This window comes from Myotis myotis, unplaced genomic scaffold, assembly GCF_014108235.1.
Source record: "Myotis myotis isolate mMyoMyo1 unplaced genomic scaffold, mMyoMyo1.p scaffold_m19_p_15, whole genome shotgun sequence".
Classification (NCBI taxonomy): Eukaryota; Metazoa; Chordata; class Mammalia; order Chiroptera; family Vespertilionidae; genus Myotis; species Myotis myotis.
The window spans coordinates 46,155,921-47,175,827 of record NW_023416319.1 but is presented as its reverse complement, the minus strand read 5'-3'; the positions used below and the strand labels follow the sequence as shown (position 1 = coordinate 47,175,827).

At 46.3% G+C, this 1,019,907-nt stretch overlaps 2 protein-coding genes and 2 long non-coding RNA genes across 30 annotated transcripts in view; 2 read left to right on the top strand and 2 right to left on the bottom strand.

Annotated features, from left to right (window-relative positions):
* The first annotated feature begins 114,079 nt into the window (after positions 1–114,079).
* KCNMA1 (potassium calcium-activated channel subfamily M alpha 1) lies at positions 114,080–801,071 on the top strand. 27 transcript variants are annotated; one of them, XM_036337214.1, is made up of 32 exons: positions 114,080–114,661; positions 312,998–313,159; positions 459,247–459,308; positions 514,664–514,757; positions 515,565–515,676; positions 566,039–566,114; positions 579,873–579,948; positions 582,445–582,615; positions 584,434–584,525; positions 601,522–601,632; positions 604,181–604,286; positions 606,369–606,451; positions 610,209–610,278; positions 615,889–616,044; positions 648,875–648,984; positions 661,806–661,874; positions 664,183–664,194; positions 670,890–670,976; positions 677,371–677,447; positions 687,648–687,821; positions 718,506–718,599; positions 732,212–732,335; positions 735,636–735,860; positions 739,575–739,767; positions 769,089–769,202; positions 769,940–770,020; positions 773,939–774,069; positions 785,145–785,339; positions 787,487–787,605; positions 789,150–789,374; positions 791,703–791,731; positions 798,620–801,071. In XM_036337214.1, the coding sequence occupies exons 1-32, from the start codon at positions 114,290–114,292 to the stop codon at positions 798,772–798,774; spliced, it is 3,957 nt and encodes a 1,318-aa protein (XP_036193107.1). In that variant the 5' UTR covers positions 114,080–114,289; the 3' UTR covers positions 798,775–801,071. The 27 variants fall into 27 exon arrangements, with proteins under 27 accessions (XP_036193107.1, XP_036193110.1, XP_036193109.1 ...); XM_036337217.1 differs by lacking the exons at positions 769,940–770,020; positions 791,703–791,731 and adding an exon at positions 681,059–681,067 and having other exon boundaries at positions 798,623–798,789; XM_036337216.1 differs by lacking the exons at positions 769,940–770,020; positions 791,703–791,731 and adding an exon at positions 681,059–681,067 and having other exon boundaries at positions 798,620–798,789.
* LOC118670185 lies at positions 459,323–461,012 on the top strand. Its single transcript, XR_004972250.1, has 2 exons — positions 459,323–460,701; positions 460,804–461,012. It is a non-coding gene; the product is annotated as an uncharacterized LOC118670185 (long non-coding RNA).
* Positions 801,072–841,415: 40,344 nt separating the features above from the next.
* LOC118670233 lies at positions 841,416–850,124 on the bottom strand. Its single transcript, XR_004972257.1, has 3 exons — positions 849,987–850,124; positions 842,815–842,928; positions 841,416–841,586 (listed from the first exon to the last, which is right to left on the bottom strand). It is a non-coding gene; the product is annotated as an uncharacterized LOC118670233 (long non-coding RNA).
* Positions 850,125–990,718: 140,594 nt separating this feature from the next.
* Positions 990,719–1,019,907, bottom strand: part of LRMDA (leucine rich melanocyte differentiation associated) — a 1,016,440-nt gene continuing 987,251 nt past the window's right edge. The window contains exons 7-8 of the mRNA XM_036337194.1: positions 1,003,039–1,003,120; positions 990,719–991,093 (exon numbers count right to left, since the gene is read on the bottom strand). Coding sequence (XP_036193087.1) covers positions 1,003,041–1,003,120 — 80 coding nt within the window. The 3' untranslated portion in view covers positions 990,719–991,093; positions 1,003,039–1,003,040. The remainder of the gene's footprint in view (positions 991,094–1,003,038; positions 1,003,121–1,019,907) is intronic.

The following is a 1,019,907-nucleotide window of genomic DNA, read 5'->3' as shown; positions in this document are numbered from 1 at the left end:
CTGTGTTCCAGGGGTGGGGAGGCTGGGAGAAGTAGCCGGGATGCCAGGGCTGTTGCAGTAAAGGCTCCGAGGCCTGGGGCACTGAGGAGCCCTCCTCTTCTCTTGTGTGGAGGAGCTTGGGGGCCTGGAAAAGCCTCTTGCTGCTGTGGGGACAGGCCAACCGCTGGTCCTTTCCTGCAGGTTCCATCGTGGACCCGCACTCAGCCTCACCTGTGGTCCACTGGCTGGGACCGAGGGCACAGCCCTACCCACATGCATCCAGCCACAGAGCTGCCCGCACCTCCTTGGCAGCCCAGACGCAGCGCTGTTCTCAGGGGGCAGTTGCTGTGACAATTTTGTCACCTACAGGGTAAATGTATGCAGGGAATGCTGCTTGTTTCGGGAACGGGTTCTTTTAAAGAGCTCAGTCATGTTGCCCAAAACATAATAGCTTGCACTTGGGACATTATTGCTGGAGGCTAATTCCAGCATGTCATAATAAATGCAAGGAGTTCATCAAAAGGTTGATGGAACTTGAGGCTTCAGCAGGGCTGAATCATTACCTGCTGCTGGAATAGCTGAAAGCATTTCCCCAAACCTGAAGATCTGCACATATTATAGCCTGCTGCCTGACAGCTGAGGGCAGTTCCCCCACCCTGATCATCTTACTGTTTACCAAACTTTACCTTTGATATGTATATCTGCTTTGCTAGAGGACAAAATGTGGGAATAAAAAGCCCTGGGTGCAGAGATTCGAGGAACTTAGTTACTAAAGCTAAGCTTCTTCTGGCTCCCCCAAAATGCCTTCCAATTTATATTTCATGTCTAGTGTCTAGTCTCTATTAATTTACTTGCAGTCCTTTCAGATTCCTGAATCCAATCTAGATGCTTGAGAACAACCCTGGCACATTATGAGTAATTTCGTTTTCTTTAGATGTATTTTCCAAATTTTCTATGAGAAACTTGGTTTTCTTTTATAATTACAAGGCAAAATTCATTCCACCTTTTAAAAATGGAGGGAGGGCCAGTCAAGTTGCTGAGCCCACACACTTTGGGGATGCACCAAGGCCGTGCAGGGCAGCCTGGGAGGGGATTCCTGCTCTGCTCTGAGCCACTGAGACCAGGTGGGGGTGGGGTGGGGGGCACTGTTCCCTGAGTCTCCCCCAGTTCGGTGTCTCGTATGCAGGCTCAGGTCTTTCTGGAAAGGCAGAGCTGACAGCTCCAGCCAGGAGGCCTTGGTCGGTTGCTCCCGGCCTTCAAAGACAGCACAGACTGCGTGATCACCAAGGCCCCTTCTTGTGCTGACGCCTGTGCCCACCTCCCCCAGCCCTGCAGAGGCTGAGCAAACCCCAGTTCCAGGAGCCCTGACGCACGTGGCTTGCGGGAGGCTGGGGGCGAGTTTGAGGCCGGATGCTTAGGAACAGAAACGGAAGGAGTCTGGGTTAGGAGCTAAGCAATGGCCCAAAGCCTCGGGCCTCTTCTTGGCTGAGAAAAATCTCTGAGGCTGAGCAGAGCAGCCAACTGCAGTTTGGTGCTAGGAAGCTGAGCTGCTGCCCGCAGTGAGTTGACAGGGTAGAGGGCCACCTGGGTCACGGATGCCAACCGAGGAAGCACAGGGTGGGGCTCAGAGGCAGCGGAACTCCCCCTGGGGACGCTGGGCTGGCCTGGGAGTGACGGTCCTGTTGCAGGGGAAAGGCTCCGAGCCTGGGCCTTGGGCAGCTGGCCCCCGAGACTCCCTTCTCCTGGGAGTCTAGCCTGTGAGTCTCCGATGCTCACGCCTCTGGAACATGGTCTCCAGCCTCTCAGTGTTGCCCCTGCAATTCTTGCTATTACGAGTTTGTGTGTGTTTTAACCTGTGAAATGTGTCACACACACAGAAGGACATCTATAGTATAAATGTATGTTCCAAAGAATAAGATGGATGTTGTCTCTAAGGAGCACAACACTACCTTAGAAGCCACCTTATGCCCAGCCCAGCTGAATTCTCCCCATTTTCCACCAAGTAGTTGCTTACTGACTTGTGGTTTAATCATGTCTTTGTTTCCTGTTTTTACCCCCCACTGGAGATATCTTGAAACAGTTCAGTTTTGAAAACACCAGGCATCAAGCACAAACTTAGCCACGTCGGGGGAGCACTCCTTTGCCCCTTTAGATGAAGTTGGCCAGAAAAAGGAGTGCGACCTGTGGGTCAGAGTGAAGCTCAGCCTCCCGGGGAGTTTATAAGAGCCCCTCTACGGGTCAGTGAGCAAGGACTTCTAGGAGTCCTGGGACCAGGGGGCGTCACACAATGAGTTCAGGTGGCAGCGCTCTTCAAGGACCAGGGCCTCACTGTCTGGCAGAAGTTCGGTCAGTGGAGGGAGAGCTTAAATATGGAATTCAGGAAGGCCTGTGAAACAAATTTCCTCCATTCCAAATTCCAGGGCTACTCCTGGGAAGCTTTCTCACGAAAATTGTAAGACAGGATTTCAGAACTAGGGGCTGGGCCTCTCTCCAGCCAGACAGCTCTGCTCCGCCCTGCTGCTGTGCTGGTCTGCTCCGCTCTGCTCCGGGCGGACAGCTTCAGTGTTGCAGTGTTTCAGCTCAACTGGGGAGACTAGTCTTCAGTCTTCAGAAAGGGCAAGTGCAGTTTCAGACCAGAGGGGACCTGACTTATATACACAGGAAAACCCACTCCTGATCCCTGATTGGCCCATCCTCATGCAAATGAGGACTCAAATTCCTTATAGTTTGATCCAAAAGGCACTGACCGTCCTGATTGAAGCTGCTCTGATTGGTCAGTGAAGAAGCTGATGGGGCTATAGCTGTGCAGCTCTGATTGGATGGGGGAAACCTCAGTCCTATTGGTTGAAATAGGATTCCAGGAACCCCTTAGTAAGGCTGGCTCATATGGCAGAAACACAGTGCAGGGGGTGGTAGTTCCGTGCACCCTCCTCTCCAAGGGGCAGGTGGCGTGAGAGGCCCGTGTAGAAATGACTGCTAGGCTGTTTTTTACATTTGAGCCCAGTGAGCCAGCGGGAGCCCTTCTTGTAGGCACCTTCTCTCTCAGGGTCCACAGTGATAACGACGCGTTGAACAGTGCTGCTCTGCACATGGCCTGCAAGAGTAACTCCTGTGTGTAACTGTCCAAGCAACCAGGAAAGAAAATGCCAGTTTACCTCCGACAATGAAAGCAGGGGGGCTCAGATTCGGCCCGACAATGCCAGCAAGAGGAATGGGCCTCTGTTCTGCTGGACCGTGGGGGTCGGAATGCACTGGACATCGATGGCATCACTGCTCTCCACTGTGCTGCCATGGGTCCACCTGCTTTCGGCTTCTAAAATAACTTTGCAGTCGTTGCCTCTCTGCTCTCCCCTTATTTCTAGATTGATGTATTTTTAAAAGAAATCCTCTTCCTGCCGGAACCGGTTTGGCTCAGTGGATAGAACGTCGGCCTGCGGACTGAAAGGTCCCAGGTTCGATTCCGGTCAAGGGCATGTACCTGGGTTGCGGGCACATCCCCAGTAGGAGGTGTGCAGGAGGCAGCTGATCAATGTTTCTCTCTCGTTGATGTTTCTAACTCTCTATCTCTCTCCCTTCCTCTCTGTAAAAAATCAATAAAATAAAAAATAAAAAAATTTAAAAAAGAAATCCTCTTCCTATATTTACTTTTTATCATTATTGATTTCAGAGATGGGAAGGGAGAAGGAGAGAGAGATAGAAACATCAATGAGAGAGAAACATTGACCTGCTGCCTTCTGCACGCCCCCACACTGGGCATTGAGCCCGCAACCCAGGCATGTGCCCTGACCGGGAACCGAACAGGCGACCTCTGGGTGCATGAGTTAATGCTCCGCCACTGAGCTACACTGGCCGGGCTATTTACTTTGCTTTAATAGAGAAACAAAATTAAGTTTATTTATCAACCTGCCTTTTTAACCCAGAAGTAAGGCTTCTACCTTATCATTTTCCTTTACTAGCATATTACTCTCTGTGGGGCCTGGGAGGGCCTCGGATGCATACCTCATTCCTTTCAGGCGCCTCCCCTTCCAGTTTGTGGGTGTCAGTCAGGCTTCAACAAGAGAGGCAGAACCAGTACAGAATATATGTAAATGTACATATTTATTACAAGCAATTTGCTTATGGGTTGTGGGTGCTGGCTAAGCAAGCCTGAAACCCACAGGGCCCGTGGCCAGAACAGAAGACCACAGGCAGGAGGAACTCACAGGCGAAGTTTTCTGAGGCAGACCGGAGGGAAAGTGTGAGCAGGATGGGTTCCACAGGAACGGGTGAGACTGCTGTTCACAGGCGCAATTTCTTTTTCACGGAAGCTTCAGCTTTTAAGGCTTCTGCTTCTGAGGCCTTTCAACTGATTGAACCAGGCCCACCAACGTGATCCAGGATGCTCCCTGGGATTATCCGTAATGTCTCATTAGGGGCTCTTATTGCATCCGCCGAATCCCTTCACAGCAACACCTAGTGTAGTGTCTAATTCCGTAACTGGGGAGTGCAGCCTAGCCGAGTTGACACAAGAAAACAAAAAACAGCCAATAAATTAATTAACCAGTTCTCAGCAGATGGCCATTTGGATCAAGTTTGTAGTTGTGTTTATAGACTTATTTAACTTTAGAGAAACTTCTATGTGGAGATTATAGTTTACAGATAAAGACATTAAGGCTTTAGGCCGTTAGAGTAAATTGCCTGAGTCCCCCACCCCCACCCCCTTTTTTTGCCATGTTACCTTTAGGATTGTCAACATAAGAAACATTCAAACCTATAGAGAATTTTTGTGAGTTTATTTGACCCAAATTGTCGACAATTGCCGGGAAGCAAAATCTCAACAGATTGACATATTGCTCCAAAGAATGGCAAGTTTGCACCTTATTTTATACATCACACTCAAAAGAGGAGATGCAAGTGGTTGCGTGAAATCCACTGGTGATAGATGAGGGAAATGGGAGAAAGCAACGCGGGGAAGCCTCTGGGACTGGATGAAAAGTAAAATGACAGACACATACATCTTTTACATACTAGTAGGTGGGTGTGGGATAGTTAATAGTCAACAATTAACTCAATAACAGTGAGGGGATTTGTGGTCTCCACAGAGTGGTGTCTGGCTTTGAGGGGTCCGGAAAAAGGAAAATTACTTTGACATTCCAAAGATATGTTATCACAGCTGCAAAAAGACATTAGACAGGTTCACTTAAGGTAAAGATTGACCTTTGTCAGGGAAGATGCCAGCCTAGGACATGACTACCTGCTATAAACTGCTTTTAGTTAAAAAGTTTTCATTTCAGACCATTCTTTGTGGTTACTTTAGGTCTCTGAGTTTGTAAGGCTACCACGCAGGCCTTCCCTGCGCTTGTCCGGTTAGCATGTGTCCCCTTTTGTCCATACGTACCCCTTTTGGCCATAAATCAGTCCAAAGGATGCAATGATGACCAACCTTTTGGTTGGATAACAAGGTCCCACAGTGCTAGGAAGGCTCACTCCTAGGAAATCTCAGTGTTAGTGTTGTCTTGCTGAGCAATGGATCATTGGGGATGGGGCAAGACCATAACCTTGGATGGAAGTCAAGGCCAAATTTTTTTCCTCCAAAGTGAAAGTCAGATAAATGGGAGGCAGTTAGGTCTTATGGGTCTTTATTAAGAAAAACTCTCTCAGTGGTTCTCAACCTTCCTTATGCCGCAACCCTTTAATACATTTCCTCATGTTGTGGTAACCCCCAACCATAAAATTATTTTCGTTGCTACTTCATAACTGTAATTTTGCTACTGTTATGAATCGTAAATATCTGATATGCAGGATGTATTTTCATTGTTCGCCACCCACAGATTGAGAACTGCTGCTAGATTATTTCTAATCTACAAGCTATTGTGATCCAGGTTTTGTTACCTGTCTCACTTTTATATATTTTGCATCTAATATAACGTTCACTTATAGTTTTGAGGGCATAACACATACCTTTTTAGTTTTTATAATCTGACCATGAGATGGGTTTGAGAAAAGGCTAAAGAACAAGTATAATAATAATAATAGTAATTATTAGCAACATTAATTTGTAGGTATACAGGCCTTGTCAGTGTCTCTGGATGGCTGTCTGATGTTTGGGCTTTCCATCCTTGAAGAGTCATCTCCGGTAGGTAGGTAGAGGGTAGCATTAGAGACAGGGGCAGATGTCCATTTGCAGTTAGGCACCTGGTAAGGTCCCTTCCAACGCTGTCGGAGAGAGTCTTTAATAAGGGGATGAACATCTCCTGGTTGTAAGTTGTGGTCTTTGGAACCTTCGTCTGCTGGGAGCACACTGTGAAATGAATGTTACTACTTTATCAGTCCCTATAACCTTGTTAATGAGCCATTGATAATAATGCAGAATGTCTCCTTTTAGTTTCCTTACAGTTGGAAAACAAAAAGATTTAAAAATCAATACTTAAATCAGGATCATAAGAATATTCTCAGTTCATTTAGTCCCATAACCAATTTTTTTGTTTATTCTGATTATTTGCCAGTATTTTCATGAATTCAGTTATTCCTTAGAGTTCTATAAATCTCCATCTAGGTCAAAGGTATGACCTGCTTAGAAACATCTAATTTAGAGCAGGACAGAGTCCTTTCCATGTATTTTTCTAAAGATGTAACATATCTGCAAATGCATCAGAGTAAAACAATGACTGTCTATAAATGACAGAACTTAAAGTGGCATAGTTATAAGTTTGATTATAATGCAATTGATAAAAAAACACCTTGCTTTTTTGTAAGACATAACATTTCAAGACAACAATTTCTTGGTAAATAATAATTACTGTAGAATGACAGAGAATAATATAAAGTCCATATATATATTTAAATTCAATACACAATTTCAATGTATAAAGAACAGATAATATGCAAGATTTTAACATGCTGCACATGGCTTATCGGCAGTGTACATTGAGCACTGGCAATAATTCATAAACTCCCAATGTCCAAAGTACCACCGCCGGATGCCCCCACAGGGAACCATCACGTGTGGCTTCCCTGGTGTCACTGGCAGGACACTTGCTACCGCTGGGAGCTCCCTGTTAGAACTTGGCTTTGAATTTTTGCAAGTTCCTCCCTAGGGCAGGATGAAATGTTTATAACACCCACTTTAATAAAAATATATGTATACAAATAGAACAATTTTATTTTATTATTATTTTGGCGAAGCTTCCCATGTAATTTCAAGCATATTAAATAGGCCTAATTAGTTTAAAAGCTTTTCTTTTATAAGGAGAGAGAATAAATCCTTGAGGTATTCTAAGGCCCATTGGAATAACTCAAAGTCATCTTTTAGTTAAAAAAGTCTCTTAAAACTTAAACTTTGAGAAAGTTGTCAAATATACTTAACCAAAATATTATATCATAAATTCCTTGTCAATCTAGGTAAAACAAACGTATTTTATGGTAATAACTCTAAAAGACATGAATCAAACTGGTTTTAATATTAAATATTTTGTCCAGACCACAGAATCCTGCTTAACCTAGATAAGTATTTAATCTCTTTAGGCCACTAAAATATCATACCCTAGTAATGCCATTCAGAGGCAGAAAACACATCATATCTAATAAAAGAGAAACATGGTAATTAGCGTATGACCGCTACCCTTCCCATTAGCTTATCAGGGCAATATGCAAATTAAATGCCAGCCAAGATGGCGGCCGGCAGCAAGGCAGCTTAAAGTGAACATGAGGCTTGCTTGCTTCAGTGACGGAGGACTCCAACGTTCCCTGCCTGCCGCTGCACGCCTCTGAGCTGCAATTCTAAGCAACTATGTAACAAATATAGAAGCTAAACAAAACCCCAGAAACCTGCTTTAGTCCATCGGGCTTCAGCCAGCAGGATCGCAACATTGTTTCAAATACAGAAGGTAAACAAAGGCCAGAAACCTGCTTTTAGCAGCGGAGGCCTAAGAGCTGGAGCCAAGCCTCAGAGCTAAAGCTGGCCCAGAATTAAAAAAAAGAAAAAAAAAGAGCAGTTGGGAGCTTCAGTCACTCGCCAGCCTGAAAACAGCCCTCAGCCCCTCACCCAGACTGGCCAGGCACCCCAGTGGGGACCCCCACCCTGAAGGGTGTGTGACCAGCTGCAAAAAGCCATCATCCCCTCACCCAGGCTGGCTAGGCACCCCAGTGGGGACCCCCACCCTGATCCAGGACACCCTTCAGGGCAAACCAGCCGGCCCCAACCCGTGCACCAGGCCTCTATCCTATATAGTAAAAGGGTAATATGCCTCCCAGCACCGGGATCAGCGGAGCCGAGAGGCCTCCTGGCACCAGGATCAGTGTGACAGGGGGCAGCGCCCAAACCCCCTGATCACCCTGAGGCTCTGTGTGTGACAGAGGGCAGGGCCACAACCTCCCTATCCGCCCTGCTCTGTTCGTGACAGGGGAAGGCGCCCCAAGCCCCTGATGAGCCCCGCTCTGTGCCTGATAGGGGGAGCTCCCCAACCCTATGATCGCCCTGCGGCTCTGTGTGTGACAGGGTGCGGCGCCCCAATCCCCTGATTGGCCCTGCCCTGAGTGTGAGAGTGGCGGCACCCCAACCCCCTGATTGGCCCTGCTCTGTGGGTGATAGAAGGCGGTGCCCCAACCCCCACCCCATGGGCCCTGCTCTGTGTGTGATGGGGTAGAGCCATAACCTCCCCATCGGCCCTGCCCTGAGTGTGACAGTGGCAGTGCCCCAACCCCCTGATCGGCCCTGCTCTGTGGGTGATAGAGGGCGGCGCCTCAACCCCCCGATCCACCCTGCTCTGTGTGTGACAGGGGGCGGTTCCCCAACTCCCCTATCAGCCCTACTCTGTGAGTGACAGGGGGGAGCTCCTCAACCCTCTGATGGGCCCTGCTCTGTGCGTGACAGGGTGAAGCTCCCCAACCCCCTGATGGGCCCTGCTCTGTGCGTGACAGGGGGCAGCGCCCCAACCCCCTGATTGGCCCTGCTCTGTGCGTGACAGGGTACGGAGCCCCAACCCCCCTGATGGGCCCTGCTCTGTGCATGACAGGGGGCAGCGCCCCAACCCCCTGATTGGCCCTGCTCTGTGCGTGACAGGGGGTGGCGCCGCAACCTCCCCATGGACCCTGCCTTGAGTGTGACAGGGGGCGGTGCCCCAACCCCCAAATCGGCCCTACCCTGAGCATGACTGAGGATGGCATCGCAACCTCCCAATCCACCCTGCTCTGTGCATGACAGGGGGCGGCACCCCAACTCCCCAATCGGCCCTGCTCTGAGCCCGACCAGGGGCTGCACCTAGGGATTAGGCCTGCCCTCTGCCACCCGGTAGCAGGCCTAAGCCAGCAGGTCGTTATCTCCAGAGAGGTCCCAGACTGCGAGAGGGCACAGGCCAGGCTGAGGGACCCCCTCCCCCCCCGAGTGCACAAATTTTTGTGCACCGGGCCTCTAGTTTATATATATAAAAGGCTAAGTGACTATTCGACCATCTGACTAGTAGCTATGATGCACACTGACCACCAGGGGACAGACACTCAATGCAGCTGTTGCCAAGCTGCAGTGACTTGGCAACGGCAGTTCTCAGGTGACACACTCCTGAACCAGAGAGGAGGGAGCCTGATTCCAGGGTGCATCGCTGGAGAACCGCCCTCTTGCAATCTGGGACCCCTTGGGGTTCTCAGAGAGCTGGTTTCGGCCCAATCCCTGCAGGCCAGGCTGAGGGACCCCACCTGCCAGAGGGACCCCACTCGCTCCACATATGCCCTTTGAGCCCTAGCGCTGCCCCAGGTGCAGCCAGCCAGGGTGGGACCATGGGAGATTGGCTCCAGAGCGTGTCCAGCCCTTCTTGCCCAGTCCCGCCCTGCCTGCCACCTTCTAATTAATTTTCTTTTAATGTGCATGAATCCATGCACCAGGGCACTAGTTACATATGTACGTAGACAAACGCATAAAGACCATACACATAACTTGAGTTCCTAATTTTTGTAGAAGGCACAAGATTTTCTTATTTGCTTTTCACATCTTTTAAGAAGACTAGAAAAGGGGAGGGAAGTTCTAAATGCCAAGCTGATAGATCTGTTGAGACTTTCAATGAAAGTGTCAAGGGCTATGAATGAGCAGTGGTGACAAACAAAGACTTGGCTACTATCTAAGGAATTAAGCAACAGGAGAGAGCCAGGCTGTATTTCTTTCTTTATAAGCTTAAAACTTTCACAAACTTTTATAGTCTTCACAACCTTTTACAAACCTTTCTGCAATTTTCACAAACCTTCTTACCCATTCAGAAATAAGTATCCTTAACACAACTCACTTTCTTCCTTTTCCCTCAAAAATGAATTTCTATACCTCATGCCTTCTATTACCAAAACCATATAACTTTTTTCCAATTTAATTAGAATTTCTAATTTTTAGAAACTTCAATTTCCAATGATAACCAAAAATCTAAGCAACTAGTATTCCCTAGATTGACTTTTATGAAAAAATTTCATAATCTTTATAAACATAGATTTCTCAATTGGCACTTTCAAGAAACACACCTCTAACTAAGCATTAGGTACTTATATCAATAGCTCCAAGTTTCCCCCACAGCCCCTCTGCAGCAAAAGCCCAAAGCAGGTGAACCCAAGACTCATCTGCACAATCAATGTTTTAGTATTTCATGTTATTTCAAAATATCTAGAGATATAATAAATTTATCAAATTTACTAATTTAGAAAGGAATCGCTGAAATGAGTTAAATGGATTTGCTTAGATGGCTAAGTTTTTTTCTTTTGAAAAGAATCACCTTCCAATATTCTCATTTTATTTTAAATAACTTTTTTATTGTTAAACAAAGTAAATAAGTGCAGAAGCCAAACAGCAGGGTTAAAGTTAAACTATAGTTTCTACCTGAGATGATTGCTGCCATACTTCATTCCCCACTGGTTTTATGCACATGAGTCAAATCTTGGACTCATCCTTATTAGTTAGGGGATTGTACTGTCCCTTAACTACAAGTAGTTTGACTGAATTAATTTTTCTAAACTGCCAGCTTGGCACATTTAGTTTTCTATTTACTTACCCCACTTTTTTTTAAAAAATAAATCTTTATTGTTCAGATTATTACAGTTGTTCTCCTTTTTTCCCCCATAGCTCCCCCCCACCCAGTTCCCACCCCACCCTCTGCCCTTACCCCCCAACTGTCCTCATCCATAGGTGTATGCTTTTTATTGCCGGGTCAAAGGTCATACACATGGAAAATGTAGCTATTTCCATCCGCGCCGTGTCCCTGTGTTCGGAAAGGTCTCTCATGACTTGTTCACGCTCTACTCAGAAAGGGTACGAAGACACGTAATGGCTTTTTAAAATAATGTGTCCTCTTATGTTTAAAATGAGGATTTCATTACCAAAAGTGAGGAGAAAGCAACACTACAGCTGCTCTCGCCCCTCTCGCCCTTCAGGTGATAGTTGTGCTTGGGGCTGCGCGCTGGTTTGTGGTCCGTCGATGAAGCCATCTGGGCAGCTCGCGTGGTTCTGCCGGCTTCCCAGGGGCCGTCTCAGACTCACAGGGACCGTCTCAGCCTCACAGGGACCGTCTCAGCCTCACTGGGACCGTTTCAGCCTCACTGGGACCGTTTCAGCCTCACCGGGACTGTTTCAGCCTTCCAGGGGGCATCACAGCCTCGCAGTGGGTGCTGCATCCCACGTTGGGGGTGAAGGTGCTAGTCAGAAGCTCCTCTCGGTGTCTCTCCTGCTGGAAGTTTCTGAGAGCCGTCTGCAAGTGCTAGACATCATACTTTAACTGGTCAACACGAAGTTTGGCTTTCTGTCTTTTGTTGGGAGGCTCCTTGCTGGACAAAATCTCCAGGCTTTCTAGCTGGCTGAATATCTGGTATGCTTGCTTGGGTTTCATTTTCTACTAAGTGCACAGACTGCTTGTCTGCCGTCTCCCGGTGTCCCATGTGAGACTGGATCTGGTGGACCTGCTTGTGCGTTTGCTGGTACAGCGGTTCCATGTCACTGGCCCCGCCTGGTCCGGCTCTGGCTTCCTCTGAACCTGAGTCTGCTTCTTGAGTGTGTCCCTTATGGGTGTGAGGAGTTGAAATCTGCCGTTTGTTGGGTCACGCTGCAAAAGCGCAAGTGCCACTGGCACAGCTTGGGCGGGGATGTAAATTGAGTAGGGCGGGGTCTCAAGGAATCACCAGGGCGGAGCAAGCAGCAATGGCGTCTCTGCGACTCCTCTGAGTGCCGGCAAGCAGCTCTGCGAGAGAGCCACCCTTCCTTTCCAACCCACTGCAAGGCCATCCCGCCGTAGGGGTCTGGGACCCAGAATCCCGCCCCAAACAAGCTCAGTGGATTCGAGAGTTTGTAACCCCTTCTGATTGAAAAAAACCATGCATCCAGTTGCAACCCGCCTGGCGCGCGACTCCGTACCTCTGTTCTTGGCGCCTCTGCATATCCTGCTCAGTCTCAATGCGCTTCTTTCTTTCCTTCCAGTTGTAGAACTTCCACTGGGCCAGCTTTCCCATGGTTCTGAATGATAGCTGTTTGTCTTATAGTTGGTAGTTTCAATGTTGTTGTGGGAGGCAGCACGCACAGGTCTATACCTTATGCCACCATCTTGGTTCTGCAATATTCACATTTTAAAAGATGTCCCACATAAGAGTTCTTGATGAAATCCAGCTATTTGCATTTCAAAAGTCCTAGGACTTTGGTTTCTTCTTCTTCTTTTTTTTTTTTTTAGGACTTTGGTTTCTTAAAGTCAATTATCTATAACCTCTTGAGATGAGTAGGGGAGCTCATGGAGGAGGGTAACGGATTTATTGGGTTTTGGATGTTCTCAAACCACACCGGTGGCCCTGTAAAGACTGCATTTGTAAAACAAGGACAGCACATATTTATTTATTTATTTATTTAACCTCAATAATTGGGTTGCCACCCAAATGTTAGCAATGGGCTGACAAATCCATTCACCCATTTTTGTAGTGTTTATTCATCTGGGAATATTTTTCTAGTTTATAGGCAGCACATAGCTTAGGGTCACCTCTGAGAGCTATAAAGCCTTGGGTATATGGAACCTCTGTCCATGTCCCTTGGGAATGGTAAAACAGGTCTACTGCAAAATAAGCTAAATCATTTCATTTTGCTTCCATGGTGGCCTCTTTAGAATGCCCTGGAATTTTGATAATTGCCAATTGTTTTAATTTCTGTATGACATGTAATCATTCTGCAACCTATTTTCCATTCTTTATGGGCTGCCTTTGAAAATTAAGAAGTCTTGCTGTTTCCACAACATCCTAAAGTTGTGAGCTACACCAAAGGCACAGCTACCCTTATACCAGTGATGGCGAACCTATGACACGCGTGTCAGTGGAAACACGCGAACTCATTTTTTTGGTTGATTTTTCTTTGTTAAATGGCATTTACATATATGAAATAAATATCAAAAATATAAATCTTTGTTTTACTATGGTTGCAAATATCAAAAAATTTCTCTATGTGACACGGCACCAGAGTTAAGTTAGGATTTTTCAAAATGCTGACACGCCGAGCTCAAAGGTTCACCATCACTGCCTTATACCATTGTAATAATCTGGTTATTACTGAACAGAAAAGGAGCAAAGGGGAAGACTAAAATAATATATGCATGCCATACAGCTTTGCTAGTTTAACATTCTCCAAGTCTATTTCCCCACTGACCAATGGGGGAAGGGATTGGACAACGGCAGTTTAGATGCATACCCGGTAAGGTCTGAGTGATGTGGAAAGGTGCTTACCTGTCTGTCAATCACACCTGGAAGCGAGTCAGTGGCCAGGAGGGCGTGGCCACTGCCAGCATGCAAAACGTGAATATTTAAATTTCTAGACAAAGGACCACGCTCTTTTCTCTTGCCTACACACCTGTGAGTCCTGTTGCAGGGGCTGCACTCCCAAGTCCATGTGGTCCACGGCCATGTGGGGCTCCACACAATGAACTAATGGACTTTAATGAGCTTGGCTGCTACCCTGACCCGCCTCCAATGCGGCACAGACACTCTGGACACCGGCCCTCCTTTGGCTCAACTGGAAGCCCAGCCACACCTTTCTCAGGACTGGTCTAAGGGGCAGGGGACTTTGGAACCCGAGGAATGTAACTCCATGCAAATAAAGTCTTTACCACATCTCATTCTCGTGCGAATCTTAGAAGACTCATTTTCTAAAGGTATCATAGGGACCTTGTTCCCACGAGTGACAGGGAAGTTTGTATCTCCAGGGACACTAATGATAGGGGCAGAAATAGAACGATGGGGACCAACTAGAATTTAAGAAACATTAATCGTGCTCTGTTAACCGTGATTGTTTTGTTCTGATTGAAGAAGGCACATTCTAACCTGGCTGGGTGTTGCATGCAAGGACCTGGGAGCTCACCCGGAAATGCGGCCCCTCCTCCACACCTGGGAGCTGTACCATGGAAAGATTAACAACCTACTTGCAGAAACCAGACCCCCCCAGCCCGTTGCATACCTGCAGGCCTTTGCAAAAGCCCAGCCTGCATTACCTGTGAACTGCCCATTTGGCATACCCTTTTGCCTACTTCCCCAAGTAATTGTCCTTCTACCCAATATAAGCAACTGGCCTATGGTGGGGGGCAAAGCAGGTTTCTGTGGATGACCTGCTGCTCTCCCATACTGCAGGCACTATTGGAATAAACGTTCATCTAGAATTTAACCCTGTCTCTGCTGAATTGGCTCAAATAGTGAGAGGTAGCCTGGACCCATTGAGGATCCGGTTATAAGGCTATTACTGAAAAATATCGGCAGGCACAGGAATGGCTGATAAGGTATGTGGATGTGGAACTGCAGGATGCCTGGGAATAACTCCCACATTTAGCTCCAAGATTTTGTACAAATCTCCATGTTTTTTCTACTTGGTTTATTTATTAGAAGGATGGGAGAATTACAGGGGCTCGACAATGGAATTATAAGCTCTCCCTTTTTATGGTAATTTTAATTTCTCCCAAACTATTAATAAGGAGAAGGGGAAATGCCTTCCTGTAGTCCTCAGAGCAGCCCTGCTGGTTTCTGTTTGTGTCTGTTTTTAAATCCGATTTCACTTTCCTGTCACCCTCGCAGTGGACAGACTTCTTCACGGGCGTTCCTTGTGGACCTCATTTGGAATCCTGTGGCTTTGGCTCCCAGAAACCGGGAGGTATATTGATGGCCATGGGTTAGTGAAAGGGCAGGAACCAGGCCCCTCCTTTTCTTTGTGGGGGGGCTTCCCCCAGTTTGTTAGCAGCACCTGGTAATGAAGCCCCGAGGCTGCTGGCTCCTCTGCTCACACAGTGGCCCCGTCAGGCTGCACTCTCCGTCCCTCCTCCCTGCTGCTGCGCAGCCTCAGGGTGATGCCCACTAAGGAGTCTCCGGTTAGCAAGGAGCTGAACTAGGATCCCCCCCCCCCCCCCCCCGTCGCGGCTCCTGCACCCCTTCACAAAGACCTCCCCTTTGAACGCTTCATAACTTCTGTCCTGAGCCTAAGTTACAGGCATGGGAAAATGCTGATACAGCAAGTCCTCGGTGTATCTGCTTGACCACCTCCTGGAAACCAAACAACTGTAACTTTTCAAGATAACCCTCAGCATCTAGTCACAGCTGAATCGCTAATTTAACACAACCTTCTCCCTCCCTCCCTTATTGTTCCGCAACAGCAACTGCTGACTCTTTCAAAGCCCAAGCCCCTTTCCTCAAGCTGGTATCGCTCTATCAGTGCCTGGCCCTTTCCTCCCTTGGAGAGTAAGACACATTTCTTCTTCTTGGTGGATTCGTTCACCATCCGCATCACTGGCCATCCTAACAGAGGAGCCAGCATTACATGTTCCAACAGTTAAATTTCTTTGAGAACCCATCAGGGTCCTGGATAAGATTGAGAACAATTGCTGGTTCCTCTCTAGCTGAAACCAGCTTTTCTTCAAAGGGAGCCAGTAGAATTCCTTTTATGATTTTCCCTTCAGTCAGCAGGGAGTGGTAGTGGAGGAGATAGAAGGGAAGCAAGAGGGAGGGAAAGGGCAAGTCCAAACAAGGAAGCTCAGAGAGCACAGATATGGTAGAGGAGCTATAGAAGGGGGAAGAAGAGGGTGTAGGCATTTATTAGCTTCCGAAGAGTTCAGAGACCATCTTTAACATTTTTTATTGTTTTTTTAAATGTTTTTTATTGATTCTTACAGAGAGGAGAAGGGAGAAGAGTGCCTGAGATTCGGGTTGGAGGAGGGCATCCCCTTTATCTTTGGAGCTGAATGAGTCCAGCTCTCACTTATACAGCGAAGGTTTTTGCTCAGACTCTCAGAAAGCATTTCCAATGGAAAAGCCAAAGTTAAAAACCAGTCACCCATTTTTCCTCCTATCTACCTTAGCCTGGGTTCTGTCAACCCCTAACCTTAGTTCTACCTCGAGAGTTTAAAAGTACAGCTCAGATAAAGTCAGACCCTCTGCCACAAGCAAGGGAAGGTCCGGGATCCTGGAGACAACTCACCCAAGTTCACGCAAAGTGACGGGGGGCCAGCAGGCTCAATGAGCCTTTTGCTGGAGGCTAGCACCCACTGGGCCTGGGTCCACAGGGTGGTCCTGGGTAAGTTTCTTTGGAATCCTGATGACTATGCTAAGTGAAAGTCAACATAAACATTCAAATCAACAGAGAATTTTTGTGAGTTTATTTGAGTCAAATTGTCTACAATTGCAGGAAGCAAAATCTTAACAGATTGAGATAATGCTCCAGAGAACGGTAGTTTTGCACCTTATTTTAACATTACTAGAGGCCCGGTGCACAAAATTTCGTGCGGGGGGTGGGGGGGAGGGGTGTACCTCAGCCCAGCCTGCGCCCTCTTGCAGTCCAGGACCCCTTGGGAAATGTCTGCTAAGCCAGCACTTGGACATCCCTCTCACAGTCCGGGACCCCTCGCTCCTTTCTGCCCACCTGCAGCAAAGGTGGAAGTGGCTCCCGCCATTGCTGCTGCACTTGCCAGCTGTGAGCCCAGCTTCTGGCTAAGTGGTGCTGCCCTTGTGGAAGTACACTGACCACCAGAGGGCAGCTCCTGCTTTGAGCATCTGCTCCCTGGTGGTCAGTGCGTGTCATAGCGATGGTTGTTCTGCCATCTGATCGATTTGCATATTAGCCTTTTATTATACAGGATATTATATAGGATAATCAAAAGAGCGGGTGCAAGTGGGTTACATGAAATTCACTGGTGATAGATTAGGGAGGCGGGAAAATGCAAAGCAGAAAAACCTTTGGGATTGGATGAAAAGGAAAATGACAGACACATACTTCTTTTACTTAGGTGGGTGCAGGGTAGTTAACAGTCAACAATCAACTCAATAACAATGAGGGGATTTGTGGTCTCCACAGAGCGGTGTCTGTGCTTTGAGGGGAACAGAAAAAGGAAAATTACTTTGACATTCCAAAGACATGTTATCATAGAAGCAAAAAGACAATGGATAGGCTCAGTTAAGGTAAAAACTGGCCTTTGTCAGGGAAGATGCTGGCCTACGGCATCTACCTGCCATAAACTGCTTTTAGTTCAAAAGTTTTAATTCCAGACCATCCTTCGTGGTTACTTTAGGGCTCTGAGTTGGCAAGGCCACCACGCAGGCCTTCCCTGAGCTTGTCAGGTTAGCACGTGGCCCCCCTTTGTTTATAGGATAAAAGCACAATTGTATTTATTTTGGAGTTGCTCTCTTTAGCTTCTCTCAGATGCTACCTGCTCTGAGGAAGTTAACCATCTAAGCTAGCTACTTTATGCCTACTTGAGTCAAAAATGGACAGAGATGTTTAGAATAAGTGATTGTGAGGATAAAATGTGGGACTGGCAGGGTCCTGGTGCCCACCTGCTGCCTGGATGCTTTGGCAGCACATTGTGGGATGTGACTGGCATCTGGTATGCAGCTCAGAGCACATCACAGTAAAAAAGAGCAGAATCCAAAGCTCCATCAGGGTCAGCAGCAGTGCATGCTAGTGTCAGTTCTCCGTGGACACAACAAAAATGAGAAACCTGAAATGAGAAGGTATTTTGCTGGAAATGACAGTGGCTCTTTTTTCACTAACAGTTTATTGTTATTAAAATTATCTGCTAATAATTAGAATAAAGATATATGTTTTTTTAAAATAAATCTTTATTGTTCAGATTATTACAGTTGTTCCCCCTTACCCCCCCATAGCTCCCCTCCACCCAGTCCCCCCCCCACCCTCTGCCTTTACCCCCCCCCCCCCCACTGTCCTCATCCATAGGTGTACACTTTCTGTTGCCGGGTCATACACATGGAAAATGTAGCTATTTCCATCCACGACATGTCCCTGTGTTCAGCCTCCCAGGGACCATCTCAGCCTCACAGGGGCCGTCTCAGCCTCCTAGGGACTGTCTCAGCCTCCCAGGGGCCAACTCAGCCTCACAGGGGCCGAAGGTATTATGTGTTTAATTAACTTTTGCATTTTAGAAGTTTACATTATTCTTGAAGTACAGTAACTTGTACTTACATTTTTATGTTTGAAATAAAGTGCTTTTGGTAACATTTTATAATTTCTAAGCAATTCCATTTTTTCTTAAAAATGAATGTATTTTTTAGAATTACATTTTTTATATCCTAAATAATCTATTATTTCTACATGTTGACAGGGTCTGGACTGAGTAGGTGTTGCTCTAGGAGGCTGCTACTTGAGGTCATCCTCATTTGTGGGGAATACAATTGTTTAAAACAAAAAAATGTCAGAGTTGAATATGAAAAGAGTATATCTGTGTACATATCATTTAAGGTCAGAAGGCAGGCTTTATTTCCAGTCAAAGCCCAGGTAACTGGCCCTTATAAATGGACGGACTGGACCAACAAAATGTCTACAAATGCAGAAGAACATGGGATGGAAGCCCATTAGAAGAACTTCTTTGGTTCTCTTACAGTCTGTGTACTTGTCTCCCCAACAGTCTGAGGCAGAGTGGGAATGGGCAGGCCTGAATGCGAAAGCAGTACTTCAGACTGGAGCCCCTCCTTCAGTCCCATAACAGGTGTGACTTCTATGCTGTGTCATAGTGGCTTTTGTGATGCTGTCGATATTGCAGGTATTCACGTAGAGGTCAAGGTTACCGCTTACATCCAACTACCGAGTCAGCAAAGGTCAGTGTGCCCAGCCACTGCACAGGAAGGAGCTCAGGAAGCCAGGCTACTGAGATCCAAGTTGTGTCATCACATGCATGTGCTCATTGTTCTCGGATCCGCAAAGAAGGTGGTTGTCAGTGCTGATCATGCTTGAAGAGGTTGAAGGCCTTTCTGGCGTCTCTCACAGCAGGAACGGAGTCCGCAATCTATTAATTATACCCAGATATTGACTGGGTTTGTGTGAAGCCCTGGATTGGAGGCTCATAATGGCTATCATCACGAGAGCATCCAAGTCCCCAGGGAAAGAACTAGCTGAACAAGTAAAAATATTGCTGAACATGCCAGACGACAGCAGCCAATGCAGCAAGGAGGCACCAAGACCAATGCAGGGAGCAAACAACTGCAGTCCCCCAAGGGCAGCGAGACTCAGCTGTCCTGGCCGCAGAAGAGGTTCAGAAGGCCCGTGAGCAGGCGCCCTCAGGTCCTGCAGGGATTGCCCTCTCCCAGAACCTTTCCTGATCTCTCTACAGTAGCCAGTTGGTGGAGCAAGCACACACCCTCTTGTGCTGAGTTCAGAGCCCTGGAGAGCACTCCAGGAGCTGCAGTCAGGATGCCTATGTCACAGAGTCAGATGGCAGGTCAAGCGCATGGGCTCTGACGGTGAAGACATCCCAAGATATTGGCTATGACAACTGAGCCAATCTATGGAAAACAGTGTAGGGATGAAAAGAAGCCAGGAGCCCACAGAGTGTATGTGTGTGGAAAGTGCTGGAGTTTTCAAAGGCCTCTTGGATTCTCGATTGTGGTTTCAACACTGCAGGCCCCAGTTGGCTCCCTGGGACAAGGAGGTGGCCTGCCTTGGCTGTTCCGTGAAAGGAGGCGTGAAACATCACTGAGGGAGTGGGGGTGGGTGGCTAAAGCATTTCCCAAGTTCAGTGGGTGCGACTAAAGGGCCTCCTTGCCTGGGAAGATGTCTCTCTGGAAGGTTCTGGTGGTCAGGAGTTTTTCATTTTTCTGCTTCAAGAGTAGAACATACTGTTTCCATCCCTCATCCCAGAAAGAGAACACGTTTTTGTCAGTTTATTCCTACTGCCTCGTGACGCAGATGCCAGCTGACTGGAATGTGAATGCCCCATTTCTCCCCCCGAAGGAGTGCACGCAGTGTTCTGTGACTGACTTTTCTCACATAAGCCCACATGCTGGTGTCACTTTTTGCTTCATATTGCACTTACCACCGTGGTGGCAAATGAAGCTGTTATAGTTGAGATCAAAAGCGCAGCGTGCCACCAGGTGAACAGCCCAGCGGCCGGAAAATACAAGCCCGTGCAAGGTGGGCTGGAGTGCAGATCCCATCACAGGGAGCCGACTTCCCCGACAGAGAAGCAGGAGATGCTGTTAAAATGCGACACAGCCCTCGGAGGAGGCCGAGGCGGGACAGGTGTTGCGGTGGGTTGGGAGTTTGCATCGGGGGTGTCCCTGGGGCTGCGTGAACTAGTGGCATTCCCTGTTTTTCATAGACAGTTGACAATGGGGAGCGGATTTTTTTAAAAAGGAAAGAAAATTGTTTTAAAGATCCTTTACGTCGAGCCAGACTGGAAGCCTGCTTTGTGCCCGTATGTGGGGTTGGGACTAAGAGAAGACTTGGCCCTGCTTTGGGCTGTGGGTAGTGTTTCTGTGTGGGGTGCGGTCCTGTACACCCCGAGTTTACAGGAGGTGCAATTTCCTGAGGGAAGGCAGCAGATAAGCGTCCACTTGATTGTTATATAAGCTTCTGCGCCTGCTGTGTTGGCTGAGACCTTGAGGCATGAGGGAAGGAGTTTGGAGGAAGGAACAGTACCTGGTGTAATGGGAGTGAGGGAGAGAGTGTGCACTGCTGCCGCCTCCGGGCCCTGAGGCTGCGGTCCGGCAATGCCGGGGCTGCCCGTGCAGATGCTCTGTACTCACACTTCCCAGGGGGAAAGTTCTTTTTAATGGTGTTTGACTGTAGCCTTCTTTCATTCAAATTACAATGCAACTCATTTGTATGAGACAATTTCATTAACTACATATTCTAATGAAAAGAGGGCCAAACCTTGTCATGTAAAAACAACGCCGCCATTTTGATTTCTTGGGCCAGATATGCAAAATTTGGCTTCAAATTGCATAGTTGGTTGGCAGCACTTATTTAAGATCAAAACAAATTCTAGATGAAAAATTAAACCTCCTTTTTCTTGCAAAATTAATATAGGCACATGGCCAAACACGCAAATGGTATGCAGAGCACTGACAGTGTGAGAGTGAGCGGTCTGGCTGTTTGCACCTTCACTGTGATCACATTGGGCAAAGGCAATAATTGTGGGAATAAGGCCACTCAAGAACAAGCAAAGGCTATTCATTTCCAGATTGCTGTGACAGAGGGGCCAGCCCCCCCGCACTTCCTTCGGCAGAGACTTGAGGCAGGCGGGGGGGGGGGGGGGGGGGTGGAGGGGGGGGGGGGGGGGGGAGCTGTAGAGGGGGAAAAGCAAAGCTTCCGCAGGCTCTGGTCAGAGTCTCATGGCCTGGGGCAGCCAGAGGCAGAGAGTTAGCAGGGGGCAGCCTATGTGACTGGTTAGGGGGCAGATTTGTCTTTTTTTTCTGTTTGTCCTGCTAAGCTGGAAGCCGGGAAAACATTAAGGAGGCTGGCCATTTGGGGCCGATGGTTTCAGGGGTTGCTTGGCTGCAGATTGTGGGTCCAAGTCCTAGTTCTGTGTGTGACCTGGCTGATGTCTATTAGCATATTCAATCTCTCAGGATGAAACCACCAGATATTACGATGAAGATGCAACATGAGATAAGGACACAGCATCACTATGGGGTATCCTTGCCCCAAATGCTTCCCCTGGATCTCGTCAAACCATCAAATCCAGCTGCTGGTTAATAGCAAATTCAGGGAATGCAGAAACAACCAGGCAAATCTACAATGGATATTCTACAAGACAATCACCTGGTCTCTTAAATGCTATTTCTCTATATAAAAGGCTAAGTGACTGGCCGACCGGCAGTCCGACCGATTGGCTGGTACATCTGATGCACACTGGCAATTTAAAAATAAACGTTGACGTGCACATGCACAATACATATAAAGCTCTCACTGGCGCCAACCGCACGCATGTTTCCATCTGACATTCTGTGGGAGATTCCACAGCATCGTGTGTTTAATAATTCTTTGTGGAGAAAATGCCAAAAGGGTGGGAATAAAGTGTTAGGCAGACTGTTCACTGTGAGCTTCAGAGAACCAGAACGATACTACCTTAGACTTTTGCTTCTGCATGTTAAAGGTGCGATAAGTTTTGCTGATCTGCGAACTGTAGGAGGTGTAATTTATGACACTTTTTGTGAAGCTGCTAAAATCTAAGATTATTAATCGATGACACTATCTGGAAAGATATGATGATTTAATCATCCTTAATATGCCCAAACAACTATGACAACTTTTTGCATATATATGTGTGTTTAGATGTCTTTCTGATGCAGACGAATTATGGGATGAGAATAAATCTCATTTTATTGAAGATTTTTGTTGGAAATTACACTGAAGAGAAGGTGCCTGAGTGAACTGTGAAATGCATGCCCTTAACGAAATTAAAGAAGTATTCACATTGCATGGAATGAAATGTTCGCATTTCAAACTTCCGGACTATCCTTTATTAATGAATGCAAATACAATAGGCAGAGGTTTTGATCAATTCTCTAAATGAACAGTTGGCAGCTTTTCAGACTATAACTTCAGCCATCGAAGATCAAGCTGTACGCCCCAAATGCTTTTTCTTGGATGGTCCAGGCGGTAGTGGAAAGACATATCTGTATAAAGTTTTAATACATTACATTGGAGGTCATGGTGATACTGTTTTACCCACAGCATCTACAGCAGCGGTTCTCAACCTGTGGATCGCGACCCCTGTGGGGGTTGAACGATCCTTTCACAGGGGTCACCTAAGACCATCAGAAAACACATATTTTCGACGGTCTTAGGAACCAAGACACCGCTCCTCTATCCATCTCTAGGCAGATCCACCCACATGCAGATACGCCCACATACGATACCTGGCGTGATGACATCATCACGCCAACCCCATCACATACACCCTGTACAAATACAGGTGTGACAGGGTTGGTGCCATAATGTGCTTATGTGGACCAGTCACACACGTGTAGAGAGCAGCTGCTGTGTAGAAAGCAGCTGCTGTGTTGAAAGCAGCAGTACTGGAGGTAAAACGACACTTCATGAATTATAATTACTGGGTAAATATAAAATCGTGTACTGTAAAATCATCAACTACTGCAAAAAAAAAAATATCTGTACCATGGGAACTTAATCTGGATGCCGATCGGTCTTTTTATATTCAGCTGTGGTTGATGTGAATACTGCCCCCTTGTGATAGTAACAGGTATGTAAAAAAACAACACAGAATGGTAAATCATAGGAAACTTTGAAGAACTGTATTGACTGAACTATGCCATGTATCATCTTTTGTATTATTAAAGCTATTGTTATATATTATTTTCATTAGCAAACCATCCCATGACAATGGATCATGTAGAGAAGAACGTTAATATAGTGAGGGTTTTTTACAGTATGGTTTTACCTCAATAATTACAGAAGGAATTGAGAAACCACAATGTGTTATTTGTTGTGAAGTTCTATCAGCCGAATCTATGAAGCCGAACAAACTAAACCGCCATTTTGATAGCAGGCATCCAAGCTTTGCCAGCAAGGATACCAACTATTTATTTTATTTTATTTTTAAAATATATTTTATTGATTGTTTACAGAGAGGAAGGGAGAGGGATAGAGAGTTAGAAACATTGATGAGAGAGAAACATCGATCAGCTGCCTCCTGCACACCCCCTACTGGGGATGTGCCCGCAACCCATGTACATGCCCTTGACTGCAATTGAACCTGGGACCCTTAAGTCTGCAGGCCGACGCTCTATCCACTGATCCAAACTGGCTAGGGCATGGGATACCAACTATTTTAGAAGCAAAGCTGATGGACTCAAGAAAGCCAGACTTGACACTGGTGGCAAGTACCACAAATAAAACGTAGTAGCCGTTGAAGCTTCATATTTGGTGGCACGCAGAATCGCCAGAGCTATGAAACCTCACACCATTGCTAAGGATTTACTGTTGCCAACGGCCAAAGACATTGTTCGAGTTATGATCAGAGACGAATTTGTTACGAAATTGAGTGCAATTTTCTTATCTAATGACACTGTCCGCAGAAGAATAGAGGACATGTCTGCTGATATTCTTGATCAGGTAATCCAGGAAATTAAATCTGCTCCACTTCCAATATTTAGTATCCAGCTTGATGAATCTACAGATGTTGCAAACTGTTCACAGATACTGGTTTACGTGAGGTATATTAATGATGGCGACTTTAAAGAGTTTTTTTGCAAACCTCTTGAAACGACAACTGCTGCACGTGATGTACTTGATACAGTTGGTTCATTTCTGAAAGAGCATAAGATCTCTTGGGAAAAGGTTTGTGGTGTTTGCACAGATGGTGCTCCAGCTATGCTAGGATGTTGATCTGCATTTCAACGTTTGGTACTTAATGAGTCACCAAAAGTCATCGGAACTCACTGTATGATTCATCAGCAAATATTAGCAACAAAGACACTGCCACAAGAATTACAAGAAGCAATGAAAAGTGTCATAAGTTGTGTCAATTTTGTAAAGGCGAGCACTTTAAATAGTCAACTGTTTTCGAAACAGTGCAACCAGTATGCGCCGAACAATGCTGTGATATTTTACACTGAAGTGAGATGGTTGTCGAGAGGAAAAATTTTAAAACGTGTTTTTGAGCTTTGTGATGAACTCAAAACATTTTTAAATCAGAAAGCAAAACCGTAGTTCGAAGCACTTTTCAGCGAATAAAAGTGAACTGCAGAAAATAGCTTACTTGGTTGATATCTTTGCCATCTTGAATGAGTTAAATTTATCACTACAAGGACCAAATGCAACATGCCTCATTTGTCTGCAAAGATCCGATCATTCCAAATGAAACTTCAGCTTTGGCAAAAAAAAATTGGATGAAAATAAAATTTACATGTTGCCTACCTTATCTGTTTTCTTTTAGAACATGACATTGAACCAGACAAAAGGATTATGATGATAATTTCTGTGAAAGAACACTTGCACATGCTTGCAGACGAAATTTCATTGTACTTTCCAAATCTACCTGACACCCCATTTGCACTTGCCAGAAGCCCATTCACAAAGTTGAAGATGTTCCTGAGACAGCACAAGAGGAGTTCATTGAACTTATTAACAACGATGCAGCGAGAACTGATTTCCCTACAATGCCAGTTACAAAATTCTGGATCAAGTGTTTGCCGTCATATCCTGTTCTGTCTGAGACTGTGTTGCTCCTTCTTCCATTTCCAACAACACATCTTTGTGAAACAGGGTTTTCCAGCTTGTTGGTTATCAAGTCTAAATACAGAAGTAGACTTGTTGTGGAAGATGATCTTTGATGTGCTCTTGCAAAGACTGCCCCGAGAATTTCTGATCTGGTGAGAAAGAAGCAATCTCAACCTTCACACTGACATTGGCTTTTTATGCATACTGTCGCACAATGTAGCAATGTAGTTTACTGTTGTTATATTAAGACTGTTACCCATGCTACACCATGCTTCAAAACAAAATTTCATTTATTTGTAATTAGAAATAAATATTTCACAATATATAATTACATATTGCTTTTGTAATTAATCACTATGCTTTAATTATGTTCAATTTGTAACAAGGAAAATACATCCTGCATATCAGATATTTACATTATGATTCATAACAGTAGCAAAATTACAGTTATGAAGTAGCAACGAAAATAATTTTATGGTTGGGGGTCACCACAACATGAGGAATTGTATTAAAGAGTCATGGCGCTAGGAAAGTTGAGAACCACTGATCTACAGGAATTGCTGCAAATTTACTTCTCGGTGGAAGACCCTTTCATTCCCAATATAAATGACTAATTCCATTAAATGAAGCTTCAATTTATAGACTCAATATAAAGAGTGAAGTTGCTAAGACCATTAAAAAGGCCCAATTTTTCATTATTGAGGAATGCACCATGGCATTCAGTCATGCTATAAATGCCATAGACAGATTACTAAGAGAAATTATGAATTTGAATGTTGCATTTGGTGGGAAAGTTCTCCTTCTCGGAGGGGATTTTCGACAATGTCTCAGTACTGTACCGCATGCTATGCGATCAGCCATAGTACAAACGAGTTTAAAGTACTGTAGTGTTTGAGGATGTTTCAGACAGTTGTCTCTTAAAACAAATATGAGATCAAAGGATTCTGCTTATAGCAAATGGGTAGTAAAACTTGGAGATGGCAAACTTGATAGCAGTTTATTTCTTATTCAATTTGTATATTATTTTCATATACATTTTACTAATTTTCTTTCATCTCTGACACTTCTATTATAGAGAAAGGACGAATAGTGTTATTAAAATATTTCTTCTAATTAATTTCCTTTCCCGAATCTGTGCATCGGGCCACTGGTATATAATAAAACTATTTACTTAAAAACATCTTAAGAGATTTAAATATATTTTTTATTGATTTTTACAGAGTGGAACAGAGAGAGATAGAAACATCGATGAGAGAGAAACATTGATCAGCTGCCTTTTGAATGCCCCCTACTGGGGATGGAGCCGGCAACCAAGGTGCATGCCCTTGACCGGAATTCAAACCCAGGACCCTAGTTCTCAAGCCAACGAGCCAAACCAGTTAGGGCAAGAGATTTATATAACCAAATACAACAACAACATTGTAAGAGACATTTGGGAAACAATTGAGATGTGAATACGGAGTTAGACTGGAATGATACTAGGGAATTGGTTAGGATGTTAGGGTGCTAATGGCATTGTGTAGGGGACTATGTGGCAATGCATGCTCAACTCTTCAGAGGTGCCGTGTCTAAAGTCCTTTGAAACGCTTCAGCAAGATACAGCTGATGCACATGGCAGAATGTTGTAGCTTTAGATCTGGACAGTGAGCCTGGCTTTTCATCCCCGAACAGCAGGCTGGTGCGTTTGAACTTCTCACACTAATGCTTAGAAAGGAGAGACTTTTACCCGTCCTCAGTTGCCCTTCCTTCATGGAACCACTGGGACAGTTTGTGTCTACACAAGCAGAAAACAGATTTGAACCCCGCTTCCTATTTTTACCTAAACAAAGCCACAACCCACCCAAAGCCACAGAGGTTTTTCTGTATCGTAACATGTGGATCTGCCTCGTTCCTTTCACAGCTACAAACAGAGTATTTATTGGCATGAAGGAACCATCACTTATTTAATATTGGTGACTTAGTTTTCCATAGCTTTTCTGCTCTTAAAAGCATTTATCTAATTCTACTCTTAAAGGAACAGTGAAGCCTCGCAGTGTTAAAGGAAACAGGCTGGTTGCTTGCCCCGTAAGAGAGAGGACCAGGTTTCGGGGCCAAGTTCACAGAGCTTAGAAAACCAGTGCTCCTGGCAGCCCATCTTTGGGGACCGTTTCACCTTTGGCCTCTCAGAGACGGACCTGTCACCTGTCCATCACTTTGGGGCACTTCATCAGGAGTCAAAACGCCTCAGCCATTGTTCTGGACCCAATGATAGAGGTCACTTTAAACACCCACCTCTGGTTTTTATGTGGGGAATTTCCCAAAAGGAAGGGCGGATGTAAGTGGGGCTGCTACTTCCTTACAACCATAAGCGAATGTCGCTGAAAGATGAGGAACAGGCGGTGTTAGGACACACTATCCCTGGCCTCTCCCGCTTGGACGGGTTTTCTGAAATATTGTAATTTTTTTTCATATCTCGAAGCACACGGCCTGCACCTGCAGAGGATAAGATACAATCCCCGGCTGACTCGGGCACCCCTTCTGCCTGACCGAGCTGTGTGTCCTGAACAGGACATCCTGCTATCTCCCAAGGACGTCCTGTTATTCAGCAGCAACCGCCCCCCCCTCCTCCCAAGGCTGGCACAGCCCTGACCCAGGCCCTGTAGGAGAGAACAGACACTCCCACGGGGCTGACCCCCAAACACTGGGCTCAGCCGGCTGTGAGAGAATGCAATAACATGTCTTAAACTCTCACAACGTCGCTTGGCCTGGCTCCTGTGGGCGCGGACCTAACAGGCAGGACCACTGCCTGGGAAGCCCGGCATCTCTGTCACCGCCAACGCCAATGGCAGAAAACGTGCCCCACACAACGCACTGCTCTTTCTAAGTTAGGTTTTCTGCACGTGGAACCGGGAGGGTCATCCATGCTCCCACCTGCGAGGGGGCCTGAGAAAATGTGGGTTTGTAGCTTGGGAGGCGGGGCCCACCAGTGTGGGGGTTTCCCAAGTGGAAGGAAGGATATTCAAAGCATGCTGGGCAGTTCAGGCATAACAGATGCACACCATGAATCCAAAAGTCTTTGGATAAGATAATGGTGCATTCATTACATGCGATAGGCAGCCGTTTCACAGGCCCGCTTTGAAGAAGATGTATTAGCCTGGAGGAATGCTCAAAATATGTAATATGAAAAGATATAGGAAACCTCACATTGAGAGTGGCCTCCATTTTTCAAAGGACGCACAGGGGGAAAGCCCTAGAACACAGCCGGTTCCCCTGCAAAGCAGATGCCAACATGGGATTAGACATACAAGAGGTTTATTGGGGAAATGCCCGTGAAGGACAATGGGGGTGGGTGGACATGAGAGGAGCCTGGGAGCTAGAGTTAGATCCGCCTCCTGCGGGGGAAAGCAGGAAGGCAGGACAGAGGTGGAAGATCCTCAAAGCTGCAGTACAATTCGGAGAAAATCTCAGCCAGGCCAAAGGCTCTGAGCAGAAGCTGCTCTTCAGAAGAGCCCCATATTGGCAGGAGTGAGCCCGCGCTCCCGCTGCCTGGCTCAGTCGCTGCCCGCAGCAGCCGGAGCAGCCCCAGGGGAATGGCCTCTGGAGCCCAAAGTTGTCTGTGGGGAACTCTGTACCCACAGCAGGTCCTCTTGAAGGAGATCGAGTGGCACGTCTGCCTGGCCACCACAACCTGTTCATAGAATCAGGGGTGACTCTTGAGCTCTGACTCTGCACACAAGAAATATTGTATAGCAATCAATGGTTAACTGCCCAAGTAACCCGTTAGCTGCTCTTTTGGAATCTGTATTGCTGAGAAATGTCACGCACGCACACAAGGTACATAAATTACAAAGATATAGACGATTCCCATACATCGAGCAGAACCTAAGCAGCACTGGTGTGGGTGACCCCATACCGCCAGCCCCTCTCCCTGGTGCCCCAGGCTCAGATGGCAGAAACACAGTGCAGAAGCAGGCGTGAGAGGCCCGTGTAGAAATGACTGCTAGGCTGTTTTTTACATTTGAGCCCAGTTAGCTAGTGGGAGCCCTTCTGGTAGGCACCTTCTCTCTCAGGGTCCACAGTGATAAAGACGAGTTGAACAGTGCTGCTCTGCACGTGGCCTGCAAGAGTAACTGTCCTAGCAGACAGAAAAGAAAATACCAGTTTACCTCTGACAACCAAAGCAGGGCGGCTCGAATTCGGCCTTACAACATGAGCAAGAAGAAGAGGCCTCTGTTCTGCTGGACAATGTGGGATCCTTGGTAAGGGTGAGCGCGTCTCTGGTTTCTGTGTATCAGATCAGAGATCTTCAAACTAGTTTTCTGTCACAGCCATGCATGAGCAACTAGAAGGGGTGGGTGAAAAGCTATGGTGTCCCGAGGAAGCAGTAACAAAGGCAATGACCACCGTTACATGGTCCCTACCATGTGCCAGGTACTTCCCTAAGTCCTTCATCGAAATTAACTTGCAGTCCTATTTGGTAAGTATTATTATTCCCCATTTACAGATGGAAAAACTGAGGCACAGAGAAGTTGAGAAACTTGCTTAAGGTCATACAGCTAGAGTCTGTGCTCTTGACCCCCTTCCTAGCATGCCTGCTGGGAGGTTGAGAAGTGGCCATCCTCAAACCGGACCTGGAGACTGGGCCAGGCCTCGGGGGAGGACGATGTCTGGAAGAGCAGGTGGGTGGGCTTCCCTAATCTCGGGACCTGAGGAAGCAAAGGACATAGCTTTGCTGAGGGAAGTGGGAGCCAGAGGAAAGAGAACCAAGCAGGACCCGGAGCCAGTCCTGGTGAGCACCAGGGGGTCTGAGGTCCCCCTTCCCTGTGGGACATCCTTAGGGCAGGGACAGCTGCCTTTCCAGTTCATATGCCCTGCCCCGAGGGTGGGCCCGCAGGGCATGTCTGTGTTGGCGAATGACATGGTTGGAGGCCGGATACAGCCAACCTTGCCTAAGTCCGCTCCCAACACGGAGGCAGTGTTATTGGTGGAGGGGGGGGTGGTTCTTGGGGCTCCGCTGGAATAAGCATTTGTGGAGGCCCCCACGGGAGGATGAGATATGGTAGAAAGCTTTATTGTCATGGAATTACATTATCGGGTTTCTAAAGTCCCATTTCCCTCAATCCAGTCACGGAAGACGTGCACCTGGGGTTTCAGTTGAGCTCGAAGCAGCCTGTGTCCAGAGTTTCCTTTCCATGGTGGAGCCGGGACCAGTCCAGCCTCCAGCCCTTCAGCCTGGACTCAGGCTATTACGTTCCATTAGTCCTTTGTGTGTGGGGTCCACACCACCAGTGGCCACGTGGGTGAATGCAGGAGAGCATGCCCCAAGCAACTAGAGTCCTGAGAGTCCCGGAAGCACAAGAGAGCAAATTCCTTTGTTCATGGATTAGATCTCTCAAATCTTCCAGTGCTTGCAGTGGCCACGCCCATTCTGGCCAACCATCTCCGTCCCCAGGTGTGACTGACAGACAACTATCTTCCCTATGTCACCCCAACTTCACTGGGTATGCGTCCATCTTCCCTCTGTCCAGCCCTCTCCCCGCAGTGTTTTGCCAGTGTCTGGCCTTCCCCTTGCTCCCCTCCTGTTATCAATAACTAGCTTAATTGCATCTGTATCGGCAGGACTGACATGCGCCATTAGGGGAGGGCAGAGAGGGCTGTGGGCCTTTGCTATGCCATGACCCCCTGTACTACTAAATGAGGCCCAATCTGCAGACAGAGAGGCATCTTTCAGTTAGGACAGTGACACCAGGACTCAAAATGCCACCTCACAAGAGGCCCTCTGGTTTTAGAACTGGCAACGCGTGATACCCCCTCTTCCCTTTCACCCCTCCAGCCCCAGCCCCAGCCCCAGCCCCAGACACAGGAGGGGGAGGCAGTCCATTTCCCAAGGGGACATCATTGACTGTGAGAGTGAAAAGCTCCTTTAAAAACATCCTTTCGAGGGTTTATTTTCAAGAACAGTTTTTTAGACTTTAACTAGAAGGGACTGCTAGAAAGACATGTAGTCGGCTGTCTGGTGGAATCGATGTATCTTTTAAAATTTAATCAATAAAGCTGCAGTTTTTACGAGTCCTGCTACTTCTGTGTGTAGGCGGGAGCTCAAGTCAGGGTGTTTGCTTGGGGAGAAACCTCCGGGGAAATCCCCCTTCGCTGTGTCCCTGTGAGATGAATGGGCAGCCTGGACCATACTTGGTAACAGGCCGCAGACAAAACCCCAGGTCCCGAGATTAGGGAAGCTCAGGTGCACTCGCCTGTCGGGAGGCAAGTTCCTTGGTGTTGTTCGCAGCTGTAGGCCTTTGCAGCTGAGGGCTGTCACAAGGAAAGGTATCCAGGGAGGCGTTGTCATGGCCCGCGGCTAAGCCCCAGACAAGGCGGAGCAGCTGAGCACATGGGATTCTGATACCGCTTGTGTCTTCAGTGAGGATCTGAACCATCAAGAACACCATCCTATTTGTGGGCACAAGTGTCTCACTGTTTGGGTCAGTGGTCAGCAGCAACACGGTATAGAAGCAGCGGCAGCGAATAAACGGCAACACTGCGGCTGGTTCCTGACTCTCACCCCCAGAGGCCAGGGACCCCGGCGGAGCAATCTCGGGGATTCTCAGGCGAGTTCAGTGGCACAAGGAGTCCCCAGGGGGAGATCCTGGGCCAGTCTACCTATCTGGAAAGTGTAAGGTCAGGAGTAGGTCGACCCGAAAATCCTACAAAATGTGCTGTGAGCCTGAACTGACCGAGCAGGCCATGTGCTTGCCCTGCGCAGGAGCTGAGCAGCGCCCCCCAGCCCCTGCCACTGTCCTGGGAAGGCCTCGCACAGACCCTGAGGATGAGACACAAGACGTCTTAGGGGGATGTGATGCTTGGCTTCAAATGTCAGAACCAGGCGCCAGGAGAGAATCCTGGGGAAGATGCCAGCTTCCCAGCCACTGCACCTGTTCCATGGCCAAGTGAGGCGGGGAGATCCCAGGTGGGGCGCTGGCAATTGGCTGGGCTGCATGGCCCCAATGCCATGTCCCTCACTCCAGTCCCATTCCTGGCTGGGATTCCAGGTGCAGCTCCACTACACGGAACTAGTCTGAGGGAATCACAAAGGAGCCCGGGACCCACTCCTTCCCCAGATGGTCCTCCGCAGCCCTTCGCAGGTGGGCAGCCCTTCAGCCTGGACTGGGGCCTTCCACCCGCTCTCTGGGCTCCCAGCCCCTAGGGTGGGACTGCTTCTGCCAAAGGGAACCCAGGATGAGGCAGAATTCAAGTTGTCCTCTGCAGTGACGCTTGGGAATATATGTTTGGGTTGCTGAAGGTGAGCCCTGCTGGGAGGAGACTGGGAACAGCCTGCAATGGCCAATTAATGCCGATTTCTTAAAAATGACAGCTAAAATGACTTCTTAATGACACTACTGGGAAGTTGAGGCACAATGAAGAGTTCTCTTCCTGACACACAGGAGAGTTCTTTTTTTTTCCATATTAAAATGTATAAATTCATTTTTTATTTTTGGGGGGCTATAGAAAGCTTTATTGTTCCCATCTGGGCCCAGGCATGGGAGAGGGCTTCAGGGTGGTTAGAAGGAGGCCTAATAGGCTCAGGCAAAAGCCAGACTCCAGGGGGATGCAGAGGGGCCCTCAAAGGCCTCTGGCTCCAAAGGCTCCTAGTCCTGCTTGAGGGTGAGCCTTTCGAAGAGATACTCGCCCAGCCCCGCCTGGGGGTAGCAGCCTGCGGAGGTGAGTCAGGTGCCGCCCATCTTCTAGATGAGTTTCACCTGCTCACCCAGGCAGTAGTTCTCCAGGAAGTCACAGAGCTGAGGTCTGTGCGGGTAGAACCTGGGCCTGCAGCTCCAAAGGGCCTGGTTCGGGTTCTTCTCCAAGGCCACGGCGGCTTCCATGGCGTCCTGAGTGTTACCCACTCATCTGGGGAAGGCCCTGCACGTCCTGGAGGAGAATGCGGCCACCGCGCAGGTTTTGCCTCTTTAAGAGACGCTCAGCGCCCTCGCGCTTCTGTACCAGCCGGGGAAGAAGTGCCCATGCCCTCCAGAGCCACATGTCGTGGTCAAAGTAGAAGCCCAGAGAGAGGTAGGTGGGGAGGCCCGCAGGTGCAGGCTGGCCAGCGGTTGACCGCAGCCTGCACCTCGGTGGAATAACTGATGAATCTGGGAGCTCATGGTTGTTTGGCAATGGGAATTAAGGTAGAAAAACAGTGTTGGCTGGTCTCAGAGGCCGAGGAGGCTGAGGTGGTTCCGAAGGTGGTGACTGGAAAAGAGGTTGGAGGGCAGTCGGAGGCTGGAAGAAGGGATGTCCCTGGTCTGTTCCATCCAAACACTGTTGAAGCAAGAGACAGACCTGGGACCACCAAGGGCCCTGCCTATCAATTCATTTTATACAAAAAGTCTTTTACAAGCAGAGCTGAAAAAAGCCCACATTACAAAATAAAATGTGCAGGTAGCCTGAGGCAGGATGAGAGTTCTTGGAGTTACTTCCTGAAACCAACCTGGAATCTGCTCAGCTAGTAAAGTTACATCCTAATCAAGTTATATTGATGAGAAGTGCTGTGCTCGCTGTTAGGCCGAAAAGGGCACCTGCCTCCTAACAAACTGTCTTCTAAAACAGACTCTTTTGAAAATGAAAACATTTCAAATGTTTTTAAATTCAGAAGTGTACTGGAAAGCTGCTTTGGGACTTAGGCTTCCCAAAAGCAGGCCCTCACAGCTGCGGGGGGAGGCCCTCTCCCTCTGTCTCGGACATGGACTTGCAGAGCTGGCGATGGGCAGGCTGTGCTGGGCCAGGGGAGCAGGCGTCGCTCCTTGCCTCTGGACTGAGCCTGCTGCGTGGCCCAGGTAACATCCCCTTTAACAATATGTTTGAGGGCACAAACAAATGTCCATGTTATTTATGGAGTCACACAGTAGAGCTTGAGTATAAAATGATGCATGGGAATTATCAAGAATTTCCTGGTTACTCTTGGGGAGTTAGTAAGACAGGGGAGGGGCACAGGCTCTCAGGGCCGACAGCTGTTGCTTGACAGGGGCAGAGGGTAGTGGATAGCAGGAGAATCACAGTTGGAGTCGGGGGAAATCCGGGCCAAGGGGTGGGTTGTTTCTTCAAGTGTATGACGTCCTGGACTATGAGTTTATCTTCAGCCGGGTTTTTCCTCTGTGAAGCCTGGCTTATGGGTTGGTCCTAAAGGAGGAGAGGGGCATGAGAACTATAAAAATGAACTAAAGTCAAAGTCAGGGGCCTGGTCTGTGCTGCCTGGCACGGAACTCGGCTGACCTGAGACCCAAGCAGCCCATGAGCTGCTGCTTTCAGAAAATAGAAAATGCCTGCAATGATCGATTAATAGCTCCTCCCCCATATCATCTTCTTACCCCATTAACATAAAAGGAAAACTGGCCACGAGATACATTACGTGAAGATTAAAGTTAACTCCAATGTTTTTCCACTATTTCCCCATCACAGCACTTTTCCACAGAATCTACAGGTGTAAGAGCTCGACCTCTCACAAAGCTGGTTGGGGCCCCTCTTTCCTGTCTCAGGAGGAGAGTCCGCTGTTCTCTCTGGGGAGTGGCTTTTCTGGCTTATCCTCTTCGCTCAACAAAACCTATTCTTCCACGTTAACCTCCTGTCTGGCTCACGTCTTGAACTCTTTCCTACATGAAGACAAGAACCCCCTTGGCTCAGAGCTCGAGGCCCCCCCTTGGGACTTGCCCCTCTGACATCAGTCCTACACAGAGATACTTTGCCTGCTTATGCCGAGCAATCTAGGGAGATGGTCAGCACAGTGGCAGTTTTCTGAGTTCCCCAAATACGAGGGTAGCATGTATGTACAGTACAAAGCCCATGAGTCCTAGACCACAGTTCAGAATTCTCCAGGGAGACTTTCCTCCCCAGCATCTAGGCTAAGATAGACAGACCCTTTTCTTCCTGTGCAAACTCGTCTCATTTCCCCTTTAGCTGAGAGCATTGCTTTTAGAGCAATTTTATGTCTCTTAGTTCGAACACCCCCTAGCAAGGTCAAAGGCTCCTGTCTCTCTCCCTGTGTGGGCATTGAACATCAAGCTTCCTAACACAAGCCCCATCCTTCCACACGTCCAACCTGAGGCAGCCAGAGCAGCTGCCGATGCTGAATGCTCTGGTGCTCGTCCCCTTGGCGTCCGGCCCCTGCAGGTTGGCCTGACCCTCTTGCAAGCTCAGCGATGCATTAAAAATATGTTTGCTCAATTGTCCTCAACATTTTCTAGGCGCTTTGTCACAGGAAGCTCTTGGGGTTCCCCTCTCAGTCCTTATGCCAGACCAGAAGCCTCATGGGCAGCAGCAGGATCTGACTTTTTAAATAAGAAGGTCTGAAGAGGAAGAGTAGAATAGTAGAGTTTGCTCGAGCTGGGCAGGGAGTGTATGGTATTCATCCTCAGTATTTTTGGTTGTTGAAATATTTTATAATCAAAACATAATGGGGGCCTACTTCCTACCTAAAGTCCCTTTCTGTCTCCCATTAGGAGCTGAGCTTTACATGGTTGAACCAGTTTCCCTCAGCAGCAAGGAGGGCAGGGTTCTTTGGTGTGGGAATCTTCCGAGGGCTTGGGACTGGGTCATAGAAGTGACAGGCACCTTCACTGCGGCCTCAGAGCCTCGCCTCAGGCCCTCGCCTGGATGCATGTGGGCCTCATTCGGCACTTGACAAAGTATCGTTTCATTGACCAAGAAGTGACCAGCTCTCCTTGCCAGATGGGCTACCTGTCCACTAATAGGAAGTGTGACTATTTATGGAAATGACTAAAAACCCTCGTGCTAACCACAGCACCAGCGTCATATTGTATGCTGGTGGCCATGTGGGAATAAGTGGCAAAAGTAATTTGATTGCTGCTACTTCTTAAAAATCTTAAATGATAGTTGACATACAATAACACTGTTCTTTCTTCTTCTGGCTCTTCCTGGCTTCACTTTAGGTGTAGAAGGTAGAGAAAACTCCTGGGGAGACCAAAGGCAGCCATGGAGACACAGAGGTCAGGACTGCTTCGGGGGGGGGAATGCCGCATTTCCAGGTGGGCTGTGAAGCTGTGCAGTGGACAGCTTCTTCTTAAAAGTGTGCGGACACACTGCCTGGCCGGCAGGTAAGAAGGGGATCAAGCCCTCTGAATTTCAGATGGCCCCGCTTGGGTCCAAAATGCCTAAAATTACCTTTAAAAAAATTTATGCATTGTACACATTCACATACAAAGATCAAGAAGGGATATTATGAAGTGAGGACATTGAAACATCCTTCAGTGATAGAACTTAAACATGTCATACATGAGGCCACTCCTGTTTAGTTTAAGGTGCAAAAACAGCTCTAGTCAGTTCGCTGCTAAGACCAGGCCTTCCACTTAGAATTTGGCCGGTTAGATGCACTTGGACACCTTGAAGTGTGGCCCACGCCTCCCTGGACCCCGGTGCTCCTCCTGACTGCCCACCCCTGCGGCCCTCCTTGCTTCCACTTCCCTTTCCAATGCTGGCCTCTTGGTGGAGCCATTCCAGGCGGAGGGAGTCACACAAGGGAAGTCAGGAAGCTTCCCCATGGGTCACCCCAGTTTTAATGCTGCTGCTACTGGGAAGGCTACCTCCTCTGTGTAGCTGAGGTTTTATGGGTTAAAGAGGATTAGCCCAGTACCAGGTACTTTCTAGTGGATGGGGTTTGGCTCTTATCTCCTAGGGCCAGGTCAGCCCTCCCCTTCCATCGTTTAGGATTCAGATCCCATCCCACCTCCTCCGGGAGTCAGGGGCCTTGCTCTAGGGTTTCTCATTCTGTGACCCGGCCTCACTTTGTCTATACCACTCCTTTGACTCGAGCACCCTTGACCGCAGTACAGTCGTGGCCTCTGGGAGCACCGTTCTCTTCAGACGAGTCTGCTGTTCGGGGAGGAACACGAGTGGAGGGGGAGAGAGTGAGTGGGATAGCCACATGGTGGCGAGTCAAAGCAATAATTCTGGAAAACAACAGGAGGCCAGATGTCACAGGCCACTTCCCAGTCTTGGTGGCTTTTTGTATACCCAACCGACCCTGCGCCTAACTCAGCCAGTTTCACCTCCATCTCTTCTCTCCTGATACACTCTGCTGAATTCTGCAAAGGGAGGGGGAACTTCATCTTTTACGTGCCTTTGACATCTAACACAGACCTGGGTGTGCCACATGTCACCAATAAGTGCATACTGAATGAATGAATAAGTGAATACTCTGATTACCAAGTGGCAAATCTCCATTCCCGAAATGCCAGGCATCAGGTGAGCACCTCAGAATCCATGTTTCTCCCACCATCTCAAGCCCAAAAGTCTAAAATCCCCATATTTTCTCCTTCAAATCTGCTCTCCTTTTGACCTTCCCATTTTTCTTAATGGTACAGCCCTCTAATACTCCGCAGACACCTTGATCTTCTTGGAAATCTTCCCCTCTTGGTCCCTAACTCACCAAAGCCCGCCGAATTGGTTATTTCCTTTTAGTCCCTCACAGCTACAACCTAGGTTCAGGCCCGTATCACCCAAGCCGGGCCTCTTGTAAAAAGCCTCCTGCTTCATTGCCTTCTTTGCCCAATACAACCGGGCTAATCTTTGTAAGCCATTTATCTATTCAAGTCACTCAATGACATTTAAAAAATAAAAACATCCATGGGTCCTGTGAGCAGTGAAATGCCATTCAGATGCCTTCGCGTGCACAGAAGCACTCCCCGGTCTGCCGAGCTGGCTCCTGGCCTTCCTCTCCCTGCCTGCGCTTTGCAAAGCTCCTGTCCGGGTGGACTGGGCTGCTCATTGCTGCCCTGCAGGTCTCTGGCCTTCTTAAATCAGTTCCTCCAGCCACACAGCCCTTTTCATGCGCTCTTTCCAAATTCTGCCCATTTTTCAAGGCTCATCCAGCTCAAGTGCCATCTGTTTGACACCTCCCTCAGGTACGTGCAAGGACCACAGGCTTTTTACCCTAAGTTCTTGAAACTTAGCCTTCAGTACCCCCTATTCCCCAGCTCTGAGCCTTTTATTTGTCATCTTGCATGACTTTTCTCAATGTTCTCCCAGTTTTATAGATTTCCAGCCCACCTAAAACCTACACCCATGTCTGCTTCTGACCATCGGTAACTTGTGTGCTGCTTAACTGATCAGTGAGTAGGGCAGAGTTTGCCTGCAAGTGTCTTATTACAATAGGACTGGAAACATGCTCAGAGCTCACACTGTCTCCTACTTCCTGTATTTCTGTTAGAATCAAACCCCCAAGAATATGCCGATGTATATATTGTGCACGACAGAGCGCCTGGGTGGAGCCAAGGTAGGGAAGATCTGCCCCTGCATCAGTGGGCCTGTTGTGGAGAGGATTAAGTACAACAGGTGTGAAAGGAGGTGGGCAAAGTAAGTCCAGTAGGAGAAGTACAAAGTGTTCCGGTCCTGCCATCTCACCCACAGTGAGCCCATATCCCAGCAGGGCATCCTGGGTAGGCTGGGAGGGAGAGAACAGCAGCCAGGCCTGTGTGTGTGTATGGGGGAAGTGGGGGGTTTGAGCCTCTTGTTGCCTGGCCTGCTGCCCTCCACCCTGTGGCCCTCCACCCCTACTGCCCCCCAGCCCTGCTCCCCACCCTTGTTCCCCTCCACCCTGCAACCCTCCATCCCTGCAGCCCTCCACCCTGCAGCCCTCCACAGCAGCTCATGAGGCATTTATTCCCTGTGCTCCCAGCGCTCCCAGAGCTCCCAGTCAGCTCCTTCCCATTAGCTGTGGCCGGTAGAGAGGTGCAAGCGCTTCCCAGGTGCTAACTTCCCAAGGTACAACGCTTTTAGGAGAGCACCCGCCACTTTTGTTTTTGTTTTTAAATCCCTAACTGTATCCACGAGTTTATTTGAATTTGTAAAAATCAATGAAAGCAAACAACCCACAAATCTATATGGTCTTCTCTGGATGGACAGAAAAAGGGACAGGAACTCAAGGAGAGGCCCTGTGAGTGTAGGGTCTTGAAGTTAAGCTTCATTAGCTTCAAGGCAATAATCTCTAATCAATTACCTCCTTTTGAATTGAACTATTCCTCCTCTCCTTGATTCCGAACCCCTCACTATCATCTCTCTGATATCAGAGTGCCTCTCTATAGATGCTGAAAAATAGGCGGCTGTGGCTTGCTGCCTTGCTCAGGAGTCGGGAAATCGCTTTCCTTTCCTGAAAAACTGGTCCTGATGCTTCCTTCTACTAGTCAGAGTCTGTCACCCACCTGCTCCCTTCACTGCCAGGAAGCTCAGAGCGACATTCTGTGCAGTGAGTTCATCCAGCCTCCTTAGGCTAGTACTTGGCATTTTCTTCCTCTACTCCCTCTCCACTACCTTCCCATTCCTTTAACCAGTGTTGGTTCTATATTTAATATCTGTATATAGGTCAGTCTGAAGCATTTGCCGAATCCCCCTGCCCCGTGCCCCATGCTACTTCATCTACCCCTTTCATGTAAAACCTGGGCCTGCCCCAGCCAGGGGCCCATGGGGCCGCTTTCCTCCCCTCAGGACTAAGCAGAGCCTTCTCGCCATCCATGACCTCTGATGGCGGCCCCTCCCAGGCCTGGCAACAGCTCTGAGCCTCCTTCTGACCCACTTTCTGAAATATAGCTTCAGGAAGCTCCTGCCTTTAGGGGACCCTGGCTCCCTAAACCCTTGAGGGACCACCTGTTTCCCTCTCTCCCCATCTTCAAGCCTCTTTCCTGTCTCAGGGAGGGGAGCAGTACCCTGGCCCTCCTCTCTTGACTGGACCCATTAGCAACTCGTGTTCTGGGAGGCTGGGCCAGGCTCAGCAAGCCTGGTTGCCCTGGCAACATGGGTGGGGCTTAGCCTACCAGTTGCTGTTGACAGTTATTTAAGAACTGTCAGTTGGTCCTCACCAATGAGAAAGGTTGAACCAGTAACGACTTTTTAACTGAATTTCCCGGGGGTGGGGGTTGGGGGTGGGTGGGGGCGTGGCTTAATCAGAGACAGTTAAACTGGCATTCCAACCTAGGTATCCTTTCTCTGAAAGCACATTACACTTTCTGCCTCTGATAGGCCAGTGCCACTTCCAGCCATCTCAGACCTCTTACCAGATGGCCAAACCTGGCCTGATCCTGGTCCTGGAGAAAAAAAATGGAAGAGGGCACGTTTTCCAAATTGTGGTCTAGGGATGTCTAGGATGCTTATTTTAAATGCCAGGTACCAGGCACCCCCTACGAGTGGGGATGGACCTGGGAAGATGGGTTTTTAAACAAGCCTCCCAAGTCCCAAGGGACTGACATTTTGAGGACCACGGATATAGGGGTTGGTATATCTGCACGGAGATATGCAGGGATGAGCAGACATTATAATCTCTTTTTCTTAAATGGTTCCAATGGTTACTAGATCACAACAGTGGTGAGAGCCTATCTGGAGCCAAAGTAGAAGGTGGAACAACCCAGCCGGTGTCAAGGACATCAGATTGAACTCATATACAAAGCCCTTCCCCAAACAGTGAAACCCGAACACTCCCAGAAGCCGTGGGCAAGCAAACATAAGTCTGAGGATTCCTCCGCCTCATTTTCACTGCACTGCGGGCGAAGCATCTCCAAATAGCAATGGAGTTGCTGGATCAGTGGGGTTAGCCTTGGAGCAATAAGAACTTCCCGTGAGAAATCAGACCACCCAACCGAGAGCGCATGCTTGGCAACAACTGGGTAAGACTACAGCCTGACAATGTGGCATCCACGGTGGCACAGAAAACACCGTCAGTTTTTGGGCACACCGAGGAACACAAATCACCAGGCTCCAAATGCATAGAAGAAGCTCTTGACAGGTCCATGGGCTTATTCCTGAGTAACCCTGTGACAAGCTAAGTCTGGAGGGTCCCACCAGTGCAGGCACTTGGAAGGCACAGGGTGTGATCGCTCCTTGAATTCGGGAATTGGCACGATCATAGTGCTGAGCGCTAATAAGGGTGGCACGTGAAAAGTCGGACAACACATTTTCTTTGTGTAGCACCACACAAATCTTCCTCTATAACTCTCTCCAGACACCTAGCATAACTATCTTACAAACATGGCATTGACCTCAGAAGGAGTATCACAACAGAGAACAAGTACTTCAGGCACATACACTGCTGCATATGCCTTCAGGCACTCGGACAAGTGCCAGTTGGGGCTCGTGAGCCAGGACTTTACATTGTGGTAAGCTTGACAAGGACAATTCTATGGTTTTCTTTACCTCAGTGATTGTTCTGATTACACTGAGGGGCTTCAGCATCCCTGGTAAGGAGTCTAAGTTAGGCGCTTGCACACATGGACTATCAACCCTAGTCAGGTTTAGCCTCCTCATTAGCCGGGTGACATTAGGATTTATTGTCGCAATCCCTACAAGAAGTAGCATAGAAATGAGCACTTCCCTGAGTGATATGTCTGGATAAGCTATAACAGGAGTCAACTTGAGTTTAAATGCTAGATCAAAGGTCTTACTGACATCAAGTAGACTATAAATGGCCTTAGGAACCCATCTGAGGGTTGGAGAAGAGTTTGGTATGTAAGAGGCAACTCTGATATACTTGCCTATGGAAGAGACTTGACCTCTATGTTGTTGCCCCAGGTACCAAAATGACACAAATATTCGTAGTCCAGGGAGAGGGGCAATATGGCTTAGGACAACCTCTCCAAGTGTTTGAGTGATTGACCTGAATCAAGAAAAGTACCCAATTCTTTACCTTCTTGAGCAAATGATAAGAATATCTCTTTTGCCAGCCTAGGAGATGCTGCAATCTCTGGATCACCTTCCCATGGCGGCATGTGAGTAGTCATCTCAGTTGGCAGTTTTGAAAAAGGAATGCCTGGATAAATTGGGCTCCGAGTTAAGCTAAACTCGTTTTCTAAGATCTCCAGAGTGCAGGAGTTGCATGACAGTGTGAGGAGGAATGTTTCTCCTGGAAGCTCACGATCACGCAGTATTGAGGCAAGGAGGTTAAAACCATGTATGAATGCTGCTTGAAAATGTAGTGTCTAGTCACATTGCAACTTGGCAAAGTCTGCCATGTAGTCAGTAATAAACATGACATGGGTCAATGTGATGTTCAAGGATCCAGTGAGTCCAGATTGATCATCTGAGGCTGTTGGCAGCCGGTGGGTCAGTGTTCCACCCAACACTGCTGGGTCATCAGGCAGAATCACATCTTTTTCCTTAAGCAGGCAAGATAACAATTGCTTCGAATTTGGGCCAACAGATCTGTGGAGCTTAATCCAGTCACATGTGGCTACCAGGTCTTCAGCGGTCTTACCTATCTTTCCCTCTGGTAGGCCCGTAATTGCTTTTCGGTTTATCTTAACAAATGTTCGTGAGCCTATTCCCCCTTTTAACCCAGCACCATGGCTCCAGCAAAGACGCAGGCCTGGAGAAACCAAGATGGCGGCATAGGTTAACGCCGGAGATCGCTGCCTCAAACAGCCACTTCAGAGATATAACTAAAGGACCGAACGGACATCACCCAGAGCCACGGGAAGGCTGGCTGAGTGGAAATTCTACAACTAGGAGGAAAGAGAATATCACCCAGACTCAGAGGAGGCGCAGTGCTGAAGTGAAATACTCAGGTGCGGAGTGTGCGCGCGGAGCGGGCTGGCGGCGGAGGGCGCGGTTGTTGTTTTCAATCGGGAGGGAGTTTCAGACTCTGAGCTCCAGATCCGGGCGAGTCTCTGGGGACCGAGACTCAGGGAGAAACGGGACTGTCTGGCTTCGGTCGGAACTCGAAGGCAGCTTTCTCTCCGAGGTTTGCAACCATTGCTGGGGCTCTGAGAGGCAGAGCCCCTGGGGAAGGAACTGAGAGTCGCCATAACTGCTTGTTCCGCCCGCCCTGTAGATCCCCGGGGACCCGCCCCGCCCAAGCCCTGCGCAGCGCCATTTGCCGGATAGCCTCAGGCAAACGCTAGATTAGCACCGCCCTAGAGATCCAGCACAGAAGCCCTCCCACTACAGACACAGCAGACTCTCATAGCCAGTTAGCCTGGAGGTCAAATCACCCCGGTATTGCCGACATCAATCAAGGCTTAAAGGCAACAAGACTGCGGACAAAGACCATTAGGGGGTGCACCAAGAAAGCATAAAAAATGCGGAGACAAAGAAACAGGACAAAACTGTCAATGGAGGATATTGAGTTCAGAACCACACTTTTAAGGTCTCTTAAGAACTGTCTAGAAGCTGCCGATAAACTTAGTAAGGCCCTCGAAAAGACTGGTGAGACCGCCGATAAATGTAGTGAGATCCTCAAGAAATCTAATGAGACCCTCGATGTTGTGATAAAGAACCAACTAGAAATTAAGCATACACTGACTGAAATAAAGAATATTATACAGACACCCAACAGCAGACCAGAGGAGCGCAAGAATCAAGTCAAAGATTCGAAATGCGAAGAAGCAAAAAACACCCAACTGGAAAAGCAAAATGAAAAAAGAATCCGAAAATATGAAGATAGTGTAAGGAGCCTCTGGGACAACTTCAAGCGCACCAACATCAGAATTATAGGGGTGCCAGAGGATGAGAGAGAGCAAGATATTGAAAACCTATTTAAAGAAATAATGACAGAAAACTTCCCCCACCTGGTGAAAGAAATAGACCTACAGGTCCAGGAAGCGCAGAGAACCCCAAACAAAAGGAATCCAAAGAGGACCACACCAAGACACATCATAATTAAAATGCCAAGAGCAAAAGACAAAGAGAGAATCTTAAAAGCAGCAAGAGAAAGAAACCCAGTTACCTACAAGGGAATACCCATACGACTGTCAGCTGATTTCTCAACAGAAACTTTGCAGGCCAGAAGGGAATGGCAAGAAATATTCAAAGTGATGAATACCAAGAACCTACAACCAAGATTACTTTATCCAGCAAAGCTATCATTCAGAACGGAAGGTCAGATAAAGAGCTTCACAGATAAGGAAAAGCTAAAGGAGTTCATCACCACCAAACCAGTATTATATGAAATGCTGAAAGGTATCCTTTAAGAAGAGGAAGAAGAAAAAAAAAGGTAAAGATACAAATTATGAACAACAAATACGCACCTATCAACAAGTGAATCTAAGAATCAAGTGAATAAATAATCTGGTGATCATAATAGAATCAGGGACATAGAAAGGGAATGGACTGACTATTCTTGGGGGGGAAAGGGGTGTGGGAGATGCGGGAAGAGACTGGACAAAAATCGTGCACCTATGGAAGAGGACAGTGGGTGGGAGTGAGGGCGGAGGGTGGGGCGGGAGCTGGGAGGAGGGGAGTTATGGGGGGAAAAAAAATGAGGAACAAATGTAGTAATCTGAACAATAAAGATTTAATTTTAAAAAAAAAAAAGACGTAGGCCTGAAGATTATTGATCTTCTCACAGATTAGGAAGTGGCTGAGTTAGAGTTGAAATTGTTCTCCTATGAAAGGCATGGTGACGCCGTGTAATTTCCTTCCCCATGTTAGCTCTCTCAGCTTATCCCCAGCATCAACAGTACAGCCATGAAAAAAAATCTAGAATGTTAAGGCCGATATGATTTAAGGGCCAAAATGCTAGTGATAATTTGGTCAAGGAAGGCTTTACTAGCCTCTGTGATAGATCTTAGGCTAACAGCCTGACTGTTGGGTGCGCGCTCCTCAGCCAGGGACTTGACCCTCCTCAGTGAGGGAAACTGGAAGAACACGTGTGTACAAGCAGGCAAATGGGACGTGCTTTATTGCACACAAAAGCAGCTATAGTAGGCTGGTCAGTGACAACTTATGTACATGCTCAAACGAACTCAAAAAGGCACATCAGTATTTTGCTATAGAAAGGCACGTCTGTGCAGTGTAAAGCTTGCGCCAACCTTGCACCTGCATAAAGTATCTTGGCCTTGAGCACCCTGATTAGGCTCATGCTTAGAGTGGCCTCGAATTATCTGGCATATTCTAGACAAGGCCCCACACTGACTTAAGGCAATGATTGTGCTTGGTTTCTGAAACTTGTCTAACATAGACAGTACATTAGCATCATTGCTTTTATTGAACAAATAACTCAGTAACTGAGTGTATAAAGGTTCCATTGTATAGAAATCATACGGTGTATAAACACTCCTCGGGCTTAAGGATTGAGCCTGCTTCAAGGGCTCTGCTCTCTAAAATTTCTAGTAGCTTCTTTTTGCATTCTTCTTTGGTCATTGTTAAAGGTGTCTTAACTATGAGAGTCTGATTGTCCCCTTGGCCCATGATGTCTCCATTGAACCCTAGTTCTTCCAGAACCAGAGCCTCCAAGCAGTTGTCATAATTGTCCATAATTTTCATCTCATACCTTTTCCTATAGTAAGAGCACCTTGTAGAGCAGTGACCCCGTCTTCCCCAGGAAGCCCATCATCTCCTTGTTCCGGGGATTGAATCTGCCTTGAGTAATGAATGTTGTGACAGCTGGCATCCATGAACCCACCTGGAAGAAGCACTCGGATGGGAAGAGTCTGTCCAATTCAGCGCAAATAGGATCCTGAAGCTCAGGCCTGAAGGCACCGCACCAAGACTCACAATGCAGGTTGAGGACAACGCATTTTGAGAGGTAATCTGCTGAGCTGGTGTGTCGAGAACATGACTCAGCTGAGTAGCAGGGGTGGTCATGGAGTGCATTCAAATATAAGGCATCACAAATTGCTTAAGGTTCAGTTCTGCCAGCACTTGGTAAAGTCTGATGCTGCAGCGGGTCTCAACCTGTGGGTCGCCAACAATGAAAATACATCCTGCATATCAGATATTTACATTACAATTCATAACAGGAGCAAAATTACAGTTATGAAGTAGCAACGAAAATACTTTTATGGTTGGGGGTCACCACAACATGAGGAACTGCATTAAAGGGCTGCGACATTAGGAAGGCTGAGAACCGCTGGTAGAGGAATACCTGTGGGCAACTTGATGTCTTTTTCCTTCGGCTCTAGCACTGGAAGGAGGTCATCTGCAGTAAGCCTTCCCGACAAAAAGGGCCCCATTTTCTCTCTGAGGTTGTCCAAGCTTCCTGCAGAGAGGGCACGGATTAATCGCTGATGCCCTCTCGTTTCAGAAAGCCGAGTCATCTTTGTGTTATGCATCACTCGCTAAGCTTCTGCATTGTAGTCATAAGTCCACCGATTCCTGTCTTCAGTCATTGCTTTGTCTGTAACGATATCGTTGAGGTCAGGCTCACACTCAAGCCCATTATGACCCGAGAACTCTAACTGCACGTATTTAAAGTCCTTGTATCGCCAAGTCCCTCTCTTGGGCCATTCTCCAGAAGCTCTAGCAACGCTTACAGAGCGAGTAATTCCCTGAGGAGTGTGACCGGTGGCCAAACTGCATGTTTCCTCAGGTGACCACGTATGTGCTCTGCCCCAAATGCGGCAAGTATACTCCGATTTTCCTGGACCGAGCTGTGTCTGCTACTTCTCTTCTCAGCCTGTAAAACTGCTGCTGACAGCCAGCAGCCAAGTTAATTTCAGGTAAGAAGAAGCATTTTGATACAGAAAACAATTCTAGGCACATTTGAGGATGATTCTTAGCAAGATCATGAAGAACAGTCGGTAAGGCAGAAGGAATAATAGCAAGGGATGGGGCTGTAAGCAAGAGTGCTCCCTGTCTATTGCTAGGACTAACGACCGAGAAAACTTCAGTATGAAATTCCCAAGCCTTTCACATTGGTACTCAGTCTCTGAGAAGGAAACTGTGAGGATTACTTCTTGCAAATGTAGATGTTTTTCTAATGTCCTCAGAAACTCTGTGTTGTTGAGGATGACTGGGTTATTACGCTGACCTCGAGTTGTTAGGTCGGATGAGGAGTTCCAAGCAGTGGATACAGCTGACCGTATGCGCGAGGCAGCAGCAGCGAGATCATTTCTGCAAGTCTGAGGAGGATGGAGACTAAGATCTGGTCCATCCTGCGAGCAGTCATTTGGGTTGGATTCACTCGCAAGTGGGCCGGGGCCCATTGCTTCCAGTGAGTAAGTTTCAGCTTCAAACTTGGCGGAGAGTGATGCTTCTGTCTCCTGGTGTCAGTGAGACACGTCTTGCTGAGGATGGTATTTCAGAACTACCAATTCGGCGCGGAGTTCATAGTATGTTTGCTCACTCCATTTGTGAAATAGGGTTACTTCTTGAGCTAAGGAGGGCTCTGTGTCTGTGGTTAAAGCGGCTGGAAGGAAGGCCATGTGAAATGTTGCGCTTGCAAGCGCTGTCTTTACGCACTGGCATGGATTTCTGGATTGAACATTGAGAACTAAGGAGAAGGATCCTGGCACCATCGTTTTGGTGGGGTCCACAAGAGGGTAGGCCGTGGGGGACAAGGCGTCCAGAAATTATAATCTTTACAGTTGACTTAAAAATGGTTTTTGTTGAGGGGTAACTTACACACAATAAAATACGCTCATTTAAAAGGGACAGTTTGAAGAGCTGTGACAAATGTTTAAACTTTTGTATAAACGTCATCATCACAATGCAGTCAAGGACATTTCGCTCAACACCTTTTGCAGTCAACCCCCACCACCCACCTCCAGCCCCACCCATCTGCTCTCTGTACCGTGAAGTAGCTTTATCTTGCTCAGGGTTTCGTGTTATAGGTTACACAGTGTGTCCTCTTTTGTGGCTCGGCATAATGTTTTTGAGATTCATTGATGCTGTTGCACTTGTCCATAGTTCTCTCCATTGCTGAGTGACATTCCATCATTTGGATATAGATGTTCTTTTTCCATTCACTTGCTTTGGATTGGGGTATTTCCAGATTTTACTGTTATGAATAAAGTTGTTATAAGCATTACACAATGTATCCAAAGTTGATTTTTGTGTATAGTGTGAGGTAAAGATTGAGATTCATTTTTTAAACCTAACTAGATAGGAGCATCTAGTTAATCAAGCACCATTTATTGAAAATACTCTCCTTTTCCCCATTGAATTATCTTGGCACCTGTGTTGGAAGTCAACTGATTATATATGTATGGAGTCCATTTCTGGACTTGATATTCCATCAGTCTGCATGGTTACCCTTAAGCCAGTTCCCCACTCTGCTAATAGCTATGGCTTTATAGTGAAACTTAAATCCAGGTAGTTAGTGTAAGTCCTTCCAATTCTAGTACAGGTTCTTTGCATCTCCATATAAATTAGTATCAGGGTCAGTGAGGAGAGGGAGGCTCCAGGATCTGCCATCAGAAAACCTGGACATGACACAGCCCCCAGCCCGCCTCTGGGCACTGGACTATGCCCACACACTTCGGGGGGCTAGTTGGAGTCCACAGGGCACCCTGGATTCTAGCACCCACATCCTCTGCACAGCCTGTGCATGGCCTGCCCCTCTGTCTATGGTATCACAGCTATTTTCAACCTTTTTCATCTCATATCACACACAAACTAATTACTAAAATTCTGCAGCACACACACACACACACACACACACACATACATATTTTGCTGATCTGACAAAAATATGCATAATTTTGATTCATTCATACAAGAACTGTAGGATAATATCAAATATTATATTTATATTTAGAGTTCCTGAAATATCAGGAGAGAAAAAATGGGGCGGATGAGATATTTGAAGGGACTATGCTTGAGAATTTTCAAAAAGTAATGAAAAATATAAATTCACAGAATTTGAAACTTAGGAAAACCCAAGTAATATCAGTTCAAAGAAACCCATACCAACACACAGAGTCATTTTGCTGAAAACTAAAATTAAAGAGAGTATCATAAGCACTGTCAGAAAAAATGGACACGTATTTAACAATACAATAATACGAATGATGGTTGACTTCTTGTCAAAGAGAGTAGAATCCAGGAGAAAAAGGAATGGTTTCTTTAAAATGCTGAAAGAACAAAATTATTCAGAACACATACTTCAAAAATGAAAAACATTAAAGACATTTGCACACCGAAAAGAAGTTCTCTTGGATCTAGCAGACTTTCATTACAAGAAATCATGAAGTCCTTCAGGCTAAAGGGACATAATACCCAGTGAAGCCTGGATCAGTAGGAAAGAACACTAGAAAGGGTAAATAAGTGAGGAGGGTGTGTGTGTGTAATTATTATTGTTTTATTTGTTCAATAGGTATTGATATTTACTCATACAGGTACTTCTTTGCTCCATATTAAAGAGTAATGGTATGTAGTGGTGAACTCTCTCAGGTTTTGTTTGTTGAATATATTTATTGTTGATTTTTTTCTGGGCAAAGAACTCTCTGTTGTCAGTTACCTTCTTTCAGCACATGGAGACGGTCACCCCACTGTCTCCGAGTCCATTGTTTCTGTAGGGAATTCGGCTGTCAGGCTCTATGGCACAGTCTGGGACTTGTTTTAAGGTTTCATCTTTGTCTTTGGTTTTCTACAGTTTCTCCATCAGATGTGTAGATGTGGGTTTCTTTTTAAAACCTCTGCCTGGGATGCCTTGGCTTCGTAAACATGTGGTTGGGCATCTCTCTCAGGCCGTTCAGGCTGCGGTAAGAAAGCAGCACAGCCCCGGGGAGCTTCTAAACAACACACATTTCGTTTTTGCTGTCTGGAGGCTGGAAGTCCAGGACCGTGGCCAGACACGGCTGGGCGAGGGCCCTCCTGGTTCCCAGCTGCACCTTCTCCTTACATGGTAGAGGAGGCTAAGGGGAGCCTCAGGAGCCTCGTTTATAAGAAACTAATTCCATTCATGAGGCTTAAGCACCCTCAAACACCCTACCTCCTAATACCAACGTTTGTCAAAGCTCTTCAAACTGTCCCTTTTAAATGAGCGTGACACACCTGGATGGCTGTGATCCACCTGGATGGCTGTGACCCACCTGGATGGATGCTACCCATTTGGATGGCTGTGACCCACCTGGATGGCTAGGTCTCACCTGGATGGCTGTGACCCACCTGGATGGATGCTACCCATCTGGATGGCTGTGACCCACCTGGACGGATGTGATCGACCTGGATGGATGCTACCCACCTGGATGGCTGTAACCCACCTGGATGGCTAGGTCTCACCTGGATGGTTGTGACCCACCTGGATGGCTGTGACCCACCTGGATGGCTAGGTCTCACCTGGATGGTTGTGATCCACCTGGATGGCTGTGACCCACCTGGATGGATGCTACCCACCTGGATGGCTGTGACCCACCTGGAAGGCTAGGTCTCACCTGGATGGTTGTGACCCACCTGGATGGCTGTGACCCACCTGGATGGCTAGGTCTCACCTGGATGGCTGTGACCCACCTAGATGGCTAGGTCTCACCTGGATGGTTGTAATCCACCTGGATGGCTAGGTCTCACCTGCATGGTTGTAATCCACCTGTAGGGCTGTGACCCACCTGGATGGCTGTGACCCACCTGGATGGCTGTAACCCACCTGGATGGATGTGACCCACCTGGAGGGCTGTGATCCACCTGGATGGCTGTGACCCACCTGGATGGCTAGGTCTCACCTGGATGGTTGTAATCCATCTGGATGGCTAGGTCTCACCTGGATGGTTGTAATCCACCTGGATGGCTGTGACCCACATGGATGGATGTGACCCACCTGGATGGTTGTGATCCACCTGGATGGATGTGATTCAGTTCCCCACTCTGCTAATAGCTATAGCTTTATAGTGAAACTGAAATCCAGGTAGTTAGTGTAAGTCCTTCAAATTCTATTACAGGTTCTTTGCGTCTCCATATAAATTGGTATCAGGATCAGTGGGTGGTGGACACATTCAGAACTTAGCATCTTTACTGTTCTGAACAATTCTCAGTCACCGTTTCTTCCATTGCCTCTCTTCGCATTATCTCTTTTTGGGGCGGGGGGAGTAAAACATCTGTGCTAGACCTTCTCACTGTATCCGCTAAGTCTTTATATGTCAGGAGGTGAATATTTTCATGTCTCTGCACCATAGGGATTTTCTGAGCAAAACAATTAATACCTGAATTAAAGGAAGTTAAAGGGTGTTAGGACTGAAGCCATCTATTCCCAATTAAAGGGTAGTAAGACTTCTCCAAACTCCTCACCTCCCCAAGCCAAACCATTGCATACTTTCTGAGAAAATTCACTTTCATTTCAATGGGAAACGAAACCTGGAAAAATAGAGAATACATTCCACAGGATAGTGAATGACTGGAGAGCAAATGTTTCCCCTTCTGCCCTGCTCTGTCTCCCCAGAGAAAGGATGACAGCTGGGCATAGTGTAGCCTGTACCACCTGCTTGATTCACCGTTTCAGGGCTTCTCTCCTGGAGTGCAAACACTGCACATGCAGGTCTCACTGCACGGCTCCCATCCTGCCCTGGGCATCCTCCTCTTTTTCATCCACACCGTCCACCCCTTCTACTCAGTAGCTGAGTCAGGGGCCTCGCAGTGCTCTGGGTCACAGCCATCCAGGTGGGTCATAGCCATCCAGGTGGGTCACAGCCATCCAGGTGGATCAGAACTATCCAGGTGGGTCACAGCCATCCAGGTGGGTCACAGCCATCCAGGTGGATCACAGCTATCCAGGTGGGTCACAGCCATGCAGGTGGATCACAACTATCCAGGTGGGTCACAGCCATCCAGGTGGATCACAACTATCCAGGTGGGTCACAGCCATCCAGGTGGGTCACAGCCATCCAGGTGGATCACAACTATCCAGGTGGGTCACAGCCATCCAGGTGGATCACAGCCATCCAGGTGGATCACAGCCATCCAGGTGGGTCACATCCATCCAGGTGGGTCACATCCATCTAGGTGTGTCACATCCATCCAGGTGGGTCACAGCCATTCAGGTGTATCACAACTATCCAGGTGGATCACAGCCATCCAGGTGGGTCACAGCCATCCAGGTGGATCACATCCATTCAGGTGGGTCACATCCATCCAGGTGGGTCACATCCATCTAGGTGTGTCACATCCATCCAGGTGGGTCACAGCCATTCAGGTGTATCACAACTATCCAGGTGGATCACAGCCATCCAGGTGGGTCACAGCCATCCAGGTGGATCACAACTATCCAGGTGGGTCCTAGCCATCCCACTGGGTCACAGCCATCCAGGTGGATCATAACTATCCAGTTGGGTCCTAGCCATCCAGGTGGGTCACAGCCATCCAGGTGGATCACAGCCATCAAGGTGGATCACATCCATCCAGGTGGATCACAACCATCCAGGTGGGACCTGGCCATCCAGGTGGGTCACAGCCATCCAGGTGGGTCACAGCCATCCAGGTGTGTCACAACCATCCAGGTGGGTCACAACCATCCAGGTGGATCACATCCATCCAGGTGGGTCACCGCCATCCAGGTAGATCACATCCATCCAGGTGGATCATCGCCATCCAGGTGGGTCACAACCATCCAGGTGGGTCACATCCATCCAGGTGGGTCACAGCCATCCAGGTGGGTCACATCCGTCCAGGTGGATCACAACCATCCAGGTGGGTCCTAGCCATCCCGATGGGTCACAGCCATCCAGGAGGGTCACGGCCATTCAGGTGAGTCGCAACCATCCTGGTGGGTCACAACTATCCAGGTGGGTCCTAGCCATGCAGGTGGGTCACAGCCATCCATGTGGGTCACATCCATCCAGGTGGGTCACATCCATCCAGATGGGTAACAGCCATCCAGGTGGATCCTAGCCATCCCGGTGGGTCACATCCATCCAGGTGGGTAACATCCATCTATGTGGGTCACAGCCATCCAGGTGGGTCACATCCATCCAGGTGGGTCACATCCATCCAGGTGGGTCACAGCCATCCAGGTGGGTCACAGCCATCCAGGTGGGTCACAACCATCCTGGTGGGTCACAACTATCCAGGTGGGTCCTAGCCATGCAGGTGGGTCACAGCCATCCATGTGGGTCACATCCATCCAGGTAGGTCACAGCCATCCAGGTGGGTCCAAGCCATCCCGGTGGGTCACATCCATCCAGGTGGGTCACAGCCATCCAGGTGGGTCACAGCCATCCAGGTGGGTCACAGCCATCCAGGTGGGTCACAACCATCCTGGTGGGTCACAACTATCCAGGTGGGTCCTAGCCATGCAGGTGGGTCACATCCATCCATGTGGGTCACATCCATCCAGGTAGGTCACAGCCATCCAGGTGGATCCTAGCCATCCCGGTGGGTCACATCCATCCAGGTGGGTAACATCCATCCAGGTGGGTCACAGCCATCCAGTTGGATCCTAGCCATCCAGGTGGGTCACATCCATCCAGGTGGGTCACAGCCATCACGGTGGGTCACAGCCATCCAGGTGGGTCACATCCATCCAGGTGGGTCACAGCCATCCAGGTGGGTCACATCCGTCCAGGTGGATCACAACCATCCAGGTGGGTCCTAGCCATCCCGATGGGTCACAGCCATCCAGGAGGGTTACGGCCATCCAGGTGAGTCGCAACCATCCTGGTGGGTCACAACTATCCAGGTGGGTCCTAGCCATGCAGGTGGGTCACAGCCATCCATGTGGGTCACATCCATCCAGGTGGGTCACATCCATCCAGGTGGGTCACAGCCATCCAGGTGGATCCTAGCCATCCCGGTGGGTCACATCCATCCAGGTGGGTAACATCCATCTATGTGGGTCACAGCCATCCAGGTGAGACCTAGTCATTCAGGTGGATCACCGCCATCCAGGTGGGTTACAGCCATCCAGGTGGGTCACAGCCATCCAGGTGGGTCACAGCCATCCAGGTGGATCACAGCCATCCAGGTGGGTTACAGCCATCCAGGTGGGTAACATCCATCCATGTGGGTCACAGCCATCCAGGTGAGACCTAGTCATCCAGGTGGATCACCGCCATCCAGGTGGGTTACAGCCATCCAGGTGGGTCACATCCATCCAGGTGGATCTCGTTCATCCAGGTGGATCACCGCCATCCAGGTGGGTCACAACCATCCAGGTGGGTCACATCCATCCAGGTGGGTCACATCCATCCAGGTGGTTCACATCCATCCAGGTGGGTCACATCCATCCAGGTGGGTCACATCCATCCAGGTGGGTCACATCCATCCAGGTGGATCACAGCCATCCAGGTGGGTCACAGCCATCCAGGTGGGTCACAACCATCCAGGTGGGTCACAGCCATCCAGGTGGTTCACATCCATCCAGGTGGGTCACATCCATCCAGGTGGGTCACATCCATCCAGGTGGGTCACAGCCATCCAGGTGGGTCACATCCATCCAGGTGGGTCACAGCCATCCAGGTGGGTCACAGCCATCCAGGTAGGCCAGTTGGGGCAGGAACTGGAAGACATTCAGAGTGAAATAGAGCCAGGCTTCTCAGACATGCCGGCTTTCTCAAAGCTCCTGAGGTGCTGATATATCTCAGTTTATTTCCATTCAAGTAGAGATGTGTGAGATTTGAAAGGTTGTTGTTGTTTTCCAACATGTCTTGACCTCCATAGATTCTATTGTCACTGAGCTGAAGCTTTTCAATTTAGATAATTTGAAGGGATTTGAAATGGAAATCAAGCCTACATTATTAAACTGAATAAATCTGAAGTTCATGAATCCAGCTGTCAAGCCTTCACTTTTTCCCTTATTTGATTTGCAATTGTCCAGGACCCTAGGAGGGGTCTGGCAGAGGCTTGCCATCGAATGGGGACAGAGAACCGTGGCCCCGCCCATCGCAGGAAGCCGTCTATATATTTAACTCCTCAGTGATTCTAATGTGTTGTAGGCTTAAGAACCACTGTTTTAGATTGAAGAAAGCTTGGTCAGGATTTCGTAGCAAAGTGAATTTTAACTGAAGTTTAGCACCTTTGACTTTGCTATCTTAGGACTTCGATTTGCTTCTGATTATGGCTATACTTCAGAATTAAGGTTGATGGCTAAGATACAGAATGTTCAGTTAAATTTAAATTTCAGATAAATAACCAATAATTTTTAGAGGAAGTTTGTCCCAAATATTGCAGGTGACATGCTTATCCTAAAAAATTATTGGTTGTTTTTATGAAATTCAAATTTAGCCGAGTATTTGGTCTTTTTCTTTGCTAACCCTGTGACTACTTATGGTGACACCATAGGATGCATCTGATTTTCCGTGGCATCCATCAGTCTTGGGCCCTCTGTTGGATGAACAGGTTTGTGTTTATAGTAGATTTCAGCCCCCGATTGTCTCTACCCAGGAGAGAAAACTACACTTGTCAACCTGAAATAAGTCCACAAAGAAACCTCGCAGCTCTCCATAAGGCCTTGGCCCATCCTCACCTCTGCTGTGGGCAGCTTTTACTCCATATAGAAGAGGGTTCCTAATGGCCACAAAGAGTGTGATGGCCTCCTTAGACATAAAGAAGCTTCTAGCACTTTGCTTGTCAGTGAACTGAACTGTACACTCTGCAGCAGTCACCTGAGCCCCTGCTAGCTATGCACAGGCAGGGGAACTGACACCCCTTATCCTGCAAAAAACATACAACAGGGCATCTTGTTTTGTTTGTTTTTTAGTGTGTGTGTGTTTTAATCCTCACCTGAGGATATTTTTTCCATTGATTTTTTTTAGAGTGGAGAAGAGGAGGGGGGCGGGGAGAGAGAGAAGCATCAATGTGAGAGACACACATTGATTGGTTGCCTCCTGCATGCACCCTCAGTTGCAGTGGGGGATCCAGCCTGCAATCCAGGTATATGTTCTTGATCAGAATCAAACCATGGCCTTCAGTCTTCAGGCCAAAGCTCTAACCATTGAACAAACCAACCAGGGCAATGTGTGTGTGTGTGTTTAGAAAATGCTATTTCTCCCTGTAGTAGTCAGATGCAGTGGGGGTGAGCCAATTTGTACAAGTTGCCTAGTGAGGGCCTCCTGTGTGTAAACACACTTTGACCCCAAGTCCAGTTGCTCCCTGCAACTTGAAGTTAGGTGACCCTAGTGAGGTCCGTTGGCATGGCCCTGCCTGTGGCATTATGGTAGGAAAGCACCCCAAGGATTCCAAAAGGGACCCACCAGAAAGGAAACAGGTTGTGGGTTTGGAACCAACAAGGGGCTGGAAGCCCCACTGATTGAAAGCTCCCCACTGCCTTGCCTCCCCTATCCCCCTCCCCAACTCCCAGTGTGATCTGAAGAACAGTATCAAAGCACATGGGTGAGAACATAGAAGAAATTAAGCCTTGGGACCCCACGGTAGTTTGTACAGAAACCTGAACCAGTAAGAGCTCCCCACCAACAAACCACATGAACCAACCTTGTGGGATTGGCTTTCAATACTGACACCTTGTGGCAGCACCTGGCAATGACAGCAGAGAGCTTTGCTTGTTCTTTGTCCACGTGGTGCCAGGAGGCAGGCCTGTGGTTATCTTGGAGCACGTGGGAGGGAGGGCCAGGGCCTCCTGTCCACCAGGGGAGGAAGATGCGGAGGCGATGATGAGAGGCGGCTCTACTCAATACACACCCTTGTGCTGCTACTCTGTGAGAAGTTGGCAACTTACTGCATCTCTCTCTGCCTCAGTTTATCTGCAGAATGAGGATAGTGCCTATGCCCTAAGGTGGTGTGAGGGTTAAATGAGCTAAAGCTTGTTAGAATAGTGCCTGGCACATAGTAAGTGCTCAGCAAACGGTGGAGGCTGTTGCTGTAGTTATTACTGTTAGGAAAGATGGAGAGAGATGAGGCTATACTGTCACTCAAGTGGGTGGAGACATGTAGGCTCAGAAGGAGATATCATGATTCTCACTGAGCTGGGGATGTGGCTGAGTTTCAGAGAATGTAAGCGACTCGCCCACAGCAGACAGACATGATTTGAAGGCAGTTCTTCTCATCTGACTTGAGTTGCCTAGAAGCTTGACCTGAAAACCAGGTCTCCATGATTCTTCAGCCACGATCAGACACAGATGCAAAGTTATTTTTGTGGCAAATAAATCTGAAGCTGAAGTGAACCCCACAGGAGAAAAAGAGCCCTATTACTGTCACCCCTGTCTCTCCCCTTAAATCCATCGTATCTTTTCCGTCTTCAGTGCCTCCGCCTTGATTTAATCCTCATCTCTTGCTTGGACTCTAATAGGTCCTTTCCCCCTCCAACCTCCCCTCCATGCTGGGAAGGGTGACCTTCTCAGCTCCCCCCCCCCCCCCCCCGCCACCTCGAGCCTTCAGTGTCTCCCACGTCCTGTGAGACCTCCAGGCTGTTTAGCTGCTGTAGTTGGACCCCAGTCTCCTGCTGAGCTTCTCTTCCTGCTGCTTCCCGGGAGCTAGGTTCTCTTCCTTTCTGTTCCTGAAGCATTTGGACACTTCCACGGAGCCCCTCTCTGTGCTGACCTGTAGCCCCGGAGACAGAGACCATCCCTAATCCACTGCTGTCCCCTCGTGCCCAGCATGGCACCAAGCTAGGGAGTGTTGCTGAAAGGGACTGGTCACCCCTGGGGCTCAGAGGTGGGCACTCCCTGAGCTCAGGGTCAAGTGCAAGTCCTCACTGCGCCATATTGATGTGCCAGTTCTATATCTCTTAAGAAACCTAAAGCATTGCAGTTTGGCTGTACACAAGAGCTCTCTAATCAGCAAGCAAAACAAAATAAAAAATATTGTCAGCATTTGTTGAGGTTCTTTGTGGGGATGTTGGTGAGCAACAGCTCAGGTTGGGAAGCTTAGACGGGGTCCAAGTGGCAGGTGAGAGGCCAGAGTGCGGGGGTGCTGGGGTGCTCTGAAGATGTACGCGAGCACACTGGGGCCTCAGTGGCCCTCAGCCCTTCTCCTGGTCCATGGTGGTGCAGTGGAGACGTCAGGCGCTGCTAACCAGACTCCCTGGGTCAATCCTAGCTCAGTTGCACTGGCTGTTTCACAGGTTTACTCGTATGTAAATTGGGGTCGTGATGGACCACGCTTAGTGTCTTTGCACAGAGGTAACACCGACAGCGTCTTGAAGCTGGAAGCACTGTTAACTCTCATTAGTACCACGCAGGAGGCTCAGTCCTGTTCTGAAACAGCACCATGCAGCCAGGTGCTGGGGAGGAGGGCTTCCTTCCCCACCCCCTCCCAGACGCCCGGAGCCTGTGCACGCCCGCCAGCAGCTCTTATGCACACGAGGGCAGCTCTGGCTCGAAGAGACAGTCCTCCTCTCCTCTCCCGGTAGAGCTGGCCGAGGAGCCATATTTCCTGTCGGAGTAATTGAAGCTGGACCGCCTGACTCATAGATCACCTTAATGCTTCTGGCCCCAGTGCCCTGTCTCTCCTGTTGCACCCCTTGGCATTGCAAGTTGAGCAACAAAAGCTCTCTGAGCTGTGAGTTATGTCTGCCTGCTCTTCCTGTTGCTCGGCCGCGCTGAAGAATGTTCTGTCTTGGGCCCTTTCATTACAGGCTCCGAGGTTCCCCCTGATATATTGCTTAGGTTGCATCAATCGCTTCATGATTTATAGGGTGCATTTCCTAGCACTTTTCCATTAGTGTCTCCTGAGTGGACTAGATCGGCAGCAAAATGCGTCCTGTTTTCTCTTCCTGTGGTCAGCCGCTCCCCCGGTGGGTGGGATGGTGGGGAGAGCACTGGGCTTCATGGCAGGAGGGTACCTGGGTCTGGATCCCAATTGTCACCCATCAACGGCATGGCCTCGAGCAATCCTTTATGTTTGGGGGCCCAGTGTCTTCTGTTGAAGGCGATGTCCGGACTAAGGCTCCTTCCAGCTCAGGATTATCGGATGCTTCAGCTCTTCTCCCCACTGCTGACTCTGAGCTGACCATTCATTTGCTTAAAGGAGGGGGAGGGAGAGCCCCCATCTGCTGCAGGACGGGGAGGCTCGAGATGCCAGGCAGAGCTATGAAGCCAGATTGCTCGGCCTGTGGCCCTCCTTCCCAAGATGGGCTCTGCTGGTGGCTGGCGGCGGCTCTTGCACCCTGGGATGCACAGCCCGGGGACGGGTGCTCTGTAGATGGTCACGAAATATTGTTGAATAACGTAGTGAGTCAGTGGTAGGATGTGCCTGCTGAGAAGCCCAGCACTGCTTAGGCTGCTTTAATAGAGGCGTGTTACCAGGATGAGGGAGGCGATGGCCTCCCCGTTGCATGCTGCGGAGACCTCATCCAGAACCACGTTGCATTTGGATTGCTCACTAACCCTCCATGAGAGCTGGGACAGTGTTTCCCTTTTTTGGCTACTGTATTGCCAGTAAAAGCATTGTCAGATACTAGGCTTGCAAAGAGGGAGATCGTGTCCTCCCTTAAGATTACAAGGAGGGGCGGGTGGGTCATCAGTGCACCTTGGGAAGTAGCAGAAGTAACTGGGGGATATTTAACACACCAACCCAGCGACGCCTGGGAGTCTTCGCCAATCCTCTGAGTAATGCACACTGTTAAAGAGAACCACAATTCAACCGAGTAGGTTTTAGAGATGCCATCGGCTGTGTGCAGTGATTCATATACCAAGCAGCACCCATCTAATAAATGGAAAGCAGCTCCCCAGAGCTGTACACGACGAGGAGACTTTTATAGGCAGAAGTGGGCAGGGCAGGGAGGGCACTCGCACAGAGTGGATGGTCTCAGGCACGATTACTTTCTTGGGGGACAGCAGGGGTCTCCCAGGCAGAGGACCTCACTGGCGGCGACCAGGTCATCCCAGATGGGCTGGCTAAGATTCCACTCCCCGAGAGGCTGAAACTGGAACCAGTCTTGGTTGGGTGATGTGGGCTTAGCACCAGTGACGCCCTCATTTGGGCCCTGTTGTCACTTTTTCAATCATGCCTGTGTTTTCTCCTGCCCAACTGGTGTCCATTCCCCTCGGAGTCACAGCACCCTGACTTGTGTGGCGATCCCCCCGAGTGCAGCCCCGTGGGCTTGCTGATCCCATGGAGCGCAGCCCGGGTGGGACTTTCTCAAGGGGCTCAGGCTGCCCGGCTGAGAGTGGCCCACGACCCAAGCTCGGTTCCCCAGGAGCAGCGGCTCTCAAAGCAGCGGCCTGGGCAGCAGCTCCAGCACTGCTCGGGCTTGTTAGAAGTGCCCCGTTCTGGAGTCCGACTTCAGAATCCAGAGCACGGTGTGGGCCCCTAACAAGCTGTGTTTTAGGAAGCCGCCCAGGACACTCTCTTTCCCACTTTGTATGGAATTTATTGGCGTGACACTGGTTAGCAAAAGTATGCAGGTTTCAGGTGTGCAATTCTGTATTATATCATCTGTACACTGTTTTGTGGGTCACCACCCCAAGTCAAACCTCCGTCCATCCCATTTACCCCCACCCAGAACCCTCCTCCACTCCCCCTGCAATCACCACACTGCTGTCCCTGTCCATGAACTTTCTCTCTTTTTTCTTTTATGCTCAATTCCTCTCACTCCCCGCTCCCTCCCCGCTCCCCCCCCCCCCCCCCCCCCCCCCCGCTCCCCCCCCCACCAACAGCTGCCAGCCGGCTCTCTGTCTATGAGTCTGCCTCTGTTTTGCTTGTTAGTTTGGTTTGTTCATTAGATTTCACATATGAGTGAAATCATACGGCACTTGTCTTTCCCAGGGCATTCTGCTGTTAAAGGGGCCTCAGCATTATCTGAGAGTTTAACTCATGATTTCACCAGAGAACAATTGGCACCCAACTGTCTGCTGGCGGAGGTGGGGGTGTGAAGGGTGCTGGGTGCTGGGATGGGTGTCAAGGGACCACCCAGGGATTCTTGGTCCTAAGATCCCCGGAGCCAAGTCTTCAGCTTTTCTTCAATGCAATGAGCTTCTCCAAATAAATTTAAAAACAACTTTTTTTGTTTGTTTGTTTCATTTAGGGAGAGTCAGTTTTTGTTCCTTGGAATGGGAAGGATTTGGTGAGTGAATGAGTCAATAAATGCCTGAGTGACAGAATCGATCTCTTCTAGTTTGAGCTCCGAGAGAATGAACCTCGGACAGGGAGAAGGAGGTGCGGAAGGTGAGTGACACTGACCCCAGGATGACGAGGGTGGTCCTGGACCAGGACTAGGACAGCACCAGGAGACCTGTTCCCAGCGAGGCCTCCCTTGCTGGCTGGCGGGGTGACCTTAGGGAGTCATGTGGCCTCCCTGGGTCCCAGTTTCTCTCTGGAGCAGGATCATTCTGTGCTCTTTGCTCCTGCCTCCCATGTCGCTAACTTGAAATGCACTCCCGACTAGCAGCAGCCTTGGGGCGGGAGGGGTGGCAGGGGGTGCTGCCTGTTGGGGTTGGGAGAAATTTGACGAAGTCTTTGTCTTAGTAATTTGGACCAGATGCTACAGCACAGACCCTGCTGACTCACCGACAGCCCTGCCTTCCTGAGGGCTGGGCAGGGGTCTGCGTGGAGATAATGCCATCTGCCTTCCCAGAGGTGCCCCGTGGGGGTGGGGGTGGGGGCCGGGCACAGTCGTTTAGGAGAGGACTCAGGGTTCTGATGGATGGGCATTGTCTAGCTGGTATGAGGACTTCCTGGAAGTGAACCCTTTTTAAGGAGAGAGTGTCTGCCTAAGGAATGCAGAAGGCTGTGAAACCTGCATTTGGAACAGGAAGTGTTTGAAAGCACCAGTTCCCCATGCTTCCTGGCTGTTGGGGGCAGTCGGGGGCAGGAGCTCCAAGCCCAGGCAGCAGAGGGTGCTGGGGGCCTGGGAGGTCTGCGCCCTGGTGCCCTGACCGCCTCCCTCCCTCCTCGGTGCCTCTCTGTGGTCCTTCCTGGTCCTCCGGTCGCCTGGACTTCAGCTGTGGTTTCTGCATGCTCCTGCTTTGCAGGAACCCTTTTTGACGGCAGGTGACTAACACCAACTCATAAAAACTTGGGACATCGGGGGAGTTCACTGGCTCATGGAATCAAATCCCGAAGGTAAACAACCAACATCTGAAAGGGCAGAGTGCAGCTGGACTCCAGGCACGGCCTGGCCCAGGGCTTGCCTCTGCAGGCAGAATCCGTCTTCGCTTCTCTGTGTGATGGCTTCGCTGTCTCTCGCCGTGACCACACTCGTCCACATGGTGAGGATCTGGCTGCCAACAGGGCCCTTTGTTCACCTTTGGCAATTCCCACAGCTGGAGAGGTGCAGGATTTACTTCCTGGGTCCCAAGTTGAATGAAAGAGAGAACTCAAGTGTTTAAAACAGAATAAAAGCTCAAAGTTATGACTCTCCTGGCTCTGCCCAGGACTTGCTTCAGCTCTCAGGACAGCCATTTTCTCCCCGAGGAGTAGGGTGAACACAGTGCCCAGACCGGAGGCAGGTGCTGTCCAGTGTTTGGAGCAGAGGCTCTGGGGCAGACTGCCCAGCCCCCACCGCAGTTTCGCTACTCGGAAGCAGTGTGACCATGGGCTGGTCCCCCACCTCTGGTTGCCCAGCGTCCTCATCTCTAAACCAGGGACACCAAAGGCACTGCTCAGGGGTGCTGTGAGGATGATGTGAGTTGTGCCTGGCAAACACGGGACAGTGAACGAGTCTCCCAGGCAGTCAGTACAGGCGCTGACTCCTTGCCACCCCCCAGTGCTACAGGGTCTCTCGCGGCTGAAGCTTACGTGAGACAGACGGCGAGCTGTGGGCCATCCCGCAGCCGGTGGCCACTCCATTCCTTTCTCCCCGTCAGAGCTGAGAGGGGTGTTCGTAACAGGAATGAACTTGAATTGGTCTTAATTTTATTTTTAAAAAGTTGTTATTCCAGAGCCTTGGATCCCTATTATAATTACTTTATTGATTTTAGAGAGCGAGAGGGAGGGAGGGAGAGAAACCGATTTGTTGTTCCACTTATTTATGCATTCATTGGTTGATTCTTGTTTGTGCCCTGAGTGGGGATCGAACCCACAACCTTAAATATTGGGACGACTCTCTAACCATCCTGCCAGGGCAGATTCCTGTTATTGAGGAATTGCACTTGAGAACAGATTCTATTCTGAGCATTGCGTCAAGGGCTCCCTGTCTATCATTTAATTCACCCACAACAACACAGCAGGGCAAGTGCTCTTCTTTAAAAAAATATATATTTTGTTGATTATTTTACAGAGAGGAAGGGGGAGGGATAGAGAGTTAGAAACATCGATGAGAGAGAAACATCAATCAACTGCCTCCTGCACACTCCCCACTGGGGATGTGCCCGCAACCAAGGTACATGCCCTTGACCGGAATGGAACCTGGGACCCTTGAGTCCGCAGGCCGACGCTCTATCCACTGGGCCAAACTGGTCAGGGCTGGGCAAGTGTTCTTAATCCCCTCTCACGGGATCAGGAACTGCTCCTCACAGGGGAGGGGCAGGAGCTTGCTGGACGTCACACACCTGGCTCAGGGAGGAGCCGATTCAAACCCAGCTCGTCCAGCTCTAAAGTGCATGCACTCAACCCGGGTCTTCAAGGCACCTTCTGCCTGGGAGCCTCAGCCAGGCCTTCCCGCTTGCCTCTCCCTCCCCTGCTCCCTGAGTCAGGTGGCCTGTTAGCATGTCTATCCTCTCCTGGCTGGTGTTTTGGCTTGGTCACCTTTGTGCTCCTTCGTCCTGGTGCATTTCCACAACCAGATGCTGAACTCTGTGTGGTGACTTGTGCGTAAGTGTCTGGCCCCTTCCATCCCTCACAGAGGCCAGGGATCACAGCTCTGGAAAAGCCCGTGACTGGAGACCAAAGACCAGGAGTGCATCAGTCCCGCTCACCACCAGGCGATGGCGCCCGTCTGCAGGTCAGGCCTGGCTCCCGCAGTGGCTGTCCCTGGTTTGGAGCTGGCAGGCAGCCTCAGGTCTCTTTAGTGCCCGCCCACACCCCTCCCCCCAAAGCATCAGTTGTTGGCATTATCTGTGGTGCTAGTGGAAGGAGAGCGGCCCGGGAGAGCACAAATAGCAGAGTGCTGTCATTGCCACGCCCTGCCTGAAGGGCACGGAGCCTCCAGTGTCCCTGCTTTCCTGGGGCAGCCGGGATGTCCCTGCCCTTCTTCGGGAGCTGGGCTGTCCTGGGCTGGGCATCAGGGCTCGTCTGAGCCCGAGATGCTCTGAGCAAGGGCTGCACCCTGCATGTGTTCAGTAAGAAACAACAGCTGAGGCCGGTCACGGCCTGGGGCTGGATCAAGATCGCACTCTCCAAGGGATGGGAATCCCCCGGAGCCTCCTCAGCAAGGTTCTCAGCCCCAGGGACAGCGTGGGGCTTGGTGGTGGTGCCTCAGAACCAAGGGAGCAGGCTGATGATCTCCGGGGAGTCAGCCACGGTGTCAGGGCAATCAAGGTGGTCTCGGCCCCAAGCTCGGGCCAAGCCCTGGAAGGACCCTCAGATGGATGGAAAAGCTGGTTAAACAACTCGCCAGCCCACACCTGGCCGCTTACTCAGTGTTTGCAATGCTGTTATTAATGTGCGCAATGCACCTGTGCAGTCCCCGCCCCCCAATTCACTTTCCTTCTCTTCGATATTTCCCACCTCCTGCCCTTCTCCCTGACCCAAGACAAGTGAGAATAAGGGCCAGCGCTTAAAGAGCACCCGCTGTGCTCCAGGCGCTGTGCTCCAGGCGCTGAGTGCTGAATGTGGATCGTAGCATGGAAGAGAGCGCTGTGTGAAGGAGGAGTCTGCATCACTGGGCTGTTACGTCTGTCTGAGGTCACACGCAGGGAGTGGTAGAGCCCAGATGCAAACCAGGGCTGTCAGTTAGACTCCAGTGGAGAGATATTTTGGGTCTTTATTGTCCAACGTGACCAGTGTTGTCCACCGACTTCGGGGTGCTGGCGACATCCGCCCCAGGAGCCTGGACAGTTCCTTTAGTTTCTCCTGCTCTTGCCCTCCCCCTAATGAAACCTGGGGGAACCCAAGTGTCCCCAAGAGAGCCATCGGCAAGTCAAGTGCTTGTGGCTTCCACCTTTGGCTGAAGGTCAGCCCCTCCCAATCACAGCAATACTCAACCACCCAGCCCAGCCCCTGCCACCAGAGCGGACCCTGGGGCGAAGGAGACTCTGCGAACAGTGAGTGGACATGGAATGTTCCTCCTGTTGGCTTTTTTTCTGGGTGGTGGAGAGGAACAAGGAGGAACGGCCGGGTGGGGGAGGAGGAGTAATTCCTTCAAGCATCGGACTAGGTGAGTGAGCTTGTTTGCCTCATCTCAGTGCTTATTGCCCTGTGCCTGGCCAGGCAAGAAGGAGGTCAAGGTGATCCCAATGCCATGGAGATGTGCCCCTTCCCTTTGGGGATCCTCCCTATCTGGCACAAGACTCTCACTCTCCAAGTCTGTCAGAAAAGGAGTGATAACCCAGCCATCACAGTAAAAAGCAAATGTCTGTCAATGCTTCACATAGTTCACTCTCCCCAGAGGGGGTGAGGGGCGAGTGGGAGTTGCATTTTGACTGCAAAGTTAAGGGACTGGCCTCCACTGGTAGAATTTCAAATGCCAGTGAATGAATGTCTTGGGGGAAAGGTGTCCTGAGGCTGGATGCTGCTGCTTCTGGTGTTCTCAAAATATATTTTTTTAGATTTTAAGCTTAATTTATACTAGTAAATGCCTGCTTCAGGCCCATACTCAATGGATTCTTATTAGACTCACTGCCAATTTCCTTGGCGCTGTCCTCGGGGATCCCCGTGCTCTGCAAACACCGTGGCTTCCCCAGGGGTATCTCCATTTGAGGGGGGCCCCCATGCAAATCCCCATTGCTGGGGGCTCTGTGCCGAGGGCCACCCAGCCTTAGCTCACAGGCTTGATGGGGACAGAGGGTGGGAGACCACAGTCACCACCCGCTTTGGTGTGAGCCTCACAGCCGTGTTTGCACCCCTGGCAGGACGTCTGTAGATGCACACCTTCTGCCTGGAGATCCACACAGGCCGTGTGGTCCAGGGGGAAGAGCACTGATCTCAGGGGAAGGAGACCTGGGTTTGAGTCCCGTCGCTGCCTGTCATTTTTCTATCATGTGATCTTGATACATTTCTAGCTCTCAATTTCCTGATCTCTGACAGCAGGTCCTTGGCTAACGTTCTGTGACAACGTTGGTATGACGCTGTAGGAACCTAACTATTTTTATATCAATTAGGCTGTGGCAAAAGTCGTGTCATCATACATCATTTTGCTTAAAGTTGTTAAACCTATGATAATATTAAGCCAGGACTTACTGTTTAACTCTTGACTACTTGGAGGAGATCAAATGAGATAATATAAGTAAACACACTCTTAAACTGAATAGGGATCGTGTCTGCTGGGATGTTTTTAGTGAACAAGTAAAAGAAAGCCAAACCCCACTGGTTTAAAAAATAAAGGAGATATATTTGTTCCTACAATTGGAAAGTCTGAAGATTGGGCAGGCGTTTCTCTGTGCCTCCAGCTCTGTCCCCTCCTCCTCCGGGCTGGCCTCACCCTGAGGCTTGTGCTCAGTGGGTTGCAGGATACACATGCTCGTTACAACCCCAGTACAGGAGATTCTTGAGGAGGAAAACATTTCCCCAAACCACCCACCAAACTTGCCCTGGCGTCTCACAGGTCTGAACTGGGTCCCATGTCTGTTACGGTCTCCGAGGAGGCCCCAGGAAGTCACACTCCTTGTCTCTAACTGAGCTGTAAGAGTGAAATGTTACCTGAAGTCCTGGTAGTTGAAGGCTCTGCCCTAGGGTAGGAACACAGAACCCCCAAACTAGGACCACCTGTTCTCCCACTGGAGGTCCCAGCAGCTGGGCTGAGCATGCCCAGTTTATCCTCCCCATCCCCATTTAGGTGGGTTACTTTGCCTCTCCCGGGGCAAGGTGGGTAAAGGGGTTGAGAGAGGTCAGAAACCACATTAATGGATTTTCCTTCAAAGGAGGGAAACATTAACAGCATTCTCCTCTGAACTCCTAAAATCCCTACTCCAGACCATGCACATGGTCAGGAGGATATGCGCAAATTAGCTTAGGTCTGGTGTAACTGAACTAATCAGCCTGGCAAGGGAGATGGAATCACACCAATTGGATTAGGACAATATGGGGCCAGTGGGAAGCTGTAATTAAGCTAACGTCTTCCCTCTCCTCAACTCTGTGGCTACTAATTAATGGGAGAATGGGAGAACGGGAGAATGGGAGAATGGGAGAATGGAAGAAGAGACGTGGAGAGGTAACTACCATGTCCACTGCAGTAATATGTAAAACATTATGTCAATAACAGCAGTGATTTGTTTAGTGTTTGTTGTAGCCAAGCACCATGACAAGCTTTTTTAATCGCAAAAATCAAATACACGGCGACTTTATTTCTGGCCATGAGGGAGTAATTATACTGGCTCAACCCTCCTTCCATAAATAACTACAAAACCAGGACGATATTTGAAGAGTGGACAGCAGACAGTGGAGGACTGTGGTCTCTGAGAGAGGAGCCCTGTACCGCTGGCTCTGCCTGGGGGCACTTCCCAGGGCCCAGCAGGAGGGGAGGGTGTGTGTCCTAGAACAGCAGCCTCACTGAGCTGGGGAAACAGTCTGGAATCTGTGGGGCAGGGTATCAGAGAGGAGAGAACTCTGCAGACGTAGAGCTCCAGAGATCTGAGAAAGGGTCCCCCTGCGGTGATGAAAGTAATCTGGAGTTAGCGATGCCGATGGTTGCACAACCTTGGGAGTATACTGGAATCCACTGAATCACACACTTTGAAAGTGTGGATTTGGTAGTGTGTGGATAAAAACCAAGTGTGTGGGGGGGGGGGGGCGGGGGCGGGGGGAGGCAAAAAAGGAACCCCTCGAGTCTCTGGCTGAACACTAAACTGCACACGTGCAGAGGGAGGCCCCAGAGGCCAAAGAACAGATACTGGGAAACGGACAGCAACCAGGGGCTGGATCATGACTTGAGCCCTCGCGAGATTGGAAGACTTGAGTCCTGACCAACCAAATAGGGAAAACATGAACCTGGGAGCATTCAGCATTGACTTCAGAAAGACCTCAGCTTAGAGGAGGGCCTCAAGGAGCCCCCAAGCATTGGCTAGTCCAGATGGACTTTATCAAAGCTTTGCAAAGGTGCTTTGAAAGTAGCAGGCAGACACACAAGTAACATAACTGTTGGAACAAAATAACATTTTAAAGGGAAGACAACAAATTCCAATACTCAAAACATATTTTTCACAGTGGGCATTATTTAAGAATTTTTTAAATAAAAAGAAAAATTTAGTGAATAAAAACAGACCTAGAAATGGCAGAACTGATAGAACTTGCAGACATTGACTTCAAGTGGCTTTTTAAAAATATGTTCAAGAACTTAAAGGGAAACATGAACTTAATAAGAAGACAGAAACGATAAAAAATAACAAAATAAGAACTTGTACACCGAAAATAGAATATCTGAAATCAAAACTTTCCTGGATAGACATAACAGCAGATTAGACACAGCAGAGGGGAGATGATTGAATTTCAAAACAGGGAATATAAGCTATACAAATGGGAGTCTAGAAAGAAATAAAAACATTGAAAAAAATTGGCAGAGCCTCAGCGACCTGTGGAACAATATCAGCTGATCTATCAGACATGCAATTGGTTCACCAGAAAGATGATGGGGGCAGAAAAATATGTGAAGAAATAACAACTGAAATTTTTATAAATAGGAGGAAAAATATAAATATAGAAATATGAGAATTTCAACAAAGTATATGCAGAATAAACATGAAGAAAACCACACCAAGGACATCAGAGAACTGCTGAAAACTAGCGCTAAAGAGAAAAATCTTAAAAGTGGCTAGAGGAAAAGAAATTGCATATGGTAGAATGAAAATAAGAATGACTACAGACTTCTCATCAGAAATAACACCAGCCAGAAGTTAATGGAAAAATCTCACCAGGCTTTTTTTTGTGGTTCATTGAGATTAAGATACTTACCTCAGTGACACTGCAGAGTGGAATTTGAACCCAGGTCTGTTGACTCTAGTTTTAGATTTTTTTTTTCTTTTTCCCAATTTGCCTCTTTTTACCTTATGAGGATATCTGTAATTTTTCTTGTTAGGGAATCACATGATTATTGGTAAAAAAAAAAAAAAAAAAAAATTCAATATATGAAAGTGCTAAGAAGTAAAAATAACCTGAAATTCCTCTGCACAGTGACCAATCATTAATATGCTGATAAATATTTTTTTTCAGGCATAACAAGGCGTAAGTGCACATATATGTATAAAATTTAATGGGCATGGGGCCATACTCCATGTAACTACCTAATTGCCTACCAAATATATACTCTCACCTTTTCCCTTGGTAACGGGACCCTGGGCAGTATGCCCAGTTGAAAAGTCCCCCTCTCCAGGCTCTCTGGAAGATAGGCAGGGCCAGTGGATGTGGCCTGGGAGAGCTGTGTGGCCCCCGCCCTGAGATTCCTAGATCACAGGCATGACTGCTCCCCCGAGTGGTCATATTGTGGCCCTGCGGGTGGAAGCCACCTTCCTAGATGGCAGGACAGGGCATCCCGAGCCTCCAATGATTTCAAGGAGCTGCCAGGACAGCTGCGACAGTCTATCTCCACCTTCTTCATGTAAGAGCAGAAACCATTTGTCCGCTTAAGCCATTGGGCTTAAAAAACCATGTATCCCTGTGTGCCTTTTTAAACTGACATCTGACATTTTTTATAACCTCAAATCGTTGCAAAGAGTGTAATTCAGACTCACTGAAACTGTTAACATTCTAAAACTGTCACATCACTTTAAAATGTATTTAAAGAAACATAAAGTTCATAGTAATTTGTTACCATCATCTATTTAAAAATACATGAGCAAAATCTTTAACAGTCAAATTTTAGATCATTCGTTTTTATTCTTGAACTCTTATTTCCATTCTAAGTACATAACTTAGAGAATTTCATTTTAACATATTTTTTATGCTTGAAAGTATTTGACAGACTTCTTTACCTTCTGTCTCTGGAATAAAATTACACACATCTGTATATATACACACATTGAAAACATTCTTTTTTCATTTCTTGTGGCCATATATATATATCCAAAGATTTAAAATTTGTCCGGGATTGAGCTATATTACAATCTCAATGAATATGCACCTGAGCAAAACAATGTAGGTAAGTTAAGTTTTTATAAATAATAAACATAAAAGTAAAAAATTCAAAATCTATTTCTTAATAACATGAATTGAGCAATTTAAGAAATTAGCTGGTTTGTTTATCCATGGTGGACTATTACTTATTGCTAGCATGAGACAGGGCTCAGCTCATTGCTCTTCCTAGCTGTTGTTTTCATTGAGGTGAGCACTAGGAAACCTCTCACATAAACAAGTAAATAGGATGGAGCATGTTGTATTATAGCATTGTCATGTAATTCTTTGGACATTTTATGAGTTACATGCTGAGAAATCACATAATGACATATCTCAAAAACCATTTTTAACATTCTATCAGCTCATAGTTTGGCTAAGTCCTCCTTTAGTCTTGTTGAAAGTAAAGAAAGAGAAACCATTGATTTGCAAAGGATTTGCAACCCAGTCATTTGAGTAATTCACTTTCTCAACTTCTGGGAAGTTCATCAGAAAGGCTATGTATCAAGACCTGTCCAATGACCATTAATTACCCTCTCATTCCTACACAGAGGGGCATTTGCTTACACTGACAGTCCCAAAAAGAGTTGGGAAAACCCAAACATAAATTCCAGTCTACCCTTAGCAACACACTATTTTTGATGAAATTCTTTTGTCTCGGTGCAAGCTCTAAACATATTTTCATGCAAACCTTTGAAAATGCCTACCAAATATCCCAGATGGCAAAGGTGGTTCTCATTGCCAAACTAGTTAGCCAAGTCATGTTTACTTATTTTGAGCTATGACACACATTCAGGAAATTTTATTATGCAACCTTTATGGGTCAATAAAAAAGCGATCACACATGTAATTGTCACTTTGTGCTGGCATCCCACAAACCTCACCTCATTCCCCCCTCGCTCCCTCCTCCCCCCTTTCTCGGGTACCACCATCCTGACCTTTATGGGGATCATGCTTTTCTCCTTGTAATTTTGCCATATATGTACCCATCCTTAAACAATTCAGTTTTGCTTGATTTTGATTTTTTTAAAAATATATTTTATTGATTTTTTACAGAGAGGAAGGGAGAGGGATAGAGAGTTAGAAACATCGATGAGAGAGAAACATCGATCAACTGCCTCCTGCACACCTCCTACTGGGGATGTGCCCGCAACCAATGTACATGCCCTTGACAGATATCGAACCTAGGACCTTTCAGTCCGCAGGCCCACACTCTATCCACTGAGACAAACAGGTTAGGGCTTGATTTTGAATTTTTATAAATAGAATCTTACTGTGTATGCCATCTTGAAATATGTGTCTTAACATTGAAATTCATGCATATACTTATAGGTGACAGTAGTGTGCCATTTTGGTATAGTTGTCCATTTTATGAAATTACCACAATATATTTCTCCTTTCTGTCATTAATGGCCTTTGGAGTAAGCTCCAGTTTGGGACTATACCACTCACGTTGCTATGAATATGCATTTGTTCTACCTCAAAGTAGAACTGCTAAATTCTAGGGTTTGCCTGTCTTCAACATTAGGAGAGTGCCAGCCTGTTTTCCAACGCGGTCAGACCCAGCTAGCGCTCCTTCTCTCAGTATGAGCCCCCGTGCTCCCATCCTTACCCACTCTGCGTTCATCGGTTCAAACAGTGTACTCTTGTACGTTTTTGTCACTTCTGTACATCCGTCAGTCTTGGTCCTTTTGTATTTGTGCATTCTGTGGGCATAGAGTGAAACCTCACTGTGATTTTAATTTGCATTTCTCTGATACTGAATGGGGCTGAGGTCCTCTGTGATTGTTCAAGGCTCCTGCTTTTCTCTCTTGGAAAGTTTGTTTCTTGCGGCTTTGTAGGAGGTTTTGTAGGAGTTCCCCTTCCTCCTTTCCTGCCCTTTTGGATTTATTTGGATATGATCCCATCATCAGTTACATGTGTTGCAAAGATCTCCCACTCTGTGGTCCTGTCTTTTCAACCTTTCATGTTGTTTTTAATGAACAGGAAGTCTTCATTTAATGGGGTCCTTGGTGGCTATTGCTTTCTGTGTTCTGATTAGAAAGTGCTTTTCTAAATTGGGGCCATTGAGATGGTTTGCCATATTATCTGCCAGGGGCTTCTTGTTTGCTTTTACATTCGGGTTATAATGCACCGGGAATTGATTTTGGTGTGAAGTCTGAAGTAGATGTTGTTACGTTTTGTTCCTCTTAGACAGATATCCAATATTCCAGCTTTATTTATTGAAATATTATCTCTTTCCCACTCTCTCTCTTTTTAAAAATTCTTTATTGTTGAAAGTATTACATATGTCCCCTTTTCACCCATTGACTTCTCCCAGGCTGCCCACCTCCCACCCCAGGCCTTTGCCACCCTATTGTCTGTGTCCATTGGTTATGCTTATGCGTACAAGTTCATTGGTTGATCTCTTCCCACCCATCCACCCTCCCCTGCCTTCCCTTTTCTTGTACTAACAGTTTATAAATATCCTAAATAATAAAAACCTAATATGCAAATTGACTGAACAGTGGAATGACCAGTGGAACGACTGGTTGCTATGATGTGCACTGACCACGGGGGGCGGGGAGGGGGGGGCAGCTGCTCAACGCAGGAGTTTTCCCCAGCCCGCAGGCCACAGGCCAGCTAAGGCTGGTGCCAGTGGGGGCCCCGCCAATTGCCTTGTAGAGGGAGGCGACTAGTGGTGGAGGGCGGGGCTGGCAAGCGGGTGGTGCCAAGCTGGCCAAGGCAGATGCCAGAAGGGACCCCCCCGATTGCCCCGCTAGTTGCCCCACAGATAGGCCCTGATTGCTGGCCAGCCCTAGGGATCCTACCCTTGCACGAATTTCGTGCACCTAGTATTGGGTGGCAAAGGCCTGGGGTGGGAGGTGGGCCTCTAGTATTAATGATAAATTAGTAACATTAATTATTTAATGTAGTTGCAGATACACTTGAGTTTACGTTTACCATTTTTAAATTTTTTAAATATTTTTTATTGATTTCAGAGAAAGAGAGAGAGAGATAGAAACATCAATAATAAGAGGGAATCATCATTGATCACCTGCCTCCTGCACGCCCCACATTGGGCATCGAGCTGGTAACCTGAGCAAGTGCCCTGACCGGGAATTGAACTGCAATCTCCTGGTTCATGGGTCGACACTCAACCACTGAGCCAGGCAGTTGGGATAAATTTACCATTTTCCTAGGCTCTTTCTATTTTTCCTGCCCATTCTAGCTCCCCTTCCTTCTTCCCTGCTCTTTTGCATTTATTGAGTATGTTGTTATTCCTTTCATGCTCTATTATCTATCAACTTAGAAGTTAAACAAATTGTAATATTCTTCTGCTGTTTACCCTAGAAATTACCACCTTCATCCTTGATTTATACAAAATCTAATATTGATTAGGAATATTACCATCTTTCTGGACAATGGAAGGTTGTCAGAACATTTCAATTTCATTTATCCCCTTTTTGACTTACATGTTGACATATATTTAAATTTTTTTTTATTGCTTAAATTTAAATTTTTTAATATTTTAAATTTTAGTGACACATTCTTCTTCTTGTTGAAACAGTTTGTGGTCATTCTAATGATTTTTGTTGCTTTTTCTTCCTTCCTGCATCTCCAATTTTCAATAGGAATCACTGTTCTGTTGGAGAAGTCCCTGTTAGTGCTCCATTTGCTGGTGGAAAATGTCCTCAGATGGTCTGTAAATGTCCTTATTTTGTCTTCGTTTTGGAGGGTATTTTGCGCTGAGCACAGGAGTCTGGCTGCAGGTACTTTCAGTTCTTTAGCGCGGTCAGTCCATTCACTCCCACTTTCCCTGTTGCTTCTGAAAAGTCAGTTGTTTGTCCAATGGCTGTTTCTTCTAAGGCACCTGTGGGTCGCGACCCCTTCGGGGGTCAAACGACCCTTTCACAGGGGTCACCTAAAACCATCAGAAAACACATATATAATGACATATTGTTTTTGTGATTAATCACTATGCTTTAATTATGTTCAATTTGTAACAATGAAATTGGTGTCACCACAACATGAGGAACTGTATTAAAGGGTCGCGGCATTAGGAAGGTTGAGAACCACTGTTCTAAGGTTACCTGGTTTTTTCCACTTATCCACTTTCAAGATTTTTCTCTTTGTCCTTCATTCTTGACACTTTTACTATGATGTGTGACATGCTTTATCCCCTGTCCCTTACCACAGCCTGCTCGTTGTGGTTACAGGGGTTCTTAAGCATGTGCCTCGTGTCTTTCATCAGCATGGCAGCGCCTCAGCCATTGCAAATCCTCGCCCTCCATGCTTTCAGAGACTCCAGTCACAAATATGTTCTACCTTCTCGGTGTTTAGTCTGTCTCTAACCCCTTTGTTGGTATTCTTCCATGCATTTTTTCTCTCTGGGTTTCTAACTGGATAATTATTTTCTAACTAGTTTTCTGATTCACTAATTCTCTGTTTAGTTATATGGATTCATTCATTGAATTATTCCTTTTAGCTGCTGTATTTTTCAGCTCTAGAATTCCTATTTGTTTCCTTCTCAAATATAATATGTCTTTTTTTGGTAGAGTTTCTACTTCTTTGCTAGCATTGTTATTGTTTGTTTTTTAAAAAAATCTGAACAGAGTAAGCATAGATTTTTGAGGGCAAGGCTTTGTATAGGATGAACATGCGTGTGTCTTTTATTAGCTGTCTAACCCTCACAAGTCATTTGTCCCTCTAACCCTCAGCATCCTCATCTGTAAAATGCGGTTGCAATGCTACCTCTCTCCCGGGGTTGCCATGTGGATCATTCGGCTGAGGTGGAACAGTGCCTGGCGCTTAGCAAGTGATCCGTCAAGCGATAGAGCCATCTCTTCTGGTGTCATCCTGGCTGGACTGGGAAGGCCGGGATTCCAGGCCTTATCTGACAGGTGGAACTAGACTGCAGCGAGCTGAAGTGACCACTCTAGGTCACACGACTGCTAAAGGACAGAGCCTCGTTCAAGCCCCAGTGCCTCTACCCAAGGTGATATGTCCTGGGCACAGCCTGGGAGCTCTCTGAACTGCCACCAAATGGAACGCGAAGTTCAGGGCCCAGAGGGCAGCCCGGACTCCTACGCACTCAGATATTATTTGATTGATATCACTGCTGTGGGTGAAAATGTGGTCCCCATCTTCAGGTGGGAATGGCAGGGGACTGGCCAACAAAATGAAGAGGAATTTTAGTTACACTGTTGTGAGAAGTCCCACTGTGTACTGATGCCCTGAAATCTTCATGTCTGTGCCAGGCACACTCAGGCTCAGGAAAAGGTCATTTATAATGTGAGACCCACACTGACAGGTCAGCACAGACTCTGGAATCGCACGGCCCGGTTCAAATCCCGGCCCCACGACCTAGGAGCTGAGCCGGGCGATGATGAAGGTGCGGTGTCTATTTCATCAGGCGTCTATCAGTGAAGATGGGACCTGGTGAAGGCTGTGCGATGTCAGACACCTGGTGCAGGGCCTGGCAAACAAGAGTTGCTTCACAGTTCAAGCTGGCGCTCTCAGACTCAGATGCCGACTTTCACACGTGCAAAGCATTGTCTTCGCCACCAAAATACCAACAAATTATTCTCCCAGGGGTGGACATGAAGGACAGCTCAGCCTGGAGCCCTGGTGTCTACACTCAGGTCCGGTGCCTTGGCACAGCTGGCCTCTGCGCCTCGTACATCCCCATTCCCTGCCCCCTCTGCCCCAGGTGCTGTGCTCAGCACAATGAGGCTTTCCCCAAGGGTCTGCCCACTGGCACTGAATGTGCCATCCATCAGCTGGGGAAGCCGCCCCAGAGGGGTGCACAGGGGCAGTGCCCAGCCACGGGGCCAAGGAGAATAAAGCCAGGAGACCCTGGTGGGAAGACAGCAGCTATGGCTTCAGCAACGCCCTTTCTGACTGAGGGTGGAGCTTTCAGGGAACTTCTGAGATGTGTAATGACCGAAGGGAGGCGGATACACACACCAAGGTTTGATACAGCCGGTCCTGGGTAAGTCATTGTGTCCCTCTCTAACCCAGCCCTCACCTCAAAAAGTAGGAAAAAAGTACCCACCCTCCCAGGGTTTCATAAAGGTGATGCTCTGTAAATGTAAGGTCTCTCTCTCTCTCTCTCTCTCTCTCTCTCTCTCTCTCTCTCTCTCTCTCTCACACACACACACACACACACACACAAACACACACACATACACACTAGGAATTGGTTCTTCCATCTTCCCACCCTACAGGCTGGTGGGGTGACAGGAGACCCAGAAGTCCCTCTGCCCATGTGAATGCCATCCTGTGCGAGCAGCTCCCCTCTTGGCTGCAGCCCCCAGGGAGGAGGTGCGTGCTGGCAGCGGCAGCGAGACATGAGTCATTGGATATGGAGGTGAGGAGCCTAAGGGCTCATCACCCACTCGGCTCAGGAAGGAGACATCTTCCAGGCGGAAGACTCAAGAGCAAACGCTAATCCCTCTCTCGGGCGACACCTGAGAGCAGTGCAGCAGGCTCCACGGGCAGAACTCACTGATCACGCCCTCCTCCCTTCTTGCTCGGTCCAGACTCCACCCAGCCCTGACCTTGGGCTCTGACCTCCTGCAGCTTCCGAACTGACCCCCGGCCCCAACTCCAGTAAATAATAACAACAATAATAATAAACTTTGCATGGAGTATTTCAGTTAATTCTCATGACATTCCAGCCAGGCAAGAACTGTATTACTGATTTACAAGCAGGGAAACTGAGGCACAGAGAGGTTAAAATGTACCACATTCCTACGTCAGATGCCTGGGGAATGAGAATTCAAACCGGGCAGTTCACTACAGTCTGCATTTGTGCCACCACTTGGGCAGAAGGATGGAAGGAGAACACAGGAGGGAGGGAGGGAGGGAGGGAGGGGGCAGGAAGGAAGGGAGGGAAGAAGGAAGGGAGGATGGACATTTTCTAAGTTGTGAGGATGAAATGAGATGTTGTATGTGTGGAAGAGCTTTATAAAATTTAGTGTAAACATGGACCGGTGTTGCTGTTGTTAAGCCGAAGGTTGTCCCTTCGGGAAGAAGTCTGTCCTCCCTGAGCCGGGCCCGCTTTCCATCCAATGCTCTCCTCACCCCAGCCCCAGGCTTGTCTCTCTCAGGGACTGGAGGGAACAGGGCCCACTCACAACCTGGAGATTCAGGAGGTTCCGAGCTTCCTGCCCTTGGTGAGCTCTGACCTTGGGTGAGGCCCTTAGCCACCATTGTACCCACGGTCCGCCTTTGTCTCAGAATGAGACACGCTGTATGGATCTGTGAGCACAGTGTGTCGCCAAGCCTGACTCAGTCACCAGGTTACCATGGCTCCACGGCCACCTTGATGGATGGGGACCGCACTGGACAACACAGATGCAGAAAATTCCCTCCCCAAAGTGTTCTGAGGACAGCACTGTTCACTACTTACTTACAGTTCTTTTTCTTTTGAGGCAACATACGACGAAACTTATCACCCCAGAAAGCCCTCTTGTGCCCCATCGCAGCTAGTCTCTGCTCCCAAACTCAAAAGCAACTGGTCTTTTGATTATTTTTAAAAATTGATTTTAGAGACAGAAAGAGAGAGAGAGAGAGAGAGAGAGAGAGAGAGAGAGAGAGAGAGAGAGAGAGAAACACAGAGAGAGAAACACAGAGAGAGAAACACAGAGAGAGAAACACAGAGAGAGAAACAGAGAGAAACATCTATTGGCTGCCTCCCGTACTTGACCCGATGGGAAACAAACCTGAAACCTGGACATCTGCCCTGGCTGGGGAAGGAACACACCACCTTTTGTGATGTCCCAGTCAGCTGAGCAGAGCACCTATGTCAGAACACACAGTACCTGCTCAGGCAAGTCCATGACGTGAAAATTAGTAGGTCATTATGCACTTTACATAGGGAGGCTTGTACAAGGAATCCTTTAAACAGACAATCCCTGGTGACTTCTAAATACAATCCTATTTCTTCCCTGGGTGTGGTAAGGACTTAATAAGATGACCATGTTTCAATCAGATGCATTTTGGGATGGATTTCCTTTGGAAATCACTAATCTCCTTTCTGTCTCTATGGATTTACCTATTCTGAGCATTTCACAGACATGGAATCAACATATGTGGCCTTTTGTGCCTGGCCCTTTCACTTAGCATAATGTTTTCAAGGTCCATCCATGTTGTAGCACGTGTCAGAACATCATTTCTTTTTATTTATTTTATTTATTTTTATATATTTTATTGATTTTTTACAGAGAAGAAGGGAGAGGGATAGAGAGTTAGAAACATCGATGAGAGAGAAACATCGATCAGCTGCCTCCTGCACACTCCCCACTGGGGATGTGCCCGCAACCAAGATACATGCCCTTGACCAGAATTGAACCCAGGACCCTTGAGTCCACAGGCTGATGCTCTATCCCTTGAGCCAAACCGGTTAGGGCTTTTCATTATTTTTTGAATCCTTTTTTTTTTTTAATCCTTACCCAAGGATATTTTTCCACTGATTTTTAAAGAGAGTAGAAGAAAGAGGGAAAGACAGAGAGAAACATCAGTGTGAGAGAAACACATCGATTGGTTGCCTCCTACATGCGCCCTGACCAGGGCCCAGGCTGGGGAGGATCCTGTAACCAAGGTACATGCCCTTGACCAGAACTGAATCCGGGACACTTCGATCCACAGGCTGACACTCTATCCACTGAGGCAAACTGGCTAGGGCCATCATTCCTTCTTATGGCTGAATAATATTTGCTTGTGTGCGTGTGCCAAGTTTCATACATCCATTCATCAACATTTGGGTTGTTTCCACTTTTGGACGATTGTGAATAATGCTGATATGAACATTTGTGTACAAGTTTCTATATGGACATATGTTTTCATTTCTCTTGGGTATATACCTGGAGGTGGAATTGCTGAGTCATGTGGTAATTCTATGGTTAATGTTTTGGAAACCCTGGACTGTTTTCCACAGTATCTGTGCCATTTTACATTCCCACAAGCAGTGTATGAGGGTCCAGTTTCCTGGCAGCCTCCCAACAATTGTCATTGTCTTTCTGTTTTACCCATCCCAGGGGGTGTCAAGTGGTATCTCCTTGTGGTTGGATTTATATTTCCCTAACGCATAGCTGGGATTTGACCTCCAGTCTCTCACTTCCCAAATCACTGCTTTATCCACAATACCAAAGGACAAAGATGAGGAGAAATGATTTGGGGGAAGAAAAGAATATTCTTCCACCATTTTCTTCTACTGTGTTTAGGAGATGGATTTGTTCAGGCCCCTGTGTGAAAGCTACATTGAACATAACAAGAGGATGGGACAGTATGTTTTATTTATATATTTCTTTTAATATATTTTTATTGATTTCAGAGAGAAAGGGAGAGGGAGAGAGAGATAGAAACATCAATGATGAAAGGGAATCATTGATTTGCTGCCTCCTGCACTCCCCCTACTGGGGATTGAGCCCGAAACCCGGGCATGTGCCCTGACTAGGAATTGACCTTCTGAGCCACACCAGCCAGGCAAGACAGTATGTTTTAGATGATGCAAAAAGCTCAAACAAAAGTGACTTAGGAAGGCAAGGGCAGAGAGGACTCCATGAATGGGGATCCAATTCATTTAAGACGAAATGAATGGTAAAAAACAAGACAAAAACCATAATAGTACCCAATAGACAATAGACATTCCTGTTGCCGACAGAGTAACTGAGCGCAGTGCCTGCCTCCACTCCTCCCTTGAGCCCTCCCTGGAGGATCCTAGAGCATCTCTGCTTGGGCTGGGCTGGTCCCTCAGGGACACTGTGGCAAAATCAGTACTAGAATCGCTGCACCCGTGGCTGGTATTTCACAGGGCAACGCCTGTCATCACTTTACAAGAGAGTATCAGCAATTTAAGTCTTTTCAAAGGTCAGTTACCATAGTTTTTAACCTTTGAATACTCAGTGCCTGGTATATAATAGGTTTTTGATAAATGTTTGTTGAATTCATCCATTTATCCATTTAACAAATATTGACTCAGCATCTACTTTGTGCCAGGCACTCTTCTAGGCTTTGAGGATACAGCAGTGAATAAAACGATTAAAAAGTCCCTGCTCTCATGAAACATACTGGCTAGTGGATGAATGAATAAAGTTTACAAATATGTGTTTGAGATAAAGAATATCAAGGAAATTTGTAAGCTTACATGCTACATAAAATAAAAACTATATTCACAAAGAAATAGTAATACTAGCATCACCACAGCTATGAGGAGCATTAACTGTGTGCTAGTCACTGTTCTGAGTGATACATGAGCATATGTATTACATATATATGAGGAATATATATATGAGGATTAAATGGAATTTTATATATATATACTAGAGGCCTGATGCAAGAAGATTCGTGCAAGAATGGGCCTTCCTTCCCTTGGCTGCCAGCACCGCCTTTGCTCCGGCCGGAGCCGCCTTTCTGCCTTCCCAGGCCTAGAGCGGCTGGGGTGGTGTGGAACACCTGTGTCGCTCAGCGCCTGCGTATGCAAATTAACCTGCCATCTTTGTTGGGTTAATTTGCATAGTCACTCTGATTGGCTGGTGGGCGTAGCAGAGTGACACCAATTTGCATGTTTCTCTTTTATTAGTGTGTGTGTGTGTGTGTGTGTGTGTGTGTGTGTGTGTGTGTATAAAGTGTGAATTCCTCTTAATCCTCACAACAACCCCATGAGGCAGATGCTGTTATCATGATCTCACTTTATAGGTAAAAAGACTAAGGCATGGAGCGGTGAGGTAACCGGCCCAGGATCACATGGTGATTAAGCGGGAAAGCCAGAATTTGAACCCAGCCATTTGGCCCAGCGCCTGCGTGCTTCAGCACTAGGCCATTAAAGCAGAGGCAAGATGTCCTTCAGGACCCAGTTGATCAATCTGTCTGTCCCCCCAGGGCTGTCCTCAGTCTGCATGGCCCATGCCCTCATGCCCTTGAACCTGACCCTCACAGACAGAGTACACTCCCTGGCAGCCTTCTTGCTGCCCTTCTTCTAGGTGGCTTGGTAGGAGCCTGAACCCATTCCTAGCAGCTACTGAATGACCTCATGGCTGCGGCAGGGGCCTAAGAGGCAGGACCTCACTCCCTGTGCCTGCCAGTCAGCATCCCCAGGCAGGGCCCAGAGCTGCTGGGAGCTGCAGGAGGGAGGGGAGCAAGGGGCACTGGCTTTGGTCACATTTTCTCCCTGATCTGGGTGTGGATACAAAGGATCCACCTAATAAATCTGACAAACTCAGGGGAGGCCTGCATGCTAGGCCTTACAAAGTCAGAGACCTAAAGTAACCACACAGGATAGTCTGAACAGAGAGGTTCCATCTTTACCTTAAGTGAGCCTGCCTGTCGTCTGTTATCTTTGTGCATCTATCTTAGATGCATGTACTTTTGAAACGTCAGGGTAATCTCCTTTCCCAGACCCCTCAGGGCACAGCCTCCCAGCAGAGCAGAGACCACCGAACCCTTTGTTGTTGTCTTGTTCCCTGAAGACCATCTCTCTGTGCTGCACATGTTAACCATCCTGTACCTACCATGTGAAAGGAGTATGGGCCTCTCCACTTTCTCTTTAATCCAGTCTCAGAGGTTCCCCCCACTTTGCTCTTCCCCACCTTCCTACTCTACCACCAGTGAATGTCATGTAACCCCCTTAGTCTCATCCTTTGATTCTGATGTATAAAATAAGCTGTAAAACAGCCATTCTCAGGAGCATCTTCTCAATCCCCTGAGATTTTGCTTCCCAACAATTGTCAGTTTGGCTCAAATGGACTCTCATAAGACTTTTTCTTAGGCTGGACGTTCTTTTGTCGACACGGGTCAGCTGTGAATGTCCTCTGGGTTTCTCCCTGTAAGAGGGGGGGCGGTCCATCAAAGGCTGATCTCTTCACCGTTGGTTCTGCCTATTTCTAACAGACCCTGGAAGTGCCTCTGAGCAGGGGTCAGGCCATGGAGAAGCACGCCATGGACTCCAAGAAGGCATTCCGCAGAGCTTTCTGCGAAGGCCTGCCCGGTCTCATTCACAGCTGTGCTCCTCTGCCTAGCCCAGGGGGGCACATGGGAGGCACTCATGGAGTATCTGTTGAATGAACAGGTTATAAAGGAAAGTAAATCCTGTCTAGTTCAACCCTCTCATTGAACTGGGAGGAAACAGGCCCGGCAAGAGGAAGCGGCTCAGCTAAGCCAGTATTTATAGCCAACAAATGGGAGAATCAGAGGACCAGGCCAGGCCTCCAGCTGTGCACCTTAGAAGGGATGCTCTTTCCATAGCACCAGGGGGCCAGGCCTGTGGAATGCCTCTCCTCCAGGGAGTCCAAGCAGAGTCCCTGCCTCCCCTCTCCCTCTGATCTCCAGGAACCTCTGCTCATTAGCAGCCCGGCTTGGACAGCTGGGAGGCAGGGGAGAGCCAGTTAACCTTTGCAGTTTAAAGTGCTTTCACCAGAGGAGGGGAAGGAAGAGAAGGAACAGGAAAAAGAGAATAATGATGATAACAGTGATGGCTATGACTCATGGGAGACCCACCGGGGGCCAGGCATCGTGAACAGCTCTCTTTACATGTATTATTTTTAATTCTTTAACATTCCAAAATATATTGTTGCCCATGGTCAGATGATCCCGGTCACTGCTTAAAACAAAACAAGTAACAGAAACTTTCTAAACAGAATGGAAAAAAATATGGGTGGGCCCAGGTACCCCAGACAAGTGCTCAGGGGACTTGTGCTCAGCCCACCTTGATGATGTGGGGAGGAGGATAACATTGATCATTGCTTTCCCTGTGGGGCCACTGGATGGGATGAGAAGAAATCCCATGCCTGTGATGAACATTTTTATCACCTTCGCAGGACGGGGACTGAGAACAGATTGAGTTTGGTTTCAGAAAAATACTAAAAAAGGTAATGTTTCTTGTGCCTGAGTGTTGGCGTAAAATTTAAATATGCCATAGATGCCTTTTCCAGCATATTTAAGTGTCATATAAAATACTGTACCCACACCCTTTCACATTTCCTTCAAAGATGTAGCCGAAGCCCTCTCATCTGATGCTTACTGCGGCTGAAGAGCAGGGTAAGAGGTAATTAAAAAATTTATGTAAACATGCTTTAAACATTTGATTCTAACTTGTAATACACGAGCGTATATTCATCTGGCAATTTTTAAAACTTTTTTATTACAGAAAATTTTAAACATATGCAAAATAGGCAGACTAGTGTAAGGAACTCCCTTCTGCCCATCATCCAGCCTCAGAAATTACTGAATAACGGCAAGTTTGTTTCATCTGTATCTGTCCCCCCAAAACTCAATTACTTTGAAGCAATTCCAGATGGAATTTTGCTTGATCCCTAACATTTCAGTCTGCGTCTGCTATGGACTAAACTCCGTCCCTCCAAAATTCACATGTGGAAGCCTTGCCTCTATTGTAATGGGGCCTTTGGAAGGTAATTAGGGTTAGAGGAGGGTGGGGCCCTCATGATGGGATTAGCGCCCTTTTAAGAAGAGATACCAGAAAGCTTGCTTCCTCCGTCTCCCCCTCACATGCATGGAGGGAGGAGAGGCCAGGTGAGGACACATTAAGAAGGTGCCATCTGTAACCCAAGGAGAGAGCTCTCACCAGGCACCGACATTTTGGGCACCTTGATCTTGGACTTGCAGTTTCCCAAACGGTGAGAAATAATTTAATTCCTGTTATTTAAGGCATCCAATCCATGGTATTTTTGTTATGGCAAGCCATGCTTACTGGTACAGCATCTCTAAAAGATAAGGATTCTTCAAAACGAACACATAACAATAATAACAGTATCACAACTACAAAACGTATCACCCGGTGAACTTGTGATGTGGGGCTAAGGCTCGGCTCTGTAGCGTGCGCCAGCCAATTGGGTCCTATATTGCCTTAAAGCGAAAACCACATCTGTTGTGCACTTGCAGTTCAGTTCTTTAATGTGGAATGAGAATTTAAAGGTATTTTGGAAGATATGAGAACAGAACTCACCCCCCATCTTTTATAATCGTCTCACTCACACCTATTTAGACATCGTGTTTGCTTCTTTTTTAGAAACTCACTTTTATTGAGCATTTTCAAAGCATTCACCTTAGCTTTTACAGAACTGACTCTCATTTTTTGTATTAGTCTTTGTAATATTTGTTATCAATTAACAATAATAAGTACAAACTGGCATAAATAGTTTCGGGAACAAACACAATTGATTCCTTCTAAGCGTCCTACTCAACTTGTTGGAGAGGGCCTTGGTATGCCGGAAGGTGAGCCGTGGTCTAAACCTGGTGTTTTACAGAGGAATTAAGGGTATCACATGGTTTGGCAAGTCTGTTAGGTGAAGACTGAACAAGTGAGCTTCTTCGAATTTTGGAGACCTTTCTATATTAGCACAAATGGCTCCACAACATTCTTTTTATTTATTACTTTTTAAAATATATTTTTATTGATTTTAGAGAGGAAGAGAGAAGGAGAGAGAGATAGAAACATCAATGATGAGAGAGAATCATTGATCAGCTACTTTCTGCACGCTCATACTGGGGATCGAGCCTGCAACCCGGGCCTGTGCCCTGACCAGGAATCAGACTGTGACCTCCTGGTTCATAGGTCGTCGCTCAACCACTGAGCCACGCCAGCTGGGCCACATCATTCTTTCTATATGCTGCATCGTAGCCATGGCACCATATGTCTTACCCCATGTGCTTCTATTGGTAAACATAGAAATTATTTCTATTTTTGTCTCTTTATTTTGCTTTTTTGCTAATATATAAAATGCTTCAATAAGCCTCCTTATTCTCATACCTTGATGTACTTTAATCCATATATCTTCAAGATACATTTCTTCGTGAGAAATTGCTGTTGAATAAAAAGATGTGTTTAAATTTTTATTGATATTGCCAAATTGTTCTCCAAAAATGTTACACTAATTTATACCCCACCAACTGTATTTAAAAGTGTGTTGCACACCCACTCCCCAACTATAACCAACCTTTTTCATTTTTACCAGTTAGATAAATAAAAAGTGATGTCTTTATTTTTTTTATTTTAATTTAATTTTGAGTGAACTTTAGCATTTTTCATGTGTTTAATGGGTATTTGTGCTTATTTTTTTCTATGAACGATGAGTTCAAGTCCTATCTCTGCTTGTCTTTGTTAAATAGTTTTGTGAAAGTATTTAATTTGGCAATATTTGCCGGTTGATTTTCTGTTGACATAAACTTGCAATGAGGCCAAGATAGATGAGTGCTCATCAGAAATGTGCACTCTTTCTTCCGTTGTGTGGCGTTGGCCTGGGAAAAGGTGGCCAGATAGGGGCTCCATTTCCAGCCACTTTAGGGTAGTGGGGCCATGTGACTGAGTTCTAGCCAATGGGCTGCAAGCATGATCAATGTACATTACTGCCAGGCCTAGCACCTTAGGATTCCCACCACCTCCCCTCCTGATGCCAAGAGTTGAGGCTGAAAAGGCCTGTGCCAGGCTGGTCTCTGGATGGGAGAGGGCGGAAGCTGCCCTGTTCTGTAGGGTTAACTGAAACCACGGGGCTTTTTTAGTGAGAAATTGCTGTTGAATAAAAATTATGCATTTTATGGTCTTTTTTTTTAATTCTTCTTCTTCTTAGGTTCTATGTGTTTTTTTTTTTAAAAAAAAAAACATAACAATTAGCCTCCCCTAACTATTACACAAAATACCTAGGAAATAGCTTTTTCTAACTTATATACTAAGTATGTGTATTGTTTGTTTTTTATTATTTCCATACCATTTACTTTTTAACCACACAGATTTAAAATGTTTTTATCACTATTTTTTTTTTTTTAAATATGACTTTTGAGTTTCGTGTTATACTTGGAGAGACTCTCCCTACCCCAACATTATTTTTTAAAGCCATAGATGTACCTTTTCAGAACTTGTAAAGTTTATATTTTTATTAAATTTTTTGTTTCATCTGTGATTTATTTCAGTGTGAGATAAAAAATGGTTTCCAGCTTAATTGAATTTCCCACCCCCCTAGCTGGTTAGGTAGTCACTCCCATTCCATTTATTGAATATTCTTTTTATTTATTTTTATTTTTTATCACTGATTTAAATTACATCTTTATTACATACCAAATTCCAATATACATTTGGGTTTATATATAGATTCTCCTGTTTTGTGAGTTTGTTCATCTATTAATGCATTGTGACAAGGTGTTTTATTTATTGTAGGTTTAATAAATACTTAAAAATATCTGGTGAGGAAGCCTGTCTTTACTTTCCCCATTATTTCCCTGGGTATTCTCACACATCTATTTTTCCAGATGAACTTTAGAATAAATGTATCTAGTTAAAAGAAATTATGTCGATACTTTGACCAGGATTGCTTTGCATGAGGAAAACAAATTTTTACAACACTGAAATTTTTTATTCAAGAAAATATGTATTTTAATTTATTCAAATATTATTAAAATTCCTCACTGGAGGTTTAACTTTTCTTATGTAGCTCCTGCACAGTTATTGTGAAACACATTCTTAGGCGTCTTATCTTTTTTCTTCTTACAAAGGGGATCATTTCTTCCCGTGTATTTTCTAACCGGCTATTGTTGTATAAGAAGAAACCACACAACTCAATTCTGTTTTTTTCCTTAAGTTTTCCAATGGATTTGTACGCACTGTATAATCATATTATCAGCAGATCATTTTAAATCTGCTTCCATCTGAGCCGGTTTGACTCAGTGGATAGAGCTCCGTGGACTGAAGGGTCTTGGGTTTGATTCTGATCAAGGGCACATACCAGTTGTGGCTTGATCCCTGGCCCTGGTTGGAGTACATGCGGGAGGCAACCAATAGATGCGTCTCTCTCACATCGATGCTTCTCTCTGTCTCTCCCCCCCACCCCCCTTTCCACTCTCTAAAAATATCAAAGGAAAAATATCCTCTGGAGAAGATTAATAAAAATAACAAAACACCACACACGCAAAAATCTGCTTCCTCCTTTGTGATATACTTACCTCTTATTTTTCTCTGTATCAATTGTATTGGCTTACACTCCCAGAACAATGTTCAACAGTGATGTTGGTGGCAGATTCCTGACCCTGAAGACCCTGCCAGGGTCTCCCTCACCATCCGTTGGCTATTATCAAACCCTCTCAGAGGAAGGAGCGGGGTTTGCTGGAGGTCTCTGGGGAACTCAGTCCTTGCTGGAAATCCCACACTCTACACACCAGTCACCCCACCTGCCTCGGCACCTCCACCCCTCCTGCTCCACCCCTAGTGGCGCTGATCTCGCAACATAGGGAGCCTCCCCTGTCTCCCCTGTGAGAGCAGCTCTTCCAGGGCAGAGGCAGGCCCTCTGTTCGCTGCTGTTTCCCTGCAGCCTAGTGCCCTGCCTGTCACACAGGAAACGTACAACCAATATGTGGTCAATGAACTGACACAATCAGATAGCCCTTTGCTGTCTCCTGTGAAAAATGCCTAATAACTGCCGCTCACAGTTTGCAGACTTTCTGGTAGCCAAGCCCTTCCTTTTCTTCTTTTTAAAATGTTTTTATTGATTTCAGAGAGGAAGGGAGAGGGAGAGAGAGATAGAAACATCAGTGATGAGAGTGAATCATTGATTAGCTGCCTCCTGCACGCCCCTTACTGGGGATCGAGCCCACAATCTAGGCATGTGCCCTGACCAGAAATCAAACAGTGACCTCCTGGTTCATAGGACGATGATTAACCACTGAGCCACACCAGCGGGGCAGCAACGCCCTGTGATATGCATAATCTTGCTTTATTCTCTCATTGAAAACTCTGCAAATCTTTCCTCGATTCTTCTTTCCCAAATACAGAAAAGGAGGTTCAGAGAAGTTAAGCGACCAACTCCAGGTTGTCCAGCTAACGCACGGCAGAGCAAGATTCCGCCGCAGCCGTCGGGTTCTGTCCTGGTGAGCTACTGCTCCCTGGCCATCCCTTGGGAAGCAGCTCTGAAGGTTTCCATCTTGATAATGAAAGGTGACATTTTCAAAAGCTGTTGGCTGAGGGGAAGAGGAGCGTGAGGGAAGGTGTGCCCTTCAGAAGTTGCCACTGATTTTGCCCCTGCCAGCAAAGGGTCGGTGTGAGTGGGCGCCTGGGAAGGTGGGGTGGTGCTGGGGACGGTAGAGTTGGGGCGGGAGAGGGCAGGCCACCTGGACATTCCTCAGCTCACAATCCAGGTGAGCAGGCCTAACCTGTGCTGTCCGGGAGCCTCTGGAACAGTGAGGCAATGTTGGCCCCTGGAGCTGAGTCTGGCTCTCCTGGTTGGTGGTCCTATGGAGGGGAACGCAGGCCTTTGGGCACTAGGCAGCCCTTCCTGCACACACAGGCCTGTTCCAGCCACTTTGGGATGTCCCGGAGGAGAGAATAAGCGTACCTACTATGTGCTAGGCCAGATGCTGGCCACCTCACACACATCATATTTCACTTAGTTCTCACCACAACCCAAGGATGAGCTGTAATGATGCCCCTAAACAGAGTCTCAGAGAGTGAGAGGCACAAGGTCACCTCTCCCATCAGTGTCTGAGCTGGAATTTCAACCTGGGGGCCGGCAGCGCCCATGCTCTTTGCCACCCTCCTGCAGGAATGGGTGGTCTGATGCCTACAAAGTCTAGGGTGGCTGTGCTGGGTGCTGGGTCCCATCTGGGGACAGCATCGGGGAGGCTGCCGGAAGGTGAACTGGAGGAGGCGGTCTGAATGGCGCCAGGGGAAGCAGGCCGGAGGACACACAGCTCCGAGAAGGATGGGTAAACAGTTCGGTCTGGCTGTAAGAAGAGATGAGAGGGATTAAACCCAGGCTCTGTGTTAAAGGGTAGCTTCTGAGTCAGCAATACTGAAGGCCATGTGCCCTGAACAGCCGGCTTGGTGAAATAGTAATAGAGTTTGGCTACTTTTTTCACCCCCTCCCTGAGCCCAGACTGGCTCCTGATCCCAAGAGGCCTTTCAATCAGCCACAGGTCCACCCTCTGCAGCCCACCTACATCTCCCAACCCCCACAGCGCGACAGCTCCCCTCCTGTGCCTCTCTGGATATTTTCACCAGAGAGGGTTCTCAGGGCCCTGAGGGCCTTCCAGGCTCTCTGTGGAGAGGGAATTGCATTTGCGGGGTGTACAGGCTGGTGAGAGGGTCTCCCGGTAACCCTGACAATCTAAGGGATCACTTTCTATCTGCTCCCCATTCCACACGGTGACCTGTGGGAGTTAGGGTGCTCAGTGGACATCCTTTCCCGCCTTGATGCAGACTTGGAGAGAGCACTGCTGGTGGCTTCTCCCATCCTTGGCCCTGGGACAAGTCCTTCCAGTGTCATTGACTCCCCTCTAAACAAGCAAAGTGGAGCAGTAATCCCAAGTGGCTGCCTGCCATTGGGCGACTCAATTTCACTATCAGGATGGAAAATCTTCAGGAGTTATTTTGTTCCGAAGGGCTAGCCACTTCCCACCCCATCTCCATTAGTGGCTCCTTAAAAGGCAATCCAATATCCTGGTGAATATCACTTTGAAACAAAATCTGGTGTCCCCTGCCTTGCTTAATCCCTGTAAACCTCCTGCCCATTGCTCAGAGCTGACCCAGCACTGGCCCCCTGCGGCTGGTCCTAAAATGACTTGGCTTGGGAGGTGGGATAGAGTGAAAGTGGTGGCTTATACTTATGGATGGACAGTGAGGAACTAAATCTGAGGTCACGGCCCCTAGGCACTTGGGCCCTTTAAATTGTAGACAAGCATCCGCAGATGTACATTCTCAGCAAGCATGATAAATCCTTCGTCAAGGTCATGTGAGGGCCTTGCCAAACTGGAAGAGGAGGTATAAGTTATAAAACCAGATGTGGGAGCCAGTTCCCTTTAACCTTTCCTGAGGCAAAGGGCATCACTAGCTTCCTAACCTCTACCTGTTTGACCCCCAGTCCTTAATATACCCCAAAGAATGAGAGCATCAGGTGAGCACTATAAAGGCTGATCCCATTCCTTATGGGATTTACACACACACACACACACACACACACACACACACACACACACACACACGCACCCTCACCTCTCACTCCCCTGGCAAACTCCCTTTGACTTCTAAAGGAAAGTAAGACCCTGGAAGACCAAACCAGTTCAGCGAAGTTCCTCAGAAAGAACAGGCTTCCAAAGAGTCTGGATTGACCTTCAAAAACATTTAAACTAACTCCTCTTCTCACCCTCTGCTCTTTGCTCAATAACATAAAACAGTGCCCCCTGTCGCCGCCTCAGAATGCGGGAGCATTTAGAAGGTGGTCACACCCTCCTTTCTTCCTGCTGTCACTTGTTTAGCTCCTTTTGCCGGGCCTGAGCCTTTCTCCCGAACTGGATTGCAAACTCCATGAGGGCATACGTTCTCCTTGCCTGTCACCCCCTGTACCTACAGCAGACATGGCACAAAGTACGCCCTCGGGAAATGCTGAATACGTCATTTGGTTTCATCTCAAAGAATAACTCCCAGTTGCTTAAAAAATTCCAAAGAAAGGAAACTAGAAGAAATATAATCAGGAAATTGGCTATTTTTCACAAGATGGTCTGAGTGCCTGCGTGTGTGTGTGTGTGTGTGTGTGTGTGTGTGTGTGTGTGTGTGTATGTGTTTGCCCTCAAAGGTATACATGTGGTACAGTGGATCCAAGGCAGAATTAGGCTCATTAAGAAGATGCTTGCTGACCACGTGCATATGGGTGCATCCCCACAGTCCTAGTAAAATTGTCCTCATTTGAGATGCCTTTTACTTCTCACATTGTAACAAGCCCACAGTAATGACAGAGAGCCGAGGCTGGAATGCCTAATGAGCTGTGGATTAAGAAATGATGCGATAGCATCTTGCAGATTGTAATTAACACATGGCCTCTATTATGTCCTATCAGAGTTGTATCTTCCTGCTGACAAGAAATTCCCCAGAACAATCACTTGTCTTTCAACATTTCCTTGTGAGGACTAATTGTGAAGAGCTCTGCCTAGAAAGGCCACCTGGAGCAATTCGGGGACAATTACATGGGACCAGTAGCTGCTGGACACAATTACCTGGACTTGAATCTGGGGTGAGTGAGGCCAAGCAAGGGGAATGAGGCTTTGGCCAGGAATTCGGAGAGCACCTGCCCGTGGCTGCTGGATTCATAATGGGTTTTATACGGAACTAACATGTTGCTCTAGAGTAGAAGAATAAAGTGCTCAACAGGAGTATTTGAAAGGACTTGAAAATCACTTTTTTCTTAAATGATACTAGTCATGATTATCTGTAGAAAAATTAGAAAATATAGATAAACAACAAAACCACTACCAACATCTTGTCATAATGATAGTCCATCATCATCACCACCACTACCATCACTATCACCACCATCATCACCATCAGTATCACCATCATTATTATCACCAACACCATTATCACCAACATCATCATCACCATTAACATCACCATCGTCATCACCAATACCACCACTATCATCATCACCATCATTATCATCACCAACACCATTATCACCAACATCATCATCACCATTAACATCACCATCGTCATCACCAATACCACCACTATCATCATCACCATCATTATCATCACCAACACCATTATCACCAACATCATCATCACCATTAACATCACCATCGTCATCACCAATACCACCACTATCATCATCACCATCATTATCATCACCAACACCATCACCATCAGCAACAACAATACCATTATCATCATCATCATCACCAGCACTACCATGATCCCTTTCACCAACATCACCATCATGATCACCAACATCACCACCATCATCATCATCAAAATTGCTACCATTTAGGAGCTTATATTTATTCCATATACTTTGCTAGGCATCTTAGACTTGTTATCTCTAGATCTAACAAAACTCTTGCCATATGGGTAACTATAGTTCCATTTTATAGATGAGAAAACTGACACACCTGTCTCAGTTCACACAAAACAAGAGCTATTAAAGGTGGAATTTCAATTGGAGTCTATGTCTAAAATCTATGCATATGCTGCCAAGCCTATTTCTTTCCTCATCTTTCAGATGGGATGATGACCCTTTTTCTCCTGGATGCCATAAAAAGTTTTATACAGTGAGAGTAAATAAGATACTGGAGGTGAAAACTTTGTAAGCTGTGAAGTCCAGTATAGAGTCAGGCCTTGCTAAGCACTTCATGGCATCCACCCAGATACCACACCCAGCTGCCAAGTAAGTGAACAATATTCACTGAAAGGTGTTTAATTGGGTCTCATTGAGACGCCAAGCCCATGAGGGTCTATGCAGTTCCCCCCGGGTAAGGGGAAGGAAGGGGGAGGAACAAAGCTAGGAATGCGGGCATGATCATCAGGAGTTAAGGGGAAAGAGAGTAACTACCAGGGGTGGGCAAACTTTTTCACTCGAGGGCCACAATGGGTTCTTAAACTGGACTGGAGGGCCGGAACAAAAGCATGGATGGAGTGTTTGTGTGAACTAATATAAATTCAAAGTAAGCATCATTACATAAAAGGGTACGGTCTTTTTTTTTTTTTAGTTTTATTCAGTTCAAACGGGCCGAATTCGGCCTGCAGACCGTAGTTTGCCCACGGCTGAACTACACTGACTGGTACAAAGCTAGCTCTGGGGTGTGGGAGTACCCTGATCCTTCCCATCAGCTACTCCAATTAAGTCTTTATTCAAAATCAAAACAATGTGCTTCATGTGAAACTGCAGCTTCAAAACAAGTTCCCTAGCTCCTCTTTCAACCAGATTGTCAGCTTCTTATATAAAAATTCTAGATTTTTGAAAAATAGAATGCGGGAGAAGAGGGGAGGTGTAAGTTTGAAGATGAGGGCTGAGCTCGGTTAAGGGTCGAATATGGGAGGTGGACCAGAGCCTGACCTGGAAAGTGTTCTCTCTGAATCTGCAATTGGCCTCTCAGCTCTCACTCTGCGTCTGTCTCTGCCTGCCTCTTGCCTTTCTCACCTTCCTTTCATTCTGAGTCTTAACTTTAGGAAACATGTAGAATTCAAAAGCTTTGTCCCTCATGTGTGTGTGTGTGTGTGTGTGTGTGTGTGTGTGTGTGTGTGTTGAAATCATATTGAAAGTCAAAGGTAAAAGAGGCCCCGGCATTCTAAACATCCACACACGAAACCAGCCAAGTGTCCCGCCAGGCTTGGACACTGAGTCCGCTCCATGTTGGAGGTCCTGATGGCAATCTGAGAAATTAATTGAAGTTCTTTCGGGCAACTGTCCGCTCGGGCACCTCTCCAGCCTCCTGTGGCTTCTGCATTTGTCTTGGAAGATCATCAAACCAGGAGCGGAGTTTGACTAAAAGTAGGTGGAATTGACTCATAAGAGCCAACTCAAGCAGTTGCTACCCTCCATAAAAAGAGAAGGTAGAGAGGGAGGGAAATGGGGCAGAATGAATGAAGATAGTATTTGCTGGGAGAGGGCAAGGTTGGCTACATGCCCTCCAGCTGGGGCAAGGCAAAAAATAGAGCCTGAACTTGACCTCCACTTCCACACATTGTGATGGTGTGTCCTCCCACGGCCCCATCTATCCTGGCATGCCAAAATAACCAGGCTGATGATATAATAGGAGACTATTCACACTGATCAGGTATCTTGCCGCTGGCTGTGGTCAGGGAACTGGGAAAAGTAGAGATCGAATGACTACTGTTCTTCTCATAGTTGTGTGGTGACACCCTATGGTGGACATGAGTGGCCATAAACTTTCTTGGTGCTTTGTTCTGTGTATCAAAGGCTGCCTCTGCCTTTATTCTTGAAATTGTTGCTGGGCTCAGTGGAGAAGGCATGTTGATGTGGTATTTGCTGTGGGGAGGTATTTTGAAGTAAAGAGTGATGTGGGGAGCATGGATAATGGGTAGAGGAGATTTTCTCAATGGAAAAGAATGAATGTTTAGGAAATTAAGCTGTTGACTTGCAACAGTGAGTAAGTATTAGGATAATTTGAGCTGAAAAATCACATAGGACAAAAAATGTGCATATTGTCTAACTGAAGTTCAACACCAGGAATCGGCCAGCCTATTAACCACTATTAATTAGTGGGTCTCGACGCTGATGTTGTTGCTCCCCCACATGCTCTGGAGTTGGCAGGGAAGCAAGTAACACTACTCTCAGCATCTCCTCTCCATTCTCTGGCACGTTGCCTCCCCATCTTATCACAGGGAAGTGAGAGACAGCTCTGGTGGGACATGGCCCCTGTAACGCAATGTTCAGAGTCTTCATATCACAGCTAAACTCTCCACCTATAGGTAGCAAAGGCGACTTTGAGAGGGTGCTGTGAGCCTCCTTACTTAGATCCCCCAGGGATTCAGCTGTGGAGCCCTATCAAGTCTTGGCATCCTTGGCGCAAGGCTAACCCAACAGACAGTTCAGTATTGGTGCCCTCACGCATCGCCACTCTGGAGTGAGACCTGGGAAGCCATTGCTTTGAGCCTCAGACACAAAGAATCCCTCATTTTTCATCCCATTCTCAGTCTCTGGGCCCATCAGATTCTACCTGCTCCTTAGCTATATTTCCTCTCCCTTCATTGTAGAGGGACTGCTCTCTCTTGCCTTCCTTGTTTCAATCTATCAAAGCACTTGATGAGGATCTAGAAACAAGTTTGATGAAGAATGACCGAAGAATGGTGGTATATTCCAACTGGGAAGAGGAGACGCCAGAAAGAACCATCACTGCTCTCTTCAATGTACTGATGTGTGTATATATCTGGAAGAGTAATGAGGTTCGGCTGACTCAAGAGGTAGAATTAAGATCTATGGGTGGGAGCTGGAAGGGGACAGACTCCAGGTCACTGTAAGGAAATCAGCAGCTCTATAGTTAGGAGCTGAGTGACCATTCAAGCAACTGATCCTGGAGGAAGTTAAGCCACTATCATCATTTTCAGCATCAGCATCAGCATCAGCATCAACATCTACTGAGCATTGACTGGGCGCCAGGTCCTCTGCCAAGCACTTTACCTGCATGATCAGTCACTGTCCCTTCTACTTAGTGCCACCTTTTCTCTTGCAGACTCATTATCCCCATCCCCTTGCCCCTGCTTTTGGTCCTCATGAGGTTCGGAACACGGGCCCAGGAATCTCCATAGGGCGGGAGAGTCTGGGAAGAGGGCAGTCCTGGTAGGGAGGTGCCTAAAAATGCCAGGGCTTAGAAAACAAAGTACTTGCCTGATGCAAAAATAAATCCACCCATTGTGTATCTGACAACTAGGCTTCATCTGTAGTCCAGTAACCAGATAAATGTACCATCTGGCCCACCCTTCCCTTTCTGAGCCCCTCAACCCCACACACCATGAGATATATTAGCACCCCCACCTCCCACCCCCCACCCTACATGGAAAGCTACATAGAGAAACGAGTTATTCACAAGTGTATGTAAAACTTAAAGATTTTGGTTTCCTTTTCCAGGGCATTTTTTGTGTGTGCATGATACTAGGCTAATCTCTCATAATACAATGAAAAATCTTTGTTCCCTTACTATTAAAGGAATTTATGGTTCTGAGAGCAAGTGGGAGTATTTCAGGCGGCTTGGCAGGAGTCTTGGTTCCTTCAAACCACATGGACAGAGAAGGATGGCTAGCAGGGCAGGGCGTTATTGTTTAATGGGTACAGAGCTTTCGGTTTGCAGTGCTGAAGGCATTCTGGAGGTGGATAGTGGTGGTGGTTGCACAACGTTGTGAATGTAATCAATGACATTTAATTGCACACAAAAATGGTTGAAATGGTCAAAGAAAAGAAAAGAAACAGCGGCTAGGCATAACGTTCGGAGATATGCCGAATAACTAGCAGAGGGACCATGTATGTTGCTGGAAGGTGTGCACAATGATACCGCCTGATGCCAACAGCAGTTGGCAATATCCATCAGGATCTCAGGTGCTCGTGCCCTTAGAGTCAGTGACCTCACTCCCGGAGGTCATTGCAGGACTGTGCCTGCTCTTGCACAGAATCATGATGGCTGAGGGGCTTCCTTGCAGCAGTGTCAGCAACCGTGGAGACTGGCATTGGAAACAGCCCACACGTGCGCCCAGAGGGGGCTGGTTAGAAACTAGGATACAGCTACCCTATGGAATGCAATGTAGATGTGTGTGTGTGTGTGTGTGTGTGTGTGTGTGAGAGAGAGAGAGAGAGAGAGAGAGAGAGAGAGAGAGAGAGAGAGAGAGAAGATTCTTCTATACTAATGTGGAAAAAACTCCAGTGGGATCTATCCATAGTGAAGGCTTATTGTAAGGTAAAAACATCAAAGAGCAGAATCATGTAAATAGAATGCTACCTTTGTGTAAGAAAAGGGGGAAATCTGAATATATTCATGATGTATATGCATAAAAGAACATTGGAGGATATATAGAAACTTAAGTGGTTGCCTGCAGGGGTGGTGGTGAGGCAGGGAGGCAGTGGGCGACAGGGTGGGAGCTAGACTTCCATTGCATATTGGTATATTGTTTTTGCTTTGATATTTTTAGCCGCATGAATGATTTAATGAGTCAGACTTTCTTTAAAAAAAAAGAAAAGGCTAGGAATGCCCTTTGCAAATTCTAACACACTAAAGAGCTATGAGGAATTAACAGTAAGAAAACAATAATACTCTAATACAGTGGTTCTCAACCTGTGGGTTGCGACCCCTTTGGGGCCGAACGACCCTTTCACAGAGGTCGCCTAAATACATCCTGCATATCAGATATTTACATTACGATTCATAACAGTAGCAACGAAAATAATCTTATGGTTGGGGGTCACCACAACATGAGGAACTGTATTAAAGGTCGCGGCATTAGGAAGGTTGAGAACCACTGCTCTAATAGGTAGCTACCATTTCTCAAGTGTCTCCTAGGTGCTGGATGCTTGCCAAAAACTTTATATCTTTGATCTTTGATCTTTGATCACCACACAGCCTTATGGGCATAACGATCTTAGTTTTTTGTGGATGGGGAAACTAGCAATCAGAGGAGTTCTGCGAATTGCCCAAGGCCACACTTCCGGAAAGGCACCGCGCTGAGATCTGAACCCAGACCTGTCTGCTGCCGCGCTGCCCTTCGTGCCGTGGCTCTGTGGTAGGGGTGGTAGGTGGGGAGCTCTCTGTATTTCCCACACTGTCTAGTGCCCCGTGGCATTGATGGGGCCGTTTTCCGAGGAGAGAGCAACACTTCTGTAGTCGTCTTCTTGTGCCATCCTTGGAGAAAACCAAACACCTGGACACCACCAGGCTGCCTCAGGCCATGTGGTCAGTCTGTTTTCAGGAGATACTTTTGGTTGCACTTTTCCTACACTGTCAGGACAAGGGCCATGATGAGGCATAATGCTTCACTGTGGTTGCTCCCAGCCTTCCTGAAATACCCACCCAGGACCTCCACCACGTGGAGGGAGCCCAGAAGAAGCTGTTTATGGAATGCAGCTTTAAACTGGTTAACAAGTTAGGAATAATTTGGCAACGAAGGCAGTACACACACGTATGCACAACAAAACCTTTTCCTGTGCTCATGCAACCTCAGAGCTGTGTGCTTAGACCTGCAAATAGGGCTGGTAATTACATGGTCCCAGAAGATACCCCACAGTTGAATGAAAAGTTGTTTGTAAAAACAATTAGGTCGCAGGCTATGTAAAACATAGGGTCCAGAGGCTCCATCTTCCTTTCACTTCAGAGAAGGGGCCGCAAGTGGAGAATATGTTGTGAAGGAAAAGCGCTGGCCTTGGCAGATTGGAATCTCAGGCTACACTTCCCAGGACACGTGTCCGCTGCTGGGTGCCCAGGTGGAAGGAGAAGCTTTCCAAAGGATTCCCTCGAGGAAGTTCACAGCTTGCAGTGCCCAGTGTGTTTCTGTAAATGGAGCCCAAACCACCCTTTCCCAGCACCATGCCCAGTGACTTGTCTCTCCCACACGGATTTTAAGTGAATGGTGCTCTGTGCCCCGAGAAGGAGACAATTGACCTGCAAATGCTTCCCCGGAGGGCTGCGTTAGAAAATGTCCTGTGGAAGCTGAAGGACCTGTTTGTTTCAGGGTAAATGGCCTCATTGTGTTCTGTGTTTCTTATCTCAGCTGATTTCCCACCGCCAGCCTAGCATGTTTGGATGTAGGACTGTAGTGAGAAGAAGAAAAAGTCATGTTTTTTTGTTTGTTGTTGTAACCATCAGCTAAAGTGTCCCATCAGGCCATCTCTTCGCCCAGGCTCTGAGCACAAGGTCACAGTTCAAGTCTCCCTGGCTAAACCAAGTCCCCTCTCAGAGTTTCTTGACCTCTTCCTGGTAAAGCTTGTTGGTGGCGACCTGGCTTTCCCTCTCAGTGATGGATGTGTTGAAAAGCAATGCTGCTTCCTGCAACGTTGTCAAGGGGCACACGTGCCGTGATGGTGGAGAGAACTCTGATAATCCAGTCCCTGAAACCGGATGCTCTGTCTGACCATCTCCCTGGTGCTTCCACCAGCAGCCTCAGAAGCACTGCAGGTCTCAGATACCACAGAGCTGTGGGTTGTCAGGGACGCCCAGAAGTCTCCCCAGCTAGTGACACATTGGTAGTGGTTCTCCCACGGCCTATGCTGTGGGCAGCCTCTCTTTCTGTAGCCACCTTCAGTAAACCTGTCAGTCAGATGCTGCTCCTGTGATTTTGTGGAGTTTGTGGATCTTGCATATAGAGTTTCCAGCCTGCTTCCTGGCAGCTCTTTGAAGGAATTTGTTCCCATATTCCTAGTGTTGAGACGTCACTGTAGAGATACAGTTACATCTGAATCTTCTTACTTCCCCACCAAAATGTTCCCAGGATTGCAGAGAGAATTCACCTGTCTTAGTGGTCATGTTTGATTTCAGGTGGCCCTTGGCAACAGCTTCAAATTCTCTTTCCTGTGTCCCTCTGTGGGCTGAGCAGGCAAACCAAAACCCATGGATCTCCTGGGTTAAAGGCTGCTGCCTGGGATGGGCAGCACATCATCTTCAACATGACCCCAGGTTGCTTTCATTTGGGGTCGGATAGAGAAGTGTCCTGTTCAACAAACACAACTGAGGTATAAGTGGAGAGACCAAGCTGGTCCAAAAATTTATCTCTATTTTCACTGTTCAGAGGAGAGGACTCTCGCACTCTTTTCATCTGCTGAAGCAGCGCAGGTCTTGATCTCTACTTTAAGGAGGGCAAGGTCTGATGGCAGCAGCTCCACAGATACAGGAATATTGGTTTTCTATATAGCTGACCACTCCCCCATACACACTTGACCCTCTAATGCAGGCTTTCTCAACTCTTGGAACAGATAATTCTTTGTTCTCAGAGGCTGTTCTGTGCGTTGAAGTATGACTAGTAGTAGTCCTGGGTTCCACCTACTAGATGCTGGTAGTAACCTCCCCTCACCCCCACCTCTGATGTGACAGTGTCCCCAGACATCGCCAAATGTCCCTGGTGAGGGGTCGGGTGGGGTGGCAAAATCACCCTGGTTGAGAACCACTGCTCTAGTGATACCAATCTGTTTAGAGTTCCCTGCACTTGTCACTCCACATGTAAGTGGATCTTTGCTCTTGTTCCAACCATCAGGGATGCTTCCCTCATCTCCGGTTCTTTGCCAGAAAATACCTGATTTTCTTTCCACCGAGACTTTCTCTCCTGGGAAACCTTCCCTTATTTCCCCCTCCTACCAGTGTTCCCACAGGGCCCCTGCACGGCTCTACCTTGGCTTTGACCATGTTGGAGTGATTATTGCTTATGCATCTCTATTGAGCTCCTAGAAATCCAGGACAGAGTCTTAGTCTAGTTTGAAGATGTAGAAATAATGTACATAGAATAGTTACCTGTGGCCAGCAGAGTCCCTGGAACATGGCAGGAATTCAACTGAGCCGGATCTGGGTGGCCAATAGCAGACTGTGGGGTGTATCCTCTTCCAAGGCTTGGCACATGTGGCCACTTACGATGGTCACACATGCACCAGCCCCAAAGTTTTCAAGTTGATGAACTAGCATGCCAGCACTATCTCTTGGGGGTAAGAAGTTCTCTTCTACTCTTGCTGAGGCTTTTCGTAAACCCTAGGGATTCATGGATGCACTTCAGGAGGTCTGCAGAGTCACTATAAGTTTTGTGTATATGTGCAAACAGGCATTGATTCTCTTTCTTCTGGTGATGAAATCCCACAGTTTCATCAATTTTCTAAATGGCTCCATGAGTCAAAAACTGTTAAGAATAATTGCTTTAGCCAAATAACCTCAAACCAACAATCTAAACACCTAACTACTGGCTTAACTGAGTGCTGTGGGGAGGACAGGGCGACACTGGACCACATTAGCTGTGAGACAAAGATGATTTCGGGGCTGACATGCACAGTACAAATGTTTATTGCAAAGGGATTCTAAACAGGAGGATGAATTAGGATCCCAAGTTCATTGGTATCTGTGGAGGACCCCTCAGAGGCCCACATGCTATACGGTTGTTGGCTCTCAGATTCATTGTCCCAAAACTTTTAGTGACTATGAAGAAAAGTGGTCAATTGCCACTAAATGCAATAGTTTCTTAAAAACATTTATCATAAATCCTGAGAACCTGCTCTGTAAGATGTTCTATGTCCATTATTTAAAGAAAAAGTGCAGCCTTTTTTGAGAAAAAAGCTTGGTTTCCATCAGTTGTACCACGAAGGAGCTTTGGGCTTTGGACAAGCCACTTGGTCTCTGGGTCTCAGGATTTCATGTGTGAAATGATGATAGTGAAATCCACTCTTGTGGAATCAGTCATTTTGTCAGTCTCCTTCTGTTGGAGACGTGCTCCTTTCCTACATTAGTCATGAGGTTTTGGTTGAGAGTTTTGATTATAATACTCCACGTTCTGGTCTGGGTAGACACTTTACCAACGCTGGTCCATCCACAATGGCTACCCTCCTGGGCTCACATGGGCTGGGGAGTGGGGCTGCAATCAAACTTGACCACTCAGAATCCTTTCATGGGGTTTTCTTTTCTTTCTGTTTTTTTCTTCCGTGGGGTTTTTCTTATGGGAGATCCACCTCTGTCCTTACTTTTCACTTAAATTGAGGCTGTTTCTGCAACAAAATTGTACTGATTGACAAAGCACCTACATTGTGAGATTTATTGAAGATGTAGAAATAATGTATATAGAATAGTTAGCATGATACCTGATGCCTAGATGCGTAAAATATACATTAAAAAAATAACAGAACATAATGTTAAGAAGAATCTCTATTACCCCATCTTTGCATTTGGGTTGTTGAACTTTGTTAGGCACACTCTCTCTTTGGGTCTTTGCTCATGCAGTTTTCTCAGCTTGCAGTGGCTCCACTTCTTCACCCACCATTACACTTATGTCAGTTCTACTTACTCTTATCTTTAAGTCTATTTTGTCTGATAATAAAACAGCTAAACAAATTTCTCTTGATTAGAATTTTTCTGGTGCATCTTTCCCCAGTCCTTTACTTTCAACTTTCCTGGATTCTCAAATTATAGATGTGGTTTTGGGAAATAGTACATTCCTAAATAGTTTAAACTTAGTCAGGTAATTCTTTTTGTTTAATTGGTGAGTTGAATCTGTCTACTTTTACTGTAATTTTAAATATGTTTGAGTACAGTCTACCATTTTCTTTTATCATTTCTGTTTAACCTATTTTATCTTGCTCCCCTTTTCTGCCATCTTTATTTTCCTTTTCATTCCTCTTTGGTTTGGGAGCTATTGATTCCATTTTTTATTCTTTCACCGGTTACTCCTAATATTTTACCTAGTTTACTGGACTTAATCTCAGGTTAATTCATACCTCTTATGAACAGTCTAAGATTCTTTATATGCTTAGCCCTGAGGCACTGTCTTTGTCTAACATGTTATCGTGTCTAGGATTTTGGCTCCATCTTGTTTGGCAGCGCCCACATTTACAACATTATTGTTGGTTTAGAAACGGTGCTTGTGTAGCATTTCCCATTCAGTTGTCAGGATTATTGCTCATTGATGCTGCTTTTTCGTTACTCCCTTCTGGGTTCAGTTTCTTGCCTCCTAGTGTTTATCCTTTAGAAATGCTTTCAGGAAGTGTCTGTTGGTGGCAGAGTCCTTCCATTTTCATTTGTCTAGAAACATTTATTTCACCCTCACAGCTGAGCCACAACCATAGTTCAGTATAGAATTCTAGGTTGGCAGTTTTTTTTCTCCTTCAGTCCTTTGAAGATTTGGTTCTGCTGCTCCTGGTTTCAGCTTTGCTGTTGAGAAGTCTATTGGTTGTCATTCCTCTGTAGGTACTTTCTCTTTCTCTCTTGCTGTTTTTAATATTTTACTCTTTAACTCTGGTGAATTATAGTTTGTCTACAAGGCATCTGTAGGTGGGTTTTTATTTACCCTGCTTAGAACTTGTGCTTCCTGAATTCTTGTTTTACATCAGTTCTCAGCCATTATCCTTTTGAATATTATCTCTCCCCATTCTCTGTGAACTTTTTCTGGAACTCTTATTAGACATAATATATGATTGACATTTTCATTCTATCTCTTGTGTCTGCTGTGTCAGTGCTCTTATTTCTACCTTTTTGTATGGTACAATCTGGGTATATTTCTCAGATCTATTTTTATTTGCCTAATTCTTATAGTCCAACCAAGGTCTACTCTGCTATTTATCCTACCCACTGAGTTTTAAAATTTCAGGGGCCATTAAAACATTTTTTACCACAAGTTTTTGGGTTCCTTTCCCAAATTTGCTTTTGTTTGTTTGTTTGTTTTATTATGTCCCCCTGCCACTTTTCTACTTCTTTCATTTATACCTTTAATAATTTAAAGTTACTAATTTTATGTTCTCTTTCATATTCTTTTATCTCAAGTTCTTGGCAGTCTTACCTGATCTTGCTTTCCTTCTGTCTAGTGACATATGTTCATGATGTGACTCTTTCTATGGGTTTTGAAATTTTGGATCGTGACTTCATATTTAATGAGGTTTTATCTTTGGGAATCCTTCTCATCTTGAGTTGAGGACGTATATCTTCTTTTTAAAAATTGTATTCTCAGCAATTAATATACTTTCATTGAATGTTAGATGTCAACCAGACTCTTGTTAATGATATTGACAACCTACCAAAAAGATAGCTAGATCTCCCTACTCCCCTTTTGGGAAGGGGACCTATTTCTCTATCACATTTCTTCTAAGCAGCTTTTGTTCCTGAGTCTATAAGATTTTGTTCATGAGACATACAAGAGAATGTATGGCCTTGGGAGAAGAAATGAGTAAGGGTCTGGAAAGGGAGGAGAAGAGATGGAACAATCCTTCAGTCACAGGAGGAGAGAGAACATTGAGAAAGCAAAGATGAGTAAACAAGAATGCGTTAAGATAGGGGAGCAGAGAAAGAATAACATTGCGATGAGCCACAGGGTGGAGGGAGGTTTCATTCTTATTCTTATTCTTATTCTTATTCTTATTCTTATTCTTATTCTTATTCTTATTCTTATTCTTATTCTTATTCTTATTCTTTTATTCTTATTCTTATTCTTATTCTTATTATTGATTTTTAGAGAGAGGGGAAAGAAGAGAGAGAGAGAGAGAAAGAGAGAGAGAGAGAGAGAGAGAGAGAGAGAGAGAGAGATGTGAGTGCAACATCAATCAGCTGCCTCCCACTCATGCCTCGACCGGGGATCAAACCCCACAACCTTGGTATGTGCCCTGGGTATGGGAATCGAACTGCCGCCTTTTGATGTACTGGAGGATGCTCCACCCAACTGAACCACACTGGCTAGGGCAGGAGGTATCTTGTTACATGCCTCAGGGGATGAAGACGGATACAGTGGGGATAGATTTATATAACCACTTTTCTTCTCTTGTTAATGATAACAAAGGACAGTAACAGGCCAAGACTTATCGTGTGCCAGGCACTGTACTGAGGGCCTTATCTGGTTTTTTATTCGGTCCCCATCAAACCTCATTGAGGAGGCACTTTTATTCTCCCAGATGTTCAGATCAGGAAGTTGAAATTCAAGAAGCTAAGAAACCTAACCCACACCAACAGGCAGAGAGCAGAGCAGAGCTGCCACCTGAACCCAGCTCTGGTGAACTCCGGGGCCTGCACATGTAGTCACTTCAGGCTGGGCCAGCACCTCCCCTGGGTTATGGTGAAAATTCCTTTCATATACGTGGCTGCACCTCCAGGGGGCCCTCTGCAGTGTGGGGAGAGCCGCTGGGAGGGGAGCACCCTGTATACTGAACCCGTCAATAGCACAGAGCACACAGCAGATGGTGGGTGGTTAATAAATATTGGCCTAATAAATAAATAATGTTTTTTCCCTTGCAGGGCGAGGAGCTGGGCCCTGGAGAAGCGCAATAGGACATGTTAGGCTGCCATGTCGACTCCTTTGCTCCTCCCTCGGCCTTCAGGTTCTGTGTAGCCACCTGGAGAGCCCAGTGTCTGGTCACTTTCCCGGGCAAGGAGGCCTGGCTGGGTGGCATTCTTGACACTAGTCACACTGCCGGCTGGTAATCGCGATGAGGAGTCACTGCTGGGCTGTTTGGACCTTCTCCCGGCTGGGTGGCAACTTCCAGATATTGTTTCTCCCAAGTCCTACTAATGCCAGCCCTCACCTTGGTGATAAGAATAGAAGACATCCTGAAGGGATTTCTGTCCCACCTCCTGCACTCACAGCCCAGGTTCACCCCCAACCAATGCAAACCCCGAGGCCTTTTAGGGCGGGCTGTCCATGCTGCAGGCAGACCCAGCATCTCCAGTGGCTAGTCTCCCTAGGAAAGAGGACAGCCCAGAGCCATGGGAGTTTGGGGAATGGGGACGGGGTGGTGGTGGGGGGTGAGGTTCACCTGCCAGGAATTTGCCACCAGGACTGTTGTGTCCTTCCTTTATGAGGGAAATGATTCTTATATGGCTGCTTAAGCTTTAGGACTCCTATCCCAGCTGCCACCTGTCTGTGCTTTACCAGGAAAGGCAGCACCCAGCAGAGGCCCTCAATTGGGGCCCCAGTGTGTCCTTTGTCTTCCTGTATCACTGGCTTTCTCTCTCTCCTTTAACTTTCCATTTAGCTTCTTCCCTGTCCATCTCTGCTTGCCTAGCTCTTCTCCCAGGCCACACACTAGCTTCTGTGAACTTATCTATAGCTCCTACCACCTCCCAACGCCTCTCTGCTCCAAAGGCCCAGCATGCCACCCACCCCGGCCATTCTCCCTCACCCTGTAGGCCTTGCAAAGGTCCTGCTCGCCTGCAGCTCAAGGGCTCACTCCACTGAGGTTCTGCCAAGCTCCTGCTGGGCCTCAGGCAGAGGCTGGGGAGCTGGGCGGACAGGTGCCCACTGGGTTTAAAGTCCACTGCTGGGGAGCGTTTCCTGGGCTAACTGGGATGCCCAGCCATGCAGGGTGCACAGAGGCCCAGATGACACGAAGGTGAGATCCCTGGGTGCCTGTCAGAGCCAGGGCGACTTCTGAGATCACCTGGGAGTGGGTCTCAATGGGGCAAGAGGCCCCTTGGGGCGCAGAGACCCAGATTAACACTTTAAAGAAAGGTCAGCAAGAAAGGGTTCTGAGACCTGCTGGGAGCAGAAGGCAGATGGAGGAAAGTTCACTGCCCCTCGGGTCCCCACCAGGCCCATCTGCTGACCAGGTGGCACCGGAGGGGCAGAGAGGCCTCAGAGGAGGAAGGCGAGAGTGGATTCTAACTTCAGCGCCGTCACTGGTGAGCAAGTTTGTGTTACTTACTGTCTCTCAAGCCTCACTTTTCTGCCCTCTCAACAGAATCAGACAAAATGATTTCTCAAGTCCTCTCAGAGGGGCAGAGGGGCTGAGGCTGGGTGCCCAGGGAGGGGCCGAGGCTGGGTGCCCAGGGAGGGGCAGAGGACGGATGCTGCTGCCCACTGCCCTGTGGAAAGGCCTAGAAACACCAGCTCTTTTTGTAACATTTGCCAATTTCCCATTAGCAAGGGGAGTCCAGGCCTCAGGGCAAAGGCTTTGAGTGGATGCCACCAAGTTCTGATTTCACATTGTTTTTACTCATTATGTCTAATTTTACCTGTGCCTTCTATTTATTTATTTATATTTTGATCTTAATTACTCTTTTTAATTTTGTTTATTACCATTTATTTACCTTCTATTCATGGCAATGCTGGTTGTCCATGAAAGTAGCATTCCAGAATTTCCCTTAAAATTAGTTTGGGTAAGTAAAAGGAATTAACTGGAGATAAATGCCCTATATAATAAAAGGGTAATATGCAAACTGACCCTAATGGCAGAATGACTGGGAACAATCAGTCACTATGATGCACACTGACCACCAGGGGGCAGACATTTATGACAGCAGCTCTGGGAGCGGGCCTAAGCTGGCAGTCAGACATCCCTCGGGGAGTCCCGGACTGCGAGAGGGAACAGGCTGGGCTAGGGACCCTCCCCACCCCCCCCTCCGCCAAGTGCACAAATTTTTGTGCACCGGGCCTCTAGTTAAGTAAATAATACGAAATACCATATGAAGATGCCGTAAAAACTGTGATGGCAACCTCAGAATTGTGGGAATGTTTGCGCTAAGTTTGAGTGCTGATGACCCTGGAGGACCCATGGGAGAGAGCAGAGTGAGCCTCTGATGGTGCGACTCGAGGGCACTTCCTGTTCAGTCTTTAGATTTGTTCTCACTCAATGGTCTTCCCCATTGAGCTTAATGAAGAGCCATTTCAATGGGCCACCAGATGACGAACCATGGACTTTCTATGCTCATGCGAAAGGGGCTGGAATTCCCATCTGGGCCACTGTGCTTTAAACAGAATGCGTGTTTCCTGCTGAAATAAAAGCCGCTGATGCATACCAGCTAATCTGTCTCCGTACAGTGTCACCGAGACAATCCTGATGGAAGAGCCAAGCACAGGTCAAATAAAAAGCTAGAACTCTCCATCACCCAGGGAGTTGCCAGGGATGTCAGGGCGGCTTATGGGTTACTTTGTTCAACTTACACCTTTTGATTTTGTTATAAGGAGGGAGGGACAAAATGCGATGTATAGATAACCAAAAGGATGTGTTTTGCACGCCTCCAATCCAGCATAGCATCGCACAGAAATGCATTGAGCACGGTGTCCTGGTGCTCCCGGTGGCTTTCTGAGAGCAAAGACTCAGCCACTGCCTCACTCTGTCCGTCTCTAACGGCCTGCACAGCGCCAGGGGTCTTTGTCAAAGGATCTGAAGTATCTAAGGTTTATGCTCACGCAAGCTCGTGGCAGAGGTTCCGGGGTGGAAGAGCTGATGAGGCCCCCTGTGGATGCTCCCAAACATCGGTGGCCTCAGCACCTGGAGGGACCACAGGCCATTCGTCTCTGTGTCGGACTCACCAGGAGCGCCAGGCAATTGGCACAGCTCTCCTTCTGGATTAGGACGGCCATGCGGAGTCCCCTGGGGAAACCCCGTTGGCGGCTCATTCAGGACGCAGGTCCTGGCCTCTGCTCCCTGTCCCCAGGCAGCATGGCTAGAATGGTGCTTCAGCCCTTCTGGGAATCTAACAGTGCTCTTCTGATGAAACATGGCAAGCCCCTTCCACAGAGACTTTTAATAAATTTCCTTCTTAAACTCGGCAGCCAGTTTATCGGATTGTGTCTCCTTATGGCTTATTCTTCTGCAACTGGAGGATACTGCTAGATTGGGTTTTTATCTTGTTTTGAAAAAATATTGCAATGACAGAATTTCTTGGTTTCACACAGACAGCTTTGCCTCTCATAAAAGGACCATAGTTTGTAAATTGTGACACCATTAACTTCTCTCTTGTTTGGGAAGCCTGGGACCTGTGGACAGACACGGAGGCTGAAGAAGGCATGTAACTTCAAGGGAGGCCGGTTGCTCGGTGGAAGGAAGGCACCCCCTTTGGATAACATTATGCCCAAAGCAGACACCAAGGGGAGAGTCAGAATTAGGATCCAGGGAAACCCTCATAGATGCCTGGATTTGGACTTGTCTCTTCTTATTCTCAAGAGGGCTTATAAGTAGGACAGATGGTCTCAGTGTTGCTCTTACTTGCAAATGTGCCAGGAGCTACTAGGCAGCACCAAGCCCCGGCGCATCTGCACAGACACCTTTACCAAGTCATTGAGTCCTAAGCGGCCCCGATCTTCAACCAGAGCTTTTGCAAAATCAAGCCAGGGACCATCCACGAAAAAGATTAGAAAGGCGGTTGGTCTGAAAATCAGAGCAGCCAGTGGGGTGGTACCAAGGAGAAGCTGGCCCTTCCAGTAGGAGCGGGTGGGCTGTTTTGCCCCGCCCACCTCCCAGAAGCCAGGTCTGTAGTACTGGCGCTCTGGAGGGGCAACCTTGATGAAAGGGAGCCGGGGACTTGCAGGTTGTTATTCTGGAAGTCTTGCGGAGTGCAAGGGGATGGGATTCTAACCAGGGCACAGTGCATGAGTTAGGTCCACTTTGATGCAGGGGAATGAAGACTTTGTTCTTGCAAGTTTGTGTCTTGGCTGGCACTGGGGACAACGACTAAGGGAGATATGGTAGGACCACAGCCACCATCTTCCCCAAAGGCACTAGCTTTGATGGGTTAGAGAAGGGGAGAATTCTTCTGTTGGTGCCACATCCTGGCCCACACATTCTTCCCTCAGAAGTGGGGATAGGAGGCCAGTGTTTAGGGGCCAGGTTGGGAGATACTCCTCAGCCAGGTTTGCTCATGTGCACCCTCTCTGGAAGGCAGGTACTGGGTCTAGTATGTAAGAATATCAGTGAAAATCTTCTCCAGACGTACTCTCAACTGTGGCTCACTTACGTGTAGTTTTAGGACTTATTTTAAAAGATGTTAAATTTTGGAATAACCAAAATGTCAGCAGTACGCCATCTAATGGAATACTCAATTCTTTTTTTAAAAGTGTTTTCTGTGATATTTAATGATATGGAGAAAAATGTTTACAATTTAATGTTCAGGAAAAATAGGATAAAAATGACATATTCAATCCAACCCTGATTTTGCAAAAATACGCACCATAGAAAAAAGTATGAAAGAAATATATATAAAAATACTAGTAATTGTTATCTGTGGGTAGTGAGATTGTAGGGGATTTTTATATTTTTAATGAAAATGTTATTTTCCAAATTCTCTATGAGTCGGAGTTATTCTTATAGGCAGAAATAAATTTAAATTGAATTCTATATAATAAAAGCCTAATATGCTAAGTGTCCAACCGTTCATTTGATCATTTGACCAGTCACTATGACACACACTAACCACCAGGGGGCAGACACTCCAACCAGTAGGTTAGCTTGCTGCTGGGGTCCAACTGATCTGGACTGGGTAAAATGGACTGAACCCGCCCTGGAGCCTTCCCGCAGTCCCTCCCCGGCCCCGATCCGATGGTGCACCGGTGGGGGTCCCTCGGCCTGGCCTGAGACCTCTCGCAATCCGGGACCCCTCGGGGGGTGTTGGAGAGCCGGTTTCAGCCTGATCCCCGCAGGCCAGACCCAGGGACCCCACTGATGCACGAATCTGTGCATGGGGCCTCTACTATTTATAATAAACAACTCCTCAAAGTTTGCTCTCTGAGTCCCTCTCTTTCTCCTGGGAACCAATGCTCCTTTCTGGCAACCAGGCTAGTGCATGGTTTTAAGGAGCGGTCCACTACAGCACTCCTCTGTCATTACAAATCATAAAGAAATACAGTTATAGGCACTCTCGTCACACCAAGTAACCTGACAGATTTAAACCTTCGTTTCCTTACCCATAAAATGGAAGGAGAGCTACTGCCCTTTCTTACATCACAAAGAGACTATAGTGACTAAAGGAAGGGAAGAGATTTATTAGCCATTTAGAAGATAACACAAGGGTAATTTAAGGAGCATTAGGTTATCAATGGTAGTTACAGCTTAGAAGATAGGACATTAAATCCTGGTGACAGTATGAGCCCTGTTACCACCTTGATCCCAACAGTTGCTATGTTGGTGCGAATGGCAAGTAGATATTATTATTGTGGTTTCATGTTTTTACAGCAGGACTTTCCTCTTTGGAATTTTCATACCAAGTTTCAGACTTTTAATGAACCCCTTTTTCCAACATTCACAACATAATGTCGTGCCAGGAAGCGTCACCAGAGGGCGCTGCATCACTTACAGAGTCCACTTGGCTTCTCAACAGCAAAATCACTAAGGTGGATGTCAGGAGTATTGGAACTGGGTCCAGGCCTCAGGTAAGTGAGACCCGGTGAACATTAATTATGATGGTGGGCCAACATTTAATTAAGCAAGCTTCTTTGCTCCCCTTGCCTATTACTTGAACCACTCTGCCTTTTCCGTTTGTATGCTTGTGCACTTTTCTTTCTTTCTTTTCGATCAGTTGCGTTTATTCAGATTAGAATTCTTTAGAAACTTGAAACTCCGGGCTGCTCTGAAAGCTGCCACATCATGTTCACATGATGAAGATGCTGACCTCCTCTCTGAGACATTTGTAAATGTCGTTAGAAGTAAATAAGTGGCCTGCATTGTTTTCAGAACAGAGGAGGTTGAAATTTCTACTTCAGTTGAGACCTTCAGTTGCTTGTGCAATGGTCCTTAATTCCCAATCTGCAGACACACCTCCAAGAGGTGAAATGCACTGGGCTATTCCCAGTGTTTCTCTATACTCTTCACGTGTCTGCGGCTGTGCCAGGCAGCGGGAGGGCAGTGAGTGGGCATGTGTGTCAGGGTTCAGAGGGCCATTCAGGCAGCAGTGGCTCTGCATGCCCTGGAGACCTTCCTGGCTTGGCTGTGTGGGACCCTCCAGGCTGTCGTGTAATAGCTGCAGCAGAGGGCGGGGTGACTGGCCTCAGTTCTCCTTTCAACGGAGAGAAGGGCTCTCGGGATATAGAACAGCAAAGTGGGGACAGAGCGCAACAATTTTCTGCCCGAACGCACCTCCCTCAGGGCGTGGTGCTTGCACACACAAGTGCTGGCTTGGGAGTGAGAAGCAATGGTTTGAGTTTGGCTGTCTGTTTTTGGGTCACAGTAATTACACAAAAGATCTCTATGTTTTCTGTTTTATCCTTACAAATGACCCTTGAGGTGTGTGTGTGTGTGTGTGTGTGTGTGTGTGTGTGTGTGTCAGTTCCTGTTTTTATTCAAATTTACAAATGAGAAAACACAATGAACGAAAGGTTCCCAGGTCCCTATTAAGTTGGAAGTTCCATCTTGCCTGTGCAGAAACTCTTCCTCAATTGGCGAGGCCAGGTGCAAGGTTTGTGGAGGAGAAGAAAGCAGGAGGGAGCTGGGGAAGGCCTGGTGAGGTCTATTTCTGGTGGATGGTATGAGTCTCATTCAGTGCCTACCAGTCAGGCCATTTGGGAGGCAGTGAAGGACTGAGATTGTAGGGATGGGAGGGCACTGACTTCCACAGCGAGGGTCTCTGATGAACACCAGCAGAGCTGAGGTTTTGATAACACAGAAGCTGCTGAAAGCTGCAATCAGCACAGGCAGGGGTGATGACGAGAGCAGGAGGTGGTGTCTAGTGGCCTCCCGCACTCTCTGGAAGGATGATGAGACAAAGGTGATGGTAGAGGAGAAACACAGCTGGGGATCCAGCATTTGGGGGTATCAGAAGTCACAGCAACCAGTGGCCTGTTGCTAAGAGCCCCCAATGGTGTTTCAGGGGAACCCAGGTTGTGGGCAAGTCCAGGGAAGCCTGGAGGGGTTTGTTGGTTTGTAAAGCCCAGTTTTGTGGGGGAGGGAATCCATGATGGGGGTTTTATATCCCCTGGGGAAACTGTCCTATCCTTTGCTGCAGTTTTTTATGTTATGCATGTTTTGTTTTCAGATTTCAAATCTTGGACTTGACTTAAGAAAAACCCTTAAATTTCCTGACATATATGGAGGCCCAAAGGCCGCAAACTACAGCCATTTAGAAGGCTAATAAATCAAGGAACCTCAAGGCCACAGTCATCTGCTTGCACATCCCCACAGCACCCCCACCTCCACCCCTCCACAGTGCTGGACAGACCCAGGGCCTTTGCTGGGTGGGACTGATTGGGTAGGGAGGCCTTCAGAGTGGCTGCTGGACACGGAAGACAGGTTGGAGGTACCAAACGAATGACAATTCCATTTTCTGGAAAACACTGCAGCTTCTTTTTACATACTGCTTTCGAGTACCAAACACCAAGAACTCTGTCTCATTCCATTTTCCCCTTTGACCTTGGCTTTTCTTTAATGGGTGTGTGTCCTGAACGCCATGAATATGTTCTGAATGAAGCAGGAGAAGCTGCACACATCCGGTTCATCGTCTCTGCCCAGCTCGGCCTCCTTTGCCAGGTCCTCTCCCCCATCCAGGGCCTTCAAGGGCGAGGGGAGGGGCTGAGCTTCGGCTCAGGCAGAGTAATGGCTATACAATGAAGGAGGCTAACTTCCCCCTCATCACAGGAAGGGCTGAAAGGAACCCGATAATTCCAATTAGACTTAAACTAATGAGCTGGAAGTGTTGGGGGAACCACTGTGGGCAGCGAGGGGACAATGTGATCATCTTCCTTTCAATTAGCACTGGAAAAACCTATAGCCCAGCTGGTAGCACACGGGAGCAAAGTTTCTGAGAACATCAGAAGGGGGACTCCCTCGGGGTAAAGGGATAAAGGCTGCGGAACAAACCCAGAGTCTTATCTTTAAGGGGGGAGGAGGGAAGATCCTGATGGGGAAAGGTGGGCTTGAATGGAGCCTGGACCACCCCTTCTCCTAGCTGCCCTCCTCACGTGATGGAGTCCAGCTTCAGTGGTTCTCAACCTTCCTAATGCCGCGACCCTTTAATACAGTTCCTCATGATGTGGTGACCCCCAATTTCATTGTTACAAATTGAACATAATTAAAGCATAGTGTTTAATCACAAAACAATATGTAATTATATGTTTTCCGATGGTCTTAGGCGACCCCTGTGAAAGGGTCGTTCGACCCCCAAAGGGGTCGCTACCCACAGGTTGAGAACCGCTGAGCTAGAAAAAAAAGCGACTTTAGGGAACTCAACTGCCTGTTGGAGCCTGTGCCGCCCCCAGGCCAAGGCCCCCCTGCCCATCCTTGCCTACTTTCCTAGGCAGCCTCTGTCGCTTCAGGAGAAAAACCACCTGCTGCTGTCAAGGCCGAAGACCACTCGCCAGCCTCCCAGCCTCCCGATGGCCCTGCCTCCACGCACAGGGCCCCCGAGAATCTAGGAAGGGGGGACTGAGGAGCGAACTAAGGATCGGTGGGGGACGAACCAGTGTGTGTTCCTTGAAGAAGGGTCCTCCTCACTCCCGAGGCCCAAGGATCTAAGATCTTAAGGCGTAAGGCCTGTGGAATCCAGTCCACAGCTGGTCACCCCTCTCCTCCCCAGTGGGGTCTCCTTTGGGAAAAAAGGCCTGCGATGGGGGCCCACCCATCCTTTTCGGGACCTCCAGGGAGCTCTGTTGGGGGCGCAGAACACGGGGAAGAGTTGCGAGGTCCAGTGCCTGGGCTTAGGGCGCTCTGCCTCGGACACTGGGGGGTGGCGGGGGTGCATGCCAGGCCGCTGCCAACGGGTCAACCGGCCCCTGCCCAGCCCCGAGTCTTAGCGCCCCGCGCAGCGAGCCTCCTTCCCTCCCGCCCCGGTGGCTGAGCCGCGCCGCTCCAGTTGCTGCAGCTGCTGGCGGCCGCGGGGAGCGCGGGGAGCGCGGGGCGCGCGCCGAAGAGGCTCGGGCGGCGACGAGGAGGAGCCGGCGGAGGCAGGAGGCAGCACGGGCGGGGGCCGAGCAGGCTCCGCGGTGGCGACGCGCTCCGGGAGCGTGGCTAGCGGCGGCGGCGCCCGGCGACCGGCCGCGGGGAACCTGCCGCGGCCCAGTGCGCACAGGGGCGGGGAGCGCGAGCCGGGCGCAGCCGCGAGAGGAGGGCCGGCGTCCGGGCGGAGGGGGCCGATGATACATTATTAACGAGTTGCCGCCTCAGAAGCTCAAAGCGGCTCGTCGGCAGCGCGAATTGCGCGCGGGGAGGGGGTCCCGGGCCGGAGCGCAGCGCACACGCGTGTCGCACGGCGGGCGGCGCCGCGCCGAGGGCACCCGGGCCCGCGCACAGAGCCGGGGCGCGTCCGGGGGCGGTGCAGACCCCGGGCGCGGGCGGCCCGCGGCGCCCCCTCAACAGCCGCGCTCCGGGCCAGCGCGGCTCCGGGAGAGCGGGGCGCGTGCGGAGGAGGGGGAGCGGCCCCCGCTCTCCATCCCCCTCCCCCCCGGGCGGGCGGGCGGGCCGGCGGCCGGGGGGAGGGCGGGCGGCGCGGCTGGCTGTATATATCTCCGCGCACCCCGCCAGGTCGCGCACAGCGCCCCGAGCCCAGGCGCCTCCCCGCCCCCCTCCCCGCGCTCCGCGGCGGCGGCGGCGGCAGCAGGAGCAGCAATATGGCTGTTGATGGGTGTTCGGGGTGGCGCTGGCGGCGGGTGGAGCTCCCCCGAGCCCCTGCGCCCGCTGCCCGTTGCTAGCTATGGCAAATGGTGGCGGCGGCGGCGGCGGCAGCAGCAGCGGCGGCGACGGCGGCGGCGGCGGAGGCAGCAGTCTTAGAATGAGTAGCAATATCCACGCGAACCATCTCAGCCTAGACGCGTCCTCCTCCTCCTCCTCTTCCTCCTCTTCTTCATCCTCCTCTTCTTCGTCCTCGGTCCACGAGCCCAAGATGGATGCGCTCATCATCCCGGTGACCATGGAGGTGCCGTGCGACAGCCGGGGCCAGCGCATGTGGTGGGCTTTCCTGGCCTCCTCCATGGTGACTTTCTTCGGGGGCCTCTTCATCATCCTGCTCTGGCGGACGCTCAAGTACCTGTGGACCGTTTGCTGCCACTGCGGGGGCAAGACGAAGGTAAGGCGCGCCCCGGGCGCCCGCCCCCTGCGCCAGCCCCGCCGCTCCTCGGCGTCCCCAGCATCCCACCTCCTCGCTCCTCGCCGCGCCGTGCGTCCCTCCATCCTAGCCCGCCTGCCCCTCGCCGCCTTCCCTGCCCTCCGCGCTCCCCGCGCCCTCGGATTGGGGCAGCGGGCGGCGCGCGGGAGGCGAGGAGCTGCCCCCCGCCGGTGCGCCCCGGGACGCGGACGCTCAGTCCCGTCCCCTCGTTTACTGGAGGGGTCGTTTGCGGCGGCGGCCGGGGTGGGGGACGCGTGCCGCTCGGGCGCGGTGCCGCGGGGCAGGGAGAGCTAACGTGGAAGCCGGGGGCGCTGGGTGCGTGTGCCCCAGGGCTCACCGCCGCCGCCCGGCTCCTAGCGGTGGGCGAGGGGAGCACGGCAGCCCGCACTTCAGAAACCTGTTGGGACTTGAGTTCGTGGAGTCAGAAGAAAGGGAAGACCTTTTCGGCAAAGGAGAAAACCCTTTGGACTAGGGAATCCCTGGGGAGGAACAGGGCCCGACGAAGTGGGGGAACCTGGGTGTGGGCGAGAAAAGTTGGGGAGATGTACCCCAGTTTTGGAGGTAACTCAGGGAGGTTGGCACTTGAGGAGTGTGGCGAGGTCTCACATCTGATGTCACCTCCCTCTTCATCCCTTAGATATTCTCGTGGAACACCCCCCCTCCCCACCCCCACCCCAGCTTCTGGGGCATCTGTATTCTCGCCCCCATGCCATCTCCTTTAGGCCCCTGGCAATGCCACCAGCAACGTGGAGCCGGGGTGGGAGGTCCGCCTGGGAGCCGCGGAGGCCGCGGTTTCACGCGGAGCCTCCTCTCTGACGTTTCCGGGTGTCTGGATGTGGGGTTTGGCTATTCCTGGCGCAGAGACGCCCACCAGCACCGAGGCTCACTGGCTTTAGTATGGTTGCTAGGCTCTCTGCCTGGTCTGTCGCTGGGTCGCTACAGACTGACCTCTGCCCCCCTGCTCCCACTGGCTGAAGGTTAGGGGGGCATGGAAAACTGCAGAATATAAAAGAAAGAACTGGAAAAAAGTGACCCCAGCTGCCTTCTGTTTGAATAGTTCCCATCCTGGGGGACCTCCCAGGGCCAGCATTTTCAGGGGGATAGGGAGCAGTGCCAGGTAGAGGGAGATCCCCCTGGGAATGTTCACACCTTTTCTGGGCAAGTTCATCCGAGGGCCCCTCAGACTTCCACAGGGCACAGAAACTTGTCGCAGGCTCCTTAGTCGCTCCAGGAAGAGGCAGGGAAACAGGGGCTCCGGGTGACACAGGGTGAACTGAACCCCGCTCTCCTCATTAATTATACATCCTGTTGGGTGCTGAAGCTCAGCTGTGTTTTGTGGCAGCATGTTCGTGTTTTGGAAAATACTGGGGTGTTGGAAATAAGGGAGAACAATTAAAGCCCTCACTCTCTTCCTCTCCCACTTCTCCCGGAAGCCTCCAGGTACTGGGCTGGCCTGTTTCCTTTGGAGTTACCGCCTCAGCGACAGAGGTTTCTCCTTACTTGTCAGTGGAAAACCTCCCAATTTCCAGAGCAGCCACCAGATTAAGCAGAACCCTAACCATGAGACCCTGAGACCATGTCCTTAGCGTTGCTCTCCCCTTTACCACCGCTCACTCACAGACCTTCTTAACCATGCATTTACTCTCCTCTCCTACCCCCCCCCCCCAAGAGTCTTCATCCCTGAAGTGTACGTTCCTTTGCTGAGTTTCAGTGTTTGCCCTGAGGGGAAAGATAGCTTATGGTTGTGTGCATCTAAAATGTTTTGTAGACTGAGTGATTTTGGTGAACTTTTTAACAGTCTTCTTATCCATAAGCGACTGAGCAGTCTTGATGATAATGAAAACTTTGTTTTCCAATGAATCAAAGTAAGTTTGGGTGTTTTTGTAAGTCCTGGGGTGTTAAGCACTCTCTAACGTCTTTCTACTCTAGGATATATGCTAGTATACATCAGTGCCACTGCAGTGCCCGGGATGAAATGCTAATCATATCGTTCACATGAAGAATCTCTTTGCCGAGTGATGACCAAGCACAACTTCTGTCAGTTTTCTCAAGATAATAGATTTTTGGCAATGATCATTAGAAAAATAAAATAATCCCTATAATTAGGCTATATTTTGTAGCTCTAAGACCTTCTGAGTTAACATAACTAGAAATTTCTACAAAAAAATCAGAGATGCTTGCAGTTGGTTGGGAAGATGTGAGGCGATGTAGAACAAGGTCTGGGCGCTTTTGAGACCATCAGAGTTTGTTTTAAACCATGCCCAGAATCTCTTACTACCTGCCTCTGGATTTGCTCAATTAAACCTCGTGTAGCCAGCTCTTTAACCAAGTGGTAAGAACTTAGGCCTTTTGTCAGCTACTCTTTCTATCCTTGATGTCCATTGTAGTCATGAATTTTTTTGCCCTTCATTCTTTTTTCTTTCCAAGTATTTGGTAGTACAGAAGAATGCATTTGGCTTGAACTTGGAATAATTACTTTACTGCTGGGTTTCTCAAGCAAACCTGGGCTGCTTTTCCCCAGGGTTCTACTGGTCCTCACAGGTGTTCCCCTTCACCTTCATTCATTCCCAAGATGGTTTGGCCAGGAGCTGGGGTCCATTGGAAGGCTGGTCTTTTTAGCATCAGAAATTACCCTGGAGGTACGTTTTGGCAGGGAGCTGTGGAGTCACAGGCTTTGGGTCTCTGGGACCACACCATCCTTTTTGATCAAAGGAACCTGGGACTGTGGGTGCATCGGTAGTACCTTTGGCCTCTGAATCCCAAACGGTGAATGACTCTATTATTTTGAAAAGAATTGTATGTGGATTTTTCTTTTTAGGAAATAAAAAGGAACATGAATCACATTCCCCTCCTATTGGGACCTTGGACACAGTCATTTCAGTGCTATGCCCTTTTCTGTTCTTGGTCACATTTTTTTTTTTTCTGTTGCATTTCATCAGAGCTCTCTCTTGACTGGGCCGTGACATTTTGAGGTCCAATCCAGAAACAAACTGGAGTGAACAGGGAGCTGCTCCGGCAGCCTGAAGAAGACCGTGACCTTGAAGAAGTCACTTAACCTCTCTGGTCTCTCTTTTCTTGTGTTTAAAATGTGGTCTTTGAATTCTGTGTTCTTATGTCCCATCCTGCTCTCTGACTCAGTTTCAGGAAGTGGAAGGAGTTGAGAGACTGGGTAAAATTCTAGCTCAGAGTGTGTTTTGCGATGGTGCAGCCATTCCTTTAGGAATTCAGCCTCGGAGAGTCCCTGTGCCTTTCCATCTCCTGCCCCTCGTCCAGCACACAGTCTCCTTTTTTTTCAATTGGTCTGGAAGCCGAGGCCGACTTCCTGGGGAGCTTTGGTTTGCTGAGGGGCCTCTTGTGGTGTCCTCCCTACTGTCCTGAGCTAGAGCTGTTCCCCTGTAGAAGTTTGGGCTTGATTGAGGCTGGTCTGCATGTAGTGAATTATTGAGGTATTGTCTCCATGGTTGTGTCTGAAAAAACAACACGTGTTCTCTGTCAGGCTCCTGACTAATATAAATATCAGATCCCATTATGGCTTGGTAATTACCCAGGGTCTGGCCTGATGCATCCAATCAGGGCTGGAGTTTCAGGGCCTCTGAGTTCTCGATGCACATTGGCCCTCATGTCTCATCTCGCGCGTCCTAGGGATCAGCTGCATCGGACGACCTTCACAGGCTCCTTGGATGAGATCACTTAGGCCTTGGAGAAGTTCTCAGGCCCACTCCAGCTGACCTTCTCTTATCCAGACAGCTCTTGCTTCTCGTGCCTGGCTCTCTATGGAAATACACACTGGAGTAGAGACTATAGTCAGACCCACGTGCAAATCCTGGATCTCACATCTATCAGTAGGGCATCTTTGTCTGGCAACCATGTCAAACCTTGAATTCTTCATCTGTAAAAAGAGCATAACGATGCTTGCTTTGTAGGGTTCTTACAAGGAGTGGCAGTAATGGGCAGGTAGCATCCAGCAAATGCCTGGCAGTGAGCAGGACTCCTGTAAATGGGACCTGCTGTAGCTCACCGAGTGGTGAGTTTATTTTCTCTGATTCCTTAACTTTTGGCCCCTGTAGGACACAGACTACAACCAATAGAACTTTTTAGCCAGAAAGAGTCTCAAACCCTGAATTCAGCCTGAGGTTGGGCATTTGGCTGTTGCAGGGCTGGCAGATTGGGGAGGGGCAGCCAAGGCAGGCTCTGTGGACGAGGCCTGGCAGGATGGCTGGTGCATCATGGTGCAGAAGTCCCTGGATGAGCATTGACAGGATGGGGCTCCAGGAGCTGTAGACACATCAGAAGTGAAAGGTTTGTTGGGCAGGTGTGGCTGTCCCCCATCCCTTGAATTCTGGCTCCTCATGTCCCTTCCTGCTCTCTGATTCAGTGTCAGGAAGTGGAGGGAGTTGAGAGACTGTGGGTATAGTTTCTAGCTCACAGTATGTTTTGCAGTGGTGCAGCTATTCCTTTAAGAATTCAGCTCAGAGCCCTGTTAACCCCATTCTGGAGCTCACAGACCTGCTCCCCCAACACGGTAACAGTGTCTTAACCAGGATGCTCTTTTCCTGGACCAGTTCTAGTGTTTCCCAAAGTGTGTTCTGTGGAGCACTTGCCCTTGAAGTTACCTTGTGAGAAAATGGAGAGTCATGGCATACCTGCGTGCCCCTGGGAGAGCCCAGGCTGGGGAATCCTGCAGGAGAGACACTGGTTAAGCTGCCCCTGACTGTGCTCACTTAGAGCAGCCGCGCCTAGATGTCGAGCCTGCTGTGCATACCTGAGAGTCAGCCTGTGACCTTGGGCAAGGACCTTACTACTATGTGCCTCAGTTTCCTCACCTGCAAATTGGGGATTGTAATAGAGCACAGCCCTATGGGGTAGGTACTCTCCTTAACCCCATTTCATAGCACTTCCTAGGAGGACACGGCGACTGTAAGCCATGGGCTGGCCCTGCTTGCAGTGCCCAGGGCCCTTGCCCACACAGGCATTAGGAGGAAAGGGAGAACTGCCCTGGCAGTTGGCCTGGGGGAGGAAGGATTCCTAGGTCAAGGCCAAGTGGGTCTCACCCCTGTCTTCTTCCCTGAATGGGGACATTCATTGGGTCCTGGTAGCAGGGGTAAATGCCAGCTTTGTCAGTTTCTCCTGCTTTCTCCCGGTCTCCTCACCCCCTCGGCAGGGCAGAGAGGCCTAGTGCCGAAACAGTCAGGTTGGCATTGGATTGCAATACCAGGACCTCCTTCCCAAAGTGGCCAGCAGGGATGTCCCAGCTCACAGAGGCAGTGGCCATGCTACCCTGCCAATCCCAGCCGCCGCCACCACCTTCCTGGGACTCCGGGGCTGTGGAGTCCCATGGAAAAAACTATTTGTGTTGTGATGCCACAGCTCCCGGGGCCCAGCTGAGAACACTGGTCTTCATGGAGTCATGCGTGGGGGCCAGGCAAGATCAGGCCTGGAGCAGGACCTCTGAAATCGCACAGCCATTCTGTGTGCAGTATGGGGGCAAGCATGCCTCCTTTGTTGAAATGCTTCCCGAGTGGCTGGAATCCGGCCCTGGCCACGTGGAGAAGGAAACTCAAAGGCCCCACCCCCCAGAGGCAGGGTGACCTAGCATTCTGGATAGAAGGCTCAAGGAATATTCAACTGGGGCGTCAGATCTCCACCTCCAAGGGCTGGATAGAGCATCTAGCCGTCTAATCCTGCGGCTCCTCACACCTTAATATGCACATGAATCACCTGAGGAGCCATTGAAGTACAGGTTCCGATTCAGAAAGTCCAAAGTGGGCCCCGAGATTCTGCATTTCTGACAGGACGCCGGCAGGGCCTTGCTGTCCAGACCACAGTGTGAGTAGCGAGGGCCTGATCCAGGCCTCAGCCTCCAGGCAGCCCCCCCCCTCCTGAAGACAGGCCTATTTTTCAGTGTGGAAACTTCCCACTCCTCAGCGGTGGGAAGGGATGAGAAGCAGAGGGGTCACTGTGCTGGACGGCCGGGTCGAGAAGACTGCTCAGCCTCTCTGAGGTGCTGCGGTTCAGCCTGGGCGCCTCCCGCGAAGGCTGAGCGTTCGGGCGCCTGCTCCCCAGGAACCCGCTGGCGCTGCTGGTTTGGGGTAGGGTTGTGGTGGCCAGAGCAGGGTTCTGCAGATGCCCAGGGTGTGGTCTGTGTGCGGCCACCATGTGGGCTCTCCCTCCTGCCAGCTGGGCACACTGCAAGGGGAGAGGCTTTCTGAAGTCCAGGATGGCAGCCCAGCCAAACCACCTTCTTGCAAAATTAAAGGCTCGTGGTGTAGCCAAGGCTGTGCTGTGGTGATGCTCCAGGAGGCCAGCGGCTGGCCGCTCCCTCTGGAGTGTTTGAAGTCGGAGCAAAGCAATACTGCCAGCCTGGCTTTCCATCGGGACCTGGGTGGGCCTTCCTAAGCAGAGATTCAACTGGAAAGGACTGAGCTGGAGGCCTGGTCGCTGAGTGGGGAGAGCCGGGTGGCCCTGTGCTGGGCAGCCCTCCCGTGGCACCTCTCAGAAGCCCGCTGATGAAATGGGAAACTAGCTCCTCTCACCACAGCAAGGTCTTTCGCAGCTCACTCTCTCAGGGACTTTTCCTTGAGATGTGCTCTTTATGTTGTTCCATTGTCCAAGGGGAAGACCGGGAGTACACTGGACCCACGAGCATCTCCAGCAGCCCAGCCCAGATGGAGAAGGCTTAGTGTAATGCCCAGCAGACAGTCGGTGCTCAGATCTAATGGTTACCGTGGTTGTTGTTTCTGCTTTCACTGCACAGTAAGTGTGTGCTGCATACCGAGTTAGGTGCTAGGGGAGATACAAACCCCAGCTCTGACTTGCAGTTGACAGGGGCAGAAGGAAAAGAGCCCAGTTATCTTCTCATGGGGTATGCACATGTCTGATCTCTGAGTTGCCAGTGAACCCCTTGAGGGCGGGAAGTGAGTCATATAAATGCAAGCACGTATGGAGCTCGGTGGGGATGTAGTAGGTGCAAACACATTTTGCTGTATTTTTTTTTTTTTTTTTTTGGCGGGGAGGGGGGTGTAATTTGTTAGAAGCTATTAAGAAACTCTGGTGAATGAGATGAGCTGATTTGGTGACCAAGTGATGCTGAATCACTCCTGGATTTTAATTGTCCACGCCGCCTGGTCTCTCTTGACCAGTGGGTGACAAGGAGTTAGTTCAGGACGAGCAGTTGTACATGAGGTGCATGAGTCAGGCAGGGGATGGAAGGGCAGCTTCCAAAGAATGGCAGCTTGAAGATGAAATTTGCTTTGTGTTTGGCATTATTAGATGATTGTCTTTGGGACATTATGTCTAATTGCCAATTTGGAAATGTAATCGGCACACCAGGTCCACAACTCCCAGCCATCTCCCTGAAGAGCTCATGACCTGTGTAACTAACGCTTTCCATGGCCCAAGGCGTAGTTATTCAAAACATCTCAGCGAGGGGTGTTCTTTATGCTGTTTCCTTGCCCTGTACCAGGTTTTCTCAGGGGCCACATCCCCGTGTGCACTCTGGGTATTTCCAAGGTATTCAGCAGAAAAGCCTATATTCCTTCCTTCTCTCCTTCCTTTTGCTCATCATCCTTTTCCCTTCTTCCTTAGTGGTTTCTGCCAAGTCCAGGTTCAGAGGGGCTGGAGTTTGGAGATTAGTGGACAACAAGTAGGGGCTTGATCTTGCAAGTTTGGAAGCGCATGGGATTACAAAGTCAGAGTGGTGGAAGGGGGCTTTGGGCCTGGTCCTGCTTCCTCCCCAGCCCCGCAGGAAGCCTCAGAACCCTGGTGTCTGGGCCACGCTGGGAGCCCTCTGCCCATCCTCAGAGCAGATGAGGGTGTCCACCCTCTCCTGAGGCCATCATTCCATTGGGGATCCCCTGCCCCTTAGAATGAATTGAAAGATCTTTCTCCTTGCATTAGTCCCTCTTTGTTTTGGTTCATTTCCAGGACCCTTGGAACAAGTCTTTGTAGATGATAGGCTTCAAATTCTCAATCCAGCCCAGGAAGACCCAGAGGTGGGCGGTATTGAGGTGTCAGCAGCATTGTTGAGACATACAACACCCTTAACTTGTATTGCTCCTGTGCAGGACACTTTCTCTCTCTTGGGGTGTCCTTTTGCTCCATTCTTTAAAGTTTGGGAAAATGGCCCAATCTGGCTGTTGGTTTGCCCTCTGAAATCTGTCTGGTCTTGTGCAGAAGCTGTGGGTGGAGGTTTTGGCTGCCCCCGGGCCATCAGGTCGCCTCTTCATTATGGCGCGTGCCTGTGTCTCCAAAGTTTATCTTCCTGCACAGTTTAGTGCTGGGCTTGGCCGAGAGCAGATGTCGCTTTGGGGCCATGCCAAGAATCCAGATGTAGAGTGTGGATCCTTTGTTAATAAGAAGCCCGAGTTTGGCTCTGCTTTCTGTGTGTCAGCTCTAACTAAAGGAGCGAGAACAGACAGTCTTGAGCCTCTTTTGCGTCATTTAAATGTAGGTGCCGCCTAGAATTGAAGATCATGCCTGCCCAACTGTTCATCTTTTCTCTTCTCTTGGGCTCCCAGATACTGGCGCTGCCATTTCCCCTGTTGTGCAGAGCAGGAGGAAGCCAGTGTGGAAAAGAGAACATACAGGAGGAGAAGGCGAGGGAGGGCAGGGGTGCAGGGAGGTGTTTACACGAAGGAAATGAGGACTTCTCTTAGGGAAGCTAGAGGTTGGATAAATATATAATCGGATGGATTTTGCTTTAGTCTCTTTGTCTTACTACATAAATGGTGACAAGAGACCTTACCCCCAAGGAGTGAAGCGATATAGAAAGACCAGTGGAAAGAGTGATTTCAGTTTTGGAAGGTTTTTAGCTTTTCTAGTGGGAAGTCCCATCTGATTAGTTGCTCTGTGGGCCTGTGGCCCTGTGGCCCTGTGACCCAGGCACCAGGGTCCAGGCTTCCCGGGATCTTCCCTGTGGGCTTGTTATACAAGAGAACCTCGCTCCTCTTTGTGAGAAGTTGCTGATGGAACTTGTGACTTGGGGAGTGGACCCTTTGTGGCTCTGGCAGGTGAGAAAGTGGGCGTGGGGCAGTAATCAAACGGAGAACCAGCGACAGGGCTCTGAGGCGTGGCAGCAAGATCTGAAAAAGGAGGGGGTTTATCCAGGTGCTGGGGTTTTCATGACCAACTTCAGCTGGCAACAGCTTCAGACATGGTTTTTCTTCTCTGTGCACTGGGAGCACTTTCCTCCCGGGCTTACAGGGGCTGTCCGAGTTGCCCAGAAGTCACGGCCACTCCCCCGGTGGACTGACTGTGGCAGCACAGCTGATCAGTGGGAAGATTCTTGAAGGTTATGGGATGGCGTCTCCAGCTGAACCCAACAGAGACGTCACGGGCTTCCCTCAGTCTTAAAAAAGAAACCCTTTTCTTAAGTTCATGTGCAACCCTATTTTCCCCATAAAATTTCTTTTGCAATTTCTGCGTTTTACACTTTTGTCCTTCACCTAAATGCACAGTATATTCTTTTTAAAAAAATATATTTTATTGATATTTTTTTACAGAGAGGAAGGGAGAGGGATAGAGAGTTAGAAACATCGACCAGCTGCCTCCTGCACACTCCCCACTGGGGATGTGTCCGCAACCAAGGTACATGCCCTTGACTAGAATTGAACCTGGGACCCTTAAGTCCACAGGCCGACGCTCTATCCACTGAGCCAAACCAGTTAGGGCCACAGTATATTCTTTTTGAAAATGTGGGCAGTGCAGAGAGGCACTGAAAGGAAAGGACACCTCACACCTCACTCCCGCTAGTGTGCCTGCTCTATCCAACCCGGAAAACAGCAAGTGGTGGTGGGGCTGGGAGCCTTGGACACCTGACACCTGTGCACTGCTGGTGGGATGTGAAGTGATGCAGCCACCGTGGAAAAGAAGATGGTGGTTCCTCGAAAAATTAAAAAAAAATAGAATTATGACCCAGCAGATTCACTCTGGGTACAGATCCAAAAGAAGATATTTGTACACCTCCATGCACAGCAGCATCATTCATAACAGCCCAAAGGTGGAAACAACCCAAGTGCCCGTTGGTGGATGTGGTATATACATGCAGCGGAGTATTAGGGTGAAAAAGGAAGGACGCATTGACACAGGCTACAACACGGATGGACCTTGGAAACGTTAAGCTGAGTGAAATAAGTCAGAAACAAAGGGATGACTACTGTATGGTTCTACTTACATGAGGTGCCCAGAGTAGTCACCATTGATAGAGACAGCAAGTAGATTGCAGGTTACCAGGGGCTGGGGAATGGCGAGTTGTTTAATGGGGTTAGAATATCAGTTTTGCAAAATGAAAAAGTTACGCAGAACAATGCAAATATGCTGGAAAAAAAAGACACCTCACACCTACTAGTACGACTACTGTGTAAAAACTCAGAAATAAGTGTTGGCGAGGACGTGAAGGTTTCCACACTCTGTGCACTGTTCATGGGAATGTAAAATGATGTGTGCTCAACTGTACACTAAGAAATGGTTAAGATGGTTAATTTTGTCTATTTTACCACAATTTTTTAAAAAGGAAAATTTTTTTCAATTCCCACCTCCTAGAGATGACCCCCGTTATCTTTGGGCACATTTGCTTCCCGGACACATTCTCCACCACGGCGCTCACTTCTGTTGGTGAGGCGGCTGCCAACCTTCCTCTGAGCATTGGCAACTGGCAGTCCCAGGAGAAGTGCCAGGTGGGCCTGGTTCGATTTCGATGGCGTCCACACTGGGAGCAGAAGAGCAGACAGAACAACCCTCGTTCTGCCATAGACTCTGTTTTCCTGGTGTTTATTCTTAGGGGAAGTGAAGGGACTACTGGGTTTGTTATGTTGATGTGTGTGCGGCTATGGCATCTTAGGCTGGTCACTGTCTCTGGGCCCAGTTTTCTCATATGTTAACATGCTCTCCGACTCAATGATTTCAACACGCAGCCATTTCTTAAATCAGATTTCAATGCTCTCATCGTACCTGATAAAGAACCCAGGAGTAACTTACTCAGGGCAGTGAGATCAGGGAGCAGTTCTAGAAATCACAAGAGTGACATGTGATTGACACCCAAAACTTCAGTATTGGCTTTGATGAGATGGCATATTTAAGAGTTACAATCTGGGGACACAGACCCCATCGGAAATGCCATCAAACTTGTCATTAAAAAGGCTTTTGTGACTATGTTGTTACTTCTAAGGATATAGCCGCACTACTATTGAGGTTTAAATTTTAAGTTTTGATGTGGAGGAAAAGTTAAAAAGGTCTTCAGTTATAGGTCAGACTGTGATAGGCCTGGCTGTGTTGAGGTTGGGCATAAAAAGAAACATCTAATTAAAGAGAATGTCATGCAAATCAACTTAACTTTGATGCTTTTCTTAACCTGCCTCAGAAGCAACCCCAGAACAAGAATGTTCATCTCAGCCCTGTTCCAGGGAGCATTCCAGCTGCCAGAAGGGGGGCCCAGATGACCGCAGCTTCTGTGGCCAAGGGGAGTGTCTGAAGGGGTGATCCTCCCATACTCAATCACTTCTGAACCCCCCCTTGGTCACCCCCCCCCCCCCCCCGCAACTAATCAGTTGCTAGTACGGCAGAAGTTACTGAATAGTCTCTTAGGTTACATACCATCAATTAGATTATGCTCCCGGGCCATGTATTAAATTTTAACCTGCCACAGATACCTTACACGAACACTTCCCAGAGCCACAGGGTACCAGGTAGCTTTGGGTATTATTGAGTGCATTGGTGATTCTGTAGGACTTGAGGAACCCCAGACAAAATTACTCCCTTAGCTTTTTCTGTCTTATAGTTTAACTCTTCCGGGAGGGGGTGGGGTGGGTGTGTGGAGGAGGCAGACCTATCCTACAAGTGCTGAGTACGTGATTTATGGCCATGAACCAGATATGTATGACAGAGCGTTTGAAAACTCGGGTAACCTCTTCATTTCCCAGTGACAGGCAGTGCAAGCACGCTATTTTTAATTGGCCCCTTCTTTAAATCAGGAGCTGAAATGTTATCATGCAAATCTCTCCTGAGTTGCATGGAAACTAATAAAATCATGAAGGCTTCTATTTGTATGCTATGAACACAGTCTGTAATGAAACTGAAACAGCTATCTCTAGGGATGATGCTATTTAAGCGCCAGGCAGGGCTTTGAAACGGTTTTAATGGTGGAAAGAGAAACTGGCGAGTGAGGCGTGCCTGTTCTCTCCTCCCCAGCTCACCAGCGCCTGCTCACTCTGCTCCTCTGTGCTTCCTGACCTCAGAGAATATGAAGTGAAACAGAGAGCTCTCATCGCTAATATATCCTCTGTCAGCTGCTGTAGAAACAGCACTTGATTCTCAAACATTTCTTCTTAGCCTTTTCCTCTTCCTCCTCAGGCATCACATTGGTCTCCACAATTAGTGGTTTTTTGTTTTGGTAAGTCTTTCTATGTGGACTGGAGTTTTTTCTTTGGAAAAAAAATTTTTTTTTTGAATAGTTGCTATGCATCAAGCATCAAGCATTGTGTTAAAACTCCTTATGTTTTTCTTATGGTACTAGGGCCCTAGTGCACAAATTTGTGCACCTTGAAAGGAACTGTGGGCTGCGAGGCTGTGGTGGGCACAGGGGCGGGTCTCGGCCCATCCTCCACGCCCTTGCCTAGCCCCTCCCGCTGCAGCCCCCAGTCCTCTTTCTGCTCGCAGCCCAGCTTCCATCACCGCAGTTCCCACACGCGGAAGGCGCCGGCCCTCGCTTGCACCCGCTGATGGTGTGGGGTGATTGGGGCTGGTGCCAGCAGTGGGTGCGAGCACTGGGTGGGGCTGTGGCGCAGGAGCAAAGAATTTTCAGTAACCACCAGAGGCTCGCCCTGATGATAAGGACCGGCACCCCGCCTTGGTCTGGCACCCCCGCTCACCTGCTCCACCATCCTGTGGCCGATGCCCGCCATGGTTCGCACGCGCCCCCTCCCTGGTGGTTAGTGCATGTCATAGCCACAGGTTGTTCGGTTGTTCTGCTGTTTGGTCTATTTGCATATTAGGGTTTTATATATATAGATTTAAACCTCAAGAACAATCCTATGGTGCAAGCACATTTATAATCCCCATTTTACAGATTAGAAAACTGAGGCATAGAGAATAAAATTGTTAAAAAAGTTTTATATAGCAAGCATTGAATGCTTACTGTGTATCTGGTAGTTTCTAAGTTCTTTATTTGTGTTATCTTATTTAATCCTCACAAGAGCCCCATGATAAATATTATCACCCTCACTTTACAGATTAGGAAACTGAGGCATGGAGAGGTTGAATAACTTGCCCAGGGTCACACACTAATGAGGGGCAGAGGCGGGATTCAATCCTGGCAGGCGACAGTGGAGCCCACACATCTAACCCCTGCACTGTGTGCCTAGAATTATACCTCTTGTAGCGGCAGGTCGGCTCCGCTCAGCTCAGCCCTGCACACCGTGAGAGAAGCTCAGGCCACAGATAGGACCGAAAAGAGGAGTCACTGTGTTGAGACTCAAGCACCATCCCCAGATGAGATATGAGATCCCTCTGTCTAGTTCAGAGAATTCTGTTCTATCGGGATAGAAACAAACCTTAAAGGTTACCTAGTCCTTTTAATCTCTCTAAGTCTGGCTTTCCTTTGCTGGAAAATGGGAATTACCTTTTCTACCTGATAGGCAGTGTGCTGTGTGCAGCCGTGCAGGTTGCTCACAGTACATCTCCAGGGCTGCGATGGCATGCACATCAGATAATCCAGTTGTGCTTTATGAACTATGTACCCATGTTCCTGCACCGAGGAATATGTGAGGCATGGAGTACATATTGGGGCGTTTTTCTGACTGTTGGTCTTCCTTGATAAAAACACGATTTTTAACATTAACACATACATGGAAGGTATGAGGAGTAGTATGCAGAATTCAAACATATTTTTAGAAATTTGAGAGGGGGAGAGAGAGAGAGAGAGAGAGAGAGAGAGAGAACGAGCGAGCATGCGCGCACATGCAGGAGATCTGGAGGATGGGAGATGTTTGACACTCACCAGCAGTCTTGCCATTAGGCTGTGACCCTAACCATCCTGATGCAGAATTATGACCACATGCCATTTGCTCATATCTCAAACTCTGAAACTGTGTGATTGAAAGCACGGGAATGCTATGAAAAGCAAATAAACATATTTGGATTCCCCGATCTCTTATAAATAAAGTACATTTCGGATGTCGGTGGGGCAAAGAATTTAATCTGCACACTCCGCAGAAGGCGGAGGGAACTCATTCCGTGGCCATGAATCTTCCCTTGCCTCAGGAAGATCGATCCTTGCCCTTCTCCACCTCCATGGCCTGGAAATGCATTATTGTATCACAATATGGATTTCTTTCTAGACCTTTGGGCACTGGGGCCTTGTGCCTGCTGAACCTCACGCGTGGAATGTTTGGAGGCAAGAAATGAGCTGGTCAGTCCGGGAGTCCTTGTTTGCATGATTGTCCTCTTCTGAGGGCTCGGGGTTGTGTAAAACATTGTTTCTTCCCTGGCAACGCCCGTCACCAGGTTGTGTGATTGCAGGGGTACCGTTCACATTGTGGTCACCAAGGATGCCCTGGAGTTGTGCAGTGCACAGCCCGCACGTCCACGCGCGTGGCTCTGCTAGGCGTCTGGCTGGGCTGGTATAATACTCTCGCTGAGAAATTAAACAGTGAGAGGCCCAGCAGTAAGAGAAACATCAGTCACTTGAGATTCAGAAAAGTTGGCAAACACTGAGAATTGGTCAGACAGGGGGTGGCTAGAGAGCCTGCAGTGGACATGGGGGTGTGAAGGTGGCCCCAGCCCCAGGACAGGCTGTTTCTGAGACTTCTGACCACTGCACAGCTGCTGACCTGGAGGAGGAGGTCTCCCAGGCCCCCGTACTTGTTCTTTGAGAAGAGAGAATGCTCAGGTACCAACCCGCGTGCGTCTTAAGGCCCATGGATGAGCAAAAACAGGTCCCCGCGGATTTAGAAAAGGCCTCTCCGTTGCCAGTTGTGCTATTTTTAGCTCGCTCCCAAGGCGCCCGCTGTCCCCAGGTGTTTGTCAGCAGAGCATCCTGCGCCTGTATGGAAAATGGCAGTCCGAGCCCAGGCCACAGCAGTCGCTCCACCAGGCCTGGCAGCCAGGCCGGGTCTCTGAGGCTGGCAGCCTGCTGCGAGGGCGGTTGCATAACTGGCCTTTCTGCTGGTCATGGTGCCTGCTGGTCCTGGGTGAGGAGGTCGAGCCAGAGTAAACAGGTCCACAATCCACTGCCCCTTCCCAGGCCCTGGTGCGCTGGACTGCCGCGTAGTCCCAGTGCTGACCTGGCACGGTCAGCAGCTGGTTTTACTGCGGAGCTGCCTGCTCATCACCGCAGGGTGCGCGGGCCTGAGCCACAGGTGTTTTCCATCCACCTGAGTCAGGTCTGCTCTCCCCTGATCCTCCTGCTGTCTTTGTCCTCTGTCCATGTGAGCACCATCCATCTGATGCTCCTGTGGGTAGGGTCAGTCATTTTCCTCCTTTGATCTCATTTGCCTCCTCCAGGGGGGTCCTGGAGACCGCGTAGTAAGGGGATCAATAAGAATGTGGCCAATAATAATAATGATTCTTAGTGTTCAAAGAATCAGTGAACACAGTGCCAGGTGTTCATGCTCATAGGCAGTCCCCTCTTTGAGTCAGGGCTAGCTCTGTGACTTGCTCATAACCAATGGATTTGGTGGGAAGGATGCTGTGATTTCTGAGAGTATGTAGAAGGACCCTTGCAGCTTCCCTCTTGGTCTCTTGGAACATTGGCTTTTGAGAAGCCAGCCACCATATGTAAGAAGTCTGACCACCCTGAGACATCGAGGCCACATGGAGGGTCCCTGGAGGATGAGGTGCCACGTGGAGAGACTGCTCATGCAGTCATTCAGGGACCTTGGCTCCTTACACCTCTGAATCTGCCATCTTCTAGGGGGCCCTGCAGGTCTCTGCTGAATCCTCAGCATCCAGCTGACACAATGGGAATGAGAAGGAAGGACCATGGGGTGTGGTTTCGTGGGAGTAGTCCTGGAAGTCATTCACATCACTTCTGCCCACCCAGTCCAGTGATCCGAACTCAGTCACACGGTACCTTAGCTGCAAGGGATCCTGGGAAATGTAGTAGCGCACCCAGGAGGAGTAGGGAATGGATTTGGAGAACACCCAGACTGCAGAAAGGGCTCTGGATTGCCGTGCTGGGGGGATACTAGGGGAAGGGCTTCTGCCATCCACAGCGGGCTCTGCTGTAGCTAATGATGACCATGACCCCGTAGCAACACTGCATGCGTACGGGGTACTGCTAGCTGTCCCATGCAGTGTGACGCACTCTCCATGGCTTCTCACTTAATGATCTCAAAAAGCCTACGCTGTAGGTATTACTGCTGTTATTGTTGTGCCCAGATTTCAAGGTTCCCAGGACCCCCAGGGAGCCCGTCAGTCTTATGCAAAAGCAAAGAGTCCTTCATTTCGAACTAGTTCGGCTCCCTGACCACACTCACCGATGCACTCACCCAGTGGCCGAGAGAGCGAGGCCTGATGGGATTGTGGGTTTTATAGTAAGGGCAGGGGAGCGGACTGTGGGCCCCGCCGATTGGCCAGGCGCGAGTGGGGTCTTGTTACACAGGATGTGGTCATCTCTCTGGCGCACACGTCCCTTGACTGTCATTGGTTAGTTTAAAGAAATCCTGGGCGTGGCCAGCAGGGGCCTGGGCTTCCGGGAAGAAGGCACTCTCCTGAGCACATGGCGGCCGCCCCAAAACTGGAGGACCCAGGGCAAGATGGAGGGCGCAGTCCTAGGCCCCCCCCCCCCCCAGGGCGAGCTGAGCCCGGGCTTCAGGGGCCAGTCCGGTTGCTGGGAGTCCAGCAGATGGACCAGTTCCAGCCCAGACAGGAAGTCCACGTCCTCCGTCTCGTTCCCGGGGGCGCCGGCGGTCGCCTCCTCCTCCATCTCCTTGGGCGAGGGCGTGTGCCCCGCCCTGCCGCCGCTGCTGCCGCTGGGGGCGCCGGGCTCCCGCCGTGGGCTGGGGAGTCGGTGCCCGAGGCCGCCAGCAGCGTGGTCAGGCCCCGGGACGACTCGCCCTTTCATTATCTCTGTTTTATCGATGAGCTGAAACTGAGGACTGAGGTTTACAGTGCTTATGGCGCTTGTCCAAGGGGCATTGGTTAATAAGTGGCAGAGCTGCTTCGAACCCAGGATTTTCTGGCTCCAGATGCTGACTCTGAGCCGCTTCCTGTGCTGCTCTGGGCTTCCTTCAATCTCCCCTTTCGGGTCCCTGCCTTCGGCTTGACTCTGCTTCTTAAATGCCTTTAGGAACAAGGGGACCGAGGAGCTTCATTGCCTCCCCTCCCCACATTCCAAAGAGAAAAGGGCACCTCGGCTGTGGCCACGTGACCGTCCTTCTCCTCCACCAGGGTATTACCGGGTGGCGGAGTCACAGGGGCTCCTCAGGGTGGAAGCTTGGCTGCCCCTCAGCTCTCTCCTGCTTTGAATATTCCCTGGAGTGGCTCTTTGCCTAGGTCACAGAGGTTCTCAACCTTCCTAATGCCGCGACCCTTTAATACAGTTCCTCATGTTGTGGTGGCCCCCAACCATAAAAGTATTTTCGTTGCTACTTCATAACTGTAATTTTGCTCCTGTTGTGAATCGTAATGTAAGTATCTGATAGGCAGGATGTGTTTTCATTGCTCGCGACCCACAGGTTGAGAACCGCTGGGTGTCACAGTAAGAGCACAAGGGGAAGGGTTGGCAGAGGCTGGTCTTCCTCCCTGTGGGGAAGCGCGTCAGCCTTGGAGATGTGACGTTAGCCCATCCTACCCAGTTCAGATGTCATGTGTTAGCAGAGCGAGTTCAAGACTTCACTGCTGAGGTAACAGGGGAGCGAACGTGAGTAAGAGCCCGAGTAATGGGGCTGCTTTTCTAAGACCCAGTGGACCAGAACCTACAGGTCCAAATGAGCATCATCTCTCCTTAGTTCAGTGTCATTATCAAGAACATGCCCTCTGGAGCCAGACTACTTGGGCTCAAACCATAGTTCTGCGACTTGCAGCCCTTGAGACTTTTGTCAAGTTGCCAAACCTCCACGTGCCTCAGTTTACTCACCTGGAAAGTGGGACTAATAATAGTAACCACTTCATGGAGTTGTTGGGAGGATAGTAGGTGTCATTGCTGAGAGTAGCACCTGATGCGTAATGAGTGCTATGTGAGCGTTTGTTATTATTTCAATTTGGTCACCTTTGGGTGACTGACTCTTTCTCTAACATGGACCATAGACCATGACTCTTCTTAACATGGACAGCCACCTTCAAGGTGGCCACTCCACCTTCCCTAACTCTTCACTCTAGTCCAGCGGTCGCCAACCTTTCGGACCTCATGGACCAGCGGTTGTGGACTGCTGCTCTAGTCCACCCAACTTCCAGAGGGGTGGCTGGGATGCCTGCCCCCTGCTGGCCTGCAGCGTTCCTGCAGCGTGAGACTGTATGCTGGTCATTTTTGCATCTGTGGTGCTTGGGGCAGTCGAGGTCCTCTGCAGAATTGCCTGAAGTACAGTCCCTCTGTCGCGGGCCCAAGAGGACGGGGACCTTTTTATGTTTATTTCTGCCAATGCACTTCCGTGCCCAGCATCACAGAATGCTGGGAACAAGTGCGGGCCTGACAGACAGGCTGAGTGTTGCATCCTTGCCTGGAAAGGGAGGGTCTCCCGGGAACAGGCCTGTGATGGCATCGGCGTGTTCTCCTGACTGTTCCTGGAGTGACATCTCAGCATTTTGCAAGTTAGTTGGCTTTTAGGAAACTTCCCGAGGTGGTTTCCAGGCCACTGTAATGAATAAGAGAGAAAGCTAACGAGGGGAAGGTATTTCTGGTCTCCCAAATATGTGATTATGATGCATTGAATCTGAATTCTGGGCGGGGTGTAAATTTGTTGATGATTTCCAAAGAAAGTTCCAGAAATGCTTTGAGTTTTTGCCGCGCTGGAGCAGACGTGTGATTCCCCGCCCCCGCCCCACCGCAGAGGGGCAGCACTCATTTGAATGCTGGCTTTGGTCCCTTAAATACAGGCTTGTGAACTTTATAGCTGAGCTTAGAGTTGGACAAAGGCAGGCTTGAATCCCAGCTCCATCTGGCACTCGCCCGGTGGCTCTGGACAATCCTCTTCACTTCGCCAAGCTCACTTTCTTCATGGGGGAAATGTGAACTCTAAAAATAGCTGCCTTGTATGGTTCTTGCGAGGATCTCTATGAGCACTCAGAACCTCTTAGGCGCTCAATAGATGGCGCCTGCTATGACAGGCGAGGCTGACTTGTTTTGGACCCCTCTCCTCCCTCCATAGCCGTGGCGAGAATGCCACTGGGACAAGGAGGAGGCAGCCTGGAGCCAGGGGCACCAAGACGTGTCCACGCGGAGGTGGTGATTTTTCCGCGGGACACGACATAGGGAGGCAGAGCTTAGGGTTAAGAGAAAAGTGGGGTCAGAAATGCTCCCTCTCCTCCCCCTGTAGAAGGAGGAGGATGGGAAGAAACAGAGGGGAGGGGAGGGAAAGGAAGACTTGGAGGACCAGCGACCTCACTGTCCAATGGTTAATTCTGAAGGGCCTCGGTCTGCCCACCAGAAAGACGAGGTTGGATGAGGCGATCCTGAGGGTCTCTTATGGCTCCTGTTTTTGTAAGAACTTGGATTTTGCTCCTGAATGTTCTGCCCCGCCCCGCCCACCCTCCACCGCCTCAGGCAGATGGAGACAATGGCAGAAGGAACAAAAGAGGTAGGAAGGGATGGAGGGTTTGGAGAGTGCTTCTCCCAGAAGGCCAGGGCCTGTGGAGAGGCGTTGGAGCCTGGTGGCCCGCCTGTCCCTGTCCTGGCCAGCCTTCTGTCCTGAGCATGCCCGCAGGGGCTGCTGAGCTGTGAAAGGGCCAGAGGACCTCTTGGGCTGTAAGGGCCAGAAGAAGGGCCTTCGCAAACCTCAGGCTGCCCACCTGGGGAGGGGGGGGCTTATCTCGTACTTGACGTTTCCCCGTTTAGGAGCCCGTGTGACACACGGAGGCAGGCCCTGTGCCTACTCCCCGGTGGACATAACATCTGCTGTTGGTGCTCAGACTTGTTCCTCTCCTGGGGATTACATGTTCTGAGGCAACAAAAACATCTGTGTTCACTGACCCTTCCGGGAAGACTCTGGGCCGTCTTTCTTTCCCACCTCCCACCTCCTCTTACCTCGAGTTTATTTTGCCACATTCCTTCGGCTAAGCAAATATTTTGCTCACTGGCAACTTGTCACACACCGTGCCAGGCTGTGAAGAGGATCCCTGGGTCATCGGTCATGTGGTGCTTTTCCTTGGGGGAGCCCACGGGTGACTTGGGGCTGGGTGAGGGGGGACATGAGTGCTCCTTCCTCTGCTTGGGTGTCGAGGGGGGAGGGGCATGGCACATGGGGCACAAGGACCTGGGCTCAGCTCTTGCCTCCTCCACTGATGGGCTGGGTGGTCTGGGGCCAGTTGTCTGTCCTCCCCAAGCCTCAGCCTCCCTTGCCTGTAGGACGCAGATCAGAGCTAAAGCTCTAGCTCGCACTCGAGAGGCACTCAGTAGGCAGCGGCCGTCGTTTTCACTGTGAGTCCAGGGGAATGACGCCCCTTAATGGAAGCAGATGTATGCAAGTCCACTGTGGGCTCACCTTACCCCAAGCGCTATGCTAAGTGGGCGGGGACAAGCTCCGGAGGGCCCCCCCTTGCTCTGCGTTGCCCAGCTCTTGTGCTAGATTGTAAGCTCCTGACTGTGGATCCTTCAGGAGTCAGCACGCTCTGGGCTGTGGGCTTCACTTACCTCTGCATCCCCGCAGCCAAGTCTGTGGAGTGGCCCAAGGTGGGCACTTGGTAGACACGGGGCACGTGAATGGACAAATGGGCATTCAACAACGCTTGCCGATGAGCTGACTAATAGGCCACACTGGTTTATGTCTTGGGCACTGCATCTCTGTCTTGTCTGCGGGTGAGGCTGGCCTGTCAGGCTGCCTTCACGGGGGCCCAGGCTTGGGCAGTGGCAGGGTGAGGGTGCCAGGGGTGGCCCTGAGAAGGTAGCCTCTCCCCATCCGTTTCCCAGCGGCTTGGCCTGGGGTGCGGAAGCCTCTCACACCCAGCTTCCCCAGGAGAAAGAGCACTTTGTCTGCTCTGCGTGTCGGACGGCCGCTTCCCACCTGCAGACAGTGTCCCCCTCTGTCTGATGAAATGACAGCCCTTTGCTAACCCAATCACCCCATGTCCTTCCTTCAGTCCCCGAGTGAAGGGGCCTTTGTCAGGCCAGCCCCCAGCCGTCCTGAGAGGAGCCAAGTTCCTGGTCGCACCGTGCTGAGCCGAATTGCTGCAAATTGGACGGAGGAGTCAATTTTAGCCCGGACGCAAACATCCTGACAGAGAGCAGAGTGTGTGTATTTGTTGCCGCACGTGGGAATGAACCCGGCATCTGTTTGCTGCTCATTAACCCGCGGTGCACACTTTTGTTGCCTCGTGAGCCACCTGCAGCCTGAACTGCCTCCTCTGAGGACGGCCCTCTGGTAGCCAAACTCAGTTGGCCCAAAGGCATCCATAACCGTCTTACTTGACTTGTTACCCCCACTGGGTCTGATTTTAGACAGAAGCGTTGTTTTTGTGGCCAGATGGCTTTGAGTTCTTGAATGGGGTGCAGAGTGTATCGGAGGGGCACAGAGCACCTGGGGGTGGGGCCCGTTAGCTCCAGTCAACCAGGGTTTGGGGAGCTTCTGGGGGTTTTAAACCCTGTGCTGTGACTGGGGGAAGGTTGGGGCCGGTGAGCTGTTGTTTCCTGAGGGTAGAGTGAGTCATAGTTTGAGGGGGCCACTTGGCATCTAAAATTCTCACAGCAACCCTGAAGGGCAGGTGCCCTGCAGGAGCTAAGACTCAGAGAGGTTGAGCAATCACCCCTGGGTCACAGAGGCCCCCCAAGAGGTGGAAGGCACAACCCTATTGTGTGGTCAAGAGTTCCAGACCATTTGTAACTTACTCTCACAATTAACACTATACAAGCACCTATTGTATGCCTCTCTGCAGGGTGGGGCCGGCTGCGGGGGAGGCCAACTTTGTCTTCGGCTTCAGTGGGTCTCTTTGCCTTCATTGTTTTGTTTTGGGGCCAGGAGTGTGTCAGGGATGCATGGGAGGCAAGGAGAGGGGGTGGTGCCGAAGAGTGCAAGGTCAAGAATGTTCAATTTGAAACAGGCCTTGAAGGACGGAGGAGAAGGAACCTGCAAATGTTTTCACTTTCATTTTTTACACTGAGGTCTACATACATCCAGGGCGTGCACAGATCTTCAGTGTATGGGTTGGTGAATTGCTACCTACGTATGCACCTGTGTAACCGCCAGTTCTTGGAGGCAAGAGTCCGCGCTGTGATGTGCATCTGGCCGAAGGATGGGATGTATATACCAACTGTGAGCGCTGGGAGGAATTCAGAGGAAATGGAGCTCAGTGATCTCTCCGCAAATCTGGTTCCCATCACAAGGGAAAAAGATGGATATTCACGCATCTTGATCTCTCTTTGCATCATTTACATTTTGCTTTATCTGGATTGGAACCCCCCCCCCCCCAATAATTGTTTCAGGAATCACATTTCTGCTGCATTGTGAGGAAAAGAGGGGAGAAGAAAAGAAGTTGGGGGGGTCCCAGAATGGGTCTGGGTCTCTGGCCGCGCACACAGAATGTGTGTTATGTTTGGGGCTTGTGGGACAAAGGCCTGGTGCTGGGTTCTGGTCTGCTTTCCCTGCACAGTCTCAGAGGAAGGGTATTCGGGTCTGGACAGGCCCTGTGGGAACACAGGGAGCCAAGGAAAACCAGAAAGCCACTCAAACTCCATCTTTTTCTTCCTTGAACCCTTTCAGCTTTTGCTGTTGAATTGCTTAAATCATGTAATGAGACAAATATATGCTTTCCTGTTTTGTGAACCTTGAGTGTGGCTTGCAGATTAGATTATGAACTCCTCTGTTGGATTATAAATCACAGAGCCCCTTTCTTCTCTTACACTCTTTCCCCGGCCTCCCTCGTCTTGTCTGAGCACACAGTAAATCACCCAGCAGTGCTGCTGTGTGCACTGATTTCAGGGCCTCTATGAAGTTGCCTGTGGCTTCCCATTGCAGGCACATGGAATTGGGTTACAAGGTTATAAGGTAATAGTGCTCCTCTCTGGACATCTGGGTGGACATTGACCTCGGTGAAGAGCCTCGGAGAAGTTTGGAAAAAATCTCAGTAGCTCCCACTTTGAGAACTCGGATGTGTCAGGAGAGACTACGTAGCTGATTGAGTTGTGATGCTTTTGATGGTAAGTAGTGGGAATGCTGGTGACATTGACGGGCTTGAACATTAAAGGGCTTCATTGGCTCATGTAATTGAAACGGTGGGTGACGTCAGGTGAGCCTTAACCCAGAGGCTCAGTGATGTCTCTAGGACGCAGTTTCTTTCTGTCTCACAGGTGGCATCTTTCCGAGGCTGCTTCGCCTGAGTTCCCAGGTGCTGCCCCAGTTCCGAGGCAGGAAGTAAAGCACCTTGGTTGGAGCATTCTTTACACAGGCCCTTAGAATCTGATTGGACAGGCCAAGGCCAGAGGGTCTGGTCAGGGTCCTCAGAACCTTAAAGACCCCATATGAAAAACAGGGTCTGCAAGGAAGGGGGACGGTGGGAGTTTCTGAAACAGTCAAGCAAAGTCTCCCCTACATGTGATCAAATTTAATAGCGCCCAGGTGAGGTTGGCTCAATTATTACCCCAACTTACAGATAGGAAAACTGAGGTGCAGAGAGGCTAAGTGACTTGCCTGAGCTCCTACAGCGCAGGGTGTGAGCCAGGAGCTGAGCCCGGACAGTCTGGCCCGAGAGCCTGAAAACCTGACCACCCCATGGCGTTTCCCAGTGAGTCTTTTCTCTTGTTAATTGACAAAACTCACCATCTTAAAGTGTACAATTTAGTAGTTTGAAGTATATTCACAAAGCTGTGCAACCATAACTACTAATTCCAGGACACGTCTGTCATTCCAAAAGGAAGCCTTGTACCCCGTAAGTGGCCACTCCCCACCTCGTCTGCTCCCAGCCCCTGGACAGTCTGTTTTCTGTCTCTGTGGACACTTGCTGTCCGTGGAATCACAATATAGCCTTTGTGTCTGGAGCTCTCCCTCAGCCAGGGGATTGTTTGTGATTGGGATGTGCTGTGCTTGACCTCCAGGATTCTGTATTCTCATCTCTCCCATCATGAAACGGACAGGGCTGCTGGTGGCTGGGGAAGTAAAAGATTCTGCGTTTGTCGCGGGGGGTGGGGTGGGGGGGGCACACATATCACAGATGGGCTCTGTGAGGGCAGGTGGGCCTTTGTCTCTGGATCCCAGTGCCTTCTGAACAGGTGCAGTGAAGGTTCGTCCCGCATTCTTGAGCACCCCATGTGCCAGGCACTGCTTAGAGCTCTGGGAGAACCCAAGGAAAAGGGCTGGACTCGGAGCAGGGATGGGGGTGGAGCAGATACTCAGCAATCAATCACTAAACGAATGAGATAACTTCTAGTGGCACAGTGGAGAAAACTGAAGAGGGTGATGGGATTGAGGAACTGTGGTGTGTAGTCAGGACAGGCCCTTCTGATTGGGGGCAGCGTGCGGGGCCCAGGGTGGGACTGGGTGGCCTTTGGGCTGGTTGGAGCTGATAGTGGCTGCTACCTGGTTTCTGCTTTTCCCGAATGTGTCTTCGCTCATCCAGACATTCTTTTACCTGGAGCCTCTCCCCTGGGGTGGTTTGACCCTGGCCTGAAGGTCATGGGGAGCTTCATCTTGGAGGCTTTGGAGTCTGGGGCTTTATCTCCTTCTGTCTTTTTAAAATTTGAGCTCAGACTTCTCATTGTTTCTGACTCAGGCCTGAGGTTGCCGATCAGCTGTCTTTTTTTTTTTTTTTTTTTAAGAAATTAGATTATTCAAAGACTTTTATGCCTTTTCTCTTTAAACGTTGTCAGCCAAATTCAGAGACTATAGGTCGAGCCCAGATGAACACGTGATGTCTGTTTGTGGAGCTCGCTGGGTGGTGGAGTGCGGGTGGGTAGGAAGGGGAGGGTCTTCTCTCAGGGAGTTTGTAAAGTTGAGAGGAAAGACCTGGTGCGCACCATGCAACCCACACCCCAGCAGCGATGGAATGACTTGTTTCGGTAGAGACGCTAAATAAGGCAGTTCCAGGCAGAGGGGACCAAGAGACATCTTGGGGTGGGGATGAGTTCAGGGGTGAGCAAAACAACCACACCCCTGCCTTCAGGGCCCACTAATCCTGTTGTCAGGGCCTGGATCAAATAGATGATCTCATTCTTACACGCACACATGCACACCTACACGCACACACAGATAAGTACACATATGCACACACATGCACACCCCCACAACCATGCCCGTTCCTTCCCCCCCCCCCCCCCCCCCACACACACACGGGAGTCTAGGATGATGAAAAACTGGAATACAGCAGGGGCCTGTCCTCACCTGCTGCGGGCTTGGAAGGGCTTCTCTGCAGAACTGAGACCTAAAGGACAGGAGGCATTAGCCAGCCTGGCTGGGAGGAGGATGTACAGAGGCATCCGTGAGTTTGAAGTCTCGGGGGCCCCAACGCAGCTTCCTGGGGGAATGGGCTGGAATCTGAAGGATGGGGAGGACTTAGGGAGGCAGAGCTAGCAGGGTGCTGAGTGTGGAGAAAGCACCTTGACTGCTCCGTGGATGGAGGGTGTGTATTAGTTTCCTACTGCTGCTGTGACAAATTACCACAAACCTGGCAGCTTAAACACTGCACATTATTCTCCGACCAGCCTAGAGGTGGGAATTCTGCCGTTAGTTTCACTGGGCTAAAGTCACAGCATCCGCAGGGCTGGTTTTTTTGGGAGGCTGAGGGAGAACCCTAACTGTGCCTTCTGGAGCTTCAGAGGCCACCGGTGTTCCCGTCTGTGGCCCCTTCTGTCATCTCCAGAGCACATTGCTGCAGTCTCTGCTTCCACCATCATATCACGTACCGTCTCTGCTGTGGTCACACCTACTCTGCCTCCTCTTAATAGAGGAGACTCTCCCCACCTCAAGATTCTTTCCTTAATCACACGTACAGAGCCCCTTTGCCGTGTAAGAAACTCTGGAAGGTTCTGGGGATTAGGATGTAGGCATCGTGTGGGGGGGGCATCTTAGCTGACCACCGTGTGTCAGTGAAGGAGGTTTTCAAGGGAGAAGAGGGTAGGGGAGTCAAAGGAGCATGCTCAGCAGGGGAGCAGCACCTTGCAGACAGGTGAGGAGGCCCAGTCCTTCATGTGGCGCTCGCCCGACTCCCAGCGCTGCCCTCCTCCGCCTTAGCTGCCCCGCACCTCCCCTTCTCACTGCTGGCTTCTTCCCTACCCTGCTCTCTTGTTTTCCTTTTAGCCGATAAATCCCGTGTTTGCCGAAAGGTTGCTAAAGATCACGCCTGGAGGCATCCCAAATCCAGCCTCACACACGCCTCATTCCTGCCTGGTCTGGTTTGGTGACTCCGAATTCCTAGGATGGAGAGCTGATCCTGGCCTCCTAGGATGGAGAGTTGATCCTGGCCTCCTAGAATGGAGAGTTGATCCTGGCCTCTTAGGATGGAGAGTTGATCCTGGCCGCTGCCAAGGGCAGCTTCAGGTGGGGCCCGGGTCTCTGGGAAGGTCAGCTTCCCCAGAGGCCTTGTAGGGTCTTCCCCATGGTCCTGGTGCCCCAGGAGGCACGGAACGACCAAGACGGCAAGAGTTGGCTGAACTGGGTACCTCCCCGATGGCTCCGTCTGCATCAGCAAGGGAGGGCTCCAAGTCACTTGCTGCTTCTCTCAGCACGAATGGGATGGGGGTAGGGGCAGAAAGGGCTTAGGATGAAGGGGACTGCCAGGTGTAGACAGGCCTCCTTGGCTCTAAGGCAGGGGTGGGCAAACTTTTTGACTCCAGGGCCACAATGGGTTCTTAAACTGGACCGGAGGGCTGGAACAAAAGCATGGATGGAGTGTTTGTGTGAACTAATATAAATTCAAAGTAAATATCATTACATAAAAGGGTACGGTCTTTTTTTTTGTTTTGTTTTATTCATTTCAAATGGCCCGCGGCCGTAGTTTGCCGACGGCTGCTCTAAGGAGTGCTGTGGCAGTGACTGCTGGGTCTGGCTTTTGTCTGGAGGAGGCGCCTGTACCTGGCCACCGCCTCCTTCCAGACAAGTGGGAGTGGGACTCGGGGCAGGGCTGAGTGACCCTCAGCTTACAGCCAGCCTGGCCTTTCAGCAGCTTTACCTGCAAAGGGCCTGAGCAGAGGGCCAGGGGTCCAGAGGTCTGGAGCGAGGGTGGAAGGGGTGCCTGAGCAATCCTAGGCCACAGCCACTGCGGTGTGGCTGGGAGGGTGGGCACTCGGTTTCCCCTCTAGGCTGAGTGGGTGTGTCCCTGAGGCCAGGTGGTGCCCAGCCCTGCTCTGCCACTATGGCTGCCTGACCTTGGACAGTTGGCCTTCCTCTATAAATCCCAGTGTTCTGTAAAATGGGCACCTTCCTCATAGGCTGTGTGCCAATGCAGTGAGCTGATGTGGGTAGACACCTGGCCCTTAGGGAGCCACTTCCACTATCATTACCATGTGTCGGACCTGAGGGCCTGCGGGGCCTGGCCTAGGACAGGGGAAGCTGGGGCCCACCCCAGCCCCGGCCATGGTGGGAATGTGGGGAGGATGCTCCGGGCCACCCCTGTGACAGCACTGGGACTGTCCCGTGGGTGTGGGAGGCTGCCCTCTAGGTTGACGGGCCCTGTGTCGCAAAGCCACTCAACAGAGGGCTGAGAGGCCGCCAAGTTCCGTCCTGGCATCCCTGACGGCCTGGCCCTGGGCCTCTCCAGGAACAGTTGAGAAATTGAGAGAGCGCGGGGTGGGCAAAGCCCATGTTTGGGGGCAGACAGATCTGGCTGGAAGCCCCGTGCAGTCACTTCCTAGTGGTGCGTCTTCTCAGGGCCTCGGTTTCCCCATCTGAAAGACGGGAATCACGCCCAGCTTGCTGGGGCACTTTGAGGCTTAGGAGGGTTGAAGGGTACCATTCACGGAGCCTTCCGGCGGCGGGCAGGGCGCCAGGTCTCTGCTGTGCTGCCTGTGTGACCTCCTTCGGGAAGGGCCTGGGTGCAGCCCTGGCCGCTCGTGAGCACCGTGAGCGCCTCTTCTTGCAGGTGCCTCCGAGGCCTGCAGTGTGTGGCTCTGGCTGCAGCGGGTGGGGACCTGGGTGGAAACGCCCGCTGTGGTTCCCGGGAGCAGGAGCAGCTGGCGGCTTTGCTGCCCGATGGCTGTCTGTCTGTTGTTGGAGCTGCGTGTTTTTATGGCTGTTCCTTGTGCTCAACCTCCAGGCTGTTTTATGGCCGCTGTGTTCCTGCAGCCACGCCTGAGACGGGCCTGGCCTTTGAGAGCCTTGGGGGTCATGGTGGCATGTGGTGGGCCCCGAGTTGCCCGTGAAAGGGAGGGTCTGGGTCGTGAGGTCGGGACACAGAGTTCCCGGGGACCAGGAGGCCTCAGTTGCCACTTCCCATGGGAGCTGTCTGCTCATCTCAAAGGACCTGAAGAGAGAGTTTGGTAACTTTTCAAAGCTAGTAAATGCCATGCCTGCTGCTGGCTTTCTGAAGAGGCTTATTTTATTGTATTTTTCAATTTCTATTTCCCTGTCCTTGATGGAAAGGCTCTTCTGTGCCCACGGTGGGTCTTACAGAGGCGGTTTGGTGCAGGTGGTTAAAAGCATGTGCTTAGGACCCCACAAATCTTCCAGTCCTGTCCTCACCACTAACAGTGTGACCGTCACATGGACTTGGGGGGGGGGGGGGGAGGGCAGGCACTGAGAGCATTTACCTCCCCGAGGTCAGAAAGGGTCACATCCTGCCATGTAGGGGGTCCCAGCCAATCAGGAGCTGCCCGGCCGCCAATGCCAGTAGCTTCCCTGGAGACACACGGTTATGGGTCCCCAATAATCACTGGCACCCATTGCACACCTTCATGTGTCAGGCACTGTTGCAAGAGCTTCCGATGAGCCTGGTGAGGTAGGAGGGGTTATTGCCCTTATTTTAGAGGTGGAGAACTGAGGTGAAGTCACTCATCCAAGGTCATACTGTTACTAAGCGTAGAGCCGGGATTGGAACCCAGGGAGCTGGACACATGGTTCTGCGTGAGCTGGCAGCCCTGGGGCGGGCGCCTGTGGAAGGGGGGAGAGGTGGCACTTGCTGCTGTGTACTGGGAGGGGTGGGTGTGAGCTCAGGCTGGCATATTGCCTCAGCAGGTCCCCTGCTGCCCCCACACTTTTATTGTTGTTGTTGTTAATCCTCACCTGAGGATATTTCCTCCTCCATTGAACTTCAGAGAGAGTGGGAAGGGAGGGGGAGAGGCACAGAGAGAAACATTGTTGTGAGAGAGCCACATCGATTGGTTGCCTCATGCGCCCCAACCTGGGTGGGGATCCAGCCTGCACCTGAGGTACGTGCCCTTGACTGGAATCAAACCCACAGCCCTTCAGCCTGTGGGCCGACACTCTAACCACTGATCCAAATGTGCCAGGGCTGCCCCCATACTTTTGACTCCTTCCCTTCAATACTGGCCAGGACCTTAGAGGGTTGGGGTGGGGTCTCCCATCATTGAATGGATCTATATCCTGCCCCCCAAACTAAGAGAGATGCTCAGACCCTGTCCCCCTGAAGAGTCACAGCGTTTGGTTCTGAAGCCCTGGGTCACATCCGGAAGTGGGACATCAGAAGAAATCTGCCACGCTTCGTGACTCGTGGAAACATTTCTCTCCGTCTTGGACTCCTTGCTGTCCCCTTGTGCTGTGGAAATCCACGCTGAAGTTGGGGAGAGAGGGAGGCTGGCCCTACAGGACTCCTGAGAACGCTGGCATCACAAATACCAGGGCCTGGCTTTATTTTTAGCGGCACGAGGGGCCCTGAGGGCACCAGGGGGATGTGAGTCCTATTTTTTGCTCTGCCTTGCTAATGGAACCTCCGGCAGTTTTTATGCCGGATTTGTCTCTTTTGAAGTCTGTCATCCCTGCAGCCCAAACCGTACTTGAACAGGAAGCGAGGTATCCCCCTGGTTTCTTGTCCTTCCCCATCCTGGGCCTGGGGAAAAGCGTCGAGCTTCTGTACCAGATGAATAAATATTCCCAGAGGTGTTTCCTGGGAATGTTCCGAGAATGTTCCCATGCTTCATGGGAGGGAGGAGGGCAGTGGCCTGGCGGGAGGGCCTGCCCAGGTCTGGACAACGGAAGGACAGCGTGTGAGGTGCTGGTCCCACCCCTTTAGGACTGCCAGGAGCGAGGAGGATATGAGGGCCCAGTGAGGACATGACAGGTGTTAACATGTGGGGCAGGGAAGCGCCTCCTAACTTGGTACATTCATATTCTCTCTCTCTCCCATCAAAATTGAAAAAAAACAAGCAGCTTTACTGAATTTTATTGCCATAAAGTTTACCCTTGTAAAATGGTTTACAGTATAGCCATCCACACATCATCTAGTTACAGAACATTCTAGCACCCCCAGAAGAAACTCTTTATCCCCATTCCCTCCTCGCTCAGCCCTGGCAGCCACAGACTGCTTCTGGTCCCTGTGATTGGCCTGTTCTGCCATTTCATGTAAATGGCATCATGCATCCTGTGGCCTGTCTGATCTCCATGTCAGGCTACAAGAGTGAGTCTCTGTACTTTTTTGTCTGCAGTAGACACAAGAGTCACCAGAACCTGAAAAGTTACCAGCAGGGCATCTCTCTCTTCCAACTGAGGCTTCGGTGCCCAGGTGCAGATGGGAGACCCGGATGTCAGCATTGGGTCAGGGGAGCCCAGTGCTGTGCCTTTGTCTATGAAACCAGAGTCAGGGGAACAATGGTGTGGTGATCTCTCGAGCTTCAGGAAAAGCATTCAACATAATCCACTTGGCACTTGATGAAAAAACATTGCGAACGTGGCACGGAAGGGGACTTCCTTAATTTGATGCTAGATAGCTACCAAAATCTATAGCAGATGCTGTTTTTAATGCTAGGTTAATGTGAGACACATACTTTCAAGTTGTGAGTAAGACAGAAATGCCCACCATCACCTCTCTTATTTTACACTGAACTGTGGGCCTGAGCCAGTACAGTAAGACCAGAGAAAGGTAAGAGAAGCATAGCAATGAACAGGAAGAGATAAAGGTGCTTTTTTTTTTTTTTTGGCTGCTGATATGATCATCTGGCTAAAGGAAATCCTAGACTCTAAATCTATAAATAGTAGAAGCAATACAGTTCAGTCAATGGCCAAAGGTCAAGTACAAAAATCTATGGTTTCAATAAGAAAACAGTAATTTGGAAAGATACATGCACACCTATGTCCACTGCAGCGTTATTTACAAAAGCCAACCTAGGGAAACAACCTAAGTGTCCAGCCATTGACGATCGGCTGAAGAAGATGTGGTATATGTATGTAATGGAGTACCACTCAGCGATAACAGAGAAGGAAATCCTGCGATTTGCGACAACATGGATGGACCTAGAGGATATGATGCTAAATGAAATAAATCAGATGGAGAAAGACAAATCTTTCTGCATGATTTTACGCATATGTAGAATCTAAGAAACACACAAAACAAATGAACAAATACAAACTCGTAGATACAGAGCCAGGTCGGAGGTTACCAGAGGGGGAGGTAGGGGGATGGGTGGTGGGCGCAGTGTGTGAAGGGGGTCAATTGTATGGTGAAGGATGGTAACTAGATTTTGGTGGTGACCACTTTGTAGTGTATACAGATGTCAAGTTATAATGTTATACACGTGAAATTTATTTAATGTTACATACTCATTTTACCTCAATTAAAAAAAATTCATGGCTTCCTAATAGACCAACAGCAATTAACTAGAAAGCAGAGTTGAGAAAATCAAGGCTCTGTGTAGTATGGGGTTGTTGTTGTGTGTTGTTGTTTTGAGGCCCAGAGCACTTACATTTAGACTAGAATGTAGTTTAGGTTAGGGCAGTGGTTCTCAACCTTGGGTGCACATTAGAATCACCTGGGAATCTTTTTAAAATCCTGATTTCTGGGCCTCATCCTCCAGAAATTCTGTTTCTTTTTTTACTAATGTTGTGGCCTCACCCCATAACAAAGAAACAGAAGAAACATAACAGGAGAAAACCGAAGCAGGAGAAGTCCTTCTTCCTTTGTAATTTTGAATGAAGAGATTAGGGTAGAGTTTACTGAGAAAGAGACTTGTGTACAGAGACCTAAGGGACAGGTAAGAGACAGCCATGAAGATCTCTGGGGAGGAGGCCTGAGGCTGAGGGTAAATGCAAAGGCCCTGGGGCCAGGTGGGGTCTGGTAATGAGCTGTGTCACCTGGAGCAGAGCGAGGGATAGGAAAAGAGGTAGGAAGTGGATCACAGAGGAGAAGGGAGAACTGGAGCAGGAAAGGTTGGATAGGGCAGTTTGGTTGGTTCATGAAAGCGGGATCTTATGCTCTTTTTCCTCGCAGCCTGCTTTTCTTATTTAATACTACTTCATGAGCACCTCTCCCGGTCCATGGGGGAGACCTCCTGTTTCATTTGTTCACGTACCATAGTGGATGCAGCCATTCTGTTTTGACAGGCGTTTGGGCGGTTGTCAGGTTGTTCCTTCCTCCACTAGCACAGTGCCTTCCACTCTGTGCTTTCATTCTCTATGTTGGAGTGCGGGGTTTCTAGGTCAAGGGCATATGCATATTTAGTTTTAACAGATATTGTTGGATTTCCCCCCCCCAGAAAGGTTATAGAACTGTTCTTAAGTCTCCGATGGCTGGCTTTGTCCCCAAGTGGCTAAATAGCTAGTCTGCAGAAAGGGCAGATCACACCTACGCAAAAGGACAGCTCCGGAATCCGTCGTCGGGTGGGAAGGTGTGGAGCCTGCTGCTGGCAACAGCATCATTTGCTCTTTTTGGGAGCTCGGTTGATGGTTGTGATGTCAAGAGAGACAGAAGATGAAAACACAGCTGCTGCTGTGCTGTTTGCATTACAGCTAATTTTCCGTGTGCCTAAAATAAGCACGACAGCGAGGAGCTGCGGGGACACGGATTCACACTTCGTCAGATCCGACTCGTGTTCCCGTGGCAGCTTAAGGCTGGGGCTGCCTCTGAGTGTCCCGTCCTGTGAGCAGGGCCTGCTGGGAGCAAGGCGCTGGGTGTGCAAATGCTCGGCTCTCCTCCCGCCATGACGTTCCCGAGTGGGATCTTGTAAAGCTAGATGCAGCCTCCTCATTTGTTGAAGAGCCGCATGTGTGTGTGAGTTGTAGGTACCGTTGGACACCAGGCTGCTTCCCACCCGTCACAGTTCAAACAGTGGATGAGGTCGTGCCTGAGCCTTTTCGCACAGGTGTCTGAGGCTATCTGTTGGGTAGATTTCTGGAAGTAGAACCCCTGAATCAAAAGGGACTTGCTGTTTCCATTTTGAGAGATGTTACCAAATCGACCTCCCTTGGTAGAGGGACCAGTGTCCCTGCCCATGGGCCATGAAAGCAAGCGCCTTCTCCCCAAAGCCTCCACTACACAGGGTCTTGTCGCACTCTTTGACTTGTGCCCATGCGATGGTGTATCTCATTTCTGTTTTATTTGGTGTTTATTTCTCATGAGAAAGGGCAAATACCTGTTTAGACGTTCAGGAGCTCTTTCTATTCTATGTTGGTGAACTGGCTTTCTAATCCTATGCCTGTTTATATTTCCCTGGTGGGTTGTTGGTCCCTTCTCTGGCCCCTTCAGGCTTGGCCTGTCCACCGTGAGGATACTGGACACTGTGACCAGATCGCCTCACCTGTCTGACCATTAGAGGTCAGTCCACAGCATCCTGATTGTCAGGAGTGAAGATCTAGGTGTTGGAGAAAAGGAAGGATGTTTAAACACCACACAGTGGATTGCGTTTGCACGTCAACAGATGTGTCGCACTGACTATTCCTCAGACAGGTTAAACGCAGACATAGCGGAGAGCTGTGGGGTCCTGGCGTCCATCAGCGTAGGATCATTTGTATATGGTCTCACTTTTACCCCATCACTGGTTTGCGGCAATGTGAGGAGGCTTGGCTGTTTGCTACTTTAACTTCTGTTTCCATTTGCTTGAATTTACAACCTCATTGTGAGAGTTTTCGAAGCAACAGCTCTGCCAGTTTTTATGCTAGTCCCGGTGGCCTAACCGCTGTCTCAGACACCCCCCAACTTCAGTAACTTCACACAATAAAAGGGCTTCTCCCACCTCGGTAACATTTATGACGAACACCAACGTGGGTGTACCCAATGGGGCAGCTCCCCAAATGTCTGCTCAAGGGTTCAGGGTCCTTCTGTCTGTGGCTCTGCCTTTTCTAGGTCCTGGGAGGCCTCCTCTGGGTCCTCTGCTGGCTGATGGGACAGGAGAGGAGAGGATGGCCTGTGGCAAGGTTTCATGGGCCAAACGCTCTGCCCACACTCCACTGGCCAGCATTGTCTTGTGTCCCATCTAAGTGGAGGGAGGCTGGGCAGTGGAGGCCAGCACGTGCCCCAGGTGGTCAGTTTTGATTCCATGTGCTTGGTGCGCCTCGGTCCCTGGGCGCGGTGCGGAACTTGTAGCTTTTCAGAGTGTCTTCTCCAGTGTGACCTCACCCTGTGAAGGAGGTGTCAGAGGAAGGCCTTCCACCCCCATTTGGAGCCAAGCCTGCTGAGGCCCAGGAAGGCGGGCATCCTATGCAAGGGGAGACATGTTGAAATGAACACAAGGTGCGTGTAGAGTGGGCTGGAGACAAAGTGCTCACCGGCTGGCCCTTTCTGACAGGACACGAGCACAGTCACCCTCTCTGGGTGTGCCTGGGCCCCCCTCTGCGCCTGGAAGAACGGGGCTGTTTGGAAAGGGGACCATGGAGGCTGGCCGGAGCCATCCTGTACCCTGGTGAGTGGTAAGAGGCGAAGGTGTCTCTTGCCTGTTGTAAATTCCAGTCAATTGATGGGGACGACGGTACTGCTACTGGTAGGAAGGCTCGGCCACAGTTGCCATATGGGGTAGACCCGCCATCAACCTGGAGCTTCCAGGAGCTGTCCCTCCCCTTGACTTTGGCCATTGTCCCTTTTTTTTTATCACTTGCATGGGACACTAGCATAGACGTCGGGGTTTCTTCCTCACACACCCGTTCCCTTTACTGAATTATTTTGAAACATCTGATGCAGCAATGAGATCCACATGTGAGCTGTGATAACTCACCTGTTCTGTTTCGAGCGTCAGGGAACAAAGGTGGGATGCCGCCGCCACCCCTGTGTCTCCAGTAGCCCACAGGATGGATGGAGCCAAGGCAGGGCTGGGCCCACTCGATGCTTTCCCCCTGGGTTTCCCTACAGTGTGAGTGCCTTGAGCTGGTCACAGCTTATAGAGGCAGAAGCCTACTTGGTGGCATGGAGTGTGGTGGGAGCAATGACAGCATCAAGCAACAGAAAGAAGACGAGGCATCAGAAGGGTGATAGGGCCTGTTGGCATTGCCATTCCTCATTGAGTGGCTGCTGAACTTGGTTTTCTCATCTGCACAAAAGGAATACCTTTTCTCCCACTCTCACTGGGATGTTATGAGGATCACTGAGATGATGTGCACAGAAGTGCTTCATACATGGAAAAGCACTCTGCAATGTTACTTTATTAATAGTAACAACTGTCGTTTGCAATCCTTGTGATTCATTTGGGGTGGAAAACCACAGATCCGATCACCGCTGCCGTTACTACTCACACTGCCCTTGAGAGCTGCAATTGCCATGTGCGGTTCATTGCTGCTTCATGATTATGGAATGCTCATCCCGGAGAGAATCGTGGGATTATAATGCATTCAACCGTATCACTTCATAGATGGTGAAACTGATAGATACCTGGAGGGGAGAGACTTGTCTGAGGTCCCTAGAACCCGGGGCTTCAGACTCCCAGAGTGGGCTGTTATACTTTGTGGGTTGTGATGCCCTGTACCTTCTGAAGAGACTGGAAACAGGAACTGTGATGCTTAGTCATGAGGTGGAGTTGCAGCGCTGACTCATGTCTGCTTGCTCACACTGGTCCCACTCCCAGCGCCCCTGCTCCAGGTTCTGGTCAAATTTGGACAGTGCTCAGAGGAGAAGCTTCGATGCTTGGGCACAGGGTCCAAGAGAGAAGGGGGTAGGAACTGAAGTATTTGCTGGCAAGAAAAGGAGACCCAGGCAATTCCAGAACATGGAAGGCGGGGGCGCCTTTGCTCCTGATCTTGGTCCCTGTGGGTCCTGCTCCCACTGTGCACTCTCTGACTCAGGAGGTGCGGCTGCAGGACTGCGAGGCTTCCTCTTGAGAGAAGGCTCAGGGGATCCAGTGATGCTGTAAGCTTTCAGAGAGCAGTCAGGCCGAGTCTGATAGGAGAGTAAGGATCAGTGGACAGAAATCCTGGAACGACCGGTTTTTGCCTCCTTTTCACTCCCAAGCCTCACTGGTTGGCTCCTTTATTGCCTCAAGGTCCTGTTCCCATGTCACCTCCGAGATGAGGCCTAAGGAACCCCTCAATTTCAACATGTGATTGGCACCCCCCGACACGTTGATCCCTCTTTCTGGACTGGATTCACCATCCAAAATAGAAAAGCTGTAATTTAGTACAGAGATTCCTGTCTACCCTTCACCCAGCCTCCCTAATGCTCACATCTTAGACCAGTGATTGCCAACCGGTGGTCCACTGGTGGTCCGTGAGGTCTGCTGTCTTAGACAACCAGGGCACAGGGCACTGCTGGACCCCAAGGGCTTAACGCTGGTTTAAACCACACAGAAAGCTGCAGACCTTCGAAGGTCACCGGTTTTCTCACGAATGCCCTTTCCCTTTCGCAGGATCCAATCCAGGGCCCCACTGGATCTGTCTGTCACGTCTCCGTAGTCTCTGCTAATGATCTGTGACATGACTTTATCTTTCCTGACTTTGACATTTGTGAAGAGCATGGTTTAGTTATTTTTGCAGATTGTCCTCCAGTTTGGGTTTGTCTGATGTCTCCTTGTGGTTGGCATGTATTGATTGTATTTGCTGTCCACAGGGTCTCTCCTGAACTGGGCTGTCGGCTCCCTCAGAGCAAGCGTCGTAGCCTGTCCGGTTTGCTGATATACCCTGGTCCCTATCAGAGTGCCCGACACACGTGCTCAGTCATTATTTGTGACCTTCCCAGTGTTAGCAGAGTGTGTGACCTGAAGTGAGGGAGACCCAGAGCAGAGCAGCTGGGCCCTGGCAGAGCCTCGGTGGCGGTGGGGCTGGATGGGCCCTGAAGCACCTTGAGCATCAGATTCTGTGATTTCCTAATACGGTGGTGACACGACCTCAAGGTCAGGAAATGCCACAGATATTAGCTGAATATATTAGCCTGCTGTGGAGCCCTGTGCTGGGCAGGTGGGGCCCTGATGGGCACCTGAGATCCAGGCTCTGAAATAAATGCAGATTCCCTGTGGACCACGAGCCCGAGGAAATGCACGGGAAAGGCCAGTGTCCGTGCTGCAGACAGTGGTCTAGGATCTGGACTCCCTGCCATTGGTTCCCGGCTCCATTCTGCTCCCGAATCACCCAGCAGACTTGGTTAAAACACAGATGCCTGGGTCTCACCTGCAGAATTTCTAATTCACTTGGTCTATGGGTGGGGCCTGAGAATTTGCATTTTAAACAAGTTCCCAGGTGATGCTGATGCTGATGCTGATGCGGCTGGCCCAGTGACCCCACTTTGAGAACCACTGCTCTGCTTGTGGAGAGGAGAAACAGGCCCCTGCCAGTTAGCAAAAGCCAGGAAGGCTTCATGGAGGAGGAGGAGGTCAGGCTTAAGTGGGGTAGGATTTACCCAGGGGGGTGGGGCTTGAATCACACACAGCCATTTTGCTGCCCCCGAATGCAGTCTGTGGGCGCTTTTTGTTTGCTTTTGCCCTGTTGGCTTCTGGTCTCACGGTGGGCTTGTCCAGCCTTCTCAGTACCGTGAGCAGTCTTGGCCAGGGGAGTCTGAGACCCCAGAAGAGGAGGCTGACTAAGCTTTGACAGTTGACCTTGGCCAGCTGGGACGAAGCCACTCTGAGGCCTGCATGCGTCCGGTATTGCACAGGCTGTCCAACTCTGTTTATTTGCCTGGGCCTCGCCCGCTGCCTGTTGGCACCGTTGGAGGTGTTGCTGTTGGGCTCCGTGGCTGTATTTCTGTTTTCCTGTCTGGCACCAGCTCAGCGGGGGCCGATGAGGTGTGTGGCCACCCATGCTTTCTTCCTGGCTTCATGTTCTTGGTCAAGTCGAGCAGGTGAGTCTCATTGGAGTCTGTGCTGAGAAGCAGATGGGTTCTTTACCAGAGAGAGAAAGTTTATGAAGATTGAGAAAGCCTTTAGGGAGATAGAGGATTAAATTATGTGTGGACTTCGTGCATGGTGGTGGTAAGAGGGTTTACGCACGCACCTGTGTGTTTAAGCTTCCAGAATCATTTAGGAATTGCTGTTCCTTTAAGAGGCATTCACACATTGATGTGAGAGGTGGGGACAGGCATCAGGAAGCTTGGAAAGACCATATTGTTTGTGCAGTTGGAAGACTGGGCAGGAAGGCCTGGGTTGTCCAAATCACACAATGTTGGAGGAAGACGGACATCAGTGCGCGTCTGGCTCACCCCCATCACTTTAACGGAGACTTAGAATGGCTGTGCCTTGCCCTCCTTAACTGGCATCGCCTCAGCCCTCCCCGGCCAAGAACAAATTGGTCTCTCTCTCCTCTGTGCTCCAAAGTTGTTTTACTAATAACACACCTGTCTTGTTTTATAAGTAGTCATGGACAGGTTTATTTTACCCACTTAGATCAGGGGTCAGCAAATCAGAGCCTGTGGGTCCAATCCGGCTCACTGCCTGTTTTGTAAATAAAGTTTTATTGGAACACAACTGCGCCTATTTGTTTATGTATTATCCATGCTGCTTTTGCATTAACATGGCAGGGGTGAATAGTTTCCATAGAGGCCCAATGGCCTGTTCAGCTTAAAATATTGACTATCTGTCTGGTCCTTTACAGAAAAGGTTTGCCAGCCCATGTGTGAAAAGGAGAGTTCCTTGAAGGCAAGAATGGAGTTTCCATTTTTCTTTGCATCTTGCATTCCTTGCTCATAACAGGTGCTCCATAAATGTATTTTGTTACCTATTCCCCAGGTCATGCAGAAAGCAGACAATTTTCATAGTGGAAGATCTTCTATAACAAAAGGCAGTTATTTTATAAGGAATTAAGAAAAAGTCTTCACCAGAGGAGATGTTTTTATTGATTTTTAGAGAGAGGGGGGGAAACATTGATGTGAGAAAGAAACATGGATCAGTTGCCTCCTGTATGTACCCGACTAAGGATTGAGCCTGCAAGCTGGGTATGTGCCCTGACAGGGAATCGTACCCACGACCTTTCGGTGTACAGAGCAACGCTCCAACTGAGTCACATGGGCCAGGGCTTGTATTTAAAAAAATATTTTTTTTATTGATTTCAGAGAGGAAGGGAGAGGGAGAGAGAGAGAGATAGAAGATCAATGATGAGAGAGAATCATTGATCGGCTGTCTCCTGCACGCCCCACACTGGGAATCAAGCCTGAAACTCAGGCATGTGCCCTGACCAGGAATTGAACTGTAACCTCCTGGTCCGTAGGTCGACAGCCAACCACTGAGACATGTTGGCTGGGCAGTAATTTTTTTTTAATTAAAAGTTTTCCTTATCTACACTAATAAAAGAGAAACATGCAGATTGACTATCCCTCCGCTACGCCCACCAGCCAATCAGAGCGACTATGCAAATTTAACCCAACAAAGATGGTGGTTAATTTGCATACACATGCATGGAATGAAAACTGAAGACAGCGTAGAAGGAAGCCAAGTGCTGCAGAAGGGAGCGAAGCAGTGGAGACGGGAGGGAGCGAGGCAGCGGAGAAGGGAACGAAGCCCGAAGCTCGCCAAGGCAGGCCTCGCTCCCTTCTCTGCTTCACTCCAGTCGCAGGAAGCCCTATTCTTGCAGGAATCTTCCTGCAAGGGGCCTCTAGTTAAAAATAAGTGTTGACTGGGCTCTAAATTTATCAAAGATTGAGGCACAGCGCTGGAGCTGCCACCTGGCCGCCTGGTGTCTCCAGCTTTCTTCCCACTGCTGGACAGTTCTGTGCCAGTTTTCTCTTTGTAGAAAGAAGATAATATTATCTGCCTTGCTGAGTTCATTGATCTGGGGTGAGGATAGAACAGGATATTAAAGTATCTTACTAGGACCGTAGGCCTAGCTTCTGGTTTTCCTGACGATGCTACCCCAGCTTAGCACTGGACTTCTCTTTCTGAAACTCTCGCTCCCCTGCCACCTACAGGCTAAAGTACACACCGGGCCTGTCATTCATGAACCTTCTTACTCTGATCCCACCCTACCTGTGTGTCCTGACCTTTTACTCCTCCCGTGCAGCTTCCTGTTGCAGCCAGAATCTTCTGCATGATGATGTCTCCTACATATTTGTTGTACCTTTGCCTGGGACCCTTGCCCCAACTGACCGGCCCTCTTCCTGCTTCTCTGCTGCCTGCTCTTGAAGGTCCCCCTTACGCTGACGCTGCTGGAGTCTTCTGACCTTGGCCTGCATGAATGACTGTCTCATTTGCCAGTGTAGTGTTTTGGTTGTTATTTCTTAATCCTTGTGAATGCTTGTTAAAAAGAACAGAAGCCCAGACCCCAGATACATGGAGGTCAAACCTCTGAGGGTGGGACCCAGGCCTCTTAGTTTTTAACCATCTCCTCATGTGGTTTTGATTCTGAGGAACACATAGTTGATCTAGAGTTGCTTTGCAGGAGCATTTATCTTCTTATGGGACTCTTTCTTGTCTCTTCAAATAAACTGGAAACACCTTCAGGGCAGAGCTGGGCCTCATTTTTTCTTTGCAGAATAGCACACATCGTGTGAAGGTGAGGCCGTGAGGCGATGTGCTGGTGAGATTATCTCCGGCAGCAGGCCCTGCATCTGGCAGACTCTCAGTAAATGTTTGCTTGTTGATCGATAGAGATATGAAGGTGCTTGGGAAGGCAGAACCTGCTCTGAGAGCAGGGATTGCGCTCGGGAACTGGCCGGCTGTGTGCCTTCCGATTCTGCTGTGACGTCCTCAGGTTTGTGGACCTCGCAGCCCAGACACCGAGCGTCAGCCCCCTGAGATGAGCCCATCCAGCCGACTCCAGGTGCCTCTTTCTAGCTCTCTCTCTCTCTCTTTCTTTAATATTTTTATTTCAGAGAGGAAGGGAGAGGGAGAGAGAGATAGAAACATCAATGATGAGAGAGAATCATTGCTTGGCTACCTCCTTCACGCCCCCCAATGGGGATTGAGCCCACAACCCAGGCATGTGCCCCTGACCAGAGTCAAACCTGGGACCCTTCAGTCCATAGGCCGATGCTCTGTCCACTGAGCCAAACCAGATAGGGCTCTCTAGCTGTCTTTTTACCTTCACCTCTTAGGCGTATGCAAAAAGCTTCTCTTCTCCTTTCCCTTTGGCTTATCCCAGTAATGCAGAGCCATCGAAATGCATGCCGCTGGGAAGAGTTTGCTTGGACATGTAAGAATGTAGAAGAGGGTTTAGCTTGGAGACTGAGTTCCGCTTTCCCATGTACAGCGATGGAGAGACGTGCAGATGATTCACCTGTGCCCGCGGGTTCTACGGCCTGTCTTCAGCAGCCTGAGCCTCAGAGAGGGCCGCTTGCCTCCTCGGGGAGGGACGTCACAACCTTGGTGTCGAGTCTCTGCGCACACACAGTGCTCAGGCCTCCTGTCTGCCTCCCAGTGATGAGGCCAGAAGGTTATATTTCAAAAAAACACTTTCAAACAGCACTTTGTTTCGAACCATTGGGCAAGGCTGTTTGGACCCCGAGGATGCCATCTCTTTGTTGAGGCACAGAGTGGGGCATAGACTGCCCATCAGAGTTGTAAATCGGGTGCTGGTCGGGGCCCTCTCACTAGAGCAGAAAATTCTTAGTCTGTGTGGAGAGGGATGAAACAATAAAAACAGAGTAAACCCACAGTGGGGGTCCGTAGTGAGGGCTGATGCAGCAGAACTCTGCATTTCCTTAGGGATTTATAGCCACCGAAACAGATATGTGAACCTTGGCTTTGGCGGTAGGAGCGCCAGTGGGGTGTGGGTGACAGCCTCCTTTCCTACTGTTTCCTTATTATTAGCACATGTTACGTGGAGGAAAGAAACGCAGGTTCTCAAACTTCCCGCCTCCCTCATGATTTCCCTCCATTAGGATTCAGCTTAATTATTCCAATTTATTATTTTAGAGGCTTATGGCTTAATTTAAAAATTGAATGGATTATTAGCTTTGTAATACACAATAACACTGACTATTTACTGATGAGGGCGCAAATCATTTAATTTATTACGGCATCTCTGTTTGGTTCATGAAATGGAACAAAAGCTATTACTTACCAGAAAGTGGACTTGTTCGCTGTGCCCTAGGGATGTGGGCAGTGGAGCGCCCACGCAGCACCAGGGCATGATTCACCTGGAGCACAGGAGAGGCCGTCAGAGGTGAGGTAACACCTCGGTGTCTGACGCTCGCAGCAATGTTCTCCATCATCCCCAGGACCAAGAGCATGGGTGGGAATAGCTCAGGGACGCATCCCTGTGGCCCTGTGCTACAAACAGACAAAAATCCGTCATCGGGTCTCTCCCTCCTGGCATCGGTGACTGACACCGACTGGCTTCAGGCTCAGAAGGGGTGAGTGTTACATAGCGATTTCAGGAAAACGTTGGACAAAAATGGGGGCCCTTTATTACACAGAAGAGAGAGAAAGTGTGTGCTAGTAAGCACTGTTGGTTTGGGCATTCCATTTCATGGTGCTGTAAAGTGTGCTTTGGCAGATTGGCTTCTGTTTTTGGTAAAAGTGAGGTTCTGGATGGCCGTTCTGGCTCATGTGCTCACAAGAAAGCGGCTTCAGAAAAGAGTTTGGTGTGTCCCCCCACGGATATAGCACAGCTATACGCATTCTGCCATCAGAAACGTGGCGCTGATGAGTAAAAGCAGGGATGAACTCAGTCTCTTCCTCAAGGAGCTCATGGTGTGTCGGGGCATACACTCTACCTACACAGAAGGGTGTGACTGAAGGTGGTGGACCAGTGTTCTCACTCATCTGGGGACTCAGGAAGCATGGAAGCCTACTTCAGAGGTGGCATCTGAGCTCATTATTGAAGGACATATATTTTATAAACAATCAGATGCAAGAGATAAAGGGGAGAGAGAAAAGGTGGTAATGTACAGAGCATGCTCAAGCCAGGTTAATGAATATTTGGTGAGAGCCTGCCATCTGCACACTCCATTCTAGAGAAAGGACTCAGAGGAGAGTTTGGTACTAAATCAGCAATATTCCTTCACTTGTCTTCTTCACTTTTCATACAGAAATGATTGAGTACAATAAACATTGTCTTCAGTTGCATAAATTGACTTAATCGTGACAGCAACCTGATGAATGAGAACCATACTTGATCTCAAATTCTAGAAGAGGAAACCGAGATGCTAGCAGTTGAGTGACTTGCTTACATTCATGCAGCTGGTTTGTCGTGAAGCAGAGACTCATGCCTGCTAGACTGACCCTGACCTTGTGCTCTTGATTGACTGTGGCCCAGGCACCGCCACTTCTCACCCTGAGTGGCAGTGATTCACTTCTCTGCTCACCTCCCTCAGCAGAGCAGAGCGTGAGCAGCTTCAGAGCAGGAATGCGTTTCTCTCCTCAGGGTCCCCTGTCATCCAGCACACTGTCTGGTGTGTGGTCTGAGCTCACGAAAATGATGTTGAGTACAAAAGATTGGCTATGGAGATTTTAAGGAGGGAGCAAGCACATCTTTTGGGGGACAGCTTAGGAAGGATGGGGGCGGGGAGGGCATTTCAGGATGAGAAGACCACAGGCAAAGGGCCAGAGTGGGTAAGTGAGGACTGTGCAGGGAATGAAAGATCCTGGTGTCCCTTGGGCATGAGTGTGGGGTCCGTCCATATCCAGCTCCCTAGGGAGCTGGAGATGATACTGGGAGGGGAGGTGGAGGCCAGGCTGTGGTGGGCCCTAAGTCCCCGGGAGTGGGGGGCAGGCTTCTCTGTGGGACATCTCAGGGTCTGAAGGATTGAGTTTGACCTCTGACCTCTGAGGTGGTATCAGATGACCAGGCCCGCTCCCAATTTTACCTTTCGTGTCTCCATCAGAGATAGAGTCTGGGACTGACTGACCTAGGTCTGGATTCCAGGGAGCAATTCCTTGATTAAAAACATGTATTGAACAAGTTAACTGTACCACCTTCTGTGTCTTGAAGGCGAATGCTCTTATTTGCATTTTGGAGTGTTGGTGTTTGTTGCTGGGGAAGAGGGGTGGTGGTGGGGACCCAGACATGGCCCAAGGCAGTCAGGGGTTCTAGAAGAACAGCAGTGTAGACGGACAGTGTTTCTCTGACCCTGTGTTGCTGACTGGCATGGTACCCAAGTCCTGCTCTCTGAGGGGTTTTGTAATTGAGCTAAGCAACTGAAGAAATCAACAAATTGTCACCAAATCAGATTCTCGTTAAAGTATGATAAAATATTACTGTGAAAGAGGAAACAGAGGTTAATCATCATACCCCATAAATCAAGCCCGCCCTCAATGGGTGTCATTTATGAATGAGGCTACTTTTCACAAATGGAAAAAATTTAAAAACTCTACATAGGGTTACACATCCTTAGTGTCTACTGTCTGGGCGTGGTCAGGGCTTAGGGTCGGAGACCAGGATTTTAGGCAGTGGGGTTGGATGTGTTGACCTCTCGTGTGGAGCTAGTACTGAGGCTGAACTTGGAAGGTGAACTTGAATAAAGAGTAAAGCACCAACACCTCATCTCCTCCCCTTGTCTTCTGCCACAAAACCAAGGAGGTTACTCCAAACCCCAGGACTAACCTTGTTCCTGCTCTGCCTGTGTGGAACGTTAAGTCATTCGTCAAAGAAGGATGGACCAGTCTCCCTCAAGGATGGGCTTTTATCACAAAGCTGAAGCTGATCACTTAGATTTCAGGTCTTAGAAATTCATATCAGCATAGGCTCTAAGGTCAAACTGTTATAATCATTCCTTCCTGGGATTAGACTCTTCGGGTGTTAGACCAGTCCCAGAGATGCTGCTCTCTGAACTGGAGTCCCCGTGTGAGAAACGGTACCCACCCAGGCTCCGTCAGCCTGTGTTTGCCAGCACCTGAATCCCAGTGGCCAGTTGTGTCCCTATTCATCTCTCTGTGAAACTAGGCCAGTGATACATTGACCTGATTTCTGATGATCTTCAACTGCTCAGAGTGGAATCAGTTCTGGTTGGGCCGGGATGGGGCTGACCAGGAGGAAGCCCAGCCTGGCACCCAGGGAGCAGAGTGAAGGGCAGACCCAGGAGGAGGGGCCAGAACCGGAGGGCTGGGCTCTGAGTGGTCAGAAGTCAGCAAGAGCAGTCCTCTTGTGTGTTTGGTGTAGAGTTGTTGATTAGTCATGATCATCCTAGACCAGTGGTCGGCAAACTCATTTGTCAACAGAGCCAAATATCAACAGTACAACGATTGAAATTTCTTTTGAGAGCCAAATTTTTTAAACTTAAACTATATAGGTAGGTACATTGTTATTAACTTAATTAGGGTACTCCTAAGCTGGCCTTTGCTAAAAACGTCCTCAATCTGATTGAGGTACGTTCGCTGAGGTCGACCCCTTCCAACTCTCCCATCCACACTCGTCTTGTAGCCAGTCTCACTCAACTCGTGCATGAATTGCGTGCGCCTCCCCCGAGCTGCTATCCCACGGCCCGCCTGCGCCGCGTCTCCCGTTGCCCGACCCACCGACACCCCCCACTTCTTCTAACGCCACTTCTTCAAAATAGACTCGCCCAGGCTGAGAACCGACTTCTGCGCATGGGCCACGAAGTTTCAATTGCACTGTACGTGCACACCTGCACGTGGTATTTTGTGGAAGAGCCACACTCAAGAGGCCAAAGAGCTGCATGTGGCTCGCGAGCCACAGTTTGCCGACCACTGTCCTAGACCTATGAGCGATATTTGTAGCCAAAAGATGGTTGGAGGCCCATAGCGCTGCTGACTGAAGCAGGAGGGGACGGAGATGCTGGAATTATCTCATCTCCCTAGAGTCGACTTTGCCGTGCAAGTCGGCAGATGGGGCCGGTAGCCCTTCATGGGGGCAGACAAATCACACGGAAAGCGTGGCTTCCCTGTCTGGCTGCATGCCTGCCCCATGCTTTGGGGCCATGCCCGTAGCTAAGCAGTCATATGTCTATTAAATAAAGTTGGCAGAAAGTTCCATCTGGAAGCTAATAGGGAGCCAAACACCTGGGTGCCTGCCAGGGCCTCAACCACTCAGGTCAAGAGGCCCCCAAAGGGCAGGCGCTTCCTCGCAGTGTAGTTACGAGAGGGCAATGCCGCTTGCTTGTCTTAGGGAGACCAGAGGGCAGCGGTTCGGGGCCTGGCAAAGCAGAGGCCGCTTCCTGGTGAGTGCGCATTTCTTCAGGTTCTTAGATCCCAGCTTGAAGATAATGATATTGATTCTAATTGTCAGCAGTTGTTAAGCTCTTATTCCACTTATAGTAACTCGGTGATGCCCCCTAACAACCCTGCATGGCAGGCATTGTTATGTTGTTTTACAAAAAAAGAAGCTGAGGGACAAGCACAGTAAGTAACTTGCCAGGGCCGATCAGCCAGTGAGTGTCAGGGATCCAACCCCCGGCTGAGCAGCTCCGAGCTGTGTGCAGGCCTTGGAGATGGATCCTCTGTTGCCCTGCTGGGGCCGGGTGGAGACGCGTTTGATCTTGCTGGAGAAATTGCCAGTTTTCTCAACCCTTGGAAAAGTTGAAAGTGCATCCTCAGGGCTGTATCCCGAGGGCAGGTCTCCTGGTTTGCTGAATTAAAAGGAAAGTTTTACTTTATTTTTTAAAAAAATATTTTTATTGATTTCAGAGAGGGAGAGAGAGCTAGAAAGATCAATGATGAGAGAGAATAATTAATTAGCTGCCTTCTGCACACCCCCTACTGGGATTGGAGCCTGCAGTCCAGGCATGTGCCCTGACTGGGAGTCGAACTGTTACCTCCTGGTTCATGGGTCGAAGCTCAGTCACTGAGCCACATCGGCCGGGCTCCTTTTATTTTTTTTTATGGCAGGTTTTTATTTTTTATGGCAGGTTTTTTTGCCTGGATATGGGAGACTTGTCACAGCTTGCAGAGCTGGCCTCTGTCCTAGATTTCTCTGACCTTGCTACAGCTCAGATGCTCTTTGAAGTCCTTCCTTCACCTGTCAAGGTGTGTGTGTATCTGGAGTCAGAGCCAGAGAGCTGGGCCAGGGCGGCAGGGCAGCCCTCACGTAGCTCCCTGGGCACATCCCAGTCACCAGCCCAAGGTTGTGATGGAGTAAATGGGGATGTGAGGATGAACATCTGTTCCCCCAGGAGGTAGAGAGTGGTGGCAAATTGGGCTCATGGGCTGATGGGCCCAGGCCACGGAGACTTTGTCCTGCCTGGGATAGAAGTCCAGACTTGGGTCTCAGACAGGTCCTAGGGTCTGTCCTGGCTTTGCCTTTTGGGAGCCTAGAATCAAGGGGGCACATCACTTCTAACTGTGTCGTAGTTGGGCTGGTAGGTGCTGGGTTCTGGTGGCCTGGGTGCCCAGTGAACCATGTGACTTGAGCCACTTTACTCTGAGCAGGGCTCTTACTAATGTGCAGGGGCCAGTGCCAAGTGAAACGGGAGGCTCCTTGTTAAAAAGGATTTTGCAGTGGTGACATCAGAGCAGTGCATGGGGCCTTCCTAGGTGTAGGGACCGTGTGAACTGCAGGCCTCAGTTTCCTTACCTGCAAAAAGGCTTGCTCTGATGTTTACAAAAGATGAGCCCGAGCTGGGGAGCTCAGTTGGTTTGAGTGTCGTCCACATACGCCACGATTGTGGGTTTGATCCCTGGTCAGGGCACATACAAGAAGCGGCCAATCAATGCATCAGTAAGTGGAACAACAAATTGATGTCTGTCTGTCTCTTTTTCTTCCTTCCTCTCTCTCTCTCTCTCTCTCTCTCTCTCTCTCTCTCTCTCAAATCAATCAGTAAAAATTTAATAAAAAGATGATAACAGCCCTGGCCCATTTGGCTCAATGGATGGAGTGTCGGCCTGCGGACTCAAGGGTCCCGGGTTCCATTCCTGTCAAGGGCATGTACCTGGGTTGCAGGCACATACCCAGTGGGGAGTGTGCAGGAGGCAGCTGATCGATGTTTCTCTCTCATCGATGTTTCTAACTCTCTATCCCTCTCCCTTCCTCTCTGTAAAAAACCAATAAAATATATTTAAAAAAAAAGATGGTAACAAAACATTCGCTACCTGGCAAGGGCTTGATAACTGTTAGCCTTGATAAGAGCAATGCCAGAAGTTTACAGCCTTTTTTTGGGGCCATTGGCAAAGAACTGTGGAGAGTGAAGGAGCCCTCAGTAATGGCTCAGCTTAAGGAACGGCTCTGGGCTTTGTTCTCTGCCCTTACCTGCTTGGGGTTTGGGACTTTCGCCTCCTTTGCAGGGAGCCTCCTCTGAGGGAGCAGGACGAGACAGTGAGAGGCAGAGCTGCTCTTCTGCGCAGGCGCGGGCAGCCTGAGGATGATACAGGCCTTGGGTCAGAGAGTCCCTCATGGTGGCCGCACCATCCCTTAGGCCATCTCTAGAGCCTCCCAGCATTTCTCCCCACCACAGGCCTTCACCAGCAGCCCCTGTGAGATGGAGGGGAGGCACTTCAGCAATGGATCCGGGTGACCTCTTCATTTTAAGAGGCAAGACTGAACCCCAGGGAAGTGGAATCCCTTTGTCACTGGGCTAATGAGAAGCAGAGCCAGGACCAGAATCCTGGTCTCCTGATCCTCATAGGAAAGGATCACTCATCGCCTTCTGCTTTTATGGGCGATGCCCGGAGAAACCGGTCCCCAGAATGGAGAGGCCAATGGAGGTCGTTGGGAAACACTTTGTACCAGCGTCCCACCCAAGAGACAGGCCCCTGGCTGAGAGTCCGCCTGCGTGTCACCAGTGCTCTCTCCTGGGTGTCCAGGTGCTCTGGCCCACACTGCTGGCCTCTGGTCCTGCCAGTGTAGTCCAGCTCCGGACCGAGGGAGGCTGTGCTAATTATAGCCAGCCAGCCATGCTGGGAGCTATAAATAGGGTCAGAGGCACCTGTTTGCTCATTAGTAGGCATTTATCAAGGTACCTACAAAGGACTCAGCCACTGGGCTGGGCATGGTGTGGGCACAGAGAGCTCCTAGAAGCCTTGAACTGTGCCTTATGTCGTAGTTTAGTCAGAGGAAGCCAATGGGAACAGGAGGGGGGTCCATAGCAGGACTTGGGAAACAGGCTGGCTTTTCCACCTGTGAGACCTGGCTCAGTGTAAGGAACAGCTCAGATGGTCCATCCTTCAGTTTCCTCACCTCTAAATTGGAGGTCTTAATGACATCTACCTAATAAGGATGCTAGATTGAATGTCCAGATAATATACTTTCCGTGTAGATTATGTATTATAATTCAACAATTATATACAGTTATTCCTTTATATAATTATATGTTTATAAATAAGTAATTTATGGCATATATATATATATATATATATATATATAATCATTTAGAATAGCCTGGTGTCTTAAGTGTAATGAAATTGTTTGTTATTTGTTACTGTATGAAATGGCATGAGGACAACTGTGGACACAGCCAGCCCAGGAGTGACCATCTGGCATGGAAACCTTGGACTTGGAAGAAGTGCTGAGTCTTGGTTCCTTCCAGCCTTTGATGAGACAGAACAGTGTGCCAGTTAAGAGTGTAGGTTTCTCTACCTGGGGTTAAATCCCAGCTCTGTGCCATCCTGTTCCTTCATGTTGTTTCCCATCTGTAGGCCTCGTTCTCGTCAGGAAGATGTGGCACATAGTTATGAACATTTCTTGGGGTTTTGGTAGAATTAAATGAGGCGGTACCTGTAGAGCACTTCCCACAAGGCCTAGCACCTAGTAACCACTGGACAACGGAAGTTGTTGTTGTTAATACCTTCTCGTTTGACATTGGCAGGTCCCGTAGCATCTCTAGGCTGACACGTGTCACCCAGAGAACGGGGTGCAGAGGACTGCTGCCCTGCAACGCTGTGGCCTAAAGATGGAAGGCTGGGTCTTCCTCCATCGCAGTCCGCTCCTCCAGCTGTTGTGCCCCTTCTGAGGGGCCCCATGGCACCCTCTCCTTCAGTGCTGTTTGCTTCCTGCCCCTCTGTCTTGTGCCCCAGTGGGTTCTGAGTATTAGCCAGTGGGGAGCTGTGTTTGCTGTGACACAGGAAGAAGAGTTAAAGGGATAGGGATTGCTTGCTTTTATGGAGAGAGATCAATGGGGTGGAGGTAAGGACAAGTTCCCTGGGAGCTGCTGGGAGAGGGACCTATTTGCCTTGTCCTGTGCTTCAGAGCAAGGACATGGGAGTGGACATGTCAAGGGGCAGGTCTGTTAGGGAAAGGGGGAGTTCCCTGCTTGCAGTGAGAGGACAGGGAGGAACGTGGGCCCAGGAGTGAGGCATGCTGGCCTAGGCCCTGCTACTCAAAGCGTGGTGAGAGGGCCAGCTGCGTGGGTCCCACCGCAGACCTGCTGAGCGCTAGACTGAGTGTGGAGAAGGCCCTAGGTGTGCACATGGAAGCTGAGGTGAGGCGACTGCTCTGGACCCGTGCTTCCGAGCCAGGAGCCTTCTCCCCAGCCCCCCGCTGAGCTCACTGAGGCTGTTCCACAGGCCTGGAGCTCTGGTTCTGAGAGCTCCGCTTCTTGCCTGGAGCCCCAGGGAGTGCGGGTCCTTTTCCTGGACCGGCAGTGCCAGCCGCACCGGGGTTGTGTGTCAGAAATGGGAATTCTCAGGCCCCGCCCAGGGCCAGTGAATCAGAACGTCTGGGGGTGGGCAGGGCTGTTTTACCAGCTTCCAGATGGCTCCCAGCGCTGGTGAGACTGACAGCCAGGAGCGAGAGCCCTGGTCCTCAGCCCCAGCGGCACCCTGGAATCACTTGGGAAGATCAACAAGGGAAGTGCCTGGGTCCCCAAAGAGCCTCTGGGTGTGGCAGGGACACTGAATGTCAGAAGCTCCCCAGATGATTAATGTGCAGTCAGGATGGAGAGCCAGTCCTTAGGCTTGTGAAATAAATGCCAGCATTCTTGGCTGTGAATTGGGTAGAATTGGGGAGCATAACCTGTTTGCCTGCCAGAAATGTGAAAGTGCCTTGGGGAACCCTGCGACCTCCAGGTGTCCAGGTAGACAGGAAAGGTGTGCCCTAGATTCTGAGCTGGGGGAGGCGGGATCGGATGCCCGCTGTGGTCTCGGGGTGGAATGTAACGTGGTTGCTGGCTGATCCATGTACTAAGTGCCATAAAGGTGATACCCTACTTGATTCAATAGCTCCACTCCAGAGAAGAGTATCACTAGTTCCTTGAGAGCCCAGTAGAGGCATTCTCTTCTTCCCTGCTGCCCGCCTTTGCCTCCAGTGCCTAATTCTGGGGTTTGCCTTTAGTTGGGTCCTTTGCTCCTTACTGGGGAGATGATGAAGTCTGCAGTGCCCCAGGATCCCTTGGATTAGGATGGTAGGGCTGTTGGGGAGCTGGGCCCCCTCGTTCTGAGAACTGGTGGTGGCCAGAGTGAGGTTTAGAGAAATATTTACTCAAAGTAATCCCTCTGCTATGCCACTGCCCGTCTCCCAGGTAGCGGGGTAACAAACACAGAGTTCTGGTTGTAATTTATTGAGAGACCAGCTGAGCCTTCCAAGGGCTACGCTGGGGCGGGAGAGAGGTGGTGGCTACGGTCTCCAGCCCCAGTGACCAGGGCCGAGGGACTCCTGAAAGTAGCCATGAATTCCAAATGTAAGGGTTGTCAAGCTGCATGTGCATCATAAATGCGGATTCAGAGTCATCATGAAACACTAGATGTGGAAATTAATCATAATTTAATCTTCAAAATGGAATTACAGGCTTTTCACCACGTGCCCAGAGGCACTGACCACCCATGAGCTGCATGCCATCATTTCTCCCACTTGCCATGCGCAGCTGCTCCGGGGTCTGTGGTCGTCAGCCTCCGCATTTCACAGGTGGGGAAGGTGAGGCCCCGAGGTTAGATACCTGTCCGTAGTCAGAGTGAGTGAGCAGCAGAGACAGAATTGGGAGTCAGGTCACCATCATTAAAGCACATCTTGTAAAACAAAGAGTTTAGCGAGGATTTCTGGATTTCCAGTCTGGGATGAGTTTAATAGAATGCCTGGATTATATAACACCAGAAAAATAATGCACAGGACATTTGTTCTGAAAAGATTCACAGAAAATCAATCTAGCACAGTAAATGTGAAAATTTTCGACCATGTTCCACAATAAGAAACATATATCATACAATGTGTATATGTGTATATTGTATATCTGTATATTATATATGCATATATACAGGGTGTCCCCCCAAAATGTATACCCAATTTAAACAGCTGATAGCTGTAGATTCTATTATATTTTGAAAATGAAATATATTCTGCCTTTAAATTATTCAAAGTGTGTATACATTTTTGGGGACTATATATATGTATATATATACACACACACAGGTACATATATACTGTATTAGGTGTATATATGTGTGTGCATGTATGTATCTGTATATCTACTATCTACCTATCTGTGTGTATTTATATATGTGTAACATACACAATCTCACAGTAACACAAGTTAATGAAATAATGGCTGTTCTTAACACATGAGCCAATTTGATGTAGTTTATTCTATTCTATTCTATTCTATTCTATTCTATTCTATTCTATTCTATTCTATTCTATTCTATTCTAAAGTGTTGTTCATAATCCATTAAGTAGACTTCGTGACCAAACAGTGGGCTAAATCCTGCCACTGGTGCGCCTCGCTCTCTCACTGTGCAATAGAGGAAGCTGAAGCTTTGCCTCAGGTTATACACCTCTCAGCCACAAATCTGAGACCAGAATCCAGCCTTACTGACTGCCACACCATGCACCGACCCTGCCATTGCACCTGAGACTTTGCTGAGAACTTTTGGGCAACTTGCTGACATGTTCTGTGGTTTTGTGCCCACGGTTTCCGGCTCTCTTGAAGGCACTGCAAACCCGAGGCTTCTAGACTGGGCCAAGCTCTCTGGGCCCCGCCCGCCCCGGCAATTCACTCCTCTCCCGGTCACTGTTCTCTTTTGAAAACCAGAGTGTGGATTTTGAGACTGAGTCCCAAAGATTCGGGGCTGCAGCATTTCAGTGTGGAGGTATTTTGAGAGAGGATTCATTTACCTGGGTCTACAACCCCTTGTTCACAATTCTGAAATTCCCAAAGCTCTGAAAATGGAGGTTTTTCTATCATTCATGTGGGGGACAAACCTACCCAGGACTGATGTGAGGCTACAGATGGTCTTGATTCATCTCGCCGAGTCCGAATGGTCATGGTGTCACTGCAGAATTAATTGGTAGCTTGTGTGACAGTGACTGACCAAACCCCATGGGTTCACCCGATTAATTCTCCAAAGTTTGAACACTTGGAATTCTGAAACACATCTGGCCCCGGGTTTGGGGTGAGGGACTGTGGACCTGTGGCTTTATTGGAATGTGTGAGTGTGTGACCGATTAATCAGTGGATGCTGTTTGAGAGGAAAGAGTGGTAGATGGTGGCAAGCACAGAGGACCCGTTCTCAGAAAGTTGACCATTGGCAGCTATGCTCTGGGCCTTGGGGGGTTCTGGCGAGGATGAAGTGAGCGATGGCTGTGAAAGCACTTTGGAAACTATAGCCATCTGTACCCATACAAGGTGTTCCATGTGGTCTGGCTCCTTCGGAAAACTGAACTGTAGTTTAACGATGCACTCACTTCCCCCTTTAACAAAGGCCCACACCGCAGTGTGTGTGTGTGTGTGTGTGTGTGTGTGTGTGTGTGTGTGTGTGTGAAGGTGTCACTTTGTTTTGTTTTGCCACAGATGGGGAATAACCAAGCAAAGAAAAAAGACAGGAATGCCTCTGCGTTCTTTGCGTATTCTTTGCACATCTGCTCTGTCCCTTTGCTTCTTCTGTCTTCCTTCTTGGTGATGTTTCCGATGCCCCTCAATAGAAACTGCTGCCTGCTCCCCAGAGCACACCTTTCTTCACTATCACCCGCCTTGCAGGTCATTAAAACCTCGAGGCGGCTGCTGCTTGTCTCTTCCCGAGGAAGACCTCAACGTTTCAACCTCTGAGGGCCCCGGGGATTGTGGGCTCCTGAGATAAGAGATGGGATACACAGTCTCCAGTGTGGGACAGGAGAGGACACAGACCCAGGCCCTAAGAGGTCCTTGGTTTATGTCCCAAAGAGATCAGGCGAGGGAGCGTCAGACTCAAAACCAGGATTGCAAGTGCAGCCTTTCCGAAGGCCCAGGAGACCAGACTGCGGGCCCTTGTGAGGTGGGAAGTTGGAAATGAGATTCCTGCATGAAGCCAGCCCCCAGGGGGTCTGCTGCCTCAGGAGCAGGTGGTCCAGCAGGCGTCTGCCAGAGGGCAAGGGAGCAGACAAGGGAAATACCCCGTTTCCCTTGGGCTTGGTGTTAGAGGATGCAACACTGTCTTCTGAGAGTTTGTAGTCACGGCCCCCTTTGTGAGGTTCAGGTGTGAATTTATGCTACCCGAGCGACCCAGGAAACCCCAAGCTGAGAAATTGATCTGATGGAATTGCTGTTGTAGTTCATCCTCACTCCATTTTTAGAGAGAGTCGAAGAGAGGAAGGGAGGGAGGGGGATCTATATACATCAATGTGTCTCACAACGACGGGTTGCCTCCCGCACACACCAGACTGGGGTGAGGATGGAACCTGCAACCCACGTATGTGCCCTTGACCAGGAATGGAATGTGAGACCCTTCCGTGCGCGGGCCAACACTCTTAATCACTGACCAGCACCGGCCAGGGCTAATCTGATGTAAGTTTGAGTTGGGAGCACTGCAGAGTGTGTGTGAGAATCAAATGAAAATTCTCTGGAGGGATGTACTCATGGCTCAGGCACTGAAAACTTCCTGTAGGCAAAGCCCAGCTACTCAGATACAGTTTTACCCTCACTTTACAGAACACAGGAGACAAGTCACCAAGAGTGAATGTCAGCAGAAACAGTACCAAAAGGGTCAGACCCCAGGGTTCAGATGTAAGACCTATTGGATATACAATGTATTTAAAATGTTAATAAAATTAAAAAAGTAGTTGAAAAATGAGCAAGAAATACTATATGAATTTTAAAAATCTGTGGGTATTTGAAGAAAAATAAAATATTTAGGAAATGAAAAACATAACTGAAATTGAAAATAGGATCTTTAGCATTAGGCATGTACATTTACAATTTTTATTTATTAGAAACATTAAGATTGGAAACTCTAGCCCTGGACGGTGTGGCTTAGTTGGTTGTGCGTCATCCCACCAAAAGGTCGCCAGTTGGATTCCTGGTCAGGGCACATACCCAAGTTGCGGGTTCGATCTCTGGTCAGGGTGTGTGTGGGAGGCAGCTGATTGATGTTTCTCACATTGCTGTCTCTGTCCCTCCCTCCCTCCTTCCCTCCTTCCCCCCCTAGTCCTTCCTCTCTCTCTAAATATCAATCAAAAACATAAAATATAAAAATAAACTTTTTTTAAAAAGGTAGGAATCCTGAATGTGAGGATACATCAAAGACAACATTAAAAAAACTAGTTTGCACAGTTTTTCGGGTTGAATGCATTCTAACAGAAAGAACAGAGGTGGGAGCCAGGCAGGCGTCCATAGAACGGCTGTGTAACCTTGGGTTACTTCTTAACCTCTCTGATTCTGTTTCCTCTTGTGGAATCTGACCCCAAGGTTCCCTCTATTAAGTAGTCTTCCAAAGAGTCTTGGTTTTCCTTTTCCCTTCACTTCCCTTGTTCTGGAGACCACATAGTCTCCCCCACCTCCTTCTCTCTTGGGAAGGGTCCTGCAATTTCTCATTTAATTAAATTGGCTCCTCAGATGAGAAAGGGGACTGTGTACATAATTGCTGATAGGGGCTCCAGGGACTTGTATATTACTCAAGAGTTACACAGGTTCATCGGGGAGCTGATGGGGGAGCCTGGCGGCTCTGTGAGGAGAGGGCAGGATGGCTGAGGCAGGCGGCCAGCCCAGGAGTCAGTTCCTGGCAGCGAGGCTCTGGCCAGGCCTCCATCCCAGGTGGTGATGGGTGGCGGGGTTCCCGACTTGAGAGGGGCCTGAATGTGGTTAATATGGTGACAGATATGGATCTTGGTCAAGCACAGCCTGCAAATCCTACCCCCAATTAATCTAATCCCACCCCTTGGGAAATCTGAACTTTGCATTGAGCTTGACCTCCATGGTAGGGCTCTGGCCCAATCGGTTACCTCGTCCCGCAAGCATCCTGTGTCCTGGACTCTCCGTTGGCTCTGCCAGAGGCGAGACCTTCCAGGACTGCCCCAGGCCGACTCCTGAAGGTGGGGAGCAGGGAGGACCAGCGGCTCCTGGGTAGGGATGCTCAGCCGGCAAACCTGCTTTGGATCGAGACCTTCTTCCCTTCATCCTCCCTCCTTCTGTCCCTTCCCTTTTTTCCTCTTTTCACTATCTCCCCACTATTCTTCTTCTCTTTTTTTTTGTGCGTTTTCTTCTTTTTTCTGTTTCTCCTTTTCTTTCCCTCTTTAGCAGAGGAATGCGAGAACATTCTTTCATCCCAGCAAATGAGTACAGTGAGAGTTTGGGGGGTAGGTCTCATATGGGCTTGCCTGGGCCCAGGACAATGCTTGGCACATAGTAAGATTTTAGAAGCTGTCCCCTGGGGTTGTCCTGGACCTTGGAATAGCTTCTGGATCTTTCCTGGTGTGAGCCCAAGTCAGGACAACAGAATCCTACTCAGGAGGGGAGCAGGGAACCTGAGCAGCGCTGGCCTCCCGGAGGAAATGGCCGGTTCCCCCTCCCCAGGGACATGGCCCAGCCCAGCCTTGGAACTCGGCTCGGTCAGGCCTGCGGATGACGTCACTGGCCTGCCGTGGGACAGCTGCAGCCATCAGCAGGACACTCCAGAAATGCCAGCAGTAACCGGACACTTTATTTTCAAATGTTTCCCACAGCATCCATGCATGGCGAGAAGTGCTTCTGCTGCGGGACTGTCCAGGTGGCTGCCCAGAGCAGGACCCTGGGGAGCAGGGGCACCTGAAGTCAACCTCCACCTTCCCTCAACTGGGCTTCTGGGGCCGGGATGTGGAAACAGTCCCCTGGGGGCTGCAGCTTCAAGTCAGCGGCACCCCACTTGAATAGGCCCCCTGAGCCCACGATATTCCTGAGCAATAATTTCAAGGCCCTTTCTTGCTATTTCATTTACAAAATATTTTCTTCTTATTTACCTAGCTCTAAAGCCTAATCTGCTCTGTGCAGCCGGGGAACGTAGGGAAATGAAGGGAGAGAGAAGCATAAAGAAGGATTTCAGAGAGGAGACTATTTTTTGGAGACGCAGCAGCTGCCTTCCCATCCGAAGTCTATAATGGGGAAGAGGCATCCGCTGAAGCTGTGTGCCCTGATAAGAGAATTAGGGCCGAGGGAGGCAGGTCTCATCCTGGGATTCCAGTGGGGTGGGGAGCTCACATCTCCGCACCTGTGAGGGGCAGCCACAGGGCAGAGCCTTGGCTCACAAGCCTCAGGTATCAGAGGCCGTTTGTGCTCTGGAGACAACCTCTAGCCGAAGATCCTTCATCGCTGCACTGGCCACGCACCCATCGCAGGCTGGGTACTAAGTTCTGTACCGATGAACTCAGGATTCCCAGGGCTGCCCCGTTGGATGGGACTAGCATTAGCATCCTTCACAGATGGGGAAATTGACTCGAAAAGAATCCAGTTGCCCCAGATCACAGGCTAGTACGCGTCAGGGGCTGAATTGGACCCCAGAGCTTCCCTCCCCCACCTCATAACCACCAGGTTTACTTCCTAACATTGTTTTAATGTGGGTGGAACCCACCAGGCCTCTCTTTCGCGCTTTCCTCTCCCTTTTTTTGGTCAGAGTCTTAGATGTCATATGAACATATTTGCTTATAAAATAGTTGAGAAAGTTGAGAAGATCCCACTGTGGGGAAATGTACTCAGCAGTGAGAGCTCTCTCTCTGTCCTCCCCTTCCTCCCCACCCCGGCCCGCCTCATCACTGTTTATCTCCTTTAAGGGAGAGCGGGCTAAGGACCTGTCATCTAAAAATGGACTGGCTGTGCTCAGAGGGACTCTGGAGGGGGAAGGTGACCACGGCAGGAAGCGGTGCTGGTGCAGGGCAGGGGGACCAGAGGACACTTGAGGTCCAGTGTGATGAGGACAGTCGTTGAGGGGGGCCCTTGGTGGCTCCTGCTTGGTGTAAAGACAGTGCTGCCGGAAGCGTGATCGGCTGTGGAGGCAGTGATCCCGGCCCTCTTGCCACCTGCCTGGGTCAGTGCCGCTGCCTCCGGACTGCGCTGCCAGGTTCGCTTCGCCCCGTCCTCCAGGCTGTCCTACACGCAGCTGCTGGAACCATCTCCCCAAATGCTGATTTCATGATGTCACTGCGAACTCCCTCCTCTACCCTCTGTGCTCAGAGGCCTAACCCTGCTTGCTTTTCCCACCCCCATTCCTTGTCTGCCCTCCATGAATCCCACTTCACCTGGACTGGACTGGTCTACAGTGTGCCCTGAACCAGCCCTCATGACACACTTGGCTTTTATCTGGGGTTCCCTCCTCCTCCCCTAGGTGTTCGGATTTCTGTTCATTCAGGGCTCCCTTCATTCACTCAACACATCTATTCTGAAGCAACTTGGTGCCAGGAAGAGGCTGGGAAAACTGAAACATACAAAACAGGCCCCTGCCTTTGAAGAGCTCTCAGTCTAGGGTAAGGGCATGTATGAAATCACCTTTGGCCGACACAGTGAGAGCCACTCCAGGCTGTGTACAAAGCCTCCTCTTCCAGGAAGCCTTCTCTGATTGCTCTGTCACTGTGAATCACCCTTGGCTGGAGCCCTACCAATATGTCTCTTTCTTCTGTTTTAGTGCCTTGTTTTCTGCCTGGTGTTATTCACTTTCATTTGCTGCCAGTATCTCTTGGACTTTATCCTAAAGGAACATACCACTCTGTGCTGCACCATGTGCCTATTAATAGTAATATGTGTTTATATTGAGGTTAATACAAAGCACGTTCACATCCATGATTCTCCCTGATTCTCATGACAACACGATGGGTCAGGCAGGACAAATGTGATTGGCCCTAATTTGCAGAGTGGTAAGAAACTTGCTCACAGGCACCCATTAGTAAGTGGCAGAGCCAGGGCTGGGCTCTGGGATCTTGCCGGGTGTCTGCCACACAACTCTATGGAAGGATGGATGGATGCGGCCCCCTCACCATGCCCTTTACCCTGTGCCTGCAGCATGTGTCAGGGTGTATGTTCAGGTAGGATGAGAGAGTGAAGAGGAGACTTCTGGGGCTGAAATCCAGGGGGTTCTTTAAGGATCAGGGAGATACAGGGGTGACCAGGGCTGTTTAGATAAAGGGTGATTTGTACTCTTAATGCTTCTCATTCAGGCACTCACTCCTCCTTGTCCTCCATGGGGCCTGGGAATGGCGGGTGAAGTGAGAGGCGAGGGAATAGAGTGTGGGAGGCAGGGCTGGGGTTGGATAGGATGGATGAGCAGAGAGCAGGTGAGCAGTCAGGTGACCCATCACTGCTCCATGTAGGATGAACCCTTGGGTTTCCTTATCACCTTATCACCTAGAGACAAGGAAACACATCAGGCCTGACCACCCAGTTTAAACATGTCAGAATTCTGTGGGTTTCTTTAAAGTATGTAGGGGAGGTTGGGCTGAGTGTACAGGAAGGGGAACCCAGCTCCCTCTCGTCCTGGCTGTTGAATTTTGGTTTTGCACTCATAGCAAAGGTGCTGCCACTGTGAACACTAGCTAGTCGGAAGGCTTGGGCTATTGAAGCCCAGGGGTTTGAGCTACCTGCGTGTTTTTAAAAAAATCTCACCTTGCTTTAACAAGAACAAAGTGTGTCTTTAGCCGAGGCATGAATCAAAAATAGTTGAATTTCTTCCTTTTTTTTTTCTTTTGCTCAAGTTTAAAAATAAAAAGGTTACCTTTGGGCTGAGATCAAGAATGGAAACTTTCAGGGCACAAGAGTAATGTTTTCCCATCTGCTCTGGCAGGGGACGCAAGGCGTGTTGACGGAAGGTTGTGTGTAAGCCTCAGTTTGGGTCCCACTGCATTGCTGCTTTGCAAGGTCTACTTGGGTCGGATGTCTTCAACGAAAGGCCCCTCCCTCTCCTGGCACCGCTGAATACGCAGAGTCTAGGAGAGGCCTGTGGAATTGACTGTGAGCTCCTAGAATAGGCAAAGGAGGGGGATTAATACTAACAGCAACTTTAGCTTCTACAAGGTGTGTTTCACATATAGTACAGGTTAGAACCCAAATGATCAGATGACTGCCAGGCTCAGGGAATTGCTTTGGCAAGTGAGAATAAGACTGGGGACACTTGAGTTTTCATTAAAAAAAATCTGGGCAGGAAGCATCTGGACTGTCCTTGACTGCTGTGGCTAACTTTGAAGGGTGTTGTGGTTAAGACTTACTTTGAGATCCTCTCCTCTTACAGTTCAGTATTAGTCAGGTATGAAGATGCTGTTTTATGTATGTCAATTTTACCGTTTCTGACAACATCTTCCGAGGAAGTATACATTTGTGCAACAGACAGCCTCGGATGTTAATGGTAAATTTAGAAGCCGCCTCCAGTGGATGCTAAAATCAGTCACACTAAATTCAGGTGCTTACTCAAAAAAAAGAAAAAATATGAATACCCATGAGGCTGGCTCAGTCACTGATGGACACCCGGGCAGCTGAAGATCCGCTCCTCAGATCCCGGGATTGTGGCCTACCAGCTGTGGGCTGGGCCCAGACATGTGTATCATCAGCACTTATTTACCGAGCAGAATCAGTATGGATGGAGGAAGGGCACACCACCGTGGACGAACCCTCAGAGCACCATCCAGGCCTCCGTGTTTTCATCTGGACTCGGACACGTACCAGCTGCGTGACCGTGGCCTGAGGCTTCACGCAGCAGCTTTGGTTTCCTCATCGATAAATTGAGGGTATTGAATCAAATGTGCTCGAGGATCCTTTCCAGACTACCCACCCTGTAACTAACAATCAGATTCATAGATTCAAGTAGGAGCTATAGCTCTTTTATCTGGGCTGTTTGCAGTGCTCACGATGGATGACATATTGAAAAACTCTCCTTCTGGTTACAGTAGCCACTGCCCTGAGCTCTGAGTGTCTCCATCACTCGGGCTCCTTCCCTGAAAGCCTCCTGACCTCCTACTGAAGGCTCAAGGTCTTTGGCCTCGACCCACCTTCATCCTGATGGTTGTTCAGTATATTGACCTTTCCCTTTCGTACGAGTACAGTCTGTGGGTGGAGTCGACACATGATACGGCTTTTCTGGGTCCATGTTTCTGCACCTGAAAATGGAGCTAATTGTAGGGCGGGTTCTGAAGCTGGACCACCTGGGTTCAAGCCTTGGCTCTGCTACCAATGAGCTGTGTGATGTTGGGCAAGTCATGTAGCCTTTCTTATTCAATTCACTTTTTGCAAAGTGGGGATAAGCCCCTCCTTTAGTGAGCTGGTGGTGAGAGTGAATAATACACATCAAATGCTTAGAATAGAATAAACATGGTAGAAGCTGTTAATGTAAAAACATTCAAACCTGTAAAGAATTTTTGTGAGTTTATTGAGCCTAACTGTCGACAATTGCCAGGGAGCAGAATCTCAAGGGATTGGGATAATTCTCCGGAGAATGTCGGCTTTTCACCTTGTTTTATACATTACAATCAAAGGAGGAGACATAAGTGCGTTACATGAAATCCATTGGTGATAGATTAGGGAGGTGGGAGAAAGCAAAAAGGGGAAGCCTCTGGGATTGGATAAAAAGAAAAACGATCATACTTCTTTTACTTAGGTGGGTACAGATAGTTAACTGTCAACAATTAACATGATAACAATAACAATGAAGGAATTTATGGCTGGTGCCAGGCACATTAGGTTGTGCCCCAGGGGTTGGGGAAAAAGGGAAGTTAGAAGTTACTCTGACATTTCATATGTATGTTAATGTATGTTATCTTAGATGCAAAAAGACAATAGGCTCAGTTAAGGTAAAAATTGACCTTGTCAGGGAAAATACCGGCCTAGGACATGACTACCCACTATTAACTGCTTTTAGTTATAGTTTTAATTTCAGACCATCCTTTGTGGTTACTTTAGGTCTTCAAGTTTGCAAGACGGCCATGCAGGCCTTTCCTGAGCTGGTCAGGTTAGCATGTGGCCTTTTTTTTTTTCCGTCCATAAAGCGATAGCTCTGGGTGTGGGCGATATTAATGTATGTCCCTGCATCACGGGCTTTATTGTATATCAGGAGCCTTTCACCTGTGCCTGGCTCTCACAAAGCACACAGTCCCCTCATTTTCCCAGCGGCCCCAGGGTGGAAGGACCCTTGAATCACATGTGCTCGAGGGGCCTTGCTGGAAGGGCCCCTGGGGCCCAGCGTCCCCACGTCTTGCTGGTGGGACTTTGGAGGTGGCAGAAGAGGATACTCCAGGTGGAGGCTGGGCCCAAACTGCACCTCATGAAGCCTGGATGAGGGGATGGGGCCCTGACAGTGGGTCTCTCTCGGGGGTTCCTAGTCAGGGTCAGGACATCAGGGGCTAAGGTTAGTCTTCCGGTGAAAGTCACGACTGCACAAGAGGCCACTTGAACGCAGCTATGGGGACTGAAGAGCCAGCTACTTAGCACCCAGGAAACTCAGTACCCATGTCCAGAGCCAGAGCTTCTAGAGGAGGAGGGAAGGCCGGGGCCACGTGGACTGTAAACCACCCCACGCTGCACCTCTCTGGTGGCCTTGCCCTGATCACCTGCCCTTCTGGGCTCAGTGTCCTCCTCAGGGATAGGGCGGACCTAGCTAGATCGGGGGCTTTCAGACTTGATTGTTTTCCTGGAGACCCACAGTCAGAGGTCCATTTTCTTTTTCAACCCAATACACACATCCGTGTATAGACTGAACTTTTATGCATCGGCACCTTCCATATGCAGTATTTGCCACTTTCTGTGCTGTGTTGTTCCGTTTGTGAGCTGTTAAATGGGTTCATGACCTTTGCCTGGGCCACAGCCGGCTAGCACACCAGGCCACGCGATAGTCCGGAGCCCGGAGCTCTGTTGCTGATTCTGCTGGGACAGCAGTGGATGGAGCGGTGGCTTCTCTGTGTTTGGCTGGAGAAACACATAGTTGAAAAATTTGAAATATATAGTTGTTGATACCAAGCAGATTTTTTAATTTCAGAGGTGTAGCCAGGAGCTGCTGCTTCTGTTCTTTTTCTTCCTAGAAAACGAGTGGGTATTTACAGAGACTCAAATGTGTGGATTCAGTACGCATAGGGCAGTGGCTCCTCCCCCAGCATTCCCTAGTCCCGGTGGGAATGAAGGAGGATCCCTCGACGAAGAGGAGAGCTGGGTGAGCCCCTCTCACCCTGTGGAGGGCAGTCCACAGCGGTTCCCAGCTGGTTCCCAGCAGAGCTGGGTCCATTCGCCTTCCCGCCAGTGGGGCACAGTGGTCCAAGCTGCAGCACCAGGACTGGGCACACGCAGGGAGGGCACACCCATCGGTGCACAGTGCACGGCCCGACACCAATGCCATCCTGGAGGAGCGTCCACCTGCTGCACCAGGTGCTGACTCCTCCGCTGCTGGGTCATGGGAGGTCTGGGGTCACGGGAGGGGTCAGGGTGGGCACACAGAGTTCATGGGAGGAGGCTACTTACTAACATGTAAAGAGCGTTTCAGCCTCTTAGCACTGGTAGAGCTGTACCAGTGCACCCATCCCGTCTCTGCCCTTGCATATGCCCTGCTGCCTTAGTTTGTTCCGAAGAGACCACCATAGACCCCACTTCGTGGACCAGCTGCGGGTGGTCTGAGCACCTCTGAGCGTTGACAGGGGCTGGGCTCTCCACGGGCCTGGAGAGCGACTGGCTTTCTGGGGCTGAAGCCCAGGCAGCTACAACCCATCAGGCTTCTGAAGCCTGTGCCGGAAGTCAGTCCTTTCCACCCCATCTTAGGGTGAAGTTGTGGCAGCGACTCACCACCTAAGGCTCATAGGTGGCTTACGGCCTCACTAAAGAGAGACTGGCTCATCAGAAAATAGGTTTGTTGGGGAGGCCCTGAAGCCCAGCAAATGGGGACGGTACCAGGGGTTTTATCGAGACGCCTGCTTGACGCTTACTTCTGCGTCTCTCCTTCGGTTTATTTCGTGCCCTTTCCATCTTCCATGTGGACGGGCAGAGATCTTACCTGGAACTGCAGGACTGCCGTTGAGGCCCCCTTTAGATGCAGCAGGTTCCTGACTGCCAGGGGCTGGCTGTGGACAACCCCTTCTCCCGTAGGACACGGGTCATCTAAGGTGCTTCCTGACATTCCGTTTATGCTGGTGAGCCAGGGGTCAGAGTTCACGGTACTCCCTTCCCCGGCCTTGGTTGTCCTCCACTCCCACCTCCATCCCCCCACCCGGCCTCAGCATCACTGTGATCAAATGGATCTGATGGATTAGCTCCAGTGGTTCTCAACCTTCCGGCCCTTTAAATACAGTTCCTCATGTGGTGACCCAACCATAAAATTATTTTCGTTGCTACTTCATAACTGTCATGTTGCTACTGTTATGAATCATAATGTAAATATCTGATATGCAGGATGGCCTTAGGCAACCCGTGTGACAGGGTCGTTCGATCGCCAAAGGGGTCGCTATCCACAGGTTGAGAACCGCTGATCTCCACGGTGGGAGAGGCGTGGTGCTTGGCACACCCCGCCTCTGCAGGTCTGCTCTGCGAGGGAGGTGCCTTCCAGCAGCACCTGACCCAGGAGTTCTGTCGCACCCCTTGCGTGCTTGTTTTTGTAAGGCCAGAATCACAAACATTCCCAGAGTCCATTGAAATCTGGAGAAGCAAGAACTCACTTTCTGAGCTGTTTCCTTCTCCTTACAAGGTGGCTGAGGATACCCACTTCAGAGGTTTTTTGTGAAGGTCAAATGAGATAGAGAACTCGAGAAAGTCTTGCAAATTATTCAGGTCAAGGTGAAAGAAACTAATTTATTGTTATTAATTAGTATTGCTGTTGCTTAGCATTTCTTATAATTTGCACACTCCGATGTCTTATTTGACTGGTGCAATCTTTATATAATTTCAGACTGGGACGTTAGCTTACATTCTTAGAGAATGGTGTAAAGACAAAAAAAGTCATTTCCAGGCAGTCTGCAATTCTTTTTTTTTTTTTAAATATATTTTATTGATTTTTTATAGAGAGGAAGGGAGAGGGATAGAGAGTTAGAAACATCAATGAGAGAGAAACGTCGATCAGCTGCCTCTTGCACACCCCCTACTGAGGATGTGCTGGCAACCAAGGTATATGCCCTTGACCAGAATCGAGCCTGGGACCCTTCAGTCTGCAGGCCAACGCTCCATCCATTGAGCCAAACCAGTCAGGGCCAGTCTGAAATTCTTAACGTGAGCAGATAACTTCATTTTTTTTTTTAAACATGGGGGAGGGGGATCTCGAGGCACCCAGCCCCTCTCCTAATGGCACATTATTACTGTGTTTTCTACATCTCCTGTTCATCTCAGGAAACCCTAAAGAGGATGAGAATTATATTCTTTGTCACTGCCCAAGAGCCTCCCATGAACCGTATGAACAGTATTGAACTGCACGCTTGTTTCTCATAAACTCAATTGGGCTAATATTATAGATGTGTTTCTGTCACCTCTGGTTGATTGAGTATTTGTGTTTGTCCACACATCCGTTATGCCCAGGACACACGCTATGGAGGAGGAGCTTGTGCCCTCCCAGCAGGAGAAAGCCCATCACTCATGGACTCAGCATTAAAAGGCTATTGTGGGCCTTGATTCATAGTGCTCCTGAAAGCTTTGGGGCAGGATTACACTTCCTTTTGGCAGTGATTGACAGCTGCCAAGATTGAAATAATGAGCCCAGGGCCCCGGATTCCCTGCGAATCTCTCTGGAGTTAATTTCCTTGCATAGCTCTCCCTACCTTTCAGAAACCTGCCTCTTGTACTGCTCTTTGCTCAGAGTATGTCACATCCATCTCCCCTCTTTGGCCAGACTTAATTGCCAGAATTATCTGAGTGAGTTATTTATATTAGTCTCCAACCAACCTGCACCTGCAGCTAGAGGGCCATCAAATAGCACACATGCTCAATTCCCTTGGCGGCTCTCAGACTCCGCCTCAGCCAGCCCACGGGAGATGAGTTGGAGGCATTGTGGTATGAGTGTGCCTGTGATCGACCGGCCAGGGGTGGAGCTGGGGAGTTCCCCGGTGATGGTGTTTTTGGCTCACAGGCATGTACTGCAGCATGACTGTTGGGTGTTGATGGAAGATGGTGCCCTGATGTTGGGCTTGAGGCACTTGGCTGAGTGTGTTCATGGCCCAGAGACTCGTGGTGTTCATCTTGATCCTTTGGATGGGTCTGTCCATACCTTTAGGATCCTGGCTTCTACTTGGTGCAGCATGGTCATGCTTTGCGATGAGTGAGGAGTAACCTTATTGTATCACTGTCTTCATCATCATCATCATCAGTAGCAGCCACATGGACACTTTCAAGGAACACTTGAGAGGTGACAGAGGTCTGTCATCAGAGTTACGACTTTCAGTTCCTCCCAATCACTTTGAAAACCACAATTCCATTTTTAAAGGTGAAGAAACAGGCTCGTCTCAGTGAGGTTGGGTGACTTGCCCAACATGCCCCAGGTGGTAGGTGGTAGGAAGTGGCTTAGAACCTCAAACAGAAGCCCAGGCTCCTTCTCTCTGGTCATGCTGTGTATCCACTCTGGACTCTTGTCCAGTCTTTTCTTGAGAGGAGCTCAGAATGCTTTCAAAATCCTGCGTTTTGCTATTGCTACTGGATAGAATGTCAGTGTTTGCTTAAGTTAGTTCTTTGATAGCAACAGTTCATTGGGGTTGACCTGGTTGATTCTAGCATGGAACCACAGGCCCCCAAATGCAACCCAGATTCCTGACTTCTCTAGCACTAACTTCATCTCTAGATGCCACCCTCCTGAGGCGTGTGTGTGTGTGTGTGTGTGTGTGTGTGTGTGAGGGGCATGGGGAAGCTAGGTTTGTAGCTCAGTACTGTTGTTCCCTTTTCATCTGTTTAGTTTAACCAGCAAAGGCTTATACCACATTCTCTGTGCCAAATGGAAAATGATGTTTTTATATTGCTTCATACATCATTCTTAACGCCAGCGTGGGGGCTGGGATCTTGGAACACTCAAAAACACTCGGCACAGGCCTCTGCTTGAAGCTAGGAGAACCTCTTGGATTTTGCTGTTGCTGTTGTGAAGTTGGCTGAACTAGCAGAACTTAGAGTTTTACAGTTGTTTTTTTACATTTGGTTCAGAAAGATACGCTTGAAAAACAAATTGGATTGCCATTTTAGTAACTAAATTTATTTTCTTCATTAGAAGGGACATTAGCTATTCCTTGATTCTAATTTCCAGGTTCTTTCTTCCAGATCTTCATTTCTGGGATTGTTTTCCTGACCCATGGGGTCTTCAATCCTGGATACTCACTTTTTATAATAGTCCGAAGTGACTATTGATCCATAGAGTTTTTGTCTGGGCTCAAATCAAGTCCCGAGAAGCACCGAAGGCCCTGTGACTTTGTCATATAGTCACCTGGCCTGTGGGGAAGGGCTTTGCTGATCTGTCCCTGAAGTACATCTTCCCATCTGTCTGTTCCCCAGCCACCCAGCTCACTTCCGTAGAATGGATGTCCCCCCAGCCCCCATTTTCAGTCCTGAGAATTTTTTGCCTGATACATCTTCCTGTGGTATACACCTGTGTGTATGTGTGTATGTGTGTGCGGATGTGTGCGTCAGACTGAAGAGATGGTGAGGGAGAAGGTACTGTGGGTAGAGTTTTCATGAGGGAATGGCTTTTTTTCCGAAGAGATATCCCGTTCCCATGGTGGGAGGAGCTAGTACGATGTCAATGCCAGCCAGCACACCCCCTTCGTGATGGGCTGTTCCTGCCTCTTCCTGTCTCCCACCTTCCCCAAGTTCCTCAGGAACTGCCTGTTCCAAGAGTGAGCTCAGGACGGCGGACTCCATGGGCTTGGCGTCCCGACCACACAGTCAGGGCCTTTCAAGTGCAAGGAGTCTTTGCAGACGGCTCTGATTCCAGCACCAGGAAGGCCTCGCAAAGTATGTGGGCTCATTAGTGGAGGCAAAGGTTCTTTTGGATGCTTTCTTGGTTGTCTTCATTTCCAAATTACAAAAGCAATTTCTGTAGATTCTTCCTCACCTCATCAGAGAGGACTTTGTTCTCCGGGACGGTGTTCAGGCAGCCTTGGGCAGTTTCTGTGCTGGGCCCTGCCACCTAACCTGGGCTTTCAGAGGGTTAGAGCGCCCGCAGACTCGCTGTGACTTAGCACCAGGGAAATTGTTCATCCTGCTTTGAAGACCTTATATGAACCTTTTAGTCCTCCCGCCACCCCCAGCAGGTGTGTGCACCGTGATTGTCCCTGCTTTCAGAAGAGGAAACAGACCCAGAGAATTAGATACGCTCATTAAGCTCACTCGGCTGGTAAACGGAGGAGGTGGGATGCTCACGTGGGCTGATGTTTCCTGGAGGTCTCACGTGCTGCCTTTCCCTGAAGCAGAGGCTCGCTGGTTCAGAGCCGCCCCTTTCCACACGGTCCCACGAGCTTTCCTGCCCTGTGCACGCTGGCAGGACTCTCCCTCAGAGGACTCTCCCATCTCTTCGCGGATAGTCTTTCTGGCCGGCACTCAAACCCCCTTATTGTCTCTCCACGTTTCAGATATGGCGGGAAATGACCCACTTGTCCAGGGAGTGTTTTCCCACTGTGGCTCCGGGAGGCCTGTGCCTCTGTCACTGGCATTCGAACTCCTCCTTGCCGCTTCCAGCCTTTCAGTGAAGCTGGAAGTTGTAGGCATCTCTCAGCTTAAACCTGTGGTCCCCTCTGTGTAATCAACTCCTCACAGCATCCCCGGAAGGAGAGGGTGACTTGTGCATCCATGTCTGCTGTCTTAGGGATGGCTGGAGTGGATTTGCTGGCCACTGGTGACTGAGCCCCACCTCTCTCCCTCCAGAGCATAATCCATATAGTCACCCATTGTGTGCACATTTACATAATCAACTTGTGCAGATTTCCCTGTCCTTTCATGGTGTGTGTGTGTTCTATTTAATATAAAAATGGTGTTTTCCATCCCTACAGCTTTGAATCAGTTTTATACCCCAGGAGGGTGTCCCCTGAGTAGCTTGGTATACCTTGACACCAAAATCTTGTTTGGGACCTTACTTTCTGGAGCAGAGCTTGTGCCGTGCTTGGGTTGAAGGCAGCATATAAAACTGACCCCACATGGACTGCCCTTTCTGCTTGTCTCAGGGTCTTATTCTCACAGTGCTTTAGCATCTTTCTTCACAGACTTAACAGTCATGTCAAGATCTTACCATAAAACTGCTCCACTTTTGAAAATGTGCTCAAAGAGAGGAGAGCATGGAATGGTGAGCCTATTCAACAAATAGTGGATGAGAACTTCCTACACTTATGAAAAGAACAAAATCCTCAAATCCAAGAAGCAAACAGAACGTCTCATTACGTCAATCCAAAGAAGCACTTGGGCCCTAGCCAGTTTGGCTCAGTGGATAACACTGGGCTGTGAACTGAAGGGTCCCTGGTTCGATTCAGGTCAAGGGCACATGCCTGGGTTGCCTGCTCGGTCCCCAGTAGAGGACGTGCAGTAGGCAGCCTATCAATGATCTTCTCTCATCACTGATGCTTTCATCTCTCTCTCTCCCTCTCCCTTCCTCTCTGAAATCAATAAAAATATATTTAAAACAAAAACAAAGAAGCACTTGGTATTAAAACTGTCAAAAATTAATGACAAAGAAAATACTCTCAAAGCATCCAGGGAAAAGAAGGAAGTGACCTACAAAGGAAAACCCATCAGATTTTCATCCGACTTCTCAGGAGAAACTCTACAAGCCAGAAGAGAGTGGAACCAAATATTCAAATGTCTGAAAGAGAGAAATAACCAGCCATGAGTAACATATCCAGCAAAATACCCTTAAATATGAAGTTGGAATAAAGACATACCTAGACATACAGAGGCTGAGGGATTTTATCACCAGAAAACCTCCACTGCAGGAAATACTCAAGGGAGTTATTCCACCTGAAACAAAGAACATAAGGTCACAACACTATGAGTAAGATCACCAAAAAACTTACCACATTAACAGGGATAATTTGTGACAACAAAATATAAAAGGTCAGGATGAAGTTGAACTGGTAAAGGAGTATGACGATCAGATACACTAAAAAGAAAAAGAAACAACTATGGTATATGCAAGTTTATTTTTTATAAACCTAATGGTAACCACACACAAAAATCCCCAAATCTGGACACACAGCTTAAAAAAAGCAGAAACAGATAGAAATGTGCTCTGAGCACGTGCAGCCCTCACCTCTCCCCAGCCTTGCTGGCTTCTGCATAGATACGGCCAGGTTCCCCAGGGAGAGGCATGCCCGAATCTGAGATGCTTGCTGGGGAATGTTTTCCAAGGCTGCTTCCAGCTCCTCTGTTCCGTGGGTCTACATGAGGTCACACAGCTAAGACAGGCATGCTGACAACTGTGTAGATGGCACAGCAATAGGTTAATCCCAGAGAAAAAGGAAAGGGAGGCAGGAGAGAACAGTGGGAAATCCCAGAGGGAGCTTGAGGTCCCGGGGACTTTCCATTACTTCCAGCAGTAGAGTGAAGGGCGAGCTGGATGCTGTGGCACTTCTCAGGGCCAAACACGCTCATGGCTCATGTCAGCGCTGCAGGCACCGGGAGAGGCAGCCCCAGCCAGAACCAGTATCAGATGGGAGCCTCCGGGGAGAGATGAGCCTGTCTGGCCTGGGAGCGGGGCCAGTCCTGTCTTCCCCGACACCCCACCCTCCCAACCGGATGCGCCAGGGCTTCCCTAAAAGGCGGATTATGTCTCTGTCTTCTTTTCCTTTCTCCTGTGCTCATCCCGGGCCCTGATGGTGAGCAGCCCAGACAGGAGCACCAGCGCCCGGCTCTGGAGAGTCTCTTGCATGGCTTGGATGGGGGTCCCCGCACGGCCCCTGAACCTGAATCCTTTGCTCCACACTCCATTCTCTCGCCCTGCTTAGCATCCCCCTCGTCTGTTTTACCCTTGAATACAGTAGCACTTTATCCTTCAACATTAGGAAGGGAGAAAAACGCTCCACGTGGGCCAGAGGTGGCTGTGTCCTGACTCTCTCCAGTGTTACCTTCCTGTGGGGGGATTTCTCACTTACGAGGACTGCCACCAAGATACTAGTTTTCAGGGGGCACCGTTTTCCTGAACCGTATAGATCCAGCGTGTATGCATGGTTTTCCAACCTTTCCTCATTTCTTACGTTGTGTTGGGAACCTGGCCTGCCACCTAAATGTTCTTTCCTGAAAAAGGGGATAGCGAAAGAGAAATCAATGGAAGGTTACATCGCCTTACAGGGCATCACTTCTCCTTCTTAGCTCATAAGCCCAGGGAGGCAGGGCTCCCTGCTCACTGCCCACAACTAGATATATGCCTTCCTGGGGATCCCCAGCCAGGACAATGTGACCCAGGGGTAGGGCTGAGGGACCATCTCCTGGTCAGGTCAGGCCTAGGATACAGCTCTCCTGTAGGAAGCCGCCGTCTTGTTCGTGACTGAAACAGTGAATGAGAGCTTCCCTTCCCCACTCGGGGACACTTTCTCCTAGCTTCCTCTTCTTCATCACAACAGTCAGTTCAACACCATTACCCGGCAGAGGAGACACCAGAAGGGGCAGGACACTCACATTTCCTTCTCAGTAGAGGCATGGTGCTCAGTGGTTAAACGCGAGCGCCCAAGGCCAGGATGCCTGGGCTGTAGTCCTGTCTCTGCGTTTACTAGCTGTCACCCTGGGGGAGCTGCTTCCCCGCTCTGGCCCCAGCTTGCCTGTGTGTGGCGTGCGCGTATTTACGGTGCCTTCCTCAGCGCTGAGGACTGCTTGTGATTGCTGCCTTGATACTCACAAGGCGTCCAGAACAGTTTCCAGTCCGAGACTGTGGCCAGCGATTTCTTCCCAGCAGGTCTGCTCTGTGTGTGAATCCAGCCTGCAAACGGCCTGGTGTGTAAGATAAGGCCACCATCATGATACAGTGGCGAGCATCACGGTTTTCAGAGCATCCCTGTGCGCATTCCTCATGAGGTTCCATTCCAACCCGAGTGTAAGCTCCACGAGGCAGGACTCCTGCCAATCTTGGTTTTTGCTATGCTATACTCAAGTTCTAGAACAGTGTCTGCACAGTAATTGTTAAATGACTAGCTCTGTGCATTAGGTATAACAGGTAGTATTAACCCATTTGACAGAAGAGAAAGCTGAGGTACAGAGATATGAAAGGAGCCTCCTGAGGTTGCATGAGGAGGCAGCAGCAGAGCTGGGATGAGACCCCAGGTCTTCTGGGTCCTGGTCCAGTGGTCCTTTGCCAGTACCCTGTTGCCACGCTCAAGAGTCATGCCGTAGGTAGGCTGGAGCAGAGGCTAAATGAAAGGTGGCAGCTCTCTGGTCAGCGTCCAGATCCCACGCACCCTGCCCCCAGGGACGATCTGTGTGCGTGCTGTGAGTTGGAGGCTCCAGAGCTGTGGTATCCTTTGCATGAAAACCTGCCAGGGCACAGCTTCAGGGCACGCTTCTCCCACCCCTGAGCCAAGTGGGGTGGCGTAGCTGCCTACTCTCCCTCCTGCAGCAGGCACTGTCCACCTTAGGCCACTGGTGCTCGATGTGGGGCAGGATCAGGCTGCGTGGTCACACAAGGTGTGATGGTCTGGCCTCTCCAAGATGGCGCACAGGTCACCCTTCTGAAAATATACTGAAGCACTGGGTACCAGGCACCCTGCCCCCTTTTTGTCTTCCTGTGGGGCTAGAAGAGACCTCAGGGCCATTTTTTCTATCCTTTGCCTTCCAAGCAAGACTGTACCAGATATACTCCCGAGATATTCTTTGCTCTTTAAAAAGCTCCAGCAATCCACCCAACCACTTCTTAAAGTTTTTCTAAATAGAGGCTTGCAACTTTTTTTCTATAAAGGACCAGAGAGGACATATTTTGGGCTTTGTGGGCCATGCTGTTGCAGCAACTCAACCATGCCTCTGTCGCATGGACTCAGCCATAGACAACACATCACAGATGAGCCTGGCTCTGTCCCAAGAAATCTTTATCTGCAAACACAAATGGGCCAAATTTAACCCGTGGACCATCAGTTTGCCGACCGTTGTTTTCAATGATCATCATTGGGGTCCGCCCATTTCCTTTGGTCTTTTGGTCCTGGTACTACCTGAGTCAGAGAACCTACGAGGAAGGCGATCCATGTCGACTCCTCAGCCTCTGCTTTAAAACCCTCCTGCTCATGAATGGGCCTTGGAGCTAAGAAGCCTTACTGTGTGTGGAAGGGCTGACTCTCACCCCCAACCCAGTGGATCTGGCAGAGCCACAGAGGTGGTGCTGGGTGGGGGCCCTGTCTTGGCCGAGGCTGGAATACTGTAAATGCTCAGATTCTTGGGTTCTTGGCTCCATTTCCCCGCTCTGCCTTCCTAAAGCCAAGAAAAATGAAAGGCAAGGGCTGTCTGACTTGGGCATACTATTTAAGGTTTAGTGGATAGAATAGAATATAATTGACCAGCTCTGTGCTTTCAGCCAAGCCCGCAGATTTCTTAGTAACTCCTGGTGGGATTGCAGGTCAGTGGGGAAGCAGGCTTGGGAGAGGTGTCTGGATTCTGGCCTCTAAGGCAGAGCCAGCCTGCTTTTTTCAGCTCTTCTTTGCACAAGGAGATTTTTTTAATGGAACTTTGAACACTCCCAGCTAAACACCCTTGCTGGGAGCATCCTTCATTTTGACAGAGGAGTGTTCTTCCGCTGCTCTGATGGATGATCCAGGCTGGGCTGCGTTCCTACATGGAGCCATGGGCACTCTTCAGGGAAACGATTTGGTGTGGCAGGAAGATCATGGTTTCTGGGACTATATTTATGTCTGCCGTGCACCGTCACTTGTAACGGCCTCTGGAAGTTCCTTAGCCTTTCTGAGCTCCAGGCCTCACCTGTACAAGGGGGAGAAGATACCCTCTCCACCATTGTTGGAGGACTGCACGGAAGCTGGTGTGCAAAGCAGCGAGCAGAGTGCCTGGCACATAGTACGTGCCCAAGAAAGGAGAACAAAAATCCAGGTGTAACATCCAGATCTGGATTAACATCTCTGAGGTTGTCTGTGTGTTTCCCTGACAAGTAACCACCCAGCAGTAATGTTCTGAAGTGTGACGGAGGCCTGACAAGGCAGGCTGTGCATGGTGCACAGGCTTTGCTGAGAGCCAGCCTGTCCCTCCCTTCCCCACTGGAAGCCCTCAGCCAGCACAGCGGCCAGGCGGCGCCATGCCTGAGGCTCTTGGGAAATAACCTTCTTGTGTGAGCTTTTGCAGAAGGAAGGGACAGGAGAGGCCCAGGACTCGGGTGTTTGCAGTTGCCTGCTTGAAGGGCTTGTCTTGCCCCTCTGCTTGCACTGGTGGTGTTGTCGATTCTTGGAGGCTGAAATGTTCCTTTGCTGTTCTGTCCAAACATGGTCTCCTTCTGCTTCCCGAGTCCTGCGTATCCGTGCAAGGCTGAGCCCTGTGTAGTATCCGTGCAAGGCTGAGCCCTGTGTGTATCTGTGCAGGCTCACCCTCTTCCTGGCGGGTGGACCAGAGCTCTCTGCAGGTTCTCCAGGAAGCTGGGTGCCGCCAGCCAGTGGGAGGCAGTAAGCTGGGGATTCAGTGGAGGCGGGGGGCCTTGAAGGCGTGGAGAGGGGCCAGGACTTGGAGAAGGAAGAGGAGGAGGAGGAGGAGGAGGCAGTTGAGAGCTCTCTCGCTTATGGCAGAGAGTGTGTGATCACAGCCAGCCCCACACAGATTTCCCTCCTAATGAGAAGGGAGTGAGAAATGTAATTTTAGTGTCTGGCTTTTGACTGATTCCCTGCGGAGGTCCCTTCTGGGCTGTGGTGTTGGGTGCCTCCCCTCCCTGCAAGGGACAGGCCTGCCGGGATAAATGAGGTCCCGTACTGTCTGAGGAGCGGCCCTGGGGAGGAGGTGGAGAGCAATGCATGTGCCTGAGGGGTTGGGAGGCTTGGGTTTCGGACCATGGAGGTGACTCCAAGAACACTGCAGAGGATTTAGGGACAGGGCAGTGGGGTCATCAGCCCAGCTGGGCTGAGCTATATTGGATCTCTGTTCCTATGCCGAGAAATGAAGCCACGTTTTCCAGGCCCTGTTCCATGGCCTGGCTGCCAACACAGGTTTGCATTAAAAAAAAATTCAGAGAGGAAGGGAGAGGGAGAGAGAGATAGAAACATCAGTGATGAGAGAGAATCATCGATTGGCTGCCTCCTGCATGCCCCACACTGGGGAGAGAGCTGAAACGTGGGCATGTGCCCTGACCTGGAATCGAACCTCCTGGTTCATAGGTTGATGCTCAACCTGAGCCACGCAGGCTGGGACAGGATGGAGGCCTGCCTAGCTCTGTTCAAAACCAAGGCAACAGGATCTTTCCTTGGGATAAGACCCTGCTGGGAAGTGCGCAGTCCTGGGAGAATGTGTTCCAGGCCAGGCCTGGGGCTCCTGTGCCCAGCTGCCTGGGGGGCTCCCGTAGAGCATCTTAGAAACATCGTGATTTCTTTTAAATTCATCATCCAATGACTTTGTCACAGGGCAGAGAAAATGCAGTCTCTTTTTTTTCTTTTGCACCTGGTGTGGGATCGCTGGGGGGGCGGGGGGGGGGGCGGGCGGGGGCAAGAAGGTTGGTCAGATGAGACTCACGTGATTTTTGTCTTCCTATATTGCAAGGCAAGGACATATGTAGAGCAGCCAGACTGTTCTGGTGTTTCCCAAGAGAGCGGAGCAATTCAAGGAAAAGTGGGTATTAGTGCCAGAAGATACAATAGCAGGGAAAGCAGTAGCCAGAAAATTAGCTGCCCTGTAAACTTGAAGTTGCCCTGCAGTGGGAGGGGACAGTTGGGTGGCAGCGAATGCCTCCTCACCCCCGAGATTTTGGACACAGCTGGGTGATGGCTTCCCAGGAGTGTGCAGGGAGATTTCTGGGCGAGAGGAAGTGGTCCTCCAACTTGGCTGTGAGCATCGCAGCCACTGGGGAGATTTTCTTCTTAAAAATAATAATTGTTTTTGAAATATTTGCTTCAAATAATTCAAGCAACAGCAATATTTAGATAGAGATTTTAAGAGCAATTCAAAACCTCACTCCCTAGAAATAACCCTCTGGACTAGAAGGAGAAGACCACGAAAGAATCTTTCTATGGACATCTACGGCTGAAGGATACAGAGACCATCGGTTGGTAGGGGTGATCTTAGAATAATAGGATCGCCCTCTATATCCTGTTTTAGAAAGGAACATGAACCTACTTTGCTTAGGTTTGTAAGAGGAGACATCCAAAAGCAGTGCTGAGTTGTGGATAACTGTCTCTTCATTGAAACAGGCATTTTCTGAAAGATCTCACTAAGGTTATAAACAATATGAGGTTGAAGTCATTCCTTTCTGTTAACAACTACTTTTAATTTTAGACCTGGAGTCCTTGCTATAAAAGACGAAGAAACGAGCATTCACGCACTTCCTCCTCCCTGCCTTGTTTTAGTAATAGCGTTGCTTTTACATTGTTGAGGTGGATAATATTTAATGAGTTCCAGAGTACTTTCTGACATGATTGTTATTTTGGTCTTCAGTTGGTTAGCTTTGACCTAACTTCTTGGTAATCCAACTTTCTGGCTTTATTGGACATATATTCTGATTCATTCCTCCTATTGCTTTAAGCACTGGTAGGAGATTTCCTCTGTTATTTTTGTCCTGTTTTCTTCCAGACAGGGCTCTTCATCTTCTGCGTTCCTGATTTCCCCCCGCAGTCTGCGTCAGGTGCCATGATCTTGCGCATGCTGAACCTGGGCAGCTTTGTCTGTTTCTTCTAACTGCTCTGATAGTGTGGGCAAGTGCTCTGTGACGCTTTCTGTAACCTCTGCGGTGGGTGGCATCTGAGCTGCACTTGGAGATGATTTGTGGTGCCTGGAGCATTATGGGGAACACGGGGGATGGAGGAGGGCAAGAGCGTGTTCCTTTGGACAGGAACACAGGAGATTTTGCTAAATGTCCTGTTCCAAGGTTCATTTTATTCTTAGGGGACGTGCTGTCCTCCGTGAGGGGATGTCCTTGACATTAAGATGATCCCCTCAATTAAGCCCTGAGCCCGGGAGCCTGTGCTGCTAGGACAGAGATTTGTTGATTTCGCGGTTTTGCAGCCACTTGTCCCTATCAGGTCAGAAAAGGTAAAAAAATAACAGAGCATAGTTTGCTTCTCTCCAAATGTGCAGTAATTAGTGGGAAGTCTCAGAATTTTGGCCTAACAAATAATGAATGCTTCCAGGGCGTGGGGTAGGGACAAGAACCTCACAAATCATGCCAAATCCTGTCCCCCACCCTCCACCCCGGGTCTCCATCTTTAAATGTTGATGGCATTCCTTGTCTGATTGCTGGCTTTTTTTTTTCTTCTTAATTATGCCTAGGGACATGGAGTTATTGTGATCTGACTCCATTTAGCTATCTCCCTCCAAAAGACTCTCTGAATATGTTTTAAAAAATGATGTCTTCCAGGCTTGAGTCAGACATATGGAATCAGATTCCCCAGGGGCAGAAACACAGAATATATTTTTACAAAGTTTCCAAGACAGTTGTAATGGTCAGCCAAGTCTAGGAGCCATTTTAAGTTTCCTATAAAATTCTCTCCACCCCTAAGATTCTGTGATTCTAGTCTCTTCAAGAACCGGGGTGGGGGTGGGGGTGGGGGGGGGAGAGCTCAGGATTTCTATCAGCTCTTTTCTCAGATAGTCCCAGATGTGGTTTCCTCTCACTGTGCAGAGGAAGGGGCCCGCACACCTCCCCTTATTCTAATTTTCTGTTTTGAATTGCAGGCACAAGGGATGAAGTCGGAGGGTCATCTAGTTTATGCTTTTCACAACGACCTAAAAGTACCCTTTATTTTAGTAGACTTGCCCTTAAGTATGTGTACAGGTCAGTTGTTCTCAACGCTCCCTGCATGTTGGAGTCACTTTGGAAGCGTTTAAAATACTGATGCCTGGGCCTCACCCTAGAGATGTTCATCTATCTGGGTAGGGACCAAATCACTGGCCTTTTCTTAGGGCTCCCTGGGGTGTTTTCGCTGATCTCCCTTTAGGATTGAGAACCAGTAGATTTTTTCTTTTTCTTTAGTGACTCATGACCCTTTCTCCATTTCCCTCACTCATACTCCAAGCCTTGATTATGGAATATGTATTTTCCACCCACTAAATATTTCCCAAGGTAATGCTACTTAGAACAATAGAGTGTTTTGGTCGAAAGCACGGGGTCTGGAGTAATGGAAACTTGTGCGTGCATCCCCTTTCTGCCCCAGCTGCTTGTGGGACCCCTGGCATGTAACCTAACCTCTTTGTTCCTCAGTCTCCTTCCGCAAAATAGGGAATTCAAATCCACCTTCCACTGTTTTGAGGACCCAAGGTAGTTTTGAATGACAGTAGTGACATGCCATACCAGCTTTATTTGGTGGTGGTAGCCTGACATGTGCTTTTCTATCTCTTTATTGTCAGCCTTGTAGGAAAGTTTTCTTTTAGATATGTCACCTGTGACCATCACATAGTTGAATTTTGTTCAAATGTTTCATCTGATGATCTTAGCCTTTTAATAGGTAAACTTAATTCATTTATATTTATTGTAATCACTGATATGATTTTTGAGCCTTTTTCCTACTGTTTTGTTTTGGGTTTCTGTTTCCAGTCCTTGTCTTTGCCCCTCTTTTCTTTCTCCTGTCTCACATTGATGGATAGTTTTGCATCCCCTTCGTCTTTCCTCTGCTGGTTCACAAGCTGTAGATCGTATTCTATTCTCTTTGTGATTGCACTAAAATTTTTAACATACGTACGTAACCAACATTTTTTCTAGGGACATTGAAAGTGATACAGGATTATTAATGAAATACTGTATGTGAAGTATCCAGCATAGTGCCCAACAGTCATTAAAATGCATAATAATTTTTAGTTCCTAGTGCTACTCTTACTACTACCAACAATGCAATTAATATTAATATCATGATCTTACCCAAAGGCCCACTAAGCATTATTTTTATTCATGAGTACATTATCAGGAAAGTGAACATCATGAAAGTTATCTAGGAGACATTCTGGCCGGAATAGTGACAGTTTTTCCCAAAGGAGGGCCTGTAGGAAAGGAGCGCTGAGTCCTGGTGCCTTTCTTCCCTGAGCTTATGACAACATCTCTTCATGTGAGCTTTCTCATTGGTAAAATGCCACACTGAGTATTCCGTGGGATAAATCTTGCAAAGCCCTAAGCATATCCTAGGTAGCTGTTATACCAAATGAACTTCCCTTTCAAACATTCCAGCCTTGACTCATTATCTTGCCTCATTCCCCTGACAGCCATTGCTTGTTGTGCATCCCTCTGGCTCTGACCCCCTACCCCAAAGCTCCTGGGCTGCGCATGGATGTGCCTGCTTCGCTCCACCTGGCTGGGGCTCAGCGGGCAGGAGGCAGCCTTGTGCTGTGAAATCAGTCATGATTCTGGAAGGAATTCTTGGTGAATTAGTGGAATGCTGGGAGGGACAGTCCAGATGGAGGTAGGTGTAAAGTAGAGCTATGCTGGATGGAGTTGTTTTTACACAACATATTGATCTCCTTGGGGTGGGAGAAAAAAGAAACGGCTCCTCGCCCCTTTCTGGAGGGGTGGCTGGGAGAGGACAGGTGGGAGTCTGTGGGCCCCCTCAGCTGGCTTTTTTTAGATGTACCATCAGGTACTGCAGCTGTATTCCCACTGCTCCCCTGGCAATGGATGCAAAGGGCACATTACTAAGCAGGGTTGGGCTGGCAGCGAGCATTGCTCTGTTTTCCTCCTGCGGCCACAGCATTCCCAGAGGTAGATGGTGCAGAGACTGAGAAGGGCAACACCCATGCCCGATGCCCACAGACCGAGGACAGAAAAGAGAAGTATGGCTTCCCAGTGCCTGAGTGGCCCACCTTTGATGGACCCTGCAGTAGGGGGGTGAATTGGGACAACTGGGGGTGAGGGACCCTGCCAGAGTTGGGTCCCATATCCCCTATTCACCCTTGAGAGGACAGAGTTCTGGTCCCCCAGCCTTGATTTTGCCTGACCTTCACAACACATTATTTGGAAAGCCCTAAGCTACTCCCTTAGTTGGGTGTCTGTTTCCTAACCTGTAAAATTAGAATTGTAGGTATTTTAGTGGATTAGGGGTCAGAACATGAAACCTAGGTTTTTATTCCAGATCCTTCACTGTGGTGATCTCAGACAAGCCTTCTGACTTGGGTGCCTCAACATCTGTAAATGTGAAAAGCCACACCTGCCCTTGCTACCTACCACGGAGCTTGGGAAGGGCGAATGAGAGAATCACCTTGCAGGCTCTGGTGGGGGAAAGAGTGAAAGAGAAGAGGGTTCCTTTGCTGCTTCGGGAACATCTGCTGCTTACCTAGGGTTAGGGCAGCAGGTATATGAATGTTGCAATCTCAAAGTCCCTAGTCTCTTCCCAGTGGTCCTCCTGGACCAATCAGCCTGAATTGGAATCTATTTAGGCCCCTGGGTAAATGCAGGGCCACAGCTGGTGACATGATGGAGACAGATCACTGTTCAGTGGGAGGGGGAACCTTCTCGTAGAGCAGCTCAGCCTTGAAGATAAGTCATGTATGAAGCAGGGATGCTGAGCCAGGCCTGTGCTACCCACTTCCCATGCAGTATCCCATGTAATCAGATCTTAACAACCAGCCCCGCTCACGCGCATGGATCAATTAGATGAGGTGTTTTTGTGGAGCTGGAGCAGGATCTTGGAGGCCCCCTGTTTGGTCAGGCTTTATCCTTTAGTCTTTAGGTTGTGGGAAGATCCAGGGGGGTCCATGGAGGAGGGAGAAGGTGGCGGCACTTGTGGCTTTATAGACATGGGGCTCATGATCTGGCTGGGCTGTTGAAGACTGGCTTCATGTTGGCCCAGGAGGTTGGTGCCGGCTCTGTCCAAGACACACATGAGGAAATTAAGGTTCAGAGAGGTTAAGTGACGCTGCAAGGCCACAGAGCTAGCAAGCTGAGATTTGGACTCAGATCTGGCTAATTAAGAGGTTCAGGTGGGATTAACGATCCAATGATGGCTCTAGAGTTGGAAGGGGCCAGCGGAAAGGGTGCACAGGCCTGCTTCAGTGGCCAAAGAGCTTAAAGGGGGGGATCCTGGCCTGAAAGACCACAGTGGGGATTTTTGGGTGCTGGTGGCCAAGAGAGTAGGTCATAGCATATGTATAGAGTAGGTGTGAGTAGGCTGTAGAATAGCTTGTGTATAGCATTTGTGTGTAGGGTGGGGATTGTGTGTGTGTAGAGTATATTAGTGTCAATGCACATGTGTACAGTATGTGAGTGTGTGTGATGAGGATTGTGTGTATGTATAGTATGTGAGTCTATCTGTGAGTGTGTGTGTAGAGTATATGAATGTGTATGTGCATGTGTACAGTATGTGAGTGTGTGTGTAGGATGAGGATAGTGTGTGTATAGTATGTGAGTGTATCTGTGTGGGTGTGTGTGAGTGTGTGTGAGTGTGTGTGTAAAGTGCCTCCCCACAGGCCCCGCTCTGCCAGCAGCAGCGTGCTCATCTATCATCTATCATCGTAACAGAAGACAATTCCATTCCCGCTGGGCCCCACCAGAAAAATAGAGTGAGGGGGAGGCGTAAAGAATGTGTGTGCCCAGGAGGAGCGGGGGGTGGGTTCCGATCTGAATGGCTCGTTGTGATGATTTGGGTGACAGTGGAGTCAGATTTGCCACTGAGACTCTTACTGGCTCCTTAGGCTCTGCTATGTTCTTCGTAACAGATTGCTCCCAGTTTCTCAGTGTTGGTAGGCCTTACACATTATCTATTCTTTTTAAAGCAGAATAGGAGGAAGAAAGGGAGATAGAGGACAAGAGAAACTGAGAGATTTCAGGTATCATCGAATCAGTTCTGAAGTTCTAATAAAAAGAAAGAGAATTCGGGGTGATTTTTATTCTTCTGCAGTCATGGGAGGATCTCAATGTGGAAGACACTCGCTGAGCAAGCTCACGTGTCTCAGATGATGGGAGCGCCTCCTCAGGCCCAGCTCTGGTGCTTGTCTGTGCGGGGAAGGTGGACCAACGGCATCCTCCATCCATGGCGTGGGCACTGCAGACTCAACGTGTTTCTGCCCAGCGAGCGGCTCTTTGGCGTCTGGTGAGGCCTGGCTTAGGACCAACTGAAAGGAGGGCATTTCTTGCCACTGAAATGAAAAGAGAAGGGGGAAGGTGGTGGAGAAGAGAAGCTTGGTTCTTGAGAGAAGTGAAAGATCTTGGGAGTATTGGAGTTAGGTGACACGGTTGCTTTCGGTACTGGGGTTCTGTGTGTTCCCTTGCAGACTGTAGAATTGGCGATCCCCAGTGTTTAGGGCTGTCTCTGAGAAACAGCCATGAACGCAAAGTCCTAAGGGGCACCTTTGAAGGAAATGAACGAGAGTCAGGGAGGTTTTTTGGATTTCCTGCCCTCTGCCAGGCATTACACTAGGTTGTGCAAGTCAATCAGAAGTGACTAAGACACAGCCTTTGCCCTTGGACCTCACACTGTGCAGTAACTTTGAGTTTGTTATGTGTTTCCTAGTCAGTGGCTGTGCTGAATCATGCCTCCTCCCTGTATCCAGCAGGAAGCATTTGCCAAGACGGCTGTTGAGAGAAAGGTGCAGAGTTTGGCTGTGTTGGCAGGAAGCTGGAGATATGTTTTCTATTGAGGTTTTACCGTGGTGTTTTAGATAGTTGACTTTTAAAGTCCAGATGATGACCCTCCAAGTGACATTCCCCCCGACCCCCCCTCCAGCTGACATGGTTTCTAGTGTAATGGTGAGAGCATGGGAGACAGAGTGCCGGTTTCAATCCCACCCCACCTCCAGCGAGCTGTAGGACCCTGCGCACGTTCTCACTTCTCCATGTCTCCACCTTGTTATGTCTAAAATGGGGGTGATAGTAATAGTACCCCCTGCTGTCCTCGAAATAGAGTGCGGTTGTAAGGAATAGGGGCGTTCTCAGATGGAAGGCCCTTAGCTTTAGTATCCAGCACATTCTAAGGGCTAAAAATATTGGCATTACTATTACCAATGAGGAGATGGAAGCTTGGTGAGATAAGGTAACTTGCTTATGGTCACTTCCCAGGACCTGGTGGAGCTGGAATTTAAACTCCTCTTCAGAGGGAAGCCGAGAGTGGGGATCACATCCCAACCTTGGCCTCAACCTCTTCTGCTCTTATCAGCTAGACAGGGGAGGAGTTCTTGACTTTTGAGGTGACCTCTGCCAGAGAGAGGCGAGGCCCTCTGTCTCAGGGGACTCTGAGTCTTGGTGGCAGCATTGTGAGCAGCACTGGGAAGAAAGACGGCAGGATGTAGCTTTGGGAAAGCCCCGGCCCTCTGAATTTAGTAAGAAAGGCTGCTGTCTTCCTTCTGCTTCCAGATGCCAGCTACTCCGCCCTCACCTGAGGGACAGTTTTTTTTTTTTAAATATATTTTTCACTTAGAGTTGGCATACAACATTATGTTAGTTCCAGGTGTACAACACAGTGGTTAGACATTTATATACCTTACGAAGTCATCACTCCAATAAGTCTAGTATCCATCTGACAACATACACAGCTATTACAGTATTATTGACTATATTCCCTGTGCTGCCCTTTATATAGGCACAATTCTAAATCATTGTCTCTAGACGAATGGTAGTTGCCAAAGTGAATAATTACACAAAATGTACCTGCCAGTATGTTTTCCTTTGTCTTTTTTTCACAAAAATATTTTTATTGACTTTTAGAGAGAGAGGAAGGAGAGGAAGGGTGGGACATGGATTGGCTGCCTCCTGCACTCTAGCCCGGATCCAGCCCGCAGCCAGGCATGTGCCCTGGAATTGAACCGGCAACCCTTTAGTGCCTGGGAAGACGCCCAACCAGTTGAGCCACGCCAGTCAGGGCACCTTTGTCTTTTTTTAAAAACTGAATTAAAGCTTCTTCTCTCTATATTTTTAAAAGGAAGGTGGTAAGCTTCTTGAACCAAACCTGATAGGCCCTGAGAAATGTTGGGTAGATGAACAAGAATCACGTGGTGACTTTAGATCCCTGAAAGGAATTTTCTGGTAAGTTAGTGTTGCCTTCTGGAATCAGGATCCAACTCAGTGAACTGATATGCTGTTGATATTGCAGTATGTATGTGTTCAGATCTCAAGAAATTATAAGCATTTCATGCCTCACCGTCATATACCATGTTCATGCAAAGACTGGCACTTGGGTGATCTCCACAACCCTTATAGCTATAGGCTGTAGCCGTGGGTGTAGTTTGTAGGTATAATAATGTTTAGTTACAGGTTGTCGTTGTGGGTTATAAATGTAGGTTGTGGATATAGGTTGTAGGTGTAGGTTGTAGTTGTAAATGTGGGTTTAGTTTGCAGGTGTAGGTATTGGTTATCAGTTGCTGATGTAGGTTGTAGGTGTAAGTTGCAGTTTGTAGGTATAGGTTATAGGTGAGAAATAGAAACCAAGGGCTTTTCTTCTTTTAAAATGTATTTTTTTTGATTTCAGAGAGGAAGGGAGGAGAGAGATAGAGACATCAATGATGAGAGAGAAACATTGATAGCCTGCCTCCTGTACCCCTCCCACGCCCCCCCTCCCCCCACTAGGGATGGAGCCTGCAACCTGGGCATGTGCCCTGACCAGGAATCAAACTATGACCTCCTGGTGCATAGGTTGACGCTCAACCACTGAGCCATGCAGCCGGGCAAAATAAAGGGCTTTTCACTTCTCAGGGTCACATGCCTTTAGGAACAGACACATCTGAACCTAGGACCCAGATCTTTTGATGCCAGGTTTCATGATCTTTCTGAGCTTATGTTACTCCATGAGAAATGAGATGTGGTTCAGAGGAAATGCTTATAGCTTGCTGTTATAAATATAACTAAATGTTGATTGAGGAGGGTCCTTGTCTCTGGTCTCTCTACCTAGAGACACCTGTTGATTACCTTTTGATCCATTTCCTTTAAGCCTCTTTGTACAGCTTTTCATATTATTGCAATTTCCTTAGCTATGATTGGACTCTTTATCCGATTTTGTATGCTGCCTCTCCCACCCTCCATTGCTGTAACAAACGTTTTTGGTGCTGGTATAAGTCTGTAAACATTTTGTACGACTGCATGCTGTTCATGACGGCTGTCCAGCATTTCTCAGCCTTCTCTGGTGTGGGATGTTTAGGTTCTTGGTACTATTTGGCTTAATAATAAGACTAGCGGCCCAGTGCACGGGTGAGGTCCCTCAGCCTAGCTGACGATTGGGGCTGATCAGGGCCATCGGGGCCATCTGGTCCAGTCCCGATTGGGGCTGATGGAGGCTGCCTGGCTGGGGGGAGGGACCACAGGAGGTTGGCTGTGGGAGTGCACTGACCAACAGGGGACAGCTCCTGCATTGAGCGTCTGCCCCCTGGTGGTCAGTATGTGTCATAGTACCAGCTGGTCGTCGGGTCATCTGGTCGCCTGTCGTAAACGGTCGCTTAGGCTTTTATATATTCAAGTAACGGCAATCATCTTAGAGCGAAGTTTTCCTGAATATGGTATCTTTAGGTTTCCAGGGGGAGCGTGAGGCTGGGGATTGGTCATACCCAGGAGAGGTCGGGAAGGCCTGGTAACTCCCTGACAGGAAGCCTGGCGTGGCTCAAGTGTGCCCTTGGCAGGGGCTGCTGGCCCAGAGGCCAGCATGGGGCAGTGTAGTGGACCAGCCTGGGATAAATGGAGCAATAGGGAAGGGTTCTTTGACAAGAGTAGGATATTCAGGGGCCCCTTCATAGTTGGGTGAATCTTGGGGGTAGAGGAGAGGAAGTGAGGGGCAAAGCCTGGCACGAAGAGGAGTGGGGTGGGATGTGGAAGAAAGACTGGTTCTTGCACTTGAGGAGGTTGGGATCCTCAGGAGCCCTTCTTCAAGCCCTGCATGCTCCCAGCTCTCGGATGCCCTTCCTCCTTTTGTTTGGCTTGCTTTTGCAAACACAGCAGTCAAGGCTGGGAGAAGTTATTTGTCCAAAGCCATTAACCACTGAATGGGGCTGGGAAACTAGACCAGAGAGCTCCAGTTTCCCCAGTGCCCTTTCTACCATGTCATGTAGCCCCTGTGTTGGCTTGTCTTCCCTTAGGCTCTCTGCTCCCTGGGGTCAGGGTTGTGTCTTACCTTGTTGACTACTCCACCTGCATGACATGACCTTCCTAGGACACGATGGGCAGTCGCAGCCCTGGGTGGTTTCCCAGGGTGAAGAGGGCAGGGCCTGTCGTGGTGTGGATGGTCAGTTCATGTGCATCAGAAACACACGCACATTCATTCTACAAAGAATTTTAAGCGCTTGCTATGTCTGTCCTGAGCATAACCGCTGAGTTCTATTTCTGCAGAGGAGAAAGCCATCGACAAGAGTTATAGAATTAATAATTAGAGGTGGTGGAAGAGCCAAGGAACAGAGGTGTTTCACGTTGCCAAGAGAACATATTTGGAGTGGCACGGTAGAATTTGGGAAACACCTTTCAGGATCACCCAGACGCCCTGGGCTCAGAAATCAGGGTCCTAGGCTCATACTGTCCGGGGCAGGTTTTCATGAAAACAACTAGATTTTTCTACAGGGACTCTGGTGTCGGCTCTACTGTTGATCATCTGGGATACTTTTAAGACGTGGTTTGCTTCTTTATGTCTTGTTTGCTTTATTTATAAGCAAGAGATTATATAAATGAAAAAAATTATAGAATCCTGCTGTGAATAATTTAACTGCCCCATCACCTCACCTCCACTACCACCTGGTGTTGGAAACACACCAGGGAAATTCTAATTCTGCCTTAAAAACAATCGGAATGGCTCTGGCTGGGTGGCTCAGTTGGTTGGGACATTGTCATGTACACCAGAAGTTTTCAGGTTCAATTCCCGGTCAGGGCACATACCTATGTTGTGGGCTCCATCCCTGTGCACGGAAGCAATTGATGGATGTTTCTCTCTCACATCAGTGTTTCTATCTCTCTCTCCCTCTCTCCCTTCCTCTCTCTTTCTAAAAAAAAATCAATAAAAACATATCCTGGTGAGGATTAATAAAAAAAAATCTGTACATGCAATATTTTAGTGTTTGTGTTTTCTCTTTTGAGTGGGATTTGGTCACTGGCTGGTTCTTGGTGGGCAAGACTTGGACGGAGCTGTTTTCCAGGGTTCAATGAGAAAGAAAAGAACTGGGAAGAAAGGGACTGACCACCCAGCAAACATCTGTCTTTTCATTTGCTGGTCAGTCTCATCTGCTGCCAGCCTTTTACCCTACTCATTGGTCAGATGGTCCAGAGAGCCCTGCGCCCTGTGGGGGAGAAGCTGCCCCTTTTGCACATGTCATGAGAAGGCTCAGAGGCATCTTGTTGGAGTCAAATGACTTGTTAGCACATGCCTGCTTGGGGATCCGTCTGCAGCTGACATATTGTGTGACACACGGGGCTTTGCATGGTGCTGAAACGCATGGCGAGCCTCTTCTCTCTGAGCACCACTTTAGTGCATCCCCCTTCACTCCTGCTCGTTGGAGATTATTTCTACTGCATATTGACTTGTCACTGGGAAACGCTTCAGAGGGATAATGAGCTGGGTCGTTTTCCTCTTCCTGTTTCCTTGTTACTGTTGTTGAATTTGTATGGGTAACTGGGTTCTCCACTTATATGTATCGATTCCTGAATTTAGGGGATGGCCCTGCAATCGCCAGGTTCCTCCACCCAGTGGGGCAGAGAGAAGGGCTGTACCTGCGGATGCTGCCTCTGCGGGAGGCTGTGCGACTCCAGGGCCAGGGCGCTTGCCTGAGACGGGCACTTCTGGTCCAGCCTGTTCTGACAAGCTGAGTGCCCTTCAGAAGGCCCTCGCTGCCTTTTTCCTGGCTCTCTTTCCCCTTGCTGCCCTAGCAGATGACATTGGGCGCTGGACCTCCCAGTTCTCACATTTTCCAGGCTGGGATGGAAGCCCTATTCTTTGCTGGCGTGGTGTGAAGGCCCCGGGCATTCCTGCGTTCATGGATGACACCACCGATCCACGTGCTCTCGCCATTGTTTGCCCAGGAGGCCTGCGGTGTGTGCTGAGTCACACGCGGGCACAGCCAGAGTCCCTTGTGACTTAGCTGTGTGTCTTCGGGAGGGCTGGCAGGGCAGTGGTGCAGCCTGTGGGACAGCCCAGGTGGGGGACACGCGGTGACCTTGCCGGGGTGGGTGAGGAGCCCCGTCCGTGGAGCTGACCCGTCTGGGCTCACGCAGTGCTCTCCTCTCCATTCCGTATTCTGGCTGTCAGCTTTGCTTATGCAGAGATGAATGACTCCTGTTTCAGATAATCATGGAAAATCTTACTGTCAGGTTCTTAGGACAGGATTAAGTAGAATAGGTGATAAAGGTCGTCAGCATTATTTTTAATCTCTTGACTTTTATTCACCCTGTAGCCTGTGAACAGGCTGGATGCTTGCAGGAGAGGCAGAGGCTGGGGATTCCCAATCAGGCACGTCGGGTTTAAAGTCCGGCCCTGGTGGTTTCGGTCGCGTCACCTCCAACACTGGCTCCCGAGCCTCAGCTCGCCTTCTCCAGGATGGAGGTGGGGTGGGGGCGACAGCACTGCCCTGCCCCGAGAGGGCTGCTGCGGAGACAGCAAGAGCGAACACTGTCTAGTGCAGCTTCCCGGCACGGGTGGGTGCTTTCAGGTGGGGCACGGACGCCTTTCTTATTATAGTTGTGCATTTGAATGCGCTTATGAAAAAATAGAACTAGCACATCAGAGCTCGTGATTTCACATATGTTACTGCTCAGGACAACGCTAATGTACAGTAAAGTGAGACAAAGTAGATTTAAAGAATAGGGTGCGGTGAGTTTTAGTGCAGGGCATGCCGACATGGCAGAAATCAGGAAGGTGGGCGAGTAGGACAGAATGACCTAATACAGGACACGTGGTAGGAGGAGAATTCGGGCGTCTTGCCTTTTTGTGTGTTCCCGGTGCAGAGAAGGTATAGGGTGCTGGTTTAAGAAGTGCAAAGAGCCCTAACTGGTTTGGCTCAGTGGATAGTGCAGCGGTTCTCAACCTGTGGGTCGTGACCCCTTTGGGGGTCGAATGACCCTTTCACAGGGCTAAGACCATCGGAAAACACATATATAATTACATATTGCTTTTGTGATTAATCACTATGCTTTAATTATGTTCAATTTGTAACAATAAAAATACATGCTGCATATCAGATATTTACATTATGATTCATAACAGTAGCAACATTACAGTTATGAAGTAGCAACGAAAATAATTTTATGGTTGGGGGTCACCACAACATGAGGAACTGTAGTAAAGGGTCGCAGCATTAGGAAGGTTGAGAACCACTGGGATAGAGCGTCAGCCTGCGGACTGAGGGGTCCCAGGTTCAATTCCGGTCAGGGGCATGTACCTTGGTTGCGGGCACATCCCAGTAAGGGGTGTGTAGGAGGCAGCTGATTGATGTTTCTCTCTCATCGATGTTTCTAACTCTCTATCCCTCTCCCTTCCTTTCTGTAAAAAAAAAATCAATAAAAATATACTTTTTAAGAAGCTCAAAGAGAAAAGTTGACAGTAGCTCAACTTTGCACTTTGCATCAGCCTGACAGAATGCTGTGCCCTCCCAGCCGAGAGTTCTGCTAAGTGATCCGAACAAATGGCCACTTTCCCTGATCCTTCCAGAGCGAGTGTTCATCATTATAGAATTAACCATGGAGCTAGAAGAGATCTTGGAGACCTCCTACTCCATTTTATATTATTTATATGAGTAAAGTTTATTTTATATAAAAAATGGACCCAGAGAGGCAGAGACTTACTCCAGGACACACATACAGTGGAGTGGCTGAGATAAACCTTTACGTCTTTCCCCAAAGATCTTTCTTCCCTCTGTCGTGCTTAACCGTCACCGGCAATCGCTCCACTGATTGAAGTGTGTCCTGAGAACAGGAACTCGGACTGGGATGTGAAGTCCCGTGCTGCTGGGCTGTTCTGCTTCGTGACCCCTGTTTCTGTGTCTCACCTGCTGGTGAGAGGGCTGGAGAGCCAACTGTTTAGACTGTGGGAAGAAGAGGAAGTGAATTTTACAATCACAAGGTCACACAGCTCCCGAGTAGTGGGTCTGGGATTTGAACCCAGGTAGACTGTCTCCAGAGCCTTTCCTGACACAGCAGATGATGCTCAGAGATGGGCGTGTCCACAGCCGAGGTCCCAGGCTGAGCCTGGGAGGTCTCTTGACTTGTGGTGGGAGGCTGTGTGTGCATCATGGAATCCACATGAGCCCTTGGGTTTGAGGGCTGCCTTGGGGCGCACTCAGCTGTACCCTCACCCTTCCACCCTCCCATCCTTTTTCTCCTTGACTTTTCCTCCTTCCCCTCCCCTCTCCCAGCTGCTGCCAGCCTCATCTCTCTTCCTTTTAATAAATGAAAAGGGGCTATGGGCTCTCCTAGAAATAGTACTAAAGAAAGACCCTGCCCTCTGGTTGACGGGGTGAGAGGGAGAGAGAGCAAGTGCTCTCAGCAGATCTGAGGAGAACCACGGGACCCCCAGCTCGGGGTGTTCATGGTGCTTTTGGGCCTCCTGCAGAGGTGGCTCTGAGTTGGCCTCGGGCTCTGGAGTCTGAGGGCTCCCTGCCTTGGAGCTGTTCACGGGACAGTCCGCTTCATCTGCAGTTGTGTAAGCAGCACCCACAGAGGATACTCCGTGTTGGGGTTATTAAGTGTGTGTTGAGCCCCCGTGGTCTCCTCTGGCTGAGGCTGAAGGTGGGGAACCCAGGGACAGGGAAGGCCCTCCTGGACCATGAAGAGGGAGCCCCAAACCAGTTTGTCCTGTGGGAGCTGGCCCAGATTATGGTTTACAATGCAAATCTGGGAGCTTGCCAGGGCCATGTTAATACTGCATGAAGCAGTAAGGGGACCGCAGGCTTGAAACCGGAGCTCTGGCCTAGAATGGAACTGAGCAGGGGGCCTTGTCTTAAAGGGACATGACGAGCTCCCGGAAGCACGTGTGGCGTTATTTCCCTCTAGTGCTGTTTACTAGATTTGCACTTAATGCCCTCAAGGGTTTAAAAAGGAAATGGCAGTGTAAGATGGGAGGTGTTTTTACTGCATATGGTAGCACCATTTAATACTCATTGACTTAATTATTTTTCTTTTGTTACCTTGGTGAGAGGAGAGTTGGGAGTGGGTGAGAAGGGTGAAGGGGGTGTGGAGAGAGAGAGAGGGAGAGAGAGAGACGAGAGGAAGGAGGACAGCCATGTCTCTCTCTGATGCTTTGCTGAGATCTGCCTCAGCTGGTGAGCAGACTGAGAAATCTGGGACTCATTCACAGCTGGAACAAAATGAATGACACTGCAAGAGCTCAGAGCCACCAACACAGCACAGAATGCCGCCTTCTGACTCTGCTGCTCTTGTGATGGAGTCCATGGCTGTGCCCATTGTTGCCATGGAGAAGGGCAAGTCTGTGCTGTTTCTTGTTGGAAATTTCAGGCCACTCATTTGTCTAGAAACTAAGCAACCACACAAAATATAAATTAATAAAATAACTACAAATAAGTGCTATTGGCTTATGAGGGAGGAAGGGAAGGGATATCAGGGATTTCTCTGAGGACGCAACCTCCATCCAGAGGGTATCCCAGAACATTTCCCAGCATTACAGGGAGATCAGCCACCTGTCTGTGCATAGCTCTGGTGTTGAGTGTGTTTCAGAATACTTTCATTCTTTTCACATTGGTGATTCTTACAGTAGTTGGAATGCTTTTGGCTGCAAGTAATGGGAAGCACAGACTCAAATTGGTTTAAAGAGTAAGGACTGTATCTCCCATAAGATCAGAGGTTGCTGGGGTCTGGGGAGGGGTGCTGCGGGTGTGGATGGCTCAGTGGCTGAGTGATGGCTGAAGCTCTGGCTCCTTCTGTTTCTCTACTCGGCTCCTTAGGGACAGTCTCATCCTAAATCTGGCTCATCTCATGGCTGCAAAGTGGCTGCAGCAGTTCCAGGCATCACATCCGGACATCTCTTCTGGTGAGGGCCTTATAGAGAGAGGAACTCTTTCCTGGAGGCCTCCCCGCACCCCAGTCAAGGTCTTCATCTATCTCATTGACCAGAACTAGGCCCATTGCTCACCCCAAGTCAGTCAGTGGTAGGTGGAATGGGAATTCCCACTGACAGACTAGACAGAGCCAGCAGCTGGGGAGGGAATGGGCTCAGCTTACCTGAGGCTCAAGGTGGGTAGGGAAGGGTGGGAACCTGAACAAAATGGGGCCATGCTCAGAAGAAGGAGGGGGCTGATGCCTAGCTGTCTCTTGCGTTCAGGAATAGCGAAAGGCAGCTCCCATTTTACCTGGATGCACAAGGCAACACTAAATGCTAGAACTTAGAAGGGAAATTAGAGACGATCTATTCCAATCCCTTAATTTTACAGTTAAAGAGACTGAGCCCCAAGAGTGGGGGTGACTTGCCCAAAGTCACCGCATCCACCCTGGAGCCCAGGTTCCAACCGTGCAGGTACCGTGGGCTTTGCGGGTATTCTGGCTGATGTCACAAGGCTTGTGGAAGAGCGCCAGAATGCCGGGTCGGGGAAGGTTGGGAGGGCTTCTGGAGACTCCATATAGGGCCTGTCGTTTTCATTAGTAACTTTACTGATCAGCCACTGGGTCTGTAACCCTGCACGCGCTGGGTGTCCTGAGAAGTGCAGTATAGAAGCCTCAAGGCATCCACAAGAGACCTAATTGCAGCCCATGAGGGCATGGTCAGAGCTGGGTATGTCTTCTCTTTTTGGGAGAGTTCTCATCCTTCGTATTCTCTGTAAGGCCCGGTTCCAAGGACTTACAACGGTGCCTGGAACACAACTGCTACTCCATAAATGCATGTCAAATAGTGTCAACTGAAACTGCATGGTGCCCAGAAAATGTTAATTTCATCTTATTTTAACCTGTACAAGGTGCCTATAAAATTAAGTCATGGTAATGATTCCTAGACATGATTGTCCAACAACAACAACAACATTAAACCACCCTCCTTCCTGAGAGCAAATCTCTCTGGCCTCATTGGGGGACTGTGGTCTTGCTGGCTGGGCATTGACTTGGTTAGGGAGTCAGGTGGTCTTGGTGGCACAGCTCCTTGGTGCTGAGGGAGGCTGGTGCTCATGTCTGTGAAGGCCTCCATGAGTGCCCTTGGCCCCAGTGTACAGAGCAGGGGTGGGCCTTTTTTTCTGACAAGGGCCATTTGGATATGTATAACATTATTTGCAGCCATACAAAATTATTAACTTAAAAAAAATTAGCCTGCTATATTTGGTCAAAAATTTAATTCACTCACCCCTACTGCCAGACCAAATGATTTCACAGGCTTTATACGGCTCCTTGGGCCAGACGTTCCCCATCTAGGTGGAGTGTGTCCTACTCTTGCCTCCTGCTTAACCCTCAGAGCACTCATCAGAGCCTCCTCTCACTGTCAAGGTGGCTCTGTGACATCTCATGTCTGATGCCAACTGCAGAAAACGTGGGTGGGGAGCAGTTCCTGAATAACGAGACCAGATCCCTCAGGCCCTGGGTGCCACCCTAAACACAGCCAAGAGGCAACTCACAGCTGCTTCGGTGTCTGACTTTTTCGTTTTCTCCTCTAGAACCAAGTCACCAGGGCTGTAAATCACTCAGCGCTCAGAACAGCACGCCCCATCGTGCTGAGGTGTCTAATTCCAGGCTCTGGTTGCTCTGTGATCTTGAGAGTAAAAAACTCCAACCCATTTGAAGCAGCCTTCTTATTATTCTGAGAGAGTGTAGTTTACACACATCCCTGGCTTCCTCAGCATTTAGATGCTTGAGGCGGATCGGTCTGGGGACGGAGAACGAAGTTCATCAAAGCGGCTCCTCTGTGGAGCCGATGGAAATCTCTGCGTCTGTTTGATTACTCGGCCTTCCACGCTCCCTCTCGCTATCTCACACCCCGCTGCTTGCCTTCGCACAGTGGAGACTTGTTCTCACTTTGTAGGTGGTAGCAGCCGAGTTCCCTGTAGAGCGAACTCTTGTAAAACACACCCTACTCTCGCACTGACTTCACTTGGACAGTGAAGGTACCTGTCCTGGGGGGAAAGATCGTTTAATCATTTCTTTTTCTTTAAATCGAACTATAAGATGAGACTGAAAAGTGAATGTACCACCAAGTCTGTGCATCCATGAAACTGAACACACCAGTGTAACCAACACCCAAATCAAGAAACAGAAGACCATCATAATTTCTTGCAATAAACATGTAACTTGAGATACGAGGCTCAGGTATGTTCTTACAGTAGCATTTCTGGACTCCGGCATCTTCCTTCTGACACCATCCCCCCTATGCGTCATCAAACAGTGGGCATTTCTCTCTGGCTTGCAGTTCCTGTCTTAGCCTCTGTCTTCCATATACCTCCACCTGACTTGGGATGGCCACATCTGACTGATAACCAAACCCAGTGTGTGAAAAGCCGTATTTCCCAATGAGACCAGCCGGGGACAGTCTCATTTCACATCAGTGTTGCTTTCATTTTTACTGTTCCTTCAAACGGGTGAGCTCTTCTCTTGTATTTCTATAGTAATTCACCTGACAGCCCATAACTATTTATTAAGCACCTACTATGCGAAGCATTCTGGCAGATACTGTGGTGTGAGTGCAGTGGAGGCAAGATTCAGAGTTGAGTAAGGCATGGCTTCTCTTCTCAAGGTGTCTAGGTGGAGACAAGATGTGTGCCAGCTTGGCCGTGATCTTGCTGTATACGTGAAATATCAGAAAAGAGCTGGGAGAGAGTTTTGGGGAGGAACCCCCACTTCCGGTCTGAAGGGGTGTTTCAGGAAGACCACGTGGAGGAGGGGGCATTTTACACTGCTGCTTGGAGAGGCGACTCTGCCCCTTATGTTTATGATGTGAACAGGAAAAGGAGTCTTACATGTTGAGACTACCTGCTGCTATTTAATGCACGAAACTTACTCAAAGGGAAGATTTGGGGTTTATTAAAGGAAATGAGAGCTCTCTGCACTAGCAGTTCTGGAAGTTCAAAATGTGATCCAGCGGGTTTCCTTAAACAGTTGGTTGCCCTGGGACCCATTTCTTGTGCAGTTAGAAGCTTGGCAGAGTTTGAATTTTTGGAGATCACTCTCTGCTCCCTAGGTACCCCACTCCCCGCCAGCATGCTCAAGCCCTGCTCCTGGGCAGCGACAGCTGGGAGGTGTGGGTGAGGGGCTGTTGCTAAGAAAACCATTCCAGCTTGCCTTGTCTGACATGCATGTTTAAATTAGCATCTTTAAAAGCAGTTCCCAACAGTTATTTCAATTTTGAAACTACTGAGGATTTGGCGGCAGGTGGAGGTAATTGAGGGGGAGGAAAGGCGATCTGAAGAGGCAAAACATTTGGGGGTGCTTTTAAAAAAGTTAAATGAAAGAAAGAATGTCAGGTGGGGGAATGCACCCCCGTCTCAGGCAAGGTTGCAGAGCCCCCGCAGTAGGATCACGGAAACCCCCTACTTTGCACCAGCTGCTTTGGGCAGCCCAGAGGAGTCCGTTGAAAACAGCTCATGGGAATGCATGGGAAGCCCTGAGTCCTCGTAGGCTCCCCCCAAAAGCTCACTGTATTGCGTGAGGACTTGGGATGGCCACATCTGACTGATAACCACCCCAAGGCTAAAGGGGTCAGGTGTTTGGGAATCTGGACGAGGTGCGGGGGTGACTGTCAATCATCCACCCAGTCATCACTCCCAGGGGCTGGGTGGCGAAGAGGAATCTAATAATAAAGTGATCTTGCTTAAATAGGGGTCATGATGCTCATGTTTATTGGGCACCTCCGATGTGTCGGGGCCTGAGCCAAGAGCTTCATGTCTTGACTAATCCTTGCAGTAGCTCACAGAATTGCTTCTCTGTTTTCCATGATTTACAGATGAGTGAACTGAAGCACAGAGAGGTTAAGTAACCTTCCCGAAGCAGTCAGTGGCAGAACTGGGGCTGAAATCCCGGCTTCCGCACTAGTGTGCACACCTTTAACCTTGCACTTTGCTGCCAGCAGGAATTAGGACAGAAACCAAGGCAAGCAGATGAGAGTGAGAAGCCAGATATGGAAGTGGAGGACAGGAGTTGGGGCCCGAGAGACTTGCATCTACACCCTTTTGAAGGCTGCTTTTGGGTGAGGGTGACAGGAAGGTGTCCATCTGTCTTGGACATTATCTGGCCCTAGGATCCTGTCCACAAAGAACATGCCAGGCCATGGCATACCGCAGGGCCTTTACACATGCTGTGCTCGGGGGCCAGGATCATTGTTCTACTTGCTTTTTGTATGCTGGCTCCTCTTCACCTGTCATGTCTTAGCTTAATGCCTAGATGTGGGACAGAGAAGCCTTCCCGACCACCTAACAACGTCCAACAAATATTTACAGTGCATCTGTACACATTGTTGTAGGCACAGGCATATGTAGTGAACAGACACAAACCACTGCCCTTGAGGAGCTAACTTTTATGGGGGGAGACAGAAAAAACACAAAAAACAACATATAAGTACAACCTTATTCATTTCAGCACCCCATTTGCTTCTCTCATTGCCCTTATCACGATTTGTAATTATTTCTTGTTGAGTCCCATCATGAGGGGAGAGAGGGACCTTGGCTGTTTTGGTCACCCCTGTATTCCAAATACTGAGCCCAGAGCCTGGCATAGAGTAGACGCTCAGTAAATGTTCGCTGAATAAACAAATGAGAAGTAAAGCTCTTAGGCTTTTGGTGGAACCAGTGCACTGAGAAGTTTGGAAGAATTTTCTGCAACTGAGTCTTTTGGGATTTTTATATTTTCCAAAGCCGGGGTTTTTGGGGAAATGTTGCCCACGCCAACATGGGACCTCACCTGAGCTCTAGTCCATGCCTTGCCCTCAGGGCAGTCGGTGAGAAGTTACTTGGATACAGCACATCATTATATTGGGGCCAGTGGTGCCCTTTCTTCTCAGTGAAGGACAAGAGGAAGGGCAGGAAGGAGGGTGAGGGAGTGAGCTTGACGTGCACTAGCTCCCGGAGCAGAGAGCTGAATGGTGCCTGGTGATCAGTCCCCCCCCCCCCCATGCCCCACCCCCCGCCTGCACCCCAGGGTGAGGGATGGCAGAGGACATGCCATTCTCGTCTCCATTCCTATATCTGCATGGGGACCAAAGAGATCACATCTTCATAACTGAGATGTTACTACCATGAGTAATAAGTGTTACAATAGGAGCATGTTGAGGGGTACTGGGCACCGTGCCAAGCCCTTTACCTGCGTCCTATCCTTGAGTCTTCATTTCCCTGTGTGATGGGAGAGCCAGCCTGCCAGGTGAAGCGAGTTGCTCAAGGTCTCACAGCTGTGGAGCTGGGAACCCAACCCGAGCCCGCCAAGCCCCCCGCCGCACCTCACACAGATCCCTGCTCTCACGTGTTGTGTCACCGGCAGAAGGCCCTTCCGCTGTCAGGAGATCACTAGCTTGAAACATAGAAAAACACTGTTCATTTTGTGCTTCACCAAGGAAGTCCTTAACTGGTGAGGCAATAGCAGAATTCCTTTGCTTTATAAACATGCATGGCATTTACAGTTCTTGCTGTTATTAATAAAAGCCACAATAACTCAGTCTTTGGGTGAGGGGGGCAGCAGGAGGGAGCTGAGTGACCTTAGTTGGATGTTAATACTCTTTTGCCGTCTCCTCTCAATGATCCAGGCTAACAGAATGGGAACCAGTGCCCACAAATAATCATAAAACCCCAAAACCAATTACCTGCTCACCGGGGTGTTGGCTGACAAGTAGGAGCTAAGTCTTTAACGAGGCCAGCCTTCCCCGTGCCTCCCTTCTCTGTGAGCTTTGGAGAGGGCGAGGGGAACCTGGGCACCGCAGGGCAGCACGGGGGAGCAGCTGCTGCCCCAGCCTCGCGTCTAATGGCAGCCGCCATCGCAGGGCCGGTGCTGTTTTTCCCTTCCCTGAACAACTTGGGTGATGGAGTGAGTTGTCTTAATCCCCCTGAGCATTTTGCTGGCTGGCGTGGTCCATGGAAAATGTCCGCGTGCTGGCCCGGGCCAGGTGTGGCTTCGTCTGTGGGCTGACGTGGCATGTGGCTTGAGGAATGGAAAGGTCAGAAAGCCTGGGACAAGGGAGGAGACGGAGCCAGCCGCACTGTCCGGTAACGTTAGATGGAAGATGAAATTGTAGCGTGGAGCCGAGAGATGCCGGGCTGGGGAAAGAGACCTCAGCATTTTCCATGATTAACTTTCTAATAGTAACCGTGTGTGTACAGCCGGTGCCTAGCAACCGGAGATGATCTTCACTGAGTGTGCAGTAACACAAGTATGCGCGGCTTCCCACCGTTGGGTTTTCCCCATTTTGTTTCCATCATCATCCGGCGCGAGTCATTGGGGGATTCGAACACAAGCTGGTTGTCCTTGATGCCGAAGCGGGAGACAGCTAAATCTGTCTCCTCTCCTAGTGATCCCCACCCCATCCAAGCCTTCTGTGACCACAGAAACCCTCCCAGCATGTCACCGGGGACGGGTGCCTAGCGAGGTTACCCAGATTTTGAGGACAGAGTTGGGACCACCAGCAGGTCTCGTCCCCTCCGGTCCTGTGCTCTGGACAGCAGGCATGCCTTCTTCCCTCTCCATGTAGCGGGAGGAGGAGAGGCAGAGAACTCTCTTAGGTATTCGTGTCCTTGTCCTTGTCCCGTGGCCTGATGGGAGGGGCTGGCAGGAAACTGGCCTCCTTGCCTCGTAAGCCCCAGCTCAGCAGAAAGGCCAGCAGGTGGCCAGCACCTGGAGCCTGGCTGTCCCAGGCTGCAATGTCCATCGGACGTGCGGCTAGTGGTACAGTGCCCAGTGCTGCACTGATGCCTCCCTCTGTGCCGGTGTTGCCTTGTATTCCAGGGGCTGTGTAATTGCCTCCTGGGCCTGTAACGGAAGAGGCCTGGGTTTCCCTTACATTGTTTCTTCCCATGCAGCTTGCTGTAGGTCAGGGAGCAGGAGAGAGGGAGGGAGAGGACCCAAGGCAATGCCCTCTCGGCCCCATCTCTGCCTCTCCAGCCGGAGTTTGCACCAGCACCTTCTCCTACCAACAGCCCTTCCCTGCATTCCCACCTGTGTGCACACCTGCGCGTGCTTGCCTTCTTTCCCTCTCTCTCGCCTTTTTAACACAGACCCCTGTCCACACTCACTCGTGCCCACACCCATCCTTCCCTGGCCAGGCTGGCACCCCTGCAGCTCCGCAGACACGCCTCCGAGGGTGGGCCTCTGCACCCCTTTGTCCATCCTACACTCAGATGCTCACCCTATACCTGTGCCCCTCATATGGACACCCCATTATCCTCTTACACTGACACAGAGGGGCGTCCGACCTGCTCTATGGCACCGGGGCCACAACAAGTGCGGAGGTTCACAAGGGAAAGTTCTGCCGGTTTCCTGCTCCCTACAGCAAAGGAGGAGGCGGAGGTGGAGTTAGGGAGGTAGGGGGTCAGGCGGTCCAGCTGCGCCTGTATGAGGCTCAGAGGCCTTGGTTTCCTGCTGTGCTTCTGAAAGGCCCTTACTAGTATTTTCTCCTTAGATTCATCCCTTTGGCCAACATTTATCAGCCTCACCACGTGTCAGGCACTGCAGGGAACGAAGCAGACGCAGGCCCTGCGTGCACGGGTTGCTGGTCCAGGGTGGAGCAGAGGGTGCACAGGCTGATGAAGGAAACAGGATGAGCCAGACAGTGACAGTGCAAGAGGACGAGTAAGGAGGGGAGGGAGAAGGTGGTGATGAGGAGGGTGCTTTCATACAGGACGCGAGGAAAGCTCTGGGAGGTGAGCTTGGAGCAGCTGGGCTTAGAGCAGAGCAGGGAGAAGGAGCAGCAGGTGTGGGGTGTGGAGTGTGGAGGAGCCGGGACAGGGAGCACAGAGAGGCCAGAGGGCGTGGCCATGGGTGGGGGCTGCAGGGGGTGTCTCCTTGGTGCGGGATTCTTAAACATCTGTCACCCCAAAGATTGTGGTTCCCCGAAGCCCCTGGATGCATGGGACTCATCTTAGTGGCCGCTGTGCCCCTCACATGGCACCTGGCACAGATCGGTGCCCAGAACCGTGGCTCCTTGACACTTTGCCTAGTTCAGTCCTACACGGAGCTGCTTCCATGTCCTGAGGTACCGTGCTGGCTGCCGGGGATGTGGGATGGAAAGACCAGCCCTTCTCTGTCTACGCTCCCGGCGAGGGAGGCGGTCAGCCGGAAGTATGAACATCCTGAGTGCCCTGCGAGGCATGGCTGGTATCCTAAGGGCATGGCGGGCTGCTGGACCCCGGGGCTGGCAGAAGGAGCTTCGAAGGGGGTTGCTCTCTGGAGGAGCTGATACTTGAGCAGAATCTTCAGGAAAAAGAATTAGCTTTGAGGGAGAGGAGGGAGAGGAAAGAGCCAGAGGGATGGCCCACAAGCATTTGGGAAATGACACCCAAAAGCATGGAGTATGGTGGGGGGTTCCCAGGGTTGGGGGCTCTGGTGCTGCCTCCTTTGGCATTCCTGCTCTGTGCTGGGCCAAGAAGGGAGCAAGGCAGCTCCCAGATACTCCGTCTGTCATGGGGACAAGCCCTGTGGCTTCCCATATCCCCCCTGCCACGCCCAATCCTTGGGTCTGAGACCACTTGGAACAGCGACCCCATCATCCCCTATCTCCATCCTGGTTCCCTCCTCAAAGGGTGGCAGCCGAATTTCCTGGCTCCTGGGTTGGGCCTCGCCCTCTGGCCTGTGCTGCTGTGTGACACGCAGGCCAGGAAGGCCTCGCAGGGAGAAGCAGGGAAGGATGGAGGCCCCTGGACGTGCTCCCCAGAATCCGTCACCCACTCTCGCTTTCCGAGGAACAGGCTGCTGGTCTGCAGGTGTGTTTGGTTTGGCTCGCACAGTTTTATAATATTTTGTTCTATTTTTTTTTTGCATTGATTTTTTTTTACATTTACAAAGTGGGAGGCTTTTTGAATTAAAAACTGGGTTTCTAGCTTTTCTAGGAAAAAAAGATTGAAGATGGACATTTGTGGTCTGGGCAGAGCCGTTGAGGCCCCTCCCGTGCAGGGTTCCTCACGTCCCTTCGTGGCCCGGCTCCCGGGCACGTGAACTTGCAGCCTGGTTTTGCGTTAGGGAAACACACGGGTAGGCTCATACTCCGGCAGGTCCTCAGGGATGGCTTTTGAACCCTTTAGCATTTCCGGGTCATTCTAATCTCTCAGCTGGACGCCAGTGGGAGCCCCTCTCGGTTTCCATTTGCCCAGAGCAGTTGCATTTTAGTGTTTATTAGAAATAGTGGGCAGGGAGTGGGTGTGGGCTCTGCTGACTGGTGTAAGAATAGCATCTGGACACGGTGCAGAGGTAGAAGGTCAGGGGTCTCCAAAATCCCGAAGGCTGAGCACAGAGCTCCCGTGTGCAGGACGCGGGCAGAGCCAGGGCCCCCTTTCTCCTCTTACTCCCACCACGCCAGGGACCCAGTGAGTCTTTGTAGAAGGAGAGAAGACATGACTGGTACCCTAAGAGTCTGATGAGATGGTAACCCCTTCCTCACACCCAACAGCAGGGGGTTCCCCTTAGCTTCTAGCATTCGCAGGTGGTCATTTCTAGGAAGTGGGAAGCCCGGGGGCCTGCTGGGAGGAGGCAGGCCCTGGGACTTCCCTCTGGGGTCTGTAGTGAAGTGGGAGCTGTGTTCACACTCTGAGGAGGAGCCTGAAGTCACACCTCCAGGGCAAGCTGCTTTGATGTGGCCACTCGTGGATTAGGTGTCAGATGACCACCCGGGGAACGTGCCAGCCGGGCAGCCAGGACACAGAGCGATTTGCTTCCGCCTTGCCAGTACTTTCCAAGGTCCGGTGTTTGCCTGCAGCTTCTAGTGAGGCCTAGCCAACCTCTGAGTGAGGGCAGACCAGGACACCTGTGGGTGCAGCAGCCTGTAAGGTGGCTCTGCCAGGCCCTCCGGACCTTGAGCAAGGCCCAATGCACCCGGGCAGGCGGGGGGAAGCCACATGCTGCCCACCGTGATGTTTGCGGGGCGGCTCCAGGCTTGGGTGCCAGGGCAGACTGACTTTTCAGCCCGCAGAACTTCTAAAGATAGGCGCGGGTGGCGCTCTGCTGGCATGGGCTTGATGGGCCATCTGTGACTCACAGCCCCGCCTGTGGGCCCCAGGCGGGCAGAGCTGCAGTGAGAAGGGTCCAGATGAAGGATGGGAGGGGTGAGTCAGTCCAGCTTGTGAGGCCAGGATCTCCTCCCAGACCACCCCACGGAGGGGCCTCTGTGCGCCTGTAATTTATGTGGTTGCTCTGGCTGGGTGGAGCAGGGGAGGCCTGAATAGAATAAAGGCATCGTCAGTACGGTTTGCAAGCCTCACATATTTAAGAAAATACGTTGCTTGGTCTGTTTCTTAAATCACCATTTGAAGACCCTCACGTTCACCCTGATTTGTCCATCCTCCTCTTCCCTCCCCTGCCCCTCTTTTCTTTGAGTTACTTGCTTGGCTCCTTTGGGCACTTGTGACGCTCAGATTTATGCAGCACTTTGTAAGGCATTTTCCAGGCAACACATATTTGCTAAGCTCCTTCTGGGCCCTGGACGAATTCTGGGAAGCAGCTCTCAGTGCAGCATTGACAAGCATTGCTAACGTCTAGGAACACAACAGCGTGAAGTGATAGCGTGTTTCTTTATCATGGGTGGGACAGGCCTCTCTGAGCAGGAGACAGACATCCAGGTGGACATTTGGGAGAAAAGCATTAGAACTAGTGGGCAAAGCTCGTGCAAAGACCCTGAGGTAGGAATAAGCTGTTTGTTTCAGAAACAGAAAAAAAAAATAGCCACTGTGAACAGAGTTCAGGGCCGGGGCGGGGGAAAGTACTACAGAAGGAGGTTGGCAGGGCCTTTTCTTGTAGGGCTTTGCAGACAGTGGTGTGGAGTCTGAATTTCCTTCCCAGTGTGATGGGGCATTGCCGGAGGGGTTTAGGAGCCTTGCATGTGATCTGATGAACCTTTCTAAAAGCTTGCTCCTGCAGCAGCGAGACCAGGGAGTGAGGGTGGGAGTAGAAGCAGAAGGACCTCTTTAGGGGCTACTGCATCTATCCTGGTGAGAGTAAGCAGGTGGCTTGGACTCTGGGGCTCAATTTCGATATACTGTCTCAATCCTTAGAGCGGTCCTGTTGAAGAGGAAAGAGGAAGAAACAGAGGTTCAAAGAGGACCAGTGACTTGCCCCATTGCCAATAAGCAGTCAGGCTGAAAATTGCAACCAGAGCCCGGCTGTGGTGTTTAGGAGGCCTTCTGCCCCTCTTGCGCGAGGTGACGCTGGGTCATGCGCCGAAGGCATCCTGTGAGCCCCTGTATTCGTCTGTTAGGGCTGCCATAATAAACACCACGGCCTGGGTGGCTGTTAGTTTGCAAATTGGCACCTGTACAAGGGCAGGCCGAAGAGAGAGGCAGGCACTCCAGCTCGGTAGGTGGCAGGTTTAATTAGCAAGGGAAATTACTTACTAAGCTTGTCTTGGCAAGCCGAGTAGACCTCAGCACTTGCTCACCAGAATCTTAAAGTTTATAGAGGCCCTAACTGGATTCAGTCATGTACACCGTCCAGATGGTCTCAGCAACACCCTACTCCATCCAGGCTACCTCCTTGCAGACGCCTCCCACCGTGCCAACGGTGGGCAGAACATGCATCGCAAGGACAGGGGAGGGATAAGGAGCCCCTGATTGCTCGGGTCCAGCTCACGGTCAACCAGCGGTCACGTCCTCTTAGTTACCGCCTGCATCAGTGGCTTAAACAACAGAATTTCATTTTCTCACAGCTCCGGAGGCTGGAAGTCTCAGATCAAGGCGTCAGCAGTGTTGGTTCCTTCCGCAGCCTGTCTCCTTGGCTTGCAGATGGCTGCCTTCTCCCTGTGTCTTTGTCTTCACGTGGTCCCCTGTCTGTATGTGTCTGTGTTCTCATCTCTTCTGAGGACACTGGCCATATTGGATTAGGGTTCACTGTAATGACCTTGTATTAATCTAATGACTTCTTTAAAGACCTTGTCTCCACATATAGTCATGTTCTAGGTCCGTGATCGGCAAACTGCGGCTCGCGAGCCACATGTGGCTCTTTGGCCCCTTGAGTGTGGCTCTTCCTAAGCCGTAGGAGTACCCTAATTAAGTTAATAACAATGTACCTACCTATATAGTTTAAGTTTAAAAAATTTGGCTCTCAAAAGAAATTTCAATCGTTGTACAGTTGATAATTGTCTCTGTTGACTAATGAGTTTGCCGACCACTGTTCTAGGTACTGTGGGTTAGGACTACAATATATGAATTTGAGGGCACAGTTCAGCCCTTCACGGCCCCTTTCCTCACAGAGCCAGCTTGGTAGACACCAGGGGGCTTCCCTGTGGTTCCGCTGTGTTTTGAACACTCTGGTTTTGAGCACCCTTGGTTTTCTCCAGGACGCTGACCAGCCAGCACTAACAGGTACTTAGTGCCCGCTGTGGGGTCTGTGTGTAGGAGGCCAGCCCAATGCCACAAGCGTAGGAGGACAGGTAGGTTCCGCAAAGAGAGCAGGTGCACTTTTTGTGAGGCTGTGGGTGGGAGGAGTGAACTACAACATCTCTCATAGCCACTAACTTTAAGAAGTGTCACCTGACAGCATGCACGTAAGTGCCAGGCACTCTCCCCAGCATCCTGTGTGCTTTATTTGGACATCACAGACATTCTGTGAGCTGGATGTTACTACTCTCATCCCCGTGTCAGAGACGAGGAAACCGTGGCTTGGAAAGCTTTAGCAGCTTGCCCGGGCTCCTCCGGCCGGCGGTGGTGGAGCTGCGATTCACAAGGCTCTTTTCTGGTCCGGAGCCAGCTTCTTAAGCTGCTCTGAAATGCGTCCTTTAAGAACCTGTCCCCGAAGAGAATGGATGTGTCAAGGTCTGAGTGAGACTCGATTTCTTTGGTGTTGCAGAAGGTAGGCGTCCTCTGTGTCTGGTGTTAAGCTTTTATGTGAGGACTTTGTACTGTCGGCCTCAGTGGTTCTCAAAGCGGAGTCACCTGAGAATTTGTTAGAGATGCAGATTATCAGGCCCTGACCAGGATCTGCTGGATCAGAAACCGAGGCCAGGACCGACCCAGCACTCTGCGGTTCAACAAACCCTCCAGGTGATGCTCACACTTGCTAAATGTTGGGGTCCACACCGACCCCCCGATACTGCAGGAGTTTGCATTTGGAAAGCCAGGGTTCAGTGCATGAGGACTAGCGCAGCGTCAGCTAAGCGGTATTTACTGGTAGGTGTGCTGTGCGCCTTCCTGTGGTGGCAGCTGTGGCCAATTCCAGAAATGAATAGGGATCAGGCCTTATCTGACACCTACTCTGTGTCAGGCACAGTGCAAGGCCCTACAATCCTAAGGGGTTGCATCATCAGTTTCAAGTAGCAGATGAGGAAACTGAGGCACAGGTGGGTGACACTGCTCTTCTTACAGCTGGCAGTGGTAGAGCTTGGATTTCACGCCAGGACTGTGTGAGCCCCACATCTCTTTTCTTCCTCGTTCTGTATTACCTCATGGAGCTTGGGCAGGAAGACGGGAGCCACTCATGGGACAGAGGACCGGATCCCCCAGGGCAGCTGTGAGGCGATGTGTGCTGTGCTAAGGGCAGGGGAGGGAGGCTTGAGTTAGCCGGCAGCACTGACGGATGAGGTGGGCAGCATCTGATGAGCCGTTCCCCAGCATGGCTCATTTTTGATTTTTCAGTTGCAGTGGACATACAGTATTCTATTTGTTTCAGGTCTACAACATGGTGATTAGACATTTATATAACTTACAAAGTGACCATCCCGTAAGTCTAGTACCGTCTGACACCATACATGGTTATTATGGTATTATTGGCTCTATTCCCTATGCTCAGCACAGTTTTAAAAACAACATGAATTATGTTTTCAATTGTAAACATAACACATGCTCCTGGAAGGAAACTCTGAAAGTACATGAAAGTAAAAAAAAAAAAAAAAAAAAAAAGAGCATAGCCATTAATATGGCTGTTATAACCCGCTCCACAGAAAATAACAAGTGTTGGCAAGGATGTAGAGAAATCGGAACTTTTGGGCATTGCTGGTGGGTATATAAAATGGTGCAGCTGCTGTTGTAAACAGAATGGCAGTTGGTCAAAATATTAAACAGAATTTTCAGCCCAGCTGGTGTGGCTCAATGATTGAGCATCGACCAGCAAGCCATGGTCCAGTTCCCGGTCAGGGCACATGCCTGGGTTGTGGGCTCGATCCCCAGTGTGGGACATGTAGGAGGTAGCTGATCAATCATTCTCTCTCATCATTGATGTTTCTCTCTCACCCTCTCCCTTCCTCTCTGAAATCAATAAAATTATATTTTAAAAAAAGAATTTTCATATGCTCCCATAATTTCACTACTGGGTATACACCCCAAAGAAATGAAAGCAAGGACTTCAACAGATTATTTGTGTGCTCTCGTTCATAATAGCATTATTCACAGTGGCCAAAAGGTGGGAGCAACCCAAGGGTCCATTGGCAGGAGGATGGATAAACAAAATGTGATATATACACACACTGGAATGTCATACAACTCTAAAAAGGAAGGAAGTCCTGACACAGGCTACAATGTGGAAGGGCCCTAAAAGTATTATTCTAAGTGAAATAAGCCAGTTACAAAAGCACAAATAGGTTGGTCCACTTATATGGGATACCTAGGGCAGTCACATTCCTAGAGAGAGGAAGTGGAAAGGTGGTTGCCTGGGGTGGGGGTTGGGGAAGGTGGAGGTATTGTATACAGTGTGTACAGTGTGCCAGTTTGGGAAGCTGAAAAAGTTCTTGAAATGGGTAGTGGTGATGGCTGCACTACAATGTGAATATGCTTAATGTCACAGAACTGTACACTTGAAAATAGTTAAAATAGTAAATTTTATGTTATGTATATTTTACCAGAAATTTTTAAAAAAGTATGAAAATGAAAGTCACACCCCAGAGATGATTGCTGTTAGTATTTGGATATATTTCACAGCAGCCTTATTTTAATGCAGTTAGATACATATACAGTTCTTTTACCATTTCATCAACAATTCTCTGAAATAAACTTTTTAATGATGCATATTAGTCTCTTAAGTAGCTGCACTGTAACTTCATTAAATGCCAGGCGGTTCATCTCTGTGACATCTCCCCGTCGTTGGTCCTGGAAGCGAGTTTCGGATTTTCCTTGTCTTAGGCTGGGCTGCGGTTAAGGTCTGTGAAGAGTCGCTATCCACACTGCCAAGTTGCTTTCCAGAAAGGTCATGTGGCGTCCACGCAGCCTCACCGGGAGTGTGTGAGAACGTGTCCTTTCCCATCAGCTTCCCCGTTACCGAAAGGAAGCCTGGCGATGCACAGGGAGAAAGAAAGGCAGGGGGTCCCTTCAGGTCTCAGAGCTGGCCTTGGGCAGGGAGTGGGCGCCTGCTTGGCGAGCCAGGACAGGGCTGGTTAGCTGCCTGAATGGCCAGGGGTTTGGGGCCCGCCCGAGGGAAGGAACGGCCAGTTCAGGCGTATCCCTTGATATTGGCGCTGTGGTTTCACTGGAGATTTTTATCAGGGCCGCTTGCCAGTCCGGCTCTGGGCTGCTGCAGGGCCAGCAGTCTGCGGAGCTGGTCGGGTGGGCTTCACTGAGCCTCCTGATCGGCCCTTACATCTCCTCTCGGGGGACAAGGAAATGCGAAAGCTGTCCTGTGTTGCTCTTCTCTGGTATGACGTTTTGCGGAGTGAGGGAACAGTGCCTGCTTCCTTTCTCATGGACGTTTTCTGTTCAACAGGGAACTAAACTAAGTTGTAAGAATATATGTATCTTCCTGTGTTGTTTCATATAGCCATCTACCTTTGGAATGAAAATAATTAATTTAGAGGCTGCAAAGCATCTTCCGTTTTTTAACTTTTCATTTTTTCTTGTGGTTTGGAGAAACAAATGTTTGCTTGCCCCAGCCCATTTGGGAAATAGTGCCCTGCTTTTTATTCGGGGCCGATGGCATAAGCATGGGTCTGGAATGAATGGCCTATACCAGTGGTCGGCAAACTGGGGCTCGCGAGCCACATGCGGCTCTTTGGCCCCTTGAGTGTGGCCCTTCCACAAAATACCGACTTCTGCACATGGGCCACGGAGTTTCAATCGCACTGTATGTGCGCGCCCGCACGTGGTATTTTGTGGAAGAGCCACACTCAAGGGGCCAAAGAGCCCCACGTGGCTCGCAAACCGCAGTTTGCAGACCACTGGCCTATACCGCTGGAAGTAAGATCTGCGATGGGTGATAGGAGGGGCCTAGGAGATGGCTGGGAGCTGAAGGCTTCAGAGGGAAAACTCTCTCTCCACATTTACCGCCCCCCACCCTCCAACACACGCACACGCACACGCACACGCACATGCACACACACATTTGGTACCTGGGAACATCAACTGTATGTCCTTGGTTTCTCTCTGGGTACAGTAAGCCCCAAGAAAGCTTCCTGAAGATTCCTTTTGATTTTGGATTGTTCTGGAAGGACATGTTTCCTGGCCCTAACCACGCCCAGGGGAGTGGGGCTCCCTTGAGCTGCACCTCTTGGATGTGGAGATGCCGGGAGGAAGCTGGGTGAGTCATTGGCGGGATGACCAGGGTCTGCTCCCGGAGGCTCACAGTTGGTGGTTTCAGAACCTTTAGAACAAAGTCTAATTAGTTTTCTATCCCCACCAGAGCCAGTGGGCTTACATTCACCAAAGAGGGATGGGAAAAAGAGTCTCTCTCCTAAGCAGCATGGTTTTCAGGGACCAACTTTCCCTTGCACCTTTTCTAGGCTTTGCCAGATCCTCACGGCCCTCCCTCAGCTATTCCTTGAGTGCATTTCTTCTCTCCATTGCTGCTGCCTCTGGTCTAGCTCAGGCTTCCATCGCTGCCTGCCCGGACCATTGCAGTAGTGACTCTCGTTTCAGATTAGGCACACTCTGACTATCCAATTAAACTTTCAGAATGTTAGCTGATTGTTTCACTCTCCTCATCAGACGCTCTTTCATGGCTCCTCGTGAGCCACAGAAAAACAAAAAGCACAAACATCTTTTCTTGGTGTTCAAAGATCTCTATAATCTCTCCTTTTCCCCTCCTCTTTATGTTCCTGGCCGCCAGCCCACATCACTACTCCCTGTCCTTGTATCTCTATTTCCTGCCTCATGTTTTAGTTTATTCTGTCCTTTCTACTTCCTTGTCTGTGCATCTCTAAGTCCCATGAATTCTTAGCTTTGGGCCAAAGCCAGCTCTTTCTGGATGCTTCTGTTTTTGGTGCTCAAGTTAGAAGTGATCTCTCCCTCCTCTAACCAGTGCTCTCCTCCCCCATTGCCTTTTTTTAAAGCACTAAACTTTAGCACCTTCTGTTAGAGTTCTCTGGTCTTACTCCTGGAACTTTGTGACGCTCTGATTCATCATTGCCAGGGTGCATTGCCTTGCACATGGCAAATACGCAATACTATCCAGTGAATAAACGAACAGAGGGCTGAGGGTGTTCCCTGGTGATCAACCTTTATTTTCACTCTGCTCTATTTGCACTGTTTTCTCAACTTCACCATTTGGCCTGCCCTGCCCTGGACTGGTTCCTGCTGGTGACAACTTGCTGCCAAGGTACCACTTCCCTTAAGAGCACATGTGTATTTCCAGGCACTAGCAAGGGGCAGCGGGTTAGTGATTCATGAGTAGGTGGGGGGTGAGGGCCTCGAGAGCTGCTGACTCAGCCGCCAGCCGCTAACCCGGAGCTCCTCTGGGCCATGAATCAATGAGTGGATGGTATGAATGAACAGATGATCATGGGATCTCAAGGGATCCGTCTCCTGGATCTGTACTTCCTAACTTCAGAAGAATACAGCCTAGGGCCTCACAGGGAATAAACATGGCACATCTTCCTGGAGAACCAGTTCTTGAAGGTTTGAGAATATATATCCTTTCATATTCAGCCACATTTATCATGGGGAGGAATGCAAATATGCATACATTTTAACAGATAAAATACAACACTTTAAGATGCTTCCTGCCTGGGGAAGGCTTCCCCCAGCTTCCAACCCAGGCTCCCAGGTAGAGAGAGGTCTGGTCAGTACTCTCGCCTTCAGGGCTGTGATGAAAAAGTTTGCAAGGATCTGGGCTAGTTCAGCTCTGCACCTATCCCCACCACCCTGGCCGCTAGTGTCCCCATCTCTGCCTCCCCAGCCCACGGCCAGCCTTGTGCAGGTGTGGACTGTAAGGCAGTCACAGCTGCAGTGATGACTGTAGAGGGGAGGGTAGACTTGGTGAGTGTGGAAAGTGGGGTCTGAATCCCTCCCGATGTACAGACACTGCATCCGGAAGACGATGGGCAAGGGACAGTCGTGCTGTCTTTCCAGGGGAGAGACATGACTGCTGGAAATCTGATAAACTGTGAAAAGTCCACGTGGAATAGATGACATAGTGAAATGTAAGCCCGTGGGGATCGGTGTGAGAAACACAGTCATTTCAAGCAGGAACAGAACCATCAAGGGACAGCTGGGAGTGCTCCAGACAATGATGCTACTCAGCCGTACCCCCTTGTGGAGAGACCTTCCAGTGCCACCCCCGGTGGCCTGCACTCCTGCCCCTCCCTGCCCTCTCCCTCCTTTCAGTCCTGCTGGCCATTGCCTGCCTGTGTGACCTTGGCAAGTCACATGCTCCCTCCCTCAGTGCCTGACTCATTAAATGAATACCTGATGCAGAAGGGCATTGTGATGACAACTCATGTAAGAAGCTGCCTGACACCTGTGACTATTTTTCAGGGACCCCTTCCTGCACCAGGGAGTCCCACAGCACCTTCAGCAGTTCAGACAGGGGAGTGGACCTGCCATTTGCTCCTTTGGGATTCTGGAGCAACGGTTTAAAGAATGCCAGCTCCATGTGGGCAGAGATTTGCCTGGTTCACCGCTGTCTCCCTACCTGCTGGAACAGCGCCTGGGGCATAGGAGGTGCTGGGCCATATTGGATGGCTGGATCCCGGAAGTGATCCACTGTCTCAGGAGGGCAGCCGGGCACCAGAGGATGTGCGGATCCTCTGAGAAAGTTACTTGCTAAAATGTTGTGAATTTAGTGACCTCCTCAATTTGAAATGAAGCTATGGGGCTTTTCTGGATCTTCTTTGGGAGCTTAGAACTAAACTCTGTGTCTCATGGAATGCCTAGCTGGGTGGATGGGTGGGGGTTCCAATATTGTGTCTAGAATATAAGTGAACTGACCTCTCTCTCTCCAAGCTGCTGATATTGGGGGGAGAGGCGAGAGTGTGGTCTCTCTTTAAGGGACTGAACTACCTCTCTGAACCTTGGAAGAAAGAAAACAACTGTGACGTGTATTAAAACAGTGTTTGAAGGGATCAAGAAATCAGTCTTTGGCCAAAATATATAAGGAACTCATACAACTTACCAAAAGGAAGACAAACAATCCAAATAAAAAAAATGGGCAAAAGACCTAAATAGACACTTCTCCACAGGGATATACAGATGGCCAAGAGACATATGAAAAAAAATGCTCAAATTCACTGATCGTCAGAGAGATGCATATTAAAACGACAATGAGATATCACCTCACACCTGTCAGAATGGCTACCATCAACAAATCAACAAATGACAAGTGCCGGCGAGGATGTGGAGAAAAGGGAGCCCTAATCCACTGCTGGTGGGAATGCAGACTGGTGCAGCCACTGTGGAAAACAGTAGGAGTTTCCTCAAAAAATTAAATATGGATCTTCCATTTGACCCAGTGATCCCACTTCTAGGAATATATCCCAAGAAACCAGAAATACCAATCAGAAAGCATGTATGCACCCCTATATTCGTAGCACAATTTACAATAGCTAAGATCTTGAAACAACCCACGTGCCCATCAGTAGATGAGTGGATAAAAAAGCTGTGGTACATTTCCTATGGAATACTAAGCAGCAGCAAAAAAGAAGGATCTCTTTTTTTTAAACACATTTTTAAAATATATTTTATTAATTTTTTTACAGAGAGGAAGGGAGAAGGATAGAGAGTTTGAAACATCGATCAGCTGCCTCCTGCACACTCCCTGTTGGGTATGTGCCTACAACCAAGGTACATGCCCCTGACTGGAATCGAACCTGGGACCCTTGAGTCCGCAGGCCAATGCTCTATCCCAGGGGTGGGCAAACTTTTTGACTTGAGGGCCACAATGGGTTCTTAAACTAGACCGGAGGGCTGGAACAAAAGCATGGATGGAGTGTTTGTGTGAACTAATATAAATTCAAAGTAAACATCATTACATAAAAGGGTACGGTCTTTTTTTTGTTTAGTTTTATTCATTTCAAACGGGCCCGATCCGGCCCGCAGGCCGTAGTTTGCCCACGGCTGCTCTATCCACTGAGCCAAACCGGTTAGTGCAAAGAAGGATCTCTTAAGCTTTGAGACAGCATGGAGGGACCTGGAGATTGTTATGCTAAGCAAAATAAGGCAGTTAGAGAAAGACAAGTATCACATGATCTCACTCATATGTAGAATCTAATGAACAAACTCAACTGCTGAACAAAATAGATCCAGAGACATAGAAGCATGGAACAGACTGTGGAATCTCAGAGGGAAGGCAGGGGAGGGTGGGATGAGTGGAAATAGATCAAGCAAAGAACTTGTATGCATATATGCATAACCCATGGACACACACAATAGGGTGGTGAAGGCCTGGGGCCGGAGGTGGGACGGGCTAGAAGAGGTCAATGGGGAGAAAAAGGGAACATATGTAATACTTTCAACAATAAAGATTTAAAAAGAAAAAGAAAAGAAAAGAAATGGGTCTTTGGGAAGGCTGCCAGGATTCTGCTCCAGGTAGTTGCTTTAGCTGGGCCAGTATTGACTCTGAGATATGAGGTCAGCTATTTACAATAGTCCCTCCTTACCCGTGGTTTCATTTTGTGGTTTCAGTTACATGTGGTCAACTGTGGTCTGAAAAAATTAAATGGAAAATTCCAGAAATAAACAGCTCATAAGTTTTAAGTTGCGCGTTGTCCTGAGTAGGGTGATGAAGTGTTGCTGTCCCGCTGGGCTGCCTGGGCCGTGAGCCATCCCTTTGCCCAGCGTCTCCATGTGGTATAGGTTCCCCACCCGTTAGCCACAGCAGCCGTCACTGTTGCAGCGTCATGGTGCTTGTGCTCAGTCACCGTTATTTTACTTAATGATGGTCCCAAAGCACAAGACTAATGGTGCTGGCAATTCGGGTTTGCCAAAGAGAAGCCGTAAATTGCCTTAAGTGAAAGGTTATGTGTGTCTTGGAGCACATCCTGCAGATAAGGGGCGGGGGGGGGGGGTATGTGGGCTGCTGTACTAGTAAATTGCTGCCACGCTCAGGTGTTTATTGATGTATCTTTCTCCTATGAATTGGGCCTCTTTCTCCAAGAAACTTGACAGCCCGGATAGGGTGAGTCTTTGGTGCCTTTGTATACTCTGTATATTCATTACTAAAAAAAAAGGACATTGATCTCTAAGATGAAAAGATGATAATTTCATCTATGAGCTATTCCTTGTCTACTTCCCTGAGATTCTTTTTGTTGTTGTTAACTGTCACCTGAGGACACTTATTTCCATTGATTTTGAGAGAGAGAGAGAGAGAGAGAGAGAGAAACATGGATGTGAGGGAGAAACATTGATTGGTTGCCTCCCCCACATGCCCCAATCTGGACTGAGGATCGAGCCTGCAACCCAGGTACGTGCCCTTGACCGGGAATCCAACCTGCCACCCTTCAGTGTGTGGGATGATGTCCTAACCACTTAGCACACCTGCCAGGGCTCCCTGAGTTTCTTGAGGTGGCTAAGTTAATTTTTGTTTGGAAGATGGATTTCATGATTACATTTTTCAACCAAGAAGTCTGTTAGCATCCGGTCTCCTTCCCTGACCTAGAGGGTTTGGAGTTGATGTATCTGCAACATTTTAGCCAAAAAAGGTCTTACCTGTCTACACTTCTTTAATAGAGTTGCCGAGTGGTCTTGGACAACTCAAACCAAATGTAAAAGAATGTATTCTGTACTAATGATATTCACTATCATCAGCATCATCGTCATTTTTATTATCGTGACTTCAGCTCGGTATCTCTTAGGGCGCTTGGAGCTCTGTGGTAACCGAGGAGGAGGCAGCATTGCCTTTTTCCAGGTGGGAAAACTGAGGCTCAGAGAGTTTCGGTGGCTTTCCCAATTGCACAGGGTGGGTAAGTGGTAGAGGTGAAATTTGAACTTGGGGAGGTGAGAGTTCAGGCTTCGCCATCAGACAGGCCTAGTCCTCGTCTTGGTGGCCGTGGGGTGTCAGAGCGGTAGGGGCCATGCTCGCTCCTTCCGGAGTAGACACAGCCGAAGTCCGAGGACAAGCGATGGTAGGTAGATGGTTAAACCCAAGCTCTGGTTCCTCCAGGGCATCGCGGTGGAAGAGGGCAGAGCAGGATGAAGTGTGCAGAGAGGGCTGCCTGGAGGAGAGGGCTCTAAGGCTCTGAAATGCGGGAGATTTGGGGCAGGTAGGAGGAGGGGCAGGCATTTCGAATGGAGGAAGTAGCCTGAGGAAGGACTCGGAGGCGGCTGCTCAGTATTCTGGCCTCAGTCTCCCAGCTCCTAGACACGTTGAACTGTGAGAGAAGCAGCACAGAAGGCATTTTTTTCCGTGTAAGAGAAGTGCTGTAAAGAAAAGCATTTCCTGCGACAGGAGCACGATGATCAGTGGGAGTGCCAGGTAGAAGTTCTCTTCTCGTGACTTCTTCTGTCTCCCCAGGCGCCGCAGCTGGTGCGTTCCATGGCAGCCTGATGTAGTGGAGTCCTCAGATGTCTGTTAGTCCTCGAAGCTGGATGGTTCAGCTGTGTGGCCTTGGAGTTGCCTCAGAGCTCCGCTGTGCCTCCCAGGTCTCCCTGCCAGACGAGGGCTGATTTCCTTGGGCACCTGTCGCTCTAAAGGCTTGAGCGTCTGATCTGATCAGGCTGCCACACTCAGCAACAGTGACATCCCTGCCGCATGGTAGATTGGAATTACACTTGTCTGAGGAGAAGAGTCGTCTCCTGTCTCTGGGACATTCTCACGTAGGGCACGCCTGACTCTGGTCTGCTTACAGACACGGAGAATCTGCCCCGTGCCATGTGCCCGGGGCTCCCCTGTGTGCCGTCTTTGTCTCCTCTGTGGGGAGCAGGGCCCGGGGTCGGGGTTTGCTGCTGCCCAGCTCTGCAGACTCGCCAGGGAGGAGGAATGGGGCTGGGAGGCAGGGATGGAGGGCAGTGTGTGGGCAGGGGAAGGAGTCCTGAAATGACAAGCTCAGTGAGTCACTCAGCGTCAGCTCCAGCTGGAGAGAGTCTGGGAGGGGTATATGGTGCTGCCTATTGCAGCAGGCGAGGAACCAACCATGAGATGGCATCGATTCATTGTCAGGGGGCGGCACATCTTCCCTGGGCGCAGGCAGGAGGAGTGGGCACAGAAGAAGGTTCACTGAACTGGGAGGCAGGAGAGCAGGGGCTTCGAGGCAGGCTCCGCTGCGCATCCTGACTGCAGTTAGAGTGTTAGTGCGAGCTCCCACTGCAGGGACCATGAGTGCTTCCCAGGCGTGACCTCGTGCCATCCTCACAGCCAGACCAAAGGCGGGGGGGTCGGGCACTGTTACTTTTCGCAGTTTATGGATGATGAACCTGAGGCACAGAGAGGTTAAGCATCTTGCCTGAAGTCACCCAGCAATGACTAAATGGGGGTGGATTGCTCTTGGCATTGGGAGCCTATGGGCGAAATCACTGCATTAGTGATTCTCAGCCTTGAACCTGCATCAGAACCACCCAGAGGGCTGGGCCTCATCCCATACTTTCTGATTCTGATTGGGTCTGGGATGGGCCCGAGAACATGAATTTTTAATAAGTTTGCAGGTGATGCTGATGCTGATGCTATGGGTCGGGACCGCACTTTGAGAACCGCTATTCTCTATTCTACTCATCTTCCCCACCGCAGTCTCCTCACCTGTGAAATGAGCGCGTTGGAGTCTCTACCACAAATGCCATCCTTCTGATCTCTCATAATTGTGTTTCATCTTGGCCAGTTTAATTTATGAAAGAGCAGTAGCAGTTTGATAAACTCTTCCTACTACTGCCGTGTTCCTCTCACTTGTCTCCTTTCATTTTTGACAATTCTCTGTTACATGTTTGAATGCGTTCTTAATCAGTACATAAAATCCTTAATGTTAGACACTCCAGATCATTGTCTTTATCAACATAAAGCCCCTTGAATTGTCTAATTTAATGTTTTATGTCTTGCGGAAAATTTTTGTTGTTGTTAATCCTCACCCAAGAATATTTCCCCCCTATTTATTTATTTATTATTTTTAAAATCTTTATTGTTGAAAGTATTACATATGTCCCCTTTTTTCTCCTATTGACCCCTTCTAGCCTGCCCTGCCTCCCACCTCAGGCCTTCGGGAGGAAATGAGGGAGAGAGAGAGAGAAACATTGATGTGAGAATGCGAGAGAGACATACTGATTGGTTGCCTCCCCCATGCGCCCTCACCTTAGCCATATTTTGCTCATGGTTAATGTGCAGAATGAAACAGCGTCTTTTGACTCCTGACCCTGTAGAACAGTGGTTCACAACCTTCCTAATGCTGCGACCTTTAACACAGTTCCTCATGTTGTGGTGACCCCCAATTTCATTGTTACAAATTGAACATAATTAAAGCATAGTGATTAATCACAAAAACAATATGTAATTATATATGTGTTTTCTGATGGTCTTAGGCGACCCCTGTGAAAGGGTCGTTCGACCCCCAAAGGGGTCGCGACCCACAGGTTGAGAACCGCTGCTATAGGATAATAACAGCTTTTCCTTCTTTTCATTCCCTACCCCTATAATGTTACATTCATGCCATCGTTGTATGGTTGGATATTTTAAATCTCTATTTTATTATGCTTGCATTTTACTTTTTCACATTTTTATCTTCTCTTTAAAAAGTTTAATTTTAGGTTTCATTTTGATTTGTAATATATCACAGTTACCACAATTATCTAGACTGAATGGATCATAGCGTTCATTGCCAGACCTTTGTCACCATGGCCATCCCTATCAGTGACTTCCTTGTTTTGATTAGTCTTTGTCGGCAAAGGTTATAGAGCTTCACTCCTGGAAAATATATAGCCTTCCTGGAAAATTCATTCTGGCTTACTGCGCTTCGCTTCTTCCAGCAGGAACCACAGCTTGGCCCTGTGGTTGAGGTTTGCAGGGGAGAAGTCAGAGTCTGGCCTGAGATTTCCTTTCATAGGTAACCTGCCATCTTCGGTGTGGATGCTTATACTTCATCGTGACATAAACCAGTGATGGCGAACCTATGACACGTGTCAGAAGTGACACGCGAACTCATTTTTTTGGTTGATTTTTCTGTGTTAAATGGCATTTAAATATATAAAATATAAGTCTTTGTTTTACTATGGTTGCAAATATCAAAGAATTTCTATATGTTGCACGGCACCAGAGTTAAGTTAGGGATTTTCAAAATGCTAACACGCCGAGCTCAAAAGGTTCACCATCATTGTCATAAACTATACAGTAATCAGTGGGCCTTCGCACCTTCGGACCTAGGTCTGTCTTTAGTGTTGGAAAGTTTTCTTGTATTTTCATGATTTTTCTGCCTGTCCTTGATCTCTGTCATCTTTAACCTGCCACCTTAAACCTCACTGTGTTTCTGCTTATATCTTTCTTCCTCTTCATTTTGGGAGTGCTTCTAAAATTTGTCCTTCACATCACATCCTTTCTCAGGGGGAAGTTCTCTTGACTTTCGTTGCAGACACAGTGGTAGATGGTTTCTCGATGTTTCAGTTATCATAAGAGTTGTTGTTCACTGAACACTTGATATGCTGTGGGCACTGTGCTAAGCTATTTGCTTGCGTTACCCCATATAATCCTTAGGACACGTCTGAGAGGCCGTGCTGTGAGTGTCCCCACTCTGTAGACGGGGAAACAGAGGAGCAGAGGTGGAGCCCTGCTCGGCCTCTCCCGGGTAGAGCGTGCTGGGGCCAGGGTTCAGGGCTGGCTGGTTTCACCGCAGAGCCTGTGCCGTTAGCCGTGATGACACAATGTCTTTCTCACCAGTAACGCTGTTTCAAGTCTCTGTTTTTGAGTGCTACATTGTCTGCTTTTTGTGTTTAAGAATGATTTGACAGGTCTTTGACTGGTGGGAGAGTTTTGTGTTTTTCATCCATGAACTGGGACAGTGTTGGCCTGTGACTAGGGAGTTGTGATTCCCCTGGGCCCCTTTGCTGGGCACCTCCCGCTGATAGAATGCTCCTCCTGGCTGTTACGCCAGAGTGCTGGCTGATGGCGTGAAGACTTACAGGACCCAGCGAACTGTAAGGCGGGGCCGGTGACCTCGAGCCATGAGTAGTTCCAGAAGGGAAACTTAATCCCCGTGTTATTGCTTCTCTGCATTTGGTGAACCCATTACACCATGAGCCAACTGTTTGCATCTGGCTTGCTGTTTGACCTGGCCACCATGCCAGGTACAAACTGTGCTTGAACTTGTCCTTCTACTGGAGCTGCCACCTGCCACGTCAGGGACAAGGCCCTGCCCCCAGCTAGTTGACTCCTTGGTGCTCCTGCCATGTGATCCCTGGCCCTCCCAGGGCTGCTGATGACAAATGCTGCCGTGGATGCTCAGTGACAAGAGGAGCGGTGGGTGCAGCTTCACACCCCCGTGCCTGGCTCTCTGTCCCGTTCAGTCCTCCCCATCTAGGCAGCTCTGATGTCTCTTCTTCAGCGGCCTGTGCTCCTCGTTGCATAACCATTCTGCACAAAGTGAGGCTGCCCAAGGGGCCTCACTGCCTTCTCCCTTCATCACGTAAAAAAAAAAGAGAGACTCTTTTAGGATTCTGACACAGTGATGGCACCCATTCCTAGGTTTTGGAGCTGTTGCACGTTTCCCAGGCTTGCGGGGCTCATTTGGTTATGTCAATAGGAATCTGGGCAGAAAGGCATTGCAATCCTCTGCTCATGTTGCCATGGCGACTCATAAAGGGACAGTTCCCTCCAAAGCCTTTCTCCCCCCACTGCCCATGCTCGTGCGTGTGGGGATGGGAGACAAGTGCCCACTTCCTCCTGACTTCTCCTCCACTCACCTACTGGGCGCGCCTCCCTCTTTCTGCCTTTCTCCCCGACTCAGATCTCAGGTCTTACTTCGCAGGAGGAGGCCGGGGCCTCTGGATTTGACACTGAGCTGGATGAGGCCACTGCAGCCTCAGATTCTGTGACTTGGTGGCACTGGTCCTGGGCGTGCAGGTCAGGGTAAACTCTGCTCTCTTTTAGGAGATCAAGGTACTTTAGAATGAAGGGTGGGTCTTCAAAAGATCTCCCACACGGTCTCATGCTGGGAACTTGGGTGTTAGGAGCCTGGCTGGGGTTTCTGGAACTCAGGTGGGGGTATGCAGTGTCATTGGTTCATGTGGCGTTGACTCATCACCAGGAGGTGAGGGAAGCAGGGTCAGGAATACAGAGCGTGCCTCACTCGCCCTCAGGGTCACGAGCTTGGTGTATCACTTCTCTCCACCTGTGTCTGGCATGAGGCACCGTCGCATCCTTTAGGTTTACCAGATGGACAGTCATTTTTACCAAGATACCTACACTCCAGAGCCATCAAATGTGATGTGCAAATGGCCTTCGCTCCCAGGCTAAGAAAGGACGCTCTTTCCCCATTGGACTGTGATTACTCGTAAATGACAGTTGATCCTAAAGCACTGGCTGCTTGAGAAAATTCATTAAAGGAGGTGCAGGGTTTTTCCAGGTGCGAGGACGGAAACCAACAGGAGGACGTGTACAGATCAGTGCTTAGCTCCCCAGGCCAGTGTGAGGTGTGCTCTCGGATGCTGCTCGCTGCCATGCTTGGGCCTCTGCACAGACCTTTCGTTTGTCTGGCCAGCAGAGTAGATGGCCATGACCGAGTGAGGAGAAAGAATTCAGGAAGAGCAAACGCAGGGGGCAGGGCTGGTGAGGAGAGCGGGAAACTTGAGGAGGGAAGACAGTGAGGTGAACTTCGGCGAGGTTGACTTTGAGGTACCCACGGGGCACCAGGTCCGACAGCCAGTAGACAGCAGGAGGAGGGAAATGTGCCCCTGGTGGGGCAGAGGGTGGCATGGTGCTCCTAGTCACCTTGTGTTTTGACACTCTCTTGGCAGTTTTGAACTGTGGTCACCTTCCCTGTAAAATAGGAGCGTTCCTGGCACCTCACAGCGCTCTTGTGAGATCAAGTCCTCAGTACACGTGGTGTTGCTCTGTGCCCACTGGCCTGACAAAGAGCTCAGATCTCTTCTTTGAAGGGCGCTTTTTCTGGAGTATTCTCTAGAACAGCCATGAGGTGCTCTCGTACCTGGAAGTCCTGTCCCCTGGTCAGGAGGACCGATAGGGTTTTGTTGGCACTGAGGTGGCAGGGAAGAGTCTGGGGCCCAGGATGGCACCAGCGCTGGCCAGGCCGTGTGGTCAGCGGGCACAGCTGCATGGGAGATGCTTCGTGTGCCTCCTTCTGCAGCTGGGCTTCGGGCCTGCGAGGAAGGCTCTGCTTCTCAGCAGATTGATGCTCGCCGAGAATCTCGGCAGATGGCCTCGCCAGCCTGGGTGCCTGCGAGCTTCCCGGGCAGGGACATTTCTCGAGACTGGCAGCTTTCGGGGAGAAACCACAGGGAACGAGGCAGAGGAGGCTCAGGAGGGGCTGGGTAGCAAAGTCTGGGACCTGGTTGCTAGGGAGCTCCTGGTCTGGTTGGTGAGATACTGAGATTGAACAGAGGTTGCCTTTGAAAGTCAGATGCCATGCGGTGAGTTTCTTTGGGATTCACAGCCCTCCATCCCCTTCTGCTGAGGGTACTGCCATCTGCGCGGTTCATCCGCCAGCCCTGGGCTGTGTTTATTGCCTTCTCAGGTTAGATTTCATCCCCTTTATAAACTGGCAAGCTCCCAGAGGGCACAGACCTCTCACCCTTGCTCAGGGTCGGCCAGCATTTGCACCGAGTTTACCTCCTGCCTCATTCAGCCGGCCGGTGGAATGTTTTATCCGTGTCATCACTATGCAAGGGAGGAAACCCAGACTCTGGTAGAGTGGTCAGCTCAGTGTTTCACAAGCAGAACTAAACACAGGGGTCCCTGGCAGATAGTAGGTTCACAACAAACATGGTACCTTAACTGGCACCATATCAGAGTTCTGTGTGTGATGGTGCCCTCAGCATGTCATAGGTGTCAGTCTTGTGCCCTCAGCTGGCACCGCAAGCCACTGGGGACAGGGATAACCTCTTCGCTGCCACCCTGGGCTCCCAGCCCCGCCTCGGGCACACCTCCCCCCTCCTGTGTTGATTGACCGGCATGGCGTTAAACACGTGGCCTTTTGCCGGCAACTCGAGGAGGGCGATGAGCTTTAGAAATCTGCCTGGTGCCTGAAATGGAGCCACACACTCCATTCACTCACACGTACTTGCGCGATGGGGCTTACGTTCTCCCTGTCATCCTGTCTCCAGCTCACACTTGATGCCTTACAATGTGGACTTCTTCTCCAGCGCACGGTGGCATGTCCATCGGCCTGTCCCAAATTCCTGACCTTCAGGCTTTGGGTCCCCCCTGGGCAGCTTGCTGCCATTGGGACACCAGGCCTGGCCCTCGGGGAGGCTTCCTGGGAGCTCTGCCCCCTTTCCTCTGCCTTCGGAGCACAGTGCCAGCCCGGACATGGGCGCAGAAGGGGGCGATAAGCCAGGGGTGCCCTGGGAGGGCCTGCAGTCAGGGTCCCTCATTTAGAAAGACTTTCCAGAAACCAAGACTTGATATTGACTTCCTTTGCAGGGCCTGCCCCATGCCAGGAACGGAGGGGAATGTCACATCCCGGTTTCCAGATAGACAAGACAGGCAGCAGAAGATTCTAGTTAAAACTCACTCAGACTTGTGTTCAACCATCGGTTCAAATCTCCATCGGTTGGCTTTGACCTTAGGGGAATGATTTCACTTCTGTTAACTCAGTTTCTTTGTAAACTTTTGCAAGGTTTTTTGTGAGCAGCAGCGTAGCACACAGGACATTGCAGGCCCCGGTGAATGCTAGGCGAAAACACTCTGGCCCCTTCCCTCCACTGCAGTGCAGAGAGCTGACCATAGACAGGGCCTGCTGTGCACCAGGCACCTTTAAAGCGTTCGTTCACCCCTTTCATCCTCACGGGAACCCCGGGAGAGACTGGGCACAGAGCGTTGTAAGGAGCTGTCTGAGATGCCAAGGTGCGGGTGGAGCTGGGGTTCGATGCCTCTATACCTTAGTTTCCTCATCTTTACAGTTGGGATGAGGGTGCCAACCACGACCGTTAGGAGAACTCCTGGAGTGTTGCAAAGGGCTGGCAGATGCCTGGCTCTTCGTAAGCACTCGGTAACTGGCACAGTTCTCTCCACGTGGGGTGAGTGCGCAGGTGACCACAGGAGGCTTGGATGTGCAGTGCCCCGAAGGCGAGGCAGCTTTCGTGGTAGGTGTTCACAGAGCGAGCTCAGTGTGGGCTGGATTAGGGGGGTGGGAAGGGGTTCAGGTGAGGGGTCATCGTGGGCACCAGGAGGAGGGGGAAGTAGAGAGTGAGGGGCGGGGGAGGGGGGCAGGAGCAGGTCTCTGTGGGAACGCTGAGTTGAGGAAGATAGGTGGGACTTCGGGTAGGATTGTGGCCTGTGGGCTGTGCGGAGATCCCGAGGGAGTCGTGCTCATGGGGATCATTTCCGAGTCGTGGCCCGTTAGCAGCTTGGCTGTTAGGATGTCTCATTCATTCAAGTCCTGGCGCCCGTCCCTTGGGAACCAAGTGCTGTCACAAAGCAGGGCACGGGGTGCTCACCCATCCCCTCCGTCTGCTGTCCCAGGAGGGTGGCCCTACACCCTGAGTATATCCAAGGCTCTGAGTTTACTGCCTTTCAGCTGCTGTTTGTGTCACAAATGCCTATCCCACAAGGGGCATTAAAAATAACCCAGTGGCTAATAGCATTTCTCAAAATAACTGCTTGTAAAGTGCCCTGCTGGGGTGATTGGCTACTAAAATTAGACACCCTGGCATGTGTGTGTGTGTGTGTGTGTGTGTGTGTGTGTGCGTGCGCACGCGTGTGCTTGTGTGCTTGTGCTTGTGTGCTTGTGTGTGTGTGTGTGTGTGTGTGAGTTTACACCCATTTCCCCCACAGTTTGCGCCTTCTTGTTCTGTGGTTCCTTCTGTCGTTGCTGGGTGTCCCAGAGATGTGATTACCCGCTCACCCCCCGATGCCCTCTTCCATCCTCCATCCCTCTGCAAACTGGAGCGGTGGCTGCCCTACATTGCCTGGTGTCCTGCCCTGAGGAGAATTTTTAAGAATCTTGGGGGGCAGGGTGGCCTCATTGTCGCAGTGGCCTGATTCCTTGGTGTACCAGGTAATAATATCACACCGTGGGGGCATCTTGCTCAGCACGCTGGCCAAGGGGGAAAGTGGGCCGAAGAACAGCAGGGCAGCCCCGCTCAAGGTGCCCCAGACCCAGGGCACGGGCATGATGTGCCAGGCCCTTGCTCCAGGCCGGGCTACCAGGCAACTCAAACCAATCATTTCTCCATTCGCTGATAATACAAAAGGGAATGTGGGTACTCTTAGAGCAAGTTACAGAACAAAGGGAATTAGCAGTGCTTGCTAAACACACTCACGCACCCCCCCCCCCCCACGCACACGGATATGCACGCACACACGGATATGCACGCACACGCACGCATGCACGGAGTTACAAAGAGTGTTTCAAGGTTAAAACAAGGTCAGGAAACATGTACAAGGTAGTGTGCAGTATGTGTGTGGCCCCCATAAAGCCTGGAGTTCTGTGTGGCCCAAGGAGAGAATGCATCCCTGACCCCCTGGCTGCGGTACTGGGCCTGCTGGCCTTGGACGGTCCCCAGAGATCTGGGTCCTGGACAGGAAAACCTCTGAGTGTTTTACCCTAATTGGAGGCCCAGGGCAAAGGGAGCTTCCTCGCCCTGTGGGAACTATGTGTGATGGAACAGTGGAAAGAACACAGGCTGTGGAGGCAGGCGGGCTCTGTAACCTTGGGCATATGGCTTAACCTCTCTGAACCTACTTTTTCAACTCCTCCCTGTGACGAAGCATAGCCTCCAGGGCTGTGGTGAGGATTAAATCACATAATGCATGCACCCTGCTTAGCCAGCCCCTGGTGTGTGGTAGGCACTCCGCACATTACCAGTATTTAGAGTAGCAGTTATATTAGTGTTAAGCCAATAAAAACTGTGTTTGCCTGAGAAGTTCTAATAACCATCACTTTCCATCGGGGTGGGTGATTTCATTTTGGGGCACTATCCAGTCATTGCTGTCTGTAAGACCATCGCAGGCTGGAATCACGGACTGGAATATGGTTCCGCCAGTTTCTGAATGCTGGGGTGGGAAAGGTGGGGGCACATTTACAAAAGTTTACGCGTGATCAAACGTTGGTAGCTCATGTTAGGTCCTATGTTAGATTCTTGATAGAGTTGGATATTTAAGAATTTTTTCTTTTCTTTTTTAAAAAATACATTTATATTGTTTTCAGAGAGTAAAGGAGAAGGGAGAGTGGGATAGAAACATCAATGATGAGAGAATCATTGATCAGCTGCCTCCTGCACGCCCTCCACTGGGGATCGAGCCCACAACCCAGGCATGTGTCCTTGGCTGGAATCGAACCCAGAACCCTTCAGTCCCAAGGATGACGCTCTATCCATTGATCCAAACCAGCTAGGGCTAAGAGGAATCTTTTCTACAAACCCACATGTAAAGCCAAAAATGGTTGACTTTAAAGTTGGTAGGAACCTTAGACATAGGACCTACGGTCCTCTAACCCACCAATTCTGGATCGGGCATTATTTTACCCCCTTCCCCACCCACCCACTATGGGACTTTTGGCATCACTGGGTGGCATGTTACTTCTGTCTGGTGGGTAGAGGCTAAGCAGCCTACAATGCGTAGGACAGCCCCTGAAGGACAGCCAGCTGGCCATGCCTCCGTGCAGTGGCCTTTCTTCATGTTGACTGAGAACAAACTTTGATGTTCTTCGAGGATAACTACTTAGGGGAGTTACCACGTTGCCTGCCATCTGTGCACACCCGTGGGCCCCCTGAGGACCCATGGATACACCTGGCCTGTGCTGTGCAGGTGCTCAATAAGAGCATGTTGAGCACAGGCACCAGAGCGAACACAGTCACTGCATATGGCACAAGGTTCTGATGAAGTCACTGGTTCGCAAAGTTGAGCATCTTCTGCAGCACCCGGAGCCTTGTTAAAACAAGGTCCAGCTCCATCCTCAGCAGTCCTGGCTCCGCAGGGCTGGGGTAGGAACCAAGATCTGCATCTCTAACAAGTTCCCTGGTGATGGTGATGCTGCAGGTGAGGGCTCAGATTATTGCCCTTCTCAAATAATTTGCATCTCAATGTTACTTTTATTAAGTGTGTTTTAGGGACGTGGTAGGCAACAACAACAACTATGCAATTTATTACCCAAGAAAAGATGTCAGTATCAAAGAAGCGAATCCCTAATGGCGGGATTTCAGGTCCAGGTGTATGTGGACTCACTGACTTGGATTCTGTTATATATGCCTCCTTCTGGGGCTGACCAGAGTGGAGACAGGCTCAGCAGGAGGGCGCCCTCTCTAATGCAGCTGACATTTCACCTGCCAAGCTCTTAGAAAGCTCATTTCCAAGAGCCTTAAGAGGCCCTGAGCTGATGCTTACTTAGCCTGGGAACTGGGCCTGTCATGGCCCCAGGAAACATGCCCTCACAGCAGGGGGCAGAGGCCTGGGTACCTTTCTTCAGAACCTGAGGCGGGAGGGAAGCTGCTCCATGGTGACTGCTCAGGGCTATCTGTGAGCTCCAACTTGAAATCAAAGGAAAAGTGCTCCTTTTTCTGAACAGGGTCAGGAGGAACCCTCGGGCTCTGCCCGGGGCCTGGGCTGGCTTCCCTGTGACTTTCTCTCCACACACCCTGCGCTCCTCTTCTCCAGCTTCAGGAGTGGCAGACAGGAGCAGAACAAGGCCTGCCATCCCATCGTTAATAACAGAGATATGCACAATAGCTCATACTCGCGGAGCACTTACTGTGTGCAGAGCACTGTTCGTAGAAAATACCTTCCATTCATTGCAGACTGGGAAGGCTCAAGAGAGATTGGGAACAGTCAATATTGATGAGCACATGCTCGCAGAGGGTTCTCTGCGTATTTCACTTCGTTCAGTCTTTAAAACAACCCTCAGAAGTGGGGGTATAATTGACCCCATTTTAAAGAAAAGAATATTGAAGCTGTGGGAATCTGAGTAACTGTCTCAAGATCTCTCCAAAAATGGAAGGGTAGCATCAGGTTTAAATTCAGTGGGACTTGAAGCCTGGATTTTCTCTCTGTTGTTCGGCTCCCGAGAGTAGTGGTCTGGGTGGTGGGGGTGGGGGGTGGGGGGAGGAGAGAAAGATGAAGGTGAGGGAGACAGAAGGGCCTGTTTTGATTTGTGCTCAATCTGCCAACTCCTAGACCTCGGTTTCCCCATAGAGTCTATCCCGGCTACTGCAGCCTATGTTAGCTCCTCTTCTCACTCTCTATTCTGATATGATCTGGATGTTTAATTTGGTTTGGATTATTATTATTTTTATCTCTACCTTGATAGAATTGCAAAGCCCTTGACAGCAGGGATTGGCCTCAGGCTCCCTCCTGCTCTCCTGGGACACCTTCTATCAGAGGTCAGGGTGGGGATGACAAGCACCCATGCTCACCCAGGGCTTGTACCTGGTTCACATCTGGGGTGACAAGCCATTGCAGTTTAGTACCGTCAGCCTGGCATTCTGGGAAACCCTACACACCAAAACCAGGATGCGGTTGGTCACCTTATACCTCATTTGATAGGCAAGGACGTGGTGTCTGCCATAGTTATTGGTAGAAGCCGATCCCTGGCCTGCTCCCTGGTGCCTGGTGCCAGTCCACTGCTCTCTCCTCCCAGTGCCTGTATAAGCGAGGCGGTGGTCTCCTGCTCTCCGACTTTAAGACACAACTTGTGGAGGCAGCTGCTGTCTTCTCTTTGGGCTCCTCGTCCTCTTTTAGAGAAGTGGCCCCCAAAATCAAGAAGCTTTGGCTAAAAGCTTTACAGGACACTTGTGATGGGCTGGGGGCAGTATGTGCGCTCTCAGGGCTTATAGTCAGCAAAACAGAGCTCACTTTTTCTGAACCACAGAGCACAGCGATTCTTCAGCAGGGGTGAGGGGGCGATGAACAAGTCCTCACGGGTGACCTGGTGGTGGGGACCGGTTCATTGTGCAGAGGGAACCACTAAATTCTAGACCAGCAGTCTCCAAAGTGGGGTGCTCAAAGCTGCTCTTGGGAAGATGGGAAGAAAACGTTAAAACATCTTTTTCTACTTACTTTTGTTATCCTTTAAGGTGACTATTTCTGTGTATATTTATATGTATGTAATGCTAGGGCAGAACGCACCTGATGCTCACGCAGACACATGTCAGGGCGTGCACCGATGGGAGCTGCTCGTCTGCAGCGCTCTCCGTACTAATGCAGAAGGTGTCTTTGATGATTGGGGAATGGATATCAGGATCCCTTTCAGTAGGGGTGGTCCAGATGAGGAGCGGAGTGAGTGTTAGTGTAAATGGCGTAGAACATCCCTCAGTTGATATGTATGTGATGCAGATGGTACTGGCGTGTCTCAGTGGGTGATGTGTGCTCCGTTTATGGCGACGCGTCTCAAGAGAGCTGTTCTGTGCACAGGCAGGTCACTTCCTGCAGCTATGCCTTGTTTGCACACCTTGTTTCATCACACCTCTGACAGGGTGGACCTGTTAGCTGATGGGTGACAGGAGGCAATGTTAGAGAAAGCAGTGGTTCTCAAAGTGGGGTCCCCAGACCTGCAGCGTGAGAATCACCTGGGAACTTTGGGAAATGAAATTCTTAGGCCTTGCCTCAGATGTCAAAATCAGCCTGGGGGTGGGACCCAGCACGCTGTCATGAGCCCTTCAGGTGATCCTGATGCACAGGCAGAACTGGGGACCCCTGAGATACACTGGCAGGAGCTTGGGTTTGAGTCCTGGTTCGGCTCCTCTTGGTTCTGTGACCTTGGGTTAAGTTACTAATGGCCCAGGGTCTTGGTTTTCTCATCTGATTAGTGAGGGTTGTAGCACCTCTCTCCCAACTTTAGTGTGAGGATTGAAATAGGAGATGACTTGGGCTGAGCCAGCTCAGCCAAGGGTTCGAAAGCCTGAGTGAGGGCAGCGAATGGATGAAGAAATGACAGACAAAGAGAATAAGCTGGGTCTAGGTGGATCTTCCTGTGTCTGGCTGAGGCCACAGAGAGAGACCCAGAGGCAAGCTGAGCCTTTATTTTATAGCCAGAGGTAAACAAGGTAGTGGTTACCATAGTTACAGTGTTTTTGTGAGTTTCACTTGTTTTGGCAGCACTTGCTGCACCTCTCACAGCCCATTAGCTACCTAGGAAGGATCTAGGGAGCGTCATAATGTCAAGCCTAATTATGCTAAGAAGACTGTGCCCTCTAAGCTGGGACTTGTTTGTGGCTTTGCCAACAGGTCAGTCTGAGGCTTAGCCCTATAGCTGCGCCCTACAATGACTGATTCAAAGTGCTTAGCACCATGTGGAACTCATAGAAGGGTCCATATCCAGCATCAGTTATTATTTTGGTCACTAATTAAATTGACCTGGGATGGTAGCAACTTCCATAAGAAGGAGGCCCAGAGACATCTGGCTCCTAGTTCCTTCACTTCTAGGTCTGTTACCTTGGGGCAAGTTGGTCTCTTTGTCTATAAAATGTGGATAACAACCCCCGTCTAACAGGATCAGATGAGATAAGGTGCCTAACGTGCTTTGTAATCTTATATAATAAAAGCCTAATATGCTGAGTGTCCGGTTGTCCATTCAACCAATCAAAGTGTAATATGCTACTGATATGCTAAGGCGGCTCAACCACTCGCTATAATGTGCACTGATCACCAGGGGCCAGACACTCTGACTGGTAGGTTAGCTTGCTGCTGGGGTCTGGCCGATCGGGACTGAGCGAGATGGGCTAGACACGCCCTGGAGCCCTCCTGCAGTCCCTCCTGGCTGGCTGCTGGCCAACCACCCATGGCCCCTCTTCCCTGCTGGCCCGTCCCGATGGGCCTCCATCTGGGTGGGCCTGCTGGACCCCACCCGTGCACGAATTGGTGCACCAGGCCTCTAGTTTGTAAAATAATCAAATATGAGAAATTTCTAGATAATTAGTTACTGAGGTGGCTCATACTTTGTCCCTCTTGGAAAATATTTTCTTTCCTCCCAAATGACGAAAGAAAGTCAGAAGTCCCACCACACCAGTCCCAAAGGGCTTTTCTGCCCCAAGGACCATTTTGTGTGCTCTCTATGCCATTTCTCTTCCCTCCCACCTGGATCCTACCCCCCAGATCCTGTCCTCAGCTCCTTCCCCCTGTGTCCTGAGGTTGATCCTTGACTAAAATGTCACCTGCAAGTCACGAAAACTTTGTGTGGTTTCCTGGAGGAAGGCGGGGTGGGAGACTGTCCAGCGTGTCCTTTTGTCACAGTGCTAATGGCTCCCGTGACTGTCCCAAGACATCAGATAATCTCCTACTCCCCTTCAGGGTTTCAGTGCTGTTTTGCAACGTGTCACCTCTTGTGGAGATAAGCTTTGCTTATAATTTCACCAGGTTCTTAAGTGAGGAAAATGGGCAAACAGCTTTCCCTTCCCCACACCCACTTTTTCCGTGCCCGTGTCCAGTGACAACACATCCATCACCAGAGCCGCCAGAGCTGGCCGCACGGGTTGCTGGAAGGTTCCTGTCTCCCCTTGAGAGTATGGCGGGCCCGTGAGGGTGTCTGCGGAGCAGAGATAGAGCCGAGATCCCGGGGGAGAGAGCCCTCCACCCTGGTATTTCCAGGCAGGAGGCCATCGCTCTTCTCTCTGGGAGGAGAGGCGCGTCACTTTCCTCCCTGGCCTCAATGAGCCGCACGTTGATAAAGTGAGAACGGTGTCACAGCCACGCTCCTCATTAGGCCGATGATGAATAGGGACAGCAGGAAAAATGAGCTGAGCTCTGCTGTGGCATTTCTCTACTTTTCCAGCAAACTGCCAGGACATCCTTCCCCTGGAAGGGTGGAAGGGAGAGGATGGGAGAAGAGTTGAAGCAGGAGATTTCTGATACGCCGTTAGTGGCACAGCCAATGAGCAAGAAATTAAAGCAGAAATCTCTGCTGGCTGCTGAGCGCCACCGTTTCTTCTCCTGGCCCCTCCACACCCTTGAGGAAACTCACTGGATGGTGTTGACCAGGTGTCAGCTGAATGCTTAGTTGCCAGCTTTTACTATGATGGGGAGAGAGAAAGAGAGGGGGATGCTGGGAAGGTAAGGGGTGAGCGGCACTGGGGGGCATGAGAGTGAGCTGGGGGCAGTTCAGGGTTGAAAGCATGCTGCATGAGATTGGAGCATGTTGGGGTGGATGAGACACAATCTGCTGGAATTTCATCTCGAAGATCAGCAAAGGCCTGGGAGAGACCTGGGCCTGGAGGAAGGAGTTTGAGGCTGTGATGCGCTCTTGCCTCCACATTCTTCCTTCTCTGCAGACTCTAATGAGCCGTGAGGAGGACCTCTGTGCCTGCGAGTGTGGCTGGAAGGGCCGAGGGAACGGTCAAGGGCGGTCCGTGGTGCTGTTAGTTGGCAGGAAGATGAACAGGGTGACTTTGCCCTTGTTTCAGGTCACACATTTGTCTGGAAGCTTTATCCCATGTGTGGGAAAGAGACAGAAGGAGGAGGCTGTCTCCCCTCTCTGGGACCGGGCATTTTGGGTCACCCGGGCTCCTCCCTGACCTTGTGATGTCCTCAGCCTGCCTTCCCCACAACCTCTCTTTTTGGTAGCATCTCTTAAGAATTTGGAGAACAGCAGCTGTGGCTCTTTGGCCCCGGGGTCCAGGAGGAGTGTCTCGTTGCGGTCAGGGCAGGCGAGTGGCCGGGCAGTGCCCATGGTGCCTCTTCTCCTGCTGCCTCTGCCAGCTGCTGCTCCGACCCAGGGACAGTGTGGCCTCCTTGGGAGCGGCCCCTGGCACACACCGAGCCATAAAAAATTAAACTGCAGGGTTATCAAATATTTAATCTGCCTGATGAATGAATGCTTGCAGGTTCTTACGAATTCTTTGCTTTGATTAAATAAAATTGAAGGATGGGAACTGTCTTCTGAGCACTTGAGCAAAAGGCGAGTGAGGGCGGTTACTTCCTGCCTGGGGCCTGGTCCCCGGGAACAGCGAGTCCTGCAGGACCCACCTGCTCCGTGTGCCATCCCCGACTCTGCCCGGGAGGGTTGGACTTTGGCCAGGCTGTGCTCGACGAGGGCAGTTCTAAGACCAGCAGCCCTTGCCAGTGTATGTGTATGAAGCATTATCCCAGCAGATCCCATCTCCAGTATTCTCAACCTTGGATGGTCTCTGATCTTCATTTTCCGTACCAATAAAACGGGAATAATACCTTGGTTCTACAACTGTTGTGTGAGATATATAGCCAGTGCATCGTACCTAGCACCTAGGAGGTTCAAAGACATTCTCACTTTCAGTATTACTTTATTTCTGTAACATCGTGCCTGAGGTGAGTATCTTCTTGGATCTGGAAAGGCATGGTTTGGAGGAGGATGATTCTCTGTAGGTTGCTGCCCCAGTTCCTTAGGGTTATCAACTGACCAGCTCATTAACAAGTCCACTTTTTTTTTTTAAATCTTATAATCATTTTTTTAGAGTGAATGAAAAACTTAGATGCATTCCCTTTTTTTGGCTACCAAGTTTTTTTTAAATTTTATTTTATTGTTTAAAGTATTACAAATAGTAGTACATATAAGCCCACTTTTCATCTACTCATTAATTCAAGGCTGTGGGGTTCATTCTTCTGCTAGATGCAGAAAGTGTAAGTCCTTGGACCCCAGCCCCTGAGGGAAATATGCATTCATTATGTATGTGTGTGTGTGGTGTGTGTGCCTTAATATGTTCATCATACAGGAAGAGTGGAGGTCCATAAAACTTGGGTTACTGGGCGTGGGGTTATCAGGGAGTGAAACCCGTGCATGGCAGGTGGCGGGGCCAGCACCTGGGTGAAGCCTGCAGCAGTCCCCGTGGTTTCCAAAGAATTCGGAGTGAGAGCTGCAGCCCCCTGTCTGCACATGCGAGCATCTTGGGGGCAGGCTTAGGCTTAAAGGGTATGTTAAAGGCTTCCTCCCCGGCCTGCATTTGCTGAGTGCCCTGGCCAGAGAGGGGCACTGCTTCCCTATTTGCCTGGTGCTTGAATGGTACAGCAGAGTCAACATGCCCGTCTGAGTGCCTCTGGCTCGGCGGGAGGAAGATCCGCTCTGCTGCAGTTTAGGAGGGCGCCTCGCGAGTCACAGCGGATCAGACCAGAGTTTTATGACTGGGATTTGCCGGCTGGAGCCCTGGGTCACTGTGCCAGACCAACCGCAGGTCAGAAACTGGAATCGGATCCTCGTGGCCAGATGGGAGGCGGGCAGGGCCAGCCCTTCCCTGTCACTGGCCTGCAGCCAGCCCAGGTCTGGTGAGAAAAGTGAGGGACACATCCTGGTGTCTGAGTGCCCTGTGATTATTGGCTGGTGCTCAGTCCTGCCGGGGACTAATGCCAACATCACAGTTGCCATACATCGGCATCCTGGTTGGCATTGGGTCAGTGGGCCCTGAAGGAGTACATCCGGCTTCTGTCTTCATTCAAGGCCAAGGCGCCCCATGGGACCATTCCCTGCTTTAACCTAGTCAGTCAGTCATTCTGTGGGCAAGTATCTCCCGAGACCTGAGGTGTCAATTATGGAAACAGTCTTTGGGCTTAGCTCTGGAGGAGGCACAAGGAATTATAAGGCAGAGACCCCTCCTCTGCCCAAAGAGCTCTCAGTGCAGCAAGAGAGATAACACAGGAAAGTTAAATAACTAGTACAGCCTCAAAGACAAGTCCCAGAGCCACCGTTTAGGTGTCCTAACGCAGGGTGCTCAGCTCTGGTAACATCCAGAGTGGGACTGGCCAGCTGGGCGCCGGTTAGCGTCTGCCTCCTCGGTCAGCACCTGTGTCTCTTGGTTTCATCAACTTCTCTCCATGAAAAGAGACACATTCTGTCTCTTTCCAAATCCCAACAAGGACCAGTACTGTCTGTGGACATTCGTCTCCATTTCTTAGTCCCTCCTACAGCCTGTGAAAGTCCTACAGGCACATTGTAAAGTATCTACAAAGAACAGAAGGGTGCAAAGCAGCAGAAATAAAGTCACCAGTGATCACGTGCGACGGACGTTTTTATTTATCTCCTCCCAACACCATTACTGCACTTTTTCTTTTTGATGCCAAGATCACAGAGCATGTGCAATTCAGTGTCTGCTTTTTTCATTAACATCATCTTTTTACCAGTATTTCCACGTGATATTGAGACTCTATAAACATATTTTAAAATGACTAATATCCCATGATATGGATTCTCACCGCTTTCCCTTATATTCTTCATTTAGGTATTCCTTTTTTTTCTATTATAAATAGAATTGCACTGAACAGCTTTCTGCAGAATTATATACATCACTTCATTTGTTCGTTTAGTTTAAAAACTTGGAATATCTGCAGATTTCGAGACAATGGGCTTTTAGCCCCGAGAGGGACAGGACTTTTAGACACAGAGTGGGCACTGAGAACACTATGGGAAGACATAGGCAGGAACCGTCTGCAGCAGCAAACAAGCACATGTATGAAATACTTAAGAACATGCACTTAGTGTTGCTGTAACCTCTAGTTGCTATCCCTGGCTGGTACTAGGACCGTGGACAGGTTAATTTGGAGGCCCGAGTTTCCACATCTGTAACCACGGTGGGTTCTAAGCTGCCTCCGACCTCAGCAATCTGTGGTCCTACCTGCAAATGTAAGATCACCCCAGGGCCCCTCTTTCCCCAGGACTCACTGAGACCCTTTGTGTTAGGAGTGTTCCTGGTGCCGCTGCTGGGCCTGGACCAGCCAGTTCTCTTCCCTTCTCGGCCTGATCCCAGCGCTTGTTTGCTCAGCTCTCCTTTCCATAAGTCGCTCAGGCCTTGACTGCAGCCCAGCTCTGTTAGAAATCAGCACAGACTCAAAGAGTTTTATAAAATGTGAGCAGAGCCACCAAGGAAGGAAGGCTTCACCGAACGCTGGCATGCTAAGAGAGAGGTCCCCTTTAAAGCTTGAGCAGGTGAATCTTGGACAAATGGGAGGAATTCCCACTACACTGAGCCGTGGTAAACTCAGAGAACTTATTTTCCTGAGAAGTGTTGAAGGCAGAAAGTTGCAAAGACTTTAAAAAATGCCACAGAATGCAAGGCCAGGGGTGTCTGCAGGGTATTTTACCTGGGTGATTTTATGTGGCAGTGCTCATGTTCCACAGACCCCAGATGATGGCACCCAGGTGTGTGAGATATGTTCTCAGTTTATGAAAACATGATCGAGCCCTAGCCGGTTTGGCTCAGTGGATAGAGCGTCGGCCCGTGGACTGAAGGGTCCCAGGTTCGATTCCGGCCAAGGGCACATGCCTGGGTTGTGGGCTCGATCCCCAGTAGGGGGCGTGCAGGAGGCAGCCAATCAATGATTCTCTCTCATCATTGATATAACTATCTATCCTTCCCCCTTCCTCTCTGAAATCAATAAAAATATATATTAAAAAAAGAAAACATGATTGAGACATGCTAGCACATTTAAACAGGGACTGAGAGTAGCTAATTTCCTAAGGGTAACCATTTCCTGCTGAGGTCACGCCTTTACTAGTAGCTTTACTGGCTGAGAGAACTTAATTTTAACAGTTCACGTAGAAGAATTAGATTCAGGGGATTGATCAAAATTCAGCTAACTCTTGAATGCCTGGAGGATACAACTATAAATGCATACAATGAGTGTGGTTGAGTGGGAGTATCACCTGCCTGAGTCATAAATGACAGGGAGCTACCTCCTGTCCCTTATTCATCACACACATCATTAATCTATCAGGACACTTTTTCCAGCTAAGCCTAGAAGCAGGCTCAGAATCCTAACACAGTGCTCTGAGCAGCCACTACCAAACAAAAGGAGTTCATTTGCTCCTGGAGCAAAACCTTCTAATCATTCCTATGCATAAATGCATTCTTTCTCCTATGGGCAACACTATCTGGGAAAAGAAATCAATGTCTAGAAGGTTCTTTGGTAAGCACAGTCACATGAGGCCTGATAAATTGTCTTTCTCTAGGGATATTTGTCCAAGGAACGGGGTGCCATCTTGAGTAAGACCAGGGAATGTGGGAAAACAGGATATTCTTTTTCTTATCAGGCATCAGAATGAAGATTGGTTCCATGTTATGAAAGATTGGTTCATGTCTATGTTACAGACATTTCCCAAAGGGCTTGTCGCTGTGTTTTATCATGTGTCTCCATAGCAACACCTGTGGGATGAGCAAGGTAGGGATTATCTCCGTGGAAGAGGTGATGGAGGCTCAAGGAAGATAAATGACCCTCATGAGGCAAGGTATACAGCTCAGGGCTTTTCCTGGAAGCCAGGTGCCACTGCCTCAAGGTGCCAGTTCTCTTGGTGTTCCTTTAAAATATTTTTTTTAACCTGTCCAGTGAGTTTGTGCTAATGTGAATTCCTCTAGGGCAGGGTCATGCATTATTTATTTCTGTATCTTTGACTACTTTTCCCTTGCAATCTCAAATGCTGTGACTAAAACACAGGAAGTGCTCAAAAATATTTATGGCATATACGTCAGCAGACAATTCATCATTCATTCAGTCTTTCAAGGAAGAACAGGGAGATGCCCCTTCCCTTCCACGCTGGCCTTTCCTAGTCCCTTTGGTGGGGAGGGGAGTGCCTGGAGCTTTAATTGCAAAAGCAGCTCTGGCGGAGAGGCCCCCCTGGCCCAGGCACCTGTGCAGCAGATAATGACATTATCAGTCCTTGGGAGGCTTTCTTCCCATAAAGAGACCAGTCCTTAAATCCTTATTTGCAGCTCCCGACAGCAGGAGTGACAAGCCACTAACCAGCTCAAGACGTGGGCTTAAAGCTGCTTGAATCCCCAATAGAGAGTCCCTGTGCAGAAGGACTTCCAGGGGGAGTGCCAGCACCTCTGGTGCAAAGGGCAGAGGGCTGGGGATCAGGAGCCCTCAGTAGGTAGACACTGAGGCGAGGCAGCAGGGGAGAGGCCAGGGTGCACGTCCTGTCTAGAGGCAGGAGGGGTGGGGTGGGGTGTGGAGGGATGGGAAGCAGATTGGATTAGGAGCTATAGGGAGGCTGGGAGGCCGAGGAGCCCTGCTCCCCAGCCCCTCTCTGAAAGTCTTTGTTTTCTAATTTATAATCCATCTCCTTTGGGGATGGCCTTTTGACATGTGCTAATTATAAATTGTCCTTCCGTGCGTTTGGAGAGTTCTAATAATTAGAATTTCTAATTCTGGTCCTCCGAGCTTCTCCCAGCAGCTTTATTCTGCAAGAGGAACACTCCACAAATTTGCTTTTCTGCTCAAAGTCACTGTAGGAGGCCTGCATGGTGCAGCGGGGGGAAGGACCCAGATTTGGGGGAGTAGGGATGGAAACTTCTCCTTGCCACCCCAATACATGTCCTGGAAGACCTTCTCTTGGTGGTTTGCTCATTTTTATGGAGGAATATTTTCAAGACAAATGGACAGGGCAGGGTGGTCTAAGGAACACATCCCGGGCTCTGGTTCTAGCCTGGCTAGAGCCTCACTGTGAGACGCTGGTCAAGGGACGCTCCCCACCTCAGTTTCTTGCCTATAGACCAGGGGAATCAGCTCTGTGGTTGCAGGGCCCTCCCGGGTCTGAGTATTTGAATCTGCGAACTGTGGCGATAGTGTGTTCTGAATTGGAGCCTTCATAACACAGCGACTCTGAGAGCCAGCTACACAACTTCATGTGCACGTAATTTGATACGATATTAAACTTGTTCAAGGTCAAGCCCTGTGTCTTGCTTCACTTCCCCTAGCCTTAGTTTCTTCATCAGAAAGATGGGAGTGATAATGCTTGGGGGATCGTCTCAGTGAGGCATCCGCAAGCCATCTTCATGCTGTCAGTCTCTCCTTTTTGGATCCGTCGGAAGAGGCCCATTGCAGTCCCTCCCCTGCAGCATCTCCCATAGGGTCACAGTAGTGAAGTGTCATTAGGGCCTGGCAGCCTTTGGTGTCCAGGACTGTGGTGGAGAGAGCTGGGCACTGCAGCCCCACCTCTGGCTGAGGACTCACGCGGCCTTGCTGGGGAGTCGCCTTGTGGGGACTCTGAGAGAGGTGGACATCGGTCCTGAGAAGCTGCGAGGTGCCCACCCTTCCTTCTTGTCCGTGAATAATGGCGAGCTGGCTTGATGTGGTCGATACTGTACTGGTACATAGCTTCTACTATCTCCTTTATGGGTGTCGTGTGTGTGTGTGTGTGTGTGGGGGGGGGTGCCCAAGGCCATGCCGCCAGGAAACCGAGGAATGAGACAGGGCAGATCATGAACTGAAGCTTCTAGCTCCAAGAAACAGTCCAACAGCCCTCCCCCTCCTCCCCTCCCCCCACCTCTGTGTGCTACTCCAGAGGTCGTCCCACTCTGTCCCCCAGGACCTCTCCCGTCTGGGTTGTGCCCCACGGCTGCTCTTGCTAGCTCCAGTCCTCAAGCCTTAGAACCTGAGTGTCAGTGTTGGATGTCATTTGTCATGTGGTCCAACTGTTTCAGCTAACTGATGATGGAACGGGACTAAGATGATTGAATGGTTCATGGCCACATAGCTTGTTAAAAAGCCGGGGAGGAGCAGCCCTCCCGCCCAGTGGCCTGGGGCCCTTTCTCCTACACTCCTACACACCCTCCTGCCCTTATTTCCGGGAAATCCCATTCGGGCTCACACACACTGGTGCAAGCGAGGGCCAGGTCCTGCTTTGTTTGGCTGGGCTAGTCTTTCAGAAAGAGGGAACAAGAAAAATGTCAAGCCTCTAGACAGGACATGCACCAAACTTCCTGGCTGGGTTGCTGTCCCAGAACCCAGGACTGGGTGGCTGGACAAGCATCTGTGTTTCAGTTCTGGAGGCTGGAAGTCAGCTCAAGGTGCCAGCAGGGCTTTTTTCTTCTGAGCCCTCTCTCCTGGGCTTACAGATGGCCGTCTTCTCTCTGTGTGTTCACATGTCTTCACTCTGTGCATGAATCTCATCTTATACCAGTCAGGTTGGCTTAAGGCCCACCCACCCTAATCACCTTTTCACTCATCTCCTTTTTAAAGACCCTGTCTCCAGATACAATCGCATTCTGAGATACTACGGTTAAGTGTTCCAAAATATGGACTTTGGGTGCATAACTCAGCCTCTAACACTCCCTCTCCCGTGACCTTGTGTGTGACTTACACCCTTCTGCTGTTTGGCCCCTGTGGGCACTCGTGTTTTCAACCCTGTCTTCTATTCGGAGTCTTGGTCAATGATCAAGGGAGACCCTCAGAATGCACCGAGTGTCCCAGGGATGCTAGAGAAGGGGCAGCAGAAGGGGCTGCCTTTGGCCACCCCCACCTTTATCTCGCTGCTCCTGGACCTGCTCGGAGTGAGAACGGAGGTCCCAGCCTGCTCATAGGCAGTCAGGACTGAGGGGGGAGTTGGCAGCCTATCTAGGGAGTGTAGCTGATTAAAATAATCATATTAACTGGCCCTCAAAGAGACATATTTATAGCCATGGTGACATGTCATTAAGGATCTAATTTGGATCAGGACTCTGGGAATTCTACTTTTAGGCCCAGAGGAGAGCCCTGCAGGTAGGTGACCAGGAGGTTTCCAGCAGCTTTGTGTTCAATCTGCTGAATTAGAGACTCTCAAGGTTGGAGAAAGGTCCTGTCAACCCATTTTCCCACCTGGTGCTTGTATCACTGCTCCAGTGTCCCCAGTGAGGGACCATCCCACCTCCCTCCAGCGCCAGGGAGCACATATCCATTCAAGGAGGTCCATCCTGTCCTAGGAAAGTCAGAGGAGTGTTCTTCTTTCTGAATCTTCCATCTGCTGGTCTGGTTCCACCCTTGGGAGGGACACACAGTCTAAGCTCTTCAGAGACCGTGAAGACAGAGCTAAAGGGCTTCTTGACCTTTGCTGCCTCAGGCTAAGAGCCTGTTTACCCTTCAGCAGCTCCTCTCAGGATAGAGTCCACCATGTTTTTTGAGGGATGTGAATGTTCTGTCCTGGGGTCCAGGACCTCCTTCAATGCCTGACTCACGGGGACAGCTGCAATTCCGGGTCCAAGTGAGATATGGCCAGTAGCAGTCAACTGACCTTCATTGAGGAACTTTGGGGAAAATGGGCTACTTCTAAAAAGAAATCACCCCTTAGGCACCTGTGCTATAGGTTTGGCAAGGAGAAAGGTGGAGGTGGAGTATTGATAGAGGGGGTTTGCCCCATGTGAGGGGCAGCGCCATGCCCCGTGGGGACCCAGGTCAGGCCACAGCAGGGTGAACAACCTAGAGCCATGGTCGGCAAACCGCAGCTCTCAAGCCACATGCAGCTCTTTGGCCCTTTGAGTGTGGCTCTTCCACAAAATACCACGTGTGGGTGTGCACGTACAGTGCGATGGAAACTTCGTGGCCCATGCGCAGAAGTCGGTATTTTATGGAAGAGCCAGTATTTTGTGGAAGAGCCACACTGAAGGGGCCAAAGAGCCACATGTGGCTCGCGAGCCGTGGTTTGCCGACCACTGACCTAGAGCATCAAGATGGGTGCTTTTTCTGAGTAATGAGCTTCTGGGCAGCTCTGGTTTGTACTCCCCCCACCCCATCTCCTGCCCAGCCTGAGGATGTGGGATCCTTCAGCCCCATTTGTAGGGGCCCCGGACAGGGAGAATGTGGGGTGCAACCTCTACAAGGTAGTATCCCTGGGCTCACAGTGAACACCATCAGTGTCACGGAAGGGTCATGTGCTCTCAAGACCCAGCTCTGCACCTGAATTAGTCTTTGTGAGACCTTGAGTGTGTGCCCTCACTCTTCTGAACCTTGAGTACTTCCTGCCCCCTTAGTGTTCTAAGATGAAATGGGCGATGCCTGTGGATACACTCAAGAGCCAAAGTTCTCCAAAATGTCACAGATGAAAGAGTTAGAAGCAGCCTTTGTGTGCAGAGATATTAATATTTTAGTGCCTAACAACAATAACAGAACAAAAAGAAATCAATTTGTTTTCAGATGTCGGAAAATCAGACTTTAGAAGATATTTCGTGGGAGCCCATAGGAAGATTGGCTAATTGTCCAAACACCACTTTTTGTTTCTTCTTAAAATGCTCTATTTTCTATTAAAATCAAGAAAGCAAACTGTAGTGCATGGGTATATAGTGTGCACGATGTGTCTATATGTATGATGTGTGTGTATGCAGTGTGTGCATGTATGTGTGTGTTTTGTCTATAGGTATGGAGTGTGTGTAGTAGTATGCGTGTATGTGTGTGTTTCTCTGTGGGCAGTATAGCCCTCAGACCCACTCCCACTCCCACCCAGTTTCAGCCTTCTTACCTCCTCAGCTGGCACAGTTGTGCTCACAGTACCTAAAGGAACACCACAGGATAATCCAAGGGTCAGGACCAATCAATGCCTGGAAATTTCACTTCTTGGGGGAAAACACTTTTGGTGGCTCTTCTAGAGAAGTCCTTGTCACTTGAAATGAGATGAGAGTTTCCCAGCTTAGACCCCGGCAAGATGGCAGGTCCTATGGGCAGGCTTTAAAGGGATTAAGTTACCCCTTCAGTCTGATCAGGATGATAGTCCAAGTGGCTTATTTCTACTCCTCTGCTCGCTTGAAGCTAAAAATAAGATCCAGGCATTAGATTTTTCTTTTTTTGTCCTCAGCAAAGAGCAAGCTGTGTGAGCACAGGCCCTTTCCAAAGGGGAGTGCCTGCCCAGAGGCCTGGTATGGCCACCGCGTTCTCCGAAGCTGTGGGTGCTCAGGATAAGGTGTGCCGCCTTTGGTTTGTGCTTCTGTGGCCCAGTTCTTCTGACATGCCCTTCCTCCAAGTGGGAACTTCATCTGGGGCACCATCATGCAATTCTGACACTAGTCCTCATTTTGACCAACTATGGTTGTGGGCACCAATTACTATGTGTGGGGTTTCCCCCCACCAAGCAATACTCAGAGACACTGGCTGGGTGTTCTACAGTGCAACTCAATTCTTACACTGTTTACCGGGAGATAGTGTCAGATCCCACAGGTTAAGGGCCCAGTCCACAGACTCGCCCTCCTCCCATCAGAGACACCAGTTGCAAGTCCACGTGATATCTGTGGATATCCTTGGGTTTGGTTAATTTGTAGAATGGTTCATAGAACTAACAAACATTTTACTTATTAGATTACTGGTTTATTAGACAAGGATATAACTTAGATACAGCCAGATGCTCTGCTCACTTCTATGGCTATGCTCCCCCTCTGAGTGTATCCTGCGTGTGACTCGATTGGCTTATTGGGGAGGTCTCTCCTAATACCTGACATTGTGGAAAGACACACACGTGTGTGAGTGACTGCTTATGGATGCTCCCTTGCTCAGGACATATGCCCTCTCCTAGTGCACCCCCCTTCCCCGTCTCCACATGTTCACCAACCTGGATGTCCTTGGACCAACTGGTCCTTTGAGTTTTATGGAGACTTCATTACACAGGCACAATTATTAAGTCACTAGAGGCCTGTTGCATGAAGAGATTCGTGCAATAGGCCTTCCTTCCCCTAGCTGCCGGCACCAGTTTTCCTCCAGCACCCAGGACCCAGGCCTTCGCTCCAGCCGCAGCAGAGAAGCCAAGCCTCTTCAGTCGTCAGTAGTCTAGTTTTCACTCTGTGCCTGAATATGCAAATTAATCGCTATCTTTGTTGGGTTAATTTGCATACTCATCCTGATTGGCTGGTGGGTGTAGTGGAATGACACCAATTTGCATGCTTCTCTTTTATTAGTGTAGATTGGCTGTTGGTTCCTAAACTCAATCATCCTCTTTTCCCACTCCTGAGGTGGGGACTGGGGTGGGACTGAGATTTCCAATCCTCTAATTAGAATGGTTGGTTCCCTTGGCAACCAGCATCCTTAGGTGACAGGGGGCATCCCAGAGGTCATTTCATTAGCATAATAACAAAAACTTGATTAGGTGCTCAGTATTTAGGAAATTCCTAGGAGCCCCGTGCCAGGAATGGGGTTAGAGGCCAAATATACAGGGTATCCCTCTCCCCCCCAAATGTATACACACTTTAACAGCTGATAGTTCAACTTTGAAAATTAAATGTATTGTAATAAACACTGGCTTTATTATGATTCAAAGTGTGTGTATACATTTTTGGACACCCTCTATATTTCTTGTTATAAATCACAATATCATACATCCCCAATCTTCCTTGTGCAACAACCAGTGTGACAGAATTCTGTGCTATCACCTCTTTGGATTGCTCAACCAGAATTATTCCTGGACCATAAACTTGATGAGGGCAGAAACTGAGTCCTTCTTAGTTTTCACTGTAGCCATGGCATCCTGTGGGCAGTCGTTATTATGTGTGGGCTAAGTGAATGTATTTCCATTGCTAAGGCCTCCAGAATTGGCCCAGGAACAGAGAATTCCACCTACTCCTTTCTCTTAGACCCCTCCACACAGTTGGCACAGACCCACGGAGAAGATGGCCCTGGGGTTTCTGTCCCTGGCCCCAAATCCCATGTCCTTCCTACAGAGGCCCAGAGAGCCAAAGGCACGAGTACGCATCTGACCTTTGCTTCCTTGCTCTTGGTGACTGATGGGATTAATATGATCTTGGCAGCATCCTTAGTCTTCATCAGCTATTAGCTGATTAATTTTTTTAACTGCATCCCCAGACAGCCCGCTCTTGATGCGGTTGAAGAAAGACAGAGGGGATATCAGCCACTTCCTGGCTTACGTGGCCCTATATTTGGCCTCGAACCCATGGTGAATTGCTATCCTTCCACTAAGCGCCAGCAGGAAAATCCATTAACAAATGAAAATTCCCTCCAGAGTCAGAGGGCTTTCGTTTCTGGGTTTCCAAATGACCTTAGTTTTAATCACCAATGCCATCCAGGTTTGGAAGCAGCCCAGTCACGGAATCGTTTGTTTGCTGAGGCAGCAAAGGACTGGGGTTTTCACATTCTGGCCAAGCTTCTGGGTTCATGGTGATCCCGCTGGAAGCCTTGCTGGTTTCTGAAGGTCTTTGTGCTCCTCTCTTCATTGCCTTCTTAAGCATTTTCTCAGGCAGCTTTTAATAAGCTCACCCGCCCATGGGAAGTTTTCCATCACCTCCGGCCATTTTGTTCTAGGCGCTTATTAAACCTGATGAGCTCAGGGGTGGTGGGCCTTACAAACCCAGAGGTGAAAGTAACCAACCACACAGGGTGGTCTGAACTTAAACATTCCCAACTAAATGTGGGTCATAGTCATGACTAAGGCCTATAGCTCCCTTGACAAAGGTCCGTCTTGAACTGTGAAGTTGTCTGATGTCTTTGAGCATCTAAGATAACATCCCTGTGGAATGTCGGGGTAATCTCCTTTTCCAGACCCTCCAGGCCCAACTCCCACCAGAGCGGGAGACAGGACCCCTCACTGTTACTGGGTTTCACCACTTGCCATCTCTGTGCTGGAAATGTTACCTGCCCTGTACCCACCAGTGTAAAAAGTCTGTGTCTCTGCGTTTTACTTTTCATCCAATCCCAGAGGTTTCTCCACTTTGCTCTCTCCCACCTCCCTAATCTATCACCAGTGGATTCCGTGTAACCCTCCTTACATCTCTTCCATTGATTCTAATGTATAAAATAAGCGGCAAAATTGCCGTTCTCTGGAGCAATATCTCAATCCATTGAGATTTTGCTTCCCAGCAGTTATTGCAGTTTGGCTCAAGTACCCTCTTACAAGACTTTTTCTTAGGATGGACGTTCTTTTGTAATCAGCTCCCGGGAGTCCCCGCTGGTAACTGTTTCCATCAGGGGCCCTTTGTTAGACAAATTGAAAATGAGACACAACTCTCAAGCTTCCACCAACAGGCTGCATTATCGTTGGGTTGCCAGGTGCGCTGTCCAGAGCCATGTCCCTCTCCAGCTCACTTCAAAGTGAATCATCTTGACCAGAAATCCTCCCCCGCCAACAAACTGGAAGAGGAGGCTTTCGATCCCCATAGTTTGGGGATTTGGATGAACAGTAGCTGCATCCTGTGCTCTCTGACTCTGAGGAACTGGAGGAGTCAGTGTTCCTATCGGGGCCTTGGAAAGTGCTGGGTGGGAGAAGGGGTGCGGGGTTGCAGGCGGGTCCTAGAGCAGTGGTCTGTGGGAGTGACAGATGAGTGGGAGGGGCAGAAAGACAGTCCCCTGAGGGCAGGTCTGGGAATCAAACTGTTTTGCTCTGAGGTCCTGGGGTGAAGGCGAATGGTGAGGCGATTGGGCTTGCCTGGAGCATGTGATGTTCTCTGCTTCATCTGTAAGTCTCTGCTCCCACGGAAGAGTGAGATCAAACAGTTTGCCCAGACCAGGCTGGGTTACGGCTGCTTGCTAGTAAGAAGTGTAACAAACACATAGTAGCCCAACCCGCGTGGTTGAGCATTGACCGATGAACCAGGAGGTCACGGTTAAATTCCCGGTCAGGGCATATGCCTGGGTTGCGGGCTCAATCTCCAGTGGGAGGTGTGCCGCTGATCAATGATTCTCTCTCATCATGGATCTCTCTCTCCCTCTCCCTTCCTCTCTGAAATCAATGAAAAAGAAAACAACAACAACAAAGAGAAACGCTAAATGCCAGGGACTGGGTGCTCAGCAGGACTCCGTGAGGAAGGGACCTTACTCTCTGCATTTTCCCGACGAGGAGGGCCAGGCTCTGTGTTCATGTGCTCGGGCCGCCATAACAAATACCACGGACTGGGCGGCTTAAACCACAGAAATTGATCTATTACAGCTCTGGAGGCCAGATCCCTGAGATCAAGGTGTCAGCAGGTTTGGTCCTTTCTTAGGGCTACGAGGAAGGAGCTGTTCTCAGTCTCTCTCCTTGGCTTGTAGATGCATCTTCTCCCTGTGTCTTCATAGCATCTTCCCTCTGCCCTGTCCTCTTCTGAGAAGGATCTCAGTCCTGCTGTATTAGAGCCCGTCTAATGGCCTCGTTTTAACAGAATCATCTCTTTAAAGACCTTAATGCCAGATGCGGTCATATTCTGAGGTACTGGATGGAGGTTAGGACTTCGACAGGAGTTTTTTGAAGGGGACACAGTTCATCCCATAGCAGGCACAGAGAGGCTAGGTCAGTAGCCCGAGGTCACACAGTTACAGGACCATGAGTCAGGCCTTCTGACTCCAGAATCCCCAAGTTCTGTGCATATTGAAAATAAAAATGAAAAAATTTCAAAACAGGGTTATGCACAAGGTGGTCTATTTTGAATGTTTAAGTGATTAAATATAGAAGGTCTTTTAAAAAGAAAATAAACCGAATGCAATATGATTATGCTATTCAAAGGACTATTACTTAATAGGTAAACTTAACATCAATTCCTATTTCACTGCCAGTGATGAGATCTGATAACAGGATAAAGGTCTAAACTTGATGGGTAAAGGTATCTTTCTCCTATTCCAGGAGCTCATCTCCCTGGATGTATGTATCGCCTCATCAGGGTGCCACCTCATCAGGTGGCAGGTCTAAGGTTGAGGCCCTCTGTGAATGTAGAACTTGACTAGTGGCCTCTTGCACCTTCCTGCCCCTGTGGGCAGCCTACCTGAGTCATCGATTCAGGACTCCCCAGTCTCTGAGGGTCTTGGACCACTGTGCTCTGCTTCCTCTAAAGTCTGGAAATGTGGTCATTGGTCTCAACTCTTTCAGGAAGCAATGGTGACCTTGAGAAGGTCCAATGCCTCAAGCTTACCTTCCTTATGTGCCGATGGAGGCGTTGGAGTAGAAGGTGACTTTTATGGTCTCCAGCATCTCCAAATGGCCCCACAACTTTGCTGCTGTGACCTAGAGTGCTATCATCTGATTCTTTGGCTGAATATTAAGCCAAACTACATTGTAATGTCTGAAACCTTATTGGACTGTCCCAATGGCGCCCAGAACCCCTTGGGGTCTTCTAATCGCCCAGCATTACATCAGGCACTCAGCCAACACCATCGCAGATGACTGCACGGTGGATGAGCTTCCCATCATAAAACATGCAGTCAGGAGAGGGGGCTGATTGAAGGGTAGTTATTTGATGTGAGCCTGTCCTGGCCTACCAGCGTAGCAGTAGCCTGCGCAGTGTAAGATTTATTTTAGCAGATGGATGTGTAGGGCCAGGAGCCACGTTGGGTGCTGATGCATGTCAAATAGAAGTGGCAATGGCTTTGTAAAGTGGTGTCCTTCCCAGGCAGGCCCAGGGGTCACCCTGAGATCTTGGGAGAGGCTCTGTGTTCTTCCAGCTGGGTTTTCCCTGGCACAAGTTTCTATCTTTTCTCTTTTCTCTTCTCTTTTTCTTTCATCTTCCCATCCTTTTCTTCCTGTCTCCTCCACCCCCTGTTCTTTCTTCCTCCCTTTTTTCTTTTAAGGACTGTTGATGTGATTTAGGCTTCATTTTCTCCAGGGTTTCCAAATCAAAGGGGATAACTCGCCTCCCTGTGGGCGCCACCATCCATACGACATAATTGGCACGGCCTCAGTTCTGTGCATGGACGTCACAGTGTACAGAAGTCTCTTGCATAGAAGGGTCGTTTGCTCATGTCCTTTGGTCTCTCTCACCTTTCTAGCCCTTTACTCTTTCACTGGAGCTGTTTTTAGCCTCTCTTCATGCAGTATTCTTCCTATGATTACTGCAGCCTTCTTGAAGGATGTATACATTTGTGTGTTGACCGGTCTTTGTCTCTCACTAGACTATACGCTCTTTGAGGACAGGGATCATCCTCTCTGTCCTTTCCACTACTGCTCTCCCAGATCTTTGCCCAGCCTATGGCTTACAGGAGGTTTTCAGTGCACGTTTGTGAGTGGAAGTGGGCTCGGGGGCTTTCTAAGCACCCTGTCAGGTAGGTGAGAGGTAAGGGGAAGCCAGTCTTCCTTGGAGCTACAGAAACAGGTGCAGGTAGTTAGATGGCTTGCCCAAAGCAGAGGACCCAGACCCAGGCTCTCTCATTGCACTCAATTAAAGGGACCACAGTGACACTCTCCTGCCCATGGGGATCTTACTGCCTCGTTGGGGAGACCAGGGGAAGGAGGAGCCTGTGCTAGGCAGTGTGAGGGGTGAGTTCTGGGCAGCCAGGCTTCAGAGGGCCAAGGAGATCGGGGCTGGGGATGGGCAGATCAGCCCTGAGCCACATGCCCGTCTTTGCCTCTGCTTTTAGCAGCTGGTTGGCCCCTGACGCCTTTGCCAAGGGTGTGCCTTTCCTGGGCTTACACTTGCTGCCAGCTGAGCCCCTGGCAGGAGTAATTCCTGGGTGGTCCTGTTCCTGCCAGGACAGATCTGGGTCCTTTCTTTCCTTCCAGCATCTTCATAGGCGGAGGCAGGGTGTGGACTGCTCAGCCTTGGGGAGGTGGAATGTGCATTAAGACCCTGATGTTGTGCAGCAGAGCAGCCTTGGGCTGAGGGATGGAACAGAGAATGTGGCAGGGAGTGGCCCGCTTTCCTAATCTAATCTAATCTAATCTAATCTAATCTAATCTATGAAGGAAGGGATCATTCCCAGGAAGGAGGAGGGAGCCAACACTCCTTAGATGCCTACTGTTTGCCAGGCTTTACTGAGGTGCTTTGTATATATATGGTATCTATTTAATCCTCCATACAGCCCTTTGAGGGTGATACTGTCCCCTGGTTATTATTCCCATTTGACTGATAAGAAAGCTGAGGTTCCCTGTGGCTCATCTTAGGTGGGCACAGCTAGTAAATAGCAGAGTCCGGATTGAAACTCAGGGTCCTCCAACTCCAAATTCCCAGGCATTTCCATTGACACCACAATGCTTCCTCAGGTCTGGGGAAAGCCAGGCGGCTCTGAGACAGAGGTGCCATCCTGGGGCAGAAGGAAGGCCCATCACAGATGCCTTTCCATTTGCAGTCAGGTGGCCTGGTGCCCCTGGGTCAGGGCGACTGCAGACTGCCTGGTGCCCCTGGGTCAGGGTGACTGGCTTTGCACTTATCCCAGAGCCCGGGAAGGCCAAGCAGTGTGCTCTCAGCACGCTCGGAACCAGCCGGGGGCGAGGAGCCGGCTTCTGCTGAGGTCTCACCGCTACTCCCAGCATCCTCAGAGACTATGTTGGGCACCCAGGTGGGGGCCAGAAGACTCAGGTCTGGCCTTTTCAGAACTTAGCCTCTGAATTACTAATGTGTTCCATTTTGGGTGTACTTAAGCCTCTCTCTTGTTTTTGGTTTAGAATTTGGACCATATTCCTTTTTTCCCTACCCAGGTAGATTTACACCCAATTACAGTCCCGTGTGGAGGACAGGTGCTTGGTCCACTCAGCACCTGGAGCTAATGGAGGGAAGCAATGAATTTGATGAAACAAGATAAGCAATAATTTAGAAGCTTTTAAATCTAAACTCTGTAATGTCATTTCCTCCCATGATAGATTTATCTTTTCAATTCTGTTCAACTCAGACCAAAATTAGCATGGCTTTTCCTTTTCTGTCCACACACCAGTCTGGGTTGTCTGTTAAGAGCACGGGTGCCCTGAAGTCCGTAGGAGTGTTTGCTTTAGAAGGCAGGGAGCTGGATTCTCGAGCTGACCCTGCCTCTCACTGGCTGAGTGACTTTGACCCACTCACTTAACCTCTCTGAGCTCTGAAAGCTTATTTTTTAAATGGGAATTCAGTATTGAGACCTGACTTTCTTGAAAGCAAAGGACAGTGTGAGACCTGGAATTTTTAAATGGGATGATCTGCCTTACTTAGCATGTCTCGGATTTGCATGAGCAAAGCTGTCCCTTTCTCATTTTCTTTTTTTTTTTCTAAATTGAAAGCCATTAAGGTTTAAAATGAAATTAGGAGGCCATCTTCCTGGTCTCACTGTGGCCTTCAAGGATCATCTCCCTGCCCTCCTCCCTGGGCACTGATGACGTAGGAAGGGGGAAGGGAGCAGCCTGGTAGGATGCGGGATCATTTCTTTGCAAAGGCCCTCCCACTTCTCCAAGGATTGCAGATGGAGAGTCAGACCTGCCTCCCAGATCCCAGGGGAGAGAAACAAGGCGACTCATCATTGCCCCATGAGGAGATGAGGAAACTCCAGCACCCAGAGTGGTCAAGGAGTTCCCACACAATCACACAGCAGTCTGAGGGCAGCAGCGGGGCAGAATTCAGGGGTTTTGAGTTCCCACCCAGGGCCTCTCAAGCGTCAGTGTCCTGGAGATTCACAGGACTGTCCTGGGGATCTTGTGGGGATTTGGGTGGCGAGGTCCACCCAAGGTGCCTGAGAGTCAGCATTTCAGACGAGGGCCCAGGTGGTGCTGAGGCCCCTGGCCTGGGACCTCGCTTGGAGTAGCCAGGGGCTCGGTAAAGCTCCGAGGCTGGTCTTGCAGCCCAATTGGTGGGTGGGACCGCCCCCCACCTCCTTACTGATTGCTGTGCCCCAACTCTTTCTGGAGTTTTCTCTCCTTGGGCTGCGAAGGCCTGGGCTGCCATCCTGTGCTCCCCCGGCCATTTTCTTCGGGTTCATCTTGCTCAGGGTTGAAGTAAACGCCCCGTCTTACCCAGTTTCTGCAAGGTCCCCTGGCTCACGAGCCTCCTTCACGAGGCTCCTGCTTTAGGCACGCAGTCCCCGTCCCACGGAGATCCAAGTGCCTGAATTAGCTCCCTCTTGGAGCAATAAACCACCCTGAGTGCCAGCCTAGTTTGTATTTTTAGACCGAGCTCCATCAATTACTTAACTTGCAGAGCGCTCCTCTGCGCATCGGGGAGGTGCGGGGAAGGCATGTTCCTCCGCAGGCTTTGTGAGGCGCCCCCACCCCGCTCCCTTCGCGCAGGAGCGGAGTCCTCTCTCCTTGGCACTGCCTCCTTAGCGTTTAGGACACAGCGTTTATTCACCCCATTTGGTGGATGCGGCAGGAACGCTGGGGCCCAGAGCAGGTGACAGGTCAGGCTCTGGCGGTGCAGTGTGACGGGGCCAAGAACAGGAGCCCTTCACCTCCGTCCTGGGAGGGGCCATGAGAAAGGGACGCCTTCCAGGTTGAGGGGGGCCGGGACTTGCCCTCTGAGCCACTGTTTTGCATGACGGTGGTCTGGAGGGAAGCCGGGTGGGGGCCATGTCCCTGTCTCCCTCAGGCAGAGTGAGCTCGGGCCCTTGGGTTTTATTTATGAAGTTCAGCTGGGAAACCCGCATGCTGGGACCAGGCTGCCAGGGCCACTTTAGCCGTGGTTTCTGCCATGCCCTCCCCGCCTTTGACTACACCCTAGACTAGTCTTGCCACCAACTTGGCTGGGGTTTCATCAGGGTTCTCCCACCTCCAGCAGAGGGGTGACGGAGCAGCATGCCACCAAGAGGCTGGCAAGGGGCAGACTGGTTCCCACACTGGGCGGGCTGGTGAAGGCATGACCGGGGGCTCTGCCCATGGACTTAAGGCCCATGGACATGACAGCTTCGTTCGTTCTTCCACCAATTAAGCATGAGCACCAGGCAGGATGCTGTGGGTGTTACAGCGCCCTCAGTGGGGAGGGAGTGAACAGGACACAGTCTCTTTCTCAGCAACCTTAGACGCCTTCCTGGGCAAGCACGCTGTGCACATCTGTACGAGGAAAAGCTAAAGCGACAGGCAGTGTGCGCGTATGTCTGTGCCCATGTGTACCTGCTTATGTGGGTCTGTGTGTGTACGTGGCCGTGATTAGGTATATGTGTGAGCATGTGTATGATTGTGTTACTGTGCATGTGTGTATGTTTGTCTCTGTGTGTGCTTATGTGTCAGCATGTGCATGTACCTGTATGTTTGTGGACCTGTGTGCTCATGTGTACATGTGTTATGTGTCAATGTCAGCATGTGTGTGTCTGTGTGAATATGCATGCCTGTGTGTGCATGTGTCTGTGTCTCTGTGTGTATACACATGTGTAGTGTGTATGCCTGTGAGAGTATGTGTACAAGTGTGTGTGTGCACATTCCTGTGTGTATGTGTCTGAATTTGTGTGTCTGCGACCCTGCTTTGGGCTGTGACTCTTGGTCCCCCTCAGTGCAGGGCACCCAAACAGCCCCAGGTCCAGGCTGCTCTGGGGTCTGCCCCCGATGCCCAAAACAGCGAAGGGACAGGGACATGTGTCCTGTGGACTGTCTCTGTCCTGTCCATCCCCTCTGCACGGAGGACACTGGGTAGTACACTCAGGTGAAGGAAGAGGAAGAAACAGCAAACGTGACCAACTCCACTTCATTCAGCATGCGCCTGGTCTCACACTGGGTGCGCCAGAAACTCAAAAGCATGCCCGACTTGCCTCGTGTGGGGACAAATCTCTAACGTACTGTGCCCAGAGAGAAGGTGAGGCATCAGATAAAGAGCCTCTGGGGAGGGGGCCTAGCCCAGCCCTGGATCCAGGCTAGAATGGCCCCTGGAAATGGATAGCATGTGGTTGGCAGTGAAGCTTCCACTGCTGGGCACTTTGTGCCTCCTCCCCCCGGATATCGTAGCTCCCTAAGTCCAAACTGACTTGAGATTCATGACACCCAGTGCCTGTGGTGACCCTTGCTGTGCGACCTTGAGGAAGTTACTTGGCCTCTCTGGACCTTGCTTCCTATCTATAAAATGAAGACTCTGGGTCATCTCATCTACTGGAACCATTACATTCCACAGCTGAACAAATCTCTCCACGAATGGCAGTCTGGGACAAGTGTCAGGATAGGAGAGCAAACACAGGCACAGTGTTCTGGGGATGAGGTTGAGAAAAGAGGGAGGCTTTTTGCGCTTAGCCCCGAAAAATAGGTGAAGCGGGTGGTGGTGGTGGGGCGGCGGACAGAGGAAACAATGCAAGAATCTGAGAGGCAGGAGGGCACAGCACATTTTAATTATTTATCTAACAAACATTAATATATCACTTATAGTTCTAAGCTAGAGATTGGCATTATTCTAAGATATGGCCTGCAGGGAAATCTGGCCCACTCCCTGACTTTATAAATAAAGTTTTATTGGAACATCCATGCCCATTCATTTACGCATTGCCTATGGCTGCTTTGGGCTCCTGGGCACGGTTGAGACATTGCTACAGAGACCTTATGGTCCACAAAGCCTAAAATTCTATCTGGCCCTTTACAGAACAAATTTGACCCTTTGTTCTAAGTCCTTTGCAAATATTGACTCATTTGATCTTAATAACGGCCCTATTGCGAAGGTATTATTATTGTTATTATTCTTGTGTTTGCCTTACAGATGAGGAAACTCTATCTTGGAGATATCAGAAATGTACCTAAGGCCCCACAGGAGTAGGAAGGAGGTGGGATGTGAGCCTAGGCGGTCAGGCTCCAGGAGGCCTGAGCTCCGGCCCCTGGGAGGGAGGACTGGCTGAGAGGGAGACTTGTGAGTGCTGGTCTTCAGAGTCTACCAGCCTTTTGATCAGGCCAGTGATGTCTCCGAGCTATGCTTAGACATTGCCATAATATGGTTATTCAGGGACCCACCTGCCTAATGGAGGCGCTTGGTCTCCAGACTGTGTTGGTTAAGCTCTGGGTCATCACTGGAGGCGACAGGTGCGACTCCCGCACTGCCCGGAGGGCTGCTTCCTGCAGGCTGCCTACCTGAGCTCCTCGGCCAGTGTCTGCACAGTTGCCATGTGCTGTGGTCGGTGTCCTAGCTGCCTGCTGTACGTCATACACGCTGCGCTGTGTCTCTGAGTATGTGGTTCAGGGCAGAGCGGCTTCTCCAGGCGGAGGATTCAGGGCCCCAGTCCTATCGGGAAGGAGCTGTGAGAACGCCTCTGCCCATCGGGGCCTCGGCGGGAGTGGAGAGGTGGGTGCAGGGGGCAGTGCTGAATGTGGCAGACACCGTAAGCGCCCTGCCCCTGTCCCCAGCACTCTCCATTCCCATCCCACTCAGCTGCTCCCACCGCCAGCACCCTCCCCAGCCCTGGCTGCCTGGAGCCAGAGTGAGCCAGGGCAGCCGGAAGTGCCAGACTCAGCACCCTCCGAGCAGCCCCATCCCAGACCCCATGGGAGTATAAACAGCGCAGGTTCTGGCCTCTCGGATGGCGCAGCTCGGATTCAGGTTCTACACCAGCACCGTCCACAGAACTTTCTGTGCGGGTGGAAGCGGCCTACCTCTGTGCTGGGCAATGTGGCCGCCACCAGCCACCTGTGGCCGCTGAGCTCTTACACTGTGGCTAGTAAGACTGAGGAACTGAGTGTGCAGTTTTAGGTCATTTCAGTGTGAGCAGCGGACATGGCTGGTGTCTGCCATGCAGAGCAGGGCGCTTTGGCCCTCCGCCCGAGGTCCCCAGCAGGACTGGGCCTCGGTGGTCTGCAGTGGTGTCCTGACGGCTCACAAACACTCCCCAACTGCTTCTTCCCTGGAGTCACCCCTCAAACTACTCGCTGGGGCCACACAAAGTTGCCATTTTTTTAAAAGTGTTAAATACCTTTATAAAAAGAGCCAGCTATTGAACAAGTATAAAAAATGCTAAATACTTAAGCTGTGTATATAAACTGTGTGTGTATATGTATATATATGTATATATATATATACATATACACACACAGTTTATACATTATGTGTATATAATTATATGTATATATGTATATAATTCAATGTGATGAACACCTTCAGGCATATAAGGTTTTTTTTGTTTTTTTTCTCTTTTTTTCATTTTTTTAATTGATTTAAGTTATTACATATGTGTCCTTATCCCCATGTTACCCCCTATCCCCCCACTCATGCCCTCACCCCCATGTTGTATAATGAACAACATAAACTGATGAACAAGGACAGATCCAGAGATGGAGAGGCACCGATCGGACCGTCGGGCCTCGGAGGGAAGGTAGGGGATGGTGGGGTAAGGGGAAGAGATCAACCAGAGGACTTAGATGCAAGCATATAGGCCTAGCCATTTTTTTTTTAAGCAAAAAAAAAAAAAGTTGAATATCAGTACTTTCATACTTTGCACTGAAATTTCCACCTTGGGCCTGCGGCTGGGCAGGACCCAAACTCATAGGATGTTGAGGTTTGTGTGTGCAAGTCGTGGGAGGTGGGGTGGGAGGGAGCCCTTCCCTGCCCTGCCCTGGCTGGTTCTAATCCTGGCTTTGCCTCTGCGTGCGTGGCAGTGTGACCTGGGGCCCACCACCGGAACCTCCCTGTGCCTGTGCCTCAGTCTTCAGTGAGGATGGTCCAGCCACCACTCCCGGCTCCGTGCCCACCCTACTGGCCTTGCAGAATGGTTCAGAGAACTAAGGGATCGTAGACAGGGCTGTTCGTATAAAAAGCGAGCACAAGGAGAAGATGCCATTCGAGGGTTCCGTGCCCCACTGCACGCCCTCCCTGGGTGGAAGGATCCTGCTGGTGGCTGGCGGAATCCAGACTGTGTGTGTCTTTGATGCTGCAGGACTGGCGCTCCTGGCTGCCCAGGCTCCCGATGCGTGTCCCCAGGAGCTCTCCTGCATTCTTGGGCCATTTTGGCAGGGCACACTCCGCAGCCAGCCTGGGACGCTGGGAAAACTCACCCCGGCTGCCCTGGATCGGCGCGCGATTTAGCGGATGGCTGCTCAGGGCTGCACATTTGTTCCCTGCATCCAAGGAAAGGCAGTGAACAGCTTCACGAGGTGGTGATTTCGAGGCTTCCCATGTTTAGCTCTTTCTTGGCAGGGAACTGGACAGGCTGGGGGCCTTGCCCTTGGAGGCAAATAGATCTCCTCCAACTTCCCAAACTTCCTAGGGGTTTGCTCCTCACGTCAGACCTGCGTTTCTCAGAAGCTCAGAGCCTCCCAGAATGGCCACGCAGGAAACCACAAAGCAGTAGGAGTTGACGTGGGGAGAGCGGTATAAAGTGTGGGAGGAGATCAAAAGCAAGCAGGAAAGGGAGAAGCAGCCTGAGAATAGCAACTGCAGGAAGCTGCTGGCATCCCTAGGGCTGGAGGCCCAGGGGCCTGGTGTCAAGAGGCTGGGATCCAGCAGAACCTGGGGATACTGGGACCTTGGAAGCCTGCTGGGTGGGCAAGGCCACAGAAGAAGGGACTCTTTGGGGAGAGCTGGAGACCCAGAGGTGGTGGAGCTACAGTGGACACCGCCCACTTGATGGGAGAAGTACCCTGGCTTCTTCCCCTCCTGCTGCCCAGGCTCTGCCTGTGTTCCCGTTGGCCAGACCCACCAGCAGGCAGAGGAAGGGAGCTGGGGCGGGTAGTCTGCAGAGGAGTCTCAGGACGGGGTCTGAGGCAAATGGCCCACATGGGGCCTGAGCGAGCCCTTAGCTGAGACGTTCTCCTCCTGGGGCCTGTGGGTGAGCTGCAGGGAGTCCACGCACCTCCAGGAAATGTAGGCACTCTTTAGTCTGTTCGCATGTGCATGCATTTCACTAGGAAAAAGAGTTGCTATCTTTCTTCAGATTTTTAAGTTGCTCAGTACCCACTGAAAGGTTTGACATAATAAATATTGTAGCCACCTTGTCTCACTCATGGGAAATCCAAGGGCTCAGAGAAACACCCTTAGGTGCCTGTACTCTTGCTCCAGGGTCCTTTCTGCAAACCGGCCGTGGTCCTTCAGTTGTCCGGGCTGAGCAAGCCTGTTGGGAAAGTGCCCTCGGTGCTCTCTGCCTCCCCCAGAGCCAGCCGTGTGCCTCCTGCTCTCGGGCAGCCTTCCTGATCTCAGGCACTCAGACCGCCCCCTCCAGCGGATCCTGCAGCCCGTGGCGGCCATGCCGCTAAGCTGGTCCTCGCACAGCGTGAGGCAGGCAGAGCTGGCACTAGAAATGGGACTCTTTCTCCTTCATTCAGTCTCCCTGCTTTACTAAACATTTACATGGCACCTACCAGGTGCCAGGCATTTTGCTAACTGCTGGGGAGACAGTGCGGATCAGGATGGATGACACCCCGCTGTCATGGTGGTAGAGGTAGAGTCAGAAAATAAACAAGAGAACAAAACACAAAGAAGTTCATTTCTGATTGTGACAAATGCCAAGGAGATAACAGAACAGGGCGATGGGATAGACTAGTGAGGGTGGTGTATTCGAGCTACTTTTGATGAGGAAGGTTTCTCCTGAGAGGTCATATTTAAGCTGCGATGTGAGGGCTGAGTTAGCTTTCCAAGATGCCTAGAGAAAGCATCTTAGATGGGGATCAGAGCTTGTGCAAAGGTCCTAGGGTGAGAATGAGGACAAAAACACCATAAAATGGGTCTATGTGGCTAACTGAGATTTTTGACTCTCTGGCTGGCCTTGTAGTGCCTCGGGCAGACTTTCTTGCTTTAGAGGGTGAATGGGTGGCACAGCTCTCCTTCCTAGCCATGCTCCATTCACAACAGGATGCCTGCCAGGTGGCTAGAAGCTGGCTTTCTGCTTCCTGAAGCAGTGGCTGCGCTGTGTGTGTGTGTGTGTTTGTGTGTGTGTGTGTTTGTGTGTGTGTGTGTGTGTGTGTGTGTGTGTGTGTGTGTGTGATGCCAGCAGGACAGCAGATTGTTTCTGTCCTGTCCATCAGTGGCACAAAAGCCCTGAGATCAAAGAGCAAGGGCTTAATTTATTTTGTAGAGGAAATAGTGCATCCTTGGACTGAAAGCTCCGAAGACTAAAAGCTGAATGGACAGGGGGAGTTTGGATTAAATGAATGGGCTGGCCAGCTCTGACCCAGTTTCCACTCCACATGGCAGTGATGGGGGAGGGAATTGCTTTCCGGCTCTCTGCACTGACCCAGGGGCCGGCTGCTTCTCCAGCCTGTCCTTTCGTGGGGGACGGGCCTTCTGTGCAAGTCAGGCTTGATGGACGTGTCCTTGAAGGTGGCTCATGAGGAAGGGGGGAGGGTCACAGCATGCAGTGGCCTTGTGCCCTGCCTGAGTTTATCTTGGCTCCTTCAGGCCTGCCTGATGCTACCCCTTCACCCTAGCAGGGAGGGCAGGTGCAGGTTAAGTGAAGGCCGCTTTAATTGTTTGTGACCTCAGATGTGAATGGATTGGGAGGAAAAGTTACTGCTTCTCTGGATTGCAAAGGAGCACTCAAAACAGGGGGTTGTGAGGAGGTCTGGAGCAGACGGGGCAGGGAGGGCAGGGGGCATTCCCACATGGCTGTAACCAGTTCATGCTGCGACTCTCGTGAACAAGTCGTGTCCATGTGAAGCTTGGCTCTAGGAGTCCTGGGTTCACGTTCCTGACTCCACATTTCTTTCCCTGCGTTACCTCGAGCAGGTGACTTGTTCTCTTCTAGAGGCCTCAGCTTTCTCGCCTCTAAAATGGGGGTAATGACTCCTGTCTATCTTACATCTCAGGGTTGCTGTGAGGGTCAAAAGGATACAGGGTTGAAGAGTATTGCCAGGCACAGAGTAGTTGCCCGATAAGTATTTGCTTACTTAAATGAAAGAATGCATGAATAACCGACGGAGACCAGTGCTGATATGTTCGCCTAGAACTTTACAACTCGAAGGAACAAGGATTAACGTGGAGCGAGAGGGAGGAAGTTAGGGTGGACGCTGCAAGGTCCCCGAGGAGACCACCTCCCAGGGGCATGGCCAGCTCTCTCCGGTGCCCTCCTTGCAGGAAGATCAGTCTCTGGACAAATTGCTGATTGTCCTGCGCACACAGGGTGGGGAACTGTGAAGCACAAGCCTGAGGTGCATGGGTCTGTTTTTGGATTTCTCGTGACTGCTTTAGACAGCTGTTCATGGGCGGGCCTGGAAAGAGAATGGAGCCCATGAGAGGTGGAAGGCTCTACACGGCATTTGACATATGTGCCACTCGTGAAATAGTCACATCATTAACCCCCAAGTGAAGAAGGAGTGGGCGAAGGCATGAACAGAAGCAGACACGTTCAGATGCTGTGAATACAGACAGACTCTGATTTTAATAGCCCCGATGAATGAGGAACGCAGCATCACCCAACCTAGGGCTGATCAGAGAGGTTCAGGAAGGCTGACCCACAGGACGAACGAAAACTGGTAAAAACAGAGAAAGGCATCCACAGACCCTGTAAGGTGATAGGCCCAGAGTTAGAAGACGAACGAGCCGGGCGAGTAACGCCACCGGGAAGGTGACACTGTTAGCAGACAGAGAAACAGGATAGAAGAGCGTTTTCTCTCTGTCCTTTCCACCTAGAATGACCCTCTTTAGAATTACAAAGCTAGCGCAGGTCTCTGGCAGGGACTTGGAGCATCACTTCACCAGGCATCGTGGGCCCAGGTGGCTTCTGCGGCGGGTCTCGATGTGCACGGCGGATGTGATGGCAGGATTGCTTGGGGCATCTTTTGATTTTTCTCTTGATGACGGGCTGTGCTTTTCTACTCCTTTTTGCCTCGCATGCCTGACAATTTGCGACCAGATGTCAGACACAGTACATCTTACCTTGGCTGCTGGATATGTTAGTGCTCTGTACCTATTCTCGAGTCGTTCTGGGACACAGTTAAGTTACATGGAAACGGTGACCCTTTTGGGCCTCGCTTCTTAAGCTTTGTGAGGCAGGACCAGAGCTGCCTTCATCTAGGACGAAGTTTTCCCGTACAGAGGCAAGACCCTCCTGAGTGCCTGTGTTAGTGTGCGAGGGCTGCCATACAGAATACCACAGGCTGGGAGCTTAAGCAGTGTGACTTGATTTTCGTACAGTGCTGGAGGCTGGAGGTGGGAGATCGAGGTGCAGTCAGGGATGTTCCTTCCAGGGCTTGTCCGCTCCCCTTGCAGATGGCCGTTGCCTGGTTTGTGTCCTCACATGGTCATCCCTCTGCCTGTGCTGTCTGATCCTTATCTCTCCCTCCACGGACACCGGCCATATTGGATTAAGGCCCACGCTAATGACCACATTTGGTTTAATTATCTCGTTAAAGACCATCTCCAAATATAGTCACTTTCAGAAGCACTGGGGTTAGGCCCTCAACATAGGACTTTCAAGGAGAGACAGCTCAACTCATAACTATACTCCCCGGTGCCCGTGGATTCTGAGGTTTTCTGCTCCGGGGGTGGCCTCACCTATTCCTGCCCCGTGTGAGCCCGGGGTGCTCTGTGCTCCTCAGGGTGCTTCTCTCCCGCTCGGGCAGTTTCCTCCATGTGTGTGCTGACCAGTCCTTGGCTGAAGATGCTCGGGGCCGCCCTGCTGGTCTCTGCAGTGCTGTGTGCGCGGCTCCTCTCGGGTGCCCTGCCCTGTGAATCCCAGCCGCCTGGGCCCCTCTGGCATCCAGCTTGTCGAGACCCCTGCTGCTCAGGGGGCCCCCTTCTCTGCGCTGGGGTCCGGACACACTCTAGGCTGGAGGCTGGGGTGGTTGTGAGGCACCTCTGTTTCTCAGGGGTCCCTGTCCTGCCTGAGCTCCAGTGGGTGCAAACCTGGGTTTTTAGTTCTTTCAGGAGGGGAGTCAGTCCAGCTCCTGCTCTTCCTCTAGATAGTGGGGAGCAGCCTCGTGTTCTGGAACTTCTCGTTCTTGCTAGCGTTTCTCAGTGGGCGCTAGAGTCGCCATTCTGATGGGGCTGGGCTCATCCCTGGGGGAATGCTTGATTGGCTTGTGAAGGCGGGTGCTTCTGAGCCCCTAGGGAATTGGGTGGTGGTCACAGGAGCCAACCTGGACCCCAGGTTAACAGGTCGAGCTGGCACCGCCAGGTATTAAGGAACTGATGCCGACCGCGGGGCTTCCTTTGCCGTGACTTGGCCTAAGTCATGGCAGTAAGTTTTCAGTACATATCAGGATTTCCTTTGTTCCAGGTTTTGTCCGCACAGCAGCCCTGCTAGGCAGGTGCTCTCATCCCAGATTTCCCGATGAGCCAACTACAGAGAGATGAAGGAAATTCCCCAAATCTAACTTTGAGGTCAGGTCTGCTGGCCCTTAAATGAGACGTCACATTGTCCAGTACCTTTATGAGCATCTTGATCGGGGCGGGTCCAAGAACTGGAACTTCAGCTCAAACCAGCAAAACAAAAACAGATCGTACTCGAGACAACGCTCCTTCTTTGTCCCTCATTGGAAAAAGACGCCATCCAACCCTCAAGGCAGGTGGAGGGTGAATACTTATTCCTGGAAAAGACCTCATTCTAGAAGGGACCTTAGAGATTATGCAGCCCCCAGTTTATAGGCGAGGTTAGCGGCAGTCGAGGGCCAATAGCTCTGTGGCAGTGCCATACCTGTGGGCAGACAGGAAGTGGCCCTGGCAGGATTTTCCCTTCACTGCGTGAAGGGGCTTAACCTTGTGCCTGTCTACAGTGTATAACGTCCCACCGGGTGGGTGGATACAGCCTTGTTGATTACAAATAAATCATCGCCTCGCCTCCTCATCACCATCAAAATGTCTTTCTCGCTCCAATTACAATTACATTAACCCACTTCATTCTCCAATAACTTTTACAGAACTTACCTCCCCCCCTCCCCTCCAGACTGACTTTAGTGAAAAACCCTGGTTAGATGTCAACGTGCTCCCCCTTCACTGTGATCATCACCCTTGATCTACGGTCCCCGTGTGTCTGGGTGACCACAGGAGGCACGACTAGTCTTACTTGGCTGTGTGTGTGACCCTACTGAATGGGGGCAGGGGCAGGCGGGGAGAGGATCAGTTTGGTACCTTCCTCCTAGTGGCCAGGTGGGGGGCCACAGGGAAGGGAGAGTCTTGCCCTCTTTTACTGAAAGAGCCCTTTGCTGTCTGGGAAGGCCCGCTCTGGTCCAAGCAGTGAGCAGATACGGGATCTGCGCTTTCATTTTCACTGCTGTTAGCAGAGTTTGGTGGGAGGGAGACATCGAGTGGGGAATGAGCCAGAGCCAGGAGTGCTTCACAGAAAATACTTGTTAGGTCTGGTTTCCTGTGGTGAAAAGACTTGTGAATTTCAAAAACATCTAGTAAATATCCATAGATTTGTTTACTGCCAATTTGTGACTGAGCTGTGTGCCCTGGGGAGATAAAAACAGGCACGTAGGTCTTTGGAAGTAGAGGTGACTGGACGCGGCGATGCCTGGCGGCTGAGGGTCCCCAGAACGCGTGGGCCACACACTGCAGAGACTGCCCTCACCTGGCAGGTGACGCCTGGCCTCTATTGAGTACACCCAGGCTTCTAGCCCAGTTCCCGTTCGCCTCTTCTGGAAGCCATCCTGTCCCCCAGGCTGGAAGTGAGCGTCCCTCCTCCGAACCCCACTCCCTTCACCCGTCCCTCTCCTGCTAGGGCTCTGGTCACTTTCTGTCTAGGACAGTGATGGCGAACCTACGACACGTGTGTCAGAGGTGACACGCGAACTCATTTTTTTTGGTTGATTTTTCTTTGTTAAATGGCATTTAAATATATAAAATATAAATCTTTGTTTTGCTATGGTTGCAAATATCAAAACATTTCTATATGTGACACGACACCAGAGTTAAGTTAGGGTTTTCAAAATGCTGACACGCTGAGCTCAAAAGGTTCGCCATCACTGGCCTAGGATTTGAGTTGGTGACACACCTTCCCTCCTCTCCTGGACTGCACCCTCCTCTGAGGGTCAGGTCCAGGTCTGGGTCACCTCTGTGACCCCTTCAGTGCTTTGCACAGTGCAGATGTGACCGCCCATTGGTGGACAGATCACCTTCAGGGCAGAGAGGTTCCTTTTAAAAACTTGTTTCATGTCCTTCAGCCACTGTGTTGCTCAGGGTGGAAATCAAAGAAAGATTCTTCCCTGTTTAATTCTCAGGTGGGGGTGGGGGGCTCTGTGACAGGTGTCCAGGGCTGGTGGGGAGTGGCCTCAGCTGGCATATGAGGCTAAGCCGTGTGAGTTTGGGGCCGCTGTGTCATCTGGCTTCTTGTAAGGGTCTCAGGTGGCCCTTTTGTTCCCCTGGACTCAGGACAGTGCGACCGCTGGGGTGGGTCTGAGGCAAGACATGACTGGGGAAACCGGAGATTTCTAAGGTCCTCACTAGAAGTAGTACATCCTCTTACTAGGAGGATGTTTTAAAGTTTAAAACAGGCATTTTATGGTAAAATTCATGTTTATGGTAGAAAAGTTGGGAAGTACAAAAAAATATAAAGAGAAAGCAATCTTATCTATAATTCTGCAATTCAGAGGTCATGCTTTGGTATCTTTTATTATTATAACAAAATGTTATTCTGAAAACATGATTGGATCATAATATATGTAAAGCTTTAAATATGTTTAGTTTTTAAAATAAAAGCAACACATGGCAAACATTCAAATAATTCATAAAGAAATAAAACAAAAAGTAAGAGTTGTTTGCCCACCCACTCACCTTAATCCTTGAAACTTCTCTCCATAGTTACTTACTCTTCTGAGAGCCTTTGTTACCCTCCATGTGGGAGGGGGTGCATTTCTTAGGTTTTTATCTGCATTGGTAGTTAGACTTACTTGTTACTTCTTAAACCTAAAAATATGTAATAAGCATTCCTTTCTGTTGCTGCTGCTATTTCAAGAATATTTTTAATGGCACCCGCCAGTCCATCACAAGGAAGTCCCTCCAGTCTTCTCTGCTGTTGGACATTTAGTTTCTTTCTGGTTATTAAAAGTAACAGTTCATAATAAAAACATTTTTTTGCATGTAATTTTGTCTGTCTTTGCTCAGTTTTTTAGGATAGATTCCCGGAAATGGCATTATTGTAGCAAAGGACAGAAACGTGTATGGCTGTTGGTAGACACTGTCAAATTATGATACTTTTTTTTTTTTATGGAAGTAGGACCATTTCTCTTGCCCATAAGTTCTTTCTGATGTTTTGAAGATTTAAAGAGTAATACAAGAAGACCTGCTGTTTATAACAAATTTAAATAAAATAGGAGCACATGGAATGAAAAGTAAAAGGTGCCCCTCCTCAACCTGCCTCCTCTGCTTAGAAATAAGCCCCGTTAGAGCCAAACCATTTGGCTGTTGCTGCCAATTAGCTGGGTGATGTGGATAAGTTATGCAGTCCCTGGGCCTTGGTTCCTTTACCTGTAAAATGGATGTGACAGTCAGCGCCCTGTCGGATTGTGCCAGGATGAAATGGGCGTGCGCAGAGCACCTGGCCAATGGGGGGCGCTATTACAATGATCATCTGTGTTGAATGCCATTGCTGTTCAGGCTGAAATCCGGCTAGGAAACAGTCCCCTCATTCTAATGAATGCCGGCCCTTCTCTGCAAGGTTGCTTTCAATCTGAGCTGAGAGAATCACAATACTATGCACTCCCCAAGCAGGAAACAGTGTTTCCAGCAGCTTGGGGAGCAGCGGACGTTCCCCCGCCCGCCCTCGGCTTGTGGTCTGGTGTGGTTGTCCAGGCCCTTTGAGTAGCAGGATACCATCTTCCCTTTATCAGGATGACACACCCTGGATTACTGTTCCTGAGAACGTTAACATTAAGGAGAGAAAAACTAGGCCAGAAAAGCCCTGGCTTGGATGGGCATTCACCGAGTGTCCCTTGCCATGTCAGCCTGCTCAAAGTTATAGGCATGGCACCATAAATCCTACTATTTATATTGCACTAAACTCGGCAAATACCTTTAGTAACACCAAAGGGGCTGTTTTAACAGCGTCTCTAATTGTAACCGTTTTAACATGATTTAGCCACCAGGCCATCCTGACTCAAGTGCCCGGTGAGCGAGGCTGCACTTGTTGGCACCGCTGCCGATGAGACGGCGCCACCTTCCAGGAAAAAGGGCGGAGCCATCGCTTAGAATGTGAGGACCCAGTGACCACTGTTCTGGGTCCCAGGGTCCAAACATCCCAGATGAATCATCTCCACCTGGTCCTCGGGCTACTCGTCCGAGATGAAAGAGCAAGTGTGCTGGGTGGTTGCCAGGGAGCCAGGGGAAGGCGTGCTCTTCATGGCGGTCCATTCCAGGGCCTCGTTGTCCTGGGGTCTACCAGGTGGACAGCTGCTCTGAGTATGCCTGGGAGAGAGGCAGCTCTGCCCATGCTCGAGCCACAAGTAGAAACATTAAATTATTCCAGCCGATTGTCAAACGTTTATTGAGCATCTTCTGCGGGAGAAACCAGATTATAATAATAATGGCCAACCACTGACCATTGAGAGGAACGGACACTAGTGCAGACTGGGTTCTCTAGAAACAGACACTGAGTTTGGGCGCAGGATGTTTAATGGGGGTCAGTGCCTGTGCGAGGGCAGGAGGGGCCCAGAGAGACAAGTGAAGGTGACGCAGGCCCCACCAGGCCTCAGCCAGCCCAGCAGGGAGCTCCAAGTGCACACGCCAAGGTTTTGGGTTTGATCCCCTGTCAGTACCCAACAGTGTCCATCCTTTACTGGCCAGAAGGGCTGGGCCTCTATGCCCTCGCCTCAGGTAGTCCCCAGGACTGTCCCTGTGGCCCTGGGGGAAGCCCTTTCCTGTCGCCAAGGCTGACCTGATGGAGCCCCAGGTGGAGGCCATCTGCAATGGGTCTGGCCAGGACCTCGCCACGGCCAGGAGCAGCTTGATGAAGGGGCTGGAGGAGACCTCAGGCTTGGGTGTCCCAGGGCGACAGGCAGAGCTCCTGGGTGAGCAGAGCATCCAGGTGAACAGAGCAGCATGAGCCAAGGTGGGAGGTAGGACCGAGCACAGCACAGCCAGGGCCGGTTGGAAACCTTCGCATCTTGGATGCGCAGGCAGAGGCCCTGTCGCCACGAGAAAGCCCACGGGGCCTGCGTGTGACTTCCCGGTTGTTTGCTTTCTTAGCCATCACCTTAGTGAAAGCCAAGCCAGTCTTGGCTTGTGTCTCCCCATGTGACCTGGAGTGACCTTGCTCAGTGTCCTCCAGCCAGTTTGCCTGGCGCCTGGGGAGATTACCTGCTTCTTCCTGCAGAGCCTGGACCAGGTGGGCAGACTCCTGGGCCCTCGAGAACCTCCTGGAGCCTGGCCGCCCATTTCACTCACAGACCCCTCTGAGTTGGGGGCAGAGATCCGGATGGAGCGCCCACCTCCCAGTGTGGAGGGGCTGTCCTCATTGGCGTCTGGGAGAAGCTGGCAGCCAGGCAACCATATGGCCTGGGCATCTTGTAGCCCTCAGATGAAGACAGGCCGGTCTTGGGCCTGACAGCCTGCGGTTTTGAGTCCTCAGACAGCCCTGGGGGGAAGGGATTTCCATAGGCAGTTGCTGTGCTCACGTCGCTGGTCTCCTTAGCAGGTGTTTGAGAACAGGGAAACAATATCATCTGGCAGGTGCTTCCCGCTCACATCTTCCTCTCACAGGCGCCCGCCCCTCTCTGCCTCCTGCCATCCGTCCTCTGGCTCTACTGCTCGTGCTGCTGCTTGGCGTCTCGGGCCATGCCTTGAGTCCCTGTCCCATGAAGTTAGAGTTCCCCTCCAGTGTCCTCAGAAGCTCTGGCTTGGGTGTCATCATGGTATTTTGGGATTTGACGAAGGAGCAGAGACAGGGCGGCCCCGTGGCCTGTGGTGGCTCATCACCCCTTGGCCTTGACGGATGACTGTGGTGACATCTGCGGACAGTGAGCAGGCCCCTGGTGCGACGCCGTCTGATTGAGTTTCCTGAGTTATTCCATGTCGGATCGCTGGCTGCTAATTGTGCAGCTCGTACCTGGTGCGGAGTTTGGGTTTCAGGTCCCTTCCTCTCTCCCTGCCTCACTCCCTCCCATTCAGTGCTGAATTCTGTTAGGAAATAATTGATTAGTTAAAGTAACAAATATAGGCCTGGACCAGGTAGCTCAGTTGGTTTGAGTGTTGTTGGAATACACCAAGGTTTCAGGCTTGATTCCCAGTCAGGCTACACACAAGAATAATCAACCAATGAATTCATAAATAAGTGCAACAGCAAATCGATGTTTCTCTCTCTCTCTCTCTCTCTCTCTCTCTCTCTCTCTCTCTCTCCCTCTCTCTCTCTTCTCTTCTCTCTCTCTCTATCTCTCTAAAAATCAATATAGTAATAGAAGTGTCCAAAGGTAATGTTAATTACACATTTTTATTAAAGGATCTTGTTGAAATTGGTCATTCATTGCTATTTTTCTGATGTACAAATCTACCATAGGAACCTGTGTATGTTTTTATTTTCCCGTGTGTGCTTGCATTGTGTGTGTGTGTGGGGGGGGGGGGGGGTGGCGAGGGGGGGGGGAGTGAGGGGGAGGGCGCGGCTATTTTCCTTTAAACTCCCTGCCGCGCTCAGCTCCCGGGCCTGCATCAGCTCAGCACACAGGGTGTTCTTGGAGCTCACCTTCATAGAAAGCTGGGGTAGCAGCCATGTTTTTTTTCTGTATGGCTTCCCTGGGCTTTTCTGAAACTGAACAGAAACAGATGTTTTCCATCTCCCGGCACTGCTGGGGGTCTTTGCTGTCGGGATCCCAGTGCTCTGGTTCTGTCGGGGACAAGCCTTGGACATCTTACAGTTCCTTGTGCAGCTGCCGTCGGGTTGCTATGGAAACCAAATCTCCTGGTGTGGCATGGGCCTGTTTACAGTGCCTCATGTCCTGCTGCTCACCTGGGAAAAGCGGCGCTGATGACACTCCTGCTGAGGCCTGTGTTGGGAATCCCTGTGCCATCGGGCGAGGCTTTTCAAGGCCCTGGCCCTGACGACCACAGCGGGGGTTGGTAGCTTCCGCTCAGAGGGAGCCTTCCCCTTTGGACAGGCTGCCCAACTGTCCCTCCAGGCTCAGCAGTGCCCACTGGGCAGGGAGTCCTCGGGCCCCTAGGACTGCCTGGGGAGCCCCAGGGTCACTTCTGGAGAGGTTGGAACATGGGGCTGACGGCCACTCTGGGACAGCCTCCCCCTCTTAACACGGAGACAACCGAGGCATTTGCATGGCATTTCATATCTCACAAACCAGCTGACAGGAGATTGAATATAATTGCCATGTGGCAAAGTGAAGTGGCTCCCAGTCAGCTCACAGGTGCCATTTCATTATTAATTCCAATCAAAGACATCCGTTGCTATTTAAGGATCTAGCTGCTTGGCTCCTACACCGGCCTTCATCCGGCTACCTGCAGCTTTCGAAGAAAAGAGAGAAAGGTCTCCTCTCTTCCCCGCTGCCCATCCTTGGAGAACTTATTTTGGTGGAAACAGTGGATAATTCTCAGGACTCCAGTCTCCCCAGAGCAGAAGGAGCCTGGATAAGTCACACAATACTTCTGCATCCTGGCAAATCTCAGCCCTGTTAAGCAAGCTCCTACTGTGTGCTTATCATCTTTCTAAATTATATCCTCGTATTCTCAAAACAGCCCGTGCGTAAGGCAGTTTTTCATTCCGTTTCTCAGATGAGGAGATGGAGACTCAGAGAGGTTCAATGGGTCAGCAGCATTCAGGGAGCCAGGAAGTAGCCAGCTCAGATGTGACTCTGGCCTCTGATTGCAAAGCCTGATTGTTTCCTGTTCCACCTGGGAGCCGGTGCCGGGCCAGGCAGACTGGTTCCTGGTGTGCTCAGGCCTCTGCACTTCACATGGCTGTCAGTCTCTCTGATGGCAGACATCTCCCCCATGGAGACCAGCTTGAATGAACTCCTCTAAGAATTGTCCAAGCCACAACTACAACCCAGACATGGCTCTGAAAATGCCTCCAGGGGCTCGGTGGTGGATCTGAGGTAGGCAGGTGTGTGTGGCCGACTCCATCAAGGCAAGGGCTTCCAGATGAAGAGAACCTCGCTGGAGCCTGCTGCGACCACAGAAGACCTTCCTTTTCGGAAAACGTGTGTGGAGGCAGGGACCTCAGCTGGAGACCAGTGCCCGTAGGGCCTTTTTCTCTCGCCTGGTGCCCATCTCTGCGTGTGTACCAACCCCTCCTGGATCCCAGCGATCCTGGCTGGTCCCTGGTATCCTGTCGCTGGGTAAACACATTAGCTGAAAAGCAAACACGAGCTAGGAAGGAGGGCTCTCCTGCCCACTGGCCACCTGTGGCCCGTGTGGCCCCTCAGCCAGGACAGGAGGAGGAGGCCGAGGAGGGTAAACAGCAGGTGTCAGACACTTAGGGAAATGTGCTCAGATTCCCACTTGACACGATCAGGAGTCCCAAGGAGAGATGCCCAATGTGCCACCTGGCTTCTGCTGGGGCGGGAAGGGGCAGGGGTGGGGAGAACCAGCCCATCATAGAACAGTGCTGAGCCCTGTGTATTCCGGGGTGGGGGCAGATGTAGCTGAAAGCTGCCAGTGACACGCCTTAAGGGTGGGGCCATGTGCCAGGCTCCAGGAGAAACCCTTACATGCTCTCAATCTCCTGTCCTCATAACATCCCAGAGGTCGGTACCATTATTGTGCCCATCACACAGTTGAACGGACTGAGGCACTGAACCATTCAGCCCTGTGCCCAGTAAAGTAGCAGAACCAGAAGGCATAGCCAGTTTTTGTCACCCCAAACCTGGTCCCCACCCCCCCGCCCCGGTGTTGTGGGGTCTGTGAGGAGAACCTGGGAGCTGAGGCAAGGGAGGGGTAAGGTACACAATGCAAAAAGCCCGTCTCGGAGGGTGAGGAGACCAGCGGGGCAGGAGTGACGGCTGGGGAGGGTGGTGAGGGGTGGCACAGGTCCAGGAGAAGAGGGGAAGGGGGTCCCTGGGTCAGGCTTCTTGTGGCACCAGGAATCTAGGACAGGTGTTTCTGCCCTTGAATGTTACCCAGCTCGCCTCCTGGTTCTGGGTCAACTTAGGCCAGCTGATAACCTGGGAGTGAGATGGGGCCAGAGCATTGGCTGAACACGGCACATGGGTGGTAAGGTGGGAAAGGCCTGGGGTGACTGGAGCTAGATCTTGACCTCAAAGCAAATGGACCTTTCCAGCCTCCTGGGTGACCTCTTTCCTGACCCCCAGTTCCCTTCTAAGAACTATGAGTGGCCAACCAGGCTCCACTGCCCACTTGGAGGGGAGAGGAGAGGCCCCAGGTGACCCAGTGGCGTTTCTGATGCTGCCTCAGGCTCTGGCTCACCCGGAGGGAGTGGCCTGGCTGGGCTGAGGGAAACCCCGTGCTCCTCATTGTGCCAACTGGGGACCCTGTCTTTGTTTGTAAGACAGAGGAATCTCAGCCTATTGTCCAGCCTTCCTATTTATAGTCACCAAATAATTAGGTGGATGAACCTGTCCAGGATCCGAAGGGGCCACTGGCTGCTGGGCCATATGGTGAGTCTGCAGGGTCGCCGCATGGCTAATAGGAGAAGGAAGTTTGGAGCCTGTTGTGGATGTTCACGCTTCATTTCTTCCCAGTGTGCTTTTGGTCAGAAGGATAAAAATAGCATTAAAGTCCTGCTCACTGGATGTGACCCTGGGGGACTCTTGGCGTCCTATTCGCTTACCTTGATGACACAGAATGCCCAGTTCTAAAGAGTCCTGGGAAGAAGAAAGATTTCAGGTGTCCCTTCCCTGGTTGTTTTCTGAGGCGTATCATGACCTTAATCTCTTACTTTCCTTTGTCAACATCCAAAAGCTCCTTGGCGAACACCTGTTATAATGCATCAGGTTCCCTCCTTGGCACCCCCTAGTGAGTCCAGTTAATCACCTACAGAGCTGGCCATGATGCTTCTCCCCCACACTCCAGCTCCTCTGCGGCTCCCTGTTCCCTACAGGGAAGGCTCCGACTCCTTGGCCTGGCTTAGTCCATATTTCCCCGGCCTCAGCCAACCCTTTCAGCGCCGTGCCCTGCTCTTCTAAGCACCTTTAGTCATTTGGGGTCCCCCACCTCTTTAAATATGGGGCTCCCTCTTTGCATTTTACTTCTTGTTGGAATGTTCTCTCACTTCTTTGCCTGTTCAGATCCTGCTCACCCTGCAAAAGCCAGTTCCTATGCAGTCTCCTGGGCTTCCTACAGTCTCAGAATGACCTCACTGTTTCTTTTTCCTGGACCTTTACAGCCATTCTGTCTGGTTGGCTGCGTATTGCAGTTAATCATGTTCTGCCAGGCCGTATCTTTCCACTATTATCTCAAAGGGTTATTTAAATATTTCATCAGCATTTAAATCTTCATATTTGTCCTGCCACCTCGGTTGGGCTGAGTCTTGTCGGCGGGCAGAGAGGGCCTTAGGCCTCTGTAGCAGGCGGCGTTGCATGGCAATGGCCTGGGCAGACTCCAGAGCCTGCTGCTGAGTGGCGTCTTGCTCGGCCTTTTACCAACCATGTGACGGTAGGAAATGGAACTTCTCTGTGCCTCAGTTTCCTTACCTATAAAATGTGGATAAAAATTGCACAGGCCTCATGGAGTGACTGTAAGGATTCAGTGGATGAACCTGTGCAAAGGGCAGGTTTCGAACAGGGCTGCGTGGTGTCTGCTGAGGCCCTTAGTGGGCCTGCTTCCCCTTTACCCCGCCGTGGACACAGCACACAGGTTGCTGTTCTTCAGTTTTGGTGCAGCGTCGTTGGTACAGAGGAGAAAGCTCTGACCCAGAGAGGGTAGGGGCTTCCTAGAGTCACACAGCAGGAAGTACTGGAGCCTAGGGCGGCAGGACTGAGACTCCAGTGCTGAGCAGCCTGGCCCCAAGGCCTTTCTTCTCACACTCAGCCAGCTGAGGCTCCTTACTTTGTAAGGGGCACCGAGAGAAAGCTGGGTTCTTCATGGTTGACCACCTTTTCCATGGAGCAGATGGACTGGGGTTGGCCAGGATGCCACCACTCTGCAGGGCCCCAGAGGGGCCATTTGCATAGTTGTCCATGGAAATGACATTCCCTTGAGGTGTGCAATGAGGCCCCGGATGAGGAAGTCCCTGACAGTCCTCCCATCTCATTCCTGGGCCTGGTGAGGAGCGCAGACCCCCTGCATGTGGAAAGCACACCAGCGCCAGAGCCCAGTGGTGCTGTTAAAATCCCACCTGACCAGGTCAGTCCTGGCCCCCAGTGCCGATCTCTCCTCTGTACCCCTTTCTCTTTCTGGGGGTATCTAGGCCCTGCCATCAGAGGGACCATTCAAGCTCTGTGAAATCCTTCAGGCCTGGTCCAATGGCCTTGGTCTGGCTCCCAGGGGTCCCAGGAGGACGCTAGGCACTGCATGTAATACTGTTTGTAAGATCATCACACACCACGTTCCCCTTGGTGCAGTCCCTCTGAATTTTCTACCCATGAATGTTTTACACCTTTCCACTCTAGAATTTTAAAGTCATAAAACTGATGTAATAATAACTTTAAAAGTCGTTTAAAAATACAAATTATCTGACTATATAGGCCAGAAAGAGAAGGGATTTCTGGTGCCTAAAACCATACCATTCCAGTCCTAATTCTTCACACACACATACACACACGCACACACACACACACACACACACACACACACACACACTGAAGCGAGGTGGGCAGAAACTTTGGACACCTAGTTCAGCCAGCGGCCCGTGTTAACAGACATTGGGAGAGTTTGTTAGGCTCAGGGTTCCCCACGCGCAGGGAGCACAGCATGGGGAGTGAGCGTGCCGGCTACAAGGGCAGGACCTGAGTCACCAGGAGGAAGAGGCCCTCGCACTTTCCCTGCCGGCAGATGATCAAGGAGAAAGTCTCAGGCTGATCCTGAACATGGCTCAGTGCTCGCCTGTCCCTGCAGCCACTGAGGTCGGGAGCCTCTGCCAGCGGTGGCATCTCCTGGAGTTTCGTGATCTGGTTTTGCTTTGCGTTGTGCTTATTTTAAAGGTTTTCTTCTCTTCTCCCCCACAAGTAATCCCAGTGTTTCACATGTGGTAGTCTCACAGAGTTTCATTAAAATACATTCACCGAATTCAGCAATACACGTTTACTTGGGGAAGCAGTGTCAGTATAGTTGATAGCTCAGGCGACACACGGCTTGGGCGGTGATGACGGGCTGTGTGACCAGCTCTGTTAGGACTGAGCCCTTCTGGGCTAGTCTAAAAGCCACCGACTCGGACTCCATCATCTCTGATCTCACCATTGACAACACATCGGGGCAACGCCCAGCAGCAAAAAAGTTCCTAGAAGGCAGGGCAGCATCTTTTTCCTCCTGCACAAGGACCTCGGCGTGTTATTATTCATCAATTAAACACACATATCAGTGGGCCTCGGGTTTTTCAGCATCTTTGCTGGGCCTGGGGGTCCGGGAGTAAGAGCTACCACGCCCGGGCTCTGGGGGCTCTGAGGGCACTGTGGCATTTCTTCATACAGAAGAATTGGCACTGGATTCCTAGTGCCCCAGCCACACTGCACACGGGCAGGCGGCCTCACACTGGGTGGACCGTTGAGCTGGCATCTCGCCTGGGCTTTGAGATGTGTAGGGAAGGGGCTTCGTGTTAATGGCTGCTTCTTCAGACCATGGTTGCCTCCAGCTCTATTCCACACCGTCCAGACCAGGATCCTTGTGCACGACTCAGCATTCTTCCCCAGCGTGGCATTAAGGCCACTGTTCTGGTGCATCTGACATCCCAGCAGTCGGTTCTTCCATGGGGAACGTGGCCCGGAAGGAGAGACAGACGCACAGATGTCGGAGAATGTGCCTAAATCCCCCACCCGGGGTTCCCATGCTCTGAGGCCAGCCTCATGTGTTACTGCAAAGAGGCAGGCAGCTAGGTCTTGTGCTGGGGGAGGGGAGAGGTTACATAAAATATTTAGCTGAGCTTCCCCGGGGGAAGCTATCTGTGGCCGGATGTGGCTCTGATTGCGTCACTGTTACCTTTGTGGCCTGGGTCCGGCTTGGGACAATAGGACATTGTGCTGTTCTCAGGCTTGATGCCACTGTGGGGATTGATGATGTCCAAATGACCTGTCAAAAACGGACATCACTTCTTTTGAAAAATTAAAGCAGACATCATGATGGTTGCCTGATTCCTGAGCCCCTGACCTTCCTCAGTTTGAAGTATGAAGTCAGTGCTACTTCTTATTATGAACAGACTCCCCTGGACTGTCCTCCCTCCATTCTACTCTATCCCTGACCTTGACCCCTCCTTGACCCTCACTCAGTCCCTTACCTCACCCCTCTTGCCCATCCACGCCTGGCCCCTCTAGCAATCTCTCCTGCCCAGGTATAGGAGCAAAGTCGGTTTTGGGTCTTTTTGATCATTAAAGACAATGTTGAAAGTTCAACACTTCTATTTTTTAAGTTGTATCATAATGTCCCCGCTTTAAAATGACAGCGTAGGTGAAAAGCTGGGTTGAAAGTGAGTGCTTTTGGGTTCTCTGCCTTCTGGGCCTGACTCAGCCACCACCTTCCCATGTGATGCTACGTGGGCCTGTCACTTTCCCAGGACTCTGTGTTCTCATTGGCCATTGGAGGGGTTTGGGTCAGATGAATGAGTCTCTTTATTTCTGGATGTCAGTCTGCTCCTTGGTGTGATGGTGACGCCAACACTCATCTCTAAGGCCCCTTCCATTGCATGTTCCCTGGGTCTGACCCTGGATGGCTGTCCTTGGCTTCCACAGTTGTGAAATGAGGAAGTAAAATCAGGGCAACCACTGTTTAAATAGGTTTTATGAAGAAGGCACCATCATAGAATCTGATCGACAAGCGAGTAGGGCCTCCTCTGTCGTGTTTGGCACCATATGCCCAGCACCTAGAATAGTGCCAATAAAAATGGGCTGATTGAGTGGAAGAACACTGGGTAATTGTGTGAGATTTGTGCAAAGCAATAAAGAAGCTGAAGGAGGCAAAGTCCCTTTGGCTTATCTTTAAGCATGCCCTTCACCCAGCACCTCAAAGGGGCGGCAAAAGGGAAGGGAAGGAGAAAGGAGAGTGAAGACATGGGTCTGAGTCCGGGATCCTGCCGGCATGGGAGGCATGCCTTTCCCATCTGAGGGGCCTGGCCTCCAGGGCTTTGCTGTCAGTTACCTAACAGCAGACTCCAGCAGTTGCTGCGGGATTTCCTATTGCAGCTGTTGAGGCACCCGCTGGCTGCAGCTGCCCCGGGCTGAGCGCTCACCTCTGTATCCTTCAGACCCGCTGGAGCCTTGGTAAACCAGGATGGGGGCCCAGGCCTGCCCTGCACTGAGACCCTCCCCCACTTTCTGTCCCTGCACCCTTCTGTGTGGCAAATCACAAAGGACCAGAGCAATCCCTGGGATCCTCTTCCGCTCCCTGGTGCTGCATGGGTGTTGGCACCAGGGGCCTCGCGGTAACGATTACATCTCACTCCCACGCACAACTGGAGCACGTCACACCATCGACAGGTCCCCTCTCTGTATCGTATTTTTGTTTTGAGCCTGAGAATGGGAGCCCCTCAGTGGCCCTCCAGTGCTTGCTCTTGGAGGCCATCAGCCACTGCATGTGGTCAGGCCCAGAGTCACAGGAAGCTGGCACCTGGGTGTGCTGCCTTCAGGAGGGTCACTGGGCCAGCTGGTCTGAGCTGGAAATTCATCTCCTATCTCTTGGAAATGATGGAAAGGCGGAGATGGACGGTGGACACTTCCGGGGAGGAACAGCTGCCATCCCCCAACATGTAGTTGTTCGGAGCCTGGGAGAGCCGTGGTGGAATGTGACCCAAGAAATCGTGAAGAGACAGGCAGGACAGGGGAGACTGATTGGGTTATTGATCTGTGAATTTTAATCAGGCGTGTTGGTGGGCAAGGCCTTGGCCTCTGGTGACAGACATACTCCTTCCAGCTCACTCTGTGGCAGCCACAATACAAAGGTGCACTGTATCGGCACACAGGAGGGTTAGGTGGATCGACTCTGGTGGGAATGGCACTTAGAAGGGTGGTGAGGGGTGCGTGGATGTGATGTTGAGAAAATGGCACCTCCCTGCATCCTCCCGCAGTTTGGGTGATCACCACTGCAGGGAGTGCAGCCTTGGTGACTCTCCTGAGGAATATTCATGCTCCTATTTCACCAGCCCTGGCTTCCTAGGTGGATGTTCTGATGGTGTTGGTAGAACCAAACTGTGATACAGCCCAGCGAGGATAGACCCCTGTATCTTGCTGTGGCTAACATGCCAGCAATCTGTGCAGGGGGAGGTAGACTGGGAATCAGGAATCCAGACGTAGCACTGCCACTCACCTATGAATAGGGCTTAGAAACGTGACTGGCTTATTGCTTCAGCTGGTCAGGGGGGAGGATGGGTTGCTTGGTATGTTGCACGCACACACCTGCGCATACACACACGTATTGAAATCTCTCAATGTGTTCTTTGGGACATTAGCTCTGAAAGTTGTAAATAGATACAAAAGGGGTTTTGTTTGAAAAGGCATGCACAATACTAGGTTAAAATATGAGCTTAAACAAAGTTGCTAAATTGGCTGCTTCTTCTTGACGAACCTTTAGGGCCTTTAACACACTAATATGGAGAATAGCTAAGGGGGGGGGGTGCAGTATTCAGTGATTCCCAAACTCAGTGGACCACGGAACACTTGTGTTGTAGAGGAGCTTACTGAACTCATGTTCCTCGGAATCTACTTTGGGAATTACTAGCTCAGATCTGTGGTTCTCAACCTGTGGTGATTTTGTCCCCTACAGGACATTGGCAATGCCTGGTGACATATTAGTTTTCTAGACTGCGGACAACTGAGAAGGGAGGTAGGGTGCTACTGGCATCCAGTGATAGAGTCTGGGGATGCTGTGAATATCCTGCAACACAGGGCAGATGCCACAACAAAGGCTTATCTGGCCAAAATGTCAATAGTGCCGAGGTTGAGAAACGCTGGACTGTGTAGTCCCTGAAGCCCCCACCCCCAGCTCTAATACTTGGGGGATTGGGTGGTTTGGTGATATTCCCCAGCTTGGTACACCAGTGTACCCTGCGGGATCTCTGGCTCTTGAATGGCATTGCTCTCTGGAGGGCAGGAGAGGCGATTCTGTCTTCTCCTGCAGATACTTGCCTGCTCCTGGCATATCAGGGCCCATATGTCCACATAGCCACATGTTCAGCAAGCCTGGTCTGGCGTTTATGGCAGCTCATGGGCTGGTGTCCAGGTGAGAAGAACACGAAATCTCCCTTCCCTGGGTCCTGTTTCCATCCTCAGTGGCCAAGCTGGGCCGCTCTCTTTGCTCTATTGCCTGAGAAACCTGGACTTCAAAGCCCACAGCCTGCCAGACGCTGCTCCCGCAGACGGAGCTGATTCCAGGAAGCATCCCCAGCTCCCAGAGTTTCTCATCCTTTTGAAGTTTTAAAATCACATGTGGATTTTATGGCTACTCGGCTTTTCCTGCTTCCCCCTTTCTTCCTCCTCCCAGCACACATTTTCCTCCAGTGGCCAAAACACAACAGGTGATGGAAATGCCATCACGGGCTGACCCAGAGACCCATGTGGGACCTGCGCAATTATACCTGCAGCAGGCGCTGTCATGACCGATTAGCCTCTCACGGAAACGCTTTTTCCTGTGGGCACCTCCAGGGAAACCAGCCCGCCGTGTCTCCGGGTGCACTCCGGGAGGCCTCCGTCCTCCTCCCGGCCTCAGAAATCACGTTGTCTAAGGATTCTCTGCTACCACTGGGCCCCCTGAGGGTCCCACCCAAGGTGGACGGTCACTTCCTGCCTGCCCTGCACCCATCAGGGCTGCGCCTGTTCTCATCGCGGGGGCCTCGCTATCCTTGGGGGTCTGAGCTATTCCCCAAGAAGCTTGCTCCTCCCTTGGGAGGCAGCATAGGCAGTGATGGCAGGCTCACCGCCCAGCTGTCAGGGACGGAGCCTTTAGGAGGGCCCCGGGGGAGCTTTGCTGGGAGTTCCCATCTCCATCTTCCCCATCATAGAGGAGGGAGTTTTGTCCTGCGTCCAGAGGTATCAGATGGGATCGAATGAGTGAAATTCATGCAAAAAGCTGTATTGCTCCCTGGCCCTGGAGGAGAGTGTAGGAAACACCTTTTTTAAAAGGATACTCAGTGATGGGCGGCTTAACGGGTGAAGCCCTGGGCCCTGGCTTAGTTGGTTCAGCTATCTGAGTGTTAACCACGTGCTAGGGGCTGCTGCTGTTTCTTCTGCATGTTGCAGGGTCTGTAAATATGGAGACTCAGAGAAGGGTGGGAAGTCCCTTATAAGGTGTGTGAGCCAGTTAAGGGGGCTGCAAAGACCTCCCACCATCCGTGATCAGCACCATTCAGTCTTATGAGCCCTGGCATTCCTCTGAGTGCTTTCTGCATCTCAGTTAATCCACACACTCACCCTCGGTGGGGAGGGCAGGAGGGGGGGATATTAACCCCCATTTCCAGGTGAGGGAACTGAGGCTCAAGGGAGGTTAAGAACCCACTGAAGTTCGTAACTATAGCAGAGCCAGGATTCAAACTCATTTCCAGCAGATTCTAAAGCCACATTTTTAATTCTGTGCTGGCTTGAATCCAGCCTTTAGCTCCTAGTTTTTAGCTCCAAGCTTGTACCCAATCTCCACCGCTTCAGCACTCCAGCCAGGTGCAGGGCTTGGGGGAGGGTCCCAGGGCCCATCCAGGCCGTGGCAGCACCATGGTGCTCACACTCAGTAGGCAGGGCTGTCTAGCTCTTCCCTGGGGGAGAGTTGCTATGCGTTGTGCTCAGAAAATTGCACGTGCCTCATGTTAGAAATGAACTCCCCGAAGAATTATTTTTCAAGTCATGGCCTCAACCCATTAAGTGGATTATAAAATCAATTTAGCGGGTTGCAACCAATGCCACAGAAAGGAAGATAGGGAGATACATCTCTTGTAATAAGGTTAGGCATTGTTCCGTGAGTCCCTTGTTGCAATTACTCATGTGCTAGCTGTGTATGGGTCATGATGTAAAACCTACATCTTACTTTGGGGGGTGGTCACAGTTTGAAAGCACTGCCCTGGAGGGAAGCTTGGCATGCAGCAGGCGCTCCAGGGAGAGGCATGCAGGCCGGGCTCTGAGTCTCAGCTGGCGGATGGGTGGAAGGAGGCAAGGGGCACAGCAGGACTGGGCAGGTCAGTCAGCCAGGGTTGGCTGTGTACCTGTTCTAAGCTGGATACTTTTAGGTACTTCAGGGGCTTCAGAAATGTTAGAGAGGAGACTCCTATTGGCCCTCAAGATTCTTCTTTTCCGTCAGAGAGCCCAGGTTGCCCAAGAAGACAAGAGGATGTAACAACATCTACATGAATAAAAATGGAGCGGTGTCATGGAGCCGTTATGAAGAGCATGGATTCCGGGGTTTAAATCTGCCTGGGTTTAGATCTCAGCTTGACTCATCCTCTTACACCTTTGTGACCTTGGGTAGATCACCTAACCTCTCTGCCTGGGTTTCCTCATCTGTAAAATGGGCACAGGGATAGTACACACTGCGTAAGGCTGTTATGAGGATTGAGTTGGTGTTTACTGAATGGTGAGAGCCATGCCTGGCACAGAGCCACCACTGATACTTGTTTGTTACATAAAAATGAGTCATTGGAGCTTTACTTGCCTAAAAGAAAGTTTTCCCAAGGCAAGACTAGAAGCAGGCCTTGAAAATCATTCCATTTAAATTCTTCTCATCATGATTATTGACAACTATTTTCTTGCTGTAAATATATTCCAGCCGCTGTGCGAAGTCTTCGACGTTTGTCCTACAATCGGGTGAAGTGAGGACCATCGTGCCCATTTTACAGATAGATATCGAACGAGGGGTCCCTCCAGGCCCCAGACCCAGTTGGTCTGGCTGAAGCCCGTGCTCTTGAACCAGTGAACACATTGTGTCCTTGGCCTGCTGCCACTGTTTTTTAAGATGCGGCTGCTTCAGTCGTTTCCTTGTCCCGAGAAAGGGCCTGTCCTCTCCACTGGGCAGAGGGAGGGTTTGGAAGCACACCAGCTCTGTGACGCCCCGGGCTCACCCAAGGCATGACTAAGGTGTCCACTCCGGAGACCTGTTTCCGGATGGCTCCTGCAGGCCTGGTCGGTGTTGCTGAGGTCTGAGATGTGGTAGCAGCCTGCTCTGGCCCAGGCCTGGCTCATCCTCTCTTAGGCTCAGAAGCCAAGGCCCTGCCTGGACAGAGAGCCCATGACAAACCCCGGCCCTTCCTCAAAATGCTGTTAAAGAGGCTTCTAACCTGGCTGCACAGCCCAGCAGAGACCCAGGCATTCTTACTAGTAAATGCCCTCCTGTCTTTGGAAGAAAGTCCTCGGAAACTGTAGGAATCCTTTGGGTTCTAAGTCATCTGGCTCAGGGGGACCTAAGGATCTCAGCCTTGTTCACAGCAGGGGGGTCCTGGGCCCCTCCAGGGGGACCCACCCTGACCCATGCTTCCAGGGTGGGTCTGGGTGATTGGCAGTTGCCCAGGGGGAGCAAATGAGGACAGTGAGAAGGCAGGCCTTTGTAGATTTGCCCTCAGCACCCCCGTCTCTCCCAAGCACTGTGGACACACATGACGGAGGATCCTGAACACCAGTATCATAGGAATGGGGGGAAAGCTTGGGGGAGGTGGAGTGGTCGTGAAAAGCTACCCACAGGAGAGAAAACCCAGGTGAGGGAACAAGGATTGGAATCACTACAGTGGTGGATCAAGGGCATTGTCTCGACACATATCTGTCATTCCTGGAAGCACCCACTAGCCCTCCAACACTTGCCTCCTTGTTCATCCATTTATTCCTTCATTTCTTCATTCAATGAATACCTCCCATGTGCCTACTCTACCCAGGCCCAGGGGTTCGAAGCCCAGGGTGTATAAGATCCCGTGAACACGGTAGCACACTGCCTCTCCTCCTGGGTACACGATCTAGTGAGGACACCAGCATTAAACAAACAAATCCCCACATATCCGTGAATTTGTAACTGCAGAGTCCAACAAAGGAAACAAATGGGTTCCTGAGAGAAAGAGAACAAAGGGGCCCTGATTTAGACTGAGCTGTGCTGTGTGCATCTGTCGAAACCGTGCCCATCCTTCAGGGCTCGGCAGAAATCCCACCTCCACCCGCCTCCTTCATGAAATCAGCCTGTTCCACAGACTGTCTCCTGCCATTTAACAGCCTCCACCACGCTTGGCCTTCCTCTCCCAGGTCATACCTGCCTTTATTTAGTCTTGGGCACTTGTCTTATTTGCCCTGATAGATCTTCAACTATCAAGGAGAGGTGGTATTTTATTCTCTGAGAAGCTACTGTGAGCACTCCCTCTCTGAGTGACACACAGAGACATTGTTGAAGGAAGGAAGGAAGGAAGGAAGGAAGGAAGGAAGGAAGGAAGGAAGGAAGGGAGGAAGGCCTTTATTCCTAACCCCTGAGGCCCCCTACGCAGATGCAGCCCATCTCTTTGAGGAGAGCACAGGCTCCACAGCCATCTGCCTAGGCTCAGCTGGTCAGCTTTTGAGCTGTGTGACCATGGGCAAGTGCCTTGACTTTCAGTGTGCTTTGAGTCCTCATCTGCAGAGTGGGAAATCTTAATAAAGGTTATACGGATGAAAAGGGTTAGTGCATGTGTGTTTCTTAGATTTGTTCTGGCCATAGTAAGTGATTGATGAGTTAGAGGTAATGTACCAGACACATCTCTCAGAATCCTCACAAAACCCTGCCAAGGGTTGCTAATCTGCTGCAGTGTGCATGGAAAATTCGATTTCAATACGAACAAAACAAACATAAAGTGAGACCAGTCTGTAAGCCCAGGACTGTCTGTGCCCTGTGACAGCACACCATTGCTCTGGCGAGATGAGATGAGTTCTCCACTCCATAGTCTAGGCTGAGATGTGGGTCCACTCTCCTGGCTGAAGGCTAACGTGCTGTTCATGATCAACTGGACATTTGGAAACTGGATGCTGGCCTTGAAGGGAGGAGGGAGGCTATTCTTAATGTCTGGGGGATGGTGTGTCTCTGCCCTGCCCACCTCAGCGAATCAGAGCCCTCTCTTATTTTCAAGGGCCTTGGAGTGGGAGAGGCCTCCTGAAAATCCCATGATCTGAGCAGAAAACATGGCTCAGCCCACCTATAAAACACCCGAAGGGTTTCAGTTTCCCACCAGCTCCCATGAGCTGCCAGCCTGGGTTGGCATGGATTGGAGAGGCAAGGAAGGCATTTGGTTGGTTCTGACTTTTTATGCTGTGGCCTCTGAGCTTGAGAATATAGACTCCTCACTTCCTGGTGTCCCCTTTCTGTCCATCAACAATGACAAGCTGTGTCCATATTCCCTTTTTGGTGCCTTTCTAAGGTATCGGGCACATAACTCTGTCTGCCTATTTTGAGAATAAAAATTATAACCCTTTAATTTCCAAAGGAGAGGGATATACTTTGGGACTAACACCAGGGTACTCAGACTGTGAAAATATATACTGCTAATCTGTTTCCGTATCAATTAGAGAAGGCATTTCTAGCTCAGACCAGAAGAGTAAACATTCTTTACATGTGACTGGGAAGCCCCTTGTGAGCATCTCCTGGTGAGAAATGGGACCTGTGGAGCCAGGATGGTGGAAAGCCAAGTCTCCTTAATTTATTCATTGACTTTTTAAGAAGTCAGTTATTTTTAAGAAGTCAGAGAAACATTTATTTAAGCATTCATTGGTTGCTTCTTGTATGTGCCCTGACCAGGGATTGAGCTCTTAGCCTTGGAGTATCGGGATGATGCCCTAACCCAGTGATGGCGAACCTATGACACGCGTGTCAGAGGTGACACGCAACCTCATTTTCTTGGTTGATGTTTCTTTGTTAAATGGCATTTAAATATATAAAATAAATATCAAAAATATAAGTCTTTGTTTTACTATGGTTGCAAATATCAAAAAATTTCTATATGTGACACGGCACCAGAGTTAAGTTAGGATTTTTCAAAATGCTGACACGCCGAACTCAAAAGGTTCGCCATCACTGCCCTAACCAATCGAGTTACCTGGCCAGGGCCTCATTGACTTTTTAAATTAAAAAGTAATCACATGCTTTTTGTTAAAACCAGCCCCAGGGCTGGAGTCCCACAAAGCATCATACTCATTAGGTCATCTAATTTCCCAGTGAGACCCCCGCTCAAACACCCACCAGCTAGAGGTGACAGAGGATCAGAGAGCTGAGCAAGTTATTCCCTTGAAGTTCATATGGACACCCCCCATACTTAAGGCTTGGCCAGAGCTTCATCTTGGCCGTGTGTGTGTGTGTGTGTGTGTGTGTGTGTGTGTGTGTCTCAGAGAGAAAGAGAGAGAGAGAGAGAGCGAGAGCGCTGTGATGATGAAGGGGCAGTCTGTCTGGGGGAAAGGATGCTGCGCTAGGTGGCTTGAAACAACAGACATTTATCCTTTCACAGTTCTGGAGGCCAGAAGTCAAGAATCCAGGATTTGCAGGGACATCTCCCTCCAAAACCAGTATGGGAGAATCCATTTTTGCCTTTTTGTAGCTTCTGGTGGTGGCGGTCCACCCTTGGCCGTCTACCCTTTGTGGTCCATGCTTGGTGACCCATGCTTGGCGGCCCACCCTTGGCGTTCCTTGGCTTGTAGCTGATCACACCAGTCTCTTCCTTTGCCGTTACATGGCCTTTTTCCTATGTCTGTCTTCAGATGGCATCCTCTTCCCTGTGTCCCTCTCTCCTCCTCTTGCAAGGACATCAGGGATATTGGATTAAAGACTCACTTGATTATGTCTGCAAAGACTCTGTTTACAGTTAAAGGCACATTCACAGGTACTTGGGGTTAAAACTTAAACATCATTTGGAAGGACACAGTGTAACGCACTCCCTTGCCTTGGCCTGATGCTGGAGAGGTGGGTCAAGGTTTCTTCAGCTGGTGTGAGGGAGTGGACAGTTGGGTTTCTCCTGGGATTCATGCCCTTGGAAGCAGGAGGAATCCTCAGGTGAAGGACTATGCCTGGAAGGTCCTTTTATCAGATCAGTGTTTCTCAAAGTGGGGTCCCCAGACTAGCATCATCAGTATCAGCTGAGAACTTGTGAGAAATGTAAATTCTTAGACCACACCCCAGACCTACTGGATCAGAAATTCTGGGCTGGGGCCCAGCAATCTGTTTTAACAGGTCTTCCGGGTGATTCTGATGCACATTATAGTTTGAGAACCATTCTTCTAAGTCATTGCCTTTTTCCCTCACAGCGGTACTTTCTAATGCGGTTGCCCATGGTTACTGGTGGATGTTTTGGGTTAAAGTAGAAAGCTCTTCGATACGGTGAGTTTGGGAAGCACTGTGTTGATCTGAATCAAACAAGTTTTTTTTGATATGCTTTATGCCCTGGACGTTGACAATTTTGGGACGGGGACAGTGGCATTTCCAACGTTCATTGAAGAAAGACTGTCCCTCTTGTGCGGAGTATCCCATTGGACTGGCGTTCTGCAGAGTAGACATCACAAACACTGCTCTTGTCCGCACAGCAAGGCATTCAGTAAATTTTTATGAATCACCTTCTAAGAGGCAGGCCTGGTGCTAGGGGAATACATCAGCGAGCAAGACAGAGTCTCTCCGTGGAACTTGCAGCCTCGCGCAGGAGCCGGCAAACTGTAGGCCGCGGGCCAAGTCGGGCCTGCCATCTGTTTCTGTATACCCTGTGAGCTAAGAATGGTTTTTACATTTTTTAAATAGTTGGAAAACAATTTAAATGAAATATATTTCATGAAATGTGAACCTTATATAAAATTCAAATTTCAGTGTCCATAAATAACATTTTATTGGAACATAACCACTCTCATGTGTTTACATCTTGTCTATGGCCACTTTGCTCTACGACAGAATTGAGTCGTTGCTATAGAGACCATACAGTGAATAGGCCACAGAGCCCAAAATATAATCTCTCTGACCCTTTACAGAAACAGTTTGCAAATGGTTTGAAGCAAAGAGGGGCTGACCAAGTCTTTGCAGGTGCCTCAAGTGTTACGGGGGGGAAAGTGCAAGCACCACGGGACTGGGGCTCTCCTTGATGGAGGGGGTGGCGGCAGGGGTGGGGCAGGGGCATTAGGGAAGGCTTTCTGGAGAAGGATCTTAAGGATAAGTTAGAAGCCTGGAATCTGACTGGATGGAGAGGGTTGTTACAGGCAAAGGAGGTAGTACATGCAAATCCTTGGGTCAGAAAAGAGGACCACTCGTTGAAGGGAGGGAAGAAAGTCTAGTAAGGCTGGAACCTAAAGGTGAGGCCAGGAGTGGCCCCACACGTGGCCAGATGCCAGGCAGAGGCCAGCTATGCAAGAACACCTTGGAAGGCCATGCCTAGGACTTTGAAATTGACCCCCAGAGCAATGGGGACTCATTGAAGCGTTTAGGCACAGGAATAATGATCTGACTGGTCTACACTTTGGGAGAATCCTCTGGCTTCAGTGTGGAGATTGGATGGGGGCTGGAGCCAGAGTGGTTAACGTGCTAGTAATTAGGAAGCTTAGCAGTGAACTAGAGGCGGGGAGAGAGAGGGTGGAGAGAAGTGCATGGCTGTGAGGTGTAACGGCTTCCTGTGACGCTCACCCTCCCTCCCTCCAGGCCCGGTGTGCTCCTTGGCAGCCTAGGGCCTGCGTGCTCTTGGACTCTGCTTTCTTAGTAAACATCGAGTGCTTGTTGCATTCCTGCTGCATATTCATTAGGCACAGTGCTAGATGTAGACATTAAAATATATATACACACACATATATTTTAATATATATATGTGTGTGTGTGTGTGTATGTATGTGTGTGTGTATATATATATACACACACACATATACATATTCTACAGATATGAGAACTAATAAGATCCAGTTTCTGACCTCAAGCCTCTTTGCTGGGGGAGTGATGGATGTATCCACAGTGGCTACATGTAATGAGGCTAATAACTAGAGGAAGCAGTAACACTCTGAGGGCACAGAGGAAGTGTTGCGTGAACACCACTGGGAGATGTTCATTCCAGGTAAGAGATCTGCAGAGGCTTCATGGTGGAGGTGGCCTTTAAATTGCATGGTGGAGGACGTGTCAGATTTCCAATGTGACCATAATGATAGGCTTGTGGTAGCCGTGTGAGGTGTGTGCAGGGAAGGGTCCGGGGAGCAGTGTAGCTGGAATGAGTGATAAGTGGAGGCTCATGGAGGGTGGAGAGCTGGTTTGGAAACTTGCCTCACATCGAGATTGCTTAATGTGCCTGACGCCGTAATCCAGGCCGTGGTGAGGCCGTGCCGAGGCCATGAGCACCTCTCAGGAGCAGGCTGGCAGGGCCGCGGGAAGCAGGCTCACTGTTTCTCTGATGGCCAGGGCCCTGCCTCCCTCACTTCAGGACCTCAGGGCATCAGCAGGTGCTCTTGGGTTTTCTAGCCCATTGATCCTAGGACTGTCTCATCGCCTTTAACTTCTGCTTTGACTTCCCTTTCTGGCTGGCGCCTGGCTCCTGGCTGTCTGGAGACCAGCCACTTCAGTGGGGCTTTTCTGGTTCCTGGTCCTGTTGTCAGGCTCTGACTCGGGGTTATTTCCTTCATCCTGTGCCAGAGGATACTTAACAAATGTGGGCGACCATGATGGGTCCCTGAAGAACAGTTTGGCTGACTCGTTTTTTAAAGTCTTTAAAAAATAGTGAAATAAAATAAATACACAGAAAAGCATATACATATACAAGTACAAGATGGTGAATAATCCTATGAGAGTCAATGTAACCACCCACAGGGTCAAGAAGCAGACCATTGCCAGTGTCCCCAGAAGCGTTCCCATGTGTCCCTTCTCCCTTGGCTTATGGCTCACATTGATGTATCTGTGCTAAGAAATCTTAGTAACAACCATCTCTGTCCAGCTTCGGGTCAGAAAAGCAGCTGCAGAAGATGAGGAAGAGCAAAGACTGGGGACTCAGGGGACATTCTGATCTTTCTCCTAGAGCGGCCCACAGAGACAAGATCCCAGCTTCATGAGTTGCTTGGGGGCAGACTGATAGTTGTCATGGAAACCTGGGGTGCCCAGGTACCAGCTCAGGTGATGACCACAGTGCCCTTACCTCACTGCAGTTGCTAGATCTTCATGGTCGGAGACTTTGGAGATTTAGAAGTTACCTTCCTCCCATGCCCACCTGGTGTGGCCCTCTCAGCCCAGGAGACAGGGCACTAACGGAGGAAGAAAACGTTTCCTTTTTGTCCAGGGGGAGGTAGTGGGTCCTCAGGCAAGGCTGTAGCAGGACTAACAACAGTTCAGAAATAATTCAGCAGTAATCTTGGCATTCAGCTTACAGACATTTTGGGAAACTGCATGTTCTCACAATTGTCTTTGGACCCCTTCAGTTAGAGTCTGCATGTGTGGAAGGAGGCTAGTCTGCACAGGCAGGAGGGGAGAAGTAACCTGCGTTGGAGGGGTGGCTGGAAGGCTTGGCGGCTTTTCCAGGAGAAGGGCGTGTGCCCTCCGAAGCTTATGTGCATTGTTGCTCTTTAATGATTGGTGCATCACAGGTAGATTTGCAAATTCAGAAAATTGGGGGGGAAGAGAGGGCTGCTGTGGGGAGGGAGGCCCTGTGTATGCACCGTTAGGCTTCCCGTTGACTTGTTTTCTGTATCTGACTTCTTTGGGCTGCACCCGCCACTTTGTGAAGGGGGCCCTCCTGACTGAGGTCCGGAGACTGGGAGAGGGTGTGGGTGCCCCAGAGGTAGGAGCCAGCACGTCCAGACGCTCGGTGTGTGCTGTCTGGGTGGAAAACCGCATCTGAAGCCAGGCCGAATTACACCGGTTTCTAAGACATTCCTCAACCATGTTAGGCAAAAGAGTCCCCGCTGACGAGCTGGGGTAGAAAGAAACCTGATATAATTTTGGAAAAACCTTCGAGAAAGAAGGTTCTCACAGCTGCTTAGCCTCTCCTGACATCCAGGGTTGGCGGGGGTGGGGGGGTCCCCAGGCCACAAGGAGGAGATTGATGGGTCTAAGGGTGCCAAGAAAAGGGCTGAGGCTCTGCAGTACCGAGGTCTCTCCGTTCCTCACTCCCCTCAGGGTTCTAGAAGGAGGAGAAGCAGCCATCTGAACCCGATAGAAATAGAAGTCCCCTCCCTCTTCCAGGGCTGTTTGTTGAATTATTGTTATTATTTCACATTACCAGCCAGCCTGGACTCTCTTGAATTTGGCTGCTGTGTTGGAAACCTAGATACAGACTAGAGTGGGAACCAGGCACATAGGAGGCTGAGGTTTCGGAGCTCAGCCAGGCCTCCTGGGCGGGAGGTGCAGAACCCAAGCAGGGGGAGACAGGCAGCCATGTGGAGCCCTGGAGATCAGAGCCTGGGCCTCCACAGGGGGTGGCCATTGACACTGCTCCTCCTCAGGGCATCAGTGAGCCTGGTAACCCAGCCATCCATCTGCCTCCTCACGTCTCTCTGACTTGCTAGGCATTGATTTCCTGAATGGCGGTCATTGGCAAAGGCAGTGGGACGACCTAATTTTGACAGCTCTTCTGACCTGAAGCCAAAGCCCATCTAAGTCCAGCAGATGGAAGAGGCTGAAAAACGTTCAATTGGTGAGGGCTAAAAGGACATGCTGAGTGAGGGAACAGGTTGGCACTGGAATTGGGGCAGGGAGAGGACTTTAATGGGCCCCTGGGATTTGATTAAGGAGATGAAGATGGGTGGAGAGCGATGGAGAGGGCTTCCCAGGAACAGGAGAAGCAGGCACCAAAGGGTGGAGGTCAGCAGGACCGAGCCCCATCAGAGAACTCTGGTGGGCAAGCAGGCTGAGAGGAGGAGGGGCGGGCAGGCTGCAGACCCGAAGGCCAGGCTGGGAGGAGTTGGGGTTCTGTGCTCTGGACGGAGGGAACTGGGGAGAATTTGTGAGATTCCAGAAAATATGAAAAGCGTGAAAACAAAGCAGAAGACAACCAACACCCAGCATTTGTTCAATGATTCTGTAACACACTGTCGGGTTCCCGCTCTGTGCGAGGCACTGCTCTAGCTCTGAGCAGATGGCCACATGCCCCTGGAGCAGCGGAGCCTGGAGGAGACGAGCACAGCACGTGTGAGGGCAGGTGGTGGGAAGCGTGCTGAGGAAATTGCAGCCACGAGGGGTAGAGTGACCTGTTTTGTTTGGGGCATTGGGCTGTAGCTTAGATTGCTCACAAGTCACCTTTTTACCCCATGTTGCTTCTGCCTGTTGACTTGGAGGGCAGCATTCACCCACAAGCAAGTCATCCCATCTGTCCTCTACTGGTACATTCTCTCTCCACTTACCCCTGAACGATGGTTTGGGGCCCTGGCAGCAAATGCACTGTTTCCAGGGAGGTGGTTTAGGTTCTCTGCTGAGGTGGCAGGGAGGGCCTCAGGACCCAGCAGTGAGTCCAGGAGCTCAGGACCCAGCCCGTGGAATGGCCCTGAGCCCTGATAACTGACGAATTCCTTTCTCTTCTGCTCTCCTGGCCAGCACCTGCGGAGCTGCTGGAACCCCAAGGGACCTTGTCTCTGTCCCTTAGGCTCCACCTCTCCTGACTCCGAGGCTGTCCCTGATGGATGTGACAGACATACGCTGCGGCCCATATAGAGGGGGCACGGCCACTATGAGCATGGTCTCTCTGGGCCTTCATTTCCCATCTGCAGAGTGAGGGCTCGGTGAGTGGTTCCAACCTCCCCTTGAGATCCTAAATTAAACTTTAAAAAACATAGAGACTATCACCGGTGGCCAGCTTTTTATTTTGACAAGCTAGGGCATGAAAAAGAAACTGTCAAATACCAGGTCTGTCATCAGCATCGTTTCATTAAAAGGGCATATTCTTACCCAACAAAGAGCGATGACACAGTGTTAAAGGAAAGGACAGTTTTCCCCTGGAGAGGAGTGTGGGCGGCTGTCACTGGCACATACATTACGTTGTGCTGCCGCATTTATTTTCGAACTGCTTCCTGGAGCCGTGGCCCACACCTCGGGGACCACAGGACCAGGGGCCGGTCCGTGAACCATCCTCCCACCCGAACCGGATCCGCTTCCCGATTCACAGGTGGCAATGGGCTTCCCTCCTTCTCCTGCCTCTCCCCTCTTGACTCTTCCACTGTCTCTCTCTCTAGCAACCCCTTTCTGGAAGTGGGAACATTTCCAAATTGTCCTGGGTTGCTTTTCAGGAGCCAGGAGAAGGTGGGAGAGAGGAAGGGCCCATCGCCTCTGACAAGATGAGCTGGTCGCTCAAGGATTTAAACTCGGCATCTTTGGGTAGCATTCGGTTGTTCCTCAACCATGTTCACATCCTTGTTTTGATTCAGTTTGCCTTTTTCTCCACCAACTTGAGTCATAAAAGTTAACTTGGCCATGGCATGGACATGTCTGCCTTCTTTTATGAAAACGAGGGTGGATTTCCTGTAGTTATCCATATCATAACTAAGTTTCCTTAGTTATCCATATCTAGTCTATCTTGACTAGAAACCAGAGTAGGCCTCCACTTGGGTGAAGTGGACAGAGATCAAGTTTGCTGTTTGGAAAATATGGATTCACAACCCGATCAGTTTGATATTAGCTGATCAGAACTGGGGAGGTCGTTGTTCAAGGTCATACAAGTGCATTGCCTGGCACTTAGCTGATAATAACTGCTATTTACTGAGCCCCACCAAAGGGCTTTGTATTCCTGCATCATCATGGTTGGTTCTTACAGATGCTCGTGGAGGAAGGAAACTGAGGATAGAAAGGAGTGACTTGCTTCCCACTCTTCTCGGGCCATCTCTTGGCCTCGTGGGGCTCTCCACAGCTGCTTGTGTTTCTGTCCTGTGTGGTCCTTGGCTCTTCCTTAACGAAGGAAGGGAATGGACCACATAAGTTCTAAGGCCTCTCACAGCTCTGACCTCAACAGATCTGGGACTCTGAGATTCATTTCATTTTTTAAAAACTTTATTTGAAGGGCCTTGCGTGCTCTCCTTGAAACAAGAAGTTGTGCTAAATCACCTTTCCATGAAACATAAGACTCTTCCGACAAGGAAAGGGACTGGGATGGAGCTCCCAGGGCCTCAGTAAAGCCACGGTGCTAACCATGGATCTTCAGAAAGCCTTCCTGCCTCAGTTGTTCATCTTCAAAATGAGGATAATGGAGCCTATTGTGCAGTATTGTGAACAGGATTAACCAAGATAACGTAGGGCATTCAGAAAATTATACCCATTAGGAATCCATCTGAACTTTCGGCCCTGCCTCAGGCTTGCCTGGTGTGATTACAAATTATTGCTCTACTGGAAAACAATTGTGCTGTTTGTCTTCGGACCGGCCGCTGTGATGGCTTTCTTGTCTGGGCGGTTCCTGGGATGCTCTCCCCTGGCAGGTCAGGCTGCCCTGCAGACTAGCAGCAGAGCCAGGGCATCTTTGCAGGTGAGCAGGCTGACACAGGCCCAGCCCCGGTCACTCTGGCTGAGGGAGCAGCGCTGAGGTCTCTGCTGGTCCCATTCTAAGTCTCTAAGGCCCTGATGTGAACTCTGGATTGTCGTGTTATGTTCCCGTTTCATTAAGCTGATTGAAGGAAAAGGAAATAATAATTTTGCAGATGTGAGGCATTTTTAAAAAATATATTTTTACTGATTTCAGAGAGGAAGGGAGAGGGAGAGATAGAAACATCCATGATGAGAGAGAACCATTGATTGGCTGCCTCCTGCATGCCCCACACTGGGGATTAAGCCTGCAACCCTGACATATGCCCCGACTGGGAATTGAACAGTGACCTCCGGGTTCATAGGTTGATGCTCAACCACTGAGCCACACCGGCTGGGCAGATGTGAGGTATTAACTGAGATGTATGTGTTGGTTCTGAAAGTGTGGGATTGACATTAATTTTGAGCAGCACGTGTGGCTCTCTGTGAGCACACCTCCCATGGATATTATGTCTAATGGGTCATTACATTCCCAGGTTGGACCCCCCCACCCCCACCCCTAGGCCATTTCTCTAGCTCCCTGTCCATTCCTGGCTATCCAGATTGAAATGTCTGTACTGCAGAGTTATTTAGAAGCTCATAAGGTGATTGCTATAGTGGCAGTAATAAGCAGCATTTCATAAGGAGATCCCATCTCTTCTTAGACTTTTTGCCCATCCCAAGGCAGTAAGGGGCAGAAGGAAAACATGGCCTTCAGTCTCAGAATAGACTGGATTTAAATTTCAGCTCTGCCACTTACAAGATGAGTGACCTTGGAGATTACCAGGCCTCTGTGGGCCTCATAGCAGTCCTACCTTTCAGACTTGTAAGATGGTGCTAAAGCACCAAGCAGAGAACGTGGCCCATTGGCACTCTGCCTTCCCCGAGCACTTTGCACCGCCAGACACGTGTTAGTGACGGACTTACACTTCAGGTCTCAAGGTCAGACCAGACAGAACCTTGGGGAGTGTTTGCACAGCCCCTTGAATCTGAGACAAGAAACGCGAGGCACAGCGATGGTAAGCGACTTGTTAAAGGTCAGCTGGCCTTTTCTGCTGTCACCTTTTTTCTCTCACAAAGACTGATGATGAAGGGCAGTTGTTCACACAGCTCAGGGAGCTCCCAGCAGCGAGAACCTTAGGAGGACTCTGGGTGGAGCCCGTCTCTTCTGCTGCCCTGCTTGCCCCGCCCCTGGGTGCCAGAGCCACCACTTCCTCCCTCCTCTCCCTTTGCAGAACTCTCATATGAAAATCCCAGCTGGTGGTGCCCACATTATGCTTTATTTGCTTGAGCCGCTTAAGGTAATCGGACTAATCCCTAATACGCAGGATTTTCGGTACCTGGGAGGATCCCCTGGCTGGGCCACCCGGCCAGGATGTGCAAGGGGCTCCCAGGGGATTTCCTCCGGGCCTGTTTGGCAGCAGTGGGAGTGGCTGGGGGACCCTTCTCCAGCGTTTGGGCCCAGTGAAGACCCGGGGCAGAGGGACCAGGACAGTGGCCCCCATGGAGGCACTGGAAGCCCCAGGGGTTTGTGGGTGTTGAAGTTCAGGCTTTTCTGTCTTAGGCCAGCTGTGCCACGGAATGTCATAACCATTGCCAGGAAATAAAGCATCTTCTCAATGCTGAACTGGGCCTATGGATTTGTACTGAGTGGATTCCAAACTCTTTTTTCCCCCGCAGAAAACCCCTTCACAGAGAAGTGGTTTAGCACAAAACCTTCAATAGGTGGGAACTGTGCAGTGTAGAGCAGCCTCCTGCCTTCAGCCCAGAGCTCCCCACCTCCGCCACCCTCTGACAGGAGAGCAAGGCTCTCCTGCTTGGTACTGAGCTCAGGGCAGCCGCATGCAGGGCTGCTGCGTCAGTTTTGACAGATGAGAGAGGGCAGGGAGAGGGGGATGGGATGAGGATGGGGGTTCCAGACAGAAAGAAGAAATAACTCAGAAGCAGAATCTGTCAGTGCAGACTCGGGGAAATGGCTTTCTGACAGTGACCAGGACAAACTAAGACACAAGAAGAGGACAGGTGGAGATTTCCTGGGTCCTTTTCCCCCCAACAGCCCCCTGAAGTCGAGCGCCCAGGAATGTTCGGTGGTACCAAGGCCATGAAGGGGAGGGTCCAGGCATGGGCTTCCAGAGATGGAAGTGTTCCTGGTGGTTTCTTCTCCACCCCAGAGGGATCAGGGGAGGTGGTTCCTAGCAGACCCTCAGGGCGCTGGGCAGTGGGCAGCACCCAGGGGGCTGCATCCTCTCCTTGGCTGGCATCCGCGTGGGGAACCTCCGTGCTCAGCAAGAGGGCTTCACGGCCTGTCAACTCGGCCACGTTCAATTCCGTTCATTTCCAATTCGATGCTCTGCTCCAGGAAGGTGATTTATAGTTCTAAGCTGGTTCTTGGCCGAGAAAGAAACCGTGGTTCTCTGTCCTTGATGTAACCTCCCTCTCAAGGCCCCGGGACCTTGAAGAAGGGCCTCTGTGGTCCATGAGATACCCAGACTGCGTGGGGTGAATTGAGTGCTTAAGGTTTACGGTAATGAACCTTCCATGGGCACCTACAGCAGCCCGTCCTCCGCACACATTATCCCGTTTGCTCCTCCTGCTGTCCCCAGGAGGGAGGACATCAGGACAGGTACTTGTCCCTTTTTGGTGTCAGACAGCTGGGTTTAAGCTCCGGCTGAGCCCTCCTGGGCCAGCCACTTAACCCTCAGGCAGTTGAGTGAGCTCGTACCTGCCTCACAGTTACTGAGATGTTGCTCAGAAACGACAGCCAGTGCTGTTGTCATCGCTACTTATTAATAATCACTCTATTCTAGGTGTTGTGCCGGCCAAGAGTAGACTTCCTATTGGCTGCAGGTCTCCCCCCTCCCTCCCTCCCTCCCTCCCTCCCTCCCTCCCTCCCTCCCTCCCTGACTTTCACTAAGATGTGTCAAGTGCTTACTCTGAGCTCATAACCTGTCAGTGTTGAGGACACAGCAGTGAACACGAGACAATTGTTTTCTCTCATTGAGTTTACAGGCAGTAAATGATAGTTAAAGTATGCAGCTTCCAGATGGTGGTAGAAATGCTCTGAGGAGGCACAGAGCACGGGTGGAGTGAGCAGGGTGGGGTGGCTGTCATTTTCAATGGGGCGGACAGGGAAACACTCACTAATACGGTATCAATGCCCGAGCAAGGCGAGGGGGCAGCCACGTGGCCATCTGGGCAGGGGGAGCAGCCAGTGCCATGGACGGGTGGGCCTGGCGCATTCTGGCAGCACAGGGAGGCTGGTGTGGCTGGAGAGAGGGAGAGAGTGGGAGTCTCGTGGGATGGTGGCAGGAGTGGGACAGGTTGGGTTGGCAGGGTTGCACGGAGTGAAGTCTGTGACGTGCTGCGATTGGGACGAGAAGGCCCAGGAGGGTGTCGGCACGGTAGTGACATGATGTGATTGACATTTTTAAGAGTAGCTTTCCTCCCGGATGATCAGTGCAGAAGCAATTTTCCAGACCTGGGATGAGGTGCCAGTGTTTGAAGAACCGAGACGATTAAACCTGGGACAGACTTCCTATCTGGGGGCAGCCTCAGTAGGGAGCAGCGAGGGGGCTCTGGAATCCTCCTGGTTGCTGGCCCCTGACCCCCCGCTGCAGTCACTCAGCAGGTGTGGTGCCCAGGGGGGCCTTGGCACCTGGTTGGCCTCACAGGTGTGGGTGGGAGCTTGCCCGGGGTGAGTGAGTCCAGCTGGGCAGGAGCAGGCGTGGTGGCTGCTCACAGGGAGGGTGTGGCCAGCATGGTGGTTACCTGGCAGGATTGGCAATCCCAGCATCTTGTTGGGGTGCAGGGCAGTAAACGGGCCCTGCTCTGCAAGGTACAGGTGGGTGGGAGTCTGTTGAACCGTATGCTGTGTGAGCCTGGCTTTGGGGTCCGGGACCCCTTTCTCCAGAGCAGCACTGCTTCCTGCTCAGAGCCAGGGGGCGGCAGTGCTGGCGTTGCCCACCTTCACCAGGCGGTGGGTGCTTCAGAAAGTGCTGGGTTCCACCCGTGCAGCTTACAAGGCTGCACTCATCCCTGTCCACAGAAGAGGTTTAGAGAAATTGTCCAAGGACATGCAGAGAAGCTGGGCCTGTAGTAGGTATCCTTCCATCCTCAGAGCTCTTCCTGCACCCCACAACCCCGCATACTAGGTCTAATTCAGGAAGGACAGAGGTAGACAAGGCCCAGGTCTGAGGGTGGGTCTGGGGGGTCCTGGGATTACAATGGGTCGGCTCTCTGGTGCTGGGTCAGGGCCACTCCTACTGCTGGGGAAAGCTAGTCCTTTGAGGACAACACGGGCTGCTCCCTGCTGTGGCCCCTGCACCCAAACCTGGGCCCTGTCACCTCTTTCCTGTGCAGTGGGAAGTGGAGGTTGGGGACCAAGCGCTGTCCCCCTGAGGCAGACTCCTGGGGTCCAGCAGGACACCTCCCTGTGGTCCTGTCTCCTCAATCCAGTGGGAGGGTGATCTAATGGAACGTGGAATCAGAAGGGATCTCGGGTCACTTGGTCCAGGGCTCACTCTGTGTGGGAACCGCTGTTCTGGGGTGCCACACAGCTCCTGCTGGAACCCCTCTGGAAGTCAGGGACCTTACATCCCAGGGGCCCACCACCTAGTGAAAAGTCAAAGCCGTTAGAACCGACACCGTTTATCCTCCGCTCTGTAAGTGTTTATTACGGTTTCCCTCTGGGCCAGTGAAACCTGCAGTGGTGCCGCTTCCACTGTATCCTCAGGGGCAGCCAGTCCCACCAGTGGGCAGTGGGCACTCCGTCTCGGCAGCTCTAACTGCCACATGCCAGACACCACGGCAAGCTCTGGGCATGGCTTGTCTCACGTAAGCTGTGCCACCACCTTAATGGGCCGGCATGCCTGTCCCCTTCACACGGAGGAGGCTGAGGCTTGGGAGCTAACATGCCCATGGCAGTCCGCTTGTCAGTGGGGGGTGGGGGTGGGTGGGTAGGGGGCACCTAAGCCTAGGCAGGCTCTCTGTTTCCCCTGAGATACCTGCTCTCAGTTGTCCTGTCTGTAAAATGGGGTGAATGCCACCTCCTGTTGGATTTATTATAAGCTCCCATCAGGATCATGCATAGAAAGCACCTAATTGGTAGCTGCTGACACCCAGCCTGGCTTAATGAGTGGTGGCCGGTCACAATTACAGTGGACTTGGTGCCTTACCTCTCCGCCCCGCTGTGTGTCCCAGCCACCTTCTCCAGAGCATGGGGTTACAGTCCCTGCTCCCTGTAAGGGATGCTTGGGCCAGAGGGAGGTCAGCGTGCAGAGGCCCTCTCCTCTGGGCCAGGAGCACAGCCTGGCCCGCTGGCACCAGGCTTTGTGGGGCTCCAGCCTCCTCCCTCCCTCTCCCTGCCACTCCCCCAGACCTGCCTCCCACCCTGTAATTAAGCTCACAGCATCCAGTGTAAGCAAATAATAACAAGGGCATTATCTCCCTTTGGTCTGTGCTTTTCTTTGCCTACCATAAAATAATTAGGTAATGAATGCCTGTGAAACAATAGGTGAGAGGGCTGGCCAGAGAGCATTATCTGCCATTTATGCTTGTGCTGTGAATGATTAATGCTGGGGAGCTGGGAAGAGAGAAGCAGCACTGTGACTGGAGAGGACTTGCTGCCCCCCAGCCCTTTTCACGCCGACTCCCTCCACCAGGGTCGGCCTGGTGGCTGGCAGCCTAACCCCACGGGTTGAGGAGCAGAGACTTAGCCCTTCAGTCACCCCCCAGGACAAGGTCAGAAATGTCCCTGGGACATTTCAAGAGAAAACACAAAAACCTCTGATCTGAGGGCCTTCTCCCAGCCCAGCTCCTCCCTGTCCACCCAGACACTCTGGTTCTGGAAGAAACCGGCGGTTCTGTGCCGGGTGCAGGGCGGGGCTGGGAAAGGGCTGGGTGTTCAGATGCAGGCCCCAGTTCAGATCAGAGCGGGGATGACCAAGCCATGCCAGATGAACAGGAGCGGGGGTTCTCAAAGTGGGGCACCCAGACCACAGACAGCATCAGAATCACCTGGGAACTTGTCAGAAATACAGGTGCGGGGTGGGGCCCAGCATTGGGGTAACAAGTCCTCCAAGTGGTTCTGAGCCCCCTCACGTCTGAGAGCCACTGCTGGAGTGCCTGCGGCTGGAGGAGAAGCAGGAGGCTGTGGGAGTCAGTAGTTGAATGTGTATGAAGTGCCCGTGGGTGCTGTTTCATCCCCATCACGCTGGTGGGCAGGCAATATTGCCCCATCTTGCAGGGCAGGTCCCACAGGGGTGGGGGAGCTGAATCTGCACCCTCAGTTACTAAGGCTACCCCTGAACCTAGGGCTTCCTCCTCCAGGACACCCATCCGTGCAGAGTCTGCACATGGCTGACACTTGGGGTCCTACCAGGCCACTGAGACTGGCCCTAGGTGGCTCAGGCATTGGGCTCCACAGATGTCAGCAGGTGGCCCCCAAATATACCACCTCTACTTCTGGCCCCCTCTTGGACTGTTGTAGCTCTGTGGGGCCCAGCTCACTTGGAAATAAAACATGGGCACCCGTGTTGCTGGTGCTGCTTCTCTCTTCCCAGCTCCCCAGCCAGGATGGGGAGAGCAGGCCTCGGAGCAGCTTCCCGCCTGCCTGCCTGCCTGCCTGCGGGTCCCCAGGAGGATGACTCATCAGTGCCTCCCAGCTCTCCTCTCCTCACTCGGCCCCACCCTTGCTCACTGCAGACAAAGACTTTTACCTCTGCCTTTGGTTTCCCCTCACTCCCATTCACAGTGGTTTCCAGGGGCAGTTTGCATTCTAGTCCTTTAAATGATGAACATAATTTTGTTGGCATCTTTCGACATATCTGTATCTACAAAAATAATGTCAGTGGGTATTGGAGTAAGGGGCTCAGCTCAGTTACATTTTAAATAAATAATGGATACATTTTAGTATAAGTATGTCCATGCAATATTTGGGGGTATACTTCTGCTGAAAATTTATTTGTTGTTTATCGGAAGTTCAAATTTCTTTGGGTGTCTTGTATTTTGTTTGGCAACCCTAAACCCAGGTTCCATAGTCAGTGAGGGGCTGATACTCATAACTCCTCCCTCCCTCCCTCTCTCCTTTTCTTTCTTCCTTTCTTCCTTTCTTTCTTTCTTTCTTTCTTTCTTTCTTTCTTTCTTTCTTTCTTTTTTTCTTTCTTTCTTTTCTCTCTCTCTCTCTCTCTCTCTCTCTCTCTCTCTCTCTCTCTCTCTCTCTTTCTTTCTTTCTTTCTTTCTTTCTTCTTTCTGTTCACTGAGCCAACTGTTTGCCAGGCACTCATTTAGGCACTCATGATACAGCAGTTGGGGGAGGCAGACAGTAAATGAAGTAGGTAACTGGATTATAGAGTGTATTAGAGGTTTGAATGCTGTGGAGAAAAATAAAGCAGAACGGCTGTGCTGTAGGAAGCCAGACTTGTAATTTTTAAAGGGTAGCCACAGAAGACCTCATTGAAAAGATGATATTTAAGCAAAGACTTGAGGGAGCAAGTTGTGACCCTTTGTGGGAGAAGAGTATTTGTGGGGAGAGAGGACACATTGCATGCAAAAGAGTTCAATTTAGGGCCCAGGGTGGGGCCCAGTTATCTGAGGATGTCATCCTTATGTCCTCAAGCACATTGAGGATATGAAGGGGAATTGATTATCTCCTATAAGTGAAAAGGTCTGGGGTGGATTTCAGGCATAGCTGGATCCAGGTGTTCAAATGATGACATCAGTATTTTATCACTTTTCTGTGCTGCCTTCATTCTCAGGGAAGGATCACCTTTCCTACTTTTCCCAGCAAAAGTCCTGGGCTTGAGTTGTATTGGGTTGGCGTGGATCCTGTGACCATCCGTTGTCCAGTCACTGTTGCTGGGGGGATGGAATGATATGATTGACCAGTCCCAGTTCCTGGAGCCAGTATGGGTCTCTCAGCCCCTTTTGAACCGCACAGATGGAGATGAGGACAGGGGGATTTCCTTAAGGAAAAGATTGGGCACTAACGTGAGAAGGGCACAGAGGTTGGGCAGGTGGAGAGAGACCCCAGTCAAGATGCCTGCCCCGTCTCCTGAGCTGTGTGGCTTTTTTTTCTTTAAAACAGAAAGAGAATAATGTCATTGTTTCACAAATATACTTTAAGAATAAATAAAAGATTAAAAAAATTAAAAAACTGATTAAAACCACAACCCATCCTTCCTCCCTACCCCTGAACCTCTAAGCCAGTTCATACCTGAACACAGGACCCTTTGATCTTTTGAGGTCTCCGTTTTTTTAAAATGTCTCAACCCTTGTTCTCTCTGTTGCCAGGAGGCCCAGAAGATTAACAATGGCTCCAGCCAGGCTGATGGCACTCTCAAACCAGTGGACGAGAAAGAGGAGGTGGTGGCAGCCGAGGTCGGCTGGATGACCTCCGTGAAGGACTGGGCGGGGGTGATGATCTCTGCCCAGACACTGACCGGCCGAGTTCTGGTGAGTCCTCAACTCCCTCCTCACCGAGGAGGCCTGCTGCCTGGTCCATGATCCCTTTGTCCTGCTTTCTCTCTCATCGGCATGTATGGAGCTTGGCTTCACCCATTGGCCTCATGACCTCTGGTTCTTGGCAAGGATCATAGTAGTGACCAGTAGTGACCAACCAGCCCAGTTCGCCTGGGAATGGGGGTACCTTGGACATGGGTCTTTCGGTGCAAAGGCAGGAAAAGTTCCAGACAAACAAACACAAATTGGTCCCTGGCCAGGCCATGCTCCAGACATACGTGGGCCCTTCCCTCGGGGAGCCCTGCCCATGGGCTTTCTTGGGTCTGCTCTGGGTCAGGAGTTTCCCTGAGAAGGATTTGCATTTCAAATAATTTCTTCTTGTAATTCTGGGAGCTGTTTTATATGGGCTGCCCTTCCTGGCCCTGAGAATGGGGCTTGGTCACAAGTCACTTGACTCCTAGACAGAGTGAATGGGGATGTCCTGATGGCCGCATGGATCGAAGATCAGGCAGGGATGCTGGAAAGTGGACGTTATCTCCCTTGACATTTCATGGCAAAAACTCAGCGAGGAGGTGACTGCAGATGGAGGGAGCTGGTGAACATTTCACCATCGAATCTACCTCATGTTTGGGAAAAATACTTGCAGACAGCTTGAGGGAAGGAGTAAGCACAAAATGCCATGCCGGAGTGACAAAGGTGGTGGCCAAGCAGCCTTCGGGGGCACGGGGCTCTGCTATCTGGGGGACCCCTCATGAGCTGAGCCTTCTAAGGCTCTGGGTATGAAACCGTGGCTGATGTCAGTTGGTAGCAAGACAAAAAGGAGAGAGATTTAAAGCTGGGATTTTGGAGGAAAGAGGAGAGAGAAACGATCCAGGCAGTTGCTGCATGCAGGAAGATAGAGAGGGCACGGTCCAGGAAAAACTGGCCGCTCTGGGTGTATAATGAGGTCCTGAAGGTGGCATGGCTGTGGGCTGTGCTGTATAGCCGCCACCCTTGTCTCCCTCCTACCCCTGCCCAAGTTTCCAGTTGTCTCCATTGCCCTCTTGTGCTTGTATGTGAGTGGATTCTATGGGTGAAATGTAAAGACGTTGAATTCTGGGCCTGGGCATGGATGTGGGGGTGAAACGGAGGCAGTGCCTTCTCTGTGTTTGGTGCTGATTGTGGATGAGGAGCAGCAGCCAGCTTGATCACACAGATGTGCAGCACCCACGGCTCCCAGGGGCCATTGCAGACAGTTCTGAGGATCTTCATCAGCATCAGCCAGGAGTTACGGAGCATCGACTCTGGGTGTTCCTTTCAGCCCCGTGGAGAGCAAGGACCGTTTCGGCCCGTTGCCCCATGGATGGAAGTTACTGAAGGGATGTCTAGAGGAGAAATGCCAGGAGGGTTGCGGGAGTGTGTGTTGGGGTCGGGAGCCCGGTATGGAGAATTGGGAGGATCAAGAAGGCCGTCCTAGGAGGGAAACCTTTGAGCTGAAACTTCTACTTCAGGATGCTCCGAGCACACACTTGTGATAGAAAAATAAAAATGTACCTGAGCTTGAAACCAAGAAGGGGCCGCTGAGTGGGCGGAAGCTGAGAATCCCGAATAAAACGGAGAACATTTGAGCTGAGCTTTCAAATGTGAGTTAGGGTCTCGAACATCAGAGCAGAGCGGAGGCGCCCAGGAGCAGGGAAGGGGGCCGGGTGGGCTGGGGACACAAAGGCCCCCTAGGGGAAATGAGCCTGGGAGGTGGGCTGGAGACGGCTTGTCCACGCTTCAAATGCCAAGCAGAAGAATTTGGACGGACTTTTGTAGGAAAGGAGATTTTGAGGGAAGGGTATCATGGTTGGTGGTTGTGCAGACAGAGCTAGCGGACAAATGGAGACTGAGCTGGGGAGGCAGGAGCTCAGAGGTGGGGGGTCAGTTGGGACAGTGAGCTCCCGGCACTGTGACTGGACTCAGCAGGCGGACCTGGAGAGGCAAGGCCTGAACTGACACAAACCTGTGCAGGCAGGAAGGTGGGTGTGGGTGACATTGTAGGAGGGGAATCACAAGCCAGGTGCACCCAGCATCCGCCTGGATACTACCGCTGACAGTCACCGGAGCGACTTGGGAGCTGGGCATATGCTAGACCCTGTACGTTATGATCAGATTGAAGAGTAGGGACCTTGTCCTATTTTTTTGTGTCTCCCGTTTTGTGGTGTTTGTACGGGTTCATTACAAAGAAGCAAGCAAGCAAGGCTTAACAGTGAATTGATTTTCCATTTTATAGCCGAGAAAAGCAAGGCACAGGAAAGGCAATGACCTACCGAGAGCACGCAGCCTCCCGGCCAGGCGTGCAGGCCTCGGACTCCTGTGCGGTGCCCTTTCTGTGTCGTTACTTCCGAGTTGAAGATAATGCCTCTTCTTCTCTAAGCTACCGCCAGCTGTCGCTTTGGCTGTGACATTTTGACTTTCCTGTCTCTGAGCCAATTAGGTCCTAAGGCTACTTGGCTGGATTCTGTTCACATTTGCGTGGCCATGCACAGTCTGCCCGGGCCTCCTTGTCCAGGAAGCCAGCTGCTCTCCGAAGGCCTCCTTGTAGAAAATCCTGACCGGGCTGCTCTGGCGCCCTGAGAGCGAGCAGGTCCCCCGCACAGAGAGCAGCACCTCAGTCCAGGGGAGGCCTGCCCTCTGGGAGAAGCATGTCCTTGCTCTGAGCAAGGAGATTCACACGGAAGTCTCAGTGCACAGAGAAAGCAGCTCTGCCCATTTGGAACCCAAGCTGTGTTTGTCCTGAGCTGTCTGCTTGTTATCCTTCCAACAGCAGGACTAAAGCAAGACCAGACACCGGCTGTTCAGCTTCCCTTTTCAATTTAAAAAAAAGATACGTTTTGCCGAAATCAGTGTTAGTGACAGTGTGGTTCAGGGTGGGTACGTTTTCCTGTGAAAGGGCCAGATAGTGAGGACTTTAGGCTTTGCACACTGTAGGGCTTCTGACACAACTGCTCAACTCTGCCTGTGCGTTTTGAAAGCAGCCGCCAATAATACTTGGGCGGGACTGTGATCCAGTTCAGGCTTATTTACAAAATCAGGTGGCGGGTCAGAGTTATTTCATGGACCATAGTTTGCTTTCGGTCTAGTTCATCTCCTTGTTTTATAAATAAAGAAATTGAGCCTGACCAGCGTGGCTCAATGGTTGAGCATTGACTTATGAACCAGGAGGTCCCGATTCAATTCTCGTTCAGGCCACAATCCTGGATTATAGGCTCAATCCCCAGTGGGAGGCATGCAGGAGGCCGCTAATCAATGATTCTCTCTCTTCATTGATGTTTCTGTCTCTCTCTCCCTCTCCCTTCCTCTCTGAAACCAATAAAAATGTATTTTAGAAATAAAGTAACATTGTATTATTTTTTTAAAAAAGACATTGAAAGTGAGAAATTGAAAGAAATTCCTTAAGAAGGAATTTTCTATGATAAGATAGCACAAGAGTGATAGCACCAGAGAGACCGTTTATGATGGGGAATGTTATAGGCACACAGATACACACACTCACACCATCTACGTTAGTACATTGCTTCTGAATATTCATATTCATTTCCACGTGGATCTCAGAGTGACTGTCTCCCTAGGGCCTAGGGAAACTGGCATGTGGCCAAGCATGACTTCACCTCGAAGTGTAAGCCGTGTCTACGCTGCCTGGGCGGCCCCTCGGCCCCGCTCCTTCCTGGTTCGGTGTTCTGTCTTTCTCTTCCAAGACTGGTCTTGCTAATGCCTGAGCAAAGATAGAGACTTTAGCATTGTTCTTTTGGTTATTTCCCTCACGTTCCCTGAGAACTATACTGCATTTGAATACTTCTCCAGGATGCATCCACATGTGATCCAAGAACTGGAAACACATGCTGCTTCCTTTACCTTGTGCAGGATGACTATCTGAAGAAAGGAGGAAGGGAAATGCCAGTCTTTCCCTTTATCTTCCTAAATATGCCACATGTGTGGCATTCACGTTTCACATTAACGTGAGTTACGTAGCTGGCTATTCTATCTCATCTCCCAGGGCCCCAAAGAAAATACGTATCAAATAGACCTTCCAAATAGAAATAATCCTGCTGGTTTCATAGAGTTACCAGAGGCGCTCACTGCCCATGAATTGGAGCGCCGGGCAAAGTGGAGGTGCACATGGGCATACGCCTCATCGAATCTGTGACAGCCATCGCCATGTTTCTCCCTTTGGGTGGCTTATGGTGCCGGTGACGTTTCTCATCCCCACCCCCTGCTTTTCTGCTTCATGGTGCCCGGAGGCCAGTTCACACACAGCTCACGCTCCCATCTTCCCCTCTCTTCCTCTCATCTAGGCTTCACTCCTTTTTCTTTTTTTCACATTTCAGACAAATCTGCATGACATTTTTATATCACCTCCAAAGCCCTATGTGGCAGAAAGACTAGCGGCCTCACAGGCATGTGTTTCTACTGTGAATGCCCCATAGTGACGCCCCATAATGAACAGGTAGATCCCGCTCTCTGCACAGTTGGGAGTAAGTCGAGATTTTGCTTGAGTGTTGTTGTTGTTTTTTTAACTCCCCTAAGTAAAACTTCTTTTAAAGGAAACAGAGAGTTATTCGCTTTCAGTACTTAATAATATCTTAATTTTACCCTGTGCATAAGTAGAGTTTATATTTTGGGTATGAATCAAATAAGACAAAGAAGGGATGCTTTCTTTATAAAATTATGAAACATGAGATTTTGTCTCCATCTGATGAAAGAGGCCCCACATTTGTTACTTGTGACCCGGCATCACTGGGTGAGAGAACTCGAGTTGGAGAAGTCCCTGAATCCAGCAGGTACCACAATAGGTAGTGAGCTGCCTGTCCCCAGAGAGGGTCAGAGAGAGGCAGGGTGCCCTTGGGTGGCACTGTTGGTCAGACTTCCTCCTAGTGCTCTAATTAGGTTCTACAGAAACTAGATCTAGGACAGTGGTGGCGAACCTATGACACGCGTGTCAGAGGTGACACGCGAACTCATTTTATGGTTGATTTTTCTTTGTTAAATGGCATTTAAAGATATAAAATAAATATCAAAAATATAAGTCTTTGTTTTACTATGGTTGCAAATATCAAAAAATTTCTATATGTGACACGGCACCAGAGTTAAGTTAGGGTTTCTCAAAATGCTGACACCCCGAGCGCAAAAGGTTCGCCATCACTGCTCTAGGAGATGTTCCAGGATAGGAGTGGTTCCCTGGAACCCGGACAGACTATTTATCACCGCCTGTTGGAGATGGCCAGTGTGTATCAGCAAGTAAGTCTCGAAGGAGTCCTACAGTGAAGAAGCAGAAAGGCTGCCTTTCCCCGGCATTTCCCATGCCTGTTTCGCCATGGAACTCTTTCCCCATGAAATACCCATGGGCATCACAAAGAACACACTTGGGGGAGCATTGAACCAGGGATCGCCAGCTGTGGCCCAGGGCCCGGGGCTGGCTGACTGCCTCTTTTGTACGGCCCATAGCTAAGGATGGGTTTTACTTTTTAAAATGGCTTTTAAAAGAATCAGAAGAAGAATATTTTGTGACATGTGAAAGTTATTTGAAATTCAATTCAGATTTCAGCACTCAGAAACAGCGTCTTATTGGGAGGCGGCCATGCTCACTCACATATTTCTGTAGCTGCCTTTGCAAGGCACTGCAGCAGCAGAATTGAGGAGCATCCACAGAGTCTGAAATATCCCCCAGCCGGAAATAGGTACTGTCTGGCCCTGTACAGAAGCTTGCCAACCCCCGAACTAAGTCAGCAAGTTCTGTTCTGTGACTGTGCCCCTCTCTGAGTGGTCAGTGGGCTGCTCCGAAGTTCCTCATGGCACAAGGAAAGGCTAAGTAAGATGTACCATCTGCCCCCTTTTCATAGAGACCTCCCTCCATAAGCTCAACTAAATGATGCGGAGATATGGGGAGACAGAGGCCGGAGCCAGGGAGGGGCCCCCGGGTTCCACAGCAGGTTCTCAGCTGGCTCAGCATAGATTTCCCCTCCCATGGTCAGTGGAATGTGTGTGGAAATTCTGTGGCAGGCCTCTCCCTAAGTCTCCCCCTCTGCCGCCTGTATCCTCCGGGTTCGATGTACCCCAGGCCCCACCTGGCAGCCCAGCCTCTAGTCCAGCCGTGGGCAAACTACGGCCCGCGGGCCGGATCCGGCCAGTTTGAAATGAATAAAACTAAAAAAAAAAAAAAAGACCGTATCCTTTTATGTAATGATGTTTACTTTGAATTTATATTAGTTCACACAAACACTCCATTCATGCTTTTGTTCCGGCCCTCCGGTCCAGTTTAAGAACCCATTGTGGCCCTCGAGTCAAAAAGTTTGCCCACCCCTGGTAGTCCCTACCATGGCGAGCGCCCACTGCAGGCCTGCAGGTGGGGCGTCAGCTGCTCTGGCTGCTGGTCTGCACTGGCCTGCAGGTCACGTGCTGTGTGCCGGCCTCTCCAGAGCCTCCTGTAAAGAGCAGCTGTTAATTTACTAGCTGGTGCGTTGGCTTCTGTGACCTCCCCTGCAAAAATGAAAGACAGTTTCAATAATCAGTCCTCGACTGCTCTGGGGAAAGGAAGAGCCGCTTGTTGCCTCCCTTCTCTGGGGTTTCGGGGGGCGGGGGGAGGGATTGTCCTTCCACCTCACCCCCGTGTCTGTTCGCCCACTTATATCCATGCATCCATCTATCCAGTCCACAGACTTTTGTTGCTGTTCCTCAGCACACAGATTGAATGTAGCGCCCAGTCAAGCAGCCCGGGCCAGCCTTCCCTAGCCAGGCGCCTTGCTCTGTCCCCTCTGGTTCAGCTTCTCTGTTGGGGCTGGGAGTTAGGAGTCCTGCCCCTCTGCTGGGCTCCTGCTCTCTTCTAATCTGTGTCTCTTTCTCATTTGGTTGGGACCACGAGGAGGTCCGGTCAAGCACTTAGCATCCCAAGTCTCCAGCTCCTGCCTTGCCTCTCGCTCTGGGATATGCGTCCTTGGGATGCCGTGGCCTTGGGGCGTGGAGGGCTGCTATGGGTGGGGCAATAGGGCAGTTTGAACCCAGCTTCTGCAGTTGCCCCAGCTCCACCACTCTCTAGGGCAGTGGTTCTCAACCTTCCTAATGCCGCGACCCTTTAATACAGTTCCTCATGTTGTGGTGACCCCCAACCACAAAATTATTTTCGTTGCTACTTCATAACTGTAATGTTGCTACTGTTATGAATCCTAATGTAAATATCTGATATGCGGGATGTATTTTCATTGTTACATATTGAACATAATTAAAGCATAGTGATTAATCACAAAAACAATATGTAATTCTATATGTGTTTTCCGATGGTCTTAGGCGACCCCTGTGAAAGGGTTGTTCGACCCCCAAAGGGGTCGCGACCCACAAGTTGAGAACCGCTGCTCTAGGGCTTTTACCCTGGGCTGGTCGCTGCATATTTTGGTGCCTCGGTTTCCTTGTCTGTTCAATGAGCGCAATAACAGCCCCGGCCTCTTAGTGTTGTTTTGAGGATTTGCTGCATCAATGGATATAAAATGTCAAGAACAGTGCCTGTTTCATGGTTCGTGCTGAATGAGCACTAGTTATTACTATTTTTGTTATAGTTGTATGGGCCCAGTCACCATGTCATGGAGGAAATAGGCTGGTCTGAGGATGCAGGGGTGAGTGGAGCACACATCCTTTCCTGCTACCGAGATGGAACCGCCCCCCAGGCCTCACCAGACTCAGACGTCCCCTCACATGGCCAGCTGGCTCTGGCATGGCCGCTGGAAAGGGGTCTGAGTATCCCAGGCCATGCTTTGGGTCTAGCCAGCTGTTGATCTTTGGTCCATGCACACAATTCAGTCCCTGTCGCTTCTGCAGCTGGCTCATGGCAGCCTGACTCACCATTGTCAAGTCGGCCAGGAAATTCTCACTTGGTATAGCCTTCCCCAGCTGGCAGGGGGCCAGCGGGAGGGCTGGAGTCTCCCTGGGAGCTGTGCATGGTAGGCGGTGTGTCACAGGAAACGCCTTGGCAGGATGACAGATGAGTCTGCGAAGAGGGTCAAGTGCGCTCACTGTGGTCCCCGTGTCCTGTCCTCCCTGGGTGTGGGGCGAGGCGGACAAACACAGGGCTGGTGTCAGAAGGCTTGTCATAAGACTATGTGGGGAGGTGTCTTTAGCATTCATTTTGGCGGGCAGCAACCTCAGACCCAGCTGATGGATGCCGGGAAGTGTGTTACGTCCCCACAAGATAAGGACACAGATCCTACTGCCCGAGCGAGGCCTCTCTGAGCTGTTCGTCATCCCTGCAAACGTTTCTGAGGTACCTGCTTGGTGTCAGATGCTATTCAAGGCATTGGACACATGTTGGTCCTTCCAGTGAAATCTGCACAGTGAAATCATCTAGAGAGTTGGCAGCAAAAATGTGAGGCTTGTATTTTGCTACAGTGCTCTTGGGTGGCAAGATATTTGAAGTGGCCTGTCCCTCAGTCCTCGGATGGTGCTGGGAGTTGACTCTTCCAGTCCTGATCTCATCTTCTGGACAGGGGTCTGTGCTAATGTGTTCTTATGACTAAGGTTAAACCCCTCCCTCCCTTTGTCCCTCCCTCCCTCCCTCCCTCCCTCCCTCCCTCCCTCCCTTCCCAGGCAGTAAAAGCTGGTGCTCCCTGGAGGCTCTGTAGGAATTGGAGCCTGCCATCTTTGGCTGGGAGAGTTTTCTCACCGGCTTTCCCCCCACAGCCTTCAGAGGGTGCAATGGCTTAGCCCCTATTTGCCAGAACATAGCCTAGTGGATTGAGGCTCTCCTCAGGGCCTGCATGTCAGCCGCGAGGAAGTTTGTTTAGCAGGGAGACTCAAAAATAGCCATGACGATGATGACACAGTCGCCAGCCATTGTCGACACCGGAGCACGTGCTCGGAAAGTCACGCTTGGGACCACACGCAAGCGGAGCTTCCCAGTTTAGCTCAGTGGGCTCTGTATAGGAGCAGCCGGCTGCCTCGTGCCTGCAGCCCCGAACAGCCCGTCTGGAGCACTGGGAGCCCCGTTTGTAGGGTCTCAGGCCAGAAAGAGGCTTTTTTCCCTCCCTTCCTCCCTCCCTCCCTCCCTTCCGCCTTCCTTCCTTCCTTCTCCTCCTCCCCCTCCTCCTCCTCCTTCTTCAGAAAAACGACTACTTCAGGGGAGTGACAACAACAGAAATCCACCCTTTGCCCTGAAATTTTTATTGCAAAAAATGTTCTCTAGTGTTTGCTGGTGAGGAAACTAGGACAGGGCAGTGGCTGCTCTGCCTCTCTTAAGGAATTAGGGCACTCAGAGGCTCAATTAGAGGCGCCCAGCCTCTTAAGCGCCAGGCCATCTTTTTGTCCATCCAGTTAGTTTTAGTGCAGACAGTTGGCCTGCGCTGACATGGAAGGTGTGGCAGTGCTGGGAAGCCAGTCCACAAGCCCGCGGGGACACACGTCTTTCGCCAGGGCATCACAGGTTCCCCCTACGCCGTGCGGGCCTGCTCCCTGGGCCAGCAGACCTCTGGGCCTTGCTTGCTTATTGAAGGTGGGTTCATCCAGAAAGTGATGGGCTGGGTGCTCTGGCTCCTTACACCTGGGAAGGATCCAGGACCCCAGTGGATTAGTTTGGATGGTTTAATGCTTTCACCTTCCTAGAATGTTCCCAGGCTGCTTTAGCAGAGATGCCGAATTCTGACCTTTCCCCCGTTTCTCTTTTTAGTCTCTTTTTCTTTTCGTTTCTTTCTGTGGCTGTTGGTGAAACGACTGTCCTAAGGGAAACGGGGAGCAGCTCATTGAAAAGGAGAGAGGAAAAAAAGACCCTGTTTGCACACCGCCCGTCCTCAAACTCCAGCTTTGCTTACACTAAAAATAGCTTGAAACGGAGGCCGAATCACAAAAAGGCAGAGTTTCACAGGCAGAGGCTGCTGGCCCCCTGGCTGCCAAGGAGCCTTTAGCCTCGGTGCCGACTGGCACAGGAAGGTGTGGGGTTAGGAGTCCCGGCGGGAGGGGTCCAGACCACTCTCTCTGACCTGCTGAGTCTCTCTGGAGTTCATTACATCAGCCGGGCACTCACAGAGCTGGTGCCTGGGCTGACTCCCCAGGGGTGAAAAATCACTTCCTGCAAAAGAAAGCTGCTGTTTTCAGGAGCTGCTTAATCCCAGGGGCACCTGCGTGGGCTCCCAGGGCAGCTGCCAGGAGGCTATTGCCTCCCTCTGAGCTGCGAGGTGGGCAGCTTGTTGTCTTGGCCACCTTAGATCTCCAGGAAGAAAGCTTAGATCCCCAGAAAGAGGAAAACAACTTGTTCACCTGGGTTCACGCCACGTGTCTCTCTTGGTCTTGGGGACTCGCACATGCACCCCAACTGGGGATAGAACCGGAAACCTGGGTGTGTGCCCTGACCATGAATCGAACCGGAGACCATTTGGTGCATGGGATAATGCTCAACCAACTGAGCCACACCGGCCAGGGCAGAAAACTGGGTTCTAATCGTGGCTCTGCCATAACCTTTCTGGTGACCTTGGACACATCAATTCTCTTTCAAGGCCGTGGTGTCTTCATGGATAAAATGAGGGGCTAGCAGTAGCCTGCCAGTGTTTCTTTGCAGCCCCAAATGTTTCTATGTTTTCTCATTCCCTGTACTGGGAGGCCTACCGTGCATTTGGCACTGTGCCAGGCATTAGGAAAGCTGCAAAAGGGGAAAGAATAGTCTTTTTTTCTTTTTTTTCAGCTGCTGGAGCCCAGGGGTGTCTGTGCCTGGCCTCCCATGGCCTAACATTCCATTCGGAGTACAATCTCAAATTCTCCCTGTGTGATAGGACCCCTGCCGCTCACTCCCCTCCTACTATTTTTTCCCTTCCGGACTCCTTTCCAGGGGGATTACAATCTACAGAGAAGGGAAGCGTCAGGCAGTGGGAGCAGGGCCTGTGACCATGGAGTTGGGTGGGAGGAAGGATGCCTTGGGAAAAGGGGCCAGGTCCTCCTGGGAGGAGCTGGTTTCTTCTAAACCATGTCAGTCTTGAATTCCCCTCCTTGAGCCATCTCCAAACAGTTGAGGGTTGTTGAAGAAGCCATGTTGGTAACCCCACTAGCACCAACATAACCTTAGGAGCCCCCTTTGTGATTGAGTGGCCTGGGGAGCCCTGGGGGAGATATGCTCGTCCTTGGCTGTTTGCATTGCTGTCAGGATGGCGGCTGAAGCAAGTTGTCTCGTCCCTAAAAGTCCAGGCTCTTCCAGAGGCAGAAGCGGCTTCTTGTCTGTATATCTGTAAACATTTCATAAGAGGCACATTTCTTTAAAATCATGACGGGCAGAGGCACCCCGGAGGGGCTGAGGGAAGGGAACACGTCTGTGATGGGAGCTGGGTTTTATTTCTGGAGTGAGGTACCCAGGGGGCCGGTGGGAGCTGCCAGGAGAACCCCTGAATTTGTAGCGAGAGTGTGAACACTGCGGGTGATGAGTGGGTTTGGCGCTGCTTAAGTTCCCCAAGTCACGTTTCATTTTAGGTCAACTTCTTAGATGAACTTAAAAAGCAGCCACAACAGCCCTGGAAGGTGTGGCTCAATTGGTTGGGCCTCGTCCCGTCCCATACATCAGAAGGTTGAGGGCTTGATCCTGGATAGGGGGCGTGCAGGAGGCAGTGGATCAATCTCTCATGTTGATCTCTCTCTCTCCCTCTCCCTCTAAAAATAAATAAAAATGTTAAAAAAAAACCCCAACTTCAACAAACCCTCAATTGGCTGACGATTTCAAGTATTTTCGATTTAATTACCATGACTTAAGCTAAGACTGTCCATCTCCTGGGATGCTAAATTACAAAACATCACTGTTCCTCTGACCTGTGCCCACTTTGCAAACCAATGAGGCCATCTGGCTGTTTCCCCCCAAACTTCCAGCACCGAAGCAGGTTTCCATAGCACCCTGGCCGGGAGGAGGCTGCTGTGTTGTGGGAGCAGAGTCCCCTCCAGCACACAAACCAGAGGCGATTCTGCAAGCCACCCGCCCGGCCTTCCAGTGGCGGTGGAGGAATCTCCAGAGAGGGAACAAATAAGTAACCAGATTCTCTTTCATTTCACTCTCCCTCAGACGCAGCCTTTGGTGCTAATTATTTCTGCTGTAGATTTTATCAGACCTTGATTCCCCATCTTTCTGCCATAGGTGGTATATTTCAGAGGTGCAAAATGACATGAAAAACCATCCGCCTTCCTGAAAGATAATTTTGTGTACATTAAACAGACACATTAAGCCATTTACAAGTGAGCTGTTTGTTCTCAGGGATCTGGAGAAAATCTGAATTTCTAATTCTGGGCTCTTTAATAATTTTCAAAAGAACGGAGGGTAATAATCGAATGCCTTTGAACTTCCCCAGGCTGTCTTCTATTCCTTGTTCTTAAAACATTCGAAAAGGAATAGAATTCTTTCCCTTGATGAATTCCTTAGGAGGGTAGAGGGGCATTGGGCCCAGTAGGAGCTTTTTAACAGGATGAGGGAGCGTAAGGTAAAGAGGCTCAAAGAAGTCCAAGGTCACTTTTGCAGCTTGAGACTCACATAGTTGAATGAAGGGCCTTCAAACTGTTATTTTTTTCCTTCATAGCTTGGCTGCTAAGATTTGGCAAAAAGGCAAGGAGAAAAGAGAAGTAGAGTGTTGTTAAGGGTATTTTTAAAAAATTTATCTTTATTGTTGAGAGTATTACAGATGTCCCCTATTTTTCCCTCATTGGTCCCCTCCACCCAGTTCCCACCCCAGCTCAGGTCTTCACTACACTATTGTCTGTGTTCATAGATTGTGCACATATGCATGTCAGTTCTTTGATTAATCTCTGCCCTCCCCACCCTGTATTTGTAATGAGAATACATGTGACATGTAGCATGTTATAGCTTTGGTGTCCAAGGATTAGCAGGAATCTAGTCCAGGGATGGTGAGCAAGTCGCATCTCCTGGGCCCATTCTGATGAATCAATTGGTGGTGGTTACCCAGAATGCTTTGCTGAAGATTCAAGGCTCAGCAACAAAGAGTAACTGGGACTCTGCTCTGCAGGATGCTGTGCCTGCTGAGTGATTTCTGCCAAGAGCGATGGATCGGAGGGTGGCAGGACCAGTGTTATTTATGTCTTATTGTGCCTTTTCCCCTCTGTTCTAGATCACTTTCCCTAAAGCTTACTTCATGTGTGATTAAAGCCAGGGGCTTGTCCAAGGGTACCCAGTCGGTCCCAAGGAGCACGTGGACAAGAACCCATGTTTCCTGACTCTGTCTAGTATTTGATACTCCAGCACCATAGGTTAGATCTCAGAGGAGCAGGGAGTTGTCAGCTTCTGGTATGAGCCTTTTTTTTCTTTTCTTTTTCTTTTTTTTCCCATGCTGTAGCCTGGCTTCAGATTTTTCCTTCTGGAGATTTTCTTCAGTGTTTGGAGAAGCCGAGGGGGTGGCGTTCAGGTCTGCAGAGATTCTAGACAAACAGAAACACAAGCACCATTTTCCCCTTTGTTAGGGCCACTCTGACACCTCTGCTAGCACAGAGCACACACTGATCACCGCCCTCCCACTGCATATGCCTTCCCCTCAGCCCACTCCCCTGTCGCTGCAAAAAGCTTTCAGTGGGGGTTGATGTGTCATCACTCCCTCTCTTGCTTCAGAAGGCTCACCTTCTATTTCTTCCTGTTTTTCTCCCTTAATGTCTTCTCTCTTCAGGTATTCACGCTCACATCTTAATGGCTGTGCTTACAAAGATAAAAATACATTTTGCTTCTGACCAGAAGCATTTCTGCCCTGACTTGAATTGAAAAGTCCGCAAGAGTTGCAGGGTTGGAGCCAGGTAGCGTCCTCAGCCTCATCCTGGGAGCCATAAAAGTTGGGAAGATTTTATTGCCTCCATCAAGATGAAAATGGGATTCTAAGGCTTTAAATATGATCGATAAGGAAAACTTTACTTTTGTCAAAGCGAAGTTGATTTTTCCAATTTTATGTGTTTACCTATTGTGTCCACACCCTAGCATCTATTTCATTCTGAGGTCAGACGGAGCCTTCTCAGGAATTTATGCAAAACTGGAGCTGGAGAGAGGATTTGAAACAATCGGTAAGGCCTGGAAGAAGGCCAACGAATTGTGTTCTTGGGCCATAACTTACTCCCCAACTCCTCATCCATTCCTTGAGCCTCGATCCCCCCCTCCGCCTCCAGTGCAATGGGAATTGCAGTAGAAAGCGCCATTGGTGGTGAGACCCAGGCTGGGTGGATTGTGGGCCTGTGACTCATGGGGTAATATCACAGACAGGACTGAGGTTTGTGTTCCAGGCTATCTTTCATGTTTGAGGTGGCCTGATTCTTTGTTCTTTATCCAGATCGAATTTGCCATCTTGGCTTCAGGAACCAGCCGCACACAACAGGGAAGGCTCAGCTGCATTGCCATGCACTGCTCTAGGGAGCCCCTTGCACCCTTCACCTTCTCCGGAAACCTGTGCTAAAGGGCCCGTGAGCCACTGGTGGCCAAGAAAGAGCCCAGGGAGAGCTTCTGGAACTCGTGTCTGATTTGAATGGTTTGGTGGGAAAGTGATACCGATCTTCCCCCAAACCCCTTATGCTCCTGCCTCATTGTGCTGGTTTAGGTCCTGTGTCCTCTTCCTTCATCTGCTGTACCAGATGCTGTATCACTCCCCTTTGTCCCATCTTGTCCCTTCCATCCGCCTTGCATACCACTGCTAGGTGGATTCCTCCCCAAACCAGCTTAAGTTCTTCCATGGCTCAGGGACCTTAAGTAGCTTCCCATGGCCTAGAGCAGTGATGGCGAACCTATGACATGCGTGTCAGAGGTGACACACGAACTCATTTTTTGGGTTGATTTTTCTTTGTTAAATGGCATTTAAATATATAAAATAAATATCAAAAATATAAGTCTTTGTTTTACTATGGTTGCAAATATCAAAAAATTTCTATGTGTGACACGGCATCAGAGTTAAGTTAGGGTTTTTCAAAATGCTGACACGCGGAGCTCAAAAGGTTTGCCATCACTGGCCTAGAGGCAGACTCATGCAGGGGTCAGGCTCATTCTCACTTGGCCCCGCCCTCCTTCCAGGTGGCCTTCCCTCTCTTCTCTTCCATACACTGCATGCATTCAAATTCTACTCAACCCGAAGCTGCAGCACGGGGTCGTCTCCTCCTCCGTAAGTCACACTCCTATACACTGCTCATGTGCACTTGTGCAGGGGACCTATGTGCCCTATTAAAGGTGGTGTTCAGTGGTTAGAGCACTGGATGTAGAGCCAGCCTGGCTAAGTTTAACTTTGCTTTGCCATGGACTAGTGTGACCTTGGGACAGTGTCCAGGACAATCATAGTACCTTCCTTGTAGGGTGATGATGAGGATTCAATGAGCTAATATTTATAAAGTGCTTAGAACAGTAGCTGGCACAGACTAAATATTATATAAGCTATTTGTTAAACAAATACAGTAAACTGTAACTTCCTTGAGAATAGGAATCATGTATTTTTACGTTATAATCCCCTTATCTTGTACTGGGCTAAAACAGTCCTGAACCAGATTGCTAGGAGAATGGAATTTAAAAAGAGAATTTCGGAGATGGAGAGGGAGAGGGAGGATGGGAATACATGTGAAAGCACTTTGTCATTTCTTCATTCAACTGATATTGTTTAGTGTCCAGAAGGACCAGACTCTCTGCTCAGCAGTTGTTAATGAGCAAAATGGAATGAGATATGGTTGTTTTTTTTTTTAAATACATTTTATTGATTTTTTACAGAGAGGAAGGGAGAGAGATAGAGAGTTAGAAACATCGATGAGAGAGAAACATCGACCAGCTGCCTCCTGCACATCCCCCACTGGGGATATGCCCGCAACCCAGGTACATGCCCCCGACCGGAATCGAACCCGGGACCGAGATATGGTTTTGATGGTCAAGGAACTCACAGTCTAGGGGAAAAGACAGAGCTATAAGTCAGTATCTAAATATGTTGACTATAACTGTATGGAAGACAAGTGACAAACATTATTCTGTTCTCACCCCATGTTACAGATAAGAAAACCAATGCTCAGAGATTTTTTAATAACCTAGGTAAGGCCATACATCCCATAAGCATCAGAGTTGGAATTTAAACTGCTCCTTGTGACTTGATGGCCCAGTGCTTTCTGCTGTACATGGTGCTTCTCATTCATGAACGACTGAAGGCATGAGTGAATGGGTGAAAGAGTGAATTGGAAGATCCCAAAGACATGTGGCTCCAGGGAGAGATCAAACCAGGGATCTGCTGTAGAGGAAGCAGCAGTTCTGAGTCAGCTTGGGCAGGTGGTAAGCCCCCAAAGCCATAGCCATTTGCCCAGTCAAGCATTTACTGTAGTGGACAGTTGGGGCAGTTTTTTTGCTTCCCTCTTTTGGGGCCACCTCACCCCTATTGTCATACCTCAATGCATCCCTCGCCCCCAGCCATTTCTCTCTGAGGCAAAGGTGGTTTTATTTTCTTCTCAGCAAGTGGATGTGATGATAGGTGGGAAAGGGATGTAACCATTTCCTCTTTGATCTACTTTTTTCATAATGGACCCATTTGGAAGCATTTTCCATCGGTACCGGGACAATGCCTTTCCACTGGGCTTCATCACCACCGAATGATCAAGGCAGCAGGGAAAGTCTGGAGTGAGGCGGGTTGGTTTCCATAGCAACCACAGCTTGCCTCAACCCTGCACACACACTTCTTTCTGTCCACGTAGGCGTGTGCTTATTTAGTATTGGCTCAATCTGGAAGTGCCTGAGCGGCTACGTAGGTGCCGTCTCTGCCTCCACTGCCGAGGTCACTCTTTCCTTTTGGAGATGGACCTGCAGGTGGGTGGCCAGAGGCACAAGATTTACCCCTCCAGGAAAAGCTCTCCTGAGCGGCAGATACCGCGCAGGGCCCTGCAGTGAGTCACGCACTGCCCTGGGAGCTGACGGTGACGCGTGTTCCTTTCAGAAACAGACGGCTTGTTGCTCTCTCCTGGGGATCCCCCTGGGCTGGCTGAGGGTTCACGGGCCTGAGAAGCTCCAGACCTGGGCTGTCCCAACAGGAGCCCTAACTCCCTGTGGCTATTGAGCATTTGAAATATGGCCCATCCAAACTGAGATGTGCTGAAAGTGTCAAATTTAGTATAAAAATTTAGTACAAAGGCTCCAAAATATTATTAATACTTATTAACAATTTTCATATTTATCACCAGACTCTCTGCTCAGCAGTTGTTAATGAGCAAAATGGAATGAGATATGGTTTTGATGTTCAAGGAACTCACAGTCTAGGAGAAAAGACAGATATAAGTCAATATCTAAACATGTTGACTATAACTGTATGGAAGACAAGTGACAAACATTATTCTGTTCTCACCCCATGTTACAGTTGACAAAACCAGAAATGATAATATTTTAGACAATCTATCCAGAACCTAATCTAGGTTAAGTAAATTATCATATAAAAATTTACCTGTTTTTTTTTTTTTTTTTTGCTTTTTTAAATTGTATCTCCAAGATGGATAGTGTTGATGGTTGTACAATAGTGTGAATGTATTTAATGCTATTGAACTGTTACTCAAAAATGGTTAAATGATCACCCTGGCCAGTTGGTTGAGAGTTGTCCCATGCACAGAAAGGTTGGTGGTTCGATTCCTGGTCAAGGCACGTACCCAAGTTGTGGGTTTGATCCTCAGTCTGGGTGCATACCGGAGGCAATGGGTCAATGTTTCTCTCTCACATCTCTCTTTCTCTCTCTCTCTCTCTCTCTCTCTCTCTCTCTCTCTCTCTCTCTCTCACATCTCTCTTTAAAATCAATAAAAACCTATTTTTTCAAAAGGTTAAATGACCAATCTTACATTCTGTTTATTTTACCACAATTAAAAGAAAGTGAAAAGAAATAAAAAGTCTGATGGGAAAGGAACTGTCTCTTCCAGGCCCCTTTCTTAGGAATCTGGACCACTTTCCCAGAAGCCCTCAGGACACATTTCTGGCTCAGACTAACCAGATCGACCCAGGAGTGAGGCCAGGGTCTGAACAAAAAAGCCTCTTTGTACCATTAGTGGTTAAACACAGGGTCTGGGGTATTTCCCCCCATTCACAAACTCTGTAACCTTGGTCAAGCTGCTGTACTGTGTCTCCTTTGCCGCCCATGTAAGATGGGAATCATAGGAACACCTACTCCCTAGCATTGTGAGTTGAGTTAATTCAGGTAGCGCACTTAGAACTGTGTTTGGCACCTAGAGAGTCACCTTCAGGGACTGTGTGGGGGCCAGTAGCTGTTCTCCAAGTCTCCAGGCCCTCCCCAGCCTGCACACCCCAGCTCCTCTGGCAGGCAGAGTGCTGATGCCAAGACCCAGGGGCATCACCCAAGGGGAGCTTTTAATCAGATGTGGGGGTGAGTGCTTGACAGATCGCCTTCCTTTTCTGGATGGTCCCAAGGTGGCTTTCCTAGATGAAGGGCCTCCCCCTGAGCATTGTATGCGCTTCCTGGGAAGGAAAGAGGGAGAAAAGATCCACCCAGAGGAAACCCTTTGCTAGGGGCCAGGGCATCAGGGCAGGTGAGTGAATTGAACTGCGGCCCGCTGTGCTCACGTGTATGGCTCCGGATAAGCGGGAGCTTGAAGCTGGGTTACCCAGCATCCTTGCTTTCAGAGCCCCACACTATGACCTTTCTAGGGGTTCATGTCTATCAGAAGGGTTTGCTGAGGTGTCTGAGGGGAGGAAGGACCTGGGTTTAAAGTTTTCAAGTCAACCACTAAAATAAAACAAGTGAGTGAATATATTATTGTCCTCACAGTTATTAGTTATTTAAGGCCAAGGGCAGACAGGGAGGATTTCCATGGGATGTGGGATATTCTTTATGAACCTTAGATCTTGGCAAATACTAGTCACAGCTCAAAGTGCTACTGATTGCGCCCTAGCCAGTTTGGCTCAGTGGATAGAGCATTGGCCTGCGAACTAAAGGGTTCTGGGTTCCATTCCTGTTAAGGGCACGCACTTTGGTTACAGGCTCCTCCCCAGCCCAGGCCCTGGTCGGGGCGAGTGCAGGAGGCAACCAATCGATGTGTTTCTCTCACATCGATGTTTCTCTCTGTCTTTCCCTCTCGCTTTCACTCTCTCTAAAAATCAATGGGAAAATATCCTTTGGTGGGGAAAGAAAACGTTTGCTACCCATTGCTTAGAGAAAGAGAATGTCAGGGCCCGGAGGCACTCTAGAGGGGCCTGCAGAGAAGAAACAAGCTCGGAGGGATGTACGCATGTTTACACAGCAAATCAGTGTCAGGCATCCCGTTTTCTTGAGTTTTCCTTATATTTCCTCTAACTTTAAGTTTTGATAAATTTTCCCTATTTTAAATAACTTCTATTTCCTGTCCATCTCTTTAATTTCTTTGTAACACTTTATATAGCACATCATTTGCTTACTTACCATTTATCATCCCTTGCTCCCACTAGAATCCATTCTAAGCCCATAAAAGTAGGGATTTTTGTCCGTTTGGGTCACTGCTGTATCATTTGCATCTAGTTCCTGGAATATATGAATGAAAGAATCTGCTGAATGAATGGATGACAGCATAGTGGGTCTAATTCGGAGTTCCTTGGAAAGAAATAGGAAAGCCATTTCCACCCTAAATGGGACTCTAAGATCAGAAAGGCATACAGTTGCCCAGGACTAAGCTATAAATATTTACTTTCTATGAGATAAGTTTTGGGACATTTTGTTTTTTCTTTTTAAGTAGAAAAGTCATTTCACATCATGATGCCCACTATGCCACTTGTAAACAGCAGACAGGGTGGCTATTCAGGCCCCGTTTCTTCAAAGTGGAAGGCATCTTTCTTACTAAGTACCATTTGGGTTTCACTAGGTTAAGGGGAGGGCAGCGGGTGTGCCAAAGGAAGGGACTGCCAGAGCCAAGCTGTGAAGGCGACATGATCCTTTATTGAGCATTCCTCTGAGCACCACTGTGTGCTCGGATCTCAGCTGGATGTGGACCTGCGGCTTGTGTGTGGGTGCATCTAAGGGCATACGTGTTCATGACTAGGATACTGAGGGACAGGATGAACATTTTCCGCCAGGTTCCTGAAATGTGCCTTCACTCTTCCCTGAGGGAGGCTGAGCAGGAAACGAATGCAGAGTCTTTTCAAAGGAGGGTTGCCAGGGACTCCAGATGAAAGGGCTCCTTGGTGAGGAAAGTGCAGGAAGGAAACCAGAGTGCTGCTGTGATTGAACCGTGGCTGGAGGAAGACCCGAAACAAGGGAAATGCTTCTCAAAATTCAAGTCCAGCCCGGCTGAGGAAAGGCTGAGCCCGGCTGTTGTGGCTCAGTGGTTGCGCATTGCCCTATGAACCAGGAGTCATGATTCGATTCCTGGTCAAGACACATGCCCAGGTTGTGGGCTCCATCCCCGTTGCGAGGTGTGCAGGAGGCAGCCGGTCAATGATTCACTCTCATCATTGATGTTTCTATTGCTCTCTCTCCTGCTCTATTCCTTTCTGAAATCAATAAAAATATATTTTTAAAAAATCGAGTCCAGGCTGGGACTCCTGCAGGAGACTCCCGGGGACCCACCAAGTGGAGTTGGAGGGCTCAGTGCGGAAGCCCAGAGGCAGGAGGGAGATGCAGTGTGTGTCTTTGGTAGAAACTGAAGAACGTCCTTGCGATGGCTATGAGAGGAGGATGCCAAGTATGACCCCTTCAACCTGATAAAGGAAGCACTTGTAGATAATGAGATAAAAATTTCCCCAATATTTGTGTTTAATCTATATACACACATTGATTTTTCTCCCGTTGAGGTGAACTGTAACCCCAGCTACTAACAAATGCTAATATTTTTAAGGTTTTACTAAATGGCACAGATGATGCCTAGTGCTTCCCCTATGTTATCTGTTTAATCTTCGCATCCCTGTGATGAGGTGGGTATCACGTTCATCTCCATCCTATGGACCTGCAGGTGAGAAAACTGTGGCCTGGGCAGGTGAGGAGCTTGCCTTAGACAGTGGCAGCCCTGATGCAAATGCTGGCCCGTGCAGACATGAAATGTTTATACTGAGAAATAATGTAGCTTGGCACTATGAGACTGGATGAGGACCCGCTGCCCCAGGAGCTGGATGTGGTCTTGATGTGATTTCATCTCATTCAGGAAGCAGTTAGCAAAAGGTTACATACTCTTCAACTCCTGTCATTGTAAATCTATAGCTTTCAAAGCTTTTAGTGATAAGCTTCCCAAATTAGAGGTTGCTTTATGAAAGTTGCTCTGCATTTCTTGTTTTATTGTTGTTGTTTGGTTGGTTGATGGTTTCCTCTTCCCTATGTCTGATTTGCTTCTGCATCCCAGAGGCCTTTCTCAATCACTCCTCTGTGTCTTTTCTATCATTCATGTTTCTCCTCCTAAATAGTTATCTAATTGTTTTATTTTCTTTAGTTTCCCCTCTCTCTACCTCTTAATAACCCTTACATGCCCATGAAAAAGAATTCAAGGTTGTTCTTATTGCCTGTTGAGTAGAAGAGTTTTATGCTTTAAATTTTTTTTTGATGATTTAAATTCTCCTCTCTTTAAAATGTAATAGCATGAAGTTGCTTTCTTACTTAATTAGTAACAGAAAATGTTTCCAATCCCCTATTGTACAGTGACCCCTGATGGGCGTGGGGCTAATGCTTACAATTCTCTGTTGACCAGTTGTGTCCCGAAGTTCCTGCTTGGTCTTTTGTCTTTCTTGGTTATTAATAACTCAATTGAAAATCTAAACACTTAAACAGACACCATTTTCTACAGTGTCAAGGGAATGCCTTGTTATTCCTCAAACATCAAATGAAACAATGCTCGCAAACCGAGAACTTGTGAATAGAAACCAGACAATTACCCAGGGTGTTATCAGCATCTCATCCTGGTGTTCGCAGTTGAACAATGGAAACCAGTGTATGTGGAGGGGCCATGGAATGAAGCTTTCAACTGGTAGCAGAGGATGGGGCGAAGAGCTGTCATTTATAGCACTACACAGATCGTCCTCCAGCGAATACTAATTCTGTGTGGAAATCACTTCCTTACCTTCTTCCTGCCAAGTGATCACCGAGATTAGTTGGTTTAGAAAGATAGTAGTGTTTTATATTTGCACACACTGCTTTTCACTTGTCAAGGTGCTGTCTCCTACGCTATCTCATTTGACACCTGAACATCGTAGATGTCCTGAAAGTAATGAGACCTGGAGCTAGGATCACTCTTTTTAGTGTGGGAGCGGGGGATCAGAGAGCTTATGTCACTCGTCTTCTGATGTACATCAAGTCGGCTATGGCAGTGGACCTAATCCAGCTCTCCAGGCTCCGCAGCCAGGGTTGCTCCTGAGTGCACGTGGCGGGAGGAGGCTCACACTCCCCACTGCGCTGAAGCTGGAGAATGGGGAACTGGGCCGACTCAGTGCACCTACTTAGCAGAGACAGATTCTCCTTCCTCTCCCTGAAGAGTCAAGACAAAAGCAAATGGCTTCAACTTTTCCTCGCTAAGCCTTTTCCCCAAACCTCAGGCACTTGTGAGAAGGGTGGGCGATGAGGAGGCGCAAACATACCTGATCTACAGAAAAGCACCATTCTCACCACGGTGCTGGGTCCCTGTGAAACCCTTTCACCCAGCGGGGGGGGGGGGGGGGGTAGGGGGGCAATGCATCTTATTTTCACGGCCCATTGGCTCCAGGGCACCCTGGGGCCCGGGCTGAGATGACCACTGCTGCTTCAGGTGGGTGAAGACTGAGCACTGGCAGAGCTATGACCCATTTGCTCAGGTTTTAAGTACTTTAAATGCTGGGCACTTTTTGACTCAGCAGAGAAATAAAGCCCCTCTGCCTTGCTGTCTCTGCAATTAGCAGCTCATCTCAGGCTCCAGGCACTGGGAAGGGCAGGTGCTCACTTAAAGAAGTATCACGTGCCCAGTGGCTCTCACAATATCATGTGTCCCCGCGGCTCTCACAGTTATTGAGGACTCACCCAGGCACAGAATGGAGCACTTAGTGGGACGTGCCTCGTTTCACCCTCGCACCCAGACCAGGAGGTAGGCACTGTTGTAATCTCTGTTTTGCACAAGGAACTCGGGCTCAGGGCTTGAGTGACGTGCTGAGGGCTGCACAGCCACCAAGTGTCTGATGTTTGGCCTCTGCTCCCCAGGATCTCCAGGGAGATCTGAGGCCGTGGCTTCCACACCCTTAAAGGCCCACGGTTCTCTGTAAACTGACTAAAACGTAGCTGCTTTGGTTATGTGGTTGGGGGGAGGCTGGAGCTTCACCCACACCCCCACGGGCCTTGCAGGAGTTCTGTGGAATGCCAGGGGTGTCACCCACGCCCCCACGGGCCTTGGAGGAGTTCTGTGGAATGCCAGGGGTGTCCCATAGAGCAGTGTGCCCATGATCTGATGCTAGCCTTCTCTGAAAGCCCTTTGTTGTTGTTGTTGGTGGTGGTGTTGTTGTGTGTGTTGTTAATCCTCCCCCGAGGATATTTTTTCATTGATTTTTAGGGAGAGTAGAAAAGAGAGGGAAAGACAGAGAACCATCGATGTGAGAAAAACACATAGATTGGTTGCCTCCTGCACTAGCCCCTACCAGGGCCTGGGCCAGGGAGAAGCCTGCAACGAGGTATGTGCCCTTGGCCAAAATTGAACCTGGACCCTTTGGCCCGATGCTGTCTCCACTGAGCCAAACCAGCCAGGGCTCTGCAAGCCCTTGAAAAGGGAGGTCGTTTCCACCATGCCCAGGGGGCCCGTCTCGGTGGATGCTGCCTGTCAGGCCTGCACTTCCTCCTGTACAATCAGAGTGCCCTCCTCTGGCAGGAGGACCCAGCAGCTGTTTCTCTTCGGCCTATTTTTATGGTGCCAGCCTGCCAGCAGACACTGTGGAGAGGTCATCTTTTCCTGGGGAATGTGAAAGGGAGCGGGCCCTCTCTGTGAGGACGTGACGTGAGCTGGAGAAAGGGAGGGGTCCTTCGCAGCAAGCCCCTCGCTTCCGGAGAAAGCACGGCGTGGGTGGCGGCCCCAGGCTGGAGAGGTGCGCTGGGCCTTCGAAGGCTGGTTGATTCTGACACAGGTGAGCCCAGGAGGCTGCTCTGGCTCGGCTCCTGCTGTGGACACACCTGCTGAGCTCTCACTAGCGCCCCCTGCTGTTTCAGATGCCCCTTCTGTGCCAGGCGGCTATGCCCAGGCTCCTCTTACTCACCTCACTACTGGCATTTTAAATCTAAATGTTCCAATTTTTCATTTAGAAAGTGAAGCATTTCATGTTTTCTTTTGAATTAAAAAAAAGTATGTGGCAGTTGATAAAATACTTATTTTGCAATTAGCCATTTTTCTTCTAGGGAAAAAAAAAGTTTCTGGGCCTTGGGCGAGTAGCTCTGTTGGTTAGACCATCATCCAGATACCCCAAGGCTTCAGGTTCCATTTCCGGTCAGGCACATACAAGAATCGACTAGTGAATGCATAAATGAGTGGAACAGCGAATTGATGTTTCTCTCTCTCTCATTCTCACTTCCTTTCTCTCTAAAATCAATGAAAAAAAAAAGTAAGTAAATTGTTTCGGGTTCTTCTCATATTGGTGGGAGCTTTGCTTCTCCTTCAGTGACTTTCCAACCAATGGCCTCAGATGACCGTTCTTCACTTGTATGTTTTTATGAATCGTCCTGGGATAAAGGAAGTGGCTGTCCCCTTGCGGGGTTCCCTCTTGTGTGTTCTGCTGCTCCCTCTGTCTCCCGCCCAAGACTGGCTCTCCCAGCTCCACGGGGAACTGTAACCTGGCGGCTTTGCGGTGCAGAATGTCTACAGAGCGTGATAGATGCGGGCACAGAGGGCTGTGCCAGGTGCTGCTCAGAACCCCAGCAACACATCTGGGCCTCCACAGCCAGTCCTCCCCTCGGTAGCTCTGTGAGGTGTGTCCCAGCACCCCATGTGCTGATGAGGAAAGAGGCTCTGAGACGTGGAGGAACTTGCAGGTCATACAGCCGGTAGGGGAGGCGTGGGGGTCCTACCCTGAAGGCTGTGTGCTTTCCTTTACTTAAAGTGGCCTCTGACATGGGAGGCCGGCAACTGGAGAGCTGCACTGTGGGAGCTCTGTGCCTTCGCTGCAGCCCTTCCGTGCCTCTGATGCCAGTTCTCCACGAAGCCTCCCCCTTCTTCACCCACATGGCTCCCTCCTGGCCGCGATGTTTCTCTGCTGCCCATTATGATGTCTCCAGCGGCCGCACGGGTCCTGTGAGCCGGCACCCTCCCACAGGGCAGGGTGCTGTAGGTGTGCCGATTCAGGCCTGGGGTGAGATTCATAGGTCCTAGTCCAGGAAGTTCTGTTTGGGCAGCTTCCTTGCCCTGATAGACGTAGTTTTCTACCCCACTTCTCTGGGATTCGGGGTCTTGCGAGACGCTGGCGCCCACTCAGCCCTTGCGGTCACGAGGCAACCTGCCGGCTTGCCTCTGGGGAGCCCAGCTGGCACAGTGTCCTCAGGCCTGTGCCTCCCCTGCCTCCTGTACCGCCTCGGCCAGTCAGACGGAGTAATTGATCCTGTGTTTGTTGAGGGGGTGGCTGGCATGGATGCCATTAGAAAGCATGTTTGGATGAAACCCAACAGTTCCAAGGCCTTGAATTTCAGCCCCTGTGACCTACCACTTAATCAAACGGCCAAGGACGTGTTAAGCGGGAGAAATGTGTAAATGTTTAGAGAGCAGGGAGTTGCGAGCTGCAAATGGCCCTGGCGTGTTTATTAGAAACGAGCGGGCCAGAAAAGAAACCCCGATAGCTTTTCTTTCTTTCTTGGATAGAATTACCAAACTGATGGATGGAGGGAGTATTCTGGTTGTTAAATATTTGGGCCTCGAGAGTCTTTTGATGTAGCGCCTTGTGACAGCTGCTTGCAAAGTGAGCTCAGACCGGCTCAAATTAGCTCAGGGCCACGTGCTGGGAAAGGGAGGCTGGAGGTTGGCGTAGGTTCCTTCCATGATTGCTGTAACTCTACCATCTCAGAGGTCAGGACACTGGTAGCTGGAGTGCACAGCCCAACCGCTCACAGCACCCAGGAAAAGGTGTCTGCCGATTTACCAACATGCAAGGTCTGGGTGAGTGTGGAGAAGAAGCACCAGATCAGGAAACTGTATCATTATTCTTAATGAGGTATTGACATACATCAAGACCGATCAATCTCTCAGTCTCTATTGGCCGCCGTCCACCCTTCACGCAGTCTGCCACGCTGTCACTGGTCATTGTGCCTGTCCCCCTCCTCCTTCCTCCAGTCCTTTCTGCCACCCACAGCCTTTCGCTGAGGATGCTCAAGTAACCTTTCTCTAAGCCTGCTTGAACCTTTAGGGACAAGCTCAGAATGGCATCTCTTCCAGAAAGTCTTCCTGGGCCCGCCGGCTAGAAGCAATCCCTGCCTCCTTTAAATGCCATTTCAGTCAGCTTGATAGATCCACAGGGACAGGGAGGACCGCCATTGTTTTGTGTTAGCTGGGTGGATGGTTGGGAAGATGGATGAGTAGACAGGCGAGGAAAAAAAATGAATGGAGGCATGAATGTAGTGTCCCCTGATTAAAAAACACTTTCAGCTTTTGTAACCTCCTCTGTAAATGGGTCTAGTAACAATATGGGACTAGTAACAATACCTCCTTATGTGAGAATTAAGTGGGATAGAGCTTGATACTTAGGGCTGGGTAAGTGTCAGCTGTCATCACTGTTCTTACTTTTGAAAATAACTCCATAAGGTACTCAACTCTATGAAGAAATTATTCTTTTCAAGAACACTGGAATAAGACTGCTAGATTCCATAGAAAACCAGTTCATGTCTTGCAAGGCAATAAAATAATAAACATCCAGATTATCTTTTCTACTGAACAGGAATCGTTTGTATTCCTACTGGGCCAAACCGTGTGAGACACACACAGACACACACACACACACACATACACACACACACACACACACACACACACACACATGAACATGCAACTTCACAGAATCTGAGCCTCTAATTCAGCGGCTCTCAACCTGTGGGTCGCGACCCCTTTGGCAGTCGAACGACCCTTTCACAGGGGTCGCCTAAGACCATCCTGCATATCAGATATTTACATTACGATTCATAACAGTAGCAACATTACAGTTATGAGGTAGCAACGAAAATAATTTTATGGTTGGGTCACAACATGAGGAACTGTATTTAAAGGGCCAGAAGGTTGAGAACCACTGCGTCTAATTGATAGTAAATAGCAAGTCAAACATAGGCGCGTTCCCAGATGATGAATATTCCTTGGGCGGCGGTTACAGCCTTTCTGTGCCTTCCTCCTGATAGTAGAACCCAGTCTTCTCACCACACCCTCTCCTCCTCCTTCCTCATTCTGCACTCCCCATTCATGCATGGAGCCTGGTTCTTGCTTCCATTTCCTCATGGGCAAAATGAGGATCGTAGAACCTCCCTCATGGGCTGGTCAGCTTTGGCCCTGAAGGAACTTGACCTCCGTGGGAGAGGCAGGTTCGAGCAGATAATTGCACTACCATTTGGTAACGGCTGTGACAGGTAAAGGCTGTGACGCAGGAGCCTAGAGTGAGGGGTCTTGAAGAGTAAGGGAAGAGAAAAGGACCAAGACAAAAACGTTAGATATGGGATTTCCAAGCCCCACAGTGGGGGGTTGGAGAAGAGGAAGGACATGCTTGGCCAGGTGAATAGCACACCCAAAGGTGCAGGGAATAAAAAGAGAGGTGCTGTTTGTTTGTTTATTTATTTTTGCTCTTATCTGAGGATATGGTTATTGATTATAGGGAGAAAGGGGACAGAGAGAGAGGTAGATATGAACATTAATGTGAGAGAGAAACATCCATTGGTTGCCTCTTATACATGCTCTGACCTGGGATCAAACCAGCAACCTCGGTATGTGGTCTGACTGGGAATTGAACCCGCAACCTTTTGGTGTATGAGACAATGCTCCAACCAGCTGCGCCACCGGCCAGGGCAGGTGCTTTTTATTTAAAGCATATTTGTTGAGCTTCTATCATGTGGAAAGTTCTGTGTTTGACCCTGGGGTGCGGGTAGGAGAAGAGGTAGAACACTCATCAGTGGAGCATAAAACAAGTCGTAGACTTACTGGAGTGTTTTCGGGAGATTGGGGTTCTAGGAGCATCTGGGGGGAGGATGGACGGAGAGGAGACACACAGGCTGGAGAGGTGGGTGAGCCCCGCCTGTGGCTGAGCAATGCTGACAACATTGACTAAACAATTCAGCTTTGTCCAGAACCTTCTCTGTGCAAAGCCTGTGGCTGCCCTCTGGCCTGATGAACTGCTCAAGAAGATTACATTTAGCTGGGGGAACAGGGCACACTCCTGGGAAAAACCAACAGTGTACATGGTGGGTAAGATGACTGCTCAAGGCTTTGGGGGAAGGAGAGCGCTCTGGCTTGGCAGTCTCTGGAGAGGAGATACTGCTGATTGGGTTGAGTAAGCAGAATAGAGAGGCATTCTAAGGAGAGTGTTTTCCCAGGGACTCGGGGAGATGAGTTGGAATAGGTGCGGCGTGCCAGGTGGGGAAGCACCTGCGTGTCCAGCTGGGGAACTGGGCGCCCAGATTGTGTCCGGGTTGGAGACTCAGATGCTGACCTCGGAAGGTCATGCACTGAGGGAAGAGGGCCTGGTGGGGGCCTTGATCAGCAGAGCGAGCGTCTCCCAGCTGAGGGAGCAGCTGCCTCAGAGATCTGGCCGCCAGTTTGTGGCCAGTTTGTGATTTTTACAGGGAAGTCAGAAATCTACATTTTTGGGAAGCCTGCTGTTATTTATTTATTTATATGTTGTCAACTAAGTAAAAAAATTAAAACCACTCCATGGGTCAAGAAAATGTGACCTGTGGGGCTCCAGTGTGTGACTTCTCTGTGGACAGTGTGGCCACTGAAGGTCCTTCCAGGCTTGGGTGTTTGGGTGGAGGGAAGATGAGGGTGCTGACCTGGAGAACTTGTCAAGGAGCCTCAGCCTCAGGGTCAGGGTCATGTGCAGCTGTGGCCAGGAGTTACAACTAATACTGAGCAGGGCTCACCCTAACCTGGAACCGCAGACCCAGAACGGAAGGGGAAGTAAAAGAAAGGGAGGGAGCTGTGATTCAGGGTTGGGAGGACAGTAGGAATCCAGTTTCCTTTCCTTACTGTCTTTAAGGAAGCTTGGCTGGTGCTGTCCTGTTCTTGTGAGGAGGGCAGGCGACCTAACCCTGTACCTAAGTGGGCTTTTGGAATGGCTCTGGGTCATCATAGGGTGGGGCTGTGAAAAGAGCACCGGACTGGGAGTTGGGCGATCAGGGTTGTAGATGTCACTGCTGTTCAGTGAGTGCCCACTGTGTGCCAGGCCCTTCATGCATATTCTCACTAATTCTAATTCTCCAAGGCACCAAGTAAACTAGAGAATACTGTATTCTGCTTGTTAGAGGTCAAGTTCACAGAACTGGTCAATGGTTAGTCAGACTCCAAAGGTCAAGTCCTTCACATGGACCCCACTACTGTTTTGGTCCGTACTGAGTCCCTCCCTGTGCTCTCTATTAACCCACGGTGTGACCTTGGGTAGGTCACTTCCAACTGCTTGGAGAACAGCGAGAGAGGAGACCTCAGGGCTTGCCTGGTGCAACCTCAGCATGTCATGGTTCTGCAATGGAGGCATTTGTGTGCTGGGATTTTATGCTTCTAAAGGGCTTTGTTTAGCTTCAAACAAAGAACTGGGAATCCGAGATATGTCATCCTTAGGCAGTGGCAGAAGTGCTGATTATGAACTTGGCAGCCCTGCAGGAAAGGATGTGTTCTCGCCATTCTTGGAAGGGCTTTTTGTGGAAAATAGGTACATGGATGTCTACAAAATAGGCATTCCAGTGTGGCTGTCACTGAGGCCCCAATCCAGAAGCCCAGAATGCAGCTTTTGCTGTTCTCATATCTTTCTGACCTTCTGCCCTCTGTGAGTGTTTACAACCCCTCACCCCCCCAAAGGACCTGCAGCTTCAAAGAGAAATATTATTGATGTGTTGTGTCTATTTTTGTCTGGCTGGGGTTGGTGCACATCCCAAACGGAAGCATTAAATTTTACATCCATTTTTATCTCCATCAGCTCCTCTCTCTCCCAAATCCACTAAAAAATAACAGAAACAAAAATAACAGAAACAAAGCTATCTTCAAACAGCATTCAATAGGTTTATATTTTGGGGGCCATTGTATCATGCCCTCTATCCAGATGTGCAGTTAATATTTCCGAGGAGCCGCAGAAAAAGACACAGGAAAACTTCCCTTTGCCCTTAAAGATTACAGAAAGGTTTTTCTCTTAAATACCAGTCTGTTTCTCTGACTCAGCAAGGGCAGGAGGTGGATTTGAAAGCTATGAAGCAAGTATTTGGGGTCACAGATCTTATTGATTAGACTTACGCAATTGTGCATGCGCACACTCTCTCTCCTCTGTCTCCTGCCGCCTCAGTAACTATCAGAGAGACTTCTGAAGAGGTGTCAGCCAGAAGGTGGGATTCTGGAGTCTTGCTCCAGGTCCTGGGTTGGATGGGGAAAGGCACTTTTCAAGTATAGGGGATGTGTTGGACCAAGAGAGGGAGTTGGTCCATCAACCAATCAAAATTGCTCCTTGAAAATTCTCAGTGAACTAACACCCTTATCCTCAGGTGATCATGGCAAATGGTTTGGGAATAAATGAATCAGTGGCCTCAATCAGACTGGTTTAATAAGCATGGGGCCAGAGCCATGGGAACCCAGATTCTCATAAGCCTTTGCTGCATCTAGAGTAGGGGTTCACACCTGGCCACTGCTCAGAATCATCAGGAGAACTTAGAAAAGTTCCAGTGCCCTCGCCCACTTTCAGAGATTCTTATTCAGTTGGCCTAGGTGGGACCCAGGCGTCCATATTATGTATCTCTTCTCAGATGGTTGCACTGTGATTCCTGCACCAGAGCAGTATGCTTCTTAAACGCTGATGTGGGGATCTTGTTAAAACAAAGATTCTGAAGACCGAAATAAATGGCAAAATATACCATGTTCATGGAATGGAAGACTCATCAGTCAAGATGTAATTTCTCCCATAAATTTCCATATAGATTTAACACAATTCCAAACAAAATCTAGGCAAGACTTTTTACAGATATAGATAATCCAATTTCTAAAATTTATGTGGAAAGGCAAAATAACTAGAATAGCTAAATAATTTTGAAAAAGAATGTATTTGGAGGAATCACATTTAAAATTAAGTCTGGCCACAGTGACTCAGTGGTTGAGCATCGTCGACCTACAAACCAGGCGATCATGGTTGCATTCTGAGTCAGGGCACATGCCCTGGGTTGCGGGCTCGATCTCCAGTAGGGGGTGTGCAGGAGGCAGCTACTCAATGATTCTCTCTCATCATTGATGTTTCTATCTCTCTCTCCCTCTCCCTTCCTCTCTGAAATCAATAAAATATATTTAAAAAATCATACCTGACTTTAAGACTTATTATAAAGCTATAGTACAGGGGTGGGCAAACTTTTTGACTCGAGGGCCACAATGGGTTCTTAAACTGGACCGGAGGGCCTGAACAAAAGCATGGATGGAGTGTTTGTGTGAACTAATATAAATTCAAAGTAAACATCATTACATAAAAGGGTACGGTCTTTTTTTCAATAGTTTTATTCATTTCAAATGGGCCGGATCCGGCCCGCGGGCCGTAGTTTGCCCACGGCTGCTATAGTATCAAGCCAATGTGATGTTGGTAAAAGAATAGACACATAGCTCAGTGGAGCAGAATAGAGAGTCTAAAAATAGACCCAACAAAAAATATGGCTGAATTGTTTTATTGTAAAGGGGCAAAGGCAATCCAATAGAGAAAGTCTTTTTTATAAATGGAATTGAAATTGGACTTCTAGTAAAGGCAAAAAATTAACCTTGACCTAAACTCTACTCTCATACAAAAATTTACTCAAAATGTACAATAGATATAAGTATAAAACAATAAAACTTTTAGAAGAAAGTATAGGAGAAAATCTTTGTGACCTCTAGTTAGGCAGCGGTCTTAGAAATGACACCAAAAAGATGATCAATGAAAGAACAATGGACCAATTGGACGTCATCAGAATGAAAACCTTTTGCTCTGTTAAAGACACTGTTTTGAGGATGGAAAAGAATAGCTACATAGTGCAAGAAAATGCTTGGAGACCACACATCTCATGAAGGACTTCGTGTTGCCTGGATATATAAAGAACTCTCAAAATTTAACAGAAAAAGCAACTCAATTGAAAAATGGGCAAAAGACTTCAACAAATTCTTCATCAATTGTCACTGTTGACAATTAGCAAACCGCTTCCTTGGAACTAACCTTAGAAGTTAGGAGTTCCTAAGGAAGGTACATTGAATTCTTCGCCTCAGCAAATTCTGTCAGAGTTTTATTCTTTTCTCGAGGCTCTTATGCACTATTTTCTTTAGATGCTCTATGTTAGACACTGGGCAGGGATTCTTCTCCCCATCTTGTGGGTAATATCTCTGAGAACCTGGGAGGTTGAGATTATAGACTTTGTTAGAAAAGCAAGGAGGAAGCTGGTTTCTAACCCACCAGAGTGCCCAAGGTCCCCGAGAGAGACATGTGGCGTTGCCTACACTGTCCCAGAGCACAAAGCACAGGAATAGATTCTCAGGATGCTTTGGGGAGTTGGCTGTGAGTTCACACCCCAGGGTGAGGATAGCACTCGGAAAGGCTGGATGGAGGTGAAGGGAAGGGGCAGGGAAGGAGAGAGGGAACAAAATGTGGCTGTCACGTGTGGGTTCAGATACATTGTGAAGGACTGAAGGGTGCGTCTTTGTCAAGTGGCCAGTCTGCGGGAAGCCAAACTGCCACCTGCTCCTAGTTGCTCTTCCTCCGCCTCCAACCACAGGACGTTGTGAGGAAAGTTCTACTGTTGGATGAGAGGCTCTTTAGAGTCAGAACATCTGGGCTTCAGCTGACAGCTGCCTTGTTGAGGGATCTTGAACAAGTCAATTAAAGCCTCATCTCTGGAAGGTCCCTAGAAAGGGTCTCTGGGCCGCTGAAGGTTTGGGAGTGGAAGATGTCCATGTATTTCCATTGCCTGCCCTGGAGTGGGTTGTGGTACCTTTGAGGGAGGCAGCGAGAGGAGCCAGCGCCCCTCTAGGACAAGGGGCATTTGTTTTCGAGGTTGGGGAATGAAGTTGCGAGGCCTCTGTCATTTGCTCCAAGCGCCGCTGCCCTCAGTTTGCTTTGGTTAATAACCGCAGTTGGATCCTTCTATGCATTGGGCTCTTGCACCCCCGTTTTCATGGCACATACCTCCCGGACAGTACCTTTTGTGCCGTTTACAACCTCAATTAATCCTTAGTTAAAATGCCACAGAGGCTGAAAGGCTTTTTCCTTTGTTCGCTTTTCTTCCCCTGGAGCAGATTGGATTTTGTGCAGCTTCATTGGAAAAGGAGTCAGCTTTGAGAGCGGGTTCAGATTCTAGCCCAGTTCCTGTTTATTTATAGTCCAAGTTATTTCAGCAACTCCTGTCAAGTAAAAACTCTATTTAATCAGAGGCAGGTAAATATGCCACTTCCATTTCACTGCTGCCCAAGCAGCCTCTGCTGAAGTGTGGAGGGTGATGCCACTCAGATCTGCTCCTGCTGCTGGGGGCAGGGCCAGCACAGTGAGGACTTGCTCCCCTATTCAGGCCTGGGCACTCAAGCTATTGTCACCTATGTTGTTTGTTGGTAAAAGCAAGAACTTATGAGCCAGAGGTTCCAATTCTGGTTTGGCCATTTGCTGGCTCCATGACTTATAAAAGTTACTTAGTTTCTGGAGTTAAGATTTACTTATTTAAATATGGCAGCATTACTAACTACAAATATAAATGAGCTAATGCCAGCCTCCAGTACAGTGCTCGGTAGATGGTGGTTTCTTTTGTTGTTGTTGTTAATCCTCACCAAGGATATTTTTTCCATTGAGTTTTTAGAGAGGGGTGGAAGGGAGGGAGGGAGGGGAGAGAGAAAAGGGTGAGGGAGAGGAAGACAAAGACATATTGATTGGTTGCCTCCCACACATGCCCCAACTGGGGCAGGGATCTAGGTATGCACCCTTGACCAGGACTTGAACCTGAGTCCCTTTGGTATGCAGGCTGTTGCTCTAACCATTGAGCATACCAGCCGATGGTCTTTTTTTAGTTCATGGTTCATGGAAGCTCTTTGAATGAATGAAGTCAGACTTTGCAGAATCGAGTGAATAAATGAACACATTTGTTCAGCAAAGATTTGCTGAGAATCTGCTAGGGTTGGACATTCTGCAAACGGTTGGAAAAATTCAGATATTGTCCCTGGTTTCACTGAGCTTAGGACGTGGTGGGCAAGGAGAAGACATTCAATTCAGAAGTGTATAAACGTGTATAAACATGCATATTGATAGGCCTGTTTCTAAAAGACCTGGAGAAAAGAGGAAAATGGGAGTACCTTGTTTTGGGGAGAATTCAGGGGAGTTGTCCTGGAGGAGGCAGCATTTGAGCTGAGACCAGAAGTGGGGGCGGGGATTCGCTGGACAAAGAGGAGGAAGAGCATGTGTCTAGTCCTGAGGCAAGAAACAGCTGCATGTATTCGAGGAAGGAGGAATAAGGCCTGGGAGACCGAGCCTGGTGAGCAAGTAGGAGCCTGGCGGAAAGGGGCTGGAGGGGAGGACAAGAGCACCTGGGCCTTCAAGGCCATAGGGAGTGCTTTGCCTCTTACCCTGGGCACCACTGGAAGCCATAGAAAGGTTTTAGCAAGAAGTGATGTAAATCTGCTTATTAGGACCAGATGAAGTTTAATTGAATAAAAGGTTACTAAGAATACAAATGCCATTTTTATGGGAAGCGCTTGTGCACTCAGCCCTGAGAGGGCTGGCATAAGGCAAGGGTGGCCTTGCCGATTGTCTTTGGTTCTCCTTGACTCTCGTCCCTGCTATGGAGCTGGGGACAGGTTCATAGATGCTACAACCTCTGGGGCCCATGGGGACCTGCTGGTCCAAAGCCATTGACTTTCCATGACCCAGGCCCCTCCCGCTTCTGGCTGTGAGAAACCCTGGCAGTGGGGATCTGGGAAGTGCCAGTGGGGTCCTGAACTGGAATTCTAAGTTGATGATTTAAAGCCATTGTTGATTGGAAGAGGACCAGAGAAGGTGTGCCGTCAGCTGGAGTAAATTGGGTTGAGGAGGCTCATACATTGTTCAGAAAAAAAAATCTTAAGAAACTCACACTTCTCTCAACTAAAAATTGTCAGCCTGTTGGCCTAGCGAGCTGGATGCTTCTGCGTACCGCCCCCCCTGAACAATCCTTCGCACTAAGCCAGCTGTGCATCTCCCCTACCTACAGGAGGACCCTGAGCACCGGGAAAGGGGACGTGGCCCCCATCCCAACTTCAGCCTCAGCTGTAAATGGCTGAGCCCAGAGACCAGCAGGGCAGGCTCTTTGCGGTGTTGCTCTTCTTTATAGAAGGAGTTGCCCCGGAGGGATTGGTCCGATTCACATTTGATTGATGCTTGTCATTTTTTTTTGAATTATATAGAGTTTTTATTTTTTTAATTGTTTTATTGCTTCAAGTATTACAAAGAGTATTATATATATATCTCCTTTTTTTTTTTCTCTCTCTCCTTGACCTTCCCCTAGCCTCCCATACCCCCCAGTGTCTTGTGTCCATTGGTTATGCTTATATGCATGCATACAAGTCCTTTGGTTGATCTCTTACCCACCCCCCCAACCCTCCCCAGCCTTCCCGCTGTAGTTTGACAGATGCTTGTCTTTTTATAAGAAGAGGGGCAATGGCAGAGAAAGACAAGGGAAACTGAGGGAGACAGGCTTAGCACCCGTGTCCTGCAAGGCTGCAGGCGCCCTGTGAGCTGGGCAGCCAGGTGTGAGGCAGGATGTCAGGCAGGGTCCATCCAAAGACTACCTTGCATTTACTGCGCATCTGCTCTTTGCGGCTCTGCCCTTTCCTCACGCCACCCCATCTGTCCTTCCCAGTGGTGCTCCATTGCACAGAGGAGCAATCGAGGCTCCGAGGGGTTACAGGCAGTGCTGAAAGGCACATGGGCAATAAGGGATGGATAGAGACTGGATGTGTGTGTGCCTCCCAAATGCACATGTTGAAACCTAACAATGCATGTGGTGATAGTATTAGGAGGTGCGCCTTTTAGAGGTGATTAGGTCTTGAGGGCAGAGCTCTCATGAGACGAGTGCCCTCATAAAAGAGGCCCCAGCCCTAACCGGTTTGGCTCAGTGGATAGAGCGTCGGCCTGCGGACTGAAGGGTCCCAGGTTCGATTCCGGTCAAGGGCATGTACCTTGGTTGCGGGCACATCCCCAGTGCGGGGTGTGCAGGAAGCAGCTGATCGATGTTTCTCTCTCATCGATGTTTCTAACTCTCTATCCCTTTCCATTCCTCTCTGTAAAAAATCAATAAAATATATTTTAAAAAAATAAAATTCTTCTTTAAAAAAAAAAGAGACCCCAGAAAGTTCCCTTGCCCTTCCCACCATATGAAGACACAGCAGGTGGCCATGTGCACAATGTACAGGTGCCTTGACCTTGTACTTCCCAGCCCCCAGAGCTGTGAGAAAAAAAGTGGGCGTTGTTTAAGCCACTGATCTGTGGGATTTTGTTATTGCAGCCTGGATGGACTAAGACACAGGTATGGCCTGGATTTGAACACAGAACTTTCTACATCTTTCCACGTTGTCTCACAACCTGCCCCAGCTCCCTGTGTATGCGTGCCTGTGGGGGAGAGGGCTGGCTATGCCTGGCTCCCAAGCATGCATCCTGGAGCTGAGCTGCCTCTGGCTACTGCTGGGCTCTCAGAAGCAGGGGTTGGAGGGCCTACATACAGCCAGACGGGCCCAAGCACTTCCTCAGCTCTGCACACGGAAGCTGCCACATGGGCTTGGAAAACGCAGTTTCTGACCCAACCAGGCTGCCTATTCTCTGTTCCCTTGGAGCTGAGCCCACTCATAGCTGAGCTGGGTCTCCACAGCTGGCTGCGGGCAGTCCTGGCTGCCCATTAGCACCTCGGCCTCCTCCCCTGTGCTCTCCTCCCCAAGGATCTTTCACATCATTATCTCAGGCAGGCTCCTGGCAGGCTGGCAGAGGGCAGGCAGGCAAGGAGGGCGCACTGACCCCGCCTCACAGAGGAGAAAATGACAGCCCGCTGGCAGGCCCCAGGCAACACTGGGACTCTCCCAATCCATTCCTTCTTCAGTGTATCCTCCCTCCCCCCACAGCCAGGGCAGTGGTCACCCTGTCCCGCCTGGTGGCAGGCAGTCCGGAGACACTCCCACTGGAGCCATTGCTACTGCTGATGGCCAGTGAGCTGACCAGCATCCCCTCTGGCGTTCCTCCGACTGCTGTCCCTCCTCCCTGCAATTCCTCTGCAGTAGCTTATGAGATGGTGGTGCTAGCAGCAGTTCTCAACCTGTGGGTCGCGACCCCTTTGGCAGTCTAATGATCCTTTCACAGGGGTTGCCTAAAACCATCCTGCATATCTGATATTTACATTACGATTCATAACAGTAGCAACATTACAGTTATGAAGTAGCAACAAAAATAATTTTATGGTTGGGTTACAACATGAGGAACTGTATTTAAAGGGCCAGAAGGTTGAGAACCACTGTGCTAGGGGGAACACCCTTCCTATTGCCTCTGATTGCTCTCGGCCTCTCATTAGGCCTTCTTTTCTCCTGGTATGCCCTCCTGATCTCTGCTGAAAGTCAGTCCAGGGCGCCCAGTCACCTGCTGCTGGGGGGAGATGAAACCCCAGACAGGTGGCGTAGGGGCCGCCCTGGGAGTCAGTTCCATGCTGGGAGCACACACTGGACTTCTCTAGACCGCTCTACCTACTCATTGTCCGCTAGACCAAAGGGCTTTGGATTCAGAGTTGGGAAGCCTGGGTGGTGTGGTGATGGTGATGATGATGATGGTGATGATGGTGATGATGATGATGATACTAATACTAATAACAGTTCAAATAGCTGTCATGTGACAATTGCCTATTTTGTACCAGAATCAATTTAGACTTCATTACATTTGATCCTAAGGACATCCCTGCAACACAGGCATTATAGTCACTTTACAGATGAGAGATTTAATGCTCAGAGAGGTTGGATGACTTGCCCAGAGTCAAATAGCTGGAATGTTACTGAGCTGAGGTCTGTGCCCACATCTCAGTGACTCTGACCCCAGAGGACTTCAGAGAGCTCCAGGGCCACTCGCTCAGAGATCTCCCAAGCTGGCGGGGCCCCAGATCATTCCAGCTCCCTCGCTCTGGCAGTAACAGGCTGGGGCCCCGGTGCACCAGCGCCCTGGCTCCCTAGACCCTCCCTCCCACCCTCTGTGTGCCCCAGCCTCAGCTGGGCTGGGTGTGTTGGAGAGTGCTGCGCATGAAGGATCGGAAGCAGCTTGACCCACCCTCCCCTCGAGTTTCCTCCGGAGGCCTGAGAAACACATCTGGGAAGCGATGGGAAGAAGAGCAGCAGCAGCAGAATGGGAGAAAGAACACGAAGGCCTCCAGTGTGCAGAGGGTACCCATCTCCCCGGGCTCCAGGAAGCATCTGTCTTTGGAGGGGCGTAAAGGGAGAGTACCCACCCCACACTGCAGACGTCAAGGTGGAGGGACCTGACAGCCTTGACTCTCTCCTTCCTTGAGACAATCAGAGACCAAAACAAGGAGGGCTTCCACAGATAGGTGCACACATGCTCCTCCAGGGGCTGGGCCTCCCCATCCCAGGAGGCCCACAGAGGGGACACTTCTCAGAAGCCTCCCTCTCTATCTGTATGGCCTATTCTGCTTCCTCCCAGTCTCCCACTCTTGCACTCATGTTACCTCCTCTGGGAAGCCTTCGATGGCTGCCCCAGAATCAAGGCTCCAGACCTCATCGACATTGGCCTGTAGATAATTCCTGCTCTGGTGGCTGGGTGTAGCAACGTGTAGAAGGAGACTGGTAAATATATTTAATGAGATCTACTGCAGACAAGCCAATAGGGAAGTCCTGCTTTTGACCATGTCTACTTATAAAAGACCACTGGTTGGGAAAGACTGGTTTAATCCTGAAAGCTTCCTGGAAGGATTTTGGATGAGTGCAGCCACAGTGGAGCCAGGTGCGCAGCTCTGGGATGCTGGAGAACAGCACGGAGGGAGGACCCGACCGGCTTTGTGGACCGGCTTTGTGGCTCTCCACTGGGCTGCTGGGAGCCCTGGGGCGGGCAGGTCTCAGCTGACCCGCAGTGCTCCTCCTAAATGCCCCCTTTTCAAAAGAGCCCTTCTACTTACACGTTGCTTCTATATTGTGCTTTTGCCTAAATGTTGTGTTTGGAAAAAGGCATCAGAAACAAACACGTCTTTATATCCTGAATGTGATCAGCTGCAAGCTCCCCATGACTCCGCGTTGGTGTTCCAGGGCCCAGCTCACCTACTCATCTTCCTTTTATTTCTAAGGTACTCTTTCTTCAGCTGACATTTGAATTCCTAGGCTGCTCTTTCTGCATTTTCCCAGATTATGTTTGTGACTAATCCTTCTCATGTTGTTTTAGGTAAGGAATCTAAAACTGAGGGCCTTTTCCATAACCGTGGAAGTTTCTGGAATGTATAACACACCAGTTTGTATACAGGAAACTGAAGTTTAAGAAATACTAGCTTTTGCCTTAATTTAAATGATTGCATCTCCTGGGAAATTTAATTTTAAAAATAAAGCACATATTCCAATAAAAAAGCTCTGCTAGATAAACAGTGAAGATGTTTGCTCAGAAACGCTTCTCTTTCCAGCTAGCGCGGATCCAGGGGAACGGGGAAGAGAAAAGTATGGGTGGGATCTATCAGGCCCGATTTGCAATCACGCTCAAATCTATCATCTCTCCTTTGTGGTGGGTGGGCTCTGCATAAGCGGAGCTATGCAGACCCTCTCCTGAGGACAGCAGAGGATGCTGCCAGAATGACTGTCCCAAAGCCCATGAGTGTCAGGGGGCAAAGCCAGGACCCGTTAAACTGAAAGAAAGTCTTACCAGGATGACTGCATGGATCAGCCAGGATGTTCTGTATGCAAGTGAGAAAACTCTGGTTTGAGTGATTAAGCAAAAAAAAAAAAAAAGTGTGTGTGTGTGTGTGTGTGTGTGTGTGTGTATGTGTGTGTATTTGGTCATTCCAATAATGGAAAAGCCTAGAGGTTGGGTTTGGCTTCAGAGTTAGCTGATTCTAGACACTTAGATGATGTCCTTAGTTCTCTTGCTCTCCCTCTTTCACTCCATTTCTCCTCCATCTCACGCCTCTGCTTTCTTCTCTGCCGATTTCACACTGGGAGCAAGCTTTCTCCACGTGGGGTTGTGCAATGAAATCAAATGCATGCAATACTCATTGCTTACCCTGAGCTCTCAGCGGGAAGGTACATTCTGTGTTGCATTCACAAGTTCCAGCAAAAGTCCCAGAACGGACTCTCATTGGAACAGGTTGGTTCCCATGCTCATTTCTGAACCAATCACCTTGGCCAGGAAGAGGAGTCTGGTGCTCTTCCTGGGCAAGCCTGGTGGACACCCAGCCCTGGAGCTGGAGGGTGGAAGTGGACCACAGGGACTGAGAGTGAGGGAGAGTGTTCTTGGCAGAAAGGGCAATGCATGCTCTGGAGGTGGAGACAATAACTGTTTGCTGTGATGTGGTTTGGCCAGGTGGATTTGAGGGGCCCATCGTGGGTAACCCATGATTGTCAGCTGATCTTCTTAGGTGATTTCTTCCGGTTTGGTTTCCTGTAAAGTACCTCAGTTGTTGGCATGGTCCACCTGCCATCTTGCTCCTGAACATTGGAAGGGCATGCAGAGCCTGACTTACCAACTCAGACCTGACCTGGAAGGCAGGGCAAGCTCTGTGCCCAACGTCTCCACCCACAGTCACTTCCACCCTCTGGGCTTAATAGTAGTTTTTGGCCATCCATTGAGAGCTATTAGCTGCTGAATATTTTAAAAATTACCTATCTATCTAATTTTACTACCGGACTATTTAGTAACTAAACTAGTTTTTATGCCATACCTATAGCTGTCTGTTATGTCTGTGATGCCGTAGGAGACATATGATCAGCCCTATTTTCCATGAGAGAAAACAGGGTCAGAGTGTTGTGTGGCTTTTCAGAGGTCAGGCAGCCTGGTGCACTCAGCATGCTCATGTACAGAGTTTGGTGCATACAGGATGCCTGGGCCATGTCCTCTGCCCTTGAGCAGTATGTAATTGATGTGTGTTTATACTTATGTAAAAGAATAAGCAATGTGCTTCAATGGGAATAAAACATAAAACAGAAGGAACTGATTAATTTTGCCTGAGTGTAGTCTAGGAGGCAGAAAGGGACCTTTGAGCTAGGCCTTGATGAGTGAGTAGAGTGAGTAGGAGTTTCCCATGTGGGTGTGGTACAGGGGCAATTTGTTCTTTTAACTAATAGATGAGGTTTTTTAAAAAAATTTATTTTTATTGTTGACAGTATTACAGATGTCTCCCACTCCCCCCACCCCCTCTTGAACTCATGAGTTGTATATGAGATGGAGCTGCCAGTATCAGGGGATCTAATATCACCTGGAATCTGTCTTCTCATATTATGGGATGGCCAAAGTGATATATTTGTATTGGTTCAGATGCTTTCCTTGCAAAGAGCAGAAACCCCAACACAAACTGGCCTAAACAATAAAGGGGATTTATTGTTTCATCTAATTGACAAGCACAGAATTAGGGCTCTCTCAGGGTGAGGCTTAATCCATTGGCTCAACAGTACCACCAAGGGCATTGCTTCTTTCCATCTCTTATGTGATGATGTTACTGCAAAGGCCGGCTGCTGTTAGGGCCCTAGAAGGCTGACCAAGGCCCTGGAGCTATACACATCCTATATCATGCCCATTAGGAAGCAAAGATAGCTTTATTCTAGCATTCTCAGCCGGAGACCCGAGAGTCACCCTGCTTAGGTCACATGGCCAGCCTTGAGCCAGTCATTGTTGCTAAGGGACCGAGTACATTGATGGAGTCAATTTCCTGGAGCCACCTGGACCCACAGATAAAATTTTGGCGACAGATGGAAGGAGGAAGTGGACAACGGATGCTGGGTAGGCATCAAAAAATTTTCACAACAGCATTTAAGCTTGTATGTTCTCTCTCTGTTGAGCCGTCAAGGTGGCATATACCCACCACTCATAACCTTGAATGCTCAGCCTGTGGCACCTCAAACTCCAGGCTTGATTTTGGGCATTCAGCCATTGAACTACCTTTTTTGTCTCTGCTGGCTCCTTCTAACCTATCCTCTGGACAACTTACTTTGCCTTTGCCTTAGGGCACCACTCTCTACTAGTATATGGTGAATGCTGTGGACAGACCAGGGTGCTTGGGCATGAAGGCATAAGTACCACACAAGATGCTCTGAGTCTAGAACTTTATAGCAATGGATCTCTTAGGTCTTTTACAGAGCTGCTGTTTTCAAAGAGGGTAAAAACCTGATGCAGCGTTTTCTAGAATGCTTCCTAAACTCCAAGGCCACACTTTCCCCTTCCCACCAAAGTGGCTCCATTTCTTCTCTGTCATGAATGGCAGAGAAAGGTGGCTTTCCTTTCTCCTCTACCCTGATGAGAGGAAGAAATGCGCAAGGCCCTTAGCCAGAGCTGGCAAACTGTGTGTGGATGATCACAGTGGCAGGGTGGCTCTGGGAGGGTGGTTGGAGGTAGGAGGCCTGGGTTTCAAGCCCTGTTGCTGACACTGTTAAGAGGCAGTGTGCCAGGGGGAAGAACACAGACTGTAGTCAGATGGCCCGAGTCTGAATCCTGGCTCTGTTGGTCACAAGCTGTGCTGGGTTCACCTCCAGCTCCATCGTTCACGAGATCCAGATCAGGAAGTCGTCAGCAAGCGCTAATCTCCCATTCAGGCAGCTGTTTTCTGATGTTTCCTCTGGACATTTGGCCTTTCAGCCAATTTTGTTGGGAGGGTGATGACTGTCACTTGACCTCTTTGGCCTCCACTGTTTCATCTGTAAAATAGGGCGATTGTGAGGATTAAATGAGTTAACGTGCAGTAAACACTTGACGTGTCTAGTAAGCACTGACAGTATAATAATTACATAGAGCTTGTGGGGTTGCTGTAACTTTAAGACATTGCATACATATCGTCTGGCACATAGCAGACACCTGATAAATGTTGGCCATTATTAATAATTATTATGCTGATTGAACTGCCTAATAATAATGTGAGTCATTTGAGCAGAGTCTATCATTTCTGCAGTGCCTGCTGCCAATATTGTCTCCCTTGGACCGCACAGCTCCTCAGGACAGGGCTCCTTCTCCTACCTGGAGGGTCCCAGGGAGGGTTGAATGCCTTCCCAGGGTGTCCGGGCAGGTGGTCACTTTCAGGACCAGGCCAGGCCCATGGCAAGGAGCTTCCCAGTCCAGGGCTCATTCCTACACACCTGCTCCCCTCCCCGTCCTGGAGGCTTCGGGGCCATTTGTCAGCCTCTTCTGAAATGCATGTGTTTCTCATTGGTAATATCCTGATTGTCCCATTAATCTCCTTTAAGCGTCATGAAAAATACAAAGGGCTGGATCAGGAAATAGTTACCAAGTTCTAATTTTGCATTCAGGCGGTTGTTTCCCATGGACGTGAAGAGACTGATGTTTCCCAGTTGGCATTTGGCTTCCCATCTAAGCCGGGGAGAGCTGTCGCCTTCTGAATTATCAACCAGTTTGCAAGGTTGCATCTATATTTCGCCTCTAATGTGTCTGCACCTTTTGTCGCTGCTGTATGTGCACATGCCCTTCTCCTTAATGGATGTTAGAGGGAGAGCTAAGAAGTTTCTGTTGATTAGACCTTAGAGCAGCAAGAAGACTCAAACTTCTAGTAACCTCCTTGTGTGTATTCCTGAGTCCCTGACCACAAGCAGTGCTCACTACAGAAAGAGGCTTGTTTGTTCCTCTCTCTCTCTCTCTCTCTTTCTCTCTTTCTCTCTCTAATATGGTAGCCACTAGCCACATGTGGCTATTTAAATTTCATTGAAATGACAAGTTCAGCTCCACCGTCACTCTAGCCGCTTTTCAAGTGCTCAACAGCCACATGTGGCCAGGGGCTACCGCACTGCACAGCACAGGTAGAGAGCATCTGGGTAGGTGCAGACAGTTGTGCTGGATAGCATTTAGCATAAGGAGAAGGGGAGGGGGACCTGGCACAAGAGTATTAGCATGAGCTAAACAGAACTGCAGACAAACAGATGAACTATTCCTCTTAACTCTGTGCATGTATTTTTCCTGCATTTCCCAAGGACCAGAAGAAACGAGAGACTATTATTCCCTGATCCAGCATGAACAGTCAATAAACATAGGATTTTTTATCTTATAAAAAAATACAAATGCACATTTTGTTACATAATATAGACAGTGAATTGGATGGCATGTGTTTCATTCCGTTGGTGCTGGCATGGACGTGGCCAGAGAGCCAGTGTCGTATCTTGTTTATCTTATAGGGAAAGGGATCCAGGAAGACTATCCACTGACATTGCCAGGCAGGTCCAACACTGGTCAAACACCTAAATATTCTTGTCCAATCTGTACTTGAACATTTCTGGCTGTGGACCACTCTGGCTGGCAAATTTACTTATGAACGACTCAGCCTACTAATTTGTCTCCTGAAAGCAGGCATCAGAAATGTCTGGAAGAACAGACTTCCTTTTGATAATATGAGGATGGTGTTTGCTGTTTGTTTTGTTGCTAAATATCAATAGATTACTCAATAGTACCAGGTCCAAGGAGATGAACGTCATTGCATGAATTTGGACCCTCCAGACCTAGTTCTGAAAATGCCTAATTTTAATGGGTTTGCAGAGTTTAATTCACATACTTGAACAAGCGTTCTGAACCCTTCTGTCCTTGGGAGTAAGAAAAAGCTGGTTGGCATTGGCTGTCTGGGCTAACAGGAAAGCAACAGTGAGGGTCTGCGGCTGCCCTGAGGTCAGAGATCTGAGTGGTAGAGCTGGTGCAGGGAAGAGCTGATGTCCTCGCGAGATGAGTGTATTCAGCAGTGCCCAGAGCCTCCGGTGAGAACCGGGTCTTTATGCTCCACATCTCTGTGGCCGGCTTACCAAACAGGCTAGAGTTGGGTGGAGAATATCTGTAGAATTTCCCAGGGACCAGAAGTCTCAGGACAAGAGGACAATCTTCCCGAAATATCCTTGTAGCCTTGAGTTAATTGTGACTTCCTAGGACTTTCAACTCATGTTAGGGGTCATTGTTTTGGTGCCCTTTGACCTTTAGTTCCCTCACAGATTATTGAGATGAAAATTTCTTGTCTCCTCTCATTGCAAAGCTCTTGAAAAATTGGCAATACTTTAGATACATCCCATTAATAAATATAATAATATCGGTATATTTTCAGCCTTTTGAATAAAGCCCTCAGAGCATTATCCTAGTGCGCTCCAAACTTTTTTTTTAATCCTTCAAATTATTTGTTTAAGTGACACCTTGAATAGGACCCAAAATACAGTACAGATAAAAGTGGAGTGTGCCTGAAAGGAGAGGAAAGGTGGAACCCAGATCACTGAATCTCTGTCCCCAAACCCTCCTGTAATCTTCGAGTCAGCCCAAGTCTCCATGAGTGACCGGGAACATCATCCACTCTGTCCTCACAGGCACCAGCCTGGGTATTGTGTCCTCTGGTCACCATGGTGACTCGGTACTGCCCCTGGAATTATGGAGGCAACCTAAGTAGAGAGAGCGGCCCTCACACTGCTTGGCCCAATTCAAGGAGGGTTTGTTGTGACAGGAACGCAGAGGAAGGGACTTTCCAAGGTCATGGTGGGGTGAGTACTGGATTCTTCCCAGGCCCTTTTCTAGAGTAGAGCACATCCTAATAGAACTTGTCTCACGGTTTCCAGGCAGAGTCAGAGTTCTTGAGCGCAGGCCTCCATGTCACCTGTCTTCAAAGGGGCTTGTGCTCCCCTCGGGAATTCTGCTGTGAAGACCCTTAGGAGGCTTCCAGCCTACCTTGAACTCAAGGCTGCCCTGGCTTGCTTTGCAAACTCAGGTATGAGCAGCTGGAAGCACCTGATGTGATCTCTATGTCAGGTTCATGAGACTCGTCTTGCTCATTCGGCCTCTCACCCTGTCACCTGAAATAAAAGACTGCATTTACAGCGTCAGCGGATGCATTTGGTTCCTGCGCAAGGATGAGTGCACAGTAGTCCTGCAGGACTCCTGCCTCTGTGGCGTGCTATGTGCCCAGTGCCTTCGTGTTCTTGTCAGTGAAATGGGCACATAAATAAATCTATGTAAGACTCACTGGAGGATTAAAGCTCTTTAAAATTTTTGGTTAACAGCAAAATTTCCCAAATAAATGTTGATTGTAGGCTCAGAGAGATGGAATGGCTGGCCTCTATCTCAGGGCCAGTTACTGCCACACTCGATAAAATGTCATCACTGTTCCTGAGATCAAAGAATCCAAAGCCGAAGCTTCTTGTCTAACCCTTGCTAATGATTTTCAGATGGACTCTATATGCACAAGAACTGCTGATCAGGTTCTCATAGGGGAAAGCAGATGATGGGGAGGGAAGGCGCTGAGCGAATTTTCTGAACTCGGTTTCCCTGCTGACTCACCTAGTGGGCTGGGTGCCACTTTCTGAGTCTCCATATACCCCCTGGAGCAGGGGTGATGGTTACTTTGGCCCAGTCACTGGGAGGATAGGGGAGAATTCCAAGGATTGCATTAAGAAAGAGAGTCGCCGAGCAAAGAAACTCCTCCTCAAGGGCCAATGCCATCCTAGTAACCTTACGAAACCTCTTCTCGCTTTTAGAATTAGCTCCAAGGCATTTGGCACCAGATTTTAGATTTGGGGAGAGAGAGAGAGAGAGAGAGAGAGAGAGAGAGAGAGAGAGAGAGAGAGAGAGAGATGCTGCTTTTGCCTGGAATTCCAGTGCCTTCCTTTGCAAGGCCACGATGCAGAGATATGCTCTCAAGCACAGTGGCAGCCTACCCGTGGAACGGGGGCACTTAATTTGGTTTAATTGTGGCAATTTCTAGGAGTCACTGGGAAACTCAGCAGCTAATGAACGTGCCCCTGTTCTGTCAGATCCCTATAGGAACATTCAATATTCTCTTTTTCACACTTAATCAGCTATAGAGGAATATATTTCCGGAGCCTGCTGGGGATAAGAGCAGGGACAGAAAAACCCTCTTTCCCACCAGACGGATCCCAACAGCCCAGGTGAATGTCACACCTGTGTTAAAAAGGCCGTTGATTCTCAGCAGACTCTGACGAGGGCCTCTGCTTCCCAGCACTGTGCCCGGTTGACCTTCCCCCTTCCCCATCTCAACCCTGTGGGGGGCCTCTGTGGGCCTGTCATTCAGACTGTGGCTTGTGGGTGGCCAGGTCTGCAGGCGGACAGGCCTCTGCGGATCTGGACCAGAGAACTAAAGACAGGATGGAGGGCATTGGCTACTTGCATTCCCTTCTCTGTCCTTTTGCTTATACCTGATGTTCCCAGCAGCCAAAGGGAGGCCGTTCTAGGTAGAGGAAATGACTCAGAGATGGTATTTATGACAAGATATTTCGGGATATACCGGTGCCCCTGGAGTTCGGGGAAGGCTGCATGCTATCTCCCTCTTGATGTTTTCCACGCACATTTCCATATTAAAGTCCTGTAGGAGCATGACCTGGCAGACTCGCCTGTTTAGCCCAGTGGTTCCCAGTGAGACCAGGATGCTGGTGACCTGCAGGGTGCAGTGTAGATGCGTTACTCACCGGGGCCAGCTCCTCCTTCGAATAACGTTTGAATGCAGCTAGGTCAGCCGTGGGCAAACTACGGCCCGCCGGCCGGATCCGGCCTGTTTGAAATGAATAAAACTAAAAAAAAAAAGACCGTACCCTTTTATTTAATGATGTTTACTTTGAATTTATATTAGTTCACACAAACACTCCATCCATGCTTTTGTTCCGGCCCTCCGGTCCAGTTTAAGAACCCATTGTGGCCCTCGAGTCAAAAAGTTTGCCCACCCCTGAGCTAGGTGAACAGCAAGCCTGTACGTTTTCAGCATCTGGTTTGGTACCCTTGAGCAAATTACCTAACTGTGACATGCCTTGGTTACCTCATCTGTAAAAGGGGATAATAAAAGTACCTACTCCATAGCTCTTCATAGCACAATTCCTGAAGTGTTATATGTCCTGTATGCGTTAGCTATGGTTATTATCACTAATTATTAATCACTGAAAGCTTCCAACATGGCGCCAAGTGTTGTTAATGGCCTCTCTTGGTGTTGTAGAGCATGGGATGGTATAAGGATCTCACCTTGGGTAAAATATTGCAAATCACCTTTGTTTTATTTAAGCCTCACAACAGCCCTATAAGGAAATTGCAGTGGTCTCTGCTTTATGGTGGAGGAAGGAGAGCATACCTAAGTGGTAAAGAGACTTGTCCCAAGTCACACAACACAAAGCCAGGCTGCTGTCACCACACCCATGCTCCGGATCCGTAGAGCTGCATGTCAACCAGCTCCTGATGGGGACCTGAGACATGGGCCTGCTGTCAGCTCTGTAGGAGGCACCCTCTATGTGGACCCTGGGTTCAAATCCTAACTCTACCCTCCCTAGCTGCTTGTCCTTGTGTGGGTTGCTTGACTTCTGTGGGCTTCACTCTTCTCTGGTATAAAATAGATATGGTAATACCCATGTCGTATGGGTACAGTGGGCCTAACGACAATGTATGTGAGGGTCAAGCACAAGGCCTGGCATATAGTTAGTGCTCAGTAAATCTCAGCTCATAATGATAACTGTGTCAGGCTTTGTACGAGGCTGCTTTACATGTGTGATCTCATGTCATCCTTATAGTACCACTGGGAGGTCTATATTTTCCGTTTTTCAGATGGGGAAATTGAGACTCTTTGCAATTCAGTGACTTGTCCAAGATCCTAAAGCCACAGATTGTAAAGTTGAGGTTCAAACCCTGGCAGCCTTACCCCTTGGAAATACCTTTCTCATCCCTCTCCTGTAGAGCCATGGGCTCGGTGGGATGCATGCAGGGTTTGGGCATGGATGTGTTCCTTGGTCAGCAGGGCTCCAGCAGTGGACATTTTAATCATATGGGGGACAGGACTGTCATTTGGGCTGGAGGACACTGGCTCGGAAGCAGGAGAGTAAGGCAGAAATTTAGTGTTGATTTTCCAGGAGGGATGCACCGACGTGTCTGGGGTCTAGCAGTTCCATCAGATATGATGGCCCATTTGCATATGCATGCGTGGCTGGGGTCAGAGTTTGTGCCAAGGGAGTGACCCATGAGTCTGTTACCTGTGGAACAGTGCAGGTGCCCAGAGAGACACTTTTCTGCAAGATGATCTGAAGAAGTGCCCAGCCAGTCTTCCAGCTGACTGGGTAGAAACTCCACGCACTGCAGGATGACGGAGGGTTGGAGTGCATTCCTAATCTCAATTCTCCAGACAGATTCTAAATAACCATTTCAAAACTGTGGACGCCCTTCAGCCTGAGGGACAAGAGAAAAAAAATGCCCGGAGGAACCAGATGCGGGGTGCTGGGGTCGGGGAGGGAAGGAAAGCAAGGGAGAGCCAAGTTTGCTTCCAGGCTTTTCTTACTCAGCTGGCTTTCAGAGTCTGAGGCAGAACCGGGCGGGTGGTTAAAGGGGTATTGATTTGATGGGGAAAGAAGGTAGGATGTGTTTGCTTCCCTGACATGAAAGCTCACTTGGTTTGCATGATTGGGTTTTGAATTGCTCAGCGGTCCCTCTCTGGTGCTGGCCTGGGTCTGTGACGTCTCAGACTGCAGCCTTCTTGCATGTCAGGATGGGTCATGTGGATTAGCAAGTTTTACTGCTCAATTGAAGCACTTTTCCCAGAATAGCGCTGTTTTATCTTCCTTGGCTCAGGGCCCTGTAAGCATCCCTGCTGGGGAGGGGAATACACACCCAAGGTTGATCAGTACATGACTGTGTCCAAGACTTGGGTCCAGGGGAATGAGGCCAAGTTGCAGCGGGGCTGTGGTGGGGATGGGGATGAAGGTAAAGCCAGTCAGGGAGGGAGCGGATCCTTCACTCATTCATCCAGTCAGCCCTCACTGAGCCCCCGCTGTGTGCCAGGTGTGGTTCAGGGCCTGGGCACAGTGCATGAGGTCAGGCAGAACCATGAAGTCACATCACAGACAGTGAGCCATGGGAGCAGCGTGGGCGAGGAGGCAGTGCTGGATGGAGAGCCAGTGACCTGTGTTATATGGTGAAGCTTTCATATTAACCCACTTGGTTGTTCTCCCCTCTCAGAGCCAGTTCAGTAGGAAAAGCAGTTTCCTTTCTATCTCTCCTCCCTTCCATCCTAGCAACTGGTGCTCCAGGATGTTTATTATACGTCCCTTTGGGCGGAAGGTTGGACACACGCATGAAATCCGTAACTTCTCTCTGGGATTCAGTGTCTGGATGGAGAAAGGAGGTCCTCTGGCCCCATTCGTGTCAGCCACTGGCTTCTCAGGGGAAGCATCTCCTCTGGAACTTTGTGTGTGTTTGTTCTGAAGGAGCCGGGCCCATGAGTTCAGGTCCGGCTGGCACCGTCTGCCACAGGGGAGCTGGGAGGCCTGAGCTGGGCAGTGAGGTGCCAGGGAGAGCAGGCTGATGTGGGGTTCACCTAAATAGTGTGAGTAGAGCATTTAGGACCATGCCTGACACAGGGGGTCCAGCAAAAGCTGAAAACACATAACTCCGGGAAGGAAAGCAGGAAGGCAGCCTTCATTCAATATTCATTCATTCAGTCTACAAATATTTCTTAAATACCTAAGTAAAAAGAACATGAATTCTGGAGCCAGACTGCCTGGCTTCAAATGCTGGTTATTCTATCTATTATCTTTGTAACCTGGGCCAAGTTTATTATTCTTTATGCCTCACTTTCTTCATTTGTAAATGGGAAAAACCGGAAACAGAAAATGGATGTTCTGTGAGGACTAAGGAAGACTAAGAGCTCCATGTGGTTATTGTAAGTCTATTTTTGTTCATTTATTCAAGGCTCTTCATTGTCTGGTGTCAGGATCTAGCCAGTGGTGACAGGCAAAGTCCCTGCATTACCCATTTCAGTGGAAGAGTCAGATGGTCAAAAAAGCCAATAAGCTGATAAATGATGTATTTTAAGATAGTGATAAGTGCTATGAAGGGAACGAGAGAGAATACTAGCAAGTGAGTGGTTAGGTGAGGACCAATAACACATAGAGGGACAAGGAAGAGGGGAAACAGGCCCTCCACATAAAAACGGTTCTGAAATAAGCAAGTCTTTGGAATTTTCCAAAAAAAAAAAAAAAGAAAGAAAGAAAAAGAAAAGAGGGAGAGAGAAAGCACTCTATGTTTCTGAGAGAGGCAAGCAGGATGAGCAGCCAAAAATAAGTAGTTAAATAAAGATTGACTCTGGGCCAAACAAGCTTCAAGATAATTATTTTTCCCGGTAGTGAATTATTATGGCTCACAAATGAATTCATCTTTTGAGGTTTTCAGCACCAAAGGTCCTTGATGGATGGATTAATCCTCCTTTTCACCTGACTTCTTTCACCTGATCCCCTCACCTCGTTGAATTGAAATTAAAGGGCCATTCATTTGGAAAAACCTATTAACTTCCTGCTCCTGGAGGCTCACTGGCCTCTTGGCCTGGCAGGGTTCCACCTCAAGGGCTATGCCCTCATGCGGCTCTGCTGTCTCCACTCGTGTCCCCTTGGGGCCTGGGGCTGGGTGGTAAGACGCACCAAATATTCCACCTGCGCCAGAGCATATCCCGCTCCTATGGCTCGGCAGGATATGGAACTAGGACATGGGCATCACTCTGGGCTGAGGCAGGTGATCCCTTTCCCTAGGATGGCACCCAGGGAGACTGGGTGCTTCTGAAGGTGCTGGACAAGGCAGCAGAGCCTGGGTCAGTCTGGGCCCTGGAATGGGTGGGTGCAGCCAGTTCCACCCCCTTTGTCTTCCTGGGTCTCTAACTTCCGGTTTCTCGGGACTGCTTACTCCCTGTATTCTGTAGGCAGTTGAAAGCCACATGAATTCTTCAGCCTTGGCTAGGCCTGCTTCTATTAAAATTCACTTTTCCCCTCTCTGGCTTCTGTGCCTCTTCCTGCCCTAGTCACTCTGACCTGCTTCCCTGGTTTGACTTTTTTTTTTTATCATAGTTGGACATACATGATCCTGTTTATACAGAATCCTCTTACTAGACTATATTCTCCCATCTGTTTATGCTCCACTGTATCCTCAGTGCCTGGAACATTGGCTGGTCCAGAGAAGATGCCTGATAAGAATGTGAATGAATGAATGCCAGCCGCCAGGGAGGCACCTCCCCTGCTACCCAGTCACAACTCCCATCCCCTTGGCCCCACTTCAGGGCTTGGCTGAAGAGTAGATTCATTGAGGCTGTGGAATGTGTGGTTGGGGCAGAGGACTTCCGAGCCAGACTGCACGGGTTTAAATACAAGACACCACCTGTGTGAACCTGGACAAGTGTATCTGAGCCTCCGTTTCCTCATCTGTAAAACCCACATAGTGGCAGTATCTATCACATAGGATTGTTGTTCAGATTAAATGAGTTATTAGATGCAAAACACTTAGAAAAGTGCCTGGCTCCTAGTAAGGGGCATGTGAGAACCTCCGTTGGTATCGATTGTAAGGGAGGAGAGGGGCCTGACCCCTGTCTGGCCCCTAGACACGCTTCTCAGTAACGTGCAGACCTGGCATCACTGCTCACCTGGGGTCCTCCTGGGTCCATTCAGCCAGAAGGTACAGCCACACCACAGTCGAGCCCTATGTCCAGGAGGCAGGAATGGGCCCAGCCTAGAGGAGGTGTCCCTGAGAAAAGCTGCCGGTTTGGATGAGGCCAGATGGTCCCCTTCTCAAGGTTGACACTCTCTTGAGGTCTTGAGGCCCCTCCCCCCGGCTCTGTCCTGCCCTCAGCCCTTCTGCATATTTCCATAATGTTATTAAACACTGATGTCTGCTGGCCAGATGAGTGACACTTCCCAGCAACGGGGCTTTGCTCTGCTCCTCTGGGCACGGAGGGCTTGTTCAATTATGTGTCACCCCTGTGATGGGCCAGCCACAGGCGCACACATTAGCTTTTGATTATACCCTTGTTGAGTTGCTCTTGACAGGAAGAAAATGAATTTACCTCGTGTCACCTCTGTAGTTTGCTAGCGGCCTGACTTCTGTGATGATAACACCTTTCACACTTGGTGAGTCCAAGGAGGACACGTTGGCTGGGTGGCCCGTCCTCAGTGGTCTGCGTGCTCAGGCCCGGAGGAGGCTGGAGCTGGTTCCTCAGGGGATGTTTGCTTGTGGCTGGTCCCCAGGCTTGTTGGGAGCTGGCACTGCGGTGAGCAGAACCCTGAACTCACAGTCTTCGGACCTTGGAGCACTCAGGCCACTGAATTAAGTCACCGCCTCTCCTTGGGCCTCCGCTTCCATTTGTAAAGAGGGGTTGGAGTAACAGAAGTTATCCTAGGCCATTAGTGTGAGAGCAAATGACCTAATCTATGTAAAGCACTTACAGTGGTGCTTGGCATATGGTAAATGCTATGTAGATATTTTTAATTAAAAATTAATTTAAAAAATATGTTGCTTTTGTTATTGTTGATGCTCTTATGAAAGAGGCAGGCCCCAGATTTCAAACACGTCTCTGCCATTTAGTAGCTGTGTGACCTCGGACATGTCCCCTGTGGGCCTTTGTCCCTGGTTGTAAATGAGAAAAGGGTCCCTCATGTTGCTGGGAGGATTTCAGTGGCCGGTAGCTGAAAAGCATTTAGAACTAACGGTGCCTGCACAGATGCGTGCTGAGGGAACATTAGCCCTTGTTCATGACTAAAGGTGAGTTGCCTCTTTCACCAAAGGGAGAAGTTGGGGTGCTGGGGAAGCCTAGAGAGGCAAGCGGGAGAGGGGCCCCTGCATGGTGGGGGTTTGTGTACACAGGTACTGCTTTCCATATGGGCAGTCAGCTGATAAATGCAGCCGTGGAGGCAGCATGAGTCCTGGGGAAGGGGCATTAAAACCGCCGACTCTTCAGCACCCTGTCCCCACCACCCCTCCCACCAGTTCCCCTCACAGTCACTAAGGAACACCAGGGGGTCTGGGGGGACTCATCTTAAAAGAACCATGACTGAGAGCTGGGGAAGGGCTTTCCTTGGACCTAAGAGAGGGCAGATTCCATCAGCCTGTCTTCTGAAAAATGAACAAGCCAACCCTCTCCCCAGCCATGTCCTTGGAGTTGTTTGCTGCTTGATTTTTAAAGTCTACACATTTCCTGTCCCCAGTGAATTCCCAGTGGCAGTGGCAGCTTGCCTGGGAGAGCCCTGTGCGCACTGGGCTGTGAGGTCCCAGAAAGCTCGCTCTGGCATTTTGATCTGAGCAGAGGTACAGAGGCTGAGCAGGGCACAACCTCTGGGTCCTTTCTTGACCTTCAGGGCTGCCCTTACTGGGCCTCTCAGGACATGAGGCACATCTGGGAAGCTCCATTCTCTGCATTTGGGGCTCAAGGTTCATGGGTTCTACTCGTTCCCTGAGCCCACGGCATCAGTAAACCCAGTAGCTGCAGCAAGAACCCCTGTTTTCAGAGGAGCCTGGGCCCGTGTTCTGGGACCAAGACTGGGCCTGCATGGAGATCTTCAGAAACTTGAGCAGACTGGGCACATTTCTATGTCCCTCCACAGGGACAATGAATGGGAGTAGGCCAGAGGGAGGAGAAGCCGGATAGAGGCAGAGACACCCACAGGGAGATGGAGATGAGAGAATTAGAGTGAGACCAGAAATGAGAAAACTCTTAGAAAAAAAGTTGAGAAATTAGACACAGAAACTCACAATTATGCAGACCCACAAAGGGAGGATAGAAATCATCATGATAGGGATCAGGTACTGACATACTGACAACATAGTATGTACTGGGCACTGAGATAGCACTTTGCATATTGTATTTCATTTAGTCTTTAAAGGCCACAATACTATGATGTAAGCACCAGTTTCAACTTCATTTTATAGTAAAGGAAAAAAAAAAGGACATTAAGGAAGGTCAGGTATCTTATGTAAGGTTACACAGTTGTTGTTGTTTTTTGGGGGGGAGGGGGGAGTCAGGACTAGAACCCAGGCCCACTTGACTGCAGAGGAACCATGAACTCAGGAGTGTGGGTCAGTGTGGCAGAGTCTCCCTGACCACCCCCTCGCCCCCTGCATGCCCAGACATTGAGAAGCATGAGGCATCCTCTTTTGTCGTAGAGGTGTGCTTGTAAAGAGGGAGGGCGGTTTGGTGAGTATTATGCATTTTACCCTTGATCCCTGTGTTACTTAAGATGCTTTAGGTAACAACAGAGAAAAACATTTTTCTACACAAAAAGAAGTCTAGACATAGATAGTTGCTGGTGCTAGTTCAGTTGCTGTGTCATGTCAAGGTCGACCTCTCTAGGATGTTAAGATTCTCTTGACTTTGCCCTCAAGGTTGCAAGGCAGATGGGAAGCTTTAGAGTTTGTATTTTAAGGTAGGAAGAAAGAGGAGGGGCCACATCAAGTTAAGCTGTTCCCTCCTCCTTCTTATCAGGCTTCATACCATGCACAGTATTTGACATGGCCATCCATAGCTGCAAGAGAGGCGAGAAGGTGATTATTCTCCCTGGTGTGTGTGTGTGTGTGTCCGTGTGGTAGTGGGGCTCATTTAGTTCTCATGGAAGTTGCAGGCACCATTGACTTGCACCATTCTCAGTGGAGTTGGGGGGCGAGGGATGGAGGCTGGGTACTTGGCTCAGCTCCTTCCTGCCTTGCTGCCACTTTCTGGAGATGGCTGTGGGCACAGTCTGTCGTGTCTGGAAAACCAAGACTGGCGTCTCTAAGCTCTCCAGTGCCTGCTTTCTCTGCAGCCAGCTGCACCGCTCACATCCCAGGAGAGGCAGCGGATTAGATCAGTGAAGAGGCCGGGAAGGGAGTTTAGGAAGAATGAATGTGGATTTGACAGAATTTTAAAAAATACCATCTTATTGATTTGGAAGAGACATGAGAGAGGAAATGTAAGAGACGGCTGATAAGAGGCTCAGCTGAGATGGGCATGAGAGAGGCCACATGTTTTTTTGATTGGTAGTAACATCAGACAAGTGTTTCTCAACCAATTCATTACTGCCTGCCTACAGAGACGTGTAAAAACCCTTTTCCCCTAATCATCCCCCAGTGAAATTTCAATATCTTGTATATACTCTGTATCTGTTTATGTACTGTATGAGCACCCATGCTTATACATAAAGGAAGTAAGGATTTTTGCACCCTCCCCCCAATACTAATTTTGCCCCCTTGGAGGAGGTGCCACCACCATTGACAATGCATGCCTTAGACAGGTCTCTAGGGTGAGGGGGCACATCTGAGTTCCCTTGGGGAGGGGAAGAGCTTGCCCCACCCTCCAAACTTAGAGCTTCTTGTAGTGGAGGAGAGCTGGGGGAGTCTCACAATTCTTGAGCACCTGTTATATGCCAGGCACGATTGCCCATGCACAATTGCCCATGCCCCTTCCTCTACTACAGCAGCAAGTGGAAGCACATGTAAGAGTGAAGGTTCTGGGGGACTGCAGACTCCAGAGCAAGGCATGAAGAGCAGGAAGACATGAAGCGTGAGTGGGAAACACACCTTCGTAGCACTGCCCTGCTGTGGCACTCTGGATACATCGTCTCACCTGATGGGTGGTCAGACCTGGGAGGCATCAAGGTTCAGAAGTTCGCTCCTCCCTTGAAGAGGCCACACTTGCCCAGATGAACAAAGTTACACTATTCCTGTGACAGCGTCCACCTGTGTGTCAAATGGGCTCAGAGTTGGTAGGATGAGCAAAACAGAAAGTCCCTGGTGGCACTTTCTGGAGGAGATGGATGGGAACAGGCTTGAAGACCCAGAAATGAGGCGGGGAGCAGGTCAGGCAGTGGGGACAGTAGGGGCTTAAGAGGCTCAGGGCCTGTGTGAATCTGGCTGAAGCTCTGGGAGCAGAGGGAGACCAAGGTGGAGCCATCTAGGAAATGACAAGAAGCCACGGGAGGTCTGCTTCTCTTAGGGACTCTGATCAGGAGGTATTGAGCCAGGGATCCAGCTCCTATCCTCAGCGCAAGTGCCATGAGGCCCAAGGGCATTTTCTTCACAGACTGGGGCAGGAGAGGGGGGCATAAAAGGCAGGAACCTGGGTTCCTAACTCAGGGCTTTGGGAAAGTGAGTGGTCTTTTCAGAGTGTCCTGGTGCAGGAAATCTCTGAGAGGAAGGAGCCAAGTGTGTCTCCAAAGAGAGACTAGAATCTCCTTTCCTTTTCACTCCAAAGACCATCCCAGCCCCCCTCCCCTTGCAGGCACTTTCCAGCACTCCTGTAGACTTGACTGTATCAAAGAGGATGGGCTTCAGGAACAAAATACTCCCAATCTCAGCAGGGCAGTGCTACGAAGGTGTGTTTCCCACTCACGCTTCATGTCTTCCTGCTCTTCATGCCTTGCTCTGGAGTCTGCAGTCCCCCAGAACCTTCACTCTTACATGTGCTTCCACTTGCTGCTGTAGTAGAGGAAGGGGCATGGGCAATTGTGCATGGCTCCCAAAGGTTCATGCCACCTTTTCAGACATTTCATTGGCCACTGTAGGTCACATGGCTTAGCCTGACTGCCAAGGGAGAGGGATCTGGCCTGGATGTGAAGAGCACGATGGCAGTCATGCAGAATGCAGATATTAAATTGATTTTCAAGGTCAGGTAGAAAGTGTTTTCCCCTCTGTTCTCTCTGTGTAGCATTCAAATTATCTCTCCATTAGTGCTCATATTATGTGTTTGGTAAATATGTATTTGTTGCTCTCACTAAGGTCAGAGCTCCTAAGGGCAAGGAGTGTGCTGAATGAGACCCACGGATACCTACTGAAGACTCGCACACTGTGTCTCAGGCATAGTGCTGGTACACAGAACCCAATCCCAGGCTCTCAGTGGCAGGTCTAGTGAAGGCCCCGATGAGTTGGCTCTGACTTCTGGAGCACTCTGGCATGCCTTTATCCTGGCACTGACTAGTTCAGTGGCATGGTGATGGACTCTCTAAGTTAGCAATAGGAAGTATGGTGGAGGGAACTTCCAGAAGGAGGTGGATCTGACCCAGTGACCCAGCACAGGTCCCATGCAGGGCAGGTGTGGGAAGTGTTCTTGGTTTTCACAGTACTTTGCTTTTGACAGCGGTTCTTTTGTCCCCATATCCCACTTGCTCCTTTAGGTAGGACAACCTTAGTCCTGTTTGACAGATGGGAACAGTCTCGGAGTTGGCTCATCCACCTGGCCAGCTTAGTTCCTTGAGGACGAGAGCTCCTCTCGCTCTGGCGGTGCCAGTTGACCTGCCAAATTCAGGCTTCCCATCACTCAGCTCCCAACGCCATCAATCAAATGTTCTCAGATTGGTGGAGCTTAAAAATGACAGCCATTTGAAATTGAGTAGAATTCAGTGTTATTAAAATAGCATTCTAAATTTTAATCTTGTGCATTGACTTTTTAATAGCTTCTACTTTCCCTGAAAATTATGAGACATGCTCACAGACATTCAATTTAAATAATGTCAGGCAAGACTGATTTCTCTTCTATTATTACCAGATCCTTCCTCTCTCTCTCTCTCTCTCTCTCTCTCTCTCTCTCTCTCTCTCTCTCTCTTCCTTCCCTTTTATCTTTTAAGTGCTGAGTTAATTTTTTACTACTTGTTGATTTTACAGGATAAGAGCTCTAAGAAAGAGAGCAAATCTTTGTGTACACCCCTTTTATTTATTTTCTTGTATTCTTTCGCCTTCTTCCCAGTGTATCCATTGATGAGGGAAGATAGGAAGCTAGATGATGGTTACTTTTTCTGGGGCAGCTTTTCTCATCACTACCTCATTCTCATCACTCCCAAATAAGTTTTGTGATCAGTATTGGTTCCTTTCTCTTGTGCTCTTACAATGATTCTCTTCAGTTCTTGCAAAAGTCTCCCAGGAAATGCTGGCCCTTTATGAAGGATGCCTCTCCCTCCCTGATGCATCCACTATTATTTTTCTTTCCCAACTCTTCCATGAGCTCCTACCTGCCTGGTTTTCTGCATTCTCTCATTCCCATCCAAGTTTTTAACCATGAACCAAGATTGGGGCGGACGAACTGGGGGGCAGGATTGATAATGAGGAGGGAGGGACCAGGGTTGATTAGGAGGGATGAGTGAGGGATTTGGAGTTAGACCAGGTTGGATTTTCTTTTTTTGCCAATTGCTAATTGTGTGAGCCTGGAAAAGCCATTTAGCCGCCAGAGCCTCCGTTTCCTCACCTGCAAAATGGGTGGGTGACACCTGTCTCACAGGGCTAAGCACGGGCCAGCGAGGAAATGAACATACAGCGCATTGCTCTGCACTGTGGACAGCAGCATCTGTCCTAACAGGCCGTTCTTTCCTCTCCCCACCTGGCACTGCCTACCCCCCAGCCCATAGCTTGCGGTTCTAGACACACATTAGAACCACCTAGAAGCCGTTGAACTGTGCCAGAACCCCCAGGCTTTATTCTAGACCAAATTAGATCAGAATCTGGGGGAGTGTGCTAGTGGCATCTTTCCTTTGCCAAGTTCCCAGGTAAGTGACACGCACAAGGGCTGGAAACAACTCTGAGTCCCCAGGGTTGCCTAAGGCCTGAATATACTTTGCTTTTGAGATCAGAGGAGCCTTATTTTAGTGCTCATGGGCAAAGCCCCAGATCTCTCCTTAGAGGAATGGGGTTGTACCTTTTCCCACTGTGCCTAAAAGAATAAGGCACCACTCATCCCTGCAACCATCTCCCTGGCTTCCAAGGGGTAGGGAGGGAGGGAAAGAAAACGGAGGAGGAAGGAAGGGAGGAGGGGTGACTTTCATGGGCCTTCTCCAGACTTCACTGCTCACCAAGGTACTCCTCTTCTCTGCACTCTGAAAGCCCTTTGGTGTAACCTTGAACTGCCCAATATGGTGGCCATTAGCCACATATGGCTACTAGACACTTGAACTATGGCTGGTCTGAATTGAGATGTGCTTTGTCATGTACATAGGCAAAGACTAAGTATAAAAGTGAATGCAGAATATTCCATTGGTAAAATTTAAAAAACATTGGGTACATATTGACATGACAATGTCTTGGATATATTGCTTTGTGTAAAGTACTACTAAAATTAATTTCATCTGCTTCTTTGTACTTTCAATGTGGCTAGGAGAAAAATTTCAGTTGCCTAGGTAGCTCGCATTATTACATTTCTGTCAGACAGCACTGTTTTAACCTCGCAATAGACACAGTCTATGTTTCATATGTCAGTGTACCTGAATGCTTCCATCAGACAGGCGGTGTGAGGACAGGCACCTCAGCATCCTATTGGTTTTATGCCCCCAAACACCTGTTATCAGAGTCCATGGTATTCAGCAGGCAGTGTTAAATGTTTCCTATAATTGCTGTTGATGGTGGTGATGAAGAAAGTGATGAAGATGATGAAGTAATGAAGTTCAACTGTTATTTTGGGGCCAGATTGAAGAGATTTTTGAAATGTTAATAATCTTAGAATAAGATTACATCTTAATTTCTTGAGTAATTTACACTGTAAAGATCCTTGCTACATACAACAGAAATATCTTCAGTCATTTGTATTTAGAGAAGGAGCAATTTTTTTAAAATAGATTTTATTGATTTTTTACAGAGAGGAAGGGAGAGAGATAGTTAGAAACATCGATGAGAGAGAAACATTGATCAGCTGTCTCCTGCACACCTCCTACTGAGGATGTGCCCGCAACCCAGGTACATGCCCTTGACTGGAATCGAACCTGGAACCTTTCAGTCTGCAGGCCGACGCTCCATCCACTGAGCCAAACCGGTTTCAGTGAGAAGGAGCAATTTTTTAAGAGTCTTACCATTAAGATGTCCAAAATGTTTAGTGAACTGTTTCCATGGGCCAGTACTGAACGGAATGAGGCCACAGCAGTGAATGAAAGAGCTAAAAATCTCTACGATTTGGACCTTGCACAGTGTATGAAAGGCTGAAGGCTCATCCAGTCAGGCTCATGACTCAATGAGTCTAGTATCTCTCTGTTTGTCTGAAATTTGGAAGCTGGGATGAGGCTGATTAAACGACTTATTTCTGAGAGCCCTGTGCTTCTGTGGTTTCCATTTCCTTCCTTTCAATCCCTAACATGTCTTCTTCCACCTTCTTTGCCGCTGCCCCACAGATCTGTTCAGTTTGCTGTTGTTCCCAACCTCTCCTGGCTCTGCCTGGTGACCCCACAAATCCCCAGTGTTCCATATCTGGCCCTCTGGGGAGCAAAGCAGATGGCAGGGCTGGCCATTCTGCCACCTGGGGAGGCAGGTGGAGGGGCCGCTAGGGTTACAGTAGCAGGTTGGGAGGTGGGGTTCAGGGCTGAGCCTGCAGGAGACACCCAATCATCCACTACCCTGGGCAGAACAGCGCATCTGGAACCAGCACCTCCGGCAGAAGGCGGCGGCAGCGGGGGAGGCTCCCGCTCCTGAGTGGGGGTGACTGGACTCCATTTGTGGGCTATGGCTCGCTGCTCACCACCTCACATCTTTGCAGTGGCTTCCCTGAGTGACATGGTTTTTGCCCAAGTGTTTCCTTGACCTAGGGTATTTCCTCTTGTTTCCCCCTCCTCCCCTGGCCAGCTCCTCTGTACCTTTTAGGTCTTAGCTTGGAGCTGAATGTCCAGAGTTCTGGGAAAGCCCTCCTCCTCTGTGCCCCCCAGCCCTGAGCACTTGGCCCGCCTTGTCACTGCCTCTGTAATCTGTCTCCCACACTGGGTGGTGACTGGCTGGTGGCTTGTCTCTCATGGTATTTTTAGGGCCCTGGTGCTGTGAATAGTTGTAGCCTTGAGTGGATTAATTGAATTAATTACAGACATCTCTTGATTACTCACTCAATGAAAGGAAGTAGCAGCCCGGAACATCCAGAAGAGCAGATAATCCAAAGTTAATTCTTTAAGGCTCTGCAGTGCTCCATTGGACGATTTTGTAGAAGGGGGCAGCTTATCTTTTTGATTGTTGCCGTATTTATTAAGTAAAAATGAGGATTTTGTTGGTGTTTGAATACCAATGATTATAAAATGCCCTTCGCTGCCTACCTCTTCAGCATTGTTTCATCCTATTGTTTCTTGCTAGCCAAGATGGGAAGGATTGTTTATGGAAATGGATTGTTTCATTGATCCATTGTTACCACGATGACGTATATCGTAAAGCTCTATTGTATAAATTGAACGTAAGGATGAATGGGGTTTTCTAAGATACTAGCTATTACATCCCTCATGCTCAGACCTGCTGCCAGTCAGAGTCAGGAGCTGGGAGTATGCCAAGTGGGTTGGGTCAGGCCAGTATAGGATTGAAAAGTTTCCCAGATAAGCCACATGTGATAACTGAGCTCTCTGTCGTTCAGGCATATGACTGATGGATACATCAGAGCGGGTGGTAGGGAAGGAGATAGTAGGACACTGGCGTTTGTTTGAAACCAGTGTATGCTCCTCCTCCCTTAGTATAAATCACATGTGGCTTTACACATTGGTGAGAGGACTGGGCTGTCCTGACAGCAGCAATGATGACAAGAGTGTCTTCTTATTTAATGCCACCTCTTTGCCAGACAACGGACTCAGTTCTTTGTCCACATTATTGTTCACCCTCCAACATCCTGAATGGAAGATGCTATTTCCACTTGGTAGATGAGAAACTGAGTCCTCACAGGTAAAGTCACTTTCTCAAAGTCATGCAGCTAGTTCATGTTGGAACTGGGATTCAAACAGAGTTCTCCCTGGCTGCTGTCCACGCTTTCCCCACTGAACCTTGCTGCCGATGAGCCAGCCTGGGCCCCCTGAATTTGGCATTCACTGTGTAGCTTTGGCATTCCCTGGTAGTGGTGTGACTTTTGGAAAGTCACATCAATCCTGGGTCTCAACTGCCTTTTCTGTATAATGGGGGTGCCACTAACTGCCTGATTGGGAGGAATGACAAGAAGATTGAGGGAATACGGTGCACGGCAGTGTTTAGGAAAGTATTGTGAGTTCAACATCAGACGGGGTCATTATCATTGCCTGTTTCCCATCCTGACTGCTGGAGTTTCTGGGTTGTGGGTCGGAAACATTGAGCATTTTTCAAAGGAGCCAGTCAATTGGGGCCTTGGCGTTGGTGACCTGCACAGCCTGTGTCAGCCGTGAGAGCCTGCTGGGCTCCTCTAGAGGCTGATGGAGTGATGGAGAAGCACATGGGGGTGCCTCGAGCATGGCTGAGTGAAGGGAAGAGGGGTTCTGCTGTGATGTGGACTGAGGGCACTTAGGTTCTTCATGGCTTTTAGGGGAATTGTGGCCTTTGAGTTTTTAGTCTCTCCCATGTAAAGACATTTCTGAGTTCCTTTTATGTTCAGTTCAGTGGGTGGGTGAGTAAATAAATTTCCTCCTCACTTACTTGGTCTGTCTTTACATTTTGCTCAGGAGGAAGATAGAAGGGAGCAGATAATTGGAGCAGAGAGAGGAAGGGCATCTGTGCAAACCAAGATGTAGGAGGGAAAAAAGAAGGTTTCTTCTTTGTTAAGTCTTATTTGGAATATTAATAACAACAAAGATAGCTATAACATTATTAAGAATATATTTATACTTACTGAGTTCTTACTTTGATGCATGCACTTTCTAAGTGATTTAAGTTTCTTATCTTATTTAATTTTTAAAATAACCTTATAAGTTGTGTACTGTTTCTGTAATTATTTGTATAGATTAGTGAGCTGAAACATGAAGAAGTGAAGGAACTTGACCAGAGTGTCCTCTTGATAAGTGAGGAGTTAGGATTGGAATCCAGGCTGTTTGACTCTACAGTCTTACTCAATAAATATTCCCTGCCACCTCTTTGCAGTAGGTAAATTAGACAATAGAAGAATTTACTCACTTCAGGTTAGGAGATTCATGTTTTTCAATTTCTTATTATCCAGGTCAGCAGAGGGGAGCCAGTGATTCTCCAAGTAATTTATGTTAGCTATGGTATGCATTATGCGGTTCTTTTTGGTGACAAGTTTAGAATCAGGAGCACAATAGGTGGGGAAGCCCATTTACTAAGCCAAACACATTTATTCTCAATAATTGTGTTTATTTGAACATAATTTTAAAGAGTCTCGCATTCGGCAGTGTCTCAGAGGTGATGACTCCCCATCAGCCTTTGTCCACTTGTCTCTTTTTCAGGACCTTGGACAGGGGCCTGGGTCTTAGAGCAGTAGACTATGTTAGTCTGCGTCCATGTTCTTGGCTCAGTTTACCTTCCATGAGACATTTTTCTAAGCCTTGTAGGAAGTCACACTAGCATGGTCTGAGCACACACATGGTGACAGCAGAGTGCATAATGCTTTAAACATTTTCCAAGGATAAGCTGCAGTCAGCAACTGACCTTTTTCTGCCTTCTCTGGACTTGCTGGGACTTGACAGGCTTGACCCTTTGCCTTACAGTATGATTGGCCTGCCTGAGCTTTTGGCCCTTCAATGTAGTTGTTGCCAAAATCAGAGAAATGAATAAGCACTTACCTTTTATTCAATATCATTAAATGCTGTTGCTGACAGTACATATCCACTTGAGCACTTATTGTGAGCAGGCACGGCTCTGACTGCTTTGCATGTATTATTTTATTTAATCACCGCAACCACAACAGTACTCAGGGATGCAGATAACTATTGCCGTTTTACAGATGAAGAAAATGAGACCTAGAGATGTAAGTTGCTCAAAGTAAGCCAGTTAGGTCAAAGTAGTAGAACAGAGCTTACATTCTGACCCCAGGGTCATCCCGTGTCCACTCTCTTGGGGTCCTCAGGGTAGAAAGGGGGGATAACAAATTCCAAGCAGAGATGTAAGAGATGTGGTTGGCGTTTGATAGGATTTTATGCTCAGTGCCATGTTCTGTTTCTGATCCAGTCTTGTCCACACAAAAGGGTAGTGATACTCCAGAAGCCAGGGGTGGCTGGTAATGTGTCCTCAGGAGTCATAAAACATGGGCCCAGGAGCACACTATGGGTGTGCCAGGCAGAGGGTTACTAAGCACCTTCAGTGTGGATCATTTTGCTGCACCATTTGCTACTAGCCTGCTGTTGCATGAGAGAATATCAACCGTGATGCTGCCTGGAGTCATCTTGAAAACAGAAAACATTTGCATGTTTCCGTGAAAACTGATGTCTTGGGACAACATAAATCTCAGTCCCTGCCATTTCCCCACTGGCACGCTTGCGTTCATGTGCCCAGGCATACTGAGTAGGGACTGCCTGGATGGATGGAGGGCAGGTTCACTTCGGTGTTGACTAGTCTCATTAATAACCACAGAACTGCAGTATCATCACTAGATGGAAACTCAGATCCTTTTAGAAAACTAATTTATTTACAGCAAAGGAATCCAAGGCCCACAGTGAGAGCTTGATCCCCCCATCTCTTTGTTGAACCTGCAAGTATCATTAATATCAATGACATAAATTATCGATATTATTACTCTTATCAATAAAGCTTCCACCAGGAATAAAGCACTGTGTTATATGCTCTGAAGCTTGTCAAGACAAAGTAAGTAGTGGTCCTTTCTTTCAAAGGGGTGATTGGTAATTTGGAGTCTGAGATATAAAATAAAGGGATATCACTATCACCACTATCATTACCATCATTATCATCATTGTCAGAGATCACTATTTTGAGCACTTACTATCTGCCAGGCACTGTGCTATGTGCTTGATCTATATTGTGTCTTAATTGAAAACTTACAGATTAGGTTCAGAGGCATTAAGTAACTATTACAAAGCCTTCCATTACGAAGCTCCACATGGGGGGTGCAGTTAATCAGGTACACCAGGAGCTTAGAAAAAAACAGAACATGAGGAGGCTTCCTAGAGAAGGTGAGACTTGCAGGGGACTTTGAGCTAAGCCATGACAGTGAAAACAAGCAGGATAGGGAGGACGGTCTAGAGAGTAGGAGCACTTGAATGGGTTTTGGAGTGGAGAGGGCAAGAGGTTAAAGCAGGGAGCAAAGTGGAGAGTGGTCGGAGGAATGCATAAATTACCTCCCAACAGCTGCTGGGCACATTCCCTTTCCAGGCCCTGTGCTAGGTGGCACTGGGCATGCAGAGGTCAGAGACACAGACCCTACACTAAGGAATGGGGGAGAAGACCCCAAAATAGAGAAAAATCATTCTGGCTGGGCAGTGGGCAAACTCAAGGGACAATGTGAGGTCAGAGGAATAGGGTCAACCTCAATTCTCAATGGCCGGCTAAGGGCTGGGCTTTGTATTGAAAGCCAGAGGGAGTGATCTGGGCAGGTTATCCATTTGGGAGATACTGCTGATATTTTGCTAGAATGGCCTGGAGACAGGAGATCTATTGGTGCTGTGTAGGCGAGCACAAGGTCCCAACTGGTACTTGGCCTAGAAGGTGGGTAATCTGTCTCCATGCCTGTCTCTCTCCTGTGAGTAGGATGGAGAGAACTGCTGTTGATGCCACGCTTCTGGGTCAGCTGCCTGAACTGTGGCCGGAAGGCCAAAGCTCCCACTGCCAGAGCTCAGGGCTATCAGGGCCTCTCACTCCACACAAAGGCTGTTTCCCCTCCAAGGCTGAGCTGGGTGTGTCTGTGCGTCCTGTGCCAGCCACTCCTCCTCATCTCAAGTCCCAGGGCTGAGGCTGGGTGGCTGCCCAAGGGAAGGCTCCTGGGAGGCCAGGCTCACCATAGGGCAGGCAGAGAGGGACACAGCTGGTGCCAAGAGAAATATTAACTTGACATTTAGCAAAAGGGTGAATTCATTTAGTGCACTGCAAAACTGAGGTGTTTGCATCCTGAGTTGCCTTCTGTTTTTCTGTTGTCTTTCCTCATCAGTGACCTGGCCAGGCTGCGGTCTTGGCAGTTTAAATCAGCATGATAATGAAGGGAAGGCTCCTAGTCAGTTCAAAGTCTCTCTCTCTCTCTCTCTCTCTCTCTCTCTCTCTCTCTCTCTCTCTCTCACACACACACACACACACACACACACACACACACACACACACACACAGTCCCCAGAAGTAGACTGATTGTTCAGAAGTCTGTTTCTCCCTGGATGCTTCCTTGGTAACCCGAAAGTTGCAGCTTCAGCCCAGACAACTTGGATGCTTTGAAATGCCGCCACCTTGGCCTGGCTTTCCAGCTACTAACAAACAGCATTGCCGGGCAGGATGGAGCATGGATCGAACTTCTGCTATGTACATTCAGGACCGCTGAGGCCATGATGGCAACCACCAATATTGCCGCACAAGGACTTTCATAGTTTCGGGGTTTTTGCCCTTTGATCATATCCCAGTGACTCCCTGACATGGGCAGGGCAGGTGCTCTTCTAGGTGACGAAGCTAAGACCTTGGGCTCTTGGATACTTGTAATGTGCCAGGCTTTGTTCTGGGTACTGGATTCTTTCGTTGCATTACATCATTTAATTCTCATGAGGACCAGGTAGGGTGGGTCTAGTGGTCACATTTTATGGGCAAGGAAACTGGAAGAATTTGAGAATTTTCTCAGCTGGGAAGTGGCAGAGATGCCATATCTGCCTGACCTCGAAGCTGCTGCGCTGCTGGAGAGTGGGCAGTGCCCAGTGGGTGCAACCCTGTCCGGTCTTCATCCACTCCAGGAGTCTGCTGTGGTCCATGGTGGAGTTGAGGGTGTGCTGGAGAAGGAGGGAAATTTCTTTTGCTTCAATACCTACTCTGTCCCCAGGATCCTCAGAAGAGATATTGCTTCTTACCCTCATCTTGTGATAATTTTAGGATGAACTTGGAGCACAGACTTTAAGGGCTGGAATCCCAGAGTTGTTATGTAGATTACAACATCATGAAGTGTCCCAGTGCTGCTAATTGAGAACCACCATGGACAGACATTTAATGATGGCCAGATAACCATGGACTCTCCTTCCAAGGACCCTTGCAGTTGGGTGCACTGTGGGCATAAATGACGTGTGTCTTTTCTACTCTGAGTGAGTGAAAAGCTCTTGCCTGCTTCCCCATGCTCTCCTTTACCCTCTTACAGTGATCACTGAGGTCTTGTGTTGAGATGGTAGAACCATGAGTTAAAACCAACCCGAATCCTTTAGTCATCTCTTTAAAAGAAGTGACTTTGGAGAGCCACCAGACCCAGAGTGACTTTGCATGCATGAGCAATACATGATGAAATGTTACGTCTTTGCAGCTTTACGGGTTCTTCCTTACTGCAGCATAACCTTGCCTATCCTGATCACTGTGATGGCTGCTATCCTGAGGCAGACACCCTCGTGGATGAAGCTTCTAGTTCTTTCCATCTGTAGGTTGCTTCTCCTCCTAAAGACTGAATGGGATTAGAACTTTCCAAGAATTCTTTGAAGCTTTAATAATGATTTACTGAAGCAGAAAGAACATGGTTATATTGAGCCACAGAAGAAGAAAACAAAACGTACTTAGGACTGTTGTCTTCCTCCCAGAAAGGAATTAAAAACAGAGGCATATGGACAGGGGCTAACACAACACTGCCTGATCCGGTAGATGTGTTCTTTGAAAGTATTAATTATACACTCATGCCATTTAAAATATGGTAAGAGATCAACTAAAGGACTTGTATGCATGCATAGAAGCATAACCAGTGGACATAAGACATGGGGGGATAGGGGAGGCTAGGGGACTGTCTAGGGCGGGGGGATAAAATGGACACATATGTAATACCCTTTGTAATACTTTAAGCAATAAAAAAAAAAAAAAAATAAAAAAAAAAAAAAAAAAAAATAAAAAAAAAAAAAAAAAAAAAAAAAAAATAAATGCACGCAGCTTGTAAATCTCTTCGCATTGCTTCTGCTGGATGACTTGGGATAAAGCTAGCTGAGAATGAATTAATTAATAACAAAGCTGCTGCTGGTGTTCTCACTGACAATATCCTCAAGACTCCGCTTCTCAGAGCTGCTCTCCTGTCTGTGGGAGAAGTAGCTCATCTTCAGGGGAATTTCACCACTAAGCACAGCTATGCAACCTGATCCTTTCTTCTCTAGCAGAAGTCACACATTTGAGAATGGATGTGAATTTACTGAAGTTGTGTGTCGGAGGCTTGTTTGGCATATGTGATATTCAGAATAACGTACTCAGGACTTATCATTACTCTGAAGTATTTATGATGCTCTGGAAATTTGTAGAAATTGGCAATGTGGTCTCACTCCTCAGGGAGATTGAAAACTAGTGAGAGACAAAACACACACATGTGGGATATAAAACTCAATAGGGCAGCCTGTGTGGGGACCCCGGGCAGACCCCGAGTGAGGGAGTGTTAGAGCGGGCCTCACGCTCTGTCAGGGAAGGCTCCAGAGAGGATGACGGTGGACAGGAGGATTGTGACTGCAGACTGCTCTGCTCTTTACCAGCTGTGTGACTGTAGGCAAGTTCCTTAACCTCTCTGTGCTTGTCCTCCTCTGTAGAACCGCATAAGGCTGGTGTGAGTTAATATTTTGTAAAGCTCTTGGAAACTACAAGGAACACGGAGCCACTACATACAAGTTTGTTGTATGAACACATGACCCATGAGTCAAAGGTGGGGAGGGTTGGAGGATATGGGAAGGTGTGGTTGGCCACATAGAGGAGAGCCCTGAGTTGCGCCGAAAGATGAGGGATAGACAAGAGCCTGCTTCGTGCCCTTCCCCAAGGAGACACTTGGTTTCCTCTGTTCATTCCTGTCCTTCTCCCTGCTCCCGCTGCCCAGCTCCCCGTCACTGTCTCCTTGGCTCTGTGCAGTATCTGATTCACCTCTGCACCCCGGTGCCCAGCACAGCACCAGGGAGAGAGATGGCGTCCAAATATCGCTCAACAGACCAATGGGTATTCTTTCATCAGTGTCACTAGACTTAATGCAGTTCTATTCAGGAACTGACCTCTGACCTCCAGGTGCCACAAGGGGACATGAGGAGGCTGGCAGCCCAGAAATCCTTATCTTCCCCAGCTTCCCACCTACTGCATGTCATCCCGTCACCGACCTTCAGCTGTTGGACTTCCCTCTGAGCTTCCCCCGACACACAGGGGAGGCAGGTCACCCTTTGAGTCATTGCAGACAGTGGTGGCAGGTGGGGCTGAGCCTCTGGGAGAGGAGGACCTCGCTCTCACTCTCCTGGGATGGGTCCAGCCTTCCTGCTTGTCCTCCTGAGGACAGCAGTAGTGAGAGTAATCATCGTCATCATCACTGTCATGGCAACAGCAGGTCACCCTTAGGATGGGTGCTTCCTAGTTCCCAAGCACGTTACCTGCGCTGAAGAGGGTTCCCAGTGCCTGCCCATGTCCCCAGGGCCAGTCCCGGAGGTCTCTTGAAGGTGGGCCTGGGCATGGCCCTTCTCTACACAGATGGCCCCTGCATCTCCTGCCGGGGGCTGTCCTATCTCTGTGAGCAGCAAGTCTGCCGAGCCAGGGAGTGAAGCACCAGCAGCAACCCTCTAGTAGGGATGGTGTTGGGGGAGTGGATGACCTGACGTCCTCACCCTCGGAGGGACAGCCTCTCGGAGTTGTGCGCAGCAGGGACACCGCACTCCTCAGTGCCTTGGGTGTTGGTTTCCCCCTTCCCTTGTCTCCCTTCCTTACTCCGCCTGCTGTTTCCCCTGTCATCTTCCTAATGACTCACCTGCACCAGGTCTGGGCCTTCAGGGCCGCTTTTGGGAGGAGCTCCAGCCGAAGATGCATATCATCATCCCCATTTCACACATGCAGTGGAGGAAGCCACTTGCCAAGGTGACACAGCTGGCAAGTGGTGCAGCCAGGCCCGACTCTGGCCTGGGCCCAGCGCCCCTTTCTCTAGTGACTGTGTGGTCTCTCCGTTCCCGCTGACCATGATTCTTGTCAGGCCCTGCAGGCTGTTTGCTCCAAGTCTTGGGGTGCTGAGAGCAGCCCTGCGCATCCTGGGGCAGTCTGGGCAGTGACACTCTGCTGGCCCAGGCAGAAGCTTTGCTCCTCCCCTCACTGCCAGGAAGCTGCCAGCCCCTTCCCCCTTAGCGTTTGTTGTCAAGCTACCGTAAAAGCGCTCCTGAATTAAACGTGCAGTGAAATGACACTTGAATTCTCTGGGGAACAATTCCCCAATGATGGATAAACATGTTAATTACTCAGAATATAACCTCCAGCTGCTGCTTCTCAGAGCTTTCTCCTCTCATCCCGAGCTCGAGACCTGGTGTCTCGAACTCTCAGGGAGCTGTCCCTTCTGGGAGGCAGCGAGCCGGGAGACTCAGAGCTAGCTGGCTTGGGTTCAAACCCAGCTCTACCACTCATGACTCGTGGGCGCTTGAGCAAGCAGTTCGACCTTGCTGCGCCTCACTTTTATACCTTTAAAATGGGTTGATAGGAAGATTGCATATGTTAACATCTGTAAAGGACTTAAAGACTCAGACTTGTCCACGCTGTGTAAGGAAGTATTTGCTGTTACGATCATTATAAGTCGCCTGCTGATGGCCGCCTGGGTGCCCAGCTCTCCCCTCTGCAGGGCTTCCTGAGTTCTTACTTCCTCAGTGACTACACTGCCTTGCTCCAAGCTCTCTTAGAAAACTTTAAACTCACTTGAAAAAATATGTATATTTTGATTGATTTCAGAGAGGATGGGAGAGGGAGAGACAGAAATATCCATGAAGAGAGCCAATCATCGACTGGCTGACTTCTGCACACCCCCTCTGCGGATCGAGCCCACAGCCCCGGCATGTGCCCTGACCTCCTGTTCATAGGTCAGCCACCGAGTCACACCTGCTGGGCTACACTCACTTTTTGATGTGGAGTGAGACCCATTTGTAAAGTTTTCTAGAACGTGAGTAGGGCCTGCCCGTCACTGCATTTCTGTATCAGAATTTAAAGAGCCCCACACTGAAAGCTGGGGCTGCACTTCCAGTGAGACGTGGCCCACATACCTGCACGCTGCTTTCTTGTGGGAAGGTAGGACCACAGGTGAGCCAGATGCCACAGCATGGAGTATAATGGGGAGGGGGCTTCTCTGTGGTGTCCCCTGCGACACCCTTGTAGTGAAGGCAGCACATGGCAGCACAGGTTTCGGAATCCAACAGACACGGACTTTAATACCAGCTAACCATCTTTGCTGTGTAACCTCGAGCAATGCATTTCAGCCTCAAGTTCCAGCTCCAAAATTGGGATAGTAATAGTGCTTAACCGATGGGCTTGTTGTGAAAATGCAGGCAAAATCGTAAGCTCCATCACCCGAAAGCACTCAGTGTTAGCCAATGTGATGAGGCCGATGTTGCAGGTGGATAACCTCTTTAAGATGGAGTGTGCTAGCCTAAAACCAGCACCTCCCTCTCTGAGCGTGTGTGGTCATTAAATGAGGTGATTGGTACAAAACAGCACTTTCTGGGTACAAAACAGTGATGAAATGAGGAGGGACATTTACTCAGGGCTCTTTTTGTCAGGGACCCTCCTCCTTCAGCCTCTCCCCCACCTTCCCTCCCCGCCTGCCCCTCCCCAGGGATTCCTTAGGAGAGTCTAGCCCTCAGGACGCTTTCAGCAGAATCTTCAGCTCTAGGCTCCCTGGCTGGGAACGGCTTACTGCTGCTGGATCACTGAGAGCACAGCCAGATCTGATCTCCACATTTGGATGTTTATTAATATCACCTCGAATTTATCTTCCTTGATGGGGAAATTTTGCCAACATCTGATAAAAGCAAAATGCACAGCAGCCGTGTGCCAACAGGAGCGCTCTTCCTGTCATCAGCTGTCAGCAGAAAGCTGGTGCGATGGGGCTAATGAAAATAGGGCAGGGGGCGGTGAGTTTTGTATAGTCAGTGCAGAATTTGAACTTCAGACCTCTTCCCAAGGTCCCCCTCTCCCTGACTGGGCTCTGAGAGGGTGTGCCTCATCCTCCAATACCATCTGAACACACAGTCCCCTCCAGACACTTCCATGAGCTCCGCTCATCTTCCAGGCCAGAGTGCAACCCCAGAAGAATGTCAGTGAATGGCATGAGTGGAGCTGGTTGCAAATGAGACAGAAACATTGTGGCAGCGTGCAAGAGGGATTCGGCAGGACGGATCCGAGGTTGTCCTGCTGAGGAAATGGGCCCGTAGCTTCGGTTAGCTGAACCAGGTGGGTGCAGCCAAAGGGGAAGACCTTTAGGGCGAAGGGTCAGGCCATGCTGTCAAGGCCGTCTTGAGTTGCCTTGCTGCAGACCTGGTGGTGGGAAGCCTGAGTGATCGGGTGTGTTTGGGGAGGCTGAGCTGATGTATGGTGCTGAGTGGTAGGGGAAGGAGCAAAGGGCTTTGGAAGCTTCTAGGGTAAAGGCACCGTCAGCCCATTATAAGATGTCCATGCCCCCGATTTGCTAATGAAGACACAAAGCACAGAGAGAGCTTGCCCAGGTCCGTGCAGCAGCGGTGGCAGGGCACGTTCCTACTTCTCCCTTATGTGGTTAACTTGGAGCCTTTTCTGCCTGCCAAGCACTCTGGTAACCAATGGATGTTCTCTGTTGACCTTCAAAACAACCTTGGGAGGAATTTGCTCTTGGTGCCTTTGTTTGACGCTTGGCGTCATGGGGCTGGGAGGATTTAAATGACTTGCCTGAAATGACAGACTAGTAAATGGTGGATCTAGGACTCCAGTCTAGCTAGCTGGCCCCAGAGCCTTGCTTGTAATCAGCAGTCTGAACTAGTGCTTCTCAAAGTGGGGTGCCCGGAGAAGCAGCATCAACCTGGGAACTTGTTAGAGAAGCAAATTCCTGAGTCCGAAGTTCTGGAGGTGGGGCTACCCATCTTTGTTTGAAGAAGTGTGAGTTGCTCTAAACCATAAATCTGCCCATTTTACAATGTCTGCCTTCCCATGCTTGTAAAGCAATTGGCTGACTTCTCACCCCTCAGAAAACTGACAAGGTCGTTGCCACCTCTAGGCAGCCCAGCTTCCAGTGGCCTGTTTTGAGCAGTGACATTCTTCTGGAAGCCTGAGATTGGCACAGGTTCCCCGGCCCCCCAGCAGGGTTAAGTGTGCCTCTGAGCACGAAGACAGCAAACCTGGCATTGCTGTACCTCCTGTTGGCCAGAGGAGATTTTGGGAGTCCTGTCTGCTTTCATGCAAACTTGGACAATTTGGTCCAGTCAAGTGGAAAATTAACAAACTGGAAAAGAAGGGGGGACACGATTCGAGACCAAATGTTCATGGCAAGCAGGGCTGCCAGCCTTGCTCTCATGAGGCCCTGAAGGATCCCGAACTGGAGATGTTTTCCTCTGGATTCCAGGCACATTTTTTTTTGCACCCGCCAAATGCCAGGCACTTTGCTTAGGCCTGGAAATAAAAAGATCAAGGGATGTGGTCCTTGTCCAGAGGGAGCCCATAGCCTACTGGATTACATAGTAAGGGCCTCTCCATTGGGGAAAATACAGTGGCTTTTAGTAGATGCAATTGATGATGTCTAGTTAATCAAGTGTCGTAAAAATAAATCCCCCGATTACCGCAATGGCACTTCATGGCACCGCATGCGAATGAAGGCGGCACTCGTGTGATGGTGTGGGGTAAAGAATTGCAGCCCGGTGAAGGAGAGTGATGAAGACTTCATTATTTAATGAACCATGTCTTTGTGAACAGCTGTGGTGAAAACCAGCCAGGACAATTATGCAAGTTGGATTATGTCTCCAGTAAATTGATTCTACTTTATTTGATTAGGTTGGCTCTCCAAAGATCTCTTCCATGTTGGGTTGGGGAATAAAAAATCACTATTCAAACTTTGCTTCTAACTTTTAATCTTCAAATGCTTCTGCCTTCAAACCTGAAGAGGAAACACATGATGGCCACTGTGATTTCAGCAGGAGAACCAAGAATAGTTATGTATTTGCAGGAGCTGTTAGCATGCTCTGTGTGAGACTCACACTCCTCTCTCAGTGAGCTTGCCCATGGGGTCAGTGACGGACAGTCAGAGACCGTGACCACTCCTCTGTGAGCCGGGCTCCAGCTCACCAGGCGGTTATCTCCCTTTGCACACAGCCAAATGTGGACATGCAGCTGACCATCATGAAAAGGAATGGGATTGATGTGAAACTCTTCCCAGAACCCCAGCCTGCTATTTTCAGAGTATTAGATAGCATCTAGTTCAGTGCATCAGTAGCTTGTGAAATCTATTTAATAGGTCATCATCACATCCTTAAAAAAATGAAATAGAGGCCCTGGCCAGTGTGGATCAGTGGTTAGAAGGTGGGTCCACACACTAGAGGGTCTTGGGTTTGATTCCCAGTCAAGGGTATGTACCTGGGTTGTAGGCTCGATCCCCAGCCCCAGTTGGTGTGTGTACAGGAGGCAACCAATCCATATGTCTCTCTCACATCAATGTTTCTCTCTCTCTCCCCCTCCCTCCCTTCCTTCCTTCCAGTCTCTCTAAAAAAAATCAATGGAAAAAATATCCTCGGGTGAAGATTAACAACAATAACAAAAAGAAATATAATAAAATATCATAGTGTATGTCATTATACGTAGTAAGAGTAAGTATTGCTTCATGAAACTACTTTGGTTTGTATGTGTTTGCGTGATGTGGTGTGTTCTGAACCGTGTAATTCCCACAGACAGTCTATAAGTGGAACAGGTTGCTTCTGGATGAAATTCAATTTCTATAACAAGAGGCTCTCAGAAAGGCTGGAAAATCACTTGTTCCAGATGTGGACTCTAAGGTAGTGGAATCAGTGGCTTTTGGACGTATTAAGACATGTACACCTAATATACACTCCAGTACTCCACAAGTACAAGCCTGGCTCATCTGTACTCACCATTACTACATGGGATGCATTCTGATCTCCTTCCCTCTTCTCCTTCCCCTCCCCTCCACTTCATTCCATTATAATCTCATTTATAAAATGATGGTCAGGACTCATTAAATAGATTAATTTTATGATCCATTAATAGGTTACAATTAAAGAAACCCCACCAGATTAGCTTAATTCAAATTCCCTTTTAAACCCTAAATTCTGTGAATCCAATGTAAATCACTAGTATAGTATTAGGGTGCAAAATTCTTTGTGCAGCAGACTGATCACGTTGTTGGCTGACTGAAAACTATGTTATTAATCATTCACTGATTCAATAGCTCATTTAGTCCATTAATTACTTGCCATGTACTGGGCACTGTGCTAGGCCATGTTATGTAACATATGCAAAGTAATACAACACAGCCCTATCTCCAGGAGTTCCTAGGGAGAGGACACTGATTAGGTGTCCTTGGGTTGTGAGGGTCCCAGCAGCTGCTTGCCCTGGGTTCCCCTTGGGAGGAAGGACTCTTAAACTTCATCTCCGGCACATTCTCTGCGATGTTCCTCGGCTATTTGGCCCTAAAGTCTTATTCCAAAAGTGGAGAGTTTAACATGCTAATAAAAACCAACTCAAAATGAGCACACAATTGAAAACAAAGGCTGTCAGCGTGGGAGGCCCTGGCCCCTCTTGGGCCCTCACACAGGTACCAGGAGCCCCAACTAGTTTCCTATATAGAGCGCTCATCCCGTGGGCCGACTTGCAGGGACTAATATGGTGAGATTGCTCAGTGTTGGGAGCTCATCAGATTTCTTGTGTTTAGACCAGCTTTGTGCTAGGGTTTAAGGAAGCTCCTACCTGAGGCCTGGAAATGCTCTGCTTAACCATTTCCCAGAAGAGTTAGAGGTGTGCTGGGCCAGGGCGGGGGAGTGGGGCTGGGCACCCCTGAAGGCTCCCTACATTGAGAATCCTGTCCCCAACTGTCCCATTCAGTATTGACCTTTCTGAGCTTCTGGACCCCGGAGGTCAGCGGGGAGGACAGCCACGCATCATTTTAGAATCAGGGACTGATTTTTTCATGATTCTTGATTTTATTGCCCAGCAAGACTATACACTCCTGGAAAGGAGCAGCTGGCTGGCTAGGTGCGGTCATTCCGTGGCCCTGAGTTGCTCCTCCTTTGTGCATAGAATGGGAGCAAGTGTGCCCCCCAGCAGGCTCTAAGGGAGGCTGGGTGACAATCTGCCCTGAGTAAGGGCCAGTCCCCTCTCCCTCCAGTCCCCTCACCCCTTCCCAGAAAGCCAGCATGGGCACAGGGCTTGTACTTCCAGTCCCTGAACTCCCCTTTCTCCTCTCAATGCAGCCCTGGGAAGCCCTGCATGTCAATAAACCTGGTATTCTTCACCCACATTTCTGTCCTTCCTCTCTACCTTCATCTCATGCTGCACCCCTCATTCCACTCTAGGCCAGTCAACCACAATTACAAATGCTCCCCCAAACCCGAGGGACAGTGGGAGTCCACAGCTCCCTGCTTTTGCTCAGGGTTCACCTTTGCCTGGGGAGTGTGGCTCAATCCCCGCAGCCATCTCACCCCATCACGCTCCTCACCGAGTGGAATAACCTCTTTCGGGGTTCTTCTCTTTTGGGTTTCTTCAGTGGAGCAGTCACGATAAAGACCAGTCCCTGAAGGGCTATGCACACCGAAACTTGAGGGCTGAACCCACATGACTCCAGCGAGGTAGAATGCACACGGCTGGGTGGGGTAGCATGACATCCCAGCTCCCCTGCAATACTGAGGCTTGAGTGAACCCCAGCAGACCTGGGCACTGGGAACCCCAGGGATGTGTATGATGGCCCCACTGAGACGATCTCCTGGAGAGCAGACCATTGTGAGCTGGGGAACGGATAAGTCAGACAGACTCCCGGGCTGTGGAGTTGCGTGCTTAGTGATGTCTCTTACACCAAGGGCTGCGGACGAAGCCAGGCCATTCCAGCGACTGGTCTTGTTAGACAAGCCGCTGGACCCTGGGGCTTTGGAGCTGGCAAGGTTTGGCGGGATCATCTCTAGTCCAACTCTCTCCTTTTCCAGACGAGCAAGCCAAGGTCCAGACCTGGGGCCTGGCTGCCCAAGGTCAGTGAGAGCTGGAACTGCCAACTTGTGGGGAGGCAGCTGTCTGGACTCCAAGGGGAGGGGCCTGCTGCTGCTTCTCTCCCCCTGGCTGCCACTGTCTTCTCTTGGGTGTCCTTGTCTTTCCCTGGAGCCAGGAGACTGGGAGGAAGGAGTATCTATTGCCATGGAAACCAGAGAACAGCTACTCTCCCCACTGACTGGCTCCTCCAGGGGCTGCTGCAGGCTCTGCTGTGGGGCCCTGATGGGGGCGCTGGGATCAGGCACCTTGTTTGCTAGGAGGGGAGGCTGGAGGCAGAGCAGACATTTCCCCACAGAAATGGCACAGGCTTAGCAAAGTGTCCCCGGATGTGCATCATGACTGATCGTTCTCCTTTCTTAGACCAGTTCCTTCTCTGCCAGAGATCCCTGCAGGGTTAAAGGACCTTTTTTAGAAAAGACCAGCCTTGAGCAGACTCTGGTCTTTAGGCGCCAGAACTAAACTTTTGAACTGACAGCAGCTCTGGCTGGAAAGGTGGTTTGTCGGACCTGCCAGAGGAAAACCTCAGATGAAGAGCTAGAGTTGGGGGGGATGAGGAAATGTATTTTGCTTTCAGACATATTTAAGTCTCCTCAGTTCTCCTGCTTTAAATTCTCAAGCTTAAAAATCAATAGGCTTCCTGCTCATGTGGGACCAGGTGGGAAGGGTCTTATCCAGTCACCTCATCTATCCCTCTGCCTTGGGCCTATTCTCATTTCCCTTGTTTATAAGACTCTCTGGTGAAGTGACTTCATATGCTCCCATAGTAATTTGTTCCATATCTACCATCTTTCTGGTATCAGGTTTTAAGATCACCTCAGTGGGCCCATCACACACATTCCTGTGGTGCCCCCCCTGCTGCCTCCTCATCTTGTCCGTTCATGGGCCAAAACTGCTTGGAGGCGAGTAGTTTATGAAATGAGTGTGGACTCAGGCCTGCATCGGTGTTCAAGTCTTGCCGCTTCCACTCATAGGCAACATGACCTTGGACAAGGCACTGAACAGTTCCAGAGCTGAGCTTCTTACTCTGCAGAGGCTCCTGTGAAGCTTAGGGGAAGTAATACATGTAAATGTGTCTAACAGGGTACCTGACATTTGGTGATGCTCAACAACTGTGCCATGTTGCTCTGGGTTGGCCTGGGGGTGCCATGGTATGGGCGCCTTTTGGATCTAGACCTCAGGGGCTAACCTTTTGGTTGTTGGGTCTTGGGGTTGGTGGGGTGGATGGGGGATGGAACAGCAGGGGCAGCTGAGGGAGCATTCCTGGGGATTGGTCATTGGCTGTTTGCCAACCAGTAGAAGAGGTTTCACTGTTTTACAGGCCTGTTTGGCTGTACCGGTGCACACTGTCCCAAGTATCAGCCCTGGCAGTTCCTTCGAGGTGCCATGCACAGCCCTACCTCCACACCTTGTTTGTACCACCTGCACCCCCCATGCCTTCAACGACTTTTGAATCCCACCCATCAGTGAAGAACTAGCTGAAATCCAACCTCGTACATGATTCTGACTCAACTCCAAACCCATAAAGCTCAGGTCCTGTGTTCTCTGTCCAGGAAGGTGGAACGGGGAGGAAAGGTTGTTTCTGTATTGGCCAATTGAGTCATTGCTGAGTTGACACATCAGAGAGCATTCAGGCCAAAGAGGGGCAGGGACTCGCCCCAGGCCATCCCGTCATCAACAACAGGTCTAGAAACTCAGCCTCCTAACTCCCTGCTTAGGCTTCTTGTCCTGGACCCATGACTGGGGCTGTTCCTTAGCCTGGAATTGGAACAGAGGCGGGCCCCCCCTCCCCCGCACAGCGCCCCTCCCGCCCCTCCCTGCACATGCTGCTGAGTCACTCAGAGGAGAGGTGGGTAGGGAAAAAACACACTTTTGGGGGAGAATGCACACACCTGTTGGGAAAACTGAAGCCGCACAGTGTCCCCACCCCAGTCCTCACACCAAGGCTGGCGTGCTGGGGAAATGAAAAGTGTTGGTCTAGTTCTTTCCCACCTGGGAAGGGAGGCTGACTTTAAGCCTCATGCTGGGAGTAGTAGTAGTTTTACTGTTGATTGGATGCCTTGCTTGGCTTAGCTTTTGTAGAACTTGCCTTTAAATGGAAATTCCTCAGACAGATGTGTTGCTGGCAGTGCGGTGCCGCCAGCCTCTGAAGCACCTGGGTTATACAAACATCTGCAGGGGGTTGTTCCGTCCAAGGGGCTAGAAGACAGAGTTGCTGTGTGCCTGCGGGTCTGTGATCCCCTGTGCTGGCTGCAGATTTTGTCATTGCACCAGGGAAAAATTCTTCCTTAGGAAAGGAGCAGGTGCAAAGATGCTGATGTGGGGTCCAGCAAGGAAACACAGTTTTGTCATGAACATGATATTTATGCACTGGGTTGGCATGGGCTTGGCCCAGATGGGGAAAGGACTGTTGAGCTGGTCAGGCTCCTTGGGGTAAGGGACACAGAGTAGCTCCCAGAGCGATAGGGACACTGCAGGGTAGGGAAGCATGGAGCTTGGAGCTCATAGGACCAGAGTTCAAATCCTGACATTGCTGCTGTCTAGCTGAGAGGCCTTAGGCAGTACTCCCAACACATGGGGTTGCTTTGTGGGTAGGGGCTTAAGGTAAATTCGGGTTCCTTCTCATGGACCCTCAAGGATAAACACAACTGAGTATGTCAGGAAAATGGCCCATAGTTTTGGGCCTTCCAGCCTTAGCCATCAGAGTGAACTCAGGGCAGGACAAGGATATGTGTGGTGGTGAGAGACCCCTCCATAACACCACCCTTGGGCTGCCATTTTGGCCACAACTCAGTGTTAGGAAAGCACCAGCTGGCTTGCTTCATTCCTGAGTTCTGACGAGGCAGCAGCCGGAGCTGTCTTCCTTGCTGGTATCTGGAACAGCTGCTGGGATTTAATAGTGCACTTAGAGGAATTACCTGGAATCACAGCAGGCATTAAGGAGTGGGAATGCGTTTCTGTAAGCCAAGCTGATGTTTGAGAGCAAGAGAGCGGGTCTCTCCTTCCGTCGCGGGGGAGACACAGAAAGGCTGGCCCGTGATTGCGCTGTAAACACAGCGGTACTTTCATGTGGGTTGTACTCAGCATGGGACTCAGGTTGCACAGTGTGTGAGAACGAATGAGAGGACCTGATTGATGGAGGACTTCTTTTCAGAACAAATGCTCCAAGAAGCCACCATCCCTCAGCACTTGGGGAGTGACAGCTATCTTGGCCAGTACCTGGGGACAGCTGTGGACGGCACAGGGCTCTGAGCCCTCCCCCTGCTCCCTTTTCCCTGTTTATCTGGCATCACCATGGTTGCACTGGTATCTCCCTCTCTTCCAAGTTCAGATGTTCTTCTCTCAAGTCAACAACTCTATTTCCTGGTATTTAATTTGCACTCCCCTGTGGCATCACACTGCTGGGTGTTCTCTGCGTATCTTCTAGTGGTTTAAAGTCTTGGGAAATGTGATTAATGAACGTGCAATTATTAGACAACAATAAAGATAGTACAAATGACGGTTACAAATTGAATCTAAGCAGGCTGGGCTGTTATAAATGTCCTTGGAGCATAAAAGGAGAAACTTCTGGCAGAGATTAGCTTTGGATGAGCCTTATACAACTAGAGCCCTGCATAGCCAATGGGAAATGCCCCATGGCAAGGGTCAGGCCCCCTCTGCTGACCCCGCATGTGGTGCACTTTGAGGCTGAGGCAATAGCAGGGCCTGGGTTAAATAGAAAGAAGAAGGGTCTGCCTTCCATGGCCTTCTGCAAGCTGAGAGTCCCATCTGGCTTGGGGACTGCCTGGGGTTGCCGTACATGTTCCATGGTGGCCTGGCTAGGTGCTCACTTGACTTAGTACCAACACTGGCTGCTTCCTGGCTTCCAGCTGTGAACCTGGGTAATGAGACTGGCTTCAGGGCTGAGTCAGGGATTGATCACCATGTATCTCTTGTGCCCTGAGTTGTGCTGAGGACCAGTAAAACCCCTAGATCCCACTGTGGCCCATTCGTTTGCCACCTAGTACAGGCCACCATTGCTTCTTGAGTGCACAGTGGAAATCATGACCTGAAAATCTGCTCACACTCCCTCCTAGGTGCCCCCTCCCTATCAAAGCCATTCTTCAGACAGTGGCCTGGAGCACTTTTTAAAAATGGTTTTCTGATTATGTCAATTCTCTTTAAAAATTCTTCACATGTCTGCATTGTACTTAGAAGAAAATCCAGTTTCCTTATCCGTGTTGTCTGCTCCAGAACTTTCCTCATTCTCCATGTGCTACTCATAAAGGAACTGAAAAACAAAAAACAGCTGGTTTCTACCCAGGCGGATCCCTCTGCTGGGAATGCCCCCACCTTTCGCCTGGTTCCCTCCTATTCATCCTTCCTGGATCATCTCTTAGCCGACCAGGATGGCTGCTCCCATTCCATACCTCACCGCTTGCCGCGCATTTCCTTTGTAGCACCTTATGAGTTACCATATGTTCTCTGTGGACGCTTTGTTGTGGTTACTTGATGTTTAATGTTTGTCTTTCCTCTTCTGTCCTCCTTCCAACCACTCGCCATGGCGAGCTTGTTGGCTACTGCTCAAGACCTAGCACAGTGCCTACAGCTCAGCAGCAGTCGGGGTGTGTTTGTACAGGTCGTGGGTCCCTTGGGTTTCTAGCGCTTCCTCACAGGTTGCTGCTGGGTCCCTCTGACCGCTGGGGGTGAAGTGAGCTCCAGGCAGCTCAGTCAGATGTTTCCATCTTTAGATGAGCTTTATGCCCAAGTGTGTAGCAGAAGAAACGATTTCAACTCATAAACGAGCAAATTTGTAGTGGGAATCAGTGGGAGAGAAAAAATATCAATCCCCATGATGTCGTTTTATAGGCTGCTTTATAGATTGTAATCACCCATTTAGAGTTTGCAGGCTATTAATTTTGTTTGCAGAGGGCCAGGACTCTTGGGGACAGAATTACAGGGCTGTGGTGTCAAACACGTGGGAAAGAGAAAAGGAAGATGAGTTTGAGTGGTTAGGACTCAGAGCCTTTCTGCTAGCTATCCTCCTGGACATAATCTTGAAGTTATTTTAGAAAATATTTGTTCACTGTTCTGTTATCTTAATTCTACCCTAGTCTCCAGGCCTCCCCTTCCTGGTAGCTAAGAGGTACGTGCATTTTGCATTCAACGCTTGGCAGAGAGAGTTCCCTTCTGAAGCTGAAGAGGCCAAGGGGGCAGCCCTGAGCTGGGCAGAACTGGGTGCACTCCAGCTCTACCCAACAGCTTGTGGTCTTCAGCCAACCTTTGTGGCTGTTGTTAATTTTTTGGACCCCTCCCTCCTTCTCCCTCTACACATTGTGACCACTGCCCACAATCTCAAAGGGCGATTGTGAAGATAAAGGGAATGGAATAGGAAAGGCACTTGGTACTCCGACAGAGCTGTAAGTAATAAAGTGGTTATGGTTGCTGTTTTAGGGTTAGCCTGGTACAGTGGGAACAACGTGAGAACTAAGAGTCATGCCACTTGGTCCTGGCTCTGTTACAGACATGCTGGGGGCTCTGGGAAAATTAGTCAGCCTCTCTGGTCCCAGATTCTGCATTAGTGAAATGAGAGGTTTGGCTCAAAAGCTCTCGGAGATGGTACTACTCAGAGTGTGGTCTGTGGAGCAGTATCACCTGGGGATTTGTCAGAAGAAATTCAGATTTACAGGCGTGGCCCCAGCCTTTTTGGCTCAGAAACCTGGGGTGGGGCCACCACCTGTGTTTTAACCAGTTCTCCAGCTGGTTGGTGGGCCAGAGAAGTCTGGGAAGATTACTCTATGGTAACTTCCGGTGCTGACACATCGTGTCCACCGCTCTCACATCATGTCCAGCGTGGGCCCCCCAAGCAGCGGCCACCCCTGGAGCCTTCCTCCTGGGGATCTTGGACCAGGTGGTCTTTGGAAAGAGAGAACAGAGTAGAGTATGAGATAGAGCACAGGGTCCTAAATCAAGAGCCTGTGAGGATTTGAACCCAGGCCGCCCGATGCAGCGTCTGTGTGCGGCCACTGCAGTGTTACGGCCTCTGCCTCTTCCTAGCCTAGTGAACTTGGCCAAGTTACTCAAACCCACGGGGCCCCTTTTCCTCATCTGAGATATGGGGAGGATGCTAGTACCTATATTACATGAGTTACATGAGAAAGTGCCTATAGGGGCCTGCACGTAAGCAGTGCTGAGTGTGTTAGCGGCTAACCTCACCATCAATGTCCTTCTCATTCATTATGGCTCCAAGGATATAACCACATGGCACTAGGAGTCAAGTAGAAGATAAAGGACCAGAACTCAAGTTTTCTAATTTGCTCTGTGACCTTCAACAGGTCATTTACATTTAATGAGTTAAAATGTCCTAGTTTCTCAATGGGAATATTTCCTTTTTCCCTGCTATTTATTGAGTGTCGATCAAGTGCCAACACGGGGCCAGGCCCTGCGGGTGATGGGCGAATAAGACAGATGCGGTCCCTGCCCTCACTCTGCCTGCTTTCTCTGAGCCCTGGGGTCCGAGTGGGATTGGATGAGATGTAAATGAGAAAGCCTGTCTTGGCTGTTAATGATCAATTTACCACCCCAGATGCAAAGCACGTTAAACATCCTCGATTGTTCTCGTGGAGTGTTTCAGGGATTTATTCCCAGGAGTCAGGCCACAACAGGCCCGTTAGACAGACAGGAGGAGGGGCCTTACCTGGATGGCACTGAGTGCCAGAGGCAGGCATACCTGCTTCACAGCGGACTGCTGGGCTCCTCACTCGAGGGCCCCCCCTCCGTTTGGGCAGTCCCTGGAGGTAACCCTCAGAAAGCTGATTTGGAGGTGACCTCTTCCTTTCGCAGCTCTTTTTTGGAGTTTTATTCTCTTCCTTCAGGTGCTCTATCTTGGAGGTTTCCTTGGAGCCTCAATTCGGTGCATTAGGTGCATCTGTGGTCTTTGCATCTGACCAGAGGCTGGAGCTGCGGAGGGGGTGGGGGAGGGAGGGCAGGGCCTTCAGGGGCGTGTTGGTGGGCTTTGTCTTTGAGAAGCTATTTTAAATATTTACCCTGGAAGTTGCTCTTGGCCTTGCCCTCAACCTGACTATATGCAGATGATATCTGCCTGTGGTTTAACTCCCTGGGCAATTAGAGGGGTAAGGTCATGCCACTTACACTAATGTAATTGAGCTGCAGCCATGCCACCAGTCCCTGGAGCTCACTTCAGAAGAGCTCCTTCTGATTCAGGTCCACGCTCCATGCTCTGAGCAGTGGTCTGTTCCTCTGTCCACCTGGAGCTTAGCGAGCATCTGCTGTGGGCACTGTCTTCGCTGTGCCTGTGCTGCACACGGAGTCTGGGACCCCGGGAACCTGCACTGGTGGTGTGTCCCAGGGTACCTAGCAGCCACCCCACTGAGGTCCTGTCCTATCTATCAATGCCACTAGGAGGATGTGAATCACTTGCTCATAAGCCCCTACCTTTTACCTGCTTCTCTTTGGTCTGGAGAAAGTCTCTCCCGTTCTCCTCTGGGTGGCCCCTAGGACCTTCCCTAGCACCCCATTTCTCCCATGAACCCAATCATATGAACCAGAAGAGCCCTTGTCCAGCCACCTGTTTCCCAGCTGCAGATGTCCCCTCGGTGAGACCACCTACTGGATATGAACAGCATACGGGGAGGACAGATGTCAGTTGGTTTTCTGGAAATTGTCTTGCTATACATTTTAGAGTCAGAAGAGCAGTAGTATCTTTAAGTAGCAGTGGTCAATTCTGCCCTTTGGACAAATGCTAGCTGGTTGCTTGGGGCTGCACTGGATTCCAGTACTGAGTTACTCAGGGGCCAAGTTTCTCAGGAAGGACCAAGATCAGGCAGCTGATGACCAGTGAGCCACCTCTGGGTGGTGTAAGACAAAAACAAATATTTCTTTGACCCCCACTTGCACCTCCACGTCGTTTTACCATCTCAGCACGTGTTGGCCCTGTCTGGAACACTCATTCTCCAGAATCAAGCCAACAAGGAGAGGGCCTCCTCTAGGTGGCTCTCAGAGTTCCCTGCTCCAAGCCTGAAGGACCAGGGCCTGGAGCGTGGAGACCTGGCCCTCAGGGCCGCTGTCCTGTGGAGCTGAAGGAATTGTGACTCAGAGCGGATGGGGGACTTGAGTGGGATCATCTCTGGAAACCTCAGAGTCTCTTGAGTGATGCTTATTGGGTATTGCTAAGCGATCACAGATGGCAAGATAATATTATTTTCCCAGTGCCTTGCTTATAACATTCACTCCTTTTTAAAGACTGTCTTAGTTGAGGAAGATGCCTGCAGGGTGAAGATTGTGGCCTCATACTTTCTCTTTCCCATTTTTTCTTCTACCATCCCCCCCCCGCCCCCATATTTCTGGAGGGTGAGGTAGTCCAGCTATATGAGCCAGAAAATCAGGCAGCTGAGGTGTGATTTGAGGGACTTGTATGGTCCTGTGGCCCATTAACATGCCCCATTGATTCCTTACTATTGGCCTTAGCATTTCTTAGTATGTTTGTTATTCCTTTGGGTCAAGGTGTGAAGACATCTGTCACACTGTCAGTATTATCTCAGATATCAGGATGATAAACTAACTTAATATGAAAAGCTGATAATGTTTTCAAGTCAATACATGGGATTGGAAATGAGTAGGTTCAATGAACATAACCCTCAATTTTATTGCTGATAACGAGAAACAGTATAATAACTACTAAAGACTCCATGAGCTCAACATCTGGAATTTACTAGATTGGAAAAGTTACTTAGCCTCTTTTCCTTTAGTGTTTTTATGTATAAAATGTGGACAATAGTAGAACTTACATATTAGGATTGTTAATAGATACAACTTTTAGGTTAACATGTACTTAGAACACATCCTGGAATAAGTGGTTGCTAACATTCCTGCTGCCTAAGGTTACACAGCTTGTCTCTGAAGACCTAAAACTAGAACTGTGTTTTTCCCCAGGACCAAATGGATTTTAAGAAGCCAGTCACTTAGATATAAATGAATGTGACCTACACTTTTTGATGGGGTGCTGAGGATCAAGGAGGGCTAGTAAGAAAGTCTCTTATCAGTGCATATTAGAACAGTGGGAATTTTTATTTTTGTAATCCTCATCCAAAGACATGCTCTTATTGGATTTTAGAGAGAGAGGAAGGAGGAGAGAGAAAGAGAGAAACATTGATGTGAGAGAGAAACATTGATTGGTTGCCTCCCATATGCAGCCCCACTAGGGATTGAACCCACAACCATGTTTGACCAGGAATCAAACCTGAAACCTCTTTGTGTACAGGACAACGCCTCAACTAATTGAACCACCTGGCCAAGGCATAACACTCAGAACTTTTTAAAGTCCCAGTGCATGGGTCACCCTTCCCCTCATATCAATTAAGTCAGACTCTTTGGGAGTGGGGTATGCTCCTTAGTATTTTTAAAAATCTCTCCCAGATTATTTTCATGTGCAGTTAGGGAGTCAGATGAGTGGCCTACAGCCTCACGGGTCTTATGAAAAGGACCTTGTAATCTTGCTAAAATAGCTCCTGCACCTTAGCTCCACCTATTCTGATGCCCGAGGTGGGGCCCTGATTGGCATTGCCAGGCAGCTCCTAGGGGTGTCAATCCCGCTGGTCTGCAGGCCACACTGAGAGGCAAGGTTAGAGCCTAGCACAGGGGAATGAACTATCTTTGGTCCACACTAGAAGGGTGTGGAAGCCCAGGGGCAACATGGAATTTAACCTTACATCACTATGGATTTTTCTAGAATGGAGGCTATGGGTGCAGAAGTGGATGGCTGGGTCAAGTGGTAGAAGTTTGTCAGAAGTACCTTCAGTTTAGGAAAATGCCCTCGGTAGTCTTCAGACTCCGTTATGCGACTGTGGTCATTAAGCACCTGCAGTGAGCTAGGCCCTGAGCTGATAAAAGAAGAATGGGACTGGCCCTGACGAGGTTTGTAAGACACACACCCTTGAAAATGCAATGATGGAGCTACTTAGACAGTGAAGCTGGAGAGAACAGTAGTAATGGTGAGAAGGAACAGCCGATTCTTGTTCATTGCTCTATATGCCATCATAAATGAACTCACCCAATATTCTAATCCTATATAATAAAAGCCTAATATGCTAAGTGTCTGGTCATCCAGTTGGCCATTCAACCAATCAAAGCGTAACATGCTAATGATATGCTAAGGTTGCTCAACCACTTGCTATGACGTGAACTGACCACCAGAGGGCAGACAGTTGACCGGTCCACCAGTTGCTATGACGTGCACTGACCACCAAGGGGCAGACACTCCAACCCATAGGTTAGCTTGCTGCTGGGGTCCGGCTGATGGGGACTGAGCAAGATAGGCCAGACACGCCCTGGAGCCCTCCTTCGGTCCCTCCCTGGCTGGCCAGCCTCCTGAGTCCTAATCATGCACCAGTGGGGTCCCTCAGCCTGGCCTGCACCCTCTTGCAATCCAGGACCCCTTGGGGGATGTTGGAGAGCCAGTTTCAGCCCAATCCCGCAGGCCAGGCCGAGGGATCCCACTGGTGCACAAATTCGTGCCCTGAGTCTCTAGTAATTCTAATAATACCCACTATCTAACTCATACACAGTGGGTATTATTATTCCATCTGAAAGGTGGAGAAACTGAGGCCAGCTAGGTTAGGTTACTTGCCCAAGGCTACCAAGCTTGTAAGTGGTGGACTGGGTATCTGAATCCAGATTGGTCCCAGGACAGCATTAGTTTAGTGTTTTAGACAAGGTTTAGAGGGAGAACAATACAATGATGCAAAAACCAGAATTCTGGACCAGAGCACGGGGAATTCAGAGGAGCACCCGTTCCGTGGGTCTGGATATGTGGGTTGGGGTGAAGAGGCTTGGAAGTCAGGGGGACCGCGGTTGGAACCCAGGTCTGCTGTTTATTTTCTCTGTGACCTGTGGGAGCTTGAATACACCCTGCCTCCCGGTGATTGTGAGGCGGAATGAGGGAGTACATGTGGAGGACCCAGCCCAACTCCCGCACACAAGGCACCCTCAGGATGTGGCAGGTCCCCCCACCGGGAGTCTGGGACCAGAGGTTACTGGCTTGGCTTTAATTGGCTTGGATTTGCCACCATGCAGCCCAGACTCACAGGGACTCTGCTTTCGATGGATTCAAAACATTAACCCCTTGTAAAATATTCCCTTATTGTGATTTAATATCATCTCGGATGCCTACTGTAGCTTTTTAAAAAACATTTAGTGCCCAATCAGATGGTTTCCAATGCTAAATACACATGGAAATGTGTGCACATCCTCTCTAGGGGGTCAATTAAAGGGATGCTGGAGCCAGCTCACACTAATTCTCCTTGTGGTTGGGGAAATGAGTCATGTTTACAATTTGCTGGATGTGGCCCTGAAAGGAGAAGATGGAGTGGAAACAAGGTCTGCAAAACAGAGAGAAGCTTGGCCTGGATGCAAGAGGGAAAAGAAAGGGGAAGAAATTCCTCAAAAGTGAATCTGCTTTACCTAGAAGCAGATTTACCTAAGGTGTTAGGAGAAACTTGCTTCTGAAGCTTCTCCCCACTGTTCACCACGCCTAAGCCAGCATAAACCTTATCTCACATTCTCAGCATGGTTGCTTTAGAGAATTAAATCATTTGTAAGTCAAAAGATTCTGCAAAATTTAAAATGGGTTACTATCCTGGTATTGGAGCTTAGCTGGCTGGGAAGAAAGGGTAATTTTGAGGTAGATTTCTTCATTTCCAGCTTAAAATTGCCTTCAAGGTCTTATCCCCATCTCAAAATAACGATGCACTGTTGAATTTAATAATTGCCTTTTTGGAAGCTAGGGATAGGAGAAAACGCTATATTAAGTATGCATTAAAATATGCATTGATATTATGAGATCTATCTTAGCCTCACGATCATTCTATGTTAGAGAATGTGTCTCTTGGGATTGAGCTAATAATAGTGACACAGTGCTTGGCAAAAATGTGCTCATTTAATGCTCATAGCAGCCTTACCAAGCAAGTGCTCCTATTCTCCCTGTTTTATGGGGGAGGAAGTTAGGGCACAGAGAGGTTAAGTAATTTGTCTATAGTCACAGAGCAGGCTAGTGATGGCACTGGAATGTGAAGCTAGGTTTTCCGAGGTGGCTCAGAAAATGTGGTCAGAGCCAACGCTGCCCTTGCTCAGTGTCTTCCCTGCCCCAAAGCCCGTGGAGATGGCTTTCCCCGACCCGGGGCCCTGAATGCCCCACCACAGGGACATCCTACACAATCGCTCCTCCTGGCCCTGTACAAGAGTGCCTGGCGGAGGGAATGAGTGGGGTTGGGATCCCGCTCGAGGCCCCTCACCAGGTGCTGTGCACAAGGGAGAGGAGTGGACATGAAGGCCAGAGAGCATGCCCTGCGCAGTGAGAGGCCTCCCCGGTGCTTCTTCCACCTGCGTCCAAGCGTCATGAAGAACCGTTGACCCGGGCCTGTTTGATGGAGGAGGTCCTTCTCGCTCTGGGGCCTCTGAGGCTGAGCTTCCAGGACACCAGTCTCTGCTCTCCATGGCAGTTTGCTCCCCGAGCCTGCTGGGAATGGCAGAGGGTGCGCTTCAGGCTGACTTGGACCCACAGAAACCGCAGCTCAGGGTCCCTGCCTGGGTCCTCCTGGCCCAGCTTTTGCCTCCTTTGTTTTCTCCTTTTCCAAGCTCCTGGATGGGAAGGGAAGGGAGCTGCCCCTCCTGGGAGCTGCATTCCAGAGCAACCTGGGTAATGGAAAGTTCAGGAGTAACTTACACTTGTTCCCAAAGCTTGACGGCTTCCAGTGACTTCCAGAAAGCGTCCATTTGGACCCAGAATTTGAAATAACATTTCACAGCTCATTGGAGGAGGGCCAGAGGGTTGCGCAGCTCCGGGCCTGGGCCAGATGGGAATCCAGACTGCTGCCTGGTTGGTGAGGTCCTTTTTGCTGCTCATCTGGGCTGTCAAATAGCAGCCTCCTTAGGACACTTCCCATGTGCCTTAAAATGCTGTTTCATGGGGACAATTTTAGGTTGGTTCAATCAGCATATGCAGCATTGAGCTGGGATTGGAATGCTGGCTGTCTAAACGAGGGACATGGGTGCAGCACTAAGTCGGATGCATGGGCTGGGGTGGCTGGGGGTGTCGGAGGTGTGGTCTCTATCACATTTCCAAAGCCCATTTCAGCATTCAGTCTCAAGTAAAATAGTCAGCTGGCTCTGCAAATACATACTCAGAAAGCCCCATGCTCCTTTGTGCCGTAGACTGCATGACTGGAAGGCAGCGCTGGCGAACATTAATGTAGAGAAGCGACAGCAACCGGTTGTTCCAATGTGTGACTGACTGAACAGGGGGCCCCGTGACACTCTAGTGCAGATCCCTTGGCTGCCTGCAGGGCAGGGGTACAGGACCCCCTCTGCCCGGCCAGCCTGCCCCACTGGGCACTGTGCAGACCTCCTGTAGCCTCTCCCCCACCCCGCCCCACCCTGCCCACTGAGGGCACCCCGCCTGCTGTGGGTGTGGTGGCATCACTCCAGTGGCACTGGGAAGAGCACAGATGCCGGGGCATTCCTCTCTCGCCCTGCTGTCTCCCAGGCAGGGAGTGGCAGGAACCTTTAGATGAGGGGACCTTTGGGAGATTCCTGGTGTGGTAGGACCCAAACGCATCTGGGTATTAGAATCAGTTGTGTGTGTGTGTGTGTGTGTGTGTGTGTGTGTGTGTGTGTGTGTGTTTTCCAATAGAACAATACCTCTTCCCCTGTCTTTAGAGGGGCATTTGTGGCCACTCAGTTCTTCTCTTTGTTGACCTGCTTTCTCTGCTTTGGCAGAGCATACTAGGTTGCAACTGCTGTTGAATTCTTGTGTTGTTGAATTCATGAAGCTGGTTTGGATATAGGAGTAGAGGTCGATAGTTTCTTGACAACTTCCAGGGCCTGCTGGAGGCCTTTGGAATGCGTACCATTTGCTGCTGTGAGTGTCCCTCCACGCTGTTTGGTGTTGCTGGTGGGACTGCTCTGTGTACTCATTTGGGGGCCAGTTCATGCACAGATCTCTTCACCTGAGCTTCCCTCTTGGAGCCCAGGCAGGAGAAGTTAACCAGCAGACAAAGAGCAGCGTCCTCTCTCCGGGCCTGTGACGTGCCGATCTCGGGAACAGAGCGGCCGAGGAAGGGGAGAGCAAGTAAATCTGGCTGAAGAAGGAAGTGTGTTTCCTATTTCTCCTCCTCTCATAGGTAAAGGCTGCCCGTTCTGTACCATCTGTCTTAGAGCACAGACACATTAATTATGAGTGTACTTAGAGCTTTACTAGCCTTGCCACCAGACATGTGCCTGACAGTTTACAAAATGGGTTCACATACTAATCTCCTTTGACTTAATGAGATGATCCAACGGATTGTAAATCACCAAAGCCACACCAGCACCAGGCACGGCAACCGCGGAGCTTGGGTGAAGCTGTCACTTGAATGAGAGAAATTGTTCCGCAAACAGAAAAAGAAAATAGCTGTAAGTTTCCATTGAGGTTCCTGCTATTATATTTTTAGCTCTTTAATAATCTCATGTTTCAGTCACCTCAGATCTTTGGCAACAACGTACTGTAGATGAAATGTAGGCTGCAATGGTGGGCTTCACCTTGCGTAATGTTGGGTGTGATAGGGACACCTGCTTTGGCTCTGTTCTTGGGACAAGAGAGGGTGGGAACCTGTCTTGGTTATGTAATCCTCCGGTCGCCAGGGGGAGGCAGTGATTATAAACCTCACCTCTCACAGTTTCCTCCGTGTCTCAGCAAAGTCCTCCTCACAGGAACTAGGTCCTCAGTGTTCAATGTGGGGGGTGGTCTTAACTTCTGGAGCAATAAGCCCAGTCTGCATCCTCCTTAGATGTCTTGGGTACCAATCCAGTGAATGGTTCAGGGCAGAGGGCAGTTCAAGGTCACAGGGGGCTTTTTCAAGTTCCCAGAAAGAGCTTTATTTCTCTCCACGTTAGCCCCCGGCACATTCCTCTGACATCTCACAGCCCCCGTTAAGTGGGTTGGTAGGCAGGACCTCTCCTCTGTTTCCTCCCAGTAGTCACATGCCTGACAAGTAGGGCTGACACACTCGAGGGTGGAGATGCCGTTCTGTTAGGAGAGCAGCAGTGCAGCCAGATGGGTGCTGAGTTCACCCCGGTGTGAGGATGGGGACGGCCGGCTGGATCCCACTAAGGGCGATGCTTATTATTCATCAGACTTCCTGTCGCCAGCAGAGCTATGGATAACCTGTCGTGTCTGCAGCAGGAGGATCGATCAGGGTTGATGAGTCACCATTTGGGGCAAGCCTGTGTGCATGTCCCCCTTCTGATGCATGGATTAGACTCTTTTTAAGTATTCCCATGTTAATTTCCAATTGCTGCTCTAACAAATGACCGCACGTTTAGTGTCTTAAAACACACAAGCTTTACCTTCCTGTTCTGGAAGTTAGACGTCTAACATCAGTCTCACTGGGTTAAAATGAAGGTATGGGCAGGACTAGGAGGGGAGGATCTGTTTGCTGAGCTTTTCCAGTTCCGAGCGGCTGCCTGCATTCCTTGACCTGTGGCCCCTTCTGCACATCACTCTGACCTCTGCTTCCATTGTCACATCCTCTCTGCTCTGACCCTCCCGCTCCCCTCTCATAGGGACCCTGTGATGACATTTATCACCCACCTGGATAATCCAGGATAATCTCCCCAACTCGAAACCCTTAACCCAATCCCACCAGCAAAGTCCCTTTTGACAGGGAAGGTGACATCTACAGGTTCTGAGGGTTAAGATGTGGCCTCTTTTCAGGGCCGTTATTCTGTCTACTACAACTTCCAGTCAGTGATTTCTCTGTTTCATTCACCAAAGCATTAGGGAATATCGTATTTGCTCTTTTAAAAGATAAAATATGTACTTGCAAAAAAAAAACAAACAGCAACAACAACAACAAAAAAAAAAAAAACCAAAAAAAAAAAGGAAAAAAAAAAAAAAAAAAAAAAAGGGAAAGCAAAGGAAGAAACAGTACGAAAACAGACGTATTTAAAAATGTCTTTCTTTGCCCCTGGTTTCGAGTGCTCCATTTCTGCTTCTCAGAGATGAGAACTGGGTTTATTATCAATTTCTAGAGTATCCTTCCAGTAGGAATCTATGCATATACAAGCATTGACACTTGCTTACATACATGTGTGTATAAGTGTCACTGGCCCATGTTTTTTTTGAAATATTTTTTTATTGATTTCAGAGAGGAAGGGAGAGGGAGAGAGAGATAGAAACATCAATGATGAGAGAGAATCATTGATTGGCTGCCTCCTGCACGCCCCCCACTGGGGATCGAGCCCACAACCCAGGTATGTGCCCTTGACTGGAACCGACTCCGGGATCCTTCAGTCTGCAGGTCCACTGAGCCAAACCAGCTAGGGCAACTGGCCCATGTTTTAAAAGCAATTGATAGCTCATTTTCACACTACTATATTTCTTAGTGATCTGTTCATATCAGAATTTATATACCTGCCATTCTTCTTTTCTTTAATTGATTTTGAGAGCGAGAGAGAGATTTGTTGTTCCCTGTATTTATGCATTCATTGGTTGCTTCTGGTATGTGCCCTGACCGAGGATCGAACCTGCAATCTTGGTGTATCCAGACAACGCTCTAACCAAATGAGCTACCCAGTCAAGGCTACCTGCCCTTTTTAACAACTACATAGCTTTCCATTGCATCCATGTATCAGAATATATGTAACCAGCCTATTCAGAGACCTCATGGTTGTTTCTAATTTTTGCTATGAAGAACAATACATCAGAAAATGCCTTCTTATATTTGTCTTTGCACACACTCTGGGGTAAACTCTTATGCATGGCCTTGTTGGGTGCCAGGTTGCATTCATCTTAAACGCTGATAGTTATTGCCACAGTGCCTCCCAAGAGGATGTATCAGCATGCACTCGGAGACCCTGGTGCCTGGTGGCCAAGTAACAGGCTTGGCAGCGCCCTGCTCAGATGTGTCACTCACTGATCACCTCTGGGGCACCTCCTCAGAGCTCTGTACGACCACATAGAACCTCAGTGCATGTGGGTTAAGTCTAAGACTTATAATCCCCCCACTGGGTGAACCACTGCAGCCCCTGACCCAGAGTTGCAACCAGAATGGACACATGCATTCAGAAGGAGATTCAGAAAGCATCGCATTCTAAGATACTGTGTCTAATGCTGGGGATGCTACACTGTGTCTCTTGAAATACCAGTTCCTCTTGTCACTGCAATCACAGGCGCCACACCATGTCCGGACTGACTGGAGTCGCTGTTTTGGGAGGAACAGACCTGAAACGTGCGCTGCATGTGCCCGAGATTGCAGCCGCGCCGGCTGGGGCCAGGCTGCTTGGTTGTGACACAGCTAGTGTTTGTTAAAGAGATTTGATGCTTCATTAGAGAAAAACTGTGTACAGAAACCCGGCGGAGACTTCTTAATGGCATTCTGATGAAAGGAGCAAACAACCTAAATGCCAGATTAGTAGCATTGCGGGGGGAGATGGACAGAGGCACCTGCAGTCATTTCCCCCTTTCGTCCACCTTGCTTGGCAGCCGAGGCCTGTCCGTTTGGGAAACTGAGAGAGGCTCCAGCTGGTGTAACAGGGACAGCACTGGAGCTGGTGTAGACCGAGGAGGCAGGGGCGGTATCCGGAGCCCCGAGTCCTGGAACGGGTGCCTGGACAGCTGCCGGGACCGTGTCAGAATGCAGAGCCATGCTGGGGTGCACGAGGAACCTTCCAGAATGGCAAAGGAGGGGCCACCGGTGCCTTTGAGTCTGTCAGCACACAGTGGTCACCTCTCTTCTCCTTTGGCCTCAGAGCAGGGTGGAGCCCCCCAAACCATGGTTCAGGAGCTGTGGTTGTCGCTCTGTCCCTCTTTTGCAAGTTGATTAGGGGGGTGGTTAGTCATCTCTTCCGTGGGCGATGTACCTGGACAGGGAAGCACTTCGGGGAGGGGCATTTGTGAGTCTCTCTGTGGACAATGAGGAAGCTCCTTGTACACTGGCCAGAGTGACTGGCGCGGTCAGCACGCCGAGCCAGCGTTTGCACCAGGACCTTTGTCACACTGTTTTCTGCTCTTCCTTGGCCTTGCACAGGTGGGTTCCACTGCATCCTTCAGCTGTTGGGGGAAATGTCCCCTCGCCATCTGATCCACCCCTGACTCCTGCCACCTCGCTCCTAATTTCCTTCATAACCCTAACTCAACCAGGAACTATTATTTATTGGTGTAGCTCAGCGATTCTCAACCTGTGTGTCGCGACCCCTTTGGCGGTCAAACGACCCTTTCACAGGGGTCGCCTAAGACCATCCTGCATATCAGATATTTACATTAAGATTCATAACAGTAGCAACATTACAATTATGAAGTAGCAACGAAAGTAATTTTATGGTTGGGTCACACCATGAGGAACTGTATTTAAAGGGCCAGAAGGTTGAGAACCACTGGTGTAGCTGATTATTTTCTTGCCTCTTTGGGTTTCTCCCCACTAGGATGTAAGTTCTGAGAGGGAAGGGATCTGGTTAGTCATCTTTGACTCCTGCAGACGTTAGCAGCTGGTCAGGAAAACAGGTGGTTCAAGAGAAGGAACGTACCCAGGGTTAGGAAGAGGGGAAAGGCCAATGGGCCAGCTGCCACTGGGCCACCTGGAAGTTAGGAAGAGACAGACCTGAGCCGGTGGGACACAGGGAAGAGGTGGTGATGTGGAGGCACCACCTGGAGGAGAGAGAGAGGGGAGGGGAAGGGGTAGGCCCACTCAGCTTCTCCCTTCCTCCTACCCGCCCAGGCTCCCTAAGCGCTCCCAGCATTGAACCTGCTGGCAGGTGAGCCCCAGGGAAGTGGTCTGTGGGGTCAGCCCCTGTCACCCAACAGAGCAAGGGAAAGTCTGGGAATCGATTGATGTGAGAATAGCAAATTACTGGTGCTTTGCTCTATGTTGAACCCATGGGTGAATGGAATACAGCATTCCACACGGATCAGTTCCCATGGGGCCGATCCCTGTGAAAATGCCGGAACCTAAAAGGGAGGGGCTCTGAGGCCTGGGCATGACTGTCGCTCCCTGTGACCCTTATAGGTCTGGAACCTGGTGTGTCTTCTCTCTCCACTGCCCTAGCTGCGGGAGGGAGAAGGGTTATTTCTGGAGATAACACTCTTTCCTGAGCCCTTTAATCTGAGTCGGAGGACGCTTCTGTATGTGCAGCCTTACGTTACCAGAGGAGTTCCTTTGAAGACCACTTTTAACTTTCATTCCTTTGTTCAGTTTTAAAATTGGTTGCATTTGGGACCCTTCCCAGGCCCTGGGTTTATTCATGGCCTCAGGGTGTTCAGGGGCCTAGCGGAGTTCCACATCCTGTGATCTCTCTCCCTCACTGGGGAGTTGATTCTCCCATTGGAGCCTCTGCTTGGCTGTAAGGTGGAGCTGAGAACACCTCAGAGGGAGAGTGAAACAGTGAGATAAACAGCCTCAGCACAGCACTGGCAAATCTGTGGTTCCATCCTGTTCCTTTTCCCGGACATTGGGAGGCAGCTTCGAGGCCCCTGTTCCAGGTCCCCCACCCCCGGCTCATCCCAGCCTCTGCAGCGTCCTTCCGCCTGCTGACCGCCCTCCGTGGAAGAATCTGATGGGAACAAGGGCGGTGGCGGCCACTGATTAGTCCATCTCCTTGTTGTGACGCGTTGCCCTGCTCAAGGAGTCATCGTGGGTTTCCCAGGACTTTCCCTTGAAGGGGTGTCTGCCTCACAATAAGATCACTGTCATCTGCCCAGACTGCCTATGGGCCGCGTGCTTTTCTGTAGCGGCTTTCCCCTTGAAATGTGCAGGTCGATGAGGGTTTCACCAAGCTCTGTACTTCCTTGTGAGTGTTGGAAATCTCAGCAGGTTCGAAGCAGGGACTTGCACTTAAACCTCGAATGAAACAAGGACACTGACCTGTAATGAAGGCATTTCTGGAAGTTAACTTAATTGAATGGCAGGCAGGAAGGTAAAAGCCCCTGGGGGCTGGTGCTCAGTTCATGGGAAGTAAAGGCGCAGGAGGCTGTGGGTCGGGAGGAACGTGGTGTGGCCTGCCTGTGCCTGCCCACTCCCCGGGTTTCCGTCTGAGTGCTTCTTACGGCAGGTGAAGGGCCCCTTTTAAAGAACGCTGTTGCCCTGGCCACGGGGCTTAGTGGGTTGGAGTTTCACCCACCCCCACCCTCATCCCCACCCCAGTACAGCAAAAGGTTTTGTATTCAATCTCTGGTCAGGATGTGTATGCAGTCTCTCTCTCTCTCTCTCTCTCTCTCTCTCTCTCTCTCTCTCTCTCTCTCTCCTCTCTCTCCTCCCTCCTCCTCCTCCTCCTCCTCCTCCTCCTCCTCCTCCTACTCCTCCTCCTCCTCTCCTCCTCTCTCTCTTCTTCTTCTTCTTCTTCTTCTTCTTCTTCCTCTTTCTCTAGAAATCAATACAAACATATCCTTGGGTGAGGATTAAAAAGGAGAAAAGGAGGCCGTATGTCTGGGGAACATCCTGCGTGCTGAGTCTCGGTCTTCTCCCACGGCAGCTCGTAGTCAGCCTCATGGGACACTGGTGAACACTGGCCCACGGCTGTCACAGCAGCGCACTCTCCCCATCCATGCACGGAGCCGGCGGAGTCAGGCAGGCGGGACACAGGGCTCTGCTTGCTCTGAAGGTGCCTGCCCTTCAGGCGGGAGTCCCCGCACTTTCCTTCGCAGAGGCCCGCCAGGGTGCCCGGGAGTGGAACTCCCCATAGACCACAGCTTCCTCAGCCTTCATTCCTGGCCTCAGTACTTCCCGATGGAAAGGACAAAGACCCTCCTTCTGAGTGTTGAAGGGACGCATCTAACTCCCACTGCTGGGTCTGTGCACTAGTAATTGTTTCAATAGAATGTAAGTGCGTGGAGGGGCAGTCCCCACAGGGGCCCCTTTCCCACAGGAGGAGGGTGAATTCTAAGGGGCGGTGGCCTGGGCAGCAAGGATGGGGGCCCCAGGCCCCAGATCCTCAGCCTGCGGGAGGTTGTAGGGCCCAATTTGACTTCTTTCTCCACCCATTACCACTCTTACGATTTCTTCCACGTCTTTTTATTTGAAAAACACTTCAACATGTTATTTCACTTAATCTCCACTGCAACCATAGCCATTTAAAGTGCTTGTTAGATAACCAATATTATTTTAAATATGATCCAATTTTTATAAATACGAGAAAAAGCCATCTTCTGGAGAAAAACCTATTCATGGGCCTTTGAAACATTTTTATTATGATTTACCATGCAGTACAATGGACTTTTTCATTGTGTCCAGTTCTGTGAATTTCAGTAGAGTTGCATGCAGCCACCGTCATAATCAGGATGCAGACTGCTCCCTCACCCCGTAAAGCGCCTGCCCTCCACCCAGAACCCCTGGCCACCACTGGCCCGCTTCCCATCTCTGTTAATTTTTTCTTTTTGAGAATGGCAGGGCAGTAGGATGTGCATCAGCGACCTTTGGGACTGTCATCTTTTCTGGGCCTCTTGATTGAAGCAGCTATTCACCCTTTGGGGTCATCTGTATTATTTCATGATCTCCTCCTTTTGTGCAAGCTTGGAAGAGTTGAAGCCTTGCTTAACAGAGAACTTAGCTGGGAAAGTGGTGACAGGGACTAAAGGGCGGCTTGGAGACCTTCATTTCTGTCCCAGACACTGACACCTAGTGGAGCCTTGGTACCTTCTGGCTGCTGTGCATTTCTCCTGCTTAAGTGCGGGTGTGGGTTGTGTGCGGGGAGGAAGGCCGGCTGGAACTCCAGATGCCTGCTGATGATCAGAATATTATCCTCTTAGCCAAGTGTGCTGGCGCCACGGGGCAGCGAGAACACTGGCCGCACAGGCTTGTGGTGGTGGCAGGCTTCGCATTAATGCCCTCGGGTGCCCCAGGCCTCTAGGCTGGGCTCTGCCAGGAGGATGGGGGTGTCTGCATGGGGGCAAGAGACTGCTGGGCTCCGGGAGGAAAAGGAGCGGCTCCCGTATGCTGCCGCCAAGGAGGTAATTGGGAGAATTGGTTTGGTGATTTCGATCTGACAGCCAACAGACTTCCCGGGCGCTGCAGGAGATAAGCCTGTCAGGGTCCTTCCTGCTAAGCTGGGCCCAGGATTGTCAGGGCTGCCAGGCAGGGTGTTGGGCGTCCAAAAAGGAGAGTGAGCAAGTTGCGGCTCAAAGCACCCAGGCGTCGCAGACCCCGTGGCTAAGCTGGATGGAGCCAACCATGTCATCTGGCCAGCAGATGCCTGTCAACGTCTCTTCTGGTCCAGCCAGTGGGTTCACTTTTGAGACACAAGCCTCAGGTTGTGCTATGGAATTCCATTTTTTTTGTCTCTCTCTCAAAAAAAAAAAAGTAAAAGAAAGCATGTTGAAATGAGGGTGTGAGTAGCCTTTTACCTTAAGCCTCCGCTCTCCTCTAATTGACAGCCTGTCAGTCAATTGGCTGCAACTGATGGCTGCCCTTTATTGTTACTGAGAGACATTAAGGTGGAATAATTAAGAGCAGAGCTCTGGAGCCAGACCACGCGGGTTCCATGTCCCATCTCGGTCTTGCTGGCTGGGTGACCCTTGGGCAGTTGTCAGCCTTTCGGAGCCTTGGCTTCCCCATCTGTAAAATGGGATGAGAGGAGGATTCACCCAGGATTGGCGTGAAGATTATGTTAGTCAATAGATACAAAGCAACAACCAAACACCAGCCTTTGGTTATAAGTTAATTTAGGGGACTCCATAGCTCAGCAGTTCTCAACCTGTGGGTCGCGACCCCTTTGGCGGTCGAACGACCCTTTCACAGGGGTTGCCTAAGACCATCCTGCATATCAGATATTTACATTACGATTCATAACAGTAGCAACATGACAGTTATGAAGTAGCAACAAAAATAATTTTATGGTTGGGTCACAGCATGAGGAACTGTATTTAAAGGGCCAGAAGGTTGAGAACCACTGCCATAGCTGGACTCTTCCACCAGTGTTTCCACGTTCAGGTTGAAAAGTGCTGAGCAGTCCAGTAGCTTCACTTTACAGAGAAGAAGGCTGAGGGTTATGAAGGCTTCGTGGTGTGCCCTGTGGTAGATGCAGGACTGGACACTACAAAGCAGAAACCTGATGATCTGTGCACACATTTGCTCTTGGGCACTTTGTTCACGGAAATCTCTTGCATTCTCATGCCTCGTCAAGAAAATAGTCAGTACTTTTTAGATCAACAAACCCAAGTCACTGGAGAGAGATGTTACTGCCTTCAGTAGAGTTTTAGTGCGAAGCATATTTTTGTGGTGCTTATGTATCTGTGTAACGATCGCCGTATATGGTACCTGGAGTAGTTCATAGTGAACCGGGATGTTTGCTTAGCAAGGACTTTTTGTTCGCTGAGTAGCAGAGATAACAGAGTTTATTGCCACTTGATCCCCTTTGCCAGCCCATCTAGGTCAGCTTGTTTGTCTCTAGTGTTCTCTCTTTCCATCAAATTGTTCCAGTGACTAACAACTGGGGTTAGTGATGACAAGTCTGTTAATAGTAGAGCTCAAGATAAGGCACCATGAACTCCCTCTGCCCGACAGTGCTGCCTGCCTGCTGAGTGATCCGGGACTTGTCAGCCCTTGGAGTTGCCGAGTAAGGTGCTGGCAGTGGGGCCCGGCACTGGCTGTGCTTTCAGCCCGCAGTGTCTCCAAGCTCAGCGCTCAGCCACCAGCCCTCACCCCTTCCAGGAAGCCTTGCTTTCCTTGCACACCATCACATGCCAACTCCCATCCAAAAAGTAAATGCCCTTGACTTAGAAATACATTTTCTTAGACACACAGGTGTTCAGAGTTTTGGCTCTTGCTCAGTCCACAAATCAGAGCACTCCCACTGTCCACATGAGCCATCTGTAGTCAAATGTGGGGTCTCAGATCGGGATGCCCTGTCCCAGATGGAGTTTCTGGAGCAGACAGCATCATCTCGCATTGCTACAGTGAATGTGACAGGCAGGCGGGGAGGCACGGCCCCATCAGAGCCTCTCTGTGCAGGTGTGCAGTCTCGGCTTTCCTGGCGCAGGCTCCCTGAATGCGAGGGCTATTTGTGTCTCTAATGATTTGTGTAGCACGTCTGCCCCTTTGAGTGTGGAGAAGCGAAAGTGGATTGCACACACAGGAAAGGGACTCCCTCCACGTGTCTGTCTCTGCCTTTCCATTCATCTTATTGGAGTGGTGCAAAACCTAAGGTGTCAATGAGCTGTGGCTGCACGAGTTCGGATCTGCTGAGCAGACCGACTCTGGACACCGTTCTCTATTCCCCTTCTGTTCGCGCTGCGCAGACAACGTTCCTAAGTGAATGTGGCATTTGTATTGGATGAAGCCGTAGCGCAGTATGAAACGTGATTACATGTCTACTCTAATCCTCAACAGGCAGTGCTTCCCACTCAGGGTCTTTTAAAGGACACGTGTACAGTGGACTCACACAATATTTGGGTCAAAGGCATTTGTAGACGGAGATGAAAGGTCTGAACCATTAGCTTAGAAACCTAAGCTCAGGAGAGATGGGGGTCTGACTGAGGAAGCATAGAGTTTAAGTAGCTCCCTCCCCTCATATACATACACGTCAACCCCTGTCAAATTTGCAGACTTGCTGATAAGCCAGTTATGTTCCTGCAACCAGGGAATGTACAGGTCTGTACATTTGAGGAGTTTCAGTGCCTCCCTCTGCAATGTTAGAAGTGAATGGGCTAGAATGAATGGGGATCCATCCCTCCAAAGGACTATTGGAAGTGTTCCTTGCTGCCCTGGAGCACGCTTGTTTATCCCTAAAACCCCACAAATTGCCATGGAAGTCACTCTAGATGACATTGTGGCAGATGGTGTCACCAGGATATTTTTTGGATGATGTGCTGGCCCAGAACCATGATACACTCACGTGTTCCATTTACCACAGGGAGAAGGTCTCCCCTGGTCCCATTGTGTCTCAACGCCTCTATGAACTGTGTATCCACCGCAGGCCTCAGGCTGTGCGTCTTTGCTGGGGTAATAGTATCAGGATGGAATCTAAATGATCTGGGGGTTCTTTTTTGCTGTGTATTTAAGGTTCCTTTCTAGGTATGGTAAGTGAGACGGGCTTTCCGTTTTTGGTAGTAACATAGAGTTCCATTTAAGAAGTAAATTTGGAAGGATGCAGTTTAAAGAAAAACACTTTACCTAATTAATTGTGCAGGTGGAGCCCATGCTGTCTGCGGGGACTGGGCATGAGTGGCTGAGGTCTGGAGAGCCTGGTGTGGGCACAGGGAGCACTTACTCAGGACAGGCAGTGGGGATGGCTCCTCTCTCTTTGTAAACATGGACGGTGGCTACCCCTTACAGAGGCTAAGCAAGTACCTTTCATTTAATCATTCAAACAACTCTATGAGGGGTGTATTATTACAATATCTTTGTTTTAAAGACGTGGAAGCTGGAGCTTAGAGATGCTCAGTGGCATTTACAAGGACACATGATGGTTAGGGGTGGAGCCAGCATTTGAAGCCTGGCACTTCATTCTTCTGCTACATCCCATTGCACACCTAATAACACCCCCGGGCAGGCAACCAGGGAAGTAGAATAAGAGAAAACTCTGGTCATTCCAGTTTACTACTTGTTGGCAAGTTGAATTTGTAGTGAGTAAAAAAAAAAACATTTAAGAAAGGGGGAGAGAAAACCCTAACCTAAATTCAAGTAGTTGAGACCCATATGTCAACCCCAGGTGACATCTTCATTTTCACCTATTTCACTGTCTGTTCTGTGCTTCATGCTGGGCGACCAAGGAAACCCATGCATGTTCTGAAATCCCTACTTGGCTCATTGACGATTAGATTTCATCATTCTTTCTCTCAGTCTGGATGGCCAATGCCTTTGGATTTGGAACGCTCAGTGTGGCTATATGTCAATATTTATACATTGATGTGCAGGTTCTTTTAAACTTTAGAGGAGGGATCCTTTTGCAAGTGGAGTTGATTTAGAGTCCATCAGCAGTGCTTTTACATATTTAGCACGACCATTGTAGGATAATATATGCTTTCTATAAATATACACGATGTTCGACTCTGCTGAATGCATTTACTCCTTTTTATAAGTTTCTGGATAAATTTCAAGACCATCAGGATATTACTTAAGTTGGTAGGTGTTATTAAACCTCCAAGAACATAATTAACTCATTTTACAAATTGTTCATGCTTATAGAAACTCATGATCAATGAGACCATTTAGATCATTTTATGAGAAAACCGAAAAAGGCAGTTTGTTAGAGCTGGTCCCATTCTCTGAGATGGTGAGAAATAAATGACTGTTTATTATTAGCTGTTATAACTCTAATTTGAGAATTCTTTAAAAGGCAATTACATACGTTTACACAGAAATAATGCTGCCGTTTACTTCAGTGTTTTCAGCCTAATAGAGTCTCCCCTGAAAGATTACAAAACAGCCAAGATAGAGTTGATTCTGCTCTAATTTAAACATTTTACTATGCCTGTATCACAGCCATTTTAAGAAGTAAAAATAATTATCAATGATCAGGCTCAACCTCTATTCAGTTGCATTTAGTACGCTCTCCAAGAGGCCTGGGGGATTTAGACTTAGGTATTTTAGTTCTAGCTGCTTGGTGTGGGGCTATATTTCCAGCAAAGAGACTCCAGTGTGCCCCCTTCTCTGATCACACACTGTAACCCGGTCACCACTCGCAAACCACTAGGAATCCTCCTCCTCCCAGGCCACACATTTTTCTCTCCTCCTCAGTGTTTGGGCTCTGGTTTTGCCCAGTTTTCCAATGTATTCATACTCTTCTTTTTACAGAATATCTTATTGATTTTTAGAGAGGGTAAGGGTGAGTAAGAGAGAGAGAAACATCAGTGTGAGAGGGAAACATTGATCGGCTGCCTCCTGCACAATTCCTACTGGGGATTGAGCCCCCAACCCAAGCATGTGCCCTGACCAGGAATCAAACCAGCACCCTTCTGGTGCACTGAACAACGCCCAACCAACTGAGCCACACTGGCCAGGGCAATGTATTCAGACTCTTTCTTGTCACTGGTCCTTGCATATACTGCCCTTCCATTGAGTGAATTTCTCTTCTCCTCACCTCCCTCCCTAGCATCACACATCTCTTACCTGGACAGCACCTGCTCCTTCAAATGCCAACTCCAGTGCGACTTTCTGGGGACACTTCCCCTCCACCTGCTCTTTTGAAAGCAGCTCTCCTAGAATTGTGTTCCATCTTTTCATGCTTTTATCTGGGGTTGGGTTCACTGGCTCCATGGGGGTGACTGTTGGGTGAGTGTCTACCTCCCCCAGTAAACTGAGTGTCCTAAAAGCAGCCACTGTTTTGTTTGGCTCCAGTTGTATCCCCAGCCCCTGACTCTGCGCCCAGAGCACAGTAGGCTCTGAGCTAAGTATCCGTAGAAAACCTAAGTGGGTAGAGCTGCTCGCTAATGACTGTACTCCGTGGCCTGCCCTCCATGCCAGGGTCCAGCACGCTTCCATCCTTGAATTCTCACCGACTCATTTTTACCTAATGGGACAAGTATATGAAGGGGTGAGAGAATTCCTGGCATTCGCGGGGTTTTATCAAGAACCTGATAAGGAGAGTGTCGCCCCTGTTGAGCCGTCAGTCTGAGCACCTGGGTGTCACTATCCTGACAAGCACACTTGCTGGCTGTGGGGACATTCGGGCTCTTTCCGGCAGCAGGGCCATGGCAGCAGTGGACGGCTGTCCTGCAATGTTACCGCTTTCAGCCTCCTTGAGCCAGAGAAAGGTGGTTTTAAGTTCTGTCTAGATAGCCGGAGGTTGAAAGAAGAGGAAATACAAAGTCTGGTTGAAGTGAGAAAGAAGTTGCAGATGAAGTAAGAAAAGTGGACATTTTCCAACTACTCGTTGTGTGGCAGGCGTGCTAGTCCACACACCCGGTATCTTCTTTCATTCACCCATTATCACACATCAGGGGACTGGAATACCAACACACGGAGAAAGGGCTGGTATATAACCTCGGTCTGTTTGGTTTCAAAGCCTATGTTTTCCATGACAACATGTTTCCACAAAGGGAGCTTCAGCCTTCCCTGTTCTGACTCCAATAGCAGGGAAGCTCATCCTGCCAGAGGTGGGAGTGGATTCTGCTGTAGGGGCATGTAGTCGGGGCCACTGGTGTTTCTTATCAGGCCATGTAGCGCTTGTTGTTGTGGGCTGGAGGCTGGGAGGCAGGGAGATGGTCTTGACTGCGGCAAGGGCAGAGTGGATGAAAAACAATCCCACAGAACAAGTCGGTTCTCCTCTGATTACCTGGCATCATCTGGTCAACCAAGTCCTAGCATGTGGATTTAACTCACAGGATTCAGATACGTCTGCCCTGTGTGCCTGCACACACAGGAAGTGCTGCAGTGAGAGCCAGTGGATTAAAATTCAGGACATGCTTTCTAGAGCAGCAAGGCTTGAGTTCTGAGGGATAAATTAAGGTCATCTGATGAAGGAGGTGTGGGTGAAGGAGAGTCAGAGAGAACGTTCCAGACAGAGCAAATGGCATCTGCAAAAGCCAAGTGGGAGGCTGGAGGTAGGCACACCTGAATCACGGAGGAAGGGCCAGTGTGGTGGGGTTTGTGGAGGGGGAGGAAGCTGGATGCCAGTGTCAGGCAATGCACAGGCTTTGTTCTCCTGCGGAGCAGGGTACTCTCCTGGAATTGTGTTCCGTTATGAGTTTGTTCCCTCTTCTGTCGAAAAAAAGAATGAGGGAGGAGGGGTAAGATCAAAGCAATAGAATGAAGGTGGGAAAAGGTTGGGAAGAAAGGCTGTGAAAGTAACTAAAAGGAAGAGTTTCCAAGAGTCTATTTTATTTTATTTTATTTTTATTTTATTTTAAATATATTTTATTGATTTTTTTACAGAGGAGAAGGGAGAGGGATAGAGAGCCAGAAACATCGATGAGAGAGATCGATCAGCTGCCTCCTGCATGCCCCCCGGTGGGGATGTGCCCGCAACCAAGTACGTGCCCTTGACTGAATCGAGCCTGGGACCCCTGAGTCCGCAGGCCGACACTCTATCCACTGAGCCAAACCGGTTCGGCTCTAAGAGTCTATTTTAAAGACAGTGGCAGAACTAGCCAGTAATCAGGGAGCGGAGAATCAAGCACACCTATGAGGCTGACCTTCCTGTTAACCTGCACTGGGTCTTCCTTCCTTGAGCCCCTGGTCCCTTTATTGTCATCAGCATCATCACAGCCAGGCACACAGCTCAGGGTGTCTTGGGGGAAACTCCAACCCTCCACATTTGCCAATTCTGGACATTGCACATAAATTGAATCATATGATAATTGATCTTCCATGTCTGGCTTCTGTCACTTAGCATACTGATTGCAAGGCATATCCATGTTGTAGCATATATCCATCAATACTTCATTTGTTTTTTTTTTTTTAAATAGGTTTTAGTAGGGCATTTTTCAAATGGCATGATGGATATTCTTTTTTTTAAAGAACATTTCTTTTTTAAAAAATATATATTTTATTGATTTTTTTACAGAGAAGAAGGGAGTGGGATAGAGAGTTAGAAACATATAGAAACATCGATGAGAGAAACATCGATCAGCTGCCTCCTGCACACTCCCTATTGGGGTTGTGCCTGCAACCAAGGTACATGTCCTTGACCGGAATCGAACCTGGGACCCTTCAGTCCTCAGGCTGACACTCTATCCACTGAGCCAAACCAGTTAGGGCTACTTCATTTCTTTTTACTGCTGCTAACTTCTTGACCCAGTCGTGGGCAGTCACCAATCCTATGGGTGATGGGAGCAGGAAGCGCAGAGTTAGCCAGTGTCTTCAATCCTGGTCGACCTTGGTGATGAAGATCAGCTCAGCCTCTTAGATTCCCTTTGCCCTGCTTGGTAGCAGCTGCCCTCTAACTGCACATTCCTCTTAAGGTTCAGGGTCTTGGGCTACAAGTGTCGTCTATCCAGGGCAACCACCTACAGTTGGGTATGTTGAACTCTGCCCAAGGGTGCCTGAGTGAAGGCACAACAAAGGCCTAGAATAGAATCTGCATCCCTCCTGTCAAGCCATCAGCCCCAGGATGGGGCTGTGTCCTTCCGGCCAGGAGCCTTTTCCTGACTCCCACCAGCTCTGTCAGGGCTGCCTTTGCTTCTTCCCATGGCACTCGGCCCCGCCTCTGGCATCTGTCAGAGCTGAGGTATAGGTAGCCTATTTTATATTTGAGTTAACAAGATGTAGGCCGTGACAAGATAGCAGATACAATTACGATATTTTCTAATTTATGAGTTTGTTCCCATAAAAAAATATATGTCCCTATTTGCATTCAGATATTTACAGCTCTATCCTGAGCGAGGGGAATTTTCAGCCTCTATTTTCTCCACCAATTTTCTTCTAACATCTCTGGCTGTTCCCATCTGTGTTTCTAACTTTGGGGTAGAGCATTTCCAAGGTGGAATTGGTGTTAAAAAATAATTTTCACAAAAAGGGTAAAATCATGGCTGTCAGATACTGAAATGAAACTATGTTCACATTTTTATTCTGCATCTTACTCAGTGAGGGAACCAGGCAGGTATGATAAGCAGTGGAAAAGATCAGACACATTTATCCATCGGGAATATTAGAATGAATGTGCCGTAGAGGCAAAGCTGTGTTTTCCACAGGGGGAGGGAGAAGTCAAATGAGCCACAATGGGAAAGGACAGAATTTACATGTCTACAGACAAGACTTATTTGCCTTGCTATCATTTATCTACAATTTACAGAATTGTAAAATAGCTTTCTACAATCGGGAAGAGAAAACCAAAGGGGTATTCTCTAGTCTGACAATACATCTTTTTCTATGAAACCACGTGTTTCTCCTGCACTGGTGATCTGTAGCACACTGGTGAATTTAGATAAGCTTTGTTGTTCCAGTTGAGATTTCAGGATGACAAGATTTCCTTTAGCTTCCAAGTAGTTTTTGGTATTTGGTGCTCTCTATGGAGGAACAAGACTGGACATTTTCAGTGACAACGTGCCTGGCCAGTGTGGCTCAGAGTTTGAGCATGGACCTATGAGCAAGGAGGTCATGGTTAGATTCAGTCAGGGCTCATGCCCAGATTGCTGGCTTGACCCCCCAGTAGGGGGCGTGCAGGAGGCAGCCCATCAGTGATTCTCTCTCATCATTAATGTTTCTATCCCTCTCTCCCTCTCCCTTCCTCTCTGAAATCAATAAAAGTATATTTTACCAAAAAAAAAAAAAAGACACCTGTGTAGGTGGTTGAAGAGCAAGGGTGAGATTCAGTGAGGGGCTTGGAGGGAGGGGCCTATTAGAACAGAGACCAGAGAATAAGGTCTGGATTTTATTCTTAAAATCATTACGCACTTCGTCTGTGACCTTTGGATTTGCCATTTATCTCCCTGCCTCTTCTTGAGACAGGAAAATAAGTGTTATTTGTAAGTACAAGGAGATTGCCTGATGAAAGGTACCCGTTAACCCGCGAAGTGGTGTTATTAATTTGTTCATCCTTGCCTTTTGTATTCCTACTCTGGGTAGATGTGTGGTCCATCTCCTGTCTCCTCCCACCATTCATTTCCAGGGCAGCAGGTGGGGATCCCAGCATGGGATTACGTATTTTCAATGGCTGCTTTGGAATTTGCTCTTAACATTTTTGTTATAAAAAAAGCCTAAAACAGCCACCCTAGTTTCTTTCCTTTCCTTTAAAATGTTTAAGTCAATTGCTGATGGGATAATTATTCTAAATGTAGTCGAGTGTCACGTTGTTTTTTAAAACTTGCTATAAATTCAAAATTAGTCTTGTCAGAACTTAATGGAATTCTCCCGCCCTGCCAGGCGCAGCTCTGTTGGCCCAGCGCCAAGGTGGTGGAAACAAAATGTTGGAACTCGCCCCCCCTTCCCCGCCCCCTCCAAAAAACCCCACAGAAAGTGTGTTAATGCTTTCAAGATCTGTGTCTAGAATGAACTGTTCTTGTGAATCACGAGAGGTCTTCAGGTATATTTTTGTTGGTGTTGAGAATGGCACCAGGTGTTATACCAGTGGAGTCACACCAGACCAAATACCTTGGTACTTGAGTTCTGGCTATGAAAGAATTCAGAGCCAAGACTCAAACTGTAAGAGAAAGTTTATTTAGAAAGTCACAGAGTTGGAAGAAGTGAGCCACAGAAGAAGTGGGCTCAGGAACAAAAGGAGGACCCTTGGAGCTTAGGAGAGAGAGGGGTAAAGGTAATCACCTAGGGAGGAGGTGGGGAGAAGAGGAGAACAGGAGAGGCAGGGGCGTGCTCCCAAGAGGGAAGGAAATGGAGTCCACAGTCCTCAAGGCTTTTAAGGGTAAGGATTTTAGGGGAGGTACCAGGGGAGGATCTCAACAATATTCATCAGCTTTCCAGGTGTGTCCTTTCAGGGCCCTGGTCTCCCCTGATTGGCTGGCACCAGGACAGGGAGTCATTATCCAGTGCAGCTGGTCCTGAGGTCAGCCATGGCATCCCTTGTCTGGTTTTGCTGCTTTTCTGGGCCTGGAATGGAAACACAACTGAGGCCTAGATGTATTTGATGCAGATCAGAACCTCATTGTCCTGGACATTTAATGCTTACGGGCTGTTCTCTGGCCTCCTTGTTCATTCCCCCTTTAAGGGGGTCTAATCCGCATGTCTAGGGACATACCAGGGGAGGAAAGGTTGGGGAGGGTCTGAACCACATGACCAGCGAGATGAAAGGTCAGGGGGTCTGAACCACATGACCAGCGATATGCTAGGGGAGGAAAGGTCACCCATGGTATGCGGTCCTTGTTTGCCCAGATTTGCCCATTGCTAGGCACCCTGGGCTTTCTGCCCTGGTGACCTTGTGTACCTGGCTCATCGTCCTTGTTCTCTGCTCGTGTCTATCTAACTGCCCGCCACATTTTCACTCTATGAGGAAAAGCCATTTATATAGGACTGTCTATAACATTTGCAATGTAGTATGTTATGTGTCAACTCAGCTTCACTTACAACACGGACCAGCAGTGGCAGGAAGACTATTTTTCCTTTAGCTGTGACACTTCAATAACTTCACTGAACCTCAGTTTCCCCTGGACCGAGGTAATGTTATTTTTATAAATTAAGTCATGTGGCTTTTAACTTTTACCGCACCAAATCCCACGTATCTTACTTCAATTGTTAAGTTGCTTTGGGGGACCCAGCATGGCAGGGAAATCTATTTTTGTCTTCATTGTCATGACCAGTTTCCATCGCACTTGGGTGAGGCTGGGTTTTGGAGACTGCTTTGTTATTTCCAGACAAACGCAGGAGTGGGGAACAGCTGCAGCATTTTAATCCAGTGCTCTAAGCATCTGTTGCTTTTGGGGAAGCTGTGCTAGGACTCAATTACTTCACATAGTTATCACTTTACTTACTTATTTTAAATTTGATTTTTAAAGAGCGGGAGAGGGAGTGGGGGGAGAATCATCGATGTGAGAACAAAACATCGATGAGCCACCTCCCACACGGCACTCCCCCAACCTGGAATCCTGCTAAACCCAGGCATGTGCCCTGACTGGGAATCGAACCAGCAACCTTTTAGTGCATGGGACGATGCCCAACCCACTGAGCAACACCGGCCAGGGCACTTTACTTACTTTTGATAAATTATTTTGACAGTCATTCTAGCCACACTGATTGTCTGCTTTCAATTCCTAAGATTTTTAATTACCTCTCCCACTGACGGTTCCATTTAACCATACACACAATCTATTGTCAGTCTGTTGGGTGTTCGTTTTGTCTTCCTGTGAGACAATCCTGTTAAATTTTGTTAAGACAGAGAATCATATTTTATATTTCTCTTTTGTCCTCTAAAGAACCTAGAAAGTAGCTAGAGTCTCCATAGGAGTTGAACAAATTTTTTCCAGTTTCCTAAATGATAGTGTCATTGGCTAGACTTGGACTAAGCTGGGTAGTTTGTCACAACAGAGCACACTGACTACATACATGTGATCTGCAGGACTGATTCGAGAAATAGGCCAGGCTCATTTTTGAATGGGTGGGGACACGATGTGATTTAGCTGAATGGGCAGCTCCTGGCATTGATTAATGGAAGGGTAAAGCCCTTAAATTGTTTGGATGGTAAGGAAACATCTCTATTCTTCTTCTTTGTCTTTCCCTTGGATGAACTATTAGAAACATAAAGATTTCAATAACCCATATCCATGCGTCTGACTGTAGACTTCTCAGGCAGCTTTGCAAATGGGCACCCTCCCTCTGAACCCTGGTGCTTGGGGTCAATTGTAGAAGCAGGGAGACCAGTTAGGGGATTAGTGTAAGAATCTGGTGAAGATGATGGTGCCTGGGAGTTGGTTGTTTCAGTGAGTGTGGTGAGACCTGAGATCTCCTAAACTTATTTAGAAGGTAGAGCCAATTCCATGGATACATGACCAGGGCCCTTTTAATGATTCCAAAAGCCCAGAGGATGAAGCCCAGAAGGAATTCCACTCCTAGTTAGGAGACCCTCCTTGCCCCTAGAGTGAGGCAGATCTTGGGTGCTGGTGCCTGTGCTATGGTCAGTCCAGCTTCTCTGACGGGTTGCCATGTGGACCATGCAGTCCTCTCAGCTAGTTCCTGTCCCTCGGGGGGCAGCATCAATCATTCAGAAGTTTTAAAAAATGCATCAGCTAGCTGGACAGTCCAGGGCCCCGTGCAGGGCCCCACCACATCATGGAAAGCTCATCAGGGCACAGTGTCTGCATTTTGTATTAGTTGACCTGTTTGTTGAGAGAGGCCTGGAATCTGAGCTCGTAGGAGCGTAGGAGCGGAGGTCCAGGGGATGTTCCTCCTGGCCAGGAGCACCCTGAGCAAACACTGCCAGGGGGTGGCACGGCCAAGTTAGCAGCTCCTCAAGGCCTCCTCTCCTCCCTGGGGGAGGAGGCTTTTCCCAGGGGAAAGCAAAGCTCTCTATGCAGCAAAGACAACCCGCTGAGCAAAACTCCACAGCTCCCAGGGCAGAGACTACAAGAGAAGGGCTGAACCTGCGGCCCGCAGACAGCTCAGGAAGCAGTGGTGGTTATAGGGATCCCAGCTCTGCACCATTTACTGCTGCGGGATGTGGGGCAAATGACCCAACAGCCTGGGTCTCAGGTTCCTCAGCTATAAAAATTGGGATGATAATAATAATAATAATACTTCGGAAAGGTGTTGTGGGGATTAAATGAGTTAATGTAAGTAAAATGTTTAGGATAGTGCCTGGCGCAAACTATCATATATCTGTTTGCTGTTGTTAATATGACATTAATTTATTATGATATATTTATTATACAAGTTTTTCTATGGTTATTCTACTATTAGCATACTCAAAAACCAGGCCTTGTCACTAGCCGTTTGATACCTACTTCCTGTGGGTTTGGTTCAGGTTACTTACTGGATCGACCTGTATGAATCCTGCACAGACCCCACGCGTAACGCAAACACCTGGAATTGAGTACCTGCTGTGCCTGGATCTGTGTGGGAACTTCACACCCATGAGCCACCAGCCCGCAGAATCTGCTTTAGCGGGGAAGGAACCAAAGCCCAGAAGCTTTGGGCCACACAGGCGGGGTGGAAATCAGGTCCCCTGACTCCAGGCCGGCCCCTTCTCCACGACCAGTGCTGACAGTGCCAGGCCAGCAAGCGCTCCTTCCTGTCCACGTCCGCCCAGTGCTGGGCAAGGCACCCCGCAGCAGTTATTCCCCACCTGGGTCAAGATTCTGAGGTTGCAGGTCTGGGGTTGGGCCGAGATCTCTGCATGTCCGCAGGGGCCTCTGGGAGCTGCCAGTGGAGGTGGCCTCAGGGGTGCTTCACCACATTGGTGGAGGGTCCTCAATGGATGGCCCTGGCTCCGCGGGTCTAGTTTTGGAGGTGTCATAACATTAAACAAAAGTGGATGGCAGGCATCCCTCCTGGGCATGCAGGCTATGCCTGTTCTGAGAAGCAGCCTAGATCCATGACACACACATGTGTCCTGTGTCTGTGCTCAGAGAAGGACAGTGTGGGGGCCCAGGAGTGGCAGGAGGAACTTCATGAATAGAGCTTCACACGAGCAGATCTGTGCCTGTGGAGAAGAGGGGTGAGGGCTGTGCACAAGAGGTGCAAGGAATGTGGATGTGGCAGGGATGGCAAGGACTCCCACGGGCATATTTCCTCGCTCTCTCCACGGAACTGAGGACCTTTCTGCAGAATCAGCAGCTTTTCCACAGTGCCTCCTCCGTGTGCACCGGGGACCCCGGGAGGAGAGATGGAAAGCGGCATAAGCTCCCCATTTGGTGATACCCATGGAAGACAGGGGATTGCATGAGTGGTTGGACCTCAGAGTGTGCTGGGCCTCCCTCGCCATTCCCTGTCTCCTGGTGGCAGGGTTGCATGCTCCTTGTACCCTCTGTGAATAATAAGGGCAGACCAGGGCAACCCCGCTGAGAACTTCCTGCAGAAGTGAGTGGTGGCCATCTGTCTTGTAGGGTGTGTTGTGGCTTTATAAGCCCTCTGTTTGAGAGTAGCTTGGCCAGGTGTGCCCTCTCTGGGGGGAAAACCACGGGGATGTGGCAAATTGAAGGCAGACCGGAGGACTTTGCTCTTTCCATCCATCTAATGTTGCTTTTGCCTCTGACTCACAATGGGCCTCGGGCAGACGATTCCTCATGGGGTCCCAGTTTTCTCCACTAAGATGCAGGCCCAGGGCTGGATGATCTTGATGATTCCTTCTCACAGTAACACTGAGTGACTCTTTTTTTTAAAAAAAAAAATGTTTTTATTGATTTTAGAAAGAGAGGGAGGGCAAGTGATAGAAAGAAACATTGATGAGAGAGAGAAACATCAATCTGCTGCCTCCCACAACTCCTACTGGGTTTGATCCTCCTACTGGGGATCAAGCCCGCAACCTGGGCATGTGTCCTGACCTGGAATCTAACCGGCGGTGTCTTGGTTCATGGTTGGTGCTCAACCACTGAGCAGCACCAACCTGGCTTAGTGACTCTTTTGAATCCTTAGAACCATCCTGGTGCTCAGTTCTCTTTGAGAAGACTTCCTCCTTCACAGTCAGATAGCTGAGCAAGGGCTCACATTTCCTGGCTTCCTTCCCCTCTGAGCCTCCTGCAAGGCAGAAGCTAGTCAAAATGTCAAGCAGGGAATCCCGACAGCCCCCAAGCCTTTGCTCATGAACTTTCCATTGGTAAAGGCTCTCTGAGGTCAAAGCCGCCCGAATAGGAAGAACGGGCTGTCTATGTAGTTGACCATCCATGACCACCTGGTGACCGACCATGAAAGAGACTCTCAGGTGGTCAGTCCTTTCAGACACAAGATACTCATCACCACGGTTTTGCACTAACGCACAGATCCGAACGGGCACATAATCATTCACTGGATGTGAACTGCAAAGGAAGCGACAAGCATCATTTCTAGATGGAGAGAACATCCAGGAATGGCAGACAGCCTGGCAAGCCGAGTCCCACCCCATCTCCACCTTTAGCATTTCCTGTCTCAGCTTCTCTCCCTCCAGAGCCCCCCAGATCGCTTGTAGCACTGAGGTTTGCCATCCAATAGAAAGGAAACCCAAGGGCAGTTGGCTAACAGACCAAACTTACTCTATTTCCTCTGACAACCAGTGATTATCAATCACCTGCATTCTCCCAAAAGCTGTACACCTGCCTCCCTGGTGCGTCTCTGGGACAGCAAATGGAGCCAGAGTTCGCCAGCCAAGGTTTGTGCTGCCCAGTGTGCTTGTGTTTGATTTTGGCCCGGGCTGCCTTTGCTGGATGAAATATAGTGGGCCTTCCACTAGGCATGGCTCAGCAACTCCCTAGTGTCTGTGCTTTATTGGGCAATAAATTAATACAGAGCACTGCCAAGGAAAGAAATAAATGGGGAAGACAGCAGATACATTTTTAACAAGGAAAATGGCTTTGTTTCTCAGTAGCATCATTTAAATGATTAGCTCAGTAATTGTGTAGGTTCCTTATTGGGTTGGGGAGAGGGCATCCTGATTACTAGTAAACACATCTCTGGGATGAGCTGTGTGGGCGTGCTCACTGCCTCGGAGGGTTTGGGGGGGAGGAGATTGGCTTAGGGTCCCAGGTCCTGGGAGAGGCTTCCGTTTTCGTCATGGGCGATATGTATTGGGCCTGGGTTTTAAGCCTATAGAAACGTGAGGTTCCCAGCTGGCTGTACCTGCAGGCAACAATGGGGACAGTCACACTTGAAGGAGTTAGGAGAAATCTTTGATGATGGGTCCTGGTCATTAACTGCATCCTATGCTTAATAATGGGGAGAGGGAAGGAGAAAGGACAAGACCGACTCTGTGAGAGGGAGCTCCTGTTTGCAGGGCAAATGCCACAAAGCCTGGAAATTCTAGATGTCCTCTAATAGAAAACCTTCAAGGCTCAAGGGGAAGGCAAAGAGAAGGAAACACAAACCCCTCCCTCCCCTGGATGTACACATACACCTCAGATTGCTCATGTCTTGTCACAACTAATTTCTAGAAAGGGTCCTCTCCCTACCAGCTCCGCTGTATAAGGGGCCTTTGTCCCTTGTTCTCTGCAATACTCCTTGTGCCGGGGCTGTTGCCCAGCGTATGAAAGGAGATCGATACGTGTGAATCGATGGGATTATAAGTGGACTGTATTCCAGCCTTCAGATTCTGCCCACTGTTCCTTCACAGTGTAGCCACACTCCCAGCAGCCCCTCCCCCGGCTGCGACTGCCCCAACCCGAATGACTGGTCTCTCCCTGCTCACTGATGAACTCCTCCCTTTTAAACATTTTCTTAGTCCTTGCTTTGGACCATCTTCTCCATTGTCACCATTTGACATTAAAATCTTAGAGTATTGATCTATTTTTTCATTTCCATTCCACACACCTTTTCGAGTTGTTATAGAAATTTTATCTGCATTTCCCTAGGAAGAGATGAGTTGCATAAATGTGAATTCGTCTTGCAAGTACAACAGCTTTTCATAATAGACCCTTCATGTAGTAAGTGCATCCGAAAATAATTCAGCCTTTATGGTTGTTCCCCACTTTTGCCGATGGTTGGTCTGTACGCTTAATCACTCAAGAATTCAGCTTCCATAGAAATTGAATTTATTTTTGCATCTGACCAACCTCCTGATTTTAAGAAGATTGTATGTGTGTGTGTGTGTGTGGGGGGCGGGGGGGTGGTGGTGAGGGAGGAAGAAAATACAAGAGAGAGAGAGAGAGAGATAAAATATGGATGTATATTCATGTCCATAGCTTACTTTATTATAAATTTTGAGGACTTATTTATAGCTATCTTAGAAAATATTTACTGAAAGTGCTATCGGACTTGAAACTGGAGAAGAGGGAGACGGATCGATGCTTCCTCTGCCTCGGGGAATATATCTCGGTGATTTCTTATAAAGGGCCTTTCAAGCTTTCTCCTCTCCGGTGCTCATGTTTCCATGTATTGTTCTTGGTGTAGAAGAAACAGCAGGCCTTTGCCAAGGATTAGCTTTATTGGAACAAATCATTTGCAGTAGAAATGTGTTTGCTAAGATAAGTGCCGCTGTCTTGTGCTGTACTCGCGGCAAAGGATCTTACAGATGACTCAAAGCTTTTTTGAAACACTGCCATCTAATTAAAGAAAACCAACTTAATGATCTAACATTCAACATTATTCTTTACAGTTTTACTCTTGGACTGAAAAATAGTTAAAAAATAGCTCCATTCGGTTAGAATGAGAAATACAACTTATTTACATATATATAACATAGGTAATGTATACTTCATTTTACAGCTTGTTATTTGTGGGAATAGTGCATGATGTGTGACCAAGAACATCAGCGTAGGGACTCTGCTTTAACCATCCCACGTGTTCCTCAACAAGTGTTCCTGGAGGATGTGCCTTTGCTGGGCATGAAGAAAGTAACTACAGGACACAACCTCAAGGGGCTTGTCATCTAGCTGGAGAGACAAGGCACACACACAAGAGTAGTTAAGCATAGATATCAAGTAGAATGGAATGGGATGTCCTCAAATTGGGAAAAATGAAATGTGCTTTGAAGTGTCAAGCAAGGAGAGGCTATGGATGTATACCTCAAGGAGGGGATTTATTCATTCATACATTCATTTATTCATTAATTCAGTGATTCTACATAAAGCACCTATTTCATTGCAGCCTCTGATCGGGGTGTTGGTGTTATAGCAAGGACCTTATAGCGTTGATCTCCTCTTGAGGTTAAACAAGCGATGCACAAGCAAGGGAGTAAGCAGACAAACTGATTTCAGGGCGTGCCACGCTCACGAGGAAATGAAGCAGTGTGCGGGGCCTGCGTGCATGCTCGCTCACACACTTGGGACGCAGCTTTAGAAAGGGGAGTCAGGAGGGGCTCCTCAGGGCAGCTGGCCTGAGCTTCAACCCCAAGCAGACAGAGCCTGCAGAGGGGTGGTGTGCTATCCCTGCCTCTGAGGACCAGGAAGGTACGGTGTGGAGGATGGGAAAGGGACAGACATTGGAGAACATCTCCTTCTACCTGAGCTCCTTTCCCCCCAAGACCTGAGGTCGTGGTGCTTTGCACAAGGTAAGAAGTCAGTAAATATTTCCTGAGTGAATCAGTGAATGACAGTGGCAGCCAGAAGGTTGGTAGGTATTTTCAGGCGAGAGATTCTTTTCCATCTTACAGTGAGATCATTCTGGGATAAAGGATATCAACTTGCTCAGTGCCCATTCAGCTGCCAAAGTCCTGGATATGTATTTATTTAACACTAGAGGCCCGGTGCATGAAATTCGTGCACAGGTAGGGTCCCTAGGCCTGGCTGGCAATCAGGGCCCATCAGGGCCTTCCGGCTGTTGACCGGGGCCTTCCTTCGTTCCGTGCAGCCCCCTGGTGGTCAGCGCATGTCATAGCAAGTGATGGAACTCCCTGTCTCCAGTCAAACTCCCAAGGGGACACTTTGCATATTAGCCTTTTATATATACAGATTAAAAGAGCACTTCTGACCAGGCAGACACTGTCTTGAGTGCTTCACAAGCATTACTTATTTAATCATTATAACTACTGCAGGTAGATTGTCTTCTTATTCCCCTCTGGCAGGTGAGGGAACCCAGGCACAAAGGGTGGGCTACTCAAGGGCACATGGCTGGCAGGTGTCTGGGGGCAGTTCTGGCACTCACCACTGTGCTTCCTTTCCATGGAAGAGCGAGCACCCGTGTCACTCAGAACATTGGTGAGTGTCGTCTTCCCGGCCTGACAGAAAGAGAATAGGGATCTGTTTGTTGGCTGAGGGGTCTAGAGCTGTGCCGCCCACAGGAGCTCCTGTAAGCTCTGTCCAATAAAACAGCCGCTGGCCTGTGTCTGCTGGGCACTCGAAATGAGGGTAGTGGGGCTGAGGAAATGAGTGTTCACATTTTATTTAACTTGAACTGATTTCAATATAAACTTCAGAGCTGCAGCAGTGTAACATCTCTGTTTCAGTAGGACTCATTCTTACTGCGTGCAGCAGCCGCTGCATCACACGGGACACTTGTGTGGTATTGCAATGGACATGTTGGGTGTATAGATTGTTTCTACTATCTCGTGACTCATTTTCAACTTTAATTCCATGTTGAAGAAAAATGTTTTATCTATGTTGGGTTCAATATAACATATTTTAAACATGAATATCACTTTTTAAATTTTTACTTTTTAAGATGTGGCTTTTGTTTCTCTGCATCGTGCAGTGTCTCCTGGGGTCACTGAATGGTTAGTAATTACTGGGGCTTGTGTTCTGGGACTCTCCCTGCTTACGAGGCAGCAGACCAGGGCCACCCTCTCTGCCGAAACTGAGCCACCCATGTGTGTCCTTACGCTGCAGCCCATCCTATGCCATCTAATGTGTTCCTTAGAAATAGCACCCGCTCTTTAATCTGGCTGGCTAGCATTTTGTTGCAGATTTTTGCATCTGAGTTCACTAGGGATAATGTCCTGTAAATTTCTTTGTTTGTAGTGTCCTTATCTGGCTTTGGTATCAGGGCAATACTGGCCTCATAAAATGACTTTGGAAGTATTCCCTCCTTTTCAGTTTTTTTGGAAGAGCTTTAGAAGACTGGTGTTCATTGTTCTTTAAATGTTTGGAGTTGTCTGGTCCTGGGCTTTTATTTGTTGGGAGTTTTTTTTTTTTTGATTAAGCCTTTTTACTTGTTATTGGTCTGTTCAGATTTTCTATTTCTTCATGATTCGTTCCTGGAAGCTTGTATGTTTCTAGGAATTAATCCATTTCTCCTGGGTTATCCACTTTGTTGGCATATAATTGTTAATAGTAGTCTCTTATGATCCTATATATTTCTGTTATTACTTGTAATGTTTTCTATTTTATTTCTAACTAGAGGCCTGATGCATGAAAATTCATGCAAGGGTAGGCCTTCCTTTCCCCAGCTGCCAGCACTGGCTTCCCTCTGGCACCCGGGACCCAGGCTGCCTCACCAGCTTCCCTCCGGCATCCAGGACCCGGCCTTTCCTCCTCCTGCCGCCCGCAGGCACCTGGGACCGAGCTGGCTTCTCTCCACCCCAACTTGGTTAGGAAGGATGTCCAGAATGATGTCTGGAAGATGTTTGGTCTAATTAGCATATTTCCCTTTTATTTTATTTCTAATTTTTTTTTTGTCTTCTCTTTTTTTCCTGGGTTAATCTAGCTCAGGTTGTCCATGGTTTATCTATTAAAAAACAACAACTCAGTTTCTTTTTTTATAATTAAATTTTTTCTCAATTATTGTTGACATTCAATATTATATTAGTTTTAGGGGTACAACATAATGATTAGAAATTTGTATAACTTGTGACGTGATCACACCAATAAGGTTAGTACCATCTGACACTATACATAGTTATTACAATACTATTGACTGTATTCTCTGTGCTATGCTTTATATCTCCATGGCTGTTTTTATAACTGGCAATTTGTACATCATATGCCATTCCCCTTTTTCACCCATACCACCCCCCCCATGCCCTTCCCATCTAGTAACCCATCAAAATGTTCTCTGTATTTATGAGTTTGTTTCTATTTTGTGTGTTTGTTTATTTTGTTTTTTAGATCCTACATATGAGTGAAATCTGTTAGACATATTTCACTTAGTGTAATATCCTCTAGGTCCATACATGGTATTGTTGAAAATGGCAAGGTTTCATTATTTTTTTCTGGCCGAGTAATATCCTATTGTATATATGTACCACATCTTCTTTACCCATTCTTCTGTCGGTGGACACTTAGGTTGCTTTCCTATCTTGGCTGTTGTAAATAATGTAATGAACATAGGGATGCATATGTCATCTTGAATTAGTGTTTTGGGTTTCTTCGAATGAATACTCAGATGTGGATTTGCTGGGTCATACGGTAGTTCTATTTTTAATTTTTTGAGAAACCTCCATACTATTTTTCATAGTGGTTGCACCAATTTGCAATCCCATCCACAGTGCATGAGGGCTCCCTTTTCTCCCCATCCTCAGCAACACTTGCTGTTTGCTGATTTTTTGATGGTAGCTATTCTGACAGATGTGAGTGATATCTCATTATGACTTTAATTTACATTTCCTTGACGATTAGTGATGTTAAGCATTATTCCATATGTCTATTGGCAATCTGTATGTCTTCTTTGGAGAAATTTTTATTGAGGTCCTCTGCCCATTTTTAAATTGGATTGTTTGTTTTTCTTCGGTGTTAAGTTGTATGAGTTCCTTATATATTTCGAGTATTAACCTCTTATTGGATATATTATTTGAGAGCATTTCTCTCATTCAGTAGGTTGTCCTTTCGTTTTGTTGATGGTTTCCTTGGCTGTGCAAAACTTTTTAGTTTGATGTAGTGCCATTTGCTTAAATTTTCTTTTCTTTCCTTTGTCCAAGGAGACATATCCCAAAAACATTGCTAAGGGTGATGACAAATAGTTTATTGCTCATGTTTTCCTCTAAGAGTTTTGTGGCTTTAGGTCTTACATCTAAGTTTTTCATACATTTTAAGTTTATTCTTGTATGTGTTATAAGAAAGTGATCCAGTTTAATTCTTTTGCACGTGTCTCCAGGTTTCCCAACATCATTTGTTGAAGAGGCTGTCTTTACCCCATTATATGTTCTTGCCCCCTTTGTCATAGATTAATAGATCATACAGACATGGGTTTATTTTTGGATACTTTATTCTATGTGTCTATGTGTTCTGTGTATCTGTTTTTATGTCAGCACCATTCTATTTCGAGAGTTTGATATTAGGTAGCATGATACCTCCAACTTTGTTCTTCTTTTTCAAAATTGCTTTGACTGTTCGGGGTCTTTTGTGGTTCTGTCTAAATTTTAGGCTTATTTGTTCTAGTTCTGAGAAGAATATCATTGGTATTTTGATAGGGATTGCACTGAATATACAGATTGCTTTGGGTAGTATGGGCATTTTAATAATGTTAATTCTTCCTATCTATGAGCACATTTGTATATTCTTTAATTTCTTTCTTTAGGGTCTTTTAGTTGTAGATGGGGTTGTTTTCTTAATTTTGCTTTCTGATAGCTTGTAATTGGTGTCAACAATGGAACCGATTTTTGAATATTTATTTTGTACATTGTTACTTTACTGATTTTATTTATCAGTTCTTATATTTTTGGTGGAATTTTTAGGGTTCTCTCTATATAGTATATTATCTGCAAAAATGACAGTTGTACCTTTTTCTTTCCAGTTTGGATGCCTTTTATTTATTGTTTCTTGTCTGATTGCTGTGGCTAAAATTTCCAATCCTATGTTGAATTAAAGTTGTAAAAGTGGACATTCTTGTCATGTTTCTGATCTTAAGAAGAACACTTTTAGCTTTTCATCATTAAATATGATGTTAGTTGTCGGTTTGTCATATGTGGCCTTTATAATGTTGAGATATGTTCTCTCTATTCCTTCTTTGCTGAGAGTTTTTATTGTTAATGGAGGCTAGATTTTGTAAAATGCTTTTTATACATCTACTGATATGATCCTACAATTTTTAGCATTCAATTTGTTTATGTGGTATGTCATGTTAATTGATTTATGGATATTGAACAAACCTTGGATGCCAGAATCAATTTCACTTGATCATGGTATATGATCTTTTCAATGTATTGCTGAATTGGGTTTGCTAATATTTTGTTGACATTTTTGCATCTATGATCATCAGGGATGTTAACCTATAATTTTTTTTGTAATTTCTTTGTCTGGTTTTGGAATAAGGGTATTGTTGTAACATGAGCATTGGAGCCTTCCCTCCTCTTCAGTTTTTTGGAATAGTTTGAGAAAGATAGGTGATAATTCTTCTTTGAATGTTTGGTTAAATTAACCTGCAAAACCATCTGGTTTAGGGCTTTTGTTTGTTGGGAGTTGTTGTTGTTGTTTTTTATAACTGATTCAATTTTGTTAATAGTTATTGTTCTGTTCAGATTTTCTGTTTCTTTTTTATTCAGTCTTGGGAGATTGTATGTTTTTAGGAATTTATTCATTTTTTCCAGGTTGTCCAATTTGTTGGCATATCATTGTTTATATTATCTTGTTATAAGCCTTTGTATTTCTGAGGTGTCAGTTGTCACTTCTCATATTTCATTTCTAATTGTATTTCTTTCTCTTTTTTTCTTGATGAGTCTGATTAAAGGTTTATCAATATTGTTTATCTTTTTAAAAAATACTAGCTCTTGGATTTATGGATTTTTTTAAAGGACTATTTTGTTTGTTTTATCTCTGATATTTATTATTTCCTTCTACGCTGAGTCGTTTATTGTTCTTTTATTACTTAATTTAGATGTAAGGGTAGATTGCTTATTTGAGATTTTTCTTATTTCTTGAGGAAGGCCTGTATTGCTATGAATTTCCTGCTTAGAACTCCTTTGTCTGTGTCCAATAGCTTTTGACTCATTGTGTTTTGATTTATATGTCTCAAGATATCTTTTAATTTCTTCCTTGATGTAGTTGTTAACCAATTCATTGTTTAGTAACATGTTCTTTAGCTTCTACCTGTATCTGTGTTTTTCAGTTTTCTTCTTGTAGTTGATTTCTAGTTTCATGCCATTATGATTAGAGAAGATACGTGCTATGATTTTCATCATCTTAAGCAGTTGAGACTTGTTTTGTGGCTTAACATGTGGTCTGTATTGGAATATGTGCCAGTGCTTGAAAATAATAAATACCCTGCTGCTTTGGGGTGAATGCTCTAAAAATGTCAATTTAGTCCATCTGGTCTAATGTGTCATTTAAGGCCACTGTCTCTTGTTCATTTTCTGTTTGGATAATCTATCTATTGATGTCCATGAGGTGTCATACTATGACTCTATTACTGTCCATCTCTCACTTTATGTCTGTCAATTTTTTATATTTGGGTGCTCCTATTTTAGGTATATAAATGTTCACAGTGGTTATAGCATCCTGTTGGATTGATCCTTTTATCATTATGAAGTGTTTTTCTTTATCTTTGTTATAGCCTGTTTTAAAGTCTATTTCGTCTGATAAAAGTATTGCTACCCCAGTTATTTTTTTCTGTTTTAATGAAATACCTTTTTTAAAAAATTCCTTTACTTTCAGTTTGTGTGTGTGTGTGTTTTAATTTGAAGTTGTTCTCTTATAGCATATGTAAGGGTCTTCTTTTCTTATCTATTTAGGCACCTTATATCTTTTGATTAGAGCATTTAATCTGTTTACATTTAAAGTGATGATTGATAGGTATGTAGTTATTGCCATTATATTATTCATGTTTTTAATTTTTTTTCTTAAAGAAGTCCTTTTAACATTTTTTTGGAAATACTGGTTTTGTGATTATGAACTCTTTTTAGCTTTTTCTTGTCTTAGAAGCTCTTTCTCTCTCCTTGATTCTAAACAAAAGCCTTGCTTGGTAGAGTAGTCTTGGTTGTAGGTTCTTGGTTCTCATCACTTTGAATATTTTGTGCAAAGTTTCAGTTAAGATGTCAGTTGAAATTCTTATGTGAACTCCTTTATAGGTAACTAACTTCTTTTCTCTTGCTACTTTTAAGGTTGTCTCTTCATCTTTAACCTTTGACATTTTAATTGTGATGCATCTTGCTATGGTTCTCTTTGGGTTCATCTTGTTTGTGACTCTGCTTCCTGGACTGTATGTCTATTTCTTTTGCCAGGTTAGGGAAATTTTTCATCATTATTTCTTCAGATAGGTTTTCTATCCCTTGCTCTCTGTCTTCTTCTTCTAGTACCCCTATCATGCAAATGTTGGTATCTTTGATATTGTTTCAGATATCCCTTAAACTATTCTCTTTTTAATATAATTTCTTTTCTTCTGAGTGGGTGTTTTTCATTACTTTGTCCATCTAATCACAGATTTGATCGTCTGCTTCAACTAATCTGTTAATTTCCTCTAATGTAATCTTCATTTCAGTTATTGTATTTTGTTTGTCTGTTTTTATGATTTCTATCTCCATTTTTATGGGTTTTTTTGTATTTATTTGTTAACATTCTCACTGAGTTCATCTACTCTTCCCCTAGTTCACTGGGCATCCTTATGACCAGTGCTTTCAACTCTGCATCTGGTAGATTGCGTGTCTCCATTTAGTTTAGCTTTTTCTCTGGGGTTTTATCCTGTGCTTTCATTTGGAACACGTTCCTATGTCTCCTCATTTTAGCTGACTCCATGTGTTTCTCTGCATTATGTAGCTTTCCTATGCCTCCCAGTTTCGGCAGAGCGGCTTTATGTAGTCGGTGTCCTGTGGGGCCCAGTGGAGCAGTCTGCCTGGTCACCTGAGCTGTGTGCTCCACAGGTGTCCACTGTGTGGGTGGTATGTGCCCTGATGTTATAGTTGAGCATTGATTACTGTTGGCATGTCAGCGGGAGGGATTGACCTTCAGGTTGACTGGCTGTGAGAAACGGCCATGACTACAGTGGATAAAACATGGTGCTGAGCTGACCTCATGAGGTGAGATTTGCTCTCAGGGCTCTGGTTCCTGCAGAGTGTTATTTGTGCCTTTGGGTGCGTTATTTGTGGACCTGGTTGCGTGATTTTCCATTATGGTCTGAAGCCAACTGCTGGCTGTGTTTGTTCTGGGCCTATTGGGGGAAGCCCTGGTGCAGGCTAAGGTCAGCTGCTGCCTGTGCTCAGCCTGGAGCCATTTGGGAGGAATACAAAATGATCTGCAGGTGGTTGCTGCCTGTGCTGGCCTTTGGAGGTACCTGGGAGAGGCTAAGCTGTGGACTGAGGCTGGTTGCCACTAGTGCTGGGTTTGTAGCTGTTTAGCAAGAGCTTTGGGGCATGCCAAGGCCAGATGCTGCTTGTTGGGGTTTGAGAGATTTTAGGAAAGTTTGCTGTATGAGCTGCTATGGGTTGTTTGTGAGGAAGAGATTCAGGTCGGACACTCAACTTGGGTGGGACGGGATGTCAGAGCATCACCAGGATAGTGATAGCCTTAGTTAATAGACACACAGATGTGGTGCTTGCCTATTCCTCTCAGCTGGGTGGTGGGAGGGCCCAACAAAGGAACAATGTTGTCTGCCAGCACTTCTGTCCCAGGAGTGAGCTGCCCTGACCTTTGCCCCTTCAGTGAAGTTTCTCCTCTTATGTCCCTGGTGCCTTTCAAGCTGATGCCCCAACTCTGGAGCTAAGAGCAAGTGAGTCTGTCAGAGAGTGAGTTCATGCCTGGGCCCTTCAAGAGGAATGCCTGGATTCCAGCAGCCCTCCATCTCACTCAGCCCCAATCCTTGCTGGTTTTCACACCCGGAAGTTATGGGGACTTTCTGGCATTAGAACCCTGCACTGGGTATCCCAGTGTGGGGCGGGGACCCCTTACCCTTCATGGGTGACCTTTGCAGATGACATTTCCTTCTCATTTCTTAACCATCACACCGTTGGTGTGGGGCCTGCCTGTTCTACTTATCTGTCCCTTCTACCAGTCTCGATGTGGCTTCTTTTTTATATTCTTAGCTATAAGGGCTCTGTTCAGCTAGTCTTCAGGTGGTTCTCAAGGGTGTTTGTTCTGTAATTTAGTTGTAATTTTGATGTGATTGTGGGAGGAGGCAAACCCAACATTTACCTCCTCTGCCATCTGGAGTGGAAGTCCTCAAAGAAACTCAGTTTCATTCATCTGTTGTATTGTCTTTATAGTCTCTGTTTCACTTATTTCCGCTCTAATATTTATTATTTTCTTCCTTCTGCTACATTTGGGCTTAGTTTGCTTTTCTTTTTCTATTTTTTTCTTTTTTTTGAGAAGTACAGTTAGGTTATTTGAGCTGTTTTTATAAACGTGTAGGCATTTATTGCTGTAAATGTCCCTCTTAGAGCTACTTTTGCTGCATCCCATAAGTTTTATATTGTGTTTACATTTTTGTCTTAAGATACTCTTTTATTTCCCTTTTGATTTCTTTTTTGACTCATTCATTGTTCATGAGTGTGTTGTTTAATTTACACACATTTGTGAACTTCCCAATTTTTCTTTATGGATTTTTAGTTTCATACCATGTGGTAGGAAAAGATACTTGATATGATTTCAGTCTTCTTAAATTTGTTAAGACTTCTTTGTGGCCCAACATATGAAACCCTGGTACATTGTTGGTGGGATTATAAATTGGTGTAGCCATTATGGAAAATGAGTTTCTCAAAAAATTAAAAATAGAACTACCATATGATCCAGAAATACTATTTCTGAATACATAGCCAAAGGAAATGAAATCAGTATCTCAAAGAGATATCTGCACTTCAGGTGGTTGCCAGAGACTGGGAGGATGGGGAAATGGGTAGCTGTTGGTCAAAGGGTGCCAACTTTCAGTTATATGATGAATAGGTTCTGTCTTCTAGTATTTTTTAAGTATCCATTTTCATTAGTCGTTGGTTACATTACCAGCCATCATTATGTAAAAGATAAATCATAAGTAAGGATATGAAATAGTAACAGTAACAATAATAAGACAAGTAATACAAATAAATAATACAATAATTAATAAATACTAATGCAAGAATAAACTCTGTGTTTTGCATACTCACAACTGTAAACTTACTTTTGCCCACCCCTCTATATATGAAATCCTCATGCTGTATACCTTAAATATGTACAATTTTTATTGGTCACTTCGGCCTTAATAAAGCTTAAGAAGAAATTAATAAAATAGTAGCCATTAGGAATTCATTTCCACCGTTCCCCACTTTTATTATTTTAGATACAAAAGCATGACACAGCCCCAATCTCCCATGATTGCAGTTAGTGTGGGGTCAGAGGCTAGATTGTTCTTTTCACTAAGAACACATTTTGAGAGCATGTTGTGTTAGATGTCACTGCCCACAGCCCGAAGCACTGGCTTTAACGGGCTGCTTTGGATCCGAAATCTCAAGATTCATCTCCCTCTTTCTCAGAATGTAATGATTCAGTTGGAGTGGATGAGTCCCCATCATCCCCAGCGATTTAGTAGTCATGTCCAGTGTCAACCAAGACCCTAAAACAGGTGTGGGGAACCTTTTTTCTGCCAGGGGCCATTTGAATATTTATAACATAATTTGCAGGCCATACAAAATTATCAACTTAAAATTAGCCTGCTATATTTGGTCAAACATTTATTAACTCACCCTTAATGCCTTGGTAAGGCCAGACCAAATGATTTCTCAGGCCTTATACTGGCCTGTGGACTGGATGTTCCCCACCCCTACCTTAAAATAACAGCGACACTTATTCATCAAGGCACCACAAGGGTCATGGAAAAGCTACCAGCTTCTGTCAGAGAATCTCCTACTCTAAGCAAACTGTGTGTGTGTGTGTGTGTGTGTGTGAGAGAGAGAGAGAGAGAGAGAGAGAGAGAGAGAGAGAGAGAGAGAGAGAATTTGTAAGAAATAATGGAATTTTAGCTGTTGTCATTCAGATCTTGGTATGTCAGTTGCAGAGAACAGGAAGTTCTCCTGAAGTGGCTATGACAACACTACAAATTCCAAACCTTCTTTTGCTGTCTTCTGGATATTTAGCAGCACCTGGGTCAGGATGCATTAGGCCTCTCCAAGGTCCAAGTGTGTCTTCAATTGGATGGCCAGATTCTTTGTCATCTACACAGACCACCTTGAGAGTGAAATGGGGTGCTCTTACTAATTATTCCAGGGCATCAGGAAACCTGGGAAGGATAATCAGCGTAGGCATGCGGACATAGCACAGTCTGTTGTCAGGAAGCTTCCAATATTGGCTTATTAAAGTGGCATCAGCAGCTGATATAATAAATGAATTCCTTCCGTGGTATTCCCGGTTGGTGATCTGAATCTACTTGAATATCCTCAGGGACAGAGAGCCCAGGACCACCTCTAACAGCCCATCCATTGTTGGGTGATCCTCCCTCTTAGATTGGGATTTCGTAGAAGAATTTTTCCATGTAAGGTATAAGACCAGTAAATATGCTAATAACCAAGATGATGTTTACCACAAAGCAGTAAGCATACTCTCCTCGGAGATGGGAGAGCGGGGTGCTTGTGGTTTGGGGAAAAGGAGGGGTAGTGCCTACCCTTTGTGTCCTCATTTTGGTCAGGCCGTCAGGACCATCCAGGAAAGCCTCCCAGCCTGGGCGCGTCTTCACTAAGGAACTAGGAGAAAGCAGCGCAAGTCCACAGATTTTCAAAGGGGAGGTGTGATGGGGACGTTTGTGGGACAGTGGAGGTCTCATAGCCCCGAGTCTGGGGAGTAGCCTTGGTGTCATACATTAAAAGAACAAAGGCAGAGAGTCAAACCTGGATCTGATGACCAGCTCTGCCTCATGCACACGCTCCCCATGCCTCCATTTCTTCACTCAAATGGAGATAGCGCTTCCTCCTGGAGCACAGTGGGTCCTCGTTCAATTCACCCACCCTCACCCTGCCCTGTTATGGTGATGGCACAACACCGTCTTGGTCCCTCTGTTCACTCATGGGCCAGTGGTAAGAAGCTTTGGACGTGCTGTGTTTTTTTTTTCTTCTGTGTGAAATGCTTGTCTTGTTAACTCCTCATCCTCTTCCTCAAGGAAGTCTCTTTGGACCCCACAGTCCATGAAGCTCCCCTCTCCTCTCTTCAGAGTCCTCCATACCACACACAGTTTTTGTTAAATACATTCTTACTGATTTCAGAGGGGAAGGGAGAGGGAGAGAGATAGAAATGTCAATGATGAGAGAGAATCATTGATCGGCTGCCTCCTGCACGCCCCGCACTGGGGATCGAGCCCGCAGCCCGGGCATGTGCCCTGACCGGGAATCGAACCATGACCTCCTGGTTCGTAGGTTGATGCTCAACCACTGAGCCATGCCGCCGGGCACCACATACAGTTTTTATTCTCTAGTATGACCATTGGTTGAGTGTCTGGCTCTCTTCTAGACTGTAGGTTGATGAGGGCAAGGCCCTCTTTGGTTCTCTGCTGTTACCGAGGCCTAGCACCAAGCTTGGCACACAGTAGTTGCTCAGCAGATGTTTGTGGAAAGAATAGTGAATGTTGGGGACACACTTTCACCCCTCAACGAAACCACGGGCCAGAGACTGAGAAGGAACCTGGTGTCAGCAGTCGAGAATGTGGAAAGGGCTTCGGTTAATGTCCACGCAGGATCGTTCTGGAGGCCCCAGAGCAGAGCAGCAGGTGGAGGGGGATTAGGGAAGGGGAAGAGTCTTCACCTCGTCTGGGTCTGAATGGCTTGATGTTCCAATGGAAGAAACACAAAGGAAAAGAATAAGATATAAGACTTAAGTCCAACCACCCTGTTTAGTGGAAGTCACATTCACGAAAAATCTAGGAAGGCAACTTCACCTGACAAATGGGGCTGCCGCTGGAGAGACGTGCCAGGCAGACTTGTGTCATTAGGAAGGTCTGTCAGCACTGGGCACAGGGAGGCCAGGTCTTGCCAGAGGCTCCTGCAGGGATGGAGCCTGGACCAGGGCCTGGTCTGCCTCCCTTCTTGCACACATCTGGCAAAACACGCAGAGGCCTGGCCTTCGGTTTTTTGCTTTGGAAGCCACACGGGCAGCTTTTCTTCTCTAACACTGTTTCTTTCCAAAACCAAAGGAACTAGCTTATGGATGAGCTCAACTTCTCCGCTCATGGTACTTTCCGATTACTTTCTTTGGAGCCCAAAGTCTCCTCAGCCACACACCTGGGCAAGTCTTACAATCCTGGGTGGAAGTAGGGATTCAGTAATTGAAGTCTATTGGAAGTGGAAGTTGTGGTAGTGTTATTAGTAACAGTGACATCATACCTAAATTTATGAGCTAGCTTTCTGTGGAGACGATACATCAACTTAATTAAAAACAAAAACACAACACCTTGTCACCAGAGCTTTCAGCTGGCATCCCGCAGAATTTTAGTCTATGTGTGCCAGGAGATCCAAAGGGTTGAAAATCGCTGCTCTAGCCCATCAAACTAGAGTGTGAAAGTGATTTAGGATAACATTTCAAGATAAAGAATTCTAATCAATTTTTTTCCTATCAAAAGCGGCTTTTGAATGTCTATATAAAGACATTTGAAGGAAATTTTGTCTGAATAGCACATATTTAAAATAACTAATTGAAACTGATTTTACATCCATATTCAGAAAGAAATAATTTTTTTTTCATTTTATGATGGTTTACAACAGTGGTTGTCAAGATATGGTCCCTGAACCAGCAGCATCGCCATCACCTGGAACTTATTAGAGATAAATTCCCAGGCTCCTCCAGACCTCCGGAACCGGACTCTCTGGGAGGGGTTCAGCACCTGTGTTTTCAGAGACCCTGTGAATAATTCTGATGCACATTCAAGTTTGCAAACCACTGTTAGGCTAGGGCAGTGGTTGGCAAACTCATTAGTCAACAGAGCCAAATATCAACAGTACAACGATTGAAATTTCTTTTGAGAGCCAAATTTTTTAAACTTAGACTATATAGGTAGGTACATTGTTATTAACTTAATTAGGGTACTCCTAAGGCTTAGGAAGAGCCACACTCAAGGAACCAAAGAGCCGCATGTGGTTCTCGAGCTGCAGTTTGCAGACCACGGGTAGGACATAAATGTCTTGAAAGTCTTTTGATGCTGGGAAATTCATTTGGGCCTCTGTCATCCTGTTTTGCATAAGAATGAAAACTAGAGTTTGAGTTCAGTAAAGCAGGAGCATTCTACAACTCTGTATTCCCTGCCAGCTCAGCCCTGAGTCCATAGTGGACGCTCAGCAATGGAGTGGAAGGCATGAGGGGTGTTCATAAGAGTGAATTCTTGTGCATACAGATCCTTTAATGGAGTGGATGAGGAAGGGAACTTGGTGATCAGGCTGAGGCTGTGATGAAATGCATGGATGGATTATGACAAGAGAAGGTGATGCCCACCCTCCCGCCCCCAACACACACACACACACACACACACACACACACACACACAGAAATTGAAAATCTGGAAACTCAAACAAAAGACTTAAGGACTCTACCCCAGTTCTGATTTATTTAAAAAAAAACACAACACACATATTTTTATTGATTTCAGAGAGGAAGGGAGAGGGGAGAGAGAGATGGAAACATCAATGATGAGAGGGAATCATTGATTGGCTGCCTCCTGCACGCGCCATACTGGGCATCGAGCTCGAAACCCAGGCATGTGCCCTTGACCAGAATCAAGCCTGGGATCAGTCTGCAGGCTGATGCTCTATCCACTAAGCCAAACCAGCTAGGGGTCTGATTTCTCTTTGACAACTATGCTGAAGCTCATAAAAATAGGAAATAAAAAGTTATTCCTACATTTCTGGCCCCTACACTGCTGAAGTGCTAACCGTGTGCCTGGTCTGCCTGTCAGATATGCTAAAGTATGAAGCAGACACATGCTCTTCATCTTTTTCAATGACCTTGAAAAAACAGTGGTCTTTTCTCTTCTTTTGTTTCTGAAGTAAGTGTGAGGCTTACAGAGGCAGGAAACCTCGTGCTAGCTGATCATGCTCACCACCACCTCCCACTCACCCCAGCATGTGCCCGTGAAGTGGAGCGTGGGGTTTTCTGAGTGTTAGTCTCCAGTAAGCTAGAACTCCCATTTCCCTGTGTGGCATCCTTAGCATCTATCCTCACTGGGCCACAGGGAGATCTGTGGGACATAGGAGCTGGGGCTGTGTTCCAACCTTCTAAATTAGCAGCGATGCATGGTTTGTGGGGCATCCTAGCCCTCTCTTAGGGCAACATGATTGCATGTGTTGAGGTTTGTGCTGCTGATTGGCCCTGCCTTCTCATTTTCCAGGCTGTGGGAGTGGGGATTTATGAACGTGGGGGATGCTTTGGAGCTTTCTACTTCCTTCAGGAAGGGTAGCTTATCTCTAAGAATTTAAGAGTAAATACTGATAAACAAACAAGAGGAGAGGAGATATGTCAGCTAGTTCTTTCTCTTTGGAGACCGGGATTTCAACCCTCTGTAAACCTTAAAACAACAACAAAAAGAGCCTGGTAGTTTCTTTATTTTCCCAGGTGGTGTTTGCCAAGGCCAATCCTTTTGTCGTGGTCTGAGATTGATTCTACAAAGGAGAAAATGGAGTGTAATGCTTTCACCAAGCAAGTGAGCACGCACATCCATGGTCAAGCCCAGCGTGGGCCGGTGACTGATTTTGAAGCCTGGTCAATGTCAGCATCAATGTTGTCCTGTCAGCTGAATGGCTTTCCTATCTTTGGCCAACTCCCTTGATGCTGAGCGGCTTTGGTGGCACTGCTTTCTTGAGTTCACTGAAAATCCTTTCTAAAACTAAAAGCAACACCTTTGGTGGCCAGATCATTGCTGTAGAAGATGGAAATTTTAGTTTGTTTCTAGGGGTGACTTCAAGGTTTCACCAAGCCCTTGAGGGGCTGTGGCCAAGTCATTACTGCAGCTTGGCCTTGAGGTTTAGACTTGGAGAGCAAATGCCTTGTGTCTTTTCCATCATCTTCTAGAGGAATTTGGTTTGTTTATAAAGTGGTTATAAGCCAAGGACACACTCTTTTTTTATTTTAGTTTACCCTTTTTTATTGTGGTCAAAGGTACACTCTTTTAAAACTCCCAATCATATCTGGGACTTTAGCCAGAATTGCCAAAAGACAAAGTAGGCTCTGGCTCCAGTTAGCATCTCTGATCCCTAAGAAATGTATAGCTCACTTTGTGCATCAGTAATAGACAAGGATGGGGTGGTGGTGGGGAAGAAGGAGATCCATGGAAAGTCTCTGGCTAAATGGAAATGGACTCTGGAAACTAAAAGAGAAATGCCAGCTAACTAAGGGCTGCTAGTAAGACCCAACATCTCAGAGGGGCCGAGGCACGTATATGTAACACAACGTGTAACAACGTTCCTGGAGGTGCCAGCTGCCTTTGAAAGGAGAGACATCGGTATCCCTCTGAGCAGGTGACTGTGTGAGTTTGAGATGTGAATATACTGCTGGATTCTACTTGCAGGTTCTCAACGTTTTTCTTCCATTTCTTTCTTGTGATAACACATGCATAAGATTTACTCATTTAGCCATTTGTAAGTGTAGAATTCAGTGGCATTAAGTACATCCACAATGTTGTACAACTGTCACCACTATTCATTTCTGGACCTTTTTCATCAACCTAGAAAGAAACTCTATACCCATGAAACAATAACTCCTCTTACCCCAGGCAACCACCATTCTACTTTCTTTGTCTATGACTTTGACTATTCTAGGTACCTCTTACAAGTGGAATCATATAGTATTTGTCTTTCTGTGAGTGGCTTATTTTAATTAGTATAATATCTTCAAGGTTTATTCATATGGGAACATCCTATATAATAAAGAGGTAATAAGCAAATTAACCCTCATGCCCTAACAAGATGGCTGCCTAAGACCAGGCTGGCAGGAGGGTTAGTGAGGGACGACCAAATGACTGAAGAAGCAGGCTGTGTGGGGCAACCAGGCTGGTGGGGGGGGGGGGGCCGTGAGGGGCAACCAGGCCAACAGGGGGAGCAGTTGGGAGTGACCAGGCCAGTGGGGGGGAGTGCAGTTGGGGGTGACCAGACCAGCAGGGGGGGCAGTTGGGGGCGATTAGGCTGGCGGGGGGCAGTGAGGGGTGACTAGGCTGGCAGGGGTGCATTGGGGGTGGCCAGGCTGGCAGGGGTTTAGTAAGGGGTGACCAGGCTAGTGGGCGGTGGGGGGCAGTTAGGAGTGACCAGGCCAGCAGGGAGGCGGCAGTTGGGGGCGTTCTGGCCAGCAGCGGGGGGGGGGGGGGTAGTTAGGGGCGGCCAGGCAGGCAGGCAGGTGAGTGATTAGGAGCCAGCGGTCCAGGATTTTGAGAGGGATGTCCCAGATTGGAGAGGGTGCAGGCTGGGCTGAAGGGAGCCACCTTCCCCCTGACCCCTGTGCATGAATTTCGTGCACTGGGCCTCTAGTCTATAATAATAAAAGCATAATATACTAATTAGACTGGACATCCTTCTGGATGAACTTCCTGAGGAAACTGAGGCTGCGAGGGAAGCCTGGGTGCTGAGTGCCTGCTGTAGGCCTGAGGGAAGCCTGGAGCCCAGGTGCCAGAGGGAAACCAGTGCGGGCAGCCCGGGGAATGAAGGCCTATTCTTGCACGAATTTTATGCATTGGACCTCTAGTGTGTAAGAATTTCCTTCCTTTTTAAGGCTGAATAATATTACATAGGATGGCTATATATATATGGACTAGAGGCCCGGTGCACGATCGGGCCTCTGGCAGTCAGGCATCCCTCTCACAATCTAGGACTGCTGGTTCCTAACCACTCACCTGCCTGCCTGCCTGATTGCCCCTAACTGCTTCTGCCCTGCCAGCCTGATCACCCCCTAACCGCTCCCCTGCCGGCCTGATTGACACCTAACAGCTCCCCTGTCGGCCCAATTGCCCCCAACTGCCCTCCCCTGCAGGTCTGGTCCCCCGCAACTGCCCTCCCCTGCCAGTCATCTTGTGATGACACGGAGGTAGCCATCTTGTGGAGACCATCTTGTGATGACGAGGGGGTGGCCTTCTTGTGGTGGCCATCCTGTGATGCGAGGGTGTAAGGGTCAATTTGCATATTACATCTTTATTGTATAGGATATATATGTTTATCTTATATAATAAAAGCCTAATATGCAAATCAACTGAACAGCAGAAGGACAGGGCTCTATGATGTGCACTGACCACCAGGGGTCAGATGCTCAACACAGGAGCTGCCCACAGCCCACAGACCCCAGGCCAGCCAAGGCGGGTGACAGCAGGGAACCCCTTGATCACCCCGCCGGTCGCCCCACAGATTGGCCCTGATCTCTGGCCAGGCCTAGGGACCCTACCTATGCACAAATTTTGTGCACTGGGCCTCTAGTATATCTATATATCTACATATCCATATCTATATCTATATATCTATGTCTATATTTATATATCTATCTATATTTACCTATCTATATTTATCTATATCACATGTTGCTTATATTTATTCTTCTGTGAATGGACATTGGGTCACTTCCACTTTTTGTCTGTTGTGAATAAAGTTGTTATGAATTTGGGTGTACAAGTGTCTGTTTAAATCCCTGCTTTCAATCCCATTTTTTCCTTTAACATACTATAAAAACTGCCAAGATTCGAGACACAGGACAAAGATGACCATAAATTTAGTCCTTGGTGACAGTAAGTGGCAACTGGCAACCTGACAGTGCTATAGAATTTTTCTTGTCCTATAAACCTAATTAAATTAAAACCCAGTTGGCCAAACCCACATGCATTTAAGCCAGATAATTTTTCCAAAAGCTCATTAGCTGCAAACTTGGGAGCTCTACCAGCAGATGCAAGTTTTTCCCTCAGATTTTTCAGTAATTAGACAGGAAAGGCCTTTCACACTTTAGACCGCAAGTGGAAGATTTTATCTTGCTTGCCAATGTAGTTTTAATGCCCTTGGTAAAAATATACAGAAATCAACCTGTTGAGTTTTAGGATGCAGTGATGTAAGATTCCAGTGTCACTACTAGTAAACCTCCATTCTCAGGAGGAACACAGGTTTTAGGGAATTTTTTTCAGACAATGTTACAATTGCTTTCCACTTTTTCACTTTCTCATTTCAGTTATACTACATTAGGCTTTGAAGGAACACAGTCAACTCTTCTGTATGTTTAGGTTGTGCAAAATGAGATGGGCATGGTCAGTAAAATCCGGGGTGTGGGACAGGTGGCCCTCCTGTGACAATCAGGGAACACTGTCCACAGAAGTGCACACAGCTCGTGCCCTAGAGTTATGTCAACCAGGGCCCGGTTTATGCTGCAGATTCTTCCGTAGGGAACAGGACAAACAAGCTTCAGACCCTTTATACCAGTGATGGCGAGCCTTTTGAGTTCGGCGTGTCAGCATTTTGAAAAACCCTAACTTAACTCTGGTGCCATGTCACATATAGAAATTTTTTGATATTTGCAACCACAGTAAAACAAACTTATATTTTTGATATTCATTTTATATATTTAAATGTCATTTAACAAAGAAAAATCAACCAAAAAAATGAGTTCGTGTGTCGCCTCTGACACATGTGTCATAGGTTCGCCATCACTGCTCTATACCCATCTTTATTAGCTACATTCTCCTCTCCCCTCTCCAAAAAGGCCATTTATTGCACTTAATTTTGTATGTATTCCAGCAATGTGTGATTTATAATCATCTTGTTCTTTGTAAGTTATACTCAACATGAACCTCATTGCCATGGCTGGTGTGCTCAGTTGGTTGGGCTTTGTCCTGTGCACTGAAAGGTTATGGATTCGATTCCCAGTCAGAGCATATGCCCAGGTTTCGGGCTCAATCCCGGTTGGGGTGTGCAGGAGGCAGGCAATCAATGTTTCTCTCTCTCCTTCCCTCTTCCTCTTTCTCATTAAATAGCAATAAATTTATTTTTTTTTAAAGGAGCTCTATTATTTTCTAGGCTTCCTTTTTATCTACAGTAATTTTGAAATTACCTAATTTAAAAATGGACATTGCTGGGAATGTAGTGATTAATATATATTGATAGAGACCCAACTTTGTGATTGATTAGTAGAGTATTAGTTTATTATCTCTGTGTCCCTTGCAACCTGTGTGTGTGTGTGTATATATACATATACTAGTACACACACACACACACACATATCTATACAGTGGGGCCTTGACTTACAAGTGTCCCGACTAACGAGTTTTTTGAGATATGAGCCATCTCTTGGCCGATTTTTTGCTTTGAGTTGCGAGCTAAAATTCGAGTTACGAGCCAGCTTCAGATACCCCACCGCTAGTTGGCACAACAAACGTCACAGTGAACGCCACAACATCAGCCCAGCATCACGTGTCTCACTTGTTCACTTTTGATTTGACATACGAGTAATTTGAGTTACGAGCTCCATCACGGAACGAATTAAACTCGTAAGTCAAGGCTCCACTGTATCTATATCTATCTATCTATCTATCTATCTATCTATCTATCTATCTATCTATGCATATGTATATGTTCATGCATTATTTATATATGAATTCACCTCCTCAGTTCAGACATGTGTTTTACTCCATTTCCATAGATTCCTGGTCCTGATCCCAATCTTCTTCACCTAAGACTCTGACGTGCATCACTTTAATTGAACCTGTTTTTCCTAGAGACGCAGTTTCCCCACTTCTCTCTGTGGAGGTTGCTTATTTCTTTACAGTCCAGGGACCGTTGGCCACCCTGGCCCTCCATCACCCTGCCATCCTGGTGTGAGACCTTTACTCTTGAGCATCCTGCCATCCACTGAGTCCTCACTCCGTCTACCCCCCTGAGGCTGCCATCTACCTGCCTGCACTCCATTACTCAGAATGGTTTCCTGCTGTCAACCTCAGCTCTCCAGCCGTTGCCTGAGTCTGTGCACACGAATCTCCTATCTATCCCCTGAGTGTCCCAGACCCTTGACCTTCTTGAGGACGATGCACTTCAGCCAGCTGTCCCTTGGATCCCCACACTGGGAACTACTCAAGTCTGTGGGTCCATATCCTTCCATTCTCTTATGCTTTCACTGCACCAGTCTCCAAACTCATTCTTCAGTCTGTCCTCCAAATACTCGTGCAACAAACCGGGAGACACTGCTAGCTCTGGGAGTGTAGTGGTGAGTGAAAATCGGCATGTACCTTGTCTTTATAGAACTTGCAGCCCAGCAAAGGCTAGAGGAATTAATCAAATGACTGCACAAAGAAATACAAAACTTCAGGGGTGCCAAGTGCTACAAGGTGCAGACTATGCTCATAAGGGACCTTCCCAAGTTAGGTGGGCAGGGAAGTGACAGTATAGCTGAAATCTGAAGGATGACTAGTCTGTGAGGGGAGCTAAGTCTTCTAGGAGGAGGGACGTACTTATGCAAAGGCCCTGCGGTAGGATTTTTTTTGGGTGCTGGCCATGTGGTGAATAAGAAGAACTGAAAGTTCCATTAACTGGAGTCTAGAGAGAGAGGGTGTAAGATAAAGCCAGAGGGAAAGAAAAGGGCCAGTTTTCCAGGGTTTTGTGAGCTCGTCAAGGATTTTTTTTTTTTTTCATACAAAAGCCACAGACGTCATTTGAAGCAATTGAAGGGGGTTCTCTCCAATTATGTCTCGTGTCCTAAAAATCCAGTCCATTCTACACTAAGTAGTACTGCATTTTATATATTGCACTTCTGGAGGCACCAGATTTAAATGCCCACAATACACAGGCATTTTATCTCGGCTTCCTCACATCGTCTCAGTCTTATCTGGAAGCCCCACCTATTTTATTTTCATGCTGTAATTCTAAAGACTGACTCCTGAAATCACTTTCTTTTTCCTTTATTTCGTCTTGAATACATCTATAGTTATGCTATTGGTTGGAGCCTTGGTTTCCAGGGAATCCATTTACAGCATTTTTGTGTAAACACTTGCATAAGTCAAATGAAATGCGCCACGATGTTAGGTTGCAAACTTAGGGGACCTTCGGATATCTAAGTGGCACTGTCAAAATATTGCTTTTATGCTTCACAAATCTTTCTTTACTTACGATGACAAAAATACCTTTTTTGGTAGCAAGATTATATATACTGTTGGGAACCATTAAGGGTGTAGGGATGAGAAAAACATGTTACTATGCTTGCCTTTATCCCTTGGAGAAACCACTGAGCTCAGAATATGAGCCTTCAGGGTAAAAACCCACAAAAAATGTGGGTTTTTCAGAGATCACAGGGGCAGGAGGTGAGGGGGCTGGGCCAGAGACCCCTCCTTTTCCTTCAGCCACGGCAGGGCTGAGGCACAGGGGCCACTCTGGCTTTGCGTTTGTGGTGCGGGATGTCAAACTGCGTGAGCAATTGATTGCCTACTGGAAACACCAATGAATGGGAGTGTCCGTGGAGTTCCCACTTGTGATTTATGAAAGAAACAGCAACTCTGACACAGATTAGTAACACATCATTGCCATCATACTCAATTATTATAACGATGCAAAAATGGCTTACAGTTGGCGTAAAAGAGGCTGCCTTTTTAAGCCAAAAGTTTTTAGTTCTTTCACTGTAAGCAATGACCTGTCAAGGTCCCCGTTTGATAACCAGCTTTCCCAACCCCAGCATTTCACAGACTGGGAGACTGAGCCCCAGAGACATGAAGTGATGTGCTCCGGAGCGTACTGCTTCGTGGGGCAGAGCTGAGTGAGGCTCAGAGCCAGGCCGCCTCCTGGTGGGAGTCTGTGCTCTACCCCTGCGTCAGTCACGGGGCGTCAGTCACAGGGGGCGCCTGGTGTCGTCCTTCCCAGGGACAGCCAGGTGGACCGGGAGAGTCCGGAGCCCTCTCCTCCTCCTTGGTCTCCCCTTCTTCCCTTCCCCGTCTACATGTGCGGTGATGGTGGTGTCACTTCTCTGTCCCCTCCTTAGGCATCTCTAGGTGTCTGTCTGTATGTGCAGCATTTACCGAATTCACAGGCACCTCCCAAATCATTCAAGCTTCTGGAAGAAGATGAGGCCTGAGGAGGCCCTTTTAGTTTTCTGTTTTCCTCTCTCTCCCTCGAGGTCCGTGTTCGGCATTCACTACCTGTTTGTCGGAGCTGTTAGACTCACCAGACCAGACGTCACGAGTTGGGTGTCGGAATGATGTCTCCCATAAACAAAGTGTCCCCAGATTGTTTTGCCTTAGGAGCTCTCATGTCTATTTTTTTTATTACAGTGGCTTTAATTGAATATAAATTCTCCCTCAATTAAAAAGTCATGCGCCTTCGGGATCACGTATAGGAAATTGTCCATGTTCTGAGGGGTGGCTGCTGCCAGTATCTGGCTAGGCCCCGATCAAACATGCAGAATCATTAATTAGGGCCATTTGTTCTGCTGAGAGCTGAGCAGAATGTGTAAGTCCTGCTCGGGAGAGAATTAATTCATCTTCCTCTCTGTACTTTGTAGAGTACTCCTAGCACGATTCTCCAAGCCTGCAGGCCTCATGCATATGTTCTGATGGGCTAATTGCTAAGGAGACATTTGTAAATTAATCTCTGACTTGAGCTAAGTGGTTTCCCCTAATGGCTTTAATTCAGTGACTCCCATTCTTGGCCACACGTCAGCTTCACTGGAGGAGCTTGTTAAAAATAAGAGATGTCCAGCTCACTCCCCACCCTCAGGCTCGAGAGTTCCTGGTCTCAGGACGGAGGAGGGCGTCTCTGTTTTTAAGGAAAGCGCTTGAGGTGGTCCCACACCTGGTCGCAGTCGCCTCTGTGAGCCTCGGCTTTAAATGCTCGCCTGAAGGCCCGCGGAGCCTCATGTGTTGATTGAAAGCATTTGGGCCCAAACCTGACACTTGAAACCAGGTTCTAGAACTGGCAGCATCTCAGAAGAGTCTCTGTTCCTGATCCACTCCCCTCCCTATTCTCCTCGCTCCCTGAAGAGCTCCAGTGCCCTGAGGGCGGATATTCCGGCTGTTTTCCACTTTCATGGACTTTCTGAGACATTTGGAAAATCTTCAGAGCCTGCTGGAATTTCCAGCATGAAGGTGGCTGTGAACATTCTCTCTCAGGCAGCTGGTATCAGGTGTTAGGGACAGGCATTCTTCTAGCACAGGGGTCCTCAAACTACGGCCCGCGGGCCACATGCAAATACGAATATTGTATTTGTTCCCGTTTTGTTTTTTTACTTCAAAATAAGATATGTGCAGTGTGCATAGGAATTTGTTCATAGTTTTTTTTTTAAACTATAGTCCAGCCCTCCAACGGTCTGAGGGACAGTGAACTGGCCCCCTGTTTAAAAAGTTTGAGGACCCCTGTTCTAGTACAGTGTGTGTGTGTGTGTGTGTGTGTGTGTGTGTGTGTTTTCTTGGCATTCTGTGCACACATATGCTATGTTTGGCCTTGGAGTTTTGAAAATAGATTACGCACAAGCACCATTGTTTTAAAGACATCTCTATCCAAACTTCTGTGTTCAGGAATCTCACACTCTGCAAACATCACAGAGCATGCGGTGTTTCCAGTAAACCTAAGCATATGGCAATGAGCACCATGCAGGTAGCCAAGGTGATTTGGTGAAACTGGACTATGAAAGGTGAGTTAGGCTGGCACCGGGGCCTGAGAGAGCACGCTCACGTTATCCCCTCGGTCTGACTGTTCACAAGCTCTTGTTTGCTGACGGTGCTTTGGGAAGCACCCGACCATTGTAAGCTTATTCTGTTACTCAGCTGCTGGAGGGCGAGTGTCCTCCTCTTTCAGTTTTTATGCTTCTCGTGGCCTCATCTTATGTCGCAGGCTTCAGTGTCCCTTACCCCTGGGACTGTGGAAGTGCATAGAGAGACTCCCCATCTCCATCCTTCTTACTGAAGGCGCATGAGAGGAGACAGGATACGTAGGAAGAAGGGACACTCTGAGAACAAGGAGGGTATTGAGACCAGAGCCCTGTTCCTACCCCTCCTAGTTCTTCTCCATTCAGGTGTATTCCAGCAAATCAGTAGCATATGTATTGATCAGACGGTTGAGCACCGACTAGATGTAGCATAGGATTCATCTATGTAAACAGTACTGCAGAAGGAGTACATTTTATGACTCCAAGTGGACTTTTTCTTTTGTTTTTCCTAAGGCTTTATGCATAGCAGACGTGAAATAAATACTTGGATGATTATTTGGGGGTGCGCTATGCCATAACTATTACCATTTAGGCTAAAATAGAATTATGTTGTGTGATGAAATAGATTGTTTTTTATATTTAGAGTAGGCTGCTCAGCCAATGGAGGATTTGTCAAAGAGATAGAATGTGTGTGTATGTGTGTGCGTGCGTGCCTGTGTGTGTGTGTGTGTGTGTGTGTGAGAGAGAGAGAGAGAGAGAGAGAGAGAGAGAGAGAGAGAGAGAGAGAGATCCTTAGGCCTATAGAAGATGAATCTCTATTGGTTTCCTGTCTTCATGGCCAGATCCATAGGGTTAATGTATTTTCCGCAGCCCTTGGATCCAGGCTGACAATGTGATCACGCCTGACATGATCAAGAGGCATTTATCAAGTTTAAAAACCACATGCACAGCCTCTGGCTGGGCGGCTCAGTTGGTTGGAGCATCGTTCCATACGCCAAAATGTCACAGGTTTGACCCCTGGTTGGAGCACATGTGGAAGGCAACCCATTGATGTGTCTCTCTCTTTTCCATGTTTCGCTCTCTCTTCCCCTCCCCCCTCTCTTCCATTCTCTCTAAAGATCAGTGGAAAAATATCCTCAGGAGAGGACTCACAAACAAACAACAATAATCGCATGCACAGTTGTTTCAGTACGGAGAACAGACGCTCTGTCCATCTATGGTTTCATGCCTGGGGGCAGGCAGGGGGGTGGGAACTGGGACCTCCTGGAGAGGGAGCCTTCCAGCTGAGCTTCAGGAGCTGAGCACAGGTCCCCTCAGCAGCAGCCTCAGTCCCTGGAGACTTGGAGGCCACGTGCCTCCTGGACTTCTTCCCTTCTTGCCTTATCAGAGAGAGACTGATATGTGAGTTTGCATCTTAAGAGGAGAGTAGGAGTCCTTCCCTCCTATCACTGGCTGATTTGCTCAAATGAGCTGCACATTATTTTCCACAGCAGAGGCCGGTCGAGAGGAATTGGGAGGAAATAGTGTCAGCTGCTTTGACCACTCAAGCCTGGGGAATCATCGCCATTGCAGGAGAGCGATGCTGAGCTCATTTCAGAATGATGTGGATGCCTTCTGCAAGGACTTCTTCCCTATTCTTTCCCCGTTCCTGTTTCTCCTCCTCTCCTCTTCCCTCCTCCCCTGCCTCACCTTGCCTTTCTTCTTCTTTCTTCTCCAGGTTTTAATGGAATGAGCCCGTGACCCCAGCTTGGCCAAAGCTCAGCATTCACACGCACAGGCACATACACACATGCAGCCAGATTGACAGGGGTGAGCCTTGAATCAGCTGTTCATGAATGAAGCAGAGGTCCTGCCCCTCTGTGCTGGCCACGCTCCTTCTCTTTGAGGCATTCTGAGAATGAGGTCAGAGCCAGGATCTAATGGCTTGTGTCTCAGAAAAAGCAGCACAGGTCAGAATTAATCTTCAGCTATTTGTTTTGCTGCCTCATTCAGCTCATAGAGGGGAAAGCAGAGGGTTGATCATGGTTTTTGTTTTGTTCCTGTGCATAACTTTGCAAGGAATGAGTGAGTGAGTGAGTGAGTGAGTGAGTGAGTGAGAGGGGAGCGGCTCAGGTGGCTGCCAGGGTGTTTGCGCCAGCTCCATGGTAATTACTGACAGACTGCAGGAGTTTCCTTGGATCAACTGGGACATGTTTTCGTTTTTAAAACAAAATGGAAAAATAAAACAGGCCCCGGTGGTGTCTTAACACTTCCTCTCGTGAGGAGAATTTATCAGGTGCTGTGGAACCACATAGTCCCTTTACAGGGTCCAGTTGTTTTAACCATCAGCTTTTAAATATGGAGCTCACCCTCCCTCCCTGTAGCTCCATGGAGTTTTGCAGTATTCTAAATGAATATGCAGATTTCATTTCTGTCAGCCACTGTGGTGCACCCACAAGTACAGAAATGTGTGAGCGATATTCTCTCTCTCTCTCTCTCTCTCTCTCTCTCTCTCTCTCTCTCTCCCCCCCCCCCTCTCTCTCTCTCACACACACACACACGGCTTGATTTTTACCTAGTCTTTACATAAACTGGGTGTTATCTCTATGCACCAGCCAATGCCAGAGGGATGTTCATAGATGCTCCGAGGAGACTGACGCTTCTAACCCCTTCCACCCTTCTCCCCCTGCAGTTCCTGTAGGAGATTAGCAGGTCTGAAAGGGAGCTGTTGCCCCTGGCGTCTTAGGTGGTGGTGGGGGTTACTTTTTGTTCTCAAGATTAATCATTGGCTCTTAGCGCCTGTTTCATCTTTGAACATCCTTCCGGTTGGACCAGGACTCTCCTCCCTGAAAGATCAAATAAGCAAATGAGAACGTGGAGTGAGCAGAGAGGCGTCAGTGTCAGCCCGACCTGCTACGCATTCATTTGATGGACTTTGGTGTGACAGGTGTCCTCGGAAGGGGGTGCTGCGCTGTCTTTTCTATCAAAGGTGATTGATTACCTTTGAGTGAAGCGTGTGAAGGAGGACAGGATTGCCATGTAGCCGGCCTCACGTACGACCTTAAACGGTTTCCAAAATACTTAGACCTGTCCCCCCACTCCCTCCCCCATGGATATCTGTACAAGCAGCAAGTTTGTGCCCCTCCCGCATTTTATTATGAGTTTATTGAAATAAGTACAACTTGAGAGCAACATTATAGGATCATCTCGACCTAAAGGGATCGACTACTTTGCCCAGATGAACTGTCAGGTTCTGAAAAGACAAAGCTATAGCTAGACGTTCCTGGCTTCTAGGAATGAGTGGGAAAGAGAAGACGTGTGTGGTCCTAGACATAATTGGACCTTTTAAAAAATTGCGTATTGAATTTATAGGGGTGACATTGGTTCGTGGAATTATATGGGTTTCAAGTGTACAGTTCTGTAATACATCATCTGTATATTGTATTGTGTGTTTGCCACCCAAAGTCAAGTCCAACTTTCTGTTTTTCAATTGGTATTTCTTGGACAGAAACAGAAAGTAAATTCATGGTTATCTTAGGGCTTGGCTAGCAAAGGAGGATTAACAGGCACGAGGCATCTTAGTGAGACTATGGTGATGGTTGCAGAACTTGGTATAATTATTCAAAGTCATTGACTGAATTGTACATTTAAAATGGGTGAATTTTATGGTAGTATGTAAATTCCACCTCATTAAAGCGGCTAAAAATTGATATTCCTGTATTTAAGTTCTCTTGGGACCTAACTTGCATATAATATGAAACATTGTATCACCCCAAATGTTTACCTGCTCTTTTCCCACTGGAGTGTGTGTCTTCACTTTGGTGGCGGAGAAGATTCACCCTGAGATTACAGGGCCAGATACAAACCCCAATGTTAGGATATTAGAGTCTGCCCTGACCCCTGTTGGCCAGCAGTGAGGTTGCTGCCCACTGCCTGGTAAGGAGCCAACATAAGGGGAGCAAAGAGATAGGTTTCCAGGCAGACCCCAGAAAGCACCTGGCACCAAATTTCCGAGCTGCGGCTACATGTGTCACAAAATTAAAAAATAAAATCCCAGTGTTGTTCCGCCCTTAAGTCACGCATTTCTCTCTTGTTTTGCAGGTTGTCTTAGTCTTCGCTCTCAGCATTGGTGCACTTGTAATATACTTCATAGATTCGTCAAAGTGAGTATTCGCATCCGTTGTCTTGCCCTGTTTTCCTGGCACAATTGTGAGTCCTTATTGACATCGATCAATGAGTTGCTTTAGCATCAACCTTCGCAAGCGCCTCCTGCGTGTGGAAGACTTTTAGAGGCAGGCGGGGCTGTCGGTGCTGATTTTCTGAATGGGAAGCAAGTTCTCCCAAGGAAGGACTCTGCTGGCTAAGACAGGGAGGGTGGGGTATCGGCGTGCTGGGTATTGTTTATGTGTAAATAACTGTTTCCTGAGTATTTGCACTGAAGAGGCCAAGAGGGTCGGAGAGTTTTGTGCATTTGCAAACTCTGGGAAGTTTAAGTGCCCAACGGGCCAGGGTCTGAGCCATTCTTGCCATGGTGGTTGGGCTCTTTGCTCGTTAGGGTTTCAATGCTTTAATCTTATTTGAGGTCAGTTAGAAAGCGTGATACTGTCCTTTGTACCTGCCAACCAAATACTCAGCGGAAGCATCGCTTGCTGGTGCTTCTTGACTCGAGAAGGAAGGAGATGGGACAGAGTTCATGATGACTCCCAGAGGTGGAGACCATGGCCATCTGAGAATTCCTAGAGTGGACACTCACACAGACCCTCAGGTGCCAGCTGAGAGAACTGGTGCTTCAGGGTGAGCCCGGGGTGAGGTCTGTGCCACAGATGGCCAGGCTTTGTAGGAGGCAGGAGAGGTCGCCGAGCGGAGCTGCCAGGTGGTGGCCAGTTCTGCCCTGGCCCCTGCAGGCGTCACCCTGGCGCATCATCTGGTCCAGGGATTCTGTTGCAATCCTGACGCTGACAGCATCTGGGAAACTGGAGCTGAGCGGGTCTGGCCGGCCTGTCTGTGGTGACATGAGCTGGACACTGGACAGTGGCCTTGAGCTCTTTGCCTGTGTTTTTCACTGTGAGAGTGTGTGTGTCTCCTTGAACCCTGTCCCTGGTATGGCTGCACATGAGCATCTGAGCCCAGGAAACCCGCTCGATGCCCCCATTGGCAGACTCCTGCGTGTCTGAATTCTGAGCTTAGCGTTCTTTCGCCGGGGCTCGGGATGGTGCTATTTCATGCCCGCCTAAACTCTGAGTTTCTCAGAGGCATCTGGTCACCAGCCAGAGGATTTTGTGACTGGAATGCCAAGGCCAAGATATCATGTTAGGGAAGATAAAGAAAACACCAGCTCCAATCACCTGTCTCTGGGGATCAGCCACATCAGACAATCTGAGGTCGTTCAGCCTTCCCCACGCACCAGCAGGGCTGCCCTGGCCCAGCTCGGGGTGAGGGTCCTTTAAACTGTCTCAGGAGAGGAGATCCCACAGGCTCCTCCGGCAGCTCGCGCCGACCAAGAAAGAGAAGACGAGCTTTTCAGTCTGGAAAACTCCCAGTGGCATGTCATTGAAGGTAAGCCCCTTGCCAATATCTCCTCTTCATCACTCTGACCATGATTGAATTGAAGCAAAGATCTCTAAAGCCCTCGGTCCTATTTCTCCATTCTCTCCCCAGGCACATCCTGGGGGGTGCATCCCCTGCCAGTTTCCATGCCAGGGCTCAGGAAATGGGCTTGGGCATGCAGTCTGTGTGCCCCAGACAGAGCAAGCCCTGACGTGGAGGTGAGTGTGGCTGTTAGAAGGACAGATGCCTCGGCCCCTTCTTTCCTTTGCCTCTCTTCTTGCTCCTCTGTATTTCTGTTAAAATAAAAAGCTCTTGCTGGATGGGTCTGAATTGTGTCTTTTTTTACAGCGTCTACTGTGAGGCAGCCATTTGTACTTAGATCCTGGTGGACTACCACAGGCAAGACCCTCTCCTTGGCTCCCCGCACTACCACAGGGCCCTTTGGACTTTGTTCTGGTTCTGCCAAGCCCTGGGAGGCTGGCATTGGGGGTCATCTCTGGTTCTGGTTCTGCAGAGAGTCTACGCCAAGAATGGACCTTTGATTCTGTTCCCAGCTTTTCCCAGAAAAGTGCCAACAATCCTAGAACCAAGACTGTCCTCACTCTCCCGGGGACTGCTCTGGCCGCATCCTAAACTCAGTCTTTCCTCTCTGTCACTAGACTGTGCGGTTTGGCAGAGAGGGCCTCTGTACATTGGAAGACCTGATGTTTCTGTTGCCTTTTCTGCTTTCATTAGCATTTTTTCCTTTGGTGCTGGAGCCATACCCCAAGGTTCTGTCCCAGGGGTCACCTGATCTGCATAGTCAGTACCAAGGAGTCTGCCGTCTTTCTGGGGACAGCCGGCACGCATGCTCAGTTAAGTAAGGAGAGGAATTAAAACAGACTCTGTAAGGTAACCTTTACGATAAGTCTAAAGGTTCAGGAATAAAAAAATAATCTATTAAAATAACTACCAGCAAGCAAAGTAAACAAGATAAAGTGAGATTCTATCCACACATAAAAAGAAAATGGAAAGTAGGTAGGAAAGCAGGCTGTAAATTCTTAATATCCATCCTTTTTATTCAAAACTGTCATCAGTTTTACCCTCTGGTGGTTTTGCCAGCCATTGGAAAGAAATGGCATCTTGGAAAGAAATCTTTAAACTTCTTTTAGAATTTATACAAAATCCTTATCCTGGAAAAAAGAAGTGTACAGTATTCTTCAGATGAATTTTAGTTGGTATTTATACCCTTCAAATGAATAAATAACTTAAAAGACAATCAATCTATAGGCCTTCCCTTGCGTGAACCTAACTGGGCAGACATTGTCAGTCACATGGCTTGTTTTGGTGAATTTTAACCAGAGCTGGCCTCCCCAGATGGTGGGAATACACTGACAACACAAGTTCAAGGTGTGAGGCTCTGCAGGTTCAGTGTCAAGACAGGCCAGTTCAGGTTGCACAAGAGGACAGGTGGGCTGGGTGGTTATTCTACTTCTGTGTGGCACCAGGGGAGGCTGGCATTTCTGAAAAGTGCCATAGTTGAAGTGCGCATGATCTTTTTAACCTTTCGCTGCTCATTTGGCTATCAAGAGGCTGTGGGTACGTTATTTCCAGATACAGTCTCAATTACACGTTTTTTCCTTTTCCATTGCTAGGCCAGGGTGATCCCTGAGCAGGTCTTTTGCTCTTAAGGCTTTGAGAAGCCCTTCCTTGGGTATTACTTTTCCAGGTGATCACCAGAGAGGAATCGCATGGGCAGCTTCAAGTGGTTGCTCTGAGCTAAGACAGACTGTCCTCACGACTCCTGGAGTTGAAAGCCAATGAGAATTACCTTAAACTGTGTTAAAATTATGCTCCCATCCAAGGAGAGGAGGCTGTTCCACCAAATCTTTCGATAGACATCAGTGTTAATTCCTTAATAGACACAGAGATGCATTAAGCCCGCCACACACAGCAATCCCACCCCCCAGAAGGTACCCCTCAGTTAGCCACAGAAGACAGTTAGAGTCCAAAAGAAAATAACTCCATTTCTTTTTTAAAAAATATTTTTTTTGTTGATTTCAGAGAGGAAAGGAGAGGGAGAGATAGAAACATCAATGAGAGAGAATCATTGATTGGCTGCCTCCTGCAAGCCCCCCACTGGGGATCAAGCCTGAAAAATGGGCATGTGCCCTGACGGGGAATCAAACCATGGCCTCCTGGTTCATAGGTTGATGCTCAACCACTGAGCAACACAGGCCAAGCAGGAACTCCATTTCTTTTCCATTCTTTTTAAAGGTGCTGTGCCTGTTTAAGGCACATCTCACTCCAACTCCTAACTCTGATGTCTCTTGTTGTTTACGCCAACACTTTCTTCTCACACACTCTGCTATTCGGAGAAGCAAAGATTTTTAAAAAAATATACAGTAAGTCAAAAACAATTAAAAAAATAAAAGTGCCCTTGGGTGTCCTGTGGGTGATGATGTCATCATGGCTGATTCAACCCTGTCAGTTTCCTCCCTCTGACACAGGAACAGTGATTCTTCCTAATAGATAAGGGAACAGAAAGCCCCAAGATGTCAGTGTGAGTGCAGGCTTCATGGCTTGCATAATGCAGCAGTTCCTGCTGCTTCTAGAATTTCAAGAGGAAGTTGGAAGAGAGAGCGGCTCAGGGCCCTGGGAATTTGCCCTTTTCCAGGGGCATTCTGGGAAAGGATGACTCACCTGTGAATATATTTATTCCTTTGATTCATGTTTAAACTCCGCTACTTTTTAGGCTGTAGTTATGTGGATTATGAATATTTAATATTGCGTATACTGAAAATGAAGGTCAGATCCTGCTTACGTGACTTCAATGCTGACTCCTGTCTATGCAAGGCAAGCTGCCTGCTGTTAGCAGAGTAAAGCTGAAAGGTTACACATTGTTAAAAATCTCCATAATGACTTTATTTGCTCCAGAATGGCTGGTCCACAGTGGGGGGCTACTTTCCTGTTTTTTTCTGTTGGCTTCTGCTATCTTCTCTTGGGTTCTGCTATCTCCTCTTGGCTTCTGGTAGGGGCAGCTGTTTGGGATGTGGCCGTAAGGAGGGGGAAGCGAACAGTACCCCCAGGCTTGGAGAGCAATTTCATTTAAGGGCTGGATGCCAGAGTAACAGCGGAATTACGATGTGAAAATGGCCTTGCCCTAGTCTTGAAAAGTTTATGTTTGTATTCAGTAATTCATTCATTTTGTATCCATTCATTCACTTGAAACATCTTCAGAGTGATAATGCTGAGTATTTTCCACATGGTAAAAATGCTATGGTTAGTTATGGTCAAGGAAAACTGTTTTTAAGATTGCAATAGAAAATGACCTGACTGTGTTTATGGTCTCTGGAAATAAAACCGGTCCCACTGATGTAAGAGGGATACCCAGAGTTTTAGCAGAAGTGACCAGTCACCCAACTGCTTACTGCCCCACCTTCACAGGCCAGGCCTCTCATCCCTCAGCCAAGACATCCTCCTCAGGAGGGAAGGGAGGGGCCGGGTTGGAGGGAACTACATTTGCTGATCATGTGCTTTGTATGGAGTCTAGTGCTAAGCACTTTAAGATAAATAACACAGCAGTCCTATCATAGTCTTCTAACTACATCATAGAGTAGGTATTACGGCATTCCCACTTACAGGTGAGGCCGAAGTTGCAATATTTACTCCAAACCATGTAGCTAAGAAATTGTGGAGCCGGGGTTTGAATCCAGCATGTCTCAAAGCATCGCTCTTCCATGTCAAGAAGTGAAATTCCAGCCTGTGGAAGCGACTAAATGGGTTTAATGAGAAGTTGCAAGAATGAGAGGTCCCTTAACCTCATACCCCTCCCAGCCCCCCCCCCCCCCACCTCCAGTCACCTGTCTTGTTTGCCCTCTCGTTCTCCATCTCCCCACTTCTCAACTTTGGGGCCACGTTTGAAAGTCAGCCGTGCTGATGAGGGTCCTATGACAGCTTTCTCCCTATGTCATGGGACGTGTGGGACAGACCCCTGGGACATGGGCTGTCTGATGTCTCTTTGGACCTTGATCTGTTTCTTCCAAATTTGGTTTCCTAAGACTATTTTCTCTTCTATCGCAGGGAGTAGCAGCATTTTGTGCTGGACTGGGGTCAGGTTAGCAGAGAACAAGGAAAGATGTTGTTTCTCCGGGGCTCTTGCCGCTGAAGGGATTCTTTCTCGGCAGAAAGACCCTTTGCCCGCCCCGCTTACCTAGTTCTCTGTGACAGTAATTACCACGCTAACAGAGATAACGGCAGAGACCCCGCTTCCCATTAGATTATTGTATCTCACTAGAGAGTCGCAGAATGTAGGCAGCACTTCCTTGTGTGCCTAGACAATTAGTGTTGTCAAACCAATGGACTCCAGGAAAGTGTGGCCCCGAAGATGTTTCCATGGAGTCTTTAAACGATTTTTAGGTGTCTGGCCTCCCCCTCCAGGTAACTGTGCACACAGGGGTTGACACAGCGCCTCCCACATGCCCACCCTCCTGGCAGGCGCCCGGCAGAGCTGGGAGGTCAGCGTAGGCCACCTCCATGTTAATGTGTTGTAGACTGTGAAGTACAGTGAACGCTCCTGTAACTGTCCCCATTCGCACACCCCTTGCCCCGCAGCATGAACAGCTGGGCAGCCCCAGGCAGAGAGGAGGCTCTGTGCCCAGCTCCTTCACGGAACCGGGCCCTTCGAGGTAGGATTCTGAGAAATTCGCTTCAGCTCTCCGCCTTCTTCTCTGTTTTGAGAAGCCATGGCCAGCGTTTAACCTTTGTCGAGGAAATCAACAGGAATCACTGTGTGTGTAAAACATCTCCCTATTCTTTTTTTTTTTCCTTTTTAAATACGCCCCCCGATTTTCTTCCTCTCTTCCTGACATTTTTATTGCTGGGCTTTGGTTCGGAAAATTACGGGTAGGGAAAGTTCAAGGGCAGGATGTGCAGAGCAGCAATGCACATCTGTGAAGGGAACACAACAGGAGAGCCAGCAGCTGTTGAAAGAATGGGGTGTCAGGTGGTGGAGGAGCTGAGCGTGCTGGAGGGAGGCGGAGGGGGAGACGCCTTAGGGGCAACAAGGCTGTAGATAACTCCCAATGGGGAGTCCTTGTTCCCTTTCAGAATTTAACCTCTAATGCAACAATTGATCCTCTCACATGGGAGAGACCCTCACCCAACTGTTCTACCTCGTCTAGTTTTCCAAATTGCCTCTCTCATCAGTTGGGTAGAAACGAAACGTGAAGAGACGATGGGTGGAGAATATGCCAAGTGGGTAAGCGCTCTCCCTCCCTTCCCCTCCACACTTTGAGGGGGTCTCAGCTTCCCCACTTGCTTCACATTGTGATAGATAAGCATTTCCTGCTTATCTTTGATGTTTCCTTGGAACAAATCAGGGACTATTTTAGGAATAGAGGGAGGATGGAGCGGGACCTCCCAGGTTTGCTGCAAAAGGCAACTTTAGGATAAAATGTTAGAACTGGAAGAGGTGTCAGAGTCCACCTGGTGTCACCGTTCTCTGGCCTCAGCATCATCTCCTATGGGATGAGGGCTATGTGACCTGCTCAAGGTCACCCCAATAGCCAGGGGCAGGGTTAGAGCCGGAAGTTGGAGTCAGAGCACTGCCTTCTCAGCCCAGGCCCCTTTCTACTTCATCTTTTGTTGTTGTTTCTCTCTACAAAATAAATAATGAACAAAGATGTGACAGTGAGTATTATCCATTGAATAGTGAAGGAAATCATGACCTTTTATGACAGTCCCGGAGTTTCATGCTGTTATCATCGGGGAACTTCAGGGCCATGGAGAATAGCAATCATCTCAGGTGGAATTAATCAAAACTGGCCAGGTGGCTGCTTGGGAAAACTTTAGTTCATCCCTTAGCAAGGCCTTGGATTCCCTGATTTCATGATTCTGCTACTCCTTCCTCCATCCCTCCCCCCTCCTGTTTCAGAGGGAGAAGTAAGAGTTCACCTCTGTTGTAGAAGGCTAACAAGGCCGAACTTATTCGTATGGCCTGTTTGGAATTGTTATGCAAAACCTTTGAAGATTTTTTTCCCAATTGCTTATTTGTTTATCTTGTAAAAACACTATCTGATAACTATAAATCATATCTGCTGTATTTTGAAAATTAGAATGAATTATTTCTTCTCATCTCCAGAATTTAAAAAGAAAGCTTTAAATGAGCGGTCACTGTCTTCGCCTCTTGTTTCTTTTTAAAAAAATGATTACTTCCACCTGGCTGGTATGGCTCGGTTGGTTGAGCATGGTCCCGTGCGCCAAAAGGTCACAGGTTAGATTCCAGGTCGGGCACATGCCCAGATTGCAGGCTCCATCCGCAGTAGGGTGTGTGCAGGAGGCAGCCCATCCATGTTTCTCTCTCTCTCTCTCTCTCTCTCTCTCTCTCTCTCTCTCTCTCTCTGTCTCTCCCTCTCTCGCCCTCCCTCCCTCCCTTCTCTCCCTCCCTTCATCCCTTTCCCTTCCTCTCTCTGTCTAAAATAAACCCCAACACAATTTAAAACATATTTTAAAAAAATAAAAAAAATGATTACTTTGGGGCAAATGAAGAGAATGCATCCCCTTGCAGACCCAGCTAGTTGTCTTTTCTCAACTAGCATGTGTTTAACCCACACGAGGTATGAGAGGGCTGCATCTTCTCCCACTGGCACAGCCCAGTCCTTTACCTGAAGTCACAGCAGGCGAGCCTTCCTCTGCTGAGAGACCAGGGTGGGAGCCAGCTGGAGAGACAGGAGCTCAGAGTCCGTTAATGGAAACACAAGGGCAGAGCTCCTGCTTAACACAGCCATGGTGCCGAGGTACGGGCTCAACTATTACGGCTTCCACATGGGATTTATGGGCTGCAGACAGGAGTGGAACTGTGACCTCTGTCTCTGCTTTTATCCCCTTGTCCTTCCTCCTGTCAGCCTGACAAGCTGCCGCTTTGGGGAGACCCTGGTCAGTGATGAGTCATTTGTGGTTTAGAAATAGAGTCCTTGCAGCAAGGATGCCCTTGGGACTTTCTGATGCATAGGTCACTGTTCCCAGAACTTGGGAGGTGGGAGTGTGTGTGTGTGTGTGTGTGTGTGTGTGTGTAGGGGGCAATCCTCTGCTACCTATAAACCGACAGGAAAGCATAGCATGAAGGGACTGGCAACCTGTCTCATCATCACAACAGGGACGACACTGAGAGCTGTGTACATGTGCTCTCACTAACAGGTAACAGACCCCATTAGGTACAGACTTGTGGGCAAGGCATGTTAGGCATGTTGCTAGGTTTGGGGGATTTTATATCTATATCTATATCTATATCTATATCTATATCTATATCTATCTCTATCTATCTATCTATCTATCTATCTATCTATCTATCTATATAAAATTTACAAGGATCAGGGATGTCCAGACAAAAATATAGGAAAAATAAGGTAATAAAACAAGGTAACAAGTGAAATATATAACCAATGACTAATAGGAGCATTGCAAATTATAAGTGCTGGGGGTTGAGAAGCTGAAAAGATAGCTGGATGTTTATGGAGAATTTTGCTCTGGGGAGGTTTTGAGTTGAGGAGACAGAAAACTCAGTCTCGCCCGGGCCTAGCCTCCACGGGGGGCTGCCATGACAGCCTGCACCCGGCCTTTTGGCTTACATTTTTGGTGTGTGCCGAGTCCAGAAGAAGCCTGACTGGAAGCCCGACTGCGGTTAAGGATTGAGAATGCTCCGAGGACGGCAGGACAGTCAGAAAAGCAGACTGCCCCTGGTGGCGACGCTCCTCTTCTCCATATGCACATGATGAAAACCTTCGGAAATTTCCAGAAGGGGCCGAGCGGAAGAAAGCCGCCCCATCTTTTTGATACTTCAGCCAGCAGGCACTATGCCTTCCAGGGGCCTGGCTTATGAGCTTGCCACACGCAGAGCATCCAGGGATGTGGAGGGGGGAAAGCCGTGGCAGGTGCGGCTGTGCCGTCCACAAAGCCCACAGCCCGGCCTGAGCTGTTTGTCTGAGCCTGGAGGGCCCACTGGGATTTTCATGAGCTCCGTGTGCCTTCTGGGTTCCTTTCTCATAAAGAATATGAACAGTTTATCTTATGGCTGTGTTTGTATAAAGATGAATATAATCCAGGCTGGATTCATTATTACATATTCATTGTTATTACAGTGACTTTTCTCTTCTGATTTTAAACAAATTAAAATGAAGACGTTTTTCTGGGCGGGACCCGGCACCGTGCCCGCCGTGCCTGGTGGAGAAGTTGGTGCTGTCCCCTCCTTGCCTGTCAGCCCCGTTCGTCTGGTAGTTTTCACAGATGAGAAAACATGCCAGAGACAGATGCCTCCCACCACACCGTCCCCGTGCCGTCTTACAAAAATAAAAATAAACGTTTCATTGCAAGCCACGCCTTATGCCTCAGCTTTGGGAAATATTAGCTTCTGCAACCCAACATTTTCCATAATGGCACCTGTGGATATGAAAACACAAACACCTAATCATGTTGCCTTTCTGCCCAGTTTTTAGGAAACATGTGCTTTGTCTACTCTTACATGTGAATATGAACCTGGTCTCCTTAGGACATCGGTTCCCTGAGAATACCACTGTAAAAATAGCATTTCCTATTTCTGAGGCTTGCACACTCCAGTGGGCAGAGGCAGGCAGATGTGAGAAAGAGGGGAGCAGGTCCGGGGAGGCCTGGGGTGAGTGGAGAGCTCAGCGTCTCCTGATGCGCCCCCAGGTCCAGGGGATTGGGCCCAGCAGTAATGCAGACTCTTGCAATCAAATCTGCCCCCGTTCCAAAGAAAAGAAAGGAAGCTGGGCCGTACGTCGAATCTCCAGTTCTAAAATGTTCCCCAGAACTCTGAAACTTTTAAAGTGCTCTCAAGCCAACCAAAACACCGCTGCGGTCCACATTCGGGCCTCCCGTTTGCAGTCTCTGTTTTAAACTGTGTCTCTTTCTGGTTTTGAATTAGCTCTGCTCCCTGGGTGCCAGAAAATGTCCTTAATTCTTGGTCTTCTGTCTCCCCCAAAGGGCCCCTTCTCTCTCTACGATGAGAGACCTTGGCCTCTAGTTGCTCTGTTTCCAGTGGAACGCACTTTCAAAGGCTGCTTAAGTTGGTGTCCACTTTTCTCTAGGCAAATACTGTATGTCACAGCAATAAATCACCCGCAACTTACTGTAAATCCCCAGAGCTGCATAGCACGGACTCTACGTCATCCCTGAAAATAACGTGGCGAGGACCTCATAAACATACACTCTGTTTGTTTAAGAGCTGCGGGCGCTTTTTAAACATGGTTGCTAGGTGCACAAGAGTGTATTTTCCAGGACATAAATGGAAGCGAACATAACCCCCTTAAATTGTCGGATTCTTTCTGAGAAAGGAGGCCCAAAGCTGTCTGCTTTGCCACTGTGTTGACTTGACCAAAACAGAGTTGTGACACTAAGCGTGTAAGTGTTGACAGTTGCTCAAGACCGTCTTCTGACTTACTTGGCTATTCGGACACATGGTGTGAAACTTGGTTAATTTCCCGCATGTGTGGCTATGAAGGCATGGGCTAACACAGATAAAGCCTGGCTGTGGACTTCGCCAACCTTAAAGTTTGCAATTTGCTGGGCATTAGGGTCAACACTTACTCATTCGATTCTCATGTTGTGGCCCCTTCAGAAACAAAATTGGAAGCACCTCTGGACCTTTCTTCCCAGATATGGTCCCAAATCTCAGCTCCATCCACACCTCCCAGCCTTCCACTGTTTTACATGGAAACCTGGCGGTTCATGTTAGAGCAGCGTTCGCTGTGCTTGGGTACAGAGTCTAGAGCAGCGGTTCTCAACCTGTGGGTCGCGACCCCTTTGGGGGTTGAACGACCCTTTCACAGGGGTCGCCTAAGACCATCGGAAAACACAGATATAATTGCATACTGTTTTGTGATTAATCACTATGCTTTAATTATGTTCAATTTGTAACAATGAAATTGGGGGTCGCCCCAACATGAGGAACTGTATTAAAGGGTCGCGGCATTAGGAAGGTTGAGAACCAATGGTCTAGAGCTTAGGTATTGTCAGAGCTGGGAAAAAGATGATTGCTTCATGAAGACAACCCAGAATGACCCAGGTCCCAACTGTTTCATCATCTGGTTTCTGAATGGAAAGCACTTATCCCCCCTTTCAGTTGTCATGATTCTCTCAGGGAGAAATGGTGAGCGTGGCTCCAGGGCCTGCCTGCCTGTGAGATGCTGGAATCTACTGAAGGCACATGTCCTTCGGCCCCATGTTCCTCTTCGCGCCCAGACAGAGAGCCCATCTCTTCCCTCGAGAGCTGGTGTCTTCACCTCTCCGCCCACCACACACACCGAAGATGCTCAGCATCCAGTGTGAGACCCACGGCTTGCGATGTTGAAGCCCTGGAGGGAATTGTCGGGACGGGATGGAGAGAAAGGGGAACGCGCGGATGCTCTTAGACGACTCCACCTGGCACCGCTTTTTCCTGCAGCAGCACGAGGAAGTGAGTGAGGAGCGCAGTAAGGATTTTCCCTCGTCAGGATGGCATGACCAGGCATCAGAAGGCAAGGCCTGAAGGAGCAGCATGAATAACTGAGGCGTGCTCTGGGCGGCTGGGCAGCCATCAGTGCCTTGGAGAACACTCCGTTATTGAGTGTGGGGGGGCCCTGGGGGGTGGGCCAGGAGGGGCATTTGGTGGCTGCCTGTGTGTGCATGCTTGGCTGAGGCACCAGTGAGTAAGAGTTGGAAGCTACAGCCAGGAAAACTGTAGCAGGCGATGAGTGTGGATCACCAGGTGCAATGGTGATGCTTCTTCTGTGGGACCGGCACCCCTTTGGGAATTTGATGAGGCCGTAGGGATTCCGCTGGTCAGGGAGCCTGGTATTGTCTGTGGACCCCAAGCTAAGGATTCCTGCTGGGTAGGGCTGTTCACCTGCTCCTTCCTGTTTCTTTTGCCGTGAAGATCACATGGCAGACAGAGCGCCGTCTCCACAGGGCCGGGAGCCAGCCCCCTCCTGCTACAAAACACTGCAGTGCGTTTTCTCTCCTTGGGCAGGCGCCCCCTTTCCCAACTGCATTTGCAACCTTGAACGTGCGGGGGCGGTGCTGGCGAAACAAGGGAAGGGCGGCCCCATGCTAGTCCGTTCGTTCCAGGCAACACTGAACGCATGTGGGGTGAGAGGAGTCCCTAGTGCAGAGCCCGGACACGCTTAGTTAGGTTCCTTCTCCTAACACTGCGGGTCAGCACCTGTTTTTAAGGGAAGATTTCCTCCGTAGGCTGCAAAGCAGGGCTGCCAGTCATCTCCAGCCGAAATCCCACCCAAGATCCATCTGGGGCACCAGGCCCCGGCACTATTAGGCTGCCCAGACTGGTGCCGGCAGCTGCCACTTCTCCCGAGGGCTGTGTCTTACCCACAGCTGGAGAGTCGCTGGGGACCCCTGTGGGCTCCTCCCACCAGGCTTCACGGCAGCTTGACAGAAAACAGAAGAGCGGCTTCGGAGGAAGCCCGTCTCCTGGAAGCCCTGTCCCTTAGATGTCTTCCTGTCCGCACCTGTCTCCAAGCCAGCCAGCTGTGACAGTTTAATTGGTGAGCGGAAGGCGGGGCAGGGAGAAGCAGGCAGGGGCGAGTGGCATCCGGGAAGAAGGAGACTCCCCTGAGATGAGCAAGGAGAACGTGACAGACTGACAGACGGGCTGAGAGGCTGCGCAGAGGCAGGTCCTGACCCAGGCTTGCGGAGAGCGCTGGCTGGCTGAAGAGAACCCATCTCCAGCTGCCCCAGCTGCCTCCTTCCCAGCTGCCTCCTTCCCGCTGACTCCTTCCTGCTGACTCCTTCCCCAGCCATTGTGTGCGCTGGGCACTGAGGGACCATGAGATGGGCTGGAGGTTGGGGCCCGGATGGGAGTGGGTACAGAGGAAAGGCAGTGGCGCCGAGCACTTAGCAGCTGGATCTGGAACCAGAACTTCCTGGAACTGGTCCTGCCCTGTCTGTGCTTTATAGCTGTGTGTCCCCAGGCAAGTGAGCTAACCTGTCCAAGGTGGGAGGTCTTTACTTTGTGACATGGGTGAAGATGGTGATGAGGGACAAGGATAATACCTACCTGTGGTCCTGCGTGGAAAGGATTAGGCGATGTATGTAAACGCTCTTAGTGCAGTGCCCGGCATGAAAGTGGTCACAGAAGGGTTAGATGTTGTTGCTGTCCTTTTGAGGTGGGTTTTATAAACACACTAAAGTTAAGGAATAAGACCAGGGAAGCCCACTGAGCCTCAGTGTTCAGAGTTTTTCTTGGGGCTCAATCACATAAACTTGGGTGCCTGCCCTCAGTTTTCAGTCATCTTGGAGGTTGACAGATACCGGGTAACTCCAAGCTCCTCACCATTTATCATGTTGTTAGACTTCCTGGTGTGGGCACCCCCCATCCCTTCACCTCGTTACTATCTCCCTGACTCAAGACACCCACCCAGGCAAAGACCTTTATCAGGCCTGACACCCCAAGGGCTTAGAGATTGCCTTCCAGAAGTGAGGGTCAAGACCACACCTGTCTCCGGGCAAAGCTAACATATTTACAGCAGAGCCAGTGAGGGGACTAAGGGGTCCTGTGAGCACAGGCCTGAGTAGCAGAGGAGAGGGAAGGCTACTCCACCGAGTCCGGGGTTTCCAGGATGTGCCCATGTCAGCAGAATCACTGTTGAAAACAACGTGATTATCCATCCCCTCGGCCCCTGCGTACACTCAGGCTGGATAACTCGTCAGGCGAGCCAGCAGCTGGTAAAATGAAACTGGGCACAGGGGACAGGAAGTAAGTCACCCGGATGCCTGCTCCCCGTGTGGGTGAGCTGCCCTGGGCACTGCAGGCCTTTGATTGAACCCCATTTGCTTCCATCTCCAGGTGACCAGGACACCTCCTGTGTCCTGTTCCTTTGCAGACCAGATAGATGGGCCTACAGGTGCCCTTGGCCACTTCGGTGAGGAGAACATCTGTCTCCCTGCTCCAATTTAACTTCCTGCTGTAAGGCCTGATGAGGTCAAACGCAGAAAACAGCGAGACCGCAAGCTGGGGATAAAATGCAGGTCCGGCAGCCGCCAGGCCACGCTGCCCCCTTGCCACCTGACAAATGAGACCATCTCCAGCCAGAGACAGTTGGTGATTGTGCAATCAAATTAGTGTGGATTTCAGCTTAATGAAGTGCTTAATGTCCTGAATGAGGCTGAGCCCTAATATTTAGAGAAGCAAGCGGGACCCCAGGAAAGACAAGAACAGACCTCGCTTAATGCCTGTTAGTATTAATTGTGCTTGCAAATGAAACCTTTTCAGAAATTCAGCCTTCGTGTGAGGCCCGGTCCTGCTGTTTTTGCTGCGGGTTTTTTTTGCTGGGGCGGATAAACAGGACGGGGGAAAGAACATTTTACTGGAAATCTCTGCTGAACTGCGTGTCCTAGGGCAGATCTTGTTCACGGCATCTCGGTTTTCTCAGTTGAAGAGCAAGAAACATCTTTCTCTGAAATTTCTATTTTTGTACCTCAAAGGGACTTATTGTTTTGAGTTAAAGATTGATACCCTGGAGGCAGGTTGACCTGTGATACCTCTTCCCTCTCTTACTTCCTCGCTGTGTGACCTTGGAGAGAACTTAACCTCCGGAGCCTTAGTGTCCACTACTGTAAATTCGGATGATAATAATTCCTGTTCCTGGGTTCTAAGAACAGTCAGTGGGCTACTGTACGTAAAGCACATAGTACAGGACATGGACATATTAGCGCTTATTAAATCCGGTTGATGTTATAAGTGTGAAATTATTTTCAGGATGAATTATGCATCACTGCCTTGGTATCAGGAGTTTTCATTTTCATTAAGCTGATGATTTAGCTCCTGCTTAGAGAATTACTGATGATTCAGTAATTAACTCAATAAATATTTATTGAATGGCTATTATGTGCCAGACACTGTTTTAAGCACTCGGCGCTTCCAGTTGCAGTGTCAGAGGGAGACACGTTGGCAGATAAATAAGCTAATTTCAGTTGATGATCAGTGCTGGGAAGAAAATTAAGACAATAATGGGAAAAGCAGGATTTGTTAACTTTTTTTGTGCTGAGAACTCCTTTGGTAGTCTAGTGAAGACCATGACTCCCTTTTCAGAAGATCTATAAATGCATAATATAAAAACATTGAATTATAAGAAAACCAATTATATTGAAATACAGTTTTCAGAATGTACATGTGCCTATTGACTAATGCAGACGTTCTCAGCCTGTGGCTCACCACCCCTTTGGGGGTCGAATGACCCTTTCACAGGGGTCGCCTAAGACCATCAGAAAACACATATATAATTACATATTGTTTCTGTGATTAATCACTGTGCTTTAATTATGTTCAGTTTCTAACAATGAAAATACATCCTGCATATCAGGTATTTACATTACAATTCATAACAGTAGCAAAATTACAGTTATGAAGTAGCAACGAAAATAATTTTATGGTTGGGGGTCACCACAACATGAGGAACTGTATTAAAGGATCGTGGCATTAGGAAGGTTGAGAACCACTGAACTAATGCATTCTCACCAAGATCAAGCACAAGTTCTAATACAACTCTATAATTCTAAAATAGGATTAGTGTAAACGATATTTTGAGGTAATCTATATCAGTGATAGTCTTATATGTAAATAGCTGGGATTTTTGTTACTAACAAAGTCAGAGGTATCACTAATACTATTCTAGTTTCTTGCCCACATTTATGGTGAAAGGAATGCTTCATTTGAGTTAGAGGTTAATAAAAATAAAAATATAATTTTTCTCATCCAAGTTCATAGATTCTTAGTATTCCCCAAGGACCCCTTTGGAGTCTGTGGCCTCTGGGTAGGAACCCTTGGAAAAGAAAGTGACTTTTGCTGTGGGTTGAGCTGTTTTTCAGAGATGAATAATGTGATTTCTGCTCTTAAAAAAGCCAATCTGGATATTTAGATTAACAGAATAGGCTTGAGAGTCCAGAAATAAACCCATACATCATAGGTGACTGATTTTGGACAAGGATGCCAAGACCACGTAATGGGGAAAGAACAGTATTTTTAAAAAATAGTTCTGAGACAACTGGATAGCCACAAGCAAAAGCATGAAGGCGGACCCTTAACTCATACCACAGACAAAGTTAACTCAAAATGGACCTAAGTGGAAGAGCAGAAACTTTTAAACTTTTAGGAGAAAACCTTTTAAGGGTAAACCTTTGTGGCATTGGATTTGGCCATTAATTTTTAGTGTGAAATCAAAAGCATAAGCCACGCAAAAAAACAGGTCCATTGGACCTCATCAACATTTAAAACTTTTGTATTTGAAAAGGCACTGTCAAAGTAGTGAAAAGAAAATCCACAGAATGGGAGAAAATGTTTGCACATCCTATGTCTGATAAGAGTCATATCTAGAATATATAAAGAGCTCTTACAGCTCAGTAACAAAAGGATAGCCAATTAAAAACTGAGCAAAGGATAAATCTTCATCAACACGTGAGTTATCAGGTGAGCAAAATTAAAACTACAATGAAATACTACTTCACACTCACTGGTATGGCTATAATAAAAATGACAGCTCATAAGGCTTGGCAAGGATGAAGATGTGGACAAATTGTAAGCCTTGTATGTTGCTGGCGGGAATGTAAAAAAGGATGCAGCAGATTTAGAAGGCCAACTGACAACTTCAAAAGTTAAACATAGAATTACCATGGACATAGCTGTTCCACTCCCAAGTATATACCCACGAGAAATGAAAGCATATGTCCACTTAAAACTTGTGCTCAAATGTTCATAGAAGCATTATTCATAATAGCCCCAACGTGGAAAGAATGGACAATTGGATGAACAAAATGTGGTATATTCGGGCAATGGAATATTATTTGGCCACGAAAAGGAATGCAGTACTGACGCATGCCACAACATTTATGAACCGTGAACATTTTTGCTAAGAAAAAGAAGCCAGTCACACAGGAATACTCATTACCCTGTTTATATGAAATGTCCCGAATAGGCAAATATATGGAGATAGAGAATAGATTAGTGGTTGCTTCGGGTTTACAGGGGTGGGATGATGGGGCATTGATAGCTAAAGGGTATAGAGTTTCTTTTTGAGGTGATAAAAATGTTCTAAAATCGATTATAGTGATGGTTGTACAAATCTGTGAATATACTAAAAGCCGTTGAATTGTAACCTTTACATGGGTGAATTGAATGTTATTTTAATTGTCATTCAATAAAAGTGTTACCAAAAAAGTCCTTCTGACTGTGATGTGGAGGATCAAGTGTGGGTTGCAAGATAAAAGCAAGGAGAATGTTCAGGAGCCCGCTTCATTAGTCCTAGTTGAGAGGATGATGCCTGGGGCTGGGACGGAGGCAGGGAGGCGGTGAGCACATGTAGGAGGTGGCATAGACACAGCGGGCTCTTTAGTTGAAAACAGAGAGAAATCGAGGGTGACTTCTAGGTTGTCGACCTTAATAGCAGGCATTTTCCTCTCAGAAGACCTGAGTTTCAGTTACAGTTTGTGCAAATGTTGAGAAGGATTGGCAGAAGATCTAAGCACTACAAACTCTGGAGAGTTGGATTGCAAGGTGTTATCAACTTCATTGTGCCTTTTAACAAGGAAAAATACCCATTATACACACACTCACCACACCTTCACACGCATTATTTTGCATGTGAAGCAACATTGAAACCATACATTTCAGAAAGCCAAGCCAGAGGAGGAAGAACGGACCCTTAGCTTCATGATTTCTCATGTCAGTGCTAAACTTGTTCAGTGAAAAGAGATCGGTGATTAGAGTAAGTAGGGAAGAATCTATTCAAGAATTTATGTATCATAAACATGTCCATCAAGCATAACCTCCTCCCAGTCACATGTAAAAGTCGTTAAAGAAGGGAAAATGTCATTTCAGAGTCTTGGGTATTACCAAATTCTGATTATGTCAGCAAAATAATGGCTAAATTAACCATCATTTCTCCAGTCACTTGGTCCCAACGGAAGCCCAGGCTCAGCAAATTGTCAGTCCAGGCGCATTAAAATCTGAGTCACTTAGGGTCCTTCTGAGGAGACAGCGTGTCTTCAGTAATGAGCAGGCTCTGGGCACTAAAGAAGTAATCCGATGGTTAATTGAGGTTGCCTGCTTCACCTCAAGCAGAAGCAAATGCAGTGGACTCTTCCTGAACGTGTAAATAGCTCTGTTGAGGGGAGTCGGGCTGTTCCATGATGTGGAACTCTCTGTGGCTTGTGTGCACATAGAAGCACAAGGCCCTGTTCCCTGGGGCGGGGGTGGAGGAAGCCTTCCCAGGAATCTTAACCTTGAGCCAGAGGGGCAGGAGTTGATGCACTCAGGGGTGCTTGGCGAAGATATGTTTCCCTCAGCGTTTTTCTCCTTTTCCTCTAGTGACCTTGGAGAAACTAATATAACTCTAGTTCCGTTAAATTAGTTGACAGAGTCCATTTCTAATCCTGATTGTGCCAACTTCACCAGTGTAACTCTAGGGGAGGCAGCCGGAACTCTGGCTCACTTTCCTCGACCACAGAGCACAGAGTGGATTAGACGATTTGTGAAACGGTCTTCTTCACCGTAGCACTCGTGGCTGTTTGTTTTAATTGGAAGAAATTCACATAGCATAAGATTAACCATTAACCATACCAGAGTGTGTGATTCAGTAGCATTTAGTATATTCACGATGTTATGCAACCATCACCTCTGTGTAACTCCAAGACATTTTTATTACCCCAAAAGGAAACCCCATACTCTTTAAGTAGTCACTTTCCATCCCCACACTCTCCCTGCCCCTGGCAAGCAAGGATCTGCTTCTGTCTCATTGGACCTACCTCTTCTGGATGTTTCATGTAAATGGAATCACACATGTGACTTTCTGTGTCTGGCGTCCCTCACTGAGCATAATACAGAGTGGGGCCAAAGTAGGCTTATAGATGTGAGTATGCAAAACACAGAGTATATTCATTATTTTTTATTCATTATTATTTTTCATGTGAACATCCATGTGGTAGCATGTATCAGTATGCAACACCTTTTTGTGGCTGAATAATGCTCCATTGTATGGATAGATCACATTTTGTTCATCCATTCATCAGTTGATGGGCCTTTGGGTTGTCTCTACCTTTAGGCTATTCTGAAAATTTGTGCCCAAGTATTTGTTTGAATTTTTGTTTTTAATTCAATTCTTATATACTGAGGAGTGGAATTGCTGGGTCATCTGATAATTCTGTGTTTAACTCTTGAGGAACCACTAAACTCTTTTCCACAGTAGCTGCGTCACTTTACATTCCCACCAACAGTCTATGAGGATTGCAGTTCGTCCACATCCTCACCCATATTTGTTATTTTTATTTTTTGCTTTTGTTGTTTCACTTAGAGCCACTACAGTTTGTTTTTGATTTCTAGAGTAAAAGTAGCTCCTGGTCAGCATTTGACTTCCATCCTAGTTCATCTCAGGGGGTGTGTTCCACCTCCCACCACAGATTTAGGGGCAGGTCAACAGAGCAACACGGGAAGAGCTCAGGCATTGGACTCTGAGTTGGGACTCACATCCAGGCCTGCCTCTTTCTAGGAGTCTAACCTTGGCAAGTTAACATCCCTGTAAGTCTGGTAGTTCCATCTGTGATATGGCCACGATTCCGCCCCCCTCAACCCAGGGGCAAGATGTGTGTAACCTTCTAGCACATGCCTGGCAGATAGCAGGTTGAGGAAATGTTTATCCTTCACAGTGATGAGCACCAGTAGAGGGAAAGAGATGGATTTGAAACACAGTGCTTTTACATTTTTCTTCTTATTATTTTTGGTATTGGGCCTTATCATAGACTGTTTTCTTTGCATTGGATTTTCTGCCGAAGCATTAAATCAATATATTTATTCTGTTTCTGTATACCCCTTGATGGGGGTGAGGGAGATGAAGCTGCTGACAAAATTGGGAAGATAAACTGGGGTAACTCGCGACCTTGAGATTCCTCAGGGGCATGAGTCACCTTTGTTTACTTTCCATTATGTCCATGGTCCGGATGGGCTTGGAGTAGTTATTGATCTTCCTGTTCCTTCCAGAACACGGCCTTCTTATCATTCTTTAAAAAAAGGAAAAAGAAAAATTGTTGGCCACAAGATGCTTCATTAACTTTAGAGGAGTTGACAGCTATTTATATTACTCTGATATAAGCATGCCTCCCTCCCCACAGATACTTTTCAGCCGCACCTCCCAGGTAACACTCATTGATAAGTCCTGGTGATACAGTGTGCATGGTGGATTGTTCTTTTCTTGGTCTCCAGAACTGAAGGTTCCCACACAGCGAGGGCTGAAGGCTACGCTCCCCTTGGGGTTTGGCCCTGGTGGTTGTGAGGGTTTTGGACAGGTGCCTCCTGAGGAGGGAGGTGCCACATGACCACGGTGGCCCAGTTGGAGTTTCTCATCACTGGAGGTGGCTGAATAGTGGGAGAGAATGAGAAAAGCAGCGAGGGTGTTTAGGTCCGATGCCCAATTGGCTCAGTGTGGTAGACAAGGAGATGCTGGACTACTGATTTCGCATGCCTTCACATTGACATCCTCTACATATTTATTAAACATGTATTCAGTGTGGAGACAGCTTTGTGTGGGGGAAGAGCAAGGGAAGGAAGAAAACGATTCCAGAGGTACCTTGGAGGCCTTGGCCCTTGCCTTGGCCATTCAGAGACCATCTGTTGGTCTTTGAATTTGTTCCTACAGAGTCTTATCTCCTCACAGGGGTTTCCCAAGTCATCTTCCCGATCATGTGTAGTAAGTACTCTTGCTGAGAATCCCAGTTTCCCACCTTGTCACATTTCTTGGGCACCTAATACATTGACACCCCTCCCCCATTTTTCAGGAAACTGATCAGTTGGCCAACCCCCTAATTCTTCTCTGGCTGATAGTTTTCTAAAACCATTTAATTTAATGTTTATTCTGTGCCAGGCAATGTGCTAAGCCCCTTATAAGTATCACTTCAATTCAGTCGCATAGCAGCCTATAAGGTAGGTACCAATATTAACCTTATTGTACAGGAGAGGAAATCAAGGCACAGAGAGGTCAGAGTGACTTGCTTGAAGTGCACCAGGAAGATTTGAATCCAGATCTTTAACTTTGATCCCTACATTTGTCTTGGGCAAAATCATGTATTATTTCTTTCAAAGTCAGGATTTCAGACCTCTTGACAGCAAATGAAAGCAGTTTGGGAATAATTTGATCCTAAAATGTCATACCCATAAAACCTAGTGATTTATTTTGGAAATAGAACTATTATAATCATGAAGTATAATTAGCCATAGTGTAAATCTTTGTGAGAACTGGCGGGGGCCACCCTCTAAAAGGTGGTTCCGTTTAAATTGGTTCCTAGGAGGTAGAGCATTTATGCCATAATTTGCATTTGGCTGTACCTTCCAAGCCATAAACTGACAGAGCTTTAGAAAGAGGGGACTCAAGTGCGCAGGCACCTTCTGAGGGCTGGCCAACCTCAGGACCAGAGCCTGGGTTTAGTCAGAGACACTCTGTAAGGAGAGTGATTGATCTCTTTTCCTATCTCTTTTAGTTACAAAAAAAAAAAAAAAAAGCCAGGAACTTAGGGAAAATTTTCCATCTCCTGCTTTTCACGGTGGACCACAAATTGCTTGATAATCTAGCTGTTTCCAGGGCATTGACGTCAGTGGAAACGGCATGCACAGAATCGTTAGCTAATATGCCACAGACTGCATGCTACGGTCTGGCAAAGGAAACGCTGCCCCAGACAAAGGGGAGGCTGGGTTATAGAAAAAGCAATAAGCTTTTCCCTTAATTACTCCAGAAGAAGGAGAATTCTGGCTTTTAAGGTTAACTAAAAGTAGGCAGAGAGCAGATTTGGTCGTGAGGGAGGCACGCCCCTCTTAGATGCTGCAATCATTCCTCTGGATGGTGATCGTAAAACGGGGACCAAAACGAGTCTGCAGTTGAACCGCCGGGAGTGTGTGGCCGTCTGATAGCCTCTGTTTTATCTGAAGCCCCTCCTGTGGGTGAATGGGTTCCCTCGGAGCCCGGATGATTTATTCCTCCCCTCTCCTCAGAGCATCAGGTCCTGGGAGGGGCGAGGGAAAGATAAATGACTCCCAGCAGCCCTGGTGTAGATTACTTAGTGCCACTTGTCAGTTCTTTTCTCCCTGGGACGGGTTTGGAATGAGATTGTTTTCGACAGACTGCCCATGATGAATGAGCAAGACATCGCTCAGTGCGATCCTCACCAAATCACCCTGATAGATGTTGGTGGCGGCGGGGGCCTTCCGGGTGCTGTTTCATGCCTGGGGCAGTGGCAGGCTGGGCGCTCAGCTAGGGTGGGGCAAACAGGGTGCTTCTTGAACAGAGACAAAGAGGGGTGAGGATCTCGGTGTCTGGACTGTGCATTTGGTCAGCTCCTTTCTTTTCACAGTGGCTGAAAACCCCTGACTATTCCAGATCTGAGAGAGGTAGGTAGGCTAAAGGGACATATACATCCGTCAGTTCTGGATTATTATGTTGTTTCCACGTATTAACTGTTGGGAGTGAGGCGACTGACGTCAGCTATAAATAGAACAGTGACGGGGACACACAGCAGGGCAAGAAGCCTCCAGGCGATGTTCTCAACCTCTTATAGTCCATGACCTTTTCTGAAAATTCATAAAAATAGCATGTCCGCCGCCTGACTGGCATGGCTCAGTGGTTGAACATTGACCTATGAACCCGGAGGTCATGGCTCAATTCCCCATCTGGCCATATACTCGGGTTTCGGGCTCCATCCCCAGTGGGGGTTGTGCAGGAGGCAGCCAATCAATGATTCTCTCTCATCATCGATGTTTCTCTCTCTCCCTCTCCCTTCCTCTCTGAAATCAATAAAAATATATATTTTAAAAAACAGCATGCCCTTCTTCAGCATTATTTAGCATTTCATAGGTGACGAAATATCTTGTCTAAAACACAGAGGACACTCAGAGCAGCTCCAGTTCAAAGGGTGTTGTTCCCCTCCTTCACTTGGGCACTTGGCTGCCTGCCAGGTCCCATCCTTGCCTCCTCCAGAGGCCACAGGACGAAGGCCACAGATGTCTCTCCAGTGGTGGTTACACAACAGCCAGCCTCCCAGGCCAGCGTGGAGCTCCCGGAGGCTGGCTTCGGGAGAGTCACGCGCTTTCTGCCTCATGGGTTCAGAGAGTCATGGGAGACATGGCCCGTGGGGGCCGATGTGAAGGAGGGCTGGCTCCCAGGTGGGTGTGAAGCAACAGCACAGCCCGGGGAATGACTGGGGATACCAGTTGGCTTCTGCCGGGACTTCAGAAGCAGAGCCAATTGAGAACTTGCTGGTTTCTCTGGTCATGGCGGAGTCTCCTGGGGCAGGTGGAGAAAGATGGGTCATGCTCCCCTCTGACCGTGTTCTTCCTGAAATGATACCCAGTCATCCCAATAGTTTCAGCTTCTGTTTAGATGTACGAATGGGTGGACTGAGAAGAAATGTAGATGCCTAGACACAGCCAGTTGGTCAAAGCCAATGCCAGTCTGTTTTGCTGGAACCCCATGCCCCTCTGACTGTCCTTGCTCAGTGCCCAGTGAATTCTCCCCTCTCTCAGCAGACCGCAGGGAAGGTCTCAGGCAATCACCGCTCAGTGAAGCTGAGGTCAGTGGTCCAGCACTGTCCATTGGATTGACAACATTCATTCATCTGTCAGACAGTCATTGAACCTTATTCTGCATCATGTTCTGTGCTGGGTGCTGGGCCACAGAAGGGAATAGGAAAAGTTTCCTATCCTTATGGGGTTCATGGTCTGACATGGAATCTGACAACTGGTAGTACTGGCAACAGTAACGACAGTGAAAGTGTATTGAGTGCTTCCTATGTTCTAAGCCTTTTCTGCTTCTTCACTCGTCTAAGCCTCACCACAAGCTCCTGAGGTGGGTGCTTTCATCACTCTCGTGTCATAGACGAGAAAACGGGTTTAGAGAAACAAAGTCACTCCCGAAGTCACATAGGTAATGGACAGCGCCACCATGACCCGAATCCCAAAACTCCAGCTCCGGGTGTAGCTGCCCTGCAGGGGTGGGCCTAGGGCAGGGTGACGTGAGGGGAGGGAGTGTCAGCCCCTCCTTGGGGTCAGGGGAAGCAGCCCTAGGGAGCTCATGCTTGTGCCCTGCGTCTTCCCACGGTGTCTGGTCTTCAGTGTCAGTGGGAAGCAGCCCTGTGTCCCTGATTTTCTGGGCTCTGGCTGTAGATGCTGGGATTACCCCACAGCCCTTTCCTGCAGTGTGAGGACCATCCCAAAGGAGACAGGTTCACCAGTGTCCTCCATTCAGATTCAGGGACTTGGGAGCTATGTGCAAGGGAAGGTTTGTCTATCCCTGTGCTCAGCTCCATCTTCAGGACACGACTTTCAGAGTCACAGTCATGCAGGATCGAAAGCCTTGAGGACCCGTTCTGAAGGAATGCATCTCCTCTCCCAATCTGGGGTTATGTGCCTTGGGCCTACGTCACGCCTTGTTGGTTAGAACAGAAATTAGAATAATTGACTCCCTATTTTGGGAACAGACTCGTCTGTGGTTAATTAGATCAGCCGAACCCCAGGTGTGTCTGGGTCCATGGAACTGTAACATTCCGGATAGGCAGCAGATATGGCAAAAGGAGAGAGACAGGCTGAGACTGAGATCCACTGCCCCCGCCTCACAGCAGGTCAGGTCTGCAGCTTCCCTGATGTCAGGCGAAGCTCCAAGCAGTGAGGACTCCCACTCACTTGAGTACTGACCTAGATCTCGTCCTGTGGGCTGTTTGGTTCTGCACGTGCGCCAGCACCAGCAAGACTTCCCACCTCCTTCTTCACTCTGCCCAGAACCTCTGCCAGGTGACCACGACTGTGGCCTGGGAGCACTCATTGAAGCTGTGCTTTCTGAAACTACGCGAAGGGATCTTGTTAAGAAACCACCCCAGAGCTGAGGAGAGGAAGGCGGCATGGCGACCAGTCAGAGCCAGGAGAGAGGGCAGACCACTTGCCTTTGAGAAATGGACTCAGGAGCCTCGTTAGCCCTGCGGTGGCTCCAGCCTTGGGCCTGATTCTCCTGCCTCTGGGTTTCCTGTCGTTATGTCTGCATGTCCAATCAAGAAGGTATCCAAAAAGGCCCCCCCTGTTCCGTGGCTCTCATTTTTGGTTCATCGTTGACACGTCCTACCTCATCCTCTCACCTCCTTTTAAACTTGTTCTGGGGACAGATAGCTTCTCAAGCGGGGGAGTGAGGCTGATAATAAGGACTTTAAAGATGACAACGCAGATGGGCAGGGATCACCCGAGTCATGCCAAGATGAACAAATGGCTGGGTCAGTGTCATTGGAAAACCAACACATACTCTGTGACAGCAAAGTCTGATGGGAAAAACTATGACCACTATGTCTTCCAAATTTCTCCTTACAGCCAACATTTAAATGCAGTTTCACCTGCATTAGCACCCCACAATCCAATTCATAATGTAACCTCGGCCAGAGATGGTGGGCTCCAATCCCTGACCTAATCTCAGCTAGTGAGGCTAAAGCTTTGGTTTGTTCGTTTGTTTTACAGGGAGACAGAGCAGCTTTGCCTTGGGAAGTAGAAATGCAGAGAGTGAGATCCTCTTTATTTAAATAATATATTTTTATTGATTTCAGAGAGAAAGAGAGAGGGGGGGAGAGAGAGAGAGAGAGAGAATGACAGAGAATCATTGACTGGCTGCCTCTTGCACGCTGCCCACTGGGGATTGAACCCACAACCCCAGCATGTGCCCTGACCAGGAATCAAATCGTGACCTCCTGGTTCATGGGTCGGTGCTCAACCTCTGAGCCAGGCCCTAAGATCCTAGGTTAAGCTAATTAGGGTATTGGGAAGATTCATTCAAAGTAAAAGATTCATTAAGATTTTTTAAAGAGAATGAGTGATTGGAAGGCCCTTTCCAGAAATTTCCTTCTGGCTCTTCTGGAATAAAGAGCAGGATGCTGAGAAAGGAGGATGGGAGGATGAGTGAAGGGCAGAGGAAGCAGAATAGAAGGTATTGAGGAATTATCCAGCAAGCAGTGAGAGCAATTTGCATTGCGGATAATTAAGGTTGTTCAGACCCTGCGGACTTGGCTGAAGCACCATTCACAAGCACTTTCTTTGCAGGTTAAAATTAATTGGAGTGTTGGTTTATTTATCTTCTCCCTGGGTGAACCAAATGACTCATCTGATTTATAAACCTTCTGCCTACCCACTCTCTATTAAGATCAGTGGGGGTGAGCAAGTGATGATTTTGTGTTCCCTGGGGCCATTGTTTGTAGAACCAAGATGCTGGTGGCTGGGTCAGTGCCCGCTAGAGACTTCCCAAAATGTCTGGTTTTTATGGAAAGAGAAAACAGGTCATCTCATGAGTTTGGGTGTCATTTATGTCTTCAGGCAGACCATTTAGCAGAAACTAAAATATATGGCTAAGGGGTAAAAGATCCCAGAGCTTGAGAAGTTTTAGATTTCAAACCTAGCTAGAGTTTCCAGCCCACCAGGAAGGGTATCTGGCCAAGCTCCTGTTCTTTGTGTTTAGAGATGCCCCTTTGCCACCACTGTGAGAGTGGCTCTTTTACACACACCAGGAGGACCCAGAATGTCTTCATACGGCTTCTTTCCTCTGCTGGAAGTTTCTAATCTCCTGAGACTTCAGGAAGCAATAAGGTAATCAAACATGTTTCCAGCCTAGCTCTGAGGAAGATCAGGCATTCATCGCAGACCCTGTGGGCCAGTCGTTGGAGATGCTACAGAGGAGACCTGGCTCCGCAGTGACCTGGAGACTGCAGAGCACATGGCTAGTCCCGTGGCTCTAGATCCTGACCACGTGCAACAGGCTTTGGGCTCTAGCCCTGACCAGTGCTGTGACCTTGACAAGCCAGCCTAGAGGCTAATTTGGTGTCAAATTGCCTGAATTTAAATTTTGCCTAGTCACTTGTCAGCTGGATGAACTTGGGCATGTTGCCTACCTCCTCTCTGGGCCTCAGTGTCCTCTTCTGTAATATGAATACAGTAACATAAATGGTAACACGAATAAGGTGGCTATGAAGAGCAATTGAGCCAGCATATGAAAATGCTAAGAACAGTGCTCTTAAGGGGTTTTAGTTATTGTTATTATTTTTTAAACTCTCTAGGTTTCAGGTTCTGCACCTGTAGGAAGGAGCGGATGGTAGTGGAGTTGTCACAAGGATAATGCGATAATGTAGTGAGTGTGCTCAGCACAGTGCCGGGCTGAGCATTTGTGCTCAGTGGCTGGCAGCAGTGGGTCATAGCTCTGGTGACAAGTGACAGACCAGGGGGCATCTTGACACTTTCCTCCTGGGTGAAGAGATGAGAGTGCTGAGAAACCTTGTAGGGGGTCAGAGCCCTTAAAAAAGGTAACTTCAGGACAAAAGACAGTCTCATAAAGGCTGACATCTGAGCTACCGTAGGGAAAGGGCCTTCTTAGAATTCTGGCTTTTTGAGGCCCGTGGTGGGTTTGGGGGAGGTGGCACTGCCTATCTGTGAAGCGGTGGACGCAGGTGGTGGGCTCAGCTCTGAAACACCTTCTCCTGGGTCAAGGTGAACATGCCAGGGGAATCTGCTGGAGCCAGTGCAGGAAGGCGTCCTGGGCCTGCGAGACCTGTGTGCAGGGGACACCTACTCAACGGTGGTGGGAGCAGGAAGCAGGCCTTTCAGCTCTCCTGTTCAGTCTGTTGCTTCTGGCAATCCAGTTGTTGTTGTTTTCAATGCAACACTTCTGATTAAAATCGGTGCAAAGGCCATTTTATGACCTTTGGCCACAGAAGAAGACCAGAGACCTAGTGCTTTGTAAGTGCAGGGAGGCCCTAGGGCTCCCCTGGGAATGGGGTGCTGTGGAGAGAGTGGCTCAGAGCTTTGGGGGACCCAAGGGAGATACTCTTCCCCTCTGAGCCCACTCCCCTCCACCTCCTCCCTCCAGTTTTGGTCCTGGAATTTGTTTCCAGGGTTTACCCTTCCTCTTCCTCTTCCTCTTCCAGGAAGTATCCCTTCTGCCCTCCCATTGTGCTGAGATATACAGCTGACCCTTGACTAACACGGGGGTTATTCATACTTGGTCCATTTATACTTGGATTTTTTAAATAAACACTGTAAATGTGTTTTCTCTTCCTTATGATTTTCTTATAACATTTTCTTTTCTCTAGCTTATTTTATTGTAAGAATACAGTACATGATACATATAACATGCAAAATATGCAATAATAGACTTTATGTGATTGGTAAGGCGTCTGGTCAACATTAGACTATTAGTAGTTAAATTTGGGGAGTCAAAAGTTATACATGGATTTTTCAACTGTTTAAAGGGTCAGCACCCTGAACCTCCATTTTGTTCAAGGGTCAACTGTATATTTAAAACATTATGGAAATGACTCATAAATAGGGTAAATAGGGACATTTTAAAAGTCTTAAAAATCTTTTGGTCCCATGACATTTCTGCCCTCTAAATGTCTAGGGGGGATATGGAATATTTTTCTATAGGTGGGCACCACTTGAAAAGAAAAAAACAAAAGTAAAGGAAAGAAACTCAAAACAGAGATTGGGAATTAACTATTCTTAGCACAAATTTTTCTCATTATCAAAGTTTCCATCACAAGATTTCATCAGAGTGTTCTTGTTGAATTTACAACAAGATTGTTTATAAATCAATTTCGTCTACACATAATTTTCAGCAAAACATCTGCAGCATAAATTGAGGTGCACTTGCATTTCATACTACTTTTTTTCTCATTTAAAAAAAAATTTCCACTTTGTTCTGTCTGTGTCATCTTTAACATTGTGTTTTCATTCTTGCAACTCTTGCAGACTTCATAGCAAACCCAAATCCTGAAGGTAAAGGGCTTGAGGGTGGCAAAAACCACTCTTGCTGTTTTTAGATCATAAACCCATTCCTTTAGTGTATCTGAGTTAATGTTGGGAGGTGACCCAGGAGAAAGTGAGGGATGAGTGACAGGGGTTGACTTGGTATCTACATCTCTATAGCTAATACAGGAAAAGGTAGTGTTCATTAAAACAACGAAGTTCACTCATTTGAACTTTTCATTCATAATGTGGTGGCCGAGTGGAGACTAGAGACACAGCTTCCAGGCCTAGCTCTGCTATGCACTAATTATTCACCCTCTGTAGCCCATTTCCTTGTCTGTAAAATGAGAACATAATGCTTATCTTGAAGGGCACTTGTGAGGGTTCAATGAATGATGTATTCCAAGTCAAAGTCATATGCAAAGCTAATATTCGTCTTATAATACTCACTTGATAAATGTTCTTTTTTTTCTTATGAATGAGTTAATGGTTAATGAATTTCCCCTTAAAGAATTTATTCCTATTTAGAAGACTTCAGGAATTGATTCCTAGAATTGAAGAGAGCTACCACATTTCATTAATTTAAAGATACAATTTTTCCATACTTTAATGTCTTTGAAAACAAAAAGTATCTTTACAATTAATAGCTTCTAGGGCTATAATTGGCAGATCTTTTTCTCCTTAGTGGTACATAAATTAATGGTCCATCTTCTTATTGATGACAACTTAGATTCAAGGAAATTGAGTATTGAATATGTATAATGTGTAACCTCCTCCTTCTTCTTCCTCTTTTTCTTTTTTTAACAGTTATTTTGAGATCTATCTCATATATTATAAAATTTACCCATTTAAAATGGTTCATTGATTTTCGATATATTCACAGTTGTACAACCATTGCCACAATGTAATTCTAGAGCATTCTCATCACCCCCAAAAGAAACTATTATTAGTCACTCCCCATTCCCCGCTCCCAATCTTCCCTACCCCACTGATCTGTTTTCCGACTTTATGGATTTGCCTATTTTAGACATTTCACATAAATGGCCTACGAGGAACAGAGAGAGCTCCAGCCAGCCGGCCGCCTCTGGTGTCTCTTCTTATTAGAGCACTAGCCCATCATGAGGGCCCCACCTTCGTGATCTCATCTAAACCTAAATATCCCCCAAAGGCCCATCTCCAAGTACCATCACATAGGAGTTCAGGGCTTCCCTGTGTAAATTTTGGGGAGACAGTTTATACGGTATCTCTTAGCATAGGGTATCTCTATGTTTAACTTTTGAAGGACTTTTAGCTTCTTTTCTTACTAGCGCTGTTCTGTCTCCAGCATCCATAGTGACCCTTAGGAGTTTACTATGAGGCGCAACAAAATTGTATAAATCAAAATATCCTTGGCAAGTTTGCGGCATGCTTGCTGGTGTCCCTGACAAGTGCTGCCAGCGCATGGTGGGCGTGGGCCAGGTGGGGTGACAGTGATGGGCTCTTTTGGGAATCTGACTGCAGTACAGACAGTGAGAGTCAAGTATGTGAATGGGTGTGGGGTCAGGAGGGTTTTGTTTCATGCAGTGGAAGACAGCTGGGCAAGGTTTACGTTTAGGTGCCAGCACTCAGGTAGTGAGGGAGAGATGGCTAGAGCATCACAGACCCTGAAAAGCTGAAACAGGGCTTGGCAGGGCGTGGCCTTAGGCAGGAGAGAAATGTGCTGCACTGGACAGGGAGGCAAAGCGGAGGCGCGAGGTGTGCGCGCACAGGCTGGAGGCTGTGGGCAGGAAAAAGAGTGATTTCGCGTATTATTTGTAATGAACTGTGCAGTGAGGCCACCAGCTGAGCATGATGGTTCAGGAAAGGACCTGGGAGGTTAGAGGAGAGGAGAGAAACCATGAATAGCGGCCTTGGGAAATTGGAAAGCAAACCAATTCAGAAAAATAGCAGTTTGCAGTCAGTATAGAGTGTCAATTGCTGTGTGAGACCATGAGTTTAGAGGGAAAGCAGTCATTTCAGCTGCGTGGTTTTATCCAGGGATTTTCCGATGCTCGTGGGTCCGTGTGAAACTGAGGAAGAGTTAAGTCCTTCATCGGGAGGACATTTTTTTCTCATCGGGGATGGAGAATGGCTACATAGGGGTGAGGATGCAGGACTGTGGAAATTGGGCTGGACGAGGGGGTGTGGCAGGGAGCAAGTGACTGGCCAGGGTTGGGGATTTGGAGATGTCTCTGCGGTTGAAGGCAAAGGCCAGTGCGGGATTTCTGAGCAGGTGAGCCTAAGGAGTAAGAAGTTGGGGTTGAAGAATGGGGCGTTTGGGGGTCAAGATTCCAGATGTGTTGCAGTTGCTGCTGATGCTGCTGGCCTCGAGAATAACCATGGACATGTGTGGGTGGCCTGCAGTCAAGGGAGAGGTCACAGCAAAAGGCCATGTTTCTGTGGCTCACCTGTCGCAGTCATCAGGAAGATGGCAGGAGGTGAGTGGGGGAAGACTGTGAGCCAGGAGCTCGGTCCCCGGTCCTCACCATCAGGCCCACTGGTCATTGTGCGTGTGGTCTGGAGCCATTTGACACCCTGTTTCTTGAACCCTGATTACAATTTGAATATACAATTGACATGCCAGAACGCAAGTTTCAGAAATTCAAGTTCATCCCTTGCAGATCCCGCTTTATGTTTTAAGGATGGTTGCTTCTGCCCTCATGAGTACCTTCTTCAGGCTTCCTCAGCTGCTGCCTTAGATTTGCACAGAGCGCCAACATCAAGGGGGAGGTTAGTGAGATGAAGATGAATAGGAAGCCCAGGTCCAGAAGCTGAAAGCTACTCTGCAGGTCTCCGGCCTCCCCGCGTTCCACCATGCGGGACTCGCACTGTTGTCACTCTTTGTTGTCACCCTGTGAATTAGACCAGCTGTTACACATCATAATTGTGTCATTGCGCGTCACAACAAGGGGGTTGCGACAGTTATTATTGCACATTCTAATTATGTGGTTACTCAGTCTTTCATCAATTATGTAATTAGATTTAATTACACCAATTGCATAAATAAACGATAGTCAACTACTAATTACTTAAAATAAAATTCAGAACTGCCTACGTCGCCAGTTGCCCTGAAAACGAGAATAGACAACAAGACAAGGAAGAAGGCTCATGAGACCAGTGAGCCAGTGAAAGGAAAGCAGCGAATTGGACAGATCTGTGAGCGTCATGCAGGGATCACCTCGCCTGGAAGTTTCTCATCTTTCTTTGTGCCACAAAGTGTGGTGTTAAGAATTGTGGGTGTTAAAGTCAAGAACACTGATCGGACTTGGGCATGCCTTGAAGAGCATATTGCTGTCATTTCCTCAGCGGAAGTGGGGAAGGAGAGAGAGCAAGAGTGAGGAAAGAGATTGATGAGAGGGGGGAGAGGGAGACAGAGGGAAGGGGGGCAGGGGAAAGGGAGGCGAGGGAGGCTAACGAGTTTGACATTTAGTAATTGAATATAGTACAGAATGATTTAGTGTGGAGACAGAATTAGTGCTGAGAAGATTCAGATTTACGATCTGAACCTCACTCAGTCCTTACCTAACCCTCTGCAGTATTTCTGACTTTTTCTCTCCTTCACCCTTGGTCCTAGTTCCCCAAACTCCTTCTGAGATTGTTCTCTGAAACTAGAACGTTAAGGTCAAGATCCCGTCATGTCATGTTCTTCGCAAGACATTAATAGGAGAGAAACCCAGGATTTGGTACACGGAATAACTGTAGTATTTATCGTTTTCCGCTTGAATTGTCTCGAGTGGTGGGAAGCAGTGACTGGGAGCCCATACAACACTTGAAGATGCGGGGCGATGTCACAGGTGCCCATTGTGTTCCTTTGGAGGCATCTCAGAAGGTGGTCCTGTCTGCCTGAGCCTAGAGCCAGAGCAGAGGGCAGCGGAGACCACACCTGTCAGCCTTCTCAGCCTCTCTGTGCCCAGGAGGACTAGCCAGTGCTTCCCCAAGAGGGAGGCGGAGAGCGCCCTGTGGGTGGGGGAGCTGGGAGCGTGCGCACATCTGGAGCGTGTGGGCAGCCGCATTTGCACTCTCACAAAGAGATATAATTGGAAGGTGCCATTTAAGCACACACATACTTAGGGAAAATTACCCGCTGGGCTGGCCAAGTACTGCATAACCACTGAGCGCCAGGATTGCTTAGCATCTGCCCTGGGCTCTCACAGTGGTTGACAGGACGAGAATTACTTCGAAAGTGCATATAATGGCTGGTGCATTACTGACACTATAAAAATACATCTTGGTGCTATTGAGGGTCAGGTTGGGGTTCAGTGTACTTGGTTAGCTCTTGACTGCACATTAAACATTAACAGACTGCATAGCTGCAATATTACAAATGAGGAGAGAGATGTGCTTTTAAATCTCAAACAAAGGCCCGTTAATGCGGTGGACTTTCTATGGGAGTCCTTGATCTGGACAGTCAAGCTAAGGGAGCTTGGCCTAGATCTATACATTGGTCCTTCGAATTTTCCAGAGCTCCAGGATTGTGTTTCAGTTATTGCTCTGCTATGATGGGCATTCATTCCTGTATGGAGGTATAACACCTGTTGAGGTCAAACTGCAGCTGGGGAAGGTGGCACCTAGGAGAGGGTAGTCCAGTTCTGTTGGAAATTTGAGCAAGCGAATCCACTGAAATTGAAACTAAGAGAGAGAGGTCAGGCTGGAATTTTGTGGCCCATATATCTGTTTCCTCATCTCCCAAAATCCACCAGATCAAATAAGGTTAACCTGATATTATCAGTAAATTTGCAGCAGTGTGGCATTCCATCCTCTGACTTCCTTGTCAGAAACTAGGAGCCTGGCAAGCAGATGTGCTGGTACTATGCAGCTGCAGCTATTTCCTAATGAGAGCAGAAGATGCATAACCAGTTTACACATACAAGTCAGCCCTCTGAGCTGTGATAATCTGCATTCTAGAGTCTCAGCCCAGAGCTGGTCATTCCCGGTTGGCTCTTCTGAACAGAAATGCCAGCACAGAGGTTGAAGTGCAGTGTATTGGTGCATGAAGGCATGGGCGGGGGCTAGCATCACTGTCTTATGGAGGCACTTCCCTCAGTAAGCATCTATGGTATGTATACATGCGATTCTAGCTAGATTAGGCTCAAAGAAAGAGATCCTACATAAGTGTAGGAAACACCACACAACCTGAACAGACATCTGCAAGGAAGGGAGGGAGGGCCACCTCCTGGGCGGCCATTCATCAGTCACCAGCCATTCATTCAGCCAGTATTTACCGTGTTCACGAGGTCACACACTGGCTTAGCTAAGTGTCATTAAGGATTCTGACTTCAGTTGCAGTTTGCGCTCTCTAGGCCTATAAGCAGTTTCCATATTTATTGAGAACTTGCTATATGCAAAGATAAGCCCTCTGCAAACTTACCCCTCATTACTCTGCTTGGTAGCACACCTGTGATTTTCTCCATTTGATTGATGGAGAAAGGGAGCCTCACGTCACATGTTTACTAATTGGGACTAGAATTTGAGCCCCTGGTCTGAATCCAGTCCTTTTTTTTCACTCCAAAATTATACATCCTGTTACATGCCAGTATCTAATGAATCCCAGACAACTTCATTGCTGTAAGCACACTTTACGTGTGGGAGACTTGCATAGGTGACCTCAAGTGTATTTAGGAAAGCATCTTTACTAATGCACATGGTGAGAAGAGCTTTGGATTAACGTGGGGCAGGCTGTCAATTTCTTTTTCACATAATCTAGAAAGGGAATTGACAAGGTAATGTTCTATTTTGCCTTCAAGTGAGATTGGAAGTATGTGGTTAAGTGTAAGTCAAAATATTAGATGTTAAGCATCTTCCCAGGTGAAGAATTATAGAATATTAAATTCTCAAGTGACTCCTTATGTTGGAATAATAGAGATGAAAATCCTTTGATGTGGGTACCAAGTCATATATATGATGGGGAACTGAGGTGGGAGCCCCCTCATGCTAAGGGAAACACTAGTAAACTATTGTTGACCCTAGATTTAATCTTAGCAAGGTTGAACTAGGACTTTAATCCTTTCTCCATCCCTCCTTCTCTTCCTCTCTCCCATTCTTTTATTTCTTCCTTTGGTTCTCCATTTACTTACTTATTCATTTAGCAACATTTCTGAAGTACCTCCCATGTCCCAGGAACAAGTTGAGGCCCTGGTGAAGGAGAGAACAAGACACTGTTCAGCTTTTGTGGACATTACCTTACAGGGGGCATGGAGAGAAAATTGGGGATTTGGAGGAGGTGAGTGTGGTTTGAGCTGAGTGCAGATGGGGAGAGTGACGGGCAGCTTAGACAGGAGCTTGGTTTGTGGCTTTACACTTAACAGTGTAGTCTGCAGCAGTTAATGAGCCTTCCTTACTCCGTGCAAGCCACTGTGGAAGCACTTGCCATATTTTAACTCATCAAAACTTCACAACTCCACTCAACGGATTTTAAAACATCTCTACCAAGTGGAAAAGCAATGACTTCCGTGTCAGACAGCTTGAAAACTCTTTTATTGACTTAGTAGTGAATTAGGACATAGTAACATTAAATTATTTTTTTCCGATTCAAACAGTGACGATGCTGCTCTCACTTCGCTGTCTTAGCACTAGTAGGCACTTTTTTAATTGAGCAGAAGTATTGTATATTTAATGGGATGGCTTTTAAGCTTTAAGGTAAACAAGTGTTCTCCCTTCTTCTGCTGAAACTGGCTCTTTGGCAAATGGATCCACTGAACGGTTTTATTTTGCTTTGTTCACACTATGATATCATTTTCATAGTTTCAGCTGAGCAAAGGATATTTTGATTTATACAATTTTGTTGCTACTCATCAGAAATGGATATTATTAGGTTTTTGCTTCTCTACTATTAGTTAGCTAGCACATAACTATGGATCATCATTTTATTTTTTAAGCTTTTTAAAAAATATATATTTTTATTGATTTCAGAGAGGAAGGGAGAAGGAAATAGAGATAGAAACACCAACGATGAGAGAGAATCATTGATCAGCTGTCTCCTGTAGGCCCCACAATGGAGAACGAGCCCGCAATCCAGGCATATGGCCTGACCGGGAATTGAACCGAGACCTTCTGGTCCATAGGTCGACACTCAACCACTGAGCCATGCCGGCTGGCCTACGGGTAGTCAATTTAGAACTGCTTACACAGAGTATGATGTTCCAGTCGCTAGTGATTTTAAACGTCTTTACAGTTAACTACTGTTTAAGAAAATAATCCTTATTTCTTATCAGCTTAATATTTACGGATGGTGATGACTAGAAGGAGTTAGCCATCAACATAAATGCTGGTTTGAATGGGCAAGTTAAAGGGAAAGTTACTGTTAAATGATTTAAATGCTTGGGTCAGAACTGGCCCTTCCTGGATATCAATTTGCTGAGATTTTAGTTCCAGGAGATTTTACTCTTTGCACATTTCTTTATTTTTCTTCTGTTTCTATTAGAGGTGGCTTCTCAAAAAGGTAAACGGTTGACATGTTTTTTTTTTGTAAAGTCGTTGGCATTCTGAGGCTCCATCTTTACCACCACATTTTGGCCTTCACTTGACTCCCAGAGAATTGCATTATTCCAGCAGGTAGAGCAGAGGGCCACCCCTGGGTGATTGGGGGTTGTTTCAGAGACCACCCCGCCGTACTCCAAAAGATCTCTCCTTCAAACTTGCGGTTTATTTGTAATTCTACACTTGTACATTCGTTCTTGAAGCCTTTTTGTTGCTTATAAAAATTGAAGCAGTTCTTGTGATCAGCTTGTACCCAGGCATATGGCTTGACCTGGAATTGAACCGAGACCCCCTGGCCCATAGGTCGACCAGGCATCAGTGATTGGCTCCTCAGCATGGCAAGCTTTGGGCTCCGAGAGGGGAGAGAGGCTGGAAAACAAGCTACAGGAGAGATGTTCCAGGACTGGCCTCAGGTTAAGTGGGGAGGTCCTGACGGCTTATTCAACACAGCTTGCTGCCTGACCCCTGCTCACCTGAGGTGACTGTGGCTTCCTTCCAGGAGCTTCCTTGTCACCTTAATGATCGATATTTATTGACCTTAGTTCTGTCTTGGGAGATTGTGAGAATTTGCCTGTTAGATAATAACATCTCTGCCTCTATTGGTATTCCAGAGAAAGGGAGTGAGCTCATTAATATTGATTGGTATGACCAGTCTATCTTATACCGCTTTTGAATCTATTGGAATTGAACACAATACTATACATACAACAGGTGCCAAATCAATGCTTGCGAAAGAAACCCATTTGTATGTTTTTTGAGGCTTACATCACCACCAATACAGCACTTGCATGCCACCAGGCTAAGGTAAAACCAGGCAGGCAAAATGATTGTTTATTTTGTTTTAACTTTATTTAATAGCTTAAGATTCACAAGACATTGCAAAAAAAAAATACAGAGTTTCCGTGTACCCTTCCTCCAATGTTAGCACTGTGCATTACGCAGCCATAGTATGTTGTCAAAACCAGGAAATTGACATTGGCCCAATACTGTGCTTGGGTACAAACCATTTTTGGGTGTTTGCCAGTTTCTGGAGCACTTTTTGGGAATAGTTTGAGGACATTTTTATCACATGTAGATTTGTGTCTTTCCTCCCTAATCAGAATAGAGAACTCTCCCATCGGCATAAAAAAAACTCCCTTGTGAGAAACTGAATTTTTTAAAGAAATAAACAAATTGAAAAATAGACACCAACATTTTAATAAGGTCCCACTAATGAATTTTAAAATGATACTAATTTAAAATGACTTCGATTGAGGTTTAAAATCAACCAAAGAGAAATGGTTATTTAGTTGATTACCTGCAAATAGAGTATGAGTTTATAAAGAATCACCTGTTTCCAAATGAAAGCATCCTCAAACCTTGGTCGGTTCTGTTGACCAAACTGCAAACTTGCTCTCTTACTGACAAGTTCTTCCACGTGGCTGTGCTCGCCGGCAGTCACACACAGGTGCACACGGGAAGGCACGCAGCCCTCACTGTTTCCTGGCGGGAGGCAGGTTTGGGCAGGAGCAGCTGAACCTGCTGGCTGTGTTGCTGGGAACGATGGGCAGGGACCTTGGCTCTTGCCATTTCCCAGTTGGTTCCCATCCCACAGGCACCAGGAGAGGAGCCTGGGGAAGGCCAGGAGGCCCAGATGCTACTGACTCGTTAAGCCTTTCGAGTTCTGGGAGCCTGTGTTTGTTTACCTGCTGGGACAGCGGTAGGGAAAAAACTGCTTTTGTCGGGTGTCCATCTTTTTACCCAGTTGGGAGAGAAAGGGAGAGGCAATAGGTAGTTGAGAATAAGCCACTCTCCTTCCCCTCCCTCCCTCCCCCTGCCCCACGACAGACATTCCTCTCCCTCCATTCTCCAGAGATTGCATCTGCCTGGATTGGCGCTTTTTTTCACGTTAGTTAAGACCTAGTGCACTCTTCTTTGAACTTGAGCCAGCGGCTGTCCCACAAAGAAGCCTCCTGCTCAGCCAGACCATTTCCTGGAGCGCCTGCGAACAGCACAGGGCAGTCACTTTGCAGAGTAGCAGCCTGTGTCCCTACTGTGAGTTCAGCTCCCCACGTCCTCTTCTGTACAGGCCTGAGCGCAGGGGTCCTTGTCCCCCGTGTCAGCACTTGTGCGCTTGTCCTGGCTTCATGGAAACTCCAACTTAGAATGGACTTGGAACACGTGAAAATTCACCAAATAAGCACATGGTCATTGCAGTATATAAACAAAACGTCCCTGTTTCTGCTTCCTCAGCTGAGGGTAGAGTTCCCGCCACACTTGCTGAGCTAAGTGAATGTCGAATATACTTTAAAGTGAAAGCACGTTATCAGAAATGGTATTTTCCCTCTTGCTGTTTTGACTCCAACCAAAGGAAAACTACAGCCCCCAGAATTCACATTTTCAGGCACCCTCTGGAGCTGAGGATGCCTAAACCCCTCAGGGCAGGACTCGAAGGGAAAGGCAGTTCTTCATGCTCCTGGATGCCCAGGTGGACATAGCATTTAGTGGACAATAGTTAAAAGGCAGCTGAGTGTGATGGCATGGAGGCATTGCTAGCTAAGCACTGAGATCTTCAGGAAATGAGCAGAGGAAGTGGAGGCATGGAAGAGGGTATCAGCTATAACTCTCCTGCATGACTCTGTGTGTTTACATGTAATTTGTCTATAATCGTTGCCATGTGTGTAGTATGTACAGGTACCCCCCCCATTCAAGGTACTGAAATTTGTTCATTATATGTAGATTCTAATTATAGCTTTGACTCTGCTCTCTAAATAACTGAGACAAAGGCTTCTTAATAGCCTGGGTCCTTTCAAAAGAGGAGGAAACATGCTTTTGACACAAAGACTTACTTGATGTGCAGGGCTGGGGTAGGAGAAGGAACACGTGGTTTGGGGCACTGCCTTCAGTGATGCCCTAGGTCTAATCCCTCTCCCTGAAGAAGTCCTGGCAGCATCCTGCCCTGAAGAAGGGGCGTGTCCCAGGATTTAGGATACTTTGTGCTGCAGTAACAGTTTTCATCTGAGTATTTGCATGAGTGATGTTTTTCCTTTGGAATTTATTTTGACTAATTCACCTCTTTTCCCCCACGTTCTCCTGCTTCCAGTTCCTTCTCCGAAGCATCACCAGCATTAAACTTCCTACAACACAGAGATACTGAATGGCACCATTCTCCTGCATGTTCAGTAAACTCGTATCCGTGCCCCGTTTTCTGTGGGATAAAGACGAGCCATGCTGCTGAGGCTCTCAGGTGCCCCAGCATCTCCCGTGGGCTGCAGTCTCCCCAGTCCTCTGGGTTTCTTAGGCTCCAGTCATGCGGCGACCCCTCCACTCCCACAGTGCCCTGTGTCCACTTGTGCCTCTGGGTTTCAGCCCACGCGCATCCTCTGCTTCAATACCTTGCCTTCCTTCCCTGAGATTTCTACTCATCACCCACCGAGACCCTGAACAGTGAGGCAGAGCCCACCTTCTGTGTTGAGAGCCCCGATTCTCGCCTGTACTTGAGTGCCAGTGATCGGAACAGATGAAAGTGGCACACATTCACCATGTGCCAGCCACTAACGCAGCAGCGGTTAGTAACTCCCTTAATCCTCTCAACAACCCGAGGAGGCAGGGATTTGCATTTATGGACGAGGAGACTGAGGTGCGCAGAGGTTAAGGGGCATGCCCAAGGTCATCCAGGATAGCTAGCGGAACTTTCCAAGGCCACTCTTGTGTCATGCTTTCAAACATCAAAATCCGGGCAGGCTCCTCTGCTCCATGGAAGCTACTCCAGAGCAGGAGCCAGCTCTGATTGAAGTTTATGTCCCTGGAGCTAGGACAGTGCCTGTCACAGAAGAGCCTTGGAGATGTGTGTTGAATGAATGTACAGACTATTCTATTTTCATTCAGAACCATCATCGTTTGGAAAACATGTCGTTCCACTTCAGCTTTTAAGGTTTTAATCCATCAGAGGGAATACATTGTGATCCAGTGGAAACAGCTGCGTCTCGAGGCGTGCGGAGGGCGGTGCGGGAGGAAGCCGGGGTTCGGTGCCTGCAGCGCTGCCTGCCCGCGCCCTCGCCCAGCCCAGGGCTGCTGGAGTCGGGACGCGTTCCGCTCTTACTGAGCGTGTCGGGCTGAGCTAGCGCCCTGCTCATGCACATGGCCGAGCTCCCTCTCAGAGCTCTGCTCACACGTGCAGGGGATGAAAAGGGAAACGTTTGAAGAGGAAAGTCTGCTCTCCTCTCACTGTTGCCAGCCAGAACCGGAAGGTTTTGAGTGAGGGCTAGACCACACCATCCTTCCAGTTGTGCTCAAGGTGTCAGGGATCACGAGGCAGAGGGCATGTGGGATGGGGGTGAAGACAGTGGCCATGTGAAGCGGGCAGTTTCTAGAAAAGCAGTTCTCAGATGTCCCGTGTGGCCTCAGAAGGCAGCTCCATGGCCCCTTTCCTAGTCAGTAGTATTGTTATTCCATTAAGAAGAACTTTAAAATGTGTTTTTTTTTCTCCGATCAGTTGATTTTGATAAAAACACCTTTGGGGAATCTCACCTGTAACTAAGGTTCCGTGAAATGGTCAAGGCATGTGTGGGAGCTCTCTGCTGACCTGCCATGATGCTGAGATGAAGAACAGATGGCTCCCTGGGAGTGGGTTCCAATTCAGGGTGGTAGGTGGCTTTCGGGGGTCTTAGCTGCATAGAGTTACCTACCCTTGTACCACCCCGAGCTTTCTGACTGTGGGGTTCCTTCAGCGCCGGACTGTGCCTCAGGTGTCACCATGAACTCTGTACCCAAAGTGTTCAGGATGTTGGCACTTTCCTGTCTCCTGTTTATCCGTCCAGCCCAGCTCTGCTTCTGTAACGAACTATAACCGGAAGTCATGGTGTGTATCTTGATGTAACTGATGCCTTCAAAATTGCGGTTGATGTTAAAGACTCTAATGAGGTTATTTGTCAAAGCAGCACGCATGATACAAAGACACGCGTCCGAGGGTCAGCAGCGACACCATCTCATCAGAGCAGTGGCCAGCTCTGTCCTCCCTTGGCTCCCTGCCCCTCTCTCCTTGTCCCTAAGCTGCCCCTTCTCCCATGTAACGCGGTGCTCTGTACAGTGTCCTGTTGATAGTGGTTTGAACATGTGCCCGTGTCTTTCATCGCTGAAGTAACTCACCTCTCTCATGTCGACTCTCACCCAGGAGCCGCACTGCAGACTCTTTGATGTAGGTCTTTCTGCATGGCAGCGAGGCCAAGCTGTGGTTTCCATTGCATGCTGCAACCTCACCCTTTTGGTTGTTGCCCCAGGTTAACCAGAGCCTTTTCCTGCACGGCCCATGCATGCCTTGTGCTTCCCCCCAGGCCTGGACCCACACGTGTGAGCACTGGGCACATGCATGGAATGGACGGCGAGCACTCTGACGACTGAAGCACTGAGACTTAGGGTTCTCATTGGACGTCCTTGTGGGTCCCCAGTTTGCTGTGACACCACAAAGGCCACCTTGTCCCTTGAAAATTCAAGACTAGAATGTTGGGAAAGAGAGACATAAATCTATTTTTAGGCATGTGCTGAACAGAGGTGAACAAGGAATCTAGAAGTGAGGGTCAGTTTTCCAAGTAACAACTTACCTAGTGATCCGTGTCCAAAGGGACCAGTATTGCGTTACTTTTCACATCTTCCTGAATAATGTTAACTAGGCTTTTAAAAAATATATTTTTAGCCCAGTCGGCATGGCTCAGTGGTTGAGTGTTAACCTATGAACCAGAAGGTCACAGGTTCGATTCCTGGTCAGGGCACATGCCCAGGTTGCAGGCTCGATCCCCAATGGGGGGTGTGCAAGAGGCAGCTGATCTATGATTCCCTCTCATCATTGATGTTTCTCTCTCTCCCTCTCCCTTCCTCTCTGAAATCAATAAATATATATATATACATATATATATATATATATGTATATATATATAATTAAATTGACATTTAGCGAGAGAGGAAGGGAGAGAGAAGGAGAAACATCAGTGTGAGAGGGAAACATTGATCGGCTGCCCCATGCAAGCCCCCTACCTGGGATCAAGCCTGCAACCAGGGCATGTGCCCTGACCGGGAATCGAACTGGCAACCTTTCAGTGCAAGGGATGATGCCCATCCAACTGACCCACACTGGCTAGGCACCTAGTTGGGTTTTGTTTGGATCTAGTAAATGTTCAAATGTTTATATTAAAAAACAACAACAACACCTCTTAAGCTAAATACCTAGGGAAATACAATCATTGGTCTTTGTCTTGGTTTATTGTGTAATTCAAATTTGATAGATGTAAAACGTTGGCTCTGCGTTCAGCATTACTGAATAGAAACTGTGATAATTTTTCTCGTTGAAATATAGTTTTGCCTTAGGGCTGCCTAATGACTTTCTTTAAAACTGCTTTTCTTTTTTATATGTGCTGGTTTCTTCTTTTCTCAGAATGCACTTTTATAAACGTGATGGTCAGAATCTGTTTTCTTACTGCAATTTTTGCTGTTTCCTATAATTAGATGCTTTACGTCATAGACATACCTTGGCTGCAACTCAAGGAAGATGACAGGTGGGCATTGCCCAACTCTGATAATCCTTGGGTAGGAATAAACGTGTTAGAGAAATCCTGGTGGCACTAGCTTGCCAGGGCTCTCAGATTGACACTCTGCAGGAAGCAATCATAATGACACAAAAATGAAGGCTTCCTATCTTGTTTTGATTTTTCCTCAAGAATTGTGATTCCCTCCTGTCAGGGGGATGTAGTAGCTTGGAGCTGTTTCCATACTCCCCCTTCCTCTGTCCTGTTAAACCCATGCTATCACCCTATAGCAACACTTTGCTTGCAGTGTAATCACATGTCCTTTTCCTCACCAGGTTAAAGGTCCTTGGGATGGGAGCGTTGCCCTTTTCCAGAGGAGCTGGGAGGGATTCTAGTGCAGTCCTGTGAAGAGCAGGAGGTCCTGACCAGCGGGTTGAAAAGCTCTCATTTGCCAGAGCTTCTGTCTTGGAGGGGCGGGAGGAGGGCGGCTAAAGAAAACAACTGGTTCTCCTTTGCAAGGTGCTTCAGTAGAGGACCCATTCCTCCTTCTCAGAAAAACAGTGCTTCCGGATAAAATGAACGAATGTCTGAAATCCCAACGTAGAGAGGGCATTAGTGGGTCCAATTGTGCAGACAAAGGGGGAAATCATAAGAAAACAGCTTCCTAGGGCCTCCTGGGTCCCTCAGAGAGATGTTTGAAGGCGATGGGGAAAATAGCTCTAGAGAAGATCAAAGGTATGGGGACAGAATGAAAAGGGGGAACTGCAGGGGAGGCAAGGGTCAGCGAGCGTGTCAGTCATGCTGTTCTTTTCCAAATTTGGATCCTGGAATCAAGTGGACAGCACTGTAGGGTGGGAAGAGTTTTTTTTTTCCTGTGGCATGAACAGGAGAAGTTTGGGAAATAAGTGATTTCCAATGCCAGCCAGAAGCAAGTGGGAGAAAGAAGAATGAAGGCAAAGCAAGGTTCTAGGGAATAAGTTATTTTCACAAAGTAGTTGAGAAGGAAATTAAATGTATACTTGAAGGTCTGCTTGCATCATCACAGGATTTAAGAAGTCCTTCCCATTTTCCTTGCTGATGATGACAGTTTGTTTCTGAAGGTGACTGACACCTCTGAGTTTCCGGGGCGATGCTGGGCTGCACTGCCCAGTCGCTTTAGGGCATTCCTAAAGCGTGACTCCTGCTCGTGCTCAGGGACTCAGGGCTCCAATCAGCAATATCTCAGCTCTCTTTTTTGGCTGCGAGGCTGCGGGGCTCTCAACAAAGCTCCTAAATAGGAATACATACAAAATGTCCCTGTCTCAGCTGTCAGCAACAGCCAGAGCTAAGACACAGCTATTTCATTCCGTTGTGTAATAAAGGTGTAATTGTTTTCTACGCCAGTTGTCAGGAAGACTTGTTCCAGGAATTCTCCCTGTCTCAGTAAAACGAAACAAACAAAACACAAAAACACCCCAGGATGTCTGAAACAAAGCTATCATAATTATCATTTGGCTTCACGTATGGATTCACGTGTAACTGTTCCCGATGGCATTGTCCGTGTGGTGAATATATGCGGGTGTTCTGTGACTGTGTTTTCTATTCTTCAAAGTGGAGCAGCAGATAGATGGAGTGACTGTTTCCTTACATAATGATTGTTTCCCAATGCTCTCGGGCCTCCTGAAATCAATACCAGGCAGGCCTTCAGTGTTAGCACTCTTCGTAAGAGTAGCCATTTGAATGAGACCACTGAGGGGACTGTGTACCATTCAGGTTGTGTCCAGGTGTGGCTGGGAGAGAGCAGGTTGAAACTGCAGTAGATCTCTTGGGCTGTTGGCCAAAGTTTGAAGTCCATGGAAGAGAATAGGAAAGGCATCTGTCTGTCTTAGGCATCCTTGTTACCCCCATCTGATTTTCCTGCCAGTCTGGGACCCAGAACAGACGGGGCCTGGTGGTGGAGTCAGTAGTTTTGGCTTCTCCACTCTAAGTCCTTGCAGGATGACCCATAGCCAAAAGGCATTGTTAAGGTAAGGTTGTCCAGGTATGTTAGGATTATGTCAAAGTCAGGGAGGCAGGCAAGGGTGGAAGCGTAGGGCACAAGCTAAGTAGGGGACTTAGGGAATGTGTGACCAGGGAATGCCCAGATGAGTCCAAGGCAAACATTTGGAGATGAAAGCTCAGACAGAAGAATCGTGAAGTCTGTACCCAATAAAGGCCGGAGGGGACCCACAGTGATCTGAACCCGTTATGCTGTGGGAATCCCAGTGCACATGCTCAGCCTTGTTCCGATGGGACGGGCTTTGTAAACAGAGGGCTCAGGCTTCACCTTAGGAGCTCTGCCCTTCTCTGTGCAATTAGGCGCGTTTCTTCTCTGGGAAGGCTCAAGGCCCAAATCCCTTGAAACCTTGTCCCAGGCTCTTCCTCATGGCTGCTCTCTTCTTAAGAAAGGAGGACAGCGGGCAGTTGCTCCCCAGCGTCCAGGAGCTGACTCTTGGCTATTACAGTTTGGAGATTATTGTGCATGAGCTTCCTCACACATGTATGGCCTTTCACATACGGGAAAAAGGCCCTGAGGCAGAAGATGCAGCAGGATGAGCCCCTGTTCTCGTTTCCTCAGGTCTCTGTTGGCCTGAGAGGAGGGTGGCTCCAGGGTCAGAGGTTCTGCTCCCGTGCCAGACATGTATCTGGCTTCCTTGTTTTCCTTTCAGACTTGGGACTTCTTCTCCTTTCCCTTCTTCCCCCCAATTCTAATCACCTCACCCAGGCTGTCCTATTTTGTGGGCGGTCCCAGAGTGGGGTTTGACAGAGAGTGTATGTTTGAGCCAGAGGGCTGTGTGCGTGTGGCGTGTGTGTGTGTGTGTGTGTGTGTGTGTGTGTGTGTGTATGCTTTCGGTGGGTACACCCCCACCCACATGCACCACCCTATGGCTATTTGAGCCTGCCCTTGAAGAGCTCTTAGTCTTTGTGCTTGAGCGTGAGTGCACTAAGTATTATTTGAACCCTCTACTCATCACGTCTTTACTAAACAAGTTTTACTGAAGGAGAGATGGCTAGCTCAGTGGAGGCAGGGACACGAGAGAGGAGGAGGCAGTCAGGACTCCTCAGACAGTTTAGTGTAAACCAAAGCAGCACTCATTTGGCAAGACTGTTCTGTATAGTAGCTTAACTCTGAATTATTACATAAAAGTTGCTGGCAAGTGTGGACACTAATTCTACTCTGGTAACAACTGTGATTGCAATAATTGTAGTCTGTGGACAAGCTGGAGAAAACAAGCATTAGCGGGAAGGTTGTTTTGGACATCATTCCAAGAGTCCAACAGTGAAAAAAATACATGATCTATGGACGAGAACTGGAAGAGCTATTTAGAAGACTGGTCCCTCCCCTGCTCTCCTTCAGGTCCATCTAAGCCAACCAGGCACACGAAACTCTCTCCTCTGCTGAAGACCACAGAAAGGAGAACACACAATCTCCTGTGGCCACGCCTGAAAATGACTCATGGCTTCTCTCTCATGAAATTTTGTACTTATGGCTGCCTTCATGGAAATATAATTTTCCTGGTATTTCTTCCTTAATATTACCCAAAGTTAATGCTCCAATATATACAACTGCACCAAAGCTCACTGAACATTCTATTGGGCATTTGAATTATGTTGCAACACCTGAGAAGTAGGCGATAAAGCAAATACAGATGGAAAAGTAAAGTGTGAAATGATTGATTTCTCCATCAGTTTTTGTTCATCTGGAGATTGGTGTGTTGTTGATTTTTTTTGGCATTTTTCTACAAACAGTTATTGTCATTATCATTATTAACTTATTTTTAAATATAACTCCCACTTGTTCAGTGTTTGTTCTTTACTCATTATTTAATTTCATCTTCATCACAGCCTTTGAGGTGTGTATCTGTATCTCCAATTTACAGACGAGAAAACCACGGCTTGGAGAAATCAAATTATTTGTCCTCAATCACACAGCTGATAGCTGATAGGTCTGGGATTTTAACTCTTCCACTGAACTCCAAAACTACCTAACTGCTAATTACTCTTGAGGTTAACTTATAATGCCCACACGTTGCTTTTGATTTGCTTATTTGGGTGCATCAATGGATGAAAAGATATGGAATGAAGATGAGAAGGAGAACCTAAGCTCAGATAGCATACCGAAGACTTGTGCCAACGTTTAGAAGAGCTCTATGAGAAATTGACAGATTTAATCATCTGAGTTTCATGAAAACAAATTATCTGTGTGCTTCATTGAGAAATCCAATGTAAAAGGAGCTGACATATTTTGTTCTCTCCATCAGCCATCTATGTAATTTTTTTGTCTCCTAGAAGAATGCTTAATTTTTGGAACGAATTACCCAGGGAGACACCCTGAGCCACACAACTGCTCTGAAGTCTATTGCTGCTGTTCCAGGAGTCTCCATATCAATTAAGCCCAAGAAGACATAGGATACAAAGAGTAGTGAGGGTCCATATACCGCTTATCCATTTGTTCCAATGAATTTCAGCATGACCCTAATGAGGCATATGTTTGTGGCTGTTGGATCACAATTGAGTAGAGGCATAATTAGAAGCCTGGTGCTGTCAGAAGGATTAATAGAAGTATTGATACACACCCATAACTGAACGTTTCTCAGCAAAGCCACTTAACCATCTGGCTTGGGATCATGATAGATCACTACTGCAAGTAACAAAAAGTATTTTCTATTCACATTAGAACCATTGAAAGATCTAAAAAAACCCACGTGTTTTAAGATAAAACCAAGGGCTCATTTTGATGTTACTATCATCAGTATTGATTACTGATTGAACACAAACTTACCCATCAGTGATAACATCTTACAATAACTACTACCATATGTTCTGGGATAAAGTCACAATGCTGATCAATAGAAGAGGGTTGATTCTGTTTGTTAAAATGATAAAAACCAAACAATTTATTGAATACTGACCCCATCCAGGATAAACACCAAAAGCACCAACATTAAAAATATAAGCTTTAAAGTCCAAAGCTCTGACATTGAAATGGGGGCACTGAGAGAAGCAAAAAGATAGTATTTTATAAACAGATTATTATTTTTCCTCAATGATTAATTAGTATCATGTCATTCACACTGAATTCACTATTGTCATTAGTTTGCAAGATATTTTAATGAGACTTAAAATCATATGAGTAAAAATATTGATTTCTAATTTGGAGTACAGTTGGCCTTTGAACTATGCAGAGGTTAGGATCACTAATCCCCACATACTCAAAAATCCACTTACAACTTTTGACTCCCCAGATCTTAACTGCTGATAGCCCACACTGTTGATTGGAAGCCTTAGCAGTAACACAGTCAGTTAATACTCAGTTTGTATATTATATGTATTATATACTGTATTCTTACAATACAGTAAGCTAGAGAAAATAAAATGTTATTAAGGAAGTAATAAGGAAAATACATTTACAGTACTTTGCATATTTATTGAAAAATATCCATGTACTAGAGGCCAGGTGTACAAAATTCGTGCACTCGCGGGGGGGGGGGGGGTTGTCCTTCAGCCTGGACTGCACCATCTCAAAGTCTGGGAGCCCTCGGGGGATTTCCGACTGATGGCTTAGGCCCACTCCCTGTGGGCCTAAGCTGTCAGTTGGATATCCTTTGCATTGCCACGGAGGCGGGAGAGGCTCCTGCCACTGCCGCTATGCTTGCCAGCCCTGAGCCCCGCCCAGGGCTTCTGGCCGAGTGGCACTTCCCCTATGGGAGCACACTGACCACCAGGGGGCAGCTCCTGTGTTGTCTGTCCCTTGGGGGTCAGTGCACATCATATCAACCAGTTGTCCCGTTGTTTGGTCTATTTGCATATTAGCCTTTTATTATATAGGATAAGTGGACCTGTGCAATTCAAACCCTTGTTGTTCACAGGCCAACTGTGCATTGCAAAGACTTTCTTCTCTTTTAGAATTTCTTGGTCTTATAATATTCAGATTAGTTAGGTGCTTTTATTCCTATTTTGTGGGCAGGAAAACTGAGGCACTTAACTTATCCAATAAATCCAGATACTAAATTTCAAAATTACTAACCCTCAAATCACTTAGATTTTCTCCCCGTGTTGCAGATAGGTTCCATAATCTATATGATTTCATAATTTTTTAAAATATATTTTATTGATTTTTTAAAGAGAGGAAGGGAGAGAGATAGAGAGTTAGAAACATCGATGAGAGAGAAACATCGATCAGCTGCCTCCTGCACATCTCCTACTGGGGATATGCCCGCAACCCAGGTACATGCCCTTGACCGGAATTGAACCTGGGACCCTTCAGTCTGCAGGCCGATGCTCTATCCACTGAGCCAAACCGGTTTCGGCATGATTTCATAATTTTTAAAATTTTGATAGAATGGAATGGGATGCAACGCTTATTGATTGTCTAGTCCATAATTAGAAGAAGTGTTCAAAGTATCTAAATATCATTATCCATGACTATGTTCATTCTTGTTCTACGATAGGAGGGGGTGAGAGAAAATTGAGGCATGTTGAGGGTCACCCATCTTTAAACATCTGGATAACTGGGAATTACTTCTCCGTAAGTGGAGAAACTTGCCCTCAGCTGATGGGGTTAAGCGTCATGATGCCACTACTGCTCAGGATCCCAGGAAGGACTTCTGAGGATTTGTAATGTTCCCCATGACAGTCTTGACAGAGAAGGGTCAGATGTAAGATAGCTCAGCTGCCTCTAGACTTTCCCAGACTATTCAACAAATGAATGATTTTTTTCTAGAATAGTTTTACCTCCTCCATAAGTCAGTCAATCCTATCGTTTTTGCATAAGCTCGAGACCAGGCTCTGTGGATAGCAGATACTATGTCTTATGTCTTTTTCTATCTCCAAGGATCTTGCAGTTCACCTGGAGAAGGAGGTGGTATGGCAGAAAGGATGTTGAGTCTCTGTACCACTGAGCTCCGTGACCTTGGGGGGGGGGTGCTGAACCTCTGCTTCTCTGCTGAACCTCTGCAGAAGCGAGATGATAACACAGTATCTATTTTGCCAAGTTAAGAGGACCAAGTGGAAGAGTAAACTCTATACAATCGCCAGGCATTATTACATTGAATTAAATAATAGTAATCGACATTATAAGACAGTTTACAATTCCTTGCCCCTAATGCCATAGGACTTCAGAGGTGGGAGAGATCAGTGAGGCATGAATAATTTGCCGAGCCATGCTTTTCAGTAGCTTTGAAGGCTGCCTAGGGTTTGAGCACAGAGAGGGAGGAGCATTTGCTGAGACCACAGCAAAAGCATAGCTTTAGAATTAGGAACATGTGGGTCACACTCAGGAAATAATGAAGGCCCCAGCTCATAGTAGCAGAGGGCTTGGCTGGAGCGTAGCGGAGTATAAAATGGGAGATGCAGGGAGAGGTGGGGTTTTAGAGCTTCTTCCCAGCCAGGCTGAGTAGATGCATGAGGCAGGAGGAAGCCATGATGGTGGATGAATGACATATTTTAATTAAATTAATCTGGCCACATTGCGGAGATAGGACTAGGAGAAGAGTCTGGGATCATTAAGCTTTTAGTATTGATCCCTGTCTCTGGTGCTGTAGGCCTGAACTCTGGTGATCCATTACCCAGGTGGATATTGAAAAGTCTCCATCCAATTTCTTACTAGCCACAAGAGTGAGGAGAATTTAAATATTGGAAATTATTTCAGAAAGTGCCTCGCTAGTGCCTTCCCTCTCTTTTGGTTATTTATTAAATCATCTCAGATGTTTGCTGCTGTTGTGCCTAAGCTGCTTAACATTTCTTTATCTCTTACAAATAATGGTCTTGATAACCTCCTCATCATTATTTTTCCTTTAAATATTGAACTACAGATGTGCTGCCCGGGCACGCTCTGGTGGTTAATTAGAATGTCATTGGTGAAGCTTGCATAGCAGTGTTGTAATTACTTCCCTGAATCATCTTAATTCCCCCGCCCCCCTCACCCCGCGTCCACATCTGAAACTGAAAATATCTGTCCAACCCTTTGGTCTCAGCAGTTAGTCACGTGGTATGCAGCTGGTTATCTGAGGGTGGTCTCAATGCCTCATCCTCACCGTTCAGGTCTGAATGCAGAGCTTCTCAAGCAGCAACCCCTGTAATTAGTGTGTCTTCCCAAGGAAGGTCTGGAGCAGTGGTTTGCTAAGTGTGGTTCCCACATGAGCAGCAGCCTCTGGGAAATCGTTAGAAATGCAAGTTCTCAGGACCTTCTCTCAGATCTACCAAATCAGAAGCCCTGGGAGGTGGGCCCACCAACATTTTAACAAGTCCTCCAGGTGCAGGCTGAAGTTTGAGGACCGCTGTCCTGAACAAGTATCTTCACAGGGTTGGACAGCCAGACCCAGGGAGGGCAAACAGACTTCAGAATAACGCAGGGAAGTTTAGAGGCTGAGAAGAGAGGGCAATTACTTCCCTCTTGGAGATGATACAGACGTCCAGAGCAATAACTGTGGGAAGTGAGATTTTTGTCTTTCTCCCTTTGCCTTTGAGAGAAGACCTGGGACGCTATGGCTTGCCTTGTGCTTGGGAAAGACAAGCCCTTCAGTCTGTCTTCAGGAAAGACTGTTCCTACTCATGGGCCTCATTGGATGTTGTGTTGTTAAATTGATGAAGAAAGAGATATATTTCCCACTTTGTGTGAATCTTATTTTCCTTTATAGAGAGAGCTAAATTCTGAAATATGATTGCTTGATGGTTAGGAGGAAATGGGAGTTTGTCTTTCAACCTCTATCTAACACTGAATATTCATCCCATAGGAGGAAGGCTTTATTGAAGGCGTCCCCAGGGGTCCTGGTAAAAACCCAACATTTGCCTAAGGTTTTAGTATCAGTCTTGATCCATGAACTCTGGGAACTGAGGAATAAATACTTCATCAGCTTACCACTTATCTTGTGTCCTCTAATTATTGTCATTAATTAACCAAGGACAGTTAGGGAAAGTCCATTTTCTACTGCCAGGTTTAGAACTAGCGGTCCTCATTTTAATTCTTAAAACTCCACTTTTTATTTATTTTTTTTTAGTTGGCAACACAGGTCCATAAAAAGCCGGTTCTGCCATGGGCATGCTCATCAGAATGGCAACGACTTAAATCTAAGTGTGTAACCCCAAGTCACTTTCCTTGATTGTTTAAAAAAAAGTGATTTATTTTCTAGCTCTTGGAATTTCTGTGTATCTCGACAAGGAACTCTCCTACTTTACACAAGAAAGAAGAGGAGTTTCTATGTAATTGTCCCATTCTACAACGAGCGTTAATCATTAGGATAAAATCTCTTTGGGAGGAAAAGAAATCCTGGCTGATATGGCCAACCAACCCTTCTGTTTGTTGAATTATGTATGTAGTTTCTTTTTGTGAGATCCATGAACTTCTCCATGAGTCGTTTCCATCTGGGGAACGTAGAACTTCCCCTCCTGGTCTCTGATTGTGAGTCCATGGACCAAAAGCCCTTGGAGGACTGATCTCGGAGGGGATCCTGGTCAACAGTTCTGTTGCCACTTGAGAAAATTCAGCAGGACATTTCTGCTTGGGCTCTTTGGCAAGTTAAAGAGCTAAAGGGGGTAGAAAACTGACTCCCTGGTTACTCTGGTCCTACCTGGGCCCCAGGGGCTGGCCCTGTTTCCCCCCCAAATTTCCTGCTTCCCTCCTGCTCGCTCCTTCTTCTCAGCAGTGTGATCATTTATTGGTGAGCTCCCGCTGAGGAAGGGCTGCAGCACCAGCGCATAATTTACTCCCTCTATTATTTCAGCTCCAAGTCTAGGACTCGAGGAATGATACGAAACAATGATTAAATCGGCTCTAAATCTGACAGGAAAAAAAAGGTCTATTATGGTTTCAACATTGTTCTCTGTAAATCAGAGGGGCTGCAGAGGTATATTTTTCAACACCATGTCCTTTAGCATCAGCCCTCTCATTGTTGCCTTTGGAAATGGGCAGCATGGGAGGGAGCAGCAGAAATGGCAAGGGGGCACGGAACGGTGGAAAGAAGTTTCCGCAGCCTGATTCCTTATACTTTTTTGAACATCTGCTTCCACTGTTGTTGAACCAAGACATCCTCAATGGCATTGAGCTGACAGCTCTTCCCACACTGTTCTGTCCTCTTCCACAGTCTAGCAAGCACGTTCCCTTCAAGATGTATTTCAAGGTAACTACTAAGTTATCCATAGGGGCCAGGGGAATAATAGGAGGTAGGGAACTCACAGGACCCCCAAATATGCCATCCGTAACTCCAGTAGCTATTGTGAGGGCAATAGTAAAGTGATCACTTGGTCTTGGTGAAGTGATGGTGGGTTTCTCTGTCTTCTTGACTGAATACGCGTCAGTCTTGATGAATATGAATCTGTGATGCACAGCGAAGTTGCTGTTGGCACACATGAAGATGTGAGTGTCATATTTACCAGCAGAGCTCCCTGGCCTCACGCTCTTGCTCACCTCTTTCACCTACACTCACCTTTGCAAAGAGATGCAAGGTCCCTTCATCCCTTGGGATCTGGAGTGGATTTCTGCTCAGCTGACCTCACGTGCTTTCTTTCTCTGCAGCTAGAGTAGCTAAGAGCTCTGGCACCTGGGAACCTTGTGGGTTTTGTTCTTGAAACAAAAAAAAAATGCCATCATGGCTTGGGCGTTGCAGCAATGTCACATTAGCTCTAGATCTGCATTTTCCTTTTTGTGTTTAAATTGATACCTATGTAGGAGAGCAGGCAGAGAGCTAGGCTCTGCTGTCTGGCTTTTTCTCCTGTCTAAGCAAATTCATTGTCTTTCTTTCAAATCCCTTGCCTTAGTGAAAACCCAGTAGTTGCTGTTCCCTTTATAAAAGAACCATCTTTTTCAGCGTTTGTTTTCCGTTCAGTCTCCTTAGTTTGTAAATGCAAACGTAGATTACTCTTGATGCTTTGCTGGAGGTTTTTCATCCTGTTTGTGATTTGGGAGGTGACAAAGGGCATGTTTGACCTGTGATAGAGATAAGAATGGCTAAATCCAGTGCATGTAATAGGATCCCACAGACTGACCCACCCTGGCTGTAGGTGGGCTCCACATTCCCGTACTGCACAGATTCCTGCCTGATGAACAGACTAAGCATTGTCCTTACGGAAGTACAACTATACTAACTGGTACGGCATACAGTGATTTCCAAAGTGGCAACCCTGGAAATCCTCCATCCCGCATTTCTCAAGCTCGCCCTCTCCTGGCCTGGAGGTCCACGTTGCTTTCCATCTGGGGAAAGTATTTTACTTCTCTTTTGCTCACCTCACCTTCTTTATGCTCCTGGCCTGAGTGTTACCACAAATTTTCATTCACAGCTCTGAGATGCTTAGGAGTCTTCCCTGCTTCCCACCCAGCCCCAGACTTGGGCCTTTTCACACACTGATCCTCGGATCAGCTTGACGCGGGAAGGCACGCAGGAGCCGCGTACCAGTTTGTATCGTAGTACACTCTTGATCTGCCTACTCCTGAACAAAGTAGCGTGTTCCGGGGTCCGCATTCGCTGCTTGACACACACAGAGCCAGTTAACCTGCATGCCGAAAATAAAGATGAAATTAACCCTTAGAGTACTGCTTCAACATTTTGGTTTAATGGCCTTGACTTTTACCAGTTGGGCAATGCTTCTTCCCGGGTCAGAATGCGGCACATGAATCCACACTTAGTCTCCCCAGAACCTCAACCAGGGCCCTGTCCTCCACAGCTTTCCTGAGACGCTCCTGGGTCCTTCCCTGCTCATCAGCTGCTGGCTTTCAAAAGGTTCCCAACACGGCCACCGTGTTTAATTGGCAATGGGCTCCACTGCCAACGTGCTGGAGGGTGTGAGGGACTGCATTCAGCTCTGGGACGTGTCCTCTCAAAGAAAGAAGTCAGTCCTTTAAGGGTTAATGTGAAATGAAGGCATTTGGTAGTGTCTCTTGCTTGTCCTTCCTCCAAGGTGTCTGCATGACCTTCTTTAAATTTTTAGCTCAAATGTTGAATGATGATGAAAATAATAGAGAGATACAAAATTATAAAAATAAACAACAGAACAAAAGACTGGATGGTTGAATGGAAAGACCCCTTGGCGATGCTTGCTTGATGATCACAGGGGGTAGGATGACCGAGTGCTTTGTTTGATGGACGTTCACTGTGTCCTCTGCCCCAGCACCACCACTGCGCAGCCTGCGGGAGACTGGATGGTGCCTCTCATTGACCCCATGCTTTTTCTTCTTCCTGTCTAATAGCCCCATAGAATCCTGCCAGAATTTCTACAAAGATTTCACATTACAGATCGACATGGCTTTCAACGTGTTCTTCCTTCTCTACTTTGGCTTGCGGGTAAGTTGGAGCAACACTGCTCGGTACCGCCGTGGGGGGTGCAAGTCTTGTTCCCAAGGGCCAACCTCCACCAGCGTCTGCTCTCGCAGGCAGACAAAGCCCAGTGTTCCCAGGGGACACAGCTCTCCCGAGTGTTCACCTGTGGGAGAGCCTTTTCCTTAGAGCAGAGTTTTTCTGAAGTACATGTTCATTGTGTTCACGGGGGAAAACGGGGATTGAAATAACTATTATGCCTCCACTGGCCAACTGCTTCTCTTCCCTCTATTCAAACAGGAGGGCATTGTTCCCTTAAACAGAACTTAAAAAAGTGCTTTTTACCTTCAAATGTTTGTTTATCAGGGCTCACTTAGCTGAATCCTGAGAGAACAGTGGAATCAAGGGCGTAGCAGAATTTGGGGCTTGGGAGGGTTACACTCCACCCTGTTTATGACAAGAGTGGTACAGAGGTGGATTACAGAGGTGTGTGTGTGTGTGTGTGTGTGTGTGTGTGTGTGTGTGTATGAATGAATGCATCCATATACGCTTTATTTACATTAGAGAGTCTTCCCTCTGATGCAGTTGAAAACCACAGAAAAAATATACTGCCTGAGCTTTCTCCAAGGCCAACATAGCAAGCAATAAAAGAACAGCCTTTAGAAACGGCTGTCTGAATTCTAAGACAAAAATAGCATCTAATTGGTGTAGATATGAGAAGAATATAACATCTCCTTCCAGACCCCCACAAGAAACCAAACCATAGCCTTTGGCAGAGTATATTTTGAATGCTGGAACCAGGCTTCTCATTTTTCCCTCTTTTCTTTCCCCCAGTTTATTGCAGCCAACGACAAGCTGTGGTTCTGGCTGGAAGTGAACTCTGTGGTGGATTTCTTCACGGTCCCCCCGGTGTTTGTGTCTGTGTACTTAAACAGAAGTTGGCTTGGTAAGTCAGCCTCTCTTCCCTTCTTCCTCCTGCTTCCAGGGCCATAGCTGAATTAGAGACTCCAGGGCGGGTCAGAGGGCTGGGCTGTTCTGCGGGAAGGAAGTTGTGTGTGTTAATGTGAACAACTCCTGAAGTGTTAGACGCTGATGGGGACAGTTCTCGGAGCACCAGACCACAGGATTTACACAGCTTGTGCTTCAGGTAATGTGGTTTTGTCATTGTGGAAGCTTTTTTATATATATAAAAGCCTTAATGATTGTCCGACCATCCGACTGGTAGCCATGACACGCAATGACCACCAGGGGGCAGATGCTCAGTGCAGAAGCTGCTGAGCTGTGGTGACTTGGCAGCTGCAGTTCTCAGGTGATGCACCCTGAACCAGGGACGAGGGAGCCTGATTCTAGGGTGTGTCACCCGAGAACTGCCCTGTCATAATCCAGGACCCCTCGGGGGATGTCAGAGAGCTGGTTTTGGTCCAATCCCCGCAGGCCAGGCTGAGGGACCCCACCGGTGCACGAATTTGTGCACCAGGCCTCTAGTATATGTATATTATAGTCAGTATAAACATTCAAAAATGCTTACCTAAAGAAAATATTAATCATATTACCCTACTGCCCCCCTCCCTGCCTGCTCTCTGAGCTGCTCATTGTTAACAGACCCCACAACTTTCCTTCACATTTATTCCACCACAGAAAGCATGAGTGTTCACACATGATAGTGTGCTAGAAGTGGTGGTCTTTGTACAAGATAATTGTGTGAATCACATTGTACAAAAATTTGGTTTTCTTACTAATAAATGATGGACATCCGTTCAGCACAAAATTCCATATATTGTTGTGCCCCAGTTTATTCAGCAATAACCCTAATGATGGACCACTCGATCGTTTTCTTCTTCTACTGTATGCAATGGTCTAATAAACACACTCATCTACGTATTTGTACAATTCTATTTGCATAGATAGTTCTAGGTTCCTGGAAGAGGACTTGAATATGTATATTTTACTTTGTGCAGATGTTGATGGGTAACATTTCAAAAATGTTGTGTCAAGATATGCTTCTACTAGCAATATATTGTGATGTTCTTGCTAGCACTGTGAATTTATTATATACATAGTATCATATATTTTAAAAAATAAGCCTCTTTTATGTGTGGTATATGCAATAATCACATGCACACATGTGTGTGTGTCCTATAAGGGTACTATTTTCTACCAGTTTTCTCATGCTTGATTTGAGATGTGTTTGCTCAGATTGGGTGTTCCAGTCAACACAATGAGCCCATTGAGCTGCATGCAAATCTGAGAGATGTCTTCAGTATGACCCAGATGTGCTCTGCGGCCAAGGGTTCCAGACACCTCAGCTTAGCTTCTAAATGGCTTTGTGACCCAGGGACTCACTTTTCATCACTTGACCTGTTGTTTTTCATCTGTATACTGAAGGTTGGGCTAGGCGATCTCTACAGTTCTTTTGGCTCAGAAAGTCTCTACTATGCTTGTATTGATAGGAAATTTGGGGTCTAGGTTGTTGGGGAGGACTGGGAAGTTAGTGAAATTAAATCATCAACATTTCCAAAATTACATATGGACTGCTAACCAGGGCTTTTTCTAGCCATCCCATTGCAAAGAGTGCATACACACACACACACACACACACACACACACACACAGACACACAGACACACACACCCTTAAACAAAGAGGCAAAGAATGAAGGAAGGGAGAGAAGGAAGAAGAGAGGAAGGATAAGGGAGGGCAGGGGGAGAGTGAGAAAAAGGGAGGAAAGGAAGGAGGGGGAAAGGAAGAAGGATGGAAGGAAGAAATGGAATGTGCCTTCTCTTCTTGGCTATGCTCTGTGCACTTAACAGTCACTTTTCTTTTCTGGACCCTCAGTTTTCCCATCTGAAAAATGGGAGGGTTGCCATAATTACTTCCAGTCCTCATAGCTCCTGAATTTGAATTTCACGTAAGGATCCATTCTACCCGGGGCCTTGTGGTCCTAGATGGTGAGGAGACCCCTTCCTGACAGTGGTGGAGACACCTCTGCAGCCAGCAGGTCTCCCCCGGGTAAGGGTGTGGAGCCGAGCCTCCGCCTGGTGAGTGAAATGTGCCCTAGAGTGTCTTATGCCAGGAGACCTTGGGTGTTGTAAGAGCCCATGCCTTCTTGTGGATGGCTTCTTCCTGATTTCTGGAGGTGTGTTCTGATCTAGTGAGATCGATCAGAGCAAACAGAAAAGGGGGAAGAAAAAGGAAAGGGAAGAACATGGGATACATTTTGCATCTACTCTAGTTGCTCTTCAAAAAATGCTCTAAATGTGCTTCAGTTTGTTCATGAATTGAACAATATTTATTAAGCATCTACTATGTGTCAGGCACTTTTCCTGAAATCATAGACCAGTGACATTTTGGGCCCTGAAATAATGATAATGATAATTAGTAATAATAATAATAACCAACTGACCTTTCACCTCTTGTAGGAGAAAACACCTGTAATAACAACACTTCTTGTTCTTCGGTACCGAAGCCCCTGGGTGAGGTTCAGTACTGGTCTGCCTGTTGTGGAAGGGAATGCAGTGTGATAATGTTTCAAGGCGGCCCTCGTGTCTGACTTAATACCTGGGCTATTACACTGTGAGACAAGTGTTGTGCCAGCGAGCTGCCAGTGGTGAAATGAACATTCCCATGAGGCATGGCATGTAAACTAGAAGGAATCATCTCATTAAATGGGGCATTTCAGGAGGTGCCGCCTTCCTCTCGGGAAATGAAAGGTGTTGCCTCTACTGACTGAGGTTTGGGCTGAGCTGCAGGAAAGTGCGTCTCCTGGTTCTCCCACTCACACCTCCGTGGCCCTGTCCAGACAGAGGTCTGGGCTGCAGCTGGCACTTCGGGGCTAAAACACAGGGAAGGCCATGACTCCCCACACTGTCTTTCCCACAGCACAACCCTCACCACGTTTGATTTCTTATTGTTAATATATGGTTGCCTATTATATGTAGTACTAGAGGCCCGATGCACGAAATTCGTGTAAAAGTAGGCTTTCCATCCCCCGCTGCTGGCATCGGCTTCCCTCTGGCACCCAGGACCCAGGCTTCTCTCTAGCTGCCGGCAGGCACCTGGCATATTATGCTTTTATTATTATAGATAGTGTGGTATTTACTTCCATTTTTGTGCATATTCTTTGTGCCCTTGATAGTGTATTACTAATAACAGCTAATATTTATTCTGGCTCTACTAAGTTCTGGGTGCTCTGACAAGCCTCTGACAAACATGAACTCAATCCTCAGCTAGGAATGATTTTCCCCATATTGCAGGTAAGGAAACTGAGGCTCAGAGAGGTTAAGTATCTGGTCCAAGGCCACACTGCCAGGGCGTGATGAAAGGCGATTTGTCCCAGATTTGGTCTGGCTTTATGTCCATCCGCAGGCTGCGCTCTTCCCCCTGTCCTGCCCTGGAGAGTTTTGGGGTTTGAGGAACTGGGTTGGGGATGACCCAGCTGTTGCACCTTCCATCTCTTCTCACTCACTGAGGGCTTCGCTGGGGGCAGGCAGGGAAGAGATCTTGTTTAAGAACACACACCCTCATGGCTTCTTCCCACGTGTCCTTTCCCACGCCCAGTTCCTAGCGTGGCCACTGGGACCAGGGAAACATAGGTGTGCCCTGAGTCCCGGGGCACCTTAGCCACTTGAGGATCAGTTCTGCCTCACCTGAGAGAGATGGGGGCGGCCGCCCATCCTACTCCACAGAGCAGAGAGGATCCAAGATGAGCTCTGGCTCCACCCCCTCAATTCACGTCAAGGCTCAGCCACTTGCTGATGGGTCACTCTGAGCAAGGTCATTGTTCCTGTCTTACCCTCCGCCTTCTCACCTGCACAAGAGGGGTGTTAATAGCACTCACCTCATAAGGTTAAAGTGGGGATTCAGTGAGGTAATCTGAGTGAAGTGCTAGGTACATAGGACGAACTTAATGATCATTCTGGGCCTCTCTTTCTCACCTACCTGTCAGACTTTAAAGCCCCAGGGAAGAGCCCTGGCTGGGTGGCTCAGTTGGTTGGAGTGTTGTCCCGTACACCAAAAGGTGGCAGGTTCGATTTCTGATCAGGGCACAAACTTGGGTCGTGGGTTCCATCCCTGGTTGGGGCAGGTACAAGAGGCAACTGTTTGATGTCTCTCTCTCTCTCTCTCTCTCCCTCTCTCCCTTCCTCACTCTAAAATACATATCCTCGGGTGAGGATTAAAAGGAATAAAAAATAAAAAACAGAGCACCAGGGAAGAAAACAAACCAGAATAGGAACCAAAATAAGGCCGCAGGACGTGAGGACATCCACGTCCACAGGCAGCACGCCGCTGCTTATTTTAATTCCTGTTCCCACACACCAGCTTTTTCATTTCTGTTTCTTTCACAAAATTACTCTCCTCCCTCCCTAAAATAAATAGGCCATGAAATGAGAGCTGTGTCTTATTTTGAGACGTGAATGATATGCTCTGGGGAGAGCTCTTTTCTCTGTGTGTCTCATGCTTTTGGGAACTACATCCCTAAGGAAGGCCAGTGGGCTGTGGCTCCTTTGTGTGTTTATGTATTTTTGTTGAGGGTCATCTTGTGTGGTTAAAAAGAAGAAAGGAGAGAAAAAATATGCACTCGCTGGCCAGTCAATGAAGCTGTTTTTCCGGAGCACCTATTGTGTGCTCAGCGCCTGGAGGAGGGCCACCTGCCTGGCCACCCTGGGCTTGCTTCACTGTGATTCTCCACATCCTCTGGCCCCGCTTCTCTGACGGAGCAAGTCAGAGCCTAGTGAGGAGCCACAGTCATGGACCCTGGTCGATGTTAGGCCTGGCCTTGGCCCTTAGACTTTAGAACCTTCAGCAAACTCTGCTAGAAAAAAAAAAAAAAGAGTTAATGCCCTGCCATAAGGCAATTCAAACGACGTAGGCTCTCTGCTTATAAAATATGCCCAGGCAGTCCGTGTTTGTGTTATAAGGTGATAAAAACAGGTTTGGGGAAAAAGTACAGGTTCTTAAAAACAACAGCAACAAAAGGACAAAACATCGTTCCTGTTTGAGACTAAGGCTTCAATCTAGCTGTGGAACCAAAATAAACACACAGGCAGCAACAGCAGGTAACACTGCCCGCTATGTAATTAAGGCCCAAATTGCCAGGTACAGCCTGTCAGGGCCCTGGGCGTTCAGAGGAGAAAGAGCTGCTGTGGGCGGAGGAAGGCGAGGTGGCCTCTGGGAGGGGCACCAGCGGAGGCTGTGGCTGGGGAGCCCGCAGAGTGGGAGACAGAGCCCGTCTCCAGCGTGGAGGACAGCGAGTGCCCACGGAGGACACCATCCTGGATAGGAAGTGTCCTTTCCCTGTGCCAGGCATCAGCCTCACAACCTGGCCAGGCGAGGAGTGAGTTTGTTCTTGTTGCAGTAAAACTGCCACAAACGTAGGGTCTTAAAACAACACGCGTTTATTGTCTTTCACTCTGTAGGTTAGAAGTTCACACAGGTCTCTCTGGGCTAAGATAACAATGTGCTCTTTTCTGGAAGCTCTGAGGAAGACTCCGTTCCCCTGCCTTTTCCAGCTCCCGCAGGCCACCCACATCCTTGGCTCACGGCCCCCTCCTCAAAGCCAGCCGTGGTGGGCTGAGTCCTCCTCACAGAGCATCGCTCTGCTCTTGCCCTCTGTCATCCCCTCTCTTGACTGTCTTTTCTGCCTCCATTTTCCACTTCGAAGGACCCTTGTGATTATATCAGATGCTCACCTGGATAATCCAGATCGTCCCCCATCTTAAAGTCAGCTGGTTAGCAACCTTAATGTATCTGCTACTGTGATTGCCTTTTCCCGTGTAAGTTACCATAGTCACAGGTTCTAAGGATTAACACGAACATTTTGGGGGGCGGGGCATGATTCTGCCTATTTTGCCAAAGAGGAAGCAGGTTCAGAGGGCATAAGTAACTTGCCCAAAGGCATAGAGCCAGGGAGCCTAGAGCGGGGACGCGGGCAGGAGAGGCTCTGCACAGCGTGGAGGCCAGAAGCTCTAGCAGGCGCTCAGGGCTGCGGCACCTTGTCACCTGCACTGTCCCGGCCCGCTGTGTGAGCAAGCCTGAGACCTCCCTGTATGCTCACTCTCATGTAGGGGTTTTTGTTTGTGTTTTATTCATTTATTTATTTTTCAATATCTTTTTATTGATTTCAGAGAGGAAGGGAGATGGAGAGAGAGACAGAAACATCAATGATGACAATCATTGATCGGCTGCCTTCTGCACACCTCCTACTGGGGATCGAGCCCATAACCCGGGCATGTGCCCTTGAGAGGAGTCGAACCTGGGACCCTTCAGTCCGCAGGCCGACACTCTATCCACTGAGCCAGACCAGCTAGGGCAGTGTTTGAGTTTTAATTGTAGACATGCCTGTTTTCCAACCATGATTCTTAAGCAAGTTACGCCCAGCTCTGGCACCCTTTCTGGGTGGCTGCAGCAACTGTGGGCACGAGTTAGGTCTGCATATCCTCTGCTTAAAAACCCTCCTTTCTGAGAACTCCTGCTTTCTGCCGTTCTGAGTTCACTTAAAAGAGCAGAGAAAAGCCAGAATTTTGGAGTGCCAAGAGGTGCAGGAGTTTTGGTGGCATGCCGCCATGTTCCCAGGGGAAGCCGTGCATGGGGTCAGAACCTCACTCCCCTCGAGCGGGCATTTCCAGGGGCTCATCTGCCATCTCAGGGTCTCACTGTTGCTCGTTCACTTCAGAAGGGGTCTGGCCCGGGGCCAATCTCTGGCTTGAAGAACCCCAGGTGAGGAGAGGTTAATACCTGGGCCTGACCCTAACCAGCCCCTGCATTTGGTGAGAATAATTGAGAGTGAAAGCCTTCGCTGGTCTCTGTTTTCGGACAGCGGTTATTTTCAGTGTGTTGAGATTTAACAAAACAAAACAAAAACAGAGTGGAGGCAGCCCCTTTTGGGCAGCCCAGCCAGACACACAGACCCAACTCGCAGCCTCCCCTTCCCCTCAGATCCCCTGCCTCCCCCTCTTCCCCCCCCCCCCCCATCAGGCTGCTGGGGGGCATTTGCCAGCTGCACCTTTCCTGTTACCCAGCCAGGAGTGAGTTTCTGCCCCGCCTGCCTCTCTGGTTACAGCCCTTTCCCCACTGAGCTCAGCCTCCCTCTCCTCCTGTGCAGCCTTCCCATTCTCCCCGCTGGAGTGAATTCCTCCCTGACCTCTGTTCCCTGTGCTTTTATGATCAGCGCTGCGAGAGCAGTACAGTCACTTAGGATGCAGGCCCACAGCTCAGCGTGTCAGGGACCTTGGGCCGTCTTGGTTTTTGCTGTGTCTCCGGTGCCTTGAACAGTTCCCGGCACATAATCTGTGCTTGTTGAATGAATGAATGAATGAATGAATGAATGAATGAATGAATGAGTTACAACAATGATGATAATGAACCATTGTTGATTGCTTACGAAGAGCAGACACTGGGCTCAGCATCTCCTGGGCATTATCGCAATTAATGTGCACAGCAACGCCAGAGAGTAAATGGTTTGAGGCTGCTTTTACAGTTTAGGGGACCAGGTTTAGGGGTAGGTAACTTCCCCAGGTGGTAAATGATCCAGGACTCAGGTCGGTCTGGCTCTGGAGCCCATGCTTTTAAAAGTACTGGCCAGTGGTTTTCCGAGTGTGATTGCCGGACCGGCAGCAGCAGCCCCGGAAATCTTGTGAGAAATGCAGAGTCTTCGAGCCCAGTCAGGACCCTGTGGGTTGGGAACTCTCCGAGTTTGACCCAGCAGCCTCCTGGTGATCCTGATGTTCACCCAGTTTTGAGAACCACTGTCCTTTGGCTGTCTTTTAACCTCCCCCTCCCCCCCGCCGCCACCCCCCCCCCCCCAGCTTTGAAAACTCAGGATATTAGGCCAAACCTCCAGCCAGTTCAGTGGAAGTCTCTGGGTTGGGGGCAGGGAGTGACCGAGGCTCAGCGTTTGAATGGTCCCCAGTTGCATTTGAATGCACTAAGGGTGTATGGCTCCTAACTGAGTGTGCCCGAATGCCTCCCTAGAGGATGCCTCCTGCACTTCGGTGGGCATGTGAGCGCCGATCTTGCTAGAGGGCCCTTTCTGACTCAGGAGGCAGGGGTGGAGCTGGGACTCTGCATTTCTGTAGTCCCGGGAGATGCCCAGTGTTCAGGGGACTGTGCTTGAAACAGCAAGTCTTCCCACCTGTGCTGTGCTGTCCAATGTGGTGGGCACTCGCTGCATTTAGCTATTTAGTTGCACATCAAACAAAATTAAACCCAAGCTCTGTCGCTCAGTCATCCTGTTGGAAGAGCTGAGAGCGCTACGTGGCTCCATCGCCCAGGAAGGCCCTCGGGGCCACGTGGTTCCAGGCCTGAGCCTGTGACAGAACACACCCCAGGTTTTCCTTTTGGGCTCCCAGGACAGTCTTCAAACACTGGTAGCTCGACAAACTTTTACGGAAGTGGTTTTTATTGAAAGGACCAACGGTAAAATGTTTATATCTAAAAGAAGTAAATAACTTTCTTGAGCGGATGCAGAGAAATCATTGGTTACACTATCAAAATGAAACTCCCCATCATCTTAACCAAATTAAATGACTGTAGGAGGGGAAAAAAAAAAGGCACAAAAGAGGCCCTGGGTGGCCCCCAGTCCCAGTTCTTCCTCAGAGCTCTGCAGCTGAAACGGACTTCTGGGCTCTGAAAGGGGAGGCCTCTGGCTCCCCCTACAGGCCTGCTTGGAGTTTGCTGGATGATGTGGGATTAAGTGGGACGGAGGAAGAGGGGACAAACCGGCTCAAACTCCAATGGCAGCTTGTGCTTGCCAAAGGTGGGGGGCGGCCCTGTGCACCCCCATAGGATGTGTCTGATGGCTGGACCAACACTGCAACCATGAACTCCCCTCCTGCTCCCCTCCAGGGGCTCCTGGCCCCAAGGCCCAGGTCTGGAAAAAAGGGCCTTGAGAGCCGGAAGGTCACCTGCTCCCGAACCTCAGGCATCTGACATCTAGATTCTCTAAAGCCGCTGATAACCCCTCCCGATAGTTAGTCGTTTTCTTTAAAATAGTAACAAAAACTGTGGCTTTTCTTTTGGGGCCCAGCTGTCTTTGGGGGTAGGGAGAGGGAGGAAGACAGAACATTCTAAAAGAGAAGAAAGTGCTTCTAGAATCCGAGTAGTGGTGCATGGGTTCATATTATATGTAAATGTGTATGTGATATGTATGCGTACATATGTGCATTGACATATGCAATGTATAATTATCCCAGGGAATGTTCCAAACAATACTATGAAGTTGGGTCATTTTAATCCTATTTTATAGACGGTGAAACTGAGGCACGCGTGGTTCAGTAGCTTGCCACGGGTCACATAGTAAGTGGCAGAGCCAGGCTTTGGACCCGGGAGTTTACCTCCAAGGTCCACATTTCTCGATGCTATATTATGCCGGCTCTCTAACCATGATATTAATTAGCCCTAAGAATTTCACTTCAAATAATTAGCCAGTGGTCTTGTTCAATCAGATCAAATACTGAATGCAGCTTCCCCCTTCCTCCAGTCTCCTGACAAAAAGCAGAGACTCCCTCACAGAATTTCCTTGGTCCCTCCAGGTGAGAAAGGAAATTGAGAAGAAAACTCAGTCAGTCCATTGGCGGCGGGGGTGGGGGTGGGGGGCGGTGAGTTAATACAATTTATGTAACTCACCAGCCTCCATCCTACTTGTTGTTAAATTTTAAAACATTTTTAAAAACATGTTTCCTCTTTTCTACCAGCCTCCTTTTCTGAGCTTCTTGGTTTATTGTACACAGGTGGTGAAATAAATAAAAACAATCCATGTCACTATGGTTGGTCCGTCCTGAAACAGTATGTTAGAGATCATGGGCTCTATTCTTTGCCTGAGATTACTATTATTTTTTTTTTTGGAGGAGGAAGCTCAATGGCACCATGCATCTTGGGAATAACACTGGGTGGAATGCTACGAGGCTGCTGGAGAAATAAATGTCTTTGGTTCTGCCCCTTGGCTGGGCTCTGAGAGACAACAGCCCGGCGAGGCGGTGGGCTCCAAGTTCAGATACTGTCAGGGAGCTGATGGCTGTTCTGTAGCTGTTGTAGCTGAAACTGCTTTGAGAGAAATGACTCCCCTAGCAGAGATTTCCCGTTCCGTCCCTTTGATGTTGCTTTGTCGGGGACAGGCTTTAAATAAGATGCCCTCTGTGGATAGCAGAACTCTAAATCCTCCTTGAGTTGCACAGCCCTGTTCTATGCCAAATTGGAAATTACATCCCAAAACGAATGTCTTCAAGGAGCAAATTCAGCAGCCGGTTTTCGTAAATGCCAGAGCCTCTCCAGATGGCTGTACTTCATCGGGGTGTTACTGGAACAGCCTCCTCGAGCAATCTAAATCTCTAGGACTGGCGACTATTTACCTCCACATCATTTTCAAAGAGCGGTGCCTTGCTTCTTCTCGAGGGCTCAGGCCTGGGATGGGTTGACCAGGCTAGCGGATCAGGTGGGGAGAGCATGCACACCAGAGGGCAGCTCTGAGACTCCGCTGCACTTATCCAACTGAATACCTACTGTGTGCAAGCCACTGTCTCCTAGGAGTGACCCTCAAAGAGGGAAGACAAAAATGTTGCCTTTAAGATGTTGATGATTTAACTGGACGGATACTTTGTAAGGAACAATAATAAATGTATAGAAATTCAGAGGAGGACAGAGGCAGGGAAGTTGGCCATCCCAACCCAAAATAGACTTCAGGTGTTTAGAAAGTAAGCATATTCCTCTGAGAGCAAAGCTTCGAGGTGTAGTGGGCAGACCAGTGTGTTGCCAAGAAACTCATGAGAAATAAAAATTCTTGGGCCCAGGCCCGAACCTATAGACTTTTGGGGGGTTGGTGTAATAAATTACCCAAGGGGTTCTTACACATGAAGTATAAGTATACGCGCAGTATGTTAGAATCACCTGGGGAGCTTTGAACTTCCCCTCTTCGCAGCCAGATAGACCATCAGAACCGCTGGGTTGAGCTCGGTCCTTAGAATGTTTCCAAGTGTTCTGGGTAATTCCAACACGCAGCCCGGGTTGAGGAGCCCTGCAGAGGGGTGGGTCTTAACTCAGGGGCACACCTGAGTACCTGGGGAACTAAAGGAGCAACGCCAGGAACACGTAAGTTCCTTCCCAGGCCTGCTGAATCCCAGTCTCTGTCCATGGGCAGAACATGGACACGGCACCTTCTAGCGAGAGGAGCAGCTCTCCACCTTCAGCCTATGTCAGAGTCACCTGGAGGGCGGCTGGAGTGCAGGTTGCTGGGCCCTGTACCCGGAGTTTTTGATTCAGCAGTTCTAGGGCAGGGCCTGAGGATTTGCATCGCCACCCGGTTTTCAAGTGATGGCTGCTGCTGCTGGTCTGAGCCACACGTGGAGAACCAGGGGTCTAACCTTGGGGTGAAGCTGAACCTCCTCCCGCCCCCGGGGCAGAGTCCTCTGTGCCCTCCCCCCAGGGAAGATTCTCTTGGGGCCTGACCCCTCTCCACCCCCAGGATCATTTATCTTAACAAACATTCTTTCTCATTCATCCTGTTATGGGTTGGCTCAGTGAGATAGACCACCGACTCAGAACTTAAATTTAAGAGCCTTTATTAAGCTGGCCAGCTGACCACAGCGCCTGTCTCCCTCTCTGGGAGCTTCGGAGCATGTGGCAAAGATCAAGGGTGCAGTATGCTCCTTTATAGCACAACAGTGTTACCTTAGAAGTTTATATAAAGTTCATAAGCACAAAGCGGGGTGGGGGGTAAACAGAGTCACACCTGGCTGGAGCGTATCATAACACATTGTTTTTCTAAGACAATCTAGCAATTTTTCTTCCATGGTTCCTAACCATAACACAATCCTCCATACGTCAGTCCCCCCTCCCAGCACATTCTGTAACATTCTGTAACCCTTCCATGCCGCAGTCCCTCACCCTAGCACAATCCTACCTGGAGACACCGAGGTGCCCAGGGCTGGACTCGCATCCGCTCACCACAGTGAGGGCAGGTGATGGGTGATGAGAAGAGCTGCATTTATGATGGAGTACATCATATTACTCAAAATAAATATCGAGTGCCACTATGGTGCCACTTCGCTCTCATGTCACTAAATCCATCTTCTCTCTCTAAGGCTAAGTAAGAATTTCGCCACCCACCTCACAAAGGGATTCACTTATTTCCTGAGTGGATCGAAAAATGTCCCCCTGGTCAGATTTGGGGCACAGTCAACCCTGCTCAGTCTCACAGCCCTTTATATTCTCCCTCAGCCTTCCTTTCTGCTCCTGTTGGCTGCCTCTCTGAGAATTTCTCCCCTTTTTCCTCCAACCAGCCTACCTGCCAGCCACTTCACCCCAAGCACAAACACATTCCATCTCCGTGACTGTGGCGGGTCCCCTGCCTAGCAGGTGCTCGCCCATCCTCTCTACCTACCCACCTGCACTCAGCCAGTTGCGACTGTGCCTCCTTGAAAACCGTTATCACCTAAATCACTCAGGGGTGGTCTTCTGATGTTGGCTGTATTTTTATAAGTAATATGTGCATGTCACAGCTCATCAACCAGATCATCAGGAATTGGCAAATCGGGCCCACTGCCTGTTTTATTAGCGCGCAGCCACGCCCATTCACTTAGACATTGTCTGTGACACTGAGACAGAGGCCCAGGGCCCACAAGCCCCAAGTCGTCAGTATCTGGCTCTTTACAAGAGTGTGATCTGCTCCCTGCTCTCGGTTAGCAGCTAGCTACATGCTACATTCCTTTAAATTCCTCTGAATACCTAACACAGTGTTTTGCACATACTAGCTTTTAATCAGTTTTGATAAATTGGACATGAACTATTTCCTGGAATCGTTACAAATGAGATAGTAATAAAATGAAATCTTATTTTTGCTGTTATTATTGTTATAGGTACCATGTGTTATGGGGAAAGCATGAGACTAAGCTCTTTATGTACCTAGCTCACTTAATCTTCTTAACGGCTCTATAAGATGGTAGAAACACCGGGACCTGAGAGAGGTGAGTGTGAGTCCAGCAAGTGATGCAGTGAGGATTTGAACTCAGGTCTTTGTGATCGCAGAGCCTGGGCTGTTAATCGCACTAGCTCTTTTATGTGATCAGAGACAGAAATCCTCAGAAACCCTATACCTGAGATCAGGCCTGTAAACCAAACGGACAAATGGTATAAAAGGAACTCGGAGGAGGCCGTGTCCTGAAAGTGAGCAGCGCCCCCTTAAATTCTGTGCCTTGCACGCCTCACTGCCTTACCCTGATTCCAGCCTGATTAAGGAATCCTATTAAATATTGCCATTGTCATGATGATGATTATCTTCATCCATTCACTTAGCAAACAAAACAAATGCAATGTGTTGGTTGCTCTCCTGGGCTTGGAGTTTAAACCTTAAATAAGATATCTTGGCCCCGTGGTGGGAAAGGCAAGTGTATAAACCCCAGGTTGCAAGCCCAGATGTTTGCATGGACAGGAAGGTAACTAGCAGTGAAGCCTGCCAGGTGAAGGCTTCCATAGCTGGAAGGTGAATACTCGCCTCGCAGGGTAGCATTGACCTTTGGCTGTTCTTGCCTTGTTGACACCTCGCTGTCCAGCCGCACCTTCTCCTCCCCTTTCCTCCCCCTGCTCCCCTGCCTCCTCCCCTTCTTCCCCTGACTCCTCTGATTAATTCTTTTTGGCCACAGTGACTCGCCCCTTGGAAACTGATATAGGTCTCAGCATTAATTCTCTGCTTAGGACACAGGGCTTCCGATGTCTTCGCTACAGGAAATGGTCATCTTGGACTGTTTTCATTCCTACCCCTCTATGATCCAGGGTAGGGCTCATGACTTGCTACCTGCTGGTAGCAGTTAAACAAATACAAATTCTTAACATGGTGGGTGACTATCTCAGGACACTTAAAATACTCTAGCTTGAATTTGCAAATTAGGTCTCTTTCAGGAGGCATGTGGAGCAAATGTGCATTATCTGAGGACGTACTCTTTCTGTTTTTAAAGTCATTTTGGGCAATAGCTGTTGCTTGCCTCCCGTCAGTAAAAATGCGCCTGGTCAGGTGGGGAGGAGGGACCCAGGCTCCGTTGTAAGCACAGGGGGACCTGTGGGGAATGCAGATGTCCCAGGCTTTCCCTGCACTCACCTGCCCTGGGGTCTGTCCTCTTGGCAAAACCCCCAGGGACTCCCTGAATTCCCCACTTCCACCCAACTGCCTGGTCCCAGGCACCTGCTGTGAGTGATTTGTTGTGCAGTTCTGCCACCTAGTGGGAGAAAGTAGGAATGAAAAACATAGAGGCTCAGAATTCTCTCTCCTTGAATCCTGGTTAATTGACCTCTAAGGAAATAGGCCCTAAGTTTTTACTCATAGAAGATAATCGATCCCTCAAAAGGTTCCCAGACTACGTGTAAAATCTGGAAAAAGACAAATGTCAGGGCCAATGGCTAGGATTCTGAGAAGTAGGCCTATGTGGTCAGACCAGGTGTGCAGAACCGCTCCCCATACACAACCCAGTCTCAGTGCAGGTCCAAGGCGGGTGGAGGGGAGGGGAAGGTCCTGCCTGGCCCAAGAGTGAGGACCTTGAAGGGCTCACTGCCCAAAGGACTGTCTTCAGTTACTGACATAGTTTTTCCAAACCCAATAGGCTCTTTTCCTTCTGTCTTTGGACTGAATTGGCTTTCGATTTGACAGAAATATCGAAGGCTCTGTCCCTTTCCTTTGCACATGTCAAACTGTCCGCTTTGAACAATGAAAGGACGCACAGATTCTGAGTAGATGTTTGTGAAACCTGAACAGAAACAAGAGCTTTGTTCATGCACTTGAGCGTGGCCGTACGCTGTGCACCCCGGTGAGGCGGCACTGGTCCGTGAAGCAGAATGGAGTTTTTCATGAGGACCGCACTGTGTTAGCCCCACTGTTTCCTTCTCTTTCCTGGGAGGTGAGTTAGCATGAAATAACTATTGATTACCATTGGGTGGGTCCCACAGGCCATTTCTGTGGCAGGTCATAGAGCTTTTCATACGATTTGCTCTTCGCTGCAGAGCAGACGCAGAATAATATGAAATGAGGCCCAAAAAAGTAGGGACTATTTTTGTCCTGAGCTGTCATGGCTTGTATCGATAGGGAAGAGAAAGCCTACGTGTTCCTGTTGTGACATTGCTGTCATTTCCTTTGACTTTTTGGGTGGACTTCATCTCAGCAAAGTTGAAAATACATATTTCGGATGGTAAAAAGGATGAGACGGAATCTGGAAGAGAGGTGAGAGCTGTGCTCCCGGAGGGAGAGAACTGGGTGCCCTGCTGCCCGAGGGGGGTCAGGGTTTGTAAGGAGGAAATGTGCTCGAAGTTTGGCTCTGTTTCCGCAGAGCTGACAGGAGCCCTGGAAGTGTTTGTGGTTGGTCTGGGATCACGGATTATCTGGCTGCAGGAGCTGTAGAACCAGGCAATTAATAGGGCGAAATTAACAAACGACCCATGGTGCAAATGTCCTTTTGTCCAAACTACTTGCATGGGTCTAGAACTGAAGGAAAATGACTGATTCCAGAGTCTACACAAGCTACAAAGTAATTCAGGAGTCAGGTTTGCAGAGTTGCTTATGGTCCATGACCTTTAAGAAATGATCAGAATGCCCTGGCTGGTGTGACTGACTCAATGGTTAGAGCACTAGCCCACTCACCAAAGGGTATCAGGTTCAATTCCCAGTCAACAGCAGGTACCTGGGTTGCGGGTTCCATTCCCAGCCCCTGTTCCATTCCCAGACATCCATCAATGGATGTCTCCCTCTCACGTTGATGTTCCTCTCTCTCTTCCCTTCCTACCTTCCACTCTCTCTAAAAATCAATGGGAAAAATATCCTCAGGTGAGAATTAACAAAACACACACACACACACACACACACAAAAGCAGATCAGGCACTTGTATGTGGAGGTGGGAGCAGCAAAGGGTGATGTGTATGTTGTTTAGCGTGGCCCCCCGTCCTGAAGTAGCACTTTAAAATGGGTGTGGCAAGAAAACCTTCATGGTTCTGAGCTCTATCAGCCAGTTTATGAAGTCAGGGTCGTTTCTTTTCTCTGCTGCTGTGTGTTCTGCCTGGCCGGCCACCCTTTCTGCCAAGGACCTTGAGCAGACCTTGGCTGAAACCCCGAGGTGCCCTCCCTATTCCCTGGCGGCAGTGATCTGTGGAGTGGATTGGTGTGGGCTGCATTGCCTTGGGCCGGGTTCATGTGTCATTCAGGCGACGACGCATCAGGCTGCAGACGCAGAGGAGGCTGCCGTCTGTCCGTGGAAATGAGTGAATCAGACAGCAGATGGGGGCCAGCTCCAAGGACACGAGGCACTGCGGAGTGCAGAACTGGGCGGACTTGGGAACACCGTGTCCTTCATTCCACTGATGGGAAAACCGAGGCTCGGGATGCCAAGGAATTTGCTCACGTTTCTTCCACTAATTGATTCTTTCATTTATTCAACAATGATGCCGAGTGTCTCCCCTGTGTCTGGCTTTGGAGCTAGGTGCTGGAGTCACAAGAAAATGAGTGTCACACAGGGAGCGGAAGTTTGTCAACCTAAAAGAGAGACACAACTGAGAATGAAGGGTCTCGGGCAGACAGAGGGAAGGAGAAGACGGGGCCGCTTTAGCGTTCTGGAGTTCGGGCACTGATTCGACCATCTCTCACAACTGTGGTGACTCTCGGCGTCTGGTGGAAGGTCACTACCATTTCTTTGCAGTCGTCAGACTTGAAATTGCAAAGGTCTTTTTCTCCCGATGCAGACCCAGCCTGTGAATGTGGTCATGCAGGTGCCTTTCTCGGCTCCATGTTTTGTCCCCGGAACCCGGTGGGACACTTGACACATGGCAGATACTCAGTAACATCCACTGAGCGAACAATGGAGCGAATGACAAAGGGATCAGGGTGCCCGTGTCCCGTTCTATAGGGCAGTTCTTCTATGTCCAATTCTTTAAGCTTCAGTGAAGGGCCAGATGCTACGTGATTGAGGCACTGGGGGCCACACAGTCTCTGTTGCAACTACTCAGCTCTGCCATCGTAGCGTGAACGCAGCCATAGTGTGTGAAAGAATGGGCATGGCTGTATTCCAACAAAGCCTCATTCACGGACACTGAAATAGTACTTGCATACAATTTTCACGAAATATTATTGCAATATTTTTCAACTATTTAAACGTATAAAAGAAAAGAAAGCATTCTCAGCTTGCAGGCTGTACAGACAGAGGTGATGGGCCAGGTGTGACCTCCAGGCTGTAGCTGATAACCCTTACTGTGGGTGTAGACTAAAGCTTAGAGTGAAAGTTTTATGGGGTTTTAATTGATTGAGTCGTTCATCTGCACAATCATTTATTAAGTACCTGCTCTGTGCCAGGCGTTGTACCAGGCACTGGACAAACAACAGAAGTAAGACAGAGTGTCAGTCCTCAGATGGCTTAGAATCCGAGGGAGTCATCAGTAGCCTTCTAGAAAGACAGGAGAGCTTCATGGAGGTGGTGTTGTCTGCATCAAAGTCCGAGTGATGAGTACGTGCCAGCCGGGAGTGGCCAGGGAAGGAACCATGTGAGGAGAGGCTGGAAGCAGTGTCTTTTAAGGGACCTGAATGTGATGGAAAGGCAGCCTCGGGAGCCAGGGACCCCATTGGCCAAGAATTTGAGTATTATGTGAGGGGGGTTGAAATATGCAAGTTTGATCTGGAAAACACATCCTCAAAGTCCTCTGGAGTCTTCTAGTCACAGGAAAGCGTGTGGAGAGTGTGTGGGGGAGTGGAGAGGGAGTTAGTTAGGATGGAGGCAGGGACCATGTCAGACCACTTCAGCATCCAGGCGAGAAGTCCTGAGGGCTTCATTAGAACAGAGGCAGGAACTATGGAGAGGAGGAGAAATCAAGAGGAATATTAAGGAGGAAGAACCTGAAAGACTGTAGCTGATGGATATATGGGGGAGGAGGGAGTAGAAAAAGTCTAGAAAGACTCGTTTTTGACTTGGATATCTCCCCATTAATGGTACCATCATCCACGTAGAAAGCAGTGAAGAAGGGCTTACAAGAGGGTAATTGGACCTCTGGTACTTCCTTCTTTGGTGATTTTTATAATTTTTATTATTTTTAAATATGTCTTTATTGATTTAAGAGAGAGGAAGAGAGAGAGAGAGAGAGAGAGAGAGAGAGAGAGAGAGAGAGAGAGACATCAGTGATGAACAAGAATTATTGATTGGTTGTCTCCTGCATGCCCCCTACTGGGGATCAAGCCCACAACCCCAGGCATGTGCCCTGACCCAGAATTGAACGGTGACCTGGTTCATGGGTCGATGCTCAATTACTGAGCCATGCCAGCCGGACAGTCTTTGGTGATTTTTAAGGATTTCTCCACATGAGGTTTAATTCTTATATTTGTAGAACAGGAATAATTACTTCTGTATTTCTTTTGGGAGACAGAATCGGTAGACCAGCCTCTCTTGGCAGTCGTCATGATGATTAGTCACCGGCATAAAGGCACAATCATTGTCCTCAGCAGGTCAGATCTTTGAAGGATGAGTCATGCCTGGGGAGTGAGTAAGACCCCAGTCCAGTTAGTGCATGTATACCAAAAGCTCTACAATCAATTGGGAACTTCTGGACTACAGTCGCCAGACGTCACAGCATCTTTCAAATGTTCCCTCTTTACAGGTTGGAGAAATCAATGCGGATGGGGTGATTTTCCCACTGTCTCTACGTCACTTTGCTTGTCTGATGCTCAGAAACTTTCTGCCAGCTCTCTTGCTCATCCCGTGCCTGTTGTAGAGTGCTGGCTCTTAGGGAACTTCCTTAGAGGTTAGAGAGGAGGACTCAGGAAAGCAAAACACATTCCCAGCTCCTCTCATTGAGCTTGGCCTTCCCAGTCTTCATCTTGTTCAAAGGCAGAGGCAAAGATGTTATCTCTACATTGTACTCAGAAAAACCATAAAACTCCCTCTCTTGTTTCATTTCCTAACGATGGAAAGTGATCCAGGAAAATATTAGTAAAAATGGAAGGTGAAATTAGATCCTTAAAAGGTTTTATATAATACTTTCCTTATTTGTCTAGTTCTGGCCAGTATTAATTCAGGAGTCTGTTATACTCCAGCTAGTAGTTTATTTCTTCATCACCAACCATTTTGTGATCTTTCAGGATACTTTTGGGGATTCCTGAGTAAATGCCCTTACGCAGCAACTTAATTGTCTGAGAGAGTTTGCTTATTAGAACTGTTGGGTCCACAACACTATCTGCATGGAAGAATAATTGCCTTAGCTACAGTCAGTTCCAGTGTTCCTTGCTCATCGAATTATAGTTCCTTTTACATAAAAGGATGCTTGGAACGGGGCCACCAAGACTGCCAATTTTAGGTGCTTTTGACTGGGCCCAAAGTAATAACCATTTGAGTAGAGTCAGCCTGCCTCTTGAAGCCTGGAAAAAAGGCAGAAAGAGGTAAGACCAGGATTTGGGGATCCAATTTAAGACTAATGAACGTGTCATTAACAGATTGATCGTAACACCGTTCTTGTCATGCCGGGCACACTGTGGAACGTGAGACACAGTTCCAGCCTACAGTAGCTTACTCTAGTTATGGATATGGGAGCTCAAAAGATCTTGTCTACGATGGGAGTTTAAAGTCTTTGATGAGCAAACATGACAGAGGAATGAATGAACAGTTAATAATAACACAACAGTAAACACGAGAAGATAGACATTGGAATGCATACAAATGCACTCTTTACTGGATGCAACTCACATTTATCCATGTATTGACTACATGAGCTACACACATATCTGCACACACACATAATTGAGTTCAAGGTAGTTAGGTAGTAATTGGGTGATAGAATCTAGCATTCCTGACCTCTTCAGATCAAGTATCATATTGGCAAGACAGAGTAACTAATGTTAAAGCCAGTGGAATATACCAGTGGGTCTAAATGGAAAATCTTCCCTGTCCTGCTCACCTTGCCCTGAATGAATGAAGACGCACATCAGTAAAATGCTCTCATTTCCTTCCTCACATCTGTCCTTGGAGGCAATCACCTGAGCAAGGACCGTGGAGTGGGCAGATGGTGTTTCCACCAATGGGCAGTGCAAGCCAAGCCAGTGGCTGACCATACTGAGTGGATACAGTGCCTTGGACGGACTGGGCCTCCGAAAAATATAGGCTTGTAAGTCAGGAACGAGTGTCACTCCCCGTGTGTATTCCATGCTGAGAGCGAAAGTAGACCTAAATAAGGTGTTGGAGAGACTCGGTCTGAATGTTCATTTCTTAATCTGAAAGGAAGCTCAGTGCCAAAGGAGAATGGCATAGGAAGGGGTGGCCTCGGTGACCAACAGAAGCTGGGGCCGACTGGGACTGCATGGGCTTATCTGTGTGTAAGACATACAGCATTCCTGTAGCTGTTAACTACAGCTGCAGAAAACATTTTCCAACACTGTTGTATTGCATCAACTGTGATGTAGTTGTTACTGTACTCCCCTCTTTGGCAGATGCGGACAACAATGTTCCAAGAGGTCTGTGGTTGGTTTAATGTCCCACAACTAGAGAGTGGCTGGGCCGGGGCAAGAATCCGGGGCCTCCCACCAGTCGCATTCCCTCTGTGATGTGAGAGCTGTAGCACACCCCTGCCTTCTCAGTGCTGAGTGTAGGTGTATGTTCAGATGCGGGCAGTGCTGTGGGGTTAGGAGCCACGTGTCTGAGCAGTGCCATGAGTGGAAAGCAGGGAGATGTTGCCTGTTCCATGGGAACTGGCTGGGAGAGTCCGACTTGAGTTGAAACGGAAAGCATGGGGAGAGTTTGAGTAAATGGAGTGGAGGGCCAAGGGCATTCCAGGCGAGAGAAAGAGAGTAGCAGGGGGAGGGGTTTGTACACTGCTTTGGGGAGCCAGTGAGCAGGCCACTCTGCGTATTTCTGAGTGTTTGTGTTGGAGGCAGCTGATGGATCCGCGGTGGTGAAAGTAAGGAGTGGATTTATTCCCAGGAGGGCAGGCTGGCGGGAGCCCCTTGGGGAATTGGGGGACTGGAGGAGAACCTTCCCTGTTAGCCCGTCATGGCCCTTCTCTTTGACCACCTCCTACAGACCCACAGTAGATGGAATTCACCCACCTATCCACCTGTCCATTTCTTCATTTCACTTCACTTCGTTTCTTTCAATAGGCATTTACTATGCACCTATTTTATGTGAAGTCTTGGTGAAGTTACAGTGCTTGGTGGACTGATGCAGGCTGGGTGAGCAAAAGAAAGGGGCAGGGCTTGTGAGCTCATTCGGGGGGAGAGAGAAGTGAGTAAAGAATTGAGTGCGCGGGGCTGAGTATAGCACTGCCTGCTCTGGGGACAAGCAGAGAAGAGACAACTCGAGGTGCCATGGAAGGCTTTCCGAAAGAGGTGCCGCTTTGGTTGGTTCTTGGAGTCTGAAGTAGGACTTTGCCAGCTAGGAAAGGGGAGGATAGGAAAGTCAAAATGAAGGTTGGTGTTTGCAAATGAACAGAGGCTTGAAATTGGGGGGCAGGTTGGGGAGGCAAGAAAGTAGGCCCAACTCAAGCCGAAAAGGAGGAAGGCAATGATGGAAGATTCAGGAAAAAAGTTTCAATGTCAGATGTAACAGGACCACCTGGTCCAGGGTCATGTCTACATCCCCTTCCTGGGCACAAATGATGCTTCTCTGGGGAATTTTCTAATTCACAGCCCAACACTAAGCTCGTCTTTCTCTTAATAAGCCTGGGGGAACCTCTATCTAAGGCTGATGCCCAGAACTTCAAGAAGAAAGATGGCAATTATATGGCATGGAAGAAAAGGAAGGAGGGGATGGTGATATAGACTTTCCCCCCTAAAACAAAAACAAGCAATGAAATAAATATCCATTTAAAAATTATTTTTATTTTTAATTACAGTTAACATACAATACTATATTAGTTTCAGGTATCCAACGTAGTGTTTAGACATTTATATGACTTATGGGTGATCACCCAAATACATCTTGTACCCATCTGACACCATAAATAGTTATTATAATATTATTGATTATATTCCCTATGCTGTAGTTGATATCCACATGACTACTATGTAACAATTAATTTGTATTTCTTAATCCTTTTACTTTTTTCACCCATCCCCCTAACTCCCCTCCCATCTGGCAATCATCAAAATGTTCTCCGTATCTGTGAGCCTGCTTCTGGCCTGCTTGTTTATGTATTTTGATCTTTAGATTCCGCATGTAAGTGAAATTATATGGCATTTATCTTTCTCCAACTTATTTCACTCAGTAGAGTACCCTAGATCCATTCATGTTGGTAAGATGTCATTCTTTTGTATTGCCGAGTAACATTCCATTGTATATATGAATCACTTCTTTATCCGTTCATCTGTTGATAGACACTTAGGTTGCTTCCTTCGCTATTGTGAATAATGCTGCAGTGAGCACATGGATGCATATGCCTTTTCGGATTAGTGTTAGGGATTTCTTTGTATAAATATTCAGAAGCAGAATTGCTAGGTCTTTCCTTGTCTCTTGTTATAGTCTTTGTTTTAAAGTCTATTTTTTTCTGGTGTAAGCATTTTGTTGTTGTTTCCGTTGCCATGAAACATATCTTTTCATCCCTTTCTTTTCTGCCTGTGTGTGTCTTTTGATCTGAAGCCTCTTGCAGGCAGCATATGTAAGGGTCTTATTTTCTTATCCATTCAGCCACCTTATGTCTTTTGATTGGCACATTTAAGTCATTTACATTTGATCTTTTCTTCTCCTTCTCCTCCTTCTCCTTCTCCTTCTCCTTCTCCTTCTCCGTCTCCTTCTCCTTCTCCTTCTCCGTCTCCTTCTCCTTCTCCGTCTCCGTCTCCGTCTCCGTCTCCGTCTCCGTCTCCGTCTCCGTCTCCGTCTCCTTCTCCTTCTCCTTCTCCTTCTCCTTCTCCGTCTCCGTCTCCGTCTCCGTCTCCGTCTCCGTCTCCGTCTCCTCTCCTTCTCCTTCTCCTTCTCCTTCTCCTTCTCCTTCTCCTTCTCCTTCTCCTTCTCCTTCTCCTTCTCCTTCTCCTTCTCCCTTAACATTTCTTGTAATACTTGTTTGGTGGTGAACTCCTTCAGCTTTTTTATTTTTATTTATTTAATTTTTTTTGGTCAGGAAAGCTTTTTATCTGACCTTTGATTCCAAGTGATAGCTTTGTTGGGTAGGGTAATCTTGGTTATAGGCTCTTGCTTTTCATCACTTTGATTATTTTGTGCTAATTCCTTCTGGCCTGCAAATTTTCTGTTGGGAAATCAGCTGACAGTCTTATGGGAGATGCTTTGTAACCTTTCTCTTGCTGCTTTTACGATTGTCTCTTTATTTTTAACCTATGGCATTTTAGTTGTGATATGTCTTTTTTTTTTTAAATATATTTTATTGATTTTCCACAGAGAGGAAGGGAGAGAGAGATAGAGAGTCAGAAACATCGATGAGAGAGAAACATCGACCAGCTGCCTCCTGCACATCCCCCACTGGGGACGTGCCCGCAACCCAGGTACATGCCCTTGACCGGAATCGAACCTGGGACCTTTCAGTCCGCAGGCCGAGGCTCTATCCACTGAGCCAAACCGGTTTCGGCTGATAGGTCTTTTTGTGGGCCTCTTTGGTTTCATCTTGTTTGGGATTCTCTGTGCTTCCTGAGCTTGTCTGTCTATTTTCTTCACCAGGTTAGATATTTTCCATCTTTATTTCTTCAAATAGGTTTTTAATGCCCTACTCTTCTAATTCTGGTACCGCTATGATGGAAACAAATATTGGTACACTTGATGTTGTCCCAGTAAACTATCCTCATTTTTTTGAATTTTTTTTTTCTTTTTACTGTTTTGATTGGGTATTTTCTGCTACCTAGCTACCAAATTGCTGATTTGAGCCTCTGCTTCATCTAATCTACTGTTGATTCCCTCTGATATATTCTTCATTTCAGTTATCATATTCTTTTTTTATGTTTTCTGTCTCCATTTTTATGTTTCCTCTCTGTGTTAAAGTTCTCACTGAGATCATTGAGCGTCCTTATCATCAGTATTTTGAACTCGGCATCTAGTAGATTGATCGTCTCCATTTTATTTAGACTTTTTTTCCTGGAGTTTTGCTTTGTTCTTTCCTTTGGGACATGTTGTTTTGCCTCCTTATTTTGACTGCCTCCCTGTGTTTGTTTCTATGCATTAAGTAGAGCTGCTACAGCTCACGGTTTGGTAGCATAATGAAGTGTCTTTTAATAGCTGGCCTAGAGTGCCATTCTGGGGGCTCAGAAAAAAAATGTATTAGAGCTCTCTTCAGACCTTGAATGGTTTATGGCAGCATCTGAAATTGCTGGCAAAATTATGACCTTGTAATTCACCGCTGTGTCATATATTTTCTAGCACACAGTGTGATTTATATACAAGCCAGTTGCCTTGAGAAGGAATGGGTTGGAAAACTCACACAACAGAAGGTTTATAAAGTGTTGTTATTTTTATGTATAATGTCTTTCCCCTAAACCTGCACTGATGGGAGGGGTGGTGTGCTGTTAGTCAAGGTTATTGGCACAGTTCTTGCAGGGCGGGTGGGGGTATGAGGATTACTTATACCTACACGTTGGCTGGCCAGGCTGCAATGTTCAGAATACACAGTCCTCCCTTCCTCCCTATTCCCCTTAACTAAAAGAGAGCTGTCACCTAGAACCACTTTTTTTCCTTGAAATTACACCTGGCATCTATCAAACCCTTGACCTTGAATTGCGTTGAACCTGAGCAAGAAACTTAACCTCCCCTGGGATTCCTTCCTTCCTGGGAAATGAAGGGGCTGTGCTGGACAGCTCAGCAATATATGGGATTTCCAGCAAGCTTTCTAAGTAAGCCTGGCTTCGACCCTGTTATGGAACCAGAGAGAGAAGGAGCTAGGAGCAGGCTGGGACCCATGGAAGGACTGTGGAGAATATCAGGTTCACATAGATCTCACTTCCATGAGAAGTGGTGGGAGAGAGGGAGGAGACCCTGCAGCTCAGTGACCAGGTGAAAAAGTCATGGATGTGAGCCTGGAGACCTGGTTGTGGTCCAGTCTGGTTGACCTTGAACATCTCACCTATCCAAAGGAGATGAGCTCTTGCCTTTGCTACCTATGGGAGTTATTATGAAGGCCAAAGGACATACATCTTTTAATCCTACACCAGTGACCAGAGTCGTTATGTTTCTCTTGCTCTGCCTATTTCATTTTCATTTCCCCTCGTGCATCCAGTCCTTTCACCTCCAAGAAGACTCTTGAGGGACCCAACTTCCTTCTCCCTGGAAGATTTTCTGTGTACTGTCTGATTCCAGTTATTCCTGACAGTTTTCTCTGAGCCCGGTAGAAATCTGATCACTACCCTGTATAGGACCTGTTTACACTTCTTGGCATGATCACATGCTTCTATAGGTCAGACCCTTCATTTTCCTGGCTCATCTCCTGCCTCCCCCTGACTCACAGGGCTCCTGAAGCAACAAGAACAGAGGCAGCCCATCGCTGAGCAAAAGGACTTTTCTGGAGCGTTTGTGATGCAGGTGACAGAGCCCAGAGCTCACTGCATTGGTCCCAGAGAAGGTGCCAGGACTCGGTGCCCATTAAAGGCACTGGGGCTTGGAGGACACTGCGGCTTCGTGTGCAGCCCTCCCAGGCTCTGCCCTGACCGGAGACCTTGGTTTTAGCTCAAGGCACAGTACATGGCATCCCGGAAACCATGACACTGCTTCCAACCCTTTCAAGATAAAGAGGCTCTTATTTTATTCCAACATGAAGATTTTATTTTATGGGATTGAGTCAAAGGAGTCTGGACATCTTAGTGATATATTGTCAATTATTATTTTATAAATTTTATAAAAATGACACATTGTCATTCAAAAGAAATGGAAGCAACACAGGATATACAAGGAAGAAGATATCAAATAAATTACAGCAAACAACAAGCATTTTGGTAACTGGGTGAAAATAATTTTAGACATCTTTCTGTACGTTAGATAAATAAATGTTAAGTAAACAAAAACGTATATAAAATGAGTTCCAATTATACATTCTGTTTTAAAAATAAAAATGTTCAATTTAAGTTGATTTGAACATAGGAAAAAAAGGGAAGAAAGATAGAGGAATTGCTAAACTTTGGTACCCTTTGGTTCCAAAGACATACTGGCAATGACTACGAGAAGGCAATTTGGAAAAATAATGAAGGGGGAGTCGTGTTTTCTTTTAACTCTATTTTTTTAATTTGATGTAATACGATGAGCTTTCTGCTATGAAAGGAGAGAAAATTACCACACTTACATTTCCTCCCACATCTTTTCTCCTCACTAATTAGTTACATTATTTTCATTTTGTCAAGGTTTTATAACACGCTCCTCTGGAACTAGAGTTCCCATTTATGTTTAGTCTTAGTTAAGTCTTTTAAAGTGGGAGGTGCTCCCGCAGAACCTTTCTCTTCATAGCTTCTTCACACAGATTCCGTTCAGAGAGTAATGGTGGAGAAATTGCCTCCTTGGCCAGCAAGCCCTGCTCCCTCGCCTACCTGCTGGGTGAACTTGGGCGAGCTGTTTAACCTCTCTGTGCCTCGATTGCTGCGTCTGTAGAATGGGGACAACCGCAGCCAGCTCATAGGGCTTGTGGGGATGAAATATGTTATTTAAACCTGCTCAGCAAGGTACCTGCCCCACTGTTTGCTTCTGTGGAATCGTGCTTTTTGGAAGCAGTAAGGAGCAGGCGGGAAGCGTTCTCGATGAGAATCTCACACTCTTCCCTGAATTGTTCGCAGGGATCTTTTCAATCCCATCATGACGTTGACCTGCTTTAAGCTCTTTTATGCCTTTTCTTGTTCTTAGACTAAAACCCAGTCTGCTCCTTACAGTCTACAAGGCCTACCGTGGTGGGCTCCTGCCTTCTCCTACGCCTCCCTCAGGCCTCCCCTGCCCCTTCTACTGCAGGCTGGACCCTGGCCCTTTCCTGGCCCCAGAAGGCCGCCTCCTGCTTTCTCTGGTGGGTGGCACTTGTTCCTGTTCCTCTGTCCATTCTCAGGGTCAGTTCTCAGCTGATCTGCCACCTTATTAGATAGGCCTGGTCTGACCACACAGGCTACAGTGCCCCCAGGGAAGGCTGTTTACTTTGGGATCACCTGAAGCAATTTGTAACTGTTCGTTTGATTTTTCTTTGTGTAGTCTGTCTGCCCCTCTAGACTGTAGCTCCTTGAAACCTGGGATCCTGCCTGTCTTATTCAGAGCTGTATTCTTAGTATATAGCACAATACCAGGCCCTGTAAATATTTACATTTATCTATCTATGTACCTATAGATAGGTAGCTATTCAGGGGCCTCCCTCCCTACCTCTCCCTCTCTCTGTGTAGCTACCTATCTGTAGATACATAAATAGGTAAATGCTCACACACACACACACACACACACACACACCCCTTCTAACCTGGGAGACCCTTTCCATTCCAGACCGGTGATGACCTCTGAGTCAGAAGCTGTGATGTTCAGCTCCCATACTCCCCTCTACACCACCCAAAAATGCACCGTATCCAGGAATGTGGTTTGTGATAAATTTGGCAAGATTCGCTGACTCAATGGCTTTCCTGCCCAGTGTAACATCTCTCTTAACTAATGAGTTGCAATTAGCATTTCTAAAAAGAAATCGTTCCACAAGGTGAGGCCACTGAGATATAAAATCTTGTCCAAAGCTGTCCTCTGGGGTGGGTAGCATCATTCAGAAATTAGGCACCTTAATAAGCCCTGTGCCCCAGCACTCCAGTGCCCCCGGTCCGGCTGGACAGGCAGGTCTGAGACCACCTGGGGAAGTTTTCGGGAGTGAGGCAGGCTTCACAGCAGCATTTGTTCATGGTTCCAGAGGGGCTAGAGACATTGCGGGTTCATAAGAATGATTCTCACTTTTCCTCTTTGAGCTATTTAAAAAATAGCATTTCTTTGTTCACAAGTGACCTCTAGAAGCACAGTGACACAATTATGGAAATTTTATTTGATAGAGACATTAGAGATTATCTATTACTTATACTCCCAGTTCCTTTCTCTCTACCTTCCTTCCTTCCTTTTGATGAGAAGCCTGATCACTAAGAGGGAGATGGACTTGATTAAGGCCCCGTGGTGCTGGCGGGCTCCCGAGACTAGAACCCACCTGGCTCTTCAAACTGTCACACAGATGTTCTTTCTGAGCCTCCAGGAATCTTAGGGCATTTTTATTGTATTCTTTGATTCTCTCTGCAGTTCTGACATAAGAATGACCATGAAAGGAAGTTTAACTTGTTAACCAACATGAGGTTTTGCATTATCCGTGGATTTCTGCCTCATGGGCCTTGCCTGCTCTCCCCACTCTTAAGATATTCACAGTCTGTCCCAATAAATGATCATGATGATTGATTGATGTGCTGTTTTTCATTTTTGCTCTTATTTTTTGTTATTGTTCCTGCTTCTTTAGAGTGGAGACCATGTTTTATAGCGTTTCTGGCCCTGACAGCTCCCAGAAAAGACCACGCGTGTGATAGGGACACAGTCACTTCTCGCTGACCATTTCTTTATCTGTATTTTTCCTCTCTGTTTCCTGGGTTTGCAATTTGTGCCCATTTATTCCTTCTCTTGTCCCTCGCACTCAGCGAAATGGTCCCAAGGAAGGCGTTTGAGGGTAGGCGAGGTCAGGGCTGGCCTTCCCCCCGTAACCGGATACTCAGACCTCGTCTCAGGCGGGTAAAGGAAGACAGCATAAGCAACCACGTGAGTGCTGTCCATCTGCATCCTCAGTTCCTCTATGGCAGGAGCAAAGCGCCCACTCATGCTGATGATAAAGCAGCGACTGACCTTATTTATTTTCACGTAAGTCATGTCTGGGCAGGCATTTTCCTGGTCTGAGACCAACGCACCAAGGTTCATCTTATCTGTGAGGTTGTTCCTGTGTGTCTGAGCTGTTTCCTGGGGGTCAGGAGTTGCCGCTAACTGTAATCCATCTTCACCTGGGAAGTAACATGCTGCAAGGACTTTCTAGATGTCACCTGTTACCACGTGGCCATTAAGCAGATGGCTTTGTGCCTCCCTCACTGGTTCTGGGATAGGATGGAGATTTCAGTCCTCATCCCCTGTCACTCAGAATCAGTATGTAGAACCAGTGAGACCAGCATGTCAGTGCAGCCTGCCATTTACACTCGGATTCGTGACCTCCTGTACTCAGGGGCAGATTGGAGTTAGGGATGCAGGCTGAGATTGGAGACATTCTTTTACTAGGTAGTGCTAATGTGGGTCTGAAATAAAATCCAGACAGCACAAATCCTTGCCAGATACAATATGGTAACTGCCTAAACCAGTTGGCAAAGGCTGTTAGCATATCAAAGGGTTTATGAGCTAAGCCCAACTTGTATTCATTTCCTCATTCCTTCAACACATATTGATTGAATGCTACTTGCTGCTGGGCACTGGGGGTATGAACAGAAGGAGACTGACGTTATACAGCCATTTATTTATAGGGAAAATGCTGAAATAGCACGTGAGCCAAGGACGTTGGAATCCCAAAGTGGGACCTGCTAACTGGCCTGAACAAGGTGGATGCTCTAATAGAGCTTTATTCAGGGCTTCTTAGAAGCACATGGTGGGTGACAATCCATCATTTTGGAGGGACCTTTTCTCCACTAGGCTAGAAAGGTCTGTAAGTCCTCCCATACCAAAACCAAAGACATGACTCACCTCCTTCAGTAAGGGGATCACATGATTTTATGACTTAACTAGAGGCCCGGTGCATGAGATTCGTGTACCGGGGGTGGGAGTCCCTCAGCCCGGCCTGTGCCCTCTCTCAGTCCAGGACCCCTTGGGGGATGTCCACCTGCTGGCTTAAGGCCCGATCCCCCCAGGGACTGGGCCTAAGCCGACAGTCAGACATCCATCTCGCAGTCTGGAGCTCTCGCAGTCTGGGACCCCTTGCTCCTTACCACCCTCCTGAAATGGAGGAGGGACAGGCTCCCGCCACTACCACTGTGCTCGCCAGCTGTGAGCCTGGCTTCTGGCTGAGCGGTGCTCCCCCTGTGGGAGCGCACTGACCACCAGGGGCAGCCCCTGCATTGAGCGCATGCCCCCTGGTGGTCAGTACGTGTCATAGCAACCAGTCATTCCACTGTTCAGTTGATTTGCATATTAGGCTTTTATTATATAAGACTAGAGGCCCAGTGCACAAAAATTTGTGCACTCGGGGAGGAGGGGGGGTCCCTCAGCCCGGCCTGTGCCCTCTCGCAGTCTGGGACCCCTTGGGAGATAACGACCTGCTGGCTTAGGCCTGCTTCTGGGTGGCAGAGGGCAGGTCCAATCCCTAGGTGCAGCCCCTGGTCGGGCTCAGAGCAGGGCCTATTGGGGAGTTGGGGCGCCGCCCACTGTCATTCACAGAGCAGGGCGGATTGGGAGGTTGTGATGCCACCCTCAGTCATGCTCAGGGTAGGGCCGATTGGGGGGTTGGGGCACCGCCCCCTGTCACACTCAAGGCAGAGTTGATGGGGAGGTTGTGGCGCCACCCCCTGTCACGCACAGAGCAGGGCCAATCAGGGGGTTGGGGCGCCGCCCTCTATCACCCACAGAGCAGGGCCGATCAGGGGGTTGGGGCGCCGCCACTGTCACACTCAGGGCAGGGCCGATGGGGAGGTTATGGCTCTAGCCCATCGCACACAGAGCAGGGCCCGTGGGGGGGGGGGGGTTGGGGCACCGCCCTCTATCACCCACAGAGCAGGGCCGATCAGGGGGTTGGGGTGCCGCCATTGTCACACTCAGGGCAGGGCCGATGGGGAGGTTATGGCTCTACCCCGTCACACACAGAGCAGGGTCTGTGGGGTGAGGGGGTTGGGGTGCCGCACCCTGTCACACACAGAGCCACAGGGTGATCAGGGGGTTGGGGAGCTCCCCCCCTATCAGGCACAGAGCAGGGCCGATCAGGGGGTTGGGGCGCCTTCACCTGTCATGAACAGAGCAGGGCCCCGATAGGGAGGTTGTGGCCCCGCCCCCTGTCACACACACAGCCGCAGGGCGATCAGGGGGTTTGGGCGCTGCCCCCTGTCACACTGATCCCAGTGCAGGGAGGCCTCTCAGCTCCGCTGATCCCAGTGCTGGGAGGCATATTACCCTTTTACTATATAGAATAGAGGCCTGGTGCATGGATGGGGGCCGGCTGGTTTGCCTTTAAGGGTGTCCTGGATCAGGGTGGGGGTCCCCACTGGGGTGCCTGGCCAGCCTGGATGAGGGGATGATGGCTGTTTGCAGCTGGTCACACACCCTTCAAGGTTGGGGTCCCCACTGGGGTGCCTGGCCAGTCTGGGTGAGGGGCTGAGGGCTGTTTTCAGGCTGGGACTGAAGCTCCCAACTGCTCCTTTTTTTCTTTTTTCTTTTTTTATTCTGGGCCAGCTTTAGCTCTGAGGCTCCAGCTCTTAGGCCTCCACTCCTGAAAGCAGGTATCTGGTTTGTTTCAGTTCTATAATCGAAACTCTGTATCAACTCCAGCTCTGAGATCCCAGCCAGCTGAAAGCTGGTTTCTGGGGCTTTGTTTAGTGTCTATATTTGTTACAATGTTTAAAACTGCAGGCTCAGAGGCCTGCAGCGGCAGGGAACATTGGAGTCCTCCGTCACTGAAGCAAGCAAGCCTCATGTTAGTTTCAAGCTGCCTGGCTGCCGGCTGCCATCTTGGCTGACAGTTAATTTGCATATCTCGCTGATTAGCCAATGGGAAGGGTAGCGGTTGTATGCCAATTACCATGTTTCTCTTTTATTAGATAGGATGGCTGCCTCAGGCATGACAGATTATACACAAAGAAGACAGAGGGAGACCTTAACCTCCCTCGAGGAGTTCATAGTCTAAAATAATTTAAAAATACCTGAACTAAGCTAGGAAAATATATAAGTACCATAAAATCAGCTGCTAACATGAGTGTTCCAGGACTCAGAAGGAGCCACTGATTGTCACTAACTTGCAAAATTCACTCTTCCATCCTTCCTCCAAAATGTCAACAAATGCCAGGTAATTAAGCCATAGCCTGCAGGCCAGATCTGGGCTGCCATCTATTTTTGGAAATCATGTTCTAGTGGAACATGGCCAAGGTCATGTGTTGACATATTGTCTCTGGCCAGTTTTCATGCTGCAGTGGCCAAGGCCAGTAGTTTCGACAGAGACTGTGTGGCTTGAAAACCCTGAGATGTTTATCGTTGACTCTTTACGGAAAACACAAGTGCTGACCCCTGACTCCGATGATCCAAGTTTATCCTGGTGTTAATAGAGCATCAGAACAAAGCACTGCTGAGGTGCGCCTGTTGGCAAATTAACCCCACGCACGCTTCATTTTCATCCTCTGGGTTGACCTCCAATTAATTTGGGCACCAGAATTAAACCCGGCTAACTGCGTGGTCCCGGAGGCCCTTGAGAAAACGTTTTCTCTGACACAGACTCGGTGCTCTGTGTCTGCCTTTATAGAGCGCTCAATCAGGAGCGCCCATTCGGAGGACGGCCTCTGTTCTTGGTAAACTGTAATTGAAGATATAATTCACTGTGTTCCTCAGTCTCTACTCCAAGCCTCTGGTGCAGAACTCCTGCTCGAGTTTAATTTTAGGATAATGTCGATCTCGGAATCAACGGTATGGATCTTCCCTGTTCGCAGAAATCCTCACCTAGTGTTTATCTGTTGCCGTAGATGACAGAAAATGCAGTGCCCATTTCAGAGGGAACTTAGTCGTGGGTTCACTGCAGGTGCCAGGCCTGGGGCGAGGGTGAGGCGAGGGGAAGATACAGGTGCAAAGTTTAAGGAGGAACTCCCTTTAGGGGCCTGGCAAAGGCAGGGCCGGCCTTAAAACGGGTGCCTCCTTGATTGTGGTGCCCGAGGTGCCACGTTTGCCTCCTGGCTGCAGATGCCTGGCAACACCATCCTCTGGACTTCCAGATGCTGGAGCCTCTCCTAGTTTGTTCCAGTAGAACACTTGGGGGTCTGCTTTAATTTTCCTTTGGACCATGCAAACTGGCTCAGTCCTCCCTGCAGTCAATAGGGGTACACATCTCAGAATCAAACCCGTGGGCACTTCAGCCACCAGAGACTGCCATCTGTCCCCTGTAGGTCCAAATGCCAGGCAGGAGGGAAGCTCGGGCCACGTGTCAGCTTCCCAGGGGGACTCAGCCTGGGAAGGAGGATTAGGGAGGATTATTCCAGTTCTGGTCACTGAGCTCAGGCTCTCACTTTGGGGAGGGGAGGGGATGCTGGGCCAGGGCGCCTCATTGGTCTCCGGTGCCCCACGTGCTGTGCAGGACAGACGGAGGCTGCTACTGTGTAAGTGAGAGGAGACTACAGGGACAAAGATGCTGGTGACATTCAGTGCTATGCTAGCTAGTGATGAGGGGGAGCCGGGAAGGGGGAAGGAAGGAGGGGCTAATTACAGACTGTTCTGTTCCCCCCCGTTCCCCCCTCCCCATGGTTAGTGCTTAAGAAGAAAGGAGGAAAGAAAGGAGGACAAAAGGAAGGATGGGAGGGAGCGGGGAAGGAAGATGAGATGGGCAGGCAGGGATGGGGAGGTAGATTAACTACAGATTAGGCAAAATTCTCTTGAATATTCAAACCACAGACCAAAGCCTCCATTTCCCTTGCAAATTGAGGTCTCTGCAATTTTAAGAAGAGCAGGAGTGTGTGAGGAGGCACTGGATTGAAATGGTCTGGGATTTGGGGGGTGGATTAGTGTACCTAGATCCATCCTCAAGGCTGTCTTCCCTGCTTCAAATAACAGACATTGGATGACTTTTTTGTAGGGCTGTTACCTGCCCACAGTGAGGTTTATATTTTTACTGTTTTCCTCTCCCTGCTCCTGCAATATTGTTGTTCACACTCACTGCCTGGGGGAAAGAGGAGACTGGCCTTGGTAATGAGAGGAGATGCTGAGAACTACCAGGCAGGAGAGAGAGAGAGAGTGGGGGGGGGGGGGCAGTTGGAGAGGGGTCTAGGAGCTCTAACAAGAGTGCCCCCTCCCTTCTTCCTCTGGAAAGCCCGGAGTCCCTCCTCCACCTCAGTCCTGCATGTAGGATTAGCAGAGGACTGTGTACTGGGGGTATGCGGTTGTGAGAGGGGGCCAGGAGTTGGAGCCATTCCGTTTTTCTCTCTCATTGGGTATCATGTCCTAGTCCTATGAGCCCCAATCTTCAGACAGGGTGACTGAAATGAAAGAAATGGTCCAACGGGCCCTAAACCTCAGCCCGTCACCTTCTATTCAGTACCCCCGCCCCCTGATTTGAGGAATGAGAGCCTTTTCTCCTTCCATCCCCCTAAACCATGTTCCAAGAAGCTTATGTGGTAATTTCCAGAGTGAAGCGGGGTGATCGCTTGTTGGACATAAAGGCTCAGAGTGCTGCCCCCTCCCTCCACCCGCCTTGCTACAGCTGATGCCCTGAGCCTGCTAGATTCTTGCACATGGGCTGGTGGGTGCGGGAGGAGAGAGTCTCTCTTTGCTCCACCAGGACCTAGATGCTGTGAGCTGAGGGTCTGTCTGCAGCACGGCCAGGGGGACACAGGCTCCTCCCGGGCCTCACAGGGTGTCCCCTGGTGCGACAAGTGATTTGAAAGAACCTGGAGCCCAGCCCAGCTCTCCGCTTCCGCCATGATCTCCAGTAAGATCCTGGTCTACCATCACCCACCCAACAGCACCAGCACAGAGGTCTACAGGCCCACCAGGCGTCGCAGAAAGTCCCTGGGCGACTTGTTCCATAAGGGCTATCGGGTGAGGTCGGGGCCCGCCACGCCTGAGGAGGGACCACAGAGCGGCTGGCGGTCCGTGGTGTCTGGCTGCAGGGTTTGCGCTTCTTGGGGTAAGGACCCTCCTAACCCAGCACTTACCCCCCTAATAGCCCACATTCCTGGAGGCTGCCCTGGAAGGAAGTGCCCTCCCTTTGGGGTGCATTTCGGGGAGTCAGTGGATGGGTGACAGCCTCCTCCATCACCTGTGCTTGGCTGGCCCCTGAGCTCGGAGGTGCTGGGCCAGGCAGAACCGCTCTGCTTCCTATTTAGGTGAGTGTAACTGGTCTCTGGGGCTCCGGAATGTTTTTGAGATATTAAAGAATATATTTCAGAAACGTAGGGGAAAGCTTGGCTGATGATGGGAGCGGCCTCTTCCTGTATTAAGTGGTCATCGTTCCCAGTGAGTCACCGTTTTCAGAAGAGGCATTTAGAGCTAGCGACTATATCTGTTTATTCCTGGGACAACAGTGCCCTTAGTTTGTTTCCCTGTCCTCAGAGGGGCATGGACAGGTTGCTTCATTCTCCTCACCCAGCAAAGACCACAGGAAACTCCTCGGGGAGGATTTTCTTGTCTCAACTGCTCTCCACAGGCATTTGGTTTTATTTGGGCATCCATAAGGTACAGGCGTTTGCAATAAGTGGTTTACATGTGCATTTCTGTACCTAAAACCCCAGCCTTAGGAAGCCTTCCTTCCAGGAAGGTTAATGCAGCAGTAGCTTCTTTATAATGAAGTGTGACTGTTGCGGAGTCAGCTTAGGGTTGTGAGGTGGACAAGTGCAACTCCAGCTACTGCTGCATCGCGTGGTCTTGTGTAGCAAAACCATGTATCACACGTGGCAGGTGAATCCTAGTCCGTCTTCTTCCTTGGGCTGAAGCATCGGCAAGGACTTCGCCTGGAATCTAAATTTCCATGACCTTAGGTGTGCTGGTCCCGATTGTTATCCTCCCTCTTTCTTCACTTCAAGAACCAGCTGCCTCGTGCTGTAAGCATTGACGAGGCCCAAGGCTAAAGCAGTGAGACTGCTGAGCAAGGGCGATGGCATTATTAAGCTAAGAGCAAAAGACCATTTTCTGAGAAAGAGTTGAGCAATGACTAAAACCACAGGCTTAACTTATTGTACAGTTTCCTTTTCACATTTCTTTTGAAAGGTTTTCTTGTAAATGTATTCACTCGTTTTCCAAAGAGAATGTCATTGTGTGCACCTCATCCCTGCTCTAGAGGTTGTGTTCACAGTGGAGAGTGGGGTGTGAGGAGCTGGCTGCTGTGCTGCTGACATTCCGCTGAGGAAGACAGGCGGGGATCATCCAAACAAGCACGTCAGATCTGTAGGGAGTAATCCAGACCCTACGGAAGAAGAGGGCCATGGGTGGCCTGGGGCGATCTCTCTGAGCGCCATCATTTGAGCCAGCCTGGCAGTGAACTAGGGGAAGCACATCCCAGAAAGGAACGGAAGGGATAGCCTTAAGCTGAGAAGGAGCTGGGAAGTGTTTGAGGAGCAGAGATAGTGTGGAGGGTGTGAGGACCAGGAGAATGGACATGAATGAGTAGAAACTAGGTCACGTCCAGCGTTCCAGAGAAAGGCGAGGAATCTGAACTTCGCTTTTAGGGAGATGGGAGCCTGTGAGGCTTTTAGCTGGGAGCTGTGTGATCTGTGCAAAGAGCATGCTGGCTGCTTTCTGGAGAAGGGGCGGCAGGGCAGGTGGGGAAGGGGGATTAAGTGGTGCAGGAAGACCTGCTTGGAAGCTCCTGGGCAAACTAGGGGGAGCAGTGGCTTGGACCTGGGTCTGGCAGTGAAGAGGGAAAGGATGAGTCATTTCATATATATTTAAGAGGTAAAATCAATGAGTCTTTTTTGTTTATTAAAAAATGTTTATCTACTTTCTGGTCCCCCTATTCAAATAAAAGTCTTGAAGCAGGAGCAGCACCCCTGTAACTTAATGTATGGAACAGTGAGTGAGTGGTGCAGACTCATTGCACGTGTATGGCATGAATGAATGAGTGAATGAATAAATGAATGAGCCACAATCCCAGTTTGAAGGTTTAGTATGTATCAGGCAGGAAGCGGGGCTGGGATCAGGTGGGGGACAAGTCAGGAGGCCCCGATTCACTCTGTGCTGAGGCTGAGATGCCTGCCAGTGGCTGAGCTGGGCATGGAAGGTGGGGTCCTGGGGTGGCAGCTGGCTGCAGGCAACACTCCGGGATACCCCCTTGTGCTGTGTCTGTCTCCTGTCTTGGGTTTGAGCTCTCAGGCTGCAAGATGACCTTGACCTTGTCAGACATCACAATAATAATTTGGAGGGGTTGGAAACGACAGAGGTTTATTTGAACCTTTCAGCTTTTTGGATTTAAAGATTAAGGAGTGAAAGGGAACGGAAAACGGCAAATTGGAAAACCCTGGCAGGCTTCCCACCACGGGCTGCGACGTGTTTTGACTTTTGTGGTGTTTCTCAGTCTCCAATCCGGCTTTGTTGGCAGCAATCTCCTGAGTCCTTTCTTCCTGGGATAATGGGGCCCTGAGCAGTGAATGGTTTAACATTCACCTGTGCATCCCTCAGCCTCTGCCAATGCGGCAATTCCGCTTCCATCTGAGAAGGTCCCAAACCCCTTAACCTGTCTAGTGCCACTGCTAGGCCTTAGTTCTCAGGATGACGCTAACCTCTACTCAGGCCTCAGGTGCCAAGTTTGACCCTCTGAGGGGACAACTTCTGCTGGCCTCAGTTGCTAAATCTTTGATATGGGCGCAGGGCTCAGAGCCAGAACACCCACAACTCAGTCTTGCTTTTATAACAACAGCAACCCAAAATCGAGAATGTAAATAGAAATTTTAATGTAAGTATAAGAAATTTTAAAAACTAGCGAAAATTAAAGAAGTAAAAAAAATCCTGCCTCTGTAACACACCACTTGTAACATTTTATGCTTTTCTTTTAGTTATTTTATTTTTCACATAGTTATATTTTTTATAGTTTTATCATAGGGAACTTTATATGCAACTTCTTTTTATTTTCAATGTTTCCAATCTGCTATTTTTTATTGTTGTAAAGGACACATCACATACAATTTTCTGTCTTCCCCATTTTTAGGTGCACAGTTCAGTAATGTCTAGTCACCCTGCTGTGAAGGGGATCTCCAGAACCTTTTATCTTGCAAATCTGAAGCTCTTTACCCAGTAAATGACTCCCTTCCCCTCAGCCTGTTAACCTCCATTCTATTCTCTGCATCTTTTCTTTAACTTAACATCATACCCATAGCATGTTCTCATTTTACATTATTTTTCCAACGTGTGTAATATCCCATAAAGAAGATGGACTATATATAAGAAGACCTATTTTTTAGATATTAAGTTGCTTTCTATTTTTCCCGTTTAATGAATAATTTTGCAATAAACATCTTTGTTCCTGCAGCTTTCTTCCCCATATTTTGTTATATTTTCTTAGGCTGTATTCCCAGAAATGGAATTAATTTGATTTATAATGTGGAATCACTTTCTGAAAATGCTGTAGCAATTCACCATTCTACCATCAAATTATAAGACTATTTCATTGCAGATCATCTCTAGCAAGCAGAACTCAAATACATTGCTAGTTAAGTAGAATAAACACATTGTTACTGTAATTCTGTTTAGTATGCATTTTATTTCAACCAAGTGTAATAATTTCTAATGATTGTTTACTACTTATTTTCCTATTTCATGATGTGCCTGTTCATGATTTTTTTACAATCATGAACTACTGGTATAATATTTTATGGACACGCTTTTGATATTGCAATTTATCCTAACCATATCATACTTGATGAAATTATTTTGCTAGTAGATTATTATCTTCATTACTTTTTTGACATGTAGGATTTTGATTTTTTTATGATGGCTGAGCTGATATTTTAAAGTTTTTATGAATACTTTCACATCTAGAAATTCTTCAGAGGGCAACTAAATATGTAATTACATTTTTTTCAGTTTTTCTATGTTATTTATATTTAATTTTAATTCATCTCAATTTAATTATAATTATGATGTAAGGTGACTTTAAATTGATCCTCATTGTTAATAATTCATTCCATCATTGTACATAATGTTCGTCTTCCTTTTGATTTATGGTATGACTTCTTTATCATATATTAAATTCTTCTCTGTATAATACAATCAATTTTGCCTATCCTTTTGTGATTTTCTTATTCTCTTGCTTTGCAGTAAATGTGGCCTATGTGATTTCTGCGTTTTGGAATTTTATGAAATTTCTTTGTGGCCTATTACATACTCAGTTTTTGTGACCGTTGAATAGCTGTTATTGAAGTTATTAAAAACTAGTGATATTATTTTTCTAATTTTATTTATTTAAATTAAATTTGATGTTTTCCATCACCATTTATCCCCTCTATGCCCTCTTCTACCTCCACACCCCTACCGCCAATCACCACACTGTTGTCCATGTCTATGAATTCTCTCTTTTTCTTTTTTGTTCACTTCCTCCACTAGCCCCCGACCAGAGCTGTTTGCCTACTTGCTCTCTATCAGTGAGTCTGTCTCTATTTTGCTTGGTACTTCCGTTTGTTCATTAAATTCCACATATGAAGAGAAAGACAAGTGCCATAAAGTCTAACATTATTAAACTAGTGTTCCTGGTTTACTGAGCAATATATGTGTTTATCTGTCCATCCATTCAGATAGATATCTATGAATATATCCCCCAGAATTAAATGTTATACAAATATTCTATAGATTTGCTTATTTTCTTTGCTTAGTTTCTGGAAAATGAACATTGGAGTCTCACTGTGATGTGACATTGTCAAGTTTTGGTTTTTGCTGCAGTCTTGTCAGATTTTGTTTTATATGTATCTCAAAGGTATATTCTTAGGTGTATACAATTTGTTCACTGTTACATTTTCTTTGTGAAGTGTTCCTTTATCAATATGAAGTATGTCTCTCTTTCTTTGGTACATTTTCACAGTAGCTACTACTTTATTTGGTATCATTATTGCTTTGTTTGCCTTTTTTTTTGTTAAGCATTTTCCTGGCACAGATTTTCAGCCTTTCATTTCCAACTTTGCTTTGTGTTTTGCTTTCGGTGTTATCTCTTACAAACAGCATGCATTTGGAATGCATTATTGCTGTGTTTATATTATCTGAGTGAGAGTCTTTGTCTTTTAATAGATGAATTTAATCCATTCAGTTTTGTTGTGTGTGCTGGGACATTTGGGCTCTTTTTGTTGTTGCAATAGTATTTTCCAATTAATATGCTTTTTGTTATTGTTTTTCACAATTCTTACTTTAGTTGGTTGATCATTTTTTTTTTCATTTTGCCCCTCTGAGATTTGGAATTTATAATTAAAAATACATCCTTTTAATTTTCTGTTAAAATATGTATTAGTATCTCCCTGAAGCAAGACAAGAACTTTTACACATTTTTTATACCTCCACTGCCCTCTCTCCTCCACACCTTTATTTGCCATGTAATATCATCTAGAGATTTTAATTTTAGATCATTGCTACTATTTATTTTTTATAATATTTTGCTAACACATCAGTTACTTTTCCTCTTTTCCTACTTTGCTTCTTGGATCTCACCTTTTCTGGATTTATTTTTCTTCCACCAGGCTAAGTAAATATTTCCTCGATCCAAGTAATTTCTCCTTCTTTTGTTTTCTTGTGTTCAGTGCATCCGAGAGAATTATGGTAGCACTTGATTCTCATTGCTTTGAGGGTTTTATATCCTCACATTGATGTTCTAAAATGTCACCAGTTAAAATTTAAGAAAGCCCACATCTAGGCATATCTGAGAATGCAAGTTACCCTATTGTTCTAGGAAACTTTCTTCTCGCGTTATTTTAAAATGTTCCTGCTTTCTATTGCCTTTATTTCCTCCTGCTGGAAGCTCAATTACATAAAGTTGAAAATTCTACACCTTTCTTCCATGTGTCTTAACTTTACTTTTGTACTTTCCATCCTTCTGTTTCTTTGTGAAGAGATCGCTGTTTGATCATCCAGCCCTCTAGTTTGCATGTAGCTATGTCCATTCTTCCGTTTAGTTTGTCTTTTAAAGTTTTGATGTTTAGAATTTTAAATTCTAAAATAAATAGTTGATTTTTGTTGAGTTGACATATTTTCTCACAAACTCTTCATGTTTTTCAATTAAGTGTTGTTAATTGACAATTAACAATTGTTAATGTTGTATCCTCAAGTGGCACTTTGATAGAATACATGACCGTCTTCAAAGAAAGTTCGACTTTCCTCAAATGTTTGGTGATTTTTGATTTTGCGCGGCTCTCTGCATTGGAGGTGTTTCCGTTAGCCGATGCTGTCCTTGCTTGTCTGAGGAGCTCTGGGGTGTGCCATCGAGCATTTTGGTCCAACAGTTGGTCTTGCAGCTGTGGAGACCACCTCTTTCTTTTAGGAGTTACCAGTTCACTTAGGAATTGCTTCACCCACTAAAATGCCCACGCTAACTGCTATACATTGGGTGGTCTTGTTTGGCACCCTGATCTGTCAGTCATTGTCCCAGGCTCTCACTTTCCAGTGCCAGTCACTCCATGTCATCTTTTGGACATTTATTTTCTTCTTCATGATGATTTTCTCTCTCTACTACCTCAATCTTATGGAATTCCTCATCGAAGGTTATTGACCAAGGATATTTTTGATATTCTGTTATTATCATGGGAATATACATATATTTGTATGTGTATATACATATACATATATATGTATTTTTACTATATATGTTGGATAAACATGAAGTTCAGTTTCTCAGCTCTGTCAAGTGAATTTTTAACAGGATATACATTTTTTATCTATCGACATATGGTTTTCTCTTATGTGCTGTAGCTGCGTCCTCCATTTTTTTAAAATTTCTTTTTGTCCGTATGGGATTTTATTGAATTTTTTCCCCTGGAGTATTACTTTAGTGAGACTTTGAGAGGAGGCAGATACAAACCATTCTGTTCAATATGCTATGTTGAATCAGAATGCTCTGATCATTATTTTAATCCATGTATTAATTATATGTGTTGGTATTTTATGTAGAATTTTAGCGTCCCTAATCCTAGTGAGATTACAGTTCAAACTTCGGTTCTCGAATCTCTCCCATGTTGAACAGTTTTCTTCTCCACATCTTTTAGGTGACATACAAAGCAGAGAATTCAGAGTATGAGTCAGTTTACCACTGTTAACATCTCAAGATGTTGTGCTGTGAATATTTTCATGTTGTTTTCGCTGCTTATTTTGAGCTCTTTTGATGATATTACATGGAAAAATTTTAATTTTTTACTGTACATTTTATTTCCTTTTTGTCAAATTTTCATTTACATTTCACGCTCTTTTTGTTTTTAAAGTATTTATAATTAAATAGTACATAAGACATGTACCATATATAGTAAGGTTAAAACAGAGAATCATTTGGGGGCTGGGAATGGATTAATTCATTACATTATTTCTAATGGGAAAAATGGTTTGGTTTTCAAACAACCTCCCACAACGAGTTAAGTTCGAGAACAGAGGCTCCACTGTATTTTACTTTTGTGTTTTGAGAGTCAGTTTGGGAACCAGGTTTACGTTTACTTTACAACTGTAGTAGCTTTCCATCTATTTTTGTATTATAATATATAAGTTTGGCATTTCAATAATATGCAAATGTTTTAAAGAATTTAAAGAGAAAGTATATAGGTGCAAAGTCCTTGAGGGGAAGCTATTAATAAGTTTTTCAATTTATATTTCAATTATTATTCTATAGTGGTTTTCCTTTATATGTGTATCAACTTTCAAAGTTTACATCTTTTGGAAAGTCATCCCCCCTCACTGAGTTTTTCAGGTTTAATTAATTTAGTTTTTCAGTATATAATTGTACATGACTTCTTTTCTATTTGATTCTTATTGGATCTGTCAGGATTTTATCTTATTTTGTTTGTTTGCCTTATTGTTGTTATTGTTTACCCCATAAAATGATTTGAAACTTTTTATCAATTATAAACCCTAAAGTGGCAATCATATTTCTCTAGTGTTGTTAAAATTACTTTTTCACTAAAACCTTAAACTGACTGCATTATTTTATAGACTCTCAATATACTATTGATTTCTTCTAATGTACAGTTAGCTAGCATATTTTTAAAATTAATAAAAGTAAAGATCCAGCTTCAGGTTACTCAAATGAATACTCAGGGAGAGGGAAATTTGCTGTTTGGGGAGAATATTAAAACTTGGTCCTTTTGGCACAATATTAGCCACAATAAATGGATACATCAGGATGGATTAACAAGCTGGAGGTTAAGGAGAAAAGATACCCTAATCAGTAGTTCCCAAGCTTGGCTGCACATTGGCATCATCTGGGCAGGGGGAGCTATAAAAATTCTGATGCCCAGCTTGCACCCAGACCTATTGCATCAGAGTATCTGGGGGTGGGAGGCATCAGTACTCTCTTATATTCCCCAGGTGGTTGCCATGGCAACAAAGTCTGGGCCCCACTGCCTGCAGCCTTGTGTTTTCACTGCGATCTCTGACCAGCAGTGACATCCTGGAGCTGGTGAGAAATGCAGAATCTCAGGCCCCTCTGGGCCCGCAGAGGCATCATCTGAATGCAAACAAATCCCAGGCGAAGGTCTCTAAAGCAAGGGTAGCAAACTAGGCCCCTCAGACTACTTGTTGGAGTAACATTTTACCGTAATACAGCCATAGCCATTTGTTCGCATATCTTTTACAGCGGAGTGGGTAGTTGTGAGACCCCTAAAACATGTACTCTCTGCTCATTTACTGAAAAACTTTGCAAAGCTTCTCGACCTCCTTGGCTCATTAGAATCACCTCAGAGCTTTCATACCCTGGACCTGGGAGCCCAGGTCTATTGAGTCAGAAGAGGGGAGGCTGACGTGAGGCCAGGTATCAGTAATTCTTAGAGTTGCCCAGGTGATTTAAATGTCCAACCAAGGGTTAGAACCATTGCTCTAAAAGTTCAAAGAGAAAATGTGGATGTGTTTTTATAAAAAATTCATTTTTATGTGGGAAGCAGCCATTTTTGAGTACTGAGGAAAAGAAAACAATGATGGAAAGACATATATTTGACCATCAATAAACTTTAGAATTCGAAAAGAAAAATTCACTTAAAGCAAACTTTTAGGCTTAAAAAAACACACACCTAAACAAAATTAAAAGAATGCTGACCTGTGGAAGATGATATATAACATATGCTATCCTCATTTTAAAAGAGCTCAAATATATTAATAAGAAAAGATGAATACACAGGTGCACCAGCAAAAGCCACTTTACTTAAAAAATAAGATAAAATGACCTAGTAATTACATGAAAACGTAATTAAATTTATTAACATAGAAGAGCAAACTAAAATAGCAATGAGCTCCTATTTGGGTTGGAGCTTATCAAACAGGGACTCTTACCTAGTATACTCCCTCCGTTTTTATTTATTTGTTTGTTTGTTTGGTTTGTTTTTTACCACAAAAGTGAATACAGTGGGATGTGGGCAAAGGGCTTTTATATCCTGAGGGAAATGCCAAGTGTTAGGAGAGTGTGCCAGGATGACCACAGTGCCGAAAGTGCTTGAGGATTGGCGGTTGGTCAGTGTCTGTGCCAGGGCAGCTGATTACAAGCGTGGGCTTTGTGGAGACAGATTTGGGTTAAAATCTGGTTCTGTTGCTTACAAATTGTGTGCTGGACACTCTAGTCTGTTTGACTACTGTCTTCTTCTGTCCTATGGATTACATAAGGTACAGTTAAAGGTTTGGCATGTGGGGATAAAAATAGTACACTTCAGTCATAGTTGATCATCAACTTCATCGTTTCACCAATAATTTAAAACAACAGTAACACTATAAACCTTGTACGTGTGTGTACGGGTGTTTCTATTTGTCTTGTTGGCTTTTCTGTCTTAGTTACTAGTATACAGATCCATACGATGACATTACACTTACTGAGTTCTGCCAATGCACCCTCCTGTGTATTGAGAATACTTAGTTTCTGGTATATCATCTCCAGAGTAGTTTCTTTTTTGTTGTTAATCCTCACCCAGGGATATTTTTTCCATTGATTTTTAGAGAGAATAGAAGGGAGGGAAGGAAGTGGAGAGCAAGAGAGAGAAACATTGATGTGAGAGAAACACATTGATTGGTTGCCTCCCACACATGCCCCGCCTGGGCCGGGGATCATGCCTGCAACCCTTGAAAGGCAATCGAACCCACAACCCTTGGGTGTGCAAGCCGGTGCTCCAACCACTGAGCAACACCGGCCAGGGCTTCGGGGTAGGTTTTAATGGTCATCTGTATCCAGGAAAGAAGAAGTTTGGAGGTATGGAGCCCGGCTGCACCAGAGGCCTCAGCCCCTCCCAGGGGGAGCTCTGCAGCTCCATGGCTCCCAGAGTTGCTCCAAATTGAGGCAAGGCAGCAGACCTTTGTCCCCACATCTGCCACTTTTGGAGGCCCCCTCTGGCAGGGCTGTAACCTTGGGCTAGGTCACTCTTCAGGGGCTAGGATGAATAAAGGTCCCTGAAGAAGGATCTTCTTTGCTCTGTACCCCACAACAGTCCTGAGCCACAGCTCCTGAGTGCTGTTCATTTAACATAGTCTCACTCATGAGATGCTAGTGTTTTGCTTAGGATTCTTATACTTAGTGTCATGAAGGTGTCTTTTTTTAATTTTTTTAAATGTGTGGGCTACCTGTGTTTAGCTAATTAATACCAGCTTTCTAAACCAATATAGAGTACAGAAAAGAGGAGAAAAATCCATTTTTATTACAATATAATAAAAATTGATTATGAATCAAAGACCATGAAAGGAAGTTTACTATTTTTTTTTTTTTACTCTATTTCTTGACTGATTAAAAGAATGCACTTGTAAAACCATCTGGACCTGGTACCTTTGGTGGTAGGGGGACCATAATTCATCTTTTTTTTGGTAGAAACACGTTTTGTTCACAACTCTGTTACAGCCATTTCCTGTTTCCCTGGAAGGCCGCCTTACTTCAGAGGGTTTGAATTCTATGGGATCAGGAATGAGAATATAGGTCTATAGAGCAGAGAAGATGAATGCTTTGTTACTTAGGCATTGACCATCCTACCCTCTCTTCTCCTGGCCTCCTTTATGCCATCGGTGTTGCTGTCCCTACCCCTCCGGGCCTCTCTGGGTGCCGAGGAGTGACCAGTGGCTATGGCTCTTCTTGGTTAGGCTGCTTTATATTTCCTAAGAGCAGTGGTTCTCAACCTTCCTAATGCCGCGACCCTTTAATACAGTTCCTCATGTTGTGGTGACCCCCAACCATAAAATTATTTTCGTTGCTACTTCATAACTGTAATTTTGCCACTGTTATGAATTGTAATGTAAATATCTGATATGCAGGATGTATTTTCATTGTTACAAATTGAACATAATTAAAGCATAGTGATTAATCACAAAAGCAATATGTAATTATATATGTGTTTTCCGATGGTCTTAGGCGACCCCTGTGAAAGGGTCATTTGACCCCCAAAGGGGTCGCGACCCACAGGTTGAGAACCGCTGCCTAAGAGCATCAGCCCTGACCTGGAGCGCTTGGCTTTCCCCCTCAGTAAGCAAGGCCTAGCTCCGAATGCAGAGTATCTAACCTTTAGCTCTGCCATCATACTCATTCTCAAGTCTGATTTATTCACTCAAGTCAAGCAGGTGTTTGTTGAGCACCCACCTCACGCCAGACACTGTTTTAGCATGTGACGTACAGCTGCGAGCACACCAGACAGGTCGCTCCCCTCAGGGAGCTGATGCTAGAGCCAAGTAGAAAGGATGCAAATTACATAAAAAGATGCATGTGCTTTATACTGAGAAGAACAGCAGGCGAGAGACATAAAGTAATAGGGTGTTGCTAGAGGAAGTAGGCTCTTGTACAGTTTCCTGGAGAAAGAATTTCAGGGACCCTCATGGAGGAGGAGTTTAGCCATAGTGGCGAGATTTATTAGAACGAAAAGGGACGGGTGACAGAACACTTTCTGGGAGGCAGAGAGAGTGGGCAGGCTGTAGGGTAGCAGCTGCCCGAGGTCCTCGCGAAGCCTCCATGCATTTCCTTGCGTTTGCAAAAGAGCGGGCTTTCTTTCAAACTCCAGCCTCCTTCCTGGCTTCTCGGGGCCTGTGCTGGTGGTCTCCCCCACCTGGTCTCTTTCCTGGATTTTCTGGGGTCTGGTGTCCTTCTCCACTCCACCCCTCCCCAGACTTTCCCAGGCGAGTGCCCTGCTCCTTCATGGTTGCCATTTGGCTTCTCTTGTGCACGTGCTTTTTAAAAGGAATCCCCCCCCTTTTCTCCCTCCCCCATTCATCCAGCAGAAAGATGCCATTTACCTGCCATCACCCCAACCCCCCAATGGCTGTAAAGCTGTCTGTCCTGCCTAGTCGACTAGAGGGAATGTTGTCCTGAAAGGTGCTGGTTACTCGCCAGGGTGACTGTGAAACTGCTGTTTCCCGACTTTATCAGACTTTGTTTGCTCTCTTCTCTTTCCTTAATCACTAACTGTCGACTCTGACCGGAGGGAGAGCGAGGGGAGAGCTCCAGTTTTGGACACAGTAACCAGGGAAGGTCTCACTGAGATAGTGACACTGCGTAAACACCTGGAGGAGGTGAGGGGGTGTATCGTGCGCCCATCTGGGCAAGAGTGTTCAGGCAGATAGGACAGCGTGTGCAAAGGCCCTGAGGCAGGAGCATGCTGCACAGCCAAGGTCACCGAAGAAGACAGCCAGACCAGAGTGAAAGTAGGAGGACAAGGAGGCCAAAAGGAAATGGGGGTGCCTTGCTTTAGGTCCTTGAAGGACTTTGACTTTGTGTGAAATGGGGCATTGAAGGATATCCATTCCACCTTTTCACAGCCCGCTCTAGCTGATATGCTGAGAATAGACCACCAGGGGTCCAGGGCAGAAAGCAGCGAGGGGGCTGTTGTGAACTGTGCCTGAAATACACATGCTTGAGGCCACCACTTCTCCTGAGAGTCTGGCTTCGGCAAGGATAAAATGAAGACTGATTTTTTAAACCTATTTTGAACTTTGTTAACTCATTTGTGTTCATGAAACCCTGTGCCATGGATGACCAGCACAGGCCTTCACATAAGCACAGCCCACTGCTGTTCTGTCCCCGAGACGCTGCTGCTCCCACGGCCCCTCTGCAGGGACATTGCTCTCGGGTTTCCTCCCTGGGATGACTGTTCTCCTCTCTTACACATTATTCATCTTACTGGTCTCCCTGCTTGCTTTTGCTGGCGAACAGTTTACCTCTAGCAAGAGTACAGGACCATGTGGCTGCTGCAGCCATGTCTTCCGACCCTTATTTTCATATACCTCATCGAAAAGGAAAGCTTTTATTCTCTTTTACTCTAGTGAGTCCCTCTATAGAGTGGCGAGCTACAAACAAACAATATAGGATGCAAATGCATCACTTAACGATAAGAAGGGAGAAACCCAGTTTGAAGTTTAGGTCATCTGTATTCTATTTTTGTTTCCATGAGTGGAAAAATATATATGCATGCACACACGGGATTTTCAGAATGAAGCCGTCAGTGGCTAAGGCATGACTAAAGAGCCTATGTCCTTGACTGGTTTCAGTGCTGCCAGTCTATCCCTACCCAGTGTTTCTAAATTTATTATTTTATCTCCCAGCAGCACGCGTCGGTGGTGCTGTAGTGAGGTCAGTCATTAGGACCAACAGGACAATTTGATAAAAATACACTTTCCAGCCCCTGCGACTCATTCTGACTAAGGAAGGATTGAAAACTTCTTTGAAAATACTTTCGCACAAACAATCTATTTTCTGAGACCTCGGGTATTTGAAAGTATCTTTTTGTTACCTTTACTGTTGAACAACGACTTTGTTGGGTGTACCAATCTGGGCCTAAAATTCTGGGTGCTGCCTGAGTGTCATTTAAGTTGACAGTGCACAATATGATTTGAGTTGCGTTAATGGTAACCCTCCCCCCACCTGGACACTTTATTTTTTACTTTATTTTAATGCTTGATATTTACAGGAAACAAAGTCATACTTCACAGCATTGGTTTCTAAGAGCCTGCCACCCATTTTCCCTTTGAGTCATTTTTTTCACATCTAGAAAGTACGTTCCTATGATGTCCTGGCTGAACTGATGATCTCGCCTATACTTCCCTCTGGAACACATTTTATTCCCAGGCTGGGTCTCTGTGGTCTTCTCTCCATTGATCTTTTCTTAAGTGTCATGTTGTCCCTCCCTGGCCCCATTGTCCCTGCTTCTGGGATGACGTCTCGGTTTTGACCTCGCATCAAGCTCAGTTTTTAGCAGTTACGCCAGCCTCTCATCAGTGTGGCTTGGCCTCTGCTTCGGACTCCCGAGTCTTTTCATTTCATCAGCACCCTTCTCATCTCTGCACTTTTTTGTTAAAAAAACAACCACCAACACCCAATATAAACATCATTTAAAATAGAAGGCGATTTTTTCTGAAAAAATCATTTCTTCACGAAGGTGAATCCTAGTCAGATGAGAAGTTTTCCCTTTGAGCCATTGTCCTTTCTTCCCTTTTGTGCAGTAGGAACCCTTCCACGCCCATGGGCTTTCAATGAGCTTTTCCTTGGCACCTTATGCCTGAACAAGGAGTGACCTAACTGGGCCAGTGGGGAGCTGTTTAGGGGGAACGTCCGGTCTGTCTGTTTTCTTTGATTCATCCTGGGTGTCTAGCGACTCACTACCGCTTCTTCTCGTCACTGCGCATTAGATGCCCCCTTACTGCCTCACATATGGGGCAGAAAACGTCTCCCACTGTCAACAACTTAGCTCGCTTGGCGCTCAGCGGCACACAGCGCTTCAAGGCACTGAATGAAATGCTTTAGGGGAATCTGCAAAAGGAAACCCCCTTAGGAGAGGACGTGACCTTGAACAGTGTCTCAAACCCTTGGCCATCGGTAAGCCAGTTCTTGCATGCAGGCCAAGCATTAAAACCCACCAGGGACTCAGAAAGTTTCTGACTCACAGATCTGCTCTCAGTGGAAATATATATTTGCCCTTGGCCAGCAAAACACAACAGTAATTTGAATTTTCTTTCATCCTTGGTTGTATTTCTTTCCCCTGTTTCCTCTCGCTTCTGCCACCTGGAAACACTGGCTTGTTCTCCATCCACGACAGGTTGCTGATTTAGAAAGGAGGAACGTTTGTCTTGACACTTGGCAGGAGTGGCATTACAGACTTTCGAATCCTGAAGTGATGGGGTGTGCGAGCTTAGAAAAGAGATAGCGCAGTGGCCAGTACTCTTCATTGTGTCAGGACGGAGACTTAGAAATCCATCAGACATCAGGTTATCAGATTTGTTCCTAATCTGCTCTTAGCATAAGGGTTACGAGGGTGGCGCTGAGCTATTCCCAGTCATTTTCAGTGACAAAATCCCCTCTGGCGATAAGGTAACTCTGAAACACTGCCTCAGGTGGGCACGGGAGAGACCTCCTTAAACGGCCTCCCGCCGGACCTTCCTTCTCAGGGGCTCCAAACAGCTCCCTTTAACGACTCCGATCAGCAGCTGAGATGAAACCAGCGAAGAATCGGGATGAAGGACTATGTCCAAAGTGCGGGCAGTTGAATCTCCTGCCACGGCTTCATCTCCCCTCGCCCCTGACAGGTGTAAATCACACGGTGCGAACATCACCACCCGCTGAAAGTAACGCGTCTCTATCTCATTTCTCTTCCCAGGTTTGAGATTTTTACGAGCTCTCAGACTGATCCAGTTTTCAGAAATTTTGCAGTTTCTGAATATCCTTAAGACAAGGTAAGATGTTCTTTCCTCATTCCAGTCCCCAAAGGGGAATTGTAAATATCAGGTGTGTTTCACTTTCATCACGATAACCTTAAAGTTCCATTATTCACAGAAAGAGTGATGCGCCCCACAGATCCCGAGAAAGCCCAGAGTAGGGCTTGGGGTGCTCTCTTCAGCAGGGGTAGGGCCTCCATGGTAAAGAGAGGAACAGCTGTGCCTGTGTCCCCAGTTTTGGGACTTCGCGGGTGGCTTGGAAATCGGGAAATGAGCCCAGTGTCACGGGGCGAGGGGGCAGCAGGTGAGGGATACATCTGCTCATTGATTCAGAAGTCCTCGCTCCCAGTTCTAAATCACCCCTTTATTACATCACTACACAAGAAATTGAACCTGGCCATAAAAGCAATAGAAGCAATGCTTTTGGAGAGGCAATCACAAACCTCATATGGCAAACAGAAAATCATTTCATTTCAGAGTACATTTCAGATGTTCATTTTATAGCCAGTGTAGCCCCTGGGGCTGGTGCTGTGAATGGCCTTTTGGGGAATACCTGAACACTTCCTGCAAACGCACCACGGCTGCTCCTGCTGTGATCTGGAAAACTCCACTGGACCAGGAGGAGAGCCCCCCGAGGTCCCTTTCCCGATGGCCTGCGGGTTCCCAGGGCTGGCCTGAACCCAGGGCTGTCTTGATGAATAAACGAATAAAAGAAGTTAGACGCACTCTAATGGAGAGTAAGTGCAGGCCATAAATTTCTCTTAGAGGAAATTACACTTGAAGAAGCTCACCGCTAATGCTCCATTTCCTCTTAACGCGTTTGATGAACGATTAGACACAGGGCCCCTCTGTGATGTGTGATGAACACACCTGCATTTGGGGGGCCTTGGATTTGGCACCGTTTTCTGGGTCTCATCTTCCCCAGTCTGTCACATCCAACAAATGTGCCAGGATACTGGCTTTCTTCCTTGGGTCTTGGTGGGTTTTGTTGGTTTATTTTGGTTTAAGTCCACACTGATTTCTCCTCCCTCCACATTCATCTGTGGGAATGCTAAGTCAATCCATTTTCTATCAGCCAAACTAGAGTGAGCATCTAATCTAATGCCTTAGAAGTCTCCCACAGTGTGTCCCACCATCCTACAAGTCATACTCCACACTCTGCCCTCTAGTGGATAATATGTAATATTACTGACTTAGAGTGAATATTGCCAATCTTCAATACTAGTAGCCCGGTGCACAAAATTCGTGCACATTAAAAAGGAATTAATTTCCCTAACCAGTTTGGCTCAGTGGATAGAACATCGGCCTGCGGACTCAAGGGTCCTGGGTTCGATTCCAGTCAAGGGCATGTACCTTGGTTGCGGACACATCCCCAGTAGGGAGTGTGCAGGAGGCAGCTGATCGATGTTTCTCTCTCATCGATGTTTCTAACTCTCTATCGCTCTCCCTTCCTCTCTGTAAAAAAATAAAATATATATTTTTTTTAAAAAAGGGAATTAATTAGCGGATATATTTTAATATTGCTATTTGTCCTTTCTCTATAATAGAAATGTGAGAGATGAAAGGAAATTAGTAAAATGTATATGAAAATCATATATCAATTTATTAATAAACAGTAACAAAAGGATATAACAACAGAGGCATGATATAAAAACGACAAAAACATGATATGAAAACAACCATAACATGCTATAAAAACAACAATGATGCAAATAATGACTGATAAAGTGATTAAACTTATTCTAATATCTCCCTGTACACCACATTAAGAGTGAAAACACTTTCAGAGTGCTTGACTAATTTCCCTTGTGATGAAGTACTTAGAACTTTAACTGTAACATCACATACTCTTCAAACTCGAGAGAAAGCAACATATAAATGACCATGTGCAAAAACGGGTTCAGGTAGAAACATGCCTACTCTGTCTAGAGTTTGTCCTTGTGATTTATTAATAGTCATCACAAATGCTGGCATCATGGGAAACCGTCGTCGAATCGATTTAAATGGGAGGCCAGTGTCAGATGGGGACAAATTAATTCTTGGAATCAGAACAGCCTCTCTCTCTGCAGATCCTGTTAATACTTCAGCATCGATAATGTTAGGTCGTAATCTTTTGATAATAAATCTGGTACCATTACAAAGACCCCTTTACTATTGAGCTTTCTCAATAGCATGATGATTGCACCCATTTTCAATTTTAATTTATGACACGGCATTCCCAAAGGAGTAATACTATTCAGAAATCCGATGGGGAAATTTTCCTTTGTTTCTTTGTTATGGGGTGGGCCACAACATCAGTAACAAAGAAACACAATTAAAACTTTACTGTGGGGAGCCGCTACAGTGTTTTGGACAGGTTCAAGCCTTGGACTGATGAGAGGACCCAGTCCTCTCATTGCCACGTGAAGGTCCCAGCTTGGAGGGCAGGGCCCTCCCAGCACAATTATAGCCAAAAGCTGTAGTTGTAAGCTTGAACCTACGGTCCCAACACGTGGCCCCACGTGCCTGAGTGATGTGGGCTTGATAGAGTTCAGGTGCATGTAGTTGAGTAGGATTGAAACCCAGGAGAATGTTTGTAAACATCTTGGTCACGCCCTTACTTTGCCTCTTAGCATCTGCGATAAAATAAAGGCATGACTGTGGGCGTGGTCAATGTCTCTCAGAGAAGCAGCGTCCCACCAAGACCCAGCTTTCATTCTCCTGTCTGGCTTTTCTTTTTTTTTTTTTTTTAATATATTTTATTGATTTTTTACAGAGAGGACGGGAGAGGGACAGAGAGTTAGAAACATCGATGAGAGAGAAACATCGATCAGCTGCCTCCTGCACATCCCCCACTGGGGAAGTGCCCACAACCCAGGTACATGCCCTTGACCGGAATCGAACCCGGGACCCTTCAGTCCGCAGGCCGACACTCTATCCACTGAGCCAAACCGGCTTCGGCCTGTCTGTCTTTTCTAAGCCTTTCAGCCGCCCCACTCAGGTTCACCCCGTGCTGGAGTGGCACACTTGAGAAAGATCTGCCTCCACGCTCCCCAGGGCGGGTTCCTGCCTCAAATTCCACCCTTACAGGAAACAGCTCCAGGAAACAGCTTGGGGGAGGGCGCAGCCGTTGCCAAGACAACCCCTGTAGGAACAACTTCCTTCCGCTTGGTCGCTGGCTGTTTGTCCATATGTGATGAACACCACCCATGGTTTTTATATAAGTAGATTCCTCAGAGGAATAATAACCCTGATTTCCACCTTCTTCTGGCTCTTGTATGCAATGGACACTAATGACTCTTGAAATTAAAAGTATGCACATCTCCAGCAGTCCCCCCTGCGCACCTACACTGGGCTTCCTCCACTGGACTGCCTTTTAGGGAGAATCGGTGCTGATCCCAGGGGTTGTATGTGGAGACAGCTGTTTCTCCTGGAGGGGACAGTGTGAGGTGGAGCCACCCACACCCTCTAACATGGCACAGTGTCTCCTCTCCTCCTTTCACAACTACCTCATCCATTTGGCAGTTTTAACCTCTGACACCAGCACTTTGAGATGGTGTCAGTACCCCGAGCGATACCATGGGGAGAGTTGTGCTCTCACCATCCTTGTATTAGCGGCTCCTTTTCTGGATGTGGAGGACTGATGAGCCATCTGCCCAGGGACCCCTCCCCCCATTTCCCAGCCCTAGGGCACAGTCCTTTTGGCTGTAGGCCACGCGGTTGGTGTCTCTGTTGAACCTTCAGCTGATAACCCTCCCGTGTGGGCGGTCCGTTCTCCCGGTGCCCAGGGAGAGAGTGAGACAGCGGCTGGGGAGAGGTGGCTATAGGTCAGGACAGAGCGGCCCCAGGCCGGGGTTATGAGGTGGCAGGCTGCTGGGGGGTTGGCTCCCCTGAACCCAAAGCACGTTTCCCAGAACTGCACCCCCCACTGAATGAAACCCCTTCTGTCAGGAATGTGTGTCATCACAACACCGCAGCTTGGATTGTCCCAGTTCCTGTTGCTTCGGTCACGGGCAGGTGACAGAGTCACTTCAAGCCCGAGTGAGGATGGGGTGAGGATGGCGTCCTGGGGTCAGAGAGCTCAGTAGGGAGGGAGAGCCGGCTCTGCCTCTGGCGGTGTGGTGGGTGCGGAGGGTAGGTAAGCTGGGCTGAGCATGAGTGTGGGGCAGTCAAGCATCTTTTCAAGACAAAGGCCTGTCTAGGTAAGCCTCACAGAAAGCCAGGTGCCATTTTGGGGCCACTGGAGAAGGGGCGGTGAGAGGGAGGGCTGAGAGGGAGGGGGCAGTGAGAGAGAGGGGTGAGAAAGAGAGGGCCGTGAGAGGGAGGGGTGAGAGGGAGGGGTGAGAGGTGGGGAGGGACTGGCTTCCAGCCAGGAAGCTGCAGAAAGCACGCAGGTGGGAGAACATGGCCCTTGGGGTGACTTGGAGGGATTCCTGCTCCCGGATTTTGGGGTTCTGTGGTGGAAACAAGGAAAGCAGAGAATAGGGGGGCAGCCAGGCCAGATTACCAGGCACTGGCTAAAACTTTGCGTCATCTTTAGAACTCTGGGGACTTAGAATGACCCTCTGGGCCTATTCTCCGGGTGCCCGGCTGACCTGCCTCCTTGCTTCTGTGCACCCCATGCACAGATCTCCCACAGAAGGGACGCCTTGGTGTTTTTAGGGCTGTGGGCGTTTTTTGGGGACACCTCTGCACTCTGCTGCTTTCACGGGGACCGTCCAGGAGGGTGGAGGCCCATAATCACCTTTAGGGGGATTCCATCTGGCTTTCTCTGGTGGGAAATCCCTGCCAGCCTGTGGCATTAGGCAGGGATGGGGACTTCGCAAGTGTGATTTGAAGTGATGATTTGAAATTGCAGTTTCATTTTCTGTTCTTTGGGTGCTGTGCTTGGCCCAGAACTGGAAGAAACAGGGCAGAGAATTAATGTGGGGGTGGAGGGGAGAGAGAGAGAGAGAGAGGGGGAGAGAGAGAGAGAGAGAGAGAGAGAGAGAGAGAGAGAGAGAGAGAGAGGATTATGTGGGTAGCAGAAGGAAACCAGAGTGAACAGGATGGGAGACAAAGAACAGAAGAAAGAAGAGATCAGTAATGTGACAGCGTCAGGGCCCTTCCCCAAACTGCCTGCCTACAAGGGGAACCCCACATGCCCGGAACTGAAGGGCCTATTGGGGGCACCGGGAGTCTCCGTGTCTCTGTAGGACCGGCGAGAGGGCACTGACTCTGCGGTGAGAACTCAGTAAGCAGCTCTGGGTGGGGCTGCCGCCCGCACCTCAGTTAGTGCAGTAGATACTGACCATTAGCACACGGATCACATTGCAAATAATGATTTTCTCCAGAGGAGACCCAAGAGAAAATCCAGACAAATTGTTAGACTAACAGATGGAGCAAGGTTCAAAGTCCCCGAATCAATTGCATCCTGTACACCAACAGCAAACGTTTATACAATGCAAAATCAAAACAGAACTGTGTTAAGTATCATAAGTACATGTATCATGCTGTAGACTTGATGGGGAAAATTATTTATTAAAAACCCAGATGCCTCATATCTGTTACTTGTCGCCCAGTGATGAGTGACCTTAAAACTCGGTGGCTCAAAATAAGGATCACTTTTTCACGATTTCTGAAGATGCTCTGGTCAGCTGGGTGGGTCCAGTCTAGGCGGGCATTATTGGTGGATGGCTGTGGTCAGCTGAGGGCCTAGCCTTGCAAATGAAAGTCAGGAGTTCAAGGCCTTGGTCATGTACTCGAAGTAAAAAGGCCTTGGTTCTGGGTGGTCAAGCCCTCTCCTGGGCACTCCAGCCGCCCTCCCCACAGCCAGGAGCAGTGCTCGGAGCTCAGCTGGGGTGGGGGAAGGGAGAGGTGGTCGGAAGCATGGGAGAACAGCGACGCCCTAGTGCTTAAAAGTATCCGTTACACTCGAGACACAGCACGTTATTTAATATTCACACACTCACCACAAACTCCACACCCTGTGACATAGGTATTGGCAGATGAGGAAAGTGCAACCCAGCCCATTTCAGGAACTCCCGTGGGACAGCATGTAGATTGGGGGGGGGGGCGCGGGACAGGGAAGCTAGTCCACTACATGTAAGGAACTGTCTAAGGACAGAGCACACTGGCCCTGACTGAAAATGCCATCTGCCTGCAGACTGAAAGGTCCCAGATTCGATTCCGATCAAGGGCACATGCCTGGGTTGTAGGCTGGATCCCCAGTAGGGGGCCTCCTGGAGGCAGCTGATCGGTGGTTCTCTCTCATCATTGATGTTTCTATCTCTCTTTCTCCCTCTCCCTTCCTCTCTGGAATCAATAAAAATATGTTGATTTTTTTTTTTTTTTAAAAGGATAGAACACACACACATACACCATGGGTTGGCTAGCAATTAAAATTTTTTTTTGAGAGGGAGGGAGGGGGGAGGGCGCGCGCGAGAGAGAAAGAGAGAGAGAGAGAGAGAGAGAGAGAGATTATTTCACTTATTTAGGCATTCATTGGTTTCTTGTATGTGACCTGACTGGGGATCAAACCTGCAACTTTGGAGTATCAGGATGATGCTCTAACCAACTGAGCTACCTGACCAGGGCTCACCTAGCAACTTTTAAAAAAGGAAAACTGCCTGTTTTCTCTAAGTAATATATGCTCCTTGTAAATATCTCAACAATATAGAAAAGCATAAAGGATAAAGTAAAATTTTCCAACACCACCGATGGTTGAGGTAACATTGCTAATATTTTACTATATTGCTTTTCTTTTGCACATGGCATTCCATGATATACATGTACCACCTTTTACCTCAAAACACATCAGGGGGCTATTTTGAGAACTGAAAGCACTGTACTACATATACAACCTTGGAAATAGCTCCAAAGTTAAGTCCTTAAAAAAGAGCATCCCATAGGGTGTCTAAGGGTTGTGCAGGCAGAGGCCAAATTGCAAATGTCATGGATTCGACTCAGAGGGCAGGGAATGGTTGAATGGTCCTCAGCAGAAGAATGTGATCAGAGTTACGTTTTGGGAAGATCCACTATTGCTCCAAATACATAAAGCAGCAGTTCTCAACCTGTGGGTCGCGGCCCCTTTGGGGGTCGAACGACCCTTTCACAGGGGCTGCCTATGACCATCGGAAAACACATATATAATTACATATTGTTTTTGTGATTAATCACTATGCTTTAATTACATTCAATTTGTAACAATGAAAATACATCCTGCATATCAGATATTTACATTACGATTCATAACAGTAGCAAAATTAAAGTTATGAAGTAGCAAGGAAAATAATTTTATGGTTAGGGGTCACCACAACATGAGGAACTGTATTAAAGGGTCGCAGCATTAGGAAGGTTGAGAACCACTGACATAAAGAGAGGGTTTGAAGCATCGAAGACCACAGAGGATGAGACCAGTCTGGGAGCAGTTGTCCAGGCAAGAGTGTTAGGGAATGGCCTTAGGCAGTGGGAGTTGGTGGAGCAGAGGAGGGAGCTGGAGATGCTGAAGGGGTAGAAGGACAGACTTGATTTCGCATCATTCCGTGTTCAGAACCTTCACCTGAGTGGTGCTGTCCAGGGGACTTTTCAGGGGTGGTATCTTACATCTGCCCAGCAAAGGTCACAATAAGACAAAATAAGGGCATTGGTGCCCTCAGCCAGAAATAGAGAGGGAGATAGTGGAGGGGCAGAGCAGGGACAAATATGTACTTTTTTATGGAGACTGGAGGGCATTTTCAGTGTTAATCCAAACACATCTTGTTACATACACTGAAGGCAAAGAGGACAAGATACACTGATCACAAGAACAGGAAGATCCGTGCCTGCCCTTGATGATTTGCTGCATCCCGCCCCCCCTCCCCCCCCCCCCGCCCCCCGCCACACACACACAGGTGAAGTTGTCTAATTGCTCCTGAGAACTGCAGAGACCCAGAAAGGATCGTGGAAAACCCAGAAGCCAATTTTCCTCAGATGAGTCAGGTTCTCATAATAAGATCTCAATCCATTCCTCCCTTGGGGCATGGAAGTGTTCTGGGATCCGAATAGTGCCAACTGTTCTAACCTTTGGGAACTCCATGTTTGGTTCAGAGCCCTGGGCTTGGCCATGAAGTCTGTGACTACATCCAGTGGCCCCTTTGGCCATGCAGGGCACACAGCCCCATCTCTGCTATCACCCTCCCACCCCCCCTTCCAAGGAGCCCTATGCAACCCAGTGAGGTTCCGGTTTCAGAGGATGGAGAACGTCACCAAGAGTTAACCTTGTGTCTTTCACACAGAGCTATCTAGATGAGTGCCTGGTCATTGAGTTTGATTTGGAAAACAAACATCTAAGACCAGGGATTTGTAATGATGCTGATACTAAAAGGAATCAGATTTCAGGGCTGAATACGGACTCTCTTAGCAACAATGATTAAATGTTCTATGTACAGCAAGAGCCCCCTGAAGCACTATTGATATTGCAGTGACTAATCATTTAAAGATTGATTATTGCCATATTTAGATGGGTTTTTTCCCAAAGCACCAAGAGGATCAGAGACTCCCAAGAGTTTAATATCTCAAGAGGCTCTGCACCAGTGGTTCTCAACCTTCTGGCACTTTAAATACAGTTCCTCATGTTGTGACCCAACCATAAAATTATTTTTGTTGCTACTTCATAACTGTAATGTTGCTACTGTTATGAATCGCAATGTAAATATCTGATATGCAGGATGGTCTTAGGCAACCCCTGTGAAAGGGTCGTTCGACCACCAAAGGGGTCGTGACCCACAGGTTGAGAACTGCTGCTCTACATGGTTGTTGGTGGGACACTGCTTTGCTCAGGCACTAAGGTTCTGGGAGTCTGTACATGCATCAACTTGGTACTTAGTTATGCTCTGAGAAAATGGATTATACCCGCTTCCCTGAGGTCTCTCTCTTTGCTCCTGGCTACCTGTTCATGGGTTTCTCACTCTCCACCGTCAGAGTGCATTCTACAGGGCTCACCAGGCAGAGGCGGGAGGGTTCTGTGTGGTTTGGCTTCCCATTGAGAAGCGGACAGTGTGCTCAGCACACTGATTGCGGGGTTGCCTCGCCTGCTGTGGCTCACTGGGTGGGTGCCTTTTATCCGTTTGCCTTATTTCCACGCGGCAGATATCTGGGTGGGGTGGCAGTTCTCCCAGAGAGAAGCCTCTGCAAGGCCAGTGAGGAAGCTGCCGGCTGCTCTGGGGAACAATGGGGAGGAGCTGCAGTATCTGCCAGTTCTAGGGAGAGGCTTAGACGGGAGGTTGTACACATTGTGAGGGCCAGGGTCTTCCTTCACAGCTATGGCAGCTACTTAGAGGTGAGGCATGACCCGTGGTAGTTAGTGTCTGGAAAAGGGGATGAAGGCCAGGATTTGGCAGATCTGTGCTAGAGTCATAGCAGAACGTCCAGATTAACTGGTTAGCACACTAGTAGGTGGGACGGGATCCACCCCCTTTCCACAGATGGACAGTCCCAGACCCGATCAATTTTGGGTTTTCCAAGAACATGTTGGACATCTATTGTAGGCACATGGCTTTTAGCTGCACATGACAGAGTCCACCTCGCACTAGCCTTGGCTGACTGTGGGTCCAAGAGGGAACTGAGCATGTCCGATTCAGGGGTTCAGTTGCTCTTGTCAGGTTCTGTCTCTATCTCCTTGTCTTTTGGATTTCATTCCAAGGCAGGTTTTTTCCAGGGCAGGTGGCCCGCTAGAGCATACCCACGTCTCAGGAGAATGATTCTTTCCCGCTTCTAATCTCTACCTCATCGCTCTTAGAGCTGGGAGTTCCTCCATTGGTCAGCCTGGCTCAGGCCACTCAAGTGGAGGGACAGGTGGGGGCCTTTGATTGACACCCAGCCCATCCACAGGGCTTCCCTAGAAGAAGAGATGTGGGGTAGGCAAAGTGTCGAGGAAAAAGGTCCAGGGGAACTCTCTGCACTGCCCCTCCACGTTGCTCAGGCCAGCGGGCTCTGGGCCAGGCAGGCCTGGGTTTGAATACTGACCCCACCACCTACTACCTACCGTGTTTCCCCAGGAAGCTGCTTACTCACCAAGCCTCAGTTTCCTTACGTGGGTAGTGGGAACAGTGATAGCACCTGCATCAAAGGGAAACTCTGTATAGATGGAAAACTCTGGAGAAAATGAAGAACTCAATACAGTGCCTAGCACATATTTAATAATGTCTCAATAAAAGTTGGCCATTATTGTAATCCGGCACGCGAGAAATGACCAAGAAAGATAGAGTGGGCTTTGTTGTTTCTCTAGTCTGGTTTTGAACCATAAGGAAGTTGTTGTACACACTTCAAAAGATCAGTCTTTCCCACAAAAGTGAAAATCTCTGCTCATTCTTTTCCTGAACTGTCAGAACCAACTCTAGAAAACTAAGACCATGATCCTCTGTTCAGTTATGTAAAAGGGAAGAGGTTGAGGGAAAAGGAAAGCTGGACACTGGCATCATGCCCATCCTGGCACCGACCTCCAGGGCGGGCTCCTCCTGTAGCCCAGGCTACCCCGTGGGCCACAGCCCCATCAACATTCCTCCACGTGGGGCCCCAGGAGAGATGTGGTCACTAGGATTTTCCTCTCCATTCTTTTCTGTGACAGGTGTAGAGGTTAATCAGTATGTTGAGACAGACTTCCCCTTGGGGCAGGACTCTCCCACCCTTTTTCATCTCCTATGCTCAGGGTGTGGGTGAAGCCCAGTTTTGTCAGCAATCTGGGAGGCTTTCTAATGTGACTGGTGCTCTGCAGTGTGTGGCCAAGCGGGCAGGCCCTGCAGACACGCGGCCTGGGTCCAGATTCCAACTCCGCTGCTTGCTGTGTGAACCTGGGTCAGTTTCTTGACCTCTGGGTGACCTCGCAGAGTCATTATGAAGATTAGATGAGCTAATATATGTGAAGCACTTAGAGTGGTAGGGCGCGTAATAAAAAAGTGTTAGCCGTTCCTATTACAATGATCTTAAACACTTAGAATTTAAATGTTGGTTCCCCTTGAGAGAGAGAGAGAGAGTAGAGAACAAACAGAGATCAATCAGGAATGATGGGTGAACCACCCTGGGTGTTGTGTTGGACCAGTAGGGGGGGACTGGAAGAGATAAAAATAGAGTTCTTTCCTACAGGGTGCTGTTAGGTATCAGAGTCAAATAGCCACCCACAATCACATTGCAAAAGATGTCTAAGCCAGTGGGATCAATGACCAAGTGGCTGAGTGGTAAGAGCCAAGAGGAGGAGCCACTTTGCATGCAGAGGGAGATGGATTGAACCAGGTTTTGAAGAAAAGACTTGGGTAGAGGGAAGGACGTTCCTGCCAAGTAATAAACAGAGGCATCGTGAGCAGGAAGGCATAGTGTGGAAGAAGAGCCTAGAGCAGGGGTGGGCAAACTTTTTGACTCGAGGGCCACAATGGGTTCTTAAATTGGACCGGAGGGCCGGAACAAAAGCATGGATGGAGTGTTTGTGTGAACTAATATAAATTCAAAGTAAACATCATTACATAAAAGGGTACGGTCTTTTTTTTTTTTTTTTTAGTTTTATTCATTTCAAATGGGCCGGATCTGGCCTGTGGGCCGTAGTTTGCCCACGGCTGGCCTAGAGCCTCAGATGGTGCTGGGAATGGGAGGACAGAGGTGGGGCACAGGATTTCACTCAGCAGGGAGCCTGTGGGCAGGAAGTGACCTGCTGGCAGCAGCATTCAGGGAGCTCTTTGCCAGTGGGAGTGGACAGGATGACCCTTACGCTTAGTGGGATAGAGATGGCAGAGGAAGAGACCATTTCACTCAGTACATATTCATAGAAGTCATACTGTGCACCAGGGACTCACTGCTTCTGGAACCCAGACAGACAAGGCTCCTCTCAGGGAGCTTAAAATGTAGTGAGTTCCAGTTGACCCACTCAGGAAACACGGGTGAGTGCTGACATTATCCTATATAATAAAAGCGTAGTATGCAAATTGTCCCCTCAACCGGGAGTTCATCTGGGAGTGTGACCAGGGGTTAGGGTCGGCCGGGGGAAGGGAGGGAGGCCCCAGCCAGCAGCTGCTAGGAACCCAATCAGTGCACAGATTTCGTGCACTGGGCCTTTAGTTAGATATCAGGCTGTTGGGGAGCAGGATATTCTTATGGTCTCAGAGTCTCAGGGCATAGATTGGAGATGAATTACAAAGGACACCTTTCCTAGAGAGATTTGACATTCCCATGGTAACCAAGTGACTACACCTATGTGACTGAGTTGGGATTTCCTGATGTGATGCCATTGGAGGCAGATACTCTAACAGAAGAACTAAAACAGGATCTAATCATGGGGAACCAATCAGACAAATCCATAATTTGGGGTGTTCTATAAGACAGCTGAGCTGGTGCACAGAGATTAAATGTCAGGAAAAACAAACAAAAAAGGAAGTATAGGTGAAAGGAGGATAGAGCAGGGATTAGCAAATTATATAGCCCATAGCAGCCCATGCCTGCTTTGTAAATAAAGTTTTATTGGCACCTGTCCACATCCATTCCTTTCCGTGTGTCTCAGGCTGCTCTAATCCTACAGTGCAGCTTTGAGGAGTTGTAACGGGGACTCTATGACCCACAATGCCCAAGATATTTACTGCCTGATCCTTTACAGAAACTTTCTTGACCCCTGGATTAAAGCAACATATTAACCAAACACAATGCATGAACCTTGGTAGTTCCTGGATCAGGGTGACAAAAATGCAAACATCAATACATGGGGAAACTTAAACAGGGAGTGCGTGTTCCAGGACCTTACTGAATTCCTGTTAACTCTCTGAGGCACGGCTCTTCTATTGGGATTGTGCTGCACAATGTCTGTCTTGGCTGTTGAATGCTGAAGTACTTAGGGGGTTGAATCATGATGTCTACAGTCTACTTGCAAGTGGTTCAGTCAAAAAAGAGAGAGAGAGAGAGAGAGAGAGAGAGAGAGAGAGAGAGAGAGAGAGAGAAAGAGAAAAGAGAAAGAAAGAAAGAAAGAAAGAAAGAAAGAAAGAAAAGAAAGAAAGAAAAAGAGAAAAGCAAATGAGGTGACAAAGTGTTAATTAGTCAGTCTAGGTCAGTGGCCAGCAAACCGCGGCTCGAGAGCCACATGCGGCTCTTTGGCCCCTTGAGTGTGGCTCTTCCACAAAATACCACGTGCGGGCGCGCACGTACAGGGAACATTGTGGAGTGAAAGAAGATGTAGTGTCTAGGATTGAGAAAGGTATGTTGAGATGGTTTGGACATATAGAGAGGATGAACGAAAGGAGATAGACGAAACAAGTATACAAGACGAGTGTGGATGGGAGAGTTGGAAGGGGTCAACCTCCGCGAACGTACCTCAATCAGATTGAGGACGTTTTTCGCAAAGGCCAGCTTAGGAGTACCCTAATTAAGTTAATAACAATATACCTACCTGTATAGTTTAAGTTTAAAAAATTTGGCTCTCAAAAGAAATTTCAGTCGTTGTACTGTTGATATTTGGCTCTGCTGACTAATGAGTTTGCCGACCACTGGCCTAGGTGAAAGGCATCTAAGGATCGTTATACTGTTCTTCCATTATTCCTGTAGATTGAAAGACTTTCAAAATAAAAGTTAATAATAATAATAAAAACCTTGAGCACAACTGGAGGGCTAGTTTAGGGGCACCTTTCAGTAGCCCTGATGTGACCTCCCTACGGGCTCTGGCCTGGTCCACTTACGCCACCTTCGGGGCATTCCCTCGGGAGTGAGAGAAGGGCTGGGAGCCGGAGCCGAGCTTCCTGTCCGCTGAAGAGGCGGCCCCAGCAGGGACTTGTGATGTAACCCGGGGTTTTGCTTGTTGTCTCCGCACAGTAATTCCATCAAGCTGGTGAATCTGCTCTCCATATTTATCAGCACGTGGCTCACCGCAGCCGGGTTCATCCATTTGGTAAGTAGCCTCTCGGATGCCTTAGCTCTGGCTTTCCTGGACAAGCCCCTGAGTCATTTTAGTACCTGCATTGCTTCTCACTGTGGAGAAACTTAAGCCCAGCTGTCCAGCGTAAGAAAAGAAGAAGCAACTGCACTGTTGCCTGTGTTTCCAACCCTTTACCCCAAACTGGTTCCAGTGGTGAGTAAAGTTTGCACTAGAATCCTGCGTTTTCCAGCTCTCAGGTTGTGCCCTGGGACTTCCGTACATTTTCACACTGTCTGCAATATCCCCAATGAGCCACAAGATGGCAATGCTCCCTCAGCAAACGCCTGAAAATATCTTGGGGACATGGTTGGAAGTTTGCCCCACATCTCTGTAAACAGCACATTCAGATCCCTCAATTTCTTTTCACTTCCCCCTTACAAAAGCCACCTTTGATTCTCTTGCCTGATGACTTGTCAAGTTATTCTGTATCTCAAAAAAAATGTTAATTCTTATAAATGAGCGATCCTTTAAAAGCCTTGTATTAGAAGTGAAGCTGTTCTCACCCCCTCAGGGCAGACTTCTGCTTTTAGGGAACACAGCTATTGTAGGGAGCCTGTTTGAGACCAACACAAACTGTTACCCCTGAAAGAACCTTATCTGACTCTGAAGCTTTGAGTAGGGGTGCCCCTCCGTGGTGGAGCCCCTCTCTGCCTTAGGGGTGGAAGCTGGCATTTAGCTGCTTATCATTGGGACTTACCTGATTTTCACCCCATGGAGCACAGCCCAGTGGAAGCCAGGCTCTCATTCAGTCACTAGATCTGAAGGTTCCCCACCTACTTTTTTATGCTGATGGGATTCTTGGCTGAAATCACCCTTCGATGATCACCCTAATTCTGCCAAGTGCTTGCATCGTAGATAGGGACGGGTTAGTCATTTTCAATAGCCAGTGACCTCAACTTCCTGCTGAGAGGAGCACCAGGACCTTCCGTAGAAAGGGCACGCTGAGGATGGGCGATGTGTGAGCTGAGGACGGGTGATGTGTGGACCAGGCAGGTCCTGGGAGCTTTCTGGAGAGGCAGAGATGGAGGTCTGGGGTCTGTGGACCTGTGGGCCTGGGGCCTGCCCTTGCACTGGCCACACTGAGGGATCACAGGCACTGGTCCGGGAGACCCAGCTGCCGTCTCTCCCTCTCTCCTGAAAGTGTCTACAGTACCTCTCCTGCCTGCCTCACGGCTTTGTTGGCAGATCAGATACGATGAGAGGCCTGAAAGTGTTTGTGACATTTAAAGCAGAGATGGGCACACTGCAGCCTGGGCCACCGGTCTGCAAACCTGACCCGCTCCCTCAGTTTCAGTGTTACCTCTGGCCGGTTTCACCCACCAATACGGAGCTGAGGTGTCCCTACAGAAATCAGACACTGCATGGCCCGCAAAGCTAACAGCACTTACTCTCTGGCTCTTTACAGAAAATGTTTGCTAGCCCTGGGCCTAAAGAGTCGTGCAAATAAACTGTTCTCATGGGCCCCCTTTCGTGCTCCCTGGAACCGCCTGTGGTTCGCAGGGTGGAGCCATTGCTGAGGATCTGCAAAGCAGGGAGCCGAGCCAGACCCCAGGAGATGCTGCTGGGGGTTTGGGCGTGAGATCTGGAGGAGCCACCCCATGGCGGGGTGATGAAAGGAGGAACCCTCTGCGGGAGGCCCTAGATTTTCTTTGGGAGCCTGTGAGGGGCGCGCTGGGAGACTGAGCAGGGACTCGCTGAGAAAGGGCAGGGCAGGACTCTCTGGCCCCTTCCTTGATGGGAATGTCATAAAATGAGGCCAGAGCAAGGCCTTAACATGCAGCTGGCGTCAGATCTTTAACGATGTGAAGGGAAAAACGGACTGGGGTCATTTACTTCCAATGCATGATTGTGCTCCTACCACTCCCTGCTACCTGTTCAGTCATCCCTCACAGAACTCAGCCCAGACGGCCAACACTGAGGTTGAGGGGCCACCCCTCCAAAATATCCTGCTGGAGCTTTTGTGCTCCTGGCTTATTATATATATCCTAGAGGCCCAATGCATGAAATTTGTACACTCAGGGGCGGGGTGGGGAGGGGGTCCCTCAGCCCAGATTGTGAGAGGGCACAGGCCAGGCCGAGGGACCCAACCGGTGCACAGTCAGAGCTGGGGAGGGGTGTGGGAGGTTGGCCAGCCGGGGAGGGACCATGGGAGGGCTCCAGGGCATATCCAGCCCATCTTGTTCAATCTGATTAGCTGGACCCCAGCAGCAAGCTAACCTACCAGTTGGAGCATCTGCCCCCTGGTGGTCAGTGCACGTCATAGCGACTGGTCAACCAGTTGACTGTCTGCCCCCTGGTGGTCAGTGCACACCACAGAGAGCAGTTGAGCTGCCTTAGCATATCATTATCATATTACGCGCTTTGATAGGTTGAACCGAGGACCGGACACTTAGCATATTAAGCTTTTATTATATAGGACATATATCTCTAGCATAATATTCCCTTCTTTCCCCCTGTCCCCTTCTCTAGGTGGAGAATTCAGGGGACCCATGGGAAAATTTCCAAAACAACCAGGCGCTTACGTACTGGGAATGTGTCTACTTGCTCATGGTCACCATGTCCACCGTTGGCTATGGGGACGTTTACGCGAAAACCACGCTCGGACGCCTCTTCATGGTCTTCTTCATCCTCGGGGGACTGGTAAAAGCTCTTTGTTATGACACTGATTTTTATGGTCATTAACATCTCCTATTATCCATTCCCAAGAGCTTTGTATTTTGATAGTGTGTTTCTGTGCTAGGCGCAAGCGATTGCCTTAGTGTTACAATCAGGCTAAGTTGGTCCGAGCGTGAGGGTGACTTGTCTGCATATTTCTTAGGTGTATTAACTTGTTTCCCAGAGACCCAGGCGTGTTGCCCTTGTCAGGGCCAGCCATTTAGCCAGGAGCAAACCTAATTGTCTTAAGAAAGTGCTGCTCACTTACTAAGTGAGTGTCTGTCCCTTAGTAATGTAATTCAGTATCTGACATTCTGCAAGGACAGCTGCTGTCCCCTGACCCTGGTGGATGCTGTCGATACTCCATAGACAGTTTGCGGTTTCAAGAGCTCTCCCGCCCCTTGACGGTCCTCCCAAACTTCCAACAAACACTGTGGCTGGGGCCTGCCCTAAAGAGTGGGGTCCCCACGTCGGAGATGGGGGCCCACTGGTCTTGTCCAGGTGGATGTCACCCCGTGCGGCACCTGGGGTGTTTTTTCTTCCCCTTGTAAGTCAGCAAGTTTCACTGTTTGCATTTCTGCTCTATGCAGATCATAATGGTCGGTTATGCTGTCATTTTCAAGGGACATTTGGCAACACAGTGGCTGTGGCTGCATTTTGTCTCTCAAAGCAGCTTGCTCTAACTTTTGATTTTTTTAAAAAATATATTTTTATTTATTTTAGAGAGGAAGTGAGAGGGAGGGAGAGAGAGAGAGAGAGAGATAGAAGAAACATCAATGATGAGAGAGAATCACTGATTGGTTGCCTCCTGCACACCCCCACTGGGGATCGAGCCCACAACCCGGGCATGTGCCCTGACTGGGAATTGAACTGTGACCTCCTGGCTCATAGGTTGACTCTCAACTACTGAGCCACACTGGCTGGGCTAAGATTCAGTTTTTGCTGTGTGTGAGATAAATGATGAAAATCCTACTTCACACACAGCTATCAGATATGTACACCACACACACATTTACTCTATGCATACTCATCTCTCTGTTTTGTATGCATAGGGCATATACATTCAAAAATGTATGTAAATGTACATGTGTGTGTGTGTGTGCGTCAACACAGGTGTTCCCACAGTGTCTGTGAGGTCCCGGTTATCCAGCCACAGGCGCATTGTTTGTTGGACAAAACATGGCAGATGTGTGTTTCTCCTCGCTGTCCTTTCCTCCCATGTGATTTCCTTGATTTACCTTGTGTGCTTTTTAGTGATTTTTTTAAATGCAAAGGTTTGTATTATTTTAACCTTTCTTTGGTGTTTATTATCTTTAATCATTCATAGGCATTGGTTGCCCTTTAGATTTTAACTAGAAAGGTCTTTCCCTGCAGTAATCTGAGTGTGCATGTGTGTGCGTGTGTGCACGTGTGTGCACATGTGTGTGTGTGTGCCTGTGTAAGTGTGTAATTTCCCCAGCATGCATCCCCCTTACTTATTTCTCTTCAGGAAGAAGAGCTAGATGTCAACTTATTTATCCCTGTCTCCTTTGTATTTTTCTCTTTATAGTTGCCTTTTGGGCAGTATCAGTAGCAACTGTGATTTTTTTAGTTGTCTAGGCTGGCTGGTGTTTGTTTTGCCTTGTGTGTTTTCAGGAGCTTACCCTTTTTGTGCTTTTTTTATAATCCAGCGTATTAGTGTGTACCTTCGCCGTTCTAATCCTTTTGTGTTTTCAGATCTTAGCATCCCCCCCTTCTGAAAAGGTCACCCCTTCCTTTGGCCTGTCTTTTTAGTCTCTCTTCTGTCTCCTATCTTCTCCTCAGGCCATGTTTGCCAGCTACGTCCCTGAAATCATAGAGTTAATAGGAAACCGCAAGAAATACGGGGGCTCCTATAGTGCGGTTAGTGGAAGAAAGTAAGTATCCAGAGGCCTGCCGCCTCGCTGCGGGGTCCTCTCTGCATGCCATTGTTTTTTTGGCTCTTGTTTCTTTGTTTCATGCATGTAGGCAATGTTTGCCCGCTACGTGCCCGAAATCGCTGCTCTCATCCTGAATCGGAATAAATTCGGCGGGACTTTTAACAAACATGGAGGCAGAAAGTAAGTCGGTTGCACCAGAAAAGATGTGGTTGAGTGGCTTCCAGGAGTCCTGCCTGCTCCTACCCACCGGGCGTCTCTGTGAGGGAAGGGCCACGCTCTGGGGGGGGGTGTGATGTTACCCAGGTTGTCATAGTGGGACCAGCCGCCCAGCCCTGTTCTCACTCACCGCTTCCCCCCCCCACGCATCTTTCCAAGAGACGTGGGTTGATCCTGGAAGGGGTCCCACTATCACCGGGCCTGTCTGTTCTGTTCTGGTCCCGAACAAGTAAACCATGCTCATTCATTCCTCACGCCAACTGGCTCGGTGGTTACACTCTGGTCCCCCACACTAAGATGATGCCATTTCATGGGGCTCTGTGCAGCAGTCACGTGAGATCTTACTCCAGCAAGGAATTCTCAGGGAGGGCAAGGTCAAGGTCACCCTGCCTGCTATAAGGCGTGGCCACCGGGAACCAGTTCTCTTTAGCCGGGAGGCACAGAGCTTATCCTCACAGGGATTCATTACTCCCTTGCAATTCCTTGTGGGCAAGAAGTAATATGTTTCTGATTTTCAGGACACCACATGCTAAGGCCGAAGTGTCCTTTCTTTGGCTTTCCATGCACGGATGCGTTCTCCATGGGCTCTCTTTCAACGTGTGCTCAGAACACGTTATCAGCATGTGGGTCCCTGATCCAGCAGAGATTTCCCTCCGAGTACATGGCCGGACCTCAGCCCGCTGTGCTCTGCCAGCCGCCATCCTCCGGACCCTGCTGGAGGGAGGCCGGGCAGGCAGCAACCGTCCGTCCCTTTTTAAAAAGGACTTTTCTTGGGCACAGCTTTGTTTCTGAGGTTTTGTTTTCTGTTTTAACTTCCATGGAGTAAGAGGTACACACACATCTCTCTCATTCAGCTCAGGACATTTGCGCTGGGGTGCACAGCCAGTCACTCCCACCCGATCTAGACTCGGAATCTTTCCATCACTCTTGCCTCTTCCCTGTCACAGAAGTTCCTGCATTGGAACGAGGCTTCTTTCATTCATTTTCAGATAAACTCTTAAACAGCCGATTCTGTTTTTTAAGAGAAAATCAAACCAGCAGCATGGTGTCCCCTCCATCCTCGGTGCCTCCTCCTCGCCCTGCAGCCCCAGTAGATGCGCGGACCCCCTCTCTGAGGTGGTTCCAGCTCACCCCGCGCTCGGGTGTCCCGTCCTCCCTTCAGAAGATGAGGAGGCGGGTAAAACAGGGCTCACTTTCTTGAACTGCCCACAGGACACCAGTTTCCTTTCAAAGGAACAAAGGACAGTGGCTGAGAGGGAGCCAGTTGGCGCCTGCTCGTGGAGCCAGCCCGTGCCTCCACCTCCCCGCTGATGGAGCCCTCCTCTCCTATTCCCCTAACAGCCTGGATGAGATTGGAACCAAGCTGCTCTGATTTCTGGGCCACTGGCTGCATCCAAAAGGCCAAATACGTCTGGAGATTCCACTGGTCATGTGCTCCATGCCAAGAGGAAAACAGCTTCTCTCTCGGTTCTGCCTTCAAGTGTGGACAGGTCGCCATAAAGCAGACGGCCTTCCGAGGGCAGGGCCGGGTTGGCCTCCCACCCGCTGTCCCAGCTGGCCTGTCCTATCACTGCCCCCGAAGGAGGCAGTAAAGTCAATTGCCCTGAAGTCCAGGTTGAAAATATGTCTTGACTCTCGCTCCAGGCAAAATCCCCTTCACCCACAATTAGTTTGCCAACCCCAGTGTGGGTGGGCCTGGTGGCTGACAGCTTTTGGTGACCGGTGACCGGCTCAGGCCCTCAGACCAGCGCTCACCCCCGGCCTGGTCTGATCATCCGGGCGCTTTCTGCCGTGGCATTTCCACTCCAACCCCCTCGCGGTGATGACTTCAGATCACAGGCTCCTGCGGCTTTTGTTCTGCCTCCGTCTCTGTAATCTTTTATCACTGCAGCTAGCCTGCTTACTTCCCTCCCCCCCCCCGCCCCCCGTCTCTTTTTTCCTGTTCCCTTTATGAAAATGTGCACTTTGCTTTTAATGTTCTCGCTGGGTCCCCAGTGTCCCCGGCCCTGCGGACAGAGAGCAGGTTCTGTCATCAGCACGGGGGCTGTGCACTTTGCGCATTGTTTCCTGGTTCAAAAGCTAATTACTAAGTAGTTTAAAGAAGCCCTTGGTCACTTAGATCTTTCATCAGAAAATATAAGCATGGGAAAGGCACGGTAATAGAGGGCCATTAGCACCCTTTGTTTGATGTTGTTTTTCCAGTCAGTAGAACAAGATTGATGAAATGTTATGTTTGGCCAAAATTTGAGTTTTCATTTGGAATTCAGTGTTGAGAGAATGGGCTGTCAGAATCAATAAGCTCCCTTGCGCTTGGGATACGGGCATGTGGTAGTAATTAGCAATATAAGGTCTTTAGTTGAGCAACCAAGCATGGGTTCTGGCAGCAAACATAATGAGAAACTACAGTTGTTCTATTTCTAACGTCAGAAAGTTTCCAGATAAAATTAAATGCATTTGCAAAAGGAAAGCAGCTAAACTTTGTTGAAAGATAGAGTTCAGGCTCTGAAACCAGCACGCTTCGCCCATGTTTGTGTGTATGCGTGAATGTATGTGCTGGACTCACGGACCCGCTTACATGCACGCTGCTCCCGAGGATTTAGTCAAGTGAGTGCTCAGAAAGTAATTAAAACATATACACGGTTAAGGGATTGGTTTATGGTTGCGTATGTTACTCAGGAATAACCTCCCTTTTAAAAATGCATCCTCGGAGAACTCAAGGTAACTTGCCACCCAAAACCACGGAGACACACAACTTTGAAATCCAAAGATTATTTAGAGTAAAAGAAAACTGGGCCGAGAAGCTCGGGGGTTTGTTTAGGTAACACCCCATTTTAGAGTATCGGAGCAGACGAAGACTTCCTCGGCACCTCGTTTTCAGTGTGTGTTTGGCAGAATGTAAACATTTCCCTTCACATCCCCAGAACACCTTCCCCGTCAACACCGTATCAAGGGCGTCCTCCAGCGCACTCCTTGATATTCCATACCTGACCCCCCACAGGACAGCCCGAGCCAACAGTGGGGGTGGGCGGTGTGCATCTGCGTGTGACGCAGAGAAAAGCTACTTTTCTCTAATGTAGCTTGTGATGATGTATTGGGGCTCCTGAGAACAGGGACTTGGGTGTCAACAACCAGGGGTTTCAGGAATGACCAAGGAAGGCAGTTTTTCCAAGTGGGAGGTCTTGGGGACAGTTAGCCCCTTGGGCTGAGTCCCCAGATTTTATTCAAAAGAGTAGCCCGCCTGCAGCCCAGCCGTCCTAAGGATGCTCGCCGCCTCTCCTTTCTTTCATGTGATGCCAAAGCCGCTCCGAGGTGGGGAGCACAGGGGTGAGGCTCCCATGGCCTTTAGGATCCCAGCCTGCTCTCCTTCCTCCCACAGCCTCTGCTGTTTCCCCCAGAGGTTTCCTCTCTGTGTGTGACTCAGCCCACTCCTGGTTAGTTTATGAGAACTGACAAGATCATGGTCTAAGGTCACATGGCCAAGGGCCATGGAAAATAATCGGCCACAGAGAGGAATCCATCTGCTAACCCCCTTGTTGGAGGCGGCCTGGATAGAGAGCCATCCAGACCTATTTCCCAGGCTGCGCTTCTGGGGCCCGAAACAGAGGCAGTGTCTTCGGCCAGGTGTTTGGGACAGGGAATGGGATGGGTTGGATTATTCCTTGGATTCCGGGTAGCCAAATACTGAGAAGACACAGAGAGAGGGATGAAGAACAGGACAAGGCGTGGCCAAAGGGGGATAGGAAAGTGAATGTCATGTGCTTGGAGGAAATGTTGCCGGCGGGATGAGAAAGCTGGGCCCCCTTCTGGCTGGGGGAGCAGTGGTCAGACTAACCCGGGTCTAGCTCCAATGCATGAAAGCTGCCTGTGAAGCTTACATGCCGTGGCTTCTCTTAGAACGCTTCCTTCTGTACTTCCAGAAGAGAGAACGTGAATCACTGTAGTGCAAAGCCCTAGGGCTGCCTTCCGTGATGATAGTAATAACTACAATCACTTGCATATTTTCTAATTCTCACAGGAACCTGTGAGAAAGGTAATATCGTCATCTCCGTTTGCAGTGGGTGAGGAAACTGAGGACCAGAGAGGTTAAGTGATTTGCCTGATGTCACACAGCCAGTGAAGGGCAGATCTTAGATCAGGAATTTAACCTGGGGCAGTCTGCGCCCCTGGGTCACGTTGCCTCTGTAGATCATCTCTCGAGACCCGTTCGTTCTGCTCTACACTCAGGGATCTTATCATTGTACGTGTTTCTCCACCACTGTCCGTCAGTGGGGTGTCACCTTGGACCTGTCTCCTCCTTCTGATCATTTGTTACCTCTCAGGATCCTGGCCCCAAGGAGAGGAGACAAAACTATTTTTCCCCCTCATTCGGTTAGATGAGAAATTGACCTCTTGAACACCTCTAACAATGAGGGTCTCTCAAGAATGGGCAGGCAGATCATTGATCGAAGTGAGATTTGGAGATTTCAGGCTCCATCCTTTCTGGGGTTCATTTCGTAGGTGACCAGCCATGGTAGGTGGTAGTGATCACCTCAGTCACTCCTGGGCAGGGCCTACCTGCATTCTATCTTAGGAAGAGCCCTCTCTGCCCTGGCAGACATATCTACCTGCTCCTTCAGTTCCTGAGGGCACGCCTCTGGGTCTCTGGTGGTGGTTTCCTGACTGTCCGTGAGAATTGTGGTAGCAGGCGCCCCTCCGGGGACATCAGCTCTGAGCGGGGAGGGGGGGGGGGATATCAGCCCTGGGGCTGTGTCCCTCTGGAGGGAGGGGGGACCATCTGCCGTCAACCTCAGGTGTGTCCTCAGGGTTGTAAGAAGGAGCCTCAAAGGCACAGAGGTGGGGAGACCCTATTATGCTTTTCCATTAAAAAAGGAAAACAGGGGACTTGTGGTTTTTCATGTAAATGCTTACATTTTGAAGAGTATTCAGTAATTTGGAACAAAATGGCAAGCTCTAAGAACCGCTAGAGAGCCGATAGTTCCCTGCCGCACTGTCCGCTCCTGTTATCTCCACTGGTTCATTCATTCAGTTCTGGAGGTTCGCTGGGGGCCTGTGTGCCAGGCACACTGCTGGGTTGTGCGGGAGCCGGGATCGGGATGGGTGGTGAGCAAGCTGCCCATGGAACCTATTCTGGTGGAGGTCACAGTCTCCAGGAGGTCACAGGCCAAGAGCAAGGGTGTGGCCAAGGAAGCTACCAGGCACACATTTTAAAAGCCAAAGATTCTGTTATAGAGCAAAACAGTTATCATTTACCTTCAATAAAGTGGTCCAGGGAGGTGACACCTCGGAGGAGATGTGACAGTCGTTCAGTGGCCACTGAACCCAGCCTCATTATCCCCAAAAGAAGTGAGCACCCTAGTTTTAAAAAATATATTTTATTGATTTTTTACAGAGAGGAAGGGAGAGGGATAGAGAGTTAGAAACATCGATGAGAGAGAATCATCGATCAGCTGTCTCCTGCACACCCCCTACTGGGGATGTGCCAGCAATCAAGGTACATGCCCTTGACCAGAATCGAACCTGGGACCCTTGAGTCCACAGGCCGACTCTCTATCCACTGAGCCAAACCGGTTAGGGCAGCGCCCTAGTTTTAAAATTCATATTTTGTGAGGTCTTTGCTTGTCCCTCTATGGGACCAAGTCTTAAACTCTGTCTCTCTGGGGTCCAGATGCCTGACTGAGCTCTCCCATGACCTGCCAGCTGAGGCATCCGCATACCTGCCCTGGTTTTGATTCGGGTCCCTTATCAGACTCTGTCTTTCCTCTTATCAGAAATAGGCTCCTCATCTGCCTCTGCATCCTTTGTTCATTTCTGCTTCCACGTTCTCGTCCCTTTTGCGAGGTTTCTTGTGTCAACATGGAATTCCACTTCTCTGTCTTCGCCACACTCAGGTTTTGCCCTCCGTGGTTCTTGGCCATTTTTTAAAATTGGAGTTGAAATGACCTGTGTGGAGGAACAGGGATCATTTCTTCATAAGGGTTCATGTAATCTACCCCTGATAGCCCTCCCCTCCTAAACGAGGGCTCACACGAGTGCCTCATTGTCATTCATTCCACATGTGTTTATGGAGTGCTCGCTACACGCCAGGCACTGGGGATAGATGTATTTCCACACACCCATAAAAACCTCCGAGGAGGCCACATCTGTCTTGAGCGGCACATCATATGTTATTTGGCCACCAGTGTGGTTGGGCAGTTCAAAGTCGGAGCTGATTTACTAGGAGGCTTCCCCTGCTGGTTCCCAGAGGTGACGGCCTTCCTGCAGCTGCATGGCCATGGCCGAGCTTCCCGGGAAGGCCTGCCCCCAGCGCGTGGACTAGGACGTAGGGTCCTTTGCGCGGTGTGTGGGGCTGAGCACCGAGGGCCTTCTTCCCTTTCCCGTCTCCGTGGAGCTCGGGCAGCACTCACGCTTGCCCTCCTCGGTCTGCGTGGGGGGGCTGCTCTTGTGAGTGAGGTCCCCTATGAGATGTCATTTATGATTTCTGTGCCACAGACACCGCTCTGGTTGAAGTGTGACTGAAGTTTTGCTTTTTGCACAAACTTCCATCCCTTGACAAGTGAGCCCTTCAGCCCTCTCCTTGCAAGGCCCATGCGAGCCCCAGCCTGAACTCCCAGCAATGTCTTCAGATTCCTAGATTTTAAAAACCATAAATTAGCAAATCATCAACATATCACCAGGAAGGATCATCTGGTAGCCATTCGAGTCAGAAGGAAACACAGGCCCCAATAACTGATCTTCACAAAGATATGAAGAACCGTAGACAGACAGATATAGTAAATAGGAAGACAAACAGATAATTCAAGCTGACAGGCCAGCTTGGACTGATTAGGCATTCTGCTTTGATTAGCATTAAACTTTTAGGGGAGGAAAAATGAGATTGCCCTAATACTTTGGAACAATGACCCCTTGACTACTTCTGAAATTCAGTACTGAGGTACAGATACCAAACGCAAGTGTCAGTTAGATGCTGTATCCTATAATGTCATGTGCCAGGTATTTCTTTGCAGCAAGAGGGGTCTTGGTGGGTGTGGATGTGGGCGCTTCTTTCTTTGCATCTGCTTTGGATTCTTATAAGCCACATCTTCAGTCCCTTTCAAACTTGAAGCTCGATTTAAAGAGACTTGGATGCATATTAAATCAATTCCCTGATGATACTAATGGAATAAAAGCGCCCCCCCACACACACACTTTCCTGCTGTTTCTCTTCCCTTCCACACACTTATCAAAATGTTCCAGCTATTGTTCTGAAAACAAGAATAGAAATGTAGGTGGGAGATGAACTGCATGGCTAAATAAAACTAAGTCATATGTAAGCCTAGATTTTGCTCTTAGATATTCTTTCTTCCATTAAAAAAAGAAGTCTGAATATGAATTTTCTAATTATAATCCCTGAAGATTCTGTCTCTTTAACCTCACATTTGATGGAGAATCCTTGCTGGGTAGGTTTCCAACCCAAAGGATGCACGCACCCTCAGAGATCAGGCGGTGTTGTTTTCTGTCTCTGACGATGTCATTCATTTTGGTGGAAGGCTTTCCAGATCTGTGTACATTAGTTCTTAGTAGATTTGGGGTTCATCCCACAGATGCTGCCATCATACATTGAAAACAAACCAGGAAACTTTCTAACTGGCCAAGTCTGGTGTCTCCTTTTATTAAAAATCTGTAGGGGCTAATGCAATGTGAAACTTCTGGAAGCCTGATTCTGTGACGCGCAGGGATCCAGGCTCCACATCTAGTACTGGCATCGCATAGCAATGGCTGTTCCCATCCCCAGAACCACAGGGCTGCTCCAGATGTGGGCGGCAGTCATCAGTAAAGGAACTTTAGGTCCCCTCTGTATACCTTTTCAATAGGGGGCACAGGAGCAGTTCAGAGATACATGCATGCCCATCTCTGTGAGGGGTTTCTGACCCTGGCCATTGACCGTGAAGCCCAATGTCAGCTAGCATCTAGAGCAAATCTAGGAAAGCTGTCATTCAGCATATTTGCTCCACTAACAAGTATTTGAGCCCCTGCCATGTTCCTGGGACTCTGCTATGTGCTGTGATTAAAAGGATGAGCTAGAGCCCAGCTGGTGTGGCTCAGTGGAGAGCATCGACGTATGAACTGGCAGGTCATGCTTTGATTCCAGATCAGGGCACTTGCCCGGGTGGCTCAATCCCTATTAAGGGGCATGCAGGAGGCAGCTGATCTATGACTCTCACTCATTGATGTTTCTATCTCTCTCTCTTTTCCTCCCTGAAACCAATAAAAATATATTAAAAAAAACATTTATAAATAAATAAATAAGCTAAAAAGTGTGATTATTGCTATCCTGTAGCGTACCTGAGATATCGAGCAATCAGAATCATTCAAGAAGCCAGTGGCAGCTAAGCGGAAGCTTGATTATGTAGGAGTATCATCCCAGTGAAATGCTATTTTGGCAACAGTTTTATTCAATAAAATCATGAAATTATAAAGCAACATGAAGGCTGCAAGCATTTTAGAAGGAATGCTCCTGAAAGCCTTTGCTAATTCCCAATCGTTAAATGTACCCATTGGAGTAGTTAGGGCAAAGGTAATGGCAGGTGACTGGAGCACCAAAAGCCTACAGATTTAATGATGGACCCAGTCACAGATTTGGAAGGATGGGAGCAGCTGATGCCACCCTGAGGTCTGCTCCATTCCATAGATTCCCTCCTCCTCGGCGAGGAAGCCCTGATGCTGTGGACAGCTCCCAGTTATTCCGTGTGTAACATGCCGGAGGCCTCGGATGCCTGTGCTAGTGTGTTGCGTCTACTCAGCCAGGCTGACTAACAGAGTGTGCAACCTGAGGCAACACCCTTGGGTGTGGCTGGGAAAGCAAGGCCAGGATGTGTCAACTTGATTGTCATTATGGGAAGGTCAAGTCCAATCGCACATGCTCTCAGGCCATGAGGCATGATTTACTAGGGGGGTTAGGGAGAGGGGGAGGGCTCACTTTGCAAATCAAAGCTATATCTCCTCTCCAGGGCGAGAACCAGTTTTTTGGACTCATTCTCTATTTCGCCTTCGTCCCCAAAGGGGTAATCTTCTCTTCTCTTGGTCCCTCCTGTTCGGAAGCAGCATTACCAAGTGGAGAGAGACAAACTTGCTTTCATCTGAGTCCAGGAGAGTGCAGTTCAGTGTGATGATCTCTCTGTAAGCGCAGAGGGCCGACCAGGATTAGAAGTCAGGTCAGGGGAAGACTGGCTTATTTAAAAAATGGCCAAAAGCCTTCAGGTCTGCAGTAATGGGAGGAATAAAATACAGAAGAGTGAGGGGTTGGGGAGAGAGACAAGGAAGTGCAGTTTGTGAGAGTCCGGCCATCATATTATTGCTTGCTTAAGAGAGTTGTGTAATTCCTCTTCTAGGAAGGGAGGGAGGGAGGGGGGGAGGGAGGAAGGAAGAAAGGAAGGAAGGAAGGAATAGAGAGAAAGAAACCAAAACGGTGGTGGTAATATCTGCATCCCGGGTTATTGTAAGAATTAAATGAGAAACTGAAAAGCAGGGATTGGCAGAGCTTGGTCAGGGAACCTTGATTAAAGGGCCCAGGACTGTACGTGGTTGGGGAGGAGTGATTCTCCAATTAAAAATGAGGTGATTACCCAGGGGGTAAGAGATCAACCAAAGGACTTGTATCCATGCATATGCGCATGGCCAATGGCACAGATAATAGGGGGTGGGAGCATGTGCTGGGGGGTGAGTGCGGGTGGGGAGAGGTCAAGGGGGGGGGGAAGGAGACATATGTAAAACTTTCAATGATAAGCATTAAAAAATGAGGTGCTATTGACAGAAGGGGGTGCCTGCTGAACAGACAAAAGCAACCAATGCCTCTCCCACACGAGGTTCCCGGAATTTAGTTTTAAGACTCGGACTGAAACATTCGTTAGGCAGCCAGCCACAAAGACGTGGGATCATTCTTCGTGCACGGTCCAATTATGGAGGTCTGACTTGGGACGGTGGAGGTGCAGTCACAGATCCCTCTGGGCTGGCTCAGGTGCTGACCACCTGCCTATGGTGAGATGCACCCCCTTCATGCAGCAAGGTCTGATCTGGTCAGGCCATCGAGTGTTTCCCATTGGGTCGACCAGTAGTCTGCCCTCCAATCTTGGGGTGTTTTCCAGAGGTGCCTTTGCTGCGATGCTGGGATGTAGTGGTTCAACCTTCTGCCCCATTTAGAGAAACAGCCAAGCAGCCTGTCTCCCCAGAACAGCTCTGTTGACAGCTGGATCCGATGATTACTTCATTCTCTTCCTCACTGGGAGGGAGAAGGCATTTCCTTCCTTTGTGACTAGCAAAATCCTAGATGCAGCCCTGGCTAGGAAGTGACCTCATCTCCTAGCCTCCTTGGGTTGTTTTGGTTGTTGTTTGTGTTTTCATTTGTTTTAAACAGAAAATGGTTAAAACAGGGCTTGGAGTGATCCGTGCTCACAGTTGTTTTGGTTTCATTTTTGTCCTTTTTACATGTGCTGTTCTCTCACATACTTGAAACAGGGTAGTAGACCTGAGCTGGCGGGATCAGGCACTGCTCTGACAGGCTTGCAGCTGACTGTTCAATGTCTTCTACACTTACTATAGCCCTGGGTCACCTAGCCACATAGGCTCCGCCATCCAGTTCATTGATCAACGTAGAATTCTTGAAAGCCCAGCCAGTTTTGGGGTTCTGAGCTGGGTCCCAGGGTGTGGTGGAAGGAGGGGCTCCCTCACTTGGGTTTACCTTTGTTTACAGAAGAAGACCTCTCGGCATGGACATCCTTTGGGACAGTCCTTTAGGAGGACCTGTGGAGGCCGGAACTAGTTTAGCTTCCTTCCTTTAGGGCAGTACTTTGAGTACTGACCACTGTGATGTGGGTTTCGGGGTCTCTTGCCATCCCACCCTGCTTTCTATGTGATAAAACGCTGATGAATTCCTTGGACAAGAAGTCCTTCTTAAAATACATTCCCATCAAGGCAGCAGCTACCAATGGCGGGAGGCGTGGGGGGAGGTGGGACCAGAGAAACAAGATTAGAAGGCTCAGCAGAAAGACAAGAGCTTCTAGCATATGTATTTGATATAAATATTATAGTTTTACAGAGACATCGAGATCAATATATGCCACGTTTCATCTAGCTCTTTGACAAAGTGAGCACAGTGTATTCAGGAAAAGCTGTATAGGATTTTCAATTTACTCCGTATGATTTATTGTGACAGGATAGCTATGGGTTTTTTAAGTTCTTTATACTTGTTCCAGTAAAAATGGATATAGTATCTTTAAAAATAAACAGCCCAGAGCTGTGCATTTTACATCGTCTTCCTCGAGTGAGGCTCTGCTAAAGGGAGATGTAGGACCGCCCTGTCCTGTGGGGCCCGACGCAGGCGGATCTGCCTCCGTCCTCGCGTTTTAGCTTTCTTGGGGGTGTGGGGGTGGGGTTGGGAGTTGTGGGGAGAGTAAACATGAACGGAAATAGGAAGCTGTTGCAGATGTCTAGACAAGATGGACAGATGGCATGAACGGGGAGGCGGGCCCAGAGAACTGGGACCCTGTGGGAGGGCTCTACTGGTCCCAGGTCACTCAGGACCGTAGCTCCTTCTAGCGGCACCAGTTGCTTCCTCTGCTTAGGGGACATCAAACCACAGGGCCAGCCTGCCTTTGCTCTGGCATTCACTGGGCACTAAGTCTCTGGACCGCAGTGTCCACACCAGAATGATGCAGGCACTGGACTGTACACTCGCCAAGGGCGGTTCTGACACAAAGATACACGTGAGAACGTGCGGGGGAGCCCGTCACACTCACAGCCCTTTGCAAAGGCTGCTGGCTCTCAGCAACACTGCCTGACTCTTTTGAAAAGTGTGTAGAGTTTTTCCTCTCATGGAGGGAAGCTCACCCTCAGTGGCGCTGTGTGCCTCGTTCCCCACAGCCTTGAGAAGCTTCGTCTGGTGGCCCCCCTCTCTACTCTCCTCTTATGCCTCCAGCCCTAAGGCAGTGGCCCTGAGCTATCCATTCTGAAAGGCACAGTGGCATTGAACTCTGAAACTGAGCTCCCAACTGCACTGGGCGTCCGGCGTTCCTGACCCACTTCCAAGCAGAGTGATGGAGGACAATGTGTGGGAGGTGAAGGTGGTTATTGACAGCAGTACTTACGGAGTGAAGAGGCGCCCATGAACTAAGCAACTGGTAGTTTTGTGGTGAGCCCTGATAGCGATCAGAGTCAAACATTATTCTGATTAAGTCACCCTCCAGCCCTCAATGCCATGCTTACTCCGTGACCCACTGGTGTTACCGCCTCCGGTTCACCCAGCCCGCATTTGGGGACACTCTCCCAGGCCAGCCACTACATGAGTAACTGCTCTCCACAAGATGCCATCTGCCACTATTTTGGCATTTCAGATGCCTCCTCCTGCATCTGAGATGGACCTTTTAATTCTAGCTACTAACGTTAATTTATCTCAAAGAAGATTTGTTCCCAGAACTAAACAAAACTTTAAAACCCAAAAAGTACATCAGAGGAAAAATGGTTACTGAGTGAGGTTGGTTGGCCATCTTCGCAAACCAGGGGGCCAGGCCTGCTAGAAGTCAGTGGTTGCCATGGCCAGCAGTTTAAAAATGTCCAGCTCTGGGTCCCGGCAGCTGCCTTGGTAAACTCTCCATTGTCAGTGAACCACAGGATTTCTGTCTTCCGTTGGGTCCTCAGGCTGAGTAAGTCCTGAGCCTATAACATCTAAAAATGGACGTCTGCATCACAGCCCCTGCTGGCCAAATTGTGGCTTAACTTGAAACTTGGTTCAGAGTTCCTGTGCCTCTCAGCCTTGGCTGTCTTGGGCCATCTGGTCCGGCTGACCAGGTGCAGCCAGAATCCAGTGACCCTGCATCTCTGTGGTGCTTTAGGGGCGTTTATCTCTGTCCGCTCCAGGCCCCACACTAAGCCTCTCTCCTGGCCCAGCGAGGACTCGCCAACACCCCATCCTCTGTGTGTCCAGGAGGATCTCCTCTGGGTTGAGCCCAGCCCGTCAGGAGCGAGCAGAGCTGCAATACCGAAGCCTCTGCCCTTTTCATATCACTCCTTTCCTCTCAGCGAGAATGGGGTCAGAGAACAGGGTCACAGCCCGGGCAAGTCCCTTTTACTTGCTGTGGGGTCTCAGACACATGACTTAAGGAGATTGAGGTTCAGAGAAGTTCCCTGAAAATATGCAGATAATCGGAACACGAGGTTGTTTGAGGATTAGATGAGATTCTATGGGCCACAGAGCCTTTTATATGTTACGTACTGATTTACAGGTATCCCATGAATTTTACCATTTAATGCTTACCAGGGCCAGACCTTTTCTTAGGCCCTTCACATGTATTATCTCTATTTAAATAAATCCTCAAGATAACCTCATGAATCAGGCGCTAGCTCCAGCCCCTGAGAGATTCTGGCTTCATAATTGTGAGATGCAGAATTGGTCCCTACCTCAGACTGTTCCGTTCCTTGGTGTCTGAGCTAACACAGGGCTATCCAAATGAATCTCACACGGTAGATTGGTGGGTGTCACAGACCTGACAGAGATAATCTTGGATGAGGGTCTTTTTTGGCGTTCTCTGAACCGTGTACTGTGAACAACCATCATTCTGTGTCCAGAGATGGCACGCCTGCTCTCAGTCTTAGAGCATTTCAATTACATTTTCAACTACCAGGAAATGCTGCCTCTCTTCTCCCCTCCGTGACATCCTTCCCAAGACGACTGCCCCTGGAATTGTCAACTCCTGAAAATACTCCTGGGAAATAAATTTGCCCCTTTCACCATCCATCCCGGGCACTCCCGCAGGGCCCTCGTGCTCCCTGGGCCACGGGCTGGTGGGAGCCGGCCTCCTGATGCAGATGCTGAGCTGGAGAGGCAGCTTCTCCCCATCCATCCGTCCTAACTGCATTCAAACATTTTCAATATGTGGGTTCCTTGATCGCGTTCACTGTATGGAAAACAAAATAGAGGGAAATGATTATTGGCACAAAACAGGGACGCGGTAAATCTTCACATCAGATACGGGACAGATTGGAACAATATGGGTCCTCCAAGGTTGCCACCATAATGTACCTAATGCCTCTCCGCGGGCAGGGCGGCAATCTGCTTTCAATCAATCCCGCTTTTTCTGAGCAAAAATACCAATTATGTGGAAGGAAGATTTTTTCCCCCTCCCTTTTTGATAAAGACTGCTCTCTACCCCAGAAGGCATGCTGTAGCTAACGGATATATATTTTAAACCGTCTAGAATGGTATTGGACAGCTCACACCAAATGAGAAAAGTCAATCCTTTTTGTTCCTTCCGTCTCCTGCCAGCATTTGTCTTACTTCTTAAGAGAAGTGAAAGCTAATTAAAGGCTTAAGGGATAATATTGATTGCATTGGAATATATTTTATATGTACCCAGCACATTTTCAACTAAGAGAACCCTGACTCTTCCTAAGGCTGAATAAATCAGCTGGCTGAGCTGAGCCTTTGATTCAGGGGTGAGAGGGTGAACTCATCCCCTCCCCTCCCGCTGTCCTGGAGATGGATGGTTTTGGAAGAGGAAGCGGGGATGCTGGCAGATGTTCATTCAGTTCTTTGCGCGCAGGATAGGCAGGGTGGATGTCCCGGCATCTCTCTGGCCCTCTCGTTGATTTGAGTCCAGCTTTGAATAATAACCAGGTTTATGCTGGTGTAGAACTGTGGGCTTTGCAGTGCCTGGGGCAGGAGCTGGCTGGGGTTTTAACCCCTCCGTTCCCTCATCTGCTGAAAGGGGGATAAGAAGCTTGTCCTGGATCACACGTCCTTCGGGGCAGAGCAGGGAATCAAATCTGGCTTCCTTTCACGGGCCTGTGGAGGGGCCCGTACCTTGGACCATGCTGGCCTTGTTCTCCACCAGGAAGTTTGTGGGCAGAAAGTATCAGAATCGCCCCCACACTGCCCCACTGTCATTTGTGGAGAGGTCGGGAGGGAGGTCCTGTTTCTCAGTCACTTTCTGAACACACTTGGCAAGTTCAGAACCAGAAATCTTACTGAGGTCACGCAAATTCACGTGCAGCCTGTTTTGTCCATATATGTGCACATGTGCTGCAGCAAGCATGTTAAGGTATGATGTGATAAAAATGCATATAATCCAAGTGTTTCATTCACATCATGTCCGCAGGCATACTGTGTATTTTAGGAAGGTGCTGTTTGTACGGGTTTTGAGCATAGAATTTGGATGGGTGGTCACGGGACCTCCCTCACCCCGGCAGGCCCGGGCTCGAGCACAGTGATCTTGCTCACGCGTCTCCTCTGAGGAAGTCACTGACACTCCTCCCTCCCCGGATGGCCTCTGGGCTCCGATCGCTAAGTGCAGCTCCGTAACAATAACAGTCCATAATGGAGATATTATTAACTGCACCGCGCGTATTATTGATTTACTCTTTGTTCTGCATCATTATCCTTTCACCAATGAGTTTACTGCATTATTCTCACATACTTAGTCAAGCACCAAATTACAAGGAAAGGGCAGGCTCTTGTAATGGCATCTAATGGAACATTGCATAAGTGATCATCATGCCTCCTATTATGAGCCGCCTCCAGCCAATGCGCTTTCCGCCTTATTGCAGTGTGCACAGAGCAGTTATGGAGTGCAAGGGGCCGGGCCATTTTACATTTCCCCACAGAATTACTGTGCTTCTTGTTCGCCACGTGCCCATGCCTCACGGCCCAGCCAGGGATTCAGCCTCTGTCCCCCTCGGCCCGAGGCGCACAGGGATCTGGGCTGAATCCCTTGAGACAACCTCTCTACTCTAAGCCAGCGGGTTTCATCTGTACAGCCAGTCCCGGCACTGGCACTAACTCTTGCACCAAAGTGCTTTAGTCCTGATCGATCGAGCACCTTGTAGTGACTGTAAGTGACCATAGGATAGCCTGGTGTCAAAGTCAGATTGGTCCAGGAGCCCCGAGATGTTGGGGGGGACTCTGGTTCCCACAGTTCTGGAAGAGGGGCTCCTCTCCTCAAGGCCAGCCACCGTTTCCAGAAACAGAAGTCCAAGGCCCCTGGGACAAGGCAGATGATGCCAGCGTCCCCTCTTCCTGGTTTCTCCCCATTTTGAGGCTGATTCCTTTGGCTCTCCGAGACATCCGCGGCGCCCCAAGGAAGCAGCTGCCTGGGGACACAGGTCTGTGGCTGATCTCCCATTCCAGAGGCGTCCTGTCCCCATTTAGCCCTGAGTAATGCTCACTTACTGTAAAGTGTTACGTGCCCCCATTGTTGGAGGAGTTATGGCGGAAAAATGCAAAATTTTCCTTTTTACTGCTTATGGCCAACAGAGCCCATAACGTGTCAAGCCGCACATTAGCCACCCTGATAAAAGTTCGCTTCCTTACACACAAAATCATCGTTTCAGCAAGATTTGTTATCTCATTACCTGATAAGCTCTATGTCATAAACCAAGACTCATTCAGTAAATCTCCCGGGAGGACACTTTGTGGGCAGAAAGGGAGAGATAGGAATCTGCAAGGGACTTGATAATGCAGCGTTTAAGCATGAGCATAATGTCACTTATTGTTAAATGCATAAAACCACTTGGCCAAATGGTTGGGCTTTAATAGGATTTTGTGCAGCATCAGGTGAGACGCCATATGCCTTTTCTGCCGAGGAGCACCTGCCAGCACTGCCGCTTTGCCTCGCAGCCTCTGGGGAGGGGAGCGGGGCTCAGGGAGCCCCCGGGGGCAATGCTTTCCTGCGGCTGCACTTCCTCTGTCTTGCTGGGCATGGGTGCCTGGGTCGCGCTGGGCCACCTCATCTAACCAGCCTCTCCCGTTCAGGCACATTGTGGTCTGTGGACACATCACTCTGGAGAGTGTCTCCAATTTCCTGAAGGACTTCCTGCACAAGGACCGGGACGATGTCAACGTGGAGATCGTCTTTCTTCACAAGTAAGAGGCCCCTGTGGTTTCGAGACCCTCCACCCAACAAGACACCCAGAGGGGGCACCCTGAGTGTCTGCAGGAGTGGTGTTGTGGGGGCCGCATTGGGGGGCAGGGCAGAGTTGAATGAGACACAATCCCTGCTGGCCTCATTGGAGAGGAAGACCTGAACCAGTGGAAAGGGAGTAACACATTAGCTCAGTGAGAGCAGCACCTGCCTCTGAAGGTCATTCTGTCAAATAACAGAGGAGTTTATTATGTGTCACACACATCATTACTGTCCCCTCAGCTCCTGGATCTCTGGGATCCATGTGTGTCCCCAGTGTCAGGCGTGGAATGATGAGCGGTATGAGGTGGATACCTTATGAGTGCAGGGGTGACATAGCGACCAAGGAAGACATAAACATAACAGGAAGCAGGGTGTAAGGTACTAATAGCCACAGCAACTGTGGTTCCCAGAAATCTTCAGTGGGGGACCCTGTGCTCGCTGGTCACCATGCATACAGTCCCTTCTTTAACCAACAGAGGGAGCAAAGTACATGCTCTGGATTCCAAATACTTGATCTGAATCTTGCATCAACCAATTACTTTCTGAACCTCTCTGGGCCTCAGTTTCCATATCCATAAGACGGGGAGATCATCATGGTTTCTACCTACATCCTTGGGCTGTTGTGAGAATGAAAAGAAGTAATCCATGTAATGTACACAGAGCAGAATCAGGCATGCAGTAGCTGCTCAATCCATGTTAGCTACTATTGTGAAATATACCATATATTAGGTCACATAATTAATTTAGAAATTATGTCTTATTATATTTGATTTACAGGGGAGGGAAGGAAGGTATCTCCCTTCTGCTCAATATTGTTGAGATTTTAAGCTTTGTCTCATCCCCTTTAAGTAAAAGGTAGTCTGCACAGGGATGGAGAGTTGGGGGGCTCAAGCATGTTGACATGCGTTGCCCCATCTTCTTTTAGAGATGGGCCGTCAAGGGGCCAGCCTTAGCCAGAAGTTGCTAGAGAGACAAAGTTTACATGTCGGTGTTGGCTCGGTATGGGGTTGACCACTCAACACTCAGTCCTGCGCCAAGAGCCCACTCTGGTTGATCCCCCTCCAAGCTCCCATTCTGAGCAGCTTCCTCCTTCGGGCATTTGTTCACCAACACCAAAGTGGTCACCAGGTTTGAGCGCCTGTATTTTTCTTCTCAGCACCCGCTTCTCTAAATTCTGAAAAGACTGGCCAGGCCGTGGGCCCAGGAGCAGAACCCACAGAACAGTTCAGAGCTAGCTGCTGATTCCCAGTTGTGGGGCCCGTCTTCTCTGAGCCTTTTAGAAGGTTCAAGAGCAGTGTAGTGTGTAGGTCTGCCCTCCTGTTGGCTGCACATTTCAAGATGAGCACATGTGCGACATGAGAGCACAACATTGATCCTACCTTCACTGACTGAAGTCAGTTTCACCAGGTGGCAGACTGGCCTGGGAAGTGCCCCCCGCTTCGTGCATTACCCGGGGAGCTTCAGGAATGAAGCATGATCGTGCGGGATCTGGGCGATGGGAAAGATTTGTACAGGCAGCTCCTCTTCTCTCACCCAGGGCTTCAGTCGGAATCAAGTTGGCTTCTAATGCTTAGGGTTCCCCTGTGTTAGTGTTAGGGTTCCCCTGTGTCCCCAGCATCGTTTCTTGTCAGCATCATAGTAGATGGCCCAGTTAATTAACCTCTTGAAACTGTGTTAATAACAATACCTTTCTCTAGGGTTTTGAGGTTTAAATGAGTTAATACTTGCAAGTGTTTAGAATGGCATCTGCCATGCAGTAAATGCTCAAAACATGAAAAATTATTAAGACTAGGCACTTAGTAAATGTTATTCGTGTTGACTAACACTATCCCTGGCACCAAGTAGGCTCTAACTAAATATGACCTCCTAGTGCCTAGTATAGTACCATGTACAGAGTAGGTTTGTTCATCTCTGCAGAATGAATGAATGAGTGAATGAATGAATGAATGAATGAATAGGTCAATCAGTGTTTTAATCTTTGTCCTCCAATGGAAAGATGTCCTTACAGCTCAGTCCTAAGAATGATGAATAGTGTACACCCCTGTGAATCAAGAACAGTACTGCGAGTAAATGAACTCTGGGTGTGGCTGCACAGAGGTGACATTTTTGGGGATGAGGAGTCCATGGGGTGGAGAAGCAGGGAAAAGGCTTTTGATGGAAGGAACAGCACTGCCAAGGGAACCTTTGGCTAACCCTGATGTCACAACCTCAGTTTCTCTATTTATAAAATAGGGATTCCATGTATAATGAAGTCGAAGACATTTCACCCCATATGCCTCGGACTCAGTAAAAGTCTGGGCCTGTTTATTTTACCTTGGTATTCAGTTTGGTTCAGGTAGGTTTTATCTCTCTTGAGTGCAAGCCTTTATTTATGATAAACTTGGGAGCTGCTTTGAAGGAGAAAGCCCTTTCCCAGATCCCCCTCTGTGGAAGTCAAGAGAAGGGGGCCTGGAGGCTGCAATACCTGTGTCTGTCATATTAATGGCTGTTTCTTCTCTCCCTGCACAGCATTTCTCCCAACCTGGAGCTGGAAGCTCTATTCAAACGACATTTTACTCAGGTGGAATTTTATCAGGGTTCAGTCCTCAATCCACATGATCTTGCAAGAGTCAAGGTAAGCAGGAAGGAGCAACCTCTGCTTTTCCTCCACCTAAGTGGGGGTCACTTGACTCAGTGGTGAGGGGACATGCCTCCCAGGATGGCTTAAAGTCACCCTGCAACCCCTAATGAAAGAAGTCAGATACCACCACCTTAGTTGGCATCACCCTTGCATAGGTCCCAGGGCTTGGTTTTGCTGGCACCTGCTAGACCACCTGTGAGCATTCCATACTTGAACTACTTGGAGCATGGAACTTCCATTGCTAGTTCCCTCAGTATCAGTGCTGCTAAAGGAAGCAGACTAGTTGTGTGGACTCAATAGTCTCCCATACAACATAATAATCAAGCTGTTCCCATCTTGAATATTTAAATAGGACTCACTGTAGCTCTGAAATCTACTATTTATATCAGAAAGGAACATTAAGGGTAAAATCCTATATAATAAAAGGCTAATATGCAAATAGACTGAACAAAGGGACGGCCGGTCGCTATGTCATGCACTGACCACCAGGGGGCAGACGCTAAACACAGAAGCTGCCTCCTGGTGGTCATTGCACTCCCACAGGGGGAACGCCACTCAGCGAGAAGCTGGGCTCACCACTGCTGAGCATGGTGGCGGTGGCAGCACTCAGGATGCCCGACTGTGGCTTAGTCTCGCTCCCCTGTGGGGAACAGACCTAAGCCGTCAGTAGGATATCCCCCAAGGACTTCTGGACTGCAAGAGGGCTCAGGCCGGCCTGAGGGACCACCCTGAGTACACAAATTTCGTTCACCAGGCCTCTAGTCTAAAATAAAATTGTTACCAAGCCATGAAACATTTTGAGCTTCCTTCCTTCCCCCACCAAAAGACTAAGGTGTGGAACTAAACATATAGGTATCTGATACCACTTTATAATGGGCTGATTTTTCTTTCCAGCACCTGCTAAGGTAGAATCTTCTTAGAAAGCCCTTCTGAGGCTTATAAGGGGATAGGGTACAGCAAAATGGCCTCTGCCACTCTACTCATTGCATACCGATTTTGTAAGCATGCTCAGTGTTTGCACAACACTAAGTGTATATTGAAATTGTGAAGCCACTGACATCTTAATGCTAACTGCAGTCACCACACCATTCAGTAACCATGTAGTGGGCAAACATGAATAAGCCAGAAGGACTTGAGTAAATTCTCTGGACTATTAAAGAAAACCAGAGATACTGTGACATATGATGGCGGAGACCAGCCTTCCCTCCAAATGCAGAAGGGTCTGCTAAGTACAACATGTCAAGTGGGACAGGCTGCAGGCCTGCGCCAGCATAAGAATTCTTACGGAGTCCAGTTCATCTTAATTTTCCCCAGATATGGTTCAAGTTATGGCTAATGTGGAAGCTCATGAGAACTTTGAGAACATGGTTATTGTTTTTGGACCTGATTTCGATGTAGGCAATTATTAGCACTACTCACGAACCCCTCAAAGGAATAAACTATTTGGGGCTCATGTTCAGATAAGTTAGTAAGTTATAGTTTGAGATCTTCTGTAATACATCACTTCATACATACAGATGTGTTGTCTTTTGAATTTCTGAATGCTAATTGGATACTGAACAGCACTGATTCAGGACTCTCATTTCCTTTTGTTTGCCAGATAAGATGTGAAAAGGGTTAGAGGAAGAACGTTGGAGTCTAAATGACTGAATCTCCAACTCCTCAGTTATCTTAGTAACCTGAGTGGATGGGGTTAGCCCACCTAACTCCATTTCCCACCTGGAAAAATTAGGATGGTGGTGGGGAAAGGAGGTGGGGTGGTGGTGGGGCTACTAAACAACTTAGATTATTATTCTTTAAAGAAATATGAGAAGCTCACACATACGACTATGCAAAATGAACAGTATAATTACTAAGGTACATGCTGTTCCTTCCAACAGCAACAAGATGAATTGTTTATATCATAACAAGACTTAGCAACCTACACTTTTGACACAAACTATAATCTCTCAGGATTCTTTTAAAAAAATTCCTTGCAAAGCACCAGGTTCCCCAAGAGCTATAAACAGTGAGAGCCTGCCACCAAGCCTGGCTATTTATGTGTTTGTGTCTGTGGTTTTCCTTTCGGTGTCTTAGATAGAGTCAGCAGATGCGTGCCTCATCCTTGCCAATAAGTACTGCGCAGACCCCGACGCTGAAGATGCCTCCAACATCATGAGGTAACCTCTGGGGGGTGGGGCGAAGGCTCTGGGCTCTGTGGCCCACTTGCTCCCCTTTGGGTCCTCTACATCATCTCGTCCATAAACTACCTGCATAGGCCTGGTGGGTGGGGGGAGCTGAGGCTGTGCTGGGTGTGGAGGGCGGTGACATAAAGCATAGTCCATAGGAAGTTCGTCCCGAGAAGATGGGAGTTCTGGGTCTTGCGTTTGAGATCCTTTAGACAGGACCAAAAGGAAAGGTAAATTTAGATGGGAATGACCTGAAGTAAGGTGCCATGTTTCCTAAGAGGGAATGGACCTGAGATGCCTAAATGGTCCGGGGATGTGGTCTTGTCTCGGGACCTTTGAAACATCTGGAGATGTTCTTAGTTGTCATAACTAGGGTTGTCGTCCTGCTCATGTCTGGTGGGTAGAGACCAGTAATGCTGCCCAACATTCTATAAAACAAAGGCCAGCTGCACACAGGAGAGAATTGGTCTGGCTCCAAATTTCAATAGTGCCTGGGATGAAGCCCCATCTTAGAGCTTTCCAAGTGTGTCTATAGCACATGGCTTCATTTCCCCCCCAAAAAGGAGTTTGTTCTCCAATTATTTTGTTGCAACCCATCTCCCTGGGTTACAACACAAATAGTGTTGTTTACTGAAAACTTTCTCAGTGCTTTTAATACTAATATGAATGATAAAAATAATGTGCTCTAGAGAATTTCTCAAACCTATTTGACTACAAGGCCCCTCCCCCATTTTTACAGAACATTTCGGGGGGCCACTCTTTGGAGAACACTTCCCAGGACCCTTCCTGCAAACGGGCTGAGCCTGTGAGAGGCCATTTTCTGCCCAACTCCTACTCCTTACTGTTTCAGAAGAAAACTGTTGTTCTGTTTTTGTTCTTTGCATAGACCCATATCCAGACATATTGTGGCTATGAGATGCCTAAAAGGTTAAGGTATGTTGCTCCAGATAATTAGAGCCCTTTTGAAATCTTACCTCCTGTAGCATAAACTGCAGAGTAGTTAAGACAGCTTGGAAGGGTAAAGAGAACCTTCTGGAGAAGAGATGACCTAAGAGAAAACATGTCACTCCCGCTGTATTCCCAGGAACTCTTACCTAATTGTGAACAGCCATCTTCTGGGTTGAGACAAAGATTCCCTTCTCCCTGCAGCTTGGTTTACTGTGTCCTGGGAATTTGCCCTGACTGCCCCAACATGGAGGCTTGGGAAGTTGCCTTTGCATCATCACAAGACTGGAACCTCCTTTCTGTGCCTTTAATCAGCGGCCCCAAGTGACACGTGCTTTCCCATCGGTGAGGTGGGGGAATTCCTCCATGCTTTTCGGATGAGAAAGGCCTCCCCTCAGCATCTGGTCCTAGTGCCTGGCAAGCAACATCTGGAGCAATGTTCCCTTTCCACTCGCTTTTCTTTGGCAATATGACGAGTGCAGTTGTTTTAAGGAAGTTGAAGCGTGAGGTCTTGTAAGCATCGGGCTTGCCAGGCTGCAGGAGATGGTGGGGTGAGGACGTGCTCCCACACCTGGGTCCATCCCCTCACTGGTCACAGCTGGAGAGTGACTACAGCAGCCTCGGTTAAGGTGGCTCAGGCTGCCCTTTCCTTGAACTGGGATTTCACTCCTTCACCATGTTTTTGCATCATATGAAGTGATACAGATGTAGACTTTAAGGAACTAGGCTTTGTTATCTTCAAAATTTCATCCAAAGTATCAAAAGAAGATGAAATTTAATGCGTTGACCCCACAGACAAGTTTGAGGCTAGCACTACCTTTATTATTATTATATTTTTGCCTTCAAAAGTGACTAATTGAAATGATAATAGCTTTGAAATGGACATTTTTCTTCATCACAATATCTCATAAAAGCCCTGACTGTGATAGTGTTAATGTGAAGACATATAGGTTACCGGGGCGATGGGCATGATTCCAAGGCATAGAGATTACTGGGCAACGGTAGTATCAGAAATGTAACTGAGCCGTCCATTAGCCAGAATCAGAACTAAGGCCCAGGCAGCACAAGGAAATGGGAGGCTCGGGGTTAAAAATGGGCTCTGTCTTTCCCTTATTTGTATAATCCTCCTTCCTCCTTAATTTAATGAGACCAATCTGCCCCGTTTGAAATTAAAATGTCAAAGATCCATTTGAAATGAGCTAATGCAGAAAACTGGCCGAGGCTGTGAACTGAATTCAGAGGGCTGACAGAGGCGCCAAGTCCTTGAGTTATAAGCTTGGGCCAACACAAGACTTTTTCAAAAATAAAATGAAATCCTTCAAGTGCAGAAGCCCAGGGTAAACTTGTGCAGGAGAGGCTGACGTGTGATCCGTTTCCTAAGTGCACAAGTTGGAGCTTTTCAGACACAGCTGCTCCTGGCCGCCTCTCTCCATCTTTGCACGACACAGGGATAAAGGGCAGGGTTTCTGGGTGGGAAGTTTGTGGGGGGTGTCACCATAAATGCACTTGCATTTCTGATTAGGCTCAGGCGGTGGGCCATTCCGTGGAATTCCATTCTTGAGCCTTCCCTGTCACAGAAGGAAATGTACAGTGTCACCTCTGACAGAGTCCGTAATGACAAAAACCATAACTTGCACGTGGAGAGAGCTTTTAATGATTTCAAAGCATTTTCACATCTGGTCTTTCATTTTGCTGCTCAGACCAAGCCTGTGAAATAAATAAAGCAGGTACTGTTGCCCTCGATGTCCAGATGAGGAAACGGTTACAGAGAGACCAGGGATTTCCTGAAGGTCACCAGTTCGCCAGGGCACTAGCTGGGACTGGAGTCCAGGTGTTTATATTCCTCTGCCCCTCCCCTGTTAGCACATAATTGTCAGGGGGGTCATGAGGAGGCCCAGGCAGGGGCTAATACTGAGTATGGACTGAGGGCAGTTTGGAGGGATTTTGTACTAGAACTCCAAAAGCCCTTACCCCTTATTCCAGGGCTCCTCAAACTACGGCCCGTGGGCCACATGCAAATACAAATATTGTATTTGTTCCCGTTTTGTTTTTTTACTTCAAAATAAGATATGTGCAGTGTGCATAGGAATTTGTTCATAGTTGTTTTTTTTTTAAACTATAGTCCGGCCCTCCAACGGTCTGAGGGACAGTGAACTGGCCCCCTGTTTAAAAAGTTTGAGGACCCCTGCCTTATTCTAATCAGGTCAAAGTGATCATTTAGATGCTATTTGCCATTGAAGGTTAAGTCAAGAATCCCATCCTGGGAGCCCAACTTAGAAATCATTTTTGTGAGTGGCCATGTGTGTGGCAATTAGAATCATTTGTTGGGTTGCTTGTTTGATCTGTCACTGTTGCCTCAAATTATTACTTGGAGAATTGGATCCACAGCAAATTGTTTCTAGGCTGTTCCCCAGGGTATGAGATTTAAAACCTCCTTTGGCCCCATAAATTGAGTTTGCTTTCTTCAGATGCCTATATAGGCAACACACCTTGACCCTGGCCCCAGAACCCCCTACCCCCAGGACACACATACTCACATACCACAGGCCTCTCTCTTCTTTTATGCCCAGGACACTTCTGTGGCCGTTTTGTGGTTTCTTTTGGTTTCTTTTTCACACTACCACGAATATGGTAGTGGAAACACAATCTAACTTGGCCCCATGCCTGCAACCCCTCAGGATGGCCCTGGATGCTGGCCCCACAGTCACTCCATTGGGTTGTGACTAATTAATCAAATGAATCTTCCCATCAGACTCTGAAGTTAAGGTAAACCCTGCCTCAGCTTTCGCGTTTTCTTTTTCAGAGTCATCTCCATAAAGAACTACCACCCGAAGATAAGAATCATCACTCAGATGCTGCAGTATCACAACAAGGTAGGAAGTGAGAGCCGACTGAGGCTCAGAGATGCATATGGGGGTCTAGTCTCTTCTCCCTTGCCGTTCAGCCAAACACATGTGCATACGCATGCACACACACTTGCACACACACGCACACACTCATGCACACACACACATGCACACAAAACAAAGCAATCCACAAGCCTGAACGAAGTGGGTGGTGGGTAAACCCTCCTTGGGACATTGCTTCAGTCCAAACACCTTGTCTGCAGTTGGCCGCTGGGAGGAATCTCCTTCAGGTGCCGATTCATTCATTCAAGAAGCACCCGTGGGACCCCCAGGTTCAGACTATTGCTGCACTCAGATCCCATTGCAACACTTCCATTTTTATGTGCTTTACTAATTTCCTCAGTTTGTGTTTACTGAACACCTACGAGACGGTCAGCATTCTGCCTGACCCCTAACCCCATGGAGGTATAGCAAAAGAGACGGCCTGTTTTGTGCACTCGAGGATTTAGTCCTCAAGGTATAGAGAGTGTCCCAAATAGGGCTCTTCTGACACCAGGTGAACCTGGGGGAACAGAACACGCGTTGGGTGGGGAATGTGGGACATGGCATTCTCAAATTCAAGATGAGAATTGCATGGTTGAATTCAGGCAAATTAGAGTAAACATAATGGAATCTTCCTAGTGTTAGAGCTCACAGGGGGATGGGGAAGAAAACGAATGCTGGAGTCTGCGATGTTTCCCAGAGCCCAGTGGCATTCAAAGGCAATGCTCCTCCACGTGAATGGTCATTAAACTCCCAGGAAAACAGCTTTGAGGGAGGGAAGGTGGCACCTTTGTCTGTTTGATATGGAACCAGTTATCCCCTTAATGAGGCTGAGAAACGAGGCTGGGCAGTACCTGGAACCAGGTGTCCTGTGTGAACAGAATAACTCCCTGCTGGGTTTTGAGTGAGTGTGTGACCATATTCCCTACAAAATAGGCAGTCAGGTGACCCAGAGAAGACCCCGCTCTGCCAAATGCACCGGTGCCACGCCATTATTTCTTAATTGCTGGCACGGGCTGCCCCATTTTGCTGTGTGGAAGCCCATCAGAGGCTGTCGCTGAGTGTGGCCTGCTGTCGGTGACTGGCTACCCTTGGCGCTGCTGCCCCTGCCAACCGTTGCCCGACCCTCGACAGGTGGTTCCACTGCAGAAAGTGTTGTGCTGCAGCCAGAGGGCTTGGTGGTGGGCATCCAAGGTCACAGTGTCCTGTTTGTCCCTGGAAAACCCAAGGACACTGAAGAGACACAGTGAGGATATTGGTAACCCGCAAGCATCAATTTAGAGACGTTTTTTGACAGTAGCCCCTGTAGGTGGAGGTGGATTTTCTTAGCAAGGCTGTAGCTGGTGACAGCTTCTGGGGTAACAAACTCTCCTTTTTCCATTTGAGATTTGAAACTGTATTTAGTGTGGGAGTGCTTGAAGCCGTTGTTTAGATTTTGGGCTGAATTCAGATTGAATAGGAAAATTAATGTTGTATGTTTACAAAGGGATGTCAGTTCCTTCCCTTCTGCTTCCAATGAGTGCTGATACAGCATCTTCAAGACATTAAGGAGGATTTCAGCTGTGATTCCTGTCAAACTCCAAGTGGCTCCATAGACCCAGGGTCCAGATGGCACCTGGTCAGTGTTCACATGGACACGGTGAGCTCAGGGTCTCCCACAGACTCTGCACTGTGGCTCTTCAGGAACAACAGTGAAGGTGTCAGCTGATCCGTGATTATTTGCTTAAAACACACTTTATTCGCGCCACCCCAGCCTGTGTGGGTTTAGAGTTAGGCAAACATCACTATGAGATTCTGCCCTGGAAGATCAGTAAAGTTTCCAGGGACGGAGCGACTGGACACAGGGCCTTTCCTCTCTCATTGCCTTTCTCTCTTCCAGAGAAAGAATAGAAAGACCAGTGTTCATTATTAGTTATCTTATTCCTTGCAGAATTGCAAGCATTCTTCCCCTTGCTTTATAATTTTGCTCTGTTTCCTAAGGTCCTCCTACCTACCCTTTCAACATGTTTTTCTCCACTTTCTATTCAATATTCTTCTTCTTCTTCTTTCGGCACTTTCTCTTCACCAGAGATCTCCACCCATGAACACTTGCTTTCAGAAAGAGCCTGGTATGTGTGTATAAACTTATGTCACTGTCAATATATTGCAAGGGATAGTTAATTCCATAATTGGATGCCATGCATAAAATATAAAGGCTCTCCATCCCCTGTGATGAAATGATACTGGTATTCTAGGACCTAGAGGGACATAGGGAGACTGCCTGCTTTTTCTCCATGTAAACCTGCCCCTGAGTTTGTTATCATAATAATCTCAGACATTTGTGTTATATTTAATGGTTTTACAAGAGCTTTGACATCCATTCTGTCATTGAGTCCTCATCTGACCATCTGTGCATTTCAGCATTCAGTGTGACTTCAGACTGGGCCTCAGGCTCTGACTCCGAGCTGCTCTGCAGGGTACAAATAATGGTCACTTGGCAGCTAGTGAGCTAAGGGACAGAGCTGCCAACTACCACCTTCTCTTTACACAGAGCCACAGCCCACAGAACCAAACTGTGGCTCTGTAGAGTAGGACTCATAGAAGGATTGATATTCTCTAAAGTGGGTCTGTTTAATATCACTAGAATCCATGGAGGGAAACACTCACAGCCTAGCCATCTCTGAACATGGAAAGACTGTGGCCCAGGAAATGTTCTAATTCGGGTGTCAGTGGCTTGAGCCTCTTCAAGGAAAGAATGGTTTATGACATCTTGGAAAGGTGTTACTCCTGATGAGCTAGCTCTTACTGGATTTCCTCCCCCAGCAGACTGTAGTGAAAGGGTTCTTTTCTGAACTTGAAGCCGAGTCCTGCTGACCCGATGGACATGCAGTTCTTTGAGCTTCCTCCTGTAAACCCTTACACTTGGGCAGTCATGACACAGTGTTTCCTCTGATGTGACCTCTTTGCTCCTCATGGCGGCTTCTCCAGTTTTATTTTATGTGCAGTGAGAGATGGGACTGGGGCTGGGATTCATCTCTCCTGGTTTCCCAGGATGAACTGTCTTACGTTCCTTCTTCTTGAGATGATGAGTGGCCCAGTACAGACCCTGCCCAGCAGGTCTACTTCTCTAGGTTGGAAGGATTTGCCTCTGGGCTCCCATGCAGCAATGCTGGCCTTTCCACCGGGCCCCGCTGCCCTCAAATGAAAAAGGACAGAGTGGCCAGACACCAAGAATTCGAATTCCTGGGTCAATCTCCTGTCTTTGCTTCATGCACACAGAAATCCCTGGTCCCAGGCTTTGGCACATCCCTTGTGGCTCCCTGCCCTGCGATTGCAGAAGATACTGGGGCCAAGAAAGGAAGCCCGAGAAATGAGACTCATGCCTTTCCTCTGTAAACATGGAAACTATGTCTAAGGAACTCAAACCAGATGGGCACATGGGGGACCCCAGGCCCGGACTTCATACCCTGGATGGCACTTGGGGATGTGAGAGACCCTCTTGAAAACATTCTGTGTGTTTGTTTGAGGGTGCCATGAAGGTTATCTAGTGTCTGTCTGGGGCTTGATGACTTGATTGTTCATGACTTAGCTTTGATTTTCCTCATTCTTTTCAGGTGCTATTAATGCAAATTAATATTTTTTCTCTTAGACTGTTATGTTATTCTCTATGATGCCAGGGAAGTAGAGGGGAAGGTGGCCTTCTTTGGACAGTGAAGAGTAGGGAGAGAAATGGGATAAAAGGCAGGGCTAGTTCTGGATCGAGGTTACGATGTGTGGACAGTCTCTGATACTCAGCCTGAGGGAAATTGCCATCCTCTGTGGCCCACACGCGGGGCTGTCTTAAAAGTGCTGTCATCAGGACGGATACAGTCATCTCTCCCAGGAATAGACTCCCGCTGGGTTAGGATGCACTCGATTGCCATAGAACTGGATTTTGCAAGAAGGCATTTCATAAGAGTGGTGTTTCTGAAAGCAGAGCCTGGAGCCTGAGGGCCCACCCTTTGTTTCCACGACGGAGTCTTCTATCTCCTTCTAATACAGCTGCCTATGTTGTCCCGAGAGTGAATGGAAGCCTTGTTGGTGCTCCTCCTGTTGGGGGAGAAATCGTCATTTCAGGGCCATGGAGTCTGGCATTGGAAGACCTAGGGGTTCTCTCCTTGCAAAGCAAGAGGTCTTTCTGCTGAGACTTGGACACTTACTGAGTTTTAGGGACAGATACCCTGCAGTGGAGGCAGCCTTCTCCATCTCTTAGACAAATTGCATCCTCAGAAAGTTCCTTTATAAAACAAGCCAACATGACTGCTTGCAGTCCCAATTCTGGCTCCTGGAACAAAACAAGACAAGCCTAATGTCTCCATGACAGCAGCACCTCCGCGATGGCGAGAGCTTCTTCAGGCCCCACGTTGCTGCCTCTCTCCGTTGTGCTTCAAAGGGGTTGTCCAGAACCGACACCTCTCCTCGTGCTTGTCACGTTTTCTCTGCAAGTGATGCAAGTGGTCAGCTTCCCTCCTTAATCGGACGGTTAGGCTGGATCAGGTTTTCTGGAACCAGCCTGACCCTTTCACATCAGAATGGAACCTTCGTTTCCCTCGGCCTGGAGACCATTTCTAACAAGCAGGCGTTGGCGTTCTCTGCGATTTCTCACACAGTTGGCCTCTCTTTGGGGTTTAGTTGCCCACACACTTAAGTTTTTTCTTTTCTGTTCCCTCATGTCTGCTGCCAAGTTAGGTCTTCTCATTTTGAACTTATAGAATTGATTTTTCTCAACCTAAATGCTGTACTTGACATGAAGGCCTTTAAAATCTTTTCTGGTTGACACCCCCCCCCCCCCCGCCCCTTTTTCCAACTCTGGAGAACTTTTGAATCCTGATTCTTCCAACCAGTGTGTCACCTATGACTGTGCTTCATGCCGCTTAAACAGAACTGGCTGAGCGTGCTCTGGGCCCTGATCTCAGTGCTGACCTAACTGTTGAAGAGGATCTGTCCACCTGCAACAGATGGTGACATGTGCACGCTGTGATTTGCCTGGTGATTTATGGCAGTGCTTCTCAAAGTGTGGTCCCCAGCTCAGCAGCTTGCGTCACCTGGCCCTTTTAGCAATGCAGATTCTCCAGCCTCACCCTACACAGGGGATCGGGAACAGTGGGGAAGGGGCCAGCAACGTGCTTGTTCAAACCCTCCAAGTGGTTCTGATGCCCACTCAAGCTTGGGAGCCACTGATCTGGAGTATTGGGAAGGCAGATAAAATGAAATCTGAAGTACACAGGCATTGGATAGTATCAGAGTCTATTTGAGGAGCCAGTGTATGAGCAACGTAGTCAGACATCCTAGTAGCATGGGCCTATGTCACAAGAGGGATTTGCCTCTGGACTCGATTTGGCTAAAGGACAAACCCTAGGGGAGGCCTCTGGCTTGGTAGGTACAGAAGCAATTTCCAGGGAGACTGGAGTCTAATGAGGAGATTTTAGTAAAACACCAAGCACCCGACCCAGGCCCAGGGAAGAAAGGACGGGCCTGGATCACCCTGCAGCTAGGCAGTGCTGCGTTTCCCAGAGGAGACTTGAAACAATTGAACGTTTCACAAAGGAAGGTCTCATAACTGTTTCCTTTCCACAGGCCCATCTGCTAAACATCCCGAGCTGGAACTGGAAAGAGGGTGATGATGCAATCTGCCTCGCCGAGCTGAAGCTGGGGTTCATAGCCCAGAGCTGCCTGGCCCAGGGCCTGTCCACCATGCTCGCCAACCTCTTCTCCATGAGGTCATTCATAAAGGTAACGCCTTGTCCTATTAGAGCACATTAGCCCCGGATTCAATTTGTCGTGGGGTTGAGTAGAGAGCACAGCTTAAACTCAAACCAGATCGACGGGCCTCAACCACTTTGGTTGAGGAGAAATTCCTTGTTACGGATTTGGGCAAGAGGCCAACTTCTTTCAGAATTATGTTTTTATTTTTATTTGGCACATCCACGGCCATTAAATGATTGTTCAAAGCGCAATCCTCTCTTTTTTTAGATAAACCACATGTTTATCTATCAACAAAGCCTCCGCTGTTAAAACAAAAATATGATTTATATACATTCCATATGGCACCAGAGCGCCTAAAGAAAAGAATTATCATTTTCCTCTTTTACATCAAGTGGCTGGTGGACCTCTCACTGTGCGGATAAATGTAGACCATGTGTTTGTGCTGAAGCCCAAACCCCAACAACATAATTCATTTATTTATTTCTGCACAATCAAGGAGGCCAGCGGGGCTGACATGCCACGGTTATTTGAATGGCGAGTGAAACGATGAACTGAGTCCTCAGCAGTGGTGCCCTTTCCGCCGTGAGCTAGGCGGTCTGGGCATGCTCATCTCCTTGTCAGCCGTTCATGCCACAGAGCTCCCTGGGTAGCCCTCTCGTGGCCCCTGCCTGCTGGACCTGCCTCTCTCCTCTCCGGCCAGGCCAGGCATGTGTCCGGGACATTGGTTGAGGTTCCAGGCTCCTACTTAGAGGGTCCTTGGAGCTCAGGAGAATGAGAACGCCAGTCCTTATCCTTGGATTGTTCTCAGCCTCTACAGGCAAGGTGGCCGACCGGTGCAGTGAAGCTTGTCTAGTTTGGGTCTCTCTGATTTGGCATTGGTGCCGGTTAGCTCAAGATCTGGGCTTACATTGCCCTGCCTGTTACTCATTTCTTCACATTCACCTTCCTGAGTTGGCAGTGGTTGAGACGGGAAGTTAGTGAGTCACCAGGAGGTCCCACAAAGGGGGCCAAAAGCTCTGAAATCAGAGGAGTGAGCCCTCCAGCCTTCGCTGCCATTGTTGCCACACCCACTACCAGAGATAAGGTCTGGGTGGAGTTGAGGAGGGGGACCTGGATGCAGTGAGAGGGATGGGCGGGGAGGATGGGGATGCAGGTGTTGGACTAAAACTCTGTATCAGTTCTCATCTCCGGCCTCCACGGGTTGTTTGACTTAGAACAGGATATTTTCTTAGGCCCGTACCTGCTGTTCCTACCTCACTGACTTTATTTAGCCACTTTATAGTTAATATATTCCTCTATGGATAAGAACAAATTGCTTTGGAGTCCCTTCAATCACTTTAGCCATGGCTGCCTTGATTAAAGAAATTCTTCTAGCCTCTACATGCCCAAAGACCTGCACTTCACTGATGTCCTGGCTCAGACCCAGCTCACAAGCAAGGACATCGCATTCCTTTAAGTGGCTCCTTCAGTCCAGGCTGCTAGTCCACTGCCTGGAGGAAGCAGAATGCGGCAAAATGGCGGCGGCAGGGCAGTCTGTGTGGCAAGCCCCCGCCAGGTGTAAGCTGGTGTCTCCCAGGCTCTTCCATTCAGCACCAGGAGCCCAGGCCCAGGACTGTCACCAGGAGAGCTCCTCTGGCTTGTCCATCCAGCTCTGGTGGTTTCTTCTGTAGGGAGTTTCCCACAGGCCCAGGCTTGAGGCCCGAAGGCCTGGCCTCCGCTCCCTGGTGCTGATGTAACCCGGCCTTGGCTGGACCCCGCTGCACACGGGCCATTGACATGCGTATGTTTTGATTTTGCGGTGCCGGCGTGAAACTAGAGCCACCTGTCAGGAACATGAGTAAAGTGGATGTGACGCTGATTCTGCGGGGCTGTTACCAGCGGGGAGAAGGAACTTCTGTCCAGCTTCCCGTGAGACCCCGAGGGCCTTACCTCTGTGCGGAGGACGACCCTCCAGCCCAACTCAGCCCACTGCCAAGTTCCTATTTAGGAAGAGCCTGTGGGAGAGGCCGGCCCGGCCCTGGTGTAACTGAAAACACATTTCCCTCCCGGGGTTATGTTTCTGTGTTGCTTCTGTCCAGGGCCAGACCTCTGGGTTTGGGGGTAGCTCTCTGCATTTGACCCTGTGACATTCACGTGGTTTTTGTGTTGGAATTCGCTAAGCGCATGACCTGGAAATAGCGAGGCCTCCAGTCACCTATTTCTCTCGTTAACAATAGGACGGCCTTAAGCGCCTTGCCCCCATCCCCCTTCTGCAGCGTCATCTCTGCACTTGCCCTCAGGTTCTCTTCTGTCTCCTTTAGTTCATCACAAACGCCACAGTGACATTCTCCTTGGAAAGTTGTACATATTCTCTCCCATTCCAGGGGTGCAAAGCCTTCCCTTGTTTTTATTTGGGGGCAGATGAAAAAGGACATTTTTAAATGGATTATTGTTTACAGAAATTGCTTCCTTCCCTGGGGTCCCCCATGTCCTACTCAGAGAATCCATCAGCACTTCCACGGGGACAGGCAGTCCTATTGGGGGGAAGGGGATCGGACGGGGCTTGACAACACTTGATCCCCTGAGCATACTTAGCGGTTCTGGAAGCCACAGGTGGGGTGTGAGCTCACCTCCCCCTTGCCTGGGGCAGGTGCAGTGTCTTTTTCTTGGTTCTGCAGCAGGTACTGTGTTCAGTCCCTCCTGAAAGAAGAAGGAAGAGGAAGGAGACTGAAACAGGGATGCTATATCACAGGCACACGACTAACCTCCAGGCCGTTAAAGCCAGGACTGCAAGTGAAGGTGTGAAAGCTCAAAAGAGATAGGGCTACTGGTGGAGCAGTCACAACAAAGGCACCAGGAAATATGGGGGAGCACTCTCTTAGCCATATCCTTCAGCAGCGTCCCTTTCAAAGAGCCTCACCCAGGGACCCAAGTCATTGCCTCTGAAGGCCTAACTCCCATACTGGATATGTTATCTCTGAGTAGATCTAAAATTTTGGAAATCTGTTTATGTTTTTAGCCCACATCTTCGGGGTAATGATTTTTTTTTTAAGTTTGCACTTAATTTGTTTCACTTGAGGCATGCTTTCTGCAGTTTGCGATGTGCTGGGATTTGTTTAACAAATCTATGCTAACTTTATAGCCAATACCTTTATGAAGGAGGCTCAGGTTGGCCACTCAGAGGGACCTCCAGCACCGTGGCTTGTTGCTAGTGACAGGTTAAGCATTTTGTCCACGACACCCAGTTTCTAACCTAGAGTTCTTCCTGTGACTTATCAACGTCTACATTACCCACCAGGCCTGGAATGTCCTGCTCATTTACCACTATCTGATCTCCCACCACCTGCCTTCAGGTTCAAGGGAGACTCCCTAGTGTCTTCCGTAAGGGCCAGGGCAATGAGCCGAGGTAGCCTATCTTCCCCGCCTCTTCCTTGAATAAGTGGCCACTCTTCTCCTCTGTTTGGCTTCCTCACTGGAATGTAACTGAAGATTCATTGATTTATTTATTTTTATATATATATATATTTTTGGTTTTAGAGTCTTACCATGTCATAGTTAACTTTCTTTCCAACATATCTGGTTACAAGTCGGGGCTTGACCTGCTATTTTTGTGAATTGTGCTATTATTCTGGCTAGGATTAGCTGTCCTTGGACATGATAAATTGTGGGGGGGGGGGTGTTGTGTGTGTTCAGAGGGTGATTAATTCTTAAAATTTCTTTTACATATACACTAAGTCTTGAAATTGAGCACATTTAAATTGTTTCCAGGATTGCCAACTATTTTAACTCTGCTAATCTACCATTTTATACACACACACAGACACATACACTTTTACATAGCTTGGAACATGGCAGGCATTCTGTAATTATTTCTTGGTTGGATAAATCAGTTATGAAAATGGAGAAATGATGTAATATGCCTTTTAAATTTTTCCCTATTTTATAAGATTTGGAATTGTGAGTGAAATTTACTTAATTTTGATCACAATGCAGCCTCCTCTGTCATATTTCCTATTTATGAATGAGCAAGCACTAGGCAAATCCCTTGTTATTCAGCTTGTATCTTGGCTGAGGTGGCTTTGCTGGACATAAAAACCATTTGTTCATTATTGTTATTATTATGTTGAGATAAGCTTTCAGCAGTACATAATCCTAGCAATAATTGTAGCCAAGGGAATCATTTTTAATACTTTTATTTTGGGTTATGTTTTTGTGTGTGTATGTGTTTGAATATATGCGTATATAAAAACATGGTTTAGGAGCTGGATATATAAATCAAGAATCTTTAATAATAGCTGAAGTATACTAGGTCCTAACTATGTGCCAGCCCTCCGCTGTGATTTATATGCATTATCTCACTTAATTATTGCAATGACCCTACCCAAACTTGGCACTGTTATTAATTCCACTTTAAAGTGGCAGACACTGTGGGTTAAGGCAAGTTGAGTGGCCTTCATGAGGGCATAAAGTTGGAATGAGGAACTCAGTTGTTCGAACCCAAGCAAACTGGTTCCAGGACCCAGAGGAAATAGAATCAGCGATAGGAGGGAACCTTAGCTAGTGCCTTCATCTTGGCACAAATCTTAGCTTTCTGTAATTTATTTTATGGAAACTGGATTCAGTAGAGATTCTCAGGGTACCTACCACACTCTAGGCAGTGTGCTAATCAGACTGTCAGACTGGCTATGAGGTGCTGAGAAGCTTCCAGAAGCTTCTGTTCCAATTAGGTTGTGTGGGCACATGTTTGCACCGCCCCATCCTGTGGGTCTTGTTGGCCTTTCTCCCTGGCATCTCTGCAAGGGCAGAGGTCACAGTATCAAGGCAGATGAGGGGTTAGCCTAGTGTGGGATGAGTCAGGGTGGGGAAATGAATAGGCTCCCAAGACTGAACTGACATAAGGCACTGCTGTACTTGGGGTAAAGCTAATTGGCTTAGGTGGGTGCTTCTGGGAGACAACAAGCAACTTCTGTTGGCTGGTGGGTGTAAGCTCTGCAGACCAGGGGCATTTATCCAGGTGAGGGAGGTCTGCTAGAAGCAGGGCTCCACTCCGTGTGGAGGCGGGGAGGCCGATGAAGGGCTCTCTGAAGTGGGATCAGGGCTCCGACTGGTAAGGCGGGGACCAAGGTGGCTTTCAACTTCCAGGAGGGAACACCAGTGCCAGGATAGAGGGTTTGTCTGGCAAAGTAAACACACGTGATGGGAGTTAGATAGTGAGACGCAGTTGTTGCTTATTCCACACACGGACAATGTCACCCTAATCACAGATGGTGTCCCTACAATGGACCTCTACAAATATCCTCATCAGTAGAAAGTGGCTCCCAATACAATTATACTCACTTCCTTCATAATCTCATTTATCCTCTTAGTTTCTAGATATAGAGATGAAACCCACGCTTCCATCTCCATCCAGACCTCTCTCTTGAACCCAGTATCATCTATTCACCTGCTACTCAACATCTCTATTTGAATTTCTCATCTCTCAGGCTTACTTCATCCAGAATAGAATCCCTGTTGACTATAAACCTTTTCCTCCTATTGCACCGTTGGCTATGCCATCATCCATTGCTCAGACTAAAAACTTTGCAGTCACCCTTGACTCCTTTCTTTTTCTCCTGTACCACATTCCCTTCAACAGGAAATCCTCTTGGTTCGACTTTCAAAATATGCCCAGAATCTGAGCACTTCTCATCACCTATGTACTCACTATCAGCTCCAAACCACCATCCATCATCTCCTAGTGCATCAGCCTTGTAACTGGTCTCCATGCTCGGACCTTACCCCTTCCTGCCCTCCTGTCTGTCTCCGATAAAGCAGGCAGAACAGCCTTCTGAAGCATGAATCAAACCCTGTCATCCCCGCATAAACCTCTCCAGGCATCCCACTTACCAGAACAAAGTCCTTGCAAAGGCCTTGAGGTTTCGGTGGCCTCACCAGCCTCTCCTACTCCTCAGTGGGTCACACTCCCTTCAGCTGGCCCAGGGCTTTGCGCTGGCTTCTCCCTCTGGCTGGAATGCGCTTCCCCTGGGAGCTGCATGGCTTCCTGCTATCAAAGCCTCAGGTCTGCTCAGTGTTAAGTTCTCGGTGAGACCTCTCTCCAAAACATTAGAAATAAATTTTAGAAAAGGGATTGAAAACAAACTTTTAATTGACACATAAGATACAAACATAAAGTGTGTATCTAATAAATGGACAGCTGGTTAAATATCCACAAAGCCAACACCTAGAGAACCAGGACCCAGAGTCAGAAACGGCACATCATTGGGACCCCAGGAGCCCCTTTTCGTGTCAGGCGCCGGTGTGCCAGGGTCTGCTCTGGGCTGTGTGGGGAGAATTGGCATCTCCGCAGCCGACTTCTCCAGTTTATGAAGATGGCGCACCTCTACTAAGGGGCTGCTTTATGATTCCACAGTTTTCCTGGCAAGTGCAGGGAAATCAAGAAGAAAGTGAATACACTCCTGCATTGCTCTGGGGCTTCTGAGGCCCCTACATGGAGGAAGTGCACTAATTCACATTCTCTAGGAAGGACCTAGATGTTCTTTGTTTCGTGGGGCGAATGAGGTTTCCGTGTGGAAAATATCGGAACTGCATTTTTAAAAGTTGCATCACTGTCCCCTCCACACCGCATGCATCACATCCTGAGCTGCACTCCCGCAGGCTTTGCACTAATGGCACTTTCTGTCATTGCCTCTTTTCCCTGGAACTGTGTGAGCACTGGGAAGCCCCAGCATCTAGCACAGCCCCCGACTCATGACAGGGCCTCAGTGCTGTTGAATAAAGGCGTACATTGGCCTCAGCCTAGCCTGGCCTGTCTTTGATACAGACAGCTGGGTGGGGCCCGGACCAGCAACTTATACTTTGGGGTGATTTGGGTGCTGAAACGTCTTCTTCTGCTACTGTGCATGGTTCTCTTGCCAGACGGAAGAGCTTTGACTCCATGTACACTTACATGAAACTTGGCTCCATGAAACTTTGACTCCATGAAACTTGGAATTCAAAGCGCTACAATCCTTGGCGAGGACGTGTGGAGGCTGGTTAGAGTTGGTTATAAACCATTCTGAGTGGCAGAAAATCCAGGCAGGGTGCTGCTGGAATTCACAAACCATAATAGAAACCCTTGCCTTGAAACGAACCTGCTAAACCTCAGTGTCCCATCCGGGTGGACATCACTGAGCACCTTCTTTTCTTCCCCTTGAATCTCCTCTCAGTGGCTCTCTTGCCTCCCCTGTGCTGCCCGCGCTGCCCTAATGACTAACGCCCACCAAAGGGAAAGCACTTCCCTGAACATGGTTTCAAATGAAGAGAGACTTAATCCATGAACTATTAACAGGGATTCCGTTCCCCTCTGGCCCTGGTAATTTCTAGAACATTGAATTAAACAGTTCTCAGGCCTTTACAAATTCTCAAGGCAAACATTATTAGCAAAGAGAAGCCCGTACCGCATGTTAGAAGATTGCCAGAAAATGTCAATGGGATTTCTGGATAAAACAAAAAAGGGTGAAACTCCTCCTCCCCATCTTCTCCCCCCCCCCCTTCTTTCCTCCCCTCCTCCCTCTCTCCCTCCCTGCCTCCCTCTCTCCCCCTAACATGATTAGAAAGTCATTTCATGTGTCTTATGTGTTTGGTCAATCAAAGGCAAATGTACATGATTGATGGTGACAGGGAACACATTTAACTCATTATTCTTTACTTTGCAGCAAAATGATTTGTGTAAACTGTCTGCCTAGCATTAAAGGTAAAACAAACTTAGAAACCCCAAAATGTTATATATTTGTCTAATATTTTCCTTTCGGTTTTATAGCTGTAATCACATATGGATTCTTTTATTTGGCACTTGGCATGGACTGAACACAGGGGAGGGTAGCCAGAAAGATTACATAACTTACCACAGCCGGTGCCCATGAGGACGGAGCAGACGCCACAGTGACCAGCACGCACCATGAAATCCAGAGGCTGCCACTCACCCCGGCCCCTGTCAGCTGCCAGGATATTGTCATTCACGTGGCACAACGCCCTCTTGGCCAAGCCTCTGGCCAAACATCAAAATGGGCTCTTTCAGGGATTATCGGCCTTTAACTAATTGCCTGCATTTCTGAGCACACCTGCGTGTCCACAGGCTGAGTCCTCCTGGCTGGACCACTTCCTATTTCTAACTTAGGTATTATGGGTGCCACTCACCGTCTGTGATTTTTCAAGCCAAATCTCAAAATGCTATTAAGCCATTAGGAATAAAATCTCAGGTTCCCTTATTATAATATTTATGGGTTATCATGCTCTAAAGCCGTGGTCAGCAAACTGCGGCTCGAGAGCCACATGCGGCTCTTTGGCCCCTTGAGTGTGGCTCTTCCACAAGACACCACGTGCGCGCACACGTACAGTGCGATTGAAACTTCGTGGCCCGTGCGCAGAAGTTGGTTTTCGGCCTGGGCGAGTCTATTTTGAAGAAGTACTGTGGATATTTGGCTCTGTTGACTAATGAGTTTGTCGACCACTGCTCTAAAGGATGCCAAGTGTAACCTATGCCCACAACAAGGATGAGGAACCTTTGAATTCCTTTGAGATGATTATTCTACATCCCTAGGGGTAGATGCAAAATAAGGAATTACCACTGATTTGATACAGTGGGTATTTTATCAAGAATTTTCAAATGATACTAGTACCTAAGTGTGTATATCACGTTATAGTTTAGAAGATGTGCCAATGCGAAGTAGCTGTTGTTTCTGGCCTTCCTCATCTGTAGAGCGAAGGAAATGGGAGAAGAGGAAAGGGGAGGATAGGATGACTGGCTTCTCGTTGCACAGCTGTACGGGGACTGGTAGTGCGAGGGCCAGAATCTACTATGCTCTTAGCTCAGAGCTTCGCCTGCTATTACACATTGCTTCCTCTAGGAATGCTTCAAATAGAAACACTGCTTGGTTTTGTATTCAAGGCTTCTAAGAATAGAAATCACTTTTCAATACCTGACAGTGTGGTATCCTCAGTTTACCCAACCATGTCAAACTACATGGCATAGAAATTAGAAGCATTGCCAAGGTAGAAAGTGGATCATTCCCTTCTTGGTGCCTTAACCTGAAAAGGACTAGGCTGCCTGTCTTCCCTAGACCACAATGCCTTGCCACGTGGGAGAATTTGCTGCTCCAGTCAGTGCTGCCACTGAGCAGCGAGGGGTGCTGACCTATTTGTTGAAGATGAATGTAAGAAATCTAAAAGACCTTAGTCCTGACCATCTGAAGGAAGGAACGAGTGGGTCAGAATGCAGGATGGTGTGTTTCCAACACAGGGAGGTCTCAGTAAAGAAGGCGTGAGATCTAGAGGGTTAAACAGTGATGATAACAGGAAGAAAGGAACACTTCTCAGAGGGAAGGTAGAGCTAAGCTTAATCTTTGCAAGCATCTTCCGATCATCATAAAGTATTATAGTAACTCAAACAATTTGGGCACAGGGAGTGGGGCACTGAATTGATGTCCTCTAGAGATTAGGAGAGAAGTCCAGTTCCACTCACCTAGAATTTCTTCTGGCCATTTTCCTTTATAGGAAATGGCTGTGCCACTTATGATTCACACCAACAATGTTGGAGAGTTCTTGTTGCTCTGCATTCTTGTCAACACTTGGTATTGTTAGTATCTTTAATTTTAGTCACTCAAGTGTGTGTGTAGTGGTATCTCATTGTGGTTTTAATATGTATTCCCCTAATAGCTAATGATGTTGAGCATAAAGTAGGAGGTAAAGTAGGTGTTGTTCCTGACCTTCCTCATCTGTAGAGTAAAAGATTCAAAAGTAAATACTGCATCTCCTTCTTTAATTTTATCTTATATTAAACTTTATGTATGGGTACAAACTTTTCTGCATTTTAACACATGAATCTGGCCACTACCAGACTCAGAACATAGATCAGTCTCAGTGACCCCACTTTGTAGTCATAGCCTTGCTGCACCCCTGACCCCCATCCCCTGACAATCACTATTTGTTCTCTCTCAATATACTTTTGTCTTTTTGCAAATGTCTTGCAAATGGAATCATACAATATATAACCTTTGAGACTGGCTTTTTCAGTTAGTATCATTCCCTTGAGATCCATCCAGATTATTGTGTGTATCAATATTTCACTCCTTTCTACTGCTGAAAATGATGGCATTTTATGGACTTGCCTTGGTTTGTTTACCATTCATTCATTCAATGGCTTTGAAGTTGCTTTCAGTTTGGGGTGAATATGAATAGAGCTGATAAAACATTCGTATAGAAATTTATATGGACATAAGTTTTAATTTCTCCAAGGCAAATACTTAGAAGTAGAATCATTGGATTGTAGGATAAGTGTTTAATTTTAAAAGAAACCGCAGACGTTTTTTCAGAAATGGCTGTGCCACTTATGATTCACACCAACAATGTTTGAGAGTTCTTGTTGCTCTGCATTCTTGTCAACACTTGGTGTTGTTAGTATCTTTAATTTTAGTCACTCAAGTGTGTGTGTGGTGGTATCTCATTGTGGTTTTAATATGTATTCCCCTAATAGCTAATGATGTTGAGCATCTCATCTTATGCTTATTTGTCATCTGTGTGTCCTTTTGTGAAGTGTATGGCCTATTTTTGTTATAGGCTTTGTTGTTTTAAGCAGTTTTAGGTTCACAAGAAAATTAAGTGGAGGTACAGAGATTTCCCATAACCCCCTGCACTCACACTGGCATAGCTTCCCCATTATCAACATCAACATTGTTTAACAACTGAGCAATTGATGAACCCTCTTTCCCCTAATCCCTGGCAAATACTGATCTTTTTACTCTCTCCATTAGTTTTGTCTTTTCCAGAATGTCATATACTTGGAATTATACATATGTATGATTTATATATATAATCAATCATATGTAGTCTTATTAGATGGGTTTCTTTCACGTAGTAATATGGTTTTCAGGTCCTTTCATGTCTTTTTATGGCTTGATAGTTCATTTTTTAGCACTTAATAATATTCCGTTGTCTGGATGAGCCACAATTTTTTCATCAGTTCCCCTATTGAAGGACATCTTAGTTGCTTCCACATTTGGGCTATAATGAATAAAACTGCTATAAACCTCCGTGTGCAGGTTTTTGTGTGTACATAAGTTTTCAGATCTTTTGGGTAAACACCAAGGAGTTTGATTGCTGAATCATATGGTAAAATTATGTTTAGTTTTGAAAGAAACCACCAACTGTCTTCCTAAATGACTGTCCTAATTTTCAGTTCCACCAGCAACAAGTGAGCGGCTGTTGTTCCACAGCCTCACCGGCATTTACTGTGATCGGTGTTGGGACCACTTTTTAAATGATGCTGTCTGGTTTTTAACTTCGAGTTTAAAAGTGTCTCATATATTCTGGCTATCTGGTTGGAGATGGGATTTGTAAATATTTTCTCCCAGTCGGTAGCCAGTGTTTTTATTTTCTTGATACTGTCTTTCCTGAATCAAAGTTCTTAATTTTGAAACATTAGGAAGTTTTCTCAACATGTTAAATGTCAAGTGTCTATGTGACCCGACAATTGCCCTCACAGATATATCTACCCAGGAGAAATGAAAGTGTGTGTATTAATGTCCCAGGGCTGCTCTAATGCATTTCCACAAATCTAGCTGCTGGTAATAACACACTTTTTTTTCTCTGACATGAGTTTCACTGGACAGAAGTCAAGGTTTTGGCAAGGCTGGCTCCTCTGAAAGCCGTTTCCCTGCACATTCTCGCTTCTGGAGGCTGCCTGCATTCCCTGGCTCATGACTCCTTCCTCACATCACTCTCACCTTTTGCTTAGATGTCACATCCCCTATTTCCTCCTAATTTGTCAAATCTCCACCTGCCTCCTTATCAGAGTACTTGAGATTTCAATTAGGGCCACTTGGATAATACAGGCGAACCTCAGAGATATTGGGGTTTGGTTCCAGACCACCATAATAAAATGAGTTTTGCAATAAAGTAAGTCATAATCTTTTTTGCTGGTGGAGGATCTTGCCTTCAACTTGTACGAAACGCAACAGCTGTGAAGGGCGGTAAAGCAAAGCACAATAAGACAGGTATGCGTGTACAAAATCATCTCACATCCACAGATCCTTAAGTTGAATCACATCTGCAAAGTCCCTTTTGTCATATAAGGTAACAGACAGTCACAGGTTCCAAGGATTAGGGCATGGTTATCCTTAGGGGTCATTATTTAGCCCACCATTTTCCTGGTCCTCAAAGATTTCTATTGATCCTCACGCAGAATACATTCATCCCATCCTAACATCCTTAAATTTTTCAATCCTACAGCATGAGTTCAAATTCAAAGCCTCATGATGATTATGACTCATCAACTCTAAAGTCCTAAGTTTCATCATCTAAATCACTTATGGGCAGCACTCTGGTATCATGCACGCTAGGGCCAAATTCCTTCCATTGGTGGAATTGTAAAACCAGAACGCCTTTAAGGCATCATGGTAAGATGGCCATAGGACAGCAGTGATGCGCAATCCCATTCCAAAGGAAAGAAAATGAACGGAAGGAAGGAGCTACCAGCCCCAAGAACCCTCACAATGTAATGAGAAAATTCCAGTGAGTTTCAAGATCTGGAAACAATCCTCTGCGGCTTAAAATCGCCATTAGGTAATGCGATTCCCCCAGTTGTATTCTTTTTCAAATTGTTTTGGCTAGGCTGGTGTTTTCGGCTTTTCAGATGAATTTTAGGCTCAGGTGGTATCTGCCAAAATTCCTACTGACATTTTTATTTGAATTGTGTTAAACATATAGACCAATTTGGGGGAGCATCAGCATCCACATGGATTCCAATCTATGAAAATGGTCTATGTATTTACATAATCTTTAACTTCTTTCATCAGTGTTTTGTAGTTTTCAGCAAACAGATTCTGTACATTTTTGTTAGATTTATACATGAATATTACTTTGGGGGATGCTGTTTTTAATGGCATCTTTAAGAAATTCCGTTTCTAGTTGTTCACTGGTGGTATGTGGAAATACACATTATTTTCCTGTATTGACCTTGTATTCTGCCGCCGTATTGTGCTGGCTTGTAGTTCTTGCAGGATGTTGCATACAAAGAGTGAAGGAGTGTGTCTCTGATTTGTCTCCACTCTTAAGAGGGACCAAATTCAGTGTTTCACCATTAAGTATCATGTCAGTTATAGGTATATAAGGTTAGCTCTTCCTTTGAGGTTGAGGAAATTCTTTTCTATTAATTTGATGAGAGTTTTACCATGAGTGGGTATTGAATTTTACCAAATGCTTTTTGTACATCAGTTGATATAATCATGTTGTTTTCATTCTTTAGACTGTTAGTATGGTGAATTGCATTGACTGATTTGAGATGATTGAACCAGTCACTACGCATTCCAAGATAAACCCCAGTTGCTCCTAGTGTGATACACATACCCAGGCACACACATATGTACATACGTGTATATACACATGTATAGATGTGTATATATTTATATTGATATATGGGTGGATTTGATTTACTAATGTTTTTATGAAGATTTTTTGTGTATATGTTTTCAAGTGGATTTTGTTCTATATATTTCTTATACTGTCCATGTCTGATTTTAGTTGGCTTCAGAAAATAAGTAGGAAAGTGTTTTCCCTTCTATTCTCTGGAAGGGATTGTGTAGAATTGATGATATTTTTTCTTCAAGTGTTTAATAGAATTCACTAATGAAACCATCTGGACCTGAATTTCTTTTCCCAAAGGTTTTTAAAGACTAATTCAATTTCTTTAATAGTTATAGGTCTATTCAGGTTATTTATGTAATCTTGGGTGAGTTGTGGCAGTTTAAGGGGTTTGAGGAATTAGTTTAATTTAACTGAGTTGCTCAATTTATGTACGTAACGTTGTTCATAATTTCCCATTATTGTCCATTTAATGTCTGCATGGTATGTAGTGATAACCTCCCTCTCATTCCTGGCTTTGTAATACGTGTCTTCTTTCTTTTGTCTGTCGTACTACATGTAAATTTCGCTGATCTTTTCAATGAATCTGCTTTTAATTTTGTTCTTTTTTTAAACTATATATATAGTTAAAAAATGTTATAGCAGCAATGTTCACAGCAGTGCTATTTACAAATCTCTTTACCTTCCACATTTTTTGTTGATTTTCCTTGTGTTATGCATTATTACATCTGCATACATTGAAAACCCATCAGACAATATTATAACTTTAGCTTTCAACCATCAAACATATTTTAAAGAACTCAACAGAAGTATAGTATTTTATATTTATTCTGATACTTCCCATTTCTGTTTTTCTCTCTTCATTCCTGATGTTTCATTTTTCCTTTTGGTATCATTCCATTCTTTCTGAACAAAATCCCCCCACCCCCAATTCCTTTAGAGCAGCCTGCTGGTAAATACTATTTTTCTTCATTTGAGAATGTCTTTATTTCACCATCATTCCTGAAGGACATTTTTGATGAATAGAAAATTCTGGGTTAACAAATCTTTTTCTTTTAGTACCTTAAAAGCATTGTTTTCCCCTGACTGGTGTGTCTCAGTTGGGCATCTTCCTGTGCATGGAAAAGTTGTCGGTTCCATTTCCACTGGGAGGCATGCAGGAGTCAGCCAATCAATGTTTCCCTCTCACACTGATGTTTCTCTCTTTCTCTCTTCCTCTCTTTCTCTCAAAATCAATTTTCTAAAAAAATGTTGTTTTCCTTCTTGGCTTCATTAGTTCTGATGAGAAATCCGTAGTTATTTGAATTACCGTTCACCTATAAGTAATGAGTTGTTCTTCTCTGGTTGCTTTTAATGTTTTCGTTTTGTCCTTGGTTTCCTGTCATCTGATTGGTTGAGCATTATTTCTTTGGTGGAATTTGGGAATTTCTCATTCATTATTTCTTCAAATATTTTTTCTGTATCACACAATTTCTGCCCTCCTTCTGAGTTTCCTATAAGACAAAAGGTGGGCCTTTTTCTAATATTCCACAGGACCTTAAGGCTCTATTCATTTTTTAAATCTTTTTTCTCTCTATTGTTGAAATTGCACAAATTTGTTGATCTAAATTTAAGTTTATGGATTCCCTTCTCTATCATCTCCATTCTGTTATTTAGCCCATCCAATCTAATAAAAGACAAATAGGGTAATTAACTGTACCTCCGATACGCTTCCCATTGGCTAATTAGGGAGATATGCAAATTAACTGCCAACCAAGATGGCAGCCAGCAGTCATGCAGCTGAAGCGAACAGGAGGCTTGCTTGCTCCAGTGATGGAGGAAGCCAAGATTCCCCGCCTGCCGCAGCCCGGCTCTGAGCCTGAAAGCAACAGCTCCGAAAGCAACTATGTTTCAATTATAGAAGCTAAACAAACCCCAGATACCTGCTTTCAGCAGCCGAGGCCTCAGAGCTAGAGCCGGCTCTCAGCTCCAGTGACAGCCATAGAAGGTAAATAAATCCCAGAATAAAAAAAAGAAAAAAGAAAAAAAGGAGAAGTTGGGAGCTTCAGTCACCCACCAGCCTGAAAACAGCCCTCAGCCCCTCACCCAGACTGGCCAGGCACCCCAGGGGGACCCCCACCCTGAAGGGGGTGCGACCAGATGCAAACAGCCATCAGCCCCTCATCCAGGCTGGCCAGGCACCCCAGTGGGGACCCCGACCCTGATCCGGGACACCCTTCAGGGCAAACCAGCTGGCCCCCACCTGTGCACCAGGCCTCTAGCCTATATAGTAAAAGGGTAAAATGCAAACTGACCCTAACGACTGGGAATGACTGGTCACTATGACACACACTGACCACCAGGGGACAGACGCTCAATGCAGGAGCTGCACTCTGATGGTCAGTTTGCTCTCACAGGGGGGAACACTGCTCAGCCACAAGCCAGGCTGATGGCTGCCAGTACAGCGGTGGTGGTGGGAGCCTCTCCTGCCTCCTCAGCAGCGCTAAGGATGTCCGACTGCAGTTTAGGCCTGCTCCCCGCTGGCAAGTGGACATCCCCCGAGGGCTGCCAGGCTTCCAGAGGGATGTCTGGTTGCCATCTTAGACCCAATCCCCTGGGGAGCAGGCCTAAGCCAGCAAGTGCTCATCCCCCAAGGGGTCCCAGGCTGCGAGAGGCCACTTCTTCATATGTTTTGAAGTGCTGCTCAGAAAGTGTGTGTGCCATCTATCAGAACAAGTGGTAATCTGAAGGAGCAAGGTCTGGTGGATACAGTGGATGGGTTAATACTTCCCAGGCAAGATCTTTTAATGTGTCTTTAACCAGTTTTGAAGTGTCTGATGGAGCATCATCATAAAGCAAAAGTACTTTGCCGTGTCTTCTGGAACATTCTGGTCATTTCACAATCAAAGCGTGGTTCATATTGATTATTTGTTGTCGGGAGCGATCAGTATTAACAGTTTCACCTGGTTTTAGAAGCTCATAATACACCACCAAACGCAGAGCATTGTCTTCCTGATCCCACCAAATGCAGAGCATTGTCTTCTTTCCATAGCGATTTGGCCTTGCAGTCGATGTTGATGGTTGACATGGATCAACTGATGATTTTGTGCATTTGGGATTCTCAAAATGAATCCACTTTTCATTGCCCGTCACAATTCGATACAAAAAAGACTTCCTTTCATGCCGTTGAAGCAACATTTTACTGATGACTTTTCGGTTTTCCATTTGTCTTTTGTTCAGTTGATGTGGCACCCATTTTCCTTCCTTTAAAATCTTTCCTATTGATTGTAAAGGATTGGAAATTGTTTTTCAAGCAACGTTTAATCTTTCTGCAAGTTGTTTTTGAGTTTGACATGCATCTTCATCCAATAATGCTTGTAATTGTTGGTCTTCAATTTTTTTGGTTGGCCTGGGTGTTCTTTGCCTTTCACATCAAAATCATCACTTTAAAGCGTTTAAACCAGCGTTCACAAGTATCTTGAGATGGAGCATGTTCACCATAAGCTTCCTGAAGTATATGATAACTTTCAGCAGCACTTTTCTTCAAAATAAAGTAATGAATTATAAACTCCCCACAAATGCTCACTTTTTGGCATGAAATTCGACATTTTTAAGTGTAAAAATATGATGTTAACACCTTCGGCAAATTTGACATATTAAGTTTTGAAGCTTGTTGTCAATACAACAAAATAGCATACATATCAAATCACATATATATTAACATATGTGTAACTCCATCTATTGAAAAAAATCCGCATTATTAACCAGTACATCTAGTACATTAATTATTGTATTTTCAATTTGAGAATTTCCATATAATTCTTCATTTTATCTTGTTTCTTTACTAAGGCTTTCTATCTTTCAGTTCTTTATAAAAGTGTTCTCATTTAGTTATTGAAACGTTTTTATAATAGCTTTAATGCCCTTAGTTAGACAGTTCTAACATCTGTGCCATCTAGGCTTTAGATGCAAGTTGAGATATTTTCTGATTATTCCTATGCCAAGTAATTTTTTGATTATATCCTGAACATCTTGATTATTTTATTATGCAACTCTGAGTCTTGTAGAAATCTTACAAAAATGTTGATAATTTTATTTTGGCACAAAATTGTCCTGTTTGATTTTAGGCTGCAAGTTCTGACCAAGCTTCTATGGCATGTGATTCCGATGGTAGTTGGGTTTTCAAAGCATTGGCATTGCTCTTTGAATCTGTCCCATATCTGTCTTAGACTGGGCCATCCACTATGTTATAGTTTAGTTCTCAAAATTTATCCATGCTGTGTAAGGTCAGTTCCATTCATGCACACAGCTCAGAGTGGGCCCAGAAATTCATAATCAATCATAAGGGGCTACTTTTCCAAGTCCTCTTTTTCTGTGATCTCCAGGGAACTTTCAATTTCATGGGGTTTTCCTTTTTGATATTCTGACCAAAGATCTGGGGCTTTAAAAAATGTTGCTTTGCTATTTCAGTAACTGGGGACAACCAATGGGAGGACAAAGAGAGATAAAAATCAACTTGACTGCCCTGGCCAGTGTGGCTAAGTTGGTTGAGCATTATTGTTCCATGCATCAAAAAGTCCCAGGTTCAATTCCCGGTAAGGGCCCATGCCCAGCTTGTGGGTTCAATCTCCGGTCGATGGGAAGCAACGGATCCATGTATCTCTTTCACATCTTTGTTTCTTTCTCTCTCTTTCTCTCTCTTCCTCTCTCTATTAAAGTAACATATTTTTTAAAAGAAAATAACAGGGCTTTGCCCCACTCTCTTGGGGCCTCAAATCCTCTAGCCGGAGAAGGTTCTCCTACCTCCTTCCAGCTCCCATTCTCGCCTCCACTGCTGCTGCTGCTACTGCTACCACTACCACTTGATGGCTTGGGGGTGGGGGGAGGGGTGGAATGTGAGAAATTAATTTAAAAACAAAAAGATAAACCATGGTTTGCCCCATTTTCTCTAAGTGTTAGGAATTCCCTGCACCGCTTTTTGAGCCAGAACGAGAGCTTTTCTTGGAGCTTGCTCTGCTCACATCCTGGTGCTCACTTAGATTTGGGCTGCCTTAAGGTCATGGCAAAGGATACCAGCGGAGAAACAATGGTAAACTCACTGTTGATTTGGCGGTCCTTCCCATTCTGGTCATTTCCCCTAATCTGCCAGCTGCTTTTTACTTCTCAGAGCTTTCAAATAGCCGCTCCATGCATTCTGTCCAAATGTGGTAGATGCAGTTAGTGGAAGATACAGGGTGGAGTGTGCTTACTCCATCTCATCCAGAAGCCCAGAGAGCACCATAGACGCCATATTCCTTTACAGCCGGACCAGGGAGATTATTGCCTCCAAGATACTACCATTGTCTTCATGTCCGTTAGCATATTTAATAATCATTCCCTTTGGGATGAGTTTGAGGTAGTCCGCCTTTACATCACAGGCTAATGGTGTGGCAAACCGTGGGGCAGGGGAATCCAGCACCTCTTCCCGTAGAACAATGTGAGGTGGCTGTTTCAACTTCAGGCTCGTCTGGCTGATTTAGAGAAACTTTGGGGCACCAGTAAAATGATGCCAAGATCAAATTAGGCATCTATCTGCCAACTTGAAAAATGGCATGAGATAAATCCTTTCAACTGGGTATAATTTTGTAGTTTTTATCATTAACTGCCACATGTGTTTCACGGTAACGGTGTGATGCAGTACCACTGATAAGGGTTTCAAGTTCAAAGAAATACAGGTCCCCTGCCCCGACACTGTGCTTTGTGTGCACTAGGCAATGGGGCATAGGATGGAAGTGGATGGCATTAATTTACGTGTGAGTGAGAGATATCACTTCCTCCTTTTTCTCCATACTGTGTCAGCAGGTAGGGCATCTCTGCCCACTGAGAAGTAACATATATCTCTATGCCCATGACCTTGGTTTGCAAAAGCTCTTTGCTGTCAGTCTGACAACAGAAGTCTGTATTTCATCCTAGCCTCCATATTTATGGCATTGCTTTTTAGGACAGTGGATTGAATCAAGTCCCTCCTTTGTCTATATGTGACAAAGGAAGTATCATTTCTTAAGGAGTTTCTAGGCATTTCTTGTTTTAGCTAAACTTTGGTAGTGAGATGGCCATTTATTTTAATGGTTGGGTATTTTTTCTTCTCCTTGAATAGACTAGTGAGGAAAGAACGAGTGAGAGGGGAATTTTCAATGCTCCTTTCAGAATTCAGATTAGGTATTAGACTAGACCATCCAAAGGTCTTGGCATGTATTTCCCTATTCAGATATACCCATGGACCACTGTGTTATCTAAATTTGCCAGCACAGCCCTCCCTCGGCCTGCCCTCCCTCCCTTGTACAGTGTGAGGACAGTTGTGCAGTTGTGCAGTGGGCCAGGAATGGGTAGGAGAAGAGTTGTAAGACTGATTTAGCACATGATTTGTAGCAAGACTGTGGACCATCACTCAGCCTTCCTGAGCTTTATCTTCACTGTGAAAAGCGGTTGGAGAAACCCTCAGTGTATGAGTGCACCAACCCCCGTCTCCCTTCGTAGGAGAGGGTGGTACTATTTGGGTTTCTATTTGTGATGAGACTTGGGACTGGGTTTTGCTTGGGTCACTAATGGGAGAAGAAAGAAGGATGAACCTAATATAAAGTTATCCTCCGGGGTGGCATAAAAGCATCCTTCCCTATAGTGCTTACAATTCTGTGTTGCCAACATCTTTGTAAATGACTAATGTTGGGGGAGGTCTCTGGAACTCTTTGTGGCGAGATAGAGTTAGCAGAATTTTCTGCTTGAATACATTGTCTAGGGCAGAGGCATTGTTCATCAGCCTAAGTGACACCGGTCCTTTCAACTCTGCCAACCCCACTGTCAGAACCCACCCCCGCCTTGGGGGCTGGAAGATTCTATCTGCTCAGACAAGAGAAAGCTGGGATGCTGGGTGCATCTGTCTGGCTTTTCCCAGGCCTCTGCAGTGCATGGAGACGCTCTATTCTTTCCTATATGTAATGAAAGCCCATCTAACAAGCACAGCCTTGCCCGGGACAGAGCCTGTGCTGGCTTAACTGAGAGGAGACTGTGCTGGAATGAGTAACTTGTGAGAACTCAGAGCAGCAACCCCCTGGGTCCTGCCTGAAGGACTGGAAGTGCTCATGACCAGGGAGCATAGGGACAGAGAGGCCTCTCCCTGCCCAAGCCGGACCGTCACAAGTTCTCCCTTTCTTCTTGCCTCATACCACCTGCAGGGTGAGGGCTAATCTGGCAGCTTTCTGGGGATACTGAGCTATAACAAGTGCTAAACTGATTCCAGAAATCCAACAAGGAGAAAAGTGTGCCCTCCAGGACTGTTCTGAGGAGGCATACAATTCGTGGTTGAAAGGAATGCTTTGGTGAATTCTTTGGGGTCAGAGGGATGGGATCCCTTCTCCCAAGAGACCTGTTCAGGCAACAACAGGTATTTTTTAACTTGCCCCCTAAAAAGATGAATCCACGTAACCCCAGGCTTTCATTTTGGTGCAGGGAGTATGCAGAAGGGGGGCTGGACTGAACTGCTGCGGCCAGTAGAGGCTGAGGTCTCTTACCAGTGGTCAATCTTCTCTCTTATCTCCCTACCCAGTGCTCAGCCTCTCCTCCAAACACAATCTGAACAGGTATTTTTAGTGATAATGTTCGAACAAGCACCAGGTTACTAGCATGCCTATCCTGTGGACCAAGGATGCTCCAGGCATCAAAATCAGTCTCGAGATGAGGCTGGAAACCAGGAGCAAAGCCATTTGCTGGGAAGGAGAAGGAGAGATAAGAATAGAGTGAAGGATGTGGGCAAGAGTCAAGTCCCGGAACCAGAAGGAGCTAATCCAGTCGGGGCTCCTCTCAGAAAGCCAGGCTGAGTCTTTCTACATCACTTTAAAGGTGCTGTCCACACATGGCCCTTCTTCTATTTTGGGAGACCATCATTTCCTCCAAATATTTAACTTATGTGTTGTCATCGTACCTATTCAGAGTGAACTTGCTGGCCACTGGGAGAGGCGGAGAGGAGGGGAGACATCCCAGAACACTGCTTTCTTCAGGAGACATATTCAAGCTACTTAGTGTTTCCCTTCAGGCCAGAGGATCATCTCATGACCAGCGATGTTCCAGGCTTTTCTAGAATTAGCTAAAAAAATAGGAAGCCATGAATCACAAGCCCGACTTCTAACTGGCCTGTGTTCCTTGGAGTGAGCAGCAGGGATGTCATCATTGTCACGATCACCATCACCACCATCATTACCATCACCTTCACCGTCATCATCATTATCCCCATCTCCACCCCCATCATCATCACTCATTATTACTTAAGTGATAGCTGACATTTATAGAACATCTATAGGGTGCATACTCAATAAATGCCATCTTTTAGTGTGATCCAACCACCAGAGCACCTGGCACCGGCACTGTGTCAAACACTTCCCATGTCTCCCTTCATTCCAGCTGCCTTCCTCGGCGGGAGGTACCACTGGTGCTCTCATTTTGCAGGTGAGGGGATTGAGGTTTGGAGGGTCACAGGTTCCCCAGAGGCACTTGGTGAGGTTGGGATTTGAACCCAGAGCCTGAATGTGCTTCTGTACTTTGCACATTGCTCCTACAGGCAGGATCATGGTCCCTCTGAAAAGGAAACTGCTACACCCAGCTAAATACCTCAGCAATTTATAGGCTGCCCATTTTCAATTTCTGCACCAAATGTCTTTTTGATGAGGCCTAACACCCACTCTTGGGAGCGGCAGAGGGGAATTTCTGAAGTCATTTCTAACTTCCTGTAAAAATATTCTCTAGCTGGCAAGAGATTTTCCAGATAACAATGAATACACAATAAAGCGGGTGCCTCTGCCTTGGATACCTGGCTCGCAAATAACCCATTTGGCTCCCCCATCACCCTGATACCTACCGCGAGCACAATTTATGCTCGCGGCCGGAATGGCTCTGTTCAGCCAGCAAGCAAAAGTTTATGGGCGAACCCTTTGCTCTGAAATGAAATCTGGTCTCTTTGGCTCGCCTTTATTAGGCCGTATTGTACAGCGATAGGAGACATAAGTATTCAGAATCTGCTGTCACTAGAACGGGACTGAGTTGGCAAGTGCTTTCATCCTCACACTCAGCACTGTGTCCTAAAATGGGAAAGTTGAATAGAAATTAGGGATACAAATGAGGGCCATTTTCTGAAACTTTATTTTTAATTGAATTAAATATAGCCACATTATTGTTCTCCCGTCACACAGCCCACATTGAAATGGAGGCGAAGCTATCAGTGGGGTCACTGGATCAATGGAGAGAGACTATGCTGATAAATCTGGATCCTTGAAATATTGTTTTGACTAATTACCACAGCAACCCAACCACTTGGATACCCATCTTGTACTTCATTAGCTACAATCTTGCTCTATCTGGCTCCAGTATTTAGTGATACTCTTGGAGACATTCTTTTTCATCTCTAACTCAAATGCTTTGGCTGTGAGTGATTCTCCTTAATCTCTGGTCCATAAGGGCACGATGGAAAATACTTGTTTGTTGTCCTTCACTGTCTTTGGGAATAGATCCTGGTACTCAGAGTGTGGTCCATGTTTGGGCAGCATCAGTGTTGTGTGGGGAGCTTGTCAGAAATGCAATTTTAGACCCCACCCCAGCACCACAGCATCAGAAACTGCATTTGTCTAAGACCTTGGGTGATTCCCATGCACAAGCACTGGACTCAGAGCCTCGGAAGACGAGTTAAAGAAGCTCTTAAATGTGCCCACCGGTGAGATATCACCCCAACTGTTAACATCAGTGGATGCAGTGGGATTCTCGCCAAACTGCTAAAATTCTGAAGGTTCTGCAAAAGCATAAGCTACTCTAATGGTTTGTCTTATCCAAAGCAAGCTCATAATTCCTGTGCCGACTCCCATGCTTTTCGAACTTGTTTCATCTCCTCCCAGTTCTAAATACACAAATAAATAAGCCACCAATGGGTTATTTTTGGCCTCAATCTGAGAATTTAGAAGCAATGGCATCGCCAAATATAGTCTTTAATGGGCTCAGCCTATTTGCTGTTGCATTGTTGTTTGATTCCAATGTTGATTCATTGGAAACATCGGAATTTATAAAATGAAGACAAGGGACAAATGAAGGGCGAAGTCCCATGAGGAAGATCGCATGGGCCTGAGAAAGGGGGCTCCTCTCCGTCGGGGTGGCGGTGGGACTCCTCGCCAGCAGGAGGAAGGACTTCGGTGAAGTTGCTGGTGATGCACCAGCTCCTGAGAGTTCCTTCTTTCAAATCCAAGCCTCCATGTTACTGGGTTTTGAATTTAGAAAACTGTAAGCCACTTGCTAACGAGTAGCCCAAGATGCTCTGTGATGACAAAATTGCTCAGAAGAATATTGCTTATGGTCAGAAGTTTTCTGGGAAGTTTATAAAAGGACCCAATTACACGTGCTCGCTGTTCGATCTCAAGGATGAAGAATTGTTCAGCATTTGGAGGCAGAGTAGGTTCATTCCATGGTCTGACTCTAAATGCTGTGAAGAGATCGGTGCTTGTGATTAGATGCCTGGGGAAATGGTGCGTGGCACTTTGTGTCTTCCTCCAGTCTTGTCTTGTTCAGTTCAGTTTAACAAATAGTGTCTAAGCACCTCTTACAAGGGACCGTGCTGCTTGTTCTAGAAGATGCAAAGTTCAGGGCACAAAGGAGGGGCTCATGTTCCCAGTTCTGCTTTCTTGTAGTTCTTGTGAGCGGTTAGGGGACTCACATGCTGTGCTGGTGGCGTATGTAGGTACAGGCTGCTTCCTTTGGGCCAGGCAGTGCTCTGTGCACTCTAGATGGGTCATCTGTCCAGCCTCCCAGCGTCCCTGGAGGTGAGCACCATCAGTGTTCCGGTTAAGGCGAGGCGGAGCACACCAGCTGGGGAAATGCAGAGCAGCCTCGCCAGTGAGGAGGCGCCTTCTGCGAACTTTTAGGAAGCTAGACTTTGACCACTGGGAGTGGCCATAGAGAGAGCTCTTGGTGCAGAAGGATCAAGGGAAACGCCGTGGCGGGAAGTCAGGGAGAGCAAGGTTTAGATCGGCACTGCCCATCTCCATGAGCTGCTCCTTAGAAAGTGGGTTCTGTGACTAAACACCAAGTTTCCCCCTGAAGACGTACAATCCATCCTAATGTGTTAAATACTCCCAAGTATTGCCTTAAAAAGTCCCATTTGGCTTTGTGAAATCCAGTGCTTCCCAAATTTATTTCATTCATTCAACCATATCATTGAGCTACTACTATGATCCCTGCATTGTTGCAGGCACTGGGGATCCAGAAAAAGTTTTCTGCCTTCAAAATGGCCTCCATTTTAATGGGGACACCCTAGAACAGCGGCTCTCAACCTGTGGGTCGCGACCCCTTTGGGGGGTCGAACGACCCTTTCACAGGGGTCGCCTAAGACCATCGGAAAACACATATATAATTACATATTGTCTTTTGTGATTAATCACTAAGCTTTAATTATGTTCAATTTATAACAATAAAATTGGGGGTCACCACAACATGAGGAACTGTATTAACTGCTTTAGGAAGGTTGAGAACCGCTGCCCTAGAACCTGCTCTTCACCAACTCTTATGTTCAAGGTAACACCCGTTAGTCACTTGCTGTGAAAAATCTTACTTGAGAATAATTAAACTCCACGGACACCTGGGGAAACTGTGGGAGGGAAGGTTGTGAGAGAGGGTGGCTAGCACAACCGCGGGCGCCATCCCTGGAGGGTCCTGGGAACTGTTTGCTGCCCGCCCACCCACAGATAAGGGAGAACAGGAGAGGAAGCGCTTTGAAACCTAAAGCAATTGGCAGGTAGATTTGATATCCGTTGGATCTCATGATGAAAATGTTGGACTTGTACTTTGCATGTCTTGTCTTTTCATTTCTTTCTTCTTCTTGTTTTGGAAATCGTTTTTGTTAGAGTTTTCCGACGTTTTTGCCTGCAGAAGAATAGATATTAGAAATAAAAATAAAAGCCTGGTCCCTCACCTCACGTGGGCTGAGGAGCTCTGTCCCGGGAAATCCCGCGTGTGGGGCTGAAGTGTCGCTGGGAAGGTTGCTCAGCCTGCGGGAGAGCCTGTATTTCCTGCTCCTTCTACCATGTTAGAATTGTTTTAGGGGCATTTTAAGAACCTTATTATTTGAAGCTAAAATGAGGATGCTGTTAACTGTTAGCAGGATTGCAAAAACAAAGTCATATTTGGATAGACAGTAATTAGGCCAATCTTTAAAAAATTCTGGCATCTCTTAAGCATACATTAGAGAAAAAAATAAGAGAGTAGAAGATCTTTTATGTATTGAAAAAAAGCACCCATTTTCTGCCACATAAGTAACACTTTCTTAAATAATTTCTAAATAATTATTCTTTAAAAAATTTTTTTATTGATTTCAAAGAGGAAGGGAGAGGGATAGAGATAGAGAAACATCAAAGATGAGAGAGAATCATGGATCAGCCATCCCCTGCACGCCTTCTACTGGGAATCAAGCCCAAAACCTGGGCATGTGCCCTGACCAGGAATCGAATCATGACCTCCTCGTTCATCAGTGGATGTTCAACCACTGAGCCACGCTGGCTGGGCAATAATTATTATTTTTAAAAGTTCTCATATCATGCTTCCTGCTAACCATTCTTTTACCTCCTGTCCCTCTGGCCCTTTTTGTTTCTTCTGGAATAATCTGGGCTGGGGAGCACAGTGGGGAAATGCCATGTACGCTAATGCTTTCTGGTGTGGTCTGTTCTCTCCCTAAATACCTCATATGGGCTCATTTTTTTCATAATGTGTGATGGAAGAAATCTTATTTGATAGTCTGCAGCCCACTTGTCTGGGAGTAAGAGACTTGGCTCAAGTCTACCCCAAAATGTGTCTTTGGAGTTGTTTATTTATTCGTCCAGAGCTCAAGCAACCAGTTATCTGGCATTCCATCATCAAATCTCAAATAATTTGTTTTAATTGACATTGTCCTGAAGCCTTTGGAAAAATCCGAGATCCTTTTTTCCTGCCCTCACATTCTGGACAATGCAGTCTGAAATGGGCTATAACTGAGGGATGCCAAATGGTTATGGAGTCCCCAACATGCAATGCTGCTATCGGAAGGGCCGCCGACCTGCGTTCATGTCCAAGGACAGCCGTGGTGGGCAATTTGGCACAAGAAAGAAACATATTCTGAAAGGTGCACAGTACCACTCGTTCCCCATCTCTTCTGCATCTTTCCTTTGATTTCAGCTGGGTCACCAGTTTCCCCCACCCCCAGAAAGCGGTGCATGGAGGCAGTCCCTGTCCCTCCACCTGTGAGGACCTAAGCGAGCAAAATTCAAACGTGTTGTTTTTTAGTTCAAATGTGTTGTTTTTTAATTCTGTGAGTTGGTTTGAGGGGAGGGGCTGTAATTATACTGAAGAATGTAGAGGCTGGGAAGGGAGAGAGAAAGAGAGAGCCACATGCCCATGGATAACTGGGGCACATTTGTTAACATGGGAACTTAGAAGGAAACAAAGGAGAGAGAGAACCCAGCTGCCCAGAGATAAAGTCTTCTCAACATTCAGTTGCCCTCAACATCGTTCTTTCCAGCAAGAGACCCTTAGATGCAGCGTGAAAGCAGATGTGTCCCAGGGACAGAGTGGGCTTGTGCTGCTGAAGGAGGGGACAGTGACCCCACTCATTTTGGTCACCAGCCACACACTCATCAGCCCGGAGCCCAGAAATGCTGCTTCCGTTTATAATTGTCATCGGGGGCCTGACACTTTCTGTGGACTCTCTCTTTTTTGTAAGAATAAATATGTTCTGATGGGATCTAAGGTACATTGGCCAGTTGATGTCAGTGCACTGTTTTAGACTGTCACACTATAAAGACTGCCACATTATGAGAGGAAGAATATTAGCTGAGAATTTAGATACATTTTTTAAAAAATTATAAATGTTGCCCTGGCTGGTTTGGCTCAGTGGATAGAGTGTTGGCCTGTGGATTGAAGGGTCCCAGGTTCGATTCCAGTCAAGGGCATGTACCTGGGTTGCAGGCACATCCCCAGTAGGGGCTGTGCAGGAGGCAGCTGATCGATGTTTCTCTCTCATCGATGTTTCTAACTCTCTATACCTCTCCTTTCCTCTCTGTGAAAAATCAATAAAATATACTTTTAAAAAAATTATAAATGTAACAACAACCTGCTATTAGACTGGCCTCCTACTACGAGTTTTGGGCAATGTTGGCGTGTGCGTTACAACTCACCTCTTCTTATAGCAGCTATTAAAATAATGGTCATTGGTTTTCGTAGTTCCTTTCAGTTCATTGTTTTTGATGTACACAATAGAACATATATTTGGATTAAAACAGTGTGCTTGTTTTCAATTAAACGCGGATTGGAATGTGATCATCTTTGGAATTATTTAGATGACTCTGGAGGTAGGGATAGACTTTTACAAAATTATTTGGCTGCAATCAACATGGTTATTCTGACTCATTGCTGGAACAGAAATCGCGATGCTTGTAACGCAGCCCAGCCAGGATGGTTGATTCTCCACATTCACCGGGCTGTTAACATTAGAGAAACATAGTTTCACGCTAATCAGGGAAAGCATAAAATAGAAAAGGTGTCATTACCGACCGATCATTAGTAACACGTGCAGAATTGGAATCAAGAAGGTGTTCCTTCCCCCAGAGCCAAGGCGGATGGTTTCAGTTGGAAGGTGCCTTTGATGACGGAGCCATCAGCCCATGGATTGGTGGACAGCCATTTTCTTGGGGGTGGAACTCACTGATTGAAAAATTAGATAATGAAGGGCCGATGAATAAGACCGTGAGAAGTGTAGACGAGCTGGCCAGTGGCTCAATTCCTTTTCTCCCCGAGGAGTCTGTGGGTTTTTGCTGCACAGGTCACCCACGCATCTTCTAGGTGCTTTTCTGGAACAGCTGGAGTTTGATGTGACAGGCGGAGGACACCTTGCTGCCTCAGGCAATGTTTTGCCTTTGACAGATTGCTGAATGACTGGCAAATTAATTTTGGCGCCTTTCCCTAAGTCGTTTAGGCCCCATTCCTTCATTTTTCTGCAGGGAAGTGTTCACATTGCAGTTAAAAATACGTTGACAACACAGATGTGGAGAACAGCATGTACTATTTTAGGAAAGAACTGGAGGCTGGGATGGTTCCATTGTATAGAATAGAAGAGATGCTGTCATTTTCTGAGAGGAAGCCTGAAGTCTTCCAGCTTGAAGCGAGATCGCTGTTACTCCTGCTGACCTCCCCCAAAGTCATGGGCTCCAGGGTTTAGGATTTTGAATCTTGGAGGGTGTTCTGATCTGATATTTCCCCCTTAGGTGCTTTTATACAGAAAGTCTTTCCTGGCCCCTAAACTTTAGCATCACTGCTTTCCTATATTGACCCTGTCATTTCTAACAAGAGGTAATGGTAGGTGATTAAGAACATAAACTCTAGCCCTACCTGGTTTGGCTCAGTGGGTAGAGCATCAGCCTGCAAACTGAAGGGTCCTGGGTTTGATTCTGGTCAAGGGCACAAGCCTGGGGTCGTGGGCTTGATCCCCAGTAGGGGGCGTGCAGGAGGCAGCCAATCAATGATTCTCTCTCATCATCGATGTTTCTATCTCTCTCTCCCTCTCCCTTTCTCTCTGGAAAAAAAAAAATATAAATATATATATATATATATATATATATATATATATATATATATATATATATCAAAAAAGGAAAGAACATGAACTCTGAATCCTGTTTGTCCCACTCATTGCTTTGTGACTTCAGTGGGTTACTTAACCTCTCTGTGCCTCAGTGTTGTTATAATGACGAAACTCACTGTACCCTCTCTAGATCTCTTTGTACACTGGCCTTTCCTCTGTGTTAACCACAGTGTCTTAAACTGGACATATTTTCCACTTACTTTTCCTTTCCTGAGAATGCATCTCACTGCTGCTGACAAAGATAAAAGGGACCTTCACTTTTTTTTTCACTTTTGCTTTTCCACACTAAGTCAGAGATGCCATGCTTGAGACACAGAAAGACACAGAACCTGAATAAGAAGTTACTATTGCCGAAACCGGTTTGGCTCAGTGGATAGAGCGTCGGCCTGCGGACTGAAAGGTCCCAGGTTCGATTCCGGTCAAGGGCATGTACCTGGGTTGCGGGCATATCCCCAGTAGGAGATGTGCAGGAGGCAGCTGATCGATGTTTCTCTCTCATCGATGTTTCTAACTCTCTATCTCTCTCCCTTCCTCTCTGTAAAAAATCAATAAAATATATTTAAAAAAGAAGTTACTATTGATACCCTGGCCTGGGGATGAGGAGTGAGGTTCTGCTACCTGGGTCGGTGACACACTGCAGTGTCATAGGCTGGGTGCTTGCACCTGCCTCTCCTGGTGGGACTGCTGGTGCCTGTCCTTGTTCCATCACAACTTGTCATTCTTGCCCCTAAGGATTAAAGCATCTCCGTAGTAGTGAATTACTGATTCTTCTGTTCTTATGTGGTACATATGGTTTTTAAACAAATTTAATTGTGATAAGAATATATAACATACAATTTACCATCTTAACCATTTTAAGTGGTTGTTTTGTTTTTTTTTGGGGGGTGGGGGAGGTTATTGTTTCTTTTCTCTGTGTGTGAAACATTTATCAGAAACCAGAAAACATGTTGACCCATTCCTAGGGAAACAGTGTTAAAGACGTGGAAACCTGGTTTATGAATTTAGACTCCTCTGCTTGTATACCGAGAATTCACTGCTACCATATCCTCACTGTAGATACAACCTGAGAGTCTGCATAACAAGAGGCATTTTGCTTTCCAGAAAGTTAGGTATATTTTTTCCAGCTTTTTTGACTTTTGGTCCTTAAGCTTTTTAAATCAGCCACAAAGGCAGACTTGCAGAAAAAGAAATGTGTAGAAAGTCAGATGTTTCTGGTCAAATATGGCATAGCTAGATACAGCTGGTGCTTTTTCTGGCAAAGAGAAAAATATGGGGAAATAAATACTGGTTTAAATTGATTTTATCAGTAACTAGAACAGGTCCTACGATACTTAATATGCTCAACAAATATTTGCTGAATGAACAAATCAGTGAAACAAATGATTTTTGCTAAGTTCAAAACAAACACGCATAATACTGTTGTTGCACAAAGAATCTGTTTCTACTTTCAAAAGTTTAGTGACTAACCTACAATAAAATTTGGTCCGAAGAGTAGTTCCATTAGGACACAGAGGCATGAAATTCCTGACCATACCTAAACGGACAATATGGAAATCACATTAATTGAGGAATTACCACCAATAATAAAAAATGACTGAGATAAAGGTTCATTTCATTATTTTTGAAACTCACTGTAATATTTAAATTAGCAACATGTGGAACACATTATAAAAGGAATGTCCCTGCCTTGGCCAGATGGCTTAGTTGATTGGAGTGTTATCCTCTACCCCAAAAAGATTGTGCGTTCCATTCCCGGTCAGGGCACACACCTTGGCTGCAGGCTCAATCATTGGGGGTGCATTCAGGAGGTGCATATGGAAGGCAAAGGATAGATGTTTCTCTCTCACATTGACATTGCTCTCTCTCAAACCAATAAACATATCCCCGGGTGATGATTAAATAAATAAATAAATGTCCCTGCTAAAAGAACAAGCCAAATTCTTATTAGAATAGGATTTGCTGTTATAAAGTTCTATGAGGACTTATCATTGGCATTCCCTCATATGCTATCTTATTTACCAATGAAACGTTTTGATGGTATAGTGCCCCAAATGTTCTATATTTCAAATTATTAACTGAAGAGTGGGCTTTCTTCAGGTTAGTTGGAATTAATGATATTTGCTTATAAAATCAGGCATACCTTTTATTTGAGAAAATAGTTGAAATCTTATGATTTGAGGAAATTAGGAAGTTTGTGCTTAGGCTCAACACATTGCAGCTAATTTTTAAAATCATACAGTTTAGCAGTAGAAATGGTTGAGTGCCTTGTTTTTAAAAGACCCCACTCTGGGGAAGACCGATTTGGAGATAAACAGCCGGCACCCAGCAGTGGTGCATGGCTAATGTGGAACGCGTGGGAGTAGGTTAGAAGCAGCTCCCACTAATGAGGTTAACCAACACAATCTAATCACCCAGACTGAGCACAAAGCAGGCAAACAGCCTAGAAGCAGGGAGCATTCAATTTATTTCTAAATTATTTCTGGTTTGCTTTTTTTTTTTTTTTTTTTTTTTTTTTGTATTCCACAGTGTCACCAAGTAGGTGGTAAGTGTTCATTTCCCTCTGTTTCCAAGTCTCGTTCAATTTCAAACATTGAAGTTCCCTAGTTAACTTACCGTTGAACCGTTGGCAAGATGCCTTTTCATTTAACATCTGTACAAGAAATTATTAAAAACCACTTCCCGGTGGCTGGGAAGGCCCTCTCATCCTGCCCCTTATGGAACCTCCAGTGGCAATGAACTTGGGAGGCAGCATCTCACAGAGACCCAAGGACACAGCCTGCCTGCCTGCATGGGGAGCGATGAGATCCCCAAACTCCCAGAGTGGCTAAGCATTCTTGTTGTTACTCACTTTATAATTTTTAAAGATTGATTCCAAGGTAAAAAAAAATTTCAGAAATTCTTAGCATGAAGAAGGTTGTTGGGAAAACCAGTTGAACTTGATTAATCAGGCAACGCCCCCCCCCCCCATATTTTAATGAAAATTGGAGTAAGACCTTTCTGAAGCTACATGTTATGCTTTGTGGCATTCAGTATGGGGTTGCAAAAATCTCCTCCCTCAAAGTAGAAATAGGTGTAGTGTTTCATTGTAATATAAATATGCTCATTGTAAAACCCTTCAGACAATAGGGAAATCTATAGAGAAAAAGTGTCATTGTATATCTCAGATATAACAACAGTTAGTATTTTGGTATAAAGCTTTCTACATTTTCCCATGACTTTACAAGCATTCAGATAATTATAGGGTATTTAAAAAAACACAGGATCAGACTATACACACTATTTAATGTGCCCTTTTACATAATTTCTATATTCACATATACATTTTCACCAGACCTTTTCATTCTTTGTATTTCACACATGCCATTTGTGGTTATTTCCAATATTTTTATGAATAGAAAGGATGTTCTTATACATATGTCTTTATATACTTGCCTCCGTGTATCTTTGCTATGAATACTTAAAATGGAATTGTGTAAGAGAATGTGGACTTTTATCAATATTGATAACAATTTTAAAATTGCTCTCCCCCCAAAAAAATCACATCGGTTTACCTGCCCACCCATATGGCAGTGAGCGCCCATGCCTCTCTATACCATTGGGAATCAACAGGTTGAAAAAGAAGTGATGCATTAGAGGGGACGTACTTCTAGCCTGTGGATTCGAGGCCATGGAAAGCTTCACCTGGGCGACCGGTTTGTGTTCCTGGCTGTTGAGGAAGGTCACCATCGCATACCCAGTGCATACATTTGTTTCCAGATTGGTAGAACTCAAGTTCTCCTTGTATAGCCTTCTGCCAATATCTCAAACCCTCCTCTTGCTCTTCTCCTTCAGATTGAGGAAGACACGTGGCAGAAATACTACTTGGAAGGAGTCTCCAATGAAATGTACACAGAGTATCTCTCCAGTGCCTTCGTGGGTCTGTCCTTCCCTACTGTTTGTGAGTAAGTGACCACACTCATATGCTCCTCGGGCCTCAGGGATATTCACTGGGTCCCCCTCAGGAAAGATGCCCACTGCTGCCCAGCACAGTGGGGACACTGGACACTTCGGGACTGTGTCCTGTGGGCTCAGCTGTGGGCAGTGAATGGGAAGGGGGGTCGCTGAGTGGTCTCTGCCTGGGGGACTTCTGCTGGCCATACTTTTCCCTCCAGTCCAGAGAATCTCAGGCGTGGTCCGTCATTTGTACTAAATTAGGAACTGCATTTTCCTGCAGATCTTGAATTATGCTCCCGTGATGCAGGCGCATTTATGAAGGGGAGGTGTGAACCCAAGTCTCTTTGATTTTACTAGCAAATCTTGCTAGCCCCTTGATGAAGGGATTTTTTAAAAAATATATTTTATTGATTTTCTACAGAGAGGAAGGGAGATAGAGAGTTAGAAACATTGATGAGAGAGAAACATCGATCAGCTGCCTCCTGCACATCTCCTACTGGGGATGTGCCCGCAACCCAGGTACATGCCCCTGACCGGAATCGAACCCGGGACCGCTCAGTCTGCAGGCCGACGCTCCATCCACCGAGCCAAACCAGTTTTGGCAATGAAAGGATTTTTAACCTCTTTCACTTAAGTCAGGTCATAGAGACATCAGAGAAGCCACTGTTCCAAGTGCCTTCTTGATTTGCTGAGGAAATGCGGAGCCGCAGGTACCAGAAAGAGACCTTGAAAAAGTCCCCAACATGGACAACTGTTATGTTACAAGTAGAGGTCTGATGCATGAAATTCGTGCAAGGGGTTTGACCCTCACAGCCACGGCTTCATCCAGAAGGTCATCTGGATGGTCGTCCTGCTGTTCAGTCTAATTAGCATATTAGCTCTTTATTATATAGGATAGTAGGAAGGCTCAGCTTCTCCTGACCCTGGCTCAGCAGGACTGATTTGACAAGGGCAGCCAAGGGCAGCCCCAGCCATAGATACAACAGTTGTCACCTAAGGGGTGTGACCTCAGGAGCTTCAGTGTCCAGGATCCCAAGAAACTTCCACCACCAGGACGATGCCTCAGATCCCTCCTTAGGATCTCAGATGCTGGGTTTAAGTGAAACAAGGGCTTTGTTCCCTGTGAAGACACCAAGCGTTGAAACATTCAGCCTGATCCATTGACCCCTTAGCAAGGGATTTGATAAGCTGTCTCCCTGATACCAACTGGGAAGAAACAGGGGAATCTGGGGAGCCATTGAAAGAAAAGCTGCTCCCTTGTGCTTGTCTGCCTGCCTAGACACCACACCGACCCTCTGGAAAGGAAGATCTGAGGAGGGGGCTCTCGGCTTCCCCTGGCTCAGTCCTGTTCTGTACACTGTGGGGAGGGGCCGGGCTTGGGGTTTACCTGGCGACGCCTGTCAGTGAGCACAGCAGGTGCGCTCTGTCTGTCCCTGGCCCAGACCCTGAGCAATCCAGAGTGGTTTGGCTGTTGACTGAAATTTCTCACCCTGTCTCTATGCGAAAGTTTAAATGCTAAATGGACTGGAAAAGTGAATAGGTAATTGATTCCGAAGAAGTTATTTTCTGAGAATGGATGCCCTGTTGTAACTCCCATGGTCTCCTGTCTCTGAAAGCGATTTCTCTCTGAAACAGAAAGACGTTAACCGTTCAGAGGCACTGGCCCTGCAGCACTGAGGCCGTCCCTGGGGACTTTCTCCACCATGGAGTCAGGCCCGCCTAGCACAGGAAGCGCTGAGAATTCGGGACTTCCAATAGGAGCTGGCTCTATGAACAGCAGCTGTGGCCTCCGGTGCCTGGAGGAGGGGTAGTGTGGGCACACCGCAGGGCTGAGGGCTCCTATGGCGTGGGAGGCATTGGCAGGGAGTCTTCTAAGCCCTTTCCTTGGTGGTTGATGTTCCCTGGCTTAACCTGTGTTTACATCGAACATGAGTGCGCCCTTGAAAGCCTGCCTTCCCCCTGCTTCTCTGCTGCTCCTGGGAACCTAATCAGAGCACAGGCATGCTGACCTGTAGGGGTAGGGCTGCTCGCCCTGGAAGCGGCTAAATGTGACCATGAATTTGCCCATCACAATATTTCATTTTTTAAAGCAAGTTAATTGCCAGAATTTCAAAATAGAAGTATTGTACATAAAAAGTAGGTTTTGGCCTCTCCTGAAAATCTGATGATCCAACACAGGACTTGCATTTCCCCTGAGTGCTACTGGCTCTAGTTTGCTGTAGGGGAGGTTGGTGCAAGCCCTCCAGTCCCTGACCGTATATCCCAGGCCAGGTCTGCATTTCCAGCCCAATCCTGGCCTGCGGACACTGGAGCCTGCATTGCTGACCCACGGGGCAGCGTGAAACCTCACTGCCCTTCGGAGCCAGCTCAAAAGCCGGACACTGGTGGCTGCTGAAAATCCTTCCCTCGATTGATTTTCAAGTTTAGAACATGTCCCGAGGAGGAGCGAATCCCTCAGACACACCTTGTTGTCAGAGAATTTAGTATTTGTTCAGTACAGAGTCTGGAACACAATAAAACAAAAACCGTCTGATGTGAATGAGAATGTGTTCAACTTAGTGCCATTATTCGTTTAACACAACGATACAGCAGAGGTAGAAATAATCAATAAAGGAAGGACATTTAATGAGATTTAGGAACATCCCAAAACATTGAAGCTCTCCTCAAGCATTTGATTATCTAGAGGCTTAATTATCTGTGTTTTCTACTTTAAATTAAAGAAAAGCCATAATTCAAAGTTACCAGCAGTTTAATGATAACACTCTTCAATTCAGGTTAATTAAAGCACAGCCGTAATTAGAGTGTAGTGTTGTATATCACCGGGCAGGCGCATACGTATTTTCATTACAGTAAGAATTGGCTACTCAATTTCAAGATGACATAAAGGATGCCAAAGTATATTTTAAGCTGCTTCATGTAGACAAAAAAGAATTGGGGGATATTCTGGGTGTAATAAAGCACAGATCAAATACACAGATTTTTAGAGCGGTTTCTGTAATTATGCACCACATTAAAACAATAGGCAGCACATAACATCTTAAAGCATAAAAGAAATAAATGTGCTCTCCCCTCGGGCTGGCAGAGTGCCCTCTGCAGGGTGGGATCGCAACACAGGAGAGCTCACTGCTATCTTAGAAGCTGAGAGAGGCATTCTGGGGAAAGACAAGGGGGCAGGATAAAGGGGTGAAATTCAAGGTCTTTCCCCAAGAGAACAGAATGCTTTAGGAAGAGAGGCAGGCAGGGCAGAAGGCCGCCCAAGGCAAGCTTTTTAAAAAATCTCAAGTGGAGAGATGCTCTCTCTTGGCCTAGGGAGGTGCAGCTATAGACGTTGACTTCTGAGCCTCAGTTTTGTTCCAAAAACAGTAACTAATTTAGATAAAATGCAATATCTAAATATTTCAGTTACATTTTCTCATTGAATCCTCATAATAGTTCTGAGATTCAGTGTCACGATCCCTGGTTTATACACTGAACATGTTGATGCCCCTTCCCACGCCACCTCCCAGACAAGTTGCAGACCTGGTTTTCCGATGGTGGGCCTTGTGTGATGGGGAGCAGCTTCGAGTAGTTGCTAGATGAGGGCTGGCTAATTAAGAATCTCCTGGGAACTTATTAGATGGAGAGGTTTCTAGGCTATATCTTCAGATTTTAGTATCTGGGGTAAGGCCCCCACATTTGCATTTTTTACAAACAAATCAGGTGATTGTGATACAAAGTTTGATGGCTGGGAACCCTCATGGTCCCCACCCCTCCACACCACAGACTGGGGTAACCTCTCTTATTCACCTCGGGCTCAGACACTGGAATGTTTCTCTCTGATTTTAGCCCAAGCCTAGAGGCGTGGGTGGGCGTCACCTTGAAGCTAAGAGTCAGGCCTTAGTGTGCGCCTTCTTATCATCCTTCCTTCTCCACGTAGGGTGCCCTGCACTCTCCAGGGACATGGGAAGGAGCCTGCTGTCTTGCACGCCAGGCAGACCACCAACTGCTCTCCCCACTCCCTATGCTGAATCCAGATCAGTACAGCAAAACAACGTGGAGTTCCAAAACCGTAATGCTCTGGGTTATGTTTCCATGAGGGATCCTACCAGCAGTTTCAGGCTGGGGAGAACAGATACACACTAACTGTAGCAAAGCCCAGAGGAAGTTCAGGTTGCACCACTCAGAGCTGCCTCTTGGCCTCGTTGGAGGTCATGGTGGGATGTCCTGGACCTTCCCCAGAATGCCCTTCAGATGTTCCTTTTAGAGGCCAGCGCCTCCTGAGCGTTTCCCCTTGGCTTTGCCTAGCCGGCTTGTTCCTGGGCCCATGTGGCAGCAAGATCAAGGCAAAGGAGCTTGGGGATCTGAAGGAGAGGGTGCCATCCGTTGTTGTCTGAACACCAGAAAACCACTCACTTTCTTTCCCTCCCACCCCCACCTTCCTCAGCAGGTGACTGGAGGGTGCAGGTGGCTGGGGTATGAAAGCAAGGGGCTAGGGTATGAGGCCATATTTCCTAGGGAAGTGCCCTGCCCTTGAGCAGTTTACATAATGGGATGCTGTGTGATGACATGCAGTGTGAGCTATGGAGATGCTGGATACATGATTTTGGACGAACTATTTGATTTCTGCATACCTCCTCCCTTTGACCGTTACCAGCTGCCTGATCTAGGACTGGGTGCTTACTCCCAGTTTCCTCATCTCTGAAAGAGGAATGACATTACTTATCTCTCAGAACCAGCTAATGTCCTTTTCCCCTCTTCCACCTCTCCATGTCTCCCCCCCCACCACCACCACCACTCTGTCCTGCCCCATCAAAGATGATGGAAGCACAGAGGAAGAAAAGAATTACACTGGCTTTCTCAGGTTATATCTACCCCTCCCCTTTAGAAAATTCTGCCATCAGTCACCAGCCAACCAATTGAGTAGATATTTTATGAATGTGGGATGTTAGTGCCAGTGTGCCAGGCCTGGTGCCATCTCTAGAGGAGCCTGCAATTAGATTTGATCAAATATATGCACAGTAAAAGATTAATAACAATAGTTATAAATGCCAAGGAAAGGGTTCTGTTTCCCTATAGCGGCTGCCTTCTGAGAGTTTGCAGTCTGGTGATGGAAACTAATTCCATCCACAGAGACAGCTGAGCATCTATTGGTGAGTGTTTGTTGGATGGATCTACACAAAGGAGGACATGCTGAGAGTTACAGGGAGACAGAGCTTCCTGGAGGCGGGGCGGACCAGGATAAGCTTCCTGGAAGCGATGGCACTTGATCTGTGCCTTGTAAGGAGGATGGATTCTGAGAGGGAGAAAGAGGGAAGAGGGGATGCTAAGAGGCATGGGGTCGGGAGGCTGGGAGGCACCCAGTACCACACAGAACTCCCTCAGCACTCTGGGCTCTTTGAGATTTCCCCAGGAGAGCAGATTGGTTTCCCCTTTAGATGAGAGGAGGAGAGGAAGCAGAGATCTTTGCTTAAAAAATCTGTTTTTGTTGATTTTTAGAGAGAGAGGAAGGGAGAAGGATAGAGAGGTAGAAACATGGATGAGAGAGCAACATTATCAATTGGCTACCTCTTCATATCCCGAGTCTGCAAACCGATCATGTGCCCAGACTGGGAATCGAACCAGTAACCTCCTGGTTTCTGGGTCGATGCTCAACCTCTGAGCCACTCTGACTGGACAAAGCAGATATGTTTTGACATTGATGTTTTCAGGGGGAAACCGTGATAGTGATTTTCTCATGAGAACTAGCAAATATGAGGATACACCCCTGCCTCCAGGGAGGAGAGTGAGGGCCCAAGGGAGAGGAGGGCTCAGGGAAAGAGGGCGGGCCCCGAGGAAGCCATAGGTGCTGAGGCTTGGCCACAAGAACACCACGTTCCTCTTCCAGCCTCACTGTGAGCATAGCAGTCTGTCATTTATCACTTACAAAATGTAAAAGCTTAATTGTATCAGGCTTTACAGCTCAGAGGGGATTAGGACCAAAGACGGATTTACAGTATAGCGGGCCTCCCTCCTTCCCCCTGTGGCAGTGCAGCAGCTAAGATTCAGGTGTGATGCGGAGAATTTAGTGCCTGGGAAACTTGGAGTTCTGAGCAGGTCTCTGCTGTGCTAATGGGTGGGAGCTGTGCCCTCAAGCCTGGCTCAAGCGCGGCTGCTCCTGAGCGGGGTTCAAACAGCTTGGAGGCTGGGGCGATGCTCCATCCCCTTCCACCTGCAGCCGGGGTCCTAATATTCAGGAAGTCATGCTCTTACCCTGTGTTGTTCTGCGCAGACATGTCTTTCCAGGGAAGCCACTTGGGGAAGCCTAAGCCATCAGGTCTCCTGGAGGAAGCTGGGTCTCCTGCCCCGGGGGAGCTACAGCTGCGTTCACTGAGTCTGTGACAGCAGCAGGCTTCAGCGAAAGACGTCCAAGTTTGAACATGAGCAGAAAGAAGCCAGGAGGCCCCATTGTTATAAGATAGATTGTATTTAGCCAGGCTGCAGAAATGAGCATTTTATGTGAATTTATGGAAAGGTTCAAGCCTGAGCTTGAAAAAACTATCTCTCCTCAAAGAGCTGGCCCTATTCACCGAATTATCTGGGAGTATTGTTATCAGGACTAAACGTAGGAGCAGTACTCATGAGTTTTTCTACTCCAGGGACCCAGAAGGTGACCAGTAACCCCTGTGCATGCTAGTGAATAAGCCAGTGATCCTGAGCTACGAACACCCTTCCCTAGAGGCCACAGAGGCAGTCCAGTTGGAAACGGGATGGATGCTATGCTACGGCGTGACTTGATGCTGGGTACTCACAGCAAACACAGAGCTTACGTTTCTGATTAATAAATAATAAAGCTTTCTAAAATGTACTCATTCACATTTTAGACCAATGTCAAGCCCATATCAAAGAATGTAATTATGTTTAAGTTCAGGTGTCTTCAGTGGGCGTGCTAGTGGAGATCATTGTGAGTGTGCGTATTTGAGGGTTCTGAAGCCTTCTCGCTCCACCTGTCAGAACTGGAATCTGAGTAACAGCCTTACAAATGATGTCCATTTCCTTGATGCTCAGCCTTACAAAACCCCCTTTTTCATTTTTTTAAATTAGCTGTTTCCATTTTGAGAGCCTATCATTTTGTTTGTTTGTTTGTTGTTGTTGTTAATCCTCACCCCAGTATATTTTTTCCATTGATATTTAGAGACAGTGGAAGAGAGAGATGGAAGGAAGGAGGGAGAGAGAGAAAAACATTGATGTGAGAGAGACACATTGATTAGTTGCCTCCCACACATGCCCCTACCAAAACCTGCAACCCAAGTACGTGTCCTTGACCAGGAATCGAACCTGAGACCCTTCAGTATGTGGGCCGATGCTCCAAACCACTGAGCCACAATAGCCAGGGCTCCAGATCCTGTCATTTTAAATCAAGGCTCCTAAATGTGAATCTGTTTCATCCCAGCCCCTCCATCCTAAAGGTCTGGTTTCCCAAAGCCCAGTGTTTTCATCAGCATCTACTATGATTACAAGGGTCGCTCTGGGGAACTGAAGAGAGATGGGCGCTTTGGGGAGCTGGGGGTGGAAGGCATAGTAAGCCCTGCCTCTCCGGCCTCGCCCACCTTGCTCCTGGCACCAGGCCATGCATTTGCATATCCTTCCTGAGCAAATTAGACGGTGCGCACTCTAGGACAGGTTTCCATGCTTAATTCACACTAGCAGCAATGTTTCTAGTCCAGGGGGCTGATTTAGTGGCAGGAACAATGCATTTCCCTCTGGGTAGGTAGAAACAGTTGGACTCTAATTCGTAAGAGCCTTTGCTTGGGAACATCTGGGTTGAAACTACTATAGTTAACAGATGATGTGGGCAGTAAAAAAAGGGGGGCTTTGTATAATGTCATTGTCAAATTGGACAGACCTCTACTTAATAATTACCAAGAAAGCAATCTAACTTGTTATTACAACAGTTTTATTGCAGATTGCTGGTTTAAAACCTTTTGTGTCAGTGGCATTTTTTTTTTCTTAAAAAAAAAAAAAAAAGTCATTTCTATTCCCCTGTAATTACTTTTTGCAGCCAGCGACAACTTCCTGCATTGGACACATTGAGACATTTTATTTTTGAAGTCAGGGGTTAAATTCTTGCTAACTTACTGCTGATTCCATCCTGTTTATCACTCTGGGAGAGCTTTCCTACTTCTCTCCTACCCCTGCCTCACCCTCACCCTCAGCCTCCTTTCTCACCACACTATCTGGGATACATTTAAACACGGGAGCCTGAGTAAAGCCAGGGAGTGACTAAGGATCGGGTGAGCAAAGCCCATTTTGCTTTACCGAAAACAATGGTGCCGAATGATGCAAGTAAAACATTTAACCTCAGGACATCAATTTCAGGTAGTCTGCAGGCACATTCTTAGGAGCGAACCCTTTGTGATAGTTTGTAGAGGATCTCAAGGAGAAATTGTTGTCCGTATCTTAGATTTGTGCTTACATCAGGGCGTCGTGGGTAGAAGGCAAAAATTAGATTCCCAGAGCACATTGCTGCTGTGATTTCCTTCTGCACACCCCCACCCCGATCTGTGTGCTTTTAAAAAACAAGACACGTGAGGAAGCATCTTGTTTTCGCGATTCTGTACTCACTCCCAAACCTTCTCTGCCTAAACGAGACTTTCCCAGTTTACCACTTTATCTCTTCTGTGTTATTCCAGCCACTCGTGACGTTCTACTCCCCATTCTTTCATACATTTATTTAATCGGCATTTATGGAAGGCTTATGCTTTGCACTTTGCAAAATGCCAGGGAGATAAAGCTTGCGTCTCACACAGAAAAAGCTCAGTCTAGAGGGCAGAGAGATGTATAAATCAAGGATTACCACACCAAACCACACACATTCCCCTGTTTACTGGCCTTGATCTGCTTTTCCCCAATGGACCTCCAACAGGGGCTGCACCTCTGCTACAGCCTTAAGCCTAGTACCCTGACATTGGCCGACTCTCTGTGGCAGTGTCTAATGAAAAACTGTGATTTTAACAAGGAAGACATAATTCTGCGAGCAGTGTAAATAGTAAGTTACCCAGTGTTGATATTTTGCAAACATCCAGGTGATGTTTTTAGAGCGGGGATTCAAATCTTCAATGCCTGTAGGGGGCAGGGAGCAACAAAGAGTGAACTGTGAGGTCTGAGACAATAGGGAGTGGTGGGGACTGTGGCACATTGGAGCGCATATGTCTCATCCAAAGGGGCAAGTGCTTTGGAGCTCCAATCTCTGTAGTCATAGGAAATGTAGCTTCAGTGTGGTCATATCTTGTTTGTCCAGGAAAGCCAAAAACTAGTTTTTATATGAAATCACCTGTTGGTATCTAATGCCAGTTAAAAAGCAAAAGACAAAAAATGCTGTGCTGACCAAACGGAACATGTCTGCACATTGGGCTTCTGGACACCCCTTCATGTCCTCTGCTTTGATGAGAAGCATCTGTGCAGCACTCTGCGTTGAGACTTGATTTCCACTTTTGACATTTCTATATAAAAGTTGTTTCACCTTGAACAAACTGCTTAATTTCCACCTTTGGCTTTTCTATATAAAGGCCAGTGGACCTTGAGCAAGTTGTCTTGCTGTCTCTGGCCTCAGTTTGTCATCTATACGAGGAACGCAGGATCAGCAGTCTCAAAAGGGCCTCAACCTCTGTGGTCGTGGCACTGTTTGTATGTAATCACTTTGGTTCCATCACTCTGTCCCTCTCCAAATTGTCCCTTTGGCCAGTGAGCAAAGGATTGTCGTGGGTCAAAGGGCTTCTTAAAAAGAGGTTCCTATAAAGTAGTATAGAATTATCTGAGATAGGGATTTGAGGGTTATGAAAGAGGACTCAGAGATCTGCTGGCAATCCCCTGCTAGGCTATGAATGTGCGCAAGGCCACATAGATTTTATCAACGTTTCTGCGTTAGAAAGCTCCTTTCTTCGTATGTCTAGTTGGTAAATGATATCATAGTAGTTTAAAGATATTATTCATGATCACTATGAACCATTTCTTCCCTTCTCACCTGTAGGATCAGGTGGTTAAAACAATAAGGATCTTTGATCCCATGAACTGCCAGAGTCCCGAATCCGAGTGGTCGTTGCTCACAGACTATCAGCATATTGGCCTCTTCAGGATCATGCTAAGTCAAGATCAGACTTCTTGAGCTTTTGGCATTTAGCTGCTATTTACATTAGGAAATGGTTACTTAATCTTAGTAATTTGGTTCAACAAATACTGCATAAGCCAGCTGATATTTTAAATAGCTTAAGCTCCAGAAGTAACAGCCTCATAAAAGGTACGTGTTAGTGGTGCTCTATGGGACGTAAATTAAGAAGAGCATTTTCCCAGCTGTACTTGGCCTGGTGTTTCAGCAAACTGTGTAACCAGCAGACATTAGAGTCTGCTGGCAGGAGTCAGAAAACCTGCACATCACCGGGAGCCCCGGCACGCCTGCCTGGAAGTGGCCCTTTGAAATCTCACTGTCTGTTGAAAGCCATATGGAGGACCGTGGCCTCACAAGCTTGAATGAGCAATTGGTCTTATTCCCACCAGAGAGCAGGAGGCCTTTATCGGTACCTTACCTGTAAGTAGCCCATCCGCAAGTCCAGCTCATCTGATTATGGCACCTTGCTATTTAAAACCAACCCAAGGCTTCCCGAAATCCCACTTGGAATAGGTTGCAGACTGCTTGCTGTGGCCAACAAAGTCTTCTGATCTTGCTCCCGCCTGGCATCCTGACCCAGTCGTTATCACAGTTGTATCACTGCCCCTCAGATACCCCAAGTTCCTTCTTGCCTCAGGGCCCTAGCACTTGCTGTTCCTACTCCCTAGGATGCTCTTTCCCAGATCCTCTCATCGCCTGCTTCTTCCCATCATGCTCCAGGGCCCTGTGCTCTAGTGGCACGTCTCTAGAATGTTCCTCCTGGACCATTACAGATAACACACTCTTCCAGTTACTCTCCGTTTGCTTAGGGATTTTATTTTCTGCAGAGTCCTTGTCTTCATCTGGGAATTTATTATTAAATCACTTGTATATTTGCTTATTGCCTCTCTCTGCCAACACAGATTTTTCTGGGGATGAAGATGTTGTGTATCTGTCAAGTAGTAGGTAGGGACCTTGGCAAGTTACATGAGCTTTTTGAGCCTTAGTTTCATCACCTGTAAAGTAGAGATATCTCTAGAAGTCTGAGTAACTAGGCTGATCTCTCCCTCTTAGGGATATTGTAGGGACTAAATGAAAGCTCCGAGAAAGGCCATGCCCTGTGACCAAGCATCTCCTCCCCCTTACAATGCTGGAGCTAAATGAACATCAAGTCACTTCCCTGCCTATCAGTAAGCCATTGTTTTATTAATCAAAAGTATTTGGAACATAAGTGATAATGCCCATTGTAGAAACACCATTATATAGAATAATTTTTATTTCTGTGAGCTTTCATTTCTCTGAGTATATAAATATGTTGTCACCGAATGGTATCATGTTGTTTACATATTTGTATCCATATAATAATATTTGTTGATCTTATACCTTAAGATAGTCTTCAAAATATCATTTTGGCCCTGGCCAGCGTGGCTCAGTTGGTTGGGCATTGTCCTATGCACCGAAAAGTTACTGGTTCAATTTCCTGTCAGGCACATGCTCAGGTTTCAGGCTTAATCTCCAGTAGGAGGCATGTAGGAGGCAACTGATCAGTGCTTTCTCTCATCAATGTTTCTCTCTGTGTGTCCCTCTTCGTTATTCTCTCTCTAAAAATAAAATCAATAAAAATATTTTAAATGTTATTTTGAATGCTAATGTATTCCATATTGCATCATACTTTTTGCCTTGTTACTGCATATGTAGGTTGCTTTCAATTCTTCTTGCTCTGTAAATACTACTACCTTGAACATCTTAATGCAGAAAATATTTTACAGAACCATTTATTATTTTCTTAGAATTGAACCCCAATAAGTGGAAATCATTTATTGAGCTTGTCTGTATTGGCGGTTCCATGTGCAGTACTATGGGGAATTCCAAACCAGTCCAGATCTCTTAAAGAACTTCTGCTGGTTGAGGAGACAAAATTCAGATACATGAAGGCACAATCAGTGTTAGGTTGACTAAGGGCTGGATAATGTGGTTGCAGACAAGGTGCTGGAGTTCTGAGAATAGAAAGGAAATCAGAGGGCAGCAGTAGCCGCAGAAGACCTACAGGGAAGGTGGGATTTGATGTGGGCATGGGAGGGTGGGTGAGGAGAGAGGAGATGTTCTGGGGGCAGGATCTGCATCAGTGAAGGCACCGAGGGAGGAAGAAGCTGACCTCAAGGCAGCCTGAGCTGCGGGCAAGAGCCATGGGCAGATGAGGTGGGACAGCTTGGCTGGTGCCAGGAGTGACGGTGCCGCAGTCATGTGTCGGGCAGTTACGCGGAAGCTAAGGATTATTACCATCATTCCGAGCACACAGGGGTCTGCTTGGAACCACAATATAAGCCATTTATACAAAAGACCAAAATGGAATCCAAATAACAGGTCCAGCTGCTCCAAAAACCTCCCTCCCCCTGCAGTTAACATTTTACTACCCAACCGAGAAACTAATGAATCTGGCCCAGCACAGATCCCCAGACACCAATTCCTGCTTAGGTCTGTGTCTAGACAGCTAGACCTGAGTGCAATTTGCACTTTGAACAGTCAGTGCCTTATCGCTTGCAAGAAATCAGCCTTAATGGGGAAGCGGGAGGTGCCACCCCCAGCCCCGTCCACTTGGCACAGCGACTGCAGAATGAGGCTCCCTTGGATAACGATGGGGTTAGGAGATGAAAGGGACGTAACAGTGCTGGCTGTGTGGCTCTGGTCCTTCAGGAGCACTGACTGGGAGGTGTCTCCATCTCATTGCAGGCTGTGTTTTGTGAAGCTCAAGCTCCTCATGATAGCCATTGAATACAAGTCCGCCAACCGAGAGAGCCGGTAAGTTTGCTGCGACTCTGCGGCCAGCTCACTTTGATGATGGTTAGCATGCATCCTGGGAACGTTCGGTCCACTTCTCTGTCTTGGGGATTATTTACTTGCTTGGGACCCTGAAGCAACACCTCTCAGACCCTAAGACACATTTCCAGGCATGTTCGACCAGGCACTGGCGTCTCTATCCCAGACCCGCCTGGCATCGGGAGCCCCCTGGGCCTTGAGAGTGTTCCTCCAAGGAAAGCGAGGAGACCAGCCCTCCATCCGATGGTGCCAGCGTTCACTTTCAGCTCTCTGCATAAAAGAGGGGTCAGACACTGTCCTCTTACCCCTTTTACTGTTGTGAGCACAAAGCACAAAGGTGGACGCCAACCTCATTGCCAGCAGGCAGGGGGCAGGGCCATGATGGGAGATACGAGCTCTCTTGATAGCCGAATTACAAGCAGCCTATTGTGGACCATATGTGCTTCTCCCGGTGCAACCGAAATCCAGGTGGCAGGATATCAGCTTCATGTAAATTAGCCGGAGGAGCAAGGCGCAGAGGCAGGGGCCCTCTTTATTTATTTATTTTGCACGTAATTACGTGCAAATGAGACTGATGAGGGACTGGGTCTGGCTGAAACAGATAACACCCCAGTCAATAGATGAGTTCACACTGGAAGAAGGAGGCATCACATTAACAAGGAATTCTGTGGATGGAACACTGTATGCATTACAGATAAAATAGAGATGATTTCTGCCACCCGTCTCCCCCATTTTTACCAGTCGTTTTGGGAGAAAGGTAACTCATTGAGACATGGTCAGGCTTTTGTCCTCTGAAATGACATTCTGGCTTGTTCCTAGTTGTAGTCAGTACGTTTTCCTGTAGAGCAGACAGCTTCGCACACACACCCGAATGACCGCGCAGAGTACAGGGCCAGGCTAGAAGGTTCCTTGCTATGATCGTTTAAGGCATTTCCATTATTTGGATGAGTGACCCGATAACGCCAGACCTCCAAATGTTCAGTCTGTGTCTCCATGACAAAAAACGCTGGATTGTAAGCAAGTCAATCCAATGTTCTCTGTTACCTCAACCCCAGATCAGATTGCTCTGCGTCAATCTGATCAAACGTTCAGCTATTATGAAAATCCAAATCAACCCAAAGGAAGAAAAAGCGGTAGATTTGGTAGCCACGTGTAGAACATGGCTGTGGCAGTTAGAACATATGTACGTAGACACATATTTTTCCTGTTGGCAAGTGAAGAATATTATTTGCAAAAACCACTGAGAGTCCTGGCTATTCGCTGTTCAACTGATGACGTGGATGTTCCTGGGACTGCTGCTTGTCCATGTTGTTGCCAACGCTCACCTGTGCCTGGCGGGGGGGGGGGGGGGGAGGGGAGGGGGGGGAGGGTTGCAAATGATATTCTTTGTGTTGCCAACTCAGTAATTCTTTGTACAATTCAGTGTTCTCTCTTTCTTATTTGTGCATCTTTCAACAAAGTGTCCTGATGTGGGTGATGCTGAATAGCCTTTCTCGAGCATTCTGGAAGCATTTCCTAGCAAGAGACTGTACTCTGAACCTTGACCAGTCCTCTTCCACCTGCCACTCTTTGGTCCCAAGGAGGGAGAGGAACAGGCTGCTAATGGTCCCATGGAATGCCCTGCCCCCACTCTAAGAAAAAGAAATCAGAGCTTTCCCCGAAGACACAATCTTTCCTTTGATGGACCCTCCAGTTAATTCACCAATCAGAGATGTTTTCAACAAAGCCACATTTACAGATAGAGGTTTTTAGATTTTTTTTTTTTTTTAAGAAAAGGGAGAAAAGAATTTGGCTTTGTTTTGGCTTTCTGTGTGCCGTTGCCAGCTTTAATCCTCAGCTGTGGCTTGGTCTCAGTGTAAAGCTCATTGGTTCTTGTGGAAAAAGGTGTGTTTGAAGGAATGTGGATCATGCCTGTGAGAAAACACAGGGCTTATCAAACACAGTACCCATGTCTCCAAGAATCCAGTGCTGGACCCTTCCTGAGATGATAACTTTGGTTTTTCCCCTGCATTAAAACATTTCCCATTTTCTTTCCTCTCACACTTTTGAAGTGACCAGGTGTTAAAATCCCGAGAGCCCTGCTCCTCTGTCCCACCCCAGTGCCCCAGCCTGTCCTGAATGACCTTGTCCTTCCGCCCCATGATACTGTTCTCATGCTTTGCTGAAAAACCTTGTTTTCACATGTACCCTTCAAATAATTTGAAACAAAGGTTTTATTCCTTCTTTTCCTTCTGGTGTCAATTTATTATCAAATTGTTTGATTTTAAATTCTTTTCTTGTCGTTTTGCAGAAGCCGAAAGCGGTATGCACTCTTCGTTAACTTTCCTCCCAACCTCCACCCTCTATCTTCACTTCTAACCGCAGGACTAACTATTTGTCAAGAATTCAGGAAGATAGAGATTATATATATGTGTATATGTGTATATAATCTCATTCCCTTGTCAGTATATATAGATATATATTTATATATAACTATATATGTATATTTATATATAAACCCCTCCAACTAGGGGACATAAAAATTGAAAGTAGCACATTGCTTTTCTTGTTTGATTTGTTGATTCTTTTGGATGACGCACTAACTTCTTTGCAGGAAACCTTTGCAGGAAAAAAAAAAAACACAAAAAAAAACCAAAAAACACAATCTTGTTTTCAATCATGGCACCAATGATGGGAACAAATGCTATTCAAGTTGAAAAGGAGGACGCTTCTCTCCAGCCCTCGGTGTCTGTTTCTGTCCTGTCCTGATGTGTCATGGTGTCCACCAGACTTTGGTTCCATTTGTCTGCATCCCACATCCACATTCCCAGTGACCCCCGCCTCCCTGTGTCCACTTTCTAATTGGTAGAGCAGAATTCGTGTCCTTTTATCCACAAAACAGAGACCAAGCCCTTACACTTACTTCTTTTTCCTTAAACTTGTTTAGATGATCAGATTTTGCATATGTGTTTCTTGGGCAGTACTCCGATGAGTACTGTCTATTGAGATGAACTCAGGGGCTTCTGTTTTTCTTAGTGTATTTGGGCATATTTCTTAATATGAAGTATTGCAACGTTCACCGTGTTACCTCACCTGTTTTGCTGCTGTTATATGTTGCATGAAGCATGACCGAATCCTCATCGGTAGCTTTTTTTGTTTTCTACCTTTTTGGGTGAATATTTCCAGTGCAGCTTCTTCAATGTGTTCTCTATCTAAGGGCGTGTTGTTGAAAACATACTGTTGAGATGCCTACTTATTCACCTTCTAAAGAGTTGTTTTTCTCTGTGGTTGTAATCACTGTCACATGTTTGTTTTGGTGTGTGTGTGTGTGTGTGTGTGTGTGTGTGTGTGTGTGTAACTCTTTCCGAAGTCAGGTTCTTTGTGGTTTTGTGAGTAGATGTGTGAAAATAGAGGTGGCTTCCTGTCAGTTCGGTATTATTGACATGATCCAACTGCGAGAAGTTACTGCAACACTTTGCATCGCCAAAGGGCCACAGTGGTTGCACCTGTGCTGTTGGCTTTGGCCTTGGAGTCCTTTTATCATGTGGTGAAGGCATGTTGTGATGTAGGCATGACTTGGCCTAAAGTGTCCCAGAAAGCGACTCAGGTTGTTCCCAGACCAAATATCCAGCATTGTCCTTGCCAAATGAACGATTTCTTCTCCCTCCCATTCGGCCACTATTTTCCTTACATGCAAAATCTATTTGAAAATGCCATTTCTAAAATTGTTGGGATGGAATCAGGATAAACATGTCATTGGTGGACCGCAGTGGAGGTCACTTGAGTCTGGCCGACTGGGAGCAATCTTTATGATGCTGTCTCTGTGTAAGTGCCCTGGGCTCCAGTGTGCTGAGCATGGAACCCACACTGTGGAATGTGTGTGTGTCTAGTTGTGTGGGACTCCGACAGCATATATTTTAACACCCAGAGAAGTGACAAGTCCCAGAAAGGCAGCAAGAGTTGAGATTTGGGGTTTCTGGAGGCTGTGCCCTAACACAGCCCCTAAACTTGCCAGGCAGCTGTACTCCCTGAGATGGGAACCAGTTGGTTCAAACAAAGTCCCACCCAACAGCAATCGCACATGACCTTGTGTGTTCAAAGAGGCCACTTTCAGGGGCATGATCCCTCTGGGCCCGGCATGAACTGAAGTCCTACATGGTTCTTATTCTCTTGTTCTAGGTAATGAAGTCCCATTAGCTTTCTAGACTCAGATATAATTGCAGTGCTACCAAATACAAAGTATGCTCTCATGAACGTGATATTTTTGTAATTGCTCAGGGAATGGTACATTACACCTACCAGAAATTGAGTGGGGAGGAAAGAGATTTACACCTGTCATATTTATCCGTAATGGAGAAGAGTTTCCTTAAAAAATATCTCTTTCAGTTGAATTACTAATAATGGGTTGTCTCTCAAATCAGCAAACAAGTAAAGTTCATGATAATTTTTGGAGGAGAAATAACGAGTTGTTTCCTAGTTGTTATCCATAAATGATGGAGAAAGGGAAGACATCATTTTGCCCTATTAAGCCCCAAATCTTCACCCTAACCCAAGTTCAGCAAGAGATACACAGTGAAATGCACTGCAGCTTGAGACTTGGCACTCCCACCCCTCCCGAGGGCACCCAGCAAGTGCTGTTTCCCAGTGGACTGAGCCCTGCTAGCCAGTTTCAGGAGAATGTGTCTTATATTTAAGAACATATTTCAGATCTAAGTGAGTGGTGTTTTCAATATTGAAATCAATTGCTTTAATTCCCCGGGTGCCTAGGTGTTTATATATTTGTATATTTACATATTTATGCTTAATGTCTCTGGGATATTGTTAGCTTACTTGCCACCCCCCCAGAAGAAATGTGATCCTTCCTCCCATAGGCCTGACTGGTAGGAACTGCAGGTGGGCCTTTGAAAGATCAGTTGTGACTCCTTTTCTCCTTAGTAGAGAGGGAAAGCAACACTTTTAGAACTAAGACCAATGACTTAGGTTTTTCACTCATTCCACAAAGAGTTGAAAAGTGCCTATTCCATGCAGGGCTCTAAGCTGGCTGCTATAAGAAACTAATTTATGAAAGTAAATAAAATATGATCTTGCTTTTCACTCCTTTATGCCCCTATGAGTTCCCTACAAAAGATATCTATTTATTTTATATAGTGAGCGAGGAACTGAAGAACAAGCCTAGATTCAAAACTAGTCTGAGAGCAAAAGAAAAAGCATAAGAATCCTTGGGGAAGGGACCACACCAACCCTTGGCCTCCATCTATCACTGAATCTTTTCAGTAGAAATTAACAAACCATAGAAGGAAGGGGATAATTTATAGGGTCCTTGGAAATGAGGGCAAGTCCATCCCGCCAAGAATATGTCCCTATTGGAATTCTGCTAATTGATAGATGGAGTTCTTTCTTAGAGATTTTCTTGATTCTTCACATGACATATCTTGAAGTTCATCTCTGTTTGATAAGCAAATGAATTAGACAGAATTGGAGCCAAAGACTGATTTAAAGTGATGCCCAGGGAGGGAGACTTTTGGCCGTCATCAGGACACGCAAACTTAACATTGGCTATTTTAAGACATCAAAGATCTTTGGAAAGATTTACATATTCCCTTTAGGAGGTGAACAACACATTCTAAGGATAGTAGGCACTTTGCAGGAACAAAAAAGAGTTACTTCTGTTTCAGATGCTTAGCTTTTTATATTTTCAAGAAGACGGGGATCAGTACTTCAAACTTTCTAGATTTGGAACGTGTATAGAAGACTTAATGTCTGAAATGTCAAAAAGAGTAATATATTTCCTCAAAGAGTCTTTGAAACTCTGTGCCCTTACACAGGGAGTAGTGTATACAGTGGTTCCTGGGTCAGACTAGAGTGCTTCTCTACCAAACCCATAAACATGCATGCAATCCAGCCCAGAGAGCCTCTTTATGTATCTTGATGTCTTTCCTTCAAGAGCTGGGCTCATTCTTTCAGCCTCATGCACCATGTAGAAATGATTGCAAGCCTCCAGCCCTGACCAGAAGAGAAAGAGAATATTCTGGAGTCACCTGGTCAGTGATGACCTTGGAGGTCCTTCCAGTGTCTTATACAATCAGCCACAAAGTTTAAGGTACAGAGAGCTACTCTACTGTGTAGACAAAAACCAGTCCAAATTAGCCCATCTACAGCTACTGTACAGGAAGTAAGTCTCTCAGATACTATGGTCAGTGAAAAGGTCTTTCAGTGCCCATAGGTAGTTTCTTAGCACCAAAGACAAAATGGGGAGCTGTGAGGCTGTGAGAGATGATCTGCTTCTCAGGTGCTGTAATCACCTTGCTACTATTAACCGTGACTGTGCATTAAGGATTTCTTGTGTAACAGTCACTCGGCGAATAGTATGTGCTTTAATTTTCTTAGCAACACTATAAGCTAGTGATTCTGCGGCCCATTTTGCAGATGAGGAGAGTAAGGCTTAGCGCCATCCACATGCTCAAGGCCGAGATCTGAGGCCATAGGCCTGACAGGTGCACCTGAGTACTCAACCACCAGCAGCAACAACACTGAGATCTGAACACAGATCTGCCTTACTTCCATGCCTGAATCTGCCCTCTCCACCCTCAAACTTGACCAGGGCCAGCGGAAGGCTGAAATAAATGATCTCAACCTGCCGTCTGTGGAGTGACATCCCATATTCTTACTGTAGGCGGGTTGTTAGAGAACAGAGGCAATGAAAAGAGACTTTTCGTTGGCAGGAACCTTGCTATCACCGCCATGGCATAGTGGGGTTGACCATTGGAGTGCAATTTTTGAAGCATGTGATGTAAAAAGGGGGAAGCAGGTTCTGTGTGAGGCTGTGTTGTGCATATATGTCACCAAGACATTGATGCCTCTCAAATTTCCTCTTTTGAATTGTGTTGCTGAAATCATGATAGGATTTGTTTTCACCAGGGAAGCTTTTTAACACTCTTAAATGAATACATGTCAATAGGTAGAATTTTCCAATTTTGAGGAAGTAGCCCCTTTAGAGTCCAGAAGTACGTGGAATTTTTCATTATGTCCTTGTCCACTATTTTAAAGTGTACAGTTAGTGCTTCACCCTGTAACTTCACCAAGTCATGGGCAGGACGTGTTCCATGTCACGAGGCCAACTAAGGAAAAGCTGATGATTCCATTGAGAATGGAATATCCTTTTGGCTTCCCCCCCCCCTTCAAGAATAAATAATAAAAGGAACAATAACCAGTAGACATAGAGCCTTCTGTGCATTGTCACTGGAGACTATGATGATCATCATGCCCTCCTTGTGGGTGAGGAAATTGAATCCTCGAGATGTCCTGTAACTCGCCCAAAGTCAGACAGCTACTGAATGGCCATGCTGGAGTTTGGACCCAATCTCTGGTTGCAGAGCCAGGGCATAGAAGAACTGCCCAGCAGGAACAGGGGTAAGAAAGTATGACGACCCGGAATGCTGCCCGTCTGAAACGTTGCATTTAACCGGGAATCTGGCTAGCCTGTATCAGCTGGGGCCCTTTCTCCTCACGATCATGAAAAGTCAGAGGGTGGTGCAACAAACGTGGAGAGTTGGTGGAGGGTGATTGGGAGGGGCCTCTCCAGCGCTGCCCTGTGTGGCCCGCTGCTGCCTCACTGTTGTCTGGGCTTCCAGGGAAGAACAGTCAGGTCTTCGTGGACTCTTGCTATTATTTAGTGTTAATGAGAGCAGTGACACGGGATTGGTTTCCTTCTGTCAGGCCTTGTTATGGGTAATAGGGGATGTTCTTGTGACCACAAACCATTATTTTGCAATAACCATCTACTCTGTTCTCCCAACAGAACAAAAGTTCACCTGGGTCCTTCCTGTATTGCTACAGGCACATCTCCCTGTTGCTCACAGCACTTTTCTGCAATGATTTTACCAGCAGAAAAGGATTACATGTTAATTGCCATCCTCCATTTTGATCGTTTTAGTCAGTTTAGGACTTCCTTTAGCCTGATTCCAAACATCTATTACATGGAACACCTGATTTTCAGATCAGACTCCCTCCGTTGTATCTGTTGCTGAATTTAGAGTCCCTAAATTCCGTATCCGTTGAGCCCAGAGTCTCATCTCAGTCTCTGAGTATGGTGTTCCTGGATTCTGCTTTTGATCTGCAGAAAATTAAATTTGTTTGTTTCATCCATTTATTAGATTAGGATACATTTATCTCTTCTGTCAGTCCAAACACAGCTTGGTCAGCTAATCTATTTATACCACTTTGAAATAGGACAGTGTATATTTAGGTTCATACTTCCCTGCAGGGGAAGTTTTTTGTGGTAATTTGCATTTGTTTTCTAATTACAGTTTGCCCCAATCAGGATGTGCTAGACATGCACCTTATTCAAAGACTCTCTTACCTTTTTGTAAACGGCAGGCTGGGATCATTAAGTATTTCTGATTGCTCACAGTTTTCTTTTTCACTGTTCTGGTGGACCCAGTTCTTTCCACACAGACTGCACATGGAATCTACTTCCATGTCCTTATCATGTCATGCAGATGTTCTGCTTGCTTCTGCATTGGTATGGGTGTCTTGTACCATTCCCTGCAGTGGTATGTGGTGTGTATACATGTCTGTTTCTGTATGCATATAGGGGTCCCATTAATGCTCTGTCATCTAACTGAAAATCGGTGAGGCAATAGCTTTATTAGACTAATAACACTCAGTGTTGACCATCAACAGCATTTTCAAAGGGGTACATGATTGGGAATTTTGCTTCAAACCAGAAGCCCATGGTAGCAACCCCATTATAAAAACTTGGCCCTGAAACCTAGATTTGCTTTGATTTCTGCAACTGGGAGTATGCCAACCTAGGACTTGAACAGCCAAGCTTTATGATGGCGTTATCCAGTTAAGTCTGTGGGACAGTGGACCTCAAGCTCCAGACGAAATCGTTGGGGACAGCATTAGACTAGTGGGCCCCCTATACAATTAACAATACCGTGTAGCCTTCAAGGTTTTGCACAGAACATGACCTGACAGATGTGTCTTCTTTGTTTGTTTTTGTTCACTGAGCAGTATATTAATTAATCCTGGAAACCATCTTAAGATCCAAGAAGGTACTTTAGGATTTTTCATCGCAAGTGATGCCAAAGAAGTTAAAAGGTAAGAGTTTATTTTCGCCTGCCTTCCTTTCCATTCTGACGTAGACATCTTCACCCCCTGAGGTGGCCATGCTTCCATATGTACAGGGCCTGAACCCCAGAACATCCGAACAGGCCTCTGGGCATCTTACTAACAAATCTTAGGAAGAAGGGGTTGTGCTTTCAAATGTTTCCATGGGCTCCTCTTCACATAACCAGTTCCACATCTTTGAATTAGCATAACATTTCAGAGGTAGGAGGGCCTGCTTAGCTCCTCCTTCATTTCCTAAGGAAGAAACCAGAGTTCCAGAGAGCTCAATTGATTGTTGCCGCCCTCCGATGCTTGATGGCCCAGAACAACATAGCATAGGGCAGCTGACTCCTCGGCCACTGCTCTTTACTGAGAATTATCAGTTTTTACTTTAAGTGCCAAATGGAATCTCAAAAGGTTTGGATTAATTTCAGATGAAATACTGAACTGGCCATATTTCCATTTGTGGCCTTCTAGGTAAGTGGCTGAAGTTGTCAGGGATAGCCAGTTTTTCATTGGCCTCGATGGTTTATGACACCTTTATTGGTACAGTAAACCCTCGATTTTTCGGACCTCGATTTAATGGACTTTGGGTTTAGTGAATGGAATTTCTGGTCCGTATGTCATATGTGAAAGTTAACACCCTACTAATTTTAAAATGCTTTTAATCTTCAGTAGCTTATAATTTAATTAACAGATTATATTGTTATTTTTTAACAAATTTTAGCGAATAAGCCATATATTGGAGAAAAACACTGTAGTAATTTTGTCGACATAAGTAAATATTACATATTGACAACTATAGTCTATGTATTTAAATCCAAGAGTTGCAACTCCTAAACAATGTTCGGCGAATGATTAGCACATGATTACACCACCTCGCGAGGTGTAATTGGTTCTGTTGTCACATGGTATGACTTTCTGCAGCAGTTTTAACACACGTCAGCCCATGTTCCCATGTGCGCTAAGCCACACCCCAACCCCCAGCCTTGTACATTTGTTGACTCTCAGTGACTGGTGAATGCATGCCTTTACTAGACCTATTGAGTTTAATATGGGGCAGCCCTGTTCTGAGTACCAGGCACCAGGCATTGATGAACTCATTTCCTACTTGCAACAACCCTAAGAGACAGCATTACTGTTCCTATTTTACATATGAGGAAACTGAGGGATGGGTTGGTTAACTAACTTGCCCAAGCCACACTGCCAGTTTAAAGCCAGCGTTTAAAACCAGCAAGTCTTACATTCTTAATTATTTGCCAAGACTGAGCCTGACACGCTGAGCATAGAACTACGATGTTTGACAGCTGATGCTTACTCATCATGCGCTCTTGCAAACTAGCCGCCAGTCATAACAGCTTTCAGGGGGAAAATGCAGTGGAAAAGCAACAACAACAAAAATTTAAACTGAGCTATCCAATGGCTTAAATTTACTTCTGCAAAATTCCCATTACTCAGGTGTGGGTGAGGAAAACCTCTTTATCCGATTCAGGGTCCCCACTGTCTTAGGAGTACCCCAAGAACTGGGTCCACCTGAGAGGAACGTTGGGCGGGGGAACGGGACTGGACACCCTTCTCCTCCTCTGGAAGAGAAGGTTGTGCTCACGGCCAGACGGAGATACAACGCTGGAAGCGGCATCTCCGGGCAGGGGGCTGGGGAGCACAGCAAAGAGAACCCGAGACTCCCATTTGTGTAATCCTATTTCCTGTTGCATCTCTCACTAATGAACGTCACAAATACCAGGCCGTCCAAAAAACAAATCGCCTCCCCTATTGGGGAGTGTGGTGTGTCTCATCTCAGTGCTTTATGGTCTCCACAAATACATGCTGACACAATCAGCTGCGCCGGCCTGTAAGTCCCGCGCTGCGTGGTGTGTCAGAGCAGAAGCTGTCAGTTAGGGGACTGCAAATAGCTGAAGCCTGCAGAAAGCCACAGACGGGCACTGGAGATCTGAATGAAACTAAACTCGTTTTGTGCAAATGGAAAAGTAGATTATGACGTTCTCCTATTGAGTTTGCACCCTCTGCTGCAAAACAGCAACAAAAGAAGTTAACGGATTCTGGCTTAAACTTTCAGATGTAGTATTTTAGGGGGGGGGAAAAAGAAGATGAAACCATCTGATTCCAGTTTTAACGAGGTCACTCTGGGAGAAGCATTTGGTCCCTTGTCCGTTACTCCTGGCCATTAAACATTTTGCTTTTTAAGTAACCTTCCCATAGTATTGAATGTGGGAGTCACAGAATGGTGCCTCATTGGCTCAGGTTTGGCTTATAGACATGATTTGAGCCACAATTTTTTTAAAATATATTTTATTGATTTTTTACAGAGAGGGATAGAGAGTTAGAAACATTGATGAGAGAGAAGCATCGATCAGCTGCCTCCTGCACACCCCCCACCGGGGATGTTACCTGCAACCAAGGTACATGCCTTTGACCAGAATCGAACCTGGGATTCTTCAGTCCCCAGGCCGACGCTCTATCCAGTGAGCCAAACCGGCCAGGGCAAGCCAATTTTTTTTTTTAAATAGTTTCCAAGCTGAAGAAGTCCTAATCTTACATAAAAATCCCTATTATTGGTGTCTCCTGAAAAACATGCGGATTCAGCATTACTGAGCAGCATTCATTCATCCATCAAACGTCAACAGGTCACTCACTTCCCGGGACACTGCACTAGGTGCCAGGGAAACGAGGGAATGAAGTCCCTGCTCTCATGGGCTCCCTTCCAGGGAGGGAGAAGTACAGCTGTGTTTATTCATGGTGCAAAGCATTCATGCAGCTGGTCACTGATTTAGACTGAGTGTAAGTGGAGGTGGCTGAGAGTGAGTGACGATAGAGCAGAGATTGGGGTGATGGGGAAGAATCCATCATTGCAGAGATCTGAAGGGAAGAGGAGACATGATGGGAATAAGTTTGTTGTGTTCAGGGAACTGAAGGAAAAAGAGTGTGTCTGGGGTGTAGAGTGGCGCGGTGAAGTTAGAAAGAATGGTAGGGCTAGGTTGAATTTGTTATCAAATGGAGTCATGGGAGGGTTTTTTGCTGGCAGTGATGCAGTCTGAGTTCTATTACTAAAAGGCCTTTGCACGTGCTCTGCTAGAGTCAGATGGGAGCAGGAAGGGAAGCCAGGAGACTCAGAGGCTACGGGGTAGATTAGGTGAGAGGTGATGGCCTGGGCTAGACTGGTGAGTGAAGGTGGTGAGAAGTAAGGCCAGCTCAGGATATATTTTGGAAACTTCGTAGGACTCACTCATGAACTGTGGAAAGTGAGGAAACAAGAAGGACAAAGAATGGAGCCTAGAGACCAGCCCTCCACAGTTGGGTGGATGATGGGAAAATGGGAGGAGGAACAAGTTGGGGATGGAAGGAATCGAAGAATCCTAATTGGGCCGTGTGAAGTAGGGTAGATGGAGATGTTGTAAGGGCAGTTGCATCTAAGATTCTGAGTGCTGGGTAAAGAGGAGGACTGGAGATGTAAATTTAGATGCTGTATCAGTGAGGGTCCTGGCAAGAAACAGATGACACACTTAAGTGGAAAAAGGGGAATGTATAAAGTTGTGGGCAGAATTAAGGAAAACCCACAAGGGATGGCAAAGTACCCAGCGTTAGTAGCAATGGGGAGCCACTCCCAGCCCTAGTCAAGGGGAAGGAGGGCTGTAAGGACGAGCAGAGGTTGTGCTGTAGGAAAGGCTGCCTCGCAGGAGCTGTGTTCTTCTGTAGGGAGATGGTGCTACTATCATTTTATAAGCTGGTAGCGAGGGGAATGACTCTTCTCACCCTTCAGGCTCCTGTTGGCTCCCCCATTAGACAAACAAAATGAGAAACCAGAGGGCAAGGGGACCCTAAACACCAGCCTTGCAGGATGCAGACCTGGCTTTGGTGATGTCAGTGGCAAGGCCCCCAGTTAAGGCTTCTAGAGGAAGGGGTAGGTGAGCGGGAGAGGACATGGAGAGGAGAGCAGAGAGGGTTGAGGTGGGAGGAGGAGATAGGACAAAGATCCTGAGGAGTGTACAAAGGCTCCTGGAATCCACACCCAGGGATTTAAAGTGAGATCAGCCAGCAAGGTTGTTTCCCCAGCAACACTCGGCTGCTCAGTGCAGGTGTGCAGTAAGGTGGGGGCTGTGCCAGGTGAGCATGAGAGAGGCAGAGATGGATGGGGAAAACAAGGGTACTTGAAAGGAAATGCCACTTGGCAAAAATCAGCTGGAGCTTACATACCCTGCCCTCTCCAGTTGGGAGATGTGGCTCTAGGTCACCACAGACTCACTCACTAACTTTACCTGTCTGGCCCCTGTGGGGATTTTACTTTCAGAATCTAGCTTTGACTCATGAACTAGTTGTGCTTTATCTGGTCTATTTCAAAGGTCTATTCAGGCTCCTCATCACCTCATCATCTCTTTAGTAGAGATGTGTTTAAGACCTTGGACACTGGGAATAGACTGTGTGGCTTTGAATCCTGGTTCTGCCACTCAGCTGTGTGACCTTGGGCAGGTGGCTTAATGTCTCTGTTCTTCAGTTTTCTTGTCTGTAAAATAGAGATAATAATCACACCTCCTTCAAAGGATTGTTTGAGGATAAAATGCATTAATGCTTATTAAATGCTTAGAACAGCACCTGGCCTAAAGTCTGTGCTCTGTAAATGTTAACTATCATTATTAAGATGAGTAGGAACATCAAATGGGGGGGAAAATGGGCAAAGAACGTGGAAGCACAATTGCTTCCTCCTGTCCTACACTTCACCCTTTGAAGCAGGTCATCACTGATTGGGTTTTTAGCCATTGAGGGCAAACAATCAGCTTCCTTTTATTTTTTTGTAAAATAGACGAAACTTGGCATTTAAGGAAATAGTGGATGAGCTATTAGGGTGGAAGGAGCACGGGGCTTGAATCTAGAAGGCTTGGGCTGGCCAGGTAGCAGTACAGGATGACTTTAGGCAGTTATGACACCTCCTCCATTTATCAATGAGGACACGAAGACCCAGGGATTTGGGCTGCAAGATGTGAGATCTCTTCCAGATCAAAAGTCTAAGCAGTGGTTTCCAAATATGCCAGTCCTGCGAAAAACATGAAAAGGAACCTGGGAATAAGGTAGTCAAGAACTGTGTTTTTTTTTTTTTTTTTTTTTTTTTAATATATTCCATTGATTTTTTACAGAGAGGAAGGGAGAGAGATAGAGAGAGTTAGAAACATCGATGGGAGAGAAACATCGATCAGCCGCCTCCTGCACATCTCCCACTGGGGATGTGCCCGCAGCCCAGGTACATGCCCTTGACCGGAATCGAACCTGGGACCCCTCAGTCCGCAGGCCGACGCTCTATCCACTGAGCCAAACCGGTTTCGGCATGTGTTTTCTTTATAGCCCTGGTCAGGGAACGACCATGTTTCCCCCTGGCACGCACCTTCGTGGCGGGAGTGGTGAAGGTGCTGGGCCAGGGTTTTGTTAGTCCCTGGACTCAGGAGGTTGTGAAGTTGTTCCAATGAATGTTAGCACCTCCCAGTACTGAGAGGACACAGGCCTCTGGCTGGGGCTGTTTTTCTAGACCCGGAGCATTTAAATAGCGCCTGGCTTTATTCTGCCTCATCCAAATTAACTTGGACATGGCCGGTGCACTTTATCATCACATATTGACACTTAAGTCAGATGAGGGGACATTCCCATTGACTGATTGCTTTCGCTGGGCCTCCTTCTACTCACCCCAACCCTATGTTACCCTCCGCCCACCCCATTCCAGTGGTCAGCTGAGCTGGCTCCACAGTGAGAAGAAAGCCTTCATTTATTATATGATCTCGAGGTTGGAGACTACGGGAGTTGGTCCAGCCAACTTTGCAGTAAATGTGGGTGAGGAGATCCTGGAAGGAAATGGACAGGAGCCCCTCGATCCATCACTTTTGATTGTCCCTTTCTCGTCTCCTGAAATGAAAGGCCGCTGTCCGAGTGACAAGGCGGACATTTGTATTTGACGGAGGAACGTCATCCTTGTGCCCCTTTAATATACAGTTCACCAGACGGAGGATTTCCGAGATGGACTTCACTTCCCCACCGAGGCCCAGGGCTGCTCGCCCCGGGTTCTGAGGAGCAGCCCTGAAGGCTGCGCTCCGAAATGAAAGACGGGCGAGCCGACTCACGGTCACATCAGCAACCTTTCCCCCAGTTCCTTTTCAAATGAAAGTTTATTAAAAGAAGCACTAACTCAAATCACGGAGACCTGTGTTTGAAATAAATGGTCTTGCGGCAAACATTTCCGTCTGTAAACGTCTAAACCTTTGAAAAGATGAAAGGCAGTGGGGGCCGGCGTGTTTCATTAATTTGGCACCACGGAGGAGGAAATGTGGTGCTCATTTCATTGGGGCGGATTATGAAACATGTCAGTTTTTCCATTCTCTTTCTCCAGGGCATTTTTTTACTGCAAGGCCTGTCATGATGACATCACAGATCCCAAAAGAATAAAAAAATGCGGCTGCAAACGGCGTAAGTAGCGTTTCTTTCCCCCATCCCTCCCTCTCTCCTTCCTTTTCCCAAATTCATTTCCCTTCTCCTTTTCCTATGAAAGAAACACTAAACATCAAGAGCTTTCTTGAACATGTTTATGTTTCACCCAGCAGTTTAAAGAGACATGAAATAAATACCTGTCCTCGCTTTAGTAGAGCAGAGGTTGAAAGTTCACCACCGCCAACACCTAGGCGTAGACCTAATGCCCTGTCTCACTCCGTCTCTAACAGGACGCCTCGGTGGGTGTCCGGTCGAGCACAGTGAGTATGGTGTACGGAGAGGAGGGCGTTTCTGCACCGTGATTCCCAGTGGGTCTGGGAATGCCCAGGGTACGACGGCTGGACTAGGGCAGAGAGGGAAACCGAGGTGAGCACTCGGTCTCCCGAATGGGGCTGACTCTTCCCATTGGATGGCTGCAGGTTTCGGTACCAAAGGCCAGAGCTTCCAACTGCAGTACCTTCAGATTGGCCCAAGGAAAGACCTTGGTCATGGCCAGTGGATTTTGTCATTGTCCCAGGGACCAAGGTCAGACACCAGTGCTCTTCAGGGTCAAGGAGACTGGGCCCAGTGGCTTCTGGCACAGACTACCCCAAACCCCTTCTGAAGCAGCCTGCCAGTGGGGCTTCTTGAGAGGAAGTCAGGGATGTGGGTCGTGACAGCGGGCTTGGAGCGGGCTTTGCCTGGAGAAGGCCGTGCCGTTGGCAGTGATCACGTTGCCTTGCCTAATAGAGATCTCTCGCAACCCCAGAGGAAACGGTGATGATGATGCCTGCCTTCCTATGTGCAGTCTTTTCAAAGCGCCTTAGGATCATTATTTGCTTTGATCCTCACCATAACCCTACATAATTGGCAGGGGGTGTTATTAATCCCGTTTTACAAAAAGAAGAAATTAAAGCTTCGAGGTCACTGACAGGATGAGGTTGCTGAGAGTGACATAGACCCAGCAGACAGGTTCGGGCCTGCCCGAGGCCTCTCTCGGTGCTGTGTGCGACCTTTTGGTTAGGAGACAAGGTGAAGTGGGTGACCATGGGTCTGATGAGTAGGAGTGCAGTTAGAAAGGATCGTCCCATAAAACACTTTTTTCAGAGCAGGAACCAAGCAGAGACCCCCATTCCTGGGATATACCGACTGGCAGACACAAGGTTTATTACTGCACCCCTTGGGGAGGGGCATAGTAAATGCCAAACCAAGGAGAGGTCGGTGCCTCTGCTAGGGCTCAGAGAGGCACGCAGCCTCGGGCCGATCCCCAGGTACTCTCGGTCTGGAGCGGTATCTGTAGAAATCTGCTCAGGCTGCTTCCTGGGTCTGGGGCAGCTGGGCCCACAGTTTGCTACCCCTTCTTCATTGACTTAACACACAGAGTCCCCTCCTCTCAACTCTGATACCCACTAAGATGAGTATTTATGGAAATCTCAGAACAAGAACCTCTGACTTCTTGGGGCCTGAGAATTCTTCTGTTCTGACAACCAATCCGGAAGAGTGTCTAAGGGCGCTAGGACACAGAACAAACCCAGTTCATGAATCAAAAGGCTCTTCTCAGCAGGAGGTCCACCCCAGCCCTGCCTCACTGGCTGTGAGCGCAAAGCACAGCCCAGCTGACCAGGCCTCTCCCAGATCATTTCCATGAGGCGCAACTCTCCATTGGAGGGGGAAGTAAGACGGTAACAAGTGCAGGAGGCTGAACCCCTTGGTAAGAGAGTCTCGCAGGGGCGTGAGATGGGAGATGCAGGAAAGCCTTGAGGCCAATCATTCACAGAGAACCTGGTCCATGGGGCATCAGTGAAACGCACTATTGATTCCTCACTCATAGAGTTTGAGTACCTTGTTTGTGCAAGGCGCTATTCTTGATGCTAGGGATGGAGTGAGGAACAAGATAGATCCCCTTCACTCTAGTGAATGATCATAGAACAGTGGTAATAGAAACAATGAAATCTATTCAGGCAGAGACAGGGGCTGTGAAGAGATTAGAGACCACCTGAGGGTGTGAGGAACCCTGCAGAGATGTTGCTTCAGCTAGAAAGATCTGGAAGACCTCCCTTGGGAGGTGGCCCTGACCCTGAGGCCCAGTCCAGGGAGGCAGAATAGGGGGACAAAGGCCAGAAGTAGAAGTCAGTTTGCGGTGTTTGAGGGAAGGAAGACCGGCAGGGGAGCTGGTGGAATTGGAGAGAAGAGAGCAAGATGAGATCAGAGAGGAAGGCAGGTGCCATGGTAAGAAAATTGGGCTTTAGTCCTACAATAAATAGAGCCGTTTTAAAGCAAGGAAATGACATCATCAGTTCCTGTCGATCTCCCTGGTGACTGGACAGAGAGCAGAGTCGGGGGCAGGAGTGGAACAGAGATGAGAGAAAGCGGTTGGACTCCCGCTGAGCTCTTCCGCAGACGGACTGTAGTGGGACCCAGCAGAAGAATTTTAAGTCCCTAGAAATGAGGATTTGGCCTCTAGGACATTTTCCCATCTTGGTTCTAGGCAAGTAAACAGCAGCGGCCTTTAATATCATCCTGGACGGAGAGGCGCATAATTGTTTGAAATAATTTTATTCTCTTCATTTCCATTCACATTGGCTCAGCTAGAGGGGCCTGTGAGCTCCCATCATGCACAGCACAGATTACCACGGAAGGACTGCCTCTCCAATGCCAAGCCAGTGCGGCCGGGGTCTCACTCCCTTCGCTCTGCACCCTCCTCCCCACGTGGACTCCTCTCATGGCAGCCTTCAGCTGTGAGGTTCATGTTTGATAACAATCAGAATTTCCCAAATATTGTTCTTCCCAATTAAAAGGCCACAGCAGCCTGTGCCCCAGAGGGCAGGATGCAGGTGTGTAGGTGGAAATGGTAGTTAGAATAAATGAGCTATTAAACATGAGGCATACCTGGCAGGTCAGGAAATGGGGGGGAGCTAGGTTTTGGTTGCAAAGAAACTTTCCTTAGAAGGAACTGGAATTGTCAATAATGAATTAAATGCACATTGCCCGATGCCCTAAGTTGGAGAGGGCAGCCACCCACAGAGTCATTTGTCCAAATCTGTTAGGCCAGGTGTTAATAATCCACCCTGAGTGACACATCTCCACAAGGGCAGAGCTGGTGACAGTCACTGGTCCTCATTCACAGCTTCCCAACCCTCCTCTCCCAACCCCGCTCTTCCCTGTCCTCCCCACCTCCATCCCCCCGTTCACTTTTGTTCAATAACGTTGAACGTTTCATGTCATACACTCTGGAGAAATACCGAGTGTGGCCATTCCATGCCTGGCAATTCTGTGGGAGCACAGTTTAATTCTTGCATTTCTTTCCATTTCTTCATAGCTCTCCATCAAGGAAGAGGGCCACATTCGGTGTCTGGCCAAGGAGCAAGCTCTCAGAATCCATTTACCCATTTTCTTTTTCTGTATAACGGACCTGGTCTAATGATTGATATTTTCTCCCCCAGCTTCTAAAAGTTGGCCAAAGGGTAGACTCCTCTGGGACAAGTCATGTCTAAATTGATGTGTTTGAAGGAATTTTCTTGAACTTCTAATCATTGACATATTTTTGATTTATTTTTCTCTTTGCTGCCTTGGAATACGGCCCCTACTCTATTTTAACCGCACACTGGTAGTGATCTATTGTGAGTAACACGGGTTCCCAGCAGCCCGGAGTCCAGTCCCCCTGTCTTTCTCTAGAAGAGACTCTTATTTTCTGTACAGCTTCAGTCTCTTTATTCCTTGTGGTATTTATGTTGCATGTAGTAGTGAACCATGCCCCAACTCCCTTACCCAACAGTCTGCAGAGCAGCCTGGAGCTGGAGAACCTGAGAGCAGGACCCCCTCTGTCCGCCCCCCACCCCAAACTTCTAGCCAGCCTCTGGCACTGTCTTATTTTTCTATTTGAAAATAAGACCTTGACAACAGTGTTTCTCGTGAAGGCCTGTCTCAGGACCTTGAGGGGACACTGAGTAGGCCGAGGTAATTACCACTGTAGCTCCAGACACCTCATCGATTGGGGATCATGGTCACGCTTGCCTTTGATAAATTACACTTGGTCTCCTCGACTCTGGAGCTCAAATTCCTATCCTGAAGCAAACACATACACTACATATATACTTACTCCTGTGTTGTGATTGATATATATGTGTGTATATATATATATATTTTATATGTACCAGTACTTTATATGTAAAAATGTACATTTTTATATATAAGTGTGGAGCTACTTTATAGAGAGAGTGATGTATTTATTACAATATATGTGCCTCTCTATATGAGAAAGTGCGGGCTAGAGAGTTAATTGGACACCCCAGCTTTGTAAGTATCTAAACAGCCTTAATGGAGACAAGTAATTCTGCAGTGGTAATTATTTCTGACAATCTATGAAGTTCCCTTGTTTTACACTCAAGTTCCTCCTTCAATCAGGACCCACTAGGACATCCCCAGTTCCTCTGTGAGTGTTAGGCATCTTGGGAGATGTTTACTGGTTTAGCAGACATCTACTTGTTGAAGGCAGAAAAGGTGGCTCAAAGAGAATGCTCCGTTTCACCCATGAGCTATGCAGAAATCTGAGCCGTGGATGTGAGGCCCCAAGCCCCCTAACTCACTGATGGAGTAGGCCCCTCCCACCCAGAGGCTGCGCCTTTCAGGGCCAGCGTCTCCATGTGGCTTAGAGCAATGCTGTTCTCCACGCACCAGAAATGAGCGTGGGGTTTCCCTCGTGTCCGTGAGACCACTGAAGTCGAGGGGCAGCCTGCAGCCCATTCAGGCCAGCGGCCCTGGGATGTGGAGAAGACGGCTCAGCACCTGGTCCCCTCCGACTCCTTTGCAGCAAGAGACAGGTTGGCCGTCTGGCTTGGGCTCATCTTCAGACTCTGAAGGTGTAGAATGCTCAGGGTACAAACGAAAGCGAGCAGTGACCTTCCTCAGTCCCACTCCCAATTCTGCCAGAAGCGACTGCGCGGACTCCCTGTACCTGCAGAACGCCTCCAAGGGTGGCTTGAGGGCCACTTTTATATCCGCAGAGCGCTGACAGAATCTAGTGATCCTTCAAAATCCTTGGGGAGTCTTGATGTCAATCAACAAACAACTCTAGTGCCAAATTCCTCTGCCTTCTCTCGCCACAATGTGGTGTTGAGAGGGCTGGATGGACCAGCTCAGAGGGCTCTGAGCTGCTGACATTAACCAGCTTTCCCTTCCCTCTCTTTCGTTTTGGGGAAAAACCACCTGAAAGACCTTTCTTCTCCCTCCAGAAGCTAATAGGAGGAATTTTGCTCATTTATAGGACTTGAAAGAATGCCCTCTGATTCCCAGTGTCTCGTCAAGCAAATGCCTCTCCTTATACCTCAGTAAACTTCTTCTTCCCTGGATGTTTTTCCCTATAATTTTAGTTGCTACGAGCATATGAGGAGCAGCTCCAGGCTGGAGGCTTGGAAGTAATCCTTCCTGCATTGGATTGATTTTAAACATGAGGCTGTGATCTGACAAGTGTCTATGAATTGAATGGCAGATTTGTTTTTTCCTGCCACAGTTTCCCCCTGAATTGCTCCATTTAAAACCTAAACTACCCCCCCCCCCGCCCCCAGGAGTTGGAAAACTCCTCGGAGCCTCTCAGCCCAGCACTGCTTCTCCTGCCCCTTCCAGCCCACCCTGGAAATTAAGGATGTGCAATTGGAAATTGGCTGACAATTTGGTTGCGGATGCAGGAGGCAGATGGTGCTGAGAACAGGATGGCTTCCATGTCCCTCTTCTATGCCAGGCTTGGCTGGGAAGGGCGAGCAAGCAGAGAACCCGGGTTTGACAGCTCATTGTCAGTTTGATGCAAGGAAAGAGCAGTAACTAAAGCCCGTCTACAGCAGCCACGTCTCCACAGGCGTCCTTCCTCACGATCACGACCTTTGAGGATACAGGAAAAGTTGGCCAAGAGTACGTCGGAGAAGTCTTCCAGTTTTATACCCGAGGAGGGAGTAAACCTTTGATGGTGTCCATTAGGGACATACTTCTATGTTGTCTCTATAAATAGCATGAGGAAGTCATAATGGAAATATTGGAAGACAATTCACTTCCTTGTGGTGGAGGAAAGCACATAAAAGCTTTTTTCTCTCCAACCACAAAACCATGAGGGCAGAGTTCTTAGGAGGGAGGTGAGACCCAGGGCCTATTTCTTGGCAACCACATAACCTCTCGGAACCTGTGGCACCAGCCCAAGAACAAGAACCTTCTGATGTGGGCCAAGGAGAAAAGCAGGTCCCGAGGGGCTGATATTTCTGCTCTCCCACAGCTCAGCTGGCCTACGGGGGCGGTTCATTGAGCATAAAGTTCCCAGAGTCCCAAGATGGAAGGACAAGAAGCTGCAGTGTTACACACCCACCAGATGCGCTCTTGTCTCTCCCCTGTCTCAGGAAGCTGCCTCGGGGCTTTGAGGAGACCCAGCCAGCCACCCGGGGCTGCAGTGGGCCCATGGCTGCAGGGGGCAATGTGCCACTTTTGACCACTCTAGGACCATCTCCTAGCCCCTCTCAGCCCTTTGACCCTGCTGCCTCCTGAACATCTCTTGGGAGAAGCTGCTGAATTAAATGCCACTGCTCACATTTCAGTTCTTAGAGGCCTGCAGGGTCCTCTTTCTGCTCCCTTGCAGAGAAGGGCCAGCTAGTTGGGGAGAATGTTAACTGGCTGCCCTTCCACACGTGTCCACTAGATGTCCTCAGAGCTCTACTTTGTATTACCATTGAAATCCTGGGGAAAACTCCCTCTTTTGAGGGCTGGGATTTAGGAAAGAGCATTGGGTGACTACATAATAAAGAAAATAAGCAAACACCAAAGGAGAGAAGGCACTTTTCGTGGCCAGGGAGTAGATATGAAATTTACTTCTGTTTTAAATAAATACTGAAACTTTCAAAGTTTGCTCTTTGAAACCTAACCTTGGGAATTTTAAATGGCACTCTGTTATCTGAAATTAACCTTATAACCTGCATCAGCTCTAGAAAAGGAAACAATCCCAGAAAAATGGAAATAAAATACCAGTGATTCTGAAAATCCACAATTCTCTAAAATAAAACCAAAGGATTAGGAAGAGAGAGAGAGAGAGAGAGAGAGAGAGAGAGAGGAGATAGTTGAGGGTGACGAGGGGTAGTATTTTTCAAATTAGGAGATCCATGACTTAATTTTGATGTAATTTCATTTTACAACTGAAGGGTCTAACTTTATGCCCAGAGTGTCCACATCTCCTGGAACAGCTACCACCAGGGAGCCATACCCTCGTCTGTTTTTAGTTCAAGAGCTTGTTCAGGAGCCTAGAAGGTTCCAGAGGAAGGCTCTGCCACTGGGACACCCTGCGAGCCTGCGGATGGCTCCACCAGATGGGCCTCACCTTTTAAGAAAGTGGACCTGGAAGTGCATAGGTGAAGACACCTGACAGGGGGTCCGCACAGACGGGTCTTCCAGAGCAGAACAAAAGGGCCACCCTTGCAGGCGGGGCCCCTGGGTCTAGACATTGTCACTGGCAAAGGCTTGTCAGCGTCTGGGGCTCTATCTTTTTTAACTGTTTCTGTCTTGTCTTTGAGCCTCTCATTGATCATTCTTGCTGATTTATTTTATTTTATTTTTTGTATGTGTGTGTGTGTGGTGCTTGTTTGTCTCCGGAGATTTCTATTTTGTATTTGGAGTGAGTGTGAAAGCGATGACTGGGAAGCAATGACGAGTAATAGCATGTTTTCCTTTTTATGCATTTGCTGCTTTGGAATGTGACTGCTTATAATTAACGTTTAATCTTCTTATAGCAAATGGTTTTCTGCTGCTTGATGACCAGTTTCAGCTTGTTCCTGCATGCTAACAATATGAGATTTTAGAACAATGCATGGTCTCCAGAGGAGCCAGCAGAAACAGTTGCAAACAGTCCCTGAGAAGCGCTGGTTTAAGCTGTCTCCTCCTGAACCCTTATCAAGTAGGAGCTTTAAATCACCCATGATGACGGGCATACCTCTGACAAAACCGTTTCAAAACCACCCCACCCCCACCCTCCCTCCTCTTGTCCTTCAAGATGGTATATATATATAAGAACTTTCCTTCCCTATAAATGTGTCAGATTCTATTATTGAATATGAACCCAAAATGGCAGGATGAAAATGAAAACCAGGGACTGTTGCTAATGAGAAGCATAGCATTTCAGAGTTTGATGGGCTTCTCTTCTGCTACAGCATTTGATTAAAATTTTTTTCAAAACAATTTATCTACAGCGAAACAAAAAATCATCTTCGTTTCCCTCTTCTGTGTAAATAACAAATCAATATTTCCAGTAAGAGAACGAGGAAAGAAAAAACAAGCGAGGGGTCTCCAAGTTGTACACCGGATCTGGATGCATTTAAAATAACTTTATTTTCCTGTCTTCCGCTGAAGACCTTTCTCCTCTCTTGATTTCGGTAACTGTTGCTTGGGGGTGTCTGGGCATTCACGCCATACTTGCTAAATACTTCTGATTCAAATGCTATAGTAGAATCCCCCCCGCTCCCTAAAAACCAAGCCCAGGAATGATGTAGACCACACACTGAACAGGGCTGGGGCTGCTTGATGATGATCTGAGCAACTGACTAGCCAGGATGTTAAAAGCACACGTCACTTCAATGTGAGCCGCGTTCACAGGAATGGAGTTGCTGCTGAAGAGATCTCTCATTCATCGCCCCAGTGCCTGTTCCTCACAATCATAACGTTCCCCCTGCTTGACAAATATACTGGATGGCAAGTCATAAAGGTCTTAGAACAGGACTTGACCCATTTGAGAGATTTAAACCCCTCTTCCTGGTGACTGTTAACATTCAAAGAGGGCAAAACCACAAGCCATATTTTAAAGGAAGGGTGCAACCATTCTCCACAAAGAAAAAGAAAGGGGGGAAATACGACTTTCCAAATGGAAGGTGTGGACGCAGGGAATGACACCTCCCTTTAGTTCCCGTTCCTCTTTGGCCCTGATGCTTGGGATAAATAACAATTCTTCTCCCCCCGACCAGGGAGGGAAGCAGGCCAGTTCAGGCTCCGTGGTGAGCAAACTTTTTTGTCTGTTGTAGCTTCACACGGAGGTACAGAAGCTTCTCTCGTTGTACTTACCTGTACACTGGCCTGGAGGGTAAAGGTGAAGGACATTGAGGGCCACTGCGGTGAGCTCCGGCAAGCTTTTTGTAGGCTAGCGCTTGAGTAGAGTCCCCAGGCAGCAGAACCAACAGTACTAGCTTTAGAAGCACTCTCGGTGCTGGGCGAGTCTCAATCTCTTACGTGGGAGCTCTTCTTTTATTTCATGTTTCATAATTTTTAATCTATTTTGGCCACGATTTTTTGCGTAAGAAAAAATTATGATTAACCAACAGCCCGATTGCTTTCTGAATTTGGGGTGGGCGAGGAGAGAAAAGGCGATAGGATTTTCAGATCCTCCCAGCTTTGAGCGGAAAAATACGCCATGAGTAGCTGAACGCATCCCAATAGACCAGCCTCTCCTGTGCTCTGGGTGATTTTTATTTTTGAACTGCCTTTAATGTCAACCACGCAGCGTTAGCCTTGAGTAGCTGCATTTCTTATGTGGACAGATTTGGATATTTGTTCTGTCAAGAGTAAATTTAAATTCCTGTAGGCATCACGTCAGCCCACTCTGGGGAAGTTCGGCAGAAGCATCCTCGGATTCTATATTAACACGTAATCGTTTCACATCTAATTTGATGAAAGCCTGTCCCAGGCTCTGCCTAATGCCCAGGAATGGATGGAAATGAGGAAGCCTACATATTAGCTAGTTTTGCATCTTGCAAAAGCCATTTATTGTACCCTGTCAGCAGTTCATTGATTGGCCGTGTATATATTTTGTCCTCCTGTATTAATTGTGCCGGGGGAAAAATGTCGGTTACATCTTTGCTGTCTATAATGTGCTCTTCCTCTCATCCAAGACGCCGATTGTAATCAGCCTTGCCCTTTTCCTGCAGTCACCCGCTTCACCGAAGGGAGAAAAATCATACACCACAGCCTTGGGGGATTATGAAGGCAATTTATATTTTCGCTGCTTTCTTTTCATTGTACCACCAAACTGTTGCCAACAGTCACTGTGCATTTTTTTTCTGGGTCAAGACTGTTAATGTGAACTAAGACCTGTGTTCAATCCCTTCAGCTCCCTTCCAGCCGCCCTGCTGTGTGACCTTGCCATTAACTACCGCTCTTCCTCTCCTCTCATCCACCATGCGGTTATAGCCAAGATGTCCATCTACAAGAGAATGAGACGGGCATGTTGTTTTGATTGCGGACGTTCTGAGCGTGACTGCTCATGCATGTCAGGCCGTGTGCGTGGTAACGTGGACACCCTTGAGCGAGCCTTCCCACTTTCTTCTGTCTCTGTTAATGATTGCCCCACCAGTATCCGTGCCTGTAAGTTTCACCCGACACACGCAGCTCGGTGTCTGTGCTGTCCGTGGTATCATCCCCGTCTTGTGTCGTGCCCTGTGCTTCTGTCAGTCAGTCCAGCTGATGTCTCCTTCCCTGTGTGACCTCGTCTGTGGTGATATGTCGCCCCAGTTGCCTGTGTCACTGTGTATGTGCCTCCCTTGCCGTCTGCTAATGCATGCTTCTTGGAATAGCGTGTGGGACTGTGATGTTACAGTCTGGTGACAGTCTCCTTCTCCCCTTTAAATAAATATAGATGGAAATTAAGGTGACAGCAAATCAAATTCAATATTAATGCAGAGATGTGTGGAAATGCGTATCTTACTATTTGGGGAAAGCTTAGCCATTGGATTGGGTCGAAGGGGAGGAAGGAAAATGGTACAGCGAGAACAAGCCAGCTCTAGCTGTAAATTCTTTTTAATGAGTTTAGATAGTTGGCAAAATACAGCAGGGTTTCGATGCAGAAGGATTTTTTGGACTGCGTCCCCCTAATCTGTATCTCGTCCCCCCCAGTGCCAGATTGTGTCCTGTGCTCTGAAAAAAGTATTCTCCCACCTAGATAAGCTGGTGGAGTCTGGAGCCCCCCTCAAAACGATGACTAATTCAAAGCAGCGTTCCAAATTTATCTTTGATTTTTCCAAAAAATGCCGCCCCCCATTGAAGGTATCGTGTAGCAATTGTGATTCCCAATAACCAAAACCGTAAGCAGCGAACCTCCGTGAGTTCCTGGAGTGTGTCGCACGGGCCCTTGGGGTCAGCCTTCTTGGTTGCCTGCACGCTCAGGGCTGTTAAAGGGCCCGCGAGGTCCTGAGCTGGCAGCTGATGGAGCTGAGCTGTGCCAGGTTCCTGAGACGGCCCTCATCTCCGTCCCCAGCCGGGGCTTTGTGGTGCTTTGTGACATGATTCCTAGGCGATGTCCCTGAAAGCTCCCGCTTATACAGAGCGACGCTGGCAAGGGGGTGCTCCTCTGAGGGCAGGAGAGGCTGTGGTTCCGCATGAGGACCTGGATGCCGTAAATGTACTGCAACCTTATCTTCACAGGTTCGGTAGCATGGGGGGCAGAAGACAGTCTTTTTGCGCTTCATCCCTTCCTCTTAAAAGCAACCAACACATTTATCGGTGACCTATTGCCATCCAGGATCTCCCCTAAGTGTGCAAAGCCGGTGGGATTAAACTTCCATCAGCTGGGTTCATTCACACTGGCAGCAAGGATGGAGAGCATTTACCCCCATAGAAATCTTGCCCCGCTCACCTGTGCTGACGTGGAAGGTGGTCCCAGCCCGGCGTGCCTGGGTGACGGTGACCCAGAGGCCCCGAGGGCTGAGAGAGTCCTGATGGCACCGGGTGCAGTGGGGAAGTGCCCAAAACCAGGTGCTGGTGTCCATACCTGCAGTTCAGGTCTGAGGTGTGATCGGTGCATTGAGCTGTCTTAGCATCATCTGGAAACGTTAGATCTAGGACGGAGAATCATCCTCTCAAACTGGTGATTCACTGCCTCCACCGAACAGTGCCAAGGGACAAGACTCATTTGTAAAAGTGATAGCTAATGGAGGCTGCCTTGAGAAGGATTTGGGACTGTCTAAGTCAGGGGTCCTCAAACTTTTAAAACAGGGGGCCAGTTCACTGTCCCTTAGACCGTTGGAGGGCCGGACTATAGTTTAAAAAAAAAAACTATGAACAAATTCCTATGCATACTGCACATATCTTATTTTGAAGTAAAAAAAACAAAACGGGAACAAATACAATATTTGTATTTGCATGTGGCCCGTGGGCCGTAGTTTGAGGACCCCTGGTCTAAGTCTTATCTTGACGTGGCTAAAAAGGAACTTGTTAGAAAGAAGGTCCCCTTTAAAATGTTTCTTCCAGATGCCACAGTATGAATTCTTACCCCTTATTCTCATTGTAAGAGTTCTCTCTCGTCCTGTGATACTACCAAGGTGTACTAGGTCACAACCACACAAAGAATGCGTGTGCCTGTTAAGTGTGGCAAGATTCCAGCTTCAGAGACATGAGCTGGGGAGGAGGAGCAGCGGGGTGAGCTGCGGTGGCACCAGTTGGCCACATCGCTTTGACCGACCGTGGAGAATGTAACTGTCAGCCACTGGGCTACCCTTTTGCCAAAGGCATAATTGCTGTTTCCAGATAATTGCTGGGCTCTCAAACGTTGGCCAGAGGTTCAGTGGAGGAAAGGAAGGAGCCACTCGGGCTCTGAACTAGGGCTTTGTGGTCATGTCTTGGCCAGGGTCACCCATTCCACTCACAGCAAAACCTGGGTGAGGCCCATCGTACCCAGTGTGTGTAATTTCCATTTTTCCAGGAGAAGCCATAATTGGAGGGATTTCTCGGCTCTGCAATTTAATCTAAGTGTTGATGGAGGCCAGGAGAAGAAAGCTTGGGGTGGGATTGCCCCGTGCTCTCAGAAACATCCTGTGAGTGAGCTTGTTGTCCTTCCTGCCCCTCTGAAATCAGCCCCACCGTGGAAATCAGGGGGCTTCGGGCTGCATGTGGAAGCCTTAACTGGTACTGACAGCTCAGGGGTAGGGGGGGTTGCCTCCCCTGTTTCATCAGTCTTTCTGCCGTCGTCACTCCATCAAACAAAAGCAGATTTCATCCATGCCTGTGTGAGACCACTCACCTTTGACCATTAATAATAAGTTAGGAAAACCCATTCCAATTTGAGTCCCTTGATGCGCCCACATAAGCCCTTCTTCTCCAATTAAAGAACGTCTGTCTCTATGTGGAATTCTACTGGCAGAGCTCCAACTGCAACCCGGCCTTCCCTCGCGGCTGGTGGGTTGGGTGGTGCCCGCTTGACAGAGCTGGTTGACTCAAAGAGCAGTGGTGAGAGCGGGCTTTTCATTAAATATGAGCAGATGTGAAATGTGGAGGGTTTGACAATTAGAAATGGCAGGAGAAGGGCCCTTGAATCAGAGTGAGGTCAGATGGGCGGATCAGATTACTTCTCTTACATTCTTTAGTTGTTCTGAAAATCATTTTGAATTAGTGTCAGCAGAGCCATGATGGGTTTTGCCCTTTGTCTTTTATGCTGGGGCTGTATTGTTTCCCAAGACACTCATTAAAGGTCATTATACGATTACGGAGCCTGCTTTGGTCGCAGTTTCCCCGTTGAGCCAGCGTGCTCAGGAGGCTGCCTAATTCGTTTCTCGCTTGCCTTTCGTCTCCCTCTTTACTCCTTTTTTTTTTTCTTATAAGGGGAAAGATTTCCGTTTTCAAGGGACATTAAATTGAAACACAAAGTCCCATTATGTGTTTTCTGAAGTGGGAAGGGAAGTAGCCGGCTCCCAGAGGAGTGGTAACGTATTAAAGTGTTCACACGGTTTTAGAAATCTGCCTGCCAATAGCAGGACCTGCCTGCTCCGCTCACCTCTCCTCCGAGGTGTGGCCCATTACCGCCCATCGGCTTCTGTTAAGTCAGGGGCTGCTCTAACTGGCGTCTCCTTCTATTCATCTCGCCAGAGATGTGAGGCCAGACGGTGGTGATAAAAAGATCTGCCAAGAGGAAGGAGTCCTTTACACAAGACTTAAAAGACAGTGTCAGAAAAGGAAGGCAGAGTGACCAATGAGGGTTCCACGCAAGGCTGTCCTGCCTGGGGCGAGACTGTGTTGTCCAGGGTGGCAGGCTGGGCGGTATGCACCTAGCGTCCCTGTCTGGTTATTCCGACTTTGTTTCCACTTCAGAGCATCCTTGGAAGGGGTACCAGCTCTCTTGAAACCACTCATAAAAATCTTTTTACAAGCAGCTGTGTTCTAGTACCATCAAATATAAAAATATATGTCTAGCAACAGACACGCATATCAATATAGATTTAGGTTCCAATCAGTTCCATTTCCCCTCGATAAAATTTTGTAAAATGGTCCTTGTTCTCTGTTCAGAACTTACTCTTCTTATTTGTCTTGCCTGCCATCTGATTGCTAAGTCTAACAGAAAGGGACAATTAAAATTATGATGCAGTGACAACACAGGGCCTATTGATTCAAACCTGCTGAGACCGCCTGACAGGATGCTGGCCGCACACCGTCAGTGACCGTGGCATGAACAAATTAATCATGTGCTGGAAGAGAAACAGGCCTGAGACTTGCCCTTGGAAAGAGTTTCAGTTAAAGTACATGTGTGATCGCTCACACCAACCTTTCCATTTACTAATAGTTTAAACCTGCACAGTTGCATAAGCCCTTTTCCAAAGCACTGCAGCTAATTTTAAATGGTGCATGACTTTTATTTCGGCTAGAAATTTAATGCAAGGAGGCATTCAACTCCAGTGGTTAGTTTGGGACGAGAAGTCCGATATAATTGGGTTGAAGGGAGACATACCAGAACCAGTTCAGTGTAATCTTGAGTCTTGTCAGATAATAAACAGCAATCAGCGTATCCCGAGCAGCCTTTGGTTTGTCCAGGCAGAGAATTAACATCATCAATAGAACTGAAGTCACTTGAGTGAACTAACGGCATTTTGAAGTGCATAACATCAGATACAGGGGGAGCGGTTGGAAATAGCTCTAGGAAGGAAAATGTCCATAGTAGGACACACCCTGTGCTGACAGTCTCCAATGCCTGCTAAAGGGAGATTTAATTCATGCATTTAAAATTCAACAGCCTATCATTATCTCATTCCTTTTATGTATAGTTTTGGGTGATTTCCTCCAGCTCCCCAATCCTAAATTTTCTTTGTTTAATTTTCTTTGTTTATTTTACTTCTAGTCTTTCTCCCTCCCCCCATCCCTGTCATTCTCTCTCTCTCTCCCTCTCTCTCTCTTTCTCTCTTTCTCTCCCCCCCCCACCCCCCATGACACCCTTTGAATCATACTCTAGCTCTTGAGCTTGCAATGGCCCATGTCCTGCTTTGGCCATTTCCACTTTGTTTCGTGAAGGGAACACCAGGCAGTCGGCCTGGGCAGCCATGTACCCTTCCCAGGAGACTGATGACATACCAGGAATGGCCTCTTAGAGCACCTTTGTTGGTAGCAGACGAGGCTACAGAATCCAGTGCCTCTCACTTGATTTTGTGGTGGCCATGTCCAGCAGTGAGCCGACTGGAGATCTGCCTTCCTACGTGCTCTTTAAGTCAGCATTGTGAGGCAGCAGGCTTGCGCAAAGCCTCCTGGGAAAGGAATCCCTTAAATTGCCCATCTCTGATGAACTCCAAACAAACCAGGTTTTCATTCTTAGTAAATAGATGAGTTTTGTTGTTGTTTTTAGTTTAGTGTCCGGTGATGCAGTTGACTTGCATTTTGGGACCTTGTACCTCCCTCCACTCCCCCTACGCACCCCCCTCCCCCGGTAGTTTTGTGGAACTTTAATATTAATATGCTATGAAGTGGCACCACATATAGATCAAAGAGAAAGCGAACGGTAGGCAAATGGCAGCCAATTTGTCAAAAGAAATCCTTTGAAACAGTTGGGAGACAAGAAGTGGAAAGGTCAAGATGAAGACAGAGGAAAGGGTCCGTGGTGTGTACCCCGTCACTTGGACGCCTCCCTTTCAGGGACATGCTTTCATAGGTGACTCGGCTCTTCAAGGACAAACTAGGAGAGACGTTGGCATGCCAGCAGTTAAGCCGATCAGGGTCCCTATGCAAGGTGACATGGGAATGAGGTTTGTGTTTTCATTCAGGACAGTGGCTGGTTGTCACAATACTCACCCTGACAGCTCCTACCACCAGGCAGCAGATTTTGTCTTACCTCCATGGTGGGGGACAGGTGGCCGGTTAGCTCTCCATCTTCCCCTCCTCCACCATCTCTGGCGACAGGTGCCAGGGCCAGCCCGCCTTTCATCGCGCCCTCTTGTCAAGGCTCTGCCTTGAGCCCAATCCTGACCTTTACTGAATGAAATAAAGTACTGATGAACAAGCAGAGGTTTGAATCAGAGCGGCTGGGAGCAAATGTCAAGTCCATCTCTGCTCCCTCCCCCACCTGTGCCAGGAGCCTGGAGTAGACCCCGTCTGGAGTCTGCAGTGCCTTAGGCTTTATGGGTCTGGGGAGACATAACTTATTAACAAAGAGTTATTAAATTTTTATCAATTTTACAACACAATGTAAATGCCTCCTATGAATCTACATTGTATTCATTATCATTTAAAACGTTAATTAAGTCAAAGTTGCATTTAATTTCTCTCTAAATGGGCCTCTGGGAAGAGGCTTTTAGAAACATCTGTGGGAGCGTGTGGCTCCCGGAGACAGGGAATCCCCCAGCCCGCACTCAGGATAGCCCCCGAGTTGATTGCAATCCCGAGTCTGTGGCTAATTTGTTGTGAAGCGATCGGGCATTGTCTCAAATGACTGTCAGACCAATAACGGTGTAAAGCCGCTGGAGAGAGGCTTGGGCGCGGGGCACAGGCCTCACTGCCCGCCTCCTGGTCCCAGACATGAGGGGCTCATCCACAGCACCTCTGGCCTCAGCACGCCTCTCATGCTCCCTTCTCATGTGGTGCCCGTCATGTCGGCTGGATGCTTCCTTCATCTGAGATGTATGTCTGTCATCTGGCTCAACCATTTCAGGACATGTGCCAGCGTGCTCCTAGGGAAGATCTTACAAGAGCGTGGAGCTCTGACTTGCAGTTAAGCCTAGAAGCAGTGAGTTCAGTGCGGGATCATGGGAACCACTTTTACATGGAGCAGATGCAGCGATTATGACCCGACCGTAGTCACTGGTGAGGAGAGAGGCCTACTGAGACCTGCTGAAACTGCTGTCCCCTTCTGAGGCTAGGTTGATGTTTTTGCCTTGTCTGAGTTTAGGCTACTCTTTAGATGGATCTGCTGTTATTGTCCATGCATTCCATCTCCCAGGAGCCCAGGCATCTTAACAGGGGGTATTAGGAAATGGGATAACTGCTGAACTGGGATTCAAGCTCAGAGTAGACGCAGTGGGGATCTGTGTTCTTACTCTATGTGATGTAAGGTACTCTGCCAATACACCGAGGCTATTGTGTACCTGTGTCTGCACATGTGTACACGTAGACATGTGTGTGTGCTGTTAAATTTAATGCGCATAGCATTTGCTGCATTGCAGGCACTGTTCTATGTGCTTTTCAAATATTAATTGAATCCTTATCATGAGCAGCTGGGGCACCTGTAAACTGCGCGATGTACAGATGAGGCAACCGAGGCACAAAAAAGTTAAATGACCTGCCCAGGGTCACGCAGCAAGTCAGTGTGGGGCTGGGATTTGAAAACAAGCTGGGTGGCTCCGCAGGCTGTGGAGTCAGTTGAGTTACACAGCTGAAAATGATCCATAGGCTTGTCTGTTTCCGAGGAAGGAGGAAAAGATGAGAATTTCAGTAATGAAGACTCAAGACAATGAGGGCAGTGCTGGGAGAGAGCAAGTTGCAAAGCGCTTGGCTGTGCAAAGGCCCAGAGCTCACCTCCTGCTGGTCAGCCAGGGGAGGATCCCATAGGATATGACATTCCAGATGTGCCTTGGAGAACAGGAGAGAGAGTGTTCTGCCAAAGCGTGGCAGTGGGGAGGTCAGGAGCCCCGGCCACACAGCTGGTCGCCCAGTTTGGCTGGCGCTTGAGTCCCGTGCAGCAGATTTCAGGGAGAGGAGCCCTCAGGGTAAGCAGGGCCTGTGTGGACAGGGGCTAGGCCATGCGGGTTTTGTTCTTCATCTGAAATATAACAGGAAACACTCAATATATTTGCTCAGGGAAGTGATGCCTGGGGCTGTGTTCTGGAAGGACGTCTATGACAACTGTGGAAGAAGGGACTGGATCCCAGGGGGCAGATGAGAGACACCCAGTGTGCGGGTGAAGACCAGCAGAAGGGAGGCTGTGGCCGAAGGAGGCAACACCCAGCTGCTCCGAGAAGCCTTGGGGAGGAAAACCAAGGCGTGATGGCCAGTTTAGGACTCTGCAGCTGAAGCACATTATCCACATGCAAAGCCAAGAAATTAAAATCTTCGTAAAGAACGTTCAGTTAATAGCTCTGAAGCCATTGAATGCCATTAGTTAAGTTTCATGAGCATAACTCTCCCCAGCTGGCCTGGCAGTCATCGCGATACCTGGGTTGCATCTGCCGCCCCTGGTCCTGTGGATCTGTTCCATCCATTTCCTTCTTCTAATTAGTATTCCTTCTTCCTCCATCACCATTCTCCTCATTTCCAGTGGGATTCACATCTTCAGTGTGTTGAAGGCGAGAGAGGCCGCAGCTCTGTCGCTGGCATGAATGCCGTTGGCCCAGGCTGGGTGGCACAGTCAAAGCAAGTGGGGGCCACCAGCTGGGATATGTGACCAGCCCTGAGGGTCTTGGCTCAGGCTGCATGCGGTAGCTTCCTACAGAGCTCCTGGGAATTAGCTTTTGAAAACCCTGTGTATGCCAACAAGACTCCTTTCCTCTCTTCTTTCTCAGGGAGACAGCACGTCTCTTTACATCTCGGGAGGGGGAAAAATAAAGTACTTCACATCTCATTCTCTGAAAATCCACTGTCATTTTCAACCATTTACCCTTCTCCAGAGGAAATCCAAAACACATTTCCTGTGAGGTGCTTCGACACATAGTTCAGGGAAGTCATGTGGCATTTCAAGTCCATGGCACAGTTTCCTCCCAAACCAGCATGCTGAATCACCTAGATCATTGGTCGGCAAACTGCAGCTCGCGAGCCACATGCGGCTCTTTAGCCCCTTGAGTGTGGCTCTTCCACAAAATACCAACTTCTGCGCATGGGCCATGAAGTTTCAATCGCACTGTATGTGTGCACCCGAATGTGGTATTTTGTGGAAGAGCCACACTCAAGGTGCCAAAGAGCCGCATGTGGCTCACGAGCCGCAGTTTTCCGACCACTGGCCTAGATAATCAGGGACTCTGCCATCCCTGCATTTGCTTACAAGAGTTCTGTTTTCCCGGCCTACCATTTCCCCAGGAGGACTCTAAATGGACTAAGAGGAGCAGCATTGTTGGGCCCACATAGTTGAAATCTCAGTGAGAAAGTCCCTTTTGTAAATAGCCAGACAGGGCCTCGTGTGGAGGGAGGTTCTAGACACGCCATAGACTCTGGCTTTGAGAAGACATTCTGATGTCCAGCTCAGATGAGCGGGACAAAGGATCTGGAGAGTCCACAGTGGCCTTTCTTCTCTGAGCAGCTCATGCAGTCCTTCTCCTGAGGAGCTGTCCTGCAGTCCAGAAAACAGCAAGAGAAAACCCCCCCTGGCCTCTCTTAGTAATCCTGAAAGCCCCCACTCCATCCCTTAAATACAGGGGGGTGACTCCCACCACGGCTTCCTGGAGCTACAGAGAAAAGCTCTAAGCTCAGCGTGGAGGCTGTGAAGGCGCGTCTGCACCGGATGGCCAGCAGCACTGAGAGGCTTTCAGTGAAGTGAGAAAGACTGCTCCTCCGACCAGAGCCTCGCAACGTGGATGGACAGTGCAGAGAGGGGCATCTGTAGAGACAGCGTGACCATCTCCTGGGAGTGGAGCTGACAGCTGGCATTAAAGTCATCTCCATTTTGGCCTCTGCTGGCTTTCTGTTTTCCTTCCCTCCAAGGTCAGAAATGTAGCATGCTGGCATCCTGGGTTGGGCTTCATGTGTTGGCAAGAGTACTTGAATAGGAAATGGCCTGAAGGTTCCAGGTCAGTAAATATCCAATGAGTAAAAGAATGAGTAAGTGAAGGCATTCTCAGCCATCAGTTAAAGGAAAAGTGGTATGTCAGAAGTAGGAGGGCCCGGATCTGTGATTTTTCCTAAAACTCTCTAAGTGGCTTACACTATATCTATATCTATACATATATTTTATATATATAAAGAACTGGGATAAAAGAAAATTAAGGGGGGAAAGGTAGCAAGAAAATCAAGGACATAACTGAAGGATCTTGAAAATTATCAACTAGTGGGTACAATTCGTATTCTTTGTGAAGAAAAGAAGACAAAGACAGAAAAAAAAGTCACAGGCAAAAATTCACCAACATTTCAAGTGAAGAGAGACAAGGGTACATGTGTATGTTCAGCATCTGTCCTAGAAAATCAAGGACTAGTGACATTGCATTCAGTTTTACTAATTTGGGTGAACCTGATCATTTTCCTGTGAGTCAGGGTGGCACAAAAATATTAATGCATCAGGTGAAGCCATTATGAGCCAAGGGGCCCATTTGTCGAGAGCTGTAACCACGTGTAGGTGGCCACGGCGCATGCCCAAATGTGGAGAAACATCAAGGCCACTCCTGACTATTAGGCCCACTGACTCACTTGAGGCAGGCAGATGGGATCCAGCAGCACCCGTGCCACAGTTCCACCCACCTAGAGGTGTCCAAAGGCTGAGCATCTCATTGCCATGAAGAGCCGTTACTCTGTTTATGCTGCTTGAGGCGCGGGGGCAAGGAGCTTTCTCAATTGCTTGCAGAGACCTCAGGCTGCACCAAGCGCTCTCTTGTTTACCAGTGGGCTTGAATTGCTCTTTGTATTTTGCCAAGCTTGATCTGGCCTTTTCTGCGGTGCAGATGAGTAAATTTCCACACATGTTTGTAACACATCCAACTGAGAACACGGCCAGCAGGGATGCTTCAAAGCCAAAGCCCTGAACAGGTGTTACTGAAAAAGGAGGTACACTGACCTGCAGAGGGGAGGTGCACAGTGAAGATGGCAGGATACAACTTGCCAGGAATGCAGACTGCGAGGGAGGGGGTCGTGTCACATGGCCTGGAAGTCTCGGGATGTGGATTGAAATGTTGGAAGGGCCGCTTCATGGATTTCTTCTGCTAAGGGGAAGATGGGTGTCTGTTCGGCAGACATTCCTGTCTTTTCTCTGATATGCATTAGGGAATTAAATCCTGAAATGGTAGGAAACCACAGAGCAAGGAAAGCCAGAGAAGGGGTGGGGTTTGGGTATGTTCTGGGGGCTTTGGAAATCATGCCTAGTACAGGTATGCTTTGCTTTGTTCTCCAAATGGATGCTCAGTGACAGCCCAGTGCTATAAGAGTAATGCCTTCATCATGCACTAATCTTTATACTTTTCACAGCACTGGCATCTTCTCACCTTATCTAGGCAAACCCAGAATAGACATCTTGCCTTCCTACCGTAGCACTTTGGGCAAGTTTGAGAAGTCCTCTATTCCTTAGTTTCCCCATGTGTAAAATGGAGATAATAACAGGACCTGTCTCAGAGAGTGGTTGCAGCTGTGACTTAGGATCTCATCATTCCACGTCTTACTGAAACTGCCCCTACGACTTTTCCATCTCTAAAAGGGACATGGAGACAGATACTCAGTGAGTTTCCTGTGTTCTTGGAAGAAGGCAGGAAGCTTGGAGAGCAAGCAAGAGGGGAACAGATGGTGGCGAGAGATGACATTTTTAAAAATCCTATTAAAATTTCTTGCTGGTGGTCTTGATCTCAGCCTACCCTCGAGGCCTGGTTGGTGTTGGGACTTACCATCGTCACCTGTCCGAAATTGCTTTTGAAGAGTTGGGCGCTGCTTCTTGTTGATTTTCTCATTAGTGAGATTCGATCTACGAGTGGGGCCAAGAGTGGGCCCCTAGACTTGATGTGAGAACAGTCTAGAGATGGGCTGAGTGAGTGTTGACAAGGATTCTGCTCTCCTGCTCTCTCTTCTTCCCTACTGAGGGCAGAGCCCTCTGGATGACCTTTCACACCTATTCACATTCTCCGTGGCACTGCCGAGTTCAGGCACTCATTTCTTCTCACCTGCTCTAGCACTGCTACCCTCCAATTAATTATTCTCCCTTGCCACTAAACCTCCACCACATTTATTATTTTAAAACACATATTTGATCATGTTATCATCCTGTTCTGAAGAGGGAAAACAAAAACAACTTTGGATGGCTCCTTGTTTTCAGTAGGACAACCTCCAGCCATGACATTCAAGGCCCTGCACAGTTTGGCCTCAACCTGTGTGTCTAGTTCTGTTTTCCATGTAAGTGTCCTTCATCTAATGGATCTCTACAGATGTCTTGTTTTTGTTATATAACATATTACTATAACTTTTTCCTGTGCCTGTGATTCTGCCCCTATCCTCCTCTGGCTGATGGGAGTCTACCCATCTTTTAAAGTAGAGGTCAGCAAACTGTGGCCCATCGACCAAACCTGGCCTATTGTCTGTTTTAGTAAATAAAGTTTTATTGTACAACAGTCATGGCCACTCGTTTGCATATTGTCCATAGCTGCTTTCAAGTGCAAACAGCAAAGCTAAGAAGTTGCAAATGAAAGCATATGGTTCACAAAGCCCCAGAGAATTACTACCTGATGTTTACAGAAAAAGCTTGCTGACTCCTGCTTGAAACACAGCTCAGATGCTGTCACCTCCGTGAAGGCCTTTTACTGCCCTACTACCCACCTCAGATCAGAATTGATGGGTCTCTTTCCTGTAATCCTATCGCACTTCCTATAAACCCCGTTCAGAGCGCTTTCCATGGGGAGCTTTTTAGAAGTCAACAACAGACGGCTCTCAATGGTCTTTGGATTCTCAGTATATTGCACCCAGCAGCCAAGGCACACAGTAGGAATTCAACAGACATTTGCCAAATACTAGACACTGGGTTAAAAATGTGTTTCCACAGTTTATTAGGCATGTGTTTTAGGGGAACCCAGCAATCTTTCTTCTTCTTTGCTTCTACCATCTTGAACGAAACATTTGTTTCTGAACAGCTGCTCCCTGTGGCCGTGGGAGCAGTTTTGAGTAGCTTGATCTAGAATTGATCACCACTTCTTTAGAAGGTGACACATTTCTTCCACCGCTTCTGCTGACAGGCACAGTATTTGGACACTGCAGTGGGTCTGGGATGCAAATGTATTCCCCTTCCATATGTCGTTGGGTATTTGAGTCCGATGGGCAGAAGAGCACGTTGGGAAGGCACAGCTAACCCATTGTTTCACCACATCTGCCTCTCAGGTCTGCACTGCTCTTCCAACTCAAACCAGCTCTTTCATCCCCCTGTGACTCCTCATCCATGTGAATTCATCCCAACTTCTCTGGAGGCGGGGCTTGAGCCTATAACCACCCAGGCCCCAGCCATCTTCAGGGACCTTCTCTTGCTCTGCGAATGCACTGGATGATACTCTGGGAGTTAGATCTAGGCAGGCCCAGCCCCCAGCTCAGATCTTGGCAACCCTAAGTTCCACCAGATTCCCCCACACCCTCCACATCTGCCCCCTCCTGGCAACTCTGGCTCTCTACAGCAAGTGGTAACCAGTCCATGTGGGAGATGAAAAGCTCTATGCTTGAGACCTGTGTAGTCTAGTTCCTGGTGGTCCTTCCTAGAGACACTGGGCTCAAAGGACGCGCCTCAGCATTTGGTGCTCTTTATACATATGCCTTACGCAACGTAGACACGTGGACGAGCTGAACGTACAGGGTTTCCGTCGGAAATAACAAGATGGAACGTGTGTGTGTGTGTGTGTGTGTGTGTGTGTGTGTGTGTGTGTAAGGGATACCCTTTAGGTTGCTGCCTGAGCAATCTTTATTGTTGTTAGAGATGAAATCTCAGTAACTTTCTGAAATTAGCGTGGGCTTCTCATCAGCTTGGTGGGCGCTCACCCTTCCCCTCCCCTTCCTCCGGGCTCTGGAATGGTATGAGCATGTAGTTTTGCTCGCGATCAAATCAGGGCAACATAGGAACTGTCATTTTTCATTTACTGGGGCCCTTTGATCCCATTTGGGGTTTATTTGTTTCAAGTGAAAAATGCGAGCCCTATTGCATACATCTATCCCGAAGAGTACTTTTTTATTTTTTTCTGTTAGAGATCAAATCAGAGTTGTAAGTAGTGTGGTCATTAGTTATCACCACCAGACTTCACAGCCTGCACTTTATTTCTGTTCTCACAAAGTCGCCAGCCTCCTCTGTTGCATAACGATCCCTCTCCCTCGCAGTGGAGCTATAATATGACTTTCGTGGGCGCCTGGGTGTTAATTTATTTCACAGTTTCCTTTGCAGATATAATCAGAGTCACCTATCACATCCCCGTTTCTTCCTTTTATTGTGTTCCTTTGCTATCTCGTTTGTGTGATCTTTTTCTGCAAATGACAGGTACTGTTTCTCTTCTCACTGTTTCAGTGACTTATATTCTCCAACACTTCTCTATTGCCATTTAAAAAATATAACATTTTATAGATGTAATCTTAGTTATTTATAACTCAGGTTTTGTTATATGGGAAAATTTCTTAAATGATTCATTGGCTTAGGTACATTTTTTTAAAGAAAGGTAAAATATTCTTTGCAAAAATATTTTTCTCAAAATTGTAGAGAAGGAAAAGCTCTCTGTACGATTATAATGCATTTTCCTGACTTTTTTAGTCCATTGAAATATATGAAAATTATTTTTATGTAAGTGATCAAATTGTGGTATTTAATAACACGTTGTTAACAGCAAAAGAGCCATCCCTTTTGATTTATTTGGATATTTACTGGTTGACTTACAGTGCTTTACATATTAGAATTGGTTTGTCAACAATTAACATTCTAGGTTTTTATATAACCCATACTTCAGGTAACAGAGGATTATTAAACTGCAACCAGTGTGTTAGAAATCTGCCGACTGGTAATAAAATTCTTATGTATAACAGCAGCTGAGAAATACTGCTGTATATTTATGCATAGATTGCAAGATAGATGCTGGCCCACAAACCAGAAGGACTTGAAATGCAGATCACCAGCAGGTGGCGCTGCTTTTCTATAAATGAAAACCTCCACCTGGCTGTATTGTAGGGACTACTACCATTGCCCCCCTTTCTGCTTTTCTTTTCCAGATTCTCTGTCTCTAAAATGAACGTCTAAAACTGAGGGGCTTTTTTTTGGTTTTGTTTATTTACTATTTTGAGGAAATACACCTCTACTAAGACAATACCTCTCAATTGCTAAGGTTCTTTAAATCCAACTTGCTTCCCTTAATACTCATTTGGTACCAAGTCCTAGTTAAATAAATGTTACTATGGTTTTTTTTTTAAAAAAAATATATATATATATATTGATTTCAGAGAGGAAGGGAGAGGGAGACAGAGATAGGAACATCAATGATGAGAGAGAATTATTGATCCACTGCTTCCTGCACACCCCCTATTGGGGATGGAGCCCACAACCCTGGCATGTACCATGACCTGGAATTGAACGGAGACCTCCTGGTTCATAGGTCGACATTCAACCATTGAGCCATGCCAGCGGGGCTAAATGTTACTATGTTTTTAAAAGGGAAGTACACAAAACCAGATTCTCACCCCTAAGATTGCATTACCCCACCATCTGATTACTATGTGGAAAGTCCCCATTTTTATCTAATACTTATTTATACAACTTAATTCCTTAGGCTTCGTTCTACAACAAGATGAGAGACATTTTTATAACGTTGGGTTATGTACTGGATTAATGTGCCATATAAAAATAATTTTAATGTGATGCTCTTTCATCAAGATTTGCTTTAGAATCCAGGTTAACCAAAGAGTGTTGCTTTGCGCTCTGGGCCAGCACTAACTTTCTGTCAAACAGAATCAGAGGATTGTTTTGTTTAGTTTAGTTTTTTGTTTTAATAAGATTGTCCACACAAAAAATAATCAGTTCATCAATTTGGGCATCAATGAGGAAAAAAAATACTATTAATGTGGTTCTCTTTTTCACCTCTTTTTCATTCTTTTTATTTTATATTTTAAAGACAAGACTCTGCCTTTTTACTAACTCTTATTTTTATAAAAGATAAAAAATAGTCTATCTTCCCCACCCCCCAACTCAGCCTCCTTTCTTTTGGGCCACTTAAAAGTTATAAGGGTCTCAGATAAGAGACCTCTTATACAGGGTGTTGGGTGTAAATGTGTGCCTGTATGGGAGATAGTAGATTTATTGAGGTGATGGAAGGGGAGAATTAAAAGGTTTCCCAGGTGACTCATTTATTTATTTTCTTTATTAGGTATGCCCTACCAGATCATACAGAACTTAGAATGCAAATATTTTACACTTTTTGTAACTTAAAAATTTGAAACCATTCATTTTGATAATCTAATTGGAATTTTCTCTTTTGACTTTTTAAACTTCTTTTAGACACACTACAGTGCAGGTCAAGGATCCAGATAATATAATGGACATCCTTACTTTAGTCACTCACATGCTTTTGACAGAAAAAATCCTGAAGTGCTGTTGATTCGGTAAAACTAAGGAGTAGAGGCTCGGGGAAACATTTCCTCCTTCTCAGTGAGTTCTTTTGAAAGCCCGAGTTTTGTTGAGAATCTTTTTTTTTTCTGTTTTTTTCCAGACTATGGATTGCAATCACTTTTCTCACTTTCCTCCCAGTTCCCTTTATAGGGGACGGGACCCACTCGAGTGTTCAAACAGGAAATAACCGTCCACAGTCAAGCGTGGATGTACCTGGCTGAGCTGCGAGGCAGTGGCCCTGTGAGTTTCACAGGACCCCTTTCCAAGGCCTTAAATAACTTTATTTCCCTGCCAAATACACTCTCCAGAATAAAAGTGAGACCTCCAGTGGAACTGGACCACTGCCAGGGGCCTCCTGGTTTTTAGTTTCACACACACATGTGTGTGTCTTATCTGAGACCCTTATAACTTTTAAGTGGCCCCAAAGAAAGGAGGCCGAGTTGGGGGGTGCGGAAGATAGACTCTACCAAGATGCAAACCACCCACTGCCCTCTTTGAACTTGAGTACTTAAATAGGAAAAAAAAAATTTTTAGAGGACTCAGATTATTACCCAATAGTTTCCAATTCTGTCATTTGGAGTTTAAAGCCTTACACTATCTGTCCCTTATACCCCTGTCTATACCCTTGAATAAATCTTCCTGCTCCAGCCACATTGAATTCCTTACAGTTCCCTAGATTAGTATTCCCCACCTCCTTGCTTTAGTTCAGGCTGTTCCCGCCACCTAGCACCCCTTGCCTCGCTGACTCAGTGTCATGGTTTGAGTGCCCCCAGTGCGCCAGGCCCTGTGTTTGATTCTGGGGATACACAGGCAGGCACAGCTGACATCTTTATCCCTTCGACTCTTGTTTCAAGTGTTAGAATTTCCCCCCGGCCACCCCAGACCTCCTAGCATTTCCAAAGCAGTTCATTTAGCCTTCGCCTGACACTATCCTGTAATACCTTTTAAACTGTTATTCCGTATCACTTGTGAATTATTTTATATATACATATATATAAACAGGGTGTCCCCAAACAGCTGATAGCTCAATTTTGAAAATGAAGTGTATTATAAAAAACTCTTCCCATATAATTATTCAAAGTGTGTGTATACATTTTTGGGAGGATATATATGTGTATATATATATATATATATATATATATATATATATATATATATATATATTAACCAAAGATCTTATATGCATACTAGAGGCCCGCTGCATGGATTCATGCAGCGGTGGGGTCCTCGGCCTGGCCTGCACCGTCTTGCAATCCAGGACCCCTTGCGGGATGTCAGACTGCTGGTTTTGGCCTGATCCCTACAGGCAAGGCCAAGGGACCCCACTGCTGCACAAATCCATGCAGCGGGCCTCTAGTATGCATATAAGATCTTTGGTTAATCTCTTCCCACCCTCCCTGCTTCCCTCTGAGATTCATCAGTTTGTTCCATGTTTTCATGGCTGTGCACTGAGCGTCTGCCCCCTGGTGGTCAGTGCATGTCATAGCTACTGGTCAAACAGTCGAATGGTTGCAGATATATATATATATATATATATATATATATATATATATATATATATAATGCACTCGGAGTGGGGGTGTCCCTCAGCTCAGCATGTGCCTTCTCATAGTCTGGGACCCCTTGAGGGATGTGCACCTGCCAGCTTAGGCCCACTCCCTTGCCACTGTGCTCGCAGCCATCAGCCCGAGCAGAGCTCCTCCTGTGGGAGCTCATTGACCACCAGGGGGCAGCTCCTAGGTTGAGCGTCTGCTCCCTGGTGGTCAGTGCACATCATAGTGACTGGTCATTCCCGGTTGTTTTGCCATTAGGGTCAATTTGCATATTACCCTTTTATTACATAGGATATATATATATATATATATATATATATATATATGCAATTATCTCATTTCTACAGATAGACTTGTGCTCTCTTATTGTGTATCTTTTAAAAGATTTTTTGAAAATAGGAAAAGAAAAAGCATTGCCCAGCCCCCACCCTCGAGATGTCTGTCAAATGGGTCTGAGTGGGAATCAAGCATCCTGCTTTCCTGCTCTGTAGTGCTCTGGGAGTGAGTCTGGTAGGAAGTGCTAGATGACTGTATGAACCTGGAGAGCTAGGAGGCCTGTGGCCTTTGGCTGGCTCCTGTGATATCTGTCAGGTAACAGAAGAAAGCATTAAGGTCAGAACCATTACAGATTAGAGCTGCAAAGGTCCTTATATGTAATGAATACCAGCCCTGGAGGGGCAGTGTCTGGCCAAAACCTCACAATTGGCCCAGGCCAGGACTAGAACCAGGCTCCTCACCATGGGACTATGATTCTCCCCTGCAGTGCTACCCCTCGAGCAACTCAGAGATATTCATCAGGAACATCACCAGGGGCTCAGCAGTATGAGGTATTCAGAGATTTGTAAACTACCAGAGAGGAGCTTACAAGTGTAGTTGGGAAGTAGGACACATGAAATGGAAAACATATTCTAATGCAAAAGAAAGAGATAACAGAGGGGTGTGAGATGGGGTGCCAAGAAAGGAGGGATTCTGTCTTGTTATAGTAACCGGGAAGGCTACCTGGAGGAGGCAGCCTAACCTGTTTCTTAAAGAGTGGGTAGAATAGGTAGGTGAAAGGAAGACCTGGTGGGGGGGGGAATAGTGAAGAAGTCAGTGCCCCTTTACCCCATCGCTCCCCTGCCCCTCCCCCATCTCCCATGTGCATGCCCCAATTCCATGACCTCCCACCAGAAATTCAAGGGAAAGAGCCCATCATAGGCAGGCAGCATGGATTTCCTGTAATTTAGAGGGAATGGTGGGGTTTCTCCACATTTCCATCTGATTTTCATTTGTTATTGCCCTGAATGGTCCCAGCCTTCTCCAATTGAGGGTCGTTTAAACATTTTCTGGCTTTTCTTGTTTTTATGACACTTGGCATAGCCTAATTATTTTGACCTGAGCAGTTCATTGGGGCCATATGAAATACGGGACAAAGATGACAGTTGAACAGGATGCAGCGAGTGGAGGGGAGGTGGCGATTCTCATCCTGCTCTGTGCTTGGACACCAGATCCGCTGTTCGGAGCAGTGGGGAGAGAGTGGGTGCAAAGCCAGGAGGCAGCAGACACATTGTGGCGAGGGCCCACTGGCAGAGAGCTCTGGTTTCGTTGGTTTTGCAAAGCCCAGATAATGATGATAGGTAACGTTTACCAAGAGCTTGCCAGAAACTCTCATAAGCACTTCTCATGTTTTCAACCCATTTCACAGTAGCCCTATGAAGGATGTACTCTGATTATTTCCATTTTATAGGTGAGAAAACCGAAGTTGGTAATTTGCCAAATAGCCAGGTTTGGACCCTGCAGTGTAACTTCGGGACCTGTGTGCCTGTTACCTTCCTGCAGCTCATTCTGGGTTGACATTTGTAGAGGGAAGGCCCATATCTTAAAGTCTTTATATCATTGAGTGTCGCTGGAGCCAGGGCCAGAGGTGTAAGAGGGGTGCCTACCATATGGCTGGGGCGCAGTAAGCCGTGTTGGGGGATTTGACCAGCTGGTAAGCTCATGCCCCATGAGACAGTTCCTGAAATGGAAGCCCAGCCCTATGCAAGATCTTAAAGCAGAAGTTAGACATCGATATTTTATGGACATCTTCAGACACAGAGGTTGTCCCACGCACAGACCCTGTGAACCAGCTGGGGAGTGCCGGGCAGAGCACACCAGGACAGTCCCCAGGCTGTCAGTGTGTGGCCTCCGGTCATCTCCCTCCGCCTCACAGCCTCTCCAGATCCTGGCGTCCTCATCTGCCCGTGGGGATAACAACAGATCTGGTGACATTGTGGCGTTGAGTAACTTATCTGAGATCAGAATTCCAATGAGGGTCAGAGGGACCAGGGCAGGTGGTCCGAATCTGGAAGCTGGTATCCTCATGCTGTTCTCATGGGCAGAATTCTGATAGCAAGTGATCTGGATTGGAAGTCAGCAGACCTGGGCCCTGGTGTCAGTGTCATCTTAGTGCAGGCCAAAGAGGGTGAGGCCAGAGCATCCCTGCACCCCAGCCACCCCCGCTGCTGCGTTCCACACCTTGTTCTCTGTGATGAGCAGAAAGTGGCCCAGGCCATATAGACTGATGAGCATTTTAAAATGTTGCATGGGATGCGGCTGAGGATAAATTATAGTGGAATACAGATCATGATTTTGTAGTTCAAGAACACCTTTAGAAGGTGACTGTGCCCTTAAGAAATATACTAAATGCTGTGTTTAGCGTAAAATCACAATCTGGGACTGGTCTTACCTCCCAAGGTTAAAAGCATTCATTTCTAAAGTGTTCTGGCAGAACATTCTTCATCGGGCCATGTGGTGTACCTGGGTTGCACTAAAGACTCATGCATTTTACCTTTATCTGCGTTCCAGAGAAAGTATCGGGGCAGCCATCTGGAATACATATTAGAATTCTCAGGGGCTTTTGATATAACTGGCTCAATGGAAAATACGGTGTTTATGAATGAGCCAATGGTAATAATGATATTAATAATAATAACGGCCCTTGCCTGTATACCAGCTTATGCTTTAGAGAACCATTCCACACATACACAATTCGATTCTAGGCTGGTCTCCATATTGAGTCACTGGGGCAAGCATTAACTTAAAAAATGCAAGTAACAAAGTGAAAATGGGAATGAACATGTGATTGACGTTTTCCGCCCGTCATGTTTACTTGAAGCGGTTTAAGGGGAGGAGAAACAAAAAGAGAAGAAACATAGCATCTGAGTCAAAACATACAAGCAAATAAAAACCTGTGCCCCAAAGAGGGAACGGAGCCGGCGCCGTGTTAGCCGGGCGGTGTGACGGGAGGTGCGAAATAAGGTCCGGGCGAGACCGGCGCCGCGCTCCGTTCTGTTTCTCACCCTGGGCAGGTGGCAGAGCTCAGATGCCCGAGGCAGCGTGATCCTTCCTGCGCTCCTCTGGATGTCTGACAATTTGTGAATCCCTAAGGAAGCCTTTCTGGCAAGGGCCTGCCTTACCAATCTCATGCAGGCAGCATGAAGCGATCAAAAGAATAACACTTGTTTTGTGTTCGTCTTACCCGGTTCGGCACAAGGGAGCGGATAGACACACATACAGAAGAAGAGACCTTCTGCGTGAAGACAGGCGGGATGGCAGGGCCAGCACCAGAGCACCCTGGGAGCCGGACAGGCAGGGCCGGGACTGCAGTCAGGCATTTACCGTGGACACCCAGTGTAAGGGGGCAGCATAAACCTCAGTAATTAAGATAGATCACGGTTTAATGCAATTTTTTTTTTAAAAGGGAGGGAAAAAAAGTCACAATGAATAAAAAGTCAGAATTTTAAATAAAGAGAGGATAAATAGTGTTTTTAAAGCTGGGATCTAAGTACTGAATTTCACGTCAGTAGCAAGTATAACTATCAGCCCAACAGAAGACTGGCAGCTGCCGCCATTCATATGGGCACTTCTGCTGTGCCAGGAACAGTGCTCTGAACGCATAGGCATTTTTCTAGGTGCATTTCAGGGGGGCCTGATTTGTCCTACAGTGATCACGAATCTACTTGATAATAAACCATATTAGAAAAAGAGCTCCTTTACAGGCTCCATAAATTCCATCACAGTCCATTTTGTCTTTGTTAAATGTGTGAGTTGAAAATTACTATCCCTTTTTTCCACAATGATCAATGTAGACACACAGCTCAGAAGGATCACCATTCACTGAAAAAAAAGATATTAGCATGCTTGTATCTATTAAGCCCTATTGCTTTGTAGGCTCCAGCTGATGGTTTTATTAAGTATACTGCAGGAGGGGAAAAATCAAGGATAATTATAAATTCATAAATACATAATTCATTGGCATAAAGTGATTTTAAAGGGATGGATGCAGAATTATCTATTTCCTCACGAAAATAACAGAGATGTTCTGATTAAGCCCATAATCTAGTCTTTGTGAAACCCAGCCAAACTGATGGGACACATTTTCATTTCTGAAACTACCTTTGATAAGAAATGCATTACAAACTCATCAGTTTGGCTTCCTGTTAACAAAGAGACAGCAGCCGTCTGGATCATTCTGGATTCACAGTGAAACTGCCACACCGCGTATCCTGCAATGAAAGCTGTGCAAGTTTGACAAGGGGCAGATGAATCCAGGAGTTACTGTGCCGGGGTTTAAATCTGTGCGGCAGCTGACGCTTGAAATAATCATCTATATATCGCTCTGAGCGAGCTGGGGAAAGGTTGAAGCTGTATATTTTCAACATATCTAGCCTAATGGTTAATCTGTTGTCCTGTCGGGGCTCATGCAGGGTGGACTTGCAGCCGACACTGACAGCTTCAAGGAAGTGCTCCTGGTAGATGTGGTTCGCCTGATTCTCAAAGTGCAGGGCGGGTGGCTGTCACTTAGCTGGAGATGGAAAAGGGGAAACTCGCCCTGGCTGGTGTGGCTCGGTCGGTTCGGCCTCCTCCCCTGTGCCGAAAGGTTGCTGGTTTGATTCCCAGTCAGGGCACATGACCAGGTTGCGGCTGAATCCCTGGTAGGGGGTGTGCAGGAGGCAGCCGGTTGATATTCGCCACACACATCCACATCACTGTTTCTCTTTCTCTCTCTTTCACCCTCTCTCTCTCAAAATCAATAAAAAATATTTAAAAGGAAAGAAAGGGGGAAACTCGCCTGACTGGTTTCCCCTAATGCAAGGGCACCTGTAGGACTAATAGTAGGTTGGGTGGTAGGGGCATTCCAGTCACCAAACTACCTCTGTCCCACCCACGTCACCAAATTTGTTCACTTAGAGTGGCTCCATGCGTGTTTCTTTTATTGTTTCATCATCCTGGAAGGTTGGAAAAAAATGTTGTCCTTTTAGAAGACAGGGAATTAGAAAATTGTGAGAAGGCAAGTGAGGGGTCAGCAAACCTTTTCTATCAAAGGCCAGCTAATAAATCTCTCAGGCTCTTTGGCCATGCAGTCTCTACTGCAACCGCTGGACTCTCTCATTGTAAAGGGAAAACAGATATAAACAATAGATAAACAAATGACTGGCCATGTCCCAATAAAACTTTATTGATAGCCACTAAATTTGAATTTTGTGTAATTTTAATGCACTATTAAATATTTTTCTTCTTAGATTTTGTCCCCCAACCATTTGAAAATGTAAAAGCTACCTTGGCCGGTGTGGCTTGGTTGGTTGAGTGTCGTCTTGTGCACAGAAAGGGTGCTGGTTCAATTCTGGTCGGGGCACAGGCGAGGCTTGCAGACTCAATTCCCAGCGGGGGCGTGCCGGAGGCACAGCTGATCGATGTTTTGCTCTCACATTGATGTTTTACTCTGTCTCTCCCTCTCCCCTCCTCTCTCTCTCTTAAAAAAAAAAAATCTTAAAAAAATAAATAAGAATGTAAAAAAAAATTTCAGCCCACAACCCATACAAAAACATGTTCAAGACAACAGTTTACTAATCCCTGAACTTGAGAAATATAAGAAGAAAGAAAGCAGCTTTTGGTGCCAGGGACTTGGCACATTTTATCCCTATTCTGAAACCCTAACCCCCGCAAGCACGCACTGCCCCTGCCAGGGCTACATGAAGGAGTCTGGTACACATTTTGGCCTCAAAGCCTTTACTAACTTGTTGGTGTAGGGAGTAGGCAGAGAAGGAAAGTTGAAAAGAGGTTGTTTTTATTGGACTCCTGCACGTTTTTTCCAGTTTAATTCAAAGTAACAGTTGTCTTCCATCTCCTACCTTCCCCGTCTCCAAGCTCCACAGCCATAATTCAAGGGAATTTCTTGCATTGTGCATTTTAGTTGCATATTTGCTTATTCATCTCCATCTCATCTCTGAGAAGCCAACACCGAGTGGTCTTTGCGTGAGCCTTTTCTTTGCCCTTGAGCTGATGGAGACAGTCTGTTCCAAGGAAAAAAGAAAGAAAAGAGACAGGCAACCAGATGGAATTTTCTACCAAATGCTGAGCAGAACCGAGCATTGGGCAAGTTATTACAGCAGGTCAAGTTCTTAGTGAAGATATATGGGTTGAGATTCTAGATACAGGGACTTTGATGAATGTTGGACTCTGACCGAGATACATATAGAACAGGCTTATGGTCTTCGATGGGATGGAGGAATGTGAGCCTGGCATTTCCCTTTGATTCTAGAAGATTCGTTGGGCCCACAGTGTTTCTATAGAGAACATTGCAGTGCAAGTCATGTAGATTCTGTCAACACACTTATATACTGTTTTTCTCTCTCCCATGTGGGAGCTGAATTCTTTCATTATTCTGTGTTGATGGACTCAAAGTTACACAATTCAGGTTTCCTAGGCAGTGAATAAAGCCAGAAATATACCCTGTGATTAACTTCTACATAACCTATTGTTCCTTAAAGCCTCCCTCCTCATTCTCGTATTAGCTCCACAAAAGCCAGAGATGTGAAAGCTCCAACAGGCCTCCCCTTCTCTGCCCCCTCCCCTTCCCTGTCCCTTCCCCTCCCTGCGCCTCAGCTCACTACGGGCGGGTGGGTGCTCCCTGTGGCTGTGCCAGGTCAGGTGGGTTACTTACAGATGCTTTCTGTCCTCACTGTACATAATGGCAGGTTGTTGTTTTTTCTTTAACTTACACCCTCTAGGTTTTCCAAATAAATGTATATCCTACTTCTCAGCTAGAAGCTGTAAAATCATCCTGCCTGATAATGTATGAGATAAAGGCATTGCTCACTTGTAGGGAGTTATATATGCTCTATGTTGGAGATATTATTGTTGGCATTGCTTTTGAGAGGCAGCAACTTTCTTCTTTTCATTAACTGTATTAATATTCACTGTGATCTTTTAGAAATAGCTTTTGGCTTGATCTTATCAATAACCCTGCAACGTGTTTACCAAAGTTCTTGGTGATACGTGTTCTCCCAAGGTTGTCAGAGCAGAAATGCTCCTTGCAAGGACATCACCCACATTAGTTGCCCACTGAGCCCCTGGCATAGAACTTGGTTGTCTTACCTCATTCTCGCTGTGCATGGCTGCCCAACTTCACTGATGGGCAGGTGCACGTCCCCCGAGGGGACTCATCCTGAAATAGCAGTCAAGTGCTCCTTCACAGGAAGTATAGGACCCAGTGCCCCTAATGGGTTTCTTATTTGGCGTTTGTGTTTCTTGCTGCTGATTTTGCTCCATGGCTAAAGGACGCACCCTCATCCTCTCTCTAGTCTGGTATGTATGCCAGGCAGCCAGGGTTCTGGGGTCTGTGATCGTGAGGCGGGAAATGTCCCTTCATAACACAGGCACCGTCCTGAGCTCCAGTGCCAGGGTCGCTCTAACATGGCTGCGCTGTAAGACCTTCAGGTTAAGTAGCCCAGACTCCCTGGCGGAAGTCTTAGGCGTCTGTGTTAGAGGGAGGCCGGGTCAGCCTGGGAGTTATGTCTGTTGTGAGTTACATATTGGCTGTAGTACTATGACTGGTAGGATTTTTCTTGGGGACAAAGTCTGATAAACCCACAGAAATCAAGAAGCACACTGTGCAATCTGTAGGCCAGCAGTTTTGCCCTCTCTGTACCCTCATTCACATCCTGAAAGACTGAAAACACACACCCAATCTTCACTGATGTCCCTCATGACACAAGGATAAAGGGCGCCCCTCCCTCCCGCTTAGGACTGGCAAACCCACAACATTTAATGAAAGTTAGGCAGCGATATTACAACCAAGGGGCTAGCCAAGCCAGTGGTTTGAGATGAAAACCATAGTCTAACCTTGCGGCTGATGACTCGGAATGTAATGATGGTTCAGTGGGCTGCGTTTTACCAGGCTTCGGGAGAAAGGGGTCACATCTCACTACTGAACTAAGCTTTCCAAGTCTGTATATGTGGAAAGGCAGAGGGGAACTCTATGGATTTGGAAATTATTGCACAAATAAGATTATCTCCTGATACATTATCCCTTCTGACACCGATGACAATAACACAGCAAAAAGAATTTCCAGACGTCATTGGGGTAAAAGTAAAGAAAACTCTCAAGGTAGCTGTGAGGACGAAACTTCCATTTTCAATCAAAGCTATCATTCTGGTTCATGTTAAAACTGGTTTTCAACTTTTCCAATGAAGAACTGCACGAAGGATTAATTTCAGTTTTCTTTTCTCGTTACTGTTTGGCAGTCAAGGTGGAAGCTAGATCGCGCCACCCCAAAGACCCATTTGAGTGCAAGAACACAACCCACAATTCTCAGCTTGTGACCAAGCCAGGTGAAGGAACCCTGGAATCCACACCCATGCGTAGTAACTGCCCTGCACCGCTCCTGCTTCCCCTTAGCATGCTGAGCTCAATTGAAGAAGAAAGATGCACTACCGTGGATTTCAGCATGCACGGAGCATGCTGGGCAGCAAAATGCCAAAGAGAAAAACCATAAAGACCAATAAATAATAATTAAAACTACCCTCCCGCCAACTCGCAGCTCGCTCAAGACTTCAGTCGGGAGCCCTGTTAGCTAGATGCCTTTTACGTTCGAGCCACTTTGCATGCCTCTTACTCTGAGTGATTCCAGTGTGAATATGACATTACTAATGACCTGCTAAGTGTGTGCAGATGTGGGTTTCTCCAGATGTGGTGATTAATAATGTAATGTGGAGATAGCCAGTCAACTCATGTTTATGGGTCGTTGGCCTTTTATTACATTTCTGAGTTTATTTGCTTTGAACTATGTCTTAACTCCAGCCAACAAACTCACCTTTAAGTCTCAGAAGGCAGCATCCCCCTAAACCCCGTGGAGGAAACGGGGAAGAAGGAAGGTGCCCTAGGCTGGAGCTGAGCAACGGGTTCATCGTGTGTCGGGGCCCCGGATTATGTGGGAAAGCTGAAAGGTGAAATCATTGCCCGTTTGACTCAAAGGGCCCACAAAGGCATCAGTGAACCTTGATACACTGTTTGCAAGTTGGCTAGGCCAATAAAGAGAGGGATTTCTTTTTTTAAAAAAAATCTAGTAAAATATATGATCATTTTGAACTAAGCCCAGAGTTCTGGCCAGTGTTTCTGGAAGATGTTGCCTTGCTTTTTGCTTGAAAACAGAATGACGATGAAAAGTCGAGCAAAATGTCGTTACAGATGTTCGACTCTGCACTCAGGCTGTTGGGATTACCACCACGTCCTCAATCAATTCCCAGAACGTTGTCTGGAAGTTATGTCATCGAAATAATGAACCCTCTTTAGTCAAGTATAAGCAAACATGTTAAAACATCGTTGTAACTTTAAATTAAAGTCTAGCGCCAGCCAAGGGATCCTAGCCTCATTAGACTTGCCTGACATTTTTCTAGCACGGAGTCTCCCCGACTGTAAAGCTGTTGGATGCAGTGCCTGTTAGACGGGCGGGCGCTGGGAAGTTACGGCAGCACATTAAGTGTTATACTTAGGGATGTGCAGAAACGAGCCCTCAGCTTTTATGAGGACGCAGAGACTGGAGGGAGTTCAGCTCCTATAAAAATTCCACTTGGATTCCTCAACTTGTTTGTGTTTTAAAGGAGCTGGTAACTCAGGTTCCTTTAACAGATCGTATCTTCATGAGGCTTCCCCAGCTTGAAGCGGTGAGAGCCGGAGACCGAGGTGTCCGGTAATGAGCCACAAAGCAGGCTCACCAGGAACCTGTGAATGTGTGTCGGCATGAGGTCAATCCATGTGCCTTTCTTGAAAGTATGTAAATTTCAGTCTCCCTTTTAATCCAATTTTTATTCCTCTCATGTAGTCACAGGAGCCATGAAATGGAAATTTTATTTTATAGCTTGCCTGAAAGTTTTCCTAGATTTGCTTTCTTTAAATATGCAGAAATCGGCGGTCAAGGATAATAATTAAATATGGTTTATACTCTACTTACGAGAAAGAAGGGATCACTGCTTCTCTTGTGGGAACTAAGCCATCGGTAATAGTCTCCGTTGCACAGCGTTCATGTTTAAGCTGGGGACCTGTCCCCATCTCTGCAGGGAGCAGATCTGCATTGCCAGGCCGTGAGTGCAGGAGGAAACCTTTGAAGATGGGTTGCATTGAAGAGAACAAATCCCACTTTAAATGCAGTCTGATTATGATGGATGATCATTCTGACTTGCAATGAAAATAAAGTTTCCTTGCATAGAAGGAGGCATAGCTTTAGCAGCAGAACGAGGTGTCTCCCTGGAGCTGGCTAACAGGTATCAACTTGCAAGTCTTCCTTCCATCTGAACATCCCTGCAGGTAAACAGACAGCAACAAGGCGCAAGGAGAACCAGCTCTTAACCAAAGAGGGCTCTTTATTGTGAGCCGAGTGCAACTGGGAAGACAAGCACTAAGCAAAAGAATCCAACGGAAATGCAGCTAGTGTGGCTTCTGTTCAGGTCTTAACTACTATGGACAAAATCATGGCAACATCTGGCGGCTTTGAGTTAAGTTAGCCAGAGTGGACTAGGTCCAAGAGCCTTTTGGATATTTCATTCTAACCCTTGAAAGGTTCATGTGATAGCGAAGAAAAGAACTTTCATCCCCACGAGTCCCACAGCCACGCACACACGTTATTTAGTCTGGCATGCTACTCAACTAACCTAGGCCCGCCGTAAGTGGTCCACATTAAAGGGTGACCTTGCATTACCAGTGGAGTCAGTGTAAGACTTTCTGCCCCATTCTAAGTGCAGAAGTGTGCGCATGCGAGCGCGCACACACACACACACACACACACACACACTCTCTCTCTCTCTCAATCTCAGTCTCCTTGCCTTTCTGCCCCATTATTGCCTGGGATGCCCGGCCCTGTCCTGTGAAAGCAAGATGAATTCAGGTCAAGCTCAGAGTGCCTGTTTGCTCGTTGAGAGATGCATATCAACCCTAAGTGATTTTTTCTATACCATTTATGTGGCTGGTATTTATTTCCTTTAATCTTTTAAGTGCTGTTTAGTCTCGGTGTGATTTGCTGTGGATACTCATTTCCGATAAGATGCGATATCCTCCCAGGCACATAGTTCCAGCCTGGAGCTCTAAGTGACTGATATGGTCGCAGCCTGAGCACGGGCCTCTGGGGGGATGGGGAGGGTGGCAGAGTGAGTGGGCTGTGGGGATTTACAGGTGCTTCCTTGCCTTCGTTTCTTCTGGAGTAGCTCTCAATTTGAACCACGTTCTTGTTCCCTTACCCTGTGTCAGCCAGAATTTAGACAACCTTAGACTGGCAGTGGAAGGAGGGTGGGGTGCCAAGTGCGATACCCTGAAGCGGGTTCAGAAGGTAGTTGGATGATTGTCATCCCTTATGGAACCCTGTATCATAACACACCACACTTACTCAGGGTCTTCAGGGAAGTGCCATAGAATGCATGTGCTGAGATGGGTCTTTCTGGACAAGATCAAGCAGCTGAGGTGACGGTTTCTTTCCAACCCATGACTTGGACACCATTAACAAACGTCAAGCATCTTCTGATGTCGTCACTGCTAATATTTCTCTTCTTAGCCTTAAGGTCACTGCTGTGCACTCTGGGTTTCGGGGTGCTTCCTCCCCCTCTGTGTTGCAGTCAACTATGCGAACCCGAGGAGCCTACTTTTCCTTCTTGCCATTACAGCTGTAGCCTGAATTGTGGGGGTGCGGAGAGGGGGACTAGAATTTTCCTGCTGATGCCCTCGGGGACAGGCTGGGTGTGCATCTGCTAATTTATCAAGCAACTCTCTTAAAAAGAAGCATGGTGCAGGCTGATGCCTCTGCAAAGCTTGTGAGTGGGTGTCTTTGGGCAAAGGCAGTAGCGCGTGCTGTGCTGTGTGTGAGCGAAGCTTCACATTGCTTAGCGCTCTGTGTAGCTTAGACATTTGGGAAACAGCCTTTGGTTCCCAACCCCCTGTGCTGCCCTCCTTCCCTGCCCCTCACCACGTCATCAGAGATATCATTCAATGGCAACCTCCTCCTTCGTTTGGGGGCTCTTCTCCTGCCTGGTTCTCCAACCTTGCAGTCCCATCCAACTGTCCTGATAAAGTAGGAAAGGATCCCATGTGTGCAGCCCCCCTTTTGGGGAGGTGGAGGGACAAGGGCTGAGTGGGCTGTGGATTCCTGAGTCAGCACGCGCCCACGTCCCCAGTCCTGAGTGACTGAGACTTTGGCTGCGAAGGCCTCCAATCCTAGCCTCTCCCCAGGCTCTTCCTCTGGCTCAGGGATCAGGGACCAGGGAAGTGGGTGCCTTCGCAGAAGCAGAAGTCGCTGGCAGCTAGGGTGCTGCTATTTCCAAACAACTTGATTTCTGATTTTGGTCACGAGAAAACCCATTTGATTACCCAGCAAAGCCAAGTAACCAAAATGATCTCGTGAGAGTAATGATTGTGTGTCCCCATCTATAGCACCATATTTTGTATGCGGATAAATCTCGCCTTCCTTTCTTTTTTTAGGGCAGGGTGCGTACACACTGTTGTAGTCTGTTTGAAGTGCATGTTCAAACGCTGGAGTGTAAAGAGGGGGCTTTCGCCTCCTCTGAGCCGGCTTCTCGGACTAACACATGGGTCTTTGTCACTGGGTCCAAAAGGCAGCCCTGAGCTCCTAGTGCGTGACTGAGCTGTGCGTGTGTGTCCTTTGATATATTGCCTGTGTTGCGCAGTCTGCCCTCACTCACCCTGTCCATAATCTCATGAGCTGCCTGTATTTCCAGTTGAAGATGAGCAGCCCTCGACGCTGTCACCCAAAAAAAAGCAGCGGAATGGAGGCATGCGGAACTCCCCCGGCTCCTCGCCCAAGCTGATGAGGTAAGGAGAGGGGCCCCAGGCCTGGGGGTCCCCTCTAGCTCCTCCCCTCCCTTCATCACCCCCTCCCCACCAGCCCCGGCCCAGTGCCACCCTTCCCAGCTGGCAGGAGTCTGGGAGGGATGGGGTCTTCCATGGCTTCTCAAAGGCTGGAGTATTTATTCCGTCAGCTTGTCAGCAGTTAATGATAGAGCTGAAAAAACCCTGTCATGAAAAACAGTTGGGAAAGCTGTTTGAAAAATACACAGGCTTTAAAGGCGGAGCTGTCATCCTGTCCTGTCCCCGTGTCGCTCCTAACCAGCAGTGGCACTAATGACGGTGGCAGCCAATCCGGGAACGCGTGGGCCAGCGCGCCTCCGGCTAGTCTTTCTGCTGGGGGCCCTCTGAGGACTGCTGTCTGTACTGAGGGCCATATGTGCGATGTATCCTCACAATCAAAAAGGAACCTGAAGATTACCCCCCTTTCATCCTGTCGCCTGAAATCAAATTTCTGTTAATTGATTTTGACTGATAAAAAAAGTCCAATAATCTGTGGACTTGCCAAAGCAAAGTTCAAAAGTAATCCTGTTCTGCTCTGACCAAAAGTAGTATTAATTATGAAATACAGGGTGTGCTTTCTCTCTCTCTCTCCTTCTCTCTCTCCTTCTCTCCTTCTCTCCCTCTCTCCCTCCCTCTCCTCCTTCCCCTCCCCTCCCCTCCCCCCCTCCCCTCCCCTCCCCTCCCCTCCCCTTCCCTTCATACTGTTTTCATATGCTATCTTTCTATCTTGATTATGGAAATAGAAAGTGAAACCAAATTTCAGCCTGTTCCTCTTCTTGGCCTCTTTATCTCTTATCTTCCCTTTTTTGTCTTCAATTCATCTGCCAATCTCAGTGCATATTCTCTACAATGCCCTCCCTCCCTAGCATCTCCCAGCGGCAGGGGTGGTCTCATACTGGCACTGCTCTCCCTAAGAGGTCACGTCATGGAAACACCCACCATTGCTAAGTTACTTTCTTCTTTTCATTTGCCTTGATCACTCTTCTCACTTTGATTATTGGACACTGATGGTGATTTTTCTCTCCTTCCCCCGTATCCACCACATTCACATCTTCCTGGTCCTCCCCGAGCATCTTTCTGGGACAGAGGTGGGCAGTCTCCTCCGCGCCCTTGAGGACACCAGGCCCTGTGGAGGACTCACCGGCCCCATGTCCTTCCCATTGCGACCATCTCTTCCTGTGAGATGTTTCCTAACTAGTCCTCTGCCTTCCCCTCCGCTCAGCCTTGCCGGGGTCTCACTGATGTACATGCTTGTTTGCCGTATATGAGGAGGAATGACATGTGCCAACCGCCAAGCTTCTCATTGTGAAGCCAGATGTCCTGCTAGCATTCAGTTCCTAGTCTCTCACCTGTAGGTAATCGCCTTATCTAATGCTTACAGTTTTGTCCGTTGAAAGTAGAGAAAAGCCCAGGCTTTTTCTTTTGCCTAAATTTAGAGAAGCAAATAATAAATAAATAAAGAGAAGTGTCTGAAAAATCTGAAACCTTTGGAGCCAAATTCCCTGTCCCTGTTTGCTATGTAAAGGACGGCTTATTTCTTTGATCTTGAGCAATAATAATTCTGAGGAGTTATACTGTTTTCATATGCTTCAAAGCTGTGTCAAAGTTTTGCTGCTTAAGGGTCCTTCTTTATTCTGCTGGCTCTTGGGTGCCGAGATGACAGGTCCTCCGTACGGCGTGGAAGCTTTTTTAAGTCGTAGCCTTCAGCAAAACATCAAATTACCAAATCCAGGGTAACATTCTTCTACACAAATGCCTTTCCTGTAGATATATTATACCATATATATTAAATACTTTAGTGTTCCACGCTACATTTTATGTGCAATAGAAAGTGATGGTTGGAGGTAGCCTGGAGGGGACTTTTTTTTCCACCAGCAGAAAAAGCCAGCGTATACCGTATCAAGTATGGTTTTTACAGGACTTTCTGCCCGAAGGCCTTTGTAAATAAGTAATGATCAACAGATTGGCTGTGGGTTTTTGAAAAGCATGCCTATGTCAGTTTGCATGATGGGGGAGAATTTTCAAAGTGGGGCTTGCTTTCATTGCCTGTCAGCGAGGGGCCGAGGGAGGCCGTCATCCCGGGCCGGCGCTGTCTGTTCCACGGTGCATCGGGGCTGCTCACTGGGGTCAGGCCTGAGCTGAGACTCTCCATGGTTCAGAGCTCACGTTTCTGGTGGTGGTGCCCGTGGGCTGCTGCGATGGCCAGGCCTCCTGTCACCCCAGTGCTGTTCCCCACCGCTCAGGGTCTCAGGCCGGGCTCAGCTGGGATGCGCTGTCCCCTGCTGAGTCAGAACGTCTCAGACTGCTAAGTGCCAGGTGCTCCCCAGACCCTGCTGTGGGAGCAAGGACAGGTGCTAACCCTGCTCCGTTTCCCGTCACTCCTTGTGCATGGAGACCACGGGCTCGCTCAGCTTGGAGTATCTGGCCCTGGCGATGAGGCTGCCAGGGCCTGTTGTTGCTACATCCCTCTTGATGGAGAGAAACAGAGGGGCTCATGCAGCACCTTGTGGCTTTGCCAGTCCATCCATCCCTCCCCCCAGTCTCCAAACTCTCCCTTTCTACTTTACAAAAGACAGGACTTCCAGGTCCTGTTCCTTATGATCCTGAAAAACCCACTCAGGAAGCTAAGGATGTACTGAAGTGGGCTTTTCGACACGCGTTTGGGGCTTGCCGTCTGAGCAGAAGCACTCACTGTGCGTGTGGGCAGGTTTCAGGGGCCGATGGGCCAGCACAGCAGTAGCTCCAGGAGAAGTGGGAGAGTCCAGACGGGCGAGGGTGGGATTTAATTCGCCACCGTGGCTCCTGCAAATAAAACAGGCTTCCACCGAGGGCTCCCTGCAAACCTCCACCGGCTGCACCACGGCTGGGCCTCCACTAATGGGTCTCCGTCTCCTTTTGTCCTGGTATCAGGCTCACCCTGATTTTTAAGGGTCACATCGCTCTGTGCCATCATTAGGTGAACTGCCTCGTTTGTGTGTCTGGATCAGACAGTATGTTTTTGAGCCATCCTGACAGAAAACAACTCGCGCAGTCAGACTGAGCCAAACGGCCAGTGTCTGTGCTCCCAGCCAGGGGTTCCTGTGTCATCACAGGCGACCTGTGGCTTCACAGCCCCCGAGTGAGAGGGCCTTAGAGGTTGCCAGGACCCTGGTACTCTCCGTCCTTGCTGGTCTCTCAGCGTGGACGGCTTTTAGGAGCTGCTCCTGGCTTTCCTGCACACCAAGCATCCACCGCCCAGGCCTCCTCGCTGGTGGGCTGTGCCTTGTAAGATAGCTGGGATTCCTCCATTGTAAGGCCTTCCGGGCAAGAACTTTGTCTCTAAATAGCTAAGTCAAGGGTTCTGAATTTGGGGGTCTCACAAGCCCCACTGAACAGCCAATGAAAACTCTCCAGCGGGTCTCCCCAGGGAGAAAGAAGGAGCACTGGGCACCATTTTGCCTACAGCTGCAGTGGCTTCACGGATTCCCGACACCCGTGCCCAGGTTACAGCCACACGCAGCTCTTCCCGGTCGTTGCTTCTCGGATGGTGCGTGGCTGCTGAGAATGCTTCTCGCGCGGGCAGACAGCATGGAGGCCCTGCCTGGGCTCTCACTTCCTCTCCTCAGATGGAACCCACCGTCCTGCGCATTCCGGCCGGCTGCTTCTCTCCTTTTCTCAGATGCGTTTCCATGCAGCCGGTGCTTAGTGAAAGCCTGGGGCATTCAGGTGCGTGGGAGATCTGTGAGGTGGAAAGTAACATGGATTAGGGTAGGTGTCCATCTGAAAATGCTAGTTTCATGTAGAAGACAGACAAGCCGATACAGCAAAATAGAGGAGGAGCAGTTTGGATAGCTACCGGCATGGGCCCCGAGGAGCTGACGTCACCTCCGGGCCTATGTGTGTGTGTGTGTGTGTGTGTGTGTGTGTGTGTGTGTGTGTGGGTATGTGTGTGAAGGTTCCATTTAACCTGGTCCTGACTGAGGAGGAGAACTCTCTATTGATGATATTACCTACCCCGTGCATTGCTTACTTGGTGCCACGCATCCTTCCAAAAGCACCATGCCTGTGAACTAGCTGACTCCCAACTACAGTCCAGGAGGAGGAATTACTCCCCCCACCCCCACCCCTTTATAGATAGAGAAGCTGAGCACAGCTGTAAAGTCTAGTAAAATCCAGTAAGTCTTAGCTAATGAGGAAGAGTTGAACCCATATTATTACTTCCAAGTCCACATTACTAACTCCTTCACTATGGGTCCCAATAGAGGGTAGAGGGAAAGTGCTCAGGCCACAGGAAGTGGCTTAGTGAACCCTGGAGCAAGGAGTCCTATGAGAAGAGCCTGGCACTCACTCCCATCGTAGGTGCTGGGGAACGGAACGCTCGCAGGTGTTTGAGGCGGCAGAGCCCTAGCTTGTGTTTGGGAGGGTCACTGATGGCCTCCCAAAGAGACCACGGAGACACAGGGTACATGAATACAGAGATGTGAAGGGAAGGCCCAGCCCACCCAGCCTCTGCCAAGGTCCTTGGGGTGCCAAACCACCCAGGGCTTGCTGCAGAACAGTGGGCTGGAAGCGGCTACGCGGTCTTCCCAAGGGCCACATAACGTGAGCATCCCTGACGTCAGCTCACGTTACCCCCATTTCCCCAGGAGCTAGGGAATTTTGAGGAAGATCGAGGAGCCCGGGCTGTGAGGATTTGTGCACCATGGGTTGGCCAAAGTCAAAGTCCCCAGCTGGGCCAGTAAGGATAATGGATGACACCAAAAAACAGAAAAATTGAATACTGTGAGGGAGCTTCATGTCATGAGACAGAAAATATTAGACATTTGTTTCCTGAACGGAAGGAGAACTGTGATTTGAGGGAAACAGATCACCCTCTCGGGCATTTACTGATCATTAAGTGAAATAAACTCATCTGCTTGCTAAGTCCCATTCTGTCTCCTTTAACTCTTACCTTCCATGGGGTCTCTGTTAGGACTGGCAGCTTGACCGGTTCAGTAAGAGAAGATGGCAGAGTGGCTGAGCCCAGCCAGAGTTGGGGGCAGGATATAGAAGGAGTGCAGGGACAGTGTGGCTAAGTAAATGTACCTCTTAATGCAGAAACAAACAGGAAGTCGACAGCCCCCCATGAGGACATGTCAGTCCCCCCAGATGTCTCCCCAACACAAAGGCAGTAATTCCCTTCTCCCTCGGAGAATGGTGTCTGCCTAACAAGAGGTGACGCATGAGGTGGCCGTAGTTCTTGATTGTTTACCTGTTAGGCAGAAGAAAAAAAAATGTAACAAGGGTGAAAAGGACTCTAGTTTTGGCAGAGGGGCTAGTCTAGAGCCTGGCCTGAAGGTGTTTTCAAGGTGACTCCAGAGATGGTCATCTGGCGGGAGATGAGGGCAGGGCAGCCACCACTCAGGAGAGATGATGAAGGAGGATCCTTGCAACATAATAGCAAATACTATACACCCAAAACCAAAATGCACCCAGAATGACGCATTTATATAGCTGAAAACCCAATATGAACCCTTTTGAGGTGACACCTGAGACCTTCTCCAGTCTCCTGGGGCCAACACAACCAGAGACTCCGGAACATTCCATTCGAGGACTCAGTTACTAACTGCTGTGTTGCCTTCTATGGAGAGAAAGAAGACAGGGGGAGGAAACAAAAATATTGCATTTTACAGGAACTAATATTTTATTTGCTTTTTATGTTTATTTTCTGATTAGCTCATTGATATGGAGGTCAGCAAGAGAGAGTCCTTCATGCGGTATCCTGGGTAGGGATCCCCATCAGGTGTTGACACGAGCTTTCAAGTTCTAGAGAGTCACAGGGCAGGCCACCTGGCGGTGCTTTGGTCACCAGTTCTATCATTTGCATTTGAGTAGAAGAGTCAGGACGAAAGTGAGGTATATGTGGCTTCTTCTTAAATTGTGCACTAGGCCCTCGCTTGCTTCACTCGAGCCCTGGCCTTGCTGAATAGAACCATGGACTTCCGGTCTGCATATTGCCAACAGTGGCCAACTTTGGTAGGATTGACTCACCACATAGCTTCTCCGTCTGGGCAAAGCTTTATAGTAATGGCTCTCAAGCTTGAGCATGTGTCGGGATCATCTAGAGCAGTGGTTCTCAGCCTTCCTAATGCTGCGACCCTTTAATACAGTTCGTCATGTTGTGGTGACCCCCAACCATAAAATTATTTTCGTTGCTACTTTATAACTGTAATTTTGCTACTCTTATGAATCATAATGTAAATATCTGATATGCAGGGTGTATTTTCATTGTTACAAATTGAACATAATTAAAGCATAGTGATTAATCACAAAACAATATGTAATTATATATGTGTTTTCCGATGGTGTTAGGCGACCCCTGTGAAAGGTTCGTTTGACCCCCAAAGGGGTCGCGACCCTCAGGTTGGCGCCCCACAGGTTGAGAACCCCTGATCTAGAGCACCTTGTTAAAGCAGAGCTTCACCCAATCAGTCTGGGCTTGGCCAGGGAATTGGCATTTCTCTCAAGCTCCCAAGCGACGCTGATGCGGCTGGCGTGGGGAGACACTTTGAGAACCACTGCTTAACTGAGTCAGGACAGTGAGAGCAGCCTGCAGCGACAGGGGTCTCCTCCCAGGAGTGTCCAGACTCGGCACTGGAGCACTAAATAGTTGCTTAATTAAGAACACCTGTCTTGACCACCATTGGACATCAGACTCGAGTCCTCCCTGCTGACAGTCACAGCCGCTGGCTCCAGGCACACTCCAGGCAGCCTGACTTGTTACAGACACTACAGAGTCTCTCTTCAGATCTCGATGCCCTAGTTCATATACAGTCCCTGTAAAGGGAAAAATAGTGCCAGATCCTTGTTCTCAAAAAGAATTGTCGCAAGATATCAAAGGGAGCTCACGGGGCACATTTTCTGATCTCCATAAAAGGCCAGATGAGTTTCAATTGACTGGTTAAAAAGTGTTCAGAGACTAGAAATTATTTATTAGCTCCTCTTGGTAGTTGGTTGTTTATTGAGCATCTACTGTGTTCTCTGCTGGGCTCTGGAAATACATCAAAGAGTGAAATAGGAGTTTTGCTGCCTTCAGTGGGGGCACCACCTACTGGGTGAGGCTGATATGCAAAGATTATCGCTGGAAAAGGGTGGCTCACTCTTTTAGGAGCTACAGGAAGGGAGAGACAACTAGGAGGGCAGCTTCAGGCAGAACATTTGAAGCAAATTTTGAGGCCTCAGAAATGTCCTTATAGTGCCTAATATAATACATACTCAGTAAAACTATTAGTATTTGCGCCTGGCTGGCGTGGCTCAGTGGTTGAGCATGGACCTATGAACCTGGAGGTCACAGTTCGATTCCTTGTCTGGGCACATGCCCAGGTTGCAGGCTCGATCCCCAGTGGGGGCATGCAGGAGGCAGCCACGCAATGATTCTCTCACATCATTGATGTTTCTATCTCTCTCCCTCTCCCTTCCTCTCCAAAATAAAAAAAAAAAAATTTAAAACAAACAAAAAACAAAACAAAAATACAAAAAACAAACACTGGTATTTGCCACTTGGTGAAAAGCCTATAAATGGATGAGAAACTTGCCCTTTTCTTAAGCCTGCATTTTCCAGGGAGACCACAGCGTGGGCCTCAGTCTACATGGGGTGCTAGTGATGACAGGAGTGGTCTTTTGTGAGGAGAAATGAGGTCCAGAAACTCAAGCGAGGCAAAGAATATAATTTTAAAACAATCTGGTTGTTTTTCTATTTCATAACTTTCTGTTTGTTTGATTTCTTTTACTTTAATGTAAATTTCTGAAATCCAGCGTGGAACTCACTGCCACAGAAAAAAACTGGGCTTTGCTGTATTTGCCTGTAAGGGGAATTTTAAAATATAACAGCCCCCTCACAGCAGGTTTGCTAGGAAAGGGATTTGTGGTTTTGCTTTAGGCTGTTGTCTTCAAGGCAAGCTTTCTGGGTTTCTGCTGTAGCTGGGCATTTAGTTCACTCCCAGAGATGCATTGATGGCAAGTGGCATTCCTTGTTCTGCAAAACCTCAACACAGTAATCTCTTCTTCTTTATTTGAAGTCAGGCGTGCTTAATTTTATTACTTATTTATTTGCTTAATTTTAGCTGTGGACTTTGAACATGTGAGCTAAGATTCAAGTATAGATATGAAACAGTTAAGGTACTGGGGCTCCTTATTTGCTATAAAAACGTGGCATTCCTGAAAGGGAGCCTTCAGACGTTGGGACAGGCAAAAGCTCCCCATTCCTGACTGATGATTGAGGCTCCCCTGAGCACAGCAACCTGACAAGGGCTCATGGGGCCATCCCCACCCATTATTCATGCCAGCTGTGCGTTTCATAAATTCTCATGGTGCTGGTCTCCCTGTCTTTGCAGCTTAGGGCACAGTGGCCTGGGACACTGCAAAGGTCCAGTCTCCTGCAAGCAGGAGGGGCGGGATGGGGGCACACTGGCTTTCAGTCGGGAGACCTCTCAATCCAAAGCTTTGCCTGTCCGCCACTCACTCCCTGTGTCACCTTAGCTATGATACTTACCCACTGTTTCTCACGCATACAAACGTGCGTGATGGGACTTTACTGGTATAATCCTCAAACTGCATCCAGTAAGTAATGACAGTGATTGATGCTCCCATTTTACAGGTGAAGAAACTGAGGCAGGGCACACTGTAGCGAGTAGGAGATGAGCCAAGACTGGAAGACAGACATTTTGGTGCTGGAGCCATTATGCTATATTGTCACTGAGGAAATAAGTGTTTTCCTGTCCTCCAGGGTATCTATCCCCAAACCACTCCTTTTGGAGAGAGACTCTTGGTTCTACTGAACAAATAAACTGGCAGGAGTCTGGGCTTCCTCTTCTTGTTGAGTTGGGCTCTCGTCGGTATTGCTCCCCAAATTAAATTTGGGTGTAAGCTAAAGACCAGAGAGAAGTTCCCAGTCGGGTAGAGTAGATCTTAAGTGTGTTTGTATGGTGGGGATGGTGGTGAGGACAAAAACACCGGCCCAAGCTCTTTGAATAAGGTATTGTGTATATTTGGTATATTTCCATTCATAAACTGATGATAGGATGTTCTTCTCCCTTAACTGAACAGGTGAGAGTAAGGTGCAAGAAGGGCAGCCAGAGCTGTCAGTGGGGTGATGCTGGACACATTGGGCCTATTCTTCTTCCAGCTGAGCTACTGCATGAGTTTCCTAGGGCTGCCATAGTGAAGTATCACAGACTGGGGACCACAACAGAAAATATTTTTTCACGGTTCTGGAATGTGGAAGTCCTCGGTGGAGATGTTGGCTGTGTTGGTTCCTTCAGGCCATGGACAAAGGATCTCTACCAGGTTGTTCTCCATGGCTCGTAGGCAGCTCTCTTATCCCCAGGTCTTCAAATTGTCTTCCCTTTGTAGGTGTCTGTGTCAGAATTTCCTCTTCTTATGAGGACACCAGTTATATTGGATTCAGACCAACCCTAATGACCTACTTTTAATTGAATTACCTCTTTAAAGACCACACCTCAAAATGCTTTCACATTCTGAGGTGCTGGGGTTAGGAATTCAGCATACAGACTTTGTGGGGGAAGCAATGCAGCCCTTAACAATTCTGCCCTATACAGCAGCATGGAGTGTCTATTACCCTAAAATAAGGCACACACATTGGCCAAGTAGTAAGTAACCGATGAGACATGAGTTCATTCGGATGCATTACAGGGGAGTTGGGATTACCTTGTGAGTTGAGAAAATACGTGAAATAATTAGGATGTGGAAGGCAGTGTCTCTTCCTGGTTCTGGGTTCCATCCAGCTAAGTGTTCATTGCGGGGTTGTCTGAGAGCCTGTGGAAGTCATTCTCTTCGTCATTCTGTTAACCCATGGTGCTGGATGCTCGGTTCAGGGATGCTTCTGTTGGTCCTCTTTTCCATGTGCAACAAACTCCCTGTTCCTCTCCTGGCCCTGACCTTGGCAATGTTGGCTGTGCTCAGTGGCAAATGCGTGGACTTGCTTCTATTGATACACTTCCAAAACCTCAATTTAGATATAGAAGTTCCCTGGACAACTGATTCTTCAGTCTTCACCAATGTTAGAGCTCTCTTCCCAGCATAAGCCAACGTAAAAACACTTGAAATCGCTACGGGAAAGACATGGTAAAGAAATTTATTCTGTCTGGACCAAAGTAGTTCAGCATCTCATGTTGCTGGAATGAACCATGCTCCAAGCTTCCTCCCAACTGTGGAATTCTGTGAGTGAGGACCAGCTCTAGCCTTAATGGCACCGTGACAGTTGTCAGTCTTCCACGTTCTTAGTGCTCATCTTTACTCCAGCAACTTTTCTTTGTTGCTCAATGCCCGATAGTGGTTCAATATTTCAAAATCCTCCTAGTCACCTCTTTCCCTAGCGAGAGCACACTGCTTCACACCTTTAAGTTCTTCTGGGCTTACCCGACATCTGTCATAAAACACTCTATATCCCAGCTCCTCTGGAATGTCTCAAGTGATGAGAAACCCACTGCCTTGGGAAGCATCTCATTTCGCTTTTGAAAAAGATTCAATTTTTATAACAGTTCTCCTTTTTGGAAACTTGGTGTTTGTTCTAACTTCATACCATGCAATCAATGTTCCTCGTCTGCTCTCAGTCAGTCATACTCAATCAATTGATCCATCTCCCACTGGACCGTTATTCACATCTGGGGACAGCTAGTGTACCTGGCCCGAGTCCTCTATACCCCAGGTTAGGTGATACCATAGCTGACATCTGCCACCATGGTTTTAGGTGCCATTTTTTTAAAAAAAATTGGGCCTCAATTCTCTGAAATGGTCTTAATGTCTACTAATGGATCAACAATTAAAATACGCTGAGATTCCTCCCACCTTTCAGGGCTTAGATCAAATGTTACCTTTCCCATCAAGCCTTCCTTAATGTTATTCAAATGCCAGGCAATTAACAGCTTTGCTCTTCGACAAATGAGAACATACCACCTTGTACATCGCTTTGCTATGACACTTACCAGTGTGTCACACTATTGATTGGCATTTTCTCTGTCTGTTATGTACGACCCTGTCTTTGACGAGGGACTGTGTCCTGCCCATTACAGTGTTTTAGATTCCTGGCTCAGAACAGGGGATTTATGTTTATTGGTTGCTTTGCTGAGTCAAGAAACCAAAGTTCAGATTCCAGGTGCCATAGCTGGTGAGAAAATGAAATGCATTTGTTCTGGGAGGTTTTTGGTGGTTCGCAGATCTGACCCTTTGAGGACAATTCTGGATGCTTATCCTTAAATGAGCTAGGTCAGCCGAAAGACGTGTGGGGAGACAGCGTGTAGCATGGCACTCCGCTGAGACCTCCCAGGCGCTTCTGGGTGTCCCAGTGCCACCCAGCTTGCAGCCCTGGTGTCACATTATACCTGCTGTCCCCAAACCCTCATCCAGTTAGTGAGCCTTGTCATTAAAAGCTCTCTTTTTCCCTCTCATTGAGGAGTAATTGATCATAAGGCTTGTTTATTTACTTTACTAAGATGGGGGTTGGAGGCCAGTGGTACCAAGGAATGATTTCTTCCCAGAAAGAGAAAGAACCAAGATGCATGTCCTCTCTCCAAAAACACATATTGTCTAAAAGGAATTTTGGTCAGCTTGCTATCGCATTGGCTTGCTTGCTGGGTATCTTTTAATTCCTGAATGCATTAGGGGCAGGTCTTAGACTTTCCTGAGATAATCTTCCTTCTCCAACCAGTAAACGGGACTCTTTATGTTCAGGTCAACTTTATTAAGATCCTCTTGCAAGAGTTCATTCTGCTCATTTTCTCAAGCCTTTCCTCTATGGTGGTCTCTGCCCATCTACTTGTCCAAGAGAGTGGATAAATATAGAACAATTACACATTCTTCAAGGACAAAAAATTCTAACTTTGCTCTTGCCCTAATCTGACACCAGTTTTTATCAGAAACTGCCTTTTTATTTAATCATTTTTGACTGAGTTCAGTATCTGAAAGGCGGCCTGGTGGTTTACAACACCTCAAGACCTCTCAAATACCCAGCCACTGAGATGCTATTCCAAGGGAGATGTTCTTCTCCTTTAGGACCTGGCATGACAGTTCCTATCATAATTTAGTATGTTAGTTGGAGATACTGTGCAGGGTTGCTTCACATGGGTTGTGTCATTTGGCACAGCCTGGAAACTAATTCTCAGGAATAAATAAAGACAGAGCTTTCCCACCCTAAGTTGGGTGGGAGGCTGAGATGGTCATGGCGGACATCCTGAAAGCATAACTCTAGGTCTGTGGACCATGGAGGAGGGATGGCTGCCCCAGTGACTGCATTGTGAACATGTAAGTGAGAAGTGTCAGGAAAATTTCAGAGGGGAAAATAATGTCAACTAAATAAAGGTCACCCTTTGATGTTTGAAGTAGATTACTTAAAAAGTAAAATCACTTTACAGTAAATATCTGGAATTTAAACCTATTTATATTTTCGATCTTGACTGGACAGTATTGTTCAGGAAAAACAGCTCCACTGCAGGGATGCCTGGGACATTGTTCCCACTATACATAGTCATTGTTGCAACCCAAATGACCCAGCCCAAACCTGAGGCACAGAACCACTATGGGAGACGGAATCTGGACACAGATATGGCCCAACACGCGGGAGTGTGTTTCTTATGCTGCCAACTTGTTAGACCTGCCTGATTCTATTGCAATGCTAAAGGGTGTCGGTGTGGCTCTGCCAATCCATTGGAGGGGAGGACTCTGTATTAGCCTCCTCCTTTTCCACTAGTGACAAGGCAAGAGAGGGCGAATGCAGCCCTGAGAATTCAAGACACATGTATTAAGATGCATCTGAGCTTGAGTCTCTCCTGCAGGGATGCCGCAGTTGGGAGGTGAAGGTGGGGTGGGGTGAGCACCATTGGACAGTTAGTGCAAATGCAGTTGTCAAGGCAAGGAGAGAGGGTGTTGCTGAGTATTCAAATTATGTATTCCAGATGTGGGCGTTTGGTAGTCAGTCTGCTCTGAAGTGACATGCTGCTGAATCTTTAAAGGGCTTCAGCCGGGGAGAGCAAAATCTGATTGGGCAAATTGCTAAAATATTTAAAGTGCAGCCTGTTAAAGCTTTTACTGCGAAGAGAATCACGTCAGAAGTTGTAGTCAGAAAGAGCGAGTAATTGGCTTTCCATCCTCTTGCCAGTCAGTCAGCATGAGACCCTGTTCCTATTCCTTCCTCTTCATTGCCAATGCTAACAATGAACTGTGTGTGTGTGTGTATGCACGTGTCTGTGTATACGTGTGCACACGCTAGAGAAATTGGATAGCTGGTCAAATGAGAGGAGGACCAAGAGTGACCTCCTCATAAAAAGGGAGACCAAATCCACAAAATAACGCGAAGGCCATTGTAGCAAAGAGGAGTAGGAGAGGATGGCAGAATTATTACCTGACAAAGGTCTCCTGCACTTCCAGGTGCTGGTGGTTTGGGCAGTTGTCTTTGAAAGGATGGGTTTTGCAAGCACAGGAATGGCTTTCAGCGACAACCACGTCTCTGCATCCTTCATCTCCTCCGCCATGTAACTTGGGGGGCACTTTTCATTTATAATTTATCACATTTTCCACTTCGGCTTTCCTGTCCTTTCCTCCCCAGGCATGACCCCTTGTTAATTCCCGGCAATGATCAGATTGACAACATGGACTCCAACGTGAAGAAGTACGACTCTACTGGGATGTTTCACTGGTGCGCACCCAAGGAGATAGAGAAAGTCATCCTGGTGAGTGACAGACCGCGAATCGATGCCGTCCGCTTCTGTCCCCAGCTATGTTCACTAGGGCAGTGGTTTCTCTGACTGCAGAGTGGGATAACTCAGCCCCTGGTGCTAATTACTTTTAATAATTAAAACTCAGGACACATATTGGAGCAGCTAGGACTCTCATAAGAACATGAACCAAGAGTAGAATTCCCTCTGAATATTTATGGAGTTCTTACAATAGGATCATATGCCTTGTGAAAGGCATCATGGGAGGACATATGTACCCTCACTTCTGTGGGTATGGCTCTGGGGCCAGAGCCTGCCTGTACTTTTTAGCAGCTGCACGGCCATGTACAAGTCACTTGACCTCCTTGCACTTCAGTTCTCTTTATCTGTAAGAAAATGAGATGAGAATGACCATCACTCATAGGGTTGTAGTGAAAATTAAAACCCAATATATCACTCAACAAAGTTATCTATTGTTATCATTATTACTGTTAAATGTCATGAAGAAATCTGAATACTGCCTGTATTGTTATGTGTTTATAACAGTAGCTTGTGTTCATCTAGCTCTGCACACTTGTGATCCTTCTTAGCACAGAATGTAGACAGGTGGAGGGCTGATGATGACAAATAGTGCTACTGATGAGATGGCCTCAATCTTAAGGAAATGATAATCTAATTGGAGAGAAAACATAAAATATAACCATGAAACAATATATTTAAAGCTACACGTTAAGAGGCACACAGTGCTATTCAAATCAGGGAGAAGCCTGCCATGCATTTAAGTGTCCAGGAAGTCTTATTGGATATAAACAGGTTGTGCTTCCAAGGGTTTGAGGCCATGAAGGCCCAGCTTGAGTCGGGCCTTGAAGCAAGCGAGGCAGACACAGGGTGCGCACGTGAATTGTTTCTCCAGTGGGTCTTAAAACTGGCAGAATCAGATTCTCCAGAGCTGAGTTCTTCCACACAAGGTACTCCAGGTGGGGTTGTGGCTGATCTAAGTTTCTGGGGTCAGCATCTGTCCCTCAGCCACTCTGCTAACTGGTGCCTTCCCCACCTCCCTATTCTAGATGCCTTGCTCCCTCCTCTGGACCCAGTTTGGATTCCTCGGGCTTGTTGAAGGGAGCTAGCTCCCAGGTGGTCTGGCAATTCAAAATAATTAGGAGCCCCATCACAGCACCTTACAGTCTAGTTGACCCTCTGCTGGTGGTACCCAGGCACACACACTTTCTTGCAGCCAAGGTAATCAACTCCAGGTCTCCTCCATGAGGTGGTGATATGGGCTGTGACTCCCAGCGGGTCCCCCTTGGCCACGTTTATGAAACATTTCTTACAGCCGGTGTCTTAGGTGCTCCTGTGCTATTACAGAGGGAAACCAGTAATGGCAACAGCCCCTATTTTAGTCTAACGATCAGGGAGTGAAAGCTAGCTTTCCCCTCCTTGGGGGTTACTATAATAACCCTGACGTTGTCGTGAATTGCAATATTGGCATTTAAACAATCAATACACGGGTCAGTTCTAGGGATTAAGTGGAGCAGAGTTTGATATGTGCAGTGGACATTAATATGCCTCCCTCGAAGCATTATAAGCCACGTGGGGCTACCCAGGCATTCAGTGGGTGGACAGGAAGGCAGGCAAGGTGGGAGGTATTGGGCCAGAAGGAGAGGCAGACAAAGGCCCGCAGCTGGCCTTCTTGTGTTGGTGTCTTTACCAGCAGTGAGCGAAAGCACCAGCAGTGGCTAACATTGGCGTTTCCCGGGAAGCTGTGTCCTCTTCTGATGGGGGTCATTTGATTCTTTCCTTTGTCTCCTTTGTAGATTCAGGACAGGGGTTGGGGAAGACACAGGCCATTGTTTCTCTTGTCAATCTTGCTCTAGATCTTTTTAATGATTTTGGGGAATCTTCCTCTGGTAACTACATAGGTGAGCCACGCCAGGCATGCTGCTGGAGACCCCAGGCTGCAGTGGACAGGGGTCAGTTGTAAAGGATCATTTAATAAATAATTTAGGTTTTGTTGGGCATACGATCTCTGTCACAGCTAGTCAGCTTTGCCGTGACAATGTAAAAACAATCATTGGCAAGACCTAGATGAATAAAATCTGCTGTGTTGTAATAAAATTTTATTGGAATTTGAATTTCATATAATTTTCACATATTGTGAAATATTCTCCGTTTGATTTTTTTCAACCATTTTAAAATATAGAAATCAATCTTAGCTCACTAGCCATGGCCATACAAAAGTTGGTGGTAGGCCAGATTTGGCCTGTGGGCCATAGTTTGCTAACCCCTGGCTTAGGGATATTTTGTTCTACCTACTGATGCAATGATGTACTTAGCATCTCACGGATGAGTCTAGAACTAAGAACTCACATTTCTTGAGACCAACATAGGATTTGATCATTTTATCTTCATTTCAGCAAGAGAGGCAGAAAACACAGCTCTCTCTCTCTCTCTTTTTTTTTTAATCCTCACCAGAGGATATGATTTTTTAAATTGATTTTTAGAGAGAGAGAGAAACACAAACAAAAAAACAACATTGATCGGTTGCCTCCCACACACGCCAGACCAGAGATCAAATCCACAGCCTAAGTATATGCCCTGACCAGAAATCGAACCTGCAACATTTTGGTGTACAGACCCTCCCTCCAACCAATTGATCCACCTGGCCAGGGCAAAAACACAGCTTATTTTATCAACAATTTAATAGAAACTAAGTCTTCCCTTTCCAAATAAAATAAATATCGCTGTTTCCTCTGACTTTCCCCCTGAAAACCATTAAGAAAGATCTGCTCATAGGAAGGTATGGCATATCTTTTTTAAATCTTTTATAAAAAAATGTAGTGGTATGTGTAGGTATATGTTTCAATATATTTAGTACACCCAGTGTAATAGATCACACATACTCAAATTACAAATATATATATAGTATGTGTATAACATTGTTGAAATAAAAATTATAGCATATAATATCACATAGTAAGCACTCAACAAGTGCTTGCTATGTGTGTTTATTCTTTACACTCCTGATTTTTTAGTTATTTTTAAAATATATTTTTATTGATTTCAGAGAGGAGAGGGAGAGAGATAGAAACATCGGCTATGAGAGAAAATCATTGATTGGCTGCCTTCTGCACGCCCCACACTGGGGATCGAGCTCGCAACTTGGGCATGTGCCGTGACTGGGAATTGAACCATGACCTCGTGGTTCATAGGCCGATGCTCAACCACCAAGCCATGCCAACCAGGCGATGTTTTTAGTTCTTACCACAACCTGAGGAGGTCTCCTCTCGGATGCTCATGCACTTCTCCTTGCTGCAGACTCGAAGTGAAGCCGCCATGACTGTCCTGAGTGGCCACGTGGTGGTCTGCATCTTCGGCGATGTCAGCTCAGCCCTGATTGGCCTCCGGAACCTGGTGATGCCACTCCGCGCCAGCAACTTTCATTACCATGAGCTCAAGCACATCGTGTTCGTGGGCTCCATCGAGTACCTCAAGCGGGAATGGGAGACGCTTCACAACTTCCCCAAAGTGTCCATTTTGCCTGTAAGTCCAAGGTCACATTATTGATGGTGGGTTTTTTTTTTAATTCCTTTCATTCACAAAAATTCCCAGATGGATATAATAGTTGGAGCTTTGATCACGCCTCTGCTTCTTTATCTGGTTATGGGCCTGAGGACTCAGCCCTCCCTCCACGCTCCATCTAGGAATATCCAAACCCCGGGGACCTTATTAAAAGGAATTGGCAGCCCAGTTCAGTCGCTCCTCAGACATGAAGTTTAGCTGGTATCAAATGTATTAACCATGTCAGTGTCTAAACACTCTCTCATGCCTACCCAAACCCAGTGCTGTGCGATAGCATGAAGCTTAGAGCAGACTTTACGTATGGAACTATTTATATCACTTTATTTGTGGTGGAATCTTGATGATACCACATTCTGTTTGTAACTAAATATATTTACCAGAGCTCTTTATTTATTTTTGCTCTATGAAGTCCTACCCCTTCTGCTGATCAGCCTCTCCCCCTTGCTCATTTAGCAGCCTAGTGTGTTTCCCTGGGTTTGTGTGTGTGCCCCCACATGCGTGACTGTGATATTCTTTTTTGTATGTTTGTTTATTTACTTACTTTATCCTCACCTGAAGAGATATTCTTCCATTGATTACATCAGAGTGGAAAGAAGGGAGGGAGAGAGAGAGAAAAAAACATCAGTGTGAGAGAGAAACATCAATTGATTGCCTCCTGCTCACACCCTGACTGGTGCTGGACATGGAACCTGCAACCCAGGTACATGCCCGGACTGGAATCGAACTCGAGAACTTCCGGTGCACAGGGACCACACTTTAAACCACCGAGCCACACAGGCCGGGCAACCTGTGATAGTCTTGATTATGAAACACTGCTACACAAATCTAAAATGAAAATTTGGTACTTTACAACTTAGTGTGAAGACAGGGTATACATGATCTGCGAGTCATGAAACTACTTCCTAATTATTAATAAATATATTTGCCATAAATGTTAAAAAATTGTTGTACATTTCAACATTTGATACAGTTCTCACTGTCACGCATCCATGCAAATATCACTTGTTCGCCACACATTTTTCTTGGAAGCTCACCTCCCTGGAATTGAGGAACATGAGTTTGATGCTACATTTTAGGGAGCTGGGTTTTTTCCCACTTATGGAGCTGAAATTCATTATTTCTATGAGTAGCTTCCAGAACCTCAAAAATAGAAAAAAAAAACAGTGAAGAAATAAAATTCAATAAGTACGTAATAAACTACCCACAAGTAATATGTATTAGCAGCCACCATTTATCCTTACATATGCCTGGCACGATAGGTATTCAATAAATATTTAAAGACAGGAGAAAAATATAGACAGATGTCTTTTGGATGCTGGGCCCAAAACTCACTGACTTAATAAACACATGGAATTAAAAATAGTCACCTGCAGAAAGCCAGTCATGCATATTGAAGAGTGTAAATAGATAGACACCTTGCGAATTTCAGATATTGTTGATTAGATTCTATTTTTCCATGATTATCTTCCTCTGTGGGATCTTACACACAGAAAGTACCTTGTGAGTTTATTATGTTGCTGGGTTACCTGATTCTGTGTGTATATGTGATGTTTGGTGTGTGTGTGTGTGTGTGTGTGTGTGTGTGTGTGTGGTGTGGTGTGTGTTTCCTTTTGCGTGCCCTTGTACACATCCACCCACCTGCCTGCATTTATATGAATGAGCTTTTATATTTGCAGGTCCTTTTCAAACACTCCACAATTTAGCATACTCAAACACCACGTATTTGTACAAAATGGCCCTTCTCTGTCTTCACATATTTCATTGTTTAAACAGTGCCTCACAGGGAGGGCCAGCCCCGAGAAACACAAAGCGTTTTTATGTATGCCATTTGTGTTTCTTGAATTTTGAAATCCCACGTATACAGCTGTGCAGGGATTGTCTTGTGTCACAATTTACCGCTGATTCCCCACAGGATGATAATTAAAGGAATACGGATGCAGGCAGTTGAGGCTTACGCACTGGCACAGTGACTCAGGAAGTTGGTCTAACTTCTTTTGTACCAAGAGATCCCAGGAGGAGAGGGGACCCTTCTTCCCCTTCTCTCAAAAGATGATGCTCCAGAGTCTGGAATGAGTAGCTCCTCAGCTCCTTAGTCCTGAACGCCTCTCCCTCCTTTGCTCCACCTTGTGGCAATGTCCTGGGGGCTGAGAAGAGAATCATGAATGACACTAAGCCGTATGAGAGGGTTGATGGCCTTGATCTCTGCAGCCAAGTTCAACCTTCTCACAGCCTTCTCTAGTTCTTCTTCCTTTTCCAGGAAGGAGAACTAGAGAAAGGTACCCAGAGATACAAGGCAGCTGGCAAACCCTGTCCCTACACAGTCAGTAGGCGAAGGCTACTCGGGTCTCCACGCAGGCAAAGCAGAGGCTGGGGCTGGGTGTGAACTCCAGAGAGGTGTCCCTGGGCGTTCAGCCATGGATGGCCTGCTGAGGCCTGCAGTGCCTCCTCCTGAGGACACAGAGCAAGTGGGTTCACGCCCCTCACCTGTGGTTGCCTTCCTGGCGTCTCTCTCATCGCCTCCCTGATCTGTCCTCCCCTCCCCCACTATTTTGTTGTTTCAGGATTTTAAAAAATTCTGTTTTCTGCTTTATTTATTTTTAATTACACTAGGAATATACAAACACGTCCTTATTATAAAATATCAAGCAATTGGAAGTATGTAAAATCAAAACCAAACTTTTCCCTTCATGCCCAATCTTATTTTCCTCCCCAGAGGTAATTACGGTTATTAGTGTAGTGTGAATTTTTCCTGAACTTTCTCTTTGAATGTACATATCTTTATACGTAAATTCATAAACATATAGTTTCATTTTGTGGGATTCCTTTTCACATAAATGATGTCATTGTCATACTTTTCAAATTGTGTAGAACTTGTTTTTTCCTTTTCCCACGTATTCCTTTGAGCGAGATTCTTCCGAGGCGATGCCCACGTGGAGAGTGGTTTCAGTCCTTTCCTGTCTGCGTAGACTCCCGTGCTATGTATGCCCCATGGCGTGTTTAGCCATTCCTATGTTGTTGGACAATTAGGCGATTTCCTTTTTTTTTTCCCCCGCTAAAAATATGCAATAAAATTCTGTGACCTGAAACTTCACTCCTTTCCCTCTCCCCTTTGCAAGATACACATGGCTGCCCTCCCTCCCACATCCTCCTAGGGCAGCCTTGTCTCAGCCCCATCTCCTCACCGCTGCTCATTGGCCATTCCCCTTGCCTGCATCCGAAATTCTCCTTGGAGCTGCTGTCTTTTGCTTGTGACAGAAGTGACCTGCTATTAAATAAACAGGCATTTGAAACCCACCCCCTCGTTACGTTCTGAAAGCCTGAGGTTGCCACAGGACAGTTCCTTAAATCAAGACAATTTCCAGCAGGAAGGAGATGTAGAAGCCTGGCATTATTCCTCCCTCGTTTGTTAGTAATAGCTTGATTGAGTATTGAGAGCGAGCCTAAAATGCTGCCATCAGCACCGGCTACCCTTTAGATTAGCACACAGCTCCTATTCCCCTGAATGCAGTTAGGCCAGCTTAATGTCAAGGCATAAAGAAGATACTTGTTAAATAATTTCCCAAAGCTCCAGCGCGATCTTTAATTTGTTTTTATTTTTTTTTTCTCTTTCCCGCTCGTCCCTCGGTCTCACTTTTGCTTCTCCTTTTTTTTTTTTTTCTTTCCTCTCTGCCAAAGGGTACGCCATTAAGTCGGGCTGATTTAAGGGCCGTCAACATCAACCTCTGTGACATGTGCGTTATCCTGTCAGCCAATCAGAATAATATTGATGATACTTCGCTGCAGGACAAGGAATGCATCTTGGCGTCACTCAACATCAAATCTATGCAGTTTGATGACAGCATCGGGGTCTTGCAGGCGAATTCCCAAGGTAAGGACAGCCTGTAATAGTCCTCTCCTGTGCCTGCAGGGGACAGGGGCTGGCAAGAGGGATATCCTTCACTCAGTAATTCACAGAGGCTTGCGTCGGCCTGCCAGGCAGTGGAACCCGTGGTCACTGTGGTGGCGCTCAAAGGGGCAGGCGCTGCCTCTCCTGGCCATCCCAGGACCCAGGCAGGAAGACCCCCACTCAGAGCGCTCTGCCTTCCTGGGGAATGAACCAGCCTTTACATCGCCACCCCTCAGCCTTCCCAAACGGTGGTTTTGTGACCAGGGTCACCAACTAAATGTCAGAGCACTGAAAAGATGCTGGCTGAGCAATTCACAGCGTTTCTCCCCAGAATCTGTCATTGCCACTGACCTCTGCGACGCTTTGCTATTGTTATCGCTGCTCGGGGGTGTTAAGCTTTATGTTATCATATGCCAACCCAGGGATGTGGCCCTGGAGAGAGGGGCTGGGTGGACACCGAAAGTCATTTAGCAAGAGGTGGTGATCCTCAGCCCAGGCATTGTGTATAGGGAGCTAAATGCCACCTCGTCTCTGCCCCAATCTCCCTGTCATTTTCTCTGGAACCCTGGGCAGGTAGCTACAAGCAAAGATGTCACCGAGGAGTCGCAGGCAGGCAGCACAGTAAAAACCCCGTAACAGCCTTTCTAATTAGGGCCTCAGAAGGATAGTCTGGGAGGCATTTTCCCCCCAAAAGCACCACTGAGGAGGCTTGCTCTGAGCTGTAGGATTATTGTCACATGTGGTCCACTGGATGGGTGGCACTGGGGGCCTGAGGAGGACCTGACTCCCATCATTCCAGGAGCCAAGGTGGAGGGAGCACAGCCCATGGGAACCAGAGCTGCTGGGGCATGGCACCAACTCATTGACGTGATAAAGCTCGGCTCCACACACTGTAGACTTGTGCCAATTCCGCATCACCACCACCTCCTTCTAACATCTGGTGGGCATTTGCTGTGAGGCCAGGGACAGTAGTTCCTCGAATCCTCTTCCTTCTGTGGTTCTGGGCTGGAGTCGCCAGGAGAGTGGGGCTCTGAGAGAGACCTGGAACGGGGAGAGCAAGGGAGGCAGCTGCTGCCAGACCCTGAGCGGATGTGAGGTTCCGAGCCGATCTCAGGGCAGCCTAAGAACCACGGCTTTGGTGCTGGGGAGTGAGACGCGGGAGCGGGCTTCTCTGGGCATCTGAAACTCACAGCATCTTCTGTGAAGCTCCGGAGAGTCTTCCACTTGGTGTTGCAAATGAAATGGTGAATGGTGGCCCATTCAACTTGCTGCCACAGCCTTCCCAGTGGTGGTGTCAGCCTCTTCATACTCAGAATAGAGTGGCTTCTTTTCTTAACCCTGATGGGGACAGCCGGAAGCCTAGTTTGGACCTCTCCACTCTCTCATCCTCTGTCTCCCCTGCACCATCTTAATCTTGGTGTCCACTAACTCAGCGGTACCCGCAGGGCAGGGCAACATGCCAAGCTTGGAGGGCAGCTCTTACCACACAGCTGCATGCTGGGGAGGCAGAGAGCGGAGGTGACAAGGCTGTGAGCACACTGCAAGCTGGCCTAGGAGGTGCCTTTAAGTACTTGTACTTCCATATGGGTCCTCTGACTCCAGCAGGGGCACCGCCAGGAACCTTGTTAGAAATGCGGAATCTCATGTCTATCCCAGACCTCCTGGGTGGGAAGCTGAATTCTAAGGGCCCCGGGTGACTCATGTGCACATCTTTCAGGCACAATCAATCTTCACGCTAAGGAATCCGGGCCCAACATGCTGACCACCCGGCCAGATGCTCCTCCTCTCCTGGCAGGACCAGCACGGGGACAGGAAGGAGGTGGAGGCAGAAGTGTTCCCTGTGGGTGGAGGGGGCCGAGCAGGAGGGACAGGAGAGCACCCCTGTCCCCAGCATGCCCACTTCCTCCCAATCCAGTCATTGGGATTTTCCAGGTCCATGGATCAAAGTCTTCATGTACAACTTAGTTAGACAGTTGGCCCTTGAACAGAGAGGTTTGTGCTGCAAGAGTCCACGTATACACGATCCCCCCCCCCAATAAATACGTACAATGCTGTAAATGTATTTTCTCTTCCTTATGATTATCTTAATAACATTTTCTTTTCTCTAGCTTACTTTATTGTAATAATATATCTCTATGTATAAAAGGCTAATATGCTAAGTGTCCGACCATCCAACTGGTCACTGCGATGTGCACTGATCACCAGGGGCAGACACGCAATGCAGGAGCTACCAAGCTTCCAGTGATTTGGCAGTGGTGGTTCTCGGGGTACACACCCCAAAACCACAGAGAAGGGAACCCAATTCCTCATGGGGCCATGTGATTCCACCTTTGGCTGTGGGTTATGTTGTTGCTGGGGCACTGTCAGCCCTGAATCTGGTTTACTGCACACTTACGTTTGCGTTCCACACCCTGTATGACAGCAACTTTGCAGAGTGCCCTCTCGCACTCCGGGACCCCTGGGGGGATGTTGGAAAGCTGGGTTTGGCCCGATCCCCACAGGCCAGCCAAGGGACCCGACCTGCCAGAGAAACCCCACTCACTTTGCAAACACCAGGGAGGGACCACGGGAGGTTGGCTCCAGGGTATGTCTGGCCCGTTTCGCCCAGTCCCATTCCACCAGCCGCCTTCTAATTAATGTCCTTAGAATGTGCACAAATCTGTGCACTGGGCCACTAGTGGTATATAATACATATAACATGCGTAATGTTTTAATTAACTGTAGATGTTGTTGGTAGGGCTTCTGGTCAGTGGTAGGCTATTAATAGTTAAGTTTTGGGGAAGTCACAAGTTATATGTGGATTTTCAACTGCATAGGAGGTCAGCACCCCTAACCCCTACATTGTTCAAGGTCCAACTGTATATGCATCTGAAACAGGTGTTCTTTCCATCTCTCACAAATCTTATCCTGGCCTCTTAGATCCTCTCAGATGGCCAAATGGGTAAAATATCATCCCTTTCCCAGATACCCACCCAAAGCTCAAAAACCTTATTTACTGTTTTTAGCACAGACATAAGCAAGAAAAGTAGGTTTTGATGGGAGATAAGGAGGAAAGGGGGAGTTCATTTTTCCTGAAAAAAAAAAGAGAGAGAGAGAGAAGGGGACTTCTTTTGTACAAGCACATACGTACACATGTACACATGAATATATGTGTGCGCACATGCACACAGGAAGGCAGAGGATGTGCTCTGAGATCTTCCCAGGTTCCCAGCAGCAGTAGAATGGAGGGCGTGTCCCCCAGTCACCAGCAAGCAGTTGGATCTGCTCTCAGTGAGAGACCTTGGGAGCTGTGGACACACTGAGCCCGTGTTTACCTCCTTTCTTGCTGTGACTGCTCTTCTCATTCTTGCTGCTTAGTTTCTAATAGTCTTCTCTGATGACACTCTGACCTTCCCAAAGACAGTCATTTGGCAGTGGGTGTTCACAAGGAAATTGGCTTCCTCCCTGAGGAACAGGCTCTATAAATTCACCCACTTCTCGGGTCCATCCCAACCTCAGGGGCCAGGTGGATGAGCTGACAATGTCCCCCTTCAAGAGCAGTACTCATGGGACTCAGATATGTTGACTGCCATTCCCCTGGGCATTGGAAGGTCCCAGTGGATTGGAGTTACAGAGCACAAAATGGATTCCTTTTCCTCTTTCACTTTGGGAACCAAATGTAACCCCTCCCCCCAAGTGTTAACTACATAGATTTCTGGCCACTGCCACCCGATTGTTCTTGCTATTTATTCTGTAGTCCTTGTAAAACCCCATTGTTTGCTTGGTCCTGAGAGCTACATCACCACCTCTCTAGAAGGCAGAGGGACAGACATGTGGACTCAGGACAGATGTGTGTGTGCCCTTGGACAGCTTAGTCATGCGTCCCTATGCAACTTTCCTTATGGAGAGTTTTTCTATCCTGATACAAGGTAACATGAAAAATGTGTCTTAACAATGTGAAGGGAGAGTCCTCATCGGGATTTGTGTTCAGACACTTGGCACTGTATGCCACTTGGTCTCCTGGACAAACAAAACTTCATTTCCCCTCTTCTCTTTTCACATCCCTTGTGGTGTCGCTATCTGAGCCCACATGGTGTCAGAGCTGACCCAGCCTGGGGATTCTGGACCAGACACTTTCTAAAATGATCTGAGATGTGATGGCTGGTTGTCGAAAACAATTACAGAGAAGGTGGCGCACCCCATGCGGACGGTCTATCCGATGTGACAGTTGGGTCTATGAGATGCAGTTTTAATATACAGCAGGCAAGACTGCAGTGACAATTACATAAAGCAGGTGAAGCCGCTTCTTGCTGGTCAGCAAACATCAGCTCAGAACCACTTTACGGCTCTTTACCAGCAACTAAGTGCCTTTATTTACAGAGCGCCTGTCACTTCCCTCTGGCTGGAGAGCTGGTGTATTATTTAGCACACATTTATCTGGGGAAAACATTTCAATTTAAATCAGCTGGTACAACAGTGGCTCTTGCCAGACGTTTTCCCTGTGGTTCTAAAGGATAGGAACTGAGTCGGATCTTGGAAGGGAGGGTGAGCAGGGGAGGAAGGCTATTCTCAGAGAGCCGCTGGAGTCAGCACCTGAGAAGAGGGAGCACGTGATTGAGCTTCCCATTATGCCTTCATATTATTATGAAAGGAGCATCTTACAGTTTCTTCCTGCTCAACCTTAACCCTCAAGGGAAAGAAAGAGGAATAAGTGAATGTCCATTATGTGTCAGGCCCTAAAGTGTCAGGACACGGGGATGACATGGATTCAGCCACTCACTGTCCTTGAGGGGCTCAGGAGAGTGGAGGAGGGGCCCCCATAAACAGGGGCAGCCCAATGAGACCAGGGCCAGGCTAGAATGCAGGATCACATCCTCGTTTTATACATTTCAAGGAGTGGAGAAGGTTGCCAAGAAGAGTTGAACTTTGAAAGTGAGTTGAACACATGTAGCTAGTGTGACTGAGGAACTAAACTTTCCTTTAATCTTAATCAATTTAAATTTAAATGGTTTCATGAGGTCAGTGGCTACCACATTGGACATTACAGGTCTAGGCTTGTTGCTTTGCTAGGGTCTGGATTTATAGGAAGATGATGATTAAATCCATCTTTTTAAAAGATAATGGGCAAAAAAATTGAGCATGGTTTAGAGATGGAAGGAGATGGTGGTATGAGCTATGTAAGAAGACTACTGCTATGCACTGCAAGGGATGAGATGAGGGCTTACAGTACAGATTTAGTGATGTCAGTAGTTAGGAGAAAACAGCAACTGAGATGAAACTGAAACAAAAAAGTAGCCACTGAACACCAGTCAGAAGTGAAGGAGGTGGGGGTGGGTAAGGATGAGATATTGGGAATAAGTTTGCTTCAAGGTTGGCTACGAGGTGGATGCAAAAGTGATTAAGCAGAGGACCCAGGGGTAGAATCAGGATTCGGGCAGAAGATAAAGAATTGGGTCCTGGTCCATTTGAGTTGGAAGTATCTGTGGGCTATCCAATAGGAAATTAGAACATGAGACTATAGGGATAAAGTTAGGTTAGAAGCTATAGACTTGGAAGCCATTGGAGAGTGGATACTTCCCAGGGACATAAGCTCCACCAACTAATTAAAAAGGGACAAACATGGGAAACAACACTGAAGGGACAAACAGGGAGAGAATCCAGTGAAAAGAGCTGAGGGTAGAGACAGAGGAGTGTACCTGTGTGGTATGAAAGGTAAAGAAGAGAGCTGAAGAAATTCCAGATTAGCAAACTAGACTGTATCCTAATTACTTCTCGATACGTGTATTTTCCTGAGTAGACTGTGGGCCCTTTAAGAGGTGAGGATTCCTCTTCATCTTGTTCATCTTCGTGTCCCTAGTGCCTCCAGCACAGGACCTGACAGTTAACGTGCGATGAGAATTTGTTGAGCTGAAGAGATTTGAAAGGAAATGGTGTTTAGCACTGTCAGAAACTGCAGAAAAGTCAAGTAGAGGGCAGGCCTAAAAGAGGCAACGGTACGTGTGTCCTTCAGGAAGTTGTTGATGACAAGCAAGAACAGCTGAGTAGCCAGTGGCCAGCAGAAACCGGCATTCAGGGGTCTGAAGTGTTAATTCAGATAAGACGAGAATTGGAGACTGTATATTGCTTTTTGTGCTGATAGAAGGAGAAATAGGATATTTCACAAGATCTTGTCAAAGAAAAGGTTTTTTTTGTTTGTTTTTAGAATAGAGAGAAATATAGCTTATTTGTTGGCTGCAGTAGACTGAGTTAAATCCCAAAGAGGGAAAGTTTGAAGCTATAGGAGAGAGTTGTTAAATGATAGTGAGGGGACAGAGAGAAGCAGGAGAAGATGATGTGACCTTCAAAGGGAGAAGGCTGGATGGGAAAGACGAAACTAGAGGGAGCAGCCAGCTTGGTTTTCCTTGAGGAGTTAAGGGAGTGGACAGTTGGGACAGGAAACGGATGAGAGCAGATACTGCAGGAAGCAAGGGAGTGGGAGGACTGGGGGTGGGGGAAAGCACGGGCGAGCATTGGTGAGCACCAGCTGAGGGTGGGACCATGAAGGTGTAATTTTCTGTTCAGTGCTTGGCAGGAAGATTGATAAAGGAGAACTGGCTTTAGCTTGGGATATAGATGCAGAGGAGGCAAGAGATTCTGTGGTGCTGTTGAGAGAATATTAAAATGAGGGGCCACCTAGTCCAAGATGGTAGAGGAAGAAGTCAAACTAGAGTTAGGGCTTATAGACCAATGGGCCAAAAACAGAACAAGAAATATACCCCTGTGGGGTCAAAGAACAAAGGTGTGGAGCAAAGGGGTGGGAGAGCTGAAGGGTGGAGGTTGATCGGTGAGAGGAGTACTTGATGGCCTCAGGGAATGAAATATGGAGCTGCCGCAGAGATTGGTGATGTTTCCCTGGAAACAGTTCCTCTCCACGAGAATTCCGAACCCAAAGCAGAGCCCCTCTGAACACCAAGGGCACCACCACCACCGTCACCAACACCAGCCATAATGCTCATGCTTCATGGATGCCTGCTGCTGTTATAGGATAGATGTTTTGGCAACCAAGACGATATGCATTTCTTCGATCATTAATTTTCACACGTGGCTGCACATTACAATCACTTGAGAAACTAAAAAATATTGAGGCCTGAGGTGCACCTCTGCAGTTGTCATTTATCTGGTCTGAGTACAATCTGGGCATCGGGAGTCTTTACCAGCTCCCAGGTGGGTCCTCTGTGCAGCCAGGGCTGACAGCACTGCCCTGGGTGCTCCTGAGAGGAAGTGTACTAGGTAAGGAGGTTACTGCTGTGATTGCAAAGAGGAGGAACTGAGACTTAGAGAGGTTAAGTAATAGTTTTTAACCTGGGTCTCCTGGCAATCCTAAGTTGTAAACCATTTTGATTCTTTAGAACAATTCTGTTAGCTCAACTTACTGGTCTGCCTTCCTTCATAAATTTTTAGTATATATTTTTAATCATCTTCCAAGGCTATCTATTTTTTTTTAATTGATTCGAGAGAGAGAGGAAGGGAGAGGGAGAGAGAGAGAAACATTGATGTAAGAGAGAAACATAGATTGATTGCCTCCCACATGGGCCCTGCCCAGAGATGGAACCTGTACCAGGTATGTGCCCTGACAGGAATCAAACCTGAGACCCTTTGGTGCACGAGGCAATGCTCTAACCACTGAGAAACACTGGCCACGGCTTCCTTTCATATTTTTTTTAAAATATATTTTATTGATGTTTTACAGAGAGGAAGGGAGAGGGATAGAGAGTTAGAAACATCGATAAGAGAAACACCAATCAGCTGCCTCCTGCACACTCCCCACTGGGGATGTGCCTGCAACCAAGGTACATGCCCTTGACCAGAATCGAACCTGGGACCCTTGAGTCCGCAGGCCAGCGCTCTATCCACTGAACCAAACCGGTTAGGGCTCCTTTCATATTTTTGGATAGGCTTTAGCTTTCCCAAGACTGAAAACCCTGAAGTGGAGAAAAAAGAGGTGGGGGAATGTGTTGGAAATGCCAGGCTCTAACAGTTTTCTGCTAACTGTATTTGTCAATCTTGTCCTTGTCATATGTCTCAAGGTGATAAGTAAAGGCCAGTGCATAGGCCTTCTTCCTGACCACAGCCTTTGAAAGGTGGCGGAGCTGAGGTTCAATACTACGCTGCTATTACTATACAGGAACATTGCTCACCCCAGAGCCACTGTGTGCTCCATTCAGAGCCTCCATTCAGTCTCTTTGAGAAACTGAGCATGTGTATTTCAGTGTCGATGCTGTATGTGGATGGTGGTGTTCAGGCTCCTCTGTTGTTCCCTTTCCTGTTATATGCTCTGCATTCACCTGATTCATGCACCTGTCCTGAAGGTGCCAGTCCAGTTCCACAAATACGTCGTTAGCACCTGTTGTGTTCCCAGGCTGCGCATGGCAGGCATTGCTGGGGAGGCAGGGCTCATAGAAGACATCCCTGGTCCTTGCAGCCACCTATGCAAACGCATCACTCTGCTTCGAATTGCTGGCATATTACTGTGAGAATTACAATCCGTGGAGGCTAACATTGGGGACAGGGAGAGAAAGGGAGTGGGTTTGAGAGACACTGAAGAAATGCATAGGATTTCAGCAGGTGGAAACAAATAGGTCTGGCTGCAGTCAGAGAGAAGAATAGCAGTTGGGGGCAGACGTACATGGGGACTGTTTGAAGGACAGCAATGAATATAATTTGGCTGCGATCCAGTGTGTGTATAAGACAGCAGGGACACATGAGGCTGAAATGTGGGTTGGGCATTGGGGATTTTTTTCTCTTTTTGAGTTAGGAAGCTGTAAATAACTTTTTATGAATTTCTGAGTTAGGAAGCTGTAAATAATTCAGTAGGCACTGGGGAGTTATGGAAGGTTGCAAAGCAAGAGAGTGATGGGATTGGACCCGAGCTTTAGGGAGATTGATCTGGCAGCCCCATGAAGCATTGCTCCAGGTTGGAAAGAAGAGGCTGCAGGGACACTGGGCGAGGACTGGTTATCCTGAGGAGAGCAGGGGCCTTGAACTGGAGAAAGAACCGGAGGTTCTAGCGTGACCCGTGGTAAATGTAAAACGAGACTGAATGTGAGCTTCTTGCTCAGTGATGTGAGACAGTGACACCCATCACAGGAAGTGGCCGGGGGAGTGGAGGGACTGGCAAGGGGGAGAAGTAGTGTCAGTAGCGTTGGGTGTTAGCCTGGTTCATTTCCATGTGACATTGACAGAAAGTGCAGGTGGGCATGAAAACGGGGTGGAAATGAAGTCCCCATGCCAGGAGCAGGCAGAGCTAGAGAGCTGTTCTATTGCTCATGCTGTAGGCGCGGAGGACAGCTTCAGGGGAGTGAGTGAGAAAGGAGGGGGGAAGGACAGAAATGTGAGGAGCGCCTTGGCAGTGGGCAGAGGAGACCATTGATAGAAGCTGGACCCACCGCTGAGCCACATGCCTCAACTCAGGACATATGTCCACTATGTGGTTTTCCTTGCCTCCCTTACGTTTATTTTTCAATAATCTATGCCTCATGATAGCCACCAAGTTAAAAAGACTCACCATGGCTTACACACACGCATCAACAGGCACACAGCATGCCTGATGTCCACATGTAAATGGATGCTCTGCTTTGCCTGAAGGTAAGAGCCTCCAGCAGGGAATGACCTTTTCCTTGGAGACATGCCTGTGGTTCTTCGAGCAATAGCGTTGACTGGGGGCACCTAAAGTCTGAGGTTGCTTTTACTGTTCCAGAGGAGAAATGCGCCTTCTGTTTTATCTTTGGGGAAGACCACGTAGATTAGAATCTCTGAATCATTGGATGACAGAAATCAGGATTGAATGGGCCCTTCCTAAACTGGAACTTTCAGACGAAACCCACGGGATGGGATGGAATGAGGACCCCTGATCATTAGGTTTCAAATAATCGCTGAAGACAGCCTGCATAAACCCCGCTGATGGAAATGTAATTTATTTTGAGCAGAGATTGTTTCGTCCTGGTGGGTCTGAGAGGGAGTGTGTCAAGAGCTATGAAGATGTGAAGGGAGGAATTGACAAACACGAGAACGTTGCCAAGGGGATGACCAGAATGGGGAATGGCTCGGGCAACAAGTCACTTGCCAAGCAGCTAAGAGGGCGGAGCTAGCGGGCTGCAAGGGCCAGTTTATCGTCTGCTCCATTGCACAAAATCAGGACGGGTGGCTAATGATGAAGGAGAAGCAGATTTTAGTTCCACATAAGGAAGACATTTCCAGAACAGAAAGGGCTGCCTGAAAGTGTAGCGAGGGTCCTATCACCACATGTCCATTTGCCAAAGGAAAGTCACTAACATGCTCTTTGTGATGGGAAGGAAACTGGATGGGATGAGCTCTGTGGTCCTTTGTAACTAGGGTCTCTGGTGTTTTGATTTTGATTTTGATGACATAGGGATCTGCTTTTTTGATGACCTACATTCATACTCCCTTGGGAGAGCAGGGTGTTTGCTGGGATCGGGGTCATATTGAGTCTTTTAGTGGAGCTTTCGCATCCTTCTCAAATGGCACTGCTTTTGTGTGGGAGGTGGGGAGTGGCCGGCCCTGCAGCGAGCAGCTGCACATCTGGCTTTGCCATTCATGTGACAGACCACCCCCATCTTCAACTCCCATGTCACCCTTCAACACCTGCCCTTCCCAGTTTTCTCCCTTCTTCCACCCTCCCTCCCCCCAAAGCCTCGCTTCCTGTACGCCCGCTTTCTTGCCAGCATACCTATACACATGTCCTCACACGCATTCTCCCTCCTTGACATCAGAGAAGCACTGTTTTTCAGCTGCTCCCATGTAGCGTTTCACTACCACAATCTTCGCTCTCAGTTCTAGAACGGTGATGGGGGAGAAGCCGTGCCTCTTTATACGCGTCCCGCGAACCAAGCTCAGCGCTTCAATATTTTTCTTTGCTTGTAACTGAAACTGCTGTTGGCTCCAGTCCCAAAAACCAGAAAGACAATTATACGTAACTGTTTAGAGATTTATAAATACCACACTGGAGTAGCCCGTAGGTAGTAACTTTAGACACCCAGCCCGATAATTTTCTTTTATTGGTTTGTGATTTAGATCTTATTTTGAGCCCTCTATAATAAGACTGGTACATTTCATTAAAAGCGCTTACTAAACAATAAAGCAAGTCTGGCTCCGGGCTCCGGGCAGGTCTCAGGGGCTGAGAGGGGCAGCCCTGTGCCATTCCTTCTGCGGGCATCGCCAGCGAACCTCTGTGCCGCGGTGCTGAAGATGTATCTCTGAAAAGCAGCGATGGCAGCTGTTTTCTAAACGACTTCAGCTTTTTGCTACACAGCATCTCTCAGCACATGAGAGATCTTCTGAAGACAGCCATTTACTATTCCGGAAGAGATTCCCAGGGAAGGGAGCAAGGATAAACAACAGCAACGACAACAGTAGCTCCAGTGAGAGATGGAGAAGCCTGGGCCTTGTTGTGAGCCTGAGGTCTGGAGGCCCTCTGTGCTTGCCGGCCTCCCTTAGGGAGAGGATGGGGGAAGAAACAGTGAAAATGGACCAAACAACCCTTTCTTTCCAATTGCATACAGAGCAGAGTCTCGTCCCCACACTGTGCCCAGCTTGGGACAACTGCAATGAAAGGAAATCTTAGCTTCAGAGACAGAAAACAGATGTCGCCTGGTGTTGGGGTTGGTCTGAACTCCGAACATCAGGCTTTCATGAGCTGCTTTAAAACTTGGGTGCCTAGTTAATGCTCCTTTAAAACAATTAAAGTTCCTTTTGTTTTTCAGCTGAGTCGTGGGTGCCCAGGCACATTCATATGCAATATCTCATTTAATCTTCCTGTTAACCTGCTGAGACAGAGGTTGTTTATCTCCGTTTTACAGATGAGAACACTGAGGCTCAGGAAAATTCCACAACCTGCCCAGAGTCTCATAGAGCTCAGAGGGCCTCCAGGCCTCACAGGCTCCCATCAGTCTGCCTCCCAAAAGAGAACACGTGTCTAAATCCATATGTGCTTTTCAAGGTCAAGGCAGAACACCTGGGGACAGACATCCAGGGACATGAAGGCGCTCAAGTCATGCCATTTCAACTCTTAAACTGCTCCTTGCACCCAAGGGCTGGAGTTTGTTTTGAATGTTCTTGTCTCCGTGCATCCCCATTGTGTGGGTCCCTGGCCCGCCCCATTCCAACCGTCAGAGACACTAGGGTTCTTTCTCCTGACCCCAGTCTTTCTTGCCACAACACCTAGACGACCAGGAGTAGAGTTGGGAGACGAATGAAGAGTTCTGCGTAGCCTGCTTCTGTGAATAGTATAATGGTTTGAGCTTTTCATCCCCTGTTCATATAGATCTTATTTTGGAGCTGTTGGAAAGACAGTGGAAAGTTTGAAACTCAGATGTTGTGTTGTGTGTGGGGGTTTTGTTTTGTCTAAAAACTTACACAACATTTCCAGGTTTAGTTTACTTATCCCACTCTCCAAGTGGAAGTTTCCATGGAAAGTAGTAGATAAAAGTGAACAAACCACTCCAGCCCCCAAGCCTAGGATTGCAGGTGGTATGTTACGCTCAAAAAGTTGTCCAGAAGAATTGTCCTGAGGGAGGAAAGTGCAGCTGTAAGAGAAGTCTTGTAACCCATGGACACTTTGAGGCCCCTGATGAGACCACGATAAGGATGGTTTGATCAACAGTTCTTGTCCTGAGCTTCAGCGTGGCTTAGGCCGTGTGCCTGAGGTGAGTGTCTCTGTTCTTCCCATGGTCTTTGCCTTCATGATGCTAGTGGGATCTGTAGGCAGATGTGACAGACACTCAGAATAAGTAGCATGGGGCAACCTGAGTGCACATGTTTAACAATACACAGTCTAAACATTCTGGAGTACTGTGTAAAATGCCTGATATGTGAATCATTTGTAATTTTTTGAGGCATGAAATTTAATTCACATGCTGTGAGGATAGTATGCATGCCTAAAGCTAACAACCGAGCCCAGCCAAATACCCCATGCGTTTTTGTCTTTACCCATTCTTTTATAGGCAAAAACTCATGTGAACTCTTAAAACCCTTTTTTCTTTTCTTAAAAATTGCCTTGCAAATAAGCCAACTGATTTATAAATGTCTTTAGTTACGGATTTATAGAATATCAAAGGAGATGAATGATCCTATAAATTTCAATGGAATATTCTGGAAAAAGTTAGTCTCCAAATTCTAGAAGATCAGTATAGTATTCACTGAGCACCAAGGGTTTTCTACCAGATATTGTGTCACCCGGATGTTACCACACGATCACGATATGTTATGAGAAGGTAGAGGTTGCTTTGGGTTGAGGATGGTTTGTGGTGTGAGCTCCAGAGTAAGTGGAGTTGAATTTGAAAAGAGCCAAGATTATCCCATGTAAAGGGGCAGACGGAAGGGGCCGAGGCTGGAGAGAAGGGAAGACCAAGTGTACTCATGAAAGGCCACTTGGTTATGCATCTACTAATGATATAACTGAGGGGCCTTAAGATTCTCGGGGTGTCAAATGACCACAAGGGGAAGTCACTGCTAACTGGGTAGGCCCTCAAAGCAACAGCCTGTTCTGTGTCTTACTAACCTCCCCCTTTCACCAACCGTCAGAAATATATTTAAATACTTCACACAGCACCTTGCACCTAGTAGATGCTTAGTAGAGGTTTGTGGAGTGAGCAAATGAATGATTTAATCCTGCTATCTGTTGTTTGCAGCCTGCTCTGTCTTAGTTTGCCTTCAAATGAGATCAAGCAGCTTGATGTCTTTATTAAATATCCCATCCTTTCCTTCCAGGCTTCATTCACTCTCCACTCACTTGACAGCTGAGCACTGGGAAAGTGTTACAAAGACCGAAGACATTGAACTTGTCAGTAGGAGCTGTGGTCAGATTTGTCCAACCGTTCTCTAGTGTAACTCATCTCATTCCTTTTGATAGCTCCTGGCCTCATTGCAGGTCCTGTTGCATAGTACCAGCCCAGGGCCTAAGGATGCTGTAGGATTGGACCTACAGTAGTTCTATAAAGGGCAGGAAACATCTCTATTTCTGCTCCAGGAAGCTTTGAATGGCTCTGGAGAGCTTTCCTGGCCACGTGGAGGTGGACACGCTTCTCAGCAGCAGGCTGGCCAATGGCGCTCCCACGCCTGGGCGGGGGGAATTCAGTGATGGCCTTGCTGCTCTCGTTATTGTGGTGAATCACAACAGGCTCTCAGAGTGTGTAGGGGCATGGGACCAGGTTTTAAATCCTACTTTTGGCAAGTCATGTGTGATTTGACTTTGGATAAGCACTCTGTGATTTTATTCCTCCCTCTATAAAATAGGGCTTGTTATAGTGGCCCCACCCAGATGCCCTGAGGGATTGTGTGAGAATCCAGAGGTGACGGCCATGGATGGGTTGTTAAAACATCAAGGTAGAATGAGCACTTTCCAGTCAAGTTTAAATCACAGCACACGTGGGCTCTGGAACTGGCAGCCTGGGTTTGAGTGCCAGCAATGCCACCTACTAGGCTGTAACAACTACTGATACTCCTTGTCTCTCGGTTTCCTCGCTGAGAATACTAGTTGGGAAGCGTAGAATGGGTGTTATGGAAATGCAGGGCATTGGAGAAATGAACTTTGACTCATGAACTTCCAGGTGGTTCCCAGTCTTACACCATCCTGATCGAGGAGGAGCGGGGAAATAAACCCCAGTGCGCATGGGGGGGGGGGGGGGGATCAAGGCCGGTGGTGCAGGTGGTTCTCTGGATGCTAATGGGCTTAGGAAATGGAAAAGTTTTGAAAATCAATCAGACCCTGAGTCTAAGGACTAGCAAGGATGGTAAATAATGAGCATGTCAGGGTTGAAGCTTCACACTTAATCTATAAGCCTACTCTTAATAGGCCCCAGATGAGTATACATCCATGGTGGCTTTCTGTTTATTGGGATTATATGAAGCTCTTCCACGTTTCTAAAGGAAGTCCGGGCATGTCTCTTTCTTATTTGTTTGCCTAAAGGATCCTGAGGAATTTTTAAAGGAAACCCTCCTTTTTATGAGCATTAATTATACACCATGCAAGCAAGCGATGGCCTATATGTTATGAAATATTAAATCAAAATGCTCCCCACTCCCAGATGTCCCGGAGATAAATATGGCAGGATTTTGAAGCCCCTCTTGGAGCTGTTTTGCCTGCAAATTTATTGTTTTGTCTCCATTTTCGGAAAGCTCCGTTTTCTGTGAAGTATAGCACTCTGGGTAGTTTTTAAGGCGCAAAGTCCTCTGGAGTTGCCTGTGTCGGCAACAACTCTTATGTAGATGGCACACGAGGGATGGCGCGTTGATCGGCTCCTTTAAGATGACAAATGGGCAGAGAGCGTTATTGTCTTTGATTGCACGCCTTACATCATCTGTATGTAGGAATAAGAGGGCCATACTTTATCTTTAGCCATTTTATAAATATTTAAGTCCTTATAGTTGCCTGAAGATATTAAAGCATATTTTACAGTAGTCGGAATATAAATATTATATATAGCGCAAGATACCAAAGTAGTTTAATGAATTCATAATTTTCTCTTCACATTTATTGGAATGTGTTTTATGTTCCAAAAGTTCCATTTAAAGAATAAGATCCCATTCTGCTTTCTGACAACACACTAAGTGTTGGCTGGCGTTGCAGGCGGGGTCTGGGTTCCGATGTCTTTAGACGCTTTCATTAGGAGTCAGGGGAGCAGGAAGTCAGGGCCCTGGGATATATTTCCTTAATCCCTACATTTAAAAATACATATAAATAACTTTTGAATAAACAATTCTGGTGCTTATTTAAATCATAAAGCGTTCCAAAGAGAAAACTTTTTATAGCTTCTTTCCTCTATTTCAAGGAGATTAATTCACAAAAACCCAAGTAAGAACAATAAACATGTGGTTTGTAATTTTCCTGTCCTCCCCACCCCCCCTTTCGTAAAAGGGGACACAGACCCTGTTTGCCAGGATAGAGCAGGAGTCTCGGCATCGACTTGGACAGTGACGTCCCAGTGCGTTCTGCATATTTCTCTCTAAGACAGAGTTCCAGCTTCTTAACCAGGTTCCCAAAGGCAAGGGGGTGGCAGGGAGAATATGACTGCACCTCTTTTCAACGTTCCAGTGAAATAAAAAGACTCTCCTCTTTAATATTTCACAGAGTTTCTCCAGCTCCCAGCGGGAGTCCATGCTGGGTAATGTTTGCTAATTACCAACAAGGAAACTAGACATACAATGCTGGTAAATTACCTGACCCTTTCCATTTTAACGAGGCAACAAGGATTTCTCGAAGTGATGTTGTTTCGCTGGCTAATGGTGTCAGCAATGTTGTAATTGTGGGTTGAGACACATTAGCTGAACAACCACATGTAGAAAGGGCTTTCTCTCCACAAGCCCTTCGGAGACTAGAACCTTATAATCATTAAGCCTTTGTCATTTGCATGCTGCTAATCACTTACTTTATTATCCTGCATATCCATTGTCTTTCTTTAATTGCTCTTTAAATTAAAATTAAAAATAGTCCTCAAGCCCACAATGGCTGGGATAGCATCTTGATTATGAAGATAACTTCAAGGAAATGGAACAACTGGTAATGTATTGCCAGGATTATGAGAGAGTCCCACTGTTATGTACGAGCCTACAGGCCCCAGGGGCCTCATTGTGGCAGTTTCTCTTCCTTTAGCCCATACTGTTTGTTTAATAAATGGTTATGTATGGCCTTTTCAGCCATTATAGCAACTTTGGAGAAAGTACATCCTTCTCATTGGTTTGGGCACTGAAATCTCATTCATTCTCTGGGCGAAGGTATAAAATTGAATTGAAAGGCAAGGTCTTCACTAGAGGCTCTGCAGAGACCCTTTGATTCTCACTAGTTTATTCTGTATCAACTTACTTTAAAAAAACAAAAACCTTGGCATCATCAAGGAGACATGCATTTCAGAGCCGGAATGGGCCTCTTAGAGTCATTCCCACTTTACAGATGAAGAAACTAAGGGCCTGAGCAGTTGCCAGGACTGTGTTCACCCAGCAGGATTTGAACCCGAACTGTCTGTCAGTGAGCGGAGTGGATGAGGGCTCCTGGAGGAAGGAGCACGTGCTATGGGCTACTCCTGAGAATGGACATGATGTCATGCCTTGAGTTGCAATACACAAGCTGCAGGGTTGTCATGGTGCAGGGCGTCAGTGTGTGTCGCTTGCCTCCCTAGGTCGGTGTGTTTGTTGACGCAGACTGTGTGCCAGGGTATGCAAGAGAGGGCTTGTGTCTTTCATTTCTTAAAACAAAACAAAACACAATCCCATGGGTGACATGCAGTTGTTCCTGAATATTGAGTGATGAAACCCAGAGTTATTATGGTTGCAGTATTATATATGAGGCCCCAGAATTGGGATGGTACAGTTTTTGGATCCAGATGGGATTGGGGCATTGCCCTGTCTGCCTCAATTTTACAGAAGAGAAAACCGAGTTTGATTAAGACAGTGATTTCCCCTAAATTCTCACAAGAAGTTAGTGCTAAAACCCATGTCTTTTGATTCTCTGTTTCTCTGTCAGCATTACAAGTCTACTGTCATCATCATCATGATCATCATCATCATTGTTGTCATTGTCTTCATCATTGTAAATAAGTTGTTACTTTTAAAGTGTCAGGCATTGCTGTAAGCCGTGTACCTGTATTATTACTTAATCTTCATGGCATATTACTCTTCCATTTTCAGATGAGGAGATTGAGACACAGAATTTAAGTAAATTGCCCCAGATCACAACACTAGCAACTGAAAAATGCAGCACTCAATCTCGAGGAGTCTAGCTCCAGCCTTCAAGTTCTTAACCGTGACGACGTTATGGCTCATTTCAGGTTGTGGTCCCCAGATATTGATCATGGAGTAAACAGAGTTGCTCAAAATCAAGCTAGCACCGATCAACCTCTTCTTTTAATAAAAGTGTGTGTGTGTGTGTGTGTGTGTGTGTGTGTGTGTGTGTGTCTGCTGACCCCCAAGATCCAAGATTCTAGTTATATAGTCATCTGCCAGCATAAACATATACGCAAGAAAGCCTTAAAACTTAAAAGAAAAAATTTACAGTGCTCTATTTTAAAGGACTATCACATGTTTGGAAGCTGGGCTGCTATTTCTGTGAGGCGCTGTCTCGGGAGCCTTTCAGAGGCAGCTGGCCCAGTGCTGTGGGTGATGGGAGTCTGCACAGCAATGCCTTGGATCACTTGGCAAATCCATCTTTTGCAACTACTTAATTTTCTGTGCACTTAAGATATGGATGTTTTCCTTTGCTTGTGATTTCATAGGTCTCCTTCTTGCTACGCTGCCCATTGGTCCGTACTAAACCAAACAACTGGGGCCCATTTGGCATTGGGTGTTTTAGATGTAAAAGGACATTTGAACTGCATGACAAATGCCGAAAAACAAAGCCCATGGCACTGAGAACATAAAGAAACTGTTTATAATGTAAAGGTGGTTACATTTTCAGTCAATCTATCACTTTAATGAGCTCTTTGCATTTCTTTGATTAATGCTCACAAAAGGGGGAGAAAAAAAATTGATGTAATGGAAACAAAATGGTATATAGTCTTGGCAGCACGAGGGAGGTTTCTGTGTGTTTTATGAGCATCCGCTTCGTATCATTGTCTTGCGCTTGCATGTCTACCTTTTCCCTGGCACAGTGCGCCCCTAGTTTACTGGAAATGTGATCCAGCATAAAAAAGAAGAGACCCCGCATTAGAGGCCTTTGTCCTCTTGTGGTGCCAGCAACGAGGGAGAGTCCAGGACAGGAATGAAGAATTAATAATAATAATAAAGAAAAGACATACTCCATGCCATATTGAAATTAAGAATCCAACAGGTATGCAGGTTTTAAAAGAAAGAACATTAAAGATGCTTTGAAAACATTAAAATTGATATCTAGTACTTACCATGTTGTTAGTAGTAATCCGTATGGTTTAAAATAGTGAATAATGGGAATGGGAAAGTGCAGGGGATGGCATCATCATGAGTAACTAACGGGGGACACGTTAGACCAGGCGGCCTTCCTGGAGGAGGTGAAGGAGGGCAGGAGCTGGGTTGAGAGGGAAGAGGGGACGGGAGGAAGAGTGGGTAAGGCGTGGTGGAAGTAGGGATGAGAATCAGCAAGGGCCACTCTCCTGTGTTGGAACCCAGCTCTCATTTCCCCCTCCTCAGCCATGTGCGTGGAGCACTGTGGGTTTCCGGGGCTCTTTAAAGCCACATGAGCACTCGGCACCTTGCTCTGAGACTGAGCGGCTCTTATGACGTGGTGGGAAGTTGCAGTAGAGAACTGGGAACCCTGTAAACTTTCTTATAGCCTTGTTCTTCTTTTCTTTGTCTTTCTTTTTTGTTTTAATCTTCACCCAAGGATATTTTTCCCATCGATTTTTAGACAGAATGGAAGGGAGAGGGAGAGACAGAAAGAGAGAAACAGCAATGTGAGAGAGACACATCAATTGGTTGCCTCCCTCATGCGACCAAGCCTGCAATTTGGGTATGTGTCCTTGACTGGAATCGAACCCAGAACCCCTCAGTCCACAGGCTGATGCTCTATCCACTGAGCAAACTAGCTAGGGCTGGCCCTGTTCTTCTAATGTCTCTTCATCTGTCACCTTTGGCCGCTCACTTCCATCCTAGAGCAGTGATGGTGAACCTTTTGAGCTCGGCGTGCCAGCATTTTGAAAAACCCTAACTTAACTCTGGTGCCGTGTCACATATAGAAATTTTTTGATATTTGCAACCATAGTAAAACAAAGACTTATATTTTTGATATTTATTTTATATATTTAAATGCCACTTAACAAAGAAACGTCATAGGTTCCCCATCACTGTCCTAGAACCTCAGTTTCCCCAACTCCCAAAGAAAGTGCTTCTCTAATGACCTTTAGGATCCTGACAGCTCAACAAGGTGAGTCCATCCACCATGTCAACCAGCTGCTGTCGGTTGTAAAGATAACACAAGGCTTTAAAGTTTCAGGTTTTTTCTTTTATTAGTTTACTAGAGGCCCGGTGCATGGATTTGTGCACCAGTGGGGTCCCTCGGCCTGGCCTGTGGAGATCAGGCTGAAATCAGCTCTCTGACATCCCCCGAGGTGTCCTGGATTGCGAGAGGTCACAGGCCAGGCCGAGGGACCCCACCGGGTGCACGATTGGGGTCCCGGGGAGGGGCCGTGGGAGGGCCCCAGGGCATGTCCAGCCGGACCCCAGCAGCAAGCCAACCGACCGGTCAGAGCGTCTACCCCCTGGTAGTCAGTGCGCATCATAGAGACTTATTGAACGGTCAAACAGTCGGACACTTAGCATATTAGGCTTTTATTATATAGGATAATTTTGGTATTTTTTTCTAATTGCACAAATAAAACATTAATTTTAGAAAACTTATATTCCCTATCATTTTATCACTTAGACATGAGAAGTTGATGCAATAATTTTGTTTCTGTATATTTAGACACTTTCCCCCTCAAAATAAATCATTCATATTAGTATATGACTTATGTGTTTTCAAAAATATTTTATTCTGACCATTTATCCATGTCATTAAATGTTTTTCTGTGTTTTAGTGGATGCACACTTAACAATTAATTTCCTAAAACTAAACATTCATGTGTTTTCAATTTAACATTGTTACTTAATAAGCACAAATGAAGAACATGGTAATCAGGTCTTTAATAGAGGAAAATTGTGGCTTTACATATATTTTTAGATGTGAAATTGATTAAGCCAAAGGGTATGTGAAATTTTAAGTTATTTGATTCATATAGTCAAAGTGTGTCTTATTTTCAAGTTGTAAGATGAATTAGGAGGGGTAGAAAGCAATTGAGAAGTTGTGGAAGATTCACTCTGACACCCTGGGGAAGACATTAGACCAGGTTAATATTAGTTTTCATATTTTTTCCAAATCTATAGTCTTAGTTGTGTTTAAATTGTGATTTCCTCCTTCCTCCCTCCCTCCCTCCCTCCTTTCCTTCCTTTTTTCCTTCCTTCCTTCTTTCCTCCCTCCCTCCCTTCCTTCCTTCCTTCCTTCCTTCCCTCCTTCCTTCCTTCCTTCCTTCCTTCCTCTGACCCCTCTGAGATACAGTAAGCCCTTTAAGCTTATCATAAGGAAAGAGATTGTTTTCTTGGAGACTCTTGCCAATATATTTGTTCCATGTGTGTGAGAGTCTAAGTGCTGAATGTATCTTATGAAATTTAATGAGCAAATAGCTGTCAAGAACTTTGTTTAGTTTAGCTCAGACCCCAAATACAAATTCTAAAAAAGATGAGGTACTTTACTCAGTAGGCAGAGCCATCTTTCCAAGGCATTTCTCAAATATAGTCTCTAGAATAAAGAACTATTTAAAAATATCAGTGTTACTTATTGCAAATAGAAGAAATTGAAGGCTGGAGTATTGACCCACATCTTGTCACTGGTCACGGGAAATGAACAAAATTCTTGGATGAAGATACAGTCAGTCAGTTCCTTGTTTCAACAGAAAATAAGACCTGCATGCGCCATTTCACCAAGAACGGAGTTTTTTCTCAGTCACTGTATTATTGAGGGCATTTGGTTGCAAGAGATAGAAATCCAACCTGTTAAAGCTTAAATAAAAAGCGGGCACATTTGGCCTAGGAGGTTGGATGGTATCAGACATCTATGCCATTCTCTTCCCCTCTTGAATTACTTGCCCTATCCATGGTCACCACCAGCCCCTTCTCACATCCTTCTGGCTTTGCATCCACACATCTTTTGCACAGTGTCCCGGGGAGAACACAGATTGGCCCCAGCTTGGGGTAAGGCCCATCTCTATGAGTCATGTAGCCAGGATACTGGGGACCATCTTGCTGACTCTGTGAAGTCAGGCTGTCGGCTTCATGTTACCATTCTGTGGCCAGGGTGGCACGGGGCTGTGCCCCCGCCGTCACTACCAGCAGACACTGTGGAAGGAGTTGAAGAGGAACCGATAACAACCAGTGAACCCATTCTGGTTCTATGACCTTGGATACAGTCACTTCTCTGCTCTGAGCCTCAGTTTCTTTATCTCTAAAATGGAGCAGTTGATTCCAGGATTCCCGAATCTCTTACATGTCTAACATGAGTGGTTGGTAAAGAGGCACCGTCTTTAGGCTCTGGGTAGGGGACAGTTGTGAGCTCCAGGCACATGAGGGATTTTGAATAAAACAGAAAACACAGTTGAAATTGGCAGAGGAGTTCCCCCTTCTTCCCTCCCTGACATTGACCTCCGTCACCCTGTTGGGAGCTCCTTCCACCTTGGGCTCCAAGTGGACAGTGGTCAGTGGGCAGTGTCAGGAGAAGCTGCTTTCTTGGTAAATAATCATTTTTTATTGAGCCAATGCTGGTCAGCTGCCTCACCTTTATGACTCAGGACTCCAAACGGCAGAGCCACTGAAAACTATGAAAACACATGGAAGGTTCAACTGAGTTCTTCCCTTCGCCAGGTTTCTCTTGCAGACTTTTCCACGAATCTACTTCCCAGGCCGATCTTGTGCACATGGCGTTCCCCGCACAAGTCAGAGAGTGGTTGTGCTGGTGTACAGGGCACTTTCTTTACTTCAGGTGCTGAAGAATTTGTTGGAGTACATACTGCAGAATGACTGCTGTGGCTATTACTGTGCTTGCTCAGGGGAGCTACTCAAATGCCTCATTTATTGGAGCTTAATAGATTAAAAGTCCAAATTGAGTCTCATGATATAAGCCTAATCAAGTTCTAATCTGCATAATTTTCCCATCAGCAGCAATGGGAAATGTGGATAATTTATGTTTTAGCAGTTGCCAATCATGTGTTAAATAGTATTGTTGCATTTGCTTATCAAAATATTTTCATTGATCTTCGCTTCATCTGACATTTGGCTTTCCCTGGCATTAACAGGAAATTTAATTCATCTCGTAGATGATGTAATATGAGATGTTTCTCTTGATTTTAATATGTCTTTATAGATCATTTTTAACGGTGATCTTTCCCTTTTACAACGTCATATTGAATACCTGTCTCAGCAAACCTACATGACTCGGCTTAATTTATTTCCCTAGTTTAACATAGCATATGGATTTCTAACCACCATTTATATGCACACAATAAAAGATAATTCGGCCCACCCTTTGAACCAATTCCTTTATGTTAAATCTTTGGGGGTGGGGGAGGCACTTACCTTCATTTCTCCATCTATTCTAGGGGACATGATTGATAGGAATGTTCATCTCTCTCTCCCTGGAAAGGCTTGAGGACTTAACTAGGAAAGATTTAGAAAGTACTTTATGTTTTCCTCTATGGAGAAGTACTGTAATAAAGCATTTATTATATGTGACGAGTTGTGAGTGCTATGATACCAAAGCAAGTTCAGCATAACTACAGTGGGTCCCTGTTGTGATCTGTTCTTTAAAAGTGAAAACAATATAAGAATAATACTACCTTTGGCCTCAAACCTGCCTGCCAGGGTGGAGGGAGAGACCATTTCATGCAGAGGGCAGGGAGCATGGAGCGCCATTCTATGTGGGCTCTGACGTCAGACACCTGCTACTGTCCACCTGGGCATGCTTGATGAAGTTATCAGACTGCTTGGAATTTTATTTTTCTTATCTACAAAATGGGAATATTTTCAGTCCCTACACTCATAGGGTTGTTAGGAATAAATGAGCTGGGCTCATGAAAAATCTCTGAGTACAGCTCTGTCCCTAATAAGAAGGCATATTGGTGTGGAGGTTGAGAGGAGTTTCTGAAGACAATTTCCTGGGTTTAAATCTGAGACCTGCTAATCCCTGCATTTGCCCTGGAGCAAATCACTTACCTTCTCTGTGCTTCCGTTTCCTCATCTGTAAATTAGTATTATCTACATAGGAGGGTTTTGCGAACTGCAGTTAATATATGAGCAGAATTTAGTACATAGTAATCACTCAATAAATGTTAGCTATTTTTTCTCGAGCTTATATTTAGGCCCACCTTCTTCATTCTCAATTATCTTCATCTAGATCTAGAACATTGTTGTCTTTCCTTGACATTGAGTCTTTCTCACTTGCTAGTGCACTCATGCCTACATTTCCCCAGAACCCTTTTCTAACCATTCTGCAATAGATCTTGTCTTTTTCTGCTTGCAGCCACGTGGTGCCTTGTAGATGCTGTGCCTGTGTGAGTGGGTGCAACAGTACCCAAAACAATGAATAAAACATGAAACCTTGATGATCTCCTTATTCCAGGGTCTCTCTCCTAGCACTTCTTAGGGACAGGTCAAGTGTGTGTATTACGTTGTTTAATTCAAAGCCATCCTGAAACTTCCTTGTCTAATTTAACTAAAGGTCACTTAACCTTCCAGTAATTTCCCTGGCAGAGGCTGAGTGCCTCTAGCCCTGGAATAGCCCATATGAAAATGGGAAGTAGAAGATTAGGTCTAGAATAAAACACTCCAGAGGGGTTCTGCAGCTGCTATAAGGAATTAAGAACCTTTTATACATTCTTCAAAATACCTAAAGAAAATCCTAGCTATCCCCATTATCAAAAATCCTCCTTTCTTACATATTTTGGGCTATATTTTTATCACATTTCTTTGTGCATTTCCATTATTTTTCCATGATTTTCTCGATGTGAAAATTCCTTAAAAAAAATCTATCTCGCTGGCCTGTGTTGCTCAGTTGGTTGGGCTTCTCCCCACACACCAAACTGTCGCTGGTTTGATTCCTGGTCAGGGCACAGGTTAGGTTGCAGGCTCGATCTCGAGTAGGGGGCATGCTGAAGGCAGCTGATGGATCTCTCTCTCTCTCTCTCTCTCTCTCTCTCTCTCTCTCTCTCTCTCTCAAAATAAGTAAGTAAATAAATAAAAATACAAAACAAAAAACGATGAGAACCACATACATGCTTGATGCTTGTATGCCTCTTTGGCTAGAGGTTTCCCTCTCTAATAGAGTTGACTGAATATCCTTGTCCTTAAAAACAGCATCTACCAAAAGCTACGTTAGTTTTTTATCTATAGAGAAGGGGTGGTGATAGATGCTGTGCCTATCCACAAATATTTATCGTGTACCTAGTAAAATATTAACATCAGTAGTCAACATTTTTGAGTACTTGATTTATAGCAAGCATTGCACAAAATGTTTTTACTTTTTTAGTTTTTGTTAATCCTCACATGAGGATATTTTTCCCATTGCTTTTCAGAGAGAATGAAAGGGAGGGAAGGGAAAGAGGGAGAGAAAGAGAAAGAGAGAAACATTGATGTGAGAGAGACACATTTACTGGTTGCCTCCTGAACATACCCTGACAGGGGATTGGTAGTGAATCCAGTATGTAGGTATGTGTCCTTGACCAGGAATTGAACCCTAGACCCTTCGGTGCTTGGGATGACGCTCTAACCACTGAGAAACACTGGCCAGGGCTGCACTAAATGTTTTGAGCACACTATTTGTTGTTATCTTCACAACTACCCTATGTAGGAAATACTTTCATTTTATAGACAAAGAATCAGGGGCTTGGAGAAAATGTGTGCTATGCTTACAGTTATGTGGCTATCTAGTGGATGAGGCAGAGTTTGAACTCATGACATATGACTGTAAAGCCCACTCTGCTCCTTCTCTATTGGCCAGGCATTCTGTAGACAACCTGGGAAATTTAAAGAAATAGAAAACCCAGTCTCGCCGAACCGGTTTGGCTCAGTGGATAGAGCGTCGGCCTGCAGACTGAAGGGTCCCAGGTTCGATTCTGGTCAAGGGCATATACCTTGGTTGCGGGCACATCCCCAGTGGGGGCGTGCAGGAGGCAGCTGATCGATCTCTCTCATCGATGTTTCTAACTCTCTATCCCTCTCCCTTCTTCTCTGTAAAAAAATCAATAAAATATATTAAAAAAAGAAAACCAGTCTCTGGCTTGAAGTTCTCACACAGCATGTGGAGTGGCCATGCTTGGCAAGGGGCCCTCCTGGGCCCATTTATGCCTGTGCCAAAAGAATAGAACAGACAACCTAAGCTGGCCGCATGTGCCCCTGAGCATTGGAAAGGGGAGGGGACTTCAATTTAAGGAAATCAGGTATTCTTTGGAGGCCACCTTTAGCTCAAAGCTTGCCTCCCATGTCCATGACCAGCAGAGAGCAATGGAGACACATTTAAAGAATCAGGAGACCATCTCAGCAAGAGCCAGGGCTGTAGATCACTGAACTTGAATCTTTTCCTGATTGAGAGTTTTTCACTTCATCTCTCTAATGTCAGCATTCTTACTCACCTATTCTGGCAAAACAAGTGGTTGTTTCTAAAATCTGTTTCCCAAGTGTTAGTTTAATTAATAAAGGGAGTGTTTCCCAGCTTCTCTATTCTTTAGTTGTATAGAATCCTATACAACTATAGTTTAGTCCATGTCCCAAGGGGGGTGGGGAGGACAGAGTCTATGTCTTTCGTCTTTCTTTTTGCTTTTAAAAATGTGTGAGTTGGAAAGTTTCCAGAGAGAAAGAGATATTAAAGCTGCTGACGTTATCTTGTCAACCAAAGCACCCTGTCCACGGGGTCATGCGCAGGAGAGAGAAGGACCTTTAATGGAGCGGTGTCTTTGGACACCCACCATAGTTTGTCAGTTTGCAGGTGCTAATGGAGCCAGGCTTGGTGACTGAAGGGGAAAATGGAATATGAAAGCAAAATGAAAGAGGCCCTTGAAGCAAGCATGTCATTTCTAAATGAAGGTTTCATGCAAAGGGATTGAGTCTTTTTACAGCTGCAAATGGGATTTTTAAATAAGATGAAATAAAAGGACACTTTGTCTCCTTGCAGGTTCTGTAATGAAATACAGTTTTCCTAATACCGTGGGACCCGCATTTCTCCCTGTTTCACGGTGCTATTCCTTAACGTACACACCCGTATTTTCTCAAGTCAGCATTTGATGATGGATGTCAAAATACAGGCCATGTATTATGCATATAGCATTGCCGATTTAAGGTGTTTACTTGTCAAGTTGGAGAAATTCAGAAACGTCACATCCACTGAATCTGCGCAGCTGTCACTTGCAGTTTTTCACGCTTTTGAACGAAAGTTCTGATGAAAACAGTTTAGTTTCTCCTTCACTATTCTGGGGCAAGAAAACAGCTAGCATTCCACATGCATGTTCTTGGTTATGTGGTTGGCTGAGACACACACATTCCAAAGTTCAGAAAGGTGGACACGATGCTGTCATTGGAAATTACTTACCCTGTACATAGTATGTCAATATAAAGAATAAAATTAAGTGCAATCAGGGAATGAAAAGTAAATAAGACTTTTATCTTTCTGAAAGTATGGCATTCAATAGCATGAAATTTGTATATGGAAGACAGGAAAGAGGAAACATTTTTATCTTCTGGCATTTCATGCATCATGCTCCTCACAAACAACAGGCAATTATTGAGCACATGTCATTTCCTTCCTGAGAGGGATTCGCACACAGGTCACGCCAGAGTCAAGCCCATCTTCTCACATTACTGCAGAGTAAGTGGGGAGACTGGTCACACAATCTGCTCGGAATTTTGTCCTTGGAAACTTAACAAGTGACTTTGTATCTGTAAATCCCGAATTCATTGATGAGCCCACATAGCAGTCCTTCAAGGGCAAAGAAGAAAACCCGGAGTGAACGTGTCTGCCTGTCCTCTAAGGTAGAGGAGCGGATGGGTCCCTGTGGCCGGCACAGAGCTGATGTACCACTTGGTTAAATGAATGTTCACTGTATGAATGTGTGAGGTAAATTCATGTCTCATGTTCATGTGTATCTGTGCACATCCTTAAAGAGGCAGCCATTCAGCCTAGCTGGGGTGACTTCTCACCCTCACTAATCTTGAAGTTATGGCTGGGTTAAGCTCATCCTAATATGCACTTGGGATTTGGGTCTGAGGCCCAAAGAAACCCAGAACACAAAAATCATACACCAAGCGGGCTACTTTCCAGTTCACTGTGCCCACTTCTGTGTTAGGAGGTCTGTGTTAGGCACACTGGGAAGTGCACGGGCCCACTCTGAGCAAGTGGCATATGCATCAGTCAGGATGATTTTAGTTGCAAGTATAAAAACAAAACCCAACTGATTTTAAAAAGCAACTAATTTTGGCTTAAAAGGGATATATATTATATACATATAAGTATATTCATATATATAAGTACATAAAACCATCCTACCTCAGGATTTCTTCCTACAGGAGATTTAATATATAGATATATAGATATGTAGATATGTATATAGTTTATATATAATTTATATAATATTTATATATGTAATTTACTTATATAAAATTATATAAAATCTTATTATATACATACTAGTATCATCATATATATAGTTTACATATATAACTTATGTATATAAAATTTATATATATAATTTATATGAAATATTATTCTATAGCTATAATCATATATATAGATAGATATATAGATACAGATATAGATATAGATATAGGTATAGATATATGAAATCTCCTGTAGGAAGAAATCCTGAGGTCAGTTGGTTTGGGTTCCAGGGCTGGTTCATCAGGAACTCAAGGAATACTCTTCCTGTTGTTTTGTCTTTCATCATTCAGTTCAGCCGATATCATTCAGCTGACTTTGTCCTCAGCTGGTGCCCATCCTGGTACGAGTTGGCTGCCACAGTTCTAGGCACTGCAGGCACAAAAGCAATGTCCAGTGAATTAAAAGAGAATCTCTCTTCCTATGTGATTCTTTTTAAGAGCAAGGAAACACCCCCTAAAAGCCCCCAAGATTCTCAACCACTTCCCCTTGGCCAGAACTGTGTCAAAAACCTAGGTAAGCCTCGCTGGCAAGAGAGTAAGCAATCAGTAGGTTTATGATAACAAGATAGGTTAGGTCATGTTGTGTTGACAACAAACAAATCTCAGTGTCTTAAAGCAACACAGATTGCTTGTTCCCTCACTCAGAATGCTTTGTGGGTCTGGGCTACTGTCCAGGGCTGCTTCACAGCCGTCTTCTCTACAGTTGCCGTGGTCTGGGAGGACAGGCGGTGGGTTGATCTGTACCATAAGTGATGATCTGCATGGTTCTGTTCACTTTTCATGGGCCAGAACATTTCCTATGTTGCCTGGTCACATCTAACTTCTAGAAGGCCCTTGGGTATAATTCTCACGTGTGTCTGCGTGGAGAGGGGAACAAAACTCTGAGCAACATCAACAATTCTTGTAGAGACTGGTTTTTAGAGAACTATCAAAGTGGGCTACAATTATTTCCAATCGTCTCCTACTTTGTTCTTCTAAAAACAATTCATCAGAGTTTATCCTAGCAGTGCTAATTGTTGACCTATAAATAATGCATATGCTACATTTTTTTTATTGTGTATATACCCTGAACTCTCATTATTTTCAAATTTTCCTCAAAACTGAATTTTCTCCCTTCTCTTTTTACTTCCCACCAGGGTTCACACCTCCAGGAATGGACAGAACCTCGCCAGACAACAGCCCAGTGCACGGGATGTTGCGTCAGCCGTCCATCACAACTGGGGTCAACATCCCCATCATCACTGAACTAGGTAGGGGTGAACAGTAGCCATGGGCAGAATTTTTAATTCTCTCTTCCAACCATGTCGGATAAGAGGAGGTTGGCCTGGTTTTTAGCTCCTTCAGGATAGTAGACTCTAGTGGGGTTTGTTTAGAGGAGATTGAAGAAAGCATGTGTAGAAATATCAGATTAGCAAAAGGGAAAACTGATCTATGTTTCCTCTGAGATGAATAGACAGTTTCCTTCATGCTGGTCACTGTTTTCAAGGGCATATATGATGATGGATTTTAAATTGGGGCATAAATCAGGGCAGGGAGAAGAAGGAAGGAAGGGCATAGCCCGTGGACTCCTGGTAATTCTCATGGGAAGCACCTCTGGACAGCTCCTAGAGTTAGAACCCTCCACGGAGGCACCAAGCTCCAGCTCTAAGCAAATCCCATTTAGAAAGTGGAGAGAAGTGGCCTAATTTGTCATAACACTACATTTACCCTGTCCTCACTGGACTTCTCAGACCAAGGCCATTTTCAGTGAAGGCCACTCGGGTCCAAAAGCGATGGGGTTTTGAGGGCCATGCTTGCTGGCCAGTGGAATCCCACTTTTAGCCTGACCATGACACTCCCTGCTTCCACTATAAATACTACCTACCTATGGTCCAGGTCCCGGGTCCCTTTGCTTTAGAATGTTTCCTCTGTTATTCCCTCACTCTTTTCTTTTTCTGTACTTTCCTCCACTCCCTTTCCCCAACCCTTAAACGCTGTATCCAATTAGCTAAACCTGGCAAGTTGCCTTTGGTATCAGTCAATCAGGAAAAAAACAGTGGGACGCACATTCTAATGATAACTGAACTGGGTAAGAAGCACTGTTTTCCTTGACATCAGTATCTCTTTTGTTCTGTTGTTGGTGTTCCCAGCCATCATCAGCTTGTTTTTTATTTCGCCGGCTGTAACAGAAAGGCTACCCCATGGCACTGCTTTGAATGCGTTTTATTTGTGGCTCTGGTTGGAATCGACTGTCTTGTTCTGGCCTTTCTTAATGATTTCCCCACACACGGCACCAGGGAACCTTTGATCACACCCATCTGACCTGGCAGTTGTTTTCAAAGCATCTTTGCTCTAATGCATTTTCTTTGGCCTGGGCCTTGTGTGTTTGTGTGTGTGTGTGTGTGTGTGTGTGTGTTTCTGTTTTTTTTTTTTCTTTCTTTTCCACGTGTCTCCCTGCTCTCCCTGCTCTCCCGCCTTCTCCCTTCTACTCCTCTTCCAACACACTGTCAGCTTGACTGACATGTCTTCACAGCTCTCAGAGGAAGTCGAAGGAAAAATATAAAAATTTTAAGATAAGAAACCTAAGATGGTGCCTTCCCTCCAGCTGTTTATTTTCCTTTATTCTGACTTTATTTGCCTTTTTTTTCATACTAGGCCCTTTCTCAGAAGCTCTGGTTCTGAAGCTATAAAAGCAGCCAGCTCCTAGGGGACTTTTCTTTCCAAAGCAGATTTCAGGAAGGGTGCCAAGGATGAGGTTAGCAGCACGGGGGGCGCAGCCCTGACCCCTCCCTGCTGGCCCAGAACCCGCTCTAGGAGATTCAGAGTGGACTCACCGGGAAGACGAAGGACCGGGTCATGACTGCATTTGTCAAGCCCTTCCACGGGTCCCCACGACTTGGTTAATACCTCTATGAAAGGCACCCATCAGCAGCCGGCCTCAGAGCTGGGGATTGATCTTCTAAATAGAGACAGCGAAAGTGCTGCTTGGCAGAGGGCTGGGCAGAGAGGTGGGAGCACCTGCCTTCAAATGACTCACAAATGAAACTAACATGCCATTTTCTTGGCCCCCAAATATATTTCAAAATAAAAGAGCAGCTTTTAACACAGTCATCTTGCTTGCAAGGTGTCTAGGAACTAAGGAATAAATTGTCCACCACTCAGCACCACATTATTGTAGACGTAGCTATTTATCAGGACAAATTCCCTCAGGTCGAGGAGTATCACACTATTTTTTTGTTTCCACCAGTGGAAGAGGTGTCTTTTCGTGTTTAGAGAAGTTGGCTGAGAGCCTCGGTTTCGGGAATGCTCTGCCCCAAATCTTAGTGTTGCCGGAGAGCCAAGGAGCTCCTGCAGCCCCGACCTCTGGTTGGAAAATCCATGCGAGCGTGTCCATCTCAGAAGCCTTCAGAGCATTTCAGAATTCTCAGTGCCAGGAATTGCTTTTCCCATTTGGAACTCACGTGCTGCCAGCTAGCTAGGACATCTTGACCTGTGATTAGTAGAAGAGAAAAGAAACAGTTTGGTGCCCCAAATCTGAGGCAACAATTCAGACCTTCAGTGAGCATCGAGTCTCCTGAGGTCTTTGTCCTCACTAGATGTCTACCGTTAGCTCGGAGAACTTCCCGTGTTCCCATGATGCCCATAGCCTGTGCCTTCGACATTAAGCCCAATTTTCCTAGTGGTCAGACCACCTTGGGCAATCATACAATCATTCTCTGACCACCTCACCTCCTCGGTCCCCCCAAATATTTACTATTTGCCTACTACATGTTTTGAGATGTGTTCTACATACTCCAAGCCAGCAAAATGCACTTTGAGAACCACAGAGGATGCCAAGGTCAAATAAACTTAAAATTGTGTAGTGTATTCCAGTCGTCACCCATTTGGAGAGTTCCAATTGATGTTGGTGAGTGGAAGTCTTACAGGAAGGACCATTTTAAAGCTGTTCAACCTGCCTGTTTTCCAGTTGTATTTGACCTTGTACCTATCGGGGTGATTGTTTTAATCACGTCTTAGCACCTGCATAATGATTGTTCTGTAACATAGGATGAGGGTAACACTGGCTGTGCTCCTCCCGAGACCGGGTAACTCAAAACAGTGCACAGGATTTTCACTGAACCCTGGCTCACACCCTGAAGTCTGTTACCAGTGATTCAAACCCCAGACTGCTGAAAATTTAGACCCACCTCTCCTTATTTTGGCTATTTCCCCTCTAAGTCTAGTACCAGCCTTTCCTCATCATCATGAAGAGAGGTAACCGCTGCTCCTCCTTTTGGGGTGTCCATACACACTCCCCCCTGAGCTATTACAAATAATTAATACCACGTCCTCTGCATGTTGTCCCAGGTCACATTTTCTGATTCACAAAGTAGGAAGACTCAACAGCGGCCAACCCACGCATGCTTGCGGGTACATGGAGGGAGGTGGGGGAGCTACGAGTTGACCCTGGTAGGATCCCTGAGTAGGCCTTACGGGCTTCTGAAAGCTGGGGATTTCCATACATAAGGGGTGGACTGAAGGTTTAGTGTCACAAAGGCGATTCTGAGAGCAGCTAACATCCATCAAGATGCTGGGCCAAGCATATTGGTGTCCTGGCAACCTCACGAGAGGGGCTGTCATGCCCCATCTACAGAGGGAGAAACTGAGGTGTGCAGTGATCATCTACAGAGGGAGTGAGTGCAGAGCCTGAACCCAAAGCCTGCTTGTCAGACCCTGCATCTTGCACTTTTACCCACGAGCCTGTGACTCAGTGCTGCTGCGACCATGGGACCCGGATGTGATACACTGAGGAAGACCACAGCCAGGATTTCTCCCCATTGGAATCTTTCTCTAGGGAAAGTGTCATTTAAACATAATTCCGTGCCTAGCTTTCCATCCTATTACCGTTTATTCTGATTCATACAATAAATAAACAAAAGTTAGAAAAGAATTGTTACCCAAAAAGTTACTTTTGGGGGAAAACTACTCTAGGAAAGAGAATTAGCTGCTAATGCTTTAGGAAGGAATCAGAAAGAGGAAATCAAATTGATTCTTTTCCTAAAAGCACAATAATTATTCTAGAAATCACCAGTGCTCTCTTCCCCCACCACAGACTTTCCCCCACTGTTACTTGCTCTGCAAAACTGATCACTGAAGTCAAGATGGGAATGGAAATTAATTTGTCATTTAATTTTTAATAAGTTAAAGGCATCTCAGTGACACAGCCAATCAGTCTGCAGGCGCGCGTGCCGGAGGAGTCCTTGAGGAATCCTCAGACGGAATTAAACACTGCACCCGGGGCTGCATCTGCAGAAGCTGATGCGCCGGAAAGACAGCTGTTTAGGAGGGGAAAGGGAGAACGTGGGCATCCCAGCGCCTCGGATGCAGAGCAAGTCTTTGTCAGCTGCTTGCTGGAGGCAGCCCGCAAACACCCCACGTGGGGTCGCCTTTGTATTAGCATGGCTTGTGGGGTGTCCCCCAGATTCAGGGCTGGGGATACCAGCCACTACCCAGGCAGATCTCGGGGCAGGGTGTGGGCTGTGCCTGCCTGCGGGTGAATTCTTGGCTCTTTGCCTCTGCTGTGCTCCCAGTCAATTGCTCTTCCCTCTTAATAGGTTGCTTTCTTTTCCTTGTGGCTAAACTTACCACCCAGCATGGCTAATCCTGGCTACTCATCCTTGAACTATGCCCGTCTCTCAAAGGGCTTGGCTACCAAAAAACACTGCAGGGTGTTTTTCGGTCATGATTCTAAAACTATACCAAAGGACTGACCAGCACTGTCCGCTCGTCCTCCCGCAGCCTGCCATGGGGCAAGCCTGCCTGAATGCACTGCCCTCCGGGCCTCGAAAACTTGGTCAGGAGGAGCAGGCCCTGAGTCCCACGGCCTCACCCCCAGACCCATCCATAGCTTCTCCCATGCTTTCCTTCCCAGTGACCTCACTGCTCCTAAACCACTAGCCTGCTCTTCCTCTGTTTTCACTGATGGTGTGTAGTTTTTTGAGCTAATACTTATTTATGCTTTTTCTAGTGAACGATACTAATGTTCAATTTCTGGACCAAGACGATGATGATGACCCCGACACAGAGCTGTACCTCACACAGCCATTTGCCTGTGGGACAGCATTTGCCGTCAGCGTCCTGGACTCTCTCATGAGTGCGGTGAGTGGGTGCGGGATCCGGGAGTGGAGACCTCCCAAATGAGGGGTGCGGGGCAGGAGCGTGAGCGGCCGTGGAGCCTGGAAGGGGATCCCGACGTTCATCAAATTATCAAGCACATAAATGTTGATTAAAATTCTTGAAGGTTCAAGGAAAGCTATGAATAAATATAGGTGAACTCTTGACCTGGTCTCAGGTTCAGAGAGAGATTCCATAAAGAAATAATACACATTTTATTTCAAAGTCTGAGCAATAAAGAGGGGAGATTTTTTGAGGAACAGTGTCTCCTAAAGAGGAAAGCAAGTGCAAAGGCCTTGGGGTGGTTGAACCTGACAATCTCAAGGAAGCCAGAGAAAGCCTGTGTGGGTGAACCACAGTGAGAGGGACGGGGGAGAGGGGTAGAGGGAGGGAAGGTTGTTTTGTGTTTTTTTATTCTCATCCTAGGACATGCGTAAAGAGGGAGAGGGAGAGAGAGAGATCAATGTGCGAGAGAAACATCCATTGCCTGCCTTCCATATGTGCCCCAACTGGGGATCAAACCTGCAACCCAGGTATGTGCCCTGAACAGGAATTGAACCAGCAACCTTTGGGTGTAGGGGATGATGCTCAACCAACTGAGCCACCAAGCCTGATGGTCTTTTTATTTAAAGAGCGATGAGGAGGCACCGAAGGGTTTGGAGCTGGAAAGTGCTGTGATCAGGTTTACATTCTAAGGGGACTGCCTGGGCTGGGGTGTGGAGGATGGTTCAGGAGGCAGGATGGCAGCAGGAAGTCTGAGTAGGAGGCTCTCATAGCTCAGACTAGGATAGGGCTGCAGAGAGGAGGGAGTTGTGTGGATTTCAGCGGTGATTGTTGGTAAAATTGAAAGGACTTGGGAAGAGATTGAATATGAAGAGAACAAAGTGTCAAGGGTGACTCCTAGGTCAGTGCCAGTCACTGAGACATAAATTGTGCGTGAGGCCCAGGAGTGAGGACCTGGCCCCGACTGTTCTTTGCGGCAAGGAAGGACTGGAGTGGTGGCAGAGAGCGGAGGGTGGGCTGGCCAAGGGACCAAAAGCATCTTTAGTTTCTCTATAACGTGCATTGTTTTATTCACTTTTGGGACTAAAAGCAAAGAGCAATTAAAAAATAGGTCCCAGCTAATGGAGCCATCCTGAACTATAAAAGCAGACATTTGAATGGATCATAACCTGCGGACTGTGACATGTTCCCACTGAGAGTCTTTATTTATTATATAGAAAAGGCTCTCTATTTTGGAACTCTCAAGTCGCCATTTTTGATAATGCAGCCATAGGCTGGATAAACACTGACCTTTGGAGAATCCATGAAGAAGAGTTTTATTGAACACATTAAGATATAAACATAGCTCAGAGAGGTTTTATACACGTACATTTCTTAAAGAGCTTAAGAAGGCTGTTCCCCTGAACACGTTATACAACCGATATGCTAATTATGCATTATTCTCATCTATTCATCAAAGACTATCCCAGGACCTCTATTTGAAGAAAAAAAACAACATAAAGCTTTTTAGGACTTATTTAGGTTACTGTCTATTCCTGAATGTGGTCCAACTGCAAGTATATCTGAGTTAAAAATCAGAATTATGGATTTAAAAATAATTGTGAAACAGCATTCATCTGAATTAAGGCTGACTGGGCTCCGTGCCACACAACTGCTTTCCAAGCCAAGCAGGAGAGGAAGTGATCCCGGGGAAGGGCTCTCTGGTCTCCCAGCCTGTGACTTCCTAAGGCCTGAGGATCCTGAGCCCGGCCTTCCTTCCTGCTGGTGACGGGGGCTCAGTTTGGGCAGCCTCCTTCGGCAGGCTGAACAGATGATAGAAGCTGGAGGACGTGCTTGTTACACTACTGTATTCTCTGCAGCGGTTCCTCTAGTCTCCAGATTCAGTTTCCAGCAGATTTCTGTAATTCGTCTCTTTGAAAATGTCATTTTACTTCTGATCCCAATTAGAGAGATTATAGAAGGCTGTTCTCACTAAGAGATAATTAAACTGTTGTTTTTTTTCAGAATTGCAAATACATTAATAAATATTTTAAAATTCAAATTTATAAAATTATTTATGTTTTGACATACCAGACATTCAGTATATGCCAGGCAGGACCAGATTACATCATTTTCAAGGCCACTTTTTCATAAATTATTAAGAATTTCAAAATGGTGGCAGCAGGATATTAAACCAAGTGAGGGGCCCTTCTGAGCATGGATCTTGGGCAACGACACAGGCCACACACCCATGAAACCAGCCCTGGGTCCAAGGAATAAAACTGGTTTTGAGCCCCAGGGAACTTCAGTTCTATACAGCCAAGGGACACATGTTAGCCATGGGGTGGGGGTGGGGGCACATCTGGATTGAGCTGCACAGCTATCTGTCTACTTTATCACTGGGGAGTCAGTTCTTGGAAACTCAGATGAGAAATCACAGTGAATTGGTTTGAATTTTTTTTTAAAAAGCCATCACTAATCTCCTTTGAAAAGTGAACTAAAGTGTTTGGGAGAGGATGGCTAAGGCATGTGTGCCTGCAAGTCTGTGGGCAGCTTTTCCTCTGAATTCCAGCCTTGGAAACAAGGGATTGGGAATCTAGTGCCTGTCATGGTAATTCCCAGCAGCAGCAGCCTTTCTGGAGGCCCAGAACTGTTCAGGCATGTCAGCTGTAGTATCTGATCTGTTGGACAAAACATGAATAAACTTAGTCTAAGTGATGAAGCAAGACATTCTTAACTGATGCACTGATAGTAACTTTTCAAATAATTAACCCAAATGCCAATGATTCCAGGCCTTGCTAGCATTGCTGAGTGTGAACAAGTTTCACAGTGAGGTCTTGAATTGGGTCCTAGTTCAACAGCTCCAACTGGATCTATACCTTCTGATAAAATCTTACCTGTGATTTCTTTGCATTCCACTCCAACCCTAATTAATTAGAAAGAGAGAGAGAGAGAGAGAGAGAGAGTGTCAAGGACTAAGACAGGGTAGACAGAAATATAAATTGAGAAGGTGAGACTCCTCCAAGAAGCAGGAGCCAGAGGTAAGCTTCTATCACAGTCATTCACTTACAGGCAGCGCCGTGACATCCACACACACATCTCTTTAGATGATGATCTCCCTTTCCTAGCACACATCCCAGAATTGCCATTTAATCACACGTCTAAACATCTCCTGAATATTGTCCTTTGTAACTTCACTCCTGCTGCTTACTGCTTCATTTGTTAAAAGAATAATGTTTTGATTCATCACAGGCAATCCTGGAACAGATAGGGATGTTGCAGGCATGGCCTCATGGTGTTCTACTACAAATCAACAGCAGAAACACGTGGCAAGAGGGAATAATTATGCTGATGGGTTCATGCCTTTAAGAAGATCACAACTAAAAATTGTATTTTTCAGAACACCAGCTTGCTGCACACACACACACACACACACACACACACACACGTGAAAGGAACCCTCTCTGTAGTTACAGCTGAAATGGGCACACTTAGATTTCTTTTCCATACCACTACCACTTCCCCCTAGCCTCATCCTGGATTTGAATTCCACCAGGACTCTTCCTAGAAAAAAAAGTCATGAACTCAAGAGCCAAACTTCTTGAATGCTGTTCCCATCACCCCAATTTACTATCTCTGTTCCCTTAACCTCTCTGTGCCTCCGTTTTCTTATCTTTAAAATGGGGTGATAATAGTACCTATGTCATGGGACTATTGAGGTGATTAAATGAGATAAGGTTGTAAAGTGATTAGTGCAGAACTTAGCACATGACAAGCTCTACATGTACTTGTTGTTGTTAAGCAGAACGTTTGGGCTTACTAAATGCCAGGCTATGAAGAAGAAAGATGAAAACCCAGCCCTCACCTTGTCCCAACCTTCATTCTAGTACAAGCAGCAGTAACCAAGTCAGTACATGAGTACCTTCAGGGAGGGATGGCTGATTTGAAGCACATGAATAGTTTCAGTGGATATGGAGACCTGTTTTAGCCAAAGTGGTCAGAATCATACTGTCTCAGGCAGTAACTTTGACACTGACACTGAAAAATCAGAAGAGATGGGGGAGCCTTGTTTTCCCAGACAAAAGAAAGGCAAGGGTTAAAGAGCAATGATGAGCTGGGCTTTGTTTGTCTGAGGGGGTGAGTGAAGAGCTCAGTGGTTGGAATGTGGTAGACCTGGGAGAGGGATACCAGGACGCAGTCAGACAGGCCAGGCCATCGGCCACACCACGCAGGCTGAATATAAAAGGCCCTGTCTGGTCAAGTGCTAAGTCTGGGCTTAGACACTTCAGTCTTGGTTAGAGGCTGCTCCTTTTGGATACTCCCGCAGCCTTAGAATGTGACCTTGGGAAGCTGGATGCACATGATCGACTCTCTTAATTGTACTCGCATTAAGGGCCGAACCCCTGAACTGTGTCATGGAGAAGACCAAGTTCTCGGTGAGCCCAAGCTGACCCAGTGCCGTGTGAAGTGAGGCCCATTAACAAATGACTCCTCCATCCTGGGCAGCAAAGCTGGGGCGGTGTCAGCGTGGCAAACAGTAGTACGTTCTGTTGTCCTCAGAACATGCCACTCTGTCACATTGGACCAGGCAGGCCCAGGGTTGGAAAAAAACACACCAAATAGTTCTCATCCCTCATGAAAGAAAAATACTAAAAATAAAATCCACACCATGAAAACTAGGAAATATAAAAAATGGCAGCTATGACATGGAAAATGACAATTTTAGAGCAATTATAAACGAAAGGCAAAGTGCCATTAAAGTTAAGGCAATGTTATTAAAAGATGTGTTAATTTTCAGTTAAATTTTCTATAAAAGACCAATTAGTTTAAAAGCCTTGACAGCATTACTGTGAAACATAAGCTCTGGTAATTATGCTGTGAAAAAATAAAAAGAGGAAGATGCTCTGGCGCGTTGCAGACACGGGCAGACAGCGTCCGCAGAGCGGCTAGATGGCGCTGCGGGCTCAGAGTTCCAGGTTGCAATCAATGGTCCTTCCCCAGCATTTGTTGGTTTCCTCAATGCCCACTACTTACAAGACCTGAGAACCATCAACATTTAGAGGCCAAGGGGCCACACACATGACGTGGCCCAGCTCTCTGGTATCAGAGAGGAGAACACAGAGGCACAGAGAAGGGGATTTTCTACATTGGTGGCGTTGCTTGTTGGTTGTCCTTTTTATGAACTACCTTTTATTGAGTTTTCATTGTGCATTAGAAGTTACACAAATTATCTCATTTAACATTATCCTATAAGCTGGGTTTGTTTTCTTTCATTTGTGTGTGGGGGGGTTTTGTCCTTTTAAAAAAAATAAAAATTCTTGCCCTAATTGGTTTGGCCCAGTGGATAGAGCATCGGCCTGCATACTGAAAGGTCCAGGTTCAATTCCGGCCAAGGGCATGTACCTTGGTTGCGGGCACATCCCCAGTAGGGGGTGTGCAGGAGACTGCTGATCGATGTTTCTCTCTCATCGATGTTTCTAACTCTCTATCCCTCTCCCTTCGTCTCTGTAAAAAATCAATAGAACATATTTTTTAAAAATCTTTTTATATGGATGATAAATACAAGGCACAAGAAAAAGAACAAAAAGTTAAGAAAAATTTCCATTGTTATAGTTACTGAATGGCAAATCAGGGAATTAAAACCGTACTAGATGAGTTCCGCAGTCTGTACATCAGGGGTGCCACGTTGCCTGACCATGGTAGTGGGAAGAAGGACTCCCATGTTCCTTAGACTCCATAGGTCTCCTGATTCCAGGCACTGAGCAGGACCCCAGTTCCTCAGTTTTCATAAGCTCCCGATGTCCATGTGACACAGGATATGCCATAGCAGAGGCCTCTGCCCAGAGCATCCCTGGAGACTAGTATGGCAGGGCTGGAGGTTCTGGGCAAGATCCCTCCTAAGGCTCCTAGGACAGGTGTCGTGGACATGGCCATGGTAAGGCCCAGAGAAGACCACCAGTACCAAAGCCTGGGAGTCAAAGCATCACACACACACACACACACACACACACACACACACACACACACACACACTTTACAGTCCTCCCTTTAGAATTGTTTTGTCAATTCTATCATTTCTGTTAACCCAGAAGAGAATTGTCCCTTCTGGGTCAGGGGACCGTAGAGAGGTTGTTTCAGCTGGCACATCCTCCACATGGATAACGTCTTAGACAATTGGCATTTGAGGTCCTAGCACCAGGTTCATTGTATGATGCTGAAATAGCCACTTCCTGGGCAGAAAGACAATGTATGCTCTGTGAGTGATCACCTAACGTTTTTGTGACTCCCAATGGGACCAACTGGACATCCTTTTCCAGGGAAAGCACTGTCTTTCCACCAAGTTGCTCACATCACCGAGACCTTTACACATGCTCAGAGCACACCCATATGCGATGCTCAAGGTACTTCTCTGCAGATGAGTACAGAGGCATCGCAACAGGAGCCAGAGTGCTCTGCTATGGAAAGGCATCATTATTCTCTGCCGTAGCAGGTGGTGCTGCCCGCAGCGCTGCTCCTTGATGCCTGCATGTAGAAGTCAAGGACAGAGATCTGGAACAGACACAGTGCCAGCTCAGAGGGCAGAGAATTGTGTCCAGAGCTGTCTTACAGAGTTGATCAGACACTTATGAAACCCTGCAACCCACCCTGAAATTATACTCAGTGATAATTTTGAAAGTGACACACTCTTAGAATAGCACACAATTACAGGCCAAACCAAGACCCAGGGATTAGTAGATGCTCAATAAATGTCAGCGACTGATTGATAAAAAAGATTACCTGGTTTCAGTGTAACTGATTTCAGCACAGAAGGGGAAACAAGTCCTAAAGATCAGACAACACAATCACCTTTCATGTTGACCTTCTAGAGTTATCGTTGCAAAGCAGAACTTACAGTGCTATTTGTTTAAACATCATTGACTGTATTTTTATTAGAAAAGGTATTCATACTCAGTGTGGAAAATTTGAAAAACAGGGAAACATATAAAGAAGAAAATTTAAATGAACCAAATTCCCCAAACCTCAATGATAAGCATGGTTAATATTTTGGTATATCTCCTTCCAGATGAGTAGGTAAATCCAGTTTTATATCCAATTTTCATTTGTTTGTTGACTATTTGAATTTCTTTTGGGGAGAGAGAAATGCTTATTTAAGTTTTTTTGTCCATTAAGAAAAGAATGATTTGCTTTATGTTGATGAATTATAAGTTTTTAAAATATATTCCAGATACTGGACCCTTATCAGATATATAATTTGCAAATACTTTCTCTTATTCTATAGGTTTTCTTTGAACTTTCTGGATAGTGTCCTTTGATACACAAAATACCTTTAATTTTTATGAACTTCGGTTTATCTTTTTTCCTTCTCTTTTTTTGATTATGTTTCAGGTATAATATCAAAGAATCCATTTTCAAATCAAAGGTGATAAATATATATTCCTGTGTTTTCTTCTAAGTGTTTTATAGTTTTAGCACTTATATTTAGGTCTTTGATCCACTTTGGGTTAATTTTTGCTTATGATTTGAGGTAAGGATCCAACTTTATTCTCCTGCCCCAGTTGTCATAGCACCATTTGTTTAAGAGGCTATATTCTTTCTCCAGAATGGTCTCGACACCCTTGTTCAAAATCAATTGACCATACCTGTACGAGTTTATTTCTGGGCTCAATTCTACTCCAATGATCTATATGCCTATCTTTATGCCAATACCACACTGTCTTGATTAAGTAACTTCGTAGTGTACTTTAAAATTAGGAAGTGTGAGGCCTCCAACTTTTTTTTTCATGATTGTCTTGGCTTTGTGGCTGTTTATTATTCCATATGAATTTTACAATCAGCTTATCCATATCTGTAAAAATGGTATTTCAGATTTTTATAGAGATTGCATTGAATATGTAGCTTGTTTTGTGGAGTATTGCCATCTTAACTATATTAAATCCCCCAATTCATGAGCATGGGATATCTTTCCATTTATTTAGATCTTCTTTAATTTCTTTCAGCAATATTTTATAGTTTCTGAGTACCAGTCTTGTATCTCCTTGGTTAATACTTATTACTAACTGTCATATTATTTGTAATGCTTTTCTAAGTAGGACTGTTTTTAAATATATGTATATTTTTATTGATTTTATAGAGATAGGAAGGGAGGGGGAGAGAGAGAAACTGATGTGAGAGGAAAACATCCATGGGTGCCTCCTGTACACCCCCTACTGGGAATCAAGACCGGAACGTGGGCATATGCCCTGACCAGGAATGGAACCAGCGACCTTCTGGTGCATGGTGATACTCAACAGACTGAGCCACACTGACCAGGGTGCATGCCTGGGTTGCAGGCTTGATCCCAAAATCTTACATAAAATATTGATTAGCTTATGTGAAGTAAACTTTCTGATAATCTCAACTTTGACTTGTTAGTATTAGATACTCTCTATTTTTTAAAAATAGTTATTATGATTCCAAAACAATTTTTTTTTCTTTTTCTTCTTCCAATATTGACTCATTTAACCAGTCCAAAGAATGCTTTTCCTTTACATCTGAAATACTGTGGTTCCCTTTTAAAAATACTTACATTGGCTCTCCCCCCCCCCCCCCCCCGCCCCACTCTCTACATCTGAGCCAGGAGACATCTCTTTTTCAGTACACAAGATCATGGTGTGCTGTTGTCCACCATGTGTGCTGTTACACTCCCCCATTGGCCTTGCTCTGGATGGGTGATTACAATGCAAAGGCTCTTGCTAAAGTTCTGTGTCCAGCACTCACCCATGTAATATGCAGCAGGGCCCAGGAGGGGTCTCCTGCTTCTAATGCGAGGCTATCTGGCAGTGGGGACGAGTATGTGCCTTGGAAAACTTTGGAAATGTTTGTACATGTGCTCTGAGCCACATGATGGCCTGTCTCCCATTGCTGCAGCCATGTCCTAGGATGCAATCCCCCACCCCCCACTCTGACCCTCACTGTGCCACTCCAGGGCCTAAATGGGGTCTAAATTGGGTTTTAGAATAGTGTCAGGCTAAGAAGTGCAGATTCAAGGATGAAATGAATGGCTTTGCTTCCCCTCCCCACCCCCGCAAAAAAAAAAAAAAAAAAAGTGAAAGACTTATAAAAGGGAATGAGCTGACTGTTCTTGTCATCATAAAGGCCCGAGTCTCTGATATCAGAGCTTCCTGTACACACTTGTCCACTAGTAAGTGCCTCACATGTTTTGGTTATACAGTCCTTACACCACTCTATTATTACCTTTTACAGATCATGAAATGAGGCACAAAAGTGATAAGTAACTTTTTCAGGTCACCCAGTTACTGAGTGGTGAGGTCAGCATTGAATCCACAGCCTGACTCCCCTCCTTTAACCACTTTATGTTATCTGTCTATCCATCCACCTACCCATCTGTTCATCCATCCACCTATCCATCCATTCATCCATCTATTCATCCATCCATCCATCCATCTATCCATCCATCCATCTATCAATCCATATACTTACCAATCTATCCAGACAGATAACAGATATAGACATGTATCATTATGTACACACACACACACACACACACACACACACACACACACACACTTACACACACATACCCTAGCATCCTTTCCTCCTTTACTCATCCTTGTTTTGCCTCTACCCTGCACAGCTGAGCTCTGGTAGAGTACACATTCTCCTCGGGGCCTGACTGGTTCTGAATAACACTCCTAGTTTCCTTTGATCTTGGAATTTTGTATCATGTGGGTATTTTCGTGAATATTTCAATGAGGAAAATGAACTCAGTCCCACTAGCTCTCATCTGAACGCAGAAGCCCTCATAGAATTATTTGCATCTACACTTGGTCTTACGACTGTGCTTATTTTACTGATGGAAAAAGCCCAGAATGACTAGGCAACTTCCCCTAGATGTAGACCTAGCGATGGCCCAGCAGGGTGAGAGCCCGTCCTTACCTGGTTTGTTCCCTACTACGTATAGCCTGGTAAACTGTTTACTGCAGCTGTCTTTCCTAACCTGCTCCCGAAGGTCCATACATCCTCAAAAGCCACCCGCAATATTTGGTTGGATGTTATTTAGCCTGTTTGTTTTCTTCTTACAGGGGAGGATAGAAGGCAGACCCTTAACTGAGGTTTTATTTCTAATTAGGCTGGGTGACAATTGTCTTCGTTTGAGCTTTTATTTGACATCCTTCTAATTTTTTTTAAAAAACCATTGTTTTACTCTTGACAGACCTGTTATGTGTGAGATGTGAGACAAATGTACACGTAGAGGAAGCTTCTCTAATCAGCTGTATTTGCCTCAGACTCCTGAGGTTATGTAAAAACCAAAAGTGCACACACCAGGACACGCACCTCACCATAAACTTCTCCAGCGTATTTAATTGATTTCTGGGTTAGACTGTTTCAAAGCGTGTGATTTGTTGAGCATGTGGCCTTCATGATGCCCTTGGTATCTCCTTCCAACATAGAAATTGTTTTGTGTGGGTTTTTTTGTTTGTTTGATATCTTTTAGAGAAAGAGAGAAACATTGAATGCTGTTCCATTGTTCAGCCCATTCATGCATTCATTGGTTGCTTCTTGTATGTGTCCTGACTGGTGATCGATCCCCTAACATTGGCATATTGGGACAATGATGCTCTAACTAACTGAGCTATGCAGCCAGAGCCAACCAACATGGAAGTTTTGTCATTGTTGGGGAGGCAGCTTCTAGGCACATGGGCAACAGGGCCTCAGGGGCAGCCCTGCTTGGGTTAGCAACCTGGGCCAGGTGCATTTCGTTACACAGGTAAGCAGTATGTACAGCCCTGGCAACACCAATGATGGGAAACACCAATCATTTCAACTTTAGCCTTTTAATAAAAATCCTCTGAATTTGTTTTTTTTAAGTCAGGCTCTCTTGGCAGAACCAAGTAGGAGAGAAAATAATGGAATAATTGGAGGCTGCTGTCTTTTCACTTCCCACATAAAATTATTTGACGAGGCAGGCCAGAACTTTAAACAGGAATGCCAAGAAAAGTTGTAATTTGGATGCCAGTTGTCATGGCTTCGGGGTGTGTGCTTAAAGGACTTCCCCCGCCTCTCTCTGTCTCTTGCAGACATACTTCAATGACAATATCCTTACCCTGATCCGGACCCTGGTGACAGGAGGAGCCACGCCGGAGCTCGAGGCTCTGATTGCGGAGGAGAATGCGCTTCGAGGGGGCTACAGCACCCCCCAGACGCTGGCCAACAGGGACCGCTGCCGCGTGGCCCAGCTAGCGCTGCTGGACGGGCCCTTTGCGGACTTGGGGGTGAGTGCACCGTGCAGAGTCACTGCAGCCTGCTGTCTGCTAGCAGCTTGGTCTGAATGAACTGGGTGCCAGACAGTGGCAAGCTAAGATCTGTTTTTTCTACCTTCTACAGCAGTGGTTCTCAACCTTCCTAATGCAGTTCCTCATGTTGTGGTGACCCCCAACCATAAAACTATTTTTGTTGCTACTTCATAACTATAATTTTGCTACTGTGATGAATCGTAATGTAAATATCTGATATGCAGGATGTATTTTCATTGTTACAAATTGAACATAATGAAAGCATAGTGATTAATCACAAAAACAATATGCAATTATATATGTGTTTTCCGATGGTCTTAGGCAACCCCTGTGAAAGGGTCGTTCGACCCCCAAAGGGGTCGCGACCCACAGGTTGAGAGCCGCTGTTCTACAGTAAATAGGAAGTAATGTTTACAGTTTACTGTATATCAGGCCCTGTGCTTTACATGTAATCATTCATTTTGACTCTCATGGCAGCCCTTAGATGTAGGTTCTATTATCAGACACTCTAAGGAAACTGAAGCTCAGAGAGACGGAAGACTGGCCCCATCAGGAATTTGCATCAGGAACCCTGGCTTCAGAGCCTGTGGCTTACTCATTCCCCTGAGGTATCTCCTACCAAGAGACAGAAGACAGCAGGTGATGCCAACATGCAGTCAGTTAACCCAGAGGCCGACCACCACTGTGCTCTATCCCCATAACCAAGCCCAACTGTACATGAATAGCCCATGAGGAGCTTTTACAAACTACTCCTGGCCATGCCGAGCCACCGGGTTGCTGAGATTTGATGTCTGCATAGGACCCAGGCACTGGTGGATTTCAAAACCCCACCACTAATGTTGTGCATCCACTACTACCGGCCAAACAAATAGCATCTCCTGTGGACCCGTTAATGTCTCTAATTCCGGATACAGGTCTTCCAATATCTGAGGCTGACTCAGCCACTCTCCTCCACTCCCTCCCTGCTGCAGAGGGGACCAGTGCCAGCCCTCGGGGAGAAGTATGCCGTCTCAACTCTTATTCCCAGCCCTATTCCAGGGATGCGTTCAAGGGGTGGAGCCACAAGTCCTGAGAGCCAGTAAACCCACTGCACAAACAATAGTACCGCTCAAGGAAAGGGTCGCTTTCTCCGTTTCTTCTGAAACCCTGAAACCAACTTGCACCGTATAATAGTTCGCTTATGGGCAGGGACCTATTAGACTGGGCATTTTTGAAAGGCAGCTTCCACAGTTAGTGGCTCTTTTCACTATCACCTACTTACTGATATTTTTAAAGGACCAAGACTTTAAATAATGGTAAAATCGGGCTCTGTGTGTGTCCTCTGATATGCCTACATGGAAATCCCAATGACAGGGAGGACAATGGCAGTCACTTTATCCCTAGGGAACTCATTCTTTAGTGCCCTTCCCATAATGATAACACCAACCTGAAGCCACCTGGCTGCCCAAAGCCAGCATTGCCGAGTGAACGATTGAGCTTTAACATTCCACATGGGGCTGCAGACCCCGGGAAGGCGGCTGTGAACTGATTAGGACTGTGAATTCCGGTTATTCAGCCCGCAGACCGCCAGCTCCTGGGGAAACATTTTCCCTTCCACTCTTGCCGTCTCTGAGGTCTGTAAATTGTGCTTTTCACACAGTTCTTACCTGGAAGAGTCTGTCACCATAGTACCTGGTGGGGTCTTTTCTTCTTGCAGTGATTTTAATTATCACTCGAGCGGCTTTGACGACACGGTCAGATCACAGTGATTGCAGCCATGCTGCGGCTAAACATAATCACCAACTTGCAGAGCTGTTTTCTTCTCCCCAGCTAACGTGCATCTGCAACCCTCAAGCTTCACACCCTCCAAGTGAGGGAGAGGTGCCTTCTCCTCAGAGCTCTCGCTGCTACAGTGGAAAGCTCGAGAGAAGCGAGGGAAAACCTCCTTAAGATCAGCATCAAAAAAATCACCGATTTGGGGTGTAGGCTGTTAACCACATTGCCTTTTACAGCCACAGTCCCTTGGCACAGACCCTCCAACTCAGGTGACACCAAAACAAGCATTCCTGAAAAGGCCTGTTCCCCCTGGACCTCTACGTGCAAGCTAATAAAAATGATGCTTCTCTCCGTTGTCTGTTGTCTCCCAGGATGGCGGTTGTTATGGTGATCTGTTCTGCAAAGCTCTGAAAACATATAATATGCTTTGTTTTGGAATTTACCGGCTGAGAGATGCTCACCTCAGCACCCCCAGCCAGTGCACGAAGAGGTAAGTCTACTTCTATCTGCTCTCCCACCGAAATGCACAGACATAAATGACCCTCCTGCGCCCTGAGGAAGGCAGAGGCCTGTATACATGCTCTCAGCAAGCAAATCACTCTGCTCACATGCGACCCAACACTGAGTTTGGAGGTTACGGGAAGCTTTTTTCTTTAATTACTAATAGCAGGTGTGAAGACATTGTGGGAAGAATTCAGGTTGTATAGGATAGTTCTACCACCTAATTACAAATGTTTGAATAGGAGCATCTCCTCCAAACTCCAGCCACTAGAATAATTCTGTTGATACCTAATGTAGAGATATTTCATACTGCTAGTATTTAAGGTAAATGATTCCTTTGTCATCTCTTAGACGCTTATATTTTTACTTAGTATATTTTTAATTGACTCACTCATTCCCTTTTATATATTTACTTTAACAAAATTATATACTTATCACCACAAGCAGAAAAATGTATGCGAGTTATATTTTTCTAATATGCATTAAGATAAATTTGTAGCAGCCCCATATTAAAAGGACATCCTAGAATGATCAAAATCAGGGTGTGTACCTATACCCCAGGTAAGAAGCTATAGAGTTGAGTGTTTCTCAGCCTTGCTTGCATATTAGAATCACTGGGGGTGCCTTTAAAAACAATACTCAGATTAGTCTGACTTAACCTGTCCGGACTGAAAATAACATTGTTTAATGCCCAGGGATTGCTGTGGATAGTCAGGGTTGAGAATGATTGCTGTAGCCAGTGGGTTCTCAAAGTTCAGTGAGCATGAGACTCACCTGCAAAACTCGCTAATCCACAAATTGCTGGACCCCATGCCCAGAGTGTCTGATTCAGTAGGCTTGGGGTGTGGTTGCTTAAGAATTGGCATTTTTAAGTTCCCAGGTAATGCAGATATCTCTGGCCTGGGGACCACACTTTGTGATCCACGGCTGTCAATGAAACTGTGATTATTTTTTTTAAAAGTCATGTCTGGTGTGAAGCAGAGGAAGCCTGATCACACCCAGGAGCACAGTAAAAGCAGGACTGACTCATGGGCGAGGAGGTGTTTTATGTTCTTCATTTAGCCAAATCCCAAGCAAAGTAGCTTTTTAAAAGGTAAAGAGTGAGGAAGGACTAAGGAGATGCTACATTATGGTAAGCAAAGATCCTGTAATGTGTGCCTAGGCCTGTTAGAACGTTCTAGAATGAAAGACACAGTGCAGTCCATGCAACCACCTGCGTGCACTTGGGCTACTCAGGATGGGAAGTAAACCTGACATTGTTGACAGGGGCCCTTAGATCACAGGCAGCACAGTTTGGTTTTTCCATTACCGGCATTGACTCAGCTTCTTGGGATGTCAGGACTCATGGCTGGTCTCCTCTGTTGAGCTAAATAGAGGAAGATTTAGTTCAACTCGGAAGATAACGTTTAAAGCTTTGGACCAACCATCAGTCCACCGTCCAGATGGTCCGGTAGAGCTGAGGAACCAGGCAGAGTCAGGTGAAATCTCCGCCCATCCTCCTCACCCTGTGACCTCTCTGTTCTCCCCGGCCAGGTATGTCATCACCAACCCCCCGTACGAGTTTGAGCTCGTGCCGACGGACCTGATCTTCTGCTTAATGCAGTTTGACCACAACGCCGGCCAGTCCCGGGCCAGCCTCTCCCATTCCTCCCACTCGTCCCAATCCTCCAGCAAGAAGAGCTCCTCCGTTCACTCCATCCCGTCCACAGCAAACCGACCGAACCGGCCCAAGTCCCGGGAGTCCCGAGACAAACAGAAGTACGTGCAGGAAGAGCGGCTCTGATATGTGTATCCACTGCCACCGTGTGTGAAACTGTATCTGCCACTCATTTCCCCAGTGGGTGTTTCCAACAGTAACTCTCCCCGTTTCCGCCTGTAGCCCCCCCTTTTTTTTACACATATTTGCATATGTATGATAGTGTGCATGTGGTTGTCATTTTTATTTCACCACCATAAAACCCTTGAGCACAACAGCAACAAAGCAGAAGGACCAAAAGTTATTTACGATAATAGGGGGACAGTGACCCAAAGGCAGGCTCCAGACCTACGGAGCTCACTGCGGGAACGAGGTCGCAGATAAGCGCAGCGCTGGCGACCCCTGTCACTTAGGCAAAGCAAGTGAACCAGTTAGTGAAGTCGATGTAGAAGAAAAGCTCATTCTGACTTATCGGGATTATCAGGGTGCTTTGGGTTTTGATTTTGTTCTTGTTTTCCTTCCTTCCTTTCTTTCTTATATATACACAGTCATATATACACACATGTTTATTTGAAACAAGCAACCGAAAAGGAACAAAAACATAGAGAATGTTTCCACTCTCTGGGCCGAAGGATCGCAAAGCTTTTGAAAAGCGTTCCCCATTTGTGTACAAGATGGTTAAGTCTCTGCTTGTTGCAAGAGCACATCTGAGGCTTTTTTAGCTACTAATCCAGGGCTTCAGTCCCAGAGCTGGCTTCCTTGGGGAGTTCATATGAACATTTCTACCCTCACCGTGGAGGAAAGAATCGTATTCCATTTGTGGATCTATCAAATTCTAGTCATTTAATTTAAGTGCAAAGAGGTTTGATTGCATATTAAATTGTTATTCTGTCTCCTTACGCTGCCATATGAATAGCTATTTTTTTTTCTTTCACTTTTGACATTTGGGATGAAAAGCCATATGTATCATAAATATCAGATGTAAGTCATTAAAAACTGCCTTCCTGGGACTTTTACATCTTTTAAAAGGTGAATTACTTACCTTATGTACAGAATAAATAATGCTCCGGAAAGAGCAAGTATTTTTCCACACATTCTCAGGGGACCTTTTTACTCCCCTCTGTTTGATTAGCTAGGGCCCCCATGCCTGGTAGGAGCGAGGGCTGGGGCCATGGTGCCGAGAGAGGAAGATAAAGCCAGCAGCAGATCATTGTTTCTTAGGAGCCAACATGCTAAATAAATCGGAATGTAGGAGAATCGAGCCACAGTTGACTCAACAGAGACAAAAGCCAGCTACCACCTTAAACTGTTGGTACAGCTGCTTGACGCTGGCTGTCCCACAGCCGAAAGCTGGTGGGAAAAATTCCTCCTCGTCAATTTCTTAATCGTAGCCAATTCACGTAGGCCGGCGAAGGGCAGTCATAGACAACTGTTCCTTGTCATTTTGAGCTGGGGAGGAGGAGGAGAGTACAACAGTGAGCCAAACACATTTTGGTATAATTATTTTTTTTCTTTTGTTTTCTTTCTTTCTTTTTGTCAGTTAGTAAGCATGAGAGGAAAGGTAGAAAAATACCCTCTTTTCAGTGTACAGTTGTCAGATGTTTTATGCATGCAAATCACGCTTTAGGCAGTGCAGTAGTTGTTAAAAACTGGCCCACTCCACCTTAACCGAAGTCTTATACAGATGGGCTAGCCCTGGGCTGGTAGATACATATTTAAAATGTTTACTTTTAAAAAAAATCCCATCCAACAGAATAGGGGTGGAGGGGAGGAGGAAAATGTCATAGCTGTACCATCTCTGCAAAGGTGTTTTTATGGTGAATGGTTTGGGTTTAGATTTTGGATGCCCTGTTCCCCCAAGCATGGTAGTTTTGGAGATTTGCTTGCTGTGTGAATTGACAAGCACTTTTACTGACAAAAGGGTGAGGCTCAGTCAGAACTTCTATCCCCACACCAAAGGCAGGGCCGTGCAGTATCCAAACCAGTGAAGGGGTGGGGCATAATTGCATACATGTATATTAAAAGGCCCTATGAGTGGTTTTTTTCCCAAATTATTTTTGTCCCTAGATATTGATTTATATATTATGTATAACTACCTATCTTTTTATATATAACTATATAAATATTTCTCTCTCTATACACATATATACACATATGTATATATATATGTATATATACTATACACACACACACACACACACACACACACACACATATGATCTAGTTTGGGATCATGAAGATCTCTTCGTGCCTTCTTTGCAAAGGAGGTTATAAAGTTATGCCCTCAGAACATTTATAACTATAAGAATGTGCCAGTTAAAGTGCTCAACAGGAAATATGACAGTTTAAAAGCATTGTAAAACTCACATAGCTTACTTCTCTCTCTAAAGTGCAACAAGGATGAATAGAATGGGCCAAGGTATGACAATTAATGGTTCTGCATGACCTAGCCACTGCTGGGGGTTTTCTTCTATACCGTTGTCCTTGTGAAAACTTTTGTGAAATTAAAAAAAAAAGGAGTTATAAATTTTATTCTGTTATTGGTTTGTTTATTTTTATTTATATTGTTCTGTTTGTGGTTTTATTTCTTTTGTTTTGCTTTCCCCCCTCCCATTTCCCCTCCTCCCCCCTCCCTCCTCCTCTTCCTCCCTCCACTTTCTAAATTGCTCAGCGCAATGAGGCTGTGCTGCTGCTACTGCTAGACCCTTTAGAGTTTGTTTTGGTGTTCTTGGGTTTGGGGTTGGGTAATTTGGGGGGAACTTCTCTCCATCTGGCTTGCCTTTAAATCTGCACGTGGCCTCCCTGCCCACCTTGGTACCTTGCTCCAAGTTCAAAAGCATTTTCCCATCAAGAAACCCAGCTTCCTCCACTCCTCTCCACTCCCCCCCCCCATTACCACCACCTCACCCCAGCCCCCCATCAGTCTGTCCACATCTCTGTGTTTATCTTGGCAAGACCTACTAAATCGAGTGATGATGCCAGGTGATAAACTTTTCTGGAAAATATCTGCAGTGCTCCATTTGGCAAACCTGCTTCTCGGGTAATATTTCATCCTCCTTCCGATTGAAACCAGGAGGGTCATTGATGGCAAAAGCATTGGTCTCGTTTATGTTTGATCAGTGTGACCCCAAAATTAAAACTGTTCACCTGTATGTAGCAACTCAGTAGCTTACCCCCAGTTATCTGGGGGCTAACGATTCAGTTATTACCTAGGTCTCTCCTGCCACCTGCCTTTCAGACATTTGTTAATTTCCAACCAGAGATTGGGCAGATAGAGAGAAGTAGATCTAAAATGCCTTTTATATGCAATCTGTTAGCAGCTCTGATGAGATGATATTGTGACGGGAATGGAGTGGAACCAGGCTGTGACGTGAGATGACATTGGGGGTTTTCCCTGGACTTGGGCACACAATTGAGAGTTGACTATACTTGGGTAATGAATATGTTCAGTGATGAAAAAGGTATTATTATTATTCCTTCTATTTTATTAGCCAAAACGACCATACTATACTTTCCTCCATACGACAGAGTCTCTCCCATTGTTTTCTGTGTGACTCCAAACTTCCATTCCTCCTTCAGATTCTCTTAGGGAGGAGGCATACAAGTTTGATGTCTCTCCTTTCCCCCCTCTGCCCCACAAAAAAGAATCCAGTAGGTAAGGGTAAAAAGTGAAACAGTTATTTGAAGAGAACATATGTGCATTTAAACAGAGCAACAGGTAGAAGCTCAATTATCTGCTTCATTCTAGAAGGGAAGCAATTTGTAAGCCATTCAGGCCAATTTGCTTTAGGCTGCAAAAGGGGTAAACCTTAAAAGTAAGTGGGTGGGTAGACCAGGAGGCCTCCACCACCTCAAAACTCGGATGATAATGAAATCATCAGCATCCCTAATGGTTGCTACTCGGGGTCCTTCCTGAAGCCAGTTCAAATGGCTAAAGAGAAAGCTGGACCCTGTGTGTATATTTAGATTTATACCACAGCCCAGAAAAGTCTCAAAGTCTATTATAAATCCTAAAGATTGTGCCCTAGAACTTAACGCACAATAGGTGCTCATTACATACTTTGAAATACACTGACCTTAGACATTTTTCTATCTTTCATTATTTTATAAACCATCTCTACCCCATTGGCTTATCTTGAAAAACACAGCAGATGCCCGTAGGTGCCCCCAGGATGCTGCTGTGCTGTTGGCACTTTCTCGGGCTGGGTACCCAGTGCCTGAGAAAGGGGAACAGTCCTGCGAGCTCAGTGAGTGGAGATGGACTGTGTCTTCTGCCAGCGTAGCCAAGCTCCCAGGTGACCAGGAAAACCTTTTGCCTGGCTCTTCTTCAGCATGGGAAAAGCCTAAAGGTGTCTGCATCCCAATAGAGACAATTAAATCAACCTGCCCGGTTCCTATAGCAACAGGCTCCTGGAGGAAAAAGAGAAGAGCACAGAAACTCAGGGCCTGTGGAAGTCCAGACGGTAAAATCAATGTCTCAGCCAACTCCTTGCCGCCCATCCTGCTTTGTCAAAACATGATAAAGAAGTAGCTGTGGGCACCTGTCACTAACCTGGTTGCCTGTCTCCCACCAGGAGGCTGCACATTCATTCCTTGGGGAAGTGAGAGGGATTATCTCAGCCACCTGCCACCTGAAAGGGAAGAGTGTGAATTCCGCCCTCAGGTGTTGAGGGCCAGGAGGGGGCAGTTTGCTCTGCCCAGCCCATGGCAGCATTAGATTTTCAGGAAGAGGAGGCAAATGCAGTCATAGTGGACAATTGCAGAGAAGTGAGATCGTTTTCATCAACAAATTGCTCTGGTGCTGCTACAAAATGACTTTCATTTCTATAAAATAGCCACACTCTGCCCATGGAGAGGAAAGGAGACTGTGTGTGGGTGGAGTCCCCGGGGAGCCTGGGGGTCTGGAGGACAGAGTGTGAATGCCAGGCCGCCCCTCAGAAACGGGCGATGTGAAACCACACAGCATCACCTTCGAAGGCTGCACTCCTTGTTAGCTCTCACTGTCCTCCGCTGCTATGTCTATCCAAATGGAATCTTTTTTCTTTCAATCCCTTTCTCTCTAAGCCTCAACTTGTGACACTGCGAGAAGAGGGGCAATTATTCCAAATGCCTTCCCTGTATCATCGTCTCCCCTTTAATGCAGTCTCCTCTGGGGAGTAGTTATGTGAAAAGGCTAAATCCCACAGCGCTGACAACCCACGGAGCCAGCAAAGCGACTCAATTTTCACAGTGCAGCCTGTCTCTCTGCTTCTGGGTCCCCCGCAGTAATGTTAGCCCAGATCGGGGGCCTTCCCCACCGTGGCCTAATATTCTGGTGGCTGGAGGAAATGCTGACCTTATGCTGGACCCTTCCGTGTCAGTGATGAAAGTAGCAGGGGAAGATGGAGATGATTTGCAGGTGCGGTGGGGTGCCTGTGGAGTGAAAGCCAATATTTCAAAGAGGCAGGTACCAGAGGAGGGTAGGATCCCTGACCTCCCCAGACAGGTCACCCCTGCTCCTCACCTTCCACATGAAGACTACCCAACCAAACCCTCCTCTGTTGTCTCTATTGCCGCAATCCTGATTCTTCAGGCCATACCGACCCCCACTCCCCCAATGTATATACCTCAGTTCTCTACTCCCAGCTCATTTGCAGTCATACTGAAGGATACCTCCCATCTTTATGTAGCAGAGATGGAGATGCTGTTGGTATCCTTGTGTGAAAGATGCAGAGTCTGAGGGATAGATTTAGTCATTGTCACCTAACTAGGAAGCGGCAGAGTGGAATGTAAAACTGAAGTCTATCAATTGTGCTGCTCTGGTATAATGCCTTGCTAATGTTACTAATAATTGCTAATAGTCGTAACAGCTCACATTGACTTACCCTGTATCTGGACTGGTAGTGAGTGATTCATGGACCCCAGCCCCTTTTATCCAAGCCACAGCAGTAGGACAATCCTATAGTAGGCCCCATTTCACAGAAGAGAAACTAAAGCTAAGATACATTTTCTAATAACTTGCTCAGAGCCATGCAACTAGGATGTGAGAGAGCCAGGTCCATCTGAGCGTAACCTACCGCCCCATGCCATCTCCTTGGCCTACACCGCAGTGCTTGTCCATGCCGATGCATCATGGCATGGCTGGTCTGGAGAGGGGGCATCTGCCAATGGCAGTGCAGCTCTTTTACCAGCATCTCCTTGCAGTTGCTTCCAGGTTTCATCTTGTTCTACTGGGCCACTTGCCACAGACTGTGCAATGCCACTCCCGTCCTAACTCCAGCAGGTCACCTGTGTACTCCCAGTGAGGACGCCAGCACTCGTCCTCAGAAAGCTGATTAACAAGTGGGGCTGTTCTTCTCTGGCAGCGAGGAGGCCCTCTCAGTCAGGCCTACTGCCCTTCTCATCTTAGGGATGAAATAAAGTTCCCAGAAATCTCTCTGGCATGTGGGCCGAGGCAAGGACAGGAGATACATTTGGGGATTTGAATTTATCGTAGACCCCTACTTCAGCACGCTTTTGAATTTTTTCCCTGAACACCCTTCCTTGTGGCCAATTTTGTAGCCACCCATTGCCGCAGCTTCTTTTTGGGAAGGCAAGATTCACTACACCAGGGTGTCATTGTCATACTTGAAACTCTCTCCATTGAAGCAGAAAGGCTGGCGATCCAGCGTGTGTGGCCCTGAGCCCTTTGGGAGAAGCTGCTCATGCAATGCCCCCGCCCAGACAGTCCAGTACAATGCTCAGAGCATGCACATGTTTCCACTTCCTCTACATCCTGGCTCACCAAGTCTCCATCCAAATTGAAAAACCTGTGTCTCAGGCACAGGGAGACCTCAGCTTCCCTCCCGGACGGGCGTTAACACAACTCCTTGTGTCAAAGCCGAATGGTCGAAACACAGGGGCTACTCTGCTGAGACTGTTCCTAGGGCAAGGAATTTAAAAGGAAGGAGGAAGCAGATTACATGAAGGAAATAATTTTTTCTTACAGGCAGCAGAAGGAAATTGATATTCTCGCTGCCGTGAAAGGTCAAAATGCCAACTTTGAATTGAACTGTAAAGACTAAATTCTGAACAATTATTGTCGGCAGCAGCTGTAAAAATTTCAGCAAATTGCAGCTGTCTTAGGTCTTTCACCCAAAAGACCTACTCGTTTTCTCGTGCAGAGTTCACTCTCCCTACCAGCCTGGCATGAGCAACCTGGCATTAAATCCCTTTGCCAAACTAGTCCACATGGTGGCCAGGCCAACACCAAGGGAGGCCCAGGCAGACGGCGCTTCTAACCTCATCTTTACACATAAACCGCAGGAAAAAGTCATAGTTTGAAATTGTTTCAGCGGCCTGGCAATGCTTTTAAAACATGATAACCATCACACTTTACTCCTCTCTGAAAGGTTAGTTTAATCGTAGATCACAAAAAATTGGTTTCCACAAATGCATAATGGTTCATCTATGTCACACTTGAACTAAATGGTTTTTTAAATGGAGCTGAAATTATTTTGATGTGTACACAGTCCTGGGTTTCTATACAACCTTTTTTAACCAGCCCATCAGGAACCTTGCCTCGAAAGCCTCATTAATAATTCAGATGTGCTGATGACTTTAAAAGATCTATGGAATTGAAGCTCAGGAAGAAAGAAAGAAAAAAAAAAAAGCTCCGCTTGACAAAAAGATAAATGAATGTAGAAAGAAGCTGTAGGAGTCTGGCAAGCTGTAGATCATCTCAGAACAGATTGTAACTTTATCATTCTGTCAGGGGGAATAATTTAAAGCACTTAATCAGTTAGCTTCGCTGTGAGGATGTAGCATTATGAATTCCTATCGTCCAATCTGTTCAAATCAAAGTGAACTTAATTATAATAGGTGAGAGAGCCGGAGCAGGAGAGAGGGGGGTCAGGGAGAAGGATCCACAAGGCAGGAAGTTTTCTGGGGGGTAAAGCGAGCTGCTGAACAAAGGACAGTGAGTAAGCTTTCACCAAAGTACCCCCCACTTCCAGCCGTCGTGTTGACATTGAGGGTTTGAGGTACTTGACAGTGCGAGACAAAGTATAGACCAAGCAGAAACAAGCCAAGTGGCCATCAGCTAACCATAGATGCTGGACACACATGCGCTCGCACACACACACACACACACACACACACACACACACACACACACCCCTCTGTCACGCCAGGTGAGCAATTTTTGTTAACATGTCAGCTTAGGACCACCGACAAGGCAGCTATGAATTGCTCTGATAGGCAGAAAAGGCGGCCGGAGAGGTTACTGTCTCTTCAGCAGTGGGTGTGCTGAAGCTTCTCCCTTTTTCTTTTCTTATCCTAAGCCACTAAAAGGAGGCATATGATTCCCAAGTAGACTGTCCTATTTGCCCAGTCCATTCGTACCTATACACATGGCTTCTTTTCCCATTAAATTTCAATCCTAGAAAGAGGCGGGGTGAGGGCTAAGTCTTGGAAACTAGCATTGGATTGCTAAGAGGATGCCAGGCCACTGCGTCTCAGCCAGGGCCCGAAAGCGCCGACCCAGCATTCTTCCTCCGCCATCTCTGCATCCAGGGTGGCAATGAAATGCCAAGTCTTCCTTGAGCCCCCTTGTCAACAGCTGGGGTTATTATAGTCAGTTCAGGCAGTGCCACTAGAAATTCTTTTCATAACTTTATACCAACACCGAGTTTTCTTTCTTGAAATTTCAAAATCCTCTAAAAACATTGGTGGCTATTCTACTTTTTAATCTCATTGGCCAGCAAAATCTGTGGGTTTAATTTAAGACCCTCAAAACTGGCTTGCAAACAAAATAGAAGAATGGAACAGTTGACATACAACTTGAAGTATGCGTTTTACAAGCAAAGCTAAGTGCAGGCTGGGAGACCGAGACCCTGTGTGAGATTCTACATCCCTCACTCTGGGGCAGAGACAGTGCCCCTTACGTTCCACTCAGATCGATGGATGCCCAAATCTCTCCTCTGGTACAATGACTATACCCAGTATTTGATATATTTAACATCTTCTTCCCACCAAAGCTTTTCCGGCCACTAAAGGAACCCCAGAGAGCATGGCCAGCATTTGTTTTCCAACCCTTCTGTATTCTCTGAGGTCCCCCCTGGTGCCTCAAGTCCTCATGGCCCCTTGGTCATCACTTGTTATGGCAACAGAGGTATGTTTTAGGTTCTGGGGTTCTCCCTACATTGCAGTTTCTCTTAGCAATGACTTCATTGTCAGCTTCTATCTATTGCCTTTTTGCATTTTTCTATGAACTTTCCAAAAGCTTTACCCTAGAACTAATTAAGCTTCTCATTTCTCCTTCTTGTTCTCTATCCATTTTGCCCTTTAGCAGAAAAGAAATGGTTTACAGATGAACCGGATAATGCCTATCCCAGAAACATTCAAATCAAGCCCATGAGTACCCACATGGCTAACCAGATCAACCAATATAAATCCACAAGCAGCTTGATTCCACCAATCAGAGAAGTTGAAGATGAATGTTGACTCCCAGGAGACCAGAACTATTTTTTTAAAGCCTGACAAACTTCATAAATGGTGATGTGACTTTTCTTCCTCTTACATACTGAATCACTGGTGGAAACCTTAGGATAAGTGAGATTTGCAAGAAAGATAAAGTAGACAGATCTTTCTCTTTGTTTGCCTTGAATATTGCTTCCATGTATTTTGGAGAAGAAAATGATTTCATTTATAAATGAATATACTAAAATAGTCATGTATAGCCTCTAGCATTTTAAATTATTTTTATTTATTAGAAAGAAAATATATTTTTTTTCTTTTTTTTTTTTTCATTGTCAAATATCTTCCCTAGATCTATACAATGCAAAATCAAAATGAATATGTGGCCAGACTCCTTAATGCATATTTCTCTTCTTTCTCTCTTTTACTTTGGGGAGAATGATGGTCACCACCACAATTAATTATAACGAAAGGAAATGGATTATTTTAAAAAAAAACTTTTAATGGTTCAATGATGTAAACATGTATTTTAGTAAATTCAAAAAAAAAAAAGAAGATGAAAGGGGGCAGGATGGGTGTGTATTTTGGCTGCTCTGACACCAGCTCTTAATAAATGGAGACATTTATTTTCACAGTTGAAAGTCATATTTTTGTAGTTTTAGTTTTCATTCTGTATTTCTTATCCCTTCGTTCATATACTTAAAGGGAAGACCTCACAGCTTTTCTACAATTGCCAGGTCAGGTTCAGCCCGCCACTGACAGCACCCGGAGAGGGGTGAGCACGCTGGGACGTGGACACTGAGGGCCAGATGCACAGGAGACGTGGCTCTGCCTATTGTCTTAGTGGTGGGGACTCCTCAGCTGTTATGCTTCTCACTTCATAGCTCTGAACCACCCTCAGAAGTGATTTCAACCATGAAAGGGTCTGGGGGGCTGTCCCCACTCCCCATGTCAGAGATTTTACCCTGAAAGTTTGTAAACACTAATGAATCCTTTTGTGTAACAATAGGATGTGATACTACATTCATTCTTTTCACTGAATTTTGTGTTTTAAAGCCAGATATTTTCTATAATCAAGGAGATGACTTTTGCCAGATTTTAGCTCTTCGGGCTTTCTTTCAGTCGCTGGGACAAAACCCACAAACTTGCTACAGCAATGTAAAAATTAATAACAAAAGGAAAGCAACAAATGCACTTAAAACAGACTGTTAGGAAAGGCCTTTGAAATTTACCAGCAATGAAATCAAATGTATCAGCCACTTCAAACTTTGGTCAAAATTCGTTCTAGCCACCAGACACAGTTCCCACGTCTCAGAGCCCTGCTGTGGCTTGCATGCCCAGTGTACAGTGGTCCCGGCAGCTGTTATATTTCAAACAATTGAGCAAGTCTTTTAATTACAGGATTATCCATTTTTGATACAGTCAGCAGGGTCTCTGGAGAAGCATGGATGTGACAGTAATTTTTATTTCCTTAAAAATGTAAACTGTGGACACTTGAAGAAACCAAACTTACCAAAATATCCCCCCAAAGTCCCATAATATTCCATTAATTCTTTAGGCCATGACCCTGTGGTACCTAGTACGTTAGTGCAAATCAGATCAGAGGCAAGCCATGCAATCACCATGGAAACATATGCCCACTAAGTCCTCCAATTACAACGTAGGCAAAATGAGCTTCCGCCTCTGTCCACTCCCTGCGGAGCCAATGTCCTCGTGCTTGTCGGCGCCGTCCTGAAGTGACTTGTCAGACTGTGTCGTCACATTCTGTAGCATTAGCTCTATAAAAGTATTGTGAATATAATGTATGTCCAATTGGGTTGTTTAAAAACTACTTATAACCAATCGCTAGCCTCCTCAGCAGACTACAATGACGTCAGCAGTCTCTATTCAGGCTTCTAGGCATCTCCTGGTTTCCACTGTGGGGCGGGTCTCTGGCTGGGTTTTGACAGCTTTCCTGGGAGCCGGGCCTACTTTTACATATGATTTTGCATTGGGCTGTCCTTAGCACATGCACACCAAGCCACGCTCTTCTTTCCTTCATGAACCCCGGTGGACTCTTCCCCACTCGTGTTCCTGACAGTCATTTCTGAATTTGTCCTGTTTGGTCTCCTTCCAGGGGGTGATGGTGGCCACCTCAATGACCTTAGAGGAACTTAGGCCACTGAGTCCCTTGTCCGCTGCCCTCTCCTCCTCTGGCCACACCAGTCAGTCTGAAAGCAGTAAACACCCAGCCCATCATTGCTGGAGACCGGAATCTGAATTTTTTTTTTCTTTTTTAGTAAAAAGCTAAGATGGTTTTCTACAGCAAAGGATACCCCCCCACCCCCCCCAAACACTAATTATTGGGAATCCATTTTCTTCTAAGGTGGAGCAGGAAGCTCATGCTGTTTGCCTTTGTAATATTGAATTGGCCAGAAAATAAAAGCAGGCGTGTGTTTAAGAAGGTGTGCAAAATGATTGGTTGGTCGCTCCTTAGACAAAACCTTGCTCCTGGTAGGCTGGCAGTGAGATGAAAACAGAAGCAAGACTGTAAGGTCACTGAAGGACTCCTAGAAGGCCAGAGCTTCCGGGTTTGTTTCTGTTCGTTCAACTCTCTGGCCCTGAGGGCGTGCTCATTCCACCCACCAGGACAAACTCATCTTTCTGGATAAATTCAGTATAGAGCGATGATGGTCATCATTGGTACAGTCAGTGTCATAAGGCTCTGTCTGATCTGCCATCTGAGGTTGAGGTTCAGAAACGCTGTTTTACCAAACTACAGATTCTTGGATGCTTTGGGAATCAAAGACTCACCAACAGGCTATTAAAAAACAGAAAGCACCTACTTATTAAGGCATTGTCACCTTCATCATCTTTCTTTCTAAGAATGCTTTCACTTCGGCCTGAGAAATTTTATATTTTAAAACATCACCTTGAACAAAACATCTTAAATAAAAGTGATTGTGACTAAGGCAGGTTGGGGGAATACTCAGGCCTCTTTCCTTCGAAAGGTTGGGACATCTAATGATGTACTTTGTACAAATGTAATTGAAGGCTTGAAATTAACTGGGAATTCAAGCTGTTTGTTTAGGAGTGGAAAGGGGGGAAGTGAAAAAGCATAAGAAAATTAGGCACATTTTCATGTGAAAAGGTGAGAGTCCAACTTTCCTACTAATGGTTTAATTGGGGATTCTAGAGCTACATCTGCAAATACCTAGCTATATGAAAATGTCCTTTAACTCTCTGAGTCTCAGTGACATCTCTGTAAATGAGAGTGATTTGTCTTGATGACTCTAATATCCCTTTCAGAGCTGAGGGAACAGGGTCCCGGTCAGGAGTGGGAGCGTGGGACCCAGCCTTTGGGGACAACTTGCCCTGGGCTATCACGACGGTCCTCCTTGCTGTCTCTCCCAGGCGGTACTCCTGAGGGCAGTGTGCACTTCCTGCTCTGGGCACATAGCCGTTAGGTTCATTCTTTAACTTTGGAGTCTCTTTAGGCTCAAAATACAAATTTCAAAATTCAAATCCTCCTGTAGCACATTGGTTAGATGTTTCTGTGTATTCCTAGGGTTTTCTTTGCAATCTTCTTCCTGCCTGTTTTATTTCTTGCCTCAAGGTTCAGTTTTGGTCAATCCCCCCACCTCTAACTCGTATCTCCAATTTCCAATATGTAGTTAGAGGCTCATGAATATTGGATTTCTGACATTTTCTTCATTTTTTATTTCTACATGGGTATCTGGGTTTTAGGAAGTAATCAGTCTTACTTCTCACTTGATTCCATACTCTCTGTTTATTTGATTTTTTCTTCCATTAGTACACTAGCTATCTCTTTATTACTTGCATTAATAAGTCTAATTTCGATATATCATGCTTCATTGTGAAAGAGAACCCCAGGGGGGAAAAAAAAAAAAGCAAGAAAGGAAGGTGTAAAAGGAGGAAGAGATTAGAAAGAGAGAGAAAACAAAAAGAATACCAAACCAATTGACTGAGTGCTGGGGTCCAGCCCCAGCAGGTCCAGGGGTCCCCAAAGGTGTGGACGGAGTCGGCGAAGAAGGAATGACACGGAGACAGCGTTCAGTTGATCAGCAGCCTAGCCAGGATCTCTAGCCAAGTTCTGGTCAGGATCTCCAGCGAAGTTCTGGTTAGGATCTCCAGCCAGGTTCTGTTGCCATGTTCCCTCGCTAGGTTCTCCAGTCAGGTTCTGTCCAGGTTCTCCAGCCAGGTTCAGTCACCAGGTTCTAGTCAGGTTCTCTTGCCATGTTCGATCCAGGTTCTGTAGCCAGGTTCTGTCTCTTGGTTCTTCAGCCAGGTTCTCTCGCTAGGTTCTGTCTCTAGGTTCTGTGGCCAGTTTCTGTCCAGGATCTTTTGCCATGTTCTCTCCAGCGAAGTTCTTCTGTCTCTAGGTTCTGTGTAGGTTCTGTGTGTAGGTTCTGTGTGTAGGTTCTGTCTCTCTTGGTTCTGTCTTCTAAGTTCTGTCTCTTTCTGTCTTGTTACATCTGTATTTATACCAGTTGATTCAATCCTATCAATCTCTATTACAAAGGTTAGGGCGTATCTTATCTCCATTCCAGGGAGTAAAGGTTATGTAGCTTAAGCATGATTGTTCATAGTTGAAGTGATTAATTACCTGCCTGGCACTTAGTTAAGAGGTTTTATTCCCTCCCTAACTTCAGGGGAAAATCCCTACCTGGGGAAACAACCTTTCTCAGAGACCTTGGTTAAAACACATAGTGCCAAGAAGGTGAGCAAACATATTAAGAACAGTATGCCATATATGCCAGGTCCCTTGAAACAGCAAGGATGGACCGGCTCCCGGCAACTGAGATGTTAACCACCTTACTCATAAGAGTTGAAATCCATTCAACTTGGACGTGGAGTTCCAGTGCAGAATCTACTCCCTTTCTCTTCTATGTTACATTCTGTTCTAAGTTGCTGCCTTTGCAGCGGTGGTAAAATCACCAATCACCATAGTTCACAAAAGGGCCTTTACTATTTAGGGTTTGACTCATCCTCTTTTAAAAACAGAAGGGACTGAGAATTCACTTACAACTCACCTGGTAAATTACCTTTGTGCCCCTTTTTCACCTGGCCGATGTTTCTGAAGGGCATTTTTTTTTTCTTTCTATTTAGAACAGATGACTTAACATTTAGATCCCATGTTAATTTGAGGAGGCGAGGTAGCCCTTTGGGTTTATTTATGAGAGAGTAATCATTAGAAATGATTTCTAGCTGGTTTGTATTGGAGTGGCCATATTGGTTGTTTAAGCGAAGTCTGTTTTGATTGGTAGTTCCCCTTGCTGAACCCATTGTTAATATTTTAAAAATTGCCATACAACAATTCAAAGAAGACTTTAATCTTATTTCCCAAGCAACTGCAGAGCCTAATTTGCCATTCCTATGGTAAGCTTGCTTGGAACATGTACAGAGAGAAAGCAGATCATGTGCCTGAAGCAGCAGCCCTTTGTCCATACAACAGTCAAAAGCTCCCTGATACCATAGCCTCACATGGTTAGACTGAGAGGCAATTTTCAGTTAGACTATCTGTACCAGACCCTCCTTTTTTGCCTTGTTTTTTTAGCAAGAAAATTGGCCTGATACTTCCATAGCTAGAGATAGGCCAAACTCAAGACATTCATCAAGGAGCTAGGAAGAAAGAACAAAAACAAAAAGGTATAAACAGCCTTTTAAAGGGCCAGCCAAGAGCACGTATGTCATGGCAAGAGATAGCGCTTTGAGTTGAAAGGAGGGCGAGGTTGCATTGACCTATGTGGGATGAGAAGATACAGAGGAATATACTGTTTGATGGCGTTGGGAGGTATTTCAATAGGCGATAAGTGACTTGAGGAATGTGGAGTGTGTTTTCCAGGGAGAGGGGGTCTTAATGGACCATAGCTCATTGATAAGAATGTGATTTCAATATATAGACAATTTTTACTACAGTGACAAGTTCACATAGGGGAGCTGAGGAAAACTAGGATGAGATCTCCCTGGAAGGGACGAGACAATAAACAGTTTTAAGGGGCAAGCGAAGATATTGAGACTTGGTTTAAAAAGTCACGGGAAGCCACTAAAAGTTCTAAACAGAGAGCGATAAGCACTAGTGCCTTTGTGCTGTCAGGTAGGAAATTCTGAGATGTCAGTTCTTCCTGGAAGTCATCATGAGAGTGTGCCCAGGGCTGAACCTGTTCTCAGTGGCGTTGAGTTCTCAGGGTGCACGCGCCAAGTCAAATCTTAACGTTATGAAGCTCCTGTCTTCCTCCCATATGTGTTAGGCATCCTGATAGAGACAGCAGCTTAGCTGGAGTTGTAGGACCTCAGGTGTGGGCTGGGGGTCAGGACAATGACTATAGTTCTAGAAGAGGTTCTTTGTGAAAGGAACACTGGATTTGGACCTCAAGGGAAGAACCATGCGGAGGAGTGAAGAAATGTTGGATTCGCCCCGAGTGGAAGAAGATGAGAGCTATAAATAAGAGAAGGTCTTACAGGCATAAGGAGTGAGGAGCTGAGGAGAGGGTTAGGGAAGGCCCTGGGGATTGGCACATGGGGTCCACAGCAGTGTTGGTAAAGTAGGGACAATGGCTGAGTTCTCCAAAAGAGGAAATATGAAAAATCAACTGGCAGGAGACTGTTAGGGGGCCACACCCATGATTTTAGAAGCTAAAAGGAATAACATAAGTAGACACTCCTGGGATAAGGGATCTAGGGCACTCAAGACTCAGGAAATGGGAAACGTGAGAGGGAAACTTTCAGATAGAGAGGGAGAGTCATCAATATGGTTGGAGATGAAGGGTATTGAAGATGGTGATCCAGTAGTAAAAGGACTCACTTGACAAGGCCAGGAAACTTGTTTGGTTGTCTTTATCCCCAGAACATTCATGAGGCCTGGCTCAGGGTAGGCAGTCAGCCGCTATGTGTAGCTTTGGGCTCCATGGGCTGTACAAGTTGGATGCTCTTCTAGGTCACTGGCATTCTTCCTGGAGAAGAAGTCAAAAGAGAGGGATCTCGAGGTGGGCCTCTTCTTTCACTTCCCTGTTCATGTCACCCCATTGTTTCTCACTCCCCTCCCCCCCCCCCGGAAGCACTGGTTTCAGGGCAGCTTTGGTGTCAGAGTTCTTAAACGCATTACTCACTTCGCTTTGGTGGCCTTTCTTCACAGGCAGCATGAAGAAAGAGTTTCTTTCTGACCCGGTGAAATTGACCTTAATTTCTAAGTAGATTTTTAAAAATTTAAGTTTCCTTTGGTCTATTTAGCCCCTTGAGGATGTCTGTGTTTCATCTCCTCCACCTCGCTTTTCAGCAGAGCAAGGATGAAAGTGTCACCAAAGCTCGTCAGTGTGTCTGCCTCAGGAAGCAGTTCTGGGCCCACTGCTCAGGATCTTAGCAGTGCAGACGTGGCCCCAGCACGGGCCTGCCAGAGGCAACCAGAACTGTCCTCACGTGGGACTCAGGCTCAGTGTGAGAAGGCGGCCAGCAAGTAAGGGAGGCCCGCCAGCAAGGTGATGGCCCCTCACTTCCACCCTGATCCCCTGGCGGCCCCAGGGAGGCCTGCTCCCCTCCCCTCCTATGGCTGAGTACAGGCTGAGACACGTTTGACGAGAATTGCAATATTTCAAACATAAACCGAGATCTGCCTGAAAATCTTAATTAAAAATGTCCCATTTCGAGGCAGCAGGATCATCCCTGCCTAAAACTTCTGGCCCACTGGCCACCACTTCACACCCACAGCAAAGAAATTCCCCACTTCACACCCAAACCTGCACTCAACATTTCTTCAGGGGACAAAGGAAAAGTGATATGCTTACCCCGAGGTCAGCCGACATGTTCATTAAGGAAAAGGAGCGTGGCTTATTCATTGTGTTTCAAACTTTCGCTGGTTGGCATTATGGTTGTGATGATAAAGTAACGGCTGTGACGGAGCGGGAACGGGGGAAGGATGAATGCTGGTGCTCTGAAATGATCTACCCAACCGTCATCTGTAACAACCAGTGATCACTCTCTTGTCTTGTAAAAAGGGTTTGTACATAACTTGTACATGGTTTCATTTTGTATTTTTCGCAGATTAAAAATTTATGTATTTGTGTTCTAAAAGGAGCGTTTCTTGTGTCTCTGTAGCACCCACATGGCCATGGGGGATGGGGGGCGGGGGGTGAGAGCGACAAAGTCCCTGAGTTCCCCGCAGGTTGCTATGTCCTCTAGGATAAAGGCAAAGTTGGAGACTCATAGGATTTGTGGGCTTGCCTTTCCAGCTTTGATTGCAAGTCGTCCCCCACCTCTCCAAGGACTCTGTCAGAGGTGCCAACCCAGGCCTGGAGTGGGCAGCGGGGAGAAAAGAGCCAGTCATTAGCTGTGATGCCTGAGACTCCCTATGGAGTGGGCACCACAGGCTCCTGCAGACCCTCCAGCATTCGGGCCTCTAGAGAAATGGGCAGTCTTCGGGTAGGCCCTTGAAGAGCTAGAACGTTTCTCTCCTCAGCCACCTGCTTCCAAGCTACTTCCCGTTTCTTGACATCTGCACAGTGACATCCTTCCCCCGCGTTTAGCTCATGCAAACCCAGGACACCCTGTGAAAGGCTGACTCCTCCTGCCCCACGCTCATCCCCAACAGAGCGATGGACAAACTTCATCTCAAAATGGGGCCTCTTAAATGACCGCTGCCATTTCAGGGCCATGATTTAAATCATGTGCAGAATCCTATAAATCTGAACTCTTTCAGGGAGGCTGGCTCCCCAGGTTGAGGCTGGTTTATCCTGAAGGAAGGGAGAAAAGCCTTCCAAGTTCTTTGCAGGCGATGCTTACAATGTAGTGACATCATGTATTCTAGAGATTCTCATTTGTTCATCAGCCAAGATTCACTGAACAGCTATTGCGTTTACATTTCTCTCCCGGGAGCTGGGAACACGATAGTGAACAAGATTGTGATCACAGTTTCAGTCTGGGGAGGAATGGAACCAACAAATAAGCAGGTTATTGTCATGTATTAAAAATTGATCGATGGGGTGAGTATGGTATGCCACTGGGAACACATAAGACAGGCACTTAGCCATTTGAAGAACAATCTACCAATTGATTGATACTTTCAAAAACAAACCCCTGTTCTACCTAAGCCAATACCAGCCCAAACCAGAACTCATTCGTGCACAGGGGTCAGCAAAAGCAGGCTTACCTGTCAGAATGTGCCAATTCCTGACAGTCTTTGCACTCTGGTCTCTCAACTTGCCTTTTCCAATATTTGCTAACAAATCTGAATGTTGTTGGGGGAATGTAATTGCAGAGCATATGGTCCCCATTAGTTAGGCAAACTCCACTGCCAAATCCGGCTCCAAGGAAGGAGTCTGCATAAAGGATGAAGTATTAGGAAAAGATCGACAGTGACAGAGAAAGCAAATAAAAGAGATGGGACAGTGAGTTACAAAATAGCAGGCTCGGCATCTGCAGCACAATGAATGTGGAACATATTTTTCTATTTGTTGAGAAAACAATATATGTGAATTTGTGCTAAAAATCTCCCTGTAGCAAAAATCAAAGTAGACCATTCACCAGAATCAATGTTAACTGCTTTGCAATGTCAGATAAGATAGATTCTGCCTGGGAGAAAAACAGGGGCGGGGAGCGGGGGCAGAATAGGCAGTGTGCAAAGTAAATAAAGCATGAAACATCAAAATGTAAATACGGGCTCACCGCTATTTTAAATGGTAATGGACCAGGCCTTGGAGAGAAGAAACAGAGGCTCATGCTTACTAACCTTTCACATTCAGAGTCTGAAAATAGAGGCTAACAGTCAGAGGTTCCAGGCATCGACAAAGACCTGGAAAAGATGGCTGAGCAAGGCGGGAGCGTGGGGTGTCTTGGAGCCAAAGGCAGTTCCCTGTCCAGACCCGGCTCTGAAAACTGTGGTGGAAGCAGACCAATGCCTGTGCTCAGACCCGCCCTTGCAGCTCGGCCTGCTCTGTCCAAAGAGCTCATGTAGGCACCTCACACCCCCTGCCCACTTATGCTCTTTGGTTTCAGTCCATTATAATGATCTCACCCACTTCTAATTTGACAGATTTCTTTAAAAGCAATTTATCTTAATCTGGTCTTTGCAAATCAACCAACTTTGTTTTTGTAGAATCAACACTCTCTCTCTTATACTTCCATTTCTATTTAATTAAATTGCATGCGCCAATGGCAAGTGCACATCCACAGTCAAGCCTGGGTCTGCTGGTACCCTCAGGTGGTGAAAGCACAAGGGGGCAGGTGGAGTAAGGAGCAGCCCACAGGACATACAACGTCAGGGCACCATGGAGAGCAGGGAGGGTGTCCACAGGGCACAGAGAGAGAGTATCCGCTCAGCCAGCTCACTGGTAAGTAATGCTTGAGGAAGAGGGGTTCTAATGGAAACAACTAGAAAGGTCCATCAGTGGAGGATGAGTTAAGTGAATTTATTCATCCATTCAATGGAGTACTAGGCATCCAGTAAAATGGCTGAGGTAGATTTATGTATGTAGGGGTTGACAAGCTACGTTTCATAGGCCAAATGTGGCCTGCTGCCTGTTTTGTAAGGCGAGTTTTGTTGGAACACAGCTGTGCCCATTCATTATATATCATCTATCGCTGATTTCCTGCTGGAACAGCGGAGATGAGTAATTGCAACAGGGACTGTGTGACAGGTAAAGCCTAAAGCAGTGACTAGTTTACCTTTCACAGAAATGTTGGCTGACTCCTGGCCTACTCTGCATACAGGGAGAAAACATAAGGTACAGTAGGATCCCATTTCTGTTCAATGATTAAGTATAGCTTATGCATTTATTAAAATTTGGAAGAAAAAAAAAAATCAAGCCATAAACAGTGATTGGCAAGGTAGGGCAGGAGGCAGAGGGGGAAAATTAAGAGACGTGTAAGGCGTTTGTGCTTTTCACTTAGACACTTCTATTTTGTCCAAGTTTATGTAGATTAAACATGAATAATTGTAATCAGAAAAAATGATTACATTACTTCTTTTTGGGAAACATCAATAAATAAGGGCCCAGGGCCACAAAGGATGTAAGGAGCTTTACCAGAATGGCAAAGAAGGTCTGCTCACTCCATCGCCCATTCTAGCGCTCGGCATCTCAGGGTTCCCTGTTTCCACGAGTTGCACACAGCAGGCAAGCAGGAGACACAGGGACATTTTCTCTACGGTCCTGTGTTTGCTGCAGTTGTTGAGCTCTGGGCCTGCCAGGCTAGCAAGCATGTGTCTTATTCCACCACAAACTTCTTCCTGTCATTGTATATCCAGCAAACGCAGTGCCCTCTATGCACCCGCAGGAGGAACCTGCAGCTCTGAGTTGCCAAACCTTAAGCTCCAAGGCCATTCGCTCCCACGGGCTCCACTGGGCAACGCCTGTGTGGATCATGAACTTATTCTATTTCAGTCTTTTTATCAAGGGATCTTCTCAAGAACAGATATGCCTTTCAAAGGTCTTCATTCATTTATTAAAACAAAAATGAATGAATGAATTAAAATAGATCATGCCTACTAGTGGCACCCATTTAAAAAGTATAAATGTAGTAAACAATAAAAGTAAACCTCCTTCCTATTCTGTCTCAGCCTCCAAGCTCCACTCCTTGTAGACAACGTTTCATGTTACTTTTGCACCTTCCAGAAGTAGTTTATGTATATTCAAGCAGGATCCCAGATAGCGTGCTGTACACCTTATATACACTTTATATGGCTTTGTAAAAACAATATAATGTTCAGATTGTTCTTATCTATCCATCAGTCTTTCTAAGTGTTACATATTCTCTTTCCCTCTCCTTTCCTCTCTCTTTAAACAAATTTTTTTTAAAGGGGGAAAAAATAATTTATTTAGTCTTTCTCTTACCTACTAACATTTAGGTTATTCCTCAGTCTTCTATTTCACCCACAGCCTCAGTGAAGATCCTGTGCATATATCTTTGTGCACAAATGTGAGTATAACAGTAGGATAAATTCCCAGAACTCAAATTGTTCTGTCATTTTTAAAAACACTTTAGTTGTATTTGATACTGGCAAATTATCTCCCCCAGAGGGTGTCTTAAATCATAATTCTGCCATCTATCACAGAGTCTCTGGTTTTCCATACCCTCTTCAACATGGGATATTATATGAACCAGGATGCCTTTGACTGCAAGTAACAGCATACCCAGCTAAGAGTGGCTAAGGCATGCGTGTCTATCATCTGATAAAGTGAGAAGCTCAGGGGGCAGTCAGGCCGGGGCTGGATGCAGGAATGTGCCCTCTGTACCAGGAGTCTCCGAGCTCTACGTTCTTGTGCTCCGCTGCTTCAGCAAGTTCATGATGTCTGTGCTCATGGTCCAACAGTCACTGCAGTTACTTCTGCATTCACATCAGGCATGACAGTGTCCTGTAAAAACAAGAGGGCATTTTCTCTATGGGATTTTTTATTACAGAGGAAACTTTTTCTAAGGCACCTGGTATACTTCCCTTCAGGTCCCATTGACCAGGATGGGATCCTGCACCCATCTCCCCAAATAACAACCAGAAAAGGGTCTGAAAATTATGTGTTTGACTTAGAGCCATCCTGGTTTTACCGGTTAGACTGGGCGTGGGACCACCTCTTTCCTTAGTTGGGTTGGAGATCAAGCAAACAAACAAAAAAAAGAAGTGGTTACAGAGCAGCCACCAAACAGAGGGCCAATCTGAGAGATGAACTTGTAAATTATGAAGAAAGTTAAGTATCCTTTCATATTTTGGTTGCCAACTTTTCCATTTATTTTTTTTTCTTGTTGACTTTCCTATATAATTTATTTTAAAGTTATATATTTCTTTAATTTGTTCATTAAATTTTTCTTTTAAATTTCAAAAATAGTGCATGCTCCCCACAAACAATAACAAGAGAATGAAGTAACATTTTTACACCTATTTTATCCTCTCAACCCCCTCAACTGTGAAAGCAATGTTAAGATATGCAAAGATGTAAAATGATGTGGAGAAATGTTTAATATTTTTTTTTTTTGGCAAAACAGGCCTCATACTATAAATATGAATACGCAACCTGCTTTTCTTTATTAAAATATAGAAATAATTAATAGACATAAATTTAACTTATCCTTTTAAATATTAATTTATAGTGATAAAAAGATACAGGCTATTACTATTCTATATTATGCATATACCTAAGTGAAGAAGCCACTCACTTTTATGACATTCAGTTATTTCCTTTTTTCCCCAATCTGGAGTTTCCTTCCTTTTGATGGGACAGGTGACGCTGTCCTGAGGAGACATCATTGAGAAAGTGGATGGAATCAAGAGAGAGGCCAAAACTAAGAGTCTTAAGGATTGTGGTCTGTTGATTAGAGTTTTCCCTTTGTTCACACAAAAAAAGAAAACAACCCTTGACTATATGAAAATATATATATGCTTTCAAAGATAACCATTGGTATAAATAAAAATGGAATATATACATATGTATAAATATATATACACACACACACATATATGTGTATATATATATATATTGAAATTTCATAAGTGAAACACTACATAAAGTGAAGCAAGCATAGGCATATCATGAAAAATTAACAAAAGAGACAGCAAAGAACTCATGGACACAGGCAGGAGTGTGTTGATTGAGGGGTGGGGGGTGGGGAGGTGGAGAAAAGTATGGGGGGAGAAAATGGTGACCGGGAAAAATAAAGAGGGAAAAACAAAACAGATAGAAAATGGCAAATTTAAGACTGAACAAACTGTATAAATACATAAAATGGGCTAACTTCTTTTTTTAAAAAGACTTATGATGGAAAGGTAAAATCTATAAGTATGCTGTATAAAAATGTTAACAGAAAAGGGATTTAGAATTAAAAGCATGTGTGTGCAAAGGCAATTTAGATTTACTTTTTAGATTTAGATTTTAGATTTATTTTTTAAACAGAAGACAGTAGATTCTTAATATCAGAGAATGTTTAATTTTACATCAGAACAAATATCATTAAATGAAAAATATCATGGCACTTTTTATAATAAAGGTACAATGCAATCATACTAGTACATCTCACAATCAGATATCAGACTTGAATAGCACATCATCAAATTTCATAAAGCAAAAGAACAGAAAATGTAAGAATAAATATTTAGAAACAAATTAGTGTGAGATATTAATTCATTCTCTCATTTCATTACCTATCAAGTGGAAAAAAACAAGCAGGGCTATAAAAGTAATACCAGTATTAATAAAAACATTCAAAAATTATAGTATACATTACTCCACAATAAATGCCATAGCCCCGGTAGGATTCCTCAATAGTTGGAGTGTTGTTCCTTATACCAAAAAGGTCGTGGGTTCAATTCCACATCAGGGTGCATACACGGGGTTGCAGTTGAGGGTTCAATCCTTGGTCTAGGTGCATATGGGAGGCAGCCGATCAATAGTTTCTCTCTCTCTCTCTTTCTCTCTCTCTCAAATCAATAGAAACATAGCCCTGAGTGAGGATTTAAAAAAATGGCATAAGTAGAAAGTATATAGATTATTTATTGCAAGATTATTAATAACTAGTGATAACATCAGAAAGAAAAATAAACCAACTAAAAATTAAATTGTTAAAGCAAATATTAAAACCAAATTGAGAAATTATCTAGAAAATAACATCTAAGGAATGCTGCTTAAATTCTGCTCGAAGGGAATGAAATAAATCCAGCCTACAATTCAAAGAAAAAGAAAACAAAATCAACTCTAGAGATGCAAAAGAAATTAACAATGAACTAGACAATAAAAAAGTTGTAGAACTAATGATATGAAAGCAATGCTTTGAAAACAAAATATAACAAAATGATAAAAGAGAAAAACAAATTCATAACATAAAAATATGAATGGGAAATTACTACAAATACAGGTAATATTAGTCTCTAGTGTGCTCAACTCAATTAAAATAAATTTGAAAATTAAGATGAAATGGAAATCTTAGAAAAATATAAGAAACTATAAGAGATATAAATAGAAATTTACTTACTAGTATTGCCATGAAAATAAAAGAGTATATTGTTGAAACAGTCACTCCTAAGAAACAACTTATTAGGCCTAAAATTTTGCAGATGAATTCTACCAAAAATTTATAGAACAGAAATGTTCAATGCTACAGCAAAGCATAGAAAAAGAATGAATACTTTCAACTATTTTATGAAATGTTCAAATCATTGCTTATAAAACTGCCAATTACATACAAAATATATAGACAAATTTCACTTATAATATTGTGTTAAATATAGTAAACATTATAAAAATAAACCCTGTAGTATATATACAAAATGCATGTTTTAATATTAGGAATTATAATAATGTAACCCTCCATACCAATGAATCTGAGGCAGAAATCATGATATTTCTGTAAAGAGTGAGAGAGATTTGATAAAATTCAATATCTATCTTTGGTTGAAACATAATAAATTAGGTATCAATGATTCTGTTTTTTGTTTTTTTCCCAATAAAAACTGCAATGTTGCCCTGTGTGTTTCAGTTCAAATTTTGATTTCACTCTACACAGAAGAGAGACTTAAGATAGAACAGCTTCTGACCCAAAGCCTCTTGATTTCTTGTCACGCCACTCTTAACATTATAAAAACCAGCATTGCACATAATGAGAGGACTCTAGAAGTCTTCCATTCGAAGAACGATTCAAGAGAGAACACCTAGCCGAACCGGTTTGGCTCAGTGGATAGAGCGTTGGCCTGCGGACTGAAGGGTCCCGGTTTCAATTCCAGTCCGGGGCATGTACCTTGGTTGCTGGAGCATCCCCAGTGGGGGGCATGTAGGAGGCAGCTGTTGGATCTTCCTCTCTCATTGATGTTTCTAACTCTGTCCCTCTCCCTTCCTCTCTGTAAAAAAACAATAAAATATACTTTAAAAAAATAAAGAAAGAAAGAACGCCTAATAATACTTAACTTTATTTATTCTATCTACCTTATTTTATCAGACAACAAAAATAAGTGAAATGTCTTCAAATTTGCAATGGAGGTAAGGTTTTTATAATTTGCAGATTATGTATGTCTATGCAAAACCCAAGAGAATCAACTGAAAAACACAAACAATTTATAAAAGAATTAAATAATGTGGCCAGGTAAAAAAATTAAACTACAAAAGTCAATAGCTTCCTAAATACAATTACAAAAGATATACATGTAAATATAATGTAAAAAAATATTAAATGGAAAAATAGCCCATATATAAAAGCAATTAAAAATAAAATATTAATAATAAGCTTAAAAATATATCATGAAAAGATGCTCACTTAATACCAGTAGTCATCAGAGAAAGACAAATTAAAACTGCAGTGAGATACCAGTCCACCTCCACTAAGATGGCTAGAATTCAAAAGACCAACAATACCATGGGTTACAAAGCAACCAGAAATGTACATTGCTGGTAAGAATGCTATTTTGGAAAAAATTTTGACAATGCCCACTGAAGTTATACATGCACTTTCAGTAAATCCCAGCAATCCCATTTCTAAAAATAAAAACATATATTCATACAAGTACTATAATTCATAATAACGCCAACTGGAAACAACTCAAAGTCTACCAACAGGCAAATGTAAAAGAGAATTGTAATGTATCCATGCATTGGATTACTACACAACAATGAAATGGAATGAACTAGTAATGTATGCAAGAAGATAAATGGTTTCAAATATTATGATGAACCAAAGAAACAGCACACACACAAAAATATATGTTGTATGATTTCACTTATGTGAAACTCTAGATATAAACACATCTACAGTTATAGAGAGCATGTCTGCATTTGTTTGGGGACAAACATAGGAGATGATTGACTGGGAGGGGAACCCAGAGTGACAGAAATGTTCTGTATCTGAATTGTAGTGAGGGTTACGTGATTGCATAAATTTGGCACAATTAACAGAGAGCACAGTTAAAATCAGTTCATTTTATGATATGTAAACTATTTCTCAATAAATTTAATTAAGAAAGGAAAAGACTCCCTAACCGGTTTGGCTCAGTGGCTAGAGCATGTGGACTGAACGGTCCCAGGTTCAAATCCGGTGAAGGGCATGTCCCTTGGCTGCAGGCACATCCCCAGTGGGGGGTGTGCAGGAGGCGGCTGATTGATGTTTCTAACTCTCTATCACTCTCCCTTTCTTTCTGTAAAAAATCAATAAAATATATTTAATAAAAAAAAAAAAGAAAGGAAAAGACAGATGTATTATAACGTGGCAATAATCAAAACTATAGTACCAGTTTTGACTTAACAGACTGATTAAAGAAATAGAATAGAGGGCCCATAAATTTCCCAAAAATACCTGGTAACTTAAATTAGATAAAGATGGCATTACTTAGTGGAGAAAAGGTGGTGATTCAACTGATACTGCGAGAGTAGTTGTGGGGGAGGAGGGATAAAACTAGAGGCCCAGTGCACAAATCTGTGCACAGTGGGGTCTGCTGGCCCACCCCAATGGGGGCCAATAAACGTCGTGCTAGCAAGGGGGAGGGGCTGGGGAAGTTTGGGGGCAGCTGATTAGGCCCCCATTGGGCCAGTTGGCTGCCACAGTGCGCAACATAGCGACTGGTCATTCCGTTCATTCCAGTCATTCTGCCACTTGGGTCACTTGGCTTTTATATACATAGATTATATTCCCCTAAAAAGAAATGTTGCAGTCTTAACTCAAATACCTCAGAACGTGACCTTATTTGGAAAAGTGTCATTGCACACATAATTTGTTAAGATGAGGTCATATTGGAATAGGGTGGGTCCCTAATCCAATATGACTGTGTCCTTATAAGAAGAAACATGTAAGAAGACACAGATGTAAGAAGGCCATGTGATGATGGAGGCAGAGATTGGAATGATGAAACATACAAGGCAAGAAACACTACAGATTGTTGGCCACCACCAAGAAGCTAAGAAGAGTCAAGAAAGAATTCTCCCCAGAGTCTCAGAGGGACCCTGGTCCTACTGATACCTTGATTTAGCACTTCCAGCCTTCATAATTATGAGACAACGCATTTTTGTTGTTTAGTATTACTTGCTATGGAGATTAATACATGGCCTATTTAACTCTATGCAAAAAATAAATTAATCGCAAGCTGTATAAATTCTAGATTTGCTGTATAACATTGTGTCTATACTAAAAAATATTGTATTATATATATAATTATTAAAAGGTAAATCTCATGTGAAGTTGTCTAATCATATTAAATAAGCTAACTAACTAAAGGATTAAAAAGAAATAGTATAAATAACAAAACATACCAACCTTGAAAAGTAACTATCAGATTGAGGAAGGTATTTTAAGTATGACACAATATTCAAAAGCATAAATTAAAACATTGTTGTAAACAATGAAATTTTTTTAAAGTATTTTTATAAAAATAAAATTTAATATATAATATCATAAACTCATTTGTCAAAAGACAGAGATGCTATTTGTATTTCTGATAATCACAAACAGGTAATTGTTCCCAATGTTCCACTTGAGATCAACTAGGAACACTATAAAAATTTTTTTAAAAGACAAAATATCTGCTCAAGGCAGGGGCGAAATATACAGGTAGTGAAGAGTTAAAAGGCAAGACTTTTTCCTTTGTATATGCTACAGACACAATCATGTCTGCCAACAATAGCAGTATTAGTGTTTATTTTCAGTTATTATATATATATATATTTTTAAATATATTTTATTGATTTTCTACAGAGAGGAAGGAAGAGAGATAGAGAGTTAGAAACATCGATGAGAGAGAAACATCGATCAGCTGCCTCCTGCACATCTCCTACTGGGGATATGCCCGCAACCCAGGTACATGCCCTTGACCGGAATCGAACCTGGGACCTTTCAGTCCGCAGGCCGACGCTCTATCCACTGAGCCAAACCGGTTTCGGCTATTATATTTTTATTTATTTCAGTTTTCATGAACTACACACTGATTGTTCTATTGTTTTCTTATTGTTTTCTATTGTTTTCTTACCCTGGGGCTTAAACTGCTCCATAGTTTGACCCAATTAAATGAAAGCCACTTTGTAGGAATCATTTTAGAAGCAAGTCTTTGGGGTTTGTCTTAACCCTAGGAAGCATCTTCTTAGCTTCTCTCTCCTTGGTTCTTTCTAGTAAACTAGCTGCCCTACAGGTTAGCCATGCTCTCATGGAGATACCAGCCTCTTTTGAGCCACTTGCCATCAGAATCTCCATTGCTTTCAAGAGTGCCCTTAGTTCTGAGCTTTCACACACTCTGTTCCAAATAATGTTTCCTCGGGGAACTTTGGAGCCAGCTCTTTGTTCTTGTAGCTGGGATGGGGACAGTGGCAGGATTCTGTTGAATGAAACACCTGCTTTATGAGCCTGGTGCAGGTGGAGTAGTGCCTCCAGCAGCTTTTTGCTTCCCCAGGCATGGAACGGCTGCCTTACAATCAAGCTCAGCCAATGGCAAGCAGGGCCCCAGGATTCTTAGTGTGGTACACGTGATCTAGAGGCCCTACAAGTCGGGCCTGGTGGGAGGAAGGGAGCCCTAACAATCTCTTGGCCCCACTCACCTGAAATTTAGCCTCCACTACGTGGGACTAGAAGGAGGCTGAGAAATGCTGGCGACCTACCTCTGCTAAAGAGATGCAGTAGCCTTTGAGAACTGGCTGGAGAGGGAGACTCAGCTTTGTGAACACACCCAGTCAGAGGAGTGCTTCCGTATACTGAGCTGGGCAAGGGGAGGAGAGAATGGGTCGTGTATTTTCACTGGTCTTAACTGAAATTCGGTAGACTTTCTTAAATAAATGTTGCTTCATTTACCATATGCCCCTAGAACAAAGTCCAGAGACTTTAAATGTTTTTTTTTTTTCTTTTTGATAAATTTTGCCAGTTATACTTATTTCACTCAGAAGAGGTTCTGCATAATTCCTCAAGCTGCCACTTGGGACACTGTCTTCCTGGGAAGGTCTTTAAAAAGTTCAGACACAAAAAAATATAAAACACAAAGAGAAAAAAAATGCATGTAACTGCCTTAATATATGAAGAAATTATCTTAGCTGAAAAAAAGTATAGCAACAGTAAAAATATAGGTCATGTATTAAGAGACATTTTTTAAAACAAGTATAGTCAACAAGAACAGGTATGTTGAATATACAAACAATTTCCCCCAAATCAATAAGAGAGACCATAATCCAACGAAAGAAAATAAAAAAGAGATATGGATTTAAAATTTATGGAAGTAGAAACTCAAATGGTCAAAGTATTCATACAAACATTCAACTTAAGGAATGATTTATTAATGCAAAAAAACCACGGTGGGGTTTTCACCCATCATCTCTAGTATATTTGAAGAAGTACATAACCCACAATCAACCATTTTTCCTCCTGCGTAGATACTACAGAAGTCCCCGCCCAGACGTGCAGAAAGAGGTAGGCAAGATATTTTCAGAGAAGCACAGTTTTACATGTGGGAAAAAAAAAATTGGACGCAAACTAGATGTCCATCAACAGAAAAACAGATTGTGGTATATTTGGCAAGTGCATTTCAATAGAGCAGTAAAAGTTAATGAACTATAGCCACATAAATCAATCTTGATGACTCACGCAGACACAGTCCTGAGGTAGAAATAAAAAATAAAAAGCAAGAAAGGAAAAATGAAAAAAAGCAAATTTTAGAACAACTATGTTTTGTACCAAGTTTTAAACTTATTTAACCATGTTATTCCCCAGGAAGACAAGAATTACTGCAGATAGTGTAAACTTATAAAAATATGCCAAAGAATGGCGGGTGCGGAACCCTGGGTAGTAGGCACTGTAGCGGAGGGAGCAAACATGTGTTGGGAAGGGTACAAAACGGGCCTCAAATGTGTTGGTAATGCATTAACTGTTATGCTCAGTTGTACACGTTTCACAAGTGTTTATCTTAATATCCTTACATCAGTTTTCAGTTTTCATGTCTGTCATTTCACAAATGTTAACAGTCAAAATGTCCGAAGGGACAAAATAAAGGCTATGAGCATGATGGGGTATGAGCGCAAGAGAGGGACACACAGCCAGCCTGGTCGGTCACAGGCAGCTCCCTGGAAGGAGGAAACTGGTGCTGAGTCCTGAAGGATAAGAATGAATTGAGTGCTTTCTTCTAGTTTGAACAGAAACAGAAAGACTCTAAGACTGTTCCAACTATGTCCTTGCTTTGGTTGGTTCGTTTGTTTTGTTGTTGTTGGGCCTGCAGGCCAAAGACAGGCAGCTGACGTTCTCTATAGTCAAGGAGCGAAGAACGGCTTTTACATTTTTTAAATGGCTACATTTTAAATGGTGGTAGGTGTCATTTGTCAGTTCTGCCTCTTGGCCTGCAAACCTAAAATATTTACTCTCTGGAATTTTAAGAAAATGTTTGCTGATTGCTGGTATTTTACATGCTTGCTTCCTAGTGATGCGGTGTGTATCTTCTAGATCAGCGGTTCTCAACCTGTGGGTCACGACCCCTTTGGCGGTCGAATGACCCTTTCACAGGGGTCGCCTAAGACCATCCTGCATATCAGATATTTACATGACGATTCATAACAGTAGCAACATTACAGTTATGAAGTAGCAGCGGAAATAATTTTATGGTTGGGGGTCACCACATGAGGAACTGTATTTAAAGGGCCAGAAGGTTGAGAACCACTGTTGATGCTGGGAAACAAAACCACTAGGAGTTATAAAACTGATCAGGGCCTCAAAGGAGGAAGTGCAGCTTTATATTAGCCAGTTGCAAAGGACAGAAACATAATTAACACTAACTTAAGCAAAAGGTGTGAATTACTTGCTTGTGAGTCTGAAAGCCCATGGTGATGGCGTCAGATGCAACATGACCCAGGTGCTCGAATGATGCAAGAATTTTGTCTCTGTTGCCTACTCTGCTTCCTCTGTGTGGGCTGCGTTCTCAGGCAAGCTCCCACTGTGATGGCCAAGAGCAGCTCCAGGCTTCCAACTGACCAGCTGGGCAATCTGCCATTCACGACTATTTTCAAAAAAGTCTGAGGGTATATATTCCTTATCCTGGATCAAATGTCCACCCCTGGATGTGGGGATGGTATTATAATATATATCCTTGGAAAATATGTCCCCGAGGTGTAGGAAGTAGTTTTCCTGGAGGAAAAGAATCTATAATAATAAAAGCATAATATGCTAATTAGGTAGGATGTCCTTCTGGACTAAGCGGTGCTGCGAGGGCCCTGGCTGCCGCCCTGGCTGCCACGGTGGGGGGCTGAGCCCCTTGCATGAATTTCGTGCATCAGGCCTCCAGTAAGACACAAAAAAGAAGAATGGATACAAAGGTCCCCTAAACAATTGATGGCAGACACTGTTTTTGTTTACCCAACAACTATTTCATCTTTACTCCCACCCCTGCCGCAAGATCCCAAGGCTGACTCTCCCCAGATCTTTGGGTGTAATACATTCTTCTCTACTTCCTATTTAGTCTGCTCACTTTGGGCGGTACCAAATGTTTGGGTTACCTCTGTTTTGGTATCAGTATGTAGCTTTGAATTCACATTCTCCGGCTCCTTGTAACTCAGTGACTTCTTTTCTTTGGTTTCTCAACACTTGTGAAAATTCATCTCCTTAGATAGTTTGTGTTTTTTTTAATCCATATAAGAAATTAGTGGGAATTTTGGCACGTGCCTAAAGCCAACAATTAACTGACATTTGAAACACCTACACGAAAAATAAACTTTTGCCTTACCACATTTTCAACATAATTAAAACATATTAAAATGGCAATCTACTTATTTAGCTAGTTTTACCAGAGCCCAATTTCCAACTAGGAGTAGGAATGGGAAAAGGAAAGAAAGAAATGAGGAGTAATAATATTTTGCCATATTTATAGTGAAAAGCTGGCTAAAGACACACTTCAATTCTAGATAACAGAAAAAGCCTTAGTTATTATCATCAAGGTGCCATCTAATTCACACAAAGTCCTTAGATCATGCCAGGCATCAGGCATGGGCAAAACTTTCAGGTCCTGATATCTTAGCTTAATGCAGGAATTGTACCCAAATAATAAGTTCTGTGGGAAAGATAGAGATTGTACACAGATATGGATTGCCCATATTAGACATCTAGTTTGGAGACAGAGATGTAGGGATTTTAGAAGATGTTCCCCTTGAAATCAGACAGCCAATGGGTCCAGGCTGCCTGTCACTACTTTAGCCAATGGAATCATATATGAGTGTTTATTCCAATAATGCTGGCAGTGTGGAGGAGCAGCAGGGCATCCACAAAAACCTGCTTTGCAACGTCCCATAAACCAGCTGCCTATACAGGGTAGGACAAGCATTACATGGGGAAGCAGGCTAAGCAGGCTGGGGTGGGACTCCATTGTTTGGGCAGCAAAATTGTTAGTCTTTCTATGATAATAGGCGGTTCTGGAATGTGAATGGACCACATTCCAAGGTTGACTCCCAAGTCCAAGGTTGACTCCCAGATCCCAGGGGCTTACGGTACAACTCCCAGCCAGGTTAGAACGTCCTTTCTTAAACCAGAACAAGACAGTCACAGTTAACAGAACATGATTATATTTCTGTTAACATAAAAACATTCAAATCTGTAAAGAATTTTTGTGAGTTTATTTGAGTCAAACTATCAACAATTGCCAGGAAGCAGAATCTCAATGGATTGGGATAATGCTCCAGAGAATGGTATTTGTTTGTTTTTTAACCTGTTTTTATACATTATAATCAAAGGAGGAGATATAGGTGGGTTACATGAAATCTATTGGTGATAGATTAGAGAGGTGGGAGAAAGCAAAGCAGGAAATCTCTGGGATTGGATAAAAAGTAAAATGGCAGACACATGCTTCTTTTACTTACCTAGGTACAGGTTAGTTAACAGTCAACAATTAACATGATAACAGTAACAATGAAGGAATTTGTGGTATCTGTCCTGGTGCCCAGGGCATTTGGTTGTGCCCTGAGAGGTCTGGGAAAAAGGGAAGTTACAAGGACCCTGACATTTCAATGATATGTTATCATAGATGCAAAAAGACAATATGCTCAGTTAAGGTAACGATTGACCTTGTCGGGGAAAATACTGGCCTAGGAGGTGACTACACACCATAACTGCTTTTAGTTAAAATTTAATTTGAGACCATCCTTTGTGGTTAATTTAGGTCTTTGAGTTTGCAAGACTGTCATGCAGGCCTTCCCTGAGCTTGTCAGGTTAGCAGGTGGCCCCTTTCCTTCACATTTTCCATAACGATGGCTAGTTCCCAATATTCTGTTTTTGCTTCTAATACCCTTTGATCTGAGTCAGACTAAAGTCAGGGCTACAGAACCTACCCATAGGCAGCCAACGCCAAAGAACATCTGCCAGCAACAATCTTCTCAGCCCCTGACACACCGCTCCAATCTTTACCTCACACCCTCCATGTCCCTGAGCCTCTTTCAGTTGCTTCAGTTGTCACATGTGGGCTATGACTCCATCACTGGCATTGGAACTACCTCCCCACTGATGGGTATATCTAGTCCTGCCCATGTCCAATTTTCTAGCCAGAAGTTAGTTGTTCTGGTTCAGGTTGCAGTGGCCCCAAAACACTGTGGGTCTTGTGTGATTGGAAGTCACTATTCAAGCAGTGAGGGTCCCAGTGTTAGTCATTTGAGACAACTATTCCAGCAGAACAAACACAGAGGGAAAAATCTCAATGCACACTTCAGAAAGCCTGTCTCCATCTCCTCCAACTCATCACTGGGTACACTACCAACCTTCCCGCAACTCCCCCAGTACTGATACCAGGCCACACCCACACAGCACCTTGCAGCCACCAAGGCAGCTGGGTAACTTCTGTAGTAACCTGCCTGGGTTTGAATCCTGCTCTGCCTCCCATGAGCCATGGCTGCTGTTTCACCTCAGTTCCTCAGTTTCCTGGTAGAAAAAAAAAATGGGGCCATTAATAGTTCCTACAACGATGATTATGAAGATTGAGTGAGTTAATATTGGTGGCTGTCCCAGACAACACCGTGGACATAGTGTTGTATGTGCTGATCAGGATAACAGCCCATCGAATGCTGCCTTCCTTAGACATAGCTGTTCAGTTTCTAAGACATCACATCTGCATTCCCAAAGCCAAAAAAGGAGACCTGTCAAGGATAATGACAGGCTGATGAGGAACTGAGCAAAGAAAAACCTGGCAAGGACCAATCAAAAGGCCACTACATATCCCATCACAGGAAACAGCCTTGAACCTGTGCTGTCTCCCACAAAGGCCAGTATTGAGAACTTGACCCTGACTTAGAAACAGACAAAACCACAGAGGAGGAAGCACAAGGCTCAGCCAGAAAATTAGCAAGTTCTACCTGTGAAAGAAAGAGAGAGAGAGAGAGAGAGAGAGAGAGAGAGAGAGGAGAGAGAGAGAGAGAAAGGAAAGAAGGAGAGGAGAAGAAGGGAAAGGAAGAAGGAAGAAGGAAGGAAGGAAGGAAGGAAGGAAGGAAGGAAGACAAAAGAAAGAAAGAAAGAAAAGGGGAGAAAGAGAGAAAAAAAAAAGAAAAAAAAAAAAAAAAAAAAAAAGAAAAAAAAAAAAAAAAAAAAAAAAAAAAAAAAAAAAGAAAAAAAAAAAAAAAAAAAAAAAAAAAAAAAAAAAGAAAAAAAAAAAAAAAAAAAAAAAAAAAAAAAAAAAAAAAAAAAAAAAAAAAAAAAAAAAAAAAAAAAAAAAAAAAAAAAAAAAAAAAAAAAAAAAAAAAAAAAAAAAAAAAAAAAAAAAAAAAAAAAAAAAAAAAAAAAAAAAAAAAAAAAAAAAAAAAAAAAAAAAAAAAAAAAAAAAAAAAAAAAAAAAAAAAAAAAAAAAAAAAAAAAAAAAAAAAAAAAAAAAAAAAAAAAAAAAAAAAAAAAAAAAAAAAAAAAAAAAAAAAAAAAAAAAAAAAAAAAAAAAAAAAAAAAAAAAAAAAAAAAAAGAAAAAAAAAAAAAAAAAAAAAAAAAAAAAAAAAAAAAGAAAAAAAAAAAAAAAAAAAAAAAAAAAGGGGATAAAAAAAAAAAAAAAAAAGAAAGAAAAAAAAGAAAAGAAAAGAAGAAAGAGAAACGAAGAGAAAGAAGAGAAAAGAAAGAAAAGAAAAGAAGAAGAGAACGAAGAACGAAAAAAGAAAGAAAGAAAGAAAGGAGAACGAAAAGAAAGAAGAAAGAAAGACGAAAGAAAGAAGAAGAATAAGAGAAAGAAAAAAGAGAAGAGGAAAAAGAAAGAAAAAGAAAGAGGCAGGAGTCCCTAGCTATAGCCACTGAGATGCTTCCTGGAGGAAGGTGGCTGACATTTTATCAGATGTGTCACACGGTGAAATAATTGCTGGCAATAATGGTGCAATGGCAGTCTGCTCAGAGTGCTATTTATCTGTGTCTGTTCTAGCTTTCAACTTCAAAGCGCCCACTGCCTCACAGAGCACATCAAAATGACACCACTGTTGTTAATGACAGTGGGCTAACGCAACACACAGAAGTCAAGTGATTTCTCTAGATAGGCAAAAGAAAAAAATCTCTCATGGACAAGCCAGGCTTGCATGTGCACACCCTGTTGCCCCATTTTAATTCACAGCTGGGGAGCTGGAACTGGCTGCAGATTTATTCATCCTCAAGAAACATGAGAATTTGAGGAAGGTGAGGGGAGATGAGATACAGAGGAATAAAGGCAATGCAGAGATTATAGAAAGGGGATTATTTTTCTGGTTTTCCCAGTATTTTGTTTCCATGTTACAGGTGACCAGATCTCCTAGTGGGATCAGAAAACGCATGGAATCAATTGTGAATAAGAGCGCAAAGACTTCCATTGTCTTTTACCTCCCACTTATCCTACCATACTTTCATCTGACCATTTCCTGTCACCTTTCTTGTCCTGTACTGCAGGCAAGTGACATTTAGACCTGGCATCTTTAAGGATCCTCAGCAAACGATTCTAAGACCATTTCTACCCTACCCGTGTGGTTAGTGTGGCTCAAACAAATCAACCACACTCTCTTACACTCCTCAGGTTCAACTTCTTGATTTTTTGCTCATGTATCCTGCAAATTTCATGCATCTTACATCAACACACCCCACCCTTCTCTTTGAATCTGTCTCCAAGCTGTCCATGAAGAGCACCCACTGAGAATGTGATAACCATGATGATGGCTACTTTACATGCTTGTGATTTCCAACCTCACCTGAGTCCATATTTCTCCATAATCCATTTCCTCATCTCTAGTAAACTGCCTTTCTTATTTCTATAGCAGCTTTCACAAGTTCAATACACATATAGCTAATTAGGGGCTTATTAAAACATATATATTGGGGTGCCCTTTTAAAAATATACTGATTGAATAGAACTGGGGTGGAGCTTAAAAACATGTAGCTCTAACAAACGTGCAGGTGATATTAGTGATATTAGTCCATGGGCTGCATTTTCAGCACCACTAACATTACAGCTCCTGGCATATAGTAAATTTTCATTATATAAACACTTTAAAAACCTTAATTCTTTGTTCTTTAGAGTCCACATGTAAGTGAAATCATATGGTATTTGTCTTTTTCTGTCTGACTTATTTCACTTAGTATAATATCCTCTAGGTCCATGTTGTTGCAAATGGTGAGAATTCATTCTTGTTCATGACTGAGTTATATTCCATTGTATATATGTGCCACTTTCTTCTTTATCCACTCAATTATTTTTGAGTGGGGAGGATTGGGGCTGGGTAAAAAAGGTAAAGGGATTAAGAAGTACAAAATAGTTATGGGATGTGAGGTACAGCATAGGAAATATAGTCAATAACATTGTAATAATTATGTATGGTGCTAATTATGTCTTATTGGGAGGATAAATTTTGTAAATTATCTAATGTCTAAACACTATGCTATATACCTGAAACTAATGTAAAAATATTGAATGTCAACTGTAATTGAAAAATAAATAAAAAAATGGAAAAAAGAGAGGTGAGGGGGAGGAGAAAAGGGGCAGAGAGAAAACAAACAAAAACAAAACTTTAATTTGTTCCTTTCTCCACTTTAGCAGGCCTCATCTACATGGCAACAACAAAAATTACTGCGAAATACAAACTCTTTTTAACATCCCTTCCCCTCAGCTTATGTGTTCACCCAATTCTGACCTTTCCCTTCATGTGTGGAAGGAGTGACTTCATTGCTGGCTTATTGAAGTAGGAGGGACAATGGGAGGTTTATGGATGAAGGCCTGGGTCTGGTCTTCAGTTGACTTACTCATCACCTGCCCTCAGCACCAGGGGGAAATAAATGTGGGAAAGGGACTTTATCCTGGTCAGCCCCGGAATTCTGACACAGCTGACTATTTTTCTCTTGACTCTAGAAAATGGGAATGTGCAGTACAAGTGGAATAGTAGCAAGAGCAAAGATTCTGCAGCCAGGCAGACCTAACCTTATATACAAGCTCGTCATTAGCTACCTTTGGAAATCACCTTAACCTCTTCTCCTAAAAGCAGTTTTACTGATTATCGTAGATATGAATCTTTGGTCATAAGCTTAACCGTACAAGAACTATAACTTCCTTTATTTTTCTCTAATGTTTCAAGTCCTCATGCAGCTAGGGAGCAGATACTCATTTAAGGGTTTCTCTTTTATTTTCCCAAGGTTTTGTTTTGGATTTCTGATCCAGGGTTAGGCAGGATCTATCCATACTGACATCTGCTGAGATGCACAATTCCATCTGGTATTTTATTGTCAATCCATGCAGGTTGCCCCTGAGTCATGCCTCATTCCTGAACCCAAGGCCTGGTCATGCTAACCTCTATCTGAGCTGGTTTCATGCCCTTCCTGGCTGTACTGATGCCAGTCTGCTGCTTCCTGGCTTTATCAGGCTGTAAGAAACTTGGAGGGGTCCTCATGGCCATGCCACTCTCAACTTGAATTTGCCTGCTGCTCTTGCACCTGGCTAAGACTCGAGGAACTCTGTGAGGCCGCCTATAGATCATTACCCTGGACACACAGCGTGCCATTTCTGCCTGCGGCCTTCCTTCTTCCCAGGGCTGTACCCGAGAATCAGAGGCACAACCCTCTTGGCATTCAGATTCTTTAAAGCTATTTATTTTTGAAAATTAAAATCCTAGGCTCTTTAAAATCAAAAGCCTTTATCTTCTACTTTATTTTTTAATAGTCAGTTATGAGTCTATGAGAAATGAGTGTCACTTGGCTACAAAGAAATTACAGGAAAAATGTCAGTTAATATTTTAAAACAGCTCAACCACAAGCACAAAGTAGGATAAGACTACTTTTAGGTTTACCATGAAGGTTCAATGCTGTCACATAGGTTAAGGTCATAGCAGTCTCTGACTTGAAACAGATATTAGATAAATATTAGTTCCCTTCCATTAGTTTCCTCTACCTTTCTGACCATTTGTCTTTTCCTCAATGGCTTTCCTTTTCTTGCCTTTTTCTTCAAAATACAGTGGTTCCTTACTTTTTATGTATTTCCCTCTCATAAAAGTTCTACCTTTTATGATCCTACCGAACACCTACAGACACTTCACATTCATCTTGTCCAGAACAGCACCCAGTGTTGTCTCCCCATTGGCCATCCTCTGACAATATTGTATTTCTAATAGTTACATGAGATAATGGCATTCCCCAGTTTAAGTATTTACAATGGTGCTTCACTTCCTATAATTAATGGTACTTAAAGGCATTGGCTATCTAGCACCAATCATCATGTGCATCATTAATCCTCAGTTCCTTTTCCTTCTCCTCTAGCCTTCACTCATATCCCAAATCAGTGCTCAGCAGAGTGTTATAAAAATAACTGGAAGGGGTGACCAATTGTGATTTGACACAAGAAATTTATTACTACTCAAAAAGTAGAATTTTGGGAAAAAGTGTATATATCTTAAAATACATCAATCCTTTCATTCCCCATTTCAGCAAACGCCTTCTACTTGGCAACAACAAAAATTACTATGAAATACAAATTCTTTTAACTTTCTTAGAAGTTACATATAACAATACTAGTATATATTACATAGAGTAGTGTTTTCCTATAATAGTATCACATTCCTAGTAGCAAAAATAAGAAAAGGAAAACAAAAAAGGCTAAACATCAACAATCTATCTACATCATCGTGGTATTGATTGCATAGTCCAGTGCTTGGAACATAGTAGATTCTCAAGAAACAATTCCTGAGTAATGAATGTACCCATGGAGGCTTTGCTGGTGCTACCCTCTTCTCCACCTGGCTGGGACACTCCTGATAGGTGAAGGTCACATGATGCTACTTCCTTAGGCACACAGTGGCTGGCATTGCCCCTTTCCCACCCGAGTCACCTTGTTTTTCACCTGGCACCATCACACTCATTTTTCAATCTCAGCTTAAATATCAATTCCTCCATTAAGCCTTCCTTGACACTCTTGATCATCTCTCCCTTCCCAGAGAAATCAATCATTCCCTTCTTTGTACTTCCACACCATTTGATGAATGCAATTCCAAATGCTTTAGCACTATGGACTCCTTATTTGGAATATGTATTACAACTTATTCAAATAATTCTTTTTTGAATTTTGGCATCGTCATGCATAGCAGACATTCTGTGAATTTTCATTTGGTTTTGTTGGGTGGAAAGCTTGAAGGCCAGAAGACTAAGAGCTGTTAACTCAACCACACACATTAAACAAGTATATCGTGGGTTTATTTTTAAGCAAAAACAATGGTTTGCCTTTTTGGAATGTTAGAATCACCTTTACCTAATAATAATAATAATAATAATAATAATAATAATAATAATAATACGTCCTGTCTCCTGTTGGCTCATCTGGCCTACCACAGAGAAAATCCAGGTCATTGCTCCCTAGGAGTTCCTGAGGAGCCAACAGACTATAAATCCATGGTTTTCTTGACTCCAAAACTTCCAACACTGCAGTAAACAAACGTGCATGTGAAGACTCCCTGTCCAAACTAAAGCAGTGACAGAGAGCAAGTGGCAGGAGTATGGGAGATGAGTCATGGAAGGTCTAGGAAATCTTGTCCTCCTGGCACACAGCACTGGAGAGCACCATGGGATGCCCATTCTGCAACCTTTCCCAACCTTGGCCATTGGTTACAGTGAATCATAGTTCTTAAGATATAACATTGGCTCCCTATCCCAATGAATGGCTGAAATATATGGTCCAATTTTTGAAGGTAAATACATTTCCCCACTTTTTTTGCACAAGGTTTTGACAAAGACAAACTTACCCCTACAAATTTTCTACTTCTAGCTAGAGATCATCCTTTGAATTCATTGTACACCTATGTCTGCCAGTTATATACTCCAAGGAAAAGAGCAACAACAAAAAACTCAATAAATTTTTTAAATCAGTTTCTCAAGTTATTTGCACTAAGAGACGCAACTGAAACATTGTCCTACCACCCATTATGCACTCTAGCCCCCCAAAGAACACTATCCACTGTCCAGCTCATTGTTAAAGCCAAACCCTTCTTCATTTAAGATCTAATGGACAGCTAGAAGCTGGGCTATCACTTCACACCTGCCATCGTGTCAATCAGCTGGAGGAAAAAAATATTTTTATGTCAATCAAGTAATCTTTGGGGAGGTTGTAACCTGTTATGGTGCATTACCCTTTGGCCACTGTAACATAAAGTGCCTTCAGCATTAAAGAGCATGTGCCAGAGATAATTAGAAGCTAGTCTTAATTGTATTCAAGTATAAATGAAGCATTTAGCACTGGAGTGTTCATAGTATCTAGACAAGAAAGCTGGGGAGCCCATCTTCCCTGGTGCCACCATCAGCATTGCTATTAATCAAATGGAGTGGACTGAGGTTCAAAGCTATTGCCCTGGCGCGGCAAATATTTAACGCCAGTGTGATTACTATTATCCTGTATTAATGCCCTGCCACCAGGTTAACAAGGCCAGTATAGCAAACTGACTAATTCTCAATGCCCCTAGCGTCCCGTGGTGAAAGAGATGGATGTTCTCGGAAACAGCCATTGTGGAAAACAGCAATATATAGGGCTGAGGCTGGCCTTACACATTTCAGTGGTTACAAAAATGTCTCCCCCCACCCCCTGTGAGTTACAGCTCACTAAGGTATGTCACTGAATCACCTTATCTCTCCCAGTAACTGCCCTGTTGTGCCTGGCTCAGGGCATTCATTTGAATGACACCAACCTCAAAATCGGAATTTGGGCTCTAAATCTTGAGTGTGGGATATTTTTTTCTTTATGGGCCAGATTTCAGAGAGCCCCTAAGAAGAGAGAGAATCACCAACACACACCTGGCTTGCACTTGTTCACAACTCATCTTGGCCATTGCAACATCCTGTCCTCAGAATGACCTTACAGAAGAGAAGAGCTAACGGGAATAGCTACAAAAATGAGAATGACGGAGGAGTAAATAAAACAACAGGAAGGCAAGCAGGGGCCATGGTGCCCAGACTGAACCAGAATAAAACAAATTCATTATACTGTAAATTGCTCACACTATATGGGAGTCTATTACCCGGAGTTTGTGAGAACTGGGGAAGAGGGCAGGTAGATTCCTACTATATTCAGAACCCATCGATCACTACAAAATCCCCAGAGCCAAAGAAATCTAACTCCTGATGGATTGTTCATGCTTGCAGACGGAGAGGAGAGAGTAGGTAAATTAAACCCCCAGATAGCCCTATCCATGGTGTGAAGTACATTACAGGCCTTTCTTCCGCAATTGGGCTGTGAACATTTGAGGATAATTTGCCATCCTGAAGGCCCAACAGGGCCAGCCAGTGTCTCGTGCTCAGTATATTTCTGTTGTCTTCAAGAAGATTGTCCTGAAGTGTTAAAGCACTTTGCACATAGTAAACATTCAATAAATATCAGTGATTCAGTATCTGCACAGATTCTTCATTGAAGCTCCCACCTCCCATCATGGATGTATAATCCACATTGCAACATCCAGGAACTTTCTTATTCTCACGTCACTCCTTCATTCATTCATTCATGCATGCTTGCATTCACTCTTTTCACAAATAGTGATAGAGCAGTTATTATGAGCTAGACACTATCAATCACATGTTCTGGAATGTGGTAATAGGTTTGACATCAGATGGATCTGGGTCTGAATCCTAATTCTGTGATATTGAGTAAGTTCCTTAATATCTCTAAACTTCAATCTCCTCATCTGCAAAGTGAGCATAATAATAATAATGCCTCTCCTGGGTTATTGTTATGGTTAAAACAGCTTGTGTAGTGAGAGATTTAGCAGAGCTTAGCACATGGTAAGCTCTATAAATGCAGTGGCTTCAAGGCCTCACCTAAAGCCAGGCATTACTGTGACCCCTACCCAAACTTACACAGCCCTTGCGATTTTTATCTTTTCCTGATCGTCATTAGCATTTGTATCTGTTCTATCAAGTTTGTTTCTTGACTTTTTAACTTACTTAGTCGTCTTTCTTCCTTGACCTATTATTCCATTAAGCTTGACCTGTGGCTTGCCCCATGTTGAAACACAGTTGCAAAGGAGTCCAGCTTATGAGCAAACTATGAGTGGGGACTGAGTCCATATGAAGACAGCGCAGGAAAAAGCTCATCTTCACAAAGACAGAGTGAGGCGGCAGGGAAGATGAGTAGAATTCTTATAGGGAAAAGCACGAGGAGGCTCAGAAAGGAGAAGAATGGATGAGCACCTGATGGCTATCCCGCAGACAGTGGGGCATATTTTGTAGTGTGGGAAGTCCCCTAGAGCAGTGGTCGGCAAACTCATTAGTCAACAGAGCCAGATATCAACAGTACTTCTTCAAAATAGACTCGCCCAGGCCGAAAATCAACTTCTGCACATGGGCCACGAAGTTTCAATCGCACTGTACGTGCGGGTGCACGTGGTATTTTGTGGAAGAGCCACACTCAAGGGGCCAAAAAGCCGCATGTGGCTCGCGAGCCACAGTTTGCTGACCAGGGCCTAGAGCATAGGAATTCCACAGAAGAAGTTGTGTGAGGATAGTGGTTCACAATACCTGGATGGGGAAACAGGAGATTTCCAGGTAAATGATGGGGCAACCAACATAGTTGGGGGCCTTTCATAGTCATGTTTACCCTATTATTTCATCTTTGATCTTTAACTCTTGTTGGCTATAGTAATGTTGGTCTCATTAGTGAGTAAAGAATGTCCCACAGTGACTCTACCCCTGTACTTTCTGGGCCTCTTTGCATATCTGGATGTCTAGTCATAGGCTGGGATCCAAAAACATAATTTTAAAGAATAGAATAATAAACAGCAGAGAGGTGAGAAAGAGGCAGAATGGCCCCTGGATCTCTGTGTCCGGCTTTTAAAATGGGATTCTTAACTTTCTGAAATTGTGAGCCAAATTTTATGAATATATGCTTATGGGCATTTTTTTTTTTTTTCACTAAAGAGAGGGTCAGTAGATTTCCTAAGATACTCCAAGTGAAATGCAAATTGATCCTGTCCTGCTTTGCTCCAAGGAATGATGTGGAGCCGTCTATGCTCCCTTGACATCCATTGACCATCCCCAAGGGCTGCCACCAGGGGCAGAAGAAGACAGAGAATGCAGGGCCAAGCTCCCCTCCTTCCTTCCCACTTTAGTAAGCACAGTTGTTGTTGTATTTTTCACATTGAAATAGTTTTACTCCATTAAAAAGTTGGAGAAATAAACATGAAAAGATAAGAGTAGGGTTACCTAGCTGAAGTCGTCCTTTAGCTCTTACATCCACCTTCACTATTGTAGCCAGGCACCTTGTGCTGGGTTGACCAGTGTCTACAGGGTGTCTGTGGCTTCAGCCCTGGACTGGAACCATACAATATACTTTATCCTTTTTTAATTTTCCATTTCTCATTTTCCTCATTATATTCTTGCTATGTCCATATTTTTTTCATTTATTTAATTTCTGGCAGCCATCCTGACTTCCCATGGGTGGTTGTATGTTCTCCACACCAGCTATGCTGCACGGGCTCTCCTTAGGTAATGTTTCTCCCATTTCAGGCCAGCCCAGATCTCTCCAGGCCTGATTCCCATCATACAGGTGGACTGTCCACTTGGCTCACTTGGGTCCTGGCCCCTATAGGCATATTTGGATATCTATATCCACCATGTCTTAGAAATATAACCACTATCTAGATACAAGCCCTTCAAGCTCCATATCCATTCATCATGTCTTCTGAAACCCAGAGGGCATTCAAATCAGTGCCCAACCACAATTGCAGCTCATCATAGTGCTCAGCTACCTGCAATGCCTGCAAGTTTGAATAACACAGAAAATGAAAGAAGCTTATATTCACAACAACATGAAACTGGTCAAATACACTATGGCAGTGATGGTGAACCTATGACACGCGTGTCAGAGGTGACACGTGAACTCATTTTTTTGGTTGGTTTTTCTTTGTTAAATGGCATTTAAATATATAAATTAAATATCAAAAACATACATCTTTGTTTTACTATGGTTGCAAATATCAAAAAATTTCTAAATGTGACACGGCACCAGAGTTAAGTTAGGGTTTTTCAAAATGCTGACACGCCAGGCTCAAAAGGTTCGCCATCACTGCACTATGGCATATTCATCCAATGTAATACTAGGTGGACAAGCAAACAGATACTTGTGAAAAATATTCATGATTAAATCCTAAATGAATACAGCAAAATTAAAATCCAATTATACAAAATCTTCCTGTGAAGTGATAAATAAAATGCAGATTATTTGAGATGTTGCAAATCATTGTGATTCTCTTGGTTATTTCTGACTAGAGGCCTTGTGTACGAATTCGTGCATGGGTGGGATCCCTTGGGGTGGCCTGCGGAGATTGAGCCCCAGCTTGTGCCCCTAGCCTCACAGCCCCCAGCCCCACCTGGTACCCTGCCTTGGCCGGTGCCACCACCTCACCTGCTCCACCATCTCGCTGAGGTCTCGCTCTCATCAGGGCCCATTGGGGCCGGCAGTGTCTCCACTGCTGCCCACTGACAGCGCAGTGTCACCAATGCCCACCATGGTCTGTGCCACCCCCTGGTGGTCAGCACATGTCATAGCAAGTGGTCAAACTCCCGGTTGAACTCCTGGTTGAAGAACTGCCCGAGGGGAAATTTGCATATTAGGCTTTTAGTATATAGGATGCTTACAGGATGGCTGCACAGGGGGCACAAAGTGGAAGGGATATTGAGAAAAGGATACTGAAAAGAATCAGACACTTTTTCAGAAGTGCCATGGAACAGTTACACTTAGCTCCCATGGGCAGCACTTTGACCAGGCCTGGCTGAAAAGTAGATAAAGAAAAAAGTTTGGCAATGGGGATCGGGTCAACCAATGAATGAGTGCCCCAGCTGGTAACTGAAGTGGCCCTGTCTCATTTCTGGGCTTGAAGTAGTCCGCCACAGTAACCGCTGAATTTGGTAAGACCAGAATATGAAGAGAAAGTTTCCTATTCCTCCCTGTCTTCCTCCTTGCCCTCATCCTTTCTCCTCCCCTTTGTATTGTAAGACCTAAATTTTCAAGGGCTGCGTGACAGCTTTGGACCCCACAGAGCCCCAAGGACCTGGCTATGGATTCACTGTTCTTGCCAAAATGCCCCTTTTCCAACAGGAAAGGCTGCCCCCTGGTAGCCAGGTCAGCTGCACCCGACCTGGTCTTCAACCTAATGGGTTTCACCTCCCTGTCAGATTGTAAAATTATAAAAGGAAGCCATTTACAACTCCTGTGTGATCTCAGGGTCTCCTCAGCCTCTTGCCACCACCAAAACCTGACTCCCACAGCCCCTGCTGGTTCCCTCCCATGTGCAATTTCTGTGTGGTCCTGCGCGACCTGAGGTGTCCTCCTCCCCTGGGCTGTGAGCATTAATGACTAATGCACTGTTGTCTGTTTCACCTGCCTGGTGTCTGCTGTCTTGTGTTTGGCCATCTACTGTTTAGGGTGGAGGATCCCTCCATTACCTATAGTGAAAAGGAGGTAATCAAAACATCCTTCAATCTTCCTTCCTTCCAGGCCTACATGCCAGGCACTTTTCTAGACACTGACCTTACAACAGTGAGCAAGAGAGACTTAGGCCTTGCCCTGAGGTGACTGACCATCTAGTCACAAAGATATTTGCCTTTATTGTGTTTGATTCTCCAAGTACTGGAGCAGAGTGCTGTGGGGACACATGATAGGACAACAAATCTAGAGTGGAGTATGTGTGTGCACGCGCACTTGTGTGCACCTGTGTCAGAGAAATCTGTGGTGAGAGGGAGTTAGAAGGGGTAAAATAATGGGACAGGAGATTTTTAAGTTAAGCATGACTGCAGCTAAGAGTCTGAGGAGCTGAGAACATTGTAGAGGGGGGCCAGTGCAAAAGAACTGGCTCAGGAGAAGCTGGAGAGGGACACAGGGGCCGCATCATGGAAGGCCTTCTCAACAGAGTGAAGAAATTCAGACTTTCATGGGTGAGCACTGGAATGCTGCTTTCAGCAGGAATATATGGGTGGACATTTGCTTTTAGGAAGACCCCCCATGGCTTCAGGGTGGAGAATGGGAGGGTTCCGCCATGGGGAACAGAAGAAAATCAGGAAGGCTGTGGCAATGGTCTTGGCAGAACATCACATCTGAACCAGCCGAGTGGCAAAGCTATGGGGGTATGTGGAGGGACTATCTAGGAGGCCATGGGCCAATAGAGGGAGAGAAGTACGTGGCTTCTAAGTGACTTTACACTCAAGGGGGTTTGTGTCTACCATCCTCATAAGGGGTAGGAAAGTAGAAGTTACCTGCTCACTTAGGACAATGGTTTAATTGCCTGTGGAACACGTTTTATATCAGAATTTTCTGCATCTGCAAGTGAAAAAAATATAACTGCAGTGGCTTACACAAACTCGAATCTATTTCTTAGAGAGAGGTGGTTCATTCAAAGATGCTCCACTTTGACGTGTCCCTCACTGTCACAAGATGGCTGCTGCACCTCCATCCGTTATGCACTCAAGGCAATAGAAAGAGGAAGTGGGAAAGGCTGTGCCAAAAATTTGTGTCCTTATGTCAGGAAAGAGAAGTATTTTATAAACGACCTCTCCCAGAAGACTTCTGCCTATTCCTCATGGACACGGGCTACCCCTACCTGCATGGAAGCTGGGATGACAAGTATTGGTTTTCTGGACTCTATAGAAGGTGTCAGAAAGGGAGAAGGGGCTTGGGAATGGCCACTCAACATCCAATCAGCAGTGTTTGCCACAAGTGCATTATAAGCCTGGGTTATAACTGAGGGGGGCAGGGGAAGTTGTGGAGGCAAGCATGTAGCAGAGGTCAGTCACAGTCATGAATTTTATGAAAGGTTTGCTGGGAAACTACTTTTAAGAAAATATATATGGTGCCTATGATTCCCCTGACAGCACGACTGAGTGATTTGCAATGTACTTGCATTTCATGGCCCTCGTTCCAAGAACTGTCACTCGCTCTCATGTCAGACACTTGAGTTGTTTCAAAATCACCAGGCTGGCCCACTATTAAATTACAGACACTTGCACACACAGAGATGTTTTAGGAGCCCCCAGTGTATGGTGAGAAGTGTGCTTGCTCTTCTCATCTCTGTGGCATCAACACTATTGATTTGTTTGGGCAAATGCTTTTTTGAAAGACTGGAACTCCAGGAAGATTAAAACTGCCCTGTGCTCCAGGTCTCTTGCCAAAGGTCTGGAGTCTAAATTCCTTTAAAGCAGTTTTACACCCATGACATTATTTGATTCTCATGGCAATCCTGCAAAGCAGGCTCTGCTCACCATTTTAGAAGACGAAACTGACCTAAATAAATGAAATCATTTGCTTATGACCACCTAGTAGAGTGTGGGGTTCAGCAGCCCTGCTCTAAAGGAAGACTTTTGGGCTCAAATCCTTGCTCCTTCTAATGCTGGATGACTCAAAAGACGTTTGGGGTAGAAGTAAAGCAAAGCCACTGAGAAATAAAGGAAGACCAGCATTGATCACTGAACTATAATTATAGTTTAGGGAAATATGGAAAGAAGCTGTTCTATACATCTCTGTACTAACAAAGCACCTCAAAACGTAGTCCCACACAACACCAACTAATTTATTATGCTCATGGATTCTGTGGTTTAAGAACTTAGACAAATCCCAGAGGGGATAGTTTGCTTGCTCCGTGATGTCTGGGCCCTCAGCTGGGAAGAATTAAGGGGCTGTGTGTGGGTTACCCCAAGCCTGAGGGCTGGAACTGATTGAAGACTCATTACATGTCTGGCTCGTGGGCTGAGATGACTTTAGAGCTGGACTCAGACAGGACTATTGACGTAAGCACCTATGCCTGGCCTCTCCAAGTGGCTTGGGCTTCCTCACAACATGGCAGCCTCAGGATAACTGGCCTTTTCAACTGCTGCTCAGAGTTCTTCTAAGAGACTGTGTTCCAGTGAGCAAGGCATGAGCTGAGTGTCCCTTTGTGAATCACATAGCATCAAGCCGCCCCACCCCCCACCCCCCCGCCGGCCCCATGTTTCTCACTGCCTTTGATCAGGTTTTCATTCAAAATTAGCTGTCCAATCTGATTTGGCCTTTACAGAATAAAGAAATTTAACTTTATACCATAGGCTTCTTTTCTTCTGGGGGAGGGTGGATTTTTTGTGGGCTTCTTGGCTGCTGGTTTCTTGGTAGCTGCAGCCTTTTTTTCCACCAAAGGCTTTTTCTACCAACAGCCTTCTTCCCTTTCTTCTCTCCCACAGGCTTCTTGTCTGGAACCGCCTCCTTATCTGATTTGACTTCCAGCATTCTGCTGCTTTGTTCACCTAGAGCTTCTGTTTCTTGGCCTGGGAAAGAATGGTGTTCCAGCTCATGGTGTTTACAGAGGGGTTTAGCTTCAACATGATTATCAGGTTTTTCAGTGGATCCTTCTTCAGGGACCTGCAATGAATCTTCTTGCATGGTGCTCAGAGGGCTCTTCAGATCGCTGGGCTTTTCAAGGTTCTGTATTGAGCTTCGTGTGCATGGGAAGGTTGTAGTTATTCTTGAGGGAGGCAGCTTTACTCCGGCTGTCAAACAGATCATCTAACTTGCGGGAAACACTGAGTCCAAATGCAGACACAGCCCACATGTCCCCCCCGCCCCCCCCAGGAGCAAGTTTCAAAATGTTCAGTTCACTTACATTAAGCAGAGTAATTGCAGGGATGCCTCTGAAGGCCTTGATGATACCTTTGTCCTCATTATTGATGATGCAAGGTCCCCTGTGCTGGCTATGACAACGGGTTCTCATTTTGCCTTGCCAGCTCCATTCGGTGAGAGGCATGGACCTTTGGATATCACTCCAGGCCTTACATTTCTTTTTACAAAATTATTTAACCCTCACCTGAGGATATGTTTTTATTGCCTTTAGAGAGAGGGAGGAAGATAGAGAGATGAGAGAGAGAGAGAGAGAGAGAGAGAGAGAGAGAGAGAAACATTGATGTGAGAGAGAAACATAGATCAGTTGCCTCCCCAACACTGGGAGCCTTGAACACAGCAGGTAAAGTGACATTTTTGTCAGCTGATGCTCCCTTTTGGGGCACACCGGTATCAGTGGATGAGCATACACCATGCATGGCAGGGCCGGAGAGGGCCATGCTCCCCTCAACCCAGGGGCTCCCATGGGAAAAAGGCCAATTATGGTCACTTTCACCATACTCTGTTGGCTGACGCAGTCTCAAATGCAACTAGACTCAGGAGAAGGAACTCCCTCTTAAGGAGAAGTGTACCGGAATATGTGTAGCCATCTTCTAAGATCAGTGCAGAAGCCAGTCCATAGCAGTTACCTTTGTTTTAAATAGACACTGGGTAGAAAAATGCATTATGCTTTATTGTCAGAAGTTTCTAATCTTAAAATTTAAAACATTTTATTTATGTGTCCCTAATACTATCACCTGTTAACTGTGTGACCCCGGATCTCTGAATCCCAGGTTTCCAAGTCTTTAAAATAGAATACCTCGCTTATTCTACCATCTAATGCCTACCTTACTGGGCTTCTGTGAGAAGGAGATGAGGCAATGTATGCAAAATGCTTTGAAAGGACCTGTTTCACGTTTATTCAACACATACCTCTAGCAGTTATGTGCCAAGCTTTGTGTTACCCGTTTCACAAAGATTGCCTCATTTAATCCTCATTTACCCTTAAAAACATAGACACTGTAATTATTCCCGTTAAAGGATGAGGTAACAGGAGTGCAGAGAGGGCAGTGTCTTGTCCATGGTCACATAGCATGAACATGGGAGGCCTGGACTTGAACAGAGCAATCTGGCTCTAGAGTCCAGACTCTCACCCACTCTGATGTATGCCCTCCCGGCAGAGGCCAAATGTCATATGTAATTTATTGAGCACCCACAGGCAGCAGTGTGAGCCCAGGATTTTGGTTTGGACAAAGACTGCTCAGCTAGACCAGGAGTCTGCAAACTAGGACTGTGGTCCAAATGGGGGCACTGCCATTCCTTGTGCATTACCCACGGCTGCTTTCATGCTGTACCGGCAGAACCGAATAGTCATGACAGGGACTGGATGGGCTGCAAAGCTGAAATATTTATTTTCTGGTTCTTTACAGAAAAAAAAGTTGGCCAAGCCCTGCTCTAAAGGGTTGTTTTACCTGCAACGACCCTTTATCCTGGATTCCTTGGTATTTCAAAGATGTTGAACCCTTGTCTTGATTATTTCCTTAATGTAACACATGTTTATTGAGTTCCTAATATATGGCAGATATTGTTCTAGAGCAGTGATGGCGAACCTTTTGAGCTCGGCGTGTCAGCATTTTGAAAAACCCTAACTTAACTCTGGTGCTGTGTCACATTTAGAAATTTTTTGATATTTGCAACCATAGTAAAACAAAGATTTATATTTTTGATGTTTATTTTATATATTTAAATGCCATTTAACAAAGAAAAATCAACCAAAAAAATGAGTTCACGTGTTACCTCTGACATGCGTATCATAGGTTTGCCATCACTGTTCTAGACCCTGGAACTACTTAGTGAATAAAAGAGATGTGGCCCTTGCCTTCAGAGAGTTTATGTTCTGATAGAGTGAAGTGGGGAAAAAGAAAAAGTAAGCAAAAACCAAGTGATTGTAGGTTGTAGTGACTGCTATGAAAGAAAGAACTAGGGCCTGGCTGGTATGGCTCAGTGGTTGAGCTTTGATCCAGGAACCAGAAGGTCATGATTCTCATCATTGATGTTTTTATCTCTCTCTCCCTCTCCTTTATTCTGAAAATCAATAAAAACATATATATATATAGACTAGGGTAACAAGTAGCCAAGGTTAGGGAGTAGATTTCTTATAAATATAAGCTACTTTAGTTGGGAACCCTATTATCAAAGCTGAAAGTGTTCTAATAAGAAAGTATGTAGAGAGGAGCTATGGAATTGTCATCTCTCAGAGAGGAATGGAGAGCTTTCTAGGAAGTTCAGAAAGATGGCCTCTCAGTGCAGAGCACAGACCTCTGGATGTGACAGTGACTTGAAAGGGAAAGTAACTTGGATGCAGACATGGGGGAGGCAGACAGTGAGTTCAACAAAAGTTGAGGTTTTAGGGGACGGTGGGGGTAAGGGGGAGAGATCAACCAAAGCACCTGTATGCATGCATATAAGCATAAGCAATGGATGCGGGCAACAGGGGGTGAGGGTGAGGGCAGGACTGGGGGAATGGGGGGACAATGGGGGGATAAGGACACATTTGTAATACCTTAATCAATAAAGAAAAAAAAATTTGAAATGTAAAAAAAAGTTGAGGTTTTAGAAGAGAGCAATAAATGGAAATAAGGTGAAAGGTGAATGGGCAAATTTGGCCTGGAGACAGATTTTGTTTGGTTCACACATTGTATTAAAACTAACCATTTGAATGCCTGTGGATGGAGACAGTTTGGTTCCTCGCTTCCCCACTCCTGTTTGGTGTGTTCTGTCTTGCCCGTTTCTCTTATTTATGTTTCCTGCCAGACCATGGAAGCTTTGGGGATTGCAAGCACTGGCTTATCGCAGTATGTGACAGACTCTTAGTTGCATAAGGAAAAACTGTAAAGACAGAGAGAAAAAGGATTATGAGAGAGGTATTCACGATTTGGAGACCGAAATTTTGATGTGATCAGCTGAGAGCAGAGGACTATTAAAGGAAGACCTGGAAATATAGGAAGGTCTCTTAAAAAGGGAATATTAGAACTCAAGATTCTTAAAGTAAAAGACTAATATTACAAGTTAAACAGTGTGACACTGGGACTAGATAGCTCAGGAAGGGAGAAGTAAAGTGTTATACAAGCAGACGTATCACACATGTATGATACATGTGCACATATAATCTGCATATACCCACATAAATAAATTTATAAACACACACAATTTGAAGTAATTTTAAGAGGCTACTTGGGTCCCAGTCGTTTGGCTCAGTGGACAGAGCATCGGCCTGTGGACTGAAGGGTCCCGTGTTCGATTCTGGTCAAGGGCACATATTAAGGTTGCGGGATCGATCCCCAGTAAGGGTTGTGCAGGAGGCAGCCAACCAATGATTCTCTCTCATTGATGTTTCTATCTCTCTCTCCCTTTCCTTTCCTCTCTGAAATCAATAAAAAATATATTTTAAAAAAAGTTAGAGGCAAGGAAATTTGAGCTTTAAAAAAAAAGAGGCTACTTGGCATTCAAATTTAAGACAATATCTCCACATAATCAAGATTATACATTTTTATGTTTTTTCTAGACACATGATGAAAAGAATCACTAGGAAACAGCCCAAATGCAATCAGCTGAGGAAACCCTTTTTATGATAAAACAACTTTTTTCTATAGAAAAACAAGGGCAATTGAATTATTAAAAGCAACCCTATGGTTTCCAGGGAGCCAAACACAATGACTGCTGCCTAGGCCGCTGTTTCCCATATATCTATTACTGTATCTTTTCTTCCTCCTCCCTTCTCTGCCACATCCTTCTTTTTTTCTCTTCTCTCTCTCCGTCTCTCTCTCTCTCACACTCTTTCTTGCCCCTGCAAACCACATCCTCAGCATATATAGAACAGAGAGAATGCTCAAACTTCCAAACAATTATAATTTTTTAAAAGGGAAAACATTGAATACCAGTGAGCAGAGCTTCACACGCGCACCACAGGCCTTTGAGGTGAGCAGGGATCATCTGAAAACATTGAAGAGAGGAGCTAGCAGCCAGCCTGAAATTGCTCTAACAGAACCACCACAAAGCGAAATCCACCCTAAGTGTGAAAATGGAAAAACATTTCCTGCTAAATGAGAGCACTTACCAGAGAGGAAGAGTTTAAAATGTGTACTTAAAAGAACCAGATTTTGAAAGGCACAGCTGCTGGAGGACAAAAAAGCAGTTCTTTATGGCAATTGGGTGGTAAAAATGTGTACTCCTGAAAGACAAACAAAACAAAACAAAACAAGCAAAGAAACAAACAAAAAACCCTCAATATAATCAGGCACACACAAACCTCCTTCATAAATAGACACCCACTGAAAAAAAACAAGCTTTACTTCACTAAGAGAATGACATTGAACTAAGAATGTTCTAATCTACCCCCAAACTAGAAAATAAACTGAAGAATAAAGACACCAAGTCTATGAGAAGTTAGTACAAAAAATACATAAAACAAGAAAGCATCACTTTATATGGCCAAACTGCCCCCCAAAGGAAAAAAACCTATACAACAGAAAAATTCTGACCAATGCTCCATATTTCTTAAATAACATTAATTAAGCACTTGGGAATGTAAAAAGAGGCACACTGATTCAGAAATTGAATAACTAAGAACAGAAATAAACAAAAAACAGGAGAAATAAATTGATTAAATTAAAAAAGTAAATGGAAGAGAAAGAAAACAAATCAGCTCAGAAATGAACACTAAATTACAAGGTGCCCAAAGGAATGGTAGCAAGTAAACATTTAATAGGGCATTGAGAAGATTCAGGAAACTAGCCAAGAAAATAAAAGTGACATAAAGAAATAAATAAGGAGCCAGAAGAAAGTGGTAAAAATGAAAGAGGAAAAGAAGGAATAATGTATGTATAACTGGGGTCTGAGTAGATCAAAACAAAACAAAGTAACACAAATAAAATCAGAAATATCTCCAAGAAAACTTTCAGAAAAAAAAAAATCTGTATTTACATATGGAAAGTTTACATTTGTTACCTAGAAAATGAATCTGAATACATGAACTCCAAAATATATCCCAGTAAGACTATTAGACTTCAAATATATGAAAAAAAAAATCTGAAAGCAACCTGGCAAAAAGGTAAAACAACTTACAATAGTAAAATAAGTAGACTGGCATCACACTTCTCAAGCACAACATAAAAAGCAAGGTAAAAATAGAGCAGTAGTTAAAAAAAACAACAAACTCAATAAAATAGTCTGTACCAAGAATTTTCAAGCTATCAATGAAGTATCAAAAGTTATATAAAATGTTTTAAACATAGTAATACTTAGAATTCTATACCCATAGCTCTTCTGTGGAATTTTCTAAAGGAAAGGCTTCATTCATCCAAGAGTTATTGGGAAAACTTAAAAAAACAAACAAACAAACAAACAAACAAACAAAAACTGACATTGAACACTTTATTAAATAAATAAATACACATATACATAAGTACTATACAGTATATACATATATGTATAGTCTCATGTGCCTTAGCCAGTATGGCTCAGTGTATAGAGCATTGGCCTGTGGATTGAAGGGTCCCAGGTTTGATTCTGGTCAAGGGCACGTACCTCAGTTGCAGGCTCCTTCCTGGACCTGGCCCTGGCCAGGGCTCAAGCAGGAGGCAACCAATCGATGTGTTTCTCTCACATCAATATTTCTGACTTTCCCTCTCTCTTCCACTCTTTCTAAAAATCAATGGAAAATATCCTTGACTGAGGATTAAATAAAGAAAAAAGAAAAAAAAATGTCCCATGAGACCTAATTATATGTGTCATATACAAGAGACATACCTAAATGAAGTGATTAGAAATGCATTACAAAAGGCATGGTTGGACAAAGGTATACCATTGTAATAAAAATGAAAGTTGGTAAAATAAAAACATCATATAGCAGACAAAGTAGAATTTAAGTTAAAAACACATTAAATGAAGTGCAGAAAGACTAAGTGCCATAATTCACAATAAAGATATTTCACAGAGATCTATGCATTTAATAACACAGCAATCATCTTTAAGAAGCAAAATCTATAGGAAATGCAAGAATACACTCTAATAAAGGACATTTTGAGTACAAGAAATATCAATTGGGCAAAAAATAGTGAATAAGAATATAAAAGACCTAAAAAGTTTTTCTTAAAGTATATTATGAATATATATTAAATTTGATATGCTGTTACGGGTTGAATTATATTAGCCAAAATATATATATATATTGAGATCCTAACCGCCTACCTCAGAAAGGTTACTAAAGAAAAGGTAAAATTTCCTCAACTTGCAAATGATATGATAATATACCTGGGAATCAATAACAGAGCTAACGTAAAAAATAACAATTCAGGAAGGTTACAGGATATAAACTTAATATACTGAAAACAATGGCCCTTATACACACAAGCAATAACGAGTTAGAAGACAATGGTAGACAGCACCATTTACAATAGCAGCAAAGAAGATAAAATTGTTAAGAGTAAGCTCAACAGGAAAATGGCAAAACCTCTATAAGAAAATGCCTCCAACTTTTGAAAGAGACAACGTAAACTTGAACAAATGGAAAGATATTCCCTGTCACTGGATTGACTAAATTTTATACAAATGTCAGCACTCCCTAAACTAATTTATAACTTTAGCACCATCTCAATTAACATTACATGTGTTTTATATGAAACTAGCTGAGTTTATCCTAAAGTTATTGTGGAAAAGAAGACATGATAGAATAGTCAAGAAGAAAGAAAAGCATGTAGCGGGGATGGGAGGGGACAATTAGCAGTACCACATTTTAAAATAGATCCAAAAGGCTCTATGATTAAAAGAGCGCCAGACAGGCTCATGAATAGGCAAACAGCCTAGTGGACTAGAATAAAAAATAAAAAAACAGACCCCAAAACATATGGACACTTAGTATATTGTAACAGATGTATCTCAAATAAACAGGGATAAGGTGGACTTTTAATAAATGGTGCTGGGACAACTGGGTAACCAATTTAAAGAAAGATCAAATTAGATCTGCATCTCACATCGTACAAAAAAATTCCCAAGCCTTTATTTATATCAAAAATTTAGATCCATAGAATTTCTGTATTATGTTATCTTCTGTATAAGAAATGAGACAAAAATAGCAAAATATACCTGTTAAACACAGGGAGTTCAGCAAGGATAGGTCAGAAACTTGTCTACAATATAAAGAATAAAATAAGAATTCACTAGCCCATTTTATTATTAATAACGAATTGAATAAATTGTTTTAAAACTGGGGGAGAAAGGGTTGCTATTTCTTCCAGTTTCAGTAATAAGCACAGAAGGAATGGTGAAAATAGAAAGTCGCCACAGTAATGTTCATTTCAGGTACGTTTCATCTGTGAACATTAAAACAGGTGGTGGGAACAAATGCGGGATGAGAAGTGGGATTATTACGTAGTCTCAGAGTGACTTCTCAGAAAAGAACAAGTAGAGATGACGGGCACACCCCTTTTCCAGAGTGATCAAAGTTAACATTACCAACTGTGGGACGATTGGCCTCAGGGCATAGAGCATCGGCCTGCGAACTGAAGGGTCCCAGGTTCGATTCCGGTCAAGGGCATGTACCTTGGTTGCGGCATATCCCCAGCTGGGGGCTTGCAGGAGGCAGCTGATCGATGTTTCTCTCTCATCGATGTTTCTAACTCTCTATCCCTCTCCCTTCTTCTTGGTAAAATATCAATAAAACATATTTTTAAAAAAAGAATTGGTAGAGAAGGGTAAAACTTCTGAATTATGCACCAATGAGTTCTCAACATCATTTTTGTTATATTCTTGCCCAAAATGCATAACTTCAATTTAATTCTAAAGAACTATCAAACAAACCTATATTGAGGAACACTCTAGAAAATAGCTGGCCAGGATTCTTTAAATGTGCCAAGTCATGAAAGACAGGCTGAGAAACTGTTTTTGATTAATGGTTACGAAGGAGACATAATAATTAAATGTAATGTGCAATGCCGGATTGGACCCGGGACCAAAAAATGGACATTAGTGGGCCAATTGATAGTTTAGGTAATAAAATTGTATCAATATCAATTTCTTGATTATGATAATTATATTCTTCATATTTACACAATCTGGGTGAAGTCCTGTATGTCGTTTTTACAACATATTTATAAGTTTGAAATTATTTTGAAATGAAAAATTAAAAAAAAACAAAAACAAGCCTAGTAATCGAATTTCTCCATTGTGTATTGTGGCATATGCCTAAATGATGTGCACAATAACATTGTTTTCTTTTTCTCTATGTAATTATGCAAAAAAAAAAAAAAAAAGCTAGATCTAGTCACTGGTTTCTTCGATGTTCTTTTCATATGCAGCAGAGAAAAGAAATGAGAAGTTCCCTTCTCATCCTCTAACCAGGATACATTTTGGCTATTCACTGATTCCCCCCACAACGTATTAATGAAATAAACATCACTTTTGATTGGAGAATCTTCTTTGAATTGTAATCTCATTGATGTTCACAGCCAGAAAGGAATGAGTAAGGCTCGCCTTCCCTAGGCTCCTGAGTTAGCCGAGCTCTCGCGGGCCCCTCCTGTAAATGACCTGCACTGGAGCTCTCCAGCCGTCACAGTCTGATCAATAGCGGTGCTGCGCGGAAAGTTATGTCTTACAGGATGTCAATATTAACCTTTCAAGTGTGCATCTTTTAAGATTTATTCCTCAATAGCACTACTAAATATATTTCATATGCTGCAGGAACTTATTTCTTACCATGAAAGGAAACTGACATTTCAAAGCTAACTACCCTCCACCAGGACACTGTATCTCCTGGAATCAGCGAGACATCTCGCCTAACTGGGCTGACAGGGGCTGCTCAGTACTTATCCACAGAAGGTCTAAGTCTCCCTGGTAACCACCTCAAGGGCAAATATTTTTAAACCCACTGCAGCATCTAAGACCGTCTTGAGCACAGCATAAATGCTCAATAAACACTTCCAAATGGACTTCATCATGAATCTAAATGTCATCATTTTGTCATTAATTATTTAATTCTTAACTGTCTAAAGGCTATACTTTAAAAACCAGTTTCTGCATAGCAGGTACGGACTGAAAGTTTTCAAAATTTTAAATAATTTCATTTAATCCTTAAACAAATCTGAAAGATAGATAATGTTATCCTTTTTATAGATAACTAAAAATAGGTAACTTCCCTATAGTTGCTTGGCTAATACAAATGGGAGGCTTGCTATTTGCAGCCAGGCATAGTACCAAAGTGATGCTCAGTCTTTATGCAATGTTACAAGGCACCACCCATGGGGGAACGGAACTTAGAGTTCAGGAGGCCTCCGCATACTTCAGGTTCGTCCTGTAGTTAGAAGCAACATGTGCTCTTAATCTAACTATTCCAATAACTCAGCTTTCTAAGGGCATCTTGTGCCTGGGTAACAAGAAATAAAATTTGCAATTCTGCCTCAGGCACCAAAGTGCCAGTATTAGCTTCCGATTGCTACAGTAACAAATAGCCACAATAACTAACATTTTAAGAATGGGAATACAATTCTAAATTATTTTATATCTTTATTTTAAATCAAATGGTCATGCTTTAACTGTTCATTAATATATTCACCTACCCACCTCCTCTCAAACTCTATTTGATCTAATAGAACTCTAAAGCACAAAAAGAAAAGCTTAATACCTCTAAAACTATTTATATTGACCTTTTCTGCTGACAGTAAAATAAAGTTAGATATAAAAAAATGAAAGATAATAAATGAGTTTGGAGAAGAGCATTCCTATCTTTAACATTTGAATTAGAGAAGAAACCACAAAGAAAATTATGACGCATTTAGAATCCTGGTAGAAATGTTGCATGTAAAAGCTTGTGAGATGCAGCTAAAATACTACTCAGAGGTAGACGCATGTCCATATATAAAGATATTTTAAAATAAAAAGATACTGAAGATAAGAGGTAATCCTGCAACTATGTAAGAAATAACAAAACAATAAATTATGAGTGTATGTCAAAGTGAAATGAAGAATAAAATAAAGTTAGAAACAAACACTAAAGTAAAGAACAAAGAAGTGACAGTGAGCACAATAAACTGAAAAGCTTTTTTGTTAAACAAACAGATTAAAAATAAAATAAATAAAACTTAGTTTGTATAGGTCAGGAACATAAAACTAAATAAACAATTTTAGTTTAAAAAAGAACCTGAAGTCTAGATTCACTAGAAATTTTACAAAACCATTTAAAAGTTTGATAAACAATGAAATGGACAATAGACTAGAACATTAGAGATTGCTAATTGTTTTAAGAAAACTTGAAAACCTAAATAAATCAATAAATGTAAAAAATAGAACTGATTTTTAAAACAATTTCTTCTCCAAATAACAACAAAATAGTTTTATAGAAAATTTGCTAGCTTTCAAAAAAAAACTATGTCTTATAAAATTTTTTAAGACAATAAAAAAGGGGAAAACGTCTTGCATACTCTCTAAGTTGAGTGTAACTTGGGTAATATAATAAGATAAAAATAGGTCAAGAAAATAAAATTATAAACCAGTTTTATCTATAAATATAGCTGTAAGAATCCTTTATAACTCAAATCCTTTATATAATATTACTAATTGTATTTCAGTATTGTACTATTATATATATGAAATATAAAATATTTTTATTAAATACAGTACTATAAATATATATTTCTATAGAAAATCTCTCTCTCTCTCTCTCTCTCTCTCTCTCTCTCTCTCTCTCTATATATATATATATATATGATGTATATGGTTTACCTGCTTATTTGGTTTTGAAAACTATGCAAGCCTAGTTCATTATTAAGAAAACTCTATGTATTCTACCATAATACCATTGAATATATTACGTATCTAAATATTGCAATTAGATATTAAATTTATAATATATACTGTCATATTTGTTAAATTAAATCAATACATATGTTAAGAAATTCATTATGTCTATTACATTATGTATATTACATTATGTATATTATGTATGGTAGAACCAAGCAAAGATAATTTTATATCAGGAAAGCTCTTTATGTAGGTCATCAGATTAAAAGAGTAAAGAGAAGGGCATATGGTCATGTTCCTAAACACAGAAAAGAATATAATAAAATTTAATGCTCATTGTGGATTTTAAATGTTAACGGATGGTCGGATGGTTGGATGGTTGCTTGCACCAATCCAAGGTCAACAGGAATCCCCAAATTTGGGTGCAAGGAAGAAGGAAAATTTATTCAGCGCATAACAGCTCAATTGTGATACAGCACAGCTGTGAAAACAGCATACCGTGAGGCAGCCCTGGGGCCAGGTGGCCCTGGGGCCAGGCCCTTCTCCAGCTAGGCAGCTGTGCTCTGACCTGCTCTGGTCTGCTTCCTTCTGCTCTGGCCAGACATTCTGGGGTTTCAGCTCCAGCCAGGGAAACAGTCTTCAGTGGAAAAGGAAAGTGAGCTCCCAGAGCCACAGGGGAGGTGATTTATATAAACACAAGTCCCCTCCTCTGGTCCCTGATTGGTCTTTCCTCATGTTAATATGGACTTCAATCGTTTGATTGGTCCAAAAGGCATTGTTCTGATTGGTCAGGGAGCCTCTCTGATTGGTTGGTGAAGAAGCTGATGAGGATATATCTGTGCAGCTCCAATTGGATGGGGAAAGCCTCAGTCTTATTGATTTGAATAATATTTCAGAAACTCCTGAACTCCTGGATCAGGCATGGCAGGAGCACAGTGCAGGCAGGTAGTTCAGTGCAGAAGGCAGGTAATTCATTGCAGGCTTCTCCCTGCAGTATGGTGTGCATATGAGGGCCCTTGTAGAAAAGGCTGCTGGACTCAGTGTTTTTTGGTTTGTTTGTTGTTTTTTAATTTGAGCTCAGTTAGGCCACCAGGAGTCCTCCTGTGAGGTATCTTCTTTCTCAGGGTCCACATAAAAAGGGGAAAATGCAAAACAAAGGAATCCTTTTGTAATCGGATTAAATAATATTATTCTCAAAAAGTTACTGAAAGCAGCTTACTTAGTGGTGCAACTTTAAAAAAAACTTTAAAGTTAGAGGCGAATTTAGGATTTCTGCCATCACTGCTTCTATTCAACATTTTATTGGAGTTCCTAACCAACATAATAAGAAAGAAAAAGAAACAAAAATTGTAAGTATTGGAAATAATCAGGCAAACTCTGTTGCAAGAATATTATTTTCTACATTAAAAAATCCAAGAGAATCTACAAAGCATTAGAAATAATAAGATTGTTAGAGAGAAGTTCAACATAAAAATTTAGTAATATTTCTATATACCAGCAACAACCAATTCAAAAATACAATTTACAAAATATAATTCCCAACAGCAAGAACACCTTTAGATCATGAATAAAAGAAATACATTTTATTAATGGACATGAACCATACCTAAGTCAATGGAGAGAAATATTATGTTTATTTGTGAGATTTCAATATTCTCAAATTTTTACTTTCTCTAAATTTATGCATAAATTACATGCAATTTCAATAAAATGTGCCAGGAAAAAAATGACTCCTATTAATGCTAGAACACAGATGGCAAATAAAATTATCAAGAATGCTTGCCGTGAACTTGCTTACAAATGCCAAACCGACCAACGGACTGTCAGCAAATACTGCCCTGGATAGAGCACTGTTTCCATGGCATGTGAGAACATCCTCAAGTACAAAGGAATGGAAGTGCAACAAGAATTCTGTGTTTTTCGGATTCTGTAGCACCCACAATTGCACCCTTTCTCAGAGCCATTGGCTTAATGCTGTATGCCGATAGCCACCAACTTCTGTTAAAGTTCTACTTTTCTGTGTAAACAAATCAGGACCTAATAGTGTGTTTTGTTTCCCTTCCTCCCTCAATCTGTAACCTATTAGAAAGAATGCAAAATTGCAGCAGTGATCTTTGATGAAACTCAGCAAGGTGGATCTCAAATTCATACGAAAAGGTAAAAATTATAACAACTATGAAGCCAATTTTGGAAATAAAATGAGGGGGAACTTGCCTATAGAATAATATTTTATCAAAGTAATACTTTTTAAGAAATCACAGTATTCATGCATAGATAAAAAAAAAATTAACCAATAGGTCAGCGTAGCCCAGCATTAGAGCCACAAATTATATAGGAACTCAGTGTGCGACCAGTGTGCTAATACTGATCAGCAGGGAGAGATTTCAACACTAAGTCAATGAGGTTGAGATAACTGGTTAGTCAGATGGATACAAATACAAATTTAGGTTTTTACCTCACACTTCATATTTTTCCCCCAAAGATTAAAGGTACGACAATCAAAATGTTAATTTTTTTCAGTAACAGTACAGAGGAATATCTTTACAGGCCTGTGGCAGGATCCCCTAAATAAGACACCAAAAGCACAAATCATAAAGAAAAAGAGTTGCTTATATGAAACTCTTCTGCTTGACCAAAGTCTCCATAAAAAAGTGAAAAGACAAGCCACAAACAGGAAGAAGATATTTGCCACATCCATGACTGACACAGTTTTAGAATTCAGAACATACCCAGGACTTTTACACACCAATAACTAGGAGCTCTGAGGTGACAATGGGCCATTTAAAAAGGAGAAAACAAGGTGACTAATAGCTGTGAAAAGATAGGCAACTTTATGAGTAATCAGGAAAATGACAAATTTTAAAATTTAGATATCTCATAATCATCAGACCTGAAAGTTTGACAAAATGAAGTGTTGGCAAGAAGTAAAGAAATAAGTATTTCACATCCACTGTTAGCAGGAGCCAAATTAGTTTAATGACTGAAAAATATTTTGGCAATTCCACTGTAAGTCCATTCACCAGATAAACTCTTACACATGTGCACAGGGAGACATGTTCAAAAAGCATCCTTGAAGCCTATTTGTAATAACAACAAATTGAAGGTGTTCCAAAAGTCCATCAGCAAGTAAATAAGACTAAACTTGGTGTATCCCTCAATGGAACCTTATACAGCAGATGAAATGAATCAACTACAGACAACTGTGTGATTATGGCGTAAAAGTGGGTGCTTAAAGGAAAGGTTACAGAAGTATCCATACAGTGGGATGACATTAATATAAAAATTTAAAACACATAAAACAGTAGTATGAATTTTATGGATTCATATACATGCATTAAATTCTCAAAAATATACATGGGACAGATACACAGAACTTCCTGACTGTACTCTCGAAGTTCTGAAAGAGATAGGATTTGGGTGGAATAACAAAGGAGTTTCAATTGCCCTCAAGAAAGTTTTAGAGCAAAATCAGCAACCTGTTAAGATTTGTTAAATATTGACAGTAGGTACATAAATGTTATTATACTACCTTTCTTCGGGTTTGAAATTTTTATAATAATAATACATATGAAAAACAAGGATGAATTGCAAAACTATATTCTGATCCTCTTTGGTGTAAAGTTTTAAAAAGTGTCTGTGTGTGTGTGTGTGTGTGTGTGTGCGCGCGTGCACATGTGTATGTGTTAGTTTGAAAGGGCTCCCCTAGTAAGTACTACATACAGATGGAGTCACGTAAACTATGCAAGTTTCTTTTCCCACAGCTCTGGAAGCTAGAGGTCCGAGCACAAGATATTAGCTGAGTTTGCTTCTTCTGAGGCCTCTCTCCTTCCCTTGTCGGTGGCCATCCTCTCCCTGTATTTTCACATATCTTTTCTCTGTGTGTGTCTGTGTGCTAGGCTCCTCTTCCTATAAGGAAACCAGTTGTATTGAATTAGAGTCCATCCTAATGACCTCATTTAGCCTTGTTACTTCTCTAAAGGCCTTATCTCCAAATACAGTCACATTCTGAGGTACTAGGGATTAGGTCTTCAACCTACGATCTTGGGAAGAACACAATTCAGCCCATAATTCTGTGTGTGTGTGTGTGTGTGTGTGTGTGTGCACATGTGATATTTTCCCACCTTCTCATCTTCTCCTCTCATGTTCAGGGTCCCAGGCCTGATGCAATCATCAGCTTAAGCTTGTCTGTTTCTTCCTTTTAGGAAACCAAGTCATATATACACATGGGCATCCCTTTTCAGCATCCCATGTCTATCCCCAACCCAAACCCCAAACACCTTGGTCCCATGACTGGGTACCTCCTAGAACCTTTCGTTCTCTCTTTGAGACATTAACTTAAAACACTTCAGACTAACCCCCCAAAATTAACTATGCCAAGTGCACAGTGTAAAGAGCAATGGATCATACTGCTGGTTCACTCTGTATTTTCTTTCTTAGGTGAGTCTCCTTGTAAGATTTTTATTTCTTTTGTCTCAGTCTTTGTGTCTGAAAAAAAGCAAGAAAATAATCATTAGTGTGTAAGAAGTAAGAATATAAAGTCTATAAACATGGGCAAGTTCATTTTTCTAAAAAGTCAAATTAAAACGTTCCAATTATAATACCACAAATATTGTAAATAAGACCATCTTTGTTTTGAATCCAGCTGACCAGTTTTCTATTCTACCTCAATGTTATTCAGCACCTTTATGCACTGGGAATGAAAACAAATTCATGTCATTGACCTGAAGTGCTACAGACGCATTTAGAGAATGAGCACATTGTTAGAGGTGATGAGTGAGGACATCTCCAAAAAGTGGTTTAAAAATGAGCTCAGCCTGTGTTGCTTGTGTCTAAACTCAAATGGATGAAACAGAGGGGAACCCATTTTGGGCAAGACTTATTATTGCACAGATTTGGAGAAAACTCAGGTTAAATGATGGTCCCTGACATTGAACCGCTATGAAGCAGATCAGCCCTGTTTACCTCACTAGAGCAATACAAATGTTCCAACCTTCAAGAGGAAACAGGGGGGTGGGAGGAGAAGGGTGGATTTTAACTTGGAATTCCTAATCCCATGTATTAAAAATCCATATTATTAGCAATTATTCTGTGAGTATAGATAGGGTACAAATCCCTAAACTTAATGCTTGGGGTACATTTAATGATTGAGAAAAGACTGGGACAAAGTGTAATATGCATTCCTGCAAACACCCTCAGCTGTCTTCCAGGATTATTAAGTACCTAGCTCTGTAAACTCCTACTTGTTTCTTTAAAAATTGTTAAAAGCAGAAATGCCAGCATGTCAATAGCAGACTAATATCCAAATCATATATTATTCCTTCCGAGAGGCTGGAAAAAGGCAATGTGCATCCCCAATGAGGACAAGACTAATCGCAGAGCTAGCGCCAGGCCTATGGAGATTTCCCCTGGGAGCTCATCTTTTTATCACATGTCACAGCTTCTCCCAGCCTCAACATGCTCTCCAGAGCCGACCACCTTCTCACCACCATTCCGGGGAAAGAGCTTTCTATAAAATCTACCCAATATAAGGCTGACTTGGTTCTGGGCTGTGGTAGAATAAGACACCAAGAAAACATATCCAGTGCTACAGAAGCCCGCCACCAATCTGAGGGCAGTGACTTGACTCAGCCTAACATCCAGATCAACAATTGGTAATTCATGGTGATTACTTGATTTGGGGACTTATATGAAACATTACTGCCTGTCAACAGCCCAAGTGTCATTCCCCTCTTGCTTTTGGTCTTCTTCATCCCTCTATGTGCATAGCTATGACTGCTTTGGAAACATGAGTGCACTCACTTGCACACATACCCCACGCCCTGCCCCCCACCCCCACACACACAGATACACATTTAGAAGTTGTCAACACAGTTTGACACTCTGCTTTTGAAATCCTACTTAGCTAGAGTAAGACACAACACTCATAATCATGGAAGGCTGCAAGATTTCGCATTACTGCCTTTCTCCTCTACCTGGATTGTTTAGGAAGTGTTAACCCTGTCACTTCCCCATCATCTATAAAACAAAATATCCTCTCAGCTTTGCTCATTTTGACCTGGTCCTGCAAGTCTAGAGAAATACCTTACTTTGTCCATTCAAGATGGGCACGGTTGAATCTAATGATGGTGGGCACCAAGCAGTGCCAGGATGCTGAATGTTGTGATATCACAGCAGGGCATTGGTTGACCTGGCCTGCGGTCATCAGAAACCACAAGCTTCCTTTAGTGCCTGAGACCTCAGGGAGATAGGATGATGAAGAATGGACCCCATTTAGAGCCCAGTGTTTGCCACAGGATCAAAGAATCTTAGGGTTCTTCAAGGTCCTTAAGGGGTGGGTAGAACTCCCTGGTTCTGACCCAGCATTGCATCAGTCTTGTTAGAAAAATAAAAATAAATGTTCACCAAATTGGCATTGAATTGACCCGGCTGGAGATTAAAATGTTCTTTGTATCCTTTCTTCTCCCCAGTTACATGGCACTCTCTCACCCCACACTCCTGAGAGAGCCAAGATGGACGACAAAGTGCTGTTAAATATCTTGCTGACAGTCTATAGGAGCAAAGAGATTGCCAGCAAAGACTTCTGTGAAGGTTGCAGGGACAGGCGGGGGCAATTGTTTTCTGAAGTACAGTTGTCACTCTGTGTTAATAACTGCAGCTGACCTTTTCCTGACAACGGTTCTTTGCTGGGTTCCACGTTGAACAGCCAGAATGATTTAAAACTTAAGCCCTGACAACAGGGGACAGTCTATTTGAGTGAGCAAAGCACTGCACTTTGTTTGCTCCAGAGCCTTTGCCTGTCATGGAAGCCCTGTGGAAGGCGAAAAAGGAGGATGAGGAACAATACCAGGGCCGCTCCCTGGAGCACACTCTGCTTGGTAACTAAAGAGATTCATGCTTAAAACTACAAGTCAAATACTTTTAAAAATTCAACTAAGGCACCAATTCTTCTTTTATCTCAGGGATAAATGACTAAAAATGGCTAATAAATATCTGTGAATTCCTTTCCACCAGTAGACCTAGCCTAATCCCTCACTATAGATGCCCCCTCCATTAAAACTCATCTCCCCATTCAACCCCTTTTTAATTGATGTCTTGGTCCAATTCTTGTTGCATATTCCTCCTACCAGCTTTCCCACAGCTTCATTTGCACTGATACCCAGTATTCCTTGAGCTACCGGCACTAATCATGAGCTCTCTAGAGAGCTTTATGGTATATTATCCTCAGCTGTTGTTTAGCTAGGATCTTCTGTTTCTGCATGAATCCACCAAACTTGCTTTGTTTCTAGAAGAAAAAAAGAATCATCAGTAGCAAACTATTGATTTGCTATCAGTTGCAGGCACTGAATTAGGTCTTAGAGAAAAGCAGAGAAGGGTCAACTATAAGCTTGGCCTTCATAACACATTTGGTCCAAAAATGCCTAGGTAGCCAAAGTGGAAGCTGGTGAAAGTGGCCATTCAAGGCTGAGGAGATAGTTTCCAACCTGAGGTCAGCAGGAAGTAGGATCCAAGATCAAGAGTTTCCTAATGCTGAAATCCTTTGAAATTATACATGCTCAGACTGAGGCCCAAGGCAATTTGCTATTGGCAAGGATTAGCAGAGTCAGGATGGTGTAATACGAGTAAGAGCAAATAATAATGAATTACGAATAATGCATTTCAGCACTTGTTAAGAGTCAGACCCTGTGCTAAGAGTTTTACATGAAGTAGATCATATCATCCCTCTCAACAACCCAAGTGGTTGGTCTTATTGTTTTTCTCCATGTGCACCGATGCAGAAATTGAAAGATGAGGTGACTTTCTCAAGGTCACAGAGTTAGAGAGCCATGCTGAGAACCCAGGGCTCTGCCACCATAGTCTGTGGTCCGTTAGCCCGCTATTCTTATTCTAATTTCCTTCAAATAAGAAGAAAAAATAAACTAAAATGAAATTAAAACTCCTTACCTGAATCCATGATTTCCCTGCTCTTTATGAAATCTGACCCTGGTCTCTTCTGGCTCAGGACTCCAAGGGTCATTAAAAGCATCAGTCCTGCCCGGGCTGAGTGGCTCCATTGGGTTGACTGTTCTCCCATGTACCAAGAGGTCATGGGTTCTATTTTTGGCCCAGGCATGTGCTCAGGTTGCAGGCTTGATCCCCAGTAGGGGGCATGCAGAAGGCAGTCAAATGATCTCTCTCTCTCTCTCTCTCTTTCTCTCTCATCGATGCTTCTATCTCTTTCTCCCTCTCCCTTCCTCTATCTTTCTAAATTCAATTTAAAAAACAAAAACAACAAAAACAAAACACACAAAAAACACATCAGTCCTAGATAGTATCTTTCACCAAAGGGCCTTGGTTAGCTCACTTAAAAAAATAAGAGGGTCAGACCAGATAATCTCAGAGGTCCCTCTGGTTCTTACAGTCTATGATTCTATAATTCCAAACAAATATTGCCATCCTCAAAGACTGTAAATTTCAACTCTATTCACAAGCCCTAAAGAGGAAGGAAAGGAAAGAAGAATTGATTGCATGCTTGTGCAAATTTAAGTAATAGAGAACCGAGATGCTACCCTTGTGAATTCCTGGGTGATATGCATGACTTGGAAAAAGAAGAAAAGTATTTCATGCAATACCATAGGGCACCCTTAGCTCAGCCTTTCATCCTGAAATAAAAATACAAGTGAGTTTTTCAAGTTAGTTGGTTGATGTATCACCTTGTTCCCCTCATCATTCTCATATGATTCAACAAACATTAGAGAGAAATTTTTCTGCTTAAATTCCTTTCTGCAACAGAAGTAAATATCTTACTTTTATCAAATACATTTCTTAAAGATAAAATACAGTTCTACAATGCTGTTTCAGATAGATTTGCCATAATTCAGGTACTCTCGTTCAAATAATGGACTATGAACATAATCCATCTTGGAGAGTCAGGAAGTACAGAACTAGGTCTTATTAAGGTGCTCTGTTATGAGGCCCAGTCACTGATACAATGAATTGTTTTTCAACTAGGTTGTGGCTGCCACCATAAGTCTTCGGCTTGAATGAAAAGGCAATTAAGAAAGGAAGTTGGAACAAGAAACTCAAACAAAATACTCTTCTTTTTCCAATGCTAACATAATTAAAATGGTGTTTAACTGCCAGTTGGCTAAAGCTAAATAAAAATGTGCAATTAGGACACCAGTGAGACCAACTATACCTCAACAAACCTCTTTCTTACTAGTGCTACTTGATTCTTACCTTTCTTTTTTCCAGAATTGTTTGTAAGTGGTACTAAATCCTGCATGTGAACAATAGAAAGGTTGCATATCTCAATTATCCATTTTTTAACCCTTTACTTTAAAGCTGGTTGGACCCAAAGGACATAAGACACTTCTTGCCACTTTATATAGGGCTGTTAACCTGAGAGTGTTCAAAACCCATAGCCAACTTACTTTCTATGCAACCATGGCAAAAAAAAAAAAAAAAAAAAGTCTTAATCTTCCAGGAAGGCCAAAAAATTGCACTCCATCAAGGATTGTTGCTGTGCAACAAAGTACAAAAAAATGTAGTGGCTGAAAACAATACAGAATTATTATCTCACAGTTGTTTGGCTCAAGAATCTGGACATGACTTAGATGGGTCATTGACTGGACTGCAATCAAGATTTTACTGGCATAGGATCTGCTTCCTAATTCATTCAGTGGTTGTCCTCAGTCCTTAGTGCCTTGACAACTGTTGGACTGAGGGCCTCAGGATCTTGCTGACGGTTGGCTGTAGGCCACATGGCCTCCCCAATATGGCAGCTTATTTATCCAGGCCAGCCAGTCAGGGAGTCTGCTAGCAAGATAAAGTCATAACTTTTGTAATTTTAATCATAGACTTGACATCGCATCACCTTATCACATCCCATTGGTTAATGATAAGTCACTAAATCAAGTCTGTTGACATTGACGGGGAAATTTCACAAGAGTGTAAATACTAGGCCCTGGGGGTCACTGGGGGGCATTTTAGAAGTCATGTACCACAGGACAATGAGGTTACAAGACTTGACCAATTCCAATATGGTAATTAGAGACTAGGATTTAATTAAGTAGCCTTCTTCCCAATATTTACAGCAAAATTATCATCCTAGGAAGAATATGATCACCAGTTATAGGTGCCCCTTCACTTCTTCTGCTAACTACACATGAGGGTTCTTCATAGTTATTACTTAAAAACAGAATCTTTCCTGTAAATAGTTAAAATCACACAGTTATATTATTTTTCTCATAATTTACTTCTACTTTGGGCCTAAATTTCCTTACATGAGAAACAAGAAGTTTCATTAGATGGGGACTAAGCTCCCTATTCTTTGTCATAATGTGGTTATATTTCGGGGTCATCAAAAGAAATACTAATCAATACCTCACTGGATTTCTTATAATCAATATGGCCAGCTGGTTGAATTTAGTTTCCATCTGTTGGAGTTCTCTGTTCTAAGCTCAAGCTCAAAATAATGGTCTGAGGAAGAAGACACTTAGAAGAATAATGGGGCTCACAGACTATAGGGAAGAGGAAAATAACTAGGCCACTTGAAGAAAAGGAACCAAGGCCCTCCCAGGGCCTGCAGCAGTGGGTCCGTCACACTGGGACAGCAGTGGGTCCCTCCATACTGCAGCATGGCACCAAGCATCTTACATTTCTGTATATTTTCTATGATTAAACTAGTATTTAATCACACTGGTCTCTAGGAGAGGGATTCTGATTAGTTTCAATTGAATTATCATCCTAGCCCTGTAGTCAAGGAAAAAGAGTCTTATCATTGCCAGTACCATAGAACCACATGTGTGGGGGGAGGGGTATTTCCCTAAAAGAGGTGATGTTGAATATATTAAAACAATTTACATCGCCACTTCCAGCTAGAGGGATGGCTGGGACAATGGACATTGGTAGGAGGTAATTTAAGAATATGTTATTCACATAGGTTCTCCGGCTGTATTTATGGGTCAACTTAGGCCACAGAAAATATCAAGGTTAGTGAAATTAGTTTTGTTCTAAAAATGCCTTCACCAACCAGTAGTACTGAATAGTGGCTACATATATTCTACTAGAGGCCCGATGCATGAATTTGTACAAGGGGTTCGGCCCCCACGGCGGTGGCAGCTTCATCCTCTGCCTTGGCCCCCGCCCACCACAGCTGTCGCCTCTGCCTCGGTCTTTGCCAGCCGCAGCAGCTACCTCGGCCCTCGCAGCCCCAGCTTCTTCTGGAAGGTCATCTGGAAGGTCGTTTGGAAGGATGTCTGGTCTAATTAGCATATTATGCTTTTATTATTATAGATTGGAATGTAAGCCCCATGAGGGCAGAAAATATTCCTTCAGTGACATATCACAAGTTCCTAGAACAGGGCATGGCACATAGTTGACTTATTCAAAAATTAATCAATAAATACTGGTTTAATAAATGCATTAAATGTACATTGCTGGAACAAATGTGTATTGGTACAAGTGAACCATCCTATATAATAAAAGGGTAATATGCAAATTGGCCCTAATGGTGGAACGACCAGAATGACAGCTCAACCAGTCACTATGAGGCGCATTTGGTCCCTCCCCTCGGCTGTCAGGCTCTGATCACCCAATGGTGAATGGGGAACCGGGGGTGGGTGGCGGGGGATACAGGTGACACCAGGCCAAGGCCTCCACCCTGTCAGTTGCCCCACACACAGAGGGTGGCAGGCTCTGATGGTCTGATGGCAAACAGGGAAGCAGTGGGCGGGGCTGGCTGCAGGCACCTGGGGAAGATGGCCCTCATCACAGGCCGGGCCTAGGGGCCATACCCACACGTGAATTTTATGTGCCGGACCTCTAGTTCTATATAATGAAAACCTAATATGCAATATGTCCCCTTCACCGGGAGTTCGACTGCTCACTATGTGTGCTAACTACCAGGGGGCAGTGCGGAACACGGTGGGCATCAGTGATTCGGCGCTGGCAGTGGGTGGCAGTGGAGGCGCTGCCAGCCCTAATGGGCCCCAAAGAGAGCAGGGTCATGGTGGAATGGTGGAGCAGGTGAGTGGGTGGCACCAGGCTAAGGCGGGTGCAAGCAGGGCTGATCATTTCATTGATCGCTTCACAGATGGCGACCAGTAGCATCAGCGGGGGGGGGGGGGGGGGGGGCAGGGCTGCCATCTGGCTCTCAGGCGCTGAGGGAGCTAGGCAGGGGCCTGATGACTCAGGCAGAGGGGGGCTTGTGGGGGCCTACGGGCCCAGGTGCTGCCCAGGGCCCAGAGGTCAGCTGGGACCTGCCCTTTCATGCCAGACACTCATACTTTGATTGCCAGCCAGGCCTAGAGACCGCACCTGTGCACAAATTTCATGCACTGGGCCTCTAGTATTTCGTATAGAGGTTAGACTTTAACATCAGTTGAATAGGGGAAGCTGTGTAACATAAAAATGACCATATGATGAATATCATGGGGGACTTTGTAACCCACACTGTACTTTGACATTTTAGACCATTTTTCTATATAACTCCAACAGGGTTTTGTGTTTTGTTTTTGTCCTTTCTGAAGTTTCTTTGGTTGAGTACCATAAAAAGTAAATCCTTTGCATTAGTGTGTCATTGAACATATCACAACAGGCCCTGGGAACCGAGAAAAACTAAGCACAAGCAGGTCCATTTATGCCATCTTGTGCTCCCTCCAGGATATACACTTGCATCTATGCTGCCTTTTTGGAAAATATCAAGATCCTTACAGATGTTCACACCATTGGACCAGTATGACTGGAGTTTAGAAATTATCACTATATAGGCATCTGTAATGCAGTGTCCTTTTTAGTAGCAAAATTCAGAGCTATTAAAATGTAAAATAGAGAAAAGTTAAATAATTAATTTATGTATATGTCATTAAATACTCTGAGGCCTTTACAACTCTAGGAAAATGTTATACACCCATTTTACCAGAGGGGAAACTAAAGTAAGAGAAATTCGGTTTCTTATTCAGTGTTAAAGTGTTATACAATCTCTGCATTAGAAAGTGGACCTCTGGTCAGTCCAACTCCAATTTACTGTGAGAGTCTTCTCCATACTGCTCCTTGGGGTCCTCTGACATGCTTGCCTCCTCTAAGGTATGGTGGGGTAGGTGGAAGAAAAGCCCCTTAAACATGTCCACATCCTAATCCATGGAACCTGCAAATAGGTAGGTCATTTTACATGGCAAAGAGCAATGAAGTCTGCAGATGGGATTGACGTTGCTAATCAGCTGGTCTTAAAATATGGAGATTATCTAGAGTACCTGGGTGGGTCCAGTGGAATCATAAGGGTCCCTAAAAGTGAAAGAGGGGAGCAGAAGAGAAACGGAGATGTGGCTGGAAAAATAGATGTGATGTTGCTAGCTTTGGAGATGGAGGGAAGGGGCCATGAACCAAGGAATGAAGGCAGCCTGTAGAAGTTGGAAAAGGTGAGGAGACATTTCTCCTCAGAGTCTCAGAGGACTACTGTCCTGCTGACATTGTGGTTTTAGCCCAGTGAGACCTATTTCCAATCTCTGACCTCCAGAATGCTGGTAATCAATTTGTATTGTTTAAGCCACTGAGTTTGTGGCAACTGGTCAGAGTAACCAAAGCAAACTAACACAGGTGGGTAGCCAGCCACTTCCCAGAACCGCACCCACATTTCAAATCTTTCAAGGCAGTGTGGAGGAATGAACTAAGTTTTTATTGACTCAGATCAACCTGAAAGGTAGATTTTGAAATACACTTCTGATGTCTCGCCTCACATCTTTACACAAAAACACATTCTGATTTATTTCAATTATGTTTTACAGCACATCTTTGTACACTGTCTTGCAATTACATGCTGCTTTTGGCCACCTCAGTTTGGGTTGCCTCTCACATGCGGTGGTGCACAGTGCCTTGAATTTCTCTGCTTTCTTAAATTTCTTAGACATAGATATGGTGGTTAATGACATCACCTTCAATAGGTGAATAGACTAAGATTGATGAAGTTGAAGACCTACTCAAAGGCTTACTCCTAGTCTGCAGCCGGGGCTCCTCAGTAGGATCTAATGAAGAGTGTTTTCCTCTTATACAGTTTGCCAGCCTTAGATTGTTAGGAAGGAGATACTAGTAAAGGAGTCATCAAATTATATGGTTGCATATTAATCATTAGATTTCAGAGTCGGTCATAGTTATGTTATTTATGACAATTTTATGCACCAAGTGCAGTATTCAGTAGCATATAGACAGTTACATATATTTAGGGGCTTATAACCCAAGAAAAGGGGGTTTGGTTTCTCTGTGTGCCCTTTGTTTACTTGCATGAACCTAAGATGCATTTCTAATTAAGTCGGGACATCATCCCAAGATGTGACTGTTGTTAAAAGAGCACAAATTAAACGGCAAGAACCGAAGGCGACCCGGAGTTTTCTGAGAGCAATCTTAGAGCTTGGAGAATTCATAAACCAAGTAAACCTTCTGACATAACTATAAAATGTGGTATAAACCCTAGAAAAAAATGGCCATCTTGAAAGGGTAACAGCACTTTTATGAGAATTCCAACTGCACCATGGCAACATCAACCCGTCAAAGCAAATGAAGGGTAGTAAAAGTAAAATTAAACATGATGAAGGGGACACCAGCTTGCTAACAGCTTTCCGAGCAGTAAAGCTTTCAAATGTTATCTCTTCATTGGTCTGTTCAATCACACATGCCTGCTACCAAGCTCCATCATATTATGTATCTTTCTCATCACTGCAGCCTGCCACGGGGTGATGGACTTGTCTTTATGTTCACAAAAGAGGGACAGAGAGAGCGCCCTTCCCCCAAGCAGCCCTCGCCTGCGTGCCCTCATCCCTCCTCTGTATTTCTTCTCTCCCACCGTCCTGTCCTTGTCCTCACTTGCCCTTGTTTGGTGTCCAACATGAGTCTCTCTGGCAATAACAAAGGTTGCCTTGCAGCTCTGAGCTTTGGGGACTAAATATAGATCAAACCCCCATCCTACCCTCTGTCATCCAAAAGACAGATTCCAACGTGCATCTGACTCTGTCCTCTCTCTTTGCTTCCAAAAATCATCATCTTTCTTTCAGCATGCTCTTTTTCCTCTCAACTAATCCCTCTTCGCTATCCCTTCTCCCGCCTCCTGCAGGGAAAATTGTGAAGGCATTTTCACGTGTTAACGAACAGACTGACTAATCCTCTGGTCTGAATACCTCTGCCCTGTTTTCAGGGACCCAGAAATGTCAAGGTTACATTTATTCTCTGACCTACTGGGCCACCAGGGAGCCAGGACAAATTCTGGCCTTTTCAGTGCTTTAAACCCCTCCCAACTCTATTTCCCCTTTCCAGACAAGTAAGGTTCCCAGTCATTGTGCATGCAGCGTTTGCACATGCCAAATCCTTCAGCCTTCAGACCCTGGGAGTTATTCAACTGTATGGGAAAGGGAAAGAAAAACAAATGACTCATCAGCCAACCTAGGCTTCCCATAGCCCACACAGTGACCAGGAGAATTCAGGGAAAAAGAAAAAGCCCGGATTCCATGCTGTGGTGCTTACAAATAGCCAACAGGGGGTAGAAAGGGAAAGGGGAAAGCAACTAAAGAAAAGGCCACGTTGCTGCAGCCAAGTGTCTCATAAAATTGCCGTGTTTTAGCCTGAGTTTATTGTCTGTTAGTGTTAGTAACTGAATTGCTTTCTCTACTGTGGGCGAGTATGTAAACACATGTCCTTTTTCTACGGTCAACATTGAAGTGTGTTCCCAGTTAAATCAGCCCCTTTGATTCATTCATCCATTCAACATCTACTTACTGAGCCCCAGCGGCTTGCAGGGTAGGGCTGAGAAAGCATTTGAAGTCTGAGAAAGGGCAGCCAGAGCTTAGGAATGGGTGCCTCAGGGAGAAGATCCCCAAGTGCTCTGATGGCTCCCACTATCTCTCTCTTCACACGTTTCTCTCCACATTTGCCTCCTATGAGTCCAGCTTCAGGCATTGGGTTGTCCTCGCTCTAGCTTCCATCCAGGTCCCGAGATGTCTGCCTTTGTCGATTTTTCATCTCTTTTTTCATTCTTATTGGGTTCCCATATGCTTCCTACTTCCTGTCTAGAGTTTCTGCTTCAAGCACAGACATTTATTGCTGGGTGAGTGGGGAGATTAAAAGTACAAATTTTGGAAACCGTGGTTCCAAAAAGAAGGCATAAATATTCTGATGAATTTCATCATGTTGTGTGCTTGTGTACATGCACAAACACACACATGCATTTATGCATGCGTAGGAGTGTGTGCGCACACACACGTGCAGTTACTACTCTAAGAAGAGGAAGGTAAGGCCTAGAAGTGTTAGGTAACCACCCAGAAGTATAAGGACCCTAGGCCTCAATTCCCTGAGAGAATCCTCAGGGAGTACTCGCTCAGCCTGAAACAGACTTGCTCACTCGTGTCTTGCACTTCCACGGCTCATTGTGATAAGCGAAGGCCCTTGCCCAGAACAGGAAACTCCAACAAGAATGGAGACTGACAGTAGCCAAGCAACAGAGAGTAGTATTGGGAGCCTAACTCTGTATTACTGTAACTAAGGCCCAGAGGAGGGGAAGTTGGTTTGGAGTCACAATAAACATTTGCATGACGCCAGCACGCACCCTGCATTATTCGCATCTTTTTACCTTGCTCACAAGCCTTACAACAACCATATGTGGCTACAGTTATTCCAATCATTTTTCAGGGAGGGTAAAACAGGCCTAGGGAGTTTGAGTAATTTACCCCTTTCCACAGAGCAAGTTAGTGGCCAGCTGGGACTTGAACCCAGGCAAAGCTAAATTTAGCAGCTGGGCACTTAACTCCTATATCAGTACCGGTAGTTTCAATACACCTACTGCCTCCTTAAATCCTGTTCCACCTCGGTTGCCAAGTCCTCATCAATCCACCATTCCTTCTAACCATGTTACCTTGTAGCCATTACCTTGTGGAGTTTCATTACCATAACTGTGTCCCCAGTGACTTTAAGCAGGTTCTCCCATCTGTGCCTCCATACGCCCCCACTGAAGTCGATGGGCCACAGGCATTCAGCTGCTTTCCTGTGCAGTCCAAATGGACTCCTCCCCACTGCTCTAACTACTCCTGGAGTTTTGCCTTCTGATGCAGGGTGTACAAGGGAGTCATCATGACACAATTACCCTCAGCCACGGCGCTGACAATGCAATCAACTGTCAGCAAATGAGCTGAGCTGTGCCTGCATGAGGCTGTCTGACCACATTCTGCAAAAGCAGGTTGTTACCCCTGTGCCTTCGAACCGAACACAAACAGAGGAGCTCTCCTTGCCCCAGAAGGGGGGCGCTTCTCTCCAGCTTTCCTGCCCACATACTGAGACTCAGAGAGAAGCCACCAAGGCAGCAGGGAAATATCTCAAGACAAAATGCCTTTGTCCCATCTCTTCGGCTAAAACAGTGGTTCTCAACCTTCCTAATGCTGCGACCCTTTAAGACAGTTCCTCATGTTGTGGTGACCCCCAACCATAAAATTATTTTTGTTGCTACTTCATAACTGTAATTTTGCTACGGTGATGAATCGTAATGTAAATATCCGATATGCAGGATGTATTTTCATTGTTACAAATTGAACATAATTAAAGCATAGTGATTAATCACAAAAACAATATGTAACTATATATGTGTTTTCCCACGGTCTTAGGCGACCCCTGTGAAAGGGTCGTTCGACCCCCAAAGGGGTCTGGACCCACAGGTTGAGAACCGCTGGGCTAAAAGGAGTTGAAGGTGTTTTGTACAAGTCTCCTGGAAACCAATTATAATATTCCCTGCACATCTTTTCAACGAAGAATGTGTTCCTGGTGCTACCTGGCAGGTTTGTCTTCTGGATAGTCAAAATGTAACCATCAGATCTAGTCAATGGGTAGGGCACTCAGACGGGACACAAAGCCCCTGACCAGGTAAGGTCCATTCCTGTTCCTTTTGTCTTTTTTTTTTTTTTTTAGCTATCTGATCCCATAGCCCACCCATCCCCCTTTATCTCGTCACTCTTCCCCTCATTCCACACCCAACACTGTATTGTGGAAAATTTCCAACATTCAGAAAAGTTGAAAGGATTCTACAATGGACCACCTTCCCACCCCCACTTAGGTTTTATTATACTTGCTTTATGCCATATCTATCCATCTATCTTTTCATTCATTCAGTTATTGATTCATCTTAATTTTAAATGCATTTTAAGGTAAATTGCAGATCTTGGTACACTTTACCCCCAATACTTCAGCACACATAGCATCAATTAAATTTAGCGTTTATTTATAACCCTCCCTTACCTTATAGCTTTGATGGAAAGTTTGCATACAGTTCAACGTAAAAAACATTAACTGGACCCTTCATTACTTTTTTGTTTGTTTGTTTTTGTTAATCCTCACCAAGGATATTTTTTCATTGGTTTTCAGAGACTGAAAGGGAGGAGAGAGAAAGAGAGGGAGAGAGAGAGAGAATAAATGTTGATGTATGTATACACCTGTGTAATCCAAACCCCTATCGAGTTATACAACATGGCCATCACTCCAGAAAGTTTTCTCACGCCACATTCCAGGCAATCCTGCACATCGCACCCCTCCCCCGAAGCAAACATGATTATGACTGTTTTCCCCACTATAGACCAGTTCTGTTTGCTCTAGAATGTCATACACATGGAATCATAGAGAAGGTCCTCGTTCCTGTAAGGTTTCTTCCCTCAGCATTCTTTTTTGAGATTCGCCCATGTTCATTGTCAGTAATTCATTCTTTTTTATTGCTGAGTAGTATTCCCTCTGTATGGATGTACCACACTTTGTTTATCCGTTTACCTGCTGATGAACTTCTGGGCTGTTTCCACATTGTGGCTATTTTAAGGAAAGCTCTATGAATATCTGTGTATAAGTCTTTGTGTGGATAAATGTTTTCATGTCTCCCTGGTAAATATATAGGGGTAGAATTACTGGTGACAGGGAAGATATATGTTTAGTTTTTTTAAGAAACTGCCAATCCTTTCCCCAAAGCATTTATCTCATTTGACACACTTGCCAGCATCGGAAGGTTCAGTTTGCTCCAGGTCATCACCCGCGTTGGGTGTTGTCAGTCGTGCAGTATGAGCGATTCTGGCGGTGGGGCAGGTACCTCGCTGAGGTGTTAATTTACATTTCCAAGACCAGGAATGATGCTGAGCGCTTTTCCATGTGACTTGATTATCCATCTATTTATACTCTTTTGCGAAGTGTCCATTCAAACCCTTTGCCCATTTTGGGGGGTGGGGGATGGGGGGGCAGAGGTTAATTATTGCAATATCAAACATTTATGGACTTTGCTTCTTTTTAAACATTTTATCTTTACTGTTGAAAGTATGACCAATGTCCCTCTTTTTTTCCATTGACCCCTCCTCCCCACTCTCACCCCCCACCCCAGGCCTATTGTCTGTGTCTTATGCATATATGGATATAAGTTCTTTGGTTAATCTCTTCCTGCTCTCTTTTGCCCATTTTTTTAATGGAGGGCCTGGTCACAGATTGGCCTCTGTCGGGGGAGACAGAGCCACAGCCTTGAACACGTGCTGCGTTAGGGAGCCTTAGGGAGCCTTGACCCATTCCGGCTTCTCCACCCCCTGCCCAGGCTCAAAAGAACCTGAATAGATAGTTTTTGAGTAAATGTTGGTTGCACTCCTCATTTGCTGGGTGCTGCCAACAGGCAGCAGGAATTGATGGCTTGTTAGCAAAGCCTGGCCCCTTTGTGAGATGTTTTCAGAATGATTGATTTACAATAAAGTGGTTCCTGGTGGGTGCATGCAGGTGGAACTGATGCGGATCGATTCCAGTGGCGCTAACTAATCAGCTGTTTAAACTGGCAGGGAGAGCGCTCAGTGACAGACACGCGCCACCATCATTTTCCCCTAAGATTACAAATTAACTTGTTGGGGTTTGCTGGGGTGTGTGACAACCTGGGGCCGCCCTCAGAGGAGGGGAGGGTGGCTGTGCCTTCAGGGCGGCCTCTCTGGGGTCTGCCTTTCCCATCAGGCTGGACCTGGGCACACAGCACGCTGGCTGGAGGAAAAGAATCTCATCTGAGAAAATGTGAGGATTTTCATCCTCCATGAAACAGAGTGAGAGGCAGCTGTTACTTTTGTCTTTTTATTATTATTATTATTATTATTATTATTATTAGCTATTTGACCCCATAGCCCCCCATCCCTCTTGCTTATTTTCACCTAGGATGAACACACCACTGCCAAATTCATTTTTCCTTCTCTTCTCTTGAAGAAACTCAAGATGCCCTCATCTAAGCTCTTTAAGGTGAGGAGTACTATTATTTTGTCTTGGCTTTTTTTAAAAAATTGATTTCAGAGAGGAAGGGAGAGGGAGAGAGAGATAGAAACATCAAAGATGAGAGAGAATCATTGATCGGCTGCCTCCTGCACGCCCCCTACTGGGGATCGAGCCTGCAACCTGGACATGTGCCCTGAACCAGAATGGAACCCAGGATCCTTCAGTCCGCAGGCCAACACTCTACCACTGAGAATTGAATTATTTGCTTTCACAATATTATTTACAAAATGTGACCCTGAAAATTAGGAGGTTCTAGGTTGAAGAGGCCTGGTAAGGTGTGGAGGACAATGAAGATAAAGTGGGAGGTGCTGTAACTGTGGCCCCGCCATGGCCACCCACAGGAAGGCTTAGCCTAGCTCCACCTTAGGACCAAGCTTGGCCTCTTGCCCACAAAGCTTTTTCATGTGTTATCTTATCCTTGAATGGGTTTGTGGGATGCACAGGAACCTCCACCTCTTCTCTGAGAAAGCAGAAATCAAAAGACATCCTCAAGCAGATGCTGAGAGTGGTGAGAGCTGACCCCCAAGGCAGGCCTATGGAATGTAGTATTTCCAGTCCCCTTCTGGAAGCCTGAATTAGCAGCTAAGTACTTTATGCCCTATGTGAGCTATGTGAAGTGTCTGGGGTGGCATTCCAATATTAAAAAGTGAATCTGTTAACACACTCCAAATTAACACTTCAAAAAGATTTGTTTCTTCAAAAGTTGATACTGCTCTGCTAAAGGAATAACCAGGTGAGAGCTGGAACTGGCTGCCTCCAGATACTAAAACTTAGTGTAAAGGTGTCATAATTAAATCAGTGTGGCCCCAGGGGTAAACAAACAGACAAATAAAATAGAATAGGTGGCATTGTAACAGACTCTAGCATTTGAAAAAGAAAAATGTAATAATGAGGTATCAAAACTGTAGGGAGAGGATGGGAAAGATTAGTCAACAAATGGCTCTGCAGAAATGTTAAAAATTATTAAGGGGGAAAAATATAGTTATATCCTCAACCAAGGCCATGCTCCAAAATAAATGCTATACATTTCAATATTTAAATGTAAAAAACCAAATCATAAAAATTTTCAAAACATTTAGGTCATTATTGAGTCTTTGGATTAAGACTTTAAGCAGAAAAGCAAAGCAGAAATCACAAATGAAGAAATTTATGGTTTTGCCCTGGCCGGGTGGTTCAGCTGGTGGGAATGACATCCCTTACACCAAAAGGCTGCAGGTTCTATTCCCAGCCAGGGTGCATACCTAGGTGGCAGGATTGGTCCCCAGTCAGGGCATGTATGGGAGGCAACCAATCAACATCTCTCTCTCTCTCTCTCTCTCTCTCTCTCTCTCTCTCTCTCTCTCTCTCCCTCTCCCTCTCTCTCTCTAATAAATATCATTGGATGAAGGTTAAAAAAAGAAAATATTTGTGGCTTTGATTCATAAACATGTTTTTCTTTATAACTGCAAAACAATACAAAGATTAAAAGCCAACAACAAACTAGGAAGACTTTGTATAAAAATTATGCTGAAGGACTAATATCAGTTAATATACAATATCTTGTCTAAATCATTAAGAAAACAGGAGTCTCAATGGATACATTGAGGCCAAGAATAGGAAGAGGTAAGTTATAAGGAAGAAAATAAAAACATTAAATTGCCTTTTTTTAAGTTCAGTAAAGAAAGGATTAAAAATGGAAATAATGGGGTACTTTTCATCAATCAAATTAACAAAGATGAAAACATAATAATACTCAATGTTAGCGATGATATGATAAAACATATACTCGCATACACTAATGATAAAGGTTAAATTGCACAACTTTTCTGGCCATTATGCCTATATGTTGCCCTTACTGACCTCTCCAGTCTTATCTTGTATTGCTTCTTCTTCACTCTCTATTAGAGCATACGGGGATTTTTTTCCAGTTGTCATCGCGCAGATATTCCATATGCCTAGAAAGCTCTCAGGCTTCTCTGCTCTTCCCTCCCTCTCACTTCCTTTGCCTCAGTTTCTTTCCCCTCCTCTTTCCTCTTCCCTTTGTCCTCAGACTTCCCCCTCTCCCTTTTTCTTGCTTCAACCCTTCTTTCTTATTTCTTTCTTTCCACTTCCTTTCTTTTTTCCTCTTTCCCTTTCTTTCCATTTTCTTCTCCAAGTCACCCAGTTAAGTCTTACTCAGCCTTAAAATCTCAGATCAAACATTACTTACTCAATACAGCCTCCTTATTCTCCCTAAAGGTGTCACATTAACTGGCTATGTGTGCTCACAACACCTTGCTATTTTCCCTTATAACAATTTAGCTTTATGTAGCTGTGGTTTGATTAATATGCTTCTCCCTCACAGAATTACATGGACTAAGCCATCTGTTTTCACTGTTAAATCCCTAGTATATAGAGCAAGGGGCCAGAAAATAAGAGGGTGATACCTATTGAGTTGAATGTTTTGGCTGCTGACTTCCCAAAGGACCACTAGAAAAACTGTGGCCTAGGCAAAGCTAACTTTATTAAACTTACAGCAGTAAGGGGGAACCTACAGTGACAGATCAAGAATGTATACATACTGTACCTGGCCTTTTTTTATGGCATTTGACCAAATACCATAAAACTATCTTTGTGGAAAAATATAAGGTTAAAATAATCAGTACAGTGGTTAGTACTTGGCTGAAGAACTATACCTAAAGGGTATGAATTAATATATTAGGTACTACTTGCATTAATATATTGGTTTGGACTTATGGATATTCAGAATAACTATGAATCAGCAGGGTCAGTGATAGTGCAATAAAAGCTTATATTATGTAGTGCTAACACCCTGATGGACCAAAGTCATAGTCAGGGTTAATTAAAACTCTGTATGACCTGCAACAGAAAATCAATTAATGCCTCTTAGATCACAATCTTTCACACAAAAAAAAATCATGAGATTTGATGTTTTGATGATTTTTATCGGATTTACCTGAACAGCTCCTAGATGAAATATATACCTTCACTGAGTTATCTAAACAGAATGTTGAGTATCTTACTTTCTTAGTACTTATTTGTGTGGAATCTATTTTAGCCAATGCTTGTTAAGTTCAACACAAGTTCAAAAAACTCTTTAGTAATTGAGATAAATAGATGAGCTGGAGCTAATTATGAAACAGTCAAAGTCTACGAAAATAACAAATATACAGTGTACTGTATATCTCATTTTTACATGCCATTCACCTAGAATATCTTACAGTGCTCAGTTCACTCCAATCAACACCTAGACCCTGTTGGGACATCAGGCTGCTAACAAATAGGTGATGCTCTAAACAACAATGTTATGGATGTCAATTACTCTGTATGTACATATAACATAAATCTTCTTATATATATGGTAACCAGATAGAACATAGAGTATCAATTTTAATACCACAATATTATGTATTCTATAAAAGTTATGGGAAATTTATTTTAATCCACTGAAGAGGTGACCTTTAAATTGATTCCTGAAGTTCTAGGCAAAATTAGCTAGCCATGTGAGGATGGAAGCAGAAAGTTGTAGGCAGAGGGAGGGAAGGGGATAAATCCTAAAGTGGGAAGGAGAGTGGTATATTTTAGGAACTAAAGCGGGCTTTCATTGCTAGCTGGGGAGAAGGGGGTAAGAGCCAGTCCACGTAGTGACTAGCAGTCCCATGACAAGAAGTTGGATTTCAGTCTAAGCAAAGTGGGAAGCCAGCAGGGGGTTTTAGGGAAGGAAGCAACATTTTCTGACTTGTTTTTAAAAGGGCTCCTCTTGGCTGTGGAGGGGAATTATGGAGTGTAAATGAATAAGAATGTAAGCAGGGAGACCCGTTAGAAAACTATTACATCAGTCTAGAAAAGAAATCATATTGGCTTACACTCAAGAGAAGGCTGAAAGATGAAGAGAAGTAGAGGCATTCAGAGTATATTTTGCAGGTAGAGCTAAGTGGATTTGAAGATATGATAAAGCAGGTTGCGAGGGAAAAGGAAGAATCAGATGGCTCCTAATTTGGGAGCTTGAGTGAATTTAGTGGATGGTTTTACTGTTAAATATGTATTAAAAATATGTACTGAGCATGTACTGTGTGGAGGACACTTTTTTGGCAAGATATATTTTTCTAACTTCTAAAATACTTCTATTACTAACAGACGGTGGATGCAAATTACATAAAAATCTGTCATCAATATTTCCATTTTATTTCAAGCAAATATTCTAAGTAAGCATTTTTTTCTGTCTCTCTCATTATCTTTGTTATTGTAACATAGATCAGGAGTTGGCAAACTTTTTCTGAAAAGAGCCAGATAGTAATTATTTTAGGCTTTGCAGTCTAAGAACTCTGTTGCAACTACTCAACCCTGATGTTGTAGTGTGAAAACAACCATGGATAATTCATTAAGAAATGCATGTTTCAATAAAAATTTAATTTAAAAAACAGGCATTGGGCCACATTTGATCTGTGAGCTGTATTTTGCTGACCCCTGACATAGACTGTAGATTCCTAACTAAGATCATTTAGAGGGGGAGAAAGAAGATCTGGTTATGAAAAAACCAAATGCTTATTTGTTGATTGACAACAATGCACAGTGTAAGCTAAATTTTTTTATGTACTTATTTTTATTCCCCACTCAGTATTATTTTAAACTAGAGGCCCAGTGCGCAAAATTTGTGCACTGGGGGGGGGATCCCTCAGCCCGGCCTGTGCCCACTCGCAGTCCTGGAGCCCTCGGGGAATGTCCGACTGCCACGGAGGTGGGAGAGGCTCCTGCCACCACTGATGCGCTTGCCAGCTGTGAGCCTGGCTTCTGGCTGAACAGTGCTCCTCCTGTGGGAGCACACTGATCACCAGGGGGCAGCTCCTGCATTGAGCGTCTGTCCCCTGGTGGTCAGTGAGTAACATAGCAACTGGTCATTCAGCTTTTCAGTAGATTTGCATATTAGCTTTTTATCATATAGGATAGTCATTCTTCTGATTTCATTATATAACCCTGATAAGACTATAAATCATGGTATTTTGCTCTCTACTACAATGGTAGGTCCTGACCCAGGTTGGCCAAACTGAGTAGTTCTTTCCCATGGTCACAGTGACTGAGTTAGAGGTGGGTGCATGCCTCAAGCAAAGACAATTAGAATCTTCCATGAACTTGATATATAGATTGTAGGAGATAGTTTTTTCATTTTGTTTGTTTTTACTGAGGGACTACTAAGAAAGGGGGCTGAAAATCTAGAACTTTATTCAACTGGCTATTTTGCCAGGCATTTGGTCAGTGCTTATGTTCAGAACAACTCCAAGCAGAGATAGAATCAAGAGCCATGACAACATGGTTTGGGAAGTTTAATCCAGCTACCTCCAAAGCCAGCCACATCCCAGGACTTCCTAGTTCCCTGAGTCAGCAAATTCCCTTTCTGCATAAGCTAGTTTGAGTTGAGTTTTGATCAGTTACAGACAAAGGATTATAGACAAAAATATTACTTCATTGAATCTAGAAGTGGAAGACAATTAACATTTGAATTCCTTGAATGTCAAGCATAATACATGCTAATCTTAGTTAAACTTAAAATAGCTTATGTTTAAAGTTGAGAGAACAGGGACTCAGAGGTAAGTGATTTGCCTGAAGTTTCATAAATATTTGGTAGAATTATCATTTGACTACTGATGTTTCTGACTCCAAAGACATGTCATTTACATATACCATGTGCTAAAGAAGCATAGAAATTAAATGAAAAAAATATATATAATTTTTGGACATCTCTCTCTTTCTTTAAACTTGTTTTTATAAGGCTCCAAAACTGAGGGAGAGGATGAAGATTATTTTTTCAGCATCAGATAGATAGCTGAATCTTAAGAAGTTTCTTTAGTAGATGCAATGTATGAGCTGTTAAGCAATCAATCATGGATTGACTTTCAAAGGTGCTTTGAATCTGAAAGTGGAATGTTTCTAGCCTAATTGTCCATAGGCTAAATCTGGAAAACGTTATACCTTTTTTTCTTCTTCTGCTTAAAGAGACCAGATTTCATGGTTATGCAGGAAACGTGGAGCCCAGCGTGGGGTATTGTTCATTTCCATATCTCTAAGTGGCTGTGTGAGCTTCAGGGAGAAGGGCAGGTAAAGGATGTAAAATCCCCATAAAAGATTCATGCCTACGGAACTCTTCTGGAGAGTTATATGGAGACAGGAGTACAAGAGGAGTTTCTTTCTAGGTGGAAAAAGGTGATAATTAAACATAATTTATAGAAGAAAATTAATGGTGATGGACTTGAATCCTTTATAGCAAATGTAAATTTCAAAGCTATTTTGTGTGGAGAAGCAAAAAGCTGTAATATAGGGCTGAGTGGTATATGCTGACAGTAATGGTCCTCTCGAGCAGTGAGTTATTAAAGACTTTCATCTCGTGGTTTTCAATAATGAAAAGGGAGGCAGTTTGGGGGTATTTTCTGAGATATGTTCCTTGTGTTGATTTAGCATCTGTGATCAGTAGGTTATTTTAACAGCTATGTAGAAAAAGCTACATTTGCTAAGGAGGAAAAAGACTAACATAAGCATGCTATTTTAGAAAAATGTATTAGTTCTTTTTGGAATCTAACAAACTATGAGCTTCGGAAAGTCATTTAATCTCTCTTGGGGCTTGGTCTCCCATCTTGTCCAAGCATTGTCCATAGATATTTCCAAATCCAATCATCGATGATTCCTTCTTATAATAAAAATATCTTCTTGGGAATGAGCTTTTCGTCTCCTTCTTAGGGAGTTTGCTATGAAGAAAACTCAGGGACATTTTGCTTGGAGACATTTTCTCTCTCTCTTTTCCTTAATTTTTGAACTGGGTTCTAGAATCAACTCCAGGACTACATCTCCTTTGTTGGGCAACTTACAGAGACAGCGAAGGACTAGAGCCATTTCACAAAACTGATTCCTCTAGCTTTCACACTGATCTACAAAAGGAAGATTTGTCTGGACCCAATAGCTCAGCGTACCCAGTCACAATACGATGAGTTTGGAGCGTTCTTGAACGGTCCTGGCTTGTGAAGATTGGACCAGGAGGAAATGAGAAACAGACTTAGAAAGAAACAAGAGATCAAATATTTTTTATTTTTTATTGCAGTTAGTAAATTTCCAAAGGGTTTAATATGGAGGCTTAATATTAATATATCATGGATTTTATAGAGCTTAATAAATTATTCATGTTCTAGAGCAGAGATAAACAGTCATCTTACACTAGTGTGATATATTTGTCAAAACTAATTAACCAATATTGATTCACTTTTGCTAAAGTCTAAACTTTATTCAGATTTATTAGTTTTTACCTAATGCCCTTTTTTTGTGTTTGAGGATTTCCTCAAGAATAGAACATTATCTCTGGCCATCAGGACTCCTTAGAACCTTACACACTACAACAATTTCTTAAATATTCCTTGTTGTTTTGATGGCATAGGTGCCGTAGAAGAGTTCTGACCAGTCACTCAACAGGATGCTTCTCAATTTGGGTTTTTCAGGTGATTTTATTCATGATTAAACTGGAATTATCGGTTTGTGGGAGAGCACAGAGTTTGTAAAGTGCCATTCTTATCACATCATATCCAGTGTGCATGCTATCGAATGACTTATCACTGAAGACATTGAACTTGATCACATGGCTGAGGTAGTGTTTGTCAAGTTTCTCCACTGCAAAGTTACTCCCCCCTTTCCATACTCTACTATTTAGAAGGATGTCAGTTCCTCGCACACTTATGGGAGTGGGGTATGATGATCTGCCTCCTTGAGGGGATTTCAATTTTTATATTAATATAGACTCATATTTATATTTATACCTTGGGTTATATTCTGGTACATGTAATTTATTTTTGTTGCTTGGGTTCTTTGGCTTTGGCCACCGGAAGCTCTTTGGTTGGATCCTGGGTCCCTCTGAGGTAGCCCTCTAGGTTTTCTGTTTTGTTAAGCACGTCCTTACTCTCTGACACTACAAGATGTTTTAGGCCCAGCCTGTATATCCTTGCCTCCATCCTTAAAACTGCCATTTTTCCAGAATCCCTAACTTCTCTTATTAGTGAATGGCAATCGAGGAAGGGAGGAATGGGGGTTATTTTTTAATGGATACAGAATTATAGTTTGAAAAGATTAAAAAAACCAACTTTCCAGAGATAGTGGTGAAGGCTACATGATAATGTGAATGTACTGAGTTTATGCCATTGACCAATACACTTAAAATGGTTAAAATGGTAAAATTTATGTTCTGTATATTTTAACACAAGTTGAAAACGTTTTCTCTAATAAAACACCAGACTTGCAAAATTGTTTCCAAAATAGTTGTACCATTTTTCATTCCCACCACTCTTGAATGAGTGTTCCTGCTGCTCCATGTTCTCACCAGCATTGAGTTGTGAGTTTTGTTTTATTGTTAGCTATCCTAATAGTTGTGTAGTGACAGCTCATTATTATATTAATTTTCCAAAAAATATGATGTTGGGCACTATCTCATATACTCATATATTTCTTTGCTGATGAGTTTGATATTGTGCTTTATTTATTTATTTATTTATTTATTTATTTATTTATTTATTTATTTATTTATAAAATTTTATTGATTTCAGAGAGGAAGGGAGAGGGAGAGAGAGATAGAAACATCAAAGATGAGAGGGAATCACTGATCAGCTGCCTCCTGCACATTCCCTACTGGGGATGAAGTCTGCAACCTGGGCATGGGCCCTTGACCGGAATCGGATCTGGGAGCCTTCAGTCCACAGGCCAATGCTCTATACACTGAGCCAAACCAGTTAGGGCGATATTGTACTCCTTTTTAACTGGGTTGTATTTTTTTCATATTGGTGAGTTTGAACAGTTCTTTGTATATTCTATATACAAGTCCTTTATCAGTAATGTGATTTGCAAATATTTTCTCCCAGTGTGTGGTTTATCTTTCCATTCTCTTAATATATTTCAGGGAGCAAGTTTTAATTTTAATAACATACAACTTATTCTTTTTTTCTTTCATGGATGATTCTGTTTTATATCTAAAAGGTCATCATCAAAACCAATAGTATACAAGTTTTCTTCTACAAGTTTTATAGTTTTGCATTTAACCTTTAGGTCTGTATCCATTTTGAATAAATTTTTGTGTAAGTTGTGATGTCTGTGTCATAGACCATCCTTGACTTCCTGGAATGAAACCGACCTCCTATACTGTATTATCCTTTTGATATATTGCTGGGGTCAATTCACTTGTATTTAAAAAAATACTTTGTCTATGTTTATGAGATATATTGGCTTGTAGTTTCCTTCCTTGTAGTTTCTTTACCTGGTTTTTGTATTCGGGTAGTTCTAGTCTCATAAAATCAGTTGGAGAATTGGCATTATTTTTTCCATAAATGTTTGGTAGAATTCACCAGTAAAACCACCTGGACCTGGTGATTTCATTTTTGAAAGGTTTTAAATAATGAATTAAATTTAATAGTTTCAGTACTACTCAGATTATGTTTCTTCTTAAGTGAAATGTAGGAGTTTATCGGTTTCTTCTTAAATGAAATGTAGTACTTTATGTAACTTAAGATATTGGCCCATTTCATCGAAGTTATCAAATTTGTGGGCATAGAGTTGATCATATTTCTTTCTTGTTATCCTTTTTAATGTACTTTGGGGTAGCAGTAATGACCCCTCTCTTATTTCTGATATTTGCAATTTGTTTCTTTTTTCTCTCTTACAGGTTTAGGTTATCTAGAGTTTTATCAGTCTTTATTAATCTTTTCAAAGGAGTATGTTTTGGTTTCATTTGTTTTCTCTATTATTCTTCTCATTTAATTTTTGGTAAATTCTGTTCTAGTTTTTATAATTTTCTTGCCTCTGCTTGCTTTAGGTGTAATTGTTTTTTCTCTACCTTTCTTAGATGAATATTTATATTATTGACTTTAAACCTTTGTCCTAACATGTGTATTTATCACCTTAAATTTCCTTCTAAGCACTGCTTTTTCTGTGTCTTGCAAGTTTTTATGTTATATTTTCATTTAGTTTAAAGTAATTTTTTTGGAAACTTATTTGACCTCCTGGTAATTATTGTTTAATCTTCAAATTTTGGTCATTTTCCAGCTATCTTTTTGTTATTGACCACTAGTTTAATCCTGTGGTAATCTGAGAGTATATTTTGTATGATATGATTTCTATTATTTAAAAAAAAAATTGAGATGTATTTTATCACCCAGATATTACCTATCTTGGTGAATATTCTACGTATACTTAAGTACGGTGTGCATTCTGCTGTTCTTTGCTGGAATGTTCTATAATGTCAGTTTGATCAAATTGATTTATAGTGCTGCTCGGGTCACTCTATCTTTACTGATTTTTGGCCAGCTTGATCTATCAGTCACGACAGAGATGTATTGAAGGCTCCGAGTATAATAGTATACTTGTCTGTTCCCTGCTGTCCTATTAGTTATTGCCTCATGTGCTTGGTGCTCTTTTGTTAGGTACATGCATGTTAATGATTTTTTATGTGTTCTTGAAAAATTGACCACCTTCTATTATTATGTAATATCTCTCTTTATCCATGATAATCTTTCCTGTTCTGCAATTTGCTTTGTCTTTAAAACAGTTACTCCAGGTTTATTTTGATTAACGTTAGCATGTTATATCCTCTTCCATCTCTTTATTTTAGTCCAAATATTCATATTTAAAGTGGCTTTCTTCTAGATGGCACATAATTATGTTTCTTTCTCCAATTTACTAGTAACAATTTCTGACTAATAACTGTTGTGCTTATACCCTTTACATTTAAATTGATTGCTGATATAAATGGATTAAAACAGACCATCTTGGTAACTGTTTTCTAAAAATTACATGTGTTTTTTGTTTCTTGTTATCTTCTTTTTTTTTTCTCTTTCTTCTCTGATTTTAATTGAGTATTTTATGAGTCTCTTTTTTCTCCACTTGGCATGTCATTTATACTTCCTTTTAAAATGTTTTTAAAAGACAAACCATATAATGTTGTAGTGATTGCCTGAGGGTTCAAAATATATAGATTAAAACAATCTAAATTTATTTTAAAGTAACACTACAACATTTTATATATAGTGCAGGGACCTTAGATTATTCCCATTTCTTCCAATCATCCTTTGTGAAATTTCTGTAATATATTTCACTTATCCATATGTTTTAATTACCCAAGACATTGTAATTTTATTGCTTTGAGCAAACAGGTGTTTAGATGAATTAAGAATAATAAAATAAAATATTTATTTTTACTTGATATTTTCTTTTTCTGACACTTTTTTTCTTTATGTAGATCCAAGTTTCTGACACATATAATTTTTTTATATGGCTGAAGAACTTTTAAATTTTTAATTGAATTGTTCTGCTGTTAACAAATTATCTAAGTGTTTGTTGGTCTGAGAAAGTCTCTTTATCCTTTACTTTTTTAAAAAAAGTATTTATTGATTTCAGAGAGGAATGGAGAGGGTCATGGGCTCGATTCCCAGTCAAGGCACATACATAGGTTATGGGTTTAATTCCCACTCAGGACACTTATGGGAGGGAGGCGACCGATCCCTGTTTTACTCTCCCATCAATGTTTATTGTTGTTTTTTTGTTTGTTTGTTTTTGTCTCTCTCTCTTCTGCCCTTTCTCTTTAAAAATCAATTTCAAAAATAGCTACATAATGTAATGCAGGTTTATTGTACCAACCATAGGATGATGAGCAAATTTTAGAGTGGGTGCTGGTGTGTGGAGGACAGTTGTAAGGGGTCGCACTTTAGGAGGTGCATTCAGCATTCTGTACCTCTTGTTAACATTTTGGAGCCCATGTTTTATCTTGCACTCAATCTCATAAAAAAATCGAAGAATAGAAAACCATCTAAGAAAATACAGGCTAACTCCAAAAGCACGTGGAAACATGTGGAAAAATGCATGTACCCGACAGGCTGCAGAGACGAAGACGCAGCTCCTCTTTATCCTTCCCACATGGCCTATATTCACCAATAAAAACGTTTGGGTTCACTGAACCATGACCTGCAGTTTAAATTTGTTCCCTATGATATTCTCCGACTAGAAAGTGTGTCGAGTAAATGTGGATGTGTCTTTGCTTGGAATTGTAACTTTGAAATACCACATCTTAGGGTGCATTTACTTAGTGTTTTTTCATGTGAAAAGTCAATACACACACACACACACACACACACACACACACACACACACACACAAAGGTGGGGTTGTGTCCCCAGAATGGTATACTTTTTCAAGAGCCGTTTTGGCAAAACAGCGTTAACTGAGCAGTCCCATTGTGAGCTATTCTGTAAATAGTTATAGTTCGTATTTTTTTAAAGTTTGGAATCAGTTAATTAGCAACGAATAGAGCAATGTAAAAAGCATAGCAGACTTTCATTTTCTTCAGTTGTTCCCCCAAGCCTCCTCCACTGCACATGTGGAAATGTCAGGAATTTTAGTTAATATCATTGTTGTTAAGATTATTTTCTTTTCATAATAAATACTTAGACTTAACATGTTGTTCTCACTTCTCTATTAACGATAACTTCACACATACTTCTGCTTCTGTCTGCATTAATTCTCACTCCTGACATAGTTCATCCTCTAATAAGTAATTATTTTCAGACAGTCTAGAAGTTATAGACTTACCCTTAAATGACAGTATGTATGGGCATAGAATTCTAGAATCCAAAATTTTTTTTCTGTACTTTCAAGTGCTCCACTGTGATTTTGTATTCAATATTGTTAATGGCAACTCTAGTGTTACCTGAATTCTGGAAGCAGGTTCTGAGGCAAAGATTTGAGAATAAGTAAGTTTTTTCTTTACTGTTGATGCCTAGAGGTGTATTTATAACATATTAATACAGCAATGGTATCATTGTAAATTCTAGTGTGTACTCTAGTCCTGCTCTGTCTTCCCGTTTAATCTAAAGAGGTATGTCTTTCTTCAGTTCTTAGAAATCATCAGTTCTTTTTGGAATATTGTTTCCCATTCATTCTCCTTATTCCTTCCTCCAAAACATCTGTTACATATATATTGGGACTTCTGTTCTGTCCCTATAATAACAGTTCAAGAATATTTAAAATTGGATTGTTTCTTATGATAAAATATTTGGAATTCTTTGTACATGCTGGATTCACTTCCTTTATGAGATATGTGATTTGCAAATATTTTCTCCCAATCTGTAGCTTGCCTTTTCATTTTCTTAATAGTATCATTCAAAGAGCAGACTTTCTTAATTTGGATAAAGGCCAATTAATCATTTTTTATGGTTTCTCCTTTTAGTATTATATCTAAGAAAGCTTTTCTCCTACATTTTCTTCTAGAAGTTTTATAGTTTTAGGTGTTATATTTCGATCTATAATTTGCTTTTGAGTTAATTTTTATAAATATTGCAAGATATGAATTAAAGTTCTTTTTTTATATTTATATCAACTTTTTCATCACCATTTGTTGAAATGACTGTTTTTCTCCACTAAATAACTTTTACTCTTTTTGAAAGTCAACTAATCATGTCTGTGAGCATTTATTTCTAGTTTATTCTGTTTTATTGTCTGTCTATCTTGACTTTTATATCACACTTTTTTCATTACTACCGTTTTTTGTAAATCTTGAAATCAGATAGTATAATTCCTCCAACTTTTCAAGCAAATTTTTTCAAAATTGTTTTAGCATTTCTAGGTCCTTCCCATTACTGTAAAAATTTTAGAAAAAACTCTTCAATATCTACCAAAAAGCCTTTTGGAAATTTGATTGGAATTTCATTGAATCTGTAATTCCATTTGGAAAGAATTGAAATATAAATAACTGAGTCTTCAGACCCATGAATATAATATCTCTCTCCAATTAGGTATGTCTTCTTAAACCTTCTCTCAGCTATAGAAAGGAAAATTTCTCAACCTGATGAAAACCCTGCAGTTGACGTCACCCATTAGACTGAATGCTTTATGCCTATGTGTGATAGGAAACAAATAAGAATGTCTGCTCTGACCACCACATCTATTTAATGCCACGTGGAAGGTCTTATCTAGTGCAATATAGTAAGAAAAAGAAGTAAAAGTGAACAGATTTAAAGGAATATGGAACACTATGCTTATTTGCAGACAACATGATCATGTAAGTAGGAAAGTCCTAGAAATCTGGTAAAAGGGTATGCAAACTGGTGAGTAGTTTTAGTAAGATGGCAGGATACAATGTCAATATACAAAACTAATTGTATTTCTATGCACTAGCAATCAACAATAGAAAACAGCAATGAAAAAATACTATTTTCAAAATCATAAACATGCAATATTTACAGATAAATAAGAGCTACATGTTGAAAACTGCAAAATATTACAAGAAATGTACCTTGTTATACATCTGGAGATTGAATAATGTTTTAATGTCAAGTTTTATGAAATTAATCTAGAGATTCAATGCAAATTCAATCTCAATCAAAGTCCCAGCCAGATTTTAAAAGATATTGACAATTTGCTTCTAAATTTTATAGAAATGCACAGTCCAGAATGGTCAAGACCATTTTGAAAGTGAAGATCATTGGATCACTGGAGTATGTAACCTGTTAGCAAGACTTATTATTAAGCTACAATAATTAGAACAGTGTGACAGACATATAAGTTAGTGGAACAGACAGTTTAGAAACAGTCTCCCACTATGTGATTAATTTTTTTTCATAAACCAATATGCAATTTTTAGAAAAATTTAATGGAGAAAATCTTTGTGACCTTGAGTTAAGCAAAACTTTCTTGATAAGGCACATGAAAAAGCACCAACCATAATAAAAAATAAAGTGATTTTATCAAAATTCAGAAATACACTGTTTTGAAAATGAAAAGGCAAGTCATACACTGGCAAAAGGACTTGTATTCAGAACAAATAACTCTTACAATGAAATATTAAGAAAGTACTTTTTAAAAAAAAGGCCAATTATTTGAACTGATATTTTACCAGAGGGTATATATGACTAGGTAAGTACTGGAAAGATGCCAAACATCTCTACAAAATTTAAACAGAAAATAAAGTTAGATGAAAAACCATTTCATACCCAATAGAATGTTAAAATAAAAATACTTTCAACCTAAGTGCTAGTGAGGATGTGAATACAAAGCCACTTAACAAAACTATGTTGGACAACAGTGTGGTGATTTTGGGGGACGAGGCGGTGGGTGAATCCTGAAGGGTCATAGAGAGGATAGATGGTATTGAAAATAAATAAATCAAACAGAATAAGTAATACAAAAATTAAAAAAGACATTGGCAGTTTCTAGTCAAGTTAAACATACCTTTACCATTCAATTCAGCATTTCCACTTCTTTGTTATTTATTCAAGGGACATGGAAACACATGTGTGCCAAAACAGTTGTCATCAAATGTTTATATCAACCTTGTTTTTAATATCTAAAATTTGGAAACAGTCCAAAGGTGTATTCATTTGTGAAATGATAAACATACTGAAGCATATCTATTCAAGGAATACTACTCAGCAGCATGAAAGTACAAACTCCTGAGATAATCAACTACATAATAAATTGTAAAAATATTATGCTAAGTCAGCGGTTCTCAACCTGTGGGTCACGACCCATTTGGGGGTCGAACGACCCTTTCACAGGGGTCGCCTAAGACCATCGGAAAACATATATAATTACATATTGTTTTTGTGATTAATCACTATGCTTTCATTATGTTCAATTTGTAACAATGAAAATACATCCTGCATATCAGATATTTACATTACGATTCGTAACAGCAGGAAAATTACAGTTATGAAGTAGCAACAAAAATAATTTTATGGTTGGGGGTCACCACAACATGAGGAACTGTCTTAAAGGGTCGCATCATTAGGAAGGTTGAGAACCACTGTGCTAAGTCAAAGAAGCCTGATACAAAAGACTGCATATTGCATTATTTCACTGGAATAAAATTCTAGAAAAGACAAAACTATAGTAACAGCAAGCAATTCAGTGGTTGCCTCTGGCTGACACAGGAGGGCATTGACTGCAAGGAGGCAGAAGGGAAATTGTGGGGGGTGATGGAATTATTTTATATCCCAATTGTTGTTGTTCCATGACTATATATATATATATATATATATATATATATATGCCCAAGTCATGACATTGTACATTTAAAATTGATTTTTTTTGTATGTAAAGTTTACTTCATGAAAGCTGATAATAATAAAGAACGACTCAGAAATGATAGAGAAAATATAGACCCATTTTCCTTTGGGGAGAACAAGCTGAGGGTAATGTAGCAGACCAGTTAATACTTTCATCACATCACATTCAGAGGTGGCCCTACCAGAAACTCTCCTGAAGAGTCCAGCTTTGTTCTTTGCTCCTCACCAAAGTTCTTCTCATTCTCTTGTTGGCAACTTTTATTTTTTTAAATATACTTTATTGATTCCTTACAGAGAGGAAGGGAGAGGGATAGAGAGTTAGAAACATTGATGAGAGAGAAACATCGATCAGCTGCCTCCTGCACACCTCCTACTGGGGATGTACCTGCAACCAAGGTACACGCCCTTGACCAGAATCAAACCTGGGACCCTGCAGTCCGCAGGCCTGCACTCTATCCACTGAGCCAAATTGGTCAGGGCTTGATGGCAACTTTTGTTTCCTTTTCCTTGAAAATCAAGACTAATTGTTCCTATTTTGGCAAAGAACATTCAAAATGTCAGATTTGATTTGAAAAGGGTAAACAAATGCCAGGATTCTCATTTCTACATTTCTTTGGGGACACGGTATTCTGGGGGGAGGAGGACTTTGTGATTGGGCTGGTAAAGTCCTACTCCTGTTTCCCCTGACACCTCCCCTCTCCATCTCCCGACCCCTCCACACACACACAGGGGTGCTTGCTGCCTGTAGGTACAAGACTCACTGCAGAACCCTTAGCTTTGGCCATCAGACAGGGTTCAGTGCAGCCAAGGACTTTGTGAAACTTTCCCTCACTTGCCTTTACAACTGTTAGGCCTAAAAACTGTCTAACTGTAAAAGTTTTATAACAGAACCAGACTTGTAGACTCAAGATAGTTCCAATTATGGTGAAACAACAACAACAACAAAAAACAGAAGAGAAAGTGATCATTTTCAGCCATTCTTGTTAGCTTGCCATGGACCACCTATTAATGGCTTCATTACCAACACTGTCATACAGAAGGATTTAAAAGTTTACTTCTATTTGGAACATCTTTACCCCACAACTTCTATGACTTTCTCATCTTCCATAACTGTCATCTTCAGCATTTGCAGCCCTTCTCAAGAGAGAGGAAGTAAAATGTGTTGTGTGTATAATATAGGATGACTCGACCAAGTTGTTATCACTCACGGGACAGATGAGGAGTCCTAAGGTATTAGTTATCCCACTCTCCCTCATTCAGAGATAAAAACATAGAAATGCCATTTTAAGATTTTGGCAAGGTCTACATACTAGGAATGGTATAGAAAAATCAATTGTCCCAGTAACGTCTCTTTCCACAATAAAATGGTAGGCTTGGGGTAAGCCATGGAAGCCTTTGAAATAAAACCACGGTTTTACCAAATTCAATCTTTGTATTTATTTGGATAAAAACATCTCTCAGTGTTTTGGGTGTTCCAGCAGCTACAGGGGCCAAAGAGTCTCTAAACACATCTACTTGTATACAGAATGAGAAGACTCAAGAAGATGGGGCACTGATTCAACAGCTAGATTTGTGTGTGGGATTTAGAGAACCATGAAACACTGAGCCACAACCCTTACAAAAGAGCTTTGAGTTTAGAACCTTGAACTCATTCTTTACCTTCCTCAGAACAAATGTGCATTCCGAACTCACCACTGTGTCAATGGCCCGTCCCTGGAATTGGCTTCAATATTCTCATTTCATTGTTTTCCCATATTGTGACTTTGTATGTTTGGAACTCTGAAAAACATAATAATCGATTCTGGTCTTCGCATGAGATAATTAGTATTCCACCAAAGTTGAACCCCCAAGTCGCAATTCTACAGGAATTTGTGAAGCTGAGATATTAAAATCCCATAAGATATATGTAGAGTAAGTCAAAGATATTTACTGTTCAATATATTTTTCTCTCCAGCAACATATAGAGCTCTTTAAGAAATGTTCTTAGAAATATTGAACATTTTCCAAACTTTCTTACATGTACCAACCCTGTTATATGCCACCCTTGCAAAGTGGCATGGGAACTTAAAAACAATTAAAATACCATTCCAGAAATATTTTACATGTGGACTCTCGGTGGCGAAACCATCTTTCATCCTTAGTGAGCCTATTAGAACTGCACGGAACCTTAAGGACGGTTATGATGATTAAGCGCCACATTTAATAGTTGCTCCAGTAGCATCTTGACAAACATTTTAATTTTATATCTCTCAAGAAGAACCCATAAAACTGTATGATCTAAAAATTCTTAATAAATGTATTAATAAAAATTTAAACATGCTTGTATTACTTATGCTATTTTTGAGTTAATTACATAATAATATTGCCTGGCCTCAACCTTAATTAGATTAAATATTGATCAGTGCAATTTCATTGATATTTCATTAACACAATAACTGTCTTGTTATATCCAGATGTAACTTTAAATTTATTAAAGAGTTTGACTGGAAATGAAAAGTTATGTAAAGATACACAAAACAAGCTCTTTTAAACATGAACATGATTGGAAAGCTCAGCCTGGGAATTAAGGCAGAAAAGAAAAATTAAACTCTACCTAACGTAAGGGTTTAACGTAACTAGATCAAAGGATGACAATGCAGTTTTTCCCCATAGGCTGTCAGCTCTAATATCATTTACACTAGGTTCATTTATCACTCTATATTAAGGACGAGGTTATGAAATATTACAATTATTCTTGAGGATTATGGTCTTTGTTTATTTCAAAAAGAATCATCTAGATTTTTAAACAGCATCAAAGATTTCTTAGCATGTGATGAAGGCTGTTTATTTTTATGCTGATGAGCTGAGAGCTGTTTCAATGGGGAGATGTGTAATTTTCCCATGATCTGGAAAATAATTCATGGAACTTTTTATGTTGTCATGAACTGTCACATCTCTTGAGTTAAATATGAGCCCTGTCATTTGGAAGTCAGAAAGCGGCTCCTAAATCTCTCAATTTTATTAGCAATTGATTCAAATCATTTCCCGAAAATAGTCTGAATTGACATGTGAATTGTAGTGGTTCCTCATCTTGGTGATTAATTAATCAAGCCATCAGGTTCACATTCAACTATTTATCAATCTTACGATTTCCTGCTTTTCAGAAAAATTAAAAAGCACTCTAAGATATTTTACGAGTTTTAGGAAACATTAAAAAGGAACCAAAAAAGTAATGTCTCTCCTAATTCAGAAGCTCCATGATGTCAATTTCTGTGAGCCAAGACACTGAAAGCAGGTGATGGGGCGGGGATCTGTACCGCAGGGTGCCATGTGGGCCCTTTCTACAGGCCTCAGTTGCTTCATCTGTAAAATAAAAAAAAATTGAACTGAATAATCTCAGATTTTTTGCTCGCTTTTAAAATTGTCTATGAATCAAAATGTAATATGATTGTTTTTGTTACTTTTATTTTACTTTTATTGTCATTGTCTTCACATTAAAAGACAAGCAAACAAACAACTTGTGGTTAATGACAGCCTCAAAGACTTCAAATTAAAATTGATTGACATTCTCAGAACAGCATTGGACACTGTTCTGCAATTTGCATTTGAAATACTAGTTTTCCACTAAAGCCCACATTAGTCTGATCTTTTCTATCGGACTATTATAAGACGGGACCACTGTCATCAACCTTTCCAAGACGGGGCCACAACAAGATGTTTGTGAGCTGGGAAAATTCTGGCAAAGCGTCCCGGTGTTTGCCTATTTAATTTCATTCAAACTTTGCTGAGTTCAATTAATAGCCAGTTCTTTTCAAAATAAATGACTAGCCAACTGGATTCAGCCCCATTGCTTGCAAATTTGCTGTGTGTATAACCACAGAAAGAATGTCTCATTCTAAACAAATCCCTCTGGTATTATTTACAGAAAACTAAGGTTTTTCTCTTAAAGTTAATTGCATTTTAAGGGTTCTGGAACAAAGAGTGCAAGCCACACGGAAAAAAAACCCTCCCCACGCAGCTCAGGGCTGGGGGTGCTGGTGGGGGTGAGAGTGGGGGATGGGATTCCCATCTCTTAACTGCTGGCCAGAGGTGCAGGGTCTAAAATGACAGAGACAGTTTGCCTGGCTGCATCCCTCAGGCACTTTTTGCTCAGGAAGGTCAGGGGGATTCATAGAAATGAAATGTCTTTTTCCTCCATTTCGTCTCATCCTCAGGGCGAGCTGTGGCTGGTTTGCCCTCCACAGTGCAAACTAGAGAAGGGGCCTTTGACAGAGAAAGGACCACAGAGAAGCCGGACCACAGAAAAACCACCCCACAAGCAGTTTTCCTGGAAGCTGGCCCAGGCGGCTCTTTGAAAGAAGCTAGGATGCCTCTCATTCTGGGAAAATGGACCAGTGGCCCTGGGGCTTGGGGTTTCACCTCTGGACCATTGTGGCTCTGAAAATCCCCCACCTGTACCGCCTATACACACACACACACACACACACACACACACACAATTTATAGATGAGCCGGAAAAAAATAAGTAACTGGCCTACAGGAGAATGGGATGGACTGGGAAAACAGAAAGGCTATTTGACAGCCAGAGCCAAAAGACCTTACATTCAGACTTTATCTCCAAATGAGGCTATTCATACAACTGCTGAGATACATGACTGAATTGGGGAAAAATAAAGTTTATCACATAACCAGATATTGTATTTCACTATAGAAAAATATTATCCATAACCCCTATTTTATCAGTTCTGTGATTATCTTAGGTGTAGCTCAATAATACTGCATTTTTTTATTGTTAAGAGTTCATTAATTCAGCATAACAACTTGAAAACTGTAACATGATTTTTATAATCCTGTTTTAGTATTTTTTTTAATATACCAGGAACCTCAAGAAAATGGAGACGCCCAGGCCTCTTTCAACCTCTCCAAGGCCTTGCACATGTGCCTGGGCACCCTCCGTTTCAGTGCCAGAGTCTTGTAGTAAAAGGAAACTAACAAATGGGAGAGGCACATTACAAGCACCGAATGAATGACCCTGTAACCGCCGTGGTGCATTGCCAGGAGACACCTCCAATTACATTCCTAAAGAGAAGGAGAATCCTCACCTCTAGGTTATATCCTACTCCGGCTATTTTATTATAATGCACTTGTAATGCATAACTCTCCCAAGCCCTCTCTGGAATATGCCATGCTTTCAAACTCTGGGCTAGCACCACGAGGATGGAAAGGAATTGCATTTGCACATGTCAGCCTACCTCATCCATCTCGCCTCATTCAAACAATACACATTCAAGGTTCAGCAATCGGAGTTACATATTTTTCCTTAATGTTGTTGTAAGGTAATGGTTCTCTTATCTGAAATTCATCAGCCTGCTATAAATTTAAACTCCATTACTGCCAATAGAGAAAAGCTAAGCACCAAACCACTTTCAATAAATTTGCACTTATGCAATTGAACTGATACGGCCTCAGAGGAAAAGGTGAAGCTCGTCTTGAGATATTTAAGTTAGTCTGAGTCACTGCTTCGTCTAGTGTTAAATTGGATCCATCGAGAAATGTAGGGCAGCACTCATCAGCCCTGAGTTATAAGAAGAGATTTCAAGCTAAAAAAAATTCTCTAGCATCCATGATTAGACCATGTAATTTTAAGAAACCACTGGCTGGCTCTGTTATTTGGCACAACTAAATGCTACGAATGGAAACCCTGATAAATGCATATTTTTATGAACAACATTAATCAGACTAAGGCCAGCCCAAGTCCTGGAGACTTGTCATGAAACTATAAGTGAGGATGTCTGGACATTCAAAGTAAAGAGAGTACTTACAAAACATTTGCACAGGCTTCAGGATTTACAGGTAACACCACTTCTAGTCTATGTGCCCACCCGGGACACAACAATAGTTATTTACCGTCTTCAATTTCTGATGAGGAAACTGAAGCTCAGATATGTGGGACGACCACCTTTCCTGGGTGTGTGAAAGCAGTGACTTGATGTCAATGTTTCCCTGACTCTGTGTTTTTTGGGCAGTGGAAAGATCGAGAACACGCCCACTTCAGTAGCCTCAGAGGGCTGCCTGGATCTCTGAGTGAAGAAAGACTTCTTGATCAGGAGCCAAAAGGATGAAATGAGCTGCCCCCAGGGTCACAGCTGTCACTTCCTAGGAGAGGAGGCCTCCAGAGGCTGACCTGAAGCACCGAGTGGGGGAGAGGAGTCTGCTGGCCAATTAGAGTTGATGTTTTACAGGTGGAGGACAGCATGACCCGGCAAGAGCTCCCAGGCTATTAAGGATTGGAGATTTAGAAATTTAAGATAAGTTCCACTTATGTTTGGAGAAAACATCTCTATGAGGACTGGAGCATGGGACGTTTAATTCCCAGGATGTAATGAGTATGCTACATGTTGTGGGGGCTTAGCTGTCAGACACATGCACACAGCCATTCACCCTCCCCAACCCTTTTTCCATCCCAACCTCAGTGCCCATTCTAAGGCCAGAACTGGCATCACATACCAGTTGCAAGAACTGAAAAGCATTTGCACTTAATTGGATGATATACATTATTCATGAGCCTTGGGTCTGTGATGATTTTGGCATTCATTAGGGGGGAAAAACGGGGCATTCGTTTTCTTGGTACAAAACATTTTGTATTAAACTTCATTTGCAATCCACTTTTCAATGTAAGGAATTAGAAATGCTTTTAAGCAAAGTTAGGAGCTATGAAATAGAGGGGAAACAGGCATCAGCAACTTCTAAAGATGGCCCAGAAAAGAGAAAGTGGTAGGATTTTCAGACCTCTCAACACTCAGAACTCTGAGGAGAGGGGAGGAACAATCATCCTAAAATTCAAGCAGGTTCATTCAAATTACACTGATAGTAATGATACATGCTTGTATGCATATACTTGGATATATATATATATATAATCTACATTTTACATTTGAGTATATATGCACATATATTTAAAATTTATTTCAAACAATGAATGAGTTGTGGAGACTTTTTTTCTTCCTACCTCTACTTTTCCAAAACAAAAGGCATCATCTCCTGAGAGCTAAGTGAGGCCTAGTTTAGGGTTCTATCATGCCCTTCTCTATTCCATTTAAATTAAAGACTTCAAAACCTTCCAGAAGCTTCTGTAGAATGAGGTGAGTATGGCTAGTTTCCTTTTCACAAGTGTATCTAGAATCTCAGAATTGAGATAATCAAATTTAATCCCTTTATTTTGTAAATAAAAAAAGAGGCACAATGGGAGGTCTGGGATCTCTAGTGCCCAGAGAATGAGAGGTGGAGAGAAGTGGCCTTCCTTGACAATGTTCATGCAACTTCCTCCCTGAATGACCACAACTCCCTGGGAAAGCCTCTTTCTGAGGGGCTTTGAGTTCTAGCAAATCTGGGTGCAAACATAATTGGACCTTGGGCAAACTTCTTCATCTTGTTATGCCACAATTATTTTTTTTTATTGATTTTAGAGAGAGAAAGGGAGAGGGAGAGAGAAACATCGATGAGAGAAACATCTATTGGCTGCCGCCTACACGCCCCCTACTGGGGATTGAGACAGCAACCCAGGCACATGCCCCACCAGGAATATACCAGCCAACCTCTCAGTGCATGAGACTACACTCAACCAACTGAGCCACACCAGCCAGGGCTCAATTCTTTAATTATAAGTTGAAGCTGTTTCAGATGTTTGTTAGGAAGCATAGAAGCGATATCTACAGGTGAAGCCCTGAGGACAATGCCTGGCATATGCTCAATCTCCATAAAGGTTGGCTGTGATGGTCTGATTTTTGTTATAAAGCCTGAACACACAGCCCACCTGCACATCCTTGCTGTCCCTTGCCAGTTGCCCCACCTTCGTGACATTTGTTTGATTTTCTCGGTTAGACATGGAGTTCCTTAGAGGAGAACCATCTTTACTCCCTTAGCATCCCCCGCTGCCTGGCCTTAATCAAGTAGCAGGTGCTCAATAATGATACCAATTGTGCTTTACAGGGTGAGGCCTTTTATAACGTGCTGTCTTTTCACGTGCCCTCTGCTTTCTGAAATCACTGTGGAGCCCCTGCTTTAATTCTGCGGAAGCATCCCACTTACAAGATGTCAACAAGCAAAGTTCCCCTCTTGTCTCAGTCAATACCCACCAGGACCCAGGCTGGCAGATCCCACACCCCCATTTAATGGAGGAGGAGAGTGAGGTGTGGGGAGAAGGGAGCGATGTCCTGAAGTCCTGCAACAAAGGCGTGGCCCGGAACATCCTCTCAGGTCTCCCAGCCTCCATCCAGCATGGGTGCCACCAGTACCCTGCCCTCAGTGGCAACTGATATCAAATTTCTTTGAAGTTTCCCATTAAAAGTCCATTTGAGTCAATTCCACCTTAAAACACATGTGTTTTTAATGCACCATTTTATCTTAGGTTCGGAGCAACTCGTGGCCCGCAGCTTTACACTGAGATTCAGAAAAATGGTTGGGTGCTCTCTAGCTCTAATCCCCAAATCTCAGCACAGCCTGAATGTGCGATAACCCCACTCTGTTGTCAGCAGGGCACAGCTAATGGGCCTCGATGAGGGCTGACCCGTCCGTCAATTTTTCTTAAGGAGCCACTGAGGATGCTTGCCTCCCCACCAAGCCCCGAGAGCAGCCGCACTCATTTCTCTTCTGTCCGTGTGTGTTAATTCCCATTTCTGTAATGAGATACAGAAGAGAAAAAGGGGAGAGGACTGATGTGGAATCAGATTGGGCCTGATGAGTTATGGAGCCTGCCTTCTCATCAGCGATGTAAAACAGCCTCGGCTCTATTTACTGCCGCTGTCAGCGGGATCGATAAATAACGTTTTCAGTGACATGAAGAGGGAACGCGTGAGCTCAATGAAATGAAGGAGAGCCGGGGGTAGAAGCAGGCAATGCCCTTTTCCTCGTCCTGCCCTGGCAGGAGTCACCTGTTTGGCTGGGGGAAGAGGGGGTTGCAGGGAGAATTGGTTTGGCTTTTAAGGAGGGAGGAGGAAGAATTCCTGGGAGGAACAGAGGGCTCTCTGCTGAAAGGAGAGGCAAGGAAGGGCACAGTCCATTGTCACCATAACTTCCCTCCCAAGCCAAGCCTCACCCCCATCTGAACCTATACGCCACCATCAACAGGCCTGGGTGGGCATTGCCCACACCATCACGACCACATCGGAGGAAGGGAATTTGTTTATTGTTAGTACTGGAGAAGGAGTACAGGCTAAGGCGAAACCCAGAGGAGATGTGGTTTGTCTGCCAAACGGCAGAGAGAAAGGCCTCGGGGTAAGAGGCTAAGGTGAGGTGACCTAGAGTACAGTGGATTCTCAGTGAAGTCAAGAGGTGACACAATCACAGAATGTCCACTTTGAAGGAATCGCTGAAGCCTTGTCCAGCCTCCCACCAAACATCAGAATCATCCCATCAGTACCTGTGAGGGCCTGACCCAGCCTCCAGGCTCAGGGAGGCCACTAGCTCTTTCCATGAAGGCCCTCATGCTGCCAGGGTGGCTGAAGCATCTGACCCGAGGCAGCAGCTCAGCCAACTGGCCTGTCTGCTCTGCATGACTGTGAGACCGGCCCTCTGGGGCCCACTGAGACATCAGCAACTCCAAAGACCGCCCGGGGCAGCCCCTCCGGCCTCTGCTTCATGAACAGCTTTGTAACAAGATTCCTCAGCTGGAAGCAAGCAAAGAGGCTCAGTTTAAGGTTTGGCGAACAATATAACATTGAAGGCTTCATTTGCACTAAGTTCTCATTTTCTGCAACACTTTCCTAGCATTTTTATTTGGGTTGAAAACTGTGGCAGTTAAGAGTCATTTCTAAGTCTTGGCTATCTCAGACTCTGGCAGAAGCAGTTGTGATAACTCCAGAAACATCTAGGAAAAGGAGAGGGAAGGCCGGAGGAAGTCATACGTGTGGGAGTGGAGAGGTTGGCAGGCGGAGAGAGGACAGAGACAGACAAGAAAAGAGAGGAAAGATGGAAATGGAAAGCAAGAGGTAAAAGAAAAAAGAAGAGGGGACTGAGCAACAGGAGAGGTGAGACGTGGAGGAGTGAGAAAGAGACTTCAGCAAATCGCTGCTCCCATCCGGAGTGACCTTTCCTTCCCTAGCATATCGCTGGGCATGAAGTGTAGACCCCCTGACCTCTCATATCACTGGTCATTCGGTTTGGACCCTCCACTGCCCCTTCCTCCATTGGTATGTCATAGACCCCTTTAGAGGGGGGACAAGGGAGCTTGAGAACAATCTCATCTGACTCCATACAAACCTTCGAAAGACCACTCCCTTAAACATTAAGCCCAAATAATCTTAGGAACAGCCTTGGGTCTGTTGACTACAGAGAGAGTTTTGGTCAAACTAGAGATAACATCTAGGTCTCAGTTGTGTTTCAGCTCCAGGCCCAGAAAAGCAGCAAAACCAGGTGGGGGTAACACCACCACCACCGCTTATGTAAGGATCAGCTGCATTGACTAATGATCCCCTGCCCTGATGCCGGCCAATCAGTAGACACCATGACCCTGAAAGGATGCACCTTGAATATTCTATGGAGATCTTTCCCGGAGACCTTCCCTAAAATCCCCACTTTGGAAACAGATAAAACCACTTAACATGAAGGACCCAGGACCTGGCTCTTTCTCTCTGGAGCATGCCCACATCTTTCCTCCCCCTTTCTTCCTTCAAGGTGCATATCTTTGCTCTTCTTCTTTTAAGCTCCAAGGACCCTTTGTTCTGTTCTTTTCTTCTTCTTCTTCTTCTTCTTCTTCTTCTTCTTCTTCTTCTTCTTCTTTTTTTTTGCCTCCATAACTTGTTCTGTGAGCCCATTTTTTCTACAACTCACTTCTTCTACCTCTGTATATTTCTCAATGAACTTTCACTTGCATTTGAGTCTTGGCTCTGAATTCTTTCTTAGCCAAAACTCAAGGACAAAGGTTTGACATTTTGGGCCATTCACTGTTAACATTCACACTGTTAATTGGGTGGAAAACATCAGGAAAAGAAACTCTTCTATTGACACTGTGTTGAAAAGTGCCAACAAATAGGATATAGAATCAATATATTTCAGATTCTAATTCCAAGTACCCTTTGAGGAAATACAGTGGGGCCTTGACTTACGAGTGTCCAGACTAACGAGTTTTTTGAGATACCAGCTGTCTCTCGGCCGATTTTTTGCATTGGGTTGATAGAGTAATTTGAGTTAACGAGCTCAGTCTCGGAACGAATTAAACTCGTAAGTCAAGGCCCCACTGTATAATGAAATCATCTGGCAACACAAATGTGTCATTGATGTTTCTATCTCTCTAACCCTTTCCTGTCCTCTATTGAAATATATATATATGGCTAATATGCAAAGTGTCCCCTTGGGAGTTTGACCCGGAGACCAGGAGTTTGATGCACACTATGTGTGCTGACCACCTGGGGGCAGCGTGGAACAAAGAAAAGCCCTGATTGGCCCTGATTGCCAGCCAGGCCTAGGGACCCAACCTGTGCACGAATTTCATACACTGAGCCTCTATTATATTTATAAAAAGAAAGAAGTGAAACTATATCACACACCAGAGAGAGAGAGAGAGAGAGAGAGAGGAGAGAGAGAGAGAGAGAGAATATGCTGAAGTAAACTCAAGTGGAATGGGAGATAAGAAGACAGTAGATGGGGTAACCTAAGGGTACCAAAATACAAAACTTTCCTACCAAGCTCGTGGCTAAAGACTCTGGTGTGGAAGGAGTGGGTTGTGGGCCTAGCAAAGGCCCAAAGTTGCTATCCTGCTCTCTAAATGAGATTATATTTTGACCTGGAATGGCAGAGTAGCACAAATATTTCAAGATAGAAAAAAAGAAAATTCCCAAAACACCAAAGGAAAAAAAAGTACATCATTTAAGCTCTGAAACATGAATTACACTTTGAATTTTTTCTACTGCCAAGAATGTTTCATTGAGCACCTTAAGGCTCTGGCGGCTATCCCAGGATGACATCCACAGAGACGAGGTGTGGAGAGAAGAAGTTCTAATCCTCCCAACCAGTGCAACCTCTAATGCAAAAAGTGACTCTTCATTTAGGCAAAGGTTAGCAAGACCCAAAGAGCTTTTTTCCCATTCTCATCACATGTTGATCAGCAGGACTATTAATGTTTTCTTGTTCTCTTTCTCTCTTTCAAAACCTGGTATGTGTCAGGCCCCTGGCTTATTAACTGCTGACTTGGCAATCATTATTTCCTGCTTCAGACGACTGCCCCATTTATCTTGGCTTAATACATTACCATGCCAACATAGGATGGGCTATGGGCATTCTTTTATTATGCTCAAGCAGCATATGGAAGCATGCTTCCATTTAAAGTGACACACAAATCTAACTTTCCTCACTCTTTAATTTGACTCAGTGGTAACACAATATGGGCATAACAGACGATGTACAGCCTATTAGCAATTTTACTGCGAATCACTGTTAGGGACTGTCATCTTATTATTTATTTAACTGAATGGCATGAGTGAGTTGAGCATTTCCTCTGTGCCTGTATTTTGCTTCCTGATAATATATGTAGAAAGCACATCCAGCATGGCATAGGAATATGCGTGTCTTTCCATGAAGACATGTATGCACACATGATGGTAAGGGTGAAAAACTTAAGCAATGCTGGCACAATTGATTCTGCTCCAACATGCACAGCTCTGATTGCATTTTTTAACTCATTAAAGGAAGCAGTCTGAAGAATAAGCCTTAAGAACCATGGACACTGAAGCTCCATCTGGGAGAAGAGATGTGTGAGTTTTCAGTTACCCACCAGTGGGCAAAATAGCCATTGACTTTTTCTGTGATTGTGAAGGCAACTTTTCCCCCTATTCACTGCTTTAGCAAATGATAAAAAGGACCTTTGAGAAAGTTCAGATTTGTTTGCAATCTCTACTAATTCAATCACAATAGCACTTAAATAGATCTGAGAAATAACAGTATATATACATGCACACATATGTACAGGCATCCATCCATCCATGTGATAACACATGCTATAGTTGTATGTGTGTGCATATGTGTATAATACATATGTATATACAGTCACTGTGTGAAGAAAAGTTCTATCTCATCTTCCATGTTCTTAAACTCAATTTTGAACCATTCTTTTCTCAACTCATTCCTTATTTGTCTTTCAAACAGCCTTGGGTAAAGGCCCTGTTTATCTTACCTTAAACTTTCCAGTTGGCTAGCTCTTGGCTGTAGCAATGGTGCTTCATTCTGTTGCTGTTGCTTTGTTTAATCAGGTTTGAAATGGGTTATAGGTTATACAGCTTTAGCCATTGTTGGACTCAGGTGCTCCAATGATGCTGTCAGGGCTCTGGCTGTCTTGTCATGTCGGGATTCACTTCCCACTGCATGACTGTGTCATTCTCGATAAGCTCCAGGTGGTGAAAAAGATGGTTGTTAGCAACCCCAAGCCTTTACACTAATGGCTCATGGTCTCTAAAACAAAGAGAAACATTCTTTCAGTATCAAAATGCAGAATCTCAGGGAGGTTTCTGATTGGTTCTACTTGGATCACCACGACCCCCCCCCCCCCCCCACCCCCGTTACTGGACTAATCACGGACATTTTTACACTTTGCATCTGGCTGGTGACTTGAGTCCAGCTTAGGTTCCAGGGCTCCCATGATTAGCAGCCCCATCAGAACCACATGGAGTGGTACGTGTATTGGGGATAAGGAGGGGGTAAAGCAGCTCCCATAGAAAAGGTGAATTAAAAATAGAAACCATTTCTCCTTACCTACCAGGTGCCTTGACTCCAATCACCTCAGGTAATCAGCTCGCCCTATTTTCCACCTTTGGGATTCTAAGTCCTTACCTTCCACCCAGGCCTCCACTACATTTTTCCTAAGCATTTTCTAAACCACAGTTGGAGTTGCTCAGGGCTTTCCCAGGGAAGTCAGGAGTTAACAAGAGCCCAAGAGATAAAACACTTGCCTGGCCAATAAGCCTTAAAATAGGCAGTGAGACTTGGGCAGATGGTCTCCATTCAAGTCTTGGAAAAGTGGCCAGACATTCTATGTGCGCTCAATAAACATCAAACAAATCACAGACCCCACAAAGATGGGTTCTGTTCACGGCCACTGGCGGATCCTTGGAAGAAGAAAACGATTCTCCCAATTGTGTTTGCTAGCCCAGTTCCTCCTTCTACTTCCAGGTGATCTTGCCACTGAATTTAAGCTTTCCCTAGAATGACTTGTGGTGTAGGACATGGTGCTAAAATTCTACGGTAAAATAAACTTGTACCAATGAGGGCAAATCACCTCATCTCTGTAAGAATGGCCTATCTTTTATCTGTATCCTGGGAAAAAGAATATTTATTTCATGTGCTAGTTCAATCACTTAACCTCTTTAAGCTTCAATTTCATGGCCTGTACAATGGGCATACGGTAATATTTTGCTCATAGGGTAAGTCAGAGTTGCCTACACTCTATCCATTCTGCTTTTCCTTCTTAGTAACATAATCCAAGCTTTGGTAGGTGTGGCAATATGCCATGATGTTAAAAAGACCCAGCCTCCCTTGCAGAAAGGTATGGCCAATGAGTTATCAGTGAAAATTGTCAAGAGTGACATAGAGAAATCCTTTTAAAGGAGGGTGATGCAGCTGAGAGCTATACTGTTACCTTTATTTCTTCTTTTTATCTACAATTAGGATGTGATGTCTTCAGATTCAGCAGCTATCTTGGTCCATGACGAAAAGACAAAGAGAATTGCTGAAACCTCGGCTTTGACATCCTTGAGTTGCTAAAACAATGCCAGCAAGCTCTTCCTTCTAGACTTCTTGTTCTCTGAGAAAATAAATAAATAAATAAATCCTTTCATGTTCAATCCTCTGCAAGTAGGTCTATGCTACTTGTGGCCAAATGCAATATATAATTGTACAAGATTTTATAAGGATTCAAGGAAGTAATCTGTACAAAGCACTCATTACAAAATTCTGCATTATAGAATCTAAGGCACTCTGATACTGTTGTTTCTGTTATTTGTCAATGAAATGCTTTCTTCCTAACTATGTCACAACTGCCACCTGGATGATAACACATACACTGAGATTGATTTATTAGGTATCCTTGATTTCAGAAATGTTAAGATGGGCAAATCGTGGATCTTAGAATCAATAAAAAACAATAGCATTACTATACTACTAATAATAGATAACATTTATAGAGTAATTCTTATTAGTAAATGGAACAGTGCTAACACATTGCCAGTTACATGGCAAGTGCTCAAAACAGTGGTTCTCAACCTGTGGGTCTCGGCCCCTTTGTGGGTTGAACGCCCCTTTCACAGGGGTCGCCTAAATACATCCTGCAAATCAGATATTTACATTACGATTCATAACAGTAGCAACATTACAGTTATGAAGTAGCAACGAAAATAATTTTATGGTTGGGGGTCACCACAACATGAGGAACTGTATTAAAGGGTCGCGACAGGTTGAGAACCACTGGCTCAAAGTGGTGTTTTGTTTTTTTTTCTGTACATTTTTATCCCTTTTCTAATGAAAGGGTGTGTCTGCTCAGGAAGAGGCAGCCTCCTTCAATGATATGTAAATGATATTAATTTCCAGGTGCCTTCAGGAGGTGGTTGCAATGAGCAGAGCTTTCTCACCACAAGTTAAGCCCAGACATGAATTTTGGAAAAATAATGTGCTTTGTAGCAAACTGACTTTCATAGGGGACTTGAGAAGGCTGGTCTCTAATTCTGGTTGGCTCTTCAGAGTAGATCTAATTCATGGGCTGGAATTAGCACTCCTGAAAAAGACCAGTCCATTGAAATATTCAGCCTCCTATTACCATCACCCTCCACCCAGGCCCGGTGGAGAGGCAGCCTCCACCATCAGCGTTTCCATGACGATGCAGTACATTTAGTCAGCAGCACCTCCCGAGTAAACAGTAATCCTTCAGAAAAACAAGAAGGTCATTACAGCAACTTGTCAAATCAATGCAGAGGGTGTCGAGGCCGATTAAGGCATCTTCTCTCGCAGCTGACACAGTGTCAATAGCACTGGGCCACTACTGCTCAGGCAGATGATTGAAGTGAAGTGCCCATCAGTCAGGGCGTTGAGGTGGACTAACGATTCCCCGCGCTGCCTATTAGAGCGACATGACAACTCAATCCTGTTTGCTGGCAAAGCGAGAGCAGGAGAGAGAGGGAGGAGGGGGAAAATAGTGACCTTGTTGCTTTGTTTGAAGCTGAATTAAATTGACAAGAGCAGCTAATCTTTACCTAGGGCGATTAACAGAATTAAGGACCACAACAAAGAAACCCACGGTTTTAACATCTATGCAAAGGCTCAGGGATGTTTATGAGGTAGGCAGCTCTCCTTTGGTGTTCAGGTACCATCCACATATATATTCTGGCCAAGCCTTCTCCAAATGAAGCATGGGTAATCCCATTAACATCCTGCCAAAGCAACGTGGAGGGACACAAGGCATTCACTGATACACCTCCTTCCACATCAGCTGGGAAGCCTACTCTCCCCAGTGGTGCTGGCTTATTATTTCAGACTTATAAATCTGGGCCACAAATACAGAGTTTTTAATATATTTCCCTGGTGAAATCTTTTGCATTATTTTAAATCGTCTAAGCCAGCCATGGGCAAATTACGGCCCGCGGGCCGGATCCGGCCCGTTTGAAATGAATAAAACTGAAAAAAAAAAAAAAAAAGACCGTACCCTTTTATGTAATAATGTTTACTTTGAATTTATATTAGTTCACACAAACACTCCATCCATGCTTTTGTTCCGGCTCTCGGGTCCAGTTTAAGAACCCATTGTGGCCCTCGAGTCAAAAAGTTTGCCCACCCCTGGCTAAGCTCATGGTTTCATAGCAATTTTTTTCCCAAACCATCCAATGGTTCAGCAAAATAAGAGATCAAAAGTCCCAAGGAAAAAAATGAGAAGTTGGAGAGATTCTCAGACAACAATTATATTTTTCTCACTTACTGGAACATTCTCTTTGTGATAAAGTTAAAGGCAGGGGATCTAGCATGAACAAATTAAAACAAATTGAAACAATAATGTCAAGTGTGAAAATTTGACATATATGTATATCTCATATCTATACATATATATAGTTATATTTAACATTTACTAAGAATACTCTTCAATGGCCAAAATTAATAGTCATCAAATTTAAAGCCAGATAGTATATATTTTAGCCTTTGTGGATCTTATAGTTTCTGTTGCAACTACTATACTCTACAATTAGCATGAACAGAGTCATAGACAATATGTAGATGAGTAGGAACAATTTTTTTGCCAAGAAAACCTTTATGTGCAATAATAGGCAGTGGACCAGATCTGGCCTGTTAGCTGCAGTTTGCAGGCCACTGATCAAAAGGATTGTAGTAATTCAATTCAACCAACTAATAATCAAGGAATGTTTTGTATTAGTCAGGCACAGGATTAGAAGTTAGAAAAAAATAGTGAAACAGAAACAGTCCCTGCATTTGAAAAACTTGTAGTGTAATAGAGAAGACAGTTATTTGAGGGTGTGAATATAATACATTCTGTTAAAGAAACGCAAATAAAAGTGATAAATTATTTCTAGGGTAAAATATGTCAGAGAAAATGGCAGAAAACAGGAGGCTTTGGGGATAACCATTCAAAAAATTCTAGGTGGGTAAGGTGGAAAGGGCATTACAGATTCAGGGGAGAGAGAGAGAGAGAGAGAGAGAGAGAGAGAGAGAGAGAGAGAGAGAGAGAGAGAGAGAGAGAGAGAGAGAGAGAGAGGAGAAATAGATAGAGATAGAGAAAGGGAGAGCAGAGCAAGAGGAGAGGAGAGGAGAGGAGAGGAGAGGAGAGCAGAGCAGAGGAGAGGAGAGGAGAGGAGATAAGGAAACAAATAAGACAGGACAGATCAATGAGAGGAACAAGGAATAGGAAAAAGAATCAAAACTCTGGGAACAAATTGGTTGCAGAAATGACTAGAAATGGGGACCAGATTAAGGCATGTATATGACAAGCTAAGAAATTGATATTCATTCTTCTATAGGCAATAAAGAGCAATTGATAGCTTGAAGCTTGAAGCAGAGGAATAATGCAATCAGATGGTTGGGTAGAGACAAAGAAAATCTAGGCAGAGACTATTCCAGGCAAAAATAATAGAATCCTGGATTACTGTTGCACAGGGAACAGAGAGAAGGACAAATATATGAGAAATTTTTAAGTAAACTCTATAAAGCGCCCATGCTTTGGGATAGGGCAACTATGGCTGAAGGGTTACCTTGACATCTGTTCCAAGAAAGTTGGTCTTAGGGAAATGTAGGACTTTGAGAAGCATTTGCTTGGGGCCAGCTAAGGGAACACAACCAAGTGAGAAATGTAGTCTAAGAGAATAACCAAAATATCAGCCTCGCCACCGTCTATAAGAGCAAGTATAGAAGATGATCCAAAGTTAAGGGAAAGGTATTAGATCACTGAGTTGACAAACTCAGGAGAGGTAGTTTGGGTCAGAATGCAGAGCTGGCAATATGGTAGGGCAAATAACTCGGAACTGAGGTGAGCAGGAGATGGTTCTTCACTTTGCTGAGGTGCCAGTGTAGGGGATTTAATAATATATAAGCTCTTATAGCCTCAGATACAATCAATAACACCAGGAATTATTCCAAGAATTCTAGATGGGCAATTTAAAGCAAAGTGATGTCAATAGAGGTAGTGAAGACAGAAGATGATATAGGCAGAGTGATATTGAATTTACTTGGGGTATGATGAATTAGAAACACTACATGCACATGGGTGGCTTGTTCAATGTAATGATGTGGGGCTTAGAACTGGATATAATAATTTGAGACTAATTAGTATCTAGCTGTGGTTGAAACCATATAATGGGTGAAAATACCCAAAAAGAATGTGTCTGAATAGAACAGGGAGACAAAGAGAATCCTATGAAAAACACTTATAAAGAGAACACTGAGAAAGCTACCTCACTAAAAGAGAACTGAAGGGAAAACCACGGGGGAATATTTTTGGAGTGGAGATGGGGGTGGGGATAGGATGGCTAGCAGCAAATGCTACAAGGAAATGAATACAGTTAAAACCAGACAGAATACAGCAGTGTATACATTCTTTTCATGAAACATTCTCTAGGATAGACCACATGCTAAGAGATATAAGAAGTCTTAATAAATTCAAGAAGATTGAAATCATATCAAGCATCTTCTCAGATCACAATGGTATGAAACTAGAAACCAATTACAATAAATAAAAAAATTGAAAAACCATCAAACACATGAAGGCTAAATAACAATGAATGTATTACCAATGAGGTCAAGGAAGAAATAAAAACTTACCTTGAGAGAAATGGAAATGAACACACAACAAAGCAAAATCTATGGGACACAATGAAAGCAGTCCTAAGAGGAAAATTCATAGCATTACAGGCCTACCTCAAGAAGCAAGAAAAATATCAAATAAACAATCTAACCCAAAAGAATAACAACCAAATGCCAGAGTAAATAAAAAAAGAATAAAAATTAGAATGGAAATAAATTACATATAGACCAAATACAACAAAAAATAATACAAAAGATCAATGAAACCAAGAGCTAGTTTCTTAAAAAGAGAAGCATGATTGACAAACCTTTAACCAGACTCATCCAAAAAGAGAGAAGACCTAAATAAATAGAATCAGAAATGAACACAAAGCATTTAGCCCAGTGGGCACATAGTACACAATAAAAGTTGTCTATTATTATTATTATTATTATTACTTCTATTAACAACACTAAAAAGGTGGATGATAATCACTGATTTGATGAAATTAGAATATTATATATTGTATTGGTTTGGTGATTATGTTGACTAAATGAAAAATTTGTGACCTATAGCATGATGCAGTGAAAAATATTTTATTTACAATCAGGGTGTTATAACAGGCATGATGGATAAGGTAGCTCTACCGAAAACAAGTTTGTTAGACAGTGCTCTGACTATTTGTTGTCAGGTTTGCTGCCAAAATGAAGATCCATGACAAGTCTATTTATAACTATTTTTAAAATTTGGGGCCATTCTACACTTGATGAAAGCTGCCTTTCTATTTGCCTCATGTTTCTATGTAACTTATCAGTTTATATCACTAGTCTTCTCAACCAGATAGAATAAAATGCTGCCAGGAATGGGCAGAGAGTGAGAGTGAAAGCCTCCACTCCAAAAACAGTCTGAAAAATAAAAAGCTTCAGAGAAAATAAGAAATAATTGCTTTCATTACTGTCCTGAGCCCTATGGGCACATGTTTATATCCTCTAACTAGATAAAGCACTCCAGCCAGAAAAAGAAACCACGGCTACCGTGCTCTGCTATACGGAAGGGCCCGATTCTAGGGACGGTCCACAATGGGCATTTCAGAGAGGGGTCTGGTATACCTCACAAACAGGGAAAAACATCCTACAACTTATCTTAGGGACAACCATGCAGAAGACTAGTTATTTCTGCAAACAAAGAACGAACCACCCAAATAATAGTCTCCACAGTTGGTGAAGGAGGATTTAATGGAACACTTGGTTTCAAGTAACAACTCCAGGGAGCTGGACCTATTTCTGAGGCTCTCAGGATACAAGGAAGTAGAATCTCTATAATGACTTCTAGTTGGCAAGATTAAAAGTGGATGAAAGTTGAAGGAAGGAAGAGGTCAGGTTAACATAAGAAAAGGCATCTGTATAACCACAGAGCCAAACAAACAGTCTGCTTGGTAAATACAGCTGGCCCTTGAACAATGCAGGTTTGAAATGCATGGATTCCTTTATACACAATTTTTTTTTCAATTGACCCCATTCAGTTCCATGGACCATGGACATTCAATTGACCTGTGCAGTTCAAACTGGTGTTGTTCAAGAGTCAGCTGGTTGTTGGGAATTCACATACATCAGTGATGGCGAACCTTTTGAGCTCTGCGTGTCAGCATTTTGAAAAACCGTAACTTAACTCTGGTGCCGTGTCACATATAGAATTTTTTTGATATTTGCAACCATAGTAAAACAAAGACTTATATTTTTGATATTTATTTTATATATTTAAATGCCATTAAACAAAGAAAAATCAACCAAAAAAAAAATGAGTTCACGTGTCACCTCTGACACGTGTGTCATAGGTTCGCCATTACTGACATATATGGAGGGCACACTTAAATTTTATGCAGATTTTCAACTGCATTGGTGGTTGGTGACCATAATACCCACATTGCTCAAGGGTCAACTGTGAAGATTTGTTGCTTGCAATTGAATACCTGCAAAAGATATTACTTTTGAAGTTTTGAAATATCAGGGTCACAAACTCTTCATTAGAGTAAGCGAAGACTGGGTTGATCAAAGTTGTTTGTAATTAGATAGGTAGCAGGATATTGTAAATCTATGGAAAAAAAAGTTGTAGACAAATTTTGGGGGAAAGTGCTTCCATTTATATTTATTGAGAGATATCGTATTAAAGAATGCACTGCAGACTTTTTAAAGTTTATCTCATTAAATTTCACTAAAAATCACAAGATGAGCACTATAATCCCTACTTGTTAGATGAAGATATGGATGGGTTAGAGTGGTTTAATAAGTCATCCATAATCTCATAGCTAGGAAACCAGTATTTAAAACCTACATTTATCTTATCTTGCTGTTGGGGCTCTTTTTGCTGCCCTCCATTGTTCTCAGTTTCTGTCACTGCCTAGCTGCACGATTTTGGATATACTACCCTACAGTGTCAAACTTTTATCCTTGATTACAATGATACATGGGGGACTTCTGAGTAATTGAAAATAATGGCAACTACTTAGGTCCACACTTTCCATATATCTTGTAAAGATAATAGAGAACAACAAAAAGTTGGACTAAACTAGACAAATCTGCCAGTCTCAGCATAACTAGAACCCAGAGAATTACCAAACTGTAAAATAACAGCAGAAATAAAAATCACCAAATGCCAGTGAGCTGTCACTCATCCTCTCACAAAAAGCTGTTCAAGATGAGCAAGGGCAGTTTGAGAAAAACTACAAGAAAATGAGGAGATGGGAGCTGAAGGTGAACATAAATTTCTCTAAAACCATAGCCAGAAAGAGAACGTTCACTTTAGGTGTGAAAGTACTAAAAAATAAATCTACTGGCAGATTTGATTGTGAGTGACAAGAAAGGTGGTTTAAAGCACACATAATCTGTAAGGGCAGTTTTGAAAGGCATGGCTTCAGGGAGAGAAACAGATGAAAAGGAAGGAAGGGAGAGAACCCCCTTCACAATTGAATGATGAAGAAAAGAAGCAAAATGTAAAATGTTAGGGTTCTATGGGAGAACAAAAAAACAAACAAAAATAGAGGCAACAGAACATCTATTCTCTCTCTCTCTCTCTCTCTCTCTCTCTCTCTCACACACACACACACACACACACACACACACACACACACACACTAGAGCAACATTGAATTAGAAACACATATATCAACAAATCTTTAAAAATCAATGTAAAACATTAAAAAGTCTATTTAAAGTTATAAAAATTAGGGAGATGGGGGAGTTCACACATTTTAGTTGATGAAAATTCTCCCTTAAATAGCTATAAAGTAGAAATAACTTGTAAGACAACACTGCAAAGTTAATTAAATATAGATAAGCAAGCAGTTGGACATATAAAAATCACCTCGAATCAGAAACTCAAAAGCAAAAAATAAAAATAAAAAGCAGGAAAAGAAAGAAAGATAGTTTATTTAATCAGGGAAAAAATATCAAAATTATTTCAGGGAAAAAATAGATTCAAATTAAAGTTTAAGAAATGATATTGAATAAAAGTAGGGAATAGCTAAGATAATGGAAATAAAATAAATAAAGAAGAAGAAAAACAGAGAAAAATGTTAGTAATAAAAGGCAGACAAAGAAGAAACAACATACATATAATTGGAGTCCCAGAATAAGAAAAGTAAAATAATTGGGCATATCTAATATTTAAAACTTTAATTCAATACTATTTATCAGAAGCAAAAGAAAACTTGAAGCTAAACATTTAAAGGGCTGACCAGATTATTGGAAACTTAACACTGAGAAGATCAACACTGAGACACATCATATAAAACTAGTAGACTTCAGAGATAAAGGAAAAATCCTGAGGCTTCAAGAATACACATACTCACACACATACATATACACACACACATGCAAAACTGAAAACAAAAAATTTACTTTCTGAAACACTTGTGGGTCATCACAAAATTGATTCTTTATTAAGTCACAAAGAAATCAGCAGTAAGTCTCATAAAGTAGAAATATTAGAAATAATACCATATCTGATCATTATGCAAAAATGAACACTTAGATATCATTTAAAATTTTTAAAAGCCTTCTACCTAAAATTAAAAAATAACCTCATGTAAAAGGACAATACAAATGAAACCACTGTTTATCAGAATTTGTGGATACATGAAAGCAATGATTGGAAGAACCACATAGCCAAAATAAAACTCATAAATAAAAATGAAACAAGGAAAGTAAGGAAATTAAATATTCAGCTTAACAAAAATATAAAAAAAGTGTAAGAAAATAAAGTATAAGAAAGCACAAGGAAGAAATTAACAAATATAAAAACAGAAGTTACTTAAGTAGAGATTGGGTAAGAGCATTGAGAGAAACCACACGGGCAGTTGAGGGTGGAGCAGAAGCATTGAGAAGCACTGTCCCATGCCAGAGCCCCCAAACTAAACACAAGGTAATGTTAGTGTAGCCTGATACATAACATTAGAACCAGTAAAACCTAAACCCAGCTCCAGTCCTAACTAGATTAACTAAACTCTCACACTAATGGCTCGGCAAAAGAAGAATGCCTATTTTGAGGCATAAATATTATCTACCTCAGCTGATAATTGGTCTACACACAATGTCTGCCACTTTATTAAAAATGACAAGGTGCTAATAGGCAAGAAAATACATCTGCCAGCAAAAGACAAAATCATCAGCAGAATCAGACTCGAAGTTGAACCAGATGTTGGAAACAGACAGGACCTTAAACATAACTGTGGTTAATATGTTAAAGGCTCCAGTTAAAATGGTGAACAACATACATAAAGAGTAAAAAAGGTGGGACATTTTTAGAGAACAACAAAGAAACTATAAGATCCATATGAAATCCTATAAATAATCCTTGGTAACAGGTATGAATAGTGCTCTTTGTTGGCCCATCAGTACACTTTACACAGCTGAGGAAAGAACCAGTAAGTATGCAGATAGGTCAATAGCAATTATCTAAACTGAAACACAAAGAATGAAATGAGTGGGAGAAGGAAAGGGGCACACAGGACACAGCATCCCAGAGCTGTGAGACAATAGCAAATGATCTAATATCAAAATAGAAAAAATTATCTAATTTAATAATTCTGTTTTTTTGTTATTTTTTAAATATACATGCCACTGCTTTGAGGAAGGAAAAAAACAACAACAAGCAAACATGGGACTTGTTAAGATACAGATGCCAACATGAAAAGGCTCCCAATGGCTGAAAGTGGAAAATTTTGAGGAATAACATAAATCAATTATAACCCATGGATTAAAATAAGAATCCATGGCTTTAGTATATGGATATAAACTTAGGTCTTGATACTTCTACAAATGTATACTTATAAAATGATATAAATGAAAGAATGAGATGGCTTTTCCTTATCACATATTTCCAACTATGTATATAGAAGGAAGTGTGGAAATAGAAAATCACCATTTGAGAAGTATCACAGTAATGGTTGTTTCACACAAGAATTATCAGCAGATGCCAAAATTAGTGGGTGATAAGAAACAGGATATTTATATGATCTTAAAATATCGCCACACAATATACTTCTTAATTATAAATATAATAAATTAATAACCACAATGTAGACACCCCGCATACAGCCTCTTAATGAAGTGATGTTAATTGGCAGTAATGGCACAAATCAACATCAGCCTCCTGATATGTACTTAGAGAAGGTCACGTCAATTTTTTCAGTATTTTTGCCAGAAATTTAAATCAGAATGTAATCAGGTGGGGACATTAGACAAATTCGAATTGAGGATCAGTTTACAAAATAAACGTCCGATGCTGTTTCAGAAGGACCGAGGTCATGAAAAACACAGACTGCCGACTGGTCCCAGACTGGAGGTGACACTAACCACGGAGGGGTGGGCAAACTTTTTGACTCGAGGGCCACAATGGGTTCTTAAACTGGACCGGAGAGCCGGATCAAAAGCAGGGATGGAGTGTTTGTGTGAACTAATAAAAATTCAAAGTAAACATCATTACATAAAAGGGTACGGTCTTTTTTTTTTTTTTTAGTTTTATTCATTTCAAACGGGCCGGATCTGGCCCGTGGGCTGTAGTTTGCCCACGGCTGACAGGCATGATAATCAAATGCAGCTTGGTACACTGTATTGAATCCCAGACCAAAATAATGGCATTAGGGGGATAATTGATGATACTCTAATAAGGTTTGTTGATTAGATAATACTGTATCAATAGTGTTATATCAATTGTGCTAAGACTTAATTGTTAGAATTCTGTGTGAAGAGTATTTGAAAGTCCTTTTGAAATTTTTTTTTGTAAGCCTGAAATTATTTTTAAATGACAAATTATTCAAAAATATAAAGTTAAAAAAAATGACTAAATAAGCCTGCTGCCTGTGGGCAAGAATGTCAATGGACTTTTTAATGTGAAAATCTCACTATTTCTCTCCCCTTTTGTAAACCTTTTAACCTTCTACCAGTGGTCGGCAAACTCATTAGTCAACAGAGCCCAATATCAACAGTACAACGATTGAAATTTCTTTTGAGAGCAAAATTTTTTAAACTTAAACTATATAGGTAGGTACATTGCTATTAACTTAATTAGGGTACTCCTAAGGCTTAGGAAGAGCCACACTCAAGGGGCCAAAGAGCCGCATGTGGCTCGCGAGCCGCAGTTTGCCGACCACAGCTAGACTACCAGGCCTGCCCCTGCCCACCTGGTCAGATTCAGCTCATGAGGGCCAACACCTGTGCTCTACTCCCACCATCCTGAGCTCTAAGGAGCATCAGGCTCTCCAGGCCTGTGGGTGCCAGGGGCTGCATCTGAGCCCCAGCACCAGCGCTGGGCCCAGTGTGTCCAGCATCCACAACAGATGGTTGTTAACACCTCCCTCTTCTAACAGATGAACTGATTTTTGGTTGAAACCACATCATAATCAATAATCATTATTTTCTTATTTGTTTACTAGTTTAAAAAACAACTGACAGGTTTAAATGTCAATTTAAAAGGTATTTGCAAAATCTGTAACATATTTCATGTGTGAACTGAAATCTCTCTTTATAACAAAACGATTACAACTTGTAGTTTGCACTGTTTCCCTATTTTTAATTTTAAACACAAATAAGTGGTCACTAGCATGAAGTAACGCTAGTTCTGTCATCCCTTTGATCATTGTACTATCACTGCTTATTTGGAATCTACTGTTTAAATCCAGGAATATGTGGTACTACGGGCTTTGGAGACACTGGCTGATTCTGAAATGAGCTTTCCTGTGCCATTATGAACTTACTCTGGAAACAGACGAGTGTAGTCCGGTCTGCATGTGTGGTGGGCTGGCCATGTCACTGGGAATTCTCTGAATTAACTTCTACGTAGACTGGAATGTTTCTTAAGGACAGGGGACAAAAATGTGTTAATTTCCTATTTATGTGTATATTATTCAACTTCAACAATTATTTAGAATTTAGCCAAAAAACAAAGATGTTCAGGGGAAGGAAAATTTTATCACCAACATTGTTTAGAATTTATTATCCATGATGATAATACACAGAAGTCTGTTTTCATTGATTCTATTATTCTTTTTAATTTCTCCAGAATGCATCCCCTCATTGCCTGCGTGCTGACAGCTCCTCCCACCACCCCACCTCTGAAACACGGTTGTATAGCACCCTACGTTTTTTCTCTCTCATTGTATCTGCATCCTGCTTTCTGAGAGTTTGCTGACAGATCTATCTCATGGAGGATATTATGAGCTATTTGAGTAGAGGCCATGCTTTATTTGTTCACCTCTATTATCCCCAACATCTTATGTATAATAGATTCTCAATAACTGTTTTTGAAAGAAGAATGAGTCAATGAATACATGCATACAAGAGTGGATCAAACTATATATATATATCTGGCAAAGGTAAAAAACCTCCAACTTTAACACAGCCCAGTCTTAGGACTTCCCAACTGGAGTCTGTGTGGACTTCTGATGAAGTAGAGTAGGTGGTCACAACACAACAAATAAACACTGCAGGAGTGCAAGGTGGTGAAGAACATGGTGTCAGACAAAGGTGGTTTATGGCTTACCTCTGCCACTTCAGTGCAGCTTTCGAAATGTTTACCAAAGTGCTTGACCTCACTGAGCCTCAGCTTCCTCATCAGTAACAGTGGGCAAAATCCCCACATTACATAGGGTTTTCCTGATTTTAAATGAAAGGTCTTCATTGCCATGTCTCTGGCCAAGTCACCATACCAGGGCTCGGTAAATGATCGCTCTCCCATTCCACACTTTTTCTCTGATGATTCATACTTAAACTCACTCCAAATTTATCTCCACTGTATTTATAAAACCCAAAGGACATCTTTTATGTAGCATGATGTTTCCTTTCAGATAGGAAATATATACAGGGTGTCCCCCCCCCCCCAAGAATGCATACACACTTTGAATAATTATTAATTCCAATGGGTTGAATCTGAAAAGAAAGAAACAACAACTGAGCTATCAAAAATGTGTGTGTATACATTTCTGGGACACCCTATATTTCCACTTGGGGATGTGGCAGCTGTAAATACCTTTTCATTCATTACAGGAAGATTCAGTTTTGAAACTCCAGGCTTCCCTTGATACTGCCAGTTCCATTCAGGGTACCTGGTAGGTGGCTGACAGAGAACTGGAGAATCATTTCTTTTTTTTTTTTTAATATATTTTATTGATTTTTTACAGAGAGGAAGGGAGAGAGATAGAGAGTTAGAAACATCAGTGAGAGAGAAACATCGATCAGCTGCCTCCTGCACATCCCCCCCTGGGGATGTGCCCGCAACCCGGGTACATGCCCTTGACCAGAATCGAACCTGGGACCCTTCAGTCCGCAGGCCGACACTCCATCCACTGAGCCAAACCGGTTTTGGTGAGAATCATTTCTTAAAACCCAGCTGGAAGTCTGCTAATATCCACTGAGGACCACGGAGCCCAAAGCCAGAATTAACCAGCAACATGTTCTCTCCCTTCAACAGATACTTCACTAGTGTCTGTTAGTCAATCTGACCAGCTTTTGATAATCACAACTTTTCCAACTTGCCATGCTTGGAGGAAGAGAAAAAGAGAGCACACAGGGTGGTAGGTGTAACAATGTACAGATAATCAACATTTAAAAATATATATTTTTATTGATTTCGGAGAGAAAGGGAGGGGGTGAGGGAGATAGAAACATCAATGATGAGAGAGAATCATTGATAGGCTGCCTCCTGCACACTCCCTACTGGGGATCGAGCCCGCAATCCCAGGCGTGTGCCCTGACCAGGAATTGAACCATGACCTTCTGGTTCATAGGTTGATGACCAACCACTGAGCCACACCGGCTGGGCGATAATCAACATGTTGAATTGGATTTCAGGTTTGAGCTTAGACCTCTCCTTGGTGATTTTATATTGAATCGATTGTTAACAGAATAAGTCTATTCTTTTTCTCATTACTTTAAATTGACCACAAAAGAAAAGTGTGATGTCTGATCACATTTGTTTCTTGGGAAAATTAACCGAAATGATGGAAGCAATAGTACCAGGCAGTGCTACCTAATAGAACTTTCTGCAAAGCTGAAATTGATCTCATCTGTTCTGTGTACTATGAGAGCTGTTAGCCACATATGCTTATTGAGCAGTGGAACTGGGCATGGCACAAGAAACTGGGTTTTCAATTTTATTGAATTTAATGAATTTAAATGTAAATGTCCACATATGGTTAGCGACTGCTGTAATGGATAGCACAGACAGGAGGCCGCAACAACAACAAGGTCCTCTGCATGTCGGCACGCTGTCAGCATAGCGGTGTTGAGGCTGCCTTGCTGTGAGGCTACCTGACTCTGCGCCTAAAACTCCCCAGCTTGTGCTCCTCCCAGGTACCTGGAAGCTGCTCTCGCTGACCTCCAGCTACTGTTAACCCAATGTCTGCTTCAGGAGCTGCCCTCGGCCTGGCTTTCTGAGGCCTCTACAGTTGGTTTCTCTTATTGTTTTCTGCCCTGCACCCACCTCTTTTTAGGTAATAGCTTCCTAACTTTGGAGAATCACAGCACTGCATCCTCTGGCCTCAGTCATTGCAGAGATGGTCACGTGGCACAGGTCTACCCAGTGCGGCACCAATGGAATCACTACTGGGGCCACTGTACTAGTAAAAGTGAAGCTCCCTTTTTGGGGAGGCTTGCTGAGTTAGAATGGAAATGGGGATGGTTGATGACCATTTGACACCATGAAGAGATGAGTTCAATATAGAGGAGAACATAGACAAAATTAAAGCACATTCCTGACGATGTTGCCTTTGACCACTTGGATCTAGGCATGCCTGAAGATAGGTACCCTAATACATTATTTTCTTGTCTCTCTCCCTCCCTTCTTCCCTCCCTCCCTTCCTCCTCTTTCTTTCCCTCTCTGCACAGCCTCCATTTTTTGTTTTGTTTTTGCTTAAGCAAATTTGAGTTGCTTAAGAGGTTCCAGAGATTTCAGATTAATATGATTCTGACTAATATATAGTTTCTATAATGAACTTTCTATAAGTGTGACAGCTTCCCCAAATCTCCTTTTATTTCTCAGTACTACAATAAACGTACCCTCTATCTGAATCAAGCACATCTTCCTACTTCCCTTCTCTGTGTCATTGTTTTGGCATCTTTTCCATGTTTGGTATAAAGTTCTTTTTGTCGTGTTTTTAAATATTCTTCTGGGGTCATAATCCAGGTGAACACCCATTCTCCGGGACTTTTCTCACCCCCTCTCCTCTGAGCTCTGGCACAGCACTTCCATCACATTCCCTCTCCCGTGTTCACTGTGCTTTATGACTTTGCCTTTGTGCACTGAGACAGGAGCCTCCCTGAGGCAGACACCATATGGAATCAATTTTTATCTCTTGCGTAGAGTCTCTCTCAGGGCCTAGCACAGTAGTGCTCAATGGTTCTGATTGGACGATTGATTGATTGATTGATTGATTGACAGAGAGCACAGAACTCACAAACTACTGCTTTCTGGATAGGAAGGGAGATAGAGTTAGAGGCAGCCTTACTAAGAAAACCACCCAAACTCACTAAAAATGTGTATGAACTGCCTTTTGTTTACATTTTGGTGAAAATTTCATTCACACTGTCAATCGAGGGTTGTGTTCTTTGTTCAGAATTGGATTATGTTTTTATTCAGGTCTAAATTAGTAAAAATATGAAGAGGATTAATTATAGCTGAGATCCAGGGAGTCAGCCATCAAAGGCTGAAGCAACAAAAAAGTTTAGGAGAACCTACAGTTCATTTGTCTGCTAAGGATACCATCATTAGAATAGAATGGGTTTACAAAAAGACCATTCAGTGCCCCAAAGAAAGGCAATGTGGGCTAGGAAAAAAGCTAAAGGCATTATCTCTGTGCTCAGGGCATTCCAACCTCCTTAGATGAAAAGTTAACATTTCTGAGATAACAATGAACTCTTGGGGTGTAAGTGGGGGGAGATAGACCAGTGGTGTAGAATTTAAGAGATGTGGAAGATCCCTGAAGACTGTAGAAGTCACTAAAAGTATCTTAGAGAAAGTAGGAGGTAGGTAGGTTTTGAAGACTAGATAGGAGTTGAATAAACAAAGGAGATGAAATATTCTTCTGGGTTCCTAATCCAGGTCATTATGATTATGTGGACATTAACAGAGAAAATTTAAAGAAATTAAATGTTGTAGGTGTTTAAACGTAATAAGAGAGCTTCAGAGATCTGCTATTTTACTGTTTTGATTGAGAATCATTTTAAATGTTTTAGTCGATCTGAGAAAAGTCCTCCCAGTTTGGATGTAATGATGTGTATGCATTTCTAAGAGGGTTCCATTCATGGTTTAAGCATCATAAATGTGTATAGACCACATTTCCTTGCTGATGGTAGTAAAGTAACTTGCTTTCAAAAAATTACTATGATAATATATGAGATAGAAGTAAAATTCTTAAGGGAGGAATACCTTTTTCTTACTCTTCCAGAGTCACCTGTGGGTTACTTGCAAGTTTGAGGTTCAGAAGTCGGGAGGACATGCATTCAGGGATTCTCTTGTCTCTGACTTCTTCTTGAAAGGTCTCAGGAGGCCCTTAGGGGAAAAGGAATTACCTAAACTCTCAGGCTGTTTTAGTTCCCCCAAGGGCTTTTACCTGGTCACTCTTTATAAAGTCCAGGTCATAAAATGATCAGAGGAAGGAAGGAAGGAAGGAAGGAAGGAAGGAAGGAAGGAAGGAAGGAAGGAAGGAAGAAGGAAAGAAGGACCAATTTACCAGAGCCTAGTGACTGGGGTTTTACCAGATACTAACTGACATAGAGGAAGAAAAATACCTAATGCCAGGCCCCGCTAGTCATCCAAATTAGGGGAAGGGGAATGCGCATGTACAGCTCCCTCTAGACTTTCCTGTCTCCCAGAAAAGAGGAAAAAAGCTGCGTTTTCCTGGAGGTCACAGCCCAGGCACAGGCTCACTGAAATGATGAAAATTAATTGCAGAACTATAGAATCTTTCACTTCACCCACGTGTACTACCACGTCAATCAGTTCCTGTATATCAGCAATGCTTCTCAGGGAAAGCTTTGCTTAAAAGCTGTTTTGCTTTTAAGCCTCTAGTGAAACCCAAAAACAATAGGGGAGGTAAAAACAAAGATACTAAAGGATATTTTAGCTTCTGATACCTACAGCCACAGTAAACAATGAATGTAGCCTACCTCCTAGTCAGATAAACAGAAAAACCACACGAAAGGCTCATTTACTTCCATATTTTTAACCCAATATATCACTCTTGATTTTCAACAAAAATTACAAGACATACTAAAAGGTAAAAACAACCCTTTTTGGAAACAAAGCTAGCATTAAAACCAGAGTTAACTAGTGCAGAGATTTCGCATGATCAGACCTGAAATTTAAATAACGTTGACTAGTATGCTAAGGCCTGAATGGAACCAGTGACTACAGAGAAGATGGGTTATGTAAGTAGAAAGATGAAAATCTAAGAAAAAAAATCAAAAGGAAATGTGAGACTTTATAAACACTGTGAATTAAGAATTCTTTTGCGCGCTCATCTGGGGATTGAACACAGCTGAAGAATCAGTGAACTTGAAGATATATCCATAGAAACCTCCTAAACTGAAAGTAAAAAGAATAATAAATTAAAATAAAATGGAATAGAATATCCAAGAACTATGGTTCAATTGCAAAAGATAGAAAATGTGCATAATAGGAATATAAGAGAAGAAGTGGGTGACAAGGGAACAGATGAAATACTTGATGTAGTAATGATTGAGAAATTTCCAAAATTAATACAGACAACAAAACTCTGATCCAGAAAGCTTAGAGATCACCCGATATGATAAATGCTAAGAAACCTACATCCAGGAATATCATATTCAGATACAGAATATCAAAGAAAAAGGTAAAATCTTGAAAAAAGCTAGAGGGTAGGGGCACCTTATACATGCAGGAAAAGATTTAAAATTACACAAATCATGCAAGCAAGAAAAGAGTGAAGTAAAATAATTGAACTGATGAAAAGAAAAAAAATAACAGCATAGAATTCTGTATTCTGTAAGTAACCCTTCAAAAGTGAAGGATAACTAAAGACTTTCTCAGACAAACAAAAATTGAGGAAACTTATTTCCAGTAGGTTTACTTTGAAATACATGTTAAAAGATCTTCTTTGGAAAAGAGGAAAATGATATAGAAGAGAAACTCAACTCTTCGTAAATAAAGGAAGAATGAGCCCTAGTGGGTGTTGCTCAGTGGATAGAGCGTTGGCCTGGGGACCTAAGGATCCCAGGTTCAATTCCAGTCAAGGGCATATAACTGGGTTGCAGGTTGCAGGCTTCTCCCTGGCCCGAGCTCTGGCCAGTCCTCGTGCAGGAGGCAGCCAATCCATGTGTCTCTCTCTCACATCAATATTACTCTCTGTCTTACCCTCTCTCTTCCACTCTCTAAAAATCAATGAAAAAATATCCTTTGGTGAGGATTAAAAAAAGAAAATAAATAAAATAAAAAAGAAAGGAAGCATGCTAAAGAAAAAATAATTGAGATTAAAATTAAATTTTTAATTTACCTAACGGATGGTAGTTTGTTGAAACTAATAATAGCAACAATGTATTCGGTATAATTATGGATAAATAAAATAAATGACAGCAATGTTATAAGAGATGGAAGGGAGGAAATGAGCAGACTCTGTTATAAAGAACCTGCACTAGCCATGAAGGAGTAAAGTGTTATTTCAAAGTGGACTTGGATTAGCTTTAAATTTATACTGAAAACTCTTGTGAAACCACTAAAATTTTTAAATAAAATTATATTTGATATAAGAGAAGAGAGAAAATGGAATCATATTAAATATTCAATTAAAAATGTAGAAGGCAGAAAAAGAGTGGAAGACGAGAGAGAGAGGAGAGAGAGAGAGAGGGAGAGAGAGAGAGAAACAGAACAAAGAGCAATTGTTCGAAATATTAAAATATGGTAGCTATTAAGCCAACTACTATATCAATAGTAACTTTAAATGTGAATGGTCTAAGTACACCAATTAAAGAATGGATTTAAAAAAATTAATGAAGAACTATATGATTTCTATAAAAAACCTGTTAAGGAATGGAGAAAGATATACTATGCTAAAACTAATCAAAGTTTGAGTAGCTATATTAATTGCAGACTTAAGAATACAGGCATTACATAATGATGAAGGGGGTCAAGTTTCCAAGAAGATATAATAATCCGGAACATGTATGTGTCTAACAACAGAGCATCAAAATACATGTGACAAAACCGGATAGACCTCCAAGGAGAGATAAACTCACTATTATGCTTGCAGGTTTCATCATTGCCGGAACAGTAATTGACAGATCTAGCAGTCAACTATGTAAAAATAGATTTGAACAGAACAACACTATCAATCAACTGAATCCAGTTGACATTTATAGAATATTTTGTATAACAATAGCAGAATACATATTTTTCTTAAGCACACATGGAATGTCTACCAAGTTGGACCATATTCTGGGCCATAAAACTTACCCTCACATATTTTTAAAAATATAAATTATAAAATGTAGTCTCTTAGGCCACAATGGAATTAGACCAGAAATCAAGAGAAATAGTTGGGAAATCCTAAAGTATTTGGAAATTAAACAACACAAATCCAAATAACACACAGATCAAAGAAGTGTCAAAGGGCATTTTAAAATGTCTTGAACCAAATAAAAATGAAAATACAATATCAAAATGTGTGGGATGCAACAAAAGCCATACTTGGAGGGAAATTTATAGCATCGTATACACATATTAGAAAAGAAGACAGATCAAAATCAATAATCAAAACTTCCACCTTAGAAAAAATAGAAAAAAAGAAGAGTAAATTAGATCTAAAGTAAGAAGAAGGTAAGAAATAATTAAAAATTAGAGCAGAAATCAATGACATTGAAATAAAAAATCATTAATGAAAAATAAATTAAAACAATACCTGATACTTGGTAAATATCAATAAAATAAACATTTAGCTAGGCTAATCAAGAAAAAAGAGGGAAAAAAACAAATTACTAATATCAGAAATGAAAGAGGGACCATCACTACTGATCCAATGGACATTAAGGGGACAACCACATAATATTAACACTCCATTCCCACAATTTTGATAACAAATATGAAATGGACCAATTTCTTAAATGGCACAGTTCTTACAAAGCACACTCCTAGGTATTTATCTAAATGAGGTGAAGGTTTACACCCACAGAAAAACCTGCACACGGACATCTATAGCAACTATATTCATAACTAACAAAACTTGGAAGCACCAAGATATCTTTCCAAAGGTGAATGAATCAACCAACTGTGGTACATCCATAAAATGGAATATTACTCAGTAATGAAAAACTAAGTAGTAAATGACTTAAAGGAACCTTAAGTTTATATTACTAATTGAAAGAAGTTAATCATCAAAGGCTACAAACTGCATGCCTCCAACTCTATGATATTCTGGAAAGCTAGTTGCCAGGGGTTTGGGAATGGGAAGAGAGGGAGTGATAATTGGTGGAGCACAGAGGATTTTTAGGACAGTGCAATTGTTCTCTATAATACTGTCATGGTGAATACATGATATTATGCATTTGTCAAAAGCCATGGACCTGTACAACATAAAAAACTAACCCTAATGTTAACTATAGGCTTTAGTTAATAATAATATATCAGTATTGGTTCATCAATTGTGGCAAATGTACCACAGCAATGCAAGATGTTAATAATAGGGAAAATTGAGGGAGTGGGAAGAAGGTAGTATGTGGGAATTGTCAATACTTTCCAGTCAACTTTTCTATAAACCTAAAAATAAAATTACTTTAAAAATAAAGTCTATTAAATTTTTAAAAGCACATGAAATGTTGGAATATAACTTAAGAATATCTAAGCAACAAGAAAGCCAAAGTATTAGTTGGCCAAGGCCAAGAAGGAGCCATCAGACTTAACCCCCATAATTCACAGCACCCTCCGGTATGCCATTCATTTCATGCTTAAGAGCTTAAGGCAAGCGGGAGAATCTGGTGTCATTAGAAAGAGTCAGGAATATGACTGTCACATGAAAAGGCAAAATATGTTTCCATCACAGATGCTCTTCTCTAAGCATGTTGTAAAACCATTTTATGGGCAGTCACACCTTCCTCAATATTTATCAAGTCAATGTAATATGGTGGGTTAGGAGGAAAGCTCGGGAGTCAGATGGCCTGGGTTTCATTTCTGATCACACTACCTATTTGTTGAACGATTCGAGGCAAGAATGTCATGTCTTTGTGCCTCGATGTTTCATTTGAAAAGTGAAGCTACTAATACTACCTACTTCATAGAATTAATTAAAATAAAGTAATTAATGTGAAGTATCTAGAACATTGTCCTTTTGTAACATCTCCTTTTTGGGGAAGCACAAAGTACATTAATGTATTAAAGGCTCTGATAAGTCCTGTAGTAAAAATGTTCTGAACTGCTGATTTTCTAAATTCATTTGACCAGTCAGTCTCTTTTTCAATTGATGACTATTAACATTCTGCAGAATGGATGTTAATTGGAAAATACTTTGAGCAATGCTGTACCCAAACATCAGCCTTCTCTGCCCATTGTTTACCTCCTTGCCCTTTGCTCATCATTGCTCACATGACCTAAATAATAACCACAATCTCTTTTCCAATAATCCCTGCATTATTGGGCTGAATTTTCTTTTAAAGAGAGAGTTATTTGGAAGAGAGTGACCCTCCTGTGTCATCCTCTGGTGGATAAAATGTCCCCCTGCTGTTTGTGATATTCTCACCATCAGAAACCCTCAACAAAAGAATTGTAAATTTCTGGGTAGATGCTCAGCCCAGTGCGGTCTGGTCTGTGTCACATAGTGAGAGCTGACAGCTTGTAAATGTTTGATAACAATGGGTACCAAATACCATGTGAACCATTGGGGAGTTTCCCGACAAGAATGCTTGGGGTGTGGGGGTGGGGGGCAGCAAGTACAGGACACTTAGTTGGGAAATAAAGCGGAGAGGAAGCCAGCATTTCTAGAGTCGCTTCACTCCCTTTCTGCTTAGAATATCCAATCACAAAATGGCCAAGTTCCAAGTAAACTCTAACTAAAGAAACACAGCAAATGAGTATTGGCAAAGCAACATGGTTCATGAAGAAAAGTGAATAGCCACCATTTATTTGCCGGCTCATAGGGCTGCCTTTAAAAGGAAGTCCTGGTTTGAAGGATTGGATCCAGTTTCCAGAGCTAGGAAATATATACCAGACACAGCACACCCGTGAGACTGTCAGAAAGAATTAGAGCCACTCTAATTTGGGAAAAGGCACTTCTCTTGGTGGCAGGAAGACTTATCTTGCTCAATGGCATGTCAATGTTACCACACACCATAGTCATACATTCTGCAGATGAAAGACATTATCCCACCCAGGAAGATAGCAGTTACTCCCCAAATGAATCAGGAGATGTCATCCTCATATGGACACCATTTGTGGAGTGTTTATATGAAAACTATGAAATTTAATCAGCTGGAGAAAATAATAAAAACACTTAAAAAAAAGGCAAGTAGATAAAAAAATACAAAATGTTTATGGTTACCTTCAAGAGCTGTCTTAGGAATGTCATTATGTTTCAAATTGTGCTCCTAGGAACACCTGAATTGAGCATGAGAGCCTTAGAAGAAAATGTTTTATGGTCCAATTAAGCTAAAGCATAGTCCTTGTTGGTAAATGACAACTTAAGCACTTTGATACTCCTAGAGTAAAATTTAAAAAACAAACAAACCAGAACAGCCTTGTTTCATTTTGATTTATCCCAATTTTCCCTACAAGTATATGTACTTAGAACTTCTACTAAAATCATTACAGTCTAGTACAGTGGTCGGCAAACCGCAGCTCGAGAGCCACATGCGGCTCTTTGGCCCCTTGAGTGTGGCTCTTCCACAAAATACCACGTGCGGGCGCGCACGTACAGTGCGATTGAAACTTCGTGGCCCATGCGCAGAAGTTGGTTTTTGGCCTGGGCGAGTCTATTTTGAAGAAGGGGCGTCAGAAGAAGTGGGGGGTGTCGGTGGGTCGGGAGACAAGGCGCAGGCGGCCGCGGGATACACAGCGCGGGGGAGGCGCATGATTCATGCAGGAGTTGAGTGAGCCAGTCTGTGGGCAGTCTCATGTGCAGCGGTTAATGCGAGTCGCGTCCGCAAATCGCGCGCAGGTGACAAACGTACCTACTAGAAGCATAAAGTTACCTGTATTTTTCCAGCCAGCTGCAAATCCTACAGGTATTTTTGTCATCAATTTAAGAATTGTAATTATTTTGTGTTGGTGGCTTTATTATTATAAAATGAAACATTTTTTTTAGGTAAGTTGAGATGGTTTGGACATATAGAGAAGATGAACGAAAGGAGACAGACGAAACAAGTATACAAGATGAGTGTGGATGGGAGAGTTGGAAGGGGTCGAACTCAGCGAAAGTATCTCAATCAGATTGAGGACGTTTTTAGCAAAGGCCAGCTTAGGAGTACCCTAATTAAGTTAATCACAATGTACCTACCTATATAGTTTAAGTTTTAAAAAATTGGCTCTCAAAAGAAATTTCAATTTGTACTGTTGATATTTGGCTCTGTTGACTAATGAGTTTGCAGACCACTGGTCTAGTACATAGTAATATTAATCTTTAGTTATCAAGCTCTGTTAATCTTTAAACTAGGTCAGGTGACAAAGTTAACAATATCTGTCCCATCCTGGTTGGATGGGCTACAAATTGTCATGAATACGAGTGTTTTGAGAGGCATAAAAGTTTGTACAAATACATCTCATGCACCATGTTGCTTGAGACTTGCAGAAGTGAGCTGCCCTGATTGGCAAGGCTAATTAGTTGAGTGAATTTAATTATAGCCACTGTTTGGTAAGCTTTCCCCAAATAAGATATTTTTCCCCCTGAACAAAATGTGGAGCGGAACAAAAGATGATAAAAGTTGTGGTTTATTTGAAGGGAAAAACAATAAACTCCACAAGCTTAGGCAAAGCAGATTTTCAACAATGAACTCATCTATTCCACAAATGTTTATCAGCCGTGCATAGTTAAGATTCTTTCTGTGATGAGAGATAGGAAGTCTAACCCAGACTGTGGCACATTGCATTTCCCAGAAATGGCCCCAGTCATATTTCCAGTCCCACGCGCTCTTAGAACACTGCCCTTCACCTACTCTTGAACCTGAGTTGTTGTGTGAGTGCTCCAACCAATCGAGAATGGCAGAACTGGTGCTGAGCGACTTTCCATAAAAAGGATGCTGTTTCTGCCTGACTCTCTCTTATATTTGGGGTGGAAGTGGGATGTCCCTGGGGAAAAGGTGGCACCATGATGTGAGCAAGCCCAGATTAGCCCATGAGGAAGGGCCACCTGAAGAGACCCATGTGGAGAGGAACCAATGCCTCCTGTTGATGACAAGCATCAGCCACCATGCCTTCAGATGATCGCAGCCTCTAGCCCTCCGGCCACCACCTTTGACATCTAGTGGAAGCTTTCATGCTGAGCCCTGCCCAAATGGTAGATGTGTGAGCAAAATACATCTTACCATTGTTTTAAGCCACTAAATTGAGGGATTATACATCCATCTTCAGGGAAACAGGTCTCATAAAAGAAAATGTTCAGGAGTGTTGCAGGGGCTCAGACAATGACATCAGAGATCCAGTTTTTCCCCTTTCTATCTCTTGATCCAGTTTCCCTCCTTATTGATCCTCTTCTCAGATAAGCTCTGCCCTCCAGGAAATAAGACAGTTGGAGTAGTGACTCAAATATTTCCAGATTTAGTCCAGAAAGGAATGGGCATCCTCCTCTATCCCAAGCACCCAACAAGAGTTTCACACTATCTTCCTGGCTGTGATGAGGTCATGTGTCCATCTCTAACCTCATCATGGGTCCAGAGAAATGATTGGCTAGACTTGCTTTATAAGCCCACTGTACTGAGGAGGAAAGCATGTAGTTCTGGCAAAACTACAGAGACTGAGATTTAGGATTTAGGGCCAGGTGAGCTCCACACAAAAATCAAGGGTTACTATTGGGGAAAGATTGCTTAAATGCTAAACAATCTCAAGACAAGTACATATTTACTTATTTTTTTGTTTATTTGTTTTTCATTAACTTTATTGGAGTGACATTCATTAATACAACTATATAGGTTTCAAGTGTAAAATTGTATGATACTTCACTTATATATTGCATTGTGTGCGCACCACCCAAAGTCAAGTCGTCTTCCATCACCATGTATTTAATTCCCTTTATCAGCCCCACCCCCTTCCCTCTGGTAACCACCTTACAGTTGTCTGTGTCTATGAGTTCTTGTTTGTTTCTTTTCTTTGTTCATTTGTCACTTTCAGTTTTACATCCCACATATGAGTAAGGTGATGATATGAATTTGACCCCAAAGGCAAGGGAAGTATAGACAAAAATAAGTGAATGAGACTGCATCAAACTAAAAAGTTTCTGCACAACAAAGGCAACTTCCAACAAAACAAAAGGCAACCAATCAAATGGGAGAAGATATTTGCAAACAACAACTCTGACAAGGGGTTCATATCCAAAATATAAAAAGAACTCGTGCAACTCAACACCAAACAAACAATACAATTAAAAATTAGGCAGAGGATCTGAACAGATACTTCTTCCAAGAAGGCATACAAATGACCAGAAGATAGATGAAAAGATGCTCAGCGTCACTAGCTATGAGGGAAATGCAAATCAAAACTGCAATGAGATTCCACCTCACACCTGTTAAAATGGCTGTTATCAACAAGACAAGAAACAGCAAGTGTTGGAGAGGTTGTGGAGAAAAAAAGTACATTTTTAAAAAGAAATTTTAAAGTGTGAACTTTAAGCACTATTCTAAATAAAAAAATAAAAGTGAATGTTTTTTTGAGTGCTTAATTTGCACAAAGAAGAGTTTAAGTGCTTTATATGTTGTAATTAACGAAACCCTTTATACAGTGATGGCGAACCTTTTGAGCTCAGAATGTCAGCGTTTTGAAAAACCCTAACTTAACTCTGGTGCCGTGTCACATATAGAAATTTTTTGATATTTGCAACCATAGTAAAACAAAGACTCATATTTTTGATATTTATTTATATATTTAAGTGCCCTTTAACCAAGAAAAATCAACCAAAAAAATGAGTTCGCGTGTCACCTCTGACACGCGTGTCATCGGTTTGCCATCACTGAACTAGGAGATGGATATTGTTAACACTATTTTACAAAAATGAAAGGAAGGCACAAAGTTAGAAATTGACCGAGTCTGCATGATTAGCAAATAGCAAAGGCAGGATTCAAACCAAGCTAGTCTGGTGCCAGAGGTTTCACTGTATTCACTCTACTACAGTGGCTTACAGCAATTTTAATATATGCTAGAGAACAGAAATGAACACATGGTGTGTTTGCCTTAGAAAACCCTCTTTACTAATGGAGGACAAAGATATGTGACTATATAATTGCAAATCAATGTGTACATTTCTCTAGTAAAAGTGAAGTGTTACGAGGGTTAGGAAGAAGGAGTAATACCTGCACTTAGAGTGGAGACTATACAAAAATATCAAAGTGATGACATTGAGTTGGCCCTTGAAATATAAATGGGGCTTTGCCTTGGGAAGGGGTAGAGGTAAGATGGATATTCCGGGCAGTGTATGCAAGAAAAGATGGTGTATTTCCTAAAAACTATCCAGAATTCTTCATTCTTTCAAAACGTATTTATTGAGTAATTACTATGTAGCAGGCACACGTGTAGGGGACTTGGAGGTCCATCAATAAACAAAACAGACAAGGATTGGAACTTAAGTGCTATCAGCGTAAGGACAGTGCCCAGGCTTCAGTAAGAAATTGAATAGTCACATCTTCATGTCCTTTTAGGCAGGTGAGGATGGCCCTCTTATCCAAGATGTCTAGTTCTGATGTGTCTGTATTTCACTACATTTCCCAAAGTAGGAAAAGGCCAACTTTATCTCAGCTGCTTCCACCTCCAGAGAGCAAGAAAGTAATCAGGAAGGCCCTGTAAGAGGTAAAGAAATGAAAACCCTTCTCCTGTAGCTAAGTGTTGATCCAGGCTCGTACTAGCACAGAGCAGTATGGTGTGTGTGTGTGTGTGTGTGTGTGTGTGTGTGTGTGTGTGTACACATGAGTGTGTGGTAAGCGGGGGTGTGCAGTTGTGCGCATGTGCATTGGCTGTGCTTCGTTGGGAAGGAGGCAATGGGGCTCCATTCCTCACTGGTGGCTCAGCAGTCCAAAGCTTGGAGAGGCTGCCTGGGCATTAATCATGCAGGGAAGAGGATGGCATGTTAGTTTTCAGTCAATGACAAACTTTATTAGAGAAAAAGGAAGAATCAGGCACATCTGTTCCTCCTCAGAGTTCCTCACAAGGCAGGGAGAGTTCAGTGAAAGACTGGAGGAGGGAAGAACCATCATCCCTTCCCCAGGGATAACTGAAGTGGCCTGTACTGTTTTATCAGGAAAAAATCTCACTCCCAACTGGCATCTCCAAAATTATGTACTGAAAATTTCCAAAGAAAGGTCACACTACTCATTGTGAATTTGAAAGATAATTATTCTTGTCATCTCTTTTGGAATCTGAGTTCTGGGATTTGATTCAAAACTTTAGTCTCAAAAAAATAAAATTGTGTATATTGACTTTTTCTTCCTGAACCCTGAATAGTTACACTCAACACTCTTTTTAAAAATCCTCCTCCATCACACAGCAATTCCTCCCTTCCTTCTTCCTTCCTTCCTTCCTTCCTTCCTTCCTTCCTTCCTTCCTTCCTTCCTCCCTTCCTTCCTTCCTTCTTCCTCCCTTCCTTCTTCCTCCTTCTTCCCTTCCTCCCTTCCTCCCTTCCTTCCTCCCTTCCTTCCTCCTCCTTCCTTCCTCCTTCCTCCTTCCTTCCTTCCTCCCTTCCTCCCTTCCTCCCTTCCTTCCTCCTTCCTCCCTCCTCCTCCCTTCCTCCCTTCCTCCTCCCTTCCTCCCTTCCTTCTCCCTTCCTCCCTCCCTCCCTTCCTACCTTCCTTCCTCCCTCCCTTCCTCCCTTCCTCCCCTCCTCCCTCCTCCCTTCCTCCCTTCCTTCCTTCCTTCCTTCCTCCCTTCCTCCCTTCCTTTCTTCTTCCTTCCTCCCTCCCAGCCCTCCTCCCCTTCCGCCCGGCCTCCCTTCCGCCCTCCCTCCCGTCCTCCTCCCTCCTCCTTCCTCCCTTCCTCCCTTCCTCCCTTCCTCCCTAACTCCCTTCCTTCCTTCCTCCCTTCCTCCCTCCTTTCTTCTTCCTCCCTCCCTTCCTCCCTTCCTTCCTTCCTCCCTTCCTCCCTTCCTTTCTTCCTCCCTCCCTTCCTCCCTTCCTCCCTTCCTTCCTTTCTTCCTTCCTCCCTCCCTCCCTCCCTCCCTCCCTTCCTCCCTTCCTCCCTTCCTCCCTTCCTTCCTTCCTCCCTTCCTCCCTTCCTTCTTCCTTCCTCCTCCTTCCTCCCTTCCTCCCTTCCTCCCTTCCTCCCTTCCTTCCTTCCTTCCTTCCTTCCTTCCTTCCTTCCTTCCTTCCTTCCCTCATTCTTTCCACATCTGTTTTTAGCCCTTGCTATTGGCAGGTCCTGTGCTGGGCAACAAAGCTATAGGATGGTGAGATAGACTTGGTCCCTGTGCTTGTGGAACTCAAACTACCTCATGACTTACCACTTGCTGTAAAATCTCAAGAAGGTACCTCCCTTCTTTGTGGCCTTATTTTCCTTAGAAGCAAAAGGAAGAGCCTCAACATCCTATAATATTGTGTTTCTATCATTACTGTGAATGAAACAGAAAGAAAGAAAGAAGAAAGAAAGAAAGAAAGAAAGAAAGAAAGAAAGAAAGAAAGAAAGAAAGAAAGAAAGAAAGAAAGGAAGAGAGAAAGGAAGGAAGGAAGGAAGGAGGGAAGAAAGAAAGGCAATATTCCCAGAATCCAATACCTAAATTGAATAATCCCCACAGCCTTTCCCAATCTCCCTAAAGAGCTTCCAGTCAGAAGTTGGGAAGGTGGGGATGGTCAATGGGCAGAATAATCTCACTGATGAATGGGAAGAACAGAATGCCTCTAGCAGAAGGTCCTATTGTCTTCCTTCTATTTGGTCCTGATTTTAGCAGTGAAAGACTTCGTGAGAAATGCTTACATCAAGTGGGACCCACTCACCATGTGCCAACAGCATTAATTTTCATGGCAATCACATTTAGAGTCCTTCATAATTGGCACTTTTTTGAAGGTAAATATTACACGTTAATATATAACACATTACCGTTCCTCTCTCATAATTCAATGCTGTTTTTTGGTCTAATTTTTAAATTCAACACTAGCATGTTTAGAGAGGGCAATTGCTAACCTTCCCAGCTGAATTCATTGTAAGTCAATTGGGTTCTAACTGGCTGCTGCTTATCTTCACAGCTAGTTCTTCCCACTGTAGAAGGCCTGTGTCCACCACTTACTGGAGCTCTCCACTCACTCCCAACCTAGGTTAGGAGGTAACTACAAGCTCAATTTTGATGCTTGGGGAACACGTTGGCTTTGAACATGAGGCTTGGTTCTATTTAACTTACTCCTGAGGCCAAATGTCCAGTCCCAATAACTCGGTCTTGCTTTAATACCCTATTATTTTGGAACGATAGCTACGTTCTGCTTTTGCTGGAGTGCCCTGTGTGCAGAGCTTGAGTCTTGTGGCCGTTATCTACTTTCCTTGTTCATTATTTGGCTCTTCTTTTAGTTCCCATTGCAAACTGCAGCTGTTCACCTGCAGGTGAACTCTTCCCTGGACCATCCTGGACACGGTGCTGTTTGGGGTGCTCTGTTTCACCACCTGCTTGGACTTCCCAGACTGGAAGGGGAGACCATCAAGTTAGAGATAAAGGGCTCATCCCGTGGCCCCAATTTGCTGCATTGAGTACACTGGGGATTAAATGAGGAGCAAGAAAGAAAGGTAAGAAAACTGAAATTAACATGGACTGGAATCTAAGGAAGAGAAAAGTGTGAAGAGAGACTTTTATAAGAAAGAAACATGTAAAGCTTATTTTTTCCCCTTTTTTGCTATTCTAGAATACTGACAAAATCCTAAATGAGCAGGTTAAAGATGAAAAGGCTAAGCTAACGCAACTGAATACGGCGGGTAGAATGTTTTGAAGCAGTAGACACAGGTGCAAAAAGAAACACTTTCAAGCTAGAAATAGATGAACTCACATTGTAGTAATAATACTTAGATAAGAAAATATGTGTGTGCCATTCTATCATTCAACAAAACTTTATGAAGCACCAACTGTGCATGAGCCCTCTGTTAGCTACTCTGATCAAATAAAACATAGATCTGTAGAAAGATAACAGAACAGTGCAACCCAAGATAAAGAACAATTTGGGAGAGATGGGGAATGTATACAAATGCTAAAATATTAAAAATCTTAAGTATTCACTTGTTCTGCATTTGTAAAGGCCGTGTTGTTTTTTTTCAGTGGCACTTACCTTCAGGACAGAAAAGAAACACTTTATAGTAACTTCCATTGCCTTTATTTGTTTCAAAGCCACCTTCCTACTGAGTCCTCAATGCCACCTTCTTACTGACTCCCCAATGCACCAAGCTATAGAAATACAAATTTATGTTTCTGCTGAAATGGTTACCTCGTGACTGGTAAGTTGGCCTGGCTTGCCTCTGATTTTAGTGAATGTCAAATTCTTACTGTTTCAAGTCCTGCTGGGCTCAGGACTGGCTCAGCCTAGAGAAATAGGTGGATGCAGTGCTGGAGATCTAAGACTGCTGGAGCCCTGAACCAAGGTGCTTCATGCAGGGAGTTACAGGGTGAGCAGTTCAGCAGGCGGGTGCAGCCCCACCACAATCTTTCTCCCCTCTCATCCCTGGCAGTCAGAAGCTGGACAGGCTCCTAATGGCTGCTAATGAGCATGATTAAAACCTGATAATGACTCATCCTAGGAGAATATGTTCAGCCCTGCAGAATACAATCTCTGTATTATCTGCGAACCTCTCGCTGATGGGGCCTGGGATTGACAGGCGTCCATTATGTGGAGGGTGCGAGGTTTGCTGGAAATGGAAGGTACTTTCAAGTTGTCACGGTCTGTGATGCTCTTCTGCAGACAGGGGTCCCTGCCAGGGACGTGCAAAAAGACACCTTCCCTCTCCCACACCCCCTAAAGCCCCAGATCCGTCATTCTGGCGAGGAGAGCAGTCAGTCGTAGATTCCTAACAGAAATGTGTTATTTTCTGTGTAGATCTGATTAACACCGTGCTGTCGAATCTTTACGGTCAGGCCAGATTATATTACAGTCATGACAAGTAGTTAATGAATTTACATTGACTAATCCATACAATGCTAAAGATCTTTCTGTCAGGATTAATACCCTAAATGTGCAGGACACTGTCTGATTTGTGGCTCTGCTCTTTGCACCGATGCGACCTGTGGCTGGTGTTTTTAATGTCCCATGATCAGAGCTAAGTGACAGGATCTGGACACTGGGATTCAGGATTGTTTGGAGAATTTATTTTTTATTTTTATTTATTTTTTTTTTATTGCTTAAAGTATTACAAAGGGTATTGCAAGACCAGGATAGTGCTGCTTCCAGAGGTGTCTGGGTCCATGTTAATTTCAGTGGTAAATTTTCTTGCCCTTCCTTCTTGCTCCTCATTTACTCCCAGTGGACTCAACTTGTTCTCAAGGTTAATTGCCCAGCTCCTATAAGAGAAGAAAGCAAGATACAAGATGCCTAATAAGAGAATAAGATCACCCTTGTTTGTTTTCAAAAACCACTTCCTTTTGCTTCTAAGGAAAATAAGGCCACAAAGAAGGGAGGTATCTTCTTGAGATTTTACAGGGTGATCTTATTCTCTTATTAGGCATCTGTATCTTGCTTTCTTCTCTTATAGGAGCTGGGCAATTAACCTTGAGAACAAGTTGAGTCCACTGGGATTAAATGAGGACCAAGAAGGAAAGGCAAGAAAACTTACCACTGAAATTAACATGGGCCAGGACACCTCTGGAAGCAGCACTATCCTGGCCTTGCTCTTAGCTGGGTCCCTATCTTCTCCCCACTGCTTGCTCCGGCCCTTTGTTTCCCTGCTATGCCAACTCAGCATGATTCCGACCTCTTGTCTTGTTTTGACCTTGGGTACCTGCCATCCCCTCCGCGCCAAACATAACACACTCCAGACTACTCACCTCTTCCAGATCCTGGCTCCACCCTAACCATGACTTTACCTGCGCCTCTAGCCTGCCTCAGTTCTAGCCACAGTGTCCTGCCACTCACATGCAGCCTGTTGATGGCCATCACTGGATGCTGGTGGAAGGTCCCTGTTATACCCATCTGGATGGCAAACACCATAATCAACAGGAGAACATGCCAAGCATGCCAATCCATCGCCCCATCCAGGAGGTCTGCACTGAGTCCCATGGATCCGCTTTTCCTCAAGTAGCACAAGTGCTTGTCCATGCTCGATAAAAAGATGTTCCTGGTCCACACTTCAAGGATCAGGGATGCCCCTTGTCAGGTCTTCCCCAGCGGGGCCCTGTTTTCTGGCAGCAGTGCCAGCACTAACACTTTCATTGTGGGGTGATGTGGGTAGAGGCAGCCACTGTGGGATCAATTCTCTGAGAGTAGACTCTTCCAATGCCATAAAAATTCCTATAGCTTGATCTAAGCCTGTGAAAACCAGAAGATTTGGCTCCCACTGGCTCTGTTTACTCTCCTATTCAGGTCATTAGAGGTGGTGAAAAATGTATTATATTGACCAAATGAAAGCCCTTTCTAGAGATAATATCTGGGGCAGACCCTGTGAACAATTGCCAAGGAAGAGAATGAGTGGGTGGACTAATGGTCCTGGCGGCCGTAGTGTCCCTGTGGTCATTTGTACCTCAATTAGCTGTAAGCCCAAGGCTTACATACAACTTACACAAGTCCAGGAAATTTGGTTTATACGAGAAACAAATGCAAGTTATAGTAGAAAATATGGAAATATCACTATAGAGTGGGGATCATGATGGGTGATTGAATTAGGCCTATCAAAAGTTGCAATTCCAGGACACGCCAGGAGGGAAGCTAACCTGCACTGAGGATATGATAGGTGCTGGAGTTTTGGAAGCATTACTGCTTTTACTCTCTACAGCAACCCTGTGGGATGAATAGAATTGTTCCCATTTCCCAGGTGAGGAAATTCAGGGTCAGAGAATCTAAGTAGCCAGATGACGCATGTAGCATTGGCAGAACAAGAATTTAAACTTAGGTCAGCCTGACTATCCCATTGCAAAACATTATGTCTAGAGGCTGTAGAAAATGTTAAACTGATGCAAAGGTACGGAAGCTTCCTCTCTGAAAAACAGTGTCACCACCCTTAACGCTCACCTTCATCTCTTCTCTTATAGGGGACAATTCGGTGTTTGTGAGCCTCAGCTGGCTCCTCATAAGTGGCTAAAACAAGGCTATTGAAATATATCAGACAAGCCGTGTGCTGTCGTTACATTAAATGATTATCAAAGACTAAGGTCTCAAGTGTACAAATGTTTTCTTCTGAATAAATCTGAGCACTTTATCTATATAACCATGTGTGTATTTATTCTCAGAGCCTCTGAAGGTTGGGTGGAGCACGCACTATCTATTTCCCTCTCTCATGATTGTATTTGTATCTTGGTTCAAACACCTTCTCCTCCTCCGTTTGCCTTTGTATCATCTTGTCGTGCCTTGGCAATTGCTTGGATCCATATCTACTACTCCTCTCTAGACTGCACATGCCTAATGGAAAAGAACTGAGTGTTGTTCGTTTTTGTTCAAAGCCAATGTAAAATAAATGATGATTAAATTCACAATTGGAGAATAAACCATATTGCTCAATGAATTCTTTGCCCAGGGTCTCATGCTTAATATGTGCCACAAAGCCTTGTCTTCCAGACTCTGAGAACTCAAATACTCACAAATATGCCTTGCAAGGGGTTTACGGAGAGCCCAGTGCTGGCATCTCAGCCCTGGGCAGCATAAGTATTACTTGGCCCAGACCCAAAAGGTCAGACCTGGGCAGCTGGGCAGCTGAATTCCCCTTATTTCTCGTCACAAGAGGCCCATTGTTGCTCCATGAAACTAGTCAGTGGGCACCTTTTCCTTCTTTCATGCTTGTCCTTCCTCAGAAGGGGTCTGGCCCAGGGCAGCACTCCTACCCTGACTTCTCTGAACTGCTCCCAGCTGTCTCAGTGGCATTTTCCATTTTTCAGGGGCTGAGCCGAAGCCTGGAAGAGCATCCAGGTTCATGTCAAAGGCTCACCCCAGCTTGTGAATCCCAGCCCTGGGGCTGGAGCACCATGAACTTCCAGGAGGGCTCACAAAGGGCCCAGTTGTAACATTTGCTCTTCTTAGGAACACATTCCTTGTGTCCCAATTGTTTTTGGCTGAGGGAATGGTTGGCCAAGAACAAGGAGGCAGACGCATTTCTCAAATCTAGCCCATGTGACCAGGGCACTGCAGGAAACTCAGTGGGAGACCTCCCTTAAACGCCTCCCCAGGGCGACTTTCTTAAGCTCCTTGGAACTCCTGGCACAGCCCCCCTTTAATGTCAGTTTACTTGGAGGCTTTGTGATGTTTGCATGCTCGGGGCTGTTTCTCCCTGGTTTGAAAACTCCTGTCTGGAGCCAGGTTTTAGATTCTTTTTGGAGTGAAAGAATTTGTATCCTCCTTCAAGTAGAGGTGTTGAAAGGTCTTGCTTGTCCAGGGAGTAACTTCAACAAGAGGAAAAAAGCATATAAAAACATGGTTTTTCTTTAGGCCTGAGGTGGTTGGGAAAATGTTAGTTCTGGGTCTAACTTTGGAATCAGTCTTTCAACATTTACTCATTTGACTTCAAGTTATTAAACACTTACCCTTACATTTGGCATTGTACTAGGTACCGATGTGCTAAAAAGACAAATGAGGTTCCTACTCTTGGGGAGAATCCAGGCAAGTTGCAAAAGCAAAATCTTCACTCTAGAAACAACAGGAGCACAATTGTCAAGCAATGAAGGCTACCCTACACATGGGTTCTTTGTGCGGAATACAGGGATTCCAGGGTCTGTCCACGAACTGGATTCAGTATGTAAAAGTACATGCATGATGTACATGTATATGTATGAGATATTTACTATGGAGATATATATAGTTTACTGAGATCCTCAAAGGTTTCCCCAAATAAACGCCAGTGTTAGAAGCAACTATTCTACCTCATGTTGGGACTCCCTTCCCATAGCAGGCTCTCCAGATTAATAGGTTAACACAGGGGTGGGCAAACTTTTTGACTCGAGGGCCACAATGGGTTCTTAAACTGGACCGGAGGGCCGGAACAAAGGCATGGATGGAGTGTTTGTGTGAACTAATATAAATTCAAAGTAAACATCATTACATATAAGGGTACAGTCTTTTTTTTTTTTTTTTTAGTTTTATTCATTTCAAACGGGCTAAATCCGGCCCGCAGGCCGTAGTTATCCCACGACTGGGTTAACACATACCAAAATGAGCAAGTTCATCCTGTCTTTCTTCTTATTTTTTTATCATCCGCCTTAGATTCTGAACAGGCAGTTGTACTTGCTCAAGTATTATCGATCTGTAATTTAAAAGACATGTATTCAAATGTGGAAAGAGAAACTCTTTTCATGTCTGTGAATCTGATTTTGTTAACAAGCATTTTTTCCTCTCCAAAAAAATGCAGTATCCTTGGTAAACGCTCTTTCCTGCCTTGGCCATATTAAGAAAATAATGTTTTATTTCAAACGAGAGAATACATAATGTACTACCTGTGCAACTGTGATGGCAGTAAATCATAACCATGTACTCCCTCTTAATTTAGTCCTCTCCTTAGAAAAAAATGTAAGTTCCCAAAAGGAGGAAAAAAGCTATGTCTTAAAATGTTTTAGCATCTAAAAGTTCTGAATTGAAGAGAGCCAACATTTAGTTTAATCTTCATAACTCTGTGGTCTCCCAGCCTCCTCTGGGCCATCTCTGGTGACAGAGGCATGCAGTAACTTCGAAGACCTCCATGCTGGTCCGGGATGCTGCAGCACATAGCCACAATGTGAGTGATACTTCCTAGAATTATGCAACATGGTGGCCCTGAGATGACTAAAATGAAATTCTCCCTCACCCCACCTGGTGTTGTCCTCATGTGCTGGACCTGGATTCTGTCATCTAGGACCACAGGTTGGATCTGTTTTATGAGGGGAGTCCTTCCAGCAGAAGTTTCAGCTTGGAGTCTGTAGCACCAAAGAGAACTGAGTGAGCATATCAATAGAAGAATAAAGGAGTTTTGAGTTGATCCAGTGCTGGAAATAGAGAGACCATGGAGAATGACCATATACAGAGTGACCCAGAGCCTGTCAGGTAAGCACATGGCTGCTGGGAAACTACTCTTAGTTCATTTCTTTTTACCTCTGGTCTCTGGTTAGCTTTCTAGCTAGAGTACAGCACCAATAAACAGAGGTCTCAGATGTAATGCCTCCTCAGATGCACCTACCATTGCTAATCACTTCCCTGGCCAAGGGCTGTAGTTCTTACTATTACCAGACAGATTTCTCCCCCTCTCTTTAATATACAGGCACACACTTACTACTGTAAGAAGTTTCTAAAACAGAGTATAGAGTTACTGCAAATAGGAGCACAGGGCCCATAATTTGAAAGGAAAGCTAAAAGTCAATCAGTTCCATCTGTGATCTGATCCCCCAGGTCCATCTATAACGTCTTGACCTGTATTTACTCAGCCTGATGGTAAGAATGGCTACTCGTATGGCTACTGTGATTATGAAACATTGAAGTATTATGATACATGCATAATATCATTTAACCTTCACCACCATCCTGTGAGACTGGTATAACGAATGTACACATTTTACAGATAAAGGATTTGTATCTGGGAAGGGTTGGCTAAAATTCCCAGGGTCACATAGCTTTTAAGTGGCAGTAGGCAAATTTTAACCCAAGTCTGCCTAACTCTAAAGAGTCCAACTCTTACTGTTCTCTCCTATACTATTTCTTGTCCACCTCCCATGACAGGGTCTTACTCTCTTTCTGTGTTGCTAACTGTGAGAAAGTTCTTTCTCATACAAATTTTTCTCGTTTATTCATCCCTCCATTCAACAAGCATATATTGGGTTGTCTGTTCCAAGGACTGGACTCTATGTCCCCATATATGCAGGTCTTCCAGCTCTACTGCCCAGGGTCAATCAGCAATTCTATTTTTTTCAGATATCTGGAGGCAGCAAGGATGAAACTGTAAGTTTGTTCTTCAATCAGAATGCCCCCAATTTCTTCAAAGCCCTTCATTTAGGGTGGTTTCCATTGCTTTCCTCTTGCTGAGTCCCCTCTCCAGCACATACTTCTTCTCCTCAGCAGCCAGCAGACCAGTGTAGAACCTGCTGTGATGCTTGTGAGAGCAGGACCATCATCTTCCTCAAGGAGGCACTCTAAAAACAGTGGCCTCTGGTGCATCATTTCCAAACAATGGCCCAGTTTGGGGACAAATAAAAATGACTAACATTCATTGAGGATTTACTATACACCAGCTACTGTTTAAAGTGAATTAACTCATTTCATTTTCACACCAACCTTATGAGGTACGTACATGTATCATTCCCAATTTATGGATGAGGACACTGAAGTTCTAAGAGGTGAAGGGATTTGCCCACAGTCATTTGGATAACTGAATCCCAAGTGCCTTGTTTAAGAGGCCACATTTTTCCACTCCCAGTGCTTTAGCTCAGAAAGGGTAGTTCCAAGGACTGTTCTACACGGGCCAGGGCCAGGCCCCTCTCAGCACAGTCCCTTGTGAGAGCTTCTCTTTGCTCCCTGGGTCCATAGAGAGACGGCCGAGCTCAAACATTCCCTTGCTCAGAGCCCTTAGCCCTGCCTCTCTGTGTGTCATACTCAAAATCCCCACAAAGCCCACTTCCGCATCCCAAACCCAGGCTTTTCTTCTGTTTCTGAAGGCACATTGCAGCTTATCTGAAAATATGTCATCAGTCATTCTCCTTCCCCAAATCCTTCACTAAGAAAGAAAAAGGCAAAAATACTTCTTCAGTGACCCAGCTACACAAGGGGAGCTGGGCATACTTAGCAATCACTGAGCTTCTAAACACGTGTTTTCCTGAAGACAACAGATATTTTAAAGAAGTTAAACCATATCCAATTTTAAAATCTGCTGCAAGTCCTTCTTGTAAACCATTAGTTAACCTTTATTAGTCTTGCCATTCTTTATAAAGTCATGATTTTTGAACCTTCTTTCAGATGTAGGTAGAATTTTCTTCTGAAAGAGAAAAACTGCAAACCTAACAGCTCCTTTATTCGTAATTTAAAGATGATTCTTTCTGCTGAACATGTATAATTTATGTTTGTGCATTAATTCTGTAATTAATGGTGATAAAGTACATCAAACATGTAAAGTGCTGCATAAGTGCTTAATTAAAATAAAAAACAAAAAAAGTGATAATTAATTGTTCATCCCAAAGGCTAGACAGTATTATAGCTCACAGTGACTACCAATTAATATTCCTATTGTTAATAATAAGCTCAACTTTTTATGTAAAATAGAATATGTTAAAATTTTTTGTTTAAACATGGAGTCAAAAGGAAAAAAAGTTTCTTAAAAATATTTTCATTATTATAGCCAAACCGATTTGGCTCAGTGGATAGAGTGTCGGCCTGCGGACTCAAGGGTCCCGGGTTCGATTCCGGTCAAGGGCATGTACCTTGGTTGCGGGCACATTCCCAGTAGGAGGTGTGCAGGAAGCAGCTGGTCGGTGTTTCTCTCTCATTGATGTTTCTAACTCTCTATCCCTCTCCCTTCCTCTCTGTAAAAAATCAATAAAATATATTAAATATATATATATATTTTCATCATTATAAAGCCTCGGTGGGAAAACAGGTTTCATATTTGGAACGTCAAATCCATGGTTGAATTCAGCTTCATTACACATTTTTTTTTTACTTAGAATTATACTATTACTAGAAGCCCGGTGCACAAAAATTTGTGCACTTGGGGGGGAGGGGGGGTCCCTCAGCCTGGCCTGTGCCCTCTTGCAGTCTGGGACCCCTCGGGAGATAATGCCCTGCTAGCTTAGGCCTGCTCCCGGGTGGCAGAGGGCAGGCCCAATCCCTAGGTGCAGCCCCTGGTTGGGCTCAGAGCAGGGCCGATTGGGGAGTTGGGGAGCTGCCCCCTGTCATGCACAGAGCAGGGTGAATCAGGAGGTTGTGATGCGACCCTCAGTCATGCTCAGGGTAGGGCTGATTGGGGGGTTGGGGCACCGCCCCCTGTCACACTCAAGGCAGGGTCAAAGGGGAGGTTGCGGCGCCACCCCCTGTCACTCACAGAGCAGGGCCAATCCAGGGGTTGGGGAGCTGCCCCCTGTCACTCACAGAGTAGGGCGGATCAGGGGGTTGGGGCACTGCCCTCTATCACCCACAGAGCAGGGCCGATCAGGGGGTTGGGGTGCTGCCACTGTCACACTCAGGGCAGGGCTGATGGGGAGGTTATGGCTCTACCCCATCACACACAGAGCAGGGCCCATGGGGGGGGAGGGGTTGGGGCGCCGCACCCTGTCACACACAGAGCCGCAGGGCAATCAGGGGTTGGGAAGCTCCCCCATATCAGGCACAGAGCAGGGCTGATCAGGAGGTTGGGGTGCCTTCCCCTGTAGCAAACAGAGCAGGGCGGATAGGGAGGTTGTGGCCCCGGCCCCTGTCACACACAGAGCCGCAGGGCGATCAGGGGGTTTGGGCGCTGCCCCCTGTCACACTGATCCCGGTTCCGGGAGGCCTCTCGGCTCTGCTGATCCCGGTGCTGGGAGGCCTCGCGGCTCCGCTGATCCCGATGCTGGGAGGTATGTTACCCTTTTACTATATAGGATAGAGGCCTGGTGCATGGGTGGGGCTGGCTGGTTTGCCCTGAAGGGTGTCCTGGATCAGGGTGGGGGTTCCCACTGGGGTGCCTGGCCAGCCTGGGTGAGGGGATGATGGCTGTTTGCAGCTGGTCACACACCCTTCAGGGTGGGGGTCCCCACTGGGGTCCCTGGCCAGTCTGGTTGAGGGGCTGAGGGCTGAAGCTCCCAACTGCTCCTTTTTTTCTTTTTTTATTCTGGGCCAGCTTTAGCTTTGGCTCCAGCTCTGAGGCCTCTGCTGCTGAAAGCAGGTATCTGGTTTATTTAGGTTCTATAATCGAAACAATGTATAACTCCAGCTCTGAGATCCCAGCTTGCTGAAAGCAAGTTTCTGGGGTTTTGTTTAGCTTCTATATTTGTTACAAGGTTTCAAACTGCAGGCTCAGAGGCCGGCAAGGCAGGCGGGGAACTTTGGTTTCCTCCGTCACTGAAGCAAGCAAGCCTCATGTTAGTTTCAAGCTGCCTGGCTGCCGGCCGCCATCTTGGCTGGCAGTTAATTTGCATATCGCCCTGATTAGCCAATGGGAAGGGTAGCGGTCGTACGCTAATTACCATGTTTCTCTTTTATTAGATAGGATAATACCACACTTTTCAAATTCCTATTCCCCCCCAAGGAATCCTGAAAATGCAGCTAAACCCAAGGAGAGTGGTCTTAGTTATAAATATAGGTTCATTAGTGTTTGGAAGGGCTAATATGCAGTAAGGCACCTACTGTGTGGAAGAAACTGTTCTGAGAGCTTTGGAAGTATTTTTTTGTTCATTTGACAGATTTATTGAGCACCTACTGTGTGCTAGACACTGGGGAAAGTACTAGGGATATAACAGGGAATAAACTCAGGTACAGATTCAACTCTCCATGGTGCTCAGGATCCAAAGGACACAGACATGAAAAAAGAATTGCAGTCCTGTTTGTTTGCTCAGTGGTTAGAGTATTGGCCCTTGTACCAAAAGGTCTGGGGTTTGATTCCCAGTCAAGGGCATGTACCTTGGTTGCAGGCTCCCAGCCTGGCCCAGGAGGCAACCAATCAATGTGTCTCTCTCACACTGATGTTTCTCACTCACTCTCTCTCTCTTCCCCCTCCTCCCTTCCTTCCACTCTCTCTAAAAATCAATGGGAAAATATCCTCAGGTGAAGATTTAAAAAAAAGAAGAATTGCAAACATAAGTGCTGCAAGGAGCAAGCACTCCTAGCTAGAGTTTAGAGTTCTGGTTTTCTAGATAAAACAATTGCTCATATAAGATTGTAAATGACTGACTATCATCATTTAGTCTTTTCTACTATTTTTCTAAGTTGTTTTTTTTTTGAGGTTTCCACTTTTTAAAAATGACATCTTCATAAATAATCCCTCTGTTTTGACTTCATTAAACAAGAAAAGATAAATAGGTTAAATGGATATTATTCTACTTACTTTACTCAGAAAGTAAATTTACTGAAAATAAACCAACCAGTGTGTGTGTAGGGAGTGTTATACATTCACCAGATAGCCTTACAAGTTCATTGGAATCCCTCAAGTTTTTTTTTGTCAACTGCACGCAGCACTATTGTTGGCAGGCCACTGGTCCTACCCACCTTTTCCTTGACTGGCGGGGACTGGGGGACTTCTGCCGATAGAAGTCATGTTGCTTAAAAACCAACTCTGCCATCTCTTCTGTAGGCTTAACTGCCTCTCACTGCTTAAGTCCTCTCCAGACGTAGTAGGCCACTAAGGAGAGACAAATAATCTTATTTTGAAAAGTGAAATATAACTTCCTGTCACCATGCTAATGAAGCAATGAAGTTGAAATTCATAAAGTATTGTATTTAATGAAAATAATGCCAAGATAGGATGTCAGTGTGGTACATTCTAGAACAGCCACCCACACAGAGCTCTTCCTTTTGTATATACATTGGCACTGGATCTTATACTTACTGATATCAAGACTTAACCCTATGATAGAAAAACTTCTGCTCTCAATAGATGAGCATATCTTATACTTGGAGCACCCCACTGGACTCAATCATGGGCAGGTACTCTTCTCTCTATAATAATGCCCCCCTTTATTCAGCATCCCTTACCCTCTGGGCTAGGAATTTTAATTTGTTTCACGGATGGATGTCAAAGGATTAATAAACTCCAGAGACATAATTACATTTTACATATCATGCGTTTGTCCTTGGAGACGATGCATTTTTTTAACTCTCGAAATGATCCATTGATGTTTTAAAAATGCTTTAAAAGCTTTACTCTTTTCAGGTTCCTATGGTGGATTCCATTAATGACCCAAATCTTCATTTTCCCTCTCTCCACATATTGATCATGTGACTGTGTAGTTTGTACAGCTAAACAAGTGGAGTCTGTGTTCCTATTCATTGAATCTGAGCTCAGCCTGTGACTTGCTTTCACCAATGGAATGAAGAAGAGATTTAGTGTGTCAGTTCCAAGTTTAGGACCTAAGAGATCTTGTGTATTTCCGCTTGGTCTCCTTAGCTTCTGCCGTCACCATAGGACAGATGCCTGGGCGAGTCTGCTGATCCGAATAAGAGGATAAGGAATCCTGAGTTGCCAAAACCAAGATATCTCAACTAAGCCCTGCTCAGAGAAAACACCCACGGTAAACGTCACACGCATGAGCAAGCCCAAATGAAATGAAGCAAACATGGTCTTGATCAGGAACACCCAGCTGATCCGCAGATATGCAAGCCATAATAATAGATGGTGGCTATTTTAAGCCACTGAGTTTAGGGTAGTTTGTAACACAGCAATAAGTAACTACTCCAACTCCCAATATTTAAGGCAATATTCCTGCCTGCTCTACAATCTCTGGAAAGATCCTTGGGATCTGATATTCTTATCAGTGCCAACGTGGCCTCAACTCCAATCTTTGATCAAATTTCTCTAGGTCTGTTCCCTAGACACAAATCTTAGGGACAGCCATAAATTTTTCCTCCAGAATTATTTTGTAAGTGTTTTGTGGTGAGCTCATCTGATCCATTTTGTTCCATGCCTGATGACCACTGTCCATAAATTACTGTAGGCAGGACTCATGGAAAGTAAAGCCTTAACTCAGGTCAATATCAGAAGAGAACATTAGCTGAATGAAAATAGAATGTAAGTGCTATAGAGTTGCTAGGGCCAAAAGAGGAACAGGCACACTAGCTATGCTTAATGAGAAAATAAATACTTTGATATTTATACATTCCCTATTGTAATTCTTAAGGTCTTTCATTGTCTTAAGAGCAAACTTTCTCTGGCAACATGGTTATTTGGACACAATTCATCACACAACTCTTTCATCTACAGCGTCAATTTTCTCCCTTCTATAGCAGAAGTAGCTAAAGGAGAAGAGTCAGTTCAATTTCCCATAACAAACGAAACAAAAACTGTAGTGTCTCCAAAACATCCAATGAAACCTCCTTCCTTCACACCCCCAGTACTTCGCTATATGGTAGCCATGTGACCTTGAACAAATTTCATCAGGATCCAGGTTTCCATGTTTGCAAATCTAGGGGGCTGGAAGCTAGAGGACCTGGATGGCTTGTAATCATAAAATTCTCTGATTAGTTGTATCTACTCCACTATATTCATAGAAACATCAATTTTTAACTTTGGGAGAAATGTTCAAAAATATCCAGTGCCAACTCTTTAATTTATGAAAAAGCAAACAGCCCAGATGGATGAAGTGAGTGGACTGGGCCCGCACAGCAAGTAACAGCAGAGCTGAGATGAGAGTCTCTTTCCTTTTCAGCATTGTCTCTCAGTCCGCTTCCTTGAGGATGGGGGGTAATTTCAAATCCATCTTTCATCTTCAGCCACACAATCCAAGAATTTTAACCAACACTTAATAAATCTCAATAAATATTTGTTGACTTGAGTTGGGAATGAGTAAGCATTGGTTACATGTCCAGGAACAAAATTTTTGAGTCTGTTCAACCAAGAGACACGGCAGTCACATTCCCTGGAGATCTTCTCTCATGTGGGGGAGAAACATGAATGTGCATGACTACTTTCTTAAGTTACATTTTGATCAAAGAGCTCAAACAGCTCCTTATCCAGCTCTAGGTTGACATCACTGGGTCTTCAAACACCAGCACTGCTCACCATGAAGGTGTAGTGGGCAATTTACACATCATTTCTCACTCACAGTTTAGATTTTGAGAGAAGAGATAGGCTGTGGGCAAGGGCGTGATGGATTGGATTTCGGCTCATGGCCATTAAAAGTGCTTATTATTTCAGAGTGAACTAATATTTCTCTGAATAGAAAATAATTTATATTCACAAGGAAGGTAAAGCAGAGAAGTCAAGTAGTGAGGACAATCAGGCTTGGGTTATTTATCATAGTTCCAAATATTCTTCTCTCCCATATTTTGAGGGGATACAAGGTTGAATTTGGTCTCCTCCTGGGTGGCATTGCTGTTGACATGATGAGACACAGAACCACACATCATTCTGCCTCACTCTCTTGGGAAACCATATTAAGAAAGCTCTACTGACTTTCAAATCAGGTACTTAAATCATATTTCAAGGACACTAATGAAGTTCCCATAGAAAGAACATCCTGTTCACAAACATGTTTGAGAAATTCTTGGTTATTTTAATTTTATTTAATTCTATAAAAATAGAATTTTTTGCATTCATCATATTGGAGACATAGAAATAATATATGGCATATATAAAGCTTAATGGCTAAATAAATATCCATTAACACCACATCAACTTAAAAATGATAACATTGCCAATATCTCTGAATCTACTTGTGAATTCCTTCCTGCTTCCCTCGGAACTGCCTTCCAAATATGTGTACATATATGAATATATATGTCAGATATTTAATTATGCTTTTATGTAATTTCATGAAAATTGAATCATACTGTACATAGGCTTGAATGACTTGTGTTTTCTTTATTCATCATTATACATTAAGATTCATTCATATTGCTATATATAACTGTAGATAATGGAACTGTTAATGTTCCATGATGTGAAAATCCTCCCACTTATTTATCTGTACTGTTGTAGATGGACATGTTAGTTGTTTTCCAGTTTTTAGCTATTGTAATAATGGAATGAATAGCCTCATAAATGACTCCTATGACAGATATGCAAGAAATTGTCTAGTATGTACATCTAGGAGTAGAACTCCTGAGTCATAAGTAATGTGCATGTTGAACTTGACAAGATAAAAGCAAAATGTTTCCCTGGGTGATTATATTGATGCATTTCATGCTGGCAGTATACAAGAACAGTGCTGCCTTTACACCAGGCAAGACGTCTCTGCCCAGGCTGTGCCACAGGGATTGTGCACTGTGGACTGCCTTCCTAAACTTATTTTAGGTTCCCTCCAGTATCCAAGACTGGCTTGACCAGGAGTAGTGTGTGGGTAGGGCATTCTGGGCCTTATTGAGCTTCTTTAGGATTCCCTCTGACCCTCTAACATCCCACTCCAACCCACTTGCCCTGCCCACACATGAGAAGTCAGTTCCCAGACTCACATCTATAAGGTTGTCATGAGACTTCAAGGTAGGGACTTTGTTCCAGAGGTTTGCCTGGCTAGCTCATTGCTTCTGCTGGCCAAGGCATATTTCTTTTGTAGGATTGTGGGAGGTTGGGCTGCCAGAATAGTGCTGACAAGCTGATTTGTGGTGATTCTAATCATCTATATAGACACAGTTCCTAAAACGTATATTTATTGTTTACAAGCTCACACACTCTAGGCGTGGCTTTGTGTAAGAGTTCCCAGTATTCTACAGTCCCATCACCACTTAGAACTGTCAAAGTTATTAAGTTTTGCAACCTAGAGTTATGAAATGGTTTATTATTGTGGTGGCAATTTACTTATCTCTGATTACTAGTTAATTTGATCATTTTATGTTTTTATTTGTCATTATAATAACTTCTGTTCAATTTTTTTCAGTTCTTTAAAGCCATTATGTAAAATATAAATACCATAATATAATTATCTTAAACACTTTTTTAAATATACAGTTCAATAGTGTCAAGTATATTCATATACTTGGTTTTGCAAGCAATACCAGAAACTTTTTCACCTTACAAAACTGAAACTCTATATCTATTAAATAAATCCACATTTTCCCCTTCCGCAGCCTCTGGCAGGTACCATTTTACTTTCTTTTAATATGAATTCAACTGCTCTCATATCTCATATAAGTGGAATCATACAGTATTTATGTCAGTTAACATAATGTCCTCAAGGTTCAATCCTATTGTAGCATGTGCCAGAACTTCCTTTTTAAGGCTGAATAATATTCCATTGTCTGTACAAATCAAATTTTATTTATTCATTCATCTGTGGAAGGACATTTGGATAGCATTCACCTTTTGACTATCTTCAAGGCCTTGCATTTTATTCTTTTGAATACATACCCAGAAGTGGAATTGCTGGATCATACAGTAACTCTATTTTAAATATTTTTAGGAACCATCATGCAATTTTCCATAGTGGCTGCAGCATTTTGCATTCCCACCAACAGAGCACAAGGATTCCAATTTTTTCAAATTCTTGTCAACTTATTATTTGTTTAATAATTGCCATCCTAGTAGATGTGAGGTAACCTTTCATTGTGGTTTGTTTTGCATTACCCTAATGATTAGTGATTTGAGCATCTTTTTATATGCTTGTTGGCCATTGAATACCTTCTTTACAGAAATGTCTATTCAAGTTGAGCTGTAGGAGCTCTTTTATTTCTTTTTTCCTTTATTACATTTTCCATCACCATTTCTCCCCCATATGCCCTCTCCCATCTCTACCCACCACCTTTCCCCACAGGCACCACACTTTTGTCCCTGTCCATGAGTTATTTCTCTCTTTTTTTCCCCCTTTTCTTGCTCAATCCCTTCACATACCCACCCACACCCTGCCTCCTCCACCACCAGGCCTGTCAGCCTGCTTTCTATCTATGTGTCTGACTCAATTTTGCTTCTTAGTTCAGTTTGTTCTTTAGATTCCACATATGAGTGAAATCACATGGTACTTGTCTTTCTCTAACTGACTTATTTCACTAGCATAATGTTCTCCAGGTCCATCAATGCAGTCACAAAGGGTAATATTTTTTTTCCTTTTTACAGCCCAGTAGTATTTCATTGTCTATATGTACCATAGCTGTTTTGTCCACTCATCTATTGATGGGCGCTTGGGTTGATTCCAAATCTTGGCTATTGTAAATAGTGCTTTAATAAATGTAGGGGTGCACATATTCTTTCGAATTAGTGTTTCATGTTTCTTCAGATAGAGTCCCCAAAGTGGAATTACTGGGTCATAGGGCAGTTCCATTTTTTGTTTTCTGAGGTAACTCCACATTGCTTTCCACAGTGACTGCACCAATCTATATTTGCACCAACAGTGCACAAGGGTTTCCTTAATATTCTGGGTATTAACCCTTCGTGAGATATACGATGCACAAATATTTTCCCCCATTCTGTAGACTGCTTTTCCACTCTGTTGATTGTGTCCTTTGATACAGAAAGTTTTAATTTTGATGTAGTCAAATTTAACAATTTTTACTTTTCTTGCCTATGATTTTGCTGCCATAACCAAGAAATCATTTCCAAATCCAATACCATTTAAACTTTTCTCAATGTTTTCTTCTATGAGTTTTATAGCTTGAGGTATTTATTTAACCCATTTTGAGTTAATGTTTGAATGTATGTCAGATAAGGGTCCCACTACACTCTTTTGCATGTGCATATCCAGTTTTCTCAACTGGACTTGTTGAAAAGACAAACAAATGTTTTGAAAACCATTGTGTTGAAAAGACTATCCTTTCCTCTTGGCATCCTTGTTGAGAACAAAGCCTATTTATGGGCTGTCTATTTTACTCCATTGGCCTATATGTCTATGCCAGTACCATGCTTTGTTGATTATTGTAACTTTTTAATCACATTTGAATTTAAAAAGTGTGAAACCCAATCTCATTTTTCTTTTTAAAGATTGTTTTGGTTATTTGGGATCTCTCGAGATTCCATCTGAATTTTAGGGTGGATTTTTCTATTTCTTCAAAAAATGCCAGTGGGGTTTTGAAAGAGATTGCATTAAACCTATAGGTCACTTTAAGTAGTATGGACGGACATAAAATATTAAGCTTTTCAGTCTATGAACACAATGCCTGTCCATTTATGTGTGATGTCTTTATTTTAGCCATGTTTTGTAGTTTTTCAGTGTTCTTTGCCTCCTGGTAGTTTTTAATACCTTTGCTTCTTTTGTTAAGTTTGTTACTAAATATTTTGGTTTGTCAATGCTATTGTTAAGCGAAATTGTTTCTTTTTTTTTTTTCATTTTTTCCTGATTGTTCATTATTAGTATATAGAAATGCAACTGTTTTGCATGTTGATTTTGTATCCTGCAATTCTGTGTCCTGCAACTTTGCTGGATTTGTTTCTTAGTTCTAATAGTATTATTTTTATGGAATATTTAGGGTTTTATTTAACCATTTAAAATAAGTATATTTGCCGAAACCGGTTTGGCTCAGTGGATAGAGCGTTGGCCTGCGGACTGGGGGGTCCGGGGTTCGATTCCAGTCAAGGGCGTGTGCCTGGGTTGCGGGCACATCCCCAGTGGGGGATGTGCGGGAGGCAGCTGATCGATGTTTCTCTCTCATCGATGTTTCTGGCTCTCTATCTCTCTCCCTTCCTCTCTGTGAGAAATCAATAAAATATATTTTTTTTAAAAAAAGTATATTTTCCTTTTAAATTTGGAGACACTCATTATATTTTCAGATACTAATTCTTTGTTGGTAACATGTAACCCAAATACTTTTCCCAGTATATGGCTTGTCTTTCATTCTCTTTATGGTGTCATTGGAGGAACAAAACACTTATTTTAATGTAATTGAATTTAGCTCTTTTGGTTAGCATTTTTTGAATACTATTTAAGAAATCATTTTCTAGTTCAATGTTATGAGTATATTTTCATATATTCTTCTAAATTTTAATTGCTTAATACTTATATTTAATCATTTAATTCATCTGGAATTGATTGTGTGGCATGAGGTAAATATATACTTTTATTTCATTTTTCACAAGTAAAGCCATCTGTTCCCATACCAATTATTGACTAGTCCCTTAGTGATGTGACATCTTCCCTCTGGTGTATATCAAGTGTTCATTTATGCATGGGATTCTATCTGGACTCTTTATTTTACTCCAAATTAACTTCCTGTTCACAATATCAACAGTACCTTAATTATTTGGCTTTAAAATGAGTCCTGATATTTGGTAGGGACTGTCCCCTCATCTTATTCATCTTATTGAGGTGTGTCTTGACTATTTGGGGGGATGGGGCATTTGCTCTTTTGTATACTGTTTAGAAACAGCCTAATGAGTTCCTTACCAATCTCAGTTGAAATTTTTATTAGAAGTGCATTGAAGATCAATTTAGGATAACTGAATCTTTAAGAAACTTGTCTTTCATTTCATAACTAGGAAAACTCTACATTTATTTAAGTACTTTTAATTTTTTTCATTATGTATTTTTAATGTTTCTACATCAAAGAATTGCAGATGTTTTCTTAAATTCATTCCTACATATTTATCTTTGTTGCTATTATAAATGGTGTATTTTTATTTAAATTACATCTTTTAAAAATTTATTTTTTATATAGAAGATGCTTTTTTAAAAAATGTGGAACTTATATCCAGACACCTTGAACAACTCTTACTAATTTTTATAATTTGTCTTTAGATTCTTTTGAGTTTTCATTGTAGTCAATTATCTCATCCGTGTCAATATTATTTCCTCCTTTTCATTCTTATACTGTTTATTTTCTACCCTCTTTCTACTGCATTAGCTAGAATCTCCATTGTAATATTTAATAGAAGGGGTGATATTGGAACATGTTTCCCTATCTGAGTTTTCAAAGAATAATTTTAACTTTACTATTAAGAATGGTATTTGTTGTCATTTTTGTTGTTGTTGCTAAATATATTTTGTAAAGTTAAGGAAGGACTTCTATTCCTAAGACTTTTGGTTTGTTAATATTGTTTTCTTTTCTTTTTTGTTAATAGTTGTTTAATTTTATCAAATGATTTTTCTGTAAATATTGATAGAATTAAATATGTTCTCTTTAATAATTATATATTTAATCTTTAAATGGAATTAACAGATGTAAGTACAGAATACATGCTGTTAAAGGTAGAAACATAGCAGCTCAAGGAACTAGCAGCTGTCAAAATGTTAACCATAGAATTATCATATGACCCAGCAATTTTATTCCTAGGTATCTATGCTAAAGAATTGAAAACAGGAACCCAAATGAATATTTGTCATGAATATTCATAACAGCACTATTCACAATAACCAAATGGTGGACACAGCCCAGATGTCCATCGATGAATTAATGAGTAAACAAGTGATTATATATATATATATATATATATATATATATATATATATATATATATCACAATTATCTCATCAATCTGCCATAAAAATACTGTTACATGCAACGATGTGAATGAACCTCGAAAACATTATGCTAAGTGAAAGAAACCAGACACAAAAAGTCACTTATTGTATCATTTCCTTTATATGAAACTAGAGTCCCAGTGCACAAAATCATGTGCGGTTAGGGTCCCTAAGCCTAGCCTGTGATCAGGACCATGGTCTTCCCGTTCGCCAGTCCCCAGTTCTGCCCCACTGCTGACACCAATCGATTGGAGCCTGAGGGCCGGGGGAGGTCACCAGTCGCCACTGCCACCAATTGATCAAGGCCTGGCCGCCCTGATCGGGCTGTTGCGGGCAATCTGGCCCAGATCAGGCCAATTTGCTGGCCATAGTGGGTGTCATAGTGACCGGTCATTAGGTGGTTGTGGTCGTGACAGTGTTGCAGTCTCTGGCTTTTTACATATATAGATATCTAGAATAGTTACATCTATAGGGACATACTGGTATACACTGACACCTTCCAAGTGAGAGGCAGAACACACAGGACTTTGGGAAGTGGGAAGTGGTATTAGGAATTCTGACTTTGCGGAGAGCCTGGAGTGTGGTGCTAATAGTAGCAGTAGCATTGGTGGTAGTGTAGTAGTAGCTGCTGTTGTTATTGTAGTAATGGGTGATATGGGGCAGTCTAGCACTTGCATCTGTCCACCAACATACTCATACTTCAATGTTCCTTTAAGGCTAATTTTCACAGCAAGTCAGAAGCTCTGAGTAGGAGTAAACACGGGCAGAAAGGTGGTCTGAGAGAAGAGCAGCTGGGAAACCATGGGAACACCTCCTCCAAACTCTGTTGGGGAGTTATGAGCATGGGTCGTAGATTGCTGACCCTGCATTCTTCTGTGAGCACTCACTTCCTCCTGCTGGAAGAAGTCCTGGTTCCAGAGCCCAACTTCTTCTTTGCCTTTCTTTGCCCCAGTTCAATTTGATGGACTCCTCCTACCTCTTAATTATGGTCATTTCTATAACTCCCCAGGTACCTATGATCTAAGGTACTATATAACCTCTAAGGTACCTCTAAGGTACATGAGCCCCAAGCTAATGCTCCTTTTGGGGATAATGTATGCGTCTGTGTCTCTTTAAGGCTCGGGATGCATGCCACTGTACTAATTCAATACGGGCATTGGTACCAGGAAGGGAGGTAGACTTGGGATTGACTGATTTTCCTCCTGTTTCTACCCAGAGCCTGCTCCTCAGCTTCCCTCTCCATGGGCTCCCATCACCCTCGGCGCCATCCATCACAGCTGCAGCTCAGCCCGGTGATGTATTACACTAACATATCATTAGTGCAACAGCAGAGCAAGGAGCTTTGATGATGTATTGGGGCCATACATCATCAGAATGAGTCACTCTGATGATGTATAACTCAAAAGATGGTACTATCCAGGGAAATGTGGACATACCATAAATCAAGGACAATGTTAAAGAAGAAAACCCAGGACAGCCTCGGAGGGAAATAAAGGTTCAGGGGTCTCCCGCAGTAGGGGTTGAAAGACAAAACTAGTAAATTCTTAACGGCTCAGATGGAAGCTTTCTGTTAGCTGTGGCATTCGTAATGACTAAACCAGATCATTGGCATCCCCGGGTGACACTTGGATTTCCTTTCCATCTGGAATTCAGTTTGGCTTCTGCTTTCCTTCGAAGCCCCGGTGTCCTGATGGAGATGCAGGGCCCATCAGATCAAACGCACAGCGCTCAGGTCTGGTCTCCATCTGGATCCTCTTGCATTCATCAAACATGGAAAGGATTGCGGGGCTTTGTCGTCTCTGACGGTTCAAGTTTACCTGCTCTCAGAAGTCCTCCGCCTGCAACCATTGATTCCTGGACTTCCTTGGACTGGTGAAGGGGTGTGGTTTTGAAATTAGGATGTAAAAATACAACCAGGGGAGCCCTGGGTTGGCAGTAGAAGTTACAGCCTTTTAGAACATAGTTGAAGATCTCTATTTGTCAATAGGCTACCGTAGAGCTTGCTGAAAGTTTCTTTGCTTTTCTTTCCACCAAATAGCAACAGAAAAGAGAGGAGCCCAGCTAACATTTAACTCAAGACACACAAAATTCCCAAATTAGGTTTTTATGCTGTCAACGCTTCAGTTGGACTAGAAGTGTGACATGGGGGTCTGAGACCTCTGTCGAAGTCCCTGCCCTGCCACCCGCTATCTTTTGTTCTACCCCATCCACAGGGAGAGTAAATCATGGCATGTGTCAGCTTCCCTTCAGTATCCGCAGCTTAGAGGAAGGTGAGTGGCATTCCCACAGTTAAGAGCATAAGCCCCTGTATCACTGATAGATAAAGAAACTGATAGATAAAGAAAGTCTTAAGGAAAGGGAGTTTCAAGCCATGGGGCAGCGGGGGAGGTAAGACCACACACAGGCACCATGAAAAAAAAGTTGACACTTATGTTTAATGCTTCATTTAATGCTGAACTGTCAGCTTGAGATCTGAAGGCCACGCACACTGATTCTCTCTCTCCACCCATCCAAAAGCAAATCAAAACCAAAGCCTAGGTGCTTTGGGACTGGAGAATATCAGAACTCAGCCCGTGGCATATGGGATGCATTACAGGCAAGAAGTCTTCCTCTGGGGGCCCTACCTCTGCCCCCACCCACACTCTCACAGGGGAAGGGACTGCTGGCCCACTCTCCCAGCCAACCCTGCTCATGTTGCTGTGACTCATTGTCTTTGTTTATCAGAAACTCTGGTGCGGGCTCTGCCCTGAAGGGCAGCACAATTGGAGGGCCCCGAGGGGGAGAGGGAGGAGGTGCAGGAGAAGAGCCTGAGCCAACGGTAAAACACAGTGGACGCTCCTTGCCCTCCCCATGGGAAGGACAAGGGGGGCTGCACCACCTGAGCAGCAGTTAAGACACAAAAGCCTTTTTTAAAAAAAAATGTTCTCAAATAGCTGTGTCTTCAAAGACTTTTAAAAGTTGAAACAAAACAGATCTTGCCTCTGCTCTTTATTTATTTATTTTGGTGGGGAGAAAGAGGAGGAGAATGAGGGGGAGTCATTTATAAGGGAGCAGGCAACAAAAGGGCCCCACAATGCCTGAAGGACCTTCTCACTGTTGAATGGACTCGCTAGTCACCTGTATGTGTGTACAAGGCTTCCCTCTGCCCATGTGGAGAAGAGCTGTGAGGCCCAGGGTACTGGGGCCTGAGGATACATGTTCAGGTGGGAAAGGCAGAGGGAGGGCTACAGACAATGCCAAGGGCAGGGTTGAGGGAGCAGTTGGGACGTGCATGACAATACAACTCAGTGGTCAACATGGGCATGAGAGAGAACATAGAGAATTTGCCAGAAGCAACAGTTTCAGCTGTCAGTGCATCTGCTTCACTCCAGTGGCTTGGATCACGCTGCATCGTGGCTCAGCCAAAGACTGGCCCCACGAGTTTGGCCCCTGGTCCTGCAGCTCGGTTCAGTGCTGTGCATCCACTTGTCAGACCTGCAAGACCCTGTGAATGGCAACAGTAAGAGTAGCAGCAACAACAGCAGCACTGTGACCGTAATTATGACACCCTTGTTATATAGCAGCAATGTGTTAAGTACTTGTCTTATATTTCAGTCATCACATTAGCTGGAAGGGGAAGTTTTATGCGATCCATTTTTATGGTTCTTTTGTGTGTTAATTCTCACTGGAGGATGTTTTTTCCATTGTTTTTAGAGAGAGTGGAAGGGATGGGGGGAGAGAGAGAAACATCCATGTGAGAGAGACACATCGATTAGTTGCCTCCCTCATGCACCCCGACCAGGGCCAGAGATCAAACCTGCAACCCAGTTATGTGTCCTTGACCAGGAATCAAACCCAAGACTCTTTGGTGTGTGGGCTGATGCTCTAACCACTTAGCAATACCAGCCAGGGCTATGCACTCCACTTTTAGATGAGGAAACTGAGGCTAGCACCATCATATATCTTTTCTTGGTCACATAGCTAGTAAACGACCTAGTAAGATTTCAACTCAATTTCCTTTGGCTCCTAAGCTTCTACTTCTCGGTGCCATGTGACCTGCAGTGCAAGGGCAGACCTGCAATGTCACCCAGTCAGGCTTTGAATCCATCCCTTAACTCATCCCCTTCTCAAACTGCCTGCCTTCAGACACACTTCAGACTTCCATTCCAAAACCATGGCCACCCTCTTTGTAACACTTGAAGAATGATTGCATCTCAAAGCCTCTGTTGTTTTGTGTCTGAATGAAAGAGCAGAGAAATGGTGCTGAAGACCAAAGCCTATTTGCCCAAAGGCACAACATAGGAGAAGAAACAGCTGGGCTTCAGGATCTGCCGAGGAGCTGCTCTTTGCCTGGCAGAGCCTGGGGCCTACTGCGTGCTTGAGTTTCCATCACTGGCTCTGGAGCTGGTCTCAAAACTGTCCTGGTCCTTTGATTACAGTCCACCCCTCCCAGCTTTCAGCGAGCCAGTGTCCCCAGAGTCCAGAGTGCCGCAGAACTACCCAGAGACAAAACAATTCAACTTTTCCTAAATTATCTGAATCTCCAGGATAAATAAGAATAATAACAAAAATCATAAAAACACCTTTGCTATGTTACTTTATGCCTCAACCCCCTCCCCCCCAACACACACACCCCAACATCCACATAATAATGCATGGTTTTACAAGATAGAAGTGCAAGAACTAATAAAATATATGGTTTAATTAACTAAACTTATGCTGTAGTCCACATTAGAAGACCATGATTTAGCATGCGCTCTCATCCTCAGGACAGAATAATGCAAACAGCATAATTAAAAGTTGATGAGAAGTATATTTATTGGGCACACAGAAGGAAGAGACACCCAGATTTATGATACATAAAATAAACCTTTAGTTTACAATATAATTAATATTTTAAAAATCGCAGCGTGCATATAATGCAGTGGAAGAGTCCGCCTGGGCGGAAGGATCATTTCTCTGGTGCTGATCTTGGCCCCGTTTAATAGTAAATTATGTTCCTGAGCATACACAAATGTAACATGATCTATGATGATCTAGAGATGATGCTCATTGAGATGTCTGCAGCTGTGATAGATCATGGCTGGCGTCTCTGAAGACCTGGAAGATGGCTGAAGGGCCAATTATTTATCTGTGGCATGAATTCCACGGCTATTAGTCACACACACGGTGACGCAAAATGAGGGTATGCCACTCCATTTTCATCAATCTCCGCTCCAGAAAACCTCTCGTTAGCACCGAGCTGAGGGCATGAGGAGTTTGCAAGGGAAGAGGGAAGCTTTAGAAAAGCAAAAGCATTGGGTGAGAGGGACAGTTCAAAGCAAATAAAAGTATGCGGACACCCACAGTGGCCCCTAGGACCCACCAGCGTGTATGCGTGTATGCCTCAGGTCACTGGTTTAACCTCATGTAATGCTCATAAGGACCACAGGTGATAGGTTCGATTTTTATCATGCCTGTTGTGTGGATGTGGAAACTGAGGCCCTGAGAAGTTAGCATGCCAGGAAATGCAGGACAGGCTGTACAACTTATTCGGTGCCACCCAGGGCTCCCATGAAGGACCCTGAGAGAGCTGAGTAGTGTTTCTCTATAATTCAGTCCACACTTCCCCACAGAGTCCAGAAGCTCCCGGATCCTTCTACACAGATTCTGTTACTCCTCTCAGACATACCCCCAGACTGCCTCTCCTGGAGGCAAATATCTGCCACCGTCACTCCATTTCTTTCGCACTTATCCCAGAGCCACTAGGAATGCCTTACAATGAACAGTCTCTAGGAATCTTGCCCTTGATCCCAACCTAAAGCATATTTCAGGGACCACGCTTCTTGCCATTTAATAGACGTATGTTTTCTTTGGGGAAAAAAAAAAGGCCCTGTTGAGTTACCTTCTCTCTCTCCCTTCTAATCTTCCTTCCTTTCTTCCTTCTTTTCTTTCTTCCTCCCTACCTTCATAGTTTTTTAAACCCAAGGATTGGGTTTAAAAATATATTTGTATTTCATTTTTTACTGAAACAGAAATGTTATGTACTTGAAAAACAACAACCCACAAGATGGCTTTTGGGTACCCATCCAGTCTGAACTCCACAGGCTGATTTGTCTTCCTCACTCCACAGGCAATAAGGAATGTAGACACAATATTTATTAGACTATTACTCTTTCAGTTACCTGTTTACTTTGCTTGTCCTTTATCCTGGACCATTGCTATGGGGAGCCACTGAAGAATGTAAAGGAAGAATATCAGGCTAATCCCTTCTACCTAATCTACAGTTTCTCAGGCCACAGATATAGGGTGTCTCCCCAAAATGTGTACACACACTTTGAATAATTATAAAGATAGTGTTTATTAGGATACATTTCATTTCCAAAGTTGAGCTATCAGCTGTTCAACTGTGTAAACACCTTTGGGGGGCACCTATAGTTACAAGCATCTTATAGAGAATGGGCAAATGATGCTTAGCCACAAGGCAGAACTCCGAGAAGCCTAGAGTGCCTGGACTTGAGACTCTGGGTCTCATTGCTTCAGCCACATTCTAGCCTGGGCTTTCTCTCCCAAGTGGCATAACCACGGACAAGGAGAAGTGCTGTCCATCTTGGGCCACACTTCCTGTGCCAACTGTACCTTATACTTGAAGTGGAAACTGGCATGGCTTCCTTAGCCCAAGGGGGGACCTATTTGGCTTGAGGCTTGATAGAGAATTCACTAGAGTCTGACTGACCTCAAGTCTCAAAAGGGGCACTGTGTCCTGGGCATGAGCTTTGAAGTCCTGTCTGGGGTGGTCAGGACAGCAGCCCATCCAGCTTTCAAATTGGGATTTGTCCTAGTTTTCAATGGAGCTCAAGGAAACATTGACTTGCAATCCTAATGTTGTTGGAAACACTCTTAGGGAAGAGGCATGCAAAAGAAACGTACAAAAATAAATTAAGTACAAAGTAGATAAAGAAAATACTATGAGTTTTTCATTATTTCACTCCTTGCGCTTTTTAGTGCTTATTAAAATCATTGCTAAATGATTTAATTTTGTTTTGGATAAAAGTGGATGAAGAGAATGAGAGATTAAGGAGATAAACTGCTGAGCTTTCCATTTTGGAGCTGGTTCCAGAACGAGGAATACAATGAGAAAATTAATGTGTAGGTCACTCTGGGGGAGCAGTCAACACCAGGCACTGCGACACCCACAATTTGCCTTATTTTTGCTTAATTGGCATGGCCTGCTCTGGGGAGAGCATAACCTAAGCGAGAAGGAGTGAGAAGAGAAATCACCTCTAGTGTAGCCCATGTGGGTCGCACATGATTTTTCTGAGTCATGTCAGATCAGGATGCTAATGCTCCAGCTGGCCCCTCTGTCCCAGCATTGAGGGTATCATTTACTTCCTGTTCGCACACATACACACAGACATGCTCCGGAGTGGTTTAGTGAAGGTTCCAGGGCTGACTTAGGGAAGAAGAGCTCGCACAGCACCTAGAATATTCCTGGCCAGGACAGATAGCAATCTTTGCTTCTAGAACTAAATTTCTACCTTTAAGAGGACCTCTTTCATCCTATCATGGAATTAGTATCTTCTAGTTGCCCCAGATGCCAAGAGATGCACCTGAACACCAGCATGGCTTCCTTAGCCTCAGTAGGGACCTATTTGGCTTAAGACTTAAGAGATAATTCACTAAATAAGTTTTCATGATAGATAATGTCCTAAAGAGGTCTTAGATTTTCATGACAAATAATGCCAGAACATACTGTCTTTATGGGGTAAAGACAATGGAGCTTAACATACGCCTTTAGGACACCATGCCTGAAATCACATGGATCCTACCAATGGTGGAAATGTTGAGTTTTAAGAGAAGTTCCTAGAAAAGTATTTCAGGAAGGGGGAGACTTTTCACAATGCAGCATATGGACCACTGAGAACCCACATAACTCTACTAGCTAAGGTGGATGCCCTGGCTGGTTTCAGATGCTAGAAGGGCCAAGTATGAGCTCATGAAGAGTTTCTTCAGCAGTAGATCCTCTCAGGCTTCTAGATCAGTGGTTCTCAACCTTTGGGTCGCGACCTCTTTGGGGGTCGAATGACCCTTTCACAGGGGTCACCTAAGACCATCGGAAAACAGATATATAATTACATATTGTTTTTGTGATTAATCACTATGCTTTAATTATGTTCAATTTGTAACAATGAAATTGGGGGTCACCACAACATGAGGAACTGTATTAAAGGGTCGCGGCATTAGGAAGGTTGAGAACCATTGCTCTAGATCAAGTCCTGGGATCATGATGTGTTAATATGCAAATCTAGGCTAGGGCCTTGACCTCCTAGCTTTAGTCTACTTTCCAGTCTCACCTCAAGTGAGATTACCCTTTTGTTCTAAGTAACAGTCATACCAAACTCTTTGATGACAGTCCCTGAAGGCACTTTGATTCTTCCACACTCTGCTCCCTGAGGCAGAGATAATGCCTTCTTCCCTCTGGGTGTGCTTATTTATTACAGCTCATCCCAATAAGTGAGCACTGCTTATGCATGCAATATCCTCACAGGCCGTGAACATCTGCAGGGCAGGGAACACTGTCTTACATGGACATTGCAGATATCACAGGCCTGGCACATGGTAGGTCCTCAATCAATGCTGAGTTTGGATATGACTTGAGGAAATCTTACATCAATAGAAAGCAAAGGAGATAGATGATTATAGCAACAATTTCAAGGCAAGGTAGACAGTATCACGACCTTTACCAGAGATACATGCCTTAAAGTTATGGCAGTTTAGACATGATGCACTGGTTGAGCATTCACCTATGGAGCAGGAGGTACTGGTTTGATTCCCGGTTGGGGCATATTCCTGGGTTGTGGGCTCAATCCCCCATGTGGGGCCTGTGGGAGGCAGCCAATCAAGGATTCTCTCTCATCATTTATGTTTTTATCTCTCTCTCCCTCTCTCTCCCTCTCCCTTCCTCTCTGAAATCAATAAAGATATATTTTTAAAAAAAAAGAAAGAACTGAGAAGTGTTGTGTTACCTTGAAGGAACTCCCTTGGGTCCGAACATGTGTGATTCTGAGATGCAGAGATGCTGTCACCAGGGGGATCAGACGTGGATCAGGCAGTACTGGGGCAGGTTGGTGAGCCCTGCATCATGGTTCACAAATGAACTCCTGGGTGTAAAGCATCTTCTCTTTGCAGCGAGGATGCAACATTTCTCCCATAGGGCCTCCGTTCCCATGCTCACGGCCTGTCTATATTAGGTGCATGGAATTTCCCATGTCCTCTGTGGGAGATGAATTTTGCAGCTATTCTCATCTTTTCTGTTGCCCAGAGACTTCTACCTACTGCTCAGGGTGAGCAACATCATTAATCGGAGAGACAACAAGGGAGGGAACTGGCGCTGACCATCAGCGGAACCAGAGGAGGCACTAGCCTGGGCGGGTGCCAGGGATGAGCCAAGCAAAATCTTTCCTTTATCCTGATGCTTCCCTCCCAGGAGCCTTTGGTCTCCATTACTAAATCCTCCGCAAACTGCAGCGAGGGCGAAAGCAAGCCCTTGCCTTTCATAATGGATTTGGGCATAAATGAGGATTGTTCCTAGGTAACTCATCCTGCCCTACTTTCTCCCACCTGCTTTCTAACAAAGTCAATCAGAGAGCAAACAGAGTTGGGCTTTCAAAGCCAGAGATTTAAAACAGAGAAATCCTCCCCTTCACAGCACCTGCACTTACAAATATGTATTTCGTATTTATACAGCATATTAAAACCCAAAACCTACAGTATTGCAACATTAAAGTCAAAACATGCAAAAGTGAAGGGTTTATGGCATTGTTAGCTTGCCCACATTGTGCATTCTGCATAATGAACCTCACCTTGAAATTCAAGCCATATACCATGTGATGGCGTTCACCCCACCAGGCAAACCTTAAACCTTTTGCATTTTGTGAATTTCATTACCTCAAATTGCAATATTAATAACTGAAATGTGCAGCCAAGAAAATGCTAATTTTCTGCTTTTCCTTTCGTTTTTTTTTATTTCATCTATTTTCCCCTCTAATTAAAAAAGGAGGAAGGGTAAAGAAGTAAAGAGGAAGGGAGAAGAAACTGCTGAGGTAGGAATCCACAATGTTAGACAATTTTACAGGAGGGGAAACTGAGGCCCAGAGGGAGATGTCCAGTGCCACTCAGCTCTGCGGGGGCCTCACAGTCATTTTCCCGCTGTAAGCTCAATGCTCTGTGACTGCGTTTCTCTTCCAATTCTTTGATGAGGTCCCCATATCCAAATGGGGAAGGGATCCAATAGCAAATAAAGGAAAGTCAAAGATGAAATTTCTGCAAAGCAGTTAGAACTACTTTTCTTCCATTTACAGTATCTGTTTATCATCACTTAGCATAACTCTGATCTCAAGGGGTACAGAATGACTTTAAATTACTGGCATTTGAAAAACACTCATGTTTCAAACAATAAAAAGAATGCATCCTCTCTCTGATTATATAATTCCCAAGGAGAAGAACATATTAAGTCACAAAACATCCAGCATGGACAGAGCCCCAGGGGCTATACAGTATAATCAGCAAATTGCCTTTCACCCCAATGAGCTGGCACCCTTGCAGGGACAGTTGCTCCCCAGTCTCATGGAGAAACAAATACAGGGTCTGAGATGGAAAGCCTGTGGACAGGCCTGGCTTCCTATTGAGCAGCCTGTTGGCTGGACAAGCTGGGTCATGCAGAAAAAAGAACTGGTCAGCGTGACCTCGAGTCAGGCTTCTCAATGCATCGGGGGCCAGACTGCCTTGGCACTTGGGGTGCTCGCAGAATCAGCAAAAAATGGCCTGAATGAGTTTTTATTCCAGAAATTGGACCAGTGAACATGCCTTTGTTTCTTGCATCCAAAGATTATGCCAACCTTCAGTTGGCCCCACTGAAAGAAGGAGGAGAGAGGAGAGAAAAGCAAATGCAGGCCCACAATTCCAGGGAGAGAGTCTGCTGGATACAAGGATGAACTTGAACTTCCTCACCCAAGCGAACAGAGCGTTTTCCTATGAGGGGAATTTTTCATTGGAGACCTCACGTCTCACATACCTTGGAGATCTGGGATCACGTTTCTATTTTGTGAAATTGCTTGGAATCACAGCAAATTATTTGGCCCTGCAAGGCGGAAGGCCCTTCTGCCCAGGACCTCCCTCTGCAGAGATGTGTATGGGGCGGGGTAGAACTTCAGGGTTGCGGTCTAGCTCCTATGCCTGCCCACAGGACAATGAAAGCCAAGTGTTACTAGTGGGGATGGAGGGAGGAGAGGAACGTTCCCGAGAAGGCTTTGCTTAGTTAGAGGACTCCTTTGCAAATGACCCTGAAACCTAGTGGGTAGAGTGGAAACAGGTTTAATGAGGCAAAAGATGAGGAAAAGAGGAAACACCCAAGATTGTCAGGTCAAAGCCAGAAATGGATGCCCACCGAACAGGAGACTGGATGGAGGAAAAGGGGTTTCCTCACCCCATCAATCCCGCTCAGAAGCGGCTTACCCTTTCTCGCTCAGTTTATTGAATCCAAAAGGTGCTTACCCCAGCCAACAGCAGCCGCTCTCCCTTCTCCCACCTCTCTCCTCCAGTCCCTGTTGTTCTCTTCCTAACAGATGGTAGCACACACGAGCATTTTTTTCTTGCTTCTGATGCTAAACGTGATTTACAGGCTTGAGTTATTATTTATCATTATTCATTTTCTGTCAGCAGTGCATTGAAGGTTAATAGAAATGCCAGCATGCTCTCTGATTTACTTAGTAAAATATTTGTTCCAAGGTTTAGGTCATATGATTGGTGTCTGAGTGAGTTTCAGGTTTATGCATTATGAAAAGCAAGATGACTTGACCTTCAGCCACCAACACTAGCACCATATATTACTTTAGTGAATGACCTTCAGAGACCTAAGATGCAGTAGATGTATTCCACACGTTAGCCCCCTCCGGATTGCTGGCATTGTGTACATACCAGCTGAGTTTACGCAATGTAAGCTGAGCCCTGGAACCCACCTAATGAATGGGAGGCAGATGAGATGTAAACTCAGGCTAACCCAGATCCTCTCTTTAAGATAATAAACTGGCTTTGCAACCCAGCTGCACTGAGGCTGCGTGTACACATGGACGGTGCTAATTGCTTCACATTGCCTCCTGGGATTCTTGCAGTTTGGCCAAGAGAAGGAGGCAGACAAAGGACAACACTGAAGGAAACTGGTCTTGGGTGAGAAATTAGTCAGGGCGAAAGGGGATAGTGGGCGTGAAGGGACCAGCCGTACTGGTGTCAGTGTGCTGTGGTTACAGGCTGGTGGTGCCAAAGGAGGGAGGGGACAAAGAAGGAAGGGCCGTGAGACGTGGTCTCTAGGAGCTTAAGGCCATAGGCAAAAGAAATCTAAATGGCGTTACAGTGACACAGAAATGAAAACTATGTCAAAAGCAAACAATGAATAATTATTTTTAAAGGACCAGTTCTAACTGTTACTGTGGAGATAACACAGTATCCTGTAATGGGTTCAAGTCACGTGTCCAGATGTAGGATGCTTGAGCTTGAGTTGCAGCTCCACTGGGCAAATTGGCTGAACTGCTCTACTCCTTAGCTTTCTTGTTTTTAAAATGAAGATAATAAGTGTAGCTTCCTCTTAGGCTGCTGAGAGGGTGAATTGAGGTAATACATCCAACGCGTCTAGCACAGAGGCTGGTGCACTCACTAAGTGTTCATCATTATTGTGAGTTTGTGAATAGATGGTGAAGAGATTGCTGAGAACAGCTGGCAAGTCTTCGTGTTTAAAAGGGACTTGATGTGGGAGTTAAAACGGAAAAGGAATAATGCAGGTTGGTGGAGAAAACGGGGTCCTGAAAGCGCAGAAAGCAGCTGGCTGTCAGAAACATGAACCAACCCCGGAGCCAGAAATGCTAGTCGGAATGTCTGAGAGCCCATGTCGTTGTCTGTTTCCAAACTGTGATTCTTCAAAAGGCTCCCCATGGCCCTTTATCTATATTTCACTAAATATCATTTACTTTCCAGTGCAAAGAAATGTCTCCCGGCCTTTCGGATTTCCTCGCACATGGTTTTAAAATGTGATGGTCAGCTGACAAGGAGTTTCCCAATCACTCCTCTAATGTGTCCTTGTTTCCCCTCCATCACCACCCAAACTCCCCAACTTACAGGTAGTATATTTTATGTTTAAGATCATTCACCCAGATTTAAGTCACCAGGTTTACATCAACTTTTCATGAAACTGGGAAGGACAGGTGTTTTGTTCCTTAAAATATTACCTTTGGCCCTGGCCAGTGTGGCTTAGTTGGTTGAGCATCATCCCATGCACTGAAAGGACACTGTTTGATTCCTGGTCAGGGCACACACAGGTTGAGGGTTTGATCCCTGGTTGGGGTGTGTCCAAGAAGCAACCTATTGATGTTTCTCTCACATTGATGTTTCTCTCTCTCTCTTTCTCTCCCTTCCTCTCTCTCAAAAAATATTAATGAAAACATAGATTTTTAAAATATTATCTTTTGTGAGTTTTGGAAGATGGCGGCGGTATAGGCAGACGCGTCCCGGTCGTGTCCCTGAGCAAATGGAGTGAGCAGCTGAAACTAGTAACATCCACCCCGAATTGGCGAAATTCCTCAGCTGGCGAGACGGTAAGCTTCACAGACAAAAAAAGGCTAAGGGAGTTTATCACCACCAAGCCAGCAATGCAAGGAATGCTAAAGGGACTGGTATAAAAATAAGAAATAAAAAGCTCAGAAAGAAAACAGCCACACAAAAACAGAAATGCCTACAAACAAGTACCTTTCAATAATAACTTTAAACGTAAACGGACTAAATGCTCCAAACAAAAGACATCGAGTGGCTGAATGGATAAAAAAACATGACCCATACATCTGCTGTCTACAAGAAACCCACCTCATTAGAAGGGACTCACACAGACTGAAAGTGAAAGGATGGAAAAATATCTTTCAGGCAAATGGAAAGGAAAAGAAAGCTGGGGTAGCAATACTTATATCGGACAAAATAGACCTCAAAGTGAAGGCCATAACAAGAGATAAGGAAGGCCACTTCATAATACTAAAGGGATCAATACAACAAGAAGATATAACCCTGGTAAACATATATGCACCCAATGCAGGAGCACCCAAATTCATAAAAAAACTCCTGGAGGATATCAAAGGAGAGATCGACAACAATACAATCATTGTAGGGGACTTTAATACACCACTGACAGCACTGGATAAGTCTTCTAGACAAATAATCAGCAAAGATACAGCAATCCTAAATGACTCACTAGATCAGATGGACTTAATAGACATCTTCAGAACACTTCACCCGAAAGCCAGGGAATATACATTCTACTCAAATGCTCATAGGACATATTCAAAAATAGACCATATATTGGGTCACAAGCAAAGTATCCCCAAATTCAAGAAGATTGAAATCATAAAAAGCGTCTTCGCAGACCACGATGGCATAATATTAGAAATAAACTACAATAAAAACAACCCAAAATACTCAAACACCTGGAAGCTGAATAGCATGCTATTAAATATTGATTGGGTTACCAATGAAATCAAAGAAGAAATTCAAAACATCCTGGAAACTAATGACAATGAAAACACAACAATCCAAAACCTATGGGACACAATGAAAGCAGTCCTGAGAGGGAAGTTTATAGCTCTACAGGCCTATCTCAAAAAACAAGAAAAAATGGTAGTAAATCATCTAACTCTACAACTCAAAGAATTAGAAAGAGAGCAACAAGAAAACCCCAGAGTGAGCAGAAGGAAGGAGATAATAAAGATTAGAGCAGAAATAAATGACATAGAGACCAAAAAAACAATACAGAAAATCAATGAAACCAAGAGCTGGTTCTTTGAAAGGATAAACAAGATTGACAAACCTCTAGCCAGACTCACCAAGAAGCAAAGAGAGAGGACCCAAATAAACAAAATCAGAAACGATAGAGGCGAAATAACAACAGACCCCACAGAAATACAAATGATTGTTAAAAAATACTATGGACAGCTCTACTCCAACAAACTAGACAACCTGGAGGAAATGGACAAATTCCTAGAAAAATACAACATTCCAAAACTCAATCAGGAAGAATCTAAAAATCTCAACAGGCCAATAACTATGGAAGAAATTGAAGCAGTCATCAAAAAGCTTCCAGCAAACAAAAGCCCAGGACCAGACGGCTTCACAGGGGAGTTTTACCAAACATTCAAGGAAGAACTGAAACCTATCCTCCTCAGACTACTACAAAAAATTCAAGAGGAAGGAACACTTCCAAGCTCATTCTATGAAGCCAGCATCACCCTAATACCAAAACCAGGTAAAGACAACACAATGAAAGAGAATTACAGGCCAATATCCCTCATGAACATAGATGCCAAAATCCTCAACAAAATCTTAGCAAATCGGATCCAGCAGTACATCAGAAAGATCATACACCATGACCAAGTAGGATTTATCCCAGGGATGCAAGGATGGTACAATATCCGCAAATCAATAAACGTGATACATCACATAAACAAATTGAAAGAAAAAAACCACATGGTCATATCAATTGATGCAGAAAAAGCATTTGACAAAATTCAACACCCATTTTTGATAAAAGCTCTCAGCAAGGTGGGAGTAGAAGGATCATACCTCAACATAATAAAAGCCATATATGACAGGCCCACAGCCAACATCATACTCAATGGACAAAAACTAACACCATTCCCCCTAAGAACAGGAACAAGACAGGGATGCCCCCTCTCACCACTCCTCTTCAACATAGTACTGGAAGTGTTAGCCATTGCAATTCGGCAAGAAGAAGAAATAAAAGGCATCCAAATTGGAAAAGAGGAAGTAAAACTGTCCTTATTTGCAGACGACATGATATTATACATACAAAACCCTAGAGACTCCATCAAAAAGCTACTGGACTTAATACATGAATTTGGCAATGTAGCAGGATACAAAATTAACCCCAAGAAATCCGAGGCATTTCTATACACCAATAGTGAACTTTCAGAAAGAGAGATTATAAAAACAATCCCATTTACCATCACACCAAAAAAATTAAGCTACCTAGGAATAAACTTAACTAAAGAGGTAAAAGACCTCTACTCAGAAAACTACAGGACATTGAAAAATGATATAGAGGAAGACATAAACAGATGGAAGAATATACCGTGTTCATGGATTGGTAGAATCAACATCATTAAAATGTCCATACTACCCAAAGCAATCTATAAATTCAATGCACTTCCCATTAAAATACCAATGGCATACTTCAGAGATCTAGAACGAACTCTCCAAAAATTCATCTGGAATAAAAAAAGACCCCGAATAGCTGCAGCAATCCTGAAAAAGACCAAAGTAGGTGGGATCTCAATACCAGATATCAAGCTGTATTACAAAGCCACTGTTCTCAAAACTGCCTGGTACTGGCACAAGAATAGGCATATAGATCAATGGAATAGAATAGAGAGCCCAGAAATCGGCCCGAACCAATATGCTCAATTAATATTTGACAAAGGAGGCAAGAACATACAATGGAGCCAAGATAGTCTCTTCAATAAATGGTGTTGGGAAAATTGGACAGATATATGCAAGAAAATGAAACTAGACCACCAACTTACACCATACACAAAAATAAACTCAAAATGGATAAAGGACTTAAATGTACGACAGGAAACCATAAAAATTCTAGAAGAATCCAAAGGCAACAAAATCTCAGACATATGCCGAAGCAATTTCTTCACTGATACAGCTCCTAGGGCACTTGAAACGAAAGAGAAAATGAACAAATGGGACTACATCAAAATAAAAAGCTTCTGCACAGCAAAAGAAACCATCAACAAAACAACGAGAAAACCCACTGTGTGGGAAAACATATTTGCCAATGTCATATCTGATAAGGGCCTAATCTCCAAAATTTATAGGGAACTCATACAACTGAACAAAAGGAAGATAAACAATCCAATCAAAAAATGGGCAAAGGACCTAAATAGACACCTTTCAAAAGAGGACATTCAGAAAGCCAAGAGACATATGAAAACATGCTCAAAGTCACTAATCATCCGAGAGATGCAAATCAAAACAACAATGAGGTACCATCTCACACCTGTCAGACTGGCTATCATCAACAAATCAACAAACGACAAGTGCTGGAGAGGATGTGGAGAAAAAGGAACACTTGTGCACTGCTGGTGGGAATGCAGACTGGTGCAGCCACTATGGAAGACAGTATGGAGTTTCCTTAAAAAACTGAAAATGGAACTCCCATTTGACCCTGTGATCCCACTTCTAGGAATATATCCCAAGAAACCAGAAACACCAATCAGAAAGGATATATGCACCCCTATGTTCATAGCAGCACAATTCACCATAGCTAAGATCTGGAAACAGCCTAAGTGCCCATCAGTAGATGAATGGATTAGAAAACTGTGGTACATCTACACGATGGAATACTATGCTGCTCTAAAAAGGAAGGAACTCTTACCATTTGCAACGTCATGGATGGAACTGGAGAGCATTATGCTAAGTGAAATAAGCCAGTCAATGAAGGAAAAATACCACATGATCTCACTCATTCATGGATAATAGAGACCATTATAAACTTTTGAACAATAATAGATACAGAGGCAGAGCTGCCTCAAACAGATTGTCAAACTGCAGCAGGAAGGCCGGGGAGGGTTGCGGGGCAGGAGGTAGGGGGGTAAGAGATCAACCAAAGGACTTGTATGCATGCATATAAGCATAACCAGTGGACATAAGACATTGGGGGATAGGGGAGGCTAGGGGACTGTCTAGGGCGGGGGGATAAAATGGACACATATGTAAAAAAAATAAAAAATAAAAAAAAAAAAAAAATAAAAATAAAAACTGATGGAAAAATAAAAAAAAAAAAATATTATCTTTTGTGTCTGCATGGATTGTTTTAATACTCCTGTGCCCTATCCATTTCTCCTGAAAGTGGCATGAATCCTCTTTCCTGCATGTAATAATACTAAAGAAATAGCCCAACTGGACAAGGGTCAGGGAAGCTGGCTTCACATCCAATAGAAACTCCGCAACCAAGAACTAAGTACAAGGCAGTTTTCTTCAAAAAGCAAACATTGGAAATGAATCCAGTAATTCCCTGTCCATGAGCCCAAAGGAGAAGGCAATCTTATATTTGAAATAAGAATATTTATCCCTCACTGGATACATTTCAGTGAACTAGATTCAATCTACAAAGAATGGAAGACTGCCATTGGTCATTCATTCATGCATTAATTCTAAATACAATGTTTGCCGGGGGAGGGAACAGGAAAGGAGTTCCCAAATTCAGGAAATTCACTCGGTCTAGTAGCCAAACTCATCCAGGTCAAGGCCATGACTGGGGCTCTGTTCTTCATGCTGATCATTCCTTATCGAGTCCCATAGTCTTAGCGTTAGACAAGGTCTGAAGGTCATTGAATGGAATCTTTTCCCTTTGCCAGTGAGAATTCTGAAGCCCAGGTTTGTGGATCTGTAATTGTGGCAGAAACAAAGCCTGGAACAAGGATCTCCTGGCTTCTGGGGGTGCTCTTTGCCCCTCTCCACATTTGCCTCTGTTCCAAAAAGTCCTTCTCCAAAACCAATCTTAGCAATAAGCTGATGATTGGGCTTCCGCTGCCCAGACAACACGCCCACTCTCAGGGGAGCCACCTTTCATCCCCTTGAACAAGAGTGGAGATGCCAGAAACCCTCGGCGTGTCAGAAATGTTGGTGGCTAAATATTGCAATGTAATAGCAAAGGCAACCTTCAGAGGAACAATGAAACAAAGCAATTTAAATCTCATTTAAATAATTTTCCCCTTTTCCTCCAATTTTTACCCCAGACTGTTCAACGAGCCGATCTGAATTCTGAGGGCATGCTCATCCTCCCACAATGGGGCCCAGTGCTGGAACTGCCCTTTCATTTAATTCCCAGTACTAGTTAAGTTATCTATTGCCATGATCTGTGATTGATTTAGTTTTTATTGCTCTTGGCTGTGACAATCTATAAGGACCCAGCTGATTTCCCCTTTTTGGGTTTTAGGCTTTATTGCTGTCATTTTAATGACAGATATTAAACACAGGAAATTCTCAGCTGTATTTTCTCCAATGGGTTTAGCTGCATGTTGTATTTGAAGGTAAAATGATACTAAGAACTGATTCTTCCAAAGTCTCCTTATCCTATTTGCTCCATGAAACCATGCCAGGTATCTGTGGCAATTCTGAAAAAGAACACATGTATCTTCAGGTGAATTTCATTATCACAGTGCCAACTACATAGTAAAGTGTTTGATAAATATTTGGTGAATAAGCTAATGAATGAAGGCTTCATTAACTCTTCGGCATGTGGACTTCCCCATGAATCTGCCATTAATCCTCCTTCTAAAGGCTGAGAAACTACGGTGTGTAAGGAAATTATGCTAGGTATAATTCAAAGAAGCTTATGATCTTATTTTCAATGAATTTGTAATTATTAATAAAAAGCAAGTGTGTACATAAAAATCAATATTATAAAGTGTGAAATGGTGATAAATGAGATTGTAAATTCACTAAGGGTATAAAAGAGTGAGATAGTCCCTTGAGTTGAGCAAGGGAAGAGAAAAGAAGTAGGATAGATGATGTAAGTTAAATGGAAAAGGGAACAATTTGATACTGTATTAGGTCTTTTTCAGCATGAGACAAAAACACAGTTCAAGTCAATTTATTGGCTCAGATGACTGGTTTCAGACATTGCTGGGCTAAGGGTTCATATGACATCATGAGGAATCTAAAATATCTTCCCACTGTAAGACCAGAGGGAAAAATCATCTCTTCTACTCTACATATGTTCTCCTTTTTTACAGGTCTTTCAACTGAATGCTTCTCCTTTACTCTTCAAACACAGTTTGTTCAGTATAAGAAATAGAAAATTTCTAAATTTGTTTCTTGTTATGTTTTCTTAAGTCTTGAAAAAATATATTTAAATCAGGATAAAACCCCAAAACAACAGCATAGTCAAAAAAAAAAGTTGGCAGATAAACTGCTTGAAAGTTGGCAGAATTCAAATGCATTCTGTTTATCAAGGATGAGCTCAGAGGGGGCCATTTTCCTTCTTTGCCACACACACAGCCTGAGAGGCATTACTCAGTGAAATCCTAGCTCCTATTGTTGGGTGCTTCTCCTGATGGTGCTTTCACTTCTTAATAAACTCAACTGTCACTCTAGGGCAGTGATGGTGAACCTATGACACGCGTGTCAGAGGTGACACGCGAACTCATTTTTTTGGTTGATTTTTCTTTGTTAAATGGCATTTAAATATATAAAATAAATATCAAAAATATAAATCTTTGTTTTACTATGGTTGCAAATATCAAAAAATGTCTATATGTGACACGGCACCAGAGTTAAGTTAGGGTTTTTCAAAATGCTGACACGCCGAGCTCAAAAGGTTCGCCATCACTGCTCTAGGGTGTCCATTCGGAGAGCTGACCCTGTTAGAGGAGAATGAAATGTATTTATACTTGACTATGAGATTATTTATGGATAGCGATGTTGACAAGGGGAAGTTATCATCTAAAAATATATAATAACCCCACAGAATTAGATTTTTGCCTAGTCAGCAAGCACAGAAAATATGTACATATTTATATTTAACACTAGAGGCCTGGTGATGAAATTCATGCACGGGTAGGGTCCCTAGGCCTGGCCAGTGATCAGGGCCGATCGAGGCCTTCTGGCTGTCAGCCAGGGCCTTCTTTCCCCTGGCTGCCATCCTTCCTTCATTCCACACCACCCCCTGGTGGTCAGTGCACCTCATAGCGAGTGGTCGAACTTCCGGTCAGTCGAACTTTCAAGGGGACAATTTGCATATTAGCCTTTTATTATATAGGGTCACTATATGTATACATATTATATTTTAGTCAATATTTGTATTTAACATAATTATATATTTAAAATCATTGTACTATATCTTAAATTATACAAAAGATCACTTTTTATAATGTTTTTCTTGAGATTATTTTTCTTGTATGAGGACTTGAATGATGACAATGAAGGCAGCATACTTATCAAAAGAACAAAAAGGAAATGGAATATTAAGCTTCTCCTTTTTCTACTCTTTCTATTCTTACAAAAAAAAATGGTTTTTAAGTCAGCCACCACAAGCCTGAGCTTTTAGTAGGCCTACCAGTTAGAGGCACTTAAATTGCTTCTGCTAGGAATAGAGCTTGGTGATTTTAGATAATTTAATTTAACCTGATGTTGTAGAGATTGGGGTTTGTTTTCTAATGGAAACTTGGTTTTCTACAGTCTGAGAAAAGAGGCTTTCTGAGCACTTTAAGTTTTAAAGAGCTCCAGTTAAATCAAAGTCATTCATCATTCAACAAATGTTTACTAAGTAGTTTTCATGTTCTATTCAGTGTTCCAGGAGGTAGAGGCACATTGACAAACAAAATTGCTAAAAGTTCCTACCCTTCTTGGGCTTACAATCAAGTGGGAAGAAGTGTTTTCAAAATATAGAGAGAGATACCTATCTTCACTAGCAAAGGACTTAAGTGGGGACAGACCTGGAAGAGGAGGAAAAAGAGAGATCCTGGCTGAAGTGGGGGTGGGAGTAGGCTCTGGATACTTTCTGAATTACATAGAAAATAAAACAAATCGAGGTTAGGTCTTCAGTAAATGCTCAATACTCTATAGCAACTTTGACTCCAGGCCTGGAATTTTCCACCCACCTCTATGCATCTTCAGGTACACTCCCACCAGTACCTCCACCAAACCTGTTTCCTAATCTTTCCAGCAGAGAGAGCTCGAAGTTGACAGTGATGTTAAAATTCTATCTGCCCCCCCCTACCCTCCCCCACCCCGCCCGAAGAGCCCTGGGAACAAGAAGAACCCAGTAGAGAATCCAGATGTTTCAAATGAGACCTAGGACTGTCATCCAATTTAAGCAACAAGGAAAGCAATAATCACAGATTGTTATGTGCCCAGTGCTGTATGCATGCTCTACAATATTGTGGTTTTTTGTGTGTTGTTTTTTCCCCTCAAGGGGTATTTCAAGTTAGAAAATGGAAATCCAGCTATGACCATTTTTAGCTGTGACTTGAGTAAGAGTGTAAAACATAATATCTTCTATTATTATTACTACTACCATTCTAAAACTATTACTTTTACTGCTATTATAACTACTATCATGATTACCCTTTGGATGCTATACAATTCACCCTACAACCTTATGAAATAGGCATTATTATACCCGTTATACCAAGGAGAATAACGAGGAAGAAAAAAATAAAGAAAAAGCAAAACAAAGATCTATTATTTTGTCCAAAGTTGTATAGCAGGAAAGTAGTGGAACTAGAATTTGAATCCAGATTTGTTCAACTCCAGAACCTATGACTTATTCAATAATCTATAATGCCTAGAAGGTGGGTAAGAATCTAGCTCCTTTAAAGCCATGAAAAATAGAAAGAATGATTTCCCAAGATCCTAAACAGAAAATAAAAACAACAACAACATCAACAAATCTCTTAGCAGAACAAAGAGGACCAGAGGGCATGGCTCTGGGACCATCTCAGACAACATGGAAAAAGACGATCCCGGCCCTGAGGGCTGCTCAGATGTCACATGCTCTTGTGGGCCTGACTACAAATCTTGCCTTGACCCTCACAGTGCGAGCCGTCACTGTTGGACCATCCTCTCAGTTCTGCTGTGGGGTACATATCTCCAGGAAGGCCAAACTGTCCAGGATGTTCACTGTTTAAAGTGTGTGGTCCTACTCTTTCACAAACCATGGGAATATTCTGGAAACCCGGATCTTTATGTGTCCAGTGCCTAAGAGCTTAGGCTGACTTTCACGCCTAGAAGTAGCTGAAATGAATTTATTTGGCTGATTTTGTTTTGTGGTTTTTTTTGTTTGTTTGTTTGTTTTTTTTTGCAAATGACGGCTGATAGGGCAGGGCCCATCCTCCATTCAGTTGCTTGCTTGCAACTGTGGCTGCTGACCTATTAGACGGGGTGCATGCTGCCTGAGTCAGAACAAGGAACTCAGGGCCTGCAATCCTGAAGAGGGGAATAGCCACATCCCAAAAGCTCCTCAAAGTAGCATGAAAATAACAAGGAACTAGTTCGCATTTATATGCCATTTGACATCAGATGCTCACAAACTCCTTGTGAAGAAGGCCAGGTGTCTTACAGATGAGAAAGGGAATATACAAAGGAAGGGGCAGGGTTTTAGTATCTAGTAGGCAGGTGTTCTACCTGGGCTTGCTCACTGACTGCTCCCGCAGCACTGGTGGATAGAGGTGAATTATCGTTTGTTTCTCACTTATAAATGAGGAAATTCAAGTTCAGATAGTCATAGTAATTTGTCCAAGGTTTGCACCCAATCACCTGGAATAAGGCTTCTAGCTCTTCCCATGGGTCCACACTGCCTTTCTTTCCCAGACACAGGGCTCCTGGACCTATTCCCGGCAACCCACTTTAAGGACAGCAGGCCTTGGTTCTCACTGTGGAGAAGTAAAATGTGGGTAGACCAGAAGGGCCTCCATGTTTAGGACCCGGATCAGATTGAGAAGGTCCTATCCAAAGGCTAGCGTGCAGTCTCAGCCTGGAGAAAGCCCGCCCCTACAACTTTAGGGTCAGTGAGGAAGCAAATGTGAGAGCTGATTCATACCACTTTATTATCGGCACAGACATCTCTCCAGGTCTTATATTCAGAGAGCCCCCATGGTTCCTTGTTTAATCATTGCCATCTCGCCCAAGCATAGACAACTTGTACTTGAGCTTTCTGTCTTTCTTTGGGGAAATCAACCTTCAACACAGTTCCCTACTTGGGGCAAATGAACTATTGCAATCATAAAGAATTTTACCTTTTTATTAAATTCTTCCTACCGTTATTATCTATCATTTTATCTTCCTGTGTGCTCAATGTATATATTTATTTTATCCTTACAATGATCCGATGAGCTAGTTTTATTTTTTTTCATTTTACAGAAGGGAACACTGGGGATTTGAGTTACCCAGAACTGTTTAATAGGAAAGTGCGAGGCTGGGGTGCACACTCAGGTGCCCTGGTGGCCCAGCCTTGCATTCGCAGCAGGCTGGTGTCCTTTGGAAGAACCCCCGTCTTGAGATTTCAGCTCCAGCCTAGGCATCATTGAACTTGTCTTCAAGCACTTCCTTGGTCCATTTCTATCTGGAATGGAGAGTGAAGAACATCCCCACTGCTTCGGCCCTTGGAGGGGTGATTTGGGTTTATAGGAAGGCCACCTATCTTCTTACTGCCTGACTGTCACTTGCAGAACAAGGACATTTACCCGGTGTTCTTGTCATTGAATCGCCCAGGTACCAGGAGAAGGGGGTATTGAGAGTCTGTCTGTGCCTAGCCTGAAGTGGAAGGGGAGAGGCGCTGTCTGCGTGGTATCATTTCACCATGCCCACCGCCCCCCCTCGCCCCCATCACCATTCTAACCTAGGAGATGGAGCTGCATGTCCAAGCCGAGGGAGTGTGAGTGCAGAGCGGCAGCCAGGGAACCCCAGCAGGAGCCTTCCCCAGTGGACACTGAGCCCTTCGGCACCAATTGCCAACCACAGGCACCGGCTCAAACTCCCCCAGATGCAAAGGCCCTTTGTTCTCCTGAAGCTTATCTTTGTTGGCGAGGTTGCTATTGTCGTGGTCTTGCGAGGGAGGAAAATGCCGACAACTCCAGTTTTTAATATGGTAAATGTCAGTGTTTATGCCTGCGCAGGCTGGCCTAATTATCCCACGTCCTCTAAAATCTGCCGCTGTAATTACCGCGCACCGCAGTGACACCTCCTGCTAAAGGGAGAGCCATCAGCGGCAGGAGCTGGAGCCAGAGCGCACTCAGCAAACTGCAAGCCACACCGACAGCTGCTTCTGGTTTCCAAACGGTGAGAACTTCCTGAGCCATTTTCCTGGTCCCTCCGGAGTGAATGCCACCTTGGTTGAAAAGTTGGAAATGTTTGTCAGGCCCAGAACAAAGCTGTGAATGAATACTGCAATAATTTGATTTCCCACAATCCCCTCTTTTCTCCACACCAGGCACAGAAGCAACTGATGAGGCTAGAAAGAAAGAAAGAAAGAAAGAAAGAAAGAAAGAAGAAAGAGAGAAAGAAAGAAAGAAAGAACTATTAGTACCAGTGCTATCTGATATGTCTTTGCTATTAGGAGTGTAACAGCCTTTGTGTTATCTGCATATGAACTGTGATACAAAGAGAATGAGCTGAAGAGTTGAGACAGCTCAAGAGAATAGCTTTTAAGCAAAACACTATGTTAAGGAGAGTGATAGTCTTTCTTTAAAGAAATGCCCATTAGCACACATGGGCGGTATTGAGTTGTGTTTGCAGGGGAGAGAGAATAGTTTGGCCTGGCTTCCGTGCTTGTGATTGTACAGAGGAGGAGGGAGAGATGAGTACGATGAAGAAGAAGGAGAAGGGGAGTGGAAATCAATACATGCAGTGGAAGCAAAGTCACAGCAACCTTTAAAATAATAAGACAAATCCATTTATTTCACAAATGTCTTCATTTCCAAATGCCATTGTTTGGGGCACCGTGCTGTCATTGTCCATGACATTTTCGAAAACTTGGCTCTTAATCATGTAGGTGTAGCTGGAGTTCTCCGGCAGCAGCCCAGCTGAAAGATTAGACGTTCACCCCACTGCTCTGGCAGGAAGATCGACTTTAACAGCCTTGTCCTGTGGGGTGAAGGAGGGGGCTGGCGGTGGGGGAGAGGCTGGGAGAAAGACAAGGCTTCAATATGGACGGGAAAGCTCAGCTGTATTGCTATATACGATGAAAAGTAATTACAGAGAAAAATGAAAGCTGTTTCTTGCTGTTAGCAGGAAGAATAAGAGAATTCTGTACCTTTTTAAAGCTCCGAGTCCATTTTGATGTAATTGGTTCTGGAATTATTTATGACATTAATTGCTGCGCTATCGACTGCCTGTCAGCGGCTCTGGCAGTTGGTCCATCTTTCTTAGCACAGACAGCCTGCTCAGCCCAAACCAGACTGACAAGCTAATTATACCCATCTTCCCCTTCAATGACAAATGCTGCTCATCGGAAACCTTTCTAGAAATAAGCTCTCATTCTTTCCCCCTTTTCCTGAGCCAGACAGAACGGATATCTCAAGGTGCAGATCGCAGCTAAAACTCAGCTCACAGGGCTATTAGCTCTGAACATCTCACTTGAGCCAAAAACCCTAAGCATCTTATGTTATCAAACTGTATGTCATTCCCTGATGCTAGTTTTCAGGGATGAGCAGGGCCCGGCCTGTCAGTCAGAGCAGGGCGGAGAGAGCTCAGCCGGCGGAATTAGCCTCGCTCTTCTTAACCATCAACCGCATCCGCCTCAGGTGATGCTGTGGAGGCAGGGAAATGCCTTCTGTGCTTTGTACAGCGGCTGCAAGGCTCCTCCTGAGGATGCTCGCTGAAGGGGCCCCGCTGAGGGAGGCAGGGTGGAGAGTTTCCATGGCCACTTAGATCCGAAAGCCCCTTTGGGATGTAAGCGTGTAAATGGTTCTTGTGTTTAGGGTTGATTTTGCATGCAAAATATTTCTGACTCCTCGGGATTCCTCCTTGTCCAGCTGGTGCAAGAACCAAAAGCTCGAGGGGAGAAAGATTTCAGTAACCGGCTCTCCAACCTGCCTGGGGGCATGTCTGAGGCACGTGTTGGCCTCTTTAGGAGGCATCCATGTTTCTTGTTTTCAGTGAATGATTCAGTGGGTCGGAGAAAAGGGGTTGCCCTTTATGATGTTTCTTCCCCACTAGGGGAAAGGGGACAATCCAATATATAAACTGTGGACATTTTACACACACTCTCTCTCTGTTTCTTTTCCTGGTAAAGTTTTTGGAAGAACCCACATAAAATTAACACAAAGCTTTAAAAATTGGTTCCTTTATAGCACTCTCTGCCTATAAATTGTGTGGTGCTGAGGGCAGCTTCCTTAGGCCATGTTTTTTCCTCCCAAGTGTGCAGAGTTAGTGAAATAGGTGGATGGGGAGGAAGATTGTCATGAAATTCTTGCCCCATCCCCACCCAGCCAAAGGTTCATTTCTGTGCTTCCCCCTAAAATTTCCAGAATAGGGCGAAATTTGGGTTTTTCTAAGGACCTTCTGCTAAGGGCAAGAGAGTCTGAGGTTGTGCCCCTGACTCATGGCACAGAGCCAGGCCCAAAGTGAGAACTCAGGAACTGTCAGTTAAACGGACAAATTAACTGCAAGCCAAGATCTGGTCTGATTTGGTCCGGCTAAAGTGGAAATTGAGGAATGGCAAGGAGATTGGGAAGCATTTAAGGAAAGAATAGCGCCCTGACACTTGGCAAGAAAAATAGACTCTCGGTCAAGCTGAAGGAATAGGCTGCCTCCTGAGGCCCTCAGCAAGGTGACCTTGACTCAGGTGACTGTTCTCTGCAGGTAAAAACTTCTCTCCTCACTGGCAAAATGTCCTTAAAAAAACTGGAGTTTGAAAAAGGCTTTCAAATCTATAGCTTAGATTTTTAAACGTTTTACAACGTGACAAAGGATGGTTTAAGCTTAGCCCTGATGAAGACTGAAATCATCCCGCAATTACAATAAAACCATCCATTGCGTCTTACAGTCAGTAAACAGAACACAGACTCCAGGCTCTTTTATGTGCATTAAATTGTCCCACTTAGAACGTCACAACTACAACACGAGCTCCAATATGAGTGAGAACCCAGGTGTCTTTGGTTATCACTGTATTCTCACTTCCGTAACCATTTCTTAGTAAATATTGCTTTAATAATCCAGTGACATCAGATAAAATGCCTAGGCTTAGAAATTCCATATTATTTTCCCAATGTCAAGCAGTTCCTAAATGGCAGAGCAGTTGCATTTCAACACAGGTAGCTCAGAATATTTTTCAGGAGTGCCCCTAACTCAGCCCCTTGCCACGCCCACCGTGGCAGATCGATTTAATCTCAGCTCCATTGATGCAGGTAGGGTTCAAGTGGAAGAATGGAGAAAGCTTTAGAAAAGAAAGAAAAACATAGAAAAAGAACCACCGCCCAATGTAGATTGTTTAACAGACTTAGCTCACGAATCCAAAATAAAATCAGCCCTCACTAGAGCTTTGTGTTATATTATGGCTTATCATGCTGTATGGATTGGTATTTTAAGATCAATACATAATTTTTTAAAAGTTCGTTAGAATGCCCAAGTGATGGCTGTCTTTCTTAAATACCTTTGCTTTGTTTGTGAAAGCATCCTTTGACCAAAATTTAGCAGTTTCATACGTGATATGTATATGTTTTTCACCTTTAAAAACAGTATTATTTAGCACTCTACCATTAGCTTCTGAAAATCATCCTCTGGGTGCTTCCAGAATGCCCCTTGCAGAGGAAACCCCATCCCTGACTGTTCAGCAGTCTTTGGGACGGCAGGGCAAGTGGACCGATTCCATCCAGTCAAGGTCAGAGAGGCTGCAGGGAAAGCTCTGACCTCGGTGGTGCTTTCTCTTCTTAATTTATGAATTTAAGGCTGCAGTGGGAGAGAGGAGGAAGATGGGCACCCGCTTCCCTTTTTGTTGTTAACGCACATCAACTTGCCCAGTACTCACAGACGTTATCTTCACCCAGGACAGGTGGCTGAAGGGGTGGTCCACTCCCTCCTCACCCTGTCCTTTTAGGTTTTCAATGTTTTTGAGATACATGTAGAATTTTTTTCACAAGAGATCTAACAGAAGATGCATTTGTTTTTGACTTCTAATTAATCAAGATAACATCTCTCTCAACTATTAGACAGTAAAATCAATACCTTGGGCGGCTGTGCCGCCAGTTCGACTTCACACCAATACCTATTATTGGCAAATCAGTGATGTATTTAACCACGTTGTACTATATCATTTTATAATATGTGACTGATGTGACTATGTTGAGGGTGTGACGATGGGGTGATTTTTGCCCCTGGAAGCAGTAATGCGATTTGTGCTACATCTTCAGTCCTGGCCCCCTCCTTCCCAGCAACCAAAGCTGGGGTGATGATTTATGTCCCCAAATGGCATGAAGCCACGCACCATGAGGATGTCAGAATCCCAGTTTATGAAAAGCATCGGTAGAGCAATAATCCTGGATAAAACGGTGGGAGAACAACCATAAGAATTGCGGGTTGTCGAGCTCCATCCATCACCAGGCAGTGGTGGCCTGGAAGGAGAGGGGCCTTCGCTGTTCTGAGGCCCTGCTCTCCAACTGACAGGAGGGAGGAAGGAAGGAAAGAGGAAGGGAGAAGGGAAGTGAGGTCCATTTCTGGAAATAACATGTGGAGGATATCTGAGGTCTAGTTGAGACAGGAGAAATTTCTGGGGAATTCGCTGCAAAATTTGCATCCATGGCATCACTTCAAGCATCCTTCTAGGCCAGTGGTCAGCAAACTGCGACTCGCGAGCCACATGTGGCTCTTTGGCCCCTTGAGTGTGGCTCTTCCACAAAATACCGACTTCTGCGCATGGGCCACGAAGTTTCAATCGCACTGTACGTGGTATTTTGTGGAAGAGCCACATTCAAGGGGCCAAAGAGCCGCATGTGGCTCGCGAGCCGCAATTTGCCAACCACTGTTCTAGGCAAATCCACCAAGTCAAGGGCTCCATGGTGAAAGTGGGTCACTCTCTGTTTAAGGCAATTTATTGCCTTCTGACCCAAAGCTGGAGCAGTGAGTGCATGATATGTTCCAGCAAATTGGCTAGACCCCTGAGGCCCTCTGTGACCAACCAAAAAAGCCTGTTAGACTCTTCCACGATCTCTACATAGTCTTGTCAAATCACTCAACTACCACTCTTTACTAGGGTGCCGTAAGTTTCAATCAACCCCAATTTCATCTACTTGTAAGTATTCTGTGAGCCAGACTCTTGATGGGATCTGAAGAGGACCCTCTGACTATGGCCAAGAAGAGATTGTGGAAGTGACAAGACTGCAGGGGCTGAATAAAGGGACCTGCTGGGACACTGAGGCACAAAGGAGCTAATGCTAACCTTTAGCCACTCTTCCTACTGGTCCTTTTCCAGAAAGCATCCTCTGACCCCCTCAGCTTTGCCTTCCACACCCTGGCTGTACTCAAAACCCCCTCTCAATCGCATGTCACAGTAAGTAATCAGTTTCCTGTCTCTTCCTAGAGTGACTGTGAACACCACGAGTCTCATTTCATTCTATTCCTGGAGGGCAAAGCACAGGCTTGGTCCAAAGGGGGCATTCTGTCAAAGGTAGCTATTTTTGTGTGAAAATTCAATTGCCAGGCAGCACTCATCTGGGAGGGTAGGACACCACTAGTTAGATTGAGAGCAAAAGGATTAAGGAATGCATTTCCTAGAATACCTGCTGAGGGGTGGACCACACTTCTATAGCTCCAATATTTAGGCAAGATAGTTGCCATAGTAACAACATAAACAGCATTTATCATTATTGTGGAAGTGTGTGGTGTTGTGTGTATCCTTCTGAGGCTGGTGTTAACACCCTATCATACTGATGAGGAAACTGACTCTGAGTGGTCAAATAATACAGCCAGGGTCGCACAGCATTTGAACCTGAGTAGGTCTGACCCTAAAATCTGTGCTCCTTCCACTATACTATGCCGTCTGCCATATAAAATTCTGAAGTGGCATTTTTTCAGTTTTCACTGACATATTTTACTTTTCTTCACATTCAGTTTCTTTCACAGATATCATGATGTTCATGACCTTGTGTTCCTTTCATTGGAAAGTCGACATCAACAGAAAAGTAACATTTGGGGATTACTACCTTTTTAGGAATGCCACTAAGATCTGTTCTTTTGACACCACGATAGTGATTCAGCAAATCACAGACATTACCCGAAGGCTTATATGTTCCAACCCCCTACATGGCGGAGAAAAACCCATGGCCTATGTGTTTGATATAAACAATAAATTTCTGCAGACACTGCCTTGCCTTGAAAGGCCTCAGTTAGGTGCCCAAAGTCCTTCCCCAGCAACTTGAGCTCTGGGCTCAGTGAGAGACTTCCTTTCTATTGCATCCCTTGCTTTGTATCTAAACTGATAGAAGCTAAGGGCTTATATGGTCTATGAACTCGGTTAAATTTCCTATAGAAATATTTTGTTTAAACATGGCCTTGGCTGGAAGGCTGAATCTGTAATTTGCAGAACGAGTTTGTGTGAAATAGGGCGTAATGCTGCTGGCCCTTTTCAAGGCACTTCCCCCTTAAGGATATTTTCATACTCCCACCTCACATTGTCTTGGGCTATATATAGTCTGTCCCATTTGAATAGAAAGTTTTTGTATCGACCACAACATTCAGTCCAATGCATTGCTCATAGGTCTGTGGGAATGAATCAGAGTTTTGATTAATTACCTGGTGTCTTAGCCTTGATGTCAAATCTCACCCTTAATGTATTACCAAGTGAACATGCATTATGGATTGAGAAACCACTCACCCACACAGGAAGTTGTTTGGCTGACATTTAATTTTACCACTTGTCAGCACCATGATATGAGAGATGAGCCATCTTTTGACAGAAAGTGCTCTAAATTCTCCTAGAGATTTGTTGGTGATGCACCAGCCTCTGCAGGGTATCTCACGATTGTTCTTACAGTCCAGCATTCATGCTTCAAACCCCGTTGGTTTAACTCTCTCAGTATTAGTCAGTAAAGTCAAAGGTCGTTGGTATTCCATAAAACATAGACTGACAGGTGGCTCTTTGACTCACACTCTCTTCCGGCAGCCAGTGCACCCGGGTCTCTTCCTCTGTGATTCCTGGGGGCTTCAGGTGACCTGTACTATGGTCCCTCCTTCCATGGTCCATGCCTCACCCAGATCTCCTGCTCTAATCCTACCACCAATGTCAGTCATGTCTGCTTTCTTGCATCACTTTTTTATTTTTATTCATTCATTCATTTAAGAAATATTAATTGAGCATCTACTTTGTGCTGGGCACCCTGCTAGATGCTAGGGATATAGTGAAGATTATGATTGATATAGCCCTTATATCTTCATAATTGTTAGAGTTTATTGGGGGACATAGACAGTAATCAAGTACATACAAATAAATATGTAATATAAATCTTAAAAGCTAGGAAAGAAAAAAAAGCATACTATAAAGAAAATAGTAAATGGGACCTACTTGAGATGGGTTGGTGAGAGTCAGCCTGTAGGTTTCTCACTTCCTCATCCAGGGCTCAGCCCCACCTTCTCTACCCTTGGAAAATGATCTTTAGCTGAAGAGAAGTGCCCCACCCAAGAAAACACACCCTTCCTAGAGCACTTGCACCCAATGACTGGTCCACATGAGGATACAAAGGCCGGACTTACTGCCTCAGGGCAGGACGACTCTGAAGGCTGTCCCAGCTCCAGAGCCCCTGTGGGATTGTGTGCAGCTGTATCCAGTTCAACTTCTCTCTCTACCTAATCCTGCTCCCCTTGCTCCCTTATAAGTCTTGCTCCAAAGGGTATCCCCCAGTAATTCTGCATTCAAATCTCAGAGTCCCAGGACCTGATTCCCTGAGAACCTGCCTACAATGCAGCCCATCCCACGAGGGGCCAGCAGTATGAAAAATGGAGAGACATCTCTCCAGGCAGAGGAAGCAGCATGTGCAAAGGCCTAGAAGAAGAAGAAGCACTGGGAAGTAATTGTAGGTCAGAGGGCCTGTGGGTCCTGACATGAGATGACACTATCATTGCTTTCAGGTAGCTCGCCTGTGCCCTGCCCATCCCCTCAAAGGAGATGCTCTGTTCAAAGGGTCACTTCCAGTCATCAAGGACAAAACCAGAGCAGAAATTGGCTGAAGTTAAGAAGTAGCAGCATATGTGGCCCAAACTCACCTTGAACTCCACAGCGCAGGTTGCAATTAAAATATCTACGAGGATCCCTGCCATTCTCAGATTTCAGGTCTACTAAGGTCACTGTGACTCTAGAATTCTCTTTCCATGTTGGCATCCGTGGTTGCCATTTGGAGAGGGAGACATTCACACCGCATTTGATTTATCATTCTGCTTGAGGCTCCAAAAATTTTCAGACTCAGAGTCTACATGTGCCACTTACTTTTTATCAAATATTTGTTAGATTTTTTAATGAATGCATCTCTAAAGTCCTTATGTTACTTGAAAATGCTCAACTACAAGTCAATGTGTTGCACTAAGAATTATTAAACAAATATGTTCCCTGTTAAGTAGGCTGAAGGGCCAGGCTAAAGATAAGACACACATCTGCTGTCATCCATCATGCCTTAATGCCAGTTAACCATCACTTTGAGCTACAGTTAACCAAGCTGGGCTCTCCCACCAGGTGATCTTGGTGACCACCTGTTACTTTGGCTGGGTGAGAGGCCTAGTCATGGATTCTTATTTAGCGGAAATATTTGACTTTGGCAGATGGTTAAAAGAAGCAGTATTTCAAAATAATGCAACAGAGCAATATTTATGAAACTATTTGCACAGCGGAACCGAGAAGCTAGCTAGCTCTCCTCTCCCATTATAAATCACTCTCCAGCCGGGTCAGAAGAGTAGGTTTGCCTAATATTTAAATCCTCCAGGATCTGCTGCAGAGATTACTATATTAAAATAAATTAAAGTCATCAGAAGTCACTGGTACAAGAAAATGCTGGCAGCCCCAAAATCACATGCAGAAATGTGGACAAGAACTGGAAGACTGAACCCTTTGACTTGGAGTGCAGAGAACAAAGGAAGAGGACGAGCCAAACCCCACCAAGCCAGTGGGACCCATCCTGCCTCCCCCTCCCCAGCTGGGGTGCACCCCTTTTAGGTGCCTGATCCTATGTTATGATGGCTTGGCAACATTACTTCTCAGGAAAGGAAGTTTTTAAGTTTTCTGAACACTTCCCACTGGCTCTGTCCATTTGCAGTTACCATAGTGGAGTCAGGGCATGACAAGGATTGGGACTGACATACACCAAACTTTGCATGTCCTGGAGCCAGCCTCGACGGCTCTGCCACTGTCACGTCAAGCTCCATCATTCCTAGCCGCTCAGTGCCTGCGCCCATGACGCCTGTCAGAAACTTTCAAATGTGAGCTCATTTCTTCATCCCGATCGCCTGCCCGGCCTGGACAAGGAAGGGATGACATTTGGGATGAGGGACAAAGGGGCAGTGCCTCCTCCAGCTGTCAGTTTGGGTTTTCTCTCAACATATCACAGTTCAGACCCAGTCGCCTCCTCATTTCGGAGTGCATGCAGTGGTAACCAGGTTTGAAGACAGTGTGGGAGAGAGAGAACTTGGGCACATCTCCTTAGAGGACGATGCATTGTGAGTAAATTAAACAGACAAAAGAGGACGGCAGGAGCCTAGCGGTGCCCTTTGGAAACGGGCTGCTTTGGGAGGCGAGTGGATGCACTCAAGTCATCTGCACACATGGATTCCTTTGCATTATTTTTCTCGTTCCATTAAAGTGGAAAAATTTGGCATAAGAGTTATCCAAAATAGCAGAGGTTTTCTTGGTGGGAGGTTTTAGTTTCTATTATTTCTCTTTTTTATTACACTCTCATTTTAATAAGGGATGGAGGGAAAAAGATATGGTCTGAATTAAAGCCAAACCTTCACAGTGTTGCAAGCTCCGTCTGGATGCATGCCCGTGATTCACTCTGCCCATTAACATAATGTGTCTGTTATGTTCATGGGAAGAGTGAATAAGGAAGTGCTGCTTCTGGCCCATCCACATTTCCCCAGTGGCTTTAACAGGTAGCGCCAGAGTTCTTCCACCCGCTCCTTAGTAGGACACCATGAGTGTTTTGTTTCTCCTTCTGTCTGAGCTATTATAACACTGCCAACATGCCATAGCATAAGACTGTGTCACTCTACTGCTTCATCTCCCATCAGTTTCCAATGCATTTCAACTCTGGCACTTGCCATCAAAATGTCACCCAAAACTTGTGTGTTGCCTTTTATTTTATTCTATTCTATGCTATGCTATGCTATGCTATTCTACCCCCCACAATAAATAATTCTCTTCCATTTACATCAGGAGATGTACCTTCTCAAAGCAGGGCATTTAGGTGGGGCTGATGGGTCTGGCTTCCAAGGGGAGTAGCACCAGGTCAACTAGTCCTGAGTCCTTGTGGTTGCTGAGCTGCCCTGTGAGGTCTGTGCACACAGATGCAATAGAATGTGTTGGCTTTGGGTCAGACATGGTGTCATTTAGAAGTGCATGCAGTGGTAACTAGGTAACCCTCCTCTAATCCTTGGGCTGATGATCACCGTTTTATGCTTCTGTCCCTGGAAATATAAAGGGAAGAAAGAATCATGACTTGCCTCACTCATGAGACCTTCTGAGGCCCAAATGAGATGATAATTATGAAATTATTTTGAAAACAAGGTCATATTAGTACAAAAAAGGGTAAGGCTTGGCTAATAGTAAAACATAGCTTCTAAATTTTCTGAATGGGGTTCTATGACCTGGCTTTTCCTCACAGAAGCAAAGGGACCCAGGAATCACACCCGTATGGAGTTGGTGCCAACCGAATTCTGGAAAGCCAATGAGTGGAGACACACAGTTCAAGTAGTTGTCCTATATACCCTAATTGTTCTAAATTGGAGAGGTTTGCAGAAGCTTCCAGGTAACTTGCACAGAATAGGAGAATTATTGGTACCAGAAACAAATACATAAGAAGACAACCATAGGAGTAACAGTGAAAGTGGGGAAGCCTGTCCAGGCTTTTGGAATTGGAAGAGGAAAGGGAGATGCATCCATAACTCTGAAAGGTTCCAGAAGGGTAGGACGAAGAGGCATGTCAACAGCAGAGCTCATTTACTCCTGTCAGCCCACATCCAGGGCAGCACCGCTTGAGGACCAGGACCTTAGAGAGAAGAAAGCAAACCCAGGAAGCTGATGCTTCCCTCCTTGTCAGGTGCCTAACCAGCCCTTATGGAGTGTGATGTGCAGTTCCAAGGAGAGGGAAGGACATGCTGGGAAGAATGTGGAAAATTCTCAGGTGGTCAGCCCCTTGCAAGGCCTTGGGCAAATGGGTATGGCCACAGGGTCTTGAGTTTGAACAGGTAGGTCACCATGGAAGGAGGTGCCTGCACCCACACCATTAGCCTCATCCTGCAGCCAACAAGGTAATAGGACTCAGTGCCTATTTGTGAATGCAAGGAGATGGGTGGGACCTGCTCTCTCCTGTGCTGAGAAGTAGCACCTCTTGCCACACCAAGGGAGGAGTGAATCTGATGTGGGAATTTGGCCTTTGTGTGTGCAGCTCTGCCCCTCTGGGCTCTCTTTGAATGACGTCTGTCTGCCTCCCTGCAGGACATGGATGTTACGTTGTGTTCCAGTTGCAAGGAGGCAGGTAAGCTCACAGGAGCTGAGCACCTTCACTGTGCAGCCAGCATACAGGCTGCACAACCTTAGGGGTGCCATTCCATGTCCTTGAATTTAATTTTATTGACAATAAAGCTGATAGTTGGGTCCTTATCTAACTTCTATGTCTATTTCTCTTTGCTTTGTTTCTTAGGGGGAAGGGTTATTCAAAATCTAAATAGGAAACTCCTGCTGGTAAATCAAATGGGTCCTTTCTCTGGCCACTTCTTGGGGAAGTTGGAGAACATTGACATCATAAATAGAACTATGGGGAGTGATTGAAAGTGAATCACAGCTAAACTCGCAGAGGAATGCATGGCTATAAACTATGCATTGACCTTGTAATAATTCTCCCTATATTCCTAGTAGGTGCCATATTATATTGGAAATAACTTGTGTAAGTGATAGGATCTTATGTTAATGTATAAAAATAAAATTTAAAAAGCATAATTGTGAAGTTCTCAACTTAGTTCTAAAAAAGAAACTTCACAAATATGTAATGAGACAGTATAGCTACACCTAAAGGAAGATACATTAAATGTAAAGAAAATTAGGGTTTGCCAGTAACCTCTATGATCATAAATGTGAATGCCAATCAGAACTACAAACACAGCAATTAGAGCCCCATCCTATCTGCCCTGGTGGAATCACTCGAGAATGTTAAGGCCAAGCTGAATGTGACACTTTGAGCAGGACACAGGACAAACTGGAGTCGGCCCACAGAGACAGTGCAAGGTGGTGAGGAAAGGGACCAAGGGAATGGAGAATGGGGTTATATATCCTGGCGAAAGGAGGCCTGCGAGGAAGAATGGTGGCCATCTTTACATAACCAAGTGGTGCTCACATGGAAGAGGAAGATAATGTGGCTCTCAGAGGACCGAATGTTGAATATAAAGAAGAGTTGCCTAACAATTAGGTACAATTGGAATAGAATGCATCTGACATAGTGAGTTCTTAGTTATTAGAGTCTAGTAAAGAGAATGCCCTGCGTTAGGTAAGAATTGAATATGGTTAGGTACTATGTAGGTGTCCAGGTCTGATGTGCTGTGATTCTCATAATTATGCATATGATACTTATCTAGCACAGCCGTGAATTGTTATAAATCTTAATTATAAATGTGGATTCTCTTCTCTTTTCCTACTAGTTCACTCATGGGGCTTAACTTACTGCCTTTTGCTTGAACATAAATATTTACTGAATGAGTGAATAGTAGACACTAAGTATTTTTGATTACGGTGATGAGAGGCTCAATAGTATTTGACTAGTGGATTACTAAACAAAGAAGAATATTAGGCATTAGCAGAGTTTTTTTCCTCATACTATTTCTTAACATAAGCAATTTTCCCTAATTTGGTAATATTTCTCTTTAACGTTCTTTACTTAAGAGTTGAACACAATATGCTGAACAGCCTTGAGGCATCTTCCTGTTTGAAAAAGAGGAATACAGTTTACATTTTGCAAAGGATGCTCTCATCCATTATTTCTTTATAATCCTCAGAATAGCATGATGAGGTTGACATTTCCCAAATGAGGAAACAAGGCCCAGAGACAGAAAGGCACTTGCTAAAGGACACAAAGCCCGTAAGTAGCAGAGCCTGGACCCAGGACAAGGTCCATTAATTCTAAATTGCATGCTCTTTCCACTGTAAGTCAAATGCCTCCAACAAAGGTCCCGAGCAAGAAGAAAGGCTGTGTGCTTCCATCCGGTTACGCTGGTCAGACCCACCTGCCCCTCATTTCCCCCTTGTGCCTCTCCTCTCAGTGCCCTGCAGTCAATAAAGACAATGGTTCGCAGGAGACAGCCCTCTGGTTTGCCTGGATGCTGAGCTGATTGTGATGTTATGTGAACATGACCACAACATAACTTGTCTTTATAAATATCCATTCCTCGCAGGCTTGTGAAACTACTCGCTTGAAGTCTGAGTCTGTTTGGCAGGGAGACAGGGACAGGGCAGCTGTAAGCTGGCACAGTGACCCTAGGCTAGTCCATCGCAAGGCACCTCACTTGAAGGAGGGCTGGAAGCTGGTACAGTGGTTTGATACCAGGACTGCGGGCAGCTCCCACCTTGTGACCTGGGATTGCAAGGTGATCTGTGAAGAGAGGCTTTGAAATATCATTAGACATGCTCCGAGGGTGTGCTTGCTGCTGCTTAGTGCTTTGGAAAGGGGACTTCTAGTAAATGTGTTCAGTATTCTCCTTTCCTTTTCCATCACATCTCTCACCGTTTTTTCTTCCTTCTTGAGAAAACAGCCAAAAAATAACATGTTCTCATAATAATCAGATGAAGTCTCCTCACATTAATTCATTCAATAAACATGAGCACTTACAGTGTGCCTGATGCTTGGCTCAGTAATGAAAATATAGAACTAAAAATGGCTTTTTATGCAATCAGTGAGTTAAAGTCTAGAGGGAAAGATGAACAGTTAAAATAGAAGATTACTAGTACTATTACTGAGGTATTTGAAAAATGCTATAATTGGTATTACTGAAGAAATTCTCAGAAGCAGAGGAATATAAATGATAATCTCTGTATAACAAACGCTTTTTCAAACAAAATAAGAGCAAGCCTAAATTCGTGAAAAGACACCAACATTTCAATGTATCTTTAAAAATCTCTCTTTTTTTAAAAGTAATTTTCTTAGTTTGAATAAAAATTTGCAGCGGAAACAACTAGTGATCATTTCTGGAATAAAACTTCCCCTCCTAAAGGCTTTAATTATTGTTTAAATAATTTTGAGGGGTGGGGTTCCATAGACAGATTTATTAGAGGCCTTAGGTCTGGGACAAATCTACAGGCTCTTCTCCCTGCTAGTGCCACCAAATGTCCATTGTGACGAGTGTGGATTTCATTATAGAACAAAGTAATGCCATTTTAACACTTTATATTTTCCCTGGAGTTTCTACTTGCCTTTATTTTATTCTCGAAGTATTTTTTATATTCTTTAGGCATATATCCTCTTGGTTTTTCCTTTTATAATCGTCTTGAGTTAAACCCACTGTTTCTTTGTAGCCCCCTTCACACACTTCCATTACAGATCATTGCCCAGAATATAATCACATGGCAACTGAATGCAAAAATAAAATCCAATTTGTCATCTATTGATATATATCCTCAAGTAGCTTTCTGTGTCAGTTTGGATTAGCTGTAGCTGCATCTAAGAGAATAATTACTAATAAATGTAATGTAAGAAAGATAAAATTTTATTTTTCCATTACAAGGAGAAATTTGGCAGTACAGAGGGGCCATGGTGGGCTGATTTGTCATCAGAAACATGGTTTTCATCTTTCTTTTTCATTATCCTCCTCCATGGCTTTCATTCTCAAGAAATCCAATAAAGTCAAAATGAATGTTAGAACTCCAGCTACCATGCCTACAAATCAGAAGAAATAATAAGCAGGAAACAATCTCTCTCTTTTATGAATATCTCCTTGCAGCCCCTTCACAACACATCTATAATAGTAAAAGTGTAATATGCTAATTAGACCAAACAGCCAAACGACCTTCCAGTTGTAATTCCGGACATCCTTCTGGATGAAGCCGCCATGGCGGGGGCCAAAGCAGAGGCGGATAAGGGTGATCAGGCAGGCAGGCAAGCAGTTAGGGGCAATCAGGCAGGCAGGAGAGTGGTTAGGGGAAATCAGGCAGGCAGGCAGGCAGAGTGGTTAGGGGTGATCAGGCAGGCAGGCAGGCGAGCGATTAGGAGACAGCAGTCCTGGATTGTGAGAGGGATGTCTGACTGCCGGTTATGGGCAAATCCTATGCCCAATACTATTATCCTCTAAACTGGCAGTCGGACATACTCTGAGGGGGCCTGGATTGTGAGAGGGTGCAGGCCGGGGCTGAGGGACCCCTCTCCCTTGTGCATGAATTTCATGCACCAGGCCTCTAGTCTACTATAAGTCATTGGACAGAACTTGATCATTAGCCATCCATAGCTGCAAGGGAGGCAGAGAAATGCAATTTTCTTTAGCTTAGCTGGATACGTCTAAGCAAAGGCTGTTTTCCATCGCTGACCTAGAAAAAAAAAAAAAAGAATGGGTCATTGTGTGGAACAGATGTCTACCTGTTTCATGTCTTAAAATATCTTTACTTTGGTCTTACATTTTTTTCAGACTTTGGCAGAGTATAGAATTCCAAGTTGAAAATAATTTTCATCAGAACTTTGAAAGTACTTTTCTACTATAACCTATAATTCACTATAATGATAGAAGGTCAATCCTACAGAGGTATCACACTTATCTGATTTATTTATTTATTTAGTCTTTGCGAGTGTTTAGCTCTTTATCCTTAGTGTTCTGAAATTTAACAATGATTTTTCCATTTATCAATTATCATATCTTTTAGCTCTTCGAAATCATGTTCCATTATTTCTTTGATAGTTTTCATTCACTTCCTCTATCTTTTCCTTCTATAGCTTCTATGCTTGACTGTTAGGCCTCTTGCATAAGTCTTGTGTCACTTATCTTTTCTGTCATATTTTTGTCTCTACTTATTTCCATTCTACTTTACAGAGAAAGGTATCTTGGAAATGTTTTTCTTTAAATCCTTCAACCCAATTTTTCAACTGCAGTTTGTTTTTGCTTTGGCAGGTTATTGTAATCATCAAGATCTCATTCTTGTTCTCTAAATCTTCCTTTCTCATAGGACTCTGTGATGCTGTGAATGCAGTATTAACTTATATGTCTCTGAGTAAATAAATAAAGGTTTTTGTCTGTTTTTTCTTTATTATTTAATATCTCTATTTCCTTTGAAAACTTTGTTTATGTTAGAATCAATCTCTTGTCATACTTCATTCTTCAAATATTTCACGATCTTTGGTTTTCTATTCATATTTAATAATGAAGACATGTAAGAATTTCAGTTAATATAGCTCATGAAAGAAATTCTAACCACTGCAAACATTATGCAGTAATAGACCACACATGCACGAGCTTGAAAGTAGGAAAGGAAAGCTTGCAGCTTTCTAAAACAGAAAAAAAAAAAAATTCAAAACCATAGCTAAGTATGAAAATAAAAGGAAAGCGGCCTACTGGTATAGGGGCAGCAGATTTGGTTATAAAATAAATGCCTAGGGGAGGAAGTTTTAAGATCAAGGCCCTTAGACACAATGAAGTGACCTTGACCTCCTGAGTAAGGCTCTGAGCCTGGGAGAACCTGATGTGGAATCCAACTAACTGCTCTGAATAATATGTGATATAAGATTTATCCACACAAAATTGGAAACCCAAGTCTAGACAGCGGGAGATACGGAGTTAGAATTCACACTCCACTTCTAAGAAAGTGATTTCAAGCAGATAACAAGCATAATATCTGCTCTGGGATTAGTGATACCCACAGAGTCTTAGCAAAGACAAAATTTAAATTTGCCCCAAATAATTATTCTATAGAATAGAGTATGAAGTCTTATCATGGCCAAAAATAAAAAATCAATACAAAGGAGGAAAAGGAAGAGGAGGAGGAAGACAAGGAGGAGGATTATAAATAAAAAATCATAGTGAGATTTAGCAAGTACAACAGATAGAAAATTAAACCCCTGAACTATGTAGGTAATAAACCAATTTGAAAAGAGAAGTTTAACAAATGAAATCTGGGGAAAATGAATTTCTAAAACTAAAAAAATATAGCTAAAAATTTCTAATTTTTGTATATTATAAACCCCACAGATTTGAGATGAACAACAAACTCCAAACAGAATAAGTAAAAAGAAACCACAGCACATCATATTCAAGTTGCTGAAAGCCAGTAATAGAGAAAAATCTTAAAAGCTGCCAGAAAACAAAGACTCATCATATACAGAGGGATGAGATTAGAATGACCACAGATCAGAAATGATGCAAGACAGAGCACAGTGAAATGACATATTTAACATGCTAAAAGGGAAAAAGTGTCAACCCACAACTCTATATCCCGTGAAAATATTCTTCACAAATGAAGGTTAAATAAGGCCATTTCTAAAAAAGCAAAAACTGAGTTTATTGCAATCAATGCCACACTACAAGAAATGTTAAAGGAAGTTTCTCATGCTAAAGAATAATGTTTTAAAATACACACACACACTCAGATTTAGACCAAGAAATAAAAAACACTGAAAACGGTAACTATGGGAATTATAAAAATATGTGTATGGAGACTTTTTCTTATTCTTAAAATTTCTTTAAAAGATAATTGGCTGTTAAAAAATGTATTATGCATTTTATAAATATGTAGAAATAAGCTATATGACACTTTGTAATAGTACAAAGGATGATGGCAGGAATGGATGCATACTGTGTGAAGGTGAGACTTTCATTGGAAGTAATATTAAAGACATACCATATAAGTTGAACATTATTATTATAAACCCTAGAATAAAAAGATAAGTTGGTGCTGAAACCGGTTTGGCTCAGTGGATAGAGCGTCAGCCTGTGGACTGAAAGGTCCCAGGTTCGATTCCGGTCAGGGGCATGTACCTGGGTTGCGGGCACATCTCCAGTAGGAGATGTGTAGGAGGCAGCTGATCGATGTTTCTCTCTCATTGATGTTTCTAGCTCTCTATATCTCTCCCTTCCTCTCTGTAAAAAAATCAATAAATTATAAAAAAAAAGATAAGTTGGAATACTAAAGCTACTAAATGAATCATTAAGAAGGCAAGAAAAGACAATGTAAACACAGAAAAAAATAGTACAAATAGAAAGCAAACAGCCAGATGGTAGAATAAAAACCAAATATACTGATAATTTTATTACATGCATATTTGCTAAACACTCCATTAGAAGGCAGAGATTGCTCAACATTTTAAAAGCAAGAAGCACCTATATGCTATAAATGGAACAAATTTAAATACAAAGACATCGGTTAAAAGTAAGAGGAGGAAAAAAGATAAATCATACAAACACTGAGCTAGCTATATTAATAACAAAGTAGTTTTCAGTATGAAAAATATTATCTGAAATATGGCAGGACACTTAAATGCTGAAAATGACAAATGCATCCAGAGTATATAATCATTCTTAATGTGTGCACAGCATCTATTAACAGAGCTTTACAATACATAAAGCAAAACTCACAGACTTAAAGGAAATATAAAAATTCACAATTGTAGTTGGAGATTTTATCATTCACCTCTTTGTAATTAATTTTAATGTATATATAGAATCCACAAAGGCATAAAAGCCAACAAAAGTATAAAGCAACTTCTATTAGTTGACATTTATAGGACAATGTACCAACGATAGCAGTAGACACATTCTTTATAAAGTACACATAAAACATCCACCATGCTAGACTATGAGCTAAGCTGAAACATTTAGAAGGATCAAAGTCACAGAGTATATATTCTCATACATACATACAAATAATAGGAAATCAATACCAAAAATAATCTGGAGAATACCCAAATATTTGAAATTAAACAAGGCACTTCAGAATATCCACAAATCAAAGAAGATATCACAAAAGACATTATTAAATATTTTTTAAAGAATTATATAAAAATCACCACATATCAAAAAGTGTAAGGTGAAGCTAAAACATTATTTAGAAATAAATGTATTGCTTTACATAATTATATCAGTGAAGACAGTTTTAAAATCAATTATCTAATTTTCCATATTAGCAAAATAAGAAAAGAAAAGTAACTCAAAATAAGTGAATGGAAGAATAAAGAACCAAAATTAATAAAATTAAACACATACACACCTGAGAGAAAAATCAGTGAAAACAAACCTTGTTTTCAGAAAACATTAAAAAAGTTAATTAACTTCTAATAAACTCCTGGATCATGGATTGGCAAAAGGACATTAGTGGGACATACAATAAAATGTTAGTAATGTAGATTAGAAGTATTGTCCAGTGAGTTTTCTGGTTTTGATAATGGTATTGTAATTATATAAGATGTTAACATTTAGGGAAGCTGGATGAAAGGTATATAGAAACTCTGTGCTATTTTTTGACAACTTCTTTGTAAGTCTGAAATTATTTCAAAATGAAAACATTTTTAAAAAGAGAGAACTTGTGTTTTTGAGAGATGATTAAGAAATCAAAAGACAAGCTGATGATTGGGAAATATCTGTAATACACATATCTGACAAAGACTTGTATCAAGTATATATATATATATATATATATATATATATATATATATAACAGCTCTAGCCTGTTTGGCTCAGTGGATAGAGCATCGGCCTGCTGACTGAAGGATCCCAGGTTAGATTCTAGTCAAGGGCATATGCCCAGGTTTCTGGCTCAATCCCTAGTAGGGGGCATGCAGAAGGCAGCCAATCAATGATTATATGATTATTTCTCATCATTTATGTTTCTACCTCCCTTCCTCTCTGAAATCAAACATATATATATATATATATATATATATATATATATATATATTATAATATATATATACAAACCTTACAACTCAATCTTAAGAAGACAAACAAACCAACTAAATACTTGTAAAATGTTTGGACAGATATTTCTCAAATGAAGAGACCTGAATGTCCAATAAGCATATGAAAACATGCTCAAAATTACTAGTGATCAGGGAAATACAAATAAAATCATAATATTATGACACCACATTTAAAATATAATGGACACAATTTTTCTGTTTTGTTAACCCTCACCCAAGGATATTTTCCCATTGATTTTTAGAGAGAATGGAAGAGAGAGGGAAAGACAGAGAGAAATATTGATGTGAGAGAAACACATCGATTGGTTGTCTCCTGCAGGAGCCCTGCAACCGAGGTATGTGCCCTTGACCAGAATCAAACCAGGGACCCTTCAGTTTGCAGGCTGATGCTCTATCCAATGAGCCAAACTGGCTAGGGCTAATGGCTACAATTTTTAAAGGCTTATAACACTAAATGTTGGCTTACATGTGGAGCAATTGAACGCCCATATATTGCTGTTGGGAGTGTGAACTGGTAACAAGCTCTTTGGAAATGGTTTACAAGTTTTAAATGGAGCCTAACATAACATACGCTTAGCATATAATCCAGTAATTATACTGGTAAGTATTTACCCCAAAGTAAAAAAAGACATGTACCCCAAAACGACCTGAACAGAATGTTCATTGATTATTCTAAATACCTCCAGCAATAGTAATGAAAACAGTGTGTCATTGGCATAAGGACGGACGTATGACCAATGAAATGGGATAAAAAGTCCAGAAACAAGCCCTTGCATGTATGGTCAATTGATTTTCAACAAGGGTGACAAGATCTTTCAACAGGGAAGGAAGTCTTTCCAATAACTGTTGCTAGGAAAACTGGATTTTCACAAGCCAAAGAAGAAAGTTGAACCTTATACTATAGATAGAAATTAACTCACAATGGGTCAAAGGCTAAATTACAGAGCTAAAACTAAGAAATCCTTAAACAAAAACATTAGGAGGAAATCTTCATGACATTGACTTTGGCAATAATGTATTGACTATGAAATCAAAAGCACAGGCAAGAACAAAAATAGATACATTGGAGTTTATAAAAATTTAAAACTTTTGTGAAACAAAAGACGTTGTCAAGAGAGTAAAAAGGCAGCCCAGATAATGAAAGAAAATACTAGCAAATCACATATAAAATAAAGGATTAGCTTGCAGAATATAGAAAGAACTCCTACAACTCCAAAAACTAAAACAACTCACTCCAAAAATGGATGATGGACTTTAACAGACATGTTCCCCGTATTTAAATGGCCGAAAGCACATGAAAAGATGCTCAGCACCACTGGCCATAAGGGAAATGCCTATCAAAACCAAAAGGAGATGCCACTTCACACCACTAAATGGTTTTATAAAACAACAAACAAAGAAAAATACCCCTAATTGGAACCCTTGTATATTCTTGTTGGAAATGTTGCAGTTACTGTAAAAAAACAATATGGTAATTCCTCAAAGAGTGAAACATAGAGAATTACCACATAGCCTAGCAACTCCACTCCTAAGTATACACCCAACAGCATTGAAAGCAGGGGCTTAAACAGATTCTTGTATCCCATGTTCATAGCAACATTATTCAAAATAGCCAAAAGATTAAAAACAACCCAAATATCCATCAAGATGGATGGATAAACAAAATGTGGTATATACATACAATGGAATATTATTCATGTTTGAAAGGAATGACATTCTTATGCATGCCACAACATGGATAAACTATGAAAACATTCTAAGTGAAATAAGCCAGACACAAAGGGATAAATATTGTATGAATCCACCTGTATGAAATACCCAGAATAGGCAAATTCATAGATACAGAACGTGTAATAAAGTTACCAAGGGCTAGGGGAAGGGAGAAATGGGTAGTTTTATTTAATACATGTGGGATTTCTGTTCAAGATGATGAAAAATTTCTAGAAATGGATAGTGGTAAGGGTTGTACAATATTGTGAATGCATTTAATGCCATTGAATTATATATTTAAAAATAGTTAAAATTTTATGTTATGTATATTTTACCACAATAAAAGCATATGAAAAAAAAAATCCCCAAATTTGAAAAAAAGCAAATGTCCACAAAGGAAAGGGGAAAAAAGAATTGGGGTATCTTCATACACTAGAGTACTTCTCAGCAATAACAAACAACAATGTGGACAGACCCCAGAAATAGAATACTTAACAAATGAACCCAGACAAAAAATAAGTATATGCTATATGACTCCATATATATGAAGTTCTGGAAAAAGCAAAACTAATCTATAGCGACAGGAACAAGCCAGTTGTTGAGTAGGGTTGGGTGTTGTGACTGTAAAGTAGTGTAAGGGGACTTTCAGGGGTGATGGGAATGTTTTATATCTGGATTGGCATTGTGATTATACAAGTGTATGTATTTGTCATGATTATTGAACTCTTGTAATGAGGGCATTTATTGTTCTATTGTATCTAAACATTCTTCAATGAAGTGGATGAAAGGAAGAAAAAAGGAATAAGGAAGGGTGGGAGGGAGGAATGGAGGGAAAGGGGAAGGCAAAATTCACATAACCATAGCAATTAGAATAGGGTAATACTGATATAAGCAAGGCAATTACACAGATTGAATAAAACAGACAGTCCAGAAACAATTCCAAATACATACAGAAATTTAGCAATTACAGAAATGGATGGCATTGAAAAGGGGAAAAAAAGAAGCAGAACAATAAGCCAGCGATGTAATCAAAAAGTTTAATTATGAGCCTGCATCACACCAACACAGTCCATTCCAGAAGGACTGAACACCTAAATATTCAAGGCAAAACTTTACAACTTTTAAAGGAAACTGTAGAAGAATAACTTTATGATTTTAAGATATTAAAGAATTTCTCAGACACATCACAGCCCCTGTAACTCTCCCATACATATATCATAAAAATTAAGAAAGTTGATCACATCAAAATTGTAAATATCCTCCCCCAAAGACAATACATATAAAGTTAAAATGTATACACATCATAGGCTCTCAAAAGATATTTGCTAACACGTGAAAACCAAGTTACTGTATCTAGATAACAGGGCATCCCAAGAGTCTTAGTGTAGGTTTTAGCTTGAATCACTTCAGAAGTGCAAGTGCTACTAACTTACAGTAACAATATTTGAAAAGTTAAGTATTTCTGTTTCAAAGTATTGATATGTTTCTTATTAAAATTCAACATAAACACTGTCTTGGGCCACACATTACTCTAGTTGATTTTCAAACTTCATAAAAACGTTACTCCGCTGTCGCTCAGTGATAGGGAGAATTGCATTTATAGTCTCAGCTTTAAGATCCTCCAGGTATGGAGGTTTGGGTGAACACACGGCAGACAGAAAACTGTCCCTTGCCTTCCTCTCTCATTGTTCCCTCAGCTCCCTGTGTGCCCCTGCCCACTGCGCCCACACTTTAATTCCACGCGGAGCTCTGCTTCTTCATCTCCTTTGGCATAATTTAGTTTATTCCCATTTGCATCACCCCTACTTTAGCAGCTTACCCCCACTACACTCCATACTTAGCATTTTCTCTCTTCTTTCTTAGCAAAACTCCCTTGTCCTAGGTTACATGTCCTCCAGGCCACATGCCATGCTACTTTAGAAAGAATAGCAATGCTAATATGTATGAATGACATAACTTATTACCTACCCCATCCACGAAGTGACAAATTAACATTTAGAATTATAGTTACTCAAAGGAAAACACTAACACTGGAAAATTTCAGATAAACTTGTAGGAAGATGGGATTTTTGGACAGGTGACTTGTCTTTTAATGTTCTTCAAATCCCCTAGGTCAACGGTCGGCAAACTCATTAACAACAGAGCCAAATATCAACAGTACAACGATTGATTTCTTTTGAGAGCCAAATTTTTTAAACTTAAACTATATAGGTAGGTACATTGTTATTAACTTAATTAGGTACTCCTAAGCTGGCCTTTGCTAAAAACGTCCTCAATCTGAGGGGTCAAACTCAGCGAACATACCCCCACTTCTTCTAACGCCACTTCTTCAAAATTGACTCGCCCAGGCTGAAAACCGACTTCTGCGCATGGGCCATGAAGTTTCAATCACACTGTACGTGCGCGCCCACACGTGGTATTTTGTGAAAGAGCCACACTCAAGGGGGCAAAGAGCCACATGTGGCTCGCGAGCCACGGTTTGCCGACCACTGCCCTAGGTGTTTGCTGGGGCACTGAAAGTGACATGCAGCACTCCACCCAGGGCTGATGGTTGGTTTGTCACACAAACATGTAACCAACATGTTCTGTGCTCTGGTCTCATTTCCTGGTCCAGGTCTTAGTCACTTTACAACATGGTATTTGGGCCAATTAGAGCTGAATCAGGCAATGGAAACAACCTTTTTTGGTGAGGCTTTCTCTGGGAGACAGAACTGGGATAAGCAGCTGGTGAATGTCACATTAGGTCAACTGTGATGGACAGACAACATGGAACACCCTCTATGGGCCCTGCGCTGTCCACCCCGGGCAGTGGGCAGTGATGCAGGTGTGACTCAGGCTGCTCTTGTAAGTCGTGACTACTGAACACTGCTACTGTTTTGATGAAAAGATCCCTGTTAATCTGCATATTAACAAAAAACAAAGATAGTCAAATTACTTCTTAGAAGAAGCAAGAAAGACATTTTTCCCTTGAAACTCTGCAAGCTACATCTCTGATGGAAACCCTCCCCACCCAACACACAGACATACACACACACTAATAAAAATGGAAAAACCAAGCAAAAAAAAATCCCTCCATCAGAGTCTGTGGCTTGCTTTCCTTTACTCCTTGCTACACATGAGTATGTGAAAGTGCACCACACTCAGATGTGCAGCCTGATCGAGTGATAATCTCCTATAATGTGCCTCTATTTAAAGCCACAAACAGATGGAGGGTTTATGAGCAAGGCTGGTAAAAGTAAAAGCAAATGATTGTAATAGTTGTACTTTTAATAGGATTCCCCACAATCTAAAACATTATTCCTCAAGGAACAAATTGTTCTATAAAATTATGTTCCTTGGGAAGAAGACAGTCTGCCCTGACTTTGCTGGGGCAACAGAAGACTCCAGGATGCAGGTCGCTCTCAAGTCAGATCAGCATCCTGGGAGAGAGGACTCAGGGACACCATGGTCCCCAAAGAAAACGCTCGGTGGAACAGGGTAAAAAGCAGAAAGACCAAGGTAGAAAAAAAGCATTTGAAAGATGTATGAGTTTTGATTGAACTTATTACCTTCTAATCCTCTCCTTTGTAAAACAAGGTTTGAGAAATGTCTATGGAGTTAAGACAAGCACACAACATGGCTTCCTTCTCTACCGGTGCAGACCAATAACTCCAGGCCAGCAAATCTTGCTTAACAAACAGTGGAATCGCCAATGACCCAACATGAATTCATTACCATATTCCCTTTTTAAGAGAAACAAAACTCACTACAATCCTATCATTAAGATGAATATACTGTAGTGATGGCTTTTGCGTAAATTATAATTAAAGCTAATCTTAATTAAAGTTATTACACCATTCTGGAAGAACATCAACAACCCGAAGAGAGGGAAACAATGTGGTCAATAACTCACTCCAAAAATATTTTTTGCCTCCAAAGCTCTCACGGAGGGAGACATTCCTGCGCATGATACAAATGGTTCTGACATTAAGAAAAGTAAACAAGTGAGAAAAATAAAGATGGAAAAATTCTGTGGTCAGTTCACAAGTGCTTTTTTATTGTTTGAGGCAGGGTTAAAGCCTTTTATAAAGACAAGGATATATGTGCCGCGAGATTGGATATGACATGGGACTAGTCTAGCTGCCCTTGCGCAGAACTCTGGCTGCCCATAATATGCCAAGGACAAAACAAAGAACTAGGGTGGGACCCAATGTAGCTAATTTAAAGCATTATCCCAATGCTGTTTTATAAATCAAAAACAAAAAAAAAGGTACTTGACTCTGGTTATTCATGGATTTGAGAAATAAAGGCAGACATTCAATATCCTCCCTTAATGGTCTTGAGGATTTTAAACTAAATATCTGATGGTCAAAGGTTACATAATCTACAAGAGGGACTCCAGCCAGGCCCCATGCAAGTCATCCAAGGACTGTGTTGACTCAGTACCTGAGTCCATGTAAATGGGCTAGAACTGAGAAAACAGGTTCTTCTTGGGTGTTTCAGGGGTCCTGACTCCCCAAACAGTTTAACAATAGCAACTCTAGTTATTTGGTACCTATAACTAGAAGGATTCTCTTTCAGGTTTTTCTGTCCTCAAACTAAACAAAACTGGGAGATACAATGAACACCAGGTCTTAATAGAAGCAAAAATAAATGCTGTCATGTCAGAAGCAACCAACCTTTCCAGTATCTTCCAGAGCGATTTCACTGCTGTACTAATATATTAAATGACACTAAAGCCCCCAAACAGTCTGATCATGCTTATTTTCCTTGAAACATCGGTGCTGGAATATGGTCCAAGGTGCACCAGCTGTGGATTTAATTTCTGAGAGATCCTGAGAAAGATACCAAGTTGAAAGGATTTGTGGCATCCATTAAAACTGTTCGGTCTGGTAGACATTTTCTATAGTCTTCCCTTCTCTCTTATCTTCTGATGCACCACTTTCTTTTATCATCTTGCTACCTTGAACTAGCACCCAAAGGAGCAAGCTAGCTCCAAACACAACTATGGCCATAGATATAGTAGGAGGTATGTGTGGTTAGAAATGAATGAGTGAATGAATGAATGAATGAATGAATTAAAAATATTAAAAGTCCCTGATATAGCCAGAACCTGGTGCTGGAAAAGATGCCTGACACTGCCAAGTATTCAAGGCAAGACATGGACTTAGAACAGAACAAGGTCAATCCCATGCTTTTGTAGTCAGGGATTTAGGGAAAGCTAGTTATTCCAATTCAGAAAGTGTGACAACATGAAACTGGCCATACATGAATGGCCTGGCTGAGAACATACACCTTCTGCTCTCTGAAAAACTGCAAACCTGTGATAAAGATACTAAAGAAGGGGGAGGGGCATGGAGAATATGAGATAAATAATTACAAGGAATAAAAGAGAGTGGGCTTCCTCAAAACGGCAACTATTTCACTAAAAGGAAACCCCCAGGACAATGGTATCAGAGGGATCTCTACTCAGGAGGCAAGCTGAAGACAGTCTCTCTCACTTGATTACAGCCACTGAGCATGCTCACGGAGGCCCCAGGTGTGACCTCTGCTCCCCCGTGAGCCGAGGAGGGCCAGGCAATCTATCATGGTGTTCCTCCTGTCAGCCCTGGTGCTTCGCCGCTGCTGTCTGTCACCGTGGTGGATGAGACCTGCTTAAGGGCAATCATGTCAATCTCTATGTGACCACTCAGTCTAAGGCAGAAAGATGATGTTGACAGGCCCGGCGAAGTCAGCAGAAGGTACCAAAAGCCGAAGTGGTAGCCTTCCCACAGAGATGCCGTGTGGGCACTGTCTTTTTTCTTCAGCTTTTTCTTTATTTCTGCTTTCCCTTTTTGCTTACTGGTAAATCCTCATGACATGGGCTAAGGCGTACAGAACTTGCCTTCAGAGCTGGTCATCCCGGATAAACCTGTTGCCCTCTGAGTTCTTCCCGTAGTAAACATAGCGACACTTCCCCAGGACACCTGCAAAGAGAAGGAGACACATCGTTACAAACCACAGCCCAGCAGGAACCAAATAGGTGCTGCAAAGCAGAACACAACACAGTCCAGATCCCACGGGTGGCAGCAGAAGGAGTAAGTCCCACAGGGAAGGACCCTCCCTTCTTGTCCTCACCGTTGACATTCAAATGAAATGTCAGCAGAGCACAGGCGCCCAGAATATCGTGGTTTCCCCCATGATGTCTCTTCCCCATTTTAGAGACTTTTCTAGTTTGGCCAATTACTCCTCAAAAGAAAGCATAACCCCCTCTTCTCTCCAGGTTCCCTTAGCAGTTTCTAAAAATGGAAAATTAAGAATTTAAAGACGGGCCCAGTCCAAGCAAAAGATGTGGCACAGTCTTCCCTGAGTGTGACTGTTTTCAGTCCTCTGTCATGAGTCAATATTATTACCTTCCAGTTCCCAGGAGCATCAAGCACTTAAGGGGATGATTAAGGAAGAGGGTGGTGCTGACAACATGCCACATGGAAAGTCACAAGAGCCTGGACGTTAAGGGATCCTTCTCACAGGCTGAACTGTAGTCTCAGGTAGGAATGCATTTGATTTTCTTTTTTTTAATATATATTTTTTATTGATTTCAGAGAGGAAGGGAGAGGGAGAGAGAGAGAGACATCAATGATGAGAATCATTGATCAACTGCCTCCTGTACACCCCACACTGGGGTTCGAGCTCGAAACCCTGGCATGTGCCCTTGACCGGAATCAAACCCGGGGCCCTTCAGTCCTCAGGCCAACGCTCTACCCACTGAGCCAAACCAGCTAGGCATGATTTTCAGTTTCAGTTTTATTTTAAATAATTGTATGCTCCATATACAGCTTTCCTTTCACTCAAGGAAGTGATGGGAGGATTTAACTATGAAAAATACCTTTAGAATAAGTTCAAACCTTTTAATCAACTCAATATTTATTTTAAATATCCATAAGAAATCACCTACCATAGTTATTATAAAAGCTTTGTAGGATTATTAAGGAAAAATAAGTTTTTCCAAGAAAATATTTAAACTACAATTTGATTTTTGCCACCTTGTTTTTTCTTCTAATTTTAGAGAAACTTAAAAATCAGCTCCACGGCTGTCTTGTTACTAATAGCACTTGAGTCTCTGATGTGTGCATAACGAGAAAGAAAAAAAACAACAAAGAAATGTCCATAAAACATTAATTCATGAGGCACAAATCAGCCTATAAAAATAGTTACCTATATGTATGATTTTCCCATCAGTGTGGTAGTAGGAAACCAACAATCACCAGCTATTTTTCATTTGGGATAAATTAGCATTTGAAATTATCCAGGTCCTTCACATCACAAGTTCTAAGTAGTAAATATTTGGTGACTGTATAAGAGATATTTCTCCATTGCAGAACTTTAAACCTTCTTCTTAATTAAGGATTAAAAAATGACTCCGAAACTTTTAAGAACAGGGCAGATGCTCCTAGGTTTGAATGACTTGGGACAAAGCTGGGAATTTCTGGGGTCACAGAATCCGAGAGTTGGTGAGAGCATGATACTCTCCCATGGCCACCAAACTGGTCTTGGTGATGCTCTCATTCCTTCTACTTTTTACCACATTCCCATGAGCAAGTTTGCTGAGGCCCACACTTCCCCCTTGGCCCCGCTTTCTCCTCAGCTCCCTACCCCCAGTTTCTGTTTTTGAATTTGGGTCTGGTGCCTGGAAACACTGAGCTTGGATCAAACCTCCCTGAATCCTTTCTTCAGGCCCAGATGATTCTTTTAGCTATTGCCATTGAGCTCTTCTCTTTATTGGGCTTAGCTGTGTAGCACCTCGGGTGGGACTGACATTGTTCCCAGCGCCCAGACCTGTCTGTGGGCTTGGCTGGTTAGAATCTGTTCCAGGAATAGCACCCCCTACAGGCCTGGGTGGGAGTGTCTCAGATGTTTCTGAAAATCCACAAGGGGCTTCCTTAAGCATAATTTACTCAAATTCGCCCATGAAGAATCTGGAAGAATGAGGCGGAGACATGTTAATATCTCTCTACAGCACCAGGACAGCATGTATTTTTAAAAAAAAAAAAAAAATGGATAGGGCTGTCAGATATTATAAAGAGCACAGTCTTGCTCTTGAGTAAAAGAATGCAAGGCAGACACACACACACCATACTCCAGTGGGTGTATTCATTCCCCCCTGCAAACTTCCTAGCACATTCAGATTGGATTTCCTTTCTCTGCCCTCTCCCCATGGTAAACCCCAGCTCCGGATCTGGCCTAGATGAAAACTGGGCCTCACATGCCATCCAGGAAATAGGCTGTTACTCCTAGAACACGGGCCCTGACGTGGAGGAAGGTGACATGTTCTGAGCCATGCTCCCGGTCCTTCTCTCTGGTTGGCATTGATAAAAGTCCTGTTTTAGGGGCTGCTTTGGGCCCGGAAGCAAGTCGGTTTATAGGCATCCTGGTGAGAGAGGCTGCCTGATGAATGCAGGAGACGCAGGGAGGTGTCAGAGCTTGGAAAACGAGGCAAGGACATGAGGTATTAATATTGTCAATGATCTCTTGACGGGAAAACAGATACCACACTCACTGTCAGATTTAAATAGACACCAAGTGCATTAATGACAAAAGGGCAGACTTCAAACAAAGGGGCTGTGTGGCAGGGAGCAGGGCTGGTCTCTGTGCGGGCAATACCCTGATCTGAACAGACACTGTCAGGGCAGGAGACAGGCCCAGGATTGTGTGTGGTGACAGAAAACAGAGATGCTGACAGAGATACCAGGGCCATATTATGCCAAGGATATTCTAACGCTGTCTGCGGCTCTAACAAAAGCTGACATCAGTCCCTATCACTGGGGTCTCCTCCACCCGCTCCTGCAGACTTTCTCCCCAGATGTCTTTACAAAACTCGCTGTGGCTGTAAAGGTCCTGGCAGCCCTGTCAGTGAGAGCACTGGGGTCAAGGGGCCTATGGATGACCTCAGTCCACAAATTTGGACTTTGCAGGAGGAGCCCACTCACCACCCCCCGATACCTTGGCTACTGAGGGTGATCAGAGTGTCAACATATGAGAAGCTGTCACCTTGATAACATCCTTAAAGGGAAGCCGCTCAGTCTGTGGGCTGCCCCAGGACAGCACAGGGACCGTCCAGCAGCGGAAAATTAAATCCAGCTGCCCTGCTGGTGCTCCTCTGGGAAGAGAGGTGGTCCGGCCAGTGACAGTCCAAATCAGGCTGAAATTTTTAAACTTGAACCACCTACAATTACACAAGTGTCGTCTCCATTGAGACTCCTATCTGACTGAGCTCACAGTTGGGAAGTGATTACCCCCCAAATGGAACTTTTGTGCTAAATAAATTAATAAATGAAATTAACAAGGAAGAAAATAAAGACACAGCCCCATAGGTGGCCATAGCACTTTATTTATCATGAAGGTTATTTGTAACAGGAGGATTTGCTCAGAAGTTAAGGCAGGTGGTGGCGTGTGACTCTCTTTCCTGCTCTCCCCATGGCTCCTCCTCCTGTCACGATAACTGCCTTAAACTGTGACAATTACTGAGGGAACACCTTGCTGGCAGAGGCATTTTGCTGGGGAGGCCCGCAGGCTGGGACTCAGTAGGCGGGGGTCTCCCTGTGCCTCTCCAATGCATCCGCTTGTTTCTATCTCCTCGAACTCCTGTGTCTGGGGACTGGAGGGGGAACAACATATGAAGTGCTTTTCGTTCTCTGGGGAGACATTGATTGGCCATAATAAGTGAAGCAAACTTGCCATGCATCAGGCCGGCCTGTAGCCATAGGCGTGTGGTTCCTTTCTGGGGGCCCTAAAAAAATGACAGTGTGCTGTCCCCTGGGAAATCCTCTCCTGCCAAATGAGAGTCCTAATTTTTCTTAAGTAGCCAGCTCCGCCATCGCCATAACTTCTCACAACTATAATTATGGGGGGAAATGTTTGGGGAAGAATCTGCTTTAAAGAGGTCCTTTATCTTTTAAATGCTTCCCCCTCTGGAATGAATGTTCTAATTATGCAGGTTAAGTTATGACCTTGGATCTGCCTTTCTCCTTGGCTGCAAGGCTGCGAGGGCAGGAATGGTTCTGGAGACACTGCTGGGGAGAACCCCAAGTGTGTGTGGGGGGGTGGGGGGCGGGGCGTCCTGACCCAGGCATGCAGAGTCCAGCAAAGACCCAGGGCTCCCTCGCCTCCTGGAGGGCCTTGCACCTCCAGTTGCTAAGAAGAGGTGGAGGCCATCTACGGTTAGACCCAGCTCTGCCCCAAGCGTCATGTGATCATGTCCCCCGCCCTTTTCTTCACTGGGCTGTTTTCCCCATTTGTAAAGTGAGGGCTAAGGGCCAGATAATCTCTGAGGTTCATTTTAGCTTGGAAGTAGAAGAATTAATATTTCCCAGTTCCTCCCTTATGAAGATGAGGATGGCAGGGCCGATCTTGCCTGATGTAGCGGGCATATCCAATGGTGAGTTCATCAGAAATTCCATTTGGACTAAATCAGCTCTTGAAACCCATCAGGCCAGAGTCCCATAATGTATAGAAGGGGAGCACTGCTGGATCTCAAAACCCCCAACAAAAGAACACCCACCAACTTTCTGCAGTGCATTTCATGCTCTGAGCTGGGAAGTGTTTGCCACTACCTAGCCTGTGTCTTGCTAGCTTTGACTCAAATCTCCTAATTCCATAGTCAACAGAACTAAAACTAAATATCAGGTTTAGTGGTTTATCATGTGCATTTTAGTTGTGACAAAATAATAGTCTTTATTCATCTATATATATAAAACCCTAAGCGACTGAACAATAGAATGACCAGTTGACCAGTCGCTATGACACGCACTTACCACCAGGGGGCAGATGCTCAACACAAGAGTTGGCTGCTGGATGCTGGGCTCACTGCTGGCGAGCCTCTCCCGCCTCTGTGGCAGTGCTACTGAGCAGCAGCAGCAGCAGCAGGCGGCTGGCCCCGGTTGCCTGCCACTTGCAGCATTACTATATCCCTCGAAACCAGCAGTCCAACTTCCCCCAAGGGTCTCAGATTGAAAGAGGGCGCAGGCCAGGCTGAGGGACCCCACTGGTGCACGAATCCACGAATTGGGCCTCTAGTACAAATATATACACTTATTTGATGATGCAGTATAGGTTGGGTCAATAAATCTCTGTCAGTAAAATAAAATATCAATTTTATTAACCTTATTAATGTTAGCTTTGGTATTCACCATTTTAAGTGCTATTCTCACCAGTGCTTGTAAGAGTAGCTGAGTAATGGCAAGCAGGTTTTACTCTGCTTGTGATGGTGGCAGTTATAATCAGCAAGTTCTACAGGGCAAGGGCCTGAGGGCTGCTCACAGGTGGGCGCCTGTTCTTTAATCTGCCAGAGTGAAGGAAGGAGCCAGCCCAGGGGAGGGCAGACTTTCTGACTCGAGGGCCACAATGGGTTCTTAAACTGGACCGGAGGGCCGGAACAAAAGCATGGATGGAGTGTTTGTGTGAACTCATATAAATTCAAAGTAAACATCATTACATAAAAGGGTACGGTCTTTTTTTTTTTTTTTAGTTTTATTCATTTCAAACGGGCCGGATCCGGCCCGCGGGCCGTAGTTTGCCCACGGCTGAGCTAGACTCTTCACGACCTCTGAAAAAGTGATGACAGTGTTAGGAAGAGGTGGGTGGGTCCACTGGCAGAGAGGGAAGGAGTATCCAGAAAATCTCTCTGGTCCCTTATGGAACGTTCTAGAATAGCAGTCCTCAACCTGTTTTTGGCCATGCCCCACTTAAGCATCTCTAAAATCCAGATGCCCCACCCTGTGACATATAATTCTTATTGTTCAAATGTCAACTCCTATTCATGTGGAGGAAGCCGTAAAGGCCACTACCTTGATCTAAACAAGCTTCCAAAGAACATGGCTTCCATGAAAGAGAGAAATAAAAGAATGAAAGGACAGTTGAAGTACTGAGGAAGAAATCACTAAGAAACTGTTAAAAAATAATAGTAATATGAAGTGATATGAAAAAATAGCAAATAAAGTTGCAAAACATATAATAGAGAACTGAAATGCATAAATATGTCACAATATATATTGATATACTGTATATGAGGCCTCTAGAACCAAAAGAAATGCAAAAATTCACTGTTAATAACTCATGCTCGAATTGCCCCTCTTAAAAATCAAATTGCCCCCCTCCCTGTGGGGCCTGTGCCCTGTTGGGAACCACTGTTCTAGAACTATGCTTCCAGGTGACACTACACATCCCCATTGGCAGTCACCTCTACAATACTCACTCCTGCCCAGTTTCTAATAATACCCAGTTGCCTGAAACAGTATTCATACAGAGGATGTATCCAGTGAATATTTGTAGACTAGATACATTAATATCATTAAAATGATCATCCATATACAATGTAAACAAAATCCACAATGTTAGGAATTTCAATTGTGGAACATTCATACTTTAATCTCTGGTAGCAGCACAGATGTTTGAAATGCTTTAAAAACACATCCAGATGAAATGGTTGCCTTACTAAAGAAGGAGGCAAAATAAGAGAAGGCAGCAGCTTCAGTTGCTAAACACAGGTGTTGTTTTTATGCTGAACACCTTTCTCCCGGGAAAACAAAGTGATCACTCCGTCCGCTGAAGGAGAGAAGTGCACTGAACGCTATCATCCAGCCCTCAGAGCTGTCCACATCGTCCACAGGAAAGGACAGTCCCCGGAAAGCACACTCCTCGCTCTTTGTTGTGTGCAGCTGTGAGTGAGCGGGGGCCTGGGAGGAATAAACACCCATGTTTTACAATGCTGGGAAGCGGCTGGAGCAGTGCCCCGAGGTCAGCGTGTGATGAGCTATCAGCTCGCTGTGGACACCACGTGGGATTGAGCAGAGCCTGCGGAGTTACAGGCGCCCCGCGCACATCCTGCTTCAGTGTAAGCTACTTAAATACTAAGGCAAAGTGAAAAGAAGAGAGATGTTGAAAGGCCTTAAAGGAAGGGGTTGCTTGGGAGCAGATTTTGTGCCAGGAGAGCCATGTCCATACTCCATGCCAGGCCCATCTGAGGATAAAAGGGGGACAGGCTCTCATCCTGACCTCCCCCCCAACCCAGGGGAGGGTAGAGAGGCACAGGAGAGAGTGACACTTCCTTCCCACACTAGCTGAGTGGGAGTTCAGGCAAGTGTCTCAGTTTATGACCCGAATCTTGGGTTGGAATAGGATGTCATGGTCGCAAAATGCTTGCTAACCCCCAAAACGTCTTCTCTATGGACCAGGGGCACACTGTCCTTGCTAAATCCTTCAGTGACACCTCACACAGTGCTGCCTAAAAGATGCTCCCTAGTCTTGCAAATGTGTATGCTCCCTCAAACTCTTCTCCTTCCTTATACAAAACAACCCATGAAGACCAGTCAGCGAAATAAGCCAGTCAGAGAAAGATAAGTATCACAGGATCTCACCCATATGTGGAATCTAATGAATAAAATAAAATTATGAACAAAATAGATCCAGAGACACAGAAGCATAGAACAGACTGATGAATCTCAGAGGGAAGGCAGGGGATGAGGAAGTGGAGGGGGGGATGGAGAAGAGATTTATGGGAAACTTATATGCATCTATGCATAGCCCATGGACACAGACAATAGTGTAGCGAAGGCCTAGGAGGGGTGGGTGTGGGATGGAGGGAGTCAATGGGGAAAGAAAAGGGGGATGTCTGCAATACTTTCAACAATAAAATACATTAAAAAAAAAAGAGTGTGCAGGCGCTGCCGGGCTGACCCTGATAGTGTGCAGTGGTGGACATTTGAATTCTGCCATTTGACCCAAGGGATGCTTTGGCTTGAGGCTTATGAATATAAACATGTAAACCAGCCTAGTAATTTTTCTTTCAAAAAGCATTAACTATTCAGAGCAAGCCCCATTTAACCAATTCATTCCTTAATTTTTCTATACCTCCCCTCTTCTACCTTCTTCCACCCCCCCTTTCCCTCTTGGTAATCACCATACTGTTGTCTGTGTCTATGTACTTCCTTAATTTTAAAATCAATCAAACCATATTCTATTTTTAACCTTCTCATTTTTATTTTATTGAAGTTCTTTTTGATGGAATCAATTCTTTCCCATGTAATTTGTACATTAAGATTAAAGTCCACAGTCAGCATTTGCCAAATATCAAGTTTCACAGATTGTCTTCTAAGTCTCTTGGAGTACGTAGTTTATAAAGTCCCATTTCCTTAAAGAAAATTTTGTATATCTAAATTGTGATGGGAAGACTTGCATCCTCCATTAAAGTTTAGTCAACACCTTTTATTATGTGTAATTTTAGCTCATTTCGATTTTATTTTGCTTTTATTATTTCTACCAAGGCGATTTCCTTCCCAGGAATTTGTGCAGTTTTCAGTATGCCAACAAAATATAAATCTCAGTCACTTTTACTTGCTGCCAGTTTTATTTCAGGTTGATTATGTTTACCAGCATTATTTATCCTAAATTAAAGTAAATGATAATTTTTATTCATTTCTCAGCACAAAAAGTATGCAGGGCAAAGATTAATACTCCAGACCCATGGGGTTATGACATGCTGCTTTCTATGAAGCACCAGTCAAAAACACACAGTATGGGCCACCCAATCGAGGCTGAGGGAGCATCCATATATTGAAAGAAAGATAAAAACAAACGCCAGGCAGCATAGCCCTTTGAGAAGAGGGCATTGGGCCCCAGTGCCCCGACCACTGCAGTGAGGCCTGGTGGCAGGTTAAACTTCCCACCGAGACAGAACAGATTATGAAGGCGGGCTTTGTCAAATCTCACCAGCGTGTTTGTAGGGAAGGAAACGCAGAAGGAAGCCGTCAGCAGGGAAAGGGTCTTGGCAGCATCTGTACTGAGGGTGATAGGAACGTGGGGCCCAGAAGCCGGCCTCCAGCCTGGAGAAGGCTGCAAAAATGGCCAGGTGAGTGGGCAGACAAGGTGACATGTAACAATCCAGAGCCCGTGGAAATCACTCCGGGCTCTCAGGGCCACTGAAATGAGCCTTGTCATCTTCAGAAGAAGAGAAGAAGGTAGGAAAGGCAGGAGAGGAGAAAAAGGCAGGGCAAGGTTTTCCCTCAATAATGTTAGTGGAAAATGTAAAAGCCGGTCCAAGTCTGAGATGGAATTTCCCCTCTGAGTACATCCTTAGTAACCAGCTCCATGGTCCCACCTGGAGCCCCTGGTCCCCACACTCAGATTTCAGATGGTGTGGCTCTGCCCAGACCTGACCTGGCCATTCTAAGTCCTCGCTGCATCGAGGAAATATTAGGCTGACAGTTTTCAAAGTTATCTGGCAGTGGATGTTTGCATTGTGTGAACCCTGGAAAGGAGACAGTCAACATTCTTTTCCTCAGATGTCAATGCTTAAAAAATATTTTTTTTTTGTATTGGGGGTAGCGCTGGTAGGCAGAGACTGATGGGAAAGCATCCTAGGTCTGAGGTGGGCTCACTTGTCCCCTTTTTGGAACATCACTAATATGAGTGTCTCTTACATACTGTGTTTCAATCAAATAGGAACATGTATGTAACAGAGAACACACACCATAGTAAATATCACCTGGCTCCAATAACATGCCCCCCCCCCGCCCAAGAAAACACTGCTCACTCTTCTTCGCAATCCCAATTTTAGTTTTCCTTCTCCGGTTACATGTTTGTGCCATCTTAAAATGAAGCCAGAAACAGTTTGTACTCTGACTTCCTAAACAATGATTTACTTATACTATAGTCCTGTAAAGATACTTTGTGATTTTGCTGCACACAGAATGGGACATTTTCTTTAGAAGCATTTCTTTACCTACATTGAACAAGTCTCTCAGACAGAATTTAAAGAACTTCATTTTGAGTAAGTCCTACATTTTATAGAGGAGGAAAATGAGGTTCCAACTGACTTCCTGAAGGTCACAGTCCCAGACCCGACACCACCCAACTTTTGCTTCCTAGTCCAGCTAGTGTTTCTGAATTCCAGGACACGGCCTGCGGGACAAGATGTCAAAGAGTACCAACACCCGGACTTAAGCTGACTCTTACCTACTTTCCAGGGAGAAACTTGAATCTTCAAGGCCAGTTTTGTGTGAGTGTGTTTGACATGGGGTTTGATTGGCAGAGGAGATTCCAAAGTGCATGCCAAGATGGATGCAAATCAGGTAAGGTAGCTGGACTCCCTTCAGTGCACCTCACTGATGGAGGTCACGTAAACCAGGCTGTCAGTCAAATGGGCAATGGTCAGGTGGTGTGGCTTCAGTTTTCCCTCTCAGTTTCTGACCGAGGGACTCAGCGATCTTTCAGACAGGAGAGGAAAGAAAGAAGGAAAAAGTTCACCCCTCCACTGCCTCCACTCTTCCGCCCATTAATCTCCACATTCATCTTTTCCTCCTTCCCTCTGAAGTCTGAAGTCAGGAGCATTGCCACTAGAGGGCAGCATGAATTTAGGAAAAACAGCAGCTTTCTTTAAAAACAAAATGATTGCAACTACTCAGGAGGACCTTTAAAGCCACACTGTGCTTTTGGTCACCAATTACAAGTTCCATAATGATCAATATGTCATGTTTGTTCAATCTGTGCTGACGGCTTTCTGGGAATGGGGCTCCCAGATGCCCCACCTTTTGGATTCATCCTGCCTCGATTTCAGGGCCTGATTTTCTTTACCATCAACTGCTCTAATTAATCTTCCAGGCTCAGGGGTTGGGGATTTTTTGCGTATCACCTGCATAAATGTAAAGAAGCATGCAAATTAATAAACAAAGAGAGATCCCTGCATTTCTTAAAGAACGATCATTTTTCCTGTGGAACACCAAAAAGAAGTGTGCCACCTATGGGAGTTTCCAATCATCATTTGATAAGCAAAAAACATAAAAATTAAGTTAAATTAAATTAAAAAGTGGTTCAATAAAGTATTCAAGAGGTGTGTTTCAGCCACACAAATCACAGCTACTTCCTTTTTTAAAAAAATATATTTTATTGATTTTTTACAGAGAAGAAGGGAGAGGAATAGAGAGCTAGAAACATCGATGAGAGAGAAACATCAATCAGCTGCCTCCTGCACACTCCCCACTGGGGATGTGCCTGCAACCAAGGTACATGCCCTTGACCGGAATCGAACCTGGGACACTTCAGTCCACAGGCTGACGCTCTATCCACTGAGCCAAACCAGTTAGGGCGCTACTTCCTTTTTAAGCCCTCCCTGCCCAAACCTACCCAGCCATTGCCTGTCCTCAAGAGTATCTGGCCCAGATTCATCAGAAAAGAGACAGAAGCCACTCAAATGAAGATAAAATGATTATTCCAGCTTCTGCTCAGTCATCATTTGGTCACCATCACTGGCCTTTGGCACATGAGCCAGCGAGCATTTTCATGCCGAGAACAAGTGACCACCTCCCTGTAGGAGTATATCATTATCATTATTTTAAAAACAGTAATAAAGGTTTGATAATCCAGGGAATGGCATTTTAAGTTAGCACTTCCTAGAATTAAATTAAAAGAGTGGATTCAATCAGAGAAGGGAGTAAGCAAAATGGGAGCTACTGGACTTGGGAAACCCGAGCCGAGTCCAGGTGTGTCTCTCCACTTCACCTGGGAGACCGCCCAAGTGGTCAGTGAGGCGAGTGTAAAATGGGTCTCACACACTTTCTCCCTTTCTATGAGTCATGTGATTGACCTGCCACAAGGAATGTTGGGTTCCAGTTAACTCATTAACTCATTAACTCATGTTTACCTTGAAACCTTCTGGAGTCTTCATTCACACATGAAACATTATGTGAAACCAAAGTCAATCTCATTGTCTTACTAGATACAGCACAGGGACCACAGCTGAGTATTTCTCTGAGTGTTTATAGTGAGGCTGATAGAGCTGGGAAGAGTAGCTGGGTGGGAACTACTCATTGAACGTTTCTCAAGGTCGTAGGGTATTCTTTCTACGTAGGCTCCAAAAGGGTAGAGGTGACAGCTTTCCATCCAGGCTTCACGAGCCTAGGGCATGTAGGTACTCAATATATTGTTTGTTTGTTTGTTTTTATCATGGACTAAGTGAGAGGACCTCAGGGTAATTCTTCTGACTCCCATGCTTACTATCTATCCTTGGGCATTTACGGTTGTCCCCACGGCAGTGGAACTCCAAGCTGGTCACTCAGCGGAATCACCTGGGAAGCTTGTGAAAATGGTTGCCGAGTCCCATCCTCAAAGTTTCTCACTAATGAGTCTGAGTTGGGCCAAGAATTTGCATGCTGTTGGTTGGGGGACCACACTTTGAGAAACACTGTTCTAGGAGACCCAAAAGGCCCCCTTTAAAAAATAGAACTTTTGACATTATCTTTTATTCTTGTAAAATAAAGACCACACAAATTTCGAGATTAAGAAAATCTGGTTGACTGAAGGTCCTAGTGCATCCAGTTTTACTAAAAAGAGGTTTTACTGTCTCCTCAACAAAATTCTGAGAAAAAGTGGTACAAAAAATTTTAAAAAATAATAATAAATGGTTGCTCCAGTTCTTTAATATAAAACCAAAAACATGAAAGTTTAAATTTAAGTGATGTGTGGATTATATTAACAGAAGAGGAGTTTTTTGCATAAGTAGAAGGGAACTGAACCTGCAAACCATAATTTATGAAGTATAAGATTAAAAAAAACTCACAGAAAAATTTCCCAGAATGTCCTTAGTCTCCCTGCAAAGTGATGGAATATTCTATGAACACATCTGAGCAGTGGGGACAGAGGTCCTCACGCACAATTTGGATGGGAATGTTGGCTCTGCTCTCAAGCAGAAATTTGCTTTTGGGGTCAGATCTGTTCCCATTAGAAAGCTTACACCACAAGGGGGAACACCCACAGTTCTGCCTGGTTCTCCAGCCTAAAATTTCTCAAGAGAGTCGCTGAAAGGTAAGACAAGTTGCTTCTTCTTCTTTAATTTTCAAGCTACAAAAAACAGATCTTCTCAAATCAAATCAAGCTGATGCAGTCACAAGTGGGTTTGTCATAACTGAAACGCTGCAGGGATGGCGGGGGGAAGATCTTCCTTTCTCAGGCACATTAGGCCAGCCTCCATCTGCCCTTCATAAGAATCCAAACAAGCTTTCCCTGTGCTGATATTACTGTAATCTGTCCTAATTGCGGGACACTCTAAATTGCTTTCTCTAAAAGGAAAACAAAAGGAATCTACTGATATATGATCGAACTGAAAGAAGTTTGCATTACAAAAAAATAACCCAAAGTCTGTTGTTGCAGAAAGCACATCATTATTCTTGGGCACTAGCAAATCTCATGGCCAAATGCCATGTATATTTCATTATTTCCTGATCTTCAACTCCCCATCCTCTAGCCTGCATTACAAAAAAAGTACATATGTATGCTAATGCTAATGAAAGAAACTATAGGTTAAGTAAGAATTAATAGCAGAAAGCAGTTTAAAAGAGTACTATAAACAACCTGTACATTATTATTTATTATTACTATTATTTTTTGCCTAGGATAAAGACAAAGTAAATAGTAGAAGAGCATATTATAAGGGCCTCATTAGGGTTAGGCTTATTAAAACGTAATGAAGGCACCAGAGTCTTTCCAGCGGTATTAAGGGGGTGTACTTTTTGCCTATGGATGGAATGGCCGGGGTCAGGGAGACATTGCTGACAGTGGGTGGTACCAGGTGTTATCTGTCTCTGGAACATGCTACATTGATGGCTTGCAATATTACCCTTTTTTTATTTGGCTGGCTTGAATTTGTCAGGATTCACCCTGTGGTGAGGTAACATGCCTCCATATTGGGAAAAAAAATTGCCTGGGAGCCAATGTGAGCCTCGCACCTAATAGAATACATCTGGCCCTGACAGTTTGATGCCCAGCTCTGAGCCACATTCGGCAACACAAATTAACAGAGTAGACATTGCCCACGCTGAGCAGGAAGTAATAACCTGCTACCTGCTACTTGGCCAAAATCTCATTATAAGCCATTAAGGTAATTGAGGGCCAAGACTCTGTGGATATTAGACTCCCCGAGCGCCAGTCGTTAGTTCAACAGAAGAAAGACTCCGAATGTAGGGGGAGGTGGGGCCGAAGGAGGAGAAACTGCTGTGGACCATAGCGCGAATTCCATCTACAGGGCACTCTGTGGCTCTGGGAGATTCATGAGCTGTTTCTCTTCTGCCCTGAAGCCCATGTACCCCTCCAGGGGCTCTCAGGACTCCAGGAAGATGACATAACTCTTGGTAGCCCTCCAACCATGCTCGGCAATTAAAATTTGGTTTAAATGAATATTGGGGACAGCCACAAAGGGAAGAAGATGGCAAAAGGAGCCAGAGTGCTTTGTGAAGCATCAGTGTAGAAGCTGGTGCAGGGAAGGGACGGGGAAGCCACCCAGGCTCCTAGCAGGAGGCTCTCTAGAATTACTGCACACCGAGGAGCCCCCGCTCTTCCAGGGCCAACTACTTCTCCCGAGCCTGTGCCGCTTAGTCTCTGCCCAGGGATGGGTGGCTATGGAGAATGTGATGTGAGTTTGGGGAGGGAATGAGAGCAGAAGTCTAACCAATTAATCAATCAATCAAGCCACTGATTTCTGGTACCTTGAGAATGGCTCTGGACTGTACTAACAATGACAGCTATCAATAAACGTTTCTTGGAAAGAATTACATAGGCCAGGGAGAGGAGTAATTAAAATGTAATAAACTGCAGAAATCTCTTCTTGTCATTCTCCCACACATGGAAACAAACACAATAATAAGAATCAATGTCTCCAATCATGGGAACGAGTTGCTGCAAGGTTTTACCTGATATTTAATAAAAATCCCAAGTGCCATGTCTTCCCCGGGAACCCCTGGACGCCTGTTTAACAAGCGTCCTGGCATCCTGAAGTTCCCATCTCAGTCTACCTCAGGAGTCAGTGCAAGGCACCTTGGCCCTGGCATCTTGAGAAACTCGGCATTTGGGGAAAAATGAGCACTATCGTGGAGGAAACAAGGTGGGTTTGAGGGTGAGGATGTCTGTGAGCGTCAAGTCCACACTCAGAACACCCCAAGGTTATCTTCCCGACTCAGCCAGGCCAACCTCGACATTTCTCCTCCGCGAGAGGGTTAAGCACAGTCTGGAGCCTCGAAAATGGCTGCTGTTGGTACTAGTGAGGCCTCCCTATAACTAGATCCTTCAGGAAAAAACAAATTAATCAACAGCAAGCTGAAGTGGGTTTAATGATTGCATTCTGCATACAATCAGCTTTTCCCTTTTCGAGGGCCATCAATATGTCAAGGGAAGACACATCTGAAGGATATAGCTCTTAACATCAAGGTTATCTATTCTCCACAAGGCTCCCACTCCTTGCCGGGCTGATACTCCACGCTGCCTGTGTCTAACATTTTCATCAACTCTGCAATCAATCAAGGTAATAATGTTGTGCAAAAAATCAATTAACAACGCAATTAAACTTTCCTTATTATCTCAAAGGGCTGAAATAATACCTAAAGGGAAGATAGACTCACTGAACGCAGACATCCATAATCCAATGTGAAAGTGAATTATGAGGTTGGACAGATGCAGGCATGTGCTGGTGCTGTTATTTTCCAGGGGTGATATCTCATTGTGGCAGTGTATCAGTCAGCCCCAATCCCAGACCCTAAAATTCCAAATTACTTTTAAGAAATATATGATGTGCAATATCCATTTCATATTCTCTTTTAAAGATAACCCCCTCCTCTCAAAAAAAAATTGAACAGCCATATTATTCAAAGACAAAATGATCTTTCAACAAGAACATAAAATATAAAAGCTATAATAACATTTACATCTGTATAGCACACATCTCTGTAAATGCAGGTCATCTATTATACATAATCTGTAGCGCCTAAGAGGCTCAGGATTCGGCACAACATTTAAAACCCAAATGCGTAAATGTGCAAATCCCTATGGGATGGCTGTGGCTTCCCCCAAATGGAGGTCTCACTCATGCCTGCCTACACACACACACACACACACACACACACACACACACACACACACATACACACACGCACACACGCACTCACATACACATACATACAGAAGCACACATATAACAGGCACACACATGCAGGTGGAAACATCAGGAACAAAGGAAGTATTACTCATGAGAATGACCCTATTATTTAGCAATTACACTCATTTGCCCTGGAACGCTGTCCATAGGAATTGAGTATTTCTGGTCCATTAAAAGGAGACAACTATTAACCTGTTGTGGCAGCAAGGACTGAGAAGAGTGTGAAATTTCCCACTGAAATGCGGTACGTGGGAGAAGAGGAAGGGGGGCCCTGATATTACAGAGCTAATGGTAAAGCGACCAGGACTTGCTCAGTTGGTGTGCTCAGTGGTAGAGAGTCGACTTATGAACTGGGAGGTCATGGTTCAATTCCAGGTCAGGGCACATGACTGGGTTTCAGGCTTGGTCCCCAGTAGGGGGTGTTCTCTCTCATCCTTGATGTTTCTATCCCTCTGTCCCTCTCCCTTCCTCTCTGCAATCAATAAAAATATATTTGTAAAAATAAATTTAAAAAATAACATGTCCAGGACCAACCTGCAATGGTGGGGCACGAAAAAAGTCCTAGAGGTAGAAGGGGACACAAGGACCAGAAGCGGAAGTTAAACAAATGAGTAAACACCAAGGCCACAGCCAGGACACAAGGGCTGATGGAAGATGGACATGATTTGAATACCCTCTTAACTCCTGGAAGTAAAAAACAACCAGTGCTGACTTAAATAGAGGCAGATATCCTATGCAAATGCCACACAAAATCCTCCATGGTCCTCTCCCTCCTGGCACCAGAGGCTCCCTCCCCATGGCAGA

Bases quoted from the DNA above. Each gene is read 5' to 3' on its own strand.
- KCNMA1 (XM_036337214.1), top strand. From the start codon at position 114,290: ATGGCAAATGGTGGCGGCGGCGGCGGCGGCAGCAGCAGCGGCGGCGAC. The intron at 515,677-566,038 runs GTAAGTCAGCCT...TTCTCTTCCCAG, and splicing joins CTTAAACAGAAGTTGGCTTG to GTTTGAGATTTTTACGAGCT. The intron at 739,768-769,088 runs GTAAGGACAGCC...ACTTCCCACCAG, and splicing joins CTTGCAGGCGAATTCCCAAG to GGTTCACACCTCCAGGAATG.